Below are 1,148,083 nucleotides of genomic sequence, written 5' to 3'. Positions count from 1 at the left end.
AATTAAGCTTGTATAAACAATGCTTTTTTGGCAATTTCTTATTTTTGAGAGTTTAATTTACGGTCACGATTTACATTAGGAATACATATATCTGCATTCAGTTGCCAAAAGTATATTTAAGAGAAAGCAGATGGTTTGCTTGCCTGTGTGTTTATACAGTACAGAGGAAATACTTCCAATCAAATAAATGAGGTTCACAGTAAATGGAGAAAGTGATGCAGTTTCTGAATTGGTTAACTTTAGCAGTCAGCCTTTTAAATTATCACAGGAAACATCATAAAATGCTGACAATGGATGTCAGCATTAACCTTAAAATGAAACTCAGAGTACCTACTTACTAAAATATACAAGATACTGCATCTTTCAAGAAACAACAGACATTCGCAGATTTGGGGCTGTACAGTCCTACATTTAAGGAACTAGCAAACGGTCTTGCATAAGAATTTGCAATGCCACGAAGAAAACTTAATCCACTGCTGCTCTTTCTCCTCAAGATACCACTGCCTAAGCATTTGCTACAGCTGCTGTCACCTGAGTAGCACCTAATACTTTGAAGTGGGATGGGGTTTCTTCTTTCTCTTCCTGTGTTCCCATTGTTATCTGCTGTTTTTATTTTCTCACTTCTACCTTTAATATCTACTTCCTTCAGAACTGTAAAAAATAATTCACAGATTCAGAGCTCATTATGTAGAACTCATTCTTCCCTGAGCCATCAGTCTGGCTATGAACATTAGAGGCCATATCTACAGGCCCAGAGATCCAGGTTGAATTCCTAGAAGCACAACACATTCCTCAGAAACCACAAAGCTGACTCATACAGAGTACTTCAAGTAGTAACTCAGTACCGTGTCTCATGCCACCTCAACCCTGATATGTAAAATTAAAAGCTTGATGCAAAAGCCACAAGCATCTAAAAAAACCCTTACACTTTCTTCAGCAGGCTTTGAATTAAGACAGGAGGCCTGATGTATTCTTGATAACATCTGCCAACTTTACTAGATGGAGAAAGAAGCTCTTGGTTTAAAAAAAAAAAAAACAAACATTCTTATCTCTGCCAAGTGAAATTAATGTTATTACCCATTTCTGACTTTTGCTTCCTTTTTGCTTGCACCATGAAACCATGAGTTTCACTTTCTATTTATATTCGGTTTCCCTTTCTGATTATCATGCTCAGTTAGTTTGGGTTCCTAGAGCCAGGCTGAAGCTGTGTGCAGGCACAGGAGTTTATCCCAATGGAGCAACCTCCAGGATAGGGATGCGAAACTAAAGCTCTTAGAAAAAAAAAAAGATTAAATGTTTCTATCTTTTTTTTTAATATGAAATCTATTCCCACCTTAGTAATGGAAGGATGTCCCTTGAATTTTTAGCTGGAGTAAGTCTTGACCATAGTCAGGCAAATCATCAGAAAGTGGCAGTGGCCCTACTGATCGCATTGTAACAAGCATCAGCATGTTTTTACCACTAATAACAATTTTTGTGCTAATGGTGTGTGTGCCTATCATCCCTTTGCAAACAGTTTATGTGGCAGGAATTACAAAATCATACCGTGAAACAAGTGTGGGGCTGATGAGGCATTGCCCCCCATCCTGGCATTGATGGGTGTAACATATCTTTCAGCTCTCTCAACAGAATAAAGCTTCGTTCATGGAAAAAAACATACGGAGCCATAAATCATTGATGTGTTCCACATCAGGAAATTATACTTAAGACTTCTTATGAAGAATGAATATCTCAAATAATTATTTAAACACATGAAAGCCTGGCAAATGGCTCATGACTTCTTTGGGAAATACTGCTTACTGAGGGCAACCTCTTTTCCCGCCATTATAGCAACAGAGGATTTATTGTCATCGTGTCTAGACAGTTGTTTCCTTGAAGAATGTTTTCAGCCAGTCAAACACAAAGTATATAAATAAAAATTGTTTTCTTCAAGGAGGTGGTCAATCTGTTTATTAAACCCTCTAGGAAACACAAATAAGATGCAATTAGAAATCAAAATATTTTGGTAGTAAAAATAAAGGCTGCGATTCAAGGGTGGTAAAATACTTTTATTTCAGTGTGTGAGAATAACATTTTTTTCAGTGTCTTTAATCCCAGAATATCAGCATAAATCAGAGTAGTTTCATTGAAGTCAGTCAGCATCTGTTACAGATGCCAGTGCTTCATGGACATGTTTTTCTATGCTTTGTTTAATAATTAATCATAGGAAATAGTCTTTTAACTACTAAGGAAAAAAATTCCATCTTACTATTCATGTTCATATTGAACAGCACCTTCTTCTTTTCAATAGCTTCATTGAAGTCAATAACATGCTCAAGCCAATAACATATTTCAAGTCAACGAGGCTTCTGAAACAATTAAGGTATTCCTCAAAGCGAGGGAGGGGAAGCGAACGGGACCTAACGAAGTTCCTGACTGTTGACCAAGTGGCCTTTTTGTTTCCGCCAGCTCTCCCTCCATGGCCCAGGCTCTGAGGCTCCTTTGTTCTTTCCACAGACTCACCCCTGCTAGCGCCAATGAAAGCCCTGTGAGCTCACACTGTCTCAACAGCTGTTGAAGGAGTTCTTTCCTCTGTGTTTATTCTTCCAGCTACAGCCTCATTAGGACTTGTCAGTAGTGTTTAGAAACTTGCCCTTTTTTCCTTTGTGATCTTTCTGTTTTGACTTCCTTTTGCATTGCAGGAGGACAGTGTCCATACCCTGCAACAGACTTGCAACTCTTTTGGGAACAGATCTAATAATGCATTTATCAGCAGATCAGTTCCAATTTCTTTCCCTTTTTATGTGTCTTTTCATTGTCCTTTTTATTGTAAAATAAAAAAGAAATATTTAGCACAAATGCATTCCTGCGAAATGTAAAGCTACAGCATGGGAGTGTGGAGACTACAGACAAGGACAGCACAGGATGAACGCATCAGTTGAATTTCATCTTATTGAGCTTCAGCTGTTTTGAAACCAGGGTTCTAGTATGAGTTCTTTGTCTAGGCTCCTTCTAGTTAATGAAGGAAGATAAGAACTCCAGAGGGCAATTGATAGAACCTGGTTTTGGCACTTACTTTATGGTACATTTTGCCTGAGTCTGGATGCTGGGTCTCCTGTCCCCTCCCATCTGCTGTCATGCCCACCAGGAATGTGCAGCTGGAGGCTTGGAGGAAAGTGGGACTGTCCCTTTCCGTGTCTGCCTCCAATTAGATCACATACAATGTAATATGGAAGGGGCTCCGAGGGTTTGGTTTGATGAGCAGCTGATCTAACAACTCATGACTGTTGAAAGGATGGTCCCAGGCTTCCTTCCCTTCTATTTTTTTTCTCCCTACCCTCATCCCCAGGTTATCCAGCCTCTTTGTTTGCCAGCTCTGCTGCACATCTGATGCCTCTGTGATCCAACTCTACTTGCTAACCCACTAAAATCTATTATTTCCTTTTTTTTTAATGGTTTAATTTTCTGCCAGGTTATGAAGGTGTCTCCGGTCACAGAAGTCTTTTACAAGTGCCACAGCCATTGCAAAGGGAAGTGGTGGTAGCCTGCCGCTGGTAGCAGGGAGGGGAACAGAATAATGGAAGACCTCCTGGTATTGGCAGCAGTGAAGTGTCAGACCCGGATGGCTCATTCAGAGCCTTTGCCAAACATTTTCCTCTAACTCTCAGGTTGAAAGAAACAGTCGTTCTGGCCCAGCATTCCTCCTGTCCATTGCCCAGCCACCACTGGCATAGTTTCCAGACCAGAGAACTGATCCAACTGAAAAATAACATTGAGGGGAAAAAGGACAAGGTGGGAGGGGCTGGTTTCAGTAGTATCACCCATCAAGTTTACTGAACCCTTATGCCAACAAAAATGAAGCTAGAATAGAGTAGAATAGAATAAAGTAGAATAGAATAGAATAGAATAGAACAGAACAGAACAGAACAGAACAGAAAAATTCAGTTGGAAGGGGCCTGATGTTTATCTAGGTATTCTACAGAACTGGGAACAAACCACTCATGCTGGGCAAAGGGCCTTGGGGAAACTGCTTTTCCTTGTCTTGGTGCTCAGTTAGGCCAGTTTAAGTTTGTGCCAGACTACAGCCTTAGGATGGGCTTAATTGTCCATGGAGGTACCTGCTTCTCTCGACTTACAGTAAAAGGAGTCTAGGTATCAGCTCTTAGCTGATAGAAGTCAGGCAAGTAAATCCCTTTCTTAGCGTGCTTGGCCTGGTTTCCTGTTTCCATCAGAATCAATAGAAACCACTAGTTTTTAATACCTTATTTGTATGCTGTAACAACCATTCCTTTGATACAGTGCAACACTTTAAATACATTCAAATTATTTTCTCAAAATCTGAATACATTTCCCTGGCACATCCTAAAAATATCTTTTTATTTATTATATGTGTTGGCTCCAAACAAATGTCACATTAATAAGCAGAGAGGGTTGGGTACGTGTACGTCATTAGTCACGCAGTGGTTTCTTTTTCCAAAATAGTTCCAGAATTCAATCTGACCTCTTTTAACAATGAACTATTTATAGGATTCATAAGGGCCTTATCCTCCAACCCTGACTCAGCCAAAACTCACCACTGACCTTGACCTCCTGTAGTCTGTTCTTATAGCCTTACTCATGTGAGGAGCTTTTATTCTCTGACTTGACTTGGGGAGTGTATTCTCATGAGTCTGATTTTGCAGGCTTGGTTCCCAGCTCAGTGGGACTTGGTAAATGTCACAGAATCAAGTCCTAAGGATGCATATATTATTTTTACAATGTTATAAATACAAAAACCAGGGAAACATATGCAGCTAAGTTCTGCTTCCAGTACTACAACAATAAACTGAGTGTAATTACATTAGGGTTTTAGAGCTACAAATGAAACCATTGAATTCTCCTTATTTTGGAAGAGAGTGCATGTATTTCTAGAAGGAAGCAGTCACTAGGTTTCTGAATCATAACAATTATTACTAAATAAAGTAGTTGTTTTTTCTCAATGAGATATAATTGTTTTTAAGTAGAATATTGTTGCAGTGTTAGGTGATTACACTAGCACAGTACGACAATGGCAAGTTTTTTCTGTATTTTTTGCATCTTCTGTAACATCTAAAAACCTCTTCATCTATAACTAGTGTTGGTGTCCCTAATAGTTTTCTATTTTTCATTCTGATATAAGATGATATGTTTTTAGAAGCTAATATATTGTCATTAGTGGAGCTGGGTAACAAGATGTGTTGTCTGTATCGAAAAAATACTCTTAGCATTCTACTGTCTTTCAGTTTGTTTGAATGACTCTCCCAATTATAAAGATTATAAATAGGTATACTTGATGTGTCTTCTTTCCAACGTTTATTGTGTTACATATCTTTTTCATTTCCTGTCTTGTTTTCTCACTTTAAAGTGGAAAAGTCCAACATTTTAGGTGCTTTTGTAAGTCCCCAGTGCTTTTTTCGTTCACATCTGAACCATTTTTTTTTATTTCCCTATATTTTATTGTGCGAGGTGAAAGTGTATTTATTATATACTTGGATCATCAGTATATTATATGATGGTCTTTTGTAACTCCTGTATTTTATTTGTTCTTTTGAATATAAGCGTGCAATGAACAGGTGTCTTCAGTTAGCTGTCTACTACGATGCCTAGGCTTTTTCTTGAGTAGTTACAGCAAAGGTTGAATCCATTATGTTTATCAGTAACTGAAGGAATTCCTTCCAATCAGCACTGTCATGCATTTATCAGCATTTGACTTTGGCTGTATTGCCAATTAGCCTAGTTTCACCAGCCTTGGAGCTTTTTGCATTATTTTATAGTTCCAAGTGAACTGTGTAAAAAAATTTGGTAATCTACAAATGTTGCCAATGTACAATATACTTATTTTTCCAGGCATTCTAAAGTATAGATAGATACCTCCCCAAAGCTAAGTGGTAGCATTTCATTCTACAGTACTTGCCTTCCACTATATACTTAGTGAGATGTACTTGATCATCGTGACAGTAGTGCAACTTCTTTGAGGTTTGCTTGGAGATCATGTAGAAGGTGTTTACAGGACATACAGAGTTTAGCATCCTCCTCCTCTTGTTTCTTTTCCTAGCTTCTTCACACCGTAACTGCAATTGCCACAGCTCACTGTTAAAAAAAAGAAGTCTTGGAGGCACATACATCTTTCCTTGCTTCTGAAGACCCACAAACAGCAGGGGCATGGGCAGAAAGGAGTTGCCCTTTATCAACCATGTTGGAAGCTGAGGCTCAGCTTTTTTTCTCTCCCAAGACCAGGCCAAGGCCATGGTGGAAAGCAGACCATGTCTGCCCTAACTATTCCATTACTGGCATCAGAGGAGACAGTTCTACTGAACCCCAGGACAGTTCTTGTCAGCTAGGTCAATACTTGCAAGCAGTATCTACAAGGGGACTTGCTTGCTTATTAGTTGTATGAAGGCTCCACATGGATAAACACTACTCTTAGATCTGGATTCAGCTCTTCTATCTGTTCCAGCTCCTTCATGTAGTCGTCATGTTTTATGGCCATTGACCCTAATGTCCGACAAGCAGCAGTCTTCATGCCTTGTGTATTGGGTTTGCATGGCAGCGCTTTGGTAGCAGGGGGGGCTACAGGGGTGGCTTCTGTGAGAAGCTGCTAGAAGCTTCTCCTATGTCTGATAGAGCCAATGCCAGCCGACTCTAAGACGGATCTGCCACTGGCTAAGGCTGAGCTAATCAGCAACAGTGGTAGCGCCTCTGTGATAACATATTTAAGAAGGGGGGAAAAAACCAGGATGAGGCAGCCAGAGAAGAGAGGAGTGAGAATATGTGAGAGAAACAACTCTGCAGACACCAAGGTCAGTGAAGAAGGAGGGGGAGGAGAGGCTCCAGGCGCCGGAGCAGAGATTCCCCTGCAGCCCGTGGTGAAGACCATGGTGAAGCAGGTTGTCCCCCTGCAGCCCATGGAGGTCCACGGCGGAGCAGATATCCACCTGCAGCCTGTGGAGGACCCCACGCTGGAGCTGGTGGATGCCTGAAGGAGGCTGTGATCCTGTGGGAAGCCCATGCTGGAGCAGGCTCCTGGCAGGACCTGTGGAGCTGTGGAGAGAGGAGCCCACGCTGGAGCAGGTTTGCTGGCAGGACTTGCGATCCCACGGGGGACCCACATTGGAGCAGTCTGTTCCTGAAGGACTGCACCCCGTGGAACGGACCCATGCTGGAGAAGTTTGTGAAGAACTGCAGCCCGTGGGAAGAACCCACGTTGGAGAAGTTCGTGGAGAACTGTCTCCTGTGGGAGGGACCCCACGCTGGAGCAGGGGAAGAGTGTGAGGAGGAAGGAGCGGCAGAAACAACGTGTGATGAACTGACCGCAACCCCCATTCCCCGTCCCCCTGCGCCACTCGGGGGGAGAGGTAGAAAATCGGGAGTGAAGTTGAGCCCAGGAAGAAGGGAGGGGTGGGGGGAAGGTGTTGTTGTTTTTAAGATTTGGTTTTACTTCTCATTATCCTACTTTGATTTTGATTGGTAATAAATTAAACTAATTTCCCCAAGTCAAGTCTGTTTTGCCCATGATGGTAATTGGTGAGTGATCTCCCTATGTCCTTATCTCGACCTACGAGCCTTTTCCTCATATTTTCTCTCTCCTGTCCAGCTGAGGAAGGGGAGTGAGTGAGCAGCTGTGTGGTGATTAGTCCGGCTGGGCTTAAACCACAACACCTTGTCATATCTTTTTTTCTAAGGTCTCCAGCTTCCCTCCATTCCCTCCAAAACACGGCTGTCATAGATATCTGTGCCATGTTCGCTACAAGCACATACTGGCCAGCCTCCTCTTCCATCTTTTCCTCTGTGCACTTCTCTCCTTTAACCCCACTCAGCAAACAGAAGCATTGAAAGCATCACATCTGACGTGCTTACAGCTGCCCATCTACCCTGGTGTTCAACCAAAAGTCGTCTTTTTTTTTTTTCCTCTTTCTCTCATTTTGGGCTACTGGCTCCTCATTCTACCACAAACGCCACCAGTCCCAAACAGAGGAATGCTGCAATTGGGCTTGATTCTACCTCTTCCCACAGCACTACTTAATTGTTCTTGTCATGGTGGGAGTCCAGAAATTGAAAATGTATTTAAAATCGCATTTGGATTGCACTGTTGTACCTTCAGAAGTGGTCGATTCCAAATGCTTCTGAGAAAGGTGCAAGAAGTCCTGCAGTTGTCAACTAAAGATATTCTGCACCTGTCTTGGATGTTAGGTTTCACTCTGATTTCTAATAGTCAGAGACTGATTTATGCCTCGGAGTCTAACATTTAATATTCCAGGGTATTCAGATTAATTAGAACTCTGCATATTCTTGAAATCCATAGGAATGTTTAATTCCTTTTTAACTTTTGGTCTCAATGACCTTTTTTATCCACAGTCTAATTACAGGGTACATGAGAAGTAAGAGAAAAGTAAGAAAGAGAATTATTTAAGAAACTGCCATCATTTAATTGCTTTGAATTAAATTCAAACTCCTAATCTATCTTTCCTATAGCACTTTTCAGTCTTCTGTGCTCTTTCCTAAGTTAATCATTATTAATCTTTTAAAGTTGTCTTCAGAGAAAATGCTTTCTATGCTCTGGATCATTCTTATAGCCTTTCCTGAACGCCTTCTGAAAAGGGACTTTGAAAAACTTCCTTTAAAAACCAGAAATAAGGTATATGCACTTGTTTTTCCATTTTGTCAGCACACTTAGATGATAAGGATCACAGTTTTCCTTTACATCGGCAGAGCTGTTTGTCCTATCATGCTCATGCTTAGGCCTTTTGTAAGTCTGTCATTAGTGATGGTGTCAACCACTTGACCTTGTGATAAAGACTCTCATCTTATAATTCCTAGAAATCTTTTTTTGTCTTAATTTTGTAGATATGTACACATGCTATGGACTTACAATGCTATTAGATAATTAGATGATTTAAAAGAAAGCGTTTGTATGTTAGCTCATGAACTTTCTCATTCTTAAAGTGTGGTTGGATGGATCCTGCCTGTTTGGTTTTTTTTTTAATTTATCAGTTTATATTAATTTCTATGTTATTTACTCTCTAACCCTTCTGCTGTTGTTATATTTTTATTATGAGAAAAATATGATTTTGACCAACGTTCTCTGCTGGGAAAAAAGCTAAACAGGGGTGATTATCTGTTTTGCATAAAACTTCAGACTAATTGTGCCAGTCAGATCAAAGGTCCATCTAACTAGCATCTTACTTCTGACAGTGGCCGGTAATAGATGCTAAGAGAAAGCATATATAAAAACATAAAAGATTATATTTCCTTCTGTTGTGACTCTTCCAGATTATGAAAGTCAGGGATCAAGACAATCTGGAACCTATTAATTATTTTGGCATCAAAAAAATCCTGTGACAATTAGTTTAATGGTTTAATAAATGTGAAAAAGTACATCTGTGTATTTAATTCTCCTGCCTCATAATTCTGTGTGATGTACTCTAGATTTTATATTAAGAAAAATAGTGCATAATCATTCTCTAATCATGATTTTATATAAATTTATCATGTTTTCCTTCCCTATCATCTTTATTCCAAGGTGAGGAGTCTGTTTAATGTCTCTCCACGTAAAACCTATCCCCTACCTCTTATCATCCTTATTACGCCTCTTTGTGTTTTTCTATGACTGCATATTATATTTGAAATGGGATATAGAGGCTTTATTCTTTGTAATTGTTGTTTTTATTTTCTTGGGAGTCTTATGGATCCATAATTTGTATCTTTAATATTGTAATAAAGTTCCCTGTAATTTGTCTTACATCAATGCCTATTTGCTTGTCAAATTCTCACCTAGTTCTTCTAATTTCCATTTTATACTTTACTTTCCACAAGTATCTTTTATGAAGGCATGTAAATGAGTGGTTTGCTTTTCACAGGCACAAAAGACATCTAATGTTAATTACCAATTGTAGTTCACACATTGTTTTTTTTGTTGCAGTCCCTGTGTACCTGTCAGGGCTGGCTTTAGCCCTAGGGAAGGTAGCAGCTGTCTAGGATGGCAGACTGGTGGGGACAGCAAAATCGCTGTAGAAACAGTCTGTCCTTGGCACCATCCACCACTGAAGGCTTCAGAATATCAAGACGAACTGACTTCGTCGGCCCCAATAGTCAGACACTGTAGCATCATGGGAACCTCATGAGGTTCAACAAGACCAAGTGCAAAGTCCTGCATCTGGGTTGGGGCAATCCCCAGTATTAATACAGACGGGGGGATGAATGGATTGAGAGCAGCCCTGCGGAGAATGACTTGGGGATACTGGTGGTGGATGAAAAGCTGGACATGAGCCAGCAATGGGCGCTTGCAGCCCAGAAAGCCAACCATATCCCGGGCTGCATCAAAACAAGCGTGACCAGCAGGTCGAGGGAGGTGATTCTGCCTCTCTGCTCTGCTCTGGTGAGACCCCACCTGGAGTACTGCGTCCAGCTCTGGAGTCCTCAGCACAGGAAAGACATGGACCTGTTGGAGCAGGTCCAGAGGAGGGCCACAAAAATGATCAGAGGGATGGAACACCTCTCCTATGAGGAAAGGCTAAGAGAGTTGGGATTGTTCAGCCTAGAGAAGAGCACACTCCGGGAAGACCTTATTGTGGCTTTTCATTACTTAAGGGGGCTTATATGAAAGATGGTGAAAGATGTTTTACTGAGGCCTGTGGTGACAGGACAAGGGCCAATGGTTTTAAACTGAAAGGGGGTAGATTTAGATTGGACATAAGGAAGAAATATTTTACAATGAGGGTGGTGAGACAGTGGAAGAGGTTGCCCAGAGAAGTTGTGGATCCCCCATCATGGGAAGTGTTCAAGGCTCGATGGGGCATTGAGCAATGTGATCTAGTGAAAGATGTCCCTACCTACAGCAGGGGGGTTGGACAAGATGGTCTTTAAAGGTCCCTTCCTACCCAGACCATGCTATGATTCTATGATCACTATTTGCCAAAACCATTTTCTTACCTGCTTCTTGCCCAGCAGGAAGAGTAGCCATAAAAAAAGGCAGTGCCATGCAGTTGCAGTAGGGTTTACATGTTCACACGTTCCTGGTGGGGACCGTAGAGAAACATGCAGGGTGGTGCTGGGCGCACAAGCAGTGGGACCGTGGTTCCTGGTTATGGGAACAAGAAGCTTGCTCAGTTTTCATGCTCTGAACTATTTAAGGAGCTCAAATTAGATGCTCTGAACCACTTTCCAGACTGAAAGCCTAAGGAGGTTAGCTAATGAGTTGCATGTCCCATGTTGTGAGGAGTGAATGTTTCTACACAATTTTATTTGAAGAACTCCATGAATAGCCTTGAGTGGTATTCTCAGTCTGGAAAACAACATTTACATCAAAAGTGTAAATATGGCTTTAAAAAAAACAGTTTTAATTATTTAGGAGCTAAATGCACCAGAGAATGCCTTATTTCTAATCATCTGATTGTTGTGTGACTTCTCTCTGAAGTGAGGTTACAGTTGTTTAGATACCTTAAGGACACATTGTTATTTTAACTTATTTTGTTTCTACTACATCTAACCCGAACTCTGAATATTCTGGGCTTCAAAAAACATTTCTTTTTGTTAATTACCACCATCTTATTCTATGCTTTAATTACTGGTACATACTCTGTATCAATATTAGTCTCCTCTTCTCAAAATCCTGAAATAATATTTTTGGCTCTCAGTAGGTCATTTTAAATATCAGTACATCTCAGATTGCTTGAACTAAAGCCAGTGAAGTCAGTGGAAGATAATACAGCCTACTGCTGATCTGCTTTTTGTCATTTCTGGAAAGGTTGGAAGTTGTTTAATGTGCAGAAAGTTTGCAAAAAAGTAACATTTCTTAAAATCTAGGTGGAGTTGAAAAACAACGTGATGGAGTAATCACCAGGGTCACCGAGGAGGGCAGGCAGCATCCTGCAGAGCCACACTTCCAGCTTGCTGATCGGGCTCTGTTCGTGCAACTGAGAAATGCGCTGAGGAGCGCTGTACGGATGCACAACATGCAAATCTAGCCAGTTGTTTGTACTTTTTGTGGGTCTCACATGACTAAGAAGCTAACAATCATGAGTAATATATTTCAGCCTTTTATCCTATGTCTTTTTATCTAAAGATGGGATCCCCAAGACATCACCTACCCCAAACCATGGAGAGCACAGAGCACTTATCTGTAGAGATTCTTTCAGCGTTTCATTTTCAGATGTGTCAGTCTGTAAAGCCACCACTTCTCCAGCACACCTGATGGGCTCACCAGGCATGCGCGGTTTACTTCTCACTTTCAAACAATCGGTGTGAGTACAGCTGTTTCAGTGGACTGCAAACACTGTGAGAGTAGTTCTGCTTGCGTCTGCCAGCTTTCGTTTTGTTCGGGGCTGCAGCCCCCCTATAATGACAGCTCTCTGGCCATCCTTTCAGTGAGAGTCATCACAAGCATGGGAAGCTAAGTGTTTTGAAACATCCCGTTGCCCCTGGAAGACCAGTTTAATCAGAGCAGACTGGTCCTTTCAGGTGAAATGCCATTAATTCATTTCTAGGTCCCAGATGCACAAAACTTGGGGTAACTATGTGAGTACTTCAGAGAGTAAAGTAAGAGTCATCCTCATGATTGAAGGGGATGAGTGTGAGGTGGAAGGCTTTCTCTACTCCAGTGGGGGCTAGAAAGTTTCAAAACATAGCCAAAGGCTAATGAAAACATTCAAGTCATTGAGAATTACCTAAGAGACTAAACGTGTGAAGCTATTTAGCCAGTGGAGGAGGAAGGGAAAGAGCTGTTCCCCCCCAGGTGCTTTGTAGCTACCAACCCTGTAATACAAAGCCATGCAAGCAATGTGTAAGAATAATGAACTCGACTAGCAAAACGATTGCAAACATGAGCTGGGCCTGCTACTGAACTAAATTGGGCTTAGTAGTCTGTGGGGGTGAATTGTGTTCATAAAGGTGGGGGAAACGTGGTTTTTTCTTACAGGTTTGTTGGGATTGGACTAGACAGGGGTATAAATATGGCAGAAGCAGAAAAGCACAGGAATTACTGGTGGGCCTGAAAGATAAAGCTGCAACTTTTAGCACAACTGTGCACATGTATCATTTTCGCTTAAAATGGGGTATCTTTGAACAGTAAGAAGGAGATATGTTAGGGTCTGTAAGTACCACAGTAAGTATCTTCTATTTATATTTGCCCAAGAGAAAAGAGAATGTTATTGTAAATTAAGTGGCTTATTGGTCTCAGACTGCCCCAGATGCTAGAGTCATATTTCAGCTGCTGTTACCCCACGAGTATATCGTCGAAGCTACTAGGAGTTACACTTTACAGCATACTTTCTAAACACTGTAATCCAATTTTGGTTAAGTTTCCACCTCTCCCAACCCATCTAGAATACAGAATAAATCCAAAGAGAATTAGAGGCAGAAAGTAAAGTCTGGGAAATATAACTAATAAATATAAAAGCTGGGAAAAAATTCTGCGCAGCAAAAATAAATTAACGTGATTAGCGTAGCATCTTTAAACTTTCTTTTTTTAATTGAAACAATTCCAGAATTGAAGTCACTTAAGGCTTGTCTTCAGGCCAGACTGACTGGAAAATGTTTCAATTTCAATAAACCACTGTTTGGTTTAGTCTAAAACTGGTAGGACGTGAAAAACTTCAACAAAACCTCATTTAAATATAGTAATGCCCAATTTTGGTAATGTAACATGTATAAACACGATGTCCATCAGTTTAGTTGGCAATTTTGAAAGATTTCCGCTAAGTACTCTGCCATCCTCTGAAGCATTTGAGAACCACAAATACTACGCACTTATTTTGTCTGCTATTTAGACAATAAATGTAGCTTACTTTCTATTGTTATTTTATGCTAGTATTTTTTATTCCTGTTTCAGTGTGGTTGGTGCAGTAAAGCTTTTGCCCAGAGCTCAGCTAGAGCCTTTTATTCTGTTGGCTACTGGTTGTGCCTTTGACCTGCGCTGGGGATTTACTGGTGCAAAACGGGAACATAATTTGGTTTTGGTTTGGACCAGAATTTGCTGTAATGTCTGTAACATTTGCATTCCGTTTGCATCTTCACAGATTATACTTATGGGCAAAGTATGGGTGCACATTTGAAAATCAACTATTAGCTTTCTAGACACTAGCTAGACAGGTAATTTTGCTGGTGGGAATAAACTCAGGATTTAAGGGGAACATTAGTGAAGTTTATCTGCTGCCTTTTTTGTTTTGTTTCCTCTAATATGAATTAGAATGACTATATATTTTCAAATGTGTCATTTCAGCTTTCAGTTTCTAATTTTATAGTATTAGATGGTCAAGACTGCATTCAGGTCAGAGTTTGGGTTTTTACAGAGAAATGGGATTTGTATCATGAAAAACACTTGTGAAAATTCGAGTCACAAATTTGCAAAAATTGAAGAAAGTGGAAGTCAGATTTATACACATCAAAGGAGTTACACCAGCGAAGAATTTGGTTCAGAGACCGAGCTCTGGCTTCTCAAAAGGATTTGCCCACTCTAAAAGGGTTGATACAGACAGCGGGACTGCAATAGGGCATTAGTTTTCAGTTTGGTTCATTTAAACTATTTCTTTACCAGAAGTGCAGGCAGTTAACCATAAAAGTGGCCAAACCAGGAATGTATTGTTCTAATGCTTATGCAGTGAAAAAAAACCCAAGCAAAAATCCTTCAGCCACTCTGTCCCGCTTTATCAACTCTTCTAAAGTCTTGCAAAGACATGGGGATATGAAATATGTTTCATTTACAATAAAATGTTCCCAAAGAAAATTCTGAGGGCGTAAGCCACATTTCTGAAAATTGCAATGACTCAAGTGACCTCTTGTTCTCACAACTGCAATTTTAAGCCCCTACTACTCTGATCTGTAATCAAGACAGGGAAAAAGAAACAGTGATGTGGGCAACACAGACAGGACTGGATTGCGTCAGAATATGGTATTTGTTTTCTTGGCTGACCCAATATCATACATAACTTTGAGATAAAGAGTAGTAAGAAAACTGTAAGGACATTTCCTTTCTCTTAAATTTATTCAGTTGTACAATTGTTTCAGGTTGGTCATTTACTTTCAGGATTGTTCGCACTGCACCATTCTAAGGGCCGTCCTGCCCCTCTGGTATCGCAGTATTGAAAAGCTGGATGGGATTTCAGGAGATCAGTGGTCCATTTTCCTACACTGAGCTGGTCAGCTGTATCCTAGACTATCCGCAATAGAAGTATGCCTAACTGTTCTTAAAACTTCCAGTTTTCTAAAGCCTTCCTAGTCTACGGCCTTCTGAGCTAACCTATTTTGGTGTTTAACAGTCCTTTAGGTTGGAAAGCATTTTCCTAACAACTACCCTAAATCTCCCACGCTATAAATTAAGCCACTTATTTCTTGGTTTTCCTCTTGTGGCCATGAATAAGAATTAACCATCTGCTCTTCATTTAAGGAGAGATTGTTTACTTTTTTAAAATATACAATTATTTAAATACATTTTTAATATGATAAAATGCAATAGTACTAGTAGGATGACGATTTTCTGTATTGGACCTAGTTAGCAGTCTATAGGCTCACTCTCCTTTCTCTGTGCCAACCTACAAGCGTTCTTTTGCAATAAAAGAAATCCTCCCTTCTGCTGGATGAATGTCTGCATGTATCTACATGCACTGGTGTAGCCATGAGTAAATTCACGAACATCTTGCTCTGCTCTGAATTTTTACACTTGTAGGGCAGATGTAGCAAGGACCTAGGGTGTTGGCAAATACCTGTGTTCAGTGTATTTGTCTCGGGCATAAATTTTATCCCACAAACATAGTAACCCTTTACACAAGCTTAACCTCAAAATGAGCAGATCCTGCCATTGCTTAAAACTATGGAATCCTGTAGGACCCCAGCAACAGCTTTGCAGACCAGGACAAGGTTTGATTCAATGTTTTAACCTCTTTAAAATATTTGTAAATACAAAAAGCCACATTATATTACCATGTAAAGCTGGAGAAACTGAGTTCCACTGAGTTAATCCTGAGTAACACTGCTGCCCATAAAAACAAGTTTGACCTCAATGTGTATGACAGACAGGCTTAATCAATTTAAAATGTTTTCAGTATTTCAGAAACATGAAATGCTGTGTAAATGGTAAATATTAATTTCTCTACATAATGTAGAGTTTAGTTGACAATGGAAAAAAGTATCTACCTCAGTGACCAACATTTGGTCTCAGTGTAAGTTACAACCTGTAGCTCTGCGGAGTGGCTGTGGTCATCCTGCTTTTACTCCAGGCTGTGTAGAGGGAGCTTAGTGCAAGTGTAGTAAATGGGGATAGTAAAAAGCTTGGGATAGTAAAAGCTTAAGAGCAACTCAGCAGACCAAAACTAACTCTAAGAAATAACAGGTACGTTTCAGCAGGTCCCTCTGCATGCTTTGAAAGAGGATTATCACATACATAGACTGTGTAATGGGTCTGTGTCATTTAAAGAGGCATTTATGGGGCCTACCAACAAATTCAGACTGTCCAGAATTTCAGGAATCATTAACAATATGGGATTTTTTTTTACCTCATAGTTATGGAAAAATCTCAAATGTGAGCCATCTTGTCCGGGCTGCAGAACTGATGCCACACTATCTTATTCAATTTGCAGAGATACCAGAGCTCTCTGAAGTGTGAATATTTCTGCCTTTCTTTAGGTCTTGTGACAATAACACCTTTATAATACCTCTGTAGCAGTACCGTCTAACTGCTTAAATGCAGGCCAGATTCTATGCTTGATCATTGTACAAATAATCCTCTGGTATTAATTGAGGAGTGACTAGGGCATGCGTAAAGTGCAGATTTGGAAATTCTGCATTCCCTTAGCCTTTCTGCAGGTCTGAACATCCTGCTGAGATCCAGCATCGTACTCCGGACTGCAGACTAATGATGATAGCTTCCCCAAAGGCACTCAGGCAACACAGGCTTACTCATCTGTTTCATACAGTTTCATACAAACCTAAGTATTCTGTTTAAAATTCTGTGGGATTTTTCCAGAAAATTCAAAGTAAGTGGGTATTTCCATGTGGGTTAGAAAAACAGGAGCAACACAAAAATGAAAATAACTCCACATCTTGCGCTCAGTACTCTAATGGAAAACCCAAGTGCTCAGTTTCCCAGTAAAACTTCTCAGTGGTAATTTCCATGCAAACAAACTACTTCTTAGAGTGCTAATGTGTCTTTTGCTATGACTTGTGAGACATATTTCACTGTTTTATGATATTCTTTTGTAGGTGCAATAGCAATCTATTGCCTACATAAGCTTACATTTTCAAAACGCAGTCTTTTTAATGTATGCGCCATTGTTCTGGCAATTTGAATTGCATATAAAAATTAGTATGAAATTTTGCATTGTAAATTGGCTTTTAATGTGCAAATTATAGTGCATGCATGAAAATTTTGAGTAAAAACTGGGAAAATAGATATAAAATGCATTTTTTTAAAATGAACTGATAAGGAGTTATGTGGATTATGCAAAAATATGTAAGACAAGGAGGAAGGGTAGACAAAATGTTTGCCTTGACATTTTTGTCACTGCTTGTTTACATTTTTCACAAATGAAATAAAGTTCAATAAAATGCCAGATCAGCTTTTCTTTTCCTTACTTTGAAGCAGCATTTTAATAGTTAAGGTTAGACATCTACTATCAGGGGCAGAATTGGTCTGTATTCCTAGCTTTAAGCTGTTACTTTCAATGAAAGTTTTCCAGAGTAAAGACTTTAAGATTTGGTTCTCCCAAAACATGGCATAGAGATCATGGAAAAATTCCTTCTGTTTGAAATGGGCTTTGCTTCTTAAAACAAAGAAGCAATGGGATGGTTTAGCTTTATTCTGTGCTCAGTGCAGTCAGTAGGAAATATTCTACAGTACAACATCAACCTCATAGGGAACATTATAACCAGTAATAAGCGTTTTTTTCAGCAGTTTTTTATTGCAAATATTTCTTTGCATCAAACACACAGTCACCAAACAATCTAAATGCAGTAGAGCTCTTTGGAGTTGCAAAAAGACTCAAGTGGGCTTTGAATTAGTTCCAAAGGGCCTTCAGGCCTATCTCTATGGTTCAACTTGTCTTTGGAGCTCTGCAAATGCATTGTATTAATTTTTTATTAAAGTTCTCTTGACTTGTTGTGCATACAATACAAAAAATGAAAAGATGTTTTAATGATATACCTACAGATGTCTGAATGATAATAAAATATTAATAATCTCTTTGTTTACTTTTGCAATTGATAGAGGCTAAGGAAAATGAAGCCTTCCAGGTGCTGTTCTAAAACAGAAAGGCCATATGAGTAGAAAGTCCATATCAGTAGATTGGTAGAGACTGTACGAAATAAGACAAAAAAGTAAACACCTGGTTCAGATTGATATGTTGGAGAAAAATCAACAAAACCTCTGTACATGATGTGGTGTTCCACAAAGTTATTACAGATGTTAGAGTTCAAACGGGCAAGGGCCACACAGTGTTTATAGTAAACTTATGTTTTCAAGGTTTTTAAAAGCTTAGGACCCTCACCAAAGTCTTTGAAAGAAATGGAGATGTCATATAATAAATGAGAAAGTTCTCTTCAGGGTTCTTGGCTTCACAATGAAGGATGTTATGAGCAGTCTCTGGAAGTATCTGTAATGAGATGGATACTACTCAATAAACTAGCCATAAACAATCTTGGATAGACAGAGAAGATCCCAGTGCTAGGTTTGAAAATGGTGAAGGATTATTCAAGATAGTCAAGTCTAAAGATGACAGCTGAAAATTGCAAATGTTGAGCAGATAGAATAGCTATCAGCTATCAGCAGCTTACAAAAGAAAATTTAAGGAGGGATTTGAGAGAGAACTCTGAACTTGTGAATGCAAGGGAGGCTTTTTCTGTGATACAAGGAATTAGGAGGAATCAGATGAAATCCTAACAGGCAGCAGATTTAAAATTAACAAAGGGATGTACTTTTTCACATAGCATATAATTACATTGTGGAACTCAATACCACAGAATGTTTTGAACGTGAAATATATATTGTCAAGAATACTAACCTCTGTGTACACCAAATACCAGTTTAAAAAATTAAGAGGCGTAAAAACAGACAAATTGTTAATATTAAGGCTTTTAGTGAATGTCACTGAGTGGCCATTAACTGACCATTATAGTGAGAGACCATTACCTATAGACTGTTCACCTGCTGAATTTGAGGGGAGAGGGAAATGGGGAAAGATTTTGATGTATGTTGCTAGTAGTTACACACATATTAGTATGTCAGATACATTCAACAGACCTATACTTTCTACACTCAAATTCCTAATGCTTAGAATTTTATCCTATTTCAACTGATATTGCTGGAAAAACTCCTTTTCTGTTGAACTATTTCTCCTGATAGCAAAATTGACCTGAAAATATTCTCTCCACCTGTCTCACAGACAGATGTAGAAAGCAGAATGTTGAATGTAGAAAGTAAGATGTGCTGTATTTTTACAGCTTGGGTCATGAATCTTTCTTATTCAACTTTAGTAGAAATTAAAGCCTTAGTGACTAGAAATATACATTTAGTAACCATCTACCATAAACCATTGTGAATGATAAACTCAAAAGATGACAAGAAAATAATAACTGAAAATGTATTACCATAAACATTTCTGAAAGGTAGGTTCTTCTGTGAAAAACAACTGAGATCATTGGGAGGTCAAAATGAAGAAGTTTGCATTAGACAAGCGTGTGATGAGCAGCATACACAAAAATGACAAGAAAAGGAGTGAGAGGATTAAGTGTTTGCAATTCATAGGACGTAATCTACACCAAACTAAATTATGAAGTAACTATTAAAAAATAATTACCTGACCTTCCGAAAGCGATTTAAAAACCCCAGATTTTTGAGACAGATGCTTCACAGTTTTTCACGCAGAAGCTGAAAGTATTTTAAAATGTTAAAGCTTCTGTGTGCATTTTTTGCCAAGATGGAGTATGATATTTATGAGATTAGTTTTGTTTCTGCCTTTGCAAATTATTGCTAATGACAGAATGAAAGTGCACATCAGAATCCCCTAATATTAATGTTTTTAAGCTTAAGCCTTAAGTCTTCATTTCTTGTGGCCGCACCACAAAGAAGAGATTCAGAATTCAGCAGCTATCGATACACTTTTGTTTATTTAAACAACTGCCAAAGCCGGTGCCGACGAGACTCCAGCAGCGCTATCAGTAATTCCCCGTACCCTTTTTCCTGTGGTTGACCCGAATGAGTGTTCATGCTGGCTACCTGCATTCCTCCTCACAGAGCGTGTGGAACAAGAAGTCTAAGCAGGGCTTATCTCCTCTGACAGAACTACTATATAGTACAAAAGGCCACAAACATCTGCTCCCACATTGTCCCCTGTCCCCTGGCAGGCTCTTGGCTGCATAGGAACCTCCTGCAGAAATTGGATTGCAGTTGCTGCTGGGGGTGTCTGCAATCAACGTGTATTGTCATTTGGGGCATTTTTCAGCTTGAAGTATGACTCATTGTAAAATATAAACTAGGCTGTTCGTTATTGATGAATTACATTTCCTTAAGCCTTTAGGAGATGAAATGAGAAGAATCTGTAATAAATATCTACACCCACGTGTAATGCTTCCTTTTAGAAAAGCCCAGCAGTTGAAATCAATGGAGGCTCAGGCTTTTTGGTGATTGACTGCTTCTGCTGAGCTGACTGCTGAAAGCAGAGTGTGAGCTGGAAAGCCTGATAATTCCTGAACATGTGGAAAACAAGGGAAAATGCTGCAGGTTTATAAGCTGCTTCATAAGCAGCCCTTGGAGCAGCCTTGTGGCAGGAATGGAGCAAATGGAGAACGCTGATGCTGAGGTAGCAGAATTATGCTCAAGCAGAAAAAGAAATATTTCACATTGTCACTAGATGTCAGAAAGTTTATCTGTGGTCATTCAGCAACAATCAAAAGCACCAACCTCCCCCCAGCAGAAAGTCACATTAGGAACAGTAACATTCCATGGTTTTTTGTGAGACACATGAAAATCATAATGTGTCTACAAGAATTTTGATGCGAGAGATAATGATAGGGACAGCAAGGATAACAGTCTTGACAAGCTCTGGATAGGTGAATTGTATAAAAAATCCCTAGAAAATATTCTTGAGGAAGGTTTGGTATCTCTGCTGACAACTTTTCAGTGAGAAATCTTAAAAGATGGAAAAATATATCTTGTAATTTAATGTAAGCCTGGGGGAGAATTTTGACAAAGAGTCAAAATTTATTTCAAACTTTTGAATAAAGTAAAACTTTATTTCAGAGTATGAGAAGATGTAAAAGATGGAAAACCAAGGAGAAACAAGAGCACAGTACATTTACCATAATCTACAAATGATCTAATAGACATAAACAGAAGCAAAGCTTTTAAGGAAACAAAAAAAACCTTCGGGATGGCTGGTAGAAAACTTCATCAGTTCTTACAGATACCTAGAATAAAAAAGAGAATTGACTGTAGGAAGTGGACTAGTCCTACAAGAAAAGGAAATAGTTCTTCTAAGGAAAATGCATGGACTTGGGAAAAATCCCACAGAACTCATGCTAGTATTGTGCTGACCAAAGAATGTGCAAAAATAATTAAAAAAAATCCAATACAAGGCAGAAACAGAAGACATTATTTTTTCACTGTAAAAAGAATACTAAGAATAAACTTACAATAAGCCTGCTAATTTGTGAGGCAGCTAGCAGAGCCTGGAAGCATTTGGTCATGGAATCATTTAAACACAGAGGTGACCAGGACCTGCTCAGATTTGACTACTGCACTAGTTTATTAAAGAAATTCAGCGAAGTAATTCGTTAGTCAGCAAGGAAATGAATCACAACAGGACAGCATTAGCCCACAACATCTATGATAAAGTTGTTTCAGATAACAGAACACATTAAATATCTCAGGAATTTCAAATATTTGAGAAGTATGGAGGTTTCATAGACACGCTTGCAGCCTGTATTATTCAGAGGTCAATGGACTTTGAAAACGATGTTGAAACAGCAAAGCAAACACTAAGGCAAATGAAGATGATTAAGACCCTATCTTGGTTTACTTCACTACAGAGCCACACCTCTGCATTTGAGAGCCTTGTTCACACATATAATACGGACTAGGAAAATCAGTTTGGCAAAAACACAGACATTTGGGGGTGTTCTCATGAACTCAACCACCTCTCATTATGAGAGTGCAACTTGTGACAACAAAAATGATGAGGATAAAGAAAAGTAACTGTCTAACAAACCCTTAGATCCCACCACCAAGCAGAGACAAAGAAGCAGCTCATTTGCAGACAATGAAAACAAGAACCACCAAATGATATAAAACCTGTCTTTCAAGTCAGAGAAACCACATTCACTCCAGATAAAAGACGATATTTCAAGTAGGACTACCATCCTCCTGTTTTCTCATGAATAAGTCTTCTTTCTCACTTAGAAATCTTGTCTGGCATGATATAGAGGAATTCTGTATTTATCTAAGATTTTGAGGTATGCAGCAGCCCTCTTCCTGGTAAATCTGATGGTTTTGCAATGACAATGAGCAAGCACAGTTGTGAGCAGGGGCTTGACATAGTTTTGGAAGCCCTGGACATTCACAGCACATTGGAAATTGTGGCTCCATGTGTACAGTACGTTTGATGCTTCCCCAAAAAGTACGGCCATGCGTGCACAGTATGATGGCACTGCCCAGAAATTCCAGGCTTATTCTGCAGGTCCAACACAGAAGACTTTTATCATGTACACTGATTCTACACTGACAGTGCATAACCCCAATTCAAACCTGAATAATAGCAATACATATAAGATCAGAGTTTCATCAAGCTTTTCACCTTGTCTTGAGTAGTGACCACCAAGTGAGCATCCCAAAAAGATTATTAGGACCCTCTAGAGACCCTTCCCAAAATATTTTATGAGTATCTAGTGATCAGTCATTCTAGGGCTTCCTAAACTAGATGCTGTGGTTTTGTATTGAACAGCCCTTGGTGTCCTTTTCTTCCATGAATTTATCAAATTCTTTTTTGAATTCAGGTACATTTTTAACATCCACAATGTCCTGTCACAAGTTCTACTGGTCAATTATGTGATGAGTGAAGACATAGCTCCTTTTGTTTGCCTGAAGGCTGGCATCTTCTGGTTTCATTTGATATCTTCCAGATTTTGTATTGAAAGAGAGAGTTATTTCCTATTCACCTTGTTCAGGCCGCTCCTGATTTTATTGATCTCTAGCATATTTCTTAGTGCTTTTCACAACAAAAACCTTCATCTATTTTATTGTTCTTCATCATGTAACCGCTCCATATCTTTAACCATACTTGCTGCACTTCTCTGTATCTTTTGCAGGACTTCTGTATCTGTCTTCAGATAGGTATGTAACTATTAACACTATTGAAGATGTGGATGTGTCATGTATTTATACAACAGCAAAAGGATATTTTATGTTCTTGATTCCTTTTGTAGTGATTTCTAGCATTGTTTGCCTTCATCTTACATTTCTCTACAGTGAATTTTTGTTGCCTAGTCATTACGTGGTAGGAAGTTCTTCTGTGAGTCTGCAATCAGCTATAGTCTATATCACTCTGACTAATTCAGTGTCATCAGCAAACATTTTCATCCCTTTTCAACACTGTTTTCTGATCACTTGTGATCTGTGTTGAGCAATGCAGACTTCAGCACAGAGCCATGTGGGACTCCACGTGTGAGCTCTTTCTACTGTGAAAGGCAACTATTAGTTCCTTTCCCTTCTTCCTATCTTCTGAACATTTCTTCATGTCTGATTAGCTTCCCCAAGAGCCTGGAGGGAGGCAGCTTTTTGAGTGCCTTCTGGAAATCCAGGCAGATGGTATCAAACAGATCTGTGTTGCCAACATGTTTTATTGACTCTGGTAGAGGGCTTTGGTAGATGAGTGAAGCACGACTTTCTTTTACAAAAGCCACATTGCCTCTTCTTCATTGTATCATATTTATCCTGATGTCTACTAATTCTGTTGTTTATTATTGTTTCTTCTGGTTTAACCAGTATTTTTATATTATATATTTTATATATATTATTAGTTCAGGTATTGAAGATCTGACCTGGAGTCCTGCTTAAAAACTGGTATCAGGATAATAAGCACTAAGTTTAACAATGGCTTCTGCAAGCTGTCTTTTATGGGAGGTGTGTTAAATGAATGCAGTTAAGCAGCTGAAGCTCTGCTCCTTTAAAGTATGCATAGGAGACAGCTTCAAGACACTGTGTCCATGCCACGGCATGGGTTGAGCAGTGCTGCTGGGATCACCGCGTTTGAGAAGCCTCTTGGTAAAAATCTTGCTGAGCATTTGCTCTCCTGTCTGTGAGCAATATAGAAGACGACCATTCATGTTTCACTTAGAATGAAACAAGGCGAAAAAAAAAGCTCAGGCAGCATCTAAGTTTGAGCTTAACCATGGATCAGGTTTTTCAGGAATGGCCAATTTTGATGAGCATTTTAAAAGACTGTTTATTTGGTTCTACTAGTTTCACAATATTGTGACTGTTGACTTCACTGGTTTTGTATAATGGAAGTAAAGGCTAAAATGAAAAGCAGGTTTAAACCATGAGTACAGCTAACTTTATGAGTATTCTGCCTTACCTGAGAGTAGTTTGGTTTTCTCTATTTTTACATGTAGTATTCAAAGCATTCAGCCATGATATTACCTACTCATTGACTTCGCCAGATAGATTATGGAAAAAAGTAAGTGGTTTATTATGTTACAGGCTCTTGGATTCTTGGATGTTTGGGAGAAAAATAATGTAATCCAAAGAGTTTCTAATGGATTCTGCAGGTATTTCCAGTAAGACAGCCTGTATGTATGTATAGCAGATTTGATCTATTAAATGTTTGTCAATTATGTATCTTGTTCTGGTAGACCTCCTGGCCACTTCTTCAGCAGATATATCCTTCTAACACACTGCCATCATACTCATTTGTAAAAATTATCAACGGTCCAGGCAGTGTGGCTATCACAGGCCATGTGCTGTAACTTCAAAAAACATTAATGGAACAGATTTGCCTCTTATTCCTTTGTACATTGCTTGTGATTATTGCTATCATAAATTACAAGTACCCAAGTGTGTTCTCCATCATGCACACTTTCAATTTGGCTTTGTTGTTTCTTTGACACATGACAAGACGCTGCCTGTAATGAAAGGCACAACTTTATCTTTGCTGCTCTACCCACATGCTTATGCCATCTTTCTCTTTCTTGATATTAATAATTTCCATCCAGTTACATTCTTTGACACATAGTGCTTTGAAAATGCAAACCCAAAGTCCCCAGACAGTATAACCATCCAGATGGCAGTGAGCGTGAATTTTAGATTTTGATTGAGATGGTTAATACTGATGTGAAAACAAACAAAAAACCCCCATGTTGGCAAAAAATTGCCTACTGACTACGCATCTGGCAATGTAGCAGGTACATAATTTATTCCAAGTACAGAGAACATGTTGCACTTAGAACACATAACCAAGTATAATGGTTTCTGACTTTAATCAAGTAGAATTTCTTTTGTGATGAATCGAAATCGAGGTGTTCCCTACTTGCGGAAAGTATAAATTTGTACAACAACCAGTAAGGAAAAAGCAGTGAGCTGTTTTAAAGTTAAATAATTAACCAGAAAACTGCAGATACTACAACCTAGTTATGTTAATGCTGAAGTCCTAGCAGTTTCCAGAGTGCATGCTCAAAAATGATAGCCAAATACATGTGCAAAATAGTTTTATGACTGATTTATTTGAGCAATTACTGCATTTTTGTACATAAGAGCTAAACAAAAGGAGGAAAAGAGAACATTTTAAAAGAGCTTCATGTTACTTTCCTTCAATGAGTGATGCTGAAACGTAACAGCTGCATTGTATTCTACCCTCACTCTTTGTGGAGATTTCCTTTTATCACAACTGAATAATTTTTTCTTCCTCTTTCTATTTTAGTTCATAAATTTATAGATTTTACCATCCACTTTAATTTGCTATGAAAGTAAGAAGTCCAAAGTCTGTACTATGAAAATGGAACAGTTCTAACTACTGAACATTGCATGCTAATATTTTTGATTCTCTGGATTCTTTTGATCCATCAAATTTAATTCAACAAGTGTCAATATAGGTGCCAGCAGACAGAAATCAGTTTTTTAAAAAGAATATTCCATCATAATAGTCTGGTTAGAGAAACCAAAACTGTATGACAACATTTTTTTAAATGACCATATATGTTAGTATCTAGCTTTAATGCTGATATTTATTTCTTTACAAAAAAAAAACAAAGAAAAGGAGATAAATCTAACCTTAAAAAACAGTCAGGCAATGCTTATCAATGACTAGTTACGGTAAGGAGATGGGGATTAGTTCAGGAATTGTAAGGTAAATATGAAACTATTGAAAGCAAAGAGTGAGCTGTCCTTGCAAAATGGTCTTCTGGGTCACTACTTGCAATGGAATTTCTCAGAATTCAGTCTTGGGCACAGCATCATTCAATGGTTCTATTCATCACCTTCATTAATGATCAAAAATAAGAATATAGTAATGAAATTTTTGGTGGCAGAAGACTAAAGCATGTCAAGAAGGAAGAAAGGCAGTCCTTGAGGACATGAGGACTAAGAGCAGGGTGGAAGTTAGAGTGAACGCCATTGCACTGGAGGGCAGTTCCTCTGCAGGCCTTTGTCACGGTCTGTGTTAACATCTTGTAATCATCTCATCATCTTCTAGATGGTGTAAAAATCCTTCCCCTTCAGAGCTTGTACATGAATGGGAACATGCACCACCTCTACTATATCATGATTCCTCTTTCTCATGGCAGCCACCTAAATTCTGCTCCTGCCATCTAGGATGTCTTTCATGAGTCTCTAGGTCAGAACTGGGACTCCTGAACCGAGATGTTTGGCTCGTGGCCAAGTCTGTCTAGGCTCTTCTCCTTCCACGGCCTCCAGGTTTATAAGGAATTTTTACACTCAGGGGGAGAAAATACCGGGCACCTTATTTACTTTCTTATCTGGCTTTTCCAGTGGGCCTGAGGTGCCAAGACTGAACCATATGGACTGTTCCCCAAAGAAGGAGTTGGACCAGTTGACTTACTTGGTTTCTAGGTCCTATGTCAATGTCACAAAGTCCGTGGTAATGCCACTGCCAGAAGGTTCTGCAGAGGGATCTGGACAGGCTGGATCGATGGGCTGAGGCCAATTGTATGAGGTTCAACAAGGCCAAGTGCCGGGTCCTGCACTTGGGTCACAACAACCCCATGCAATGCTACAGGCTTGGGGACAAGTGGCTGGAAAGCTCCCCCGCAGAAAAGGACCTGGGGATGTTGATTGACAGCCGCTGAAGATGAGCCGGCAGTGTGCCCAGGTGGCCAAGAAGGCCAACGGCATCCTGGCTTGTATCAGAAATGGTGTGGCCAGCGGGAGTAGGGAGGTGATCGTGCCCCTGTACTCGGCGCTGGTGAGGCCGCACCTCGAATACTGTGTTCGCTTTTGGGCCCCTCACTCCAAGAAGGACATTGAGGTGCTGGAGGGTGTCCAGAGAAGGGCGATGAAGCTGGTGAGGGGTCTGGAGCACAAGTCTGATGAGGAGCGGCTGAGGGAACTGGGGTTGTTCAGTCTGGAGAAGAGGAGGCTGAGGGGAGACCTCATCGCTCTCTACAACTACCTGAAAGGGGGTTGCAGAGAGGTGGGTGTTGGTCTCTTCTCCCCAGTGACAAGTCATAGGACAAGAGGAAATGGCCTCAAGTTGTGCCAGGGGAGGTTCAGGCTGGATATTAGGAAAAATTTCTTTACTGAGAGAGTGGTGAAACACTGGAACAGGCTGCCCAGGGAAGTGGTGGAGTCACCATCCCTGGAGGTGTTTAAGGAACGTGTGGACGTGGCATTGTGGGACATGGTTTAATGGGCATGGTGCTGTTGGTTGGTGGTTGGACTTGATGATCTTACAGGTCTTTTCCAACCGTAGTGATTCTGTGATTCTGTGAAGACTGTTCGAAAACCTCACTGCCACTGCTATAATGTTGGGAGGTTTTTCTTATTTCCAGCCTTCTTGTGTGACCAGTGGAGGCAGACAAGGGGATTTATTTTGAGATGAAGCTTGACAGTGTTATTAATTGGATTATATTCAGGTTTACATGTGACGGCAGGAGCTTGGACTTGGTGACTTTTGCTACTCCTTTTCAGTTCTTACCCTATGTTCATCTATTCCTAAAGTTGTGGGACAGTTGTTCCTAATTTCAGTCCCACAGATTTCATCTGTATGTGAGGCTATTATGCCTTTTTTGTTGTCACTAATAGTTCATCGTGCTCCAAGCCTGTTGTATGGCATCTGGCATATCTGATGGAAATTGTGAAGTAGCAAAGGCTAAATGAATTGCCGCATTTTTAATACGTTTTCATTAAGAACATGATATGCATCAAATCACAATATTTAGAACAGTACTGCAAATAGGTTTCTGCAGAAGGGAAACTTCACTAATGGTTTGTGTATGATGTGTATTTCTCTTGTCACCTAAATAATTCTGAAGAATTCCTCCTTTTCTGAAAGACTTTCCTTCTGAGACCGATGTGGTCAGCAATCAGAATTCATAAGGAACCGAGGACTGCAGGGGATCTCCCAGGTGAACTCCACACGATGGTCTTGAAGGCAATAGCATTAGATAATCCTCTTATAGAAAAAACCAGCTTCTGCTCCTCACTCTGTAAAGGCTGCTTGAGAACTCCTTATTCTTCTCAGAATAAGATGCCTAATAATTTCTAGTTTTCACAGTCTGTACTTATTTATTCTTATGATAATGTTGTCTTTTAACTTAAGTAGAACTTCTTTTCCCTTGATTTTTTTAATCCCTTGATATATTTATAGAGCAGTCATATCCCTTTTCAACCTTCATCTCCAAGTCCTTATTATTGTCTGGAAAGACAGACTTTCCATTCTCCTTTTCATGCTAGTAGCTCCTCTGGATGTGACTGCAATCTCATTACAGACATATTGATAAAGCAACACTAAAATTCATTTTATTTGAATTTTTCTATCAGGTCTTGAAAAATTCAAGTTGGAAAATGAGTTTACAGAGAGAATATGCTTTCCTACCTCTATTCAACCTGTTTATTTTTAGCTGAGTATTACTGAATATGGAAGCAGTCCAGTTTACATCCTGGTTTGATTTCCTGTTTACATGAGCCAGTCTGGTGTCACCATCGTATTTCTGGACCACTCTGGAAGCCTGTGTGCAGCCTTCCTTCCACCTCCGAGGAGAGCTGCCCTACACAATAGAACTATTGTTGTGCTCTCCGATAACAAAATATGAATATTGTTGAACACAGTACATGTTGGGCTTATGTCACTTTGTTAAACATGCACAGATACAGCAGCAAACCTCTCACTGAAATGTGGGAGAAAACTCACATTAGAGAGTGAAGTCAGAACTGTACCCCTATTTGTTTGAAGTTAATATAAAAACAGACCTGGTCACATATAGGGTGTCTCCCTATAGTACAATGTTCATGGGCTTGAGGGGGAGGGGTGTCTTTAGTTTTCTGCTTTGCTTTTTTTTTAATCTGGTTTTGTTTCCCTAACTATAAAGCTCACTATTCCCTTAAGAGACTATTAAAAATATTTTTTTTTAAAATCTACAAAATAGTCAAGAATCTGAACTGGCCACTATGACTACTAATGGTCATAACAGCAGGCATTTTGCAGGAGGAACTCTTAGGGAACTCAGTTTCACCAGTGTATCTAATGCATTAGTAGCAGCAGTCTCAGTTCTTGTTATTATTATTTTAATAGGGTTTTCAGAATAAAATGGAATAGTATGTCCATCCAGAGAATGCTAATGCCAGGTAAAAGAGAACAATTTAATCATTTTGGCTCAGATTTTGTCTAATTATTTTTGGTTTTATTTTCAGTCAGGATGCATTTTAGAGAAGTGGAAATATTTTAATTCGTACTGATTAATATAAAACTAGAGACAAACATTAGCCTGAGGTTTGTTTAAGGATAACACTAATATTGCTACACTAATGGATAAGAACCTTGAAATAGAACTGATAAGAGATTAATTCTTTTGTTCTTCAGGCTGATACAGAAAAACTAAACTCGATAAATGATGCAAAGCTCATTCAGTTTTTACACATCTTTCAGATTCATTGATGCAAGATTTTAGTACTAAGATTATTTTTTTTTTTAAAGGGATACAGCAAACTTAATTTTTGTTCAATTACCTGTTTTCAAAATCAAATTTTGAATGAGTGCCTCCCATTAGAAAACCCAGAGTGTCTTTTAAACATGCTGATTTTTTTAATGATGCTTTTTCTGATACTTGTAGGCAAAGATTTGAGAGCACAAACACCTAACATGCCCTGTGCACAGGCTTACCTTCTGCTGCTGGTATCTCCATTTCAGATGTGCTGTGGCCGTGTCTGGGGAATACCCTTGACAAAAGCTTTGTCACAAGGAGGCAAATGAGGTTCCCCCAGAGCAGCCCACCGTAGTGCTGCAGCTGGCTGCTGGCTGGCAGCAAACCAGAGCTGTGTCAGGTTGTGTCAAATGTACAGCATAGTCACAAGATAGAAATATTCCCACTTCAGAAATCGTACGTCCAATTTTAATAAGGTCAAAAGATAGAGATGGAAAATGGCTCCTGATTTTCCTGATCTTACATCCAATAGTGCAAAGCAGGTATCCTACTGAAATCAGCATTCTATGTTGAGTGACATGTATAAATAACAGTCATCAGGCCTCTCAGTGACTTACAATGAAACTATCAAAAAGTAGCTATCGAAAGGAGACACAGCAATTTATTTGGGCCCATATGCTATTTATTTTAATATCGTTACTGTCTTGCAGAAAATATTCATTGTATTCTGAAACACCCTTTTTTACATTCACAAAAAACAAGCAAAATACCTCAATCAACAAATTTTAATTGTATGAAAATTTTTTAAAGTTAAACAGAAAAGTTTTAAGTCTGGACAGTATTTCACAGCTGTTTTCTTTTTCGAACTGGTCATGCTAGAGGATTATGTTGATGATCATAATGCACACACTTATTTTCATTTCAGTTGCACGTTAGCAATTCCTAAAAACCACTTTAAACCTGAATGCTGCTACAGTAAGTACAGCAGCAAGAAAATAGTTTCTTCTATGTATGGAAACCGTGTGCCTGTGTGTGGGTGTGTGTGTATATTACAGTTAGAGAGGAATCCAAATTATGCACAGATTATGAAACTCAGTAATTATGATCTAAAATATTTATTAGCTGTATAAGAAATGTCACATTTAAAGTATTTTAGCACTATTGTGCAATGAATCCCAGAAGATGGTAAGTAAATAAATAAAAACTAAGCAAGCCACGTCAAATTAAATTGTAGTAGTAGCATTTTCAGTGGTAATTATAGAAGAGGAGTCTGTCATTGCCTAAGTGAGAGTAACAGAGGCAAATGTCAAGAAATCCAGCAGTCACATGGCACTTAATTAGTATGGATGGAACATGTTATACAGACATTGGTCAGGTCTTTATGACTCATTTAAAATGAGATTAGTTTTGCGTTTTAATCAGAAATTCAATGTATTTGTTGTATACAAAGCATACAATGCATCTTCCTCAGATTTACTGTCCACAATGTCCTCTGTGTTCAAATTGAGTATTCTGAGCATCCATGGGGATTCCTGTTTGCTAGTTTGTTACTTATAATCTAAGAAGTGGTCAATTGTAACTGAGTATCTACCAGAAAACCCAGTATGATTATGTTTATCCTCTTTGGAAACAAAAGTGGCTAAATACCAAAATGTTTTGAGGGACAGAGTATACAAAAAGTACTTGATGCTGATATTCCTGAACATTTCATTTAACCGTTTTCAACCAGCATGAAACATTTTGACATTTGTGGAAAGACACATTGCATTTCAGTTTGTCAGATCAAAGACAAATGTGTCATTTGGACTTAGTTTTCACATGTACCCTTGAGCTGCTCAACAGCTTCCTGGCATTTATACTCCACACTCCAGTTCTTTCATGGGCTGGGTCCCTATCCCCAGTTGTACTGTCTTCAATGATAAAGACATTTCTGCATCTTTAAGTATAACTGTCCATTGTTTTTGTCAGAAAGCAGAAAAACTTTGGCAAAATTGTTTCCTGTGGAAAATTTTTTTTACAGAGACAGCATTTTCCACTGAAACACCTCATTTTTAGAAAATTTCCAACCAACTGCACTTAAAATGCATTTCAAGACTATTATTTTATAACCTATGAATGTTAGCATCTAATTTTTATCCTAAATGATCTTGACTACAAAACCATTTTTCAGACTCTCAGTATAGATAAAATTAATTGGGATTTCATGTACAGGATATATTGATCATAATTTAATTATAATTACAGTAATATGTTAATAATTACACACTCCAAATAGGTAGTTAAAATCTAAGACTTTGTAGATTATTGCAAAGGGGAGGAGAAATTGGTGATGAAGTGAGCTATCATTGTAAACTAGTCATGTCAAATTACAAGGAATGCACAAAGGCATGTTTTGCTGGACAAAGGAGGAATCAAACCATAGGAGCCGATGCCCTTACTCAGAGCTGTAGGGTTCTTTCAGCCTTCCCTCCCACTCCAGTTCTTGGATTTCTTTCTGGAACAGAGTTTTGGGTATAGATATGCACTAGGGTTTGAACACGGCTCCAAGCCACACAGCCATTGCAGCCAAACAGCTTTGAGGTGAGCCTCTGCTCCGTCTCAGTCTTCAGGGAAACCTCCGAAGCTTGGTAAACTGGGACGTTTGGTACTCCCGCCCACTGACTGGGCATAACCATGGTATGCATGCCAGGAAACACATTTACCAGTTAACACATGCTTACCTTGTGGGAACATGAGAAGCCACCTTTTAACAGAAAAAACTGGCTGTCTTCCTTCCCTGCAGCAGCTGGAGTACTGCATGGCAAGGCAAAATGTGATTAATAGCAGACAAGCTGCAGGTGATCTACTTGCTTTTCTCCAAGGACCATACTTGTATGGATTGTTAAAACACAACCACAATTTTCTTCTACAGATTTTGGTTGCAACTTCCTGTTCTATCTATAGGGTGAGTAATTCGCCCTGCGTCTCTCTCTCTCTTTTTCCGCCTCTCTACTACAGCTACACAAATGCACACTCATGCACACATGCTAGCTTGGTCAGATGTCTGGGTTTAACCCAGACAGTTTGGGTTTCGGATCAAAAGTCTTGGTTAAAGCGCTGCTTTTGCTGCTAAAAGGTTAGGTGTCTGTTCATGGCACAGAGGTGAGACAGCCTCATGCAACATTCGCAGGGCTGAGGGAGGTAAAACTGGTGCTATTGGGTTTGTGCTCAGGGCTGTCTGGCAGCTCTCACAGGTACACATGCATATGCAAACAATGATAGGCAAAGTTCCCCACCCAGCTATTTCTAATTTCGTTGTTTCATATATGCCTTTGCTTTGGCTAGTGACACATGCCTAGTTTGGGGGGCTTTTTTTTCTTCTGAGTTTGTATATCCTTCTTATCAGTTAACCAAAATGAAAGGTCACTGTTACACCTGCTAGTCTACAACAGTTTATTACAACGCAGCGATAGATTATGAACCAGGCTAGACTGATAACTTGGGTCCTTTCGATGTGAGGCAATAATGACGTGAGATTCAAATGCAATAAATCATCATCTTTCCTTCTCTCCTAATAAAGTCCTCTGTAACTCTATTGCATGAATAAATGAGCAGAGTGAAGATGACCATACCACATTCAAGATTTCATCAATGGCTTGCTTAGTCCCAAATACCACTTTTCTAAAGTTACATGCCATCTGGCACTAGGAGCAGGTTTGCCAGGGCAACTGCTGAGCAAACTAAGCAACCTTCCTGAAGCAGACGGAAATCAAGCAAGGTGGCATGAAAAGATTATATGACGATCCAAGTCACAGCTATTCTTGGTGATCTCTGTGCCCCTTCTATCTATCTATCTATCTATCTATCTATCTATCTACCTACCTACCTACCTACCTACCTACCTACCTACCTACTTGTTTCTGTATTTCCCTTTAATGCTGCTTTTTGGTAGGGGAGAAAGATGAGGCTTGGAGAAGGAAAAGGAGAAAGAAAGGCATTGAAGCAAGAAAAGCAGGCATCTTCGTGGCTCTTCAGGGCTGACTGATTAGCTTACTTACAGAGGCTGGTGTGAAGGACAGTGAGAGGAGACTGAGCTCTGACAGCTGAAGTGCTTGTGTGGGGTGCTCAGGCTTCAATATTCGTGTGCAGTGGGAGTTTTTCAAGCCTCACTAACTCCGCACAGAAGACCTGATGCCCTTTCACAGTTCCTTGGTGTGTCCTTATGTCAGCTGTACCTTAGGCTCTATGAACATCAATTGCTAAAAAAATAACCCTTTTATGAGAGACTGAAGTCTGCAGCAAATCATGTGAGAATGCTAACCTCCTCAGTTTTCCAACCTGCTCCTCTGCCAGAGATGACTGCTTCTGTAGCAGATGCAGGAGAAAGAAATGTGTGGCCATGCACCAGCAGCTACAGTTCAGGGTCCTGCGTCGTAACTCAAAACTTGCCTTGATTAGGAAGATGATGAGTTGATGGGCATTGAATTGGGCTGAGGGTGGTAACATGGCATTTTGCTAATTCTAGTATAGAGGTGGTAATCTTTGGCAATCATCTAAAACAGTACTGTCTGACACCATCACAAGAAGACCAAGCTTTTATGTAGGTTTGTTTCAGTAGCAAAGCCAGCTTAATTGAATCATTTGCGAAGAAAACCACAGTTTCTCTATGGGCTTATATTGCAGCTGAATCGGTTCCCTGAGCTGGTTTGATGTATTGTCCAACAAGTGGTCGTGCTGGTGTGACGACAAGCACAATGTGCTACAGTGGGTGGGAATGAGTAGTAGAAAATGGGCGATTAGGTAGGAGTGCCTTAACCAGGTTATGCTTCTCAGCACGGGCCTTTCATTAGTCTGTGTGGCAAAGTTTTATTGGATCAACTCCATCAATAAAGGCTGTCTAGTTCTTCACCAATAAAATTATACTTTAAAAGACTTTACTTAGTATATTTATTACGCTATAAGGCTATACATACACACACCTCTCTAAAATTATTTTGCTATACTGAAACAGAAGCTATAAATGTAGTCAGGACACCAAACATGATGCTTCAATGTTTAACTTTTTCACAAAAAAAGAAAGGCAGAAACAGCACTCCATCTTGCTGGCTCGTCATGTTTTGGTATGGCCAAAACATCCAACATCAGATCAGAAGGAGATTTCAAAATATTTTCTCGTAGGAAGGCCCGAGGTGCCTGAAGACATCCCCGCTGCAGTACTGAGGGGTGGGGGGACCCTCTTCCTGTCAAGACGTGTTGAGCCAGCCCTGCACCGGCCTCCCTACAGCGTCTCTTACTGCCACCGCTAACCAAGCCACAGCCCCTTACGGACACCGACGGACAGAACTTCCGCGTTTCATCTTCGCGTGCGGACATTTTCACTAAGTATATATACATATATATATATACACGCGGGCAGCAGTCCCCGGACAGGAATCCGCGCCCGGCCTGTCACCTCCCCTGGCCCGCCCGCCATCTTCCCACCGCCCGGTGTTTACCACAGCGGCACCGCCCGCGGCCCTGCCCCGCGGGGAGCCCTTCGCGCCGCCTCGGTCACCCCCACCGCAGGGACCCCCCCGGGCACTTTCCACGCTTCGGGCTTCCCACCCGAGGAGGGAACCCTTTTCCTCCGGGCGTTTCAGTGGGACGCTTCCTGAGGAGGCGACAATCGCCAGCCCCGCAGCCCTCCCCCGCTGCGGACCGTCGAGCGCGGGGAACGCAGCGCTGGCGCGACTACAGGTCCCGGCATGCCGCAGCACCGGCCGCTGCCTCCCGGCCCCGGGGCTGTAGGCACCCACCGCCGCCCCATTGTACTCCAGCCGGAGAAAACCGCACTTCGCTCCGCTCAGCCTCCCCTCCCCCCCCGCCTTCCAAGTGGTCCCTTCCAGAGCTCCATTCTGCGCCCTTTCGGAAGGGCCCATCCGTGGGAAACGGAAGGGGCTAGCAGAGCGGGGCGAGGCGAAGAGCGCAACGAAGTTCTCCCCCGAGGCTGGACTAGCCGGTGATTAGCGTGCGCAGTCACCAATAGGACGAGGCAGGTGTCAGAGGAGCCAATGGACGGGAAGCGGGGGCGGGCCGGTTCCCCAGGAGGGGGCGGGCGTAGGAAACGCCGGAGGAGCGGGAGCCGCGCCTGCGCGGGGGGAGGAGGTGGGGACTTCGTCGTGTCCCTGTGTCGGCGGCGGCGTCCAGGGAGGGTCGGGTGGAGGGAGGGGAGGATGGAGCGGGCGGCCGAGCGGCCGTGAGCTGGGTGGGGAGCCGCGCCGCGCCAACAGGCCGCGGGGCAGGCCCGGGGGGTGGGAGAGGACAGGAGAGGAGAGGCGAGGCGAGGCAGGGAAGGCAGCCGGGTGACGGGCTCGTGCGGCGGAGGGGGCTCGAGGCGGAGAGCGGGCGGGCGGCCGGGGCTGGGGCTCCCGCTCCGCAGGGCGGCCGGCGGGGCAGGATGAGCCAGGAGGAGATCCTGAGGAAATTCATTAAGCGAGTCCAGGCCATGAAGGACACGGACCACAATGGGGAGGACAACTTCGCCAGCGACTTCATGGTGAGGGGCGGCGGCGCGGCGGGGGGGGCGGGCAGGGCTCCTGCCTCCCTTCTCGGGGCGGGGGGGGTGGTCCCGCCGGGGGGGCCGAGGTGCCGGGCTGCCCTCGTAGCCCCTTCCTCATCCCCCTGCGAGCAAGGGAGCGTCGAGGGAAGCATCGCTTCCCTGTGAGTGACCTGCTATTGTGTAGCCCCGAAGCTGGACCGGCTCCCCCGTGCCCCCCACCACTTTTTGAACCCGGCGAGGTGGGAGGAGGTGGCCGCCTTAATTTACCCTTCTTCCTGCTCCCACCCCCCCGGGAAGGTTTGTCACCGCAGCCCCCTGCCCCGGCCCTTCTGTCCTCCCGAGGAGGTGGTAGGTGATCGGCTGTTGCAAAATTAAACGGGAGCCTTCCCCCCCCGCCCCTTTCCTTCCCTGAGCAGATAAAGGGGACAGAGGCGGCTCGGGGAGGGCTGTTAGCGCTTCCTCTCCCTTACAGACCCTTTTCTCGCGGGGTTGCCATGTATAATGTCATCTGGGGATAATCGGGCACTCCTTCCCTCCTTTCCCTCTTTATCTGCCCCTGTAGCTGCCTGCTTGAGATTTCTCTTCTTTCCGAGGAGATGCGTTAAATGTATTGAATAGTCCTTGGAGGACTATTCATCTTCCTTTCCCTAACATCTCCCTTTGCTCCCCATCCCCCATCGCAGCCGTGCCTGTATCCCTCGTCCTTTCTTCCTTCCACATCAGTTCACCGCCAGCCTTTGATTAACACGAGTGCTCGGACGAAGAATTTATTGGAGAATTAGCTCTTTTCCTGGTTTGTTTTAGCTGGTTAATCGGGCTGTTAAAATGTTTGAGGGGATTTATCTTTTATCTTGAATAGACAGTCTGAGCTGTGAACAATAATTTTGATTGGGCAGATGTCACTGGCACTGTTCAATATTGTTTAAACACTTAATATCAAAATACAGTTTGACCCACAGAAGAGCTAAAGATGAGCAGGTTAGCAACCTCCGTATACGTGTATCTTTGTAGCTTGTTTTATTATCTGGCGCTATTTGGGATTAAAATCACATTGTTGGCCCTTTAAGCTGTCAGCCTTTGCTAGTGGTCTGGGAACAAAAAAAAAAAAATAATCTCAATGTAAATGTCGCATCAGGGATTGTCTGAAATATGGGGAGGAGGCCGCGGATGTTGCGCAAGGCGGAGGGGCGTTGGGAGCGCTGGCAGGTCCAGGGGTGGAAGAGGAAGTGGAGTGGACTTTGGGAAGTAACGAGTTCATCCAGGGTGGGGTGGGAGCCCGTGGGAAATCGGCCACGCTCTTTGGGCAGGCTTCTGCAAATACAGAAAGTATGCTGCCGAAACATCTGAGCATGTGGGAAAGGAAGAGAGAAATATGTAAAATTAAGAACGGCGTTGGAGCAATAGGACAATTCCAAATCTGTTTCACTGTATAGAGCATCATTGCATGAGAATTTAAAGGTTAAATACTTTGACAGATATGTTTCATTAAGTGATAGTTTCAGTAATATAATTGCTATTAAAGACAAATTGACCTCTCGTCTTGTACTGATGAGTCTGTTTTGTTCACATGAATTACATGTACTTTGCAGAAAGGGTGGCCTAGACTAGTGGAAAATGTGGGATTTTTTTAATAGCTTGTATGTTAAATACTTTGTATTAGATCTCCTCACCTAGTTCTACAGTTTCATATCTAATAAATAGCCTAATGTTTTAGCTTTGTTACGGCCGAATGGTATACAATAGTTTTGTCATCCTTTCTGTTAAGTAGTAGCACCTCTGTACGGAAAAATAGCTTTTGTTTCAATTTCTCTATTTGACAGCCTGTTGTTTCTCTAGCTTTCAACTGTATAGTCAGTAAGCTTTCCCATCACTTTCATAGAGCAGCAAGGAAAGCGAATGCTGCTAAAACATGGGAAAGTAGGATTGATTGTAGGAGCTAATTGTCACGGCATTTCGGGAGAAAGATGTGTTACCTGAAACAGTAATAAATGCTTTGGAAAGAATTGCATTGAAAATTTCTTTTGTCGTCTTAACGCTTTCTATTTCAAACTTTCATTTTTGCGTAATAAATTATAGGAAAACCAGGAAACTAGTATGCTGATCTTTGGCCTTCATGTTCACATAAGTCTCAATATTCACCTCCATGTACTAAAACAGATATAGATTAGGATGGCAACAAAAATCATAATTACTGATTTATTTATTTTTTCACTATGAACATGTGGGGCTATTTTGTTGGGGTTTTTTGGGGTATTTTTTTTTTAACAGAGCCATGCTTAGATGTTCTTTAAAATGATTGAAAAGGGAGAAGAAAAGAGAGGCGAAAGGGGTGAAAAGATTCAGTATTCTCTTTTCTATAAGATTTAGTAGAGATTTTTTGGGGGGTGGGGAGGAAGTTGTGTTTTCTCATTTAAGTGCAGGATGTGCTGTTGCTGCTAAGCAGTGGCAAATTTGTGGAATAGGAATTGCTGTTACTCATCACTTAATTTCCAAGTCAAAATGGAATCTAAAAATAGGAATGGAATAGTGGGTGAATGCAATTGAAAACAATTCTTTATTTTCACATCTTCATTGCCGTTGAATGTGTTGAGTAATAGGCTTACAGAATTACATTTAGGCCTGAGTGAATGAACTAAAAGTCCTTGATAGACAGGTGCCAGGGAGTGCTGGAAGAGAAGATAGAGAAGCTAGAGTTATGTGCAGGTAGACTGATTAATCTGGCTGAATGTTATTGAAAGTCCATAGTGTAGATGACTAAGACTGCTATTTAATAATGCTATTGACATGCCTGAAAGCATGTTCCACTTGGAAGGTGGAAAGCTGATTTTTTTTATTTTTTTTTTCCCTGCCTACAAGATAAATTGTATAATCTGGGTACCAATAGCAAGTTTGTTACTGGAAATCAGATGTATTTAATTTCGATTAGTTTGCACTAGAAGGTAAGCAGGACTTACTAGTAGATCACTTCAGTACTGTGGGTGTGCACAATTAGATTTAAATGAAGTGGACAGTTTGAAAATAGTATAAGCTTGCCTGTGTGTTTTGCCAATAAGCATGTAGCTGTGGATATAGAGGCAAGTGGGCTTTTTTCTAAAATAATGTAGGTTAGAATTTTACTAGTATGGTTACAATACATCCAAGAGTATACTTTTTCCTTGTTTTCTGCTGACATTGCTATTTGGGCAAAAGGAAGTAAGTATAGATTGCTTGATTGTATGAATACAACCAGCCGGGTCTAGATTCTGATTTTCTATAATGAACATGTGTCTTACGTCAAACAAGGGTTGAAAGTCAAAGCTCCATATGGAGGTAAAGAAAACAATTTTTCTAGATTTTAGAAAGACCTAATTATCTTTTTTTTATGATTTTTCATTTAAGTCATCCACAGCTAACGCTTTTTTGTTTTCTTACGGAATAGTCTCAATAAAAGCATTCTGATACTCTATCATTTGTCTGATGTAGATTGCCATTTGTATAGGAGAACTGAAATATGAATGGTGTAAAGCTTTACCTTAAAAAATCAGGTGTTATGTTTCAAATGTTTTGTGGTACATGACAAACTTGCTTAATTTTTTGGATTATATCTCTGGCTAATCCGTTGTCACGGAACACAGAGAATGGCTGAAAGTGTTTGTGGTTTTTGCAGTGGGTACTGTGTAGGGGACCCTCAGCCATTGTTTGAAGGTAGTGGTGTCAAAATGATCCCATCTTAAATCATCAGTCTAATATTGATTTTTAACAACTTTGCAAGGAGTTACTAGGTACCTATATCTGGTCTCGGATCTTTTTATACCTTTCATTCAAGAGGACACTGATAACTAACTCAAAGAACTGAGTATCGTGTATCTGTGTTCTGTTCAATCCACCTAAGCTGAAACTCTTAGGTTTGGAGATAGAAGACAACTCAATGTGCTGTTTTCTAAAGTATGAAAGGGGATTTGATTGGGTCGTTGATTTCAAACAGGGAGAAAGGTAGTTTCTATGCTTTTAACCTCCTTTATTTTCAAAATTTTTATTTTTAAGTACTTCTACCTCATTGTTCTGTGAAAATCCTGTTTAAAAATGGGAGGTGGAGTGTCCTTGACTTCTAAGGATAGAAGCTAAGCTGATCATATGCAGTGCTATGCCAGATGTTAGAAAACTTGCCTTCCCTGTTTTGTTTTTGTTTTTTTTTAGGAAAGTGCATCTTTTCTAAAATGCCTAAGACTAGTAAAAATGAATTATCAATAATATTCTAAATCACCGATCAAGACTACTACGATACATAGTGAAAGTCCATGTACTAATGGCAGTTGTGATACTGATTTTGTTCTAATTCCTGTATATTCTGAAATGGCATTAAAGATATCACAAATGCTATATTCAACCATAGCCATAACACTTGGGAAACACCCTTTTTAAAACTTCATCTGTGTATTAATGTGCATTTGTGTAAAGCTTTCTGATTGAAATACCATTAATGCACCTCTTGAGTATCTGTGAAGGTATTTTTCAAATTTATAAGGCAAACATATTATCTGGAAACTTAGTGAAGAAAGAGTATTATATCTCTCTGCGTTATTATTTTTGAAGTTGTAAAAAAACCCTACAGATATTCTTGGAAATTATGTTTTCTAGTATTTATTTACTTAATGAGTTTCATGCTTGTAGCACATAGTTTGAAACCTGAGCTCTCAACTTATGCTTAATCATGTATGTTATGAAATACACACTGTCTTCTCAAGAGAAATAAATTTTATCTGGTAAGGCTAAACTGGGAAGAACACTTTGGTAGCATCAGCTAGATGGTAAACTGTTTCTTGAAATTTAAAAAAAAATTAATTGGTGTAAATACAGGTTTGCATGAAATTCTTGTAAATTGAGGGCTTTTGAATGAACATCAATAGTTCTGAGTGTTTCTCTTCCCTTAAATGTGATAGAAGGAGTGATTGCCTTGGAGAAAGTGACCCTTAAGTATGTTGTACGTCTGATCTGTTATAAGAAGCTCTGCTCTTATAGATGTGTTAATAAGTCATAGACAACTGTCACTTTAAATATGCTTTGAGCCTTTTTATAATTTCAGAGTAAAAAAAATGTGTCTTACTACTCATCTTCCATATTATGCTTCAATTTGAGTGTTAATGTGTTTTTGAAGTTTTATTCCCATTAACTGCATTTTAGCTAGATGCTGTTAATTTGATTGGGGACACACACACCAACAGTTTGCTTCATTGTGAGCAGTGGTACTCATCCAGGCCGTTCATAAAGCTTCGTTTACATAGACTACATCTGGTTGGAGCAATATGACTGACAGTAACTCTTAACTTCAGAGGCTTCCGAAATTTTGTGAAATACTGTTCTTTAAATGTTAGACAAAAATACAACTTTCTGTGAAGAAACATTCAGTTTAAATATTCAGCTTTTTTGACCCCTTCTGAGGAAGTGAGTGCTGTTCCTGTTGTTTCAAAGATGCCATTCTGAATTTTCATAGGGACAGTTGAATACAACCACAAAGCTACTATAGTGACCCTGGGGTATAAGAACTTGCAAACTCTGCCTAAAATTGCAGTAGTTCTTTCAGGCAAATGAAACTAAACCAAGTCAGTTAGGCAACACTCTGGGTTGTGTCAAATAGCTTGTGTGGTAGTAAGTTCTGTTTGCTCAGTCTCTAAAGACAGCAGTGTGTAAGTCTGCTGTTCTTATGGAGTAAAGGGTTGTGTACTGACTTCGCTGGATATTACAGAATTGTTCAGGAGGAGTAAATGGTAATCTTGACCTTGCCCCTCATGGCATACTACATGCACTCCAAATAATTCAAATAGCATGTCAAATACATACTTTGCTTCTATTCTGATCTTAATCCTACAGTGCCTTTTGCGGTATATAATTATACATATATACAGATAGATGCATATATATAGATGGATACCTAAATATCGATATATAGATATGTCTCATGTGACCATGGTTCATCAACTGTAGACCCTAATCTATAGTTCTGTAGATCTAGCTAAATGCAGAGATACATGCATATACATTTATGTGTATATATCTGGAGGTATGTATACTACTCTGCATATATGTGTGACTGATTGCTATAACAGGGAAAGGTTAATCTGAGTATCTGCTTTTCTAATGTGTATACATTTGTTAATAGTAAGTGCAACAAAAGTCTGAGGCTTTTTAAATTCATCTTAAAGCCATTGATTTTTAATAAACAGAAATCCTGTCTGATTTTCTTCACTGTTACTATTTAAGATGCATGGATTTTGTGTTGTGTACTGCTACAGTTGTACTGTAATATGCTTAGTATATAGGAAATTTTGGCATAGAGAAAATAGTAATGCACTTGTTAGCGTTGGGAAAAGAAGAAACTATATTAGTACCTTGGGTACAGGTTTGTAGAACTGAAATCAGAATCTAGATGACATTTTTCTTCTTGGTCTTATAAAACAGCTTTCATTTAGGGAGAGGCAGTAGTGTTAAAGGTCAGATACGGAATTGAGTAAAACATAAGTTAATTGGGTAGAGCAGAAGCTCTTCATGCCATTAGGAAGTGCGATGTTTGCATCCTGGTGTTTTCCTCGGGCTGTTGTACTCCACAGTTGCTACGGTTATGCCAGTGCAGGCTTGGATAACTCAGCTGTGTTTATTTGCCCTAAATGAAACATGGATATGCATTTCTATTTCTGTTAACTAGCATGTGAATGTTGCAAAGAGATTAAACTCTTTGTTTTCCTGCTTTAAGGGGAAAAAAACTTGCCAGTATAAACTTAACTCATGAGTTATTTATTCAAATTTGAACAGCCAGAATTGTTAATGGTCGGAGAATAGTCTGGTACAGCTGTTGAGTTTTTGATCCAGAACTGGGAGCCCCAGAGAGCAGCTGTATTGTTAGAGTACTGTCTCGAGTCCCTCTACATCTTCAAGAAACAAAACTGTGTTCAGACCAAATACTGTTGAGATAGTACAAGTACAAAGCTAGTAGCTTTACTAGGGAAGAAGCTGAGAGTGCAACAGCAAAGTAAGGGAAAAGTTCTAAGAGGAGAAGAGCACAGTGAAGTCCATCAGACTTTAGGACCATCGTTCTGGGTTGGGAACCGTTGTTTTAAAGTGTCTTTTGCATACTGATGTCAGAATGTTTCAGTCACGGTGAGGTTTGCGTAGGAAAGTTACAGCTTATATATCTGAGGGCCTTGTTCCAGCCACCCTTTTGCTATCAGCTGTGTAAGATTTTTTTCATTCTAAAGCTAAAAAGATGAAGTAGATAAGTTTCTACCAAAAGGTACCAGATAAATAGAGGTATAAATGGATGACCTAGTTTAGTTGACCTAATTTTTCCTCCCCTCTATCCCCCTACAAACTAATACTTTTAATTTCTTTAAAAGGTAATTTTATTAGTGGTAATCAATTTGTGGGAAGACTTTAAGGCAATATTGCTCTAATGGAAGTGTCTTTTGAAAGAAAAGCCTAGAAGAATTAAATTATCAGCTGTAAAAAGTAGCAAGCTGATGTAGCCAGTTACTTCAATGGGGGAAAATACCTAGCTATTTTAAGAGGACTGAAGCTGTGAATGATGTTGCCTCGTGGGCTAGATGTGTCATTAGGAACAAAAGCAAATAAAGATACATGTTTCATTCATTCAGATTTCTAGAAGGAAGCATCAGTAATTTTGAAAGAAATCCTACCATGATGCTTCTGACAGTTTTTTTTTTTTAATTTATTTTACTTCTGAGCTCCCTTAGTCCAGTAAAAAGAATTGAATTGCCTAGTGTTATGGATGTGCCAAGGGCAACTACGTTGGTAGACTGAAAGTTGCAAGTGCTGTATGGATCGGTTGGCTTGTTCAATTATTAATTTGCTATGATTTGCAGAAATCCTAACACAGTTGTTAAGTGTTCATAAGCATATCCATGTAATTGAGGTTCCTTTCTCTTTGGAGGAAGGGCTATACTCTTATTTTTTTATATGTTGGAGAGCAGGCCGTGATTCTTGAACATTATTGAAATATATTAGTTTTAAGTGTATAATCTTAGCTGTGAGTTTTGGTGTCTAAAGTTATAGGTTGGAAAGCATCAGTCTCGAAGGGGAAGTTAACTTAGTTAAAACCATATTGCTTTAAAGAACATGTGCACTACTTTAATCTCTTCTATTTAGTTATCATACTGAACTTGTCAATTTTAAATGAACTTTTTTACATTAACTTCCTTCTTATGTAGTCTTGTAAATTGTAGCTGGTCTAAGGTCAGAGTACAGTGGTGTCCTCTTGAACAATTTTGCATCTTGCTGCATTTATCTGTCTTGCTGTCTTGTCATGCTTTCTGCCTCATGTGGATGACATCTGTGTTTTGTTTTTCATCTGAAAACACACAGATGTTTTGTACTCTTTGTGATCACAGGAAGAACAGCTTCTACGTGGATCAGTGAGATTGAGACCAGTTCTTACTTCGGTTCTGGAGAGGTAGATGACCATCTTTCAGCTGTGCAGCAGGACTACAGTGGGAACAAGGGGCCAAGACTTTTTCTTCTGGACAGCTAATAAAGGACAGTCAGTGGGAGGCTGAAAAGGATGTGGTACATGAGTGTCATTGTCTCATCTTCCTTCTTTTGTCGAGGTGGGGCAGTTAGCACCTCTGCTATCGTTGCTGTCTTTCGTATCTGCTATAGGGTCAATATCAGGGTTGAGAAATCCATTTCTTGTGCTGAGCTGGATGTCCGCAGCTGTTTAGACAAGGTTCTAGTTCATGCAGGTTTTGGCTGGACTTCAGAGGCCGGGAGGCATGATTCCCAGCTACTTACCACATTTGAGAGTTTCAGGGGGCTGTTGGTCCAGAATTTTCATATTGTTTTTCATAGTTTGATTTTTTTTTTAAATATATGTTGTCATTCATTTAGGTTAGTATGGCATTATTCCTCTGATAGTTCTTGGAGGACAGCTACCTTTTGAACAACTGGTTTCCTAATTTAAAGGGTGCTGTACGGGTTTCGTGTCTTAAGTGTTCAAGGGACTTGCCAGTATAGATTACGTACCATGTTGATATGACTGATTGCTGTGGGACCTGCACAGCTCTTAAGAAGCCTGAGTGCTGTTCCATTCTGTCCTAGATGTTTCATTTCTTATTTGACTGCATTTGACTCTCTAATGCATAACCTTGTGCTGGAACAATGTAGTTTTTTTCCTCAAGGCACTCTGTTCTGGTAGCATATATGGTGCTTCGGTATAGCTTCCTACTTAGATTTTCTTATTGGATGAGTTGTCCAATATTTGCACTGTCTTAGTGCACAAAACTGAGAAATTAATTAACATAAAAAGCAGAACAAACAAAGAAAAACAAGTGATACAAACAGTGCGTTGTGCTTAGACTGTGGAGAGGTTGGGTAAAATTGATCATGGGGATGCCTCAGTGGTAAATGTGTTATGTCCTGCATTTTTGCAGTGCGTAGCTTTTTTTTTAATGCTTTTCCACATGTAGAAAGTAAGTCTTAATTCTTCCTTTATTTTCTACTTGAATCTTTGCCTTCCTGCGTAGGAAGCAAGATTACAACTGGAAGCTATGCTTTCGTTATTAGTTACTCCCTCATGTATATTCTGATAATTTTAGCAAATAGGTAACTGTTAATTGAAGTGAATACAGTTGTCCAGTAGGAGTACTCAAGGGAATCATTTAGCTCAAAATAAAGCTGGAAAATGAAACACTATTCTGGAGGGAAGGGCATATGTAGGTTAGTTTAACTGCTTCAAAAACCTCAGAATTCCCGTATAAATGAATTAATTATAAATTGCCTATAGGGCAGCACCCCTATTGCACAAACTGTTAAAGGAAGGAAATAATCTCTTAGGTATTGTGAGTCTCTAAGTATTTGACAGTTTCTTCTAAGACATCCATTTTTAGTAGTATAGGTGGTTACACAAAGCCGCGTTGATTTTCATTATGACCAAATTAAAATGTAAAACTAATTTTAACTCATTTCCTGTGAGGTTGCATAAACATAACTTGTGTGTAAATGTTAATGGACATATAGGGAACTATACGTAAATGTTAACAAAGAAAAATGACTATGATTTTGGGCAGGTGAAAGGATCTTGGAAAGTACTTCAGGCACTCACTGAAGTTTACTTTAGTAAGGAAATGCATTGTTTTATACATACTTTGTTTTTCTGTTATTTCTACTCCATGAAGAGTAGGCCCAGAGGGAGAAATGTAACTTATGTTGTTTCCTTTAACAGCTTTTTGTTACAAAACTGGAACACAGGAGCTTTGCAGTTAAAGCTTTGGACCTGAGTCTGTTTTTTAAACTGAATGTTCTGTAGTAAGTTGTCGTTAGGCTGGATGTTAAGTCACATACAGTCACAAATCAATCACAGCCTTTTATATTTTCTTTATTTAAAAAAGCACTTTTCCAAAGGCTAGTCCATAGAACTGCTGTGGGAATTGCCCTGATATTCTGCACTAACATTGCTCCAGTTGCTTCTTCAACTGGTGCCAGATATTTTCTTAATATTTTGATTAAGACAATGAAATTTGAGCTTTCATTTCTTTTTTTTGTTACAGTGAAAATGCAGCCTGCAAGTTGTTTAAGATGTCATCTTCCTATTTTTCTTGTTCTGAAAAGAACAGGTAGAAACTTGAATACATGAAAGTGAGGCAGAGAGAACCTAGTTGTATTTCTTATAAATTACAGAAATCTGTAGCGTGTTAATAAACGATTTAAATCAAAAGACCAATAACACTGAAAAAATGTGTGTATCCTAAAGTCAGCAAGCTGTTGCCATAAAACTATGTATAAACTGTGATTTCCTAAAGGGAAATAATATTTACTGCTAAAATGCTAGCTAATCCCACTAATTCTAATACGGGATAGCCAGAATGAGGGCTTACATTTGGTATTTTATACATTAATAAACACTATAGCATTTCTGGTGCAAAGCTATAGCAATGTAACTTTCTGGCACAGCGTTTTAAAAAGCATTAGCGCTGTTTAAATTGGTGATTGTGTTGAAAATGAAACCAGTATCCTGTTTGTACAGTCTTATAGCATATATAATAGGCTTCCCTTCCTGTATTCATAGAAAAAATAATTCCGTGTCTGGTAAAATAAGGCAATATGATCATCCAATGAAGAAACTATGTGCATATAAAAACACCAGTGATGATATTTTTAGCTTTTATGGATGAAGATAACTTCCAGACATATTAAGTGTACATCAGGCCAGGATGTGTTTAGAAGTGAGAAAAGTAGCAATGAAGTGAAAAGGGAATTCAGTGCGGGGATATAATTAAGTAGTGAGCTGATTTGTTTCTAGAGAGACAATACCTCTGAACTGAACATGACCATGATTTTAGTCAGGTAAAGGATCTTGTATGGCATGTCAGGGAGTCACTGGAATTGGCTTTAGTAAATAAATGCAAAAATGAGTTCCTTCTATTCTTGCTTTTAAGTGCCATGTCCTTTAGATTTCATGGGGTCATTGTATTACTTACCGCTTTAAAACCTCCAGAACTTGATCCTGAAATCAGGAGTTCCCTGATAACAGATTCTTTCCCTGTTAACAGATTCTTTCTAGTGTGGTATTGGAATTTAGCATTGACTGGCAACAACTGAGAACATCAAATATTCTGTTTGTAGGAATGTAGTTGACCAATTTTATGTGCTTGAACTGAAGATTTGTTTGGGTGGAGATCACAACCTTCTTTCCTTCCCGTGGTAGGTCAGCTTAATGAGTATATGATTGCCATATTGTGTGGAAAGTTACGTGTATAAAACCTTTTCATTTATAAACTGGACTTGAGAAAACCTCCAGAAGAAAGTTGGGGAACTTTGTTTATGCAACATATGTTGTGAATATGAAGGGTATCTTCATGCCATGGAGGAAGGATTTTTGCAGAAGATGGAAGAAACGCTTGCTCGTGTGGGCTTCCTTTTGCATTCATACTGCTGTCTTTTGATTTGTCTTTAGCTTGTTTGATGTAGCTTCTGGACATTGTATAAACAAGATACCCTTTAGGAATTCTGTATTTATGTCAGCTAGTAGTTGAATCATCTCTGCAAAGTGTGTAGTTTTCCACCGGGCATAGTACTTCTGTCAGATCCTATGCAAACTGCAACATATATTTTTTTTTTTATTCAACACATATCAACTCTGATCTGTCTTGGGTATTTTATTTTCATTTTACTTCTCTCTCCTTATGGGTGGTTTTTTCTTTTTCTTTCTTCTCTCCCCTTTACTCCTGTGCTTGTGTTACCTTCTTCTTCTATTCCTTGAATGTTTTCCTTATTTTTTCAAACCATCAGTTGTTATTGTTTTGGAAGACAGAGGCCATTGCATGATGAGTGGAAAACCATGTGAGTAAGTTAAATATCTATCTTCAACTTTGTCTTTGCCTTGCTTTTAGACTAGAAGCTCTTCAGAATCAGTATTAGCTTTATAGGGGTTGTTACAGATTCAATGAACTGAAGGCAAATGATTGTCTATAGTGTAGTTTGGTACCCTTTTAAGCTGTGTAAGCATTGATCGATCAATTGTTGGGTTATAATAAGAGATAAGGTACATGGCTGGGTTTTTTTGTTTGTTTTGTTTTAATTCAATGGTCAAAGTAGAACTGGCTGGTCTGTTTGAGTCTGGTGTTAAAATCAGAACAGAATAGCTTAGCCACACATTTTATTTGCTTTCTTACCCTCTTAAAGAGAAAGTTAAGTTTGTAAATGTTACCTAGCTCTGATAATCAACATTTTTTGATAAGTAAAAATCTTAGAAGTGTGTTAGCTCTTGACAGTGGGTCAAGAAGCCTGGGAAGCAGGACAATGAGACGTAACCAGACTGGTTAAAAGCAACTGCAGGGATTGAAAGGGTTTCTCCAAAGCTGTTCTGGATATAACAGGCTGTTTTCTCTGCATGTCTGAAAGTTGGACTTTCTTGATTCTCTCTTTGGAAATGGTCTTTGTAAGAATCATCATGCAGACTGCTCCTTAAGAATTTTCATGTTATGGTTTGTTCATTTCACTAGGATTAATATTCCAGGGTTTGTACTGGACCAGGTAATATTGCTTATGGATCCCTCTCCTCAAAAGAGGAACTGTAGCATTGAACTATTTCCTAAGCTTGGTTATTACAGAGATTCCTGGAGACCAAAGCCTAATTTGCATATCTTGAAATAAATGTTGAGTCCTGACAGCTACAAGGGATGCAGTCAATATTCAGAGAGAATAGCAGTGCAGCTTGCATTGGGGTCATGATGCAATCTTCTAGTAAGTACCGTGTATTTGAGCATTCTCACATAATGTACTATTCACCATAATGCATCTGTAAGAAGCACTTGTGTTCTGATAAGACATTGTGATACTTCACTGCTCCTGTGAATTAATTCACTTCGGCTGTAGAGTGTATATTTCTGTATTTTGCATTTTAAAGCCAGGACTTAGCAATCCTGGATGTCTTATCCTATTACTTGTCATGCAGTTACTGTCTCTTTAGAACAAATGTGTATTCCTGTCTGGGCTTATTAGCATTAATAGCTGTTCTGGTTACACAGTGGAATACTGATGCACAATGCTAGCAACTGGGAATGAGAAGAAGGTACCCTTTAAGGGAGGGCACAATGCAAGGATTAAGAGGGCATTGCCTTGGAAAAATGCTACTGTTCCTTAAAGTCAAACTGCAGCAGACATTGGGGTTGAGGTTAAACTTAGCTGATGCGTTGAAAATAAATTGAGATCTTTTAGAGCTATTGATTTTTGTTTGGAATGCTGCCACTTCCATCAAGGGAGTATAAGACTGAGAAGGGAATATAAGATTGAGAAACTTGGTTTGTGCCCTACTTATAGTGGGCTATATAGAACTAGAAATAGTTCTCCTTTTGGTAAGTGTAGGGAGTTCTGATATTTGGAAAGGGTCGTTGTTTCTCCCCAATCCAAACTGCATGCAATATCTAGCCTATTTCCTAGCTAGAAATACTTCAATAGGCAGTCTTCCACATTTGTAGGAATTTAGAAGTTTGTTTTTTTCCTGGCTAAAGGCATATCTGTTTCCACACTGGAAAGCAAGTCATATAGTTTTCATGGCTGTAAGCAGCCATACAACCTGTTACTTTTAAGTTGTTCAGTGCTATGTAGCCTCACTTTCCCAGATATTCTTTTTTTTTCTTCTATAAAAAAGAAACCCCCACTTTACTTGCTTTTATTTCCTATCTTACTTTGTAAAATTTTAGATTACATTCTTTCTTCTCTAGCTGTTCCCAAGAGTGGCTTTGATAGATCTGAGGAAGTAACTTCGGTAATGCAACTTTCCTCATTTTCTGTATTTCGTCTACTTATTTTGTAATTCTGAAAAGCCGTGACTAGCAGTTCCACAAACTTACATTTCCATTATCTAAAGGTGTAATTAACTGTTGATTCTCCAATTTTAGATCTGTAAGTTCAATACTCAGTAAAATGCTATAAAGTGCAATTTCTTGAGGGAGGTAAAAAACCATCTTGATGGTTGCAGTGAAGAGTAAAAGTTAGGAGGAAGCTATTCAAAACCAGGAGTTTCTTTGTGGAGATTACATTGTGTTTTAGTGAACTAAAACAGGAAGGTATTCATAGCTTACTTGTGTGCAGGTTAGCAGCCTGCTGCTCTCTGTGAGTAATGTATGTTGAGCAATATACTGAGTTGAAAGAGACAGTAAAAATGTGGAAGGGGTTCTGCTTGTGCCAGGAACTGTCACCAGTATTTTACAGTCAAACAAGGCCTGACTCTGGTCTCTGCAGGCAGTGGGCTTTGTGGTGCTAATCTACCCGCTGCCTCTCTTCTGATGTGTCCACAGTTGAGGTGTCTCACCGAGTCACCTTGTTAATTCTGTGGCATTGTTGAAATGGTTTCTGGTTTTCCAGAATTAAAATGTGAATTTGACCACAACTGTAGTATTTTCTCAGAATTCTTTAAAATTATCTGTAAACAGAGAAAAGAGGAATACTTGATTAAGTACTGAGCAACTTTGGCTGCAGCCCACCTAGGAATAGCAGTGTCAGTAGCAAGTTGCTCTAAAGACAGTGTTTGCTCTGATACGGGGAAGGAATGGCAATAAAGGAGATCAGTGGTTTACAGAATAAGATTAAAAGAAACGAAATTGGAATAGAGAGAATAGGAGGTGGAAAACTGTTAAATTTGGTGCAACGGTTAAATGATTGATATTTATATAGCTGTTGTCATTTTTGTTAACTATTGCCACCGGTATGGTAAAACCAGTCCAGCTAACCTTCGTCTGTAGGGTTGGGTATGAAACTGTGCTGGTGACAGTTCGTTGTACCAGAAAACAGTCTTGCATTGATGAAGCAGTATGACTCATACCAAACTTAAAATCCCAAAGATACAGAAGTAGGAAATCCCTCTATCCATATCTTATAATCATGTAGAGCATCAAAAACTGTCCTTTCCTGTATTCCTGTATTTGTTAGCTTCCATAACGTATGATGGAAAGAAGCAGATGAACAGCAGTTTATGCACTTATGATTATAGCTAGAGGGAAACTTTTAAAATCTGAAGTATGCCATAGAGTTGTATCCACAGTGGTTACTTGCCTTTACCTAAAAGATGGAAAGGCCTAGATTCTACTTTTGCTGTTTTATCATATTTTTGCTGCTTTCTTAAAGTAAGAAACTTAAGATTGCCATCAATCCTTCTAATCCATTAGTATTTGTAATTTACAGGGTTTTGATGGTATCCAAATATTTAAGTACATAATTAATAACTATTAAATCAGAATTAATAAACCACTAAGGAAGTGCTGCTTTGTAAAGGCTACTTGTATGCTGTGGTGATGGACTTGTTAGTTGAACACAGTAAATTAGTCGAATATTAATAATTCTAATTGTGGTGTTTGGGACAAAGGAATAATATGAATGAGATTGTCTTACGCTGCCTGGAAAGGATCTCAAAATGTTATAAACATTTTTATTCCTTTTTTTTGGGTGGTGTTAAAATTAGAATCTGCCACACATGGTACAATAGGTGTATTCATAACTGGGGAGAAAGATGAGTAGATGAATCTACAGACCAGTTATGTCGGTACTGAGTAAACCTGTGTTTGACCAACTAATAGTGTCAGCATGGTGGATGAAGATAGGGTGTAAGTAAGAGCTATAGGAAATGTTGCCAGTTGGAATTTGGCCAGGATGCTCCCCTTATTACCTTTGTTGCTGTTAAAGGACTACCTGTTCATTCAAATTATCAAAACATTTACCTTGGAAAGAGATGGAGCAGCAAGCAAAGTAATCTTGTAGCGCATATATGCACATGGGAAGAAAAATCTGGAGTTATTTCCATATTGAGGGCAGTCGTCTTGGGTTTACAGCATAAGAGCAAAAGGGTAAAGCTGTCTGAGACTTGCTCAGGCAAATAGGTGCTGGGCAGAAGACAGACAGTCCCTTAAAAATAACTCAGTTATAAAACAAGGAACAGTTAAAGTGATCATAACTGCAGTTGTGGTGTTTGGGACAAAGCAATAACATTAATGAGATTGTATTACACTGCCTGGAGAGGATAAAAAATAATCTGCTGTACATGGTACAATAGGTATATTCTTAACTGGGGAGGAAGATGAGTAGATAAATTTTAGGATCGTGTAATACTGTATGGTTTCTTCAGAATAAAAAAAATGCTGTAATGTGTCAAATCAAATGTAGGCCTAGTCTAATACTTTATTCTGACTGGTGGATACTGAGAGAAAGAATGTAAGAAATGAAACAGAGCCATCCTCCCAGTTTCTCTCAATGGCAGATTCTGAGTAGAAGCTCCCCGACTGTGTATGTGGGAGCAGCAGGTTGATGATCATAAGACACCAGGACCCATCACTGCTGTATTGGCAGCCAGCATAATAGTAGGTACTGCTGCCTGACAGGTTTAAACAGGCCCTGTGCTGCTTGCAAAAGTTTTACTCTTTTAGCTCTGTATAATTTCCTTTCACTCAACTTCCTCATTTTCTTTTCTTTTTTTTTTTTTCTAATTTCCTATTTCTAAAGGAAAAAGTAGTGGTGACTTTTTTTTTTGCCTTTTCCTGTCTGGCAAGGATACCAGATATAACAATGTAGTAACTGTAAGTGGTTCTTCTGGACCTGTGTCTTTAGCCAGGTCCTGTGCTTGCTCAAATCTGCTTGAAGGTGTTTTTTCTTGCTGGGCGATAGAGTGAGAGAGTTCTGGCAAATTGATCTGATATCTTCAAAAAGAAAGAAAGCTGCACTTTGCACCCCATCCAAAATTATTAATTTCTTATTTTTCATAACCTTCGTAATCTTCCCAATCTCCTCCACGAGAACCACCAGGTTTCTTGTGTATGCTACCACTACTGTAATTGCTTCCTTGACAGTATAGGTCTTACACAATCCAGGGTGCATTAAAATATGTTATAGAAACTTAGCTTGATTTTTCTCACCTTCCTCTTATTTGTCTGCTTTTGTAATGCATGATGCTGCTTCCCCTCTGGCATGCCCTTGCCCGTCAGGCCTCCATAATTTGCAGAGTGGCATTAGTTTCCTATTATGTGGTCCTGCTGTCAAGTTTAAGGTTACTTTTATATCAGTATGCTCCTTTTAGACTCAAATTCAGACACCCCTGAAGTGGTCAGGCCATTGGACTGGATGATCGTTGTAGGTCCCTTCCAACTATTCCAACAGAAATACTCTATTCTAAATGCATAGTTTATCTTAATATCTAGATTTTGTGCAGGTGAATAGAAACACCTACCCATTTCTTCCTGCAACAAGCCCTTAATGTGACTGAACTTTGACTTCTGCTCTGTCCTTTTTTTAGGGTGTGGTGTTTTCATGCTTACTACAGAGGATTCCACACTGTGCTATAATAATCTATTCTATTGCTTCTGAGTCTAAGCCTCTTTAGACCTGATTGAATTTTGGTGGAGGTAGAGCCCATTCTTGTGTCTAGTATTCTTTTTGTCCAAAAGTGGTGTTTTGTGGTTTTGGGTATTTTAGGAAATAGGAAACAGAAATACCTTTATCTTGCAGTCTTTTTATCACTCATTTTCAGTGTGCCTTAGTATCTATTGACCAATGTGCTGTACTTCTAATCAGTAATGTTGCATGGAACAGCTCTTGGCCTTTAGCCTCTTATCTTAGTGGCTAAACTCGGTCTTGAGGACTATATTTATGATCTATGTCTGGTATCCACAAATGCTGCTGTTGCTGGCTGCTTCTGTTGTGGCCCAGGTGATGCCCAGGGATGCTTTATAAGAATTTCCTCCTTTCCAGTTGACCTGAGAACCAAGGACTACCAGCTGCCTTCTTGTCCTTGGGTTCCAAGAAGGTTTTCCTCTGCCCAAGAGGACACTGACATCTAGTGGATGGGTTCCACAGACACAGGGCAAGCAAACTGCTGCTTTAAAGGCCCGCTTTCTTCTGGACTCTTACCTAAATTTTGCTTTTGTTTAGTTTTGTGTAACATCTGGAGTTTAAGAATTAAGGGTTGTATAGTCAAGCTGTTTGATTTTTGTTGGTGGGTTTTGGGTTTTTTTGCTCAGTCAAGTTGCCTGCATGTGAGCCTCTGATGTTTGTAATAAAATTATTTAAGATATTGCATTCCCCAGTTGTCCTCCCAGCCTATGAAGAAGACAAGTTACTTGTGTAGCACAGCAAGAAGAGGCAGATGTTCCAGCTTCTCACCTCTGAGGCAGTGCTTCTAAGTTGCCTTTGGTTCTGGGCCTATCCTTTCAATGAAACTTGAAGCCTAATAACACATGGTAGTGTTGCTTTGCAGCTTGTCTCAGGCATCTGTTAGTTTAACTGGGAACTGAGTAGCAGGAAATTTTAACAAAATCACATTTTTTCTAGAACTGTTCCTAAGTAGAGAATGGTGCTTAGAAATCAAACTTTCTGAAAATGTTCATTAAAACATTATCATTGCTTTAAAGACAAAACCAGACATTTCAGTTGAATTAATAAAATTCAGATTTCTTTATCAAAGAAAATAAACACTGCATGAAACTTCATAGTTTAATAGTTAAGCATGGCATATTCTGCTATCAGAGACAGTTGACGTGGACTGAGTAAATCATTGTGCCTGTGAGCAGTTAAGACCATTGCTGCAGATCATTGTTTGTTCTCTGAGGGTTTAAGTCATTCTGCACTAGTGTTTGTTAAACAATAATGTGCTGGTTTTGGATTTGTTGACCATCTAGTAACTTTCTAAATGAGGTTGAAACAAGAGACAGTTTCAAGGCAATTAAATTATGGCTTAAAATCAAAAGAAGCCTTTCATGCCCCATTTAACAGTGGAAGAGTCGGAGAAAGTGTAGACTGACAGTGCTTAGAATGAGGGTGTTAGACTTCAATGTTTGGTGGCAGCCTTTAAAAAGGAAAATATTGCTTCCTTGTCCAGAAAAAACACGGAATTTTTCACTGAAAGGTGCTAAGATTCTTTTATTGTTTGCTAGCATTCTTGGGTTACAGCAAAAGTATCCTCAGGTAGAACCAGACTGTCACAACCAAAAATACTAACATAAAAATGAATTCATGTTTTATATGAAATACCAGAAAATAAAATGTAAATACCAGAAGATAAAATGTAAAGGCTACTAACACTTTTTCTGTGCTAAAGGGCACGCATGCAATGCAAGCAATAGGTAAAGTAGAATATGAATCTTTCCGTCCTAAGAGGAGAATTTCGAGTTTAATCAGTTTTATTAATATAAGGCCATGAAGAAAAGTTAAGAACATGCAGTCCATCAAAGAAGAAATATCACAGCCTCGACTAACCTGTTATTGTAATTAAGAAGAAAGAAGAAAAAAACTTTTATCTCCTGTTGGCTGTTGAGAATTTATAGTCTCATTTCTAGAAGTATCCTAGCATGCTTACTACTGAATACAGCCTGTTTATCAGTAAATATCCTGTGTCTTTATTTCCTCGATGACTGCTGTAAACACTTATGAATTGTCACTTAGTTAATTTGTGATAATTTGCATGTGTGTCTCCTTCATTGTCAGCTTCTAGTATACAACTTTATTTGGCCTTTTTTAAGTTTAGTCTTACTTCTTTTACCCTGAAAGTCTGTCTGCTTGCTTTACGTAATATTCCCATCTTCCCCTCTTATTAGCTTTGTCATCAAACGTCTGTTAGTGTGCTCTGCTTTTCATGAGAAGTCATGAAGGAAAATGCGTGATTGGGCTGGGAAGTTTTTTGAGAAACCCCGCATGTGAAATTCCTCCTGTCAGATGATTTTTTTTTTCCCCAATAGTTTTCCTTTTAAAAACAGTCTAAAGAGACTCTTGTCTTGCCTGAATTCTTGTAGAAATTCACATACTCTTTTGAATTGGCACCATATCAAATACTTATTTGAAGCTCAGATTAGAACAGTTTCCTTTCCCAAGAAAGGAAGTGGAGTCTTATTACTTTGTCGCTTACTCCACATAGATGAGAATTATAGATAAGAATCTTGAGGCTGGATCTGAAAGTATTCCTGTGCATTTCTGAAATACCTGGAAGTAAGTCTATCATTCAGAACCAGGGGTGTTGAATAAAGTTGTTTGTATTTCAGATAGAAGAAACTTAATGAGGTTTCTCTATCGTTTACCAAACAAACTATCTGCTTCTACATTCTGGATTGTAAATATTCAGCTTTTTAAAGCTATGACAGTTGAGAGTTATTTTGAATTTATCAGCAGCTTGATAGACAAGGCACTTGCCTGAACCAGATTCATTTTACCAGTTGACTTTAATACCTTTTAATTTGTTGAAATTTGGCACTGTAGAAGGACTGTATTTCGCAAATTAGCTGTGTAACGAACATAGCCTGCAGGGTACAAACATCAATGAGAGGCTACTTCAGAAACCTTTTTGTGATTGAGTGGATGCTTCATATGAGGTAAACATTTCTCTGCTCTTCAAAATAGAAGAATTTCAGAAGTAATTGCATTATAAATGTAATAAAGGCATCCTACAAACTGTTTGGAAATTAATTTAAAGTTTGACTTGCAGCTTTGGTGTACAAAAGGCAATTAACATGTATATAAAGGTTTTCTTTTAGAAGTATCAGGGATTTAGGTTCTCAACACTGGTTTTAAAGAGGACGTGCACAATGTTACTTGACTCTTTAGTTTGCAAGCTTTTTAAGAGTCTTCAGAATTAAGTTTCCTCTAAAATGTTCATGATTTAAAAAGGTTGAACTTCAAACGCTTTGATAAAAATAGTATTTTCATTTAGTTTTGGTAACTTCTCTGTAGTATTCTTGTCTCTGGGTATTCTAACGAAATCATGATACAGGGCTGCAGAAGAGGCAACTATTTCTTCTGCTAGTCACTTTTGGGTTTGCATGGCCTGAGAATACCTGTGATTAAGTTTACCATGGAACTTCAAGTGTTAATGGTATGTCAAACAATATATTTGAAATGGTTATATTTGAGAAAAATCGCAGCCTTTTCCTTTTTTTAAGTGGCTTGTTGGACAAAATATGAGGAAAGTAAGAAACACTTTCTGTATGAGTGGTAGTACTATAAGGTTGTAGAAAATGCTGCATATATGCCTATGTTACTTTTGTAAAAGAGAATTGCGTATGATATAGCACATGTGGAGAAGGTTAAAGGACTTTTTTAAATTCAGCAGAAACAAACGAAATGGTAAGAGTTCATATTGCTCAGGCATTTAGCATTGTTACTTCCAACTCTTGAATGTTCAGCCATTAAAAGCTTTAATGGAGAGAAATAATCTAAAATCATACTTGTGAATAACTTACTGTCTAGATTTGTTGTTTCTGTACTAGCCATTGCTGCTTTGGTTTTGTTTCAGTAGTTGCTTTATAGCTCTTTCTGGTGGAATTATGAGAATTTTGTTGGCCATTGCATTCCCTGTTCTATCTCTTTTAGAAACCAGAATTGGCATAATTTGGTTGGAAGGTGTGTTCTTTTGAACTGACGGGGACATATTTGTTAGTTAAAAATTGACAGATACTACAAATACAAAACACCATGACACAAAATTCCTTTGCCTATCCATAAATATTGTGCTGGTTATTAGCTAGCGTTATTACAGTTGAAATCTTAGTACAAGTTTGTATCTTTAATGAGGCTGCTTCTTTCTGGCTCTTAAAATGCTATTGAACTCAGTCATAAATGGCCTCTTTATAACTAGCACATTCCTTGGCTTCCAGACACAGTCTCAAAGAAGGGGTGAAAATACTTGTAAGCGTGTTTTCTCCAGTTAGTAGAAAAGTATTTTCTATTTGATACCTTCTTTCTCCCTTTACATTCCATTATATATTCCTTGTGTATATGTTACTGCATGGAAGTACTGATTCAGTCCTTGTCAAAAATTTTCTTTTTTGTATTTATGTCGGGAAAGGTTTTAGATCATGTTTTTTTGGAGGGGGAATAGTCATTAAAACCTTGTGGATGTTCTACTTGCCAGTTATGAATTAACATTACTGTATTAGCAGTATTCTAATCTTGCCTGCTGAATACTGGGGGTTCTACACTACTGAAAGTCTCTACAGATAGTGTATTTCTATACAAGGTTCAAGCCTGCTTCTGAAAAAAAAAGTTAGACTTTTGGGGAAAGATAAAACTGGTATACTTTTACTGGAATTGCTTGCATGTCCAACATCAGCATATTTAACACTGAACTCATGTCATCACATAGCGATTCAACTGTATGCTAAAGGATGTCACATAACTGAAAGGAACAGCGCCTTTGAGTGCTAGAGATGTCTCAGTAAGGTAATTTGAACCCAAAACCAGATCTCGGTTGCAATATTTCTTGACTGCGCAAACAGCTATGCTTTTTACCCAGAGTATTTGTTAGGCTCCAGTTTTCCAGCTTATTCTCAGTGAAAGTCTTACAGGGCAGGATCTCTGTTTCAGATAAATCAGCAAGACATAGCTGTTAAAAAGCCCTGATGCCTTTTTGGAAGGCAGGACGTAACAGCTACAGCAGACCTTGTTTTGGGGGGTGCAGGTTTATTAAAAGGTTTTAAAACTATTCTCTTGTGCCTTTATTTATGGCAGCTTTGGTAATGGGGGACCAGCAGGTAGGAAACTCTAGTTTACTTCTGTTGGAGTGAAAGCTCAGTGTTTCCTGTTTTAGTTGTGGTGCTTTTTTTTCCACCTAGTATGAATTGGGCTGAAAACAAACACTGACCTCAAGGAAATGTGTTCCAAGGCGTGGGAAAAGAGGAAGAGTTTTGCATCTTATGAAGGAAGAGGGAGAAGAACTTAGGTTTGTTTTTTTCTTTTTTATAGTGCTGAGCAGAAACAAAAGCAAAATATATTCTCCATGGAACTTAATGCCTCATTCCACACACTATGAATGAAGTCACAAGCAAGGGAATGGTAAAGACTGTGGGGAGAAGAAAGTTTTGATGGTAATAGATTATGAAATTTCTCAGGGAGAATTGACGTGGTTAAACAAATTAAATATTTTTCTAAGATAGAAGCTTAGCTGATACCTGTTTAGATCCTTATGATGCTTATTTGTATTAATTGCACCTATACTGTATTGGCTATACAGCTCTTCTTTGAATGCTTGTCACAGGGTGCTTTTGACTGTTTAAGGATATTATGTCTGTTAAGGTACGAGCACTGTTAATACAGTTGATATCTACAGTGGTGTGACAGAAAGGTCTGGAGGTGGGGAAAACTGTCTTTGCTTCCTTATTTTGAGATGTTTTGTATTCAGTAGATTGGCATGCATAGTTATTCTGCAAGTTGTTAGAGTTTAAAAATTTTTTAAATATTAGTAATTCTTTTTCACATAAGAAAACAATTATCGTTCATTTGCCCTAAAATGAATGGTGTTAGTTGTCTTGAAAAATTGCAGAAAATTGTATGAAGGACAGCTCAAGCCTTAGTTGCCATCTTGACTTGAAAATTCAACTACTTGTGAAAAATTAATCAGTGAGGAGATTGGTATAGAAGGCTTAAATATGAAGATGGCATATTTTATATGCTACAGTTAACCGAGTTTTTTATTGTATTTAGTAGCTATTTTCTTCAATAACAAGCTGCTGGATTTTTTGCAGATATGTTGATTGATTCCATTGAAACATTTCATCATTTAGAGTGTTGTTTAAACATTGTCTTAAAAATTATTCACCATAGCTTTCTTTAGGAGCATCTTCCCTTTTTATCACATAGCAAGGTGGGATGAGCAAGAGCTGTATATGTTCAAAGAAAGACTTAAAGGGAAAATCAAGATTAAATGCGATGTTTTTAATACACTTGTGCTGTCAGCATGCACAAAACCACCAAAACCTAGAACTGAAGGAATAAGAGGAAAATATTGAATCCAGTAACTTGGAAATTATGCTTTTAAGCAGAGGGGTTCCCTGGTTATGAGTTTTGTTTCCTTGTTTGTTTCTTTAAATGCTTTGCTTCCTTATATTGTTTGTGTTGTTGGGTCTGAAAATCATCTTTTTGAAAAAAATCTGAGGCTTATTTCTGTTTTGAATTACCAAGAATTGTTCCTGAATTGCTTTAACACTGTTAAGAAGCCTGTTACTTGTAGTGTGTGTGTGAATTTTAAATGACTTTTCTGGTTTCGCATCAAGACATGCTTCCCAGCCTTCAACACAGAGCAGTCAATTTTCTAATCACGTAGTTTCAGGCTAACAGAAACTTTCATGTTCTTCACTCATAGCCTATAACAAACTGTCACTGCTGTGTTGTCCTGCATGTTTTCACTTGATGTCAGGTGTTCATAGTAGTCTCTGCAATAAATTGAGTGTGCTAAGGAAACAGTATGGTTCAGAGGTAGAAAGTTATAATTCCAGTTCTTGCATGTGTAATGAGTATGCCACAGAGCTTTCTGAAATATCTTAGAACAGACATTAGTAACTTACTAACTAAAACTTCATTATGCTTTAGTAATTTAATGTTTTGCTTTGTCTGTTTATTTACTTGCTCATCAACAGACCTCTTTAGACTTCTCCATCCTTGTAAAACTAGCCCAATACTGGCAGTAGGTATGTTGCTTAACTATTATGCTAAACATAAACTAACTGCAGCTGTAATTGATAGTACTGCTAATTTAGGCTCGGATTAATGTACAGATAATATAAAAATAGTTTCAGAAATGACGGAGGGAACGGGAGACTTCTGAAGCAATCAGCCCATATTTTGATAATATGCCTGTGTAAAGTTATCTTTAGTTATTAGCAGTGTGGGAGACATGCCTGGTTCTAACGTGTTTGTTAAGGAAAATATAGGTTTGGAAAGGTGGAAAATGTTGGTCTTATTCTGGTAGTACCTAATTCTTGATAGTACGCTCTTATCTTTTTTAACCTGTTCCCAGTTCTAATGTGATACTGAAGAAAGTAGGATATACTCTTTAACTGGCTCCTTTCACTACTGTCATTTGACCTTCTCTGCATGAGGACCTACCAGCATTGTCTTCATTGACTGATGCTTCTTTATTGGATATAAATCTCCAGTTAATGAAAGAACGTGAATTCCCCTCTTCCCTGAGAAAATACCACACAGAGTTGAGATGTTATAGAATACACTGTACCATCTAATACTGAAATTATGCTGTTCTCAGTTCCCTGGGTAATTTTGAGGGATTTTTTTATGTGGTTCACACAAGCTGCTTTGAACACAGTGGGGGTTTTAGACCCATCATTGTCCTGCTATGAAACATGGAAGACAGAACTCCCAAGGGACTGTTGTTATCAGGCTTGTCTATTAATCACTTCAGCAGAGATTCCCTTGGAACACCTAGAGCTTGAGAGTTAGCAGGTGTTGCTAGAAGAGAATACCAAGGTAGTGAAAACTTCTTCTATCTCGTTATTTCTATCAATTCAGCTTGCAATCTCCCTTCAGGGCTTTATTTCAGAGAAATAGGTTAAATCCAGACTGCTAGCTTGTTCCTTGCAGCCAAAGCCATCTGTGAATGTTGAGATGTGGTGAAGCTTTACAGAACAAGACCATTCTCCTTTCATTGTTTATGCTTGGCTAGTGTTTGAGAAGGTTTTTTCCTTCCATTGTGAGGGCTATAGGAATTCTTAAAAATAATTGTTGTTTGAAAGCTGACAGGAATAACTAGGAAAAGACTGATGTGTCACAAGTGTATGCTGTTTTTCAAATACTCCTAAGGCAAAGTGGTGAGGGGGATACTCTGAAAAATTGGTTTTATCTGTAATTTCATATGTATGTACTAAGTGTTAGTATGATAACTAATTTCAATTGTCAGGTTAGACTCTTTGGATGTTATCTTGCACGTAGGTCTTTTCATGTTTTCATGCTATGTTTATTTGCAACAACAGATGCAAAGCATTAATGTATGAATGTAAACCACCGAGATAGTTGGGAGACTTAAATGCAGGTATGATATCTGAAATTATACTAAACTCTGCATTATTTGTGCTGCTTAACAGGGGAATGAGGTAACCAGTGATATCCCATGTGGGACAGTTCAGTGTTGATTCAGCCCAACTGGACCTGACTTCCCCAGAAACTTTGGGCTAAGCTGCACTGTGCCCCACTCTCCCCATGCAGCTGTTGTTCTGGCAGAGTGACTAAAGGAAATCCATCTCACTGTGTTCATTTATTCCTTGCTATTGCAACATGGAGCTGCAGCGGCACCCCTGACTCGGAATACTCCATCCTCCAGCCGAGTTTATTAGCATCAGCTTGTCTTGGTGTTTCCCCGAGCCCTCAGTGATGAGAAAGTGGTATAGGGAAACTCCAGTTGGATTTGCAGGGACTTTGAGCTAAAATACTTCTGGAACCAAAGCAGTTTTAGAAAGTCAGAGTGCCATTTGAGCAGTGATATATCTGAGTCTGCACTTGAGCTGTCGTTTGACAAAGGCATCTCTGGCATCTCTGTGTTCATAGTATTGGTACAGAATCTGAAAGTGTGTAATCTGACCATAGATAACCAGAAGGTAGTTATTTTGACATTTTTGTGATAGTTTGGTTCACATTGCTCCTTACAGGTACGTTTTTCTCACTGTATAGAAGTACTAGGAAATTTATTCTGCCCTAGTAATGTTTATCTAAATTTTCAGGATGGGAGCACAGTTGAATGTAATTCATGTGTTTTTCTTGCCCTCCTGCTAGTAAGAACAATGCAATGTCAAGCTTTATGACAGAAATAGCTGTCTTATTTCATGAAATGAGTACATCCATACAACATTTTTTAAGTCTTTCTTAGTATCTTCTTTTACGCTTTGATTTTTATTTTTTTTTAAGGCAACTTTTATGGAAGCTTTTCTTTAATTTTCAGTTCTTTATTTCTTAATGCACTTAAGCAAGTTTTGCAAAACAAAATAAGTTCTTGTGTGATTGGTGTTCTCATGACTGCTGCTATAGCTGGCCTTGTAGAGCTTCCTAAGCCTGTTGCTGTTGCCTATTGTCCCATAGCAAATGAACCAAGGGTGCTGTGGGGTATTCTAGCAGCTGATGTTTGACACTGATATGTACTGCTCCTCAGGTACGTTCAAAAAGGAGGTTCAAGCAAACATCACTGTTTTACTAACTGATGTTTTGACCATCGGAAATGTCAGGTAAGGCTTAGGAGACAATTTGAGGATTTTAAATAAGTGAAGCCCCAAGTGAAATATTTGTCATGCTTACCTTGCAAAGAAGCCCGGAAAGGAGTCAGAAGAACTTTTGTATCTTAAATAAGGTTCAGGCTTTTATTGAGATTTAAAGAACTCACTTTAGGCAGTATAAATATTTTCTTTAATCCACAAACAACATTTCTATGGTAGTAAGCAATGTGTCTTTAAAGGCTTTCTAAAGTGTTAAATAGATGAAATAGGTTGATTGCAAAAGTCAGAGATCTGTGTTTCCTGAACTGATTGGACTAAGTTCTTCATACGGTAGGATTCCACAAGTTGGGTTTGAACAGCTGACTTGTCTTTTTGTAAAAACACTGAAGTAGATTTGCAGTACAGACTGTAAAACCATTGTGGAAGTTGGAAGTATGTTTCTGAAACTCAAATTGTTTCAAAGGCTCATCTCCCCACCGTCACATGTGGTAAGTGTTTGTCACCATCCCACAAACCACTTCTGTCACGCAGTGAATAAGCAGAATTAAAGTCAAGCTTTTCTAATGAGAATGGAACTTAAGGCCTTGTAAATGTCGTTCTTTAAGTATGATGAATCATGAATATGCACTTACTATTTGACCATTTTGTTCTTAAAAGAATATATAAATGACAATTTTTCTGGTACCAGAATAGCAGTTACAGTGAATATGCAAGTGTCACGGAAGTGTCCACTGTTATCTGCAGAGGCACCAGGCTGGATCTGTAATGTCCCTGCTGTTGGCATCCAAGTATCTTCTGGGAAGCGATTTGGCAGTTTACTGGCTTAACCCAAATGAGTGCTGCTTTGTACTGTAGACAGTTGTTTATTATAAATTAGCATGAAACTGGACTGTGACGGATCTTACTGGCTATCTTGTCATCAGCTTACTATAGTCTGAACAAAATTCTTTATTCTTCTTCCCTGTCATTACCCCCATTCTCCTATTGAGTACATTCTTTTCTTTCTGGTCACTTTAGGCTGTAACCTAGGAAGCACTGAATCTCTTGCATCCTACAGCAGGCTGTGTGTACACGTTGCAATAGCTTTCTGTAGAAATGTTCTGTTGCATGTAGGGCGAAATATTATGCTGAGTCTGGCACTTTTCCATTCCTGTGGCAGCTCGTTCAAAGCTCAGTTTTAGAATTCTTTCCTTACGCTTTAGTCAACTCTTTCTCTTCCAAAGCATGAACTAGATACTGTTCTATGCAGCAGATGCTACTACAAATCATAAGAAGTACTACTTATTCTTTTTGATTGCTCTCAGGACTGTACTTACTTATCTTCTATTACCCATGTCACAGAACAGCTGACAAACATGCATTAAAAGCATGGATCCTGAAGTATTTTAGGAACAGATGTATGTTAAAATCAACCTGTATTTCATTTCCAGTCTTTGCCTTGGAGCTGGGCTATACTTATCCTGCTTTCCAGTCTGTTTAGCAGATTGTACAGCCATTGAATCGTGCAGGGGAGAAGGCTATGCTGAATTCTCATAGCATCACTTCCTAGAAAATGAAAGTTGGTACTAGTCACTCCAGCCTTTTTGGCTTACAATAGGTCCAAGTTGTACCTGTGAAAGTGTTTTTTCTTTCATGCCTTTAAAATGGGCTAAAGCAAAATGGATCATCTTCCTGGGGTGCTTTTTGATACCTAACCTTTTTCCTGTATCACTTCCTCAAGTGTATCCTTCCTCATGCAAAACAACTTCTCCTTCTACTCACGGTTTTTAGAGGTCGTTTTTTCTCTAAACTTCTTTCTGTTACTTTTTCTAAGCACAGTTGTGGCATTTGTCCCATAAAAATCAGTAAGATGGAAAAAAACCTCAAAACTCAGAACGGGGTTGAGATGTGGAACAACATACAAGATCATATTAGTGGCTGTGCTTGGAAAGTCAGTGTTTCTCTTGGCATTTTTTTTTTTTACTGAACTGGAGGCTTACAGCCTATTTCAAACTATTTCTCAGTCTCGAAATTCTTAGCTGATATATAGCTAGATTATGGGTATTTATTTTGCTGTTTCTAGACTGCTGGTTGTGTCCAGTCTTGGCACAGGCAGTATTTTTTTATTTTGACACAGGTAAGGGCAGTGTTACATAGGACAATTTCTCCCATGTCCATTGGTATTCTCGATGTCTGTACCATGTTACAAAACGGGTTTCTCTGCCTGCTATGTATAGAGGTTATGTTGTGAAATTGTGTTGAGTATTGCAAAGATGAGTGTAGTCTGCATGGAAGCTTCCTGTAACTGTTTACATATCTTTTCAAGAATTGAATACTCCTATTCTTCACTGTAGCAATGTTTTTAGATAATATATTTAGCACTTTGATCAGCATGTGGTCAGAAACTTACTGTTCCACCTCCAAATTTTTACTGTTTTTTCTTCATTGGCTACCACTGCAAGTTTTTTAAGAGCAATGTGTTTTAAGAAAGAAAAAAAAAAACCACCCTGCATGCTAGTTCTGTTACGCTTTTTAGCGTTCAGTGATTTAATCTGTAATAAAGTCCTTGGAGAAGAGAAAGAAAATTGTCTGAAAACTGGTATGTCTTGGTTTGCCTTTGATTTTTTTATTTTACCTTGCCATTGTTTTTGCTCTGTAAATGCCACTTTTATGGAATGTTAGATGCATATTATTCAACTAAATTAATGCAAAGTTTTATCCACATTTGCATATAAAATTTGCTGTTTTTTCATTATATCCAGACAAAATTTTATGAAAGTGTTTTTCTGTATGTAACAGAAATGCTACATTTTGCGTGTTTTTTTCTTTTCCTTTTTTGCTGGAAGAATTATTGGAGGACTTGAGTTGCCAATTAATTTTTCCTTCTTCTTTTAAAAATTCAAGTGGGCACTGAGTTTCCCGAGTGTTTTAGTAGTTTCAGAAGAATTCAAGAAGAAAACTGGCTTTCCAAGTAGATGGTGGTCTTTGTGATGCCCTTCTGCCTATATGTTGTTGCATAGTCATCTTGAGGTTCATCTTGAGGGTGCTCACAGGGCACGTGCAGGACAACCAAGGGATCAGGCCCAGCCAGCACGGGTTCATGAAGGGCAGGTCCTGCTTGACCAACCTGATCTCCTTCCATGACCAGGTGACCCGCCGAGTGGATGAGGGAAAGGCTGTGGATGCTGTCTAACTGGATTTCAGTAAAGCCTTTGACACTGTCTCCCACAGTATTCTCCTGGAGAAGCTGGCGACTTGTGGCTTAGACAGGTGCACTCTTCGCTGGGTAAAAAACTGGCTGGATGGCCGAGCCCAGAGAGTTGTGGTGAATGGCGTGAAATCCAGTTGGCGGCCGGTCACAAGTGGAGTTCCTCAGGGCTCAGTTTTGGGGCCGGTGTTGTTTAATACATTTATCTATGATCTGGATGAGGGGATTGAGTGCTCCCTCAGCAAGTTTGCAGATGACACCAAGTTGGGTGGGAGTGTTGATCTGCTCGAGGGTAGGAAGGCTCTGCAGAGGGATCTGGACAGGCTGGATCGATGGGCTGAGGCCAGTTGTATAAGGTTCAACAAGGCCAAGTGCCGGGTTCTACACTTGGGTCACAACAACCCCATGCAATGCTACAGGCTTGGGGAAGAGTGGCTGGAAAATGGCCTGGGGGTGCTGGCTGACAGCCGGCTGAATATGAGCCAGCAGTGTGCCCAGGTGGCCAAGAAGGCCAACAGCATCCTGGCTTGTATCAGAAACAGTGTGGCCAGCAGGAGTAGGGAGGTGATCGTGCCCCTGTACTCGGCGCTGGTGAGGCCGCACCTCGAATCCTGTGTTCACTTTTGGGCCCCTCCCTACAAGAAGGACATTGAGGTGCTGGAGCGTGTCCAGAGAAGAAGCTGGTGAGGGGTCTGTAGCACAAGTCTTATGAGGAGCGGCTGAGGGAACTGGGGTTGTTCAGTCTGGAGAAGAGGAGGCTGAGGGGAGACCTTATCGCTCTCTACAATTACCTGAAAGGGGGTTGCAGAGAGGTGGGTGTTGGTCTCATCTCCCGAGTGACAAGTGACAGGACAAGAGGAAATGGCCTCAAGATGCACCAGGGGAGGTTCAGACTGGATATTAGGAAAAACTTCTTTACTGAGAGAGTGGTGAAGCGTTGGACCAGGCTGCCCAGGGTAGTGGTGGAGTCACCCTCCCTGGAGGTGTTAAGGAACGTGTGGACGTGGCATTGCGGGACATGGTTTAGTGGGCCTGATGGTGTTGGGTTGATGGTTGGACTTGATGATCTTACAGGTCTTTTCCAACCTTAGTGATTATGTGATAGTGATAAACAAGATTTATATTTTTAACTAGCCACCGACCTCCCCCATTCTCCCTCTTCCCCAGAAGAAAGCAAGCCATAAACGTTTCGGATCTTCAAGGTTGATAATCAGGCATTAAAGATGGAGGGAGGGGAACATGAACAATCTCTATCCTTCTACCTATGCAGAATAACACTTAATCGAGATACTAAACTTCTTTGAAGCTACGTTCTGTTTTCCTCTTGATCGTCTTATATACCACCACCATGTCAGTGACGATAGAATGGCTGGTTTTGCAACCACCTAGCTTTAGCTGGAAGCCAGAGTTAACTTTCTGAGTTCTTCAGTTTCCTTTTTAAATCTGGATGTCTACACAATTTAAAATAACAAGTGCTGGTTCCTCTTGTTTGTTTGTTTTTTCCCCAAGAGAATTTGTACTCTTCTCTTCCTGCTCAGCTTTACGGTTGAAAAGGCCTAATTTGAGTGGGATGATAAAAGCTGTATTGCTCTTGTTATTTCCTAGGTTGCTGGAAGGCACAGGCTGGATTTTATTATTAGAGGTTTTGATTGTTTCAGATTTCTAGGATTTGAAATAGATGGAGGGGAAAAAGTGGCATATTATTGTGAATACAGCAGATTTCCTTTAATCTTAATTGTGAATACCTTGTACCTGAGAGGCAGGGACCTTCTTTCTCTGGGTGAGCTTGAAGCTCAACAGGAATTGGGTGTTGGGAGTTGGTGCCTGTTAAAAGTGAGATTTTGCTTTCTGTTCAGTTGTTGGAGTTGGAAGCCATGTGCTTCGGAGCAAAGTACCAGCTGCTAACAGCTGTTCCTGAGCCAGCCTGCTCTGTGCTCTTCTTCCAGGTATTAAGTGCAATAACAGCTTTCTGTTTCTCACAGGTATTCTTAATGCAGTTGTTACTCCCTAACAGGGCAGTGTATTTCCTAGATAAAATATAGCTGTATTCCGTACTGGTGCTGTAGTGGCTTTTCCAAAGTTCCATGTCTCATGATGTATAGAGCTGGCTTCAACTTGGTTGTAAACTGCTGATGAGCTGAAAGTACTGGATAATTAGATTTTTAAACTTCATCATAGTGAATATTGCAAAAGGAGAGAAGAGGGTTTTTTTGAGTGGTGATCTTACATTTCATCGATGAAACTAATACCTTGTGATATTTCTGTTATCTTGAAACTTGAAAATATAACATAAATGTTTTATTTCAGAGGTTAAGAAGATTGTCAACAAAATACAGAACGGAGAAGATCTACCCAACAGCCACTGGAGAAAAAGAAGAAAATGTTAAAAAGAATAGATACAAGGATATATTGCCATGTAAGTCTGATTTATGTGTTAATAGAAGACAAAGGAAAATGCTTGTTAGTCTTAATGTGAGTTTCACTATTTAGTTATTACTGAAAGGCGAAATTGTAGATAATTTGCTGAAAGATAGCTTTCATAAAATTTTTTTTTTAACGTGGAAGGCAACGTAAGTGAACATTTTTATATCTTATTAGGACAGCTATCACGTAAAGATAAAATGTCTGCTAGATCCCAAGCCATATTAAGCTGATGCTTTCATTTTAGCTTGGAATAGTCTAGAAATTTACTAGGTACTTAACTATATTTTTCCTTGGGAGCATGTTATTCATGGTAGAAAACAAATGTCAGCGTAAACTCTAGGTGAAATTTTAAGGAGACTTAAGGAACCTGGTTTTGTGGTTTGAAGTAAAATAGATATTTTTTCCTTGTTGTATCCTGCAAACAATGTCAGAGAACTTTCAATGCTGGATTATCTTTGGTTTGTGTTTTGCTAGAGCCCAAATGAAATTCTGTTTAGTGTTTGAACACAGAAAACAAGAGTCGGAGCAGAATTTAAATTTTAAAACCACCAATGTGTGGATATAACAGATCGGTGCTCTGTAATGACAAGATTGCCTGTTACAAGCTCACTTTGTGTAGCTCATGAGGCCATGTATTTCAGAAGCTCTTACTGTACTTCTCAATATGAACAGCTGACAGTGAGATTAAAGGATAGTCTTACGAAAAATGGCATTTTTCATGTCCCAGAAGATTAGCAGCAGATACATTTTACTCTGCTTAGCTTTCTCAGAGTGTTAGGAGGTTTAAATCAATTTGAAGTTGAAAATGGTCTTAAGCATCATTAGCTTTCATTTTCTAAATGTGTTCTAGTCATAAACTCCAGTAAATTACTGTGTGTTTCAGATTGTTGTATACCTGTGTGCTCTGTTTTTCCAGTGCTGGAATTTTTACTGTTTATTAGCGCTTGGAGCAATACTTCAAGCAGTAAACTGCCCTAAAGCCACAGGCCCTATGTTTCACAAGGTGGGCATAGTGTTTGCTGCTGCAGTGAGAAGGAAAGGCGCGTGTGCTGGAAGATGTGTCTATAACATCACATGTTGAAGAGTAGTGTGGTACTAAGCTGAACTGCAGCAAAATAGTTAAATATCATTGGGATTTTTGTGTTTGTTTTTGTTTAGTTGGGAGGAAATGTTTAATGGATGGAGTGAAAAAGAGAGGGGAAGATGTTATTGTCATCTTATTATTAACAGCTGTTATACTCTTTCTTCTGTGCTGGCATTTTGGTAGATCATGAACAATATAGCAAAATCTTGGTAGCACCTAGGCTGAATCAATGAGACACTTGATAGCTAGTACAGTAATGAATGGCTGCAAGTAGTGGTAGATGTGCTTTTCCTTCATCTGCATAAAAATAAAACCCGAGTCACTGGGATCTGAAAGGGTATACAGACAACAGTGGGGAAAATGAGCAAACCTCAAAGCTGGCACTGGGGAAAATTGAAGGTATATTTTCAGTTAAAGTGAGAAGATCTTCAAACATCCAAAGGTTTCAGCAATAAATTGATGGGAGACCAGCTTGACAGAAATGAAAGCCAGGAGATGTTTTGGAGGAGGAAGGGGGATGATACTTTGCTTATCTTTTATAAATCCAGAAAAGAACTTAGATCTGTAACTTCGTTGGATATTAGTGCTATATTTTTCAGAAATCGTTACTGCTACCACTACCTCAATACTAACTCAATACTGGATTCAGAGTAAAAGATGTGTGCATGTTCACATTACAGTTTACTAAGCCATCCTAAATGATATTTAAATGAAACATGGTGTTCAGTGGTTACCTGAAGATACCAATTAGTAATTGTGAACTGAGCCTTTAAGCTATATATAAATATCCAAGCACTTAATCTTCTGAAGCTGGAACCTGCAATGGAATTTTTCTTGGAGATGTCTATTCCAGACTTAAAACTCTGAAAGAGCTGATCTGTGGCAGATACAGGCAGGTTGGAATTGTTGACATTTGGAAACTGCTCTAGAATTTCGGATCTACTGTGCTGGGAAGACAGGAGCTCTCATTAGCCTACCACTTTAATTAGTCTGATCTGCCATTTGAAAGTATTTTTTAGTATTAAGTCTGTGACACCATTGCATGCTTATAGAGTGTTCTTGCATTTACATTATATGTATGAGAGTGTAATACAATGTAATCTGTTTTAAGGGTTTCTCTATGTCTTTATGTGAGTACATTGTCTTTAGATCTGTGATGTAAATGTCTTGTGATGTAATAATCTACACTTGTGCTTTTTTAGGAATCATTACATGGTAAGACAAACATGTTTTGGACATTATCAGGACTGGCCCAAAATTTCATCATCTTGGAAGCTTTTTGGAAGAGCTTTCTGTACAGAGATAACTCTTAGCATGTATTTCTTGTGGGCTTGGTTCCCTGTTTTATTACCAGTGATGTTTTGACAAAAAAAAAAAACCCAACCAACCATACTTCCTCTTTGTAAATAGACTTGTACTTTATGTTTTATCTTGAATTTAGCTCTAATAAACGTTTTAGCAGCTGTTCTGTGGTTGAGGAATTGACCCTAGGAGCAGAAAGTAACAGAAATTGCTCGAGCAGATGCTGTTTCTGCAGATACTTCTGTTCCCTGGTTCGAAGATAATTTTTTTTTAATCTGGATTTCCAACTAAAACAGTCTCTATTGTAGAGGTGGTTTGAATGATTTTGATGTGATAGCTAGGAAGAGTTGGTATCAACAAGAGCTGGAAGGACTAGTGAACCTGCCAACCACCTACCCTCCCTCTTAGTAAGAATCATCAATTTTTTTCTGTATTAAATATGCACTTAGGTTTTTTTCAATGCCAAAAAGAATTCCGAGATGTTTAGTTTATTCTGTCAACAAGTAATCAAGGCTATTTTTAAGACTGCTGAGTATTTTGGTCTCCAAAGATCTGATTTTTTTACAAGAAGCTTTCTCTGAGACAGTCAGTAATGCTTGAGACAGAAACTTGAAATGTCAAAACCCCCTAAATGAGGGAATCTGCTGCTTCTAGTTTAGAAGTGCCCCAGCAAAGTGCCTACCTAGCCCAGTGTTTTGAGGATAGAAGTCTGTCTGTGCCTAAGCAATAAACCCCAGTGCATGTTTCATGTTGTAACACTTGACGGAGTCCTTCTTGGCAGAGACTTTAAGACCTGCCGGCTGCTTTAACCATGCACTGGTGTTTTATTCTTTCTGCTTTCTGTAAATATGCCTTTAATTCTGACCATCACGATCTGTGTTAATATTGTGTAACTACAATTTTGATTACTTCTGATCAACTGAATTTTGCCTCTTTGTAATAAATCGCTCTTGGAATTCCAGTAGTTGGTACTCTGTAAACTTGAGCATCAGAAGCACATAGCAGTAGGAACTGCTTTGCTTATCCCTGCCTGAGCTGGTTTACTCATAAATGAAATTAACTGACTGACTTGCTTGTGTGACTTATTTTTGGGAAACATTCTTTAATGCTTAATTTCTTTTATACATATAATATGTACTATATATATTATATTTAGTGTTACATATTGATTTACATGTGTTGTAATCATAGTTGTTTTTTAAAAAAATTTCTTCTTTTAGTTGATCATAGCCGGGTTAAACTGACCTTAAAAACTCCCCCACAAGATTCAGACTACATCAATGCAAACTTTATTAAGGTATGTATTACTATCTTAACAGTTCTTTAAATTCTTTTTAAGCTTTTATTTAATATCAGCACAGTTTTAATATTATAGACTGAGATAAGAATTTAAAGCTGTGAGGGAAGATTTTTCTTTTATTATGGCTTGAATAAATTTGCAAAATTATGCCATTTAAAAAGCAATTTTTTTAAGTTTTAAAATACTTCATTTTAAAGTGACGGACAACCAACTTTATACATAGGAAAATTCAGATACGATTGTTTTAACACTTGATAGTGTTAAAAGTACCAGATTTTGAGAGGCTGTTTTTAGGAATTATAAATGACGAATTTAACGAATTGTTTATGTTAATATGGACTTCTTGCTGTTCATGGCAGAAATGTGGCAATGGAATTATATCTAAGATTCTTAAAGAGAGGCCAGAATTTGGCTAAAAGCTTGTTACACTTGTATTTCAAAGTGTGACTATCTTGGGTTTTCCTTGTAGCCTTATTCTAATGCTGCTTCTACATAGTAATGCTTATTCAGAAACAGGCGTTCCTATGAATCTCAGTTCTTGACTATTTAGCTTAAAAAGCTGAATGTAAATGTCTTCAAGCTTCATATAAAACAAATTTTAAATTTTTGGATTTTTGAAATGTGTTACTGGGAACAGGGAACTTAAATTTGTTCAAGGGGATGATTTTTGGCAGAAAGACTTAAAAATTTCCATCATTAAATGTTTGAGTAATAAAGAAAATGGAGATTTAAAGAGAATCCTCAGAAGCTGAACATACAGAAACTTAATATCTTCTGTTATAGTCACTGGCTGTACAGTAACTGTTGTCTTGGGTCCCCTTGAAATCACCAGCAAAATTCCCACTAATGTAAATGGGACTCATATCTCATATTCAATCTTCCTGTTGGATTAAAAAAGAATTCTAATTTTACATGATAATAACCTAAAGCCTTTCTTATTCAGTGTCGATAAATTTTCTTTATAAACATTAATGATTCCTTTGTGCAATCCTAGGGAGTACATGGGCCAAAAGCATATGTTGCTACGCAGGGACCATTAGCAAATACAGTAATAGACTTCTGGAGGATGATATGGGAATACAATGTTGCTGTAAGTACCTACTTAAAAAGCAAAATTTTGTATTGCCTTACTTCATGGCACAGTGATTGTATATCTTTTGCCTGAGCTGGCTATTATTATTAAAAATGTCAACAGTGATTTAGTCCATTTACTTCTCAAATCTTGTTTTTTGTAGTTTAAATAGCATTCTATATATCATTAATATTATTTATTTAATTTAATAATGTAAATTCAAAGTAAGAATTTTATTGAATTAATATGAAATCATGAATATTTATGAATAGGTTGGTGCTTGGTTACATTCGTCCTGTAGGAGACCTCACAACTCTGACTTAATGTGGACTGACAAAATCAGATGCAGAAGCAGCATGTGAAAAAAAAAAATAATAGCCTCCCTTTCTATTTATGCGAATTTTGAGTTACTTATTGGTTTATATATTCTACATCTGTTTAAGCAGCTATTGTCAGAAGTTAACTTTTGGATATGTTCAACAAATTATTTCTGAAAGTATTTTTTGTGTTATGAGACACTTAAATCATGGTTACTTATTGTAACAAATAGCTTACCGGTTGGTGCATTTTTACTGTCCTATTCACATTAATGTATCTGAAACAGCTTCACCTAAGAAATCTGAATCTTTTTTTAATAGGTTTTTGCACCTGTTTCAAGCAGTCTATGTCATTTTAAGCAAATGTAGCTATGTTTCTTCCAGTCGGCAAATGGTTCTGTATTTTTATGATTAAGTTTAGACTTTACAGCCAGGCTGAATAAATAAATAAGGTATTTTTACAGGATTACAGTGAATTCAAATTAAGTAGCCTTAAAATGTTGTATTAGGTTGTTTTGTGCAGGATAAAACCTGGGTAGTATTTTAAGATTTAAAGGGCATGCATCTGCAGGTCGATAAATAGTATTAATTAGTCTCTTCATTAAGGAGTATCAGTATCTGCTCAGATAGAAGCAAGCAGTAAAGTCTTGGTGAATTTACTTGATCTAAAACCAGCTGACTTTGAGCATCTTTTTTTTTTCCAGATAATTGTAATGGCCTGTCGAGAATTTGAAATGGGAAGGGTATGTATACTAAATACAAAACTAAATGAGTATTGCCCATGTGGGGCAATATGCCAATACCTGTGAAGTTTCATATGCCAAATCATAAATGTAAAAATAATCTGCCAGATTGAATGAGAATGCATATCCTTATATTTGTGTGCATAGAAAATAGTGAATGCGACTGCTTTTCTTTGTCCCATTTATAGTGTTACATTATTATTTAGGTGTCATCTCAGTGGAATATACTTGTTTGTATACAGAACTCTACCAATGGTCTGTTTCTGGTCATGTCACTATGGAAAAAATCTTGCTCTTTTTTGGGATGTAGGCCAGCTATCAAAATCCTGAGTCCTTCAGAATTTCCCATCAATTGATACAGCTGGAAAAACAATCTATCTTTTAAATCTCTCTGCTATATTCTTATGACCTGAGAAGGAAAAAAAAAAAATGTGGTTCAGAATTGTGAACTCCAAACTTTCGCAAAACCGATATCAGCTGTCATCGGTTCCCTCTGTATAATGTGTGCTTGCGCTTATGTAGCCAGTTCTGAAGTTCACGTCCTAATTTACAAACCGTCTTTTGGCTGTATTTATTGGTCACCTGGGTTTTTGGCTTTGTTTTTCTTTTGGATGCCAAAAGAAAAGACATTTTACTCTCTTAAAAGAAATCCAGCAAGGCACCAGTAGGCAGATGTTAAGGAAAAGCACTGGATAAGAGAGAGAATAAGGCATTTGAGATAATAATTTTGTCTGCTCTGCTTCTGTTAATCGTCATCCTTCAGCACTACACATGAATTAAATTAGGATTCTTTGCTTTAACAGAAAAAATGTGAACGTTACTGGCCTCTGTATGGAGAAGCAGCTGTAACTTTTGGACCATTTCGTGTTTCTTGTGTAAGTATAAAGCTTTATAAATTAATTTTGAAGGATTTAATGCTTTTGTAACTTAAAATAACTGTTCAACAAACAGTTTGTATTGCAAGAAAAATGCTTTTTTAATTGTTCAGTACCCAATTTTACGCAAAGATTCTCAAAGGAATGGAATGGAAAACAATGTGTCTATCTACGCTGTGTGGTTTTTTGAATCCTCCATAATTTTTTCTTTTTTTGAAGTAGGGAACCTGTGTGCCTTGGTCTTGTATCTTTTTATGTATCAATCCTTTAGCTTTGTATGATGTAGTTTTGAATGTCTGTACCATACTCCAGAAATCAAATAATACACATGCAGTTGTTTCTCTCCGTTGCGACTTGTGCGTTCTGGATGAGCATTAGAAATGAAAGTAACACCAGAATAGGTAATTTTCTTTAAGTTACATGAAGATAGTTAGCATGAATAAAGAAAACAGAAAGTAAACTCCTAACTTTATTTAACTTGTTTCTCTTGGTAACAGATACAGCTTTATTTGAAAATACTTCCTTTGCTTCTATTGTTCCTTTTAAAATCAAACCAAAAATGAGTAGGCAGATCACCATGAGGTCTGAATCTTTTCCTGGAGAATTCCGGGGGCGTAACTGTCAAGTAAGCTATGAGTACAGAAAGATGGAGGAAACCTGAATGTTTCCAATGCATATTGTGTCAGTGTTATCAGGAGTTCTGATTACCTAGCATAACTACTAGAGCCTCTTACAGTTTTGATACTTGCTTATAAATGGTAACATAAGGATTTCTGGCAGATTAATAGGCAGGAAGAGGGACTGGGGATATCTCCTACACCAAGCACAGCAGGGAATTGAAAGTAATCATTCTTTTGGCACCTGTCATCTCAGCATCACACAAAAGAGTATACCCCAATGGGTTTTTGCAATCATATTTCCTTGGTAGAGAAAGCTGGATATAAAAGAACTCATGGTGCAATTACCACTTCACAAAAGGGGACCACTTACATAGCAGAAATTCACTTCATTAACTGTGAGGTTTTCAGGGTATGGGTGAGGATACAGTGTGTGGGAGCATAGCCACCAAAATCAATATGATCAGCATTCCTTAGGTGTGCCTTTGTACACACCTGTTTATGTATCTTTATACCTTCCTGCTTTAAACACATTTGTGCCCTGTTTGTCCAACATCTAGTTCTTGGAGTTGTGATTGCATAGCCTTCACTTCTAGATGATGTCAAGGGCCATCCAGCCTATCACCCTGTATTCAATGACAGCCTAATTACTTAAGGGAAGAGAAGAGAAAATAAGCTGCATATAGGATGATCCTTCTCCTTGTACTTGTCAGCTTCTAGCGATGGACTAGCCGGACTTCTTTAATTGGGTGTTGCCCCTGGGTTATCAATATTTTTTTTTATAACGCAGCGGAGGATGAAATTTCACAGATTTTTTTGGTTTGGGTTTTGTTTTTTGTGACTTACTCTTTCTGACATACACATCATTGTGTTGTTGGAAGAAAACACTTCCTTGAGTCTTTATTGCCACCTGGTAGTTTAATCGGGTTCTATTATGTTCTATGAGTTACTATTAGGATATGAATGAAACCTGGCATTAAAGTGTTGAGTAGAACTGTTGTCAGTATAAATGATCTTACTCTGAACTTTTCACACTGGAGTTCATGATTGGCCTTAGTTGTTCCCTTATTCTAAAACAGCAGAATTGATCCATTCCAAATTGATTTCAAAACTTTTTTTTTTCTTCTCCTTAACACAAAAATATGTGGATTTGGACAGGAATTGCTGCTATTTTCTAGCTGAAGTGCTTTAAGGTGTTCAGAAAGAGCCAGCATGCCAGTTTAACGAGCTATTCTTAATCCTGCTTTGAAATAGTCTATCAAGAATTAAGTACACTTTTTCAAGTTCATCTTGTTAGGAAAGCATATACTTAGAAATTTTAGGCTTTAAAGATTGAGTAGCCTTTTCCTACCTTTAATTGATTTAAAAATTGGCTTGTGGGTTTGGGTCTTTTTGTTGTTTTTTCTTTTTTTGCTGTGTACCTAGTGGGTGATGGTCACATACCTGGCAAGTATTTGTGAAAAGGGATTGTGTGTACATTGTAATTGACTTCTCAGCTACAGCTGAGAATGTATTACCTTTGGGTACAATGGTGTATATGGGCTTCATTGCTGCTTGCTATGCACTATCTGCTTTAAACCTGCAAGGTGTTGCAATTGTTTTCTTGATGGAAAATGGTAAATTCCCGGTAGCAGGTAGGAACACATTAAAGCATGTATGCAGTCTTCTAAATTCACTGTGGGAAGCTGTAATGCTAAGCTTTTAAAGGCATCTTCAGATTGTAATATTACTGATATTTTAAGTACAGTAATATTGCTTGGTGTCTACAGTATAAACTTTTCTTGATGCTCCAAAGGCAGATTTGAAAATTCTGCCTAGAAGCAATGCTTTTTGGCCACAACCAAGATAATTACAATGATCCATTCAGATGCACCCTTAATTGAAAATAATAGTAGGGGAAAAAATGAAAGGACATGTTACAGGATGGAGTGATAAGAGGCTGAAGTTTATACAGCAGAAGTGTTATAGAAGGATGACTGTGGGAGGCAGTCTGTAAATAAAATAAATATATGGAGAAATAAAGCAAAAGAAGTACTTTGACATACTCTTACAAGGCTTATTGATGCTTTCAGGAGCAGGCTAGACACTTACTGATTTGAAAACTCACACTTTTATTTTAAGTAAAAGTAACACCTTTCACTGATATCTTGTGTAGCAACCTCAGTTGCTGCTGTTTTAGAATCAGTGTTTTGATTGCCCATCTTTTGGGGAAATCATAGATACAAAACCAGTAAACTAAAAACAAGACAACTGAGCTTAAAGTTTGGGTTTTAAATTGTATGCTGTATGCTGCATATTGATCTTATTTTCCAATTCATTGCTGTTTTCTCATGTTTAGGAAGCTGAGCAAGCAAGAACAGATTACTTCATTAGAACATTATTACTTGAATTTCAAAATGTAAGTATACGATCCCTTCTGGTCTCAACTTTAATGGTTACTCAAAGGTCTGTAAAACAATACAACGGAGGAAACTTGTGAAAATATCTTCACTTTTTTAGGTGCTGACTCTGTATGTATGTAAATCAAGTTTAGAAGTGATGTTAAAAGCTTAGTATATAAGAAAAGAGTATTGAAACTCTTTACTTGTCTTTTATGTATGTTCTTGGTTAGCCAAAGGTGTGTGATGGTCTTCAGTAGCATGTGTTAACAGCCAGAAAGCTTCTGTCACCCTAGGAGAATTTCACTGTTTACCCCAACTGAAAATATGATGACAAACTGAATCAAACTTGTCAAAAAAGCCTGTTTCCTCTAGTTAGCTTCTTTTTGGATAAAATATGACTACTTATTAGAACTTGCCCTATACTATCATTTATTATCAAGAGGGTTTTACAATGTTAAAAGATATTTCTGATGCCCATTCATATACTTGTATTGCCAAATAAAAATAAAGCAAGCATAACAACAACTTAGTGATTTATTTTTTTCCCCAAAATTTCTCACTCTAGCTTGTAAAAAGTTAGTCTTTTTGGAATTGAAATAGATGTGAAAAGTATGTAATGTTCTTGATTGATTTGAGTTGCGTTGTCTTTTTGCTTGGAGAACTTCTGCATGGGGGAATTGTATGTAATATATTCAAGGGTCAACACAGAAATGTACCTTTTAAAAGTGAGTGCAAGACTTTGGAATTCTTGAAGATTTGATATACTAGTGTTCAAGATGCAGAATTGGCTTACCAGACAAGCATTCTGGTAAACCAATTCGTTTACACTATTTGTTAAGTTGGCAACTGTAAATGGTTACAATTAGTCTTTTTATAGAAGAAATTGAGTTTATTCATCTTAGTGAAAACTTATGACACAAACTACTGTAAAACATGAGACCTACTTCATAAACGGAATATGTTAATTGTGAAAATTGTCATATTTTCAGTGAAATAAAAGCACTTGCATTCTCATGTTAAGAATGAATGATTTAAACTTTTCTTGCAAACTTAAGTGTCAGATTTGAGGTGACTACTTATTTTTCTGAAAAGCAACTGTCAGTAAATAAAAGTGTAGAGCTGTCCTGCAAAAACATGAAGGTTGACAGTCTATCTTACGGAATACCTGTCATTTTAATTGGCATCCTGTATTCAGAAATGATTCATTATAGGTTAGTCTCACTTATGGTTATGTTTTCTTTACCAATACATTGTTCCATTTCAATCACTCATATCACAACAGTTATGAAAACTGTTTAGAGATGAGGTGGGTAATTTTGGGGAGTAATTTTTGTCTACAGTAGCTTACTAAGTGCTTACAGGGGGATGCATGAACTTAATCAGTTTGTTTCTGTTAGTGTGTCCTGAATGCTTATAACTGACTGTGCTGTGAAACTTTTTAGATAGCAGAAATTAACTGCATAGTAACTGTGGGGTTTGCAACATTTTTTGAAATGGTACACTTAAAAACAGAACTGAAAAGATATAAAAACCCCAAAGCAGAACCTACATTACTCTTAATACATGAATGTCCTGAGAACTGGTTATTTCAGAAACTGTAGCTAATTTATATTTTGCTTGCATACTCTATACATGCAAATCATGTTTAGCTGCTTGACTTCCATGACTTCTATTCCAGTTAATTTTTATAGGATGCCTGTATACTACATAAAGACTAAGTAGTTACAAAAAGCTACAGTTTGCACTATGTTTTTGATCTTAGTGAAGAGCCCAAAGTGTACGTTCCTTTAAGGAGTAATGTAACTGAAAGGATTAACAAGATACGTTGATATTCAACCTATGCAGCTGATAAAACGATCTTTCTTCAGATTTACCTAGCAAATTTGCTTCAAGATTTCTGTGAGCACACATTTTGGTAATAAATTACAGACTTTTCATCTCACTTAGAAGAATTCTAAGTGTAGGCTTGAGCCGGGGAGGAAAATATGTATTTGTGGTATAAAGTATTCTGGTTTTCCAGAATAATGAAAAGTTCTGTCACTTCTGCAGAATTTTCTGTGGGGTATCATACAAAATGCTATGCAAAAGAACTTAAAATTCATAGAAATATATAAAGTTGTTCTAGTTTCTAGGAGGAAAACCAGTTTGCCTGAAACTTAAAGATTGTTTTAAGCTAAAATACCAGGTTCTTTCTTAAAAAGTGGCAGTAAAAAAAGGACTGTAAAGGTTCCTTTTAATTTTTAATTTCCATATAAAAAGCATAAATTCAGATATTTTCTTTCTGCTAATGTGAAAAATCCCTGGTTTTGTCTCTTAAATTTAATTAAGTGCAAGTTCTTGGTGGACCTTAATAGGCAGCTGTAACTCTTCTTCCTCCTTGCTGATGTCATTGGTTTTACATAATCAGTTGCATTTCTAAAATTTCTTTTCTTAGGCTGGATTTTCTGTTGTTTTTACTAGCTACAGCGCTTCCACGGGTCTGGCAAAAGTAAAGCATCAAAAATAGTTGGTTCAATTGGAATATATAAATTTCCATGCTCAAGAGGCCCACTATGTTGCTTCTCAAATAACTAAACATAAGGTAGCACAGGTCTTGAAACTTGTAACCTGTAACATTGATCAAAAAATTCGTATGCCTCTCCTAGTACATTACTTTGAGGGTATACTAGAATCCAGAGGTGTGACAACAGCATGGAAAGGCACAGTAGAACTAGCTATACTGTAGATGGTTTGGATAATGATGAGAAAGAGGATTTGGTCTTTCAGGGGTTCAGGTAGCTGAGTAATGGGGCTGTTCTAAAGCCGCTTTCTTACCTTGTCTTTAGTACTATTGTAACATGAGCTAACTACAATAAAAGTGTACCTACTGTTGTTGCAAGTGTGATCCATATTTAGATACGGCCTGAGTTATTTCTCTCATTTTCTTAATTTACTCTGCGTGCACATGCCCATGCGCACACACACATGCTGTATTTTGTAATGTTACAAAACAACACCCCCCGCCCCCTTCTTTTTTCCCCAATGTAAGCTACTGGAGTACGATTGGAAAAAGAACTTTTCATGGTGGCCTTTCCCTTTCTTTCTCCCTTTCAAAGTTTAGGACTGAAAGGGCAGAGAATCTTTTAACACAGTACAACGTTGTGAGTCCTTTAGCCCATGTATTATAGAGAGGGGCTTCTGTGAACTGTCCTATAGTGCTTTCTCCTGTGCATTAGCAGCACTCAATACTACTTCAGAATTTCCCTTTTGTTTTTCTAAGTGGTATAAGCTGTAGGGTTTTTTAATACAATAAATGGCTTTGCTTGTCCATGCTTAATCATGGAAGAAGTGAAGGTTCATAGAACTAATAATTTCATACAAACTCCTCAAATATATATTATCATTAACACCTTTCTCCCTCCCTCTCCCTTAGGAGACTCGTAGTGTCTATCAATTTCATTATGTTAACTGGCCTGACCATGATGTCCCTTCGTCTTTTGATTCTATTCTGGACATGATAAGCTTGATGAGAGAATACCAGGAACATGAAGATGTACCAATTTGCATACACTGCAGGTATCAAATATATTTATTTTTTAGTTTTATATACATTTTAATCTTTTTGAAGTCTAGACCTTTGGTATGAGATGCATTACTTAGTTTCTAAATCTGGATTGATTTATTTATTTTACTTTTCTAAAAAGGAATGTGTCCTCATGTTGGCTCAAAATCATACAGTCTTCATTGTCTTAAAACTCATGCCACAGTGAAATTTTGCTTCTATTTCAGTTTAAGACAGAGTATCAGTCAGAAAATAATTAGTTTTTGAAAGGGAAACCATTTTGTGGTTCTTAAGACATTTAAATCTTCATTAGGACAAAATAGACTTTGAAGATCATTGCAAATCAGATACGGGAGTAATGGCTCCATCCTCAATAGGAGACATTACATAGCAGGTGCATCACTACCTAAGAACTTTTCTGTCTGTCTTCTAATATGACAAAAGAGATCTCTAATCAGCAGGCTGTAGTTTCTGGTTGGTAAGTCTTTGCTTCTGAGCAGCAGTTTCATCTTTGACCTGAAATTTGGGTAACAGAAGGACTATTGAAACTAAATTGGTAAATTGACAGTTTCTGACAGTTTCTCTGGAAAGTTCTTGCCTATGATCTTTGATACTTTTTAAAGCAACAAAAGTTAACGTATTATATGTCAGAAAACCTGAATTCAGATTCATAAGCCAGGAGATGTTGAATTGTTGGGACTTGTTAACTCTTTAGAGCTTGGTTATTCTCTTAAAGTGCATAGAAATCTGCTGTGTTTAGTTGCATTCTTTTTTAACTTGTCACTCTAATTGAGGTCTAAAACCATAAAAAACTTAGCACTGAAATCCATTTCACTTTGTCGTGTTTCTTTTGAATGTTAATACAGTTGTGAAGATTAGTTCTTTACAACAGTATAATTATAATGTAATAAATATGCATGCATTATAACTCCTTATGTGTAAAATACAGAAATTCATACTATTAGGAAGAATAAATATGATAGTTCACATGTCATTTTTTATAACTTTCAGATCTAAGTTTTTTAGATAAAAAGCAGAAAATACGGATATGATACTAAATCAGAAAAATGTGGGAAGTCTTTAAACATATTCTGTTCTGCCATTTAACATATCTATCATTAAACTTGGACGAAATCCCTACTGTTGAAGCAGTGGTAACTAGAAATAGTGTGACAAAAGAGGCAACAAAAATGTCAGTATTGAAGCAACTTTCATGATTGCAGTTTCAGTTGGCTGTGAAAAACTTATGTTAAAAACTTCAGTGCTCCATTTTGCACTGCAAATCTTTTTATTTTTAAGACATAGTGTCAGGTTGAGTGAGCTTAAAATGGTAATGGAGGTATTTTGAAATTTTTTTCCATGTGGACTCTGGAAATATAAAGCTTATAGTGTGTTTTTTAACAAATTAAAATAATTTCTAACGCACCTAACTGTTTATGTTCATAGTGCAGGGTGTGGAAGAACAGGAGCCATCTGTGCCATAGATTATACATGGAATTTGCTTAAAGCTGGGGTAAGGAATCTTAAAAGAAGAGACTTTGTGGCATTCTGTCATTTCGTAACAATGATTGACAGAGCTCTCAAATGTTCTAAAATAGTGAAATGTTTAAGACGTTCCGCAACTCTTTTGAGGTTGGATGATTAGTTTCATTGCCTTCATGCTTTAGTATTAATTTACTTTTTCCTTTGACAGCAAGTTTTTATCTAAAAAAAGTCAGTGTAAAATTCTAAGTATTTTTAAAATATATTTCAATATAAAGATATTTTGAATTCAACTTTTTCAATGTCTCTACTTAATCTTGCAGCTCCTGAGGCCTGATACTTCAAATATACAGGGATAACTTCATTCTGGGGCTTTTAGATTATGAAGCATCATTAATGTTGCAGTGTCATATTAATGGTTTCATTGGATGTCTGCTTTTCAAAATACTTGAAATGGTCTCATCTGGTCTAAACCAAATGTTTAAGACCAGTTCTGGAGAGGAATTGCTTTTTAAAAAAAATTTTGAATAGCTGCAATGTGGAGAGAACAGATTGGCTTTACAAAAGTTAAACATACTTTTGGATGTCTAACAGGTTTTGTATTGGTGTTCTGACAGTTATGTCAATGTAATTGACTTCCTTCTATATTTCAGAAAATACCTGAAGAATTCAATGTATTTAATTTAATACAGGAAATGAGGACACAAAGGCATTCTGCAGTGCAGACAAAGGTATAGTTTGGTTTAAAATGAATCTTTTTCATATGATGATATACCATCATTCTTTGTAAAGATCTCATGCACTAATTTTTATCTGGTAACCTACTCTAGGAGCAGTATGAACTTGTCCATCGAGCCATAGCACAACTGTTTGAAAAGCAACTGCAAAAATACGAAAGTTGTGCAGACTGGAAGATCGCAGATGGAGTGGTATGTGTCTGTTTTTATGAGTTTCAATCAGTTGTAGCTGTTAGCTTCTGATCAAGATTTTCCTGTAAAGTCTAGCTTTTAAAGTTAAGTGTTCAATGGTGTTAAGGCACATACAGAACTTGTTTGGACTACAAGTGATTTTTGCTGAGTAGGGACAGCTAGCCTGTACTCAACTTACACTGAGGACTTGGTTGTAAAAGTTGAGTCAGATAATTAAAGGAATATTTACCACGTATACCAAATGCAATTGCAATGGGGGAAACAATAGAAAAAATTCTAGTATGGATGACATGCAGGACTCTAACTCAATATTTAAATTGCCAAATGTGCCCTTACCTTGGTGAGGTGGCAGTAGCTGACAGCTGATCTTTTGCTTTGATTGGTAGTACTTACCCCTATTCTGATATATTCCCAGCAAATGAAATTTTGTCTAAGCCTGACCTTCTGCAAATTACTTGTTAAACAGTATGATAAAGAGCAAGTTAAAAATAAAACTCCAGCCTACATATACATATATTTATATATAAATAAAAATCAATAAATACACATATGTGTAAGTGTATATAGATGAATTCTAGCTGATCTAGGTCTAGGTTAAACTCTTGAAAGGGAAAAACTTCAGTGAAGTTTTCTTTTCTTCCTCGCAATGTGATGTTGGGCCTGATTTTAAACCAGTAGATAAGCATTGATCTGACTCTTCAACTGAGACTTGGATATTACATGCTGTTGCGTACTGCCTTGGTCTTGGCCCAACGCAGCCTTGGTGTAGTTGAGCAGGACTGGCAATGAATGATCTTACAAAGTTCTCATATTGTGTTGAAGTACTGTTTGCACTGGAACAGACTGGGGAAAAGAAAAAAAACTTAAGAATGCTTTTGTCAGGAAACTTCATACTCTACTCTTTTAACAAAGTTAAAAAAAAAAAAAGACCTTGGAAAAATAATACTCTTCACTGGTAATCACAGTATGTGAGGATTTTTCTGTCTTTCCACTTTAAGTTTCATGTCCCCTAGGTTTTTTCCCTTTTTTATGTTCAGATATGTTTTCTTGGCTACTGCCGGGCACTATGTGAAAAATAGCTTTTTGGATCAATATATTTTTTCTCTCCCCCACAGTCCAGAACTGCGTATCACCCTTTATCCTAGGACTGTGTTTTTTTTATTCAGTAATTTTATCTGTCCCTTCAGGACCTAATTGGTGTAGGCTCTGTAGCTCTCTAGTGGAAGTATGAGTAGTATCTTCAGGACCCTTTGAAATATCTGGAAACAATTATAAATCTGCCTTCATTAATAAGTATCCCTTTAATTTTAGGGGTTTAGCTGTTCTATACTGTACTTTCTAGGAAGTCCAAAATGTTTTTCATTCTTGGAAAAAAGGCATATACCCTTCTGTTAACTCCTAAGAATTTATATCGGTTCATGCAGTAGTTCTGAGGTCTTTAGTCATGACAAGCAACTTGATGGACTAAATGCAATATGGATAGGGCAGGCTGTTTTTGTTACAGGTTTGATATTCAGCCTAGCTGGTTTGTGAATTTTCATTTTATTTCTGAGGAATGAGCATGATAGGATTTGGAATGTGCAGGTTTGTTAGCTTTGTACAGAAGTGATTCCCAATTACTTGAGTTTTGGTCATTGACAGATCAGTCTACTGTATCTTCTGGTTATTTGACTTTGATCTGACCTGTGTCTGCACTCTTACATAAAATAAAAAATGTCTCTTATTATTTACGTGTATTCCAGAACATCTGAAGAAGGAGGTGACACAGTATGCTGATACTGTGTCTGTAACAAAGGCAAGTGCTGTCTGTAGCACATCTTTTGAGATTTGCATGACTGAGTAAAAAAACAAGAGCAAAGATATTATGGATAGGTAATGTGCGTGGGGGTGATACAGGGAGAAATCCCAACTCTGAATATGCAGTGATGAAGTGTGAGTTTGAGTTTTGCTTGGATATGATCTTGGTTATAATCAATAAGTTGTAAAGAAAATTGAATTTTAGCAATTATTTGGAAACTAGTAAGAACAGAGAACATAATGTCATTGTGTGGATACCCTGCAACTTGAATACTGTCTGCAGGTCTGATCTGCTTGTCTCAAAAGCATGTTACTGAATTAAAGCATTAAAAATTTGGACAAGGATCAAAAGTGTCGGAAGGCTCCACCTAAAGAACAGCCAGATTGAGCTGGAAAAGAGACGGCTGAAGTTAGGTATGATAGAAGCTAAGTAACACAGAAAAGCTGCTTTCTGTTAATCCTTTCTAAAGGGTATCAATGAGACCTGGCAGACTTAATACAAAAGGAGATAGTTCTTTGTGAAACTGCAGAGCTCCTTGCAGCTGAAAGCCTGTAGCTTTGAGGTGAATATCTCATCATCTTGGAATCTTATTCTGTGAATTTGCCCAACCTCTGACCTATGAAATTCCAGAGATGCAAACTGTTGGAGAACATCCTAGGGAAGGATCCCTGCATGCCTGCTTTGTCCTTACTCTTCCCTGTAAGTTTCCTTTTGGTCACTGCTGGAAACAGGGCAAAATGAATCTTTCAGTCTGACTAGGTACAGCCTTTTTTGCGTTAGGAAATGATGCTTCTTCATATTGTAGCTTGAACATTTCTGCAGGAGGGTTGAGGAAAAAAGTTTCATAGGTAAAGAGTTCCTGTATCTAAAAATTTGGTACTTTAAAAACAAGTCTGCTACTATTTGTTTGTTAGTTAGGAAATTTGCCTTCGGAGATTTAACTGGTATAGGCTTAGCTTCTGTTTTCATTTTATAAGGTACTCTTCTACCTCACATATCTGGTTAAATATCTGCTTGTAGCATTAACCTGATTCTCAAAACTTTGAGGCTCACTTGAGACAGTGTTTTTGCTATTCTGAAAAAGCTCCCTTTTTTCCTCTGAGGGTGTTGTTACATAGCATCTGTTGTATATAACATCTGGTTTTCCCCAGAAATGTTCCAGTTAGTTTTTAAATGAAGATGCATCCCAGAATGTTTGCTTGTTTTTTAAAAGGAAACAAACTCTGATGCAGAAAGTTTTCAAATAACTTTATTAAATATAATCTAATATCCTAAGATTCATTCCTTAGCAACTGAAGAAGAGTACAAGGATCTCGTTAGGTCATGCAGAGAGGGAATTAGAAAGGCAAAAGCCCAGCTAGAGCTCAGTCTGGCCATGGTCGTAAGGGATAACAAAAAATGTTTCTGTAAATACATTAACATGAAAGAGAGTCAAGTAGAATCTCCATCCTTTTACTGGATGCAGGAGGGAGCAGTGTCACCAAGGATGAGGAAAAGGCTGAGGTACTTAATGCCTTCTTTGCCTCACCCTTTAGTAGCCAGACCAGGTATCCTCAGGGTGTTCAGTCCCCTGAGCTGGAAGACAAGGATGGAGAGCAAAATAAACTCCCCGTGTTCCAGGAGGAAGCAGTTAACGACCTGCTATGCCACCTGGGCACTCCCAAGTCTATGGGGCCTGATGGCATCCACCCAAGGGTACTGAGGGAGCTGGCGGAGGAGCTTGCCAAGCCACTCTCCATCATTTATCAGCAGTGCTGGTTAACAGGGGAGGTCCTGGACGACTGGAGGATTGCCAACGTGATGCCCATCTACAAGAAGGGTCGGAAGGAGGATCCGGGGAACTACAGGCCTGTCAGCCTGACCTCGGTGCTGGGGAAGATTATGGAGAGGTTCATCTTGAGGGCGCTCACAGGGCACTTGCAGGACAACCAAGGGATCAGGCCCAGCCAGCACGGGTTCATGAAGGGCAGGTCCTGCTTGACCAACCTGATCTCCTTCCATGACCAGGTGACCCGCCGAGTGGATGAGGGAAAGGCTGTGGATGTTGTCTACCTGGACTTCAGCAAAGCCTTCGACACTGTCTCCCACAGTATTCTCCTGGAGAACCTGGCGGCTCATGGCTTAGACAGGTGCACTATTCGCTGGGTAAAAACTGGCTGGATGGCCGAGCCCAGAGAGTTGTGGTGAATGGCGTGAAATCCAGTTGGTGGTCGGTCACAAGTGGTGTTCCCCCAGGACTCATTTTTGGGGCCGGTCTTCTTTAATACATTTATCTATGATCTGGATGAGGGGATTGAGTGCACCCTCAGCAAGTTTGCAGACGACACCAAGTTGGGTGGGAGTGTTGATCTGCTCGAGGGTAGGAAGGCTCTGCAGAGGGATCTGGACAGGCTGGATCGATGGGCCCAGGCCAATTGTATGGGGTTCAACAAGGCCAAGTGCCGGGTCCTGCACTTGGGTCACAACAACCCCATGCAACACTACAGGCCTGGGGACGAGTGGCTGGAAGGCTGCCAGGTGGAAAAGGACCTGGGGGTGCTGGTTGACAGCCAGCTGAAGATGAGCCAGCAGTGTGCCCAGGTGGCCAAGAAGGCCAACGGCATCCTGGCCTGTATCAGAAACAGTGTGGCCAGCAGGAGTAGGGAGGGGATCGTCCCCCTGTACTCGGCGCTGGTGAGGCCGCACCTCGAATCCTGTGTTCAGTTTTGGGCCCCTCACTACAAGAGGGTCATTGAGGTGCTGGAACGTGTCCAGAGATGGGCGACAAAGCTGGTGAGGGGTCTGGAGCACAAGTCTGATGAGGAGGGGCTGAGGGAACTGGGGTTGTTCAGTCTGGAGAAGAGGAGGCTGAGGGGAGACCTTATTGCTCTCTACAATTAACTGAAAGGAGGTGGTAGCAAGGTGGGTGTTGGTTTCTTCTCCCAAGTGACTAGTGACAGGACAAGAGGAAATGGCCTCAAGTTGTGCCAGGGGAGGTTCAGACTGGATATTAGGAAAAATTTCTTTACTGAGAGGGTGGTGAAGCATTGGAACAGGCTGCACGGGGAGGTGGTAGAGTCACCCTCACTGGAGGTGTTCAAGGAATGTGTGTACGTGGCATTGTGGGACATGGTTTAGTGGGCATGGTGGTGTTGATTGGTGGTTGGACTTGATGATCTTACAGGTCTTTTCCAACCTTAGTGATTTTGTGGGATTCTGTGTGTGTGATTCCCAGATCTTACTCTGCCTGAAGATGCTACAGCAACTGTGAAATAGTGTACTTGTGAAGGGGTTTAATTATGTTCAGTGGAAACAATTCCAAATAAAAGAATGTGCCTACTTTAGATATATTACTGTTAGTTATATAGGAGATAGTACTGAACTGAACAGGAAACTTTCTTTCATCTTACTATATTTTGATAGTACTTTGAAGAGTTGGAGTTTTCTGTAGAGTTGGTTTCATGGTTTTGTTGTCCAACTTTTCCAACTTGAAGCAGTGTTTGAAATGAACTGAGTTACCTAAGCTTTGTAAGCAGTGTTTGCCAGTAACATCACAGTAAAAAGTTAATCTGATTGGCAATGAGTAGCAGTATTCATAGGGAAGTAGCTTAGACACAATCCTGAACGTGTGTTCCTGTGAACTTGCCGGCTTTGCCCTGCTGTAAACAATACTGTAAGAAGTCAACAAAAAACCCACATGTAGTGTTCGAAAATAGACTTATAAAAGGGTTAGAATTTCTATTAGAATTTGATAGAAGGATTCAAAACCTTGTACGAAATGCACATATGATATACTATAATGTAGAAATTGTATACTCTTACCATATAATTATACATATTGTGAATGTATAGATCTATAAATGTGCTTAAAATAATACTAAGTATGTAAATGAAATTAGATGAAGAAAAGATTTCTTCAGATAGAGTACTTTCGACAGTCCCCACAGTAGTCAAATTTCAGGGCAAAGATGAAATTTCTGCTCAGAAGCTGTTTTTTTCTGATAAGAAAAGACTCAGATGCTAAATTTGATAATCAGAACTACCCCCCTCCCACCCCCACCTCCCACTGTAGTAGGCCTCTTTTAAATTATCAGACAATTAAATTGGAACTGAGTATTGGACTCAGCCCCCTTTCCACTGAAACTCTTGATCATGTTGTCGGGTATTTTAAGTCATTAACTGCGTACTTCTCAACGTTGTTGGTTTTGTTAGTACTGCAGTGAAAATATTACACTTGGTTTTGTGTTTGGAAGCCTTGAAACATATGTGAGCTGATTAGTCTTGATCATCTGATATCAGTCAGATTTGTATCAGTAGAATATTTTGTGAATTACTTAAGAGGCATCTTCATGATAGGAAGTGAACCATGGTTGTCTTGGAAAGTCTGAATCAGATGGAATTCCATCAAGTTGGATGTTCTGTATGTAGAAAAAGGAAAATTGATTAAAAGACAAACATCAAAAAGTTTACTATCTCTTTAAAAATATTTCTTGTTGAATTTTGTCTCTTGACAGTAACAAGCATGTTACAGTACTGCAAGTCCTTGTTCTAGCCTTATTCACTAATACAAGCTTGTATTAATAAACATTTTCTCCAAAATATGGCATTGCTAGTACTCTCTCAAGTATCTCTTGCATTTCTTTCTGTAAAAGTGACAAAATTCTATTGCTGTGGTTGATTGCACTTTTAGAAGCTGTGAAGGAATCAGCTGCTGTAAGAAGAATGTTGATATTCAAAATGTTAGTGGTTTGGAAACTCGAAGTGAAAAGACTTTGTTCAAATTCTCTTTGCTGTTTTGCAGCTTGGAAAGAGATTTTTCGGCCATTGTAGCATTCTGAAAAACCATATATGTCTTCGGAGACATTTATCTTGTTGCCTATGCTTGGAAAGTTTTATTTAATCTGAATCATTCGAGTGTACCATTTCAGTCTGAAGTATTTTTCTTTTTATCTACTGATGCTCTGTGGTTCCCATGCTGCTTTATGATAAGGGCAAAAGGAATGCCTCAATTCCTTTTAAGGGAAACCATGAGATTACTTCTGGAAGAGTCTTTGCAGTAAATTTGCTAGTACTTTACCAGTACAGAAAGCTTCTGAATGACATTAAATGTTTCCACTCTGAGTTCCAAAAGAAAATTATGCATTGCAATTCCTGGGCAAAATGTTTTGAATTGTAGGCAACGCCTGTTGAAATCTCAGTCTAAAACTGTGATCCTCTGTTTGCTCAAAGGTAGCGACAGCTCCATTTGGTGACTCAGCCACTGGAGGAAGTAGGTGGGAAAAGACCCACCCTTGGGAGATGGTAGCACTATTTAGGTCACCTTTGCAAGTTGAATTCAGACACTGCATCTGCCATGAGAATTCCTTGTTCCTCTGCATTATCACAGGAACATGAGTTACTCTGTACTGTCATAAACTAGATGTAATCTACACTTCTAAGTATTTGACTTTATGGTCTTTTCATTTATTAATGTAGTCTTTCATAGATAGATATACACACATCTCATATGTGCGTGTGTGTGTCATTTAACAATACCTAGAAATTCCTAGTGATGAGCATTTTCACTTGATCTGAGTAGCTGCTCCCTCAAATCAAGGAGGACATTGGAACTCTTGAACTGTTCAGCAGTTGATGCATATAGAGGCAAAGGTTGGGGAAAGCTCCTATTCTTTCGTTTACCCACATATTGTTTATGCTTCTGTTTTCTTATGGTGAGAAGCCTGCCACAATAGGATAGGTATCTTCTATAAGAAAGCAGGGCACTGCACTGAAAACTTATTTGACTGAATTGCACGTTTGTTAAACCATTTTTTAAAAAAATAATTCTATATGATCACCCTTGTGAACTACATATGTTGTCCTGGTTTTTCTAAGCTGATACTTCTTAAAATAGTATCCTGCCTCAGAATGCAACATCTGCCTAGAGAAGCAAGAGTGTTGACTGATGCCAATAAGCTGCGATTAGGAAGGCTGGAAGGCTTTTTCTTCATACTGCCATCTGCTCTTCTCAACGGATGCAGTCATCCCAGTGATACCCTATGTTCACTTTTATAGTTGAGCTTCCTCTGTTCTGCTCTGTGCTAGTAGTTCTGCACGTTTGCCAATTCACTTATTTTGATATATGACAGAAGGGGAAATCTGCGAGTTGATGTCACTCAAGGGTGCTCAAAATACTGTTTGTTCACTATCTCGTGTGACATAAAAGTGAGAACAAGTAACAGACTTTCTCTGAGAGTTCAGCAAGCAGTATTTCTTCAGTTAAAAACAGGAAGAGATCCAGTAGTAACCAAGCACAATTACTTAAAAGTGCTGCAGCAGCATAAAGTTGATATGAACACTGTTTTCTTTCCTGTATGGGTTAGTGCATTTGGTTACTGCCTTAACTTTTATAATCTTCAACCTTTGAAGTAAAAATCCTTCACTTACTGGGGAATGAGTTGTCTAAAAATAAATGAAGCCTTCACAGAAACATCAGTCCATTGAGCTAAAATAGGCAAAATAGTGAAGTACCTCTTTTTTAGTGACAATTCCTGTAACATTCTTGCTCCTGATTTAATGTGACTAAACAGAGTGAGCTGATCCTGATTTTTAACCTAATGCAGAAGTGAAAGCTTTAGAACACATATCTGCCTGCAAGCCTTCCCAGTGTATGAAGTTGGGGTAACCACTGACTTACCTTCTGGGGTTGAATTTAGAAGTATCATTTTGTGTGTGTGGTTTTTGTTGTTTGGTTTTTTATTATTTTTTTTTAAGGAATTGTTTTTGTAAACTGTCTGTGGTTATGTATGTGCGTCAGACATTTGAGTTTATACACATTTTTGCAAGGTATATCCATACGTCTTATTATTAGTAGCAAAAATGGCAGTGCTTCTTCAGCTACTTCTGCCTGTCTCAACTGGAAACAGCTTCTTACTGTATACATAGAGTTTAGAAAAACTTTGACAGATGTTAGCTTCTTTTATAGGCTTTTTCTTCTGCCTGGGAGAAGAGCATATCTCAGGAAACATTCTTTTCACAAACACTTCACTTCACAAGCATAGAAAGACTGCGATGCTGCTGCTGGTTTGTTTTCTGGACAAGTTAGTCTACGCCGCAGCCAACAGGCATGCCCTTTCCCTTGCCAGTACCTTTTGGAAAACTGAGTGCATAAATAAGAAATCCGTCAACTTCTGTGTTGGTGGAACTGAACTGGAATACTTTTTTGATCTGTTGTAGGATGGAGAAGTTGGTGGTAAGGGGGAGGAACTCCTCCTGTCGAGTCTCAGTCTTTCTAATGTCTCTCTGCCTTATAAAACTTGGATGTGCTGTGGTGCTGAAACCAGGCGAATAGCCTGCTCTGTTCTCAGGATGCAGCTGCATTAGTTTCTAACTCTAGTTGCTAGTATTATGATTAAGGGGGGGCCTTTTTAGTACAATATCAATGTATTTAGTACTATACATAGTAATGACTACATATTGGAGAGATTCCGAGTTTACCTTGCACAACTCAGGGAAGTAGGGAGGAGCATGACACAACCATTGAGCAGGAAACTGAATTGCTGCTGTTGGATACTGTGAGCCTCAGCATCTTTGGCACCAATCTTCAGAAATGTATTTTGCCTGGATGAGGGTAATAAAATTCATTTTCATGTATGATAAGGGCAAAACGGTCTGTACAGTCACCCATTACCTGATTTCAAAAAGCTGGAAATTGCTTTTCTGCATATTTGAGAGGAGGCTAGTGGAGGGGTTGGATGTCTGTGTCCCATGGTAATGTTTCATTCCATCAATGACTAGTAAAAAATATACGAGTTTGGTTTTAAGTAGCACATCTGCAATAGTTCGCAGCTAGATTTTAAAAGTTCTTTGAGCCCTTAATGTTTTCCAGTAAGTCATGGAAAGCTGACAAAGGACTTATCTAGGAACAAAGGTACCTTTTTAAGATTATGAGGCTCTGCATTCAGTTTACAGATCAAGCATAGCATTCATACATTTTCATTTTTTTAATATCTCATTAGCCATTTCTGTTGTTCTACTTTTTTGGACAGTGACTTTTTGGACACTGTGTCTTCATGACAGCACTTTTGCTGAGAATGATTATTAACGTAGTGTTGATGCAATAAATCTCTGAAAGTGTTTGACTTGCAACCAATGTTGTTTATTAAGAAGCTAGAATGATACGAACCCCAGTACATTAAATGTACTAAAACCTAGTTCACAGTACACTTCACTATGAAAGCCAACCAACAGATAATAATCCTAGTTCAGTAAGGTATGACATGATCAGCTGACCTGATATGGCTATTAGTTTTTTATGCATTACCCCACGAAAACCAAAAGTCATTATTAATAGAAGTAACAGAGACTTAAAAAACCAATTTATTGTGACATAAGTAGAAAAAAAATTGGGGCTATTTGGGAAGTTGAGCAAGAGTGTGCTTTAATGTTGCAAAATGTAAAGGCTCAGATCTGGAAACTAGAAGGGGCAGAATTTGGTTTGGAATGGAGGCTTTGCATGTGGTCTACATGTCTAAGCTCCAAATATAGTCAGTGTGTCCAATTGGTCTGTTACATTCATCCCCAGCTTACTGGTGGATGAAAAGCTGGACGTAAGCCGGGAATGTGTGCTCGCAGCCCAGAAGGCCAACCGTATCCTGGGCTGCATCAAAAGAAGCGTGACCAGCAGGTCGAGGGAGGTGATTCTGCCCCTCTACTCCACTTTCATGAGACGCCACCTGGAGTACTGCATCCAGCTCTGGAGCCCTCAGCACAGCAAAGACAAGGACCTCTTGGAGCTGGTGCAGAGGAGGGCCACAAAAGTGATCAGAGAGATGGAACACCTCTGCTATAAGGAAGGGCTGAGAGATTTGGGGTTATTCAGCCTGGAAAAGAGAAGTCTCTAGGGACACCTTACTGTGGCCTTTCAGTACTTAAAGGGGGTTTATAAGAAAGATGGGGACAAACTTTTTAGCAGGATATAATAGGACAAGGGGTAATGGTTTTAAACTAGAAGAGGGCAGATTTAAACTAGATTTAAGGAAGAAATGTTTTATGACGAGGGTGGTGAAACACTGCAACAGGTTGCCCAGAGAGGTGGTAGATGCCCCATCCCTTGGAAGCATTTGAGGTCAGGTTGGATGGGGCTCTGAGCAACCTGATCTAGTTGAAGATGTCCCTGCTCATTGCAGGGGGGGGTTGGACTAGATGACCTTTAAAGGTCCCTACCCACCCAAACTATTCTATGATTCTATGAAAACCAACCAACCTTGGTTGACTGTGGTGGGAACTTCAGTTGTGGTTGGCTAAATGCAAGTGGCTTTTATCTGCTAATTGAATCTCACTCCAAAAAAATCTTGTTAGTTACAGCCAGTGGTCAGCAGGACAATGAACTTGCTGTGCAATTTGTCAGAAAGGGCTAATGTAAGCCATCGATACAGAACAATAGCGTATTTCTGCTGGAGTGCTTCTGGAATATTGTATTGGACAGCTAGTTAATGGGGGAGGTTAGTGAAGAACAATAAGAAAGATTAAAAGATCTAATTTTTTCTTCACAGGAAAAGCTTCACTTAATATGCTGAGGAATAGAATTTAATAGTATTTTCACACTAGCAGGCAGTGATATGATAACTGTTTTAAGACTAGTAATGGACATTAAAACCATGTAACTAATGAATCTAAATTTAAGTGAGGGTAGTTACCTGTTGAGATAACTTAGTTATGGTTTATCTTCCAAAGCTGAATTTGCTTACCAAATTCAAATGCAATGGTATTGTCCTTTGAAACTTATTCAACAGATTTGGGATGTTTGTGTTTCTTTTTAAAATTGCTTTTCAAAAGAAAACTGCAAGAAAAGCCTTTAGGTAAAATGCATATTAAACTCAAGATAACACTAAGGTCCTCCTTGGTCTTGTTGGATCTTTGGCTTTGGCATGTGTATCGAAATGGTATATCAGCTTTAGACTCTTGCATGTTCTGTTTTTATTTTCATACATATACATTTATACATATTTGTACTGATTCTGGCTGGGTTGGAGTTAATATACTTCATAGCTGCTCTTGGGGTGCTGTGTTTTAAATTTGTGACCAAAACAATGCTGATGACACACTCATGTTCCAGCTATTGCTGAACAATGTTTGCACAGTGTCAACGCCGCCTCTGTTTCTTACTCTGCCCTCCCAGTGAATAGACTGGGAGGGGGACACAACCAGGCAGATGACCCAAACTAGCTAAAGAGATATTCCATAACACCATATAACAGCATGCTTAGCAATAAAGAGGGAGAAGAGGGGAGTTTGGTGAGGTTAGCCATCTTTTCTCAGGTACTTGCTGGGCATAGGTTTGCCGGTGGGAGGTGGTGAGTGATTGCTTTTGTGTCACTTCTTTTGTTTGTTTTATTTCTCTCTTTTCCCAATTCTCCTTTTGCTTGTTAAACAATTTTATCTTGACCCACAAGTTTTCTTGCCTTTGCTTTCCCCCCTCTGGTGGCAGGGGAAGGAGTGAGTGAGTGAGTGACTTTGTGGTGCTTAGCTGCCTACCAGGATTAACCCACAACAATATTTTTATATACATATATATGCATATAAATATGTATGGATACATATATTTATAAATCTATACCTATATAAAACGTATCTCTCATTTATGGTCATCCTAAACCAAAATAAAAATCTTCATGTTTTGCTGAGTAAGTTAAACTTCATTGTACGCAAATAGGAGATGATTTGAAAGTGTTTTAGAACAATGCATTAAATCTTATCCACCTGTCAATTTACAGTAGCTGAAATTCTCATTTTCTTACTGCACTGCAGGTTAGTCTTATCTTCAGTGGACTGACTGTACGAGTGAAAATAATTAGACTGACTGGAAAATAAATGCTTTCAGTAAGAATAATTTGGAGAGCATAAGGGAGCTTGCTCACCACTAACCTGGAAAGATTAGCTTTTAAGAAATTTCTCTAGTGGATTATATAATTACATGCGAAACAAGATGTTCAGTCAGAAAAATTTGAAGTTCGATACACAAAATATAAAATAATATTGTGAATTTAGAGTAGAATTTAATCTGCATGTAATTTTGAAAGTGTTCTCTATATGATAGCCATACATTATTTTCAAGTATCATTATGGATCGTTGGACATTACAGTTTAAGTATTGTGTGTATCACCTTCACAGCCATGAATGAAAACTTTTTCTTTTAATCAGGATGAAAATAATACAGAGAATGCTGTCAGTTCTTCAGAAGCTGAGAAACAAGATTCTCCTCCACCAAAGCCTCCACGGACCCGCAGGTAGTATGTTAATATACTATTTTAAGCTGACAGATTGATATGCTTCATAAATAAAAAGTATAATAAAACTACTGATACTATAAAGACTCTTCAGATGCATCTTTTTCTATTTATAAATAGAAATATACATAATATAAACCAAAGTCTTGTAGTTGGCTCTGTAAATATAAGCTTTAATATCTTTGCAAAGTATGTGTTTGAATATACCAATCTTGCAATGACTACATGTGAGTAGACAAGTGTACCCTTTAATAGTCAGATACGTTAGATCTACTTGTGTTCTAATTCTGCTAGGTGAAACTAGCAAAACATACTTCAAAATAGGCTCAAAGAGTGACTGAACTTCATTTTTGGAGACAAAAACATAATAAAAAATATCCATTTATTCGAGAAAATGTTACTTCACAGACAAGTACTGCTATTGACTAGAGTATGGCAGCAAAATGCTTTTCTTATTGAGAGGAAAAATTGGTCTCGCCAATCCTTTCATTCAACAGAGGAAAAAGAAAATCTTCTCTAGCTCTTAAAATACACGGACTTGACTTTCAGGAAGCCGAAAGTAAACCTGGATTTACAGATTCGTCTGCCTAAAATGGGTGCCCAAACTGAGTGTTAGCTAAAGAGGCAACGCTCCTGAAGTAAGAGCCTAAGTTCCCTAGCTAGTTTCTGGAAGGCTTATAGGACCTTTGGCAGGTGATCTTGCCTGTGCTATATTGCCTGTAGTTAAATAGACATTTAAGGTAAGCACTTGGGTTTCCTAAATTTGTAGAATGACATAAGAAACCACCAGCCAGTTAATAGTCTTGCATAACTTTTAGTTGTATAAGGGAAGTATTTTACTGCTTTAAAATATAGTCAAACTGGAGTATTGCAAGGTCAGGTCGGTAGTGGGAGTTCTTAATCATTTGATGCTTTAATGGTTAAAGGTAGAAGATGAGAATTAACCCCTTCTTTGCAGTACTGCATTTGCTTTCCAGTACTGCATTTGGCAGGGTACAAATGATGTGGTAAAGTGAGCCCATTTTTGAGGGGTTAGCAAGATGAGAGCAGTAATTAGACAATAAAATTAATTTTAAATCCTAAAATATTCTAGGTTGGGTAAAGGAGGAAGTTTAAATATGAAAATGTACATAGAAAATGTAATTTTTAGAAATGTAATTAGAAAGCCTTTTGAAAATTGGTGACTCAGAATGGGTAGCAGTGTGTGTGTATATTCAATATTGCAACATCATCTTCTTGTCACAGGAATAAACATGGTTTAATACTGGGTATGGAAGTGTTCCACTTTGCTATCAACTAGTAATTTGGACCAGATCTGGAATATTGCAGGTGATTAAAACGCACATTCTAACGAGTATATTGGAGGACTACTATAAATGGACATATCGCTCTACTTGTTTAGTGGCCCCAGGCATAGTATTTGCAATAAGATCACTTTGGCAATAACGTATGATAATAACCATTAATGAAATACTAGGGTAAGAATATGAGTAGCTGTTGTAGTTAACTTAGCATTAGTTACGTCAAGCAGAAGTTAGAGGAGAATACGACATTGAAAGAGAGAGATGGAAATGAGTTGGGGCTTTTCACAAACAAATGGCACAGTTTGTGCTATGTAGGTAATATCATTTTTACCTTATTTAGATTGATGGTAATGTGATTGTATTCAATTACATAGATTAAGATGATGACAGAGGGGTCTGTTAACCTGTGTTCATGATGAGTTCCAAGCTCTTCTTGAAACTTGCCACTGAACTTAGATATGATTTCTGTCCAATGGGTTATTTCCTTATTAGTGTTCCTTGAAGTAATCTTCAGTGTACCTAGGTCTGTATCATTTTTATATATTCATGTAATAATCATGTATGAATAATACATGTTTTAGCATACATCTGTTCTGTCTTATCTGCATTGCATTGTTCTTTATTTGCTGCATTATTAAGTGAAAATCTTTTAATCTCTCATATAAAACCTGGTCTTTTTTGGGCCTGCTTCCGTAAAATCATACTTTCCCATCTGCCAGCACTGGCAGGAAGATTGGTTGCTTAGAGGTGGATAAATGGAAACCTTTAGCAAAGCTGTTGTCTTTTTCAAATGGAGATTATTTTTGAAAAACAATTAATTACACCCCTCATGGCAGATGCTTCTGAGGAAAGACTTTATTTGCTATTAGTCACATCTGCTCAGAATACCCACTAATGAGCATGTTTTTTCATGATGTGGGAGGTAATTTACCAAATCTGCAGCCTGATTCAGTCAGGAGTTGGAGCCAGGTTTCATGTATTGTGGATGTTCTGGCATAGGTTGACATCCTTTTCTTGGGGAGGATGGGAGAGCAGAATCCATGAAAGGTTCTAACGTAATCCCTGTATGGAGAAGGAAACTATTAAACATGATACATTTTGTTATTGCATCTGTAGCTTTTTTCCCGAAACCATTCTCTTACCACTTTTTTTCATGTCCCTTCTATTATTTTTCTCTACATTGCTGTGACTAAAAATATCTTGGTACAACTGTTTTAAGTATTTGTCTACATGTTTTCTGTAGTGGATGTTTTCAAGTGATGTCTAAGACTCATTGCCTTTACAGATAAGTTCACATTCCATAAGCACTCTGAAATAATCTAGTTTAACCCACATTTTCAGTTTGATTTAGAATTTTATCTGGGAACTTGCTTAAAATATTTTTATCAGTAACATTTTTAGGTTGCCAGCAAAATGTGAACTTGAGTTGTACATGCACTGTCTCTGAAGTTCGAAGTTACAAGCAAGTTGCTAAAGTTATTATTTTTTAAAAGGAATAAGGCTTTAAAATTCTTCGTATGCTGTGTTGTATTTGGCTCTAGAATGTATAATTAGTGAAGCAACTTGCATTTATTGTTTTAAGGGAAGGTTTAAGAGTTGCTTTTTTTCTAAAGCAAAAAGGGCTACGGTGAGTAATACTGAACAGTACTGTGTGCCAGCTTGCTTTCAGGTGAACTTGCCGAGATGATCCTGACTGAGCAAGAGGAAAATCGGTTTACATCTCTTGACCTCAGGATGCTTGTCTTGCATATTGCTACCAGACTAAGCTATGTTTGCTTAGATGGTAATGATTATGATTCCTCTTAGTTGTTCTGTCAGCCCTGAGGCTGCTTGCTGGATCAGATGGTGCATCTACAGCACTTTTCAGTGGCTAACCACTCGGTACATTATAGAATTTTTCAATAAAGGTGGCTTTCTCGCCTGTTTATGTGGCTCTTCTCTTGTTTATGACAGGATCGTAGGACAGGTAATCTCTGTATTATCTTTAAATCTGTAGATACCTTCCTCTTAAAAGTGTAGCTAGTATCAAGTTAACTCTCAGGTCTGTACTAAGTAAGGATGAGATGCCACTTAATACCTTTGCCATAAAAGATTGGAAGCTCACTCGGGGAGGGATAATTAATCCTTTTAGTACTCACTTCAGCTTGGGGATGTCTTCGGGAAGGAGTGCTACAAAGTATAACTTCTAATTATACTTTGCTAGGCTTCTTTTATGTCTGTCTCTTCTTGGAAGTTACAAGTATCTTTATTGATATTAAATCAATATTAAATTGGAAATTTGTTTAGTTTTATTAACTCACCGTGAGGCATCTAACTGTACTTGTTTTGCAGAGGTTCTGGAATTGTATTGCCTTTCAACCTTTTATCACCTTGTAATGCTTCAAGTAATTCATATTTCTGTACAATATGTGAATGTAGTCATTTATGTTAATGTCTATCTGCATTTGATGTCAACGTTAAAAAATATTACTCCTTGATTATTATGAAGGTAAACAACAACAACTCATGAATGCATACATCAACACCTTATTCTAGAAATTGCTTGGCTTTGCAGGTTATGATCACTTCTTATGAAAGTCACCTTGAACTTACATCTATGCTAAATTTTTTTGGAGGATTTGGGTTAGAAAGCATTCTTTGTTAAGACATGTTTAACTATTTTCAGGTTAAGGCAGAAAGAGGGCATAAGTGAGATTTTACTTTATTGTTAGATATAAGACTATAAAGAAGTTTTAAATTTGCAATTTAGGACTGTACATCATTTTACATGACTGTACAACTGGAGCTTTTGCTTCAAATCTAGAAGCAATGATTGGTACTTCAGAATTCAGAGGGAACATCTTAATACCTTTAAGGAATAGCCCTTGAAATATTTGTGCGTCAAGTAATTCATTCTGAAGTATTTGGAAAAAGGGGTTGTTTATTTTAATCAGTCTTGACTACCAAAAATTCTTTATTTTCAAGTTCAAATGCAATTTGAAAAAAATGGAGAAACTGAGACATAAACTCACGAAAAGATGAGGTAACAACTTTTTTGTATGCAATGTAATGAAGAGCTACATGCTACTGTCTGAAGGAGAAAAGTTAAAATACTGCAGCAGTTTAACTTTTCTTCAAATCATGCTTGGATGTCAATGACATTCAATGACATTAAAATACATTTCAAGGGTTACGTGTAATTCTGTTTCATTTCAAGCCCTGCAGAATCCTCTCTTTGCAACTTCTGAAAAGCTAAGAGAAAAACCATTGATTGGTGTTCCTTATTAGTTATTACTCTCTGATTTGTTAGTCACAATTAAAAAACAAAAAAAGCCTCATGTAACTAAATTTTACAAGAAAAAATCACCAGTTGGTTATTTTTGTTCATTCCTTATCCTTTTATCTGTAGTATAGTTTGTGACAGCTTCACTGAACTGCAGCTTTTCTTCCATGTGGATGGCAGTGATTTAATGCTTAAGTAGAATAATGTGCTTGTCTAGCTTCAGGCTGCTTACATTGAGTTTAATTTTCCTATTTTAATTATGAGGGAGGATGTAGAGCTTGGTGTCTATTTTTGGTTGATCATAGCAGCTGCATTCCATGACGTTGGTGTCACTCTCTTTTTTATTTGAAAATAAAACCCTACAGTATGCTGCATAGAATAACCATGGATTACTTAAGTTTGTTTTTTCTTTTGAACACTGGCCAAGTTTCATTTAAATCTGAACCCATGGTGCCCTGTTTGAATAATATAGCTCTTTTCCATTAAGGCTAGAATGGCTTAGATTTTAAAACATTCTAAAAATTCAGAATATATTGCAGAAAAAACAAAAATAGTGTTGCCATTGCTTCATTTTGGTTTTTTTTCCATGTGTACATTTTTGGTGGAAAGCTGTGGGAGGGCTGCTTTTTTGACAAATATTTGTACTTTTGACAAATTATAATTAATTAATTTTTATTATGACAAATAGTTTTAAAAAATTATTACCCAGTGCATGGTTTACCTGACAGCTGAGAAGCCATTAACGTTGAGGTCTTTGTCACTAAGGCATTGCATCAGCTGCTCAGGTTGTGTAGCAATAAAAGCATATGAAAAAGCTGCCTTGGTCACCTAGGGAAATTCCATATGCTGTAGGTATGCGGAATTGCTGAGGTAGTGGAATTACAAGATAATCGCTAGCAGTTGTATATGAAGAGACACTGTCAAGGCCGAGTTATGAGAAGGCTTTCTATTTTTTTTATCGCACAGTGTGATTCTACAAATGTACTTGAGAAATGCTTGCTTTTGCAGTATATAAAAGCAATGCAGGATTAATTTAAAGGTCTAATACAGGAAAGCTTCCTTCTCTTTCTCAAATGGTCTGGCATTCTTTGGTTCACTGACTCTTTTCTGTCTCAATATCCCCTTTCATGAGCTTTCTATTAGTTTCCTGGTAATTTAAATCAAGTTGTTTTTACTATACTGTCTCCTGTTGTTTGGAATAATATTAGTAGTTCATCTTCAGATAATTTTCTGCCTCTGGGGGGAGAAGTGTCTATAGAGCACAGCTGTTGGAGGAAGTGCCCAAAGAAAGCATTGTGTGGCAGCCCAAAATGCACGAGATTTTCTGGCAAGTGTTTTAAAAAAAACTAGTGCCAAACAAAGACCTCTTAAAGGTATATATATCCTAATATTTCTGCTTTGTAAAAAAGAAACAAAAACATTATTTGCAATGCAGAACATGTGAAATAATAATAGTATGATGTCAGTAAAATGGAAACATTGTTACGTATTCAGAGAAAACCAGGAGATCCTTGGTGGCATCTATTTCCTTTAAAAACAAAACAAAAAACTGCAGAAAACCATCAGAATGCTGTTTGGGCATCTCATTTTCTGAGGGTGGACACTCTTCAATATTAATACGGCAAAGAATGATTTTGATGGATAATTTCTCATTTGATCACTGTAAGCTCTCATTTAAGAGTGAAGGAATGAAATTTAACTTCAAATATAACTGTGAACATTTTAATACCTCTGTTTAGCTTTGTACGAGGAAGATGACTAAACAACTTTTGGGTTGCTGACTTGTATTTCCTGTATCATCAGTCCTACGCATACCTCTAAGGGGGCTGTTTGCATACACGTGGGGTTCTGTTTAATAGTGAATCAAATGGGAGAGTGATTTCATTAAACAGTAATCAGTGAAGAACTTCATGAATTTTGACTGGTATTATGGGCCTATAATCTTGTCATATCTAGTTTAATGCGAATTTGCTTCTTTAGCTAATTGTTATGCTTAATGGTATGCCTGTACCAGATAAGCATTCAGTTTTGCTGATTGCATGTATGACTCTGGGTCAGGAAAATGAGGACAATAAGGGAAAAACCTCATTTTCAGTAGGAGGATTTAGTGAAGATTACTGATGAGCATCACTGCTGGTAAAGGGGGCATGTAACCATTTATGGAAGCGAACTCCCTCTGTCCCTCTCTCCCCCCGCCCAGAATAGAGGAGAGAAATCCAAGGGAAATTCTCCTGTCCTCCTTAGTGTACATTAAGCTGGAGCAAGACAGACTTTTTTCTCGGCTTATCTTTTCTAATTCAAGCAAACAACTTACTCTCAAGCTTGTTCATTTTCCAAGAATGTCTAAAGGCAAAACAGTTCCCAAATTACTTTTGATTAAGTTGTTTGGATGTGCTTTATATTCCTCCTATCTCAATGTAAAGCAAAATAGCAGTATACAAGCGCAGACTGGGGAAGAAAAGAAGGCTTTTAAGGCCTAACCCTTTGTGACAGGAGTCAGACAGGCAGAGAATGGAAGAAAGCACCTGGGAGAATGGCTCGGGGATCTGGGGTGTTCCAGATACAAAGATATAGTAACTTGTAGAAGATCATTTGGAAGCTGGGGAGCTTGCAGTACTTCAGTGGGTGGGGACGTTCATAAACTGAAAATCCAAACAATTCTCCTCAGTTTGGAATCCCTTGTATAAGGATTTTGGCTATCCATCCCATACTGCTATAGCTTGGTGCTCATAAAATCACAAGGAGGAAACTCATGCTGTAGTCTGTCCCAAGACAGGTATGCTTTCATTATTGTAGAAGCCTCAAGTGTGAAGCAGTCTCCTATTTTATTTTTTTTTACATAGGTTACGATAGTCCTGAGAATTTGCACTGGCTAAGTCCTTTTTAGGCCTTGCTTGCAAGTAGGGGACCTAACAGTATTGCTTAGATTTTGTTTGTGATGTGACGTGCACACAAGTAATGAGAGCCTGTCTGATGCCTTTCACTCGTGAATAGACAGGAATTCTTGTGCAATTGTGTGGTCTTTACCCCTATTCCCTATAACTCTTAAAAGCGAGCCCGCTGTTGGCTTTATTTCAGTGTAACGGAAACAGCATGTTTGATACTTGACACTTTTTTTATGTTTCACTTAAATAATGCCCTTGGGGAAGAGGTAGCAGTTCAGTTTTGTAGCTTTTGGGTTTTTTTATTTGTCCGCTATCCTCTCTGGTAACCTTCTTGAAAATATGATCAAGATTTCTGAATCATTCTTGCTTCCTCTCTTGCTGTCTGACAAAGATAGGTTGGCACATGTGAGTAGTATGAGAGGAAACCTCACCATGGATTGCTGGATAATGCAATACTGAAAGGTTACGGAGTGTAACTTGGTACTTTGCATTATTCTTATAAGCCTTTCTACTTGCTTTTTTAAATTAATACTTTCTTACTAATGATGGCTGAGAAGGTGGAAAATTCTTTGGCCCATAGCGCTATGTTACTAGCCCATGCTCTCTCAAGTAAAAAGGCTTTTTCCTACTTAATAGGAGCAACAAGAGGAAGGTGGAGCAACAAGAGAGACTTGTCTTGGAAAACCAAAAGCCTTAATTAACAAGTGCAGGAGACTGATGCTAGCCTTTGTCAGTCTTGAAAGTGAAGTGATTGATTTATCAAATTTCAGAATGTCTGTTGTAAAGTATTTATGTTTTACAGTCAGCCAAGATGTGACCTTAATAGCAAGCCTTTTCTTTGGTCTCATCTGTCCATGGCTCAAAACAGTCTTGTTAATGTTTTGGCGGTAGTGACAGCCTTTCTCTGTCTAGGTAGTTGTCTGATTAAAAAGGGTTTGAAAGACATGCCTCGTATTTCTGATCATCTTACATGTGTGACTGACGGCGATGATCTAGCTGAGATTTCTTGGAGCTCCCCTGCAGTTGCTGAAATTTATTAGGCTGATGTTAGACTCCTGATTTCAGACCAGGCTTCTTCTGTGAAAGATTTGCAGGAGCAAGACAGATAGTAGTAGAGCTTGACACTTTCTGACTGTTCCAAGTTGAACGGCAACCTGTATTTGGATGCCAGACTTCACCTATGAGCTCTGAAGGTGTGGAACACAAGTCTTATGAGGAGCAGCTGAGGGAGCTGGGGTTGTTTAGCCTGGAGAAGAGGAGGCTGAGGGGAGACCTTATTGCTCTCTACAACTACCTGAAAGGGGGTTGCAGAGAGGTGGGTGTTGGTCTCTTCTCCCAAGTGACTAGTGACAGGACTAGAGGAAATGGCCTCAAGTTGCGCCAGGGGAGGTTCAGGCTGGATATTAGGAAAAAGTTCTTTACTGAGAGGGTAGTGAAACATTGGAATAGGCTGCCCAGGGAGGTGGTAGAGTCACCCTCCCTGGAGGTATTCAAGGAGCGTGTGGATGTGGCATTGTGGGATGTAGCTTAATGGGCATGGTGCTGTGTGGTGTGGTTTGTTTTTTTTTTTTTTTTTTTTAGGTTGGACTTGATGATCTTACAGTGATCTTACAGGTCTTTTCCAACCGTAGTGATTCTGTGATTCTGTGGTTTCATTATGTAGCTGGTGACTCATAAGGAGATTTCTTTTTTTCCACAGAATCTGTCAAGTCTCTAAAATACAAATACTTTTTCATTTTCATTCTTCATCTGAGTTAGTAATGTATGATTAATTACTACTGCTATCATGGAAGTTCCATTTAAATAGCCTGAAAGGACAGGGCCTGGGGAATATAATATGCGTATCATCCTGCTGGTCCTTGTAACATGAGAGTTATGACTGGCCCGGCTTCTTCCAGAGCTGCCAGGTTTTTTATTCTTCCAGGTTTTACACAAATGCAGCAGAAGAATACTGTTACAGTGGTCTGTCACCTAGCAGGCAGGTTTGCTTTTTTAGAAGCCTCTGCTTTCTGGCTTTTAGTGTGTAGCCTTGAATTCATTTGCAAATAAAAGTCTATTTCACAAGAGTACCATGAACACTCTTCTGAATAGATTCAGTTCTTCAGGATGTTGGATCATGAAAGGAAGGTACAGTCCAAGGTCTACTGGTGACTCCATTTTCAAGGGAAGATGATGTCCTGCTATAACCTTATCTCCAAGGCAAAGTTCCAAGTCTCCTGCTGCGGAGTTGAATATGAGTGACTTACGGTGCTTCTAACATAGATTATCCCAAAAACCTAAAGATGTGGAAGCATTTGGCTGACTCTTGCTTGTTCAAGGTTATTCTGGTGCTGGGATCACCTGAACTTGTCAGTAAAGATTCTGTGACCCTGGGAACTGTCTGTTCCCCTAACATGGGGGAATGGGAGCATCTGTCTTCTAAATATCACTAGCTTGGACATTATGTGCTGGCCTGTATAGAGGGTTTATTACTTCCCCATGAAGGACATCTCTGCCAACAGCAGGAAGTGATCTGAGCTTTGAACATAAAATGGGCTGGTTTCTCAGCTCAAGCATGTGGCCAAATCGTGCTCCTTTGGAATCTGTAGTCCATTGTGCTTAGATTTATCGGCCTGGATTGAAAGTGTCATTTCTTTAAATTATTTCATTGTATTTCTGTTCTTGTCACACATTTGTTTTGCACCTCAGTTATTACTCTGTTACTAGTCTTACATAATGAAAGGAAATACTTTTAAAAGCTCTGAATGAAAATGCCTAATTCCTGTTTGTAGACAAGACCTTAGTCAGTTGTGTAAAATGTTTGTAGTCAAATATTCTGCATCTAATCTGAAAGTAAACTGACCATATGCTTGAAGAACTTCTCTTTTTAAGTAGCTTAAGATGAACTGGAATAATAAGTGCTGTGGTCTTGCTAATATGCACTGTAATTTGGATCATACGTTCTACTGTGAATGGTTTTTGTATAATGTGCACCTCATATCGGCTAAATTTGGTCTCATCATTAGCCTTACAACTATTACATACACAAATATAAAAATAAAATCCTCCTGGTTATGTGCAGAAAAATAAAAATTAAGGAAGGTGTTTGTTATTAAGCAGGCTGTAAGGTTTTTTCAAGTAACTCTTTCTTGGCTTTATTGAAAATTGAATACCATATGTCAAGTTCCTCTGAGCCGCTTTTGAAAAAAGAAGAAAGCAAAGTAGTACTGAAATCCTGCCACAAGAGGGCCTTTCTTACAGAGTCTTTGAAAAAATGCTTCTGGGAAAGGATGTGAGCAATCTTTGAACTATCAATGAGGATTAGTTGTGGCCTGAATGCATGTCTTTGTGATATTCTGAAAGACATTTTGAGTGTGTTGACTTAGTTCTTGCCTACCCCATTAGTCATATTTTATAACCATTGTCTGTATGCAGTAGAAGCGCTGCTTGGAGTTCACTATTGGTATGAAAGCATTACTACTGCTGTCCAAATACAGTAAACTTACAATTGCGTTTTGGTTTTTTTTGCAGTTGCCTTGTAGAAGGAGACGCTAAAGAAGAAATCCTGCAGCCTCCAGAGCCTCAGCCAGTACCACCAATCTTAACACCATCTCCCCCATCAGCTTATCCAACAGTCACTACTGTGTGGCAGGACAATGATAGATACCATCCAAAGCCAGTTTTGCACATGGTTTCATCAGAGCATTCAACAGACCTCAACGAGAATTATAATAAGTCAACAGAACATTCAGGGAAGATTGAGCCCAGTGAACGTGCAGAGAAAAGGCTGGAGCGTAACTTAAGTTTTGAAATCAAGAAGGTACCTCTTCAGGAGGGACCACGAAGCTTTGATGGGAACTCCCTGTTGAACAGGGGACATGCAATTAAAATTAAGCCTGTGTCGTCCTGTGTAATTGATAAGAGCTTTAAGCCACAGGAACAGATTTCAGGGGATTCATTTGTAGATGCTTCTCAAAACTCATGTATGGAATGCAGTATACCACAGTCTAGCACAGCCTTAATACCTTCACCAGAAAGTCTGCAGAGTCAGCAGGTTTCTGATACTCCACCAAGACCAGATCGTCTGCCTCTGACAGAAAAGGGACATGCCACGTGGTCACTGCATGGGCCTGAAAATGCACTGCGTACATCAGTGTCTGAAGACATGTCTTCAGACATTTTATGTCATGGTGTTAAAACTCTCTCTCTGGTATCAAACACTGCAGTTGAACATCCTTCCAGTGATAATGTTGATCATACTACTATTTCTGTTCGAGCACCCCTCTGTTTTACTAATCCTCTTCATTCAGATGATTCTGACACAGATGAGATGAACTTTGATGGAGCCATAAGCAAAAGCGCATCTAATGTTTCAACCGCAAGTGCCACAGTTTCTGCTGCCACTAATACTGAAAACATTTCTGCCAGAAAAGTATTGCCAATGTCTATTGCTAGGCAAGACTTAACAGGTGTAACGCGTTCTGAAGATGGCAAAGGTAGGTTTCGTTGTGGTTCAGAGTGCTACTCTTTAACCTGGTTGCATCTTTAGAGTTGGACAACATAAATTTCTTTACAATGCAATTTCCAAATGTAAATTTAAACTGTGTAGTATGGCAGCTTCAGAAGGGGTTCAACTCTTTTCTTCCTAGTTTTTGTTTTGCATGTGGGCTATGTCTGTTACACTGGTGGTACTACAGACCCCGATAAGCTGCTTCAAAAGCTTTATTGTGAGGTGTGAATGCATGCTTAATTGCGGGTTTCTATGTTATTGGTTGGCACTTTTTTCTCCATGTCCGATTTCTTGGAAGTGTCTATAATAATGGCAGTTTTGAGTAGTCGAAGTGTTTTGAACAGGCTTGTCCAAACACACATCAAATTTATGCTTACTGGTTGATATGCTGGTCCTAAAAATGTAGATGTAACCTCTCTCACTGTATCAATTTTTGAAGTTGCTCATGATTTGGTTCTTGCATTTTAATAGCATTGTAAATATTTAGTCCTGTTTTCCTCTTTTGCTGTACATGGCCAGGGGGAGACAAAGTAATACTGCTGTTCATCTAAAAATCCAAGTTCTGTTTCAGTAGTGCTTTGGAAATTATTCAGTTGCTTTTAATCTTTTACTGCTTTTTAGAATTTTTTGAGAGAGGAAAGTTTGCAAGACTGCTTCTGCAAAAAGTTACAACATCATTTGTCAAAGGCAAAAGGGTCATAAAATGTGCAGACTCAGATTTCAGTCAGGCTGGCACACTTAGATCAGATGGAGGACATAGCTGGGAAGAACAAATTAGGCCTTGGCAGCTGCCTGTGTGCAAAGTCCAACAAAGCGCATAGTAGGGCTCTGGAGCTGAAAGGAGAACACGAGCTTCTGTATTTAGATCAGACTCTGGTGCTAGGAGCTCCTTACAGTGATGGCCTCGCTTCAGGTGTCTGTGCAGACTGTGTGACTTTCTGAGGTGAAATGTAACTCAGTGTATGATGCGAGATGCAGAGCCAGCTGTATTGAAACTTGCTTTGTGAACTAAGTTTTCACCAAAAGTCATATATTCAGAAATGTAAATTATTTTGCAGCTTTAAAAACAATCTGTTTCTATAGATTTTGTGATGATATGTATACGCACAAAACAATACGTGCACATATGTGTATGTGTTTAACCCTGCAACACTTTAAAAATGCTCTGCACAGCAAAGACAAAGCCCTTTATGTCATAGTTGAAACTTCAACGTTTATACCAAGCAGTCCTCTTTGGATTTGTTTTTGGTAGATTTGCATGCTGGTATCTTTCCAATGCTGCTTTTAGCCAGGCTTTGTTCCTTCTTTGCCTGGGCAATCATTGTTTATCACTGTTTGAAAATCATTACCTCTACACATCTGTTTATGTGGATGTTGTAAGAACATGCAAATCAAATAAGTGATTTGTCAAAAATATATGATAAAGAATGGGAGAAATGTCACTCAAGAATTTGTTTCATCTAACTGCATATGAGAAACATCCTGAAATACCAGTACAGCCTTAGCGCTGCTGGTATGTTGCTGATTACACAGGAATGGCTTAAAATGTTTACATTAACTTTTTCATAGTTTATCTCTTGTTATCAAGGGTGTATCTGTTCCCTTTTGTACGATAGTGAATACTTCCCATTTTATAGCCAGGTTGCAGGTCTTGTAATTCATCTCGGACTCAAGAATATAGGGTTCGATGGCGTTGCACCAGTGATCCCTAAACTATGTGGCTTTTTCATTTTCATACTTGTCCAGGACTCTTCTGTCTGAAGCTGGGGATGTACAGTCATCAGTGAAGCTTGCCTGTGAGCTTACCAGCACCCTAGCTGCTTAACCATAACTGTTGGTGTGCATGATCTTACCACATAATTAAATTCTCTTTTTAATTCAAATGAAGTGAAAAGCAGTTGCACCCTGAAGTTAAAAAAACCCAAAACAACAACCACCCCACAACAACAACAACAAAACCCCAAAATTAAAACAAAACCCAAAAAACTCACTTCCAGTTAGTGCACACTCCACAGTGACTTTATTTGCTGATTTTTAGAGACTATTTCAATAAATGAAGGGTTTTTATGCTGTATAGTAAACTTGAGATGGAGCAGGTCTCAGAAAAGTCACTTTGAACACAGTGGCCTGTAAAATGTGATGGAGTTCTTGTCCCTGCTGCTGACATGTTGGCAGAGCAAGCTTCATGGCTTCATTAGTTGAAACATGTCTTCAACTTTTTATGAATCTTGTGTAGAATACAGTTGTCACATGAGACTTCTCACGGCAGCAGCTGCTTTGAATTGTTTTAAACCTTTAATTTCTACTCCATATTCCTTAGCAGGCAGGAGTGGGGCTTTTGCTGTCAGAGCAGCTTGTGTTAGTACACTCCTGAGAGGCGAGAGGGAACAGACTGGGGACAGGTTGTCACTGGCAATGATGGTAGCCATCTCCTCTGGCTCCTGTTTACCCTTTTGGCTAGTAAACCTTGCGCTAGACTGTGTGACTAGTTTATATTGGTGGTGTGGGAGCCAGCCTGGGTGGGCCCTGAGATGGACTTGGGAAGCAAAACTGAGACCTAGGGCTTTAGAGAAGTGGTTAATGTGGAGCTTGCCTAGAACTTACTGTCGCATGATGCAGTCCTGAAAAGCAACATTCATAGAATCATAGAACAGATTGGGTTGGAAGGGACCTTTAAAGGTCATCTAGTCCAGCCCCCCTGCAATGAGCAGGGACATCTTCAACTAGATCAGGTTGCTTAGGGCCCTGTCCAATCTGACCTTCAGTGTTTCCTTGAACATTTCCAGGAGTTGCTTAACATCCTTGCACCATGCAATCTAGCTGTGCTGTATTGACTTTGGAAGTAAGTATGGTTAGAGCCGCTTAAGAAAAAATAAGAAATGCTGCTCATCAGCAGTAAGTTACTGTCGTCAGCACAGCTGAAGAGCTCATACGTATTTTCAACAAGCTTCTTACCATGGTTTAGGAGCTTCATTAGTGATTCAGTTAGTAGGCACCAAATGTGTACAGTTACTGGCATCTGCAGAAGAGTTCAAGAAGCCAATGTGTTATAATGAGCTTAACTCTTACTTGCAGTGGCTGCAAATAGACATGTAATGAACTGCAATTAAATTACGATAACTACTATGGTTACAGTTATTGGCAAGTTACTTGTTAAGAAGCAAATGATACCCTTCTAGTGCAGACTTATTTCTGCTTATATTCTGTTGCTGAAAGAATGAAGAAAAAGTATTCATTGGAGTTGCTGACATTTTTTGTCTCCAAATGATTTAGACTGAAAATGTATTCTGCTTTTCTTCTGTCACATACAAACTGGTTCTTAACCCCTTAATGTGAAGATAGCATTGTTAGCATGGAGTTGCTCCCAAGGCGTTAGCACTGTAAAATAAAATGCTTTATAACATTTAGAGCAAATTTTCCTTCTGCTTTAAATTTCACACCAAGTTTAGGATGATGTCACATATCAAAAGATCAACTTCTAAAAACCTAGGAGGAAGATTTAAGTGTGTTTTTTAACTTATCTAAATGTCATGTTTGATTTAGATGCTGATCCTAGTGAAGATTCCTCTCCCCCGCTCCCAGAAAGAACACCAGAATCATTTGTATTAGCAAGTGAACAGAGTGAGTTTTTAATGTTTTGTGATAATTGGGGATAAAATGTGAAATCCATTTCAGTATTGTATTTGAACACCCCTGCTTTTTGGTTAATCTTAAACTGTTGGAGCAAATTGTAAAATGGAATGAAATATAGCATGTGTAATGACTTATTTTTTGGCTTAAATTTCACAAGCCCTCAAACACAGTCAAATTTTTTCTCATTTTCTGACTAAGCATGCTGTTACATGATATTTAAGTATATTGGAGACTTCAATTTTGATTTTAGTAGAGCTGGTTTTCAATCTGAAGGGTATGGAAATGAGATACAGTGGGGAAGTGCAATACAGTTAGGGGATTCCCCAGTTATTTTAGGTAGTTTCCTACTGCTCCCAGGTAGGGAACGGGAAAACACATGAATAGTGCTTATCTGATTCTCCTTTCCTGAGCAAAGGAAAGATGGTGATGCTTCATACTGCACTGCATCTGGTGATCAAGCCCAGTTTATTTAAGTTTAACATAGTTTACTCTCTGCCTGTATCAGAAGGGTAACTGAAAGAGAAAACTGACACTTACAAATGATGTGCTTATATCTTCATACTTCATTCATCTGGCCAGTAATGGCAAAATAAAATAAAAAAAAGATTAATTGAAATGAAATTATAATTTAGGTTGATTTGGTATCTTCCAAAAAACCTAGTGCGGTGTAGTTATTTACTGAGGTTTTTGTTTAGTGTCACTTTGTGATACTTTCAAAAATTTTTGGCCGAAGTAGTTAATATAGATATTGTCAGCATAAAAACACTGAAGTTTTGTAAATATGTCCCCTGAGCATCATAAGCATAGGTAGTTCAGAGTCAAAGTGATCCTTTCTTTGGATATTATGGACTTGCTTCTTTTCTGTGAGAACACAAGAAACAAAGCTTTTTTTCTTTAAAAAAAAAAGAAAATTTAAAAAACCCACTCTTTAGGACTGGAATCACTAAAACCACTTCAATATTGATTGGGTTTTTTCATTATGTCAGTAAAGGACAGGTATGGCTGTCCTGACTTGTGTGTTTTCTTTACTTAGTATGTCTTTTTCAGATCTACTATTATTGCACAGCTGGTACAACAAAATTTTAAAAGCATTATTGAAAAAGAAGCTAATTCTCCTATTGGTTAAGGACCCCCAAATGAAGGAAATGAATGTCCGCAATGCAAACACTGCAGTCTTGTGTTTTGAGTTATGTTGTGGAGTCTTCCCTTATTTTGAAAGCTCTTCATGTCAAGAGAGATTCATGTTTTTACAAGCATTTAATTTAAAAAAAAAAGTTGTTTTATAGCACATTTCTAATGCTGTGTTCCAATACTGCATCATGGTGAGAACTCAAGTATGTTGAGTTTGATATAATTTTTCCTAGGCCCACCCTTGACGAAGCCAGTTACGATTGCACAGTCTGAGTGGAGCATTTTTCGTGATCAGCATCTCCCTGAACAACCAGTCTCTACAGTAAGTGTAGGAGACAAGTCTGTACTAATCAGTCATTTCTAGTTTGGTTGGGAGCTACAACAAAAAGCAAAATACATACTTGTGAAAAGTTACAGCTGTTAAACTGATGTGTAAAGAGCATGTTTCCTTTCCAGGAAAACTATCTGTTTTTTTAAGTTCAGCAATACTTTTAAAAGTCATCCTTAATATACCTTAAATGGCTTATATACCTTATGGCTTTAAGAGTGTAAATATGCTGCTTTTATGGAGCTTGCTGTCTGTCCTTAATCGATCATAGGCCAATTGAAGCTGGAGGAGAATTGCAGTCTCTAGTCTAACATGCTGCGTGAAGCAGGGACTCAGACTAGGCTGCTCAGGGCTTTATCCAGCTGGGTTTTGAAAACCTCCAGAGATGGAGACTCCATATCCTCTGTGGGCAACCTGTTTCACTGCCTGATAAAGTTTTTCCTTATATCCATATTTATTTTAAACAAACCCTTTTCTGACCATCAGATTTCACTTTTCACATCAGGCAACCAGTTGCTCAAAGTCTTCCAGCGTAAACAGCTGGCGAAACTTCAAAAGCATATAAATCCTCTTTACATTCATGCCTTTTTTCATGCACCCCCAATATATTTTACAGCCACATTTACACACTACGTAAAAATTTGTCAAAAAAGATAGATGTGAATTTTCAGGGACTGTGGCTTTAGTATCAGAACTAAACTACTGAATTTTGCAAATCATTTGTAATGTGACAATTTTAAATTTTTTTTAAATGTTGAGTAAGGTTCTGATAGTAAATTCTTTAACTGCTGTAGCATTTTTTTGTCAGTGTTATAGCAAGTCAGAAATGTAGGAGCAAGTAGACATTTCCACAGATGTATTTTTTTTTTGAAGATGTTTTCATAATCTTAAGTTTCTGGTGTTCTTTTAGTATTTTGGAAGCATTTTATACAATTATTTTAAATATTTCTTATTAACAGGGTTTGCAAACAACTTCACCTGTACTACCTGGTAAGTGATGGAAAATATTTTTTTTTTAATACGAAAAAGAATATTTTTTCCACTTGTTAATCTGTCCAGTAACCCCATAAAAGTGGGAAGTTCAAGTAACCTAACCATTTGAACTGATAAAGTGTTTTGGGAGTATTTTTATTAGAAGATTTGAAACTACCAGGGAGAAACTTCTTTTCCTGGAATTTCACAAATATTTCCTGATCTAACCTTGAAATAAATGTATACATATGATTACTTTGAAAGCTACTTCCAACCCACAGTGCTTTAATTTCATTGGCAAATGTCTAAAATATTTTTTGTGGAAAAACGTAGGAAATGGAAAGAATACATTTTTCCTACTGAACAAAATTTGTTGAATAAAAAGGCTTCAGTAAGAAGTGTAGCTCAGCTGAAGTTTAACTTTGCAGCAGCTTGCTTCAGCTGTAAGCTTATGTCTGCCGTGGATCTTCTGGGTATGCTTCAATGGGCTTGTACAGTCCATTTGGAGCTGCATGTTAAATACCTGGTAGATTTTTTAAAATAAATCAGTTTTCAGAAATAGTACGGATTTGCTAATAGGGTGATCATACAAGTAATACAACACATAGTTACTTATGTCTTCTTAAGCCCCTTTACGTTAGAAAGAACATGAACAGATGCATTTATATTCACGTATTAAATGGTACTGTGAGTTCTTGCTATAAGTTGGTGCTACACGGGATTTTAAATATCCACATAAACTTTTAAAAAAATAATAATCCATATTTGGTGAACAGGAATGTGTCACTGTCATTGAACATCTCCTTTATGAACAATTTTGAAGTATGTTTTTTAAGGAATGAGAAATTGGCTTTTAAATCTTTATTTTTGTAAAGAACACTTGATGCAAGTTGTGATTTGGACTGAGCTGTACTTAAAAATAATGCTCACACAGTGCTGACTAAATGAATGTTACAGTAAGGGAGGTGTGTGTGTTTTCCAGATCGTCCAGAAAGAAGCAACAAAACACCAACTGACTTTTTACCTCAGATTTCTCTTTCTGGTTCCACTGACACAAGAGGTCAAATTTCAGAATTTCCTGCAGAAGTAACAGATATTGGTAATTACAATTCATTTGAAACATAATCACTAGATAATTTAAATAGAAGATTTGTTAACAGGACTAGTTTGGATAGCTGCTACTAGTATCTCCTCCAACTCGCTGAGATGCAGAACCCAGACAAGTTAAGCCTGCCTTGTCTCTTCAGCATCGCTGAAAGAGTTTTTCCCAGAATGAACGATTCAGTCATTCTTCACTTTTGTTTTTTAGAGTGTATGAAATATAAAATTAGTCAAATGGGATATAATTTCTGTAGAGCACAGAAAACTTTCAGAAATAATACCTGAGAAAACTGCTTTGGTACATGGAGAAGGAAAAAAATCAATAAATGATAACAAAGGCTGTAAATACTGTATTTACTGATGAGTACTTTCCAATTCTGGTTTAAACAATGAACTGTAATTATATACAAATTCTTCATGTTTGTATTTCCTATGGCCATAGTGCCTTTAAAACACCTTACACTGCAAAGTCATATTCTAGCCCTGAGAAGAAATCTCTTCTGTAGGAGCTGGAGCATGTCTTACAGTGATCCTTCTGACTGCTGCCAACATTTGTGAGACTGCATTGTCTGAGGGGACAGAAGTGTTAAATACATTTCTCTCCTTAGGTTTTGGTAACCGCTGTGGAAAGCCAAGAGGACCAAGAGAGCCACCTTCAGAATGGACATGATCCCAGAACCAATGGACATAACTATCAATAAATTATACTGGAAAACTCAAGTGCCACTGAGAACTAGAAAAATAGTATTCCACTTTTTTTGGGGGGCAACTAACACAGAGCAGTGTAGATCTAACTACCAAATGGTACACTCTTACAGTACATCCCACGCAAAACCTGAAACATTGTTCACAACAGTGGATTCCAGTATTACAACTTAACTTTTTGCTGGGGCCATCTACCTGCCTTATTACACTTAGGAGAAAGTATTACATATGATTTATTTTGTAACTTCAAGTATTATTGCCTTAATGTCTTTTAACCCTGTTACACGCTGCTTGTAGACATGTTAATATAGTAGTACTTTTGACAGATTGTGTTTATGGACTACTTTTTGCTAATGTTTGATTACCATGTATGCATTATTTTGTATATGTACAGGGCAAGTAAGTATATAATTTGATAAAGTTGCAATCATAAAATATTAACAGAAGATGTAAGAAATCTCTGCATGATCTAAATTTTTGTGTACCTTATTTGTAAATTATTTGCCCTGAAGTTTTAGAAAATAGTTTCTGGGGTTTTTTTACAAAAATTGCTGGACACACACAGCCAGAATTGCAGGTTAGCAGAGATAAAGATTGTAATACATTTTGTAAATTGTAAGCAAAAGGTTATTTTTATATTATATACTGTTTAATTGTCAGACCTAATTTGTTCTGGTTTTCATCTAGTCACAGAGATTCAGTAAGTGCCTTGGAACAGTATTGAATTCTCTTAGCCTGTGTATGTTACTTCAGTGTTTTGAGTTCATCTGGAATTAGAGTATCAAAAATATTTGTACGTTTCTAGTATATTTGACCTGCCAGTAAAAGAGAAACCATTCTACGTAAACAACACTCCTTAGTTTTCATTTTAATGTTTCATCAGTTGCAATCTTTAGAAAATTCATCTCTATCAACCTTCTGTATAATAGGGTTTTACAGTTTTAATATGGCACGTTTCTATTTGGGAAAACCAGAACACACTGGTAAAAGGACTGTTTAAATACCACTGTCTTCTCTTACAAATGGTAAATACCATTTCTGTTCAGCGACTGTGTATGTGAGAAAGCAACTTATATGAAGGTTCACACAGAGCCCTTGCAGCTACACTGTATCTTGGCAATATATTATGTCAAGAGTTAATCCTTATAAGGATTCCTTACTTAAACTTTTCTGTAATACAATCTTTAAATTAAAGAAAGTCAAAATCTCTCTATTGGTGTATTTACTCTTAGGGAAAAAACTGTCTTCAGAAGAAAACTAAAATAGAGTGAAGGATGGCAGCCTGGCTTAGCTAATAGATCTTGTACGTGAACAAAATAGTGACGCTCAGGACCTTATTTTTAGTAACTCCTTTAAAAGCTAGCAATGATGCTAGAGAAGTGAAGAAGAATATTTAGAGGAAAAACGTTTCTTTTAGGTAATGAAACTATCTATTAATCTGAATTTTAGCCTTGGAAACATTAGGTCTAATTTACTACTTGTACCTTTAGGCCCTCTCTGCTTAAAGAGAGCTAATGCCCAGATAGCAGCCCTATTATAACTTCCAAAAGGTACATAACTTGCAATTGCTGTCTTTGACTGTGGATTAATCACTGTGCATTTGGTACACATGACAGACTGCCTAGCTGGGGAGCTCTTTCAAAGAACTGTACATGCTATAAATACTTATCTTAACTTCTCATGGATACAGTTTTGCAATTATTCATTGAAAAATAAATAATTCAATGTTATATGCCATTTGGGATAACCTATATCAAACTAGATTCCTGCTTTGTAAACAGCTCAGACAGCTGGAATGTCTTGCAGTTGGCAGAATAAAATTGGCCTAACTTTGTTCCCCTTCCCCTCCATTGAAGATGATTAGCTTAGACTTTCACTCTTACTGGACCTCCTGCGGTTTTGTAATCCATGACGGGCTGTCATTACTGCTGGACAGTCCAAATCATTGTAAATTTTTGAAACAATGTTAAATAAGAAAATTTCCTGGTATGTTTTGGGCGTACTTTTTAAGGATCAGTTCCATATTTTTCTACCAAGAAAATATAGGACTGTGCAGATTGTAGGTTTTTCCGCCTTTCCACATTTGAATTTCACTTAGAGCAAAGGCTGACAAAAATCTGTGTACTATATACAGGCCATCTGGTAATGTTTAATTAAAGTGCATCCAGGTTCATTTTTTTTTTCCCCTTAGATTTGGATGGATTTGGAAAGTATTCAAGACTTGAGTTCATCACAGAAAGTTCTCAGTGTTTGTTTGCTTTAGCAATACGAAACTGCAGTTGTCCTGTATGGGTTTCTGTATCCTTTGGCAGACCTGTTTTACAGCTCACTGTTGCCTGCTTACATTCATCTGAGTTTTATATTTTTACCTATTTATTTCGGGTAAACTGACAGTGCAAGGCAAAACCTGTCCAATGACATTACTTTCTGTATCCATACTTGTGGGTGGTACAAAGATAAGTGCAGGGTTGGGTGCTGTATGCTGGATGGTTTCACATCATAACTTTGAAATGTTATCCAGTCTAACAGCTTCTTCAAAAACTAAGACCCTTCTTTGCTGTGGTTTATTTGAAATTTAATCTAAAGGGGTTTAGAATATTAGACTAGTTTGCAAATTATCACTAGATACAGAACTAGACCAAGTAATTTTTTATATATATTGAAATCAATCATGGAATAGTTTTTCCTTCCGTTTAGCTCCAGTCTTCCATGTTGTATTTTCTGAAAGCAGTCTTCAACTTCAGTCTCTGAAGTGCAGCTTTTATCAGGCATACAATTGCCTTGATTGCTATAGCAAAGAACCAGTAACACTACTCAACCCAGCTGTTCTTATTAATAACTGCTGCATTGGCTTGTTTGTTCCTTCAGTAATTTTCTAACATGTAATTTATTAAACTGTCTACATGTATTAATATTTAACAAATCATGCAGTAAATCATCCCATCAAGAGAAGAATGAGTTCTCCACATTTTAGAAATCTAAATACTCGCGTCTCAGAAGAAAGCTGACCTCTACTAGTATCATTGCTCATCTCTATTATGCAGCCTATTTTAGGGTTTGTATTGATTTGGCGGGTAGCTTTCTACTTTTTAGTGATCAGAGCATTACTTTAGCATTTTTATTGCATATTTATCTGTTAGGAAAGCATTCTGCATTTATATGTAATTTTCCTTAAAGAAGTTTCTAACTTAGGAACTGTGCAGAACAATGAAAAATCTCAAAGAATTACCTCTGGGGTTTTGTGTATTGAAATCTTGGATTGGGTTTCATTGGAGACAAATTTCTAAAAGAATGAATGCAGATCAAGTGTGACACAGTGACTGGGCAGCACGATAACCCCATGGTGTTGGAGTAGCTGGTTTTAGCTGTAGATCATACTGTCTTTAAACAGAGTCTTCTGACAATTGAACACTTGAATTCTTGTATTTGAGGATTAAACTGTGTGTTTCAAGTTGTAACTCCCACTGTGCCACATAGCACTTGGTATGAAGCGGTGACTTATGCTTTAATATATGGTATTCCATGTTTTTAATGGAATAATGTTACCACTGCTGGTTTATTTCAAGGTCAGTTAACACAATAATGTATCTCATCTATTTCGTTGTGCTTTTCACATACTTGATAATACTGTACTGTTGGTGACAAGTGGCTCCTCCTGTGTTACCTGGTGGATGTGGAAGGAGAGTTGTACAGCAAGTAAAGCCACTTTCATCAATGTCGAGCAGAGGCTTTGGGTTCCAAAGGAGGAGCTGGGCAATGACTGTATCTTAGAGCATCTGCTCTTCGATATACCTGAGGATTGATAAGATGGTTGTAAGGAGGGGTGGTAAGGAGGATGGTTGAGAGGATGGTTGTAAGGCAGAGTTGAGATTAGGGAAGCTCTGTGTAGCCTGGACACTTTTGGGATTCTTTGGCCCAGTGCCAGGCAGACCACCCACAATCCAGCTGTAGCCATTCATAATTTAATCAACTCCTGAATAACACATCTGCTTAATGTAAGATGGTTAAGATGTTCCGATAACAATCGGTCAGAACAACTACGATTGTTGAAGCAAGGGAATAACCTGGTAAAAAGTGAAGATCATGAGTGGCATCCAGGAAAAAAACAACCTAAAAGTTGCTTTTTCATTTTTATTATTTGCAGTCTGAAAATATTTTTTTCTGCTGCTAGATCACAGAAGAAATGAGAGCTAAGCCTTAGACTTCCTGGCTGGAAGGAGGAGGGAATGGATTGTCAGCATTAAGCAGGTGATAAGCCTTGGACCCACAGGGCACGCTGGAAACAAGACTGTGTTTTTCCCAGTCTGATTTGGCATTTCAGCTGGGTTAAGAAAAGCTTGCAAACACTGGCAAGGATATCCTAAGGTATAATGACCCGGACATAAAGGCTTTTTTGTTATTTTTGTCTGTGCTGATTTGTACTTACAGGAGGGGAATAAAAGAATAAAGAACTTTGAAAATGTAATTTGAGTTTAGTAACTGACTTGCTGGTTTTCAGGGCACTGGAGTGAAAGGGCTTATGTGTGTCACAAAGGCAGCGGGAGCAGTAGTAAGGGTGGAAAAGGAAGAAGAGTGTCTCTGAGATCTAGTCCGAGTAGTTGGATGACATGTCTGAGTGGGAAGGACAGAAAGCCAGGACCGCTGCCTGTGAGGTGTGTTCAGGAGGGAACACAAGTACAAAGATCAGTTTTAACCTTAAAAAAAAAAAAAATTTTGAACAAGTCACAGTAAGTAGTTTTTAATACAAACTGTCTTTGTAATACAGCAAGTTACTTGAAATCGATGAACTCGAGTTTTAACACAGAATATTTCCATGGTGAATATCATCCAGAGGCAAACCAGTGTCTTTTAGGCAATAATAAATGCACAGCTATAACTGGATTTTGTTGCAGTCAGACTTAATTTGTCTGACTAGTTGAGTAACTATGTATTTATGTTGATGTATTTAACTGAAAGTATTTTCTTCCTCCTCTCTCGTAACAGGAATATTTGCAGATCAATAGACTGAATTGGTAACAATCATACCTCTTAAGTGTACAGTGCCTGATGGAATACTAACCTGATTTACTTACCCTGTTAACAGGAGCTTATGAAGCAATGTCATCTTGTCCAAGGGGTCAGTAATGTGGACAGAGAGAGATTCGGTTTGTGCCCCTGCTATCTGTCTGCGCACACGACTCCCCCAGGAGCTGCCCCTGCCCTGGTGCTGGTTCTTCCATGGACGCTCCTGGCTCTCTTCCTCCCACCTTCTCTCTTGACTTGGCATTTTCTTCTAATTCACTTGTTTTCCAACTACCATGACAGCAGTACCTCTTTTCAAATAGTTGTCTTAATTTTAGTTGTTTGGTATTTTGCTGTGCCAGATTTTATTTTGACCAAATATTGCATCTGCATTTGTGTGTTCTCTTCCTTTTAGCCACCTGGTTGCTTATGACTAAATGTTCTTGGTATTGCTTCTTGGTGGCCAGGTTAGTAACTCTTATTTAGGCAGATGTAATACCTGATATGATGGGTGAGAATGGACCAAATTCAAAAGTGCAAATGCTTTCTTCTGCTCAAATCTTACTTTGCTGACTTTGCCATAAGCAAAGGATCCCTTCCTTCCACTGGTCTCATAGGCTAGATCACTGGGTTTGACATTTAGGTCATGATGAGAATATAGTATATTTTGTGCATAACGTAACATCAAGTCAACAGAGAAATACTATAGAACAAGTTAAATAGAAAATTGACACTCTGTATCCTAACAGCATTTATTTTATTTTTTTCTCCCAACCGTTATTTCTCACTCATGCAACTCTAAACTGAAGAGAGCAGAGATAGCCTATTCTTAAACAAAGTTTAAGTACAAAGTGTAAATACCTGAAATGATCATGCAGTGACTTCTTTTTTTCTTATCTTCATGTTTTTCCAGGGTATCCAGTTTAACCTAAAACTGAATTTCTTTAGCCTTGCAGGTGCTTATGGGCCAAAAAGTTGCATATGAATCCATGGTAGGAAGGCAGCTGATGGAAAGCTATATACTTTCCCAAAGCAACTGGTTTTGGGTTGAACACGCTTCTCTCTTGGCTGGGATGTAAATGTGGACTGATTTAACTTTGGTTAGGTGATAGTCTGCTGTTTCTCATCTCCCATATGACATCAAGTATGTCTGGAAAAACAGTTTTTCTTACTTAGCTGTACTAAAGGGCAGTTTCTCTGCCCTTACTAGTAAATCAGTAATGCAGCTGTGGGCAGGAAGGTCAAGTGTGCACATGGGAGTACAGTGGAGGAGTGTTGGATGTTTAGAAACCAGCAGCCTTGCAGTAGGGGAGAGAACTGTATTTAAGTAAATTTACTTTAGTGATGACAAGACAATTATTTGGCATATGGGTGAGGAATACACCTTCAGTCCAAACCTGGCACTTCTGAACTGAGAGCGTGACTCTTCTTCCCAGGGAAGGCATCTTTCTTTGGCCAGTGGCAGGCTTCTGGGCCCACCGCTTCAAGGAAAAGAGCTTTTTGACTGCTGCGTTGGTGGCCAGGCTGGCTTTAAATATCCCTAAACCCCTGCACAAGTCAGTTATTAATTTCCTCAGGCTGAAGCAGCTTTTGTGCTAATCATTCCTTGGTATATCTTCTCTCTAAAAATATTTGTCCCTCAGTTACATACCTATTCTTTATACTTGCCCTTCTCATATAGGACCTAGAAAGCGTACAAGGTGCTTGCAGATGGTGTTGATTACACCTTGGGTTGTGGGACTGCACTGAAGCCTCTATCAGACTTCTAACCAGGACCCATTGTGCTTGGGGCTGTACAAAGCAAAAAGGACATGGGTTTCCCCCCCACCCCCACGAGTCACGGACAGGAATGCAAGGAACCTGTAATAGCACTGTGTGATAGGAAATAAAAATGCCACGTGCAATCTAAACAAGATTGCATGTCAAGGAAAATTCTTAGAAGAGGAATACAAACAGTGGAACGGCTTTGGAAGGATTGAAGGAAGCTTGCAAGCTTGAGGAGCAGCATGGATGAAATTATAAGGTTGGCATTAAAACTTGGAGAGGTCCATGAAGGCTGGCATGACAAGTCAGTCATGCAAAAGTTGGTCTCTTAGAACAGCATGAAGGGCAAAAGTAAGGGTGTGGAGAACACTGAGGCCAAAAACAAGTAGTTGTGTTAAGTGTGATGGAAAACAGCAGAGCAAGAGTTAAGATGAAGATAAATGATGCACTTAGCAAAAGTCTGGAGGGCAGCTGTTCTCTCATGAGTATAATAAGCAAGACATTTTATTTGTGAAGGTGAAATGAGATGTGAGGTGGACAAGAACTCTGGAAAGATAAGATCTTACATGTTCAGCAGGAAAGACCTGCAAGATCTGACTAGCCTAAATCAGAGCACCTGGAGAGAAGTCCAGGTGGAAGGGAATAGGCATCAGTGATAGCTGGGGTGGTGGCAGCAAGCACAATGGTGAGAAAAGTGATTAGAAGACAGAAAACAGAGGAGAAAAGGTCTGATTAAGCTAAATGGAGCTTCAGCTGATGGCTCGGTGTCCATAAGAAGAGAGAAAAGAAATTGTGTAACACCTTTGTGCAGCAGTAGACAAATCTGGATTAGAAAAGCACACCTGTGTGATATTAGGGTTTGTTAGGAACTACTCAAGAGTGCCCATGCTGCTAGAAGGCTTGGGGGAGGAGTCTCCTGAAGTACACTGAAAGGGTTAAAAAGATAGGAAAGAAGTGAGAAAAAGCATGAGCCATGGGAAGAAGAATTTTCAGGACAGTATGAGGATGAAAAGGATCCTGCATTTGCTGTGCCTGAAATCGTAAAGCCATTGGAAACTGGTTTGAGAGAGAAGCCAGGCTGGATATAGTCCGAAAAGAAATTTCAGGAGATGAATGCAGGAAGTGAGCATGGAGGTGAAAATGAAAACAAATACTAAATGTTTTGGGAGCCAAAAAGCTCAAGCATTACATTCACCTGCATGCACACACCCACACAGACACTAGAGTGCACTGTGAGGGAAAAGAATAGAGAAGAGCTTTAAGGTGAAGAGCAAAAGACAACAGCAAGATGGAGATCAAGGTTAGGATGGAACTGTGGGCAAGCAGAAAAACTTGAGGAGAAAAGACAAAAAATGCATGCATTTGATGGTAGAGAGGTGAGATGAGAAAGAGATAAATCAGTGGGAGAAAATGGTGCAGTTAAAGGTTCTCTACAGTTCAGGGAGGGCAGAAGTCAAGGAGAATTTGAGGAGCCGAATCAGAGTTATTTCAGCTTCTACAAGGGGACCTCTCACCTGTCATTATTGTTTCCATGTGATGCTCACTTCCACATTTTCCCTTAAAGCTGTGCATGTGAAGGTTTAAGACACTTACTGAAACAGTTTGCTTCCCTTTTGTTGAGGACAAACTACGTGGCCTATGTACAGACCTGCAATGAAAATCTGTCAAACCTAGATGAAGAGAAGTCCTCTAGCTCAAAGCCTCTTCACCCCCACTCCCAGCTGAACTGCAAAACACAACTGATTTTAACCTCTGAGCCTTGTCTGGGATGTTACCAGTAAGATATGTGCATGGAAGCTCTGCTCGCTCTTTCTTAAAGGTTTATCATCATCTTTGGTGTCAACAACATGCAAACAATGTGCCCTTTTGTATACATATTTTTTGCAGCCATTAGCTCTCTTGACACATATAGAACTGGAGAACAACATTAACCTAGTTGGCTCGAACTGAAATGAAGGGTAATGTGAATCAGAGTGGATAAACATGACATGACATTGATATATGCAGACTCAAAGACAAGATTTACTATCTGAGGGCTTTTTGTAGCAACATAAGTGCAAACCACTTCAAAATTATCTAAATTGATAAAGCATAAGCTGAAACTTTCTAGTAAGCTGTATAGAAGTAAATTCCCTACATTGTAGGGTTCTCTGCAGGTACAGGCTGGAAATAAGGGCATAGCTTTTCTCGAAGTCATGTGTTAGGCATCGTCAGGGTTCCACTTTGTTAGCAGAGTTGTAATTCAGTCTGCAAGTCTTAAAAGCTGCACTTGACATTGAATGTGAAATCAGTACATGTCTATACGTACCATGAAATCACTAGTGCTCCTGATGCAACTGCAGCTGCATTTTAATACACTGCTTCTGCCGTGTCCTTTGTGCTGAACTGCAAAAGTAGCCTCACTGAGCTGCAGGTTCCAGGGTATGCTCTGTTTTTTGATTTGGAGCCTTTTCTTGCTTTCTGAGTATCTTTTTACCTCCAAGCATGAAAAGCAGTGCTAAAGAGGCCATGTTCAAACTCTGCTAGGGGTTTTATTGTTGCTGCTGCTGCCATAGGTGTGACCAGCCAGGTCAGTACAGCTTTAGGCACTGTGCAGTCCTAGCTGCTTTCCTACTCAACTGCGATTTGCCCGCAGCATTGGGGAGCTCCTAACTATAAAGCTCTTGCCTGCAGCATCATCCCAGCACATTGCAGACAGAAAGAGAAAACCAAGCAAGAGAGGGTTGGACTAGAGAAAGACTAGAAATTAAAATCACCTTGAAAAGGGGTGTTTGAAGAGGAACAAGAAGTTAAGGACTTCAGAAAATGCAGGTTTCATGTAACCGAGCAAATATGTAAGCATATACAACTGCATGCAACTACCCCTTTGAGAGTTTTCTCAATGCTTGAGGGAGAAGTAACATCTCAGCAGGATAAACAAGTTGCAATTACTGTAGACCTTCACCAAAGAAGGGCCTTTCATACAATCTCAAAATGTTCTTCAAATGTTGCTTGAGGAGTTGAAACAGCTTTGATGGAAGGTTATGCTGTGTGGGCTAAAAAGCAGGGCTAAATGCAAAGAACGTGTTAAACTAGGACACAGTGTAGCTGGGGCAAGCCAGTACAACCCACCGACTGGCCTCCTGGAACCCTCAGCATATTTTAAGCCTGTTAAGTTAGAAAGTCTGTAAAGCGGTTAGTAACAATCTTAGTACCATCCAGTAATCGCCAGGCTTTCTCTGATGTGACTTCTTCTGACCATTTCAATGAGTGCACTTAATCAAAACCTGGGTTTGTTGAGTGTTGGGCCATCAACTAGACCCAGAAAATACTGTTTTCTCTGCTGCAATACCATGGTATCCCCAGTCACTCTCAAGGTCTGTACCAAATGCTGAACTTCATCACCTCTAAGACTGTACGTGGCAAAAGCTTAGTATTTGCGGTCTTGAAACAGTGAGTGAATAAAACCTTGTTTTCCTGTGCGCTCAAATCTCACAGTCTGAACTTCTGGGGTAAACTGTCTTCCCTTGAAGAGACTTAGTTGAAAACACCTTCTGTTTGGATCTATTAAATCGTTGTTGCTGTAACAGTTGATTTCTTTAACCACTTGACTCTTGCCTCTGAAAATATAACGTGTCTGTATGAAGAACTTACTGTGGTGAAGCCAAGGCAAGAAATTAGTTTTGCATTTTGGCTTAAATCCTGCTAACAGTTATGTGACTAACTTATGCATGTAAACAGCCATAGTGAGCTCAATGAGGCTATTCATCTGCAGAGTTAAGCATGCGTGTAAATGTTTGCAGTTCTGGGGCTCTCGTAAGAGAGTGGTTAGCTCTGCCTTTGGCAGCGTGACTGAGCTCCACGGATTTCAGCTAGTGAAGTGGAAGTTGTCTTTCGCATCTACAGTTCCCACTTTGATCCACAGTTACAGTCCTTAGTCTAAAAGATCACAGGCATGTAACAAAATTTATCTTTTGGGTAAGTAAGGCCAAAATCCCATGGAGAGCTTGACAGTCAAGTCAAATGAAGAGCTGGACTTGGTTCAAAGAGGATGCATCTCATTGTTGAAACATGGAGCATAAAAGAGCTGAGTTTTTCTACTTACTGACTCTGCTCGCTCTTCACTAGAAAATGGCTGGTGTGGGGTTCCATCCCAGTACATATTCCACCTGCTCCATCTCTGGCCTAATGTCAAAAGGATTAAAAAAAAAAAAAAAAAAAAATCAGGTTCATGACTGAGTATTTTTAAATCTTTTGCTACACTTGTTTAAATTTTTATTAGCTCTCTCTCTTGCTGATTTTACTTTTAAGTGATGTATTCATTATTCAGGTGAGCCTGGAGAAGTTGGTAGGAAGAAGACATAAATCCCGCAAGGGAACATGGTGTCTTGGCAGTAGCTGCTCTCCTTTTACTTGCTGCATCTCCAAAATAGTTTCATCATGCTGTATGATGAATATGACTTTGTAATATTACTTACACGTTTCATCAGCACTGCCCAGTACACTTCTCTTTTTAGGATTTCACTCTTGTTCAACTTCTATCTTGCCTGCACTGAACACAATTATTTTGCTGTAAGTGAAGGAAGGTTGCGTCTGGTCCAGTCTAATTCCTCATGTTACTGTGATACCTGAACACTGTTGAAGCCACCAGTGAAAGGCTGGCATTTTTGTTAAAGAATAGTAACGTAGCTTCTGATTTGTATTTCATTAGACACAATTAAAAACTAAAATAGTCATCAGCCTGAACTTCAATAAGGAATCCAGAGTTACATTTCCCATTGGTGTGAACAGTCCCTACCATCAGGGTTTTTTTGAAAAAGCACTTGCATGTTGGTTTTTATTAAAGTTAATTAAAAAATGACTCATAACTTGGGTCACGAGATCTGTGGGAAGTAATTTGTGAGCACTTCAAAAGTGAAGCAAGTTGCCTGGATAGAGAACCTGATCCAAAACATGTTCATAAAATATCATGGTCTCTGCTTGGTGTGTGGTAAGAAGTGAGTGTGGCAGATACAGGAAAAATGAGGAGCATGTATTTCAGGAGGAGAGAGGTGGGAAGAGCTGAAATGCAGCGAGTACAAAGAGGAAACTGTCTTTGCCTGTGGGTAATAAAAGGCTGAACTGAACTTGTTAAGCAGGTTCCCAGTTTTGTAAGATCCTCAGAAGGGCAGAAGAGGTGTGGTTGGGTAACAGGAATGCAGCACACGGAAGAGACTTCTTTAAACAGATTAGTGGGGTTTGAGTTTCTACCAAGTGTGCCATTGTGTACCAGCCTTTTTGGTTTTGCCTGATCAGGCCCTAGGAAAGATTACTCTCAGGGTGGGAGAAAAATTGGTGGTAGGACCTAATAAGGATAAACCGATCCTTGAAATGTCCTGGGGTGGGTGGAAGAGATGGAGAAATGAAGAATGACAAGCTTAGGAAGCAATCTGTTGTCATGTGTATATTTCGAGACCTCAAAGTGACACCTGAACAGTGGCATTTTATGATACCATTGCCATGTAATGAATACATATTTATCTAAATGTCTATTGTATGTAATCCACTGATAAGACAGGAGCAATGCAAGTAATTATTTTGATAATGTAAATCAACCTTTATTATACTTTATGACTAGTGGGACAACTAACAGTTCCGAAAAGTGTTGCTGAGCAGCTCTTTCCCCTTCTATGTCCTCAGACAGCAAATCAATACAAGTTTAGTGATGCTGGAAAGAACACTCAAGTGGATTTTTTTTTTTTTTTTTAAATCCACCCTTCTTGGAAATAAATTTTCAGACCCTACAAAAATATTTCTATAGATAAATTAGTTCTTTACAGTTTGGATACTGTGTGGTGGTCAAGGTTGTCCTGAATTTCCTTTTCCGTCACTTCTGCCTTTCACCTTTTCAGTTTAGGTGATCTCAGACTTTTTGATTCATAAGACAGGGGGTTTTTATTCTTATAATTAAAAAAAATGAAAGAAGTCAGGCTTCTTCTGGACCTCAGGCACCTGCCAGCCTTCTCTGGGTAACAAAGTCGGAATGGCTACATGAGCCAAAAAGGTTCCTTTTCTAGATCTGCCCGATTAGTCTACAAGACCCAGCTCAGCCTGCCTCCGGGAGGAGCTTGGCTCCTAGAGAGGCAGCTCTTCTCTCCGGCCTGTCCACAGCCCCAAGATCACCTGGGAAATATTGTAGAAGGGACTGGCATTTGTCACTAAACTGAATGCTTTGTTTTGGCAATTCAGGGCTCCTCTCCTCGCCACTTCTGGAGCATGTGACGTGCTCTAGGGACTTCCTCGTAACTCGTAAAACGTATAGGTGCTCTTAGAGACTACGTCATTTATATTTAAAACAATGAAACAAATCCTCGCTTTGCTAGAGACCAAAATATACATAACGGTAAGATCCAGAGAGAGGATACTGGGGTATGTGATGACTTGTAAACTCGCACACTTCAGTTACACCATTCAGAAGGCTGGCTGGAGTCAATTTTTATCTCAATGGTATTTATGTAGATGTATCAAGCAAGCAATTTTCAATGTCTCTTCTTTCAGCAATTAAGATCCATTTTACGTGTGAAGGATTTTCGCATTTGCTTCTCCTTTTCCCTCCCCATTCTCCTTAAGTGTCACAAGCGACCAGCACGAGGGAGCTCCCTTGGAGCAGCCTCTGGGCCAGGGTCTGTAGTGAGATGACAAATCCTTTGTGCACGTTTACTGGAATTTGGGGCTATCCATCACGTATGCTTAGCATTCCTGCCTCTAAGCCAGGGCAAGACTGTACAAGTAACAACGCATGGTACAACTGTGATTTTACATAAACAGGCTGGGAGGAGCCAGGTTATCTCCCATGTTCAAGGCAGTGATCCAAGGCTGATAGTGATGCGTTAGATTTACATTAACATTATTCATTCCATCACAAGTGGATCCCAAAGCCCTTAACTGCCTTCCAGTACATATATTTAAACATTTTTTGGGTGACTTTATTTAATGTAAATATTTTCTAATGAGAAGTAAGTACAGTATCTTCTGCTTAAACTTAGCCTGCAGTCTCTATGAGATGCTTTCCTAATTCCATGGTTTAGAAACTCCGGGTACAATTATCTTCCAGTTACGTTGATACATCTGAGAAAATCCAAGGACATTATGGCAAATGTGTTTTTACTTGCAGCAGTTTGTCTTGAGTTAACTATTTCTTAGAAGCACCAAGGCCACTGAGCTGAAGAGCTGCTGCCTCTAATGTGGAATAAAATTTGTGAATAGACAGAAAGCTCTTTATTGTGGATTTTTCCATATAGGTGTTGTTTATATGAGTGAGAAGCTGAGGTGAGCATTGAAAGATTAGCTGCTGCTTATAAGCAGCTGTTTATTTTTTTAATATATATATATATACACACACACACTTACAAACTGCTACTCTACAAATAAGTGCCAGTCTCTAAGGCACAAGACCTGAATCTCCTAGAACTAAATGTAGTCCAAAGAACTGTCTCTGAAACAGGTTAGATTATAAGCGTCTTGGGACAGGGGAACAAAATCCATTTGGATTTCAGTTTTTAAATGAAACTACACTGATCTATTGAGAAATACCTCACCACTTACATTGCAAAAAGTGCTAGAAGTAGAGGGAAGAAGGCCGTGTTTAAACCAGTTGTTTCAGGGGGTTGCCTTTATTCCCTTCTAGATGCACATGAATTTGTCTGGCCAGCCGTGTGTCCTAGTTCCCTACCTGTACACCCCTCATAAAGGCAGAGTGACTCCCAGTGACCATGCACAGGTCCTCTGTGTCCCTGTGGTTGAGAAGGAAGTCCACGGTCTGTGAATCACTCCTTCTCTTTTGCCATTGACTTGAACTCTGGCAACAACAAGGGGTATGCATAACTCACGGGAATTGCTTGTTAAGGAGTAAGTATTATTATAGAGTTTAGTTTGGGATAGTCTCTGACTTTCCTTTCATAGAATCATAGAATGGTTTGCGTTGGAAGGGACCTTAAAAATTATTGAGTTCCAACCCCACTGCCATGGGCAGGGACACCTTCCACTAGACCAGGTTGCTCAAAGCCCCATCCAACCTGACCTTGAACACTTCCAGGGTTGGGGCATCCACAGCTTCTCTGGGCAACCTGTTCCAGTGCCTCACCACCCTCATGGTGAAGAATTTCTTCCTTATATCTAATCTAAATCTACCCTCTTTCCATTACCCCTTGTGCTATCCCTACACTCCCTGATAAAGAGTCCCTCCCCATCTTTCCTGTAGACCCCCCTGAAGTACTGGAAGGCTGCTATAAGGTCTCCCCGGAGCCTTCTCCTCTCCAGGCTGAACAACCCCAACTGTCTCAGCCTGTCCTCATACAGGTGGTGTGCCAGCCCCCTGATCACCTTCGTGGCCCTCATCTGGACCCGCTTGAGCAGGTCCATGTCTTTCTTATGCTGGGGTCCCTAGACCATAATGGATTTTTTCCTTTGTATTGCCATTAGAAACTAATTTGAAATATTTTTTTTAAGTTTTTCCCTTCTACAAGGCAGCATTCCCTGGTGTCGATTGTCGCTTTGGAGGTGTAGGCTGTTTCAAAGCTTTCATAAGCAGCAAATCTGCATCTAATACACTTCTTTTTTTCTGAAACGATGTTAAAAAGCAGAGTGTTGGTTGTGATGTCTGTTTAGACACAATTCTTGTATTAGTTAATATTTTTTCTCTTGGGAAAATATCCTCACACACTCCAGCCCTGGAGGAGTCTTCTGAGCTGGAGAACATCTGGCTCCAAATCAACACCTTCCCTTGGTCCACCTCAGGCTCCTATTGCATTTCTGTTTGTGTTGGGGATGGAGGAAGGAGGTTAGAGACTGTCTGAAACTGAAAAGTGATGGAAATGCTGGGCTTGTAGGTGTTGCATACCTACCTGTGCATGGACACCATGTTCCAGCTCTAGAAGACAGTACAGGGAGTTTGCCACTAGTTTCTTTGTCCTTGCTGCATTAGCCCTGTTAACATCAATGGGTTTTATTGCTTCTGATCCCACAGATTTGAAACTGTCTTATTTGGTCCTCCAACAAACATTATGCCATTATGCACAGCTCTAAATGTTACCTCAACAGTATCGATAGCTGCCACTTTTTTTCTCAGCCTGTATTTAGAGGGCACTTTGACAGTACTTCCACTGGAGTTTTAGTTTTTGTTTCCAAAGCCATAGCATCACAGAGTAGAGATTACAGATAATCACCAAGGGATTCCTCCCCTGGAATGCACGGGTTGAAGGAATCTTGGATTTAACTTGGGCGAAGATAGATCTCTCAGGATATTAATGATACTCTGGTAGCTCGCTCTGTGGCCTTCAGATGACAATTGTGAAACTGGCCTTATTGCAATCACCTCCCTCAGCGCTACCTGTCCTAGATGGCAGCTGTCCTTTCCTGTTTGTTCAGCTGGTTCACTCTGAGTTGTCCACATAACCTGAAAATTAATCATCTGTTGTCATCCCCTGAAAGAGTACTTTGTTCAAGTGACTTTAACTTTTCTAAAATCCATAGTGGAGAGCAATGGATATTCTAGAATTTAGCTCAGGAATGTCCAGAAATCGCTGTATAGATCTGACATTATAAGTGGGGTTTTTTTTGCTTTTACACTATGCTTTTACACTCTTACCCTACTTTGTCACTTTCAAAGATCTACACGAGCAAGTGTGTGCTACAGACTTTAGAAGACAAAATACCCAACGCGTCTATTAGCGTATTTTAGCACACATCTGGTGCTGGACCTACTGGGTAGTGCTTCTGCATATAGGAAAAAATTATTACAACAGTTGGAATGAAAATGTAGCTATTTGAAAAAAACTTTAAACAAGAAACAATTATTGTAGGTCCTCTCTGAAGTGTAAACTCCCTTTTGTGGTTTTTATGGATTCTACAAAGTGTTGGCAGATGTACAGCGTAATAAAAAACAATGCTGTCCCCAGTTGTCTGCTCTGCCCCCATTTCAAAAGTCTAACCCACTGCCCCCTGAGCAGTCAGAAGAGACATCAGCTGCTTCTGTGAAAAAGGGCTTTTTAGCATAAACCCAGCTTTGCCACCTGTTTCACCGAAGGTGCTGGGCGCACGTTCACATTGCTTAGGTGCGGGTATACTGTCCCTTGCAAAGGACAACGGGGGGTGGAAGTTCTTACCCCATTGCAGCAAGGCTTGTCATGCTTTCCGCTCTCCTGGTTACGAACCAATGTAGTCCTGACTGTCTCATTTAGTTCAGTTGTTTGGGTGGTAATTACAGAAGAATTTGGATATGCCACTGGTTGTTCTGAAAACTTTGACCATAGAAAAGGAGGCTTTTCTAAAATAAATCACACTTTTACATGATGAAACTGCCTTTGTAAGTACATTCTGTGCAGGTAAGAAGGCTAGTTTTCACCTCTGTTTCCAAAGGGGAATCAATTTACTTTTGATGAATTGTAAGAAAAAATGAATAGCAGTAAAAATTACATTTAGTTAATTTTGCAGACAAAAACCAGCATAAAGATGTCTAAGTGTTATCAAATGTTTTCAATTTACTCTTGGCACAATTATTTCCATGCTTGAATTAGAAACTGAACAGATGCCAAACCAAGGAAGGAAGCGCATGGAAAGCAAACTGTTGAAACTATAAAGAGATTAAATAACATTTCTGAAAATTGTGTTTCTATTTGGAGACCTGAGTAAGGTTCCGGAGCATCACTCTGGTAGGCAGCTAAGAGCATAAAGCCGGAACAATGTAACTCAATCTGTGTAGAGCACTTAAATACAGCTTTTTATTTTATAGGGAATGTCTGAAATTTGACAAAGTTTAGGTGAGCATATACATTAACTTTTTTAGCTTCCTTAGTTACTGAAACAAGACAGGTATTTAAACAAATGTTTTGATAAATAACCAATTATATCAGCATTTCGTAATTACTCTAACTAAAATGACAACACATTTGTAATACGCAGGCCAATACTCTGGTAAGCTTATCCTCAATGCATGTTGGATAGTGGAGGGATAGTGGATAACGCCTGGCATTCTTACTGTTACGGTTTTGCCTATTTCGGGTTTTCATGGTCTAGAGAATCTTCACACATTTCCCCAAGTACATATAAAATTACAGAGATAATTACATTGATATCAGTTTAAAGTCTTCTGCTAAAACAGCTAAGCTTCTCTCGACTCGGTGTTCATGGATTCTGTACGTGTGCTGCAGTCACTCCACCAAGGACCAATCCCCATAAAGGCTCTCTGAGTTCGTAAATCTCTGTGCAGTCAGTGCGGGGGACTAGAGTTACAACACGAGACACTACTACATTTCTCTATAATAGTTTAGGTTTGGGGGACAATGTTTTTGATGGTGTTTCTTGAGATTGCATAATTTCATTATAAGCATATATATTCCATTTCCAGTTAACATCAGAAAAATTTGTGATTCTAACCTGTATTTTATGCAGGGTATATTGCTTGTATTTACCCCTTTTTTTCCAAAGACATTTTTTATTCTGAAGCATTTTTGGTGTTTCTCATTTTGTCTGTGTCTTGCTCACAAGTGTCTGTCTGTGCCAGCATGCAGGGGTTTAATTAAAGCAAAAAAAAGTAGAAAGGAAGACGCACTGAAATGTTTAAGTATTTTGGAATGCGTGCTCACCATAGGTACCACGTAGCTCTTTAATGCATCCGTGTGATTGGTGACAAAACAAGTGACAGAGACACCACCTATTCCTCTAGCGTGCCCACCAGGCTGGCCACCACACAGCAGCAGGATTGTGGGATCTGAAACACAGAACTAGCTTCTGAATTTCAAGCGCCCTGTAATTTTCCTTCCTGACAAATGGGTATGAGATAGCAGCAGAGAACCTCCAACCATTAGTCATGCTGCTTTCCAACAAACAACAATTACACTTAATAGGTACTCTGTCATCTTGCTCCAGTTGAATTTTCTAAAGAATTCACTAATAAAAACTTGGCTTATGCTTACAAGCACAATATACTACTTCAAAAAGCAAAGGAAACAACAGCTTGACTGAAGTTTAGTAGCATATTGTCAGCTGTCTGTTAAAAGTTTGCTGCACATTTATTAGTTTAGATGTCAGTTTTTACATCTAGTTTTGGGCTATGACTCTTCTCCCCCCCAGTTTTATCTTAATATCTATTTTCACAGTATGTTACATTATGATTCAATGCATTTTTTTAGACATCCAGCATGTGTCAATAAAAAGTTCAGAAATATGAAGATTTGTCTTAACTACATTAATGTAAGTGCACATTTGAAGATATTCAGCTATTTACATAGCTAATTAGCTTAATAAATCTTGCTAAGGCTGCCACATGGAGAAAAGTGATGTTGTACTCCTAGGTGACTTCAGCATTTCACAGAGGTTGTGGTCCAGTTTCTTGGACCGAAAGCATGCCCTAGAATTTACTCTAGTTAAAGATCAAAGCCCTCAGGGGAACACTGTTCTTCTATTTTCTCAAAGCCCCCAGAAGTGAGAACGTGAAAATATACTTGTGGCTGATCTGAAGTGTAAGTTTATTAACTGAACTTAATATACTTAATTTGGTATCAATACCAGCATAGAAGATGAACTGGGTTGTAAAGCCTGCAAGGTTGAGACAGCGCTACGAGGTACCTAAATTTTCTCATTCTGGAAGCATTAAAATGCATAGGTTTCTCTCACCTACTGATACAAGTAATAAATTTCTGAGGGAGCTGAAGATGACCTTTGTACTCATAGGCCTACTCTAGTTATACCAGCCTACGTACATATGAGTAGATTTGTACCTGGATTTTAGTCTGGGACTGGATGTTTGTTGACTACTGCTCTAATACGTGCTGTGAAATGTTCTTCCTGTGCTTTGACACAGATGCCATTTTCCCCATCGGGCCCAGAAGTACAGTTTGAGGATACACTCTCACAGTAGTAAACCAGAAAATTTATTCTTCACTGCTGTCGAGATGAATCACAGAAAGATAGGGGTTGGAAGCGACCTCTGGAGATCATCTAGTCCAACCCCCCCGCCAGAGCAGGTTCATCTAGAGCAGGTTGCACAGGAATGCATCCAGGGAGTTTTGAGTGTCTCCAGAGAAGGAGACTCCACAACCTCTCTGGGCAGCTTGTTCCAGTGCTCTGCCACCCTCAAAGTAAAGGTTCCATGAACATGGAACCAAATTCAGTCTGGTTTACAATTTGCAAAAAGTGAAACAAAGGAGGAAATAGCCAGAGTGGTAGGAGCAAGCTTATTCTGAGGCTGATCAGCTGCAACTCAAATGAAAATTGTGAAGTGAAAAAAATCTAATCTCAAAACCTTGTTTGTCTGCTAATATATCATAGATAAAACTTCACAGAGCAATTTGATTTGGCAGCAGTCTGCCAGCTAAAGTTTAATGATGTGGTAGCTACTCTGTTCTTTCCACTGCGACGAGACTTGCAGGTAGGACTGAGTGGAGTAGGAGACTGGCAATGCAAACACTCCAGGGAACAAAGGCTCACCTTCTGTTTATTTCTGTGACTGCTTCCTGCTTATACTAGGTGTTGGGAGAATTTCAGTCTGCATCTGAACAGGGGCTATGGCAGCCGTAAATGCCAAAGGCACGGCTGGGGGGGCTCATATTTGTGACAATAAATGCCACCTTACAGGCCATGCTACCTTTTGCTTTGGAAGAAGCAGGAACGCAATCTCTTTACTGAAGCACAGCCGTCGGGTGTCAGTGATCTTGCTTATGAGACCGACATCCGACTATTCTGGTGGGACAGCAGTCAACCTTTGCAGCACTTGCCTTCCTCCCATCAGGCCCACAAGAGCTTCCAGGCCTTAGGCTGACTTCCTCAGATGATTTGGGAGAGCGTGGAGAACTCGGGTTCAGCCAGAAACGCCGCTGCGACCTCGGCCTCGTACACAAAGGGAGGGGATCTGCACAAACCCTCGCACCTCCGGGACAGGGTTACCCCGAGTGCTGCGGCAGCCCCTGCTTAAGAGGCCGGCTGCATCACCGCGCGGGCTACTGCCAGCGTAACCTCCTGGGCAAGGCGCCACTCCGAACTTCCCTTCTTTCTAAGCAAAAGCCTTTCCCAGTAAACAGCCCGCGGGGCGGCCGCTGGCCGCGGGGCTGCAGGTATCCCCTCAGCCGTCCCGCCGGAGCGGTGCCAGGCTGCAGCGGGGAAGCCCAGCACCTTAAGAGTTAAAGAAAACCAGCTCCCGCCTCGCTAGCGCCTCCAGGACCCGCCGTAATGCGCCACAGTCGGACCACCCCCATCCCGAAGAAGCGGCTCTTCGAGAGGCGAACCCTCACGCCCTGGGCCTTCCCCTCCGGCTGCCGCGGCGCGGCCCCGCCCGCCATCGCTCGGGGCAGCTGCCTGCCTTGCCCCGCCTGGCGGAGCGAACCCGGCGAGGGGCGCTGCCCACCACGCCCGCTGGGGCTGGAGCCCGGACCCCGGCCCCGGCCCCGGCCCCACACCGCGCCGAGCCGAGCCGAGCCGAGCCGAGCCGAGCCCAGCGCTGCCTCGCGCTTCGCTGCGCCCGTCCAGACAGCAGCACCCCCTCCCTTCGCCCCCACTCCCCAACTGCGCACTCAGCCGAGCCCGCCGCCCCCAATCCCCTAAGAACCCGCCCCCTCCTCGCTCTGCGATTGGTCGATCCCGCTGTCTCTCCGGCACCTCCCCTGCCCATTGGGCGAGGCGAGGGCGCCCCCCGCCCCTCCCGGTTCTGTCGGTTGAGGCGAGCCGAGAGTAAATAGAAGCAGGAGCCCAAAATGGCGGAGCCGCCGAGCGCTGTTCATGGCGCGGCGTCGCCCGAGCAGGAGCCGTTCGGTGCTAGGCCGGCCCCGGATGCGAAGGTTTCCCGTGGGTCCCAGCCAGCCGCCAAGAAGATGAAGGGAGTCGATGAGAGGAGCTTGAAGGGCACTAAGCGCGTCAACGGTGAAGGGGGCGGTGGTGGCGGCAACGGCGGGAGCGGCAAGCAGTCGCTGCCCCTGCCAGCGGTCGTTCCCAGCTACAGCAACCCCGCGGCGTGGGGCTTCCCCGCGCTCCCTTCTGGCCCCTCCGGGGGTGCGGGGGGCTTCGCTTTCCCTTCTCAACTGCCCCGGAAGCTGCTGTCGCCCGCCGTTTTGCTGCCGTCGTCCGCCTCCCCCTCCTCTTCCTACCAGCAGCACCAGCACCGCCACCACCGGCACCGCCTGGCTCTGGCCGTCGAGGCGGGAGGCTGCGGTAGCGGGGGGGCGGCCGGCGCTGGCGGCGGGAGCGCCAAGCCGAAGAGGCCCAAGGAAAAGCGGGACAAGGAGAGGAGGAAGCACGGGGCCCTGCCCGTGGTCGCGGCGGTGGGAGATGGTGGCGGCGGCCTGAGTGCGGCAGGCCGGGAGGAGAACGGAGAGGTGAAGCTGCTGTTGCCGAAAGGTGAGGGGTGGGCGCTGTGGCTGTGCGCGGTCCGCGGGGGATCTCTGGCTGCCCGCAGCCCGAGGGAGGGGAGGGCTGGGACGAGGGGTGGTGAAGGCTGGAGGAGATCTGGAACGGGCAGCAAGCACGGGCTGGGCAGGGTGGGTATGGTGCTGTACGTGAAGGTGCCCGGAGCTACTGTGAGGGAGCAGGAAATGGTTGTGATGCTCGGGTCGAGCCGTTAGAATGGCTGCCTGCCCCCGCCCCGCCTCAGCACGCTGGCCCCGGAGCAGCGCCGCTTCACGGGGGCCTTACCTGTCTGCCCCCTCCACCCTGCCCTCCCCAGAGCCGGGGATAGCTAGGCTTGTGGACTGCGTGCTAGACCCTGGTAGGAGACTGCTGGCGTTGTGTAAGTTTGCGGAGAAGGCAGTGGCGGCTTAGTCTGCCGTCAATCCTGTCAAAAAAGGGGGTGTGGAATTAGCGATGGCGTCAGCTAGAAGCTGCCAGAGACCTTAGGGTTTCTTACCTATTAGGGAAATAAGGATGCCTAGTAATTTACCAGAGATCTGCGGACAAAACCGAATTTCTATCATTGTTGTGGGAGGAAAACCGGAGAAGACCACGTTTTACAAAAAAACCCCCAATTTTAAAATTAAATCTAGAATGATCTCGTTTATTAGGCTATTAATTTTTACAGGCTAAGTCATCGAGTACTAGAGAGCATGCAGTTAAAATTTAGATACTTAGACTATTGAAATCTCATTTAGTTGCTGCTTCAGGTTTGCTTTATTTCCTGAAGATCATTGGGCTAAAATCTTCCAAGAAATGCTCGAGGCCTTCAGGACAAGGGGAGGAGTGCTGGGTTAGTTTATTAATGGGGCTGGACAAAAATAGCCATACCAGGTAAGACAGGATATTAAGCTAGATTCTTGCTTAGATTCTTGCTGACTGTGATCAGCAATAGATACTTAGGAAGTAAAAGACAATATGTGAATATATGAAGACAGTACAATAATATATGCTTTTATTTCCAGTGTATGCTTTCCCAGTCTCCAGTGACCTTAAACCAGATGTTGATGTTTTTGCATTTACATTGAAATACAAAGAACTTGAAACATTCACTCCATTACCTCCTTTAAGCAAGTTTCCTTTCTTTCAAAGGAAAGATAAATTATAGCTGTTACGCGGGCTTAGGTTACTTTGATTGTGGCCTACACCTGTGCTTATAGGATGATCCAAGCTTGTAGAGAACAATTATTATCAATATGCCTTTTTGTCTATTGATTACGTTGTCTGGCTGCCTTACTGCATTTTCCACTAATTTCCACTAGTATCTTAGTCTCTGATTCACTTACCTTTGAGTATTTTTTTTAATTACTTGTTCTTTTTGGTCAGCGTGTTGCACATATTATTTTGTCCTTGGGATCTCGATTGCTCATGTACAAGTGGACTTAATGTAATTTGAGTGTTTTCAAGTATTTCGTATTAGGGTTTTTTTTCTTGTTCCTGTCCAAAAGATGACTTAAGAAAAGTCCTCAGAAATGATACTCAATACATGTTTGGTGTTGGTGAAGCCTTCTTGTCTTCAAGGATAGCCGCTAAGAAACTCACCCAATATCTTTCTAGCGAAGCTGTGGAAATAATAACCATATTCATTCAGATTGCTACAGTGTCCTACCGGTGTTACACAATCATGTTAATAAATCCCCGAGAACAATATTACAATAACAGGATGAAATGTTTCTAGCACATTGGTAAAAGAAATGATGACATTGATGGTGTCAACTGAATAATTGTTAATTGAACCGTCCTGGAAGCAGTGTTTCGTCTTTAAAGAGGAGATTCTGCACCTTGTATCTTAAAAGGACATTTTCTCAGAATTTATATACTGACAGGCACAAGTACTTGACTTTTTAGTTGCTGTTTGCTCAGAACATATCTTTTTACTTTCCATTTATTTCTTGAAAACCTAAATACAGGCAACAAATAACATTTTCCAAGGCAAATGATGCCTGTTTGGCATCTGGGTCTCTGGAGTTCTATAGCTAAGAAGTGGTTTCTATAGCTAAAATTTTGTGGCGTAGTTTTCTATATAAATGAAAAACTTCGTAGTCATTAAACTGTGTATTTTTGCAGAGAAGGTTGTGAGAAAGTGAGGGGTGCTCTGAGTCTTCCGCTGAGAGCAGCCAGCCTTTTTAAAGTGGTTCTGTATTAGACTGTAGATTAAAGAACAGGTTTGTGCTGTTAATCCTGTGAATAATTTACCTTTTGGAGAAGAAAGGAGAAATGCAGTTATGATGCAGGGAGAAAAGAATGACTGGGGGGGGGGCATGCAGAATCCTAAGTACAGAGGAAAACTAAGAATGATATATTAGGGTGGAACAGGCAGAAGCTGTGCACTGGGATTGCTGGGACTGTGGCATAGGCTAGAAGAAGATACCATAGGGACTCTGGTTGCAGCAGTGAATGAGTGAACGTGGACTGAGTGAATTTGAGATATTGACATGAAAGAGGGAGGAAATAGCATGCAAAATCTGTGTAAGAGGGAGGTGATACTGATCTTCTTTTGGGACAAAAGACATATACGTAGGTGCTGTAGAAAAGGCAAGGAATATTAGAGGAAGGGTAGGACAGAAGGAGAGTGAAAAACTTAGGCAGCCTACAGATATGACATCAGGGTGAATTTAGAGGGTTTCGCATAATAAACCCGAGAGGCTTGCACACACAGAATATATAGGGGGAAAGTAGGAGTAAAATATGTCCCTTTAGGTGTGATGAGATGAGTTCATAGCTGTCATATGTGCAGCTGGTAATACTTTCTAAAAATCAACCTAATGCAGACAAGTGCAGTTTCCTTTTCCTGGAGTCTGCAGTTAGACAACTTTTTTGCTTTCAGTGCTGTGGAAAATGAGCAGGAACACGGAATTGACAGTACTGATTGTTTTTTCTCTCATAGAATTCAGAACTGATACATATATCCATGTTGTGCCTGCCAGAAACAAAATTGTGCAGATGAGGAGACTAGAGGTGCAGAAGTCTCAAAAAGAAGCAAAATTATCAAAAGATAACCAGGTGGAATGGGTGATATTTCCTTGCTTGTTTTGAGGCTCTGAAGATGGAAAAGCTCCATCCTCCTCTTTGCAGCCAAAGTGGAGATATGTTGCACATGGGTACATGGGATGGGGTTGAATTCCCAATTGAACTTTGTACTTATAAGAGTGCCAGCACCTATGAATTGGGAGGAGTCGTGATCAGCGAGCTGTGTGCATACTCTGCTACGTATAGCAGTTGGGACGCTCGGAGAAAAAGCTTTACTCTGTGAGAGAGTGAGAGAGAGGGCCTGCACAGACCTAGCAGTGGAGAAAATGAGGAATAAAGCTTGGGGGATCAGAGGGAAGAATGGCAAAATTTGTCTTGTGGGATTGCTGAGACTGTGATGTAGACAAGATAATAAAGGGAATCAGGGTGTGCAGTGATGTGGAGTGAATGATCTGGACTTGGAAAACTGTCATCATAGGACTTGAAGTAGTACCAATAGCATTTTTCTAATTCTAGTTTAATTACTGTGATGATGATAAGGGATATTGACAATGATAAGGGATATTGACACTGAGGAGGAAATTGAGAGACAATTTTTCACCTACCATTCCAAAAAGCTGATTATAGGAGCTGATGTTTATCCTTTGCTTGCAATAGTGATTACCAGGTAAGAGAGCCCAGTTTTTAGGCACCTTTCTTTTTGAATGATAGGAAGATGTTAAGCTTGGTTAGAGCCAAGATGGATGACGTTGTTTAAAGCTCTTTAAAATTTTTGTATTTTCTTCCTTGAACAAGTCTTCATTTACAGATTTCTCTGGTCTTCTCATTTGTTGGAAAGACCTTTAACTTGCAGAATCGTAACCAGGCCTTACAGCTTGTGTTTCAATTAAATGAATGGAGTTGAGTGAACCCTTCTGAGATGATGATCTAGCATGCAGAGAACCTGGAAGAACATTTTGCCACATGCGTGATTTATCCTGCAGATAGGAGATTTAGGCTGTTTAAAATAAGCTTAAATTTTACTTGTCAAGTACATTCTGATAGCGGAATTAGAAGTTGTGTAACTATTTTTGTTTTAAAACATGGCGTGAATCTGACAGAAATGATTGCTGTTCCAGTTTATGACTATAGTGATTCAGTTAGTAATTTAACTGATACTCTGCTCCAGCAGTTCATAGCTGAAATCATTTTCTTAGCAGTGCAAAGCTCAGCTCAGCCACTCCCCGCTTCATCAGATAATACCTGCCCAGAGATTTTTGTTTTGGTCCATAGACTTGCTGTAAGGTGTGAATCCAGATGCATGAACCGTCTTTTCCGTTTTTCTTGCCATTTCTGTGTACAATTTCCCTTTCTCTCCACTTTTTTCCCAATGATCCATTTGCTGATAAGATTACCTTAGTGTGCAAGGAATTACAAAATGAGACTGGTATTTTTAACTTGCAGATAGGGGTTCCCCATATGAGCAAGCAAGCTGAATGTGGTACTGTAGCTCTTGTTTTTTTACTTCTAGTCTGTCTTTTTTTTCCCCTCCTTTCTTCCTCTTGCTGTCTTTGAAGGATAGGTTAGATTAGATTAGATTTCAGGTGGGCATTTACCAGTAATTCTGGTAACTTTGTTGCTTTGGGTTGCATGACACTTCTGGGTTTTAAGCTTTCAAGAAATTGCATTTTTCAGCTTGTTAAGTTCAGTTTGCATCCCGTGGGATGCTCACTTTATAGTCTGACTTACTGAAGTAGGTTGGAGAAAGTTTTGGATCTTCTTTCCACTTCTTTAGAGCTGGGGCCATGCATCTTGCTAGTTAGGTTGTCTTTTTTCTTCTGCTAAGTATTTCCTTCTTCTGTTTACTTCTGTTTCCTTTGCTTTTTTTTGGTACTGTGTGGCTTGACTCACTTCCTCCTCCCCCCTGCCAAATGCCTTAAATTCAGCAGTCATTTTCATGCCTGTGAGGCCTCTTGATCGCTCTCTTCTGAATTCTTTAATATATTTCTATTTAGATACCCTACTGTAATCAGCAATATCAAGAAACTGTTTGGGGTTTGGTATACAAGAGGAAGAGGGACTTACCAAATTTCTTTGGATGTTAGAGATTTATATGCAGTTTAGGTTTGAGAGCTGATAGTGACATTAACATAAGCATCCAATGTTGAGCTGAATTTGGAGCAGTGTATCTTTCTTGTGATGGACCTTGTCCTCTTTTTTGTTTCTATGAAACAACTGTGAGACTTTGCTAGGCAGAACGAAGTCTTTGACATTCTAAGCTGGAGAACAAACATTACTGTATCCCAGAATCCAGCTCTGTGTGTAATTTACATAGCAGAAACTTGTTCTGATTGTAGAATAATAAATAATTTTGCATAGTTGAAACAAAGTCAGTAGGCTGAAACATCAGATCTGAAACCTTTTGTAGAGGCCTTGTTTGCAGCTGTCACGTTCTCCACTACTGATTTCTGATGCAACTCCCCAGTGCTTGAGCTTAAACTTGGCTCATTCAGTTCTGCGTGTAGAAGGTCTCCTTTAGAAGTGCAAAGATTAGAGGAATTGTAAAGATTGGATTTAAGTTTCTTGGAAGTGTTTTGATTCTGAAAGGGGTCTGTCTTCCTTCCCATTCACTGGAGAGCTTGGGGAAATGTTCTCCTCTGGTAAAGGGATTTTAAACTTTAATTACAGAAAGGGATGTCAGCCAAATATTCATGGTTATTGGAATGAGAAAGCTATAATGATTTTCTTATTTTTTTGGTCTCAGAAACACTGTGTGTTTTTTTTTTTTTTATGTTAACTAAGTCAGGAAGCCTGCTATCCAGTGTACCTTGTATGACTTAATAAAAGTGCAGGTGTCAAAACCGTTAACATAGTGGTGTTAAACGTACTTCATGTGTCTGCATAACCAGATAAACATGGCTTCTTGAGGTTTTATTTTTATGGGTGTTTGTATAAAGGGGGGAGAGTGCTGATGGAAGGACTGGTGATTGATGTTCTTGTACTCCCCTCCTCCTCCCCCTTTCCTTCAGTTACAATACTGTTGGTGTTAACCATATTGATGGTGTCCGTTAGCAGTAGTTCGTAAATATTTTGCTTGATGTGCAGTGACAGCCCTTAAATCAAATGGAGGAGAGAGAGGCAGAATACTTTGAACATAATCTATGACTGGCTACTAATGTGGGTTACCATCTGGAAAGCTGATGCAGAGCAGCTGCAGGTTTTGGCATCTGACAAGGTTGTAAAGCTCGCCTCTCTCAGTGCTGAAACGGACTTGCTTGAGCTCCTGCGTTGGCTTCAAGGTGCGAATTTCACAATGTGACAGTGACCATGTTGCACATAATCCACTACAGAGCATTTCCCACTTGACTTATTCTCTCTGTGCTCGATTTACCTTTTTGTCTGTAGAAAGCTTGCAGTAGAGGCAAAGATCTGGTTAAATTTCTGAAATCTGAATGGTGTGGTCTATGAATTTGTGTTCCTTTATTTACTACTTAGGAAATCACTTCAGTCATTATGAGAAGGTGTCTAACTAGTTAGGAAATAGAGAACTTTTACTATAGCCTTTAGTTGTAAATAGCTGTTTACCTTATAAATACAGTATGTATTCCATTTCTTTTATTTATGTACTTAACATCCAGAAAAAGTAGAAGCTTTTAGATTTGAGGAGGAAGTATGCATATCACTCTGAATTAATTCAGTTAATCATGTGGATTCACTGTAAAGAGAAAACATTCTTCAGATGCCATTTAGGAAGGTGTGGTGGAACACTTCTTCATAACAGAATTCTTCCTGTCTGTATATAGCACTTTTTAAAATACACTGCTGTTGCTGCATTTCATTCATAGATGTACTGTTTCTATTATATTAAAACCAAAGAATATGGACTTTCTGGTGACACTCATACTGTGAACTTGAATGAGACATCTAGAAATCTGTTCATTCCTTGGGTGTTGTATTCCCTCCAAACAGAGGTACTTAATTCCTACAGAACTCTGTATTTTAAGAAGCGTACACATGGCATTGGCTTATTTAGTAGGAGCAGTTCGTGAAGAACTGTAGCCTGCGGAAAGGACCCCCGTTGGAGAAGTTCATGGAGGACTGTCTCCCATGGGAGGGACCTCACACTGGAGCAGGGGAAGAGTGTGAGGAGCCCTCCCCCTGAGGAGGAGGGAGTGGCAGAGACAACATGTGATGAACTGACTGCAACCCCCATTCGCCATCCCCCTGTACCGCTGAGGGTGAGAAGGTAGAGAATTTGGGAGTAAAGTTAAGTCTGGGAAGAAGGGAGGGGTGGGGGGAAGGTGTTTTTAAGATTTGGTTTTATGTCTCATTACCCCACTCTGATTTGAATGGTAATAAATTAAACTAATTTCCCTGAGTTGAGTCTGTTTTGCCCGTGACAGTAATTGGTGAGTGATCTCCCTGTCCTTACATCTCAACCCACGAGCCTTTTGTTATATTTTCCTCTCCCCTGTCCAGCTGGGGAAGGGGAGTGATAGAGCAACTTTGGTGGGCACCTGGTGTCCAGCCAGGGTTAACCCAGCACTAATAATAGAGACTTTTTTTCTTCAGGCAGCAGAGCTTGAAAGCTAAGGTGCGAGCCTAACTCTTACTGGACCTTACGTAGCTGATTCCTACTGTGCTTGGAATTTCTTTTTTTTTTTTTAACCCTAGTAGGGATTGGAATTTCTTTTTTTTTTAACCCTAGTAGGGAGTAGTCACAAACTCTGTTTAGTCTGTGATGAGTTATTTCCTGAGCAGTGCATTTCTCTGTTAAAAGCTTATAAAGCAAAAGTGTGTTTTGATAGGGGAAAAACTTCATGCAAAGATAGAGTTCTTCCATCCTTACCCTGGGATACAAATTACTTCAAACTTTTGACTTTTAGTGTATTTAGAGGTATTTAAAGGAATAGGAAGTCTGTGCATGTGCAGGAAGAGCACATAGTGCAGTGAGCAATGATGTGAGAAGACTCTAAGGGTTACTGTGCTACACTTATGTTTGCACGTATGAAAAGTTTGTATGTAATAATCACTGTGTTTTTGTCATTAAAAGAGCAGTGGAAAGTATGGATTAATGGGGAGAGACCTGAATATGTCGTTTGCTCTTTAGAGCTAGTCCCTAAAATTCATCAATAAGATAATGTTTTGAGGACCACTGACTTCTCTGGGTGTTGAATGTCACAAGGAAGCTACTGCAGCAGTAGTAAGCCTTGGGCTAAGGAGAAATAGCTATCTGCTGTCTCAACACAATATAGTGAGTAGAAAGAGACATCAGTCATCCAGCCGTGTTCTGGCCAAGGTAAGAGTTAGTGCATTGCCTAGGGTTTTGGATGTTTTTAAGACTATAAGGTTTTTGGTGTGAGTGATACGCTGAAAAATCAGAAAGTGTTAATTTAAATCTGTAGGGAAGGAACTGGTATTTTCCCAGAGAGACTTGTTTCATTGCATTTTTTTTTGTTGCTATTAAGTATTCTTTTCTGTCACTTCAGATGTGATTCATGGCATCATGACTGACCTTCTCCCATTGGAAGAATTGGAATAGCAACGTTTAAGATTTGTTATTTTTTCCCTTTTCAAAGTAGAGCAGACATTACAGGAATTTTTTTTGTCTGTTTTGATCCAATAATTAAAAAAAAAAAATAACCCACAAAAAACCCCTCCAACAAACAGATGAAATATTAAGACAAATCCTCATACTCAGTACCTGACTAATCTTTTGATTATTCCTTACCAGAATGAATTTGTCAAAAGGGAGAGAGCAAATAGCTCAGCTTAATAAAACTGAAGTTTATATTTATGGAATGTTATTTTTTTTAATATCTACTAAAATGGAAAAATAGTTATTGAAATGTAAATATGCTTAGGTGGCTTCACATAAAATATTGTATAATGATGAATTTTGAAAGGGTTATTGTAAATGTTTTTGTGTTTTTCTGCAGAACATATGCTCTGCCCATTCCTTTTTTTTGAAATTAACCTTTTATTTAGACTAGGACTTTTTAAAAAAATCCGCATCCATCCACCCACCCCACTCCCCAAAAAGAACCCCAAACCCACCACCAAACACACGCACCCCAAAACAAAATACCTCCACCTTTGTGGAAAAAGTTCCAATAATGGACCACAACTATTTGGTAAGTTGGTAAGTTTACCAAAAGAAAAAGGAACTGTAATATGATCATTTATGGACTAGGGATGTCAGACTTTAGCTTCTAGTCACTGGTACATCTATATATGTTGGTTTTCTAGAATGAAGACCTTTTTATTAAAATTTGTCTTCCCTGTTTGAGTCAAATTGCCCCTTCAGCTTACTTTGAACTTAGATTATCTTCTCATTAGCATATGAAACTTAAATTTGTCAACTGCTTTTTCTGAAGGTTCAGTTTTTCATCACTGTGAAAATTGAGACTATTCCAGTGGCAACTGCAGTGCTATGACATATGGAGGTAATAGCTGTTGCTACTTGATGTTCACTTGTCCCGATCACTGACCATTTGGGTTACATTATTTCCCTGGATACTCATTTCATCCTGTTATCTCAGCAGCTTAAGAAGGCAGCTCAAGCCTTCTGTTTTTGTTTTGTTTCTTTTTAATTTATTCTGAGTAGTATTGATGAAAGCTAATTGCAGATTATTCTGTGGACATGGAAAGATTAGTATAAACATCTCTCTACCTTTTACTACTTTGAGATGCTGTTGCCCTACAAATGAAGTGGAGACCCAAGGTTTTGGATAAGTAGTAGCTGCTACTGGTAAACCTCAAAAAAAGCTATACAGGACCATGCCAAGTCTTCTGAACTTGTTCAACAGAACAAGTTTTGTCTTGTTTTCCCTTGCCAACCTCACTTAGTGGTTGTTTATTCTACAACATGTAGATTGTAAATTGCTTAATGTTGGAGGTGTTTGTTTTAAAGCAGGATTTTTGTGAAGAATTTTCATGTTTCTTGGTTGAGGAAGTGAGACTTAGACTGAAATTACATATGGCTGGAGGGGATTGATACCTTATATTAGAGAAAACACGCAGAGATACTGGTCTGTGGCATTTTGGAAAGTTGCAAAGAGCTCTAGCCTGTATTGAACCGTATGAACTTTATTGGGCATTTGTGTTATATGTGGCAGCAGTTAATATGGAGACTGTACTTGGGGAATTGCACTTGCCCTTCCTTGTTAGATAGTTGTGCCATAAGCATATTTTAATCGCATTTATTGACTGTAATGACTATTGGATGCTTCTGAATTGACTGACTGAAGAGCCAGCATCGCTATGTTGCAATAAATTCTGTGGTAAACTCAATCTTAAAATTATTTGGTTTTTTATCTCTGCGTCCTGTGAAATCCTCCTGCAAAGCTGTGAAATGGAATATCTGTCACTGAGGAGAATTATCTGCAGAATTTTGTTTGAGAATTGTGTTTGAGGCCTGCCAGCCAGACTAGAAAATACTTATTTTTACTCATAAACTGAAGACATTTGAACTGAGAAATAAGACCAAGTGTTAAACAATGGAATGACTCTCATTTTGACATAATTTTTTTATTATGTTTTGTCTTTATTTCAATATTTATTTATGCTTTTTTAAGGAGAACTCTACCATCTATTGCTTATCTATTCTGTGGGCTTTGAGGGAGGAAACCTGACAATTTGTACATTTAAATTGTGATTCGCAACTTTACTTTCTTTACTTGCCTCAGGCTGTACACTGGTTTTGTTACAGTACTGTGATTTCTAAAAGGGAAATAGTTAAGTTTAATTTATTTCAAACCTTCCTCAGCTGCATTTACATTGTATTTGCAATCCCTTTGGGTATGATTTGCTTGTGGCTGTTGCTGGAGGTCGTCACAGGACACTTCTACTGTTTCTTTTGTCTGGAACGTTTCACCATTGACTCTGCTAATTGCTTTCTATATGTGAAAATAAACTAGAGGCTCTTTAAAAGGTTTCAGCTTGTTCTCTGTCCTTACTCATGTGTTGCTTCTGACAAAACTGGAAGATTCATTGGCCTGTGATGCTATTCATAAGCCTGCAATAAAGGATTCTTTCAGTCTTCCTCTCCTCCTCTTTCAACAAGGCTCAGCATTTGTATATGCTCTTCAATCTTTCTTTGATTTGTAAGTGATAGCAGAAGTCAAGTGTGCCTCTTAACGGTATGCAAATGTTGAGATAAAATCTTGGTCTTCCCATGATAATTATAATCCTGGCCGAGTTGAATATTGAATGCAGGTTACAAACCAAGCCTGATGTTACTGCCTACTTGCTGAGTGAGCATCTGCTTTCAGGATGTTACTTAGACTCCTGTTGTATAATTCATTTCTTACTTCATACTCTGAAGTTGCAGGGGATTTACAATTTGGGGATTTCTTTTGGGGAAGAAGCAGGCTGGAGAGGAAGATTCATGTCTGCTTAACCTATGCTTAGAAAGTACAGGTTTGTGTTGCTTAGGAAAACTTGTTTGGATTCTGTGGCCTGCTATACAGATGAATCTGCTTTGTCATCCCTTCTCATTGAACCGTTAGAGGGCTGTTCTTGGATGTGATTGTTTCAGTTGCTTAGAACTAAGAGTTCCAGACAGTTTTAAGCATAGCTGTCTTATTCCTTATTACCTTTGTGCCAGCATAGTTTCTATTCTCTCCCCACTGCTTATCTTGATCTGTGGATAGACAACAGACATATCTTGATTGCCATCTCTTTTAGTTTTTATTTTCTTTCTTAGGCTCTTCCCAAAATACATTCTTCATCCTAACAACTGTTAGGGTTCAAGTTCTGTAGCCTTACTAAAGACTCCTAAAAGTAAAGATATGAATGCTGTGGATTCATTGTTACAGCATGCATTTAAGTGGATTACTGTCAACCCTTTGCACCTTTTGTTTAACTATTAACAGGCTTCATAAATAGTTATGGGACACTCTATATTGCCTTCCAGAATTGAAGGCTTGCTTTGGTTTGGTTCTGAGGAATATTTCTGATTTGTCAGTATTGAAGATACCTGCTGCTTCTATTTTATTTGAACGCTTGAGGAAAAGTAATTGGATTTATCTCTGCTTCCACATGGGGTTTATAATGCAAGTACCATAAATAAGACATCAGGATTGTGTCTCAGCTGTATTATTGAGAAGGCATTCTGAAGCATAACATTATGTAGAAACTTGAAATCAGATTTCCTCTTTCCCTGAGGAAGTTGAAAAGCCCAGTAAATTCTTGGAGCAGGTACTTGGCTTCAGGCCAAGAAACTAGGCATGAAGTGCTGGCTGCACTGTGTCTAAGGCTAGTTAAATCTGACTTCTCTAAATGCTTGGCCTCTAAATCTAAAGTTGGCTTGAAAAGATTACTCCTTGAAATTATGAATTCCTCTGGGTCTAGTGTTTTTCATGCAGAAAGCATGCCTAAAGGCTCTGCTTCTATATGACAATGATTTAAAAACCTGGAGCGACTTGACAAGAAAGGAAATGAATAATGAGACTGCTCAGATACAATTTTGCTGATTGTAGGTAAGCAAGGGAAGCACTAGTGCATTATATCTGGTGTGCATTTGCACACAGCATGCTTCATGTGTTTATTAATGACATCTTACTGCTATTAATGCATTAGCGTAGCCTGTGAACGTAATGTAAAAGATTTTGCAGCTGACAAATTAAGCCTTCATTCCAAGCTACTTGGAAAAGCCTTTAAGTTTAGATTATGTGAAGATAGTTATGTGAGGTTTCTAGTGTATATGCGCATCCTGGAAAATACAAACTGTACTCCTTTTTCCCCATTTCTTATCTAATGCGTGTAATTTGAATTTCAAGAAATAAGAGCTGACTACAGATGCAGAATAAGAGCAGAGGGTAGTAGGAGTAAGCAAAAATTGTTAACTGTGTGCAGTTAACACGCTGAGTTGTTGCATACAGTTCTGACGTAATAGAAACAAAACTTGTCTGAGTTAAATAAGCTTATGTTGGATTATGCAACAGATAAATATTAGCTTTTCATATTATAAGTACTGGGATTTCCTTGTAACTCCTTCTTTTATCCTCTTAATAGAGCTTACATAAGAGTAATATGAAACGTGCATGCGACAGTTTCTGTTCCTACTTAATTGTAAAATATTTGCATTTCAGCGCAAATCAAAGACAAAATTAAAGAAAGGGAAAAGAAGCAAAAAGAGAAGAAGAAGCACAAAATAATGAATGAAATCAAGAAAGAAAATGGAGAGGTCAAATTATTGCAGAAAGGTACGTTCAAAATGTTTAGTGGTATTTCATATTTTAGTGGCTTTAAAGTCTTTGGGATACTGAGTTTTAATACTATGTTTTCCATTCAACTTAAATGCCATTTTTCCTGATTAGTTGGTATGAGGGTTGCAAATTAAAGCTTAACTATAAATGTTAATTTTTTTGTCAACTGTGTTAAATACTGGAGATTAAAAATATAACTATCACCACAATGTTGCTTTTACAGTAGTAGCAAAGACTAGTACTTCAAGGAATGATATTGGTGATACCTACATCTTCTCTGCAGTTACTGAAGGAGGTTATCATTTTATATATTGTGGAGAAAAATGAATCCATGCCATATCTTATATCTAACATTAAATGCACAAAACTGAATAGCTAAGGAATTATAATTCAGGTACTTTGTCAAATACTAAAAAATGATGTGCAACAGGCAGTCTTAATTTTGGCTAATTTCTTCAATTTCATTTACTGTAATGGAGTGTAATTAAGATCATGTTCTCACACTTGCTTCTACGTCCACTGAATCTTAGAATTGTACAATAGTTGAGGTTGGAGGGGACCTAGTCCAATGCTGCTGCTCAGAGTAGGGTCAACTGGAACAGGTTGCCCAGGGCTATCAGACTCTGTATCTGCAAAGGTGGAGGCTCCACAATCTCTCTGGACAATCAGCGGTCAAATACTGATACTCTTGGAGTAAAAAAGTGTTGTCTTATGTTTAAAAGGAATTTCTTTTATTTCAATTTGTACCCTTTACCTCTTGTCTTGTCACTGGATGCCTCTGAGAATAGTCCTGCATCTGGGGAAGAATAACCCCATGCACTGGTACATACTGGGGGCTGATAAGCTGGACAGCAGCTTTGATGAGAAGGATCTTGGGACTCTGGCAGACAGTAAGCTGAATATGAGCCAGCAGTGCACCTTCATGGCAAAAAAAGGCCAACGGTATCCTGGGCTGCCCTAGGAAGAGCGTTGCCAGCTGGTTGAGGGAGGTGATCCTTCTGCTCTTCTCAGCACTGCTGAGGCTGCATCTGGAGTACTGTGTCCGGTTCTGGGCTCTCCAGTACAAGAAAGATACAGTCTTACTGGAGTGAGTCCATCACCTGGCCAAAGATGGTGAAAGGACTTGGAGCATCTAGTAGGGCCTGTTGCTGTAGGATAAGGGGTAATGGTTTTAAACTAAAAGAGAGTAGATTCAGACTAGGCATAAGGAAGAAATTTTTTAAGCTGAGGGTGGTGAAACACTGGAACAGGTTGCCCAGCGAGGTGGTAGATGCCCCATCCCTGGAAACATTGAAGGTCAGGTTGGATGGGGCTCTGAGCAACCTGATCTGGTTGAGATGTCCCTGCTTATTGCAGGGGTGTTGGACTAGATGACCTTAAAAGGTCCCTTCCAACTCAAACTATTCTATGATACTATTCTATGATTCTATTCTATGATCTTTCCTATGAGGAAAGGCTGAGACAGCTGGGACTGATCAGCCTGGAGAAGAGGAAGCTCAAGGGGGATCTCATTGATGTGTACAAACACCTGATGAAAGGGAATGAAGAAGATGGAGCCAGACTCTTCTCAGCAGTGATCAGTGACAACACAGGACGTAGTGGACACTAATTAAAATACGAAAAATACGAAATTCTGTCTGAATGTTAAGAAATAAACTTTCTTACTGTGAGGGTGGCTGAGTACTGGCACAGATGCGTACAGAGGTTGTAAAACCTGACTGGACACAGTCCTGGGCAACCTGCTCTAGGTGACTGTGCTCAAGCAGGGGGATTGGATTAATGATATCAAGAAGTCCCTTCCAACCTCAGTGCTTCTGAGTCTGGCTACATCTTTACACCCTCTCATCAGGTATTTGTACACACTGATAAAATTCTTCTTTCTCCCCGCTTTCTTTTCTCCATGCTGAACGATTCACTGCTCTGAGCCTCTCCTTGTGTGAGTGATGCTCTGCTCCCTTAATCATTTTTGGGGGCCCTTTGCTGGACTTGCTCCATTATGCCCATGTCTGTCTTGGACTCGCAAGCCTAGAACTGGGCATGATACTCCAGATGTGTCTCACCAGTGGTGAGCAGAGGGGAAGAATACCTGCCCTCAACCTGCTGGCAGTACTATTCCTAATCCTGTCCAGGAGGCTGCTGGCCTGCTTTGCCACAAAGGCACACTGATGGCTCATGGTCAGCCTTTCACCCACCAGGACCCCCAAGTCCTTCTGTGTTGGGCTGCTGTCCAGCCAGTTGGTCCTCAGCCTGTGCTGGCGCACGGGGTTCTTCCTCCCAGGTGCAGGACTTTGCATATCGCTGTGTCAACTTCCTGAGTCCACTGAGTTGGCCCATTTCTACAGCCTCTGAAGGTCCCTCTCACTGGCAGCAAAACCTTGTGGTATGTCTGGGTTACTCCAGTAGTAACTGTTTTCCAGCTGGACTTTGTGCTGCTGATCACAACCCTTTGAGCACAGCAGTTAAGCCAGTTCTTGAACCACCTCACTCTTCACTTAACCTAGGTCATTCTGCATCAGTTTTTCTGTGAGGATGTTGCTTATTTAAGTAGACCAAGTATTTTTTATCTGTTATTCTCAGACTCTATTTTTGAAATTAGGAACAAATTCCTGATACATTTTTCTGTTATCTTGTCTGCTGTAGTATTTCATTTACAAACAAAAAACTGAAACCCTTAAACCAAAACATTATCTTCAGAATGTTCATATGAGGTCAGAGGCATAGAACCCTGTAATTACTACATCACATACTATACTCTACGCACAGTTCCAAGTAACTGTATTGGCAACTATGACTGCTTAAAACCTTCGTTGATCAGATCTCAAGGTATCCGCGTAGACTGTGAAGAATGTGTAAGCTGGTGACTTCCTGTGAAAAGAACAGATGTGGCTTGTCGTTGCTGAGCATGAAAGGAAGTTGGTGGTTGAGATACTGAGCAATGCTTAACTGCCTCAACAATGAGGTTCTTCAGGTTTTGTTTGTGTACCAGGTTTTTCTTACCCTGTGTCCTATTTCTGTTGCCATTCAGCAGATGAGGTGGAAGCTGCAAAGACAGCAAGTCTTTTTATACAGATCTAATAAATGATACCTAATGGGGATGTTGGAACTCAAATAGTGCTTTATTTTCATGTTAATATAAAAAAGCATATGCACAAGGGCTGGTCTGAGCTAGCTGAGTAGCAGGATAGGTTATTCTCACAGAGAACAGTGCTATAAGTGCATTAGGTGTCTTATTCCTATTTCATAGATGTGATACATTATCAGTCAAGTATCATGTTTTAGGTTTTATTTAAGATGTTGGTGGGACGTGGTTTGTAGAGGCTATGTCTGGTTTGCCAGTATCCTGCAAAATTGACTCTTATTTCAGTGAAAGAAGGGAGCGTGTCAGGAGAGCAGTTATTTAGAGCAGACAGATCTTCTCCACTGGGTTCGTATCCTGTTCAGAACAGTAGCTCCGAATGTCTTTTGTGGGCCTCCAAAATCTGACTGGATGTGCTTGTATGTGCTGTGAAGTTTGTATAACATTTCCTGATTCCTTCTGCTGATCTGGCTTGACATCCTGGAAGCTGAGGGCAAGAGAGCAAAGGCGAAAGTTCTTTAAGATGCAACTTCTTGTATGTATCAGTGGTCAGTGCCTCTGTGACCTTCTCAAACATTTTAAACTTTTCATCTAAGGATATGTTCTTCCTGTGGAACAAAAGTTAAACTCCAAGCCCTTTTATTCTGAGCTCAGAATTCACTGTGTGGGCTTAGGAACAAAGATTTAGAACTAGTCCTACTTTCCTTTTCTTTGGGTTTTTGGTCTTGTGGTTGGTTTTGTGTGTGTATGTGTTGAGAGACTGCAGTGCTGGTCTCTAAAGACAGCTTATTTCCTTCTTCTAGGCATTAGATCTATATCTTGTAAAATGTTACTCTGACCGTCTGCTGAATGCTTTTCTTATATTGAGAATATTGTTAGTCTTCTGGTTTTTGTCTTTTTTAGTTTTTTCTTCTGTTTGTGACTTACTTTTGTTGAGGGGGTGGAGGTAATAGCCTACCTGACTTTGGACAGTTAAACTAGCTGTCCAAGATAAAAGGTGTCTAGTTACAGAAGAAGAGGTCATTACTGAGGGACTGATGCGTTTTGGGGGAGAGTTGGTGCATAAGCCTGATCTTGGTGCTTTGAGCTGAATGTGGAAGAGTTTATTTACATTAGGAAGCTTAGGGATGTAAGTGTTCATCTGCCTAAACTTGGGTTGCCCTTCTGTTGAAAGCAATGAGAAAACTTACCCACGTTGGAGAAGGGCAACTCTTAAAAAGGGTATTGTTGCAGTTCCTGAGGCTGCTAAAGGAAATGTGTTTGGCTCTTTCAGAGAGCCTGATGGCTTTTCATGTGCATCTAGAATGAAAAGGTTTTTTGTCATCCTTTTGCACTTGCAGATGTATTCTCTGTAGAGTAAGGCTATATAATTGCCCCTTTTTCTCTCAGTCTGTTATGTGGAAGGAAGAGCTCTGTTCTTGGAAAAAAGCTTCTTGGCACATGCATATTGTTAAAAATTTAGGAAATAAGTGATTTAAACTTGCTTTTAAAAAAAATCTGCAAAATGAAAAAGTTACCTTTTAGAAATGGGAAGTTTCATACAAAAAAAAATTAACACCAATGTGACGTGGCTGAGGGTTACTGGAGGTCCTGCAAAAAGAAAAAGGCTTATTTGTAAACAGTCCCAGTTGTGTTTTCCCTTTAAAAAAAAAAGTCAGTCCTGTTTTTCCTCATTATTTATATCAGAGTACAGCAATTTCTAAAAAAGCAGTAGGAGAAATTCTTAGTGTGTGTTTCTGCAAGATTAAATGCCTTGGTTTATGGCATGCCAAAATGCAGGGAAGAGGGGGAGAATGGACATCTTTATGGTGCTGGTATGAACATCTGTAAGTACAAATTGTTTTCTAAAGTGTTTTTTTTATTCTTCTGGAAGAAATGACATTTATTTTAATTGTACATTCTTACAAACCTTTTAGATTTTTTTTATAGCTGGGTTTTGCACAGAAATAATTCTAAAATTGGTATATTGAAGATGAGATCTACCTCTGAGTCATACTGCATGCTTTTTCCCATCCACTATGTTTGATCTTTGTGTGTCTTTAGGGAAAATACTGAAGGATTTGTATGCAATGTGCTTTAGTTGATGGGACATTGAGGCGATGGGAAGGACTGAGGTAAGAGTGCCGGGAACACAACCCACCACCCTGATTTGCCTGTAATACTGATTTTGCTTCACAGTCCTTATGCACCAAGTTATCAACTTTTACGAATAAAACATGAGTATAGGGTGAAACACAGATGTAAAGTACAGCTAGGATATGTGCGATGAGATTGCTGAGAGCAGAGCTCTTCAAAGTTGCAGTGGGCATCAAACATTTTTTCGAAAGAATGTATTAAATCATTTGCTTACCTTTTTGTGTAGCTGGTGGATCAGTTTTCTGGAGATGTCTTTCTGCTGCTTGCTCTTGGTTCCTTCCCATCCCTTTACATGAGTGATTCATTTCTACCCCTAAAATTGCTGCTGCCCCCATTACTCCTTCTGTTCAGCTAGTGCATTCAGTTGGCTACGCAAATCTCTGGGAACCTAAAAGGAGCCAACAGTGCTGAACTGGAGCAGTCCCTACTGTTGTCCAGGCAGGGTGAGACACTGTCAGCGCATGCTGCCTTGGGATGGAGCAGATGGCAGCTGGAGGGAGAGCTGTGCTGTAATAGCTTTGAAGTGTGTCTTGCTGGAGGTGGGGGTCTGGAGCTTGAGGCAAAGACTTCTGGTACATCAGTGAAAAGCAAAAGTCAAGTCTCTTTCTACCACTGCGTGCAAAATCTATGCAGGTTAAAAGGTTTCCATGTGATTTTTTTTTTTTTTTTTTTGGTTTGGAAGAGATCTGAAATACTGATCTGAAGGCTGTGGGTACAAATTATGATAGGCTGTGTGTAGCATATGCAGCATATTATTTGGAACTTCTTTTTATGGTGACGACTGGATATAATTGTAGTTTTTTAGTTACTTTATTTCAAAGACAAAGAATTAAAAGTAATACTTCAGAGAGAATTGCAATGCTGACACATTTATAGGAGCTCTTCCTTTGAGAACAGTGTTTCTACCTTCAGTTTATTGCTAGTAAATGAAATGTCTTCGGGTAAGTTGCTAGGCTGGGTGCATGCAAAATATTTTTTTGTTGCCCTGTGATTGTATTGTATATGTGAAGTGGGTTTCATTTCTAATTTCCATGCTACAGATTAAGTGGTCAGTTCAGAGAAGAGGTCTGGTTCTATGTGGGTTACTCTACTGTTTTTAAAGTTCTTGCACAGCAGGGTGAAAAATGCTGCTAGCAGAGTCTGTTTGCTGCATTTGCTGCTTGAAGTGGAAGGCTTCACTGAATAAAGATGATTAAATCAGCACTTTTTCATCCCATTGAAGCTTTCGTGATAAGTGCAGTTGTTGGGAAGATAAGGGAGGAAGCATGTTAGGATCTTCCTGTGTGGCTCTGATGGGTAAGAGACAGTTATCTTAATGAGCTAAACATGGTACAAGTCAACGTATATCTTCGTAGCAACTTTTATCACACTCTGTGTTTGTATGCCTATAAGTGTCACTTTCTGAAAATCCTCAATAGCTGTTTTCAAGGTGGTTGTGACTATCTAACTTCCAGGAGGGCTGAGACAACATAAAATAGGATTATTTGATGTATTTTAGGCTTGACTCTTCTTATGTTTAATAGTCAAACTTTCAAGCCTATAAATAGAACAAGATAGCTGTCAGTTCTCATTTGTACTCCTGCTGTTTGGTTTGTTTCCTGGGCTGTGTACTCAGACACCTTGAAGTTATGTTTGTTTTCAGCACATGGTCTATTAGCTTTTTCAACCTGTCAGCAGTTGATCTTGCTCATCTTTATTTGCGGACTGTTCAGAATTCCAGGTGCATGTTTTAACTCTATTGAAGTCAACTGTTCTAATCCTTTTGAACTATTTTGTAATATGTTTTTCATTAACTCATCAAATTATTATATTTATTGAAAAATATATACACAATTTGTAATACATTATGATATGTTAAAATAAAAATAAAAAATTCTGTCACTTAAGTTAACTCTCTGGCTGGTACAAACTTGAGGGTTTTTAGGATCTAAAAGGCTTTTCATGGTTTTCCTTGTGCTGGGTGGCTTTCTTTTTTAATTTTTTGTTTGTTTGCTACTGTAAGTGGCAGTGCCTCCAAGAACACTTGTACTCTCTACGACTGCATATTTAATTTATTTACTGGTGAATGGCATCTTGGCTGCTCCTGTTCTAAGCTATTTTTTTAGTTGTTTGTGGTTATGAACTTTAAACTCATTGGAAGATCCAGGGGGACACTTCTGCAGTTTGGACTGGGATTTCTGCGTTGACTGTTTAAAGACTCGGCCTGAAGAGCTGTAGCAGAGCTGAGTCATCATAAATTTCTAGTATGTTAGTAGCTTTAGTCTGGATAGCAGTGAGAATGCTAGAAAATGCTTGAGTCATGTGTCTGGCCATGTGGGATTATGAGAAGAAAGTTAAGATCATTAATTGGAGGTTACTTCTTACCTATCCCCCTATTGGAGAGTACTAGGCAGAACGTCTAGTAGTACTGCAGTAGGAGGTAGTTGGTACAGGACCAACCCAAAGACTTAAATATTATGTTTTGTAGCTGATGACAGAACAACCATGCTGATCTCTCACTGCAAAACTAGTAGTATACTTGCAGCTAGCTGATACTGCTGTGACTTTTTGTGTGCTGTAGAACAAGTGGTAAGATGCTGTGTTCCAGTCCTTCCGTTCAGTTGAAAAATCTAGGAAATGGAGTCCCTGTTTAGGCTCCTCTGCATTCATGTTCTTTCCTCTGTGCTCCTACCCCCCACCAAGTGCTCCTCAGCTCTGTTAAATTTTGGTGACTGAGTTCTCCTAAAGTGAGGAAGTGAAAACTGACTTTAATTACTGGCTGCAGTTAAAAATGTTTGTACCTTCCTGATCCTAGCTGTCAGCTTGAAAACTGTGGGAAAAGAACAATTTAGTGTTCTTATCAATGTTGGTTTTTTTTAAACTTCTGAAGTTCCCCCCCAATAATTCTAGGGGCTGTGACCTCAAAGTTGAGAAATACTGCTCTAGTTGAAACAACTGAATGAAATAAAAGGATTGTGGCTTCTGCTTATGGAAAATTTCAGATCAAATGATCTCATGGACAAAACACAACATAAAATAAACTTCAGCTAATTTCTGAGTTTTCTTCTTATAAAAACTCACATTTGGAAGGAATCTGTAGTTACCAGAGTTCAGGTTGCCTAGCATCAATTTAAATTATAAGTATATATTATCGAGTAATAGCAGAGCATTGGCTTATTTGCATAAAATTTGAACAGTTCTGAATCTCCATCCTTAGTAATAAATAAGTCCTGTGCTGTGAGTGACAGGGATATTGTGGCACCACAAGAAATAAATTTACTGAGTTACCTTGAAAGATCATGTAGATGTATCATGTAGATGTATGCAGTGGCAGAAATACTTGTGGTACATTAGGCCCGACTTGCCTAGAAGATGGTTCTGTTATTGGTGAGTATGTGCATGCATGAACAGAATGAACACAAATTTCCATTAATAAGGCCAAGTGCCGGGTCCTGCACTTGAGTCACAACAACCCCATGCAATGCTACAGGCTTGGGGACAAGTGGCTAGAAAGCTGCCCAGCAGAAAAGGACCTGGGGGTGTTGATTGACAGCTGGCTGAAGATGAGCCAGCAGTGTGCCCAAGTGGCCAAGAAGGCCAATGGCATCCTGGCCTGTATCAGAAAGTGTGGCCAGCAGGAGTAGGGAGGTGATTGTGCCCCTGTACTCAGCGCTGGTGAGGCTGCACCTTGAATCCTGTGTTCGGCTTTGGGCCCCTCACTACAAGAAGGACATTGAGGTGCTGGAGCGTGTCCAGAGAAGGGCGACGAAGCTGGTGAGGGGTCTGGAGCACAAGTCTTATGAGGAGCGGCTGAGGGAACTGGGGTTGTTTAGCCTGGAGAAGAGGAGGCTGAGGGGAGACCTTATCGCTCTCTACAATTACCTGAAAGGGGGTTGCAGAGAGGTGGGTGTTGGTCTCTTCTCCCAAGTGACTAGCGACAGGACAAGAGGAAACGGCCTCAAGTTGTGCCAGGGGAGGTTCAGACTGGATATTAGGAAAAATTTCTTTACTGAGAGGGTAGTGAAGCATTGGACCAGGCTGCCTGGGGAGGTGGTGGAGCCACCCTCCCTGGAGGTGTTCAAGGAATGTGTGGACGTGGCATTGCGGGACATGGTTTAGTGGGCATAGTGGTGTTGCGTTGATGGTTGGACTTGATGATCTTACAGATCTTTTCCAACCTTAGTGATTCTGTGATTTCTTTGAAAATACAGTGCAGGTTTTATAACTCCATCCTCGTGCAGATATTGCTAGCCAAATAAGAGCAGAAGCAAAATGAAAATTTTGCTGTTCTTTGGTCTTTTACACTCCAGTAAAGTGTAAGCTCAGTCTGCTTTTTTTAACATCAGATCAAGGGGAAAGTTGCTGTAAACTTCTATATGTGCTGAGGGTTTTTCTCCCCGCCCCCTGCCCCTGTTATTCCTCGTTGTTGGAGTCCCAAAGGAGTTCTCTGACTCACCTTAACTAAAAGACTGTTTTAATACAAGTGAAAATTCTTACTTATGTTTCATGTTTCTGAATCATGCAGTGGAAAAAGTTTTTTGTTTACAGGTGTTTCAGTAGCTGTGCTTGTCTGAATGCATCTCAGAACACATAGAGACAGAAGATGCCACGCACTTCAAAATGGCTACTTTCTTGGCTGAAATTAGATTCCAGCAGTTGCACGTATGTGTATGAATGTACTCACCTTTATTGTGATTGCTGGTGAAGACTCTGAAACATCTGTCTGGAAGTTTTTGGGTTGTGAGTGTGTGCCTCAATAGTAACTATTTCAGAGGTGAAATAATTTAGCTTGCATCAAGCACAGCGCTGCTGCTGCCAAATCTTGCTTAAAACAAAGCTAATTTGGATATCTTGGTATTACAGTGTTTGGATCTTTATTTAACCTTTTGGATTGCTTGCTTACGTTTTCACCAAATTCTGTATGTCTGCTGTGAGGCAACTTGATTACTGCCCTAGGGAGACATTGAAGGCAGCTGTTCTTTTTTGGTGTCTGTTAGCCAAGTGTCAAAGCAGCATTATTGGTTTTGGAAGAAGCAGCACATTCTGCTTTAAAGTATTTTGATATATGCAGCAGAGGAGTGACTGAATGAGTGTGTTTCTGCTCCTCTCTACAGCTAATGCAAAAGAGGAGTAAGATGAAAGTACTTTATTGGGCATTGCTGATAGCAATCCCAGTATTTCAGCAAACTAATTCCTTTTGTTATTGAAGTCTTTGCAACTTCTGAGCAGCTTTAAACACCTGCTTCAGAGTGGATCTTTGAAATTCAGCAGACCAGAAGCCTTAGGCTAGAAATGTGCTGCTTCCTCGTTTTGTGAAATTCTATTCAAGCTTTGCTGAGAACTACTTTTAGTAATCAGTTTTCCATTTCATGTTTGTATTCCTCAGGAAAACTTTGGCTGTATGCAAAAATAATTGAACACAAATATTTTAAAGTTGGGCATATGTTGATCTGTTTGACTGTTGTCAAAGCAGTATTGGGAACTGGCATTGTACAGTGAGTATGTGGGTGGTGCTGTAATAAAGGATAGAGGGAAGAAATTGTAGTCTGATCCATATTACAGTTAAATATACCTTTAAAAAAGCAAGCTGAGAAATTGTGTAACTTCAATGTTAAATTTAAAAGTTGAGGCTTCTGGGTTAGGAAACTTTCTATTTAGGTTTGCCAGGAACTTGGTCCTGTCTCATATACGTGTTAAGACAATGGTGGGGGGATTTTTTTTACCCTTGAAAACTCAGCCTTGTTCAGTGCTTGGAGTGGACAGGTGAAGGTGTGGTGGGTGGTGTAGCTAAGCAGATCAGGTGGTTTGCTGCCACTGATGAGGGGTGGGTTCTGCTACTCCTCGTTGCCTGCTATCAGTGGTCTCCATGCTGTAGTTCCTGTCTGACAATGCCGTGGACCAATTCTGTTCACTGATCCAGCAGCAAAGTGAATAGTTTTCTGCTGAGCCATTAGGTTAAGTCAATTTACCGTGCAATTAAATGAGCATCAGTCAGTACCAGGAATGGTGTAGGACTGTGTGCCAGGAGCAGTGGCCGAGGAGAGTGGGGAGTTGGACTGTACCTGTCTGTGGCAATGAGCCCTTAGATTGCTCAGCTGTATCATTTGAAGGATGAACAAATAATTATGAACTTAACATTTTTCCAGTCTTTCAGTATTTAATTTAATATTATAATATAAATATCACTTTCTCTATGAAATACGGTGTCCAAAGTATCTGAAAATAATTTTTCCTAAGTACATCATTTGCTGCCAGTGTGAAAATGGAGAGTTCTTGACAGAATTTGTCTTGTGTATGCAGTAGCATAAGCTTGTGAGAGTTTGAGAAAGGCTCAAAAGAACTAAGCGGTTTTTGAAGTCATGTTATCTTTCAATTTTTGCTTGAAGTGCTTTTAGAGAACTAAGTTTTACTCTTGTTGGTATGTAATTTTTTTCTTGAAGTCTTTAATTCTAGTAATGTTTTGAAAAAATCCCGTTTGGAATCCCCATTCTCTTCTGACTTCTGTGTTTTAAGGCTTTTTTCCCTCTCAAGTGGCATCACTAGCTCCGACCCTTGAAGAAGGGATTCATGTTTGTCTCCCAAGGATAGACACTGCCCATTTTGATTTTATTTCTGTTTCCAGTTGCAAGTAGCAGTTCAGGGGTCTCTGCTACTTACCATCGTAGATCTTCTGGTGGTTTTTTGTTACACAGCCTTTTGTTCCTTCAGTGACTGTTGCTTTCTTGGTTTCTAATTTTTCAGAATTAAAAATGGCCTCAGTTCTATCCTTTTTGGTATTTCTATCCTTTTTGGTATACAGAGATCCAAAAAGTTCTGTGGAAGAGAAGAGAGTTGTGTTCAGAGATGAGAGGTTGCTAGAAAATACTTACTTGGTTCCAAATTGTGGACAGCATTTTTACAGCTTCTCATGATTTGTGAAAGTGTGTACTGATGAAATTTAATACTTGATATATGTGTAAATGGCATAACCCTTGTGGTCTGTGATCAAAAGTGAAAACATCTATATTATTAAAATATTTGTATTTAAAGCTGAACAGAAAATTTCTTTTCAAGCTGGAAGGAGGGCTGTGTCGGATACCAGAAAAAGGATTATTTTTATCTTGTGGTTAAGAGCTTTTTTCCCTTCTGAAGGTTTCATGGAGATGGTGTGAAAACAAACACAGAGAATGATAAATGTTCTTCACTTTAAAAATGTCATAGTGTAATCCCTCTTAAGAAGGCTTTGAGTACTTACGTAGGTGTATACCAAGTTAACTAAAACATATTTTTACAACTGGTTTTGAGTGCAAACCTTTTGGGATATGTTTATGTGAACTTTGCATAATTTGACACTGATTTACATTCCATCTATCTGACTTTAATTGTGTATGTTACATTGGGGTGTTTTTTCTGTCTTAAAAGCACCACTGCTTTTGAGACCATGGCTTTGCTCTTTTGGGTGCTGTTTACTGATGATTAAATAGAACAGACTATTTCAGTTGGAAGGGACCTACAATGATCATTTAGTCCAACTGCCTGACCACTTCAGGGCTGACCAAAAGTTAAAGCATGTTATTAAGGGCATTGTCCAAATGCCTCTTAAACACTGACAGGCATGGGGTGTTGACCGCTTCTCTAGGAAGCCTGTTTTGTAGTTGAGTCGTTCTGTAACCTTAAAAGTGGGCGTGGGTGGCTTAATGTATTTCACAGATGCAGCTATGTAAAAAAATAATTAAGTGATGGATTAAAAAACCAGCCACCACATGTTGCAGGAGGAGTCAAATGAAATTGATTTAGTCAGTAAAACTTCTTGGAAGATACAATCAAAGGCAGGGAGTGCGACAGATTGAAAGGGGAAATCATATAATCTTCCTTCTCGTACTGTAGAAACAGAAGTAAAAAATTTTTGAGATAGTTTTGCATACACACAGATTCTTAGCCGTCTTTTATGTAAGTACTTTACATTTCAAGTAGTAATAATGGAATGGAATTTAGTAGCTGGATGTTCAGCAAGGATATATAGATGATGATCTTCAGTCTTAAGGTTTTCTTTGGTGATTATAGACATGCTGAAGTATGAGAGAGCAGTTTGGCTCTTGCCATGGCAAATAGCTTCTTGCTTTAAACTTACAAGTTGTTGTATTTGTTGCCAGTTATATTACTGCTCATTGTACACCAATGAATATAAATTTCCATCCTTTCCCTGCCATGCTTAAGTCCCAGATCTGAGTGACTAGTCCCTACAAAAATCTGAGCTCCATTTGAGAACAAGTGAAGTGGGTTGACAGGTAACCCCTGCTTTCCCCTGCCTCACCTTGCTGCAGCATTCAGTGCTATAATTCCATATTTTCTATATTCAAACTAACATAATATCTGGAAATGTTTGACTTCTTTATGATATCAGTCTGTATAGCAACAAATTTTCGTGTTTAGAGTGAAACAATTTTAAAATGGTAAGTTAAAGTATGTTTAAGAGTTTGAAATACCTGTAGACTCTGGGATGCTCTCTAGTTGTGGATTCCTGCAGTCAGGAGGAGGGAAGAAATTGTGTATTCTTTAGTCTGTATTTTGAGGTTTGGATTGAGATTTCTAAGCCTATAATATGGAACTTCCCACCGTCATAAACCATTTCTTTGTTTTTATTTCCCCCGAATGGAACTGGTGCTGTAATGACACCATTACAGTACCCTAGAATGTGAGCAGTAGGTGCTTTTTGTCAGGTGATGACATTTCACTCAAGTACCCTGGCACCCTTAATGAACACCAGGGGAGGTTTAGACTGGATATTAGGAAAAATTTCTTTACTGAGAGAGTGGTCAAACATTGCAACAGGCTGCCCAGGGAGGTTGTGGAGTCACCATCACTGGAGGTGTTCAAGGAACGTGTGGACATGGCATTGCGGGGCATGGTGGTGTTGGGTTGATGGTTGGACTTGATGATCTTCCAGGTCTTTTCCAATCTTAGTGATTTTGTGATTCTGTAATTATTTTCAGGACTCCTCTAAGGTTGAGGTGGTTGGTTGTACATGTGTTGCTGCTCTTTCTGGTCTTTCCATGCCCACTAGATTGGAAGACTTTTGTGGCAGAAGGAAGATGTTAACAAAGAAGTCATGAATATTGCATCTACCAATGAAGCAGTCCTGTTGCAGAGGCCCATGCTGGTTTTACATTAAATTTAGCCTAATGAAAGGACAGATTTTCATGAGGATACTGTGTCTTTTGGCAGTTGAACTTGGTTAGCTAAAAGTGGAATTGTGCTCATAGAGTATGCTATGTTAAATCTGACTTAGAGTGAAGGGAGTCTTTGTAGCTCTTAACTATGTGGATTAGGTTAAGAAACCCTAGAGCCCACTTCCTTGTTTGGGCTAAGTAAGAAATGAGTGACCTCAGGGCACTTCTTTCCCCCTACAACATGAGAAAATAGAAGCTAGAGAGATAACTAGCTTGCCTGCCTCCGCTTCAGAAATCCCGGAGGTATGTAGCTGCTGTCACAATCCTCAAGAGGCTCAGAGGCAAGTGTCTTAATTGCTTGTTCTCCTTTCCAGTATGTGCACCTTCTGTATCCAAACCTCTTAATTATCAGAAAGAATGTGTTATTCCATGCATCAACAGTTGTGGGGTTTTTTCTTTTCTTTTTTTTTTTTAAGGACTTTTGTGAATTACTTGGGCTGAGGATGGCAAGCTGAAAATAGTCTACTACAGCATAGTACAGACTGGCTAACTTAACTCTTGGTAATTTGAGATTATTTAGAAATTGTGTATTTCATTGCAAGACTAAACTTCTAAACTTCTGTGTCTGAACCTGCAGATCTTGACTTGCCTGTTGTGAATATAATTTTGCGCTCTAACATGCCCAGTAATTTGATTTATAAAATTGTGAAGTGATTTCAGCCACTAGACTTTAGGGCAGTGTAGTGACGGGGTTTTTGGGCTACCGTGTTTATTACTTGCAAAAAAACCAAGAACCAAACCCAAAAGCACTTGCAGAAAACCACTTTAAAATAAGGGAGAAGATTTACCTTGGGGAATCACTTGAACATATCCCCAAATGAGTACTTTTGGCTTTAGGCCATTACAGTTTGTTTTCAGTTCAGCTTGCATATTATATAAACTTGAAGCTAGTTTCTGTTTTGTGAGGTTTTGGGTTTTGATGGTTGTTTTTTGTTGTTGTTTGGTTTTGTTTGTGGTTTTGTTTGTTGGTTTTGTTTAAACTTCCTTTTTTTTTTTTTAAGAAGTATGGGGTCAGCTTTTAGATGTTTCTGCATGTATTGCAATAAAGTTTATTTAGTTCTGGAAGAATGACTATGTAAAGCCATCTGACAGATAGGTCTGGCAGTGGCATCTTGTGAACAGTTTGCTGATGATGGTTGATACTCATTCACCATTTCTAAACCCCTTGTTTGGCAACATCTGTTGACAGCTGTCATATAGTGTCTCTGAACTTTCTGGTACAGTTATTGCTGATGACCAGTTAAGGGTATGATTAAGGGTTGTGACTCATCATGAAAGCAGCCTTGGGAAACTTGTTTTTTTTTTGTGATTGCCTCCCCCCCAGCTTATTTGTCAGTCATAATGTGAACATGGCAGGTGTCTCTTACTATTCATTTCAGTAAGATACACATTGTGACCCTTGGTATTGGTTTCTGGTCTTTGTGTGCTGCTGTGAGGGTTTTGGTAACTTCAAATCCTGATCTTTAAGTATATATTTTGTATATGAAGATACTTAAGAAATTTTTTTTTCATCTCAACAGGTGGGAAGGAGAAGCCAAAAACCAATGCAGAAGAGCTACAGATTAAAAAAGTTAAGAAGAAAAAGAAAAAGAAACATAAAGAGAACGAGAAGAAGAAGCGTCCAAAAATGTACAGCAAATCCATTCAGACCATCTGCTCAGGATTGGTTTCTGATATTGAGGATCAGGAAGCCAAAGGCATCATAGATGATCATCTTAAGGATTTCAATGGGAAAAATATGGATCCCAAGAAGGACTGTGAGTCCAAGATACCAGAGAACAGTGAGTTTCCATTTGTCTCGTTAAAGGAGCCACGGGTTCAAAATAAACTCAAAAGGTTGGACACATTGGAGTTCAAACAGCTGATTCATATTGAGCACCAGCCTAACGGAGGTGCATCAGTTATCCATGCCTACAGTAATGAACTCTCCCACTTATCTCCTGTGGAGATGGAGAGATTTGCAGAAGAGTTTGTGGGTCTGGTTTTTAGTGAAAATGAAAACTGTGCAGCTTACTATGTAATGGGTATTGTTCATGGGGCAGCTACTTATTTACCTGACTTTTTAGACTACTTTTCGTTTAATTTTCCCAATTCACCAGTGAAAATGGAGATTTTGGGAAAGAAAGATATAGAGACAACGACTATGTCAAATTTTCATGCTCAGGTAAGAGGTTATACATTTTACTTTCTAAAGTCATATAATGGTTTCAAACAACTGTGACCGGGTTTTTAGAATACAGTTACTATTAGCTGTGCTGTGTGGATGATGCAAAAGACTAGAAACAAGGGAGTTCTTTAATAAGTTACTTCTGCAGTATTGATGATAAGAAACCTATTAACTGAGACATAAAGTTGAATTTTTATGCGGGAGGGGAATTGTTTGCATGCATGTGTGTAGGTTTCTTTGGATTTGTTTCTGTAGCTGAAGCTTAACCGTGAGTTTTGGAGGGTTAAAATGTTTTAGCTGTGGCTGTCTGGGCATCTGAACTGTAGTTTATCTGTATGAACTTCTTCATAAAACTGAAATGCTTTAATACGTTAGAACAATGTTATACATAAAACCTGTGTAGGGCACAGTTAATTAGTTGCATTTGTAGTTTGAGACTTCTAAATCCATCCTTAAAGGAGAGCTTAATGGTGATTAACATAGCTACTAATTTGATCCTTACCCCTTCACATTTCCCCCCCAGTTAGTTGTATTCTCTTGAAAGTTGTTATGTGGCAAAATGGCAGGCAGCTTTTGAATATATTTTTTTTTTTTAATTTTCTGGAGAGATACTCTTTCAACAACAGCTACAGATTAAACATCACCTCTGTTATTTATTAACTTGCTGTAGAAGATATATTACTGTTGCATATAAATTATTTATATTTCAGGTCTTAAGTTCAGGGAGAAAAAAATTCTAGCTTTCTTAGAGTGCCACCTTGGTGATGAGGGTATTATGTAAAGCCCATACAGATGTTTGGAAAGAATTTATGAAGAAACTCAATCCTGTTTTCTATTTTATCAACTTAAGCTCATAATTGCCTTTTTAACTCCCTATTTGTGAATTTAGGTGTTGTATGGAACACCTTTAAGCTATTTTAGTCTTCACTTTTTAGACAATTATGAAGAGTTCAAATGTAAGTTATAGTGTCATCTTTTTGATGAAAAACATGCTTTTTTTCCTTCAGCTACATAAACATTTGCATGGAACACTATTACATTTATTGACAAATTTCAGGTGTGTGTTTATCCACAAAGATATGCAGAACTGAAATGTTGCTGCAAGAGAACATTTGCAGTGCTGGTTAAGAAAACATCCATGAATATTCTGTGAAATATATTCACTATTTCTTTTTCAGTATGCAAACTGAATCATTACTTTAATAGTAAAAATCACAGAACATATTATGAGCAGCTACCCAGAGCTGCTCCGTCTTAGGTAATTTTATATAAAAAAAAAAAAGCTTCATCTGTCTTTAAGTATGTTCTCTAAGTCCAACCTGTTGTATTGGGCAGCATTAATGCAAGTATAGCTGTATACTAGTATCTGCCCTAAGGAAATAGTTAGGAAAAGCCCAGATTTTAATTTTTGTGAATTATAATGGAATTATTTTACTGAAAGGATGGATTAACTTGGCATTACAGTGGTATCATCAATATCTGTAGTTAAATCCGTCTTGTGGTCATTGGGGTTGAGATAATAATTTCCCATTTTTCTGTAAGTGAAGGAGGAACAGACAGAGAATGTAGTAGATTAAAGAAGCCAAACTGTATTATTACAGCATTCAACTGGTCAACTTCATAGTCTGTTTTCTAACCTATGTTTTTCTTGGCTGGAGGTTTAGTTCTGGTATCTTGTTTTCCTTTGTTTTCTGTCAGTTTTTCAGTTAGTTTTTGTAGCATTTTATCACCTGTCAGAGTTTGGTTGCTTGCCAGAAAATGCTTGGCTCCTTGTATTTTTGTGTAATGGGTATAATGTGTGTGAATAATGTATACAGGTGTGCACCAGACTTACTCATATCTTCTGTACAGCATCGCTGTTTCTTGGAATATTTAAGTCAGTATCTTGGTTGCCTAGCTATTGATTCTATTTTTCCTTATGATTTCCTTATTTTTTGTTTTATTCTGGCTGCTTATTTTGTCTTACTCAGGTGATTTGCTACATTTGAAAGAATTTTTTTTTTTTAGCTTAGTATTCTCCTTTCTGACTGGGGCCAGTATCAAAGATGTCTCGGAAGGAGTGTGAGAATCTAATAGTGATGCTGTGTCAGAGTGCTCATCCTCCAGGGATATGACAGGACCTTTTTGAATCTGAGAGTTGTGAATTTTGTGGTTTTAATCTTCAGCTGTATTTTTTTCTGTGTGTGTGTAAATTTCGGATTCATTAGTATCAGTTACTTCAGTTTTCTGCCTCTACCTACCTCTATAAAAGGTACTTAATGATTGCATAACTTCTTACATTTTTTGCAGATTGATAATATTGTCCTGTCTCATTGAGTTCTTTGTGAGTCTTAAAGGGATTCTAATTTGCTGTTTCAGTATATTTCAATGAAATTTTAAATGTAGTTTTCTGTTCCTATACTGCAAAAGCTTTGTGCTGCTGTGTTGCCTCTTGTCCTGAGCTGCTTGAGCAATGTCTAGCAGCTGTGTAGTCTCAGTTGAGAGGTGAGTCACTTTCTGATGTCGAAGTAGGAACTTAGTTTTATCAAGTCTGGTTTGAGTATCTCTCTCAACCTTCTTTAGCCTTAAGAAACTTGGGTATTGCTTTGCTAATTTTAACTAAAACACTGAAATGAGGTTCACCTCAGTACATGAGGTTCTTCCGTTGTTTTTGAGAACACATTGTAGCACATGTAATCAGTCTGACAAACATTAAGTATTTAAAAAGATCTAAAAAAGTATAAAAAATAATAAAAAGGAGGGATGAGGTAAGCCTGAAATGGAAAGTATTATACGGTATTTTATCAGAGTTTTTATTTCTCAAGCTGATTATTTCAGTACTACTCAGTAAAATTCCACCTCCTGTTCTGCGGCAGATGAGGTTTTCTGGTTTTAAGTAATGCGTATTTTCAAGTCACCGCGTTCTGTGGTAAGAGACAGATTCCACAGTAAATTCTGCTGTCGAGATCAAAACTGTTGGAGTCATCCTAAGTCTACCTGGAAAGTTTGCATCCTTCGAGTAATTTAGTTAGTTTTCACAATTGTAGAGTTAAAAATGGACTCCTCTCAGCTTCCCAATATACCTGTGTCAAACAGAAGTAATATAGTTTCACTTGTTAGGAGATGAGAAGTGGGTAGAAGCTGTGGGAATGGTTACAGCAGATGTAGGAGAGAGGAGTGGTTCTGTCTCATCAGAATTAGCTTTTAAATTTTGGGGGCAGAAGAATTGGAGTTTTTCATCACCTAGCTTGGGCCTATGTTTAAGTACTCCTTAATTCCTAAAAAATGTTTAGGTTAGTAGAACAGCTCTGTTTCTGTGAACTGTCTGTAAGGCTTAGTCAGACTGTTTCTATAATTGGGCAAAATGGAATTAGTCTGCGTATCCTTGTAGCCAGTAAGTCACTCTTTCAGGCCATGGAAAACTGTCTGCTGTAGGTACATCCCTAGGCTCCATTTGTGTAGATGGCAACACCTGCATCAGTTACCAGATAGCTGTGAATCTTACTTGTCAGGCTCTTATGTGGATTTCAAAGAACATAAATAATCAGTTTTTGCCACCTTCTTGCAGCTTGCATCACTTCAGTTAAGCTATTCAGTGCTGTTGAGCCAATTGCCTGTAATATTTTGAACCCATCGCTGTGTCCTCATGCTGGGCAAGCCTAAATTTTCACTGCCTTGCTGAAACCCCAAAGCTCATGCTTCATGTTTAACCATAACAATACTTAGCGGATTGATTTTACTGTGCTTCAGTCTTGTCCCAGAGGCAACTTCTCAATGCAGGTGAAGTAAAATGCTGAGCCATACCCAACAATTCCTGTGCTTCAAGACAAGATTGACTATTGTTAAGCCATATCTGACAAATGCTTGTCTGATGTGTTTGCTGGAGATCTCTAGATGATTCCACACTTCCAAAGAAATCTGTTGAACAATCTTTTTTTCTTGTTTGTCCTCTTATATTAATCCTCCTGCCAATCCTTTTATTCTGATCTTTAGTGGACAAGGTAAACAGTTTATGCTTTTTTTGTGTTCTCTGTATTTGAAGATTGCTTAATAGCTCCTTTTTTTTTCCCCACTCCCTAGATTAAGTAATGTGAGTTATTTCAGTCTACCATTACATGTTATACCCTTATTGGTCTTACTGCTCCCCCCTTATGCTCTCTTCAGTCATCCCTATTTCTTAAAATACAGCACTGAAAATGGACTCTCTGTGCCTATTGTATTGTTGTCAAGGAGTATGAGAAGATTGCTTCAAGTGTCTTGCAAGTTACTGCTTTTTGTTACCTACTGATGCCTTTTTCAGAGCAGTTTGTGATCTGCTGGAGCAGCAGCTCCTGCTAAGTGAGTCACTCCCCTTTTCACGTTTATGCAGTTAATTATATATATCTGCATGTAGTTCTTTGCTTTTATTCAAAGTGGATTATATCTTATGTATTCAGATCCCTTCTCCAGTTTATCAAAGACCTTGTTAGTTTTGATCCTTTCCTGTAGTAGGCTTGCAGCTTTGTGTTACCTGCAGGTTTTATAAGCATACATTGCGTTCAAAAGAAAGGTCCTTGCTGCATGCCACAAAATTGGTCCTTTCATAGTGATAGTTATGTGAATGCAGACAAATGAAAACTGCCCACTGTTTGTTACTAGACCATGTTTCTGTAGCAGTTTTGAGAACATAATGCATATGTCAAGCAAGGTGTGTACTGGTCCTCTGAAAAAGCCTATCCTGTCATAGAAAGGTAGGTTAGTTTGGCTTGATTGGGTTTTTTGACATGTCCATATTTATTAGCTTTTACCATCTTATTTTCTAGGAGGTTAAGACAGGATTATCTAGCTAACTGTGTTTTCTGGAAATGGAAACTAGGCTAAATGGTCTCCAACTCTTCTATGTCTTGGTTCTCTTGACACCTGTTTCTTTAAGATGGTATGTTTATCTTCTTCCAGCTTTGAAGAATCTGTTTTGTGTTTTGAGTTCTCATTCATTTATTAAAACTGTTTCTTTTTAGCTTCCTGCCTTCGTACTGTAGGCTATGTGAAGATACTCATCATTAAGCCCATTCAGTTTAGGGAAGGTTGTATTTTACACTGCTCAGTGTGCAGTTGAACAAACTGTCAGAGCCAATCTAGTGCATGTTGATAGGGAATGTCCTCCTTGCGTCTTTCCTCCCAGTTATGTGTTCTTGTGCCAAGCTGTGGTGCTTCTTGAACTGGTGAGCCAGTTTGTTTTGTTAATCCAGCAGAAAACTTAACCTTTTCCTAAGTGATTGGTTTCATTGCTGAGTTAGCAAATTATATTAATTTACTATGCCAGAGGTAGTGCAAGGATGGGTGCAGGACTACAGTCAGCCCCATTCCATAACAGCAGGCAGTTTGCACCTTCAGAGAAATAATTTCTGTTGGGTTTTTTTTCCCCAATCTGAAGTAATTTATTGCATGTTGCCTATGTTAACTGTGATGGACGCTGGATATTCAGATAGTATAAAGAATAAGATGAGTATTAGCCCCCTTTAATGTTATCTTCTCTTTGCTGTCCCCCTTGTTTAGCAGTTAAAATTTATCTTTTGCAGAGAGGTTTTTGCTGTTTTTACTCCTTTTCGAATTTGTGAAATCCTGCTTGCTTGAAAATACTCATTCTTCTAGTATTTGAGGGGAATTGTTGAAAATATTTTTCTTTAAAGAAAATCTGAAATAATTGGTTAATGTTTCATTTTCTTATTAAAGATTTGTACAGTGTCTATTTCCATATATTATGTTATTTTCCTGTGTTCTGGAAAGAATCCTTTATATTGGAACTATGTGTCTCTTCAGTTGTGTTTCAGTAGTTTTCAGTAGAATTTTGCTTTCAATAGAATTTGCTCCTCATTTTTAAGCTCTTTGAATGTTTGGTTAGTTATTAAAAAGTTTTAACGTTTTTTAGCAACTGCTTGCTGTTACACAAGTTCCCCAAAGTATAGCCTCCTTTTTTCCTTTTTTTTCCCCCTTCTGGATGATGTAAAATTGAATTTTAGCTCTGTTAAAGCATATATATTGCCTTGTTCTTTTTTTATCAAATAATCTGTAAGACTTTGTAAGAGACTTTTTTGATAGATGATGGCAGCCTATTGTCTTCCAAGCAAAAAATTTTTTCACTTATTGAATAACATTGAACAAAGAATCAGTTCACATGGAGTAACACTGGAAATCTGCAACACATGCTCATTTGTTTTCTGCTTACAAAATAGTTACCTTTCCAGATTGCTTCTTGACAGTTTCAGTCAATAAATGTGAAATGACAGTTGTATGTTGCTCTTTTTGGTCACATATTCTGTATTAAGAAAAAACAAACCTAAACAAAACCCTAGAGGTTTGTACTGGCAGCTTGGACAGGATCTGAGACTGATCCTTGTCATAGATATTCCTCAGTTACAAGAGCATATTAGCTATTTTGTTTTCACAAGATCATTTTCTGTGATCACCTTTGAATAATGCTAGAACTCTCAAGGCATCTTACTCTAATACCAAAACCCTGACTTTAAAAAAAAAAAAAAAGTACTATGAAGTACATGTGGTTTAAAAGTAAAAAGTAGCCAAGTAGATTTGCAAGTATTTTTACACTCAGAGCAACTGTGATGAATATTTGTTCAGTGAAATTTTGATGCTTCATTATTAGTTCCCATTTGGAACTGAAAATACATGTAAGCTTTTAAGGAATTGAAAAGAGTTGGCAAGGAACAGAAAGCCTTTTGGGCACTTTTTCAAAATGTACCAAATAAGAAAGCATGGTACATTATCTCTTCATAACTACAGTGTTTGAGGTAACACATTTAGAGGAGTAACAGTGAATGTGAAGCTGGATGTTTTCAGTTCTAAGATACAAGTGTGTAAGTGCACTTGTGTATTGAAATGGAAAGCCACTATTCCTTCTGATCTCCCAGCATATTTTTATGCTGATATAATGTTTTTGTTGGTCTTTTGGTGGGGCTTTCTTTGTGGATTTCTTGACATTATTTTGGGTTCAGTGGGTTTGGATTTTTTTTTTTGTTCTATGAGGACTGCTTTTCCAGACTTCTTGGTTTTAAAGCTGAAAAACTAAAAGAAATTTAAACCTTTAAAATTCTCCCAGGATAATGTTAGAACTTCAACTGAAAAAAAACAGCCCACCCTACTATATTAAAAATAGGAATTCAGTTGTGACTTGCCCCAGTTTACATTTTTTTAAATTAATCTCTTGAAATGCATGGTTTCTCTGGACTGTTCCTACCAGTTTGTGTCTTATTCAAGCAGAGAATGGAAATGTCTCTAAAATGTAGTGTCTAAAATGTTTCCTGTTTGTAGGATGATAATGCTTAAATAGATTGTTGTCAGTATTATATATGTATTCAGATTTAGTCTTCACATTCTTTCAGACACTAAGATGTTTATGCCAAAATATTTGCTTTTTAGAACTTCTTACTTAAAACTGAGCAAGTTAAGTTACACTAAAAAAATCCATTGATGCCATACTAGTCACAGAAGCAGATAATTCTCAAGTTTTACTAATTCTGGATTCAGTGGTGTTATTTTTTTACTCTCATAATTTTCTATTACCTTGATGCAAGAGAATGACACAGTCTCCTTTTGTGTGTTTTTAGGTGATATACTTCAAATTTAAGCTACACGAGAAGAAAGAAGTTAGGCTATGTCATATTTATTCAGTTATATATGTCTATCTATTTTATCTGTCCATTGTATTATACTGCATTTAATTGGTGATTTTTGCGTGTGTATTGATTCTGATCATGTTGATCACATGATAGAAGAACTGCATGTAATTGATTCCTTCTTTTATTCTGGATTTAGATTGTTGCAGCTATTTATTTGAGCAAACTTGTAACATTCTAAAAACATAGTCACACTGTAATCTGTAAAGTTACATTCAGGAAGATTACTTTATAAAAGGTGTATAATATTTGATTTGTGGTCAGTGCATAATTTCATATGCATAATTCGATGAAGAAGTACTGGGTTTAGTACATCAGCATTGTTTTTGTGAGTTTAGAAATATATAGAGGAATCTTTTTTTTCCCTCTTCCTATGAACAAACCAGCCAAAGGATACTGACAGTCGAAGGGAAAGCAAATGGTGCTGTTACCTAATATGCCATAGACTATATTTATTTTGCTGTTGTCTTTAAGAGGATTAATTTTACTTCTGTCATTGGTCAAACATCAGTAGAAGGTTTTTGGTGTTTTCACGTTATTACTTAGTAGCAGTCTAATTTTGGAGTGAGTGAAAATTAATTTTGTTTGCTAGCTAGTTACTCCCTCTAAGAATGACCTCACTTTTTTGAAAATGTTTTTCTAATTCTTTAGCCTAGTCTAAGATAGTGTCATTTAACTAGCAACACCTGACCTGAGTCTAGAGTTTAGGATGATATGACCCAGTCCACGGAAGAGATGAGGTAGGAGTCACTCTTCACTGCCAACAGCTGCCTCCTCTTCCAGACTCCCTCTTGTTCTTTCTGGCCAGGCATTAGCCTTTATAGCCTAAGTCTGTATTTAATTCTTATTTATATAATTTTCTTAAAAAAAAAAAACAAACCCAAAACAACAAAAAAACCCTTCAAGTAATTTGTGGATTAAAATCAGATCAGTTCCCTAAGCTGGCTCCCTGTCCACCTTTGGAAGACCTAATGCTAGCAGGAAAAAAGGCAAAAAGAGAGAGCAGATCTTTCCGTTTCATTGCCAGCATGGATTTATTTTACATTTATACTAGATCTGGATAGTTTAGAGTTAATTTTCTTCATAGCAGCCTATTATGGGGCTGCGTTTTGGATTTGTGACTAAAACTGTTCATAACACAGTGGTGTTTTGACTATGACTGAGCAGCACTTGTGCAGTGTCAAGGCTTTATCTTTTTCCCCATTCTGGACCCTCTGGTGAGTAGGCTGGGGTGGGCAAGAAGTTGGGAGGGGATGTGGCTGGGACAGCTGACCCAAACTGACTGTAGGGATATTCTGTGCCATGTAACATCAAGCTTGGCAACAAAAAACTGAGGGGGCTGGGCAGAGGTGTTGGTCTGGAGGGTAGCTGGGCATTGATCTGCTTGTGGGAGGTGGTGAGTGGTGAAAAACACCACTTGGAGTTTTTTGCTCTTTTCTTCACTTATTAAACTGTCTTTATCTCGACGCGTGCATTTCCTTGCTTTTCCTGTTCTCTCCCATGTCTCTCACTGTTGAGGGGGGGATGAGTGAGCAAGGGGCTATGAGGTACTTTATTGGCTGCCTGGGGTTGGCCCACCACAGAGTTCTTAAATGCTCAAACATTTCATTCTGTGTATTTCCAATGATACAACTCTGAATATGGTCTCAGAAGAAACCACTCAGCATTTGTAACTTTGACATTATCTTAGCATTATTTTTGCTATTTCTCCTCTCCCAAGCTGGATCTTGGAAAGGAATCTGTTCTACCAGGTGAATCAGGGGAACATAATTGATCAGGAGAGCTAGGAGTGAATTGGGGCAGACAAATAATGCTTAAAGTTGAGTTGATCTTTCAGTTTTAACTTTCGGTGACATGGTCTTTTTGGGAATATTTAAGAAATTTCCTAATTGACCCACCTTGAGCAAGGATTATGTTGCACTTAAACACTTTGCTGACTTTATGCTTCACTGCCAACACCTAGTGGTACATAAGCTAGACGGGTGAGTTGATCAGCTGAAAGCCTCACAGCCTCTCCTAACTTCACTTCAGTTAGTATTTTTTGGGGAAGTTGTAGAGTTTTCAGTTGGAGTAGTTCCACAACTAGTTTATCATATGCTATGTGAATGGTAGTGGTAGCAGAAGGAAGCAAGGAGAAAGGCAGGAAAAATGGTTCCCTTTAATCAGGGATGGGGATGAAAACAGCAGCTTAATATCCTGGCCTGGAATGGTGGAATCCTATAAGCTACTTATGCCGGTGGAAGAAACATTCTTTTGCATGTTAGGTTTATCAGTAAACTGTAACAGATTTATAACTATCTGTAGCCTCAGAAAATGGTTTTAGGCTACTTTGGCTTACTGGATAGACCAATGCCAATAATGACAAGTGAGTGTCCCTTCCTTGTCCCAGTGTTTTAGTTGTGTGAGCTCCTGATGCTTTGTGCCAGTGCAGATACAGCTGAGGAATGAGCTGATGCAGATTCAGCAGAAATGAATGTTTTCTGATGCTTTTTCACAAAATCACCAGGTGTCAGTACAAAAAAGGTGCAGGAATGTATGACTAAGGATTTGGGGAATAGGGGAGTACTACTGTCTAGCAGTACTGCTCTTTCCAGTATGGCTGTGATGACTTGCCATTACATTAGCTCAAACATTTTGTAAAATCCTACTTTTAGTCAGTCCTCCATATCCTGGGTGTGCATGATGACTGAGATGATCTAAAGAAGAATATTTGTTTCTGCACTTTTTGGAATGCATCTAGTTACATCAGTCTGGCTTCTCAGAAGGGCACAATATTGTTCCATCTTGTATGATTTAGTTGTATTTTCAGGAACTGCTGCTAATTCTCCTCTGCACTGCCATAAGTACTAGGAATTTTTGGGTAAGGACCACAGCTAAGCAGTACTTCATTGACTGTTTTCCTTGCACTTTTTTTTTTCTTGCCTTGCTTTGGATCTAGAATGTCTAGAGATGTAGTGCAAGAGCCTTACTTGGTTTGTGCAGTAATCCATCTTCTCTTCTGATCTGGTCATAGTTCACCTAATAATACCACTGTGTAAATAGGAGATCGGAAGCTTAAGGGGAAGTGATCCTCATCAACCTCATGCCTAAGTATTTTGTTGTTGTAACATGACAGATCAGAGCTCACGCAGGCCATACTGGAGAGGATGATAAGCAGAGGAAATGTTTATAATTTAAATAGTTATAACTCAGGGTTCTGCCTAACTGTTACATGAAAAAGGTAAAAATTCAGCTAGACTTGAGTAATCCAGCTAAGAATCCTTATTTACTAGTTACTGAGTAGAACATACGTTAATAGCTTTTCGCAGTTACTACTATGGAATGTTATTTTCTTGAAAGGCAATAAATAGTTACTCAATCTTACCTTCATACTTTAAAATAAATAAAATACAAGTTGTCATATATCTTTAATAAGGACTTCTGTCTGTGGTGATGAGTTCATAGTAATTGACTTAATAATAATAAGTATACTGAACACTGTAGGACTAATATCAATCAGAAAACATAAGTGTAGAGATTAAAGGTGTTTATTGAATGTAGACTTTGAGTGGTAGTGGACTCGGTATAACTTTTGCTGTCATATTCTACTTGTAGGTAAAAAGAACATACTCTCATGGTACGTATAGAGCTGGCCCAATGAGACAGATCAGCCTGGTTGGAGCAGTTGATGAGGAAGTGGGGGATTACTTCCCTGAATTCCTTGATATGTTGGAAGAATCACCCTTCTTAAAAGTAAGGACAGAAGGGAATGGGTTGGGAGAAGGGGGACAATGTACTCTCTAGTACTGTTATAATAAAGTGAGAGTGTGTGATACTTAGATAATTGAGTGGTCTAATAAATGTTTTCATTGTGTCAGATAAAGGCTGCTTTTAAAAAGTTTTTAAAGTAACTCACTTCAAAATTGTGGCTTGTATTTCCCATTAGTGTACACTGCCATGGGGAACACTTTCTAGTTTAAAATTAGAGAGTCGTAAAGACAGTGATGATGGTCCCATTATGTGGGTACGTCCAGGAGAACAGATGATCCCTGTGGCTGACATGCCAAAGTCACCTTTCAAAAGGAAGAGGTATGTTGAATTATTTTGCTTGATGAATGTCTGGTTAGTATTCTTTCTCTACAAATTCATTTTATCCCAAAGCTTTTACTGGTTGATACTATATCTTAGTATAAATTTCTGTGAAACTTCATCTCAAAATATACTTTAAGTTACTTTGTTTTGTAAGGATGTGGATTTTTTTTTAAATTGTTTACTATCTGGCCAAGTAAGGTGCTGGTCCTTCTTGGAGCTTTAGTAGGAATTTAAGGTGAAAACTGCAGGGAAATGTGAACAGGCATACAACTACTGATGTATGCCAGGAGACTGGAATTAATACCCCTGTTCTGAAATGTGAGTGGATGTTTAAAGACGTCAAGGGAAAAGGGCTTCTCTCTCATCTGAAAGGTAACATCTCCAACATAAATGACATCTTTAAGCTTTGTTGTGGTACTGTGTACAAGTACCAGCTTAAGAGTAGGGATGTCTTCTGCAGAACTGGAATATTATGTGTCATGAGAAATTATGTCTTTGGAGTTCTCTTGTTCAAAATTCAAACATAAAAAGGGAGCGTACAAGAAGTGGAAGCAGGGTCAGGTGCCTCAGAAGGAGTATAGAGATGCTGTCCAACCATGAAGGGGACGCAGTTAAAGCCAAAGACCATCTGGAGTTGAATTTGGCAAGGAATGTGAAGAGCAACAAGAAGGACTTCTACAGGCATATGGGCAGCAAGAGAAAGACTAGCGAAAATGTAAGGCATCTGCTGAATGGGGGCAAAGGGCCTGGAGACAAAGGACACAGAAAAGGCCAAGATAATCAATGCTTTCTTTGCCCTTGTCTTTACTGGTGAGATCTACCTTCTGGGACCTGGTATTCCTGAAACAGTAGGAATGTCTGGAGCAAGGATTACTTGCCTTCAGTGGAGGAGAATCAGGTTAAGGAACATACTAGACATACAGATTAGACAGACACAAGCCCATGAGACCTGATGGGATGTACCCACAAGTGCTGTGGGACCTGGCCAATATCATTGAAAGGTCATGGCAATTGGCAAAAGTTCCCAAGGACTGGAGGAAAGCAAATGTCACTCCAATCATTTAGAAGGTTAAGAAGCAGGACCTGGAGAACTGCAGACCAGTCAGCCTCATGTCCATGCTGGGAAGGATGCCATTTCAAACATTAGGGACACGATGATCATTGGGAGTAGCTAGTATTGATTTACAAAGGGGAAATCATGCCTTTTCCACCTGATAGCATTCTACAACAAAATGACTGGCTCACAGGATGAGAGGAGTGCCAGGGGTGGTGTTTATCTTGACTTTAGCAAGGCTTTCTGCACTGGACACCTGTCTCCTGTAATAGCCTAATAGACAAATTAATGAGGGATAAACTAGACTGATGGAGGTGATTCAAGAACTGGCTTAACTGCTGTGCTCAAAGGGTGGTGATCAGCAGCACAAAGTCCAGTTGGAAAACAGTCACTACTGGAGTAACCCAGACATTGATACCTTGAGCCAATACTGTTCAACATCCTCATTAGTGGCCGGCATCATGGGACAGAGCACACCCTCAGCAAGTTTGCAAGTGATAGAAAACTGGAAGGAGTGGTCGACGCACCACAAGGTTTTGCTGCCAGTGAGAGGGACCTCTCAGTGGACTGGGCCAACTCAGTGGACTGGGCCAACTCAGTGGACTCAGGAAGTTGACACAGCGATATGCAAAGTCCTGCATCTGGGAGGAAGAACCCCATGCGCCAGCACAGGCTGAGGACCAACTGGCTGGACAGCAGCCCAACACAGAAGGACTTGGGGGTCCTGGTGGGTGACAGGTTGACCATGAGCCATCAGTGTGCCTTTGTGGCAAAGCAGGCCAGCAGCCTCCTAGACAGGATTAGGAATAGTACTGCCAGCAGGTTGAGGGCAGGTATTCTTCCCCTCTGCTCATCACTGGTGAGACACACCTGGAGTATCATGCCCAGTTCTAGGCTTGCGAGTCCAAGACAGATATGGGCATAATGGAGCTGGTCTGGTGACATGAAAGACAGGCATGGGAGAAGTGGGATTAACCCCTGAGAAAAGAAGGCTCAGTGGGATCATATCAATGTGTATAAGCATCTGATAGGAGGTTCTAAGAAGGACTTCTTTTTTTCAGCAGTGCCCAGTGATGTGACCAGAGGTAATGGGCGCAAACTGAATTACAAGAAATTCCATTTAAAATAAGGGGGGGGGGGGGGAGTTTACTTTATGGATGGTTGAACACTAGGACAGGTTGCCCAGAGAGCTTGTGGAGTCTGTGTCTTTAGAGTTGCTCAGAACTGGACCAGACATGGTCCTGAGCAACCTGCTGTAGTTGAGTGGGAGAAGTTGGACTACGCAGTCTCGAGACGTCCTTTCCAACCTCCACTATCCTATGATTCTAAGCAGCTCTTAGGAAAATGCGGCACACAATGTCTGCTCCAGGTGGCCAGGAAAATGGTCTTGTGGCTCTGCAGTGTTTCCTTCACTTTCATTAAACCCTGAAGAAATAATCTTTTGCTGCTTCTCATTCCCAGATCTACAACATGGAACTAAGTATACATACACATTTCCTAGCAGTTTGGTAGAAACATGAATGAAGAAGAATGACTTCGGGGACAGTTGAAATGTATACCTAATAGTCAGGAAGCAGAAGGGCTGGCAGCTCCCTGCCAGGGGCTGATCACTGTAGGGCTCAGCCTTACAGTGCCTAAGGGAGGCAGGTAGGGCAGACCTGGCCTTTGGGGACCAGGTTGAGCCCAGACTCCAGTGTGTCAGGCAAGTGTGTGGTGATGGGGCCAGTCTGAGGTCAAGGCAGGAAGTCAGTCTGCCAATGAGGATCAGGTCCAGTGATTGCCAGGCAGGTGCATCATGATAAAGGTGTCCTGAGGTCAAGCTGGGAAGCAAGTCTGTGGCCCAGCACACCTCTGGCTGAGGTGAAGATGAGTGCTCCTGCAGTATGGCTCAGGCCAGGCCTGAACTTAAATAGAGCTACTGGGCTTTTTGTCCAGGTTTGTGTGTGGAGACTGCAGGTGAGGCTGCTCAGTTGTTAGGGCCTTTTAGTGCACTCAGGACCCTGACACTGTATTGTTGTTTTTGTTTGTTTCTTTTTTTAATTGCATAGGTGTTCTGATTTTTTGGTATAGCTCATTACATGTTTAATATCTCCTAAGTGTTACTGTTTTTCTCATTTAGCTATATGTTCTCACTGAAGGCAGAAAAACAGTGCTGTTGGCTATGGTGGAAATTAGGTAATGAAGAGAAATTTCTGTATCACTAATACTGTTTTTCTTATACAGAACTACCAATGAAATAAAAAACTTGCAGTACCTACCTCGAACCAGTGAACCCCGTGAAATGCTATTTGAAGACCGGACACGAGCCCATGCAGATCACATAGGACAAGGTTTTGAACGGCAGACTACAGCTGCTGTGGGAGTATTGAAGGCTGTGCACTGTGGAGAGTGGTATGTGTTAATTGACATATTCACCTACGTGTTTGAAGAATATTTGCGTGAATTCCCATTTATAATTGGTAGAAGGAGCACGGAATAGGTTAATGTAGTATTAGAGATTTAATAAGACTTAGTAGATACCGGACACTTTCCCTCTATCTCTATGCATTAGATGTGTTTGTCTGCCCTCTGCTAGATTGGGTACAGTTTTGCTGTGTGGTTGAAACTAGAAAGGTGCCTTGCAATGACAGTTTAATAGCTATAATTGAGTTGCTGTAACTGAATTAATGTTAAATGTAAAAACACTTTACACTTTGTTTTGCTTCGCTTCAAATAGTGCATACGGACTGACCTGAGTTTCTGCCTCAGAGGTGCACATGAAGACCTTTTGGCAATTCTTTGTGTTGTCTGGAAATAAGCAGAATTTTTATGCTTCTGCTTCAAAATCATGGCTGTTACAACCCTGATTTATTTGTGGTAGATCACCTAGGAAGAATCCTGTTGGAGGCTATGTGATTTTCTTTCGTGTCCATCTTGGGAGTTCCCATACAAGATTCAGAAAATGAATGTATCTCATTTGAAGCTGTTTACATTTTAGCCAAATAAAAAGCCCCTAATCATAGGGGCTTCCTGGTCCAGATCTAAGAAGCCTTTTTCAGGATCTTCTGACCTTGGTTTGAGAGAACGACCTTAGTTTTGGAGGTTACCTTTGCATACGTAAACACTAAAAACCACCTTTTGCTCTTTGTGTCTGTCTAGAATTTAGAAGAGTGAATTCACTTTGGGTGAAATGATGCAAATTTGTGTTACAGTGCATGAGTTCATTGAGATAGAAAATTGAATAATTGCCGTTGGGGAAGAACTGGATTGTTCAGATGTTAATGTGTTTTTATTTTGGGCTTTGAGGTTTGGCAGTTTACTTCCTCTTCAGGTTGATGATGGCTGGAACCTTAAACTTCCTGCTTGTTCTGTGAGAAGCGGGAGTGAATTAAGACTGGGTAGTGGTAGCAGGGCAAGAACTGAGATACGGTGTAGATCTGATTATTTTAAATTACACTTTGCACATATGAGAGAGACTCAAAGCTTTATCAAAGAAAGTAAAAAAAAAAAAAAAACTAAACCAAAAACCAAAAACAAACTGACCAAACAAAACCAAAACCCCACCCTCCAAACTTGTGTTCCTGTGGAAATTATTAAGAATTTAAATTGATAGTAATTTAAATGTCTGTGGGAACTTCCCATTCTCACCCTATACCTTCATAACAAGATGCTCCTCCCTTGGAAATCATTACATGTTTGTTTATGTTCTAAAAATAAGTTTTCTTGCTTTTCAGATGTAAACCATCATCTTTCATACGTTGAAACTTGTGGAAAAGGGTGTCTATTCAACCTCCTTTAAAACTCTTTTTAAACTTGGAAAAATGAATGGAATTAGTCAAAATAAAAACTGTGCAGATTAAAAAGCGATCTGAAAATAGGCAAAACTAGGCAAAACTGCCCAACAAACTTCAAAGTACTTCAGTTTGGGGGAGATAAAAGTATCAGCATTTCACTGCAGTGTAAGGACTAAAAATGTTATCTTTTAATGCCGAATAAAAAATTTGGGACTGACATAGGTAGAGGAGGAAAATATATAACACCATAAAAAATTATGTATTTCGCGCTTGATTTGACATCAGTGATAATTTCTCCTTTCCCTTTCCACTTTTTTGTATAATTTTGAAAAGCCACTTCACTGTACTTACATGAAGAGAACTAATCAGGGCCTATGATAATGAAGCATCATTAATTAATGTAACACATTAAAATAATTTCAGAAATTAGCTTTACTATAATTCGTAAGCTGTGGTAGATTTATTTTAAAGGAAACAACATGCATTTGAAAAATCTGGGTGGTGGTTTTTTTTGATCTGTTTGAGTAGTTGAACAAAATTGAAAGTTGGAGATATTCCAGGGGTCATTAGGGCACTATGGCAGTAAAAATGCACATGTTTTAATTTTGAGATACCATATATAAAATTCGTGTTTTCTTTTGAGGAGAAAATAAAGCAATTCCTAGACTTGCTGAACTGAGTTGTTAGTTTGTGTTTACTTAGTATAAAAATGAATTGGGTGTACAAAAAAAGCTTTGCAATCAAGAAGTTGCTGTAGATTGAAAGAAAGTGGGATTTACTTAGTAGGTGATAGGTATGAATGTTAATGTTAGGATAACTGGTGTCTTTCAACAGTACTGTTCCTGTCTGTTCTGAAAGGCAGAAAGCAGCTTTTGGGGATAGAGGACTGAACTGGAAACAAATCATAGTATTTGGAAGAACAGGAAAATAATTTTTGCTTTGGCAAATATGACAGGCTTTTGATTTGAGATGTTTTGTAAAAATTAGTGGATTATGATATCTTTTTATTTCTGTGAATACTTAACAAATTGTAGAAGAGCTCTGGCTATTGCTAGAAAACATTTTAAAGACTGCATTGCTTTGAAGTCTGATAAACACTGGTGTTGTGGTCGTGCTGATTACTTAATGCCATTTTTGTAGGTGATAGCAAGTGTGCTTTAGAACTTAAGCAACGCCAGTGAAATTTTAAATTATGGAAACTTCAAAGACTTTTATGTGGAAAACTTGGGTGGGTTTTTACAGGGACAGCAAAAGACACTTCATGGCATTGCTGCTGGCAAAATTAAACCCCTCTGTCCTGTGCTTCAGCAAGCAGCTTTCAAGTTTGTGTTCCAGAGCATGAAGTTGTTAGTGCTTTCTATATGATCATAGGAATTTGTTATATATTGCCAGACTTGATGCATTAGGTCAGAAATATTAATGGTAAAACCCGTAATCTTCAATCTGTTTTGAAATGTTACAGCAAAAAGAGTCAAGCCCTTTTGAAGAACGAGGTCGAGGAAAAAGTTTATTGCCAAAAATAGTCTAGCAGTGCTCTAGTAGGGACTTAAATGGATTTTTCCGAAGTCATTTTACAGTTCTGTTTGGATTTAATGACTTTTTGGACATCTGACTGAACTATCTTGCTACTATTTTGCTTGGGAGGGACCTCTAAACTTTAAGTTTTACAAAATATAATGTCAAAGTTGTGCTAAATATGAAATCTACAAATGCAGATTAAAAACAATCTGGCAATAATTTTTCTCTGTGTTTGCGAAAGGAATGTCATGTTTTGTGATAGAATTGCAGCACAGATTGGTAAATGTATACTGTTGCACGTATATAGGGACTGAGAAAAGGCACGATTTAAAAAAAAAATCATTAATTGTACTTTGTCCTGTATAATGTGTAAAACAGAGTAGACACTGCTGTGAAAACATTGCTTTGGATTGATGTACTTTTAATATGCAAATATTTGTTGTATTTATTTTAATTCTTAACTTCATTTACAAATAGTGTTAACTCCAGATGTGCAGATACATATTAAAAAAATAAAAACATAAATGCATTATAAAAAGTAGATTAAACTAGCTAATACTTTTTCATGCCACTGATGAGAGATGTTTCTGTAATCTTTTTGCTTTCAGTGCTTAAATCCTCCTCAGGAGTATATAGACCAAAATATAGAGAGACATTTTAATATTTGTAAAATTGAAAGTAAAATATGTGGTCTGAAAATTCTCCCTAGCGCACTTTCAGTAGTTGATCTGGGATTTTTTTTCCCCCTGAAAATAGCCTCAACCTGGTTATTTTTTGCTTTATTGAGGTCATGACCTAAATAAAATAAACATGTCTCGTCAGTTTAAAAAGCCCAATAAACTGTACATCATTGCCTGCCTCTTGGAACGTTATAACACCATCTGTATATAGAAACTGATTATCGTCGTGCTTTTAAAAAAGAGTGCTTGAAGAGCCAGTAAGTAAGTTCGGAAACGTAGCAAGCCCTTCGCTGCATCAGCTCTGGCCGCGGCCCCGCTAACTCCCAACTTGTGGCCCCGTTCGGCAGAGCGGTGGAGGCGGCGGGCGCGGGGGAGGGCTGCCCGGGGGGCGGCGGGAGCCAGCCCGGCCCTGCGGGGGGGGGAGGCGGGAGCCAGCCCGGCCCTGCGGGGGGGGGAGGCGGGAGCCAGCCCGGCCCTGCGGGGGGGGGCGGCGGGAGCCAGCCCGGCCCTGCGGGGGGGGGAGGCGGGAGCCAGCCCGGCCCTGCGGGGGGGGGAGGCGGGAGCCAGCCCGGTTGATGCTCGTTCCTTTCGGCAGCGCCTGGACGCGCAGCCTGTGTGCTCTTACTGCGCCGGCGGCGGCGGCGGGAGGCGTTGCGTGCCTCTCAGCTCTGGGAGGACTCTGCAGGGCATGAAGGAGGGAAGTCATCAACCAGGCTCTTCCTGGCTGATAAATTTTCTTTGCAGAACCACTCCAGTGTGAGCTTTAGCCTGTGTAAATTAAATCTTCCTATCACCACGCCTGTAACAAAACCTGTTCAAAACCAAACGTCCTTCAAAAACAAGTACATGGAGCTTAGTTTTATAAGTTTCTGTTGAAGAACTGAGTTTGGTTTTTAGATGAGAAAGTGATAAGGATCGTAGCTGTTTTTGCCTTTTGTTAGCTAATTCTAGGTAATGTCTCTAGATGAATTATATAAATGGCGTGCATTTCTTTGGGGGAGATGTTGTGGGACAAGAGGTGAATTCTACCGGTTTCAGAGACAAACCCTAATTCAGATTTTGCTCTTCTGTAGCTTTCCTAGTGAGCACAAATAGGAATGTATTTTTAAGGGATGTTTTGTGGAGGATGCCAGTATCTGCTGCTTACTAGCAGTGTGGCAGCTTAACGTAGGTTCAGCTTTACTACTAACTCTGAACAAGGTGTTTGAGACAAGATAGTAAGCAATGTTTGCCATAATACTAGTCAGACTGCTGCATACTTCGAGGTACCTGATGGGTGTATCATGTTAGAGAGTTGACAGAGTAAGCCCAACTTATTTGGGGCATGTGTCTTACAGTATCAAAGCAGACAGAGGTCAATTAAAAATAAAAATTAAAAATAGTGAGTTCCGTTGGCCTTTCATTGCTGCTATTACTGCCACTTGTAAATAAATTGTGGTTAATTCACTTAACCAGTTTAATGAGGTTAAGTTTGAGAATTAGCCATTTTAGTCAACATTTTTTCTTCAAAATGTAGGTTACTCAAAAATTGTTGCTTAAAATTATTTGCTTTATCCTTGCTTGCAGCTTTTCGTTATTATTCTCAGTAGCATGTTAGTTTTAGCCTCTGACTGTGCAATTCTTATTCTTCTGTAGGTCTGAGCAGCCTCGTATAACCAAAGATGTAATTTGTTTTCATGCTGAAGACTTCTTAGAGGTAGTTCAGCGAATGCAGTTAGATTTGCATGAGCCTCCACTCTCACAGGTAAGCATGCTATGAACTGTTGATCAGGTGTCCTTTGAGTCCTAAATAAGAGTTTTCATCCCTTTTTTTTTTTTCCTCCAGTGTGTCCAGTGGGTTGATGATGCAAAACTTAATCAACTGCGAAGGGAAGGCATTCGATATGCCAGAATTCAGTTATTTGATAACGACATTTATTTTATACCACGGAATGTTGTGCACCAGTTCAAAACAGTTTCAGCTGTGTGCAGTTTGGCTTGGCATATCCGGCTTAAGCTATATCATTCAGAGGAAGAACTTTCTCAAAATACAAGTACTGTTGAAGCAGGGACCTCTGCAGACCCCAAGTCTTCGGTTATTGGACTTCAGACTGACAGCAGAATTTGTACGATAAGCAAAAATACCTCCGAAGACACCAAATTTTCAGATACTCTGCAGACGAAGTATCTGCAGCAGGAATTTATGCCAGTAAAACATGAACCTATTGCATCTCACCGAATGAAAGAAGAACCCATGAATGTTGATCTTGCTGAAAAGACAGTGGCACCTAATGACGTCGGGGGCCAGAATGTCCAGACTAGATTGGATCACGTTGAATTGACGGCATTTAAGTTGGAAATGGATTCTAAATTCGAACCTGGCAACAAAGACTTACAAGGCAAGTTATGCCCTGGAGGTCACATACATCCAGATGATACAAGACAACATAGTTCATCATATCCAAAACTGCATGGACAAAGAGAGGATGATTTTTTGTGCTAAATCTGTATATATGGTTTTAAATTCCTTTTTAAACTTAATGATGTAATAATGTAAAGACTCATAAATTCTGTGAGGCAAGTTTGTGACTTGCCTTCACATCTGTTACAGAAAATAGTTATGTAGCTTTGTAACATTCCTCAGTGCCTGTCCATAACTGTGAAGTATCAAAGCACTTAGGGCCAGATGCACTGTAAACACTGCAGGTTTAACATAAAGAAGTCTTTAAATAATTTTGAGTTGTAGGTTTTAGAGTAGAGCTGACATTTAACATATATATTTTTTGTAAGATGAGCCAGAATTCTTTTTGACAATTCCAGGCTTTTCCATAGAGCTTATTTATACCAATTTTTCATTTTAAATGTGTCAGCACTGTAGTGTAAATATCTTTTTTAAGAATCTTTTTAGTGTGATTTATACTGAAATGTGAGCCGCTTAATAAAGGTTCATAATAACAGATTGGTTTTATTTTTGGGTCTGCAAAAAATAATTCAGTTAAACTGCCTCTCTAAATGGTTATGTTTCTACCTGCACTAATGCATAGGATGCCCTTACGCCATTGTGGGGTGAGGAGCTGTAGCAAACTGAGGTAGAGCTGAGGCATTCTTCGTAAATCGAGATTAGTCAGAATGCAGAATCAGTCCTCCCTTCAGAGGATTCCTTACAGTTGCTTGCTAAAGGCATGCCCCAAACTCCTGCTGTCAGATGTTGATGTGGAATGGAGAGGCAAACATTCCTCTGTTGTGGTGGAGAGCTGGACACTCGGTGAGCTCCAGGGGCACTACCAGTGACTGTGTGCATCTCTCTAGATGAGCTGGTGCAAGGGAGCAAACTCCCTTCTGTGCTTGCCTCTTCCCCCTGCTTAAGCCGCTGTTAACGTGAAATGGAACTGTCTTAAAAAAAAACTATACCAACCAACAACTCCCCTCAACTTAAATTAGTTATCTGACTAAAATTAAAGCAAAGAATATTTAAATGGTTACTCATCAAGCTGTAAAGGCCTCAACTTTAGCAGTGACCTGTAATTCACAGAGACACATTTGGATTTGAATGGCTCCCTATGCTGATAGCACCAGGCAATAAAGAAACTCACCAATGTGTCTAGCAGGAAGATTCCTCATGAGTCCCAGTTTTGGAAGCAAGAGTTGCTTCATTAAGAAAATTACAGTGACATCCAAGTTAACTGTTCTCCTCTCTCCCTACCTATAGAACGCTTGAATTCTGTTAAGCCATGTTCTGGGGGAAGAGGATTTCAAGGCTAGCTAGCATCTGATGTGGTAATGGCAAAAAAAATCTGTCATTTAACTTATTTAATTCTTTGTGTAACATATTACTGTATAGTTCAAACACATCTGAATGATATTTCTTTTTCAGGTAGCTACAGATAGCAGTAAACTGCCCTACAGCCTGTCCTTCAACTAAGTATTTAAAATGTAGGATCCTAGGCCTGTTGTTATTTCCAAAGCCCTCTGTACCTCTGATATATTTTTTTTTTTTTTATTTTTCCCTATAACTTTCTGGAAGTTGTACATCCTTATGTACCCAGTTTATAACCTTTGATGCACTTAGTGATCACTTTGGCTTCATTTGTAGCAATAGAACAATGTGATTTCCAGGTGATGTCTAATTCAACTACCTGAGGTCCTTTTGTTGCAAAAATTTTTTGCTTATAGTTTGTTAGAATTCAAAATGTTACTGCATACTTATGCCTGGCACTAAAATCAGCCATTTAATGGATGAGTGCCCTGATTTGTTTAAATCTAAAATAGGTCTGTCAAGGAATTATTAATTAAATCGATATTTGAATTGCTAAACATTACTCCTACATAGCCATAATTACATATTAGATAAGCAATAGAAACATGAATCTCTTGGATGTGGCTAATATGTCTGTAAGTCTTACTGCTATTTTCTTTAATGCTGGCTAAGAGATTACTACCAGTTTTGCAGCCTCAGGGATCTTGCTTTCCCCTCGCGCCACGAGCAGATGATTCATGTGTGACATGGTAAGTTATTACTCTAGCAGATTCTGATTTGAAAAATTAATTGGCTCAAGTAAGAATTTGAGCCTTCCTAATAGTAGAAATGTGGTCTCAGCTGGATTAACTGGAAACTTCCACTCATAATCTGTTTGGCTTTATGAACATCCGTACACAATTATGTAGCCTTCCATTCCCATTCTTTGTGCCAGCCGTGGGAGAACAGTAAAAGGGAAGGTGGTAGTTTGCACCAAGCATGCAGCTTTCCAATTGGGTTAGCAGAAGGCTTCAGCTCTATCAAAACCAGCATTGCCAGATACTGCTTTTAAAAAAAAAAAAAACAAAACACCAAACAAAAAAAACCCCAAACAACCCCCCCCATTTAGTTTACTGTAAAAAAAAACAAAAAAAAAACAAAAAAAAACCACCCAACAACTTATTTATATGATGGTGATCCGTATGCTGATCATTCATTCTGGTTCATGTATTTTTTTTAAAATCTGTCAGATTTTAGTAAAGTGTATACATCCCCCTTGACAGCAAACAACTTTCTGCATCATAGGCCCTGTCCAGACTGAAAAAAAAAGTCTTTGAAAATGTTTTAGCAAACATGACTTTAGACTTAAGAGTAGAACTTTGTTTCCTTTTGAAGACCTGCTCAGTGGTCTTGGCTGACATGGCCTCAAACTTCTGCTCAGGAATGTCTTGGTTCTGAAAGTTTGCTTCTAAACTGCCACCATCTTCAACCCATTTTTTTTATCACTTTCAGAATTTTAAGCGATTAAAAAGAAGTAGCAGTTTTTGAAATTTTTATGCATCCTTTACTTTTGAGGCAGACTAGTTTCTCATTTTTAGACAGAATTCCTTGCAGACAGAATATGAACAATACCGGGATTACCAATGGCTATCAGAACTCCCTTTGTATTCAAAGGTGTGAACAGTCTGGCTTGACTGGCTATATTAGTGTATACTCCTTATTTTGCTTTAAAAGAACCCAAGTTTTTGTGTTCTGCCTGTGGTGTATTCATTTTGATGCAGTTCCTCTTTAAGAGGGGAGTACCTTTTCTGAGAATTTCAGCTCCCAAATTGTTCATTAGTCTGACAAAGGTCTTGCTTTGGTTTCAGGTGGTCCTATGCACCTTTATTCCTGCCGCATACAACTTCATATTCAGACTTTTGCTTCAGCAATAAATTTTTCATGCCTTCTGATGTACTGAAACTAGTCTTTGCTTATTGCTTTTTCCCCCCCTCCCTGGATTTCAGTTTTATATAAATCTTTCTGTTATTTCGGCTGAAATCTCCAGTGTTTTAGTTGTCTCTCTTGGCCCTTGTTCTGCTGCAGATTGGAAAAATCTGCTTACAGCCTATTGCCTGTACTGCAATGGTATTGACATCTGTGTGTTTGCAGTGGTGTTCCAGTTAATGACATGATGTGCAGAAATTTAGACTTGTTTTCCTAAATATTGGTACCATATTTGTGGTTAGCAAAGAATTGCATTGTTACTCTCACTACCAATAGCTTTCAAGATGGTAGCTACTTTTTTTTTTAAAATTTCTGTATCTTTTGCATTTCACTGGCAACTGACTTCATGTGTTACATACAAGTGTTACTCAGTGTTGTGTCATCCCCCAGCCCTCCAAATGCCTGCAAATTGACTCTGAAACAGCATTTTCATTACAGGTACTGCTGGCATGCAGATTTTTCCTTCCTTGTTACTATAGTGAATATTTCAATACTTCTTTAACTGAAATATGAATTCTATCTAGTATTAGAAATAAAGTATTATTTCAGAGGGTGATGATTTAAGTATTCATCTGTGAAAGAATTCTTTGGTGATAAATAAAATTGATTTTTAAGCAGATATACATGTGCACAGTAACTACGTTGGCATTGCAATGATGTAGGAAATGGAAACATAAAATAGTAGAATGCTGTGAAACAGATCCTAACATGACAGATTTGGAAAATTGAGTAAGTCTTCCAAGAAACACAGGACTGGTGTTCATTGATCAGAATGACTGTTTTATAATAGCTGCATGTGAATAAGGATGCTGAATTGATTGAAATAAATCCATGTTTTCTCCATGCTCATTGGCAAAATAAATTGTTGTGAGATAGTAGACTGCCACCTGACACTGCTAGGATGAAAACTGTACTGATTCTGATCAAGAGATAAAAGAACTTCGTAGGCTTCTCAAGTGTATTTTTATTCATTTTTTTCTAGTGGTCAGATATGTAGAGAACCTTGTTGTTGGGCAGACCAGCGCCTGTTACCATACTGTGAATGTATACAAGCTGGAATGAAAAGGACAAATTTTCACTAATCTGTGCTTTGCTGTGAATGATGCTGTTGAGAATGTGTTCTTTGATTGTGACTCACTGTGTTCAACTGATATTTTATTACTTTCTCAAACGGATAAAACGCACTTTAGAAACTGTATAATAGGCGATACTGATATTTTGTGCAGATCCCACTGAACTTGCAGCATACATGGGAAAATTTGTGAAACTTTGATTCCCATCAGTCACTCACTCCATTTCTCTTAGAAATGCAAATTATCTTCGTGTTCTGTTCAGAAGCAATGATTAACAATATCTAGGTTGCTATTTCTATTAGAATCATCAGGGATATTGACTTTGCAAATTTAGTGTATTATATTCTAACCATTGTTTTTCTCTGTGCTATGATGCTAATATTTCCTCTGATTTGGAGCCGTGCTGTACTTGAGTGCCAGCTAAATGCTGATCTTCTCTTGTTCTGGTCGTGCTGATAGATGAGCCTACTGATGAGGGCTTTAGTCCTAAGTAGTCCTTTAATATTTGGTGTACAGTTATGATAATCTGATACGAACATTGATTAAAACAGCAGTTTAAATGTCTATTTTTATCAAGTTTGCTTTTTCAATAACTATTTTGATACCATGTTTTCTTTTACCAATTAATTTCCAGTCCACCTGAAAGTGCAGCGTTTGGTAGAGCTTAGGCCTGTGTTTCAAGGACTATGCTTTTCATGGCAGGTTTTTTTATCTGGTTGTATTGAGGCAAAATAGGGCAGTTGACTGAGAAAGCTATTCCCTATGTGTCTCAAGAAGAAAACCTTGAGAATTAGACCTGTGTGTGTAAGACTAATGTAACATAAGTAAAGAGTGTTAAAGCTGTATCGTAAGCATGCAGTAACACTCAGGTACTTGCCTGTCTGATCGATGCAGTTGAGAGCTTTTGTTAATCTCAGAAATGAAATTTTTCAGACTGAAAAACATCATTGAGCAGTGATTTATTTATAAACTTTTAAAAGGAACACTGAGATAAAAACTAACACAGGTAAATTAAGCATGAGTTCTCATTTCTTCTCTGTTTCTTGCTCTTACACTGTCATTCTGTGCTGTATGAAGACACTTCTTACATTTGCCTGCTTGTGATGTTGGTTTTGTTAGAAAAGGCAGGCCGGAAGAATAGCATTACAGAGTTGCAGATTTTTCTACTCTTTATCCAACTTCAGTACAAGTACAAGGAGAAAATGTTGAATTAATATTGAATAGTATGCTAGTGGTCCAACTGCAGCGATTCCTCAAATTGCCTTAGTGCACAAAGCCTGACGCTTTTCAGCAGCAAGTTGATACACAGGCCTGTTCAGGTCTAAAAGACTCATACGGGAGACTAACTCCATCCAAATCTTAAAACAATAAAGGTACAATGAAAAGGTACAAACACTCTTTTTCCAACTCAGCGTAGTTATTTTTACCTCAATCTTAATTTTTTTAAAAAAAAGTGTGATGCGTTACATGGTAGTGCTATGCTTTCCATGCTAATAAATTCAAAGAACTTATTTCGATGAGTATGCAGTTATTCCGGAGCTTTATTACTGAAAAGCAGTGTTATCTGTTCCCAAAATATAGTGGTGTTGAAATAAGTAACGCCTAATGTTGTTAGAATTCTGAATTTCTGGGAGTCTTATACTTCACGTTCATCAATACCTTTGTGTCACCCAACTTTTAAACTGGGCAAATGTGAAAATTTCTATGAGGTTACTCTAGGACTTTGTTTCTTTACTACTATGCATATATGTCAGTAAATAATACTGCTTCCATCTCTCAAATTGCCGTGTAATTTAGTTCTGTGCTAGCTTATTTTTTAGTATCGTCACCCATGCCTAGCAATGCATTTTGGGTGCATGTACGCACGTTCTTGGAGCATCTAGGTTAAAGTTTGTTGAAGGGGGGGATGTGTATGTCACACAATTGTATTTTTCAAGTATAAAAAGAACAGAAAACTGGATACTAGTCTAAAATAGTGACAAATCAAGAAAAGCAGTATGAATAGGTAATTGAAAATTTTAGTTTCATGACCTTTCACACATGTGCATTGCATGTTTTCCGTAATCAGACAAAAGTAGATACTCGCCTACAGTGCATGCTGAAGTGTTCATGCTTGTGTAAATGATTTCAAGATAAATAAATGATGTAGAATATATATGTCCATATACAATATATCATCTCTATATATTATGTATATTATATATATCATCAATATGTGAGAAATACTTCCAGTTTCATTTCAGAACAACAAGCTTTTGAATTGCATTTTCAAATGCTGCTGAAGGCAAAGTTCTCTCCTCCACAGCCCGCATCAGCTGCTGCAGGTAACTGAGACGAGGCGTTCTCTAGTGCGCTGGGTAGTTGGACCATCATTTCCTTCTGCTCATTTCTTGCAAATCAGCATGAGCCACCTCAGCATCAACTTCCTGTTTTCCCTGCCAACTTCATCAAACCTGCTTTTCACTCGTTTTATTTCATGAAGCTCAGTTGATCAGTCTGTAAATTCAAGAAAAGGTGTGAGGAGAACTCACTCCGTTTCAAGGCTGTGAACAGTGCCTTTGAGATGGGGTAATTACAAATAGCGGTAATTCCTGAAACAGCTTCTGGAAAGGTCACAGTGGGCTACAGTGTACTTTGTAGCATAAATCCTTTTGAATGAAGCTCTGATACCACAAAAAAGTGAGACTGCATGTACAAAGGTGTCAGCACAGTCTAGGTCAGTTAAATCATACAAAATACGAAGTCAAAAGGAATACTTCTCTTATCAAAGGAGCTCTGTAAGGACTAGGAACTTGAAAACAAAGTTGAGTGCTTCCAAATGGCTGTGTTCTAAAAACATGTTGTGCTAAAGGAAATCAATTTGTGTGTGACTGCTGTAGGACACCAGAGAGAAATGTCTGCTTCAGCTTTCAAAATCACTGTCCTTTATTTCAAGGTTTGTAAACCTTTAAAGAAAAAAGCGGGGGGGGGGGGAGCCAAACCCACAACTGAAACACTGCAATTGTTGGTCTTTTCCTGTTGAATTCTAGGCAGCAATTAAAAGGACATTTGGATCAACTGTGTTTAATTCTAGTTAATTAGAGATGCCAAACTTTCAGATAATTGTTACATCTGTGGCATAGAAGGGGTTTATTAAGAGGGCAGAGTCACCATTTGTGGCCCATCTTGCTAATAATACACTAAGTCCTAATGAGGCTACTTCTTATTCTCCCAGCATTTATTGTGTTAAGTTACAATGAACTGTTCTCAGCTTGACTGAGGAAAGCTGCTCTGCTCTTCTGAGCATTATGGGGCTTTTTGGCATTGTATGAACAAGGGTTTTTTGCTTTTTATTCTGTGATAATCATCAGATGCGGAAAGACTGGGTACTCAGTTTTATGCTTGGTGCCATAACATACCACATAGAGGGCTGGGTGTGTGTGTGTCTTTGTCCTGTCTAAAGTGCTTAAGTGCTTGTTATGTATTTGTGGCAATGTTTGTTAAGTGGTTCATAAAAGTTTACCTTAATTGGAGGCAGGTCTTCAGACTCTTTCTTCTTCTCCATAGGTTTTTAAAGCATCCCAATAAAAATTGCACATGAGGTCTAGCTTGCGTGCCATGGTCTGTACCTGGAGTATTGCATCCTGGGAGGCTCAGTGACCCTAGTTCCCATTTGACAGGACTGAAGAACTGCTTAAGAGGGCTAAATTGGATGTACAAATTAAGCATACTCTTTATACCATATATACACATACATATACTTAAATAGAGCACGTATATGTGTGCACTTGCTCTCATATCTCCTATGTTGACGAGGCCCAAGAGCATGTACTGAGATGGACATTCTGCCCCCCCTCCCCTTAGGATTCACTAATTCTAATCGCGAGTGCCATTTTAACTTGAAAAGTCTTAAAGATGGTGAAGGAAGCCAGTTCTTCACAGGAACCTTGTATGAGTGGGCAAGAAGTCTCAAACACATAGCAAGGTCCTTCCATTAATTATTTTTCAGACTAAGTAGGGCATAGATACACACCTCCCAAAAAGAGCTGTTCGTGATAGGCACTGAAGGGAAAAGAGATTTCTAAATGGTAGTTTCAGCTCCCCATAAATTATGTGATACTTTTAAACTGGGGCTGAGTACATGGATTTGCTTAGTAAAAGTTGACGTGTTATTATAATAGAGGTTATAAATATTTTGCATTTTTTTAACAGCTAATGATTAGGAAGATTTTGTTTTTTTGTCATTCCTTGGTTTTTCTTTTAGCAAGATAGGACAGTCAACTACTCTGAAGTAAACATGACTTAAATTCTTTCTCAAGATCATTTGTTACCTGATGTTCTAAATTGAGATCCATTGCCTTAGGATGGTGCAGGTTCTTTTCTTAGAGAAAGCCCTTTCAGCAGCCTCTGACAATATGGTTCCCATGTATTTATGCCCATGTCTGTGTGACTGAACAGCAAGTAAAAAATACAAATGCTATCGGAAGACTTTTTTTAAAGGGCAAGTACACTTGAATGTAAGTAATTAAAATTTTTTGTGAGACACTTTGATCTAGTCACCTCCTGTTACCTTAGACACTTTTTCCTGGGCTCTTCTCATTCACTAGATATTCTTTTGTACCTAGGAACTGTAAATGGATCAGTATCTTCAACATGCATGTTAATGTCCTAGACAACTTTCACATTTTAATTTGGTGTTTCCATAGCTCCTGGAAGAGCACCTTCAGCGCACAAAATACGTTCGTGGTTCCAGCTGTTCCCAGAAGTCCCATTCATTGCATTTGTTACTTGAAATCAAGTTCATTTACTCAGATGTGAGTTGCCAGTACTCCATAAAGCCAAGGCTTCACTCCCAGAGATTTAATATACTAGCACATTAGAGAATGTCTTCCTTGTTAAAGTACCACTTCCCCCAGGTACAAAGGCTTTACAAAACTTGCCGCGTAGCTTCAGTCTTTTTCACAGCACTAGTGATTTCTCACTTGAAAAGGTAATCACTCTGGTCTCTCTCTTCTCTGGATCTTAGACTGCTGGCACAGTTCAGCTACTAACTTTTTTCCCCTAGGTAAACATACTGGTTATTGGCTGTTTCAGCAGGTAAAAGAATTGCTTATTTTTAGTCTTTCAGAGTGGAAGTGGATTCTGTCAAAAAGAAAGGGCTGAGTCACTTTATTCCTTGTTTGTTCTTACTTGGCAGCTATCAATTGCTACTGATTCTTAAAGCAAATTTAGCACATTATAGAAATTACTGTTAACTGGTTATTTCTTGAGTGACAGCATAAGCAGTAGAAAATTTAAGTCCTCTTTCCAAGGATTACCCAATGTGCTGAATGTTCTGGGGTAGAACATCTGTGGTTCCTTTGAGAAGATCTACCTGCATGTGAAGAGCCTGTATCTTATTCCACATAACAAATAACAGTAATAATCATATTTAGAACAGCTTATGTTGAACAAATACTTTTATTTACAAGAATACATGTAACAGTTTTAAAATAAAAAAATGGAACAAGTCTACTTTCAGTCTTCAGCCTGGTTTAGATAAAGTCTCCAGTGTGACTGATTTCTCATTTGGCGTTCTAATTTGAAGATGAAGTTTGTGGCAAAACTATAATAATCCAGTAATTTGGTACCAATCGCTGTTGAAAACCACATAGTATAGCTTAGTCTCTTCGTACATAGAAGATATTATATCCCAGTTCAATCATACCCCCAATAAGCAAGGCCCACAAAGGGATAAATACGTAGGCTAGTTTCATCGTAGTAAATTGTTGCAATTTAGCACAGAGCGCAAGGCAGAAGGCTAACTTCAGTAGCATTGCAATGAGATACCAGGCTTTTTTCTTGATGTTTTGGGAGCCGTTGCGAGGGTCGAAGCCAGACTTACAACGTCCAGCCATTTTTACAATTAACATAACTAGAAGAATAGTATCAAATATCCAGACTGGAATAAAAATGAGGAACCAGTTCCATGGTGCTTTCTCATCCAACTTCAGCACCAACATGATCAGGAAGAGTAACGTAAAAAGCCATGTCAGTAGTACTCTTTGCGCCAGGGACATTCTCATTTAAACAGCTTTGAGAGGAAGTCTTTCACGGTCAGCAACAACCTAACAAAACAAAAGGCGGGGGGAAAGGCATCAAAAGATGTCACTGCATAACCATGAGGATTATTCTTTAAAGGAGACTAATTTCTTCTTGCTTTCCCACCGCTTCTAACCTCACCTACATACTGCTTCCTAGCATTTCTTCTATAACTACCATTCTCAGCGAAGCACTCTGTTTTGGTCCTCTCCACCATTCAGTTTAAGTGCCTTAAGTCAGCTGTATACAGTGCCTTAATCTAAGTTTGTTCTGTGAAACAAATTAGGCCTTAATCCTGAACTAGCTGTCAGACTCCTTTAGGGATTTTTTTTATGCTAAGAATATGCTTGGATCCATTTTCCTCCAGTACTGAGGCACTCATAGTTAACACTTGAAAATAAACCTAACAATTCTCTCTATAACAATGTAAACCAAGTAAAATGTAAGCCATCTACAAGCACAAGTAACAAACCATCTGAAAGATCCTGTGGTCTACAGAGCTGCAGCTAAAATGACCCAAGCTGAAACTGAGCCAGTAAGCACTACTACCATTTGCTGTCAAGCAGCAATCTTAAAACTACTAAAAGCTATGGATAATGTTTGCTTTCTGGCAGGTACCTAAAATACACAGACACTGGATGACACACCCATTTATGTTTATTGTCTTGGTAGTATATTTAAATTTCTATGTAGTCAGGACTACAGAAAAAGATAAGTGCATCTGCCACACAGTCATGAAAGTTAGTTTTTATATTCCTAACTGTGTCTGCCAAAAGCCTTTCACTGCAAGTATAAAAAGCAGGGGTGAGAAGAACTATGATCTTGCTTAAGATTTCATGCTACAAAGGTGGCTAATTAATATATGCCAGTGAACTGGTGCTGAAATAGGTTTCTTATTTTAAAAACTTGAGATTTTTAGAAATTTGATAATTCCCTTTGGAACACTGATATTCTTTCACCTGAAGTAAGAAACTGAGCTTTGATTTGTTCCAGATTACAAAAATGTTTAAATTACTGAAAGTGAGATGATGTGTTGCGAAGCATCTAATCCTCACCACCAGAGGCCACAAGGGAAGGACAAGCTCTGCTTCCCCTCTGTCTCCTCAGTGCCCCAGGCCACAAGCTGCTGCTTCCTCTGTGTTGTTACTGATGTTCACAAGATCACCCGATTAAGCCCATGACACTCACTGAACCAGCAAAAAACTATTAGCACCTTCTTCTTTTTAGCTGGTTTAGTTTTTTGCCAGATTAGCAAGTTGAACAAACTTTGTGCTCAGATAAGCAGGGGAAACAGAAGGAGGGAAGTAAAAGCTGCTGGCTAAACTGGTTAGGAGATGACCTGCTACTTTAGAGCTAGGGGATAACAATTTTGTACACCACTAAAATTATCCTACAATTTAAATCTGTGTCTTCTGATACACAGTTCAACAGACGTACTTTTTTGTTCAGTCTGGGTTTGTAGTTTCAATGGATTTGATTTAGTGGATAGTAGTGGGATTTCTCTTAAGGAAAAGATCCAGTTTAGCCTAAAATAATCTAAATTGGAGTAACTGTCAGCACATCCCTTCCCCTGTGTTAGGGCTGACACTTGTGCGACCCAGAGCAGGCCAGTTCCTTGAGCTGAACTAGCAAAAAAAAAAAAAAGTTTTAAACAGGGTTTTTGTTGTTTGCTTTTTGCTGTCAGTGCTGCTCAGATCACCAAAGGGTCTGGTGAAAGCCAATTACTGGCAAAGTGGAACCGAGATGCCCTCCCTAGGGAAGGGGTGAAGCTTAGCAGTGACACTAACATAAGAGTTAATTGATAAGTAGACAAAAATTGGAGGAGTTTTAGACAACACTGCTTTTTTCTTGTTACAGAAACATACCTAAACCAGCTGGCAGGTACAGAGGATTACAGAACAATTACTATGACCTGCCTGAAATATTTCTAGTATTTTGACAGCATTCCCAATATTCTCAAGTGCACATCTGTGGCTGAAAAGTAGTGTTCTGAAAGGAAGTTTCAACATTCCTTTCATGAGAACAATTTTGAAAACGAGTTCTAGAAATCAATGCGACAGATACTACAAGAACGTGAATCTCTTATTAGTAAACTGGAGAAAGCGGAAACCAAAGAAACAAACTGGAAACTTGGGCCTGAAAGGAAAAAAGGAATTCAATACTGTTAGAAGTATCAGGTTATCAGATACCCAAAGAAGGTGCTATCAACTGTCTCTGGGGGAAATAGAAAGCTACTGAAGATGTATTAGATGGGGCTACTCAATTTGAAGTTTTGCTCACTTGATGAAAAGATACTCAGTTTTCCTAAGTGTTCAGAACTACTTGGTAACAATTTTAAAAAGCACAGGCAGAAAACTGAGCATGGGACATTATGCTGCCTTTCTTTGACCTAATTAAGAGATGCAGCGGCAAGATTGGGCAGGAATGCAAGGCTCCATTCAATTTTAGAGGCTTTTTTTGATGAAAACTCAAGAAATCCAAGAGTACTTTTGAGATCTTATAGTCCTGTAGTCCAAGTAAAGGAAGCTACCAAATTTTAAAGACTGACAGCTGGGGATACAGCTGACATGATGAAGGGTTTGATTACATGGAGCACTTGACCATCTCTCATTAGGAAAGAAGGGAGATTATCGGCAGATTCTCAGCTAGAGGCCAGCTATCACAAGACAGTTAGCACCAGAAAAAGGATGCAGATATGGTACAAGTCTGAACTAGCTCTTCTGTGAGAACACTGAAGGAATGTCAAAGGCAGAGTGTAAAAATAAAAAAAGCTCCCAACTCCTTATAGGACTCTCTAATTAACAGGAGGTAAAAATTTTGAGGAATGAGAAACACTCTCTAAGTAGCATTACTGACCTTGGTGGGATGATCTACATAACTAGAATATTGTGATAGATAATTATATCCTGTTTAGAAGGAGAAAAAATAACGAGGAGGGAAACTTACACATGACATTCAGCTCAATATTAATGATAACATAGATCTATAAATTTAAATCTAAACCTTGAACATTGCCTAAGAAAGTTCAGAAAATGGTATTATACTGAAACCAAATTAAATAGAACTCTAGCTTGATTAAATGACATTTTAAAGCTGATTCAGTAGGTATGAATAATTTGACACCTGGAAAGAAATATTCCGGTAGCCCCGTTTTAAAACCACATTTAAACTAGTCTGATATGAATACAGGTTAGGTGTTCACAAGTTCTCCTTGCAATTGGTGCCTTCTTAGTTCAGATAGGCTATGTAGATTTTAAAGTGTAAATAAAGTCAAAACTACAACATTCCCTTAACCGGAGTGCTTGTTTTACTGTTTTTCAGCAAAACAGACACTCCCGAGTGCTGAGTTTGGCTGAAAAAAAAAAAAAAAAGAATTCAGAAACTATTCAGAGGAACAGCACGAGGGAACCGGCAAACCAGCCAATGGTGCCGGGCTAAGCAAAGCCTGCGACAGCAGTTTAACGGCCTCCGCAGTCCTCTGAAGAAGAGTGACCGTTTCCAGCACAGGCCCGATCCAGGCTTGGCGGGCACGGTCGCTATCCTCAACCACCTCCGCCCGACGCGCCCCAGGGGTGCCGAGGACCGCCCTAGCGCTCACTGCCCCGGGCGGCGGCAGCTGCTCGGGGAGCCCGGGCCGACCCCCACGGGGCTGTGGCTCAAGCAGCTGCGGGCGAGCAGGGCAGGGCCAAGCCCGGAGCCCCTCAGGCGGGGGAGGCCGCCCGCCTCTCCCGCCCCTCCTCGCCCCCGTTTGCTAAGGGGAGGTGCGGCCCAGCTGACCCCAGGCCGGCCGGCCTCCTCGGCATCCCTGCTCCAGCCTTCCTTGCCGGCCCGCCGCCTTCCTCGGTCCCTCCTTCGGCCGAGCCGACCTCCCCCGCGGCTACCCCTGACAGAACCGCTTCCCCAGCCGTGGCGGAGGCCCTGTCGGCCTGAACGAGGACGGGCCCGACGCGGGAACCCGAGGTGGAAGCCCTCTCCCTCCACCGCCACCTACCGCACGGGCCCAGGCCGCCCCGCGCCGCTGCCGCCCTCGCACGGACCCGCCGCCTCCCCGCGCAGAGTCTCGGCGCATCCCCCTCTCGCCCAGCTTCGCGGGGCCAGACGCGCAGGTGAGGGGACGGCCGGACTCTCCCACGCTCCTCCGCCACAGGAAACCGACCGCCTTCCTCACTACCCGCCCCGGGCCTGGCTATTGGGCAGCGGGGAGGCTCGTCCTCCTGCGCCTCGCTGTTACTGGGTAGCGGCGACATCGCTCAGGTTAATCCCCACCTACCCCCTCAGCTACTCGATCGTGGCGACGCCCATCAAGGTCAGCCAGCCCTGCCTCCCCAAGGGCCGGCGGCCGTTCAGCCTTGAGCCCACCCCCCTCCATTTTCTTTGCCGCCAATTCGTGCAGGAGGCTGTCTGTCACACCGGCCCCGCCTCTGTCCGGGGAAGCTGTCCGTCAAGCACAGCCCCACCTCCCTCCCGCTCTCGTTGGAGAGCGCCGCCGCCAGTCACGTCTCGGCCCCACCCTCGCAGGCGGAGGGGGCGCAGCTGGCTCACGACCTGAGCCAGGCCCCGCCCCCAGCTCGGCGGCGCGCGCCTACAGGGTGGCGCGCTGTTGCTGCTGCTGCCGCTGCTCGGGCGCGCGCGCCTCCTCATCCTCCTCCCCCCCAGCCCCCCCCCAGCTGTTGCCTCGCGCGCGCCCGCCCGCCGCCTCCTCGCCGTCTCGCGCTCCCCTCGCTGCTGTTGTCTGTGGCGCGCGCTGGACCGCTCCGCCGCCTCGCCGCGGCACCGGGCGACCGGTAAGGTCGGGACCCCCTCGATCAGCGGCGGAGGAAGGGGGGCCGGCGCGGAGGCATCTTCGCCCCCGGCGGGAGGGGGAGAAGCGGGGCGCCAAGTTCCCCGCGAGGCTGGGGAAGGGGCCGACCGGCTCGGCGGGGGCGGGGGGAGGCGGCCGGAGCGGCTTCGGCTTCGGAGCCGCGGCCGGGGCGAGGCGGGGGTGCCCGCTCCGTGAGGGGTGGCAGGGCCGGGGGGCTCCCGGCTGTGCGGGGCGGGGGGGCCGTGCGCACATCACCGGCGGGGCGCGGCGGAGCCGTCTGCCGCGGCTCCCCTCGCCCCTGGCCGGGCGGCGAGAGCGGGTCCGCTGCCGGCCCGCCGCCGCGCTGGGGGCCTCCCGCCGCCCCCCCCCCCCCCCCCCCCACCGCCGCGCTGGGGGCCTCCCGCCGCCCCCCCCCACCGCGGGGGGAAGCCTGTCCGGGGGAAGGGCGGGAGGCCCGCGGCCTCCGCGGCGCCGAGGTCCCCCTCAGGCGGGAGCCTGCGCGGGTGGCCGCGCCGCGGCGCCCCCCCGGGCCCACCCCGCCGGGGCGGTGGGGGTGCGAGGGCGGCTGCTGAGCGGGCCCTTCCCGCCACGCCGGGTAACCGCATCAGGTGCGGTCTGCTCCAGCCGTTGGAGGGGGGCCGCGCCGTCCTGATGAGCCCTCGGTAACCGGGCTCGTTGGCCTCCGATTGCTAAGTTTATTGTGGGTCGTAGACGTTCAATTACCCGTTCGAGGCTTGAGCGACTGGCCGCTTCCGTTCCGTCTTATTCCTACTTGCTAAGTCTGACTTGTGCTATAATACACCTCTTCCTTGGTAAGTTGTTTTAATGCATCTTTAGCTGCTTTAATGCTTGTGTCAGGTGATAGGACTTTTTTTCTCCTTGCTTTTAAAGGTCTTAAATTTCGGCATTTTCACCTTCATCTCTGATCTCCTTCTGTTTTCTTGTATTTTACATGCCTTCCTCTTCTTTTGGTGCTTTCTTTCTTATTCCTTATGCTATTTTTTTCCCCCTTTCCACCCTAACCCAGTGACAACCTGTCTACAGCTTATGTGTTGGCCTTGGTTTTCAATTTGGGAATGTAAATGTTCGGCTACTTCTCCTGAGTTAAAATTTCTTCTGTCATATTAATTTCCCCTATGTTTTATTTGCTGTCTTTTACATGAGAAACAAAGGAGAGAGCAGTGGGGGAAAACGATTGTACAGTAGTAGAACTGTCCAGGCGTTTGCTTCTTTTACTTTTGTTTTTCATACATACTCCCTGAGTGCATGTGACTCAAGTGTATCCGATTCAGTGACAGTTTTAGTACATATTCTCAAGCTGTATGCTTGGTATTTTGTCTTTTACTGTTTTTACATGTTATTGGTCACTTGAAAAGTAATGCTGCTGAGTCTTGCATTGTGTTCCAAATTTGCCAGTCTTATCCATCTGTCATATAATTAACTGGAAAAAGTAATTAATTGGAAAACCTGACTTGTTGAAAGTACTTTAATTAATGTTCTGAAATTCTTTGTGATGAAACATTCCTACAGAAAATACAGCTGGTTTTACAATTTTGATACACGAGTTCTCTAATAGGAATGAGACTAAATACAGTGTGTCATCAGTAATTTGCCTGCTTATATCTTCGTGTTGATGCTATTAAACAGATGGTGGTATCCGTTTTATCAGGGAGAAGTGCATCACTTGAAATAACCTGTTAATCCTAGTAAGTGAATCCTAGTATCTTTAGCTGCACTTAGAGTGGTCATGAAGTTGCAGAAGGATGTATTTCTGTTATATACATTAGCACTTGGCATGAGACGTTCTTGTTTTCCTGGGGTTAGAGGCTCAAAGTGTTCTGTGAATAAACCTCTGGGTTATAAACAGTTGTATGTATTTGGCTATTTCTGTAGCTCTGAAGGTTTTGGTGATCATCTTTGATTTGCCTTTTTATTTGTGACTCCCTGGAAAGGATAATTCTTTTCTCAGAAGTCTTATTTTCGTTCTAGTAGGGTGTTTATGAAAGGATGTATGTATGCACATCATGCTGCTGTCAGTTTCGACTTTTTTTCTCCCCAGGGCTCTACTTTACAGTATTTGCAAACAATTTTCATTTCTGAAAGTGAAGGTTGAGAGCGATACTTGGAACCAGTGTGTTTAAGATCCTGATGCTCATTTGAAGTGGAATGTTTGTGCAGTTGAATTTTCTGTTGCTATGTTTTGCTGCCAATGTATGTTTTTATTCTGGATAGAAATACTATAAAGGATAAAACACCAGCCTGAGTCATCTGAAAAAGAATTTGGAAACCTAGTTAGTTTAATTCAGTGCTTGTAGTAGAATTTTTTTCCTCTTGTATTGTGTGGAATGTGACATACAAATAAATTGTCAGTAATTGTTGGGAACTCCACGGAGCATTTCAAGTATTCCGGTAGTACTGGATTTCTCCCAAAGGCAGAGGTAGCTCAGCTTGTTTCAGAAAGTTGATCCCAGCTGTATCCATAGCTGCCAAATATTGGTGGGAATTCTGGGAGAACTCAAAATCCTGTAGGCTTTGAAATAGGAAACAGAGTATTGATGTTGTATTAGAAGGGAGGCATAGGTGCATTAAAAAGTCTTCCAGTCAACTTTGTTTGAGGTGGCTAACCAGGCAGCGAAGGGTGGAATGGCTCTTGAACAATGCTGTTCCTGTCACAGCTGGCAGGGGTCACTGGAAAGCAGTGGACGTTATTTCTTTCCCAGTTCTCCAAAGTTACATATACTGTCTTCCCAGACTTTTTATAAATTTTGTATCTTCTCCTTGTTTATAGTAGAAATTTTGTTAAAGAAATAAAAACATACTTTTTTTTTCCTTTTCTCAGGACCCCTGTGAGTGAGAGTGATGACAGTCACAGGTTTTTTTTTTTTTCGTTGGTGAGGAAGTTATTTTCATAATAAACCAGCATGCTCTATGGCTTCATCACCAAACAGTTTACGTGAATTTTTAGCTAGGCTTACTAAGGACACAAAGCTTGTACAATTACTTTCTTTGTCTGTCTTCTCCCATTTGAGTAACTTTTTTAGTCAGTCAGATGATGAAAACAAATTTAATGTCAACTGAAAGACATTAAGTGACAAATTTTTATAAAACTTTTGACAGGTAGTGACCCAAATTAATACTCCTGCCTGCAAAAAGGCAGTTATAATTGAGTCCCTTCTTTCTTCAGAAAGAGAGCAACTGCTGGCCAGTCTATGTGCTAAGCTCTAAGCCATCATGGTGTGTACTGCTACTGGCCCAGCCGAATAGTTGGAGCAGTTGGGAATATGGGCGGATGGGGGGAGGCAGGAAAAAAATGTTGGGTGAGGTGGAAAAGGGCAATAGCGAGCCATGGTACACTGGTAGAAACAGACAGACTTAATTGCTGCTCCCCATGGAACAAAATAGGCCTGTTTTTTCTGTATTTTTTCTTTTGTTTTACAAAGGAAATAAAACAAAACTCTTAGGATACCTCTGTCAGAGGTACTGCTCCTTCTGATTGTTCAAGGAGTTGACCACTACTTACTCTAAGATACGTAGTGGTGTGAAAAATAAAAGACTGCGAAAGTTTTAAGTACGATGTTTTCTCCCTGGAGTTTACTGTGCTGTTATTCATAAAGGTTCTTGCTGGGTACAGAGGAAGCAGTTAACTACTTGAAGAAGTTATATTCAAATTTGTAAGGAGAATACAAAGAGCTTAATAAATTGCCTATGGGGAAAAAAGAGTTAATAGTAATTAGGGCTATTATATACTGCTGTGCAATGTTTGGGTATGCTCTACATGTAATCACAGAATAATTTAGGTTGAAAGGGGTCACTGGAAGTCATCTATCTGGTCCAACCCCATCGCAAAGCAGGGCCAGCTTCAAAGTTAGAGCAAACAGGTATACATATGTAGCGATATACATTATGTTGTCAAGAAATTTGGAAATATAGCTTATGTTTGTGGGTTTTTTTTTAGTTGAGGGGAGGATATCAGAGTTCATAGAGCTGTTTTCTTGTTTCTTAATTTAAATGTGTAAAGGGGATATTCTCCAAATTCACTTCTGCTGGGAATACTCTTTAGATGAGACATGTAGTGTTCAGTATTTAATTCTTTGTTCATTTTGAGGTGGTCTTGGTAGACGTTCTCCAGAGAGACTAGATGGCTTCCTGGAATGAGTCCAAGCATTGGACTGAATTCCTGTTTGCAAATACATTTGTGGTGGTTCTTCTTAAAAAATAAAATGCAATACAAATAAAATACAAAGTGGGAGAAGAAATTAAAGCAATATGGCATCAAATATGAAGTCACGCAAGCCTTGCATTTTGGAAGTTGGCCAGTGCCAGATGCTTTTGGGGGTTAGGTGGTTGGCAGATGCCAGCCTGGCAGCTAAACACTCTTCGTGTTCATCTGTCTTAAGGGACAGTTTGTTCTATGCTTGCCATGTTGCTCATACGCTTTCCTTAGTATTTGTTACTGGCCATTGTGGGGTCGGGTTAGGTAGAGAGTTTGTATGGCCAAGTACAGCCTGGTGATCTCTTCAAACGTTTTCTTGCATCCTGGGTCATGAAGCTTCAGATTCCCTCAGCTGTGTGTTTATTTTTTCTTATTATTGTGTGTTTAAGTAGCTGCTTTCTTTTTGAATCCGAGTAAAATGTTGGCTTCAGTGATTTCCTGTGGTACCAAGTTTAACAGCCTAATTATGTTTTGTAATATAATATTTCTCTGTTAAAAGTTTGGCTTTGCTGTCCTCTAAGCTCAGTTAATAATGAATGAAGTTCCCTGTATTATTGGAAGCTGTTGTTTTCTCGACTATATTTTCTGTATATTTCTTAAAGTCTCATTTAATTTATAATTCCTTATTTTTCTCTTAATGTTTGCCTGTCTCAACAGGAGAGTCTTTCAAGTGGTTGATAATTCATAGCCTTTCTTGGAACACCTCCCCCTCCCTCAGTATTTTAATATTCTTCTTTGAATAAAATACATGCATTTCAGGTCAGATTGCACAACTGATGAACAGAGCTGTACTGCAGTGTTTTCCTTGTCATTCCTCTTTTATTCAGGTGTCTCTGTTATCTTCTGACTATAGGATATTGAATGAAAGAGCTCCCTGAGCTGCCAAATTTCCTTTCTGGATTTGAGATACCCGATTTTAAAGCTTTGTGTGGTGTACGTAGTTCACTTCCCCCCTGCCCCTTACAGATACCATTTGCATTATTGATACTAAATTCTGTTTATGTTGCTTATTCATTATTAAAGTCGATCCATCTTCTTAAGCTTTGCTAATGTAAGATTAATTGTCATCTGGATATGTTACTATTTCAGCTTTTCTTTTCTTCTCTGATGTATAAAAAATAAACATCATGAGCACTGCTGGACCTGTTTACAGAAGCTTGATGTTTGGAATAATAGGGCAGGGCTCAGTTCACACCATTTAAGGACTTAATTTAGGCAATACTTCATAAAAATTCTAGGCTACTGGTCTAAATAGGGGGAGGAAAAGAGGAGAAACGGTCTTAATTAGTCCAGATTAGCTCTGTTAATGGCACTTCCGAAGGCTTGCAGGTGGAGATCCAGAGTGTTCAAGTTGGCTTCCGTCAGAGCTGCCTCACTACTGGCAATGGCATTAGTGCTCATCTCATGCTGCGGTTCATAGATCTGCGGCGCTAATTCAGGTGAAAACTGCTCATTTACTTAGCGACTGTAGTCAGATCCTTGAAGCTGTCTCCTGTGCGGTGGGCTCCAAGGCTGGTAAAAAGAGGGATGGAAGCTGGTGACTGAGGAGGAGGGCGGACTGTGGTAATACCGTTTAGAGTGGTTAAAACAGTTGTGAAGCCTGGCTAGGCCATCCTGATCTTCTCCATCAGCTCTGTGTGGACCTTACATGTCTTCAGTGAGTGATTTCTTCTGGTGAAAGTTCCTTCTTAAGAGCTCCAGAAAAAAGCAGGAATGTGGGGCATCTCTATTTATTCGTAAGCTAACATTAGCTGATGAAGCAGTGGCGTGATGAGTGTCTATGTTCGTCCTTCTCGTAAAAGTCTAATGGTTAGTGTACTCAGAAAGTTGGAAGTCGTGATTTCTGGGTGCACTCATCCTAAGTGGCTTTAACGTCAAACCTCCGGAAAGAGCTAGCATACCACACCATGTAAGTGTATACTGAATGAGATCCGGAGCATCTACCTCTGTCACTACAGGGTGTTCAGGTATGTGAAAGGTGGAGGAAGACTAGGAAGACTAAGTCTGAGTTTAGTTTTGGGATTAGGACGCTTCTACGTGAAGGAGAATGGGGGTTGCCAGATGAGGTTTCTAGGATTTGTGTGTGCTTTGCCTTGGGTTGACACTGAATGGAAGAGCTAGCAGACCAGCCGTGTGTGATCCAAGGAGCTTTTAGGCACCTGAGCAGGCAATAAATAGGCTGTTTTATTCAGATTGGATGTTGCTATTAATCTTTGTTATCCAGTTACCCTATTGCAATGAAGAGTGTTGACCTCAAAATTTTGTTCAATTTTCTGGCTGGTTTTGCTTTTCACAAACAGCAGTCTATTTAGAAGTCTTTGACATCCTTCCAAAGGTTCTTTGAAAGTCCACATAATGTTTTATCACTTGCTCTTGTTTATCAGTTAGTTTGACATGTTCAGAAATACTGATAGACTAAGACATGATCTTCCTTTGCAGAAACTGCTGATTAGACCCTATCAGATAGTCTTTCGGGTATAATGGTGTTCTATTTTTAATGATTGTTTGGAGGAGCTTGCCAGATACACATGTAAGGCTTGTTACCCCGCAGTTCCTTGCTTGGATCACTCCAGAGACTTTTTAAAAAATACAGGCTCAGCATTTGCTACTATGTTCCTACAGTTATAAGAGACTGCAGCTTTTTCTGACATCTCAGCCACTTCATGCTTCAGCTGCTTCAAAAACTTGCTGGGTAACTATTTGTAGAACATGATGCAAACTTGGTCATTTAGGAGTGGTTTTCAACTTCCTGACTGTACTCATCGAGAAGCCACAGCTCTGCTGTGCATTGCCTGGTGACAGATAAACACATTTTCCTAAACACCAAGTCAGTATTTTCAGTGAGCAAGATTTATTGTTGCAGGAAATTACTGGTGTGTTTAGAATCACAAGGAGGAAAAAAGGAGCACAGCATTTTATTTCAAGGTGGCCACTATATTTTGGGTGGGTATTTTTGAGTGTTTGTTGAGAAGAATATGTATATAAATGAAAAACATAGTATTCATAGAAATTCTGTTCCTTTAATAAAGTTGTTACAGTTCTAAGAGCAGATGTATACATGCAATATTTCAGGGATTTGTCATTATAAGATTGTAAAAATGTTTAATGGGATATGTAAGTATGTGTGTGGTATTCAGTACAAAAACAGGAACTAAAAAGAGCAGAACTTGAGACTGATGATATACTGTGTTTTATTTATTTATTTTTTTAAAGATGCAGCATTTTTAGAAATGGCTTGGCTTGTAGATCTAGCATGCTGGCAGCAATTACTGCATTTGGATTAACAAGAATTTTGTAACTAACATCTCTTATAGTCCCATTTAAGGGCTTGAATTTTTCCCACTTCGTTAAACAGTAGAATATGTTTAAATATTAGGAGCTTTTTGCTAATTAATGAACAGCAGGCTCAGGAGTAAATTATGAGAGGTGTAGAATCCTGGACTTCTCAGTACAGTGTCCTTCCCCCCTATTTTTACAAGTAAGGTAACTATGAAATTGTGTCATGTCACTTCAAATGGAGCCATGAACAGAAACCAGTTATGTTTCCAGAAACCAGGAAATTTGCACAGACCTTAAGGCTGAGGGCACAGATTCCAGAAATGGCAACAGCAGTTGCAGCAACTGCACGCAATGTTCTTTTCCCAGAACCTGAAATAAATCTCAGAAATCCTGATACTCAACATTTTGCTACTATTTCAGACAGTTGTGTAATTCACTGGTAAAACAAGTATTCCTTGGGAGACAGTTATTTTCTGTGGTATTTCCTTGCTAGTTTGTCCTTCAAATATTGGCATTTTTACTGTGGAAGTGAAGATGGTTAAGTCAAGCCTACTTCCCATCAGAATTTGAAAACTGATTCTCGCTGCATGCTCTGTGCTGCAGCCACAACTGTGGGAGCTTCCTGCTCGGGATGGTAAGTGATAAAGGGCATGAGCTTATAAGGAAGAATAAATATGCAGTGGCAGAAATGGGGTCAGATGCTGTGTTTTGTGGGCAAAATACAGAGGCCTGAGAAAGTACCTGTTTTTCAGTAACTGACATCTTACTGGAGGCACAGGCAGGTATGGACATGCTGCCAAATGTCTGTATGTGTCATGATATATCACATTTGGTACGTCTGTGTTTGTAAAGAACAGGGCTTGATACGCAGCAGCCAGCATAGGGTCTGATTAATATTTTATTGTTGCTGTTGTTGGCCTGATAAACTCCTCAAACAAACACCACCACTCCCCAAACAGGTATCTAGGGATGTTCCGTGTTTTTTTTCACCAGTTGTTTGGGGGTGATTTTTTTGTTTTTTGGATATAGAGTGAAGAACAAAGTTTGAAAATTAATTCTCTTTCATGAGCAGCGTCTTAGGAATGCTGGTATCCAAATTTAGCAGAGTTGTTGGGTGTTCTTTGGGGAAAGTAAATATGTTAATTCCTTTTTATTTACAAACTGTCATGCTGTTCCTTTGGGGAAGCAAGTATGTTAATTCCTTTTTATTTACAAACTTGTCATGACCTTGGATTGCAAGGCAACGACTTGGGGGGGCCTTGGCTGGCATGGCAGCAAGAGTACTTTTCATGCTGGCTGCTGGATAGGGTCCTTAAGGTTAGTGGTGTCTGATTTTTTTTAAGTTTTTTTTTTTTTTTTTCCCTTTGGCTGCTTCAGATTTTCTTAAGGCTAGTTGAAAGGAACATGATAAAAGTTCCACTGAAAGGCATGAACCTGGGAGTGACAAGTTTCTCATTTGCTTGTATGCAATTTGAAATTCTGAAATGCTGTTTTGAGAACAGCGATGCATGGATAAAGTACTTAAACAGAATACTGACTGCATTAGATAGTATTTGATATTCCTTTTAAGAAAGGAAATGTAGGTTTAATAGTTTATTTGTTAAGCACATGAAAAGAATGTGTGTTTTGAAACATTGCTTCAAGGGTTTAATCCTGTTCTTGTGGCAGTGGCAGAACTCTCATGGATTTGAGTGCCGGAAGGATGACTCCTGGTAAGTTTTAGTGGTGTATCTGCATTACATTGGTACCTGTGTTGGTTTGTTCCATCATGGCAGAAGCAGCTCTTCAGTCAACAGCGGATGCCTAATAAGACTAAGCTGTTTATTGGGCTCATTTAGAATTAACTTAAAATATCAAATAATGTCACCAATTTGATGATAATGTTAACTTCCATTTTGATGTTGAACCTGGAAAGTGAGGTTTTTTTCCTCATTATTTTCTAGCTGTGCATCAGCAAGTGTAATGTCTTACTTTTAAGTGAGTTTATGTGATACAAATGTTGCTACAAAATTAGTAGTTTAGGCCCTAGGCTTTACCATTCAAATTCATTGTCTCTTCTTAATCTTCATACTAAGAAATCTTAGTGAAATTATGCCTGTGATTGTGAAACTGGATCTAACATGGTAATGGTAAAACAGTTCTATTGTGGAAAGCAGTTGAAACTAAGTTCTAGTATTCTCATGGCTTTATGCAGTAACTTTTTTAAAACTGCCTTTAATTTGCTGCTAAGAGAAGTTCTTCTGAGGGTAATAAAGCAACACTTGAGACAAATGCCTCAGCTCTGCAATTTACTCCTAACGACATCTTGTGAACGTGCCAACTTCATCATTCCGTGATCATAATGAGTTAAGAAGGCCATTCAAGTCTTGACTCAACAGCTGGATGGTAACCTGACCATTCGAGTTAGGACTGTTATAGAGGAAACAGGTTCCTTGAAATACTTAGTGATTCACAGTGTTTACAGGCAAGGAAACCAGCTATTTGCCAATGCTTCATTGCTTGCGTTGTATTTTTAATTATGTCCTTTTGCTAGCTGAGACTACTTGGACTTGTATATTCTTCTAAAAATTGTCATTTTTTGCCTTTGTGACTATGAGGAGCACAGTTCTATTCTGAACTTCTGTCAGTGTTCAGAATAGGTTTTATTTTCTGTAGACTGTCATTTAGCAATATATGCATTTATGTCTGACTTGGGTTGCTAAAACCCTGTGGATGTGAGTAAAATTTTAAAATATACTTAACTTTGAATTTATTTAAATCTGTAGTGTAGTATCTAATCCTGTCTTACACAATAAACACTGCACTGCTTGAATAAGCCTTTAACTACCTGAAGACATCTAAATATAGATTTCTGCGGCTTTTTAAAAACTGCTTATTTGATGGCAAGGTGTAGTGTGTACTCACTTAAAATGGAGTATGATTATGCTCTGAAATGGAAAAGAAATAGCTAAGAAATACCACTTCTGAACAGGGATCACCAAAAACAGGTAGTCATCTCTTTTTAGTTTTAAGGAAGTAATGAAGTTTTGATCCAAAAATGTTGCTTGTTATTCGTAGTATTAACTGAGTTTGATGGAAACGTAATGAACGGTTCTGTTGGATGTCACAGAGATGTTGTGATCAAGCTTTTATATTTGGATGTTCTGCCTAATCTCTGAGTTGGGAGTGTTTTTTGTGTTGCTCTTATGTCTCCAACTAGTTAAGATTAACTTAATCTTGCTGTAGCTACTCTGCACAGGACATTGTAAAACTGAGTGCAAAAGCTGGTCCCTGTCCCAGATGCAGGTATTCGACACAGAACATGAAATAAATGGCTAGATCTGGAGAGGATGGGAGGAGAACAAGGCAGAATAGGCAGTACACTCTTGTGCTTGTGAGTGTGTATCAGCTGTTTTGATTTGTTCGCTTTACCCATTTGGTACGGCCCCACTCTGGGGCAGTCTGACTTCAGGATCAATATCAATACAAATTGTCAGCTGAGTAACATATTAACTTGTAATGAATATGCAGAGTTCTGAAATTGTTGCACTGTCTAGGTTTTCAGTGAGCTGTGGGCAGATGCAGAGTCAGAGTCAGGGCTGCAGGGAAGAACAGGTGTCAGTGCAGAACTAAGTCTTTTGGAGGGGCATCTTTTCTTTCAGAAAAATGTCTTGGAAGATGGCAGTATTGATAGGGCTTTTGTAGAGGGAGTATTTGTGATTTTTGTACAAACAGCTGTTATGATCAGGTAATCTAATCTCTGCTTCTTTTTTTTTAACTGAAATTTTTGGTGATGAGCAGTATGTAATGAAGTGTCACAAGTTCCTCTAATGCTTAGACACTTTAATTTTAATCTATTGCACAATTTCAGTTTCCATCCCATCTGTTGGACGTTGTATTTTTCTTTGCCTTTCTTATCTGTGCAAATGCCATAAACAAATGTCTTATCTTTCTCTTTGTTTTAAAGGCAGAGATCACCTTTAATCTTTCACTATAAAAACTGCCTACAGATTAATAATTCTTGTTTCCTTTTAATGAAGAAATACATGGTGCAATATTGTTGTTGATAGTGACAATGTTATGATAAATGTGATATTTTTATCAGAAATATACCCCTTAATCACGTTTTTTCGCTGAGAGAGATGGATCTTGGAAGAATGCTTAAGGCATAGTTTGGTGTTTGGGGGCTAAACTACCACTTCTCCTCCTTGCCACTGGTGAGGCCACACCTGGGGTGCTGGGTCCAGTTCTGGGCTCCCCAGTAGAGAGAGACACAGACATACTGGAGGGGATCCTAACGAAGGGCCACAGAGATGGTGAAGGGACTGGAGCATCTCTCCTGTGAGGGAAGGCAAGGCTGAGAGAGCTGGGACTGTTCTGGCCTGGAGAAGAGAAGGCTCAGAGGGATCTCATCAATGTATATAAATACCTGAAGGGAAGGTGCAGAGAGGACAGAGCCAGGCTCTTTCCAGTGGTGCCCAGTGATAGGACCAGAGGCAACGGGCACAAACTGAAATACAGGAGGTGCCATCTGAACATCAGGAAACACTTTCTTACTGTGAGAGTGACTGAGCACTGGCACACGTTGCTCAGAGCGATGGTGGAGTCTCCATCCTTGGAGATATTCAAAAGCTGTCTGGATACAGGTGACCCTGCTTGAGCAGGGGGTTTGGACCAGCCAACCTCCAGAGGTCCCTGCCAGCCTTAGCCATCTGTGATTCTGTGAAACTGTGTTTGCAAAGATATCTTCTTGTGTTGATTTTTACCAATTATGCCTGATCCTGGAATCGTTCAAATAGTACGTTTGGAAAACTTGTTTAATATTTTGAAGTTACTTATACCAACTTTTTCAAAGCCTTTTGCATAATTTGCTAGGAATTTATAGCTTTACAGAATAAAATAGGAATTTCTTTGCATGTTAAGTACTTGGTGCAGTTATATAAAAATAACATTCTTAAACTTTTTGTAAACATAGGAAGGATGCTGAATATCAGGTAGAGCTGAAAATTTAAGCTTTTACCAACTAATATTAAAACATCACATGTAGTATAGTGTGCCCCACTGACTTTTTTTTAATTGAGCTTGAGTGTGGTGTATTTGTTTACATACATATATTTTTAAAGGGAATCGGTGAGATGAAAGGTTATTAAACGCAGAAGTATTTGTATTTTTTGGCAAATATTTGAACAGTTTTTTAAATTCCTTCTTCCTTTTTTTCTTTCACTGGCTGCTTCCTGCCTTATTAACAGTTTGAAATGTAGGTACTAAACTAATTTAAGTGTTATTAATCTGTTAATATCTGAAGTAATCTATTTGTGAAATATTTGAGTTTGGTTTTAATGATAACACGTTCATATCTGGAAGAACTTGCATATTATAAGAAGATATCTGGAAAAGATTCTCTAATTCTCACCTAAACTATCCTTTGATTTTACAGAATGTCCAGTACAAGAGAATATATGCAATTTTGTAGAAAGACAATAATTCTAAATCTGAAGGCTTTTTATGTTTATCTTCTTTATTCTTCTTTTCTGAACTAACTTTGGCTCACTGATTACATGAAAGAAAACTTTTAAAATTAATTTTCAAGGTAGGAATGTTTTATGTAGGCTGAAAGTTTGGGGTTTTTTTTTTACATTGAAATTAATGACAGCAACATCAAAGATTAACTAATACTACTGCTATTTGCTACCGTTAAAACAAACATACCACTCTCCCTTGTTCTTCTCCTTTCGACTTAGTTTTAGTCTACTGTTTTCATGAGTGTATTAATTTTATAATTAGTGGAGTTCTAGCACTGATTTTTTTTTTTTCCCCCCCTCCAAAAAATCTAATTGTATGAAATTTTCTTTCATTTTATAACAGTTATTCCTGTATTTCAGAATACTGTGCGTGGTAATAACTATATGTTGCTTAATTTATCAGAAAAAAGAAAAGGTGCATGTAATACAACTCTTGCGAGGTTCTCATGAGACAATAACAGATCAATCCGTGTGCCACCTCTGTTTTCCTGGGTTGGACAAAACTGAGGTTTCTGATGTCCTGTAGCAGCAGATTTGTAGGTTTTTTTTGTTTAGAGGAGAAAACCCAAACTCATTACTATTTTAGTAAGAGGCAAGGGGTAAAGTAAATATAGCTGTTCAGCGCTTTGCAGGTAACGGGAGTGTTTCTACATTCCCTATGTTGGCCTTCGTACGGAAGGTGGAAGTAAAGTTCTGTCTTTTTCTGTTAACAGCCTAAAATGACTGTGTGAATTCAGTGGAATAAATGGCGTCCAAAGTAACTGATGCTATAGTTTGGTACCAGAAGAAGGTAAGCTTTCTACTTGATTTTATGGTGGCTTTAAAAAATAAAAAGTTGGCTTATTATGTTTTATGTGTAAAGTATAATAAATATAAAATACCACTGCATTATTGGTTAGCATTGTATAAAAGTGAGTAGCTTGAAACTTTTCTTCCAAAAGTAAATACATATTTAGACTGTGTCTAAGGAAATGGAATAGCTTTTGGTCTGTGTTGAAATTCGTCACTCCTTTGGCTATTTGTGCTATGGAAAGAAAGGAAAGAAAATTTTCGTTCTCAGTAGAATGTTAATTAATGTACAGGAGAATGTTGTTTCTGTAGCATATAAATGAATCCTTGTATTTAATAGAAAGTCAGGATTGAAATGTATTTTCTGTCAGTAACAAGGAACTGTGTAATCCATACCCAAAAGAGATAGGCTTTTTAGAAGTTAATCAGAAAAAAAAATGGGGGGGGGGGGGAGAGATCTTGTTTGGAGATACATAGTTACAGTATCGCCTGATACTGTATCTTTTGATTCACGTTTGCACATAGAAATGTCAATGTCTCTTTCTAATTTATTATTTTGACAATTTGAAATCATCATATCCTCTTGACATTAGTATGCCAGTTGGCTTATTCAGTTAAATTGCTTTTAAAAAGCTGAAAAATTTGCTAAATTTTGAGATGTGCTTTGTTACTAAGATATAAATAAGGTGTGATGATTATATTTTTTTTTTTTCTTGGCTTTCCATGATTTAGTAAGTTTCTATGAGTTACTGTTTTTCTTGGGCTTATGGCTGTCTTTTTGAGAGGATGCATCTTGTCCTTAGGAGATTGATGGCAACTGTCTTCAAAACAGAAATTCTGTTTAACTTCTAGCTAAGCAACAGTTAATTTCTAGAAATAAGACAATACTGGTATGCTTTGAATGAGATCTTTACAACTGTGAATTAAAGGTACAGTTGGAACAGCAGAAAAATGAATTTTGCTGACTTAATTTATACCAAACATTCAATTACGTATTAAAAAACTGAAAATAATTCAGAATTTAATGAGGATTTTTTTGTTTATTTTTGTACTGTGTACTCTCTCCCTTCTCTTATTCAGGCTTTACAAAAAGTATATCAGTGGAATTACACTGTAGTTTTGAACTATTTCTTGATTGCAGATCCAATCCCATTTTTTAAAGATTTGGAGGATGACTTGTAGATTTAGTGTAACAAAATTCAGTGCAGGACCTTATGGAAGGGGAAAGTGATGCTGACACTTCCACTCATTCTCTCATAAATTTCATTCACTCACACTGTCATACTGATAATACTTACAAGCATCAAGTTGTGTGCGTATTTTGTCTGGCCAGGACCTCTTCTGTGCGATGCAAGAGATGCTGGCTATCAGATCCTCATCACGTCTCTGAGGTTTTTTTCATTGGTGATGATGAACTAGTCATTGGACATATCTTTTATGGTATTCAGCTTTATGTATAAATGGTCCTTTGATGCAAGAAAGAGTCTCAAGTCTCCGTAAATCTTAAGTGAAGGTCGTGCTTGTTATCTGTTTTTCTTTTTTTGTTTTTAAATGCATGTCTGTTTTCCTGTCGGTCATACAGGAAAAGGAATGCCATATGTGATATGCTCCAACTTTCCATCCTCCTGATGTTAGGAAGGTTGATGAGTCACTGTGCTGTGATCTTACAGAGGGCAGGCCTTCTAGGCTTGATATAAATAACCCATTCCTCAATTTTACTTTTCCCAGGACACTGCTCCTAACAGGATTACTCATTATCAGTACAGGTCATTCTTTTAATCCTTGTTCTGTCATTTTTTCCCAGTCATTTCACATACATTTCCATTTACTTCATTCATAGCAACAACAATATTTCTGCTACAAGGCTCTGTAGGCTTTTACAGAGGTCTGCTCGGCCAGAAGTGGCATGCTGCCTTTATGGCAAGGAGTTGTGATGAGGTGACTCCTGTTAATTCATGAAAGATGGGGCTATCTTCAGGAGGGATAAGATCTTGCATAAACCAGATGTCAATGTTTTCCATGGCGTGAACAAAATTTAATTGCAGTCCACATGTGGACTGGCATCTGCCAAATGAGCAGGCTTTGCTTGTTTCGGTATGAGGAAGTGGAGTTTTATTTTGGGACAAATGGCTGCACTGCAGAAATGCTGCATCTCCTGCAAATGTTCATGCTAATTAGATTGTTATTCTTAGGTTCCATTTATTGAAGGTTCTCCTGCGTCAGGCTGATAACCCTAAGGGGGTTTTTAACTTTGTAGTGTGGTGTCCTGGGAGCATCTAGGCTCTTTCACCCATGTCCTTGATTTTGTTTATTTATTTATTTATTTATCCATTCATTCATTCATTTATTTATATCCCTTAGATGGCACAGTATTTTTTCCCCCCATGGATTTGTTTGCACCAAAGATTTCAAATTGGGGAACAGGAAGAGCTATGCGAGTGGTTAGTGGGTACCAGACATTTTTTTGATACATTTCTATTATGCAGTTGCTTATGATGGCAAAATACGGAACTCTCTGAACCGGTGGTTGCTTTCAGTTTTAAATTTTTATTTCAGAGTTGTCAAAGTTGTCCCACTTACCTAGCTTTTTAGATCTGCTGATTCCTCACAACAGTAACTGACATTGAAAGTGGGGAAGGATCAAAACTTAGTATATTCTGGCAGCAAAACATTGTTTCTGGGGCAAGAGAGAACCAGGGTTGCAGTCAGTATTGGTCAAATTGATATGACTTGCCTATATGATAAAACGAGGAAAATAAAGTGTTATTTTGGGGAGGTGTTTTCATATTAATGAATTGGTGTATGAATGCCCTAAAAAAGAGCATAAAGAACTTCTGATATCTATAGTCATACGTAAAGAAGGAAAATATATTTGAGTAGGTGGAGGCTGCGTAAGAAATATTGAACAGATAACTTGCTCCTTGTGTTTCTTTTTTTTTCAATTTTAATGTATTTTTGGATGTGTTTTTTTGATGTATTTGTTTTAAGTCTCTATTGAGTTTCAAAGGTCTGTTGGTTTCTCAAAAGTAAGGCATTTTTATATTTCTTTAATGGAAAGAGTTAAGCAATTGAGCTCTTCCAACCCTACTTCAGGCAAGTTTTCCAAACACCAAGTTTACTCATATGACTCATACTATTGTCTGAAATTGAGCTCCTCACATGGATGATTTAGTAATGCACTTAATCGTTTAAAAGGTCAGACTTTTTATTATGTAAACTTGTTTTTTGTTGTTGCAATAGATTTACTCTGCTTTTAGTGCATCGGAGTTCTTGATTACTGTCTTGTAAAAATACAATAATCAATTCTTAGTTATTTTAAGTTGGATAGTAAGATTTCAGATAGTATAGTATACCAGCTTGTTATTTGAGATACAAGATTGCATGGACACAGCTTTACTGCTTCCAGTGATAGCTTACGTTTCCCAGCTGGTACGAATACTTATACAGGGCATGAAATCTGAACAGATAAATCCTGCTAGATACAGGTTGGCAAAATAAATTAAACCTCTGCTGTGTTCCCAGATGCAATGGGGAGTGCAATGCTGAGATGTTTGTGTGTCAGACAGGGTTTGTCTAGCTTGTTTTCAACACTTTCTGCTGCACTGGTTCTTGCAATAGAAGGGTGTGGCAGGGGTGTCTGCATTGCTCTCTGGAATGGTTCATTACTCCACTCCCAGACAGCTACCGAGCTAATATTCACTTATATGCACTTTGTTAGTTAATATCCTTAAGATTATGTGTATTTACCAGAATACTAAACTTGCTTCAGATTTGTAATTGATGAATTTTATGGAGAAAACCATCATAATGTTTCCTCTGAGAAAATATGACACCCCCACAATTATTTTAAACAATTTCAGTATCTGATGGCGTACCTGATACTGATACTTTATGCATACTTGAAGTGTTGCCTTAGTAACAGTAACTGATGTTAAAAATAATAAAATTGGTAATAATCTAAAAATATTGCTTGTTTTGCTTGTAACTTAAGCTTTTTGCATTAATTTTGTATAATACTTTCAAGTTTTACAGATAATAGTGGACATGCCATTTTTGGTCTGGTTTCCAGTTTGGAGACTGTACATAAATTTACCTTAACAACTTTCTGATTTTTCAATCCTCACGGAAGCCTTGCTGCTAAAATGGGGAACTTTATACAAATTTCTTGATAAAATTGCAGGAGTGAATTACATTGTTACTTCTCTTAGGGATGGTTGTAGGGGAAAGCAGAATGGAACTTAATGAATTGAACCCGAATCCTGCACCTGATTGCCTATCAGTTAACTTTGCCAATGCAGCTTTCTGCTCTTTCGGGTGTCCCTTGGGTACGGCTGTTAAAGGGCACAATAAAACAAATGAGATGTTTTCTCTCTCATGGCTTTAAAGGGCAAAATTAGAGCTCTAATTGCATTGCTTTAAGATCTGTAATATTCAGTGTTTTACAGCTCATTAGTCCAAGCTTATACTTGCCAAGTTAATAAAGGTGGAAGTAAAACAAAAATTATATCATTCCCTGAAATCACCTGATTTCCTTCTTGGCACTGAATTCACGTGATGCATTGGTGACCCTGGCACCAAAGCCGCTATTTGCCAAACGGTTGGGCTGTATGGCAATATTACCTAAAACTCTGGATGCTGAAACGGCGTCAGTTCAAAAAGGTCTGCCTTCAGTGTCAAAACTTGACAAGTGTTGCAGCTGGCTATTTATGAAAGCATTGAGGAAAAAAAAGTGTATTTGGAAGAGTTTCCTTCCATATAGTGCTGGAATTCGGTACTCAAGTTGTCATCTGACCAAACAGTGGGTATTGCCTTCAGCACCTTGTTTTGGTGAGGCACTGTGGCTGAATGAAGCAGGCTTGCATTTTGCCTGGCTGTTGGCTCCCGTGCCTGCTTTGCCTTCCCACAGACTTCCATGCACTTATCTGGTGAATTTGGTCAGGGGACTAACCCAGCTAAAACTAAGACTGCAAATCTATAAGGAGCTGAACCTCTCTAATGGGTTGGGGCGGGGGGAGAGTGAAGAGCTGAAATCCCTCTGTCTTGAGAAGGAATCTCTGATTCTTGAATTGTTTCATTATGCCTTGTGAAACTATAACCTACGATTTTCTTTTCCTGAGTGATCTGATTGATCTTTCAGCCATCCAGATGAATGTGCTGGAACAAGGAAAGTGTGCCATGGGAAGTGGAAACAATCAGGGGCCGAAGGGCAGCAATGCTGGTAAAATTGCTGGATTTTCAGTGGTCTTCAGGGAATTATACTGAATAATGAGGCTGTCAGAGTGGTTTTCTTTTCCCAGTTATGTCTTGAGGTTGCTTTGTTTTGTGCAAGTACATAATTGTAAAAAAAAAAAAAAAAAACAAAACCCAACAAAAACCAAGTGTTGCAGAGGTCTTAAATCCTTAACCCTTGGAGAGTAACTGGGCTGTGTTAGCAATAGTGTGGCCAGTGGGTCAACGGAAGGGATTTTTCCCCCCTGTTCAGCTTACGTGAGACAGCATTTAGGGTGCTGTGTCCAGCTTTGGACTGTCCGGTACAAGAAAGGCATTAGCATTTCTTGGCAAGCCCAGTGGAGGGCCAGCAAGATTGTTATGGGACTGAAGCCTGTGATGTACAAAGGGTCTGAGAGATCTTGGTTTGCTCCGTCTTAAGAAGAGAGGGCAAAAGGGAGAGTTCAGTGCTGTATCACAACTACTGCTTTGGAGGCTGTGGAGAGGGTGGAGCCAGGCTTTTCTCAGAGGTGTGCAGGGATTGTATGAGAGGCAATAAACACAAGTTGAAATGTGGGAAATTCTGATTAGATACAAGGATAAAAATGTTTAACGTGAGGTTTGCCAAACATTGAGACAGGACCCCAAAGAGGCGTGAAATGCCTGATCACAGATGTTTGGATCTCTACTGGGTAAGTCCTTGAGCAACCTGCTGTAACTGGCCCTGCTTTGCACAGGAGGTTGGGTTAGAGGTTCCAACCTGTGCAATTCTGTGATGACTTTAGTTTGAAATTTGAAGATGAGTAAACGTTATCATAGGGGATTGTGCTTAATTGTGATTAATGACAGAGATGGAATCTCATTCAGTTTGTGCTTCTTTGTAGGTTTTGCTCTATAGTGCACTTAAGCCAAAGAAATGGTACCTGAAGTTACCGCTAGTGTCCAGTTCATGTCACTAGGAAATGGCTTAGAGTAGGTGTTGGTTATTCCTGCACTCTCATTTAGTTTAACCTGCAAACTGTTTCTAACTATTCTTACGTATATAATTTTCCTTTATGTTTAATTGTGCAATGAAAAAAGATGTTTCTTGTTTTTAGTAGATAATGCTAAAATCTGTAAACCATTACTCAGGGCAATACGTAGGGCTGACTGATGTTACCAAGAATTACTCTGTAAAGAATGATACAGAAAAACTATTAATACATAGTTGATAAATGTTTAATTATTTATTATTGTACTCTGAAAGGGACCATATCTTTGAAGTAAGCTTTGGTAAAATTACTGTTCAGTGAAACGGCTGTAAGTCCAGTGCTGTTGCAGTTATTGCCAGAATTTAAGCAGGTCATTAGTTGGCAATTCAAAAAAGTTAAGAATAAATAACTCTTAAAGTTTTGAATTGCTTCATTTTACTCTAAATAGTTGGTTTTAGCTTTCCCTCTGGGGCCAAACAGGGAGAAAGGAGGGGAATCCCAGAATGTTTTAGTAATCAGAGGTAACAATTCAGGAATCATAAATCCAAAGCTCTGAACAACTGTATTGGGTTTGTGTGGCAAGGTTTTGGTAGTGGAGGGGCTACAGGGGTGGCTTCTGTGAGAAGCTGCTAGAAGCTTCCCCGGTGTCTGATAGAGCCAATGCCAGTCGGCTTCAAGACGGACGTGCCACCGCCCAAGGCCGAGCCCATCAGCGACGGTGGTGGTGCCTCTGTGATAACATATTTAAGAAGGTGGTGGTGGTGGTGGAAATCTGCAACAGCAGCCGTAGAGAGGAGTGAGAATATGTGAGAGAAACAACTCTGCAGACACCAAGGTCAGTGAAGAAGGAGGGGGAGGAGGTGCTCCAGGCGCCGGAGCAGAAGTTCCCCCGCAGCCCATGGTGAAGACCATGGCGAGGCAGGCTGTGCCCCTGCAGCCCATGAAGGTCCACAGTGGAGCAGATATCCACCTGCAGCCCATGGAGAACCCCACGCCAGAGCAGGTGGATGCCCAAATGAGGCCGTGACCCCGCGGGAAGCCCGTGCTGGAGCAGGCTCCTGGCAGGACCTGTGGAGCCATGGAGAGAGGAGCCCACGCTGGAGCAGGTTTGCTGGCAGGACTTGTGACCCCACGGGGGACCCACGCTGGAGTAGTCTGTTCCTGAAGGACTGCACCCTCTGGGAAGGACTCACGCTGGAGAAGTTTGTGAAGAACTGTAGCCCATGGGAAGGACCCACGTTGGAGAAGTTCGTGGAGAACTGTCTCCCGTGGGAGGGACCCTAAGCTGGAGCAGGGGAAGAATGTGAAGAGGAAGAAGCGGCAGAGACATGCGATGAACTGACCGCAACTCCCATTCCCTGTCCCCTTGTGCCACTGGTGGGGAGGAGGTAGAGAAAATCGGGAGTGAAGTTGAGCCCGGGAAGAAGGGAGGGGTGGGGAGGAAGGTGTTTTTAAGATTTGGGTTTATTTCTCATTACCCCACTCTGATTTTGATTTCCCCAAGTCAAGTCTGTTTTGCCTGTGACGGTAATGGTGAGTGATCTTCCTGTCCTTATCTCAACCCACAAGGTTACATTTTCTCTCCCCTGTCCAGCTGAGGTAGGGGAGTGATAGAGCGGCTTTGATGGGCCCCTGGCATCTAGCCAGGGTCAACCCACCACAACAGCTTTAATCCCTTCATTGTCCTTCTCCATTTGACTAAAAGTTACTAAATTTTTCACTAGTAGCAGACAGTGGAAAACTATTATATGGTGATGTCGATCTGTGGTTTATTAGCTAAGTTTGTCTTATCATAGCTTGTCCAGTCCACATATCCACCATAAACAAAATTGAAAAAACCCCACCACCCCTGAAAATGAAGAACAACCTGAAAAAGTCATCCTAACAGTAGAAATCTACTCCAACAGAGATAAATTATACTGCTGAGCTACTAGATTATTGCCTTTGCTGCAATGGGGATCAGTTCATGTAAGAAATAAAAGGGGTTTTAAAATAGCTTTTAATAATCCTGTTTTGAGACTTGAGAAAATGAGAAATTATTTGTCTAGTATCTGAAACTGTATACTTAAACATAAAGTAAATATGAAGCATTTTTTAAAGATATTTTTAAAGTAAGTAATATTACATGTATATAAATTATTTATATATTGGTATCTTAATATTAAAATTTATATATAAAATCATACAGTTTTTTGAAGAATGTTGGACTGTAAAAGCTAATAAAGCATATTAGCTAATCTTTTAATGCTAAATATTTTAATAAGGTGTTAAACTCTTAATTTCCTTGGTAGACAGTCCAAGGAAGCAACCTGTTTTTTTTTACCACGCTCTGTATCTTGTATCTTTTGGATTTGTAATACTATTGTGATGTCACTTGTAAAAGTGTTTAGAGGTTTTAAAGAGCAAAGCTTAGCATGCAGGTTTCATTATTGATAAAATTAAAGTTTTAAGATCCAGCAGGAAATACTATGTATTCTTAGGATTATAATCTTCGCTAGTCTGCTTGGTCATAAATTATAAATGTCTCCTGAAATATTGATTGATTCCATTAGAATCAGAAGGCCTTGTGAGTATTGGGCTACAGGTTGATACCATCACTACATTAGCTTAAAGTGAATATCAGTGTCATTCACAAAGCTCAAATTCAATCTTGATGCACATGTGGCTTGTTATGAGAAAGACACAGGGAAGAAATATTACACAGTGCAGAAAGCCTTTGCATTGGGCTTTATTTGAAGTAAAAATTAGCTGTATTTTCAATAGCTTAACTTTTTACTTAGGCTAATTGCTGTTAATGTTATAAACCCAAACTGTACAGGTGCCATGCAAATTTTAGATATATAAAGAAAGGTCATCAAATGCTTTCTGAGGTATTTGATTGGGAAGGGCTAAGTGCAATTATTTTGCGTAATTTCAAGGGGTGCATGTGTCTCTTAAAAACAGAAAATGTTATGAGGACTCTGTACTTAAAAAGGATCTCAACTTTATTTAATCTTTCAGTATAGAGCTAGCTTTATCAGGCGAGTTTAGTTTAGTTTTGTTGAATGTGTAATTGTACAGCTTAATATCCCATACCAACTCACAGACAAGTTAGTATTTTTTTTTTTGGACAATGAATTACTAGTGAAGAAACATTTTTTTTTTTTTTTTTCCCCCCTAGAAAACCTGTTTGAAAGTTTATTATGCGTAGTTAATTTAGGATGCTTAACCCCCACTTTTCCATTGTGAAAGAAGTCTGGCAGTTTTTTCTGTCTTTGCATGTAATCCGTTATATGCTGAAAATTTTACTAGCTGCTTGAAGAATAGTTGTTAATTCTGCAAATACATAAAGGAACAGAATTCCTTTCATCTTCTTTACTCGGTGTTTATTGAGGCATGGTGTCTTGAGAACTGAACATTTTAGAAGTAACTGGTTTGGATGGACTGGATAGAATCTTGGCACTGAGAAAGCCTGGGATGCATGATTTAAACTAAATGTGTATAAAATAATACCTGCTAGTTTATCTAGTTCTGCTGCAGGTAGGTTATACCACAATTTTTTATATCTGTAACGTATTACTGACAAGTTTCCTGCAACAGGTTTGTGTTGCTGTTGGTGCTTGGTTATGAAAGTTACATTTAAAAATTATAAGATAGGCTTGTTATCTAACTTGTATTAACAAATAATTTAAAAAAGATCAAGGGAGATTTTTTTTTCTGTTAAATTACTTTCTGCCAAATCTTAATAAATAAATAAATGCCATGGAATACAAATTTCAGATCATCTTCGATTAGGTAATTTTTAAATTAAATCAAAATAAATTTCTGTGATAAACGAGATTGAAGTTTGGACAGTGTGTTGTATAGTTTGCTAAAAAAAAGTCTATCACCAGTCGCAGACTGGACTGATGGATTGAAAATATCGGTGACAAGCTTTTATACAAACAGTCTTGCACTAAGTCTTGACAGATTTTGAAAGCATTACTTACTGTTATATACTTAAAAATTGGACACTTTTTGGACCCTTGTATTCTGTACTTTAAATTTTCTTGGAAGGATACTGCAGAACTTGCAGCTCTAACTGATAAGATTCCAGGTAGAGATGGTGGGTTCAGGAGTATATAGGTACTTGACTTGACTGGGGCCTTCATGTTGGCCTAACAGTTCCAGGCACAGGAATCTTGAACACCTGCGGAGGAGCCCTGGGGACAGTTGCATATTGAGGGCAAGCTTGCTTTTGATCAAGTTTTGTGTATAGTTAAATTCTTCAGGTTGGAAGCATGAATGATCTTATCTCTAGAAGGTTATTCCTTCACTTCATTTGCCTTTAAAGCTTAATTTCTTTGGCATTGCTAGATGCTAGACTTCTTTTCAGTGTCCTGCAGGTATGTACAATTTTAAGGAATTGCATGAATAGCCAACAGCTATAGCCTACATGCAAACATTTGACAACCTAATATTTAGATTTAACATGAAACATAATTTAGATGCAAATACTTGTAAATCAGAACTCTTTGAAGATGGAATTGACTGGTGCTCTCAATAATTTAAAGCTCGGAAGGTTTGCTAGTATTAACTTACATTCTTGAATTCATTCAGGAATTACATTCTTGAATTTAATTCGTGCAGGTGTCTAGCATCTCTGGTATTCATTATATGTTATAATTTATCTTGTTGTCAATGAACACCACTTTTCATTAAATTCTGCAAGATACGTTTCACAAACTGTAAATGTGTTTTCCTGACATAAGGTAGAGAAGAAAAAAATTAACACCTATGTTTTTTACTTGTTTCAGTAACACTAGTTCTTCCTATTTTTCTTTAATGTGGGAAATGAAGTGGCCAGTATGCTACTTTATAATGATGCCTTTGTTTTTGTGTGTTTCCTTCTGATACACTTGCAAGAGAAATATAGAGGGATGCTTATGCAGATGAAGAGAAGAGAAATTGAGTAGCAGGTCTAAATTTGATGTGCTAAGCACGTACGCCTGCTCCCTGAAGTGCTCCTAAAACGTTCTTAAAACACAAAGAGGTGAAATTAGGTAGATTAAGTAAATAAAAAAATGCGAGAGATTGTAATTATACTTGCTGTGTGTAATTATCCCTTTAACTCTTTTTAGTGTGCAACAGTATGCCTTTACTTAATAGCCCTGTGCTCAGATTTTAATAATTAAAGTTCATCAGAGGTGATTGGCCAGATCCACTAGTCTAATAAAACAGTTGTAAAAGACCATCTCCCTTAAAGTTGTTTTGGGCTCTCTCATTTTACCTCCTGCTGGAAGAATTGCTTTATGGGGCAATGTTAAAAGAAAAATGTGAATGGCAAAATCCCTACTTCTTGTCTTTTTGTGGAGACAGAAGCTGCTACCTAGCCTTGAGGGAGAAGAAATGTTTGTAGGAAAATATAACTGAGTCAGATTTTAAATCAGTTAACTTCCTTGCCTCAGATGTCTTCTGGGATCTCTGTTTCCCAGAATTCCTTTAACAAACAGTCTGTTATTTGTCTAAAAGAAGAACTCTCTTTTAAAGACTCTTTCAACTCCACACCAGTTTCAGCTATGAATGGAATTAGGAATACAGAGTTTGCTTTACAGCTTTATTGGCACAAAGGCTTCCTTCCGCGTTTGTTTCTTGCATAATCGAGAGGGAGACAGACTTGCATCCCCTTTTCTGTCTTCAGAGAAAGAAATCTTTTTTGGAAGTGAAGAGGGGAGGACACAATACTATGCAGCACAAAAACCTCATCCGGGGCTCTTCTCAGTAAATTTCATGAAAAACAGGAAGGACTGAAATTTCATTTAAAAAGTATTTAGAGAAAAAGCCAGAACAATTAGATATAAATGTCTGGGTGGAGTGGCTATTCAAGATACTGACTTTTTAATTGCTGGCTGTTATCCAGGTGGAGTTAGCTCTTAAACTTCCTTTGGTTTAATTACTTTAATTGTAGCAAGTGCTTAATTCTGTCCAGTACAGTGCCTGACTCCTTAATTATTTTCCACAGTCTACATTTTTTTTCCAAATGAAAGGTGCACAGTATTTATTATTAGTATCAAAAAGCCAGTAGATTTTTTTTTCAGAGTTTTGAGATAGCAAACTATAGAAATAGTTGGGGTGCTTAGCTCTTGTGAATGGGAAATATTATTTAAATTTGAGAATGGGTAATTCAGTTCACTGTTCCCACTTTCAGTTTTAGATATGCTTTGGACTTTACTCCTATAAATTAGAATTATTTTTTTTTCTTTTTTCCCCTGATGGGCCAGGTTTAGAGGCACAGAAGATGCCTCTAGATTTTTTTGTTTATGGGTGTGTTTGCCTATTGCCATTTCCTGGATATCTTTTTGCATTTATCTTGGATCCTTGGTTAAAAGATCCTTTTTAACGAAGAATGGCCTTTTTTTTTTAATATATATCTATAACATCTTCTAATTTAGCACTGAAGACCAAAATAGTGAAAGACAAATCAGAACAATGTCTTCTGGTTTAAGGTGTATGCATTCATGCTCGGGCCTTTTATGTCTGTTGCAGTTTGCAACAGGAATGAGAAGTCAAACTCTTGCAGTAAGATTGAATTCAAGCAGATTCGCTTTGAGCGGGGGTTTGACGGGGGTTCCTCTTGCCTCTCTGTCAGGTGTCGGGACTAAGCTGCTTGTAGCAGCTCTCTGCCCAGTCAGTAAAGGGACTCTGAATCTCGGGAAGTGCATCTGTCTCTACCTTGTGACCTGAAAGTGATCTTGCGCTTAACTGCTCAGAGTTTGTGATACGATCCAAACTCCAGATACCGAGCAGTGTGTGCGCACATGTGTGTGCACACATGTGTATACGTCTACATAGTACTGCTGGGAGGGAAAGGTTTTAAAATTGACATAGTAAAAGAGATCATTACTGAATATTGTCTAGAAATACTATTGTGCAGAGTTCAAAGCAATCTGATGATCTTTGATAACTTCTTACAAAACTTGGGTATACTGTCTCATATATTGACTTGTTCGTGTCGCTATCTTAGACGTGAATTTCCTGAAGTTTGAGGTTGCCCTTCTTCAAAATAGCTAACAGTCATAGAGTGGCTTTCTTGTATGAACAAGTGCACAGTAATTTCTTAATTTAACTATAGGTTCCTGTACTGATGGTTATTTAAAATGACAGAACTCATTAAAACTGGTCTTAGTGCTAGGATTTTAGTAAGTGCTTGCAGGATCAACCTTTAGTCTTTCTGTGGTTCTGCTCTTATGAATATACAAAGTTTTCTACAATGCTGTGATGAGGTTAGAGCCTGGGAGAAAAAAATTCCTTTTTATTCCAATTTTTTAACTAAAAACTTGCTCACGTTGGACAAAACTAAGATCTTTAGAAGAGTTTAATGAATAAATAGACTAGCAGCTTAATGAGAGTGAACAAATTTGGGAACAGGTCTACTAGGAACATTATTTCATCAGTGCTTCAGCAGGAAAAGTGCTGTTTCCCGATACTCTCTGAATTTTGCCGAGCCTGTAATCTAGTTGATTTACCCGCCTGACCATGTATCTTGTTACTGTGCAATCTTAGGAGATAAAGCTAAAGATAATATAGCTGTAAAAGTGGGTGGAATGGAATGGGAAATATAGAGGGAGATGGTTTAAAAAAATAATAAATTTATCAAAGGTATGGGTTCAACTAGGTGTGCATGGTATTTTCTCCACAGTTAACTGAAAGACTTGTGTCAGCGCGGCTGTCGTAGGTCTGCTGTCTGTCAGTAGCAGGCTGGAATCCCGACCTGAGGTGGGAGGCAGTCTGGTGTTCCCGGTCCTCTGACTTGCACAAGTTGTGTGGTGAGGCTGAGGCTATCTGCTTGCCTCTCACCTCCATCGCAACTCATTTACAGGTTAGCAAGATCCAGTCCAGCCAAGATGGAATGGAGAAGATAAAGATTTCTTTGTCAACAAGTCTCCCCACGGAAATAACCTGCTGTCTTCATGCTTGTCTTGTTGAGGATTGATGGATTTTGTTTGATCAATGTCTTTCAAAACCTAATGTAGATAATTTTTTTTTTGTGTTCTTTTTAGATTGGGGCATATGATCAACAAATATGGGAAAAATCAGTAGAGCAAAGAGAAATAAAGGTAATAATATTACAGCATTTCAACTTTTTTTTTTGGCCAGTTATCAGCAGCGCTGTCTGTGGTTGTGTACGCTGATGGAATTTACAATGTATGTGGTGGTATTTAATACTGGTAAAGTAAAACCAGACTTCTGGAGTGTAACCAAACGTAACCGGCATATTATGCTCTATTTATTTTACATAATTAATAACTCTGCAGCATTTAAAGTGCTGCATCTTTCCGTATGTCAGTACCTTTTTTTTTCTTTTCTGTTATCTTAAGCCAGGGCTTAGTTGTTTTAGTACCTCTGTCTTTCACTTTTCTTTGTGATGAATTCTAATGTCAGTTATCTGAGCTCTCTTTACTTTCAGTTAGTTACCTTATACCTGCAGTTTACTTTTCCTCCTTTATGATGCTGTCATTGTTTTGTACAGTTTATTAGACTGGTAAGTACTTCAGGCTTTGTTTCTCTGAACAAGCAGTTTAACAGTGTTCTTTGCGTTTTGGTTTAACTAACAGTGCCGTCAACATCTGCCACATTGCTAGATTGTTTTGAAGAAAAAGAAAGCAATCCTATATGTAATAGTTTTATGGATTGTATATTGTGTCATACTCCATGATGTTGATTTAATTAACGTTTTCTTGCAATTAACTTTTTTCTTCAAATACTGCACACAAGAAGTATGCTATTACTGCACGAGTTTCAAGGCATTGCTAATTCTTAACATTAGCAAAATGTACATTGCTTGTTTTCCTGTGGGTGTCTTTTTTGTTTGGTTGGGTTTTGTTTTCCTCTCCGGTACTTCAATAGCTAAACAAAATGTGCTGGGGGACTTGTTCGCTTTACATGGAAACGGTTGCGGACCTGAACTTCAGCGTTCCCCGATTTCTGTACAAAAATCTACAAATCAACTTTTAAATGGGAGCCGATGGTGTTTTTAGAAGTGCTTCTAAACCTGACGCCTGAATCTTTCCGACGCCGCAAATCCCCGTCGCGCTGCCCGCGGAGCGAGCCGCCCCAGCAGCACTCCCCGCGCTGGGCCGGGAGGCAGCGGCCCGCAGCGGGTCCCCCGCCTGCCCTGCCGCCTGCCCTGCCGCCTGCCCTGCCGCCTGCCCTGCCGCCTGCCCTGCCGCCTGCCCTGCCGCCTGCCCTGCCGCCTGCCCTGCCCCGCCCGCGGCTGCTCGGGAGAGAGCCGGGCGGCTGGGGTTGTGCTAGGCAGCTCGGGTTACTGGGAGGTGCCTGGTGCATCTTGAAGGGAGCGTGCTTCTGAGCGCAGCACCAGCTACAGCCGGGATAAGGGCTGGGAATACAGGCAGGAGTCTACTGCGGGAAAATTGTGTCTTGTGGTGCCGTTTGTCTGAAGTGTGCAGAGAGAGCGAGCTTTCAGAAATGTGCTTGACAATCAGGACAACTGATTTCAAACAGAGACTCTAGCTTGTTACTTGTTTTCAGGGTCCTTTCCACGACCCTGAAAACCAATTGCCATTATGACAGAAGTTCTTGTAACTACTGTATAACAGGACATTACTCAAATATTTTATTCCAAATAATGCCTTGTGTTTATTAGAAATGCATCTCATTTGGCTCAGGAGTCCAATAACTACAAATTAATGATGCCGTCTATATGAGTTTGTGCTGGCTGAATTTAGCATAATAACGGTAACACTGAAACAGACTAATAAGTTCAAGTATTGCACATTAGAGCTTCAAAGCTAATACAGTACTGTTTATAAATGAACTTTACTAAAAATCTAAATATTATCTTTTAGTAGAAAATCTGTTTCTGACAGTATAAATTTATAGTTTAGTTAGAACTATAACAGACTCTATTAAGATTAATTTTAAGATTGGTGCAAAAGAATTTTTACAATAGTAGCAACTATTTTTAAGCATTTTTATTTAAAAGTTTATTTTTGCTATTAGGTAGCTGAAATGTGTTCAGTGAGGAATAGAAATTATATGAACTAACTGGATGGGCCTGAACAGTATCAATATTTGTTTTAATTAACCCTAGTTTGAAACACTGCTGTTTTCCACATATACTACAGCTATTTGTGATGCATTAAGAGAGTGGAGAAATCGCATCTTAATAAATAGAATTCTTTCACTGTGTGTGGGGAAAAAGTAGAATAACCAATTCGGTGTAGTCCATGGACTCTGAAAGCATTTAAGATTTGACCAATGGAATTTTTAAAGAATGTGTCACCACTTCTTTACCTATGAAAGATGCATCAAGTTACACTGTTGACTTATTTTTTGCAGAATTCTTTTCTTTAAATTGAAAACATACTTTTAGCCACAGTGGTAAATTTTTCCTAGGATTGTGCATGTGTTTCTAGTAGGTTATTTTTTCTAAGATACACGTACGTCTTTATTTAGACTTTCAAGAAAAATCTTGTGTCCCATACACAGTAATACATTTGAAAATTACTATATTATTCAGCATTTTATTTTTAAGCTTTAACTCTTCTTATGAGATAGAGTGGCTCACTTATGCAAGATTTCACAAGAATATGTAGCTGGTTCTAGAATGATAATAATTTTCAGTTCTAATTCTGGGCTTGTTTTCTCATTCCACATAAAATCACTGCAGTTTTAAGACTGTTGTTCTGCAAAAAGTCTTGCCCGTTAAGCTCTATGCAGTGCTTAAGTCTACAATACAACTAGTTTTCTGTTTTTGTCATCCTCAGAGCAGATTTTGTCCTATCCATGTTTCAGCCCTATGTATTAATTCTGTTTTGTTTCAAGCAAACTCTCATTTTTCTAATAGACACATCAGGTGATGACTATATATCTAATTCATTGTGAACAGTTTAGTTTTGGGGTTTTTTTAAATTTTTATTTCAGCATGAAAAATGAATCCAGTTGAATTTAGATGTGAGAAGTACTATGAGCTGTTCGAACAATTTGCTTGATATTGTTCTTATGAAGATTAACATGACCAGATTTCACTGATCTTTCTCTCATTTATAATTTCATTTTTATGCTTTCATCTGAATTTAATGTTTACCTTTAAGTAAAAATGTTTTTACACGTGGATGAAATATGACAATGGTGGAAATATACAGTTCACCAGTGAATTTAACTGCTTTTTGACTGAAAACAGTTAAACCACTTCCATCATAATTCCATTTGTACCTGAAATATTTTTTGAAATGTTACGTTGTACTCTGTGGAATCATTATTGGCTGGTGTGACTAAGAGCCTAATCTAAAGGGATCAGAATAAACTCATAGCTATTTCTGAGGCTTGAGAGTATAGCATCACATTTTGACGTTAAAAACAAAATTGAAAGTTTTGCAAGGTAGTTTGGCTCTTCAGTGAAGGAAGATACCCTTCTGAAAGAGAAAATAAGCTTGCCTTTTTTTCCTGCTTCTTTCCTCTTATGTGGGCGTTTTTACCCTCTTTTTAATAGACTAATCTATATTCATTATTAGGAAAGATTCAATACTTATCTATAATTTGGATTTCTGACAGTGGAACTTGCTGATTAGTGACTCTGGCATTACAACTTGATTTGCTATCTAGGTTTGGAATTAAGGAGTTGCAATGTAAGCATTTTGTGAAGTTTAATTAGACATCTAAGGAGAAAAGAGATTCAGGAAAGTAATTTGTTGCAAAAGTTCAGAAAACCTAATATAAATGTATTACTAATTCTTGCAAGTGCGTGCATATGTTGCCTGCATAATCCCAAGCCATGGGACATGCGTGCTCAATGCTTAACTATGTTTGAAAAATTACCTAATGGGTCAGTAATTGATTGGGTTTTGTTTAGATTGTAAAGTGTATAAAAAGGCATTTATTGTGCCTTGTTCCTTGGAATGTTTATTTTATAGTACTTTAAATCTATGAAGTTGACATATTTGTCTGAATTTTCAATAGCAGCATAGCTTAAATACAATTACTGACCACATCGATATTTTTTCTTTCATAATGTCTGTCGTCTGCATGAATGTATTTTGATAGTATTTGCCTATTGCAGGGTTTGAGAAACAAACCAAAGAAAACAGGACATGTGAAACCAGACCTCATAGATGTTGATCTTGTAAGAGGTAGGTCCTGAGCTAGAAAAAGCTGAATTTCTCAGTATACAAATAACTGCCATCCTGTGTCTTGTAACAACAGTGTATTAGTATTAAAAAAAACCCCAACCGACCAACTCTAGGTAACTCCTCTCTAAAGAAGACTGATAGGAAGTATGGTTTAAAGATGACCTCTAGGTTAAACTGAAGGCTTAAAAACTTGAATTAAATTTTGTTGTATAGATTTAGATTTTGAAAAAAAGAAACATGTGGATTGTCATGGACCAAAGTTTTGAAGTTAGTAGGTCAAAAATCTCTTATTGCCATGCATTCAGAGTTCTTCCAAATCTTCTGACGTCTAGAGGAAATGTTACGTTGAAATTTCTGGAGAGCAAAAATTGTATAGGTCTTGAATATTTCTTGCCTGGTTTAAATAACAAAACAGCAACAGAAGGTCAGATGATATGAGGCTTTCCAAAAACTCTGTATTTAGTCTTAATTTAATTTAATCTTTATTTAATTCCCCTCCTGCCTCGTGAAGGCTAGGGAAAATACTATTTAGCATTTTCTTCCATGAGCCCAGCAGCCAGCATGGTCTCCTGAATCCATTCCAGGTAGTGCTCTTTGAATTCAGTCTCGAATTCACCGAAGCACCCCGCTGTGCTCTCACCCTTAGAGATACACAGGCACCCTCACACCCAGAGCTGGCCTTTAGAGACCCGCTCACCCCATCGCTCCCAGGCTGCTTCACCCCTTCACCAGTTAGTCTGGCTTAACCTTCGCTAGCGCTCACACACTCACACACCCGCACTCGCTCGGGTTGCTGGCACCACAGACGCCCGCCCCCCCCGACTCAGGCTCTGAGGGCTGACTCCTGGTGCTGGCACTCAGGCTCCCCACCCCCCCCACGCACGCATGCACACAGAATAGACTGCCCCTCACCCAGCAGAGAATCAAAGGAATTTAATAAGAAGATAGTACAGACTGTGCTGATCAGGCGCACGGCACAGCCAGACAAGCAGCGTACTAAGCAGCTGCTATTTATGCATGACCAGTCCTTTTTATCCCCTTGTCCTTTTTATCCCCTTACCCCTCAATTTCCCCACACTTGTTCCTCCCCAAATCACTTAAACCCCTCCTTTCTTCCCTAAACATCCCATAGTAAGTCCTGTGCAATCTGAGCTCCTTTTCCCCTCCATCCCATAATGAGTCCCACACCCCTGGGCAGCAGCCCCCTGTGGTCTGAAAGGTGATCTGCAGAGCTGTTCCCAATGGCTCACGGTGACATGCGGGGATTATGGCTCTGCTGGGACAGCCCCGGGGAGGGGCCTGGTCAAGCTGTTCCTTCCTTGGTTTGGATTCCTGCCTGCCTTTGTCCCTCTGTCCTGCTCTGGGCTTGTGGGGATGGGCCTTCGGTGGGCTGATGGCTCCAGCGATGGGTCTACAAGAATCCTGGCAGGGTATTATTTGAGCTCTTCCTCCTGCCATCATCTCTTTGATGTTATAGCATCGCCCAACAATATAACTTTTTACAAATGGGAATGTGAGAGAAAGAAACAAAATCAAATAACATTTGAACTTTAAAGAAACAGAACTGAAAACTGTATGTTTGTAGGAATTAAGGAACAGCAGTAGACCACTTTAATATAGTGATATACATGAATAGCATTTAAATGGCTGGTCTGTATGGTTGTCTTAAGTTGGCATTAAAGTAGTTCCAGTACTGGCAGTGTTTTACCTGTGCCAGCACAGAGCTCACTAATGCCAGTTACACTTGTAAGCAAGGTGGAGATGGCAAGGCAGCATGCAGTAGTTGCCCTTTCCAACCAGTAACCTTGGCATAATTTAAGTCACACCCCCATTAAGTAAATGTTACAGTTTTCTAGCTGCCAGAGAAGTGGGAATTTGCAGGAAGAAAAAGAAATGGAGGGGTTTGAGAGGGAAAGGACATTTGAATGAGTGAAATGAAAAATGGTGTAGAAGGAGAGACAAAGATAAATTCTTTTGGGTGGCTTGCCTGCTCCTGGGGCTAGTCCTCAGCTGGACAGATACTCCACTATACTTCTCAACCTTATTCCATTTTCCTGAATGACATGGCTGGAGCAATTAACAGATGTTGATGTTTTAGATCCCTTTGCTGTGTCAGGCAAGGGCTCTGCTGTGCCTGCATGAGCATGTGGAGTTTTCATATGACTTCCTGTTGCTTCGTATCAAGTTTCTGATACCTCAGTGAAAGAGAATAATTTTTAATAATTAAAGTAATTTTGACATAGTAAGAAATGGCAGTGTTTTGTTATTCACACTTTCCAAAATCTAGGTATTTGTAGAAGTTCCTGATAATGGCAGTCAAGGGGGCACCAACGATTTATGCAAATTTTGGATTGAGGAGATAGTGAAATGGTGGAAGTACGAGATTTATTCAAGTAATTGTGGTTAATAATTTCTCCTTTGAAAAACTGTCTTAACTACTCTGCTACTGAACATTTGAAGTTATTATTAGCCGTAACAATGAAATATATCAAAATTTCTGTTCTTTTTTTAAAGGATCTGCTTTTGCTAAAGCAAAACCTGAAAGTCCTTGGACATCTCTGACCCGCAAAGGAATCGTGAGAGTTGTTTTCTTTCCATTCTTCTACAGGTGGTGGCTACAAGTGACATCGAGGGTCATCTTTTTCTGGCTGCTTGTTCTTTACCTTCTTCAAGGTAGAGTTGGATTACAGGATCAGCTTCAACTGAATGTCTTATTTTAACCATATGGAAGCTGTTGTATGTTACTTGATTTGCTTTATGCTGTTAAGGTTCATTCCAATATTTTCTGAAATACTGGAATGATGCAGTCCCAAGCATGTGTCTTTTGATTAACATTTCTTTTACATGTATAAAGGGAACATACTGAAAATTTAGGGATTTCCTCAGCGGCTTTCTTCAGCATTTGGCACACATGTTAGTTTGTCATCTCTGTATATAATTTAGGTTTCCAGGACTATCTAATTTAGTTCAGGACTGAGCAATATCAAAGAAACCTTTGGCTTAGTCCGTGTATTTTGTCTTGGGGTTTTGGTCTTGTACTTGTGCAGATCAAGAGCTCTGATCAGGAAGCAAGCAAGGCCAAACCTGCCAAGGTGTGTGCAGCTTGTGCAGCCTGGTAGGATGATCTGTTTGACCAGTTTCCAGTTGTCCTTCTATGTGTTATTTTGTCACATCAGAGACTGAATTTCTAGCTTATACTTTAGTCAGATCTCAGCCATGCTCCTGAATGTTTGGCAAATGGGGGGCTTATTGTCCTATGTGTTTCTGCTATTTTTTCCATTGCAATGGGGAGACTATGCATCTTAATTTTATATTTCCTAGATTATAGAAGTACTTTTGGGCAACTGTTAACAAACAGAAGGCAATTCACAGCCTTTGGGATGCTCAGTCTCAAGTTATAGTAATCTGACTTTGTGCTTCTTTTAATTATATGTAATATATAAGAGGAAAATTGGAAAGGGAAGAATGTAATGTAGTGAGTCAGTATCTAACAGTGTGAAAGTCACCAAAAGAATAAGTGTTTCAGAAACATGTATGACAGAAATGAAACAGAAGGTTAATGGAATTTGGGAGCAATTTAAGTACCCTGAGAAGCTAAATGACTGATAAGTTTTCTACTGAAATGCAATTAAAATATGATATTACCTTTTCAATTTTGCCATCTGTTCTTGCAGTTGTGAATCACTGTATCATTTGGAAATTGTATTTAAAACAAGAAATGGAGTTTAAAAAAAAAAGGATGACAGTGCCTCTTGTGTGATGATGTTATAAAATGAACTTCAGTGCTATAAAATGAATTTCGCAGAGCTATAAAATGAATGTCACAGTGCCAGTGCCCCAAAACTTGAAATATTGACAAATATTCATGTGGTCTTGTATCAAAACTTCTCCTTATCCCCATTTCTGAGATAGGTGCTTAAGAAGTATTGTTGCGTATGTTAGCATTTGTATATACTATGGTAAGTGATACCATAGTGTTAATAATTTTAATCTCATTTATAGTAATATAGGTAGTAAAGTTTGTTTGTTACCATGTTCATAGATGGCTTATTCTGAGAAACACCGTTACAGTAATTTTTTATGTTCCCGTTCTTAAATTTATTTAAAAAATATACCCACACTTAATTTGCAGAGCCTTCATAAGACTTTAAAAGCAACAAAATAGTATGACAATGCAGATTCTGAGGGCAGGCAAGTTTTTAAGGACATGAATTACAGAGCTATCTTGTAATTAACTTTTTTTCCCTCAGATTTCTTGGGATCTATGATTTACTAAAGTTATGGTTGGAATGCGTCATTTCCCTAAACCGTATAGTCTGTAATGTGACAAAATCTTTCTGATATTTCTGAGGTTGTGAATTAACAAATACTGGAAAAGAATTAATAGTATTCCATATTACACTATAATCGAACTATTTGAAACACTTGTCATTTAAATTGTGCTGAATTAGCTGCAGAGTTTTTGATGTTTTTTTTTAAATAAATTGAAAGACTTATAATGTACACGTAAGTGAAATTAAATTGACAATTTTTTTTTATTGGAAACTATTCAAAACAACCCCCCCCCCAAGCCTCTCCTTCTAGCACTTCTGTATAAGTTTTGCTTATATTTTATTCAGAAGGTGTGCTCAGTTATGCATTTCGTACAAAATCGCTAAGGCAGCACTGAAACATCAAGAATCTATTATGAAAACTTAACAACAAACCACTTCAAATTCCAGTGGCCGTATTTCTGCCCTGAATCTGAATTTTGTATTGTAGCTCAGGCTTTCTGTCATCATGACAGATTCTCACTGACATTGTTGTAAAATGGTCTGACTTTATTTTGTTTGTATATGTTTAGTTAAATGATTTTATTTAATTATTAAGTGTTTTCTGTAGATTTATGAAGTGCATTACTTGGAATTATTGCTTTGAAATTTATTAGCTTTAGCAGGATACTTGCTAGCATTTATGTAAGCCTACAGAAAAATAATTCTTTCCTGGGCTGTAGATTTAAATTCCAGATTTTATTTACATTGGTTTCCTTTAGTATAAAGTATGATTAGCAAAATGTGTGATAAGAGAACTACAGAGAAATGGGTTTTGTTCAAGGTCACGGAACAGGCCGATGAATTAAGGTAGAAGTAAATCCTTTTTCTTCTGACTCCTTATCTATTTAATTTATAGCATTACCTCATTTTTACTTTAAAAATGTTTCTATATTCTAATAGGAAAATGAAGTGTGAAGTTATAGTGGGTTATCTCTATTGTGTATTTCTTAAGTATGAAACAAGAAACTTTAATAGTGATACAACGATTGTTTGTTGTGGTGACGTAGGTATATATATATGTACGTGTTTTTAAACTTGGTATTACAAATATTTCAAAGCTCTAAACGTTATAAAAATAAATGCTTGTTGGTCTTTGAAATGTACAGTTGCTTTCTTTGATAGAGCTTTTTGCTCTATGTGATATAATTTCATTTGTGTCTGTCTCACAAAATGAACCATTGTAATTTAGAAAAGTACAAGTCCAAATACTATAAATAAGTAAAGAAATAATTAAAAGCGGTGTAAGGAATTCTGTTTCGAGACTTAGCTGTTGGTAGGAGCAATTCTAGGATAATCTGAACTACAGCGTATTGACACGCTGTGCAGAAAGTTCTTGGATTTCTTTCCCATCCTACTGAAAAGATCAGGAGGTTGGTAACATTTTCTTAAATCTGGCTGAAACTTCATGGTGGGTATCTACTGGAAGATGCTTTCTTCTAGATCACTCTGCTTTGCTAAATGTTTTTGAAGTAGCAGAAGAAATCTCAAAGTTTGAAATTATTTTGTGGAGCTCTACTCCTGCAAATCATTTCACGTGGATCTGTGGAGCTCTGTGTTCTCCGAAGTATATGTTTATCCAAATTGTATGGTAGGAGTCAAAACTGGCTCCTTATTTACACTGTATACTTTATGAAGTTAATTGTATGTGTGAGAAGCTCATTTAGAAGGAGGTAATATTACATGTACCTTTTACTATCTGTACCTTTTTTGTTTATTTTTTACTAAGTTGGATTTCTGATTGATGCATACTGTCTTTCTGAGAAACCTCATACGGCAAAAACTTAGTCCACGTAGAGTAATAAAAGATACCTTATGTGTTCTATGTAAGACTTCTGTGCTTTAATTTAGGAAAAAGACTCATGGAAAATTAGATTATTACAATCAAAAATAATTCATTGTTTTATACATTCATCGTGTTTCTAATACTGGTTACCTTGCTAAAGGTTATTTCACGAAAAACACATCTAATCTCTTTTTAGTGGAAAACATCGCATCCAGGTATCTGCTGTGTTAGCCATGGTTTCATGTGGTATATTTTGGGTGCTTGAATGTGGCACATAAAATTGCATGTGGCTGTATTTTTTTCAATTAATTTTAGTAGAGAACTGGTGAAAGCTCTTTAACTTGTACCGTGTATTTCTTGTGCTAGGAGTAGGTCTAAGTTATAGGACTTTCACTTCTTAGTGGTTCAAGAACAAAACCAAGTTCTCATGGGACGTGCAGATGTTAGGCACAGAGAATTATTCCCCCGTTCTGTTTCTGAATTGGAGTTTCTGTTCTCTTTCTTGATAACTTCTCTCAGCTGAGTTACAGAACACAGGACTTCAAGCCATAAAGGCAGAGCAACAAGAACATAAAATAAGCAGAGAAAAGACAGGGATTGCCTCTTCTGTCTGCCCCATGCCTGTTGAATGTGTTTAGACTGACCTGAAGCCTGTCAAGACATTTCTGAGTTGTAGAAGTGGGCAGGCTCTGGGTACAGGAGCAAGAAGAGCTGCGTGGGTGTTGGCTATGTATGAAAAGCTGATTATAAGGTTACAAAATTAACAGTTAACTGTGGAATTGGAAGCTGCCCCTTTTCCAACCACAAGTGCTGGTCGGAGTCCTGGTCACTTGAGCTGGACTACCTCACAGTTTACATGGTTTGTCTTTGATCTTTCCTCATTACTAGAAAATATACACACAAGTGTATACAAAATGTATACAGGGTTGCACTTATGCATGTCTGTCTATCCATATGGGCAATTTTATCCTTTGACTGGAATATGGAGTTTAAAATGCTTTCTGCTAGAGAACATAGTTTCTAGTCTCAAGTCTGTTGGTCCTTACAGTGTCGAAATAGATGTATGGTTCCACAGAATCACAGGCTAGCGAACGTTGACAGGAACTTCTGGATCGTCTAGTCCAAACCCCTGCTCAAAGCAGGGTCAACTAGAACAGGTTGTTCAGGGCTGTGTCTGGTCAGGGTTTGATATCTCCGAGGATGGAGAGACTTCAACCTGTCTGGACAACCTGCTCCTGGTTTGATGACTCCTATGCTCACCTAACTTGTTGGACTGTGCTGCATCATTATAGGTGATACAGAATTAAATTATTTGGGTTGCTTTAAGGATGGCATTTGCTTTTTGTTTTTGTCACCTACTGAAGTTTCACCTCAATTTAAAGCTGTTTCATGACAGATCTAGCTTTCCAAATGCTTTTTTTTTCCTCCCCCTTACTTAATTCTGCTGCCTTTTTTTGAGCAATAGCTATAATAGCACAAGTGTAAAAGAAGAGATGGGTATTAAGACATTAGACAACTGTTTAAATCTTTATTACTGCTTATTTCATTGCAATTATAATTCCTTCCTCTCAAAATAACATGGGTTGGTTTAAAGTCCAAGTAAAGGACTATATCTTGACTGTTTCTCTTTTTAACAAAAGCCATATAACGAGTTGGCCATTTCAGACATTTCAAATATTGAACTCAACTTCATTTCCCTTCTTTTCCAGTTGCTGCTGTAGTGTTATTCTATACAGCCCAAAGCCCACATAATATACCTCTGACTGAAGTAATTGGGCCAATATGGCTAATGTTGCTACTTGGAACTGTGCATTGTCAGATTGTTTCAACACGAACTCCTAAGCCACCTCCCAGCACAGGGGGTAAAAGAAGAAGGTATAGTCTATGTTAAAGTACTTATCATTTAGGATTGTTTAACTATTCTAAAGAACATGCATGGAAAAATTGTAGGGGTTTACAGTCTGTGCTTTGCAAGAGATGAGAAATTGGTGCTGTGTTTTTATCTGAAACTTTAAAATGGGTGCTTAATTGGTGCTCTTTTACGCTTTGACTAATTTATGTATTGTTTTATTTGAATTTTAATGCATTGAATCTGACATTTTGCCTCAAAACAGTTTGTATCTGAATAGTGGTGGAGTGACAGTATTTGTATTACTGCAAACTTAGTTTTAGAACTCTGTGCAATACTGACTAATGATCTCTGTGGGAAACACACATTAAAGGAGATGCTGTTGGAAGTGTAGAACTTAAGTCTTCCAGCACTTCACTGGATATGGTTTGCTACAGTGAATTGTCCCGTTAAAATGGGAAAACCTGCAGTAGTGAATTTTGCAGGTCTAAGCCTCTGATGATCAGATGAAATGTATTTTGGGTTTAAGTGTATGATAATGAATAAGTGTTATGCTTACTTTTATTAAATGGAGTTTATTAAATTGACGTGATAAAGCTTTAGCAAAATACTTTCAAATCTTGCTTGTTTTTGCATGCTTAAACTGCTGAACACATTATAGAACTAATAGATGGCACTTATAAAGCTACCTTCCAATTTTAATCTCTTCTGATGAAGGAAATTAAGGAAAGCAGCACATTTGGAAGTACATAGGGAAGGAGATGGCTCTAGTACCACAGATAACACACAGGAGGGAACAGTGCAGAGCTACGGTACAAGCACCTCTTGCAGTATTGGCGCTGTCTTCAGAGATATCTGGCATGCTGCTTTCTTTTTATCAGGGTTTGTATTTATTCAAGGCTACGTATGTGTTAGAGATGCACTATCCCTTTTTTAAATAAGTAAACATTGATCTAATGATTAAACTTTTGTTGATCCATTTTTTTGGTCTTAATAGTAAACTTAGCTCAGTATTTGAACCTGTACTAATGTGTTGTTCCTTGACTTTTGGAAATGCTGATGTGATAATTTTGAAAAGATACGGAATTAATGTTCAGTTAAATTATATTTTGACGTAGAAGTACTCTGTGTGGGCTATCAGGAACAAACCAACTCAGTTTCTCAATTTATTCCAATGAGAAAATTTGACTGTTTAATTTTACTTTTTTACATTAGCTCCTTATTACTTTGAGAGAATGCTTATTGAACTCTATCACTGTCATCAAATCACACACTTTTTCTGAAGGAAGAGCTTTCAGGATTCAAATAGGCACAGCATTTAGTTTATAAATAAAACATCAAAGATACATTTTCTAATGATTGGAAGAAACATCTAACACCATTACATTCCAGAGCTGTTTTGCAAATGATCGATGTGCTAATGCAGTGCTCTGGGCAATTAAAAAGTTTTTTAAAAAGACATTCTGTAGCAGTCTGTGCTGAAGATACGCTTTACACACGGCATTGTGAGTGCTATATATCAGCATTTATTAACAAGAGAAAATATGCCCATAAAATAGTACGAAATTGAGAAAAGGGATACTGCAAGGTATTACATTGATGTTTTGTTGTGCATGCTGCATTTTAAATATGGCAACACTAACATGTCTGTCATACTTGTGATATGTGTTCTTAGCACTGGTAAGGCTTATCTTATGTTATATTCTGGGAATATCTACTTGAAACTCTGGAGAAGTTCTAAAAATGTTTAAAAATATTGCAAGGGGAGAGTTCATTTGACTTTTTCCTGTGTAGATTAAGCTAGCTTTGACAAACTGAGTCATAGTAATAGATACCACTGCTGTTCATTGGGTCTGTAGGCATTACTTTCTGGTATGTTTGGAGTGTCATCTTGTAAACTTTTGAATGTTTTTATTCATTGAAGATACTGATCTGCAATACGAGGAGGAGTGTTGGAAGATTAATTTTTTTCCTTACCTTCCCTCCTGTTGGGCTCAGAGTATTTTCAGTTGAGAAGGGCTGCGTAAGACTTGCTCTAAGGACTTGATTAAACCATTTAACGAGAGGTAGTGTGTATATATATAGATGTTAAGCCTCAGTGATGACTACTTAGTATGTACAGTATCTTCAAAGGATAAAGAGCACAGAGGGACTGAGTATGCTGTAAGTGGCCCTCAGTCATTTGTTATCTCTTCAAATTGCAGAGGCACAGTTGTTTGTACATCTGGAGCCATACAAACCATATCGGGAACTCGTCCAGCTGAAAAATAACCTTTTTTTCCCAGGAGATCATGCAGATCAGTTTCTTCATGTAACTTTTTTCATGGTAGTGCAAAAAGTTTCGTCAGAACAGTGGGATGGCAGAGTGGGGCTAGGAATGAGTAAGTAGGAGCGCAGCGTGGAGTATGTTGACTACTTGATGATGTTGCTGAAGAAAATCTTATGAAACAGTGCAAGGAAGCTGTACAGTGACATCTGTCCTGTTTCTTAAGACATATTTTGAAGCTCTTTAGATAAACACATTAGCATGTCTCATTAGTGTTTATTTGCAGCAGTTTTTCACATATGTTAAGCTTTGAGATACCATTTTCTGGAGTTTTAAATATAGGTCTTAAAAACATGGTTTCAAAATTAACCTCAGAAATTATGTTCTTTGCTTTAGGGCAGGACCCTGTGTACCTAGACCATCTGCCTACACTCAGGTCATTGGTAATCTGGAACTGTGTATTCAATAAATATCCTTTTGAATGGCAGAACTTAGTCTGACTAATAAAATAGAATTCTAAACTTTAGTCCAGCACAGGGACAATTTAGAAAATACTAATTATTAGTTTCACTGGAAAGGAGGGCAATATCCAAACAGGTAATTTATTCAGAATGTAGTAATGATTTGGGACTTGCGCTTCTTGCTCCAGTTATGGAAATCTTACAGCTGTAAGTTTTTAAAAAGTTTTGTAGTGTGAACAGGGAGGAGAGGGGTTTTTTTTGACCAATGAAAATACATGGAAATAGAATACTTCACAGTGAAAATCGAGTCTTCCAGAAACTTGATTTAAATCCTCCTTAATATTTTCTCTAGCTAATGCACAAATAAGACTGAAAGTCATTCTTGACTTAGCTTTTACTTATGTTCAAGCTTTTTAAGACCTTCAATTTATTGATGGTGTTGTCCTGTCATGCTCTTAAATACTTTTAATTCTAGCATGAAATTTTAAAATTTGATTAATGATGTGTGTATATATATATATAGTAATTCTAGGAAACTCTACATTTCTATCAGCTAAGGAAGTATTTTTCATGTTTGTTATTGTTGTTTTTTCTTTTAACACAGTATAGTGCATGAAAGCCTAACTTTAAGCCCAAATTTATGTTTTTCTGGCTTGAGGCTTACATTTAAATTTAGGGATTCTTACAAATAATAAGTTCGGTTTCTATGTTAGAAACAAATGAAAGACTTCGGTAAAGTTACCTGTTTTTCAAAATGAGCCTTAGTTGATGTCAGACTAGTAGTTGATGTCAGACTAGTATTTGTCTTGCAGTTCTAGCACTTAAACATTGCTTGAGTAGTGAAGTCCTATCTGAACAAATTACACATACATACATACATACAAACATACATTCATTCTTTTTTTTCTCTTGTCTATTCCTACTCAACTGTTTGAGGCTGCTTCTTCCTAGTGGCCTTCAAGTTTCATGTGAAATGTATAAAAACTTCTCAAATCTATGTTGGAAGAGTTGTCCTCTTACTCCACTCATATAGCTTAGTAACTTGTGGAGTAAGTCTCTCTGACTGGCGGTGTGTGTGTGTATATATGTATGTATGTGATGAGAACTGCATTCCTTTTTGCACTGTTAAGAAATTTTTTAAAAGTGCCAGAAGTATATTTAATGCATTAAAAATTGGCCTCTCTGGGTTCCTGCTTATTGCAGATAACTTAATATTAGTGCTACTTCCTTAGTGCTCGCAACTGAACTTACTGAAACTTAACTGTTTCACAAGGAGTTGCCACTGAAAGGCTGATACTTGCTTTATTCCAGAAGTGGAACAGCATATTTTCTCATTAAATAATAAGCTAAGATTTCTCTTTCTTCAATTGACTTATCTTCATTAACTTAGTTAAACAATGACATTATGGAACGGCACAGAAAAAAAGTTCTAACATGTTTACAGTTGATAGTTTGACCTTTCTGTCCAAAGCCTCAATAATGCTTTAGATGATCTTCTTAATGGACCTAGAAAATTAAAACTCTGTATGTGAGCTATCACATTGCTAATCTGCAAACAGGAGGCTTACTAACTGCTTCTCCACCACAAAACACATACTAAAGCATTTTGCTGTCTCTTTACTGTTGTAAGCTTATAATAAAAATTAATCCATGCAAATATATAATAACTTCAGAAAGTGTTTCTGCTGGTTTTTTACTAATTTAGAAATAAATTTAGTAAATACAAGATAGTAATTGCTTTTCTGATTTTTTTTTTTCCCCCCCATGTCATTTACTTTGAGAATACAGAAGCTTAAGCAAAGACTTAAAGTAATCTCTATCGATAAGGTAGCAAGCTGCTATTCCTTTTCATTCCTTCGATTGCACTTTCTAATTTGGAAGTGTAATCATCCAAGCGTTTGCTTTGAGAAAGCCTTTTTCTGGCATTAGATATTCTTGCTGCTACATCTATTGACTAGATAAGGGCCTTGACGTCTAGAGAATGTTATGGAAGACTATTCATCAATATTAGTAGTCTTAGGAATAATAAAGCTGAAGCATAATTCATAAACTTACTTTGTGATTTGAAAACAGGCTTAATGAGTGTGTTTGTGAGATATATCGAAATATGCTGCCAGGGTGTTACTGGATAATGCAGTCTGTATTCCCTGTTTAGTAGAGTTGTCAATAACAGAGTGTATTTAAAAAACCAGCAGCAAAATATCTGTACAGAATACTAAACAGCATGTTTGTTGTCAGCTTCAGGAAATGGCATACTTGCTTTCAATTAATAACAAACTTTTAGCATACATCTTTATTTGTTAAGATAGAATAGAGAAGTTTCTCGTTTACATTTGAGGCTTGGGGTTCTTCTATTGCCAAAGTCGCTGTGAAGTTTTAGTTTTAAAACATAGGTTTCCTTTTCTCGCAGTAGGTAATGATACAATTTTCTTTCAGCCACTGACAGTTTCTTTTGTAACAATTTTAGGAAAGGATAATGGGTATTATTTAGAAGATGAAATCCTTACAAATATTGTGTCAAATGTTAATATTATTAGTTTGTGGTCATCTTAGCAGTAAAAATAAAACATGGGTTGAGAGGGATAAGGATTTAGACTGGGGAAAAATTGAGAGAATCATTAATTTAATACATATATTTGTTTCAAATATAGATCTAAGAAAGCAAAAAACTCAATAGATAAATCCACTGAGACTGATAATGGCTACGTGTCCCTTGATGGGAAAAAAACAGTTAAAAGCAGTGAAGAATGTATTCAGGCCCATGAACGTCGATGTGAAGTGATTAAGCCAGAAGAGTCAGGGTTGAGCACTGCAACAGTGAGAGATGCCTTCAGCAATCACAGTCATCACAAAGTAAGCGCGTTTCATTGCTTTCAAAGCAGGATTATTAATTTGTCAAATGGTATGTGAGGTGTATTTTTATGATGCTTTTGATGCATTCTTACCTACTTTATCCTTAAAAATGTTTTTAAAATGAAATTAGGCTTAGGGTCCTGGGGCCAAAAATTATGTTAAGTCTTCTTATTTCATCCTTATATTCCTAGGCTTTCCTTTTTCTTGTAGGAGGATCCTTACTGACATCTAAACATTCTTTGCCATTCTGTATTTCAGTGCACATATTTGTGTGCTGTCTTTTATCTGTGGGTTTTACCAGACCAGCTAAACACACTGAACCTTTTCCTGTCTCTTTGATACTCTGGGCACAAGTCTGTCTCTATGCTAAAATGAAACAAATTTTGGATTACTGACAATTTGTAATTTTGAGGTCATTCTGAGCATTTGCCTGTATATCATCTTCCTTTTCCTTTCTTTTTTTTTTTTTTTCCTGATTGATCTGTAGAAGATGAGGAAAGCACGGTTTCCCTCTCAATGAAGTAGGCAGGGCTCTCTATAGTGAGGAATAAAGATGAGATGGAAGCATAGGAAGTGGGTATGAAAGAAAGCAGAGCTTTTAATTTGGCTGGGTTTGATTATGTCCTGGATATCCTGTTTTCATCTTACTGTTCCCTGCAGAATAGCTTTTCCAAAATGTTTTTCCTGTCTCTCTTATCTTTGGCATTTGAACATAATATTGACTGCCATTACAGCTTGACTGTCTTACTAGTATTTACCATCAGTGATCAATCATGGTGATGGTTTTTTCCATGATAATATCTAAGGGAAAGGTTATTCTACTGGAAGTCTACAAGTACACATTTTTATAAAGGGAAGGCATTCTTTGTGGATTTCATAGCCAAATTATTTAACAACCCCTTGAAGATCCATATGATTAAGATAGAGTGAAGGTGATGAAGGTTCATCTCAGGGCAAAAACTTCATTCTGTTCCTCTGCAGGAGGTGCATTCTCAGCAGTGATAGCAACTGAGGTTCAGCAATTCCAAGCATTTTGCACTCTTGATGAAATTCAACATATCAAGGGTTTTTAAGAAAAAGTAGAGTTTTAAGTTTCTTTGATAGAATGGATGAGATGTTGTTTAAACATAAACTTGCTTGGTGAGTATGCATCCACATGAAAAAGAAGTTGGCAGAGGCTAGCATAGGCTCCTCTCTTCTCCTTTTCTCATCTCTTCCTCCAAAGAAAATCAATACATTTCGGTGCCACTGCAAAAGATAGTAGGTAAGACACCCCAAACTGTTCTGCCTGTCCCTCTTTCTCTATGCAACTCAGCTGTTAAAAAAGTGAAATGTCCTGACCTTGAAGCATCTCAGAAAACCGAGTTCATCATGGAAGAGAGAATGATGTCTGAGTTGCAGGGGGGGAAAGGATTTGTTACATTCATAGAGAATAGCTTCACTATTTTTGTCCTTTTAGCATTTCACTGATGACAGGAAGACTCCAAAGGAAACATTACAGGGTCCTATCTGGTGATCTCATAATAAATGAGAATATACAAAAAAGTTTTTGACAGCTGAATGATCCTTTGCTTCCCTTTTTTCTTTCTGTTACTGTAAGGGCTACTTTAACTTTAGTTTAAAATCAGGGAAATGGAAAGTGGAATAAATTAATGATCTGAGTATTCCACATGCAATCTGTAGCACTTTATTGTTGGAAGAAGAGGTAAATGTTAACTTTGTACTGTATCTATTGATAATTAAATGTTACAGTGTCTGCTATCACAATTTTGGTGGGGTTTCTTTTGCCTCTAAGCCTTTCTTGGTAGGTTAGGTTTAGACAAAATCGCATTTAAAATAAGAATGTCAGAGTTGTTCTTCATCATCTGAGAAATGTTTATTTTGATATTACAATTTCTATTTTATAATTCCTGCTGTACCGCTTAATTTTAACAATTGGAAATGCATTAATATCTGATTTAACTGAGCATAGATAATAATGTTGCAGAAAGAAATTTGATTTCCGTAGTTGAGAACAAGGCCTAGTAATTATGAGTATATGTCTGTCTTACTACTACTGTATTTCTTGCACTAGGATACTCACAGGACTGTGGCAAATTTATCAGATGAAGTATCTAGTGAGGAAGGACCTGAAACTGGATATTCTTTACGTCGCAATGTAGAGCGCACTTCTAGTGATTGTACACTTCGAAACAGGAAATCTCACCATTATAAGAAACACTATCCTCTGGAGGTATGTTCTTTTCTGTAAATTGTTAAAACCTCTTGGTCTCTTATTGACTAGATGTATTTTCCTCAAACCTTTTTTCTCCTATATTGGATTTTAGGAGTATGTTCATAGGAAGTCATGCTAGTGGGGAACAGGGATTTTTAGGGATTTTTTTTTCTTTTTAATGACAACGTTTTGACATTAAGAGGTTTTATTTACTTGGTTTGAGCTTCATCCTATTTTTCAATTTGTTGTAAGGAGCCTGAAATATATTCTATAGATCTGGATCAGGTTATGGCTAAGTGTATTGCTGTCTTTTGACACCAGTTATCTCCTCTGGAAACTTGATTTGTTACAGAAACAGTAATAATTGGCAATATGCAAATTTTCATCATGCTAGTGCTGCTGCTGTTTCTCCATTTAGTTAGTATTTTGGATTCACTAGCCTTCTTGTGGGGAAGTCTGATTGACTCTACCTCTGAGTTTTCATTCCTTCATGTTTATTGAAACAATCATTTACAATATTGTCATGAAATCTCAACAAAATTGTTAACGCATAAAAATACTGAAATTTTAAGAGACTTGATGACATCATAGTTTAGAAGAAGGGAATTCATAGATTCCGTATTAGCAGAGACCTTAATCATAAGGACTCAGACATTGAAAGAGAAAGGGATATGTTATCATGGTTTTTTTTATTTATTTATAATGTTAAAGAAATTATGCTCTTTTTTTGCTAATGGTATGCAACTTAACAGATATATGGAACTTTTTTTTAAAGGTTGTATTGCCATTTTTTCTCTGGGACTATGAGAAAAGAGTGTAAAGAGTAATTTCAGCTCTGGTAAAAGTCCACTTACAGATGGGTTTAACAGGTAGAGCCTCATGAGTAAGCTTTCTACTTGATACAAGAAACGTCTCCTTAGAAGGGTTCAGGTATTGCTTTCTCTGATAACAATTGCAAAGCCTTGAAGTTGATGCTTTGCATAAAAATATTATTAGATAATCTTCTATTCTTCCATTTATTTCTCATAGGTGTTGGTTAAAAAGTTCCAGAAGGCTAATTGATTGGAGCGTTTAATGCCTTATTCATGTTTGGTTTAGGATAACTGGACTGGTTGCTACTTGGAACTGTTTGTTTCATATTACAGAGGATGTCTCTTGACTGCATACTTGTGCAGCTGGTAGTGCTTGACAAGAGGAAGCAGAAAGATGTGATTACAGTCAATTTTTTTCAGCTTAAATATATTTTCTCTTGCGTAGAGCTAGGGAAGACTGTGTAGATATCTTCAGAAACTGAAGAGACTAAATTTGCTCCATGTGTAGCTTTGGCAGTAATATTTTACACTTGTTCCCCGTTTACTTATCTGACTGATGCCATGAAAGAGGAAGCCTTTCTTTGCTGTTACCAACTCGCCTCCCCCACATGATTACAAAGGAAATGAAACAATAGTTTTCAAATCTGTGAAAGCTTTCTTTGTATTTAAAAAATAAATAAATTAGTGGATATACTCTCAACTTCTGTCCTACATTTTCTTTTATCTTTGTGTTTACTCATCAACTTAATTGTTGTTTGAGCAAGCTTTTTTAATATTCTTATTTTATTAACTTCAGGACTCAATGGTACTGAGTAGTGGTTGCCTTCTATAAAAAATATAGATATAATTTTTAAAGAAAAAAATAGTTCAGACTCTTTCTGCACTGATGTTATCCCTCATTTTGTAAAAGAAAGGGAAAGAGCTCAGAGCAAATTTTTTCTAAATATTTCTTTACAAAATTGCTTACATAAAATACATTAAGCATGATTTTCAGGAAGAACAAAGAACGTTTCTTCAGATAGTAATGCATTACAAATCAAATCAGTAGGTCTACTGAAACATTGCTTGGTTATTTTTTTCAGTGTAAAAAATTGTGTATATTCTCGAGAGAAACTGTAGAAGTTCCCTCCATTAAGAGGGAACAGAAATTGCTGGAGGATGGCCATGAGTAGGATGGTACTGCTTTTAAGGTTACCTACCTGTCTTGCAGGAAATGGATTCTGCTTACTGTAGAATGTAGTTTAAAGCTTTGCATTCTTGTTCTGAAGACATTAGTTTGTTTCATATGTATGCTTGGAGAGATTTGAATGTCCCAAACTTACTTTTTTTTTTTCTTTATCTAAGATATAGGTAAAATTTGAACATAATAAGGCATGCTTGTTTCTCAAGTACCGTTAGTTTAAAATAATTAAAATTTTATATATGACTATGTAGATTACATATATACCTAGCATTAGCTATGTATACCTTTGCTTATTTTTCCTCTCTACACCTGATGCGTAACTGCCTTCAAACAAGCTCACTCTGAGAGGGTATGTTAATAGTAACAATGGCGGAATGGGGTTTGTAGGGGACTTGGAGAGTCAATTCCTCTTTTATTGCAAGCTCTTACATTTAGAAATGTACTTCTGGAACATACCAAGCTTTCTTTTAAAACTAGTTAAATTGTGTGCATGCTGCTTGCTTGAAAGGCTATCTGAGTGCCTCAGGTCTAGAAATATCTGTCCCTTCTTCCTCCAGGGCCTTCCCCTTTCTAGAGAAAGAATTCCTTACTGTATGAAGAAGTTAGTAAGTAGTTAAAGTACTTCAGATCAAACAACTAGCGGCAGAAAATCAAAATGTCAAATTAATTTTAAATACTTTGTGAATGATGCTTTTCTCACTCTCAGTCACATATCTGTATTACAATTTCAATCCGGTGTGTATGGCTTTAAGCCTCACTTGCGTCTTTCACGTTTTCACTAAAATAATGAAGCTGTAAAGTTTTTTAAAAGAGGCTTGATTTGTAACTTATAAAATCAGAAGTTTGAGACATGGTTGGAGTCTGTGGCTTGATAATTGCTGTTAAAATCTAAATTAATGAGTTCTAAAAATCTGTAAAATAGTTATTTCCTTTTAATAGCTAATATGATTTGATTCTTCATTATGTGATCCCCTCCCCAAAGAAGCATGGACCATGGACTGTTACTTGTTTGTACAGCATCTAAAAATGTGCAACGTCTTAGACACTCCTTCAATAAACTTGTAATTCTTTCTGATAAGAAAGATAATGGATTGGAACATAAAAAACAGATAAGCATGGATTCACTAATTTGAACTTTATAACTGTTCTGTGAGGCAATAACGTAGAATAAAAATCTGCATTAATTCCAATGCATATTTTAATTTCAGGATACACCTAAATCAGGTACTAGCTGCAGTTCTCGGTGTTCAAGCTCCAGACAAGATTCTGAGAGTGCAAGGCCAGAATCGGAAACCGAAGATGTGCTGTGGGAGGACCTCTTACACTGTGCAGAGTGCCACTCTTCCTGTACCAGTGAGACAGATGTAGAAAGCCCTCAAGTGAATCCATGTGTGAAGAAAGAATACAGAGATGACCCATTTCATCAGGTTGGTATACACCAATTTTGATTTTTTTTTTTTTTTTTTTACACTAGACACAAGTTCAGTATTATCAGTTTTATCATATGTCAGGAGGCCTGGCAGAAAGAACTCTATATTAAATGAAAGTAACAAAGCCAAAGTGATTTGATAGAATTAAAACAAAGAAAATTTGATTTCTGCTACTCAGTCATTAATTTGTCAAATGAAAAGGATATGACAATATACTGAAATAGCCTACAGAGTATTTGGGTGTTTGAATCTTAGTTCTAGTTCAGGACAAGTACTGATTTGATTTAAGTTTCTTCTGTGGTAGATGGTTCTGGGGTTTTTTTCTTTTTTCTTTTTTTTTCCCCCCCTCTAGTCGAATTACTTTTTTGTAAGCACATATGAGACATCTTTCTGTTTGCTTATATAGGAACGTATATATAAAAAAGCAAACAGAAAGAGAACATACATAGTATCTAATGTTATATATATGTCTATATAATGTATATTATGTGATGTTACATGTGTATTACAGATGTCTAAATTCTATTTATATATAATATTTTTATTTTTACCTTAAAGCTAATAATTTTATTTCCCTCCTTGATTGCTATTATGTAGCAACATATAGGCAGTAATTTTTGAAAATTTTAGTGTTCTTTGGGCAGCACTTCAGTTGCAGCCTGCCTTGGGTTAATGTTGGACAGAATCCATTGTTAATACTTGATCATTAACAACCAATTATTAGTCTTCATTTGATAATATCCATTCAGATGTCACAGTGCCAGTTATATTGGTAGTACAAGTCTTATTTTAAAATTGTGTGTTAATTGCATTGCTAATTTGAACCATTTAAGTAAAGAGATGGAGAGAATGTGAAATATTCTTCTGGGTAAACATGTCATATGTGTTGGTAAGTGCATCATCAGTACTAAGGAATGCCATGCAGGAGATGGTGTTGATGCTAGCTAGCTACGGAAAAGAATTTCAAAAGACATGCTTTTCATTCATAACCAGAATTGAAAATGATGTATTTGTTGATTTTAAAAAACACCTACCCCAGTGGCGCCCCCCCCCCCAACCCCAAAAGAGATAGCAATTTGGATTTCATGCAGTCTTTGCTTTTTTGATTTATTCTTAGTTCTTCTTGCTTACATTCCATATAAACGCTAAAACGGAAGCCTTACAATAGGGAGCTCAATTGCATTATATGCGTTGACTTTGTTTTTCTACAGTTGAGTCTTTTTCTGTTGGATTGCAGATTGTGAATTTTTGAGTTTCAGCTCCTGGTGTTGATACTCCCTCTAGAGGGACACCTTGGAAATCTGTGACTAAGAAAGTCCTGCAACTAATATTTGTGTTGTTTTAATAATATAAACCATTTTTTTTCATCCAATGGAAAAAAAAAAAAAGGAAATAATTGAGTACTTTGCAGAATACAAAGTTTTCACTTAAATACTGATAAAGCAAGTAATAAAATAAAAAGCTTTACTTTTAATCAATGATAAATTAAATTTTAAAAATAGTATCACACCCCTCCCCCCATCTCCCCCAGCACCACCGCTTCCCATAGTTTGATGCACATAGTGCTAGGTGACCAGGCAGAGTGGAGTGGAGAGCAGTTTTAATCACTTGAATGGGAGAGGAGTGAGACAGGGCTGAGGGAGGTCAAGAAATGGTTGCAGCAGAACTTGTTGCCTCAACGTTTTTCCAGATCCTTCAGTTCTCACTTGGTCTCTGTTTAAAGGTGCCTCAGCCGTTAAGTTCATGCAGTAGATTAGGCTGGGATTGCTTGGCTCTTGGAGCAGCATGTATTGATTAGACTCCTACCACTTCCTCTGGGTCTTGCCAGACACAGTTTGCATAGGGGGGCCTTTATCCATAACAAGGATTATGAAGGACACAAATATCATTGAAAGCAAATAAAAAAAATGTTGGCCTTAGGCTCAACCTGAGAAGAGTACTTCTGAGAATGTTAGGGGAAAAAGATAAAAATTGGAAAAATAAAATACTCCATTAAACATGTGGCAAAATTAAAGGTGGTTTATAAGTAGTCCTTTGTTTTCATACCTCTCTTCTTTGATGTGTTTGAGCAAACAAGAAGCCAATTATTCCTCAACCACAATAACTCAACGCTATTAGAAAATTAAGTATGGGGGAGGAGAGATCTCTGTATGCAGTTATTTCTTGGAAAAGAAATGGATGGATTTGAGGAATGTGGTTAACATAGTAACATATAGTAGAAGTAAATGCTATATAACAGTATTTGCGTCAGTCTAAAACTTTTTTTGTCAGCATATTGCTGAGAAAGGCATATTGACATGACAGTAGATTTTTATCTCTGATGGAATATATTCCTTGTCTTCCCTAGAGTCATTTGCCTTGGATCCACAGTTTGAATCCAGGACTAGAAAAAATAAGTGCAATTGTATGGGAGGGTAATGACTGCAAGAAAGCAGATATGTCTGTGCTTGAAATCAGTGGTATGATAATGAACAGAGTGAGTATTCTTTTTACTTTATGCAAATATTGTATTTAGGAGTCTGAGCACTACCAAAAATAAGCTTGTTTTATGTTTGGTTTTTTCTTTTTTTTTTTTTTTTTTTTTTTTTTGAAGTATCTGTTATTGATGGCATTGTTCCATGGCCTACATCACTCTGATTTACTTGTTACTAACAGATAAAAGAGCTACCAAATCTTAACTGGAAGTTAAGATTTAAGTTAGGAAACAAACGTCTAAGAGAATGAGTGGGATGTCTCACTATCCTCCCTTCTTTTTCCTAGTACTCCTCTTCAGGAAACAGTTGGAAAAGCATTTAATTTATGTCATACTCTTTTTCAGTATAGACAACATAGGCATTTTGTAGAGTTGAACATAAAATCCTAGCATAGCTTAAGAAAACTATCACTAATTCTGACAAGTTGATACTTACCATCTTCAACTTGTTAAAAAGCAATGTATTCACAAACTTAATTCAGATCTTTGTACCTGACTCGGACACTATACAGTTTTGGGGGCAATCCACAGTAGAAGTAAACTTAACAAAGCCATAGCCAGCACAATAGAACTCCAGTCCTGTCTGCACTGTGAACACTTTGATTCCTTTAAAAAAACATCCAACCTAAAAGCAAAACACAAATAGGAGCAACCTACAGAATGTAAGCAACACAGTCTGATTGGTGCACTTTACTAATTCAGTGTTGAATGAATTTTTAATACAAGAATATACACTGGAGTCTTTTAACTGCAATGTTACGTTGTTGGGTTTTTAAATGATTTGTCATATTTGGTTCCTGTGCATTAAGTGCTCTTTCAGGACTTCCTTTTTCTTAACAGTAAATTGTGAAGATGCTTCATTGAAGGTTTCATGTAACTTATCAGGTTATAAAGTGTTATAAAGGTTATATCAGGTTATAAAATGTTGTGACAGTAAGACAGTAACATTAGTAATTTATTTATTGACTTAATTCCAAATTAATTCCAAAATTAAAAATATACCTTGTTTTCTTTTGTTTTTAGGTGAACAGCTATATACCAGGAATTGGCTATCAGATTTTTGGAAACGTCATCTCTTTAATCTTGGGTTTAATGCCATTTGTCTTTCGACTTTCCCAAGCTAAAGATTTGGAACAACTAGCTACACATTCTGCCACTGAACTTTGTATGACTGCATTTGGATCGAATGGAGACATTCTGATTCTCTCAATGGTTATTATAAGTTTTGTGGTCCGTGTGTCTCTAGTGTGGATTTTCTTTTTTCTGCTATGTGTAGCAGAGAGGACATATAAACAGGTATGAACAGCAAACCAAGAGGCTTCATCCAAAGCAAAACAGTGTTTAATGTTTGTGGTTTTTTGGCTTTGTGAATATTTTAAACTTGTTTTCTTCAGCCCACTATGATTCATAGATCAATGATGACAAATACTTCAATGGACTTACAGTTTAGGAGATAACTCAGTTGCAACGGACTGAAGTCTCTGTACAGTCTCTGTAGCTAAACCTTTTTTCCTGGAGAGCATTTCTGAGGGAAAACTTTTTAATCTTTTATGTCAGATTTCTGGCTCAATGCATTAAGCCAGCTCTTAGTCATGTTCCAGTTTGTCTCAGTTTTCCCCAAGTAGGAGGAGTTTCGATAAAAGAACTCTATAAACTTCCAGTTTGTTCTACCAGTGTGCTTCATTCAAAACATTCAGTTTCATTCAAAACAGTTCAGTCCAGACCCTAGCCAAGAGCCCTGCCTGCTTTGCTGGTAGATCAGTCCCACGGCTGGAGACCATGAGAGCTGCTATCTGAAGTAATACACCTGTTAATTTATTGCTTGTTATTGCAATTTAAACTTTTAAGAGAGTATCAATATCCCTTACTAGCTTCAGAGTATAGATACTTACTGGTTTGCAAAAGAAAAATTGTTATACTTTCTTTTCTCAAATTATAGCCAAAATATGTGATTTAGTACAGTAGAATAGAATTAACCTGCTTCTAATAATAATTTCTGTTGGAAGGAACTTCTGTGATTCAGGGACTCTCTAATGCAAATATTTGGCAGGTTTGATTTTTCAGAGCAATTTTAAGAGCATAGCAGATCTGTTGTCTGAAATTTGAAGACAGGAACTCAAAGTGTAGCTAAATTTTGTTTATCATTAGAATATGAAGACTTTTAAAACTTTTTAGTGTATCTCCTCTTTTTAGTAACATGCTACTCTTATTTCTGCACTATATTAACATATTTTAATTTACACTGATACATTGTACATTACTTTGACATATTAAGTGAAGCCTTTTCTCCATTTTCTTTTTAGTGCCCTTGAAAATCAATTAACAGTTGAAATAATTTTTTTTTCTTCTCTACAGAGGCTACTTTTTGCCAAACTTTTTGGTCATCTAACATCTGCCAGAAGGGCAAAAAAATCAGAGGTTCCTCACTTCCGCTTGAAGAAAGTACAGAATATAAAAATGTGGCTTTCTCTCAGGTCCTATCTAAAGGTAAAATAATGTGTATTTTTGCTACCATTTTAATATAAAATTTCTCATATGGTATTGATGGAAGGTTGGTATTCTAGTCTGAATTTTTCCTCCTGTGCGCGTACCCCTGCGGGGGCACGTGTGCCCTGTGTGCTTCATTTTAGTGACTCTAGGCCAGCAGTGTCTGCAGGCAGCCAGACTGTGAAAATGTGAATGTCTAGTTTTTACCTTGGAGTAAAGTATGAGTGTGTTCAGTGTTGGAGCCTTATCTTCCTAATGCTAGCAGAAAAGTCTGTCAGGTTAGTAAGTTGGGTAAAAATGACCATTTGTAGTATAATACAGGCAATACCTTATTGTAAGAGGTCTGTTATAACCTGTACATGTTTCATTGCAGCACAGGATGTTTAATTCTTTAATTAAAAAAAAGTGAGGAAAAAGCTCAATGGGTAGAAACATTTCATTCTACCAGTAAGCAAGAAAAAAATGGTTGAAAACAGTGAGGTTGCACCTTTCAAGACAAGTGTTTGTTCCCCAGTTTTCCTTCTTTTTCTGGAGGCAGGAATTACATTATTGCATCTACCACAATGGGACAGTGATTTACAGCTACAATTTTTTTCTGTCAAAAAGAGGGAAGTCATGGAAAATACCAAAAATGTGAAATCATATCTTGATATCCTATTGCGATCTAGTGTCCAAAAATCTTTTGTTAGGACTGGTTTTATACTTGGGGTTGAAGCCCAGTGCGGTATGGAATTTGTTATGTCAGGGAATGCTGCCTAAATGGAAGTTACTTCACATCATGAAGGAGCTAACTGAACAAGTGGTGAATATTTTCTTTTCTTATAGTTATCTTTTAAATGCTTGCATCTGAATTAATCTCACATGTCTTTAGGGGTATTCAAATGTAGTGATATTATTAGGATCTAATATGGTGTTTGGAACTTAGATTGCCAAATTGTGAGCCATGATGAAACGTAGGTTCAAGGTGTAAATCTAATTGGATATGCTAAATATCAGTGCTGATGGGGTAGGTTTTCACTCACATATATCCATATATCCTTTATTTTCAGCGTCGAGGTCCTCAACGCTCAGTTGATGTAATAGTTTCATCTGCCTTCCTACTCACTCTCTCAGTTGTATTTATCTGTTGTGCACAGGTGAGGAAATCTTACTTGTATAAACAGACATGACTTAAATAGTTTTTCAAATAATTTTGAGTGCCTTTTGCATGGTGATTACTACTAAGTTAAAAGACCACAGTGAAAAATCAGTAACAGCTGTTACAGCTTTTCAGAAGATTAAGCTCCATTTTTTTATTGTTCATTTTATCTACTTTAGAATATTATTCTGTAAGAGCTAAAGAAACTTATTGATAGCATAATTCCTAACATGATGTTGTTATTATTTTTTAAATCTGTGTCCTTTTTCATTTTCCATCATGGATTTTGGAACACGGGGGGTTTTTCCCCTAACATTTTGCATCAAAACACACTTTTGCAAAGACAATTGAGATTGACCTTGGTTGATGATTGCTTGTGAGAAACAGGACTGTTGGCTATATTAGCCTGCCCTCTAGTGGAATATCTTTAGTCAGCAAATCTATGTTTAAAGATGATTTTTATTGCGTAAGATTTTCCCTTGAGCTTCTGTTTCAGAATACAGGGAAGCTTCTGGTTGTATTTTTTTTCCACTTTCTTCCCTACTGAATGCTAACGTGTTTTCCTGATAGCTAACTATAAATATTTTAATAAGAATTTAATTGAGCAGTATAATTCAGAACATTTGAGGGTCTATTTTGTTTTTTATGCCATATAGTGTCTTTGAAAGTTTGAACACGAGTATAAAATTGTCTTAGAGTGTGTATGTTTTTTCTGCTGCTTTAGGGATATGAAAAAAAGATCTGTCTAAATTCTGATTGAGCCTTTCAGAGTGCATCTTTTCTCAAACCTCATATCTTTGACACAGTATTGATTTTAAATTATGATTCAAAAATCTTTTATGTCTAAAAGCAATCCATATACTTATTACTGGGATCTTTTTCTTGGAGTTGGGGAGATATGTAATTATTTTCTTATGTTGTAATGTAATTATTACCTTGAATTAAATTTTGATTTTTTTTTTTCCTCTTTTGTTTTCAGCTGCTTCACATGCATGAGATCTTCCTTGATTGTCACTACAATTGGGAACTTGTAATTTGGTGCATTTCACTAACTCTTTTTCTCTTAAGATTTGTTACTCTTGGATCTGAAACCAGTAAAAAGTACAGCAATACCTCAATATTACTTACTGAGCAGGTGAGAATTTGTACTGACCTATATTTTTATATCTAAACAAGTCACTCATTTGGTATGTCTCAGGCATACATTTTAGATGTGTTAAAATAGTCTGGATTAGGGAGTTAATGATGTTGTAGTAAAACAAAACTTTACAACCTGAAGTTCAGTTTCTGTGAGAAGTGTGTGACTTTGTTTAAAAGTTGTATGGAACATTGAGATGGCCATATCTCAATTTATCTTAAGTGAGCGGGCTTAGGGATATCAGTATATGTCATTTGATATAATTAAAGATCTAACAGAACACAAACACAAAAAGTAGCTTTTAAACAGGAAAAAGAAACCTGAACTCTCAAAGTGTTGGATGACAGAGTAAAAGATTTGAAAACAAACTTACCCTCTACAAAGTGGGTCACTGTTTCTAGTCCAATAATTTTGACTGCTAGGTCGTGTGGATTACATATAGTTGCCTCTAGACTCCTTGGAAACTTTTTTTTTCAGTCATTTGTCAAACTTGCCTTTGGGTGTATGTACTTTTCTTCTCAGGAATGTTATAGTCAGTGTTTGTACTGCAAACTTCCCTCTCCGCTCTGCTTAGCGCTGCTGATAGTTTTTCGAGCTAAGCATGTTCAGTTAGTGTTAGGTAGGAAGCAATCTTTTTCTGCTCGGAGATGTTTCACACTGGTGCAAAACACAGCATTCAGGACAAGGTAAATATGCAGTTCAAGAGATCTTCACAGGTTTCCTACAGGAAATGTGTTCAAGTTGGAGAATAAAATCTTCCAATCTGAGTCTCCCAAAGTCAGGATGTGAAGCTTATGACAGATGGTATAAATTACTGCTTACATATTTTGCTCAATGAGAATTCATTCTGTCTTTACAAAAGATGACGAGGCTAGACACTGAAAAGACAGACTGCCTATTTACCTTGTCCTGAATGCTGTGTTTTGCACCAGTGTGAAACCTCTCAGAGTTCTGAGCCTGGAGGGCTTTGCATTGTTCTGTTGATCCTCAGAGTACAAATAGCCTAATGTCCCAGTGAAGTTTATGTCCTCTGTTTCTGGAATGAAAGTGGAGGGAAATGTTTGGGAGAAGGCTTGGAAAAAATGCAGAGAGGAAGGAGAGAGAGAATGTCAAGCTTTTGTTTTGTTTTCATAGGTTTCTATACTATGCTCTTCATGAGAGTCAGTGTTTGAACATTTTAAGCCAGCATGGACGTTGAAAGAAGCACTCTTTCTATGTCCCCAGAACTTAAAAAAAATAAAAAAAAAAATTCAGAAAGTGCTATGTCATCAGACACTTAGCTTTGTATTGAATCCAGCTTATCCTGTTAAAAGTCATTTCCCTCAGAAACGCCTGAGAGCTTTACGAAATGAAATCCAAAATAGAATTCACAATTGTTTCTCAGAAAATAAAAAGGATACACGTCACCCTGGGTAGAACTAATTTTGGACTGGTTTCACATACTAGCTGGATACCACAGCATATTTACAGTGTTCTTGAGACAGACTCATGAAAAGTCTGACATTTTTGCCTTTCATGAGAGGTCAAGCCCAAACAATTGACTGACACTCACTTGATCTAAAAAAGCACATCTGAACTGGTATCCTTGAAAATCGCACACTAGTGTTATTAGGCTTACTGAGAAGAGAATGAAGCTTTAAAACAAATAAACAAAAAACTAGAACAAAAAAATCCAAAAGGACAAACAAGCCTCAACCCCCAGATTCAATTTAAATGCTTCACAGGTAAGATGAAATTGCAAGTTCTGCTTTCTGTCAGGCAAATTCCAGCCACTTCTGTGTGCTTTATATTCAACCTATGAATTTCATGATTAGGAGTCATGATGGGAAAACTAAACAATCAATCATTTTACCTCAAGGGATTTTTTTGACTGTATGCTGTTTGCCTGTAATTTTTCAAGTCCTTCTGAAAGTGTTCTAATTGGTCTTGTAAATTAAGTGCCTCAGTGGTTCCTTGTTGAGTAAAATACAGCAAAGTTTTTGCCTTGCCAGTTTTAAGTCTCAGAATAGGCATGGTAGATGGCTATGTATATACACATTCAAACTCCCCTTCTGATTCAAAGTTTGTTATTGAATGTTTATTTTTTTCTATAAATTAACAAAATCATAGTAACTGTTAAAAGAGATTTGAACCTTCCTAGGGTTTATTACCTACCATTTTTTCAGAGTTTTCTTAGTTTATTCCTGTTTATAAACACTTGAATTGTTGAAATCAGTAATTTTACATTTAAAGACTGAAATCTCTTTGCCTCTGAAAGCATAATTTACTTTAAAATTAAATTGATAGTTCAGGAGCTTAATATGCCTTGTATTAGGCATAGTTTTTGATTTTTCACAGAATCACAGAATCATTAAGTTTGGAAAAAACCTGTAAGATCATCAGGTCCAACCATCAACCCAACACCACCATGCCCACTAAACCATGTCCCGCAATGCCACGTCCACACGTTCCTTGAACACCTCCAGTGATGGTGACTCCACCACTTGTATAAGAAACTTACATACTTGAAACTTGTGTAAGAAACTCTCAGTGACCTTTTTAGGGAGATCTGATAATATGCAGTTACTTTGTTTAGATGTCTCTGGCCCTCGTTTCAATAACCACCTTACAACAAGGTGGTTCAATATATCACAACATCATATAGCATCACTTTCTTTCTGCAACTTCACTTCTGTAGCTTGGTAAGAGTCTTTGTCATCTGAAGGACTACTTCAGCGTATTGCTAAATGTTCATTTTTTATTTTGTTGAAGGTTGTCATCCTAGAATAAAAAGCTAAAGGCTTTTCAAGATATTTTTCCTTTGATTTGCTTTTGTTGTGCAATAAAAAAGAAAAACTAACCTTTGCCTGGTCTGAGATATCAAAGATAGGTCATTTGAGAATGAAACCCAATGTTTCAAAATTGCTAGAAGGCCAAAAGAGAGCTAATTTGTACTCTTAACTAAACTTTCTCAGAAACAATGTCCTAAAAAAGTCTGGATCACAGAAGTATTGAAATGATCAATATACTGTTCTTCTACAGCAATTAAGAGTTTAATATTTTTTTCAGATATTTCAAGGCACTGGAAAGATTGATTTTTCTGCACTCAAGGTGCTCATGAAGTACTCAATTATACTAAAAACTTTTAAAAGAAATTACACTTTAGTAGAATTACGTTTTAGCATTTCAGTCTATTCACTAACTTTTGGGGATGTTAAGCCCTGTAAGGTCTGCATACTAGTATAAAAATCTTCTGGAAATGAATTGACAAACCTCAGGCAATTATTGAAGGACAAAAAAGAAATTATGCAAACCTTACATATGTGGTGTTTTTTCTTGTCTAATTTCTAGGTTATACTAAACTTTAAAGTTGTTGCTATAATAATGTCAAATGTATTTTGTTATATCATAAAATATTTTATTTTCCTATGGTACCGAACCAGTATTTGTTCTTAAACATTAAAAAGGAAGCAAAAAATTTGCTTGCTTGCAGAAATGTCATTGCTGTTCTATCATATGGCTGCTGAGTAATCACTTCATTTTATTATTAAATATTTCAAAATTAATTCCTTTAAATTCTGAATAAGTGGTGATACTCATATTTTATTTAAATCAGATAAACTTGTACTTGAAAATGGAGAAAAAGCCTAATAAGAAGGAGGAACTGACTCTAGTGAACAATGTTTTAAAACTTGCTACTAAGTTATTGAAGGTAAGAATTAAAATAGTATTACCTTATTACATATAACTGAGAGTCAGGATAGATTGCTTAATGAATTACTTGGGTTACTTCTGCAGGCAGTACAGTATGCTTTGGTTTAAATCTGCACTGTAACTCTTTCACAGCAATGCTACTTTTTCATACACTATAGTCTGTTATGTTGCTATCATTGTGGTTTACAAATTACTATTATATACAGTAAGTTTTGTTCTTTAACTATATGAGCAGCGTGAGAGAAGGTACTTTGGGATGGACAGGATGATGAACCCTTGAGAAATAAATGATGTAGTTTTGTTGTGTGTTTTGAGTGTTGATATCTGTTTCTAGTACTAAGCTGCTGGAGGCTTTGTATTCTTCCACAAAAATAATTCCTCTTAAAAACTGTCAGTGGTTAGCATTTCAAATTAAAACTAGATCACACTTGATGTCTTCTTTACTTACTGTCATAGAAGAATCCTTTTGGAAGTCAGAGAGAAATTGTTACATAGGTCCATTTATAAGTGAATTAAAGATATGGGTTTCATTTAATGTAACTTGAATATTTAAGTCAGCTGTGCTGTTGAACTATTTTGCAATTTTTTTTTCATGGAAATTTGCTGATTAGTAGAAAAGTTTTTTGCTTATGCAATATTATCCTGTTTGCCAGCTAACTATATTTGGTGGGTAGAAGATATTTCTTCATGGTGAGAGAACATGAAATTTTTTTTTATTACTTCCCATTTCTAGAATTCTGCAGAAGAAATATCATCTTACTTTCACTCATCTGGAGCTAGAGCATGGACATGCTTAGGGCTTTTTTAAACTTGTTATTGTTGTTACATTATTAACAAAGCAGTGACTGAGGTTCTCAGAAAGACACATTTGATCTTAAGTTGCCCCTGCTGAGTTCTTCTGTTCTTTCATACTCACAGATCTGTCATAATTTGAAAAGCAAGCTGTTTTGTTCTTTCAGTTGTCTGGGACCTTAATTCTTGCTCCAGAAATGTCTCATTCTCCTTCAGACTAAACATTTCCCTAATCCAAAACTTATTTAAGGGTTACCTGAATGCCAAATAAGAGTGATAAAGTTAACACTTGAAAAACTTTTTTTATTTTAGGTTTGGCTTTTATGAACAAATAAAATCAATTAGATCTAGTATTCCTTATGTATTTTTACACTAAAATTAACACTATATAACTTATAATTGACTAAAGTGGGCTTTCAAAGAGGAAGCCAGTCCTGACACTACAAAAAAAAAATTCATTATTTGCCTCCCCACCTCTCTTGGCATGGTGTTTCAGTGCTTAATCACTTCTGCTGTTGTGTAAACTATTTTAAAATTAAATTTGTCTAGCTTCAGCTTTCAGTATTTGGATCTTGTTATACATTCTGCTGTTCTGGTAAAGTTCTTAAAGTGATGCTGGCAATTTGTTATTCTTGGGTTCAGAAGTAAGGTAACAACAGTATTTTGATTTCTCCTTTAGGGAATCAAATCCTTCATTTAGTCCAAGATAGAGTGGTCATGTAGAACAGTTCCCCAGGAATGACTGGCAAATGTAGAAGTATTGTCCTCCCCCTCAGATAAATTTTCTTCAATCCACGCATCCCTGTCACCATGCTTGAGTATAGCACAACTGATACTGATTCCATGTAGCTGAGGTGATGGAGCATTTCTTCTAGTCAGCTGAGTAATTCTCGCCACCAGCACACCTTCAACAGTGTGTGTGGTCCCCTCATCTCAAAAAAAGTATGCAGCACTTTCCATGAGAGGACTGACGCAGTCAGCAAGGACTCAAAGCTGACAAAGCAACAGCTTAAGTTGAGAGTTATGGTACAGTGATATGGAGAGCCTGGCTAAGTCAGTTACTGACTATATCTCTTGGTAAAAGAATAAGGGACCGCAAAGCTTTTAGGACCTGGTTTTGGAGCAAACAAAAGGAAATATTTTCTGTGCATCAGGTAGCAGACTTGTGCAACTGTTGGTCAAAGGACACTGCGGATGCAGAAACGTTATCTGGATTCAAGGAGAGACTGGGCAAGTAGACTAGACAAAGCACAACAGATTCAGGGTATCTCATGAGTTGAAATGTTTGTGTGCTCTGAGAATGTAGGTAGGGTGAGAAGTAGCTGCTGTTGGTCTTGATCTGATTCACTTCAGTCTTTTTCATGCTTTTCTCAGTGTTTTAAAAAAAATGTTCATGTTTTACTCTTTCTAGAAATGTATCAACTGACATGGCCTTTCCAACAGGGGACTTGGCTTTTGTGGTACAAATCCCAGATTCAGGCCATCACTTAGTCACTGTGAGAACGTGCCCAAAAGTGAGATGGGATTTCCAAGCCACCTAGTATGAGCTTTAAATGAATTCTTGGTAGTTAGTGATCAACGCAATTATGAATTTCATGCCCAGTAGCTAAATGGAGTTGTTTTTTCTTAAATTTGGGTTTAGATGTTTTTGATCCTTGCTGAAGGATCAAAGGAAGTCTTTTACTGAAGACTATATTATGTTGAATATTCTTACTATTCTCTTACTCCCCAAATTGGTAAGATGAATACAAACTCTAAAAACTTTTTCCTTAAAGAATTTCTCTGCTGTTCTTCTCAGAATCATGTCTTTTATATCTTTTTGTATTTGCAGCAGAGTTTTATAGCACATTACATCTAAATGAAAAGGTTGTTCATTCTTATTTCACTTCTTTTGAAAGAAGAGTCAGAGCTATGAAATTCTTCTTTATTAAAAAAGGGTTTATAAGCCCTTGTTCAAGGCCCAGGATGTAATGCAGGAGAGGGATGAAGATGAATTTAAAGCTAGAAAATACAAATGACCAAAGCAATGATAGTTGTTATACTTTATATAATCCACTCTTATATTTTACAACTCTTTTTTTCTTCCTTTATTTGACACATTTCTAGGCCAGAAAAGTTTGGGTGACTTTATTCGCACACCAGTAATTGAAAATTGGTGAAAAAACATCTTTGTTCAAATTTTGTTGCAGATTAATTTTGGCTATTTTTTTGATACTTCCAATTAAAAAAAAAAAAAGGTAAAATATGGGCAGTTAAATGTTTATCAGTATTTTTTTCCTTTATCTTCCTTTTCTGACTATGTTCATCAGTAATTATTCTCAAAATTAGTGGAAAAGGAGGGGAATTGCATTAGTGTTAATTTTTCATAGTAGTGAGGTAGCCTTCTGTCACTGTGGAAAATCTTTCTTTTCTTGTTTTTTTTTGTGGTTCTGCTGTCTGTCAGCTCTTTTAACACTGAAGGTGATTTCTGGAAATCATAAGGAATTCTAAAATGATGGCATCTTGGTGCCAGGAAAGCTAGCTCTCTATTTTCTTGGCTCCATGAGCAAATTGGTAGATGGTCTAGGTGGGTAGCCTCCAATTTTTTGAAGGGTTATTTAGACACCAGCATTCAACAGTCAGTTAATGTGATGTGTATTTTCTTGCACATTGTTTTTTATATGCGAAAGAATAGGAGAATGTTTTACTCCACTGTGACTTCAAGACTTCCTAAACTATCTGATATCACTCAATACATATATGAACAAAAACCCCTTTGTGTAACTTTTGCTTTTTAACGATGTCATTGTTTTGCATTACTAGGAACTGGACAGTCCCTTTAGGTTGTATGGGCTTACAATGAATCCACTGCTTTATAATATCACCCAAGTTGTCATACTGTCAGCTGTTTCTGGTGTCATTAGTGACTTGCTTGGATTTAATCTAAAGGTAACTACTTGATAAGCATCCTTTTTTTTCACCATGGCATTCAGAATGTTATGATAGATGGATCATACATTGTAGCCTAATGAATTCTTAACTGTATTAACTAGAAGATTTATTGTTTGAAAATGGTTACAAAATTTAAGCTAGATCAGAAGAATAGTGATGTATTTGTCAAAGCAGCCCTTTTAACATTTTTTTTTTGCATTTTTGTGGCTTTCTAACTTCATTTATGATACATAATTACCAAGAATTCTTAGACATAAATACAGAGACATTCGTACACATAAGTACAAGACCTTATTTAACTTTTAGCCCTTAACTGGCCACTGAGTTTGCTTATGTCTACCCATTTTTTTTCCTGTTAGAAATAAACAAATGTAAAATTTATTTTGTGTATCATAGAATATGCAGCAAATGCAATAAGAGAAAAATGTTGTGGTATTGCAGTTCTGGTAAACAGAAAACTGAGGAGAAATAATGTTGATTTACTGCTCTAACTTTTCCAGCTCTGGAAGATCAAATCTTGACAATATGTAAAGAAGATGAGATAACACAGTGTTATAGAAAAGCTCATTGATTGACAAAACTGCCTCAAAGCAGCCACTGAATCCGTATTTCAGATACTACAACCTCTTCAAGGATGTCGTTTGGAAAATTGAAGTGTTTACATCTGACTGTCTTGTGCAATCTTCATATTTATTTCATCTTCTCACTGTTTTATGTTCATTTTAATTGACATTTATATTTTATTTTCCAACTTATTTGTTTAGTTTTGGAAAGGGTCAGATTTGGGAAGGGTCAGAAACTGTGTGTCTGAGAACTTGAAATCCTGGAAATTGATTACACTAAATTACTATATCTGTTGTTAAACCTGAAGCCAATGCTGAACATTTTTAGTTACAGTAACGCTATATGGAAGTAATTTGATTTTTGATAGTGTGGTAAAACTGCTTAGAATATTTCATTTGCACCAATCATTTATGAGGACAACATAACATCAATAGATGTTTGGTTGCAATAGAAAAGTGAGACATATACAAAAAGAAAGTACTGACAATACAGTATGACAGGTAGCAGAAATATTTTATATTACTATCAGAAGCAAGTGGGAATTTTTGATATTTTGAGTAATTCCAGGATCTAAACTCATATAGGCTGCAGTTTAAATATCCTGGGATATTAATAAGGTATTATATAACAAGTCAACAAGTGCTCTTTGATAACACTTTTATTAGAGCAATAATTGTAAATGGTTACCATGCTGTATGATATTTTGATAAAATTAAATACTGTATTTATTTGAAATACTGGGCTGTTCTGCGCAGCTCTGACTGTGCATGCTCAATATGTGCACTTTTTATTGTTACTTTTAATGAGAAACTTTATATATATACACATAAATGTATATTAAGTGGAATATATTATGGTGAACTATGGAGCAGTATATATTATATGTTGAAGTTGAATATTTAAACAAGAGAAAGATTTACTGGTGAAAGGAATGCTATGAATGACTGAGCATAAGATAGATGCTCTCCTCTTGTACACTATAGTATATGCCATTCATACCACATTGAAGTTTAAGAACAGTTAAACACAGAAAACAAGTTTCTCTGAGCAGCAGAGCTCAGGAAGCCTGGTATTTGGCAGATTTGTGTTTTCAGATAACCTCCTTTCCTCCCATTCCTCCCCAGCAGGGGTCATTCCCTAGCGCTTTCCTGGCTGGGGTTTCCCAGCCTTGGGTTTCCCACCTCTCCCTCTGCCTTCTATCCCTGCCTCCCACATGGACCAGTCATATTGACTCATGGTTCTTCAGTGTGACAAAAATAGATGTTCACCCGTGTAGAATTAAGTTACTTGGAACAAACTTTCCATCTACAGATTGTTTTGGGAGGATTAATATCACCAGGCACAAGTATTCTTACATTTTATGTTTATAAAATAGTGGCTTCATATTGAAAAAAGACAAGTAATTAGGTGCAAGAGTCTGGACATTGCACGATGTTTGCAAGTCTTCAGAATCTTGAAAGATTTGAAGTAATGTATCTTAAACTTATGTGGTATAAAAATATTTTTATATATAAAGCAACACAAACAAGCATTTTGTATTTTATTTGCCTCTGTACTAATGTTTAATAATGACCAAAGTGCATTCTGGTTTTTGAAAGAATGTATTACTGGAGCTTTAAGAACATTCTCTATTTAGTTTCTCATGTGAAAACTTCAGCTGCATCTGATCTGTTTCTTCTTTCTCTGTTGTTTGATGTTGGGATTGTTTTTAAAAATTAAGTACATTTTATACACAGTTTTTTCCAAATTATGGTACAGACCTACACAGAACTTAATTTTGCACAAAATATATTTTAAGAAAAAAAAGTACAGCAGGAGTTCTATGGGTGATAAAAGGTAAGGCTATTGCTTTTTACAGCCTGTCACTATTACAAAACCATTCTTTACTCTAGAATGGAATTATTTTTAGAAATGTAAAATGGTGACTATATGGCTTTCATTGCCTTTAAAAAAAAAAAAAGAAAGGGAGGGAGGGAAAACATTGCGGTTTTGGTTGAAGGTGAAATTAGTTTAACCATGTATACCTCAGCAACTAGCACTGTGCTGGATTGTTGCACTAACAAATGGCGGCTTGGGGAGAGGAAAAGATTTGTGAAATGAAATTAAAAATAATAAAAACCTGTGTTTGCTACCATTAGGTATATTCATTATGTTAAAAATGGGAGAGGTTTATTCTCCATCCCTCAATATGGAAAATCCAGTATGAGAATAGAGGCAAGTAGAAATATGGCAGATCTTGCGTGTTAACTGTTATTTTTTGGCACATGTTTTGTAACTGAAAGTGTGATCAGGCTTGGAATAAAGCTTTCTATGGTTGATGGTAAGAAAGAAAAAAAACAATGCGGTGAGCTATATCTTTTAGTAATATCCAGCATATTTCTGAGTCTGCCTGTTTAGATTTAAATCCATATATTCTATTTAAATTAAAGTATATTTGGGAGAGAAATCCTGCACATGGAATGCAAATGATAGTTGTCAAATCGCACTTCATTGCAAGAATACAAACTTTCAGACACTTTTAGTTATGCAAAGTAGTTTAATTTTATTAAGACTACTGGACGTGCATCTTCCAAATAACTGTTCGTATTTGCAAAATATTGAAACAGTATTCAGCCCTATTTCGGCAGGATTTAAGGGGACTAATTTCAATCACCATTTTGACTGTTTTGTCGTGTCACAAGATACACTTCCATGTAAAAATCAAAATGCAAACTAAAGTACTTACTGAAATCAAAGTGAAATGTTTCAATAACATGTTATGGAATATTGGGACAGAATTAATGTGTGATAACTTACGAATTTTGTCTATTTGTTTACTGATTAGTGAAAAAGTTTCTGACAGAGAAGTGTTCTATTAACAACTCTCAAACACCCATTTTTATTAGCTTAATTTTGGATTATGCAAATCTTAATCTTTGGACTTTAAACATATTCTGCTAGTGGTATCCCCATGACCACTGGTTACTGGGCAGTAGGTTGCACTCCACACTTGAGTTCATTTGCTCACTTTCTAAACTTACATCAAATGTAGGCTATTTACAATTTAAAAATTCTTCTGATGGTCATGAAAGATACTACATACATTGAGAAATTAACATTTTCTGAGAGCCATTCTTTTTAACTTCTATCTCTAGGTGACACCTTAGTGTGCCGGAATTCTCAGATATTGCCAGAAAACGTTATGCATAGTGCAAGTTTCCTTAGTCCAGGCCCCATCTATGTTTGAGTACCTTCCAAAATAGTTATGGAGCTGAAGATGATAGGATCTGACTGATGCATTGTTGCTTACTAGCTTGCTTCAGATAGTGTCCCATTTTTATCAATCCTGACCTTCTTAAAACCATCCTCTCCAATAGAAAATCCTACGTGGCATCTAAGCAGCTGTCGGTGTTCAGGCACGAATTCAGCATGTGCTGAATACGTCCTCTGTCTTACACCGGTTGTTAAATTCTGAAGAAAGAGTTGTATTTCTACAGCTCGTAGCATGGAGCTAAATTTACATGTATCCCCCCAAGTGCCACTTTTGGAATCTGAAGGGTTGCAAGACCTTTCAGAAAACCCCAGAAGTGAGTTTTAAAAGGTTTTATCTGTGTGCTACTTGCTTAATATACGATTGCAAACCTATTTGTAAACCTGCTGTCTCTGGTAGGCTCCAGTGAGCCATGCAGTGTGTAGATTACATGTATTGCAAAAAGAAAAAAAATAATTTACAACCCTTTTCTTGCAAAGTCACAATCTTACCTCAGCTTGGTATATACCAGAATAGAACAGTGTAAGTTAAAGTACAGCCAAAATGCAGAAAGATACTTTAATAGTTTGACTAGTTCTTCGTGTTACCTTCTATGGATGGGACCTTTAAAACCCTTTGGTAGATAGCAAATTTAGTAATTTCCAAAAGCTTCTCTGGATTGCAAGCACATTTCATTCCAGGTGATGCTTAAGAATATTACTGGTTCAAATTTCAAAGATCCATCTTTGGCATCCAGCAGCATACAGTAGAGAGACTTACTTCTCTGTTTTCTGCAGATGGTGATAGTGGGCTGCTGCTGCTGTCTTTACTGGATACTTCAAACCCAAAGGCATCCAACTTGTTGGAGGGAAAAGGAGGAAAAAGGCTGTTGGTGCTGCTGGTATATCCACTGCTGCCTCTTTAGGTAGACTTTTGTTACCAGTTCCTTAATAGTGAATTTGCTGTAACGTAAGAGAGAAGTTCAGAGGAGAAGGAATGCATGATTCTTTTTTCTTAGTCCATAGAGCAATCTCATTTTTATTGCATGACTGCACAAAATATATCTGTATTGGTACAGGAGATGGGGAAGCAAACCTTTTAGTCACAAATAGCAACTGACAAACTAAGGGGAGCACAGTTTTGTTTTCTTCCAGTGTTGCTACTTGCAACGTATCAGAGGAAATCATCTTGAGAAGGTGCCAATGTTGTTTCCTTTTTTTGTTTTGTTTAAAAAAAACCAAACAAACCCAAAACAAACCCACAACAGTCTTCACTTGTACTGTGGCTTTCCTCTCAAATGCTGCCTTCTTATCTTGTCAGTCTTAGGAAAACTAATCAGTCCTTGCTGGGCTGTTAGGATCCTGCTTTGCTGATACTTTCTTTTCCTGAAAATCACCATCTTTTTGTCATCTGTGATGGATGGAGCCTGGAGATGTCCTCTGAAGTTCCTGTATGAGGTGTGTCCAGCCAGGGAGCGACTTTGGCAATTCTGCTGGGCCTTGGGGAGTGCCTGGCCCAGGAGTCAGAGTGCTGCAAAACATCTGGAAGGTATCTGTACTGCCAATATTTATGACATGACTGATAGAGGTGTTTGTGGTAAAACCTGTCAGCTCTGCTCGTTTTACCTGCTCATTTTGCCTGTTGCCTTGCTAGTTGAGCAGATAGGTCCCACTGGTGACAGCAACCAAACAGTTCTTCTGGAAAGGGGGAAATGTCCAAGGCTGCCACGGGAAGTTTGTGATAAGGATAAATCAGGGAAGGGAAGGGAAGGGAAGGGAAGGGAAGGGGTGTGATTCCTCTGATATCTAACCCACTTCTGGTGACAATTCTACTGTCAGTGTTGGATATCTGCATTATTAAATATGCTCTTGAGAGATGAAGCTACTACCTTCAGTATGGACACAAGCACCTGTGATAAAATAAACAGCACTGGTTGCTGGTCAGGTTCAATTTTTCTAGTACAAGTTTGTATCAGTTTATTATCTGGAGTAAGAAATAAGGTCATGCTGCAGAAAGATTTGTCCTTTTTACTCTCTTTTTTTCCTATGTTTGATTAATAAATTCAAGCAAAAGAAAGCACATGCAGTTTAGGGACAAGCTTCCAAAATTTTTTCATTTGTTACTCATTTCATTTCATTTATTACTTCAGCCTTTATGTTTAAAAATGACAGTACTTTATGTTTAGGCACCCTTACATGCTTAAATACCCACCCACACGACTTTTCGCTTCTAGCCCTTACTTACAAACAGCTGCTGCCCCTTGAGCATGGTCTTATTCGTAATGAAATTTATCAGGGATTAGGTGGCTGCCTCCTGACAATATCACGATCCAAGTCTGAGTCTCTAGACACGTGGTTGTAAATTAAATGAAATCTTTTGCTTTTGCTCTATCTCATGCATGTGAATGGATGGGAAGTGAATTACTTAGCTAATTGAAAAATGCAGTTAAACAAGGTGGCACTAAACCAGTGAGTTTTGGTGAAATAGTTGTTTTACTTAAGCATATCAAGGAGTGCTCTAATATTTCATTAAACAGTCTCTACAACAGTGCTGATTGGGATCAAAGGCAACTAAACCAGCCTAGGGATAAAGGTTTGACCCTGATGAAAGGTCACTCTCCGACAGCTCTGCATACCCTGCTCACCATACCTATGTCCATGGTCATACCCTTTGTGTAGGGTTCATTGACCTGAGCTTCAGATGTCTAAAAGTTAGATGCTGAATTGACCCAAGGCTTCCTTTGCAGTCACTAGAAACACATTTACCTTCAGAGGGGGATTCTCTCAGTTGATCATTGACATTAATTTTAGAGATCCTCTGGCATATTTCTCTCTTGACTGTAAAAGGAAAATAGTGTGGATAATCTAGAATCAGATGTGAAACTTTTAGCCACCTAAATTAGGGCAGATTAATCCTATTTTGCTGTTTTGTTCTGCAGTGAAGCCTTCAGTGTTTGCAGCTGTGTAATTAGTTCAGCTGCCAGGGGAAAGGAAGACCTTTTTTTAATATTCTTTTTTTTTTTTTTTAATTTTATCGCTTTGCTCTTAGGAAAAAAGGTTTCCAAATGCGAATTCCATAATGCTGTGCCAGCGCTCAGAAAGTCTCCCCCTGAGCTGCAGTACTGCAGCTGGTGAACTGCCCACCTCTGTGCAGCTCGCTGCTCCACAGCCTGAAGGCAGCACAGTGCAGGCATAGCAACAGCACCGAAAATAGTCACAGCCAGCGCCAGAATAATACGCAGGTGTACCTGAAGAGATCTGTTTCTTTATTGCTAAAATGAGTAACTTGAAGGCTGCATAAGATCAGCTCTAAACTTGACCTGCTCATGGGGAAACACTGCTCCTGTTTGCAGAGAGTTGTAGGGGCAACGCTGCTTTCCTTCTTTGCCTGTTACGTTGGAAATCCCTTATGGCAACACTGCTGCCGGATGTAAAGATGTGATGCCATTGAGCTCTAAAATCCATCCAGAAACACAGAGCCCTCCCTGCTTGGCAAAGATCCTCTGTGCAGAGCAGACACTGCCATGTGCGTCCTCCCGGCAGCTGGAATCAAGGGTACCCTGTGCTCAAAAGGAGTAGAAGTGACAGAGACAAGGCTTTCCATATGTCTCCTACCTTTTCTTCAGGCTGTAGTTTTGCAGCTGAGTCAAAGATACTCCTGGGAGGCCTGCATTGGCTGGCCAAACGATGTTTGCAGGGCAGATAAAAATAGTACAAAAAATCTCCAGCTTGCAGAGGGGGAACCGCTGCCATTTTACCCCTGTCCTCCAGCAAGGCATCCTAGTTCCAGTCTTCTGTAAACCCATGCTATGAAGTTAGACTGCTTCTAAGTGTATTTGGTAAGTTATTTATTCATCTGGCCTATGTGGATGGCAGAAATAACTCGACGATGACAACTGGAGGCTGAGACTGGAGCCCTGTTTCCGTAACAGGCTGTGGCCCCCTGCACTTGTGCCGTTACTGTGCAGCCAAACACAGCAGGAAGAGCAAAGTACAATATTTAACCTACATTTCTCACCTCTCCTTTGTTCATCGCCTTTTAAAGTAATAGCTCTTGACAGCAGATAACCAGCACTGAATATAATGAGGCAAACCTATCCGTAGTCCTATGAATGTAAATTTTACTATGGGACAATGTCTCCGGTTGGTTTTTTGACTTCTGTGCTGTTGAGGGGTCTGACTGTTCGCAGCTCTTGCCAGTTTGTGCTACAACTTGTTTTCACCGCTTATGAAGCTGGCTTAAGCAATTCCTTCCTCTCCTGAGTGCAGCTGCACTTTTTTGCTGCCATGCTGTTTGCTACTCCAACCCAGTTGTGGTTTTCTTTTAACGTGATCTGTTTCAGTGGTGTTTATACCATGAGCATTGGTACTGATACAGCTGTACAAGCACTGCACTGTGGTAAGGGAGTAGAAACTTGAAGCTGGCTTTTTGGCTGGAGAAAGCTTATTGTGTAGCTACACACAATAGTGATCGCTGGCATCAACTCTGGAATAAATAGGAGCCATTGAAGCTATTGAAATGGCATTAATTCCCATTGTGTATAGAGTGGAATTAATACACTGAATGCAAATAACGTAGACGGCCAACAATTTTGGCCTTGAGGTGACATAATGCCGCAGTTAGAGATTGCCATTATTTCCTATTCTTCTTTCACGCACACATGGGCACGTTGTGCATTTCAATTGCACCACAAATCCTGGCTTTCTAGATAAAAATAAAAAATTAGAGATTCAAAGTACGCAAAAGAGTAATTGTGAAATAATTGTTATAACTTGGAGGAAGCAACAGATGTTTCACTTGTTGCTGGAATTCTCTGAAGGAGACCTAATTTTCCAAGCATATCAAGTACATGCTAATCAGAAACATTTTTCTCTATGCAGCAGCATAATGGTATTCCTCAAAGTGTTCTTTGTGTTAGCCTAATAATGCACAGCCAAAGGATGTACTACTGGGACTAACATAGCAGGTTTTGCCACTACCTTTATATTTTGTTTCTTTCAAATTCTCTTAACTGGGCCAGTAACCTTTCTTGAAATAAAAGGCAAAATAGATCATTAATGCTTGAAAATAACATTAAAAAACCCAAGACCTGGTTGTGAAAAAAAAATTTAAAAAAATTTATTTTTGCTGAAGATAAGGTTGATGCCTTGTTGAATTTACTACTGATAATGCGGATTTAACACCTGGAGCTCGCAGATGGGGAATACACTGAGAACCACAACACTCTCTTCTCCAGATATGATCTTTTGAACCAGCTCCTTCTGACAACAGCTGTGACTTCTACTCATCAAGATACAAGCCCAGCTCTACAAAACTAATAGCTGTCATTGCAGTACAAGAAAATTATGTAGATTGGATAGCTTGGATAGTGGTCGTGGTATCAAACATTAAAAAATTTCTGCTGACCTTAGATGCAGACAGACTGGAGAGGATCTGAAGAAGGGCCATGAAGATGGTCAAACCACTATCCAAACCTGCCCTGGAGAAAAGAAGGCTCAGGAGGACCTCATCACAATATTCCAATACTTAAAGGGCTGCTATAAAGAGAACGGAGGCTCTCTCTTTGCAAGGAGCCACATGGAGAAGACAAGGGGCAATGGGTACAAATTGCCTATTTCAGCCACAGAAGATTTCCTTGCGTACACAGATCTATGTTCTAAAAAGGGAAAGACTTTCATTGTATCGGAATACAAAGTAAACCAAGAGATAAAACCCAAAAAATATCAACAAGCAAGACTGCAGGACTGTTAATTCCCTGCGTTGCTCCTTATCAAATGCAGTTATTATTTGAGAAGGCATTTCCAGAGCCTTTGTGATATAGCTGTGAGTGTAAGCCCAGACAGCACGCTCCTCTGACTGGGGCTGCCGCTGGCTGTGCGCAGGGCGTTCCCAGGTTGTGCAGACTCTGCAGAATTATCATCTGGGAGCACCATTTCTTCTTATTCTTTAGGATTGTCCTGTGCTGTACTAATGCACTTTATTCAATATCAGCAGCAGGATTAGCTGGTTGACATGCCTGTGACACTACTATTTTCAGTTGACATGGCAGAGGGAAAAACCTTAGTATTACAATCAGGTTGGAGTGTTTATAGAAAACTTTCACTTGAATGTATATTGAAGTCCTGCCTTTTTGGCTTAAGATGTCAGTTAGATTTAAGCAGCAGTAAATTACTGAATGTTTGACTACCGGCAAACAATATTAGTGTCCCAAAACTAGTGGCTATGATTTTGCAAATAGTTTTAACCACCATCAATATAATCAAACTCAAAAGACCAGAGATACCCTGTGTGCAAGTGTCCACAGCCTGATTTAAACCAGGATGCCCTGAGGTTTGACAACCGTTCAGGTGAATGGTGTATCAGACAAACATAACAGTGGTAAGTATATGAGGCTGGACATGCTGTTTAGATGCTTCACTCAATAATATGAGGATTTTTCCAATGTATTTAGAAATTTTGAGATTCCACATCCTCCTTTGAATTAGCACTCATCAGCTGGCAGGTTCTTTTAAGATTTGCAGGAGATGCTGGTTTTGTGATGTCTTGTTCACATGTGAATGAACTTGGGAGAAAAGAGAGAGGAATTGTGATGTGGTTGGCAGGAGCAGACAAATGGGTCTCTGAGACACGGGGAAGAACAGCGTGTGCTGGGTGCACGGCGGGAGAAGAAAGACTTAGGACAAGACCAAGAATTACCACGTTTTCTCTACAGAAAGATGGCATTGCCTCATTAGTTCAAGGCTGAATACATGGAAAGTTGATGCTGTTTAAAATAATGATAGAAACTGGGAGTAAGGTTGCACAAAAGCACAGTTTTGCCCATACTGCATGTAACCTCTGTGTGGTGTAGGGAGACAGAGGGGTAGGAGGGGAAAGATGTCAAGCTGAATGGAGCACAGGTGGTTTCCTTTGAGTCCTCGTGCCCAGGATTTCTTCCGGTGTTTCACAGGGGGTGGGAGAAGAGGGGGATGTCTGTCCCTGGGTCTTTTCTCCATGCAAGGTTGAGGTGGCTGTGGTGCACTCCTGGGCCTGGATGGTGGGAGATCATAGAATCATAGAATATCTCCAGTTGGAAGGAACCCATAAGGATCATCAAGTTCAACTCCCTGCTCCTTGCAGAACAACCTAAAACTGAACCTTATGACTTAGAGCATCACTGAGATGCTCCTTGAACTCTGACAGGCTTGGTGCCACGACCACTTCCCTGGGGAGCCTGTTCCAGTGACCAACCACCATCTCAGTGAAGAACCTTTTCCTAATGTCCAATCTGCAGCTTCATTCCATTCCCTTGTGTCCTATTGCTGGTCACCAGCGAGAGGAGATCAGCACCTTCCCTTCCACTGCCCCCCCTGAGGAAGTTGTAGGCTGTGATGAGGTCACCCCTCAGCCTTCTCTTCTCCAAGCTGAACAAACCAATGACCTCAGCTGCTTCTCATAAGTCTTGCCCTCAAGGCCTTTCACCATCCTGGTCACCCTTCTCTGGACACACTCTAATAGTTTGATGTCCTTATATAGAAGTGCCCAAAACTGCACACAGTACTTGAGGTGGGGCCGCATCAGTGCGGTGTAGAGTGGGACAATCACCTCCCTTGACCGGCTGCTGTGCTGTGCTTGATGCACCCCAGGACACGGTTGGCCCTTTTGGCTGCCAGGGCACACTGTTGACTCATGTTCAACTTGCCATCAGCCCAACCCCCCAGATCTCTTGTTCCGTGGTCCCAGGGCTCTGGGAGTCAGGGAGAGCTCACAAGGCTGTGATCACGGAGAAGGAGAAGCTACCATATAGAGGGCTGGTATTTGTTTTAAAAACAACCCTGGAATGCTCCACCCTCTTGTTAGTGTGTGAGAGAGACATGGGCGGCATTTCTTGCTTTTTTCTATTTGCAGCGTTAGCAGCAGTACATCTCCGGGTATTCGTGCCATGTACTAAAACATATGGCAAATTACTTGCCCATATGGGTTCGAAGAACGATGTGTGTTCGGCAGATTAAACCCTAGAACAATCAGAAGATGAGCTTCGCATTCCAGGCTGGAGAGGATGGCAATCATCTCACATTGTCTAGACTTTCCTCTCTGTCATTTTTACGTATTTTGCAGCGATTACATTCATTTCCTCTGGCTTCCTTTTTGCCAAGATCCATCTGCAACTTAGAATCAGTTAAGATAGCTTTTCATATTCATGGTATTAGTCACTGTGAGCATATTTGGAGTGAGCACTTCTGATGCTCCCATCCATTTTTGTTACAGTAAATTAATCCCATTCTGGGTGGGTGATGGAAACTGGGTTTTTTTTTTTTGATTTATCTATGTAGATATCATAAATGAAATGGAAAAAATCATGAAGCCAATGTTTTAAAATAATGATTAATCTCATTTTTCTTAGAAGATATATTATCAGACAGATATGATAGAGAAAGCTCATTACTTTGGCTGTAAAAACGTATTTATTAAAGGACTGTGTCACAACAAAAAATGAAGACAAACTTATTACAGAGTAATTTTCATTAGAAACTAGTGAAAGTGCAGTTCTTGACTAGCTGGAATTAGGGGTTAATACTCCCCTTTTCAGTTTGCTCATGTTGATGGGATTTTAAATGATTTTTGACAAGTTTGAATAATATTGCATATATTAGCAAGCTGTCCGTCAGCAGGAGAAGGAGAATGCTCAGATAACGGTGAAACCTCCTAACACGAGGAAGGGCTGGAAGGTGGACTTTAATCAAAACCTCCAGATTCCTCGTGCTTCCTTAGCTAAAGGGAATATTCTCTCACCTGAAAGTACTGATTGAGTTGTACTTTCCTTTCGCCTTGGGCTGAAGCTAAAAACCTTGTTCTCAATTACTGCTTTCCAAAGTGGGGAGCAAGGAAAATTTGCCTTTAAGATTTTACTGCCTTTAGGGTTTGGGCACCAATTTATCAAGCAGACAAACCTTTTGGTACAGGCAAGAGCTTGGTGGTTATTCGTGTTCGAGGGAGCAGTGAGCCACCATACAGGTGCCATGGAGCTCGCAGCTCAGCTGCACGCACCCCTCTCCCCAAATTCTTCCTTTATATAGCCCTTTCCTTGAGCTGGAAATCTGCGAATCAATCTGGTTTTGCTCATACAATTGATACGTGTGTTGCTGTCTGAGCAGGTAGTTCACTTTCTTCTTTTGGCTGTCATGAAATTCCAGTCTGGCATGAGACTTGGGAAGCTGCTGTAGTTTGGGGGTGCTCTGGGTCACCAGAGCAAGGCGCCACCCTGAGCACTCGATGCGGTCCCCCAGTTTCTGCAGGACTTTGCGCTGCTCTTCTCTGCATCCCTGGTGCTGCCCTGAAGTGTTATGGACTGCCACCCATGCGCCTGCTCTGCCCCATGTGCACAAATGTGATATGTGTCTGTGTATGGCTTTTTCCTCCTTAATTTTAAAATTATTACTTTCTGCCATTTTTACCAAAATAGTATGTATGCATATTGCGAACCTGTACTTACGCCCCAGCCTGACTCTCTGGCAGAACTGCAGAACAACCGCCCATTTACAGCCACGTAAGGAAACCAGACCCTCAAGTGTTGGCTGGTAGGTGATTCGGGACGAATGGTAGATGAGATCGCTGCCGTGATTTGCACAGCAGGGCTGTTCTTCGTCCTGCACTGCAGTGCCGTGGCTCTACCCCAGCTCAGCCCAGTGCCCCCCAGCTCCAGGCCCAGCTCAGCCCAGTGCCCCCAGCCCAGCTGGGGTGCTCAGCTGCTCTGCTCCATCCTGCCTGCAGATGGGGACTGAAAACTACATTTTGAAGGCACAGCTACGCCGAGTGCTGCAGCTCTCTTCCAGAAGGCAATTACTCATCCCCTGCAAGCCAGGCTCTGCCGCCTCCCGAGACCTGCATTTCTTGAAGAGGGGAGCGCGGTGTTTAAAGAGCAGCAGTCCTTCCCCTTGAGCTGACTTCCCAGGTTTTCTGCTGAAAAACAGAAGGAACCTGAAGGACCAGCAATAGATATAATTTATCAGTGCATACTGCTGTAAGAAACTGGCTCAGGTGTGTAACTGCATACAAATACACGCACGCACATATGCATTTAGTATGCTCTGTTTTATATATCAAATAGAACATGCTAGATAAACAAAACCATGGCCGAAGTACCTTTCATGTTACCTACACAGGAACGTGAAGCAGCAGGGAAAGGCAGCTTGGCAAGCCTGCTTTTGATTCTCTGTGAATGGGTTATTTGGACTGCAGATGATCCAGCTTGCATTTGTTACACTGATAATCAGAGATGGCTGCTGTGCACCACGCTTCTTAGCTGAGGTATGGTGCCATGTGACTGTGGTCATGCATATTCCCAGGCCAGCTCAGCTTTGGAGATAACGTGGCAATGTACAACCAAGCCACCTCGGTGGCTCTGCCTGGAGGTGTCCGGGTTTCACCGTCAGGCGAGCGCTGCTGCAGCACTCGGCTCCCCTGCAGCGAGTGTTTCGCTTTGGATGGAGCAAATCTAGGTATTTGCATTCCAGCATGTGCTGAAATCTTCCATGATATGTGAGAATTACTTGCCATTTTGGAGAGAGCCAAAGCAGGGGACTCGGCACCAGGTCTCTGGCCTTTATGTTCCTCGTAAAAGGCTTGAAGTGCTCAAGTAGCCCGGTACTCAGCCGGGGGTGCTTCTCCCTACACTGTAATAAACCAGGCATAACAGCTGATTTCTCTTCCAGGTGTTACATGAAATTCTGTCCACCCTGAAATCAGAGGTTTATGTTTGATTTCACTGGAGCCAAGCTTTCATTTTCATTTCATAGGCAGTTTGCTCTGATTTATATGATGAGTTTTATAAAACTTGTTATTCTTGTAAGGATACCTTTTTTTGCCCCTTTAGAAGCTTCCTAAGTGTGGAGGGACAGGCATACCCACAAATTATGTCTGTAAGATGAGGGTGTTTTTGTGACTGTAAGCAGTAATACCGATAAACAGGGAGAAAACCATGACAGCCTTACGCTGCCTTGCACCCCACTGGGAAGAGCCTAGAGAGCAAATACATGAAGAAGAACATGCTCAGAAAAACATGAACACCTCAAATTTAGCAGCCCAGCACAACTTCCATGTGCGGAGGGAGGTGTGTGAAGCGGGTTAATACCACTCTGAATTTTCTTCCCTGTTTTGAATTGTCCCTTATGTCTCCCTCCTCCCAGTTTTTCAGGCTGGAGGCTTATAAAGACTGCTTGTTTATAGTTGCAGATCTTTGGTATATAGGTAATTTTTTTAAAAAAAATTCCAATGTGTACAAATCTTTTTTGTGTTTCTGTTAAAGATGACCACAGAATGAGTGATGTTGCATCTTTGCCTCAGCTTCCACAAAGAGCTGCTGCAGAATGGTGGCGTTAGGATGCTGGTGCTGCAGCTGCCCTCAGGTTCCTTAGCGAGACAGAAACCCCACATTTAACATCGGTTCTCTAAGGTTTGTGAGTCTTGGCTACACCGTATGTGCTTGCCTTGCAGGCTGTTGATGTTGTCTACCTGGACTTCAGCAAAGTCTTTGACACTGTTCCCCACAGTATTCTCCTAGAGAAGCTGGCGGCCCGTGGTTTAGACAGGTACACTCTTCGCTGGGTAAAAAACTGGCTGGATGGCCGAGCCCAGAGAGTTGTGGTGAATGGGGTGAAATCCAGCTGGCGGCCGGTCACAAGCGGAGTCCCCCAGGGCTCAGTTTTGGGACAGGTCTTGTTTAATGTCTTTATTGATGATCTGGATGAGGGGATTGAGTGCTCCCTCAGCAAGTTTGCAGACGACACCAAGTTGGGCGGGAGTGTTGATCTGCTTGAGGGTCGGAAGGCTCTGCAGAGGGATCTGGACAGGCTGGATCGATGGGCTGAGGCCAACCGGATGAAGTTCAATAAGGCCAAGTGCCGGGTTCTACACTTCGGCCACAACAACCCCAGGCAATGCTACAGGCTTGGGGACGAGTGGCTGGAAAGCTCCCCCGCAGAAAAGGACCTGGGGGTGTTGGTTGACAGCCGGCTGAAGATGGGCCAGCAGTGTGCCCAGGTGGCCAAGAAGGCCAACAGCATCCTGGCCTGTATCAGAAACAGTGTGGCCAGCAGGAGCAGGGAGGTGATCGTGCCCCTGTACTTGGTGCTGGTGAGGCCGCACCTCAAATACTGTGTTCAGTTTTGGGCCCCTCACTACAAGAAGGACATTGAGGTGCTGGAGCGTGTCCAGAGAAGGGTGATGAAGCTGGTGAGGGGTCTGGAGCACAAGTCTGATGAGGAGCGGCTGAGGGAACTGGGGTTGTTCAGTCTGGAGAAGAGGAGGCTGAGGGGAGACCTTATCGCTGTCTACAACTACCTGAAAGGGGGTTGCAGAGAGGTGGGTGTTGGTCTCTTCTCCCAAGTGACTAGTGACAGGACAAGAGGAAATGGCCTCAAGTTGCGCCAGGGGAGGTTCAGGCTGGATATTAGGAAAAAGTTCTTTACCGAGAGAGTAGTGAAACATTGGAATAGGCTGCCCAGGGAGGTGGTAGAGTCACCCTCCCTGGAGGTATTCAAGGAGCGTGTGGATGTGGCATTGTGGGATGTAGCTTGATGGACATGGTGCTGTGTGGTGTTGGGTGGGTTGGTTTTTGGTGTGTTGTGGCTTATTGTTGTTTTGAGGTGGTGGTTGTGTGTTTTTTTGTTTTTTTTTTTTTTCAGGTTGGACTTGATGATCTTACAGGTCTTTTCCAACCGTAGTGATTCTGTGATTCTGTGATTCTGTGATGCAGATTTCCGAACTCTGGTGGTGTCAACTGTTCTCCTCCCAGGGGAACAGCGTTGCAGAGGAGCCCTGATGGGACACAGGCTGCCACAACTCATCCCACACAGTTGTGCTTGTGAATGTCGATCTTGTGAATCACCCCAAAGTCTCTTCCTTTCCTTCCTGTCTCCTTGGTGTCTCTGAGTTCCCACCTGCATCACCCATGGTGGGCTTTACAAGCTTTACAATGTCTTTTATTAAATATTGAAACCTTTTCCATCACTTTGTTAGGTTTTACAGGTTCCTGAGAGACTGAATTTCCAAAGCATTTTTTGTTGAACAGCCCAAACTTTTAAGTCCCAGCTGTCTCTCCAACTTGTAGTCTCACTCCGCCAGCAGTTACAGCCTTTGATCGTCAAAATTTCTATTATGCTACTTGATTAAAGGCATTCAGAACTCAAGGTGAGAGCAGACAGAGATTTACATTTGAAGTGATTTATTAACCTGCCGTAATTCAAGGTCATGTGGGTTTCAGAATATTGTTAGTCCTTAATTTCTGTCTCTCTTTGTGCTAGCCAGTAATAGACAGCTAACGTTCGTTTAATTCCAAGGGTTTTTGCATCCTTGGAGGAAATATTAGAAGGAAATAAAAGTTCTGTAGTTGGTAAAAGGGATTAGGAAAAAAACTCCTTTTGAATTCCCATTCTCAAAATCCCTATGCTACAAACACAGCTGGTTAAGATATCACCTAGGTGAGAAGTAAAAAATTACCTCTGGTGTGTCCCAACTCGTACAGTACACTTCATGTCACCTACTCAGTATCAACGGACTGTCAAACTGAGCTGTGAATGGTGCAAATGTATTGAAACTACAGTCATTCCTTGGTAGTGCTACAATCTCCTTTTTTTTATGATATGAAAAATCCTGGATGGGTTAATTCTAGAATAGACAAACACAGTTCAGCTACCGTGCTCAGCATACCATGACTGTAATATCCTAGTCTTCTACCAATGCCACTGTATGGTGCAGGGGGGATAACAGTTTTAATCACTTTGTCTGTTAAGCATCCCCTAACCATCTTTCAGAAAACTGAGGAAGTTAAAGAGTATCTTAGGATTCAGGCATGGTACAGACGGTGCTCGCTAAGCACCCCCACTTCTTTGTTTTCATAGGGGTCACCTTTTATTTCCTTGAGAATAGGATAATAATTTGATATACATAAATACAAGTACATGGTTAACCTAAGAAAAATAATGTCAAATGCAAAATTCAGGTTTCATGACAGAAAGCCAAAATGATCCCAGTACGAGAGAGCTTCAGACCCAAATATACGTACAGAGACTTTGCTGGCAAAACTCTGACTTAGCAGGGCTGCTCATGTGCCTGTTGGGATCTGTTTTTGTGAGTGTGCGTGTGTGTAGGTGCACGTATAGATCCTCTTTGCTGTGTCCTGTTTGGGCAGGAAAGTTCTGCTTCATTTTCTGTTCCTCAGCAATCATACCACACGTGCAATGAGGTAGAAAAAATTTTTGCTTCTGTGTCCCCAAAGGAAGAAGGGAGTACCCAGGTATTGATTTCCTCCATATTCTATAAGGACCTGCTCCTATTTCTTTGAGAGGCCTGGGCTTAGGTCTTTAAAATACCCGGTATTCTTTTGAAACAGAAAAAAAATCATAAGGACAGTTTATGGGGGGAAAAAGCAGACCAAACAAAACATTCAGGAGTTCTGCAAAAAGGGAAGGTAAACAAATCCCTTAGTGATAGGACAAGAGGAAATGGCCACAAGTTGTGCCAGGGGAGGTTTAGACTGGATATTAGGAAAAACTTCACTGAAAGGGTTATCAGGCATTGGAACAGGCTGCCCAGGGAGGTGGTGGAGTCACCAACCCTAGAGGTATTTAAAAGACGTGTGGATGTGGTGCTTTGGGACATGGTTTAGTGGTGGACTTGGCAATGTTAGGTTAATGGTTGGACTCCATAATCTTAAAGGTGTTTTCCAACCTAAATGATTCTATGATTCTTATGTCTGAGGCAGTTAGAGGTGGGATGGTGGACTATGTGTCAGGGATGGCGTGTTGATGGGTTCTAGGCAGAAGCACCTGAAAGAAAGAACCTGCAATGACCCACACAGGAATTGCACTCTGAGGGAAACCGTGTGCGTGGTCTATTAGAAACACGCTTTTTTCTCTAACAGCTGTCCACCAAACCCTGAACTGCTGTCTCTAGACACTTGAATGCACATCACGGTGAAAAGCAGCTTCATCTCACTGGGAAGAGGACATAAGGTCTGTGATGCAAATGTGAACTTCAGAAAGAGAGACTTTAAGTTACCAACATGACACCTTTGCAAACACATTAGTAATTACCTGCTAGTTAGATACACTGCGAAATACTCGTTTTTATAAACCCGTGACATCCACAGTTACTCACTTTTGTGTTACTTTCTGAGCATTGCATGTATGTTCTGGGGCAGCAGCAGGCAGTGGCCGTGCAGGCAGCGCCGGGAGGGCAATAACAGACGCTGGGAGCTTTGGTTTCAGCAGTACTGCCTGGGTAGGAAGGTCCTGATTCTCGGAAAAGCCTGGTCACCTTCCTGCCTCGTTAGTGCTGGTGACAATCCTCTAGGTTGCCCCAGATTGGCAGAGCTGCAGCTCAGCTACCTCCTAACTGCCCGTGGGGCTGAGTCCCTGATCCGCTGTGGGCACCTGAGTGGAGATGTTGCACACAGCTAATATAGCTAATTGCTCCGGCTGAACTCCCAGCGTTTCCCTGCTTATCTCCTTTGTGTAGCCTGATCCTGTAGATACGCTCAGAACATGTCTGAAATTGAAGATGTCTGGGAACATTTTAGTAGGGATTTATCTATCCTGACTTCAGAAAGTGAGAGATCAGACATGCCTCGGAGCTAGTAACCCTGCATGCTCTTTCCAGTCAATGGAAATATTTAGATGCTTCTGCAGGACAATTGATTTCATCCTAAAGGTGTCAGACAAATCTCTTTCTAAAGGTGCCTATTGGTCTCTTTGTAAAAAGCCTAGAATGAGTAACAGTAATGTAGCTATCTAAACTTGGATGAGATGAATCATGCTCTGCATTTGTATCCCATTAGTCTCTGGAGCAGGGACTGACCTTGGGACACTAACATTTGAATGTGGCAAATGGGAAATCCAATGGCAGAGCTCTTTCTCTGCCGGAGGTCATGGAGGAACCGCTGCAGATATGCAGCAATGTTGATCATGTGTAGAGTCCTTAACCAAGGGAGGTGGTGCTGGAGCAATTCCTTTCTCTCTTTTTCTTTTGATCCTGCTATTGAAGGTTCCATGGCTGTCTTCTGTACCCCCTTGCTACCTTGTTTGTGCTGTCACCCTGTGCAGGATATTTCATGTTATGTTTTTTGCCATGCCCTAAAAATGGGTTCCTCCTAGCTTTTGAGGTCACATTCCTTTTGGGCCCACTAACTGGTAATTTGTGCTTTGTGTTTGTGACCTTGGGACCCCAGTGTCATCCTGTTCCTGTAATGCATCCTTTGGGGAGTTCTTCTGCTGTCATCCTACGTTCATGCTTTCAGAGCTCCTTGCTATACAGTGCAGACTTATCCATTGATTACCAGTTCCCAATATTGATTAAGGGTATGTGTCCTTTGAGTTCTTGACTGTGACCCACTACAAAATAGTTAACTGTCATGCTGGAAGAAATAGGAAAACTTGAAAAAGTCTGTTTCAAAGTGGAAAACGAATGAAAAAGACGTTGCATAATGAACACACAGAGAAGAAATTACAGAACTTCTTAGCTGAAAAGTCTTATTCCTGTGAAGCTGACCCCAGCTGGTGTTAGGTGGACCAGATACCAGACGGATACCAGCCTGGGGGAGGATATTTCTTCCCTGCCAAAGACTCAAAGTTTGAGGGGGTTTTTCTAACTTGATTTTTTCATACTATTTTTATACGTTTATGTAGTTGTAGTTTTCTTTACTGTTTATGGATTACATTAATTGGGTTACTTAGGCTGTAGGTCAGTCTACATAACTGTGTTGCTGTGATTTGAGTTCTTATGACTTGGTAGTTTCTTCTGTGTCAGTTTTATTCTGTGTTGTCATGCCCTGATTCCATTAGGCATCATAAAATATCTGGTAGTTCCCTAAGGTTACATACTTACAAGGTAATTTACAATAATTTTTTAAAATGGTGTGATATTAGCTAATCATAAGAATTCTATGACTATGTATATTATTTATGACTTAAAGGACAAAATTTTTTCCCCTTAAAGTATTATGGTTTTTATTATGCTGGTGAATCCCTTTTCTACTGAAAGACCTTAGTAGAAAATATGATGTTTGCATTTTCTACCAATACTTACTGCTAAAGCTCAGAAAATCAACACTGGGTTATAGAGTCTATTTTCTCTTGCCTATAAATACTGCATACAGAGCAGAAGAGCTTTAGCAGGGTTATGCCGGCATGGCTTGCATACCCTGCATGCCCGTGGCATGGTCCCAAGCAGTCAGGCAGCAAATCTGCCGTGGGCTGGAGTGATCACAAAGATCACACATCCGAGTTGTCCTTTCCCAGCGGTGAGGCTGCGAGGAAGAGTCAGCACAAGCAACAGAACTGCCTGCTTCTCTCCGCTTCGGATGTGTGCATGGGTGTGTGCGCTGTGTTCAAGGGCACAGAGCAACATCAGCAGCAGCCCACTTCATCGAACTTTTCCCCCCTTCCCCACAGAGCAGCTGCCACCATTCCTGTATCTTATAAAAGCCGGCCACAGCCAGCTTTTTGACATACAAAGGCTCATTCTAACTGCAAGAAAAGGGAGTAAGAGATGCCATTAAAATGAGTGGGTCAATTCATACTTCATATTTCACATGCTACGACTGCCTTTTTGCTTCTTTATCTATTACTTCAATACAATCTTTTATGAAAAAGATGTAATACTTCCTTACTGTCCCTCAGGCTATGCTGGCCGAGGTTCCTGCGCTTGGTAGCTTGATGTGAGAGTAATTGCTACTGTTGTATAGCGGCAGCTCATACCACCCTGCTTTGACTCGCGGGGCCCATTTATTCCAGCTGAGCTTGCAATGTTTACATGGCCAGTCCTGGATCAGAGGTCCCCAACCACTTTTCTGTGTTGGCCGGGTCACCAGGAGGCAATCCAGACATGGATGGTGAAAATCAGCGTCTGATTTTTCGGAGCAGATTGCCCCAGGCAAGCCTGCTCTTGGGCTGATGGTGGCAGAGCTGTATGCTGCTGTGCACATTATTTACTGGCTCCTGCTGGTGTGAGGAAAATGCCTGAAATCAGTGGGGAAATCAGGGGGGATTTGTGACTAGGTTGGTCCATCATTTACTCCCTTTGGACTTCGGCAGCTGCATAAACAATGGGGATTGAGGGGTCCTGCAGAGCAGAGCATGGACACCTAAGTGGGAAGGTCTGACTGGGACCAGAGAGCTCTGGTGGCATCCAGGCCCAACGTACTTGGCACTTTGTCACCTCCAGTCCCATTGCTGGGGTTCTTGCTGGCATTTTGCCATAGATAATGAAGCTCAGGGGTGCTAGTGCCTCTAAGTGGGGCTGAAATATGAGTAATTTCTATGTAATTTGCAAAACACTTTAACAATCAGTCTTAAAAACACTAGCTATCAAACCTTCTGAATTTATTTCAAAGCCATTTAGTCTGGAAAGGAGCTGCTAATCAACGAACATAATGGACCTATAAAACTGTGAAGTAGAGACCTACTTGTTAACCTCGGGGGACCGAAGGTATGGAGGGGATCAATTCAGGCTGCATTTGCATTTGTATGCCAGCATGAAAAACGTTCAATATCAAAAGAACAGGATGAGAGACAAGAGTGGGAAATTGGGCAGAGGCTGCTCAAGGAGTCTTTCCACAGGGAATGAGGTTGCTGATCCTCCAGAGATGCTTTATGAGCAGAGCCTGGGGCTGGGCCCTTTCCATTTTGTTAAATGTGAAGCCCATCTTGTATCAGGTTGTGAAGTCAGGGCAGAAGTGTTCCTGGAGCTGCCCTCTCTCAGGAAGAGTGCCTTGCTATAAATCAATGTGGCAAATGAATAAGCAGCCAGGTTAAGGGGGCTGTAAGACCCAGAACAGGGCTTCTGGATAAACTGTTGCAGTTAGGGAAAGAGCTTTTGCTCCTTGACACAAGGCTAGTTTGGGGGCTCGTGCTGCCGGGTGCTAGTTGTTGGGAGGTGTCACAATGTGGGACTTCGTGCCGTGTGCCCGGGGATGCAGAGCTGTTTGTGCAGCCACACGGCCCAGGGCTGTGACCCCCTCTCAGCTGGTTGCTATGCAGGACGGCTCTCCGTGCTCCTGGGTGCAGTGGGTTGCTGCGGTGCTGGTGTGCAAGTCGGTTGGGAAGGTGCCTCCAAAGAGCTTTGTGACCTGCTGCAGCCACCATGGCACGGTGGCACTCGGGGCATGTCTCTACCAGCAACCACCCCAAAAAGCCATGCAGTACCAGGGATATGGGGGACAGGAGTCATTCAGGAGGCAGGTGCTCGCATTCATCTTCCCTGGGTTGATGAGTAATCAGTCGGTATTTTTTGTGATGCTGGAGGTTTGAGAGGTACTCTGAAATATTCTGTACTAACACATTACAGTGCCCCGTATTGCCAGCTGGACTTATTTTTAAAAAAGTTCTGGAGTGAGTGAAGTGCTAATTGGAATAGGAGTTTTGTACATGGTGAGCTTTGTGGACTATGCAGGAGAAGGTCTCATCATCTTCCTGAATTAAATAGCTACCTAAATGTAGCTCCGTACTTGCTGATTTAGAGACAGGGAGAACAATTTTCTGATTTATGGACTGCAATTCTTTAAATATTTTAGTTAAAGCTCTTGGCATGGTTTTTAATCACTTTGGGAAAATACAAACACCAAAATTCACTAATTTCGTACATATGTGTGAAGAGAAATTTCAGAGGGATGGGGAGCCCTGCTGCCTGGTGATGGCAGGGGAGGGTGTTTGGGACTGGTTTGGTTGCCTGTTGTTTTTCACCACTTCGGAGCAAAGGGCAATCCAGGAAGAAAAACCTACATTTTTTTTGCAGAGTGTTAGAAAAGCAGTATAAAAACTTTGGGTGGCTTCAGTAACAGAAGTGGCCTCAATTTACTGGGAGGAAAGGGATAGAAGGATGCCAGTGCCCTGGTCTCACTCCTTCTGCGTCTCCTGCTGTAGTTGTGGCTCTGCAGTTGCTCAGAACCTTTCTTCCAACTTACAGCTGCACTGGGGCTCTCACCGTAGGACTGGTTTTGGCTTTCATTTTTTAGTTACTCCTCCCACTGCTTTCACATCTACATCATCTTTGGGTGGGCAACAGGGCTGTCCCTTGGTGGTACCCAGCAGTCCTGGGGGCACAGAGGCAAAAGAAGCATCACAGGGGTTGGATTCATGATCTTTCTACGTTGCAGGGAAGTAATTGCTGCTGCTGGGCTGTCACTGCAGGGCCAGCACGCTGCTGAGGCTCCTCAACACAGCTGCAACATCTGGAGAAACTGAGGGATTAGTCTGTGTGGAAAGCCCATCAGCACCCTGGAGTTGCCCCCGGAGGGCAGACAACAGTGTGCTCACCTCTCCTCTGGCACCATCCCTCTCCTTGTGTTTAACCAGGCCTTTTTCTTAAATAAATTATTTTTTTTTCAGAAGTGTAATAACTGAATGTCCTTTCTTGCTGTCCCCAAAGCTTCCAGTGCTTTGTTGCAGCATTTGTCATGTTTGATAGGTCATCTTTTTTCATTTTTAAGCTTGAAGAAGCTGAAAATAGAGCAGGTCAGCAAGTGGCCACATCACAGAAAGCCCTGCCACTCCTCGTTCTCACCATACCGTTTCTTGTTTATTTTTTCAGTTTGAATATTTCCTACCTTTAAAACACTTACAGCAGTTCATTTGTGGAAGAACTATAGCTTTCTGTATCAGTCTGCATACTTACGTGGTCTTTTTTTCTGAAAGGGACAGCCACCCATCTCATACACAGATATTTGGGAAGTTCCTGAGTGGGAGTGGAAGGTGTGCTCCAGGCCTCTGTGTGGGTATTTGTGCACTGGTGTTCCCCCAGCTGTTTAAAAGAGATATATTTGTACCTTGTAAGCAAAATTCTCCTTATCGATTAATTGAACTGGCAGAGTGACTTACTGCCATAGAGGCACTAAAGGCAGGAAAGGACAGAGCATCATTTTTAGATTGGCTATAATTCAGAGATATTGCTTATGTTACTGTGTCTTGACGATACATTTTAAAAAAAATTGCTCTAAGCTATGGAGAGAAATGTGCAGTCATGTCATTGCCGTTAGAAGTATTGAGAAAAATATTTGGGGACGAGGAAGACTGGACTGTGCATGCCCGCGCTGGCTGCGGGAGGGTGATGGTCTACGCAGAGCCTATGGGTACTTATTTGGGCAGTGGGAAGAGGCTGTTACTCCAAGGGAGAGGCCAGTCCTCGGTGCTGAGCAGGGGACCTGCATGTTGGCCGGCAAGGTGCTTGGGGCATAGGTGACGTTTGAGTCCTGGCCCCTCCCGAAGCACAGATGTTTCTGTCCAGATGGTGCACTGGATTTTCCTCTGGGAGTAATGGCTAATTAAAAAGGCTTACTGTTTCAATGATGGCAGGGAAGGTAAAGGTGATGTTTGGCTCTGACGTGATGGAGAAACAGCCTTGGGAGTCCTTGACTCTAATAGACACGGGGGTGGGAGCCCTGCGTGACACAGCCATGGAAATTCTTTCCAAGTCCTCTATTAGTCATGAGAGTAGGCAGCCTGCCTTGCCTGTGCGGCCTTTTTAGCAACAATTATGGAAAATATCTTAGGCATCAAGGGGACAAAAGAGGGAAAGGACTCTTCTGGAGACTTACAGAAGTGAACTGTGAAGTAAATCCCTAATGAGGTCACTCATCCCCGTGCAAGTCCAAAGCCTTCTCTAACTTTGAGCTCCATGGCAGTGCACCAAGAAGCTTTTCCCCTTCACACCAAAGCTTCCCTCCAAGCAAGGAGAAACGTGGAGGGCGACATCCTCATTAGCTGAGGTGTGCTCTTCTATTTATGCCTCTGCAGTTCTGGCCCCGTGTTTCTGCTGCAGCAGTGGTGTACAAAAAGAGTGTAGTGGCTAAGACAGAAATGTGCCTGCGGCTTTGCCTGTCCTTGCCTTTGTAAAACGAATTTGGAGACTTCCAGTAGAGATCATAGCATGTTGCAGCCACAAAACCTGGCCTGAATGCTTGGATCATTATCAGTACAGACATTTAGCTATAATAGCATTGAAGAAAAAACACTTGTATTTGCAAAGGGAGTTAACGGCTGCATGTAGAGTTAGTATGTCTAATCAGTAACCGCTGCTGGTTTCTGGAGGCCAAGGCAGATGATTTGGGTTGGGCTTCAATAGAAGGTGTTGGGTATATGTTTATATGACACCCAGGAGTATGACGTTAATGACTTGGCCAGTGTCAGTAACTGGTCATGACACCCCTCAGCAGAGGTGTCTAATGTGGAGCTGCTGAGAGGTTGAGGTAAGGTAGAGGTTGGGAGTGTAAGGTAAGAGTGTAAGGTAGAGGCTGAGAGTGGCAAATGATGTCAGCTGGTGAGAGAGGGCCAGAAGGACAGAGGGAAAAAGAGGAAGACAAAGTTCTGAGGGACAGAAGGGGAAAATGGAGAATGGAAGAATCCACTGAAATCCACAATCCACTGAAAGACAGCAGGACTTATCTCAGAGTTAGGATTAAGAGCAAAAGCAGCAGGGAGCCATGAAAGAGGAGGAGAGATTCAGGATAGATGTGGTGCTGAGGGCACCTGGGATGTAGAGGAGGCCGAGCATGAGATGTTCATATTCCACAGAGACGGTGCAAATCGGGCTGAAGCTGATCTTTGATGGAGGTGAGAAATTCTTGGCAATGGTTGTTGGCTGCACATTCAGATGGGAGACAAAAAATATCAGGTAAGAAACAGGGCCGTGCCTGAACTTCTACATCAATTCCTAGCAGACAGCTATCTGCAGTGGTGCTCAGTTGTTGGCAGTCTTATCACCGAGGCCACGGAGTAGGAGGATATATGGGCTACAAATGTCCCTCCTGTTTAGGGGAGGGTAGTGTAGTGAAACCAGTGCAGCCTGTGCTCTGTTGTACCTAAATGAAGAGTGCTGTCAGTCCAGCAGCTTTCTAGAAGAAAAGATGGCATCTCTGGCAAGACCTTGTGGGAGTTGTTAAATTCTCTGACCTTTTTCTTAAACTTGTTTGAAGATCTGCTCTTCCAGGCCCTGCAGTTTGTGTTACACTTCCTAAAGCTACTGAGCAGAGAAATACCTGGAGAGAGAGCGAACCCCAGAGCCAGCATTTTCCACTGATTAAAAAAGGGCTGCACCAACATCTGCCCACGAGGTTTTGCCAAAACTCTTCCCCAAATGTGCGTTGCTGATCACGTGCAGGAGGTAAGCTTACTTACACCCATGCATTGGAGTTTGGGGCGCAGAAATATCCAGTTTCCTGTTATTGCATAGGTATGAAAAAATAGATACAAAAGGGTCATAAGAATGGCAATGCAATGCAAACGCTGTACTATCATGTTTAAAAGAGAAAGGAAATGTTATTAACATAAAAAGTTAGACTGGGCGGAGTAATGCACTAGTGAGGGTCCATGGCTTCAGCACAGCTCCCCGTGATACCTCTGGGTCTGAATCAGGCCCATACTCAGATTTCTGATGAGGAAGATGGTGGCTATTTAAAGAGCAGGAACTGTTTTTGGAGTATTAAAGATGCTTCAAATTTGTTATGTGTTTCCTGTAATGAAAAACGATGCTATTAGTTCAGCTGGTTGAAATTTTTTACGTGGAACATTAACCTTCTGAAAAACGAGGGATGGATTAGGCCCCAGAAGAGGCTGTCTGGTTACCATTATTTTTACACCCTTGTGATGCTTCCTGAGACATTGTTTCTGTAAAGTAAACTGGAAGTCAAATTATGCCCCCTTCACTCAGCTTGTAAAGAAACCTTTCTAGGGCTAGTTAGGGCTGCCAGATTCCTTTTGTATATATGGTGTCTGCTCAGAAGTTGTCTCTGAGTGCTGGGGACACAGACACCCGGGTCCTGTGTCTCGTGGGACTGGAAGGAGAGTAAGAGTTGAGGCTTCTCCACCGAGGGAGAGATTTCTCTGCATCTCTGTAGCCTCATACACCTTAACTTGCCTGTACAGAATTTGTTTGGTGACCTACATGTATATTCACAAATTCTACCCCTCTTTGGAGTAAGAAATCAAAATGGAGCATTCCCTTTTTTATGATGTGGCAGTTAATTCTACTCATATGCATGTAAATGATTGTTTCTCAGTGTAACGCTGAAGTCTGTTACTCAAAATTAACACAGACTATGTACAATTGGAAAAAAAAAGATTTTTGGATATATATTTTATTTGACAGTGGTTTAGAATATCATACAGTAAACAAGATTTCTGTAAAAGTTAATTTATCCATAGTGGTGCGTTTCATAAAAATAGTTGCTCACTTACAGCCTTTCTGTGACTATTAATACATGGAATTATATTTATAGAGATAGAGCTGTACAGGGTAAATTCACAGCTAACACTACACAGAAATATTATTTGGAATGGGGTTTAGATGATGTGCTGTCTTCACAGGTTATCGATTACAGCCGCATAAAGCAATTACTGCACAAGGAGTAGCTGTGAACTGTGCAAATTAGAGTTTATGCAAGCATAATCTCAACTGTTTTTCAGATTTCATTGTTTGCTTTCTTTATACATAAAAATAAGATACTGGGACGTGCATCTACACTACAGAAGCATTGTCCAAAATCAGATTCAATAAATTAATGGCAAATTATATTGGATTCTAGTTCAGGGGATAAAGTTTGTTTTTTTTTTTCCCATTAAATAAGAGTTTTATAAACAGCTACATGGACTTGTGCTTTTTTAGAAATTATAAATGGATTTTTCTTTCTAAAAAAAATTGTTTGAAAGCTGCAAAATCCTTGACTTGAGGCTTTTCAAATAATTGGACAGGAACAAACATGCCTATAAATTTCTCAGTCCAGTGCAATGTTTGAGACATACAGTAATGTGCTAATTTCTTGGAACAAAGCCAATCTCAGTCTAATTTTTCAGCAGAGCATGTGAGGAACTAAGGTTGCTAGAGAACAATAATTTTTAAATATGAATTTTTGACAGTACTTAGCTTCATGATTTTTTTTTTTTTAATTACCAATGTATTATTGCCCAGAATTTTGTTTTAATTTTGACAGACAAATAAGCATATGCACACTTACGCAGACACATACGCATCTTTTTGAAACAAGTTAATGACTGATTGACTGAACTTGGAGTTATTTCCTGTGAAGGCAGACTGGAATGTTTACCTGGCACTTAAGGCTTGAAATTCAAAACAGACAAGCAAGAGAGATAAAACGAAAAAGACCAAAAAAAGGAAATAATGGAGGTAGGGAAGAAATGATAAAATGGAAACCTTTTTAAAAATGGAAATATATCGAATTTACTGAATGAGGACACTGACAACTGTATTTCAGAAACCAGCCTAATTATCGTTAATGCGTGCCTGAAGGGCACCTGCTCTGCCAAACTGAGGGGACGAAAGGTGAGAGTGTCCTAACTACACGTAGATGGGTATGAAACATAGCACTGTTGACACGTGAAGCGCTGTTTTCTGCAGGAGGGAAAGGCCTTTCCTTAAGGAAACTGCAGCTTTTTCTCTGTAGCACTCTTCCTTTCAGTGCAAGGGCCTTGCGGGCGTCTGGGTTTTGAGCCTGACCAATTGGTTTGTGTGCTACCTCGCAGGGTTCGGGGAACCTGTAGTAAACTGCTTATGAGAATAATTTGCAAATACAACTCCACCCTAACTCCTTTCCAATGTACAGAAACATGGTTTGTTCACAAAAATGGCAGTAGAAATGGTATCACAGAAACGAATCCACCGGACTCCCCACTCCTCCCGTAGCGCCCAGTGAACTATGCTACAGGGTATCACGTGGACTATCCCAAAGCGTTAACAGTGGAGACATGTCATGGGCGTACAGTTCCAAACGCTGCTTCAAAGAAACCCTTTAACCCCTGTCTAGATATGTCGAGAACAATTTATTTACAACATTTTAGCTCCATGAAAAGATCCTCTCTCAGTTTCAACTTGCTCTGTGCAGTTTTATTTAAGGCGATGTTCCAGTTTGTGATTGCTCTAACTTGTTCCAGTTTCTTGAGACAAAGTTTGAATGAAATCCAAAGTCCTTCATGCAGTGGGAAAAAAATGCTAAAGCTACACTGCACTATCCTTCTCTGATGTACTGTCCTTCATATTGTTTTGGTTTCTTCCATAGCTGCCAAAGTCCCTAAAATGGAACTGGGACTTTAGGGTCGATTTTAAATCTCTGTGTTGACTGTATGCTTTTGAACTTACTAGATACTGTGCACATTGTCATGGAATTACACACTAATGTTTTCATTCCTCAATGCTTTGTGTATATGTGTGATAGTTAAAATAAATTAAAACAAACCAATGTGAGACAAAAACTAAGAAGAATGTTCTGCGTCAGCTTGAGACAGTTAGAGGGCAACAGTCCCTTGCTTATCTGCTCATGGCAGAAGTACCAGACTTCAGGACGCTAGGTAGCTTATCTGAGCCAGGGATTTTCCACGGCCCTGGGGAGACCGTTGCCTTTCGAACTGTGGTGTTGGTGCTGCGAGTGCTAATGGAGTGGAGATGTCCCTTCCTGGGGAACTCGCTGGGTTTCCCGTCAGGGTCCCTCTGGCTGTGGTCCATATCAATTCCAGGCGAGCTGCAGCGGTTGCTACTGTATGTCTTGGTAGCAGCTGTATCAAGCTTGACATGGTCGGATGCTGCAGCTGACTTCTTCTCACTGGTATTTGTGGATTTGTGATCTTCTTGTTTGCTAAGAGATCCTCCTCTCTTGCTTTCCGGCTTCCTCAGCCTCCCAAACTGTTCGTCGCTGGTTGCAGCACACACGTGCTCTCTCGCGCCAGCCTCGATCATAATGCTGTGTCCCACCGCTTTGCTTTCTGAGGTGGGCCTGCCACCATCAGTGGTCTTACTTTTGCCTTCCGAATATCCTTTCCAAGAAGCCTCTTCATGCTTTGACCTGTCTACCTTTTTAGGACTTGCTGACCTTTCTCTTTGTTCTCCTAACCTTTTCTTTTTGTGACCGTTCACCGAAAGCTCCTTTGGTTTCCGTACATCGTGCTCCCTCTTGATTTCCCATGTTGGCTCTGGGCTTATCTGGTGAGAAGGGTCAGAGGGTGGGGCTATGTGTGATGAAGATAATGGTGAGATTATGTCGTCGAGGGAAAGAGCTACTTCCGGCAGACCTGGGGAGGTGGCAGAGGGAGCACTCCAGGAGTTTGGTTCGTCTGTTGTAACAACAAAGAGAAGGGAGTTACAGGCGTATTCAGCAGCACAGGGCATGTATTGCATAGGCATATGTATTCTGAGCAACAGCAACACTCAAACCACATACCAGACTTCAGCTCCTCTGTCTTAGGTGAGGTGAAACTCCCAGGGGAGCCAATGGGGAAGAAAACAAAAATAATCTCCCTCCCCCCCAAAAAAAAAGTTCAGGAGAAGCAAGAACCACAGGGCTGGTAACTGCAAATGCTGGAAACCCTGGTCTTTTTTCATACAGGTTCTGCTTTCCTCTGCCTACGCTAAATAACTCTTAAAATAATAAAGGCACATGCTCATGAAATCAAATTGCCTCTTTTGTAGCCGTATAATGGATTTCTTAGCTGGGCAATATCAGCGCTGTCTCTGAGGACAAATGAGGACTTTCTGCCATCTATTAAACATGTCCCTACAAGCATATAATAATTGACAAGAATTTGTAGCTCAGATAAGGTCATCATTGAAATCTGTCTCATATTTTTTCTAAACAGATATAATATTGCAGTGTTTATGGCCCCACAATTCTTACAGGGTACTTACAAAGCTCTGCCTTTATATGACAGTGTCAGCCGCTGAGTCTCTTGGCTGTGCATTTTGAATTCCTCCTGGTTAGTTAGCCTCAACACAATATGGTTGGATTGTGCAGGTCCTGTTTAATTTAGCTAAATAGACATCTCCTTCACTGAATCATGATGATTTTCCTAATCCATTGGTACAAAACAGAATATTCTGAGATGCCTTTCTCTTGCATACATGATCCTCATTTCTTTTGATTAACGCTCTGGCAGACAACAAATCCATCATGACTAATGACAGCACGACTCCTATTCTTACCCGTCTACATAGAGGTTAGAGAAATCACTGAACTTGGCTAATGTCATTCCCTATTTAGCACCATTGCTTGGCTCTGAACGGTATGAGCAATAAACTGTCAGAGATGAAGGACTATCTCAGGAATCCATGGAAACGAGGTGGAACTCGTGGCAAGAGCCGCATATTTCATGGGGGGAGAAAATGCAACCTTCTAGCTTAAAAACAAGCTAGTCCTGTGGGTCAGGACCAGTATCTCTCAGTGATATCAACTGTCCTTTAAAAGATACATTTATTTTTCTCAGTGCTACAGCTGCCTTCAAATTATCATGAAGATGCACATAATCTTGAAAAATGGAATGGGTTTTACTGCCCAGCCTGGGATCTGCAGTTTGCTTGACTGAGACAGCACTTTTAAGTTAATAGCTTGATTGAGTGATTGCTGTCTTGCAGATAAAAATAGGAGAGACAATAGTGAGGTGGGTGACGTAAAGGGAGGGAGCAGCGCGGTTAGCTGAGGAGCTATTGATTTTCCCAGATGGTGTTTGTCATATGCTTTTGCATAATGAGCATATGTGTGGAGAGGATTAGCATTTGAGAGGGGAGAAAGTACAAGTTCTGTGTAAGACAAATAAACTTTGAGCTGGGAATCTAAATGGGCTGAGGGTCTCAACTGAATTTAAAAAAAAAATAAAATCACACTTTCTTACCCTCCAGTTAAGGCTGAGTAATGTACCATCTGCTCCCTGCTTGGCACTTGAGCAAGAAAAAATAAAAGGAAGGCTCACGCATGTGGAGTGATCAGCTCTTAGGAGCTTGCCTACAAAAAGTATCTGCTTCGATGGGCTGCTGCTGTATTTCTGCTCTCCAGCACCGCCCCCCCAGTACGGGGCCACAGGCTGTGCCCGACGGGGGAGGCGCAGACCCCGCCCTGGCTCTTTTTAGATCTGAAATCCAGGAGAACCCATTTTGGTTAACACTTGAATCAGGGACCATGCATGGGATCCAAGTCACTTTGCCTGGTTCTCTAAAACTATCCTGGAAATCCACCGAGCAGCAGGAGGCTGCCTGGGTGCACCAGTGAGGGACCTGAGCTAGCACTAAACAAGTCACATTGGGCCTTAGAGTATTAAGTTTGTGCTTTTTATGGCATTGTCACACCTCCCCAGAGTAGAGGTGGTGCTAAGCATTGGCCTGATCAACGTATTTGACTTAACTACCATCTTCTTTCCCAGTTGTCCACGAGAGGATGTTTTTCACTGAGTGGCAGTGAAGAGCAGTGGGCCATTACCACATCTCGTGCAAGGCTCTGAGAGCATCTGAGGTTACAGAAATAGCTTGTTACTTTGGGGAGTACCAGCTGCACACCAGTAGAAACGTCAAATGGCCCAGAGCAGCAAGATGCTTTCGGGTAACAAGATTGCCTCTGTGCAAAATGTGCCACTATGCTCAAATCAGCCGTTTCTTGTCCAGGAGGAGAAGCCAGGTGGCCACCAGTCAAAACCAGGCTGGCAAACACCTCTCGCGGCTCCTCTGAGGCATGAAGGGCGATATTGTACCAGTTATTTGTGGGACACTCGGGGGACGAGACCTGGGGGTGAGTGGCCTGCTGTTTTATTCCCTAGAGAAGAAGGAACTTTTGGGCCTTTTGGTTTGGGCCCCTCACTACAAGAAGGACATTGAGGTGCTGGAGCGTGTCCAGAGAAGGGCGACGAAGCTGGTGAGGGGTCTGGAGCACAAGTCTTATGAGGAGCGGCTGAGGGAACTGGGGTTGTTCAGTCTGGAGAAAAGGAGGCTGAGGGGAGACCTTATCCCTCTCTAGAACTACCTGGAAGGGGGTTGCAGAGAGGTGGGTGTTGGTCTCTTCTCCCAAGTGACTAGTGATAGGACAAGAGGAATTGGCCTCAAGTTGTGCCAGGGGTGGTTCAGGCTGGATATTAGGAAAAATTTCTTTACTGAGAGAGTGGTGAAGCATTGGAACAGGCTGCCTGGGGAGGTGGTGGAGTCACCCTCACTGGAGGTGTTCAAGGAACATGTGGACGTGGCACTGCGGGACATGGTTTAATGGGCATGGTGGTGTTGGTTGATGGTTGGACTTGATCTTACAGGTCTTTTCCAACCTTAGTGATTCTGTGAACTGATTTATTAATGGACTGTCCCCCTGGAAAATTTTCATTTTTTTTCTCTTTTCTTTTTTGGAGTGGAGGGAAAAAACTGCCAAATGTTGCAATGAGAAATCATAGCGGGTTAGAACCTACTTCAACTAAAGTGAATGAATGTAGTTGTTACATGTAATGATATATAAATATAGATATCTATAAACTAGAACATGAAATATTATATGCATTACCAGATTTCTGCCTCTCCCCAAGAAAGCCCTAAGAAAAAGACAACTTGGCCAACTAGGCAAGAAGACTTGTAGGCACTGCTTAAAGGGAAGTTTGGCTGTGGGAGAGCCCCAGGTGGGCCACTGGCTGCAGTTTATTTAAAATACTGTGCCTGGCCTTCTTGCTGGAAAGGCACCTGTACAGGCTGTATTTCCAGTGGCAGGGGGAAAAAGCTGCCATGAAATAAAACTATCATTCTTATTCTGTGGCAATATCGTACTTGCAAGTAAGAACTTGACGAAATGACTTTCTATAAGGTTTGAGTACCAGCAATCTGAGACAGCCAAAACCTAACCTGCTTTTTCTTTCAAATGAAATGACATTTTGTAGAAAGTCATCCTCAGCTTTGGTAGACGTTAATGTCAACAAGCCATTGGTGCAATATGTCACTGGCTAGTGAGGAGAATACTGATGTGAGGATATTGTAACCGACTTTCCTCTAATGTTTGAACATTATGTGAAAATAGCAAAATTGCTAGAGTAGAGCAAAGTGCAGTAATGTAAGTAATTTGTTGCTCAAAAGAAAAGCCTTTTAAAGAGCTATGTTCAAGCCATAAGGGTTCATTTGGACTTGTTCAACCAGCACTAAAATGTTTTCTTATCCATGACAAATATAAACAGGAGAAAAATGCAAGATTTTGTTCTGTAGAGCAACTAAACTAATAATTTCTCTTTATGCTTATTCTGAGGTTATAGCTGCATTTTGGAGAGAGTTATTAATATTTCTGAAGAAATATTTTTTCTGGTTTTTTTTTTCTTTTTTTAAGCTTTATATAAAACCTGTGTGTTAAGTGTGAACATAACCTACTTTTACTCTCTGTTATTCCAAAATATTTCAAAACATTTTGCAAACATACTAAACCAGAGACAGAGCAATGATTTTACTTTTTTCTCCCTTCACCTCTGGGAGGAACTAAAGGCAGTATTTGCTTAACAGAGCATGAACTACTAATGCCCAAACAACTTACAAGCAGAGATGAAGGATCCTGCATTCAGCTGAAACTGCTGGAGAGATTTACGATGATGTAGTTTTAAATTTGTTTCTGTCTTTGTCACTATGGATATCATCCTTACTGTGGCAGAAATTGTTTTTCAGAGGTATACATCTCACTGAAGGCTGATAGATGCCTTCCTCCCTTCTTTGAAGGGAGAAAATCTCCCTTGACCTACTAATATAGACAAGATAAAGGAGCTGGGAGCAGCACTATAATCTGTCACTGTGATGGCATTTAATTTGGTGTAATTTAGTAGGTGTTTTCTGGGTGGCTTTTAGTTTCCACAAGCTACTGTCATGCAGGTTGGCAGCACTTCTCCATGGGATGTGTAAGAGTGACTCACCTACAACCTGTTTCGCATAACTCCCAGGCAAGGAGTAAATTGCTAACTGAGTAAGAGACACCACAGACACAAGATTTGAGTGTGTAGGAGGAGAAGTAGGAGATGAACACAGCCATTTTGGAGGATGAGTGACAAGGGGAAAACATCATCAGCAGAAGTTTTCTGTCTAAAGGCTTTTTTGTTTGAGGTAGAACTGCCATATACATGAATTGTTTGCTTTGCTACATCAGCTTACACATGTTCAATGGAGTGGAAATAAGGGTACTACTCTCATGTATCTACTTGCTCCTCTCTTAACTAAAGCCTAGTCTTCTACTTGGATCCCAGTGCTTGCTGATGGCTTACGTCTGAACCACTAGCAAAAGAAACCTAGCTTTAATGCTAATGGAGAAGAGAGGTCTGCCTGTCTTAATTTCTGAGCATTGCCTAGGTACTAAGACAGAGCAAAGAGCTCACCCTACTGATAAGTTTATTTAATTTCTCGTAATACTTAAGCTTTTTTTTTACTGGTTGTCCTTCTAAGATTCTATATCAAGTCTAGTCTTGCTATGCTTATCTGCTCTGCCAAGATCTCGGGTCAAGAGAGGTTAGACCTTGGATTTGTGACTAGGTTCTCCTTTTGCATCAAAATATTTTAAATAATTGCTCAGTAGTTTATAAAGAATATGAGATTTTTCATCAGATAAAATTAACCATAAAGTACTAATATTAATTTCTTTAATATTTAATAGTATTGTTAAGAATAAAACTATTCCATTTCATTACTTAAGTACAATAAAACCTCAATGCCTTTTTAATTTCCAAATTATGTGAATAATGAACAATATATTAAAACTTTGAATGCTTTCAGTAGGCTGAATAAAACATTTCCTGAAATGTCTAAGCAGCTGTTTTCCTATCTTCCCAGAATTATTTTCCTAGGGTATCAAAAAGCTTTCGATTAAATGAAAAATATGGTGCTTTATTTTTTTCCCTACTTTTTGTCCGAAATTATGTATTGCCAGAAGGTGGCAAACAGTTCTTACAGATGCTGCTAATAACGAAAATGGAACAAATTGTCCCCTGGTGAGTATCCACTAATGTTGGCAGTGTTACACCAGGAATGCATTTGGCTCTTTCTCATTATAGCTTGACATGTCTGTGATGTTCCTGATTGCATTGGTCTCCTGCAGCTTGTCTTTAACGCTCTCTAAGGAGGGCTATTTCAGAATGTTTAAAGAATCTTTAATCTTTCATCCTGGAGCTTCCACAACCCAGGCATACAGCACCCTTTGTCTCCTGAAATAAATGATTCTCTGAAGGTTTGATGGCAAGAAAAGCTCTTGGTACCTTCTGTCCAGCTGTCAGCCTCATGGAAACATGACATGATATGCCACCCTTTCCCCCAGCCTCTCCCGGAAAGTGAGTGGCAATGGGCTCTGCCCCCACCTTACAGGCTCCCCATACTTCTGGCTATAAACTTGCACTTCTTGTTAATTATTCAACAGTGCTATGCAAATGTTTTCTCATAAACGATACTTTGCTTGGCTCCCCTTCCACTGCTCTTATCCATGTTCAAAACCCCCAACACCAATAGCTCTGGAAATAAACATCATTGGATTTAGGTGCCTTCTGCTGTGATACGGTCCTTCGTTTGGTCAGCCGCCATGGGCACATCCTGGTGGGATAGCCTTTGCATTATTAGCACTGCCCTTACGCTTTTTTTTTAAACTATGACGGCAGTGTGCTATGGGTGCAAAATGTTGGTTCTATGCACAGAAATTACATACATGCTATGTACATTTACAAAAATAAATCCAGGTTATACTCAGTTATTTTGGCATATGAACTACTTTTCCTTTCCTACAGATGCAGTTAAGTGATCTGTTTGGTATTGTGAAGTCTTGTTCCTGACACAATAAAAAACTAATCTAATTTCTTGCTGCCTTAATGTAACCGCATTCATTATACTGCTCGCCTGTTTGTACTCAGTAATGTCATGGTGACTTTGAATGTTTATAGTAGCTTATAAATGTAACTTTGCTTAAGAGTGGAATTTTCCTGCTTTCTAGGAATTTGTGTTTTTTGGCTTTGCACACTTGTTTTTGCAAAGGTTGAGGATGGTTGGTCAGGGTAACCGGAGTGAGTTAACAAAGTCATGAAAGATTACAGGAAAACAAACATGCATCTGAGTCCCTGCACCTTTTACTTCTGAATTTTGTGCTTGGCGTTTTCAGAAAAGTAGAATGATTCCTCAAGAAAGACTGATGTTTGGAGTATGAAACAATGTCAGTCTCTCTGTCACCAAAGTCATTGTGCATTTTTATTTTCATCACTGGTCTACTACTACTGGGAGCTATCGGTGGCATGGCTTCTGCAGATGTCCACAAGAACTGAAGAGATGTGACTGTAAATGTAGGGTAAGTAAGTGAGGAATACTTTTATCTCCTATTAAACGTCAAATGTTTAATTTTACATCCAGAAAATTCAGTCATTGACCTGTTCCAACACCAGGAAGCACAGCTCTATTCCCTGCTTTGTTCAGTTCCCAGTGCCATTAATACTCTGATGCCCTACTTCTTTTCATGTTACTAATCATTACTGATGAGCAACAATTTAGTTCCTTTGGGTTCATTATATCCATCTTCCATTGTATACTTTACCTAGATATTGAATGGAAGATGCTCCAAATATTTTTACAGCAGAGATGGTGTTCATAGAGTCCTTGTAAGGGCTGTCTGATAAGACTTTGAATGATCTCAACTCAGGTAAAATTCGCTTTCATCACCATTTCTGTACTCTGCATGGAGGTTTGTTAGAAAAAGTGCTTTCATGTTCAGAGATCTAATTTGAGAATTACTGAAACACACTTCAGAAAGAGCAGATTGTTAGTTATGCCTAGAAGACCAAATCTGCAGAAGCTGAGGAGATGATACTGCTTGTTTTTGGAGCTAAGGGAACAGAGACAAAGGGAAAATTTAAACTTGGGGTAGAGAGGGCAAAACTGCATATTGTAAGGAAAAAATTTAAAAAACCCTTTAGAAAAATGCTGAATGTTTTCTTGAAACAAGGGAGTCACACACATTGATTTGTGTTGGCTTTAATGTGTAGAAAGCGCTATGGATGAAAGCACTTTTCAATTTTTTATGTAATGTATTCTTTAAAGATGGTTAACAAAGAAAATGGGAAGTGATTGATCTGCCTTGGAGAGTTCCTGTTCTTATTCTGCACTGTTTCTGGTCCTACACTATACCCAGTGTGTCCTCAGTAAATCCCGTGCCCTGAGTTAGTTGTTTAATTATTGCACTGCTTCACCAGTATTTTACTGTCCTAATCACTTGAGATAATAATTTAATTGCCTTACAGAGTCAGAGAGAGAGGTGTCTCAGAAGACCTCTGGAAATAGATGTCTGCTCTTCTGTTGAATGTGTACACAACCAATGCTGGGGAGCTCTCTGGGAAGCCCTTTTGGAGGCTGTGGATCAAAGCTGAGTGGATGGAAACAGAGATCTACACCCATTGCCCCACATCAGGCCCTTCTTAGCAAGCACGGGCCACTGCAAGTAAGTGGCCTGACACCTTTCGGGCTAATACAGGAGAAGATAACTAATGAATTCAGAAGCACTCAGAGTTTCTGCCCTGGGGAGCAGGTGGGCTGGATTGTCTCCAGGACTTGGATGATCTTGGGGTGCTGCTTTAGCCCTCTCCTGGTTACTCTAGCATTGTTCACCCCTTAAATATAAATCCCATCCATAAGCAATTCACTGCGATTTTGTAATAATGCCCAAGCTCTGCATCATTCGGCTCTTTCCAGCAACATCAGTCACACCTTACAACAGGACCGAGATAATTTTAACACTGCCCTTACAATAGCAAGAATAAAAAAGGATAATTTTTCTACACAGAAAAAACTACCTAAAGTGCAGAATGGGAAAGGAAAAAAATAATCAAGCCACACTTACAAACAGGTTATATTTCAGACCTGAAACAGGTAAATTAGTTTAGTAAATCGGTTTACTAATTTACTGTAATAGTCTTTTGGTTGTGAATCTTAAGGCCAGATGATTATGAGTACACAGTTTATCACTCATTCCAAGACTAATTTTAGCTTGTTCAATAGATATGGATCTAGTAAACAGACCTATACATTAAATATTTAAACCAATGATCATGATCACTAATCTGAGTGAACTTGGTAAATTTGATTTTTCCTTGAATCAAGTTAATGTATCTGCAATAAATGTTACAGGATTACTCCTGCAATAATCCATACTGTGAACAGCTGAAATGAAAAGCTGCAGCCTGTACAGTGCTTTTATCCTCCACGGCAAGCTCCTCACCGCTACGTCAGTGTTAAGTCTATGGGCAGCCTAAGTGCTAGCCTTGAGTGATGTTGCTCTAACTTGGCATTATCATTCACTAGGTCCTTCAGGCGGTTTGGTACCCTTTTTGAAGTGCTGAGCATCTCACATATCTATCAGATCAGAGCTAGTCAGGCAAAAGAACTTCATCCCTGCAGTAAAGAAGGTTTTATTTTTTCTGTGTGGTCAGGCAGTAGAGTAGAAGCTGCAGAAACCTCAGCAGTTCTCTTCGAGAGCCATGCTGGAAGTGGAAAATCTACATTGCAAGTTACTGTATAATTAAAAAAGATAATGACTTTAAAATTAGTTTTTATTAATAGAGTTAAGCCACATTAAGTCATAAAAGGTGTTCATAAATATGTTAATAGAATGTGTGGTATTAATGAAAAACATTCTGCAGAGACTGAATAATTTAAGAGTTGGATATTACACATTTAATTAAACTTAAATATTAAAATTATTAATTATCACAGCTAAAATGGGTGTTAACAGTAGGCATCACACCCTGTCTGGTCAATAAATAGCTGTCATTATTAAAGGTATGTAGATACTATATAAAATTTATATAATAAGTGAGGAATTCAGAGCATTTTGACTGTATATGAAATGCACCTGGAAAGTAGTGTCTGGCAGGTGCTGAGTGTTGGCAGTTCTCACTTAAGATCTCAGCAGGATCTTAAGCAAAACGATTAACTTAGTTTGAACGCATCCTTATTTACAAAGCTCATGAATAAGTATTCCTGTCCTGCTTAGGGTAGAAGCTGCAGAATTAGTTTAGCCTCTCTTTAGCAAACTCTTTTCAGCCTTGAGGCCGCTGGGCACTGAAGGTGCAGAGCTGGCCCTGGGACCATGCATGCTGTTGGGGCTATCGTGGTATATGATATCTTTTGGATGCTGAGCCAATTTTCTCTGAAAACCGTATAATGAGATGGAAGTGCACGAATAAATGAATGTCACATTGTAATATTCAGCTCCTAATGAGTAAACACAACCTGCATATTGTTAGAAAACCCAGATGTTTAAAATTCTGAGTTGCATATGTGTTGTGTAGCTCAACAAAATATAACATGCTCTATGGTCATGTTCATTAAGCATCAGTTGGAGAGTGACAGTTGCTTCATATTGTTGAAGTGAAAAAAAGGCATTTCTTTTTCTGAGGGGTTTTTCCCAAGCTAGGAGTAACAAGCTATAAGAAATCTGACAGAGGCCATGAGCTCTGCTAACCTCTCCCTGCGGTCGGGCCAAAAAGCATCAGCCAGGAATTGCACCATGGGATGGCGGAGCGAGAAGGGCAGAGGCAGGACCAGCTGCAAGTCCCTATATGGGCAAAGCTTGCTTTCTCCTCTCTAATGCTTGAATAACATTTTTTTATTTCACTCTCTATGTGACCATTTAGACCCACCAAATTTCAGATGCCAACGACTAGAGTCATAAGAGGCCCCGTCGGTTTAATTTAGTCCTGTGTATCATAGCACCAGGCCGTGGGCAAGGCTTGTCTGATACAGCTTGACTGCCTCTTGTACCTTTATACAACTTTTCGTACTTTCATGGCTGGGCTTTTGTCCCTAGAAGAGCTGATGGCTGTTTATGGATTCTTTTAAGCAAGGTAAAAAGCCAGACTTTTTATACCTGGATAACCACAGATCAATTAAAAAATCATGTAAATGAGTTCAAAGCCATTGTATCCGAAGTTCAGCTGATATTAGAGATGGAGTCTTTGTCAGGAGATACAAAGATAAAATGTTCTTGTTCCTGTCAAGCCAGAGGAGGACACACAATAGTTTCTGGATACTTCTAAGGAGTATGAAGTTTAACCCCTCCAAATCACTATTCACTTAAAAATATAGATGAGTGTCTTCGCTCTCCCTTGGGGAAATGCATGCCATTGCAGAAAACTGACCGTGCTGAAGAGATGTGAAATGGGTTTTAAATCCCTTGAAGTCTGGCCATTGAAGCAGTTATTGCACAACCTTCATGATGAGAATTATTGGGCCAGACCACAGAAATAGTGGTTTGTGCCTTCATACTGTCCCCTTTGATACGGAGCTCTGTGTAGTAAGGATACCATCACAGACGCTCAGGGAAGCTAACTCTGATTAAAAACCAGTTGGAGCGATGCAGTCTTGCTATTAACTGGGGGCCCTTTACAAATTTGCAAATGAGAGGAACTGCAAAATGAGCAGCAGGAGAGGGATTTTACGCTGCAACAGCGGAAGACTGGACTTCTGCAAATTGCAAGGACATAGTAAGTGTTACTGAATTCCCGTTTTTCCTATTTCTCTGGATTACATGAGGAGAGGAAAACCGGACGCTGTGGAGACAGAGGGATGTCTGCGTTCTTTCAGGCCCTGTATTTCGGGTGCTTATCTTCTAATATCGTCAACCGGATGGAAATACAGGAAGCCACCAAAAAAAAATCAGAAAAAGATTTGTGGGTGGGACTTTTCCCTTCTTTGGCTGGTAAATCTGCTTGCCAGTTTATGTGAACAAAACCAGGGATAATGTTTGTTCATCTGTTTTACTCACTGTAGCTTAGCTGTAATTATCTACACTTTACACCATATTAGTAAATCTACTCCAGAATATGATATTGTAATAATTAAGCCTTAGTAATAAGAGAACTTGCTCAACAGCCTTATTATTAAATCTTTGCTCAGATGTGGGGGGACACTGCCAATTTTGGCATGGATTATAATGCGTGTGGATTAGTAAGGTTCTGCTTTAATAATAATATTGAGTAATTGACTAGGAATTTTAATCTTTAAAGTGCTTTTCAAGCATTAAATAATTAATCTCCATAACAATCCCATGAGATAGGTAAGTAAATATTTCTACCCCTGTTATACAGACGGAGGAAGCGTGGGTTAGAGAATTCAGCTGGACTGGCCAAAGTCACTGGGAGCGTAATTGCCGAAGTAATGTTTAGGACTATGGAAAGGACTCAGTATTTTTGCATTTAAAAAGTAAGGAAAAGGTATCGCTTCCCTGAAAGTGCAAAAACATTGCCACAGAACATAAGATGTCTTCCCGTGTGTCCCTCTTTCTTTCAAAACTGTGTTTTCTATTTCTATATCAAGGGATACCTATGTAAAAGGTCTATGTATCTTTTAAAATAGAAATTTGCTGCAAGACAAAAATAACTATACACACCCACATATACATACACATACACTGTTATTTAACAGAAGGATGTTCTGCTTTCCTACCAGCTGCTACATATTTATTAAATACTAAAGACATATTTGTAAAACAAATTTTAATATTCAATTTTGTCCTTGAATAGTTTTTACCCATAGCAATAAAACAGCTAGAACCTTTGGGAGCCCATATTCAAATTCCCTGATGGTTTTAGACCAATGTTATTAACCAGTATATTGATTCATTTACTCAGTCCTTTTTTTTTTTTTTTTTAACACACCACAGGTTCCTGAAATTAAGGTGGTATTACTAGAAATAAGAAGGTGGTATTGGAAATGCAGCAGGAATATGAATGAATGTTTGCAGTTCCGCCAAGGTGGTCACAGAAGAAAAGGGCACTTTTCCAAAATGACTATTGATTTTTGCACTCACATCAGATGAATGATATATGGGATAGTTCAAGTTTCAAATAATACCCAACCTCAGCTCTAGAGATTTATAAAATGAGCATTAAAAAAAGGATGAATTGGATTATCTGATCACTGCTCTGAACAGGTAGGAGTATCTGGCTTAAATGTACAGGCCAAGATGCTTTAGACATTTATTAGGCAAACATAAAAGCTTCAGACATACTAACAGAGTTAAAGAACTAGAAGAATGCAGTTTGCAGCTCTCTGGAGATTTCTGAAGGCTTTAACTGTATTCAGACAATAAAAACACAGTAGAAGCTCCCAATTTTTCATCTATTTTTGCAAATATAAATGCAGTGGTGACTAGTAAGGGCTACCAAACCCATGGTGCAAGAAAGCACAGGCATGTATCACTTGATCTGGATGTGCTTTCTAAACCACCTTCTAGCACCTGCATCTCTCCTGTGCTATATCTAACTTCAAGTAAGCCTGCTGATTATTTCCAGAAGTGATTACTTATACAAAATAGAATAGTTCCTGTGGGAGACATACGGACTCATAACAGACTGCACTATGACGTTATAGTAGGGGCCTCTCCTAAGACACGCTAGAATGAGCAGTATATCTGTTCTGCATCAGGAAATGACTTATATCCTCAGTCTATGCTCTTATAAATAGGAACACAGCCACAATTTGGTTGGGAAAAGCCCCATTGCAAAACCATCTCTCTAGGAAAATCCTCCCCCTCAAAACTCTTTCATTAAAAACACCTGAAATTGGAACACTTTATAACATACATATCTTTATTTGACCTGATATTAGGTTTTTTACTAATCAAATATTTTGGGTTTGGTGTTGACCCCAAATAAATTGCTTTTGATTTTCTGGATATATTTTACTGGGAAAAAAATTCTGTCCTAACACTTCCTGCCAAATAAATAATCAGAACTATTCACCTCTGAGTCACTGTGCAAAACTAACTTTAGCTATATTTATAGAGGAATTACATTTCTACCTATTTCAGGAAAAAAGACTTATTTCCTGTGTCCATTATGCTATAGCAGGAAAAATAAAGATAATGCATAGAAAGCTATGGTTATGAATAGCTAACGTTTGTGGTGGAACGGCAGTTCACTGAACTTCCTATTCTTGACAGCTAAGACTTGTAAAATGGCCCTAATGCCAGCCTGAATTTTTTAACCTCATGATCTCTCTAAACTACTTTTAGTGAAGTGCCAAGGAGAACAAAACAGAAGTAGGGTGATAATGACGGCAAAAAATGGTGCAATTCAGATTTCTACACGGTGCAGAAACTTCTTTGCTGCTAGGAGGTCTCCAATGGTGACATACATACACACTTGAACAACATGGGTACAATTTTCAAATGGCCTCTGGATGTGCCCAGCTCTGTGCTAGCAAAGTATAGGGACATGTCTTAGCTCAAAAAATTCTTGTTTATACTCACAAATTGGAAATAAGCTTTAACTGGAAACACATGCAAGCAATCGATCAGATTACCCAGATCTGCATGCACAAGACTGATCCCTTAAGCACAGCTTAGTGCTTGGGTGCTGGGGGCAGGAATTCTGTGGGCATCACACTGGAGGAGCTGCTGGAAGCTCAAAGGCTAGGAGGACGGACACCTTTGGGTATGACTCCTTTTCTATTTCGACTCTGTCTACTTCAATAGTGTGAGACTGGCCTTATAATTTTAGCAAATATACCACATTGTGCAAAGTCTACAACAGACAGACAGAATGCATCTGAACACTTCTGCATTTTCTGTGATGACAGCAATCAATAATAAATAGGAAAAATAAGTTTTTCTCTTCCTTTGCTTTCCAGGTATCATGTCTGGGCCATGACTCTGTATTACAAATTTGATGTATCTGAACAATCTGTGCAGTTGAATCTGATTTATGAAGAAAATAGCTTGAAATCAAGTGCGAAGTACGATGTGTAAATTCAGCATAGTGACTGGGTTTAAAAAACAAGTATTGCCTTACAGCATGTTCCCAAAAGTCTTCAATTTTACATTAGTTATTTCTTCAAGAGGCTGCATATAAATATTGCTTGAGATCAGCATCTATCTTCTACCTTCATATTACTAATATTTTTGCAAGCCAGGTACCATAAGGAAGGGGAAAATTATGGCTTTGGTTCCCAAAAGCTTAAGATTTTCCACCTGAAAAGTCATATTCAGAGGATAAATTTTTGTCATGAGAAAAAGCAGGTATATAGCAGACCTATGGCTGTGTTTCTTGCACTAGCAGCAGTGTAACATGAAGCACCAGTTCTCTAGGATATTAAAAGGCATTTGTAAAATGCATAGTTGCTTTGATATCTAAGATAATCAATTATGAAAGAAAAGTCAAATACTGTAGAAACTACTAAGCAAGGCAGCGTGTAAGAAAAAGTTGGGAAAGACTCTATTACAGTTGTGAGAAACAAAAGCGTATTAGAGAAAGATAATATACATGCAGAGTTTACAAACCGTGTCTTTAGGGTGGCCCAATAAGTAGAAATATGGGGACCCATGCTTGTCACTTTTCATGCACATGGAGAGACTGGAAGGTACCATTCCTAAAGGAAGGGGAGGAACAGCCTAGGACCAATCATTAGAATTAACAGAACCAGTGACATACAGATATTGTACTACTGTTAGAGCAGAGAATTCTTAGTAAGTTTAGAATAACTGCGTAAAAAGCTTATATGTAACAGGAAAGAAGTATTTCTGTAAAGCCAAGACAAATAAGCATGCTGTAAGTCTAAATATTAGTGGATGGCTGAAACTACTGTGCATATATATTCAGGACATAGATTCACCTGGACTGTGGATGTGGAGTACATCTTAAGGTGCTTTTTGGAGCAGTCATAACAAATAAAAAACAAATAGTTTAATGCATTTCAGAACTGTGCCAATTTATTTGTATGGAAAAATCCTCGTATTGGTATCAACTCTGACATTTTTTGGTTTTGTTGGTGGGATAGTGCTGACACATGAGCTGAGAGTTTCTTCAAGACCCTTCAGAAATGACTTACTGTTAAATACCTTCTACCTTTTATCTGTGAACCAGCAATGGTTTTGTGTATACTGAAACATTACATTTTACATACGGAACTCTTCCCTTAAATAGCCAAAAATGAATCTAAACTCTAGTTCTGTAAAATCACCTGAATGTCATGAAGCCACGGGGTGAGTTTTGTACATAATTTAGCATCCTGTGAAACAATAGAGATTCCAGAAATGTGCAGTGCAACCCCAGGACATGTCTTTTAACAAAGGCAAACAAAGGGGAAGAGAGAGGGAAAGAGCCACTGTTGTGTACATCCATCAAGTGCCATCCAGCCCCGAGACACAGATCCCTTGTTCACCAAACCTCATTGATTGTGGTTCTCATGGCCATCATGTGCAGGGGCAGATCCATATTTCCGAGACAGGGCAATGGAAATGTTTTCCAAAATCTCAGTGTGATGGGCCGGAGTCTCTAAAATGTACAACTTTCTGCAGGACCTCTTAAGCAACTTAAAATTAAGTGAAAAACTACCAAGCTTGATAGAAAGTATGATTTTGAAGTCCCGCTGTGAAAGCGGGAAGGAAAACGAACTAGCGTTCTTCTAGATGTTCCTCATGGGTGAACTTCAGTGTTTCTGCTCCCTCTGCAGTGCAAGACAGAAAATATCTGGGGAAGGAGGTTGTGCCTTGCCGGAGGGATGGAGTCCACCTACAAGTGTGAATTGTACCTCAGCCTCCTCCACCTTTATGCCCTGTTTGCAATTTGATTGTAAGACTCATTGCTTTCAGATACTTCTAGGAACTTACATTTTAATGTAGCTTTGAGTAATGAAAGCTCCAGTTGGGAAATGCTAGGAGCAGTAAGCCAGAAGAAGCAGGCTGCCAGGACTGCTGGGACTGAGAATGAAACATCTCAGGCTTTCCTAGGGACCTTCTTCCATAGATATTTAGAGAAAACAGTGGTTGTTCTCAGAGAAAATTGTAGCTTCCTGGGGCTGATCTGTTGTTGGAATTAACTTGCCTCTTGCAGAGCTCATTGCTGGGTGGAGAAGTTGTGATTTCTTAGTTTTACTTAATCTTTAATTAATCTTTAATTTTGGGATTTTGTGAACAGTTTTCCCACGTTTTGCCTTTAGGGATGCCTCTACTGGCTTGGCTGCGTGATGTAGATGTCCTTCTGATGGTGCTTATACATCTATGGCTATGGCCTGAAAAAGATGAGCATCTGCAATTAGGCTCCCACAGTGTGAGCAGACAGATTTCTAGAAGTGCTGCGCACCCAGTAGCTCCTGCTGAAGTCAATAACCTCTTAGGTAGATGCATACACAGGGAATTAGGCAGCCATTGCAAGAAAAATCTAGGTCTGTTGTTTTATTCAAATTGTATTTAATGTTGGTCTGAGAAGTGCTCAGTGGAACAGTGATGAATGTGAGTTTTGTGTCCCGTGGCATGTATGAAACCTCACACTCCCTCCAGCCGGACTCCCCGGGCATTAAGTATGTTTCGGGATCAGGATTCCCAGCAGTGCTTCTAGTCTTTCTTGCACAGTAATATGATTTCTTACTATGACTTGTTTCTTTGGAGAGCATGGCTGGCAGACTATTTCCTATGAAACACGATGCTGATGTTCTTTGGATTTGGATGAGCTGTGATAATTCACCTTCAGTGGAAGCACAGTTCCTCTGGCTATCCTTATCCTCAGCAAACGTGTTCTGAGATGCTGGGTGATAAAACATCTGTTTTCTAAGCTTCTTTTGTTGCACCCTGCTGTGAAATCAGCTACCATTTTGGAGCATTAATCATATCTGTGCTCATTCCCATGTATTCTGATGGTACCGTGCACCCTACAAGGGGATTTCTTCCTCTGAAGTGCTCGGGGATATTTGGCATTTGTTTTCAAGCAAAATCAGCAGCTGGAGTTGAGGTAAATGATGCATTTTCAACCCACTTTATATCTTCCCCTAGGTTTGAATAGTGCTTCAGCTCAGCTAGAATTTTCTGAGATGTACTTGTAGGGACAGATTTCTAGGCAGCATAAGCTGACATAACTCATTCAGGAGATTTATATCCTCCCAGGAGCTTGTTCTTTGTTTCTTCACTGAGTGCTTTCTTCTTTTCAATATACATTCTTTTCTTTCACAGATCACTTTCTTACCGTTGATGATTTTTCCTTAAAACTGCTTTTACTGATGTCAATCACATCATCATTCAAACACTGAAATTTCTTGCACTTAAATATATACTGCCATATTTTGTACTAACAGAAACATGGCTCTGGAATTTAAAAAGCATTGATTATATTGCACAAGGAAAATCAAAAAGTTGAAGACTGAGAGACAATAATGTGATGGTTTTTTTTTTGGTTGGTTTAGGTTGTTCTAGTTAAGCTTTCTTCTTTTTAATGTTGTGAGTCTGAATGCCACTGCTGTTGAAAAGGTCTTTAAACACAGTCTTACCTCAACCGACTTCAGAAGTCCCTGACCATTTCGCTTGTCTGAGACTGAGAGAATATCCGGGAAAGGACCCTGGTACACTTGCTCTGATTTTATTTCTCCCTAGGCTTCTGCTGCACACCACTGTTGCAATCTAGATACCAGCTCAGTCCTCCAGCCTTGCATTTTTATACTCAATTAAGTCTTATTTACCACTGACAGTGTCCAGAGCTGGACCTTGATGAGAGTAAGAAATATTTCTGATATGTACTTGCTAAAAAAAAAAAAAAAAAAAAAGGCAGGTTGATTATTTCAGTAAAAGCTCCAATTAGTCTTGTTACATCTCAGCTGTGCAATTCTGTTGGGAAGAAGGTGGTACTACTAAATATTGACTAGTTTGTCTACTGTCCTCAGGACTACTTTGTCCTCGAGCTTACTGTCACAATCTTCTCTGCGTTCAGTTTTCCATTACGTGGAAAGGACAGTCTTTTCTGGGGGTCTCTGTCATTAATACTCTGACAGACGTTCTCTGCAGCACGGTGATTTACCTTTCAGATTCTGGCCTTTTCGAGACATGCCCTCTGGTTTCAATAATTTCTGTTTGTTAAGGTCTGTTTTTAAGTTCCTAAGCAGGCTGCCGTTGATTTTTATGTGTGCCTTCTGTTTGTTCTTAGAGTATTTCTCATTACTTTGGGAGATGACCTAGGGAGGATTTTAATATCTCAGTTATTTTCAACAGGCATCTTCTTATTTTGCTTCCATTCTGCCTGCAGACTGGATGCAGCACTAACATTTCTCTGCCCGTGTAATGCACATATTAAGAACTGCAGACATGCTGATGTTATCCTTTGCTGTGATACTTTCTGTAGGTTGTGTGTACATTACAAAGTAATACCTGAACAATTTTACTGGTTTTTCAGTGCAGTAGGACAAGATGGTTTTCAAGCACGTCTGCTTAGTTCTCCTCCCCTACGGAGCCGTAAGCTGAGGGTGCAGCTAGGAAAATGATCTGATTAAACAGCACTTCTTCGTAGCAACTTTTATAAAATAGTAAGCTGCATTTTTACACAACGAATGCTAAGCATTCCAAATGCCTTTCCAAATGGTGAGCATGGCCTGTGTGAGCACAGTCCTGTGAAGTCATCTTGTTTCTTTCTGTTAGCACTATATACTGTGCCTGGATTTGTTGTGGTTTATCTGTGTTTCCTACTCCGTGTTCTTCTGGGGAAGGGAAGGCTTGCGCACATTTACACCTTTCAGGGGATTTGTTTTCCCAAAATAATGCTGTTTACACTGAACTTTTTTAACTTCTATTTACATTTTCTTATGATTCTGGAATAAAGTAGAGATTTATGAGATTATACAAATATAGAAATTTATTTTGGATACCCCGTAAGCCTAGGTTTAAGGGCCATCGAGAACTGGGATCTTAAGAAAGTCAGATTTGGAATGGGTCTGAACTGTAATCGATTCTTTGCTCATAGCAACCTCCTGTGACCCTCCTTAGATTAAATTGTTTTCTGAGGAACCAGAGAACTGCTGGTATATGGTTCTGCTATTTGAGAAGGATTACTACCGCTATATCAGTCCTGGACATTTGTTTGTTCTTTCGTTAAAACTGATGCATCTCTCCCTACAAAAGAGTTTTCGAGGTGATCTGAATCTCTGTTGGAGGTTGCCTTGAAAGGACTATACACTGGTCAAAATTGATATTACATGTCTTAGTACCAATTTATTGTAATCCCTGAAAGCCATATTGGCTTTGTTCCTGCTCACCAAAAGTATAACTCACTAACTTTATCACCAGATGAGTGGGCTGCAGCCCATCCTTCCTGTCCTTATTCAGAAACTCTTGAAAGCTGGAAAAAATTCAACAAGCACTATCCCGACTACTTCCTCAGCCACAGAGTTGTCTCTAGTTTAGAGAAGAAAATGGTGCAATTACCATGTATACTGACAGCTGGCAAAACGCTGACTTTCAGTGGAGCTGATTTTAATGTCTCCAACAGAGGTAACGAATTTATGTTGGAAACAAAGACTGACCTGAACCTACACTTCAGCCTAAGTATTACCTTGAATTTTCACATGCTACTGCAATTTCTGATTCTAATGGGAAATGATGGTGGCACTTCAAAAGTAACATTAGAAAAGTTTAATAGAATTTTAGACCTCCCAGCATACGGAAGTCAAGGAATTTTCATTGAATAAAACCCCTTTCCTGTGAGATTTCAGGCCCAGCTCTGCACATCATAGAACTTATGTAAATATATGACATTGTCACACCGGTCTTTCGAGTAAGTCCTTACTTCAATTTAAAAAAAGAGCTTTTTTGACTTTGAATTACCTTTGGATAATTTATTTTTATTTCTTGTCATTTCAGTAGTGAAACAAGGGTTCTATATTGTCTAAATAACTCACACTTTTTGAAATACTCAAAAAGTCCCAGAAGTCCCCCTGAAACAAAATAGGAGAAGAATGCATTCTGCTTTCTCACGACAATGAACAAAGTCTCCTTTTTTTATTCAGAGTTGGCTTCTACTTGATCGTCTGTGTATATTGTCAGAGATAATATAATGGGTGAAGTTGTCAAAGAAAGAAGTACATTCTTGTTAATGCTTTGAGTTTAAACCCGAAAGACTGAATTGCATGGCAACAAGATCATCTGCAGTGGTTAAAAATGTGCAGAGAAGTACCAATAGAGGAAGAAAAGGACAGTTTATGGGCAAATCAGCAACTCCCAGCACACTCAGAGATGTCCCCTAAAGAGTTCAAAGTGCTTCCTCCAATGCACATCTCATAAGCCATTGCCTTTGTCAGGAGGGCAGCAGACGACAGTGATGTACACACATATACGGTCTTAAGCCAAAGAAGCACTTAAACATATGGATAAGTCCACCTGTTCTCAGGTAAGCACTTAAGCCCATACTTAATGTGCCCCAGGACATTACAATATATAAATATCTGCAGTTGTTACTTAAATCAAAAGCAATATAATTGATTTATATAGGTTCATGCACAATAGAAATATGTAAAGATGAAAACCCACCATATTCTGGGACCTGGCCTGTTCCACGTTTCAACAACAGTCGCACTCTCCTGCCACCAGACTTGATTAGCTCTATTGCTCTGGCATGTGTCATGTCCCTTGTGCTTTCTCCATTGATTTCAATTATTTGATCTCCTACCTGTCAAGTAAGAAGAATATTGAGTCAGGCAGAATTGCAGTAAAATAAGCGTTTCAGAAAGAGACATATTCAATGGATCACAGGTTACTTGTATAACAGACAGACACATCAAGGTACATTTGTTCCTGTCTGTCTGAGGGATATTACTGGCAGATTAAATAACCTCCGAAGTGGATTCTGAATGTGGTATATCAAATGCTGCTCGTCTTCTGCTGAAATCAGTGTAATGCATTTGTAACTTGCCTCATGTCTTCTACATATAAGACTTTTTTTTTTTAATTGCTTGATATGTTGGAATCACTGAAAACATTATCTGTGCTACACTTTAATTGTAGTGTTGTATGGGCCTGAGAAGAACTTTGCTGCATTTAACTTGCTGTTTTCATAGAGAAAAAAGAGAGGTTCAAAGCACAAATACAAAGATCCATCATTTGAATATCGAAATCTTGGTACCAAAGTTTCACACCAAATTAAGAGTTCTTATGAAGCAAGCTATTAAACAGAGAAAAGTTAGTGGTTATAGCACATATCACACAGATTTGCTGGAGTTCTTACAGGACCATGCTTTGAACTATTTATCCATGGAAGGTTTTTGCTTGGAGTAAGCACAGCCCCTGGCTGAGGCGTCCAGTTAGAGTGGCGGACTCCAGGGCTCTGATTACAGATTTCCGCAAATCATCTGCCAGCCGGCTTTTCAGTAAGAGTTAGCTTCATTATTATTTTTCTGCCTCTGTTTCTACAGCTGTAAAATGGGGCACTGATATCTGTGTCTCCCATCCACCCTGATCTTCCGCCCAGCTTTGCCTCCCACCGGGATGTTTCGGTTCTGCTCGTGGTCAAAAATTGGAACAGGCTGCCCAGGGAGGTGGTGGAGTCACCATCACTGGAGGTGTTCAAAAAAATGTGTAGATGTGGCATTGTGGGACATGGTTTAGTGGGCATGGTGGTGTTGGGTTGATGGTTGGACTTGATGATCTTACAGGTCTTTTCCAACCATAGTGATTCTGTGATTCTGTGATTCTCTCCATGAGAAGAGCCAGCTTTTGATGCTGGAAACCTTCTCAATGAATAGGGGAGGAATTGCTTTCTGCTGTGCCTAGTCGGCCCGGCAGACAGCACATGTAGTAAGCAGCAGCTGTACAGCTTGTTTGGTGCTGCAATACCACAGCCACCCACTTATTTTGTGAGACAGTTAATGGAACAAGGCAGTGAGGCAAAGTGTGAGCCTTGTGTTAGCAGCACCACGGCCCTTGGAGTTCATGTTTTGCAGCTGTGTGGCAGAAACCTCCCTGCTCCATCGCAGGGGTGACCCAGGTGAAGCCCAGAAGGAGGGGTGATCTCCTGGTGCTGGTAGAGGTGTGGGTCCAGGTGATGGGCAGCCAAGAGGGGTGTGTGAGGGTCTCAGTTGAGTGGGTTCAGTAAACTTGTTTATCAGTGCCAGAGGAGCACATCTGCTCGTCAGGATCAGAGCTGCCTCAGTCTGCATCTATGGCTTCCTCACCATGCGTATCCACTACACTAGAATAACAATGCTGCATGCATCCTAGAGAGGGTTTTAAGGAGACTATACAGTTTTCAAGATGATGGACACTTTCTTTTCCTCTTACAAGCCTGTCTTGACAAAACCAGCTCTTTGCTGGCCTTGGACATTGAAATGTTTTCTGTTTTGTATGTTTTCTTTGCTACTATTGTATTTCTGTCGACTAAAAGTGTAATCCTTCAGAGGCTTTCCTTCCTTCCTGAGTCTGAAATATAGCATTTACCAAATAACTTTTGTTCAGAGATAGAAAGATTGCCACTAAAAGCACTATGGCAGTGTTTCTCAATAGGAATTCATACCTTGTCAATAGGAGTTGAAGCCTATTTTAAGAACTCTCCCAGGATCCTGTATGTAATCTATGACAGTACTTAACTAAAAAGCCATTGATCTGAATAAAACCTCTCAGCCTTACTATCACACTTTGTAAATGCTGCAGACTGAGCAATGGGGGAAAAAATCAGGATTATTTTCTGCAAAAAGGCCTTATATTTGTAGTGCAAATTTCTTCCTTAGCGGTTTTTCTCTGTTAGGAGGAATGTGTTTGGTTGTACCATGCAGTACGCATTTTTAGACACTTCTGATGACCTCCAGGCCACAGTGACGCACAGCACAGGTGATCCCTGGATCGTGGAGAGATCTCCCCTCTGCAAACAGGCCGTGCAGGGCTGTTTGCATCACCCTGAATTTTGGAGCAGTTGGTAGCATGTAGTTGCTGTACACACAGAGCAAAACAGAAAATCTCTCTTACCACTTCTATACCACAGACAGAAGATGGATTTGTAGCATCCCCACAAGGATACTAGTCAGGCCAAATACAGACAAAATTCAACTGGACTGGGAAAACCTGTTTCTAAATGTCATGAAACAATTAAACCCTGGTAGAAATCTTATAAAAGTAAACTCAGATTTTGCAAAGGCTTAAAGACAGCTCTTTTTTGTGTCATGTTGCCTGGATAGACCATGTTTTGCAGAAGGTGTTTAAAATGATCTTGTTAGCATGTTTTGAGAGAAGAAGTGCCAGATTAGATCAAATGAAGGAGGTGTTTTTAACACTCCTTGATAAATAGCCATTAAAATGAGTACTGATGAAAGCTGTTCAGAGCACGCACAGTCCTTCAGATAAAATCCTCTGCACTCCGGAGCAGAAAGAGAGAAAGAGATTTTAATACAGTTTAATATGTAAAAAGGTTAAGTTAATGTCACATTTTTCCCTTGCTGTTTGCCTTTCTTCTGTTCTCATTGGTCAATATGCAGGCACTATCCTGTATTAATGTAACCTTTTCTGTATTTCAGTGGATTAAAATATTTTTTTCTCTGTAGGCAGCATGTAGCTGATTTGATAGTTCCCACTTTTAATATAAAATCTTATGTGCAAATAACTTGGGAAAGCTTAAAAAAGGCCAGCATCTTAGTTATGCGACTGAAGGAGGGGAGAGACAAGTGAAAATTAGGCACTCTGAAATTTAGATCAGAAGGTGTGAGACCAGCGTTAAAATGAATAGTTGCAGGAGCAGCGGGTTAATTGTGTTCCATGCATTTGTGTCTTGTGGCTGACTGCTGCATAACTGAATTATACCGCCTTTGCGGCACAAGCCCAGCTCTGATTAGATAAGAAAAACAACACAGAAAATTTGCTAACACTCTTACTCCGAGAAAAGCTTCAATTAGACTTTACGCTCATATCTGGGGAATTCATACAATAGAGAAAACCTTGACTGAGGAGTGGTTCCCCATGTGTCTAATAAGGTACAAATTCCTATTCTTATTTTCTCTGTAGTTAAACATTCATAACCCCCTTCCTTCCCCTTGCCGATGTGGATTCTCTGATGTCTGATATGAGAGGAAACCATGCTGTATGTTTTCTCTCTGTCCAGGCATTCAAACGTGCTCGCTCTCTCCTCTTTTCTATTGTGGCATAGATTTTTAAATATTGTGGGGCTATTTCTGTCTTTTTTAAATCCAGTGATTGTTTAAGAGGAGCTTCGATATACCCATATATTGAAGATGCACCAAGGTGAGGCCAGAGGTAATAGTAAGCATAGAAAGAGGTCCGAAAAGAACCCAGTGCCTATTACACGGGATCCTCATTACTGCCTTTTCAGGATGAAAAGTTGATTCCTGCAGTTTTATACCACACATGACATTTCTCTATACTACCCTTCTGGATCCTTCCAAGTCTGTCCGCAGTCTCCAAACTGTAGGTATTACTAAGGTGGGAGGGTAGGCAGAACAGATCAAAATGATAACAATTCTTCCCATGTGGGAGAAACACTTATTAATAATGTTCCCAGAATGAGACCTTTGCCTTTTTGTAACACATCGTATTTGTGACTCACAGTTAGCTTGGCTTCTGAGATTATCCCCAGCAGTACTGTCTAGACAGTTATCCCCCATTATACATTGTGCATCTGATTTTTGTGTCCTAAACTGAGCACAGTGCACCTCAGTGAATTTTATCAGATTGACTGCTTTAGTATGGAATTTTTGTTTTGAAATCTAAGTCAGTTCCTCAAAGTCATTTTAAACCCTCTATGAATAGTGACATCTTGGCATCAGCAAATTTCATTTTATTATTTATCAATAGGTGTCCAATTATTAATAACATTACTGAATTGAGCTGATTTCATCCCAGACTCCTCAGAACCACACTTGTAGTTTCACACTTGTAATTACTATTCAGGAGCAAACCATTCAGAGCAGCCTTTGAGAGGGATTATTTTCAGTAACCACATTACAGTGATTCCACCTGAAGTCTATTTCTGCATCCTGTTTCTGTGAATTTCATACAAGGTGGTGTTAAAAGATGAAAAGAAGATGTCTCATACATTCTCCTTCCCCTTTTTCCACAAAGAAATCAAAATGAAAATCAGAAATAAGAAATAAAAATTGGACTGTTATGACAAGATTTGCTTTCCACAATTTACATGTTGGTGGATTTTTTCAATTTTTTGATAACTTGCCACAGATTATTTCTAAGAATGAAAGTTAAAGGAACTTTTATTTATTATTTGACTTTAAAAATAGGGAATATGTTTTTCTTTCTCTAGTCTGCTACTAGCTTTCTTGTCTTCTATGAATTCTTGGACATAATTACCAGTAGTCTAGGAATTGCTTTCTCTTAGTCATTGAGCATACACAAACACCAGCAGGTTCAGTTGACTTGAACCTAAGTATGCTTTAAGCAGTTTTCTCCTCATTCTGATTTATACTAATTTCTCTTCATTGATGTACGGTCCTTCTGAACATCTCAATGAAGACTGATACAAAGAAAGCACTGAATATTTCAGCCTTCTCCACATTCTCAGCAAGCAATGGACCTCTTTTTTTCTGTTCTTCATATTTCTTTCAGTATATTTATGTTACCTTTTCTTGTTACCTTTTATACTTTCCTTGCAGACTGCTTGGATATCATTCTGACACACTTAATCTTCCCTCTGCATCTAGTGGGACACCAGCCACCTAATAGGTGTTGCAGCATCAAGCTTTGAGTCTCTAAATGTCTCTTTTGATATGACCCTGTGGCATTAGCTCCTTCCATGGAAAGTGACACATTTGAATATCAGGCCATTATTTTTAAGAGGCATTTCAGCAGCCTGCCTTCTGTGGAGATATAAAGCTTTTCAGATGAAACACCAGAATATTTTAAAAGATAAACTTCAATGTAGCAACATTATCATTTTGCGTGACATTTAGGTCCTCTGTCACTTTACACTTTACGGATTTCATTTTTGTCAAGAAATTAACAGGAAAAACAATTCCCCACATCTGGAGATTTAGCCATCCCTAAAATAATGCCTTCAGCTCCCATGCCATTCAGGTACACTTTTTGCCTGACAGCCTGAGAGGATGCATGCGTCCTAATCACCAAGTTTCAAATCCACAAATAGCAGGGAAAAGGTTTGAGAGCGCAGCCGTTGAAATACAATATTTTGATCTCACAAAGCCACAGACTGCCTTCGGCTCTTTGGAATAAACTTTAGTTTGAAGGTGTCATTACAGGGGGTCCGTGCGTGGAGCTGTAACGAATGCATCCCTTCGCAAGGCTGGCAGCGGTTTGGTGACCAGTCATGCGAAATGAACTGATGGACCCCTTCCCACTCCCAACAGGCAGGCCCTGCATCGTGGGACACCACCCAGACTGGCATCAGCTCTGATTTGTAACCTTCCTGGCAGTCTTCAGCAAAGACCAAAAAGCTGGAGTGATCAGCCTCCGCACCCTCCAGACGTTCCCACCAGCTTACGGTTGAAGCCTGTTGGCACGCCAGCCTGGGAAGCTTGCACGGCTGCTGCCTGAGCTCTATTTATTCTGAAGAAACATGCTCTTTTCAGCGATGAATCTGGCAAATTTACACACATTGATTTCACATTGTGTTTCTTTCTTCCGACAGAACATGGCCCTGGATGCATTTCCATGCTGTTTGGGATAAATGCCTACCCAAACCCATCAGTTCTCCTCCTGACCTGATGGCATTTGATAAAGAGAATGCTCCTCTATTACATTCTTACAAAGTGCAAGCACAAAGTAAACACTGAATGCTTCTCCCCCACTTAAAGTTTTTGAAGTCGACTATTAATGATTTAAATGTAATTATGAAAGTAGTTTGTGTGTATGGGAAATGTCTCTTAAAAAAATTCAGTTCAAGTTAATTCAGACGCTCCATCCATGCGTAAGAACAACTGAGCTATAAAATTGGGCAGCATGTTTTCTGGCAATAATGAGAAGATAATATTCCTAAGGAGTGTTTAAGTGACATCACTATTGATAGGTTAATTAGAAAGAAAATTGTAAAGCTTCTCCGAATCATTAGAATAAAGTGCCTCTAGTACGTGTGAGTTTAGCTGCGGAGTCTTTGTTCTGGCCATATTTTATAGCAATTATTACCTGTCTTGTTAAAAAAAAGCCAACCATACGTATAAACAGAATTTCAGAAGCGGGCTAAATCAGAAGGAAATACATATCACTTTAATATAGTAAAGAGGTTTTTCCTTGCTCAATGTACTTTTAAACTACTGATGACAGCCTTGTGTACGTTTGCCTCTGTCAGTGCATAAGGAACAGTCTCCAAGCAGGTATGTAGTTCCTGGTTGCACAAAATGAAATTAATTGTGTATGCACATTTTCATTCTATGTTAAATGAGGAAATCTAATGATAAAAGCAGCCTCAAATGATTTGTGCAGAGGGCATTGCTATCTGTCATTTTATTAACGGGTTTTATAATTAAACCTCAGGAAAGAGACTAATTTCTCCTAATTCCTTTTATATGGGCATTCTATTTTTATAACAGAAACATTTTTTGCATATTATTTGTTGCTGTTGTTATTGTTAATGAGTCCAAAAGGGTGAGAGATTCTTTGTACTTGGAGACCGAATGGCAACTCCAGAATATCTATTTTGGTGAATTTCCAAGTACTGTCAAGCCCTAATATCATTGCCTGGAGTTAGGCCCGGGCTGGATATCTGCTGTGCAAATTTCCTCACGGCAGAAAATCTGTACTGCCTGGAAATCCCAGGTGTAATGTGTGGCCTGAGCAAAGCTATGGGATATTTCTAGTCCTGACTCCGTCCAGTGCATTTTAGGTATGTGAGCTTGCCTACCTCAGTAAGAGACATGGCATTTCTCTTTGGAGGAATTACACTAAGGTAACCCATGCCACTTTTGAAGCAACCACCCATGAAGGTTTAGAGTCACAAACTCTTTTTTTCTGTGGCCAACCAGCTGTTTAAGCAGCTGCAGATTCTTACCCCTGGAAATGCCCAGGTCCTTGTTCCCGCAGAGAGCCGCTCTTGCCTCCTGCCCAAAAGGCGAGGGCACGCTGCGGGAAAGGGAGGGGCCATAGGGCATGGACTGAGCTGGTGCGGAGCATGAAATGGCTTTCACATCACTCCTCAGCAGGTGCTCTACCTTTTTTTTATTTTCACTTTTTCACCTTTTCCGGAGAGAGGGAGAAACATTGGAAGTGCTGCTACAGAAAGAAAGCTTGGCAAGTGGAAAAAGTGCATGACCGAGTGTCTGTGGAGAATGGGGAGGGCAGGAGAGAGAAATGGAGTTAGCAGTTGTGGGTGGCTAACAAGACAGCAAAGAGGACTTCTGGTACTGCAGAAGACTTGATGTCTTCTGCAGCATTGCTGCAAAATAATCCATGTATATGTGAATTAAAGGTGTCAAAGAGAAAAGGAAAATTCATACTCTTACTGGAGTTAATTGATATACCATTACCTTTTTTAAATAGAGATAGGATGACTCAGTGTAGCATAATGTAATATTAATAGCATGTACTTCACCACTACAGTCATGGGTGGGAACCAGTAGAGACTGTTAAAAAGGAAGAAGAAAATTTTCTGGTATCTTCTGGATGGTCTCAGGCAGTTCCCATTAGGTAAAAGCAAAAAAAAAAAAATCAAGATTTGACAAGTCAATTTTATAGATCCTACATAGAAGCCTGGGCATAGATGGTCATGGAGACTGCTTCATCCAAAGTCGCATCCAAACAGCAAAACAGAAAAGAACATAAACTCTAACAAGTTAAACCTCAGAAAGATTTTGAGGAGGAAAAATGCTAAAATGTAAGAACTAAGAATATGCTTTCAGACATACCAGAGGTGTGGAGCCTACCAGAGAACCAAGATCTCAAAAGATAGTTTGGGCTCAAGGCAGAAAAGACCGCAGAAAAAAGTTAGACTAATTCTTTGCGTCGATGTTCGCTAGAGGAGGGCAGCAAAACTCCTGCAGAAGGTCTGCGCACCACAGGGGTGAGTCCGAGGAGCTGACTCCAACAGCAGGGTCAGTGGCAAAGATTTTAGAACAAACATAGGAAATGGATAGTAAGAAACCATCAGAAGTAGATAGCATTAATCCTCGACTCTAAAGGAATTTGGATATGAAGCCGCTGAACTAGTAGCTACAGGACGCAAACCACTGCCTGAATCAGTAAACTGCTGAGTAGCAGAGGAATGGGAAATGGCAAGTGTGACACCAGTCTTTAAGGACGGTCCTGCAAAGTAACCAAGCGAGGCTCGTGTTCAATTGAGCAGACAGAAGGAAGCAATAAGGATGATGAAGGTTAGTTGGCACATGGATAATGATGATATAGTGGTGAGGGGTCAGTGTGGCTTTTGTAGAGGGAAGCCATTCTTCACAGATCTATTGCAGGTCACTGGAGCTGTCAATGACTATATAGATAAATGTGATCTGGTTAGTATACTGACATTTTCAGAAAGCTTTTAACAGTAAAGCCTTCAGTAAAGGCTCTGCTGTGGGATGAGAAAGAATAGGGTCTTCTAGGTAAGAGATTAAATTCTGGGAAAAAAATGCTTTAAATAAGTGGTCAATTTTCACAATCAAAAGACCTTACCATAGTGATTATTCTGTTCTGCATATTTGTAAACGGCATGGTGAAGAGGTTGAAGATTGGGGTGATAAGGTTTGCAGGCAACACAATACCATGCAGGATTGTAAAATCTAAATTTAAAGTTAAAAGCCGTAAAAAGATAGCACAATACTGTGCGTTAAAGCAGCAGGTGAAATTCAGTGGTGCTAAGTGCTAAGCGCTAAGTACAGTACATGTGGAAAATTACATACACAATCACTCTAAATTAACCGTTACCCCTGAAGAGGAAGATCTCATAGTCCTTGCGGTTAGCTCGCTGAAAATGTCAGCCCAGTCAAAAAAGCAAACAGAATATTAACCATGTGGGAAAGAATAGAGAAAAAAGGAGAAACCATCGTTATGTCATTAGGAGCACCAATATCTTGAAAATGACAGATTGTTCTGGTGCTTCCTCCTCCAAATGAATGTAGTAGACTGAGAAGTGGTTCGGAGAAGGCCGGTGAGGCTGGTCAAGGGTAAAGAACAGCTCCCTTATGAGGCAGGATGGAATTGACTGGTAAGCTTCAGTGGGAAAAAGATGGATATGTTGATAGAATAAGCAATGATAGGAGAATGAGGAAGAAATCATAAGATTATTATGTTGTAGCTACAAATAAAATAAGGATTTTTTTCAAACAACGTGAGCATTTAGCTTTGGAATCCGTTGACATGGTAGATCAGGAATGTCAAAAGCAGAGCAAATTCAAATAAATGGTTAAAAAAATAGTCCTAGATATTAAATATGAAAATTCCAGCATAAAAAAACCCTGTAAACTGCTGATTGCCAGGGCCTTGGATGTTGCTATACCCATTGAAGAATCATTTTATACTTGTCCTATATTCCTTTCCCAGGCATCCTCTACTTGTCCTGGTTGGAGTGAGGATACTGGGCTGGGTGGGCCATAGGAATGGCTCTAATATCGTATCCTTTTACCTTCATAGGTGATCTATTTCAATTTCTACTTGTTGCGGTTTGGGAAAACACAGAAGAGAGGCTGCCTCTGTCATTCCTGTTGCTGAACAAAATGTTTCAGTTATCAGAGCAGAGTCATTTGGTGTGTTCATTTTTTTCTAACATTCTTGATTCTTATTTTTTTAAGGGCTAGTTAATTTTTTAGATCTGAAAACCTTTATAAGTCTACTATGAAATACAGATTTAAATATGGTACCTGCCTGCCAACTAAGTATTTTATTCTTAAAATTTCATACTAAACCATTTTTAGCAAGATTATTAACTTGTTCTTTTTCACAGCTGGCTTGAAGGATTTTGCTATTAGGCATAGAGTTACAAGGACACTTTGAATGTGTCAAATTGAGTACATTTTTGCAAGAAAGATGTTAATTACATGTGTGAGAGGAATATTCTTTCTCCTCACCTCTCTGCAAACAAATTCTGAAAAACATACACAGCTTTTTGGAGAAATGCTGAATAATAGTTCACCTACAGTTAATTTGCTCTTGATTTATTAAGCTTTTACACTGTCAAAATATATTCAGGATCCCCGAGGACCTCAGCTTGCATTTCTTTGTTGTGCAGACACAATAATGTTGATCAGCTTTATGTCTGCATAGCAATATATTCTTCCTTGAGTTCTGCCAATTACACTAACCCGGCATTGAGCTCCTCTTGCCGCAGGCTGGCATACAGCTCTTATGCTCGAGTATCCCAGTTGAATTCTCAGAGTTCAGATCAATCACACCCAGATTGGACAGTGATGCATGTAGTAGGGAATTGGCGTGTGAATGAGATTACCCCAAAGGGACATGCAATTTGGTGGGAAAGCATAGCTAACATCTTCCTGTACTGTTCAGATGGATCACAAATCACAGAATAAATGGATGGGACTAAGAATATCTTTGTCTTTGTGCTCCATTGTAATGACAATGTTGACATTCACTGAACACTTACTACGAAGGTAAGATTTATATTACAACATAAAGTAAGCCAGGTATGCTGGAGGTTTTAAGAGTAAGTGCTACTTATGTAGAAAAGATTGGCTATTCAACTGACATGAATCACTCTGTAGGCAATTGTCTTTCAGATGTATGCACAGGACCTTAGTCAAACAGAGGCTGGTAGAGCACTGTATGCTTCTGGAACGTTCTTCTGTCCCTTATGTGTGGGCATAATGTCAATATTTTATATTTAAATATTAGTGAATTTTCAGTGGGGTTTCTGATGGCCTTCTCAAGCCCTCACTCATGTCAAGCGCTCAGCAGCTGACTCTCTACTGCTCCCAGCACACCACCTGGGGAAGACCTTTTTGGTTCATAGGACGTACCACTGCTCCTTCCACTTTTATGCTTGCTGTGACTACAGTAAACTTGCAAGAGGCTTTGCAACAGCAATATCTACTTTTCTCCAATATTCTGAACATAGGACTTCACTGCCTTTTGAGACCTGGATATTCGCATGAGTCACTCAGCAGTATATCTCAAAGTCTTCAGCTTTCTTTCTGATCCAAAATAGGAGCCCAAAGTTTGCTATGGCAAAAAGTAAGGATTACACTGACCAATCCTTGGTTTATTTTTGGACACAGTGATTGCCCTAAATGTTTGTAAGAAGATCATGACTGATGAAGCCATTCTTGCCTTCTTCCCATTTCCTTGCTGCAGCTTTCTTGATTGCGTAAAGAAATGTCTGTGTCTGTTATCTGCTATCTCTACTGTGTGACAACTGCTTGCCTCTTATTTTTAATACTTTTTGCTCTAATCACTGTCAAGCTGCTGAGCTACTTCTTGCTTGCTATACTTACTGACTGCAAACTCGGGTGTATTCCACTGTAGACTGTAAGAAATAACCCTTTGATGTGGGGTTAATCAACGATGGAGCATCTCAAACAGATGCTCTATTCTTCATTAACAAGAAATCTAGGAGAGGCTCTATACCAGTGAGGAGCCAGTGCAAATTGTGGGGTCTGCATGGCAACGTGCTCTTTAAGATTTCCATTTACTGTAGAGTATGAAATCGTTCATTCTTCCTTTTGAGCTTTTATTGGATAGTCTCTGTCAGGAAACAATCAATCAGTCCTGTTGACGATCAACGCTTTTTCATATTCATCGCTTTCCTTTGGCAATAGGACTACAAAAAGCTGAGATAACTAAGATTAGACTCTGTTCTGAAGGGATTGAAGAAATATAGCAGTAATGCATGGAATCACAAAGATTAGGGGAAGGTCTCTGTTGGTGAAGCTACAGGAGCTGTATGTGATTTCTGGTACAAAATTTGGCCATGGAATGGGAATCTCACAAAACAGTATATGTGTCAGTCCAGCCAATTCCGCTTGGATTTTGTCTTCTCTGAGGTGCAAGAAAACAGCTACTAAAAATACATTTTAAAAAGAATGATGATACTTTACATATGATGATATGGGCTTAAAAGAAGTGTCTGTGAAAGCTGTGTTATGTTCAAGCCTCAGACAGGGAATGATTCCTTAATTGGTGGAAACAGATGACTTTGATCTTTTAAAAACCTACAAATCAAGGTCTGCTAAAAATGGATGCAGTAATAAAGTGACTAGATAAACACCAAGCTAAATGTGTGTAACAACAAGCAATCAAGAAAGCTGAAATGGAAAAATCCCATGATGAACACAGAAGAAAAAGACTTCTGCTTTGCGTGGTATAAAAGCCTTTCCAGACACTGCAGGGACATAATTAACTAAAGGTGCTTTAAACTTTGCCTGCTTTTCAGCTCTGCCTATCTATCCACTGAACCCATAGCTCAAGTGATTTCTGTGTGCCTGAATTCAGATGTTCAGGAGCGTCCTTGTTAAACTCCACTATTATACAGTTTACAGAGCCCAGATAGATAGCTGCCTACATACTGCCTATTCCTTTGAGAAACCTGAAGAGTTAGTCTTGATCCTAATTAATTTCTTCCGGGAGACACAGTTAGCAATAGCCAACTATTACATGGCACCCTACTGTTTAGAAGCCTGGTCTCTAGGCTTTTCAATGGGGACTTAAAATTATGTCTCCTATAGCTCAAGGGAGGGCTTTAATATCAGGTTACGAGTTTCATAGGCACTCTGTCTCTCTTATTGCAAACATGAATGCACAAGTCATGTTGTCAGAAGGAAAAAAAACCAAAAGAAGTTGCCTGACCTTGTATTTAGGACATTTACAAAGAGGGAAATGTCAGTTTTGAATGCCGTCAAATGCTCATACATGGGTTTTGACAGCAGTTTCAAATGTAATACTTATGCCTTCCATGATTTGAAACTTTAGTTCTGTTCTCCTCCAAACAAGAGACAGGGTACCTCTTGTCTGCCTGCCTTTTTTGACCCTTAGCTCTTGAATACTGAATTATCTCTTTTTGCTAGGAATAATTCTTGGTGTAGGTGGATGAAGTTTCCTGAATAACCACAAATAAGGTTGGTGTGAAGTCTTATCATGGGAAAGGATGGAATACACAAATTGTGCTAGTTTGCAGAATACTGTGAACCTGTCCACAGCACAGGTTGGTTACTATTGTGAGTCTCACTGCGCTGCTCACTCGGCCAGCTAGAACAGACAAAGCAAGGCCACACAGATTCCTCTGCAACAACACAGAAGCTCATAATTGACACTGTAGGAGCTTCCTGTACCTTGTGCCTATTTTTATCTCCAACTGTGTACAACTGAAGCAAAGAGAGGGGCACAGACCACAGGAAAAGCAACAAACAGGAAAAAGGATTGAAGAGTCAAAGGAGGACTGCAAAGCATGAAAGATAAAAAAACCTGCAGTGCCTCTATTTCAGATGTCTGTTCTGCAAATATATAAGCAAAATCTACAAAAGAATGAGAAAAATAATGTAGTATTACGAGATATGAGGAAGCTAGAGATAGGGCTAACTGGTGTACATGGACTGAGAAAAATGAGTTGACAAGACAATGAATCTAGAAATGTCAGAGATGAGAAGTATGACTTTCATGGAAGATATGAAAAAAAGGATGTAACTCACAAAGTGACAAAATGACACAGATGCACATTGTGTATGAAAAAGCACATTTCACTCTCATTCTTCATGAATTTTGCATTACTAAAACCATTTGTGCAAGATACTCTGTATCTTTGCAGCCCTTTGCCACAGGCTCTTTTTTTGATGCTGGTTTCAATACATATGCTGGCTGCAGGAGATATCATTCAAGGCAATAAGAGATCTGTTGGTCATATCTCACACATCTAACAAACACTACGACCATCCTTAACAATTCTCCTGAGAGCAGTCAGTTGTTCCCCATCTCTAAGGCAGCAAGGGATAGAGATCTGCAGGTAGAGCTCTGCTGATCATTGTCCTCAACATGAGACAAGAATAAAGTATGAGTTATCGCGAGCCTTATCTAAATAGACCTGTAAAAAATTTGCCAGTACTCTTTGAATCTTCAAAGGCTTTGGGGACTGTGCTCCACATTGGCTGTGTTACGTCCCTCATCTCTGGTGGCTGATTCAACTCAATAATACTATCACTGATAGTGTGTACACCATGCCCTACTCTGAGACTAGACCTTGCAGCTTTATTTTCCAATATTGCCACCACTAACTTGTTTCAAATTTTTTTCCTGATGTTAGGTTTACTTGAGAAATGGAGTCCTGATGTGCTCAGACCTCTGCCAGTTCAGGATAAGATATCAAAGGCACTAATAATTCTCCAGACTTTTCTCATGGTTCTTTTAATACATCCTTGTCTTATGGAGCACAGACATGGTCCTATTTAGTCCTTTTTTACCACGGTGCATACAGAGTCTTATATTTCTGGTACTTGCCGATCCTGAGTCTATCTGCCATTTAAAGTTTTGGATAGTCATGTTTTCTTTTATAGTATTTTCCTTAGATCTAGTGAAACTTTTCTTCATTACTCCTAATTTGTAAGATATCGCTCTTTGTGAAAATTCACTTAGTTTGCTGGAATTATTTTGAGTCACGTGTTTCAAGTTCTGTAAACCTTTGCTGTGGTAGGCTTTTCAGAATTAACCATTGTAGCTTGCTCTCTGCTCAGCAGTCAGAATCAAGAAGGATCTCTGTCTACTTCCAGTGTAGCGATGAGGCTCCCCCCTACAGAGTTCTTCCGCGTTGGATCTCCAAATGTCTTATCGATGAATTGCAGTAAAATCCTGCTGAAGGTAATTGTGTTGTATGACCTGACATAAGGTTTTATATGAAGTTACACAATTATAGCTGTGGCTCTCCAACACTGGTTGAGAATAGCTTACTAACCATGCAGGCAGAGGACGCATGTGAAGAAACACTTCTTCCTGTAGACTTCTGGGTCCTTTGATGGACATTTCTTTCCCATGTCTTGTGACAGATTAATCCAAGTTAAACTAGGATGTATGCTTGGGCTTTCTGCAGAAGCAGAGTCTATGAGCCCAAATAAACGTCTCAGTGCATGTAAAAGTGCCACGACTAAGAACAGTGTAATAAGCCTGTGAAAGTTTTAAAACTGTTTTTAAGGGAATAATTTGTCGAACCTTAAGACATAATGCAGTGTCTATATAGGCTGGCAGAAAGGGATCCTCGAGTAGAAAAGCAATATGCTGGTGAGACTGATGAACTCTGTATGACATCAACTCACTGTTCTTCCACCTTTCTGGTTCCCAGAACAATTCCGCAGAAAATCAAAGCAGAAAGCTCCATCAGTCATGAAGGGCAATTAAAGACTATTTTAGATCTTGTAATACTAAAATGGGGTGTTCCTCAGTGGATTCATTTCCAATAAAAACACAAAGTGCCTAGCATGCCATTCCCAGTGGGAAGGAAGACCAGGACTTCTAATTGGAAATGGTGATGTGATAACAAGCTTCATTAAACCTTTTTCCCCCTTGCATCAACCTTTTAAAATCCAGACGGTTCTGGCAGGGCCAGTGGAAGACCATCACTTCCAGTGCTTGCTCTATGAGTCTGTTCTCTCATCTGCTCCCAGGCTTCACTGGAGCTCATAAAAGCCTGAAGATCAAACTGAAAGTGTCATAAGGATGCCCTGATTTTGGTGTCACTTTCTTCATGCTGTTTCATCATTGCCTTTTTGTTCAATATCTCTTTGCTCCTATTATTGGTATATTGTATTCCTTTCATACTTACCTTCCTCTGCAATGGATCTATTCCATTTTCTTTTACAGAGATAGTTCCATACCGGTTCTTGATTTACATATGATTCCCTATAATCTTAACTTTTACTTCTTTGAATTTATACTCTGCATCTGTAATGCATAACACTTTTACATGTATTTAGACCTCAGAATCTTTTGAATGTGTGCTGATAGACTTCCAAATTTTTAGAACCTTCACAGTGGAATATAGCTGTTGGGCTCATCCCATCACTACGGTTTTGCAGTGCCCCCTAACAGACTACAACATGCAGACTTTGACTGGCCTTTCTGGAGCAATCAGTTAGAGATTGCATTGCTTTGATTATACAAATTTATAAACCCACTAGTATAGATGTAGCTCTATTACTTTAAAGTACTTTATATTCTTTTATTTATTTATGTAAAGTACGGAAATTTATATCAACATGAATATGCCTTTATCAGGGCTTTCTAGCTATAACTAGACTGACAACAAAATGTTATTTGTGGAATACGTTTACTTATTACATCTAAATGCTTTACAGGTAACATGTTTCATTATATGACTTACTTTTTTCAACGGCTTAGCTGGTTCAATTTTTCTTTTCTTGGCTTGGTGAGTGGGAACAATGGTGGAGTTATGTGCATCATTTCTTTCTATAAGAATGATCTGCACCTTGTGTTACCTGCTTCATGTTTTTCTGTAAGGCTTCAGTTAAATCAAAGAAGGCTCTTCAAGGAGGAGGAGACAGGGAGCAAAACAATAATGGAGATAAGTAGATCATGAGAAGAACTATTAGCTGGAAAATGCTCCTGATAAGATCCTACCACATAAGCATGGTTTACTATCCCCAGTGCTGAAAGCCTAGGATCAGAGAATCTGATCCTTAAAGACGATGGTATGTGAAGCGAGAATCACTGAGCAGATTTTTGCATATTTTGCTATAGAGATGCATCTGTGAAACAGATAGATACAGAACTGCAGCAAGCAGGTTGGTGGTCCCACCCAAGAAATGGGAATGACCCTGCATTATTGACAGCAGATGTAATTTTAGGAAAGGAGATATGGGTACAGAACTCTGCTTTCTTCGCTCGTCTTACTATATACTCTATTCCTGTCAGCAATTATTATTTTTTTGTTTTGTTTTTCTATTTTTTGTTTTGAAGAAGCTGTTTCTTGAGCTTCTGCTGTCCATCAGTTACAGGTCACTGGAGATAAAAGTCTTGCAAGTTCCAAACCCATTTGTGACTGTCAGGTTAAAATGGCTGTTAAACAGGAGAATACAACACAAGACTCAGTGACAAGGCTGGAGGGTAAAACTGATTCCAAAGAATGACGCTTTTAAAAGGGAGAAAAAACCCAGTTACAACTATCTGGCCAGAATAACACTTGGCTGTGTATTGTGCCCACATCAACAAAAAAAATTTAAAATAAGTTATTTTAGAAAATATATTAACATTTTTTGTTATGAGATACCAGACTTTTCCTAATGAAATTGAAAAAAGCTGTGTATTTTTGTTACACACTGTATATTTAGGCTATTCACAGAGTGGATAGTCCAGCTTTATTCTGTGGTACCGGTTTATTCAAATGATGCACAGATTTTAATATGTTAGTTTTTTTCCTAATACAGGTCATTATTTGAAATGAACCCTCTCTAAAGGCATTGTTCTTCTATTGTTCTGTAATCTTAACCATATGTTTCCAAATACATGATTCCAGAGCTTGTTAAAAGCACAACTTTTTCCTCATCTTTAATCACATTATGGCTGATGATGTACATCTCGCTTACAGCTTTTCATTAAGAACAACTGACTGTGATAGTGCTACAGTAAAGGGAAGAATAAAAACACTCACTAGAGAAAATATTCTTGAGTTAAAGTTCTAGCTGGTGCATTAATTCACCTATATTTCACACAACAAATACTGTGGGAGTATTTCTCAGTTACCAGTTGCCTGCCTACTTGCCTGCCTGGCTTCCTTGTCATGGGGACTTTTGCCATCGCTCCCTTACGCAAGATCCCAGTGCCAAGGGTTTGCACTCCATGGTACAACTGAGGGCTAACTGACTCCTAAAATTCTACAAAGTGGGCAAATTAAGAGTGATCTGAAGTATAATAAAACTCCTGAGTTATACACAGAAAGTCTCTGACTGTACATTTAGACCGATGACAATGCGCTTTCAGTATGAAGTCAAACTTGGTGAGATTGTTAGGGTCATGAAACAGAATCTGTGTAACAACCGTGACATTTGCAAAATGTGCTATTACTACTGTACAGAACACAATTTCCATTGACAATCTTTATAATTAAATATTGGTTCAACAAGGCTGCACTAATTAGATACATAAATACATTTTTTGTGTTGACTCTTGGTAGTCTCACCAATGTTTTCTCCTTCTGCATTTTGTGTACTCACTATTCTGCAAGGTATCAGCAACCCTTGTTGAGTTTATGCCTCTTCTTTAGCACAACTGGACAGATTGTGGACAAACTGGACAGATTAAAACCATCTATTTTTATTAGGTTATTTTTCCTACACAGAACATGTATTTTTTTAATCATGGAATTTCTTAAGTGAATGCTTTTAGATTCAGTATTTGGATGTGGTGTTATTATAATTTCTACCGGTACAGGACTCGAATGCACTAAGACACAGACAAATAGTGAAAACTGATCCCTACAAACAAGGTTGAATAATATCAATAAACAAACATAACGAACACTATGAAGACAGCTTGATTAAATTAGACAGATCAGGTCTTAGGTTTCATAGCTATCACTTTGTTTTTGTGGTTAGAGAGATAACTGTTAATTATGCTGATATTATTATCAAAGAAATACCAAACTCTTTGTCAGAGATTTTTAAGTTGCTTAGGTATGACTGAAAGAATAAGGAGAAAAATATATAACACAGTAAAACGACTATCAACAAGAAGTAATACATTTATTCCACAAAGAAACTACACAGACCTACTGTATGTTTCAAGTAATTTCTTCAGCTCTTCCAGGACAAGTTTATATTATTAGAGGTGTTTGGCATTGGTTCTTTAAAACCTGATCAGAGATGAAAATAACTGCTTTCTCTTTGACCCCATCAGCAAACATATCTGTAAAGGCTGAACAAATTGGTACAATACATTTTACTTACCCTCATCCTTCCATTCCTTATTGCTGGTCCATCTTCTGCTAATCTCAGCACATACAAATCCATTTTGTACTCCCTTCCTCCTCGAATACTAAACCCAAACCCTTTGGCTCCTTTCTCCAAATCAACGGTGAAATAATCAAAGTCCTGTATAGACAAATACAAAATGAAAGACAATTAACCATATGAATGTCATGGTATACATTCAAGAAAACTTTAAAATACATGTCTTCAAAATTGCATCTATCCAATTGATATAAGCAAAGCAACCTTCAATGTACACTTCTGCACTGATAGACTTTGGCCATCTCTGAAAAGAGACTTTAGCAAAATGTAAATGCCTAAGTCTAAACCAACCTGAAAGGGCATAATCCAGCAATTGCCTGGTACCAAATGGTCTCTGGATGGTTTCCATACTCACCCTCAATACTTTCATGGTATTTGAGTAGAAGTGTTTATGTCTATGCAAGAAGTGCTAATTTGGCAAGTGAGGGAACAGGCAGTTCCTGTATAAGCATCATCACAACTAAAAATTAGTAGGAGAGACACCTCCTAAATTCTCAACAGAACTTAACATGATCAGCAGGCTGGACTGCATGGAGTCACAAAGTATGGTAACTCTCATCACTTCGGTTAAAACACGTGCCTTGAGGAGGAGGTGGGAAGTAGGAGACTTGAGCTTCTCCTTTTCTGTGTCCTGCAGAGACTGAGATGCATCTTTCCAGCTTTTTCCTTGGTGGACCCTAACCACCAGCCCTGTAGAGGGGTCTGGGTGGAAACTTGCTCTGTTGCTTCTGATCCATTGGCAGCCAGGATTGCAAGAGCCATGGGAGCAGGAAGAAAACAAGAGCAAGTTTGGGTTTGTGCAGACCAGTAGTTAGAGAATTAAACTGGAGATGGTAAGAAACAGACAGTCTAAGCATCTCTCTACATGCTGAGAAGCATCTTAGAGCGTATGCGTGTGGGGATAGGGATTTGCTATTTAGACACTGAAATGCATAGAATTTTCAGAGGGTTGTCTGGATCCCATTTAAGAATTTGGATATTTTCATTGATATGGTTTATGTGTCTGCCTTTGAAATAATGGACATAGAAACCATCTGTATATGGTTCCAGCATATAGTGTCCAGAAGTTTACATTCTCTTATTTAACATTTTTCTGGCTTCTTTTTTTTTCTGCCTTTGTGTAAGGGGAAAGGAGGATTTTTTTGAAAGTCTGAACTTTGAGCTAAATCCTCAAACTTTCAGAACTGTCAGTAAGTATAATCAGCAGAGTCTTGTCCAAGGTAACATAACTCTTCATCTAAGGTTTATTTCTTTGAATTTGTAAGATCATGCCTGATGTCAAAGAAACTAGTTGCACAAGCTAGTTTCTCCTCATCCAGACTATTACCAACAGAAATGTAATTTTATCAGTTAGGCTTCACATTTATTTATTCATTTATTTATTGAGATGAGATAAAGTCTTCATTTTCAACAACGCTGTAGAAATGCAGTCGGACCTAAGTACATCCACTGTTTGATGACTGTATTATGTTCCTAGGAATAAAAAAAAAATTGCTCTGCTGATGCAAAGGCAGCTTATTGTAGAACTTTTATTTAACTCTCCTGTAGCTTAGAAATAGCATTTATTTAACATTATACTCACACAATTATAACTGTAGTGTTATTTGACAGATCACATAGTTCTTCATTAATATTAACGGTTTTGAAGTAATTTCATCTACAGAAAAATAGTAACTCAGAGTAAAACCAATAAAGGTGCCTTTTTCTTCTATAATGTCATCTTTTTTAGCAATATACGTGATCTCTCCCTGCAGACCTAATGCTTTCTGTTTAGGAGTGCTGTAAGTATTTCAGTTTGTACCTGGGGCTGCCTGTACTCTGACAGAGGGTACTGCCTGGTGTCGGGCGAATGCTGCCTGTAATCTATCAAGGGCGGCTGCCTGTAGTCGAGAGGTGGTGGCTGCTGGTAATCCATCACCGGAGGATGCCTGTAGTCCAGCGGAGGCTGTCGGTAGTCCGTTGAGGACTGCCTGTAGTCTGTAAATGGAGGTTGCCGGATATCAGGTTTCACATCTTGTCTGGCTTTTACTTCTGACCTGTAACTGAGAAAGGCAAAATGACTTGGTTTCAGAAAGTGGCAAAACATTAAAAATATGCATTACATGCAATATTGAGGAGTGAAAGCAAACTGCCAGACTGCAAAATTGCATGAAACAAATTTTCAAAGAGAAGCAAAACTTCCAAGGGTAAATAGTCAAGGCACTGAAAAACAGTAAGCGCTTTTGAAACACGGACATAAGCAATTTTCACTCGGGTCATACTGTGCAATTTTTCAGCTCGTATCAGTGAGATCAGGATTAGGTTCAGAGAAACAGGAGCAGGAAAAGCATCCTGAATCCCACTTACCTTGCCTACCTGGAAGATGAAACTGCACATGAAAACACCCATAATAGTCACTACAAAATAAGCCCCTGAGTTTAAAAAGTGCTTTTTTTCCAGAATTAAGGTTTCTATAGAGTAAATGAAACATCAGTGTAGACATTTATAGCCCCTCTGCTTCATTGACATAAACTGTTATTATTGTAAGCTTCTTAAGGTTAGAAAAGGATACATTCTTTGTACTAGCTGCTATCTTTTTAATGAAAGGTATTCTTTGATATAACATCTGTTAATATAGTGTTTATTGGTATTATTGTACACTCCCTATGAAACCATCCAGCTACAAGCCCATAGCAGGTTATATCAGTAGGCACAAAAGTAACACAGGATGAAAGGAAAACAAACCTGGTTAATGAGGAATTAATAACGAATAAAATATTGCTTTAATTGGTAACTGGTTACAGGAAGATGAGTCCTGACATTTCAAAGAAAATGTGACTTTCTGTAGTACAGCAACTAGTTAATTAATTTACTCAGATGGGAATGAATGGCTCCCTTACCACATGGAAATCAGTGCATAATGCACAATTCAGGGTGAAGTAAGGAATGTTTCCTACTGCAAACCTCCGTACCTCAGCCGTATAACATGCTGAATGGGCACAAAGGAAGTCCCAAACCTTTTTAGCAAGGTAATTCTGTAATAGTGGTTTGAGCTGGATTTAACAAAGATTTTCACATAGTGGATGATTTTACACTGTCCCCTGGATGCTGAAGGAAATACTTTTTTCCTATACAGGAAATATACATTTCAAACTCTGCTTTAATACTGGTCTGGAAGTTTTCAGTTGACCAAGTGACCATTAATGTACATGTATACATGCAGATACATGGATGTATATAGACTGTGAAAGGAATTTTGAAATGTACTTACTGACTAAAAAAATTTACATTCTGAAAAAATGAGAGCATTGGTTTTGATCATGTTAATTTATGTATGAAAAGACAATCTAAAGAATCTAAACATTGCAAAATGTTTCAGATATGTTTCAAAACTTCATTACTTTATAATTACAGTAACTTTATGGCAAATCTTCCTACACACTAGCCTTAATTAGCTGAATGTCTAACCAGACATAAAAATATCAGAACTATTTCCCTTTGACTTTTCTGAGAAGATGAAAATAGCCTGCTACCACGTGTTCTTTTAAAACCTGTACATGGCATCTATAATAAGACCTGCATGTATACAAGCAATCCTCTTACTTTCTTTACTCAGTATCATGATCCTGTAAAAAGAAGATGGAGAACAAACAGGCTTACAGTGATACTGAGCCTTACTAATATTGGAAGTAAAAAAACTAGTTAGTATTCCTAAGAGTTTTAAATTTCTTATAGTATTTTGATTTTGATACAGAAACAAACTGTATATAAACAAACTGTAATCTGACTTACAAAATCTAGTGAAAAATGATACTATATGAACTATCAATAATAGAGGTTTTTCTGGAATAAAAGTCATCCTTAGGCAGGTTCCCAATATACGACCACAGCTGTATCCCAGAAGATGATGCTTTTTTTACAGTTGGAGGCACTGTAATTTTTGCTGAATATGTCGATGGTGACATGACCAATTATAGCTTACGCTTTTCAGTAAAACTATTACAGAATTTCTTTTTGGAACTTTAATTCATATAGTTTACTGGTCCCCTCTGAAAATTCAACAGACATTTAGTACTAACTTAAAACTGCGCAGAGATACTTTTGTGAAAGCTTGTCATTTTGTCAGAAACATGTGTCTTCCAGGAGGTGATCACTTTTGGAAAAAGTACTTAATGAAATACAAGGCAAAGAAATTTGCCGAGTGTGACTAATTGAGAGAAAACAATTTCAGGCAAGTGAAAGTGCTACATCTGTTAAGCAAGGAGAATTAGAAGGCATAGTGTCTAAATCGCAACTGAACTCAAGTATCTCCAGAAGCAAAAAGTTACAATTCTGTAACCAGCGCCTACTATTTGGGGAAGAGGGTCTTGATGAGGCATGTTGGTGACTGAAGATTAGCATAAAGACAGTCAGTGTAATCAGACTCATTTAACATGCCAAAAATTAATCCAAAGACTAAATAGTGTTGATTGGAGATCACAGAAAGTTGTACCATCCCACAGCCTGAGCATGCTTTTTACATATACAGCTTTTAATACAGCTGGGCACAAAATTTCTATCCCCCTACCACTTAATTTCCATCACAGATAAATTTGTCAGTGTATATGCATAAATTACACATGAGAAATTGGCTGGAAAATGATACACCATAGATAAAACCTGTTATAAAAATATCTTCCTGACTCCAGAACTCTAATAGATAAAAAAAGAAAAAGACGTAAGATAACGAAAAAAAAAGGCCACCTCACCATCAGATACCGATATACCCGTATTTTGTAAGATGTAGTGATATAAGAAAGTATGTTAGCAATGAACTTATTAGCAAGGAATACTTCAGTGTTTAGTTCCTTGGCAAACATACGAACCTGATGGACGTTCGAGGAAGTTTGGCGAGACCCTTGTTCATAATAACATGTTTCATACCTGAACAAGACTTACAGATCATCCTGGCATGCGCAATTCATGCCCTGCGAGCGCAATCACAGGACGGTGTCTTGTCAGAGGCGTTCAAGCGGTGGCTCGCAGCTGCCAGAAACAGCATGAAGACCCAGCACAAGGGTGTCCTGTGGCCCTCCCAGGAGGCAGAGGCTGGAGGAGCCGCTCTTACCTGTTTTCGTGTCCCTGCAGCTGGAGGGGCTGCGGAGGCGCTGGCTGGGCGACGGGGCTGTGCTGGGCGACGGGGCTCTGCTGCGCCAGGGGACTCTGCTGGGCCATGGGGCTGTGCTGCTGGGCCATGGGGCTCTGCTTCTCCGAGCTGGGGGCCGAGGCTGGGCTGTTCAGCTCTGCGTAATGGGAAGCTGGAGATTAAAGACCTGTCACAGCACGGCATTTAATAAAGGGCAAAGGTAGACGATAATCATTTTTGGTCACACGCTACATCTGAAAATTTATGCTTTGTCGCTTTTACTCTCGTGGGTTATAATTAGATTTTAAGACATCTGAACCTAATGGGCTCCTTTTGATAGTCTGTGGGATCTGAAATCTTGGTCACTTCTATAACTCCATTTGACAACCTCCATTATTTAAATCCCAGTTGAACAAGGCAAATGGCTTCCATGTTTCATACTTTCTTTTAAAGCCTAGAAATAATGATACATGAAAACTTTTTATTTTGAGAGAATGAACGATTTTATTGCTTTCACTAGTGTTATGGGATGACAGACTGTTGTCACAAAAGCTAAAACACTGGTGCACTTGTGTTAGCTCCTGCTGTCTTTGAGCTCAACAAGAGTTTCCTATCTTTTTTAAATCTTTGGGGACTGTGAACAGTAAAACCAATCTCAATAAATTCTGACTAACCAGCTAAACTGATGTTTTATTTCACTGCATTGTGCCAAATGACCAGGGTTTCATATAGGAACACTGCAGAAAATCAGAATCCTTCTTTCCAAACAACATAAAATTCAAAAAGACAGAGAGGATGGGGTAGGAAATATGGCTTCACAGCCTTGTTACAAATAAGGGATGTCAATCTTCCTTCAGCCTCCCCGCTGCACTTGTGGGAAGACACATTTGGCACTGAGATCATACCGAATGTATTTCTCCCAACACATTGGCACAGTTATTTTTCTCATCATTTACCTATTAAGAAGCGTAAACGAGACTCCACCCACAAAAGGACAGAGCACTGCAGAAGTAATTGCTCATGCATTATCAACAGCAAAGGTACACATTATATTTTTTTATTCCTGCTTGCAACAGAACGAATGAGGCCAGCGTGGCATGGTGCAAAGTGTCCAGAACAGACATGCGTATGGCTGAGCATCCCTAACAGCAATAGCTATGCACCATCCAGATATTGGCTAGTTTTATATTTGAATCTGGTTTGAATTTTGAAGGATTTTATTTTTTATTTTTTAACATGTGAGTTTCTCCCCTGTGACGGCACATTTCTAATGGCTCTCTACTTATTTAATTTATGCTCATGATTATTTAAAAAAATTTGGCTACTTTATTAAAAATCTTTTCAATTTAGGCTTAATTGTCAAAAAAGCTTGTCTATTTGCACTTAAAACACTCCTCATGCAGGCATAAGCAATACTTATCTGTGTAATTACTATGCTTAAGGCTTTAATTGCCCATTTTGCATCTGTGAGTCTCTTGTATTGCAAAGTTTCAGAGGCGAAGAGTGGGAATATCGTCCCTCATTTCTACATTACTCTCATAACTATGGATGAACAAGTCAAATCATAAGCTGCTTCTAAAACTGCTTTGCATTTATATGGTATTTTTCACCTGAAAGTATATTACAGAAGTATTAGATTTTTTCCTAATTTTATAAGCTGGGAAGCTAATATCAGAAGGCAAATGAGGTGTCCAGTGTCACGCAGTCACACAGGGTAGCCATGCCTTGGGCACAAATAATTTCTCACCACTAGCACTGGAGAACATTTGTAGCACTGCATCTCAGATGCACCTCTGCTTGCTTTCGAATTTAAGGTATCCATCTCTAACACTGAATTATTAGCAATTTGCTAATATGAATTAATCTGTGTACAAGGACTAAATAAGCTGCACAGACTGCACGTAGTGTCACACTTGTTTGTAGATGCTTGCAAAACTGACCTCCAGTGATCATACACCACTGATTTGCAGCTCTGTGGTGTGAATTCTGAACTCATGTATGTTTGTGTTTTTCCCTTCACTGAATTCATTTAACAAAACAGATAAGTTCCCCCAGCTGCTGTCCATGGCCAGTGTCAGCCTAGTTCCTTGTCCTGTTGCTGGATGCAGCAGCAGCAGGTGAAGGTCATCTAACAGAAGCATGGGTTATTAACTAATTATATTACTTACTGTGTGACATTCCTAGCTCTAATGGTATTTGTTGCTGAGATATAAAGCCACAATCTCATTAATATAGTACAATTCATACACCAGTACAGCACATCGCTAAACAAAAAAAAGCCCTGAAATCAACCCCAAACCCCATGAAACCAACATCAACAGATCTTCACTGATTAGCTGTGGAGTAATGACCAGAATAATGGGTCTGTCCCCGCATCCTCACCTTACAAATAAGATAATTTAGGGTTCAGTTCTTTCCTGCCTTGTGCGTTTATAGTGATAATACATGGAGGAAACTATCAAATCTGAAGTCTTCCTTCACATCACTTTGTCACAGGTAGCTGGTAGCTGAAGATGCCCGGTGACAGCCGTGGCAGTCTCTTGTGAGCCAAACTTTGGTTTGGTTTATGGCAGGATGTAAGGGAATGAACTCAAAACCTCTCTCTCTTGAAAGGTGCTTTTCCATGTAGAAGACAATTCGTCCAAAAGATATTAAAACTGACTCGCCCGTACTCAGCTTGCTCTCAGGTTCCTCCACATTTGCTTTAAATACCCTTTTCATAACTAGAAACCTTTTAAAGAATTCAGATATTATTCCAGCTAGTTCTAAGGCTGTAATTTTGGTGTGCTGTATGTTACAGCTGAGAAAGCGAAACAAAAGATGTTCTTTCAAGCGGTGACATAATTCAAGTTAATTGGAGGCTACTTAAAATTTTCTTCCTGTTTTTAAGGGCCATTGACTTACCCTCCTGAGGAATGATGCGAAGAGTTACACTGAGACCTGCATCTTTAATTAGCTTCACAATATCTGCATGAGGCATGTTAATAATAGACTGGCCATTCACAGCTAAGATCCGGTCTCCAACTTTAAGTTTTGCACAGCGATCCGCAGGGCTTCCATCAATTATCCGCCCTATTTTGTGGGGTACAGCTAGACAAGGAACAATAGTCACAGTTAACTTATGCTGCAACAAATGGTGATGTTCACAAGCAAAAGAAAATGAGTTCATTTGGAAGAAAGTTCTATGTGAATTAAAAACCAGCTTGTGTATAAACATAGAAGAATATAAATTCTTATACAATGTCATTTGCATTAACACAGTACAGATTTCACTAAAAATTCAGAATCCAGATGCACATATATACATGGCATATGCATATGAAGTCCAAAATCAGTTTATGGTTCAGCTAGTTTGCAAACCTGGCACGTAACAAGATAATAAACAAATCAGGAGAACAATAAGGCATTAAAACAGTGAAAGGGATACATTTGCACAGTAAGTAGTAGTCATAAATTGCCTCCCACCTTCTAGTTTACAGAATTTCTTTATTTGTATGTTGCAACAGAGGCACTACAAACATGAGTTATTTTATATATAAATAGATGTTATTACTGAAAATGCTCAAGGTTCACTAAATTGTTCTCCTCATCCATTCAAATATGTTAATTGATAAATAGAAATCATACTGAAGATTTATTGAGATGTGCAGCTTTCTAATTAGATACATGCCAGCATGAATTTACAGTTCATTATGAGTGCATAGACACATTTACTATATCAAATAGGCACCCCCCCTGCACATTCTCAAAACATTACAGATCAACTTTGCTTCTCCTTTTGCTCTTCTCTGTGGTTCTCCACCTTTCTGTGTACTCCATCCATGCTCTTGTTCTGTCTTTTCCCTCATTTTCCACTGAATTTTCTAAATATTACTCTTGATCTTTCTCCCAGTGTTTCTTCCCTATTATCCTTTGGTTTTTAACTAAATGCATGTACTATAGCCAACTCTTCTCTATATCTAGGCTTCCCAAAGAGAATGCTGTTTTTCTTTCTCTCCACTACTCCTTAATATGCTTATCACAATTAGATTTGACTATATATTCTATTAATAGCCTAATGGTGTCTGAGTATCCCTCACCAATCCCACACTTCAGTCTTGGCAAACTTAGCACAAAGCTGCTCGGCCTCATTATGCCCCTGCAACTGGTGTTCAAAACCAGTTGTGTTTCTTTTTCTTAAAATAATATATCCTTAAAATTCTAATATCTAAAGAGAACTTGGAAAAGGTGAAAGAAAAGATTAATCAAACTTTTTTTTTTAAATATATGGGCTATCAATGCTTATGTAAAACAATACCCTAACAGGAGATATGTTCAGAACACTCCATCACTGCGGAACAAATTTCTCAGCCCTCTGATAAACATTCCCTGAAGGTGATGGTGACAAACACAGATTGCACATCTCATGCAAAGTCACAATACACATACCTCAAAGCGACTTTTTTTTCTAGTATAGACACAAGTGTTGTTTACAGTGTTAACAATTTTCTGAGAACTAAAAATATAAGTGAGTAATAATATAAGTGCAAGCCATAATCAAACTGCATGCTTCTTTACCATTATAGTTCAGGCAAGAAGACAAATTATGGCTTCAGTAAAACGGACACAACTAGTGTACTTCAGAAATGTCTTGCTGCTTAGGAAATAAGCACCTAATTTATGTCACAACGTCTAAATCTTTCTGTGTTTTAAAATATACTAAGTATGAATAGCCACACTTTGTACAAAACATGCATTTATTTTGCCCTGTATGCAGATGTATAACTGCCATGAACGCATATCAGTAAGTAAACACTAGAAGAGTGACTTGACACTGAAACAGTTTACGTTCACACAGAGCCTTTCGCATCAAATAAATTCTTAAAGCATCACCAAGAATCATTTAAGCTAAGACTAAGGTGCTTGTTTCTGTTATATGTAATATCAAATCTGTCTGAAATTACCATGTCTGTACTACACACCAGTGGAGATCTGAAAATGAGACTGCCTTATATGAAAGAATTTAGTAGGAAGAAAGAAAGGGAAGTATTATGGCCAAGATGCCATAGTTAAAATTCCCATGCTTGCCATTTCTAACCCTAAGGAAGATGTTTTTGCTAGCCTAAATAATTAAGTAAAGGCATCATTTCAGCAGTGAGGCGGGTGGGTGGAAATCCAATTAATTTGGCAGAACAATTTTTGTTGGACTTCTTGCACCTGACAAGTGAATAGAGCAGATGTCTGCACGTTTGAGATGTCTTCTAAAATCAGTGCTGGAGGTGGGAGAGCCATGAAAGTCCGATTCTACTCCAAATCCTGAGAAAAGGGAAGGGAGGGAGAAAGAGGGGGAACTTCGTATTCCTTTTCTCTTCCTCTTAAGCCTAACGGCCTTTACCTTCTTGATAAAGGTATTGACTCTAAATGTTTTGGTATCACTGCCCTCCCTTCATCCTGCCATGCTATGAAATGATCAACAGCAGGTGACTTTCAGAACAAAGCTCGTGTCTGTCAAGGCACCTTTTCTACTGCACTTTTGTTTTTCAGCATTTAATGCTCCTCTTCTGAGGTTGTATTGGTGCAATGTGCTGTCATACGACCTTGCTGAAGAGTGGGTGTGGAACGCTTTTGCCGAAGGAACCTGCATCTGTATCAGAGTCTGCAAAGGAGACCACTGGTATGCTATATCAGGCTTTTATGGGCAAATCCAGTGAATTACTAACGAAAGTCTCAGCCATTCAGCAGAAGCTAGTTTCTAGGCATTTCTGGATAATATGAGAAGTTTTTATCTCCTGGGTCTCCTGGCTCCTTCCCTCCCAGTAATATCCCGAGGAGTTTGTGGTCTCTGCTTGCTCTCCCCAGTGGAGTTCTGCCTGAGCCCCCTCCTAAGCCACAATAACCTGGCCACCATGGTCCCTGCTGCTGCCTTGGGAGGGGAGGAGTTATTTAAGGATTTATTTACAAGCATGAGTACTTCTAAGGGGTGCAGGTTATCTGACGTGCAGGTTGTTCATGAAAATATGAACTACTTAGAATATGTTAGAAAAGTTTCAATTTTTAAGAGTCTTTGGTGGTGAAATACTTACTGTGAAGGGATAAGAGGGAGCTACTCTCATGGGGGATTAATTAAGTAAAAGCTAAGGAACAAAGGTAGAAATGAACTGTGAATTTCCATAATGGAGAATTTTTATCATTCAGAATGGTCACATCTAAAACAGGCGTGGAAGAGCTGTAAAACTGTCAGTACCGAGTGGGTTGAGTGAAGTGGCAGACAAGATCTCATGAAAAGAAATGCAAGATGATGCACACAGGGAAAAAATAACCCTGCCTGAGCTTAAGCAGAGATGAGCCCTAAATTGATTATTACCACTCAGGAGATCTTGAAATAAGTGTGCTTACTTCTCTAAAACATAAACTCAGTAAAACAGTAAATAGGATTACAAGAGTTAGAAAAAGAATAGCAAATGAAACAACATATTGCTAGTTACCACTGTGCACCTAAAGTCTGAGTATCCCTGGTAGTTTCAGTATCCTCATCTCAAAAATCATAGCACTGAGCTAGCAAAGATTCAGAGAAAGACAGCACGGCAGTCAGAAGCAGAACACAGTCTCTGCTCGAAGGAGTAGTCCCTGAGCTCGCTATCTGTGGCTTGAAGAGCAGGTGGGGCAACCTCCTGGAGGGCCAGAAGAATGAATGCATTCAAAAAGGGATTAGGCAAATTCACAGGGCTGGATCCACTGCTGATTAAATCAGAAAGTCCTGGTTGCCAAAGCTGAGGAGATGTCTGGGGAAGGTCCCTGTCTGCTGTAGGTGCTGTCCTCTCTGCCACTGGTCACGGCCGGGGACACCATGGAGCTCTGCAGCTCTTCGGTCTCTCCCAGCATCACAGGTCTCTTGTGGGGAAGAAACCTCCCATGTTTGGCATTTAATTAGGGCTTTGTTAACACATCATATTTTCTCTTAAATTGCACCTTCAGTGTTTTGTTTTGATCTAAGCAGAGCATTTAATAATGTACCCTTTTAAAGGAAGTCCCAGGTCACTTGACTGGTGGCAAATGATTCCACTCGCCCTTAAAAATTTTTACTAATCTATTCACACCTCTTTTAAGAATGCGCCACAAGCTGTTCTCCAAACATATGTACATTTTGAACAGTGGCAGAACGTGCCTGGATTAGACTCTGCAGAGAATTTGATCCACTTATTTCAAAACACAGAGTTACCTGAGAAGCACTTAATATTAGCAGGCCATACAGAAACTCTTGGATTTGTGTTTTTTTTTTTTTTTAAGAATACTATTATTCATGCTAAAAGTGAGCACAGAAAACAAGCTGCCCTTTTGCAAGACAATTCATTTCTTAGTTCTCTCAGACTACACAATGGATGAGACTGCAAAGCAAAAATATTATGGTAAACAGGGATTTATAAAAGTTTCTTTAACTGTTGAAAATATGGGAAATCAGTGAGATACAGTTTGTATGTATATCAAACATACAGTCCTTCAAAACAGATATATAGATTTTTTTTTCTCTAATACTATCAAGTCATCCAAAATGCGATACTTAAGAGTGATATATATGGATATTTACCTTAAGAAAAAAAAATTCTTCCAAGGCAGAAGTTGGAATTCTAGATCCAAAAAAACCTAGCAGAGAACAGCAATGCTGCAGAAGCATTTCCTAACAACAGACCTTATAATCGGATCTAATTTTTCTGCAGTGTGTTTTATGAAAAATTGGTGACTTCAGGGAGATTTGAATCCTGAAAGCACCAAAGCTTCTAAGATATTTGAAACCATCAACCTCTCCCTCTAAATCTCCCTCAGGTATTTACAGCATTTGTTCAGGAACACAAACTGAGCCAGCACTGGCAGCTGATGCTTTCCCGGAAGGCAGTGCAATGATCAGCTCTAAGCTCATTATCAAAAGAGAACTTAAATTAAAAAATTAAGAGACAAAATTATTTAAAAGACATTTTTGCATTTAGAAAGTGGATAGGGTCTGCTTTCAGTAACTTACTGATAACTAAAAATTCACATTTTTCTCTATATTAATATTTTTACTTGATAAAATCACACACTTTTACTCTCCATGATCCAAATGAACATCCTTCCTACACCTTCTTGTCATAGAAAACAAAGAGTAAATTCTGTGGCTTTACACCCGAGGGTCCATATGCTTGGGTCAGCTGTACACAAATCCAGAGCCATTGCTGAATACAGATACTGCTTCTAACACCATATACTTCTATCAGCCTCTTGCTTTTTGGAAATAAAAATGATTTCTCCTCACTTGGGAGACCCATATGCTGGAAATAGCTGATTGTAAGAAGATGTTACCAACAAATAATATTTTTCTGGCTTACATCAAGAAATTTTTTTACACCTATTCAGTACTTTTAGTCATAATTGTCGAGACTGTATTTTGTAGAAAGCAACCTTCCTGTTTTTTCCCCTATATAGTAACTAAATGTCAAAAATGATCAGTTAAGGGGAAAAAAATAAAACCTCTACTTTATCTATTAAACCCTCTGGCAGATAAATTCTTGCAATTTTTTCTAAAGTTGATGGATATAGATAGTAAACCAAGGAAATGAACCTTCCTGAGCCAGCTGTCCTTTTCAGTGCTATACAGCTGATCACATGAATATTTATTATATCCTCAATTCTCAAAAGGTGCAAGAGTCTTCATTCAACCAGCAGGCTCCAGCATATCAGATTTTAATTGGGAGAATATATTAAAAGTAAACATCTGTAATTTCATTGCTACTGAATATATCTAAAATTTGGGAAGCTTGAGTATGATGGACTTTCTATCAGGACTAATATTAGAATCAAGATAAAATATTTTCCTGAAATTGATGGGCTACTTTATGTGACACTCATTTGGAAAATAGAAATCTGTGACATGCTGCATAGTTGCAGATGACAATAATCCCTTTTGTTTATAAGGTTAATGAACCTATGAATTGAAACATCCCATTGTGTGCTGATATGGAGCATATTTACTTGCGTAGCACAGGCATAAGAAGCTAGGTGGGAAGGAGTGCACATACCTTAGAAATCTGAAGATCTAAGAAAAAAATAATGGAACTTAGGTACTTTAATTCAGGCTTCTCATGAAAGCAAAATGGGCCCTGTGGAATCATCAGAAAAACCTTGATTCCCTTCCCAGATTTGTACTAAGAAAACTGGCGGAGTTTGTCCTTTGAAAACACAAGAGCAGCACCACTAAGTCCAGATGACTTGTTCAGGAGCATGCTGGAGGACAGAAGTCGTCTAGAGAGGGGACTGATGTGGTTAAGATCCTCCATGCTTTTTTCTCCAAAAAAAATCAAAAAGCCAGTTGAGAATTTCATGCCTGCAAACTGCAACAATGTATTTTCAGTGATATTAAAAATCCCTTTCACTTCTTAAGGTTATTTCACTGTTATTAATTGCATATATTGATTTGAAAAACTAAATCATGTAACAATTTCTTTTAGCTCCAAATTATACTATCAGTTAAAAAAGCTTAGAAAGTGTGTTGTTGTAGCTGAAGAGGCAGAAGAACAGCTCAAACTTGAATATCAAAGCCAAGTAGAAGTGGGAGACCAGATTCTTTGCTCACAAGTCACAAGTATCCTCCACAGGGGACTCACGTTGCAGGTGGGTTTTCACTGCTCTGTTCCAAAGATCTTCAAGCTGGGGTAGACAGACAACCTCATTTCCAAAGCTCTGTTTTCTTCAGAATTTGCAGATTGGTCACAGAAAATTGTGTCCCCAGGCACCATCTTACCCAGGAAGAAGCATGGGTGAAATTGCAGCACAAATAACTGTCTCAGATCCCACAGTTATCATTGATCAATAAGCTGGTTTTTATCTCTAAGCTGCAAGGAGTTCAAAGAAATTCTGGGGCTGAATGGGACTTACTTCAGAATGCTGTTTTCTGCAGTCAGCAGAGGCTTATCTTGGATTTATGGTTTTTAGTTAAGACTGCACGTTTTGAGAAATGAGAGAAACTTCTTTCATTAGACTCTGTTTTATCACGTTTTGAAAATCCAGCAGTCATTGGCATACTCAGCGTAAGGGCAAATTAAATCTACAACTCCACTTTTGCTAAACAGGAGGAAGATTGTAGCAAGTATGCACAGTCGTCTGCCTTTAATTTTTTAAAAATTGTTTATTGATTGTGCCTGTATTTTCAGTTTGTGTACACTTTATAGCTGTGCTAATTGACAGTACCTGCTGCGCTAAAATTAATGGAAATATTGCTGATTTTCCAATTTCACTAGAAGTTGCCAGTTAATGAGATCTGTTCACAACACATGGTTTCTTTCTACAGAAATTAGGGTGCTAGGAGATTTACAGGGGATCACAAATTCTTCTCCTAGAGGGAGCTGCATCCCAAAGAAATGAAGTAAAAGCAGCAGGAAGATATGAAGTAGGCAGGGACAAGTGTACTCCATAAAGCTCTGGGACAAATTCATCCAGCAATCTCCTTTTGGCCATTTCCAGCTGTCTGCAAGTGCTTTTCCGTGGGATGCAGACAGTGAACTTATCTTGATACCCTACAAAACCCCACAAGCATGGAGTTTTACCACAAGGACTCACACTATTGAGTATTTTCCCAAACGTAATGCTGTCGGTAGATTAATTAATTCAGTTTCCATCTTTTAGTTGTGATGTGACATTCAGTAATGTCGTGTGAGGCAATGCCACCCCAGGCACAGCTGCACCTCCGTAGCCTCACGCGATGCTGCAGGATGCTGGGGACTTGGTGGGGACAGCCCCGGGGGAGCCCTTCCTCACAGAACCACACGCAATTCAGGTATTTTTATTGGGGCAAGCATGAAGATATACCTCAGGACAGGATTTCAGAAATAGGCTGTAGTTTGCTCAGTTTAGCCACTTAACTCTGCCACTGAACCAGGGCATTTAAAAGATGTTCATATGTTGGGGGGACAAAGGCAGTTGCCTGGGAAGATCTCCACAGAGCTGCGAGGTTATATCAGTCCAGATCCACCCCAAACTAAAAGTGAAAAACTAGAGTTAGCTTCCAGGCATTCAGCTGGGAACATGACACTGAGTCCTTTAAAGAAATACCACTGGAAATGACAAAATTTTGATAAACTGTGTGTAGCCTGCATAGCTAAAGAAAGCACAGAGTAAGGTCAAATTTAGGTGGCCTGTCTGGAGAAGGGATGGGAGCCAAAGCACCTTTTAATGTTGGAATGGGGTCTGGGGAAAGCATAATAATATGTTTTAGGGGCAGTGGAAGTTAATCCTTTCATTAGGAACAGGTCAGGAGCCTGCCCAGGTGAATTTTCTTTTTTTAATCTCTTAGCACTCTAAGATCCTCTGAGCTCTGCACTAGCCAAAACGACTTGCTCCTGGATGTACCACTCAAACACAGTTCTTTATTTATCCACTTTATCTTCTTTTACTGATATAATTTTGAAGCATGGCTGACCTTGTCTATGCCCCTGCTTTGCTCTGTGAAATCTCTTCATTCAATCCTTGTCACTCATTTTCCACTCCTGATCTGCCCCACATCAGAAGTGTAGTTTGGAGCAAGATAATCTCCTGTGCTGGATTAGAGAACATCCCAAGCAGTGCTTTGACAAAGGGGAGACAAAATTTCTACCATTATAGAACACAGGAAAAGAAATGTGCTACAAGAATTGGATGTTTAAGCAAGTAACAGTAAGTCAAAATTACATCCAGATGTAAAAGCTGGCTCCAAACTACTTAATAGTAATTTATTAAAATGACAGCTACTACAGTGCTGCCTATCACAAAATGTGAAAAAATACTCCATTCTCTAATTATGGCTGTAGTCTGCCCTTACTCTGTGCCTGTACCAAGAGTAAAAAAAATGCACTCAGTATTTCAAAAATTTCTGCAAGGCAAAGGCAGGTCTGTAAATCAACAGTAACCACAAACCCCTTGCAAAGCATGTTGAGTGAAAAGTTGACTAAGACCTTAAGCGTCTTGGAACAAGAATGACATCCTCAATTCTGGGAGCCCCTGAGCCTTTCGTGGCTCTTTTCCAGGTCAGAGGGAGCGTGACGCACTCCTAATAGGCTACGTGGGAGCAGCACAGGGCACACCCCATCAGAGACGGTGGGAAAGGGGTATGAGACTCAGCTGGAGCACTGCTACTCTGACTTCATGGGGCGGTCCTGCAGCTTCACAGCCAGAGCTAGTTTCAACTCCCCTGGCAAACACCCAGAAGATGAGTTTTTGTGGAACGCCTTGAGCTTTGGGCCAACTGCAAAGCAGCAAACCCATGAACCTGCAGCTCTGAGGCTAGTAGCAACTCTGTTTGAATGACTACCTCAATTTTAACAGTGCTTGAAGCACAAGCACCTAGTGACACAAGGTTCATGCTCCTGTACTGAGCAAGAGCTGTTGTAATTTGTTGGATTGTAAAACATAGTGTATAAGTGTGATTTCAAGAAAGAGGAAAATACTTTCAGTGCATGATTAATTGCCTTCTTGAGTAAAAGTGATGATGATACTTACACTTCCATGTCCTCAAGTCTTTTTCTTTTACAAGAAAGTAGAGAAGGGAATAGAGTTATCAAAACAAACATTCTTAAATCAAAGGAACCCTTCTTCACTTTGCCCTGAGGATGCTCCCAGTGAGAGGACTTCTTAGGCTATGCTATTCCTAGTAGTGTCTGGCACTAGATATTCCCTTTTCTGACCTATTTTGCCCATTTTGATTCTTTCAGAGTTGCCTTGCAGTTACTACATTAACATTTAACTGCGTATGTTTAGGATCTGTCTGCACAGCATCATTCTGTGCCACGTGGAGATGCATGAACTGGCAGTAAGTGCACTGGCTCTGAAACCAGAAACACTGGAAATATAGTACAACATTTCACCAAATTAACATACTACTGCTATGAGAATTGAGTCACTACCAAGGTGCTTGACATGGTGCCACGCAGATCCATATTTCAATACTGATGTGAGCTGTATTTTGGACATTACACCTCCTACATCCGGTTGCTACTTTCCTACTGTTAATACGCTTTCTACCCCAATTGTGCATTTTAATCAAAGGATATCAGGTTATCTTAAGCTGGAAGGGAACTCAGGAAGTCTCAGTGGCTGCTGCTGAAGTTTTTCTGTTTTGTCTTCTACCAAAGGGCCCGAAACTTGGATGCTGTATTCTAGACGGGTCCTAATGAATGCTGAGTAAATGGTGATAATAATTTCCCCTCAACGTACTGGCTATGCTCCTGTTAATACAGCCCAAATTACTTCACCCAAATAAACATTAAGTAAAGAAAATGAACCTCCCTTAAACTACAAATAACCAATGATTTTTACCCTGTTTTTATTACTGATGTCAGTGTATGCAATTTCAGCTTATTTTTTCTACTACAATTTTGGAACAGAATTCACATAGAAAGGGTAATTTCTTCTCTGTTCTGTCATTGTCTACAGCAAATGTCATTTTTTGGTTCATTGCTGTTCTTCTAAACTTAGGATTTGAGTGCTCTTTGGGATCACTGAAATTCAGTGCAGTTATTTGAATAAATTCGCTTGTCACTTCCACAGCAGACTGTAATTTTCATTTACTATTGGAGGTGTTCAACTGAGGTTCAACAGTGGCTACCTATGTAGTCGCCTGGGGAGAAAGAAAAGTACCTCAAGAACATGTTGGAGGGTAGGAGGCAAAGCAGGATCTTGAAACTGGGTTTGTTGTCCTCAGCAGAATACTCCAGTCACAGAACTTTTGGTTGCTTGGTCATTTTTTCTTTCTCTTCCTCTCCTCTTTCCCTCTCCATCTCCTCCAACCACAAACCCTATCTGTGAAATAATTTTCTTGAAAAATTCATTACTGACTTAACTGATTAATATGTATGTATGTCTCTCAATGTCCTCTACGGATTATTTTTTTCTTGTCTGATCTTCTGCAATGAACTTCCAATTGGCTATTACATTCAATAAAGTGAAAACCCAGAGTCCCAAGAGGCTAATTATCTATAGTTTTGTTACAGTATTAATTCTGGCAATCATGGAATTTTAAAATTCAGCTGAGGTAATACGAAAAACAACTCTTTTAATAACTGCATGGTAATGAAATACTGCAAAGAAGTTTTCTGAGATCATTTGCTATTGTGAGATATGGCTTTCCCAGTACTCTCCTAGCTGCTTTTCTGTTATGAATTTAGAAGAGCGAAGTTTGGCCCTAGAAGTTGAAATTATTATTTTATTTCCTCAGGAAGCTGTTTTGGGCAAAAGAACAGCTCCTTCGAAACATATTTTGAATGCATGGAAAGGACTGCATTAGGCTGCGACTTGCAAAATGACAAATGTTCTCACTTGTCTTGGTTTTTCAGCAGTGGTTAGCATTCACAGTTTCAGATGGATTTGGTGGGAGATGTGGATGTCTCTCAGCATAAAGCCTTTTATGCTTCCTCCTTCCAAGGGACTCAGCTCACAGTTGATTAAATGCCATTTGAAACTCCCAAGGGCACCCCTGTGCCTGCAGCTGCCACTGCTGAAGGGTCTGAGTCTCCTGTAGGTCCTATGTCACATCTGCCTGACCTCTCCCTAGAGGTACCTAGGACATCTCAAATGGCACCAGATGCCTACATTAAACCAGTAAGTTGAGCCCAGCAAACATTAGCTTTCTGGACAGAAAGTGGACTATAATCATTAAGGGCAGATTCTGACACTATATTCACCAACTCCCTGTGCTCAGTCATAACTCTTATACTATGTATAGTCCAGCTAATTAAAAAATCAACCTCCCTGGACCTCTGTCTAACCAGTTTTCCCATTTTCCATTTGCTTCTGCAGTGCCCTAACTGGACAGCTGCTGTCGTGTGGTTTGCTGTGATCTCAGCTTTCATTTCAAGTTCCTGAACTTCATCTTGATTAAAAAACCAAAAGTATAATTCAATTGCTTGTAGAGGAATAATTTATTCACATAACCCTGGTAGTTACTTGCAGAGTGTCTCTTTGGGATAGAGGAACAGAGAAAATCTACTTTGTGGGTGAATTCTGTCGTACTCTGACAGCCAAATGAGTGTGTGAAGCACAGAACCTCGGAGGCCAGAATAACCTTTGGTTTTGTCCAAGACACAATAGACAAATCGTGCCCCTGAAAGCAACCCTGAGAGTCCCTTCAGCTTTAATCTGTGCAGTGATTAATTAGCAGGTGTCAGGTTTTAATTTATTTTTTTATTAGGGGTGAACTTGGAAAAATATAAGCTGAAAAATGTGATTTACTTACTTATTGTGGACCCAGATTCGGGCCTGTTCAGGGAACTGATGATAACAAAGCCAAAGCCTTCGTTCTCCTTGCGGTGGATCACAACGTCACTGGTTTGCAGGCTGTGAGAAGTGAAGCCCTCGGGGGGTGTAGCATTGCTACTAGAGACAGCGTGATTACTGTTAGCATAAGTAGCATAGTCACTTCTTGGAGAACTGTGGTGCGTAGACACCGAGCCTGGGCTTCTGCCATTCTCTGGGCATGGTTCTCCTACAACATAAATCACACCAGTATTACGGTCTGACTTGCTCAGTGGCTTTGTGATTTACACTACATTTGCTAATGCAACATGAATACAGTTGACTGTCTATAGCCCAGACTACCGCAAGTATTAAAACAGGAGCTGTAATAGATGCAGAGAGACAGGAATCTACACAATTATGCAAAACATTCAAGGGCAATCAGATAAAGCAAGCATGAACACTCACTACTAAGCTATCTACGAGAGAGGAAAGGAAAATAAGAAACAGTGGCTATCTGGATTGCAAAAACGTTAGCAAGCACTATTGCCTTGTCTCTGGTTGATCTGTCATCAAGAGGAAAATTTGACCGTCTAATCCAATATAAAATTATTTGTGTTTGGATTAAAAGAATTTAAGCAGGCAGCTAACATAGAGTAATTAGGATTAGCTGCATAATGTTCTTACAAGTTGATTAGCATGCTCAAAAGATGTTCATCGAACAGAGCAGTTATACAATGAAAAACAATCACAAATAGTTTTTCTGTGGGTGGCCTGACAGAAGCAGTGGTGATTTAAAGGTTTTGAAGATGCTCTTGTGTGGCGAGTTCGAAAGGGCAGAAGTGAAAATGGAGTCCATCCACACTTCAGAATTGCTTTATAGTAACAAGAACAGGGAACAAGTTAAATCTTGTGGGATTGCAGACTTTTTTAGCATTTTGGCAATTGAAAACAGTAAAGTTACACTTCCAGATGGGAAAAAAGATTTATATTACTCGCAGATCTAAGTTGTTTACACAAATCAGTATTTATTGACAGTTTTAATACAGAACTTTCGGATGACTGTAAGTAATATGTTTTCTGTTCGGAGCCATGAGAGTGGCAGAGTCATTCTATTGAACATGTGAAGAGCTTACTCATACACACATACATCCTAGGAAGAGAGCTTGCAAATTAGACCTTCAGTGTGTATATATTAATAAAATAAACATCATCCAAGGACAAGCTGTTGTTTTCTCAGTCAGGTGTGTCCTTTAGCAGTCCGTCTGCAACTATGAAATAAAGTGATTAGAGAGAATAAAGAGGAAGAAAAACAAACAATTATTATACTCCTGCATTAGAATTGAAAATCTCCAAGAGTTATTGAACCAAATCTGCAACTAAATGCCATAGTCAGTGACAAGAGAGATCTCATTTTCTGGCTGTCATGTTTCAGAAAGCTGAATATTGTTTATGTCAGTATGGCTGCAACAGAAAGGAAATTATCTTACCCTGCAGAATGACCAAGAGCTGGCTTGGCCATAAAAGAATGCAACTGAATGCCATTAAGTATAAGAAAAGAAAGATAAAGGAGGAAAAGTTTAAATGGCTATTCAGTTGTCAGCTGTGCAATAGATATTCATCAGAAATATCACATTTTCCTTCTGCCTGTGAAAAAATGTCATTTTAATATGCATTGTTCCGAATACCACATTTTCATAATCAAATTGTTTTCCAGAGCTTGTGAGTGGTGATTTTCTGTTCCAGATCTGGGTAAGTATCTGTGCAAAAAGGTGATTCCAGGCAAGGGCTAAGATAGGTGCATCAGCTATCAGGCAGGTAAGGAAAGCCCCAGAACCCTCTGTTGTATACATTCACGCTAGTGAGAAATTAACACGAAATCAATTGGCCTGATGCTTTAGTATTGCGTTTTTCAGCCATGCCCAACATCAGTCATTTAGAAAATTTTCCACAAAGCTTATGTTGTAAGACACCAAATTAAAATCCTGTTCAGCTCCCGAAATGCTTAAACATGAATGAGTGACACACTATACTCCCTGGTGTGGCACTCTCAAGGCCCAAGAATAACTTCAGGTGTTTTACCAGCTTGCTTCATTTTCTGTGCTGGGAGACCAGAGTGCCTAATAGACCCTTTTATTTAATATTTAACAAGCAGCAGCGAAGGCTGGCATCCGCTCTGTGCTAACCCTCTTGCTAATTTTGCCTGCAGCCTGTACAGCCGGCTGACCCGGGAAAGGTGCTAATCGCAAGCGCTCGGCGGATTACCTTGGTTATTGGCCATTTTCCTAGTGGTGGGGGAGCTGCGAGGGGGCGTCGTGCCGGGCGGAGGGGGACCTTTCTGGCTGGAGGACTCTGGAGTCAGTAACAGAAGAAAGTCAGTCCCGCGAGAGCGCGGCTGGCAGGGATCTGCGGTGCCGCAGTGGGAGGGGGACTGCGAAGACGAAGGTGAGTGGGAGGGCGGCTTTTTGGCAGGGGAGCGAAGGGGAATGGCGCAGGCAACGACAGCGGATCTAGGGCACGGGGAAGCAGAAGACAGGACAGGCTGGGAACGTGGTTTTGCTCATTTCTGGTGCCTCAGCGAAGTGTATTCACCACAAACGTTTTAAAAGTTCTTAAATAAACTTCTTTCCTCCTGTAAGCAAAGGTTGCAATGGAACGGCAGCAAATTCTTTCATTAAAGCTTTAATAGATGCTGCCACACATTTTTCGAGGTTCCAGTGTTTTTCAATAATTGAGACCGAGCTAGTCTAAAGGTTTAACTTACTTCAAAATCTTCATATTGTTTTATGTTTATTTTCTGAATGTGTCTGCTTGAAGGGAGGATCCGGCCCTGTTCCTAGGAGCCGCCTGTGCCTTACAAAAGGTTTTCAGCCAACTTGCACTGCAGTCAGGGGGGGAAATTCCAGATGACATCAGTGAGACCAGAAATGGGCTTTTAACACATACAGGAGTGAAATGAGTTCCTGCCCTAAATGGTTAACAGTCTTAGAGCCTTTCCCTGATTGCTTATTGACACGGTCAGCTTTAACAGCTTTAACTTAGGTGAATGTTTTGTCCCAAAAGTGGACAAGAGGAGACAGCACAGACCAAGACAGCATGGAACAAATCCAGAGCACTCATGATCACCACACCGGGTTTGCCAATATTGTTTCCACTTCTGAAGGAAACAACACTCAGCTGTAGTGTTTTTGTCACAGAAACATGGGACACATATTTACAATTATTCTTTCTTCAAAATGACACAAACATTCACTTTGATTTTAATTTTCTCTATTTTTTTAAAGCAGCACCTGTGTGTGCTGCCAGCATTGAGATCTGTTTGTCCTTTCACCTTTCCCAGCCTTCACTCACCCGTGGGTAGCACCTTTCTCCTCACAGTAAGATTCACTTGCCCGTTTCGGGCAGCGTTATGCATAAGATCAATCACATATCGGTGGGTTTTGCCGGCCACTGGAATCCCATCTACGTACACCAGCTCATCGCCAGGATGGAGACGACCATCTCGGTCTGCTGAGCCCATGGCAATTACTGCTCCGATGAGAATCTAGGCAGCAAAGAAACAAAATCCCATCATATATACACTGAGCCTCCAATTCAGTGCCATGCATGTTGCAGTGATTTTTCCCTTTCTTTTGAAATTAAGCTAGAGATTCAGTGCAGGTGAAGCGATCTGTCTGTGTCTGAAAGCTGTGCTTCTTCTCTGTGGGTATGATTGAAGATGCTTCCTTGCCTTTGGTAAGAAGATAAGATGTTTCCTGCCTGCGTAGGAGTGATACACCTGAGAATCCTGATCTACCTGATATCTTCAAATCAAGACAATCTGTCTATAAGGAGTGTTGAGTTTATATAGACTACATTATGCAGAAGATCTAAACAGATAATGCCACGTAAGGGTCTTTTTGAGTGAAAATTAGTTAGTCTGCATATTTCTTATCGAAGGTTCCTCACTGCTGTGTGATTTAAGCCCCTGGAGTAATATACCATAGTGGTGGAAGTGTATTGGAAGTGTAGTGGAAGCGACCCCAATACACAGAGTTTGCTTTGGGACTCTTTAGGGGAAAAGAAGTGCTATATCAAATATTTTTACTCATAATGAAGAATTTCTCAGGTAGTGGTTGATTAGCAAAAAGGAAAAAGAGGAAAAATGTCAGCTTACTCTGGGCAGATGTTTTTTTCCCAAATAGACATTTAAATGTAATTTGTATGGGACATATAAACTAGCAAAAAATCTGTTCAAAACCTTTTAATGACTTTCTCCACTTTCTATGCACATAAATTCACATAATTTATTAGAAGAAGACATATATATTTTCCCCGTGGAATAACTGATAGAACAGTTGAGATTGATTCAAACAAAACCTGCTTTCTTTGAAAGAATTTTAAAGCATTCACAGCACGTGTTCCAAATTTTCCTTTCTCTTGTTCAGTGTGAGAGTGAGCACAGAATGATGGATATGACACGCCGTGTGACAATCCGCTTTAAATAATAAAAGATAAAAGCTACCAAGTATTGCTTTTCATGATGAACGGCAAAGGCTGGATGTGGTAGTCACACAGGTGGTCTTGTGTTTTTTTGTGGTCTTAGCTGCAGAGTTGCAAGTATCCCAGCAGAGTGTTTAAATGAAACCTCATGTCAAGCCTGGAGAATTTTCCCTAGTTTCCAGCCTCCCTTTGGCTCACTTTTGCTTTCAAAACTTAGCAAAGAGAGAACACGATAACGGCATTTTCCTGTTTCCTGGTGTTCTTGGGATCCTGTTAAGCAGTGCCAGGCTGAGTTGCCAGACTCTTTCAGGTTCTCCATTCTGTTCTTCAAACAGTGAAAGAATATACCTCAAAGCTTTGGAAAATTCTTTGTGCAAAATCCAACTATGAAATACGTATTTATACTCCTTTACTGGACAGGAAAAAAGCTATCCAAAGCTACGTTTAGCTAGATCTCCACAAAGTATTGTCAAAACCTTTTCATTTGGGCACCTTATATGAGAGAATTTTTTCCTGGTTATCTTGGGAAGAGATGGGTGATAATACTCTGCAGCTTGGAAGATGGTAGGGACTGCCTTCGTCCTTTGGTTTTATTGAGCATTTGCAGTTTCTTTACAATTGGCTGCCAAAGTATTGAACAATTTGTGCATCTTTAACCTTTGGAGAAACACAAATGCAGCTCACAGCATGGTAGGTCATCAGTATCTACAGCATAGTGCAAAAACTCTTTCTAGTTTTGACTAATTAAGTAATTATTGCTGGTATTTCACATGTCCACAGTGGAATGTGGTTGTGTTACTCATGTTGGTGGTGGAACTGACTCCTAACATAAGCAGCGGAGTCCTGCTTTAAACACTTCAGGTAGGTGTGTTTGTCAATATGATGGCCACCATATCTGTTACTGGGTATATTTAATAGCAGGAATAGCTTAATTTTCCTTCTTTTTAATTTTCTGTGTCTGAACTTGTTTCTTATCCAGTATCTGCTCTCATTTCATGGCTGAATAGTTTCCATAATAGTTATAAATTCTTCAAGCAAAACACGAATTGGAAAAATATTTATCAGGATTATATTACCTCTGTAATGCAGTTTCATACTGGCATGAGACTCCTTTGAAGGTGTGAGGAAAAGGATGACGACACGTAGGCAATAGTGAGTTGTAGAGAAAAGGGAAAGTTTCACCTATTGCTTGAGATTAAGCATGAGAAATTCTGGGATTAGGAAGATTGTGACAGAGCATAATCTGAAATTTTTTTTTAGCCTGGGTCTATTAAGTCATACACGTTAATCTGTTTTGATACTGAGTTTCTTTGGAATTCTTGGTAATTATTTGACTTTATGTTTCAGTTTCTCTGAATATAACACAGTAGCTTCACAGGCACATAGTAAAATTTAAGTAATACACATCAAAGTTGTGATTCATCTCACCTAATTTTAAATGTCTGTGATGTCTAAATCCAAGATACTCATCTGAACTCTGTCTAATCACTGCTAAAAATAGGAGCTCCTAAGGCGTGGTCTACACTATTCTAACGTTTTGCTCTATGGGCATCTGTTACGTCTTAGAAATGTCTGTTTCTTGGCACTGATAATAAAAGGAATATAGACATACATCTTGCAGGCATTTTTGAGAAGAATCCCAGTCAATCTGTGTTGAAAAGGTGAAACTCTTAGTGTAATTATGTATACGTAGCTGTGGTTTTGAGTTTGAGCTGCACAAATATATCCAAAATACTTCTCCGCTTTGGGACAGCAATTTGCAACTTCAGTAAAGTTCCAATTTACATATATTTGCAACCTTTCAGTGATACTATAATTCACCGTAATAAAGTCAGATTATCTCTAACTCCTCAAGTTACTGGGAGACGTGATAAATACCTGTGGTGGTATGGCCTCATGAGATTTGAGAGGTGACTTGAACTGGCACAACCCACAGTCTTGCTATTTGAAATGTCTCAATAAATTGAAGTCTTTCCTTTGGAAAACATCTTTATGCTTACAAATATAGAAAGCGGAGTAGTCCAGCAGCACTTCTAAGGTGCCAGATAGCTGATATAACTAGAAGGAAACTAAGCTACAATCCCTCTATAGTGTCAGTATTATTCTTCTAAAAAACTTTATGTGGATTCCGCTTCTTTGAAAAATTTATTGCCTTATGCTGAAGAATCCATATTCCTTATTAGAAACCAAACCACAAAGACAAAAGGCAACAAAAGCTTCCTTTTATTCTGTTTTACCTGGCTGCACAGCAGGAAAGCTGAAACAAACATTTCAAAGTGGCTCAGTTCTTGTTTCATAGGAAATGCAGGGGTTTGGAGGACAGGAAGAAACTGCCTCTCCTTTTCTGGAGGTAAAAGGAATGGGAGGCTGCAGGTGGGCTGTCCATAGGGGAGCAGGGAAGCAGTGGAAGAGAGGGAAAACAGAGTTAAGAAGTCTTGTATTTTGAATACAAAATAGATGGAAACAAAAAAAAGTGGAGTACATCTGTCTTCTTTATTAGGGATGAATTTGAGCAGTGAAAACAAGTAGATGGGCAACAAAGAGGGAGTGAGAACTGAGAAGTTCAGCACTGCAACACCTAGCTCTAAGGAGGTGCCTTTTTGTCTCGTAGGATCCTCAGCCTCAAGCTAGGATCTTATTCATTCCTGAGGACTTTGAGACACGGTTTGTGGGGAGACATAAAGCCTGCTAAATTGATATGTCTGGTGAAAAACGCTTTTGTATTTGCAAGCTCTGAAATAGAGATAGCAACCTTGAGGCTAAGTGCAGGCTGAGAGCAATTGTTCAGCGGGACAGTGAAGTGTCTTAGAAGGCAGTTCACAGAAGGCAGCATTTTTGGTCCTGCTCCTCAAAAATAGCAAGGTGCTTATCTCTGCACTTGATATCCAGCTATGACTCTTCGACTTCAGACAGTAAAGCCAGGTCAGTCCTTTGCTGAAAAGAAACTAGAAAGAGCTGCTTCCTCTGTAACAGGTCAGTGCATAACGCATGTAGCTGGGGCGAAAGGACTCATTTCCAAATTCCCACTCTACTGGATTGTTGAGCAGAGACATAAATTCAGGTGTCCCACAACTCCGGCATGTATTCTTAACCGTCAGAATGTTAGATATTCTAAACCAGTTTTCTTGCAGTCCTTTAGGTTGAAATAAATCTGTTTTATATAAATAATCATCTTTTAGATGAGGCATTTGAGCTGCACTTTCCCCCATGAGAATGTAATAAACCTCCAAACTGCAGAGTCAGTCAGACACTCAGTCTGTGACTACTTAATTATCAATCTGTAATGAAAAAAGCACCAAAGGAGACACCAAGATAGACTTTCCCAGAATACTGAGCAGCCTTATAGCCAGGGACGCTTTCCTAGGAGATAGGAAATGCCACTAGACACTACTGTCCGAAGCAGGTCGAGGAAGATTTCCAAATCTTCCACTACTGCCAAATCTTTGCAGGATAAAATGATAAAATGGGATATTTCATCTAGCTACTAACAGATTTCCTTTCTGGCTTCACCCAGTAGGCAAGCTTTGAGAAGGTATAGTGGCTGGGCCGTCCAGAAAAGACAGGAAAAATACTTAGGTGGAGAATGTGAAGATGGTGGCTCAGTGGCCTCATTTTATGTGAGCTGGGGCATTCTCCATGGAAGAAAGTTAGATGCCAGTGGGGCTTCAGGCACACTGCAAGTGTAGATGGTGATACAGTGTTGTTTTGAAGTCCTTCTGCACAGCTACACCTTATTTAGCTTTGAAAAACCATTCCAAAACACTTCTTCTAAAATAGGGTCTCTGCATTTCAATCAGCACTCAAAGCACCATTTTTAGAATACAGTGCATTTGTTTCTTTTTACGGGAGGCATCAGTAAACTATTAATATTTATCAGTACTTTGACAGATGTTGACAATTTTAAAATAGAATAGCTTTGTTTCTCAGAGCCATTTGTTGGTCAATGTTAATGCTTGAATGACGGCTATATTATTCTATATGAATTTGAGTATGGAATATATAAGTCTGTCAACCAGTTATGCATTATCTCAGAAATGTGGTATACAGGACTCAGACTATGTCTAAGGTTGTGATAATAAAATTTTATTGGTATCAACTTCGGATTAGGTCTCACTGACAAACCACAGTTACATCATCAAAGTTATTCTGAAGGAGTACTAATTCTGCCTGCCCTCCCAAAATTACAATATTTATATATATCAGTGATTTACCAAAATATGCACACATTTCTTTTAAAAACTGCGTATATCTTTTATTTTATGTATTATTTCACCTGCAATGATTCTATGTTGGTTTTGTTGCCTGATATTTAGTTATGGGTATGTCTCCCTTCTAATGGTATAAATCCACTGGTTTTATGCCTGATGCATCACGTGATGTCATCTAACCTGGAACACGGACTGCCATTCCCTGGCGGGGCCTTCTGTGTTTCTGGAAATAAGCTGCATTGTCAAGAGCACCTTTTAACCTTATACATATATATAATATGACTACATTGAACACAATTATACAAAGTCTTACAAAATCTGAATTTTAAAATCTTCTGCTTAAACTCAGTTTTTGAAAGTCAGGATTAAAAGATGCCAGGTCATGGTCTGCAGTAAAGGGCTGGGTGACGCACTGGTTCTAACTTACTTCCTTCTGATTCTAACTTAATTTACTGTGACATCTCTTTGATGCGGACAATTTGAGAGTCCTGTCTTTTTCTATGGTTGAACAAAAAAGACATTTTACTTTTAGTCTTTACATGGTGTTCATTTGGGTTCAGCTATGCAGTAATATCCTTCTGACCTTTACACAGATTTTTGAGTTATAAAAAGGAAAGTCAGGAAGAAATAACTTACAGGCTGTCCAGGCTCATCTCCTCCCAGGATTCTGAAGCCAAACCCAGACTCCATTCTCCGAAGGTGAACATCCAGCTCCTTGTAATCGGGACCTGGTTTAAAGGGAAATCCCACTGAGCAAAGCATTTTGGCATTGTCTTGAGAATTTGCACCATCTTCCCTCCCACCTTGTGTTCATTGCACATGACTAATGGCATCCTGGTTAGAGCTGGTGGAAACAAATGGGACACAATGTGTTGTACACAGACAAGGAGGAGATTTGAAAATGTAGGTATCTTGGAGGATGATTATGTTCAGTAGAATACACTAAACCAAGCTAGAACACATTCACAGGAGAACAGTACTGGAAAAATCTGTCCAAAATAGAGGTTATAATGGTGCCTTCTTCCTACAACTGACTGCATAATGTGCTAATGTTCATTCACCTCTGGCATTTAATTTGTGTTTTCCTTGCAGTTCGTTAAAACCTAAAAAGAATAAACTGAAATGGGAGATAAAGATACATAGAAAAATTATCAGTGCAACTTAGAAAAGATGAATAATCATTACAGGCCATTTTAGTTCCACATACAGATATAAAGCAGTATGTCTTTTTATGTAACGTAGCCTTTAAGTATTCTGCTTTCAGGTAATACCCTCAATAAAGACTTTTGACGAAAGCTATCATTATAAGCCTCTGAGTCTTAGGGTTTAAATTGAAAGCCAACATCATTAACTTGAACTCCTTAATGCTACTCAATTAAAGTCTCAACAGCTTTATGAATCATTAAAATTGTGCTTCCATATGCCTGTGTAACATGCCTGTAAATATATATTCTGCCCTGGAATGTATCGTTTCAGGAATGCAGTGTTTTTTAAAAGTCAGTTTCTTGTAAAAGTGTCCGTAGCTTCATTGTTTTGGGTCTTGATGCCCTCAAAATACAAAAAACAAATTTTGAATATAATTTCAAAAAGTATAAAGTAAAACAGCAAGAATTTAGAGGACTAAAAGTTGTCTGTTTTGACTATCGCTCTGTCTGAATGTTCAGAGATGCCTTAGGCTCATCACCTAAAGCAGGACAGTGATTAACAGGAATGGTCTTTCGTACAAATTGCACTCTGGCCTATAAATTGTGGCAGCTTTGTCCAATGTCAGCTTGTTGCCAACTGCAAAAGACAAAAAGCGTTGAGTAGGTTTATTTCAGCAAACTGTTCATAGTTTCTCCAGTTGTGCCTTGTTTTCTCAGGAGAGGAAGGACTGCAGATAGCTGAAATACGGTACTTCAGGAACTCTAATTTCAGATCCCCCCCCAGCACCATCAATGGGCACCTCACCTGCAAAGGGGGCAGATCCCAGTTTTAGTCTGGGATTAAAGCTGATTCAGTTTTAGTCAGGTCTTGCAAAGACAGAGACACAGAACTACATGCAGTGGCTCTATACTATGACTGTGCAATGAAAATCCTCTCTAGACATCAGCATGGTGCATTGTTTCAGCAATGTATATTGGTATGAGTGAGACTGAATCACAAATATTTCAGTTGGTAGAATAAAAGTATTACCGTTCCCTACCAACTTGCTTCTCATGAATTTAGAAGACAAAGCCAAACAGATCCTAATAGCTTATTATCCTGATTTTTTTCAGTTTATTTGGTAAGTGTCTCAACGGTGAATAAAAGAATAAATGAAGTTTGTGCATGTACGTTATGTTAACTTAATGCAAAGGTTATTTCAAAATTGTGAGAGGCAAAGGAATTTTAAGATGAAAGCAGTACCTTATCTTTACCTGATTTGCTGTGCCTAGGTATAACAAGGATGGGGCTTAGTACTAGGGAGAGGGCTTTGTAGATAGACACAGTAGGATCACCATTTATAGCCCAGGTCTAACACTCAAAGGCACTGTTTCCAACAGTCTGTCGCAAAAGAAGCACTACCTTTATTTGCGCACACATGAATGAATATGCACAGTTGGGAATACATTAAGAAAGTATAAGAATGTCAAGTTGTGAAGAATACAAGCTCTGGCACGCTGAGATGAAAACGTCCCTCAAACACATACATTGACAAAGCTGATCCAAACCAATGTTGGCACCAGGCTCCAAAATAAGAGGTACTATTTTTTTTGAAGAGAGGCTGTTTTTCTACCCATTTAGAATGGAATAGGTAAGCCAGGCTGACTGTGAAAAGGTTTAGGCTAAAAATACTATGCATGGGCATACTTTTCTGTGAGCTCTAACGCAGTTTAGGAGCCTTTGGATTAACTGACTATGCCATCATGCTTGCCTCCCAAATAGCTGGAAGTCTATGGAGCCCATTGTCCGCCAACTCTTACCAGGTCACTGAAAACTGCTTTTAAAAAATAACGTTCTTTTCTGTCCCATCAAAAAAACAAAACATGGTACTGGAAAGGATCCCTGGGTCATTTAGTTCAGCTCCCTGTCATTGCAAGCCTCTGTAGGCAAACAGCACACAGACCTTACCGGTACAGAAGACACTGGGTGCCTAAGCTTTTTGGTGGCCTTTGTCACTGTGTCACCTGCCTTATTCAGCATTTCACTGATGGATTGCACCCCATGATTTTACTTACCTTTTCACAGTAAAGTCATAGTATCTCCAGCAACTGACTGGTATACTTAAGGAGCGTTTCCTTCACTGCTGTTGCTGGTTGTTTCAGCTTTCATGCTTGGTATGATATGACTCCATTAGCTGCACTGACAAGCTCTCCATTGGTCTGGAGACAACTACACCGTAGATACCTGAAGTTACATGTCTGAATGTGGACCTGATTTCCACCCTTAGTTTTTGTGCTTAGGTCATTAATGAAAATAACACAGAAAACTTATCGCAAGGCTCTCCACTAATATTACCCTTTCAGTCCAGAAACTGTTCTTTTAGTAGAATTGCTTATCTGCTTTCTAGCCATTCCTCTTTACATTTTGTGCTAAGCACTGTCTTCTCCAGGCTAACATGGAAGTGCTTCAATTATAACTGGCATTTTGCAAATCATTTAGTTGAAGACTAGATTGATTAAACACCTGTTCTGTGATTCTGTGAAACATGCATCGCTTGTTTGGTGCAAAAAGTCAGTTACCAGGTTAGTTTGACACAACCAATTTTTGGTAAACTCCTTTTGCATTAAGTCTCAGTTTATCTCCATAACGGCAGCTAGTCTTCAATCAAAAATATATTCTAAAGTCTTGCTGCTGATGAAGTCCCTTATTCCCTGTTTCTTAAAGACAGATAGGTTGTTCACTACTATGTGTTTTTACTACAGGAGCTCATCTTGGTAGATTTACTAAAAGCCCCTACTGTTATGTGGCAGCAGTTTCAATATTCCTGAATGTACATTGATCAAGTATTCTTACCCATATAAGTGATTACATTTCATCTGATATTCCTTCAGTGCTTGCTTCTCTAGGATTCTGGTACCTTTTTTTTTCTTCACAAAAGATTGTTAGATAAACTAAATTTTACCTTTTCTTGCTGCAGCAGATTTTCAGTTGATCATACAAAGAAAATTGCCTATAGTTACAGAAAAATGATGCTCCTGTGCCCTGCAACATACTGCCAACTGTTGGTTCATATAACTGCATTATGGAAAATGTGCCTTTTTTTTTTCTCTTTGTAAGCTAGATTAGCACCTTGTATGTCATGCCAAGTAAGAAGAAATGGATAGGTTTGCAGAACAGGAGTCAAGCCAAGACTGAATTAGTATAGTCTTTTGCACAGTTTGCTATTCCTTCCAGCCAGCTTAAGACACCTGAATGTCCCATCTCCTACCAGCTTAATTGAAAGGAGAGTTTCAGCTTAAAGTCAATATTTCTGATCGTGTAATATGGGTATCCTGTGTAAGAATGGCAATGTTCCCTGTTCTCCCTTACCTCTCTGCACATTTATATTAGAAAAAGAACTTTAGATTTGCCTGCTAGTAACTTCATTGTCTTTTTTTTATAGTTATAGCATTTTGTTTCTTCTTTCTGTGTAAAGGAAAACATTCTTAACTGATCATTTGGCCTAGAAGAGTAAAAAACCCACAATTCACTTAGCTGGGTTATAAAACCAGTTGGCTCCCCCGTGAATTTGAGAATGGTATTGGACAACCTGTGATCTGATCATTGCTGCACAGTGAGGACGGTAAAGAGCATTGGGAAATTCTGCTTTCTGGCTCCTGGATGATGGGGAATTTGCTTTAAATGTAAAGGTACCAGAATAGATTGCTACTGAACAATAGTGAGATCTCATAGGTGAAGATGTGATTATCAGCTCTCAGCTACAAGTCTGTACTGTCTTCATTTGAATTCCTAGGCGAATCACAGATTGATAAGTGTATGTGCAATTGTTTTTTGAAAGTATGTAGAGAAAATATATCCCTGCAGATGATTAATTCATTTTCTGTATGAGTCAAGTTGCACGAGTGCTATGTGATTTTTATAGTGATAAGCCTGGTATTTGGGATGATGCTGTAAATGTTGAGATGGATTTTTTTTTATTAAATCTCTTCTATATTGCAATTAGAACAAGGATGAAAGCTTTGTTGTAATAACTTTATAGTCTTTCTGGGTGTATTGTTGTACTAAATAACTTTATAGTCTTTCTGGGTGTACTCAACTTTCCTGCTAAAAATAAAAATTAATTTGGACTCCTTTGCTGAAGATGGTGAAGATTTTTGTTCCATATAAATCATTACTGTGAACTATGAATTCTGATTGACACAAATCTACAATAACTTTTTATCTGAGTTTCAGATGCTCTTGAAAGATGTGAAAAGCTTGAAAACAGTTATGGGTTTGCCAGTCTCCAGCGTGAGTAACTTTTTAAAAAGCATACATATTTCCTCTTGATACTTACAGAGAGGAAAAGCTGGTAAATAAAGACTTCAGTATAAAAATCAGCGCAGCAAAAAAAAAAAAGAAAAAAAAGAATTGGTGCACTAACAGAGTTATTCAACGTATAAACCTTACTGGGGTATGCAAAACCAGCCTAATATCATATTTAAATTAGGATCTCTGTCCAACCTGTGTAGGACTAGAAAAGACTTTAATGTGGTTGTCAAAACAGTCTTTTTTGTATGGGATGCCTGTTTTAACTGTTCACTTAACATGACCACATTGGGAAATCAAATATTGCTGGTTTTTAAACAAGTCCATTGCCACTTTACAAGACCAATGTTGATTCAAACATCCAAAAAAGCTTCCATTTTTGAAAGTTTTTGCTTTAGGTTTTTACAGAAGAAGATATATGTATGGGAGCAAGGAATGGGTGGGTCTGCATAATACATCAGTTCTATTCTTCTGCAAATGAAGATAGAATTAATTTCAATTTTACACAAAATAATGCTTAAGCTTAGGTTTGGGCATGAGCTATAGAGATATATTTTCATGTTAAAGAGTGAACACTAATGTATGAAAGTACACATAAAACATTGTAAAACATACACAAAGACTGGCTGAGGAGAAAGAAATACTTTTCCTTGCTCAAAATGCAAATCTATAATAAAAAGATTTAGAGTTAACATTCTATAACCCCACAAAGCTCATACAAAAATAAAATGGTGACTGGGCGGTCATGACTGGCCATTATCTAGAGAAATAATTAAAGAAAGAAGAAGAACTAAAACATAAAATGAAGGACAACTAGTTTACAGAACAATGAAGGCTGAAGAATACTTGCCAGAGGAATCCACTCGAAAACCAGTCCTGGGCAGCACTTGTTCTGAATAGGAAAATGGGGAATTAAAGATGAAATACATTTCTCAAGTTATTTAAAGATGCAGCATCAATTTCTCTGCTGTGTTTTCAATTACTGAAGTGCAATTTCTACTTTTTATTGCAGGTTTTTTTTTCTCCTCCCCTCCTTCCTGACTTCCTAGGTGGTACATGTATGTATTCCTGCTAGACATAGACCTCCCTGTCCATTTCTATGCAAAGTGAAACAGATGGCAAGATGGTAATGTTCCTTTAACATAACATAGATTATGATGAATGTAAAATTGTCAATATGTTTAAAATTGTGAAAGTTAGTGACAATATTTGTGCTTATTCAAGTACAGCAATAAAAGGCAAAGTTTAATGTCTGTATTTAGATGACTTGACCACCTCTTTATTCAACTCAATTGCAAAATGTCTTATCAAGAAGAGCAAGATTTTGCTAGAAGGATGTATGTTGCCAATAACAACTGGTTGCATGTGAAGGCAAATGCAGGTAAATCCATTTAAGCTGCAGTTTCAAAGTATTTGCATTTCACTATACGAAATGCAGCAAATAACTGATTTGTTTTCATATATAACTACTTTGCTGGCATTAGAGGAATCTGGAACAAGTCCATAGCTGAATTCACTGTCACACTTCCTTTGCTGATTTTGAAATGTTCGGACTAAGAATTTCTGTTTTATTATCCCTGCAGCATCCAGAGTGAATTGCAAAACATCCCAAACCAGAGGTGATTTCCATTGCCCTACCAGGAACAATAAGATAAATAAAGCACTGACGCATTCATGTGACTCTAAACCAGAATATCATACCATGCATATTTCATGGTATAAATGGGGTAAGGTCTGCCACATCAGCATCTGTAGGACAGTGATGCAACATATGAGGATACATTATCTTCCCGAGAGGGAAGTAAGACAGGAGTGGATTTAATACTGCAAGTAGGTTGTTCCAGGCAGAAAGAAGCCAGAGAATGCACTGGGGGCCAGCAGTTTTGGCTAAACCTTCTGGAAATTTGTGGATGTGGAGAGAGAAATGAGAAGACAGTATTACCTCTGTGGGCAGCTCTTTACCACTTTGGAAGTGGGAAGCTCTTTACCAGTTTGGACTAAAGCTACCTGCCTTCTGGTGGACTGCTTCCTAGAGGTAGCATGGACTGTAGAGGTAGGAGCTGAGTAATTCATAGTTCACTTGAGTCAATACTGAACTAATGCTCTAGGGCAAAGACATTTTCCCAAAAATGGAGATGGAGGCCATTGAATGTCTTATGTTTTTTTTTCGTAAGAGTATTTATATAACAGCCATGACCTGCTCAAATTCAGATGACTGCTACTCTGCTTACCTAAAATACAGTCTAGAGATTCCACTGGATGGCAACATCCCTTGGGATTTGGTGTTCCTCTTGTATTTGTGTTCACCGCCTGTGTTAGGAGTTGTGTCATGTGGCCTGTGGTGTTTTAGTTTATAGGTGGCTGCATGTCTTTACTTTGGTGGTTGAAGGAGGTAATTCCTTCACACACTTCAGATTTTGTAAAGTGATTTGGGATCTTTCAAGATGAGAGGTGCTATCTAAATGTAAATTATTCCACCAGCACAACTCCTGAAACCCAAAACTTTGAAACTGATGCTGCTCCACTGCAAACTTGGAGAAATGATTTTTTTTACTCACATCCTTTCAAGATTTTAATGGAATTCTTAAAAGAGACAGAATGATTTTAATGTACAGAAAGCAATTTCATCTTGATAGTCTCAATAAGCTTTTAGGCTTGAAAGGACGCAAGCCTTTTCTCTTGGTCATCCAGCTAGAATTACTCTTTGGAGCTACTGTAAGATTGGTTCACTCTGTGTTTCCATTTCTGCTTGCAGTCACCCTAATATCCCCCAGAACTGGTCTCAAGCAGCAAAGTGAAAGAAGCACAACCATGCTCAAACTGTGACAAATTAGGGAGCAACTTGCTATGTTGAGATAGCCGTATATTTTAGGTAAGTTAGCAGTAGCTTTTTTGTAAACTATTGTTTGTGGTCAAGCAAAAGTGCCTGTCAATGAGGTAGTTTCCTTCAAGCTAATCTCATTAAGTCTGATCTAGCTTTTGTTCCTGAATAGGTGTCTTTTCTTTGCCTTGCAGAACTTCCTACAGAGTCTCATGGTGTTAATTATCATCTTGTAAACAACCAAGAATCTAGCCTTTGTTTTCACTATAGTTCAGGAATTCACACACACGAAACTTGGAACTGCTGAAGGTGTTGAATCAAGCCTTAAAGTTCTTAAACGTATGATCACCAGAAAGGTAAACCTAAGTGCAGACTTTTTTTTTTGCTAACTACAGCAAAGCAATGTTCATTTTAGGAAGAATCTGCTGTCAGCAGTCTGGGTCTGTGTGCAGTACAGGATATTTGTAATTATGCCACTGGCACTTTGAAAAATAGAATATAACCTCTAAATAGCCGTGCTCATGTGATAGGCAAACTGTTAGCAGCTAGTAGAAAACTTCAAAAGAGAAAAGATCTGTCAACAACATTTAATATATAAGAAGGGACTTCATTAGCAATGTTTCTCTATGTCAAATGCAGCGACATAGGTAGTTCTTTTCAGAACTCACATAGTTCTGGGCTCAAAGACCCTACAGAACAGCAACTTCTAAGTGGAGAGGAAGGACTGCTGGGTGGGACTGGTCCTCAGCCAAGCAGAATGCATGTCATTCATGCACATCCTGGTGCCTTGTATCTGCCAAGAAGGAACTGACTGAACTGGTAATTTTACCAAAATACTGAGAGACTCTAGCAACCTTTGTTTTATAAAAACCTGTCAATTATTTTTTATAGGAAACTAACCTTTACACAAGGCAATTTGAAACTTTCCATTTACCTACTATTAAATTAATTTTGATGTTTTCTAAACTTCTACTATGTTAAACCTTCTGCCTCCACCTCTTAGGAAATGAGGCAGCAGAAGGCATGTTTGGAGAGGCCAGGACAAAAACACTGGACCACCCAACACTGCCACCATGAACAGGTGTATTGGGTTTGCGTGGCAGCGCTTTGGTAGCAGGGGGCTACAGGGGTGGCTTTTGCGAGAAGCTGCTAGAAGCTTCTCCTATGTCTGATAGAGCCAATGCCAGCCGACTCCAAGACGGATCTGCCACTGGCTAAGGCTGAGCTAATCAGCAACAGTGGTAGCGCCTCTGTGATAACATATTTAAGAAGGGGGAAAAAACCGGGAAGCGGCAGCCGGAGAAGAGAGGAGTGAGAATACGTGAGAGAAACAACTCTGCAGACACCAAGGTCAGTGCAGAAGGAGGGGGAGGAGGTGCTCCAGGCGCCGGAGCAGAGATTCCCCTGCAGCCCGTGGTGAAGACCATGGTGAAGCAGGTTGTCCCCCTGCAGCCCGTGGAAGTCCACGGCGGAGCAGATATCCACCTGCAGCCCATGGAGGACCCCACGCTGGAGCAGGTGGATGCCTGAAGGAGGCTGTGATCCTGTGGGAAGCCCACGCTGGAGCAGGCTCCTGGCAGGACCTGTGGAGCCGTGGAGAGAGGAGCCCACGCTGTAGCAGGTTTGCTGGCAGGACTTGCGATCCCGCGGGGGACCCACATTGGAGCAGTCTGTTCCTGAAGGACTGCACCCCATGGAACGGACCCACGCTGGAGCAGTTCGTGAAGAACTGCAGCCCGTGGGAAGAACCCACATTGGAGAAGTTCGTGGAGAACTGTCTCCTGTGTGAGGGACCCCACGCTGGAGCAGGGGAAGAGTGTGAGGAGGAAGGAGCGGCAGAAACAACGTGTGATGAACTGACCGCAACCCCCATTCCCCGTCCCCCTGCGCCGCTCGGGGGGAGAGGTAGAAAATCGGGAGTGAAGTTGAGCCCGGGAAGAAGGGAGGGGTGGGGGGAAGGTGGTGTTTTTTTTAAGATTTGGTTTTACTTCTCATTATCCTACTCTGGTTTTGATTGGTAATAAATTAAACTAATTTCCCCAAGTCAAGTCTGTTTTGCCCATGATGGTAGTTGGTGAGTGATCTCCCTATGTCCTTATCTCGACCTACGAGCCTTTTCCTTATATTTTCTCTCTCCTGTCCAGCTGAGGAAGGGGAGTGAGTGAGCAGCTGTGTGGTGATTAGTCCGGCTGGGCTTAAACCACGACAACAGGCATTCAAAAGAGCAGAAAGTTTTGAATTGTTGACATAAGATTTCTGTATTCTCCATACGAAGCCTTTTTGGTTGAACTTCTGCGGTTGCATTGCCGTGAGTAGTTGCAGTCTTTTATGTGAAATAGGAATGAAATAATTACAAAGTAGAACTTGAATGAATAACAAAATACTTGGTAAATTTGCTACATTAATTTTTTTAGTTCAGGTAACCTGTCCTAGAAACAAGAATCGGGAAGGTAAAACTAAGAAGCCTTCTTCTGAACTGCTAGTTGTATATAAGAGTAACTGAAATAACTCTCCACATGGGGACTACTCTATGTGCTCTGGAGAACATGGATGCAGCTGTGCATTTCAAAGAGTCTTACTGTACATCAAGATTCCTTCCGTATCAGATGAATGCAAAGCCAAGGTTAATTTTGCTATTAGAAGATAGAATAGTAAAAAGCTTGCACATCTGGCTTCATGTTTAATCTAAAATAAATTACACTTACAGTTTTGAAACTCAAAGCTGCAAAATATTTGTGAAAACAGATAAACAATAAACAAGACAAACAATAAACAAGACCTGGGACACAATTCTGACTTAACTGAAACCAATGGTGAAAATACCAGACTTTGCTGTCGAAATACAGCCCTAGGAGCACAGTTCATCTACAACATGACACAGGGGTATTCTGATTTGCACCAGTGGTGTCACTGGTATTCTCTAAAGGAAGAATTATGCTGATGAAAGGTAGTGATGATAATATTTATTGTCCATACTCTGTTATTTTCTGGATCATACTTTGCTGAATGCTAAATACATGGAACAAAACTAGCACTAGGAAATATTTATATTTCAGAATCTCAGTCCTAGCCATGCTTTAGGTAAATGGGAGTTTTACAAATAAGCAGAATGAATATGATCATGCTGCAATGTCCTTTCCAAAGCTGGCAAGCAGCAGTTTGAAACAGCACATAGACAATGCAGTTCCCGTTGGCCTCATGCACCTGTAACCAATTCCCCGATGCTTACAAGTCAATTTTCTTAAATTATTACTTTGACTTAAGTATGCCCTACCACTTTGCAGATGAAAATCTATTTGTATATCTTTTATTAAAGTGTAAATTGTTCAAGAGAAAGGAATACCACATCTTTAATACCACCATCAGTTGTAAAACTGACACTTCATATTAGCATTGGTCATTTGGAACCTACTTTGCAATGCAGCAATCAAAATCACTTTACATCCACAGTACTGTGATGATGATATTCTCATAATTCCATTTGAAAATGCTTTTGGTTTCACTGTCAGTTCTTATAACCAACAAATCCATTTTGTCATGGCAAGTAACTCTTTCTGCAGTGATGAATGGTACAAAATTATTTGATGTTGGTCTGCTAAATTTCCTCTCCTTTTGTTATGTATTATCTCTTATTAAGAAAAGGGTTACATTCATTTAGTAATATAAGTTCTTAGACCTTCTCTATGCTGTTGCTTGGGGTAGCAATAGATGCAAGGGAAACAACCTGTACTGTTTGGAAATTGCTTTGAGAAATTACCTTCCTATAACTCAGTTGCTCATACTCTAGGTCAAAGAGTAGTTTGATGATAATACATAATAATTAGTAATTTCCAAGTACTCTTTTATTTACTAAGTGAAGGCAGGCATGTCTTACTGATATAAAGGGCAGTAACTGGTGAACAGAAATATTGAAAGATATGGCAAACTAAGCTCAAGGAAGATTTGAAACTAGAACCTAATTTTTTGAATTTATAGTCCCAAACCCTTTACCCATACAAAAAACCCCTTTATATTTATATAATACTTCAGAATACTATGTATTTAATGCTGTCATAGTGCTACATGTATATATACATTTGCACACATATGTATATATCTTTTTAAAGCACCATAACCAAATGTGAATTTTTTTTGACTAGAGATAAGCAAAAATGGGAAAAATTGTTAGAGGCAGAATTTTTGTCTGAAAAATTCGCAGTAACAATTATGTGAAAAATTTCCTTCAGTTTTTAAGACTGTAACTGTGTAGGTCTTCAGCCAACAAGCACTGACAAGAAAATTCTGCTTAGCTGTAGACTATGCCACAGACCCCCTCAGTTCATAATGCAATCAGGTCTATACACCTAATATTTTTTTTCATGTTCCGTAAGTACCAAATTTAGGAAACCCTGATGGCCTTAGTATTTTTCTGCAAGAATGGTATTTTCAAAGTCACACATTACGAGTCAGTGGAATGCTGCCTGACAAATCTTTCCTATTGCTGATACTTTAATGCATATCTGTGCTGAATACCTGCAGTGATACTCCAGAGGAAAGGTAGCCTGTGAATATGTATCGAAATGCTTGTCTGTGACCCTTAGAGAAAGGTATTCATAAGTCTGCATAAAAAACCACCCTCATTTTATGAAGGCCAATAATGTATTATGCTAATACATTTGCTATTTACATGTTTCACAGCTGTTGGTGGACTTTGCTTTTTGGTTCTTTTCCAATTTGTCTAAGTCTTTGGGAGCAAAAGAATTTACAGCGCATGACAGCGGATGGATTTGAAAGGAACTTGGGAAATTCATGATACTGTGGTCAAAGGAGAAAATAACATGGGAGATTTTGAAGGAAGGAATCTTTGTCCTTTCAGTAAAAGGTGGAACTGTAATTGGTCAGATTCCACTTTTAATGAGAGCTTATCACCGGCTTATCTCATTCTTCCTGCTGGCATTTCTGTGTCACATCACCAGTCTTGGACTACCACACTAACTGAAGGACAAATGTAACCTAATTGCTGTAAAAAAATGTTTTATTTTACTGCTTTCTTTAGAGGAATACAACCCTAAATTTCTAGTATGCATTTTATAACTAGAGAAATGTTACAGCATTATGATTCCCAACAGCTTTGTGTCTCCTGTTTACCTAATGCCTGCCTACACAGGTCTCTGAAGAAAGTCTGTTATGAACTGTGTATTTACAATAAACAGAGTTCAATATAAAATATTAGAGAGGATAAGAAGAATTTATGAAGGCAAAAGTGTTAAATTCAGAAGAATGAGTTCTCCCAATGACAACTGCGGAGCTCCAGTTATAGCTGTAACAACTGGTGCATATCAAGTCTTATAATTTTTTTCATTAATAGGAAATTCCTGATCTGATGTTCCATTTTCTAGCTCCTGTACCTAACTTCCATGGTTATCAGCACGGTCATGCTGTCACTTACACTCTAAGAGTTTTCGTAAGGAGAAAGAAGTTAAAGGATTTGCCTAAAATTAATAGTTGGATGGAAAAAGGAAAAAGTATCCAGTTATTTGAGCAGGTCTTCTCCTCCATTTTTGAGTTTTACAAAATAATGTAACAGCAGAAAGCTAGGTAGGTTCTGTTCACCAGGGAGAAGAAATAAGGGGGGAGGGGGAGAGAGAAAAAAATAAGAGGGGAAAAAAAAAAGCAGAGAGAATGAGAGACATAGCTGCAGAAAGGAAAGACAAAGAAAGAAGATAACAATTTCCCTTCTTTTGCTTTTAGGCAGCTGTTTTGGATGACATGGTAATCTTTATCAGTCTTTGGAAACACTTTATGCTCCTTTTTGGCTACTTGGAGCTATTGAGCACAGTTGATGGGTGACAGCAGAGGCAGGTGACAGCTAAGAGGTAAGAGCTGACAGGGAGCAACTAACTTGTGACAAACAATTTTCCAAGGAGCTATGACTTACAAAATAGACTTGCACTCTGCTTTTGTACTAATGCATCACTTCATTTGTCTCCAAGCGGTAGTGGTAGAACTGCCTCTACGAAACTGTTTCCAGTGTGGAAGCGGTAGTCCTTTGTAATTCATATGTGATCATTAAAAACTGAAATCTCCTGATCGCACAGGGTCATGCAGATTCTTCATGTGCCTAAGGTGGATAAACATTCCTGTAGAATGGAAATCATCCTTTTTCATGGAGACTTCCTGCTTGAAGTCCCTTTCTTGCTATCATTAGTTAGGGATATTTTGCTCTAGCAGCTAGAGCAAAAGCTTGTGAATCAGGCTCCTTGGGTCTAGTTCTTGCTCTGCTTCTAGTGATGTCGCTTGTGCCCCTCACAGAACTACGCTGTGATGCATGACTCGCTCGACTCCCTGATAGGGAAGCAGCAGCCTTTGATGAGGTCCTGGTGAGTGCTGACTGCAGTGAGATCCTCTGATAAAAGGATCTGTAGAAATTCAGAGCTATAGAAGTACGAGAATGAACTGTTTAATACCAGAGTCTCACTGTGAAACAAACAAAAACCTAACACTAACTCTTTCTTTTTGAGTTTTCCAGGTCACGGTTGTTCACTTCTTTGCACTATTTTTAGAAGATAAACCTCCTTCTTTTCCGGCCTTGCCAGGAGATAGGGCAAACTTGCTTTGAGATAAGAAGTACTTAAAAAAACCCAAAGTAGCTGAACTTTTCCTGTACACTTTGAGGGTATGTCTTTACTGAAGATAACCAACCTGACACAGCCATATGGTAGGAAACTAAGTGTTATTATCTTGAAACTCTGCCTCCCATTTACTCAATTTAGATGACAATTTCTTGACTCAGTAATGGATTTCCTGCCTGTTGTTTCTCTCACTTCAGGAAACACTAGCACTATGTAGAGAATAAAAGCTATGAAAGGCTTGACAAATTGAATTTGCTAAAATGTGTGCTTATGGCATTCAGGAAACAAAAATGTCAGGGAGAACAGAGATGTTTGGAGGCAGTTATTTGTGACCAAGGGATATGAATGAGTGCAGAAGAGCTCTGGTTGGGAACTGTGGAATCAACGCTTAGAGAAAATGTTCAAAGGATACCAGCATCAGAAGACAACAAATTAAAGCTTTCAGGATTAGCTGGAAGATCAAGACACTGCTGGAAATCTGGGAGAAGTGGTTATTGCACTCTTGCTTTTCATCGTTAATTTCTTGTTTTGGGCTTGACAGCTTCATGATTTTTAATTCTTATTTTGTCTAGGTAGCTGGCTGAAAAAGGTTTGTGTACAATTTCCAGTTGCCTCTTGGACAGAACTCAAATGCAATTAAACCGTTTAAACACAGGCTTTAGCATAACTCCAAACTATGAGTTAGCAGCTCTTCCCCTGGTATAGCATATGCTGCTGAACACAGTAGATTATATCAGTAAAAGATCGGATTTCATGTTGGTCAAGGAAGTATGCAGAAAACTTGTAGGCGACACCCATGAATAATAATGAATCACTTTATTCTTTTATTGAATGTTGTAATATATCTTTTGGTGTAATATATCATCTTTTGGGGTGTAAGGCAGTCTTTGTAGTTGACATCAAGTCTAGATTCCCACAGTTTTATGAAGGGCAAACATACATTAAGCCTATTTGCTTTCATTAATTAGGGCAATTCTGTAAATATAGAACTCTTCATATTGGGGATCAAGATGAAAGCAGATGCCATATTTATATGTATCCCATATATGCATATGGAATGTATAACTTTCTCTTAATTGTCTTAGAAAGATATTTGTTTCAATGCAGGAAGTCTGTAATCTGCGCTTTTCCACTCTTGGCTTGATGGCTTTAACCACAAAAGATGGTTCTGACTTCGCTGAATGGAAAGTGCAGATTTTTGCTGAAATACTTAGCCTCTAGAAACTACCTGTATGGGAAGCCATTATTTGCAAAGGGTTTTCCTTTCCTTAAAGCAGTATATGAAGTCAAGAGTGCTTTCAGTAGAGGTGCTGAACTAGATAAAACTCTTGTTAACTGTGTAATTGTTTGTTTCTCCTTTAATATCTTTATAATCCCAAATCCAGCACTTTGGGGAATAGCATTTCAGCTCTGGCAAATCTTTTAATTTATTTGTCACTTTAGCCCTTAATGCACAAGGGAAAGAGAAAGAGAAAGAGAAAGAGAAAGAGAAAGAGAAAGAGAAAGAGAAAGAGAAAGAGAAAGGAGAGATGTCCAAACTTTGCTCAAAGCTAGTCTTTTTTCAAACCTTCTTGGCCTACTCCACACTGTATCCTGATCCATACTTCAGAGTTTTAAAATTTCAAAAATTATAGCCTATTTGTACATTGTCTTGAGTACCTTGTCCAGTCAAGAATAACGTGTGGATCAGAGGAAGATGTTACATTAGTAAATAATATTTTAATATTTTAATTTATTATATTAAAATACCAGCCAGCATGGTGTTTGTAAATACATTGGAAAGCTTAGTTCCTACACCTAAGAGTTTATAATTGAAGATCAAATACGTTTTATAGGGGGTCTAAAGTAAGTTCTCAAATCCATATTTAGGGGGAATAAGATACTTTGGTATTGCTGAAAAAAGCCGGCAATTTATTTAAGTGCTTAGATTTAAACTTGGGATCTTAATTTCAGGCACCTATTAAGTAAATAAAAAAACCCAAACAAAAACCCCCAAAAAAGGTCTGGACTATGGAAAGTGAGTTTTATGGTGACAATCTCTGCTGACAGATGTTCCACTATATGGTCCAGGGTGGCAGAAGGTGGTGGCACTGGCCACAGTGGCAAGGAGTTGAGGAATCTGAGATGCAATTTAGAGACTAGATTAGAGTTAACTTAGAGTAGACGTAAAATGAACCCTGGTGTTCCTCCAACATATCCATCCTGCTGAAAACTGGAAATACCAAAGCCGAACAGGAGATGCTGATGCTGTAACTAAAGTATAAGGGCCGAGCAGCACCAGCCCAGTGTTTGGGACAATAAAGTATTTTCTTCTGATTATCCCTTCGCATGCTGGAGAAATTTGTACAGTCCAGATCATGGATTATGATAGTTTAGGTTTATCTCTATGTCTCTGGGCCCAACTAATATTAATGGGCTAATCTGGATCAGCTGCAATGCAATATTTTATGTGTCATTTATAAAGTAATTTGATGTATACACTAAAGTAATTTATAAAATGAATTGAAAGATGGCATGTGCAAGTAATAACTGCTATGAAAAAGCTTTCAGTAAAAAAAATAAACTGTTTTGAAGATTCGATCTTAATAAGCACAAAAGCTCTGGACAATTTAGAATAATATTTTTAGCTAAAGTTTTCTTTATGATAAAGAGTAAATAAGTGTAACCCCATTTACCCTTGTTGTGAAAAATATGTGGTGTATCCCCCAAAACCATGAAAAATAAAATCAAGATGGGAATCTTGATGGCTCAGTACTGTTTTGTATAGATCTTCAAATAGTACTTAGTGCTATGGGTTTCTTTCTAACTTCCAAGCACAATGTGAAAACTTGTCAAAATCAGGTTTATAAAAAGAAATAAATTTGAAATTTCTTTAATAGACTTCACTTTAAAGTGAAAGTAAGTAAAATGATTTTTTTATTGATAAATTCACATCCTCCTATTGGTTAACTATGGAGAAAAATAGCACAGCAAAATGTGGTGGCACATACACTCTTCTTCACTAAGGATTTAACAGTCAAAACGAGGAGAGCAAAAATATAAGGAAAAAAACCTATGAAATTCAAACTTCAGAATCTAGGCAAGATCTAGGAAAATATATAAGTGTAGAATTTTTAATGACCTCTATTAACTGGGATTATAGTTGCTTTCTTTAAATTACAAAAGATAATTGTGGAAAATTATGTCAACAGTGACACATTCATAGGCAAAAGCTTAAAATGTTAAATGGTCAGCAGGGTGAACGGGGCTTTCACTTACGCCTACTTTCATAAATAGCTCTTGATTTCTCATACAGCTCGTATGGGTCAGGTTTTCGTGGATCAAAGGCCTCAGTTGAATCGGGAAATGAACTCCTGTGAAGAGTGGGTGGATAGGGAATATTCTGTGGCATAGCTGGAGCAGACAGGCTTGTTTGAGGGCTGCCTTGATTCTCCCACCGTTCCATCATCTGGAATAAAAACATACAGAGAATAAAGATGAAGTTTTGCAAACACTGTGACTTCCACAATGAGACCAAAGACAGTGATTTCAGTTGAAGATGTGTTTTGTAAAATTAGCAAATCTGTTTGCTGTCTTTTAAGATGAAAGGTGTGTGTTGTGCTGTTTATAAAATGACTTGGTTAAATTTACTTGTTAATTTGTTGCTCATTGGAAGATGTGTTCTTTCTCAGATAATATGATCCCGTGTGGATTAGGGCCCAGCGTTACCCCTGAAGCATGTTGAGTGCCTCTCACAGAATGCGCTGAGCTATTGGAAGTTACTCTGCTAAAGGTGGAATCTGTGGATCTGTGAAGATACAATTATCAGATTCATCAAAATACATAACTGAAAGTAGCGCTTGTTAAGCTTTGTTAAAGCGGTGGCCAGACTGGGTAGCACCTGAATGATCTTGATGCTGTATCTTTTGAGAATGCATGAAAAGAGCTAGCTGCCCAGGGAGAAGTAGATGACTGTAACTGTGAGCAGAATTTACAGCTTCAATCGAAGAAAAAGGAAAAAAAAAAAAACAAAGGGAAAATTATTACACCAGGTATTTGAGCATCTAGTGATAATCGAATGTTCAATGATAAAATACAGAACACGGTGAGAGAAAAGTGGGCATTAGTCTGATAGTCTTTTTTATTTGTTACTGTTTCTTTCTTATATCAAAAATTACACTGGCGTCATCCAACCAAACTCCCAAGCACAGGATAAGCTTTTCAACTCTTCCAGACCATTTAAAGGAGAGAAGTACACAGCAGTGTATTGTCTATGCATGAAAGCCACCTCAATCCACGTTTTCTCCAAAACTGCCCTTAGTGGTCTCACAAGAACATCAAGCCAGAAAGGAGATAATATGATAGGCTGTACGAAAGAAGACTTGGAGTTCTGCATTTTTCTTTTTGAAGGAGTTGGCTACTAATTAAATTGCATCAGCAAATATATTTGAAGAGACTAAGTTAAACAAAACACAAATGTTTTTCTCAGGAAACAAATATATGTGGCTTTTCCTGTGACCTCTCCTGAAGCAAATGGTGGTAAAGCCTCCAGAACAGTGCATTCTTGCGCATAACCCAACAATCAGTTAATTACACAAGAAATGACTCTTGGAAACAAACTGAACTGTAATTAAATACCACCAACTTCTAGTGTTGTATCAGCAGTGCCTTATCAAAGATGACTGCAGGTTTACAGCAAGTTTGCTCTGCAAATTCTGTGATTATAATTTGCCTTTAGTTCCTCAGTTTCAGAAGGTGTTTGGCTCAGCAGGTAGGCTTTGGTCTCTATTCTGATGACTAACTGCATCAGGCTTTTTCCACACCAAGTATGTGTGGACTACAGATGTTTTAGAGTCCTCCTGCTGAACATGCTGAGTAGCTATCACTCTGCACATCACAGGTGATCTGACACTCTTAGGTTCATACTTCAAAATAAACAGAATATGGATGTTGGCCTTTTTAAGTGTTGAGGACCTCATTCTTTTTACAGAGTAGTGTTATAATTCAAGCTGTGCTTCTGTCAAGAGTTTCAGCAGTAAGTAGGGCTGGTTCATTAGAAACAATGAAGAAAAGATCCAGGTATCTCAGTCAATCATAGGATGACTCTCATGCACTAGTAAGTGTCAGGTATGATATTGAAGTTGAGAAAGGAAAGTATTAGTGCTATGAAGTGCTAATGATGAAGATATGGAATACTATCTTCAGTATTTGCCAATGTTGTTCAAGAAAGACACATTTATCTTGGGTCCAGTACAAAAGATGGCAACTAGGATGTGATATAAGAGGGCACTGTAGGTATGTAGATCCTGTGCAATACAGTGACATATGGAGATACCTGAGCTGTCATCAAAATAGCTTAGGTACAGGAAAGTACCTAGGGTACCTTCAGGTACCTTTTATACCAAGATAAATATATCCTCTGTGTTGGGTAAATTAGCCTATGATGTGGCAAGTCACATGAATGTCACAATAATACTTCTAATAACTCTTCTGGCTCTAAAGGAATTACCTCTGGTATGTATAAACATCTATACAGTACGTCATTGTATCATGGAAGTGTAAATTCAAAGGTCTCCAGAAACAAACCTGATTGTGTCTAAATAGGAAAGGACAACTTGGGGAAAATAATGGACAATTATGTTTGGGTTTTACCTTCAGTGAGGAATCTAAAAAAGAATACAAGTCAGTGAAACCAAACTATCTATCTTACCACTATGAAGCAGAAAGACATGTGGGGTCCTGTCTATCTAGAAGTGAAAGTTTCCTAATTTCTTGGACAGTGCCAGACAAATAGAACACTTACCTCTTCCAAAATGTGAAACTGAATAAAATTAAAATATTTAAAGCAGGCTTTAAAAAGAGAAAGGAAAATATAATTATCTTTGATGAGCAAAGTTTTCCCTGGAGGAAGGACAAGAAACTGGAGATCAATTGGCAAAACCCTACTGGGTGCCATATGCCTGATTCTTGCTTGCTGGTTAGCTCTAAGTCTTCAAGTGTGAAGTTAAAAATCGAGCAAAACATTCTTACTTGTGAGTAATACAGCTAACATAAATAGTTGCACAAACAGATAAACACGAGGGGAGTTATATCTCCCAAAGCCATATCAATTAGTTAAATAGTCATATAGTGTTTTGCAATGTGAGTTATTATAATGCTAGCTCACAGACGAAGGCACTCTTGGAAATGAGTAAGCATGGTATTGAGTGCAGGGCATCAAATCTAAGTCGGGGTAATGGTTTGGTGACATTGCTCAAGTTCATTTTGCACTAATCAAATTGTATTACATAAGATATATATAATATATGCACTATATACATAGAAACCACAGGAAATTTCTGTCAGCCCAGGTTACTCTGAGATGCAGTGCACACCATCCCTGAGCCTCTACCTCAGGGAGAGGAGCTTGTCCCTTCTCCTCTTCCAGCCAATGGCCCATGGTCCCATTGCTTTAATGAATGGTGGGTGCTTCTCCCGTGTGCAGCCAGAGAGGCAAGGGGGCAGCAGTAGTCACCCAAGCAGAAAAGAAACCTGGTTTTGGGCCATCTACAGTTTTTCTTTCCTGTTACACACCTACAAGGCTGTGCTGTGGTGTTGGGAAAGCTTTCTAAACCTCCCAGTGCTGGCCTTATTGCTTCAGACTGTCTGCAGACACTCAGTGCTTCAGGGGCACTTGGTTTCAATCTTATCTTCACGTCTTGGGCACTAGAAATTTATGTCCGATTGTTTCTCCAGTTAAAGTGGTGGCAGACAGAGGAATGCACGCTACCTTAACCTGGTTAATCATTTGTAAACTCTCTTGCTGGGACTACCTCAAAATAGTCTAAATGTGAATGGTTACCTTGCATGCAAGTACGGTATCTGCATACAATGGTGTTGTATTATTCTGTGAGCCCTGGTTTCCTCAGACTTTTGCACGAAAAACTGCGTTACTCAGGTTGTTTCTCTAGATTCTGATTATTGGCAAGCGCTACTTGAGTTTGAACTACTATACTGTTTATATAACAAAACTGTGCAGATAATCATCAACAACATGCTGATATTTATCTATTTGATATGTACGTAAAGAGGGTGAGCACTGACAGTGGGAGGTCTTTGAATGTGGATCTTTAACAATTAAGTTCCAAGTTCTCTATTTTGTCACTTTTTACCTGAGATTAAAAGTTGAACATTCCAGTCAGACAAGAACCTTAAACTGGTGAGAACAACTCAAGCTAGCCCTTAATAGTCAGATTTATTTTCACAAATGTCCTGCTACTTAGATGAATAAACAAAGTTATGCAATACTTATTCCAACGTAGTGCATCCATCCTCTAGCCTTTTATATCAAAACCACCACAAGTTGAAGCAGTCTGATGGAGTTGCATCAGCTGATTAATTAATTGCTATTTATACTTGACAGGATACAAAAATTACTTTGGTATGCATTAAACATGCCATGATCTTTTATGAGAGCATGTGAAGTTGTCCAGATTCAACAAAGCTGCCCTCCCCAAATAAGAAAGCTATAAATCCATTAAAAATTACTGCTATTGTTATTCCTATTGCTCTTAGAAACCTTCAGCAGAATCAGGGCTCTTTTTTCCTCTACACATCTCTGATGAAAGATAAGCAGTACTTTAAGGTCTTTACAATCTAAATAAAAAAGCCAAATTAAAAAAAAAAAAACAACAAACCAAACCAGACAACCGAAAATAGCAGCCTGTGATTTCTTTTTACACTGTGAATGTTGTCACAGCTTCAAAAAATGGTATAATGTGGTGTCAACAGATTAAATACAGTCATTGCTTACAGTCTTACAGTAGGAAATGTCTTTATACCTTGGGATTTAATGTCAAAATCATAGAAACACAGAAATGTTGATTAAAAGGCACCTCAGTAAGTTATCTAGTCCAAGCTCTCAGTTGAAGTGTGACTATTTCCAGCTCTAGATCTACTAATGCAAGAAAGAATAACAACCACTTTAAGGATGTTAAACTCAAGCCACTTGTAAACCAGAAAAAGTGCATGTTGTCCATTTCAAAGAGAGTGACAACTAGAAGGCCAACTAGATTGGCCTCATTGCTGTGGCCTTCTGTTGCCTTCTGCTCCAGACCCCTCATTTTTGAGCCACTGCATTTCTGGTTCTTGACACCCGTCTCAACATTGAGATATTCCTTTGTCCAGACTGCTGCTGACAGACTCCAAGTCAACAGTTCTGCAGAGCTTATTAGTAAGGCCATCCCTGATGTTGCCTCACCTAGAGTTGGGGCACTGCTGAGAGGTGTCTCATGAGCTGGGAACAGGAGGGTTAGATGAAAGTCTACAGAAATTTGCTTTGAATGATAGTCATTTTATGAACTCAATGTGTATAATTTTGAAAACGAACTTACAGGCTTTGGAGTTTTCCATGGAGAAAAGAAACCTGAAATAAACAAAAAATAATGTTAGCAGTTTTTTCTGATGCATGAAGAGTGGAGGCTAAGTGGTGTCTATGCTCCCGTTCTCATTCAGGTCTGAAGATAATATTGATATATATGAAAATTCTCTACACATAAGGGTTGAAAACACAAAACCACAGGGGATAATTTCTAAGAAAAAATATGTGCAAATATATATATATATGCGCATATATATATATATATATATGCAAGTGGAGCTATTGAGATCATTGCCATACTTTACAAACAGCATGGGATTAGGTTGAAATTAAAAGAACTAAACAAAAGGACTTCCAAATGTCTTGGTGGACATTGGATAAGACACCAAATAACCTGGTATTGATGTGTCAAATGCAGTCGCACCTTTAAGAAGAAGCAATTCAGAACATCCCATCAACAAAACCTAATAATACAAGAGATTTTTTTAGAAGAAAAGTCTGGAGAAAAATAACTTTCATCAGTCTAGATAAGGTAGCCAAGTCTTGGGAGGGTTGCTTGTTTTGATACTGTCCTGTTTTTTTTGTCATAGTTAGCAAGTGGTCAGCCATGACTAACTCTCTATGCAACTAGTTATCTCCTTTTCCTTGGATAACTTGTTTTAGTGACTTTCATGAATTTCAACTATTGTAGCTTACAAATGTTTAATACTCCAGATATGTTCTTTTCATAAAAGGAGATAATTGGAACACTTATTGTAAACACTGTTCTTATCTTATGCAGCACAATGTTAAAAATCTTAGAAAATATTAATTAAAAAGAAGCATTTCAAAGGATATTAGGTCACATTTTTAAAAAACTTTCAACATAGCTGTCATTAAAAAACTCATTCTCAGTTTAACAGCAGGTAAAAAAAAGGTCTGTGGACCTTCCTAAGTAAGATTAAAAGCTAATAACAAAGAGTTCATTTGTTTTGTCAGAAACAGAAATGGGGCTTAAACTGAGACATCTAATAGGAAGGCTGCTTTTTCATTCAAAAAATGAATTAAGCTGTAAGAGTAATACTGACTTCATTATTTCTTTTTCTAAGTTGAGTCTAGAAAAAAAATTTCTAATCATGTGAACACTAGGGACAGTATCTTTCTACAGACAAATCACAACAGGAATTATATTTGTACATAGTTTTTAAGGTTCCTAGAATCCTGTGATAATGAGGTAATTTTTTCTGCCATGGTATCTAAATCATTTAGACTGAAAAAATCTTGGAGTGAAAAAGCACTTGAGTCATTTGCAGAGAAACACTGGCTGTTTTGTAATGCTTATGTATAAACTGATTAAAGTGCTTTTAAACAAAAAGTGTATTGGGAAAAGTAACCCTGGAAAGGTTTATGTGTCTGGATAAAAACTGCTATATTAACAAGTAGACAAATTTCTTTCCATCTACAAATTCAAAATTCTATACAGGCATCCTGTACAGATCTGGCTTGTACATCACCTTCAGTATTAAAGATTCTGTAGTAGAAACTTATTTAATAACTTCTTGGAAGGCAGATGGGTACCTTTTTATTATCTGCTATTATTCTGTAGAGCTAATAAGAGTGAAAACTAAAAAGTAGTTTTCCCGTCAGAGCTAAAGACAAGACTTGAAACTTACAAGGAGGTTTGCTGAGAGGTATCTCAAATCTACTTATTACCCTGATTTGGTGATTGGAAAATATTGGTAGAGGTAACACTCCCTCCCCATTGGTGCAGGTACACCTCCCATAACTTATTGTCAGCAAAAATTACTGCAGGTCAAACTGAAAGGTCATTTTTTCCTATTTATTTACTGTGTCCACCTAAAAATATGTTTTGCTGGAGTTATCAGAAAATTTTACTATCAATTAAAAATATAATAAGTATTTATAAATCAAATAAGTAATGACATATACATCAAGTGAAGATTTTTTTAAAAAAACCCTCAGTTAAAAATTTCAATTATTCGCCCAAACAGGGAGAACACGGACTGATATTTAGCTTGGAGGCTATGGGCACAGACTGCAACATACAGATGACGACATCTACACTCAAAACAAAAAAAAAGGCAATATTTACTTACACAGCATGAAATTATGTTAAGAAAACTAATGGATATAGGATGCCACGGAAGTAAAAGATCCAAAGCAAGATTTTAAAAAAGTATTGGATATCCGTATGTGTATGAGAGCATGTTAGAAGCAAAAATCTCTAAAGGTAACAAACCTTGGAACTAGTATTAAAACCCATTCTTCAGATTTAAATTCAGCTATTAGACCAAGACCTCATGTAAGATGAGATGGCCTCTCACCTATGTTAAAGAGTAGGTGCTAGACTAAATACATGAAGTCTAGTTCCATAAAGCAAACCCTATCTTATATCTTTCATGCATTTCATGGCAATTTTAATGTTACCTCATGTAACATCTGCATTCTCAGCCGAACTAAACACCCTTTTTCCCAATCTAAACAAAACTGACCTTTAGACAATGTATGGCATTATCAGTTATTCAACATAAGACTGATTATGGATAATTGTTGTGAACCAAACATGTCCAGAATTATCACTGGTACTTAAATACGCACAACCATTGCTGCAAATTCAAGAGTTCAAGAGTATAATGCGTATGTAGTACATCGTAAGCGTAACAGAAACTTCACATGAAAAAGCATAAAAGTAAAATGCACTTGCATGTGTATTCTGCATGCTGCCTTCTAACTTTCACCTTCAAATATTGCTCTGCATAAGTACAGGACCAAATCCTCTACATGTAGAAAATTGAGGCTCGGAAGGTCACCTGAAGAATATATCTTAATAATGTGTATTTAGTGTATACTCAGCAGTTGTTGGCCTTCTGCAGCCACACCTACAGCTGGCAATGAGAACCAGTGGTCTTTCACTTAGTTTGACGTCGCTTCACAACACCCCATTTTGCCTTGACTTTCTGGCACTAGTTCATTACATGCTGTGAGTATTCCCCACCAGAGACAGTGGGACCCCACCTGAATGGCAGCTGCCAGCAGACTGGCATCAGTTCAGTACTGATTTAGAGGCAAGACTGAAATTTGTTCTCCAAAGAGTGCAGCTTTCAACTTCTGTTGAGTATTAATACAGTACTAACACTGCTCAACCTTCTAATCAACTCACATCTAACGAGGCACACATACTGGATAAGCTCTTATAACCTCCTTATCCCGCTTCCAGATTTCCCCGCCTCCCTCCCCAACTCCCAACACCCTACTGTCCAACTTGTGATGTCTTCTATACAAACCTGAGTAGCTGAGAATATTATATACATATACATATAAACACCCCTCACCCCCACATTCACATACACTTTTAAAATCTGAAATAATAAAAGCCAACTTAGATACACATAAAAATACTTCACGCAGCCTATTCTTCCCATGAGTGGCTTTCTGCTCACCCATGTGCCTGACAGCCATCCCTTCTTGCAATAGCTTCACCAGATGAGTTGTGGCTCACTTTCTGGAGACTCCCGTATCTTTCTATTCATTTTAAAGAAGTCTTTATTAACACTCCTTGTAAAGACAGCAGTACAGGTCTGAATTAATTTTGGAGAGTGGGGTTACTGGCTTCTGTCAAAGAGCAACCACCACCACTCAGCTAGATGCTAGCAGGAAAACACTATGGTCACCATCTAGTGTAATGTAATGTAACATGTAAGCATGTGAGGATAAAATACATAACCTTATATACTTCTCCAAAGTTAGTTTTGAGATTTATTTTTCAGTGTTGACCACATGAACTGTAATAAGGTACAGCAGCTGGTGGCCAACACCTTTATCGAAATTTTAATTGTTTCATTTTAAATAAATAAGCTGAGGTACAGAAACAACCATATGCTTTTTAAAAATCAGAATTACATTTTCTCATAAATCAGTGTTAGAAAAATTATTTTTAACATTGTTTTTAAGATTATATTTACCACCTTCCAAAATGAGCTTCCCTGGAAATCAGAGCTGTGACGGTTTCTGTGTTGTAACTTTACTAAAAAACACCAGTAACAGAAAACAGATTTTGGATTCAAATGTATTTGGGGGAAAACAAATTTTTTTTTCTTTTTTTCAGATAAAGGCAAATTCCAGCTTCAGTTTACTGTACTTCTCCTTTTCAATGAAGATATCCTATAACAAAAGACAAATCACATCACACTCATCGTATCTATTTCTTCTTACATAGATATTTAAGTATGCTTTTGTCATAAAATATGCTTATAGATTTCACATGCCTTACACTTCAGCCAGTATTTATTGTTGGAAAGTTTAGTTTTCTAAAGGCAGCTTATCAGACAGGACTTAGAGCATTTGCAAGATAGAGTCCTGATTTGTTTCTTTTTTTTTTTTTTTTCAGTAAAAATTTGGCATATTCTGTAATGTCAGTAATACAAAACCAGCCTTTGATTATTAGTCTGCTGCCGTGTGCATGCGTTTTGCTACATTTCCGTCTCCACTATTCTCACTATTTTATATTGATTCCTGGAAAAGTTCTTAAGACCTTATAAAATCGCAAGTAACTAACGTAGGTATTGCTAAACCATAAGACCTTTAATGATGTTCACCTCTGTGGCAGACGTGTATGTATAATTAAACTGAAGCCCGGGAACAGTTTGGTTTCTACATTGATGGCATCTGGTAGTGCTGCAGGGAGGAACTCAAGAGCATCAAAGATAAAGCCTTTTAATCCAAAGCAATGTTCAGGGCGTGTCAACTTCCCTCCACATCACTTGTCGCACTGATGATACAGCAAGTGTTTTGCCCATTAGCTTTTGGTGGGCCTCTTGGGTTTTTTTGTGCTGTAACAGCCTTGCTGCATATGGCTTCCTGAGCAAAGCTGTCCCAAGCACTGCACAGACCTTTCTCATGTAGATGCTTGGAAGTCAATGAACAGATGGCTTATGAGCACTCCCAGAGCATTAATTGACTCCATGGGCATCTTACCAATGTCCATGTGACAAGAGTTAACTTCAGAAAAAAATTTCCTTTCTAGAAAAGTTACTGTATAAAATTACTGCAACAGTAGATTTTTTTTTCTGTGCTTTTTCTTTCTCTGAGATCCCTGAGATGTCTATCAGTTGCCTGCACTGGGGCTTCAATTCCAGAGGTGTCGAATACCTGTTCACTTCAAATGGATGTGGCTGTGGAGAAGTTCTCCGAGAGTTCAGATTCATGGTGTACATCATTAGCAGGATGCAGGGAACTTCTTAACCATTCAAGTTACATCTGGCTTCTCCTTCTGTATGTTTACCTTTTGTTGAGCTATGCTAGGCACAGTTGGATTAGGTGCACAGAACTCAAAATACAATTGGGCTCACTCATTAAGATGCAAAATATTCTCCAGCTAAAATTCCAAAAATACTGGTGGGAGAGATAACGGGGTTTTTTTGCATACATAGAACAAATACATAGCATTAATTCAATTATTCTTCAAATATTTTCCTTCTCTCAGGAAAACAAACCCGATCAATGAGAACAAGTAAATTCATTTAATTTATATACCGTAGTAAGCGGAATCTAAAAGGAAACCATGAATTAAGAGATGGAAATAATACTTATACTTTCATAGTACTTATGAAAGCAAGCAGGTGATAAAAAGTTTGAATTGGTCATGTCATACTTAAAATATCAGATGATGAATGGCAATTAGTAGTTCTGTTTCTAATAAAATCAGTCATTACTATGCAGTACTTTTTCAAAGGTCCATCTTTTTCAAACAGCTTTAAGTATTGAGCTCTTACGCTAGCAACAACAAAAAGTTGATTTACCTTGAAATAAAGAGTAGGTGTAAGAAGACTGGGAGCTCTATCTCTTCAAGCAGTTAGCTAGTCCTGTTGTCAGCTGTCCTTCAGAGTGACGGTGCCATGCTGTGGTCTTTGGTTGGGATGGCACCCGATGCAATGTGTCAAAAAACAACACATCCCACATCAGAGTGAGATGAATGACCCATCATGTCTGATCAGGCCCACAACATTATACATGGTTAGACCCAGTAGTGTCTTTTCCCTTGCAGTAGGCTACACACTGGCAGCATGGCGAGTAACCGATGTAGCACTGTGCTGCACTGAGATGAAGGCTGGTTAGAGTCATCAGTTGTTATATCAAATGCAGGTTCAGATTAATAAAACTGTGAAATAGGTCTGTCTTCTTTAGGACTATTATACATATGCCCAGGTGTTATTAAACAGCCTGAAAGAGACTTGCAATGATACAAAGTGATCCTCAGCAGTTGCTTGTGGTGGTATTTTGCTTTATGGTCCCCTACTCCGTTGCTCCTGATCTCAACCCAAGTGAGACTGCTACAGAAGTAGTGCTCCAGTCCAAATCAGCACTACTTTTCACTCTCTTTGCCCTGCTACACCTGTGAAAAGTGATTCCAAAGAACAAATACATTCCTGCCACAGACAATCACTCTGTGAAGGTGCAAGGCAAAGAGCAAGCATAGTTCACAGGAAGGTAAGCTGGATTTTTAAACCCCATTGGCTTAGCACCTTCTGTGGCTCATCTCTTCTCCAGGTGACCTGGGGGCATTGTGAGTCCAAGTCTATATTTCTTCCCTTCAAACTTTTAGATTTCTTGATGAGTAGCATGAAGTGCGAGACGGAAAGGTTTATCAGAAATGATGTGGAGGTAGAGGAGTACCTTGGGAAATTAAACCTGATCTCATCTCACTGAAGTCTATAGAACTGATACAAAAACTTAATTGACTGTGAGATCAGGTACTAAATCAATATTCAGCTTTTTATACATAGAAGCAGTTTTAGTGCAGTTCATGAAGTTTCACTGACCTAGCCTTCTTAAGCAACAATTTTTCAATAATATTCAGATCTTCACAAATAATTAGAAAATGGATAGCTATTCAAAGTCATGAATGATAGAAATACTTGCTGTTCAAGCTGGGACCCTCACCGGTCACCTGTGTCTGAGAGTTTCCTCTAAAATACACCAGAGAATCTCAAGCTACCATTAAGTTTTCACTTTCATGAATAGCAAAGAGTCTTTGTTAGCAAGAATACAGCCATCAGAAAAGGTCAGAAGCTGGCATAATAATGAGTTAATTTGCATTCTAATGGACATACAGCTATTTATTTTGGCTGCTACAGCACTGTGAATTGCTTATCAGTCAGAGATTTAAAATAATTTATGAAACTAGAAAAAACCAACAAACTAAATGCCATCTCCTTCTGATTAATCTGGATGTGATGCAGAAAATTTCTGGATCATAGCTATAATAGTGCAGAGGCAAATGCAACGTTGTCAGTGACAGTTTTTGATGCTTAAATGAGTACATTTAAGAATTGGGAAAAATAATAAAAATGTCTACAACAATTTCTGGAAATGAGAAATACATTTTTGGAACAAGTAGCTTTGTATATGGTCAACAAGAGTAGTTTATTTTTCACAGACAAAGTTTGATACTAAACACCCATAGAATGTCTCATTGGGTGACACTTTTATATGAACTTTCTTCTCTTTTCTAGCACCTATTACCAGAACAATGTTATACTGTTACAGATTTATTTCCTTGTTGATAGCAAACCGTACTATCTGAAGGACAGCCATGTCTTGGAATAGAGAAAATGCTGCTACAGTACAATTTAGAACAGATTTTACTGGGACAGCTTGACCCGGAGTAGAAGAAGATATGAATGGAGGAAGACCCTCGTCTCTTGCCTTTTATTGCAGAAGTTCCTACTAAAAGTTTGAATCCTTAGGTCCATATCCTGGCTTATGATTTGCAACTGTAAGTAGTACTGGATGAACTGTTGTTTTCCTCACTGAGGTCTATAATATATGTATTTTATGTAAATACTAACCCAATTAGCAAAAGCCTCCATGCCCAAGTTCTAACACATGATGAGTGGAGAAAGAGATCTCAGAAGTTTGCTCACAGGTTATAAACTCTACAAACATTTTGAAAAGGTCAAGGTTATTTTTTCTGTACAGACAAGAGAAAGAACCTTTTGTTTGGCAGAAGGAAATTTTCCCTGAAGGATCTCCAGTTTTGCCCATGTGTGTTGTCCAATGACTGCTGCTAAAATCAGTGTTGCTACTTCACATGTCCAGGCTAGGGATTACACTCTTTACTGTACTGCTCTAATACTGCAAGAGCTAGTAATGCAAGTAATGCACCGTCTTGGGCAAACATATTGTTGCACCCAAATCTCCCCAAGCAGAGCAGACACAGCAAGGTGAAAAGACTGATGTAGGTCACACACACTGGATCAGCAGCACAATTTAGAATATAAATTGAGTCTTCAGAGTCCTGACAGCTTGTGACGGTTGCTTCTAGAAGCGCCTGCAAGTGTTACCATACCCATAAAGACTCTGTATGCTTGCTAAGAACATATCTGACAACTCAGCCTGGCTTTACTGAAAGCTAATCTAATCTTCAAAAGTAACTTTTCAGGAATACTGCATCATATTTTCAGAGCTCTCTGACAGTCAGAAGCTCTGCCTAACTCTGCCAGTGTCTCTGCTCTTTCATGTCTTTAGAATCTGTTCCCATTTAAGCTTTTACACTTTCTAAGCACATTAGAGAAATCTCAGCTTACATTATGGCATGTTACTTTGATGAATATCAAGGTATGTTCCCAATATTTTCTGTTAAAATGTAGAAAGAGCATAAGTTGTTTGTACAGCGTCCTAAAGTCCTTTTCATGAAAATATATTCACAAAAAGTCTTCAGCAAGTGTGGGGGAAAAAATATTCAATAATAAATCCATTCATTTGCTTATATGTAAGCTTCATACTAAGGCATAGATGAAAAGGAGTCACCAGATAACTTAGTGTTGACATCTATGTTGCCAGTTCCTCCTCTTCTAAAGTCCTTCATTGCATCCATGTTTTCTCTCCACTACTCCCTTCCTCAGATGCCTGTTCCCAAACTCTAACAGACTTACCTTCCTTGTACCCAGGATTTCCCTCTCTGTGTCCTGATCCTGATTTGAAAACCAGCTAATCCTATCCTTGAAACAGCGATCAGAAAAATCCCTAATAAAAGAATAAAAATAGATACACGTAGGGAAATGCCCTTGGTGTCTGTGACTGTTTCTGAATGGGAGACCTTGCAATGCAATGCTCCACTCTAATGGGAGACAGAAAAGCAGCACATCGGAAGTAGTGGTGAACCATGCAACTGTGGTAGAGCAGCCGAGAACTGAGTCTAGAAAGATTTCAGCTAACCAAACAGAGATGGCAACCTCGCAGTGGCCTGAAAAACTGTCTGGACTCTGTTGGTGCTAAATAGGTTTCCAGATATCCGTTCAGTTGCATCACTGTCTAGTGTCTTTTGGGTTGGAATATGTATCCTCATGGTGTTCCCAGCTGTGACAAAGGACCTATAGGCAGGAGTTGAGGTGGAATACCCAAGGGCATCTCAATTAGTATAGGATGCCTACATTTATGCAGTTTACTGAAGCCCCCATCAATTTTAATGGACACATAGACACCTGTGTCAAATTTAGACACTGATATGCAGACAACTGAATTTTGATGTCATAGTCTGTGAATTAGGAACTTAACACAGATGCACAACCATAGGTCTAGTATCAAGGGTGCCATACCTTATGTTACTCAGAAATCTGTGCTCGATTGGCAGATATGACACAGAATCTATGGGAGACTTCAGAGCTTCAGTTGTCATCCTGGAAAATCTTGAGTCTCCCACTGACTTTGCCATTCCAATGAAGATTTCTTGATACCCCCAGTGCATTTCAGATGGTCCTGGATGTCTGTTAGTGAACTCAGAGCTGAGCTCAGAGTCTCACTCCTCCTGATTTCTCTGAGGTTTGGGAGCACTGGACAAAAGTTCATCATAAAGCAACAAATAAGTTAAATTACAGAGACTGAGACCCTGCTGGTTTCACCTGACTGCCTTTCTGTCATTATTAAATTACATTGTAGTAAGTTCAGAATTTTGTGTTTAATATGCATTAAGCTGTCAGCATGGTTCTAAATTTTATTGATTTGCCTTTGAAATCTGTTCTGTGACAATGGGAAGTGTCAGGAGCTCAGGTGTGTTAACTATAATTGGCTCATTTTCATACCACATGGCGCAATGATAAACACTCGATGGCAACATAATGAAAAGGTAATCATGCCACTTGGCCACAGTGGTGGAAGCTGGAATAAGCAATAGCATGCTTATTCGATTCTTTGGATCCAGATGTTATTCAATGTAATAATTTCCTTCCAATTTCCTGCTCCTTCACACCAGCTTGACAGACCAGTTTATTTCTGGTTATAGGGGTTTAGGTAGAACAGAAAGATTGACAAACAGTGGGAGATTATGAAAGAAAAGACTAACAGGAGAAACAAAACTTATCACAAGATTCAAGTTTTACATGGTTGAGTCTTAGCTGTGAAAGTATATCGTTTAGTGTAGGAAAGTATAATATTTGGCAAGGGATGTTAGTGGAAGGCCGATGTCCAAGCAGTAACAAAACTGTGAAGAGAACCGAATTTCTAAACTCTCAGTTCCCTGGTTGAACCTCTAGGTAATTCACTTTGCTTTGAGCTGCTGAAGATTTGATACTGTCCACACTGATGATGTACCTAGTAGAGATAAACCTCTTTGCTTTTATGTTCGCCCAGTCAGGAGATAATTCTCAGTATTCAACTTACTTATCAAGAAGAACAAAGCTGAATTAGTAAAAGCTTTGCAGCCATTTAAATTATAACAGTTAAAATGACATAAAGTTCAGAAGATTTAGCATAAGACCGTAGGAGCTTGGGGAAAAAAAAAAAGAGAGAAATAATGATTGATGGGCATGATACTATTGCAGTCCAGAACACTGAAGAGTATAAAGCATGATAAATCGATCAAGATGACCTGGCTTGCAAAAAAAGGTGGAGAAATGTCACATTTTTCTGAATTCTTGAAGGTTTGGAGATAAGCAATTAACATAAAGAAGGGCTGTGTCCTTAAGTCTAGTGAGAGAGGAAGAGTATTGATGTGAATTTTATGATATTTAGATCGTGTGCTGGTCACATGTAGTCTGCGCAGTACTTTAAAAAGTTAATGAACAGAACACTAAAAAATGATGCTGATAAAGGACCCTGACAAGATAGTTGGGAAGTGATAAGTATTAAATGAATGTATTACAAGGAAAAGCAAGAAAAATTGTGAATAGGTAATTTTTTTCCCTATGACAGTGCTCTGTCTCTCAGAGGAACATAATTCGATTTCAGACTGTTGAGATTTAGACAACATGTCTAACATAATGGAAATAACCCCTCAATACTGAGAAAATTGGAACAGTACATAAACATGACAAGTTAAACAGAGAAGATTATGGTGCTGACAACCGTGAAGCACCTTGTGGGCATCACAGCTGGCCTAAGCTTAAAAATTACTGGTTTTAGAAAGACTTGCTAGGGTACCTAGCATGTATGTCCCTCATTTTTTAAAATCAGAAATTATCTGCATAAGAAAGCAAACTTGGATGTAGCCTTTGGATCTGTAAAACATCTTCTTCTTCCTCCGTACATCGTATACCTCAGTAGACCCATACAATCACAGAACAAAACCTATGAATTTGTGCTTGAAGACCATAGCTGGCTGAAGGAATCTGGATGAACAGTACAATCAATCAGTGATGCTCATCAAATCAGATGATATATATACTTTTTCCTTGGGGTTCCCCAAAGAATAAGTAAATAAAACGACACTAAAGGTAGATCTGTATGCTTTTTACCCAGGCACCACACAGTTTTGCTGGTTTATACTCCTAATCAGCTTGGAGAGGGAACAGTTTGTAGGGGAATATGCCCCTGGATTTTTTTTTGTTTTGTTTTTAAGTCTTATGAGCTAATTTAAAATGTATAATTCATGTTACAGGGATCAACAACAAATGGTCTACTTCAGGGGAAGAGGAAGGAAAAGGTTGATTCAAATTAGAGCTTGTTAGTGCTCTTCTGACAAAGGGAGTTTTCCTTGGTGAATGGTGATTCACTAAAGCCATTTTTGTGAAAAGCAGCTGTATTTCCAGAATGTATTGAACGTTTAATTGGTAAAAAAATAAATAAATCAGATCTCAGATGAAATTTCTAGTTAAGTTCTAGATAAAATACCTACCGACCATCTAATATTTATCAGGACCATCTAATATTTAGTGAGCACTAAATATTAGATGTTCCTGATAACATGGCGCCTGAAGTAATTTATCATATTATAAGCAGGCTTTTGTTTCTTATATCATAAGTAAGTTTTTGACCTATCAGGCAATTGACAGTTCTAGACTATGTTGCTCTATTTCTAAGTGAAATTTTTTAAAAGGTCTAGGACTCAATCTTAGTAGGAGGTATTTTAAATTTAACAATATTTCATAGGCTAGAGGAAACCAACTACAATCCTGTTCTAGTTTCAACAAAATTATATGTCCAGCTACTCAGAATTTAATAATTTAGAAATTACTGCTGTAAGTTGAAAATATTAACAAATATACAACAGAAAGCAAACCAAAATATCTTCAGATCCTCCACTGAATATTTTTTCCCTGAAGAATGTTCTGAAAGTTGTGTGTTCTGCTATACAACGAAAGACCTTAAATGGGAGACATGACAAACATCTATAATTCTCCTTAATCTGGTAAAGATTCTTTACTGTTAATGAGAACTGAAAAAAGCAGTGTGCAAATAGCTATCACATATTCATGAATAAAAATGGGTACCTCTGTGCACAAGCACAAGTCATGAATTTTTATTCATCCCTTTCCTAGTATGAATGAGTTAGAAATGCAACTGAATTGCAACTTCTACACCAGCAGTCTGCAATAGATGCATTTTGATTTAATGACAAAAATATGTATCTTGTTACACTGCAGTTCTTTATCTCTCAGACAATACAGGGGATCAAAAAAAAAAAGCTTGTGAATACTTCAAAATTAATACTCACTCTCTAGAGACTAGGTTTGATCCTCCACCTGCAAAATTCCAGAGGCATTAATCTTTCTTTCCTAAATTTGTTGGGTTTAATTTGCAACATTATTCCCAATACAGAAAATTAATTTTTTCTTACTTATTATATTGCATTCTAAACCACTATTATTTATTTCTTATTTCTGTTATTCTTTGAGATCTGTGTATATTTCCAAATACAACCTTTATAGTTTTAAATTACAAAAGGGAAAGTGGTAGCAGTATATTTCCATTTGGGGCTCTTTTTCTGACTTCGTAATTACAATGATGCATATTATCTTTGTGTTGTATCACTCCAAATTGTAAAACCGGTGTAACAGGACTTTTTGCTTTTGTAAAAATCTCTGAAATCCCTAGAATTTCTGTGTAATTTTGTTTCTTCATTACTAACTCACATTTAGATAGCCACAGAAATTATGTCGGAGCTACAGCTCAAGAGGCGAAACATCATCAGTCCTTAATTTCAACATTCAAACCTTTGATCTGCAATATGTGGAATATGCCAATCTGGGATGTTGGTGATTTGGATACTGTTTTATTTTGTGGCAATGTAGCTGGTTTTGATTTGGTGTTTTCTTCCCACCTGAGACGGAATCCCAGGTTAGCCAAAGTTTTAAACTAGATCTGTCTAGACTCCTTCTTACAGTCAGCTCTAAAGGCTTTTTTATCTATCTATCTATCTATCTATCTATCTATCTATCTATCTATCTATCTATAAAACCAAACCAAAACCTCAAACATTAGGCTTTATTATAGTATAACAAAAATGCATAAGTTTTCAAATGGAGAAAATGTAAAATGATTAGCTGGAGAATATAGAAGCAAAAGGGGTTTCTGAACACCTTGCCCTGCTCACTATGTCTCTACGTTACAGGTCCTTGTTTCCAGTGAAATCAACAACTTGAGTTAGAACGAGCTCTGTATACTCCCTGCCAGTCCCCAGAAGAATTTCATCCCATTCCCTCTGAGGCCTATGTGTGTGCTCCTTGCTCTTCTCAGCAGGTTCCTGGATTAGGCTGTCGATCTCCAGCTCTCTGCCCTGAGCCCTTTTCCACTTGCTCAGATCCCACAGCCGTTGGAAATGCCTCTCTGTGAGGAGGACCTTAGGGAGGAGCGATCTGTCTTTACTACAGGAGGACCTGCCTGACCCAGGTACTTCTCAGGGGAAGGAAGGTAGCATACACACTTGGAAGAAACCAAATAGATGCTCTCCATCAGACTGCTATTATCTACTTGACACAGAGTATGGTTGTAGCTGTTTTAAGTAAATAGATTTCTCATGTTAACCATAAATGTCTTTCAGGCAGTTTTATAGCTAGTAGGCTCTGGCAGCCAGAGTGTTGTAGGTCAGGGACTGTGCTTCCTCTCTCCTGAAAAAAAGGATCATCCTACAACATAACTCCTTAGAGAACTGTTTACATGACCCAAAACATCTTTTCTGAATCCTAATTCTTCACTATCTGGTTTCTATCCTTTCAGCTCTGTTTTAGACGACTTTTCCTAAGCCAGGTCCTTTTCTTCCATTTCTGCAAGCTTTTAATGAACAACTGCTTGCAAGTTTCCTCACAGAAAATAAATTCTGAAATGATATGCTTAATTGTCTGTACAGGAAACAAGACGTATTATGGGAGCTGGGTATTAAGGAAACATCTTTCCATCTACCCTGCACATGGACAATTGAATCAGCCATTACTTTAGCTGATAAAGAAAGAACTGTATGGAAAATCCTAGAGAAATACCAGATTTCAGGTCATTACTAACAATAATAGAAACTTTAGTTAAAGATAAGACTCCTGCAAGAGGTTTGATCTTTGCACAGTATATGGGAGTGTCATGTATCAACTTTGAAGTAAATGTGGAAAATGGAAAAAAAGATGGAAAAACAAGTATGAACTTAAGAAGCAGGAAAACACGATCTGGAACAGGACCTCATTGATTTTGTTAACATTCATAATAAATGCAATAAAATAGTTTACCAATGGCATCTTACTGAGAAAAATATATAAATAAGAAGTTTTATTTAAGAAATTGTGCTGAATTTGTCTTTTTCATTGTGATGTTATGGTCAGCTGATTATCCATGATGATTCAAAAGCACTTTGGCAAGTTTGGGCTGCATTCTTTGCTCTGTGTTTCAGGAATTAATTTACACTGATGGCATAAAAATGCTTCCTGTTTGCTGATGCTTAATTTATTAAGTATTCCACATTGCTCTTTATCAGTAACATGTCATCTGTCCAATGACATGGACCAGTCTGTCTGCCATCAGCAAACTTTATCAGTATTGATTTTATGTTTTCTACAGGATATTCATAAAAAGTGTAATATAGTCAAAAGCCAAGAACTTATCCCAGAGGAAGCTCATTAAAAATAAATTCCCTCACAGATTTCCTACTTATAATTATGTTAAAAGATCAATCAGTTAACCAATTTTTCAATTCAATGTAAGCCATACTAATTTTACTTCTTTCCATTTTTAAATAAGGAGTGGGGTTGTTGCATGTAAAGCCTTACAAAAGTCCATTATATAAAAACAATTAAATTTTTTAATAAAACTTGTAATTTAATAAAGATATTAATATATATTTAATCTGAAATAATCTATTTTCTGCAAGCCCACATTTATAACTTCCCTTTTATAAAGAAACCCGGATTACTTCCTATGGTAGCATAAGTGGGATTCCAGATTTAGCTATAGTGCATGAGACAGATTCCATCCTTTGTGATAATACGGACGTTTTTTTAATACCTTCAGTTGCTCTATGCTTGCCTCTGGAGTGTGGGCAGGACTCATCTCACACACCCTTGTCTGTCTGGCTGGTCAGCTAAGTTAAGGTCCTCAGCCAGACTTCTCTGTGATCAGTGGAGCACGATGGGCAAACTTGGAGAACAAGCTGCTTAAGCAATGACTGAATGAAATGATGTAAGTCATCCTCTTCAGGTGTGTATTTTCCACCACTGGTTGCAGAGGCAACTATTTTGACTAGTGTAGACTAGAAATCTAACTTTTTTACAGTTAAGTTGGGATTCATCTGACCAGATGTGAGTAGAAATTTAAATACAAAACTTTGGTAGGTGAGTTTTAAAAAACTTTAATGATCAACAGGGAAGAGTAGGCTTTTTAAGAATACTCTTCATTTCAGCTACTTTAGATGTTTACAGTAGCTGAATGGCACCATAGAGGTGCCTGTTTTCCTCATCATACAGGGATCGCTGCTTGCTGCCCAGCTCAGATGAGGAAGGATGCCTGTCTACGCAGGATCCCTGATAACAACAGCTGAGGGGAACGTGCCTGTCTACGCAGGATCCCTGATAACAACAGCTGAGGGGAACGTGGCTGTGTGTGTCGCAAGGGAAGCCTGGGAAGATAGGCTGAAGTATGTAGTATGTAAAACAGTTTCAGCTTTGCCTTTAAGGACCTGTAAAAATGTACATTCACAATTATTTATCATAAGATGAGTTCTTAAAAAGGGCCGTTTTGACTGAAACTGTATATAGCTGGTTCTTCTTTTAGTACAATGCATCCTAACGTGCTTCTATTAGGATAAAGAGCTTGATAAAGTTGAAAGTCTGGTATACAATGAACAAGTTACAAGATAAACCTCTTGCTTAACTAAGATTCACCTTAGTAAAGATAATCATTGTAGTTGATGTCCATGTAGTGAATGTTAGCTGGATCAGACTATCTAGCTGTTCCTATTTTAAAGCCAACCCCACAAGCCATTGAGGTCTCTCAGGAGTGCTATATAATAAATAAACACTGCATTATTTTTCAGTTGTAGTAGAGAATAATTTGCTGTGTATGTAATCTCAATGAACATATCTGGCAACCTGAAACCAAAAAGTATGTCTTCATTCTTTCTGTTTGCATCAATTTGTAAAGAACTTTCATATGTGAAGAAATATATATTTGTTTTTTATAAATATATATATTTAATATGGTGTAATAAGAAGACAAGATTAAATAACTTCTCTTTCTCTCTGAGAAGTACTGTGGAAGAAGTTTAAAATTATCCAGATGGTGATTTACTACATTCAGTCAGAGACCCTCTCTTTTAGCACCTTAGACCCCCAAACATGAGAAAGATGGAGAACCATAGAATAATATAAGTGTTTAGATCGGAAGGGACAGTTGGAGTTCATCTAGTCCAACCTCCTGCTCAAAGCAAGGCTAAGTTCAAAGACTGGGCTGACATTCAAGAACGACAGCTTCTCTGAATTGCTCAAATGAAGGAAAATGGAGCCAGAGTGACAAGCAATAAGCATACAGACTGAGGAAAGACCTGGGTAAAGCATGGAAAAAGCTAGTGAAGAAGGGTAGAAATTGGATGGAGATGACTGTCTTTGGCTCTGCCACATTTGTTGGCTCTCACTGGCCACAGGTCAAAGCTCTGTGGACTTTTCCCCAGACTTCTCTCTGGACTGCTCTAGGACTGCCTGTTGATGTAATCGTCCTTCATTTCGGTTACACAGTTGAATTACTCTGCCAGAATCTTTCCATCTTCTTTTAGTAATTCCTGAGACTTATTCCTCAGAACATTACATGTTAAATAGCACAAGGCTTAACAGCTGTTCAAAAGAGCAGCTGGGTCTTCTGATACACTATCCCACTAGGATCATATTTACAAAATAAAAAGGAACAAGTTTCTCCACTGGTCATTCCTTTTTTTCCCTATGGAACAGATTAAGGTGTATTCTGTGCTACTTCAGAGATATCATAGTGTTTAGACTACACTAGAAAGGCACTGCTTGGCCCCAGATGCCTAAAATAATCACATTTATTGAGAACAAGTAGTTTAAAATACAGAAATTATTTCACATGGATAGTAAGAAAAATATGTTGACTTTGTGTTGTCAAACGTATTTAGTTAAGCTATTAAAATATATGCAGAGACTACTGCAGTATTTCCCATATTCAGCAAACATTTTCAATGATGCTAACTAATCCCTGAAGTATTACCTAATGAATTTTTTTATTCTTTAAGAAAAAGTGTATTATTATTATTATTGCTGTCATCATCACTATCATTTATCTTTTTAAAATATTAGCAAACTTTCTGCTAGGAAAAAAGCCAACTAATTGTGGAAATGGAAATTAATTGATAAAATGCATTTAAAGACCATTAAAATATTTTTGCATTCAAAGGTTTTGGGTCTGTGCTTTTGTTCATGCATATAGAGTCTTTTTCTAATTATCACAGGATCTTTAGAAGTTCTCTGTCTAGAACACATGAAATGCAGTAAAAATGCTTATGTCAGAGAAAAAAAACCTGTAAAAAGTCCATTAAGTATAATTTGCACCTAACTGAAATATACACTAAAAATAAGGGGACCCTAGGAATGCGTGCACAGAAAGCTTGCCTTCTTTTAGCTCGTGGTAATAAAAGGTACAAAATAAATAAAAGGCAAGATTTTCCTCCTTTACCAAACAGGAAAACTGCACAGTATGTTTCTTATACACTGAAATAATGTTCCAAGTTATGACAAATCTGGCTTTGGAAAGCAATTTATTTCTTTTAGAAATCTGTTTTGACACACTTGTGAGTCAACTTTCAGAGTTTGTGCCTGACAGCTTTGGCTTCCATGTCCTTTTTTAAGCTGTAATCTGAAGGTGACACAGCAAAGGTGTATGTATCCTGGTGTTGGTTTTGATTGCGTTTGAATTATGAGTCACCCAAAGGCTTCCTGAGAAGGGCAGTGTTGTATTTAACAAATGTATGCTCTTGGTTTATAAAAAAATAAAAAAGTTGAGCATTACTCACAAAGGGCAAGTATAGCCATTGTTAAAGCCTTCCTTCCCTTTTTAAGAACGTAAAAGGAAATTGCTTAAAGAATTGCACATGGATGAATACCTCATTTAGAAGACTAATTTAGTTCCTGCGTTTTTACTGGATAGGCAAACCATAGGAGCCAAGAGAGTTTTGTGGCTCTTTTAAGTGGTTTAGGAAGTGCCTGAAAATCACACCTTCCCATCTCCCCAGTGCTGTGTCTCGTGTCTGTAGCACAATAGATAATGTACTCACTTGTTTCATAGTGTATTAGCTTACTTTATTACTATAAAATATTGCACTATATTACAAATCACCACGTCACAACGTCTACACAATGTACTTTGACAACAGATTTGGAAACCCAACAAATGTTGTTTAATAGGACATTACATTATACTGAACCAACAAAAACATTGTTCAACACATTTAGACTAAACTTTAGACATGCCTCAGTACACAAGCACAGGTTGTATGGTACTTTTTTAGAGTCCAGCTCTGTAGTTCTTCCTCCTTAGGCTGGGATCTCCCAGATCTCCTCTGAGGAAGGCTAGATTCACTCAGAGCCTAGACTATGGGCAATTAGGAAAAAAATCGAGTTTCTTCATGCCCCAGTATTGCAGTAGGTTCTCCCTTGTACCATGTTTGGGAGGTATTTGGCTTCAAAAGGTGCCATTTTTCACTGAGATACACAGTCCAAGATAACCTGGTTAGTTTTCTAATAATGTTGCTTGCAAGAACAGAGGAGAAACTTCTCTGGCCTGGCCAGATTCCAGTGAAGGCAAGCCAAAAAGTCTGTTTTCTCAAACAAACTGTTCTTCAATTAGTACTAATTCATTCACTAATGTCACTAAGACTGAAATCAGTCTGCAGTGCTGCCAACAGAGCTCTTGGGTTCTAGTAGTGACATCGGCTGCAGCTACCAGACACAAACGTGCCCTGCACTCCTCAACAGAGACAAGTAGTTGCCTGTCCTGAAGGCAGAGTTCCTGCAGCTCTGCACAAAGCCTAGCTGCATGGCACATCTCTGTGTAGACCTAGTAACAATAATGTCTGACTGCTTACTGCATGTAGCCTCATCTTGGGCATAAGAATTTAATGGCAAAATAGCCATCGGAGCAATGGTATTTATCTCTTAATAACATGCAATGATGAAAATCTATGTCTACACACTTGTATTTCTTTTTGCTAAAAGGTCTTCTAAAGGGACCTATTTCTCCAGTGTGCAGACTAACTCCTTGTAATGTCAACAAGAGTTAGGCACGCACACACCTAGGAGAAGTGTCCCCATAAGTTTTAACAGAAGCACTGTTCAAAGTTAATACAGACCACATAAGCCTACGTTAGAAAACAGTTTCACCAATAATAAAATTAGTTTTGAAACAAAATGCTTGCTAATAGTAATTAAAAACCTTCTATGCAACATATGTAAAAAAGATTTATCAAATGCTTTGCAAAGTTATCCACAAATGTACTACACAGTGCACAAACATTAATAAGAAGCAGCAAAACCATAACACTACCACTTTGAAATGCAATGCAATTAATACTACTTCCATTAATACAGTGTAATAGCTACTAGCTATTATTGATGTATATTTTTTTTCAGGAATCCATATTCATTAAGGAGGTCTATGGTTTCTTTTTCTTTTATTCAGAAATATGGAAGCAATTGCACACTGTTTCACTGCTAATCAGAGCTATACAAGAAAAGATATGAAAGTCTCATTAGTGTGAATTTTAGGATAACTGGTCTGCTGCCATGACTCCCTCTGTTCAAATTTGTCATTCCCTGTGCTACTGAGAGGTTACCATTTCTCTTACTAACAAGATTTAGACTGAATCCCTTCATAAAGTAGGCTATATATATAACTTATTTTTTAGTTTAACTGCTATAATGTGTAAAATATTTATTAAACTAGACTTTATACCAGATGATTACAACACGATGCTTAAAAAATATTTCAAGTCAATCCAAAGTATAAAACAGTCTCAATGTGTAGGACAAAAAGGATGTAAATAGGAGAGTACATATCTTGCAGCTAAAACTGTGACACTCTGTAAGGTGAGACACACCTTGCAAAAATGAATCTGGAAAGCAGTGTTTCCAGGAGTTATGTTAATATAACAGCAGTATTTCTTGCATGGTAACAGCATTTTCTAGAAATCTTTCAGAGATTTTATTTCTGGAATTAACATAGGAAAGACAACTGATCGTCTCACAAGGCTGTTATGAAACTATCTTACACAAAATATTGATTTCTATGTACGGAAGGTAGGAAGGGACAAGTGGCCAAGGCTGGGGGTGGGGAAAAGGGCAACATGACGTCTTACAGCAAAGTCAATGAAGTGGACAATGAAGCATGACTCACAATATTTTTGATCTTTAAGTATTTCTGGCATTACTAGCTAAGAACAGCAACAAAAATGAGCAAAAAAATGAAACAACTCAAAAGCCAGCATGAGAGGGATATGTTTACAGCGAACTCCAGCTGAGGGAACAAATTTATGATGTCATATAAAAGCTCATAATTTTGAGATGGAAAAGAAAAAGGTCAGTTATGAACCTTTGTTTTCCATTGGTTTTAAAGGAGACAGACCCAGGAAAAACAGAGCATTTCACAGGGGGATGGCAAGGCAAAATGGTGTGGTAAATCGGAAAGAGAAAACTGAAAGAGGATGTTTTAGCAGCATATTGGACAGAAGAATTTTATGTCATTGACTTCTAGGTATCAATGGTTCACATGGTTTACTTCAAATGGGTCAGTGGTTCACTACTAGGCTCACGTGCACATTCCCTTTGTGGCATCAAATGTCCCTTAAACTCACAAACAAGAGATACAAGTGCCATTTAACAATACAGCAGGGCTAAAAATGCAAGTGTTGCCAAATGGACCTAAGTTCCTCTCAACATCAGAATGCTCTCAAGAAATGGGAGAAAAGGTGTCAGGAGCAAATGTACAGTTGGAGTAACTGTCCAGAGAGGAGAAAGTATGGCAGGAAGCAGGAGAGATATCAGACCTTGTATCTCCCAATATCTCTTGTCAGAGACAACAGAAAGAAGCATACCTTCATGAACAAAGTAAGCATGAACAGACTGCTATTTATTCAGAGTAGCCATAAGAAGCAACTAAACCAAGACTGGGTTCCTTTAGGAAATGACTGGAAGGAAAAAATTCACCAATGACTCAGGGATGTAAAAGAGTAGAGATAGTAGGATGATAGAAAACCTCCATAAGTCTCAAACCAAAAACTTACACCATCCCCCTAACAATTCCATTTCTTCAAACCCTCAGTACTGTTGACTAGAAAGTCCTGAACTGGGGATGAGCAAGCCATAAGATACAGGGTCTCCAGTTTGACCAGGTACTTTCTTAATATTGTGAATGAAGAACTGCAAAAGCAGAGTCAAAGTTCTGGAGACCTCAGTGGTGGTCTGAGGTCTTGGAATCAGGAGATCAGAACTGCCTGGGCCAGACTATAGTGTTAGCAGAGTGACGGTGCTGCCTCCAGCTTTATCTTGTGCAGCTTTCCCAAGAGGGAGAACAACTTGTTCCTGACCAGAGGAAATGAAAGACATCTTATAGCAAGCCTGGGGAAACAAAAAAAAAAAAAAAATTTCATCTCGGTGGTAGAGAGGTAAATCTAAGATCAGTTCATGGAAAGGGCACTGAGGATGTAGTATTCCTTCCATTGAAGTGTGCTCATTTTGAGGGGCTAGGCTTATTCACTGGAATATGCAGAGATGTTTCTTGTGAAATTTCTGGCTGTTTTGGAAATTGCTGATGCTTCATGTGATGTACTGGTATCCGTTAGCAGTCTTAAGGAGTTATAAACTTCTACTGGAGTTTATACAAAATCTGAGAAAGATACTTGGCCATCGTTTTATTCTCACAGTTTATATCTACATAGTTAAATTCCTCCTCCTCATCTTGACTATTTGTGCATTGTGTGTGGCCCATGCTGTCTCCCATATCATGTCAGGGTGAAACTGGCTGCTGGCTTATTCCAGTCCCATGCCAGGAGTGTGCTAACAATTAACCAGTATGGACAGTGCGTCAGTTCTCTGGCTCTGTTTTGTACTAACAGTCTCAGTTTCTCAGAGCCTGTTTGGATTCCACCATTATAAAATAGCCGTCTGATGTACAAACTTTGTCAGGCTCTCACTTGTTGTATTTAGTTTTAATGTTTCACTCACAGCACTTGTTTAGGAGTTGCCATAGCTTTATGAATCAGTTCTGTGTTGTCTTCAGATTTCCTTAACAACAGTATTTCAGACATAGTCTTGATGGATCTACATTTGAATGTGTCAGTTCATTTTTAGACAGGAACACTTCTGGGCCTGGGCTGCTGTCTATAGGTTCATATATTTCAAAGGTACTTTCCCAAAGAGATGGCGTATGTCCGGTACTAGGATAGCTCATTTAGTAGAACATGCCAAAACCAATTTTTGATGTCCTAATTAGTGAATATTTTGCTCTACATAAATTTGGTACATACTGCTTCAACCACTTAATGCTGTTTTTCAGTAGTTCTGGACCAATGCAGAATTTCTGCTCTATCCACATTCAGAAAGACTGATTCTTGAGAGCTCTTACACACTATTTCAGCAGCCTATACTCAATGCAGACTGCTGCAGAAGCTGAGGATGAAGTGTGAAGGCTGAAGCAAAGCTGGAAAGGGGTCAATCCGTTTGGGTAACAAACACTTTCATATCTTTTTCTTCCCTTCTTTTTATCTATTAATTTTTCCTTTTTTTTGGACAACACTTTTGCACCATCTTTTCCTTTAATTTTATTTTTTTTTCAGTATGAACACTTCTGTCAGGTTATAGTAATCAATGGAAACTATATGGCTGGTCATCAGAAACAGATGCAAAGAAAACAAACTAAGCAGTGCATCTGGGTTTACCAAAGAATCTGACTAATAAACAGGAAGAAGATTGTAAGATCTCTAGCCATAGAGTATCATAGTTGTCATCTAAACAAATGCTGCTTAGTATTTTCTTAGATGTACAATGATATTATTTCCATGATTTTTTTTTTTTAACAAGCAGGTAAATTACTGCTTCTGCTTTAGAAATTTTAAAATAAGTACAGTACAAATTAGGTGGAACTTCCTCCAGCTGGATTGTACCCCATGACAAGTCTCTGTTTGGTGATGCTTCAGATAGTTTTCTTTAGTAGCCTCTTTAAATTTGAGTACTGCTATTCCCTCCATCTTTTTGAAACATGCAGACCTTGCCTTCCCCTGCATACTCTGAATGTTGTTCTCCCAAGCTCGAGGGACAATGGCTTTTTAAATGCTGTAGCATGAATACTATATGCATATGAGAAAGCATTTTTTTCCTGTATAAGATGGTTTTTTCCTATAGTGAGAACATATCTCAGCCAATGTCGATCTGTTTTCTTGTCTGCAATGTAGGTAAGATTGCTGGATGAGACAGAGAAATTAAGTCATTTACAAAAATGTATTTGCCACAGTGAACTATGCAGTCAGGCCGTATTCATATCAGACACAGAATACATTACAAAGCAACACACAATCTTATGCAAAACATAGCCTTCCTCTTCCACAGGCAGGAACAGTACTTTGGTCTTCATCTTAAAAATGAGACACTAAAGACAGGATGCATAGGGTAATGATGGAAAGGGATGGTATTATTCAAATGCCATTACACATTAGAGAGAATAAAATAAAAATTGGATCCACAAGTAATGAGAAAGTATACCTTGCTTCACCGGTGTCACAGACTAAATATTTTAGAATCATAGCAGGTTTCTCTAAGTACTAGAATTTTGTTTTGTATTCAGATTATCTCACATCTGTTTCTTATTCATAACATGTGGGATAGACACGTACATCTGAACCAGTGATCCTCAATTCCCTTTACAGTCAGTCAAGCAGAATATATACTTTCAGGGTACACCTGACTTATTTGAAACATCTACATTGGAATGACAGGAATTGCACCCTAGAAAGGCCTATTTCTCCCAAGGGACTATAAAAGGAGACATGACGACTAGCATAGATATAATTACCTGCATTATAGATGTACATTTGGTCACATGGATTCCCTTTTCCTATGAATTTATTAAAAAAACCAGGTTGTCACCTTAAAACAGTTCTCATATTTCTGTTAAGTTATGATTTAGCCATCTCTCAGGTAAAGTATGAATTGTCTCATACACTGTATTTTTTCACTTCTTTTGAATCACTCAAACAAACAAGCCTTTTCTTTCATTTCGGAGTCTAACAGCCTTGCATTAAGGTATATTCCTTATTTCTGATGTACAGAAATTTCTGATAGTAAACTTTCATTTGTTCTGTACCATCCCATTAAGTTTAATCACTCTGTAGTACTTCCAAACAGTTGCTTTAGTCTTAGCCATTGTTTTACCATGAACAAAACATGTTCTCCTTCTCTTTTCTGCAACCAACCACCCCCTGCCCCCACAACAGAGGCATAAGACTCAGGAACACGTTACTGCATTTGGACCTAGTATTTTGTGTCAGCTGAGCTAGGGTAGCTATCTGCACCTCAGTGTTTGGCCTGATGAAAGACAAGATGGTATAAATTTATACTGCTTTTATTGAGGGTTGAGCTCAGTGCAGTATCTCCTATCTGCCACAGCAATGTGTAGAAAATAACCACAGCTCAGTTAATATACCAGAACTTGTTAAACTATCATGTTGATCAACTTGTTTTGATCATGAATCAATGCTCTAAGAAGAAATTCTCTTGAGAGGGAGGAATTATCCTCATGGGCTTGAGTATGTTGCTGCTTCAGGGTTTTTTTGCTACTGTCCTACACTGATTGCTGAAATATCTATTTTGCTGTCTATTATTACTCAGGCTTGTTCAGCATACTGGATTTCACACTCCGCTTCTCTCTGAAGATTGGTGTTCTGAATTGTTTTCCTCTAGAGGGGGATTAGCTTGCATTTTTCAAAATAAAATCCCATCTTTTGGGGTTACATTAACCCTTCTAATCCCATTGATACTCTTTTTTTGCTATGCAATTCTCCCTAATTTGTCAGCATCTTCAGGAAAAAATGTTGCTTACTCCACTGTTCCATATTCTTAATGGATGTTAAATAAAACCAGATTTAATACCAACTAATATACCACTTCTGCAACAATTAACTTTCTCGAAGTTTATATACTATTGTGACACCAATTGGCCTTTACTTATCACTCTTAATTTGGTTTCATTCCAAAGAAATGTGAGATTCTGTCTCTTATAAATCACTCTTTTAAATATAGGTATGAAAAGTACTTTACTGTCTGCGTGAATCTACAGATATTTAGGTCACCTTACGTTTATTATTTCTGCAATTTGATAAGATGTTACTATATCCCTTGTTCTAAGGATTTGTAGGTTTTCTAATGACAAACATTTGGCATACGCAAACACTAAAGCTTCACTTCCCAACCTCTACTCTTCAGAAGGAAAGTAATTAGTATTTTTGTATAGAATCCTTTTTTTCTTCTTTTGAAGCAATTAGTAATATACATTCAGTGACATATGAATGCCTTTAGAGGAACAAAGATCTTTAATTAAAGAAATTCAATCATTATTCATTTCAGGTAATAATAAATTGTGATGGATGCTCATCTCAAACCATTGAAGAAAATTTGTTTGGATAAAATATTAAAACTATTAAATTACTTATCACTGCCAAGGTATTAAGACTTCTTCCGTTGTTATTGCTTCCTTATAGATATGTCTTGATTCTCCCCTTCCAGTGGTGTATATTCAAGCTTACTGTGTCAGGCTGGTCTGACAAACTAAGTTGCTAGAAGCTATTTTTTTAAAACAGAGAAAAATATACTATGGATCTTTGTTGTCAAGAAAGAAACAAAGCAACTGTTGTACAATACTTTTACAATGAAGGAAAAGGAGGCAAAAGGGCTTATCAAAACCAGTAACCTTGTAAAGGGCTAATAGATTGCTCTGATTTTGATCTAACTTAATGAGTCAATACATACAATTATATCTAAAGCTTGCAGCACTGATTTGGGACTGTAAGAGTTTGCTGCAGACACCATACAAACTATTATGTGGTGAAAGGTCTGGAACTGCTCTAGTTGTATGTTTATACAGAGGTGGAACCATTGACACTCAAAACACAAAAAGGAAGTACAACAAACTGTTAGATTTTGCCTAGGACACTTAATTGCAGACACACTTTTCCAGAACCAATGGTGTTACCTCCCGCAACACGGAAATTAATTTCCAATCTAGCACACAAGGATGTAGTGAGTATATGTATGTCTTACGGTTTAGAACCTTTTACACACATTTTCGTAATTGTACAGACTTTCCAAACTTACCTCCTCTATGGATAATCAAAGAAGTTTCACTTCCAACAGGACATTCTTTAAGTATATCCACTACTTCTGCATGGCTCAGGTTCTGTACATTCTGCTGGTTGATCTCAACAATGAGGTCACCTTCACACAAACCAGGACATCCCTGAATGTCTAGAATTTGCTTCACCCTCTGTCCTGTAGGACTGTCTGCTATAGTGAAGCCAAAGCCCTGGGCCCCTTTCACAATGGTTAAGGTCATGAGTTCAGCTTGGGTGGCCCCAGATGAAGCCATTGATACATTATCATCATGGGCAGGTGGTGGGAATGTGCTATCAAGCTGACTATCTGCTGGAATGGAGTGCAAGGAGTGTGGTGGTCGATCTGTTACGTCTGGAACAGACTGAGAAGTCCTAGAAATGTATTCCAAATAAGTTTCATAGTTATGTCTTCCATTTACCACTACCGGAGGCCTCTCCATTACTGCAAGGGGTGGCACCATGCTGTTGGCAGGATCTTCAGGATCAAAGGGCAAAGGGTATCCACGACATAGCACCAAGTTGACACTCTGACCAATAGGAACAGACTGGAAGAGTTTGACTACATCTGCGTGAGTATGTCCAAGGACACAAACTTCATTAATATAGACAATGACATCACCTAGAAAGAGAAGAAAAAACAGTGACAACATGAGACAACTTCTGTTACTGTATATGCAGAGCATTTTTTTTTTAATGATAGAACTCTACTAAAAAATAAAATAAATTAGATCAACATATTGACTCAAATAGTGGAGACTAAAAAGTAAAGTTTGTCTGCCAGCAAATGCAATACAAATAGACAATGACAGAACTATTTCTTTTCTGTGGAAGCTCACAGTTGGAGAATTAAGCTGCATCCAGACATACACCTTTTCTTAACATCTTTTCCCTCTTTTCGACTCCTTTCAGTGCAGTCCACGGGTTACTTTTTTATAAGATACAGTGGAATTTTATTTGGAGGGTTGGTTGTCAAGAAATACCATTGTTCAGTGAAGAGTAAAAGAAAAAAAAAAGGAAATAGTAAGCACTCGTGGACTTAAGAATCAATGAAAAGGGATAAAAAACTGTGCATGCATGTGCATAAGGAAATACTTTTTGCATTGATCATGATATTGACAGTTTCCTATTAAATGTCATTACTTGCCATCAGACATCCAAGACTACTACAGTCATTTCCTATTCTAGGCATGAACTACACTGTATCTTGCATATCATAGAGATGTTTAGTGGCATTTTTTTGTAGCCATGATGGTTCAAGGACAATGACAGGACAAATTTTGTAGGTAGGTATAATAGTTTTCTATTAGAAAAATCTAGGCAAATGTCTGAAAAAGCAGTTTAATATTTCCAGCTAAACCATCTGGTCAAATAAAAGTAAAGATACTACCTTTACCTTCAAATCCTGTCTCATGTATAGCACAGAGCTACCAGTAAGAGCATATATGAAAACAGAATACTTTAATTCAACAGGCTATTTATGGGTCTCCATATTGCTCATACACCAACCAGCTTCTGTAACTGAAAAGTTCAGAAATAAATTCAAGTTCCTTCTTGTTGTTAGAATGGGTCTATACTTTTACAGCCATAAATATTTTTTTTATGGTACTGTTAAGGTGCATATTAAAAAAAAAATGAGTAATCAGTACAAACAATATTCAGAATGGTTTGGTGACCCACAGTCAATTTCCACTTTAATAAAACAGTTTGCATCTTTATAACAAAGGAGAAGGATCTTTGATTAGAGAACTCCACAGGTTAAAGTATTTTTCTAAGTGAAGATCATCTTATTATCCTACCATTAATTAGGAACAAGAAATCATTTATACAGACAACACTGTGAGGTGTCTACAAAGCACACAGTTCAATAACTGACCTATCATAACATAATGTTTTTTGGTGGTATTTGAAAATTCAGCAATAAAATGAGAACGATTTAGGGATGATGAGGTTATTTGTGTGGAATTGGTTCAAGCGTATTTATGAAATTATGTCTTTCAAGTACTTCAATCAAAAGGTCTAATCAAGCAAACTGAGGAAAAAAGCGCATCATCAAGATGCTGGTGCAAGGGCTGTTTGTATGTGACAACGAAAGGCAAAGGCTGTTTCTATGTGAAAATAAAATGGTCAATTCCCACATGATCAGCCTGTCTGACAGCCTGACAGTAATTAATTGCATATGCACAAATTGTGATTCAGAGAAAGATTTCTTCAGAGGGTATCTAGGGGAAAAAAGCTAAGAGACATTGTTTAAATTATTGTGTTTATTATTCACAGAAACCTTAGGAGCTGCGAATACTGTCTTAAATGTGCATCATAAATAGGTTTCAAACTATAGGCAAAAGCAGTAAGGTCACTTCATAGGCAGTGCTGAAGGAACTCCAATGCTTCTGTCTAAAGCAGCTGAGAGTAAAACAGATTTCAAAAGTCAAGACTTAAAGAGAGAAAGAATGTACTGTACTAAATTATTGTGGCAATGGCTGCAATTCATTGTGATTTGCTCATGCCCTGGTATAGAAAGATCTTACCTGCATTCTCATCCCTGGCTTCTGCATTAGCAGTGTGGCTGACATTGCTCATAATAGGACTGGTACTGTTGAACTGAGACCTCTTCAGTGCATGCTCCTGTTTCAATAGCTTATGCCTTGGTAGTACCTTTGCAACTTTTTAATCCATGCAGTGTTTATTTCCCTGAGTGCTGGCAATGCAGATATGTAGTGGGAGGTGACCAATCTGTTTGTTCACACTCTTGCAAGATTTAAGCAGGGTGCAAAAGGAATAATGCATTTATTGTGTTGGGCAAGTAAATCATTGTGTGTTTTCAGCCCTTCACTTTATGCATCTGTAGAGGATTAGCTCTCTAGTCCTCTACAAATTTATATCTTAAATAAAACTTAAAACAGCATGTTTTTCATAAATCAGAAAATCATATAAACTGGTTGACATTACATGGGTCTCCAGTGAAAAGAAATTAGCTTGTGCACAAGGAGTGCAGTCAGGAAATACATCGGCCAAGTAGCCCCTTTCCCCAGTCACTAAACAGGCAAAACTGAGCATTAGGTGGTCTTGGGTAAGAACTCCTTCTTCAAATAATGACCCTGCATTTTCCCTCACAAGACAGCAGAAAATTCTTCAGCATTTCCTGAATCAACATTTTTAAAGGTCTTTGTGGTTTCTGAGGTATAACGAATAGCATGTCTAGGTACACCCTGAAGTTGTAACTCACTCACAGTTGAACCATTTGGGACCCATAATGCTATACTGTCATACGGAGAACATCATAGGGCTGAAGGTTAAGAGGGATGGGGAAAAAGGCATGAGTTACTAAGTTCAACTCAAAGAAATAGCTACAGTGGTGTTAAACTGGGAAGAAACAGTGTTTCATATCATGAGACATGAAAGAGGAATAAAAAGGGTTAATTTCAGAAATCCTTCAAATAAATCTCTGGACTGTAAGGGTTTCTCCAAATCTAACTCATTTTCCAGGCTGAGAGTTCCTCATTGCTGACACAGAGAGAAGTACCCAGCATTTGGTAGGAAGAGAGAGATAAGTTAAGAGCATTACAGAGCCAGTGCCATGCTAATGCAAAGTTCAAAACCCCTCTACTTTAGGAAAACTCTCTGAAAGTTTCCTATAGCATCTTTTCTGCCTGTTCTCTCCTGCTGCTTCTAGTAATAATGGGTGCATATGGACAAGCATAATAGTGATCCCCTTTATAATTCCTGCCTGATTTTCTGGGCAAGCCATAGTCTGCCTCCAGAAATCACAATTTCACAGTGAGTGGGTATCTTTGAAGTTATGCAGAACATTTATATTAAGCATCAATCTGCTTGGCTTTCAGAATTAAAGCTACTAAAATGACTGGGGCTTGCTTATAGAATCATAGAATGATTGAGGTTGGAAGGGACCTCTGGAGGTCATCTTGTCCAATCCCCCTGCTCAAGCAGGGTCACCTAGAACCAGTTGCTTAGGATCATGTCCAGGTGGCTTTTGAGTATCTCCAAGGAGGGAGACTCCACAACCTCTCTGGGCAACCTGTTCCAATGCTCAGTTACCCTCACAGTAAGAAAGTCTTTCCTGATGTTCAGATGGCGCCTCCTGTGTTTTAGTTTGTGCCCATTGACTCTGGTCCTACCACTGGGCACCACTGGAAAGAGCCTGGCTCTGTCCTCTCTGCACCTACCCTTCAGGTATTTACATACATTGTATGCCTTCTCTTCTCCAGGCTGAACATCTCTGTACTTCAATGCCCTCACTATTGGGTACTCTCCCCAATTTCATCTTCCTCGCTGGCCTGTACAAACTCTATACACGCCCTACCAACCCTATCTTACTTGAGACTGTTCAGGGATGAGGGAGACCAGGAGGGCTGGTCTATGGAGAAGGCATCTGAATAAGACTCTCTAGATGAAGTGGCAGGTTTGATAGACACCCAGTAGAGCAGACAATAAATATCCTGTCCTACATCTCAAACTTCTACACCGTCACAAGAACAGATTCTGCTGTCTGGCAGCCAACGTCCAAATTCAGCATTGAGTCAAAGGATGTTAGAGGATACTGACAGCGACCAAATTTGTCAAACTGTCTTACAATTACCTCTGCTTTACTTAAGGCTTTTGCATTTAACTGACAAATTTAGGAACAGAGGTCTGGAGGGGACTTCCTGGATGGCTGAACCTAATCTCCTGTTGTCAGATACAACACAGTATGTTATATTTGATGAAATTTGATGTCTTCTTCACAGAAATATCCATGAAGCCCCAGAATATTTCACTTCTTTAACTAGCTTGTTTTGCTTATTAAAGTTTGCTGACCATTACTTATGTTGTCATGTAATGTTAATGGACTCAATGCCTGAATGCTTGGTTAAAGGTTACATTTTGTTATCTACATATTTCAAAGCAAAAACCAGACCTAAACTATCATTATCTTTTGTTGGTTTAGTGACTGGTGAAGAAATTTGTGAGCTTTAACATTCTTTAATGACAGATTCTTACTTACATTCCTCTCTACAATAATGTTGCAGAGTTAAATCTGACACCCTGGGGATTTTCCACAAGCATTCATTCTGCAAAAATACTTTTTTCATGCTTGAAGTGCTTGAACCAAACAGAATCTGTTTTATTGACATAACTCATTTCATTACAAATTATGCTAATGTTTCACGTAATGTTACCAGCCCTATTTCCTTCCTTTCTGAAGAACCTATATTATTCAGTGACTCCAGTTATTGTTTCTGCTACGTTTTTATTACTGCTAGAATGTCTGAATACACATCTTGCACTAGCAGGTAAAATTCCTCCATTTCCTTACCCATGTTCCCACCATTTGTATACAAACACTTTGCTTATTTCTTATTATTATTGTTTCTTGTGCCCTCGGTTTCCTGGCTGGAATTTTTTATGGTACCTCTGTGAACTGAATTGCGTACTGCACTGCCCTTCTTATTATTATTTTGAATTCTTTAAACTTCAAAGTCTGAATGCAGAGGAAAAAATGCAGATTAGATCTCTGTTGTTAATTTACGATCACATTCAAAGTTTAGTAGAAATGTCTCCATTGTTTCTGATGGGTTTTGGATCAAGCTCTTAGTATCTGTGTTCATGTGCTTAAAATATGACAGAACGCTGTGATTTGGTGGGGGGCAGAGACACCCCTGCAGCCAGCACAAGCCAATAGCAATGGAGCTAAAAACAGCCCACGGTTTGGCAAGTCAGCACAGGAAGCACCAGCTCTGCAAGACTCAGGCTGCATTTTTTTTTTGCTGCATTTATAGCCGAGGTAAACCCTACTAACTTCTCCAGCATTACTTATTCCCACTTGCATTTCTCAACCATATAGTCTAAATTCTGCATATGCGTACTTCAGAACTAGCAATACATGATTACTTTACTGTCGAAGCTTTCCCTTCACCTGCCCACCCACACTATCTACTGTCATTACCAGCAGTGTCACTTCTCAGCAGTGACCTTGCCTTCTCTTTCTGCAAAGTGCTGCAAGAGTGCTGACACTGTAGGCTATTAATAGTAAATTCAGAGGTGTTAGCATGTTTCCAGTACTGAGATATGAAACATGGGGGTAGTTTTAGTAACAACAGCATGTGACTGGTGGTCATGAAAGAGGTGAAGATTCGCTAGAAACGAGCCATTTTTACAGGTACACATACAGCTACTAGTAGCAGTATAGAGAACTAGTGCATGAGGGATCGATTAGTTAAACAGTAGCAGCCAAATTATATTCTGAAACTTTGAATCACAGCTTCCTTCCACTTGCCATAGGTGTTAATCCAGTGTGTGAATAAATAAATTTTGTTATGAATGGGTAGAGGCATTCCTTTGGGTGTAAAAGATTTCAAAAGGTTCTGCATAAACAGAGATTCTCTGTTTTCTTGTACTCTGACCTAGCACAGAACCTTGTAAAACTAATTTGGCTCTAGCTGCTAACATCTGCATGGCATAACCTTTATAGACAAATGATAAACCCCAGAATCTTGCAGTTCATGGTAGCCAGATTTATCTTTTTTTGAAAAAAATGGTCCTACTTTTTGTTAAAACTCATTACATAATTACCCTTATTTTTAAAATAAAAATTACTAATTATAATAACTTCTTAACGGAGATTGCAGTGTAAGATGACTATTGCATATTAATACTGAAATATTTAAAACACCTGCCAAGAAAATTCTAACTTATTTCTTTTAAAAAGGAACATTAAATTAACTGCTAAAACATATCAAGAATGTAACCTGGGGAGAAGTACATGCATATAATAACTGCAGATACTGATTGGAAGAGCTAAATTTAAAATTGACCACTTTTTATTAGTAGCTTTATAACACCTTTATCTGATAGTACTGCGGCAGACACAGTGAAATGAAAAGAGCTGCTGGGAGACATAACGCTCAGCTGCCTCTGCACTCAGAAAAAAATTCAGGACCACTTGCTGGTATGTGAGAACACTGAAGAGCCCACTAAAGTACCTCTGTTCATACTGGCATGGAAGAACCCTTTCCCAGTCTTCAGCTCGTACAGAAAGTTTTACCTATGTGCTGACGAACTCAGCAAAGCTGACAGGTAACCACTATCCACAGATCCTCCTTTCACTCACTGGACTCTGGGAACTGAGGTTCAGGGGAAAGAATCAGGGTAAAAACAAATATTATTTACGAAATCTGAGAAAAAGTGAAATCATAATGTATTTCTAGGCATGCAGGCACTCAAACTTGCATTAGATAGGCCTTAATTTTCCTCTGAATGAAACTGGAGAAACAGATGTAAAACAGCTGTTTGTCACATTTGAAAGTCATTGTAGAAGTCGTTAACTCGGGCTAAAAACTGTCCCTGTCATTGGAAGGACTGAGCACGCTGGCTCCAAACTTGGCTTCCTCTACAAGGGCCAACAGAAGGATGTGACACAGACATGTGTCTGCAACTTTACCCAAGAATCAGATCTGTTGAGTAAGCAGGTGCCATTTTTATACAATCAATTTTTTAGAATCCATTTTAATTCTACTGTGACCCAATGCACACGCCTAATTAAAAAGCTGCCTATTCAAAATTTTTGTGCTTAAGCAGCATGTATCATGTAATTACATCCAGGCAGATGTGGATTAGTAGAAGAAACTATTTACATTTTATTTGTATTTTGCATATAGTGGTAAAAGCTATTTAAATAGAGGCATTTAACTTTTTTGGGGAGAGGAATAAAATACATTCCAAAAAAATCTAAAGACCTTGATTATTTGCTGATCCAGTAAACATGAAACATTGCCGATTAAAAATGTAAGTAAAGCAATAGCAAAGAATACTTAAATGAATGCTGCTCATAAAGTGCTAAAAAGCAGGCAAATTCTCTTCCTAGCTAGACAGTTTTTCACTTCTTCAAGCATCTGAAAGCATAGCGTGGATGTTAAAACTGCCACTTTACAAAAAAGTAATTATTTAAAAGATGATAAGCAATTTGGAGGCAAGACCACATAAAAAGAAAAAGGTCCAATTTTCAAGGCAGCCTTTTATTTACAAATTATGTAAGCCTGTTCTGTGTAGGTTTTGCTTGCAGGAGCTACTTGCGCATCCTGAAATGCCTGGTGTGAATGAACTGCGTGACAAAACATCAGTGGATCTGAAGAGCAAGATAAAAAATGTATGCCATGTTTGCATAGCTATTTGGGATCACTTTGAAAAGTGTCACTGTGTGCAGAGGCTCATGTAGAAACGAAACCCTTTTTTTTCTTTGAAAAAGGAGGTCAAAATTTACAACACATTTGCTTTAGTACGCACAACATTTTATTCCTGTACGCAGAGCATCACATTTATCTAGGTAATGGCTCCCAGGAGGAGGAAAGTAGCCCAGCCAGCCTCCTGGCAGCCTGAAGGCATAAGGGTATGACAGAGCATGATATAAATACCAAGCAGCCCCTGTCCCCGCCTGGGAAGCCTGGCAATGTACCACCTGTCCCCAGTGGAAGATATTTTCAGCAGCGTTGTCGACTGCGCACCGTTGCAACTGCTAATTCTTGACATAAATTGCTGGGAAGGAAAGAGGGAGACGAATGAGGTGAGGAACTAGATGGAGCATTTACAAAGAGGCCGCAGCACAAGGACAAATGTCTTTGGATGTTGAAATATAGATGTAACTGTGAATTTCTAGTAGTAGGCAGTCATGTTTTGCTTGTGAGCTGAAATGGTTAATAGAGCTTTTTTCTTTCTTTGAGTAATGCTAGCACCATGAAGACAAGCAATAACTAGTCACATACCAAATTAGTACTTAGTGAAAGTAACAGCCCATAGTTGGACACTTAAAAAACATGTGCAAAGACAGATGAGTAGGATTAGTCTCCATTTTAAATCTATAGATGTACAACTTGAAAGTTCATTTTGATTTTAGAGATATTACAGTTTCTGAGGGCATTCCCTGTAATGTAAGTGGGCATTACTGCCAGAACTGGGGCAGTTTTATAACTCTGTTATCTATTTACTAAGATCATGATATTCATCATTGTTTGATCAATACTCTGTTTTTCTTGCTATACTCCAAAGGATGCTCATCCAAGTGCCTAACTTCAGCAGCTGACTCTCTGAGACCAGTGCAAATCTAATTTCACTATCCGTCAGGTCATTAACTTAATTTAAAACTAAGACTAAAAGCTTTGATTTGTGGATTTTTTCTGTATCCATTGCTCAGGTCCACATTCTGCTGATGGAGCTCAATGGGAGCTGCCAGCACTTAGCACCTCTGAAAATCAGCATGCTTATTCCAGAGCCAAACCACAGATGTGGAGCCAAATGCCAGGCACCAAATCTGAAGGTGTTCCTATGATATATTGTTTAGCAAGTTCAATCTGTTATAATAATATGCATCCAAATGCTTCCCATGAGGAATGTTTACAATTACTGTTGTCCCAGACACTGCCATTAACACTATTAATTCACTCCCAAACTTTACGCTGAAGAATCTGATTTTGGCTAAACATCTTGTGTCCTTAGTCCTGCCAGTTGTAATGAACTGTGTGCTCATTCACTGCTTCATCCTAGTTATTAGAGCAACTACCGTCTTGCCAAACCAGAAATTCAGTATATCTATACGTGCATTCATATTTGTACACATATATAAATCCTCAAATCTTGCTGTAGCTTGAAAGCAGTCAACTGGATTTACTAGGTCAACACCTTCCAACGATAGGAACAGATACTTCGAAAGAAGCCTGGATTACTACAGGTTAATGCTTTTATGCAAAGTTAAAGACAGGAAGCATTATATTTGTATCAAGCAGAATTTATATGTATCAAAACAGTGAAATAATTTCCAGTCAAATAAGTGGATTTTTACTAATAGTCTACTACGTATAAATACCTCAGTGCATTTAAAATGGAGTAATCTTTGATTACCATTCATTAACAAATATCTCATACAAATGTATGGCTAGTATATGAGTAACTTTCTACTTAAGACTTTTATAAAGGCCATTCAACCTTTAGGTTGATAGATGTTTAGCTTATGTATTATCTCTATTTTATATTTTTTGATAGTAAAATCATCAGCTGAATTGTGTTTGCGTGGCAATGTTTTGGCAGCGGGGGGCTACAGCGGTGGCTTCTGTGAGAAGCTGCTAGAAGCTCCCCCCCAATGTCCGATAGAGCCAATGCCAGCCGGCTCCAAGACGGACCCGCCGCTGGCCAAGGCCGAGCCCATCCGTGATGGTGGTAGCGCCTCTGGGACAACATATTTAAGAAAGGGAAAAACACCTGCGCAACGGCAGCCGGAGAAGAGAGGAGTGAGAATACGTGAGAGAAACAGCTCTGCAGACACCGAGGTCAGTGAAGAAGGAGGGGGAGGAGGTGCTCCAGGCACCGGAGCAGAGATTCCCCTGCAGCCCCTGGTGAAGACCATGGCGAGGCAGGCTGTGCCCCTGCAGCCCATGGAGGTCCACGGTGGAGCAGATCCACCTGCAGCCCATGGAGGACCCCACACCAGAGCAGGTGGATGCCTGAAGGAGGCTGTGACCCCGTGGGAAGCCCGTGCTGGAGCAGGCTCCTGGCAGGACCTGTGGACCTGTGGAGAGAGGAGCCCACGCTGGAGCAGGTTTGCTGGCAGGACTTGTGACCCCGTGGGGGACCCACGCTGGAGCAGTCTGTTCCTGAAGGACTGCACCCTCTGGGAAGGACTCACGCTGGAGAAGTTTGTGGAGAACTGTCTCCCTTGGGAGGGACTGGAGCAGGGGAGGAGTGTGAGGAGTGTGAGGAGTCCACCCCCCAAGGAGGGAGGAGTGTCAGAGACAACGTGTGATGAACTGACCACAACCCCCATTCCCCATCCCCCTGCGCCGCTGGCAGGGAGAAGGTAGAGAACTTTGGAGTAAAGTTAAGCCCAGGAAGAAGGGAGGGGTGGGGGAAAGGTTTTTTTAAGATTTGGTTTTATTTCTCATTATCCTGCTCTGATTTGATTGATTTAATTAATAAATTAAATTAATTTTTTTTCCCCAAGTCAAGTCTGTTTTGCCTGTGACGGTAATGGTGAGTGACCTCCCTGTCCTCATCTCGATCCATGAGCTTATGTTATATTTTCCTCTCCCCTGTCCAGCTGAGGAGGAGACTGATAGAGCGGCTTTGATGGGCACCTGGCATCTATCCAAGGTCAACCCACCACATCGACATAAAAGTTACCTCTACTTCAGAGAGCTTCTCACATAGTTTCTATACCAAAAGATCTACTCAATAGTTTTTTCAGGCATGTATAAATATATTACTTGCTTTAAAATTGTATGGGAAAGAGAAATAGTGGAGTTCCTTCTGGTTCTTTCAGGTTTTCCTGTATTTTTCCAGGCTAATAGAGGGTAATGTATTATCGAACTGACCTTCGTTCCAAGCAAATGTTATCTTAATATCTCTAGAGCCTCTTTCACTGCCAAGCACTCATTTTCAAGGACAATATATTTTTATTTTTTGCAAACAATTTAACACCTCCACCACTGAATAATTTATGCTTTCTTTTCCATCCCATTCCTGAATACTACACTGAGTCTAAACTACAAAATTCAGCTTGCATAATAATTTTTCAGTGAGATGAAAGAGGCAAAATCATTAACAAAAGTCCCACCAAGACCCTTCTTTAAGACTGCTTTAGAACACACAGGAAACTTCAGCCTTATAATGGTTAGGCAAAGGTGACTTTTCACCCTTCTAGTCGCATGGCTAAGAATCACATTCTCCTTTTATGAAGTTTATCCAATCTCCCACTAGTTATTCTGCGTCCTTGTATGTCTCATTCACCTTCCCTATTTTCTATTTTTGTTTATAAGCTTTCTGAGAGAGAGATGAGAATTTGCAGTACTCTTGTACAGTTTATAGCACTGTGGAGTCACAATTTTGTCGTGACTTCATTTCCACTGCAGTAAATATTTGAACAATAACACCACTGCAGGGTAAATACTCTATCATTTTCCAGTGCAGTGTAGGGGTTCAGCTTAATGCTTGGATCCCAACCCTTGCAACAAACTAAGCTGCGTTATGGATACATCTATTACTGCTCAATAGTCAAATCACAGATTTTATATATAAAGGGGCATTAATCCTCTGTTGCGTATGACAACACACCATATCTTCCTCTTTAGAAAGGAATTAATTTTCTGGATGTTTGAATTTATTAATTTGTTCATTAGCTAATGAATAAAAGTAAATTAAAATGGGTTATTATGAATGACTGTGATCCTGTATCAGACTATTTGTTCAGTATGAAAAAGCACTCTCACAGTATGCCTGCCGTCTCCTCATGTTCACACTGTGAATCATCCCATGGGTGGCCTGTAATTAAAAAGCCCTTCCCAAAATGATCGTTATATCTAATTTTTCCTCAAAAGACTACCGGTGATTGTTTTTTGCTTCCATACAATATTTCTACCCTGCCCCTGACAGAGTAGGTGGTACCATCACTCGTGAAAGTGTATTGCCTCCATGTCCGTCAAAAATTGAGAGCAAGTTGTGGTCTTCCGTGCGATTGGAGATAGTAGCCATAGTGACAGAAGGCAATTCATGGAAAATTTATCTCAAACATAGTTTATGCACAACTTACCCATATTTAGTAAGCCTGTGAAAATGGTGGGAAATGGGACATCCATTTCACAAACTTCCTTCTAAGAACTATCTGGCTGCATGAAGAAGAGCATGAAGAAGGGTACAAGTAAGATGCGTGCAGGGATGCAGCACATTAGAGCCAGGAGATAACTAAGGATGAGTAATGGATGAGTGTGTGTGCTGTGAGATACAGGAGCAGTAAGAATTTGGGATGTAAAAGCCAGCAGCAGAGTGCTAAAGAAAGGAGAGGAAACTGATGTGCGCTGGGTGCTATGTTCTTACCTGTCTTTAAAAATACTCTAATTGTCTGCATGTCCAAGCCCTGTCCTGCTTCAGGCAGGCACAAAAAGCCTAGAGTATATCTGTGACTCCTGCTCCAAATATTAATGTTTTAAAAATGGATGGCAATTTGTATTGAAACTGCTTTTGTTCTTTTTTGTTTCTTATGACAGTTCAAGTATGAAATTATTAATTTTTCAGGCTTCTGTGCACACAATGTTCACATACATGCCCTGCCAGAAAGCAATTTCCAGACAAAAAACACGGTAAGGTGTCAACTGTATATTTGAGTGATTTTTAGAAATAAAGTGAAATGACACAGTCATTAATTCCAATGGGGATTACAATCAGAAGAAACTCACATAAGGTTAAACTAAAAAAACCAAACAACCCTAGGTATAAAAATGAAAACAGGAATCCTTGTCTATTTTAATTCTTTCTGCATTTAGTATAATGAAGAAGATACAGGTTCCTGAAAAGAAACCCAAAATTGCCTTTATGAATCACTCAAATGAAATCTGGGGCTGCTGACACTAACAAGGGAGACATCCCTAAAAATAATATTGTCTTACCAGCAAAGTTAAGCATGGCTGGACAAATGAATTCAGTGTTTGTTTACTTAATGTGTTTTGATTTCATGGATTCTACAATGGATATAGCAGGGAGAATATGTACTTGTTCATAGGACAATAAACCAATTTGTAAAATAGAACAAGCTTTTACAATAATTAATAACAATGTATTAAATGTTATAATTACAAAATATAATTATAATATTATTTTTTTCTTATTTTATACTAGTGAAAGTTTCCCAGTTAATATTTAGAAGAACGAATCACAGCATTTCCAAACTGGCAGTCCTTTAGCTTTTCTCAGCAAGGAATCCCAAAGTTGTTTAGCCTTGACAAATTTTACATACATAAAGATGAACCAATCAATCAATGTATTTAATGCCTAGTGAACCTGGAATACTGTAAACTATTACTGAAACATTGTCAAGAGCAGATCGTCCAGGTTAATAAATAACTGGAATTATAATTGTGAAGAAACAAATTCTGAAAAGTTCTATTATTTTATTTCCATTGAGAATGAACCTACCCAGTCTTTTCACTATTATTCCAAAAATATGTATATTAGTGCAAAAATATGTATATTATTATCCCACGTGAGAGGACTATGGTAAAAGCACTGCTAGCATTCTCATGGCAAGGAGTATTGTGATTAACTGGGGACAGTGGAGGAGGTTTATGCAATGAAAAGGTCGATGCCATGCTGTTAATGTCACTATAGTACAATTACTAACACTACTTCTACGCATTATTTAATATGCTAGGGATAACTAATGTGAAATGCTTCTCAACCTGCTTATGTGAAGTTATATGTTGTTATATGAGGACACTAACTCTGGTATTTGTGGTAGCCATATCCATTTTCTTTCTCAGACTTCATTGCCCTCTAGGACTGATTGCAATGACCTGCAGATTAAATGCTGAATACCATAAAGCGCTCATAGTAGAACTCATCTAAAAGGTACTTTTGGAAAACAGAGGTATGCAAATTTTCACGTTTATTCAAATAGCTTCAGCTAGCTTCAAAAAGAGTAGTGATTTAGAAGGAGAATCAATGGTCTATCTAGTCTAAAAATTGAAGAGTGTGTTTTGGATTCTGAGGCAATCCTGAATTTATGTAACAGCAGGCATAGACGTTTCTCTGGTGCAATGTTGCTGATAAGCATAGGTGGCACATTTTCTTCCAGCTGTGTTCACTTGGGCTTGAAGGCATAGAACAGCCTTTACTCTGATAGAGCTGGGACCATCTGCTTCTATGTCCACCTTTAGGCTGTTGCTATCAGAAAGAGCTCCATAGCACCAGAGATCCCTTGAAGCCAGCCTAGCACAAGAGGGCTGGGAATAGCAGAACTGACAATGTCATTTAAGTGACATGGAAATAAAGACAGAAGCAAATACTAGCGGCAATGGAGGGAGAAACATAATGGTGTGGAGAAACTGTAGGATAAATCCCTCTGATAGTTGTGGCTACTGTCCCGCATGCTGGCCAAAGAAGCTGAAAGGCACTTCTGCATTTGCACAGTCCTTGCCTTAGGATTTGCATAATCTTATAAAGACCATGTTCCTCAAACGTAAGGACTGTTCAAAAAATGATACCATCATTAAAATGAGTAACTTCAAAGATGAGGTTTAGATCCAATTACAAGTCTTCTGCATGCGCAGGGAAGAACTGTTTGCACATAACAGTTTTACTTCTTTTTACTCCTCTGCTGGAGCCTAGTCAGGTTCTACTTTGGATTCTAATTAAATGTTTTCCCAACTTGGTTCTTACCCACTCTCTGCATTTCTTCTGCTGAAGGATTCTCCCCCTCCCCCCAACTGCGAAAAGAAGTAGAACAAGTGTACTTGTCTGTATGGTTATTTTTATGTAGTTAAAGGGAATGTGCAAAAGCAAGACTGTTTAAGATGACTGATAATATATTCTTCTTTTTCACTTGCACAAATAGATTCTATTTGGGAAGGATGCACTCGAGGCATAACAAAGATTTTGAATACCTAAGTAAGACCCAGATGTGCTCAGATACCAACAAGATGTGAAAGAGATTAAAAACTGATGCCATTAAAAGAGAAATTAGTTACGTGAGCATTCTGCAATTTCCTCAAATCCCTCACTCTCCCAAATTAAAAAAACATTGCTGCCTAATGCTGCCTAATGCTGCCTAATTCAAACACAAAAATATGAGGTAGGCCTTCATCTAACGGCAAATTAATACTGTTGCATCAAATTGACTGAAATGTAAAGAGGTGAAAGAAAAAGGAATAAAAATTATACGAGGTTAATGTGATTTCTTTCTTTTCCAGCTAAATCACGATTTAAAGACCATCTAATTCTGTCACTGATAACGATATAACAGAAAGGGTACAGTGCATAAGAAATTTAAATTACTCTGAAGGAGTAGGTTCGATATATAACCTGTCCCTAAAAACTGCTATTGAAAGATGCAAACAGGGGTCGCAAAATAGTCATGGCAGCCCATGTCATTTCTAAGATTTGGGAGAAGAACTTGCTGCCACTGCAAGAAAGAGTAAAAATTTTGCTGAAGTCTGTTGAAGTAGAGGCAATTATCCTGTACAAGGTATTATATACTACTTTGCTTGTCAACTGGATAGGGCTGCTTTCATGGTATTTATAGGCAGGCTATCAGGCACTGACTAAACAAAATGACTTTCCCCTTCCAGTCTTGACTCAGAGAGGGATTGTTTAAAGTTTCTTTTATGTCTCTTTCTGTCAACCCAAGATAAAGGATCACACAGATGTCATAGTGAAAGAAAATTATCTACTAATTCTAACACACATGCAAAATGAGGTAACATCTACATGTGGATGTATTTCTACATGCAAAAGTCAAAATCCATATCCCTGAGACCAGGCTGATCACTGTAAAGGTGACTGCTCCATGGCACGGAGCCCCTCAGTGGTACGTCTGCAAGAATAGTTGCTATGATGAAATAATATTATAGTTCCTCTACCTCCCCTAGTTCCTAGAAACAACTGCATTTTTTCTGAAATGGACTCAATTTTAAGTTGAATGTATATATATTCACATGTGCACGTGTGTATTTTTACAGAGATATACCTTCAGCACACTTACCCACAGACATGCACATATAAAAGCATTTCATCATACACATTCAACATTTGCTAGCATTATAACCAATTTTATATTACTATCTGTTTAACACGTTTAGATACATCTAGATACCTGTACTACATATTATATGCACACCATAGTTTTATAATGGATTATCTCTTACAGACTGTGATTAGAAAAAGTATATATTTGGGAGTGTGACATTGTATTGAATGACTCGGGTGAAACTCTGGCTGACATTATGCCTTTGAAAACAGTTGTATAGGATGTTGCTGTAAAAAGACCTGGGGTGCTGTATGGCCTTGGGGGAGACTGATACCAATGTCACTGCTGGAGCTCAAGTAATGCTGCACCACTATATCTATACCTATACATACACTACAAACATACGCATTGTTTACAAACTTTAAGAAAATTCTTATCATTAGGAGCTTTGGTAAACAGGAAATTAAGATATATCTTGTAAAAAGAGGTTATACAAAGAACTATGTGTTTTCTGAGAATTTTTTCTAGGTTGTGGTTAGCTAGAAGAAATTGCCAGTTTGTGGCAATTTTGATAGAATAGTTAAATTAAAAAAACTCTAAAAACTAGAAACATTATGGTTTTGTTTCTTCACTGCATTTTTTTTAGCTCGTATTATTTTCAATTTGAACTTTTTAAAAAGAATTTATTTGCCAAAATTTTTTGAAAAATATTACTTCCAGTGGACTTGAAATTACATATCTTATGCTCCAGCAAAGTGGAATTCATTAGTCTTGTAGCAAATGAAATGTTTAAAACATCACAACCCTGCATTCAGAACTGAACAAACTATCGAAAGATAGTATTTACAATGCTGTGTAGTTTAAAATAAAAATCCATCAGCTCGGCACCTTGGATGGAGTAGCATTTTTGACACAAACAATTGTTCAGGTGCAATTCTTACTATTATTCATATTTCCCATAACAATTCAGAACTATTTTTTAAATAAGTAGGGACTGCACTAGAAACACTTGAATCTCTTATATAATAGTGAGCTGCATCTCCTTTTGATGCAATCAAGTTTGGCCTAAAAAATATTCTCTGTCTGATATACAGAAAAGAATTGGAATAACACAGACTAAGCAGATTGCCGAAAACAATCTACCAAAAAAACCAGAAAGCTTTTTTGAACTCTGAGTAATGATGCTGCCATTCTAACCTGTCTGGAAAATGACCAAAGGTAAAACAATAGTATTTTTAACTCCTCTTGGTTATGTTAGAACAAAACCCCCTTAAAATAAAGCAACCTTCTAAAATGATATAAAAAGTATGAACACATAAATGTGGTAAATATTTTGGTACCATGTGTAGCACTGCAGCATTTCATGAATTTCACGTGGAATTTTACAGAGGAATCTACCCCCAAACCCACCTACTAATTAAACAAGGTTAAATACATGGGTGATTTCTGATGCCAGTGATGAGGTCTGACAGGAGGCAGTGTCAGTGCTGTGGCTGGATGCCTTCCTCTCCAGTTGCCTGAGGACAACCTGCCTGAGCCCACCAGGCACCTTGTGGCGCATGGACCTCTCTAGAGGTTTCAGCGGAAGAAAGTCAACCAGGTTCCATCGAACAAGACGAGGACTGAGAGCCCTGGCTGAGGCTTTGGCCAATAGCAGGGGAATAATCCTAGTAACATGCTGGTGACAGTGGTATGATTAATACCGCCCTGCGCATCTAGCGTGCCTTTCATTCCCGTACAATCACAGTGATGTTTCTATTAAACTATAACCTGCACATCTCCCTTACAAGACATGAGAGCACCCATTGCTACCTCAATTTCCTCTTTTTCCAGTTTCCCACCTCTTTCGGCTCCCTGCTTTCTCTAAATTGCCCCAGCACGAAACCACCGATTTTTCCTGTGCGTTTTCAGTCCTTCACTGTGTTACAGGCACCTCCAGCTCAGCCCTGCCAGGCTTCTGCAGAGCTGATGGATTTGCAGGAATCAAAGGTATGATTTCAGGCCAATAATCATCAACTGCTGATAGCCTTTGCTTATTGAGACTTGTTATTTTGTGTACTTACAGGTGGAAGAGAAAAGATCATGAATAACAGAGCAGCAGCATAACCCAGCATGCCTCATGACTCACTATTAGCCTATGAATAAATTCTCAAAGAACAGACCTATCAAGAAAAGAAGAGGTGTCCAATATTATCTGATTTTTCCTCCGCAGTACCAGAGGTGATGCTCAGTATGGCAAAGAAAGTCTCAGTAATTACTGCGTACAACGATGCTGATTTTAATGCAGAAGAAATCAGTTGAATACAAAGAATTTTCATTTACCTTCATTAGGAGCTGAAGAAGAAAGTAATACATCAAAAGGAGCGAAAGTGCCAGTGTTTAAAAGATCTATACTCACATCACTGCTCTCAGACCTTTCTCGCAGACCTCCTTTTCTTCTTTTCTTTAGTAGCTTGCCCTCCCCTCTCCCACCTCCTTCTACACATGCACACATATACATATAAACACCCACTTTCCAGCCACCTCTGAGCATAAAATTACTGTCTTTTCTCCCTGCCTCCCTACAGAAGTAAAACAAATTGTCACATCAGTCACTTTTCTCCCAGTCCTGCACCTGGCCTCTAGAGATGGGACCCTCTTCTCCGCTCCCCCCCCCCCCCCCCAACCTAGTCACCCCCTGAGACCAGTAGCTGAGACCTGGCAAAACTCCTGAGTTCCAGTCACCAAGAATTCGTCTAGCTCCTGTACACAGTCCCTACATCCTCGCTTACCCAGGCATGACGGAGGAGCAGCATTTAGGGGAGCCTGGCTCTGCTCTCGGGGCACCACTCCCCTGTGGTATCTACTGGAAGGGGAGATGATGAGCAGAAGTGGGTGCCATCCGCGCAGCTCCCTGCTGCTGCACGCACAGAGCGCAGGGCAGCAGCATTGCATCTCGAGCTCCACTGACCCTCCACCTCCACTTCACTGACTCAGAATAAATATCCCACTTATGCGACTGCTGGATGGGAGAAGACTTTGTGGGGCAGAGAGAGGAAAGGCTGGATGATATTTTCCAGGGGCTTCTTACTTTTCATCAGGATTAACTTCATGCCCACCTACTGGTTTGAAAAGTGCTCCTTATGTTATTGAGAAATTTTCATTACAGGTTTTTAAACAAACAAGCCATTTTTTAAAATATCAAAATCATCAATTACAAAAAGGCAGTTGCATAAGTGCTGGGATAAACTTTGCTCTTCTACAAAGGCTATGTGAACAGCTAAACAGGGTGAGATGAGAGGTGCATCCCTGCTAATATCTCGATTCCGGCAACAGACAGTGAAAGATGCTTTAGAAGTGAAATCACAAAAAATTGCCTGAAATATCTCTTTAACCTCCACTACTTAGAGATTCACAAAGCTCCTGGAATATGATTTACATGCCTGGAAATGTTTCTTCATCTCTAATGCAACTCTGGATATTTTTACTTTACGCCATGCATCAAATGACAAATTCAGAGCACTGACAAAAATTCATCTAGATGCGACTGAGCACAGATTTCTGTTTTAGTGTACACCGCGCAATTGGACATATACAGTAGTTGGCCTAAATATCTTGAGCTGAACTCCATTAGGCTTCACTTCACTAACATTGGTAGTAGTTAGGACGGGAGTTGCTAACTGCAATAATTATTGGACTTTACAAAGTTCTAAAATGACTATTTCTGCTCTTGGATGGGGAAATTCAGGTACAGGGATGTTAACTAATTTGTTCAAGTAAAGTATTTGCTAACTGTCAAAACAGATATTTCCAATTCTAAATATACAGCAGAAACTGTATCTAAAAAGCCATTACTTAATTTATTCTTAAATTTTTGATGGGTTTAAAATTTGCTTTAAATTTTAGCTTTAAAATTTGTGCTCAAAGAATGTGTTCAAAGGCAAATGAAGAGCTGAATTTCTGAACTCTTAGTTTTTAATATACATAGAGATTGTATTTGGTTGCACAAATATGTAGGCAGAGAGGTGATTATGTATTCTTAATCTATTTAATTTTGAATACAAAATAAACAAAACCCTGAAACTCAGCTAAATGTTTACTTTTTGTTTTGATAATAGAATGGTATAATAAAGTCCTATATGCCAAACCAACAAAATTCAAAGAAAATCAAAGGTGGTATGACTGATGATATTGAAAAATACAGTTCTAGATTATTAATTTCATTACTGCAATACGAAGTTCTCACTTTCCCTGTCATCTCTTTATACAGAAAGAAGCTCTTTCCTCCCTCCCAGATCATTCTTCTTGCTAAGAAATAAGATGTCATTATTTATTGAATGAAATGGTACATGAGAAGACGATGACTGTTATTTTCAACGTATATTTTTGTCTGTTCATACAAATAGCCAAATGATGCGAGACAGATGTTAATTACATTTGATAGGAGGAAAGTTATTTCTGCAACTGCAGCATTTTTGGCAGCCAAGTTCATTGCACACTGCTTACTCAACTGGCAACTTGCAAAACTTACAAAAATTGTCCTAATAAATGTGAGGATTATGACAATATATTTATTATCTCCTGGCCTATGTTATATATCCTAATAGCAGAATCTGCAGATTTTGTATGATGGAGTTCAGATTGAAGAATGAATTTATGGGCTTCTGAAACTTGTCATACACACTGGTTTGGTGTGTGACGATATGAAGAGTGAAATGGGATAAAAGTATCTTAGTATGTGATAGTAGACAGAAAAAATCCTTTAACATTTCTTCTGCCTTTGTATTTTGCATACTGCAATATGTATGGCATAGTTTTAGTAACCTTGTCTATGCTTTTGGCCTTTGTGGCCATGTTTTCCATGGAGTCAGACCTGGAATTAATCGGAAGGTGAGGCTGCACATACTTGAATAGTTCGTGTTCAAAATACTCTCTCTACTTTTTCACCTTTACTCTTTTGTATTTTACTTTACGATGTTTCTTGACTTCCATGTGATCTCATCCTCTCCTAAAGATACGGCACCTTTGAGCACCAGAAGATCTCCATTTACTCTTGTTACAGAGACCTAGACTGGAGGCTTAGGTTAAATACAGTGTGTACATCCTGTGCCTACGGTTTGTGCTGTGTTTGTCCATAAGAGATGGGGTTGTTCATATCATCATAGATCGTATCTGTATTATGCTCTCTCTTCCCATCAGATTGCTTCACCTTTGGTTTCTGGGCTAAATAAAAACATAACTGTGGTGAAAATCTCATCAAAGGCAAAACAGTTGGATAAAAAGACAGTAAGTGCTGTACATGTGGAATCTGGCATGGTTGGACATGTTCAGACCTCAACCATCTCTAATCAAACATGTTCAACTTTGTATGGTTGGTGCTGGAAGTGTTGCTCTAATGGCTTAGCCATTAGAATTAACTTACTATGTATAAGCAGATCTGCTTATATATTCTCTCCTGCAGAAGACTATGCGGCACACTTACATAACCCAGAACTTCACCTATTTGCATGTCCAATATTTTACTCTTTCAAGTAGCAAGCATATGTTATTGTTCTTAGGACTGATAAACATAGATCAAAGTACAGTGTCAACAAATGTGAATTTCTTTCAAAATGAAGTAAGTGCCATAAACCATGCATACTATGAGCTGCCTCCTGTGTATAAATATAGATTTTATCAAAGCAAAATGAAAGATTGCTGTTCTTTTCAGATTCCTGCGGCATTTCTGTGTATTATCTGGACCCTTTTGAAGAAGAGTCACTATAGGAAAGAAAACAAGTTACATGTATTATTCAGTCCTAATATTGGCATATATTTTATAGGCACCAATAATATCTGAACCAAAATATTGTAAATGCTGGAGGTGAAAATGAATTTATAATCACCAGTATATGGCTGAACTCAACCATCAGACTTCTTATAATGTTATTGTTTGAATGGTTAAATGAGAGAAAATTAAGCCTATTAAGTTTAAAAGGGTTTTTGCTGTTTGTTTTAAGTGTTCATAAAATCACAAGTTTGAGCTTTGAATTAGGCTAGGGGAAACAAATATCCTTAAAATTGTCAGAAAAGGGTTATTATTACAGTAATGAAACAATCCCTGCTTGCTGTAATAGATGATAAGGAAAAACAAAGGAGTCTATTAACACACTCCTCTTTAGGCACTGAAGGAGGAATGTGGTTGTTTAAGCAGGAGTCAAATGTCATTTACAACAGCCTTGGGCATTTGAGATGTTCGTGTCTGATTTGCAGGTATGACAATACACTGCTGCCTGGAAGGGCAGAGGAGGCTAGATGGGATCTCTGGCACTTTTAATGGCACTGGACACCTTTGTTTATGCAACTGAATTGCACCCCAAATGTTGGGCAGCTCAGTTCTGCTCTGGAGGCAACCTTTTCCTCCCTATTGACACCGTACTTGGGGATCTATGTTCCTTAATGTGATGCTTTGAACCAGCTTGAATTAAGGTACTAAGCCTAAATCTTGAGATGATAGAAGATTCACCAAACTTCTAAATTATGGTAAACTTTAGGGCTAAAACCCAAGATATGGAGTCAGAGACCACTGAGACCCATTTGTACTAGTAATGCAGAAACAGAATCATCCCATGAAGCGAGACAACGTGTGAGGTGAAGACAAGACATTCCTAAGAAATTATTTCTAATTATTCCTGTGACTTAAAGAATATACTGTCCATTTTCAGAAGCATTTTGAAATCCAAGTTAGATGCTCTGCTGTAATTGCTCTTCCAGTTTGTATAAATAATTTTAATTGAAGACTTCAAGGGAATAGCCAAATGACAGGGCTAAAAAGAATCAATAGCTCTCTTTGTACCTCGAGGAATATTTATGCAAAGTGGAATGGTTTTAATAGGAAAGATTTATATGCAGTGCTTAATGAATGCTCAGTAGCTTGATAGCTAGGCAACAGGGACTCAAGCTCTAACTCCATATCAGGCAGAACAGATAGTGACATATGGATTTTCTGCACCTCGGGGAGAACACAAGGCTATTGAATATCACACCAGACAACCAAAGAAATCTGACAAGATGCACACAAAGACCTCAGATGTAGACAGTAACAGCGTGTGGTATACAAAACATGGATACAAATTTTTTAGTCTATGCTCATCTCTGTCCTGGTTATCATTCAACAAGCGCCTAACAATCTTGTGAGTACCAAAAGAATAAAAATATGAAGAAAACACTAAAATAGGAACCTCATGAAGATTAGAATTCAGTAACTTTTTGACAGAAGTGGACACTTTTCCCAGGTCTTTGGTTAACATAAAAAGCAATTTACAGATATTACTGTGACCACTGTAGCAAGTTCATTTTATATGAAAGCAATGAAAATAGACAAACAAACAAATGGAAAATTAATATTAGAAAAAATAGAACAAATACTAAAAATTTCTAGCAACCTAATTGCTATCTTCTTGTTTCATCTATTTACATGCATAGTTCAATGAATTGCCTATTTTAAAATAGGAAAGAAAGGGGTATTGAAAAAGGATAATATTTTTCTTCATTGCTATTAATACTCCTAAAATGCAAGTATTATTTTTGCTGTCACCATCAAGCATTCAAAACCACAAGTCATATCCCTTCCCCCAGCTAAACTGATAGTCTCAATACATAATATCAAATAAACAGTAAAATTGGCATTTTTTCTTTGCTTTCTGTTTGAAACCTCTTAAGTATAATGTGGTCATACTTAAGAGCTTTCCTCTGCAACTAGGGGAATAGAAACTTCTATGTTGTAAAATTTAAGCTAAGACTCACATTTAGTCACCTTTTCTTTAAAAATAAAATTAAGAGTTGTGCTTTAAAGAATTGTAGTTACATAGATATTCAGGATAAAATTGTGAGGACTAGCAACACTGCAACAGTCTACCTTGGGAAGATTCTCAAAAGTCAGGGTTAATTTTACCCCTACACCTCTTGAACAGTTTTGGCATTAGTTACATGAGATATGCAAGCTTTTATGGTGAGACATATAAAGTGGATTGAATGAAGTGGGATGCTGTGTGCTGCACAAAGAAAATAAAGGTGATGTGTAGCCCTTAGATGGCCATTCGTCTCAGCTATGAACTAGCAGGGCATCCATTACCTCCATCCTCATGTAGGGTGTAAAGACCACTGCATTCACATTGCAGCCCCAGTCTCAATGCCCTCTCAATCTCCTCTCCTTGTAAAGCCAAATTAAACTGTGAAATAAAGAATACTGGCTTTAGAAATCCAGGTTGAGGTTTTACCAAATGTTTACTCCTGGTCTGGCTCACAAAAAGGAAAATGTAACCAGTGTCAGTGGTGAAAGGAACTGTAGGTGTTGTGGCTGAACAGACAATGCAATGAGTTTGGTTGTACATGATGCAAATATACTTTTTCTGCTGCGTTTTGCACTGTTTCCTCAGCTGCCTGTGCTGGAGGGGGTACGAACACAAGCAGTAAACATGACACAAGTCCACACCGACTGGCCTAACATGGGTGGGAGAAATTCTCACTCTCCATAATGCCTGAAATATTTTTTGTTATTGCTGTTAGCTACTTTCCAAACAGTTAATTTCCCTTCTCTTAACTCCATGGGATTACTAGCAACATCTGAAGAGAGAGAGATCTTCAGTCTTAGCTAGACTGAAATGGGGAGGCAAAAGACCACTGCCAGTCCAGATGAAACATCCTAGCTTACAAACGAAGCAAGGGTATTAAGGGAGGTTGATAACACAAGCTGGTTTTATGTATGCTGCTCCACTCTCACAGACCTGCCATGTGGCATAAGCTTGCAGCTGCAAGACTGACACTTGGTGAGGCCTTGGTATATATTAAAAGAGTGTTTTAGCCTGGAGATGCATAAGGATAATGAAAGGATACTCTCTCCTCAGCAGTCCAACGAGTAGCACAATCTCCCATGCTCCTAATGCAATGCCTTAATTTTGGGAGGCCTGTCTTCCTGGTGCTACTGGATAAGGTGGTAATAGGGTGTCAGGGAGGTGAGCTAACTAAATTTCAGCCAGCTTCTGGTATTGTGGAAATGAAGTCCTACATACGTGTGTGACCAGTTCCTCACTGAGCTCCTAGTCAGCGAACTTCTTGAGATGACAACTGTGGTAACCTGTCAGCTACCATGGAGGAGGAATATTGTAAAAGGGAATATTTTCAGATGCATCTTGACTGATTGCACATGAGAGAGACTTGAGCTGTTTGAAAAAGAAGATAGAAACAGTGGTGTGTGGTCATGATATGTTGAGTCCTGTAGTGATATTCTGACAGTATTCACATTCCCAGAAGACTGCCAAAACATTTTTTTCTTTAATTTTAACATATTTGCTTCTTTGAATTGAAGGCATTCCTTGTGCATACATAGTTCACCTTTTCTGGTGTTGCTGAAACTGGACAGCTTGCATCTTATCTGATCTGACGGTAGGTGAGATAATGGTTTGTTCATCTGAACTGACAATGGACGAACAGAAACAGAATTAAGGATCTGTTTGAACTTGTAAAAATGCATCCTTTTGCAGATGTCCTCAATTCCTTCTGTCCTGAGTACTCTACTTTTTACAGACATTGCGAGATGTTAGCCTTACTGTGCAAAAATATGCATGAATGATGACTAGATAATTATTCCCTAGGCTTAGTGACATTGTAGGGTCAGCCACCTGATAATGGCTTCAGTTTTGTTCTTATTCAAGTGAATAACAACATTCATGACTTTGTAGGTCAACAAGTGTTCAGTCTCTCCAATTTGCTTACATTTAGAGTAACCTCAGCTTCTTGAAAAATTCATCATGTATGGAAGATTGTATGGGTCTTGATGGCAGGCCCACGGATAGCAGCAAGGCCACAGTTCACTCCTTCCAGTATTTCTAACAGCTGGCTCACTCCCTTTGGAGATCTCTCAGGTGCAGTAGAAATTCTGAGTGGTAGATGTGGGACTGATCTCTAGACTCTAGATCTCTAGTCTCTAGGCTTCATCTTAATACAGTCATCTAGAAGTGGTGGATGTCTACTCATATGGTAGGTGTAAACATTTTTCCTGTAGACATCTGTATTTGTTAGCTGAACCTTATCTTACATTTATGAATTTTTATCTCTAGAATAGATTAACTAATATAGTGAAGCTACCATTCCTGAGAGAATAGCATCTAAAAAGGCCCAAGTCTGCATTGTTTACAGATGATTTAGCACCTTAGAGCTGGCCAAATATATGCTTGGTTGATGAAACGAAAGAGCCTGTTTCCCATTTCTTGATTCACACTGTTGAGCTATGACAATTCATCACAGATGTATATACGTTTCTGGAAAGTTCAACCTGCAATGACCATAGCTATTCGTCAGTCAGAAGGGTCATCAACAGACTCAATTACTCACTCGTGCACCATGTCTTTGAGCTGTTTCCTGGAAATTTTCACCAAAGGAACTGGAACTTGCTGAAATGCACAGAGTGAGAATCTTTCCCGAGCTTGATTATGTGGGAGTGTTTCAGCTTATCTAGTCCATTGAATAACCTTGAGAACTGTAGGAAAGTTTTTGCCTTTGCAGCTTGAGCTTTTATCTGACTCAGCCGCAGGCCTAAATCTTTGTTTGCCTTAGAACAGCAGTCATTCAAAATCACTCGCTGTATAAAAATCTTTTCATGTAGATGCGGTCTTTTACCACTGACGTTCACTCAGCATTTTAATGGAATACAGGGGCCTCTTAAATGCAGACAGTTTTCTATTGGCAGCGTGAGGCTTCAGACAAGACAAAGCAATGTAACCTCTCAGGAAAGAATGTGGTATCAGCTCCTAGGCTGTCTTGAGGTAGACAGAGATGCTGTGGAGTGTAATGTTCATATCCAGCAGCTTGATTGAGCTCCAAATGCTAAAACATGTCCTAGAAAGGCATTTGCGGTATTATTAACAGCCATTAGCTCACAGATGCTAGATTTACACGAGGGCATAATAACCCTTAGGAATTCTGAAACATCTGGCAAATGGGATTAGGAATGTAATTTTGGCTGTTTTTGACTCATCCACTGGGATATGGTTCCTCCAAGTCTGCTTGTGAGGTTTGTTGTGGGTCTGGGACAATTATAGCTACCCCTTAGTGCCCAGCACTAGGCTCTGAGTGGCGGTGTTAGGTCACCAGGACCTCAGATATCTCTTGTTCATCTTAGTGCACTCAGTTTGCCTCACTGCTTGAATTGTTTCATAGCATCACAGAGATGCCAAGTCACTGTTAGGCAGCTGCTTCCATGTTCCAAGGGATGAAATCCAAAATTGTTTCATTTTGAAACCTGCAGGTGAAATCCCTGTGTTGCGATCATGTTAAAAGGGTGACAATAACATCTTACATAGATTCACCCTTATTTTTGACTAGCATTTGTATCTGACCCCTAAATTAGATTTTGGGTGGAGAATTAAACCAAAGTTACAATATTAGTTTTCTATGAGCTTGTTTAACAATTGGATAAAGTACAGCATTGGTGTCTTCAGCCTGTGGCCAAGGTCCGGTATGATGAAGGAGGTGGTGCCTTTTCTTCCTTTTTTCCCCATATCTGATGCAGGTCTAAACCACTAGAATTTTGTTTACCACTTGGCCAAAAGAAAGTGTCAGCCTTGCAAGGGAAAGGCTCCAGAGTTGTATTACAACTGGGATCACCAGCACCTGTGGTTATCCCTCACACCCTGGTTGCTTCACAGATCATAGAGCCACTGTCCTCAAGCTTTCTACTATGATGGCCTACTGGCACAATATTATAGTTTGATCATTTATCAAAGGCTTCTATGACTGTTATCATAGCTGGAGTGCACATAAACTGCACAACACCACACAGTTCATGTCAAAGAATAAATAAAATCTATTTTAAAAGCCCTGTTCATCATCCAGTGATGCCTACCTAGCAAAAAAAAGGTACATATGTAATTTCAAATAGTTGTAATACATTTTAAATCTTAAAGATTTTAACAGCTTTATGAAAAAAATGCTATTGATGGAACCTGGGAGGCTTTCATATCTCCAGTTGATTAGATTGTAAAATGGCTGAATGGGGAGAGAAATCCTACTTCAGGAATTGTGAAAAGGATTTGATATCAGGAAATACAAGCACATTGCCGAACAGTGCTTTCTTAAATATTCTGACCTTAAATATCTTTTTTCATTTTACCATTATCATATTTAGAAATCACTTCAACTGTTCATGGAAACCATGTTAGACACCACAATTATTAGCCTGAGACTCTCCAATTACTTTACATCAGAACTCTGGCACTCGTTTCAAAAATGAAGACATTTGAGGTCAGAATTTATTCTGAGATGTAATTTTGTACATATCAGGCTCACATAATTATAGAGTGAATATATATTTGAATGTACATTTCTGTCTTGCATTCTTAATATAGTTGAATTAATTACCTTGGAAAAAAATCAATGTTATTTCTATGTATTCTAAAGCACATTTTTCTTATATATTCTCATCACAATCTGTGACTGCAATAATCACCATCAATAGTATTATGACACCCATATTCAATTTCAACATCAAAATTTAAGGAATTTGCAAGGATCCTCTCTTTTTCAGAGAAAAGAACTCCATATGAAGAAGTTCACCAATAACCAGCCCACACTTCAGACAGATTAGCAAGTAACTATATTTGAGTGCTGGATTTGAGAATGCTAAACCATGACAAGCAAGTAATATCTCTCATGCGGTGTATTAGGTAATATGACAATATTAGGAAAAATGAAGTTCATGTTACTAAATTCTCCTGAACTTCAGAAAGTCTGTTGTATCCTTTGTTCACTTAAACAACTAATTAATTTTGCCTTTGAAAGCCAAATTACATTAAGTTAAAATGGCAACAAGAATTGAGAATTAAAAAGCTGTTAAGACTAATTTTTTTATAAAACCAATGCCAACAGTCTATATTCTACTTCTTTCTTACATTTTCCTTCTTCATATATGTTATCTGTTTATCTATTTGGCATGAGAAACATCATGCCAGCTGTAATACAAGACTTGAGGCAAATTGTGGTGTTTTAAAAATAATATTTTTCACCACCTTCACAATTCCTCCTTGCAAAGTCCTGGAGAATCCTACAGAATAAACTAGAGTTCAGGGTGATTTATTCCGACATATGATAGTCCAGATAATTTCTTTGCTACAACAAAAGAAGGACGAAAGGAAATTTCCAGAGGAATCACTTGGGACTATTCCACCCACATTACTGGTGCCTGTGTGTGTTTATGTGTCTGCCTCCTGTCCTGTAACACACTGAAAGGATCCTGCTCTGCTGCTGTGGTCCACCCACAGTGATCTTCCACAGGCTAGGAAATGCTCTTATTATTTTCACAGTGACTCTGGCCACCATGGACTTGGTTTTCTGCAGAGACAACATAAATCCCAAACTAGCATTTCTTCTATAAAGTCTTGGTGAGAAATGGAAGGAAAAATTATGCATATGTCCCAGCACCAATGTGCAGCCTGTCTAGTATCTGAGGAACAAGGACTGCTGGGGAGAGACGGTGCACAGCGACAGGGCTGCACGAACACAGGACTACAGTCACTGGTAATCACTTGCACCAGTGGAAATCCCAATTTAAAGAACAAAAATCTTCCCCATGAGAGTGGCTATGTATTGGGACAGAAGCCCACAGAAGCTGTGGTATCTCTGTCCTATAAAATTTTCTAAAGTCCCATGGATGAAGCCCTGAGCAACCTGAGCCAACCATGAAGTTAGCCCTGCTTTGAGCAGGAGGTTGGTGGCTGGAGGTCCCTGCCAACTGAAATTATTCTATTATTCTCTGATTGTCTTCTCCTATAGGAGATGATAGCTGGTTTGGAAACTGAGTCCACCTTCCTCCAAAATTGTTTCATCCATATATAGACCTGATGTGACCCTCCAAACTTTTAAGACAGTGGTTTGCAATCTTATCAATCTGTGGACATGAAAATATTTCCAGTAGTAATCCAGATCTTAAAAGCAGCTTTAAATCTCTTCAGAGGAAGTTTCTTTTATCTAGTTGGTTTTCACAGATTCTTTATTAGTAGGCCACAGATGCCTACGTGTCCATATGCCACACTGAAAACTCTTGTTTTGACGGTTCTTATCAGAACAATGTTGGATCAGACTTGACTTTGATTATTTTGCAAAACCATCCTTTCTAAAGAAACAAATTTGCACTTAGTAGTCTGTGCTGTCTCTGCACGTCTCTTTTTCTTTCCATGCACAGACTCCCCTTGAGCAAACAGCCTATAAACCGAAGAACATCACATCCCATTTTTATGTAGGAGAATGCAGAGATCTTTTCTCCCTTAAAATATTATGAAATGTAAAAAACCAATCTACTTGGCATTATTAGAAAGAAAAATTACAAGAAAGTTTTATGTGAGAAGTTTATCTTACAGAGTAGATGTATTACACATTAACACAGAAAGTAATATGGAAAAATGTATGCATTCATGGAGAGTGAGACTCAGAAATCTATGTCTTATTCTACTTCTCATATAAAAGAACAGAGGAACCATCTTAATTACCTGTTTCCATTTTCCCATCTTGTGCTGCAGGCCCATCAGGAATTACACTCTTCACCTGGAGAAACTCATCTGGCTCGTCCCCACCAATGATGGTAAATCCAAAACCCATGTTGCTTTTCTTGAGAGTTGTGCTGAGGAAAGTCCCCTTCAGCTGTGATGCATCACGGGTGAAGAGTGGTTTTTCTACATCAGTCAACACAAACAAGAAAGACAAAAGTTCTGATCTAGTCACTACACAGTGGGGACAGCAGCTAACAATATTGGCTGACAGCAGGTGACAGTGTATGAAAATCAAGGAAGTAAAGAGTGCAGGCATTCCAGGAAAAAAAAAATTTGTGAGTTTTTATATTAATACAAAGCTTAAAACATATTTCTTATCTATGGCAGATCAGCCATAAGTGGGGAGTTATAAATGTTCTTTCATTTTAGAAATACATTTAGAAGTGGATATTGTGTAGCTAAAATAATTACAACAATAAAAATGATCTGTGAGGTAATTTTAAAACCTCTTTCCTAACCTATAAATTCAGTTTTGTCTACAAAGTAATACATTCTCCATAATTTCCCTCCCACCCGCAATAAGGAAAATATCCCCCGAATATCTTATTCCATTTGTTAACAAGCAGTGCTAAATATTAGGTGAGATTTTCTCTCCAGACAGGTGGGTTTTTGGCATCCAACAAGTGACACACATAACTGCTGTGCAACCTTCACGTCCCCTCTCCGTGTGCCTCGGTGTGCAGTGTGGGTGGCGGGGGCTCCCCGTGCCTCTATCCCGCGCTGCGCTTGGTGAGGAAGGGTGGGAGGAAGGTGCAAAGGTTGTGACTTCAACAGCTCTCGCTACGCCCGCAGCAGTGGGGCTGGGCTGGCCGGCAGCGGAGGACATACCGTGCAGCCTGCACGTCCCGGAGGGGTCGCGCCGGCACTGGGACAGGTCATTCACGCTGCGGGACCTCTTGGGAGCGGGGCGCGGGTGGGCGAGTTTGGGTCTAGGTAAGGTTGATGAGGAGCTTTCTACTGTTACAAAGGAGAACAAGCCTCATTCTCTGGCTATAACCTTATGTTAAAGTTTATTTATCTCTACCAATACTGTTTGCTGCTTATACAGCTCATTTTAAGCACATTAATTTTTACGTTACCAAGAGGCTGTATTCTTGTAAACTCCTATAACACAGTGTTTGAGGCTTTTAACTTAATTGATGTATGCTAGATGAGCTAGCTTAGAAACATACCAAACATCAATTAATGGTAATTTAGAGAAAGTACAATTAATTATTTCAGTGTTGCCAACCTTGGGTGTTCAAGAGGAAGTCGTACATTCCCAAGAATAACATTTATGATTTTATTTAGAAAATGACTTTCAGACTCTTATTCCGCTTTCTCTTTCTTAGCCTTTAGGAAACACTAGGGTCAACTTTCCTGTCATTTCTCTGTGCTTCTGAAGGTTAGAGTATTTTAGGTGGCTCATGAGTCCCGCAACTCTGGGAGCTGGGATATTCAGGGGAGAAAAATACTAGGAGATAGGTGATAACATTGTGAGAATTGGCAACACTGTTCTTTTATATCAGACTATGACAAAATCGTTGTCAAATAAACAGGAGAGCAGGATCTTTCATCTTAACTAAGATAGCTGACACGGTACTGTACCTCGGAAACCTTGGGCCTGCATAGGCTTTGTTCCAAGTTCTGCGTTGGGCATGTTATGCTGCTGTAGCTTCCTTTTTGCTTCTAGGACAGGGTTTTCAAATTGTGTTCTTCTATTTATGTGGCTGGAAAAAATTTGGTTTTGATTAAAAACTGGGTTCAGTTGGGGAAAATGATCACTTTCAACATGTAGGATGCTGTATGTGACTTAGGTGTGTGTGGTTAGAGAGTGAAACCATTATGGAACCCCAATGGGCCTGAGCATGTCCCTTACACGCCACACAATTTTGTTGGGGATGAGAAATGCACAATCCAGCACACTGCATAATGAACAGCTCTGAGAAGTGTCCTATCATTTCAATATGCTGAAATCTGCTACAGACAATGGTTTTGATCTATGGGACTACATATTAAATAGCAGTACTGCTGAAGCATGCTACAATGACAGTTTTTCATGTCTTTAGTACAAGCATTGTTCTCTGCTTGATTCAAAGTTTTGTGCATTATTATCAATTAGCTGTAAGTGAAATTACTTAACCACTTACAGAAAAGGTAAAGCCTAGAACACAGAGTGCTTTTATGATTGCAGCTTAGAAATAAATCTGACATAGGAAATAAACTGAAGATGATTTCTTTTTAATTCTATGGTATATATCTGCTCAGCTGTACAGAAAAATTGGATGTTGCAGAAACTAAGTCAGATGGTAGATTAGAACTACATAGATAACTATATGAAATATAAGAAAAGTTAATGTACACATTTTTTTCTTGATGCTTTACATTTCCTGCAACAGGTCAGTCAGTACATCTCTGTCACTACACCACTAATTTTCTGTATTGTGTTTAGAACTACTATTTTTTCTACATACTCTCATCATAGCCTTGATTTTAACTCTTTAATTTAAAGCATACATTTTATCAGTCAGTGAGTAATCCTACAATCCTGTCCTGTGATATGTTTCACATGTTTTCTGAAGAAGGCAAAACAATTTAGTAGGCTGCATTGAACAACTCCACAAGATAGGATCACGATAGGATCACAACTGAGAAAAGGGGCTTGTGCTGCAAAAGTTGTTTTGGGGAAATAAATACATATGTACAGAAGGGCAGGTTTTAAAACATGTGACTCCTTATTTGTTCTCACTCAGCTACTATGTATTGAGTTCTTCTGAAAATCCAATCCCAATCACCGGCTTTAAGCAATTGTAGAGGTGACCTGGGAACATTTGAAACTCTGAGATCCTAAAAAGGGTTGAATACCTTCCATTTATATTGAAATGAACTTTTATGCCACATTAAGCACTTTTCAGGTCCCTTGGGATTCAGATCCTACCACTGCTTCAAAGAAAGTAAGTGGAATTGCCATTAAGCGAGGTAGAGGAGAAGCAGCAAGTCCTACGGGAGTGCAATACACTTGGAAAATCAGGTGTTAGTGGCCAGAGCTAATGCAATGAAAAGATTTTCAGTCATGTAAAAGAATATTTGATTTACTGAGAGAAAGTAAATGTGATAAATCCTGGAGTTGCTACTTTGTTAACATGGCTATAACTCATTCAAGTGGCTGCTAACTTACTCTCGTACTCTAAAATTTTGATTAATAGTTTTCTTGTAAATTTTAATCTATGCTGTGGACTGAGAAAGTCCCTTTTGTTTCTTTCTTTCTTCAGACAGGCTGTTTAAGATTGTAAGCTTTCCTTTCCTAGACTTTTGCTTTCTAGTTAGACCATGCTGTAATTGTCAGGGTCTTCAGCACCTTAGTCTATTGCAAACCTAGAAACGTATGATGGAAGGGAGACAAACTTCACCAGTTAAAAATGGAGAAAGACAAGACTTACATGCATTAAATAGGGTAATTATGAACTACTAACATAAGCATGAAAAAGTTAATTTTCATGCTATCACCTATCACATGATGTATTTGAATATTGTAAAGGAAATACTACTTTTGCCATTACACAAGGCTGTGATGAAACATCACGTGAAATACTACATAAAGTTCTGATCTCCCATTACCAAATGAAATGAACCCATAGAAAAGGTTTTACAGGAAGACCAGTGAAAGAGAGTCTTCTATGACAGAAGACCAAAGAAGTTTTAGCTTTTTATTCAAGCAGAATTAATTCTGATATATAATTGTGTTCTATGAATGCCTTTGGAAGTAAATACCAGAATGTATTAAAGATGTCAGGATTTCAGTCTTGAAACCTGTAGGCTTCTTACAAGCAGAACTGTGACATTATGAAACAGCTTCCAATAGCAGATCTGGGGTTAAATATCTAGCTTGTTTTACGTTAGCATTTGATAAGGTTAAAAACAGGGTTGCTACACAGTGGCTTGAGTTAATTGCTTCAACATAGGGATCATGTCTTATTTTAGAGGCTCTAAAGTATCCTACCGTGGCCTTCAGCTGCCCTTCCAGAAGACCTTGGGTTTCCCATAGCTTTTGTGCCAGATGTAATGGATATCCAAAATCACACTACAGATCTGCATTTAGGACCTTGGACTATGCTTAGTGTCATGCTGTAATTGCAGGGCACATCTCAGTGCTGCAGAAGGCCTCTTGCAGATCTAAGTTACAACTTATATGTGGTTCTGAGATATAAAAAAAGATGGGATTTTAGCTAATATAGGATGTGTCCATGGCTCAAGGAACATCAGTTCCTGTGGTGCTGACATCACAGCTAGAATCTGTTATCTGCTGCCTCTCTACAGTTTCTAGGTAGAGTTTAAGTTGTGATTTAGTCAATTTACACAGAAATGTTTTCAGTAATGGCTATCTTGAAAACGACCTTTTTGTTCTAGCTGATCAGATGGGAAGACTAGCAGAGGTACTTGAAACACCTCAAGTTGTTGGTGCAACCTTAATAATTCTTAGCTCCGATTTATTCCCATATTTTGACTGTTCTATGTTAGTGTGCAGTCTTGAAAGCACAATGTGAGAATTCCAGCAAATTCAAACAACTGCATTAAATATTGTGTCCAAGAGGAGTCAAAGAAAATAAAATTACACTGATTATCAGTTGTTTTTCAGTCAGCACCACTGGATTTATGCTCCTAGACTGATGAGACATGAAACGCCTCCCTTCCATGCAATTTTAGCACTATACAGCTTCATGGCTAAATCAGAAAAATTGCTACTGATGAGTTTACCTGAGAAAGAAGTTATTAAGCAAAGTTGTTCCCTTGAAAGGACATTCTAGCCTTTCATCTAGCTACTTCAGCTGCATACAAAATAGATGTTACTAAGCTAGGCCCTAATAAGACAAGCCAAATGCGACTTTTGGAGATGGTTACAAATAAGTGCTTTTGTGGTTAAAACAGATTTTGAATGTGATCCAAAAATGTATTGCTCATCGCTCATACTATCTAATTCAGTAACCATTTCTATCTTCTCTTTTCTTCCTTTATTTTATACAATGCATATTAAATATAAAAGCCTAATCCAAAGACAAGAATCCAACTAATTTCCCCTAGTGCCATTGTGGCTGTACAGAATCATCATGCTGCCTTTTATTTGCTTTCTAGTCGTAGGAACCCTGAGTTTCACTCTGCAGAGAAAAAGGGGTAGTCGTTGCTGCTGTCCTCTCTTAGTTCACTGTATGCTAACTGGCACAACCCCTCAGAGGCAGGATTTGGTTTTGGGCTGCATTTAGCTGTGATGTTGAAATAGCATCTCTTGTGTTACGTACTGTCACCACCAGCCAGCCTATAAGACATAGGCACCATTCTGCCATCCCATCAGTGAATGTGGCCAGGCTAAGTTGTTTTTGTGATGGACTTTCACATTAGATGTGCTTAAGACAACTGAAACACATTCTGAGGAGATTTATGGGCAGTAATGCCTAGTATGCAACTTTCAGTTGATGGCCAAGACACTGAGCCCTGCCAAAATGGTAGCACATCTAAGGATGTGCATCAGCAGAAGTTTAACCTATCATGTCCTTTTCTTAGCTATTTTAAGGTATGGTTTTTTTGGTAGTTTGTGACTCTAACTTCTGAAATTGTTGCCTATAACCCACCAAAGTAATTCTGAGGATCAGGATACCTAGAAGATGCACATGCTGATGCAAAACTTGTTAGTGCCTAACTCCTCTTTACATTCACATTTTTCAGTTACTAATACTTCGTAATGACAAAAAGACCTGAAATAAGTTTTTCTGTTTGAGTAGTAACAGAGTGTTGTCAGAAATTGTAAGTCAAGGAGGTATATTTTTCCAGAATAAATACCTATATGGCTAATTTAGCTGTTCTCTTAAGAAAACCATGTCTGGAAATTGAGCTCTGTGTTGTAGTTAATCATCCTTAAAGGGGTAAATAATCTTTTGGCAATCAGAATGCTGAAAGACCCAGTGCACTCTAATAACCACTTTCTCTCCATAGCCCTGCACAGCTAAGTGCTGCTAGTTCTTAATTTATAAATTAAGAGAAAATTGCATGAAAGTTAACCTACGTATAGCAAACACTTCTCATTTATGTCAAATGTCTACACCTTACAAATGAAGCCTGGACCCACATAACAAGGCAAATGAAAATTTTAATAATGTCTCACACCTACATTCATGCATGATTAAGAGAGGAAGTTATACTGGAGACCTTATTTTTAAACAGAATTTGCAAATATATTGTGATAAGTCTTTATTAACTTTGCTAGCAAGACCTTTGAGGTTTTTTTTTTTCTTTTTTAGCTTTTCCTCTGGTCTCAGAGTATTGGAGCTGAGCATGGCTGGCCCTTGTAAGGTGAACCTGAGTCTGTCTGCCTCATTGCTTACCCTTACAAACTTCCCCTGGGATACAAATATTTCAGCAAGCAGAGTACAAGCCCTTCTTTCACTGACGGTTTTAAAGACCTGTGTGTAAAGTTGGACTGGACTTGAACGTGTGAAAGTTCATAACCTAACTTTTCATGATTTACCCACTTTCATGACATAATTAAGAGAGTTTATTGTAATCTGATTTTAGCTAGTTAAAAATGAACTCATCTGTTGAATAGTGATAATAAAAAAGGTGTGACTGCCAGTTTTTAGCATGAAAAATGGAAAGCAATCTTTGTTTCAAACTTATTGAGCTCAGACTGCAAATTAAAGTACAGCTACATTTTACTGACTATAAAACTCCTTATGAACTTAGTGCGGCTGCAGTTTTAATGCCATCCTGTGAACATCCATTCCACTTCTAAAAACCTCTGAGCCTGCAGTAGGTCTGACATATCTTTCCACAAATCTTATCTGTGGTAGAATTAGTAAATTTGGCACTAACAGCCTTAAAGTATGTAATTGCATAATAACATCTGGGCCTGGTGCCTGGTGTCTGTTTACCTGTGGATGGACATGAAATGGAGATAAATACTGGTTCTTTTTCTGACTCCGCAGTGAAGTGTGAGCATCACTGGTGCCAGAATGCCTTGGGCTGCACTAACAACAAAGCGGGGTCTCAGTAAGAGATTAATGCACAGAAATTGCACAACACCTGTTACTCACCAAAATACGCTAAAAACCACTGGGCAGAAGACTCTTACTCACACCCAGCAGCTGCATAATTGCATGTGCAGAAATCTTCAGGGGGGTTCAGTACCGAGATGTATGAACTCCAGCCCCTAGTTACTTGGGGACATCATAAAGAACTCAGGCATAAAGAGAGAGGGTAATTACCTAGGGACTTAAAAAATTTACTCATCTTTTTGCTTGAATCTGGACCGACTAAGCTGATCTGGGCTGAGCAGCAAACCAGATGGGGCTGCTGGCTCTTTCACCTGAGGGCAGGGAACAAGCCAGGGACAAAGAAGCAGAGCAGGTGCTACTGCATTTGGAGAATGGGACAGAAGGAGTCAGCAGGGCAGTGGACAAACACTGCTTTCATTTGTTTGCTTGCTTTGTAGGAGGGCTATGGAAGGTGCATGGGCATCCGCAAGCTGCTGCTGCTATAGCAAAGGAAATCTTAATCTTCTAATCCTCCAGAAATCAGATCTTTTTTTTGAGCTCTCTGTCCAGCTCTACCCTGTGTATGTTAATAGTAGCATTTCCTGAGGTCTGGAAAAGCTGCAGCCCCAGTATCTGCCCCGAGTGATCCTGCAGTCAATGTGTTGGTATGGATACAAGGGACCAAGGGAATAATGTGACAGACAAACTAAAACTTTCTATTTTGTATGAAACAACTAGAATAAATGTACTGCTTAAGTGGCAGGATCTGAAATTGAGTTTTTAGGTCAGGGAACATTTTCTCTAGGGATCTCTCTTGTTTAATAAAAGGAACTAATGGATAGATCTTTCTCAACCTTTCAAGCACTGCCTGCACTGTGACAGGGAGTGGCTTTCTGCCTCCTCTGCTCTATACTTTGTGCAGAGACCGGAATGAGAACTGACCACTCTGAACAGGTATCACAATTTTGATTTTGAGTCACTTTGCATAAGTCTCATTCACTGCACTAAGCTAAAAAGCAGAGAAAATCATCTCTCTGATTTACTTATTTTATGTAGGAACTGGCCAGAACAAGTTCTACCTAGTACTTAAAACCAAAGCTTTCTGCTGCCCTTTGCACACAGGAGTAAGAATCTTTTTTTGTTGTTTCATGACTAAAACAAAATCTGAAAAGAAAGTAAGGAGGGACTGTGCTGTGAAAATAGAAATTTATATTTTCTTATTTTCAGCTGCACTTGTAAGTACAAAATAAAACACGACATCCCTAAAATTTTATATGCAGCATATAAATAACCTGCCTTCTGGTACAAACAGTGTAAACATCTGATTTGCAGCAAGGAAGGACTACCCAGAAAAGGATCTTAACTGAGCTAAAATGATTATGCTTTTCTCTATTCATTGATTAACAAGATCTCTACCTCATTGCATATCTAAATCTTACACAGAAAATAAAACATTTCTTTAATGAGTATGATCTTTGTACAAGTATTAGCTGGAATGATACCATAAAATCAGACCCTGGAGAAAGAGAATGACTGAATGCCTGAGCCACTGATTCGAGACACATTGAATGTATTTGGACACATTAGCTGTATTGATGACTGAGAATTCCTGGTGTACCCTCAGTTTAACGTCAGGTAATTGTACCCATGCCTTGCCAGGCTAAGCACTGCAGAGGATACTAGTATTAGGTTATGACATATTAACAGCAACTTAATATTGAACTTGGGAACTTACTCAACATAATAAGTGCCATAAATGGGATCATCAATTTTCTCCCAGCCATATGGAAGCTCTGAAAAACAAAGAGTTATCTCTTTCAGTAAATGCAGTACAGAACGCTAAGATTTCTGAAAATGAAATTGTGGATCTTTGGTGGGTGTCAAGGGAAATAACTTGATAGTGAAATTAGATACAGTGACCAAAGCAAATGCCAAATCTTGAACACACCCCATGGCAGCCACAAGGAGTAGTAATTTGAAAATTGGCATGGAAACACAGATCTCAGTCTCTAGAAGAACACATTTTAGTTGAACTACTTTATTGTTCCAACAGCTGTGCCAGCCAACAACTGTAGCACATCTTGTATGACATCATCGCCGGAGGAAGTGAGAGCATTCTGTTTTCCCAAATAGGTACACACAAAAAAAGTACTTTGCTTTTTGGGCTTTTTTCTTTGCTAGGAATCCTGGAAAGGTTGGCCTAAGAGGAACGAAAAGAGTTTGCCTCCTGCCATGTAAATACAGTAAGTATACCTAAATGTTCCTGAGAAGTTTGTACTATTTGTCTCACTGTGATGGCAGTTCCACAGCCACCAAAGTCATCCTGTTCCAAAGCTTAGTTATACATCAGGGACATTGGAGTACATAGTAGTACAAAGCAAAATAAGATACTATAGCATCTTCTGACCATAAAACTAATTACATTTTGCAGAAATAGAGATTCTTAAATCATTCCAGTATTAACAATTAAAATGTTAAATACATTAATTTAATGAACTTGAAAATCAATATGTGTTCATGTACAAGCAAACTGTCACATATATATTAATGTACATCCATACATATTTTATTATCACTCACACTGAATGCTTAAAAAATTATTGTACTGCTAACAGAATGGATATGACAAATATCTCAGTCGACACAAACAGAGTAAAAACCTCAGTGCAAGATGTGATGACTTTGATGGAGGAGACTTACAAAAGGATGGGCATTCCCATCACGCACAGGTATCGATTTCTGTGCAGTTAAAGACTATGGCACAATATACAGGGAGTGGTACTGAGATTCTATAAGGAAATTTGATTCTGGAATTCCTTATTTGAGATGTTTTTTCCTTTTTAAACTCAGCTGCACTTCTAAAATAACTTTTTGGAGACGAGTACTGAACTAGACAGAGCAGAACTGATGTCTCTCATATCAAACACCGTCACTAAACTGGCCATAAAGAAGTACTCCTGGATGATTTGAGCTTATTTTTTTTTCAGTGACAATGTGAATAGGCCATTATTGATGTGCTCTAAAAGGCAAATAGGAAAGTAAAGCCTGACTGGCAATAGGGAGGTTAAAGAGTTAAAATACAATGTTAAGAAATGGCTTCATCTCTGCTTGTTACTTCTCATTTAAATGCCTCTGTAATAGCTGATGCTTTCTTGAGCGAACCTGCTTAGACAGCTGTGGTCTTCATGTCATGTTGCCCTCAGAGGGTGTTCCTGCTCAGCCTATTCCAATAATGCAATGAAGGATACAACCTTCTGCCAGAGACAGGCAGATGAGGAACTCCACATTACTTTTTCTGTAACGAAAAGCTCAAGGACTTCCTTAATGCTGGTACTCATTTTTTCCTATTATTCTTACAATATTGTTAGCTTTGAAATCTTCACAAGTCTGCACACTGAACTGCTTTTGTCAGGGCTATTTTGTTATTGTCACTTCATAGGGATCAATGCATCATAAGGTATTTATGCAGATTACAGAATCACAGAATGGTTGAGGTTGGAAGAGACCTCTGGAGATTGTCTAGCCCAACCCCTCTGCTCAAAGCCGGGTCACCTAGACCAGGTTGCTCAGTACCATCTCTAGTCAGCTTTTGAATATCTCCAAGGATGGAGACTCCACAACCTCTCTTGGCAACTTCTTCACGTGGTTGATCACCCACAGAGTGAAGAAGTTTTTTCTTATGTTTAAGCAGAATTTCCTGTATTTCTGCTTGTACCCTTTACCTCCCATCCTGTCACTGGGCACCACTGAAAAGAGCCTGCTTCTGTCTTCCTTGCACCCTCCCTTCAGATATTTATTTAGATTGATAAGATCCCTCTGAGCCTTCTCTTCTCCAGGCCTAACAGTCCCAGCTCTCTCAGCCTTTCCCTATAGGAGAGATGTTCTAGTCCCTCAATCATGATCTAGAACTCCATCTGTGTCTCACCAGTGCTGAGCAGAGGGGAAGGATCATCTCCCTTGATCTGCTGGCAATGTTCTGCCAACTGCAGCTCAGGAGGCTGTTGACCCGTTCTGTTGCAAGGGCACATCACTGGCTCATTGTCAAGTCACCAAGCATTAGCAAGCCCTGGTGTTGCTCTTTCCAGATCTGCCCAGAACTTCAGTAAAATCTGTAGGAGATTGACCCTACAATGGTTACCACAAAGTCCTGTATATCCTGAGACAAGACTGTGGGATGTAATACATATATATTCAAAAAGAAAGCAGCTGATCTACAAATCCTGTATTCCCCCTACAGTAAATTTCATTCCCAATGCATGCATGATAAATAAGGCTCCTCTTAATAATTTGCTATGAAAAAATGGTGCTTTTACATAACCCTATGACATAGAATAAAATATAAAGTGTTAGTTTAAATACAGTAGGTACATTTTATTTTCATGTAACCTTGCAAGGTTTTCTTCACCTAATTAATATCATGTTGCTTTCATATCTGGCCATCTAAACTTACACTACCTTAAAAAAAAGTGAGGCAGGTATGGGTAAAATCTGTACATACTTAAAAATACACATAAACATGCACACAGACACACACAAATGTGTGCATAGGTCCCTTTCCCAAAGTGTATTAGTAGATGAAGTTTTTTCCAACTATGAAATTAAAAAAGAAAGTAGATGTTTTGCCCAAATTTTAAAGTAGGTAACTTTCTGTAATTATATACACTTCAAAGTGTATAGATGCATAGAACATATTTTATTTTACATATTTATGAAAATCTGAAATAATTTGAAGATTTACTATTAACCTATTGGCATATTTTTTCCTAAAGTAATGATGCATAACTGTATTTATGAACTGGCACAACTATTGAGAAGGCAAATGGCCAATCCTACTTTCTAGTGTAAAAGTCTGCAAAAATCTAATGAATTGGACATATGGAGAATCCACTTTTAAATACAGGGATTGAACCCCTGATTATCTAACATCATAAAATAGTCACAGCTTCAGAAGAAAGGAAATAAAAATTACCTTCATGTACCATAACAGATATAAACTCCATGTAAGGCTATGCTCTAATTGCATTTTTCCATTTGAGATGCAGCCTGTAAGCTATATTTAATTAAAATACTGTGTTGACCAGTAAAATGGAATTGCTAGAGCACAAACCCCAAGCCCCCTGCTCTCCCCCAAAGTATGGCAGATAAGGTTAGTGGAGTGTAGTTTACTAGAGAGCTTCTGTTAGAAGAATCTTTTGCTACATTTGCTTCCAGGAGCACTGTGATTGTTTTTCATTACATTAAATAGTGGCTTCTATTCCATTTTTCACTATTTAAATGAAAGATTACAGGACAGATATACTTTAGTGCTTCATAAAGTAGGAAGCTAAGCATTTACCAAATTAGGGGTGAGGTCATTACAGTTTCTCTTTTTCATTTCACTGTGCCCAGTGATGATCATTAGGGATGAGAGTGAACAATAAACAGTTATAAAGGAGAATTGTTATAAACTACTTGTAAAGGAGATTACTATTGGCCACCATGATCTGAATTGGGAAGGGAGCTATAAATTATAGCATTATCTGATATTCATTTGGTAGCACTATTATGCTAGTTCATGTATAATTTCTGCAACCAACAGTTTCATGGTTACTATGCTGTTTATGAAGTCTTCATTTTCATGAGCTCAACACTTCTACCATTCATGTCTTTCAATTCTATTGACTCCAGGAGCATTTTTCTGTATAGAAGGAAAAAAAAATTTCTATCCTTTATTTTCAGTCTTCAATATCTGACATTGCATTCCCACAGATCTCCTATCATCCAGTGGAGGGGCTGTTCAGGAACGTTTGTAAAATCACCATTTAAAAAATCAGTAATTGTGCAGCATTTGGTAATGCTGATACCATGAGTGGATGGAAAGGCGCTGGATAATATGTATAGTACATATATATGCTCCAGTTTTCACATTTTGTGCTTTATTCCTTACCAGAGAAGCAGCATATAGCTAACACTGCAGCAGTCATCCAAAAAAAAAAAAAAAGGATCAAAAGGCACAGCTGATACTCAGACACTTTGCTCAGTATGCATCTGGGTAAGCTTTTAAATGCAGAAGGAGCTGCATTTCTAAAAGTTAAATGCCCAATGGTAACAAAGGACCTTGTATTTTCAAAGAAAGAAAGAAAGAAGGAAAAAAAAGAAAGGAAAGACTAAAGTGAATACAAGCAGGTCACTTTAATAATCAGTGGTAGTGCTTTCTCATCACAGCCTGCTTATGCTAATGGTTCAGATGCTCTTATTCTTCCTTCTGAAAGCTGTTGTGATTCAGAATGAATTTTGATAGTGCCACTTAACCTTCTCTGGGGATAGAGGAAGGAGTACATTTTGGATCTAAATGTGCCAAGATGAAAAAGCATATTACCAAATCCAAAGATTAATTTTTCTGAATTTAGTTTATGGAGTACTAATTGTGTTAAAGAGAGTCACAAGAACCTCTCAAGGTTTCAGAACAACAGCCAGTATTGTGTCACTACCCTACTGACGGGCTGGAAAGAAAGACGAGAGCATATTTCTTGAAATCAGCTGCAATCAAAATATTTGTATAGTACAAAAGAGCATAGTGTGAGAGAGAAGAAGAAACTATAATGCCCGCTGTTACTGAAAATGCTGTCAATAAGGATGCGGAAGCTGTGGAAGTCAGCATGAGTTCGGTTCACCTGCCCTGTTAACACTCAGGCACAGGTCGGGAATCCTTTTCTAACCTACGTATGAGACTTTTCAGAAAAATACTATATCTATCTTTCCACTCAACAGCCTGTGTTTGTTTTGTCTCTTGCTTTTCTCTTTTCTTTGTCCCTGTTTCAAATTCAGTTTTGCCTTTTCAAGTCAGTTACCTACTACAGAGGGTATCAGATGAGCTGGGTTAAAAGTTACAAAATACCGTGCAGCTCCACAGTCCAATGCAGTTGCACACTGTTCCAGTTTCTTTAAGAGATATAGTCTTTGCAAATATTTATCTGCAAGTCTAGACCAGTGGTCCTCAATGCATATCTTACACAGAAAACATTGCCTGAAATACCCCAAGGCACAGCGCACAGATTACCGAGGAGGGGATGCTGCTCATGGCATGCTGTGCTGCTCCCGCAGGAGCAGAGGGCTGGGGATGTCCGGTTTGATTGCTCTTGTTAGCACACATCCACATTGCCCAGCTAAGACATGAAACAGATACAGTAGTTGCGCTGCTGCTCCTGAAACCTTCTCCTATGGGTTGCCATAAGTAAAGAGAGGGTAGCATTACTCACTGAAAGTCAGTATTTTACCTACTATCCACATACCTTCTGCTAGGTCACATATCTGTATAACATCTGGGAGCTCCAAAAACCCGCAAAAAAATCAACAGGTATATGCTATGATAAAATCCTTTATACTGCCTCAACAGGTTCCTCCACTTAGCCATGTTTCAAATGTCATGGCCTAAACTGCAAAATGCAACTACTAACATGGACTTCTCTATGCTAGTGTACAAATCAAAAGCTGCAGGAGAAAATAAATTAGATGATAAAAAAATCAAAAGTTGAATTGTTCACTGTCTCAGTGAAAATAACAACAAAGGCAGGAGCCCCACCTCCATAGCAAAACCAAATTCACTCTTCCTGTCATGGAAGACCTGGAAAATTTAGGGAATGTACCAACTCCAAGCCAAGCCATAGAATCATAGACTCATAGGATCATTTAGGTTGGAAAAGACACCTGTATGCTCAATTTCAATTAAAATCATGTTCTCCAACTGCCAATCTCATACAGCAAATTTCACAAAGTCATGACTGTTTATGTTCTGTCTGTAATCACAAACCATTCATGTGCAATTTATTCTCATGAATAAAATGACATTATGCATAATTTCTTCTTGCACAATGGAAACAAATGTCTAAGTAACATTCACATCTGATAAATGCATCTTCTTCCTTCTGTGCAGCTTATTGTGACATGCAACATCCTTAATTGTGCAGAATGTAGATTACTAAATATTACTATCAATTCAATAATATTTTCTCCCAGGGTTGTTATCAAGTGAAATATTGCAAACAGTAGGGGTGTTTTTCACATTAGGTGTGCTTGATCCCTCTGACATGCAGAACTGTGTAACATCTAATCAAGATTTGCACTAATACAGTGAAAAAGTACCAACTGAATTACTGAATTTTAACTACCAAAAAGAGTTCAAAGGGCTTGTTGTTTATTAATGCAAAGAAAAATGAAAAAATGCAATTAAAAAGAAATTAGAGGAAAAAAGACCTTATATATTGAGAATTTAGTTAGGTTATTGTAGGCATGGTTGAGACGGTTTCCTTAATAAAGCCTTAATAAAGAATTCAGTTCTCAACAGTTTAGTGGGCAATAGCTGAAGCTGGTCTGAGTACTCTCCATGGACCTTTTCAAGAGAAAGCTGAGTTTCTGTTAAGATTCCAAACAAGCTACAAAATCCTGTTTTGTATTTAGAAATAATAGATTTAAGGAAAGCAGAAATACTCACTGAGAAACATCTATCACTAAAACTGTAATTTTTTTTATCAAATCATATTATACTGTTGTTTTGTTCTCTGTCCTTACTCCTGTGTTATTTGTGCTGGGTACTTGGTTTATATTACAGAACGTTTAAGGAGAGAGAAGCTTAAACCAGCTCCTTGTTGGTCTCACAATTTCCACTAAAGTGACTTGTGTTTTGCTGGGGAAATAGAGACCACTAGGAAACACTGGAAAATCTCATTTTTTAGCCACAAGTTCTTGCCCAGGAGACTGGATATAAATGCATCAGGTTTTCATGGAATAATTAAAGAGGTATGTTCCTTACCTTCCAAGAATAATGTGGAATAATTTTCTGAATTCTCTGTTAATTACACATTATCTCACTTTTAATATAACAAAGGGTACATCTAAACCGAGTCACTGAAATCCTTGCCCTCACAGCTCCTGCCTTTAAACCAGCTAATGTGGGCACTGCTAGGAGTGAAGTCACTTCAGGATGAGTCTCAGTGCAGAACTCAAACCTGCCGGAGAAGCTCAGCCCGTGCCCCAGCGGTTACTCACACGCATGCTGAGGAGCTGCGGTGGCATTGCCGGCTGGTTCAAATTTCAGACATGCACATAAAAGAGACTGTCACAGGCACAGTGGTTTTACCAGCAGAAAAGGAGCCCCAAGTACATCAACTGCGTGCCACATTACCAATTTGTATTCCTGAAGTTCAGCAGATTTGCTGCACGCCACGTACAGCTCCAATGTGGAAGATTCTGCCTTTGAAACTGATTTTATTAACACAGGTTTTTTTATGCTATATTCTTTAGACTTTGAAGAAAACAGACTGAAAAGAAACATTCTTTTTGATCTTTTGGATGTTCAAACCTTTCAGTGCTTGTACCTCATTACTGACTGTATCAATTCAGCCTTGTTACAAACCAGTGTTTTCTGCCTAATAACTGCCTGAACTCGTGAAGTTAGGTTTTTCTTCTCCTATTTGCTTTTCAGTCTCTTCATTTATTTATATTATTTCCTTTGGTGTTAAATGTTTAACAACATACCCTGTGAATTTATGGAGTTATTGACTTTACTGTTATTATATAACCTAAAACCTGCAGTTTGGCTACTGACCTAAAAAGCCACATAAAATTATGTAGCTACTAGTAGTGCAGGCTAGACATGGGAGGCAGCTAGGTATTCTGTTACTAGTATCTCAAATTCATACATAAGCTTCAACATACTTTAGCTAGCCTTCACCTCTTAATCTCTGGTACAACAAAGAAAAAAAGCCTATTATTCTGTAACAAACCCAAATGATACATTTCAATGCTATTTTCAGTGCCAAACTTTACCAAAGGGGAAACAGGATTGCCCTCAGCGTCTCCTCACAGGGCAAGTGCTCCTTCCCCTGACCACCTTGGCGGCCCTCTGCTGAAATCAGTCCTGTCTATCAATCCAGTTTATCTTGTATTGGGGGTCCAAAAACCAGATGCAGTATTACGGATGCAGTCTAACTAGTCAGTTCCCAACCTGTACTGTTGCAAGATGTTGTTCCTACCCAGGTGCAGGACTTTGCATTTGTCCTTGTTGAATTTTGCAAGGTTTCTGCTGGTCCCTTCCTCCAGCCCGCCTAGGTCCCTCAGTGGCAGCCCTGCCCTTGGCCATGTTGACTGGTCCCCCTGGGGTAACCTGCAAAGTTGACTTTGTTGCGTCCTTCAGGCTGTACATAAAGATGTCAAAACAGGACAGACTCTGCTATAAACCCCTGCAATACTCCTCTTGCATAGCCATTCAGGTGTAGTATGGCCCATTAACCACTACCCTCTGAGCCCCACCACCGAACCAGTTATTTACCTGTGCAGTTCTCCATCCATCCAGATTTTTAATGCCCTAAATGCGATACACAAATATTGTGGGAAACGGTGCAAAAAATCTTGCAAAAGTCGAGGTAAATGACATCCACTGCTTTTGCTTCATCCACAAATCCAGTCATTTTAGTGTAGCAATCAGGTTGCTCAGGCATGATTTGCACTGGGTAAATCCACAATCACTGTTCCCAGTCACCACCTCTCCTTTGGGTGCCCAGAAATGTGTTCTCAGACGACTCGCTTCATGATTTTGTCAGGGATGTTGTCAGGGCCTGTCACCTGCCAGTGTCCTGAACTCCTCTGCCACAGCATCTTGAAGTTCACTGTTTCCTGGTCACTCTAGCTAAAGCTGCCATCGATTATCACATCTCCCACTAGTTCTTGCTGTTACTTCATGGCAGGCCCAGCTGTGCATCACCCTTCACGGTGGGCCCATGTGGTACTTATATCAAGAAGTCATCCCCAAAAACCACCAGAAATCTTGTTGCCTGCTTGTCTCCTGCCTTGCTGCCCATCTAGAAGATGTCAGGGAGGTTAAAGACCCCCATGAAAACCAGAATCTGTGATTAGAGACTTCCCTGAGTTGTTTAAAGAAGGGTCCATCCACTTCCTTACCCTGATCTGGGGGTCGGTAACAACAGCCCACCACCAAGTCTCCCCTACCAGCCTCTTCTCTGATCTCGACCCACAGACTCTCCACCAGCCATCGATCCATCCCACAGGAGAGCTCCGTACATCCACGCTGTTCCTCCGCATGGAGGACAACCCCTTTTCTTCATCTGCCCTAATTGTCTTTCCTGGTCAAACAGGTTATCTTACCTTCTTTCTGACTTATTTTTAAAAGAACAGCACTACAGTTTAATTAAAATTCCAATCAACATTAGAAAACATTTGTTTCATGACTTCATTTGTCTCATGGGGCCTTAAGAGTCTCAAGTCAATGTTTCAAAATAAAGCACACAGCATAATGCTTTCTGTTTTTTTGTTTTCTGCCTTGTTATTACACCAAATGGCAATTACTTGATTTTATGTGACAGGCCAGTGAGGCAAATGGATAGACATATTATAAAGAGAGATGGGAAAATGTAGCATCTATAGTGATAATGAAGAAAAAAACAGTCAAGAACCACTTTGTACACTTACAATGACCTGATTGTCTATGGGTGGTCCACAAATAAAAAGCTGTCCTGCCCAGACTGTAAAATTGCATAGGTACATTACTTATTTGTGGTGAACTGCAACTGCCTCAGAAGCATCAGATACTGGCCTTGGATGGAAATCTCAGATTAAATAAACTAGTGCTCTGATCAAGTACAAAACATCCTACATTTCTGTATTTTATTTCCAAGTGGCCAATGAAGTTGTACGCAATCAGTTAGAAGAATCCTCCTCAAGGTACTTCCTACATGATCTGCTTCCATGACTACCATGCTTTTTAATAATATGTTTAATAATATATAAAAATATACAGTTCTGAACAGTAGCTGGATATATGTAATGCAGATACATTAGTTGTTTAAATAGTATTTGATGAAATTGATAAATCAATACAATTGACGAGGGAGATTACATTGAACTGTGGAAAATTCAGGTTAACACTGAAGCTGCTGAGGCAGCAATTCTTGATTTATACCAGTGAAATATTAGAATCTGGTTTTGTCTCCTCAGTGGCTTCATGGACTTGTCTAGGGTGAGAAGTTTAAAAGTCCCATCTTTTATTACTTTTTGCTTTGTTGCACAATAGATAAAAATCTGCTTTAGTTGCATGTAACTGCTTTCTGAAACTTCTTGTCATAACTTATTCACCATTATGCATTAGTTATATTTATGAGGACACTCAAATTGAGTCACTGTACTTTAAACATTATGTTAAAAAATCCCTTGGCATTTCAATGACAAGGAAATATGTATGAATTCAGAAGCCTATTTTTCTTTATTTGAATTGTAATGCCATCTGCCAAAACTCTCTCTCAGTATGGTTCTGTGACAGCATCAGGAAGGAACTTTGCATGAGAAACAGGTGTGTGGTCCTTTGTTAATCTACCAGACACATTTTGTTTGCATTCATAAGGGCACTTTGCAAATGTAGTGTCCAATTAATACACCAATTAGTGACAATGACAAAATAATCATGTTTTTAAGTCACTTTTCCTTCAGGAATTGTAACTGTGTGGGATAATAATAAGACAATTAAGATCTACCCATGTTTTCTTCATGTTTTAATGTTCAGTAATGTTGGCATGTACTAACATGTTATAGGAAGAAGGAAAAATAAGGAAGGTAAAGTAGTACTTCCATGTTCATAGTTACTATTTTTTATTTTTATGTGCTGCAATGTCACAAAAAGTGACAACACACATATTTTCCACTCCCTCTTTCCCTCCCCTCTTCCTTCTCAGTGTAAAACCTTCATAAGGGTGAAGAGTAGTAACCCAAACACTAGGGAGGGGACTGAGAGGGTACTGTGTTAGAGGAATAGGATGGAGATGGAGATGGGACTGAGAGATGCAGAAAAACGAAGAGCAGGCTGTGGTTCTTCAGGTGTCTTGTTTATCATTGAGGATCTCCAAAACCCTTCAAGTTCTTTTCCCAAAGAAAAAAACCTCTTACTTTTCCTAAGAAAACCCAAATATCCTTCAAAGACAAGCAGCAGTTTATTTCTAATTCTCCCCAAACCTACTAGTTTTTTACCAAAAGAATTTTTCCTTCTTGAGACTTCTTCCTTCCAGCTGCCACCGGTGATGCAGCACCCCTGAATTCTGCTGAGCAGGAGCACCTCCACTGCCATACATAAGCCTAAGGCCTCCCCATTCCCAGAACTTCTGAGGGGAATTAGATTATAAAGACAACCAAAAGACTGATGTGGCTACCTCAGAAAAGAACGTACCTACAACAGTTAGATACAGAAGAAGAGAGCACCGGCTCCCTTTTCTTTCATTCATGTGCAGCAATAGCCTATTTGCGTAAGTCAGGGGACTTTCAGGTTACTCAGTCCTATGGCTGCCTTTAGCGTAAACATCAACCCAGAGAAATGATGTACCTTGCTTTCATGATACTGCTACACATAATTTTTCAATTAGTCACTGATCTATTTAAGTTATTCCAACCTTTTTCTCAGTGTATGCCCTTGCTTTGTCCCATCTGGTACAGTATTGATTTCTGCACAGGTATTATTTTAATTAATGATTTAAATTACCTTAATTACTTTTAATTGCTTATGTACTTAATGGATGTCTCCAATGGAGGTCTCCAAATTGAAGCTGTACCAACTCAGTGGCATAATAAACAAATCTTCAATTTCAACTCTTCTTTTCTGTTAGTCTTTTAACTTCTGCTCTTTACTCTTCTCCAGTTTTTCCAGCTTCTTAAATATCAAGGTCACTACAAGTTCTCAAAAAAAGAGACCCTCCAAACTGCGTCCCCTATACCTTATCCCCAAAGCGGTATGGTCTACCACAAAGTTAGTACAGAATAGACCCTACAGGGACCCTACAGGAACACCAAACATGAAGACTGAACCGATCTCTCACCGAAATATCTCACTTCAGTCCAGCTTTGCCCGACTCTATTTTATACCTTTCCAATTCCTTTGTAAGCCAGCTTAGAAGTAATCAGATACAGGCATACAAAGGCATGCCTTTTACAGACTGACCTAGTGATACTGCATTGACATTTTTTTGAGGATTTCTCATTCTGGCCCATGAGAACAATTCAGACTGAGTGAGTGCTTCAGCTGGGTCACCTCAACGTCAGCACACCCTGTTCAGAAGGCTCAGTAAGAAGGGCAGCAGCATGACCTTACTGACTAGAGCCTCAGTCATTTCAAAAAATACATGTATGAGGGCCTAAAAGAAAATACAAAAACTACTCTTCAACCAAAGTTGTCCCTAAATCAGTAGAAAGGAGTCTGAGGATAGCAGACAAATAAACTGCAGAAATTGCAAGCAGGAGAAATTAGGCTGTGGTGACATGTTTTTTTAAGATTGATTCTGTTGTCCTTGTCTGTAACTAAGCATAGTTGTAATATAACCAGGGAAGGGCAAATAAACACAGAACAGAACAATTTTTAGTGGCTGGTTATATTTCTTCTCGTTCATTTGCAGTCTTCATAAAACTTAATAAACTCTACTGGCCATCTGCGGGCAGAACTCAGGGGATGAGAATTTTATTGGGACTTCTTTGCTGGACAGGTGTAGAAACAATAATTATCTTAAAGTCAAGCAGAGCTGGAAGGGACTTGATTTTATGTCTCTCTCAGTAGGCACTCCTGACATTGTATCTGTAATGCTTGCTATGTATTGCTGTAAAACGTAATGTTGGGATTATCACCCATAACCTTCAGATGCAGCAGAATGGGCTAAATTAAGTTTGTTTGTAATTTATGATCTATTCACTGTGTGCTCTAATCAATAGCTAGTTATGTTTTTCCTTGGTGAACTTTAATTATTTTGAGGAAAATATTACATGCCTACAGAATATGTGTGCTCAATTCCGAAGTTTGCCTTTTGTGCTGAGATGCAGTCAGGATTTGTGGATTTAAACTAGTGTCTATTTTCTTCTTTGATATGTAATTAGGTGCTTGCATTTCACAGGCTTGGTTCACATCTGGTTCACTGGTCTGTTCTCACAGAGAAAGATTATTTCTGTATCATGGGAAAAAATAAGCCTCCAATCTTTTATAAAAAGTCTTAGAAATGCGGAGAATTGAATGCTACATGCAGTTTAGGTGCATATTTTTCTCTGCTCCACTGACAAAGTCAGTTGTGCAACTGCCATGTTTGTAAAATGGTTGGCTCTGAGCACTTGCAACACCTGTGGCAGAGGCAGCCTCTGCCAGCCTTTTAGTACTCAGTGAAATGATAAAAATGTATTAGTTTTCCACTTTGCAGTTGCAGTCCTAATTACAGAATGCAGCTGGTGCTGCAGGAAAATCCATGCTGTTTAACAGTAGAGGAATTTAAGTGGAAGGAGTGAAGACGACGTTGCTTTGCAATTGTCTCTTTTTTCTCCTTAATCTCTTTTTTTTCCTTCTACCATTTTAAAATGAGTAGATGATGAGAAAGGGCAAAGGTACAAGGAGAGTACAAAAATGGGTGGAAATGAGTGAGAGAAAGCGTCCGTGTGACAGCTGGAGGAGGAAGATACATTGCTACGATTGGCACAATGGCTGGGCAAGTCTGGCTTGGACTGGCCCTGAATTGCTCAGTTCCCTCCATATCTTACTTCTCTCCTCCTTTATTTGACAATCTCTTCTCTTTTGCCCAGTTGTTTCCTCCATTTTTCTCTTTTTTAATTTTAGTTTTAGCTTCCTTTCCCCTTTTTTTGGGAAATTGTTTGGATCACTAACAAACAGGATACCTTTTGGTTTCCTAAAAGCAATGGAAGGCAACGGAATCTCCGGCAAGTTAAAATAGGAACAAGTGCTCATGCAATTTGTACCATACAGCCTAAAGAAGGGAGAATCTTTGTGTTTATAACTTCTGAGTTTGCAGAAGCTGAGTCTGGATATCCGTACCACGTCTAAAAGAGAATGCGCATTGTATAATACGGTTTTAAGATCATGATCTGGCTGCTCCTTTAAAACACAAAAAACCTGTGATATGAACATGTAACTCACTGGTGAGTGCTTGGCATGACAAGGAATTTACAAAATTAAAACTCAGTTTCATTTAGGTGTCAGTTGATGGTTCTTCTGAGAATATGTGCATTTCTTTCTCTTCCTTTAATAAAGGTAATTAATGCCACTCAGTTGTTTTAGGACCACAACTGTAAACAAGGTAAGTATGGGCTGTATCAGGTCTGTCAATTTTAGAATGTCCTAAAGAGTCTGAAGTTCACAACACTTAATCATTATTTGCTCAGTTTTCTAGCATCCTGCACTCTTATGCTAGGTATGACAGTATCTGCTTACCTCAAAAAAATGAGGACCTCATGAACAACTGCAATCCTACAACCATCTAGGTCATTGTCATGTCCCTTCAGGCCTGTTAAAAGCAATTGGTGTCACTATCTCTGAGCTAATCTTTGCTCACCGTTCAATTTGCAGGTCAGACTTCTGCCATTCAGATGTTACCAAGATTCTGAAATAATTTAATAAAGTGAACCGAGACACCAGCTATACATAGCAATCCATCACCAGCGTCCTCATCCACAGTTATGACAGCGAGTGGAAAAACATGTTGAAATAGCCAATGAAAATAACGAAGAATACTGTATTAGTATCAAAGTCCCAGTAATCTTGAAAGATACTTCATCAATTCTCAATCCTGTCTGTTCACACAACAAAATCTGAAGTCTAGAGGCTGTTTTGATCTAAAAATTACAGGCAACAGCACCTTTTTTGCCGTAGCAAGAGTAATTCACTGCAAACAGACAACAATTAGCACCATTTCACAGCTCCAACCATCCTTGAATGATGGGAACTTATATTCAGCCCTGCTCATGTTTTTGTTCTGTTCTCTTTAACTGTTATTCTATGAATGTTTTGCCATCTCCTTTTGCCATCTAACTGTCAATAGCAAGAGGATTATTAATTTTTGTTCCAACAGAAAACATTTTAAAAAATCTTTAAAAGACTGGGAATTTTGCTGTGGCTGTATTGATGACTGTGCTATTCTGTGTGATCACACTGGTTCCTCATGAGGAGAAGCACTCAATAAAGGGCTTAAACTATGATGCAGAGCATACGATTTTGGTACAGATATTGTTAGGTTTTCTGCAAATCAAGATTACACAAATAAGCCAAGAAAGCCTTTCTTTCATGACACTGTGCAAACCTGAGATAATCTGGGTAATTCTACAGGAATGAAGGAGAAAGAATATTTAGCAGGGCAGAAGGACCAAGGAAATACAGACACACATCATGTGGAAGTCACCACAGTAGAAACACTTCTGCGCATGGACACAGGAATTTGCATCTCCCACTTGCAATAGCTCTCTGGCCCTGTGTGGTCTTTGCACCCGTGTGCTGCCCAGACCTGGTGGGATTCAGCTCTGCACAGGCAACAGAACAGCCTCTGCCCCGCAGCACAGATTGCTTCTCTCCCAAGGAACCTGCACCAGTTTCGCTACCTCAGAGGGAGCAGCAGGGTTTAACCCATGGTAACTATCCATTATCCATTATCTGAGAAAGTAAGAACTCTTGACGGAGGGGTTTTTCTGTCTTATTTTAGCTAATCTAATGGTCAGAAGGAGAGAAATCCTTAAGAGAAACTATTGCTGTTGCCTCGTAAGAAGGCTTGCCCACTTATCTTTTTAATTTTTGATAATTTGATAAATTGATATTAAGGATAATTGATATTAAGGACAATTAAAGATCGCGATGATAAAAGGAAGAATATAATAAAAAACAAAATCAAGGATATCAGCACTCGATCTTGTGAAAATAAAACATTGGATTAAAGAAATGGAAAATTCATTCAATTACTGCAATATGAATGGTCTTGAGATGCCAAATACGAATACAAAATTCGGTTGTTAATCTATCTAAAAGCGTATGTCTGCAGTCTTTGGTTTAGACTCATGTCTAATGCAAATCGTATTAAGTAGAAGAAAATGTTTGGAAGAAAGAAAAGAGAGCAGAATAAAATGTATATCCTCCTCCATTCTCCCCCAAAATAAGACCTTGATCTGTTAAGGATAGCACACAAAGGCCCTTAATATATTCCCTAGATGAGTTTTTATCTTTTTAAAATCTTAATGGATATTTGTGATAACCTTTGAGTTATCTGGAGGCCAGAAAATGGGAATCTCTGCTGAAGGTTCTACTTCTAGCATTTCATGTTCCCTTTCAAAGAGATATAAGCTAATAAAATGAACAATAGAAATGAAACAAATGTGCATAAGCAGACTTTGAAAACAACAAAGTGTAATTTCCAATTAGGATAGTCTCCTTTGTGTTGTCCATTCCAAACCATACAGTAGACTGACAACATCTACAGATTATTTTTCACATTTGCCAAAGAAAGTACCTTGTAACTCTATTTGCATGCAGTTGATGCAAGATGAAACTGATCAAAATAACAGAACCAGACAGTGTTGCCATATGTTCCGGTACCTAAGCAAATTATAGTACATTAACACCCCATCACAATCAAATAAAAAGGCTGCAAAGATAAATGTTCCCTAAAAAAATATCTACTAAAGAATTCAAAGATGGGTAAGGTAATAGTTTTAGGTTAAAAATACAAAATATTTTTTTTCCCTTTTTTTCCTTCAAGGTTCCTCTTCTTTTTTCACTCTTTCTTCCCATTATTACTATTACTACAAATTCTCTCATTAGTTCCTTTCACTATCATTAGAGATCTTGATGTTATCTTTGACCAGCAGATCCAAGTTTATTTTTCTTATAATTAAATCTTCCAGGACCTATAGTTTGAATAGCTCAAGAATATGTAAGTTCTTATGTCTGGTATATCAAAAAAACCCAGCCCATACATTAGTGGTCCTGAGTCTCAAACTTAGTTTTATATATGCTGGTCTGTCAAAACTCCTTTTTTTGTCAATATGAAACATGTGACTTGTCTAATTTAGTGTTTTAATAAAAGTCTAGATTTTCTCATTTCAACCCTATCTTTTTTTTCCGTCAGAATTTATTTCCACTTGAAAGAAATCTGGGATTAAGGTAGGCTATGCTTTGCTTTTCTATAGTTCTTGCTATGTGTGGGTATTATTCTGGAATAAGAGTATCTTTTACTAGGTTAACCTTCAGCTGAATACTGAACACTTCACATATACACAAGGGTGGAATGTTAAAAATGAGCTAGAAATATGAAAAGGGTGAAAAGTCCCTGTATGCAAGGTTCTGCTTCCGAAGTATACAGATCTACTGGATTCTTCAGTTTCCCTTTTATCTTCAGCAGAAGAAGGGATAATTACCTATATGCTAATAATTACATTACAAACTCCAATGGAATTGCAATCTTTAGCAGAAATGAAGGAGAGCTTTGAGCAACCTCATCTAGTTGAAGATGTCCCTGCCCATGGCAGGAGGGTTGGACTATATGATCTTCCCTTACAACCCAAATGATTCTATGATTCTATGCTTCTAAGGATAATTGGTAATGTGAATGGTTATGGAATGTAGGAATGTGGACAACTTGTCTCCAGGAATTCCAGTTTTTCTACAGGTGAGTTACTTTTCTTCTTTTATTGCTCCCGCCCGCCTCCTCTGTTGTCTCTGCAGTTTCCAACCAGTCACTGTTGAGAGATAACTTTTTCCAGATGCCCAGTTCCATTCTCATATATCTTCCCACAAACGCGCTCCCTCTTTTTTTAATAAAAAATCTTTACATCCTATCTCTAATAATTTAGGTTGATTCACTCTGAATTAGCATTGGAAATGAATCAGAAGCCTTAAGAAGTGGTGTGATTTCCACAAAATTTGTCAAAAAGAGGCTTTTCTCAAGACCGCAGGTTCTTGATGATGGTGTAGGTGGGCTTCTCAGCCCAGCAAGGGGTGTTTGTCACTACTTTTTTGAAGCAGCCAAATAATATATTAGCCATTTATATGGCATTCTTCCAGCAAAGTAATGATGTTAGAGCATCCCAAAGGTCCGTGAACTGATCTAGTGCGCAGTTTGAAAAACCTGACTGGATTGACAGCAACCAATTTTCTAGTCAGGGAAGGAGGGCTCTTTAGAGGCTCCTTAGGAAGGACAGGCTGTGAAGACAAGGAGGTGGAGCTGCCCTTTATGTGAGAGAACAGCTGGAATACACGGAGCTCTGCCTGGGGATGGATAGGGAGCCAACTGAGAGCTTATGGGTGAGGATTAAAGAGAAGACAGGTAAGGGTGACATTGTAGTCGGTGTCTGCTATAGGCTGCCTGACCAGGAAGAACAAATAGATGAGACCCTCTACAGAATGATAGGAGCAGCCTCACATTTGCAGGCCCTGGTCCTCATGGGGTACTTAACCACACAGCAGAGGTTCCTAGAGTGCATCAACAATTTTCTCACCCACGTGATAGTGGAGCCAAAGAGGAGAGGTGGTCTGCTGGAGGTCATACTCACCAACGGGAGGGACTTGTTGGGGATGTGAAGGTCAAAGGCAGCCTTGGCTGCAGTGACCATGAGAAGGTGGAGTTCAGAGGTCCCTTCCAACCTCAACCATTCTGTGATTCTGTTAGGGTAGAAGGTACTGGGAGCATCTACAAGGTCTTAAGTAGTCTAGATACTTGGATTATGATTTGCCAAAAGTATGAAGAAAAATATGCTTAAAGAACTGCACAGAAACAGACAGAAGAAAGACAATGCAAGTGTACAAAAAAAGTAAAATGTGCAAAAAAATATAATGGATGAAATAAATTTAGCCTCCATATTTATTCCTCCTTTTATCTATTTCAGCTTCAGCCTTTGATTCTGGTTCCAAGACGTGTTTCAATTCACAGCCTGCTCAGAAGGCACACACCTTCTGAAAACACGTATGTCTTGTTTACTGCCTGCTTTTACTGTCTAGATCTTTTTACTCTAAATACTTTTCATTGAAATTTGTTGCACATTAAAGCGAAATTTGCTTTTCTGTTTCATAAAAATCCTTAATTAATCCTTAATTGTACATGCCATCTCATTCAAATCTAAGTTATAGGACTCTTAATCACACTCACATACCCAGTAGGTTCTCTCTAATCATGCAGGTAACATTTTATTGACCTATTTCAGTTCCGGCTTATTAAACACATCTGTTCAGATGTTTAAGAAAAGAACAGAGTGTAAAAAACCAAATTAAGTGTAAAATATAAAATTAAGTGTAAAAATGTAAAATTAAGACAAGGAAAATGGCCGACTTAAATGCTCTCATCTAAATTCTCTTTTCATGTCCATCCAAGCCCTCTGTTTCTTCTCACCATGAACTGAGGTGTATGTGCAGAACTTCCATTGAACAAAAGGGACTAAATATTGCCCCTGGGCTGTAGTCTGTAAGCCCCAAGAATTGCAGACACATTTACACCATTGGTATGAATGAGATAACTTAGGTCCCAGAAACAGTCTAGCCATAGACTTGGCAGCACAAAGCTGCATGCAAACTACATTTATCCTGCTACTTCTGATGCAGAATAAGACCTTCAAGAGCTAGTCAGGCATCCCCTCAACATGTTTTGAAAGTTGATTTTATTCTGTTCACTGCATTGGAGTTGTCAAGAGTTTTCTTAGATTGTAAGTTCTTCTGGGCAGAGATCAGCTAATACTCATTTCTTTGGTAATTACAAAAAAAGGCTGTCTTTTATGCTTTGTGACAGTACAAATTAATAATCATAAAGCTATAGTAACAACAGGTCAAGTAGTGACAAAACATCCTGTTTGCTAAAAACCCACAGCAATTGAAAGTTATTTATTCTGGAAAACTTCTAAGCAAGCACGATATGAAGAAACACAGGAAGGATGTTGTAAAAGTTTTTATCTGAGATATATAATGAGAAGAGCTTTAGCTACTATAAACAGCAAACCAGAAAACAATTCTATATTCTTATCAGCAGGTTTGGATGGAAGCAGATGGAGAAAATGATAAAAAATGGGATGGATGACATTTTAGCTTCTGAGCCATACCGTTGAACATTTTTGCTTTTCTGAGATTTCCAGGACATGCAGATATGTTTCTATTCAATTAAGGCTGAATTTGCCTCTAGCTACAACGCAGCATTCATTGAATTGCAAGGATCCTTATATTCAAGGGTTTATGTGCTGACTTCAGGTAAATCATAGTTCTCTACAGCATCATCCTCACTACTGAGGTATTTTATGTTTGTTCTTTAAATTACTTGCTCAAAGCAAAACTTGTTTTTCAAATGTGTAGTTGAATAACTAATTTCTCCAACAGCTTTGCGGAATATTTTCCATATGAAGTGCTAAATCTGGTTACTGTGCTCAGCTTTCCTTTTCCACATGGCTACTGAGATGTGTTTACAGATTACTCCAAAATATCTACAAAATACAATAATAATATGTTAAGAAGGATTTAGATATGGTAGCCTAAACTGTGCTTTTGATTCATGATATCAAAATCAACAGATTAACTGATTAAATCTGAAAAAATAACTGCACCTGGTTTTGAACGTGGAGCTGTTATTACTGGTGGCGTCATTCAAGTTACTTTGAGATTGGTAGCTACAGCTTGTGCTGAATTCCTTGGACCTGGGCCAACTCACATTAAAGTCAGTGGAAAGGAGATTTGCTTGCACTGAAATTCATCAGAAATAAACTCATGACATTCAGAGCTGGCAAAACTGTATGTATTGGCTCCTTAGTTTTCTAAAAGCACGGATGATTTACCTACAGAAGCAATGATTATCATAAGAACTGCAAAAATAGGGATACTTTGAAAGGCACAAATGGCAGTCATGTCCTTTGCTCCTATTAAAATTCTCTTTAAATATTTCCTTTAAAAACATGTTTTGCTTCTAATATATATTGCTCAACCAAAAAAATGGAAATTTTTCCCATTTTATTTAATGGGAAAAGCAGCAGCTTTATAATGTCTTTTCTTCAGCATACACCAATGTTTTTAAATCTCACATAAAGCAGGCAAATATTATGCTTATTTTTGCAGATGGGGATATTGAAGGGCAAAAAGATGGAATTTCTCATAGTCACACATTAAATCACTGGCAATGCATCGGACAGAGTCCAGGACTCCTGACTCTCTGTGAACAACTAGACTACACTATCTCTCATCATGATTTAAAGAGCCACCCTCAGTCTCAGAAGACAGCTTTGTAAAATATAATTTTGCGAAAGATTCTCGGCAGGGTTTCAGCTGCAACAGTTGTAATTCCAACTTTTTCCATTCATCCTATTTCCCAGGTTTTTGATTTAGCAATATGCTTTGGGATTAGCTCTTGAGAACCTTGAGTTTCAGCCAAACATGGATTATGGATCAGATAATGCTAATTACAATTAATAATGTGGACATTAGTATTGTAAATTGAGAATTTACCAGGGAATTAATTTTGTCACTGAAAGTTGGAATGATGTTATAAGAACACAAAATCCATTCAATGAATAAAATACGAAAAAGGCAGGATTTAAGCTTAACAATATTTGTTCTGAATGGAGCTGGATGAAAAGTAAATTTGCCTAAAGATCATAAATTGGTCACTCCATAACTATTCAGAAATTGAGAATGAGATTCGGGATAGATTTGGCTGCTGATATTTTTTCTGGACAAGATTCGTAAGGGATAATATTTGTTTAATTTAAATGCAGAGTGCAAGTACTCCCCATCAGGATGTGGCCTTCATGTTCAGAGGAGATTTGAAGCAAATTTCCCACTTTCCAGAACTATAGCCTTACCAGTGTTCTCCACCAAAAAGCAAAGATTTTCATTTGCTTTTGCTCTTTCATTTCTCATGAATATTTCTTTACTAGGGTATAACCTGGAGTTTACATATTTTGCTATAAGGGGAGCATCCTTGCTAGGCTAAAAATTTACACATACGCTGCATTTTTACTGTTTGACTATGTACAAAATGGCAGGGATTAAGCACAGGAGGGATTAAGAAAACAATGATGTACAAGGGCCTGGTGTTTAAACCTCTGCCCACACCAAGACTTTGATGATTAGGATGGACATGATTAACAAAATGTCTGTTTTATGTTTAGTGTCTTACTATACAACATTCAGGATTTATTGGAACAAGTGGATATGTAAATATGTGTCATTTGTACGGTCACATCAGCTTTTTCTTTGCTTTTCCCAGTATAGGAGTTAGCTGTCAGGAACATCCATATCGATGATAATGTTTAGTTAAAGTAGATGGAGAAAGGTAATTATGACAATTTAGTGATTTATTGCACTGTTCTTGAAAGCTATTCTTTCCAATCACAGAGCAGAAATTTTATGCTGTATAAAATTTTGGAAAATGGGTAAATTTTTATGCTATGTCAAATTTCAAAACTGACCTCTAAAATACAGTGTCGAAAACAAACATTCTCATGGAAAATATGAGTTTCTAAGTGCTGAACCACAGTATTTTAAAAAGTATTTTTTGGCATAGTTAATTTCATGAAAAATTGCAAACTGCTTATAACCATTGTGCAAGCAGCAAAATGTAACTTCTAAATTAGGTGTTCAATTATTTTCTCTAGTATCATCAGACATCTGTTGACTATAGGGTAATATTTTCTCAGACCTAGTTACTGTAGATTGTCTTAAATTATTACACTGGAATCTGCTTGTCCAAATGAAAACTAAAAGCAAATTATGAAACCAGAAATGACCACAATGATATTCTTTATAACAGATCTTCCAAACAGCAAGACATATATTGTGCTGATTCTGTCATTAAAATAGCTGAAAACCTTTAATGTTTATGAACAGACACTTCAGAAAGAGAAATTCTGATCTGTATTTTACATTCTCCTAATTTGAAGCAGAAAATTGTAGATAAAATCATTACTGTGGAAATGTTTCAACCAAGCTTTACAGTTGTTCACACTTCTTTGACTTTCTCTCTTCATCCTTTCCCTAGCCTATTATGGCAATTATGATACGTTCTAAAATCCCTGTAAAATATAATATGATTCACTTTTTATCATTTACAGTAAATTACTGACTTGCATATAAATCTTTTATGGATACTATTACATATTTACTGCACCTATACTGGAATGCTTGGTGGAAATAAAAAATATTGCGTGTGTGTTGGATATAAAAATCGTAAATTTGAACAAGCATATCCAGCATGTCTAATAAACTCTTGCACATCAATATCTGAAAACACTGAATGATGCAACAGACAGCAATGCCTTTGTGGAAATTTTTTAGTTCATCCAGAATCCTTAAGTATTAAAATGTTTTATTTGTGCTACACAGGCATCAGCACACAAGGTCACAGAATGCTTAAAACTAGCAATCCCTGGTGGATGCTTTGAAAGTACACTATAAATAGGGTATTTCACTTCTTTTCAGTATCATACTGACATAATGAAGCAACAGCAAAAAGACGGTGGAGATTGTGGAGAATGGCAGGTGACCAATGAAACTATGACAACAGTATTATAATAAATTCATCTCTTGAAGGGCTTCTGAAACAGGACAGGCACTTGAATTGTTAGTGTAGCATGTAAAATACGGAGAAAATTATAAACAATTTCAAACCAAAGTTACGATGTATTAAGCTGGGCTCACTGCCCCAGTAATGCAGTTACACAGCTTCAGGAGCAGAGTTGACTGAAGAGCAGCCAGACTGGAGTTTGAACAGCGCAGGCACCCAAATATATATGCATCCGATTTTGTGGATCTAAAGGCATGCCATACTTTGCAGGTCTCACGCTTGAACTTTTAGATGTATGAGGCCTGATTTCACAATTTAATGGGCCTTTTCATAGTATTATCTTTTTAACACTGACATAATTTTTTCCTGTTTCTCGCAGAAATACCAAGTTAGCAGAGAACTGCTCTAAAAGAAATGAAAAATCAAACTCAAATGAAAAACAGAAATCTTAGTAAGGCAGTGACTGAGTCTGTACTATCTTACTGTACAATATATTCAATTCAAAGTTACAACATAACATCATTATCTTTAAAATCCTAAATAGCCTCATCTAGAAACAGCACTTCAGTTTTGCTGTCATTTTTTTATGCAAAGCCATGCTGGAAAATAACCCCATTTAAATATTTTTAACTCAGTAGTTTTAAACTTCTTTGATGAAATAACAGAATAAGCCAGAAAATAAATAAAATCCTACCATGGTATCTACCGCTAACATCTCCATAATACAATTTCTGAGAAGATAGAAATCTACCTGGTTTTTCTCTTTAAATTAAATTCAGAAGGATTTCCTCAAATATATTTAAGGCCTGAAGTGTGACTCACTTCAATTTAGGATCTAGAGAGAAAGAAGAAATAATTGGTCTTGCAAAGAAAATGATCAGCACAGGAAAAAGAAACTGCAATGCAGAAAATCATCAGTAATAAAATGGGAGTTTCAGACAATGCTATTCTGGAGCATAGGTACGATAAGGAATGAAAGCAGGGATGGTTCCTCCTCCTTACAGCTGGGTCAGGTAGATCCGAACAGATCTAACTAATTCCTGTGGCATCACCCTCTGATCAAGCAATGGAAAAGAGAAACTCTGTCCAGGGAACTTGTCATACAAAGAGGTATGTCCATCCTACCAGGGCCACATTCACCCTCAAACAGACGGCAACTGTATTTTAAAGCAACTAGCCCACGATTCTGTGGCAACTGTGATGATTAAAATGTGGGCCCAGACCTAGGTTGTTCTGGCAGTGTTGCAGGCAACCAGGAGAACATTCCTCGGTGCAACATCAGCCTGGATGACAAGTTGTCCATGGAGCTGCTTTGTAGTGGTTTAAGTGGTACCCTTATATTGTAGTCAGCGCTGGTCACAATTACTGCCTGTCACCAGGCTGCCAGAAAACTCCCATGATAACCGTCCTTCTACTTGCCTGGAACTTCTGATAGAAAACTGAAGTCAAAATGGTTCAGCTATTTCCTAGAATAAGGTCAGAGAAAAATATTTGGGACAATGATAAAAAAAATCAATATATCTTGACTTTGAAATGCTTTAAGAAAATATCTGCTTAGGAACAGAACTTAAACCTATGAAGAGAATGTCTTTAAGTCAAATAGGGCCTTTTGTAGCCTTAAAAAAATATCACTAAACTTTTCAAAACCTGCGCTTTGCACATGGCTGTTGTCCTGGCCAGGTAAAATTTCTGCAGATTCTGTCCTTGTTAAGCACGCACAAATCTGACATCTGATCAGACAGCAATGTGCATCTTCTGGTCACAACATAGCATAACTGTACCGCACACACACTGTGCCTTGGGCATGGGATAACAGAGGGACAAGTGACAAAATCAGACTTTGTAAATACTTGTTGTTTCCAATATAACAGCATCCAAGATACTTGAATTTCACCATTCCTTGGCTCCTGGGAGCACATGTGTGCTATAGACTATCCAGACCCTTACTAGCAGAAGACCCTATAGAGTAGCTTACAATCTACAGTCACAACCAATCTGTTGTGTTATTTGCTCACATGAAAAGAGGCTGTTATTGAAGCTACTGTTTGCAAAGCTGCAGATGAATCTTGTGGATAGAAATATTTCAGGTTTGCCTTTTTTTTTTAATTTTCAATAAAACATACAGAAAGTTATATTAAAATTTTATTATTAAAAATGAAAATTTAAGATGGTTTCCAGACCCTTGAACTTACCACCCAAACAATGAACACCACCTAATTGCAGCATAAGAATGGGCTACATTCAGCTACAGCAAGATAAATCAAGGATCAAACTGCCCCACTTAGCCTTTTCTTCCTGCAATTCCTTGCATTAAGCACTTTGCAAAAGAAGCAAAACCAGAGCTTTGACTCATGCCAGAGTATACAAAGGCCTGTCGTCTGTACTCAGTGAAATAAGAGTCTAAGTGAAAAATACTCATACTCATGTAACAAAAAGACAATATCACAGTCTATATGAAAAAAAGACCCAAACCAAAATTGCACAAGAAACAAGAATTTTAATGTGTTTGTACTTTCGGGAGTATGTTTCTGCCATCTTAACAGCATTATTTTAAGTTTCTTTTTTTGTGTGTTCATGTATTGAATTGTATTATCTAGGCCAAAGTTTTGTTCTGTCTCCAGGTGTATAATAAGCTTCAGGAAGACAATTATCACATCGCAATTTCTTCATACCTGAGATTTCTTTCAATATACATTTCACACTGATACATTCACAGAAAAACCAATCTACTTATAAAAGTCCTGTTTCTCCTAAAAGCTGAAATGGAATGCAGAGAGTGAGATTAACATTGTGGTTTCTATTTTTGATTACTTGGTGGCATAAATATACTATGGTAAATTAATTAATGTATACAGCAACATGGAAATACCGTTACTCTGCGCAAGGACAAAAGTTTTTACAGTACCTAGAAGACAGAGCACACATCTCTGAAGGGACCAGAATATGGAGTCATGAAAGCCAGAAGAGGAAAGAAATAGCTGTATATTTATATGTTCAGTGACAGAAAAGGAAACTGGACAACTAAATCACTTGTATATGTATATTAAAATTAGCATTTGGGTTTTAAACAGGTTTTAACCCATTTAAACCACCACACTACTACAGAGTAGTTGAAACAGGTAAATAAAAGTAAAAAGCAAATAGTGAATTACAACTCTTTAAACATTCCATCTTATAATAAATCCAACAGCTAAATGAAAAGGTTTTACCAATTCTATTACCTGAGATCCACATAAGGTGATCTGAGCTCTGAATAGAAATACTGTTAATTAATCTCATTCAGCAACATCCTTAGCAGGTAAGTAGCACCAAGCAACCAAGAATATAAATATAGTTAGCATATTTATTATATAAGTAGCCCCAGGCATTAATTATTTTAATGCTTAGTACCATTCCAGCTTCTTTTCTGATACTGAAATATGTATAGGCTGAAATAGTGATTTCACAGTACAGTTAGCTAATAAAATTGTCTTCCTGATATTGGGTATTTACTTCTCAGCTGAGTAGGTGTAAAGGTACACAGCTGTTACAGCAGTTTCACTAGCACTGACGAGACAGTTTCCCTTGAGCTGCTGCAATAATATTAGTGGTTAATTTGGTTTTAGAACTTTATAGCAATAGTTTTAGTTTTTGTCTTCGTAAAATTTGGGAAAAATCACTACAAAGAAAATCCTATATCAAATGCTTTGGACAACGAAATGCTTTTTCCCACTATTGTATCTGGGAACATGGAAATGAGCTACCCCTGAGTGCAACAGAACTTGTGGTCATTGGCATATCTACTTGCTTTGGAAGTTGGTCACAATTTCAGTGAAAGCATTATAGGATTTTTCTGTAACAAAAATTAGGATCTCTGTCTTATGCAAAACACAATATTCTCAAACCTACACCAGTTGTACTTACAATGTAGTGTAAGAGAACATGTGAGGCAAGGTTTGAGATCAAATTCACCAGCTACCCATCTCTTTTGCCTTCAGAAATGCTCCAAATGACTGCTCTGAGGCAGCTCAGGTGTTACTGCTCTAAGTGGGCCCTTTGGATGCAATCTTGTGTATTGTTGATGTTGTCACACTTACGAAGAAGCCTGAAGGACAGGTCCAGGAGGTCTGCAACTGTTTCAGTAGTCTCCAACCAAGCCATTGACCTGTGAAGCGATACTTGTCAACTTGGGTAGGCTAGACTGCATGTCATCTATCCTAGGAAGACCCTGGCATCATCTGTCACAGGGATGCATGTATTAAAGTCTTCCTCCTTTCATTCCATTGCTCCTGCCTTTCTTCTGCACATATGTGAAACTGGGAGCACAGCACCATGTCATCCACCATCACATTTCACCTGGGAATAAGCTCTCCTGGGAAGCACTCACTGCCATTCGGCTGCTGTGCAGCACATCAAGCTACTGCGCATCAGCAGTTGCAAGTGCTGCTACCCTGGAACAAGCATCACTGATGCAGATGCCTGCTTCCAACCTTCCTCCCACCAGCACTGTCGCCTCCTGTCTCTTCCTATGAGCTTTGGAAATCTTTCTAGAAATATCCTGAGATGCTGGACTGGGAGCCACTCTTGGACTCCTGCCCCTGAAACACTCAAGCCCATGAATGGGGGCTAGATCCACTGCAAAACCCAGCTGTCAGGTAGAGGAGAGATAAAGCTTTCATAGCTGTCTCTTCCAACTTCTGTGTGCTGAAGGAGATTAAATGGGCCAAATACTTCTGCCTGTACAATGCAATGGGTGTAGAAATAGTTTGGAAGACTGCCTGTGGCCCAGGGCTGTCTGTAATGCAGGTCAGATGCAGACAAGGCCATTGATCCTCAACATCACACTGCGGAATTTAATTAATATTAAATACAAAGGTAGAGGCAAATTAATGCTATACAAAGGGAGGTTGAAAAGATTGGAACTGTTTTAAATGCGGGTTGTTTTACAAATGGATATACAGAAAATAAATTGAACATGGTTATCTTCCTTCTGCCCATTTAAATAGGAAATTTAAAGGCAGTAAATTTAAAAGTGATAGAAATAAATTCTTATTGTAAGACCTGGGGAACTCACCACCACAGAGTATCACTGAGACTTAACAGGATTTAAAACAGGTTTAGCAATTTATTAGTATAATGAATATTTGTGATAATAACTGATGGAAAAACGTCCTTCAGATTGAGGTCATATCACAAGCTAATGAAGGTTAAGAGGAAACTTCCTCTAGTGCAAATTAATCTTTAATTGCCACTCCTGGGTTTCCTGTGCTTTTCTCTGAAGCATCTGATATTGCTAGAGTTGATCAGCAACAGGAGTGCCTACGCTCACAGCATAACATTCTGCAAAGCAAGACCACTAACTTAAAAAAACCTCCCAGATTTCTATAAAAACATTGCAATTTCTATTGTAAGAAATAGCCACTAAGAAAATATTTGTGTATGTGTGTGTTTGCTTGTTAACTCTGTGATTTGGCAGCGTGTTGTGGATTGTCTATGTCAGTCTTTCACTGATGGACTCTCCCTTCCCCAGACTACAAAAAGAATATTCACCAGGAACACTCTACCAGTCACAGCAAAATGTGAAAGGAAACACAGAAAAGGCAGCATGCAGGCATGCAGGATGCAGAGAAAAAAAAAAAGACAGACAGAATTGGGGGCCTGACTTTCTTTGATATGCTTTTGTCAGGCTGTCCCATATGATTGTCTTTAATAGCAACAGGGCAATGGAAAACATCCCTTCATTCTTAGAATAAATTACATACAATCAAGGACATGCAGTTTAAAGGGTTCTATATCTGAGTATTTGTTGTGTGTTCAATTTTTAAATAATCATGTTGAACTTACTCCCTGATGGCTGTCCTTTGTGAGTCACAGAAATGATATTCCGGAATCTTTTTCTTCAAACAAAATTTATATATAATTTATATATAATATTTCAATCACTGGAGCTCGACTACTTGGATTCTTATGACAATGTGAATGTGGGTTATTCAGTGAAATTCCTACCTTGGTAAAGGGACAACGAACTGTCACCCCGAGTTTCTCCGGCCATTTCAGTAGATTAGCAATATTCTTTTCACTTCCTGTTCTAAAATGTTTCTTTATTAACATTTTATTTCACTAAAATCTTCTAATGTACCACTAGGGGAACTTTCCCTTTCAATATTATCCCAGACTGAAAATCCATTACATTTTGTTAATCACTGGGAGAATACATAAAATTCCCGGACAAATGGTAGCACAAAACTACAAAAATATTATTAGTACCAATCAAATGCTTCCAAAGCCACTTTATAGTTATGACAACTAACAAATTCACAAACCATTTACATTAAGAAAACAAATTTGTGTGTGTGTATTTATTTTCTCTTTACAATGCTTTTCCAAAACCAGAATTTTAAAGATTAAAATAATTTCTCCTAAGGACAAACTAAGAATTTAAGAAATCCCACTGTAAGTGGGTATTCATGTTTTTCAAACAGCTCACCAGATATTTACGTTAGTGGTTCCAGGATGTCACAGCTTTTTTTTTCCCTTACTGACAGTTTTACTTCCTGATAAATAAATAAATTTTATTACTTAAGTAAGTGTATGTCGGTCTACTGCAAAACACATATCACATTAACTCTAATCTGAAAGTATAAAAAGAACATCAGATTCTTGGGAAAGCAGGTTTCATGCATCTTAGGATACTTTTAGCCAAACATTTTACAAGCACGCCCTCTGAGTTTGATTTATTACGTACTGAACTGCTTTATAGGATTTGACTGGAAACTCCAGAGACAGCCACTAATCTATCAGTGTACATACACGTCTTCTCCCACAAACTTTTACACAATTAGGGCGAGGCTATAAATTTAAATATAAGTGCTCATTATCTTAGCTACACAAATCTTTAGTTAATTTTCATACACTATTATGGAATATGGGGCAACCTCATTATTTCCTGTCTACTGAGGATAATTCCTCCTTCCTGTTCATAAAAGCTGAATGTCATAACCTATGAATTAAAATACTTGCCTTGTATTCTAACTATTATTATTACTATGCAAGTTCCTCCAGAAACAAGACTTTTTGTTCTGTGCCTACAAGTTCAAAGCCCAAGGTGAAACTTCACACTAAAAATTATATGTGATTAAACTGGAACCTGGCAGAAACACAAACCCAACACGAAGAGTTCAACTCATTAAAAAAATATCAGGCAAGCAGGTGCTCGGCAGTTTTGGTATGACTGAGTCACACAGCAGATGGGGGTGAATACTAAGGGGCAGATCTTAGCTGGCATATATTGTCCAAGCTCTGCTGGCTTCAGCAGAGATGTCGCAGTTTACATAAGCAGAGATATGCCCTTGAATACCGAATACAAAAAAGCAGCTAGCCATTATGTGACTAAGAAGCAACGGTAAGAGGTACAATACTGTAACATGAGGCACAAAAATCCACCTTAAAATCTTAATGTTTCTTGAGGAAAATTGCTGACTCAAATTCTAGATTTATTTTTAATTTCTGCATTTTTCTTTTTTGATGTGTAGATTTTAATTTGAATGGAAGAAGTAAGGACTTTAGGATACAAACTTGTCAAAAACAGTATAACTCCTCCACTATTAACAAAGTTTTATTAACAGTAAGAGGAAAACTGTTTTCTAAACAAGGATGAGCAAGAATGCTCCAAGCTCTGGTATTTTTCGGTGGGGTGTACAGTTGTGTATAGGCATTTACAAAATGAACCTTTTAAATCCCTTACAAAAGTAAGACCCAAATTTAAAAGATTGTTTTCTGCAGTTTTAGGGCCCAATCCTTATTTCAGAGGATTTTCCTCCACTTTCATAGAGGTCTGTCAGCTATAACGATCCTATATACCTTCTGAGAGGGCTATTGATTTTAAGCTTTTGTGATCCTTGTAACAGCATGCATGCTTCATCTTCCTGACGTCCAAACATTTGGGATGCCAAGTGTCAAATCCTGTGAATTGCCTAGACTCCTGACGTTAGCTAATGGGTCATATGGATACACAAGTATTGGTCATATGAGAGGTATGTCGTGTAAAGGGGACGGCATGCAGTTGTAGCTGGTCAACAAGATGTTGCCCAGGAGGACTCATTGCAGCACAGGGCTGTGTGTGACTATGAACCCCCGGCTGCCGTGCATCTCCTCAGCCTTTCCCTGTGCTAGGATCTTGTGTATCCCAGATCTAGCAGCCGGATGGATTTCCCACGTGGACATGGTGGGGCTGCGCTGAGAAAGTCTGAGAGAGAAGCTGTGGGGCAATGGGAGGTGAGAGCTAGTAAATATATTGCAAGAACATGTAAGACTCACCATGTCTAAACTGGTTCACAGAGAAGAAATTCATGCCCCAGCCTGGGCTGTGCTGTACTAATTGGAGCCGGAGGGCGTCTGACAGCTCGAGCCTCCTGCAGCTAATGGGACTTGTGGCTGAAATGTGATGATTCAACTGTAAAATTTCATCACTGTGTATGATCTTGCACCATACCAGTCCAAATGACAAAATCTGGAAAGCGAGTAAAAGTCTTGGAATATGTCAACTTCTCTTCTCAACAGGGTAAATTGGCACTGCTCCTGATCACAGTAAGCCAGAGCACTCTGGTCAGTATTATCTAAAAGCAGATACAGCTCATGATCACATAATGAGCCTGTGGCTGGTGTCGGATTGAACTGACCTGCAGCAATTTTATTTGTGCAATGATCCTGCCCTACAAATTCTTAATATTACAAGGATGAACACAAACCTGCACTAATTGTGAGCACAGTGTCATGCAGGATCGGGCCCACTGTTTGTGCTAACAGAACCTCTTCACACTGACTTACTGTGCTCCTTAATTAACATGACCTTGTAGGTCATAATTTTCATTTAAGGGAAATGCTTAATGAGCACTCTACTTAGTTGTTGAAAAATAATTGGAGCCACTTAAAAGCACATGAGTCCTTACAGAAGTACCTGCCCTGCCATGCCCCCACAGGCCTGAGACACGTATCTTTTCTGCAGGAGCAGGGATTTTTTTTTTCCTCTGACAGGAAAGAGGAAGACAATTTGAAGCTTCAGATACTATCTGAGGGGGCTAATTCCTCCCACTTCCCCCTCCAATATTGTTAAGGAAGCATCGCTTAATCAGAGGCTGAGAGATCCAAAGCATCTACGTCCACTCCCCCACCTTCCAGTTAGTTTTCAAGAGTCAGTTTAGGTTATTTTGTTGACAAAGAGCAGAATCATGACGTTACTAAGTCCAACCCAAGACAGCCTTTAGCATCCTTGCATCCACAGGGAGTGAGTTTTATTTCATCAACCAAACCTCAGAAAAGCCACACCAGCTGTCCGGGCGCGGGGTCTGCAGGGGGGCTGCCCTGACACCACTCCTGACAACCTGCAGTTTCTGGAACTTCAATGGCAACGTCACTCTTCATGCTTAGCTTGGTTCTCCCATTCTGACTTATAGACTACCTCAGTAATTCTCAGCCTATGTATCTTTAGCTCCATACAACCTCCAGCTGCTGCACCTGACTATTGGCCTTCCTAGGAACTGTTGGTGGCCCTGGTCAGAAAATGCCCAAGCAATTATTGAGGGATGCTGTTATGCCTTTCCAATTCATTTAGCTCTCAGTATGAGGGTGGTCTACCCCGAGCCACTTCTTTCTTGGGAGCTCTTCAAGCAGGGAGCAGGCCACAAGTGTATGCAGCCACATGCAACACACACTGCGTACGCAGTAAGGCCGGGTGTGGGGTACGCCCAATGGGAAAGACAGGCCAGCACGGTTTTACTCTCTGCAATTTCAGTAGCAGTGAGATGAATCTCATTCTTTTATTCATAAGCTCTGCTATTTTTGTCCATAACATGCAATCTCATATAGAAGTTCGTGTCTTGTTTCTCACGTATAATCTCAGCAAGTGCCTGTGCACACACACGCACAAACACCCCACGTCCCTTCATCACAGCTGAGAACTATGAGAAGAGTCAGGAGACCCCTGCTTTGACTGGGGTGGTAGTGGCGTAATCATTACTTCACATCTCCCCTTTTTGCTGCCCAGGCAGTTTATTCTGTCACCAAACACACTGTATTCTTAGGTCCCCCACCAAATCCATCCCGTGGTTGTTCTCATCTCTGACCCCAGCTTTGCTTCTCTTGCTACTCCTAAAATTCTTGCTGAAGAGGACCGCGAATGCAACAAGGTCATAATCTTAGCTTCCTCTGAGAACAGGGGCCTTTCCTTAAACTGTGCCTCCCAAGTGAGCAAAGGGGAGGAAAGGACTATACTTGTCAGTCAGAGAGGAATTTCCCCCTTCCCAAAAAAGTTCTTGTTCAGAGAGCCCAAATCAATGGCAAGACATTTAAATTTCCCAGCTTGCAGCAAGGAAACCTGTTGGCATCCATGCCCACCACGCGCCCGTGTTGATCACTCCTCATCATCTCAGCTACAAGACTCAGATAATGTGTTTTGATCCCTCTTGTTTCCAGCATCCTATTATGGCTGAGAGATCAAAATGTTACTTTCCATATATAAAGCATTCATTCTTCCTATCCCCATGAATCAGAGATGATGCCGTGCCTCTGTTGCAACTGCAAGATTGAAATCAGACTGCCTGTGGGAGGAAAGGTTGCAGGATCAAGTATATTACTCTCAAATGATTCCACAATGGCTCCACCAGGTCAGTTACTGCAAGCTATTATGGTATCTGTCTCCTGTGTTCATATAGACTGAGTGCAAAGCCTCCTTTAAATTATAGATTGGAGCAGAACAGTAGTTACAGAACAGTAGTTCTCTACATAGAATTAATGGCATACCACAACGCTGAAGTAGATGAGTTATTTTATGTTCATTTATAGAGAGAAAAGAAGTAAGATATCACCTAAGAATGAAGCTACTTGGTACCCTTAGCAAACAGATACTCCTCTTCTGGATGTTACATTAGAATGTACTCTTGCCAGTTGAAAACCGGACAGTACACACAATTCAACACTTAAATTTATTTGAATCCTTAATGAAAATATATTGCAGCCAATCTGACAAAATGAAACATAACCGATAATTACTTCCTGATAGTCTATTAAATTATAAACAGAAGATTGTAAAGGAACTGTCTGGTACAGCATAAACAACAACTCTGACCAATTAAAAATGTATAGCACTGAGACAAAGACTTTCATGTTATGGAATAACTTCAGTGGGTTTCTATCAAAGGCTCTCTCTGATGAGAGACAGAGATCTGATGAAGCTAGACAGAGAGATACCATGAGCATCCAGTGCCAAGACAGATATTATTAACATCAAGAACAACAAATATTAATTAGGTGTCCATAATGAAGTTTCAGCATTTCCACAGCTGTATATAGGTTGAACTTCAATACTGTACATGTCAAATTGCATTTCTCGCATCAACTTCTTTTTCACTTGCACTCTTTTGATGACATCCCTAACTTTCAAGCATGGTGATTTTTCCCAAATGTCCTTTCCAGCTAGTCAGTGAGGAAGATATCAGATCAGAGACAGAGGATTTGGGTGATGTATTTTAAGGTATATATTTTAAGGTAGCAGCTGACTTTGCTCTGTGGCTCAGCATCTCCCGTCTGACGACATCTTTCTCTTAAAAAATATTATGAACTGAAAGAATAAAAAAAATGGCAAAAGAACTAATTATGATCTTGCCTTCAGCTTGACCTTGAGTTCAGGGCAGGGTACCCAACCTCTCCTGCCGCTCCACGCCCTCCAGCCTCACTCTACCGAGATCCCTGCTTTCACTGGCGATAGCACTTTCCTCTGCATTCTTGGCAAACAGTCAGACACGATTCTGCTTTCCTTCCTCACTCAGACACGCTCTCAGAAGTGACACGAGCCTCCTGCGGAGCACTGGGTTTCTAGATGGCAGATAATTATTGATGTTTCAGTGAGATCTGGGTGGGCAAGGTTGCTAATATATTAGAGGAGTGATGAGAGGCTGTCTGAAGGACGAAGAGGTGAGATCAAACTTTTTTGCTATAAAGGATCACAGACTTTGGAAGAATTTTTCCTTTTTGGGGGTAACCAGAACCATACATTCACTAGCATTACTTTCAAAGAAAACCAGTCCCTTGCTTTTGTCATAAACAAAAAAAATCTGCAATTTTTAGAGCAATAATGTAACTTTCCCTTAAAATCTAACAGCTGCATGGGAAGGACTATGGACCATAGCTAATCAATACAGGTTTCCAAATCTGGAATACAAAATACGTGATAGAGAAATAGCTTCCAGTTATGTTGGACTCACTGACATGTGTGTAAATATCTCTAACCAGGAAGAATCTAACTGATGAACTTGGAGAGCGTGGGACAGAGGTTACCCAGGGGATCGGGACAGTGCGATAGTGTGGGATAGGGATGCCCGAGGGATCTGATGCTCATGAACCTTTTTGTAACTCTTTCTGGATATGTATAGCACCACAAAAAAAGGATCAAGTAAGTTTCTCTGTCATTGTGGAAGTTTCATAACTTTTTTTCTGGGCTATCTAACCTCAATAGATAAAGGGTTGCATAACTTGCTCCCTTTCTCCATTTCAGTGTCTGGTGTGTTTTACATTACTGCTTCTGATGTGGCTTTGTTAAAGTTGTAAATATGGAGATGGAGGCACGCTTTCTCAAGCTGTATTTATGAAATCTCAACTGACGCTTTCTCAAAGGATCAAATGCAACACTGCAGCTGTGGAGACTCAACCCTGCCAGAGGTGGAATTCAGCAGAGAGACTTGCTGGGGGGCTGGGGGAAGTCCCAGGTGCACCCAATTAAAATTCCTCCCCCTCTCTGAAGGGAAAGCTGACACGAACTTATCTCTGAAGGGAATTATCCTCTCTTGGGATCCTGCATCCTCAATTCTAGGGCTTCTAGGCTGAAGAAACAAATGTTGCCTTTCCAATATACCAGAGATTTGCTAAGCGCTTTGCAGATGTTACTAATTTTGCCTTATCAAAATCAGTACTTCAGAATATCATGCAAGTTGTCCAGCTCACATCAGTCAGACTATCAATAAATAATGACAGCCTGGAGGAATAAAACCTGAAGATTAAGGACATAACACTGCCTGAGATTTTTTCTTTTCTTCTCTTACAGTTTTGAAACTGACATTGACTCCAAAAGGAAAAAAACAACCAACCAACCAACCAACCCCAACCAGAATTTATTTTATTTTGTAATTACATATTTACATATTAAGATTTTGTTCTACTCACTTGCAAAATACATTCTCACCTAGGATGTTTAACTTGCTTCCGTATATTACCATTTCTTCCTGTGCAAGACTGAAAATGGAAGCAATGGGCATATGAAAAGAAAATACTAATAAAGGTACCTCAGTCCTATGACAAACCACAATAAAGTGTTTTGAAAAATATCATGCCTCCCAATGGCACCAGAAAGAGATGGGACACACACTACCTGAGGAACTGCACCTCAATTGCTAGAACACCATTTTACTTAGTGCTTTGAATCTCTGACAGGCTGACTAGAAGTTTAAAGAATTTAATATTATCTTTCAACACAATTGCAGCTGTGAAAGTTTTGTTAAATGCCAAAGAAAAAATACTTTCCTTTAACCATAAGTCAGCTGTCAATTAACTCGTCTATGATCTTCCATTCAAAATACCTTGCAATATTTAGCCGCTGCTCTTCACAATGAGCATTTTTCCTTGTCATTAAAATGAGTGAACCTTGCTAGCACTTAAGAGAAAATGCTAAAACTGTTAGAAACCTCTTTTTCTTTCAAAGAACTTGGACATGTTAAAATACACATATAAGGAATCGAAATAATCTTTGTATTTTAGTGTCATTTAACATGGTAAATCTCAACTTCAGTGATCAAGTTAAGCTAGCAGAACTTAAATTTGAAGGAAGAGTATGGGTAAAGAAGTGAGATGAACAGGTGATAGCACAAAGAAAAGCACAGCTATTGATGGCTTAAGATGGCTGATGCATCCAATTTTAAAATCATCTTTAATTACTTAAAGATTTTGTAAATCTTTAACCATTTAACCTAAAATTTTATGTGCTGGGTGTCTGCCATACTAAATGAGACCAGCAATTCTTTTTAACAAAAACATGCAATTAACACATATCTCAATTCACACAAAAAGGATTGGACTAGAGTTGGTAATGCATCCTAAGTTTTGGTGTTTCTTCACTCTTGGGTGTTTAATGTTGAAAAAAAGAACCGTATTATTTTAATGTATTTATCTTGAACACAATTGTAAATTTAAGAGCTGTATAAGTTTAGTAAGAGCTTTCAGAGACACGTCTTCTGCCTGAATTCTACAAGGAACTGAAACTAATATTGGGATTGGCGGTGTGCACCGAGACTTTACTGCAGAAGAGATAGCATGGGGCCCATGGTGCAGCCTGGAGAACAAAACGAGGCTTAGGGACATTTTTTAATTTTGCCAAGGGGTAGAGTCCATTGAATTTAAAGAAAATGGGATTATGAAAACTGGCTTCCCGCCACAGCAGAGCTTCCCAAGGAGCGTGTGGGGTCGCAGCACGCACCGCGCTGCCTGGCTGCCTGGGTGCCTGTGGACTCAGGACCGGTCTGGGAGCTCTTGGCTCCTCAGCTCCGACACCGCGACTCCTGGGACTGCTCTCAGCTCCTTAGGAATAAACAAGGTGCTCTCTCAATGTGAAAATGAAACATTTTTCTAGAATTACCATTTTTGAAAAGCTATTCTTAGTAGTTTTTTTGAAGACTTCTAATTTTCTTTAAACTCACCATAACTACTGGAAAAAATTACACTTGTAGGTTATAGGAAAACACAGCACTGCAAAAAGCCCCCAAACATCTGATAATTACAAGGCATTAAAAATGTGTGTCGCGCTGAAACAAAAGCGGAAGGTAAAATGTTAATGTCCAAAAGCTTCAGCCCTTAACTGATCTCCCTTTCTAAACCCTGGGCACATGCCATCGGAGACAGTTTTACTGGCCTCAAGGGGCATATGAGAAGGCTCTAAACACACTAAGAAAAAATTATGGAAATCTTGGCTTCATTGTAAAAGCACAAATTTTATATTACCCTCTAACACCTATAGACTGTTTTCCTCCTGCTTTTCCGTTTTACAAAAAATATTTATCGCCGTTCATACAAATACAATTGTATAAAAGGGAAGATGCAGTTCATACCTCACGTGAGCTGATGCTAAAAATGTCTCAGCTGTTTCCAAAAAAAAGCTCTTTTTCATGAGCACGGTGCTACAGAGTGCCTGGGAACTTGTGCTGACCTTCTGCACCTGAGATTCTCTTTTTTAGAAGATGGAAATGGATTTTCTTTTTTTAAATATATAAAGTACTAGAGTGCTGTTTGTTCTATAGCTTGTAGATTTACTAGAGCAAAAGAAATGAGAGCTTTAGTCAAATGTGAAGGCAGGCCTCCCTCATGAGATTACAAAATCAATCAGCTCTTGTTTACTGTACATTGACAGAGTCTCCTGCTGTGGCGAAGTTGCAGAGACTGTTAATACACTAAACAACATTACCAAAAACCTTATCTAGTTGGCTGAGTGAATTCAGTTGTCTCCTGACACACAAGCAGCTTTCTCATAGGTGTATAGATAGTTGAGCCAACAATGTTTCAGTCTGGGCTGAGAAAGGCCTATAGGAGAGGATGGGAAGAAGTCCAGGAAGGCAAATGTCGATCCTAGGGTGTTTCAAATTCACTCCTTGGAGTTTGGAGGAATGAGGACCAAACACAGACTAGGAGCTAGTGATGTCCCTTGGTCAGTTATCCCACTCTCTTCAGAGCCAGTCCTGAAGAAACCCTGATTTTCAGTGAGGCACTGGAGTACTGAAGATGTTACAAGAGATGGAGCTCTTTCACACTTATTAGTTGAGCCTGTATGCTGGAATGGACGGGATTTGAGTACACTGGTGTGTCTTCACCCTTGCCATAAATACTATGGGACTCTTAAAGGCCAGTCTCGTGTCTCTCTGACAATTTCATCAGAAAGTATCCCTAGCTGGGCAGTTGGGTCAGCAGTGCTGAAAAACATGTGTCCTCTAACAAATCATCAAGAACACTTTCTGCACTGAGATTAGAAATGCCCCACTGATCTTATTTATACAGCAAGAGTGGAGACCCCAGTGTGGCATGCTACAGATTCCTAAGGTTGCACAGCCAAACAGCTTTACACTTCCTTGATTCAAGGTGCATGAATTTCATAATATACTTATTTTTCTTTGCCCCCTTTTTAACTCAAATTTAACCAAAAATTCCACAGAGCACTTTTATTGGTTTAATTTTCCCTGTTTGGAATAGTAAATGAGTAGTATTTCCTCAAAGGTGAAAGGTAGATGATGCTTCTATGGGCATAGATATCCACCCAGATTTAAGATTTTTGTGAGAAAAGATGGTTTCTATTGCTGTATTTAGTCACTGGATTAACTAATAATGCAGAAACTTTGGCATATATGACTCAGTGTAAATTGTAATTTTTATTTGCTCTCTGATCTGAGGTTTTAGTCTCCTAAATGACAAGTTCAGACAACACATTACCATTATCCTTTGTGGAGTGTATTAATAAAGACTGCAGGAGACGATACATCAAGTTCACCAAAGCAGAAAAGCAAGTTGCTTGTAATAAATACACTTACTTAAATGGTTTTTGTTCTCTATTATTGACAGCATGGCATACCTCCTATCATTAACAATCACAGTGAAGAACTATGTAGCATTTGTTTTCCATTTCCAGTTACTTATTTCTCAAGGAAGATTATACCTCCAGTGTTTTTAACAAATACACAGTTTTCTTAAATACACTGAATTCTTCTCTAAGAAGTCCACTGTGTGTGCTTTAAAATCTATTAATTCAGGCCTATCCAAAGCAAAAGTTCAGATGGAAAACTTTCTGGTTTTGACGTCCACACACAACAGAGCTGTTATTAATGCTGGACACAAATGCCAAACAAATTCTGTTTTGTGTTGATGGGTAACTAACCTAGGAGCATTGGTTATCAAATGTCCCATACGCCTAGGCATGGAGAGCTAGGTCCACAAAGCAGAATTTAAGAAAACATGTAGTTCATGCTACAGTATCTAATATTGTGTGTACAGTGCTTAGAGCAGAATGCACAATGTGATTGAAACACCTGGCATCATCGATATCTCCTTACTCAGTGTTCACTGAAATTTCCAAGGTACTCTGCTCCAGAGAGAAACTCCAAACAGCAAGAACTACAGGCTATCTGGTTTCTCTGTACAGCTCAGGACAGTAGAACTATAACAGTATCTGACAAACTGAAGTTCCATACAGAATTACATCAGCTCACCAAAAAAATAATGTATTATGCCACTTTCAATTAAACACAAAAATGGTAGAACCACTACTTTTCAATCCCCCAGCAAAAGGTAAATGATAATACATTTTGAATAAGATCAGCATTTTTAATGATAAAATCAGGAAAAAAAATTAAGCTGATCAGTGTATGCCCTTGGTTTTGCAAACCTAAAATAACTATTTTTTAACTTTTACAATATCCTGAAAAAAACAGAAAATCTTTTTTCTGCTCTTTTATCCAAACCAAAACTTTTCCTGCACAAATGGACAAACAGGTTTATCTTTTGTTTGGTGTACATAAACGTTTTGCATCTGTTGCTATATAATTTTTGAGTATTTTTTTTCCTTTTACTGTGTTAAAGTTCTTTGTATTGCTGAATTAAAAATAAACAAACAACAAAAACCCCAATGGATTAAAAAAACCCCTATCGAATTAGTTGTTGAATTATTAGTAGTTTCCTGTCATTAGATAGATATCTTTTTTTTCTTCTACATCAAACCAATCCTGTAGAAGAAAAGTTAAGATGAATATGTCAAGCTGCTAAAAAAAATCCTCAGGATTCATTGTTCAGTCATCAATGCTCATAGTCTTTTAACAGTCTGAATCACTACATCCTTGAACAGATCTACAGAAAATTTATAAAGGTAAAGTGATTTCTTCTACTTTGCAAACTATGCAGATTTCAAATTTCAAAATCTAAAATGAGCACTAGAAGAATCATAGTGGAAAGTCTACTTTAATTTTTTTGAACTGGATTAGGTCCTTCTATGTTTTTGCTCTGAATTTTCTTTTAGAAAGTATTAACAGTTAATACAAAGCAGACAAGATGGCTTTTTAACTAATAAACTGTCCTTTATAAAATTCCTGTCCATCATCTTCCTTAGCACTATTGGATCCTGGCCTTTCCCCTAGGACTCTAGCAACTTGATTAGATTTGGGGTTCTGAGACTGCAGAGCAAAAGAACATATGTCACCTCCAGACAGCCTATGTAACATGTATTCTAATGTTAACAAAGCTGAATGCGGAAATGCTATCCATAGTTTATATTTAACAGCAGCTACACAGAGGAGTGGATTAATACTTTAGATAGAATCACAGAATCACAGAATCACAGAATCACTACTGTTGGAAAAGACCTGTAAGATCATCAAGTCCAACCACCAACTAACACCACCATGCCCATTAAACCATGTCCCACAATGCCTCGTCCACACGTTCCTCGAACAAGAAGAAACAGAAAGAGCAGTAAACCAGAGAAAACTAATTTTAAGAATAATGCTACTTTCCTTATTTTAAAAGCATTAACAGTACTAGAATTTAGAAACACTTTTTGTAATTCTTCACTATTCTCTTTTATTATGGACTGCATTTTGTTTCACCTAAGTGAAAGAATATAGAGGAAATGATGAAGGGGTACCTTATACTCATCAAGGCTTCCTTGATGAAGATGAAATCTGAAGGAGGAATATAAGAAGTTATGATTCTAAATATTAGAAATATTTAAAGAAGTCTAGAGATTACTTCAAAGTTCTAGGAAATCAACTGGAAAGAATATGAATACATTATGCATGAGTATAATTCTGTCCTAAATCTAGTAGCAGGAATCTGTATTTACCACATGTAATCATTATGGTGATTATCTTGATCATTATTAGTTATAATTTTGGTATGAATTAGTGGCTATATATTAGGGGTGAATGAGACACAAATCATATTCTTCTAATGTCCACGGTCCTATCTGAAAGGAGATTGTTTCAATGAAGTTTGTGTTTCATACAGTGGCATAAGCTAATGGAAACAACTTAGAGCCATTCTAAGTGTTGGGTGACTATGCAGTATAAAGTATTAACTGGTCAAGAGGTCACTTAGAACAAGTTGGCATATATTGACATGATCTTGCTGGATCGAGTGTCTTTGATTAACTCTCAAGGATCAGAGGAAAGAGGTACACATCTCCCTTGAAAAGTCATAGAATCACAGAATGATAGGGGTTGGAAGGGACCTCTGGAGATCATCTAGTTCACCCACCCCTGCCAGAGCAGGTTCACCTAGAGCAGGTTGCACAGGAATGTGTCCAGGTGAGTTTTGAATATCTCCAGAGAAGACGACTCCACAACCTCTCTGGGCAGCTTGTTCCAGTGCTCTGCCACCCTCAAAGTAAAGAAGTTCCTCCTCATGTTTAGATGGAACTTCCTATGACCAAGTTTGTGCCCGTTAACCTCTCGTCCTGTCACTGGGCACCACTGAAAAAAGACTGGCCCCATCCTCCTGGCACCCACCCCTTAAGTATTTATAAGCATTGATAAGATGCCCCCTCAGTCTTCTCTTCTCCAGACTAAAAAGACCCAAGTCCCTCAGCCTTTCCTCATAAGAAGGATGTTCCAGTCCCCTAATCATCTTTGTAGCCCTTTGCTGTACCGTCTCCAGCAGCTCCCTGTCCTTCTTGAACCGGGGAGCCCAGAACTGGACACAGTACTCCAGATGCGGCCTCACCAGGGCAGAGTAGAGGGGGAGGATAACCTCCCTCAACCTGCTAGCCACACTCTTCTTGATGCACCCCAGGATGCCATTGGCCTTCTTGGCCCCAAGGGCACATTGCTGCCTCATGGTCAACTTTGACTTGTTCATACTGTTCAGTAGCAGAAGATGGAAGTTAACTCCCTGTAGGGTGTTAGCAGCAGGGTTAGGGGCAAATAGGTGTAGTAAATTTTACAGTTACGATTTTTTGTGGAGTAGACTGCATATGCATATTAGACAACCTCATGACATATTCCATACACAAAGTGAGCATTTGTGTGTATTGGGGCATTGCTTAAAGAGGAGAGAGGTAAAATATGTGGCCATGATTCTTTTTCCCAGGTGTTTGGAGATTTGGGGTGAGAGGTACTTCAGCTGAGTTATAAGCTTATTTTTTGTCATTGAATTTCCTATCAGTCATCTGCCACTAAACATCCAGCATTTTAGAAGTCATCCTAACAACAACAGCAACAAAAAGTTCCCTGCAACCAGCTCTTTATAGGAAAGTTTCATGCCTCCTTGTCTTTAGATGTGGCTATTTGCCAAACCAAGACCTCAGCTCCCACTGTTGTGCTCTGCTTATCTGGATCCCCTTCCTTCATTTGGACAGGCCTCTCTCCCTTTGTTTATCTATCCATCCATCCCGTTTTCCTCCATCCCATTCTCCTTAACAGTAGGGTGAAATTATGTGTCATGTGTGTGAGGAGCTATATCTTAATTTAGATTTATTCATTATCCATTTTTTTCAACTGTCTTACCATCAGGATTCCTTGATCTTTAATGAGATAAGGGACAGGGAGAGAAACCTACCATATTTTTGGTGTTAGGACTTTCTTTGCAGTCCACATATAGGAAGCAGGAAGGATCCATTTAGACTGCCAAAAACTCTATGAATGCTATTTCCCTTGCAAAGGCAACGTGTCAGTCCGTGAAAAATTCAAGTACACAGAACAGAGCAGAGAGATGGGCTCATGCACATCCAGCTGGGCTAGGGTGAAGAGTGAGGTCCATAGCTACTCTCTCTGTTGATGGCTTAAAATTGCTTTACCAGAGATGCTGTGGGTGCCATATAATGGGTGAGGTGAATGTTGAGTGTTTTAGACCATTTGAGGCATACTGAAAACCATCATTGAGCATCTATGTTTCCAAGAAAACAACTAGTAGACATATTCTTTCTTGGGAAGTATTAAATTTGGTTGCAATATATCTGCAATACTAATTCCACCTTTCCCTCCAGTAGGAATGACAAAACTCTAGGAAATGCATAGCTGTGGATTTTTGAGCACTAAGAAAAGATAGCATTTAAAGAGAAATGGGTTCTCAATGAAACCGTAGAGAAGCTCGTTTTTGTGGCTCATAGGGAAAAAAATGGATACAAGGTAGAGGAATATTCAGTATTTGTGGTAAGCAAAAATCTATGCCTGAATGCACTGCAGCTGAGTTACACGGGACTTCTGCTGATGATTTCAGCAGGAGGAGAGCAGCTCTTTCTCTGGAATGCTGCCAGGCCCTAGAAAATGTTTGGTGTCTGAAAAAAACCCAACAAGGTGAAGGGTGACAGTTTCGGGAGCACAGTTACAGAATCAGAAGTAAGTGGGAACAGTCCCCATCTGTGTCGGTGAAAGGAATAATCACATTTCCACAGAAACTTCCTTGCTAGGCTTTGTTCAAAGAATAAAACCTGTCAGCATTACAGCATATCAGTAACAAAAAGAAAAAACTGACAGAAAAATCACAAAGCTGACAGAAATGGTATGTCTGTGGTTCCTGCAGACAGCACTTGCCTCTATTTTCAATGGGAAAATTGAAAAGTTTCCATTTCATTTAAAAAAAGATCAAAATCATATAAACAGATGATGAGAAAGTTCTGGTAATCAATGAAACAAGTCTTCCTCCCTAGCATAAGATTCAGTCTACTCTTGAATGAGCTTGTAATAGAAACCTACTGAATTGGACTTTTACGTATTTCCTGGGAATTCCCCCCTAGACCCAGCCATCCCTTGTGTAGGTGTCTGCGTAGCTAAACTCTCATTTATGCCACTCTCTCGTGGCTGCAGCTTGCGGGGTTTCTCCAGCCTCAGCCAACAGGCAGAGTCTGGCCTTTAGGTTAATGACGTGTCCCCAGATTGCTCATATCTGACCTTTACACAAGTCTGCTTTTATCAGGGATTTGGGAAAGGAGAGTCATGAGACTAGGGAGAGCTGTGATACAAAATTATGAATGCATTTATGTATTGCATTCTGATTTCAATTTCTGGTTCTAGATTAAGCAAAATAGTTGGTTTAATCTTGCATGTCACTCACTTTTTACTATCTTAAAAGACCTCTAGGCTCTCATTTGTTATTTTCACTACACTTTTTATAAATTGCAGTAGATAGAATAAGGCAGCACAGCTTCTATTTTCCTGTGTTTGAAATGCAGGAGTCCTGCCTGGCTTAGACTAAATCAAGTGAAAGGCCATGGCACACATGTTGATTTTGTATTGCCTGTGATTGGCACAGTGTAAATGTGCATCAAGGCGATACTAATTACTATTGAGACATAAAAATTTTGTCGCTTTCCTTCATTCTAATCCCAAAGACGAATTGTTCATAAATAATATTTGAAGTTAGTACAATTATTTGAATATCTATACAAATATTTAATCAACCAACAATTCAACTACCGTATAGTGGTAGTTTAACTATCACTGCTTAGGCACTATTGGAGACTTTCCCTTGGAAGTGGTATTTTCATTAGACTTTAATACAGAGATATAATTAATGGATAGCTGTCACAGCTGCTCTATCTGGTGATTCACTAAAAGATGTCTGAAAAATAAAATGTATTGCAAAAGTGCCAGCTGCAAGTGGCAAACTGGAAAAATGACATGTTAAATTATTAAATGAGAAATGATGGACTATGCATTGTAATATGCATTCAGATGAACACTAAGTTACTGAATTAGTGTTCGTTGTGATAAAGAGGAAGCTGGTACAAAAGACCTGGTCTTCAAAACTCTCTGTAGTTCCCTGGCACAAGTTTTAAGGACAGGTCTATACTGCAAGTCTAGGTCAGAGCAGACAAAACATCCACTGTCTGTCCATTTAATAAAATCCTTTGCTTATGCCAGGATGCCTTTTTCAATAATCTGATGAAGTCCTTTCTCTCGGGAAGGTGAAACCCTGTGCAACTCGGAGAGAGTCTGAGCTGTATTTTTAGATGCTCTGTAGAGAATAAAGCACTGGGCAGAAACTCAAGGTGCAGTCAGATGTTTGTGCACCAGCTTCAGACATGATTCTGCTGGGTGATAGTTTCCCCCATGTAGGTGCAAAGTTTATCAAGTTAACTATCATTATCTTTAGCAGGGAATAGGACTGATTGCACCATCAGGAACAGGTGAATAGCAGCTTAGAAAGCTGTTTACCCACTTAAAGCCTTTCATCCACTTAAGTAAAATAATGTGGTAGAAGCATGCAAAATGGCTGTGCAAGCACTTAGAGTCAAATTTCAGTGCCAAAATATAAAACTGACCTGTTTTTGTCTTCAGCTAAATTTGCAGTTAGTGTTGTCCTCTCAGCTGAGAGAAGGTTACCAAAAGCTGATTATTTAACGAGTAACCCAAGCCTAAGTGACAATTACAAAATTGAAATGCTGAATAGTAGTATTTGTAGTACCACAGAGATTTTGGAGCTGCTTTCTACTGCTAAGTCACCCCAAAGTCTATGTCTGACAATAACCACAACATGTGTTTGGCAATTGCAGCCACAGAAGAATGTGTGGGCTCAGGCCGTTCCTTAAGCTGCAAGGATGTTCATGTAAGAGACTTGGAACTGCTGATACAAATGAGCTCGAGTTAGGACTAGATGGTTAGGACTAGCTAGAGGTTAGGACTAGGCAGCAAAGTAAACCTGCCCAGTAAAAGATGATGGGGCTTACAAAATTAAATTGATGCAAAATATGAATTTAAAACCAAAAATGTAATACAAGCATAACCTTTTTCCCCTTAGATCACACAGCAAACTTTCACAAAGATTACTGTATTCATTATCCACATCATAACACAAAATTTCTAAATGAACAGCTTAATAGCTTTGGACATGTCATTACATAACAACCAAACAGGTGACTCTCCTTTGCCAATTGCCAAGCTCTAAATCTGAATTAATTGCTGAGCTATACATTTAAATTTATATTATTATTTTTATATAATAATATCTGCTCTGCAGCTGATAGCTTTTATTTTGTCCTTCAGTGCCTGAACAGTAGATTCTAAAATGATGGTGGATTCCTGAACGGATATTTAAAAATTCTAAACTGATATGTGCCTTTTTTATAGTGAGGATTTTGAATAGACTTTTTAAACAAATAGAAGGAGCTGGCAAGGATTATCTTAATGTACTAGTGTATTAATATATCTCTTGATAGAACAAGAGCTGAAATAGATTGTAGGTTTTCTTTTCTTGGAGGATGATAGTACTGAAATTAGAGCAGTTAGCTTGATAAACAATGGTAATGTTTTTGTTAGCTTTAGACAACTTAAACACAAACAATTTTCTTGAAACAATGGAATTGGGAGCCAGCAGAGCTAAGAGCATCCTTCAGGTTTTTCTTCGGTCCATTGAGTGGAAGTCAGCTCTATATGCCTGACATTGTGAGCATGCAGCCTCCTTCCCTACAGACAGGCTTTATAGCTGTCTGTCTGGTGAAGGCATCCTGTGTCTGAGGATCTTGATAAGAAAAACAACAGGATCTAGGGAAAAAAGTAACCGCTGAGAGACAGAACAATTTACATACAGACAAAAGTACAAAAGGCAGAGTAGTGACATCCCCAATACCTTGTACCTCACTGGGTCTGTGCCTGGGCACAGGCACCTGCCTGCAGAGACCCAAGGGCAGGTTACAGAATTAGGGGCTTAGAGTTTGGATAAACTCCAAAGAAAGCGTGATGATGAGCTAACGCCTAACTAAAAGGCACACGGGAAGAAAAGGGGAGTTTAATAAATAAAAGAAAAATCAAGAAAGCAAATAGGCAGAAGTTATTAAAAAGGAAAAACGCAGGAGAAAATAAGTGGGTTTTATGATATACAGCAAAAGAAAAATATATAAAGATTAAACTGCTATAAAAAGAGGGAATTAGGGCAGAATTTAATAAACTATGCAAAAAAAATATTACAGTTTCCTTCCTTTCTCATTCTGTCTAGGATTTTTCTAATCAGCTCAGCATTTGAGGCCTTCAGTTTTGCAGTTTTAGTGATGCATTTGTAGTAGGTTTATTTGGGTTATTATGTGGTACAAATACTAAATAAGCATGACTGTAAATGGCTAATAGCTTAAATGCCAGCAAACATGGAGCCTCTGACACAATGACATTATGCAGATTAGCATATACCTGTTACCCACTAATTCATCATCAGCGATCGATCTGCAAATATTTCAGCAGCATCACTGAGGAAGATAAAGAACATGTTGTATAGATTTTCCTTCTCTAAATATGGGCCTGGGTAAAGTCCATGACAGATAATCCGTGAGCTAGGACTGACATTGCTTACTCCTGAATTAACAACATCTTTAAAGTCTGATAAAGAGAGAGCCTGTATCTGCAGAGCTATCAGTCTGATGTCTTTAGCATGTGCTAAGATCACTTAAAGGGTGAGGAGGGGAAGAGAGATGGAAAAGGAAATGGGATTAATAGAAATGAGATAAAGGAGGGTTATGAGGCTGATAAACATTTTAACAGTTGAAGTAGCCCTCTAGTCAAGAGAAAGGAAAGTCGAGCTTTTTATACATGTTAAATTACCTCAAAAAAGACAGGTTTAAACCCCATTTCTGAAGATATACCTAATAAGACTTAAAGAGAAAAAATATCCTAATAAATCCATGACTAAGAGTATCTGTAGGCACATAAAAGTGTTAAAGCTGCAAAATCCTCTTAGAACGGCCCAAACCCAGACGTATTAATAGAATGATGTAGTGCCCTCGTTGTTGCTGTAGCCTTATGATTGCATGACATTGCCAGAGTGTAAGCAAGGGCAGCCGTAAACTTCTCCATGTTGAATAAGTTTTATGTTCTCAGTTACTGTGGGGTTTTCCTGGTCTGAAATCTGAAGGATACAGGTGACCCTGTTTTAACCGCAGAGCGGCTGAGCCCACCGAGCTCTGCATGGCCGTGCTGGCAGCACGCAAACCTGGCTGTCTAGAGCTGGGCACAGCATCTCCCTTCTGCACTGCGGTGCCTGCCTATAATGACGGATCACTCCAGGGAAACATGGGTCCTCCTCAAGCCAGGCAGCCCACATCTACGATCCCAGGAGGAGCTCTGCTCCTCCGTCTCCTCAATAGTGTGTAGTGAAGGTTACTGAAGCTGGAGTCTAGAGTAGATCCTTGTGAAAAGACCCACTGAAGACACTTGACAGGTGAGAGAAAAAGGACGGCTGGGATTAATCAGGGGGTGCTTGAAAGACAGCCAGGATGGAATGGGAGCTGTCCCCCATGCAGCTGAAGTGGGAATGGGGACTTTAAGTACAAAAATAGCTGAGCTGTGTCCTTTAGGCTTGGAGAACACCAGCCAGTCTGAAACATGGAAATGTATTGCTTTTTCCTGTTTTAACTACACCTCCTCTTCAGCAGTCAGTACTTCTACCTCGGAAGAGCACCAGCACCTCTATGCCAACTTTCAATCTGGTATATATTAAACCAATGGAGATAGGCATCTCCAGGAAATTGATTTCATAATGAAAGTAGTGCAGCACTAACTGTAGTGGAACTCCAGAATGGCATTCCAATTGATAATAAATAACTCTATTTTCAGCCCAGTGGTGATAAAGTATTTAACACTAATAATTCCAGTACTCAGCAGAGATAAATTCTATCTTTGTTTTGCCTTGCCTTGCCAGGTGAGGGAGTGGAAATCAGAAAGTACAGTTTAAGGGCAAAAGGGGTGATACCAGACAATACCTGTGGGATCCAGGAGGGAAACAAAACAGGCAAAGGCTCCTTAAAGAGCAACCACTGCAGCAGTTCTCTGTAGAATAAATAGCATTTGCTAACAGAGGTGTTGCAGAACAATTCACCCATCCCACCTTCCACAAAAGGGAAGTTAGAAGCATGCTTTGTGTTTCTCAGGACAATATGTTTGAAGCTCCTGTTAAAGTATTTTCTCAAAAGGCTTTACTGAGCCTTATCCAGGTGTGCTGACTAGTAACTTGAGAAATGAACTTGAGGATTTCAGTGAAGGTTTTGGTACCAGAATGTGCTACTCATGGCTAGCAGATGTAAGCTCTCTTAAAGGGTTACATGGATGGGATTCACAATACTAAATGAAAGGTCTGTTTTCTCATCACAGATTTGGCAATTTAGCTATAATCATTAAAAATCTGACACTCTATGAAATCACAATACTGTGGGCCTCGCTACAAGTATCTGTGTTCCTGTAATGATCCAAAATCTAGAGGTCAAACTAAATTTTGTAAAAGAGATCGTGTTTGTCCTTTTCATTTTGGCTCAGGTAACTTTCATGACACAGAAATTAAAAAGACAAAAAAGAATAAAGTTTTTCATTCAGCCTGTAAATATTGTAAATTGCTTTTATGAATTGAAGTTTTTTATTTTGCCTTTCTCCATTAACTTTTAAGCTGGCTGATGTACTGATGATGCACACCTCTGCACATATATGTGCAAGGGACCATTTCACATATAAGGTCAGGGAATTTACTAATATTTATTCCTTTAGAAAGACATTACCTAGTACAGAAATTCAATAGATGATAAGAACATTGCAATACACATTTCATGTTTTTATTACATTCTTAGCAGAGTGAATTTCAATAGGATAACAGTAGGTCTTTGAATTTGGATAACTAAAGATTCCACTTTGTCATTCTTAATGTCTGTCAAAGGGCACTATGAGTTTGAAAAGCATATTTTTATAAAATATCCTTGCATGAAAAGAAACAAAAGCATTGGCTGGATGTGCATCATAGTTTTCTGGTTATTTTTAAAATTAAGAATGCCATTGCTTTATGTAGGTATATAATATTAGAGAAATGTTTTGCAGTCCTCCACTTTCAAATTCCCATGTAATAAAATAATGCTGCAATAGTCACATTTCATGTACTTTAGTAGAATACTTTTCTTGCTTTCATACGCTACAGAAAAATGTACCTAAATATGTCAAAGAAATATGTCTGTTGCTCTAAACTGCTATAGATTTTTTTTGTTTCGGATCGTATTCGAATTAGCACACTTCAAATCTGTCATCGAAAATAAAAGCCTTCTGTTTTATTTCCTTCAAACAACAAGCCTTGATCTAAAGTCAACATCGCAAGATAATGCATCCTTTGGGGAGTTTCCCACTCAAAGCAGAGTTTTGCTAAGGTCAGACAGGCTGTGCCCTTGGCCATTCAGGAATCCCCAACTGGTAATTTAGCTTACATGCCATTCTACTCATGCCTCTAATAAATGGCTTCTTTTTTCCCAAGCTAATGACAATCTTATGAAGGAGTATTTCTCTCATGTTTGTAAGAAAAAAAACAATTAGCCATAGCTACAAAAGCCATTGACACAAATATATCATCAAATTGGTTTTGTGGTCTTAAATGGTGGATCCAAAGGTGTTGTAAATGACTTCATTGTTAAACCATTCAGATATTAGATTTACTAGGAGACAGGCTAGTAAAAGCAGTTATAATGTTTAGAGCAGGACTTGAGAGTCCTGAGAGATGCAGACCAGCTGCAGCATCCGTTGACTCCGCTGAAAATTCTGCAGGTCTGTCCTTCTCTCTCAGTTCTGCACTTCATGGCTCTATATTCCTAGTCAGCATTGTGCAGAGTGAGCACAAACGGCACTTTAAATATACATGCCTCATAAAAGCATCAATCTTATACTTAACAGAGCTGTGCATTTTTCCTTAGCAAATGTGTTTTGTCAGCCTCTCCTGAATCTTGTTTTTGAAGCGTCTACTTTTATTGAGACTATATAAAGTCTTTTGGGAAACTCAAACCAAAAGCTTCTGTTGGGCATTAAATGAATTCCTTTTAGATTCTGAGCAAATAAATACTCTATTAGTGTTTCATAAAGCTGATATAGAAAAATAAGTACACCTAGTACTCATCTCATACTTTATATATTTGTATGTCCATGCTGTATAAATAGATGTGTGTATGTAGACATGCATTTCTCTTAAACGCCAACAAACTTTGTAAATAATGAACTTCACAGATTTCACACTAATCAAATTACTTCTTGCTAATAGGTATCCATGGAGGCTGCTCCCCAGGTTTTCTAATTTTTCTCATTATGTTCTCTAATTTTTCCAGAGAGACAGCTCAAGCAACTATTTGATATACAACGGCTGTACCCAGCTGGCTTTCACTCAAGCAGTTGCTTTGATACAGCATCACATGATGATACTCATTACTTCAGATAAATTATTCAGAAACTCCCAGATGCAGTGTCGTGCAGTTTACTAAGCTATAGGAGAAATTTGCTAAAGTGGGATGATTTTATACCAGAAACAAATCTGAATTTGTGAGTATTATACGCTCCTAATAAGCCAAAAGAACCCATGTACTGGGTCACCAAGTTTCAATTAAACATTAGCATTATTTCTTGAAAAGTTCCTTTAATACAAAGTTTTCTTTATTTCCTTTTCTCAGTGCTGTCTAAGTTTACTGAGGAAATAAAACACGGTAGCAAAAATTTCTAAAGTTATAAGTTTTATTTCCTGTAATTCTTAGAAATTTTAATTGTGAAGAACAGTTTAACATTTTCAATATTACTACAGTATTCACTCTTCACATTTCAAAACGTATCAGAGGATGAAGTTAGCTTAAATTTAGCCCCAATTTTTTTTCTTTTCATTAAAAGTTCTTCAAAGTTCTTAGATGAATAGATAATATCTGGAAACACTATTTTAAGAATGAAAAATTTGAGAGAGAGAGATATATATATAAAACAAAATTTCCCCTTTACCTGCCAGTGCTTAAAGCCATCAAACACAGTACTGAATCCAGAGCTCTATCCCAACATAACGGTATTGCCTTTAGCAACAAGACACCAAATAGATTCTAGAAAATATTCTCTAAGCAACAGTGAAGCCAGCAGTCTATTCCCTAACAAATTTGCCTGTTGTCCACCTTCTACAGGGCTCTTTAGTAGCACGGCATCAACAGGAGGTTGCAGGGGAGTGGAGGTAAAGGACAAGTGTAAAAGGCTTGTGTCTTGTGAAAGAAAAGGAAGGTAACGGCTGTTGTTGCTGCTGCATCAGGCAGATTTTGCGGGAGAACCCACACTAAACCAATTTCTCTGGCAATCCCCTGCCCTGGTTAGACACCTCAGGAAGCCTCTCACCTACTTCAAAGACCCCCTTGTGATTCTCACTCAGGGTCAATCCCCACTGACTCCCTTTACTGCTGCCTGGGAGGACAGGGGTGTCAGAAAGAAAATCCATCTGATTTAGCAAAAAAGCTAAAGGTGAGATGAAATGCCCTTTGGAGGTGCCTGCAGCTACAAAGAGCCCATGGTGTGCAGCTCTGGATTTCAGCATCCCACTTTTCCATTGCTAAGTTGGGCCAGCTGGTTTCATTTCTGTGGAGTAATTGAATTCAGCTAATTAAACTGAGCTGCTGTTACCATGCATTCCTAAAGCCTCCGTTTCAGAAACAAGATGATGTATTAACTCTCCTTCTGGCTTTTTTAACATGGTTTTAAGTCTATTTCACTGGTGGATAAAAATATGCAAACAGTCATCTTAAAGGATCAAGCAAAATGAAAGTAAATAAAAATTGCCACACATTCCTTTTTAAGATCTTGTGATTCTGAAGCCACCTTCCTGATTCTGAGATATTGAGTAAAGATTCTGAAAGCTTATTCCAGATAGTCAAATTAAAGCTACCTGTGAGAACCTGAAGAACAATCTCCTAATATGGAGTGATAAAATGGCAGATGAATTTTAATCTCCATAAATGCAAAGAAATGCACAAAGGGAAAAATAACCCTAACTGCGCATACACATACATACGTAATGATGGGCTCTAAAGTAGTGATTACCACTCAGGGAAAAGATCTTCAAGACACCAGCTTAAGCCCAGTGGTATTCAAAAAGCAAACAGAATGTTAGCAATCTCAGGAAAGGAATCGAGGCTAAAACAGAAAACAGCATTATGCCTTCAATAGTGCACTCACATCCCAAGTATTGCCTGTAGTTCTGGTCATTCAACCCGAAAAGCACGTAGCAGAACTAGCAGAGGTGCAGAGGGGGACAGCCACTGTCATCAGAGGCTTGGAAGAGCTTGTTTGCAAATGGGAGATTTAGTGGACTAGGATTCTCCTGCTGAACAGATATTGCATAAAGGCATATGATAATGGTATATGAAATTAGTAAAGATATGGGTAAAGTGCAAAGGGAATTACTATTTAGCACTTTTCATAATAAAAAAACCCATGATTACCCAGTGAAAATATCAGTGAGCAGGTACCCAACAAAGAAAAGTTTTTTTGGTTTGGTTTTGTGGTTTTTTCCCCCTGAGAACACATTACTGAACTGTGGATCTCATTGCCCCAGGAGGCTGGGAAAGGGGAAAGTTTAAATGGCCCTAAAAAGGAATTAGATGCGTTTATAAAGGATAGTTAAGCACAATGATCCTTAGAGAGCTTCTAGCTCAGAGATTCTTTCCGATACTGAGAGAGAGGAAGTAGGAAGGTGTGAGAGGAAGAAGATTATGTCTGCTTTGTTTCTTGTAGTCTTTTGCCAACCATCTGCTTGAGCGGTACTTAGAGACAGGATACAGGTTAGGCAGAGAGCTATTCTGAGCCAGTAAAGCAGACCTTATGTTCCTACTATGTTTTCCTTGCTATGTGTAAAGTAGGAATTTATCTTTATTCAGCGCAAGATCCAACTTTCTTTCAGATATAGAATCACAATAAAAAACTCCAGAATTCTAATTCTAATTCTAACTCTAATTCTAATTCTAACATCCTAATAGAAACAAATAACTCTAATTCACTTAATAATGTATTATTTTTAAAACAATTTGTACAGTTGCTAAAACAGAATGAAAACCAGGTTTATTTTGTCCAGGAATAAAAGCAGCTTTAAAACTATGGATCTCTAGTTTTTCTGGTCAATATCACACATAAGTTTAGACCAGAAAGACTTCTACAGCTTATATGTAATAAAAGTTTTTGTAGGATTATACTGTCCCATTTCTGACTGAAGTCCATGGAAACTACCAACACTGAATATGCCTGAAAGAACTGCAGTCTGTAGACTTGCTTTTATACAACCCTAGTGCATTATTCTGGTGCTGAAGGTTTGAGCAAGTCGTCTTTTCTTTTCTTCCAAGAAAAAATTATTTATGCCAAAGCACTTTACAAAGAAAAATACAACTTAAAACTATGATAAAACTCATCACACTAGGAACATTCTATAAAATCCCAGCTGAGGTAGGCATTCCATATTCATTTCAACTGAGTGTTAGCCATACATGATTTTAATTTTAACAGCAGCAAGGAATTTGGCATCTCTCGTCAGGGACTCTCATCACAGCATGACAAAAATCCACATTGTATAAGCTATGCAGCCTAGGAACACCTGATCACAGTTATCCTTTTAGTTTAACTCCTTTGATGAGCAATTCCCAAAGGCAATGTTTTAAGTTTGTAGAGAAAATGTATCTCTAGCATTAATCTCAAAGATTTACAGTGATAGGAATACATTACATAGAAGGAGAAACTCCAAGAAGAAATCCACAATTCTTTCAACCAGTTTAAAAGCTTATCTTGCTTTGCTCAGTGTTGCAAAATTCTGTGTGCATGAATATATGTAAAGCTGAACTAGCATTTGGCCACACACAATGTTTAAAAAATAAGAGCTGGGACTCAGTTCTCAGAAGGATCAAATCCTTGGTGGCACTACTTCAACCTCACATTCAGCACAAGTCTGTACAAAATCTCAGCTGATGGGCATTGGCTCATATGAAAGGCAATATACAATAGCAAAAGCTGAGGGGCAATAATCCCAGTTCAAACATCTCCTCTCAGTTGCACATGATAGTAATGAATTTCGATATTCTGCTTTCCTTGTATAGCTCCCTACAGCAACATCAGTGGGAGACCTGCATACATAAGGAGAGCAGAATAGCAAAACAGAGAACCAGCAGCTCAGAAGTTATCGTGATTAGAATGGTAGAAATAGCTAGATTAGGTCAAAAGGACATGCGATGAGGATGCCCCCACTATTGCCCGAAGTATAAGCATTAAATTGACTACACTAATAACTGTGAATGCACTTTGAAATATGTGCAAATTCATTATCTCTGTATAACATTGCGCATGCAACAGGAACATAAGCACATTTAAATTTTTAATGCAAGTCTTCTTTTTGGGAACACAGGTATTTGTTTTGCAAAGCAGGACATTATATAAATATCAGCTCCACCTTTCCCCCAGGGAAATATTTAAAAAGTTTTCTTATTGATTTTTCAAAGCCGACTATATTTATAATAACAATGCCTAACTTAATTACTATGGCAATAACAGGGCTCGTTTGCTACCCCAGGAAAGGAATAAGAATCTGCCATTATGTATCTTTCTCAGATTAAGGGCTACGAAACAAAAAACATCCTGAACACACTAAATATTCTAGCTGGACTTTCTACCGATCTGGTCATTACTAAAAAATACTCCAAGGGGAGAAAAAGTTATTACATATTTGTGAATCTCAACAACAAATGAAGGAAACATGAGCAGAACAGTAACTCAGAGACGATGGTTGGCAGAGTAATGGATGTGGGGTGGTTGATTTTTGTTTTTTAATTGTCCCAATAATAGTGGGAAGAAAGCCAGCACACATGCAATTTGCCCATCAGCCATTAATTATCAGCGACTGGTGCCACAGTCATTCAAAACCCATTAGAAGTGAGAGAAGGAAAACCTATCACAAAGGCATACACAATCCAGAATAAACACTGTTTGCACACAAATTTTAAATGTGGATTGCACTGCCACCAGAATACTCATTGTTCTCTCTGGAAAGAATATACATGAAGACATAATTACAATACTTGGTGTTGCATAAACAAAATCTCAGAAAGCACACTCCTCATCTGAATAGGGAATCCTTCAAGTCAACCAATAACAGGAGCCTACACTGAGAAAAAGGCAAAACCTCCTTCTTGCAGATGATGTATTTTTCCACCTAATCCAATGCTCTTCACTGGATTTCCACAGAAGCCATTGAGTGGGTTTTGAAGAAGTCCCCTATCACCTTTCACTAATGGAGAGTTTATTTGGGCTTCTTTAAAAAAATAATAAATCTGTAGGGTTCTTTCAAAATTAGTCTAAAAAAATTAGCAACAACAGGATTTGCCAGCTGGCTTCTTCTCTTGTACTAGTGTCACTCATAATCTTACTGATGCTTATGTAAGAGATGAAAGCATGTTTATTACCTTCCTTTATCCATAACAATGCATTCTAATCCTGCTTTTGCCTACCTAGTGATAGTGTGGATAGAATAAATACCTCAGGTCTTTACTAAAGCAAATGTTTCTTAAACTAGCAACTTTATTCCTTGGAGAATTAAGATTAGGGGGAAAAGATTGTTTGCTTTTAGTCCTTGCTAGACCAAATTCTACTCTTTTTAACCATGTGTTAGATTCCATTTCAGTCAGCAAAACAACAGATAATTCAAGCTGGGCGTAATGAAATTTTAATGTAATACCATTTACTGAAAGGGATAACTAGGACTATATTTTTCTACCCAGCATTATCTGTTTAGTTTATTTATAGAAATTTACATATTAATAGATATATTCTAGCTACAGTCATTAATTTTTCAAACAAAAAATGATGCGCAAATTCCAGCAATCAGTGTAGCAAGCAGCAAGTAGGCAATATTGTTCTACTTACCATGATTATTTCACTAGGCCAACAAAAGTCCAAAACCACAATTTAACTTCTCAAAAATTAACACTTACATTTAATGAATAATCTAAACTATTCAGTAGATGTCAAATATGGCACTATGAGACCAGACATCATAGGGAAGAATGAGAACAGAAGGATGGAGAGAAGAAACTAAAGGTGATAAAATCCTTCAAGAATTTGAAAAACAAAGTCATGGAGGATATAAACCACAGAAAGTTCAAATAATTTTGAAAGTCCCCTATGTAATGAACAGGTATTAGCTATCATGCCTTTTAATAGTTGGGAAGCCATACAATTTAAGTTCTTTCCATACCATTTTTCAGTACTCATCAGAGCAACAGTGTACAGTCTTGTATGTTAATGTACAGCTTGCAAATACAGGCATATTCTTTGAGTTGTGAAAAGGCAAGGTAAGTCAAATAGTGATGGGGACAGAATGTTCAAGCAGATATATAGCACAGAAAGTGACCACAGAAAACTGAGGGGTAGAAAAGTACATGGAAACATGTGTCTCTTTGAACAAAGTGGACCACCAGAAAAAAATGGCAGTTTTCATGAATACTAATGAGGGGTACAACATGCAATAGCCTAATGACCCCCATTAAGCCTACTGAAAAAAACAATGATGAGACTGAAAAGTCTACAAAATTGCCTGCCCCCCAAACCACTGATGATGGCAGAGCTTTCCCCCTTCCATAGCTGAACCAGAAAGAAATGGAATGATTCTTCTAGTCAAATGAAGTAAAGTAGGGGATCAATTCCAGACAGAAACACTTAGAAGATGAGTGTCTGAGTATACAAAATATATCAGCCCCAAAATAGCTAAATCTGACTTCATTCACCATGTAATGGTGAAAATTTCTAAAAAACTGTCAGAAGTTGAAGATGAATTGGTGGTCAAGCAAAAGGCATAGTATTAAAAGCATGAGCTCCATCTTCTGAGAGCAGTGGCAGACACTTTCAGATTTAGTAGGTGCACAAAACCATGATGAATCTATCAGGGATTGATGTAAGTAGCTCTAAAACTGCTTAATTACGAAAGTGATATCCATTTTTTCTGGATGCTTTTTGGACAGAAGTAACAGGACTTTCAGATATGGATAGAATGCTTCTCTTTCTGTTATAGGAAAACTGGCATCACTGAAATTTTCTTAAAGGCGTGAAAAAATGCAGAAGTGTGTTCTTCTGTAAAGGAAAACCTTGCTCTCACAAGTAAGTATTCTGTTATAGAGAAAGTAAACTGTAATTATAAATTCTATAAGCAAAATTTTTTCTTGTAAAAAGGGAAAATCATGGACTACTTAAGAGAAAATAGATAAGAGAAATCCATCTGGGACTGAAAGAGGAAAAAGTTGTCTGCTAGTTTAAAAAAATAAATCCAACCCTCTCTTACCCCTTGCTCCCTCACCCCAAAATAGCAGAACTTTTGGACAGAGCAACTCATGTCTTTCGTGATGGTGTCAGAGCTGAAAGATGAAATCAAAATTTCTAAAACTAAAACAATTCTCACATTTTTCAAAGTCCATTTGAGCAAAAGTACACTGAAACAAAGTCCAATGCCCGGTACATTTAACTATGCAGACAAAAGAAGCTGTAGCTTCTGAGTTATTTCCAGAGTCAAGCAGAGCAAACAATGTTATTACTGCAGCGCCAGTACAGGAAAGGTGGAGGTTATCAACAGTGAGATGTTATCTAGACTAAATAATTTCTCAGACAAAATTGCTAGTATAGTTGGCACTATTGTTAATAGTTTTGGCAGTATGATATGACTTCTTCCCCTCCCTTCATGCACCAGAAGACAGAGGACCCAATGGAAGAACTGAGTATTACTCCATTGTACAGGGAAGCTCCCTGGGCAGCCTTCCAGTCTCAGCAGTTACCAGAATCTGGCCTGCATGGCTACAGAAATATGCACATATGTAGATATTTAAGTATGTCTTGTTTGTGTTTGTAGCAAGTGACTACATTTATCTGGAATCCCTCTGCATTTCCATGGCCTTTTCAGTTTTTACAGTTGCATAGACAACAAAGATCCAACACTTCACCAGAATGTGTAAACAGAAATTATTATTTTGATGAAGCATTAGACTATATTCTGTAGGATTTAATTACATATAAAGTTTTGATGTTTAAAAGAAACAAATGCTAAAATTTCCCATCTGGATTCCAGAATACTGCTTCACCAGTCCTTTGCTCCTATCCTTACTAGGTGCAGGGTTTTCTCATATCCAGAATGACTTTTCCCTCTTTACCTTTCTATGCTGAAATAATTCTAATGTTTTAAGGCACCACAAATCCAAATCTCTTTTTATATGGCCTGCAACACTTTCTCCACATTTCTTCTTTTTATACTCTCCACCTTTTATAGCCACTTATTCTACTCCAAAGCCTTCCCCTACTAATTCAGAAATGCAGTTCTTCCCAACTGTTCTGTGGCAGCCACCATCCGCATACTAAATACCTATACATTCCTTGCACTCGGGCAGACACACTTCTCAAAAAGCTTGAAATGTTACCACAATGTGTTTTTTTCTCTCCCACAAACAGTTCTCATCTGCCACTCATCTCTCCCACCCAGTTCTCATCTGGGTCTGCAAGGATATTAGTCATGAAAGACAGTGACTTTTTAAAGTGCTGAGTTACCTGTCAAATCTTAAATACAGGACATCTGTACTCAGACGAGATTTTCCAGCTCTATTTAACAGGGACTCCAGCACTCATTTCAAGGAGTTTAGTCTAGAATCAAAGCCCAGGTCTCACGAAAGGAAAATTACTGAGACTTTTTTTAAAGCATATTACAAAAATATAAAGAAAATGGAAGCCAGGAAGTCGTAAGTAACAAGGAATTCAGTTAATACTAAGAAGAAACCCTGAGGTAACTGTATTTGTGAAACTCAACTGCGAAAGGTACAGAAAAGTTTGGATTCATCTTCACTTTCCTATAAATGTATTGAATTACAAGCAAAGAACAATCAAAGGATGTTTAAAAAAATGACAAATAATCTGCCTTTAAAAGGATCTGAAAAATAATGAGTGTTACTAGAAATTTTAGCAAGTCATTATATTACTTATCTGGTAGCAATGTGCTTTGAAATGACTGCCAGGAAATACCCCACAGGTCTGCACAACAAGGCAAACTTCCCATCAAAGAACACCAAATTGTTTTTAACTTCTAAATTCAACAAAATTGCTGACCCTCTGGATGAAATTTAAAATGAGGCCATCATAAAGATTAATTTTTAAAAAGGAGAAGATTGCCATTCCTTTTTCATTAATGATCTCTGTTAAAAACAAGAGCTTTCATAAAAAAGCCAGAGGGAGGAGAAATAATAAAAATGAAGGTAGCTGGACATACTGTAATGAATATAATCCCACAAGTCCCTTTTTGTTAAATATATCATGTTTCATTGCATTTAGAAGTCAAGGATTGAAGGATTATAGGGAGAATAGAATGAAAATAATGTATTCTGATTTCTACTTATGATTAAATAATATTTCAGAAGGAATTTCAACCTTTTGTTTTTTATTGGCATCAAGGCCTTGGTTATGATCTTTGCTAAACATGTTGTTGTGAATTCTTTTCTATGTAAAAAGATTTTCTTCTAGAATTTCACACATTGGCGCATTCCTCTCAATGGTCCTTCTAAGAATATTTCAGGCCACTTCTATTCTCATACCACACAATGCTTGCATTTTAGTGGCAAAAATCAGCTTCATGCAGTCAGTGAGATTTTTGCTACTTGCTTCAGTGGAATCCAATTAATAGCTCATTAAAGATATGAATTTTTAAAACTCTGTCCCTGTTTCTCCTCATGAGTTTAAAAAATCTGTCTCCCTCCCTTTCTAAATTTCATTACAGATTTGAGCTGAAAACTGCTTAAGCTTAGCCAGTTAACTTGGCAGCAAAATGAAAAAGGGATGCTATCAGAAACTGGACGTGAGGAGCTCCAGCAGCACCAGCAGAAACTCAAGCTACCGTAGCCATTTTGTGGTGGTCATTGTAGCCTTGGGCCATCTTTCCGTTGCAGTGCACTTTAAACTGTACTATCCAGTTAGCTCCAGTTTGCTGGCTGTTTTGGGGTCCATCACTGGTGAATGTGTTTAATTTATTCTGAAATTAAATTATAATTTGAAAAAGTTTTACAAAATAACAGTCAACCTTTATTGCCATTTTAAAATGTATTATTCATTATATCTTACATCACTGATGAACATGCTGCATTCCTTACAGTGGGCATTTATTATACATGTTATAGTAAAGACTTAAACTGTAAAGGGCCATATATCTAAAATAATACTTCATATGTCTATGAACCTTTTCAGCTGAGAATCTTGGAGCATTTTACAAGCAAATAAGTTTCACAGCCACATGAAAGCTGTGTTTACGTGACCCCCTTTCATAAAACACTGAAACTTGTAGTGATTTGTTTTCGTAACTTCATGAACTAATTAGAATGAAAGCCTGTGATTTTCCTCATCAAGGACCACGGGACAAGTTAGTAGCTTCCTCAGCCTGCATTTAACAACCTTTAAAATCCTCAGGTCACTGGAAGAGTTACTATCAGGCTGACAATGCCTGTACAGGCAGGGATCCTTGCAGCCTGTGCGCTGTGTCAGCAGGCAGCCACAGGATGCCTCCAGGTCTCGGGCATCTCCCCATTTAATCACACAACCTGAGTGAGCAGTGAGAGCAGTGAGTGCAAATCAGCCAAGTGCTAGCTGAACAATCAAGGAAAATAGACATTTTTTCTATACTTTTATTCATTCTTGTCCTTGCAATTACCAACTCTATTTAAGATTAAGGTTAGCACTCTACAGGGATTAGTATGTCTGAGACTGTGAGAAACTGTAATGGTTCTGAAAGCAAAGTAATACTTAATAGTCCATTACAGCTTAAAGGACTTATTTGTCACACCGATAAGTGTGCTCCAAGGAAGTGCTCCATGCACCCAAGACTTGCCCCAGGGAGATATCAGCAGGTAGCCCAGAGCTGGCCCCAAGGCATCGACAGCCAAGGTATATACATGTGGACAGCTATTTTGTCCTCAATGTTATTCAGGGATGAAGAAGAATTACTCTGATAAGCTGTGTCACTGCAACCAGGTTGTCCAGACAAGTATCTTCCGAACTCCCAGGAAGAAACACTGATGAGGTGCCCCCTTTCTTATTTTTATTATCATTATTGTGACTTTGGCATTGAAGGGTTTGTTGGTCAATTAATGCCCAGCTGGTGTTGCCAGCACAAAATGCCCTTCAGAAGGTCATGACAGTTCAAGAGATTGTTTAATTGACCCAAAATTGATAATGCTAGCTGAAAAAAGCATGTTTAATATGTACTTAAATGACAGAAAAAATTCATTGTGATCAATATTATTAGAAGTAATTCCAGCTCCATTACAAAACTGATGACATTAAATACTACTTAAAAATGGGGTTAATAAACTGCAAAACAGAGTTCTAAGTAAAAACTCTGTGGTTTAAAGGTGCAATATTCTTATCATCTGAAAACACCTGGTTTTAAGTCAAAACTGGAAATGAATTTGGTAGTCTGTCAATCCATTTCCTAATTCCTAGTCATTTGTTCATATCACAAAGCCACCAGGCAGGAGTGCGTGATGGGCAGTCCCTACTCAGAAGTGACTCAGGCCTGGAACAGGAAGGGTTTTGATGTCTGAATTGAAAGGCATTTGTAGAGCAGTATCAAAAGTTTGCAGCAAAATTACTCATGTATGCCTGGCACTCTCAGCTGAACTCTGTTAGCATTGCTTACTTGCCCTTGGGGAAAAAACCAACAGTCCTTGGCACAGCAACTCAAACCATGCCAGAGGAGATGGTTTGAAATGTCTAGGGACAATGTCATGCTCTATGTTGCTCTCATATTTTCTCTCTGCATTGATTAATCTGACGTTATATTCTGCACCCCACCTGGCAGAGGAGCTTACTCAATGTGTTTTTCTCACTTGCAGGGTAGTATCTTTCCCAGGCTGTAGTAGAGAAAGTTGGTGTGTTTTAAAATAAAAGAATTAGGTCCCCATATAATTTTTTAAGAAACATGTATAAGCGCAATCCTCAAGAGAGGATGCAGAGGAGGCCAGACTCTGGCTCTTAGATGGATCAGAGCCTTGAATATTTTGCTAAGCTCTGGAGAGGATCAAGATTCAAGACGCAAGTTCGTGATTAACCTTTCCTCTTTTCTGTCTTCAGCTACCTCCCTCTTCATTGTGCAGCCTTTCTGGCTTGTCATTTTGTACTCAATTCCTGACCCACAAATAAATTCCCAACATGGGGATGTGGATTCCCTTTCAGGCACTGGGTCATCACATATCAGATGTTGCAGCAAGTATGTGGTAGGTACCCATATCAGCTACGATGGGAAATTCTTTGCTTTTCCCTTCACAGAGAAAGCACCTCCTCAGCCATATCCTATCCATCACAATTGCACACTACGCTTCCTCTCCTATTTGAAATCACTTAACACGTCTGTATTGAGACATAAGGGTTCTGTATTTTTTGTGGAAAATATTAACTGGCATTTAGACTCCAGCCTCCAAATGGCTTCAGTGAAGATTTAAACCCATTTCAAATATTTCTGAACTTTCACGTGAGATGGACAGGTGGACAGACAGAAAGTTTTTTCAATGTGGTTGGCAGCTGTTTTTTATTAACTGAGGTCAACAGGAATAATAAAAGATAACATAGACTAACTAAATTCTTATGAATTGCATGGCTGCCATGGACCATGGACTGAAAACTGTATTAGAGAAGGACACTTCTGTGGTCTTTATCTGTGTCTTAGTGGTATGTTATAAGTTAATGTTAAGATAAAATTCTCCAAGACAGCTTTCCTGAAAAAATGCACATGTGAACTGCTAATAAAATAAGCAAAGGTCTCTTTATATATAGTCATGTCTCATTCTATGTAAAAGCATTATTTTATATGGTGACCATATAAAATATACATATACACATATAACATTCCAGCATTTGAAGAAAAGAATTAAGCTATGCTGGTACAAAGTCTAAAAAAGAGACTCTCCTCAACATATTTCCAACAGCAAATATAATTCCCTGGAAACAGGTTTTAAAATAGTAATGTTGGTAGACCCTTGACTATCGTGGAACAAATGGTACCATTTAACACACAATATAACTAGCACTTAGACATCAATCATGACTTGTATAATTTTAGGAGTTCTTGTTTTGATCCAGAAAAAACCTACTTTTCTGAAGATGATATCTCCTTCTACTTTGGTTTCCTGGGGAAATGAACTTTATGGGTTCATACTGTCTGTCTGTTCACCATTTCCTTCTGTTAAAGTCTGAATCTATTGTTAGTTTTCAACTAAATTTAGCTGAGAGACATATATCTCAAAGATAAATACGTTGCCCCTGCATCAGATAATATACCCTGAGCTCAGCAGATACTTGTCTGGCCTGCACGAGCCAATTCAGTTTGCAGAGACAACTTAAAAAACAAACAAACAAAAAAAAGCCTTTTACAAGCCACCGAGAGAAAAATTTGTAAGAAACGATGAGCAGAACACCACGTTGAGAAACACAGTGCTCAGGGTCACGCTGCACTAGACAAAACCCAAAAGCTAGCCTTCTCTCCCAGTTCATATCAGAATCCATTCATTCAACAGAAACAGGGGCTTGATCTGGAGTTGCAAGATGTCCTGCTAATGTTTTGTCCACTCAACAGTGTAGGGCACTTCCTCCTCATTCCACATCCTCCTTTACCCATGTGCAGAACTGCTCCAGCCAAGTTTCACATGTAAATCTCTGATATGGATTCATCCCAATCAGCCAAAGAGTCCCACACTCCTTTGTACCCTAGACTGCTGAAAGATTTGGTTTCAAACTCAAGGCTACTGCTACTTCAATCAAATGAAAACTTATTTGTAGATAAGTATTTATCTGCTACAAGTTGCCACTAGTGGGCATTGCCACACATAAATTGTATCCATATCAGATAAAAGTTCACGACTTGGTTTCCAGTGAAAATATGTATGAGGGAATCAAGAAGTAATGCTTTGCCCATAAAACCAACATGCCTATGCCCAAATGCATCTACAAAACAAAAATATGAAGGGTTGATATTTTTACTACAGCATAGTAAAGAATCAGGTAAACAATGACAAATTATTTCTTATTATGTTTGTGATTTAATTTAAGTTGCAATGTTGGATAGAGTTATGCATATGATTAACTATAGAGCAGCTTGCACTTACTAAAAGGAAGGAGTGTATACAGACAGACATTCTACAGTTTGATCATGACAGAAATGCTCAAAAATTCTGTGTAAATAAGAAAAAAAGTGTGGTTAAAAGTACGGAAAAAACTGTTTGTGTCATAAAGGAGTCTGAGTCACATCTATTTTTTGATGAAATAACAAATATTGATAGGTATTCAGTATGAATTAAAACAAGAAATCAAGTGCTCCAAGTTTTGAGGCAATTTCTTACTCATTTTATATGTTCAATTGCAAAATCTTTACAAGTGTAAAGAAAAACTATTTATAAATAAAACAAAACAGTTTCAAACACAGATTTTTAAGATGCTCATCATGAAACAGGAATTATGAAAATGACTGATAATGCCAATTATTTATTCTTTCTTTTCATTATTTATTTTTATTCCATATAAATAATCTTCTCAAAGGAAGAAGAAAAGTATCAGATAGCAAATACAAAAAAGAACAATGAAATCAAAATCCTGTATTTTAAAGCAGTAGAGTAAGTTGGATTTTATGCCTCATAATAATAATAATAATATTACCTCATAGACCTACAGGATGTCTTTTTATAGGATTTATTTGCTGGTAGCTGAAGTTAAAATGGATATATTCAATGGTTCGTTAAGCAGTTTGAACTCTGAACACGAAATTCAAAGTTTATTAAATGTAAGCAAGATGAGAAACACAGTCCTAGGTTTTATTTCTTTCATGCCAACAGTCAAACCTGATGATATTATGAGAAGTTATTAATTTTCACAAAGTCTGGTGAAGTTTCAGATATTTTTAATTTTGGATTCCTGTTTATGTCTGCAGAAATATAACAATAGAGGTGCCCATATAAACTTTTCCTCTGTCACTGGAAGTCTGAGTTTAATTTCCACCAGAGTCAGATGGTTTAGGGAGGAGGAACACCTGCTGGAAACAAGCAAAATAGCCAAGACTGCAGACTAATTGCTGGGCTTTAGTCATTTCTAAGATTAGTGTAGGAGCATGTAGAAATGGTGAGGCAGTAGCTGAGACTAGGAACATGAAGAGGGAATGTATGTCAAATGCTGAGGTTTTGAGAAAGAAACATTTTTCAGCATTAAGACACTCATAAAATATAACACAAAATTGTTTAATAACATTTTTTCTTCAATCTCAGAGCCATTTAAGAGGTTTCCAAACTGAGCATGCAGTGAACAAAGGTGTTCCTGTGCCTCACAAGAAACATGTTCAGCTAAAAATGCACTACATGAGGTTTCAGAAAAAAGTAAGGAAAAGTGGGCTTATTTACTCATGTGAAAGATTATTGGTTTCCTGGGACAGTTATACCCTTGTGATTACAGATAGCCTAATCAGCAATCACCCTTACGATTCTGAATTTAACATTTGTCTTCCGTTTTGGTTTTTTCTTTGCTGGCAAGAATCATATGAAATATATAAATATATAACATAAATATATAAATATATATGTTTAAAAATTAAGTTATAGCAATAAATCTACAGCTTTCATTTTTTTTGAGAAATTCTGAAATGTTTAGTGATGATGATTGATCAAGATGAGAGTGTTCTCAAAGAAGGAAAGGGAGCTGAATTCCTGAATTTGTGACTACATGCGTACACCGCATGTGCCATGCAAAGCCTTGAGAAGGAATTCTGCTGTCTGGGTGGAAAGGAAAAGGGAGAAGTCCTATATGCCATGAAGTGGCAGGGCAAGGATATATGGAGGTGGAAAGTCCCGCTATTAGCGAAAGGGAATTTCTTGGAGGACTCAGGGTGAGAGATGCCCAACAGGAGATGTCATATGCAGCATAAAACAAGGGGCTCAACTAGGAGAGAAAGATGAAGAGAAGAATGGTAGCTGTGTGTGTTGTTGGCATGACAAAGAGCGCTGAAGCTGTGCGTGGCAGTGAGCTCACCAAAAGGTATCGCCTGTGACTATAGGAATGGCGAAAAGGATAACCCAACAAAACATGACAGGAGGGTGTGGTTCAGTTCAAGATGAAGACACCCTAAATGTAGTAGTCTGTCTATGTACAGGTGTTTACATGTGAACCAGATATCTGTGCCTTCTAATTGTCAAAATAGAGCTGATAGTCAGTCAATGAAGTTTAAAGGCAACTCAGCTCACCCTAAATAAACATCTATATTTTGCACTTAAGTTGGTGGGTGTAGAGGAGATGGAAAGACAGATGACAGATGAATGCTAGGTGAAATCAAAGCTTTATTTATAGTTTTAAGCCTACTTGTATTTGAAAACTAAGAGATAAGAGAAAGGAGGTTGACATAAAAAGAAAGAGAAGGTTAAGAGCAATGGAGACTACCGATTGAGATGGATTAGTAATGAAAGAAGTGAAATCTGGAGTATTAAAATAAGTGAAATTTCACATATCTGATCCCAGGAAATTTCAACCGCTGTTTAATCCCCAAATTGGATAAAGAAGTAAAAGTTCACTTTTCTCCAGAATGGAAAGTTTCCTAAAATGGATTAAAGAATTTGAAAAATTTAATTACTACATTTCTTAACCAGAAATGAACTTTCTAAAAACTGTCATTAAGGCTGAACTGCCTTTCAATATTAAACTAAATTTTTTACTGCCTTATGGAACTTGTCATTCTTTTCTATATTCTCTCCAAAGAACAGACTCTGTTAGTAGACCACTCACATAATATACCTGTAATCATGCAAATCCTGTGAGTCTGTAATGTAATATGACTTTACAGAAAATGTAGCAACCAGGGAATCTAGCTCACAGAAACAAAGGGGGCAGAACTATGACTTCTGTAGTGCTCTACAGATAAAAAATGTGTAACCATTTTTGATGTGAGGAAAAAAAAGGAATCATTTAAAAGAAGCATTCCAATTCAGAAAACCCAAATATTTAATTCATGTTTTCAGGAGAGAAAACACAATTATTTTTAATGAAGTCAAGATTTTCTGGAGAAAATCAGAAATGTGTAAAAAATTCTAGTTCTTCTTCAAGAACTGTCAGCTATATCTGCTTATTGCTATTATGAAACTCAGATGGGCACCATACAAACAGAGAGTAAGAAGTAATTCTTGCTTCAGAGACCTGCCATCTAAGTCGATCTGACAGTGCAAAAGTCGAAGTAATTTGCTGAAACTCACACAGAAGTTCCATGACAGAGACAGAAATAAAGATCAGCCTGTAAAACCTCCTGACCTACAAAGGGGTTTAGAGCAGTGGGTGTCATTAAAGGAAAACAGAGAGTCCACAGCACGGAGGCAAAGAAAGCTTGACTCGGTACAGCTTGTCAAATCTCTTGGCAAAGGCATGTGAAAATTTTTCCAATATGAGGGATGTGCTGTAAGGTTGGTTCAGATTTTGCACAGAGAAATGAGCGAGCACTGGGATTTGCAGGCAGAGAAGCCAGAGAAAATGAAGAAATTGGTTTTGGCAAAGGAATATTTAAGAGCTGAAAGTGGAAGAGAGGAAATGCCTGGAGCAGAGGGGGGCCCCAATATTGCTAGCCCAGAACATCATGATTCAAATATTGAACGCTGCTTGGAGGTTGTCTGGTGTGGAAACTGCGTGCTGGTGGCAGAATGAAGAAGGAGGATTTGGCAGGATTTGCACTGAAAGGAGAATGCGAAAGTTGAGTTGTTCAGAATGAAAACCTGATAGCAGAATCTGACAGGTGATAAGGACATCATAATGTATCTCAGTGAATCAATACACGTTTTAGATGTGACAAAATGAATGTCAATGAAAAAGACAAGTTATGCAGATAGCAATAAAGAAGCAAGGTAAGTATCATTTCCTATCTAAACCCTGATGCCTTTCTAAAATTTTTTATCGCTGAGTAAAATGTGCCAGAATAAATCATAAAGTGCAACAGAAAAGATGTTTGGCATAAAAAACATGTACCAAGACATAGCTGAAATGCATGTGAAATTAATCCTTGGTCTGACATTATACCTAAACAAAAATTCCAAATCCCCGTGTGCTATAACAAACTCCCTGGTGTTGGACCTCAATGGCAAGGTACAGTCATTTTAAGGCATATTAGACATTTTTAAGAACCTTTTCTTCTGCAGGTATTGGATTAAAAAAAACCCCAAACCACCACAACAATTTTTGAAACAACCAAAGAACCTTAGGAAAAGACAGGATGTTGCAAGAACAATCTCTGTAAGAATAGAAAATCTCTCCCTAAAGTCTTTTATGCTTCACTTCAAGTACTTTGCATTAATGAGCTGAGCAACCCTTAAAAGAACAACATGACCCAGCATACTATAATAATTCAATAATCCAGTAGGCAAATAGTTACAAAATAATGCTGTTTCTTTAATCCACCAATCTTAATTTAAAATTGTTTCAGACACTTTGGTATTTTTTTTAATATTTCATTGCTTGTTGTGATCTCAGCATACAACAGCTAACAGAAAAAGAAAAAAAAAAAGAAAGCAACACACATTTACTCCAAGTAACTCTGTGATATAGTACTCCATAGATCTTGGCGGATTTTTCTTCTGCTTTTTCCACTAGTATTCCTTAAGGAGCAGGAAAAGTTATAGCTTCATGAAAGTAATGTGAGAGATTTAGAATGCAAAACTCCTGTGCCCTTGTTTTGTTTCAGTAACACACTTCTGTTGTATTCACTGTAGAATTTACTCCGGCAGCTAGTGTTGTCAGTGCTAGAATAAGCATCACAAAATCATTCAGACATGTAATTTCTGATGTCAGAAGAGAACGTCAGAATTACTGTTGAAATAAGGAAGGGATTCTTGGAATATAGCGATCTTTCAAAATGAAGCCTTTTACAAAAAAACCCAGGAACATTCTTTACCAAACCACTGACCCTGCATTTCATATAGCCAGCAACTCCTCAGTGACCTCTTTATCAGCCCAAAACGGCACTGAGTTTTCTTAACCAAATGAATGTATTTTGGAAAATTTAAAGTAAATCAGATGCAGTACATGAAAACCTATTAATAGATTTAAATTAATATTTAAAAATACTTTGAATCAATGCACATAGCATGCATGCATTTAATCCTCTGTATCTCACAATAATAAAATAAGTAGCAGTCTTTAGAAATCATTACTTCTTAATTGGCTAATTGAACTGACACTGAACGATAAAACAATGGAAAAAAGCCTCCTCAGAAAAAGATCTATTACAATACATTTTTGCCTTGGCTTTATTAAATGATTTTGATTACTGAAACATTACCAGAGAAAAATAGGAATTATACTGAATGCATATAAGATAGTTCGATATGATCTGTATTATTTCATATCTCTGAATCTGTCAATATAGTCATCTCTCCTGCACCACAGCTACAGCTCCTTTAGGCACCCTCAACAGTATTTACGCTTTTAAATCTTAAACCATTAACAACGCAGGACCCCCCAAATCCAGCCTTGAACTCTGACAGACACTGATCTCTTTTCTCCCTCCCACACTCTGTTTTATCAGACACTATTTTGTTTAAATTGGCTACTAAATAGCATAGCACTGTACCTTTAAATACAAATCAAACAATATTCATATTCCCACGGTGCTGCTAGTTTCCCTTATGCATTGAATCGCCTGTAGATTAAAAGCTCAGAATCTGAAAAGGGATTCTGTTCTGCAGACCAAAGTTCTCTGTAGGAGATGAGGGAGAGGGTCAGTCCCGGAGTCACACACACAACAGGCAGAAAACACACTTGTGATCCTCAGCTTTGGATAGCATCAGAAAGGGGAATAAAAAGCAGAAACACATGGCACACTGAGAACTGGTATCACTTATGGCTTCTAACCAAAGCAGCAATTAAACACCTTTCATCATTCCCCCCAATGCCTGATTTTTGTAAGAACTGAGAGAGAGACACACACACACAAAAGCAAATCCCCTCTGAGCAGCAACGAAAACTTAATAACCTACCATTTTCTTTGCACTCTTCTGGAGGTTTAGCCTTTTTCGCAAGTCGTGGATCCAGCCATGATGTTGTCTTTGTGTTATGGCTGAAAAGAAAAGAGATCACTCTGAGCAGACACATACTGAAAGGAATCAAGTTTATTCCTTAAGAAAAAAGGGTTAGTCCAACAAAATTGCAATCGATACACTTAATTTGCTTACTGGTTCTAAGTAGCCCTGAAGGAGGTGTAAGAGTAATTGTGCAAGGCAGCTGTAAATTTGGCAACCTCAGCTCCCTGTCCTCAAAGCAGCTATTTTTATTAAAATCAACTAGAATGTTGCCAAGTTAACCTCATTGAAAATGCAGAACTCATCCAGAGCAAAAGGAATTTATTACAAATACAGTGTTCTCCCGTTGAACGAGTGCAGGCGACAGGATGCTGTACCATTCTCACAGTTTTCGGATAGAATTATTTTCATCTTAAACCTGTCCTTTTCATAAATACAGGTTTGTTATTTCTCACCAGCAGCACTGGCAAGGCATAGCAAAAGTGATGCAAATTACAGCATGCCTCTGCAAAGTCTACATTTCCGGACAGAGTGATTAATGATACTTTGTTTAACAAACCTTTATCTCTCCATATATAATCCTTCTATCAAGATAAAATAGATATGCACAAGCTGAATGAATCATGTGGCTCCTTTCTATACTCAGAATAGATCTTTGAGGAGTCAGCCATGAAATAGCGTTGAACTGGCACAAACTGTTTTCTGGGAGAATATTTTGCCAAATGAATTGATACTTAGCACAGCTAATGTGACTTAAACACAGATCTTTTCAATGTATACCTTTCCCATAATCATTTGAATTTGGAGCAAAATTCTTTAAATATATTAAGAAAGGAAGACTATAAAACAGAAAAGGATGTGATCATTACTCCTTTATTTTTTGAGATGCTTTTCCTACAATACCATCATTCAGAGACACTTCTAACCCATGTTTTATTTATCTGATACATCCTAGGAGGGTGCTTGTTCCATACAATTTATATAGTACTGAATTATTTATTTTATTATTAATTTGCTGTGTCATTTTAAAGTGTACTTAAGCCTTCTCTTATAAACATTAGTATAAGGTGTAAAAAACCAGTGGACCTGGAAAAAAAATGGATTAGTATGCAATTGGTAGTTGGTGAGTTACCGATTAACTGATACAGTCCATGTGGTCCAAACACCACTGGTTCCACTAGGGAAAAAAAAATGCGCAGAGCCGGTTCCTTCTCCCACCTTGACTCCCTGTTTAGTCCATGGCAGATAACTTTTCCTCTGCCTCGGTTTCTCTCTCTCTAAAAACAAAGGGATACTACCTACTTCTCAACATTATCGTCATGATGTTAAAGCTTCCTCCACATTTTGGATCGGAAAAAAGGTAGATGAGGGTTATGTACGGATAAAGTGGCAACTCAAATGAAAATTGAGGCATTTAAATTCCTACTTTAAGCATGCCCTAGTCTAGAACACCATTCACGACAGGTGAAGAGGATAAACGAAACCTTCCCTTACTTTGAGAGCTGGGCTATATTTGCAGAGTATGAAGAATGATAAGCCAAAGGTAAGGTAAATTTGAAACGATGCCAGCAGCCCGTGCTTGACTGCAAATGTAACTAAGATGCTTTCTCTGAAGCTCCGGCTGCCTGCGGTCTCCTGTAGGGTGTATTTTTATACCACAGTCACAGCCGAACTGCGGCTTGTGCAGACATACTTGAGCTAGCTCTAAATTAACTCGGGGAGATACTGGCAACAATGCCACTGCAGCAGTATGGAGCTCAGCATGGGCTCATCACCCCAGCATCTACTGAGCTACTTGGGTGCAGCCAGCAGCACAGGCTGAGCTGCACACTACCACGGGGACCCCGTTAGCGGTGCCAGAGCTCAGAGCGAGCTTGGGCATACCTGTGGAAGCTGCAGTCACACCTCTGGAGTGTGGGCATGTCTGCACAACAGCCACTCTCCCCCAGCTACTCATTCGGAATGATTTTAGGGACCCCCACTGGTTGCAGGGACTAAGTCGGATTCACAGATAGTTTCCGATGGCTTTAAAAGAGTAATATATGTATGACTACTATTAGCAATTTTGCTGCAGTATAAAGTGGATCTCAAAGCATTTTACAAAGGAAATAAAAATCATCACCCCTGTTTCAAAGGTGGGAACATGGAGTCACAGAGTCATCAAGTGACTGTCCACAGCCACCAAACAAGCCAGTGGCAGAGTCAGTACTTGAAGCCAACTCTGTTGCAAGTCAGCTGGCCAGTGCTTTCCTCACAAGTCCACACAACACCAAAACAGACCAATTCACCAGCCCTGAAAATATGACATTTCTAGAATAGACCCAAGAAATGAGTTTTCAGGCATCTGTAAAGACAGGTGCCAAGCTGAAAATAAGCCAAATTCAGTATTAATGATTAAAAATGTGAATTAGTTGAATTACAGATTCCAAGGCTTTTGTTGAAACTGAGAACAACAACAAGCAAGCAGTTACGCATCCCTTCAGCATAAATGTGGCTTCCATAAACCCAGAAGGACTGATGTCTTCCAGTTTTGTGCACTGTGGCCATTCTAAACAAAACCATAAACAAATTAAAAAGTCAACAGCTTTTCCAGCAGAAGAGTGATCCTTCAGTCTAGAGAAATTTCAGAGGATGAAGATGGTATCTCATCTACATCAGCACTCAGTCTCCTCTTCTAGTTATTGTCTCTCAAATCCATTCAGCAACTTAGTAAAAGCAAAACTCATCAGCAAGAACTTTTATGTATAACAAATAACTGAAGGAGCAAAGTACCTTTTGAATATCATCCCCCTCCTCCTCACCCATCTCCATGCCAGCTCCCTTGCCCTGCCTCTCCAATATCATCTATACTAAACACGCATGCTACATCTTGCCCCTGTACTCAGCGCTGGTGAGGCCGCACCTCAAATACTGTGTTCAGTTTTGGGCCCCTCACTACAAGAAGGACATTGAGGTGCTGGAGCGTGTCCAGAGAAGGGCGACGGAGCTGGTGAAGGGTCTGGAGCACAAGTCTGATGAGGAGCGGCTGAGGGAACGGGGGTTGTTCAGTCTGGAGAAGAGGAAGCTGAGGGGAGACCTTATTGCTCTCTACAACTACCTGAAAGGAGGTTGCAGAGAGGTGGGTGTTGGTCTCTTCTCCCAAGTGACTAGCGACAGGACAAGAAGAAATGGCCTCAAGTTGCGCCAGGGGAGGTTCAGGCTGGATATTAGGAAAAATTTCTTTACTGAGACAGTAGTGAAACACTGGAATAAGCTTCCCAGGGAAGTGGTGGAGTCACCATCCCTGGACGTGTTCAAGGAACGTGTGGACGTGGCATTGTGGGACATGGTTTAGTGGGCATGGTGGTGTTGGGTTGATGGTTGAACTTGATGATCTTACAGGTCTTTTCCAACATTAATGATTCTGTGATTCTGTGATCTTGCAATGGGACTTTAAATACTTCTAGGCAGATGTGCCAGTGGGTAAAAAAACCATTCCTGCTCTGAAGACAGACCCTACTGGAAAGAAGGCAGAATCAAACCCACCTGTCTTCTAACACCTCTACAGTACCATCAATGTCCTCTTTAGTGCTACATAGTGCTAATTGCTTCGATCATCTTAGCAACCAGGTATGCAACATGCAAACACTCCTACAACGAGGACAGACATGACTATGTTGTGCTGCTCTCAGTAAAAAAGGGAAATAAGTAGTCCTGCATTACAGCATAGGGGTTTGGTATACATGTCTACTTCTGTCCTACGCAGGAGGTTTATTTGACAGGGTACTCTTGCAACCTCCCTTGTGCCAGATTTCAAGTTGTGGGTTTTGGAGAAATGCTGCTCTTGCCATAGCCGCTGCCATGCTAGCACTATCCGGTGTTGCTCAGAGTAACCTGTTAGCTGTTTTCCAGCAAGGAGTAGAATTGGGATTAGCCAAGCATAGAAAAAAAGAAAAGCGGCTTCTTCCCCACACAGGTAGGACATGTTGGGAAGGAGAAGAACAAAAGCATGGTGGTGACAGCTTGCTGAATGTCCCAGGGCAGGCTGCAGGGACATCTCTGAAAAGACACGACCTCCCCTGAGTCCCAGGGCTCTGCCTATTCCCTCTTCAGCTAGAAGACTAGAATTTGTAAAAGCTAAAGGGAAACAATATTTAATCTCATTTAAAAGAAGCCTTGATAGGAAAGCTTTAATGATGGGAAAGAAGACAGAAGGAACAGAAGAATGGCCAAATTAACACCAATGGCAAGAGTAACTTTGACACGTATTTGTTTCATGAGCTGCTGCTTAAGCACTAAAAACCTTGTAAAATGTACAGTGTATAACCTGCTTGCCTTACCACCAGGTCTAATGATGTGTGTCCATTTGAGAAGTCTTATAGACAGACCAGAAGGAAAAGGGACTGGGGATTTACAGATTAGTGATGAATGAATTGCAGATGAATAGCAGAGGCAGTTGTGGAATAAATGCACAAACAGGCAGTCGGAGCAGTTGTTACTGACTGAATGATAGTGAAGTGATGCAACAAAAGCATCTTGTGAGAAATACAGCTGTGGCTCCACCAGCATTTTCCACTGGCCACTGTTTGATTACTCAGCAATACCTCATCATTAAAGGGAAGGTTTAGAAAGTCCATTCTTACACAATTTCAATTATCTTGATTACTAGCTAGGATGACTGAGCTAAGAGGTAAGTGCTGGCAAATCAACCATGCACGTCTTAGAATCTGTCTTAAAATCAGGACCAAATACCTAATTTTGGAAACTTTGAAAGCAGTCAACGAAGAATGCCTTTGGTTTTGCTTCAAGCAGGTGGAGCATGGAAATAGCATAACATTTTTAAATTCATCCCAATTTTTTACCTGCTATATAAAATATAAAACACTTAAAGGCCTGAAGGGTTTTGCAAATTTGAAAAATAATTAAAAAAAAAAAAAGTCACTCAGTAAAGCAGCAGAACTTAATATTGCAGCCAAAATTCAATAAAATAATTATTGCTGAACTAACATAAATTCTCCCTCTTTACCAAGTATTTACATCCAGCAGAAATAGTTTATTATAATCAGAGTCCCGTGATATCAATTGTAGACAATTTTAAACATATGTGAAAAAAATATTTTTCAGCTGTTTTAGACAGTGAAAGAAAGCTCAGAATATGTCCCAGAAACCCTGACTCAATCCCCTGTTCTTCTCCTGCTTTTCTTTGTAACTCTGCTTTTAAGATTTCACAGAAACTCTTTATGCCCCAGTTCCCCGTTATCACCACTGGATCTAGGTACCAGGACCAGAGCCTCTCCGGAAATCTCACTGGATACTCATCCATACCTTTAGGAAGTAAAAAAAAACATTAGGAGTGTGGCTTTTCTTATTTACCAATATATTAGCTTATAATTATTTGTTAGACATAATATTATTTTATTTAAGATTTGAATATAATGGCTTTGTGTTAGCAATCTGTCAGTTTAGAGCACTTTGACAGATAAAGTTTCTTGTACTAACAAAGCCCTCAGACAATCTCTTGAAACGTTTTTGAAGGGAATATAGAAAGTAGTTACCGACAGTAATAGCCTTAATGTCGTTTGAAAACACTGCAAACCTATTCTAAATTGTAACTCTTGCAAGGTATGTAATTTGCATGTTATTGTGAAAGGCATTTCAAAATGAGTATTTACCAATGTGCTACTTCAGTGTATTTGGGGACAGTACATATGGGTTTGTTTGAGTTTTTATTGTGAATACATTACATTCAAGATGGTCCTCAATATAACAGCTTGAGCAAAGGGGAGTATATGAGACAGAGAAAAACAAAGTGCACTGTAGGCCACCTGACTTCTAAAATGCTTACTCCTCCCTCCTTTTTGTATGCCTAAGATTTGTAGATCTGCAGAGCTTTTCAGATAGCACAATAATGACTTTCAAGTAATTTATTTGTAGGGGGACAGTAACAGGAAAACAGAGCATTAAAATGGCAATTTTGCAATTCATCCTTTGTGGGGTGCCACCCAAACTTCCTGCACACACATAGGGACAGATACAAAAGGGAGTCGTCCTCTGGCTATGGTTTGAATGGCAGCAGCTGTGACTGCTAGTTCATGTTGCATTTCATGCTGTCAGTCTGTTAGATGTGCCCGGAGTATGTGGTCCTTAAGAGACGCAGGTTTGGGGGTGCCTATCCTGTGAGTCCCAGATGGCCTTGGGCAGTAGATAAGTGCTTATGTATGCAGCCCAAATACAGTGGTGGTGCCTCTAGGCATTCGCAGGAGCAGAATATGCTTATATAAGATGTTTTGGGGAATATATAAATGCCTAAAGCCTCCTTAAGTTGCTCTCTTTGACTCAGGCAGTTAACTTCTAACAAAGAATGGGCTTCATCTCATGCGACTTCAGCCATCTAGAAATTACAAGGCTAATTGTGTAGGATTCCTCTCTGTTCAAGAGAGACACACCTATAAAGAATAATTTATCTTACCTGTCTTCCGGTGGGTCTGGGGACCTAACCATATGCTCTTAGTGACATGCTAGGTGCTATGGCATCTCCTAAATGGCCTTCAGCTGCCACACCAGAAAGGCACTGGTTTTGACAGGTTCTGTGTCATATCTGCCAGGTTCATGGAGATGTCTTGGGCTATTACTGTGCCTCTGCAGTAGTGCTTTGGCTCAGATCAGGAGGTCACTTTTCAAGTGAATCTCTCCATTATCTTCATTTACACACTGAGTGTTCTCCCAGCTTGTAAGCTTCTTTCACTTGAATTTAAACCAGATGATACACAGCAAGAGCTCACCTAATGCACTTCAGACATTCACAGGCATGCAGCCCGTGGCACCTGAAAAGACCTAGTAGTTGTGGATGCCGGATCATCAGCACCAAGTGTTTCACTTTGCAGTCTACTGATATTGCTAATTTAGGTATGGACATGGTTTAGATCAGAAGGAATTCAGACTGGTTTTAACTCAAATCTGGTCTCGTGGACTGAGTTCAGGGATTCAGGGGTTGGAGACAATTAAGTGCACTCCTACAGATCAGCTTTCTTTTTAGTTTCATCTGAAAGGAATCCAGTTCATGTACCCTGAAACATAAACCAAATCACAGTGCGTGGAGACAACCAGATTTGCTTCAGAAGTGTACTTCTGATGCAAGCTTACATACTACTTCAGGCGTACCCTTGAATATCCGAGGGCATCTTTACTGGTAGAAGCACCTACGTTTAGGCAAATTAATTCTGCCCTTATCTTTGGACAGGATGAATCAGCCCCTGGAGGTAATTATCTCTCTCCATTGACCACAGAAGGAATCTTGGCAACTGGTTGATACTAGATACCTAATGCTATATGGCAAGCCAGGTGAGATGAATCTTCTAGTTCAATAAATACGAAGGAGAAAAATTATAATTCCACTACAAACATCAGAGGAAAGGTGCCGGAAGAGGAATTCTGTAGAGCAGAGCAGCAGAGGGGAAAGATAAGAAATAAGGAAGTGAGGAAAGACAACAGGAGTTGAGCTGGCAGTTTGACCTGGATGTCAGCATAGTGAAAGCGAGGGACAATACACCACTAGTACAGACTGAGAATGTCTTTATAACATCCAAAGACAAGAGAATAAAAAAACTCAGCATTCCCCAAATTCTTTTCAGTTCTACCATCTCCCCATTCCTAATTAATTTGTCATGAGGCAAAGAAGTGGTCTCAGGAGAAGGAAACCAAAAGAGATCTTTTCTGTCACTATATGTCATGTTGAAGTCCAAAGAGCATTAGAGATCTGATCATTGTTATGCTGACCAAAACTGACCAATTCAATACAATACATAAACAAGGAAAAAGAATTATGGACATCTGTGATCGAATTCACATGAGCCCTGATGATTCAGAATTGTCCAAACAATAAAGTCATACAGACACAAGATGACTTGTTTCCAAAGAAGAATCCCATCAGAAGTGAATATTAAAACAGCATGTGAAAAAAACCCCTTCATCTTAATTGCTACCTAATTAAAGTAGTAGAAACAACCATACAACCAAAACAGAGCAAATTTCAATATTATGCACTGATACACTGATGATGTAACATACTCACAAAAGTGCCAAGCTAGCTTATAAGAGACGGGTAACTACTGCAGGATATGGAAGTAATCTTGAGCAAGTAGAAGGGTGTACTTCCCCCTCAGTACTTTTAGTATCTTCTAGTACAAAGGATAAAGTTATCAAATGTAATGGTGTAGCTAGGTTTAACTAATATATCATGCTTTCTGATGGTAAACTGATGGAGCAACCAGGAACACCTAAATACATCATGATTCTTCAGGTAAGCAAGATGTTAGGATAAACATATTACTCCTGCAATCAAAAGACTTTCCTACCTTAAAAACTACTAAGAAGAAATACTGATCCCGTTGAAGACAGTAGCAATATTCTTAGAAAAAAACGAGGTCAGGATTTTACTTTCCCAATTTGTAGCTGTACTTCTTTTCAGGTAACACCTGAAATAGCACCAGCTGTATTCAAAAACTTAATGGCTGTTTTTTACTGTGAAGAGGCGAGTCCTTGGCAGAGGCCTATTTTATAGCTGTTTTGTAGTCTTTTATGGTGCTCTCATAAAAAAAGCAGCTTTAACAAATGGAAAAAGATATTGCAACAGGTCCAAAAAGCAATGCTGACTACACTGCTTGGAGAAGTAGGTATTGAAGTAGGAAGAGACTGAATGTCTGTGAGCTGTACTGGGAAGTGCTTTGTTAAACCTCATGTGGCCAAATCCTCCTAAAAATCACCACCACAGGTCAAAGAAGATGGTCCTTTAAAGATGTATTACAGAGGTTTGAGTTTATTCTAGACTTTTCTCCCCTAACAAAACAAATATTAATGTAGTATAAGCAAAGGAAACAGTATGTGCTTTTGAACAGTATAGAGTTAAATAGCTTTCGTTATGGGCTATGTAATGTCCTTGAGACTATTCACCAAGGCTTAGTTGTAGCTCAGCTTAACAAACTGCAGCTCTTCCTGGTTTAATGTCTTACTCTCCTCGCACCCCTTCCAGAGAGCTCTGCTGCCTATAGGTGGATAGAGGGCTGGAGAGAGAGGCAAAATTAATTCTGCCTTTTATAAATAAGTATCATAATGTGTAACCAACTCTACACAACAGTCTACAATGTCATGGTGTATGTGATGGAGTTGGAGAGTTGGGTGAGGGCCGCATATAAGTCTGACTGCACATGAGAGCAGATGCACTGAGAATCTTGACCTTTTTGTATTCCCTTCAGCACTGCACTGGACCAACACAGCCAACGTGTGCTGACTTTGTGAGGACAACATGACACTCCTGTCTCTAGTAGGTGGTTTGAGAGTAGTTGGCAAGGTGAGGTCTGAAGGCTATGGAGAATTGGAGCCTTTCCTTAACCCTGGGAGAGGGAAAAACTAAAAATCAGTGATGGCTACAATTTATTTAAGCACACCAAAATACTCACAGAGGTCATGAGGTCACACTCATCAGCCATGTAGGAAAGAAAGAGCAGAACTGGAGGGTTTTTTGGTTGTATTCCAATTTATATACAGTGTTTTAATTATTGCATGTTCGCATTAGCGTATGTTCTCAATGAAAGCAAATGTAGGAGATGGACTCCTATTTGTGTGCTGTGTATTTGAAAATTCAGATTCATATGTAAGGGAGGCTGGAAACAGCCCAAGAAATGTTCTTAAGTGGCTCTTCTGGAAACACAGTGGTATCATGCAGTAAGGAGGGATGGTCTTCCTGTTCTGTCTGTGAGTGCTAATAAAGGTAAACATAAGGTCATGCACCTATGTCAAAAAAGGGAAAGAAAGTAAGAAACAGACCAAGTCATGCTCTAAAATACAATTATCCTCTGAATCACCCAGTGAATCTAGTATACGATTTTTTTTTCTTTTTAGTCCTCGAGGCAGAGGAAATTCCTTCCAGTGCGCTTTACAAAATGCTAACTGGGCCATTAATGATTAACAAATAAATAATACTGTCTACAGACAGTTATCTGTCTTCTTATGAAGTCACTCCCTCTCTCACTGTAAATCTGCCGCGTTACTTCTGATAGCAGTTTTGATAAATGAGCTCACATACAAATTTTAGAGGTTAGTTTGAGGTGAATGAATGAAAATGCTGTCATGAAATCTAAGACCTTTGGGTATACCTGTGACAACCTGGAACTTAAGATCACTTACTGCTTGAAGTCCTTAGGGTTTAAAGGCACAATTCACATGAGACTCAAATAAAGCAATAAAAGATGCTGCGTACTATGACTTTTTTCCCACCCTTTGTGATGTACACTTTAAAAATGTTTGGTTTTCATCTATTATTTAATAATATAGTACAATCTTTACTACTGTTCTGGGAGATGTTGTTAGACAAATAGGTTTTTGTTGTCTTTTTATCTTTCCGTTTTTTTTCGAAAGCAAATGGAGTCTCTTCATGCCATTAACCAAAGTGACTTGTAAACAAAGAGGCAATTTAACAGCATCCCCACAGCATTACATTCCTACTTAACCCTGTGAAGACTGTGCAATGTGAAACTCAAATGATCAAAAAGTTGTTCCTTTGCTAGGATTCTAGTAAATAATCTGGTGTTTTTACAGATGTGCAATTGCACTTTTTTGCAATTACATTATTCAGGAATATAATCCCAAAGGCAAGGAGCCCTTACAACAGTCTTTCTATCCAGTCTGCACCTCTGATTGATTTCTCTGCTTTACATAACATTAATTTAGTGGAAGTGAATGATGAGCATTGTCAGAACTACAGTGTAAACCAGAGCATTTCCAGGAAAGGAAGTAAGCTGTAACATCAGAGGAATTTGTGGAGTGGAATGGCTGTTCTGTAGAGCAGCAAGGCTATTTGCAGCCACTGTATTTTGTTACAAAATATACATTTATTTTCTATTAAATTGCCTTCTGCACTATTTACCACGGTCACAGTTTGTGTGTTAGTGACCTACCCACCATTCTGTCCTCCACCCCCCAAATGTATCACAGGTTTTTGTTACAACAAGTGAAACAAAAGCGTCACATAATTCAGTCTTCTCTCTGTCAGAGCATTCAATATGTGCAGAAAAACTAAATTTGGGAGTGAGGTAAGAAGGAAACAAGGGTTTAAGCTAGTCCTGAGGTCATCCTAGTTCTCTACTTGCTTGGGCCAAGTTACTAGTAATTGCTCTTTTTCTAGAATAAGCATATTTTTGCCCTTTTCAGCAGACACTTATGTTTTAATAGTTACTGCTCTTTTCAGTCTTGTGGATGCCAGAAGCTATAGTTGGTCATACAGTGTTCATGAAAAATCACGTTCACAAACTTTAGTCTTATCATTTGTTTACACTTCATGTGACAGTCATAAAATTTTACACAAAATAAGGGACTTAAAGCAGAAGTGACACCAACAAATGTTATTTTTACCTACTAATAACCAGAATAATGGCTAACACTCCAAATTGTTTAAGGCAGTTCCTTAAAGCAAACGTAAATGCTACTGCTACCTTTGTAGTAGTGTTCTGCTGATGAAGATGTTGATTTTTCCTTTCTCTTTTTTTTTTGTGGAATGTGATGTTACATGAACTCACTCATTTGCCGTGTTCTTATTTTGGTAACATGTATTAATGACAGCACTTAGAGAAGAAAGAATTTTCATATCCATTTGTTCAACAAGTTGGCTAATTAGTAACAGTAGCAACAGATATGTATAACCTACCAACGAAAAATTTTCTACACATAATTAATTCTCCTTATTGTTAACTCATTTATTTTTGTTATTTCTAAATCTAGCATGGCCTCCCTCTACTGTTCACTAGCTAGTTATTAGCCTGCCTGTCTTTCTTTCCTTGAATTGGCAAAAATCTCAACACTCTCCACCTCTGTCCACATGAGGAAGAAAGAACCCCCAGTGATTGTACTACTTTCCCATGAGCACCAGAACAGCACAAAAACCTTGCTTTCAACAGAAGAAACAACAGCTTTAATTGCCTCCATCGAAGTGCTAAGCACTCCAGTTACCTATTTTAAAAACCAGCATGCTTCAGTGTATGTCAGTAATGCAGAGATTGCACCAGCTCTCAGGAGCCTTGACAGCCAGAACATTCCTACTGTTTTAATGAGAAAGAGTGCAGTGCTCCACTCCACCATACAAACCATTTCTCCACCCAGTTAAATATGATACAGCTATTAGAAAGAGAAGAAGTAAGACTCACTCAATAAAGTAGACTTCCCCCTTTTCTGTATAAGCCATTTCCCAGTTATCAGGCAGTGGGCCCAAGTCGTCATTCTCTTCAGGTTTAGTCTGCTTTGTTACATCCATATCCTCCTTTGCTTCTTCAGGCTGAGTATATCCTGGTGCAGGACAGGGTTGGGTGGAAGATACCTCACCTGAGACACCTGTACTCTTCTCTTCATGTTCACTTGATTCTACAAGAGAAGAAAAATTACACATTTTGGATATCCAAGTTAATGGTGGAGAATTTACTGGGTGCAAGTCTCCAAGGAATGCTCTATGAACTGCAAGTCTTGAAATAAAGAGAAAAAATTCTGTTGAGTTTACACAAGGGTCCCTCTGATGATGCATTTTATCTGGAACACAATAAAAGAAAATAAAGCAATAAAACCAAACTGAAACAAGAAACTAATAAAGAGCTAAGAAACAAGCCAAAGAGTTCTGGCTCATTCTGTCCCAAGCGTCCTTCCAGACCAGCAGTTAGCACTGAGCAGAAGGCAGCTTCATGTCCAGCAGTGCTACTGTCTTGTGTCTTAACTTTTCAAACTATACATGCATAAAGCAACTGCCCTGCTGTTTTAATACAGACAACAAATGCTTTTCAATTAAAAAAGTATATACACTAATTGCTTTACCTATATCCATACATCAAAGAAATCAATATGACATCCATCAACTCAGCAATATATTAACCGTATAGAAAGTGGTTGTGATTTCATTACCACTATAATCTGTGGCAGGCTTCTTTTCCCACAGCCAATGCCAAATGCTTCCCAGTACCCAATGTGGTTGTGTCTCACTGTGACCAAGAACATATTCAGGAAGGAGTCTTCCTCTTCTATATCTTTTTCAGGACTTGATCTTTCACTTTTTATTGATTTTACTTTCCATAAAGACAGAAATTACAAAATGTGGTGTCCAACATTGTCTCTACCACTATCGGTTCCCACAGTCCAGTCCACATACTTTTGGCTAAGCAAGTGCAGTACAACTTAGCGATACTTGTTAAAACATCTGCTGAACACAAACATAAGACAAAACCACAAGGTACCTCAAAAAAAATCAGCTAAATGGGGACTAGGGGTGCAATATTAGGAGTCTAAATGTGCCTTATCCACATTATTGAGCACTTATCTCCACATGTAAGAGTCTACATGTTCATCTGCATGAATTGAGCATCGTATAGCAGGGCTTCTATGCACACAGCTATTAATAACAGTGCAGAAAACACAATCTTTTCTTGACTATTACTAGCTCAAACAGAGGATGGTTGAGAGAACTTGTCCTACTAAAGGAAGAGATTCCTTCATCCTTGGAAGTGAATAAATTTGGTTGACTGGTTTACTAGGTATGTGTTTGTAAGCTGTGTTTTATCATATGGTCTATCTAGGAACTATTTATTGAAAAAATGTAGCAGGAACCTGTTGCCTCAGTGGTCAACAGAAGCTCTCATCCTTGGATCCTTTTTTTCCGTTGCACTTAAATAAAGCTTGATCTCATTGAAAAATTAGTCAGACCGCTACTTTTGGCCAAAAGAACTGCAACTAAAATAAATTCACAATTCTAAGGTATTGACTGAATCTCTGCTGACTATGATGGGATCCTAGTCAGATGGCTGTAATGACCCTACATGTTACATTAGGTAAAACAAATTCACTCCTGCTTAGGCTAGTTGCTCAGTTTCTAGATAGTTAAAATGAGGGGAGACGAATCTGAGACCTAGTAAGCATGGCTTTACATTAGGTTACGTGAAGGCTAACAACATAAGCTCACCAACAGATATAAATCATAGGGACACAGACAATGAATATCAGAGGAGAACTGAGAACAAACTGTGAACTTGTACACCAGTATTTAACCAAAATGATACATATTTGTTGTAATAGAGAGTAGACTGAGAATACTATGGCTTGTTCATAAAGATACATTAGGAATGAAGGAAGTATGTATGATTTTGTATCATCAAAAATGTATATACACTTGCTCTGGGTAATACTATATGGACTATACTGACGTCTGTGGATAATTATAAAAAAAGAAAGGAGAAAACATGTTTTTACAAGAAGTCAACAATGTAGTCTACAATAAAGTCCAAGAAGATGGCAGTTTCTTAGATGAACTAACAGTGCATCCAGAGCATGGCAATATGCAGAGACTTGTGTGAAACATGTAGGAGGTGGAACACAATTGGGTGAAATGATCTAATTTGTGATGCTTAGGACAACAAGAAAGAAGAGCAACAAAAAATAAACAGCAATGGCCTTAAACCCCCCAGATTTTAATAAACTCACAGAATTAATAGATTTGATGTTAGGGCAAGGAATGGTAAGGGAAAAGGAGTTCAGGAGAACTTGTAAAGATTAAATAAACAATACTAAGAATGCAAGCACAAATTGTTCTAACAAAAAAGAAAAATAGTAAGTATAATCAGAGATCATTTTGATTAAGCCATGACTTTTCAATGGTCTTCTACTTGAGCTAGAATTGTACAAAAGGTGAAAATTAGATTAAATTTCTAAGGATGAACACAGAAAAACAATATGGGTATCTAACAGCAAAGCATAACAGTCAGTCTAGAAAATGGGTACAGTCAAGGACATTAAAGGTGAGAAGAAAACTTTCTGTAAGTGCATTAATAAGAAGACAACGACCAAAAGCAGACTCATTCCACTATGTGGGAAGGAAGGAAAGCTAATAATATATGAAGCGTAAAAAACCCAAGGCAGTTAGCACTCTTTTTGCCTCAGTCACTACAGCAAAAAGATTACCTGTGATTAAATGACTAACATAATTAATGTCAACAATAGGGCTAAAGAACACGGAGTAGAGTGGGCAGAGAACAGGTCAGGTAAAACAGATGAAACAGCCATTCTCAATTGGCAGAGCCTGATGAAATGAAACCTAGGCTACTGAGGGAACCAATGACTCAGGCTCGTGGCTAGTAACGGCTACACCTTTGAGACTTCATGGGGAAAAGAAACTTAGAAAGAACAGACACAGTCCTCGTTTCAGCAAAGTATCTATGATTTAGTTTTTTAGATAGTTTTATATTCCTAATTTCAGAGCATCTAAGTTTCCTTTGAAATAATTTGCTCAATTAGACCATTACATCTTTTTGTAAAAAGGAGGAGGAAGACCCACGAAACTGTAACTTCATCTTTCTATTTATAATTCCTTGAAGGATGTTGGGACCAGCAATCAAGCCACCTACATGTAAGCTCTTCAAAGTTGATAAATAATTGTCAAGATTTTTCAGGAAGAAATTGTGCCAAACTAATCTTAGTTCTTTTCATGACAGAGTAACAGGTGCTGCTCCTTGGGGAGAAACGGTAGCTTTCACGATCTTAAAAAAAGACTTTTGACACTGATGCATACAGCCTATTAGAATAGTCTGAAAAAAAAATAGATCTGGTCTTGAACAAGGTGGTCGTCTATAGCTCTACAGCCATATGCAGCTCATGCTGCTAAACCTTAACTCATACTTGAACTACGTGGTGTTACAATCATTTTATGCTGTTTGGAAATGTGAATCTGTCGGAGGGAAGAAATGAATTAGTAAGAGACACAAACAAAAGTTTTGCTTAGTTACATCCCACAGCAGTGCAGTAGGATCCCAGGTGAGCTGAAGTCCCCTCCTCCTTATTTACCACTCCCAAATCTGTCCCCCACCTTGCCTTGGCTTTCCAAAATATGTAGCATCTGTGTGGTGCAAAATGCCACAATCAGCTGTAAAAATACAAGATGGGGAGCAAATGCCTAGGCAGAATTCTTAGTGAAAATACAATGGAGGTATGGGGATGTGCAAGGGATGTCTAACCATTATCTTCAGTCAATAACGTTACTATTGCAAAAGAAAAACAAGCATCATAATAGGCAGAAGAGTAAGCATATGCAATACAGGTCCTTCCACCTTCAGCTACAGTAAGGTTTAATCAGGAGTACTGTGCCCAGTTTGGAGAATTTCATATCAAGGAAGATGGGAAAACAGTCCAGAGGACAGAAAAGGAAAAAAAAAAAAAAAAAGAAACAGATTGGAAGCATGGAAAGATTGAAAAGCAGGTGTTTTGAGGAGAAGAGACTGATGGATAGGGGAAGCATTTTCAAGTATGTAAAAGTTTCCTGCAAAGCAGGGAGGATATATGGTCTCCACTTCCCCCGAGAATAGGACGATGTAGTTGCTGATAAATTCGTTTGGTTTTTTTGTTCTTATCTCTGCAAAGCAAAAGTAAGTTCTCATCTGTCTCAAGCATCACTGACAGATCTGTGAGTTGTATTCCTGAGGCTACCTGCAGTCTTGACCACTTTTCTACTACAGGAAGGATGCTGTACAGGTTAAACTGAAGAGGAGACATAAGGCCACATGGTACTTATAACTGCAGTAGAACAAATAAATTTGGAGCACGGGTGCATCACACACAATGGCTAATGATCAGCCAATTGGTCTGATAGAGCACAGGTGTGGTGACATTGCTGTGTCTTGGGATTTTACCATGATATCTGTAATGTGTTCTTCCTCAAGATCTTATTTTCAACAGGTATTAAGAGGACAGATTCTTGATTTTCAATAACTATATTAACAAATCCCAGCAGTCATGATGGCAGAAAAAATGTGGAAATTAAGCCTTGATGATTAGAAGAAATATTCTGAGCTTGTCTAAGACAGAGATTGCTATCAAAATATAGCAGGGGAAAAAGGAACCTGATGCTTATTTAACAACTTAAAAATATAATTATTTTAAAGCCAATCTTATGAATTATTAATTACTGGATCATTATCTTTTAATAGCTTACTTTGATAATGGAGAAGGCATCATGATGACTAAAACCCAAGCAATTAAGGTAGAATTGCCTAATGCTATTTAATAACATTAAGTTTTACACAATGGACATCGTAGTCACACATACTGAAATACAGCCCTACAGTGTCATCTTATCTTTTGTTATATGTATCTATCATTCACATACTCCAGGTAAGGTAGATATTCACATTACTGGTTTTCTTTCTGCTAATATATATTCATATATAAAGTTTGATTTGATAAAAACCAGGAGTTCTGGTTAAAAACTAGCAGTGTCTTAAATGTACAAATAAAGTTTGAAATACTACAGTAACACACTGTAGGCACAATCTTCAGACAATATATGATATAAAACAAGATCCTAGAATTGTACCATAATATGAGTCCAGCATTATTTTTGTCACTAAAAAAACCCAATCAATTGACTTTATGTCAAGTGAAATAGCCTACTACAGCTGCTGTCTTGCTACAAAACAGATTACATGGTCCAGTTTTCAAAAGCAGTGCAGCACAGTATCTCAAGAGCGAGTGTCCTGGGAAGTGACAGAATAGGCACCAGTAAAGCATCAGCAAGTTATTGCTTATGTGGAATACAAAGAACTTTGAGAACAAGGTAATGTGTGTGTTAAAAATGCCTACTTACCATTAAATACTATAAGTTCATCTCTGTAGTACTCCAACTCCAAATACCATCAGTTAAATTATTACTGGTTGATATGACATATTCTTCACACAGCTCTTAGACAATACAGTGACCATTTTTTAAAAAAACAACTGGTAGTTATGTTGTGATAGTCTCAGAATTTGAGCCTTCATCAACACTTTTGCTTGTGCTTTAAATTGTTTCCGTTAGTTACAATCTAACTCTTGAAATTTGCCATCTAAACATGTAAGAGGACCTTGTCACTTTATTCCTTTATTTTAATGGTGCAGATTATTCACGCAGTGAAATTTAAAAACTTATTCTTTTCTTCCAAAAGAACCAACTCAGGTGACCTGAGCAATATCAGCAGAGAACAAATTAAAGGAAATATTATTAAAGAGTAATTTATGGAGTGGTTTTAGCAGCTCTTAAAGAAAATGTCGCAGCTCTTTATACCCTTATTGTATCTAAATGACTAATTTGTTTAATTCTGCACAGGAAACAGTCCATCCATTTTAAATAACTGTTGGATACAAAAGTAATTTACACTCATGTTTGCTGAGCTATGTGCGTCTATTTTCTGGTGAAAATATCACTCTGCAGCCTTGGAGCTGCTCCCGCTCCCACAGAGCTGTAGCCATACTTGGGTTTTGGTGCTTTGCATGGAGGCACTGATCCCACTGACTACTAACACAATACGAACTAGGAGGTGATGTGGGTGAAGGAAAACAGGACACATGGAGACTGGGTGAGCATAGGGTATTCTGTAGGTCATAGGTTGTGACCTAGCTGTGATAAATTTAGTTTAGAGAACAAACCTACAACGGAAATATCAATGGACACCAATTTTTGTATTTTTTAAAATCTTATGGCTCTTGGATGCCATGTGTGTTATTTTCATGCCTATGGCTGTCTTTGCTGTGTAATAACAAAAGAACAAGCTCAACCTGTTCCTTGGGACTACTGCACCTTGAGTGGTAACTGACGGCATTGGGACTCTAGCCTTTTGCTTCATTATCAACCTAAGACATGGAATGATCATTTTGAAACTTTATGTCATATCTTATCCCTCAATTAATTTGAGCTTGCCAGAACTTTCATTCTCTGGGTGCAACTTATTGCTCAAGTAATGTCAGAATAATGTACATACATAAGCATTCTTTCAATGCTAGAGTGGTTCTTCTGGAGTTTGGATGATAAACACTTAGTCAGAAGTGTGAAGCAAATGTGACATGACCAACACAGTCTCAAATCATGATGCTGGTTGTGAAGGAGACTGACTTAATTTTCTGCAGACACGAACAGCAACTGCAGTGAAAACTGAATGTCTGACAAGCAGGTTGCAATTTGAGTAACAGTCTTTTTACCTCTTTTGTCAAAGTATCAGTTTTGCTGAAATCATTCATTTCAATGCAGTGTCCGTCAGGAAAGGCTTCTCAGGTACAAGAGGTCTCACCCAAACCAGTGAATGGCAGAGACCCAGCCCAGAGTAGCCAGAGGCCCAATAATGTGGGCAATTGCACTAGGTATGAGAAACCCAGCGCTAGCTCTAGACTTGACCATCTTAACAGCTAATCTATAGATGGTGTCTCTCATATGTGGCTTGGCAAATAGTAGGATTCTTCATTTAAATATAGCTATCCAGGCTCCTGTGTATCTGTAGTCTGAATTAAGCATTCTAGATTGCAGAGGTGATATCCTAAAATGGCTATCTAAAACACCTATGCTCTCTTACTCTTTGGAATGGTCTGTTTCTCCTTACTTTATATAAAGAGAGCAGAGACAAGTAGCTCAAACAAGAAGTAAGGCATTTAGGCATATAATTTACTGAAGTTGAGTGAAATAGATCCCATCTCCCAATTAATAATATTGTGTCTTGAGAGGACTTGATCCAGGATGAAGGACTGAGAGTGCTCCATTCTAAAATGGCCAAAAGCCTCATCCTAAAGAAGAGAGAAGGCTTCCTGTTGGGTTCTGAGCTGAGGACAGGTGACAAAAATTGGAAAGAATAAACACATTGGGCAGCAGAAATTAACAAGAAGACAATTATGGAGCACAGTTGTAGATCTCCAATCTGTTCAAATATAACTGTCCGAGGGAAATCTGATGGCCTATGAAGTAAGGTTTGTGGAAGTGAATTAACGAAAAATTGATTCCTACTAATAAAGCTCAACAGATGCACGGATTATCTCGACAGACACTGAAAAGTGGTTTGAAAAATCAGACCAAAAGCACAGAGATCTCTGCAACTACAAATGTCGCTTATTGGTCTGATAAAGACAGGTTTATTTTCCTCAGATTCATCTTAGGTCTGTTACTATTTCACCCTAGCAGTCCTAGGTGTTACAGTAGTCCTTTGCCTTGCCAGGACTCTGATACCTTTGGCAGTTAATAAGTCATTAAGTTGCTGAGAGTCTATAAAAAATGTATCAATGTTTCGGATGTCCCAAGAGTCCTATATTTAATAAAAGACTCCCATTAGAAGTGAAGCATTTAAAATACAATACACTTTCTAAAAGAACTGGAAATAACAAATATCCTGCCTTGGTTGGTTCTTTATGAAAACTAGATTGCTCCCTCCACCAAGAGTTTTAAAAGAAAAAGAAAATAATTAACATATTCTGGTTTTCCTGATTGTTCAAAGACACATACTACAAATGCACACACATTTTAAAGGTAGCTAAAACGCTGTCAGCTCACAGAGAAAATGACTGCAGTAACAGGGTCCGTGGGAGCTACACTGCCCAACAAAGGCAACACAGCATGTATGTACAGAGCTGCTTTGCTACAATCCCCAAAGTCCTCAATCAGTGTAACTGAACAACAAAACCCTGCTTATGAAACCATGAGAGCCAACACAGGCACTGCTTGTTCTGCTGGCCACACCTACAGGAATTACTTTGTGGGGGGCGAGGAGGGGGGCTGTCTTACACTGATGCTCATGTATTTCATTTTTTAACACAGCACATGCCAGTGCCTGCCTAGTCATCATTCACGTAGTATTTGCCTGGGAGAAACGAATTATAGGTGTACAATGCAAGGAGAAAAGCGGGTAAATGTTGCCTCTTGATCCAGTTTGAGCTGAAACATATTGCCCTGGAAATTGCTCCTCAGCAATGGTCCTTTACGTGGCACATTTTGAATAACTGGAAAAAAAAATCTTTCTCATGATTTCTACAATACACATCAGAGACCAAATCCTGCCTTTGCCTCTTTTGCTGTAGAAGTATCCTGGCAACAGAGCCAGTGCTGATGTTTTATGTAAGGATTTCTGGGCTTCATCCTTTTCTGCTTAGCTGTGTAGGAAAGGCACTAAGCGTTAGGTCATTGCTGACAGATGCAATGTTGTGTGGAAGGGATGAGCAAGGCTCGTACAGCATGTGATGGCAATGGCCAGGGAGTAATGCTGCAGACCTTTGGCGAGCCGAGAGGGGAGAGCAAGATCCAGTCTTACCCCACGCTCCCTGGTGCCCTCCTTGTACACGGGGATGGATTCTGCACAGGAATTTACCCTTACACGTAATGTTAGGCAACAACTACAGAAAAGCATGTGGCAAATATATCCTTGATGGGAAGATATTCTATTCGATATACTTTCTAATGCAGTAGAAGAAAAAAAATATAGAGAGAGTCTGTAGTATCAAAATCCTTTTTACAGTGCTTAGAAGATTAGGTAATGGATTTTTTGTTTCGTATTAACCTATACATTTAGAGAACTTGCAATATTCCATTTTATCTTCTCATCCATATGATTGTAACTACAGACTTCTACTTCAATAATTTGTTCCTGAATTTCTAAGTTCACCAAAAAGGATTCACAGATTTACTTCTCAGAGAGATATAAAAGTCTAAACTCTTTAATTTCCTACTTGAACAAAAAAAATCATTTCTTAAATGGCATTTCAGAATAAAAATGATTAAGTACAGTAAAATGATGACTCTTGCTGAAATGTTGAAGGGGAAGCTGATTACCTGCTTGGGAAAAGGCTGGAGTGTTCTCACTCAGGATACCAGTCAGTATTTTGAGCCTAGATTTTTCTGAAGAACGATGATCCAAGGGGTAAAACAACAGCTGGCTTTTAAGACTAGGCATCTGAAACCTTTATAAGCTTTATGCAGGCTCTGGAAGGGGTCCTTCCTGGTAGTATTGCCAGCTAAGTTTCATCGGCATTGCCACAAATTTGATAATATGATGACAACTTTACCCTTACACAGTATTGCTAAGATTTCATAACAATTTACAAAAGCTCACTTCATAATGTGGTGAACTCTCTTGTGAGTATCACCATTTGAGAACAAGGAGACTTGAAACACAGAGACTGGATTCAGTTCTCTAGACTCCCTCTATAGTCAATGGAGAGAAATCGGCACTTGTGATTGATTTCCTAACCTAGAAATCTCAAAGAGATCACATGAAGTGTATTCAGAAAGTAGATATTTTTCTCTTTGGTCTATAAAGAGGGTTCAAAGTGACTAGTTCAGAGACAGATATCTTTACAGTAGCTGAGGTAAGTGAGATGCATCCCAAAAACGGAGGTTAAGTAATTTGGTTTAGACTTGACAGAAATCCTATTATTCAGGATTCCTGGCTTTCAGTCTTGCAACAACATCCTTACCTGAACATGTATATTCTCACTGCAGAAGGAGGTAACTGAGGACTCTGTGAATAACAGAAATGCATTGCAAAGTAAGAAGGAAGAACAGACCTGGTGTTACTGTCACGTCATTTCCATTGACCACAGGTCTTTCTTCCTCTTCTTCCTCCGGTGTTTCAACACCCGTCTTCTCCATATTGCTCACAGACTTATTCCTTTTGCGTTTGCCTTCAGCCCCGGGAGTGGCACCTGGGAGGATCTGATCTGTTACATTTAACAGCAATGGAGCTGGTTCCGCTGGAGGCTTTGGAGTGCCGTAATAGTTGTCTGAAAAGAAAAGAAAAGGAATAACATGTAAATTTGCAGAAATACATCTACTGCTTCTTCTTCTTTTCGCTTAGATTAATTGGATTATGTGAAGTAGGATCTGATTAATCAGCGAATATAAAGATTAGTTTAGTTCAAAATGTTTTCTGTGAAGTTAAATATTCACCTTTCGTGAAATGGTAATTAATTTTCTTAGTGGTAATCAAATCCTACTCACAAGTATATACCATATCAACACTTCCTGAAACTTTAACAGGGTAAGTTAACATTCTTCTCATCCAAATACCTGACAAATAGGCAGGATAACAGGGCTGTTTTCTTACATCAAACTGTTAGTTAGGACAAATTAGATTTGTAATATTTATGCCACAATACCAGAGATTCTGAAGGATAAAAAGGGCCATAAAAGTATTGGCTATTTACTATATTATGTCATTTTCACAGTGCCCCCAAAATCTCTCACCTGCTTAGAAAGTAAATAATCATTCAAAGATTCAGAGATTTGCAGTTTTGAGTAATGCTTGCACTATCTCATTTTTCATATTTGTCAAATTTTTGCTATTCACGAGCAAAGGTCCAGATTTGTAATGGTTAATACTAATATATTTTCAAAGAAAGTTGAAATCTTATGCATTAGGGCTTAAAATAATCTCAAAATACTAAGGAATTCTGAGAAGATTTAAGGTGGCTGACAGATTACTCTCTATTTGTCTCTCATGAAATTTCTGGCAACTTCTTCTGAATCATCTACTTTCTGGTAGAAGGATTATTAGATTAGATGGACGATGATCTGATCTTTTCTATCAATATCTGTATGCTTGCATTTCTAGCACATTTGGTCGCAAAATTGGTTTCTTACTGATACCTCAAATTTCTCTTAAAAAATGTGGTTCAAAAATAAAATAGTAAAATAATAAAATAAAAGAATATAAAAAATATTAGCAAGTCCTCTCTAGAAGCAAACATAAAGCATAATATAAGACATGAAGATAAAAACATGCTATTTATGCAGTTATCTTTTTTCAACTGAAAGTTGCATTGAAGGGCGGTGAACACGATGCCTTACAAATAGATTTTCAGCAGTTAGTACGGGAAACTAAAAATACTGGCCAGCTCTGAGAAACTTTCTAAAGAATAAAGTACATATGTAAGGATATTAAGTTGATGAAGGTATTTGTAGACTGTATGATCATTTTTTAATTCTTATCCCAAAATTTAGGGCTTCTGCACCATCAGGTAATAGCAGTAACTTGCAAAAATTATTTTGACCACATATGAGTGTGACACAGATAAAGATATATGCTATATCTGCACAGTAAACCTTCATGAGATGCATTTTGCAGGCAGAGTAAAAATTATTTCTGGTACTAGTATTCCTGTGGGTTTCAATGAATTACAGTGTTCAGCCACACGACCACCTCAATACAGGTAAGTAATTGAGCAGTCTTGCAACTACTGAATACTCTATGAATTTTTCTCAGTGGTTTAGCAAAACAATATTCATAACAGATATTTCTGTAATTGTAATACACTAGAAAAATTTACTGTGTTAAATGGCCCTTGAACTCACTCTGGGCTTACGGATGGCAAAACGAAAATATGACTCTCTGAAGATTTTCTTTTGATTGTATGAGATGGCAGCAGGTTTAACAAAGAGCCCTGATGGCAGTAGGGCAAAGAGTTGTGCCTTTGGATGGCTGTCTGTGACCTGCTCTCCCACAGTCTGCAGGAGGTTTTTGTGACTTCCCGGGTTAAAGCAAGGGAGAAGGTTTGGGGGTCTAAGGGGGGAAGGGAAATCGACATTGATCCACTCACAAAACTGTATCTCCAAAATATGTCAAAATCAGATCTGGTTGCAGTCGAACCTCTAAGCTCTGACAGTGCAGGGTGTTTTGAGAGTATCTGAAAAACAACAGTCTTGAAGGCAGTGTTAGCTGGAAGTCTATTTTCATATTTCCTTAAGAGCATGTTATCTTTATTGGGGAGATTGCATGTCTGAAATATTATGTATTTTGAAAAAAGTATTCCTCAATTTAAAAAATTCCTCACTGACCTAAGCCGTTTTACCAGTCTGAAAGTTACTCAGTGCCACAAATGCCTTAAGCTTCACAAAACTTGTGAGGTACGCACTGATTTCCACTGATTTCATAATATTCAGCACACAAATCCCAGGGTTATAGGACCAGTGTGATACAGTGAAACTAAAAGCATGGTACCCTGCCTTTTTTCCTTTGTTCTTAGTTTCGCCATTGTCATACAAAATCGAGCACAGTAGTAATTAGCAGTAATGCTAATATCCTGAAGAGTAGATAAGATATTTCAAATTAAGGACATGCTCATTCTATTTTTGGGTATTAAACACTTTTTCACTTCGACTGACTCTATGCATTAGTGGGAGACAGAGACAAAAGTCATAACAAAAAAATCTCTATGAATATCACATATATAAAATATAAGAATCAAAAATGCACATTTAAGATTAGGAGCCAAAGAGGATTTCACTCTTTCAGTTTCAAACTGAAAATGCAGTATAATTTCCAACTTCTGTCCTCTAACATTACGTGTCATGTGCTTTATGATGCAGTAACCATTGATTTGAAAGTGAGTTTTGCATTATTAGTTGTTATCTATCTATCTATCTATCTATCTATCTATCTATCTATCCACCCTTAATTCAAATATATTCATAAGCAGTGCAAATAAAAATAAGAAACTGGTCCACAGATATTGACATAATTGGAGCATCATGAAAATGATGAAAAGAATCTGTACAGATCCAAAGGAAAAAATATATAGGATGAGAGACCCAGCCATTTCAGTGAAGGAGCAATGCTGCATTAAAGGAAAATTACCATCAATGTAAACTATATGTTCCATCAAAAAGAGTTTCTCAGTGTCTTGAAATTCCTTGCCTAAACCTTAGAGGATTAGAGCTAATGGGAGACTCTCTCATAAAGCCTCAGCAATTGTCATATGTAGGCATAATGCAGAGACTAAATGTTTAAAAACCATAACTTTTGTTGCAATTATGGTTGGAAAATCTCTGATAGAAACAGCTCTTTTTCATCTTGCCTGAGCAAAGGACAGGGCTGGTTCAAGATGTTACTGTTGAAACACTAATCATAAGGTACTGAAATTCAGCTTCCTGTAGGTACAAAAAGCACACCAAATAAATAATATCAATTGTGTTTCGTTTAAAAAAGGAATTAATAAGAAAAAAAAGAAAGCTCACTAAAAGAAAACATAAATCCCGTGCTCATTGGCAGTCAAAAAACCCAGCAGTTCGGAGCTTTAAAAAGAGGAATGGAGCACAAAACAGAAAACACCTTTATAGCACTACACAAAACTACATAGTACCCTCCCTTTTGTATACTGCCTGCTGTTCTGCTTCTTGCCTCTCAAAAATTACATGGGGGAACTAAAGAAGGGCAATTAAAGCTTGGAACTGCTTAAATTGATTTGGAGTTTTCAGCTTGGAAATGGGACAACTGAAGGGGGATATGGCAGATATGTATAAAATCAGGAGAACCCTGGGAAAGTGCCTAGAAAATAAATGAATGGATGCTTGGCTTCTCACTACATGGGAACAAGAGGATGCCCGGTGAAATCAGCAGGTTTAAAACAAGCAAAAGAGGTGGATTTTTTTCACACAGCATAAGAGAATAGCGGCATTCACTGTCACATGCTGCCAGTATCATAAATACAGTCAAAAAGTAATTATACAAAGTCATAGAAGAAAAAAACCATGAAAGCCTATTAAATCTAAAGGTACAAATTCTGAATCAAGAGTTCTATACAGTACAGGTCGGTGGAGCGCAGAATGTATCTTTCCATGCCTTCCTTGTTCTTATATTTTTTGCCTTAACATCTACCAAGGGGCAGTAGTAGAGACAGAGTACAGGGCTACAGTTTCCCTTGGTTTGTCTCAGTGCAGCCACTCTCTTACTCAGTTGCCTCCTCGTTGCACTTAAAAACTGCGTGCATGCTCCTCTGCCACCCCAGCACAAAGTCAAGAGGCCAGTTTAAGCCAGCAGAGCTTAAGCTAAGCTCTTTGCACTGGACCTGACTAAAAGCCTTCCTGCAGACAGGCAGCGCAGACCGAGTATTTAACTGCGGAAAACACACCCCTGTTTAATCCATCTTGCTGCTGTGCCTGATTGCCTCAGTGGTCCCAGCCTGTTTCCGCGTGCAGCTGAACACTGAAGATGGTCTAACTCAACCTATTTGACTCTGCTGTTGAAAGATTGGAAGCCATGGCACAGTTACAATTACCAAGTATTCCTTGCCACCCCTAAGGTGTATGAAAAGGTCTACCTGACTCTGCAAAGAGGGAGTCAGAGAAAATTACTGGGGAGGTTAGCCCTGATGACAGAGACCAGATCAGGAAGTCAGAAGCAGCACAAAAAGGAGAAAATGAGGAGGACAAAGCAGCTATTTTTTTCCTTAACCTGAGCTCACCTATGTCAGGAAGTAGTAAGACACTTATTTTATTGATGAAGTGTTTGATGATGAAGCAATAGATCCTAACTTGTTTCCTGAGGAAAAATAAGCCCTTATGGAAGAAAAAAAAAAGATTTGGATGGTAGTAAAGAAGCAGAAGAATCACGCTGAAACGATAACAAGACTCAGGTCTGGTGACGGTCACTATACTGATGTGTTCAACACGCAGTGATCCCAATTACTGGAAGCGGTTGTAAATGTTTCTCCCACAATGTTGTGCTCCACTTCGCACTACGTTGCAACACCTTCACCGCCACCCCCCACGCCCCCTCTCTCCTTCTGCGAGGAAAGACCCCAAAATGCAGCATAGAGCGGACATCTCCATTTTCCATCCTTCCACACAGGGAAGGGAGAGGAAGGGCTTTTTGCCAGGTCAGCATCCCTGGCTGTGGAGGAGGACGTACTCCCTTAGCTCCTGGCACTGGCCAGCCTGAACCACCAGATTGTGGAGGAAGGGGGTTATTGCTGGGAGAGTCCTTGACTCCTGAAGCTCCACTGATCTCATCTAAGAAATGAAAAAGTCTAGTTTAAAAATGTAAGCATTATGAAAAGTTAAAAGCGGTGCTGAGGAATTAGGAAATTATAGTAAGAATGAACAATCAGACAGAAAACGAGAGGTGTGCCAGAGTCAAAAGCTTTTAATATGAATACTTCCAACTATGACTCAGATTCTGAGCCCAGAATGAGATACACATTCCTTTTCACACTTATTTTTAGAGTGGAATGAAACAATACCCAGCTACAAATACACCCCTGCTTCTGCTTATTCAGCACCCTCATTTAGATAGATCTGTCTGTACTGTTTATACAATTTTGAATTGCTGAAGTATCAGTCAAAATTGTGTGAGTGAGCCACAACTCTAGGAAATGAAAGAAAAACTTTATTTTTCAGTTAGTAGAACAATAACTGCAAATGTTGTAATGAACGTTAAAACTTTACATTCTGCTTTTGTGTTCACTCACTAGTGAGGGCAAAGTACTCTGAAGTCTAATTGTTGTATGAATATAAGAGTTACATTTGATATTTTAACAGCCCACAAACAAATAGGGAAAAATAATGGATTGCAATGGTATACAGAGTTTTAGGTAGGCAGAAATTAGCTTAATTTTTAATTAAAATAATAATGTGAATAAATGTGAATATTTTATTATTTGAGTCAAAGATTTTATGATTTGATTCAGAGATGATAGCTGCATTTGTTTATGACTAGAGGCCCATCGCATACATCAGGAAGCATCTGTTTATAATCTATGTCTGTTTATAATCAATGTCCAGATGGAGATCAGTGACAAGTGGTGTCCCTCAGGGGTCTGTATTGGGGCGAGTACTGTTTAATATCTTCATCAATGACATAGACAGTGGGATTGAGTGCACCCTCAGCAAGTTTGCAGATGACACCAAGCTGAGTAGCGTGGTTGACATGCCTGAGGGATGGGATGCCATCCATAGGGACCTGGCCAAGCTCAAGAAGTGGGCCCATGTTAACCTCATGAGGTTCAACAAGGCCAAGCACAAGGTCCTGCATCTGGGTTGGGACAATCCCCAGTATCAGTAAAGGCTGGGGGATGAAGGGATTGAGAGCAGCCCTGTGGAGAAGGACTTGGGGAGTACTGGTGGATGAAAAGCTGGGCATGAGCCAGCAATGCGCGCTCGCAGCCCAGAAGGCCAACCGTATCTTGGGCTGCATCAAAAGAAGTGTGGCCAGCAGGTTGAGGGAGGTGATTCTGCCCCTCTACTCCGCTCTCATGAGACCCCACCTGGAGTACTGCGTCCAGCTCTGGGGCCCCCAGCACAGGAAAGACAAGGACCTGTTGAAGCCAGTCCAGAGGAGGGCCACAAAAATGATCAGAGGAATGGAACACCTCTTTTATGAAGAAAGGCTGAGAGAGTTGGGGTTTTTCATCCTGGAGAAGAGAAGGCTCCGGGAAGACCTTGTTGTAGCCTTTCAGTACTTAAAGGGGGCTTATAAGAAAGATGGGGACAGAAATTTTAGCAGGGCCTCTTGCAATAGGACAAGGGGCAATGGTTTTAAACTAAAAGAGGGCAGATTTAAACTAGGTTTAAGGAAGAAATGTTTTACAATGAGGGTGGTGAGACACTGGAACAGGTTGCCCAGAGGGGTGGGAGATGCCCCACCCCTGGAAACATTCAAGGTCAAGTTGGATGGAGCTCTGAGCAACTTGATCTAGTTGAAGATGTCCCTGCTCATTGCAGGGGGTTGGACTAGATGACCTTTAAAGGTCCCTCCCAACCCAAACTATTCTATGATTCTATTCTATAACGAAGGTGTCTGAACATCATCTAAATAATAAGAAAAAACAGGTTTTGGAAGCAAGAATGAAAGGAGATCTGAAAACAATGTCTCCATCTGTAGTGACCCACAGCCTGCAAGCCCTGAGATGTCAGGCTCAAGTCTGCTGCAGTCTGGAGTCCACGCACTGAGCATTCTGGCAACCTCCAGAAGACAGCAGGAAAGAAAGCCTGTGGTTTTGGTATTGCTTAGGGCAGACTCATCACACTGGCAGCATAACCAGCAGGGTAAGATCATATGTGGTTGGTAGTCTCTCAAACCTTGCATTAAATTTTCATGGCCAACATAGCCCAGGTGAATGGGTCGCAGACACCTTCTTTGAAGGATTTGCTATTGTTTGCAACGGACGTTGAAGACAGGAAGGATTCCTAAATACAGGCTCCATGGACCTCCTAAACTTTGTGTAGACCTCCAGGAGCCAACCACGTGGCATCATAATGCTCTCACTTCACTGTGCTGTCAGATCCACACATCTCTTTGCTGTGGAATTACGTTCAATTGATTGGCATCTTCTTATGAAATTATTTTATTCTAACATTTCTGTACTTAACCTTTACTTATAATTTAGAACATTCCTTTGTATGTCATGAAACATGTACAAATACACAAGTATAGAATATTTTAAAACTGAAAAAGCCCTCTCTCAAAATTCTTACAACCATCTTATAAAATTCCCAAAGAGGAAAACAGTACATAGACATTGTTAAAATATAATTAGTGATGTATTTTAACAAAATTCAAGACAATTACCACCTCCTTAAGGAAGCCTAGCACACTTCTTTTCACCCACTCACCCTGAGTGAGTAATTTATTTTGACGGGTGACTATACTATAATTAGGGCTTTTTTAATCATTGCTGTAAGGCTGGGTGAGTAGATTTTGTTCTTGGGTTCATACATTTTCATGATGGTTTTGCAATGCTGCTTGATGGATCAAAGTTGCAGAACTCTTAGTGCAGTGCCCAAGTAAGCGGAATTAAAAAATGAAGCCTTATAAAACCTTTAGATTTTAGATTTACATTGGTATTATTTTTACTCATGATCTTGTGTCATTAAGATGGCAAAGAGGCCAGGAAAGGCCGTAGTTCAGATCTCTCAGGATTTAGGGGGAAAAAAAAAGTTATTAAATATAAGTTCATGATTATGTTTTTCAACAACAGCTTTTAACTTCTATTGTGTTCTCTGAAATACTTACATGCAAAGTTATACTTTTACTAAGATCTTCGCTGCTACTTTTTTTTTCTCTACTTTTAGCCAGAGACTGCAGATCCCAGAGAAGTCTTTGCCATTCTTTTTCTAACTAAGCCTTTGAATCCAGATTGCTTAGTTCTCTGAGCCTCGCTGTTACATTAACGTCTGAATTAAAAATACAAATTAAAATTTATTTACTTTGGGAGTGCTGTCAGAATGAGTTACACATGATATACAGAACTAATTCCATACTTGTTGGATATAGAGATCCCCATGGCTACTTGTTATAAAGTCTGTTTTTCACCCTTGCTATTTTCTAACTGTACTGGGTTTTAGCTATGGGTAAAGCTACTCAAAAGGAATATTTTCCAGAGATCTCAGGGTTCTGCTAGAACAGAGGGGTCAGAGTTATTGCCCATGCATTTCCAACAAACACTTGAGCATTCTCTGGCAGGGGTTGTCCAGCTGTTTCCCAGAGGCAGCGAGATTTTTGATGTCTTGTGTTGCTGCGACTCTTCCCCAGGCAGAATTCTCATTTGGGTTGGTCTCTGCAGCTTCTGCTCGCAGACATTAGGCAGATATGCTAACTTCTGTGTCAACTAATGACATTTTAATAACTGGCTTCAGGATTGTCTATTCATCTACACTAAAATTAAATCACTAATTATAGCTGTGGATTTTTGCCCAAGAGTGTTCTGGCCCCCAATGAATGCAATCGCAGAGGAAGTTTCTAAATTCACAAATACAGAAATGGAAACAGACGGGCTGTCAAACCTCCCAACATGACAGACCTGCTCTTCTCTTACTATCGGACCCCAAATACCCCCAGTAAGAATCTCTCTTTTCCAGACAGACTGGGAAAGACTGTAAAAGTAAGGATATATAAGTTTGTTTCAATTTCTTAATTGACATTTTTGAAGATAAGTATCAGTAGCGAATCATTTTTGTAACCTTAAGGTACTGATAGAGTATATCAGATCTGCATAGGGGATGACTTAAAACAATTCTGATTTTCAGAAATTCTGAAGACCCCAAAACTAACGCATACAAAGTTAATTCTCATTTTAAAAAATGTTTTCCTCAGAGATGTCACTTTATGCTTTAGTGTATTTCAGAGAGTTCAGACTCCTAAGTTTTCTTCATCTCTGTTTCCATAGTTCCATTTTACATCGCTGCTTTTTTTTAACTGAAGTATCCTTTTTTTTTCCTTTCTTTTTTTAAGTACTAGGGTGGTTTTATCCTATAAAAATTCTGCATTGTTGATTAATTTTTTAGCTATTTGCAGTAGCTCATCTACACATTTAGGCACATATGCAAGACTAATCCCTAAAAATTCTGTGTAAGAGTACAAGCAGCAAGTAGAAAAAACAATTTTACCTTTACAGAATCAGATACTGCCTGAACTGTTTTCATCAACCCTTTAATTCTTACTAAGACCAAACCATGTGAACAGATACAACCCTCTTGAGCACTAAATCTCTCACAGTCAGGAAATAAGAGTTCTCCTGGCAGACCTGGGAATCCCATGGGTTGAAGGTGTAAATACATTTCAGATAAAGTAACTATAAACCATCCTGCGTTAAGTCCAGGTGGAGGTGGCTACGGAGAGGGAACTGTCTTGCTTTGAGACTCCTCAAAGATTAAGGTCCTGACCTCATTTCTCCCCAAAATTTTTCGAGTTTGTATTTCCCTCTGAGAAGCAGAACTAATCAATTTTAGATAATGGCCTAGAAGAGAGATGACTGCTTATCAGATGCAGCAGTGTGCTGCATGCACTGCACATCATCACAGATCCCCCAACCACTAGCAAATATGAAGTGACCTTTAACTTCCATGTTTTGATCTTATACTGAGCACAGCATACCAGAAGTGGAAAATCTAGATAGAGCTCTTTAAAAGGCTACTCTTACTTATTTAAGGAAAATTGTGTCCCTTTGGACAGGAATTAATGATTAATACAAAAGGGCATTTGGACTTGACAAACGAGAATCACAGAGGTATGAATGCAGGATATTGGAGCAAGACTGTGCAACAATAGAGCTTGATAAATATGTTAGGAACTATTTTATAGTATTTTGCACATTTTAAAGCAATTCTGTCATCTGACCTCATCTTCTAAAAGGCAATAGTACAATCTGAAACCTCTACGTTCCCATAAAATTCCTAAACAGTATATTCTTTGCTGCAGCTAAGCAGAGATACAGAGATACTTCCTCCCACAGCACATACATCTTTTCTGTTGTGAGCTGGCTGTTGTCTGGATTCAGCCCTTGAGTAGTCACTTGTCATTGTATCTGATCCCTAAATGACAAGAGAGAGTAGGTTTTTAACTCATTTCACTTTTGCTGCTTAGAAGTTAGGTGTCTAGTTTAAAGTAACCAGCTCTCTCTACCCACCTGCCCTCGGTAGAGATCTTAGGTGGGATGAATTGACCTCTGGAACTGTACACGTTTTTGGCTGCTGACCTTACAAGAAGGTCCAGACACCTTTTAGATGGCTAATGATATATGACATGATTCAGACCTTTAATAACCAAGGTCCCAACACACTGAATCATGCTATTACTTTCTGCCATCATTTAAAGATTTAGGCTTAACAAACTATGAGATTGCCTACTTCCCTTGAACTCTGATTTTGTATAATTTATACATTATTGCTAAGGTTCTTGTAGAAATGAAAGTCCTTTGCCATATTAGAGAACAGCTTGCAGCAGAGTCCCTCCCTTTTGACAGTAGTGCGTACATGGTTTTACACCCCTACAAATGATCTGGAAAGGAAATACGTGAAAAGACTAAGAGCATTTCTAGACAAAATTTTATCTAGTTTAGTCTGGGCCACAGAAGTGGATGTTTCTGAAGCTTCAGAAGGACTAAAAAAAAGAAAAAGATACAAGTGTACGGGAAGGCATCACATTAGATGAACTTTATTATTGATAAATGCAAATCAGGGAACCGTCAGGTTATAAAATGACTATCCTTTCTAGAGAGATACTGACATTACTGAAGACAGCTCATTGTACAGTAGCAGCTTCCTTCTGCTAAATAATAAACAAAGCTAGAACTGAAAACTGGAGGGGAGCTTATGGAAGGAATAGAATGATGTGTAATGCAAATGTTCAATAATGTGTTTAAGAACTTTATTGCATGCAGTGTTGGCCCAGACTTTTTTAAAGAAAAAAAATTATAGAAATAAAAGATGTCGTGAGAAAAGCAAAGAAAATTATAAACTTCCTATAATAAAAACCAAATATACTTCAGTTGTACAAATAAAATGTATTTATGTAATAAGGTGGTAAAAAGGAAGGGATATGATAAAAGTAAATAAATACAAAATTGGCATAAAATTAAAGATGAGAAATTGAAGGTCAGTGAGAGGAAGCATTCAAAATGTCTTAAACTGTAGAACTTCTGAAGTTTTTCAGATCAAGTTTTGAGTCAAAAATGGGAATGAGTTTCAAGAACATACAGTTACTATACCAGAAATTTTTGAGAGATTACCCACATGTTAAATCAATCCATAGTTGCTACAGATCTATCTGAAAATGCTGTGTGTAGGGGAACAGGGACCAGGTGAAGTTTACTCAAAAATGTATATTGTGGATGTCTCATAATCCTGAGAATTGCCTGATCTGTCTTTTGCCTGAGACAAGATACTGAATTAATGCCCCCACCCCTGGTTTGATCAGTACTGTCTTTCCTTTTTTTCATAGGAATTTAGCTTATTTTAAAAGCTGCACTTATAGACACCTTATACAATTTCACAGTGGCATTTTATCTGGGTTATAGTTGGAAACCTGTCATCTCCAACTTCCTTGACAACCTCAAGAAGGCACTCTAGACTGCTAAATTCATCTGACATTTTCTTCAAACTTGTTTTTTGAGAAAAGAAGAGATCCCTGTAGTCAATCATTTTTTGTATTCATTTATTCAAGCTGCTACCAGAGAAAGTTATCTTGCCAATTGGAGAGGTGCGTAGGGAATCCTTGCCTTGTGTGCCTAAAAAGGCATCTGCAGATTGTCCTGGATAGTCATCTTGCACAACGTGAATAAATCATATGTTCCCTATTGGTTCTTCCCTTAAGGAGTTGTCAGAATAAATAAAAATACTTCTCAGAGACTCCCAGTAATTCCAGGTAATGAAAATAAACAAAGAAACTTCAAAAAAAAACCCAGAGAAAAATACTATATAAATTCTGTCTTCATCAACAGATTATTATTTTGCCATATTAATGTAAATCATCAGGTTTTTTTAAGCTAATTTGGTATTATAAATCCTAAATACTAAACATTTAATGGAGACTCTGTGTTCCCACTTTCCCTTAAAGCCAGTATGATACCTCTTTCTAATGTGGCATTTTTTTACTCAATTTGCTGTCTACCACTTTGGTCCCTATATGACAGAGATATAGAGCTTTACTTTTCTCATGGGAGTATTAATCTATAACTTTTCTACCAATGAGTTCTTGTGCTATAACAAGGCATTTTAGCTCCTTCTGAGCTCAGTTACTACATCAAGATGCATGATGAGGCAACCCCCAGTTCTGAAAACCTGTCCTAAAAACCAACAATCTACCTGTGTTGTAACACAACTTTCAGCCAGGAGGAAAAAAAAGGTTTAGAAACTAAGTATTTTTGAGTCATTCAGAAAAAGTCAGGTTAGAAAGAAACTAATAGATATTGGGGAATGATGTAATTGATATTTCCTGGGGTGACTTTATCACATGTTAGTAGAAGAACAGAGTAGGGAAAGACAGTCTTGGATTCTCTAACAAATGAACTTGCCACACTTGATGAGGCTTCTCTCTCCTAAACTGTATCATCAGGCCACTTCTGGCATGCTCTTCTTCAGGGCCCACAAATTATAAGCTTCACAGTGTCATTCTTCCAAAAGAGGGAATGGAGGGTCACCTTCATCCAGTAGCTAGGGCATTCTCTGGGAGTGCAAGGTGAGACATTAAATAAACCCTGACCTTCCACTGCCCCTTTTCTTTGGCCACGAGGCTACCAAGTGGCCACAGAAAGTGTCATCACCACTATGAGAACCTGGGCATTTTGCTATGTGTCCAACTCGTATTATGCATTCTCTGAGCTTGGATAGGAGTGCTGTGGAAGTGTGTGGTATATAGGTGCTCCCCACTCATTTCTGAACTATGACAGAATTTAGGCACAAATAGACACTTTGGTCCCAAGGCCATGGAGGTCTCTGCATGCACGGAACTGGAGGAATGCAGCAGCTGTCAGTGCTGACTGAATTAAGTGTTATTGGAGCCAATGGTCCAAATTTTGCCCTTAATTTATGCTAGAAAGATACAACACAAATGGAATTTACATCAGTGAGAGCTGTAGATCCAGCTGATCAACAGCAGAAAGAGTGGTTGTTAGAAGTCAAAGAGAGCTTTCACTTTGTCTCTCTAAGATGACACATAATAATTGCCTGAAGGCAGTTAGACAAGTAATTAAAAACAGAGGTAGAGTAAATGAATTCACCAGGTTGACTGTTTAAATAATTTCAACTGAACAAAAAAATAGCAATAGCTGAAAAATCTGGGCTTTTTTTGTTCTTTGTCAAGGACAGCCAAATGTTTTTGATGCGTGGTCTGCAGAGTCATTACAGATTGAAGCCAATATGCACAACTGTCCAAGTGTTTCTTATCTCTCTCTTTCTTATTGACACACTGTGTTGCCCCAGGCTACTTTTTGTTGGCTGTCCTTGTTTTGCCTGCCTGCTTCATTTCTGATCCTAAAATCCTGTTCTGGGGTAAAAGACTTTTCTACTTTGTCATGGATACCTCTTGACTCTGTCCTGTGAGCCAGTGGAAGCAACAAAGGGAATTAAATGCACAAACATCTGTCTCTGTGTGACTTTATTTTTTGAACACTGCACCTAACGTGCTTTAAAGACTGGTACAATTATACATGTTCCTCCTGTGAAATAAAGAAGTCATAATCTAAAATTCTAAGTGTATCAAATGGCCCAATGTTTTAATTATATCAAAACCTTTACAGAAGAGCTGTCTTTTCCAGAACCTTTATTCCATCATGGAACTACCCTCTCACAGCCACAGATATCAAAGATCTGATTCTCCCTTTGCATGAGCACAGATCAAATACTTTCAGTGAAGTTAATGAATTTACTGTGTTATGAAGGAGATGCTAAGTTCAAGCATTTAAAAAATGCAATTCTGTGAACCAAAGGGGTTTTTTTGGTGATCTTTGAGTGATTACTTATGACAGGATTCACCATATTTACTCTTGTAAATGGCAAATAATTTCTCTTTAATTTTCATTCTGGAAAGAAAATGGTTGGGAAGAGTCACAAAGTAATAACAACCTTGAACACTTAGGCAACACTTCACATTTCAAACCGCTTCAGAAATATAAACCAATTAAGCTGTCGTTATGATTTATGCTAAGGGAGACAAGAAATATATAAACAAAGTCAAACAGAGATGCAGGGCTCCAAACTACAGCTCTGCGAGTTACAAATCACAGAAACAGCTTAGGGATGTAGAGCACAGGGGACTGGGCTAATCCTGGGAAGCAGAAGATAAAACCATGGAGCAGACTGAGTAATAGCTAATACATTATTACCTAGTTACCGGTGAATGGTCACTTCTTTCCATACATGATACAGGATACTTAAGTACACCACTTGGCTAAATAAGCATTATCAGCTGTGCCATTCATTACTGCAAACATCTATTGTTCATTAGCTCATTAATGACTTTCTTGAGATATCTGATTTACAATGCAATCACCCCTAGCAGATCTATCTAAATTGATAACCAAAGGGCAATTAAAATCAGTACTCACACCAGACTATTAGATAGTTTAAGGAGGAATATCTATGCTACTGCTTCCTTTTAAAAGTACATTGTTAACATTAGGAGCATAAATGTTAATTAGAGTGATGACTTCATTCAGCAATTTCTTTTCTACAAGGCCATTTGGATCAGAAACCAGCTCCTCTGTTTGAAAGGGTAAGTTCTTTTTAATTAGGACAGCTACTCCATTGGCACTAGTAATAAATGAGAGAAGAGATAAAGGTCTCACCCACCAGGATTTTTCCATTTTTTGTTTCTGTGTAGCTTTCAGTATTTCAGAAAAAAAAAAGTTTTATTAAGAAAAAAAATAAAGTCTTCATTCTTTTAATGTTAATGTACATATTTTACAAATATTTGCAGCCCAGATATTCTCATATGGTCAGTTTTGAGATAAATTCTCCTCCTTGCATGCTTGACTGGGCAGAGCAGTAGCTTTAGGTCATTGCTATTCCACTGGATCATCCCCCTAAGGCAGGGGTCTGTGCCAGAGTGAGACTAGTTAAGAAAAAGCTTCAAAGACTATTTAATTTCAAGCCTTCTCCGCTTTTGTGCATCTCTCACCCTTCAATCACGCTCTGACCCTGTCAACGCACAAGCATGCAACTGGGAGAGGACAGGCTGCTCTTAGCAACAGTAATGCCCAGTGCCTTGCCTAGTGCTGACCTGAGCTTCAAAGCAAAGGAGTTCTGATTTGAACCTGGAGAAATCAGAACAGGAACGGACAGAAGTAGCAAAAAATCTGTGGGATGGGGAGAAAGAGCAAGGAACACAGGACTGCACCGGAAAGGCAGGAAACCTTTTTCCTCATCATTCTTGCCTAGACTGGAAAAGCCTTATGAACATTCAAAAGGCCACTGCCACTTTTCCCTCTTAAAAGTCGGGATGCATTGTTACAGAGGAGGTCAGATTCTTACCAATTCAGTTCCTAGCAATATTTCTTAACTCTGCTTTTAACTGCTGGGCATGTGTATGCACTGGGCACTGTCAGAGAATGGTCTTGAGTCATCACTAAGGCGAAGGTGTCAGACAAGCAGTGATGGGACAAGAAAGGATGTACCCACCAAGGCATAACAGGAGTTGTCTGTAAAGGTACTGCTTTTAATTCGTACCTGTGATTCTGGGATAAAAGGCAAAGAAGAGCCTACATTTCATGACAGAGGGCAGTGATGAGGCTGCAGTTACACAGTTACTTCACATATCAGAGCAGCAGGGTGCAAAGGCTGATCTTGATACTCTCAGAGGCTCTGAAGTACCATGTTGCTGCAGGTTCTGAGACCCACAGGACACACCCCTGTCCCTGAAAGAGTGAAGGATAAGAAGGACTAGACATGTGTGGGACTAGACGTGGGAGTCAGTCTTCAGCTGGCTGATAGGTACAAATTCCTTCTGGATTCTAGTGCTGGTCTATGAGCTTGTGGGCAAATTAAGTGTGCAAAAGCATGATGTATAGTCCCCTACAGAAAATAATAACTAGCAGACAAGATAGGAATAATCTGTGGAGTAACGTATGCCCTCTCCACATCAGAAAGAATGTCAACTCATGCAGCCAGATGTGTGCACATGTATATACATATGTTATACACATATGTTATACACATATGTTATATATATATGGTAGTAATGTCATGCTTAAGCAAGATTTCTTATGCACCCACATGAGAGAGAGTTTTGAAAGTGCTTCTTAGCTTGTCCCTAACTTGGTCACCATGAGGAAATATGCAGAGGCCCTTGAAGAACAATTTGTTTGGGCAATACCAACAATCTCTTCCTAAGACAAAACACAGCAAGGAACTCCTTTACCCTGACACAGAAGCAGAACAGTATCACTGAAATCAATGTCTTTAATCCTATAAATGACGACAAAGCTGAGTCCCTTATTTCTAAAACCAGTATATTATTTGTTCATACTTATGGCCAGCTAACACTTGGTCCAACTTGTTCGTACAAAACACAATTATGGCAGTCCAAAATTGCAAAATGAATCATTTACTATGAAGTGCGCCAAATTCTGCTCAGCTCTAAAGAGCTTTGATGGTATTGTGGCCCGTTGTTACAGCGGAACTTGAACCAGTATGTCTAACCAGCAAAGTTTACAGAATTACAGATTTGCCAGGTTGAAGCTACTACAAACATCAGAGTAATAACAATGTGATGCAGACATTGCCCCTGCTAGGGCACTAGATATATTCTAAGCAAAATTTATAGTATATCAGAGGAATGTGTAGTTACTACTATAAAATAAGTCAACCATTTAATCCCTGCTATTAATAGTTCACAGTGTCAGAAGATCAAAAGTGACCTGGACATGGAGAATGCACAAGAATGAGATCCTCAGACAGAAGGCAAGATCAAATGATTACTGAGGAAGCTGCAAGAAAAAAATTACAGAGCTACTGTCTGTTCTCATTTTTCAGCTGGATGTCCCACATTAAAAGTGTCAGGATGATCCTAAAAGTTGCTGCTGTGTGCCATTAGTTAAAAAGTGCTATGTTAGCATATACTTCGTCAGTGCCTCCCTACTACAAAGTTTTTGTGTTTTCTTTGGAAATGGTGAATTTCTATGCACATTTTCTGTCCAGAAGAACTACATTTACTGCTTTTACAGATGTCATTGTCACTATATTCACTAACCTTGCTGAGCAAGACCTACTTTTGTGTAAAGTTCCCAAAATAGCTTTTAGACTTCAGCAGTATTGCAAGTTTGGAACAAAATCCAAGGCTAGTGGAAGTTACACCTGATCCCCATCCCTCATTGTTGCCCTGTTACTGGACCATCATCCTTGTTGTTTGTTCACAGGAGTGCTCCTAGCTGATTTTTCTGAAGCAGACCAGAGGGCTGTCAAGCACAACATTCTCTGCTGGCAGATAAATGGGAACTATGGGAAAAAGAGGGGTGGGAGAAAGTGTCAGTGAGCAGCCAGGGTGGCCAGTTCTCCACCAGGGCAGCTGGTGCTGGGGAGGATGTCTGTCAATGCCCCAATGAAGGAGTGAAATCCAGCTGTCATACTGACATAATTAATTCAGCTCAAACACTGTAAAATAAAGGATGTGAGTGTCTTTTAACCCATAAGGTCTTTTTTGCCTCTAGTAGTACCTTGACATCCGACTCTTTTGTACTTTACCTCTAAACCTCATTTAGTTTCTTGCAAGCCTGGATTAAATACAGACATTTCAGGTTAGTAGACAAAAAAGCTTTCTAAATGCAGAACTAAATGTCCTTCAGATGACTGTAAAACAAAGAATGTTGCACACTGGGTGCATTGCAGAAATGAGTAACTGGAAATCCAGACACCTGAATGGTAGTAAGTGGATGTAAAAGTTGTATTGGGTAGATGGGAAAGCAAAAAATCAGGACTGCTTGATTCTGGTAGTACCTCCTGTAACTCGGAATGACGTTTGGGACAGGTAACTGGACCGCTCATATGTCAATACTATTTATGGGAGAGAAAGCTTTAAAACAGAATTAACTGCTTAAACAGTGGTTAGAGACCTTTGGACAAAATCCATTCAGAGATTTTATTTGAAGAAGGTGAAGTACGGATTGCCATGAATATGGATGTTTTTCTCACCCAAGTGATATGTTTTATAATTTGCCATGCTGATTAATCACTTGACTGTATTTTTTAGAAAAAATGAAGATATCTAATTCCTTTTAAAAACATTTTTCCTTGCATTTACATTTTTGCATAAGGACTTTCTTCGTGGAAGCTTTTGAGCTAAATTTAACTTATCTACTACCAATGTAGATGTCAGTCACCAACTGAATAGCAGGCTAAACACACTAATAGCCACATTATTTTACTTTTTCTTACCTCTCCAGACATAAGATTTAATTAGATGAAACTGAAAAGTTAACATGCAGAACTATTTTCTATGAGGAAAGTTAGAAGGTGTTTGTCATTCAGCTGATTACAATTTAATTTAAGTAAAAATTGTTGAACTGAGGACATTTTTTTGAAGGTATAGAAAAATAATCAGATGCAAATTGTTTTAGCAAATCTAGCCCTAAGATTTCACATACTTGCATCCTGATATTTTGTCTTTCTAATTTGGATTACAGCTTCTTGGCAAACATATTGTAAAAGAAGACATTTGAGATTAAGAACCATATTTTTAAAGAACTATTTTGCCCACGCTACTTTGCAACTCATAGTTGTTTCCTATACACGCTGCGAATCTTTATTTTTAAAAACATTGGTACCTATTTAAGCTGACTGAAAATGAAGCAATTTCCTGGCGGATGATGCTCTCTGCAGAGTGGAACAGGGCAGAAAGGACAGGAAGAAAACCAGAGGGAGCTTTTCACTGAAGAGGTCAATGCATTGCACAGCTACGGTCTATCAGAAACCTCTGGCACTGCTACTGTGTTGGGAAGGTGCTGCACTGATAATGCCAAATACCTCTGGCATTATAAAAGCAGAGAGTGCTCCAATGTTCTTTGGGATGTACTATGCAGATTTTAAATGGACATTTTACATTTATAGACTAAACAAACGGTGTGTCCTTCTGGGACAGCCCTATTATGCAGTTGCTAAGCAGTCAAAATCTCATGTGCACATGGCCTATGTGCCGTGCGATACCCAAGCAGAGCGCCTGCATCAGACCCGGGTGTAAATGCACCTGCGCAGGCTCCTAGAACACAGCAGTGCCCCCAAAAGCCGGCTGTGGTGGCACGGGACATGCCTGCACCACACACAATGCCTTTTGGAAATGCCCATTAACCATTCTAGCCCCTAACCGTACTCAGGGTAGCTCTTCACATGCAAAACTGCCTGTCCTATAATGTCACACCGGCGGCAGTACACTGGGAATGCCAAAACTATTAGATGGTCCCATCTGCTGTGAATGCGGAGGATGCCAGAAATAGATTCACCCGTGATGCTATGCAACAGCACTGCACCACGCAAGTCACAACTTCTGACCTGCACTTGGAGAGAAAAAGGACGCCTGTCACAGGATGTCCCCAGCTCTGACCTGGTCCAGGCTGTTGGCGTTTGTCACTCTTGGGCATGTACCAATGCAATGAAGTACTCCTAGTAGCAGGGTTCTGCAGGAGCTAGTGTGACATGAAAGAAGCCGCCTCTCTTCTTCCCTGTAGGAATCTTATTAATTGGTAAGAGGGGATCATATTCAGGTTCTCAGACTGTAAAATATCATGGTACCTTAGTGGACATATCCTTCTGTGAAATTCCCTGAATTAATTGCCATTTGAATTGTTGCCTGCCTTTCAGAAAAAAAATCCAATCTTAGTTTTAAAAATTTAATACACGGTAACCCTGGGTATCTCATTAATTGCCTCCATTGCTAAAAACATGTGCTTTATGTCTAATCTGAACAGCTTCAAGTTACAGCCAGGGGATCGTGTTACGCTTTGGCTGTGAGGCCGAAGAGCTATCTATTACCTGGTATCTGTTTCTACAAACACCGCAGAAGTACTTGCAAAGTGTGACAAAGTCATCCCTTCAGCTTTATTTTGCTAAGACAGAGAGATTCAGTTCTGAGTATCCCACATAAATCATGTTTTCCAGTCCTTTAATACTTCCTATGAACTCTTCTCCAGCTCGTCATCTTCCTGCTTGAACTGCACGTACCACAACTGAACAGAGACAGCCAGGAAAGCCTCAAGCAGCTTCACACACAAAGGTGATGTCACCTCCCAGGTCCTACTGGCCTAATCCTCCACTCTCAGATCATGTTATCTCTTTGCTCTAACACCAGAGTGGGAGCACATATTCAGTTAATGTGGTTTGCTCTGCTCGTACACCATTTAACTGCCACCGATTACGAGAAAAAAAATTATGACCTGTAGAAATATGCCCCAGACTTACTGTTCCTTCATAAAAAAGCTTTCTGTTTACAACGTTTTAGCATTTACTTAGATCATCTAATGCAGGGGCCTCTGAATCAGTCATCTGTCATTTAGCAACCACCCCTCCACTCAATAAAACATCTGTTTACAGATGTTTGGATTTTGGTTTCTAAGACTGTGTAGCATATGATTCAGTTAAACACATGTTAAAATCACACTGAAAGTAATGGCCTTTGCCTATCAGCTTCTACAGAAAACCAGAATTTTTATGTACTATTTTAATATCTACTGATGCATAAGAAAGATGTCTGTGGCGCTGTGTTGCACAGAAGGAGCTGAGAGAATAAAATGAATTAAGCTTAACAGTGACAAGCTAACACAGACAAATACTTTTTTTCAGATATTTTGGTTCCTGATAAGTCATTACTACTGAGAAACCTTCAGAGGGTTGGATGTACAAAATTTTATGTAACAGGAAGACCTATGTCAAAACCTTAGAAAACAATGAAATATATATATATAAAAAAGCATGGATTCCATGGATTGACAACAACTGCATGACAAACTACTGGAGCAAAAATGATACATGAGATAATATTAGCTACCTCTACAGTTTTGTAACTGCAGAATAAATGATATACAATATATTGAATGCATCACAGATCACTGAAACACTGTAACCTTGACCAAGCAAGCACAAAGTCAAATTTCAACTAATCGGACTTTTAACTGATGTAAATATAATTCTTTACACTCACTTTAGTAATCTCTTTTCAAGTGCTCAAGCAAGAGGTATATTCTTATCAAGGCTTTTATCAACATTCCACATTACAGAAAATCCCTAGATATTTTGGCTCCTAGTTAGGCTACCAAAAAAATTGGGTATTTATAATGTATGATTTATTTAAATAAATATTTTAATAAAAACAGTAAAAATACTTACATAGATATTTATATATTTATAGAATATATAATAAATTGTATCCCACCAGTTTTCACTCATCTAGTTGTACAACCACCCAGGCCATAACAAACTTACACATTTGGTTATAGCTATAGTATGTGCTGTAGTGGAAGAAAGATTGGAATCAAACATTTAATCCTCTTGTCCTGCTGCAAGCTACGCTGATATCCAGTTTGTATCTGCTTAATGTGACTTGTTAATGAAGACACCTTCATAGATTATGCTGAGTACACGCTGTGTCAATGACACGTTAATAAATGTACCTGAAAAACTACAGTTTTCACAAAATGACTGAGAAACCCTTAGCATGTAAATTTGCTCAGGCTGTAACCTGATTCTGATACGTGTTCATGAAAAACTGGCTTCCACTTCTCATGTTTATTTTGAGTGGGCAATGGAAAGAAGAAATGTAAGAAGGAAACAAAATCAATGTGAAGACAGCAAGCTTTGATGTTCGGAACTTATTTGGTTTTATTTAGGAATAATTGCAATCTCCACTCACTCTAAAAAGTTTTATGATTTTTAGTGTTCCAAAGGATTGCTCAAAACTTATTATTTATTTAGTACCATTCATCTTCCAGGTTCTTTAATGACTAGAACATCACAAATGAGAGACAGAAAAACCCCATAGTATTATCTAGTTCAGCACCTACTAGTACAGAGTTTTTTTCTTGCACTGCAGTTATAGTGCTTTCCTGAGTATATTTTAAATACAATTAAGGTATAAAATCAATCTTAATTCATCCTTTTTGTATCCAATCCCCACAAAAGAAAGTTAGTTATATAGTTAAGATAAATTCTATTGAGAAAGAAGAAATCAGGTTCTAACAAGTATCGTAATTTGGATAGAGCACTTTGCACATTATTCATCCAGTCACTGGATGGATACTCCAGTTCCTCATAGTGAGAGGTTGGGGGATGTTGCAACTTGGAAGTATTGCACTGAAAGTGATAAAACCATTCAGGTTGCTTTGCTGCCATGGTTCTTTGCTGTCAATATTTCCTCCCTTTAAAGAATGAAGAAAAAATAATACTTTTAGAATGATACTACTGATGCTGCCTCAACTTCCTTTGATGTACAGTTTAATTCTCAATAAGATCTGATCAAAACAAGAATGGCAAAGGAGCTTTAAATGACATAAGGCAATCCAGTGGTGAAATCTCTCATGTGTTCTATAGACTTCATAGCTTTAGACTGGATTTGCATTTGTTCTGGTTTTCATTTCTAAATGAATTATTATTGCTTTTCACAAAATACATATAAATCGTTTTATAAAGGGTTTTAAAGGACAGAATGGTTGAAGACTGTTCAGATTAAGTCAGGAAACCCTTCCAGGGATGTGAGGGTACAAGTGAGGTTGTACAGATAGCTGTGAGCAGAGGAGGACCCTGAAGGACAGTTCTGGAGAGAGTGAAACCTTCCTTGTCATTCCAGCCAGATATTCTCCATTCTGCTTAAATGGTAATGTGCTACAATGATGCATGTTCAGAAAAAGGCATGGGAGATTATCTAAGACATGTCTGGAGACACCTATAAGTCTCTCATATCTGTCGTCTTTAACATTCCCTTCAAAATTCTAGTCCGATTTTTTTAAAAAATTAAACTCACAGGTTACTCAGGCTGCGTTTGAAACATCTTGTATGACTCTCTTTCTATTTACGATGGAAGTTTAGGATTTCATTAATTCTGTTTTTCACCCCTGATACCTTCCTCTGAAGTTGTCTTTCTGCAAGCCAGACTCAAAGTGACACTAGTGTCCCATGCACTGAAATAAAAAGAAAGTGGTTTCCCTAGCAACAATATTGACACAAAAGCTCTCATGATTTTCTCTCTCACTCCTGCATCTTCTTAATGGCTTGAGTAATCCAAATAGCAGAGGAAAGCAACATGCATCTGATCTTAATGAACTGTAATGGCTAGAGACAGCATGAAAGACAGCAAAGGTATCTGTGCTATTTATAAACTAGTGGATCAGATGACTCAGGTTCACCAGCGTTTGGAATTATTCATATTATTTTCAGTGAGTCATTTAAGGAGATACTTTATTGTGTCAGGCTGTGTGCAAAATATTCTTACACTTCATTTTTACCAGCAGTTTGATCTGATAACTATAATATATAGGAGATTAAGAGAAGCATGGGTTGTACCTTCAATACCATCAAGAGAGATGGGGAAAAAAAGCAGCAGTGAATTAATGGACTGTAGAATGGAGTGGCCATTTGGATCCACTGCTCTGTAGAAGGCTTGGACCACTTTGCAGCTGGTTGGCTCTCAGTTGAATTCTCCCCAGACTTGTTACCCAGGCATCAGTTTTGACTATTTTTTGCTTCTCTTAACACTTCAGCTCATCCTACAATAGGTGTTCTGTCTGCAGATGGATTTTTCCCATGGCTATGAATGTTGTGGAAAATATAAGGGAAACAAAATGAGAAAAACAAATTGTGATTGTTTGGATGGAATGTTATCAGTCTGTTTTTGTCATTTAGCGTTCACACCACCTTTTCAACATTTATAGTTACAGATTAGTGACACCTTTTGTAAGATGGCTCATCCTGTACAGCTATATGCATCTTTGATGTAAGTATAGGTGATATATCACTGTGGGAACATGTACCATACCAGGCATGCTAAAGTGAGGATGTGGTCTTCACAGCTACTTTTACATCAACCTGTTTTTCATCACTGTTTACGAGAACATCTATCTAAAGAACAAAATAATACTGTAATCTGTGTAAAGGGAACCCTCTCAAACTCCAGCCATGACTAACTAAGTTCACTCCAGAGTCTGGCTAGATGCTACACAAAACAAAGACCACAAGGTTACCAGTTACAGAAACTGGTAACATTGGTCTAAAATAAAGCAGAAACCAGGCCACCTCAAATCTTCCATAGTTTAATTCTACAGTTGTGAGCTAGAGGCATCTGACACACAGCAAAATACTTGTCTGAGATTTTATGTGATAAGCAATGTGTCATTAACAAAAGTCTTTGCTGGTTCTTCTGGGACTGAGAGAACATCTAACTATCATTAGCATTCACTGGATGCCAAGACCAAATGTATAAATATTACATTACTCAAACGTGAATATAAATGAAAAATGAAGTATGGGAAACTAGAGCATGAAGTGAACCTAGAAACAATTGGGAATGTCAGAAATGGGAAAAAGAAAAGATTAAGTTTCTGCAATAGAAAGTTCATTGTTAACAATAGCAGAGGCTGACACTGCATTTTGTAATTTTAATCTGTTTCATTGGGCGGGATTGGGCAATTGATAGCATCTGAATTTAGGTGTCTAACTTTGATGTATAAACTCCCAGGACATACAGTGGAGATGAGGATTACAATCCAGTTGACTAAGTGCACGTGTCCTCTGCGGCTTCAAGACTCAGTAAAATACCTGGGAGATTCACACAGGAGTGGAAGATTTGAAACAGGACCTACAGGAGACATGTGCCCTCTGGAACAGCAGCTGAAAGTCCAGTGAGGTGGACAAGGTCTGCATATACATTAGCATTTGAGTTTGGATCGGAAGTGCACATACGATGCAACCCCCCATTGCTCCTATTTACCATGCATCGTGGTGCACGTGAAGCCATCTCAGACCACACAAACTGTACTCCTTTCTGATGAAACTAACACAGAAGCTGTCCTTTGGCCACTGAAGTGCATTCAATCTGCAGGACTAGAATAGAGTATAACCTGCAGGATGTATGCAGTGCAGGCGCTGGGACCACAGCACACGTGCGTTTCTCTTCACAGATCTGCTCCTATATTACCATACATGCTCCTATATTACCATGCAAAGACAGTTTACATTTTTCCAAATGATACTAAATACCTTTGTTTAAGCAACTGAAATTCCCTGGCCTGACACTGTCTGCAGAGATGAGGGAATGATGCGATTCAGTCTGAAGTTGACATCTAGTGGCTAATCAGCTGAATCCCTCTCCAGGCTCCTCTTGGCTATTAACTGGATCTCATTAACTGACAGCAGTGGGACATCAGACTCCTAGACACAAGTGTCTTAGCACTGAACTGACTCCCGCCCTTGGTGTCAGAATCACAAAATCTTTTAGGAACAATAGTTTTGTTACCATCCCCAGCAAAGATAATGAGAAACTATACTCTTCCTAGACACATGCTCTGCTGGCAATGGTTGAAATCGTGTGTGTGATCTTGGATATCTGGTAGGTAAACAGAGCCCTTTGATATTCTTTCTATACATCCAATATCCTTCAGAAGCTCTACACTAAATATTGAAAGAAAACCTAAACAAAATGCCAAGTACTACTGAAATGTTTAATTAAAAGACAACAAATTGCAGCTAACATACAAACAAGATGCATAGGGGAGGGTTAGTGCTTATGACAAACAAATTTCTGTTGTTTGTAGCCAGTGTTAGTTTCTGCTGTGATTTTTCATTTTAGCTTAAAATAATTTTAATTCATAACATTAATCAAAAGCTGCTCAAATCTTGTATAGAATGTAAGTAAACAATGCTTATTCACCATGTGACACTAAGATGTGTCTTGTAAAATAAACAAATAAAAATTAGCATTTTTGATCAAAATTACAGGTGGAAAATATTTATTTTGTTCTTAAAGCTGGGTTCCAGAGACACTTAGGATAATAATTCCCCCAAATTATTTTCTCAGTCTGTGCTTTAGTTTACTTATGATTTCCTAAATGAGAAATTTTCTGCTGCTTCTTTTCAAAAGCATTCTGTACTCCAAAGGGTTTTGCTGTCAGAAATTAACCCTGAGAGCTAGATGAAATTCTTCCTCTTTAAGTTTAACCTGGCTATTCTGCTAATACTGCTCACAACAACCTAAATAACCTCTCTTCCTTGCTGACATTTACACATTTCAAATATTTGAGAGCATGTTTTGCAATCACTTTTTCATCGTAGGTATATAGATCATTTAATCTTTTCATTATGCTGGTCTCTCTGGACTTGATTAAAAATTAAATTGAATAAATGTGTAAATACTCTGAGTAATCAGGTAAAATTCCCAATCTACTTTATCCACACTGCTTACAGCTTACTCCTTTCTTGGGATTTGTTTCCCAAATAATGTTGTAAACCTTAACTTGAATGCAAACTTTAAACAGCATTCAACAGAAAATCTTCTAACTCACCTTGGCACTACAAGGACTTTTGCCACATTTATTTTCAATCGTCTTAAGTGCTGGTCATTTTTAACCTAAAGTAACCGGATTCAAAAATTAGGATAAAACTTCAGAAATTATATCATTACTTTAGTTAATGCTGAGATAACTGATAACAAAATTTCTTAACACCAGAGATGTGACTCTCAATCCTGAGTTCTGACAGGCTCCTGTAATAATAAAATACTCTGAGCATATGAAAGTATATGAGAAAATTTCCAGTGGCATTTATAAGCTCCATTAAGTGTTTGCTGCAGACAGTAAGGACTTTCTCCTAAGCACTTGTGGAAAGATTTTTTACCCCACTATATTAATAGTCCATACTCATGTGAAGTAAAAAAACCCCAAACAATATGATTATAAAGATATGTCTTTGTTTTAATTTTACAGTTTCTCAAATTTAGTCATTCTTACCACTTGTGCACTTTGTGTGGGTAATTAGTTTGTGGATGAGTTAATTTCAAGGATTATGAAAATTCTGAGCTATAATTAGTGATTTGATTTGAACAGGAAGGTCATGTGTTCTGGGTTATAACAGCAATAATAATATTTAAAATCCTAAATGGAGGACAATCATAAACCAGCATGTTTAGGGAAATACTGCAACAAATATTCACACTGATTGTTGGTGTATCTGCTGAGATCCAAATACCCAGAACACAGAATAAAAGGTAAGAAAATCAGTAAAATGAGAGTACAAACAAGTAGTGTACTATACTGAAGGGCTATTTCAATTCCCAAAGTAATAACCACTAAAATAGATGTCATATTATTTACTGTATTTTCATTTCTTAACACCATTTATTTCAAACCCACATACTAAATAGCATGCATTAAGATAATTTTGATAACTATTAATGAAAATATTATTTGATAACAGAACACAAATCAGCACCTTCTGATTTAGGCTTTTCCAGGTTCATTAACTGATGTGGTTGCGTACATCATAACTTTAAATTTGGATAGCATGGTGATTTTGTAAGTGACTTTAAGATGGGAAAATAAAAGCTGTAATATCCAAACCCCAAACATCTAAATCCATCTCATCAGTAATGGTCATGTTTAAGTACTTTCTTAGTCTTATGATAGTCATTTCCTACTGGCAATAAGATGCTTCTAGTTATGCATTTTTCACATTATTTCATGCAGACTGCATTCAGGTTTATTTCTCAAAATGATAAGTTATCTTATATGCTACAAATTTTACAATTATGGTGTCATTATATGTTCACCAAGTATATATTCCATGATCTGATTTCTAAACACTCAATCTATTCCTTGTTGGAATGTGCATCTTAAGTGCAGGGCACTGTGAAAACTTAAGCATTGATTTTGGAATTAATATTTTAAACATGTACAGAATAAACTTGAATTATCTCATGATTCGTTTAATGTTTTTTATAGAATGTATTGGCTAAATGATGTGTGACAACTTTGCCCCAGAAATAAGATAACTAGAGAAAGACACTTTCCATTAATGACCATAGCTGCTCCAGTATGAGACACACTTGGGAAGCCTTATTACACTCGCAATGCAATTGCACCTTATGACTCAAACGTTCAACTATCGATACGAATTTCCTGAATGAGACTCCTGTGAATCTCCTGAGAACCAAATCCCAGTTTCCCACTCAGTTGTCCAGTTGCGTTCACTAACACAAATTAATTTTCTTTGCAGACTTATAAAATGCATTGTTTTAAAAATAGGCCCTTGGTTCTTTAGCTATGCTATATATATATATAAGTAGTTAATTAGCCAGAATGTGATCCAGTTTATTGGATTAAGAAATAGTGACTATGGAATTAGGAAAGGCAATACACAAATTTTTCTAGCTTTAGGTGTTGTAATCTAGATGATAAAATATTCAAGCACTATTCTTCTTAATTATCCAAAACACAGCACATCCTCCTATACCCTCCTCAGAAGAGGCAGAGGAACATCACATAGATTTCTTAGTTTTTTCCTTAATTGTGAAATGTCTGAGGACTAATCAGAATTTTTGTCACAGTAACTTGCTTGGGAGTGTAGAAAAAATATCCCTCACAGCCCCCTCAATTAACACGACTGCATTAGCAGAAGCCCCAGACTGGACATATTTATTCTAGCAAAGAACACCTTTTGTTGGGATAGGTTATCTTACTCAAGGAACCAGTGGGAGTTGTGGCCTTATAAAACCTCTCTTGCTAACATAAGCTACATCTTCTCAAGAACGTTTTGCTCATTTGACTATATCAGCAAATACATTTTAGTGTAAGAACTCTTTAATTCAATAAACAATTAATACAATTCAAGTCTCAATGCTTTTACTGTATAAATTAATTAAAATTAACTTATATAGTAATTACAATTAATGATAGCAAAATATTACCTCATATTCAACCAAAGTTTTAATCAAACCCCTGACATTTTCAAAAGTATTGTATGTATCTCAGAATTCAGTGTTCATTCAGATACACTATTTTTTATCTCGTCTCCTTTATAAGAAGGCTTTTCTAATATTGAAAGTCCTCTCTAGACCTTTTGGAACTTTCCAGGTTATACCTATACATCCTCCCTTCTGTATCTTTCCTTTCTTTACTCCCTTGTTTGCCTTTCATTCTGCTGTTGTAATTTTAGCTATTTAAAAAATTATGCTGTTTGGGGGGAAAAAAGAAGCATGTTTTCCTACTAGGGCCTGGAACCTAAATGAATTGCCTTGGATAGCAGGAGACAAAGTGCTCAGCCTTTTCACACATATGTTTGAAATCTGGTTTTATTGCTGTGCTTCAGAAGCAATATTATCTCAGCCTCATTGATGTCTATTTTACTGAACTTATTGCTATCTTAGTTCATCGCAGTTGTAATCCTTGCTCTTCAATTATAGGTGAAAGATACTCATTTTCAGTTAGTTACTCATGGTTCAGGTGGGACCAGTCAGGAATGAGTCTGTTGTTTAAAAATATATCTTAAACACAGATCTTCAAAAAAGCTCATAGGTTACCTAGGGGAAAAGCTATTATTGCAAAGTATACCCCACAAGTACCAGAACAGATAGAAAATTGCAGAGTCTAGAAAGTAGAAATAATAACAAAAGCAAGACAAAACATATGTCTTATTAAAAAGTATGAAATAATCAATGAACTGGTGAAAATTGGAATGTTTGGTGAAGATGATGACGAGCTATTGATTGCATTTATTATGAAATGGTTTCCATGAAAGCAAAAGCATTAACTTTTGAGAAATAATTTCTTTGGAGATTTAAGATATTTAGTCCTTATGGCTCTTCATAAAGCACCATTGAAACTCTTTAGCTGGAAGAAGGCTGGGGAAGCTTCAAAGTCACAAACAGGTACTTTGTACCAGCAAGCATCACCCCTGAGGAACTAATAAAATAAACAGGTAAGAAAGCTCCTCCAGGAATGACTTATATTTGCTGCAATGAAAACAAGAACAAGAATGTGTCAAAGAAGGAGCCACAAGTCAGTGAAGGTGTGCCGGAAAAAGACAGAGTCAGCAAAGGACAAAATGAAGTAATTCTAGCCAAGAGAGAGAAAGGATATATGCTGTACTTGATTTGACTTGCAAATACAATATATCAGGGGAAAAATGCTGGCATAAAGCAAAGTTATTAATAAGTAATGATAGCTGGTATCCAAGCCCCACTGGAGGTACAAGGATGGCCTAGTGTGGAGTGTGAAGCTTCCAGCCTGCCTCTGTGGGCAGGGAGTCCCTTCTCCAGGTTTTTTGCAGGGGAAGAGAGGTGGTCTTACTCCAAGACCCCATTCCTCTGAGCAGCAGACATTGGTGAAGAGGCCAGCGGGACCCAGGCACTAGTAACTCGATCTTCCTCTGTGTCACGGAACACAAGGCTTTTCTAAATCAATTCTTATGGGAAATAAAGCACAGATGGGATAGCTTTCTGTGTGTTTGTTTTCTGGGGGGGAAAAAAAAAAAAAAAATTTGCTCCTGTAATAAGAATAGTCCAGATTCACTTTTTTCCACCTTATATTATCTACTAAATTTCCAGTCATCCTACACAAATTTGTGGTACGTCAAAGTTTTGGGTTCTTCCAGACTAAACATCCTGCAATTTCCCATCACACCCAAAGGATATTTAATTTTAATATCACCTTACTCCCCCTAATTTAATCTGCAAATACTCATTTTTTTCAGTCCTTCCATTTACTTTTTCAGATTGGTTCCTCTTCTCCCTTCTTGTGATGCTTTGTGATGAGGTCCCAGATTACACACGGCAAACCCATCCACATGCTAGTAAAGACAGTGTTAAAGCAGTGAAGCTGGTGGAGAAAAGACAGTGAGCACTGACTGGAAGAGCTGCAGTGAAGTGACATGTTGATAATTTACACCTCAAATTTGGAGCTTCTCAGTGCCAAAAAGAAGTAAAAAAAAAAAAAAAAAAGCATATCAGGAAAGAATAACATACATGCACTGATTCTAGGAATACTTAGAACATATTTAGGAATAGTTTATTAATAGTTAGACTGAACAAATTACAAGTCAGAATGCAAGATGGGAGAAATCAGGGAGGAATATGATTACCTCTTTTAGGAGGGTCAAACCCAGATTAAGAAGAAAAATGATTTAAGATGGCCTTAATGGATACAAATAGGAACAGTGGATTGATGCTGTGCAAAAGGAAATCTCCAGCCAAGTATCAGGAAGCATTTTTTTCACTGTTAGGATGTTAGATTACAGAGCTGTCTCCCAAGGGAGGTGGTGCAAGGAGCTTCACTGTATGAGTCATTTAAAATTAGACTGAAACAAAGCACCTGCATATACCGCAGGCAACATAGCTTCGTTGGCAGGCAGACAACCTCAATGACCTGACAAGTCTTAACCAGCTCTCCTTTCTATCATTCCATTTAATTTTAGTCTGTTCATATTAAGGAAAAGGAGAAAAAATAGCATTTTGTGAAGCACTCGTATTCATTTCCTCAAGTGACTGATTACAAATGAAAAATACATGTTATCATAAATATTCAGACATCTGATAGGCAAACCTAATGATTAACTGAACTATTCTCTGGTTTGTGTTATTATTTAGGAAGTTGTTTTAAAGCATTCCCCCTCTCCCCCTACTGAAATGATGAATTTTCCTTGCCAGAAGGTGAGCCGGCCGGGGGTAATCAAATACATAACCAAGATTTAGTTATACGTGGAATGATTACGGTTAGAGCATTTATTTTTGGACTCCTACTGCTTGAAATATCTAACTTTGCAGACAATTCTTGAGCAATGCCAAAGCGAAAATGGTAGCAGCAGAAAGGAAGATAGTGCCGGTAGAAACCATTCATGTCTGAGCAGCAAGACATCCTAAATTTGCTCCCCCGAGTTTTTCAGCATGTATTTTGGAGGACTGAATACCTCATTTGCTTTTCCTTCAATTCCAGCTTTCATGGGCTCAACAGAGAAAGGAGATACAGCATGAAGTTTTGGGAGAGTTTACAGGAAAAGAATAAGTTTATAATTGATTCTTAATCCACTTCTGCTATTGAAATTCCCTCTCCTCTTTATTATTCTTTACAGTTATTTTCCATGATTGAAAAGGAATTAACATATCTGTAATTATATGTTGCAGAATGTGGGGGTGAAAAAGTAGAATGTCAAAGAAGAGTTCACTATTCTCAAAACACGGATCGTCCACTGCAGAAAACCAGTACATGACTTCTTCTTGGGCTAGTAGTGAGGATATTTAATGCATTTATCAAATTATATGTTTGAAGAATAGCAAATAAAATATCAATATTTAGGAGAGAGGGAAAAATATCCATGAACACACTGGCCCATTATTCTGACCTCAAAACTATGCAGGGCTTTAAAACACTTTGAAGAAGAGACACAGTAACTTGACCTCTCTTCAGTTTAAGAGTTTTACTTGGACCCTTGTATAGAAAGAGATTAAAATAACGTGGTTCCTTCAGCTTAGCAGAAGAAGGATGAGGTGGAAGACAAAAATGCTACATTTGTAAGGGGTGATGTAAGAGTGAAATGAAAAATGAATTGGTACTTAAACATCATTTTTAATGCCATTTCAGACATTGTAGGCTATCCTGTTAGCCTCCAGAAACTGTTCCAGAAAAGGGCAAATCTTAAAGGTCCTGTGTAGTATCTTCCAGTCCCACATGGGAACTATGTTGGATATCATTCATACCCAAGAGTATCTCAAAAAGGCAAAGGACAATTAAGTTTAGGCCCTTGATTTGCTACCAAAGCAAAGAGTCATGGAAAGGAAATCCAGTACTGTTATAGAAGTGAATGGCATGGGCTTATAAGGAACAAAGGCCAGAAATTAGAGATCATTTTCTATGTAGAAGAGGAGTGATGTTCTAGAGCAGTATTTCCATATGAAATAAGGACAAGATATTCTATGCTTGTGAGATAGATCTTTATAAGTTTACAACAGCAGAAGGCTGGAAACTGTTTCTTAGCAAGAACCTAATGATGCAGAATGAGGGAGGAGGCTCTGGTGGCCAAAGCATGCAACCAGAAGCATGCAATGTGTGCCAACAGGATGGCCAAGCTGAGAGCTTTAAACTAGGAATTACAGGAGAGGTAGAGATTCCTCAACAAGGAAGTGAGCAAGTTGTGGATGGGGTAGGCAAGCTAAAAGCCAGGGGAGATGGGAACAGAAGGGACATAACAATCAACAAAACAATGCTGAAGTGGAATCACTTTAAGCAGAGGTGTATAAAGAAGGATGTGCCTATGGAACAATCTTGTGGGGAAAGCTCTTGAGACTGTTCTGGTGAATGAGTATGCCTGGGTGCCTCTCTGAAATACTTTGATGCTAATGGGTGCAGCATGGGGAACCAACAGGAGGAATTAGAAGTCTATGTGCAGTTACAGTCATTGAGTAAATGGAGACACGATGGGATAACTCACACAGCTAGATTTCTGCAATGGTTGGATACAGGCTCTTTTGGACAGACAGGCTGGGAAGGTGAAGGGAGCATGTTGACCTTTTTGTGAGACTGCAGCTGGAATGCCTGGAGCTCTGCCTGGGGACAAAGTACTGGTGCATTGGGTTATTCTTCCCCAGGTGCAAGACTGTGCATTTCCTTTTGCTGAACTTCATGAGTTTCCTCTCAGCCTAATTCTTCAGCCTGTCCAGGTCCATCTGAATGGCAGCACAACCACCTGGTGTATCAGTCACTCCCAGTTTTGTATCACCTGAGAACTTGCTGAGGGTACACTGTCCCATTGTCTAGATCGTTAATGAAGATGTTTGAGGAACAGTGTTGGCCCCAGTATCAGCCCCTGGGATACACCACTAGTGGCTCGCCTCCAACTCGACTTTGTACCACTGATCACAACCCTCTGGACCTGGCTGTTCAGCCAGTTTTCAATCCACCTCACTGTTCACTTATCTAATCCATATTTTGTCAGCTTGTCTATGAGGGTGTTGTTGGAAACAGTGTCAAAAGTCTTACCAGATAGAAAACATCCACTGCCCTCTCCTCATACACAAAGCTAGTCACTAGATGATCTGAAGAGGTCCCTTCCAACCTAAATGATTCTGTGAGTCTGTGATCTTGAGGATGACAGTTTCCGAGTGTGTGTCAGACAAGAAGAGTAGACAGACTGTGGCAATCTGTCTGTCAGATAAGAGATAGCCACTGTAATGTCAAAGGGATTGTCATTGAGTAATATCAGGTTTAATGATATGAGTAAACCTGGAACCTGACCCCTACATGTCAGACTTCTTTTGCAATCCTAGGGAATTTTAGAGTAGACTTCCTCGAAATTTATGCTCATCAGAGCTACCAATGAAAATGGTAGCTAATCTCTGTATCTGTACCCAGTAGACTAAAGCAATGATGCATTTCACTGTCCTCTGTTTGAAGAGGCATCAGCCCTGGAGTACAGCCCCTGTTCTGCTAAGGACCTCTTCTGGGATCTTAAACAGGTCTTTATCTGTATAAGAGTGTTCACCTCATCTGCTTAACTCCTTCAGCACATGCCCTGTAATTTAGTGCACCCAAAGTTAAGAACTGAAATTCTCAATATAGAGAATAGAGAGAACTGAATGCCTCTAGGGGGTTATTAAGAGCATTAAGTTAAATACTTAATGTTACATAGTGTGAATAACCTCTCAATCACACGCTGTTTTTTCTAGTGAATTCCTGACACATTCACACAATGAAATTGTACAGAATGAAAAAGTTCAGTGAGAAAGATGGGTATTCAATATTCATTTCTATCTGAATGCTGTGTGTCTTTGTAACACATATCATGTAAACTTTTGCAGTCGATGAAGCAGAGGTACTGTGGAGAAGTTTTTTATTCCCTGATCAAAAAACACAAATAAAGCACTGAAAGTAGCTGGTTTGTTTTACCTTCTTTTGCCTTGATGACTTATGTGGAATGGCACTTCGGAAAGTAAATGCTATCTCACAAACCAATGTATTACTGAGCACCCTCAGAATGAGGAGTGGAAAGAATGAGATAAAGCAGCAAAGGAAAGTAATTATTCTGTAAATTGCAGTTCAGCTGCATGAAGACCACTATAAAAATATATCACTACACTTTGCCCAACACATTTTTACAAATAAAGATTTTACTGACAAGCTGAAAAGTTATGGCAATGCTGAAAACAGTCGAAACAGCAACCTGTAATTAAAACAACAAAACAAGCTCCCCCCACCGCCCGTTTTTAAGTACCTTAACAGCATTCTGTAACAAGAATGCATTTGGGGATATAAGGGGAATAAGGGGAAAAACTTGTCTCAACAAATTTACTGTCTATGTAATGCAGGTTTCTTCCTGAATCTTGCTTATCTAATCGGATTGCCACACTTCAACAAAAGGGTGTCTTGAGTTCATACTAGCTGTCACCATTGGAAGACACTACATAAAAATTAGGCTCTGTACAAGCCATGTGCCATTATGGAAAACACTCCGAACACATACTCTATATACATAAGATAAGGAGCTGATGAAACATTCAAAAACCAGAACGATTTTCTTAAGACATCATCCTTTGATCTTATGTCTGGAATGACTTTCTTTTTTTCCCTGTGTGACTGTAACTGACAAAATCACTAGTACCAAGAGTCAAAATCAGTTTAGGATGCAGTAAATTACACATAACTGATACAAACAAAAAAGCATACAAGATTTAGGTAGAGACTGCTTAAAGCCCAGAAGGTCACAGATGCAGGCTTTGCTCCAGCTGATTCAACCTAAGCCTCAATGTAGATAACACCAACTTTTCATCTCACAGCCCATAAAAAAAAATTTCTCCTTACTTCTCTAAGCTTGCACTAAAGAGTGAGGCAAGAAGGTCACTAAGCCATAGTCAGCTTAGCCTCCTTGTGACACAAAGTATCTCCTGTTGACTGTGTTCCTGTTAGAGGTTTCTACCTTACCCTTACATATCATCCCAGTGAGGAAAAGGCAACAGCCCCATCCCTCCTATGGATGGCAAAACAATATCTTTGCTTTACCCTAATCAACCAAGTGTACCCTCTTCGTCTCTAGGTTTGTCCATTAGCTAGAAGAACCCACCCTGACACTGCCAGTAACCCCTCAATGTGGGGGTTGCAATGAGGTAGCAAAGGCTGGGGACAGATACTGCAAAGATTCTGCCAGGGAAGGTTATGAAGGAATCTGTGAAATAGTGTTACAGAGGGAATCCTTCATTTCCATCACTTTCATTTGCTTCCTTTCTCTTCCCAGATAAATTTCACCACTGAGCATATAATCATGCACACCTTCATACCATCTGTCCCCTTTCATATTTTTTATAGCTGAATCAGTCAGAGTTTTAATTTGATTTTTCATCAATCAAGAGATTTTTATCCTGTCTCAGACAGAGATGCAGAGGTTTTCCAAAGACAATAACAATTTCAGTAGTCTACAGGAGATTTTATTTCTATGTCTTTTAGCTGCAGAGTTTTTGTGCTCAGCAGACTAGTGTCAAAATACAGCTGGGAAAATATGACAATGACATGTGTGCTAGGGATTACCAACACAACTACTTGCAACCAAAATCTCCACAGGGAGGTTAGACAGAATTTTTCTCAAAGGACTCTCAATTATGAAGTTACAACAGCCAGCGGCTTTTGGTTAGGTCGAACTCATAAAGCAAACTTCTGTCTGACATATCCCAAGTGTCAGCTTGATGAGGAGGATACTGCTTCCCTTGGCACACTCTTTGTCCATCTGTAGCAAGTGAAGAGCTCCTTGAAACAGTAGTGGTACAGGGTCTGCTCCACAGCCTGTATCCTCTGCCATGGGGTCTCTGGCAGGCCTTGCACATACTGGGCAAGGGAGGAGGAAATACTTGCATCTTCCCCCTTGCCTCTCTATAAAAGTATTTCAAAACCTTATCATAGAAAACTGTTAATGGGATATTTTGTGATAGTAAGCAGCCTGTGCAGCCTGCTATAATATAAAAACCTGTAAACTAGCTTGTTTTAGAATAATCCTTTTGGGGTTATTATGAACCAGACTGAATATAATTGTCTTTAACAGAATGTGTTAAAAATGCTGACAATAATGTTGTTCCATACCAGAAGCTGTGCTTTAAATTTTTTTTATGGGGGAATTAACTCTCCTAGTGAAGCTTTAAGCTGTAAAATCATTCAGCTTGTCCATTTTTATATGGTTAAACTAATGTAACATATTTCTTGTTAAACTGGGCAAGAAGGCAGCTGTGAGCTACACCGTTCCCAGATCTTTCCAGTGATGGGACCTTCAGACTCCTTAGAGTGAGAGGACACTGCACTCCCAGTCATAAGAGCCATGCAATCATCACTGTACTTGCCTATCTTTTAAACATTCTTCTGTTTCGCACTCTTGGCTAATTTACCAGCACCCTTTTGCTCACCACAGCACCCACCTCTTCTCCCTTCCTCACTTATTTTCTATACTGTCTTCACCTTCCCATCTGCATAACTCCTCACTCAACTCAGCATTTGCTTTCACCTTGCTAGCACCAGCTCTTACAAAATCTCTTTGTATCTCCCTGTTGCTCCTGACATGCCCTCGGGAAGAACTATTTATATCCACACTATGATGTCACTGATTTCATGATTTCTCAGAATCACAGAACGACAGAAGTTGGAAGGGACCTCCAGAGATCGTCTCATCCAACCCCCCCGCTCAGGCAGGGTCACCTGGAGCAGGTTGCTCAGGATCTTGTCCAGACAGCTTTTGAGTATCTCCAAGGATGGAGACTCCACAACCTCTCTGGGTAACCTTTGCCAGTGCTTGGTCACGCTCACAGTAAAAAGTGTTTTCTGATATTCAGATGGAACCTGCATTTCTGTCTGCACCCATTGCCTCTTCAACACCTCTCTTTACCTCTTTCACACCTCTTTCATTACCTCTCTGTAAGTGTTCCTATGTACAGGTGTGACAGCAATCAAATAGCTGGTCCATGGACACTCACAGCTTGACATTCTGCTACAGTTGTCTCTTTCTGTCTTCTTCTGCTTCCCTTATTGACTACTTTTATCTATTGTCCTTCATCTCATGCTGCAAGTGTAAATTCCCAAGGGAAAGGGCTATCTTTTTTTTTTCTGCTTCTGCAGCACCCAGCCAACGGTTCCTGGTCTATACCTGGTGCTTCCTGACACCATGTAGTTACAAATAACAAGAAGAAATAAGGTCAGTTTGGTTCTTTTCTTTAAAGCTCCTATAACCTCTATGCTTATTAGGGGAGAGCATTCATATGCGCAAAACGCAAAGGAAGAACTGTATCACTCCCCTACAATCAACCTCAAAGTCTGTGGAAGACCCTGCAAATGTGTCTATCCATGGACAGAAAGGGTATTTGATTCCCTATCACCAATTTGAAAGTTCATTATTCTTATCAGGCACACCACTGTGCAACCCAGAAGGACTTAAACATTTTTTTTGGGTTTTTTTTATTGTAGATTTTTCTCCTGGAGTCCAAAATTCAGTGATGGAGTATGCAACATAATTTAGGGGTGAACTAAGATCAAAGCAAGATTTTTGTCTTTGCATTCCTCTGATCTTCAGCAGCCTTGAGGAAGCTCTAAACTAGGTCAGATATCAATATGCTGTGATCATGGCTAAGATGCATCTGATCTTTTCCTGGTGATGACTGAGGGGGCTTAGCCTTACAGTTAAATGAGTCTGGAAACATAAATCTAGATCCTGAAAAGCCACTCAGTTTGCAGATGCTGTGGCACTTTCAGTGCTGGTACACTGAATGTATTCCATTTTCCTTATGCTGCCATAGGTTTCTTCTGCATCAGTAGGATCTTTTAAAGCTTATTCTATATTTCCAGCTTTTTTTTTTTTTCTGTATGCATGACATAAAGTAATTGTACATGTAGGTCATCAGCTGGCCTATTATATTTCATTCTCTACCAGTATATGTGACCTTGATTTCTGATTTTATCTCCATTAATGTTACAAGAAATACAAGGGGAACCTTCCAGTGGCCAAAAAACCCTTTGGATCTATTTATTCTTTCATTTACACAAGGTAAAACATAGAGTAATTATATTTGAAAACAGCATAAACCCAATATACGGATTTCCCTACACTTGAAAGGTTTTGTTTGTTTGTTTTTAATATCTTTAGGGTTTTTTTGTTTTGTTTTGTTTTTAATCAGAAACTGCCTTGCTTTGAAACACAAACACTTCTTTTAGTGCTTGGGTGTTGTTGGTCTTTTAATCTTGTTTTAATTAGCTCACTTGGGAAGTAATGTAACACTGTTGCAGAAAAAGCTGCATCTGTAGCTGAATCCTTCTTTTCAATTAACCATACAATTTCAGGCCCTCTTCCCACACTTACACTGCATTGTTCCACACTTGGCACAATCTACTACTCTCAATGTCCTTCATTATTTTAAGGTCATCTTGATCGGAAACAGCCCATTCCCTTGTTTTGTGCCAGCAGGCAGCAAGATGCACAGTTTTGTTCACCTGTCTGGAGTCCACCATTGCAGCCATGACCAGGGTTGCATGCAGTACTGCGAAGTCCTAGAGTATCTCACTATCAAAAGAGAGTAATCAAAGTCAGATTTCAAAAAACCGCAACTCCTCCCAAGGCCATAAATAAGTAATTCCTGCAGAAAGAATAGAAATACCGAAACTACAATCCAAGCCTTGCTAGTACATAGAAGCCTTGTCCTGGTTTTATGGAACATTGTGCAAACAAGGGAAGACTCTAAGGGTCAGTTTTGCTCCCAGTGAACTCCTCACTACACATGAGTCGGGAAGGCAGAAGCACGGACAGGCAACCAAGGAGAAATAGAGAAATGTTTCCTAGATACACAGGGCAGAATTAGGAAGGCCAAAGAGCAACTCGAGCTGAAATTGCTGAAGGACATCAAGGACAACAGGTAAGGTTTCTACAGCCGCAGCAGTAACAAAAGGAAGACTGGGGAGAACATGGGCCTGCTGCCCGATGTGGTGGGTGACCAAGTGATGGAGAGCATGAAAAGGCTACCTCAGTGAAGGACGCAATGTCTTCACTCCCTCAGCCTTTACTGGCAAGGTCTGCTGCTCACTCCCGGGCCTTTCAGACCTTTGCTTAGTAGCAAAGACTGGCAGAGACAGGTACTACCCATGGTACAGAAGGATGAAATTAGGTACTAATTAAGTCAGTTGAACATATACAAGTCCATAAGACTGAATAGGATGCATCTGAAGGTGCTGGGAAGCTGGCTTGATGTTATTTTGGGACCATTCTCTATCACGTTTGAAAAGCTGTGGTGATTAAGGGAGCAAAGGCTAGAGAAGGCAATTGTTAAAACTATCTTCAAGAAAGGCAAGAAGCATTTAGGGAACATACTCAGAAAAAGAATAATCCTTTGATTCATAGGAAGATGTTAATAGGAAAGTATTATGGAAGCTTCAGTATACCTTGCCTTTAGAAAATAAAACTGCTTAAATATTTTTCAAAAATTCTGAGGTTGACAAAATGCAAAGACTTGTAGCATTGGGGATTTTCTCCATGTGTTTTAGGAAGAACCTCCCAAAGAGTTTTTGGGCTGCATTTTATGGTATTTAGCTACAGGAAGGTGATAATTTCTCATCTGAAGCAGAATAATGGGAAATATCACAAATACAAATGTGTAGTATCCAAAAGGATATAAAAAACAGAGGAACTTCATAAAGACATAACAACAAGATAATTGCATGTAAACTGGGTATGATATAACAAACATTGTGTCTTTCCAGTAACATGTTAAAAAATAGACATCTCTGTAACTGAGCAATCTAGCTAAACATTTCTCCAGAGCAATGACACGTTGTTATGATTCGTAATTTGAGATGTTAAATTCTACTAATAACTACTTTTAAACTTCCTAAGAGACGAAATTTGGATCTCCACCTCTGGAGGTTATTCTAATATTTAAATCACATCAGTATGAGAAAATTTGTTCCCAATATTAAATCCAAATGTTCATCTTTTCCAGATACATCACATTAGCCCTGGTTACTTATTTGCCCAACTTTGAATTATCTTTATTCATCCATTGGGTTCACTCATTTTAAATTCTCTGAGCTTCTCAATCATTACTCAGCAAAGCTCTATCTGATGAGTTGTCTAGATTTATTCCCTACAGCTCTTCTGGTAATTTGCATTACTTTTGTCTGCACACTTCAGTTTGTTAATACCTTTCTGGTAGTGACTGCACAGAATTGTAAAGAATAGGGCATGTCATGGGCTGAGCTGACACATGGTCAACCCAGCTTAGAAAAAAGCATAAAGGCAAAGCTTGTTTCTTGATTTCTCTGCAGCCAAGATCTTCTTGGTGCTGATCTAGTTTTGATATAAAATAAAGTACAGTTGTTTCAGTGAGCCTGTTTGAGCAGAAAGGGTTTCTGGAGCACACAGACGCATATAATATGTTCTCTGCGGCACCTGGTCCTGCTCTACATCCTGGGAACACACATGAGCAAAGAAAAGCATTGTGTGCCTGGGGAACATACATCCACCTGATTTCCATAGGAAAATTACCAGGTGATGTAATTTAAAGCAACCCTGAGCTGACAATAAGTTGCTGCTTGTGGTAGCCACAGAATCTCAACAGAACACAAATTAGATGAATTAAATGTCCATGCACACTTCTGCTGAGGTATGCAGCACTAGCCAGCAGAATCATGGGTTCTACCAAGCCCTATATGACAGTGGCTAGTCTCTGACCTTGAGCCTGACACAACTGGCTGAAAGAAGCACTGCACATTGACTCAGGGAGAGCACCAGTCAGCACCCTGGGATGGTCAGAAACACTGCTCTGGCCACCTAGCACCCTCCCCTTAGGCAGCAGAGCTGTCTGGCAGGCTGACTGCATCACAGCTTGGTCAAGTGCATCCCAGTTATAGCCTATTCAACCCATGCACAGATCAAGTCTATCCATGGCCATCCTTGGTACAACTAGCTAGTGGGTGGGGGATGTGAGCAGAAAGATGCTCCTGGAGACAGAGACAATTGCAATGACTGTTGGTTTTCTTTCAGCTGAACCCTGTCAGAAGCCGTGGGGAAGCCAGGGATCTCTTTGATTTGTCTGTAAATGCACAGGGTGAAGGAGCCATCACACCTTTGCATCAGGATGCTGTCTGTTTAAAGGCAGAATGGTCCACCTCTTCTAATTTCATGCATAAAGCTGTAGTCACATAAGCTTCTATTTCCTGGATGCCTGTGGGAGTGGGTTTGACCTATACTGACACACGTGGCCCAGGTACCACTTTTTCATAGAATAATAGAATCATAGAATCATTTAGGTTGGAAAAGACCTTTAAGATCATCAAGTCCAACAGTAAACCTAACACTGCCAAGTCCACCATGTCCCTAAGTGCCACATCTACATGCCTTTTAAATACCTCCAGGGATGGTGACTCAACCACTTCCCTGGGCAGCCTGTTCCATTGATTGATAACCCTTTCAGTGAAGAAATTTTTCCTAATATCCAATCTAAACCTCCCGTGGCACAACTTGAGGTCATTTCCTCTCATGCTGTCACTTGCTACTTGGGAAAAGAGACCAACACCCACCTTGCTACAACTTCCTTTCAGGTAGTTGTAAAGACCAATCATTCGTCATTATGATCAACATCTGGATGCCATCTTTTCTTATTGCTTGCATTCTTGCAGTAGGACAAAACTGACCATATCCTCAATATTTCTGAAAGAATGTTATTTGCCTATTGATATGACCTGCAGCCTCGGGTTTCTGTAAGCTTTCCCCAGTCAGCAGCTTGGCTGCGGTGTCACCAGTCTGCTATGGAGGAGGATGGTGACCTGCCACCGGACCCACAGGGGAGGGAACCCTCTAACCATAAGCCTTGTAGCAGAAAAGGGAGAAGAGCCCAAGCTGCAGGAGTGAGGGGACCACAGCAAGACTACGGTCTACTACCCTCACCTGACAGCCCCGGCGGCAGCAGGCAAGCAGCATCACTCGCAAAACAGTTAGTGTTTTGTTGTCACCAGTGTTCCTGTCTCTGGATGCTAGCTAAGACAGAGGGCTGATTTCCTAAGATAAAAGCAACCACACGCCAGGAATACCAATTGTTAAAATAATGAGCATTTATACAGCCTCCAATTCAGAACAGAGAGGAAGGATACATTTTGTCACACTAATCCTACATTTCAGAAAGTTTAAAAAGGCGTTGTAGAAGTTATGAAAGTTGTCCTTTATATTGCAATAGTATAATTTAAAAAGCAGCTGTTTTTCATGGAAAAAAGGAAATCATATTTATTCAATTTTGATTCCTTCCTTATTGCTTCCCTAAGAAAATGACAAAATACTTAAATAAACTTCTAAAAAATAAGTAAATGTGCTGTTTTATGCCTTAAAATGCACTAACAAATGTTGACAGGATTCCTTATACATGTTGATATATCCACTGGCATTACCTTTTTGAGCTTCTGAGCATTTACATTTTTGAGGGTTATGATTCTCACTTTATTTTTTAAGGAAAAAAATCATTAGTTCTGTGCACTCCATATTTAATGATGAGATTCAACTCCCCTCTGTACCCCAGTGGTAAGGGGGGAAACAAAACAAAGCCCACAAAATCTTATTAATATAGAACAGGTACAAGAACTCAATCAGATCATGAAGTCACTGACTGTATTTAAGATTTCTTTTCCTATTTTTTATCCTAAATGTTGATATATCCACATTTACATGTTCTCTGAATACTGTGGTGAGAAATGGACATCATATTGATATGGGATCTATCACTTCGAGAGGCACTTTCAACAGGAATGTTATCTTTACTCTAAAGTATCTCATTTCATTCATCTATGCCCTTGAAAACACTTTCTGCTATTAAAAGACATGGCTTTTGAAAGACTACTTCTACTTTTATCTATATACATCTACCCTCATGATCCCTTTGTTTTGATTTTAAATCAGAACATTTCATTAACCACTGTGTTTAGGTCTTAGGAGGGTAGTATTTTATTATGTTTATTTTGATTAATTTCCTTTGTATCCCTCTGCTGTGGAGTGCTCAGGATGTCATAAGGGATGTTCATAAGGGAATGCTACATAGAGTAAATGGGGAGAATTTTGAATTCCTTACACTTTTTTACATGGAATAATGGAATCAAAATGACTGGAATCAAACACCACCTCTTCATAAAACCATTGTCACCACAATGCAGTGATTAAAAATTGCCTACATGGAACAGTCCTTAACTCATACCGCAAATTTACAGATAGCAAAATTAAATGTTAATTGAAAATGCATTAGCTGAACAGAAGGGTTTAGACCGTTTAGAAGGTTTTAGGCTAAATTTGGCTTGAGAGAGGGAATGAAAGCCTATGCAAAACTTAATGCCTTCTTGGGTATGAGGACTCTTTGCAGGTAAATGGAATCAGAGCACCTCCCAGTGTTGCTTATGTGCTGGTGTGTGGGCAGAGTCACCAGCAAGATCTCAGTGTCAACCCACATTCAGTTTCCCATGGGAGCTCATCATAATGGTGACTCAACTGAAAACATGTAAGCTGACTCCTTAAACTGTTTCTAAAACAACTAAGTTTTGTGGTCTCAAATAAACAAGTAATACAGAACACTAAGGTTTTACTGGTGGGATGTATTCAACCTTTTCTTAAAAGACTTAATAATTACAGAGTTCTGGAATAATAAGGAAATTCCAGCTAACATTCAGCCTTCTGCCAAACAATACTACATCAGTAAAAAAAGATATGGGTGAAATTCTGTCTCCATTTAAGCCAGCTGGAATTTTACCACGGACTTCACTGGGCCAAAGGAAGTCCGTGATCATGTAAGTGGTTAAATAGCTTCAGTGAGCTTTGAACTTTAAACAGTGAATGAATTTGAGATAATTCCAAACAATCAAACAAATGATAAAAAGTGGACTGCTGATAAAATTAATGGCATGATAACTAAAACTATTGCTTTTCATGGGATAAAATTAAGGACTATTCTTATATTACTAGTGAATAAGATGTCTTGAGCTCTTCTGAGGGAAACAGAAATTTGATAGGAAAAAAAAGAGTTCTACGTAGTACATTATTCATAGGTGTATTGGTCGAATTCACTTATTTTCATAATTTTGCCACATCTTTAACAGTTATGAACAAGATTTTCTGTGTCTGCATTTCTTATAGAGTTCCACACTGCAAAAATCCCTCTTGCTTCTGTGTATTTGAAATGCATTTATGTCCTTATGGATTATCAACAAACACGTTTCTTTTTCTTACAGTATTTATACACTGAACAATTCTTGTTATTTCTGGTACTGCTACTGCATATGTTACTTCTAAAAAGCAGTTGTACCCATAGCATGCGTTACTCTTACGTTATTAATACTTCATAATGATGTCTTATCATAACCTTCAATCATGGGCCTTAACATATCTGGGTTTTTGAAATAGTATTGAAACTGTTACATTTCTGTTTATGAGCATTGGCATTCTTAACAAACATACATTTCAAGTACATTTTCAGTCTACTGATCTGTTGCGCTGGCTAAGAAATTTTGCTGATCTAATAAGGAGATGGGAACAGCCTTTGAAGTCAGTGATCCATGAAGACTCCATACCAGCTTTGACATATCAGAGAGACGACAGTATACTGAGCCAGCCTTCCTATTGGAGAAGTTGTAAAAGACAGCACACACATACACACACAGTTTGTCTATTCAACACAGCTTTGTTATTTTGCATTTTACAGATTTGCACACATTGTGCCAATTCAAAGACCATCTATGAACTTCATTCCAGAAACTGGAAAAGGAATGTGGATTATTTTGCTGGGGCATGTTGTCCTGTGCTACATGAGTCTGCGTAACAGAGGCAGGTGGCTTTCACTCTGCATAGGAACACTTCCTCCTCTGGTACAGAACTACAGTTATTTTACCTTACCCCAATATCTGTGTTGGAAACAAGTTTTATCTCCAATGAAGTTATCATTCTGGGCCAGATCAGAATTCCTTTAATCAGTACAGTAAATTGGAATTCTGCTAAAAAGAGGCAAAGTGAAACCTTTAGGATTTGGCTGCATTATTATACAAAGACCTCCAAATAAATGAGTTTGGTGTGCTTCAGGCAAACACTCCCTGCCCCAAATAGCAATGCGTTGGTGGAATTCACTGAAATTTTATTACAAATTCAGAACCCAATGACAATCTCACTGAAGTTAATGTGACTTGGACTGTTAATCTGAGTGAGAGTGGAAGTCAGCTTTCTATTCTTCTTTGCCTAGTTCTGCATTGAATAATGTCACCTAGATTGCCATGGAACTTTACCACAGGTAAGCTGCAAAAAGTGCAGCAGCTGTTTATGTACCATTAGGTTTGTTTAAAATAATTCATATCTATAAAGATGGCTTGGTCTTTCCAGCAGTTGCTCAAAAAGGCATAAACAGAAAAGGACAAAATAGTAAAGGATTTGGTCCTACTGAAACTAAATACTTTCATATTTGCAAGACTGGTAAAAAAAGAGATTTTTAGTGGTTTTATCATGAACATACTGTTGCTTTTCTACAACACTTTGGAATACTAGTCATTCACAGTTGTCACAAAAGCGGTAGACAAAGAAAGGCGTATTCGAAGTCTAAGTAGTAAGGAGGTCACAGAGCATCCTACTGTTAATTTGAAGCTTTTATAACTTAAAAATCTATTTTAAATCTATTTCAAAAAATAGTGTGTGCTTCAAGAAAAAGAACTATAGAACTATACTTTTCTAAGAATATATACTGTTTTCACTTTTCGATTATATCCTGTCCAGGTTGGAATCACTATTATTTGCTTGCCCCAGATCAAAAAGTTTTGGACTGTTTTAACTGGTTTTCTCATTACTATGAGAAAATATCCCCCCTCCCAACAACAGTGAATACTACAATGAACACTACAAAGACTCAGCGTCAGGTAAGTCTCCACTTGGCCTCCTTCTGCCCTGGTTTACCTGGATGTTTCTGATTCTCTTTGGAATTCATACAGTAGAAGGTAAATTGACTGAATCAATCCTTCTAGTCAAGAAACGGTGAAAAACAGCATACGTACACAGAGTCTGTCTTTTTATCTCAACTAAATGAAAAACCCCTTCTTTAAGACATTTTTCTGGTAGAGACAAACTGGTACATAGTGGCCATGGTTAGACAACAAGCACAGAGTGCCTCAGCTGAACTGTAGAAACCTAACTAAATACGGAATGATTTTTTCAAGACAAAAAAAGAAGTAATAAAGAAATCTGCAAACCAAACTACTAACATTGAGAATCATTAAAAAGAAGCCTGATTTGTTTCAGGGGCCTGATAACCAGTGTTGATAAGGAGAAAAAATTCATCTCCCAGAACATGCATGCTCACATAAGTTGCTTGATCTATAGAAGGATTCAAAAATCATCTTCTCTTAGTGGGGGGAACTGAAAATTTCTTTGCTCTGGTTGGTATAATTATGAGCAGTAAACTTAACCACTGCAGACTTAATGTGCTCAGGAAAACTTGTGACGGAATGATTAGCAAAATCCTTCCCCGAGGACGGTACTACAGTCATGAGGAATTAATCAGGAAATGGCGGGGTGTAACTTTGTAAGGTCATGTCCAAAAGTCTTTGTATGGGAACAGGAGAAACAGCGTCTGTAAACTAGGTATATTTTCTAATGTGTTACTTATTATTTGCTATAATACATAGACAGATAATATATGATCTATCATTTGTCAGAATGCACATCTGGTGATTGGGAAACCTGGGAGTCAAAGACAGGATTTATACAGAAATTGGTCTGTTGAGTTTATTTTGTTATGCATTTAGTTTCTGACTTCTTGGCTTCAGTGAACTTGTCATCTGTGACCAGCAAATGACATGACAGGCATTGCATAGTCACGACTTTGAACTTCTCTTAAGCTAGGTCCTTGGCCGGTTTAAGGAGTTGTGCAGACTTCCCCAACCAATATTTCACCTTTCTGTCCACTCAGCTCTGGTAGCTGGTATTAAAAGACACCTCTCAGTATCCCTCGAGGGACAGAAGAGCACTGTGAATTAATTTAACCTAGCAGTTCAATCTCTACAAACTTGCTCAGACTAATGAAATTACATGGTCAAGCAATGACAGACTTTTGCTACACTTAAGCTCCTTTAATGTTAGCTTCAAACACCTAAGGTAACAAAAAGATATTTCAAGAAAGGCTTGTTATTTAACGAATCTCTGATAAATGTAAAATTGTGGTGTTGTATTAATGTTTAAGTAACTTCTACCATTAGGTGTCAGTGGGGAAGAAAGTAAAAGAGGAAAAGACGATATATTTTCCTTTATTTGACCTTCTTTAATGGAAATCTTTGTTACAAGTTCTGTATTGATAGAACTCTTTATGAAAATTTATTTACTTTCCAATGGGTACTTTGTGCTGATTAGGTGAGAAAGGATTACCTTCTTTCCTACTATTTATAACACAGCTAATGATTTTCTTTGGGGTGAATAGCTTCTTATTTATCTTCAGATGCTGTCCTTGACAGGGAAAAAGTCAGGACAAAAAGGTCTTCATTGCTTCTTTTGCTACAAGGTAAAAATAGGGGGCTGCTTCTTGTAAGTGGTTCTACTCACCCAGGTATTCTCATATACGTGGATCATATTTTTCATATAAAGTGTGTTGCCTGTAGTTTTGAAGATTACAGTAAAAAGACCTATTCATTTCTCAGTTATCTTAAATACTAGTGTATTTCTAAGAGGCATCTGGTTTAAAATAATATAGCATTATTCTCATTTTATTAAAATGTCCTGCTATGTAGCTGCCCTTCCATTTATAGTAGTTTCACTTTCAGGATAGCTGTGTTTTGGAAAAGGTTTAAAACCAGATGAATCATCAGTTCTCCTGGGAAGCACTGTTCTGCAATAAGCTGCTGGCTCTTTGCCCCATATACAGACATTTTCTAATACAGTCATTAAGACAGTTCCTATCACTCTGTCATATTACAAAATTAATGAGTTCTTTTCAATAACTTTACAAAGCCCATAAGACATGACAGAGCAAATCTTTCTTGTTTTATTTAAATAGTGAGGTTTCAGCCTCTGATATAGATTGGTATTTGCAGGATCACACATGCAAAGGAAAAGCATCAGGCTTACAACTCATTTCTGTTGTAGAGTTTGTTTGTCCTATGTTAGAAAAGCAGCTGTTTGCTGAAATTTTGTGGAGATCTCCTCAAGTATTTGGCATAAAGAACAAGTGTTTCTTTCCTGTAAGTGCAATGCATTATCCTGTTTCTCTTAACCAGTATAATATACTATAATTACAATGAACCCATCTGCATTTAGCTTTTGCACATGAAAATATTTTCATAATTGCCATATGGCTCTTCTCAAATTTCTGATAACAGTAGCAATGACACATTTGTAATGGGATGTCCCAGTGCAGTTCCATCAAATTAGAAAAAAGCATAATGGAAACATGATACAGATTTAGCAGTAAAAGTGTGCTTACCTTCATATGTTCCACTTTCTAAGAGAGCACCACTTTTCTCCAATTCCATAAAATCTTCAACAGTGATGAAAATATAGTCCACACCAGGGACTTCCCCCTCCTTATGTGGCCTTGTGGTGCCTATTAATAGGACAAAAGACACGTTGTCAAGCACATGACCTAAATGCAGAATGATCTTTTTGAAAGTTTTGGAAAGTTTACAAAGTAAACCATTTATACAACAAATTATATAGCACATCCTCCTTGTGAGGATGTCTTTCAAAACCATATAGCTACATTTGTTGAAGCTGACAGATGCATGTTTAAGGTCATGCCAGATGTTCTTTGGAGCCATATTATTTATTCCCACTAATGAAAATGCATCATGTTGCTATTCTTTTTATGTTACTAGAAAGACCCTCAGTGACACCAGGCATTCAGAGGTAACACAAATCTTTGATGTGTATTTTCTATGGCTTCAAACAAAATCTTGTCTACAATTAATCTGCTTCATGATTTTTTAAACGTTTATTTAGTACACAAAATAATAAATCTGTAAGTTAATCTGTAGGGGTTATATTCACATCACTTGTTTCAATGCCATAAGTGGACTTGATAAATGGTTAGGTTTAAGGCACTGAGTGATTCAAATCATCTGCTAACTATGCTGTCAAACTGCAAAGGTGCTTATATTTAGTTATTACCTCTATTGTCATCTCTGGATGACAGAACTCCATAAACTCTGACAGAAAATATTTCATACACGCTGAGAAGTGACTCAGCCTAGATAGCAGAAGTTGGGATGTTAGCAGGGAAGCATCTGAATTTGACCTACTGGTCCAGTTTATTGTGGTCAGGCTGTCCCTACTTTGACTGAAACCACTAAGACAATAAGTCTCAAAAATCCATTTGGAAATGGGAGAGTTTTAGGTCCTCCTCAGTCTCAGAGTGTTTGAAACACCTTAATTAATCAATACTTTATCAATACTGCAGTGATTACATAACATTCGCAGGGTTTGATTTCAAGGCTGGTGATATTCGGAAGTGGCTAGAAACCAGACCTTCCACTTCTTGGACAAAATTTGAACATTATGACACTGTGCAAAAGACACTGTCTCTTCCTCAGTTATTAATACACCCACTTAAACACTGTATTGTGATTCTCATATTATGCAGTAGTGCTTCAGACATCTCTTCAGGTCAGCTGACATACAATCTATTTCATCTACCTTTTGATGTATATTATCCAGACATCTGCGTTTAAACCTCTTGAATAATTTTGTGTGAGATTCATTGAGAGATTAAGAAAACTAGGTGTAGTTGTCTACATTTCTGCCATGTGTATAAACTATTAGAGTCAATAGAGATCTCATCAACGGTGGAAGCAAGAGAGCTATTCGCCTGCCTCCCTGCTAGGAGCTCAATTCAGTTGGTCATACATAGGTCTCTGTGGGATACCTCAGATATCCACGTGAAGCTAGCAGATATGCGAAGGACAAAATACCCCTTGTATTGCCTCAAATGCACAAAATTATGCAAATGCAAAATTATGCAAATGCACTGGTCCAAAATGCAGGTGTCTTAATCATATTGAATCCCACTCTACAGCTAGATCTAATGGAGACTTTTGTGCAATGAAGAGCACGTTAGAAGTGCCAGTTTCTCTCGATGACAATGACAGGACTCCCATGCTCTCAGTGATTCCTACTGGCCAGTGCTCAGCTTTGCCAAAGCACTGGATGGCCTTTAGAGTTGTCCGAAATCCTTGCTGTCAGTGGAGACATAGAGACATAACGGTGCCTTAGTTAGTTAGGTTATCTGGACGGCTTGTCATAGGCATCTCTCTCTCCTCAGAGGCAGCCTGAATGTCTATGGCAAAGACTGAATGAGGCTGGGAAGCTAGTATTTCAGTAGCTAAGATCAGGAATATGTTTTGATAAATCCATAAGACACTTTCCCTCATTTGTCTGATTCCAATTCCCTTTTCATCTCAACATTTAAAACTAAAACTGATCTTATTTGGCTGTTTATTTCTGGGAATTTCATATTTGCAGAAATGGGTTCATTAGGATAATTAATATTGTGTTTCAGGGATGGTATGGTTAAAGCACTCAGACACTTGGATTGTCCATAAATATGTTGAATTTACTCCCTGTGGAATATCTGACCCCTGGGGATGCAGCAGCATCCTCAAAGATCTCCAGCCCTTTGTGAGAACTGTGCAAAAGCACAGGGATTCTGGCAAGCCCCCAAGCTCCTGGTAGCTCTGCTAACAGCACAGGCATCAGATGTTTGATCTGCATACTCTCTCCTGAGGAATTCTTCACTCCCGAAGTCTATTAACAGGAACTGTATCTTCCTCATAAAACACTTCGGCAAATCAAAGCTATGTTATTCCTAGACATGGCACAGGGAAGAAGCTGGCATATTAGATGAGTACCTCTACCTTACTGTTTCTTCAATATTTTTTTATGTAGCCAAACTAGAATTACCAAAAGTTTATCAATCAGACAAAAATACAAGTTACATAAAATGTGGAGGTAAGCCTGCTTTGAGTGGAAATTTTGATCAGATGACCTACTGAGCTCTCTCTCAATCTAAATTTTCAAGGATTCTATAATATTAATTGTTAATACACTGCAGTTTGTTTTAAACACTTGAATATTCAGCAGTCATATTCAGCACGGATGACTGCAAAGTCTCACAGGAGGTCCAACAACAGACTCAGTTATCCCTGTGTTTCTCTACTTTGGTCATAGCCTTTGGTCAACTTGCCTAGAAAAGTGTAATGGACTAAATTTCAGATTCTGAATCACTCTCTTAAATTGGAAATAAAGACCTGACCTTTCTGCCTTTATGAGACTTAGTCATGTTCTTTTGGATATGGTACATATATGATAATGTTTACATATGCCCTGCACTATGAATCGTCTATTCTGTCTAATCCGCTTCCCCTATTTCAAATGAAATGCATGGTCCAATTATAGATTAATTCTGTGTCTTTAACACACAGCTTAACCCTAGCCTTTCTGTTGTCCAGTTGAATTGCTCATCACCTACCACCACATCTAAGGTAGCCATGAGATGCCCTGTATTTAGAGCTGCAGATGTAATCATGATCTTGTTCTATAACACTCCAAGATGTCAAATACTTGCTATTTTATTTCAAGATGAAACTAATGGATTTTTGTGGCAAAACCAAAAGACCCACAAATCCACTTCAGAATTGCCAGCATGCTACTGTACACAGCAGCTTTTTAATTTAGCCTCCCTGAATCTCAGTTTCCTACTGATTTTCCTAGGTGACTAAATAGCTACTTGTAATTCTACAGTATGTTTTCCTTTCTCATTTCTCTTGCACCCCATGGTTTCACTAGATATCCCAGCATGGAGATAAGGAATCATTTCTCATGAAAGTTGAATTCAAATGGGTAAATTATACAAATGAACGTTTTTAAGGAAAAGCAGATTTTCTGGAAAATTTCTTGCCAGTTCTACCTATACCTGCTATGTCTGTCCTACAATGCCAGGAGATAATACTGTCACTCAGATGGTAACATGGAAGGTTTCACCCTCTTTTCTTATAATCCTTAGGGAGTCTGCTCCAAGAACTCTGCATTGTATCGTATACTGAGGGTTGTACTCCTATAAGTTATCAACTACTCACTTCTTTCAAAAAATGGAGAAAAGGGCAAACCATGATCACTAGTTGCATGTGTTCAGGGTGACTCTTACCCCAGGTGCAGCAGTTTCCATCCCCACCAGAACTTTATTGCCCTTGATAAAATCTTACTGAGTCCCATTTCCCTCCTGCATCTGTTTTCATTCCCTCAGCCCGGAGAACCTGAGATCTTGCAAATGGTTAAAGTAATTCCCTGGCTAATGGAATAATCAATAGTTATTGCCTCTTCTACTCCTTCACCCTGGAGGAATTGAGTTGCTGCTATAAATACTTCTGCCATCCTTTATACCTTTCTGTAAGCACCATAGGGTTTGCAATGTGCAGGTTTACAGACTTGGAGGCAGTTACTAGAGAATCTTAAACACCCATCAAGGTCTGAACATTGAGGTCTATATATAGGAATCTTAATGACCATAGGCAATTTTTCTTTTTCCTTGCTTTTAAACTAATGCAGAGTTAAAGTTCTTAATAGATATTGTCTTTAACTACATTCATATAGACAGATAAGCACGCCTAAAAGCTATGGTGATTCAAGACTTAAAAAAACGATTAATTCCAAGCCTCATAATTTTATAGACATACAACATCTCTTGTTATACAGCAACAAGGCTTAATAGGACACACTTGCTACTGCTTATAATATTTAGCCTTTTATTAATGTAAAATGAAAATAGGAACCCAGTTACTATTTTGTTACCATGGTAACGTATGAAAAAATAATCTTTGAATACCATAATGAAAGAACATGATACTTTTAGATCTTTCAGGATCAAAACCAGCAAGGGATATTTGCACTATGCGTGTTAATGATAAACGCAATCTATTGTTGCTGTTGAACAGAAGACACAAAAGGAGGAGCTTGCAAGTAACCATGACCAGTCCATACAAGTGAGCGCTGTCACACAACATACAGGTACCTTAGAAATTACAGGAGCTTGGTTTACAATATCTGGACTGATACTGACCCTCTTTGATTTCATGAGCACTGCTTGCATTGTTGATCAATTTGCTTTCAAAAACAATATTAAGGTCATTCACCGAGCAACTACTTTGCCTGGATTTGTAACTTCAAGATGGACAGTTGCTACAGTTTAGACATATTTAAGCTATGCGGCAGATTTTTTTTTTTTTAAAAAAGACCCTTTGCAGCTTGTTTCTTCTGTTCTACAGGGGAAACATCGTGATTCACCATACGTCAGTGCAGGCTTTCCATGCTCAATGTTATGTTATATGATGGTGCTATGTTTCTGGAGAGGAATTAGGTGCTCTTTACATAAATAGCCTTTGAAAGAGCATTTTTCTTTTAACTTAGTATAAGGCACCTGAGGGTATAAATCAGACACCTAAGAAATCTTTACAATGAATAAGAAAATGAGTGTGTTAATTTAATAGCAATAAACTATTTTTTAAATACTGCTTATATGAGCTTGGGGAACAGTAAATAACATTTAACATGGAAGTTTTATGTTGACTGGTAGTGCAGATTGGAAAAATGGTCAGTTTATGTAGCGTTCAGTCCAGATTCCCAGTATTAGTAAAAAACTATAGAATTATTAATTCTGGAAAAACTCTAGGGTTGGAAAGCTCCGCACCAGTTTGTAAAGGTAGAAGAACAACTAGGAATTTATACGTCTGTTTTTTAATCTCAACATCCAAGTACATAATTATAATATATTAGTGCTTATTTGGGAACAAGGTGCTCAGTTTGACTTTGAAAATACTTCTTAGAAGCACTGAGTCTTCACAGTCTCAGTTCAGCTCTGCTACTTTCAAAAGCAGGAACGGTGCTCTCTCAACACTTCTTTTATTGCTAACTCCATGTAGCTATGCACGATAGGAAAAGAGGCAAATTTATTTATGTCTCAGCATAGGAATATGAATGTTAGTTAAAAATCCCAGAACTATGACAGGAAAGACTCAGAAAGGTGTTCTGTGCTCAGTACTATAGCCACATTCATAGCCACTTCATCCTAGCACAGTAAATAATGTGTATTTTACAGTCTTTGGCAGCATTACAGGGATAATACCATGCGAGTAGTGTTCCTGTACAGTCTATACGATGGTCAGGAGAGTAGAAGTAAAGGCCTTAGTCCCTGCATGGTCCAATACCTACTCACAGACTTTGTGCACAGGTTTCAATGTTCCGGGCTTTGTTATAGGCATATTGTAAATATTTATATTATTACATTTTTAAATTGCAAGTTAAGGGCAAACATGGCACACCTCTTTGCTATCCAAACACCTCCACAGATATTTAGCTGGTTTGCATTTAGATTAACAGATTGGTTCCTATTGCATGAGCTAAATACAAAAGCAAAGGTGTGTCTTTGCCACAAAGATTTACAGTGTAAATGAAAGGCACAGTAATAACCAAAAAAATAACCTTTTTGCAAAATGATCTACTCCTAGATTCATTTTCCAAGTGTACGGAAGCAAACAAGGCCTTATTGTGCTTATTTGTTCCAAATGTAACAAAATATAAAGAGAAAAAAATCTTTACTATATAAAGCCCTTTTTATTAAGCATTCTACTGAAAATTTGTTCTGCAAGTCTGCTCTGTACAACAACTTCTTGTGGAAAGCAGTACGCCAGGCTGTCATACATTACAGTAGCTGAGGGGGATCCCTGCTGCAGAAACAGACTGCTCATCTTTAATAAACTTCAGCTGAGCTCTAGGTACGACCTTGTATACACTTTGTGTTAGAAAAATTAAATGATGTTTAATTAGCTCTTTTGTTTGTTTGCCAAATTACTCGGGAACACTGTTATTGTGAGGAACTGAAATGTATAGGAAATTGTACCTATCTTGTCAAATTACTAACTGCTTAAGCAGGGAAACACCACATTCGTCTGATCTACTGAATTCCCAGCTGAAGAGAATAATAAACATAATTTTCAAGTAAAGTCAAGGTGTTTATGATACTTCTCATAACAGCAACATAAAACACAATGGCATAAGCCCCTTCTTGCCAAGGGTCATGCAGAGGAAAAGTTTTTTTTCCTCTTTCTAAGTGGGCAATATGAGCAATTTCTCTGATGCATCCCTATAAAAATAATTGCAGAAGCAATGGAATGAATTCCAGATTCCTGAAAATATTTTTCAGGGGTAATAGTTTCAAACTGCATTAATAAGCAGGTTGCTGGCAAATGTGATTCTGAAGATCTCCAGGTTAATCAGTTCAAACACCACTAGCAAAGGTGCTAAATGCTCTTCAGTGAGGCAAAGCCAGGCATTTAGCAGTTGCTGAGTTGTGAGCCTGCAGCATTATTTGCAATGTTACCTGTACACAGAGAGAAAAATCAGACACTATTTGGAAGAAACAGCATGGTTTTACTCTCTCCACGATCTTCTGACCAAGTTTTATTAGAAAGGGAAATGCACTTAGCCATACTTCATCACAGAACTAATAGTTTCATTTCTGGGTGTTTAATTCATGTGAATTAAAAGAAAGTTTTCCAATCCCTGGGCATCATCAGTATTCACTGATATTAGCAGAAATAATAGATTAACTACATGGCTCAATCCAGTGTCCACAAAAATTAGGTGGAGAATTTGGGTCATATTAAAAGAAACCCTTGGAAAAAAAAAAAAAAAAAAAAAGCCTGACCCATATTTTTAACAGTTTCTAGTATACTTTGGGATTAATGACATTGCTTGTTACATTTTGATTTTTCCCAAAGTAAAACATAAGATTGTGAAAAGCAGTCTTAAGGGACTGTGTACTAGGTTGTAGTGCCCACATTCTATAATACCACATAATACTTAGGACAATGTATTTTATATTTTATAGTGTAAAACAGAGGCAGTGACTTCCTGGATTTGAGATCTATAATGCACATAGTAACAGATAAGCATGGCCTTTATAGAAAGAATATGCATTCAGCCTGTGGTTCTTCAGACTTTCACTTTTTCTAAACTTGAGACATATGCATTATGTAAGCTAGATAAGCTCCTGCCTGGTGGTTAGCATGTTTATTACACTCCAGACACATATATCCTTTCAAATACTTTTTTTTTAGATTAAATATGCATTCAGTAGCCTCCGATTAAACCCAGCCTGGGTTTTGTATTTGTTCTTTTGGTTTTGTGCAATGTGACAGACACTGTACAATGCACATAAAACCAGCCCAAAGATAATTTATGCATTTTAAAAATTAAGTCATATCGGAGCTGAACAGCAAAGTAAAATCGGGAGGTGGGAATGACAGTAGAGCTGAGGACTGCTGGTAGGAAGGTTATTTATTTGTTTATTTATTTGGTTAATTATGAGAGGACCACTGGAACGAGCAAGACACCCAGAGAAGGAATGCATCACAAGAGCTGAAGGCTGAGACTGATACTTGAAGACTTTTCTTTAAAATAAACTGTGACCTATCCAGAGCTACCCATTACACCATGTGAGGATTTGATCATTGCACTTTCATGCTGTCACCCTGTGACAGGCACTGATATACTTGATGTTCCCTGTAAAAAGGTACGTGACTCATTGCCTGGTAATCGTGGCATGAATTGGGTCATTTTCCTGCTGTTGGTGAATTCCTCATTAAGTCCTCAGAGTACTTCCTTTTAAAAACTCTGACCCAGCATTAAGCCCAGCTATACAAGCTCCATTGCCAGCACAGCATTTGAGCAAATAAAACATCTTTTTTTCATTATCTTTGCCAAGAGTTTCTTTTAAGAAGTTAACAATAGGCTTTAGAGATAAAAGCTAGTAACAGAGAAGTGTGAATACTTTGTGTCAAGTTAGGCATGGAATATTGCAGAAGATACTTGTAAAAACAGTCAGAAAAGCTGTTGCTAATGCAGGTATCATAAACACTTAAAATATATTCTATGTAATTCCTGGAAAATATCAAATTGGGAAATTATGGGTATTCTGGCATTTGGAAGTGCAGGCCATACAGAGGTTAGCCAAGTGCCTGAGGGAATCTGATCTTCAGTGCTCAAAAAGTGAAAAGATGAAAAGAAGAAAACCCAGTTATGAATCATTCTGAATTCCATATTATTGCCTCAAAAGTTTTTTTTTAAGGCAAGAATTAGTACCAGCCATGAAGCTCTAGAAGACACTGGGATTTTCTTCATAAAACATGTTAATGTCTTAGCAAACACCCCTGCAATATATCCAATACGTTTCACAATTATTATAAAACTATAACATGGTATCAGCTTTCCGAACAGACAGGAAAGAAAGAAATGAAGCTCTAAAGAAACATTTGAGAATGGAAATTTGAAAACCTGATGATAAATGGATGGTAGATTTTGCTGGTAGGAAGTCAGCGGTTTTATTTTGGTTAATTAGGAACTTGTAGAGCTAATAAATAATTAATAAATTTGAAGATTATTTTTTGTACATGCTTTAGACATTCAGTGTTGCTCTTTCATGGATTTCCACTCTTTCAGGGAAAGATATAAACTGAAACATGATGACAACTCTTTACCCCTTTTGGAAGTTTAGGCTTTGATGCCCATTGCACAAAGTTCTTTACACCCCCTTAAACCTTTACTCCAACTATAGACGACAAGTTTTTACATGAAAGTGAATATATGTGCACAAGAGAACTATCTGAGGAATCACGCCATACATTAGGGCATTTTGATGAGAGAATCATGTATGCATGAGCATTTATTTTTCCATACATGCCTTCAGATTTATAAAAGTCTTCTGCTAATGAGATCGAGCCAGAGACTTTTGATGTTACTAATAAAATAAAGGTACACCTAATTACATGCAAAATGCTTTCTACTACTAGAAAAGCTTAATTAGAACACGGTTTCTTAAGGTCTTTGGAAGAACAAAGCCTTTTCTGGGAAATGTCTTGGTTTTTTTGCAGATCTTCAAGAGGATAGATGATGTAGTTAAAAAACTACTTGCATAGTAGTTTGTTGGCATGTGTAGGTCTGCTGAACAGTCAGGTATTACAGCTGAATTTTTGCCCAGTGTTAGCAACTCTATTATTCCTACTGACGATCCAACTGACTGGAGCATCAATGGAAGTATTATTAAGTGAGATTTGGGATAGTTTGTTCAACGGTGATGTCAAAACATCTATTTATACTGTACATTAATATACTTTCAGAAATCCTGGAAACACACCACATCTGGAATAAGGGACAACACTTCTGCTATCAACAACAGAACCTGCTTTTATATCAGTTGATTTTATTAACTTTATGAATAAATGGTTGTGGATGTCTTTTGTTAGGCAGCTTGTACATGTCACTACAGGGAACTAAAGAACCTGCTTAAATCATACACAGACCACAGTGTACCTTGAAAGATTCTGCAATGCGTGCAATAATAACTTTTAAACTGAAAAAATACTAATATTCTTATTCACTCTACATATTTTACTCAAACTTAGGGAGCCAGCCACCCTATATAATGTCTATTTAATAGTATAGTTTAAAAGGATTTGTGAAGTTGTTAGCTGTTGCTACTAAATCTCTGAAAATATTTATAAATGGATTTTCTAAATCTACAGTTTTACTTTGACAGGCATTAAAAGAGGGACTGTGGAATAGGCTATCACAGAAACCATCCACAGATGTATTCCTATTCACTTCAGCTGTTTTGGAAGTTTATGTCAATAATACAGAACAGTTAATTAATGAATCAGTAGTATGAAACAATAACAGGATTTTAAGGGTTATTTACTGATTAGGGCAGATGACATACAGAAAAATGAGGGGAGTTTATGCTTAAAATAGGGAGCCTAGTTAATATATGCAAATGAAAAAAAAAGTACTTAAAACGGGGCAGTCTTCAGACACAAGTCTAAAATTCTCTCTCTGTAGTCTTCATAGTCATCTGCTGCTGACCTCTGAACAATATCTATCCAACAAGGCATGGGAGCAAGAGCCAATCCAGAGCACATCTCTTCTTCTGAATCAAAAAGTACTTTGGAAAACTACAATGGATGGTTTCTAAATGGTAGAAGAAAGTTAAAAGTTGTTTTTTCTCTATCTTCCGGCCCATAGTTCATTTTGATGGTTTTACTCCTTGGCTTTCACCCCAAAATTTGATATATACAGTCAAATCTCTGCACCATTCACCAGACAGCTGGAGTAGACCTTGGTTTGGTGACAAAAAATGCTCATATGTAATAGCAGATACTGTTGCACTCATTTTTAATGAACAGAGTTCAAAGAAATGAATGAGTGGCTGTGCAGTACTGCGCACACCACCACCAGCGGATTCACAGCCAAAATCCCTGGTGGCCAACTGCTACCCAGACAGCAGAGCAAAACCTGAACTGAGACACAGGGAATCGTATTCCCTCAGTAGGGATCCTTTCAGCGCCAGACAGAATTTCTTACTGTGGGATGCCACCACATGCTGCAGGAAGGCTTTGAGCAGAAGGAGAAGTCATGCTGAGAGACTGCTTCCCACAGCAGCGCTGCTCTGTCCGTGTAGAAGCACATTTCTCATGTGAAGGTTACAGGCTATCGAATGCTGTACCTCTTGGGCACATTGGCATAGCAAACACAGGTTTTCTTGTCTGCTTCCAGAATAAGAGAAAGCATCTTGTTCCCTCTTTCCTCCTCTTACTTTCTGCTACAAAGCAAAAGTAGGATATACACAATAATGATGTGGAGTCCTTAGTAAAAGCTTTTCTGTTGCTCTTCTTCATCCATGGGTCCTCATAGGGAATAAAGTTTTGATCGAACTATGAACTTATGCAGTAAATTCCAAGGAAACACAATGTTTGACTTTTCTGTTCTAAAAAGTCCAGTTTAGAACAGCGGGAGAGAAAATGTATTCTCCTCCTTTCAGATACATGAATGCATCATGGAACACTTTTACTATGTTATTCAGAAAAGAAACGTATTATTTTGAAACCATCTTAATTTTTATGTTAAATTATTTTCCCTGAAAACATGACTCCCTGTAAAAAAACAACTATTTGAAACAGATTTCTTCCCATCTGTTTTTAGGAAAAAAAGCATTTTTGTCTTAACTCACATTAATAAAAAAACCCTATTCCTCAGTCTGTAACAAGTTGAATAAATTATTTATACAGGAGTCATTATTTTATAGCATACTCACAAACTTAAAAGTGCCTGCTGCAGATTTAGGTATTGTGACTATCCCCAAGTTTTTAAAAGAAATTTAAAAACCCTGGTTCATTCTTCTTCTGAAGACAGAAGAAAAAGCAAGCTTAGATTTAACTTCAAAGGAGTCAAACACAGTGAAGGTGAGGAAATAATTGTCATGTAATTCTGAATGCGGGGAAGCCCACTGCTATTCTTATCTCCTACAGGAATTATTTCTCAGATGTAACTACAGCACTGGTGAAGGTCATTTAATAAAAACTACATCCTCCAACTCATGGACAATTTCCTTATTCCAGAGGAACGTAAGTGTTATGTGGAAGGTTATGTCTGAATAAAGAAGGGCTTGGAACAACCTGAAAGATTTCAGTCCCAGGTGTGACCTTGATACTCTTCTTGTCTTCAGTAGTGCTGAAAGAAAAGTTGTTGGTGAGTGGCAAGTGTTACTCTGGTTGGCTAATTAAAATTACTGCTTTTTATGTAGAGTGAGGCTTCATTTTCTGATATGATGAGTTGTTATAATCAACCTTGCAACATTCAATTCAGTAGTCACTAGAGATGAGGTAATTCCACTTATTTTAGCTCCAAATGGATAGCGAGAACTGACATCTGTTGCTACTGATGATAACAGAGCAAGTTAAAAGTACCTATATCAAATTGAAACATATCTAATTATACTACTTTTATTTTCGTGGATGTAATTAATTACTATTTAAGAATTTGTAGCATTAATAATTAGTATCAGAAAACTGAATTCCCTGAAGAGGGTGGATCAATGATTCTAGCTCTCCAGCTTTCAGAGAATGTGAATATTCCTTCTGTTATAATTTTGCCCTTTCTTTCCTTTTAAGCATCTTAGTGTTTCTGCTTCTTCAAAGCTCAGTTCATAAGCTCTGCATAGCTACGCACAGTATTGCTATTGCTTTTTCACACTAATCATCTCTCTGATCCAAATCCTAATGCCATTTTTTTTTCTGGCACCCCATGCCATTAATACAGTGGTCCCTTCATCCCAATATGTAGAATTGCCACTGCATTCAATAGCAGTAGAATCTGAGATGAATTTATAACTTGTCAGTTTACTGAAAGTGGTGTACATGACAAACATACATTGTATGATAAATAGCTCATTGTGTTAACTCAAATATGTGCTTGTCCTGAAGTATGGCTCATGTTCAGACACTACAGTTCTAGAAATCTTCATGCCAGCCTAGCTTCTCCTTATGTGAGCAGTGGTCAATCTCTCTAGCTGAAGAGTTCCTCTTGAAAAAAAAATATCTTCATGAAACAAGTACAGCATAATCTTTTTATTTTTACTGTGTGTTCTTATTCCCATTATATCCAGTAGCCCTAGAAGACTTAAATCACTGTTTTGGGGGTATTATCTTTTCAGTCTCATCCTTTTTCTTGTGATCTCTCGAGACAGTTGACAGCTGCTCATTTTCTCAGGGTAGGGGAATATCAAACAGTTATAATAACTAGTTGTAGGTGTTTATGTTCACCTTTGGTGAAACAGAGTTTCTGACAACTGTTAAAAGTAGTCCTCAGTGCTTTTGCTAACAAAATGTTATGTTCTTATCCCCACTCATGACAGAATTTAAATTCTAGTTATATGATGGAATTGTGGTGTTATTGCCTAACACAGTGTCATGGACTTTCAGGGGATATTGTTACCTACAGTTTGGGAAAAACTCTGTGAAATCAACATATATATGTATGTAGGACCCAACTCTACACAGTTGATTCAAATGATGCTAGACCAAACGCCCTGATTTTCCTCCGTGAATTGTCTAGAGCAAAAAACTGGTTTAATGTTCAGTGGTAATGTTTCAGAATCGCATTTAGATTCCACAGGTTAGAGTGAAAATCTACATTTAGAAGCACAAAGAGGCTAGCAGAGAATCTGGGAGAAGTGCTTATTCCTACACCCTTGTAAACTGATTCCATAGCTTCCACTTAAGCTCGTCTGCTTATTTCATTATGTGTACTTTCATCAAAATGCTGACAGTAATGATTAGGAAAACTTTCCTTTGTTACTTGTCCCTGACTTTCTCTAACCATTCTCCCACCTGCCTTGGACAAAGTCCCTTTATTTTTTTTGTCCAAAAAAGGAGAGGGGGGAAAAAAAAAAAAGAGAAAAAAAGGAAAAAAAAGAGAAGTTTCATTTTTGCAGATTTGTTGTGCTTTTCTTTACAAATGCAACACTGTTCTGCTGCTCCGTCCTAATTTTAAGCTCCTAAAAGGAATGGCTAATATCCACTGATGGTTTCACAAGTATGCTGATACAATTCAATGCAGGCCTGTGCTGTACGACCGAACCTCCAAGGCTTCCTGTGTGTTCAGCGGAGGGTGATTTCGGTCAGACTGACACTTCTACCTTCTCCATTGACTTCAGAAGACATTTAGGACCAGTAGCCTCCTGCTTATTAGTGTCCAGTATGTGCTTAAAGTTAGGTGAGGTGAACCCAAGCTAAAGCTTTTTTGCACTAGGCCCCAGCTAAGGGGCTTTCACTAGATAAATCCAGCCAAGACCCTTCAGATCCATGGTGTTTTCTCCCGACAGATCATCAGTAAGCCCACCAAGAGACTTCTCAAATTATCCAAACATCACTTTTCTGGAAAGCACTTATCTGAAATATGGCCCCAGCTACTAGGAGGGGACAATTCATACTTTTGAGTAATTCAGCCTTAGATGAGTTGGGTTCAAATACATCATTGTGGCAACAAGTCCACTGGCTTAGGAATAACAACTTCAATCAATTGTGCTTGTTTCAAATGATCTATGGAGTTGCAAGAAGTGAGAAAGCCTCCTTACTCTCATCTGAAAACCATACTACTGACAAACCTGGCAAATTTCCAGCCAGTGCCCAATCCAACAAGTAGACCTTGTTACCAATACGCTCAGATGATAATAGCTCACTAGTATGTGAATCTGAATCAAAGCATATAAATAGGGTACCAACAATAAGCCACAAGAATATAAATTAGCTTCTACAATCTGCAAGTAAATTCTAACTAGGGTAAGACGTAATAAACCAAAATGTCCTCAGCAGACATCTCTTTTTGAATTTACCCACAAGAAGGGATGCACACTGTGTGTTTGACCTTGGGTAGAACGTAGTACTTCTTCTCAGTGATGCCAATTGCTTACCTCAAGAGCTCTACATTGATACATTGTCAATGTTTTGGGGTGGCTGCTAAATTAGCAATGAACATCCAAGAAGTGTTAAAGACCAAGAAAACATCAGCTGCATCTGACCATATAAATGATCCCACTCTTTCAGTGGAAAGACAAAAATTCAGTTTAAACCAATTCTGAAGACTAAATTAATCAGATTAACTGCATTTCAAACCACATTAAAAATGTGGATATACAAAATTGAGAGGTGATTTCAGAAGCTGTTCCCTACTGCCTCTTTTCTGTTGCTTTTTTTCATCCACCAAGCTGTGGTTTTGCCTCTAGATAAGGCAGCATTAGAGACAATATTTTGCAATTGGTAGTCTGACAACTGATAATTTGGAAGAGACTTCCCAAAAGCCAACAAGTGAAATAATAGTAGGCCTCTCCTTTCTACTGCTATGGTTGATAGGAAAACTGCAATTCACTGAAATGCGAGTATGATTGGGCCCAAACATTAATAAAAGATAACTACATCAGAAGCATCAGTACGGAGTTCTGTATCTACCAAATCATGAGCTCTCTGTGTCATGAAGAATAAGTCACAAATGTACATGCCATATACATAAAAACTGAGCTTTTCCTCTCTTCAGTGAAACTGAAGCAGAAACCTCATTTCAGTGTTATCAATGAAAGCAAGACAGCATACCTTAGAGATACATCTCCATCAAAACCCAAGGAATGCTGGCCCATTACTTAGAAATAATTTACAAAGTTTAATTTTGGCTTAATTTTTACTAATATGAGCGAAAATCAAAATTTAGTTCAGAGAAGTCAGAGAAATTAAATATGTCTCAGATCACTTTTAGGCCCAAAGATTAATAATGTCCGGACATACAGTATGAATGTAGTTGAAACATTTGCACTCACAAAAAATAATGATTAAAATCCAGCAGAACAAAAAATAAAAATGAAATTAAATATTTTTATCTTGAAGAACGTGTAGAGGAGAGTTGCCTCCTTTGTGACAACTTTCCAGGTGATCCTTTCTAGGAAAAGGTGGTGTCCCTACACTTACACTGCAGCGTTGACTTGCTACCTCTGGTATTGTGATGGAGAACAGGAAGACAGGCAGTTTATTTTGCCTCAGGCTCCTTCCTTGTGTTTTTGCGGCACACGACATTTGTCACTAAGCTATTTAAACTTGAATACTGCTGTGCTCACTCAATACTAGTCAGGATATACTGCTGTATGCAGCCTTGCCAAACCTCGGCTAATACTGCTGTTACAATTATTTCTCCAGGGGAGAACAACAATGAGTTCTGGAAGGATGAGGCACTGCTGCAGTCTTTACTGGAACAGCAACACATCAACACTACAAGCATCAACTCTTGGGCCACCATGCTCAGCAGAAGGTAGGAGTCGTCTACACCTTGGGAATTGACTTCTCTCCTCAGTTACCAACAAGCCTCAGGTTTGCCGCACAGTAGGACTTCTTTTATATCGCTGTTGAACCAGCTCACATGGAGTAACATTCAAATCATGTACCTTCTCTGCCAAGTTACCAGACTGAATTTCAACTTCAACTCCCACTTTGTACTACTAGTTTACCACAGACAGGCATGGAACTCAAGAAATCGTCCAGACAAAACTATCAACTCATGGACAAGATAGGTGTACCACTGGTGGAACGTCTTTGTCAATTGTTTGACAAAAATAGCATCTCTTCAGTGGTAACTACCTAGATCTCACATCAAGCTGTGACTTTAACTTCTAATCTGCATAGTTTAACACAAAGTCCACTGATTCATTAACCGTGTTTCTTGCTTTTAGGAAGTTTTCTTGGGGTTTTGTTTGTTTGTTTGATTGATTGTTTGTTTTTTTAAAAAATTCAAAGAATTTAATTTGAATTCCAGTACAAAAAGCTTCCTGAAGAAAGAAACATTAAATCTAATAACATGTTTTTAGGTTTTGAAAACCTAGTCAAGAACACTAGTTGCTGAATCAGTTGTCCTTGAGGAAAAGAAATGACTAGAAACAAGGCCTTTTTTGTTTTAGGTATAGTAAACGGTTTCCTGAAAGTAGAATAAAACAACGACAGCAACAACAAAGCTTTGTGTTGGCTGAACTCCACAAGACGGAAGTATGAAGAAGAATTAGAGCTTTCAATACATTGGGTTTGCTTAAGGCATGAAGCTGTCAAGGGTAGCAAGCATATTTTTATTAAAGTAGTAGATGCATGTGTGTATCTAAATTATACCGGTTGGCTGAATTACATCTAATAAAGATAATAATTATAAATGAAGTAATGCTATAATTACTGCATAAACCCACCTCTTACATATCCATTGAATCTAATTTTTGCAATATGTATTGCTTGTGCATCATTCTGTATTAGGAACATCAAATTTTAATGCCACTTTAGAAAGATTTAAGGATGTAAGAATTATGAGTGCAAATTAGGCCTATTTATTATTTAACTCACTGTTGCTCTTTTTGTGAATTTATTTTTGAGTAGAGAAAATTAATTCACCACCTATATGTTCTGTGATGCAGAGAATCTTCACAGAAAATGGAACTAATATTGGTAATATATGTACAGAAATCTTGCATTCAAGTACATCTAATGAAACATTTCAGCTCCTTGTTGAGCTATTATTCAAGATATGTATGCAATAAAGCGTATTGCATACCATGTACCACTGGAACATAAAAGATTGCTTCCAAGTTTTACTAGTCAACAACATTTTGAATAAGTCATCTTATAATCTTATGAAGATTTTGGAAATGACCTGTTCATCACCAGAGGGAGTATGTTATACTCCTATCTAAAATGATCTATTAGCAATCTAACTTCTGTATCAGTTTCACATTTTTTTTCTGTGATTTATCCAAATTTTTAAATAAATATGCATCCATCTCTTACCTCTTCAAAAAAGTCCCAAACTGTTACTATGTAAGAAAGCAAAGGCACAGTATAGCCTGTTGGATTTTTCATCAGCTACAAGTAAACAACGATCAAGTTAAACGGGCTCAGCTGATGCAAATCTCCCATGGGAATCAGTTCTACCACTTCTGACATTCTGAAGTGTGGCTGAGGGGCTTTTATTCTGAAATATGTGAAGGAAAGAATTCAATTATGAAGAAACTAAAAATATGTAATCATATCTGCAACTAGCATAAATTAAAGCAATTTTATTGATTTATACCAGCCAAGAAGTCGACCTGTGGCTTTAAAAATTTTCAAGTAATTGAAATAAAGCTCATAAATCACACAGTACAATTTCCTCATACTTTATTATTAATTTCAGTCTAAAATTATACAATAAATAACACTCACTATCTTACTGCTACTTTATCTAGCTTATAATCCAATAATGTCAAGGAATTCACTGCAGGTGAATTAGTTCACTAATATCACAAAGCACCACTATATCACCTGTTAAACCTCCATGGATTCTTTTGTAGAGTTTTTTGTGGGGGGTTGTCTTTCTTTTTCTTAAAAATCTGTGAACAGTATGAGATCCATAAATGTGCCCTCTATCTAAAATGTAGACAAGTCCAAGTGTTTGGCAGAAGCAGCAGACTTCACAGACAAAATGTTAGGAAGATACAGCAATTAGTATTGCAGAAGGAATTGGTTTTGTATGGTAGACACCTCAACAAGAAATACATTTTGCTGAATAAAATAAAACACATTTCTCCCAAGAGAGAAAAAGCTAAAAGGAAATATCCTAAGGTCAAACATAATGGCTCCTAAAGTCTTTCAAAAGTATCCTCAGTAGGAAGAAACAAGAATAGAGAACAAAGCTACAAGATGACACGAAATTATCTGACATCACCCCATGCAGCACTACCCCAGAAGGCCTTGCTTTATAGCAATGTGGATGTATCTTCATTTTTTGGTTCTCTGACCTTGGATGTTGCTGACTATGTAGATGTGTCAATTTTTGATGACAGTCTCACCTGAGTTTATACTGTTAGACATTTTAATAGTAATTGTAACTGTCCTTCTAACAAAGAAAAACTGAACAGTGCCATAAATGTTCTCTTACTGTTGCTCTTTCTTTAAAAGTTGAAAGTCAAAATATTACAAAGGCCAAAGCATACGTCAATCTTACTTAGATCCACTAGCTTTCTTCATAATGGTAATGACTACACAGGTACAGGAAAACCTGATGCATAGAGATAATTACTAGAAATAAATGTACTAGCCATCAGAAAACAGAAGGAAAAATACAAGAATCATATACACATTCTTTCTCCAAATGATCCCAGAGTCCCTAAAGATTCTGTGCTATTATAGGAACACATTTAAATACACATAAAGTAAACGAACTTACAATATGTTGACTCTGCTACAGCAAGTAGTATATAAATAGATAACAGGAAGATGGGAGACAGAAGAGTAAAGGTGATTATGAATGAAATCAGATGCAAGTCTGGGGCATGTATATTCTAGGATCTCACAATGGAGGGATTTAATTAATATTTCCAGTTTTACATTATGGAAAAGTGACTAGTGTCTCCCATTATAAAATATTTTTAAAACCAACATTCAGTTTAATGAATAATTATGTGCCTCATAAAATGTCTAGAACCATGATCCATCTAGTAGCTAGAAGCTGAGTGTTCATGCACTGAGACTAGAAAAAGGTGCACATTTTTAATATAGAGGCTAATTAACTATTTGAATTATCATCATGTAGTAGATTCTCTGTATCTTTAAGTTTTTTTTTCATAAGAATTGGTCTTAATTGTTAAAAATGGTTGAAGAAATGTATCCTTTATGTAACACGGGAGGTCAGACAAGGTGAACATAATGATCCCCTCTGGCTGTAGAACTTCTGACTCTCTGAATTCAGCATGTAGTTAGTGATGTATTTAGCTACAGAAGTATTAGCACTCTCATTTTTCCATAGTGCACCCCTATTCTTCCTCAAGCTGCCTCTCAGCAAAGACGGGTAAATGGAAGAGACTGACACAGAAACAGCAGCTTCCAATCATATGAATAGCTTACCTCCACCCATCCAGGGATAAATTATAGTCTATAGAAGATGTATGACACTTATCTTGCATACTTATAGTTCAGGGATTTCAAGTCCCTTGGTCCAGTGAAGGGTCATGTTGAATAGAAAGCAACAATCCTAGTCTGCCACGACCCAGAGATTAAAACCTTCTCAATGCTGCTCAAGAGCTGGTGACCAATCTCAAATATTTTATTCAAGCAGACTGCTAACTGTCACTGTCAGGTCAGTCTTTTTCTTCACCTAAGAAAAACGTCTGCTGCTTCCAAAGGAAACTGGATCTGCCGATACAGTGGTTTTGCCAGAGAAGTCCAAGAATGACAGGGGAACTAATTTCCTCAGCCTAAACTGTCCCCTAATCATGCCAAGTACATGGAAAGAAACAGTAGCAAATGCTATCAATGAAGATATTAAGAGGGGAAAAAAAAATGACATTAGGAGCAATCAAACACTGGAACAGGTCGCCGAGAGAGACAGTGTATCCTTGTAGATGCTCAAAGTCAGCTTGACAAAGTCTTGAGCAGCATGATCTACCATCCAAGACGGATATAACTTTGAAGGTGGTCCTGCTGTGAGTGCAGTGTTGGACCAAATGATCTCCAGAGGTCTTTTCCAGACTAATTATTTGGTGATCCTGTGATAATAAAGTTTATTAATACAAGAAGTGGCTGCTGCTAATCAATTACAGATGCCCAGCAAGGTGCAACCTTTCTGCAAGTGAAGTTTAAATGCATTAGCATCACCAGGCTTTGCTTGAGATTTGTTTTATGCTGTTGAATCCAGAATCAAAACTTGCATTTAGAAGGGACCATTCCCATTCCCTTCCAGTTAGACATCTGAGAGTATCTAGCACTCCCAAACATGTAGCAAACCTTTCACTTACTATGCCGTGTTCACTTAATTCCATCCTGAACGCCCATTTACACCTATGCTTTCTTGGCCTCAGCTGGCTAGCAAACAGAAGACATTCAAGAACATGTTATCTGATGTAAAAATGGAGGTTAGGAATATATTATAATTTAGTTACAGTAAGCCAATCACTGGGAATGGAAAATAGGAAATTAAATATATTGTATTTTAAAGAATGATCTGTTACTTTATGAAAAAAAAGTCTGTTTGCCTTCTGCTGACAGATATAGTGCTGTAATAAAAAGTGAAATATGTTACATAAAAGTAACCATAGTAATGTTTATTGAACAAAGAAACCTAAGATCTGTAGCACTTCACTTTTCTAAAGCCCCACAGGAGCCCTGCAGGAACTCATCCTTGTTAATTGGTGTTAACAGAAGAGATATTACCAACAGAACAGGTTGTACACAAATGTACAGATGTATGTTTTCCGAGGCAGGGACACGTTACATGATACTCATAATTAGGAACAGGACACAGATGAACCTAAAATCTCAACCTGTAAAGCCATCTCCCTTGTGCTGTGACACAATGATTCAGTTTTGTTGATCAGGGAATAAAGAACTAACATGAACATATTTATTGGAATACTATTATTTCTTTTTTTGTATAAAATTATTTTATGCTGTCAAAGAAAACTAATGACTGGATTCACATTTACCTCATATGGCTTTACAACACATAAGCATGAAAAGGCCCTGGAGGGGATATGTAATTTCTCCATTTTCTTTAAGCTGCATGTTGTAAAGACATGATGGTACAGATGTGAAGGAGGCATACATTTTCCCACTGGCAAAACACTTTTTTACTTTTCTTTAATTAACAGGTTTGAAATTAACTTTTCATTCTTTAGGGACTTCTTGATTTTGCAGCTTATTTAATAAGATACTGCGATGATGAACTTAAGGTTTGTAAAAGATCATTACTGAGAATTCTACATTTCTGTTAAAAAGGTTTTGAACAAGCTACCCATTATTATGTTGGTTGTAACAAATTTCTAAAAAGCAGCAGTTTTGCTGTAAAAATGTATCTATATATGAAAAGATACTTTTCAAGTGCACAATGTCCTTTGCTTTTTTATGAAATGTGTATACACGGCTATTTTATTTTTGGAAGAAATAATATTTTGCTGACATTTTGTATTGAGGTAAAACAAATACATTGTGGCTGATCCTGTAAAACTTACTATCATGTCATATTTATTTATGGAATGATTTCTACAGATTGGCTACTAGAAAGAGTACTATTCCTCTCCTGCTTGGAAATTAGATCCTACTTGGAAAAAGGAGAATCTCCTTGTCATTTCATCCTTCCTTCCATTTCACTTACTACAGTTTTCATCTGCATTTCCCAAGGTGGTCTAGAATGATTTTACTTCACATTGTTTTGTCACATGAACGTAAACAGCAGGAAAAAATGTAATTAATCATAAGAAAGGTTGATGTTTCACCAAAGCTTAGATTAAGATTCCTAATTATTTCATATAGGCCTTATTTGTAACTTTTGCAGTGAAATAAAAACAATGCAAACTACACAGCATAAAACTACAAGCAAAACATACTGCAAAAAATGACAGAAAGTAGAAAATGGCATACAGTTGACAACAGAAGTCCCAGTGCAGACAATAGTTCATTTAAAATATGAACAATGTAACTAATGTAACTGTGTTCTCAGCAATGCAGTATTTAATGTAAGAATGACGTAATTATTTTAAATGTTACCTAAACCATTTAAATTCTAGCACTCAGAGGAAGTTAGTTGAAGAAGTTTTTTTAGCTTTGAAAGGTGAACAGGGAAATATCACCGTAGGCCTGAAGTACAAACATTTCTGGTACTGTGTTTAGAGGTACAACTGATTACTCAGTGTCCTTCCTTGATATACTGGGCTTTTTCCTGTCAAGAGTATCTTTTTCCCTTAACATCCATTCCCTCAGAAACATAACCACTACTCATTGTATACATTTTCTACACCATTTGCAATATGTTCTTCTATATTTGGCTCACAGCATGAAGTGAAATCATTTCACCTTCATGCAATAAAATGTACTATTACACCATTTTATGTCATGTCATCAGGAATATTGCAGACTTCAGACTGGTTAGCAATGTACAAAAAGAGGTAAAAATGAAAAACAGCTTGTTAATCAAGTTTATTTTAAGATAATTAAAGGGAAAATTAAAACTGAAATTTCACTTCAGATAATTTAACAATTTTTAAAAATTTTTATTTTTACAACACTTTACTACAATACAAAAATAATGGGTTAGCACAAATGCCTTCAGTTAAGTGTTCATAAAAGTGTTCATAAAAGGTCATCCTACAGTGCATTTTGACGTACAAAATTTGGCCTGAAATAAATGTAGGGCAGGGAGGGATGCACATACTACACTTGTTACGAAATTATTGTCTATTTTCATTCTGTTTTCTTATAAAACTCCCTTCTTGTTTAATACCTCTGGATGGGTCTGTTCTGAAAGCTTCAAACACAATGCTTTTTTACATGTAAGAGAACAACAAAGCTAAGGTTGCAGAAGAAAGATCTGTCTTGTGCTTTCTGCTCACACGTCCTCCTATTGAAAGGACCAAGTCTTCACATATTAAGAGCATTCAGTCTCTTCTCATTAACTTCTTGGTCTGTCCCTCCAAATGTGATGTTCTGTGTCCATCCAACAGATACTGGAATGAGCTCACCCGTGTATAGCCAATGTATGTTCACTACGTCTCTTTCACTCATTAACCTGAACAGCTGACCTGTAGGTGACATCCTCTTAAGCTGTTTGCATTAGTAAATCAGTTAGAATGGCAATTGACCCTGAAGATGTTTTCTGTTTATTCATACCACTTATACATTATGGCAAATGACAACAGAGTCATCTTTTTGCTCCCTTGCCAAACCTGGTTTGGAGACCCTTTAGTGGGTAAAAGTATAATTCAGTCCCTATTTCCACTCAGACTTGGTATGCTTCAATGAATGTGCCACCCAGAGGCACCACTGCAGATTTCAGCTGTGTTTGAAGAACAGGATAAAAAGTCTGAAACAAAATTCTCAGAAATTATTATTTTTGTATTCTGAAGTTGTATTTTCAAAATAAATTATTCCATGCCACTAGTCTATAACAGTCACTGATTCAGGGGCCTAATATGTAAATATTGCATAAATTTAGCAAAACTTCAAATTTTCTTGGGATCTTGCCCCACATTCTGAATGCACCAAACTCAGAGTTATGCTTTCAGTTAAGTTTTAGGATATAACCACCCTCACATCTGAAAAATCCTCTGAAAGTCTATTCTTCTCTTCTCTTCTCTTCTCTTCTCTTCTCTTCTCTTCTCTTCTCTTCTCTTCTCTTCTCTTCTCTTCTCTTCTCTTCTCTTCTCTTCTCTTCTCTTCTCTTCTCTTCTCTTCTCTTCTCTTCTAGTTTTGTTCATCATTATACTATATTGGTACTTATTTCCACAGAATGAAAATGCTAGGATGGATAGAAAAATTATTTAGGCTAAAATTTAATAATAGACAAGTGCAGTCCATCCTTGCTATGTTCATGTTATCCTGCAGTGTTAGAGAAATAATGGGTGAGAGGTAGTGAATATAGGAGCTGGTGTTTCATTATGAGGAAGATCACTTAAAACATCAATTCAACCCAGAAGCATTCTTCATATGATTATATACACTGTGATGTCCAGCCTGCACCTAACATTTAAGAAATGCATCTTTTAAATTGCCTATAGTGACTCTGTTCATGTTACACGTGACAGATCAAGCAAGTACCACCTACTATCTAACTGTGCAAATAAATTGGAGTTGACAGTGCTCAACATACTTTTGTACAGATTACTTTCATGAAGAATATCTGTTGGGAGATAAAATGAGCCCAGAATCTAGTTAACTATGAGGTTTGAAAGCAGAGAAAGAGATGTATGTTGAAGACAAATGCAATGTTCACAAGAGAGGCTAACAATTTCCTAAATAAAGTGCCAAAAGGTAGAAAGGGTGTAACTGTGCTTGTTGGGCAGACTTTTGAGGAACAACCAGAAGAAAGCTCCAGGGCATTTTTAGTAAACCTCAAAACTTGGACTATACATCTCATCCCCAAGATATCTCAGCACTGTCTGCTCACTCCGCAGAAGCGTATTAATTCATTATGGATAATTTGAAGTGAAAGCCTGGAAGAACATTGCCACTTTTATCACTCTTTGGAAAGATCTATACAGATTTTTTCATTTATTATCATCTGTCTGAAGACCACAAGGTCTGTTGAAATAGCTATTTTTGCATATTACATATTATTGCAGAGTTTTACATGACAGATTTGTCTGCAATATAGATGCACACGCACACACATGAATATATAATAAGTGTTTATGTTATAAAAATACGCCTGTAACATATTATAACCTTTCCTTATTCTTGATTTGGATGAAAACATACATCCTGCTGTCCTTTTCTGAACTTTTTCTACTGTGTACATGATTGTCTGCTTTCATCAGGCTGGATTTTAAATATGGAATCAATTGGAACATACGTGAAACCCCCTGAAGGCAATTTCCTTTAAGGACTCTGCATTGACCATGTAGAAATATTTCTCCCAAGACTTTAAAAGACTTTGACTGCTCTGAAAATAATTTCTGAAAATAATTCCACCTACTCAGGAAGAGAAGGAGGACTAATTTCAGATTCCATGTCTATGGCTGACTAGAGGAGCTATAAATATGCCTTTTCCTGTGGTCCAATTTATAGGCACAAATAACTCACACTCTTAAGGATGGAGGTCTTGAGCACAGTGTAAGGAAGAAAAAGTTCTCTCTCCCATAGAGCAATTCCGGAGACATTTACTGTCATTGCTGTAATTTTTAAGGCAGCGCTGTTCCACCTCCTGTCCGTGACCCCCTTCTTCTGAAGGGATCATGTATCTACGTGCTTGTACATTCTCTAGCCCATAGAATGAGAAATTTAAAACATTGACATTTTCCACTCATGCTCAAAATGTGCTGAGTCCAAAATCAGAAACATTTCAAGCTACATAGCGTAGATGAGCATGGGGTAGTAAAAATAGCAATAGCAAGACTGACTGCGTGTATGTACAGGGTTCTCATTTTCTATTAACACTCAGATCACTGACTGACTTCTACCTAGGAAACTGCTTCAAAGGTGCAACTATGGCAAAAGCCTGACTGATACTACTGTCATCCTGTTTGTTTGCATAAAATAACATTTAAGAGTTTGAGAAGTCTGCAGGTATCCATAGACTATTACAATTGCCTTGCTTGTAAATACCGGTGATGCATGTCTAAAATACTTATGCAAACCTCACCGAAGAAATCACAAAATACAAAATCCCTCTCTAAATACTGACAGACAATTACGTCCCTGCAGATCATGTTGTCTGGATTAGACTCCTGTTATGTCTCTGCTTCAGCAACACTCTGTCTCATTTAAAATCACAACTGAAAATACTCTTCACCATTAATTGCCCATTTCTACTCAATTCCCCCTACTTTCTCTTCTTTATCATTTAATTCTTATGGGTTTATTATTTTAATATGTAAAGCATCTCGGGAAATAGCATGCAAGAAAGATTACCAACAACTTCATTTTGTTTCACGCCTATATCTGTGCAGTTCTTTTTACAAATACTGCACGCTCATTTTGAAACAACCATTCTGTAAGTATAGCAGTACACAAGCACTTCATACACAGTCTTCAGGGGATGAATAATTACAAAACACTGACAGATTACTGTAGAATAACCACACAGTAAAGGCTTATATGATAGTGCTAAGAGAAATACTTAGAACCTTTACAACATCAAAATTAAGTGAGCAGGCGCTTATTCAGCTGCATCATTTCCGTCATTGCCACTTCTCCCTTGATGGAGGTACAAACATACTGGTTCAGATTTCTTGGTATGCATCAGTTACATTGGCAGTCTTAGTGCCATTTTAGAGACTTGCAGAAGCTCAGATGTTTATCTGCTTTCCTGTCTTCTGACGCTATTTCCATTTATTACTATTGACTCTGAGGAATTTATGAATTATTTAATCTTCTTGCTAAAAAGAAGAAAACAATTATAATGCCAGTTCCCACCAGAAACCAACAATCAGACATTTTTCTAAATGTACTGAAGTGCTGCCTCATGCTTTTGTATGTTGGCCTTATCCTATATACCAGACATCAGGTTTTTATTTCCTGGAGAGGCAGGAAATGAAATCCACAGGCTGGCATGGAAGAGATTACACAGTTTATGGGAACCTATTGCTTTGTAAGAAGAATCCAAGAGCTGTGACAGCTTCTAAATGATAACATATAAAGGGCCAAATCTACCCCTAATATAAATCCACTGGGTTCAAACCAATAAAATCTATTATTTAGTCCATGAATCCTGCTTTTCTTAAATATAAATTATATGTCATATTTCCAACAATTGCAGCAAGTTCTCCTGTGGGTTCTGCTCAATGTTTTCAAAAGAATTTGCCTCTCACTGAGATTCAGGGCAGGCTTGATTTTCACAGATGGAAATGTATGGTTGCAAACACCTGACAAGATTAGGTTACATTAATTACAGACTGCATTTATAGAACACACAGGGAGACAAGACAACAAGAACCTTCAAAACCACTTCTTCCCAAACAGGTACATGTGCATCTTTAGGTTTTATTTTCAAGGAAGCCCAAGATTCTTCTGTTTAGAAAACTCCACGTATAAACCATTGCAGAATGAGGAGAGACCAGTACCACAGTTCTGGCCATGTACAGGGTGCAGGCTGGGTGTTAAAGGCAGAAAGCCTCCAGGGAAGGCCTGACTTCTCCTCCATCCCCCATGCACAGCTCCTGTCCTAGCCACTGTGGTGACCCAATCTGGACTCTGTGGTTATATGGTCTCAAAAGGTTTGGAGAACTAATTTCAACAAGCACTTGTCTATGCAACTTGTTGATGCGTAGGTTTGTGAAACCATCTTTGAAAAGGTTTCTGAAAGAGTAAGTACTTCAGTTTGAGCTATGGGGTGACAGTCAAGGTTGGTATCACTGTGACTTTCTTAATCGGGTACTTTCACCTTCTCCACTTCCTTAATTAGAAATGTATTTTTGGTATTGTTCACTGTGGATCAGCTCCCTGAAGTGCTGAGCAGTGAGCATACAAAACAGACAGGAGGCAGGAGGACTCCCTTCCAGCGTTATGACAAATGTCCCTCTTGGACCTCCTCATAGAGAGTTGTGCCCCAAATGCTGGGACTTGCTTACATGTTTGCTTCCATGCAGGCAAAGTTAAGACCACAGCAGTTAAGGAAATTAATGTAGGTGCAAACACACTTCCCAAATACAGACACATCTTTCTTCCCTGTTCTTCCGTACGTCTTCGCTTTCTCCTATATACTTAAGACACCTTACAGTGTCTAGGTGTAACAGCTGGAACGCAGGCAGGAAGAAAATACCATCATCTTTCTTGTACAACAGGAAAAGATCATCCAGCAGCTCAGTGGCACTGTTTGCACTGTGAATGAGGACTCCAGACTCTGGGACTGTTGACCTAGCCATTACTAGGGTTTATGGGACTCTTTTACAGCTGTTACCTATGGCTAGATTTCTGTTCCTATACTTGTGATTTTCAAAGCTGGCTATATCTGGTCATGATGAAGCTTCTTTCACATATGCATTACAAGTCCCAGCTCTAAATACCTTCTGTACCAGTAATTCTGCAATTTCCATTGGCAAAATACTCCATTGCGTAATTGTATTCTATAAAGTTTATTTCTACAGTTTAAGCTTAAGTTTCTATAAGGAAGACTAAGCACATTACTCCTAGTTGTGTGTTTATTAATTAAGAAAAATAATTGGTCATTCTTCTCTGTATGGTCTTTTTTATACATTGGTAGATAATTTTCATGCTTCTCTGTATTTTCCTCCAGTGAACAAGGCTAGATCTATAACCATCCTTGTTAGTTCCTACTTTTCAAATGTATTCTCTACTTCTTCACCCTTTTCTTTCTCCTTTATCCCATATAGACTGCAGTCAATGATAAAGTTCCTGTGACTTCATTTGTTCAGAGTACTAATACTCAGCAGAGTAATTTAAAATAAAATTTGCCATTGCTGATTGCATCATAGTTAATTTGTTTTTCATACACAATTTCTAACATGTCCTTGACATCAGAGAGCTCAGCAACACAAATGTGCAGAGTTCGTGCACACATATCTCTTTAAGACATAATTTACCTTTTGTCCAAAAACATGTAACAGCAATTCAAGTTTTGAACAGAATTGACTCTCTACAGCAAACAGTAGGACATTTCTATTACTAAATTTTATATTTTTGGAAACAAACAATATTATACTATACCACCTGTAAAGCAGACAAAGGAAAATTACAAAACATCAGGCACCAAAGACTTTTATATTAAGTATATTTAAAAAGAAATACAAATACTATTAGTCAGACAAAATAGTACTGAAAACAGTTCTACACAAAGTATTATATTATTTTAAATAGGTTATACCCATTATTACATTTCACTTCCATGCTTAATTTATGGTCATTTTATATGCAGCCTATAGAATAAATACCTCTCTATCTTATTTCATGGGCTTATTTAAATCATTTTTTAGGAGAGCATTTTCAAAGCTATTTGCTTCACACATGTGTATGTATTTTTACAAATCCTGCAACAAATAGCACAGCCAGAGCTATGTCTAGAGCTCATCAACACCAAAACTGAACTCTTTTCCTAAAATAAGCAAGAAGAAATAAAGAAATATGTTGCACAATCATAAAGTAACCTGGCAAAACCAAAGACTTAACTGTTGTTTGTTTTTTACAGTCCCCAACATACTGGTTGTCCTAAGGGCGCAGACTGGACTTTACTATCCATGCAAGTCTACTGATTTCAAACAAAAGGGAAATTTGAACTCAGGATGCACAAAGACAACTCAAATCTTCTCATCTGACCAGACAGGATGTCAGAGCATGGCTCAGTCTAGATTACTCACAGATTCAGGCAAATATTTGAATGTTATTTATTTATTTATTTATTTATTTGTTAATTATTGTTGCATCATTCAAACACAGGGTCACCCCTCCACTCCTAAGATGACAAGACTATAAATTCCATGTACTGTATTAATTGAGGCTGTAACTGGGGAATTACTATCAATTCTCTCTCCAAAGAGTAAAGGTGTGTTTGCCAAAAACTTGTTTGCCACTAATAATTTAATGAGATTAAATACATGAGTGTACACTTGCACTTCTATGATTTACTCTTCATTATGCACTTGTAGAGAAAATTGCACAGATCATGTAGTACACATAGGAGAAGTCTGTAAAAGTCTTTACAGACATGCAGAGAGTGCCTGGTATTAATAACAACAGATCCATCAAAGACAATCATACAATTTATCAGCTGGTTTCAGTTTCCATAAGATCTTGCACTTGGTATGAACATTTTCTTAGCATCAGATTTAAATTCATTTCCCCCTATTTTTACCTGTTTATGTTTAAATCCCATTTAGACATGGTCATTATTGGTAGTAATGTTAAAACAGACCTCACAATTGTTTTTATAAGTAGATGGAAAAGAGAAACAAATTCAGACCATTCAGCTGTAGATTCAAATTCCCTAACTATAATCCATCTTGATATGGTTGGTGTAATGTACCTGCAGGAAGACCTATAATATGGGCAAACATATTATATTACTATATATGATTATTTCTGAGTATCCATAACATTCATTACAAATTATGCTCATACTGCATGCCTCATTCAGAAATCTCTGAAAGGGGTTAAGAACTATTCCTTCTGTTCACAGATCTGCTATATAAAGACACGGACAGATGAAATGAGCTGCCCAGTGCTATTCATTATCTGAGTAGCTAGAAATAGTCTGAAGCCTGTGGCAGAAATAAAAGAGAATTTGTGCTTCTTGATGAGCAGGTTTTGCACCAGACCTGAAAGGACAGACTTCAACAGAGCTTTCTCAAATATGCTGAGAAGGAGGGGAAAGGCACGAGGTAATAGTTACTTTGTTGAGGGGTTAAGTCTCCAATCTAATTTAGAAAACGTTGCCATTTGTTGCAGTGGAATATTTCTGAAAGATTGTGGTGAACTGGCTGATATTTTTACAGGAAATGTTTCCTACAGCAGCAGGACAAGGCAGGCTCTAATGCATTAGTGAACTCAGCGTGACATGTAAGCCAATTAAAATCACATCACATATTCCACTTACACAAACCATGAGCACATAGCTGTAATAAATCTAATTACAATGTGATGATGTAATAGGCAAAGGCTATTGTTTATATCAGAGGCCACACTTCCTCTTTTTTCTTTTTCTTTTCTCTTTTTCTTTTTCTTTTTCTTTTTCTTTTTCTTTTTCTTTTTCTTTAATTTTCTCAATTTCACTTAGGCAACTGTCATTTTGGTAGCTTTGTTAATAAAACAGAATCTGAGTATTTCATACTGTGGTCTCTTCTCACATGGTGTATTTCTTTTGTGGAAGCAAAAATATTACAGGAATAAAAGAATCTTTTAATTTGTAAGATAGCTTATGCATCTCTCTAGTATGCTGGCCTATAAACAGGTTAGTCTTTTAAAAGCCAAATGATGGTCCTTCAAATGGAACTTCAAATTATGTACATCAAATTTCCCACAAGGGACAAAGCTAGCACTGGGACACAGCACTGGCTGTTAATATTTGTGGAAAATGATATTTTAATCTCCTTTGTGAGTTTTTTTCAAGAACACCAGAAAGTGAAAAGAAAAAGTTAGTATTGTCTCTTGAACTTTCATTCAGGGAACAAAGAATACAAAATGAGTTAAAACAGTGAAGTAACAAGATTTGGTTTCCTCAGTTTAAAAGGTGGTACTGAGTTTCATTTATTTTCAATATTCCTATTTCTCCGCTGTCTAAAGAAATATTATTAGACAAGGAACATGGATAAATTGTAAGTCAGGATTTTACAGTTCACGAATTTTCACAGCTACAGCAACCAGCGTGTGAATGGCAATTTGTTTTACAGCCAGATGACTGAATAAAGTATAAAAAGTGGTTGTTTAAAGTTTTCTTTAAAAAAACCAACCATAAAACAAACTGTCAGAAGTCTCACTTTTCTCACATGCTCCCATAATATTTATGGAAGGATGTTGATGAGGTAAGAATAGTTTGTTGGGTTGTGTTGTGGGTTTTCTTTTGACTAAGAGACATTAAGAAGTGGTCCTGATTTCATCAGAGTTACTTATCCCAAGTTGGATTTAACAGAGATAAACCTTTTTGAAAGAATGAATTTTTTTTTTTTTAAGATAGAATTTTTTTTTTTTTTTCTTTGAAAAGAAACACTTCGAAAGAATAAGCAATTCTCCAGAGTACTTTAACTGGAAAACTAAGAGAATCTTAATTACTACAGTGGAAGATTCTTCAACTGGAAAGACAGCTTCATTAAAATCAAAGTGCGTTGTCAGAACATGTCAATTTAAAAAGTTGTAAGAAATGTGTGGAAATGAGGCATTAGGATTTTACTGTTTCATCCTTATTACTAAGTTTGACTTTTGCATTGTAATATTACTTTATGTATTTAATACTGTATCTTTATTATTTGTATTGAAATATTCCCAGATAAAACCCACAAAAACATAAACTTTGAGTTTTCAGTCCAACTGGACTGAATGAAAAGATCAAAATCCTCAGGTTTGCATATGAAAACTTCTACTGTGACTTGCTGTAATAGATAGCACTAACAAATATTTAGCTTTCAATTTTAATTAATGAATTTTCTTCTCCAACTTACACATCATTATGTAAAATCATGGTCCATGGATTTGTTTAATTCATTTAAACGAACATTGAATCACCGGAAGATTACTACCACCAGACAGGATGCTGCTTTTCGTTTGATGTTTGATGTTTGCACAAATTGTTTTTCAGGCCACTGCTTTAGGTCCAGCTGGACTTTGAGGCCTACTCAGGTTTCCTAAAGCATTTTCAGGGCATTATCAAAGAACCTCTAGAAGAGAGCAATAAAATACATGGCAACAAAGTGGAAACATCATGTCCTAGAAGGAAGCTTTCTGTTGTCTGAATATATTAACTACCGCCTCTTTCTTTAAAAATTAATAAGGTGCTGAGCATTGCTCTGGGAGAACTTTTGGCATAGCTTAGGCAGGATTTCAGTAATAAATCTCGCTATTTACATACAACACTTTGCTCAGTAGAACATTTTCCTTACTTCTTCAAAACATTGTTCTTCATGCACAACCTGGCATCGTGTCCTTATATTATTTTGTCTATAGAGCACATAACAATTGCTTTATGATGATAAACCCTGTCTAATCTTTCTGTGTCTTCCACTCCAGGGATATTTTTCTACATTGTCATCCATCATTGGCTAGTTCTTGCTTTGGTATGTCTAAGATTAATGAGGCATTTATATTCACTTTAGATGCTATGGAAGTTAACGTTATTTCTTCTGTTATGGAACACAAGCTAATTAGTGACCTTCAGATTCTGGATTAAATTAATTTTTTTTTAAATTGGAAATATAACAGAGCACACATAGCGAGCAACAAAAATCTGTAAAGAGAAATTGATGTATAATAAACCTGAAGCATGTTTCTCTGGGAGGAAGGAAAGGAAAGATGGGAAGCAGAGAAAGGAGGCACAGAGAGTCAGAATTCTGATTAGAGCTGTGCAAGGAATTGACTTTTTATGGGTGAATTGGAAAAATGTATGTAAAAAATCCATTTTTACATTGTGTGGATCAAGCACTTACTTATTGTTAATCAAAGTGAAATATGTAATTTTGCTCTCCAGGCTTGTAATAGATTTTTTAAAAATCCCTGATTAAAATCTGAATTTTTTTTCCAAATATAAGCATAATTTTGAAATAGAATCCTCCCAATATTTCAGCTGGTATTTTTGCATTTTTCTTCCTTTTAGGCTAAAAGCATTCCATGTGATTTCATAAATGGTTACAGTTTCAAAGTAAAATGTTTTATCTGTAACTAAGCAGTAAGACTGTTAAAAAGAAAGAAACAAACTAAAAACAGAGAGAAAGAGAAAGAGGGAAAGAAAGAGAGAAGGAAAGAAAAAGAAGGGATGAAAGAAAAAAGGGAGAAAAGGAGGAAAGAAAGGAAGGCAGGAAGGCAGGAAGACAGGAAGAAAGAGAAAAAGAGAGAAGAAAGAGAAAAAGAGAAAAGAAAGAAAAATCCATTCTAACCTCTTTTCCAATGTTCACTGCACCTTTATTCTCTGTGCTTGCCAGCATGTGTGAGAACTGCCAAAGTAAGACCTGCAAAGTCCAAGGCAACTTTAGAAGAGATACTAAAGAATGTGTTTGTTCTCTTTTATATACAGAATTGTCTATGAGTAAATTCAGTGAAGAGCTGCAGATTTAAAAAAGCCAATCATTGTGTGGTTTTCCGTGTTTCTATGATTATGCTAACTGCATTTCCAAGGACCGCATTCCTTTCCTTTTAAAGTTATATAATTTTCTTGGCTCATTTAAAAAAATAATAAAAAAAAATTTTTCCTTCTCGCTATGTTTTTTTTTAACCAGTTACTTGAAAAAACATTTCTATGTTTTATAAAGTCCCATTTGAAAGAAATTTTGAATACAAGTTGAACAGAAGTTACACAACTCCTATGTGCACTGCAGGAATGAATAATTTCATAATCAACAAGCCAATGCATAAATCATCATCAAGTATTAGTGAGACTAATTAGTTTAGCTGAGATACCTATCTTAGCTGTAGCACTATCTTAGCCTGACTCAGCCAGGCTGAAAAACACAGGAATCATAGACTAAAATTTTCAAACCACAAGAATCATAGAGCAAAAACTTTCACCAAAGGAAAATTACAGAAGACTCAGAGAACCTCTGCTGGACCTGTTCCCTTCTTCCAGTTTCTTGTTTCACTTTATTTTGTGGGTTGTTGGGTCTTTTATTAGTTTGCTCTGGGTGAAGTTGTGGGGGAGCAGGGCTCAAGGAGGAAAGTAGCCAAATTTTTGGGGAAGATCTTTTGCTCAACCTTCAGATGTGAGTACATATGTGGTTGGGTGTTACTGCCATCTGAAACAATGTCATTCCAGCAGTCCCTCCTGTGGTGAGTGAGGAGTCTCAGAAACCGCGAGCCAGGCAAGGATGCAGTTCTACTGTGAAAGCTAGTAAGAGGCAACTGCCTAGGCAGGACCAGTCCAGCCTGTGCAGAAGCAGGGTACACGTCTCTCAAAATGTGCAAGCTTATGAGGTCTTGCTTCAGGGCTTCGTCTGAAAATTCAGAACTTCATTCAAAGATTTATCACCTTTACATGGATTTCAGTACACTTGGAACAAAAATTTAAATAGTCTGGTATTATGGGAAAAGAGTCAGCTGGCCTCACCTAACTAATTTCTATCTTTTCAGTAGGCTCTTAACAGACATTATCCTGCAAGGAATGACTCTTTCAACATTGCTTCTCTAATGACATTTCAGTGACAAATTTGCTTAGTACGTTTATTTTAACTGAAATGGGCAAAACCCAGTAAATGTGCAGCATAGGTTTAAATGTACTTCAAGGGTGAATAGTCTGGAATCCAGGGCAGAGAGAACAAGTTTTATGTTGGAGGTTTTCCCTGATATGAAGCCTTTAAAATGAAAGTAGGAATACTTACAGAGGCTGTAAGGTTCAAGCAAGAGCTGTTTGTGAAAGTCTGGGGTTTGTGTAATGAGGTCAGTCACAACAGATGATTAAAATGACCACATCTAGTTTGCAAATCAATGAAGTGTGGGTCTACGAACATTTGTAGCAAATGGACTTGATCACATGAAAAGATCCAGCAGACGATCCAACAAGTATGCATGACCAGCCATGCCATTGCCTGTCTGAAATTCTTAAGTATCAGAGCTGCCAAATGTTTCAGACTATTAAAAAAAACCAAAACAAAACAAAAACACCCTCACCATTTTCCTATGCTTTCAAATTACCTTTTTCCTATCCCATGGCAATGTCAAGCACTTTTGTTATTTCTGCCCTTGTTGAGGGAAAAGCAGGAGATAGATCCATTACAAGTTTCAGTAATTGATTGAGCTACTTAGTTTTAAAATTCAGTTGATGTTACATGTTCACTTCTGTTACTTATTTCCAAAATACAACTGTTTCTCCTTGAGTAACAAAGGTACAAACATACACTTGTGTGCAATTTATCAGACAGGTTACGCTTTCATGATTTCAAGCAATGGAGTAAGCTTATCTTAAGAAATCAACAGCTTTCAACTGAAAACTGCCAGGGCTTGGATGACATGCATTAGCTGAACACATGTATGTTCCCAGCCTGTTGCAATGCAAAGAAAAAGGGTTAGCTTAAGCCATCATTATTCTTAGTACTGATGAGCGACATCTATTTCTTCCTCACAGATGAGACTAGAATTCTCAATCATACTCCTGCATGGTGATTAAATTCTAATATTAATGCATTTCATTCCCATGAATATGCTTTAAACTAACTTTAATATCCCAGTTCTCTTAATTATCACAGCAAAGTACAATCTCCTCTCTAGCTGGGACTGAGAATAATTTTCTGCTTAAAGGTCAACCATTCTAAGTAGTCTAAAATCTGCACAATTATTAGACTTCACTGTGCTTTGGAGAAGGGAGAAAGAGATAAAATTACTGATCCAGATGTGGTATCATTTAAGAAAGGCAAACTGAATGAATACACTCTAAGAACCATCATTTTTATGTCCATCTTCAGTCTGACCTCAGACAGTAGAATCAGAGCTTATATAGGGAAGAAATATCAAAATTGATTGCTGCAGGAAATCTCTGCCGCATCCCCCCAAAAATGTGTACATGTATTTCCAGTAAAGTTGATTCCATGTAAACTTTGGGAAACTAGGACCTTAAAGCTCTGCTACATCCAGTCACACACCAAGTTTGAACGTCAGTCCTAGCAGGTGTCAGAGAAAGCTCTGTGCATGTTGCTACTGTTCACTTCAGTCAGGGGAGACAGAAGATAATCACGCTGGGAGGTGTCGAAAGAAAAGAGATACCTACTCTATAGACCTTAATTGAGTTGGTAATTTTGGATGTTAGAATAGTCACATGAAATTGGGAAACTGGATACAGAAGAGTGAAATTAGATTTATATTTCAATATCTTGACTTTGTTTAGAAGTATCTTTCCATATAACCAGTGATTAAAGAGCACTATGCAACTAAGGAAGCAAGTAAAGTAGAAAGTATGAAACCTAATACAATATTCAGATGAATCTCTCCTCTCTCAAGAGCTATTACAAGCAACCTGAACAATTATTTCAATTATCCCAGCTCTCTTTCTTTTTTAAAAAGAGAAAATAGTTTTGTTGACATGTGCTGTAAATGGAATCTGAAGGTAAACAGAGAAAGAAATAAAGAGTAAATAAATTGATTAAGAACAGAATTTAAAATCCCGTTGCAAGGCTAGTCTGCTCTGAACTGCTCACCAGTGGCTCTGAGGGAAGTTTAACTCTGCAAATACATGACACGCGATCTAAAATATTCACTTACATCCTTGATGGCAAATATGAATTCATACTCCCATGTATTCCATACTGAAAGACTCACAAAGGTATAAAGGCAAAAATTCCCACTCTATAAGCATTTAAAATGCAGTTATAAGTTCTGCAGAGTGACTATCTCTCACGACTTACTCTCGGGCATGGTTCTCTCTCCCAGGAGAATCAATACCCAAATGAGTCTGTAAGGTGAGGTGTTTGCACAGAGAAGCAAAAAACTTGGGGACCTCACACTATAAGACACTACTCTGCCTCTCCTCAGGCTCCACCAGTCGCAACTAACAAAACAGTCAGAGTTCACGAATTATGAAAATGATTTTAAAAAAATGAGATTTAAAAATAAATCCACAGTCCTTCTACTTGCCTTTTGGACTTTGAAATTTCAAAATCTTTATTTTTGTTATGCAAGGACAATTACAATCTTTACTCATAATCTATAACTATGAATAGTAATGACCAATAGGATTTGTTCATGTTTCCCTGACTCACAGGACCTAGGATTTTGGGGAAAAGAAGTATCTGGCATATTCTTTGACTTCAAATTTGGAGGAAATATATATTTGAGCATGGGTTTAGTGTGGAAAGATTCATGTGAAATAACAGAGTAAAATCCTTTATTCACTACAGTTCACAAAAATAATGCCGCAGCATTTTTAGAATGATCAACTTGTATAGATTAGTGGTTTTGACCAGCCCATCCTTTCAGAAGAACCAGACTCTACACTACTTTTAATTGTTTTGCTGCTGATTATACATCATTCCCCATTTTGAAATTAGCCATTTCTATGTTTAGATCCTGAAACAGGATCTGAAATCACTCGAGGCTTAACAGAAGAATCCAGGATGTGAAACTCAAAAATGGACAAAGTGTTATTACTACTTAATGTTCCATTTTTACTGGATAACAACCTTTTGTTGAAATAAAGTTAGTGTAGTCTTCTAACCCATATAACCAGAAGAACACCAACTTCAGAGAGCAGCTATAATAGAAACATTGCTTCAGGAGATGTTCTCCCGGCATGGGCCAGCTTTCAAATTAATATCCTCTGGTGTAAACTTCAAGTAGCCCCATTGACTTCTGCTAACTCCACTGGAGTTCCTGCTGGAGTGAAACCAGGGTGAGGTCACAATCTGGCAGCTCGTTATTGAATGCTGTCCACATCACATGCTGACTGCTTTCTAAAAGTAATCCTACTGTATGAAGGTTAGCTGTGTTTAGTCCAAAATACACAGTCTGTCTACTGTAAGCTTTGTGATGGAGGCGGTTTGTAACTTCATACTTAAAATTTGAAGTGAGGCTTAAAGGTGCTTTTCAACATTTGCCACACAGAATAGTAATCCCAAATATGCACTGCAACCTTCATTTCACTCTCCAGTCCCCAAACAATTAAGAAATATGTTGCCAAGCCTTTTTGTTTTACACTACATGTGATGTCTCATGATTTTTTTACTGTGAACCAGCTCTTCACCTTCACCTACCTATTACTAGAACAAGATCAGATTACAGCAATAGGGCAAGCTGGTTCCAAAACATCTATTTGTTATCATGATTTACAGACTGACTGAAAACCAAACTGACCTTAGTGTAAAGCAATGTAGTTTAAAGAATGACTTAAGATCAATTAATTTGAAAGGACTACAAGGATTGTTCTGCTGTTTAGGGACTGCCAGCTGCTCTATTTTGCCTTGTGCCAAATCCCCACAAGAGTCTTCTTTACAATTGGTAACCGAGGGAAAGAAGTAGGAGAAGGGAAGGAAGCATAAAAAGATTTACACGTGACATTTCTATAGATTCTTTAGACCTGTTAGATTCTTTTTTGCTGCAAAAGTGCTATTGAGGGCGATCTCCAGGCCAGGGCTAGCCAGGGGGCCTAGGAAACGAAGTCAGAGCAAGTGTTACCGCATTGCAAGAACTCGCGCCATTCCTAAATGCTCAATTTTTCAGTCATACTAATAACTGAAAATGAGTGCTAAACACTGTCCCTGCACTGTTAGAAGTCAATATCTTTTCTTGAAAAAAACCCACAATAGAAAGGATGTCTGCTTTCTCCCCTGGAACACTCCACAGAATGACACCGTGCACACTACTCAGTGTGTGAATAACACTTTATAGTGTTTATTTCATCTCATTCTCTGCTGTTAAGAGTGGAGATGCATAGACCTTTTTTTTCTTTTGATACAAAGGGTTAAATTCAAACAAACACCTGGTTGTGCCTTACTGTTACATATGGTCTGTATATGATAGAAACTGATTCAGAGGCAATACTTGTTCCTGCAGCCGACACCCTAATCCACTTATTCTGCTCTCCAGTAGGCTTTATCAGTCTCCACTGTTTCCACTCCAAGCATGTTTTCCACAGAAAAGACAAAAACCCACCAAGCCTGAATGGACTGTTGGAGGCAGACTGTGAACAAGACTGTAGGGCACATGTCTGAAATCTTACATAAAAGACACAACTAGTCTTTGGCGAGAGATATGCAGGACTTTTTCCATCACTGAAACATTATTCTAAGATACTAATTAAGCAAGACCTGTGATAGTGATAAAGGGATCTTCAAAGTAGCCAGTTTTTCTAATACTGCAATATTATCTGTATAAGGACAACAGATGGATCTCTAAAGCCAGTATGATCGCTCTTTCTGCACGTCACTGCCCAGATTCTGCTCAGATCAAATTCAAATCCTTCTTGACATGGCTCCTATGACCAAAGCTTGATAGAGACTGACAGAGGGAGAATAATGGATACTGACTAAACAAGAAGTCTCCCATTGATCTGTAATTACCCATAAGTTCTTTTAATATTCTATAGATGGACTGCTCAGTGATTATACTTTCACGTGTACACAGGGACAAAGCCCCTGAAAAGCTGCAGACATATTAAATGTGAAATTTTCATTCCACACATCATACAAGGTTTGACATTTTCCACTGAACCTTTGCACAAAAGGTAACAATTCCATACATATTCATTAATTTGGAAGCATCCAAAGTATATCTATTTAGAAATTGTGATTTCAATACAAATACTTTAACAGATTGTATTTTATGTATATATCTTTTTATGACATAAGGAACTACATTCAAATGTGGAAAAACTCTGTTCTGGGTAATTTGCATCCTTATGTCCTATTATAGATTTTCCTATTTGGATTTCCATCTGGTCTTCAATATCCTTCTGAGTTTATTACTTTAATGAGAACATCTTGGGTTTACATACCTATAATTTTATTACTATTTGGAATTAGTATTACCTGCTTACCTATCCATAAACTCTTTAGTCTTACCTTCTCAGCATAACAATGAACAATGCTTGGGTAATGCTGCTACAGAATGAACAACAGGACTAGAGGTGAAATAATCTTGTTCTGAAGAATCCCTAATTAGGAAAACAGAGTTCATGCTAACCACCTTCTTAACGATTCATACCCTGTTCCTGAAAAAAAATAACAGTATTTTAGGGTTTACAACAAAAGATTGCAATCCATGTCTGATGTACCTCCAGTTTAATCTTTGCCACTGGCTTGTAGTATAACCTTCAGCAAGCTAATGTGTTTGTGTCTTTGGGAAACTAAGAACAATATATGTCCACCTGTAGGGATGTCAGAATGTCAGATCTGTTAACAGGATACTTTGAACACTTAAGCATTATATAGCTACTATGCATAAATATTGGTAGGAATAATTTAATGCTTCTGCTTTGTGAAGTTCACAGGAATTTGGGATGAAAACCCTGGCAAGGCATACAATCAAGACACACAATGTCTATCTGCATTTATGGTTGCACATGTAATGCAAGAGAGATGACTGAAAGAGTTACTAAATCTAGTCCACTCCTCCTGTAGAGACAGGTCCTATTTTCACTTTCATAAGGCTCCCAGCTTCATTTAAACCAAGGTTTTACCCTTAAACTTTCCTCTGAAAAAAGTCTAGCACCTTTGAGTAATAATGCACATCTTCCAATTTCCAGCCAACATCTGTTCATGGCCATTTTATTCCCATTTACTCTCGTGCCAAAATTGCTCTTTCAGTAAAGTATCTCTTTTACCACCTTTGTGTTTGCACCTGGGATCAAAGTGATCATTTTTCAACACATATTTTCCTTCGTATCAAGCTCTTTCTCTTTCCTGTCATAAAATAGTCTCTTAATACAACTGGTAGAATGATACTCTTCTCTGTTCTTAAAACAATTCCAAATTGTCTTCTTAAATATTCATTACCACCACTGTGCATAAAATTCCAGATATGGTCACACCAGTTTAATTAGTCCATGCTGTTTTATCTCCATCAACATTTCCTGTTGATGAGTCTCCAAAATATAGCAGAAATATTTAGTGCAAAGCTCTGTGATTTTTTTTATCAGATAATCTTAGGTTTCATCTTATTTGTACCCTTTTATGATACTCCAGTCACCCTTTGTACTGAAAATTCATCTATCTTCTGTATTTTACACTAACACCATTAAAGAAATCATTAAACACAATTTGTCCTAATAACGATCCTTGTTAGTTCTATTAAAAAAATCCCTTTCAGACCAATAGTGCCCTTTTAGCAAAGCCTGTTATTGTTAGCTTGATTCCTTTATGGTCCACTACCCCATAATTCTTTTATTAATCCTCATTTTCTAAGGTTTACTTAATAATTTCCTATGTGACACCGTATTAAATGCTTTTCTGAAAACCTGACAGATTAAATTTAGCTTTGTTTGCAGAAAGTTATTTGCTTTTTTTTTTCCCAGAAAATCAGTTATCTTATAAAAAGAGAGACAACCTTAGCATGATCAACCTTAGTAAACCCATGATGCATTTCTCATTTAACCACTATATCCCTAATTATTCTTCTTTACAAAATTTGTTCATAGGTTTTGCATCCACTCTAGGTCAGTCTCCTCTACATTCCAAGTCTTGTCTATATTAAAATCCTCTAACTCTTTATTCCAGTTGACTTCACTAATTAGTTTTCTTAATCTCTCTGTCTTCTCTTTTCAAAATTAAAGTCTTTAACTACAGACCTATTTTTGTTTATTCTTCCATTTAATTTAAACTGAATAAACTCATGAACATTCAGTCTGTTTTCTGTAACGACTTCTATAATATTTTGTTGAAAATAAGTTCAAAAGAGAATCACCTCTTCTTGGTCTGTTGACTATCTGGTGACAAAAGGAGTATAACTGGAACTTACTGCTATTAGTAAGGACAGGCTACAGCTGGATGTTTACAATATTCCATTGCGACCAAACTTACTGCAGTTTTCATGCCCCCCGTTATATGGCAGAGCTTCTGCTCTGTGTCTGACCAGAAAAGCCTACAGAAGAGTCATAATACAATCCAAACAGAACCTCCTAGCATACTTCCAGCAATAGTTTTAATAGGTTTCTGTCATTTCTCTGACCTATCACACTATTGCACAACCCTTGTGCTTTTACGTCTACTGATCTCATTCAGTGTTAGCAATTTCTTTCTGTGCCTATTCCCTCATCTTCTGGTATTTCTTTATCCATTAATGCCATTTCTTGTATATTACATTAAAATCAGCCCAAAAAAATACATGATTTTTTTCTTCAAACTTATTTCCTGGTAGGAAGCAACAAATTCTGAGACCTCTGTTTATTTTCATGTGCTTATAATGCTTTCAACCTTCTTCTCCAGGAACTAGAGGGATTTAACAGACCGGGGGAAAAAAAAAAAAAAGAGGTTTCCATTGCTGTTTTTCTTATCCCATCATGATAAAGTGTTATTTTCTTGTACTGCAATGGCATTGTTACATCATTTTTACAGAGGTAAATGAGGTACCAAAGAAAATAGTATGGTAAAACTAAAATGTGTATTTGTTAGAGTCACAAATCCATTTCTTATTTAACAATCATGGTTTTACCATCAATTAGTACCCTTTTTTATCAAAAGTATTCATTTCTTGCAGAACTGCAGATGAGGTGTTCTTTAAACACTCTTTTAAAGGCATGGTTAGTAGCAGGCACTGAAAAAAGTCTAACTTAAAACTTATTCCCTAGGAGCAAAGAGGAACCTTAGTAAATAGGAATTATAGTTCCTGCCCACAACAGATCTTTTCCATCAATAATATAGATAAATACACAGTACAGTATGTGATATTTGTATCATATATTATGTCTATTATCCTCTACATAAGATGGAGCTAACTTTGTTTTTTCTTGACTTTTGTATATCTGACTGTGCTCATTTTGTCTCCTGAAACAAGGTAGGAATTTTCTCTTCAAATATACGTACGTTTCAGGGCAATTACTATCAATATAACAATATTCTGATATGTGTGGGCATCTCTAAACAGTACTGACATAGGAGGAAACAGACAATTTCTTAAATAACTATATTTTTCAAAGAATTTTACAAAGAAATAAATATGAAATTAATAGTACAGACTTTGATGACAAAGTATCATGGGCGCCACATGAAACCTGACTTTTTTCTTTCTTTTCTCAAAAAATCTGATTTCTTATTAAACTATCGTCGAAGTCAGTGAGGTTTGCTGTTTGATAAGGCTAACTTATCCTTGCTGATAACTTCATTTCAACTGAAGGAGTAAGCATGTGACACTTAGACGTTGATCTTATTTTTATTGATAGTGTAGTGTCATTTCACTAGATTGTCCTCATACAAAATGCATTAAAATATGGGCTGTTATAACTGGACATACTAAATTACTGTTTTGAATCATAGTCTTACTCAACCACTTTCAGTGAACATATTTGTGAAAAAATAGACAGTCACTGCAAATAAGCTGCTTTTGTTATGCTCTGAAAGCCTGCGCCCTAAATTTTCAGCAGTCACACTGACCCACGATGCATCCCACAGTATATCAGCCTGAAAGGGAGCCATGCAGCCAACATGACTCCAAGAAGTCCTTGGTTTCAATAAAAAGCTATCCTGAGTCTCTGCAGATGTCCTTCAAAGATATTTTAGAAGTTGGTTCTTAACGAAGACTTTCCTGAATTGGAAAGGACTTACAGAGTATAGTGAAAAACAAACAGCAGATTGTTCTTGTAGTGCTGCTAAACCTTACAACTCTACAGAATCTTAAAACTATATTGCATCTTTGGCAGGTAAATGAGCTGAGAAAGAAGTTTATGAAGGAGGGAAAGGTGTTTGTGACTGTACTTCCCTCTCACCTGGGCTGTTTACATAGTCTATCAGCAACAGCTAGTCTCCCCCAGAATAGTCGTTAAATGTTATATTTCATCTCTGCTATCTTGAAGGGCCCTTAACATTATCCCTGTGATGATGGCCTTCTCTAAGGGCATTGGGGTGTGACGTTTCTCTCACACTGCAGTGCAAGCAGCAGCTCGAGGAAGGAGCGCTGCCAGCTGTGTCCTCCAGCTCTGTCTGTGGAGGATCAAGGAGCACTTCCTGAAGAAAGGCAGCGGTGAACTGCAGCACCTTGGTGCCAGGAACCAGGATGTCTTTTTGCAAAATGCTTCACAAAAGCCTGTCCAGGAGGAGGTTCAGTTTCAGGCTTTCTGCTGGGGCAATCTGGCAGGGGGCCTAGTGCCCGCAGTGCTGTAACCCCCAAGGACCTGTCCTCCTGCCCACCGCTCCAGGACCATGGAGAACACTCTGTTCCAAAACCTATCCTTGGAAATCTTATGGCTCTACTGATCCACAACGTAGACAAATGAAGGGGGACCTGCAAGGAAGGGAAGGGTCCTGGAAAATAACGTGCCTGACAACATTTAGTCTATCAATTCTAAATTTTCTAGAAAGATGTAACACTCCCATACAGGCTTTTCACTCCAGTCCTCAACACCATTAGAAAGATCATCAGAGACGAAGCTTCCTGTTCCCATTTTTCCCACTTTTAAAAAAAGGCCCTGTGCAGACTGCACCAGTGCCTATTACTGCATTTAGTACTTCAGCTTTTCCAGAGAGGATTTAGTACAGTTACCCGGTTCACCATGTGGTGGACTGTGAATAAAACCAGTGGCTTAATTATTAAATCTAAATAAGTGAAGTAAAGAATCTAAATTTTAAGGATGACAAGGAATTCTGAGCCATGGAAGGTTTTCAGGAACATTTCTTGGAGCAGCTAAGGTTTATTTTGGGGGATTGCCATACAGGAAATATATTCATAATGTCTTGCATTGTTTCACACGGTGCAAACACAGGGAAATAAAAATGAATCTATGGGTTCACATCATTCAACTTTGCAATGTGAATTGCAAATAGTATGTTATTTGTTACCAGGCACAGTATCGACTAACTGTGAGGACTTGGCAAGGATCCAAGTCTATAAAACAGGGATAATATCTACTTAAAACAGACTTCAGAAAGCCTTACTGGGTAACATTTAAGAAACAAATACAAAAATAGCTGAAAAGTACTGCATTAGGACCACTGATTGAAGTGTGTTACAAAGCTGGTAACAAATTCTTCGCATGATCTATTAAAATATTTTTGAAAAGTATATTGCTATTATTAAAAACACAAAAGAATTAAAATGCAATACACCTTATAAATAAAAAATAAATTTCTTTTAGTGTGGATATATAACATGGAAGTGCCCAAACATTTTTTCAGAAGATACCTACTTCTGAATACAGCTTATCTTGGAGCAACCATTCAGAATATTGACAAAAAGCAAATCCTCTTGGTAAAGAGCTGAGTGCTAAAATAAGGGGAAAACAATATACAAAATAGTAACAGAAGTAACAGTAGTGGATAGCAGAAGTGTGCAGCATACAGCATTAAAGATGGTATGAGTAGAGATAAACTTTCATGTATCTACCATAATGCTGTATTTTATTTACAATCATTAGATTATTGAAAGTGCAAGTTAGTGTTGATGAAGTAGTTAGATACAGAACAAATACCTTGTAAAAAGTTTCTGAGAATTTACTAAAAACCTGAAGCGTCAAGGTCTGAGATACTACTTACACCAAGTAAAATAAAAAATTGGTATTACTTGGCATATGATAATCTTCATATTTGTACTAAATGTTACTCTTGTCTTCAGTGTACTCCCTTGTACTTTGTAAATGTCAACAAGGACATGAGATTATTCTCACAAGGAAAGTCGATACCAGTAAGGAATTTATTACCAGCACCACAATTTCATAATTGCTAGGCCATTTGGCTAGATAATCAAAACAAAGCAGCAAACAATATGTTTCCCCAATCAGACTTATTTTATTTTTCACTAAAAAAAGTTTCCACCAAATTATTACAGATACTTTGGTTAGTCTGGTTTCTGTTGTTCCCCCTCCCCACTGCCCCCCCCCCCCGCCCCCAGCAAAATTAAGAATAAGAAATGGTGACTTGAAAACAATTTATAAACTCTTATTCAGGCAAATTAAGTTTTTTCTTTAGTGACTCATCCTTCTCAGTAGAAGAAAAATAGGTCAGGAATAAAGTAGTCCTGCATTTGAAACCTGTTGCTAACATTACTTCTTTATATCAGGAAAAGAAATATTTGCTATAAAAAAACCCCAGAAATATCCCCCAGGTACATTATTGCTATATTATATTCTAAATAATAATAACCTCATCTACATTCCCCCACCCACCCACCCCTTTCCCACCAAAACCCAAAAACCCCAAACCACAACCAAAGAAAAATCTCCTAATTCAACATTTTGGCTGCTTAAAAACCACATCTTTCCCTGCAAGACAATTATGTAAGAATAAGAGCCTCAGAGCAGATTTTGATCTTACTAACACCAGTATAAATGAAGTATCATTTTCTTGACTTCAGCAGATTTACAGTTAACTGAGATCAGAATAAGACCCTAAACACTTCTGGTTCGGGCTGGGATGACCAGCCAGATGCTGCAGTTCTCCATGCAGACAATGTTTGAGCACTGGCCCAGATTGCCCAGAGAGGTGGGGAGTCTTCATCCTTGGAGATATTCAAAGCCATCTGGACATGGTCCTGGGCAACTTGGGTGGCCCTGCTTGAGCAGGGGGCTTGGACCAGATGACCTCCAGAGGTCCCTTCCAAACTCAACCCTTCTGTGATTCTGTAATAATACCTGCTTATGGATTTTCTGCTCAGTCAGTGCTATCCTGTCATTACAGACAGACCTAAAGAGATTCCACTTCTTAGCCCAAATAACTATGGAAATACTACAAAGGGAAAACCTCATACTGGTTTCCCATCACTGGGAAAGGAAAGAGACCTCTACCCCTACCATCCCCACCAAGTCTTTCTTGAGTCACTATTACAGCTGGTGATGTTGACCCTCCAGTCAGAATAAGTGCTTTTCACTTCCAAAAGCAGAAAACCCCACAGGCAAATATTCTGTTTCTGTGTCCTTCTGCTGTGGGGCTGCCACCTGTGAATGCAAGGTGTTTAGCCTGGTTTCCTAAGGAAGTGAGGCTTGTGCCATCTGCCTGCTATCCCCTCCTCACCCAAAAAATAGCTTTTAAAGCCATTTCTAATTTTACCAATGGTAAAGGGAGATAATTAGATGACAAAAATAATGTTTGACACTGGCAGGTGGGCAGCCAGACCAAACAGGTAGGGCTAAAGTGAGAGCTCAACATTTGCAATCCCTTTGGCCTGCTTGCTGGTCCATTAGCTCCATTTACTGACTGGTGCACAGCTGTCCCCAAACAGCCCCAGCACCAGGCATTTTTCATCCATGGATCAGAGCGTACCGGCAGTCACGTCCAGGGGGCTAGAAGAACTAATGGCATTGAAAGAGTAAATGTGGAATAAAGGGGACAAGGTACCCCCTACATCTGGGGTAAGCAGAGTGGGAATGCAGGACAAACATCCAGAGTGAATCAGACTTTTTATACTCTATTGCTCAATGAAACAACTTGTTTACTTACCTCCCAGGCAGCACAGATATGTACTGATCCATGCAAATTCCCCATAAGGAGCTAATATTTTCTGAATGCTATGCCTTAAAATGAAGAAAAGCTCTTAAGCACTGTCCCTGTTAGCCAATACTGCAGTACAGACTGCTGTATTGAACCAAGTAAAGAAAAAGGGAGGCTTTAGAGATCGTTCATTTCCTTAACACTTGCTTCCCCTTGCTTATATCCTGGCATTTAGCCCAGAAGCTCTTTGCTGCAGATCAGGTACGTTTAGGCATTATGATGAGTTGAGACATTTGGGCTAATGGGAAAAGGCTGAGCAAATCCAGTCCTCCTCTTGTAATGCTCAACTCAAAAGTGGCCTTGGTCAGTATTGCCCTTGTTAGCATGAGGCATCATGGGATCATTACATAGGATGAAATGTTCAGCTTATGTTGGGGGAGAAAGGCAGGAATTAGGGATCTAAACCATAGGATTTTAGGTGGTTATGGTATGGTCACAGGTGGATAAAGCAAGACAATGTTGATAAATGTAAATCTAAATCCCAGAGAAAAAGGCACCTGCCAGAAAAGGTTTTTAAAATGCCACGTCTCCCATATTGAAAGGATCGAAAAAGGAGCAATCTCTAAATATTAAAGTTCCCAAGACATATCTCACCCCACCCCCCTTCCCTTGGTGCAATTCAAAGAGCTGCATAGAGGAGAAAAGAAGAAAAAAAGGAAAGGAGAGAATTAATCAAAGAAACTCCGAAAAGTGTGAACATTCCCATCAGCTTCTGCTTTTATCCATGGAGACACCCTCTCACCCATTCACGAATCCAAGTGTTAAAAGAATTTGCGCTAATACTTTGTTATCACAATCAGCTTTTCCATCATAACTTGCTTTTTTCTTGTTTGTTTTCTCAGCGCAAAGCCACAGCAAGGATTATGCTTAGTTTACAATTGACCTACCCTCTTTGAACATGCCCAGACAACAGAAAAGTGGTTTCTCTGGAAACAGGAGCTACGTGAAATCTTTTAGTACTTGTATTCATTTAAAGCTGTTCACACATATGTGACAATAAGGCACCAGACCTTCAGCACGTGATTCAACTTCACCAGGCGAGGTAATGAAGGAGAACACTGCCAGTGACACACCAGCCCGGTAAAATGAATTGGTACATTTTGAATATCAACAAAAGAAAAATCCCTGAATCTAAACCGCTTAGTCTATGTATAAAATCTCTTAGTGGTCATAATAATAAAGCAAACCGTGGGAACAATCTTGGAGACATTTATACTGTGCATCATGGAGATGTAATGTGATCTTTTTGATGATATGAAGGCAGCATGGCCACATATACCGAAAGCCCCTTTATGGAGAACAACACATTAGTTCCTGCTGGAACTAATAAAACTAGTTAAAAATATTCCAGCCAAGCTGAAGGCTTCCTAATCTCACATTGAGTCTGTTTTTCACGTTTAAAGAGTGCAGTTGGAGACTGACTGTCTTGGATACAGCAGACATGGGTGAAGCTGATACCGATACTTGCAGTCCACTTTGTGCTTTCAAGGCAGTTAGTAGTCTCAAAATAGGCATGTCAGAAGTAAAACACATACCGGTTTCTCAGGCACTGCCATTCACAGGGTGGCATTAACATAAACCTCTGCTTAAGGTGCTTTAGGACAAAGCATAGGACTGTGAATAGCAGTGGCTGAGGAATCAGCACAGGAATATTGCTCTTGCTTCCATTGCTGTTGGGACAATAACCTTTAACAAAGTTGTGGGCAGAAAGCAAAGATGGTAACATCTTAATTTATGTCTGCTAGATTTAAAAAAAACCTGTCAGAGCTCACTTTCCTCACCTCCTCAGCGTTTTTCAGCAGATAGCAAGTTTCCTGACTTTGCTGACATTTCCCATAAAATTACAACTCATTTGGATGTGCTTAAATCTCATTGTTCCTAAATTGTCTAAGACCAAGAATGTTTACAGATCTTTATAGTGCCTTCACACTTAAATTAGAACAACAGGACAGTACATGGCAGGGAAAAAGAGGTAATGAAGCCATCCGTCCCCATGCATTCCCATGGAGAGATGCCAGGAGAGAAGGAAAGTTACGGATTTTTAATGGACTGGGCAGAAATAATTGTATTTCACTCAGTGAAGACAAAACCAAAGTATTTTGTGATGAGATATTTTAATTAAGATGACAGAATTGGATTTTATGTTTTTAGGAGGAAGCAAATATTAGTTAGGAATTGGGATACGAGGGTGGAGGGGGATGACAACTAAGGAGAAAAGAGGAAAACAATCAGAAGTTATGTCCATCATCTGATACAGAGAAACAGGAAAACCCCATTATTCAGACACACACACATAATACACACAAACACATATACACACTCACTTTCATATAGGTATTTATATACAAAACAAGCATGGTTCCAAAGTCTCAGGTGTACACTGCTTAAGAAGAAAGATCTTTCTCTAGTAGTAATGGCTCGTTTTGTATTTCAAGGGAGAAAACTATTATAACAATACCACAAAAACTTCCAACAAACAGGACCGAGTGAAATGAGAATGTCTGGTAAGAGGAAACAACCACACATCCCAACTCTTTGCAGAATCCATTTGAGAAGAGAGAACAGAATCAGCTCAATTTAACTTTGCTTGCCAGATCCTTCAAGTATATTAACAACACCTCTTGAATTAGGTTGAATTCTGCTGATAGACCTAAAAGTGTGTATATTTGTCCTTAGTTGTTATAAGAACATGCATCAGTCTAACGAAAATATATTCAAAAGGTTCTTGGTTTTTTGGGGTAAAAGTAAGGCAATTACCTTACTTGAGTAGAAAAGATTAGAAATAGGGTAGCTGTTGGCAAGACTACTAGTTTAGAGTGATATTTTCTTGAGCCAGGGCCAGATTATAGACTGTTTTAGCATTGCTAGTAGATTGCCAACACTGAGGGAGGTGTTGACAACCACAGCTGATCCGAGTCTCAGTTACTTTTCACCATTTTTTCACTAACCAAGGAAGGCATGTAATTACTGGCAGTTTCTCCACTGCTTTCAGGGTGTATGTTTGCAAAGTGGTCTCGATACAGTCAAAGCACAGGTACAAATCTGAAATGAGGCAGTGGCTTGAGGACTCAAAAAAGCCAGTGTCGGTTGTCTTCCTCCCTGTAGACAAGAAAGTCAGATGGACTTCCCAGGTATGTCCACCAAAAAAATGCACTGCTCTGCAAAGTTACCTGAGCTCTGAAACAAGCTACCCTGGTAGTAGTTAGCACAGGGCAGAGAGCTCTGCCACTCTGTCTGTCTCTTCTTGGAGACAGAGTTTATTTGCCCTTGTGAAAGTGTTTTGTTACCAGGACAAAGGGCAGTGCATTAAATTCTACAAAAAAATCTCTTTGCTTCATTTCCTCCACTGTAAAACACCAAAATTTTTGCTACTGCAAAGGAGCATTGTGAAACCCAGGAAAGATTTTGAGGTGTCCAAAATCAGTCATGGTACATGCTTGAGAGAGAGATAAACCAGGCATTAAGAGCCTTTTCTTGATTTGGTGACAGAAATATAACTCCAGGAGGTAAGCAGGATTTTTGTACTGAAATGTGCCTATAGCCTGAGGCTTTATGTTGCCAGTGTAACTACTTCTAGGGAGGCTTTCTTAGGCAGCCACAGGCAAAAGGATCTTGACAGCATTGTTTTACTGGATCTTCCCTGACGCAAGGACTCCAGAGTTTGTTCAAGAGAAAAAGGCCTTCAGGCAGACCAACTCCCACAGAAGAGAAGGAAGACTAGGAGGAATTGCTTAGGTCCTCAAATCCAGTTGCCTCCTGCTGGAGTTCACCGTGCCAAATAACCCTGAACATCAGCTGATCAAGCCTTCAGATGGAAGCTAGCAAGTTCCTGACCCTTATATTGGAAGTTCATTTCCGATCCTCATTCTCTGAATAATTACAAAAATCGTTCTAATCCTTTTAATCCTCTGACTAATTTTTATTCTTCTTAAGTGTCTGCAGCAACTCCTGCTCGGTCCTTAGATGAGCCAAGAATTCAAGGAGCATAATGCCTTCCAACACAATTGCCTGAAAAAAAAGTCTTGATGAGAGCAAAGCTGAAATATTTCCTCTGCTTTAAGGACATACTGATTAATTTGGGATAAGCTATGCCACAGGTGTTCACAGAATAATATTTTATACTATACATCTAACTCCCTGATCCGTTCTCTGCCACTTGTAAGACCTGTCTTCCCTAACCCACTCAGTCTTCTCCTTTACAGTCTGTTAATCTTAAGCACAATTTTATTACTATACTCCTGTCAATAAATTGGAAGGTTGACCTGTCTTTGAACAATGATTACGTGACATTAATAACAATACGTACTCTTTTTTTATTTTGTTTTCAGATGGCACCATAGTTTACCATCACGGTCCAGGCAATTCTGAACATTATGCCCCGCACACCTATTATTAAGTATCTCTCACTTTTTGGAGAATTTAGGAGTGAAATCCAGGAAGGCAGTAACCTGAGACAAAGCCAAAGAGGTGCAGGAGAAGAAAAGCACAGAATTACCTAGCCTCTTTCATGGGAGAAACAGATGGCAAAGGTGATCAGGGTCTTGAATTACAGTGGACTGCAACGGATAGAAGATAATTCTCATTGTTTTAGACAAACAATGATAAGATAGCAAAGGGAACTGAAAAGGTCTTGATTGAGTTACATTTACAAAGAAACATAAAATTTAAATTTTCAGCCTCTGGGTGACTTTATCCACATTAAATCAAATAAAAAAATCTTCAATAACTAATGAAGAAGAAGAAATAATTAGTTTTTAATAACACATTCGTTAGTTAAATAGGGTGTGATGGCAATACCTCTTGTGTAAAAGTCTACATCACAGCACACTGACACCCAAGACGTTTTTGTGAATAGAACATAAAAAAAGATCACTGTTAAAATCATAAAGCTCTGAAGAAAGCAGAATCAAATTTGCTTTATTGATTATTGTTTGTATTTTCTGAATTCAAAATATTCATGCATGTCCAAAAAGATATGGAACTGGATTATTGAATTTCTCTTAAAACATCATCCTTGGAGATGGAGAAACAAACAAGCTTTTTTTTGTTGCATTCTATAATAAATTGAACAATCTTCAATTGTTCTGGTACATATTATACCCTTCTAAGTGTACCTTCTTCCACGTTATATGATGAATTTGCAGAGTGCACAAAAGTCTTTGAAATTCTTTAGTGGAATGAGCAGCATTAAAAAAATGTGTCCTTAAAATGTGATCAGGAGGTAGAAATGCAGTATTTTAAAAAATAATCAAAGATTCTATATCTTTGTGTCTCATTGCTTCTCATCAAAATTAAGACTGAATTAGTTCTGCAGTACAAACCGTGCGTGATGTTTTCAGTCCTATTTGTTCTCAGCTTACTGAGTTTGAGAGATTTTAATAAACCACAAGAGACACGTTTTTACTGGACACCCCAAGAGCTCCACAAGCAAAACAAAAGAACTAAAAAGTAGGATATTTTCTTAAATTGAAAACCAGAGTGAGATTTGCCATATCCTAGTTTTCATGACAAAATTTTGATGAGAAGTTTGTATTTGTTCTGAGAAATGCATCTGTGCTTTGGAACAGCTTTCCACTGATGCCTGGACAGACCATGACAGATAAGACACAAGCACTGTGGCTACCTTAGAAATAAGACTGAATGTTTTAATGGCCACAGATAATATTTATGGCTCAATGCCTTCAGATGTGCCATGAAGCTCACGTTGGAAGGTGAGAGTAAAGAAAACCATTATTCCTGTACTCATATTCCAGTCCTGTCAAAACACAGGCAGTGTTTATGACACATCTCATCATTTGGCGTCTCCCAGGCTTGCCATGCAGCTGTATGGCCCCTCTCCTGTTATGAGATCCCACCAGCCTGCTGATGAGCTGTGCAGGGATGCAAGGTCGTGGAGGCAGACAAAGCTAGAGGACGGCACTGCCGGTGCAGGCTGCCCTGCAGCATGACCTGCTCTCCAAAAACAAGCCTGTACTGAATCTTCTCTTTCGTCATGCAACTCCATTTATACTGGTTTCTCAAACAGTCAGGCCAAGAAAATGCTAGCGACTGGCTAAATGTCAAAGGCTCTCACATATTCATTGCATTCTCCCATGCCTGATCCTGACACAAATGCTTAATTCTGCAGCCCTTGCATAGCCTCAATACTTTAATGGCGTATGCAGAGTCAAGCTTGTGGATGGGTCCTTGTGGGATTGCAGATCTTTGCGCTATTGATATTTCACCTGAAACATGGGAGATGCTAATCGCCAGCTTTGCAGTTTTCCCCTGGTGGCCATACTAAAAATATGTTGCATATTGAAACTTGCAATGTAGCTATGGCAAAAATCCTGCAGCAAACAATCCCAGCAAGGAATCAAAATTCTGGTCCTATGCAGCAAACATTTTCCAGCAGCTCTATAAATTTTAGTCTATGCAACAGAAAAATCATCTATTTATTAAATCTCTACAAAACAGTAAACACACTCGTCTGTCTTTCTTTTCCTCTTCCCCTTATTTGCCAGTATATATCAGAACTTCCTGCAAAGCCTAAAAGCAAACAATGTGGCTTTCTTAATCAAGAGAAATGCTATAAAACAGCCATTCAGAGATAGAAATGTAAGCAGAAATTAATCAGATTTTTAAAAAAATGCATTAATATCCATTCACAATAATAAAATTAGACATTTAAGATTCAGAATCAATTAAAATATAGTGTAAATATGGCATTATAGAGAACAGAATAAAATTCTTTCAGTTATTCCTAATTTCCTTTTTTATTTATCTGCCTCGGCTGGCTTTAGCTCAGAAGCTTGTGTTAGGACCTCATTGGCAATTCTAGCAGAAGATTCGTGAACCCCCCAGTTGAGGTCTGAGCAGGTCACTGGGAGTCATTCACTTCACCTTTAAAGTTTGTGGCATGTACAGCAAAACCACACAAAGCTGAGGGTATCTGGAGGCCGGAAAGCTAAATACACACACTGCCAGGCTGATTTCCAGTGGAGAACAGAGCTGGTACCGTTTTTGTAATTCTCCTCTTAACCTCGGAGCATTGATGCTGCTGCACAGCGCTACCTCCCTGAAGTGAATGAGCACCATTCCTGGTAATGATGCAGCCCTTCAGTCCACTTACTCTTAACTTTCCTTTCCGCTGTGCTATATTTGACATAAAATGTTTAATTAGGTTCATTTATCATGACTGGAACAGCCTGACTCATTCCCCATTTATAATTAGAAAGGATTTCATCTAATAAATGCTGAGTGCTCTCAGCTACCAAAGTCAGTGAATGAAGAGTTTGCCCAGCAAGATTGAGGGTACATAAACTTGTTTTACACAGAATTAGAAGAATACCAGATTTCTACAGAAAATGTTCAAAGTTTAAGGCAGTTAAACGTTACTTAGGTCCTGTGTATGAGGCCCCAGCCTGGAAATATGGAGGCAACAGGAAATAATTCACCTTTCTGCCTTGGTCACCCTGTACATAAAAATTGTGGCAGTGAGGGTTTTCTTCATTTGTCAAGTACTTCTGGGAAAACCTAATTACTCATTTTCTATCTGTACAATATTAAATAAGAAGTTATTTCCTAAGCAGCTAATATCTTGAACTTGTAAGAAGAAAATCACAATCGTAAATTTAATGAAAAATTAACCTAAAAAGAACAAGTTAAAAAAAACAACCCCATGGTCCAAAGGTCAAAATAAAATGATGAGACATTTAAATGTTTGAAGATATTGGAGTGGAGACATAGAAAGCTGCCCTTCTTTACATCTGCAGTCAAAAGCCACCCTGCATTTTTTGTATTTTCTCTTGCAATTATGATGCTGTGTTTGCCCTATATAATAACGCTGAGCAGTGCAGATTGCTTTAACCCAACTGAGAAAAGGCAGATCATTAACAATTGCCAATTAATTTAAACACTGCATGAGCAGCCCTGAAAAAACTATGCCATGATTCCCTATCATGGAGAGTCCTCATCAGTTCCTATTGTAAAATGAGAGAAAGAGAACTAGAGGGAAAAAGAAAAGCATAAAAGAATAAAGCAAGGATCAATGGGTGAATAATAATGAATGAAAAGTCACCACTGCTGTATTCTCTCTGCCTGAAGGCCTTTACTGGGGAGGGAAAGAACTTGAATTGCATGTCCTAAATTTTGAAGTTGTGTAAATTGGACTTTGGCAGCTGATGATGGCTAAATTAGCTGAATGTCTTATACTCTGGTAGACATTAAACATAGATGGGGCCGTAGCTTTAGCAATAAATCTCTTAAAATAGGAAACACCCTGTAAGAATTCATATAATGAAAACACAAGTTCATACAATATGAATACCTATGAAGACAATAAAATGAAGCACATATACTGGGAGGGCAAATTCTTTCTGTTAAGGCTTTTATTTCTTGGATACTCTTAAGGTGTTTAGACACTTCCTGGAAGATGACTGTTTTACTAAATACCAATTAATTACCTAAATTTGGTATTCGATCTAAATGCATCAGTTAAATGCTTAAAGCTAGGCAGGGTGAATATAGGCCATACTATTTCCTTTGTAGACTCCAAAGCAGGTTAAGTTAAAAAAAAAAAATCTTGTTATGAAAAGACCATTGATTTTAAGGTATTCTTTGTTAAGTCTGCTATTCAACCTGTTTATTTTACAAAATAAATGCAGTTTTATACAGTCATTTTCACTGACTGATACTCTGACAAATCGATTATACCCTGCTCTTAAGTTGTTGCAGTTATGTCCCCTTCTTTAACTGACTCTCTGACCATAGTAACTTCTTCCCCACCTGTGGCTTCTTACAAATACCTGATCTTCACTTCAAAAGATGAGTGTTTCATTATTGCCTCCACCCAGGACAATTATCCATACATTTCTGCCTTCATTTCTCCCACTTTATCTTCCCTTTGCTTTTTTCCAACTATTATGCGTTGAACACGTTTCCTGCCCTCCCTCACTGCTGGCCCCTTGCCTCACCAAAGTCAGACAAATCTCTCTTTCCTAATTCTCAGTACAGATCTTTCATGTCTAGTGCATTGACTTCAGGAGGTAAAGATCAGAATTAAAACCCAGCAGCTAGACAGGTTAAGGTGTCTGCCAACCATTGTGCTACTTCCCAGCTCAGTGCTGCCCTGTGTTTGAGCAGCAATTTCCATAAGTGACACCACCCTGAAGGGCCAGCTTAATCCAACTCATCCCACCCTAGGGAATGCAATGCTGTTCTCACGTTCTGTAGTGCTACCCGGCCTCACCCTCACATCCTGGGAGGGTCAGTAGAATTGGGGACCACTAAGGCTTCTTTCCGCAATCCCAAATCTTTCACCCAGAGTAAAACACAATGAAAACTTGCCACTATATACTGCATACACTTGCTGTAAAGCAAAATATTCAAAAAGAGTATAGAACGGTTATCCAAATTTTTCATTTTAGTAGAGTAAAAAACCCCATGCAATTCATAATTAATATGACAAATATGAATTATATACTGTAGGTCATTCCAGTTGACAAAGAAGATTTTAAATAATTTAAGACAACAAATCTATGTATAGCCATTAGAACACACAAATTAGTCCTTCATTTGAATGCATTGCTCAGCCTTATAAAGCTGTACAAAACACTTGTAAAGAACTGGAAAAATAAAACCTTGCAGATTTTCCCTTGCAATGAGCACCAAACAAATAGGGACTTGAATTATAAGTGAGAGCGGTGACATATGCTAATAGATTTGTCATCAGGAGATAATGCAATGCCATTAACTCATCTCATTTCAGATTCTAGCAACTGCATGTCATGGTAGGTAACACAAGCTGCCTCAAGATCCCAGAAAAAGAATCCAGAAGGAGAACAAGAATTTGCAAGACTATGGTTCATGGGTATATCTCACCTATGGTCAGCAACGTCTATTTTAACTTTGTTGGATTTCAAGTTACTCAGGAATGAGTAACTTGACTCACTAAGTCCTCTTAACTCTATTAAGACTGAATACAATTAGTTGCATCCCCTTATTTTTGTACAATAAATATGCACAGGAGGAAAGAAGGCTAATTTCTAAGTGTCGAAACTCAAAATTGTTATAATTACAACAAAAATTGCTTTTCATACAGCCTACACAAGCTCTCCTTTAGGTTGCATATAAAACCGAGTTCTGACAAACATTTAAGGAAAAGAATAATTGAATTCATATATATCACAGAATCACGGAATGATACAGGTTGGAAGGGACCTCTGAGGATCATCTAGTCCAACCCCCCCTGACAGAGCAGGTTCACCTAGAGCAGGTTGCACAGGAATGTGTCCAGGTGAGTTTTGAATATCTCCAGAGAAGACGACTCCACAACCTCTCTGGGCAGCTTGTTCCAGTGCTCTGCCAGCCTCAAAGTAAAGAAGTTCCTCCTCATGTTTAGGTGGAACTTCCTATGACCAAGTTTGTGCCCGTTACCTCTTGTCCTGTCACTGGGCACCACTGAAAAAAGACTGGCCCCATCCTCCTGGCACCCACCCCTGAAGTATTTATAAGCATTGATAAGATGCCCCCTCAGTCTTCTCTTCTCCAGACTAAAAAGACCCAAGTCCCTCAGCCTTTCCTCATAAGAAGGATGTTCCAGTCCCCTAATCATCTCTGTAGCCCTTTGCTGTACCGTCTCCAGCAGCTCCCTGTCCTTCTTGAACCGGGGAGCCCAGAACTGGACACAGCACTCCAGATGCGGCCTCACCAGGGCAGAGTAGAGGGGGAGGATAACCTCCCTCCACCTGCTAGCCACACTCTTCTTGATGCACCCCAGGATGCCATTGGCCTTCTTGGCCCCAAGGGCACATTGCTGCCTCATGGTCATCCTGTTGTCCCCCAGGACTCCCAGGTCCCTTCCCACAGAGCTGCTCTCCAGGAGGTCAGCCCCTAACCTGGACTGATGCATGGGGCTGTTCCACCCCAGGTGCAGTACCCTACACTTGCCTTTGTTGAATTTCATCAGGTTCCTCTCTGCCCAACTCTCCAGCCTGTCCAGGTCATGCTGAATGGCAGCGCAGCCTTCCGGTGTGTCCACCACTCCTCCCAGTTTTGTGTCATCAGCAAACTTGCTGAGGGCACACTCTATCCCTTCATCCAGGTCACTGATGAATAAATATACTGAACAGGACTGGACCCAGTCCTGACCCCTGGGGAACACCACTTGTTACAGACCTCCAACTAGACTCTGTGCCACTAAACACAACCCTCTGAGCTCTATATTCTCACTAAAATCAATAGTATTAAGCACAGGTAAAGAGCTGCTCTTCACACAATAAAATTAAAAATAATTTCCTCTTTAGTATTTGCCTTAATTATTGTTCATTTAATGTAAATATTAGAATAGTCTAGACCATAAATACATGCATAATATTGATTAAAACTTAAGCTACTACAAATGTCCTCCAAAAGAATCTCTAACAATTTACAGCAGCTAAAGATCTTCCTCACTGATACCTCTACTATATGTTTATCTCTGTCTCTTAAATATGTAATTATGTACTTATCCAATGGACTGGAATGACTTGCAACCATTCTAGTCTATTGGATAAATAGGAGCTCAATTTAATATAAGGTAAATACAGCTTCTATAAATTTCTTTACTTACTGTATATATGTGTTTACATCAGCTATCAGAAAATAAAAGTTGGTGGCATTTCAAGAAGTGAAAAAACCAGACATCAGTGTCTTTGTCTGGGCTTTCAGATAGAAAACTTCCATGTGTATGGTTCTGCTGACTCTCCGATGTGGTTCAGTGATAAAATAAATCCAGCTTTAGGGTTCCTAGTACCAGATCACAAATGCCATAACCATAAGACACAAAGGGCTGATCCTGTATTAACACACTTTGTCATTTCAAATGTGTCAAAATGTTTTTGATGGTTTGAATTCTAATGGAAGGGGTTTTTTCCCAGATCAGGCATTGGCTGCCCAGGTAGGTATCTCTCTGTGAGTCTAACCTGTCTTAAAACCAGCGTAAACTTGGTAGTGTTTGCTTTTGCTAGATCAGCAGAAATGCAGTTATGTACCTGCTCTGGATCAAACATCAGCTGCCGGATGACCTGGGAATGCACAAATCTGGCAGAGGGAGCAAACAACCCTTCCCTGAAAGCCCTCTTGGACGAGCTTAAACTGTGCATTTGAGCCATCCCACTCATCTCCACTGAGCTACTGATGCGAAGCACCAGCAGGTTCAGGTCTCACGGCATATACAATGGCCAGCCTTAAAAGAATCCTATAAAGAAAAGGTATTTTCCAAGAATTACTTTTAGCTATCATTTTTAAAAATTGTTACCAATTCTGCATGATTAGCAAAGCATGGGATTTGCAAGCTTTATCAGTTTGTAACAGATTTGGTCGTAATTAAACATAAACCTACATTTTCAGACACCTCAGCCTTTATGTAGGAATATTAAACTGGACCCTGATTTCAGGTATGTTTATCACCGCTCAAACTCAGTTCTTCCAATGTCTCAAAATTTTGGTACTAGTGGTTTCAAAATAATAAAATTAAGTTCATTAGAATAAAGAAGTCTTAGAGGTTCCATTCCCATTTCAGATTTCACTCATTTGGTACCAATACATGAAGGAGAATATTGCCGAAAGTCAATACGAATAATCACATTCATTTTTAATGAATTAATACTTGGTTAAACACAGATATCTGAAGGCACAAATATAGATCTGTATGTTTACTGCTAATTATTGAAATCAGTCATTAATGAAAGCAGATGTGCAGAAACTTTTTCAGCATATTTTTCTACTGCAATTTTCCTACTTTTATTTTCAAATATCTTTTTTAGATTCAGTATAAAGAAAAGCAACTTGATACCAATGTACAGCTCCAATACTAGCATGCCAAAGAGTTACCTCCTTCCTCACTGTTTTTCACATTTAATGTCAATCTTCCACAAATTTATTTGGGCTACAGAAACTATCTGTTCATCTTTGGAAGTGGTCTGTCAGGGCTGACATACAGAACAATGCTATAAACCCCAGAACAACCTAAAGCCAGGGTGTATCTAAAATCTGGGTAAGGGTATAATTCTTCTTAACTGTGCATATCAACACAGATGCAGAAAGCTTTGGAGGAATTTAGATGGCTGGAATTTTTGTAACACAAGCTCCACAGCTGCCTGTGCCACCAAGACATGACAGCCTACTACTCAGTGACCAGAGCCACTCCAAATGTCAAATCTTGGTCTTGCCTAAACAACCATCCAGTTGTTTCCAGATGAAGATTCAAGGTTTGTAATGGATTCAGAGGCAGGACAGGCTATCTTGGCTTCCTCAGTATACTGATACACTCTGCTCCAGCAATATCAGGTTCCTGTTCTTTTCCTGTATGTCTTAGAGCACACCATGGGGGGAAGGAGGCTGGACAATTGGTGTGCCCAATCTAAGGAGAAATGGAGGGGGAGATGCTCCTACAGGTCATGATCAGAGCTTCTGAAGAGAAAGCAACTGTGGGCTAAAAGGAACTAAAGGAGTTAAACTTCCTTTTCAGTCCAACACAGGAAGCTAACACAAGAAGAAAACCACCAAAGTCTTACTTTATATACACCGGAAAAAGGGGGCAGTGGAGTTCGGAGCATGCAATGGGGATGTGGGAAAGGGTTTCTGCTGCGAAGTTGAAGGGCAATTGGTAAAACAGCACAGAGAAATTTGATGTCACTCCTTGGTTTGAAGCGTCTTGTCTTTTGCGCAAAATCATATGAATCTTCCTTTAATTCTAACCCATGCAACTGACACGAAAAGTGTCAGTATCCTCCCAACCCTATCTGCCTACCATTTAATCAGATACTTTTAGATTGAAATAATATTGGTGGTAAGTGGAACCTCATTCATACCCTTTGCCCGAGGCTTTTTAAAGTCACTTAATGTGTCATAACATGCTGTTTCAACTGAAGTAGGAAAAGGAAAAAGCTGTGTTTTTTTAAATAGTTGAGGCTATATTACTTTCTCCAATATACAAGTCAGGATATCTTAAATATTAAGTTATGGCATAGGAGTTAAGGCCCTGGAGTAATCCAGCCTATAGTTTTTCATAATACCACATGGAATTCTCTGTGTAGTCATAGGATTTGGTTGCCTGCTCACATTTTAGTTGCTTTCTATAACAAAAGCCCAAGTTCCCTGAATAACCCATGAGGACCGATGAGTAGCTCCTTACATAGCAGTGATAAGGAGACATAAGTAGTACGTCTCCAAGTGGATCTTGTCTGGCAAACTTGGGCACACAATAACCAACAAAACTCTGACTCCTTTAATGCTGGCATTACTGTAGTGCTTATATAGGTAGTTAGAATTTCCGTATCGTACAGGTTATGGAGGAAATGCTTCTAATAACACTAGGACTCGACAACTGCTGCAGTATTGTTTACCTATTCACCTTGAATTTGTATTTTAACGGAGCTATAAATACAATATGTAAGTTAAAACCTACTGGAAAAATGAAAAGTTGATCATCTTTTGAAGGTCAGGTCAACAATAGGTAATATTCTAGAAAAAACAGCTTGCCAATAGAGAATGTAGAGTAGATAATACACCAAAACAATTATAAATAGGAATTGTGTGCATCAAAACAAAGATGATCTCCTCCTTAGTGTCTTCAACTCTGAGTGCCGCAAATGTATGCAGTTTTAAAATTTGCAGTTTGTTAAAGTGAATGCAATCTTTTATAAAAGCAGTGCTCGGTGGAATGACTTTGTTCATTTAAGTCCTTGGTTTGTTCAACAAGGTCCTGGTTCTGCAGTTGCCCACAAATGGACAGGCTTCTGGACCTGTGAGGACTTCTTAAGTCTTAAAATAGGGATCTGATTAGGTGTAGGTGTCCTTCCAAATGAGTCCTCCATCATTTGGAGGACTGAAGCCCAAATGGGAACAAAACAGGATCACTGAAAATAGTGTGAATGCCACAGTGTTGTAACATTAGTTTATCAGAACTCACCTTGCTGTTACACAAAAATAGGCTTTAAAAAAGAAGATGCTATTTTATCACACAGCTCCTTCAATCACAGGCTTATTGAGACTACTATAGATGATTTTATGTTATAGGCACCTGAGCACTAACAGACTGATAGAACTCATATTGAATAAGCAGTAGATATATTGCAGAGAAATAAGCACTGGAATCAATTGGGATTGATTAGACCTTAAGATTACACAGAGATTGCTCACTTGTCTCACATAAAACACGGAACATCTGTGTGGCACTATTAAATGTGTGATTGCATATTATAAGTATATAACCACTTTTCATCATTAGCTTCTGCTGGCCTACTTGTGAAATGTTGACCTAAATGACAAATTATTTCTCAGTTTGTCTTCATAAAAGTTATCAGGTTCCTTCATTAAGTAGCATTTTCCTTTAAATAATGCTGTGTTGTAATGAATAGATTTCCCTTTAAGAACCAAAATTATTGAAAAATAAACTGGAAATTATGAGAATGGGTCAACACATCTGTGGGTATGTTTGGTGCTTCATAATATATTTTATTAATTACACACTTTCTTCAAGGAACTTAATAATAATTATTCTAAATGAAACATAGGACACCATAGGAATACAATAAGCAAAAATTGCATAAAAGGTATCAAACAATTCAGACTTGCTAATGACAGCACTGTAGAAGACCCTAATGGGTCACACTTAATTATGAATGAGTTCAATAACGAAAGCAGACAATTTAAATAATTACATAGAATATGAAAGAAAATCTAACTTTAAAGCACATGTCACGTACACTGGAGCAAACCAGAAACACTTCACTGAAGAAAAAGTTGAATGAAGTCAAAGAATTTTTAATGCAGTTTTTCTTTTTGCAGCTGAATTGAATGTCTCAAACAGAAGGAACAAAAGTTTTATTTATCACAGCTATGGTGAACATTTTTCTTGAGACACTGTACCACTAGGAAGCTGTTAGTGTTCCCGTGCTTTCAAAACCATTCTATTTAGACTCAACAATGTCTCTGAGTCATTTTCTCTGTGCATCAGTGCTTCTTGCCTCACCCAGTACATTACTGGGAACATTTTTATCTCTTGGAATATTGAGTGAAAACAGGTTAAATTCTGGAGGAGTTTCCTTCTCTCCTGTAGCTTGCCTGTAGTTCATTTGCCATCTGATAATATTCTCTTTCTGAAGGTAATACTAAATCCTGTTCTACATAATGCGATGGTCTAAACATCGCCATGAAATTAGGTGAGGAGGAAGATTTATACTCAGAAACATTATCATTAGACAGAAAAAGAGAGATTGAGAAAGAAAGAAAGAAAATACCGGTGTTTTTTCCCCACTCCCCAAAAGATAAGGAACATATTTTGTCTGTATTTACAGAGTTTTGACGATACAGCTGGGGACGTGGCCCACAAAGAGACATGTTAGCTATTATGACCAGACACATAATACATGCAGATACACTCAATACCTCTCTGCCTACTTTTTTCCTCAAAGAACTATCTATTCTGCTGTTAATGGCCTTCCATGACTCTCAGGTCCATGGACGAGACAGTACAACCTTGCTGACATGAGTTCTTTCAATCCAACCCAGTCATCCCTGCTCCATGGTCTTTTGTAGTAGATGTGGCCTTAAGCACAAGGAACAGCAATTCCACCTTTAAAAGACTGCAGTCTCATGGCATACCATTCCCTCTTCACCCTGTCCTATTAACAGTGGATGAATCAAAAAGAAAGAGATGTAACAAGCTATCAAGTTGGAAAGGAAACTACCTTTTAACAAGGTACTTTCTAAGTTTTCCACATGGTGTCAGTGGCTCCTCTCACTTTTTTCAAAACAAGAAGTTGGATTAACACATTTGCAAACTCATCTATGTTAAGTCACATTTCAGTTGTACATTGAGTCTGTAAACACTGCTATAGATAATACTTTTATCACTGATGCCTTGCACTTTAAAAAATTATGTTTACACTTTAAATGAAGAATTTATTAGTCATCCTCTTTAAAAAATGTATTTGAGTAAGCACTTCTCTTTAATGCCTAACTTCTCCCTCTTAACCAGATCTCCTTATTTCTTAAGATAGGCAAAGATGCAAAATAAAGAATATCCTTCTTTAATATAACCAGACTAGCACTGAACAAACCCTACATCCAAAATACAATCCATTGACGAAAGTGCTACCCTTTTCATGCACTCAAGGAGTCCAAAACAGATGTTTTACTTTAATTGCACTAAATCAATAGACTATCCTGCAGAACATTCTTATTGATTTATGATTCACGACATACATTACAGCCACGGCTATTTTTAGTGTCTCACTAAAAAGGAAGTACAACTGTGTTCAGAACACAGGCAGTACAATAATATGTGCATCGCAAAGGTTAAGCTTGAATTTTAGATATACTTCTTATTAAAAATAAATTGCAGTAGGTTTCTCTATATTAAGAAAATTGCAAGTTGCCTTTTTAAAATAGCATTTAAAGTGGCATTCAATGAATATATGTTGTGACTTCAACACTTGGGCTTTCAAGACCTTGTACAAAGAGAAGGAGAAGAGGATTGTAATGTCATTTACTGCTCTGCCCACGTATGGCACTGTGCTCTGGCAGCACACTAAGCCACCTAAACAGTGTCCTGATGCCACACTTTCCTGCTGGCGATGCCCAAGCACATTTTCTTCTAAGGATAGTCTGTACCTGCAGGAAGGGCCTTACTGGCTATTTGAATGGACAGCACAACCAGTCTTAACCATGGTCTTAAGATGCCCTTCAAAAAGCAGTTTAGATACACTGACAGTTAACCACATGCTAATAGCCTACATTTCCCTCCATAATCATTATATAATCCTTACTGCTATAAAAAAGTAGTAATATTACTACAATACTCTTTATTCCTGCCTTTAGCCATAGACAGTAGTGACCTAAGAGCAATGGTCACCAGACAGCAGGGGAGGGAGAAACTCCTTTCCCACAGATAAAATCTTACCTTTAACAGACTCTAGAGAATCCTGTAGAGAAAGATTACAGAAATGCTTGCTAATCACAGAATCACAGAATCCCTAAGGTTGGAAAAGACCTGTAAGATCATCGAGTCCAACCATCAACAAACAAACACCACCAAATGTTTTTATTTCTTATCTCACTTGTTTCTGTTCTGTCTAAGCTAGCTTCCAGTGAAATCTCTGAAATCAAATACGTATGGAGACACTTGCCTAGATTTTCAAGACGGACCTTTTTCTTAGTCATAAAGCCCTTCGGTTTGGAATGCCCTGCCCAGTCAGTCATCACCACCAAAGTAGACAAAATACATCTTAAGATTTCTTTTTTGAAGATTGCAGAGCACAGAAAATCTGGCCAATGCATGGCAGGATGCCGGAGCCAAGCTGGCACCCTGCCAGTTGCTTCTGCTAAGTCTTGACATTGTGCTTCCAGGAATAGTCCCACTAGCCATGAGGGACGGGCATTTGTTCTTACATGCAATCCTCATGTCAGACTGCTTCTGGTCCCTTCAGGCAACCAAATGCTTCACAAACTGACTGTCGTACACGTACCAAAATCATGCGTATGTACTTCTGTCCTCTAGCATGCCCTATGGTAGCACCTAGCTCAAATAGACACCGTCAGCTCCAGCTGTACCAAAATACTAATAAACTACAGGCTGACACTGTACCATCGGAGAAGCTGTCAGGAGAATCAAATATTTCAGAACTCCGTAGTACCACTAACTTTGATTTTTAAAAGGCTAATGCACTCTGATTAAAGTCTTCTTGTGTGCATAGTATGTTTAAAATAAAACACGTATCTTTGCAATTTCTGTAGCTGGAAATTATAACAGGGAAATCATTAGCACTACTTTTAGTGTACAGAAAGTGCTATTATGAAGTATAAATATAATCTACACCTTTGATTCTGTATGCAGTACAACACATTTCAAAATTTTTTTTAAATAGACCATCAGTCACTTTGCAAGAACTGGGAGACATGGATTTATGAATTGATAACAGATCACAGGCTATTTGTCTTCTAGGTTAGTGTTGGAAAATCACTTCTATTCATAGCCTGCATGAAAGGAATTAGTGACCTCAATAAGTTACTGAAAAATCCATCCAGTGCTGAAAAGCCACTATTGCATCTATTATTATAATTAGTCTTACCATTACAACTCACTGTCAGGCTGCATACGAAGAGAAATGTAGGGCCTGATCTGAAGCCCGTAAAGGAAACAGAGTAACAGTGGTACATTTTCTGTACCATATCTGTGACCAATATTTTTGTTTGATGGCTACATTTTTCAAAAGTAAGCACTTAAAGGAAGGCATCTTAGTCTGTTTCTACATTTTCTAAAATTCTGAGCATTTTTTAACTCCAGAATCTAAAGAAATTTAGTACATGTAAAAATCAGGGATTTATTCAGGAAGGACTACTGATATTTAATTTGAAATACGTTACTGAATAGTGAGAATGTTTCACTATGTTTGAATTAAGTTTTTTTTTAAAACAAAGGAAATTTCTGAAAAGAAAAATGAGATACAGTATAAATTAACATCTGCAATAATCCAGAACCATGGAAAGTGATCTGTACCCCACTGCTGTAACCCACAGCAGTGTTACCTACTTTGTATATCAATCTGATGCTTAATTTTGCTCAGTCTCTCTGGGATATAGCTTGACTTATGTTTTCTAACAGAAAAGAATTACAAACCAAAATCTAAAAGTTATAGATATTCCCAAAGGTTCCTGATGAAAGGACTAACTTTTTGAAAACTGAGTTGACATTGTATTGTTGCAATCTTTAAATCCATAACACAGATCAATTTGTCAAAAGGTGGTTACCAGTACTACTAGTAGAGTTTTCCAGTGAAACTGCTACATTCAATGGCATGAAATTACCTTCAGAGATTGAAACACAAAATTAATGTATAAGGATAAATTAACTTTATAAAGTCTAGAGTTATTCTTTCATGAAATTTCTACACAGCTCTATATATTTCATCATGTATATGATGATGATAACCTAGAAGAAAGGTATCAAAGCATGGATAAGAGAAGGCAAGATGTCACCACCTTGGAGTACTGTCAGTTATGAACCCTGAGTGAGTACAGAGTGAGGGAAAGGACAACTTGTAGGGGAAGAAATTGGGGGGTTACTACTGCTCATAGGAAACGGCAGGCATTCAACATGCAAGGTGGAAACTCCTGGCACTGGTGCCTGCAGCGAGGGAAGCAAGGCCATGTCAGTGGCAAGGAGTAAAAGTTGGAAAGGAGACATTTCAGAGCTCCAGGAGAAAGAAAGCAAAAATATGTTGTCAATGCTGTTTACAGTTTGCTCTGTGAAGCAAGAATGGAACAACCTGAGAAATTCCTGATCCCAGGAATTAGAAATGACTGCGCTATTACGGTGTACAATATGCAGATCATCCCCTTCAACCAGAAATTTCCAAGTGAAGAAAAAGAAAATCTAAAGCTTTTTATAGGCCACTTAGGTGATACTGGAGGATTTCTAGATTTTTCTATCTTTTCTGAGGGTGAATGTATGAAAACTCATTTGAATTAAAATAAAATAATACATATCTTTTTCAGCTCGTTACTCGATCGCAACCCAAAGTACACTAGCATAATAAAGAAGAAACCTAAGTGATTGTAATCTCTTTTTTTTTTTTTTTTTTTGTACAGCTTTGTACACTCACTGGTACAGCAGGAAAAGCATTATTCTTGAGCGCATCCTAAGACAGCATCAATTTAGAATAGCACATACACAAGATACATAATTTTACATTCCTCTCATGTTTGCAAATGGAAGCAAAAGAAACACATCAAGGGAAAAAATGCGATTCACTAAAACCAGATCCTGTCTTAAAGAGCTCACAACTTGTATAGTAGATCTTGCAGGCAGCGAAGGCTGTAACCTACCTCAGGACCTTGGGAAAGGAATAAAAGCAAGGCCTCTGGAAACAGTCTTTCACATCTTTGCAATGGATTTTCCAATTTTAACAGGCACAGCTCAGATTTCACTGCAGAAGATATACCAGGACAGCACAAGTTTTCATACACAGTGAAAATATGAACAAAATAGAAAAACTAGTATCCTAGATTACTGACACAGTTTGGTCTGCTTTAAAAACTAGTTACTTTAAAGCTGGAGGAAAAAAAAAAAAAGGAGGTACGTTTCAGTTCATTTGTGCTATATAAAAGGCTACTCAGGAGCTAATAATACAACGTGCCATTGCAGATTTTACAGTTAGATTATGACTTCCCCTTACGCATGGCTGAGCTGTTTCTCTCACAAGTAGTTCTTCACAAACAAAGATGGATGACTTGAAAAGACACTGGGCTTTGTGTTTATCTCAGATGAGAGTAAATCAGGAGAAACTACAGCGAAGCCAATGGGATTACTGTACTATAAAACGGATGGGAAAGCAGGACGCAGCTTCCTGCATGCAGCGTACAAAGTGGCATTTTAAAGCCACACTTTTAATTCACTAATTTCTTTTGCTAATCTGGAATCATTTAATGATTTTTTTTTCCTCCCCTCGCCCAGGCATGCCTGTGTGACACCTTACTTCCTGACTTTAAATGCCCCAAAGTCTAACTTAGCATCACTGAGGCTTGGTTAGCTCATCATCTGCCACTGAGCAAACCTTTGCCTGCGAGGTGCCCCCAGCCTGGCCCCAGGGGCCGCACGCCGCCGCTGGCACTCCAGATGTGGCCTAACGCAGCATCAGCAGTGCAGAAAAATGTTTCTATGACCCGTCCTCTGCACGGCAGGAAGGCCAGAGAGTGGCAGAGAACCCTGTCGTTACCTGAATAGAGTTCCCCTGTTGCTGTGGGTTTACAGGGACTGTGGGAAGCCACGCTGGAGGAATGATGGAGGGCTTTTAGCGAAGTGCATGGAGTGGCAAGAGGGCTATGACACAACGGGCATTTCAAGTGCAGCGAGCAAAGAAAAATTGCATTTTCATATCAATGGCATTTTAGAGGAAGGAAACAGGCAAGAGAGACAAAGAAAAGAGGGCATATTTCTACTTCTGCATGGTTTTGAACTTCCAGAAGAGACTCTTCCATTTAAAGATGTGGTGCATAAGAGAAAGCGCCATCGCATTTTCTGCTAATTATCCTACCATGTGCGCTGTGCTGCTGCCTGCTTGCCTGAAGCAGTGTGATGGGCTGGCACCAGGGAAGCAAGCCTCATCTTTAAATCGTCTTTAAATTGAGATGCAAAGTCTTTCATAAAGATCTACACAAATTCTACCAGAGGTTCTTAGGCCTGATAATGTTTGCTAATATAGTAAGGAAAAAAATTCCCTCTGCTTTAGGGATTATCAGGTGAAATTCTGTGCTTAGAGATATGCATGAAGTTGGACTATTTGATCAGAACTGTTCTTCCTAGCTTTAAATATCTATGCAGCTATCTCTCATCATCTATCTAGAGTATATAGACCAAATAATGCATTTTCCTGACTTAAGATTAATTGATAAAACTTTGCAAACAGAAATTATTTAGAGTTTTTGCAAAATTAATACATCTATTGGAAAGCATCTGGTTTTAAAATCAGTAGGAGAATGGATATTGAAGAGTGGTTGTTTAGAGTTCTCAAAGAAGAGAAGGAATTTAAAAATACACTGTAGCTATATAGAACAATAGAATAAAATATTCAGCTGGCATTATAAGTTATTTACATGTTAACATACATCAGCATGCATTTTTCTTATATTTTCTATAATATGAGACTTAATGTGTTTGGCAGGGAGATAGAGGCACTTCAGGGGAGTGATATTCCTACCATCACATCCTGCCTTCATCTTCTCTCCCTTTGCAACCAGAAGGGTACTTTCACGGGGGGTGTGCAGGTAGCTTGAATTCACATCCCAGGGTCTGTGCTGGGAGAGCCAAATGACTCTTTCACTGCAAATCCCATTTTGGCAGTCATGGCACAGGCTTCCCAAGGGATTTATGCCATAAATTTAAAGCAATTGTACCTTCTGCAGTGCTCAAGACCATGTAATGTTTACTGATAGTGAATTGTGCATTGACATAACCAGTCATCTGAAAAGGAAGGATGGCCTTGCAATTAGTATGGGGTGGGACTGGGTAAGTTAGGCTAGGCTAGGATGGGATGGGATGGAATGGGATGGGATGGAGTAGGAATGGAACATACAAGGGACGCTCCCAATTTGTGCCCATTCCTGTAACATGGTTGCAGAGCACTTGCAGGAGATTCAGCAGTATCTTCATCCCATTTTAAAAATTAGAAAGGTTAAGATTGGAACTTATTCCTGGTCAGGCAGAAAATCTGGGCAATGCTGAAGACTAAGCCCAGCCCTCCAAGTCCTGCACCTGCATCCTTACCATCAACAGGTTGATTTCTAGAAGTACATTGTAGTGGAACAATCTTCTATGCTAAATACAATTTTGAATTTTGCGTGAGACTTCAGAAATCATAGTGTTTCTGCTGAGGTCTTGTGGTAGCATGGTAGTATGGGCTTTTTTGAAAGGTGTCTGTATTGAGGGGCCTTCTGGATTCTTTCTGGCCTCATGAGAAAGTACACGTGTCTCTTTGCAAATGAATGAACAATAAAATCTCAGCTGTACAAAGCAGTGGAGAGGAACAATACTGCATTTCTCCCTAGAGATGGACTTCATGCTTTTTCTTTCTTTCTTTTGCTAATTTCTATAGGTTTGCAAATGCCTGTAAGCCCCATGAGTTCCAACTACTGCCTTTCTCAGCAACTGGCTTAACACTGACCAAATCTGTGGCAGAAAGTGTTAGATGAGTTGTAATGAACCCCCAAAGGCACAAATGACATATGCCACCATTTTCAGCATGTTTTTTTACACCGGGGAGAAAACAGTTGTCAAAAGTACTTCTGAAAAGTAATCCTCCACCTGAGATTCCTGCGTTTCAGGTAGCTGGTCAAAATAGTTTCCCGATAAAAAAATTTTCTTCCCATGAGACACACACTGCCTGTTTCCTGAGACATGTCCACAGTTTACTGAACTCCCTACACACAAAGTATTAACAAAGCTATCATGGCATTTGTCTTATTAGTTGATGCTAGCAATATATGGTCCCTACAGTTCAGTGCACAGCAGAATCAAAGCCATTTTCACCTGTTGGGTTATTCCAGACTATAGGCCAGTTTGCCCCCACCCTTAACCATCACCATAACTTTTAAACACGTTGCATGTGAACTGCACCCTGAGACCTCATGATGTATGGACACACACAGTGGTCACTGCCTTTGATGATCACACCCTCCTGCTTCCTCCTTCCTGTGCTACGGGCAATGGCTCACGTGGCACCTTGTCCAGGGAGCTGGATGTGTGCGGAGGCTGCCGTGCCTGCCAAGCCTCAAACACGTTTGAAGGGAGAGCGGGGGAGCCAGCCAGCATGCTGGGGTCTGCGGGCAGAGGTGGGCACAGCCAAAGGGGAAGCAACCGCTGGTGTAAGACTGGGCTGTGTTCCTGGGAAGGAGCATGTGATAGCGCAGGAGGTGTGTTATAAAAAAAGGTTTCTGTTTGTGTTAAGAAGAGGACAACATATGGCTTCGTAATTGCCTTCAAATCAGTTCTTGACTTGGCAGGGTTTAGCTAAACCAAATCAGTCTTTCAGAGGTTAGGCCAAGAGCTGCTTAAATTTCACAGGCCGTGTTGCACTTCATAGGATACCTATTTATAAAATCCTAGCTACGTTTGTAAAGTTAGGATAGAAACAAAACTTCTGGAGAACAACCAACTTTACAGGAGCTATCTGTGTCCCTGCCCCCCTTTAAACTCCGACCACGATTTCAGCAAGTGTCTTAGTTCAGTATAACTCAAAATAAAACTCCAAAGTTGAAGGCCTCCAAACTTTTATTGGTGCTGCCTCATATCCAGGCTGACATTTGCAGTATGCTACCTAATGAGAGAAGCCAAATGCTGAAATTTTTACCAACAAGATGTAGGATTTCTGAAGCAATGCTATTTCGTGTTAGCCTACCGGGCTGCAGAGTTTGCTCTAGAATTATTTGATTCAAACTTGTTCTTGTGTACCTGGTGTAAAAGAGAGAAACACTTATTTATTCATCCAAACCCATTCTCATCTACAGGCTAGAAGTTGTGTGCAGAGATGAATGCTGTTAGCAGAGATATCGAACTGAAGTCATTGTTCTCAAAAGATCTGACCAAGCAGTTATGTTTTAGACTGGGGCTTATGTACACATTATGCTTTTCCCAGCCATATTTGTCTGCTCTGTTTTCTTATTATAGTGGTGGGGTGAAATGTATAAGCATTCCGCCTTTGTGAGTACTTCACAGAACAAGACAGTAGGATTTTTGCATATCCCACTTTGCTGTCTGCCTCCAGTAATAAAAGCACAGGGCAGTGAGGGAGGAAAACTGCTTATGTGCATGCGCTTGTTGTCATTCAAAAAGTCAAGCAATGGTTTCCTGCAGTAACTAGAACTTGAAAAAACAAATAAACGATAAATCTGTTTAAAAATCAGCCCTACAAGCTCATGCTCTTTCTGCAAACTGCTTGTCAGATCCCTGATGAACCCACCGAACAGCTTTTGGATTTTATGTACTGCAGCCCCTCTTCTAGGAAAAGGCAATTAAGGCGACTCTTTATAGCTCGTCAGATGGCTGCGTGATTTTCTGTTAAGTAGACACAATGCCCACCCCAGCTTCAGGATGTCACCTCTATGATGCCATCAGCATCTGCATCTGATCTTTTTGAAGTCTATGTGAGTTTTATCACTCAAATTCTCTCCTGAATGGATCAGCTCTCTCAAGAACAAGAGACTAGATGGGGGAATAGATTGCCTTTCCAATTTGCCATCAGAAACAACAGGAAATGATTAGCTTCTGACAGCTTTGAACAGTTCAATAACTAGGCTGATTTGTTATCACTGCTGCTATTCCTCCAAAAAAAGCACTTTGCCTCTTGCACCTTTTCCCTTTTCTTTTCTTTCTGTAGTTGAGTAAGTAAGCAAATGACGAAAATAAGCCTTAAGTATGAATGCCTGATCTTCAGTGTCAATAGTACTGGTAGCACATATTTATCTACTGCATGGTGTTGGCATTCATCCATTAGAGAGCATTAAGGAAGAGAACCATGCAAGCCCCAGGAATACTAACTCCGCAGGCAGCCAGACCTGTTCAGCCACGAGATGAGCAATGGCAATTACAGAGCTGCCTCAGGTGAGGAGCGCTCATTTAACGGAGCTCCCCATGCCCCGTGTGCTGCTTTGCAATGACCTCCAGACATTTGGCATCTCTTCATCATGCCCGTGCAGCTGGCAGCTGTTAAAACAGGGATGCAATGGCCTTTCTGTGATCTTGTGGGCATCTTGTCCCCCAGCTTCTCTTCCCCTTGATTATCTCTGAAACCCAAAGCTAAGCTGTCCATGATATCTCCAAAGCACCTCTTAAGTTTTCAGCTGACGTTCAGTGGAAGGACTGCCTCAGTATCTCCATCAGAGAGGGAATAGATGTGTTCACAATGGAAAGAATACCAACCAATTTCTGAGCTTTTGCAGCCTCAGGAATTTGTCCCTCACTAAATAGAACCATATTCTCAGCTGCAGAGCTTACATGAACCCTCAACCACACTGGCTCATGCAAATTTCCTCTAGCTCAGTGTCCTTCCTGCCCAATAGATCTCAATGCCTATGAATAGCTAATGTACTCCACAGGAGCAGTCACAGGAAAATAAATTAATTTAAAAACTAGCAGGGACTCCAAAGAAAGAAATACAGCCAACAAGGCAGCAATTCAGACCTCAGTCTTCTGTTCTCCAGCGTTGCATGCTCACCCCTGAGTTTACCCCACCATCCCACATGCACCTCATAAGGCCATAAGGGACTGGATGTCTTTCAGTTCTCCTTTTAGTCTAAATTAGAATGAATTGTTTTCACTCTTCTTTTTGTTTCTCCCTTCCTAGTACATTGCTCTAGCATAATTCTGCCATATACAAATCTATATCTTGCTATTTAAAGTTTTCTTTTAGGGAAGAATGTGTGGAAATATTCCCTATTTCTTCACAATCACAATTTTTAAGTTAGCATTTTATTACAGGTTAGGAGAACAGGGTGCCTTTAAAAATCATTTTACATTTCCCAATCTTGCTGACTTGCTGAGTTTTCCAGCCTGAGATCTGATGAATCAATATCACATTATTATTACTAGCACCTACAAAAACATAATTAGAGTGCTAAATATTATTTCAATGCTTTGAAAAACTCATATCAGTTTCAATCATCTGCCAGCTCATGAGAAGGAGGTGGTGACTTATGGGGAGAGCAGAAAAAGCAGCAAATTTCTCAGAGTAGCTTGGAACATTTCACGGGAGAGCAATAGTGGGAACTGTAGGGCTCACAAATGGTGATCAATAGACAATCTTGAGCGTGAAGTCTTTTCTGCAGCCACGAGATATCTACATCAGCTGTGGAAGTGCTCTGTGTGTGAGACCATGAAGCAGAGTATGAAGACTGGATCATGGGCTGAAAATGGTGCAAAGTCTGTTGGACGGATCCTGTGGATCCTTACTGGATAGACTGTACTAGTAAGCAGCAAGGATGGGCAGCGTGGAGCTTTCTGTGTTTAGAAACTAGCTTGGAGTTGCTAGAAAGGTAACCTAGATTCGAGGCTTACTAAGAAAGTGTGCGGATGGCCCAGTGTGTTTTTGCAGTGTATCTGGCCAGTCTGCAGAAGCTAAACTCCCAAAGATTTTTCAAAAATATTGCTGAAATATTTTGCAAGGGCTGCAGACCTATTTCCTCAGCCATTTGTCCCTTTTGAATGTTTTAATACCTGTAGAAATGTTATCATTCCGTGCTGATTTGAGACTCCCTGCAGTCTGTTGGAGCCACTGCAGCCAATGTGTTGGAGCTAGTGTTTGCTTTGGTTATTATCATCTCTGACTTGTATACATGAAACAGTGTGAGCTGTTTGTGAGTTTAATTTCCCCCACTGTTTCCACATGCCTGCAGATGAGTGGGATGGTGGCCTCCTTTCCACATTGCTGGAAAGGAGATGGTAATCCTTCTTCCCTTGGCTGAATGTAAACCGACACTGCAGGAAAAGCCTCCCCTCCAGCATGAAGCACCCCTCAGTGCATTAAATTAAGAGACTGGCCCTAAGCAGGCAGTGTTGACCTTTCTATGCTCTCATACCGTCCTGCCTTTAAGAAACATGCCTCTCCCCCTTTCTCTACCTCTTTTTCCTAATCTTTCTATTTTCTTCCTCCCTGAGCAGTTTCTTACAGGTGGGTTGAGGTGGTGAGTGCTACTGTCTACTCCAGATCCAGCTTCTGAGTCAGGCATAGGAGCTTCAGGCAAAGGTTCACCTTCCTATAGAAAATGTATATTCTAGGGAAAGTGCTGCATCAGGAATTGTGGATTTTCTCTTTTTCAAAGCTGATGGTTAATACAGAAATTGTTGGGCTTTTTTTCCAGCTAGCTTTGGAGAGAAAATGCCCTGGAATTTTTGGGTTTGGTTCTGGAGCCGGAATCTTCCTACACCACAGGTCCTCCAATATGTTGTCAGGCTTAAATATTAATTTCAGATAGCATCAGACTGTGGCAGGGCCTCATGTGGATCCCTGAGCGTGGGACTATCTGACTGAGCAGACTTTACAGAGAGGAAAGAAGTATCCTAATCACTGGGACCAGACCAGCGGATTGGAGCTGCCTTGCAGACAGCTGGCTGCAGGATGAAAATGTTTTCTAGAAGTAGTATATAAATATTACAAGAACAGAGCTGGGCCAAAAAATATTGACTATTAATGAAAGTTGAAGGAAATTTCCATACCAGAACCCAGGAATAAGCAACTAGAGACCCCAAAGTCAGCCTGGGAGTTTTTGGGAGCATCAAGGAGGGAAGGCTGAGCACTTGCTTGCCCCTGCTGCAGCCCCACGTAGCACAGCATGGTGATCAGCAAGAGTTGATCTCACCCCAGCAGCATTGCTCTGCTGATGAGCCAGCACTGATGAGCCAGGCTTCACATGCCAGCACACTTACACTAGGGATTCTTGTGAATGTTTGGTTAGTGGCAACACTGAAGTGATACGCTGACTTATTTCTGCAGTACGGTTGTATTCTAAATTACTACCCAACTTGAAGCAGCATCCCTAGAAATGAGGGGATGCTCTGGCTCATAAACAATGCTTCAAGTGATCCCCTGCTTGCTGCAATTTTAAAATGCCTAGTCTTTGAAATGTTGGCTATCACTGTAGTATTTTTATAGGGGAAAAAATTGTACGGTTGGCTCATTTGTTTTTAGGAAAGTTCAAATTTCTGGTCTGTCAGCCTTGCAAGAGTCCCCTTAATAAACTCAAGACATCATTATCTACGCAAGTTTTTTGCACAGGATGGGTAGAAGACAAACAATACATTTCCAGGGTTCCTCCAGAACTGCTGTTTCTATAGGCTGTAATTGTTATTTTAATAGGCCTCCTACCAAGACATTCTCTTTTAAAACAGACCTTTTCCTTCCCTTAACAAATAGGCTCCTGTCAAACACTAATCCAGGCACTTTTGAGAACTGAGATGGTGGTTGGTATTAATGACTAGACACTTCTGACTGCATCTTAGTGCTTTGTTCCTCATAGGATCTTTTCCCAAGCTGTAAAATGCAATGCCAGATTTAGTTTCTAAAGCCAGAAGAATAACACTAATAGACAGTAAATGGGTGTGAGTTGTCACATACACCAGCATTACAGAGTTAGTGTTATGTCTCAATTAGCAGCGGGATTGAAAATCAGTGGGAACAGACAGCATTTTTCCTGGTTTCTGTTGCAGTTCTTGAGCTGTACAGAAACTAAAAAGAAGAGTTTATGTTTACTGGTGAGGACAGAAACCTGGGACTGTAGTGCAGCCATGTCCCTGACCTGCCTGCTCGGTGTTTCTGAATACTTCTATGCCTCAGTTTATCCCCATGCACGTAACTGAATGCTAACACTTAGGTACCTCACAGAAGCTATGCCTGGTTCCTGATGGGAAAAGCCAGTGCAGATGGGCCGCAGATGTTAGGTATGTGCAAAGCATGACTGCTTCTGGATATTGCTAAAATTAACTGATGGTCCAGCTTCTGCTGGACCTGTTTTGCACGTGTAGGAGTATGTACGCCCCGACACTACAGAAATCATGTGGAGTTTTAGCACTGATTTCCAGGGGGACAGAATTGTATTTTCTCACTTGTGATCTGTTTTCCAAAGTACACAACAATCTCACTTGTCTGCCATCTAAGACGATGCAACGGCTACCAGAGGTTACAGGGAAAGTGAAATTAAGTCATCAGTTCATCAGTTCACCCTCATACAGTGCATTGGCAAAGACCTTCAGAAGGGGAGGGATGCTTTAACTCATGTGGTGCTGTTCCTTCAAAGTACCTAAAACCCATTTTCATACAGCTTACACAGACAAACTGCTGCACATAAAGATGACATAACCTGTACAATAACTTAATTGTCTGATGTCATTTTAATATTGCTACAAGACTTGAAGTCAGTAAGGTCGTCAGGTGCTAAGGAAATACATGCCTCATCTGAGAACAATATTTAAATATGCTATTGAATCAGGGTTCATAGATATTTTTAACTATTGCAATATTTAGCTACTTTTAATCACAGCCATCCTTCAGAAATTTTTATCAGCCATGTAGCATTTCCATTGACTAAATTCCATTTATATCAGTTAGGGAATTAACAGTCACTCTGTATAATGCATTTCACAATTTCTACACCTCCTTTTTATTCTCTGAAGTGTTGAGTAAGCCACAGACTAGAATGCATTTCCTTTGAGAAGCACATGACTGTTACTAGCAAAGCTGGTGAAAGGGCCTCTAACATCTGAAAAGTTCACTTGTATTATTCGAGAGCAAAAGCTGAATGGCTGAAGTTAATAGTGGTGTAAATAAAACTAATCCCCCCAAACATATTTAATTATGTCATATTTAGGTCTGCTTATGCTTGCTTATTTGACCCTTATCTGAGATACTGAGGATGTATTTGTCAGAGCGTAAAGCAATGAGATAAATAGGGAGTTGCTGTGCATTGCCTATACACATGTATCCTCTTTTATGCACTTTTAAATGCATTGATAAACCCACAGGTAAGCAGAGTAAGCACTAGTGTACATTTTTCATATCTGACACCCTACCAATATGACTCCAGGATCAAGAGAAGCTGTTATATTAATAGAAATAAGGATCATGGCCTAGTGATCTGTGGTTAAGTGGAGCAGTCACTCTGAAGTCTAACAGTCTGGATTTGTCCTCGCTTAACCCAATTCTAATTAAGCACACTAGAAATAACTGTTCAAATTATTCTTAAGCTTATCCACTTCACAGCTTTGTGTAAAAACTGATACCAACACCAAGTCAAATAATAGCATATTTTCAGTTTTTCAGTGCTAAACTGAGAGCTGAACAGACCTCACATAAAAAATTCTTTTAGCAGAGAAGGCTTCATCCACAACTCAAAACGTCAAAGGAAAGGCACACAGAGCCTTTGCTAAACCCTTTGTACATTGCCTTTGAACTGCCTATATTTACAAGACCACTGTAAATATATAGTGTACTGGTAGCATCAGTCGAGGCTGAGGAGTAACATGACATTTGTGTCTGGTGAATATATGTCGTATCTGAGGCTGGGAGGGAGGTGCAAAACCATTCACACTGTCTTTGAAAAACTGCTTTCGTTCACCAGCTCAGGGACAGGAATGCACTAGCCATCTCCCAGTGCAACACTGCGCCTGACCTAGCTGGGAACCAGGGGTCAGCATACGTCCGTTCCAGTGCTTAGCCATAATAAGCCCGACAGGATCCTGCTCTGATGCTGCACCCGGTCACAGGGGCATCACTGCACAGAAATCACCAAACTCCTGGTCATGCCAAGGTGATGCACAGGCACTGCACTGGTGCGGGGGGGACCTACCTAGTTACTAGCCCAGTTGTTAGCCAGTGCTGTTCCAGAAGTAGTCCAGCTCTGGACTGGCCCTGGAAAGAGGTTCACTAGATTCACGCTGCACTGTAGCTAAGGTAAATCTTGCTAGGCACGATTTTGCTCTATAAAGAACTACCTCAGTGGCTCTTTTGCTGTTGCACAGTTAATCCACAGGGCAGATAATTCAGCCTTGCCTGAAATTTGACCATACGTACAAATGAAAAGAACTGGCAGGAAGTATCATTTTCCAACTATTTTAGCAGATGACATATAATTGATCTTTTATGAAATTTTTCAACAGATATCAGTATCATTACGATGTCACTCCAGTTGGTAAATATACAGTCCAGTTGAATGCCCAGCTGAGACATACACATACCTCCACTTACCATCCTAAAGACCTGTGCTTTATTGATGTTTGGAAAAACTAAATTACATTTTAGGGGAAAATAAAACGGTTACATTTCCCCCAATTTTCTTTGTAACAATCTCTCATTGTATTATCGTCTCTTTTTACAACCTATTCGTGTCAGCTTGCACAACATGAAGAAAGCAAATGAGTACTGCCAATAAAATGTGCCAGCTTATCCGGTGTAGTTCTAAATCCTCCTCAGCTTTGAGAGCAGTTCATCATCCAGCTCATAAGGAAAAGGAAAAATAACTCTTTTCTCAGAAGAGGGGCCCAAAGTATGTCCTTCCCTTAAAGTAAAAAATTGCAAACTCATTACTATCTCACTGGTTTCTTACTGTTGGTGTCTGTACTCTTAGGACACTGAGACATAAAATGATACCTTTGCCCTTGATAAGGTGCAGCTACATTAACAACACCCCAATAACGACAGAGAAAACAGTGCATTCATATGCAACATAAAAAGAAACATTAAGTAAATTAGAGATTTTGGGCTTAAAGAGATTGGAAAGTTAGTTAACAGTAGTCCTTCACATTTCTATCTTTAAGCATAAATGCATTTTAAAAAAATAATCCTAAATGAGCATCATTATCCATTATACTGATATATAGACAAAGATATGCAATGACTTTCCCTGAGGTCACAAAACAAGTTAATTGGAGTCAAGGAAAAAAGTGCTAAAGAATTCTTAGCCATAATCCAGCACATGGTTTGAACTCTTTAGACAGTTTGAAAAGCAATCAGTACATTTGAGATAGTGGATTTGGTTATTTTGATTTAAATTTTTGAAAGAAGAAAGATGCTGCAACGAAATGAACACCTTGGTACAACGCTTTACAAACATATGTTAGGTAATTCCTCACTTTGAATATGAATTCAGATACATCAATTAGATTTAAGTTCTTTTCTGGGTATTTTCAACACCTTGAGTTCAGACATAATTGGATTTTTACCCCTGAAACACTTAATCAAGGCTAAATCAAAGAAAAAATCCCCTTTCAGAAAAATCCTGTAAAATACAAAGCAAATACTTTTCTATTTGTAAAAGATCTGCCAGCTTTATTGTTTCCTTCGTTTAGAGACTTACTAGTTTTTTCTTTTATGCAATTAATGCATTAAATCACTTTGATGTGTTGCTTTTTAAATACCCTGTATCTGCAGTTATATAAAGTACTAGACACATCAGCACCATTCGCTCTCCCAAACTGAGATAACACTGTGCTCATCTCAACAAGTGAGATTATGACAAGGTGAGTTGATTATTCCTCCAGTGTTTAAACAAACCTTTCATCAGTTTTAGAGTTACACTGCTTAAGTTTTTTCTTCCCTATAGAGCAACAATTTCTGTCATCAAGTTAGTGTGAGTCAGAGACCCTGAGTAAAAATGAATGGAGAGCAAGTCTTGAAAGATGAGCATATTTGAGAAGTGCAATCCTTTTCTTTCATCTTACACATTTTTTCCAATGGTGCAGAAAAAGTTAACATATGTGAAGTCTGAGTGCAATCTTGTTATAAGTGAGCTCTCTTCTCTCTACCCTTGTACACCCGAAAGTGAATATTTATGGAACTTGCTATGCACCTGATAGAAGGTGGCAGCATTCTCATGAAAACTGTAGACAAAAAAAAGATGTGACTAGAATATTCAGCAACAAGCCCTTAAAAATGAGCTAATGAGTATTTATGTAAGATAGCCAACAAATCTTACCTATGAGAAGCTATAATTTTTATTATTGTTAATAAAAATCTGGTCACTTTGGAAAAACGCATATCCGTGTATTTCATCTCTAATTTTTAAGCTTGTTGCATAGAAGGACTGGCATCATCGTCAATATATGTATTTAATGGGCAAAAGATCAAAGGCATTAGAGACTTAGGTACAATTATAGACTAGACCACTATCAAAAAGAAACACAAAGAAACCCAGCATTCCCCTCAATCCCAGCCCAAACTCCAATGCTGTCTTTGCCCCTAAAAAGCCAAGCCACAGCTTGCCCAGACCAACAGAGCACAGCCAAGTCACATCTCTGAGGGAGACAATACAAAGGACTTCTCTGAAAAAAACCCCACTTGTCCACAAACATTAATCTCTGTGTCTGTATTGGTATATTTGGGATCAGTATAATTCCCAGATATAGGTGGATGCACTTAGGATAGCGTAACTTATCTGTATGGAAAGCTGGTGAGTTTTATTGCTATACAGAGCCTATGTCAATACATGCTAACTAAGATTTTTACTGATATAACTACACAGGACACACACACAGACAGACTCCACAACCGATCTCCAGTAAACGTGGTTACAAAACCTCAAAAATTGGATGCGCTGCTCAACCTGTGGGTATCACCTATTGGGAGCTGCTGTTCTGTTGAGGTGGTACAGCTAGGAGAAGCTGTTGTATGTCACTGCCATGGCAACGTGGGATGCGGTTTCCAGGCATAACACAATCTGATAGCCCAACTGCTCTGTGAACTCCTGTTCTGCCTGGAACTAAAAGCCATGCTGAGAAGGATTAGTACTTTCATTTCTTCAACTGCATGGTTGGAGAAATGAAATGGAAAAAGCTGGGACAGCCTTAATACTTCACAAGAGGCTTTAGCTTTAAGTAAAACCTCTAGCTAAGGTTATATGAAAGGTTCGAGCAGGAATGTTGGACGTTTCCCAATGAATCTGAAAAAGATGTATCTCTAGAGTTACACAATTTCTGTCACAGGCTATGGGTAAGTCTTTAAGGAAAAAAAAAAAACAATTTATATGAAAACTAGCATCATTTTAGGCTAATAAAATGTATTTTGAAATCTTTTTCTGTCTGTCTGAGATATGCTTCCCTCTTTTGTAAGCTTTTTTGTGCATTCTGTACTTGATGCATTTGAAAAATAAACTTGCTTTACGAGTGGCTCTCAGCTTGCATCAGCACATTCACAGCATAAACACAGAAAGCTTTACATTAATGTAGATTAAAGTTAAAATAAAAGTGTCTTTCTCAAACTCCCAAGTATGCCTTTTTTCATTACCTATATGAATCTTAGTGAGAACAGAATCACTATCTAAAACAACAATAAGAATGAGCTGAGCCATTCCCGTGACTCCCGTTGCTTCCCACCCTCTTTTTGGATTGAGCCTTGTTTCAGTGGACATGGTCTTATAGTTGAGCAAACCAAATATATGGCCCCAATAAGGACTTGGCAATTATACAAAGTTAGCATAGTGTAAAGCACCAGCCACTGTATCCCTCCCTTGTAATTTCTAAATTACTGAGTTAATCTTTAGGGATTTTTGTGATTTCAGCTTGTTTAGAAATGCCTGTCAACAGCAGGAGCAGTTTCTACTCATTCCTCCAGATGCTTATTGACCTTTACAGATTTTGTTTTTACAATAACATTTTCTTTTCAGATGTGGTTTCTGTACTAACACCATCATCAGGTTAATGGGAAAAATAATAATATCCTTCCTTTAGCAATTACACAGCTTCCTACTATGTCAAACCTTTTGTTATTTTCTAAACAAATGCACATTTTTCTTCATTATTTCTGCATTTACCACAAGCTGTGTCACAGGTCCTAACACTTTTCTTGGAGTGATTTGCTACCTCTTTCATTTCTGTTAATTTTGAATCAGCACTCATAAATGTAGGTGTACAATCCTTGGATGCTTATCTTTCATTTTTTTGTCATTTCATCACATTTCTTTACTGTGACTTGTTCTGAACCAAAATTAATAGCCAGCCCTCAGGAGTCCTAGACTTTATAGGTAACAGAGAAAGTCTGGAGGAAGGAAGACTTTCCCTTGGTTGAGGAAGATCAAGTTAGAAACCAGTTAAGCAAATTGAACATCCACAAGTCTATGGGTCCTGATAGGATGCACCCGCAAGTGCTGAAGAAGCTGGCAGAAGTCATTGCTGGGCCACTCTACATCATCTTTGAAAGGTTCTGGAGAACAGGCAAAGTGCCTGAGGACTGGAGGAAAGCCAATGTCACTCCAGTCTTCAAAAAGGGCAAGAAGGAAGACCCAGGAAACTACAGGCCAGTCAGCCTCACCTCCATCCCTGGAAAGATGACAGAACAGCTTGTTCACAGAATCACAGAATCATTAAGGTTGGAAAACACTTTTAAGATCATTAAGTCCAACCATCAACCCAACACCACCATGCCTACTGAACCATGTCCTGAAGTGCCACATCTACACTTCTTTTGAACACCTCCAGTGTTCTGGGTGTCATCTCAAAGCATCTGGAGGAAAAGAAAGTTATCAGAAGTAGTCAACGTGGATTCACCAAGGGGAAGTCATGTCTGACCAATCTGATAGCCTTCTACGATGACATGACTGGATGGATAGATGAGGGGAGGGCAGTAGATGTTGTCTACCTTGACTTCAGCAAGGCTTTCGACACCGCCTCCCACATCATCCTCATAGGCAAGCTTAGGAAGCGTGCGTCAGATGAACGGACAGTGGGGTGGATTGAAAACTGGCTACGAAGATGATTAGGGGACTGGAACATCCTTCTTATGAGGAAAGGCTGAGGGACTTGGGTCTTTTTAGTCTGGAGAAGAAAAGACTGAGGGGGGATCAGGGGTGGGTGCCAGGAGGATGGGGCCAGTCTTTTTTCAGTGGTGCCCAGTGACAGGACGAGAGGTAACGGGCACAAACTTGGTCATAGGAAGTTCCATCTAAACATGAGGAGGAACTTCTTTACTTTGAGGCTGGCAGAGCACTAGAACAGGCTGTCCAGAGAGGTTGTGGAGTCGTCTTCTCTGGAGATATTCAAAACTCACCTGGCCTCATTCCTGCGCAATCTGCTCTAGGTGAACCTGCTCTGGCGGTAGGGTTGGACTAGATGATCGCCAGAGGTCCCTTCCAACCCCTATCATTCTGTGATTCTGTGATTCTGTAATAACTAATTTATTCCTGGGCCATCAGTGTTGTAAACATTGACACACACACAGAGCCCCCTTAACACCCACCTTTGCCAGTATAAGACAGTTCAGGTGGACCCAGAGGGTGCAACTTGCTGTTGGGAGAGCAACAACTGTGCAGGGCTGGGCACAAACTATTTTACATGATCAGGGCAGAGGTGTAAGTATCTTTGAGATGTCAAAATGCTGGTCTGCTGGACAGTAAGCTACATGGGTTGAAAAGCATGGTACACACTCCTCCTCCATCATGTTACATGTGTGAAGAGTATTTAAACCTCTTTGTTAATTTACATGTCTAATGTCAGTTATAGAAATTTCCCAGGAATTCCTTGTGGATGTTTACAAAAATGACGGCTTTTGCAGAGCTTATCCAGATACACTCTGTTTTGAAATTCTTATGTGAAAATGTATTTTTCATTAAGAATTCACTGGTCATGTGATAGTTCTTATATCCCTCAGTCATTTCTTCATAGGTAAAACAACATTTCTTGCAGGGAAAAAAAAAGAGTGTTTCAGCAATCTGAATATCTTCTCCAACCAAATGTGGAATAAATAGATTTTCACTTTGATTGTCTTCAGTGCTGTGGCCACAAAAGCTTGGCAGCAGCTTTTATATGTAAATTGTAAATCACTCACCTCTTTCATCAAAGGCTAGAGCACCCACTCGTCCATTGGTGGCCCTGTCTTGCTTCTCTTGTACCTGATTTTAGCCCGCTCTCCCTTCTGTCACTCTCCCCTTGTCAATTCAAAAGCAGCATCTCAAAGCATTTGGGAATGTGGCTTTTTCTGAAGTGACATCTCAGAGTTGAGAGACAGTTGTGAATATAGCTAAAAGTTACCACTTTACTACTGAGTTCAGTCTCTAATTTCTCTGCAGGCCATGCTGTCTGTTAACCGACAAGTGGTTTGAATTCTCCTTGACAGAAGGGTCTAGAGATGTAACAGCCCAGAGTCACAGCAGCTCTTAATGGCCAAAGTAAGAGTATTTTAAAGAACAAGATAAAACAAATATTCAAGAAAAAAAGCTATACATGTCATCGTATATCTATGTTATACAATTTGTGACACAAACTGCAATTTTAAGAACAGGAAATACTTTTTTGCCATAGGACTGGGTTAGCACAGTACCTAAACTGCTGTTAGAAATCCAGCTTTTGTTTTCTGCCTGTCTGGATCTTTAACTGGGCAAGTCCCACTCTGATGTAAAACATGCTTTTGCAATTAATCTCTCTCCTTTTTTTTTTTTTTAAAGAAAAAAATCCCTGAAAATTACCAATTTGCTTCCTATCTTGTCAGCTCCAGGAGGAGATCAAAGGATGATTGTTAATATGAAGAGTTGGGTGCTCTATAAACAAAAATTCTTTCTTCATTGCAGTTTTCCAATACTCAGGAGACTATTCTAATAGTCTCATGAAACATTCATTTCAGTTGTCTACTACGGACTTTTTGAGATCCTTACAACAAAATGATGTAGAAGGAATGGCCTGTATTAATTTGATAAGAAAATCCTTTAATGAAAGTCTCAATCAACCAAGGTCACAGGAAGATTAATTTAAGAAAATGTTGAAATCTGGAAACACAAAAATAAAAAATATAATGTCATCAAAGGGTTGCGACATAACTCCTTTTAAGTTAAAATCATGAGAGACTTAATGAAGAACACAGCAAACATCAACGTTAAAGGGGCTACACCTAATGAAATGTCATACATCCAGAACTGAGAGCACAGTAAATACAGCAATCATGTTTATACATGAGTGTTGTTTTACTGATCCATCAGCACCACAGATACAACCAAGCGTTCAGAAGAGTATTTGGCATAATGGCAGTCTCACCATCAAGCATTTTTAACAGCTTAATAATCTACTCTCTTCTGTGGTACATGCCTTGATTCAAGAGCCAAGGACAATGCTTGTTTGCATTACCAAATTAGATTTGTTTGATACAAACTGGGTGTGTACTTGGGCAATCAAAGTTAATCCAACCTCTATTGTGAACATAATTGCTAAACTAAATTTACTTTTTAAACATCAATTAGAAATGATTCTCCACTGTATTGACTGACCCATCTAAAAATTACCCATTATTTAATATATTATGACTATGACTTTAAAACAACAAATAAAAAGGAAAATAATTCAGTAGAGAGAAAATATGATCACAATGCAGCTAGACAGGTGGAAGAGTATAAAGCAGCAAATCTGGCTGCTGGATGAGAGATTATTCTGCAAAGTGTCTGTATTCAGGTCAGTGAAGGTGATATGCCTAGTTAATTTGTGAATAGAGCACAGCACTGAGATCAATGAAAAACATTGATAACAGCTGAGAACATAGTTGGTGCTCTACATATTTAGTGTAGCAAAACTGATATGCTTATGCAAGAGATTGTATGATACAGTTGCCTGCGATTGCAGGGGGACTGAATTCAATGGCCCAGAGGTCTCTTGCAGTTTTACACTCCTGAAAAATGATACAGGTATTTTAATTAAAAAGAAGAGATGTAATCTGTGATACAGTGTTAGGACTGCGGTCATTTTGATGGGTCGTCACTATTTTCTTCTCATTAACAGGAAATTGTTGAATAATTTAATTTTTTTGTCCCTAGTATATAGCAAGTCTTCATGTTTGGTCCTTACTATGCAAAAATCAGAAAAATACTATAATTTTGCATATGAACCTCTTAGACTCTCTCCATTACGGATGAATACGTTCTTTTAAATGCTTTAATACTGCATGGTTTATACTTCTAAAAAATAACCCTTGAACATTCTGCTTTTATGTTAAGAATCTTGAATTCCTGGAACAGTAGAAAATGTTTGTACAGCTACAGAATATGTAAAATGCAGAACTGCATGTTCACAACCCTTTTAAAGCAGACACTGAATTTCTCTATATAAATGTGTACAAATGACACTGACCAAGATCTGTAGGGCCCATTGCATTACAGATAATAAATAATAAGTTAATAGTCATCTTAATGAGGTGAAAAATAAATTACCTGAGAAAGACTAGTAAAGAGGGAGCAACTGTCATTATAAATAGCGCATGATGTTACTGTAAAAAAATAAGGATGATGAGAGGATTAGGACTAACGGTCCTAGAAACGAACTCTCGTGATTATTTGCTGGAATATCCTCTCAGTTTGACACCACCACCTGGGATGCAGAAGGATAGTCTCTAAGCAAATAAAATTATTCACCTCTCTCATGCGTATTCACTCTTAGCCTGTTGTGAGGCCACCCGCAACTGTGAGACGTGGTCAGGCTGGCACCTCTGCAACGTGCTGGCTGAAACGGTTTCTGAGAGCTGCACTATCAGCCTTCTGACACACAGGCTCCTTCTCACCCTCCTCACCCTAAAGGCTTACCTGTTGCTATCCTGAACATTCACTTCAGTATAAACTCTGACACTGACTCTTCATTAACCACCATCTACATCTCTCCTCTGACAAATCCAGCAATTTAGTCATTACTCCGAACAAACAAAAAACCTTGCACCATCCTGAAGGTTATTTCACTTCTAACTGTGAAAACTGGGAAAAAAGCTAGAGACAACTAGCTCTGTGTGTTTTTAAGATGCATTTTAGTGTTTTGGGAGCCATTCCTGAGCACAGAATTTTAAAGTAAAATAAAAGGGTGAGTTTTATCTAAAGTAACTTTTCTACAGTGTAACAGAAGGTTGAAAACATAATGATTTAACTTAACTCAGTATAAATGCAAAAGGAAGGCGATACTTAATTCTAATCATCTGGATGAAAGTAAGTGCCAGCGCTATGTCAGGAGAAGTTTACAGTGCCAACAACGTGGAAGGAAATCATTCCTCTGCTTGGGAGGAAGGGGTGAACCTGTTCTCTTCCACTGCCAGGGTAATACCACTGATTTTGAGTGAATAATAGCAGATTTACACCACTGTGCCTGAGATCAGAATCTGGCTCGTAATAAAGCTTCGATGTGTTTCAGGAGTGAAGACACTTCTTCAGGGACTTTAAGATAAAGCACACGTCTTAGAGCTTTATTCAGGCAGGTTTCGTTCAGGCTGAGTTTCAAAGAACCTGAATGACAAAGTGCTAAAGGTGACTTTCTGTCAAAGAGTACACTGTTATCTCTTATTCTCATATAATAATATGCCATGAAGCAGCAGGGATTATGGACCATTTCTCTCACGGTTTCCTCTTTGCCTTTTCTCACGAGTAGGGATGCTAGGTGGAGGCCATGAAGATTGGGTCTTACCCTCCCACCCTTTCCTCCCTTGACAGCCCATGGTTCACCAGGATGTTGAAAACCTGAAGAAGACCTTTTGCCACAGCAAGTGCCCTGGCATCGACCCCTCCCAAAACAGCCCTGATGGAGAAGGGAAGTCACAGATGTGGGACATGGATGTTTGAGAGCGAGAGGGGAACGGCATGAGCACCATGAGCAAGGAGCAGTGCCTGGGGTCGAAGGGAAGGGTCCCACTGCCCTGAAAGCCTCTCCCACCCAGGGAAGGAAACTTTAACACTGGTTTAACTCTCCATGTGCAGACCAAAGGACACAATCCAGCTCACAATTATTTTTCTTTTCCTTTTGAGGACATTTTTCTCCCTACCCCTCAGCTCCCATAAGGCAATACTATCCACTTCTGTTATGGTAGCACAGTGGCATCGGGGTGTCAGCTTTCTGGCATTTGAGTTAAACAGTAACCATAAAGAAGGGCTTGTGAGAGACACTACCTGTTCTTGAAGTCAAGTCTTTCCACAATGGGGAACTGCTTTTAAATAATTTCTCTGAAGAATAAAATAAAATAGTTTCATTATAATTGTTTTATTTCCATGGAGAAGTGAAGGAAAAGCTGTAGGGCTTATATTCTTTACCATGACAGCTTGAGGATGCACATGAGGATTCCTGTTTCTGCTTTAAGTGATTTTAATTTTTCTTTCTCAGTTCTCTTAATTTTTTTTGTTTTGTTTTGTTTTTTTTTGTTTTGTTTGTTGTTGTTGTTGTTGTTGTTGCCCTCCCTGTTTCTCTCTAAATTCTTGGATTTATTTTCCATCTTGGAGCTTTACTCCAAGCTCCCTGCTCTCAGCTCCTCTCCGTGCTCCTTATTCCTCCGTGCCGCCCACTCACAGCTTGTTAAACGTGCACTCTCCCATTGACCTCTCTGGTGCAGCAAGAGCTGGGCACAACCCTTTGTAGACAATGGCCAGTTCTCTCTTTCAGTGTGAAGAGTTCAAGCCAAGACTCATGGATAGCCATTTTCAGAGAGGGTCAGCAATTCTAAGGAAAAACAGAAGCTGTCTCTTAGAGACAACTGTACTGCACCCAAAGACAAAAAAGCATTTGTTCATCAGCATCTATCTGTTTTGACCCAATTTCCCCTCACACCTTTGGGGAAGGGTGGGAGAACCCTAACAAGGATGAGCAAATAGGCAAACCTAAATCATATGCACACTGATAAGATGAACTGGTATTTGAAAGGTGTGCCTGCAAATATGAGGGATAAATGTTCCTGTAACACAAAAGGCGATTGCTAGAAACACTACTATGATCCCAGCAGAGGAGGCATATTTTATGTCAAACACTTTAATAGATTTTTTTTATAACAACTTCGTAAAAAAGGGTTTCTTCTGATTCTTTTTTTTTCCTTCTTTTTTTTTTTTTTTGGATTACAGTACTTTGCCTTTGCTGGACATGACTCATATGCACAAAAATGCGTTCATTACAAATTAAACACTTTTTCAGATTTATATGCTGAGGTAGCCAAAACATAAAGCTTTTGACTTTTAAAGTTTTAAAATATTTCTAATGATGACAGAAAGGTCTGCTGTGCTTGAAGATGTGAGGCTCATCACCAAGGCAGCAGTAAGCTCAGGTGAAGGCATAACAAACCAATTTTCCCCCATGACTGGGTCACCCCGTACTGAGGTGCAGAGGTCTGGTTACATACACACCAGTGAACATGTATCCATAGGACCAATGCTGGAAATGACATTTCTTCTGCATTGTGTGGCCACATAAACATCAATTCATGCCTTTAAAGAAGAATGTCATACCACTTGGAAAACATCATAGTATCTTGGCAACTTACATTGGAAACAGGAAGGTATAAAAGGAAAGTATTACCCTATACTGCCCCGGTGCATCTACTTTTCCCAGAGTATCTACTACTGGCCAGCATGAAAAGCAGAATGGTGGGCCAAATACCCTGCTGCTACTCCAACTGGGGAAGCAAATTTCATATCAAACCTTTAAGATATTTTGACAATAATTCCTGTATTTCCTGTTCAGGTGGAGTCTGGGCTGTCTGATCCTATATTCTTATCACAGTGGAGAATTCAAATATACTAAGCTTTATACACAGAATAGATTATCAAACACACAGTATAATGAAAAATAATGGCTGGTAGGAGAGTAAGAAGGTGTCTTACACCTTCATGAGCTACCATGCTTGAGCTGGTGCATTTGGTGCACCAATACTTCTAGCAACATTCACTCACAGCCTCATTCACTTGATGTGAGCAAACTGAGGACCTCAGTACTACTTAAGAGCCGTGGTCAGTCCCATGAAAGAGCGTGGGAGCATGTGGGACTTTCGTATCTAAAAGAAAGTGGGAAGAATAAATGAACGGAAGAAGAAAATGTTCAAGAGCTCGTCACTGTGCACTGTGCCCCTGTCAAGGACAGTCTGCACATTATCTGCTGGAGGTACATAGAAATAAAAACTTTATCTTTGCTTTTAGGGCAGCTATAGGCAACACAGTGTCTTATGCTGTGGACTGTTGTGGCTATCACCAAGAGTCTTGGCAAAGGAAGCACGCTAGTATCAAGTACTGTAATGCTGAACTAGCAGATTACACCAAAGTAGCTAAATTTTCTTGTGCTGTCTCTCCTTTTATTTGCTTCTTTCCTGCTTGTTATCACAACTATGCCATAGACAGTTTTCTTTGGAACATTATTCTAAACACAATAAGGCAGCATACATTCTTTATCCTAACAGAATAGTCGCAAGGTACCCACCATATCTCACTTCCTCTGAATAACTTCAGGAGAGAGCAGAGCAAGATAAAACCAGGCTACATTTTTCTAGTCAGAAAGTGGTGAAACCTCACAGAAGGCAATGCTCATGTGGATGAGGCCACAAAAGTAGGAGCTGCAGGAGCTAGAAAACCCAACTTTTGTTTTCTCCTGTGCTACTGGGTCATTGTGGGAACTGGGTCCAGGTACTTAAAGACCAATCCACATACAAATTCAAGAGCAATGAGAAATTAAGGCAACTTGTTAGGAAGGGCTGTGAGATCCTGACTATCTCGACAGAGATGACTTAAAGTTACCTCTGTATAAAAATGGTCATGTGCTTTCTATGTCTCAGCCTCCCAGTTTACTTTTACACTTATGAACCAGTGTAAACCCCTATGACTTTTTTGTAAAAGGAACTACACAAATGTAAATTATTATTTGTGGAAGTGAACTGTCAGCACTGGGAATTTGACTTCTTTACATATCAGCAACAAGGTATTTTTATACAGGTTCTACCATATAAGGGACAGAGAGCATTTACTACTGTAAATTAACACTACCATTGTTTTGTTGGTATGAAAACAGCAGCAAACATGCTTCTTCAGTTTAGTTTTGAATCCAGAGCAGAGCGCATATTTCACACAGTAACAGGCAGTAACTTCCATGGACAGGGAACATAATTACAGTGTCCTACCTCCCAATGGCTGAAGGTTGTAAAGGATAATATATAGCACCTGCTGAACCTGCAGAAGAAAAAAAACACTATAAAGAGCTCCCTATCAGCACACTCCTCCTTTTTCAGAAGGACTTTCCAATAGCTGTACGGGCAGGTGTTTTAGGATGATTACATCACTGCAGCTGGTTTGACAATGGTATTTGATGATGTGGTGGGTTGACCTCCGCTGGGTGCCAGGTGCCCACCAAGCTGCTCTATCACTCCCCTCCTCAGCTGGATGGGGGGGGAGAAAATAAGATGGAAAAAACCTTGTGGGTCGAGATAAAGCAGTTTAATACAGCAAAAGCAAAGGCCGCACGTGGAAGCAAAGGAAAACAAAAGATTTATTCTCTACTTCCCATCAGCAGGCGATGCCTAGCCACTTCCTGGGAAGCAGGGCTTCAGTATGCGTAGCTGTTGCTCTAGAAGACAAATGTCATAATAACGAATGCCTCCCCCCGTCCTTTTTCTTAGCTTTTAGTGCTGAGCAGATGTCATATGGTATGGAATATGCCTTTGGTCAGTTTGGGTCAGCTGTCCTGGCTATGTCCCCTCCCAAGATCATGCCCACCCCCAGCCTACTAGTGAGGGGGGAATGTGGGAGAGATAGTCTTGATGCTGTGGGAGCACTGGCCAAAACACTGGTGTGTTATCAACACCTTTCTAGCTACCAATACAAAGTACAGCACTACGAGGGCTGCTATGGGGAAAGTTAACTCCATCTCAGCCAGACTCAATACAGATGGCTGTGATGACGGAAGGGGAGGTGGTGGGAACAGACTGTCCCCTCAGTTATTCCAGGTTTTAAAATCCAGCAATGCAGAAGCTAGGAAAGTTTTGAGTTACCCCTTCTTTTTGTGAAGCACAGTCCTCTTACTGCTATCTAAGGGATAGCTACCACCCATCCCATAAAGATTTCTGGATTTCTGGGGTGCAGGACTATAAAAGCAAAGGATGCAAAGATACCCACACTTCCACAAGCCCTTCACTTCTGTTTCCCAGAACATCTTTCGACTGCATCTTCTGAACAAGAAACACCAAGACAAGAGTGTCTTCTGTCATTCAGGAGGTGCAGAGCTCTGAAGACAGAGGCACACACACTTCCAATTTCCCCAGTCACAGACAGTGACCAATTATGAACTGACCAAGCTCCCTTATTTAGCCTTCTGCAAACCTCCTCAGATGTTCTAGATTTGCAGAGTACTCCAGAAAGCTGGTGTCATATTTAAGCTTTGCTTTTAGATGCATTTGATCCCAACCATGTCACGGGGAACTTTAATTAGTGAGAAAGGCACTGTTTCTCCCTCCTCTTTAGGTTACGTGTTAGAATATAGCATTGTTAAAATACAAAATGCTGGATTGTATCTGTCTACATAGCATTACAGGGTGATGCCAAGTTACCTTTTGGAGTTTCTGTCAAGAAGCTGACTCTGAAGGTGAAAAAACTTTGGATAAAAGGGAACTCTGCCCTGAAGGACCTGTCCCTGCAGAAGCTATGTTCACCAACATTTCACTGCGACCACTGTCACCTTCTGGTCACCTTCTGGCTTCCGCCATCATGGTTCACAGAGATGGGTACAATCACTCCAACAACTTTGGTCAACCTCATGAGAGTTCCTGAAGATTTAAGCCAGGACCTTTGGAGTGGAGACAGACAGAAAGCACGTGCAGCACAGGAGTGCCACGGCTCTGTGCTCCCGTCAGCGCAGGTTTCTCAGCAGATGACCAAGTTGGGAGTGAAGCAATCCATATCCAATTAGTATGCTTGAATCAACCCAGACCCCAAGAGTTCCTAAATCTTTACTAACTTCCAGCAATCTTTACTTTCTATTATCTAGGACAGGCTTTTATAACTTATGTCATCTCTGTCATCAGAAAAGCACTCTAGCTGCAATAATTTTTCACACTGTACATCACTGCAATTTATTTATTTGACTGGAAAGGAAAGGATAACTGAGAAAGAGAGCTTTTATTGTGATGTGCTCTCTATTGCAATGCTTCCCACATCCATGCCCATTTGTATTCCATCACCTCTGGGTTATGAGCATTTCTGTCAATGGGGATTGTCACGGCTGTAAAGACTTAACTCCTAATACCTTCAGATTAAAGAATTTTTCCCAGGCACTTTCTTTTTGGTTCACATATTTATAAGGCATAACAGTTAGGGGGTTTAGAGGTTCAGTGATCACCCACTGGCAATCCTATTTGCTTGTTTTCTTTGCCAGGAAGGTGCTAAAATGTATTTAACCTGAGACCCTTTGCAAGATCAGCTTGCTTTTCTCTACTAAACGTTCTCTTGTCTCAACTCTAGAGTGAAACTTGGCACCAGTTCCACCAGAGGCAGAGCTGAGCCCTAAATCCTAATGATCACACTCTCCTTTAGGACCATTCATATGATGATATAGATAGTCGGGATACAGATTCAGATGATCAAAGTGTCCTGAGAAAGCTACCAGCTCTCACTGCTTCCTTCAGCAGTTTTAACCATGGGAATATTGGCTAAGTTCTTTACGGTAGATTTGATTAATGTTGGGATGAAAAATAATTTCCTTTTTGTAGTAGGGAGACTGATGAGATCAAGAGTATCTCGTTCAGCAGGCATCTGGATATGCAACTCTGCACAACCTACTTCCTCAGCATTAAATTCTGACTTTGTGTGGACCAAAGAAAGTCCAGGTAGCAGAAAGTCTATCTCACTGTCCCGGAACATGGGGCTGGGGCAGGAAGAGGAAGTCATAGATGGTTCAGAAGGTCAAATCAAAGAAGATTTGCATAAAAAAAGAAGTTTGTGGAGGGTCAGGAAAAAAGTATGAGAGGAGAAAACCAAAGAAATTAGAACGGTGACAGGGAAAAGATGGTAGGTCAGGTTAGAAATATTTTGCATCTTTCCAGATGAGAGTGGTTTTCTTTCTTCAGCTGAAAAAGTCAACCTAACCTTCCATCCTCAGAGAAAGAGCAAACCCAGCCATACAGTTTTCAGCTAACCCTACCACTGATGTTTCATTTTCTACAAAATAATGGACAGTCACTAAAACTTGGGTATGCTCTTTGTATAAACACCAAAAGCCACCACGAGGATCAGTTCCCTCTTTATCCTACAGTATAATATAGTCAGGAGAAGACTGTTGCAACAGTGACAAGAGATAGATCTGTCTCTGAAATTTTTATCTGATGCTAGAAACAAAGACACTTGGATCTGGAATGTGCTATATACATGTGGAAGCAATGACAGAGGAATAGCTGAGATGTTCTTATTTAAAAAAAAAAAAAAAAAAAAGTAAATTCTGCTGACCATACTCTTTTCTTGACTCTTTGAGCTACAATCAGCTCTGTTATAGTGATAACATTTACAACAAACTTGATTTAAACTGGTTGCATTAGGGCAACCGGGAATACTATACAGCATTTAATGTTCTTAAGCTTATTTTGCAGTGAGAGCATGATGGTTTCTGTATAGGCATTTGCTGCTGAAATGGGAAATAGGTGGGCTGTTTGCTGAGTCTGTCAGCTGGAACACTGACAATCACTACTTGGACTGCTTCAATGTAAATATAATTTTCTCAGACTCCAATAGGCTGGGTCTGAGTCTTTTTTACTGTTAGTATACATTAATCTATTTAATTCTTGTTATTTTTTATTTACATCACAACAAGAAGATGATCCTGACCTTTATGTTTAACCATAAGATGTATTTACACAGCTTGTAGAAAGTGATGGTGAGAAATTTTCAAAGCGCCACCATTTTATTTCTATCTTTGTTTTCCCCTCTCCCTTTACAGAGGTCCACTGTGTCGGTGCTGCACCCTGAGAAAATGTGTATTTGCAAGCAAAGTCCCTGGGCAGTTTTCATTTTGTAATGAGAATGAATGTCAAAAATCTTGCTTTGTTTCTTAAATCAGATTTTCACTGTTAAAGCCCACTTTAAAGCATGTTGTACTTAATATATCACACAATTGATAGACAATGCTACTAGTTAGATGTGTGTTTCGTTTGGGTTAAGTTGGCTCATTTCATTTCTTCTAGAAACTTTTCTGCCTGTGAATCTTCAATCCAGTTTCTCTAAAAGTGTCCAGTTAAGTTCTCAAATCTAATTTGTTCCTGTTCAGTATTACACTCCCATGCTTTCTGATTATGCACATACACATCTGGAATTCAGCCTGATTTGGTTTAGCTTCTAAAACTGCAGCTGCTTTCCCTTGTTTTATAACTACGGTCAATGTGAATTAGGCATCTGGAATCTTTCTGTCACTCAAGCCATTTTAACTCTATTCATTTCGAACATCTCTCCTTGACATTTCTGTTTGTCTGATGGTTTGCAAGATGTTTGTTTCCTTTTTCATATTCCCACAGTGCAGTTGTGTCACTTTCCATGAAGCAAACTGTTTACTACTGTCAAATTATCTACCTGTACAAAAGCAGTAATGGGATCTGCATGCGGTGTTAAAGTTCCATTTTTGTTCCTCACCAGCGGTTGTGGAATTTTATACCGTAACTCCAAGCATTTAGGTCTATGAAAATTAATCTAGAAAGACTGTAACAAATCTGGCAAGTAACGTTTGGGGGTTTTATAAGAACTCCACAAAACATGCTTTTTAAGCACTGACTAAAATTCAGTGCCTCCAATGGGTAAATGGCATAATATTTATACCATTTGTTTTCTGTGAGGGAAGCTTTTAAAGTTATTCTTTTCCTGCTGAAAATCATATTTGTAATACAGAGAAACTATTACCTTAAATTGGCAAGAAAGTACAGGAGTTCAGTAAATACGTGATTTTTCAAAAGCATCCGTAGGCACTATTAAGCAGCCACAAATATAACACTGGCCACATTTTCTGGAGAGGATCCATACTACTCACAACTTCTCACAGCCATCCTTCTGCCTTCTGCTTGCCCTACTTTTGTGCTATGGAGCCACCTTATCTCAGTGAATATTTATAGAAGCGGTTTCCACCGGAGCAAACTTCTCCGCAGCCCCACGAATCACCTGGTGCAGGTCACTACAGAGAAACACGGGCCCCTTCCTCGCTCCCCTGCGCTCACCCCACACATGCACAGACGGAGGCTTCTCCCACCCCTGAGCTGCAACTTCTGCTGAGGAACGTTAAAGTAGAGCTGTGGTGTCAGACTGAATGGCCATTCGATACGAGGCTCTTTCCAACAAGCACACTTGTAGTACAATTAAAGGAGTGCCTTCCTCCCTCCTCCTCCTCCCCCACTCGGTCTTGTAGTATCTGAATGTGAACTTCCCCCTTGGATAAACAAACACGCGTACCGATAGGTATACTTCTGGCCTTTAAGGTATTTATTCTTGTGGGGGTTTTTAGGATTTTCAGTTTTACCTGTCAGTTGCACTCACTACTGGCTGGCATTTCTTTTTCACCTGTATCGTGGGTGGCACATTATCTAAGACACATGTTTTTCAACCCACTTGCCTAATTCCAGCAGTATGGGCAGAAGCTGCTTTATTAGCAGTATTTATACAACTCATTTGCAACAAACATTTTTTTTTTTTTTCTTTTTTTGGTGAGCAGTAGTATTGGAATGAGGTTCTGATTTCAGGTAAAACAACCACTGCCCACTACAGCCCCTCAGCTAGTCAAACAGTCAAAGCAAGCAAAGCAAAACAAGCCAGTCAGACATTATCGGAGAGAACGGTGATTAGAACAAACAACAATACAGGGAAAAAATGCATGGCTATTCAGAAAATGTCTTTTGGGGACTGAAGAAGAGATATGGAGCCATTTTTCACTAGGTTCACGAGAAAATGTCAGCACACAGATGCTACTGTACTGTCAGATTGCATCTTAATTTGGCCAAAGGGGACCCAGGCAGTCACCCCTCACAGACAAATTTTAAAGGCCCATTACAAATCTGATTTATTGGTTGCTAAGAATCTGCCTGTTATGGTCTGCAGATTTTGCATGTCATGGAGCTGAAATCCAGCTACAGATAAATGTATGCTTCTCTCTATGATTTAAATCCATCTGAATTCAATATTTCTTGGACATCGCTCAAGCCTCCCCCTGTTTGCCCACCCCCTTTCCTCCTAATACCTTAAGGCAGTTTACTTCAGAATGAAGCAGAGCATTAACCTGTACAAAATTGCTAATTTGTATGTAACTCTCTTGCTGCCATTAAAAAAAAAAAAGACAAAAGGCAAATGCCTTTTGTTCTAAAAAGGCAGGGGAAAATTTTCAGGAACAAAAGAAATGCATCTGCCCAGCAAGGGAAATGAGAAATTGCTGGGATTTGTTTTAGATGTTTAGGCATGCTGCTGCTAAAAACAACCATTCACATAAAAATGTTAATTTCCTTCTGTCTTTCAACCTTTTTAAAAATTCTGTTGGCTTTTTCCTCACACCCCCCCCCCCCCATTCCTTGCCTTCACTGAAAAGCCAAAGACCATAAGAGTGAAATGCATTTGGAATTGCTGAAGAAACACTATTCAAACTTGCTCTACTTGAACTGCCCATTGTTACGATTCAGACAATGTACAACAGCAATCACAGCTCAACTTCTAACCATGCCCGCACCACAAGAAATTCAAAGTCAACAGCTCTTTTTATTTCCATAAACATCATAATCAAAGCCTTCATTTGCAGTTTCCCTGGCTAAATCCTAAGAGGATCGGAACAGTCATCTGACAATTTGTGAAAGAAGCATGCAGTTTGTCTTAAAGCATGGTGTTTTGTACAGGAACTATTCTAAACAAAGACAACATCAAAAGCAACACAGGAATCGCGCAAAGCAAGTCCGACTCAGCCCAAGTTTGGATTCAACATCTGGCTGAACACAGCAGTGCCTCTAATTTTGATTTTGTTTTGTGGGGTTAAAACCCACCTAATCTCTTTAACTGACCCCATCTCAGGTCCCAGCTCTACTGCTTTACAAATCAAGAGAAGGAAAAAAAAAAAGCAAGAGAGGCAGAGTCTTATCCCACCTTTCCATGGCTCTCAGCCCGTCTGTCTTCGCATGATCTGCAAACCACCTGTACTGATCCAGCCCATTCTGGGGGCAGAAAATATCTTCCCGGTAGATGGAGGCTCAGCTGTGCTTTGGTTTTTCGGCACGAATGTCTAGAATCTTCTGCTTAAACCAGACACGGCAACACAAAACTGCAGCTGAGCTCTTTTGTTTTCCCTCCTCGCCGGGGCTGAAGCAGCGGCACTCCCGGCGCTCCCGCTCCTGTCCCCACCCCCGGCGGCCGCCGGGGCGCTCGGCTCCGCCGCGGTCCCCCCCAGCCCCCGGCAGCCACCACCTACCCCAGCCCTACCCAGCACCTTCCGAGGTTTTTCCCTGAAAGGGGCAGCTTTAGGTGGCGGTCAGGTGATCTTCCCGTTAAAAACAGAAAGGATGCTCGGGGATGGAGCGCATCACTCCGTGGTGGTTTTCAAACTAGCCATTTACATTACAAAGCAGGGAGAAAAATATAGCTCTAAGGAGATCGTTAGGCATTCTTCTGCTTTCCAGTTCTCCTCTAGCAATCCACAAAAGCAGGCACAGTGGAAAGAGATGTAATTAAACTTTTCAGTGGTAATAATCACACGTAGTTTGTATACCATGACACTCCTAAATATTTTAAAGCAGGGGCTTATTCCTAAATAAACATAATTATTTTTCATATTGGAAAATAGATGCTATGCTGGTTCTGTAAGTCCCGTTACAGCTTCTTCCCAATTGTATTTTTTTTACAATACAGTCTTTAAATATTTATGTTGAAGCCATATTTAATATCTCAACAGCAAATGGACCATACCCAACTGAAAACAATTATTAGTCCTGTATTCACATTATTACATTGTAATTCAAGTTGTCTTTGACAGAAAGGCCATTACGTGTAAACCTGACTTTCTGAATTGTAGTTTATCCAATGGCCCCATTCCCTGGGATTACCCTGATTAAAGCTACCCTACTGTGCCGGCCTTTGGAGCTTAGACTAAAAGAGTGAAAGAATGAAATTGTAGCCCCAGATTCTGCGAGAGTCCTAGTTATTGCCAAGTTTTCGGAAACACCCAAAGATTTTTGCAAAAGTTAGATTTACTTGCAAGCAATATGTTGCAAGCAAATCTTAAAAGAAACAAAGACTGTAAGTCTTCATAAAATACTGAATTTTTAACCCCAGTTGTCATTAAAAATTTTCTATAAAGTTTAATGAGACCAGAATTTCACCCAACATATCTCCTTTGCATTCATTATAAAACGTTAGCAAACAGGCAACATTTGCAAAACTAGGCACTAAGGGTAAAGTAGGTATTCATATTTAATCAGTCTTTCTGAGAAACTTCAACTGTGTAGATGTAATATATCACCTATTCCAGAACAAATCTAAGCCCACCCTCTTATGACCATATTCTTAAATACTCAAGTTAAAGCCAGAAACCCTACTCATCCATCCATCATCCAGCACAGACACTTCTAATGCTTCCCAATGTTTTCAACAATATCATAAATAACCATTTACTCATCCCACATTAACTGCAGATCTATCCGCAGACCACACTCCAGTCCCTCTGGCACTACACACAGAACGCAAATTTCCACTGTTTTGCTTTCCATACTATCACTCTAATGATGTAAGGTAATTCTCTTGGTAAGCACCAAAGGAGCAACCTGAATTTGTTTTAGGATACCAAAGAAAAAGAGCTATATGAGATGTCGTGAATTATCTGCACCACATTACTAGGTGAACTCTACAAGATCCATACTACCAACTCTCTTTAGCTTGCTCTGACTTTCAGAGACTTAAGGTTTTAACTCTGACGCATCCTTGTTAGTGATGCTGTAGTAGGAGTGCTTCCCATCATTCCTATCATAGCCCAAGTTCCTGCCATAGTCTATGAGCTTTCAGCAGAAGCCTATACTGACTCCAAGGGACTGGTGAAATTCCCGTAACTATAATATATGAGTTTCTTTCAAACCAGTCTTCTTAGAAAGAAAAAAAAAAAAAAAAAAAGAAAAAGAAAAAAAATCACTGGAGTTTTGCTTGTGCTAGATTTCAATTAATTATATGTCGAACAAATTTCCAAAGTGAGACTCTTGTCATGCCAAGGTAAGCATATCCTTGTAGAAAAATATTTAATGCCTTGGACATTTAACACTTGAACACCTTTATGATGATCCCAACAATGAAGGCTATAGGAGCCAACAGAAGCCAAAAGAACCAGGCAAGTCCACCTTGATCATCTAAGTTTCTGGATGTAAGTGGAATTCTGCAGTTTTTTGGGACTCTGTATATCCACATATAGTTACTCTATTAATACTTTTTCGCTTCATCCTCCTGAAGCAACAATAGTGAAAGAAGGGTAGTGACGTATATTGGCTAGTATGGGTCAAATAGAAGAGAATCAGCCGAGAAAATCATCTGAAGAGGCTAGCAGGGACAGCCAAACCATATTTCTAGTTACTCAGAACTCATAACACAGAATTGCATACATATTGGTGTTTTCTAACTTGGATATCAGCAACAGTCTTTTATTGCTATAAAGTCAAGTAAAGAAATAGGCCTAAACTATCATTGCTGAAAAGGCAAATAGACACCATTATACTGCCAGTCACTTATAGTAGTTACAATACTGTGTAAATCATGGGGCTGCTCAACAAAATTTCCAACCTAAAGTCAACTACTAGCATGCAGTTGTATCACTCTGTGCACAGGACACCCATTGAATGTGATGTGATGAGTTTCTTCATGAGCAAGAGCATCCCATCTTATGCAAACTTACTATAGCCACCAAAAATGTTCAATTTAGTAAAGCAGAGTACACTAAAGATTTTCAACAATGAAATGCTGTGGTCACCCATCTAGTGCTAAATATGGTTTATGACTCTCGAAAGACAGTCATTTAATTTCTAAGAAATAAACCAATTATTTTAGACTTCCCATAAAGCCTCTTAAAATGCCTGGGCTGCCATACAAATTGACAGGAACAAGACATTCTGAATTTACTTGTTGATGCAGTAATAAGTAGAGACCTAATCCACTGGAAGAAACTGGACGATTATTTTCTATCTAAAGGGTATATGTATACATACACATAGATATATATACAGACATATATACATAATTAACCAAAACCATATAATAAATACGGATCAAAACCTGTCTCAACCATGTAGATAACAATTATGTTTTGGAAATTGTGTGCAGTAACACTTACCAAAATAAAAATCTGCACAAACCGATACTTTACTCAAGAAGGAATTACAGTATTTTTTAATCATTAAGCTAATCACCTGTAATTATTTTAGACAAATTTGGAAGTTTCCTGGCAGAATTACTATTTTTAAATTATACTCTTTTAAAAATTAGAGTTTTAATTTGAACAACAACACATACATAATCAAATTATCGAGGCATGACAAAAATAAATTAATGGTCTACTTTGTTATAGAAATAGTCTCAATATTTGCAATGTTAATTTCTAAACAGTAAAAACATGCATACATCAACATAAAGTAACAGTAAACCCTCCTGTTTTATTTGTAATACATGCCAGCCTTAAGGCTGGATTTATTCCTAAAACAGGCCATAGAACTAGGTTGCGGTTTTTTTACATTCATTTATATGCAAGTCAAAAAGGTACATGCTTAAAAATGAAACTATGCCCAATCAGTAGGAGAAAGGATATGTCATGTAAGTGTATTTATGAAGTCTTTTTGAATTTGTGTGGCAAACACGCGTGAATGCTTTCCTTTTCCATTTTTCTTCAGATGTAGAATTTGCAAGTCCATATTTCTAAAGTAATGCTAAAGGAGATAAAACGCTATTAACTTCAAATCCTTTACATCAATATTACCGATGAGTGAAAATATCCAAGTACGTACAAGTTACACACGTAATTTATACAATGGAGAAAAACACTACAAAACTAGCACTGACAGTGTTTTAAGTATCATTACCTTCAGAAATATTGTAAGTTATAATCACTAAGTTTAACAATTTTGGGATAGATTTGGTTTGGATTTTGGATGTACCTACAGTCCTTTGTTCTTGTAGGAGAAAGATTGCCAGAAGGAAGGAGAAAGAAGGTTGAGGTGGAGATCTGGTCCTATTCCAGTGACATTGTAAGCAAGCCATTTGACATGTGTGGGCTGTGACCTGTATTAGAGATAGCATTTAATTCAGGCCTCTCTGTGGAATGAATTAGTCATTATCTTTGACTTTAAAACAGACATAAAAAACTGAGAGAAGATGAGCAAGGTTAATATAAATATCCTTACGAACTCCTGGCATTTTCTTGTCAAATTATGGGAAGCCACAGGAAGAGATTATGGAAACTTTCCCTTCTTCAAAAAATAGATGAAAGATAAAAATAGAAGCAATGAAATTCCTTTCAGAGTGAGGTGGAAATTCACCATCCAGCCTGCTAGAATGTCCATACTGGTTTTTCCTTGTCACAGGAGTGACATCAGCTCTTGGACACTAGTAAAGAAACTGCTTGAGCAAAATGTAAATTGAATGGATAGATACCATTCAACACTGATGTCAACAGCAGACCCTTATTTGCTGCTTGCTAAGACTGTGCTACAGGAAACCTCTTAAGAATATAAAAATGAAGGTTTGGACTGAATGTAGCCACTGAAATATCTCATCATAGCTCTTTTAGCGAAGCAGGAATTCAACACCAATATCCTGGCTAGAATCTAGAGCCAGGATAAATGCTTTGCTGACCCCGACTGAAGACAGAAAGATTTTATTCTTTACTTTGGCATATATACACACGTGTACATGTGTGTGTATATGCACATGCATGATCATTGCTCTGGGTAATTCCTGTCAGTCACAAGAAAGGAAAATAGGACGTATCCCTCAGTGTAACACAATACAGTTAAAAAAAAAGATATATAAATAACTGGCTTTTGTATCTAAGCTGTCTTCAGTGCTGCTGTTAATCTCTACACATGCATCGCATTCCATCCGTGAAATGGCAGTCATTCCCTTGTACAAAATTTGTAGAGGGTTCAATTCAATTCAATATAATTCAATTTGTAGAGGATTTGGGGAATGGAATGTGTAATTTTCAGCCAAACTTTTATAAATACTCTTACCAGTTCATTTGCCAAACAATTCTGAGGTGTGTGTTTCAGAGAAGACTGAATGTCTTCATCTAACTGCTAAGCACAGTAGTCTTCATAACTGGCAGAAACAGGTGGGTAGTGATGGAAAAAAAAACACATAAAAATGCCTGGTTTATTTTTTGGAGGATATTAATTTAACTTTCTTGGGATAGTTCAACTGTTTTTCCCTAAGATTGTACTAATGCCTGTACAGGCCCATGATGAGAAGAAGATAATTATAGTCCTCTCCAGACAGTGTGTTCATTAAGCATGCTATGTTGGATAAGTAAGTTTTTAATTGGTTTCCAGTGCCTGTAAGGAGGATGGCCTTTGGTAGTATGGCAGTGAGGATCTGCACTCCTCCTGCTTTCCCCTGTTGGAATTCAATAAAGTTTAATTGGATTACAATGGGGGTAGCCACAAGATGTCAATTACTGGTACATTCACAGTGTGGACCTCTTCTTCCAATGGCACTTGATTGACTCACTCTGCACACTACTCTTATTACAGGACCTCTTCCCCTTCTTCCCAGAGAATAAGTATTGTATAAAGATGCCATACTCTTTATTAAACAGCAGCATAATCACACAAGTCTTGTGGCACTGCCTATAAAAATTAAAGCTCTTACCTGCTCTGAGTTTAGAGCATGTGACCTACTTTAAAGCTAGATCTGGGATGTCCTTCTGCAACTATGACTTTGCCCATGTGTTGATAGTCTCCTTCCCCAGAACTGGGAAAAGGTATAGGTTTATAAATTATGCAAAACTATTATTTGTCCAAGGGGAAAAAAAATATATGTTTGTTTGTTCATATGAGAAAATGGATAGAATAGTTTGGAAAGAATCTCCCTAGATTTCAACTGTTGAAGGTATGTGAAAGAATTAAATAAAAAGAATGCCTTAACCTATCTTTCTGATTGTTTCCTAGTCCTCTTTTATCTGATTTAAGAACTGAAAGTGTAAAGACACCAAATCCTTTTGCTAAAAGCACTTAGTATGGTACAAAACAAATGAACTAAATCCATTAAAACTTGTCAAAGAATTGGCCAAGTGTCCTTTAAAATAAATCATATTTTGATGAAATACAATTTTCATAAAAATTAATATTTTTGTGCTTGTTCTTTCCTCTATTAAATAGTCAAGCATAACAAGTTTTGATTTGTAAAACTTTTTCATGGAGAAAAATCATTTACTGATTTGTCCTGTAAAGGACAACTAAGGTGTAAATCTGAAAAATCACAGTGGTTGTATCAACATTAAAAATGACATGACTGTGTTTTTACTGCAATATTATTTCACACTGATTTAAGAAGAGCTAAATTACACATTACCAAACATTCCTTTATCCTGTGTGCAATACTGATTCTACCACTAGTAGGAATGAAACAGAAAGAATACGAAAATTTAACTTTGCAAGAGGAATAGGTGTAATAGTATAAAATAACAAAACTCTCGACTGAGCCTTCTTACACCAGTGTTACTGCACTGTGCTTCCAAGTTATTTAATCTTTGCTTATCTGCATGTTTGCTCAGCACTCACTAGTCTCTGTATATGAAACTCTTTCAAAACTCTTTTAAAACACTTCTCAAAATTTTAATTACAAATTTTGGATTAATATCATGCTAATAACAGAACTGCTAACATGGAATCTATTAATTTATTATTTCCATTCATCATTATTATTTGAAAAATTATTTATTTATTTATTTGCTGTCATAATAAAGGGGCTTATGAAAGAATGCAAAATCCAGTTTGGTATTCTATTTGTATATACTTTTTTAATGTACCTTGTTTAAAGGAATTATATTTATATGGGGATGCTACAGTACATTTGCAAAAGAAAATGGAAGTCCTATACTATTTGCACAAATAAAGTACTCCACAGTTTGCTAGTTACAGAATGGTAGCACATTCACTATTGTAACTCTTATGATTACTCACCAAAGACTATAATTTTCCAGTGAAGCCAATAAGAATTTTGCTAAGAATTGGCTGATTTTAAATTTTAAATGTGCTTGTTCTGGAGCAACCTAACAATTGGAAATTATTACACATTCCTTCGCCGCCCTCCCCGCCCCACCCCTTTCATATGAGAGGAGGAGGTAAGCAGTTTCCATACTATTGCTCTTCTACTCTAAAATTCCCAATGTGGGGAACTCATTGGGACTTCTAAAGGCTAGGAATTTAAACTGGTATTATAGCTTTTTTGTTTGTTTAGTCAGTAGTTCCTACTAACACAATCCATAATGAAATTACTTAAAATACATACAAAAAATGTATCTATTTGTAAGCATGGGTTATGATAGACACTTGGTGGATCAGATACTTTAAAAATTATTTTATTTCATCTTTATTATTGTATTTTCAGCATTTTGCCTATATGTGGTAACATTTTCCAGTTAATAGAAATATGCTAGTATTAGCATTAATATTCATCCACTATTATTAGATCCAATACATTACCCAATAATATTATATCCATCTTTGTATTCATATGCTCATTTATAACACATCTTTTTGCATATTATATACATTTTAAAATAGTCTGAAGAATTAGATATTTTATTTCCTATATGAACACATAAAACTGATATTTTCAATTTTGTATTTAAATCAATTATTGGTTAGTTGTGCAACAGACTGTCGGACTTTTCTGGTACCATTTTGATTTTTTCTTTCTAGAAGAGTTTGCCTAAAAAAAGGCCTTGTATTCATAGTCTACATAGTAATATTCCATCTAGTCATTAATAGTCAAACACACACACAATGGCACATCTGACATAGGCAGCTGAGTTGGGAATTGAAACCATAATAATTAACAATAGATTTCCTGATCTCACCATGACAAGTAAATGAAACACTCTGCGGTGTGCTTGCCCACTGGAAGAGGGAATTAACTCAGTATGAAAAGCAGAATGGAAGCATACCACTGATTAGATCTAATGCACAAGGAATGTAACAATGGGAAGCTTGTGTCAGCAGAACACATCAAACTCTTTTCTAAATATTTTTCATGAGCATGCAAAAACACACACATACATATTCTCTGTAAGAACCACAGTGAAATAGCACAAGATGTACAAAACGCAATCCCAGCACCGGTAAATAAATAAATAAATAAATTTATTGTATGTTTTTACTTCCTATAAACAATTTAATCTAATATTTAAATTCCTTCAGAAATTTTGGTCTCATTTCACTTCAAGTTTCCATTTAAACGACTCCTTTATTTGTGACGCCTCTGTTTAAACTCGCGGCTCTTCCCTGTTCAGCACCTTGGAGAGCAACAGCACCCGCCGCTGCCCACCGCTCCGCTGCAAGCGGCCCTGGCACCACAGAAATAAACATCACTTTGTGCTTTCATTTTACATGAATTATCATCCTCTCTTCTTCTATATGTCTCTCACGACTGCTCCATCTTTCCTCTCCTCATCCTCAAATTGTCTTTTTCTTTTATAGTGACATTTACTGTTGCAGCAACTTTCCCATTTGTCAGAAACAAAATGTTCTCCCTCTCTTTCTTCAAACTCACTGTGGTTTTTTTTGTAAGGCTGCCTTATGTTTAATGCTGACAACATCATCATGGAACATGCAATAGAAGTACTGTATCAAGCATTACACCTTTCTTGTTTTAATATGTATCTGAATCAGATATACTGCATTCTTTTACAGTGTACTGTTACAAAACTTACTTTATAATAACTCTGAATCAGAAATTACTGTGATTGCAATTGTATAAATTAACTCACTACAGCCATAGCAATACAGTTGTAGTCACTAATTTTCTGTCATGTATTAAACACATTTGAATGATTTAGATTCTCTTCAAAGCTTGAAAGACCAGTTAAAGCTTGGAATTATAACTAAAAACCTGATTCTGCAAAAAATTACAAAGGTGAATAATCCCAATCAGTTCACTGGAAATGTTCACCTGTACAAAGCCACATGCTATGTCCTTGCCGGATCTGTACCTAAATGGTTTCATTAAGGCTCAGAGTTTAATTAACTCTCAGACAGACATAAATCAAGAATGATTCCCAAAAGTCAGTACAGATTCATTGGTGTAACTCAGTGAAATTTTTTATGTTGGTTTCTTAAGGAAAATTAGGTTTCTGTGATGGTATTATGAGAGGGATGCAAGAAGGGAGGAGAGGAGGATGCGGGTATGATATATACACATATATGCATTTGTCTGTGTGTCCTTCAGTTTCCCCTACTAAGTTTGAGCACAATAGCCAATTTCAAATAATTTTCATATTGACATCTTCAAGCTATCAAGCTTTTAAAAGTTTTGTGAAGATACAAAGGGTTAGGGGAAATAAGGAAAGGCTGAATAAAGAGTTTGTTCCGGAGCTCAACCACAGGATTCATAAGGGAACAGTTTTGTGGATTTGGCAGCATGGAAGCATTCTTTCTTTTTAAAAGCTGGGAGAGTTCTGAAAATGTATTTTACATCTCTCTTTTAATACTGTGGCTTTTGTACATGGAATTCAGAGTGAATCCTCAGTGATGGCCTCCCCATCAGAACAAGAATCAGAAGTAGCCTCTCTTTCTTCGCAACAAACAAAACAACTATGCAATGTGCTTCATAAGATTCAGTCACAAAAAACCATCCCCAAATGAAAACAGCCAAACTGTTGAAATGTTGTGAAGAACTGCTTATATTGAAATGCTGTGAAGAATGGTTTATATTGGCTCCAAGGCACCTTCTACCAGAAATCCGCTTCCAGTCACAGTACTTCTCAATACACAGTAGGAAGATCAGGCATTATAAAATGTGAGGTCTGAAGGGTAAAGCCCACATATTTTCAAAAAAAGGGACACATTCCTTTAGACAAGGTAGAGGAAGTCAAAGTCACATACAAATGCAGTCACATTCAAACACTATGAACAAATTATAGCCTTAATCTGGGTCACTCTGAATGCAATTTGGGCTAACGTATAGGTCACTACATAACCTGGCAACTTTGGATGAAGACCAGTCCATCTGGCTCCAGTCAGTCCCTGAAGACAAACTTCACAGGTCTGAGGTGAATGTTAGACTCTACAAAGTACATTGGGCTGAAGAAGCAGCTCTTTCTTGGGAAGATCTCACAATGGCACAAAATCATAGGTCCTACTTCCATATGGAGTGAAAGAGGAAGGCAAGTCATCCTCATTAAAAAGCCAGTAGCACTTCATTGTGCCATTATTATTACTGTGATCCCATGTCTTCACATTCAAAAGCAGACCAAATAATGCCACGCACTCTATAGGCACTGAGAGTGAATGTCACATGGAAACCAAACCTGATACAGTATGCTACTAATAAATAATATTTCATCTCTAATGGCTCTTGTTTTTTCCTAGCACAAATAAAAATGTTTTCTCTACAAGTGTTTCTGATGACCCGACTACAATGGAGATCACAGCTTGTCCATAACCCACCAGAAGTGTTATTTTCTATAAGGATTCTAGAATTAAGCAGCCCCATATCTGGCAGAAGAAACTTTACAAGTAAAGATTTTAAAGGAAATCTGTAAATTCAAATGTGATCATGTTTAGTTGAAATACAAGATACAAAGATCTGTGAATAACACCCGCTACCTTTTTTTTTTTTTGATATATTACAGAAAGTAATAATAATTATTTATCTGTTTTTCTGCTAATCTGAGCTAGAAGTTATGACTGGTAATGGGTAGTGAATGGTATCAATAAGAAGACCTAGATAGTTAAGATTTCCTAGGTCTTATATCCTACACAATGGGAACATTAGAAACAGTTAAAATACAAATGAATACTTGCAGTTGCTATTTTTAAAACTCAGAAAAAATACTAAAAGCTCAATCTTTAATGATACTTTAGGTGGAAATTTTATCTGATTTACAATTATGAGTTGGCATCCAAAGCACACAGCTTACAGTCTCCTCAGAATGTAGGTAGCTGCAGCTGCTGATTTTCCAGTGTGTTAGGCCTTTATCCAGTTGTCAGACTGAACACCATGAGCCTAATCTTGCTTTTTCTTCTACTGTATTTTTCTTTATTCCATGGAACACCTTCGCACATGAAGAGAAACCCATTTTTGACATACATGTCAAGATTTCTAATATCACAGTTTACCTCACTGCACCTGTTCTCCACTGAAAAGAAAAATTCTTGTGAACAAAGGTTACATATACCAAAATTCAGTGCCTATTCATTCAACACTTCCAGTACTGAATTCTAACTTACTTTCTGACATGAAATTTGATAAAATTATTTTTGAGGGCTAACTTTTGAGTATTGTTGCTAAAAACTCTTTATAGCATAGCAAGCACAAAATACAAACAGAATATTGTATTGCAAATCTTTCTGGCTTGCTACTCCGTTAAAATATGATACAGAAGGACTTTTCATTGTAACAAAAGAGTAGGACAAGAGTAACTTATCTATGGCTACCCCTAAAGGAGACCTGAAACCTTGGCTAGATTACAGATCTTGACTGCTGGTCTCATGTTCCCTAAAGGATTCATAAGGGGAGTTGTGGATTTTTGTCTTGCAAATAAGTCTCATCTGATTCTGGTGACGGTACAGGCAACAGTTTTCATGTATAGAATAATAAGGGTATTTTTAACTGTGAATAAAGAACAACAGTTACTCATCAGTACTGGGAGGCACTGCAGATGCTACTTTGAGCTTTTGGCATTCTTTTTCTGCGAGTCAATTTTTTCATGTCGTAGTAAAATATTCTATTTTACAGATAGTCCTAGATAAGGAAGAGTTGCTTAATCAATACAGCTATCTTATTGCCAGTAGAGTATCCTATTGAATACTATTGGCATTTCATCACAACAGGAAAAACAGATGATTGAAATATGGAGAAGTCATTTCTTTCAAACCACGCTGCAGTCACATAAAGTGTATTCTGAATTGGAAACTAGGTAATGAATGGCTGGATTGCTTCTGTCCTCTCTTTCAGAAGGTCAAGCAGGATATATTGGCAGGAACTTTTTTCCTATTTAGGGAATGGTTAAAACTGTCATCTATGCAGCTCATTTCATGAGATAAGTATCCCAGAGGGAAGGAAGAGAATCATCAGAGATGAGTGATTGGCTGGACCATTGCTTCAAGGAGTAGTGACTGAAAGTAGCGCAATGACTCCTCTTTGCATTCCTGTGCAACCTGCTCTAGGTGAACCTGCTCTGTCAGGGGGGTTGGACTAGATGATCTCCAGAGGTCCCTTCCAACTCCTGTCATTCTGTGATTCTGTGAAAATTGTGGATCTGTGTATAGAAGATATGCACCTGTCTCATGATTCTGTGGCTACAATTTTCAAAGAATACCTGCATCCCGCTGAATTGCAATGGAAAATCCATGAACAAATCATAAGAAAAAAACTCTTTAACTATCTACTAAGAGTACAAAATCATGTTATATAATTCTTGTTCACATCCCGGATGGGTTCTTTTCATTTCCTTTCTTCAGAACCCTGTTTTCATGCAAATCTGATCACCATGTGTACTTCTATTGTAAAATGTATTGATATTACTAATTTAACCTTAGCTGAGTTGCATAAGGTCATTTGCATTTGGGGGGTAGAGGTTACTTTACTAGATTTAAGAATGAAAGACTAAAAGAAGCATGACATGACTCAGTAAAAAGGCCTTGCTACTTCAGGACCTATATATTATAATCAATAACACCATGGAATCATTATTCCCTGAGGAAAAAAAAAATAAAAAATATATATATATATATTGAATGGGCACAATCAATCCTTAGGCTCTGTCACAATTTCCAGACATGGTTCTCTTGGCATAATTGCTTTTTCTTGTTTTCATTCCCTGACCCTGAAGTCCAACTTTCTCTCTTTCCGGAGTATTACCAAAGGATTAACAATTTTGAAAGCCAGCCAAGCTAACACTGGTGGTGGTGACAGTGGATTTTGGTCTTTCCTTGGAACACTGACTTGTGCAGTTAGTTAAACTAATTTGAGAGGTGATGAGATAATCTAATGATCTGCAGTCTAGTATAGTTTCTCATACCAATACCCCCTCTGGAAAGCTCAGAGAAATAAAAACCTTAGTCTTGTCAGACATACAGGAAATTCCAGTCTCGGGAAACAGTTAAAAAACTGTGCATACAAAACCCCATAAATCTATGAAGTTCGAGGACTGTATCTTTAGATACCCACATCTCAAAGCAGAACACTTAAGCTTCAACACCCCAATAGCTGAAGTACTGACAGTATAAAAAAGAGAAACAAAAAATAAATTCAGATGCTGGAATTACAATCACTATCCCAAAACTAAACAAAAAATAAAATAGACAGTTGGACCTTGGCTAAGAATTGCACAGCAGAACAGACAACAGAATTAAGCCTGCCAGGAAGTAACATAGCTGACATAATTACATGAGAAAAAAAAAAATCAAAGAAATAAAAAACATTCATGTACCATGAAACTTGTGCTTCAGCAAATATGAGATCGATGGATTATATGGCTTTCAAAGGCTTTCATTTACAGTTAAATCCAAACTGAAACACCAGAGCATTAAAGTCAGAAAAATCTGAAGGTTAGCATTTTTTTCAATGAACAAAGTATTAAAAGTACTCCCTAAGTGAGCACTTCTTTTGTTATATAAATCCCTGTTCACTGAACCGATTTCCTGTTAGTAGACTGAACCATGGATTAGGTACATTTGATTTGAAGAATGTCACTAATGAAACAAATCATCAGGAAAGGAAAGAGAAATTTAAAGTGTGCTTAGTGCACTGCAGGGTCATAGTGACGAGGTTTTGTAGAGCAGTGTAGAAACTCAATGGAAAAAAATAAGGGAAAAATGTAAGTGTATAAAAAGGGATTTATGAGGTGGCTTTGGAAAGCTGAACCCTCTGAAAGAGGCACTTGGAACCGAGGTAGCTGATGAAATATAGATGTCAACAACCATTATAGCTTAATGCAAGTGAAACATTTGTAACACAAAGTTCTGAAGAAGCATGGCTGGAGCTGAAGTCAGTCTGGGTCAATGGAGGCTGTATGTTCTCTAGGATTCGGATCAAACAATTGGTAGTCAGAGCCCCCGGCTGTCACAGCTGATGTTGTCATTAAATTTGTGTAATTTTAAGCAAGTCATGACTGCAATGCCTCAGTTTACCTGTTTATGAAACTGGAATGCCATTTAACTGTGCTACAGGGCTTAATTATGCTCATAAAGTACATGGGATCATTGTAGGAAACATTATATGCGTGTGAATTTTTATGAGCGTAACATCTGTATCAACAGTTCTTTAATAATAAGAAAAGACATGAAACTTGCAGGATTGCAGGTGTAGAGAAGGCAGCATTTTTTTTACTCATTGTATAGTAAATTACACATAATTAGAAAAAGCAAAACTGAGATAAAATGGGACAACTTTGTAATTGTGCTGAGAATCCAACACTCATCATCCTAAATGTACTAATCTGTAGCCTCAGGACATTTTTCTGATATTTGTCTGGAAGATAGTCAAGGTTATGCACCAAAATCTAAAAGTCCATTGTTCATACTGTTACAAATTACATTGCTTATCACTGTGTGGCACAGACAAAACCATGATTGGCTCCTTGTTTCTATGCCAAATGATAGCTTTAATTATGACATTTGCATTATCATCAGGACAAAATAATTCAGCAAATTATTTTACCATTTAACATGAAACCTTTTGTATATTTCAAAACACTGTTATATATATTCTTCTCTGGAGACAGTCCTGCTGAAAAGGTAGGTGCATCCTCAGCACCTTTCTAAAGTGTCCTTCTTGCCTACTTCACATAGTGAGATATTTGTATGCGTCGTGCCTTCAACTCACCTAACAGTCCCAATTCCGTTGTAAAGTCTCTTCTTTTTTGTTTGTTTTTGGTTGGGTTTTTTTCTGTTGCTTGTTTTTGTTGTTGCAGGGGGGGTTCTGTGTTTTAGTCAGGTTTTCAGAAAATATCCCTGCATGGCAGAAATCAGGTATAAATCTATATCCTCCTACATTAAGAAATCACATTCCCTGACAAAAAATTTTCTTAATGCACTTTTAAGACTCTCACTAGTATCTCTTATGGAGCATCAATTCAGAAAAATTAAACCTTCTGAAAAGCATAAAATAAAGAATTACAGTACATGACAGCTCAGTCTATCTCACTGCAATTCTACCTCTGAAGCTTGCAAAAGCCACTGGGAATATCTGTGACAGCCCATCTCCAAAGGCAGTGCACGACAGGGCAGAGTGGTAAAAAGATATAGTGAGTAAAGGGGGAGAAAAAAAAAAGTGTTTCTCTGGAGTAGGTGAAGTGCTTCTTCCATGATTCTTTTATATTATCTGCAAAAACAGAATGCAAAATGCATACGCCAGGCCACTGATAAGCAAGGGCAGAGCTAAGGTTAATTTTATATTTCCTCATTTCCAACAGTTTGAATTTGACAGGTCAAGATACTGGTAGTTAGCTTGTGAAACAGGCTACAGAGGGAAATTTATAGATCTGTATGTAACATGTATACATTTGAATTCATCTGTTGGACTACTTTCCATAAACTGTAATTTCATTTTTGTGAGGTTTTGTTGGTGGTAAAATGTAAGAGCAAAAACATTTTTATGCAAGAATTGAAGTTGATTTAGGTGGCTCTAGCTATTGCAAAAGTTGAAAGCTGAGATGCTGCAATTAGGCAAAGGGAAGTGGTTTTTTCCACTCCTGACCACATTACTACAGTGGAAGGGTAATAATCATTCACATCATTACCATCATTGGATGCTGGAGTTACTAAGAAAGCTGGATTATTAGTTCTTCTCAAATCTAAATAGCGTCAGTCTCTGTGGGTTACACTATTTCGAAGTACAATAAAGAAGGCAGATGCTTTACAGATCTCTGCTTTTGGAAGAATATGTACAGGGCTAACGTTTCCTGACCACAGGCTCCTTGCAGAGGTTTCGTAGTGATCAGCAGGGAGCCTGGCTGGCGAAGGAGTGTGCTGAGTTGCTCGTTATTTGTGAAAGAATGTGCTCAGTCCCTGAACATGGAAGAGTGAAACGCTTATTAGTTAGGTTGTAATCTGACCTGGATGTTATGGAGCAGTGTAATATATAAATGCTAGTTGATATTTTTCCCCCTGTGTCTACGACTGAAATGCTTTGCTTCTTTTTACATGGTTTTGCATGCCTACCCCTGGCCACCCCTAAATCAGTGCAGTTACCTTTTTAATTGTAGCTAAAAAAAAAAAAAAAACCACATCAGACATAATATAGACAAAAGTTGGGTGAGAAAGTTCTGGTCAAAATTAAAAATAAATTGGCAAAATGCATAGCATTTAAGTAGCAGACAATTCCTATTTTTATGAAAGCTATCTAGAAAGGCTTCATCCTGTAAGTTTTTCCTAAAGACAGATAGTACAGAAGTAATGTAGTCTTGAAAGGAGAGATAAAAACTACAGAAAAATGTGTTGGGGGGAACAGAGCAAAAGATGCGTTCTCACTATTGTCGCTTTCTGCTGTCAGATGAAAGGACATGTGGCAGACTCAGGAGGAGATAGTTTTTCTAAGAAAAAAGGCAGACAATTTTGAAAATTGGTTTTTTCATAACAACAACTTGCCAAGTGTTAGTCTTTTAGAAAGTCAGCTCTGAGTTCATTTTTCCCGACTTCTGCTGGATTTGGGGGAAAGATTATTTAGAATAAATAACATCCTACAAATTGAAACACACTGTCTGGGCTTTACCACATTCAACTTAAGATGGAGAACTGCAAATCATTGTGGGCTTCCTGAATTATAGACAAATTTAGATAAGTCTATACATACTCAAGAGATATGCATACTGTTAGAAGTAGTACCTAGTCCACAGGAATTTTAGAAGAACATATTAAAGTATTTGAGTTTATCTAAAGAGGTCTTCAAGCACAGTATTTGGGTTACTATATTCAGCAAACTGCAAGTTGATTTGAAATGGAAATATGTATCTTTAGAGTAAAAGGAATGTGCAGATGGTCTTGGATGACTGAGAAACAAAACGAGTACTAGCACAAAATGAGCACAAACTGTTCATTTTATGAGTTGTCATGGAGAGAATTATGAATGGAAAACACTCTTATGCACTAACAAAGGCAGGAGAGACCTGAAAGCTGCATTAATTTACTGTAACTGCATTACTCCAGTATGGAAAATTTGTTGTACAGAATTCCTTATTTCAAGTGCTGACAAACTACCTTGTAAAATTTGATGCAAACACAACAGTTTCCTGAAGAGCAAACCAAAACATGTAGGTTGGAAGGAAGAAACTAGCTATTTGAAAAAAGTTTGCTCATTCATAGAAAATTACTTCAGCAAAAGTGAACATGCCCACCCTGAGAAAAGGTCAGAAAAGACACTTCATTGCTGCACTTCATTTTCATTCCAAGGCAGGAGACTAAAGCAGAAGCAGAATCCAGAGCTGGATAGGTGATGCAGAGTATGTTAACAAATACACGTACTGGTAAGAATGACCAACTGATCACAGTTTGGGAGGTAAGGTGAACCAGCAGTTCAGGTATGATATCAGTATTATATTACTGACTGATGAGAATTCGGTGACTGAATAAGTTGCTAAAGTTACCATAAAGTAAATTCCTTCATTTAGTAGCTTATCTGATAGAAAGGAAGATTGTGAAAGCCATATAATGTGTCACATTTTCAAAAATATCATTAGAGGACCTGTAATGTCCATGAAGAGGGAAAAGCCGATGCCATCAATATTGGGAATAGGATTTTCAAAAGTACCTACATAACTGGGAAGGAAAATGCCACAGGAAGCCAACCTTTGAGGTGCCCTGTTACCCACCCACTGTAACAAAAAGTGAACAATCAATTACCTATTTAAGTACTTCAGTACATGAGATACCATTTTAAATCAGGCACCTTCAGGATCCATTACAATCAGTAGGAAATGATGATGTAACATTAAATGTAGCAGCTTATGTTTGAGAAGATGTTAAAATTAAGGAAAATAATAATAAAAAAAAAATCACTGCATTCCAGTCACCAACTGACAGTACCAAAATTGCACTTTTGATGGTCATGTAAATTTGAAGATATTCTTCACCTCCTGCTAAAGCAGTCAATGTGCTGGCAGGACAGTAAGAAGTAGAGGCAAAAAAAGCCTGATTCTCACTTGATGGCTAAAATACAGCGGTTGGGAAGTAGTGTAATGCTAGTTCCAGACGCAGTTCCCTCATGTAAAGTGGTTTTACAGATTTTGAGATCAACTCAGTTTAAGGCAAATTCCCTTCAGACTGCCAGAGCCTATAGTCATAATTTGTTGAACATGTTGATGGATACACAAAGAAAAACCCAGCATCTATTTTAATTAATGATGATCTGATATTGCTACCAATAGTGGTGTGAAAAGAGATGTGTATACCAGGGACATGCACTTTTTCTTTAATAGAATCAATTCACTGAAAGGTTTGGTGCTTCAAGACTAGTGTAATATGCAATATAGCGTTATTTCTGAATAAGGAGAAATGCTTGATTTTCTTACTGTTCAAGCATCTCCAGAGGCAGTTTATTTTTCTAGCTAAACTCTACCAAAGTCACATATATAATAAAATTAACATTCATGGCCAGTGCTTGCCTCTTTCTGCATCATTTTCTTCAGCTATTTCATAGTCTGAAGATTCAGTACTTGCTTTCTTCCTCACCCTATGTATAAAAGGTTTGTTATTTTCAGTGTCTGCATCAAAACAGAGGTGAGAGATGTTAGATGCATACATGTGCTACACAGACAATACAGCATGAATTTAGCCTCAATTTTTGTAAAACATTTCTTGTTCACAAAAGAAAACTTTTTTTTTTTTTTGGCAGTCCCTACTTTTCATGGCAAGTAGCAACACCAGTAGTGGATGTTACTGGATAAACCTATCAGGACCAGCTGCCTTATTTATGTTTATATTTGCAATAAGTGCCCATTCTGTAATAAGAAAAAATGAAAATACCTTTTCTTCTGTTTCTAGTTGATATAAGAATTTTAAAATAATTATATACTCAAATGCAGAAATGTAAATATTAGTGAGATAATGAAGCTATTGATTTTTTAAGGTCTGCCTTATTATATTTCACACAACAAAATTATTTCTCTTTTCTGTAAGTTTTTTTACAGTAATTCTTTACAGGAATGTACATATAATTCCAATATTTTCTTATAAAGTGCTTTAAAACCTGTCTGCTTATATTTAATTCCTAGCCTGTGTATTTCACCTTGGGTTTGTGGTTCACTGGAGGAAGGAGGCAGGTGTTTTGGTTTAGTTTGTGTTTTTAAGTCAGGGGGTCTATTAGTAAGGGTGTCTCACCACTCAAAGAAAGACCAATTTCCAGAATACAAATGAACGCATAACAACATCATCCTGCTACGTAAAATTGGGAGGAATGTTTCAGGTAGAAATGACTGTACTCCAATCTTAGCTTTCATCCAGAAGGTGCTACACAACAATGGCAAAGGCAGGTAAATGCTGGAAGTCTGTTCCTGCATTAGCATGAATAATGCTTATTTTTGATGGTAACTAATCCAGTTTTATGTTCCTTTTCATCCACATAACATTCCCATCATGACTGAGGTCCCCTCCAAAGCAAAACATTTTATCTTCAGTGTATTTGACCACTTAAAAATCTCACTTTTATACTGAAGTGTCTAAACATCATACATACATAAAAAAGCTGCAATACTTAGTTTCAAAAAGGTTGAAAGGAGACATTTCTCTTCCATCTCCATAATTCATCTAAGATGTTAAAGCAAAGTTCTCACGGAGTTTAAACTGCATTTTTCAAGAAACATACTATTCCTCGCAAAAAAGTCACCAATAGCTAAGCCTATCGCTACCACTGCCTTGACACTGCCTTGTGCTAGCCAGGTACACATTTAAGTGGAAAAGGAAAAAGAAAAGATTTTATGCTGTTACAGTTTTATTCCTATACTTAAGGATTTGTGTATTTTTCTAAAAAATACACAAAATTAAAAATACGTATTTTAACACACATCTACAAATTTAAAAAATACATATTTAAAAACCTGAAGCTTCTAAATCATAATATTTGAAAAACTGTAAGCAAAAGTAATACCTAACTGCTCTGAACTGTTCTCCTCCATCAAAGATTTGTTTAATTTTGTTCACAAAATCCATTGTTTCTGAGAAGTGTTCTAATTAACAGCTTAGCTACAGTTATAAAATATTTTCCATGTGACTTACTTTTCTCTGGTACAAGACAGATAAGGAAATAAATAGATTCGTTCTCCCAGAATTGCAGTTAACCCTTTGAAGTCAGCTGATTCATTCCGAAGCAATCTCCCTTAACATACTTAGTACTTTATCCAGCAAAAGAAAAACAGAACAACTTCTCTCGAACATTAATAAAGGTTTTCCTTCTAGCTACCATTCTAATTAATCACACAATCAATAATGAAATATGTCTAACCTCATTTGATACACAATATAGATCTAGTTACTCTACTTCAAAGAGACTATTTAGCATCTCAGTAAAATTTAAAACAGATATGCGTAAAGTCAACCTAATGGGAACATTTCAAAGCATGTTTTCACTGTTTCCATGTGAGAAGTATGACTTTGCCTAAACTGCTATTCCTTTCAACATTATTGTATGGTGTCAAGTGATTTATACAGTGAAAGATCATCACTCAATAAATGAAGGGTAATTGAGGATATATTTGCAGCTGTATAGTTGTGCCTGCATCCCTGGCTTGTTCCTGAAATCTTGTTATTTGATTTATCCCTACAGTCTAACATTGAGAGTGATACAGCAGTTTATGCCAATGTAGAGCAAATTTGCCATGGCTTCATCCTCTCTTCCTACATTAATTATGCCAGTTCAAGATGCTGATCGGGCCCAAAGCTGACCAAGGTACTGTTACAGGAATAATTCTGGGCCAGATCCACTGCTCAAACTTGCTCACAAGTTACACAATCCCCATGCCAGCACAAAGGTGCAGGCACTCCTTAAGATATGATTACCCTCAACTTAAACTTAGTTGTTTAACCTACCTGAAAATTAAGTCCATTCTGTATTGCACCAGCATCTCTATACAGGCACGAAACAAATTTCACAGCATCCTGCTATGCAAGGTGCTTTTGTTGCTTCATTATTACCCTGCACATTACAGATTTAACTCGAAGGCTGGACTTTGAGCAGCTTATCACAATCCTTTGAGCCAGCAGTTCAACCAGTTTTCAGTCCATCTCACTGCCTGTTTATCTAGCCCATACTTCATCAGTTAGTCCGTGAGTATATTATGGGAGACAATATTGAAAGCCTTGCTGAAGTCAAGATGAACATAATCTCCTGCTCTCCTCTCGTCCACCAAGCTAGTTATTTCATTGTACAAAGGCATGATGAAACATGATTTCCGCTTCATAAATCCATACTGACTGTTCACAATCACCTTCTTGTCCTTAACATGTTTAGTAATGGCTTGCAAGATGATTCGCTCCACCACCTTCCCAAGGACTGAGGTGAGGCTGACCAGCCTCCAGTTCCCTGGATCCTCCTCCTTGCCTTTCTTAGAAATAGGAGTAACACTTGCTTTCTTCCAGTCCCCAGGAACCTTTCCTGACAGCCATGACCTTTCAAATATAACCAGGAGTGGCCTCACAGTGACTGGCCAGCTCCCTCAGCACTTGTGGGTGCATCCCATCAGGTCCCATGGTCTTTCGTACGTCCTATCTTGTCCTATCTGTTTAAAGGTTTCCTTACCTGATCCTCCTTCACCGAGGGTAAGTCTTCCTTTCTCTAGACTTTCCTACTGGTTCGGGAATTGGTTGGACTTGATGATCTTACAGGTCTTTTCCAACCTTAGTGATTCTGGGTGATTCTGTGTGAACCTGGAATTGCTGAAGGCCAGACTTACCAGTAAAGACCAAAGCAAAGAAGGCACCGAGTACCTCATCCTTTTCCAAATCCTTCACCACCAGGTACTCTGCAACATTCACCAGCAGCAACATATTTTCCCTAGTTTTGTTTTTGCTACTGATGTATCTGTAACAGCCTTCTTGTTGCCCTTCATGTCCCTCACCAGATTCAACTCCAGGTGGGCTTTGGCATTTCTAGCCCTGTTTCTCCATGTTTGGACAGTGTCTCGATATTCCTCCTAGGTCACATGTCCCTGTTTTCACCAGTAAATACTACGCTTTCAATGCATACTAAGCTTATTTGCAGAGTTACAGTTATGTTTTGTGTGTATGTATACTTAAATTCTATTTAGTAATTTAGAGTTTAGTAACACAGTTGTTTTGAAATCCACTCTCTTGGACAGTTACATATTTCTAAAAAACAATAATTGCAAAATTCATAACTCATTATAATTACCAAGTTAATTCTAACTACAAAGCAAAATGCCTCATTGCCAAATCATGGTTTCCCTTAATCCAATATAATCATTTGATTAGACATTCTGTTCCATATTTCCCTAATGATTTTAATTTTTTCCTCTGGAGATTGAATTTTTAGTCTTGTTTTTGAGATGAATGTCATAGCTCATAAAGAATCAACTTACTTCCTGCTTGTTCACAGATACTGATAATAAAATGAGGGTAACATCAAAATGATTTATTATACCACACCAAGCAGTGAAGAAAAAAAAAAATAACCTTGTCAGTTGTGCTCACGTCTTTTTATTTAAATGAATGTGATAATGTCCTCCTCCATCTTTTCCAAAGTAATGTCTATTTGCAGCTGATTTCCCAAAAATACTGCATTATACAAAGGAATGAAATGGCATTTCTGAATGCAGAGCTGGTAGACTAAATATGCACTGGTGTTTGCAACTTGTTTTAACTGGTCTTAAAACACCTGCATGCTCTATTGCTAGACACCATTGATAGTCCTCTTTAAGCGCCTTTTAAAATGTGATGTACACTGTTAGGAGAAAGCAAATTGTTGGCGACTGATAGGCAGTAACGGTATGTGTCAGCAGGAGAGCTGCAGCTCTGCAGGAGCAGTGCACCACAGCACATCTCCCTCTCCCCAGTGCGTTGCTTTGGGCACCAACCTCTACTGTGATTCTCCATGGTTTTCAGAGCAAATGTGCTCAGGATTTCCACTGACCCCAGCAGGCAGTGACTGCACCCATGCTTCTTCCCAAGGTTGAACTGACCAAGGCTTCACTGGCTCATGGTCTAGTTGTTAAACAAAAAGAGAATAGGAACCAATTCCCTTTCTCACATCTGCAACATCTCTGTAGGTCTTGGAAGTGTTTTTAGAAAAGCCCAAACAACCCCCCAAAATGAACATTGTTTTCCTTACTAAATTCAGCCAATGTGAATTAGCAGTAGTTATAAAAATATTTTCGTAATACATTTACACTTCAAGAACAGAATGCATCTATTTCCATTCTTACACTTTATAGTCAAAAAATAAATAAAATATTGGGTAAATAACATTTTTTCTTTATTTTTTTCCAGAAAAGCAGATTTCCAGTGACATACAGGACCCATTTCTATTTTTGATGGTTTGCAAGATACTGCAGTGACCTCTAAGACCAAAGCAGAACCACTGCATGTTTAGCAGAAACCTCATCTTTCAGAATCTGAAGGAGGCCCTTCCTGTCCTGTCATCCAGAAATACCAGTCTCGGAAGGAAACTGCTTGTGTTAGCCCTTGGAAATTCCCTGATAATGAGCAAAAGATTAATGGTGCAGGGGAGAAAAGGGGACATGTGAGAGGGTTATAGCTCTGTCCCTTGAAGTGTGGCCAGTGTGGCATTGCAGATCTCCTGCCACGTGGCACAGTGGCAGGTATGAACGCTGCTCACACTTCTAGATGAGCTGCATCCCTCCTTTCTCGTGCTTCTAACAGACTTCTGGAGAATGAACAGGAAGAAGGAGAGGAGACTGTAGCCTTTGCCAAGCTTGGAAGCGATCTTTGCCTGAATTATCATTGGTGTAACAGGACACCAAGAGCCTACAATGAAGACAACAGATTATTGTCTTTTTTTAGAGACGAGCTGGCAGAAACTGCCAAGAGTGAGTCCCTTGTGTGCCTGTGTGCATAAGGCGAGAAAAAAGAGAGCCTGGAAGAGAAGCTTTATTTAGAAGCAGCATGTATGCTGCTTGCTGGCTTATTGATACTAGGATCCTTTGAACTGAGAGATTTTAAAAGGAAAATTAATAACTTTAAAAAAAAAAAAAATTCTTCCACATTCTCAAGCCTGACAGTACTTTATGAACAGAGACAATGAACTGCACACTTCCCAGTAGAAAGTACATTGCTTTGTTGTGGATCAGGGGAACACCACTAAGTCCTCACAAACAATACTAGTGATTAAATAGATACAGGACTGAATTCTGCTTAGCAGAATTTCAGAATAAATTTACAGAGTACATAGATAAATGTCAATCCTTAACATTCCTTAAGTAGTACATTGCAAAGATTTTTCAGCTCAACTTTCACACAGAACTGGCACTGTTTTTCTGTCAATGACGAAGAGAAATACTTCAGAGACTCATAGATGTGATGAATATGGTATTAGACTGGTCAAGGCAAATAGTTCTCAATTAATGAAACTGCCACTGCAAACAATAGGAAATCACTAGGGAAAATGCTTGCAAGATCAAGATCAATCTCTGGGCTCCAAATCAGATTAAGGAAGATTTGAAGTCGCTTTAGGCTCTGAAAGAGATAAGGACTCAGAACCTGTACTTAAGTACTAATTATTTAATACTGGCCCTCATTTTTTAAGTTTTAAATATGAGGACAAAACTGTATTGATGAATTTCACATGAAAAAGAACAGACAATTTAAAGGAGGGCTAGATCTTGCCTGTTTTACATTGAGGAATACTTCACTTTGCATGGAATCCGTCAGAAATTGATATGTCAATTTGCAGAATAGATAAGGGATTAGTTTTGCCTAATTTTAGCGACAGAAATGCTAGATGTCAAATCTAAGCTTATCACCTAGACTGCCTTACAAAAAGAGACAGGAACATCCACAGGGCAATGTATTCCACTTACCTTTAATAGTTATCGTAGGGTAGATGAATTAGCCTCTGGCAGCACCTCTCTCTTTATGCTGACTGTTAGGAAAGCCTAGGCAACTATCTCAGATTTATAGGCTTAGTTGATTATTGCACCTTATTTGTGAAGTATTTTTAATGCACCTCAGGAAAGAAAGATGTCTCCAGACAGTTGACTGAGAAATCTGAAGGTTGTTTTTTTTTCTTTTTGTTATTTATTTGTCCGTATGCTTATCTGCAGGGAACCAGAGAGGAATTTGGTACTCACAGCTTCAGTGTGTCCTCAAAATGAGCACATCACTGAGACCGAAAAGGCGTCTTTGATGCTCATACTTACAAAACCACAACAATGTTCTCATTCTACTTCCAAATTATACATGTGCTTGCAAAGATACACAGAGTCCATGTGTGGACTTTTGAAAATGCTTAGCCAATTAACACCCAAGGTTTTCAGACATGAAACCTTTTTAGGTATTTACATTTTACTGAGTGCTCAAATACCATCACAATTGCTTTTAAAGGTGTTTGAAAATCTGGACTGTTCAAAAGTCATGGATTGCACTAAACCTACTGGTCTTAGATTGTCATCTAAACCTACTGTGTATGTTTATATATCCTCTAGCACCAAAGTAACTGAATGATTCATGAAAGTCAACAGTAAGTTCTGACATCACTGGAACTAATAAAACATGATTTCCTATAGAAGTGTCTTGTGGCTGATTGACCTTGATGTCCAACTGAAACATTTATAAATCTGTGGAAATCTAATTATTTAATTAATTAGAGTCATCTACTTCTGTCACATTCAGTTAAAATACACCAAGTTCAGAAGTTTTTAGAGGGAACACAAAGACACAGACATGCAGAGACAGTGGGGATCTGTGATCTTTGCCTCCCATGCAAATGATGCTACAAAGAAAAAGCTCTACTAAGCCTGCAGAAACCTTGAGCCATTCAACCAAAAGCTCTAATTGATCATTACAATTAAAAACAATGAGCATGCAGTAAAAATGTGTGAAACAGGTCTTTCCACCTGTCTTTACAGGTAAAAGTTATAAGAGAAAACAGTACTGTTCTGGGCAAATGTCAGGGGAAACAAATGTAAATGCAAAAGCAAAAATGAGATCACAGCTGCAGAAGTAGTCTGCTCCTAGAGTCCTACAAACAATGGCATTATTTACCCCTGCCTGTAGCATTTATGTCAACTTAATCAATAGCAAAAGAAGAAATTCTTCTTTTACTTTTTCTTCGCCTTCAGAAGGTGAAGAAACATAAACACGTGGGTCAAATATATATATACGTGTATTCTATTGCGGAAAACTGTTTTTCAGTCTTTACACACACAAAGTCAAAAGAGACTCTTCCAAGTATAAAGACAGTTTAAATGACAAATTTCTTATTCGTCCTCTTTCATCTGCAGAATTACTGCGCTTGCCCATATAAACCAAAGAAAGGTGATGTCAAGTTCAAATGAGCTTAGAAGTGGTTGATACAAGGGGTGTCTAAATTCTCTGTCAGAACCACTCTTGTGGAAGTATCTCTAAAGAGGGCTTCATTGCAGTGTATGGGTAATTGAGTACATGAGAAGTGTCCTCACTCAGCTTCCCTGAATGGAGCATTTTCAGGTACTAAAGCTATCTCTGAGGTACATAGCATCCTAACCACGCAGCCTCCTCCTCTGCTCATTTAAGACAATAGCAAATCTTCCACCAGCAGGTCTTAAAGGAACAGAGCTTTTCTCAGCATTTCTCAGGTCAAGCACTAAAACCAATCACTGGTGATCCACAGGGTATCATTCTGTATCTTTTTCAAATAGACTTAACAAGTAATATCTGGCCAGAAAAATCCCCAAAGTCGAATTGTGTGAGAGTAACTGATGTGAAAGTGATGGACAGTCACCAAGCTGTATGGGAAAGCTTCTCAGTATCCACTGTGTCTGTATCTTATTGTCATAACCGGGGCCTATAGGTGTATCTCAATTGCAATCTCAGCTGTAGCAAGCTCATAAAGTGTTATGCTAATGGGTAAGATGGAATTCTGATAGAAAGGGCACAAGAAGGCAACAAACCTCCAGGTGAATGCAGACATGAAGGACAGGCAGTGAAATCCAAGGACTGTTAGGATCTTCATCAACAAACAACATTAGAAATCTGTCAACTGAAAGAAGGGTATCAGAAACGAGGCTTAAGGATGAATAAAATAAATTGCAGTCTCTCTCCCCTTTTATTTTTTATTTTTTTTTTTTAAATTTCAAAAGAAAGACTTAAGGATTCCTGGAGTAATCCTTTAGCAAAGGCCAGTGAGTCTCTGTTGTGGTCTAGAAACTCTGCCCTTTGCTAGTGAGTCCTGATCACTAGGACATCTAGACAAGCACAGCCACAAAGATTTCTGATTTGTACCAGGGCACCAACAAAATCCTATCTGACACGCATGAGATTTTACTCCATTTTCCCTTCTGTCCTCCTGACTATCTTCTTATTTTTCCTCTCTTTACCCATCTCTCAATTTCACAGCAACCCTGAGCCTCACTACACTTCACAGCACTGGCAAAACAGGCTGCAGCAGCTTCTGCAGAGAAGGAAATCAACTTGTCTGATGGTGTCTCAAGCCGTAAAATAATCAAAAATAAAGCGAGGTGGTTGTGGAGGACAGATTGCAGTAGTTGTTGACTACAACTGTGGGTACCACATTAGAGTGTCTGTTTGTGACTGTCATAGCCATTTATACTGAGAATACGTTCTGCTTTTTCTACTATGGTCTGCTTTGACTAATTTGGAAAAATAGCCTTTATTCACACTTGTCCACTCAAAATTCAGTGACAGGACTACTCTATACTGACTTATATTTGTGCATGCGTAAAGAAGCAATTCTAACCAATGTCTTCAGCCTGAAAAAGATGTTTTAATAATTTTTGCATAATTTTTTTTTTTGCCTATGAATTCTGATTTTAATTTAAAATTATTTTTTTTTTTCTCTTTCATCCTATATAGCTTTGGCATAAGACTAAGTTGACTAAGGTCACTGTACTCAAACTCAGAAGCTATTTAAATGTTGAATTTTATATGTAGTAGGGTCAAACTCTTTGTTGGCATATTTCTATTATCTTGGGTGGAGTTATATTATAGATACGGTCAATTCAGTCTAAATGAAATACATTATTATCATATTGTCTTGCTTCTGTATTCAAATAAATTCAAATAAATTTAACCATCAGCTAGGAAACTGGTCAGCATTATACATATAAAAAATACGTCCCCTCAACTTTCAGGAGGTATTCAGTGCAATGCTCTTTAAAAATAAAATACAGTATGTATTTATATAGCTCCGCATGTTCTTCAATCATCAGACAAGTTTTATTTTTTACTAACATTCATGCAATCACTGATGACTTTCACACTGGCTTGTGGGGTGTAAATGATAGCAAAGTAGGATAAGAGGAGTTCAAAAAAGGGCATAAAGTAAAGGATCAAATTATCTGGTAGCAAATCCCTACTTGGCTCCATGGACTTTGCTGCCAGACAGCTTTGCTGCATGCACAGTTTGAAATATAACCCTGTAGGAAATGGGATCAGCATAAAATCAAATTACAGATAGATGCTGATGGATACCTCTCCTATAATCAGGTAACGTCAAAATGGGCTATTGTGCCAAAACTATACAAAACCACAAATACATGCCCATGAACACATTTCAGAACATTTTGTTTCTCTTCCTTTTACGACTCCAGATGGACAATGCAGAATAAATAGAAACTGCGTAAAAAAGATTGCCTCACTGTTTAAATACAAGAGTTAATTAATTGAAAGTGACCACTGATCAATCAAATCTCCAGCTGAAAAGTCTGCATAACTATTTGCAGAAAAGACAATCTAAATATAAGATACTGCCATGTCTTCTGTTATCTCAAAGCTTTAGGTAGGTTTTTACACTTTTTTTTAATCATCTGACAGCAAGCATGCTTTTGAATAAAAATTACTGTAGTTCAGGATAATACCTATTCAACAAGATGTCTGTTCACTGCCACTGAAGGAAATTCAGGTTTAAAAGAGAGATTGAAACCAGCTGATTTTCCCAATTTATAAAAAGCACAAGTGCAGATTAACTTTGGTAAGCGCTCGCAACAAGATTTGTTTTGGCTGTTTAAGTAAATTAGATTTAAAATATAATTCAGTTTTTCATTTAAAACTTGGGAATGCTAACTAAACTAACAACCAGTTTTTAGAGATATTTAATTGTACTCCAAATGGTCAAATAATTAAGGACTTAATGTTGTAATACAGTTTATTCTCAACTTAAACCATGAACCCATTATCTGTTCACTCAGAAAGAAAATAGAACAGACAAAAGCACTCCACCAGCTCTGCTATACATTAGAAACTGCAGCACTTACACTAGTTTTGTATCTTAATTACCAAAGAGATCATTAGCTTTGTAGACTGGGACACTTCTCTTTTATTGTTGCTGTAATTTTATTTGTCAGGCACCGGATTTCATTGCAGGATAAATTGCTGTGTATTTTAAAATTTTGCCTTTAGTAACTTGCTTCATTGAATATCTTTCTTGTTTCTACTTATAAAATTAAAAGCAGTTAGAGCTCACATGAATGCGTGATGAGACTTTGTGGAGGTCAGTCACAGCTGTGGCACAGGAAAGTGGGGGGCAGAAGCAGTTTCAGTGGTGGGTTTTAGCAAGACCGAGATGTTTCCCTCAGGCCTACTTCTAGGATACTGTGGAGCTCATAAAGAAATATTAAGTAACGTGCTCCTTTCTGTCTCTGTCTGGGAGAAAACCATAGGGTCAATTATACAGGTATGTTAATTGCCCACTGGAAATGAAGCTGTTCAAACTATGTCCTCCCTCTATAATCTAGGAGTATAGAAAAATACAAAAGATGGAAAAACACTAGAGGAGAGTAATAAGGACTATGGAAACTGCAAAAGATGCCAATTCACCTTTACAGCCATCTCCAAAGACAGTCTCTGAAGTAGAGTCCCAGGAGAGAGACCCTTTCAAGTCAGTTTGTCTTTTTATGTAGCCAGGTGACACATGTGGACAAACCTTGTTAACACTATTTTCTCTACGTTTCAGACAGGGACATTTTCTTTAAAATCAGAAGCCAAATCAACCTTGCCTTTAGATCCATCATATGGGAAGAAGGCTGCCTACAATGAATAAGTCCCATCCATCCACATAAAAAAGGTACTTTCTTCCAGGATGAGATTTATTCATCTAATTTCTTTAAGCCCTTGAAAAGATTAGCTCCTGAGCTTACAGCTCCACAATGGTGCCTCAACCTTGATTGTGTGATAATGATGGCTTTAGCATTCAGTAGGTTCATGTTTAATATAAGCAGAGAAAACTGCAGGCAGTTTACCAACTTACCCTACTGGCTTCAATCTCCTTAAATATATATCTAGAAATATAAATCTAAATTCTTATATGTGAATACTCGAAGAAAGGAAAAGAGTTATGAATCAAACAATTCCTCAACTCTATTACATTACGGACATGGCCAAAGTTCAGACCCTAAAAAAATTTTAATATAGATAGGATACATGTAATATTTCAAAGCTTACACAGACTGAGGAAAATAAAGAGAACAATAATGCTGACTGAGCCCTTTCTCTACTCAAGCCTCTTTTTTTCAAACTGGGTAACTGGTGCAGCTGCAATCACATCCCCTTCAACTCCTTAGCACCACCTCCCAGACTGAGTTTCAGTCATGGATCAACTCATCCATTTACCACTTGCTCAACCTTGTCATCTGTCTGCTTTGTTTCTTTTTCTGTCTCACTGGATGCATTTTGTCTCCTTCAGAATCATTCATCTTCCCATGTCTTTCTGCTCAGTACCTTGTAAGTGCATGATCTATCAGTGTCCATTACTTCTTTACTACTTCCAACCTCATTTTTGCCCATTTTCTCCTTTAGCAGCTCAGGTTTCTTTGTCCACCTATCACAAAACAACCCTTACCACATTATCCTCTGCTATGAACCTTCTTCCACATTCAAATTACCTCTCTTGATCTCTCTAAAATTAGAGCACTGCTAAAACTCTTGTAATGCTGTGAAACAAGACCACAGACAAACCAAAAAATAACATTTTAGGCTGTTTTTGTTGCAGGTGATTAAAGAATAATATTTGAATGCTATGAACGCACATATTGCAGGTAAGTCTAAAAACTCGGTTTATGGAGAGATGTATTGGAAGTAGGTAAACTTTCCAGCCTCTTTATCCAGTCTATGCAGTTGTTGTCCGACTGAGGCATTTAATCATTGAGAAGGATTTTTTCTTTTAGAGAATGTCTAATAAAGCAAGAACACAAAACTGCATAGCCTGAAGGCTGTATTACTGGTACGCCTGCGCTTGTCCAGGATTACTCATTCCTGTCTGCCACACGAAACTCTTTACTTTGTGTTTTGGTGCATAGTGTAAAGCATCATATTTGTGCAAAGTGAATCAGTCAACCTTAATATCAGCATTTGTAACCAAGGATAATGAAAAATACAGAATCTGGCATTTACCATAATTGTACCTTTTCCTAAAAAGGCAAGAAATATGTGTTAAGTTGAAAAAACGGGCTATTAAGCACATTCACAAATGCTTTTTTTTTCTTTTCCAATTGTATGAACATCTGCAAGATTAAATACAGTTCATTTGTTTAGGTTAAATTTAAATCTTCACAGAATCACTAAGGTTGGAAAAGACCTGTAAGATCATCAACTTCAACCATCAACTAACACCACCATGCCCATTAAACCATGCCCCACAATGCCTCTTGTCACTTTAAGACTTTATTACCTCAGTGCATTCTGGAGCAGCATCCTGTTACATGTCAAACAATTTCTATTTGACAATACTAGATTATTAACATTTACATATGGATCTCAACTTGCATGACTCAGTCACAAAATGTATGTACATACCTACATGTAAAATAGGTGTGTAATTCAGACTATGCATGCAATGTAATCTTGAGTTCCCCAATGTGTCTTATCTGATGTTTACACCATCTCTGCACTAGGACGCGTAGGGGAGTCTATGGAACTACTACATTTGACATACACATTTGTGTGAAAGGTAGAAGTTCATGTGGTTGCTGTATGGGGCAGGCTGTGATACTAACCTGTGAACACAGTACGTTCTCTTAAGTAGTGCACCTTTCCATTGCAATTTTCTCTTCCGTGAATAGGTGCCAGGCACAGCTGGTCACCCACACAAGCTCAGCCAACCAGATGCTTTTCACACCTGGGACCACAAAATGAGAAAAAGGCTACAGTGCTGAACTGTAAATACATGAGAAAGGACTTAATTATGGAAGGAACTGTGGAAATCAGTTGTTCGCTCAGTGCTTGACATTTGAATACACCACTTTCAACTGCATGAGCTGAGCAGCCTCCTGTACCATTGCAATTCCTGGTCAGAGCTTTCCAGAAAAAGCCAGGCACTATGTGGAAGAATATGGGCAAGTCAGCAGGAGGATTTCTTTCTATGACTAGGGGTCTAATGTCAGAGAATACTAAAAATAAAGGCATTGGCAAGTGAGTGCATTAAGCAATCCCATGATAAGTCTAAAAAAGTCATCTTGATTCCTGGCTAAAGCACTGTCCTTTCCTCTCCAAAATACCTGTGTGGAGAGAGCTACTGGTATATTCCATTTGTATTAGTACATATATTTCTCCTTGGAACTGGCTGTATTTTGGGTATGGAAAAATAATTCCAGAGAAGCTATATCTTTAGCTAGGTGAAGCAGAACACTACCAACTTCTTGCTTAGAGGACTCATTATTATTTTATGCTTTGTAGGTACACCATCTAGCTAAAGATATAACAACAAACTAACCAAAGTGCTAGGATAAGAAAAAATAGCAGACATTACATAAAAAAGATGGAAAGCCCAATGCATGAAATTTACTCCATTACCCATGCATATAATGTACTATCCTCAGACTTAGGCTATTCATCCAGTACAACAGAATTCATCTAATGTGTTTCTGATTGCACTGGTTACCCAGTAAGGACTGTTACTGGTCACCTGACCAATGAAGAACTGATTGAGTGGACCCTGTCTGACAGCCTGGAAGACTTGTATGGGTTAGACGAGGTTTGAAGATGTCCCAGGTGCCCCCATGGCCCCAAAAAGCATAGGGTTACAAGGGCCATCATACAGCTATCTATAGAAATGCACACAAGAAATTTATGACTTGCTCAAGATCACACTATGTGTCTGGAATTAGGGATTAGGAGCTAAGTGCTGCTCTAAATGCTACTGCTGTAAATCCAGGGTGGTCAAGACCATTTGACCTCGTATTTCTACACTCTCACTCCTCTCCTTTTGCCGCTTGACAAGCAGTCTACCAAGAAAATGTTGGTTTTCTGTTTTTTTCCATAGCAGGATTTTACTAACTGAATTATACTGGGATTTTTAGAAGTGGTCTAAAGTAGATAATCAACTCCTAACGCTAGAGGAGTGCAGAACTCGGTGTTGCTGAATCCACACAATATTAGTCATTACAGAAAATATGAGAGACATTGTTCTGAGAATAATGAATCTTGGCATTTTCCTTTTTTATCCATATATTCTTTTTCCTTCCAGAAACATTGTCTCTTTTTCTGTCTCTAAGCTTCCCTTCATCTTGTGAACAGCATTTTGTCCTTCCAGTGATCACAACTGTCCAAAACACTGCAAAAACAGACACAAAAAAACAACAGAACATGGATGAAAAACAGAATGTTCTGTGTGCCCTGATGTACTTTTTAAGCCATAGAGATTGCACAGAAGAAACGTTTATTGTTGCATTCGTTAAATATAACCCAGGGCTGTTTGTGCATACTCTCCTTGAAAGCCAAAAGCAAGCCAAGAAGGAAGGAAAGGACTCTTCTTTCTTTCAGGCACCCTTCAGAATAAAAAGAACTGCTCCTGCTATTTCTCTAATGAACTGATGACTTCATTATACAGATCTGGTAATCATGTAGATGTTGAAAGGTAGCTACGTCTATTTTTATCTTCTTTGTCAATCTAATGGACCAAAAAAGCTTAAAATGTCTATAACCAGTCTAAGTGGCTGACACACTCACTACTGGATGTTTGTTCCTCAAGGATAAGTACATACAGCACAATATGGTATCACACACATACATTTAACTGGCCAAATATAAGTGGCTCAGATATCAGAATGAACATCACCATACCTACTGGTGCATTTTGCCTGGGTGAACCTTGCTTGCAGCATAGCAGAGTGTATTAGTACAGGCAAAAGGCCATGCTCATACAGCTTTAGACCTTTTCCAGCACTTAAATTAGCACAGCTATTTCTACAATGAATTGGATTTTGGCACAATCTCCAGAAATCCTCACTTCCGGATTATTTAGGCATAGCAGAAATGCTTGGAAGAATTACCCTCCCCCCAAAATCCCACCACACTAGACAGTTGCTTTCATCTTCAGCAAAATGTATGAGCTTGATTTTCTTCCCCTTTACTTTGATTTTATACAGAATTATTTGAGCTGTCATAAGGAATCAGACCAATTATCATCTAATCCACTATCACATCTTTGACAGAGGCCACCACCCCACAATTCAAATGAAGGTGAAAGGAACACTTCAGTTGACAATTATGAGACAATCTACCCATAGGCAAAAAAATGCCATTACTTAATGGTTTGCCCTAAACTCAGAAATCTATGGGTTTGTATCCCTTCTAAAAAGAACATGCTTTATCTGATATGACTATGGGTATTCTTCAGTCACATGTATCTCTTGGTGTTTTTTTAGTACTTTCAAACTCCGAGTCTCAATTTATTCACAGACAAATTTGACATTATGCAAAGGAAAGGACAATAGAAAATAATTAAGCACATTGTCATTCAATATTAGTGACTATTTTCAATTTTAGTGACTATTCCTTTTGTTTGGTATAAAGATAAAAGATACAATAGGGGCCATGATTTCATTACCAGTACTTCTAATGTATTACATCTTTCTGTTACATCTTACTTGTCGTGTATACAAGTTAGCTTCAGACTTCTCAAGCTCTCTTCATGCCTTTCAAAGTCTCTTCCACTCCTATTTATTTTGCTCTCCAAATTCTTTCCACTTTTCTTAAATGAAGTGATTAAAATTTAGCACATGAAATTTAAACTGATAAGATGATACTGAATACTCTCCATATTATTTTCTACTTGGTCTTTGATGTCTTTAACATCATTGTCTATTTGAAAGCTCCTGTGCACTGAACAGAGTTATAAAAAAAACTCCCTGGAATGGTACCTTGGTCCTCAGTAGGAACAACTCCAATATCTTTAGGTCCAGTGAGATAGATGGATAATTCAAGTATATATTTTGATATTCTTTATTTTTCATCTGCCATCTTCAAATTTATTCTGCTATCATGCTAACTATGTAATGAAAGTTCATTATGTCTCTCAGAAGCTAAGTATGCCTAATCATTAACTATTGTGATTTAATTTAGAAACCCCTCTAATCTGCTGCTCTTCAACTTTCCTGGAAATTTTTTGAAAAATTCTGCTCAAAGAGTATGACAGACATTGTCAAATCAAACAAATGAATTGTCAAATCAAACAAAATCACTGTTTCTATAACCTCTTGATCCAGAAGCTGTGTGGTTTTGAAATAGGTTTATAACCTCAGGCTCAACACTCTAACATAGCTCCTTGCCACCTGGACCACAGGTGACCAGCAGTCAGGATCATGGGCAGAGTGAACAGATGATTGATTGTGTCCACTTATGCAAAGAGACACAAATCAGTGTGATTTTAGTGGAATTTTTCCTGATTTACAGTATACCAATCTAAGTGTCAGAGTAAGTGGCTAGTAGAACTTAGGCATCTGATTGTAGACCTTGTATCTTTTGATTTAAAAAAATAAATATTTATATTTGTGTCTCTCACAAAATGTCAATGAACTTCTTTTGTTTTGAAAGTCCTCATAGAAAGGAGAAACTCAAAGCTCATGAAAATTGCAAGTTAAATGAAAGCAGTAACACACTTCTGGATATATATTGTGGTTTCAGGAACATGGGGCTGATCCAAAACTCACTGATGTTGTGAACAGTCTCCCTTTGACTCCTGTGAGTTTTGCACCAACTTCCAGGCATGTACCTTTCCAGGCATCTTATATTTCTCTTCTTTTGTCATATTTTTGCACCATTGAACATATATTACTATCCGTAGTTATTTAAAGACAGGTACATTTACATTTGCTCAGCAGAATATAAGGATTCAGATACATTCTACTACCCTTTAAGTCTGATACATTAACTTCGGTAATAACCTTTCAATATGAGAAATCCACATTAAGACTACTTAAAGTTACAATTGCAAAAAAGGAGAAACAAACCAGGGAAAAATACCACCTTTGAGTTGTCAGCTCCAGCGTGACTTGTTGCAAAACAATCTCTGATCTAATTCCTAGGCAATAAGGTCTATTGAAACCTAAAGGCAGAGAACTCCTAGGAGAAAGGCAAAGCTTTCTTTTGCTTGAAAAGACAGCTGGCGCAGAAATTCAGAGAGCAGTTAGGAAATAGTGAACAAACATTACTTTCTTATAATGGCCAAAATGTATTTTCATTTCCACTTCATTTTGCATGTTTAATACAGTATGATTTTTAATCCACTGTTCATGCGTTCTAATCATGTCAGATGTGTGGGCGTCCTGTAATTCTTTATGAATAATAAGGAATGCAAATAGTGCTATCTTCACACTCACAGTTGACTGCACTCTGTTGGCTCCCCATCAGCACCTAATATATCAGCTACTAATTTTCAGAGAGATAATGTTTAATGCTAGAGGAAGATCTTTGTGCACATAACATTACATTGCTAAGGGAGAAAGCTAGAAGCATCTGACCATGTGCTCCAAGACAGTCTTATCTGGTGGAGTTAATTTTCTAAATTTCACTTACCTTATTTATTAAGACTGTTTAATAAATGTCAACTGGAACTAATAATGATTTTTGCAATCTCACAAAATATTCAGTTATCTCTTAGTTAATACTGAAATTCCTTCATTGAAACATTTATATATTGAAGTGTGAATGGCAATGTACAACAGCAAATGAAGATTACAAAAATAAATGCTTAACATAATCCAAAATTATTATTAACCTATGCATAAATCTCATATGAAAACAATTCATAAAACTACTAGTAGCATGATCAAGCAATGTTAGATGACTGAGATGTATGCATATGTCACTATTTTCCATTTCCTTCCTTCCCTACATCACATAGACATTTCTGCAGGTTAAATTGGAATCTAAGTTTACCTTCTCTGTGAAAATTGATTTAAAACTTTTGGTGCAATAAACAAAAGTTTATGTTTGCATGTTTTTAGATTTTAGAATGGATGAAGAGTAACATAATTAAATATAAGTTTCATATTGTCAATAAGCTTCGACCTCTGTTCATAAGGATTTTGCCATTCAACTTGTTTCATATATAAATAGCACTTCCTCATAGAAAATCAATTTTGAAATAACTTAGGGAGTTACACAACCTAATCATTCAGGTTGCATTAGCAAGTTTCCATGTTCATAGATGTGGGCCATGGAGGAAATCTGATATACAATTTAGCTCTACATGTATTTGTTTGGATGTCATATTCTAAGTCACTATTCTCATTTTATTATATGTCTTAGTATAAATTAGCTTTTCAGGTTAAGAATTTCCTATGCTTGGATAGAAAACAGCAAAATAGATCCTTAAACCTTACTGGAACTTTGAAATAACTATCACTCTTCAAATGTCCACTTATTAATACTTCTGCTGACACTGACTGCGCTATCAAAAATGAAAACGAAAATTTGTCAGTCCATGAACTGTAGAAAGCCTTGTCTAATATTTAGATTCTTTTAAACTGCTGGTATTTAGATTCTTTTAACCTCGACCTTATAAGATCTAAGCCTTTCAATGATGTGGGAAAAATGTTCATTTCTCATAAAAAAGCATGATATTTCTGGAAAGTCATAAATTGCATTGAAATTGTTTTTCCATATACACAGAAAATCTTTTCTGTCAAAAGCATTGAGGAAAATCCTACATTTAGTGAATTTAATATCCATTTCAGGGGGCAAGGGGTTTTAAATGATGAGCAAAACACCTAGTCTATTCCTAAGTCTTGCACTAGCTTTCTGTGTGACCTCAGGAAATTTATGTGACTTATTACAATATCAGGTTCACATCTCCACAAAGACATCCTGATTTGCATCTTTTCACAATATTTTGAGTTCTGCAGAAGAAAATATTCTACTGATATTGAAAAAATATTATTTAAGCCTTACCTGTAGAGATGAAAAAACTCTTGGGTAAAAGTAAAAAACTTTCTGATACTAAGAATGGGTACCAATTTACCATTTTTGCTCTTGTAGATGTTTTATGGTTTGGTTTTTTCAATAGAACAGTAGTTTTTAGGGAACTGAAACATACTGGAAGAAAATAGGACCTCAGAAATAATTATCAATATCTACAGCGTATTATTTGAAGATTCATTCTAGCCGTCTCAAGAATAGATAGCAAAAGAAAAATTGTTTAAACAGTATTCAGGGAAAACATACAATAGTATTCTGTGATGTGATGTATCTTTCCCATTATTGGAAAACATTGCAGTGACGCTTTGCACTCTAGTGAAAATTCTTGGCTACTAGTTTGTTTTGACATAAGAATCTTTTATCAAACCCAGCTTGTTCATCATGTCATCTTTTCTATTATGGTGAAAGAGAAGATGATATTTCCCATACCCTCTTTGATGTCAGTACTCAGTTACGCACTTGTCTAAACTCTGCTTGGATGATGCCAATCCATGAACTGTTAGTCTTGAGGTTTTTACAAGAATTATATATTATACGAAGCCCATCCTTCATGTAACTTATCTGCAGAGAAATTATGCAATGCCTACAGTACCTTTTTCCCCAAGCTTTTCCTGAGTAAAGCTTGCCATTTCTGTCTAGTCTGTAATGGTTTTGTTACATAAACCAAGCCACTGACAAAATTTGATGTCAAATTCTTTTCACTGGGGATTGGTTATAGCCAAAAGATCAGAATGACTTTCAACCAGTTTTGTCAGGACTGAATGTCTGGCCTCCCTTACAGAGTTATGCTAGGTTCACTACCACTTTTTCAAGTTATTATCATTCCAAAAGATTTACTGTTGAGCTCTCTTTCCAAAAAGTAGGAACAGCACTGGCATTTTAATGTCATTCTTTGTACTACAAACATAAACAGATACCTTAATATGGTATCACTAAAAATGAATTTATGCTGTTTCATATTTCAAATGATTTCAAATGATACACTTGCAAGTATTTTTAATTCTGTCTTTAGTCATGACAGAAAGCCAGAAAATTGGGGTTTTTTTCTGACTAACTTTAAGTTTATAGTACAGAAGTGATGCCACATCAATTTATATAATTTCTTGTTAATTACTAACAGCCTCTTATGGCAAGGAATACATTATAGAATAACAAAGTTGTAAGAGAGACTGAAGAGAGAGGTTTTGGGGGTATTTTCTGTACATACCTTGTCTGTGGAACACACTAATTAAACGGATCAAACTACTGGACAGAATGTCATTAATCTTTGAAAAAAAAATTATTGTTTACTCCCCACTGAGAACTATGGATATAATAAAATGCAAACAGTAAAAACTCTGCTGTTACAATTTAATGATGCTTACAGATATTTTTAAAACACCATTGTTTGGCTTTTCAGCTCCACTTCTTTGTTTACCTGGTTTTGCTTCAGTGGAAGATACTGAATGGATTATTCAAGTATTAGAGACACAAATTCCTCACTTCAGGGATGAATAGAAATTGTAAATTTCAATGGATCAACTTGGACTTTTTTTAAAGTGCAAATTTTCAGACATTTCTAAACATGTACTCAAGCTTCAGTAACTAAAAAGTACTTTTCCTTATAACTCTGGGGAAAAAGATCTTGATTGTACAACACAGATTTTGGATGATTTTGAGCTCCGTTTTTTTGTTCTCACAGGTACCTTTTTAGAGTGCTATTTTAATCTGCTTTAAGCTACTTTAAAAAGTTGTGGCTTCTTCTGTACCAAGTGATGGAACCCAGCATACCATACATACAGGGGATTTTACCTGATTTTCTAAGTGACTGACATATATTTGGTCATTGTGTTTCTATTAAACATGAACAGCTGATTTAGTTAAAGAAGATACATATGAATGGTGCTTGACCAATGGAATTTTTACCTAAATATACCTAGTTGGATGAGGCTGTAAGCATACAGAGTGGATAATTATAAAAAAAAAAAAAAGCTATAAATTTAGCTCTGATCTTTAAGTTATGTATAAGGAATCCCAAATTGCCATCTTTATAACTACCTTAAAAATAGATAAGCTAGTCTCATTTCTTGCTAGATTGCTAGAAGGTATGAAATTTGGTAATGTAGAAAGATAAATTACTGACAATTTAGAAAGAAGTGGAATAGTTCGGAGGTCTGTAGCAGATCTACTTGAGAAGAGATTTTGAGTGAGCAGGTATCACTTTTATCATTTCACATGGGCATGGCTCCATAGAGCAAACTCCTGCAGGCGGATCCCCCTGGACACTAATACAGGTACAGACGCTGTTTGGCCAGTGGTTTTGCTCGCCTCCAGTTTATTTTGTTACTCAGTATGCCATAGCTAAGGGTCAGAATTTACACTGATTTCAGAAACATCTCCAAAAAACATGGCTAACACTTTCATCCAGTTCTGATGTTACATTAAGGAGTGTGAGAGTAATTTCACCCAGCTGGCTTTTTAGGGAGCACATGCATGCATCTGCACATGCAAATATAAATGTATGTATGTATCTGCACAAACAGCCTGATGGAGTCTAGTCCTTCAAGGGAAACTGCGAATTTTGAATACAGCTATTCTTATATATAATACAGTTTTGCAAGACTTACAGGAGTAGAAACTCTACTTCACATGGACTTTTCTGGTCTTTATTGAAAGCAAAACTGAGTTATGAATATGCAAGTCTAATGGAATGTACTCACCCATTTTAAAGTGTTTTAAAAATTTTATTCTAAAATGTTGGAATACCTAATGAAAAACTTACGGGAAGTAGATAGTTCCTTCCTGTTAGGTTCCATATTAGAGTCCACACTTCTTCACAACCTAATTAATTAGTAATGATAATGAGAAATTACATTTCTTACTGACTCCCAATTCAGTTACTAAATCTTCTTCAGCAGTAATTTTCTGCTTGGAAAATTTACTGCTTTCTGTGTACCTTGGCTAGCAAAAGACCTTGAATTTTAGCGAAGAACAGAGTTCATATCCTTTATTAATAATGAGAAATATGGAAATACATAACCTTATATCATATAAGTGGGAAATCTATTTTCATTTCTATTCATATTGCAACTAATGTCATTCTGGGAGACAAAAAATGCAAGTTTTTATACTCTCCTACACTTAAAAATGTGTAAGTCAGAAAATGGAAAACACTTTTAGGCGATATACTTGCATATCCTAACAATGGAGAGTAATTCCTTTAGCACAACTATCTACGGCTGACTCAAAAACTGCTGAAATTCAAGGGACAGGCTTCTGATGACTTCAAAAGGTTTCAAAGGTTTTTGAACAGGCCCCCTAGTGTCTCATCCACTCTAATTTTTAACGCCCCAAGCAATAAAACTCCCTCTAGTCTTCTTTAATTAGCTCACACAGTAATTTTGTGAATTATTTTAAATACAGAATCTATTTTACATCCTTGCTGATTTCACAGTTACTTGTATAGAGCTCTCCTTTTAGTGCATTCCCAGAGAATTTAATCTTTTTTTTGAATCAATTCAGAATGCCTTTTCTTCCAGATGTAATCTCAAATTCCACAATCACAAGGATAGCTCTTTTATAACTTAGGAAACCCTTTGATGCATGTTTGTGTGACTGTGTTATACCAGTAGATATCTAGACCATTAATATTTCATTTGACTTGGATATATTGTACTTTAAAGCATCTTGGAAATATGGGTTTTTTTCCTTTTTTTTCCAGCAGAGCTAATGGTTTGCAGTAGATGTTTCTAGTGCTTCTATTCAAATCAAATCAAACCAAACCAAACCAAAACAAACCCCACCTTATTTGTCAAAACATAGTTTGCTGGAATTGTGATTACTTTTGATATACTGTTGACATATCATTGCTACTTCCTTGTACGTAATATTGTAATATATTGACAATAGATTGTCACTGACATTCCAGCAATAAGAGACATCACCCAAAACTTCTATTTGGCCATTTGGTCTCCCTACAATGTAATTTGCGTTATGTTTGAATTCAGAAGTATTGATCAAAACACTATATTGCAAACATCTTAACCTCCCTAGCGCTTTGCACTTTTGGTAATGGTAGCCTACCTTTTATAGCGAGTCCTATAAATACGTCAAATTGTCCAAAAATAATTTCTCATTACAAAATCAGATATGAGAAATGTATTTAATTTTTTTCCTAGGTGCAATACTCAGTATGTTAATCAAAATACTGCAAAGGCATTGTATCATCTTAGACTGATAGGAAGGATGACCCTTTTATGGCCATTCAATGACAATGTCTTTACTACAGTCAATCATAAATTTACCACCAACTAAACTGAACCGACAATCTGCGCTTTAAAGATCACAGAATCACAGAATCACTAAGGTTGGAAAAGACCTGTAAGATCATCAGGTCCAACCATCAAGCCAACACCACCATGCCCACTAAACCATGTCCCACAATGCCTCATCCACACATTCCTTGAACACCTCCAGTGATGGTGACTCCACCACTTCCCTGGGCAGCTTATTCCAGTGTTTCACCACTCTCTCAGTAAAGAAATTTTGCCTAATATCCAATCTAAACCTCCCCTGGCGCAACTTGAGGCCATTTCCTCTAGTCCTGTCACTGGTCACTGGGGAGAAGAGACCAACACCCACCTCTCTGCAACCTCCTTTCAGGAAATTTTAGAGAGCGATGAGGTCTCCCCTCAGCCTCCTCTTCTCCAGACTGAACAACCCCAGTTCCCTCAGACGCTCCTCATCAGACTTGTGCTCCAGACCCCTCACCAGCTTCGTCGCCCTTCTCTGGACACGCTCCAGCACCTCAATGTCCTTCTTGTAGTGAGGGCCCCAAAACTGAACACAGTATTTGAGGTGCAGCCTCACCAGCACCGAGTACAGGGGCACGATCACCTCCCTGCTCCTGCTGGCCACACTGTTTCTGATACAGGCCAGGATGCTGTTGGCCTTCTTGGCCACCTGGGCACACTGCTGGCTCGTATTCAGCCGGTTGTCAGCCAGCACCCCCAGGTCCTTTTCTGCGGGGGAGCTTTCCAGCCACTCGTCCCCAAGCCTTATTGCAATATTTGACTTTCAGAGCCACATTTGATTTTCTTAAAAAGCATAGGCATGACTTAAAATCATCAATGGTGTCTATTCAAGACCAAAATTATAATTGCATTACACAAAATAAGTTAGAAATCACAGGATATATTTTTCTAGATGCCTTTAAGAAAAATAAAGCATAGTTTGGAAATATAGGGAAAAATATTATTATCCTTTTCGTATCTTATTTTTTAAAAGAATTATTTATTTCTTAAGAACATTAAAACACCCCAAAAAGTTAATATGCTGTCTCAATTGTTATTTGATTTGAACTCATCTAAATGGGTAAAGCTTTCATGGCCTTATTGGAATATTCTCAAAAAGACAGATGGATTTCTGAAAAAGAATTCTCAACCCTCTTCTCCTTCCTATATGATTGAGATATGATTGAGATAGCTTCTCCATCTTCCAATAGCTCTGGTAATATTTACACATCTATGTCATGCAATATACATAAGAATACCCTGAATTGGAGATTTTTCTATTGACACTCCTTTCCTCAATCACTTAAAAAAGCCTCTAAGATTATTGAAACTCGTATCAAGTCTGGAGGAACCTTGTTGTGACTCAAACAAGATTCTTTTACTTCATGAACAAAGGTATCACCTTTTCATTTCTCTTCATACCTGATTCAAACTCACTGCTTAGAAAGAAAGAAATCACAGTTGCTTTCACCATTGAATATAGAAGCTAGAAGACATGTTACATACAATTGATGGTGGTTTACAGAAAAAGATTCACTTTTTAGCCATCAAAACTTCTCAAGAAATTTCCTGACTGCCATCTTTTTGACACTATTGACTTTTCCCTTGATGACGGACACATAGAGTCCAACGAGAGGCTGAGAAGATACACTCTTAATCAGTGTTCTGAATGACTGCAGAAAACTGAAGTTGTTCATGTGTTCTTTATTAACAGTTCTGTTATGTGAGATGCTCCATTTACGTATCTATTTTAAATACCAGTCAGGTTAACTTCAGAAGAAAATCAAGTTTAAAACAAAAAAATTAAAAACACGAGTTCAAAACAGCTGTAATATCAGGTGTTCTACACAAACTATGACTGCCTTCAGAGGAAAATGGTCAACATACTTTTGTACTGTTCTCTGATCAGTAACTGTGAATTCTTATTAATAGGGTTTGGTGTTTTTTTGGGGAGGGTGTTGTGCATGTGTGTGTGTGTTGCTTTTTTTGATTTTTTTTTACTGTCAGGACAGAGAAGTAGCTGTTCCTCATCTCCTATCCTCATCTAAAAAAGAAATGGGGAATCTGCCTTGGACAAATTCACAGGCATATACCACCCTTTGAAAACAGCCTCTCAATCTTTGATATTCATTGCTTTCACTGCACCAGCTTGTCATTTAGGTTGTGCCAATACACATGCTGGAATGCCCTGCCTCCACACCAGCCGCTCATGATTCCTCAGTTACCTTTGGAGATTCCAGCGTATATGGCACAGCATTTTACTCATTCTTCTGCTCCTCACATCTTATTAAAATCTGGTGCCCTGCTTACACTGGGTCTGGTACAAGAAGCCAGCAAGTCCCAGGATACTTGAATATTGTTAACACTTCTCCAAGAAGATGGGTCATCTCAAGGCCTAGACTACTTTAAGGAAGTTTAATCTACTTTGGAAAAGGTAAGAGTCTTACTTTGGTGGTGGTGTTTTAATAAGAAAGAGATTGGAGTCGGGGGACCTGAAATAAACATGGTTGCTTACCTAGAGGCAAACCTTTTGAGAAGCTATGTTCTGCAAAAAACAGCACTTGTGAGGATATAGCTAAACATTACATGACTGCCAATCCACTATACGGTCTTTTACTGAAAGCCAGGGAGCTAATGAGTTACCTCTACTGACACTTGGCTTGCAAACCACAATCTCAAAACTACAGCACAGTCACTTGTAGTCAGTCAAAATGTTATGATGCTATTTCATGGCCTTGACAGCTTTAACATCACGATACACTACAGTAGCTCTGCTAAGAGTGGCTCCTGTTTTTAAAGCCATTATAGTAAACTGTAAAACAAAATCCTGAAGAAAAGAATAAAAAAGCAAACAGTCTACTTAGCAGGAATCTGTAATTTCAAAATAGTACAAAATGAGATTAATATCATAGGACAAACTGATGACATGCAAATGATAAAAGCAGGTCTTCAATTTCTGCAGTGAATTACATACAGTTGCATGTATTCGAACCACAACTGTATATGCCCCGCACTGCATCTTATTGGCAGTCTGTAACAAGGCTGTTTGCCACACAGTAAGAGATCTGCTCAGATGAAACCCCAAATATTTACTTAAAACAACTGGGCTGATGACAATAATCATTTCACAACAGCAAGCTCCAAACATTCAAAGGAAAATAGATCATTGTATATATTTTATGGAAATACCATATTTTGATCCATGTACAAGAACTCTCCCACATAACACTGGGAAAATGTCCAGAAGACGAGCACAGCATCATCTATAGTGTGGTACTGTGAGAAGTACACAACGTGGATACAGACACAAAAGCTCAAGGACAACTTTTGGGGAACTGCTGCTAACATATTCAAAACTAGTCATCAGGTGAACGCAAGGAATAAGCAATCTGTAGTCATCTGTGAAAATAAGCTGCATTCCTATGTGCTGTTCTACATTTGAATTTTTTTGTTCTGTTTTTATACAATTTTCAAAAACATCTAAAGACTTTTTGTTTGTTAAAAAATTCATACTGGAAGATATTTTTAACTTTACTATGCTATTCAGTGGAGCATATAAAATATGGAAAAATAAAGCCTCCACAAAATATTAATGTACTTTAAAAATACTACATCATGTTAAGACTCTTCATAAACTTCAGCTAATTAGCCTTTGAAACATAGACCAGCAAGAGCTGTAGATAACAGTGAGAAAACAAAGGCAGAACAAAGCAGATGATTCTTCAATTACTCCATGTCTGAATTATTAACAGGCAACAACTCATGTTTTCTGAAAAAAAATGAAAACACTACTTGTTGGCAGAACAGGGTTTTACACTCTGACCCTCCTTAATGTAACAAAGAACGCAACTGATTTGCTGTAATTTAGGGGTCTAAAAGTTAAATCTATTACTCTGAGCCAGTCACTGTAGGTTCTCTTCATTGTTGTCAAAAAGAAACAAGCACCTCCAAAAGATAATACATTTCATCCTAAAATAGCTTCTAAAGTAGGCCAGATTATTTATCTTTCAGCTATGCCTATTTATTCCATTTACTGGAAAGGAAGCCTGTGTGACTAGCGTGAAATTAGACAACTCACTTTAAGAGCACTGAAGTTACATAGAATTAAATATGTTCAAATGATCTGTCTTTCATTTTAGGATTGGCATGGGAATACGTGCATTTGGTTTTATATCTGTAAGGATTTTTAGACAGTAGTTAAACATTAATGTGATACCTCATTGCACTCTATACAGTAATGCACAGATTCCTTACCTGGGTTAAATACATTGATCAAGCTGATGTTAAGCCTGCACACAAGGTCTATTAAAAGAACTTTTCATTGGATCAAAGTCCATTACTTTCAGTTAAACATTCATTCACTATCGTGTTGGTTATTTGCCTAGTTTCAGTTTTTCCTCATCTCTCAGCAAGGAAAATTTTGAAGTCTCTTCACTAAAAGCTTTAAGAGTGCTCTCCAGTCTATTTCTCAAGCGCCCATGGGAAGAGAGATCAAACTCCTTCTAAAGAAAAATCTACTGCACACTAATTGAGTCTGGGCTACCAGGTGAATACTGCCTTCATAGCATGGCCCTGCAAAGGTGATCATAAAACCCAAATACATTGACAGGTGTCAGGTACAATAGCTTTCTGTGCTATGTCAAACAATTTATTTGAATTTTTTTTTAAGCTAACATTTCTATATTGATTTTCTGAAAAACCCAAACTATCTTCATTATTTTTCTCCATCTGTCTTTTCCTTCTTTCTGTAATTTCTCTATAAATTTTTTCTTCTTTCTCTTGCATTTAATTATATTTTTTTCTGGAATTGTCTTCAGACTTTCTGCTTGTTCTCTTTGCCCGGTCTTTTCCTGGGTTATTCCTGTAATTCTTAACACAGTATATAACCTATTCATCACGCAGCCAACAGCACCAGGCAGAAACCTGCTGTATGTTAAAAGCCACAGGTTTTCAGGTCCTTGAGGTTACCTACAAGGCCCTCCTCACATCTCCTCTTCTTCTCTCCTCTTTTTGTAATTAAGCCCTTATCTTATATTAGTACACTAACTATCCTGTATCTAGGAGTTTTCCATGCCATAACTGCATTTAGTGACTATTTAAGCTGTATTTCAAAAGTCTATTCAAGCACCCATCATCTTCAGTATAACACAATGGCAGGGTGTAATTTCTGAAGATTTATTCTGGTGATATTTTCTGCAGCAGCTTGCAGCGTTGTAGGAGCAGAGAAACAGGCCTGGGAAGCATTTATAAGGCTTGGCAGTTTCCAAAGGACAACCGAATACACATCTAAAGCTGCTTCCAACCCTCTAAGCTTGGTCAGTCATACAGGATTTTCATCTCTCTCCATTTCCACCCACGATTAAGTTTTCTATGGGCAGAATAATTTTTGCAATGAATGAATGTATTTAACTGATTTTCATCTGATGTTCCTGTCTTCCAGGCTGATAGGGTCTCCTGCCTCTCATGTAAAAAATGTAAACCCGCTCGGACTGGAAGAAAATGGCACAGGCAGTTGGATTGCAGTTGTTCCAACTGTACGATGCACTCTGGGTATTTGTGGAGGCAAAACACTTTCTGATGCTCAAAATTATTTTCATTTATGGTCAAATAAAGAAAACTGCCCTAGGCAAGAAGTGATTTCATTCAACTTTGAAAAGGGCAAAACTCCTTAGTTTTCTAAGTTTTTCTGCAGGAGAAAACAAGCAGCTTTTTAAAGATTCTGTTGTGCAACATTTCAAGGGGAGATGGTGTTTGTCATATTGGTATTAATCATTTAAGGCTAATTGTACCTTTAAAATGTACAGCACAAGGCTAGATTGACATCTAAATGAAAACACAGATCACTGGTCTTGCAGCAAGATGATTCCTCTGGTGAATGGGTTAAACTGTTGCTGTCAGTTTGAATACAATTAGTACAACTGATATGCAAACAATTGCTCTGTCAGGAAATGTCACTGTCATTGACCACTGTTCCCAGGCTGCCTTCAATTTTCTGTCTGGCTCAGAAGATTTTAATAACAGGCCAGAATTCAAATGCAAAAATTTAACCGAAGTGCATAGCTCCTCCCTACTTTCTATTGCAATTTTCATTTTCTGCTTTGTGCTTCACATAATTTTTTGGTTACCAGGAAACTATTCTTAACTGCCCATTTTCTTGTTTCCTTAACTCTTCCTTTCTTGTTCTCATTAACCGAAACTAACAGTTTTTGTTGATGTTTCTTATACAACTTGGTCTTTTGATTATTTTTTAAAATAACCCACTAAAAAAGCCCACAGACAACAGAAGACAAGTACAGAGGCAGAAATAATTAGTGTTTGTAGAACACCACTGAATATCTTTTCACTGTAATGCCCACCCACACGCTCCGATCACGTCTTTTCCCACCCTTTCTTTACTGCAGTTCCCCAAAGGTTGCTTTTGGTGCTAATCTTTTTTCCCTCTACATTTTCCTGCTCGGTGCACGACGCATTTTAGAATCTTGTACCTCTGTGCTAACTCCACCAGATCCTCCTTTCTATTTCAAAGGAAACTTTCAATGCTTTTCTGATGTTTTCCCAACAGCTCCCAGATGCCTGCTGGCCCTGTGCGTGACGTTCTGTGAAAAACCTGTGACAGAGGTTGCACACTTGCAAGGAATATGCAACTAAGAAAATGCTTCAGATTAGCTCTGCAAGGCTGGTGGTCAGGGAATAATACTCGGGGGAGCAAATGTGCTTTCAGGCAACTGGGGTGGGCATGGGTCAAGGGGAAGGTGGGAAGTGCCTGTTCCTGGAGTCAGGCTCTTTTATGACACGATGAAGAAACATAGAATCATTTAGGTTGAGAAAGACCTTTAAGATCATCAAGTCCAACTGTAAACCAACCCTGCCAAGTCCACCAGTAAACCACATCCCTAAGCGCCTCATCCACACATCTCTGAAATACCTCCAGGGATGGTGACCCAACCACCTCCCTGGGCAGCCTGTTCCAATGTCTGACAAAGAAAGCAGGGAGAAATGCTGTTATGATGGTAAGTAAATAAGTACTGGGATAAGGAAATGGGAGATCAATATGGCATCACAGCTTGACTTATCTGGGAACTGCCTGCTGGAGTGACTCATGGACGGTAGTGCCAGAGGGCAAGCCATGAGCTTCTCCGAGTCCCTTTATCCGCTAGCCTGCGCTTACTAAAAAGCATCTTTTTCTATCTGTGGTACTGTCCCTCATCACCCAGATCCCCCAGGAGGCTCAGAAAGGGGCTGACTTGCAGCTTCTTCAGCGTTTGCCACCCAGCTGCCCTTGCAGATGGGAAGCACCCATGGGATAGAGAAACCTGAACTTGTCAGTTGCCATCTCCTCCCTCTTCCCACCACTGCGAGCAAAGTAATTTCTTCCTATGTGACTGAAGCACACATGTTTACCAGTGTCTTTAAATCCATGGCATGATCAGTTTGTTGCTAAATTACAGACTCTGACCCTTCAGACAGAATTCTGCTTCAGGTATGGACTAAATTCCCTTTCTTCACGGAATAACGTCACAGTGCAATGACTAATCCCACTTTAACTTGCCTCCTGGTATGCCGAGGCAAGTTTGTGTGCCAGCACTTTTAGCTGAAGATAAATTACCTTTCTTACATTCAACTTAACTCATTCTTGTAATAATCAATAGAATCAACAGAATATTTAATACGGACTTCTAACAAAAACTGTGATGACAACTAACTTTTTTTCAGCACGTGCCCCTGGATACAGCAGTCCTGAGAACAATCCCTTTTCTGTCTCCTCTCATCAAAACTCTTCTCTCATCATTCTCATCTGCTGAAATCTCTTCAAACTGTCTTTTCTCAGGAAGTTTAAAGTTCACTGTGAACATTAGCTGCTTTTTGTTTGAGAGCCCCTGGTATCCAGTAAACCACACAGGGAGCTGAGGGAGTGGTTATTGTAATGTAATGCCATCTAATTTAAAAATATGCTGCATAAGCCAGGTCTAAAATTTCAACTTTAATTCGCTAAAATATGTACCTCCAAATCTTTTGGCTGTGAAGGTAATGCTAAACATGTGAACACAATGTCTTCCTAGAAGTACTGACTTCTTGAAACAAGATGACTCAGAGGCAAGCAAATTGCCCTAATCATTTTGGTAAAAACTTATGTCAAAACTGATACTTTTACTTCCTCTATTGCTAACTATAGCACTTACATCATTTTAGTGGAACGACACAACTGATTCTTTGTAAGTGTATGTAACGGCAGATAATGGGGCATGACCTAGGAAAACTAGCTGCCGTCAAAATCCTCAGAAGCTGGGGAATGAGATAATCCTTCTCCCCAGAATAACAAAAAATGTTTCCCTCTCAAGATGGGGTCGAAAATTCATCCTTTCCTCAATAGTAAATGCTTCAGTAACCTCTAGAGGTGTGAAATACACATCCTTCATGCCAAAAGTCCCAGCTGTCCACTGATCACTTGCCAATATCTCTTTTTTAAATACGCTGCCATACTCATATGGGAAGTGCTAAAACGTACAGTATAATATGATATATACATAATATATATACTTATCTGCTGTAGGCTAATTTTAATGAAACAATTAAGTGCTCACCTCTCTTTTTTCTTTCTTTTCTATTACCCTTTTTTCTACATTTCATCAGATCAATGAAATTTGAGCTAAATCAGATAACTAACTATGCTAAATGAAATACATATAAGCAAGTCATTCCTATATAATATTTAATCCAAATATTTTTATTCATCAAGCATCATGAAATTTGTCTACAAAAAGAGGGTGAAATTTTCAAATTCAGTTTTCTTGTTCAGATAAAGACCTCCAAAGTAGTTGTCAACAGAGAAAAAGCACCACAAATAATTTTTTTAAACTATGTTTTTCCTCAGTTTTGAGTGTAATGTTTGATAAGAAAACCTTCTAGTTCTACCCTATTCATCATTCAGTCAGTGGCAGGTAAGTAAATTACGAGCAAAGTTATATGCATAACCTGATTTTCTCAATAAAATTATAGGCCTTGATACCTTTTCAGCATCTGAGTCCTTGGAGTAAGTAAAAAGTGTTAACGTTATTGCATGAATTAGTTTTGGAACAATTATTCTTACAAATATTAAAGATTAGATACTAAAAGGTAATTGAGTTTATGGAATTCATATCTCCAGTTTTCAAATAACTTCACTAATTAACATAATTAATTCTGCATGTTCTGAATGTTGTCTTATTTTTGTATAATCCATTTTTATGTAGTAAGGTGCCCAGAGGCTTTTGCTAGTGGATTGCTATGAATCAAACCAGCTTATTAACAATGTTCTCATTTTCAGGACAATCACCCAAGATCATAAACAAATTTTTCTTTCTTTTTAAAGAAGAATATAATTACTCTATAAATGAATTCTTAATCTTTTGATAGACTTAGATTTTGCATGCTAATTTTCTTGTAGATAATTCAAAACCTGCAGATCGATTTAAGTGCAACAACCACTCCAGCCTAGGACAAAGAAAATATGATTGCTTTAAATCTCATATATGCAGCTTCCCATGGGACTGGAATACAGATGAGCTGCAAATGAAACACTCTCATCACCACACTGCCCAAAGCAATTTTCCAGTATGCCCCCTCCCCTCAGGACATATTTTACTCCACCTTTACTATGTTTATAACATGATTTACATGTTAATGAGAAGTGACAGGGACTAAGTAATTAGGAAGCAAGACTGTAGCTTGTCATGCATTTTAAATATGGTACACTGCAATTCTGGAATAAATATTCAGCCTCTTTCCTTATTTTCTTCTTGATTAGAAAACACAATCATTTTAGTCTTTGTAACTCCAATATACCTTCCATAGGTAACTAATAGAAAAGAAATGCATGTTTGATCAGCCCTAGTTCTCTTATATTTGGTCATTCTTCTTATTATAGTCTGTTTATTAAGCATGGACAATACAGTGAGAGCAACAGAAAACCTAGAGAAGAAACAATCTTTTCACTGAGGCTGTGACCATGACTATGCAAAGCAACAATGGTTTGCACTGGATGGATTTGCTGCACAGATGTGCAGCTGTGTGTCTTACTTGGATAATTGTGTGAGTAAGAACCTTGTGTTATGACTGTGGAGAACGTCTCTACCATGGGGCTATCAAGGCCCTACAACAAGGTCTGAAAGCATCTGTGTTTGGACAGAATGGAGTTCTGAAGACGTTTAGGGAGACAAGTGAAGAAATGCAGGACTGCCAACAACTCCTGTGTACAGAATGCAGGGAGTAGGAACTGCTGAAGAGTACAGCCATTTCCATGGTAGGGATGTAAGTGGTGCCAAGCAACCACAGTCTCTTTCACCTCCTCCATCCCCTTCCACACCCCTCCCCTGCATGCATTGAGTTTTCTAAGCTTTTCTCACATGGTTCTGTTTGTAAGATCAGGACCTTGGTAAATAATGCTTACCATTTCAATACTAATTGTCTACGGTACTGAGTGCATTAAGTGTCAGAATACACTTCTGTAGTATGAACACATTACCATCCTAATTATTCAGGTCAGGAAAAAACTCAGAGCAAAAAAGTAACTTGCTTCAAAGAATTTTAATTGAAAAAAAAAATGCATTCTCCTTGCAGAACTTCACAGTTCTTTGTGCCAAATATATAACAAAGTTTAAAGACCTCTGAAGCTATATCTGTTGAGTTTACATTACCATTCTATGCATTTTGCTTCCAAATATTAAATGTTTGCAGTATGTCATACCTATGTGGTGCTTTTTTAATAAGATATGCTGAAGTAAATAGGATGAATATTTACTAAGCCTTATTTCATTCCTGAAAACAACTGTAATGGGCACACAGATAATGGAGATTTCTTGGTAAAGAAGTGACCAAAATGGAGCCTGTAACTATTAGCTACAGGAACTAGTTACAGGAATTAGTTAAAGGAACGTGTGGACGAGGCATTGTGGGACATGGTTTAATGGGCATGGTGGTGTTAGTTGATGGTTGGACTTGAGGATCTTACAGGTCTTTTCCAACCTTAGTGATTCTGTGATTCTGTGATGTGGTGACAGGTATAGTACCCCTTCTCAGAAGGAGAAATACTTTCTATCACTCCCTTTTACAGTCTGTGACTGCCCGGTAAACTCTGTTCATCCCCAAGGACTTTCAGATTTTCAGATGCTTACATAATACTAAGAAATCTAAGCATTCGCTAGGGGCACATTATGCTATAATTGTTATACATGTGAGGTCTTTATAACCATTACCATGAAAAGGATCTTGTTGATGCAGGATTTGAGAACTAATCATGCATATACTATAAAGATTGAAGTGTAAGTAGATTTTACCCCAGTTGAAGTGCTAAGAGACTACAATGATACATTAAAAATAAAAGCTAGTGTAAAAAGTGTACTTGCATCTATCTTTCCAAAGAAATATGTTCACATCTTTTCTCTCAGTGAGATAACTTATACTCTAGTTATCATCATACATTTGAATGTCCAATCATAAAAATATTTACAGATGAACATTAATGTCAATCTGAGAGCTACCCAAAGGTAAACGTAACATGGCAGTGATTAATTGTTTTTCTGTTAGCAATCTTCATGGGAATACAATATAAATATCTCAGCTTGAGATACTTGTCTCCCTTGTTTATAAAATATGCAAAATAATTATTTAAAAAAGGGACAGCTAAGCTATTTCCAGTTCCATATTACATATACCAAATATATATGGAAATAAAGAGTCAGAATCTAACAGTGAAAGGTAACTGGCTAGTACAGAATTTTCTTGTAATTCCCTCTGAACTCAGCTAGCCAGATAAGCATAGATTGCAGTCTGTCTAGCCATTGAATAAGGGAAGATAAAAGATGGATTACTCCTCTGAACTCACCTTTGACAGGTGAGGTGCTGTCAGTATTCTGAGACAGACTTTCTCATCTTATTAAAAAAAAAAATTAATAAGCCAACTCAACCATCTTTTTAAATATTGTATTGCTACTACTCTATCTGAAGGAGTGTAAACACGTGGTAGAATAATGACCCTCATAATAATGTTTAGTAAGTTTTAATATTTTTTTTTAAATAAAAATTCATTTTTTACGAATGAAGACAGAAGAGTTTGAAATGCAGAGCTTGTAGTGGGGCAAAATAGGATTGTTCTGGAAGCTGAAGCAAGTATACTCAACAAAGAAAGGTGGATTTACTCAGCAACGGTGAAGGAGCATTTCTATAAATTAACCCAAGGCCTATGTCTCATAATTCACTTGACAGTTTATCAGCCCTGAAAATGAATTCAGGCTATTTAGATGAAGGATGGAGGCAGTGGCTTCAAAGCACTATGAGGCAGCTCAGAAATATTCCTTGAGCTTAAGCTTTTTGTGTTCTAAAGGTTAATGGTCCCCAATCATGCCTTCCACTGGGTTTTATTAGTGTAAAACCAGCCTGCAAGATACTCTGGGTGCAGCATGAGAAAGGTAAACACCATGAAAGACAGTTGTTTTCAAATCAAGTTATCTTGTTATGTTTGGCTAAGGGAGGATGGGTTTACGAGTCTTCAAAGCCACCCTGAGGAACAACCAGGACTATGGGAAAAATCATACATTGTAGATGAGTTTTTACCACTGTTTGCTAGGTCCTGTCAGTATCTAAACAAGATTATGTTTGGAACAAGACTTTTCAAACATGCAGTAGATATGAACGTGTCTTCTAACCACTCCTTTATACTAATGAAATCTGGCATATGGTCATTTAAAGTTAGTTAAAAGCATTTTCAAATATTATGCTTAGGCCTGATCCTCTCTGCAGACATTTGCAGTTTTGGAGTCAGAGACCACAAACATATCTTTTGCAAATTGAGCAGCTACATGCACAAAGAACTCTTTTGTTGGCAAAGTAGTTTTTCATATACACAAAAACTCAAAAAGAAGATTCTTTAATTCATATTTTCCCAGAGTTAAAGGGACAGATACCACTTCTGTGAGATAAAATTCTGTTAGTAAAAGACAGATTTACTGACTGTAAGCAAAGCTGACAGAACATTTCTGTTATCTTTTTTCCTTTAGTTCCCATTAGGTTATGAGACATACTGTCTCAAAGAGGAAGCACAGACTGAATAGTCTGATAAACATGAGAATGATAGTAAGCAACATGACTTTGGTTGATACATAAAATTCTTAAATATTTATTGTAATGACCTGGATTTTCCTCTTCAATTCTTATTTTTATTTCTGGTTATCATGAAGTGGTGGTCTTTTTGCATAAGTTTCTACTCTACAGCAAGATTCTGTTTAGAATTTTGCATGGTTAGGGTAGTCTTTATTCCTGCTCCAAATGGCTTTATAGTATTGCTATGCCCTATGAAATTACCTCTCAGCAAGGGAACCGTGCTGAGAGAGTTCATGAAATGATTCCTGGATGTGCTGTGAGTGTCACCACATTGTTCTGTCATAGAAGTCATAAAAGTTACTGCATTTAATATGATTAGTTATTCTTCCTGGCCCAGTAGTTCTGTCCAACTTTGGGGGAAAGTTCCCTGTCTTCAATGCTGTGCAGAAAACTGTACTGGAGGGAGCTGTTGCAAGCATCAAAGATGATCACTTGTTGCCTTGGTCTTCCAGCTCCAGTGAGTTCTTCAGGAAGAAACTCAGTCTGAAAGTCAGGTTGGACTGAGATCCCTGAAAGTGAAGATTTACCTGTCCTGGGCTTGCAAGAACCTGTATGGAAGGACTGGTGGGGCAAGGGTAAACCTGAAGAAATCTCAAAAAATTAGAATTATGCCTAGACTCACCACTACTCTTTTTTACTGCAGCAAAATGATTTACAGGATGCTAGATATCTTTTGCCTTTCTTCAGAAGGGCAGTAGTAGTACTGCCAATATCATTATAAGCCCTTAGCGTTCAGTTCAGCTTCATATGTTATCTATCGTACAAAACACAAAGAATGCCAAGGAAATGGCAGGTTTTCTGTGTATTTTAGATAGCTGAAAAAGTTTATGTACCTTAACGTTTTTAAAACATACGTAGACTTAGTATTGTTGTAATGGGGGGAAGTATTGAATTCTTTGCTTTTAATCAGGGTATGTATTTTAAACAAACACTCTTGGAAGCTTCCTGATAACAAAATTGACCAACAAAACCAACACTATGAAGTAGCATTTAAAATATATATACCCATCTTCCTTCTTGTAAAGTTAAAATCCTGGCCTAGGTTCTTGAGCGTGCACATTTAGTCAGAGAGAAGGGCTGAACACTTCTTCAGCTAAGTAATAGGCCTTCTACTTCTAAATTTTCAATCCAGTTAAATTTTCATCATCCTCTGATAATTCTCATAATGTCTTGTGATAAGAATTTTGACTATAATTTTCAGACTTCGTACCCTAAATAAATAAAAAAAAATTCACAGTAGATAACAGAGGTTATTGCTTGAGGATATTTTTCTTTGCTCTAAAAACATGTTATGTAAATGATTAGAGCATTACAATGGTTATATTTTCTTTACAAATGAGAAGGAACATATTGAAGTAACACAAAACTGACGAAATGATTCACTTACTCTCCTAAAACAGGATAAACAAAATTCAGAGATTAATACATACAATATGTCATAAGTGAAAAGAGAGCTGCAATTTCTCTAACTTTATTAGAAATAAAAAACCCATGCAATACTTTTCCAGTACTCAAATAGTCCTTATCTTTTCACTTCTTCACAGAAACTGCTACTAGTTATTTAGTCATAGATTTTTGTATGGCCCAAGGGAACCATTGTGATCAGCTAGTCTGACCTCCTCTGTAATCTTTTCAACAAATTTTCCATCCTAGGAAATGTGTGCACAGAATTGCACAGAACAGAATATATTTTTTTTTTTTTTTAAAGTTCCTTTCATACCCAAGGTATTTCAAAGCACTTTACATAGTAATAAATCAAAAGCTGATCAAGCAAGCAGTTTGCAGAAAAAATCCAGCACTGCTTCAACAGACTACCAACCTTTAGTGCTCCATTGGAAGTGATCACAAATGTCAGAGATAGAGATGATTCAGAACTTTAAAAAGAAGAAAGGTGAACTCCTTAACCAACTGTAAAATTTACCATTAATTTACCCTCTGATATATTTTAAAGCCTTGCAGAAAACACATTTAATACATATTTTTCCCTAATTTGACTTTTTAGAATAATCCACACTTTTTACAGAACACCAGATTTTATTTCAGTGACTGAAAGGGAAGACATTTTAAATTTTTGATACAGCAAAGAATGTAAGCGCACACTGGGATGACCAAACAGGAATAAAAGAGCAAAAATTTTGAAATTTACTTCAAATCAGCTAGAATAAAATAATATTGTGTTTAGTCCAGGGATAGTGAAAATGGCATCTCACTGCATTAACATGAAATAATATTCAGCATTATTTCTTAAGTACTATGAAATCTTTAGATATGTAATTCTGTGATTACTTGGCATATTGAAATCAACCAATGCATTGCATTTTTCACATAGAACTTTAACATTTGTACAGTGCAAAAATATATAAATGCAATGGTTTCTTTATTATTTTTTATTTTATTACTTTTTTAACCTTTTCAAAGAAGAATGTTTTTCTAGTTAAAACAGTAGATATGAATTATGAGATATATATTTTATGCCAAAGTCTCTTACAAACTCTTCATTTGTCTTAATTCAGAAGTATCCTAGATGCTAACATGTAACACAGAAGCAATCTTGAACACTTCTAATTGGCTTACAGACTCTGTTGTTTTGTTTGACTTGGCCCCCATCATCCAGGAATGTAAATGGGACATCAGACCAGCATACGGCTTTAACATCATCTCACTCAATGCATCAGAACTCAGGAGCTCCAGCTAGTCCTGAAAGCTACCCTGTGCATTCTCAGTCCTGCAGAGCACACACAAGAGCATCTGCCTCCATGCTCACTTGGAGACGTCTGAGTCAAGTGCAAGGCTCAGCACCCATCTACAGCATAAACCATGATTTTCCTTTCTTTAACATAAGTGTAAAAATGTATGGTTGTTAGCAAGACACAGAACAACCTGAAAGCTCAGCTGATATATTGGACAAAGGGTCTAGAAAATCCATTATTATTTCTACTACGGATGTAGGCACAGCTACTGATTAATAAAAGCTCCAGGCTGTACGAAAATACATGCCTTTCATAGGACTATATGATAGATTAATCTGACCTTTTCAATAGCACGGCCCATACACAATTTCATACAGTAAACCCTGTGTCAATCGCACGTCTCTTTGACCTAGAGAATATTCCTTAGAAAAACATGAAGGGAATGATTTGCTTTGAGATTAAGAAACCTGAACAGAGGTGTCTACACTTAATCTAGGTATTTTAACTACCACTCCATTCTACAGAAATCGAATCAAAACAGTAAAGACTCTAGAAAGAGTCTGAACAATCAACTGTACAATCCACTGCCCTTCTTCTTCAGAGTGAGCTGGAGAGCTATCTACTCTCCTTCATTTTCCTTTTGGTCTGTCTATGTCCAGTCCCCAGCTATAGCTTTTGTTATGTCTTTGTCTTTTAAAGTAAAAAGTTTCTCCTCTCAGAAACTACTTTTTCCATAAGTACCTCTTTCTTAAGCACTTACTTGCATGATCAGGTCAGCTCTTCATTTCTCTTTTGCTACACTAAATACATTCAGATCATTTAGGTTTTGTGGCAGGTTTTCTAGAATTTGAATCAGTCTTACTGTTATTTTCTGAATACTTGCCAAATATGCAGGTTTTACTGAACAGAATATATCTTTTACTTCTGTCATGAAACTTCTTAGACTAGTGAAAACTCAAAATAATGCTTTCCAAGTAACTCCAGCTGACAACTGTCATAGGCTTTAAAAAAAGTGCAGTGGCATAAAGAAGCACAGTTAAGTCTTCAATCTTGTTTCAGTAGCTTACAAACCTCATTAAACTGTTTTTCCTTTTCATCTTAAAGGCATAGACTAAGACAGCAAATGTACACATATATGTTTAACTTTATGCATATAGTTAATTTCAACAATTTCAAAAGGGCCACTCATATCCTAACCTCAGCAGGTACAGAAACCTCGTTTAGGCTTTGACTCACTACAGCAAAATCAAATCAAAACTCAATTGCATTCTCAGTATTTAGTATTTCATTGCTTGTTTAGGAGTGTTGAGTCTATCCTAAAACCTTCTGGCACTTGAAATTTAGGCTAAAAAATTTCAAATAGCCTCTTCCATAAAAGACAGGAGCTTTAAATTCCCCGAATGGCCACCAGTCAATTACAAACAGGATGGACTATTGCTCAGATTGAGTGAACTAGGTCAGATGGGTGATTGTTCTGCTAGCAGGTTTCTCACCGCTACTGAATTTTCATGAAGAAACAAGGCAGGATAAAAAGAAAGAAAAAAAGAAAGAAAGTTAGAAGACAGATTTTCATTGATAGAGCTTGAGCTGTAAAGTTTAGAAAGTTTCACTGCTTTGAGCTGAAGAATGAAAAAAAGCTCTCAAATATCTAATGGAATTATTTAGTTAGTATGGAAAAGAAATAATTCATGCAATCTGTTCATTTGGCTCAAACACAAAAACATGAAAGGTAATAAATTATAATAGTTGAAGAGGTTACCAAGAGAAACCCATGAAACAATATTAAATCTACTTAGGTCAAAATAGCACAAATCTTATAAATCATGGTTTTTGCAAGTGTGCCTAATATTTCACGGAAAGCTCTTTAAAGTTCTTGTGGGTTGGTTGATTACATTTTTTGTTAGAAGAAGAAATGCAAAATTCAAGATTGAAAATAATGTTCATGCTCAAACCTTATACTGCATATCAGTTACATTTCTGTTTTCTTGCAATTTTTAGTCTAAGAGTTTGCAATTGAAAGCTAAAAGGGACAAAGTTATAAACAACTTGTAAATATGTATTTCCTTTAGAGCAAAGCATCTATTAATGAAATAAACATCTATGCTATCTCTGCTTAGGATCTAGCGAAGTGTTCTGCCATTAATATTATCACTTTGTAAGTGAAGTCATCAAAAGTAATAGTGCAGCAGCAGTTGAGAGGAGTATATGCTATGTATATTCTCATTGGCCTAGTTAACACATCTGTTTAATAGCCACCATTAACTACACATGAACACAGATTTCACTTGGTGACATTCTTGTCATACAAAGTAGGTCAGCCAAAATAGAGATAAACAGTTTGTAAAATATTTGCTTTTACTTAAGGGAACCAAAGATATTTTCTATGAGTGTACCAATAAGGACATGATATGTAGATGCTGAAATCCCCTCTATAACTATGAAAGTAGAAAACTAGAAGGCTGAGAAAAACTAAACATTCACATGAATGTCTACTGGCTCTCAAGAAATGAAGAATGTTGCTGTGGGCATTTTCATCCTCCTCATTCGTCAAATTCACCAAATATGTCTAATCAGATCTCTCTGCTTTCTGATGGTAGAGTGGCTATATAATGTTTGACTAAATATATGTCATTGAGATGCCCTGACTAGTCTTTTTGTCTAAGATCAACTGAGCCATTTTGCTCATAGGACTTCTATCATCTGGCCACATAAAGTATTGCTATCGTATTATCCTATTGGATCAGAGAGCACAGGTAGTTTGACAGCTCTAATGAGTTGCATACACACAGTCCTGAAAACTCAGTAGAGTTGCTATTTTAATTCATTCAAAGAAAAGGTCAGTTTACATATTCTGTCATACCGCTGTATAAGAAGTATATAGTACGTAATGACTAAAGGCCAGTTCCTTCAGTCATTAAACATACAGCACTTGCGTTTTGTTGTAAATTCCACAGTTAAAAATAGGTATTTATTAACATTTTCCTATGGTATCTATTTCCTAAGCATCACCTTGTCAGTGGAAACATCAAATGATTTCTTAAAATTTTCCTCTAAGCACTTGTTATTTAAAGTTAATAGGCCTTATTTTGATAGAAACAGATTTTGTGTTCACTAGGGCACCAGCATAATTCCTGGAGAGTTGAAGGCACAGAATTCTTAGGGGCAGAGAATATACTGATACCCAGACAAAAATATATATCCCAATATATTTTCTCATTCTACAAATCTACATTTTGGAAAAAGTGCAATATCTCTTCGTTAATATTTAGAAAACTTCTCTGAAGAACCATAATTTTTCTCATAAAATATGTCAGAGAGAAAGAACTGGAATTTTCTTATTTTGAAAACATGAAAAAAAGGTTGGTGACATATTCTCATTCATAAATGGACCTTTATCTCCCAAACAGTAAAATTACTCTATGGCTTCATTGACAGATGCTCTGACTGTGTTAGAAAGTATTGATGCATGTTACCGGACAATTTCTAATTAATTTGGTGTATTTCAAGCCATTACAGAACAGAGTGACAGACGGAAATGACCCAGTGGTAGGACAGAAAAAAAATTGTATTTGCACGTATAGCCCCAGCATGGCTGATCAGGAGTGAATACTGCACAATGACACAGGTACACAGGGGGGCTTTCGCAGGAGCTTTTTCAGTGCGTTTGGATCTAAGTCACTAATATTAACACCCTTGTCCAATGTTTTCTAAATATTCTATTCTTGTATCAAAAAAACCCCAAGCTGTGAAATATTTTTGTGGTTAACACTACGCAAAGAAGACATCAGAACTGAGTTATGTGAAAAGAACTTTCTAGTAAATGGTTAGAGCAGCAGTTTGAAAACAAAACAAGATTGTGAAAAACAAGTGTTCTAAAACACAGTAAGAAAAGCCTTGTTTTTAAATCTGCAATGGCTTATAATGTAAACCTGTATTCAGTGTCCTCTCCACAGGTTTTTGAAAAGGGAAAATGTCACTATAAACTGACCTTTTCCTGAAGCATTTGCTAAAACTTTACAAATGTCAAAACAGCAGTTCAAAATGAAGACAGCATCATCAAGAAGGAAAACTCCAAGGGTAGCTGTGCATGCAATTAAACAAAGTAACTTAAGGCATAAACTCTGTTTTTACTTCCACTTGTAAGATCCTCTTCAAACTAAGAGTCTTCTAGCTATATTTGAGAGCAAAATGTAGCCAATATATTTTTCTAACTTGCAATGTTCAACAGCTTTCCTGGCATTAAATGCTGTCCAAAAAATAATGAGAAAAGCAAACTAATAAGATTTAATTGCCACTGAATAATATGCAGCACCAAATAACACGATAAAATTTCAGGGCACTCAGGTGATAGTACACGTTGTCCAGGTTTTTTTCTCCTTTTTCATCTTTTATTGTAAAACCTTTTGCCTTTTGTATCACAGTCAGTATTAATACATTTTCTCTGTCACCACAGTAAATGAATCCTCATTTTGTTTTTGAATGGGTATTCACCATGCACCGGGAAGACCTGTCAGTTGAAGTGGAAGGCTGAGAGAAACAAAAATGTGTAGAAGTACTACCTAATTTTTTATCCAATCTTGTTTTCTCAAAATTGCATGACCCTAGGATGATGACTAAGATCATAGGTTTCTTCTATTTAACTATCAAAATGTCAGAGAGCTAGAATGAAGAGCAATATAACTGTATTTGAACCTAACAAAAAAGCCATTGCCTTTGGGATTACTGGGTAACTTTGAAAAAGAGCTGTCATGAGAGATTCTTACAAATGTCTTTGATTGAATGAACCAAACAAAAAACCTCAGCGTTAATCCTAACCTCATTCTTTTGGATACTTGTCCATCTCCTGCCTTTCATACTCGCTGTCACATGCATGAGCCTCACCAGACATTACAACCACTGTTCTTTGGAGCTATTGCAGAAAATAAACCCATCCGACCTCATTCATCAAAGCCTCTAAAATCACTGAAGTCTATCAATTCACTTAAGATGCAGGAATAAACAATATGAATGAAAAACAAGCAAGCAGAAAGTCACAGTGACTGAAGCTTGTAGGGCAGCAGATAGCACAGTAGTCTCAGGAATATTAACTCTAATATTAGTAAGAGTAAGTAGAAGCAGATATATGCTAATGTTTTTGTGCAATGAGTTTGAGGAAGAAACTATTTAAGAGCATTTATCCCAATATATCACACCAATTATTCCTTTACTACAGAGGCGTAACTAGTAAAATACCAAATACCTAGATTTACTTTATCGGTACATATTTTTGAGGACCATTGGAGGTAAAACTAGGTATACACAGGATATCATTGAAGATTGTGTGACTATGGTGGATGCACAGGTTTGACTGCTAAGTTTTTTCTAATAATTCTAAGAAAATACTTTCTACAAAATGTTTATATATCCCATAATTTTCATCATCCAGCCTTTTACTTGGGCTTAATGCATTAGACCAAATTAGTGACCTGCAGCGAAACTTCCTGAAGTTGCTAGGTTGAAAAAATGTTGGAGAAAGCCAAATATGACCTCCACGTTAACGGAGATCATGAAATAAAATAATTTCTTGTTATGGAAATTTAGAGGGTAGGTTGATAAAATGCAGACTGATGGGGACTGATAAATGCCTACAGTATAACATAAAGATATCCAAGCCGGTAAATTAATGCATTCTATCAGAAATATATCTTACACAAAAGTGTGAGGCACTGGAAGTCTGTAGAGAATCAGACTGAGTTGGATAATCAAGAAACAGACTAGATGTTATATCCTGTTTGAAGAATTATGCCTGCTGCACAGCTTTACGGCTGTCTAGAAGCCATTAAAGTGCATTTAGCTGGAAGTGAAACAATATTTTTCAGTGTTCAAATGTGGCAGTTTTGAGTGTGAGACAGAAGACAATTTAGGAACCTCTGGAACACTTGTTGGCATAATAGCAGCGATCCATCCTCCCTAAAGGAGCAGCCGATGTTTTCTTTTTCTCCTCCATTTAACTAGCAAAGTGCTCAGATGAGCTTTTGTTAAGCCCTGGTTTTGCAATGGCTGGGCTTGCAGGTCTTGGGTCCTAGGATTTTTTTGAGGCTCACCTGTTCTGCGCAATGCTTTGTCCCTTTAATTCATGCATTAGAAGGCGTTCCCTCTGCCTCATAAACAAAGTGGGAGTTTGTTTCCATAGAAACAACAAAAAACCTGGAGCTGTTCCTGTTTCCGCTAGTGCAAGGCCCTGGTTTGCTTCCTTAGGAAAAGCATACGGATCCCCCATTGTGCCCTCCATGGAGGGGATGCAAGACCAGTAGTTGCCCAGATCAAGTCTACTTAACTTTTATTCGACTCATAAACTGATCTTGCTACTCCTATGTTTATTGGGATGTAAGCCACAAATTTTGTATTTCATAATTACGCTGTTATTATCCCATCACCATTATACAGCTTGTGGCTCCAACTAATGTTTTAATATCATTGCACTTTATCCAGAACTAGACCTTTTCACATTATTTCTCTGGCCAAGTAATAAAATTATTCAATAATGCCAAAATTCAGCACCAAAAAAAGTGTCAAAACAATCAGGTTACCATATTATATAGAAGCTGACCTAAACAGAAGGAACAGTCATTTTCATATCACAGTTTACTTTTAATTTTCTTTTCCCTTTCTCTGCCCATACTATACATATGAAATATTAATTTCTGTTTGATGCAGCTTCACTAGTATTGCAGTACAGCAAACTCTGAATACTTTAACTCCTTTGAATCCTCAACATTCAGCACTTGTGTCACATAGTGATCCCCTAAGACTAACAGACTGACCGAAGTTCCTAATTCAAATCCCTAAGAGGTATGATATTTAGCAACTAGTACAACTTTTTTTTTTAAATGATCATATATTTGCACTATCAACTCCTTATCTCAGAGCTTCTACTTATAATCAAAGCTCTGGATTCTGCCCTGCCCTTTCCCATATGCACTCAACCCATGTGCATCTTGTTTTATAAGACAGACATAAAATTATTTGTACAGCTCTACAATTGTCTGACTGTTGCATTCATTAGAAACGCAGGTATTCTCAGTGTCTTCATCAGCAAATGACCTGTGAAAAAGTACAAAGAAAAGAAAGACGGGACATCCTTAAGGGTTTGAAAATGCAATGTTACAGTACAGTTTGAAAATTCCATATTTTTCATTGATTTTCATAAAATAGCTATTTTGATAATAAGCATTAAGCTTATTCTCAAAATGTGCTAATGGAGCATCATTCCCTGCCACATATCTTTCCATGTTAACTCTTCTGTTGTTTTTAATATCATTTTCCCTTTAGTTTTTATGTGTTTTCCTTCCAATCAATACACATTCATTTATACTCACTGGTACTATAACTTATCTGAATTAATTATAATGTCTGTCCTGTTGAGATCTGTTTTTCTGAAAGTTAACAGTATTACTCAGCTGAGTGGTTTCATTGACTTCAAAGGGCCAAACGATTACTGGTGATTAATAAGTACTCAACACAAATGCCAGGTGCAGAAAATCACTCCACTTATCACTATTTTCTGCCTTGTCCCCTTTCACACTTTTAAAAAATTCCCTGAAATTTTATGAGCTGTCTTTGTTATGCTCTTTACAGAGGGGAAAAAAACCCATGATAGTCTGAAATAAAAAAGCAGGTAACATCTCAACAATTCTAAGCCTCAGAACTTGAACTGAGACTCAGGGATAGAAATGGGATGCAGAGAAAGCATTCTGCTCTTTTTAGGGCTCAAATAAATGAAAAGGATACTTGAATCAAAATCTCTTAGTTGTTTCATATGTTCTTTGAGTCACTGTACAAGACTAGCCTTGAATAAGTTGTAAATCTCAGCAAACCAGAGGCTTCTCAGAGAAATTCCTGGTCACATGATTCATCACCTTGGTTGACTTAAGGGCCCTCATGAAATACAGCAAAATCTCCTGTCTCAAGACTTCACATATCATCTATAGAATGACAAAAAAAAAAAAAAAAAGCTGGCATCACCTTCAGCAGATTCCCTAGCTAGACAGGAGCATGAAAAATATAAAATCCACCTGCCTATCAGGGTTACATAGCTTTTACTTTCAAACAGCACTGCACGAAATAAAACAAAAACTTCTACTCCAGAAAGCAGTGTGCACACTCTGTGTGCTACAGATTCTACTCTTACCAGATAAATTAGGATAATCTTGTCAAGAATATACAAAGCTCTACTTCTTACATCAGGAATATAGGTCCTGTTGTCAATTACTTCATCACAGTGCTTCAATTACAGTTAAAGAATTGATCTTGTGATATCTAAGAAATTCATAAAAAAGAGAGTGTGGCTTGAAAGTATATCACGATGTGCACAACATCCATAAACAAATTGCTTCCTCATAGCAACTACTGTTCTCAGGAATAAAGAATGTGATCAAATCACAAACAGCAGCATCACCAATAAAATACTGAAGAAAATCACAGCAAGAGTTTCCCATTCAATTTTTTCTGCATCTTGGAAATGTGGAATAGAGGCGTTTTTTTTTCAAATATCTAGTTTCTCAGTTGCCTTAGTCTGATCTGTCTTAAATGAACCACGGTAAATGGTTACCAAAGCTCACACTATTTGTAAATGAGACCACATCACTTTTGAGATAATTCGCTAATCTCCACTGATAGTTAATGGACTAAGTATCTCTACAATATATTTTTAATAAGCAGAGCCTAAAGTGACTAGTGCTTGTGTTGGTGGCCGCATCATAGGTCCTGGAAGTTCAGTGGGATGAATTTAACTTTCTAATTTATGGCTGTACTGTGATAGGTATTAAGATCAGGAGATAAGAATGTAATTGAGGTCATGGATGGACAGGAAGCTTTAGTGTTTAGGACACAGACCTAGGAATGGGGAGATACCACTTCAACTTCTCGTTTTGCTCTTTTGCAGGCTTGGCCAAGTTATCTAATTGCTTTGAGTGAGATTCGGCTTAATTAATCATCTTTTCTGCAGACATCTCAGCTAGTTATCCAGACTCCCTGTGTGGTTAATAGGACAAGATGACTCATACCCTCAGCACCCATTTCTCTCTGAGGGCTACAAGAGGAGTCTAGCAACTAGTTCAAATGTAAAATTTGCATTATAAATGTACAAAGGTAGGTGAGAGGAGTTTTGTTCTGTGTTACAGATCTGTCTAGACTAGACACACCGCATATAAAAGAGTTTCTATTTTATCTGAATTTGAAAGCAAAACTTAAAAGTCACTTCAAAACATACCAGAAAACTGCAAAAAATACTTTGAAACATGCTAGACCCACTAACCATTATTTCTGTAACCATTTCCTAATGGCGGGCCTAAGTTCCTAATTGAATAATGGGGCCAACTACATTTTCTTGCTTGCAAAGGTGCTGTAAATTTACACAATAAAAATTGTGAAGTACCCAGATAACATCGTAATGGGAGAGATGTTGTATACACCACTACCTGTATATGATCTTGTAAAGCTGCTGAATGGCCTCAAAATTGAATGAAATGAATCCCCTGTACTCTACCGTTATGTTGAGGCTGAACATAATAAAAAATTACTGTCCAAAATTAAAATTTTAAATCTTTTATATATGCTTTCTGCCTAGGCATGAGTGTGCCCTATAGTTTGCATATATATGTCTAGAAAATTCACTGTGTATTTATCATCTTCTTTCACCAAGCAAACATTTGGGAACAAGCAGATTGGCAAGCAGATAAAGTGAATGGAATAATAGCTATTTTTACAAATGGCCTTTTGACATTCATGATTCATTGATCGAATGTTGATTTTCTTCTTCCTATTTCATATATAGGAAATTTGTACACCTCTTTATGCTGCTTGCTTGAACCAGTTAGCAGAGGTTAAGGATTGCTGAATTTTTTCTCATCTGATATTCAAAAGAGCAATCCCATCTCGCATGGAAAAAAATAAATGCTTACACTAATGGTTAAAGACATGTACTTAACATCAGCTAGAGCTTCTGGAACATCATGCTAATGCATTCCCCATCAGTGGTAGGTGCAAGAGTCCTAGAACCACTGATCCATGGGGCTTCAGTGGCTCTATCAATTTTGTTTATTTAAGGGTTTGTAGGGAGTAGATATGCATTCTGGATTTTCTGCTTGAGCAGGTACATGGCTCAAGGCATCATAGCACTACAAAATTATCTTGCAGTTTTAGTGCATCTTGCTGGCTGAAATTCTGTAGAGGAGTATTCACAGAAGGAAGTGAAGATTAAGCATGGCTGAGGTTGATGCCAAATGCCAAGAGCTGCTTCAGAGCTACTGGTTGGTACACCCAGTAGAAACTCTCTAGATGAGGTCAGCAGATCACAGGCCAAACTGTTACTTAATCAGGAAATGAGCTCAGTCACATTTGTTTACCGCAATCACAAAGGTTTATATGCCATGTCAGACAAGCGCTTGGTTTCTCTCTCATTTTGGACTTCAGAAAGAGAAGAATTCGGGACCTCCTCTTTGTTCAGCATGTCAGTTGTCTTCTGATGCAGAACATCCAATGAATATTATGTTACAAATATAAATGTAGAAAACAAAACTTCTTCAAGTTAGTAATCATACATTTAATATAAAACTATAATGTTGATTGACACATTGGATTTAGTGTCTGCTTCAGTGACAAATCAAATCACTTGCTAAGAGTAGCAGCTTTAAAAAAGCCTATTGCATATTTTCCAATAAATCAGACTCAGCAATCCCGCTGTCTGTATTATTGGCATCAACTGGGTATTAGGTATAGTATAATCTACTAATTAGTAACATTCCAAACAACTCAAGATAGTAATAATTTTAAAACCACCTCGATGTTTTCTTCAAATATAGCATATTGACGTACTGAGAAAATTCATTAAGGAAATCTATAATTCCTGAGATCCAGTTGTAACACTGTATATCGCAGAAGTAATAACAAAAAAAAAGAAATCTATTATTTCAGTGTCTGTCCTGTCACACATGTTTGCACTGGAAACATAAACACCGACTATCATTTCAACATGCAGAATATAAAGTGCTCCATATACACGAGAGACCCTGCAAGCTTGCTGAGCTGTAAGCAACCATGTGAAATCTTTAATACAAATCCATAAATCAATGTATAAAGCTTCACCTGGTTGCTTATGATTAGTTCCTACTTAAATGGAAATGTGCTCTAAATAATTTAACAGAGATCAAATTACCTTCCTGTCTTGTACATGTGGCCCTCTACACATTTTCTTTAATATTGTATGATGTGCCCTGCATTTACTTTAGGAAATTATTATCCATTCCATCACTTAGAGTAACACAGTAACAATCCAAATCAATTTCTAACATGCTAAATGAGAAATATTTTAGATGCCAGCAGTAGCAGGAAAACTAGAACATAAACTGACAATCTATTTGCACAGACTCATCTTGCACTGTATATATAGAAAAGTGCTTACCACAAAAAATTTAAAAGCTTTCTATGCAGTTGGTGGAAATGCCAACAAAAGGGAAATGTTCTCTAGAAAATCCAAGGGCCACACAAGCAATCTTGCATCATTACAGCACTCCTCCCACAAAGAACAATCCATTTATGAGCAATTAATGAAAAGAAGTCCTTACACCTTTTCTGGTCTGTTTTTCCACTCGTCCTGCTCACTATATACTGCTTTCTTATCTCTGTCAATACCAATTAGACTTGATAGTGGAGGAGACACTGAATTCTACACTAGATGAAGTCCTTTTCTTGCAGAACAAATCTGCTTATTTGATCAAAAAGATGCAATGGGAATGTTTGGTGCTCGTTAATTGTCTCTAGATGTAGATCAGAAAACAAAGAGAAAAAAATGAGCAAAAAGTATCCTGAAACAAACAACAAAAGTAAATACACACAAGACATGGTGTGTCAAGGCTCTACAACTATTATCATTTAGCATTTGTACTTCAGCAGCTAGAGATACCTGTCAAGACTGGTGCTTTCAAATTATTTAGGTAGGTAAATATGCATTTACAGTTTTCTATTTTTGAAACTGTTTTTCTAAACAAAGCAAGCTATCCTGCTTTGCCATCTTGAATGATCAGAGAATAGAAAACCCAACCTGAGACTAACATGTCATGGCACAGGTTTGCTGAAGCAGGGTCATATTCTGACTGTCCACTTTATGCCTAACTTAAACATGTAATACATAAAATGAAATATCTAGCATTACTGTAATCATTCAGGCAGCCTAAGTGATGTTCTTGAGTCTGAGACCACCACAGAACTGTGGTGAAGGACTCCAACCTATAGAGGCATCTATTTCTCCCCCTTGATTGTAGACACATTTAAAGGAGGATTTAATGCATTTAACACATTTAATGAAGGATACATTGAATAGGAGGATACTCTACAGGAAGCTAATACAAAACACTAAGCACAGGGAATTTATGAACAGGCACCAGCCACACAGCCTGGAGCCTCAGAGATATCTTCTTCTGGTTACAATTCAGAATAGCAGGGTACTTAATAGGAATGATTAACAGCATGGTTATTAGTAACCATAGCTGCAAATCTCACCTACTTCTGTATCTGGAAATCGACACATATTCTGAGTGCCCATGAAGTAAAGGGTAAAGATGAAGTTCATGCCTCCTTATTTTTTGGCAGCTTTAGTTATGGCATCCTCAGGATGTCCTGAATTAACCTCTGGGATGCATGGCTTCATTTTCTCCTAGGTTTTGTGCTACATCTTAGAATGAACACTTTAGACTAATTCCTAGGGAAGCAGGATCTGCTTCATCCAAACTCAGCAAAAGATTTGAGTAAAGAGAAAGACTACATTTCACACCCATACTTCATTTGGTTCAAATATTCTTCAAAAGTTATACTCCACTGCAATGACAAAATATTATTGGTAGAAATTATATGAATACCTGCACCTTTTTGCCTCTTGGTTCTGCAGATACTAAAGAATAGCTTTGCATTGACTTCAATGGCATTAAAGACCAGGCTTTACGTAAGTATGCAACCAAAATAAACCCACTTCCCTGAAACTTCTGTTATTAACAATCATTTCTAGATGACCCATTATGATTTCCTTTCAAAAAAGCTACTACCTAATTATAATAGAAAGCTAAGTTGAGTTTCATCTGAAAAAGACAGTACTGCATGGCACTTCATGAAGGAGGAGGATTAGCTAGCTAATATGCCAATCCTTCTGCAACTTTAATTCTAGAAATGCGTATAAGCAGATCAGAGGCAACTGTACTGTGCTTCAGCAGTCATGGCCGAGGCACTTGCCAAGTCCACAGCGGATGCTGGGTTAGACTTTTGCTCTGTTTCACAGCTGTGCATGGAGTCTGAAAGGCTGCCACTGGAAATACTTAATGTGCAGGGATGTTTGTCCTTTCTATGAGAACAAATACTCAATCCTTTTTCATGTGAGATCTTCATACTGAAGACCCCAACCTATGCACACATATTTTGAAAAAGCTTTAAAAAAATCTTCAGTGATGTCAGCAGGTTTTGCATTTTTTAAATGTTTCTTTATCTTTTATAGAAGCCCATAAAATACCTCAATGTGCAGAAATAACAAAATGTCTCAATGCAGTGTAGGAGCAGAACTAAGGCTATTTGATGAAGACAGACACAGGAAGGATCTTAAGTTCAAGTTGCAAGTGAGAAATGTTAGATCACTGACTTTTAACAGTTCAGAAGAAACAAGAAACAATTTCTCTAAGAAACCTATTTAGTGATCAACCTACATGGTGACATTTTATCCCTAAGGACAACAGAAAAGGGAAAGCAGTAAATGACAGAATGATGACTGAGTGAAGGCATCAAGCCTTACAAACAATGAAACATTGAAACACCAACTAAAAGTATATTCAGGTGACTAAAGGTCAAAAAAAAAAAAAAAAGAAAAAAAGAAAGTGAGTGAGTTCCTTTTTGGGACCTTACATAGAAAGGCAGCTTCACACAACTTTTTTTTTTTGTGACTGCTGTGTCTTAGGGTTGTAAACTGTTCTACTCTCCTCCAAAGGACATGTAACAGTCATTCTAAGAAAGATTGTTATCTGCCACTATGTCACATAATTGTGACATCTTACAAGAGTCACAAAATAAATACAAAACTATAATTTTTCATTCTGGCCACATTTCAAATAAATGGCCAATAGTACATGATCTATAATATTTATGAACTATTAGAACTGTGACATCGTTATTGGCAAACCATCCCTTACATTTAGCAGACGTTGCATGTGATTGTTACCACAGGATATAAGGGAAAAGGAAGGAAGGGAAAAGGAGGGAAGAGAAAAGGGGGGACGGGACGGGACGGGAAGGGACCAACAGCTATAAACTCAGGAAATAGTAAACGGGACATATGAGGTAGGTACTTTGTTTTACACGTGATATATGACATAAATACATTTTACACTTTGTCTTGTCTTGTACTTCTGATGATACTCTTTTCTGCAATCCCAGGTGACCTGCCATGTACTGTATTAGAGTTCCCTCTACTGGCTGAGTTACTGAAGCTGTTCCTTAAGAATTTGCTAAGTAAAGTAAACTTTTACTTTACTTTTACTCCCTCTGTTTACTGACTTGAAGTTCTTACACTGAAAAATAAAAGCCTTCTTTTGGTGACGTACTGAACCAGAAGACCAGCCCAGATACACACAGCAACAGATTTCCCTTGTCAATTGTCTTAGAAGGAATATATTGTTCAGTTCACTAATAATGCAGTATTCAATGCAAGAAGTATTGAACAGGGAATGTATTTATTCCACAATAGAAGCTTAGGAAGATTCCATAATCTGAAAGCCTCAGGGAAACGTGAGGATTTGCAAGGGAAATAGTGTTTTAATGTCAATGATATATAGGTTGCATGTGCACAGATAATTGCTTAGTCAACAGTTTAAAAAGTTATATTGGTTTTAGTTGTTGCACAGGAATTCATTGGAGTGAAGGAGGATTCAACGTCTGACTTCCTTAAAGAACTCTGCAAGCTTAATTAGGACTAGTCAAGACCTTTACTGCATTCTAATAAGCAGCGTAATTTCTTGGCCATAGTACTTTGCAGCTGCTGTTTAAAGTTTCAGATCCTCTGCTACCACTCATCTCTTTCATCTTTAGTAGTAATAGTTTCAGAACATACTGTGACAATTGTTTTTCTGGGACTCAAAATAAAGAGTGAGCCAGATGCCACTCGCAAGCTTTGCAGGATTCATCACTTCTGAATCACAGTTGATTATGCCTGAAGATGGTGGATGAGTTACTAAAATTCTTGGAATTTCACCTGCTACCTGAAAGTTCACAGCACAGAAATACAGGAACATGCTTATAATTTTCAAAGGCATATGGCAACCACTGCCATACCAGCAGGAAAAATCCACTTACTAAACTGTGAGAAAGGAAATATCCTGCTTTTAATATTAATTATTGGAAAATTATAAAATGCCAAGCAGTCATAAGGTCCTTTCTAATTTCATTCTGATGCTAATTTATCATACAGCACTGAAATCCACAATGAAGTCTAAACTAGGCTCAACTTCTACTTCATATACTAGTTGAGATCTACTGCCTGGTCTTTGAGAGCTTGACTATCATTGCTTAATTTTAGGGCTTTATGTACTTTCATGTCCAAATCCTCCATAGGAGGAGATTCACAGAGTTTGAATGTCAAGAATCTATGTGGAAGAGCAGATGTGAGAAGGAACTGCATACAAATTACAGATCAGCTAGGAAAGAGTTGCACAGCATCAATGAGGCTATGTATTTCCCATTTCCTTCTTAATGAAGAAAGGATAAATCACTAGAGTTGCACATATGCAGATTTTGCCCCAGACTGAATTTGCTTTTAAAACAAACACCTCAAGTTTTAGTAAAGATAAAGTATTAACTGGATTTTATAGGGTTAAATTACATGATTTTATAGGGTTAAATTACATGCTTCTGCAGATTCCCAAATCCATTTGAGTTGTGTGTTCAAACAATGCCAGTGTAACACACTACGCTGATACCTGCAACTGAGTCATTCTCTCCTGACTAGTTATGAAACAGGTGAGAGTCCATAGCTTAAGAATATTTAATGAAGATATTATGTAGGGCTTTGCATTTTTAAGATCTTCAAAAGTCAGTCCTTGTCGATAGCATGGTGGCTGTATACCTTACACACAACCAGATATTTTTTAGAAGAAAACCCTCTTAAGACTTTATCCTTGAAAACCATTTAAGAATATTCTCCATGTACCTGTATGTGGTTTCACTAATGTCAACAGGACAACACAGATTTAAGCTAAATCTCCATTCAGCTGCTTCTGCTACATCAGGGCCTACACTGTTTTTTTAAGGATTGATGTATGTTGGTGGTGTCAATTCAGTAAACTTGCACAAGATTATATTATACTTAAAAGTAACCAGGCAGTTTCATGTATTATCCGTTTTTAAACAGGTGCAAAGACCGACTATTCAGTGTCATCACATGCATTAAAATAAGGCTGACTGGCCTGTGTTAATAGTATGCAGTCCTTCATGAGCTGAGGTGACAGAATATAGAGAAAGCTGGAGTGTTTGAAACATATTATAGAATAGAGGTTAGAAAGGATAAAGCAAAAAGAAAATATGAGGTTGGAAGGATAGGAGCCAGGCCAGGGCCCAATTTAGCAAACCCATCTATAAAGCACTCATTCTGCATACAAGTCATCTACTATTGAGATGATGACACCAAATGATCCAGTTGATCTGTAAAGAAAATGAATAGCCCAGAGAATTGAATGACCTACATGTTAGTTAAACCTTTTGTTTTCATCTGGAAAATTGAAGTCATTGAGATTTCCTATAAATTAAAAAAAAAAAAAAAAAAGGTATGGAATAACCTTGCCTGCCCCTCTTAAACTCATTTGTATTTCAGAAAGTCCCTGAAACAGTTCTAAACATAACAGAACATTTTTTTTAATTAGGAGGTCAGTGTATCTTCTCGCAGAATAGAATTCTGCACCCTTGGATTCCTGCTCCTTGTCAACTGTAAATGTAAAAAATGCAAAGTTTTAGCTAAACAAGCAGAAAAAGTGAAAAGACAGGCAGCCTCAAACAACTGCCTTTGCTGTGAAACCGCTGACCTGGGCCTCCAACAACATGGCAGTGGTAAAAACAAAAAGGTGTTATATGCTTTGTAGTATTAAGAATAATGGTGGGAAATTCATGATACCAAAGCATGCAGAATGAAGGGCAGAAAAGGTTTTACAGTAGTACTGACAAAATACGAGAAGTCTGGTTTTGGTTGACCTTAACATTAGTACAGCATGATATGAATTAAACAAACCAATGTTAACCTTATCTGCTGAGTTAATTTTGTTCAGATATGCCGATCCTTCCAGGTGGATTTAAATTCACACAGTCCTCTAAGGAAACACTTGCTTCACATTAAAACAAAAATGCCTTATGCCTAATTAATCTTGATGCTTAGGTTTCTCAAATGAAACTATTGCCTAAAGCTAATGTTTGCTGTACGTGATAATGGCAAAAAAAGGATCAGAGGAAAAGCAAAGAGGCACACGTAAGCTGAGTTTTCATATATATGGGTTCCGATATGTTAGTCTAAACATTTAAGTGGTGGAACATTTGAAAAAATTTAAAATTGAATGGCTGCACCAAACACCCAACTTCATTGCAGTTGCTCCTGACCTGCAGTGGAGAGTCCCAAAACATTTGGCATCTCGTACATGCATTGCCTTTGATGCCAATGGCTGTGGGAGAAGGGATTACAGCTGCTTTGAAATCCCTCTCTCTCCTGGCAAATCTATGTTGACTATAACCACAAAGAATAAAAATAATTAAATGGAAATTTTAGCAATGTATGAAACGAATATTTTTTTAGATCCATTCAACACAGGTGGAGATATATGGCTTTCTGCAGTATCAGCATGACTTCCCACCTCCTAAATTAAATATAATACGTCACAGTCCTCAAAAAGCTATTCTTTTTCAGTATTCATTTCTAGAGAACCATTGTGATGCGTGATATAGTGGGTTTCAATCAGACAGAGATGTGCTAATAAACTACTGCATTATCATTTCATAGAACAACCAGGTTTTGCTAATTTGTTTCACACCAAACTTCCTAGCTTTAATTAGTAAGAGGAAAATATCCATTCAATCTGATTAAAGATCCCCAGGTACACTCAGGTCCGTCTGAGGAGGTTCTTGTGAAGATTATGATAATGAGTAATTACATTAGGCTAAAAGCTGTTTTTATTCCATTGTCTAGAATGAAGAACTTGAACTGATTCCTCTCAGGAAAGAAAAAAGGATGAAATATTAAATTATAGGCAAATTCTGGTTGGATAGTAAAATTTACCTCTGCGTTTTCTCTCTACTGTTTTTTTTTAAAAAACTCTTTTCCATGGCACACGCTCATACCCTGTGTACGTAGGACAGCAGAACCTCTCTCCTGCCTAAGACTGACAGTGACCGTCTCCCTGGAAGTGTTCACACACTCTGTAGTGGGGTTTTTTTCTTTCTTTTTTTTTTTTCTTTTTCTTTTACAGGCTGCACCTCTTTGATAAGTACTGACATTTTTGACCTAGATCTAAAAGGAAAGACATTACAACAGCACCCTTAACTGCTTAGGAAACATGAATACATTTCTCAGATGTTAATTTTAGTGGCACTGAGCTCTCATGCCAAGTCAGATGCTTGATTTAAGGTTTCGTACAACTGAGAAGTACAGTCATAAAAAGGCACTTTCAGCTGACCTTATTTTTTTCTCAGAGACTTTTAATCCCTCATTACTAAGAAGGAGAAGATGAAAGAAGCCCTCTCAGAAGTGAGGGTACACCGGGGCAGGCTTGCCATCTACCACATCCCACAGAGGAAAGGACAGCCTGGGCAGCACACAGGTTACCCACATACAGGCTGAAAGAGATGCACACCACGGTCAGCCCCAGCGTCTCGCCTATCCAGACTGGAGATCAACAGTTCCCTTCTAAGTTATGCTCACAAAAAAAAAAAGTTGGGGGAGGGATGCATGCTTGCCTGGGCCTTACCCTATTGTGGTATTTTGACAAGACTAGGTTCCTACCTAGATTTAGGAACACCAGAATTGTCACCGGTCCACTGGTCCAGACAAAATCTGAGTGCCACTCATAATCCTATTTTTGTTTTTAAAAGGGAATAATCTTCATCTTCTTGGCAGCGGTGGCCAGGATGCTGGAATGAGTGTAAGAGCATGTGTGTGTCCGTGTTTGTGTGTAACCAGAGAGAAAGAACAGACAAAAGGTATTATCCAAAGTGCCTTTCTCATAGACGTTCACTCTGGTGGGACGAAGAGCTGCTCCCTGCATGCCTTGTATGGATTAACCTCGTAGCTGGTTCCATGATTTCTTATTACCATAGAAAAATGGATCAGGATGCATCCTTAAGGAAGATATCTAACAAGTGCTCTAAGTAAAAACAAGATCTGTGGACAGTATTGCCTTATTAATTTTTAATGATTTTTGCATATCATGCCAAATTATGCTTGGACACACAGCACGTGTTAGGTAGGATAGCAGTGGGGAAAGAGTTGGATGAGAGGAAGTGGGAAGCGAGCTGGTTCTTTGAACTACTTGCTTCCAGACCCTTCAGCTGCCTGAAACTGTAAAATGTATCTAAAGTGGTTAAGGAGTCATTAAAGACATATACCCTCCATTGCAGTGTGCAAACGCTATATACATTAGCATATTTTTTAAGCAATCTGTTATCCCTGGGACAGATGGAAACAAATTTCCTATGGACAGATCCACCTTCTCTTTGTATTGGTTCTGCATTTACTTCTGCTTTAAAGGGCAAGCTCGTATTTCAATGTTACCAGGTCACTGTCAATGTCACCTAGCTTTGCACCAGGATAAAAAGTGTTCATTACTGAAACTGCTGTTTCTCCAAATGACAATACTGCCCTGTGGAGGTACTCTGCTGTGTCTAGTTTTGTTGAGAGCAGAGAGGCTGCTGAAAAGGCTGCTCTATCCACAAAGGCACTTTCTGAGCACCAACAGCCAAACTCTCATTCATGGTGCTGAGTTGTTTGATCACAAACAAGTGCCCACGACAACCTTGCTGCAGGCTTCTAGATGGCTGTGAGACTCAATACCAAAATCCTTCCCCAGAAAGGCATTTTTAATGAGTTGTTATTTATTACAGGATTTTAATTTTCCTGAGGTGGAATGCTGGTGTATCAGCTTCGATGAAGCTGACATCTGTGGTTATTCTGATTCATTTGGAGTGGACTCATGTCTGTGTTTGCCAAAATCCACAGCTGTTTTACCCAAAGTAAAATCTCCTGTGGAAGACTGGTGTTTGCAGGTCCAGTTATTCAGTCAAATGGAGATAGGCCTTTTCAAAGGCTTTCAGGCAGATCCCTATAAACACAGAAAACCAAAAAGCTATACTGTGACTGACAGTGAAAGCTAACTTACTGCACAAGAAACATATCCATGGAATCATGCTTTCTACCCCAAAAGCTCTTGTGCTGATTACTTTTCTTTTGATGTAAAGGCCTCCCATTGTGCATTGCTATCTCTTATCAGTCAGACGTTCTTTCCAAACAAAAATAATCGAGTGAAAGTTCTGGACACTCAGATAAAGCCATTTCTTTGAAAGAAACAAAATTTTCCCACCTAAGGTGGCGAAGAAGAGAGAAGAGAAAAGATCTGAGTAAAGACATTATATGAAAGGCATTATACCCAAAGAACTGTGCAAGAAGCCCCACTTTCTCTGAAGTGACCTTCACTGCCTTCTGGTACCAGACTATAGCAAAACAGCATCTCGCTTAGGAAAAAGAATTGGTTTATCGCATGGCAATAAACTCCTTGCAATCGAGCTGTGAGGAACTACAAGACATCCAGCAACTTCCTGGCTTCCAGGAAGGGCTCCTCTTCAGCAGGAGGAGTCATTTGTAGCTGCTGAGTTTTAAGGCTCTTTTAAGGAACTTTTTCTCTAAATGCTTTAATCTTTATTGAGTTAAAGTGGTTGCCGGGACAGAGAATGGTGGTAGTTTCAGCATGTCAGTTCCCTTCAACTCACTGGAGGTAATTAGAAATCTATTGAGATAAAATGGGTACCTACTATGTAAGATGGAATGGGAACCTCATTAAAAAGCTTCTTGTAAAATAAGCAGTCTAATTATGGCCATTGAATTAAGACAATAGGAAAAAACAAAAACAGTGCCTCAGGTAATTACCCAGAGATTTCTCACAATCTCCTTGCACCTGTGGTTTTGTAGCTCTTTGGACTAGGGATTTTTACTGTACAGACTATGCACTTGTACAGAATAAAACCAAACCAAAACAACAGCCCAGCTTGGACTGTTCTTCTATTGTTTCATTACCTTGACTGAAATATAGCTTTAGCTATATTGGTTTGTTTTGGTTCTTTATGGTTTGGTTTGTATTTGTTTTTTTTTTAATTGGTTTTTTTTTTCACTTTTTTTACAGGAATACTGAACTCTTCCTTAGGTCTTAGCAATTTTCTAAAAAGGGCCAGTATGCAAAGTTGTTCCAGATGCAAAAGAAGAGATGGAGAAGAGCAGAAAGCCTTAGCTACCCCAAATAGACCATTAGTGGTTATTAGATGGCATGTTATGCAAGTTCATGTCCTCCATAAATTTCATGGGTCAGGTAGCAAATTGGCTTTGAGTGCAGCTTGGGCTATGCAGGTCACTTTGAACTAAAATTTCTGTGATTCAACAGTCTCAGCTGGCCTCTCAAATGGCCAATGTATTTCCTCATATAGGAAAAGGAAAACATGTACACATCACTGAGAAATTTTTAGGATCTTTCATTCAATACACCCACAGTGAAAAGCAAAAGGAGAGAAATGATGAATGTAATAAGTACTCTGAAGACACAGTATCACACATAATTATTTTTTCAACAAAGAGGTTTTTTTAACTGTTCTAAAAATAGCATTGCTCTTTACCCTTTTGAATTAATAAAGATCAAATGACAAGCAATCTTTGTGAATGAACTACCAGAAGGTATTGCAGTAGTTATGAAGCAATGTGTTCTGTAGGAAACAAGCAGTTTTAAGGATGTCCAGATATAGCAGACCAATTGGGTATGCAAAAAACTTAATTAAAATTAGCAATAATTCCTTAGGCCATTTCCTCTTAAGTAACTATTCTGCATCTTTCAAATTCCTACATGATCTACTCTGACAGTTTTGGAAGGCTTGCTCTTTTTAACAGATTGCAGTCTAACCCCAAAATAAACATTTAATAAAAGAACATTTTTAATGGAACAGTTCATTTCATCTTCTAGTGGAGCCTTATAAAAACACATTCAGTTTAGAAACAAATAAAAGCCACATTATTGAAGGCTCCTCTTTAGGAATTAAGATTTTCCATTTATTTTTCTTTCAAAAAAGCTCTGTAGTTATTCCATTGGCTTTCATGAAGGCATTGTTGATACAAACCTGATTTTTTTTCCAATTGCTCACAAGTCTTTTTCTTCTCTTTACCACTTGTTTTTTTCTGCATTACTTCATGCACAGTAATTATGGTAGTATTGGATCTGGTGTTTTCTTAAAGATGGTAAGCACCAGCCTGTGCAACTTATTTTACTATTTGGATACAAAAAGCCTGAGACATGCAAACTGTCTGCTGGCATCAGTATTCTGTCACATTTCATCTAGAAAAGGTCAGGGTACTGCTATTCACTTTAACTATGGAGGAATCTTTCATCTCACATCTCTCTAGCTAAGTCTGACGAGGGTAATCAAGGGAGCACTTTCACAACTGAAACACTTTAACTTAAGAGAGATTTAAAAAGGAAAAATATAAAAAGTGTTACATTCCACAATTCTGTATTGCAGAAATTTCTAGAAAACAGTGGCTTTAAACACAATTTTCGTAAAAAAAGTGTTGGAACAAACGCTGTTTGAATACACTGCTTTTAGGTTTTGTTACATGGGCTATTTAAGAATTACTGAGAAAAGGAAGAGACAGTTGCCGCACATGTAATTGCACCTCTGAACAGGGCTTTCTCAGAGACAGCTGAAAGGAGAATTCAAGCTGTTAAAAGCTCTCTAGAAATGTCATAGGCACACAAAAAAAGAAAAAAGGCAAAGTATTCTCTGAGGGGTACCATGTCTTTCTGTGGGGAAAAAGCATCTAAAATTACATAAGTACATCTGTAGAGGACACAGACACTGCAACCTCCCTTCATAGTAACACTGAGGGCAAACCAAAGAGTGGGTATTTTTGGAAAGGATCCTGCCCTACCCAGCACACCATGGAGTGCCCATATCCACTGCTCCTGACTATCTTCTCCCCTGATAATATCACTGCTTCTGTGACCCCATTTCCGTTAAATGCAGCTTCATGCTATTTTTGACAAAGAGGAAGATTCACTTTTCTGATTAGTATACCTCTTGGCAATACTTGTGAGTTGAGGAGGACAAAAGGGACCAGGAAGCCTTGAAAACATGATTAAATGCCTCCCCCACTACTGGAAACATGGGAAATTGCAAATGAAAGACTTCACCATATGTTTTTATTCAGGTAGGCTATAACTTTGCAGAAATGCAAGAACAAAAAATGATGTCAACACGTCAGACAACAAGACATTTTAACATCTCAAAATTGTCAACCATTTTGTTCGATATTTTTCTAAGAGCAGCAACTCAAAATGATAAATGACTCAGTATAGCTATTCTTAGAGCTTATTTAAGTTCCCTTAAATTAGGAGAAAGTAAATAGTGCCCCCACCCAAAACAGTGTCTTCTTTTCCACAAGGGTGTGTTTCTGTTCTTGCCTTCCTGACCATTTGTTTACGAACTTGCTCACTTGTGACATTTCTACCACTAAGATTAACTAAACTTGAAGTTGAATTCTCATTTCTAGCATAATTTTTAATTCTTCCCCCATTTCCTTGACATCCCTATTTTTAAAAATGAGGTGGCAGAAAGGAAGTTTTCCTTGTGATTCATCATAAAGAGAAGTTAATTATTTTATGGATACTATTCCTCACACTCAATTATTGTTATTTAATGGGTCAAGGCCTGCATTTTTATTAGGACTAAGCCAATACTAATTTTTCTGCTGGTGTGCTCTAGAAATCAGGTGTTCTAAGTCCCTGAAGGCATGACAGAATTGCTCTTTTACCTTGGGACTGCTCTGATACAGAGAACTGAAACTGGTCATGATTCAACTCAATCACCTCTTTGCTATCCTGCAACATGGCACCCTTGATATCCTTCCTCTGATTAGTGTGCAACTGGGGTACTAGGAAGCACGTATCTTTCTGATTTGGGATTTAGGCACAGCTACATAGGCATCTGCACTAAGAAAATTCATTTCTTTACAACAATGAGCCTTTTAGCTTAGTACTGCTCTTTTACAATTTAATCTGTCCCTGCTGTTCACTTTGTAGTCAAAGGTTATGTCACACACATAGGTTGCTCACTACACCCATTGCAGGAATGCTCCTTTCACCACGATCTTCCAGTGCATCCATTTTAGCTCACCTGCTTTGTTTCAAGTCTAGCTGACACACTAGTGGAAAGCCATTGTACCACAGGGACTGGGAGAACTGCTTGACATGCAGTTATCTCAGATAATGCCCTAATCACACTTCTAAGTTGCTTTCTCTCTCAAGTAGATTAACTTAATTTTGCATGTTTGTCTTTTTTTCTTCAGCATTTACCGATCATGTCATTGCTTTTACTGCACACGCATTCAACTTCAAACTGTCCTGCTGCCCATTCAGTTTGTATTTATTTTTCACTTTCCTGGTGACAGGATTAGCTTTCTTATATGTCTACTAGACAACTTTCTTTGACCCGGAAGAGCCACAGTTGCTGTCAAAATCCAGCTCCTCGTTCAACTAAACCTCACAACCTTGCCAATTTCCTCTGTCAGGAGCTCTGTTCCACTTCAGCTAAGGCTCAGAGCAGAAAGGAGAATACTATTTTTCTTGCAATTACTTTCGAGGTCAGTAATGGGGTCATCAGTAATTAACATCTAGAACATTTCTGACCGTTTCTGTTTTTATTAAAACAGGGAAATCTGACATTCTTCTGCTTTGGGGTGGGTTACATGTTCTTACCTATTAAAAATCAGGAGACTAACACCCACTACTTCTAAACTAGGTGGAAATCATCAACTTTTGCTTTTAGAATGAGAGCTGCTGCTTGCTGCCTTTTACCCCTCCAGTGTCCTGAAAAGAAAATGACAGAGTAGCACATCTTTCTTTTCTGCCTGATGGATACATTTTAATTAAAGTTGAAATTAAAAAAAGAAAAAAAATGAGTCAACTATAATAAGAGTATTTATTTATTTTGTGAGAACTAAGTCAAATAATATAAAATTGCAAGCTACTTTAAATTTCTGAATTCCTTTTTTGCTATAAACAAAGTGCTATCTACAAAGTATAAACGAATTAATACATAACCACCACTTAAAACATGGCAATACCTAACCATTTGGTCATTATTGTTCTGCTCTGAACTTCTTGATATGAAATGTTAAACTAAATTCACAGATATGATTAGCTGGTAATATCTACTTAATCTATTTTTTGAACATGAATGAAAAATAAAACAGAACAGTACTAAAATGTAGTTATATTTCTAAAACTCAAGGCACTCTTGCTGATTCACATTAGGCATCTCACAATTTTGGCACTTCTTAATGTTAGGCCAGAACAATTAATCTCATTGTATTGACAAACCTATACAATGTAGCACCAGCAAATACTTTAATTTAAAGAAAAAAGAATTATTTATTCCAATTATGAAATTGAAAATCATCTTCTAACTAAAGAGATTAAAAATCTTTCCAGTTTCCTTGCATGGCTAGGTCAACATGGAGAAGTGCAGAGAAACAACCCCACACACCAATATATGCTGGGGGACACGCAGCCAGAAAGCGGCTTAGCAGAACAGGACCTGGAGGTCCTGGCGAACACTAAATTGAACATGTGCAATGTGCCCTTGCGGCAAAGAAGGCTAATGGTAGCCTGGGCTGCATTAGACAAAGTATTGCCAGCAGCTTGAGGGAGGTGATCCTTCCCCACTACTCAGCACTGGTGAGGCCACACCTGGAGTACAGTGTCCAGTTCTGGGCTCCCCAGTACAAGAGAGACATGGACATACTGAAGAGAGTCCAACAAAGGGTCACGAAGATGATGAAGGGACTGGAGCCTCTCCTTTGAGAAAAGGCTGAGGGAGCTGGAACTGTTCAGCCTGGAGAAGAGAAGGCTCAGGGGGGTGTCATCAATGTATGTAAATACCTGAAGGGAGGGTGCAGAGAGGACAGAGCCAGGCTCTTTCCAGTGGTGCCCAGGGACAGGACCAGAGGCAACGGGCACAAACAAACAGAAGAGGTTCCCTCCGAACTTAAGGAAACACCTTTTTACTGTGAGGGTGGCTGGCTGAGTCCTGGCACAGGTTGCCCAGAGAGGCTGTGGAGTCTCCATCTTTGGAGATATTCAAAAGCCATCTGGACACGGTCCTGGGCAAATGGTTCTAGATGGGCCTGCTTGAGCAGGGGGATTGGACCAGAAGACCTCCAAAGGTCACTTCCAACCTCAGCCATTCTGTGATTATTGATTGCAAGTAAAGACAAATTTCCCATTTTTTCTGATCAATTGTTCTAAGAGCAAATTTTCAGCAGCAAACTGCCCTCATTGTTAGGAGGTAGCATTTTATTTCCAATCTGAATATTTCAAATTTCTATTCTCAGCAGTTGGATCTTGAATTATTTTTTTCCACAGACACAAAGATGGGTTACTCAGGTTTCTCCCCAGGAAAAGAGAAAACTAATTAGTGTTATTACTGATTCTGAAATGCTCATATAATAAATCTGTTCCCTAACTGTGTTCACTGGCACACAGATGCCAGCCACCACATTGAACAGATGAATGACCAATCATCTTTTTATTTTCTTCCTTGGAAACGGTGAAAATTACCGAGAAAAGTGAATGTTGTTAAGTTTTTTCCAAAGAGATTATTTTGAAATTACTCCTAAATTGAAATCATAAGCAGAAGTAATTTGAGATTGCTTCAGTTGTGCTATAAAAGATTCCAAACAGGGGTAATTTTACATCTTTCAGGTTCAGAGATCTGAAGAATGGGCCTCCCAGTGTGCTGACATTTTCCACACACTATATGAGGACTGGGGGTAACAATGGAGTGATTCCTTCCTCACTGTTATTACACTGCAACTTGTCAAGCAATTATCTCTGACAGACGCACAAAGCAGAAAGATCACACCCTTCCATACTCCTAGTGCTGAGGTTATGATGAAAAACAAAATCTAAAATACACAGAGACAAGACACAGACAATATGACACAAGGTTGTCATTCACTCATGAACGTTTTTTCAGGAGGGCGCTAATTCACATTTTTTAAGGCCCACTGAAACATTCTTGAATTAAAAACATTCTCAATAGATTCCTTTGCCATGACAACAGCTTGGAGGAGGTTTCAGAACACTTTTATGATACGATTCTTGTGCTGTGCCATATTATTTTCATGCAATTGTGGAGTGTGCTGAAAGAAAAATATTAAAGTGTTTGCATCTTTATGGTATAGTGTGTGGCAATAACAATCACCTGTTCTTGTGTTGGTCTCTGCTGCATGCTAGAAGTGACCTTGATTCTGCTCTACAGTCTTTGATTTCAGATGCGTAACTCATATCATGGCCAGTTAGCCAACAGTAAAAAGTTCATAGCATACCCAACTGCCTAAATGCCCTCAAAACCAAATCGGTTCTTTTACAGGAAACAACACTGTATTTAAATGCAAGTTGACAAAAAGTCCCAAAATCATGGAACTTCTTACCTGTGAAAAGTATGAACAATTTTCCTATGTTGCAACATACCTCTTGTATTTGTTTTCTGTATTTGAAAGGACAAATGCTACATGTATTTGTCCTATGCCTCTACAAAAATACTTCTTTAGCACATTCTTGAAGAAATCACATAAACTTAGTCGCAGCAAACTCTACGGGCATCCTGCCTCACACTCATGCAGAAGTGATCTATAACTTGATGACCTAGTCTTTGGGCATTTTGTGTGTTTAATAATTACATGATCCAGTTCATAACAGGATGGCATTCTTAATCATTGAAAATATTAGGAAAAGTAAGCAGAGATTGTTGTTGTTTGAACAAATAAGCACTTTGTGATAGAGCTATGTCTTCTTTTTCTGTGCTCTAAAGTCGTCTTCTGCATCTGCACATTTGATAAATGGATGAGATGTCAGGTAATTTACTCCCTAGTCTAAGGGAAGTTTTGCATACTACCCAAACTTTTTTTTACTACCGACTCTCTCCAGTGATATAGATTAACAGGGTATCACCGTGTTTGACAGTCAAGGAAAAATGATGTTCTAAGATTTTTTTATTATGAGCATATTTCATCGATATTTTATTTGTGTCTCACAGCAAACTAATTCTGACTTACAGTATGTGCTCTTTTAAAATTATCAGAAATACTATGAAGCTGTCAAGCTTCAGCTGCTTGATTTGAGGGAAGTGTTAAGTCATTATTTTAACTGTACTGTCAGTATAGAGCTCTTCTTATTGTATAGGACACAAAAAAAAAAAAAGAAAAAAAGAAAAAAGCTTAATCAGACTGCAAGGAGACTGCTCCATAAACCTAAGACATCAAAACTTTAGAACTGCATGTTTAGAAATAGCAGCATCCTCTGTGACATATACAATTTTTAAGACTTCCTATGAAAAAATGTGCAAATTATATATACATTTCTGGCTTGCATCCAAAATCAAAAAGATTAACCAAATCCAAAGAGTTGGAAAACCACGTAGAAATCAACAGTGGTCCTCTTCAAAATTAGACTCCAAATATTGAAACGCCAAAGCTTCTCTTGTTCACCAAGGCTCAGCTTCCAAATTTGTTCAGATCACCTAGCATCTGATCCATTCCCTACAGAGCAGGGAATCCCTACTAACAGCCCCCAGTTAATATAGGAGAGCAAGGGCGTGCTTGCATGGCCAACCCTTGACAAAATGGCCTGGTAACCAGGGCTTTTAAGAACATCTAAGCAGGTGTTTTCCAAAAATTACATTAAAGAGGAAGACAATCATTAGCTGGGGAGTTATAAAGAGTCTTTCAAAACAAGGAAAGCATAAGCTTCAAAGAAGTGTAAAAGAAACATGGAAATTCATAACACTGAGGAGAGACCTGGGAGTGGGGACAGCAGCAGACAAAACCAGGTTTGTCACTGCCAGCAGTTGTCCCACGGCATCATGAACCACCTCCCCACATAGCACAGTGGTGAACCCGCACCCTGCTAGAGAAGTGACAGTGTGGGGCACAGCGCCTGGGGACCCACATCGGGGTGTGCCTGGAACCTCATGGGGGTGGTCACTGGTTGATCCTGCATAGTTCACTGATTGCCAGAAAATTGAATGTTGCTAATAAATTAATAAACTTCTTTCATCCTGACTTGGTTTGAACTACATGAACTGACCAAGCAATTCTCCGTGACGGGCATGTACGGGATCCCGTCTGCCCATCTTGGCCATCTCAACTTTGCCTAAATTTTAAGCACGTAGTGAACCTGTTTTCCTGAGTACCTTAATGAGCTATGTAGTGAATAGAAAGAGGTAGGTGCCTTTAAAGGTCTCTCTGTCTAATTTAGGTGCAGGTACTCCAGTGGATATGATCTTCCTCTGAGGATCTTCACAGACATGTGCCTATATAAGGTACCTTTGCCTTACATCTTGACTAGGTGCCCATATGACTGAGATTTAAGTTAGGTACATGTGAAACTGGACTGGGTTTTCACCTCAGGTTAGGTGAGATGAATGAAGGTCTCAATGCAGAGAACTATAACATCTAAAATAACTCTAATCCTACATTTTATCCAGCTGGAAGTTGCCCAGTATCTTCAACTACTGATTTCAGTGCAATAGATGGCTTGAATTTTAAACCAAGGCTTTAATTTTGAGGCATTTGCTTTCTGTGAGCAACTGAGAAGACATCAAAAAAGGCATCAACAAATATAAAAACTGTGTGTGTAGTTTGCTGATGAACACCTTCATAGGCAAAGACAAGTGTGTTACAGTTGATGCAGTACCTGCTCTCTCACCTCTTACATTTCAGTCTGTACATCAGAATGTTACAAGGATGTTGTTAAGTCCCGAGACACTGGAGATCTTTTTCAGAAAACCTGACAGGTCCTTAATTATATATGTCCTGGAGGACACTGGTACAATACCAATTTTGTTTCCTTGGTTACTAACTCATGTAATCATAATGTATATATTCTACCACAGCATTATTATGACATGCTAAAGAAAGCATGTCATTATTCAGGCTGGAAAACACTTAATAAAAAACAGCTGTACATGACTTTAGATTATTTAAATTATATCAAGCATTCTCCTTTCATTTGACTTAAAGAAAATGGTAGGAGTAAGTCAGAGAATGCATATGAACTAAATCAGGATTACACACATCATATTTTTTTGGCAGTGTTCTCTTTATAATCAGCTGTATACAGTGGTATTTCAGAAGCACTGATAAGTGCCAATGTCTTGTTATGAGTACTGTATGAACACAAAAAAGATTCAGTTGGCCAGAAGTAGCTTGATAGATGCTTGACCTCTTCACCAGGAAAGGAAAAAATGTCTCAGATTTGTAACAAAAATATTTGCAACCTGAAGCTTTCATTATCATACAATAAAATACTTTGCTTACCTCACCTTTTTCCCCTGTTCACTGCTACCTCATGGTAAAAGGATGATAACTGTTTTTTTACTCTTACTGAATAGACTTTGTCAATGCCTGTTTAGCTATAAGGTGGTTTCTAAAGTCCAGACGGATGTCTGCAAAGAGCACACCTCAGAAAAGCCAGACTTAAAGTGAAAGTTTACCATGAGCTTTGTAACTTTATCACATTTTGGGAGCTATGAAGAAATGTAAAAGAAGGTAAGGGGATAAGTATGATCCACAAAGTTTGAATGGATGTGTGTCAGAGCAGACAAACTCCATTAATTCCTACTGCAAGCAGAGATTCACTTTCCACGGAATAAGGTCAACGGACAACAGCACTACTGATGACAGCATTTTCCAATTTTTTTACACCTCATTTGGGGACGGGGGAGTGGTGGTGAGTTGTTCACCTGCTGAGGAGTCAGCCACAAAATAGCTCCATCTGCTTTCTGGCTGCATTCGGTAGTGCTGAATGCAGTACAGTATTTGTTCTTTTTTTTTAATGACTTCTGTTCATTTTCCAAAGGTTTTCCTTTATCCTTCTTTGGAATTAACTTAGAACCAGTTGAAGATCACTTCCTTACTTATAAAATATACAAAAGATTTTCTATAAAATGTTGGATGAAAAAATCACTACAAGTGAGGCACCACTGAGATCCCATTGCTGCAGGGTTTCTTTTGCCTGTCCAAATTCACCTTAAAGAAAAAAGTCCTGAGGAAGAATCAATTGTAATGCAGTTTCCTTCATACATACTCCAAAGTGAATCAAGCTTTCTTGATAATTTCATGGATAAAAGACTTTAACTTGTGAAAAAGCGATCTTTGACAAAGGGCTTTTTGACAGCCAAAGAATTTAAAACACCTGCTGAAGAAAAAGATGAAAAATTTATCAAGCAAAAGTGAAATTAGCATCATGAATGCAAGGGGTGAATTAACAGAATAGTGACACTGGGGGGGGGAATTCAAACCCTCCAACTTTACGTACCTAGACATCTGTGTCTAGGGTATGGGTATAGTTGGTGAAAAGAAATGAGCACTATTTTCCAAGGTAGATGTCAGACTAGATCAAATACATTGTTTGGAATACACTCAGAAATAAAACAAGACAAAACCACCACTGTACAGTGGTGCAGCCTTGTTGCCTAAAACTGAGACCAAGGCAATATTAAAGTTCCCATCACTACTTAATGGGACATGATCAAAGAAATATTTTGGTACTGAAGGAAGCAGTGTTCACCGATAGATTTGGAATCCCAAAATGATGTTTTTGGGGAAAGGATTATGGCAGTAGCAAGCAAAATATAAAGAAAGAAAGTCCTAGTAGTTTCTGATATTGAAAGCTAATGACACTAAGCAGACAGACTGTGAAAATGGTATTTATGCCGAGCTCAAACTTAGTAATAAATAAATTCCACATATGTTAACATTCACATAGAAGAGACATTCTTGTAAAGAAATCTGCACATTAGATGTTTGCATCATCTTTGTTTTGTGATCTTGAACAAAATTTTTATTACCTAAAAAGATTAGTTCCTCAGGTGAGGTGCAGCAATCGGATCAATGTGGCATGCTTGCACCAGGTGGGAAATACAACAGCTTTTAGCTCTGCCTGTGTTGGGATGATTACACTATGGCTTAGACTGGCTGCTCCTTAAAGCGATGAAGGGATGACTTTGGGCTCCTGCAGGAATGAGGGAAGGTCTGTGAGGGAGAGGGAGAAGAGCATAAGGGAAATAAGAAGGTAATAGCATGTAGGTTCCAGCTTGGAAAGTGAGAAGGGAAACTACATTTCTCCTTCTGTGCATAAATGTAGGTCTGCAATGATAGCAGCTGTCACTGCCATTGATGGGTGGTAACGGAGCCAACTAGTCTGGAAATTTCTGCCTAACTCACTGAGTAGCTTTCTGAATCTATATGAAAGACACACAGTTTAAAGCCCATTAAAAGACTCTCTGGATAGCTTTTTAAGTATTTTTGAATGTTTTCCTTTGAAAGACTTTCATAAATCAAGACATTATTTTTATTATTGAGGATGTTCTGTAATCATTGAGCAATTTTCAAGCCTCAAGTCAGACAAACACATAAAAAGTCAGTCAATAAGAAAGTTAAAATGAGGATAAAAGCGTAAATAGATGTGGCATTGCTGATTTTCTAGACTGATTTTCTTAGTAAAAATCCATGATGCAACAATACTTTAAAAACTTACTATTCAAAGATACAGAAATTTAGCCGAATGGTTTAATGTCCACAATTGAAATTCACAAGCAATGCTGCCACTCTCTCATAAGAGAGAATGTAAAATTTCCTGTGAATAGATTCTGCAATCAAGCCCCTTTCTTGATGGGTCTGCTTTTTTTGCACTTAGGGAGGAGGTTAGCAACCACTTTGTGCCAATATAAAGTCTTCCCAAAAGTACTAATGACAAATTAGTGTTTTTGATGGCAGAAGCATATATAAATATGGTCAAAACTGTAACTAATATAGAAATGATTGTTTTATAAATATAATAAACAAGGCTTTCAATTTTCAGTAACCAGAAACAGAATTATAGAGATGGAAATGAACAAGTTTTACTAGTGACCGTTCCCTATAGTCAAGAAAAGTAATGATGTTGGATTATACACACTCCATGGATGATTGCTGCTCAATGACCTAAATGGCCTTAAAATACTATGTCACCCTATCAGTAACTCCTAAAGAGAATCACTGCTTTAAATTCTGTGTTGAGACTTTTGCATCCGAATCTCTAGGAGTAAATATCTAACTCGATACCACTAGTGAAATATTCTTTATTTTTCTTGGGTTCTGGGTAAAAAGGTTTCTATTCAAAACAACAAAAGCTTAAGGCTATTAACTATCAAGGCTCTTCTCTCTTTCTTTATCATTACATTGATACATTTTCCTTTTTTGGCAATGACAATCTTTGTGTAAACAACATTTGGAGGTCTGAGCATATTTATGTGATTTATTTGATGACTGCAGCCACCCTCCTTTTATTGGACATGATTTGTTTTAACAGAATCTGTGTTTGAAGCTACTTCTATTTTGCAAAATGCCCCTTTCCTCCAGAAGACAGTGCATTGGGTGGGTGACAATGTGCACTTCTGTACTGATGAGATAACATTAAATAGCGGAAGTATTGTGTTTTATCTACTTTGTACTGCTCATTTCTCATAAAAAAAACAGTTATTTAATTAACAATTAACTTGTACACTTGTGTTCTAAATTAGTTTACACATACATACTAGAGGCAGTGGGAGGGGAATAGGATGAACAAAATTTCTCCTCTGGTATCAGGGAAGGTTTAACTTACCACTAATTTTTTTTCTTGGTACCAAACTGTGCTATACAAACTAGTCTCTAAGTTTGGATTGACACATTTTTATCTTCATCTTTAAAGACCTTCTTCACTAGAAACAGTTGATGTGGTAAAGAAAAGGTGTTCGTGCTTATGAATACTCCCTCATTCTGCAACATGCCCTCCACTCTATTCACTAGATTTGTTATATTTTTATTTTACTTAAGATACTTTTAAATCAACAACTGTCTTTAAATAACTGCTTGCACGGCACTTTGTACATGGAGATCCTTTATGCTACAATTAATTAAACACACTAATAAATATCTAATAGATAGAAAAATAAAAAAGTCACCATGCTCTGAAATGAATTAAAAAGTGGAATGAAAGAAATAAAATAACTGCCATTATAACATTTTTTAACTTTAAGAAGTTGCCTCAGCTGCAAGATGTTCATTATCATCTTTTTTTTCTAGCTTTCCTCTAGCTTCAGTGAAAACAAAGTCACATTTATCTTTTTACTTCTCACTAATGAGTATTCAACTGATCTTCCTAACCTGAAGAGGTACCTGTTTTTAATAGAAGCTGCCAAAACATAAAAGTACATACATCTATCTGTTGCTTCCTCTAGTTCTCACTCATGCCACACACACAAAAACTACAGGCGTGACTACATTTAGAATAATCAACCATAATTCTCTATACATATCATCTCAGCATATAAACAGCCAACCCAGAGAGCAACTTACACTTCTGATATCGTAATAATGGCTTTATATCAGGGATTAACATCAGCACTGTTTTGTTGTCTGGTATGAACGGATGACAATCACAAAACTCTGAATTAGATTCAAGGAAAAGCTTTTTTTAAGAAGGACTGAGATATCTTCCACTGTCCCTCAGTTTGTATAGTTAAAGTTCTATCTTCATAGGGTTAAAATATGAACAGAATGATCTATATTCAGGTTTAAGCAAAATAATGATATAGTTATCTTATTTAAGTATTTCTTAGACAAAGATGTATGTTTTACTAATTAAATTAAATAACCCACGACTTCATTGGGACTTAGGCACATACGGAAATGTTTTGCTAATCTGGACTAAAATTTAAACACATATCAAAAAGAATCCTAGTCCTGTCAATGGGGCTATGGCACTCAAACACATAATTGAAGATGAATGACTGTGTCACATACGGGATAGGAATGAATAGCTAGAAAGAAATTCCTTCTGTCATGAAATTCAGTCTACAGTCACTTGGAAAATACAAAGTAGCCTCTTTCATAAATTTAAAATTAGTTTCTTTTTGCTCCCTTAAAACCAAAACCCATCAGATTTTCAAAAGTGCCATTAATTTCCAGCCTTAATGGACTCGTATTCAGTTTTTACCCACTTCTTTAACCACTTTTATCTTAAATAAAACTTTTTTCATTTTGGTATTCATTCCTCAATCTATATATAGAAGGTGAATAAAATCCCTCCTATGTATCGATCTTTACTTTGCTAAAGTAATTAAGCTAAGTTATTTCAGTAAGACAGGCACTTGGCTCTGCTGAGCAGCTTTGTATGTCTTCTGAGCACTTCTTCCAATTTACATCTCTATACCAAACATGACAATGAATTACAGACAAATTAATTCCATAGTGTACTTCCTCAGTTGATAAAATCAATAATTTCATCAAAGAAATATCAGATTAGTCTGACATTTTTAACCCTTTATGAAAGTCTTCTTGTATTTTATCTCATTTTCCATTCATCTCTATGACTTTGCTTTGCCACCACTTCAAAATTATTTTAAATTTTTGCTTTCTGTAGAGTTCAACAAATAAATACATATTTTCCTGAAAGGTGTTTTTCTCCTATAATGAGATATATTTGCTATTTGTAATATTACTTGTGATGTTATAAGTGTACCAAATGTCCTTGACGTCGAACTTGCAATTTGACATTGCAATCAGATATTCTGATATGGAGATAATCTGCTCCTCTACGTCCCAAGTCAAGTTCTTGGTTTCACTACTTCTTCAGATGCAATAAATTGTTTTTGTTTTGTTTTGTTTTGTTTTTTAAAAAACAAACAAGCAAACAAAAATAAAACCCCCAAGCCATAAATTTACAGACTTTCTCATTAGTCATTCTTCCTCCATGTCTGGGTTCTGAATGATCCTTAGTGAACATTTTTTTAGTCCAGAGTATAGCCAATCCTAACTTTCCCCCTGCCTAATGAAAGCCTTGTCTTCTTTCCTTATTTCATTTCTATTTATGTGGTCAAAAAAATTTACTATTTTGTTTAGTTCTCTGGAAGGTCTATTTTATCTTTATTTTTCTCAACCTTACTTTCCAACCCCCAGAACAGAGCTTTCTGGGCTGATAAATGTCTTCTCTGTTCCTTGTAGACTCTTCACTTACTCCTAATATTTTTTTAAGGTAGTTAAAGATTAAATCTTTCTCTGATTTTCTTTTGCTTTTCCCTGGGAGAAAATTCTGGATGGTTTTACATTTTCATCTTACAGAAACTCCAACCCCCTGGCTATGAAATTTCCCAAATTAACTGACTTAGTATAGCTCCTTACTTTTCTAGAAAGAATATTTTTGAGTAAAATTTGTAAATAATAAAAGCATAAACTTTAATATGTGAACATACATGTACTTGGTTTTGTGCTTATTTGTCAAAGCATCCTTCAACCTGGTTTTTCTTTCTTCATGTTCAACTGAGTCATACGCTACTTATCTTTTATTATCAAAGGAGAAAATAAACTGGAAAAAATGAAAGGCAAACTTGCTTTGTGGAAGTGAATGGCATTTTTCTTACCCCATTGATCAAAACACTGAGTGTTTACTCAGTGTTTACTGAGTGGAAATCTATGAGACATTATCTGACAATGAATGTTTGGAGCTTAATTCACATATATGTGGTACACCATCGAAATGATACTTCACATTTTTACTAGCTCTTACTTTCTCCTATAAAAAAGTCTATGGTATAAATGTGTAATAGACGTTCTTGATATCTGAGTCACTAACTGTGTTAGCTATAATGCTTTTTGTGCCATAGCCCAACTGGCAATGTTTTTATCTACAGAATAAGCATTATTTTTCAACACAGATTACCAAAAAGAAACAGGACTGTTTCTTGTCCACAGAAGTTGTGCTTGAATGTGCAAGTGACAATAACCGGATACTTAACAAAACAGTTCACAGGATGATGAGCGCAGTAGGCCATAACACTTACAACAGTTTTACCAACCTCTGTTTACGTATTTAAAATTATATATAAGAAATTTAATGAATAATAATCAGAGATACTCTCAGCTGCAGTAGAAATGTGCTAAGGCCTATAATAAACTTAAGATCAGCAAATTTAATTGCAAATCTTTAACTCAGAATTCAGTAACAGATAAGAACTGGACTTCTACCTCAGTCAAAGGTACTGCAGAAATTCCATTTAACTAAACTTCTATTAGCTGAAACTAATATTGAGCTATAGATTCTTCATGGACCTCGATCTGTATTTAAAGTCCCATATTTGGAGAGCAAGTCTAAAGTTTTTGATTTATTTTTCTTTTTGTCTTTTTTCACCATCCTTACATGAAAAATAATCAAAATCAATTAACTCATACAGGCCTAAAATACCTTCTCCTCCAAGACGAAGTCTTCATGACATAAGGCTACCATGAAGTTAAAGAGATTACTCACATATAAGGTATGTTTTAGCATTTTTCTTACTAAATGTTCTCCCTTTTGAAAGGTATGAAATAATTTGTTTATTAACCATAACCATGAAAATAAAACACATGTTCTTACACCAAAAAGAATAAAAATCACAGTCCTCCCTCAATATTATGAAGTCTTACAAATGTAGGGTTTAACAAAAACACCCTGCTCAAGGATTCCAGTCCATATTCATTGTGATTTTTGCTAAAATGCATAGAGAGGAATTGTTACAGAGAAAGGGTGGAAACAGAACCTAAAAGGACTGTGTGCAGTAATATGCCATTATTTGTAATCTACCTGGGGATTTTTTTTTCTGGTCTGAGTCATTTTTTAGAGTTTGATTTTGACAATACTAACTAAATAGATTTAACTTGATAGCATGTTCCACTTCACATTAAACTTCGTGATATGAAATCATGTTACAAATCTTCATTAATCTGCCTTCACAAGAAACCTACAAAGGCTATTATTTCTCTTGTTTTGTATATGAAGAAAATGAATTTACAGCAAAAGTTTAGTGACCTTCTTAAGGTCACACAGGAAGCGAGGGACATCCTAAAACGAAGCAAATACTTTTCTCACCCTAAATAACTTTCACCTCTAACCAGAAGTTGACCTTAATTTCTTACAGCACATATGGCCAGATCCAGCATAAAATCCTGTGATGCTTGGTCAAGTTCGTATTTCATTTTGGGCATTTGAGATCAGCATATCTCAATCTGCTCCTGTTTTAACTATCTTTCTTGCAAGTAAACTGATCTTTGCATCTTGCCAAGAACAGAAACCATCAGATTCGTGACCACTTATTCAAACATGTTTCAATTAAGTGTTTAAATCATGCCATTAATTTGCATACCCTTGGTACAGCAGGGTTATTCTGTGACTAAAATGCTCATAAAAATACCTTCTCAAAAACATTTTTCTATTGGACCATCGGACATGGCACTAAGAGGAAGCTGTTCCAGCTCCTGGCTATCACTTGTGAAGGTGAGATTAAAAATTACTTATTGAAAAAAAATTCTCAATAACTAACCAAGAAACTATTCACATGTACACTCTTCCATTTTGCTCAAATGCTAATATATTGAGGCAAGAAAAGTAAAGACACACACAATAAGACCAAAGGTGAATGCTGAGTAATAAATAATATTCAACACTGATTTTATTGTAAGTATTCAGCTAATCTAGAAAGCTTTAAGTCTCTGAAGATAAAATAAACTAAATATAGACTTTTTCTCTGTAGCAGCAGTGTGCAAGTTTCTCCTTTACCGCAAAAGTTTGGTCAAAACCATCTAATCTCTCATAAAGAACATCTCCTTATTTCCCACTCCACTCCCTCCTGCAGACTTTGGAGTCATACCTGATTCCTCACAACACGTGTATGGAACTGGGACGTGTCTGAGCACATCTGCCTGTAAGACAGTCCATGGACATTTCTTGGTAAGGAACACTATAATCCTGCTATGGGGAGAAAACTCCTTGAAAGCTCAGTTCACACCATCATTTAGACAAAAACATTTCTCATTTTAAACAGTATATCATTGCAATGTATTTCTGAGCACCCACAATGCCTTTCAAGTGCTTCTGATTTTACCGGAAACCCTGGAGAAATGTTTGAGATTAAAGGAGCATAACCTACATTAACAGACAATGGAAAATATTAATTATTGCTCTTTTCCTTTACCATAGCTCCACTGTATTTTTCTAAACGATGCTACTGGCTTCCCCAGCTGGTACATAAATGCCTGCTTGGCACAAAGATCATGAACTAGTTCTCTCGCATTTTATTAATTATTTCATGGCTCACATAAACTTTACACAGCTACTGTAAATAAACAACATAATCTCAGTTTTATGAACACTGGGATAGACATGCTCTAAGCAAGCTTCTACTTTTTCAGAATCTTATCTTTGTTTTCTGTATCACTCCAGACTGTTAGCTGCTACTGCCAACATGTATTTTATTATTCTTTCCTCCAACAATGCCAGACTGATTGCATAAAACTAATAAGAGATTTGAAAAAAGTGTAAATCTATGTGCAGAAAGTCTCCCTGACAAAGCAAACTAAAATTTTACTTTTAATATTTAAAGTGATACTGGGTTTTCTACTAAGTTGTTTCAGCGTTCACTTTTACTGAGAGCTGTAGTTATTTTACATTAAAAGAAGCTTGAAAACTTTTTTTTTTCCAGAGTACTGTTTAGTGTTGCCAGTACTGTAAGAAGGAGCAAAGTAAGATAAAAATCTAAATTTCCGCCCCCATAAATGTTGTTTCCTCCAAGAAAACAAAAATGTTATATGACTATCTCTACTCTGTAAGTTATGACAGAAGAACGTTATTACACTTGTAAACCATAGCACTCAAAAATTAGAAAATGTCATAATTTAGCAGTTGTTTTAATTCATCTCCTTTTGAATTTCTATTATAATGTAATCTTTAATGATCCTGTCACACCGTATTTTCCCCACAGGTTTGCCACTTCAATCAGTCTTGTGAAAATTATACGCTCTTTTTTTCATTTAGCTTCGAGAATCTCATGCCCACCTCCTCCATCTACCCTCCTGCCATCTCTGGAGCCAAGATCACAAGTGCCCACAGCCTTGTCTCACTCTCTTCCAATTCTTAGTTCTCACGCAGAAAATCAGCATAAACGAGTGCAAGTGTACACAAGCTCAACCTGCCTGCAGTTTGGGCTGGAACCTAGAGAGCAATGTTAGTATGGCACCATACCTCACACGCCAGCTGAGGAGGGCTGTACAACCCCTGGCTGATGCCTATGCTAGTGCTGCAACCTCCCAGAGCACCCCACTAGATCACATCCAGCCAGTACCTCCAGAGGAAGCTCACATCTTATCAACATACCTGCACGTGTCAGCCACTGTTTGGGCAGCTGCCGTCTCTCAACAAGGCTTCTAATTTTCCTACAATCTCTACCCTGAATTGGTCCAGGCTGGGGATGTCTGTCACCTTCTCTGCTCTTTCTGTTTTGAAGTCTTTGTCCTGTATCTGCCCTACCCCTTCTGATTGTTCAATACCACCTTCCCTCCTCCCCCTGTTTGCTCATTGTTGTCATCTACAGCCAAGTCGTAGATCAACTTCATTAGCCACCTTCCTGGACTGCTCCTCTCACTTCTCTTCCCTGTGCTTCTCAACTTGTCACATTCATTCTGCTGACTGCAACAGCCCTGCTGCAACATATTTTATACCTCGGTCCTGTCCTTTTTCATCTAAAAGGTATAATTCAACCCTTCCACTGACCAAAAGGCTGTTTACACGGCTTCTGACTTTCCAGAAGGAGGTCAGATCTCAATGGTTGAATCTCCTCTCCATCATCCATCACTGCCAACTCTCGCTATTTTTTTCATTCTCTTTTTCCCTGCCTCTGTCCCTACTAAGGTCTTTACCAAACTGTTGTCCTGGCTCACTTGCACCAGTTTCTTTTGACCTTGCTTGTGCTGTGGTGAAAATCCCTGGAACAGCCTGAATTCCTTCTCTACAAAAGTAATTCCTAGTCCAAAAATCATCACTAAAGTAATTGAACCCTATGACTTACATTTGCTCCTCATAACCCTTTAGTTTATCACTAATTTCTTCGGAAGAATGATAAGATAAAACACGATCTTCCTCCTTTTGTCATAAAAATATACTGTTTCCCTCCACCATCTAATGTTCTCTTCTTTCTTTCAAGGAAATTAATACCTTTTGCCTATGTGAACAGTCCTAGCCCATGGTCTTGCTACTCCACCTCTGTTCACAGAGGCACATGTGGGCTAAAATAGTCTCAATCAAAACCACATTTATGAAAATGAGACCATACAGTATTGCAGTTTTTCACCTTGTCTTTAATTGAGATTGTTGCACCTGGGTTTAGCAGTGAAACCTGCACCAATTTTGTAAAAGGAAGAGTAGGTAGATCCTCGATTACAGCTGCATTCAGGCATGCTATTGCTTGTAATAGTGTTTAAGCTACAACATGACATTTATTTTCAGAGGTAAGATTAAAGAAAAAGATGAGGGGAAGTGGCAGAAATGACCTTGGCAAAGGTATCCCTTCCCAGGCAGCAATTATGACAATTGGTACTTCACTGTGCTGCAAAATTAGCCTGCAAAAGTGAATTCTTTCAAAAACATAAAAATAAAAGAATACCATTTTCTTAATTTGAACTTGAGGGTGAGGTTTTGTTTGTTTGGTTTTTTAACTATGGAATTGACAATAACAACGTATTATTTAAAGAAAACAATAAAGCTCCTGCTTTTCACATTTGCAGCCTTTTACAGTTCTATGATTAAACTTTTAACTAATTTATTTTATAATTCTGGAGAACAAAGCAATTTACAAGCCTCTATAGAGAAATGCTGCAAAACTACCAATGTAATTATTTTGATATTTCGGGAACATATTTAGCTCAGCAATGATCAGAGCTATTTGTGCCAATCTATATCGGTAAAATCAAGAGAGCTGTTAGCATTCAGTAATCAGTTAGAAATGGAATTTGATGTTTCCTGGCTATCATAACAAGGTTAAAGCCTGAGACAGTGTTAATCTCCAAAACTCCACAACAGTAATGAAGTTATACTGATCGACATCAGCTGAGAATTGGTTGCTGGTATATATTCAGAATAATGGAAACTCTTAAGAGTATTAACTTAAAATTCATTGTACAGAGTAAGTTCTTAAAAAGGATGAGAAGAATTCTAGCTGTAGACCTAATTCAGCTATTAAATCAGGAAGGTACAGCTTTTGACACGCTCCAAGTCCCCTATTCCACCAAAGTCATTGTGAGTACTATAGTTTAGACCTTGACCTCACAGGATGCTGTGTGTGGCTCACCAAGGACTTATGGATCCCTTCACATCTGCAATCCATGTAGGCATTGAGTTTTCTTTACAGGTATGAACACAATAATTGCAGGCAGTATGAATAGGCAACAACATATATCATAATTAATATAACATTTACATAGATTGCAACACCAGTGTATAAATAGAAAATTCAGCCTTTTTAGAAAGATACAGGATTGTGATGCATTATGCTTTAGTTGTCATGCACTGAATTTTCATTTGAGTAATACAATAAAGGAGAAAAAATAAACCAGATGAAACTGAAAAGAAAATCAGGAAGTTACAAAGTTATTTATTGAGTTGCCAACTCCTTTTCTTTGCATTTATGTAAAATAGGCTGTTTCCTCAAATCATCAAACAACTCTAATAATATATTTTTTACTTTTATGGTGTTGGTCATCTGAAATATCTTGCAGAATTCTAACCCATTGTTCAAGTATTCTGTATGAACAATACACAATAGCAGCATTATATCCGATCAACAGCATTACTGAAGCACCACTGTATTCACGGATAGACTGAAATACAGAGAACCAAATCCTTGCCTCTGTGGATGGCAAACGAGCCCAAATTCTTGGCAGAGTGATATTGGTGCACATGCTGCCCGCAGAGAATAAACACACAAGTTATGCTCATGTATTTCGGGCCTTGATGAGTGAACCCATGTAGTTAGAGTAGACTCTGATTATCTACACTCACCTCCTCCCTACGCTATCGTAGAACTCATTTGTGGAACTGGAGAGTGAGGTTGAACTCTATTTACTGCTAGTCCCTCTCATGCTATAGGACTGTGGCTGTTTTCCTCTGCTCAAGCTTTTTAGTGACACAGAAAGATGAGTAGTATACGGCCCAGACTTAACAAAGCAGCTGGCCAGAATCATGAATCTAACCAAGGACAATGAGAACATCACCCAAACCCTGACTCCCAATCGTTTAAATAACAGAGCAAGAAAAACCAAAAAACCTACATGTGTGCTAAGGGACATATTTTAAAAGTACTATGGTTGCTTTGATATAATAGCTGCAGAGTAATATTTGCCAAGATGATGTGATATTCTTCAGCTCCCAGAAGTGAGAACTGGGCTATATCATTCAGAATCAGTTTTCTCATCTCAAACTTGGCAGTACGTGTCATTGGAAAACAAGCTTGGAAGTACACTTCTGTGAGTGATTCATGAAGCCATGGAGACAAAGCTAATGGAACACTTGACTATGTCATATGTTTTTATAAGTGGAGATGAAGGGAAAGAAACCCCTTCCCATCAGTCTACAGGGTCACTATTTTCTATTCATCTCTATGCGATTTTTCTAGCACAGACATAGCCATCACCTTGAAAAGGGTAGGACTGTGTGTTGTTGCTCCTGGCCACCCCATATTAGCCAAGGAAATTGCTCTTTAAGTGTTCCCACATTTTCTGTGGTCTCTCTTTGGGGTATGAAAGGAGAATTGGGGTATGAAGGGAGACTACAGCACATGTTTCTCTGTTTGCCACCCACTGCAGTTCTGTGCAATACTGTCTGAACAGGGACAGTACACAACTCACAGGGAAGAGAGCAGCTCCACACAATGATATACATACACCGTATGAACCAAAATACAGACCAAGCCATTTTTAAATGTTCCTCTCTCTCTCTCTCTAGGAAATTCCCCTTCTTTCCTCCTCCTCTGTTGTTATGGCACTAAATTAAAAACAGTTTCTATAAGCATATATTTAACACCTGTGATGGAGTATGTAACAGGAAGAAAAGATGCTTTCAACCTCGTGCCATGATCCTGCACCAGCACAGAAGTGGACGGGAAGAACGAAGCACTGGAGCACTGCAGAGCCTCCTGTGCTCGACTTCTGAAATAATCAGGTTGAACATCTAGTTTCCATAATTACTCATGGTTTTCTTATTTCTATATAACTCTTAGACCTTTATTAATCCTTCTGGCCAGCAGTGTGAAGTGCTTTGTACTTTGAGTTTAGTGGACCTGACAACATAGACCTGTTTAAGCTTTAACTTTGAAGGATTGTTAGTGTTGTGCAGATCACATCTTTATAGGTGCTACATGGAATCACATAATGAAAGAAAATTAAGCTGCTATAAACATCACTGTATTGTCTGGGGAAGCAGTGTGTTATTTCACAAGATGCAGAAAAGTTAAGGCCTGTAGTAATTTAACAAAATTCTACCAGGGACATAGAGAACTAAATTAATTCTCATTTCAATTCAATGAAAGTTCATGATGATATTTCATTCGAGCAGTAAAAAAAAAAAAAAGCTCCAAGTTATGACAATGCCTCTGTACATTTCCTGTGTAACTCTGCTTATGTTCCTACCCAGTAAGCTAAAATCACCACTCAAGCAACTTTTTTCTTTTCAGTGCCTAAGCTAGGCTAAGGTGGTAGTGTTCTTCCTCCTTTTAAGATCAGTCACAGGAGAATTGGGGAAACAAATAGTAATCACTTCAGAAAAGGCTTCATGAAATGAAACATAAACGGTTCTGCCTTTTTTTTTAACTGCATGTAGTACAGCATACCCTGGATTTAAGGTGATCTTCAGTCTAAAACAATGCTCTGTTTTCCAATTATTAAAAAAAAAGTTATCTACATGTTCACTTTGCCATCCAAAGGGTTTCACAGACAACTGCCACGTGGTCTAATCCTGGGCCATGTACCCTGAGACCTGGGAGGTCACTCGAGTCAGTTGATGGGAAGATAAGAAGTTCATGTTTTGCTCAGAGATTACTGTCTCTCCAAAACCATAATTATCCTCTTAAAATTCAGCTTTTGTCTGGTCTTTGGCAACTGTTTATGAGCACAGACATTTCCAAAGCAGAGTAAAAGACCGGTTACTGTACTTTAAATTGCAGTCCATAACATGTCCCTAATGATGACAGCAATGCTATGAGCCTCAGGAAACTCTTGCCCATGTCAGAAAGACTTCTGCCTTTCTACAAGAGCAGGATCCAGCCTCTGGCTATAATGCATTTAAACACATGCCTTCAGCAACCCCTCCATCTTTCTAAACTCAGTGAAAAATACCATTAGAAGGTTGCAGTGATTAATGAGCTGTAAGGAATTTATAGTGGGAGTTTCGCTTTTTAAAAAGGAAAGTGATATACGTGGTACATGAATGTTCAATATCTTTTTACTGAGCTTTACCCATGACCTTGAAAGGCAACTCTATAAGGGTTGTTCCTTCAGCACAAAACATTGCAACCTTATTTCTAGAATTCCAGTTAGAATCTTTACATTTTGAAGTCATTATTAGGTTCACTTGACTTAAAGGTACCAAAAGAAGACATATCATTGCCACAGTGTTATGGAAATGTTGGTATATGTGCACAGCGCTCACTGTGTGAAATTCTTATTGAAAAATGACAACGTCACTTCCAAGGTCTGCACTGAGCTCAAGGACAAAGCTGTACTTCAATTTCCCCCATGATGTGTCTGCATTTCAGGCCACTCCACTGTCTGATGGACAAAAAATATCAGGCACAAGAAGTAAAGACATTTGTTTTTATAACACACCCTTCTACTTTATCTTTTCCGTTTTCCTTTAAGCTCATCTTCTTTTAAGGTTCCTTCTTTTGTAGAAGAGAGAACTTAAATCTGTAACCTTTTCTTTAAAAACAAACCTTTAATCTTTATTCAGAATTCTCTTTTATGATGCTAATGGAGAATTATACAAGAACTAACATTTTCTTATGTTTATTAGTGTTGTTCAAGAATTCCACATTTAATAAAAAGAGGGACAAAGAGAGACAGTATAATTGCATCTTGCAGAAGTCTTCTCTTTTCTTTTAGACTTTACTGCTTTTTCAGAACTTTTAAAAGAATTTCAATAAAATAGGAACTACTTAACAGAAATAAATTCTCTAAAGCCTAGAGCTTGGATATTTTCCTCAAGTTAGTAGGCAAAAAAAGCTCTTAGAAACGGACCGCCTCATGGACTTCAAATTTTTTTTTGAAAAAATGGAAGCTAGCATGGTCACCACTGAATCCCTCAAATATCCTGGACTTTATTCCACTTCTTTTCTCCAGTTCAGAATGAACAGCTCTGATCCAGGCCAGAAATAATCTTGCATCTTACTCAGAAGAGTCTGAAAAGTAAAAACCTCTACAAAAGCCCACCAGACGTATCAGAGTTTGGAGATGCAAATTGAGGATAATGACAGGAAAGAACAGGAATAATTAAATGCTCTCTTCTTGTGAAGATGATGAAAGGAAGGATTTTCTCCAAAATTCATCGCTCTCTTCCAGGACATGGCATTATAAAGTACAAAACCAGAATGACAACTATTCTCTGACAGCTTTAAAATCCAGATTACTAAAATGTTTCTGGCTCTAATTGTCATGTTTCTGAGTCAGTACAATTTTAACTGTGTATTTAAATAGTAGTGAGTTAGTGCCCAAATCTTGATACAAGTACAGATGCATTTGCATTGTAGATAAAAGTGACTGATGATCTCAGTTTTGAAGCACTGTAGGAAATTTTCATTATTTTTGAAGCACACAAAGATAAACTAAAGTTTAGATAATATATATTATAGCTACCCTCATTCTACCTGATGCACAGGGGAAAAAAACCCTGCCCCACAGCCTTTGGTAATTGATGCAGAACTCTATATTATTTCACATATTCCTTGAATGAAACCCTGAATAGTAGAATGACTTGCTGCTCAACTGTACATTTCATCATCTCTTCACAGGACTTAGAAGGAAAGAAGAGAAAGAGAGAAATATGAAACCAGCCTGATTTTTATTCTATCCTTGAGAAGGTAGCTATATCATATTATCTAGAGGACATAAACCTTGAGGTACATTTGGGAAAGAGCCTTGCTTATTGCATGGACTACACTTCCATCACCATTAGCTTTGGTGTAAACCACCTTCTCCAACCTGTGTAAAACCCTCAAGTCATAAGCTTCCTTTCTCTGCCCAGTTGCTGAAGGCTTGGAATCAGACACCAAACCACCAACTTGCTGAGCAGGGAGCCAGCCAGGGTTTAGCAACATGGAGTCAACAACATGAGTGTTTCTCTCTTCTCTCCACCAGAAATCTTTTCATACAAAAGCGATGGCTTCTATTGTGCTTGTACGGTACGAGATTTATTTCACATGAACATCTAGAAAATGTACTCCTCTGGGGACCTGAATGTTTGCCTTAATAGTATCAATCCTGACATGAGCTAGGACATTCACATGACTGTCCAGACCAATGTTACAGGTCCTTAAGTACTTGTACTGGTGAAAACTTAAGCAAATAAGAATTTTATCTCTCTGTAAAGTTAGATGGCAAAAGAACATGGATTTTGATGACCACAGATCTAGACAAGAACCAAAAGTCTACCTAAACCTACCTATGACTCTCTGTGGTTCTAACCTTGAGGTCCTTTACATTGCTATGGAAATACAAAGTAACTGGAGTATGAGTAAGAATGATGGCTTTAGGCACCTATGGCAGTTTTTGACATATAAGCAACTACCTCCTATTTCATTCTGTTCAGATACATGAAAACTTGGCACTGTAAGCTGTATATACTACAAAGATGTTTTAGCTGCAACAATACTAGCTTTTTCACAGCAGTATTCTGGTAGTGTTGGCCACCAAGCGAATGTGATGTGCCAACTCAGACATCATTGAAGAATTTGAATGCTTTTAACCTGTTTTTAATTTACTCTAGCACCTCCCAAATTTCAGTAGTTTATTAGCATCATCTTCTTTAATTAAACATTCTCTTTGTTGCCCCTAGTTCAAAAATATTTTTTATTTTTACTTTCAACTGAAAAATGTAATTGCAAACCATATTATTCTAAGTTATTCTGATTAGATAACACTACAAGATGAAATTAACATACAAAATATAATCTTATGCTTTACAATTCTTAAATCATACAAAGCTATTCATAACAAGAAAATAAGAATGATAGGGTACTGATGTTGACAATGTATAGGGACATGGGTTTAACGAGGAATGATAAAACGTGCACTCCACAGACCTGGTATAACCTGGTATATTCCAAATAGCGCAAGATTAATTCTTTGCTAAAAGAGCCTCAGTCTTCCCATAATGCTTTAGATTACCTGCACTCATACACATGGAATGATTTTGCCATCTTTTGCAAATAAATTATTTCTATTCAGACATGAAAACCAGAAGAAAGTATGCAGCTAGCTGGGCCTCCTCAGCTGCGACTGAGTAAAGCATGGGGCAACCAGGAGAAGCTGCATGATGATGGCAGACTGAGGGGCTTTGCACAGAGTTGTGCTAACTTGTGTACATTGCAACTGTTAACTAAGAAAGTCAACAACGTTATAATAGCACTCTGTAACGATGCGTTCCTGTTACCCTCTTTTTCCCAGTTCTACCTCTGGCAGGGCAAAAGAGGGAAAGCCTTTTTATCATATGAGACTGCACAGAACAAGACACAGAGATTTATGGAGGATTTGCATAAGTGATAGAATGAAAAGGCAGTAGCCCAGCTCTTCACTGCATGCAGTATCCAAAACGGTGAAGGGAAGAGAGCTGCTACACCAGCAATGTAAGCCCAGTCAGCAAACGTAGGTAGTGCTGATAGCCTTCCACAAGCAAACAGAACTTGCAGAGCCTCAGAATCACTCAACATTTGATGTATTTTAGTGGAAGACAATGCAGAACATCATGCTGCTACTATGACCAGGAAATCTTATGTGAAAACAGCTTCTGAAAGGAAATCTTGCCAAATCACCATTTTGAGTGCCACCATAGTTTACATTTTCCAATGAATTAAGTGTCATTAAATGACAGGCTATTCTCTGGATTCTAAGAGCTCTTCAAGAGTGGTGTAATGTGCATTGCCCAATTAAATGAAGTCTCCTGTGAAAGGAATGAATCGTAACAGGACACAGCTCTACTGCATGATTCCTGACACACCTGCAATCAAACTTTCCAGAAAGTGCTCCACAACTTCTTCTGCAGAGGAGGAAAAAAGAAAAAAAAAAACATCCTATTTTTGTAAGTTGTAGGGTGTTTCAATTTAAAGCTTGGGGAAAAAAAAATAAATAGACATTTCTGTGTTTCTTTAAGATTAACAAATGCCAAATAACAGGTCAAGCATCCAGTCAAGCCAGTACCAATATGAGTTGAAAAACAAAGCTTATCAGTCAATCAAAAACAAAAATGGGAATCAGAAAATACGGATGACTTGAAATGAGTGGTGGTATGCATTTTGTCATTAGCTAAGGGCTACTAGAACACAGCACCATCAGCAGCCCAGAGTGAATTTAATTCTTTCCTACATATAAAATGATCCATTATTTTTGTGAACAATGTGAACATACCTTAGCAACATATCACATGTGTTACTGATTATTTTCAACAAAAATACAAAGGAAATATATTGATGAAATAATGACACATGTAATTTATTAATATGAAATTTAATACTAAAAATATCTCTTAACTGGAAAGCATATTTTTTTCTAGATGGTTTAATGTACGTCCATGACAGCCTTTTAAAATTCAAAGACAAGAATTTTAAAGCTGAAACTACAACACCGTTCTGCATTTAATTCCAGATTGCCGCTTTCATTTGAAATAAAATCTGGAACCTCTGCATTATTATATTCTGGTTTAAAAAAATAATTATATTTTTTGCCATCTCCACGGTAAGAACATTTCCCTATTCAGAATCATTGAAATAAATTTGACAGAATGATTTGAATAATCCATATTAGATTGATAGCTAGTCAAGAGGTTGATGTGTTAATAACAGTAATACATTGGAAAAAGAAAAGTGCATTGGGTAGAATCAAAATCTGGAGATATAGGAGAAATATAAAGTTGTGACAAACTGTCATGGGACAAAACCAGGATAGTGGTACCCTCAGGATAAAAGGAAATAAAAAGGAATGGACTTGCAGAAAAGAGTTTTCCTCATAATAGTTTTCTACCAGTAAATTATAAATTAATCTCACCCCTACTGGTGAAACCCAAGCTTTATTCACGCATTAGATGTTAAAAAGCACCTCTTTAATCTTCATTCTCTATTTGTTTCCTCACAAGGATTTTTTCTAGCCAGGCTACTTTTGAATCTAAACCATGGTGCCACTAGATGCACTAGTCCATTGACCCTGGCTTACCATGCACAGAAGGTTTGAAATTCTTTTTTCATAAGACATAGAAAATATGAGGGGTACCTTGTTCTCTAAAGGTGTGGGCATGACAAAAACCTCAAAGCCTGAACAAAGCTTTAAAGTAGTCTCAGTTGTGTAATCTCATTAATGCAATGTAGTCGTGACCTTTTTTAAAGGAAGGGAGCAGCGGCACAGAGCATGGTGCCCAAGCAAATCAGCAAGGAGCTGGGCTCCGGTTGGTGTGAGGAGGCTACTGAACTGCAGGTGCAATTCAGAGGCATAGATGTGAGCAAGCTGGTTATTTGGTTAACCCAAACTTGGCCAGCTGCTTAACAATTCACATAAATTGCTCAATATCACACAGAATCACACAGAATCACTAAGGTTGGAAAAGACCTGTAAGATCATCGAGTGCAACCATCAACCAAACACCACCATGCCCACTAAACCATGTCCCACAATGCCTCATCCACATGTTCCTTGAACACCTCCAGTGATGGCGACTCCACCACTTCCCTGGGCAGCCTCTTCCAGTGTCTCACCACTCTCTCAGTAAAGAAATTTTTCCTAATATCCAGTCTGAACCTCCCCTGGCGCAACTTGAGGCCATTTCCTCTTGTCCTGTCACTCGTCACTTGGGAGAAGATATACACCAGGAAGGTGCACACAAGGAAGTCCATCCTCACTACCACTGATTTTCTTTTGTTGTGATTGTAGACAAAAGCCCAGAAGACAAAAACAAAAGAAGCATATCCTGTCAAAATTTATATCGGACCTTTTTATTCAATGATGCAAATATGGATTTAGTACCTTAATTCGGTCATCCAATTCTGAATATTGATTCTTTTACACAACTCTTATTCTTTTTCTTTTGTTGGTATTATTCTGAATTTCTAAGAGCGTCTGTTGATGCTCCATGTTCACTGTTCAGTTGTTCTTCAGATGAAAAATCACCAAGTAAAGTAAAGATTATCCACTGTCTCTGACAGTTTATCTTCTAAAGACTGAGAGAAGACAGAGAGGATTAAAAAAAAAAATAAGGCTTTAAATGTTACTAAGAAAGACAACAAATCCAAAGGTCATCCAAAGACATGAAAAGTTCCGAAATGAAGAAGCTTGAGGCAACTTCAGTCTAAGCAGTTCTAATGCTCCCAGGTGAATTGCATTGACCACGTTTTATCACAAAACTTCTAAAATCTGGCATGCGTTTCTACCTTTATGTAAAGTACTTCAGCTTCCCTCAAGAAAAAAAATACATTTTTTGACCTACTTGAATGTAGGTGGAGGCTAAATTTATCTAGAGAATATATTTTAAAATCTTTTAATATCAAGAGGGCAATTCAAAAAGATCATGTAGTAAATAAAAAATGGTTTAGAAATAATAGAAATGCTTACACTCAATAATGGTGCAACTTTTGTTAATCATATTTGTAATTTTCATAATTTCAAAGATAGTTTTGTCATTTCAGGAAAAAGGTCAAGAGTACATCTAAGACTTCAAGCTGGAAAAGCCTACTGTCATAGGGAGATATAGCATCTACCCAAACTTCAAGCTGCTTGAGGCGAGTCAAGAGCCATGACTTGTACAATAAGTTAATTGTGGCCTCTTCTATTATTTGCTGTTCTTGTTCTGCAGAGACAAGGTACTTTATCAGATTTATGCCATTGACCCTCTAGTTTCCTGCTAGTTCCCAAGTAATCAATAAGATTAGTGCTATCATCAAAATTCGTTTAAAACTGCCACTATCCTTTACCCATTTGGTATCATGTGAATTAGAGAACTCATTTTGCTACACTAGAAAGCCTCCTCAAATTTTAAAGAATAATGGATTGATTCTTGGGGGCAATCAGCACAAATATTGTAACTAAACTTCTCACCTGGCACTATGCATGTGTTATATCCTAATGAAAATATCCTAATGTCTTCATACGATCTTTTACGGGACTTTCAAGCTGTAATATCATAAGTGGTACACAACACTACTGCTCTTTATTTTGTCACACCTATTCTCACTTCATACTACAGTTATACCACATCAGACACATTCCATCTCCCCTTCATCTTGAACAGTATTTCTTTTCTTTGGATGCCTGTTATTTTAAGGTGAGCATTTAAAAACAGATGTATTTGAAAACAGTTGTATTTGTCACTGAATAGCTGAGAGTTGATGTCCTCAATACGTAGTGCTGAGAAAAGGTGACAGAAATGATGTGCGTCTTCTCTCTCATGACTAACAAACGGTACAGTATTTTCTATCAGTGTCATAGTTTGGGCATCTGTTTACGCTAGATCTTAATTAAGATAAAATTGTAATTCACTTTCATAAATAAAAAACCAAAATTGGTTTTTGCTTGGTTTTCTTTTCATCCACTGCTTCCCACCAATGGCAATGCAGTGCCCGCAGCTCAAACACACTCTGAGCTGGAGCAATGCTTTGCTCCCACTGACTGAGAGGCAGCACAGTGCCGACTGTAACCTTTACCACCCTGCTCTGAAACAAACAAAAAACCCATAAAATCCCACAGAAAAGTCAATACAAAGACGCATAATGTCTGTTAACCAGACATTCCCAGTGTCTTCAGAGAAACAGGTCAGTATACCGTGTGCATTTCCAGGAGGTAATCAGGAATACTAAATGTAGCAGTGGAAAAGAAAGGAAGGTCCACAGGCACCAGTTTAACCACCATTCCACCTCATGCAAGTGAACTCAGGCACTGTCTGTGTTGTGGGTTTATTTGTCAACCATTCTTTGCCTCTTCTATTTAGGCTATCAGTTATTTGAAGCAGTGACCTCATCATCATCTGCTGGTACACGTGGCTGTGCTGCCTATAGCACAGTGGGGCCCTCATCTCCCGTAATTACTTGATTTGGTTTAATTTTGCTTGAGATGTAAAAAAGGCTGAATACACCTGTCAATGATTCGGCTTTAAATACACCTTGGAGGTGTGCTCCATTAGATACACAACAACAAGAACCTTTCCCTAGAGCTCTGCATTGCTCTGTTCTGAGCCATCAAAGTCAAGTCTAAGCAATAACTAACACTTGTCTGAAAGAATAAAGTAGTCCTTAAAGTTAGGTACTGTTATTTCCAGTGATGCGGACATTTCTTGGCCGTATGGTGTACTAAGCACAGGTTATTTTATCCTAAGAACAGTTCCATATGACATCAAACTGGCAGATCTTTTAATTGACAATATCTGGACTTTCTAATTTGTTTCTTTTAAGAACAAAGCTGTGCACTGAATTTCCACTCTTGAAAGACACTTTTGACACTGAACTTATAAGAAAAATATATGAAACCACTGGGAAGTCTGTTTCACACATTTCCCTTTGAGTGCTCTTGGCTATACACTTTTTAGAAGAGGAACAAAGTATTTTACAACTAAAATTTGGAAGGTCTCATATTTGTCCAAATACAGATTAGTCAAATATATCTCACATCCTTATTCAGAGCAGCAGAACTACACACACAGAGCTTCTGCATGGAATGTACCCTCACCCAACATATATTTATTGCTCACTCGACTTCTGCCACTCTTTCCTCACCTTTAAATTCAGAAACTTCAGATGAAAACCTGGTTATGCAATTGGGATTTCCTTCAGTATTTACTCAATATTGTCACTCCCTTGTTATGGTGACTAATATAAAAGGTATTAGAATCAGTACAAACTACTGTTCTATGTTAACACCTATTCACTCCAACCCCATGGAGGAGAGGCAAGCCTCATCATAACTCAGTATATGCACACCCAGAGGTGCCTCACTTCTTCTGATTGGTACCTGTGAAGAAGACTATGAATGACTATGGTCTCCTAATGTAATACACCTTTCTGCTAGAGGGAAATATGCTGATTGTTTTGGAGATGGAGATTTCTCCAGAGCTGAATATGTGGAGTGAATTCCCCTAAGGCTGACTGTCCTCACCACCCTGTACCAATTTCAGCTTCAAGTAGAAACATATTTTATCGACTTCAGTATCTAAAAAAAAAAAAGAAAGCTAATGGCACTCCATATAAGACAAACAAAACCAAGTCCAGTAAAAAAAAAAAAAGAAAAAAATTCACTACTTACACTTCCTCTTCTGGAAGAGGACTAGACAATAAACAGAATCCCTTTGTAATATATAAGTCTTCAGGGCTTCAACAGTACACAGAAAATACTGCGGCACGTAGGTTAAATATATTTATACATAGACCACATTATACTAGAATAGAACAAAACCATATTTGAAAATGAGGCTGTTATTTAAAGTCACTCAAAATGACCCAAGAATCTAATTATTCACAGAAAATGGATAAAAATAAGAAATCACAGCAGAAAGGAAAGATATTAAGTGTTCATAAGTTTCATGTTTGCAGTTCAGTGTGTTACATATATTCACCTAACACAGAGCAATCATAACGCCAATAGGCAAAATAAGCAAAAGAAGGAATTATTATCACTATTTCATATGTGGGGAACTAAAGCACATAATAACTGGATTTCTTGCCTGTGGTCACTCACATATAGCATGTGGCCAAGTCACAAACTAACCTTTTTTCCTATGTTGCTGATAAAAGTCTTAAATAAACCATTTTCCTCCAAGACTTCTGTGTTAATAGCAGTACTGCATTATCCAGTGCAATAAGACTGAGCTACACACCTAGTCCTCTCCATTTGTTCACCACTGCTGTTTTTCTAAATGCAAACACTAGGAAGGAAACTTCCTCATCCCCATGACTTTTTTTTTATTTTTTTGTTTATTTCACATTATCACTTCTGACATATGGCCAGTGAAGGATGCAATTCTGGGCTGCATCCTTCAGTGGTGTAAATCAGTGCAGTGGGATAGAGTAATTCACCTGAGCTACTGTCAGTCTGAGGTTATATCCCCAAGGGTATCAATGGGAATCTCTTCAAATTAATAGATGATGTTTTACTTCTATGAATCAGCTTGTCATTGTTTGACTTTTTCCGGTGCTGTTTAATGACAATGTCTTCCACTATCACTTCATATTCCCTGTCTGGGAAGGAAGTATACAGACTGTATTTTCAACCACAGCTCCACTACTTTGCCAGCTCTTAAAGAAATGGAATTTGCAATTGCTTGGAAGGACATGTCAAAGGAGACAGGTCTGACCATGACTGTCACTACCAAAACTGCTTTCCTGTCACGTACTCTCCCCAAAGCTTTATTATTGCGATGACACAAAGTTAGAGGTAACCTCTTCTCAAATTAGTGAAGATTAGAAAGTTTCTTGCCCACATGGCAACTGCAGTTTGCCAACAGCACTACCAAGCACAAGGTGCAGCATGACTAATTTGTTGTCTGCCTATAGCATTCACAGTCCTAGATGTGTTTCGTGGCCTTTCCCCAGATCCCTGGACTTGGTCAGAGAGTGTCAGGGACTTCTTACCTGTCTTTAACAACTACCTCTTCTTACCATGGCGACCTTTCTGTATTGTAGGACAACCTCAATGGTAATGCTCCTAAATAACTTCAGGAATAAGTTTAGGCTATGGAAACTACGCTAAAAACCCGTACAGCCGAAAAAGGGGAAGAAAATGCATAAGACAAACTTCAGTCAGGTCTTCTGAACTTGGAGACTGTGAACCCTTTTTTCCCCCAAAACTCCATTTTGTCATTTTTTGTTCTCCTCTGAGAAGTTCAGCATATTTCTCATCCGTATTACTTTCGGTTTCCCAACTCCCGAAGTCCAGTCCTCCTGCCTGCATTAAAACAAGACTTGTGCCCTGACAGAAGACCACTGCCCAGTCCTCCTAAAAAGCGCGTATTTTCTTTTATATTATTTGCAATACTGCGTCTTTAAAAAAGTTCCAGTTTCTTGACCTTGTCTGTTGAAATCTTTATTGCTTTTCTAACTCAGCTTCAAATTAACAGAAGTTTTTCTTCTTTTACTTGTTTATGTATCAGTTTCATTGCTGTTGTCACACAGCTCTGGGGACAGAGCTAGTTAACGGCTGCATCTCGACTGCCGCAAATACAATCACACGTTCTGCCCTGGGATATATGCGTGTAATTCCTGTTGACAATGCAGTGAAAATCAATTTCATATGGCACTGAGAACTGCAACCACTTATGGAAGGCAGCATTTGATTCTTAGGGTTACATGGTCATTTCTAATTTGGTAGGAAGTGGCACTGCATTAATAAAAATAGAGAAATGCAAAGATCACAAACCCAACCAATTCATCCCATCCACAGGAGCCACAGTTTCCCAGGGCAGAATTGATCCATTATCCTCATGTCATGCTTTTCTGGTCCATCCATCCTTTGGTGCACACAGGGATGTACACTTGTATAATGTACAGTTCAAATTCTTACCCAATAAATACTGGATTACCTGTTCTAACTACATTTGGCTTATCCTGGTTTAAAACAGGTATGGATTTAGTTCTCCGCTTCCTAGTTTCACAGAGAATACTCACTCAGTTCACATAAGTGAAAGATGTCTTAGTCTGACCTAGAAGGCTGAGAAACCAGCAGTCTTGCCCACTTGCACTGCTAGGGCCAGTGCTGTCAGTCTGAACAAAAAGCGAAGAACGGTAAAAACTCAAGATCAAGGACACTTTTATAAAGGTTCTCCTGGTTTCACTGGCAATTATACCGCTATTACTGAGGAAAGATTGTAGGTGTATTTTTAAAAGGAAAAGGTTGCCACCTGTTTTTCAGATTTTTTTTCTCTTTATGTTACAACCTCGTCACTGGAAATAAAGTCTACGCTGCCTGCAGTTGGCTTTCTCCCTCTATTTTCTGCACAAGAATTTGACCAAAGAGAGTGCTGCTTTTGCTGTGTTGGCATCTGTTGCAAAATTTGTAATAAGTAAACGGTTAGTCTGTACACATTAAGTGAGCTTGTGGGCAATGGTATAGTCAGTTAAAAACTACTGCTGCATACTAAAGAAATCTCCCTACCTAGATGTAATGTTTTGACGGCTAACCATTACTCTTAGCCTATGTACAGAGCTTCAGAAAAGAAATCCTGCACAAAGCAGAAAAATTTTAATACCAGCACCCTTGAAAAGTAAGTTCATGACTCAAAAATTAGTTAAGTTATATGAAAAAAAGAAAACAGTTGAGAGCTCCTAAATATGAATGCTGGAGATGATAGAATAAAATTGCATTAGAAAAGATTTGTCTCAATTATGATTGAGGGGGAATCTGGGTTGCAATCTATGCAATGGTGTCCTTTTCATTTACCTGATTATGGAAACTTCTTTAGCTAACCACGTATCACCGTGTCTGCATTTGTTAATTTCTTTAGTTTAAAATAGCCACATTTCAGGAGGGCTACTTTCATAGGATTTTCAAGAAAATTTCAAAGAAAATATGCCACTCAGGCACTATTTTTTTTTTTCTGTTTTTTCTACCACCGCTACTGAAGAGAGTCTTCCACTCTGTCGAAGAACACGCCTGCTTACCTAGCAATTCAGCAGCTGTCATCTGCAGCACTATACTAGTTTTGAAAATCTGGTTCTTACTTAGTTAAAGCTGTTCAATATGTAATAGAATAATGACCTGAGAACTTAACCACATAAAATGACACAGAAGACGGATAACTCACAGCAGAAAGGAAATAGTAAGTGTTTATAGGTTCCAAATTGCAGTCTTTGTGGTTGTAGTGCTACTTTTTGAATGATAAATTTCCTTCTATAAAGTACTGTATTTCACTTGACAAATGAGAACACTTTATTATTGCCTCGGTTAAAAATAAAACCAAAAACTACTCATCAAGCCCATACTGCCGGCAGACAGCATCTGTCATATGTGCGCAGTAGTTGCAATATTGTTGGGCTTTCTTTTTAATCTGGATCTCCATCATTGACAAGCATGTGCTGGGGCTGTAATAAGTATACTCCTATGCGAATGACTCCCCAGACATCCTAAGAAGTGGGATTTAATCTCAAAACATCTTTGTACTTGCATTTGCACTTCATTTGTGATGTTTCTCAGCACCTTCAGACAAACCTAATTCATTATAAATATCACATAAATTTAATGTTTTGATTTTCTGCATACAGGTAATAATTTTTTTCTCCACCTCACTTTCTAATCAGGGATGAATGGAACTCCTGAAAGGAAGACGTTATATTTATTTATCTTTGGCTTCCAAAAGAAAAGGAAAATGCTTGAGCGTCTTTTTTTGGTGGAGCTTTTCAAAGCTCCATTCTTTAATGTAATGGAAGAAAAAAATGTACAGTAGCATTCAAAACAGCACAGCTCTCAAAAAGCGTCCACTCATTACCATATAAATAGCACAGTCACTTACTCAGTATACCTTCTTCTGCCTATCATTCCAGTGTCAAGCCTGCAAGTTCAAAGGTGCACCCTTTTTTTGCCAAAACCAGAAGCTCTGTTTTTTTTGTCTACTAAGCAATTATTTTATGAGGGGAAAAATAATGGAACTTGAGTCCATTTAAAATGATAAATTTCCTGTCAGCCAAGGGGATCTGTTCTGAAAGGCATGGTCCTGACAGTCGGACACGGCTTATGTTACTCTGCTTAATTTCATGTGTACTGCAGAAATATGTGAATAATGTCAATAGTTACAAAACCGATTTTAGACGTTTCAAAATATTTCAGATATAAATACTGTCGACTTATGCAATAACAAAAGAATACATATGCAAGACAATACTAACTTTCATTGCCATGCCTGCTGCACCAAAACAACAAAATTTCCTAGATATATGTTTCCTCTGTTGCCCTATTGCATTCGAAACCCCACGGTATTATTATGTGAAGTATAATACTGTGATATACAAGGCAGATCAAACTCTCTCCGTTGGACATCAATTTAACCAGCCCAGAAAACTGCTTTTTTCTTTAAATTTGTGCTTTTTAAAACTGCAGAATAAAAAGATTATTATTCTAGAGCCACAGCTTATGAGAACCACAACTTTGAAGACACCATGCAGTTTCAGAAATTAATTCAGCGTTAGACAGTTCAGTTTCTCAGTAATAACGTGGAAGACATGAACCAAGGCACAAATCTATTTACAGAAAGATTGCTTCATCTACAGTCCACCTCTTCATGCCTTGCAAATGGCCTCAGCAGCATTAATTCATACAGTCTGTTGCCACTAAGAAAACAGATTTGTTCATCCCCAGCCTACTCACATGGCACTGTGCGGAGGTAGAGGTTGTCTCTTATGATCTGCTGGAGCTCATGGTCTACCGAACCTTTCTGGAACCGTAAATTGAGGTAGTGACGAAGGTCCTTATCAACAATGCCTCCTGTCAAGGAAAAGACAAATGAAAGCATGATTTAAAAATATATTGCTTTGATGGAAGAAATGAATCACTTGTAAAGTCTCAGTAGCTCATTTTCCTTCATGTTTCTGTCATGACGGATGACAGAAGCACAAAGAGCTTTCTGGTTAAGGCATGCTGTTGGCATAATATTACTTAGTATCAATAATTGTAAAGGTTAAAACAGTTAATGATAACTAACTGGCTAATTCTGTACAGTTCAGGAAATACATATAGGATTATATTATTGACAGAGGTGTCAATATTTTTCTGCACAAACTGGAACATATTGTTATTATATAACTACCTAAAAGTATATCTAAACAATACTTTATTAGGTATTATGTTCCCCATGACCTTGTACCAATTTCCCACCTGCTTATTAAACCAAAAAATCTTGGTTCAAAATGTCTCTGTAATGTTTAGTGTTTTCAGTCCAAGTGTAACCACAATAAAATGCAGCTGTAGGGAATGATCATATAAATATGATATAAACTTTTGTGTTATTTATTTCTAATAGCACTTATATCTGAAAAGATACTACAGCAAATGAGGGTGCATATTTTTTTTCCCACCACTGAAAACAGTCATTAGTAATAAACCATCCCAGCATAACATGGCAAACGTGGAAAAAAATTGAGTTAAAAAAACCTGTATTTGCCACTTTAACTTTAGGACAAAACAACTTAAAGTATCGTTTAGCCACTGACTGGAGTATCATGTTCCACTATTAAAGGCATACCTATAAACCTAATCCAACATGATCAATAAACATTTCCTGATATAGTTCCTCTCCATTTTATTTAACCTGGAGCGTGGATCATGTTTATAATTATGGAAGAAGAGTCTATAAATAACTGCATTTCTTCCTTCTCCGAAATTCTGACATAAAAAAAATACAGAAAACCATTACTAGACTGAGTTCTGACATGTATTCCTGAGATGAAAGATTGCAAGCAGATAGATCCCTAACTTGTTGCTTCACACATTCAACCTTAAACCATTTTTTCAAATGGCATTTGCTATTGAACCCTCTGCCAAAAGTCTTATTGACTTGGACTACATAAAGATTTTCCTGTAAAAAGGAACAAATAACATTCCTACCTAATTATTTGAAAGTCACTGCAGAGCATAAATGGCTATAAATTAAACTATATTTCTCCTTACAGCTATTCTTATTTATCTGCCAATTACAAGTTATAATCTTATTATTGCTGCTCTTTGTCAATAACTTCAAAACCTTTTGTTCCAGCTTTATAAAAAGCTTATAAATAATTTCTGTCACCTTTAGCCAAAGGCAAAAAACCAGCAGACTTTCATAATCAAAAGGAAAAAATAAAAGCCCCAACTCATAACAGACACAAAGAAATACCTGTGTGCCCAGTTCCCAAAGGCTGAGAACTTCCATACAGATTGCTGTTCTTCCAGGATCCCAGCTGAGCCACTTAATCTACTACTTCAGTATCACTAACCCTGTTTCTAGCAACGGGCTCTGTGTGCAGACCAGACCGTCCTTACTCCTGCTAATTTCTTACAAGATTTCAGAGAGGCAAGGGCTAGAAGAGGCTGCAGAGAGATGCTCTGCTCCTGATCGCAATCAGCTGTCCTTTCTGATCAGCTGCAGAGAGTAAAGGTCCTGCAGCTTTTGCTCTTCTTGCTCTAATATACAGAACATGCCCAGTGATGCAGATGCTTTCTGGCAGCCTGAGAAAATGCCAGCTCGAGAACAGCAGCTGTAGCCTGCCCACTGACATAAACCTGAATCATTCAACTTCTGACATAAGTAAGTTTAGGAACCTACACAGATTTCTGACCCTCAAAGTGCATTTTTTATTTACAGCCTTTTGCTTCAAACACAGCCATTTACTTCACCAGGTGTTAATGAATGCACTAAAACCTCCTAAGTACTTCATGAAAAGAGTCACCTGACATTTTTGGCAAATTGCATATTCCAAACTGGCATATAAAAATGTATATTACAGCCTTGTATTTGTTACATACAGACTCAAAAGCAAAAGTTTGTAAGAGAAATAAAACCTGTACATGGTGCAGGGGAAAAAAACTTCCTAGTTCCAAGCACAAGGGAAACATATGAATTTTTTCTTAATATCTGAGTATGTGCTGTAACATTAGCAAAGTCTATTTTAAAGAGCAGACAGATGAACTACAGACATGTACAACTGACAAATTTCGCTCTTCGAAAGTAATTCTGTTTTCTGATCTAATGGACATTTTTCAATTCTTTGGGCATAAACTACCTTTTTTTAAATCTGGTATAACAACAAATTTTGTATCCTGCAAAGTGTAAAAAAAAAATAGTTCAAGAGTCCTGAAGAGCAGATGCAATATTTTTAATTCAACCTTCCAATTGTGATTCTTCTGCTTTTCTCCCCTAAAATGCTTCGTTGTTTTACCTGATGCTTGTCAAAAGCATACCTGACTCCAAATGTTCTTTCCAGGTATTTATAATACCTGACCTTTTGAGCAGCCTGATCCTTTTAAAGTACAAGGAGAACAAAATCTTGAGTGTGCTAGTATGGGGCCATAAGACTTTTTGCAAGAAACTACAGTGATTTGCAAGAATGTAAACCAGCCTTGATTTAGCAGCAGTGAATTAGATCCTGTGTTACAGACTATATAAATCAAAAATAACATGAGCAATAATAATAGCACTATGTCCTCCGAAAGGCTGAAATAAGAGAGAGAAAATATTATCATTTTGATTACTTTGGAGGGAAAAAAGAAACTTAGTGACATTGTCAATATGTTCACAGAAAGAAAAGCAATCAGAGAGAAACTGTTTTTACAGGCAGTAACAATACTCCGCTATTTAGCGGTCCCATCCAACCCTGTTAGACAAGTGGCCACTATTTGGTTTCTATAAAATTCAGCTTTCCATTATTTTCTCTTTTCGCAGTACACTGAAACCCACTGAGATGTTGAAAAATTCCTGACACGAACCTAACCCCTAGTTTTCTATTATTCCCAGCCAGCCCACCGTGGAGGACCTCGGAAGGGTGCTCAGGGGCCGCCGGTGCCAGTCGCACCGTACCGCCAGCCCCGCTGCAGCTGCACAGTGGCTCACGAGGAGGAGCTGAGAGAGAAGGAGCTCATGAAGGCCACATCCTGCTCATTGTGCATGACAGCAAAAGGAAGAGCTGTTGCGTGTCAGAGGTATTATACCGCACAAGCTTTAGAAACCCAACCCAGAGACCATAATTAAAAATGTTCTTTGGCTGCTGCCACAGGAGGAGGCTGACGACTGCGCGACGGAGCATGCACTGGCTTGCAGCCATGCAGGGCTTCTTTTTTTCTTTTTCCTGGCTTGAGGCCTATACTCTGTTTCAGTTTCATTTCACTCCAATGAATCCCATTGCTTTGCTAGCTGGGAAATATAGGACGTGAATTAAATACATCCAGTAATGATCTCTTGCATAATGGATGTCTAGTTTAGGTACAGCTACCAATCACGATGGCAAATTCATAACCATGACTGAATGCGATTCCACAGATTATAAAATTAGGTGCACTTGGCTGAACTAAAAAATGCTCTGTTTGCATGTTTTACTTATGAATTTAATGAGCAAAGTCTATCTTTTTACAGTATTTTAATATATTTCTGTCATGTTTCCTTCCCTTCTCAAAATCTAGTAGCAAAGCCCAATCAGAAAAGAAATACAATAAAGAACACACAAACAAAACGGTACTGAATAGTTTGTAGCTCATTAAAAAATTCAAAACTGAAAAAGATAATTGCCATTTCTGAGAAAATGACAGGGATAAAGGTGTATAATTTTCCCTAGCTCTAAATATTGTAAGTGGTATTTTTGTAACTTTCTATTTGGTAACCCACCGATGCTGCAGCTGGAGTCTACTCTTGTATTTTATTTTTCAGTGAAGGACTACTTGTAAAACACAAACATCCCTCTTCTTGTTCCCACAATGTTAGCTCTAAATAATTTATTTATTATCCTTAACACAATTTTTACAGTTATAAGTTCTCAACAAACATTTTTGACTATTCACCTATTAGTATTTTCTCATCTTGTATCATAACCTTTCAATGAACTGACTTCCCAAAACCTGGTGCAGTACATGTTTTTTAACAGTATAATGAATTGCATCTTAGCCAAGAATAATTTGCCTTAGATATTTTATTTGCTGGGATTAGAATTTAAAATATTTCAGTTTCCCTGGGTTCTATAAATACTCCTGGTTAGGAAACTCTATGAGTAAGCAAAACTCTTACATCTAGATTTGCATCTGTACATGACCTGTGTCTGAGAAAAATAAAGGAAATATCTTAGGATCTGGACCTGTGAAAACAGACAAGCTTGTAAGCTTTTAGTATATACCTCCCCTCTTCTACTGCCCTACTTGCATCAATCTGTGTCTCCCCTTGTTTTCAACAAGCTCCCACTTCTGACTGAAATATAAGTCATATATTTGGCAAAGTCAAATGCCTTGGCTGAATACGCTTTCACCAGCTTTGTAGGATGACGCTACTGGAGAGTCTCACCCTAAATATTTACTCAGGTGCCACCTGGGGCTTTATATTAATACTATGGTATGCCTACATGGACATCTGACAATAGCTCAAGTTTCTTCTGCACCTCTCTCTTTCATCATTGACAGATGATCTAACTGACCTTTCAATCAGTAGCCTAAATGACGGCCTGACGTCTTTAAAGAAGATATCAGGAATATCTGATTTATTAGTTCTTTTCTTTGCTGATGAGATAAAAAAGTCTTTTGCCCGTGACATTGGCTGCAAGAATTTTTTTTGTGACTCTCTCCAGGATCTACCTGGAGAGCCATCATAGCCATCATAAATAAAAAGCTGCATATATAGTTTAATTGCTCATTTCTGAATATTTTTGGAAATTGTCCAGTAAGAATTCAGAACACCTGAAATTATCATATACAACCCTCCTCAGTCATCTCCATCAGTTCAGTGACACCATGCCCACTTACCTATAAAAATTTCTGTGATTTTTTCATTCTGGCATATAAGACCTAACCTGAGGTGACCTATAATTTCCCTCCTTCAGTCCTCTTCTCCAGACCCACAAATCTCTAGGCTGGTACATGCACAAAAATCAGCAATGCAAGCTTAAGCAGCAGTGAGGGACTGGCACTACCCAGCTGGGAGAGAGCCCGTGTCAGCCAGGGCTCCAAAACACTGCTGCTGATGTACGTATCTCACTGCAAGCTCCCTAAAGCAATAGAAAAGATAACATAAAAACATAAAAAAATATTACCTGCCACATCCTCTCTTCTCTCAAAGTTTCTTTCCCCAGATGGTCCTCTCAGGAGAGCAGCAATGTTCCCCTCTCCTGAGGACTCCACCTAACCCATGGACCATAACAAAGTTTCTGAACAAAGAGGTAAAATAGGTCCACCAAACTTTTTTTTTCTTTTTTTTTTTTCCCACAGGTCCAGTAATATTTTATTGTAATAAAATTAAAAAAAAAAATCCTTAAGATATAAAAGAAAGCCTTCATTAAAGAGGAATTGATGATTACCATCACTCATATGAATTGCTAACATTTGTAGTACAAACAATACCTTTTAAACAAAGTAAGTATGTCTTATCATAGTACTTGATTAATGAAGATATCATGCATTTAACATTTCAGAACCAGTATGAGATGATTTGCTGTAATAGTTTCTTTAACTGGCAAGAGTAACCAAAAAAATCACTTTTAAGAGAGAATATGAAAATTCCAAGTAATATCAAAACTCTCAGTTGGATTTCATAAGGATTTGTGATTAGAATACAGCCTGCAGCTAAGCCTATTATTTAAAGGAAATTATTCTCAACAAACCTATCTAGTACTCAGAGGAGTATAAAGATGAATGTTGGCATTTCACTAATCATCGTATATTGGGCGTATTCAACCCTGGATGTTCCTTCAGGTTTCCACATAAAATATGTAGTCACTATAACAGTAGACTAAAAACAGTACAACAACACGTTAGTAAATTATGAGAAGTATGTATTACATTCCAGTCATCAGCTGAAGATTATTACACTTTTTATTTTTAAAGCCTTTCTATCCCTAGATTAAACTGTGGGTCATCTTTGAACTTCTGCCTGCCTTCCACCACTACCTTCAGCCAAATCTGCCATCAGACTTATTTGCAAAGTCTCAAACCATCAGGGCTGAGCTATCATCACTGTGGAACATGTGGTAAGATAAAGTGTGATGGAGAAACAAGAGGGAATTATGGAAGAAAATTAGACTTCTCAGGAAGATTAATTTCTTTCATACTTTGGACTACTCCAATAAATTCAATTTCATGGTCCTTTACTGGAAATCTAAACAAATTTCAAGAGTAAAGGCTTTGGAAAAATGTACAAGTTGGAGTTCTTATATGTGTCATATATGATGAAAAACATTTTAAGATTTAGTTTATTGACAGGGAAATGGCCTTCTCTTTTATAGCTTATTATTTTGTAGTCTTTCCTTTTCTTTTTCTGTATTGATTATACTACTAACCTTTTGTTTATTGATCTTTTATATTATATATCATACACATGTATATTGTATTTATCACACACACACATTTCCATACTTAGATATATCCTTTTATTTCTTCCTCCTAGCATTTTAAATTCAAAGATTTAAATCTAAGATTTAAAATACAGGAGTGTAGGGCTTACAGGATAAATTGCATAGGGATGGTACTATATACAGAATATAGACGCATTAAAAAAACCCAACAAAAACTAGCCAGACAATGAATAATTTTCTCCACGATAGGTCCCTGAGCATACAGAATCACAGAATCACAGAATATCTCAAGTTGGAAGGGACCCATAAGCGTCATCGAGTCCAACTCCCTGCTCCTCGCAGGACTACCTAAAACTAAATCACATCAATATTACATCACCACTTGGATGCCTGTCTCTGTACAAATGTGTAATTCCCTAATCTCTGTGGGCAATGTATTTCACCTGCTCTCCTCAGACCAGGAGACAGGCTGAGGTTTGCATACTCTTTGATCTTCACAGTGGAGAAAGTTTCCACTTTCTCTCTTGAGGGGAATGGAGGTATCCTTGCTGCCTAAGGACAACCTGGGTTCATTTCACTGCCGTGTTACACCTGCCCTTGTGGTACCTTCTACTGGGGCGGTCTGAGTAAGGAGTAGATCGAGAGCACACCCTGCAGCAGCAACAAGATGAGACCAGCAACACCGGGGATAGACTGATCCTTGGAATAATGCGAAAGCATATCATGCCCTGGATTTATTTTCTTAGTTTTGTGGCTAACCTTAAGCCTCTGTTTGAAATACGAGACCCAAGCGTGCACTGTGCCGCAAGCAAAAATGTGGTTTGTAATGATACGGGGAGACTGTGTCAGCAGGAGAGTCAGCTGAGCCAAACGCAACTGCATTTTCTACCTTGTCTCAGATTACTGAACTTCCACTCTGATTAAAATAGTAGATCTCCAGTCCTCATGGCTACAGAAACAGCCTTCCATTGTGAAGCCAGTTGCAGCATCTTCTGGAGTCTGCTGGTAGCATGCAACATTGACTTTGAGATAGGCACTCCCAAGTTAACCTCCGAGACTGCCATTTAACCAGTAAAACCATTTTGTAGCTTTTCTATTTAGAGTTACATTGCTTTGTTCTCTTCAGTGAATTGACCACCCAGCATAGTTCTTGACTGGAGTTTCTGGGAAATACCATGATTTAACTGGTTGGTAAAAAAAAGTCAAGCTGTACTTCACAAAACAGAGAGGACAGTTTGGGGCACTTTGCTTTCAGAATACTTATGTTTTATTCAGTGTTCTAGTTAGTAGGTGCATAAATGAAGTAAAAATCATGTTCGAATACTGCCACTGCTTCTCTACAAAGGCTGTCTGAAAACTTTTACTCTAGTTTTGAAATTCACTAAGGCTAATTATGAAACAGAGCTGTTTGTAGGTGCCTCCAGTATATCACTGATTTGACTGATAACTTACACATAAACATTAATGATTGCTACCGAGATATTTAAAAGACTGTAATTGTTCCTACAAGACTTACTACAAGGGAAATAATTACCTTTACAGATGTTTTTGACAAACACTAAATTGTAAGGGATTACACGTTTACTTATAAAGTGAGAATGTCAAAAATGACACTCAGCCTGCACAGTCCTATAGAGCCCAGCAATATCTGCAAGGATTGACTTCTCCTCTTGAAATTTGAACATATTTACAGAAGTCTTACTTCAAACACTACCTGGCATTCAGATGCTCCCACTCATAAAAATCTCCTTTTATTTGGACAAAGGGTATCACAACAGAGCTTGAAACTTGTTAAGGCCAATGATATTTGTTATGTGACCTAACTCCCAGATACAGCTCCCAAAGAAAATGATAGGAAGGTCCCAACTAACTTCAACAAGAAGAGTTGGAAAAGGGAAATAAAACATCTTACTGGTATCCTTCTAAAGACAAAACCTCTTTGAAAATTGATGGCACATAAAGCTAAAAACTCATAGAATAAGTTTAACCAGAGACTGACTGTAGCATACTAAAAACATTTGAATGTAATAAGGCTGGTTTTGGCTTCAGAAAAACATTCAGATTGTTATTTGGGCTGGATATATCGTCAGGAAGCTGTTTTGAATTCTAGGAAAATCCACCTTAGCCACAAATGTCCAACAGATATGTTAACCAAGGGGGAAAATAAAGTCATAAAGATGTAAGAATTTTATTTTTTAATCAAACTATAGCAGAATATTTTTTCATGTATATACTTGGAAAAAAAACCCCATGCTTCTCTCTGTGTGCTACTTACTGACATGCTCATTAGAAAAAGAACACACAAATTGACTTCTCAGGAAAAGCTCAAACACAGCATTAATCTCTGATACATAATAATGGTGATAATGTGGGGCTCATTCATTCTGGCTGGGTACAAATTATGCCTCACTGCGTCAGTTTAAGTCTCTGTGCAGTGAGGGTGAGTCACCTAACACTGAAACCCTGCGACCTCTCTTGGGGTCATCTGGTGCAGCAGTCACTTTAAAGCCCAGAAAACCTGCAAGAAGAGCATGTTCAGACAGTATTCCTCAGGAATCAACCACACACATCTTACTTGTACCCAAAGCCACCTCTGCTCTCCACATCCAGAGCTTCTACATTCCCCTCTGTGGTCCCCTCCAGGCTGCCTGCTCCTAAAAGCCTGTGCTGAGAGCTACATAGAGATATTGTCGAACTTCAGTAAGAATGTTACAAGTTTTATTATTCAAGCAAAAGTAGAACTTACAAGAATATGTTCAAAATTGTCTTACTGTGGACAAATATTCTCCTGTCCTTGGTTTGCAATGGGTAAAACCATCTCCTCTTAAAAGTAGACTGCAATTGCTCCTCGCCTTTAATGGAAAAGTTACTGTTCTATTTAATACTCTCTTTCTATGAATACAGCGATATGACTGTTAATCTACTAGGGACACAAATGTTCTTTTTCTCTAATACTCTTTTAGCTTTATCTTCTTTGTGGAAGACAACTGCGATGGAACTTTGAGGTTTGACATGTATTTGAATAAAATATGAAAGACTGGATCGGTATAGTGGCATAGTTTTACCAGACTTGAATTATTTGAAAGGTATTCTACTTAAATCATAGCTGCACAATTTTAATTGCTTGAGATAGAGACTTATTTTCCTTACTTCTGGAAATAATATTGCCATATTAATAGGCTGTGAATTGTGTGCTGACATTTTGTAAAAAGAGAAAGATTAATCTGGGTAAAAAAATCCCAGTAACACACAATTTATGAGGGAAGCAAGATCACAGAGGCTACCATTGTATGAGTTCTCATAATAGTTACAAAATATGATTTAGGTTGGTATCTGAATCATGGAAGCCCAGTTTTTTAAAGTCTTTGCAGCATCTCAGTCTGAACCCATAATGTAACGTGAAAAATCACTACCATAATACATTACTTGCTGGCTTTCTAATAGCTTGTTGCGTAAATGCCAGAACACCATTTTGCAGACTTAATACTCATGAAACTTACTGAGTGCAAACTCAACTTGCAAGAGACAAACTGAATTTTGAAAGCAGAGTTCACAAAATTATTGCTAATCTCTGAGATTGAATTGCATATATGTTATTCAATGCATATCCTTCACCCCCAAAAAAACCCCCAAAAACCTGTTTTCCTGAATCAAGTGTCCTGGCATTCATATCAAGTCAAAGCAAGAGTAAAACACTGAGAAAAATTAAAATGGGAGGTGCTTTACAGCCTTTTTTCTGTAATGGGAAATTAGGACAACACAAAACATGCAAATAAGCCTGAGATTGAGAAGGTGTCCTCCAGCTTTATCCACAACACAATACTCAACACAATTAAGTGACATGGTGCTCTATTTCATTTCTGTGTGATGTTCCTTTCAGCTTGAAGCCCATAGTGATACCATCTTGCAGCTATCACAGAAGTTAACCAGGGTTGTGCCCAGTCAGTAACTGAACAGAAATTTTCTCAGCACATGAAACCAAAGTGAAAGTCTTGCTGGAAACTGAGCAGGCGACGCTCTTCTTTCTAAGCCAAGTGCGGGCGAGTGCCTCAGCATGTCGAGGCCACAGGACCAGTGCGTGCACTATTTAGTCTTTGTAGGATAGTGTTGAAGTGGTGATACTTGCTACACGCTACGAAACCTGCATTTCAGTTAAGACAGAAGAGCAGATGAAGTCTGTGGTGTGTTTGGGATTCTCTGGAAAGAAAGCTGCAGTACTAATCGAACAGGTCATTATCAGGCTTAAAAACAAATGAATCAAGAAATAACTAGGCTAGCAGTGGACATAATATTTAGAGCTTTACAAAAAGACTGCACTGTTAATCCCCTCAGAAGTGTAGCAGACATACTTCTAAAGCTATATATTATTCAGGTTTTCATTTTGCACTGGCTTGGGACTTAGAGCCTTTCACCAAAAAGCAGTTTTCTTTCCCTGTCTGGAGGGTCCATTCTCTCTAAGGCATCCAGGATGTTTAAATATTACATAGGTACTTACTGTCAGAAAAAAACCCCTCTGATAAAAAGTATATAACAAGTTGGAAATATCGTACACGATTTCACTCTAAAAATATTTTTTAAAAAAGCTAGATATAGCTAGAAAAATCTGTAACAAAATAAGCATTTACTGTTTAAAATGACTGCATAATAAGGCATAAGTAATCCTATTTTCTTTCTTGAAGACATCTAAAACCTCATCATCCTTTGTTTGTGCAGTCTTATAAAGTGATTACTAATCTTAAAAGACTAATTAATAATTAATACTAATAATTAAAAGACTGCAATAAAGAATAAATTTTAGTTTGGGGAAGAAAAGTGAAGGTACAAATAAACCAAGGCATTTGCTTGGTTTTGATATAAGGCTGAAAAAAGTACTAATTTGTCAGTGAAGCATCTTTTATCGTGACAAACTTATTAGCTATTGTAGCACAACAGCATGACAGATAGTATCTGTTACCTTAATATAAAAGCCATTCAAAGTATTTTCTGGCACAATCCATCACACTAGGCAAGCTTCAAAGATGTACAGTAAAAGTACAATCAAAGCAGTGTAAATTTGGGAAAAAGATTGAGTCATACTGCAGTATAAAAAACTAAAATGAAGTTGTTGAGGCCTCAATCGCCCTGTGCAGCACGGTGCATCGGGTTTGCTACTGACTGTCTCTAGAACAACTTTGACATTTTGCCTTACTTATGGCGCTAATTAAATCCAGCAATATTTGTCATAAAATCACTTAGCTACAGGTACCAGGACATTTCAGATCAGAGAAAATATTGCTCTGGGTCAAGCTTTGGGCCATTATGCTTAGTAGTCTGTCTCTGGCAAGCATTTTGCCAAGGCAAAGGAAAAACGAAAGTGCCCAGCGGAGCCTGGGTGCTCCAGCTGCTGCAGTGTGGCAGGGCAGACGTCCTCTCTAATTCTGCCTCTGAATCACCCACACTTAGGGTGCAATTCCTACAGACCCTCTATTTTCCACATACAAAAAGGAAAATCTTCCTACTTGTTTCAGAGAGAAGCTGGCAGGATAAAATACAAGCAAACAAATAACTAAACACCAAATACAACAGAGAGATTTATAGATGACCAAGAAAATTATTTCCATGTACTTACTGCTGACAGTGCTTTCTATGCAGTGACAATACGGTTCTTCACTTCTAGGCAGGGACACAGGCTGCATGAAATCATGTCTCTGTATCAGTCAACAATAGCAGATCCCCCGCACACAAAGACAAGGTAGTTTCAAATTAGCTTGTTCTCAAAAAGCTACAAAAATAGGTTTGATTTTTTAAATCAAAAAATGAAAGTCTTTGTAATGTCACTCAATAAGCACTTTCAAATTACTGCATGTGGCTAAGCCCTGCCAATAAACCAATGTCTTTAGGCAATCAAAAGTACCTTTTGTGTAGTATGGTACTTTAGCAAAAAAAGACAGCACTTGGTTTTGAACACTGAACCAGCTGCTCAGTGCTCGAAGAAGCCGTTACATTCTGGGACAGTCTCAGTTGGTTAGCTGTGTCCCCTTGTGATGATTTCATTAGCACTGCCGGAAAACATAAATGACTGAAAGAGACACTGTGCATTGTGCAAAATTACATTGTGCAAAATATGTGTGCTTACATAATATGTTTCAACAAAGAAATAAAATGCTTCTGTTCCCAGGAGCTCTAGGCAGGCAGATGGTGGGTACTCCAGCAAGATCATGCACTTTGCCAGCAGAGAAGCGATGCCCTCAACCTCTGGGGAAGAGACTGCTGCTGCACCTCTGTAATACCCCAGTTTGCTGATCCACAGAACAAAACACAGGATTCCAGCTGGACTAAAATTTCTCACTCAGCATCCCCAGAAGCAGGAAGGTGTAATGACAGGGGACAAAAAAGAGATGACAGAGTTCTAGGTTCACTTCTTTACCCTTCAGGCACATTGTCCCCATGGCTATGACCTACTGGACTGAAATCAATACAGGCTGGAGTTCAGAAGAATGCTTAGTTGTTTCATAGACAATTTATTACATTTTCACAGTTGCTACTTAATTAAAAGAGAAAACTAGTGGGCTAAAATCATGGGACAATAAAGAATTTGGCAAGCCACTGAGGTGTGGATTAATAGCTACACATTTCCATCTTTATCTGTGCACGTTAAGGTCAGTATCGGTGTGCGTATGGTACAAAGACATAGAAGTGCCTCAGATATGAATATTATCAAGGAGGATGTGTCTGTAATTTCACCTGCCTTTCTCTGTTGAGATTTTGATGCGCACCTCATAAAACATTAGATCTGTACTTTTCCAATGCCATTTCCTTCTTCTAGTACCACAGACCCAAGGTACTATAAGTAAGCTTTACACCATATAAGAAATGCCAGCAGCCAATTTGCCTTTTTTATTCTTTTTTTCGTTTTTACAGCTTGACAGTGTTAAACTAGCATGCAGAGATAATAGAGAGATTTATGTTTTTAAATCAGGAAGCTAGTAAAAATTTTCTGTTTCTATGAGAGAGCAATAAAAAGGAAATTAAAACAAGAAATAGATTTTTTGATCTTTATGCAGCTGTGGCAAAGAAAAACTTCTGTTCATCTCATGGATTCTCTTCTACACACATAAAGGCTGAAAGGAAACAGAAGAACTTCAGCAGTCGGCTTTATTTATTTTACCTATACCCATTTTAAAACACTACTGTAAGGCCTTCTGGTAGCCACTGTGATGGACTTGGACCTCATATGCAGAACATTGTTAGTGTTTAAGTTGGATTTTTTACTCATCCTATACTAATAAGCTCAAATAATGCTTACAGCAGGGTGGGTCTGCATTCAGATTCGGGGTATACGGTGTCAGAGCAGAGAAAACAGAGATGCACCCAGAGGGTTATATTCAGGGACTCTGCAAGTGTCTCTTGTTCAGGAGGATAGACAAAGAAGGATAGTAACACAGGAAGAAACAATGACTCTTCTATGAATATTTCATGCAATAAATAAACCATATAATTCACTGCACTTTAGGAAGGAGCTTTTTTGTTACAGGAGTTCCTCCAGACTAAAATGTGCTGAACTTCCAGTTTGAATGTTGAGGTTGCTTTCTGAAGGCTCCTTGAGCTACCAAGTGATCCCCCAAACCATAAGTTAGTTTACGTGACAGAAGAAGGGAAAGAATGCATCAGACTTACTCTATTTGAAGTTCTCAGAAACTGCATGGATATCTGAAAAGATGATGTGACTTAGGGATCAATACTAATAGACAGCATGTCCTACCTATTGACCTTTCATAAATAAGCAGTTCCAATAAGGAGTTAGTTATGCTTTGGCCTGAAACATGTTGGGCATATTAATACATGAAGAATCCTGCACAAAAATTTGCATTGACACCAGTATTAATTAGCTTGGTGAGTTAGCCTGAGTCATTTAAATCTTCGAGACTTCAGTTCACGAAAATCCAATTCACTGCTTAAGGGCATGAAATGTATAAATAGACCCTGTCTAGAGCTGCTTGCTTTTTCTTCCTTTTGCTCTTTAACCTTTCCCTAATTCTCAATATCTTTCCTTCTACCTTGAATTCCAGTTTCCCTCTAGCCTTTCCTCCTACTCTTTTTCTTCCCCTGTTACATACTCCCCTTGCCTTTTCCACCTTGCCTCTCTTTTTTTTTGATGCTCTCATTTTGCGTTTACTTTCTAGCGTGATAGCTCAAGTCTGCCATAAGGTGGTAAGCGCTGGAGTGAGCACCGGCCATGCCAGTTACGCTGAGTCCACCCCAGAGGAAGCAATCTCTGAAGGGCCAAAGCTCTTGATGTCCCAAACAAGCAAGCATGTGCCAGTATGAGACAGGTCTTTATACATCTGCATGAATCTAATGCATCTATGTCCTTATATCTGTTTCAGGGAATAGACGTCAGAGCTAAGGAAATGCCTGATAAAAAAGGAAAGATCTATATGTGTCTACATCAGTACAAGCCAACCAGCCTAAAGACTTTCAGGCTCTGTAATACTGAGGGGAAAAAAATGCTTTTGCTTGCAATTAAAGAACATCATAAATGAAATATCATTTAAAAGCCCTGTTAATGATCAAATATTTTTTGCAGAAATATCTAAAGCAAGTTGCAATAGCATTAGCATGCCAGTTTAACTCAGATTCAGTACTAGCTTTCTACATCAAAATAGTGAACTCCTGAGAGGGAATATTTAGAGCTGAGGAACTCTCTTGTTTTAACTGAACATGAGCCAGCAGTGTGCCCAGGTGGCCAAGAAGGCCAATGGCATCCTGACTTGTATGAAATAGTGTGGCCAGCAGGAGTAGGGAGGTGATCGTCCCCTATACTCGGCGCTTGTGAGGCCGCACCTCGAATCCTGTGTTCAGTTTTGGGCCCCTCACTACAAGAAGGACACTGAGGTGCTGGAGCGTGTCCAGAGAAGGGCGACGGAGCTGGTGAAGGGTCTGGAGCACAAGTCTTATGAGGAGCGGCTGAGGGAGCTGGGGTTGTTCAGCCTGGAGAAGAGGAGGCTGAGGGGAGACCTCATCGCTCTCTAAAATTTCCTGAAAGGGGGTTGCAGAGAGGTGGGTGTTGGTCTCTTCTCCCAAGTGACCAGTGACAGGACTAGAGGAAATGGCCTCAGGTTGCGCCAGGGGAGGTTTAGGCTGGATATTAGGAAAAAAATCTTTACCGAGAGAGTGGTGAAGCATTGGAACAGGCTGCCCAGGGAAGTGGTGGAGTCACCATCACTGGAGGTGTTCAAGGAACGTGTGGACGTGGCATTGTGGGACATGGTTTAGTGGGCATGGTGGTGTTAGTTGATGGTTGGACTTGATGATCTTACAGGTCTTTTCCAACCTTAGTGATTCTGTGATTCTGTGATTCTGCAACTGAGAAGGTGAGGGAAGTACAAATCATGTTTGCCCCAGGAATATCGTCGAAACATTTCAAGAAGTTTCTAAATGTGTAACGTTGGTTGAAGCTTTGAGCAAATCATCAGAAAGACTGGCTGGCTGTTTCAAGACAGACTTCAGCTGAAGCTATGATCTTATTCATGAGGTGAATTCAGAGGTATTCCACAAAGGCATCTGAGTTTTGGTGTTTTAATTAAACAAATGGAGGAGAGACATTTTAAAGAAAATTTAATAGTCTCGACTGTACTGCAGTCTGCAGGCATTCTTCTAATAAGCAAAAGACCAAAGACACCAGGAAAAAGGATCTGTTTTTTGTTCTTAAGAAACACATAAAAGATGTACAACTCACCATTTGTCAAGGAAGAGCTGGCAGATGCCCTAATTCAGAAAGGGAATAGTCAATGTATGGAGTTAACAGCTTTTTTGATTGGAGATATTTCAATGATAAAGGGAATGCCGTACATCAAGGAAAACCAAGAGGAAAGCTAACATCTGAGCATACTGCCAGCATTGTAGTATCTCCTAAAAATTATCAACTAATATTGCATGCTTTTGTGAATGGTTAAAGAGAGGATATATCTATATTAGCAAATAGTGCGGTGAAATGGCAGCAGACTGGTAGAGTGACTGGTTGAGGACCTAACATCCAGACTGTACATGCTTTAAGGGTGTTAGTACTTATTCTAGTCTAATTCCACAGGCTCAGTGACCACTCACAGCTGGTCACTTCCTGGATTATCTTTGCCCAAAATGAACCCAACCCACATCCCGTAAGACTGATCTTCAGAATGAACTAAAATGCAACAAAGTAGGGACCACTGGGATATTTACTTCAGAAGAACATTCCTGATCTGAGCTGAAATGCTAATGCATATGCACCCACATTTGCTTTCTTGCTTATTGCCATTGGTACACTGAACTCTGAAGAAAAAAACCGTGCAATGACCATAGATTTAATCTCCTCCTGTGGAGATGTAATGTATAAAGTGCATAAACGTATTTCACAAAGTGTTTTGATGAAAGCAGTGACTAAAGCAGGTTTTGATTATATTATAACTTTTTCAGTAACAGTTCAGAGGAATTCAGGTTATGATCATTATTCAAATTTGATTAATTTGGGCTGGGAATAAATCACTACCCATTAATAAATTAAAATTTTTCTGTTAATAATATAAAATTAATTTCTCATTGCAAGTAGGTTTCTTCTGTTATAAATTCTTTCTTTTCATACTATACTAACGTATGCTATGCCTCTTGTTTTTGCTTCTGTTCTACAGGCAACATATAAAGGTTATCTGTTGCCCTAACAAGTACCTGAAGAAATACTCAATATTATTGCTACTTTCAGGTATTGTATTATTCTTATTCTTATTGATTTATCCATGTAATAATTTGTGCCCAAAATAGAATACCACAAGGGGAAAAAGGATGTATTTTGGGACAGCAGCCAACTACTACATCACAAACAAGAAAAACATTACTGAAAAATACTGGTTATATTATAAATAATTTATTCAGAGTTTCAGATTCAAAGTAGCCAGGCTGCCAAAGGCTACTGAAACAATGACTGGGTTAGAAAAATGTCACTGAGCAATTTATATGTCTGTAAACATGAGCATGAGACAGACTCAGTATTATTTTTGTATCTATTTTATGTTTTAAGGCAAATTGCATTTTCTGAATTTTTGCATCACAAATGTGGGGAATTTAAAAGCATCACAGAGACAAGTCAGATCTATCATTTGATGGCTGCAGATTTGGAAAGATCAAAAACCACTCCAAAGATGGGCAAAGGCATGCAGTTATATTTTAAGATTACACATATCAATGCTTGATGTTCAAGGTCAGCAAAAAACCCATTAGATCATTTAGTCTGACCTCCCACATGCTGCAGGAGATGCTATTTCAGCCAGTGACTCCTGTATTAAGCCTATTAATTTATGTTGCTACAGCACTTTCCAGAAGGGTCTACAGGCTTGAAGATGAGAAAAGATGGAGACCCTCCCGTCTATCTTTGGTAGTTTCATTGGTCTTAATCTTAAAAATTTATGCCTTAGTTTTAATTTGAATGTCCCTCACTTCCATCTCCAGTCCTTGGCTACAGTATCTCTTTTCCCATGCAACAATGAAATACCTGGAACTGATCCATGAAAAAAAATGTGTACATTGTAAATGAAATCACTTTCTTTTTCTTTTTCTTTTTTTCTTTCCCCCCCCCCTGTTATTGTTGACCTGAACAAACCGAGGGACTGAATTTCTCTGTTTTTACATCTCTTGGATGTTTTTCCCTGCAGCTGATTTCTGATTTGTCTACATCATGCCTAAAGAAAGGAGAGCGGAGCTGTACATGGACTTCCCACTGACTCACCAAGAGCCACAGCGTGCCCGTGACTGTAACACCACTGAAATTGCAGGGAGTTTAATGCCTCTTTACAGGAACCAATTGAAATGAACTCTTAGCTTTTCTGAAAAGCCCCCTATTTTTTTACACTGCCTATAGAATGCTGTATATTTAAGTGTATTACAATATCAGAACAAGAAATCTTTCAATGGTAATGCCTTTCCAACAGGCAGTCACAGGACTCAGAAAAAGAGAAGATGCAAGGCAACTATTTAGGGAAGGAAAAATGTTGAAAGGTTACAATACAAGGTAGGAAATATTTTATTAACACCATCAATCACGCTGTTCAATGGCACAGGTGACCAATAAGAAATATGCTCTCAGGAGCTATTTGAAAAGACAAAGGTATTTACTGTGATTTCAAAGTCAGGCACTAAAATAGGAGGTAGACGTCTATATATTTTTTCTGATCTGGGCCTAGAAAACTTCAGCATTGCAAGATAAAAATGAAGGAGAAAAGCTGGAGTAAGATAAAACAAAGAGAAAAATGTTTGCAAGAGGTGAGAATGAAGTATTAAACTTTATTTACTCTATGAAAAGTGGACTTGCACATTTCTGCACAAATATCTCTAAAAAATCTAGTTTCCATTTACTCATATATTTCCATAATTTTCACCTACTTGCCTAAAGTTTATAGGTACTGATATCCCTAAAATGTTAAGTAGTTTATGATGCAAAACAAACTCCGTATTTTACAGCACAAAGATACTATGGTAGAATCACATTTCTTGTTTTTACTGAAAAAGTATCTTCTTAAATCTTTTAAATCTAGGAAAGTAAAAACTTGTAATTTGATGAGAAAATAGGTGTTTTGGGACGTGCTGATCACCGAGATTCCCCACCCCTTGGTTTCCTTTCTAGTGGATATTTGCACAAATTTAAAATGAGTATAAAAATATTTAAAATCTTACTCACTTTAAATTGTACACATAATGCGAAGGCCAACAGAAAATCAGCTCCTTTTCATTTTTAACAGTTCTGCTATTATTAGCCATATGTAATAATGGAGACAGATCTGAGGCCACAGAAGAAAAATACGTGACAACATACAATATTAAGTGATAAACTGTAAGCAATCATATCATTAAGGAATATCAGAATATACACGTGCACAATGGACAGAGTTAACACTATTCATTCAACCTTAACTGGCATTTCACCGCTTCTGAAGGCTTAATTGTCTAACATTAACATTCTTCTTACACTCTAGGGGTGTACTTTACATCACTCTTTTTGCTAAGGCAAATGTTATTGTAGCTAGGTGTTTCCCCCACCCCCCCGCCAAAGCACTCTGTAGGTAGTTCAACAGCTGCTATGCTTATAGAGCAAAATATGTATTGCTGATGAGTAGAACAAAATAACGAGAAAATTATTCTAACCAACACAAGATACATCTTGAAATTTCCAAACTCCTTTTGGCACACCACAGAAGACAGGACACCACCCTGCTTAACAAGATTATATTAGACATTCTACTTAACATGTGATTCTTCTAAATAAAGTATAATTTCTTTTTCATATCTGTCTTCCTCAAAAATGAAGATATAGATGTCAGCATCCACAACAGCAGATCATTCATTATCCAACACGATAATTCTTAGTTTTTAATCAGTTTCTCTCAACCTACAGTAACAATAAGCTTTCTCTGCTCTAAATAGAAATTATTTAGACCATACTCTAAATCATTACTATTATATTATTATAGGCATATGCCTATAATAATCGGTATGGTACAGCACTTGCACCTTTTCCATAACCAAGACCTTTTCCATAACCAAGCTCTTCTAGGAGCAATGGGACCTCGTGTCTTCGTGCATCTGAAAGACTACTGACACGGTCAACTAAAGTGCCACTTTTCTGAATTGCTCCTATGGCATAACAGGACATGTAAAATTAATGATACTCTAGCCAGGCAGATTTTTCCTATAGCTATGTTTTTTTATCTTGTTTGCAAGCACTGCAGTTAAAAGTTTTCATCACTCAAGGCTTTAAGATACCTTCCTTCAGCATCCAGAAGTCTCACTGCTTTCAGAATGCCTTGGCCTGCATAAAGAGACACGATCCTTTCTGGCTGGTTTGTTAAATTTTACATTCCAAACCAGACACGACACAAAATGCTCTTTGCTGCACATAATTTTCTGCATTTTAAAGAAAGGCATTTTGGCTGGTCCTTTCTCCAAGAAATATGAACTATCGTTCCCTTAGGAAAAGCTCATGAGAGAGAGAGGCTTTTTGACATTTTGAGCCTGTTTCTCAACCAGGAATTTTTGTTTGTTTGTTTCCAGTGCTAGTGCGGTTAAGAAAGGAAGTACCAAATTTCATTTGCAGCTGTTTTATCCTTCTCAAGAAGGAAATCAGTATATATGGCTTGCTTGCTTTAATTATTTTAAAATGTTACAGGCTTCTTTTTAAAAGCAGTCTAAGATTGGATTATAAATGGTATTATTCAGTAACATTCTTCCATTTATTACAATGTCATCTCTTTCTTCAAAAATTACTTTGGAAGGTGCTTTTCTTGAAACAAAACATTCCTTTACAACGTATTTTCATTAAAAGACACAGAACATCAGCAAAATGTGTAACCGGCTTCTCAAAAATAGGATTTCACATATTGCGGTGCTGTAGGTGGTGTTGGGCTTTGAAAACAAATGTTTAAACAGGGGTTCCTGGAAAGGAGCCAGATCTGTTATAGGCGCCATGTCTGCTGCTGATGAGTGCATTAGAGGTAGAAGAGATGTGCTGAAAATCAATGGAACTTCCCTTACCTCACAGTAGTATGAACGACTTTTCTCTGCAAGAATGAACAGCTAACAAGTGATAAAAGCCTATAAAAAGACCAATATAGCTCTTTATTCGATATTAAGACTACCTTAAAAATGTTAGATGCACCAGAAAGCTGAAGTATCCCGTAAAGTACATAGGCTTTTAAAATAAAACCTTCTTCTCTTTCCCTTGTATATTAGGTGGTCAAAAAACTACTTGTATTTCATGTGCTGAAGGTCAATTAGAATAATGCTGTCCTCCCGTCCATAGGATGAAATCAGTTTAAGTATGCACCTCCCGGGCTGTTTAATAAGTTCCTGCTGAGGTGCTATCTGAGAAGATCATTCACCAGCTTCTGCATTTGAAACCACCATTTAAAAGCAATTTGTAAAACCAGCATGTTTATGAAGCTGCATTCTGGACCACGCAACTGCTAAATTTACTGTGTTTGGAAATTCTAATTCTACACATACCTACAGAAAATGGGCAAGATCAAATTTCACAGATAATCTGCTACTCTGCTTCATAACCTGTGATTTGCACATGAACATCTTTGCAGCAAAATATCTCAGTGGTGTTTTCACATCAGTAGGTTTCAGCCCCAGCATGCTGCGCTTTAACAAAAAGGAAATTGTTGCATCGTTATAGAAAGACTTTTAAAAACATTTTGATGAGTCTCAGAAAAGTCTTGGGGATTCCTTCCAATAGGATTTTTACCATACTTACATAAATAAAATCTTTGGTTTTCTTTAAGGCAATCACTTTACAATTTCATAGATTCAACCGTACAAAAGTAGAGGTATTAGGCTGTTAGCACTTATCATCAATCAGTTTGCTTCTCCCCATACTCTTTTCTCCCAACGTAAGACAGCATTGTAGCTCTTACACTGCATAATCCTGAATAAAAATACCACATTTATAAAACAGAGGAATGACAGTTACAGAGAAAAGGTATTATGTCACTGAATCATTTTTTTTTTATTCTACTTGTTATCCATTTGGGTTTGTCCCACTTCCTATACTTCTCATCTTTCACTTCTGCCCCTCTGTTGGCACCGGAAAGAAACAGGCTGTCCAAAACAGTCATTCTCCCCTCTCAGACATCTATTTCAGTATTGGGTGACGGTACCCATCTCGCTGTATTAACTGCAGAGGGACACCTGTAGTAAAAACTCAGAACTCTGTGTGGCTCTATTATCTGCGAGGGTATAAATTTCAGACTCCCCTCAAAATCCCTTTAGGACAGTTACAAAACTGGAGGCACATATTTTTTGATGCAAAAGAAGATAATTGTGCCTAATTTTCTGAAGTTACAAACTCCAGACAGGCCACAGAGGCAGAGAGATGGCCGATGCCTGGCTGCTCTCTGTGGCCGCAGGGTACCACCTGGACTATTAGTAATTCTTACAGAGGTCCTTATTCCTCATCCTCTTTTCACTCTCATACACTAATTGCTTTCATTCTCTTTTAGCTTTTAATTTCTTAAAGGTGTCCTTGATGTAATTTTGAATTGTCAGGAAATTAATGCTACAGATGTTGGAAAAGGAAAATTAAAATTGAAAACAACCCAAACCACTGAAGCTGAGGGATTGATGACTTTTGCAGCCCCACTCATCTTCCATTTTTCATTACTGGGGATAAATTAAACGGTACCATGGAACAAATATGATTCATCTTTAGCTATCTAAGAGTCAGACGTCCAGTTGAGCTAGTCATCTGGTCTCCCTCTGAAGTTAATACAGCAAGATCGGTACCATCGTCCAATACTGAAACAGATGTCTGAGAGGGGAGAACGACTGTTTTGGACAGCCTGTTTCTTTCCAGAGCCAATGGAAAGGCTGAAATTTACAGGCCTAACTTTTACACGCTTAAACTGAGAGGAGACGTTCCGCCCAGCACCTCCACCGTGCACAGTGGAGCACGAGGAGACCAAAGCTTGATGCAGCTACAGCAGCACGAAGCTGTGCTCCCGTTGCAAGTCCTGCTTCCCAGCAAGGCTGATGTACTTGGGCACAACACAGTGCTGTGGCAGTGGTGCATTACTTCCACTGCCTGGGCTAGGCTAACTGCCGCTATGCAGGGTGAATGCACGCTGCGTGGCTGTAGACATGCCCTTAGACAGGATCAAAGAGAAGTGGGATTTGAAAGACCAAAAAGGAGAAAAAGAAGAAAAGATTTTATCCTAGGCTAATGCAGGAAAATGTGACATTAGCATTTAGAAACCAAAGTGTCTCATAAGACTGCCCACAGGAAGTTTTTGTTCTCCCCACTACCAAACTTTCTACCAACAGCCTCACCACTCCTTCCAACACATTTCCTCCACCTCCCCCCAGCATTTTGGCATAATTCCTAATTCGATTTCATGATGGGACAGTTAGTTTCCTAGCCAAACTATCAACCAAAAATTTGCCAAAGTATCTATCAAGCTTCATTTTAAATTTCTTTTTAGAATACCATATGGGAAGTCAATAAGCTGTGAAAGTTTTTCTTGTGTTGTAATGAGAATATCACTTTGATTCCTTACCTGACTTACGACGAAACAGTGATGAAGTGACATAGAAACTGGGATCCTTTAATTCATTCTTTTCAGGCATCTATTGAAATGTTAAACCTGCTTACACCACAATATATAGCAGTGTGACCAAAATCAGAATTTGATCCTAAATCTGTATGAATTACTCTTACAAAAGGTTTAAATGAAGAAACTGAAATCAAAAAAGTACTGCTGTCAACGGCAGTGCTATTTTGCAGAGAGCATTAGGAACATTCGATAAAGCAGACATATGGAAGCACTTCATCCTATCAAAAAATAGTATTAAAAATTGTCTCTAGAGTAAAGACTCAAGGGTCACTTGAGAATCCATTAGAAGCTGTTTTGGAGGGGTGGAAAGTGAGATATTAAAAGAAATAAAATATGTATGAGTTCTAGTAAGTCACCTTTCCAGTTCCTTAACTTCTAACCTTAAAACACTGTTATTTTTCTACAGAAGTTCTGGCAGAAAGAATGACTTTCAAATTGAGGTGTTCTGCACTGCAACCATTAGCTAGTAGCATTTTTTTGAAATGTTTCTGAAGTGACCCATGTATGACTCAACAACCATTCTTTGTCTTTTACTGCAAAACTATTTTTGCAGCGTGCTTCTGGCAGGAGTATGGTGATTTAGATGACACAGTACAAGTTAATATTATAAACTTCACTTAACGGTCTGTTGCACCAGGAAGACCTATTAAGATTACTATACATATCAGCACAGAGAAAATAACTTGTTGAAGGCTTACTAAAATCCTTGGCTGGTTTGTTGCTTTCTACTTTCTGAATAGTCAAACACAACAGCCATGTCCTTGGACTTGAACAATTTATGGCCACATAGCGTGAGCTGTCCAGTGCTTTAACTACATTATAATCCTTCCTTTCAGCCTGTACTTACCACGTGAAACATCTTAAACTGAATGTCTTCTAAAAAAAATATTAATTTCTAAAGCATAAGAACAAAACACTGATAAATGGAAGACCTTCCTTAAATTGCCAAAAAAGGAGTGACTACTTGCAAAGAATTTCCAGGTCAGACAGAAATATGTGAGACTACGCATTCATGCATAAAACACAGGCTCCTGTGAATGGACCTAAAACATATCAATTCCACATCTCACTGATTCATGCTAACATCACTTGACCTTTTTCCTGGTGTTCCTTTTTCTAACTGGTGCTACCAGAAGGAGAACATATGTATCTCACACTATATCTAACGCTATCGAAGAAGTACGGTAAACCACGTACATTTCCTTATTAGCTTTGTAACTGCATATTATGTGCTTTGAGCCTAACCTGAAAAAAAAGTTTTAACATACTTCACTGCGTTGTACTTTAGGCACACAGAAAACCCAACTGAGATTCCCAAAGCAACACCCTCAGCCTGGAAGCATTTGCTTCACGGTTTGAAAATTTCTCAGACACATACCTTTGGTTCACGACCAGTGTGGCTATGGCTGAGCAGAAGGAGCCTGAGATCCTAAACAAACTACATCTGGATCTAGAAATTAGATGAGAATAAAAATCCCTTGCTCAGGTGTACCTAATACACTCCTTCATCTTTCACATTTTAGAGATTAAAATAATGACTGCTTGAAGTAGTTCTCCCTCCTTGTACTTCAGGGAGAAAATTTGGTTGTTGATCTCTGTCTTCAGATTCCCCTCTTGGGATCAGGGGCCTAAAATGTGAAGACTACTGTTCTTAACCTGTAAGTACTTAAATCCTTTAATAAATCTGATTCTAAACAAGTCTAATCAAGCTTGCTAATCAAAGAAGACAGACCTATTGAGATATTTCCAGTAACCTCATGTTGCATCTGTAAGTCCTTCAACTTCAACCACCTCTTTATGAACTACTCCCCTTCCTCCCCCTGTGCCCGACACATTACCAACAGGCTAATTCTATTCCAATGCTCCAGTTCCACAACTAATTGCCTCCCAACACAAACCAACAGACGTTCCTCACCATCATCCTATCATGAATAAGAAGAAGCAAGGTTTCTAGTTCTGTTGCTTGCTCAAATTTCTACCAGTCATTTTTCCCAAAAGGAAGGTCCACTTGATAGGATTCCTCCCTCCTCCTCAGAAGATATTCTGCTGACAATATTTTATTTTTAAACATTTGTGCAGAGCTGGAAAGGTATCATTTGAATTCTAGCACAAAGGGCCATGAACTCACACAACAGGCTGTTTGTATCCAGGACATCCACTTTGTCCACCCTTTATCAAAAATGATTCCACTGAAGTCAACCGAACTGCACAGATGCTGCATACGCAGGTAATAAGAATTGGCAAATATGAGTATTGCCTGAGGGTCTCTACCTTTCAAAAAGAAAAACTCAGATAGGTACTGTGGGATACTCACAAGTTGGTAACATAACTGGGCAATGCAGGATGAAGCCCTCGAGAAGATGACTTTTTCCCAGCCATTTTCACAAGCAATCAAGTCAGGACTGACTAACAATTTTTTAAGATTTAAAAAACTTTCTATGAATTTTCTTGGTAGCAGTAAGTTGTGCAGAAGCAGATAACTTTCAAGCTGAGATTTCTAATCACTAGATGAGCTGCCATCTAAAAGAAGGAATTTGTGATTTTTTTTCTTCTGAGTTGGATATTTTTAATGACAATGCTGAAACACATGTGAAAGCTTGATCTAGGAAATTTTTTATCATTTAAAATAAATATTGTAACTAAAAAGCAACAAAATGACCTATTTGCAAAAATGTTAAAATAAAAATATTCATTTATCTTGTGCATGAATAAAAGTGTACCTAGAGGGAGCATGTAGAATGAAAAACCAGCTTGTATTAAAATGCAATTAAGAAACCATAATTATACATTAAACAGACACACAAAGACAAGGGATAGCTTAGTATCTCAGCTGTGGAATAGCCATTGAGGGTAAATGAACTGAATTTAGACTCCCCCTTACAACACATTGAAGCTGCAGTCTTTTGTAGAGATGTGTAATTACTGAAGATCTAAGCAGCTGCTCAGAGAAGCTAAAAAGCTGATATTGGCTAAGCAGTTTTTTCACAGTCTGGCAGTCCTTTAGCTTTTCTCAAAAGATGGTTTCAGTTTTATCTGTATATCTGAGTCAAAAGACTTCTGAGATGGGTTTAAGAGACAATTCTAAAGACTGTTTATTAGAGGTAAACTGGAATCAGTCTGGATGTTGCAAAGACCAACTCATTTCCCCCTTCTTCCCCAGCCATCACCAAGGCCCACACCGCTCCCTGACTGCCCCATGCACCCTGCATGGGCACAAAGCCTATAACAGAAAAGGAAAAATTATGCAAGAAGAGGCTTGACCCACAGGAAGAGCTCTTTGCTGTCTTCCTAGAAACAAACTGGGTTTCCATCTGGATCTATACTGGGAAGAACCTCATTTAAATGGTGAAGTAACAGTTATTCCACATGCCACCAATTACAGTTGTTCCAGTGCAAAATGGTGTGTTTGGTCTATTTTAATAATTCTCTGTCTGTTTGTTGTTGGGCTTTGGTTTTGTTTGCTTTTGTTTTTAATTTATTGGCTTGGTTTCCAGAACCATAAGAACAGCAACATCTTGTATGAACATATCTGAGCTATTCTGAAGTTCCAGGAGACATTTTAGAGAGGCATACTTCCCCTAGGAAAAAAAATATACTCACTTTGAAATGTTCGAGCACCAGTACAGATATATTTCTGCTAGCAATGGGTCCACCCAAGCTGAGAGATGTTTGTGTATTTATGTACATGAATAAACTCTTATGATTCCAGATAAGAATATTTATACTTTCCACATTATACCTGTTCTTAAGCTACTTGTTTGCCTAAGAATATGGTAATTTCTTCTTTACTCATAGATTAATTTAGAAAACAGTGGTGTGTACAATTCTCACCAAGACAGAAGTTCAGGTAAGACCATAACACTACTGTGGGAACTAATGTTCTAATAAAATAGAATGACAGCTCATTTTTTCTCTGTTTTGTAAATACAGTTTTGACCTAATTCTCTAAAGTCCAATGTGAAATAATTATTTGTATTTTAACAAGCCTGCTAACACAAATGATAAAATTGATTTGACAACCAGATATTCTTGTGGCATGCTGTTGACTCATGTGTCCTCTAATCTGAGTCACAGCCCAGCATTTTGTCATTGTTCTTTAGACAGAAAAAATAAATAGTTGCACACAGTACATGTTCAGGTCTTAACTATACATATACTATTAATTAGAGCTAAGTTTAATCAGCTTCATATTTTCTAAATTTCCATTGGAATAAAATATGTTTAGTATGAAAAAGATTCATTTTTCTTCAGTGCAGAGAGGAACTCTCACAAAGTACTTTTCCAGAAGGCAATCAAGCTTAACATAGTTAAAACCCACTGGACAGCCAATGGTGTCTTTCAGTATGCCTCAGTAAGTTATATGGTCTGTGTTATGAATGCTAAAATGTTTGCCTTAATAGGTCCCAAAGCAGTAAGAAAAATTGCCTTTTTTCTGTACAGCTTCATAACACTCGCTAGCAAAATATGATGGTTCAGTGATGGTTCGTTGTAAACTATGGTTACGAAGATCTGTGCAGCCTGAAATTAGTGCCAACTAATGAAGACCTATTTTTCTGTGCTCTGTCACGCAGTGAGATGCTTGAGCTTCAGGAGGATAAAGCCCCGCATGTGCTGGGTGCTGAGGTTGTGTGTCAAAGTCAGGAAGCCTCATGCTGAGGGCAGAAAAGCCCTTGCAGACCCACCTGTGCCCAGAGAGGTGGGTGTGCAACTTTCCCACATGAGCAGCTTGAAGCATTGAGACACACCATTCAGCTCCTCTGCTGAGAGCTACCTGTGGGTCTGGCTTGGCCCTCAGCCATTTCACAGGACACTGGCAACGATGCTCTCTTAGGACAAAACACAGCTCATGACCAATTTAACAAGAATTAAAGAAGTTTATACATTCAGATGTTACAAACTATCCATAATGAGCATCCCCAGTAAGAAACACAATCATTTCCCCACACCTCCACACCTTTTTAGTTTATTTTTTAATGCACATAATTAAAATTATTTCTGATAAAAACAGAAAATGATCACAAATTACAAATGCCTCTAGACAAAAAAATGCTTCTAGACAGAACCCATTTCTTTTTTTTTATTTTTTGTATGGAGGCTAAATAGAATCTATATAGTAGCTTCACCAAGGCACTCTAAGGAACGGTGTTTTTTCTTATTGTGTATATATTATCACAGCTCATACTCAACAGAAATAAAAAAAACTGTAGAGTTCCTTTCAGAAATCAATAAATGGGGTTGCTTTTGGGGTCCACTTAGTCCAATGAACTCCTGACTGTAGGTAATCTAGATGCTTCGAAGAAAAGTGCAATAAAGACTGCATGGATATTATAAGATTACCCAAATTTATGTCTGCCTAAATTGCACAGTTGCATACTAATTGGTAATTGTATGCTTCACAGACTGAAGCATGATGGGTTGCAACTCCTTTTGAAAAGAAATTAAAAAAATAGTAGGGCAATCCTGCATTTTTAACAAAAAAGAAGCCTGTTAATTTAAAAAAAAATAGCTTAAAATTTACGTTATTCAATTACTGATGAATCTGATAGTTATAACTTCATCTTCAGTGTTACCCGTGATCCTACGTGGGTTCCTTTGCTGTTATTTGGTTCATTCCACCCATGAATGAAAGCATCTAATTTAACGCTGGTGTGGCAATAGCATGCACATTTTTATTTTGATAAACATTAGCATTAAAAAATCCAATGGTAATGTCTGCTTATGAAAACACACTCATTCACACAGCAAACTGGCTAATAAAAAAAGAATAGTGACAGCATTTAAAACTGATGTGCTACTTCATTTGTCCATTCATTCAGATTAAATAAAGGCCAAAATCAGCAAGAAGTAACGAGTAAGGAATTATTTCCAGTGTCTGGCCAAATCCTGGTTTTGGTTAGGTGTTTCCTGTTCATTCCCTGCTCTACAGTGTAGTGTCAATCACTGCTCATTGGCTGCTTGTTCTCAGCTGGCACATGAACTAATCCTTTGTTGACAGAGCACATATGGATTGTTCAAAATGAAAAGTTCTGCATAATTGTAAGGTCTTACTATCAAGCATATTCTAGACTGAACCCCGTAAAATTATTGAACCTTGTTCAAGGTGCCTTGGAAGTGCCTGGGTTTATTTTTGGTTTTTTGGTTTTTTTTTTTTTTTTTTTTAAGATACAGCATCAGCACTATCCTATAGGATATAGTGTCCTCTTTGATTTACTTTGAGGGTAGACTACAGCCCTGAGAGATGAACCAGGTCTCACACAGCACACTAAGTAATGAAAAGAATATAAGGAAGGAGCAGATGCTGAGCTCTCTTTTGCTCCTCGAAAAAGTAATTTGCACATATGTATATTCTATTTCCATTTACTTAATAACCTTCAGACCTTCAGCTGAGATTGAAATGCTTCCCCAAGATGACAGAAAGTATGTCCTCTGTGATTCAAGAGGTCTGGTCATATAGGAATAAGGCTGGAAGAGTTTGGTGTGATTCAGCACTAAAAGAATAAAGGAACACACAGATTTTTCCCTTTTCCCACTTAGAATCCACAGTACCGACTGAGGCTGATGGTATGGACAATGCTGAGAAGAGTTGGATGCCACAAAAAAAAGGGATTTGCAACAGATACGCTGCAGGTGGAAGTACACAAGGTAAGGAATAGAAAGCCTCAAACTCCAACCTGTACACGTAACGTACCGGAACCTCGTCCAGGCACAGAGGCACCTGGTCCAACCTTTGCAGTTATGTGCATGAGCCCTGTCTTTCAGAAGCCATGCAGAAATGAATACTCTCCTTCAAAACATGGCTGAAGAAAATGGTGTTTGTCATTCCAGTGGTACTTCTCTGCCTTTCAGCTTTTAAGAAATGTGCTCAGAAATGTGTTAGGAGACCTGTGTTCAAATCTTTCTTCTGCAGAAGGTGATTCAAACACAACCAGGTTCAGCCCAACTAACACGGTATGCCAAGCACAAATCTGTAGGGTATTCTAGGAGGGGTTGCAGGCAACTTTAAATCATTCCTGCTTTTCATTTTGCATAAATATTTGCTGGGTAAAAGACAGATTCAGCACAAGGTTTCATTTTAGGGCATTTATCTGTGATGGTAGTTCTGGCTTCCAGTCCTTGTTATACCTTTTCGTTCAGCATTTCCTGAAACCAGAACTCGTGTTCCTCAGTGGTATGGCTAATTAACTACGACAACCACGTTCTTCTTCTTTTTTATGTTAACATTCATTAATGTTCTTTCTTTTTAGCGAGTGGATCTTAATTGTTTAGGCCAAGTGGAGCAGCCCTTACGGTAGGAATTTAGAATAAGTCCCTCATCACAGAATTGCTGTTGGCCTAATTATTCTCCTACACAGAAAACAGAGACATTTACTTATGAGGTAGTTATACAGACTTCCCTTACAGTAAACAGGGAGAAATGAGCATTTTTAGACATGATTCATCTCATCCTAAAGCAGCTGTTTAGTATATGCCACACTAACTGCACTCTACAAATGCCTGCAGATATCTAAAATTAGGTGAACCTAATCACACCGTAATTACCGTAAACTGCCTCTACAGTCAACAAAAGAAATAGGCAACTTCATCAGGCAAATCAGTAAGATCTGAATTTCCATTTGGAATTGCCCGTCTCTGTTTCCCCTGACATAGTGGGGAGCTAATGCAGTTCAGAAACAACTGCAGGTAGTCACGATCAAACAACTATAAGTCTCCAAGAGTAGGGAGCCTCAAAAGCCAGTTTTCTGTCCCGGCCTGTCAAGTAGACGATAGATGGACCTTTGCTGTTTACCTGCTTTTGCAATGTAGTACCCAGCATGTGAGCAAGGGTGAAATGGCAACTGCAAAATGCAAGAATTTGAGAGTTTCATTTTTCTTTTTTTTACTAGAGAACAACAATACACTAATATTATTTCCTACTAAAATACAACGCACATGAGTCATTTCACAACGCAAAGACAAAATACCCAGTGATCCCACTGCTGAAGAACTTAACATCAAGAGTAATAAAGTCTTCAAAATACTCATGGCCACTGCTACATTTCAAGTGGATTGTACTGAGTTACTCAATAAAAAAATCAGCTCATTTCTAAGGGGATCCTTTGGAATTGTAAAGCTCCAGGACAGCAAGATGAATTCTTTGGAGATGAACCAGGAAGACTGAAACTAAAATTATCCAATTGAACAGATTTATTTTTATGAACAGGGGATGCAAAACTGTAGATACCGAAAACTGCTCACAGATTGATAGTTTTGGTTTGCACACAGCAGTGAGCCACTGGTTGATCTGAGCTTATTAAAAACAGAAGGAAATTCAAGGCTGTTTCTATAAAAATTTCTAGTTGGCTCTGTATCTTGCTCCTAACAGTAACTGATGGTTCAGAAAAAGGTGCAAGAATCCCATATCATACATATGTGCAGTAATCTACTCTCTACATTTGATCGATACCTATTTCTAACAGTAGAGATTAGTATAAGCCTTGAGGTGTACATCTTCACAGCCTTTTAAAAATGTTGAAACTAATTATGATTAAATATTCTGAAGATCAATACATAATTTTTCATATTATTAGGTCTTTGATTCCAACATATATTTATTATTAATTCCCTTTCTAAAAAATTCAATCATCTCAGCCTTTTTCACACTTCTTTTATATGAGAATTTCTTCCTAAAAGCCCCTGATCATTTATATTGCTTTTCTGAGAAACCTCTCTTGCTCAGTTACACTGTTTTCGAGAGGAGGTGATCGGTAGTGAGTCAATTTTCTTCAGAGTATTAACCATGCTCTTCCTTATTTGATCTAATTTTATTTGGTTTGCTATCAGTTGCAAAGGTCTTCACTTGCCTATGAACAATGCCATTTTAGGGTGGATTTGAGGTAGCCAATTTAAAACTATGCAAAGTGTATTAAGTGCATAAGTATTTCAGAAGTGGACCTAGTAAAAGATACTGTGAGTCATTCTTTGCTTAAAAAAATAAGAAAGAAAACAAGAAAATGGTATTATTTTTACGTTGTATTTTTCTATTGCTTTTCTAAGTATACCTTTTTTATATATTTATTATTACTGACTTTTTTTGCCTTTGCAAAGAGGCACAATAATCGTTTTATTATCAAATTACATATTCCAAACATATTTCTGATACTGTGATTGTGGCAGCATAACTATCAATTTGTTTAACAATTTGTTTTATTCTTAAAGAAACTGTTAATATTTTTAATAACAAAGTATTTCTGAGGGGTAAAGAAAGTGGATTGCTTTGCTGTCATTTACTTAAGAACTTTTTCTATTAAAAAAATTAATTATCTTATCCTTATTACTACAGAAAAATAAGTGAAACATTTTTGCGCTGCATTTCTTAATTAGCAAGGACATGAAATACTACTTATCATAGTTACAGTGTTCTGTCTTGCTCAATAAATTTTTTCATCAGTCATATTCAGTATAAATTGTCTGAGCACAGCCATATAAACTTCTAATAATAGCTTGGAGGATTTGAACTGCTTTATTATTTGAACTGCTGTGACCACAGAAATAAAGGCAAATTCACAATGTGGCTTTTTAACAGAGGACTTCGGCTGTTCCTGTAGCTCAGTTCAGCTCCATTATTTTGATATTTTCTATCGTCCACATACGTTTAAACTGGGGTTTATGTATGTAGTTGGAAACACAGCTGTGAGAAAGAAAAGCTGACGTAGCTGATATTAAAGAATACTGCAAAGTCTATAAAGAAATCGCTGTACAACAAACTACTTGGATACCATATGATGAAACATTTGTCCCTAAGAATAACTGTCTTTAACCCGAGGTTTGCTGGACTGGATCTGCTTTCTCAGGATAATTGTATTTTGCCCTTTCTCAGTGCTTTGGCAATTCGGTCAGTAACAACCTGCACTTCCTCTTGAGCTGGTGCTGGTAACAAGGGTTATCAGGCAACACCTGTAAACAAAGGGGATCTATAAACCCACGGATATCCTTGCTGACCTTTGTTAAAGCCTGCCACCTAGTCAAGCTGAAAGGCTTTCCAGCCGGGCAGCAGTCTAACCAGCCCTGGCTGCTTTTCTCCAAAGGCTCTTGATGCTCTCTCCAAGCAGCGTTACAATGAAGAGCGGCAGAATTACATAGCTATTTCTGAATTCAAAGAGGTCAATATTCAAACAGGAAAACTGTTGCATTTATTGTTCAGACCCAACAATTTCCCATATACCACAGTGTATCCACACCTGAACAAGAGATTGGGCAGCCTGACCTACCTACCACCCTGAACTCTGGGTGGGAGGCGGTCCTGATAAAGTATTGTATTTTAAATTAGATGCAGTGCCTTGCAATAGCAAGAATATCAAGTCTCTTAAGATTTTATATATGTAATTAATTCGGTAGAGCAATACCTCAGCAAACAGTTTGCCTTCCTATTTACATCTCTACACTGGGATTAAGATTTAAAGGGTTTTTCTCTCAATAGTCTTAAATCTTTCTTTTTCATTATCCTGCAGCACCTCTGGTTTAACAAATCTTTCTTTTTGTATTATCTCTCTCCCAGCCTTACTATTTTACAGTCGTCTGGGCTGCACAGCTTTCCATGGGTACCAACACAGGTCTCTGAAAAAGCTGAAGTTTTTAATATTTGATTGCATTGTTTCTGTTTTTCAGAAGTGACTGCCTAATTTTGCCATGGAACAAGAAACAAACTCTTTTTAGACATAGGAAGAAAAAAGATGCATAACAGTTGAAAGGACTGCAAGTGTCATAGTGCGTAACGTGGCCAGCAAGAAAATTAAATGTGATTTTGAAAAAGCAGGAGTGTAAGTGGCAATATTCTGCTCATGGATTTTTATTTCTTCAGCATGAACACAAAATCTGAAAAGTCATTTAATAATATAAAACAACTTAAAAGAGAAATTCCTTTATCTGTTTGAAGGGGGGTTTCTTGGTTTTGTCCTGGTTGGCCCTTTGGTAAGTGACTGGTGACTTATAACCAAGTTAAAACAGAGCAAAATCTTTGCTATTTTTCCCTCCAATAAAATATAGTTGGATTTTCCAAATTTCGTTAAGGCATTCTTACATGCTTCCTGCTGCTGGTATATTTCCTATATCAAAGATACCAACCTACTTATCAAACATCCATCAGTTTTTACGCCTTCAAAGCCCTTTGCACAGAAGAGTAACATTAGACTCCAAGAAGCACTAACAACATGCAGCAGGTATGTTTTAAAGGACAAACAATGTTACACAGGGGAACGATTTTGAATGATCTGTTATTTGAAGAGCTTTCTTCCATAGTATATGTTCAGCGTATTCCACAAAACACTGGCGGCAATTGTCTAGGTGTGAAGGCAGAAGGCACCACATCCTGCAAGTATGCTGCCAGTGCCTGTTAGCGGCATTCCGGGAGCACTCAAAGTGACACCAGGCTAACCGCATCCTCAGATGACATTGCCAGAAAGGAACGTATTTCTGAGGCTCAGCAAGGCTGATTGTGAAATTCTGGCACGCCGAACTCAACAGGGATTTTAACACCAGCTGAATGGATCTGAGGTTTTTACATTAAAGTTTTTGGTTATTCTTATTTATAGTTAAAGAAAATTATTATTTATGATATAATTTATGATGAATATATGTGAATACATTATTTTAGTCTTAAATTAAGTTTTGGCTTAAACATAGTAGTGCTGTATTATACATATTGAAAAATTATAAGTAAAACACAGTATGCCTAAGAAATTGCTTTTATTCTTATCCATTTAAACAGTACCTTCAGTTATCTACAGTGAAAGCTACAGCCTACCTAATAAAAATTATTTGCACATTTGTAAAACTGGTGTACAGTTTCTAAGCAGGAAGCCATCTACTAATTGCTGCAATACTGCTACAGATGATCATTTAGATAAAAGAAATTCCAAATGCCAAAACACAGTCCTCAAAGAATAGGAAACCTGACATCTGCTTTTTCATAAAGCTTCTATAAAGCATGCCATGGAATCAGGAAAGCAATTTCATTATAAATCTAGTACCTGAGGTCTCTGAATATATTTCCTACTGGATGTCACCTCCTAAACTACTGAGAATTGAAAGGTATGTCATATGCAATTTGAAAGTAATTTCTTACAAATATATAATGAAGTCTAGAATTTGACCTAAAACCTCAATGCAATGCTCATTTAGGCATTCACAGAATACCTGTTTCCTGGACCAATACCTTGGCCAATACTTACCTAAGGAAATACATGCAATGAAAATATAAAAAAATCATTCTAAGTCATCTCCAAAAAGTGCGTAAAATTTAAATTATATAGAAATACAGCTAATGCATTATAGATGAATGCAGATAAACGTAAACCAAGCAATATTTTATTCAGACTTCAGTATTCTATTGACTATGGAAAAACACCCTGCTGGGGTTCAAAGGTGAAGCCGTGACTCGCTTATCATGTTTTTTCCTACTGGAATATTTTAGCAGTCTCTATAGCTGAAGACCACAGAAGCTCTGAACATGTTTGCATATAGGGCACTGCCAAACAGCAGCTACAACTGATCTATTTAAACAGTTTGCTGTCTAAAATATACTGATGGGTAAGTAAGTATGAAACTTAAGAAACACCCTATCTCCCATACTAGACAGCAGTTACGTGAAGGTAGTTTTTGCAGTACTGCAGGAACAGTTATTTGCTTTTGGAATCTTGCTAGATCAGCTGAATGAACATCAAGTGCACTTAGGAGACAGACATTGCTGCTTTCTGAAACAATAATAGCAATAATTCAGAGATGTTCAGGTTTTGCTTGTGACCACTGTCTTAGAAGAGCTCAAAGTTCACTTGTGTATAAACCAGAATCCCCTTGTCATTTTTTATAGATTTTACTGACAACAGGAAAGTTCAAATGGCTACAAGCAAGGCAAGAAACAGATTCCATAAGACAGCTTTAAATGTTAGTGAAGTATAAGAGATTGCTTCTGTACTTTAAGAACTGATTGCTGCCCCTTCCATGAAAACAGTTTTTCACTAAACCACAGCATAACCAGAGAAATAAGAATTTTAACTGTATAGTTATTCTTCTAACATGACTAAAGCCTTATTTTATATAAATGTGCAGGTTTTTAAATCAATTGTGCTGGATGATGAAAAAGAAAACATAACCTGTTAGATTAGTTTCACATTTTACACAGCTGTTTGACAATTTGCAAAGTAATAGACTCTATTTCATTACGCTGTGCTCAGCACATCAAATACTAGAATATTGCCCTGCTATTTTGTACCACGAACTGAGGCGTGTTACAGTAATGACAAACAGGGTCTTAATCACTCTTTTGGTTAGAATACTTACACGTTTCAGTAAATGAACGTTCATATTTTTCCAATTATTATGACTTCTAAGTTCTACAGAATTGCCATGGTATTTATCAGTGCCAAGCAGTTTCATTTGTTTTACAGGTGACTTCCCTCAAAGCGTTTTTCCTATACAAGTGCTAGGTGGAGCTGGATAGCCCTGTTCCTCCCACCACACGAGACTGCAGTCTTGTCTATGCTACCAAGCTTTTAATCTTGAGAATAATAAAAGTTATGCAAGAGAAGAGGCAGACATTTTTATTTCTGTGGCAACTAGTATGTCAGGCACACTGAACACCAACTGAGAGAACATGAATAGAATTGCTCCATGGAGAGACTGGTCCATAGCAGTTAACAGCAAAGAATCCTATCTTGAGTTTGCTGCACAGAAAATATTAAGGATTCCTCCCTGCACTGCAGGATCCTTAGGCCAAAAGACTGTTAAATTGATATAGCTCCAATCCTAAAGTATTTGAGACCTCTTCAGTGGTTTTAAAGAGAGAAATAATGATGTGCAAAGCTCTGGAAGAGATTAAATGGAGGAGGGAGTAGCTATTTCTGCACTATATGTGACTTTCCCACAGGAATTCATTCCCAGCCTGCTTTGGCACCAGCTGCAGCCCTGGAGTACGTCCTGGCTTGGGCTCCCCAGCACGAGACAGGCATTCACATATTGGAGCGAGTCCAGCGAGGGACACCAAGGCTATCTGAGAGCTGGAGCGCATGACGTGTGTATCAAGAACTGTGACAAAGCACAGCATATTTGAGATTTTTCTTCTCCCCTCCTGAGAGCATATAATAGATGCTGTTCGTTATTAGCTACTTGGAAGGTGCATTTCCCTGAAACACATGTGATTTTTATCCTATTTGTAATACCATTTGCTTTTAAAATGTGACTAATAATGTATCTTTCCTCTGCCATACTGCCTTCTTTTTGTGGATTATCTGTCAGAAGTTTTGTTTTCCAGCACCCTGTGAGATACCGAAGTATTCATTATTATCCACAATTCTCAGAGAAGAAAGTTAAACTTAAGTGACTTGCTCAGGGCAGTAAAGATGATAGAGTGAGGGGCAGAACACAGATCTGGTTATTTTAACCCATAGCCAATCTTCTAGTATAAAAAATAGTCCTGTTACACTGAACCAAGACCTCATGTTAACAGGCCACTGATTTTTTTAAAAAATAATAATGTACTGTTGTGCTTGTAGCAAGAACCAACCAATTCATAACAAAGAACAGAGCGACTATTAAACCCACACAGCAAGAAGAACATAACCACAGAGAAAACTGTGTTTCTTTTTAATGACTTTCCATGAAGATTATGTAGGGCATCGGAGCTGACCTCCCTTGGTGGCAGAGAATAACACACAAAAGATTTGGAAAGAAATGGGTCTGGTCTGTTTGATCTGCTTGGAGTATTTACTTCAATGTCTCAGAGCACACCTAAATAGATTATCCATTACTTAAAATATAAGAATTAATTGAAATAAAGAGTTTAATGTCTGTTTACATCAGGTTTCAAACTCAAGAGTCATGGGTAGAGAGACTGTAAATAACAGTCTAATAATCACAGAAAAATAAAACTTTACCAAATGCTTGGAGATGTACCGCACAACCTTTCTGCATAGATGTAAAAATATGACAAACCAAACCAAAACTGTCTTTAAAAAATAAATTTGAGCATTCCAGCCCAAAGGATAAGGCACTGGACTGCTACCTGTAGCAGGACATGAAGAATTGATACTCGGGAAGTGGGCTACCTAGACCATAATTCATCTTTTCCAAAAGGCAGTGATCTTGTGCTTTTCTGCTGGTGACGTCATATCAGGCCAATTATTGTATTTATCAGATTGTGCTTTTTGTACAATATTCCATACATCAGTGTGAGATACAGAGAAAAATGACTGTTCTGCTCTTCTACAATAAGAAAAACTATTAGTGCTAGAAATTATTAAAACTTGATTTTGGTGATCCTCCTAACTCATCTGAATAAAAGTAATGGGAAAAACAGAAAGAGATAGAAAAAAGCTAATGTAGTTGCTTCAATGTAATGTTGTTCCTCTTATTTAAAACAATTTTCACATTTGTTTCCTTTCTGTGATAACCATAAGAGCAGCAAGTGGCGAAGATATTCACTCTGCACAAGGGATCCATTAAGAAATGCTATAACATTATACCAAGTGACTGAAGATGCTCACCGTATTGTAATCCTTCATTTTCAAGATACCTTTCTTCTGTTATTCCCAGAGTTATTGACTGCTGCTTTCACACTGTTGTGCCACAGAAGGATGAAACTTAAAGTAAACACCTTTGAAAACCAGCACAGTAGATGAAATATACTCTGATCTTTTTTAATTCCATCCCCACTCTTTATCTTCTTATAAGCCTCATTAAATACAGTAAGAGACAGGGGACTTCCATGGAAGATAAGAGGGTTTAAGATACTGGAAGGAGGACTAGAAACATCAAGATTCAAATATCAAAGCCTGCACAAACCACTCCAATCTCTATGTGATTGAGGATGTAGGCAAATGATCGAAGAAGGTCAAGTCACAGTGGTGAATAAAGTCACCTCAGAGCAGCCAAGGAACTATCACCAGTTGCAAGGGCTCTCCTGCCTTTCTAGTTGTCATGGTTTAGTCCCAGCCGGCAGCTAAGCTCCACACAGCTGCTCGCTTACCCCGCCCCGCACAGCCGGATGGGGGAGAGAGTCGGAAGAGTAGAAGTGAGAAAACTCGTGGGTTGAGATAAAGACAGTTTAATCGGTAAAGCAAAAGCCGCGCAGGCAAGCAAAGCAAAACAGGGAATTCATTCACTCCTTCCCATCGGCAGGCAGGTGTTCAGCCATTTCCAGGAAAGCAGGGCTCCATCACGCCTAACGGTTACTTGGGAAGACAAATGCCATCACTCCGAACGTCCCCCCCTTCCTTCTTCTTCCCCCAGCTTTATATACTGAGCATGATGCCATGTGGTATGGAATAAATATCCCTCTGGTCAGTTGGGGTCAGCTGTCCCGGCTGTGTCCCCTCCCAACTTCTTGTGCACCCCCAGCCTACTCGCTGGTGGGGTGGGGTGAGAGGCAGAAAAGGCCTTGACTCTGTGTAAGCACTGCTCAGCAGTAACTAAAACATCCCTGTGTTATCAGCACTGTTTTCAGCACAGATCCCAAACGCAGCCCCGCACTAGCTACTATGAAGAAAATTAACTCTACCCCAGCCAAAACCAGCACACTAGTGAAGGATGATGAAGAAAATTAATGTAACCTCATGACTGAACAGGCTAAAAATACATGCATTGTTCTGCAGCTGCTCAGCATTAATTTGTTATACAACTGTAAGTCATTTGCTTTCCAACATCAATCCTCATCTTTTAGTTGCCACAACCAACCTTTTCCTGTCTTATCTATCCAGACTGCAAGGTCTTCTGGGAAGAACTGCCTCCTACCATGCACTTTTGCAATGCATGGGAAAATGTGGCATCTGGTTACTTTCTAGAATTCTAGCTGCTGGTGAAACAAAAAATAAATTAAAGGAAAAAGAAAGTAGAATACTGCTTCATATTTACTAATATTTTTCCTGCCTGCCTTTTTCACAGATATTTTGTTGTGTTTTCATGGGGTAGCAAAAAACCTTTATCTCAAAGACAGCTTTCCTGTTTGCAAATAATACTCTTGGATTCATATTTTCTGGTTAGTCCATAAAAGCAAACACCTATTTTGCACAGGACTCATCCCTATCCATCATTTGTATGGGTGCAAGTGACAGCATTCAGACACAAAATATAACTCTAATGCATTTGTATCTGTAGCTCTGGTGAGTTCTGCATTCATGGCACATCTCTACTATAATTCATTGCTTAGTAAAACACTTTGAGCTATAGTACATGAAAAGCACTAAATAATCCGTAACAGAATACAAACTGAACAATCTTATATTTAAAGATTAATGTTTCTTCCAGCTGAATAACTGTCTTATGGAACTATCTGTGTTCCTGTGCAGTGGCCGTGTTTAGATTGTGTGAATTAAAAATAGGGAGAAAAGGCTAATATGGCAACATTTTGCTTTGTAACTATTTACCTGCACTCTACACAACCTCAATGGGGAAATAATGCATGAATTTTTCACTGATCCGCTGCTAGAACTAGTTTTAATTTTGAAGCTGTTTTTTCTCCAACTGCTTAGCATTTCATTAGCTGGTTTGTTACAATATTTTTATACTAGATTATCCTTAGTATCTCAAGAGAGGCCTTGTAGGTTTGCCTACACAGTAAAAGAAACTGCAAGGATAAAAGCAAGCCTGTGAGGGACAGAGGTGAAGAGCACATTCACTTCTGCCATCCCTATGAGAAGCCCAGGCAGTTTTATGAAAATTCATAACCATGTGAATGACAATTGCTGAAAGAAACACTGACCCAAACCTCACATTGAAATTGCACAAAATATCAGATGTAGGAAGGAAAACATTCTACCACTTTTGCTCCCAGAACGTCAACAGAAGTGAGACCACCTCCTTTGCTGTTTTACTCTTCAATATCAAAGAAACATTAACCTTGTAAATTTTTACACCCCACAACCTGCAGCCCTTGTGTGTTGATACACAAGAAAGGTTGATGGCAGGGAGAGTTCACAGCTTCTGGGTTTTGAAGTGGGGTAGTCCAAGATGTTCTCCATCCAGTACAAATGTGGAATAGTCAACACTCTCCGAGAACCCCCAACTGTCCCCAAGTTCATTGGCAATGGCAGGAAGAACATGTCCAGGCGTTTAAGCAAGGAGATGCACAATGAGACACACTCTACAAACCAGCTCCTGTTCAAGGGCCGTATCTATTCCTTTGAAGTCTTTTATATTACATAAATCTCCACAAACGTGCAAAAGAATTGCTATTCTAATCACATACACACAAGATGGCACCCAGGAATATTAAGAACATTTTAATAAACATTGCTCAGCAGCTTGAAATTATCAATGGAATCACAGAGGCAAAATGCAAGCCAACAAATACCACACGGTTCCTAATATCAGCAGTGATTTCAGGCTTTGTTGTTAACTGAAATTAAATTAAGAATGAGTCTTGTCTTTCCAATTTCCAAATAACAAAATATTTTGATTTTTCTATTAAGTTCCAAATTGACTGAATAGGCAGATGCGACCTGCGTTATTATTCTGTATTACTGCAGTACCAGCAATTGTGGCAAGTGAGAGGAGTACAGCATTATGCTATGCGGTTTAAGATGCCTGCGTCAGAAAAAGGTTCAGCTCTGAAAAGCTTAAAACCTTCACAAAACTGCAAGAGGGACAGCAAAGAAGGTGAAATGAGCAACACAGAGCCTTGGGATTAAAAGAAGCATCCGTCCAAAGATGTGAGCATGGGACAGTAGCACTTCTGACATTTGCAGGCAGTGCACTGACTAATCAGCTGGGTCTTCCTTTCTTACATTATTCCATAACACAGTCCACTATTGAATGTCCATTAGCAACTGCTTTCACTTTTAGTCGTAAGGAATTTTCACTGACAATGACTTAGAGGGATGCAGAAAATTCATTCCCATTCAGCCCTTTTACTCAGATGCTGCTGCTCTAAGTACCTATGAATGATTTTAATGTATTTGTGCCAGAGGGATTTAAAGCAAGGCATTTACCAAGATCTACATTTGTCCTATACACATTGCACTACAAGTGGAAATGATCTATGGTAGCATTCAGACTCAGAACCCCGTGGCTTAACAGTTTTATGTTACTGAGAACTTTGCCTTTGGCTGTCCGAGCTTAAAAATCAATTCCCTACTTTAAGCTTTATGCTGCTGATGTTTGTTTTTATTGTTGAACTCAACAAACTAAAAACTTCAGAGAACAAGATCATGAAAAATGGCTTCCCATTTACCACAATTTAAAGCAAAAGGTGACCAGAGTCTTCAGTTTATCTTTGCACTTGTACAGTCTAGTTTCTTGTAAGGATCTTGTCACTCCAGCATCTCAACTTCATGATGAGCAGAACCACATCTGAATCTCCAGATAAAGGGTTTGGCTCTCTCTCACATGCTCTGTTCATATCCTTTTCCACTTTAACAACTCCTAATACCTCTATTTTCAGTTTTATAACTGATTTTTATAGATCAATTTCTGCTCTCAGCTATGCTTACTACTGAAGTTAGTGGTTTATAGCAATATAATCAAGATCAGATTTTACTTTAATGCCTATGAAGCCATTTTCCTAAACAAAAAAGATTGTGCTTCTGCATCTATGATTCCTAAATAATTCTTGGAAACATCTTGATACTGGATCTGATTTTCTTAATGTCTCACTCTCCTTTGCATCTCAGAACCAAGATACAGATTGCATACACCTGCCTGAAACGTTAAACACGTAATGAAAAATCATTCATCTCTACCTGGGATCCACTGCCTCCTTTTCCTCATGCCTTCAAGAGAGGGGATGACTTAGCTGCATCACCCAGTGATACAAATAAGCAGGAAAATGGAGTTTTCCCCTCCTTTTCCAGACCCCAGGATCATGCTCTTCCCCTCAGAGCCTACCAGACATCACCATTTCTCCATATGCACTCAAGTCGAGCCATGGCTGCAGCTCCGTTTGTGAGCCCCTCCAAGTCACACACAGGGTTTTCGCATTTGCATAGGCGTTTTCCAATCAGTAGGACTACCTTCTCTCATGGTAATGCTGCCAGGCAATCAAAGGGCACATTATCACTGTTTTGGTGCGAGAGGACAGAGAGCATTTTTGCTAATTGACGGTGTTTTCACCATTTGCTGACAACCAGCTAACTAGATCTGGCCTGAAGCCCTCGACGCTGAAAAGGCCTGGCTTACACTTTTCAGTCTTCATGGTAATAAACTGAAATGACTGTGCATTATAAACAGGTATTTGGCGAGATCCTTTCCATTACTCTATTTTTATTTAAGTTTTCTTCTGTAGGCAGGCTTTTAATTTAAGTTTCCTTCCATTAGCAAACTTATCTCTCACCCCCCTCCCCGCACCTGTATTTATGCAGTAAATGATTTTGTGTTTATCTAAATGTTTTCTGTCATTCTAAATTGATTGCCTTGATGACTGTGCTATTTGTTGTCTGAAATTAAAGCTCTGAAAACGTCAGTGTATAAGCTACAATGTCTTAGCTTTACTTACATCAGCCCATAGGGTCTCTCCTCAGATTCTTGTTTTCTTAAACGTGTTTGAATGGAACTATAAAACAAGCCTCCTGCAAGAAATGGTAGGTCACTGAATGGTTATTGCTTCAGCGGGAGCAATCACAGCATCACAGAATCTGTCAGATGGACAGTGTTAATTCTTTGGTGTTTGGCTGGTAATTACAGAGCATGGGAAAATGGCTCTTAACCTAGAAGCAGAAATGGAAAGGGCAGTAACTACAATCGTTGACACACTATAATAGCAACTCACTGGTACCCCGAACAAGTCGGCGGTGAGATTAGTGTTCCCAAAGTCAATACTTGCCAGCAGTTATTGAAGCATGTGTTGTGAGATCCTGGGGAAAGTCAGAATAAGGAGTAGCTGCATTCATTCAGATACTGCAGCTCTATTTATTGAATTGCAACTCCTCCTGTTCCAGAAGGCACAAAACCCTCTTTCCTTCTGTGCAGCCTCTGCAGCAGGAATGGTTCTGCAGCACTGATCTTGAAGAATCCATCTGAGAAGTCCTAATTGTGGTTTTGCACTCAAGAACAGGACTTTTTGATTGACAAATTCTTCTGTTTCTACCACAGTTCCTTAGCTGGGGAGGAGAGGCAGAAGCAACCACTCTTCTGCAGATGGGGAACTGCTTCACCCTCAAATGTAAGGCTTAGGAAGACGAGCATAATTTCTGTCTTTCCAATTGATTCAACTTACAATAGCAGGAGACACACCTGTGGGAATGGGATCATCAGCCCCAGTGGCTGGGCTGATGGGACAGCTCTGGGGCAAACCAAAGGCAAGAGCTGGGTGGGACCACAGCGCACACACACAGCCAACTCAGTGGCCAGTTCTACTCTCCGTGTAAAGCCATTATGTGTATTGGAAAAACACAAGCTTTTTTCTTATTTTTCTAAGTAACAACCCTTTTCCTCCCCACTCCCAGCAACTACATCACCAGGAAGTTTATTCACGTCCTGAAGAGCTTTAAGGACAGTGTTGTTTGATAAGGTGCATTTAAAGCACATCTGACTATAAGCTGCAGCAAAGTCAGAAGCTACTAGAAATCTGTCATCTAATTGTTTCAATTGTAATGCTACTGCTTTTGTGATAGTGCTGGAAAGTTTATTTCAAACTAGTATGACAGAAAATGTTTCTCGCATTACTACCAGCTGTTATGGAAACTTTTGAACTGTGCGCTTAAAATAAAACTAGAAATAAAATATTGTTTTCCCTTCTGACGTATTGCTGAAATTGGTTACACAGTAAAAGAAGTGGATGGTTGATATTGTGACTAAGAACTGCAGAAAACCAGCAAGAAGGATGGGAAAGAAGGAATGTCCCTTTCTGACTAGCCTTGGATAGTAGGTAAGAATTCTTAGGTAAGAATTCTCAGCACATACTAGAGTCAGATTTTTTAAAATCCTCCCTTTTTGAGATTTACATAGTAAGATTTTTTAGACAAATTCAGCAGTATGGATGCTTGATCTTCAGCCTCCCAATAGAAACAGCTGGCCTAACAAAGGCATAAGAAGCTTTGCATCTCTAAGCCCCTGACTGAGTTAGGCAGTGATCACAGAGTTACCATATGGCTGATGTTAAAAAGAAATATTGAGTAGTTCCTGGTTCAGTGATCACCACTTATCCTGTGCGCTGAGACAAGAATTTTGTGGAGAAAACCAGGGTTTGGGGGGCATTGAGGAAGAAAGGAGGAGGTAGCAAACTGTCAGCAATTTTCTATATTTAAAAAAAAGTTAAAAATTAAAAGAAGAATTTTTATGGTCCTATTCTGGGACATGACCCAGACTAAGATAGTTTGGTCATGCAGAAAGTGGCTGACAGTGAGAGGACATTCTTTTTATGTGGCTTACCACCTGGAGAGGAACACAGTGGCCAAATTCAAGTAAAGGCAGAAAAAGTAGATGTCCACGGTGGCAGACTGTCCTAGCAAGAGGTGTCCATGCTGCCAGCTCTCCTCAATGGCATGGTCCTGAGTTGATGGCCTTGCTGCTATTATAGCCACCAACAGTGGGGCTGAGCACATGGGAGAGGACATCGGAAACAGACGGAGGTGTTCCCACTCCCACCTCACACTGCAGCAGCCAGAGCATGCTATTTTTTTTCTTGTACTTAGGGCAAAAATACTCAGTTTTTCCTAAATTGCCAAGCAGCATTAAGCTAGTTCTGATGATGAACATTTTTCATTACAAAGCAATGCTGAGAAATAACAGATCCAGGCTTCAGGGCTGGCAGTAAGGCTGCCCTATCAGTGGCGCACAATTTTGCCACATCCTCCCTGGCTTTTCCCTGCCCCCTGCATCCTTTATCCCAGGTTTGTGGGTCTTCCAGCCTTACTCCCGTTTCACTTCTTCAGCACTCACTCTGGTTTGGCTCCTGCTTTTCTTTTCTACCTCTGCTGAACCCTTCCTGTTGTGGTTTAGTCCCAGCCGGCAACTAAGCACCACACAGCCGCTCGCTCACTCCCCCCAGGTGGGATGGGGGAGAGAGTCGGAAGAGTAGAAGTGAGAAAACTCATGGGTTGAGATAAAGACAGTTTAATTGGTAAAGCAAAAGCCGTGCAGGCAAGCAAAGCAAAACAGGGAATTCATTCACCACTTCCCATGGGCAGGCAGGTGTTCAGCCATCTCCAGGAAAGCAGGGCTCCATCACGCCTAACGGTTACTTGGAAGGACAAATGCCATTACTCCGAATGTCCCCCCCTTCCTTCTTCTTCCCCCTAGTTTATATGCTGAGCATGACATCATATGGTATGGGACATCCCTTTGGTCAGTTGGGGTCAGCTGTCCCGGCTGTGTCCCCTCCCAACTTCTCGTGCACCCCCAGCCTACTCGCTGGTGGGGTGGGGTGAGGGGCAGAAAAGGCCTTGACTCTGTGTGAGCACTGCTCAGCAGTAACTAAAACATCCCTGTGCTATCAACACTGTTTCCAGCACAAATCCAAAACACAGCCCCATAGTAGCTGCTATGAAGAAAGTTAACTCTATCCCAGCCAAAACCAGCACATTTCCTTTCATCCTATCTTGCAGAAATCCTTCCAATTACCATTGTGTCTTCTGCCACATCTTCTGCCTTCACTGCTGTCCACCAAATCCCAACCACCATTTCCCCATAGACTCTGAGCTCCCAAATGATTGAAGTCTGAAAATATTATTAAAGTTTCAGCAACTAAAAGCAGTTCTATAATAGGCAATATTAGGCCAGACCTGACCCATGGGCATGTGAACCCAAAGCACAGACAATTAATATTTCTCTGCTTTTGACTTAATTTCTAATGTAATTCAAAAACATATATTGTCTAAACTTTAGTAGCCTGTAGCCCCTTCTGCCTTTACGTCAAATAATCCCTTTACTCCTGCCAGAGCCCGTTGAATAAGTATCTCTCAAGCTTATTTGTATCTCTAGATATTAATCTTCTGAACTTTCACCAATAATTGCAGGATCTTGTAATAAATGACTTATCGATGACTCACAATTCTTGAGAATACTTTCTTAAAATACACTGTGGAAGGAGGAATATAACTGGGTTTCCATTCTTGCAAAACGCATATTTGCGGCTGCTGCTCTAAATTTTCTTGTTAATTTTAATTAATTATCATTTAATTTACAATTCTGTTTTCTTAATATAAGCTACATGCCAAAAGCTGCAGCTCGAATCATGAATGGGACAGACATCATGTTCTTTTCTGTGTGCCAAAACAACCTGACTCTCAAAGATATCCTGCGAACAAGCCTAACGCAGATTTTTTATCCAGTGGACAAAGATCAGATTTTATTACCAAAAAAAAAAAAAAAAAAAAGTTGCCCAAACTAATAGCTACCTTTTCTCCTTACTGCTATCTCATAAATTCTATTAATGCTAATGAGTTGCATGCATTTATTAAAGAGGGAATATATCTACTTCTATAAATAGATTTACATAATGGGACTATGCTTTGGCTTTAAGTACTTTGCTGGAATGGAGCCAAAGTCATAAACCCCTTCACCTTCTCTAGCACAATATGAAATTCAAGCTTGTGCTTCTCACCTTGAAGACCTCACTGACTGCTACAGCTCCCTACATATTTGTTCCTAGCGTCGCCTTCTTATGCCACTGACTTAAAAGTACAAACCCAGAGCATACCCAACAATAGTTTCTGCACCAAGCTTATTCAGTTTAACTATTTAGGGGCCTCGTACAGTATAAAGCACTCTGACATGACTAGGATATTCATAAAAAAACATTAGGTACAGCTCATGATGACATTTAGAAAAACATGCACAGCTCTGATCTTTAAATAGCAGACTAACATCTTGGGAACAAAGTGGGTTACAAAGTAAACCAGAATGGAAATTCAGCTGAAAATTCTCACAGGGTATTGTATAAACTGCTCTTAAAGCTGCCTGCAAACATAGTATTTCAGAAAGTGTAGATGACTGACTTGAAAATCTTTTGAAGCCCCAAAATAAGGATTTAATTTATGAAAAACATATCTAAAGTGAAGACTTTTTTCAGTGGATAAAGTGTAAGGGATAGGATAATCAAGTTTCCAGCAGTATGGCTACTGCCATTGTCTTTGCCTGGAAAATAGTATAGCAATAGGGATGTGAGCCAGACCATGCCACGCGCTCCAGGGGCCAGAGAACAGACTTAACTTTATGTTATTAACTAGAATAGAAACAGTCTTTGAGCTTCATTCTCTGAATGTCACATAGGACTTCTTCAACTTGTAATCAATTAATCAATTGGAATTGTTTCTATTCTACTGAGAAGAACATGGTTCAATGCTATTAGGAAAGTGGCTTTACTGAAGAACTTGATTAACAGCAGAAAAGGTTTCTACAGCTCTAGTCCTATATTTTATTATTGTGGATACCATCCCAATAAGCCCTAGAAATGCAATAATTTACTCTTAAGTTAGGGACTATGTAGATGTCCCATGTATTATATTTAATACTAGCTTTTTGCTTCTTTTATCCTCACAGGTGTGTAGTATCAGATTATTTTTTGTAAAGCTGTACATGTGTTGAAAAGATGTAAACCCAGTACAATCAAAATACTTGATGCTTCTAATTCTTTTAATTCAGTCTCAAGTTGACAGTAAGCTGTTCTGACACTTCATGAGTTGCTTTTTCAAAAAGATTTTGCACAGTACAGAATATGTGCACAACACATACAAAGATACAGTAAAGAAACATCAAAATATGTCATTTAGACCCAATGATGCTATCTCATCTAAGAAAAAATATGAATAGTTAATGTTAAATTCCTGATTTTATTAGACAATGAGATACCTTCTAGAAACAGGAAAGATGACTGATCCCAAGGAGCTCTGCGGAGCACACACATCACCAGTATCACTTACATCTTTAAAACAGATTAGAGTGGATTATAGAACTCACAGAAGAAAAGAAGCTGGTGGCTTATTCACTTCTGTAAATTATTCAGTACTGGAAGAGCTTGTAAGTCTTAACGGGAGAGATGAAACTGTGGTGTGTACTTCTGTTGTGCTGAATAACTGCAGTGAAATACAATCTCTGATTACGCATGGGTTTTACACAATTCATCTTTTCTGATTCCGAAGTTTAAATTGAAATAACCAACAGGCAACAAAGTTATCAATTCCAGAATATCCTTTCTCACTGCCAATGACACTCCAAGCCCATTAAAATCTAATGGACTCTCACGATTCACTCCAGTAGCAGTGGATCACATCCTTAATAGAATTAAAATAGTTTTTTTCAGGAGTAACAGAGACACTAAATAGACAGTAACATGTAATTGCAGGTTTGAAAGATGTGTATCTTGTATTTCTCTCAAAGCACTTAGACTGTGTCTTCACAAAATAAAAAACCCCTCCTTTTTAATTATAGTTTTGGTTTTGTCACACATGTAACAAATGTGACTGTCATGTCACACTGTGACTGAATTCATCATACCCATAGAAAAGACCTGTAACAGAAGGCAAAGGTTAGCTCCTAAAAAGGGAAAGATCATGTTATACACTTGTATTCATAGGAAATATGGTAGGTTTTTTTTCTTTTTCCAAGGCAGTGATTTCAGTCATTTGAAAGCATTACAAAAATATGTCAAATACTATTCCAAACAGTGGCACCTTTATCCTGAAAATTAGTCTATCAGGAATAATCTTGATGTGCATAAATCTTTGCCTAGCACATCAACAATGCATCAATTTTCTCATTCGAAGATAATGTATTCTTCCAATAAAAAAAAAACATTAAGGGGTTTTAGTCTGGTATAATGCTGCTGTATTTTTCTACTTAAAAATAAAAAGACTTTGTAAAATGGATCTGCTTTTTTTTTTTTTTTTTGAAGTTTGCAACTTAATGCTTTGATCCACTTTTCCCAAAATTTTCCTTCAAACATATTCATTATCTCTACCTCTTCCTTCACAAGCCCCATGTTGCAGCTCTAGAAAAGGTAAGGTGAAAGGAACAATCAATCTTGACCAGTACATCCTGATTCTGTTCCTTTAGTCATTCATCTTGCAGACATTTTTGACTTGCATTCAATCTCTGAATTTGTTTGTTCAGCACCCACAGTCTGTAAAATTCCTAATATTTTTAATTCTTTATTGCTATTGTTGTTTAAAGAAAAATATAAAATACATATTACATATAAGAGTTGCCTTATCCAAGCTGCTGTCCCAGAGACTTGGAACAACAGGAAGGCAAAAATTCTTTTTATAGGAAAGGATTATCTTCCACCATTTCTGCTGTCCCTATTTACAAAGGATCTCCAAGGGAACAGGGGCAAAAGAAAATTGTAAGTAAGTGGAGTGGTAGATTCATAGTAAAAACCTATTCCTCAATTAAGCAATCCCATTTTTTATATTTCATGAAGTTAATTTAAACAAATGTAAAAGTGCAGTTAACATCTCACTTGAGGAATTCCAACTATTAGAACTATTAAAGGTGTACAGAAGCTAGTTTACTGAACAAGATATCAGGCATAGTTTTACAATTAAAAACTAGTTTTGCTCAGAATGCTCAGAAGCTTTTCCTAGCCACCAACGATCCACATGATTTTGTTTTCCCACCCCATGAATATTTGGGTACTTATGCTCACAGATCACATCCTCTTCATCCTTCAGGCTTCCAGGCAGCAATAACAAATCTTACCAAAGGATTGGCAGTTTCCCTCTTTTGTTGATTGGGAAGGTTTTACACAGTAGAAGTGCTGAACCCTCAGAAAGTCAGAGCGGCATCAATTCATGTTTGGAAGATTATCTTTATAGCAATAAATATGTAGCAACTTACTTCTGAAGCTTCAGATCACTCAGGGCAATCTTTACACTTGAAAGTGCAAACAAGTCCTAAGCCCCAGCAGTTTGAATAGGGCATAAAAACCCCTGAATAAGGATATTCTACAAGCTTCAATAACCAAATTAATCTCAAGACCTTTTAAATTCAAGGATTTAATTTAATGGATTTAAACAGGGTTTTTTTGCCTATTTCTGACAGAAACAAAACGGCAAAAAAAATTAGACATATCATCTGAAGGCTAATAATGTTTTATTATGGAAAGATCTTTACCCTCTAAAGGAGGAAGAACATTCCCATAGCTGTTATTAATTCTGCGAAACGATAGCCTGCCTGACCATGAAGGCAGTGGTGATGCTTGGTGCCACTGGCGTGGGGCTGGGCTCAGCGTCCAGCTGGAACATGGCAGTGCTGGAGCCAACAGCTCTTGGGCATTTGCCACTGCTACACAGCTCCTTTACACCGGTGTCAAAGCTCTCCCCATTTCTACAGCAAGGTTTTTATGGACAAATCAATGAATTTACTACTGGCAGAAGAAGGTTTTGAATTTAGTACATTCATTCAGTCATGCTTCGATCATTTTCTAACTCCAATCGCTCCACTTAATTCTCTGTTTGAACCAAGCTCAAAAGAAGGAGCCTACACTGCTGAGGGCTCTGAAAGAGCTTTTACGTATGTACATGTGGTCCAAACAGAATCTCCCATGAACAGGAAGATGGAAGAGCAGGTGATACCATGTAGGACATCTAGGTATTAAAACAAGCCCTCAACATTTTTTACGCAAGTCTGACAGACCCGAGGAGAACTTAGATATTAAAATAATAACTCAGCAAACATTAAGAGGGGCAGATAATCTTAAAAGAAATTTCCCTTTTCCTCTTCGATGCAGGTGCATGCTGTTGCAAAGCACTAATAAGCAGTTTCTATTTCACCTGCAATTTGGCAGGTGGCTGCAACAAATACCTGCAGGTATGCGGATCTGTGTTTCAACCTGCAGAGCCCTCTAGGATGTGTTACGATGAAGGGTACTATAAGGGATCTTTATTCTTATAAACAGATACTGAATCTCTTTCTACTCTCTTGACATTCACAAAATACTGTCTTTGTCTTACAGATCTTTTAAACAAACTGCTGTAATTCCCACTCCAGGGAAATGCTGTCGAATGCCAAGAGGATGAATGCACTCACAAACACCCACTGTCTTTCTCTAACTGAAATGAAAAATATTAATATATCACCTCTACCATTAAAAACCTGCACTAAAAAATACACGTTTCTAGAACAACTTTCAATCTCCCCTGAGCTGGTCTTTGAACAAATCTCTATCACGGTGATTTTGTTTCAGCACATAAATGGAATCAGTTACACTTCATTGAGTTCCTTTTTTCTCCCTCTTCTTTTTTTTTAGATAATGGAACTGTCTCAAATTAATAGGCTGGTTTCGACAGCTTATGAATTCTCTCTTCCATTTGAATACAGAAGCACATTCTTTGCAGTTTATATTTCTTTGCTCCTAGTATATACGTCCTTCCAAAAACTCATATACAAATAGAAATAGTATACTTCTATTCCAAATAGCACTTAAAGTTAATGGTCTTTTGCTACTGCACCCATTTACAATGTCAAATATAATACTCCCAATCTGATTAACAAGCTGTGCTTCCAGCACTCCACTTGGATGTTCAATATAACTTCTATTCTTATTAAACCTAGCAGCATTTGCTCTTCATTCCAGTTCATTCATAGTCAATGCAAATGAAAGAAAATGTTAAATTTTAATTAAGGAGAAGTTGTTTAGGTTTGCTTAAGAATGACAAGAGATGGTCACAGTCCATTTGTTTTGTACATTCTTGATGGCTACAGACTTAAACATGCATGATTCAATATTATATGTAAAAGCATCCTCATTTGATTTAACAACATGATGATGAAGCTTTATCAAAAATTATGTAGAAAAAATGTTCATGAGATTGTTCTGAGCATAAAAAAACCCAAAGAAAATGAAATATATAAGATAAATATAACATATAAATATTATATATAAATATATAAATTAAATTAAACCAAATTTATCTGGGTGGTAAAGCCAAGTGCAGTGGAATTGTATCATATATGAGCACTAAATTCTGAAATGTGTTGTAGGCAAGAAGTATTCTAGCATTCTGCATTTATGCCATCAGGGATGCACACAAAAATGCACTACATAAAAGTACTAACTCAGACTACATCTAAAGCATTGAGCAGCCACAGACATGAACTAGAGGTGCTAAGGCATGATGGAACAGACCTTTTCAGGTTGCAAACCCTTGCAGTAAACTGGCAATAGTTGTAATTGTAAATGGACATGTAGAGAGTTGGCTATAAAAGAACAAGAGCTAACTTTGAGCAAAAAGAACTAGGCACCTTCATTATCCCTTAAAACAAACTCTCCCTCAGGCTACAACTCAAGCAAGCAAGCAAGCATGGACTCATAAGAACATCTGTGGACATTAGCTGGTCTCTCTAGGTACGTCCATAGGTTTCATACACACAAGCGTGACTAAGGATGAGCAGAATACAAAATTACATTGTAATTAATGCAGACCTGCTACCACACTTAGATGTAAAGCACCGTGACAATATAAGCCAGAATCATAGCCTCCCTCTTGAAGTGGAAAGAACAAGACAGCAGGAAAAATCAGCAGGGCCCTACACATCACACACGATGGTGACACAAGGAGCTGTTAGGTGATTGCTTGCAGAATATCTTGTAAAATTATCTGCATAAAGGTAAATGTATGTGTAAAAAATTCCCTGGTTATTGGAGCATTACAAGAAGCATTAAATTGCTTTAATGGTTCCTCCAAGAGCCCAGCACACTTTCGGGGGCCATAAAAATAATAAATAATATTGGCAAGAGCAGGTAAGATATTGCTCATTTCTCACTGCCACTAACCTCCCCACTAAACACATCAGTGTTTACAAGACAGAAATACCCCATCTAATGACAGAATGACCTTGTGACCATTGGATAAAATAAAGGAGAAAAAAGATTCATGCATGCCTCAAGTCAGAAAATTATTTGCTGTGTAAACTGCATTGCAAAAGGTTATCAAGTGCTACAAATCTACACTTCACAGGCATTTCCCATCCTTACAGAAACACAAATTACATGTTTCACCAGAACCACATAACCCACGTGTTAGAGCTGTGCTGGGCCTGTATCATTTCAATCACATCCCACATTTCGTAGGATGTCTACACATATTTCGTGCAACTAGGAATATCTTGTTCATATGTCTATCCATCTCCTTCAGTTCTCATGAATCAGGAACCCAAAAGATCCTATTCCCTCAAATGCAGTGGCTTATGAAATCCCATTTACCTTACACAGCTTCTTTCATCTATAGCAGCCTCACCTACGTAACAGTTGCTTCCACAGGTGAAACACATAACAAAAAAAATCCTATTTTGCTAGGAGCCAGATGTCAACCTTTGTGGAAAATAAGTATGATCATTGTTTTGTTTGGGTTTTTTCTCCTTTTTTTTTTTTAATTTAGCTACTAAAAAAAAAAAGTAAAAACTGTTTAATTTTGCGTTTTTGAAGTCCTGCAAACCGTAGCAACTCTAGTGGAGTATGGGTTAGAATAGGAGCATTTCATGTCATTTGCTGAAATGTCAGCAATGGATGCCTGTGTCATTTGCTGAAAAGTGAAAGCATTACCTTGCTTCAGTTACTAGTCATAAAAGTAGGAAACAACTAAATGGCTGTGTTTACACTTTCTTTAACTGAATGTGAAAATCTTGTGGATAGGTACCAAAGTCATACACCAGCTATGAATGCCCATCTACATACTGGCAACTGAGAAAAAAGGGATATAATTTAGTCTCAAATATGGGTCCCATAGCATAAGCCTGACTGTTTCATCAGCTCCCAACAGCTTATAGAGATGCTACAGGAACAAGGCCTGCTGAGAAATCTCTGAGCTGTCTTACTCATGCCTGTTGAAGTGCTGACTTGACACCACACTCAGTTTATTTGAACACTAAAATGTCCAGGACTTTCTCTTGAAATTTCTGTTACTAATATAGTAATGAAAGATCTTTTGTGCCTCATTTGAGTGAAGTAGGTAATTATCTAGTAATAAAAGCATGATGTCTTGTGTGGGCTACGTTTTAGCTTTGCATGTGATCGGTAGATCTGCTGCCTCTGAAGCTGACCATAAGATTTGCACAACAGTCAACTGAACCAAGAAAAGATCCCTGGTGTATCAGAAGGTAGATGTTCAACTCTTGTCTTGCTCCATACAGTATGCATCTGTATGCACCCTACATTAATATGTCTATGTGAAAGCAGCCTGAAGTAACGCAAGAGTTCCCTAGACAGAGATATGATTTGATGTTTAAGGTTTAAAGCACATGAAGTATAAAGGTATGAACCCGCATTTTTTGAGACAAACACACAATCATAATGGACTCTGTTGACTGAGAATGCAATTATGGGTTCAAATAATTTCAGATAGACATTGTCTATGATTAATCTTTAATAGCTATAAGTCATTTGCTTAGTTACCACTTTGAAAAGGCGTTCAAATTTGTAATGAATAATACTAGAAATGATCTGACCTCAGGAAAAACGCAGCAGAGTATGCAATTAATTATGTTCTTTGCAGCTCAGGACACTGTAGGTGTAACAGAACACACATAATTCCATAAGCACATGCCTATGAAGTCTGAGGGACCGGGTTTTTTTAGTCCAGAGAGGAGAAGTCTTTGGGGGTAACTACCGCCGCCTGCCAATAGCTGAACAAAAGGGTCACCAAGAAGACAGACCCAGGCTCTCTACTGAAGTGCAGAAGACAGACAGATGAAGGGCATAACTTGAAAGAGAGGGATCCTACTGGGTATAAGAAAAAAATAAAAATGCTGTAAGGATAATTAAGCACTGGAACAGGTTTCCCAGAGGCTGCGGGTTCTCCATCCTTGGAGGTTTCCAAGACGCATTTGGACAAAGCTCTGAGAAACCTGCTCTGAATTCAATGTTGCTTCTGCTTTGAGCAGATGGCTTCCTGAGATCCTTCCCACCTGGGTGAATATATGCTGCTATAATTACCCAATGAAGTTAAAGTTTCCACTTAAGAACTGTAACCTGTTCAAGGGCTGACCTAAAGAATACATTTACATGAGAAAAGTGCAGGTATGTTTTTTCTCTTGTGCTTTTAACAAAAGCAAAATAAAATAACATGTAATTTATTTTATATATAAAAAAGTAATGTGGTATAAAGTCTGTTTCCCCCAGAGACATTCAGAATTCTTTAAAGAAACAAGGCAAGAATTTAGACAAATGGCTGAAAAAAAGAGAGACATGCAGAAAACTATAGTTCAGAATAAAATTTGGCATTCAGTCCCTGGGAGTTCTTGTTCATCAGGATCACATTACAGAAAGATAACGATCATGAACGACTGTGTTCTTAACATCACATAATGCATTACAGATCCATATACAAAATCTAGTGAAAATAACTGTTTTCCAATGTTATTTATAATTAATATATTTCAAGTTCATTGAATAGTTAAATCTAAAGCTATGGTACCAACAACAACAACCTGATCTAAACAAATGCAATACCCAAAGCAAACCTGATTAAATTGAGCTTTTTCAGTTTTCTACTGACAAGATGTTTTCATATTGGATTTGGATCTGCTTCCATTGAAGTCACTGAAAAAAGTTTTGTTGACTTAATGGGAACAGATTGGGCCTTCATGACTGAACCATTTTTCATGAATCTTAATGTAAATGGAAAAGAGACACATCTGTTAATCTAAATGTATAATTCAGGAACTGTAGTGCTGGAGACCTCCAAACATCTCAGGCAATGCAGAAGCCATGAAGAAGCAGCTCTGCTCAGCACATTATTTGTTTGTTCATTCATCCTTAGGTCTTGAATTCAGGGACACATACACTGGACAGTACTGGCTGGAGGTCTGGCTCTGATTACAAGATCAGAACATAGTTGGCTAAATGTGTCAAAGTCAGTCCTCCAGGTGCTACCAGTCCATGCCCACAGTTTTAAACTCCTAGTACTCCAGTGTTCACCCAAGTCCTTTTCTGGATAAAATAATGTCAATGACTGAAACACTCTGGGACAGAGAAAGTGTGCTCACCATTCAGTTCATGTACTTAGGTGCTGGTGTATTTGCCTGCCCAGCCCTGAAGAGCTGGTTCAAAAGTGAGAATATGATTTTCAGGTAATTACTTGGGAAGATTTCTTTCATATGCTTTGAGCACTTTCGATAATTTTCAACACAATTATGGATTGCTTTGTGTCATACAACTATTCTTGTACCTTTCACTGGGTCAGAGAGGGTAAGAAATGAATAACTTCAGATATTTAGGGTAAAGCACACTGCTTCACGACATTCAATTTTTGGCATAATTCATTATGATTTTTTCTGGAAGCCCAGGACTACGCAGCAGGAATGACCACTTGGTCACCAGGGTCCTAGTTATAGCACCAAACCAAGAAGCCTCTGTGCACTTCATTCCCAGCCTGATAGAGTTTGGTATCCATTCCCCGGGAAAAGGAGCTACAAGCTCACTTCTACTGTGGGTCTGAACCAGGAATGGATACATTCAGTTGCTGCAGGACTTTTGTCTGCTTGATTAGAGGCAGAGTAAGAAAGTCCTTAGTCCTGTTCTTTCCACAGAAAGAACATTCCCTTTTTCCACATTTTCTTATCCTTCCCTTCCAAACATCCTGTAGAGATAAAAGACATTTGCCACGGGGAGGGAGATGTCTTAGGAGGCCAGAGCTTATAAAGACAAATTAACAGGCTAGCTTCCAAGTCCAACGTAATTTGGAACTAGCATTGGTTTAGGAAAATTGTGCAAAACTACTCTTGCTCCAAAACTCACTGGTCTTCCTTCTCAATGCTTATTTTGAGAAATGAGCAGCCCAATTCCAATCCAAACCAGCTCAGAATTTAAGTGTCATCACATCCATTGTTTTAAAGTTTTACAGATTATCTTAACAGTGTTCATTTAGGTATTATGGATCTGGATTTGTTTGAAAATGCAAAGGTTATAGACTAAGAGTATTGGTTCACATCTACCCTGCAAATACTTTTAATGAAAGCATTATCCTTTCTGCTCTTCCCTCTGCCTCAAAATTTTAAAGATTCCTATTCCCATGATGTTCTCCTTTTATCTTTCCATAGTGGTAATAACATACTTACTGCTTGAGATGGCTTTTGTAGCTCCAGCTGCACTTCAGTATTTAATCAACTATAAAAGCCATTTATTGCTTCATAGACTCAATCTCCAGGAACATTATCACTTAACTATGTGGTTGCCCAAAGCAACAAAAGGAAAGCTGTCTATATAGTACATATACACCCCATTCATCTTTTTGTGTAGCTCTAGTATCCAAGAGTAAATTATGGCTATTTTGTATCACTAGTAATGTACCTTTACAAAATCAGTGAAAAGAAATGCACATACTATGCTCACACTAGAACTATTTTTAGGGAAAACCACCAGCTGGTAACTTCAGCTCCCACATTATTTAAAAAAAAAAAAAAAAAAGCATCCCGGATGTTTTATAAGGCATAGAAACCAGAACGACGCTATCCCACTGCTCACTGCTGAGCCAAAAGTAGGGAATGTTTCTCTCTCATCTGCATCATTTTGCATTTTTCAGTACTGAACATCCTGTCCTCTGCTATTGGATTTCTCAGTTATTCAGTGTAGCTCTTCAAGTTGGCCTTTGTCTTTGCTATACAGAACAATTTACTATCATCATCAAGTTTTACCATCATTTTCCAGATGATTCATGACCAGGTTGAAAAACACAAATTCTTTTAAAAATCTACCAACGAATACCCTCTAATATGAAAATCATTATTCCTATCCTGTTTCCTGACTGGTTTTAACCAATGCAAGCATGTTCTCTCTTATCTTATTCTTCTCTTATCTTATTCTTCTATAACCTTGCCTACTGCTACCTTGACTTGAAGCAGATGATCTGCTTCTGTAAAGAAGAGTTCCAGCATAACAACCTCCCTAGGCTCCTTCCAAGTGAAGGTGGCTAAAAAAAAATTAAAAAAAAATCAGTTAATTACCCCATTAGTCTTATTATCCTTGAATACGCCTTTAACACCTACAGAATAAGGCCTCTAGATTATAAAGGCTGTATCCTGTACCCCTTCCCCACTCACATCTTCTCTGAGGACCTTGGAAGTTCGTTCTTAATGGCATATTCCAAATAACGTATGCTTCTGCACAAGACAAGCATCGTCTTTGCTTCTCTTCCCTGTGTACATTTATTCCTCATGTATACTATGAGTCATAAGCCTTTTTATACTAATGAAATAACCTGACGTGTCCTAAATAATTAGCTACTTGATCCTTTTGGGACCTCTAAGTCTTAATGTAAAATTTCAGTTCTCTTGAATATTAAAAAAAGGAAACTTTCTCTCTAAAGAAATCAGAAGGAAGTCCTGTAGCAGCATCTCAACAGAATATTAACCAGAAGTGCAAAGGGAGCCCACGTGCATTAAATTGTTCATGTCCAAGAGAACAGAGATTCCTATTAAGAAGCTAGAAAAAACATTTTCGCAAACATCAGAAGCATCAGATCCCCCTTTCTTGTTGCTGTACTCACCCAGACAGTGTCACTTCTCTGTTGAGAAGGCTGATCAGGGAGCAGTGAGGCAGGAAAGGCAACACCTTGGCATATTTCAGCTACGTGCTCCCCTTTGATCCTGCCAGAACATGGGGCAGGATCCAGCCCCACTTGAAAGCTCTGCGGACTTCCTATGTTAATTTATTTCAAAATAGGTTCAAGTTTCATAAACTCAGCATACCCTTCATCATCTAAGGCAGAGTGCTCTCTGTACCAACTGACCATCTCAGTTCAACACCATCTTTATTTCAGGTAAGATATATAGTTTTAGCACACCCTCCCCAAAGTAATTCTTCTTCAAAACTGGAGAAGAGTAGACTCGACATAGTACAGCAAAGCAAGAAATCAGCAAAAAGCCTAGGACACATTTCAGTGTGTTAAATAGTCACTTATGTCTATGAACTAATGGAGTGTAAGAGGCAATGACTACTTCAGTACCAGGTAAAGTCACATTTCCAAGCTGTGGAAGCAGGTTGGAGAACCTTGGTTGGAGCTCTTGCTGGGGCCACTCCACATAAATATGTAACTGCAGTGTGTTGTACATAACAGAGAATATTACTCCTAGTACTGACAATCAGATTTTCAGGCTACTTAATGGATGATCAGAAGCTCAGAAGATCTCTGTTCTTTTAGTGTCCTTAGGAACTTTCACAGTCTACAGCTAGTTAATGAAGGCAACAATAATAATGGACCTGATGCAACTCCTACTATAAAGATAATGGGCATTCTTCACAGGTTTTATGGACCCAGGTTTGAATTAGGACTATTGCAGATTTCTTGCAGCAAATATTACAGCCAGTCTTTCTTCAGCTTCCTGCAATGATTCACAGCACATTAGTTTGATCCCTGAGTAGGAAGTGGCAAAAAAGGGATTTTCACATTGATAGTAATAGATATTCACTAGTTGTTCAAGTTTTCCTGACCATACTACACCAAATTGGGGCAGAAAGAGTTGCAGCAGAGAAAAAGCAATCGGAAGGGATAAACACCTGACATACACATAGGGCTGGGAAACCTAAAGACATACACATCATCAAAGCAAGGGGGAGATTGGAGCATGAGCAAGGTTAGGGTATATTCTGGATCTAGGATAAGGAGATTTGAGAGGGAACAGATAAGGGGATATGGAAAGATAAAAACATGTGCACGAAAGCAGGAAAGATTATGAAGAACACAAAGCTGACTGGGCACAGGAAAAAATGTAGAGCTGGAATGTGAAAATCAGGACTGTGAAATGTTGCAGGGGATTATAGAGGCAAGGGAGGTGCAATATAATGACAAAATGATAAAAATAATGACAAGGAAAGAGAAAGGAAGGGAGAAACTGAGACTTCATGTACTTAATTTGGGCATGTAATTAATCTGGAATTAATTTCAAGGTAAGCAAGACAAAATTTTGCTCTTTTTTCTGCAGTCCTTGTCCCCAGCCAGAAGCACTGTTATCTGACTATTTTATGAAGAATAGCAAAGATTTATTTTAAATTTACAAAATATATCAGCTGAATTACTTGATATTTAAAGATCAGATTAACCATGTCAACAACTGATCAGCTCCACTAACAGGTTTGCAAAAATCTTAAAGAATGTTGCTAAACACCCAATAAGCCGCAAAGCCTCCGTAGGAGCTAGATAAGACAATGTTCTTATTTCCCAGCTTGCTGCACCTATACAAGCTATGCCAAATGCAGATTTTGTCTATGATTTCCATGTCCCTTAAAATTTGAATGCAAACAAGAGTAAGTGTAGAGGTCGCTGTTTAAGTTACATTTTGGGAACACACTTCTAACTTGATGAATCATGGGCTGCTCCTGGCACGTAACTCAGTGCAGGTTAACTAGTGAGATTCACATCTTCTGCATTAGATTAGGTAATGGGATGAGTAATGGGAGTCCAGGCTAGGTCATTTTCTCTGAGAATTAATAATTTTAAAGACCAGAACTTGAGTGAAGGCACATCTCCATGTTTAACTTTTGCACCAGAACATTTATATGGTATTATCACAATAGAGGCATGGCTGAGTTCAAATTACATGCTCTATTTTCATTTGAGCAAATTTCTGTTTATATTTTCTTTGCATTTTTCCAAGCACTTTTATGAATAAAAGGAAACTTGTAGATAGCTGTAGATAACCTGTGGATAGATGCCAACTTTCTACTATTACAACGCCAGTCAATAATAAAAAAAATGCTAGCTACTGCAAATGCTTAATACTGCTTTCTCGTCCAAATAGAAATAATGAAATGGTAGACTTTTTAAAAGGTGCTTGACTAAAATACTGAATGAAGTAAGTCTAAGTGGAGAAAAAAGGATAAAATTGTTAGCATTAGGGCACATACATGTTTTTCTCATGAAACTGTCTTTACATTTCTAACCTCTTAAGCAAAAATGTCTCTGAAAAAAAAAATCAGGTTTTCAAAAGCTGTGACAATCCTCTAGAACTTCTGGGAAGAAAGACTGTGACAATGTTTTCACAGAAACTACGATTGCATCACAGCAACAAACCCCAGTATGTACTCACTCAGAAATATGAAAATATTTACTTGGGCAGAATCAAGTAGTTCATGCAAATAGATTTAATCATCTTATATGAGAGACTAAAAGGGAATGAAATTTAAGGGATAATAAAAATAGACTTTAAGACCACATTACTAGTTTTATTAGAGAATGTATTTTGATTTTCATTACATTTCTTTGAGCTTACTGCAATATCTTTGAGTTCCAGACTTCATCAAGAACACATTCTGGCATTTCCATTGCTAATGTTGAAAACTAAAATCTCTACTGAAGCTTTTAGTGATTTTTCACATTGTGAAGACTATGGGAGATCTTCTGGTTAGGGACTTCAGCTGCGAACCAACAGACTGGGGCTGCGCTTCAGGCTCTCCCACAGGCTTCCTCAGCTCATGGTACAGAAGAGGGGGAGGGCAGCCCTATTTTCTTCTCCGGCCTTAAAGCCCACCATCTAGTTACTGAGGTTAAACAAGCGATTGCCTGTCAGCTCAAGCCACTACATGTACGTTTACAGCCAGCTGTGAACAGGAGGTTTCACGAAGGTTTAAACTAACATACTGTATCTTCCTTTAGCCATGGAAGTAGACTAGGTAACACGTTTTGCTACTTATTTCCAGATGACAAGAAGAGTACATGCAATAACCATTTCTCAGATGAGGGAGAAGCTACCTTGATCATTTATCATTTTATGAACATACCCTTATTATATGTGTACAGAGCCTCAAATAACAGATTCCTCTCACCCGATCCTCTGAACAATAATATTTTAGCCTTTCTGCCATTCTGTTCCTTTATAAAATGAGAACTGCCTTCTCTCAAGGGGATTAGAACTGACACTCACTAAAATAGCTGCAATGATGAGTCGGATAGTTCTGCCTAGGAATAATGAAAAATAAGTTGTACATGACATTTCAACCTTCTTTGAACTTCCTGCAATTAAACACATTAACATTTTAAATTCTAATATTTTAACAGCTGCATAGGGATCTCCTTTGCACTGTGAGAATATCCTGGCACTCTGCAAGGAGTGAGTGCCAATATTTGCCATGTTCCCATCCAGAATCCCCAGGACCTTCCAAACTGGTTCAAAAAGTATAGTTAAAGTAATTCTGCATATCTGTCTCCTTTGGGTTTGCAACCTTTCCCCATCCACTCAAAACAGTTCTGCCACCCAGATATGACACACTGTTTGTGAGCACCAGACTAGTCACAAGCATTTCCCTGACTTCTTTTCTAGTGCAAATGGCAGAAATTTGACATCGTGCAGTGTGGTTTCATGACCTTCATTCCTCATCTAGACCCTGAGAATAAGTTCTGGATTTTTTTTTTGGTTGTTGTTGAGCCAAAGCATTTGAAATGTATGTACTTCAGCCTGGTTGAGAAGAAGATTTCATCTGACAGAGATTTGAATGAAATACAGCATAGCTCCTTTAGACATTAAATACAGCTTATACCACAGTAATCCTCTGAATTCAATGAGCTCGATATGAGTTTGGCTCTCCCGATATCTCAGCGCCCACAGCTGCTGCAGTGTGCTGCAACATTCAATGGGCTGAACTCTCCTGCATAAAGTGGCACATCACCTCTGCAGGAAGGGTGTGGGCAGGAGATTCAAGATGTGGGTTTAAGAGCCCATATTTAGGCTCCTAAAATTTATTATAATCTATGTATAAATGCATACATAAAACCAGCCTAAATTTCACATGCTCTGTAAGTATTCCCTTCCAAATGACTTCCAGAGGGTCAGTGCTTCCGTGGGGAAAAAAAGCCCAAACAAAACAGCACCAAATAAGCAAGCAAACAAAACCCACCCAAAAAAGAGCGGTAGGATGCAGGGAAAATGAGGTGAAATAAAGGCAGCAAATCATCTGAGAACCACCTCTCACTGCAAGACCGTTGTGTTAACTTGGAGTGCAGGGGCAGTTTTTAATTGCCTACCAAAAAGAAGATATCTAGGGCTATTTTAGACGGTTCTTGGACACCTGGCCACCAAGCTGCCCATCCAGAACAGCGCAGGTCTCCATTAGCTCCTGTGGCATATCAAGGTACCCTCTGCAGATGCCTCAGATATTCCAGGATATCTAAAATGGCATTAGGTTTCCATATTCACGCAATAGAGTCCTGTTCCAGATGTCACATCCTGGCTATTTACTGATCTCGTAGTTTGCAGAATTATTCAGGTTGTTTTAACTCCTCTCCCCAAATATCAATCTGTCTTAACATAAACTACTCCCGTGTGTCATTGTTTCCTTCAAACAAATAGAATAAACTCCTTTTATAATTGCAGCAATCTGTCTCAACTATGCCACAGAAAAAATAACCAGCATTTTAGCGCACATCTACTTCTGAAAAGCAGCAACACTTAGTCAGACTGAACAGTGGGTTTATAAAAAACAGAACAGAACTATTGTAGTAGAGGGTAAGAAAAGATAAGGTATTATATGCAAGACAATACAATAAGATATGCTTTGTGCAAATTATTTATTCCCACTCAGCTTATTCCAATTCTGTTTTAAAAGTATTTCCATACGTGTAACCCCCCTGAAAACCTAAACCAACAAAACATGAACAAAACTATACAGGAAAAATTCCTAAGATTTTATTGGGTCCAATGCTGATTTGACTATAACGAGACACTTCTCAGAAGAAAACAAAGTCTGACTTAAGAAAAATATTAAGTAAAGGAGGGAATAGATCAATGAGAACAAGTTCTCTGATAGAGTAGTATTATGATTTCCTAACTGGTCAAAAACATCTCTAAACAATAAAATAGAAGACTATGGTTAATTTGAGAAATGTATAGTCGAGCTACTATTCCACAGGGATCTACGCTAGTATTAAATTCCATTGCAGCTCTAGATTACATTGCTGCTGCTTGAGAACAAGAAAGGCAGAATAAACTCAGACAATACTTTATCTGCATTGCAACTTGCTCCAAGTCAAGCCCTGTGTTATGCTCAAACGAGCAATGGACAGGCTATCACTGCTCTCTGACAGCACCTCCCCAGGCCGGTCTAATAATTAAAAATAAATCCAACTGTACCATGACAGTACTTACACAATATTAGTCACTGGAAAAGCTTTGGTGACCATCTTCTTTCCTTTTAATATTACATTTTAAAATGCATGCTTGTGATTTCTGTGGAATCCCATCGAGAAGGGAAAAAAACCATAATTAAGATATTGCAGGAAACACCTACCTGCAGAACCATCCAGAATACAGTGCTATCAAACCAGTGGTACTAGGGATACATTTGAAGACCAAGAAAACATAGCTAGCTCCAAATTTGTAGGTACTAAACTGAGACAGGGACTAGTTTTTTCTTGTTGTCTCCTCAGGGCATATTCTCTCCTCTGAACTCTCCTACAACATTCATTTTCACCAGTCCTTGACTACCTACCAATGCCTGAGATCCATCACCTACAAAGTAGGATTCCTAGAGGGAGATTTAATGGTACTTTATGCAGCATTAAACAAGGCAGTTTAAAAAAAAAAAAAAAAAAGGTTTGATCTGAGATTGAAGCAATGCTTATTTCATTAATGTCTGTTCCCCTATGGTCCCTTAGCTGTTTCATGGTAATACTGTTCTCCTCCTGCTCATCTCATGGGTCAAAGCAATTTTTTGAGGGAGTCTAGAGGTCACATGAAAAATAGCATTCATTCAAAAGACAGAGTATACAAAGTTATCTTTTTCTAAGGCCTCCGAGTTTCTTCTGGGGCCCTTTATCTTCAATTTATTTTTATTCTGCATGGTAAGAATAAGCATACAGGAAGGTTTGGGTTGGTTTTCTTGATACAGTGTTTCACTCCATAATGATTTCCTTTAGCATATTTCAGGTGTTCTAATTCATTAAATTTGAGCTATTTTCAAACAAACTAAAACAAACATAGGGAACTGAATAGCTAAAATTTAAACATCACATTCAACACAAACAAACCCACTGATATTAGCAAACCTAACCCACTCATTTCCTGACTTGTCTTCTGTTTTCAAATTAACAACATAACAATGCATAGCCTGAATTTTGCTCCCAGGTTGGTGCTTAAAGAAGGTTTTCTTCTCTCTCTCCAATATCTAATTCATTTACTCTTCTATCTCAGGACTGGACCTAATGAGATCAGACTGACCTGGCTGCCCAGGGAGGCAGCAGTTTTGCCCCCTCTCTTACATCTTTTCCCTGTAGAAATGTGACACACCATTGCAGGCACCCCAGCGGGTCACTCACTGGCAACTGTCTCCTGCCTTCTCTTCTAGCAAGCGACAACAATATAGGCTCTTCTGTGGCTCTACAGATCAAGAAGACTGTGTAAAAACTTTCATATCGTATAATTGTAGATCTACTCACCATTTTTCAAAATAGAAATTTTCACTTCCAGTAATAGATTTTAATGTAAATAAGAGGATCAAAGTGATACTATTCAGGTATTTAAGACAGAAATATGGATGAAGAAGAAAGGACAACTACACAGATAGCAGATGGTTTCCATCATTATATGCTTTCCATACGCAGAAAATTATGGATGCGTGTATATTCTTCATTCAACATTACTCCTCTGCTGTACCTAAAAATAGCAATTGTCAGAAGCAGCAAGGACCTGGGTAATATAACAGAGAGTAAATTTTCAGAAGGGCACCAAGCTGGGAGGAACCGCCAGTACCCTGAAGAACATAATTAAATCTTGACAAATTGGAAATACACTTTAAAAAAAAAAAAATGCTGCTACTAAAGATGATCACAGGGGATGGGGACAGGGGAGTCTAAGCAGGAAAATGAACTATAATGAGGAACAGAGTTCCTTATATATTTTCTTAAGGATGAGAAACAACTGGCTTGCCAGTACAGAAGGACTCATGGATTTCAATAGTTCCGCCATCCACCGGTCAAATGTGTCAACAGTCTCAGGCTGTTGTAGAAAGGGCAAACATCCCACTAGGAGGAGAGCATCAGACATATCTCCTGTCAGTCCATTCAGCCCAGGTAAATTGTCACAACTGGACTGCTGCGATCGGCATTAGTCAGTATCTGGTATAGTACATTAACTCCTTAGGGACTCAAAAGAGTAGCTTTTCCTCCCTACCAAATAAACATGTGGACCTCAAGGGCCAGGCTCTGATATCCAGCTTAAAGACTTGAAAAGCTTCAAAGTTAAGAAGGCTCAGATAGGGAGCAACCATTAGGAAAGCCCTGTTTTGAAAAATTTGCATCTATTTCAAAACTGCAACTCTAAATTGTTGCAGCAGTTTCTCTGCTGGCTGGCAGAAAGTGTGAGTAGTCTATGTCCATACATCAAGAGAGATGTTAACCACTGGACAGAGTCCACATGGCAGCAGTAAGAATAAACAGAAGGATGGGGGGAAGCCCAAACCAACAATCAAACAGGATAGTTTAGTCTAAAAATAAGATGACTAATGAAGAGACAGAACATGAAACCAGTCTTCAGTTGCCAAGAGTAAGAAAGTAATGTTTGCTAGAGATTATTAGCAAATGATAGACCCAACATCTAAGAATGATTAATATGAGATGAGATTACTAAAGAGCTCACTTGAAAATTTTCTCTGACGCAAGCCAAAGAGCACGGTGTAGCTGTTTCTGAATTGGCTTCGTTCCTCTTTGCCAGACACTCTTTGAATGTTCAACACAGCTTCAGGTTTTGGTTTTTTTTTTTTTTTTAAATTATTATTTTTGGTATTGTTTCATGACTAGGAAAGCTCTCACACAACAGCACAGAGGCTGTAAGAGCAATGTAAGAACTTCATGCTTTGACTTTCAGGAATGTCCAGTTAAGACTACCAAAAATTCAGCCATTACTTTTCCACAGTTCAGTAAAAGCTGTATTTTATTTCTTAGTTGAAATGTCACAACATTTATGAAACAATGAGAGTAAGAAAAAGCATGCCCTTTTTTTTTTTTTTACATCTTTGGCAGATTTCTACCATGATTCATGATTTATTTGTGCTCAGGACTTTCAAATGACATTTGAAGTCCAAAAACTTCATGATGGAAGGAAGATTACCAAATGGAATATTTAAAGGGAATTTATACAGCATCGCAGATATTAGAACAAAATCTTTATGCAAATCAGACAGCAGGATAAGATGATCATCTTTTAAACAGATACTGTACTATATTTTTATTAAATACTGTATTAATTTCTTGATACTATTAGGGAAACAAATCAAATTAATTTAAAACATGTTAATTTTTATATTCAAATAAACATTTCATGCAGCTTTTACTAGATTTATGTAACTGTTGATTGTTTTCAGGCAGGTTACAATAAGAACAACTGTCTGGGGAATCACAGAATGGTTGAGGTTGGCAGGGACCTCCAGAGATCCTCCCATCCAGTCCCCCTGCTCAAATCAGGGTCACCTAGAACAGGTTGCTTGGGGTCACGTCCAGCTTTTGGGTATCTCCAAGAATGGCGATTCCACAACCTCTCTGAGCTACCCATTTCAAGTGTTCATCCACACCAACAGTTAAAAAAAAAGTTATTTCTTATGTATAAATGGACCTTCCTACATGTTAATTTATGCCTGTTGTCTCCTGTGCTGTCACTGAGCAGAATCTGACTCAGTCTTCTTTACCTTCCCATCAGATATTCATACACATAGATAAGATCCCACTGATCACTCTTTCAGTGAATTTCCACTGAGAGGAGGATATAAATTCCTGCTTTCAAGAGGGATGTTAAGGAAATCAATTCTAGTCAATGCATGAGGTCAGGGCCAGCACTTAGCTATACATCGATACCAAAGAATCAAAGTACATGAGTGGCACACTACAGTAAAAATAAAGCCCTTTTTAGGTCCCAGAATATGAGAAAAATACAACTGGTGTAAACCTGTGGTTCATTCAGGCTGGCAGCCATAGTTACACACCACAAAATGTACAAGCTGGTAATCAGAGGTGGCTGTGAACACGACACATTGCCACAGTGCTGTAGATGAGCACACTGGAACAGAGGAAATTCAGTAAGGACACTTCTGCTAAACTCAAACGCTAGCCTTGGTGAAATTAGTGGCAAAATTCCCACTAACATCCCAGGACCAAAATTTAGACTTAAGACAGGCAGCTGGGAATAATAAAGAGTATTAGGGAAAGTGCAGATGTAAGAGTCTGGACTTCACAGTAATGTGCTACTGTTCTTACATCTCTGCTCAAAAGCAGTCAGCTCTGCTGCATCCACTGGAAAGTGGACTGGTACCCTTCGTTTTTCCCCTCTTTCTTTAATGCCAGGATGTTTATGGATTTGCCTTCCAAATACCCCATAGCCCACCTTCCTTCCTTCACTTTGCAAAAGACTCCTCACCTCTGCCAGCAGTATATCAGCCTCCTGCAATATCTGTGCATGAGGGAGCAGGATTTCCTTTTGAAGAGTAATGAAATCAGTGAATTTCAGTTTAATGTCTGCTAAGTCTGTCTAGGGTACACATCCAGCCTGCTCTTTCAAGGCAATGGATTTGATGATGAATAGGTTTCCAGAGGTTTAATAAAAATCCTGTTTCTAATATCCTAAATTACCTGGAGGCACTGAGACTGATAAACTGAGCTCAGGTTGTGATTATGAGACTTTGTCTTGATTTGCTAACATCCTTTGCCTGTGGTCAAGTTGTTAATTCTGACCATCCTGTCTCATAACGTAAAAGCTATCCCCAAAAAACTTGTCATTATACTTGGAGTTAGAAAACTGAGGAACGCTCTGAAAATACTTTCATGATGTTATTTTAAAGCTATTATCAAAGACAAACCAGACATTGCAGGTTACCTGCTGCAGAAGTTTTAAACTGAAGCTCTTTGCTGCCCTCTGTAGATATAAACGAAAACTGAAAATTCAGGACACTGATCATTGAATTGCATTTCCTTTCTAACTTTTACACCCTGACTTAAAGGGCATGCAATATTACATTGTTTTCAGTACATTAAATAATCTCACGCACTAGATTTCACTCTCCCCTCCCCAAAAGACACATTTACCTAGGTCTGGTTGTTTAAGACTGATACTGAGGTCAGATGGAAGAGAATCAAATCTCCGTGTGCAATGAGCTGCAGAAGGTGAGAAGTCCATGAACAAATCCAAACCTGAGATCTTCTCTCTTAGTTTTGTTCTGATACTCTCAGCATTTCAGTATTAAAATGTGCATTTTGGAAAAGCACGGGAAAAAGAGGAGTTTGCATGAAACAAAGGACAGTTGTCAAGTTTTCCTGAAAACAATCCTCTACATACATACTCTTCCCCTTTTTACTTTAATCCTAGTGTTGACAGTGACTCCCTTCATTGCCTTGGGCAAATAAAATACTGTATCATTGGGGTGTTGTGGAATTATCATTTGTAAGGCACTTCGAAGCTAAAAAGTGCTAAGTATTATTATTATTACAGATGAAAGGCCTGTTGAAGCAAATATGCAAAACTACTAATCTTAAAACTTAACATAAAAGTCTAAAACCCTGTAGGAATAAGCACTTTACAGACAGCCTTTCATTGCAACTGTTATAGTCTTCATGAAAACTGATGAGGAAACAGCCACTTTTCTACAACTCAAACTGGATGCAAATAACCATTGAAAGGATCAAATGCTGACTTAAAACACATTTTCCTTCCCTCTTCCTAAATCACAAACAGTTCCTGGATAGGGAAAAAACCATCTCCCATACTTCTAAGTACGCCTGCCATAGCAATTACTGTCATAGTAAGTCTTAGTGAATATTTAACTGTATCACAGAGAATTTACTGACGTGTATAAATACCAACCAAGTGGACGTAGAAGGACTATGGCAACTTTCCGTCAGATCGTTTGCTAGACTAAATCCTCTGCATGATGAGAACCAGTATTATATGAGGGACAGCACGTGATCCGATTTCTGTTCCCAACTCAGGCACAATCATCCTTGGCAGCCTTGACTGTGTTACTGCAGGATTTGTAATTTTGCCTCCCACTGCTAATGTGAGACAGTGATAGCAGAATATTTCTAGAAATGCTACACAGCGTACAGCAGAACAACATGGCGCATCTCTTTACATCAGCTGATAGAGTTGGGGGCGAGGACAACCCTCAACAGGCACAAATGCGCTACTTTACTTCCAAGCACAGCAAAGTACTGTTGTTACTTGTAGATTCTGTAAGTTAATTCCATGGCTTATTTTCTTCTTTAGCTGAATGGTTGCTCAGTTTTGGATAATTTGCAAACAGCTTTAGCTGGTTGCACTGTAGATGAGAGTAACACTTTTCTCAATGGTCACTTTTGACTTAATGCATGGGAGCACTTCCACACCACAAACACAAATATCCCATAGCACTACTGGAGTTTCCCAAGTGAGAAATCCCAGAAATATTGAATGTCTGCTATCTGCACACAAAGGCCTCAAATAAATATTTTCTTGATGTTTGTAAGGCAAAAAGAGGAGTTTGAACATTTCTATGAATACTTTCTTTAGTGCTCCTTTCTGCTCACCTGACGCTTAAGCAGGGTAGCGCCTGAAACTTGAACTCTGCAACCTGGTGTTATAGCAAAGAACTTCAATGTGAAAAGTGATCAAGAGCTCACTATACTATTGAACTTCAAGTTTTATTTCACTGTTATTCTACTGCAGTTATAAGAAAAATGAAGTACTACACCAAGACACACAAAGCTCTTTTTTCTTTAAGGGGTGAATTAAGGAGAATAAGCATCTATACAGAAAAAGCTCTACTTAAGTTCCCTATTGTGTTGCAGAGTGAATTTCCTATTTATATAAGATGTATTAATTGTTAATATGCAGCAACTATCGCAATAAAATCCTGAAATTTCCTAACTGTTTATATTCTATAATGCAGATGAATTGTTATTATAAAATAACTTGATACAATTATTTTTGTCATAATAAAACCTTTCAAACTTACTCAAAGCCCATTTAATTTATTTTTTCTTCCAAGCCAAAATATTTCAACCTCAACAAGCAAGGGGGTTTCATTTCCCCTTTAAATAGCAAACATACTCATACAAAATATTTCATATTCTCAAAACAGAATTTTACAGTACAGAATATCTCCAACAGAATTCTGGTCAGATATAACAATAATAAGAATGAAAATGTGGCACAACAAAAACATCCGAGAATCACTTATAACAGTAAAAGCTGCTGCTAACAGAGTTGTCCACCATTATTACCTTAACACAGCTACTTAAGCAGCAAGTAGCTAATACCTTCATTTGTGTTACAACAAGCAAAGACTTTTAAAGAACAGTTAATCCAAGATGCTGACCACTATCACATGAATCAGCAGCATGGTTTATCCTTATCTGCTTTTGTCAAAACAGGGCCTCCTGCAGTCACATTGCTTTTTTCTTTTTTATGAGGTCTGTAGAACCCTCAAGCAGAAAGATGTTCTTGAAGCAGAAAGATTTTTCAACAGAAGGAAAGGTGGAAGAGAAAAACATGACTAGAAGAAATGCTTAAGCAGAAAATTTAATATCAGATCCAGTATTCCCCTCCTAGCCGGGGAAGTTGATACCCAATATGTTATTTTTCAGGGGCTTTTTGTTTAGTTGCAGATTTTGCATTTAATTTCACACAAGAAATTCTTCTGTATTTCCAGCTTTTACAGGTCATTGCCAAGTCTTATCACCAACAGTCAGAATTGTGACTCTTTTGGATTATGTTATGTACAGTGTGAATCACACAATCTTAAAAATTACAGTTATAGTAAATTGATTCACCTACCTAAAAATCAGTGGTATAGTTTGGGAAATGTGAATTTCTTCCTTAGTAAAGGTATTAACAGTGGTAGGAATACACAAGCAAACAAGGCAGCAATAGGCAATTAGCTGTTTTCAGCTATTTAGCTGAAACAAGCAATTTAGCTTGTTTTCAATACTAGAGCCCTTCCTATTTTTACTATAGGATAAGACAGGGAGAGCATCTCAGCTTTGCTCCCATCTCTGCTGCCAATCAATAGGGACACAGGGATAGTCATTTCTTCACCCTTGGCTACACAGCTGGCTACATTTTCTGGTCTGCCAAGCCAAATAAAATCCCCAAGCAAGGGATTATTTTGCCAATGATTGGTAAAAAGTTTCATCCTCTTTTGTATTTCAGACATTAGAACTTTCCTACTCATACTGCAATTCCACATACATGAAGAAGGTAGTGAATCCTGGGGTCAATGAACATAGGCAAGAATTCTCAGGGAGTCTAATTCACATGACATGGAAACTGCCTGTGGTTCCAATGCCTCTTATTTAAGTCTCCAAATATTGCTAATATAGTAAAGTTTCAGTCACAGGAAACTTTAAGCTTCTCTAATGTAGAGCAGGCCATCGGGCTAAATATTATCAGTCAACTATTTCACTTGCACAAATTCAGTCTGGTGGCACTGACAAATAAAACAAACTGAATTTGACATGCTCTTACTCAGTCAGCTGGATGTTCTTCTGACAAGAGTGCTTTTAATCATAATTAACTGCTTTTTGTATGTGTCACCCACTGTTCCCCAGTCATCATTTAATAACCCATGACCAGATGAAGAAGGAGGAACTGTCTGAATGTAGGGCATGTGCGCTCTGAAGGTGGTGAAAACAAATGGCTATTAAATCTATTTCTGGAACAATAGTGCTTTTTCAAGAAAATATCAGACTCTTGCAGCTTTCTATATAGCACCAGGAAAACTGCCACAAAGTGCAAACACACAGAGCACTGAAACTTTTCATAGGGTGTGTGTACCCTATGTGCAACAGGCATGTTGGCAGGAAACCTCTTCGATTACAAGTCCATCTGAAGAAGAAAATGTGGAGTTACCTCTCTCTTGCCACATACGTGTTAGAATTGTTTAGTGCTACGCTGAATGATGGGGATGATCTTAGGAAAGAGTGACATACTATTTGACACTTGGATTTTTCTTTGGTTTGAGGGACACAATTTCTAAATTCTTAATGTCATATAAGTCCATTGTTATATGTGCTCTTAAAACTTAATCCAATGCACGAGACGGAATCCTGCAGAATTCAGTGGACTTTTCCTTAAAGTGCCTTTACTTTGAACCACGTTGCTCCTGGCAGTCATACAGGAAAACACAAAGAGCTTTCTGCCCCCTCTCACCAGTGAGCTAATGACTCACTGCACATACTACAGGGCTTGGTCCTCTTTTTACAAACCTATCTCAAATAGAGTAGCTACACGTTTCCTCTGTTATAAATATTTTAAGAGAATAAATTTATTCATCAAATGTATATAAAGATACTTTATAAAAGACATTTTTCTTAAGGAACCTTCTTGCTACCACTGAGGCAGGGTAGCTGTAGTGGTAATTAACACAATTCACTCATTGCTGTCTAAAGATTAAAATATCAAATATTCCTGGCAAAGACTTAAGAGACTCAATGCACAATAGCTTTGCTAAACTTCTGGAATACCACTGAACAAGGATGTAAGCTTAAAGGTAAACTACAATTAGAGCTTTCTAAAACTGTATCTTAACAATATCATACTGTTTCTTCATGGTGTCTGATGCTCATCGCCTTTCCACAAAAAAAGCACTGTAAGAAATGGGTAGAGGCTTTTGAAAAAGATTTCTCCCCTTCTGTAAAGTGAGCTGTACCAGCCTATTCCACGCTTTTCAGTACCAGGTTTGATCTTATTTTGAAACCAACACAGGAGCACTTATATCATCATTATGAAACTGTATACTTGCAGAGACACACAGAGAAATCTAATTTGTAAAATTCTTGTGGGAATCGGAAAAAATCAGTCTGAGTTGAAAATACAATCTTTCAGACTTTCATTTTCTATTAATTTCAAGCTTTTCAAGGCTGCTTACTCAAAAAGGAAAAGGAAATAGAAGAATGGTTTTTCTTACTTTAATTTTGTAACATTTCCAGGAGAAAATACTAAATTTCTTCTGCAATTTTAATACTTTTTGTTAGAAAATAATAATAAATACAAGAATATAAAGCTCCCTCTGAAAAAAAAAAAAACCCCTCTGAAAAGATGGTGTTTAGGTCCTTAGCATATGCCTAGCACAGCCATGGAACACATTATGAGGTAAGATTAAACAGGATACTTTGAAACTCCTTATTGCAAGTGGTTTGGTGACTAGAGATTACTAGCCATTAATGCAAAGCTTAATAAACCACTTGAAATACCTGGAAATTTCAATCATCAGATACCAGTTAGTCAAGAATGCAGCCCATTACAAAAGGAGGACAGATTTACCTCTCTGGTGGCACTTCTCCATTCACTCTAACGTAGCCACACCAGGCTGCGCTCGCAGTGGCTGTTACACTACAATCTCCCCTGACCTGGAATCATTCTTATTCCAAACTTATTCCCAGAAAGCTCCAGAAAAGCAGACACTACCAGCCTTTACCAGGGGGTAGGTTTTCCAAGGCAGAGGCAGCCAGCCCAGCACAGAGTCAGTACTGCCCAATTTTTACTGGTGATCCTCATGTCTACCTGGATCTAAGCTCTGCGTCTCTTTCAGCGCTGTTCTCTGCCTTGTTCAAAGCTGTCCCTACTCTTCCTGCCTGACTCCACTTGCTGTATGGATGCTTTGTTTGCCTGACCCTTGGTTCTACCTCACCTTCAGCAAATCTTTCTGACCCCTGCTACCTCATTATCTTGGGCACGTGCCCAAAGCCTCAACCTTAGGTGTGACTGTAAATAGACCAACCATTAGAGTTTCACTGGCTAAGAGTACTTGGCTGGAAAAATCTTCAGTATATAGCAAGAGCACTAATAACAGCTGTCTATAAAGAATTTTGATACTGTTAAATCCAGCTTGATGCAATGGGATGTTTTTGACTTAGTAAGCACTAGCAAAGTTCTGATTGCTAGGAGAGCCAAGAACTACGAAGCATTTCTCTAGAAACAGACTTTGTATAAGAAGTACTGGCCTTAAAGGAACTGACCTTTGAAATGTTCCTTCCCAAAAGAAGTTCCAGCAGGGAACAGCAAGAACAACAGTTTCCTCTCTATTTTTCAAAAAGATGGCCCTGCTTGTTTTAGGACTACATGGCAATGGGGTAGTTTAAGATCTGAAGGAATCCCAGTGATTTAGAAACTTCCTAGTCTTTCTCAGGCAGCTGTAAGACAGAATAAGAAAAATTATCTCCTTTTTGTCCACGTGTCATGTAATTCACCCAGACGGATATAGCATTCCCTAAGCATTTCCTAAGCCTTATTATTTGTCCTCTCAGTGTTATTTCCTATGTTTCCCCAGAGAGAATTAAAGAAGAAAATCCCAAACTATTTTGGACCTGATTCTCTGAAATTTTGAGTGTAATGTAGCCATTGAAGCCTGCTTCTTACATCTGGTCCCACCGGCATGAGTGACTACAGAAGATTCACATGGATAATCACCATGATCTTACAGGTTGCCCCTATAACTCATACGCACGCTGCCATGATATAAAACCTATTTCTGAGACGTTTATTTCCTTGAACTGTCTTCTCAAAGCCAGTGAAGTCATTAAGATCTGAAATTCCAGTGCGGTACTCTAACCAGGAAGATCCTACAGATGCTTTTAAAAATTAATTTTTAAAGCAACTATTCCTTTAAAAATAACTCCAGACCAAGGCTTCATCTAAAAAGTGTACACTAAGCATCACTTTACCTATTGCATGCACTCCATAGGGCTGTGTTAATTGTTATAGAGCTAACCATAGGCCCTCTCTCCGATAAAGCAAACTTGGAAAACAAATCTCCATTAGAGTCTCCACTTCTCAAAGACCAAAAGGCATCAGCAGAATGCCCTTATGAAAATTGTGGTTTGGGGGGGGTCAGCATGAGCTAGAACCCCTTAATACTCGCACTTGCCAGGGCAGGTGACTTTAGGCTAAGAATTGTTCCAAGGCATTAGTGTTATTACAAATGCAAATAAAATTATGCACCTGTGTACAAATATCAGAAAGATGGTCTAGGATATTAGAAATGGACTTAAAAATTGATTAGAGCAAATGCTTAGAAAATAACATTACGGCATTGACTTCTATGAAGGATTCAATAGAATATTTTGCACAGTTAAATATCTTCTCCAATTTAAATTTTATGTCGCAGCTTCAAAACCAATTAGGTTATGTTACAGTCTGATGATTTGTCAAATTATCCTTTCTAAAACAAAAGTAGTTTTTGACTAACAGAGGCAAAGGAAAACTGCAACTACGGCATTTATTTTCATTTTTATAGTGTAGTAAATCTAGGGCCCTACCTCAGTAAAACCATTCAAGCATATTTGTAAATTCATAGACATGAGAAGCCCTTACCAAATCACTATTTCAACATAATGGCTTTTCCATTGACTTACCCGAGACTGGAAAGTAACTTAATAGGTGTAGTCATGTGTGACAAGTGACATATATGCTCAAGTTTTTGTCACCCTGCTACAAAACTCCCTAAGTTAAAACAAACGTATGCTCGTAATTCCCAGGGGAAGAAAACAGCAGTGCCAGAACATCAGCATATAGTGGAAATAAGCCAATAGAGGTCAGCAGTACATAACAGAAAGATCTTTTTAACAGCAGCCTTGTCAACTACACTTACCTGCAGTCATAAAAAATTCTTGACTGGTATTTGGTGGAAATTCTTCTGCCAAAAATGGAGCATTTGTTTCATAATGAAAAATATTTCCCTATTTTGAAAACTATTTCATCACTCACAATATACATAGCACAGCTTCAAAGTTTTGCTAACTCTACTCTGCTAAGCTGTTGTACTGTCATCCTTCGGATGTTGGCCATGTAAGGGTTAAATTTCTAGTTACATAGCTGAGAATTTCACTGCAAGAGGGTTTAAACTGGAATAAATAGATAACTCAGACACCCCAGACTTTCATCTTCTTTACTTTAGCAAGTAATGTTTTTCAACCAGAGAAATTTGGTTTTTACTTCTTCAGTAAAGGTATGTATTTATCTAGATTTCTAATTATACCAGTGTCATAAATTAGATGATTTTTTTAATTAAAATTCAACACATCCTTATTCTTCATCTCGATTTCCATCAGGTGTGACCGCTTCTTGCAGATAAGGTCTTAGATATACACCTGAACTCTGACTTTCACAAGTTTAGCAATTTTTTTTTAATTTTTAAATCTCTTTGAGGAAAAATGTAATTTAAAAATAATCAAAGATTGCTATGAACAACAAACATTCCCCTTTAATTTAACTGTAATGTCTATTTATGCCCTATAAAGGCCAAAATTTGGCTAGACAAATCCCTTTTAGGGGCTATCTACTTGAGAAATACTACATTCTAGTTGTCCAAACAAGTGGCTGCCTGCAGTCTGGCAATCAATGGATGACAGTTAACTAAAGGAGTAGTAAGTCTGGAAAGTTACAAAGGCAGCATGCAAAGCAAGAGCTTAAAACAAAACCTTTAAAAAAGGCACAGAACTAATTACTTTTTTCAGCGGGCAATATTGTTAAAAACTAATTTGCCACCTGCTGTCATAGAACAAGTCTTGATCATCTTAGTAATGAAGCAGTCAGATATTTGACTGTACAAGTTAGAGCATATTTTAACTTGATGAAGGATAAGACTACACAATGAAGCAATTGGGAGAAGGAAAGCTTACTGCTTCCTGTTTTATTAAATACACGTTCCTTCTACCTATTAATGTTCTGGAAATAAAGCAGGGCATGTTTAATTAAAAAGCAGGATCCAAGAGATACTTTTTTTACATTTTTTTTTCCTTTTAAAACAATGAATTTTATTAGCCTTTCCTCAGTGTAGCAGCTTATATGTAACTTTAGAATAATGAAATCCCACAGGTTTCAGCGGATGCCCTTACAGGCATTACAGCTACTGGTCTCCCGAACGAACACCAGCTTCCACAGAAACAATGGCTGATGTTTCCAAAGTGGCCCAGGGAATTAATGGAATTTATTCCATTAATTTTCAGTCCACATGCTCTTGGGGTCTTTGAAATTCAAACATTTCTCTCTAACTCTCAGAGTGCAAAGACATAGTTAGAAAGATTATTGTCATGCTGTGTGTGCATTCCTCTCATCTCCAAGGATTTAGTTCACTAATAAAACAGCTCTGTAGCTTGTGACTTAAGGTAAACTACAGACCTGACAGTGGAATCAAGATCCAGGTGACATTAGGCCTTGATCATTAATGCTTTCCTTCCATTTTACATAAAATGTACTGCCACAACTGAGTCATGAGAAGGATCATTTCTAGGTTGATTCTCCCCAGCTCAGAGAGGGTAGGACAGGCTTTACTCCCATATTTTATGTACCTGTAACTTCACCGACCTCATGCCTAATTTACCCTATCGTCAGATTAGAATCAGAGCCACAGAGTACAGTCTTTCCATAATGGAGCTATAATGACACTCATTTTGGAATACATTAATAATTATGAACTCAAACCCGCAGCCCTTATCCAGATGAAAACTTGCACTAACTTCAGTGATTGATTTCATTAGTAGTTTTAGAGAAGCCAATATCGCAAGTTTGGGTGTTATAGTAGAAAACTTTTCATTTTAGAATTGTATATAGGCAAAAGAATTCAGCTGTACATAAAAACATCCAAAACTTTTCATAAAAAAACCATCCTTTGCTTGTTAGTAGGACTCCTGGTTCTCTGTGCTTACAGTGGTAAGTACCATAGCCATTTATCTAGGCTATATTAATTCAAATAGGTGCTAAAAATAATTACATTCAGATATAACATTGAATTTGAACTAGACAGCTATCCTCTAACTCTAGCATTTAAAGTATATTACTCCTCATTTCTTTCAGATTTAGAACATAACTTCATTTGCTGGGGAGGGGGAAAAAAAATAAAAAGCTTGTAACTTTCCCTAGTAGCCAGCAGATTAAAGTTTTTGGGGTTTTGTTGGTTGGTTGATCTTTTTCCAGAAAATTATTCACTATCTGCTGTTAAATTTTGTCAGCCTATCAGTAGGGAAGTGACATTTAGAATTCTGGTTTTTTCGAGTGTTTAATTTATCTAATTGTTTTATTAAATATGAAAAAAATCATTGAGGTACTGGCTTCTTATTTATGAGGTACAGTCTCCTCTCAGAAACTTTATTACATGACTAAACTGTTTATAGATGAAAGTAATTTCTGACAACTCAAAAATGGAACTTGTTCTGGGAGAAAAGAAACTGTTTAAGGCACTTACACTGCTGAAGCTGAGTGCATGATTATTAAAAGAATCTGTATCAGTATTTATATATAAGATGCAGCAATATGTACTGGATTTTGACTAAAGCATTTCAGTTCAGCTTCCCACATGATTTTGCATCATGAAGGTATATGTACTGACCCAAACATTTGAAAAGCAGAAATACAGTATATATTGGTTTTGTAAGAGTTCAGACCCAAGTTTTACGTTTCCTCAAATAAATACACTTTCAGTGATACTAGAGTGCTTCAGTACAACATTTTTCCATGGGGAATCTATATCCGAACAGCTCATCCAGACATAGACCTGGCATCAACCGGCTTTGTTCAAAATAACCCTTATAAAGAAGTTTCCTTCAAAAATATTCTCATAGCCAGTTAGAACATACATAGCTAGTGAGTATGCTCCTGACCTCACAGGTCTTCACTAAAGTATTTTTTTTACTAGAAGTCACTGTCAAATTATCATGTAAAGTTTATATGTGTATATATATATATCTACCTTCACAGATCACAGCGTCTTTGTAATAAATTCTCATCTTCACTGACTAATCACAGGGAAGAAACCCTGATTTAGTTTTGCCAAAAAATATATTTCTTAGCCATGCTATGACCTACTTCAAAAGTGCTTTAAATGTTTATTTTGGAAGTTTCATGGAAGAAATCTCCTATAATCTATACAGGTCTCCTTCCATTTCAACACATTGAATGAAAGCCAGTGCTTTCCAAAAGAAACAAAAAGCTAGGCTTTTTAATATGAACAGCTACCTAAACTGACCAAATAAGTGACTTAGTTTTCCAAATTGCCAGGACCTCATGCTTTCCAACATAATTAAAAAAAATTAATTTAAAACCTGTCTTACTCTGTTGTGTTTTTCAATGGTCTAATTTAAGCACCTTAATTACATTAAAATTTCTGCCAAGAGAGTCTATGAACTGGAATTGGACAAAAAAAAGAAAAAACATACTGCACAGTCAGAAAGCATTAAAAAAAATGTTCAAGTGAGAAAACAACCTTAGGAAGACCCAGTGAGAACAGCTTCATTACAAACTTTCTCAGATTATACAAGTTTGTCTTGTCCTGTGCTAAATTTTTATGTCCAAACGCATTCAAGATAACTCTTTCAGCCCAGTTTCTGCCTCGTTCTATGATCACGAACGGCAAGCTGTGGTTACAAAACCTTCTCATGCACAGAGGTCAGCCGCCTCCTTTCAGTTATCCCTTATTTCTCCCTCAAGCATCCATCCTCGCTTACCCACCAGGTCCCCTGACAGGCTCAGCCAATTCAAAAGCTCATCGGTAGGATCCCAGAGAGCTAAGGTCTGCATCACAAATTAACCCAAGTGTGCTCTTGGTCTGGGTCTAAGGAAGAACCAGTTGGAACTCTAAGCAAACACACTATCAAGGCACAAGATGCTGTGGCCAGAAAACGTAGAACAGGATGCTCCGTTTGATGCTGCTGAAGATACAGGTCAAAGGATTACCTGGACTTGGCAAAAGGAAGATCGTGTCCAACCATTGTCTAGTAGAACAACAGGTCTGATCTGATGGAAGAGACTGCCTCCCACGGCTTGGTTTTCCTATTGTGGAATTCCCAAAATAAAATGAGCTCTTTCAAGGGAACACTTTGAACGTCTTTCCTGCAGAAAGAGTCAACTTTGTCTCATGAATAACCCAAAATGAAAAGAGAACAGATATCCCACTAATTGGATACTTTCACCTCTTCCCATCTGCTGATTATTTTCACTGCCTCATATATACTCTTTTATACTACAAAATCAGACTAAGATGTGTTAATTTTACTGGTACTGCCCAAGGATTTCTGTGGCCTTAACTGCATCCAGCACAGAACCTAAGCTGGAAAGCCCACAGAACCAACAGTCTGAAACAACGCCAAAGACATCCTCAGAATTACTTCTCCTAACCCACCCCACAAAGATCTAGATTTATCTACTTCAGAGATATATATTTTTTTTTTAGGATATTTCAAAAATGCATAGATGCAACAAAGGCAGTCAGAAGACGTAGACAAAGACATCTCTATTGGGTCAGCATCTTTTATCTGACAGTGGCAATTAAGAACAAGGTGACTATAAAGCAATACTGCCATGGTATACCTTCCAGAGTCTGGCAACCCACTGCTTAGGGACTTTGTAAACTGGAAATTGCATTTGAGAGATGGTAATAGGTCTCCCTTCGTTTCTTTTAATGAACCTGTCCAATCACACTGCAGCTCATTTCTACTCTTGACATGTACAACATCCCATGGCAGCAACTTACAATTAAATCTACAATTTAATTCTATAGAACTTAATTTTGAAGTTCTATGTGAAGTACTGCATGATAATTTTAAACTGTGACTCTGTACCAATTTTTATGAGGGAGTCACTTTCCTTTCTATCCATTCACTCTTTGTCAAACTGAAGGCAAAAAAACTCCTGCACAAATCAGGAGATACAATAGCAGTATGGCTCTTTGTGTTCTGCCTGAGAATCTTTTTTGCTCAGGATGCTGTTGTACGTTCCTTCAAGAAAAGCCTCTGTCACCACTGACTGCCTTTCCTTTTCAGTTTAGACCACAGAATTCTGATTTTTTTCTGAATAGTCTGAAACTCTCTACTACTGCTCTGGAAAACCCATTCTGGAATGCACATTTTGTTTTATTTGCATTACCTACAATATATGAACTGTTTTCTTATCTCCCAAAGATAGTTTTGGTTAATAGTTAATTTCACTTCCAAATACAACTGAAAACTGTAGTTTGCACTCTGTCTTCATTTACACCGACACTTCAGAGCACCCTCTTCACACTAATTCTTTTTTCCAGGTTAAAAGGAAGGCATAAACAGGAGGCTTTAAAATCCTCTGTACATAATGCACTTTTGACGCATGTCCATTCAAGTCAACAAGACTAAGAAAAAGGTTTTTCTTACGCTTTGTTTTAAAATGACAGGCTCCTGGCTACCACCCACTCAGAAGATATCAAATTTATGTTGAGAAGTAGGAATTGAACAATTTCTTTCTTAAAGCTTCAGATTTTCCTTTCTGAAACTTCTGTTCTGAGAAGAGAGAGTATTCCTGGTGCCTTGGTTTACTTCAATAAGGTGCTCTTTGAGATCTTTGTGGTTTCTCCCTGCAAGTGCAGACCTTCCTCTACAGTGCAGGGATCCAGCTGTCAGCACAGTGACAAGCAGAAGAGAGGGAGAAAAACATGGAACAGAAAACAGGATGAAAACACTAAAGGCAGAAAGATGAAATTAGTTTTTTTTGAGGAAGAACATTGTAGACGACCAAAGAGCCAGAAGGTCTTTGTACACATAAATATGCAGGTACAGTGAAATACATCAAAATGTTATATTAAATGTAGTATCTTGAGACCACTTTGACCACAAGAGAAAATTTTTCAGGGAGAGGTAATATCTGTTACTAGACACAGTTGGAAAAGATGTGGGCCCAAAAGCACATACATTAGTGCTAAGTATGCAAGTTGGTCTTGATTCACAAAGTGCTCCCAGACGAACACAAAACCTCTATGTTGGGAAGTCTCTCCTGCATGTTCAGAGCCATGGGGACGTTGGGGCAGTCGCTTGTATACCCTTCTCACACCCCAGGCTCTCTCCAGCCATGGCTGTTCACACCTCCAGTTCTTCTAGCCTGACGCCACTTGGCCTCAAACCCTTTTCTTTTCCGACAGCAAGCAGTGAGCCTTTGATTTATTTTCTCCATTTACTCAGTTTCCTCAAAAGGGTGTTCTTACTGGGGATCCCCTGTAAGCAACTGCCTTTCCCATGGCACTGCATGCTGGCCAGTAAAGAACAAGTAGGAAAACCAATCTGGAACTACAAGCCAAGCAAAGTTTAGCAGGAACATAAAAAATGTTCCAAAACAGATTTTCCTGGACATGTAATATTTTTGTCAACAGTCACAATTCTGACAGAGCTTTGTTTAAATACTTTTATGGCTCACCCTTAAACTAGGAATCTTAGTCTTTAAATACCAGGCCTTTTTGACATGAAAACTTGTAAAGGTAGTGAAGTTCAGGTATAATGAATTGCAGAGACTCTAAACTCCTGGAAACAATCAAGGTCAGGTTGGACGGGGCTCTGATCAACCTGATCTAGTTGAAGATGTCCCTACTCATTGCAGGGGGGTTGGACTAGATGACCTTTAGAGGTACCTTCCAACCCAAACCTTTCTATGATTCTATAAACACTGCTCACAAAACACACAGTTACAAGTCTGTAAGTTCAGGCCTTCTCCCCACTGTTCTGTGTAGTTGCTAATACTTAGCTGCTATTTACAACTAAGCAGTTAACTGCTTAGTTAACTTAGCAATTTGGAAGACATAACTTCCTTATTAACATCCATTAATGCCACCTAAAATCCCAGATGTATTAAACCAAGGCCGCTTCTTATAATGCAGTCCACAGCACACAGGACATTTTTTGACTTAACAGCTATGGAATAATTGTTATTAGTTTGCTACAAACACCTCTATGGAAGCATAAAGACTTTAAGACATCAAATAAGTCACAAAATAATACTTAGAAACATCAAATTGTCACAAATTCTGGAAGGAATGTGAGGTAGTGGAGAGACAAGAGTTGGATGAGGGAGGTTAGGGGGAACTGAACTCCAGCTGTCATACCAGTGGCCACCAGCAACAGCCTTCAGACCAGAGCTACAAAAAAGCTACCTGAACCTTTTGCAACTTGGCACTTCTGAACCCACGACCTGTTGAAGAGGATTATACCCCTTTTCCAGCCCTGGTGGAGAGGATCTCTCGTTCTGTAGTGAAGCCCTGCAACGTGAGCCCAGGTCATGAGCTGGGCCACGGAGCGTTACTGGACCCAAGAATCCACTATCACCTTACAGACCCAAGTCCTGGATTTGAATTGCTAAGAGCATATGCGTTTATATGGCTTGGATCTCTGCAAAACAGACACTCATGGAGCATAGTAAATACAAGGCCTGAGGACAGCATTTATCTCCTCTTTCTCCTCCTCTACAAATAAAATACTAGTAATAAAAACCAATATTATTTTGCTTAGACTTCTTCCTCTCCCCCTATGCTGCCACAGCATTGTTTTTCAGACACCTCCAGGAGGGTATATCCACATTCAGATTTTAGGGAATCCCATAATCTCAAAGGTGAATGAATCCTAACGGAGTAGAAAGATCTACGTAAACCTTGCTTGCAGAGCAGCCTCATTTATATCACAGAAAATTTCTATTGTAATTTTCTTCTTGATGTGTTATAGTCTAACTTCAAATTTCTTGAATTCACAGAGGGTTTTTGTTTTGTTTTTACCATAACTAGTTATTTTAACTTTGGCTATTTTTTTTCTTAACATTTACTGCAGTATGTCATGCTCTGTTTGAGAGGAGTAATTCGTTCATTCCTTTAGGGGAAAATCAAAACACAAGCAAATACAATATTTGCACATAACGTGCACACACATTTTTGCTTTAAAGCAAAAATAAATAGTCTTTACATCCTCTAAATATTAAAACCACAAAGTCTTTGCCCTGGTGAATATACTGTTAATTGTTTTAGATTTATGGCATTATTATACTGTAGTTTAATAGTGTTTCTTACCAACCGAGGGAGAAAGCTTAGCTACACTAAGTAAATATTATTAACTACTGCAAGAGAAGAAAATGCTGTTCTGGTTAAGGCAGTGGACTAAGATTAATAAGGTCTTAAATCCCAGGTTCTGTCACAGTCTTCCTATGTGACATTGGAAAAGATCTATCTTCATGCCCTGCCTTTAACTCCCTTCTATAAAACAGAAAAGTAAGAACTATAAAACTATTTGGCAGAACAACATTCTGGTGTTGTGCTGAATCACTGCCTAGTATAATGGGGCCATAATTTTGGTTAGGGCTTATCTGCCATACTATAATAATTAATAAATGATGGTAATCTATGCCTTCATGAATAAGAATATCTGGATGAAGACCAAAGGGCTCCACTGCATTATTTAAGAAACTGAGTTAAAAGAGTGTCACGTTAATACCAAGAAACGCAAGAAGCACGAGTACCAGCCCAAGGACGAGGGAAGGCAGTGCCAAGAGCTACCTACCACAAATGCCGAGAATTTTGGTCAGGTCCCTAAGACATCTGTACCCTTTCCCACTACCATTGCCTGCTGAGAGGCAGGGGTTTGCCATGCAATGAAGGAGTGACTGCACTGCCAAGGAGCATGTGCACACTCGCACACTCTTAGTTAACCATCATCCCGACTCCATCAAACCCTGCGGCCCCACCAACACGTCTGGGGCAGCAGCAGCAATTCAACTTGGCACTTCTGCATGGGCTGGTGGCCAGCCTTGAACTGCCATCCACACTGTTGCTTAGTGTTTCCTCCATTTCCTGCATCATTTCTAAGTGGTTTCTACCAAAACTGATACCCTTGCTCCTCAGAGGTTTACTTAAGAGTGTGAAAAGTTATTCACAAATGCACCAATCACTTGTAGGCATAGTCTGCAGGCACTGTGTAGAATCAGTGTGTGGTGTGGTTGGTTTTGGTTTTAATATAAAGGGGGAAAAACTAGTCAAATTAAAAATCCTAGGCAAGTTTTGCACCTGTTTTACTCTCCATAAAATGGTAGCTAAATCACTGTACATGTTTTCAATATTAATGTTTGCTTATGGATTTAAGTTTCCAGGTAAAATTGTACTCAACCTCTGCCACATATAAGATACCACATCTGCTGTGGAGGAAAAAGACTAATGGCCATTTTATTTTCTTTCCTGTGTGATTTATTAGTCTCACACAATCTGGGGGGAGAAAAGACTGTAATGGATTTGAGTGCCACAGATTATATTTGTTAAGTAATTTTTCAAAAGTGCTTAAATACTCACAAGAGTTCCTAAAAGCTTCAGAAAAGATAATAACACTCCAAAGTATTAAAAGGAGCAAGAGAGCTAGTAGTGGAACATATACAGAGCAATTAATTAATTGCACTGCACTTTTTTTGCTGTTCCTTCTAGCAGAATCTCCAACAGTAGCCAGGATGAGTATAGTACTTAATTTTTTTTTATCATCCCAGATCAGTGTGATTACTGGGCACACCTTTAAAGTGGAAATCTAGTCTGACATCCTGCTCTTAATTATTCACAGTCATGATTAAAGTTTATCATAAAAACAGAAAAAAAAGAATATTTGCGCAATACAGATTTGCAAAATTCCACTCAGTAAAGGGACAAAACCTAGAGACCATCGGCAACACTTTAGTCCCAACATCCCCTGTGTAAAGTCAGCCAAAAGTGGGAAGGAACTAGAAGTTAGATCTGAAAGTATTCAAGGCACTACTGAAGAAAAAAGACTCATTGGATATTGCTTCTAGCCACGCGAAGGTAGCAAACATCTCTCTTACGCATTGCAGAAACTGAGAGACTAAAATGAAAACATTTGGGAATGCAGTTCACCAAGATACATTTGACATAACTCTACATTTTAATGAGTCATTTTTAAAGCCAAGTAGTTTGACAGGCCATCACGTAATTGCATGACTGAATCGTAAGTAAATGACTTTCAAATCACTCACTGAAAAACATAGTCAAACACTAATTTATTAATTGTGTCATTTATTTGGATGATTGTATCATTTATTTTGACAATTGTGAATTAATTTTCAATACGAGTGTAAGGAAAGCTATCATACAGAATGCTTGATGGCGTATTTTCTAAGATGAGCATAGCTGTGTCATGGTGGCCTTGGCTATCACATTTTTACTAGCGCTCAAAGGAGTGGAGAGTTCAATGAAATTTCAAACTACTTCAGTTTAAAACCAGTAATTTGTGAAAAGCCATTCACTGTTCAACAACTGTTAAATACCTCCCACAGTCCTAAGTTTTCTTCTAGGAATACAAATGTGATTTTATGCTGAATAAGTAAGCAAGCCAGGTTTATGCAGAACAACTGAAATATAAGCAGTTTAAGACAACCCTAAGAGGCATTGCCTTAGTTTTTCTGATTTACCTGTCACAGTATAATAACACAGCTTATAATGAAAAGCAATAAAAGTGAAACAGAAAACTGAGAGCTTGATTCTGCAACTTACTCATGTGATTTCAATGAAATGACTTGCAAGAATTAGCATGTGGAAATGATTTCCAAGCCTAAGTAGGCTCTCTTGGTAAAACTAAACTTTATGATGATACCTAGAGATCAGTCAATAGCAAAACTGTACATGTGTTTATTGAACTTATTTCTTACCAGAAACCAATGGTCAGGTAACTAGTTTTCAATAAATTCATTTTTAAATTATGACTCTCTGAGTAATAAGGGCTTGAATTTGAATTCAGCACTGACTGCCCACACTGTACTGACAGTTCCCCACTCTTGAACTGCTGTGCTCATTTCTATCATTTAAATATGATTTTAAAAAAATCCTATAACGTCCCAACTATTATAGAGTTCTCCACAATTCACAATACTCTAAGGAAACTAAGAAAAAAAAAGCAAAAAAGCAGAGCAAATCCAGACACAAACCCACTACCTCACCTCCCTAAAAAAGTGGTAGCAAGAATTAACAAAAACTACAGTTCATGCATACAAAGCCAAAATTAGAACTTACTATTCTGACCAAGAAGTAACACCGAAGTAGTTTTCCAGAGAAGCTTAGATGATTTGTACAATACCAGACAGAGAAAGTAAGATCAGAAAAATAGGCTGGTTTTTGTTAAAAGCCATGAATACAAAATTATACATTTGGCTTCTCATAATGCCATCTTTGGAATAACTATTAATAATAATATCAGACACTATATGATACAAGTCCTAGCAAAAAGATTTTAAATGTAGGTGAAGCTAAGGGTAAAGAATGGATCTCTGTAGCTATTAGGAAACATTTTCAGGAAACCATTCTTAACAGTCCTATTAAGGGGTGTTCTGGTATGGTATAGTGATACACTTTTCCACTCATGTAGAATATATACAGAAGCATTTGTACTTCAGCAGTGCAAAGATGCCCTACTTAGAACTGAGAAACCACTGTGATAGGTAATAATTGTACAAAGTGAAATATGTTAGGCTGGTAAATGTGCATTTTGTTCCAAATCAGCTCTTTAACCCCATATTAAAAGGCAAGAGAGAGGGAAAAGCAGAGGAAAACAACAGATGATGCTATAGTTCTGCAGTTAATCCTTTTACAGTACATTGTAGTTATTCCCAATACATGATGATTTGAAACAAATCAGGGCACGATGATCCTCTACTTTAATTTAGAAGGCATGAATGTGTCAGCAAAGGAACTGGTAACACATAGGTTGATAGAGCAAAGAAATAAATGTAGCAAGCCCACATGAAAAACAAGAACGTACATGACAGTACGAAAACGCTTCATGTTGACTGTCTGTTAGTTCTGTGATAGAGTAAGTAAAAGGACAACTCTACCTGTCTCTTTCTGAAATTATCAGCCATTCTTCCCTGCTCTCCGATGGCCACTTGGCCTGTCGTTTAACGCAAACAGCTGACTTCACAGAATCAATAGAATAAATCAGAGTGCACATTCATCCACTTATGAAGACAGTTCACTCTGTTCTCCCTGCTTGGAACAACGTTTAGATGACTGTATAAGGAAACTAAAAGAATTGTTTACGATGGCACTGGGAGCATGCAGCCAATGCTGGTTTGTGATGGGGTTAGATCTAATAAGCCGAGGCTGTGACAGACATGTCTCCCCAGCATACTTAAGAGAATCACTGTTGCCCTTTCTAGCTGCTCAGGCAGTTGCTGTAAGTACACCACTCATTGGGAAGGTGAATGTCTTTTACATTTTCTGATGAAATAACAGAAAAAAGAAAGTTGCAAATGAAGTACTGCATTTACGCTGCATTTAGGTTAAATCCTTTTAAATTTAATCACCGTTTTGAAAAATTCTCATATCTGTTCACATAGATATGAGAATTTCCTCATTTTAAAAGTTGTCACTTTTCCAAATAATTTTATCTTAATTATTTGTTGAGCTCAGGTTAAACTTGCAAATGATTTCTATTTTCACAAATATCAATTTAGGAAAAAATTCCCATTTTCCAAACAAGATAAAAAAAAAAAATCACGCATTCTCAAATGGCATTTCCTCATCTCTCAAAACTGTGTTAGTAGTCATTGGTGGAAGTTTATCCATTATGCTTTATGAAAATCTTACAGAACTAAGATGCCAGATTGCTTTATGTGTGTCATCCTTAAATTTGCCTTTCTTTTGACTGATAACTGATTTCTAAGCTTCACTCATTATCAGAACCTAAGGCAACGTTTTCTGTTTTCATTACAGAGGTATCAAACACTTGATATGAAATATCAAAGCCTAAACCTGCTAATACAGATTTCAGTGAAAACTTGGAATGAGTATTCAGGCCTGAATTTGTGCTATACTTTCTTTTATCCATCTACTAGAGAAAATGAGAGGCCAGCAGTTTCCCTGAGACTATCAGGCGTTCGTACACTCCAGTGAGTCAACTACTACAGCTGCACTTCTGCAGATTTGGTAACACTTTGACCTAACTTTTTTTCCTGTAATAAAAAGACATTAACTTATTATTTTACTGAATTTTATGTGAAATCTATTATTTATTTTTCTACTTAGGGCAGTTTATGTTTTGAGCATGGAGAAGCAGTTCAGCATCAGCGTGTTTTCTCCTGCCTGCCAGCACGTGGCCGGGGAAGAAGCTGCAGAGACCAGCCAGCCACAAAAGCCACTCTACAGCAGGCCTTCAGACACCCAAAAAATTGTCCTCAGTCTTCCCAAGACTTTCTTTACAGTGAACTACTGCTCCCTTTCTCTGTTCCCTTGGTGGCTTCATCCGCTTCTGCCCACCTGGACTGCCCGGTTCCCCAAGCACGACCTGGGGAAAGGGCAATTGCCAAGCACTGCCGTCTCCAGCCACAGCAAACCTCATCCCTGCCAAATGCACATTCAGTATTTTCACTTTGTTTTGAGCCTGAGAATCCAGCCAAGTAGTTCTGTCAGTGCCATCAAAAGATTTCACCAAAGTGAAGAAGTGGAAAAAGGAGGTGAGGATTTGGAGGAGAAGTGGGTTCTGGGAGGAAAAAGGGGAAGACAAAGTAGAGAGGCAGAGAAGGATTGTTAAATTAGTGTTTTAGCTTTCTAAGAGTACTGTTTTTGTGCAGTAATCAGGCAAATGAACGGCTATTTTATCTATGTAGCCAAACATGATCATACAAGGTTATAAACATGCCTGGGCTAAGAAATTCTCCTCATTAGTCAATGTAATAAAAAGGAGAAAGACTAATCTATGCAAATTAAAACACTCAGCAGAGCCTTTGTAATATCCAAAGCTGGTTAGTCAGGCTTCAGAAAGATAATACACATTTTACGGTTGACACACGAAGCAGCACAGTTGGGAATTGGCCTTTGGGAGCTAAACGCTACCTGTAGCATTTAGTACCTTTGCTTCATGTCACCTGGTGCAAAGTCTTAACAGTATATTCTGCTAATACACTTGGCCACTGCCAGCAGTCCTAGCAAAGACAAGTTAAGAGTCTTTGTCAGGAAAACTTGGTATTTGTTCTCTTCTGGTTTTAGAAGACAGCTGCAACACAGGCAGGATTTTGGCCCTTAAAAACTGAAGGTATCATTAGTATACAGTTGAACTTCTTATTTTTAAAGGCATCTTTGAATAAGATAGATACACTCCATTTTGAAGAGTAACTAAATACTGGAAAATCTACTGGAACATCAAGCAAATGCTATTAAATATTCCACCGTGGAAGCTAAACTACTGCCCTGGTTAATGAGCTCAAATACTCTTACATCTATTCAGACACATAGGATTAATTAACACATTTTATTTTAAATGCTTTGCTGAAGTTTTCTTAGGTTATTAACTTGTGTAATCAATCTTGTCACGTTATTCTGTTTTTTCATATTCCTAGGATTATTGTTAATGGTAAAAAAGTAACCGGCAGAGTTTAGGAATTAAAATCTGGGCATTCCTAAAAGAAGAAAGCAACAATGTTAAACAGAACCACACAGATTTGACAGAAAGAGGTTATCAGAAGAGTTTGAGCAACAGGCGATCCTGACCTGCTAGACCCTAAGGCTTTGTGACACATGAGTATGCGATGTCTTCACCAAAATGAAACTCTGGTAATTTTCTTTTAAACTAACTAAGCATTCCTTTTCAGATTAAATTGGTTTTGAGTAGTTTAGGGAAAAACAAAACAAACAAAAAAATCCAACCCACAAAACATTTAAGCTTACAGAAAATAATAGACCTTGAGTGGAGCTGTAATACATTCTACATTGTTTTCCGCTAACAATACTTTCAGTTATACATAAAGTATAGCTGCTATACTTGATGACAGACTGTGCTTAAACTGTCAGGTAAGTCAATCCACTACACTTTGCATATTCTAAGTTAGCACAGTGTTTGGCTTTCTTTGGGATAGAGTGATTGGGATCTTTACAGATTTATAAATCATTTTTTTATTTGGCCAAATATAACTTAAGTTATTCAAAACTGTATAAATAAGCACAGGCTACCCAATCAATAGCAGTTACTAAAGCAGTTTACATATTAATGACTATTTTTGGAAGCGACAGGACTTCATCTGACCCTGAAAGCAAACACTTAGATGTTCAATGAATAATCAGTAAGTTAACTGTTAAATTGAACATTACTTTAAATGGTTATTTTACTTTAGTAGAAATAATCTTCCTGCTGGTCCTTTAGAAAATTAAACTACATAAATAATATCTGGGCTAGAAGTATTCAGTTGCTTTTTGTGAATGGGAAACAGGTATATGAAAATTTCTCATTCCAGTGAAATGGATCAGGGTTTTTTTTTGAAACCATTCCTCCCAGTACACAATGTCCACTTGGTGTAACCAGCAGAGTTCCTTGTCATATTTCTTTGAAAAGCACATTTGTGGCTACTTCGTTAATAGAGAAAACAAACCCTGTAGGGCATGAGCACTAATTTCATACCAGGGAGATGCATCTTGAATGACAAAATATGTAGGAGTTGTATTGCCACAGCTAAGTTTAATGAGCTGTACCTAGAGTCTGAAAGTGGGAAAAAAGTTAGAGCAAACATCATGACATAAAATGTTAAGTGAATGTGTTAGTCATATCTTTCAAGTGGTTATAAAGCATCAAATTTAAACTGATTACTACACCCATAATAATTTCCTCTAAAAATATCAGGGACTGGGCAAAAAATTTCCAGACACTGATCTATAAACTATCATCTCATCTGAAGTAACTTCTTTGAAACACCTGCTATACCTTGTAACACAACTATTGCTATCATGCGTTAGTAGAAAAAGCCACGACATCTGCAGCCTCTGAGCTCCTAAAACAAAACCTTGCAAAGACATATTGTAAAAACTGATATCTCCATTGGCTCAGCGAAAGGTGGAAGAAAAAAAAAAAAATCACGGAAAAATGACAGAGCTGCTGTTATCCTGGCTGCCATTATCCCATTCTTCTCAAACTCTGCTGATATGTTTGCGGTACCTGCTGCTTCTATGCTTGCTGATGTTAATACCTCTCCTGCTAGTTGCCTTTGCAGTATCTCCTCTTGTCTTTGCTGTGTCTCGCTTAGCTGGAGAATTTCTCTTTGGCAGGCAGGTGGAAGAGCCTGTCAGTAATAGGAGAAGGTAAAGCTGATATCTCTGAAGCTGTCAAGGTTTAGCCACAGGCTGAGTCAAATTTGAACAGGCTTCCTAAAGCCTCATGCAAGACAGAGTTCTCAATTTTATTTTCTCTTGCATATTTACCGCTGGACCAGCAAAGGAAGGGAAAAAAAAAAAATCAGGAAGGGGGCAAATTCTATTTGGATGACGGAATGAACAGTGCAGTCACAATGGTGGTGGAGAATAAAAACATATTCCATGGAGTAAAGACAAAAGCCAACTCAATATGTTGTAGAAGAACTTCAAGACACTCAGAGGTAAGGAAGACAAAATCAAGTATAAATGAAAGTGAAGTGATACATGTGAGAAAAAAACCACCACAACATGCTATGGTTGGCTCCAAAATAGTTATCATCACTGAGGAATGAGATCTCAAGGTTAGGATTTCAGAGAAAGAAACCCAGCAAGCACATCAACTGTTAAGAAGTCCTGGGGGAATGAATACAAAGCCCATTAGGTATAGTAACTCAAACAGAAATAAAGCAAATTAGGAAATATTACAGAAGAGGACATAGACTGTATACACTGGGATTCCTGAACCTGGAAAAGATAAAGCTGGAGTGGGACAGGAAAGAAATATAAGAAATCTGGAATAGTATGGAGCAGCTGCATAGGTAATATTTGTTCACTGTCTTCCTGTACAAGGATTCAGGGGCATCAAAAGGTGCTATCACATGACAGATCTGAAAAGAAGATACTTGTCCACACATCTTGCCATTAAGCTATGTTATTCTTTCCCACAAAACTTGCAATGCTTACATTGGTTCATAAAATGACTGAACAAATGTATGGAAGAAAAATCCATTGACAACTATTGAATATCAAGTCATCTCCTGTCATTTATGAAATCTATGAGTTGTGATGTGCTGGAAGAAATCAAAGTTTTCTGGATAAAATATTACTACCCAACTATCCTATCCTCAGATGCCTTCTTAAACACCTGTGGCAGCCACCACCAAGGACAGGGGCAGATCTTAGGTCTGGCCTTAGTACAGCCAAAACCAGATTACTCAGGTAGGAATGACCTACTTGCGTTCCTTGTTCAATAGATGTGGTAATTGAGTCTCCTTTTAGACCACAGCAAGACTGGAGCTGAACTTGCACTGAAAAGGACAAGGGGTGTTTCTGCAGCTGGAATACTGACGAACTGGAAATAGGGGACACTTGCATGGTCATACAAACCAAACCCGAAATCACCACGGGAAGCCATGCAACACTCTGGCCAGTGCAGGACTCTTGACATGATACAAAAATCCCACTGAACAAAATTCATTGTAAACCTACAGTAATTAAGGTTTAGTTACTGCACTGTTCTCTGAGTAGAATATTTGACAGCTGTTTCCAAATGAGGGTTGCTGTCCAACAATTCCTATTTATTTATGGCAAATTGTTTCAACTACCTGCCAACTTCTCTTCCATGGATGAGGATTGCAGCATCTTACCTGGATATGCATGCTGGACATGCCTGTAATTAAATGATAACTATTCAGCATAGCAAACTGCATCTAGCTTGGGGCATGGAGGGCATCTCAGACCTTTAACTGTATGGGCTGCAGTTTATAAAAAAAAATTAAAAAAATACTCATTTACCTAATTAAGCTCTTGAACTGTCCTTGTCTTCTGCCTCTTTCGGCCCTCCCTGCCCATATGCTCTAGCCTGGAAGCAGAGGGTGAGGAGCTGCCAGATCCTGCAGGATCAGGGCTCTGGGACCCCCACATCCCCTCTCCCCCCATGGTCTGCCAGGGTTCAGGGCTTGCTGACACCACTGCCTGAGCATATTCCACATGAAAATGTTTAAAGCGTCCACTGGCAGGCTGCAACATGACCATTGCTCACGTCCGAGCTAGCGGAAGCGCTGGAGCAGCACAGGGCTTGCTACAAAAACCTGCCATCTGACTGCAAGCACTGGAGGTCTATATGAACAAATCTGGGGGCTATGTCCTCCATTTCAGCAGCGCTGCCATAAAGGGGTGTCCAAGCACATTTTTGTGGGTTTTTTTTTTTTTTGGTGGTTTTTTTTTTTGGGGGGGGGGGGGGGGAAGCTTCCAATGTGACAGAGACTGAGGGGGGAAAAAAAAAACAAAACCCCAAACCTCATAAATAAAAAAAAAAATCCAGATCAGATCACACCTTGATTACCTGTGCTTAATTGACCTTCACATTAAATATCACAAGTTATAGACAACGCAGACAAAGATACGACAGCAATTGTTTCTGTTGCGGTAACACACCATGGCATACACATAAGATCGACCATCTCAATTTTGCATAGTGTAGAGGAAAGAAAGAAAAACTGCAAAGAGGCCAGAAAAGAACCACAGGAGAGCCACAAGATGACCTGGGAAGTGAAAGGAATAGCTAAAAAGATTGTTTTAAATACATATGCAATTCAGCTAAACAACACAAACCCTCATGAAGGGTCTTGAAAAAGTTTTGTAAGGTACAAAGCTAATACTGGAAGAGTTGCTTTACATTAGCCCATGGATGTGCAATTAACTGAATAAAAGACTAAGACTGAAGCTGAGCTCAGAAGTTATCTTCACAGCTTTCTTAAATTGTGAAATTATTGCTTGAGGGAAGTTGTGGGAACTCTACCAGTTCTGGGATATTTAAGAAGCTACAGGGTATGTAATCCTTGAAACAGCATTTTAAGAGGAATTTTTACCAGCAAGTACTTAACAGAGCATTTCCATCAATTGCTTTTAGCCTTTTATTCATTAAAACTCAAAATTGCTGGGGTTGTCCAGGATGTTACTTTTGTGGTGCCTTCCCTGAAAGCAACAATTTTTGCAAGGGTCAGTGATATTAGTGCCACCAGATTAACACTATGAGAAAACTTACATACAACATTCAACATTTCTTAAGCATCAACTGCCAAAGACACCAGTTTACCCCAACTCTGATTTTATTTTCTCATTGTTTTAATTCCCCATTTAGCCTCTTAAAGGTCATTCTTGTCTTATTTCAAATGTTATATTGGTTTTTTTCTTCATCTTTCTGTTGCCCTTATTTCATTTTTTTCCATTGTTCCCTTAATCTCGACTGTTACTTTCTCTGTTATTGTCCTCTCCTGCACATACCACTCTATTTTGTATTTTTTCATTATTGTTGTCACACATGCCCAACCAGAATCCACCTTTTAAATTCTCTCCCGTTTTTTTCCCCATCTGCCCTTTCTTTTTTCAGTTATTCTTCAGTCTTCGTGGCTCTCGTTAGCATTTTTCTTTAAATGCAATATTTGCATTTGGTTATGCAATGCAAAGCAATATCATAGCTCAAAAAAATTTATACAAACACACTTCTCCTTATGGCTGTCCTTTCTTGTAGCTTCTGTTCAGAGAGTACACACATTTTGTTCAATTTTGTTTAAATGCCACAAGGACAGGACTAGGAATAACTTTGTCATTTTAAGACTCCAGAAAGCAAATTGAAAGGGAATAAAGTGTTTCAGTAGGAAATCAGATGGCTTTTTAACTGTCACCTGTCAGAAAATAAAAATGAATAAAAATAGAGTCTAAAAGTACACTTAAAGGTCAGCTACCAAGGATATTTTTTTAAGAAATGGTTATCTTTTACTTCTAGCAGATAAGTTATGAACAGAAGAGATTTCTCCTCACCCAGTCCATCTTTCCACCACATACATTTTCTATTTTTATCTTGACTGGAGATGTATTGGTAGAAAAATCCATGCTTCTTCAAAAAGCAGTTTCTTTCTCTAAACATTTTGGTCATTAATACTCCATAAACAGAGAATTCAGAGGTATCACACATTTTTCTCCCCTACTCAGCCGTTCAACATTGTGTCTTAACCCACCAGATCTTTTGTTGTCTTGCAGTCATTGCAGGTACATGAGAATTTAATACAGATAACAAGCAAAAAACCATAGCTCACTTTTTAGTCATCGTTCCCAGCCCGCCCCCCTGAATGGGATCAACACATTTCTGGCTCTTTTTGAGCACCAAAGTGATATTAAAAATGCTTGCAACAGAGGGAGGTTAGAACACCACCAGAGTACAAAATAATTTAATCTCTCCTTGGCACACGGAGCAAATCTTCCTATTTCAATGGCTTTAGTTGCCTGCACAGGGAGATGCTGAGAGAAGCTTGGGTGGCTCTGGTTGGATGCAAGAGGCAGCCAGGAGTTGGACTCAGTGTGCCACGATGCTGTCCTGCTGCTGCTGCACCCTTCACTCCTGTTACATTTGCACACTTGAAATGAAGAAGCTAAACTAGTGCTCATTTCCCTACTCAGAATAAAGACGATGAGAGGAGAGGCTGCTGGTTCCTCTTTCTTTCAAATGTTCAAGCAGGATTACTCAATAGCCCATCTCGGATCAGCCAGAATAGCATAAACCGTGCAACTTTTAAAATCATAGCACATTACAAATATTTTTAATGCATATGAGGATAGCTAAAATAATAGCATCCTAAAAGGAGAGTTACAATAAAAGTAAAAGGAGGAAAGAACAAAGACTAGTTAGCTCCTCTTCAAAAGAAAACAGAGGAAAACAAGAATCCCATATTAACACTGATTTTCACACACTGATTTTCAGTCTCATTTCTATGCCATTCTCCGGTTACTACGAGAGACTGGCATAATATTCCAAACACACCCAGATACATTTACTTAGCTGCTGTTCTTTAGAGGGCTCTTAATTTAAATAAGAAACTAGCCTCAGGCAAATGCCTCAGAAGAAATACTTTCTAATAGATGCTCAGCCCTATATCTTAGCTTGTAAAATTAAGTAGCTGTCGAAACAGATTAACCAACTGTCATGCAGAAAAGAAATACATACACTATGGCACTGTGAAGACAAATTACTAAACAAATTTGATGCCTAGAAAACCCTCCATTTTTAATTCAACTATTTATTCAGTTCAGTGCCTTTATTTAAATGGCAAATATCAGGTTCTACTTTCTTAACACTAGCTGCAAATAAGAAATTAAAAACATTTTGCATAAAACCCATCTTCTCCAGCAAAGCCAAAGGTAGAAGATACAGAAGGGGTATGTTGCAAAGAAAAACATCATAAACGTTTATACTGCCTGGAGTAAAAACAGACAACTACTATAACAGATTACTTTGTACAAGGTCCAAGCACTTAAAAACAGACCTGAATGTTTACTGTTGTCCTTGCACATTGTATCTAACGAGCAGCAGCAATTACAGCATGGCATAGATTGCAAAACATTTTCCTACTATAACCCCAGGAGCTAAGGGGTCCTGAGCTGTGACAGAAGTGTTGGTACACCTACGTGCATGAGAAGGGAATTTTTCATTCACTACTTTCTGTATGCTACAATATTGTGTGATAATCACACCTTGCACCATTCTTGATGGATTTGCAGGCCACAGCTGAATTAGAAGTTTGTTTGTTTTAATTGGAACAATGGAAGAAAAGATGTTGCTCATGTTCGGTGAAGCTAGGGACTTAGTATGTAACATTTTTTCAGACATAATTACATCAAAGCTGGGCAAAATTAAGAACTAAAGCCTTTAAATAGAGCTTCTAAGGCTCTAAAAGTTCTATTAATGGTTTGCTTAGTTTTTTTTAAAACAAGCTCTTTTGAAAATGCATACAAAGGGTTCAGCAAAATCTGAAGATAGGATGTGTTTTTACAGAGGAATAGAATTCTCTCAAATGATTGTTTAGTTTCAGAACTAAGACAACCTACATCATAAGGCAACATACTTCTGGGATCATAACACAGACACCACCACCATCACTCCCCTCCCCCCCAAATCTTTATGAAATTTGGATTCTCTCCTGCAAATCTGTGCCCCAAAGAATGTATTTCTGTCTCTTACGCAAGGAAAAGTCACTGATTCATCTTATGTCCAGCATGTTTCATGACCTTTTCTTCTAAATTTCTTGCAAATTTGAAGTGGCCAGATGACGCTGGAGCTGGAAGCATCATTGATTCTATCCTTAGGCATGCACTCAAAGTGAAAGAGAAGCTGGTGGAGACTGTACTGCTTTCTGCATGGACTTAGCAGCCTTGTATGTTATCGAGGAAGTACATGCTGTGAAAGTTCCCTTGTTTAATATCTTTAACATGAGAGCATTGTGATGGATTCTGAAAACATGTTCCAGGTTGAGGTCAAACAGCAGTTCCAGAAGAATGTGATTTTTTTGTTTCCCACTGTAAATCTCAGTCTAATGAAAGAGAAATCAATATTGAAATCCAATAAAATTACTCTAGGTAGCAATATATGACTGGCTGGCTCTATGCTTATTTGCCTATATATTTGAGCTGTTTCTACATTTAAAGAATAGAGACAGAACTGGTAAAGGGTTTTTTCTTTTGTGTTCTGCTGAACTAGTGAAATCACTCAAGGGTAATATAATTAGATGATGGATAAAGTTCTTGATGGATGGGACTGCAGTGACACTGAGAAATCTGGTGCTCGTTCTATTAAGAGATATTTCTGCATCCAATGCAATTAAGGGAGGTACAGATGTGAATATGGTAGTAGCTGCAAGAAGAAGTGGCTTCATACATTTACAAGCTACTACAAAAGACATTTGAATTGAGACAAATACTGGTAGAGAGATCATCTTTCTTCTTATGATGAAGAAGGTCAACTCAAGGGATAGCATTCATAGACTATGTCAGAGCTGTGAAATCCAGCAATGCTGTTGAAAGGAACCAAGAGGCATGGAGGACAGGGCAGCGCAGTCTGCAGGGAAAGTGCATACTGTGGAATGACCTACCCACAAGCTGGAACAAGGCTCCCAAGGTGCTGTGGCCACACCTTTTTAAGAACTTTTAAAGACAATATAAAGGTAAAAGGTGCCTTTTGGTTTGAATTTATTACCTGAGCTATAAGTCAAATAAGCATTTTAAAAAACAAGTTTTTATCGTTTTCCTGGAAAAAAAATCTACAAACAATAGGAGTAATGTTTACAAACACCAGGAGCAATGTTAGAAACAAAGATATGTTCCAAAACAAACAATGCAGAAGACCTTTCACTATGCTGCTTGCAGCTCTATTACTAGCTCCGTGGGCAAGTGCAAATTTTCCGTGAACCAGATCAGACACAGAAACAAACCAGAAGCTGTTGATGGGGTGGTTTTCTTTTCCCATACATTTGCTACTCTTATTACAAAAGTCAGAACAAGAAAAGTACTGGTAAAAGTACCAATCCAGCATAAGGCATTGTATGTAATGTACCAATAAATGTAAATGGTATCAATCCAGCTCTCTCCCATGTGAATTCTCCAATGTCTAATATTACTGTGTTCAAACTGAAGTTTTGTATTTGACTCCCCCTTTTCCCAAAGCCTGCAGTATCACAATTATTGGAAACTCATCTTAAGTTAGAAAGAGCTTAAGTTAGAAAACGGATTTTGAAGTTATCACCTGCATCCCACTACCTGCATTCAGAGACAGTGTGACTGCAAAAGTCTCATTTCCCCAGGAGAGATGAATGGAAATGAGCTACTAATGCTCATTAACATTTTAGCACAAAAAATACTAAATTTCCAGAAAACCTCTGAAGCCCTGAGGTACAAACACGGTTTTTCTCATGCAAATAGCATTGGCAAATCCACAGTACTACTTACTTTCTACTTGGAATCTTTGACAGCAGTTGTAGCTTCACAAAATAACAGACTAAGACTCCTACCCTACTACAATTATAAACTACATGTATTTTTAATGTGGTTTTTTTTTTTTTTCTATGCCCTTTAATAATGTGTGCAGATCCATTAAAATGAATGGCAGCTTTCCATCATAACAATAATTGTCATGTTTTTCTGCTAATATCAAGCACTGGTGGAAATTAATCCACTGAAACAACATTTATAACCAGAACTCCACTCTGCTTTCCTAAGTTACAGAGAAGTTATGTCTATACTTGGTGTTTTTTCCCCTTAGTGTCTCTTATCACAGATCACAGGCACGACAGGTCTCCTATTTAATACAATGACAACTTCTGATAGAAATTTCAATTTATCAACCTGTAAATATTGTCTCGATTGACAAAGCAAACATATCTTGCTAGATCAAAGAGACAACAGAAGAACAGAAAAGAGAAGAACAGAAAAGAAAAAAGAAAAAGATAATTTCAAGTAAGCAGTTTTCTTATTCTTTACTGTAACGATATAAGGAGAATCAAAGGGGATTTTCATAGTATCATCAACTCCAGTATGCAAAACATAATTACTCTTTAAATATGAACAGCTCAGAATTAAGAATTACATGTTCTTATTTAACTCTGGCCATTGAAAAAGACACCTGCTCAAATTTGTGACCAGGTGACCACTATAAATAATTTGGCAAATGCAAATATTAACTTTTTCAGAACACCATGGCATTTTAACAAGCAGATCCCATTACAGAACATATGATTTCTCCACTTTCATTTTGTAAGAGCACTGATGATCTTGACGTTTATCCTTGAAAGGAAAAATAAATATTTATCAAATTAACTGAGGAAATTTGTGGTTATGGCTATTAGGAGGACTTTTCCAAAGTACAAGTATCATTCTGGCTGTCATCCAAGAAGGCTTCTAACTCAACAAATGATAATAATAATCAATGCTTTACTTCAGGACAAACCAGAAAGTATGTATTAGCTATAAATCCACATAGGTAAGACCGCCAGAAGGGTTTCCAAGGGTATGTACTAACTTTTAAAGCAGATTGTCTTCCCTTAATAGGCTAAACATAGGCCTATTTAAAAGAACTGTTTTAATGAACATAAAAAATGCATTTAATGCAGCAATATGACCAAGACATCCAAGTACAAAGATACTAGACACAATATATTCACGTTATTGCTTTTACTCCAAGAGGAGAATAAGACGGGTTTGTTAGCTTTACTATAAAGTTCGTGAAAGCAACCACCGTTTCATGCAGGAATCTATTCTGAGTTGCTACGAACCAAGAGCTGAATTTGGTTACTTAAATCTCCCTCTTGAAGAAAGAAGTATGTTGAAAAACCTGCTTCTCATGCTAATCAGCACTGCGAGCCAGAACCTTCTCAGCAAAAAGGCATGACTATTACTGCTGCTGCTTCTTTCCTGTATTTTATCTGGCTCTGGAGGGCTATGTGAAGATATACAGCAGCAACCTTTCCAATCTGCAACACCATTTATCAGTTGAGTTCCGACACATGAAGAGACCACAAGGTGTTTTATAACTGTTACCAGGTACAAAAAAAAAAACCCAAACCCACCACAAAAAAAATCCCAAAACCAGGATATCAAGTTGACTTACAATGCACGAGGGTATTCTGAGGGCAGGTTTTTCTCTACGCTATTGGCCCTGTAAGCCTTGGTGCAACTTTTCTCCTTGGTACTGCTACCCAGTCCAAGAAAGGTGCTGATTTTTTTCAGCTGCAGTGGGCTACTATGTATCTTCCAATTTCTTCATGCAAAGCCTGCCAGGTACACTAGCTATCATGCGGGAACAAAGCAGTTATTCATGAGAGATGACAATGGTCTTTTGAGATTCAGGGGATATTACACCTTCTCTATTAAATACCCAGTTCCCAAATTATTTCATTTCACTATTCCTGATAACACATGGCTAAGGATCATTTGTCAGCTAAATAGATAAATCCCTTAAAAAATGGGTGAAATTTAGTATCTTGACTTCTGCCAGTAGGGTAATATGATGCAGTATAGAGGAATTACTGGAGAGGATTAACGTGAGCACCAATTCACTGAAGCATACTTGTAAATGAAATTACGATTCCCAGATGGTTCGTTAAGAGTTATAGTTTTATTTCTGACACAGACATGTCTTTAATGACTATCTGCAGTTAACATCCTTCCAAGACCAGCTTCTACTAAAACAGGCTGCATATTCCATCCAGGGTTCCTAGTATAGCACTTACTACACCTGGTCTGGTTTTCATCACAAATCATGATATTGCATAAAAAAGCATATAGTTATTTTTCTGTCGCTGGAGAGAATGATGCTCAGCAGAACATGTTTCCGTCCTCTATTTTTTTAAACACTGATTTTAGTATTTCTATAATCTGAGGAGACTTTTGCCTATTTAAATTATTTTTTCATATCAAATAGAAATTATTTATATTGGGCAAAGAAAAGGTAATGCCCTAAATTAATAAAACCACCTGTGTACTGCAGGAGATGTGGGGATTTAACAACAGCACCTCCTTTGGAGGTATTTATAGATGGAATCTTGGTTTGGTTTTCATGGCTTTATTCAAAGACTCTCAAAGATCCTAAATTGTTATGATACAACATCCATGGATGTTGTTTCATGGCTTCTACCCCACTGGCATCTTTGTAGCAATATTCTTGTACAGCTCCACAAGCTTCCCCCTTTGGACAATGCCCATTCCCCTCGTTTTGTCTGAAGCTATACTCAGCTGTCTGTTCCCAGACTGAAAGCTCTTGGCTAATTGCAAGAACTAACTCCAGGAAGAGTGGGTTAGGAGCCATACAGCCTGCTCTAAAGCCTGGAGTTATTCCAGAAACCACTTGCAAAGCAATACTCCTTCTTGGTTTGCTTTGGGGACGGCTTCAGACTTGCCACTCAACATATATTCCCTCCTGTGGATTCTGACAGACAGGAGAAAAAAACAAGGCCCACAAACAACTATGATTGATTCTGGTTAGCCTCAAGCTTTCTGCAAAATTTTCAGCTCTGGCACTAAGAGCTGGGATTTGCCAGAGCATCTAATTTCAGTGCCTATAGTATCACTTTCAAAGATAAACTTCTGCAATGGAAGAGGGGACGTGGAAGACTACGCACAACATGCTGACACAGCTGTATCGCACTCCTACTGAAGTGGTTTGGTTTTTTTATTTAAAAAGAGTGGAAATCATAGATTGAGCACCAGTGTTGAATCACTTGTGAAAGCAAGTGCACAATGTTACATGAAAATTCAGGCTTTTATCTTCATTGGTATTAGGCTGATGCCAAAAGTTTGGTTTTGAGGTTTTTTTTTTTTTTTTTAAATGTACAAACATGGAAGCTGAAGTTACATCTTTGATTTGCAGTCTGGGAAGGGTTAACATGAAAAAGCACAAACACCTCCAAGTTAAAAGCAAGGAAGAAACCCTTTTCAGACACTCATGTATATCATGAGTAGAGATACTAGGACTGATAAATTCTGTAGCACCACAAAATACAGGGAAGAGTATGTGTGTCTGAGAGATAGAGCAGACAGGAGGGTAGGCTAGTAAATATTTTGTAAGCGAGAGGCCACTTCTCTTTCTGTGTCAGGTCTCCCTTTAGTCATGGGAAGAGAGGAGCAGGAATAAAAAAATTGTAGTCTGCAGCAGCAGCAGCTGTGCTACTGAATAAACATAAGGGCACAGAAACTCACAGTGGTATGGTACCTTGTGCAAAAAGCCAGATACTATTTTAGTTTTTCATGAGTGGCAAGAAAGTCTTTCCCTTTCAATTCCAGCTTCCCAAGCAACATGAAAAACAGAATTGGCTATAGCTTTTCTGGGGCAGCTATAGTCATAGTCCTCTTCAGTATACATTCACAGTATACTTGAAATTCCTCCCAGAGGAATAACTACTTATACGTAAATGTTGCCATTTAATCTCCCAATTCAGATAGGTGGCTTTTCTCCCTGAAGAAGAAAGAAAAAAAAAAAATCTTTGAGTACATACCTCTTGGGAAATCAGCTTAGATCTGTGCCTTGTTCTTTTTTCTTTAGTCTCCATCATTCATTGGGAGGGCAAAAGGGGAACTGAAGGTCAAAAGATTACCCCTCACTACTGAATTGCAAAATTAAAAACAGTGCCAACAGATTATCTTTTAGACCACATGCCCTCTTTATATACTTTGGGGAATCTGTCCCTATGATTCTCTTGTGGAAAGATGAGCAAAACCAAACTCAGACATTTCCAGATTTCTATAGATGTCTCAGTTTTCCAACAAACAGGACTTCATTTTCTTCTGAACTCCCTTTGATCCCAGGAAATGGCTCAAAATCAAGACCCAAAACCTCTGATCATTTTGGCCCCTGAAGGACTGAGATATCAGGACAGATCTCCTGAGAAGCCTGGTGTGAAGAAGGAAGGCAGCCCTAAAGTCTGTGACTGCATGCTCAAGCTCGAGTACAGAAAGTTGAGTTTTTCAACCAGATGAATGACTGCCGAGACAGCTGTAAGGACACAGGTGACTCTTCACTGTCCCACTGGCAGTAATCTGTTGAGGGAAAGGAAGCAGGGAATGGGGAACCTTTCGCACCTGGGCCAACAGCTACAATATTGTATGCTGCTGCTTCTAGCCGAAGCAACTCTGTGTAGTATAAAAAGCTACTCAGCAACACAAGGAAGAATGACTGAAGTAGATATTTTTATTTTTCTTCTGGCTTGCTCCTCCATTTGAAACCAGTGCTGCCAGCATCAAGGCAGAAAGGATAGGCAAAAAGCAAAAGCTAGACTTGGATGACTAATATAAACTATTATTCAAAAGTGCTAAATGAGAAGCTTTTGGAGCTGATCCACGGGGTGTTTATAAAGCATGGAGAGAGCCTTCATCAACACGTTCCTAATGGCAGTGACTGATGGTTCTGATGCATCTTTCTCTCTGCTGTCACTGCTCACACTGCATCACTCCAACCATGAAGTACGCCAAATTGTTCCTTTTAAACTGACGGTAAACCTTCGTGCACCAAAGAACAGCATGTGTTACTTAAGATTACATGTTTTATACAAATACTAAGCAAAATATAGAGACTTATCTGCATCAAGCTATGCTGAAAGGAACCAATACAGTTCAACTACAGTTATTACCTCTCCAATGGCTCTGAGGCCAAGAAGTCCCCTACTTTTACACTACGTGAACACTCTCTAAGCTTCCACAAAAGCTCTACTATTCACCTTTAATGAATTCAGATATCATAGGAAAGAATGCCTGCTTCACTGTGAGATGATTTTATAGGGAACTTTGTTAACTTATTCAGAACTGGGAATATAATCTTCCCTATCGCATACCTCTACCCTGAATATCATAAGAACGTAACATAAAAAGTGCTCTGGTTCAGTACCAACGTTCTTACAAAGACACATCTAACCCAAGATCCTGCCTCCAACAGGCACCAAGATGGGATACAGAAATAACAGTGCGAAAATAGTGTAACAATGTACTTGTCTAGCATACTCTGTTTGCAGCTGAGGGAATTCCTGACCCACAGCTCATATCCATTTTAGCCCTTGTAAATTAATACCCACAACATCCTGTGATGAGAGTCCTATCTCTTAGCAAATATGCACTATGATCAGCAACTTAAAAAACCCACAAAAACAAAAACTAAGTCTGCCACCAGCTAATATGTGGAGTCAATGCACAGAATGCTTATATCAGGCTTTCTGGAGCACCATAAATGCTTTGTCATTGTGTTCCTCAGTGGTCCTCGCCTTTGTAAGGTGAAAGACAGGAACAGCACATTACTACCTAGCACAATTATTTCAATGTGTTTAATTTTTACAGACATCTTGTACATATCACGTTTCCAGAGCAGAAACAAAAATAGGTAAGAGGAGTGATGCAATTTGATCTACCAATTCATAAAAAGAAAATCAGAACAACAAATGACCTTATCCAAGCTTGGCACAAATAACTTCTCTTTCCCAAGAACTGCCATGTGTTACAACAATGAAGGCTGACAAACTACAGTGATGAAAAAACAGAAGAGAGTTGTGTGCGCAAATTAAGATCTCTCCGCTGACATGCTAATATCAACACTAAAGACTGGAGGTGTAAGAGTCGACCATCCTGCTCATGATACACACTCCTCTGGAAAAAAAACCCTGCCCGTAGCTCACGTACTGGCCATGTTATGCAGCTTTTGCACAGGTCTGCTCTAGGCAATGAAGCAGAATGTGGTCTCAGTGCAGTAAAACATGCCTGCCCTGAGGGCTAACAGGGATGCTGCAGGGGCAAAAAACCCTTGAACAAGAAGCAGATCAGGCAGATTGTTACCTTCCCCCATCCCACTATATAATCTCTTCATAGGTTTTTATAATCTGACATGGTTTCCTTTGAGGACAGGGAAATTAACTGAGTGATCTCTGAACAAATGCAATAAAGGAATTCACAGCCAGCAGGACAGCCCCCTGTCAGAGCTACCAACACAAAAGGACTGCACGCAGCCAAACGATGCAGTTCTTGAACTCTCTTCCCAGTTGGATTCAAAAGGAAATCATGCCCATCAGTTCAGGGTGCCAGCAAGGAGGCAACTAGGAATAAATCAACAGCCAAATTTTACTATCACACAAAAAATTTAGGACATGATACAGTGGAATGAGATGGGATAAAGGAATAAATAGATGAAAAAGGACACATTGTAGAGTGACACCTAGAATAATTTGGAGAACACTGAATGAAGATGCAGATCTCTCCAGTGATGAGAAGAATTTCAATAAAAGAATAACAAAGTTATTCTCTTTGCAACTCAGACTAGTGACAAAGTATATTTGGAATACACTTAGAACTGGAAAGGTCAGTTTTGATATTTTTTTTTAAACCAGCTGTTGACATTACCGTATTAGAACTATTAGACAATATAATCCTTTTTTTTAATCTAGTCGATTTATTTTCACTACTCTTGTTTTACATTTGGCAAAATAATGTAATTTATGGACTGGTTTTTCTGTTAGACAACCTGAGAGACATAAAGCAACTTCCATTAAGTGCACTGGGATGCCCCTGCTCTTCAAAGCACAGATTTTCATCTCTCAGATCAAATTCCCCCAGCCAGTTTCTGCCTTGTAGTCCAGTGAGGCGAGTCAACTCTTTCCTGAACCAGGACTTCAGACACTGTTGATTTGTTTTCCTGTTGCTCAGGAAGAAGCATAGAGTGTGTCTGATGTCCTGTTCTGTGCAATAAATGCTGGACAAGATACCATTCTACTTAATCACAGCAATATTAAGGAAGAGACTAACCAGGGCTTTTCATAATACAAGCTCTCTGAGTCTTTGACATGAATCACCAAGTTCAATAAAGTGAGACAGAAGGCTTCCAATAATTCCATATCTTAGGTTTTTAGGAGACACTAAGGAGCTCATAGTAGGAACAGGTACTAATTTAAAATGGCTACATTAAGGTTTTTTCCCCCCATTGTTTCAGTCAGTGTTTCTATGTTTAGAAAACAGTGATGTGTATGGACTACAATAATGCTATTACGACAAATACACAGTTTAAGGAGATAGCAAAAATTATCTAAAGGTTGCAATTAAAGCTTTTGCAAAGAAATATTCATACTTGAAAAGGCACTGTAACGTATTCTTCAACTTGCAATATAGGTTTAAGTGAATAGGCTTAGCACTCAGCTCTTCTGAGAGAGCAAGAGCACATAAACCACTTCTAACTCAGCACAGCTGGAATCCAGCTGTGTGCTCTGCTACTTGAGGAGCAAAAAAAATCTGCAGTTCACCTACAGCACAGTTGTTGCCAGAGCTACCAAAGGGACTACCGCCATATATCTACACGAGATAGCCCATTTACATGTCTTCTAAAGCCTGCTCTTCTCTGAAACATTACTGCACAATGTTATGAGAGTCTGTAATTACTTCAGAGAAAAGAGACATTTACAAGACTTCCTATTGGCAAGCCAGCGGGCACGTTTACTGTCAATAATTTCCGTAACAGCTAAAATGATATTGTACAGAGTTGGCCTCAGTTCCTAAAACTCATCTTAAGCTTTTGTGGTGCACAATTTGCAAGTGTTGGGACAGCGAATGGCCCTGTTTTTTTCCAGCATTAATACTGACCCTTGTTACACTTCTGTTAGCACCGGCAGAAATTAAGATGTCAGTTTGCAAGTGTAGTGCCTGAGTGCGCTCAGAGGCCCTAATGCCCCTGCCTGCCTCCGGGAATCCCCCTGCCCTGCCCATGGCCCCATTCCAGCCCCTGGGGCCATCAGTCCCTGCCCCAGCGAGGCTGTAGGATGCTCTCTCCAGTCCTGCCTGACCATGTCCCCTGCCAAGCCAGGCACCCCCACGTCCTGGTCCACCCCCACAAACTTGCCCATCCACCCAGGGCTGGGTCTGACCCCGGCTCCCCTCACTGGGCCTGATCCTGACCCCCACTCACAGTTCCCGGACCCCTGACCCCAGGGAACGCCCTGACAGTAAGTGCTGCAGTTTTTCTATATGCTACATTTTGAAAATGCGCAAATAATCCACACATGAAGAACACCATGTTTGAACATGGGAGCCCAGAACTACAAGTCCACATCTAAAACTGAGACCATCTGATTTCTCTCTTCTTTGGTTCCCCCATGGGTGAAAAAGAAATGGCAACAGCTTCCTGCTAGCCAAAAAGAGCATGGGGCAATGACCTGATCTGCTTCCAAACACTTATTTGCCAGCAGCAAGACTGCTCCAAACCAACTGCTAAATTTAAGAGTCATATGTCATAGGACGCTGTCATTGGTTATTTAATCTTTCCTCTGGTCACCACACCAATAAGCAACCCCCATGTTGTCTATTATTTTACTGGTTTAGTATAGTATTCTACTTTGTTAAAAAAAAGAAAAGTAGTGATTATTTTTCATCAATACTTAAAAAAAAAATAATAATCTTGCAACATGTACTAAAACAAGCATTCATGAGAGTTCACCAGCAAGACAGAAACTGCCCAGACTCTTTACCAAGATGACTCCAGAAACAGCTACTCATGAAAGAAAGTTTTTAAGTGAAGAGGGTAGTTAATATCATAGAATAGCAAGTCTTACTCAGTTCTTTAATCCTAAAGGTATTTTAATTGCATTTGAATAAAACATTTTCCAGACCAAAACAATTACTTGCAATATCACCTCCTTCTTTTACACACCTTGAAGACAGTTATGGTGAGAACAGCTCCACTATTATTCCGGCAAAGAAGAGCCAGGAAATCTTGAGTCTAAGAAAAGATTAACATGCTTAATTTCAGTCTTTGCATTTAAAGTAATATTTTTAAAATGAGGTGTCCAAAAGATATCTCTCTTTTATCTACTTTCTTCATTTACATTTTCCTTTTTAAAAATGCAGCATTAAGCTCCCAAAGGAAAAAAAAAAAAAGAAAAAAATTACTAACCTGAGCACGATCACAGAGAGGGAAGGATCTGAACAGGAGTCCTCAAGTACTGCTCAAGAAATATCCCTGCACTAGCAAGGTCATTTCTGTTTGCTGGCCAGGACTCTGCTGACTGGACATTGCTAAAACCACCCAGCAGCAGGCTGGTCTTCTAAGTAAAACAAAGACTTCAGAAATACTAGGTCCACTGAGCACTTTTTCTCGTTTGGTATGTTTGGGATTTTAGCTCAAGTTCTCATAAATGACACATAATGCAGTCTCCTCTGCTTTCTCTCTCCCCCCAGAATTTTTTCCAGTGGAAAAAAATCAACACTCATGAAAGCTGCAGGATGAGAACTTTGGAGACTAAAGGCCTCTAATTATCTAGAAAAGCACAAAAATCTATCCTCCCCCATTCAACCCCGGGAATGCCTTACCGGTCTTTGCAAGGATCCTCCCAAGGAAAGGAAAAAAGAAATCAGTTCAAGGAAACAGTTTGACCTTGGACGTTCTGCTAAGCCTCTCAACAACAAAATATTTTAAAGCTTAGATTGATCTTTTTCTCCACCACCCCACCAGCACAAATTATTTCTATTGATTGAGAAAGAAAAATTGCCTAACCAAAAGCAAGGAAGCATTCTACAACAAAAGACTCCCCAAACCAGAAGTCCAGAAATGTTATCAAGTTTTATCTTCTGGTGGGATCTGAAACTCAAATGCACAGCCTTAAAAATACATACTGAATATACTAAAATGCAACACTAAACCTAGGCATTTTGGTTTTAAATTATTTCACTCAAGTTAGATCAAAATAGAAATCATCTGAGAAAGCTATCCTGAAAAAGCACATGCATTGACTGCAGCTGCTGGTAACTCAATTCCAAAGTTTTAAATATGCATATCTACTATAATAACTTAAAATTGTCAGTTTTGAGGAATTTCTCACACTTCAGACAAGTGCCTGCTATTTAAACATGTAGCCAGATGCAGTGACCAGGACTGTTAATAAACTTTCTCAGGACAGGGGGAGAAGGGAGGTAAATTCACAGTATTGATATTTAGATGAGCTGAATCTAGAATAGATTTCTACCAGTGTTATAATATAATAAAGCTATCATTTAGATGCACAAACTGATGTAAACTCATACATTACTGTGATATACTTGGTTAGTGTACCTGTTGGCAAAGTACCTTCAAAATAATTAGGGTAAAAATAACTTAAGTTTCCAATTCTACCCATCTGGCTTATACGTCATTATGAAAACGAAGCGCAGAAGTTTGTATGGAAACATACCAAAAGCAAAGTCTGATAATATGGCACATATGAGGCTTTTCATTACCAACAAGGAGTGGTTAAAACCTAAACCACTAAACAGTTCAAAATGTTTTTGTTTTTGTTTTTTTTTTTGAAAAAAAAGGGTAAACCTGAACTTTGCTCAGAGGCAAAGCAGTGCTATTAGATTAGCAGCTAATGAGTTGCACCTTCAGTTGTACCATTCCTTTAACAATACTTCACTGAAGACTTTAGCCTGGATTCGTGCCAGTTTTAGCCTTCACAGAGACTTCTCCTCCCCCGACCCATGCTATGAGATGCTATGAAATTATTGAGTCGTACGTTAGAAATCACTTCTCACTTCAATCAAGGCTGGGAGCCATCGACTTTGAAGGGAAGATACTGGCAGAAATTACTAGGATTCAGAGTCTGTACCATACCCTTCCTAAAATTCCTCTCATCTCCCCAGGGACAAACAAGTACTTCTGCAGCAGACAATAGATTGACTAATCCTAAAGCATTAACACACCAAAAAACAGAAAAAAACCAAAAACCCGCAACCAAAAAAACCAAACCAAAAATCACCCACCAAAAAAGCAACCAAAGCAGAAGCCCATCCCTACACATACACGCAGATCAGTGCTGTGCCTTTACACCACCACAGCTTTACAACGATGCTGCTGCATTAATCTAATACGAACAGAAATTGAATAATAGTTAATACTAACAACATTCAAACAAAACCCATAAATATACAGCACAGAAAAGCTTTTGTTGCAATGTATACTAAAAATAAAGCATACACAACAGAAAGATAAATCCAGTAGTTTTATCTGCATTACCAAAGTCCTAAACAGGAGTTAATAAGTCTGTAAAAAACCTTGATAAGTCACAGGAAGATAACACAATGCTGTTATTCAGATTTTACACACAGGTGAAAAATATACTTAATACTAAATATTTTAAGCAGTGTAGACCTTGGATGGGCTGACCAATTTCACAGCTGAGAGCCATCTATGCAGTGATTTGTACTCCTGGCACAGACTCAAAATATCTCTGAACATCAATTACCTGGGTAAGGAAAACATATTTACAATAAGAATTAATTTTTTTTTGTCCTAGGTTTGCCTTGAGTCATTTTAAGGCACAGTTTCACAGTCTGTATACATTGATATGTACAGATTCACTCTTGAATCACAAGTTTAGTAGAGAACAGTGTTTGGAATGGAGCCGCAACATAGAACATATGCAAACTAAATGGGTATGGGGCAAGAGGGCATAATAGAATAAAAAACCACAGTAGCTTACAGCAAATGTAGCTAATATCTTAATACACATTCAAAAAGTTATAGAATGCCATAATTAAGTGATAGTCTTCCATGCATATGCGCTATGTCATTCTTAACTGTACAACCATATCCAAATTCTTCTGCAAGAACATTGCCCATTTTAATGCAAAAGATGGATGGATGGCAGATAGTTAAAATCTGGCTTTCTCCTCAGTGTTCAGTGCGTGACCATATGCTTTAGTTCAGCATGCTCCATTCAAACATGCTCTGCAAACAGAATGATTAATTTTCTTGTGGAATTTTTCAAGTGTTCCTTGATATAGTATCTAACAACATCATAAATACTAGTTTATTTTCACAAGACTTCTTATAGGAAGGGAATCATATCATCTGCACTTTTCAGATGAAGAAACGGAAGACGGAAAGAGCTTAAAATAACACATATTTAGTGATTTTGTGCCCAGTTAGGAAAGAAAACAGTCTGATACTTTCTAGAACCCTTCACATTACTTGGGCTTTACATATCCAAAGCATTCAACTTCACTGTCAGTTTTGAATGCTCAAGCATGCCTGTAATTGAGATCCCAGCTTCTTCTTTCTGTGAAAAACTAGATCTAAACAAGTTGATTAATACAATATAGGAGTTCTGTGGCACAGGCATTACTATAATCCTGCCCTTCAGAGCAGCGCTGAACTGCTTCAAACACAAGGCAAGTCCTTCTCTTCCTACCTTCCTGCTTGATTCACTCAATACATTCCAATTTCTACATTAAATGAAGGAGGGTTATAAAAATAATCCATGGTGAATCACAGGTACCCTAAATCTCATTGTTTTCTATGTAGAAAAAGGTTTTCCAGCTATTTTGTACTTCTCGACTGTAACTGTTCTCGGTCCCCCGATCTCCTTCTCTCCCTGTATGCAAGAACCCTTCTGCCTAAATCCCCTCCATCCTGTCCACTAATGCATCTAGTGGTGTCACAGCAAACAAGCAAGTGGGCAAACCCATCTGCTTGGCATTTTGGGCAGAAGGAAAAGATTAACTCTGTACTGGGTACATTAGAAGTAAGATGATCATGAAGGTTTTATTGCAAGTGTACCAACATCTACACATACCCAGGCTTCTGCTGGCAGGCAAGCACAGCTCGCTGTGTCACCGCCACATTGACACTGGACCACTCTGCAGCAGAAATTCCAGATTCACTCCCCCACGAGACAATGCAAGAGCACCTGGACTTGTCCTGGTGGCCAGCAGCACTGCAGAGGGCTTTGCTCCCTCCTACAAAGCAGTGGTGGGGTTGGTAATCAACTGATATTGATTGTATATTGCATATAATATGTAAATAAAATACATATTGCGTAATATGAAACACATAAGCAGTCTGGGGACTTCAGGACAGCTGTCCCCCTTCCTCACCAGAATGCCCTGACCTTGTTTCCTGAGCTACGGAGCAGCCAGCTCCAACAGACAGCTGGAGGAATAGAAGAGTGATGCTCCTGACCCTGACAAGGTAACCCACAGCTCTGCAGTCAGAAACACTGGTTTGAATCCCTTTATGTGGGAAGCTTTGATCAATCAACTGCTATAAACACTGAAGGACACTGGCACCTCATGCTCATCTGTACCATTTCTAACCACATTCATCACGTCTACCTTGAGGAGCCAATTTGGAGCTCTGCAGCCCACAGTGTTCTCCTGCTGTCCGTTTTAGAGATGGGCAGGGATTTCAAACACTCCCTCAGGCATGGGAGCCAGTGAACAGAAAACAACAAGCGGTTCCTTAGTTCCGGACACAGCTTTACAGATCAGGAACCGGAGCTGCTTCATTCTCCTCCAGGACCACCAACGGAGCCTGGGGAAGAGACCACATTGGGGATTCTGCTTTGTTGCGGAGTCGTCCTGAATTTAAGCCATGTATGAACTATAGAATCATTTAGGTTGGAAGACACCTTTAAGATCATCAGGTCCAACCATAAACCTAACACTCATAACTCCACCACTAAAACATGTCCCTAAGCACCACACCTACACGTCTTTTAAATACCTCCAGGGACGGTGACTCAACCACTTCCCTGGGCAGCCTGTTCTAATGCCTGATAACCCTTTCAGAGAAGAAATTTTTCCTAATATCCAATGTAAACGTCCTCTGGCGCAACTTGAGGCCATTTCCTCTTGTCCTGTCACTTGTCACTGGGGAGAAGAGACCAACACCCACCTCTCTGCAACCTCCTTTCAGGTAATTGTAGAGAGCGATAAGGTGTTCCCTCAGCCTCCTCTTCTGCAGACTGAACAACCCCAGCTCCCTCAGCCGCTCCTCATCAGACTTGTGCTCCAGACCCCTCACCAGCTTCGTCGCCCTTCTCTGGATGCACTCCAGCACCTCAATGTCCTTCTTGTAGTGAGGGCCCCAAACTGAACACAGCATTTGAGGTGCGGCCTCACCAGCTCCGAGTACAGGGGGACGATCACCTCCCTACTCCTGCTGGCCACACTGTTTCTGATACAGGCCAGGATGGCGTTGGCCTTCTTGGCCACCTGGGCATACTGGCTCATATTTGACTGGCTGTTGGCCAATACCCCCAGGTCCTTTTCCATCGGGCAGCTTTCCAGCCATTCGTCCCCAAGCCTGTAGCATTGCATGGGGTTGTTGTGACCAAAGTGCAGGACCCGGCACTTGGCCTGGGCACATCGATCCAGCCTGTCCAGATCTCTCTGCAGAGCCTTCCTACCCTCAAGCAGATTGGTGCCCATGTTTTGTTTGAGGTTTTTTTTTCCCTGAAATCAAGTGAAGTCTTTCTAGTACTCTTAAAATAAACCTGATGCATTACCTGTGTGTTTCTGTATGGTACATTTATTTCACCAGTGACGTTTGAATTCCTGTTGAATTTTATAGGCAAGGTCCCAGCGGCATGAAGAAACTAAATTGGACCTTTGAATTTATATTTCAATTTGGCTGCTGACAGAGCGGTCACCTCCTTGACCCTGAACTTTAAATTAAATCCTAGTCACATTAACAAAGTCATCTAAAAGGTTACAAAACTACGCTGTACGGGAACAAAAGCTTATGCTCCAGAGCACCCTTCTGGCCAGGAGATGGACCTGGAAGCAAGTCTCGTATTTCAAGGTAACCTGTGGGCAAAACCCTACCTTGCCTGAAGTAATCAAGACCTTTGACATTGAAATCAATGAAAGCAGGGTGTAATCTTAAAAGGTAAAAACCCCACCCAACCTAGACCATAATGAGAGTAAATCTCCAGCAGGAGAGCCCTCAAAGTTCTCTGCACACAGGCAGACAGGAACATTTTGTGCTTGCCTCTGTCACTGCTTCAAGCTCACTTGAACAACCCAAGCAGCTGAATTTCTTGAATTCCTAAAGTGTTTTCTTATTTTGAGAGATCTTGTTTTTTTTTTTTTTCCTTAAAAACTTGAATTATTTCTATTGCAGTCATCCTTTTGATCTCTGTGTTACTGACTCTGTTTAAACTACTCCAACATTTATCTGCTTTCTTAGAAGCCAAAGAAGGAAATTTGTTCCTGCCAAGTAAAAAAAATAAATTCCTCACAGTCATATTTTAGTATGAGATTTCAACATTAACATTAATTGAACACCACCTGTTTGTACAAGCTGAAGAACTGATCCCATGAGATTTAAGGGCTAAAGAAAAACAGGATAAAGTTATGAAGACAAACTCCAATCCCAAAATAACCGAATTACATATATCTGGTCCTGGCTTTCTTCTCTGAACAATCACAGAGTTTAAGGGATTAAAAAAAGCCTAAACAAGTTCCAAATATTGTCTCAATTATTTCCAACTTTTTCATTAGTAAGAACTCAGAAACATGATAAAATAATATGATCTTCCCATCACGTTTTTATTCAGTTTGATATTAAGGAAGGAATTTATTTGACTTCTCTTTTCTAATGCTCATTTCCACCACTCGGTTTGGATCTTTCCGTCATCTCTATTTTCCCAACAGTAGATGGCACCAGTAATTTCTATATTCATTATAATACCAAGGGGTTTTGTTGTTGTTTTTAATATTCATGGTTATATTTTCCTGACTTCTATGGGTTTCCTTAATAAGTCACCATTACAAAATTCTACTTGTGAAAGTCACTTAATTTATTGGCATGTGCTTCATTTAACTATCTGCTAATTATTCAAGTGTTTGGGATAGTAATTCCTAAAACTATAGCTTGAGACAATGCCAAAACAGTAATTTTCTATGTTAACTTTAATTACTTCACTGAAATTGCATTAATTCAATAACTGTAACTTGGATTTTTAATTACTTTCCTGAAATTGCATTAATTTAATGACTGCAACTTGGATTTCTACTAGCAACACTCTTGTTTTCAAAGAAGGAATTATTTTTACCACATAACTCAATTTAAAATGTTTCACAACCACCATAGCTCAGGATATACATTTGCAATGCAGAAACCATTTGTCTATGGCAGCAGCTCTACTGGTGTTTAGGCCTATGCTATATTTTACCCTTATACTCATCTACAGCTTCATACTTTTTTGTGATATTCAGGCCTAAGCTTAATTATACAAACACAGTTGCATCGGATTTTTTTAAATATATATAAATATAGATACACAAAAATACATATATACACACACACACTTTTACACAGGAAAACAACTACACCAAGAATTCAGCTCTGATTGCCAGATGTAGTATACATTCTTTGTTTCTCAAGCTCAACCCCCACCACCACTACCCCTCAAAAAGTACCCCATAACAAACCGACCTTAAAATCTCCATTGTGGATACATATATTTAGCTGATCACTACAAGTTCCTTTCATATTGTGTGGGGATATTCAAACACTTTCAGGATGTATTTTAGTTGACTACATTTGGTCACATGAATCCCACCTTTAATTTCATACTATTAAACCAAAATTTATTACTAATTTAGCAAATACTTTCATTTTATGGGAAAGAAAATTGTAATTTGGTTACTACATACATACATATATATATATTCCAACATAAATTGCAAATGACCCTAAAAGAATGACCACAAGCAGAAAACGTTGAAAGGACATGGTTCTTTGGAATCACGATTTTAAAATTCACCATGATAAAAGACTCCTGTGGATTGGGTAAATGCATCACTAGTCTAAAAGGAAAGACAGTCGCTCATGACCTACATTCCGCATGGATTGGTGACCTATTGAGTTCAGAGATCAATTTGCTTCCTGCATTTCAAGAAGACGTATAGCAGGCACTTACAGTGCTCAGATCAATGGATTTCCTTTCTCTACGAGCCACAACATCCGATATGCATACAAAGTTAACGTTCATCCCCACTCCCACCCTAAACTAATGATCCCCAAGCTCCTGTTGGTGCGAGAATGACCCAAGTCCAGGTCTTCATGGGAAGAATCTGCCACGCGCACAGAGAAGAGAAAAATATGTTTGCAAACAGTCGTGGCCACTGAGATACCACAAAAATCAATATGACAGAGAAATAGATAAAAGGAAGCTGAATGCCACAGCTGTGAAGCTCATGAGGTTTTCAAAGCTTGCGTTGACCAGAAATTATAGTAGACATTCTCTGTTTGTTATGGGCCTATGCCTTCTGGGGAAAGGAAGCAGAAGAAAAAAAATTTGATATTTTATTTTAAAACATTAAGAATGAGGAGAGAACAAGGACAATGTGTAACACGTTATTGGATCTTACTGATGAGTATCTCTGAACTTATGTTTCAGCCCACTCCAACGTGCTGACCCTAAGTCAGGAGAATGCATTGAAGTCGCTTGTGGCTGTACTGCTCTTGGAATTAAATGAACAGAAATCCATCTTACATCCAGAAAGAGACTGCTTTAAGCACCGAGTGATTTGCAGTGAATGTAAAAAATAATCAGAGGTATTAATGTATAGTCTATATCCAGTTGGAGTTTCAGGTGTTGACTGGGCAAGAGCGATGGCTTTGGTTGCCAGCGATCTGCTGCAGCCAGGCTGCAGGAACCGGCTGAGCACGTACTTCACGGCACGCTGGAAGGTGGCATGGTAGCCCCCTTCCCCCTCATCCCCTTTTCTGTTCAGATCATGGCTACCCCTAGCCCTGCATTTGGCAGATCACAAATGTGTTGTCATTTTTACATTTCCCATTTGGAACAGGCTAGGGGTTTTGTGTTATTTTGGTTTGGTTTTGTTTTTAATATAAATGGATTTTCAAGTTAATCAAGTCTCCATTGCTATAACCCCTCCTGGGATACTCTGCAAAACAGTACTGTTGGAGATCTTTTTGCTTCCATTTTATACTCTATTTGTAGTCCCTCATTTCAAGAATATAAATTTTAAGGATCATTCTGCTTTTATTCCCAGACGAAAACAAAAAGAAAACAAAACCAATTAAGAAGCCAAGCACAAATGCAAATTTGATGCATTCAATGTAATTCAGTATATCCAACTTTAAGCTGCAATTTCCTCTGAATTTAAAAAAGGGAACATGAAATTTTCTGGCTTTTAGAATTGCAACATTATAAAAAGAAACAAAATCAAGATCAGTAAAAGCTGGAAAGGTCTGCGTAATATTTTCAATTCATTACAAACGAATTGCAATATTTGCTGCAACCTTTTAATCAAATCCCCTTCAACCTCTTAACAAACAGGTTCCTTATAATTCTACATGTAAACAAAGAAATAAACTCCCATATCTCACACTGCTTCTATAACAAAATCACCCAGATTAATACAAATTTGAACATTACAATCTCTACTTTATTTCAATATTATAATACATGAAACTTGCAACGAAAATATGATATGTACTTGGGAGCAGTACAGAAATGCCACATTATTAAAACAACACAGTCACAACCTTCACATAGCTAACAGGTCTTAATCTACACACTTTCTATTCTTCCCATTCTGGCATGACAATCATTGGTGACATTACAAGTATCTGCTAGAATAAACAGCTATAATTAAAGTACTCCAAATCAATCTCACTGTAAGTGTAGATATATCCCCTACACTACAGTTTCTAGATTTCAGTATAATCCTGGGTTAACTGTTAAGCGAAGAATAAATAGTGTTTAACCAACAGAAGACTTCTGTGGATCATAGTAACTCTTTAAATAAATACATGGAAGTTGCTGCTACAAATAAAAGAATCTCTCCTCCTCTTCTACAAAATGACCTTGAACTGCAGTAATGCAGATTCAGGTTAGAGAGCTGGAAAAAAACACTTCTGGTTTAAAAAAGGCACCAGAACGGACTGCCTGGCTACAAAGACTATGGAATTTCCATTACTGAAAATCCTTAAGAGAGAGCCAGATATACTTCCTGACAGACGTTTATAGGTATAGTCTATCCTGCCTCCAAATAAGAGAGGAGCTAGATGAACTCTCAAGTTCCCAGGCAACCCTCCCCTTATTTTATTTCTAAGTAACAGAGATACCATTTTTATGTTTTTATTAAATACTGTAATGATATCGTAACTCTATTTCTCATTTCTAAATTATTTTGGTATGTTCTCACTGAAGAATTCAAAAGTCACCAAATTTGTTTTGCTGCTCCCTCCAAAGAAAAAAAAACCAAACCTCAAAACCTCAATAAACTCTTAATTAATTTTACTACAGTAATTCTTACCAGTTAACATTTTAAGTCATAAATACTATTTTTTAGAAAATAACTACTATGCTTCAAGCCAAAATTAAGTAGATAAAGAAATCATACCTTATAGATTTTTGACATTAACATAACAGTCCTCTTTGATGGCAAAAAGCTAGTGAGAGATCTCATTTTATGGTTAATTTTACCTAACAGACTAGAGCTTCATAGCTTGAATAATCTAATATTCATCAAAATAAAGCACTGGCTTTCCTCTTTCTTTGCCAACCAATGTGTACATGTGCACATGCACTCATACAACTACACAGTTTAGACTATGTCTCCTAACTGAGATGCTGCTATTTGCTAAATGGTAGTCCTTGCACTTAATTTTCTGGGGGTACGCACATTGCTGGATTCTCACTGGTGCTCTTTACCTTATCACCTACGCGAGTGGAAATAGAGTGTCTGCTTTCTAACATTACAGCCTGTTAATAAGTTTAAGCATGTGAAAAGTCCCATTAAGTGAACACTACTTGTGTTTACGTAAGTTCGGCATACACACAGGAGTCCTCATGGATCACAAACTCTATGAAGTATCTTTGAGAACATATCTTCTTTTGTTTGTCTAAAGCAAAAAATATAAGGCTAAGGAGTGAAATCCTTCAATTATTTACACATTTAAACTATTTCTCTTTGGTCACGTGGCACTATCCTAGGCATTTATCACTGCCTTTCTGCACCATCAAAAACGTCACCCAAGAACAAAAGACATTTGCTGATGTGGAACATCTCATGGGGTTTGTGGATTTGGACTCTTCCCAACATTCCTTTTTTTTCCCTCCTCTTATTTCACTGATTTCAAGCAGCCTTTTTTTTTTTTTTAATTTAAGGCAAACATTTACACCCTTTGCTTCCCATTCTTGATAACATTAAAATCTTTATACTCTTTCCCCTCCTCCAAAAAGGGGAAATCAAGCCGCAACAACTCTGCCAAATTTCAGAGAAATTTGGAGACTTAAAATTTAATTTCACAGAAATTTGCTTAAATTCATCTGTCCAAGCCAGGTGTAGGTTGGAGCCAATCACGAGAATTGCTTAGATACAGTCAGACTTCCATTCCACAGACAAAGTCTTTTATTTAATTTGGGTGGGGCTAAATCTCATCACCAGTTAACCCTTTAATTTCCCTTTTACCTCAGGGGACCTAGTTACTTGTTTCAGTTTAGTATGACACATGCTGATAAGTTTGTGAATTGTGTTCTTTTCTTACACCAACTTCAGTTTTTAATATTTGTAGCAGCAAGTTCCCTAGAGCTAAAGAAGGCGCTTCTGCTTCCAGCTTCCTTCTCTCCAAGACCGGATACCTTCTAAGGATCATCCTTCTAGACCTAGCCCTTTCAGCAAAGGTTTTACTGTGACTACCTGACCCCAACTAACTTCCCTGCTCTCAGCCACAATTGGATTCATACAGCCAGGCTGAAGCTTCTTCTGCCTTAAACAAAAGCCTAGATAAATCATCTGAAACTATGAGGACAACAATAATAGCAGCGTTTCTTCTCATCCTCTTGTAACACATTAAATGCAGCATTAGTCCCGACACTGAATTAATTCTTCAGTGAAAATACTGAATCTTTAAACACACAGAAATTGAAACAACATCCATTATGTGTCCTATTGACGACCATAGCTCTAAAATAGAGATTCTCAAATTACTTTATTTACTACAACACCTTTGCTAACAAGATGAGAGTACCTTCATCAAAGCTACTCTGATTGAGGAATCCATTTCAGGCCCTTGCTGTGCACTACATTTAAAAGAAATTTCTTTGAGTGATCATCTAAATGACAAGTTTGTATTCTTATTTAAGCAAGTAGTTATGAACACTTAAGAAGATTTACATAAGAATTTTAACTAGGCTCTAGTGTTTTTGTTATCGTAGTATAGTTAATGCAACCCTGAAATATCCCAAATATGTTGTCATATTTTTGCCAAATTTTGGGGAAATCTACTCAGTGAGAAGCTGTATCTGCATTTGACATCAAAGACGTTCATTTGATCGTTCTCAGCAATTCCCATTGAATTCAACAGCCTTTTGTTCAGTTATTGCGGTTCTGCAGGCTTGCAGAAAGGAATAAGCCAGGATACGAACTTTCTGCTTGCATAGAAGTTACTTTTAAATTTCCAGATCAAGACATGAGATGTCTCAGCTGTGACTTTGCATTCAGGAGTATTACACATTTTGACTAACCTGTGTCTGCTATTTATCTCAGCCAGACGAACCTCCCACCATAACAGGTTCAGAGCATGCTGCCACTCGTGCAGTTAGGATGGGTGCTCACGACAGTCTACTGCTCTGTCTTCCCGTCAGCCACATGAAATTCTTTGCATGCCGGATATACTTCCCTGGCTTCAGCTTGGCTTCCTTGGGATGAGGCAACCCAGAAGTACATGACAAAAGAAAATAAGGGATGTCTACATGAAGGATTTGGGAAATATGGAGAGAAACCTAAAAAAGCTCAAACTCTCTTTTCTTAGAGCTTTCCTCCACCTCACCCACAGGGATTTTTGTGCAACTACAAAGGCAAAACTTGAAGAGCTGATGCTGCTTAACTGAGAGATTGATAATGTTAATGTTTTTCTAAGATATGAAAGCAAATAATACTGCTTTTGCTTCCCTGAAGCACAAGAGATTCAGTTGGCTTGGTCCTACAACTCTTACTCTGTAACGATTTCCCATTGAGTCAGTGGGAGCCATGTTTGATTTGGACTCCAGGATTTTAACCTAACAATACATTCGTATTCAGGGAGCAAAGGGAATCTGGAGTCAATTAAATCTGTAAAACAAAAATGGACCAACACTGAGGAAGATCTAACAGCTCAGTCATGCCTGGCAGTCTCCCCCTCCAGAAGCATGTGACCTAATTAAAATTCTAATAAAATAAAGCATGAATATTTCATTATGAAGCACTTAAAATAACAAAAAAAAAATCCCCCAAAAGCACACATATTCCTGCTGAAAGCATTGTGCTTCTCTGGCCTGCCTTCTCTTATATTTAACATCTCCCAACCCAACTTCCTTGAGAAAGAGCAAGATCAGAATTGTAGAGACCATGGTAACACTGTCAGACTGATACCTTCATTTCATTACAAAGCTCACGTGCAGATTTTATTTTTGGAAAGCAGTTTGGGCCTTTAAAAACTTATTACGAGTAAATATACATTATTCACAATCAAATTTTCAAACAAATAAACACTTTTAATGAAAGCCATTTTCTGAAGTACTGGACAGTCAAATAATGAACTATTTTGCTAACTTTAAACAGCATTAGCATAAAGTAGGAAAAAGCCCATAAACTTGCTTATTTATGCTTTTCTCAGTGAGTAAAATACAAACTGTTAACTAATAGCATGACTGTTTACAGTCATCCCCATAGAATTGCTTCATTCTTCATCATTTCTTGTTAGACGTGGCAAGTGTAAAGCAATCCCTCATTCAGAACGGAGTGCTTTCAAATTTTCCATGAAGAAGTATTTTTAAAAGAAAGGTATTCTACATCTATAGGCCAAGTTCTTCAAAACAACTTTGGGTTATATATTGGTGGACCTTAACTCATCGGAAGAGCTCAGCAGCACAGTTGCAGAAACACTGCTGAGAGGAGGAACAAGCCTGCTGAATGTTAATGCCTCAGCCCAGAGAAACGTGTGGTCCCTGTCCAGAAGGAGTCCAGGGGCTGCAGAGAATTAAGGACTGGAAAACAATATCAAAGACATTCAGCACTTCATGTCGCCCGTAACATCTTGTACATGTGTTTCACGGGAAACAGCTGAGCACACATCCACCAAATTAGGGCCAGTGCTAGCAATCAGCAAGCAGACAAGCGTGGGAAGCAAAAGAAACAGCAGCTCTCTTCGCCTGACTAGGGCACCTGGAAATGTCAGATGGAGACCTCTGTCAACACATCATACTCCTGCGCTCTCTCCAGCCAAGAGAGAGGATGAGACAAGGGCAAAGCAGTACAATCAGACAGACCTGACAAAACAGACCAGCAGGTATCCTGATACGCACGCCCTGATGCGCTCGGTCAGCACGGATCAGGGGAAACTGTCCTGCAAAGGCAACACAAACACCAGAGAAGGATCAACAGCTCCACTCACAGTGCAAAGTGCATTTTGGAAAAGCCAAAAGTACAGACTTGATCCAGCATGGCACAGAAGAGACTGCGGTACAGAGTGATAGACTGTAGGAGTTTGGTACTGTTTGTTATTCATTCAGTAAGATGTTACCCAAAGCAGAGGGAGGAAAAAAAAAAAAAAGAAAAATGTCTGAAGAGCAACATTTTGGTTTAAAGCTATGTGAGCGTGGGGGATTTCTCCTCTTATATTACAGAATTCAGAAATACACCAGAAGTTCTGTAAATATATTTCCCGAACTAGATTTTATTAAAAGCAAAGAAATAAAATTTTTATGAAGTATTAAAAAGCTTTTGCCACTCTCCTCTCCTTTCTGCTTGTCTGATGTGCAAGTCTATTAAAGCTGCAGTGACAACTATTCCAACCCAGTTACAGAATGGTACAAAAATAGGCCTAGCAATAAATCCAGCCTTTACAGATAAGGATGCACGAAAGGACAATTTCTTACAAATCTGACATTTTCCCATTGTTATTGGGGTAGTCAGCTTACACCAACTGCCAACAGACAGAAGTTACAGTGATTCCAATGTCCTCTACTATGATGCATTAGTTAGTAAGTAAGTAAAAAAAATTATAATAATAATTTATTTTTCCTCTTGGAAAAAGGTAAAAGCAAGACAGATATTAACCAATAAAGTTGCACTTTCAAGAATTAGGGTTTAAAAATCAAATCCATTACCTTCAAGATCACGCCAGAAAGTATTCATTACTGTAGAGTTGGGTTTGGGTTTTTTTAATCTCTTCTCTGCTATGCATTTAATGTCTTAATGTTCCCTGCATCTGTATTGCCAGATGGGACATCTTTAAACTAAGTATACTAGAATTGTATCCGTACTGCATATATGTGTGGGGACATATGTGTGTCAAAATAAGGCTTTCTCTGTATGTCATCACATGCCCTAGAAAAGGCCCTGTTCCAGACACTGCACGATGATGTACCTTGAGAGCTACAGCCCAAGTTCTGCAGCAGTTTTCTGCTGTGAGGATGGGAAAGCTGGCACGCAGACCCAAATGTTCTGCACATCTGCAAAAGTCTGCCTCAAACACGTAATTCAGTGACTTTGATTGTTCTTTCTGCATCCTGAAACCTGCCTGTGTGAATATGGTGTCATCCATTTAACAAGCCTTAAGAAAAAGCCAGCTTGCTTCCAGAAACAAACACATACACACACTCTCAAACATACTCTCCTCACGTAATGATTTATTTGCTGATGGGTTCAAACCTGGTTTCGTGGACAAGTCTTAATCTCTTCTCTTCATCCTGCAAAGCCCATCTTAGCAAGAGAGGATATGTGAGGAACACTTTCCCTTTCTTCATTGCTAAAATAATTCTTCTAGATTAAAAATCTGCGATATTTTACAGCCTCCTATAGGGTACGTACAAACTTCAGTCACTAAGGAGTACTAGCCAGCTATAAATTTCGTGTAGCAGGCTCAGTAGATGTAGTTAAAAAGAGCCTTGACTATTAAATAATAGTCCTAACTACCATACTTGCTAAATAACACCATTTGTAGTATCTCTGTCGTGCATCACGCAACCAAATGAAATTGCAGATGACTGACTTCTGTTTCTGAGGTAGTTCACCGAAATCCTAGTCCTGCTCAAAGGTTGTCTTTAAACTAATTTCACTCATCATCTGCTATTGTAAGAGTGCTCCAAATCCAGAGAGTTTCATCACACTCCAGTGTGCCTTAGGAAGGGAAAGACGCTATTCCATTTCTTGGTCTAATGTTACCCTTAGTGTAAAATCTCTTCAGACAACTCATTGGAAATGGCCATGGGTAATCAGCACACAGCAAAGCCCAGAAAAACCCTGAAGGATCAGGGCTCTATCTGATGCACTTCTTTAAGCCACTCTTTGGTAACAGAGGATGGTAAAACACTTCCAAGTCTCCAATTACCTACATCATGAAGAAAATGTCATTTTGCATCTTCAAACTTGGTGACTTGTCCTCTTCCTCATTGACCTTACAGTGTCTCCTAGTCAAGTTATTGTATGCAGACATAGGATTTCTCCCCCCTGCTCCTTTTTCATCTCTTGCATTTTCCCTCTTCAACTTGAATGGTCTACTAGCAGTAACAGAAGGTATCACCACTCTCTCTATTGTAGTCTTACTTTAAATAGCCTTAAAATGCTAGCCTCTAAACTTCTTGTGTCAGAGAAGCTGGAGATTTGTAGATTTTTGGTTTTGTCCCTAGTACAAATACTCAAGGAATACTCACCATAGAGTAAACATTTCCACAAAACAGCCTCTACACACTGCTACCTATATATAAACAAAACTGACTCTCATAGTCCAAAATTTAAGTGTCTGGAAAGGACACCTCAGAGGCAATGATTAATAAACATTGTTTAAAAAAAGTGGGGAGCTCAAAAGGTCTATCAGAGAGTCTTATTTAAAATTAAATACTTACCAAAGCTCTAAAATTGGATACTTGGCCAGAATATTCTAATTCAAGCTACCTAGGATTTGCTGAGAAGAAATTAAAAGTCTCACTGACCCTTTCAAGGACAACAGCCCTCCTTTGTTTATGTTTGCTGCACATCCTTTTTATATAATTATGTTGTCCCTTCTTTTATAAGAAAAAACACAAAGGGAAAAAACCCAAAACCAAACAAACAAAAACCCCAGGAAAGAGCAGGGGGGTCTTCATCTGTTCTTTGAAATGCACCATATGTAAACTTCAAATAATGTTCTTAATATATGCTAAATAGCCATTTCTAATACCGCTTCTTTGAATTAGCACATTATCATTACTCCCTGTACAAGAGTGGGTCAAGTGTTCCGCTTACTGTCTTATGGATGATTTAAACATTTTTGAAGTGCGAGTAAAATGATATCAGAATGATCTGGTCCTATGTCATGGCTGTAAATGACTGCACAAGGTTCAAGGTAGCAAAGTGCCAGTTACTTCTACTTTGGATCAAAAGATTCACAAACCCAGATGTTATAAGGTCATCCACAAAATTTTTCCCTCCTACATGATTTTACTCCAATGACAGTAGACTCAATCAGGAGAAATACCTGCAAAGTAAATGTGATCTGAAAGCACTAAATCCACAGGTAATTCACAAATGCCAAATTTCTTATTCTGTCACTATTATGAGGCTGCAAAATTGGATAATAAGGAAATTATTTTATATATCTTCTTGTTGTCTGCCTCCTTTGCCATTTTCGATAACTAGATTGTAACGTAAGACTTCACAGAACAGGAAAACTGGTGGAAATTACTCATTTTTCTATTTGTCTGTGTGTGTTTATTACCTGGGATTAACAGCAATGGGTTTCCTCCTTGAATTTACTATTGAGAAAGTAAGCAAAGTCTAAGATGAAAGGGAGCGGTAGGAGAAGGGACTCACTTGGAATGTCTTAATGACAAAAAAAAATAGAGTATATTAGTTATTAATTGGGCTCAACACTGGACATGACACTTTTCATAGTCCTTCCCAGACACCTCTACCAGGGGCACAGAAGCCACATATTTTAACATATTCTGTGCATTGAGTTCCTTCTCACCTAGTTGGCTGGCCTCACCAGCCACTGAGCAAGAGTTTTAATGAGGAAAACTGCTACTGACAGTGGCGTACGTTCTCAGGATTCCCTGTTATTCTTCAGAACTTACCCAGAGCCATTGCCTAAAGCAGTACAAATGACAGTGGCATCTTAGGAGACGGGCTGCCACACAATCTTCACCACCTCCCAAAACTTGCAGCTGGTGCAGGCACATATGGATCCCCCAGGGACTTGTGAGGGTACCACCTTCCTGGGACTATGACACATCCATCCATTCCACTATCAGATGAACAATGTTCTCTTCACTGAGCTCAATCCTGGCATGTGTACAGGACACAATGAAGTTAAAGAACTATAAACTGAACTGTTTCTTTTAATGATAATTTTGATGACTTCAACTGGGACTGGAAAGACCACCCTGACCTCTGTAAAGGCTCCCCACAAAAAGGGGTTCAGCAACATGGAAAAGGCATTTGATTTGTAAAAACTTAGCTGCCCTTATCTTGTTTTGACCATCTTGTCAAATCCATGACCACACAAGCCACTATCAGTCACATCCAGCACCTTTCCTCTGGTCATGCACTTTGTTTTACTAAGGATTTCAAGAGAAAAATGCATGTTAATTAGGTTTTTTTGTATCATTTTCTCTCAATTACTATTTCTGCTTATGCCTGTTGCATCTTTCTATACCTGGAATTGTCCTTTTTCTCATGTACTCTACTTTCTTCTGCTTTCCTCTCTCCCTGCCCTCTCACAGTAAAATCCCTTCTGAAACTAAGACCTTTCACAAAGTTGAAAATAGGCAATCTTATGATTTTATAATTGCTTCTCATTCTCCTCTTCCCCTTACGTCTACATCACCTCAAACTTGCATCATGTGTAAACATAGTTCTCCATTGTAACTTCTGACAATCTCCACTATGCTCGTTTAAGATGTTATCCTCCATCCCCACAACCATTTGCATTTACCACAGAAACTTACAAAGTGCAACAGTAGATTTTTAGAAGAAAGCGCAACCTATCTGTTGACAATTGAATATGATCAGTAAAATCCCTCCACTCCTCTTATATAGGCAGTCAGTAGCCAGCACTGTGGAACATAAGGGTTTGAATTCATATTAAAAAATAAAATTAAAAAAGCAAACCAAAAATATTTCAAACTAGTTTTCATAACTGTTTATTTTGGCTGAGGACTCAACAGTATGAAAAATATCCCACTCACATTGTAATATTCAGATCATTATCATTTTGTGGAATGGAATAGAATTGATAAATAGTTCATGGGAAGTGTGGGGGATAAAAAAATAGAATCATTTCAGCCTTCCATGTAATTCGGTTTATTTTCCCAGATAGATTTACATAGGCATTACCCACAGCAGTAAAATAAAAATCCACATCCCAGAGGAGTTTCATAAAAACGTCAGCAGTGAACTACTGAAATTGAACTTTCGTAGCATGTTTCAGGATTACACTGATTGTAGAAGAATATGAGTGAACATAAGTTTTGCCCTTAACAGGTCATGTAAACACAATGAAGAGCTGTTAAACTGTACTAGCTGTAACTACCATGTTTAAACCGCAAATTCCTAAGCAGCTGATAGTTCTTTCGTAAATATGTGAAACACCTCGCCATGCAGAGCTTTGAATTCCTGATTGCTTTAAAGTGCATTTTAACATTTACCATTGTGGAAGAACAGAACAAAATTCACTCTCTAGCTGAAGATCATTTTAGCTGCTATGTCTTACAGACTAAGAAATCTGCAAGTAAAAGTTAAAAAAAAAGGCCTAAACCAAAACAAAAACACAAAAAAACCTCAAAAAATCTGCAGAACCATCTGAATTCATGTGGAGACAGGCCCGTCATCCTTAAAACATAAGACATTTGCTGGAGTTTGGCAGGAGAACAAAACAAACACAAGTCTGGCAGAAGTAGCCCACTTGGGAGAATAAGGAATAAAATACGATTGCTCATTCTGGTAGAGGTGGGGAAAGAAAGGGTTTTAGCATGTGAATTTTGGAACTGACCCACAGAGTTGGTTAAAAATGAAAACATTTAGAGACATGAAATGAAACACAATAAAATAAATAAGAGAAAGATATGCTCAAATCAAATTGGATTAAGTGAGAAAGCTACTCCCATCTGGCAAATGATGGAAAGATGCCCGTGTATCAAAGATTCACAGTTCAAAATAATCAAGAGTCAAGTGATTGAGCTATGCATCACTGAAGTCCCTTTCCTCGATTTACTCTATTTCAAAGGGAACGTAAGAAAGCATCTACCCAGTAGTGTCCATAGCATAAATCTATGTGTACTTTGAAACCTGAGAAAGGTCAACATTTAACCTAAAATTTTAAAACATGTGAGTTTTCTAAAGACCAGTATTATTAGATTCTTCAAAAATCTGTGCTAGATATCTCATAAATATTTCCTCCCTCACATTGTTTCAAGAGAAAAAGATGAAAAAAAAATTCCATTTCAGCAAGGGTTTTGAGCACATCAATAAGCAAAAATCACAATTTCTCTTTTGATGGAAGGATAGGCAGAAAATATAACTAATGTAACCTAGATATATCAAAAACCCTCAGATTCTCCCCTGTAGTTTCCTCTTAGCATAATCATTGTTAATTTCTCCCCACTATCAGCACCTGAATAGATGACTGTGGGTAGTATGAACTACAAAACTGTCATTCATGAACTTTCTATACTACCAATCTATTTGTAAAATTATTATTCGCCCCAATTCTGGAAATACTGAAGGATGTACTGTATTCTTAAGGTTCAATGGGATTTATGAAGATACTATTAGTCACCCTCTTATATAGGAGACTAAAGGCAAAAGGGTGCTTAATTTGGAAAAAACCCACACTTTAGTACTAATGTAATAATGGGAAGGTGTTACAGGAATGTCTACAAAATTTAATACTGGTGCCTTTACAACCATTAGCTGTATAGATTCTACAGCACATACTAAACCTTTAATCTGCACTACAGAGCGCTTGTTCACCAACCTATTTTTCACTTAAATTTAAAAAACTGTTTAATAAATGAAAACCATCATCCAAATTTAGAATGAGCTGTAAAAGAATAATTACTACTTTTGAGTAACTAGGGATGAAAATAGTTTTGGTAAGTATAAAACTATTTAAATCGCATTATTCCTTAAGAACAGCTCTCTCATCATATTTCTAATGGAAAGAGAATTTAAGAAATTTCTTTTCAAGCAAGAATTCTAATTGCTCGGTTTACACAAGCTTTTGGATACCATCACCCAAGAGATTTATACCTGTACTAAGTACATACTCTCAACTTTAAATATGCTGGCTAATTTATTCTGTTTATGCCTCTTTTTTGAATTCAGGCTAGCGTAAATGAAACAACACAAAACAAAGAAAAAAAACTTTTTCATGTGTTGCTTTGAAATCCAGTCCCAAAGGAAAAAAATATTAAAAAGAAAGACAAATTTTTAGTGCTACATGGAACAGAGTAGCAAGTGAAACATTTCAGCAGTGGAAAAGGGTTATTTTTAATTGAAAGAAATTAGAAACCACTGAGCAAGACAAAAACAGCATCAGAAAAGACAATCAAAGGAGGTGCATTAAAGGTGAACTAAGTGTTACAAAGCCATGCAGTGTTGCTGCGTGGCCAGAAGATAATCCTGAATATTTGGCATACATAACCACAAAAAGTGCCAACCTGGACACATGAAGCTAATAACATGGTGAAAGAAAAGGCTGATTATCTCCCCCTGGTTTCCTGTGTGCCTTGTTTTGTCACAGAAGTGGCAGGGGTATTATAATGAATATTGGCTCAGTTACTATAATAAAAGAAAAAACCCAAAACCACGGAACAAACAAACCTGAAAATCCCAGTGTTCTTTCTATACCACCAGAGCCTGGAAGAAAACAGGTCTCCAGATATTTGAAGGAAAAAAGCCCTCTTTCTTAGAAGCCTTCTGCTCTTACACCCTAATCACTAGCTCATTTCAGGAAAAAACAAAAGTGTGCATATGCATGTCCCTGCTCTTTTTTGTTTAATTTTTTTTTAATTACTTCATGCCCATAGCAGTTAGTAGATTAGAGTGATACGTAATAGTACTAATTTAACCTTGCTTCCTACAGAGAGTTTTCATATTTTGTATTTAATGGAAACATCAGCGCTAAACTATTTTAGCCCCTTTATACTATATACTGCAGCAAAATCACTGCATGCGAACATCAGTTCTCCATTCTGGAAACATTAGCTACAAACCCTTGCAAGGGAAACAAAGACAGAAATTCAGTCTAGACTCTGATCGATGATTATCTGGAAGCTACAGTAATATACATTCTGGCTTGAAGTAAACTGTTTGGAAATGAAGCCTTAGAATAGCTGGTGATAAGGAGATTCACTGGCATTGCTCTGTAAAGAAACTCGTGTTCTGCATAAGCATTACGGATGGTTTTAGCTGATGCACATTGTTATACTGAGCAAATGAAATCAGAAATTACCCATCTCCGAAGTAAAATCTGGAGTTAAACAACACTCAAGTGACTAATTTGTAAATATATATATCTAAGTATTTAAGCCCATGCAAACTGCTAAGAAAATTAGGGACACAACATTTGGTGACAGGGCCAAGAAATGCTCTCTTTCACCCTGCCAATGGATACACCAGTAAATGCTCAACACAAAAAAGGCAGCAGCTGCCTCCTCTCACAACCAATGCCCTGGAAGATCCTTTACTGGTTTGGACTGACTCTAAACTAGCAGTTTTACAATCTGCATCTCTTATCCTTCCATGCCCAACCTCTAAGCTCTTTGTGGGATATCAAACAAAATCCTTGTGTGACACCGAGATCTGGACTGAGTTGATTAAGCTCCAACAGCGTAAGACCTTGATAAAGGCAGAAGAGGAGCAATAGGGCTAAGAATAGTCACAATAAAAATGAGCTAAGTCACAAACATTGCTGAAACATTGTAAGAGAAAAGCAATTAACACACTATAACATAACCCACTTCAATCTCCTTATTTATAGACTATCCTCCTTTCAGAAGTTTGCTTTGTGTAAAGGAAGATAGGCCAACTCCTTTGAAGAAGAGTCAGTGTACGCAAACCGCATTCTTCCAGAAACCTGGCTGTATGGTGATATTATCACAGGTTCCCAATAAAGAAAACCATTTCTTTTGCCATAATAAAGTATATGAACATCAGGTGATTCAATGAGTAGATTTTTGAAATTTTTTAGTGTCATTATTAATAATGTTTTTTAATCACTAGTTCATTAATTTGTTGGTCTAGATTAAAGTACATCAATTTAGACATTTAAACCTTTTTATGCTAAAGATTTTCTTTGAGTTTTATACCTACATTTATATTTGACAACATGAAAGAGCACACTAATGTTTCCCAAAACCACATGTGAGCAAGCACTTAAGACGTGAAATCCTTACAGCACTCCTTTCTGGGTACATAGGATGGCCAACACATGGCCAGTTTCCTAGGGCATCTGCAGACCACAACTGCTTCCTCCAACAGGCAAAAAGTTTTTCTGATCCAAAGCAACCAAAACCAATTCTGACATATTAGTTCTTATTCTGAAGCTTTTTAGAATTAATATTCCAATATTCTCCTCTGAACATTTAGGAGGAGATTTAAACTTCAGTGGCAAAACTAAGGTTTTAGAAGTACCTTGCTTCATGGCTAGTTAATGGCATGCTTTAAACAATGATGCTGTATTATATTTTCATTTGAAAAGCAGTTTTTAAGTACATTTATGGGACCATATTTAAAACTAAAATCTTTGTGAAATTATGTTTTCTTAAATGTTTAGAAGATGACACTTAAACAAGCTTAAGAAACTTGTGATCTCCTATCTCACTTCAGGGCCACCTCATATCAGCACTGAAATCAGAAAAAATGCTAATCTTAATTTATATCATTTTAGCAGTTCACAATACTATGCCTGTATATTCTAAAGTATGAGTGAATTGACATAAAGAGAATATTTTAAGAGATCTTAGATTTTTTTTGTTAAAAAAATCATTTTTTTCTAATCAATGCTGTATTTCCATTGCTGTGTACGTGGCAATGAAATTATCAGAGTATCATCTAGATGTCTGAGGGGAGGTGTGCTGGCAAGGACCTTTGGACTGCCATCTCAGTGGAGGCAGGGTTTGGGGACCCATGCAGCAGCAAAGACATAGGGCTTCTTGATGTGCTAGAAACAAGGGAAGCACCTGAGATCAGCCACTTCGGAATTAGGGCTTCTCCTCCCGAAAAGGTGGCAGGATCAATAGCCCAACTAAAGCACACCTATACCAATGCACACAGCATGGGAAACAAACAGGAGGAGCTGGAAGCCATTGTCCAGCAGGAAAACTATGATATCGTGGCCATCATGGAAACACGGTGGGACAACTCACACAACTGGAGTGCTCCACTGGATGGCTGCAAGCTCTTCAGAAGGGACAGGCAAGGAAGGAGAGGCCGTAGGGTAGCCCTGTATGTCAAGGAGTGTTTTGATTGTCTAGAGGTTAATGATGGTAACAATAGGGTTGAGTGTCTGTGGGTAAGAATCAGTGTGAAGATCAACAAGGCAAACATTATGGTGGGAGTCTGTTACAGAGTTATGACCTATGGAAGAAGGGGCAGGCCACTCAGGAGGACTACAGGGATCTTGTGAGGTTTTGCAGGGAGAAAATCAGAAGGGCCAAAGCCCAACTAGAACTTAATTTGGCTACTGCTGTAAAAGAAAATAAAAATGTTTCTATATCTACATTAGCAGCAAAAAGAAGGGCTAAGGAAAATCTCCATCCTTTAATGGATGCAGGGGGAAACACAGTGACAAAGGATGAGGAAAAGGCTGAGGTACTTAATGCCTTCTTTGCCCCAGTCTTTAATAGTAAGACCAGTTGTTCTCTGGGTACCCAGCCCCCTGAGCTGGAAGATAGGGATGGGGAGCAGAATGAAGCCCCCACAGTCCAAGGGGAAATGATTAGCAACCTGCTACACCACTTAGACACCCACAAGTCTATGGGGCCAGATGGGATCCACCCAAGGGTACTGAGGGAGCTGGCAGAAGTGCTCACCAAGCCACTTTCAATCATTCATCAGCAGTCCTGGCTAAACGGGGAGGTCCCAGTGGACTGGAGGTGAGCAAATGTGACACTCATCTACAAGAAGGGCCAGAAGGAGGATCCGGGGAACTACAGGCCTGTCAGCCTGACCTCAGTGCTGGGGAAAGTCATGGAGCAGATAATCTTGAGTGCCATCACGCAGCATGTACAGGACAACCAGGTGATCAGGCCCAGTCAGCATGGGTTTATGAAATGCAGGTTCTGCTTGACTAACATGATCTCCTTCTATGAGAAGGTGGCCCACTTAGTGGACAAGGGAGAAACTGTGGACATAGTGTATCTATATTTTAGTAAAGCCTTTGACACCATTTACCACAGCATTCTCCTGGAGAAACTGGCTGCTCATGGCTTGGATGGGTGCACTCTTCGCTGGGTAATAAACTGGCTGGATAGCTGGGCCCAAAGGGTCCAAATGGTGAATGGAGTTAAATCCAGCTGGCTGCTGGTCACAAGCAGTCTTCCCCAGGGCCCAGTATTGGGGCCAGTTCTGTTTAATATCTTTATCGATGATCTGGATGAAGGGATTGACTGCTCCTTCAGCAAGTTTGCAGACGACACCAAGTTGGGTGGGAGTGTTGATCTGCTTGAGGGTAGGAAGGCTCTGCAGAGGGATCTGGACAGGCTGGATCGATGGGCCCAGGCCAATTGGATGAGGTTCAACAAGGCCAAGTACCAGGTCCTGCACTTGGGTCACAACAACCCCATGCAACGCTACAGGCTTGGGGACGAGTGGCTGGAAAGCTGCCCCGCAGAAAAGGACCTGGGGGTGCTGGTTGACAGCCAGCTGAATATGAGCTGACAGTGTGCCCAGGTGGCCAAGAAGGCCAACGGCATCCTGGCTTGTATCAGAAACAGTGTGGCCAGCAGGAGTAGGGAGGTGATCGTGGCCCTGTACTCGGCGCTGGTGAGGCCGCACCTCAAATACTGTGTTCAGTTTTGGGCCCCTCACTACAAGAAGGACATTGAGGTGCTGGAGCGTGTCCAGAGAAGGGCGACGAAGCTGGTGAGGGGTCTGGAGCACAAGTCTGATGAGGAGCGGCTGAGGGAACTGGGGTTGTTCAGTCTGGAGAAGAGGAGGCTGAGGGGAGACCTTATCGCTCTCTGCAACTACCTGAAAGGGGGTTGGAGAGAGGTGGGTGTTGGTCTCTTCTCCCAAGGACAAGAGAAAATGGCCTCAAGTTGCACCAGGGGAAGTTTAGGCTGGATATTAGGAAAAATTTCTTCTCTGAAATGGTTATCAGGCATTGGAACATGCTGCCCAGGGAGGTGGTAGAGTCACCATCCCTGGAGGTATTTAAAAGACTTGTGGATGAGATGCTTAAGGACATGGTTTAGTGGTGGACTTGGCAGTGTTAGGTTTACTGTTGGGCTCTATGATCTTAAAGGTCTTTTCCAATCTAAATGATTCTATGATTCTATATGATTTACCTAACTTTTTAATGTGTTTGCTGATAGATTTCAGTACAGAAATGCAAAACACAGCCTTTAAAAGAAGAGTAATCCAGGAAGATACCAATCATCAAGCAGCCAAAAAACAAGTAAGGTTCAGAAACACATTACCTAGAATTGGCAATACAGCATCATCCAGATACATACTCTCTGGCTTCAAACAAGCCAGCTCTGGATTTGAAAGATAAAAGCCACTCAGGTGAGAGCCAGACCCTGCATACATCTATACTGGGGAATGTGGGAATACACATCTGGAGCTGCAAACTATTCCCCATTTATTCTAACAAGTCAGGAAGAAAGCTGGGCTGGCAGAGTCTACCAAGGTCCTCTCTCTTTCCTGGGGGGTATGGAGAGGCAAACCAAAACGCTAACCCCTCCAAGAGTTTGTAGGGAACATATTTGCTGCGGCATTAGATGTCCTGTAAAGCAAACCAAGTCCAGAGCTTAGACGGGACCACCAGCATAAATTAGTTCTGCCACAGCCCAGCATTAACACTACTGCCTTGTCTCCAGCTTTGGTACTACTGTTTCTGTGCTGCACTGCTCTGGAGGGTTTAGATGCATCCTTCATGGGAAAAGCAAGGAGGCAGCTCCACATTTCTCCTACTAGGATGAAAAGGAGTTTTGCTCCACTTCCACCAGACAATGCTTGATATCAAAGTTTCATAACTACTTTCTTGGGACCTTTTGTAGCACCTCAGCTCCAACTGCAAGTAAAACAGCTATTTCACAACATGTTTTCCATACCCACATATATTTTCGCCTTACCCTTCCTTTCTCTGGAGCACAGCAGTGTGCATTAAAACTAAGGAATGCATCTCCTCTTTGAACTTTTGTGTTTGTAGCTCTTCATCCACAAAAAAATTCAAGCAGGCAATAAACTTTTCTCCCTCCATGCCATTACTTGTAATGGTAATCTGTTCAAGAAATTGTTTGCTGCTGCTGAAATCGCAATAACCAGTTCATTTGCAGCAAGGCAGTCATATTCAAACATAAAAGGCAGTAGAATGCAACCTCTTGAGACAGTACTATATTAAAGTTACTAATAAAGGCCCCAACTGTTTTTCCATTAGAAGTACAGCAACTCTTTCCACTCAATTCAATGCAATTTGGATTGGGCCTAAGCTACTCCTTTGAAACATGGGGTCAAACTTTCATCATGTACCCTGGGAGAAGCCTAGTAATTCTACCCTGGGTCTCCTTTCTGTTGGGCTTTAACTGATTTTATATTCTTTTCATCTCAAAAGAATTCAGCTGTATGGTTATAAGAAACAATTTTTCTTAATAAAAATAAGAACACATTATAATCAGAAAAAAGTAAGCAACTATAGAAAGCTGTATAGTTTTGAATCTTTACTTGATTTACTTGTCCTGGCCAGGATAAAGTAAATCAAAACCTGTACGCAAGTTCAGCAATTTATGGCTTGCTCTTTCCCCTTTACTTTGAAGCAAACAAAAGAATGCTATTAGAAAAGGAAAAAAAATCTCCCACAATTCAATATCAAAATTTTTGTTAAAGTTCTGCAATATCATCCTATTTTTCTTTAGAAAATTTCTGTCAAAGCCAAGAAGTCATCACTTAGTGCAGTAATCGGGCATTGCTATACTTCAGCTATTCTGCCTTCCAGAATGGTATTGTTCAACTGACATTCAGAAGGAAGATAACAAGTCAAAAACCAGACATCCTTGCTTCAGACATTGAACTCCTATGCAAGGTGTAGACGAACCTGCAAAGAACAAGAGGGAAAGGAAGATAACTTCTGCCTTAAGTTAGAGAAGCTACCTATGACTGGTGACCTACTCCACTGTGCATGGGCCAGAAGTACAATGATGTTGATGAATAAAGGGAAAAGCATACTTCTTGAAGTCACAAAATGGCTTTCTTTCCTAAGCTAACAGGCGAGTCACAAAGGAGCTATTTGTTAAACGCTCACTTTGCTTCACTATGTTTTCACTTCAATCATGCAGAACTGTGTCAAATCACTTTCAACCCAGTGGGTCAGCACGCAGAAGTTATTTCAGCAGGTTCAGGTTCCGCTGACACACCAACTGATTTTCACTTCTGCAAGACAATTGATTTTTCTTTATGCAAAGAATATTTGCAAGAAGGGAAAAAATAAAAGGCCAAATTATCTCCTTTCTGGGTTATATAGAAAGAGAGAAAACGTCAAACTTACCAAGGTCTATGAAGGTCCTTCTACATTACAGAAAACAAAAATGCTTATGTACATGAAGAAATGTAAAGTATGAATATGAAGATGTAGGGGAGTAATGACAAAGGGGGGGCAGGAAATCACAAGAACCACCCATGTATTTACAGAGAGAGAAAAAGAAAAGGAAAAAAGATGACAATTTGTCCTTCCTGGATGACTGTGGAAGGAATATTAAATTTATGTGAATGTAATTCTTCTCTTATAGAGGATACCAACAGGCCAAGAAAGCACTGAGTAACTGCAGCAGTGTTCCAAATAAAACTGGAGATACTGGAGGTTCCCATACCTTGGGCTTCAGGCAAAAGAATAAGAATAAAGGCAGATGTGTAGCATCCACTTATAGTAGACATAATGCAGGACCTCCTAAGAGAGCTAAATCAGTAGATACACAACTTCTCCTCTCTTCTTTTTTAAGCCTTGGAAACTCAAATTTTTCTGCAAAAAGTTCCAAGTTTCTCCACTGACACCAAGGACAACTTGCTGGTTCCTCTCTAATTGCAGCTGGTAAGTTTAGTCAAAAGTTACAGAAAAACAATTTAAGGAAAGTATATTAATAGACCTTTATCTAATCAATGCAAGGATTTTCCACAACGCAAAACGAAAGGGAAGGTGGTCTAGCCAAAAAACATAGGGGGAGAGTTATCATAAGAATCTTGGCTTTAAGGGGTAGCCAACATAACTGAATGATTGAGAAGCTCTGCATCAGCATGTGCAAGTATTGTTGGGGGATGCTGGATGCATCTATATTAGCAGCTTAATGCATTGAAGGTATTCTTTTAACAGCAAAAAGTTTGCCTTGCATCTATACTTGGTGTCACATGGTTTGTACTCAAGCACACCACTAGCACACTTGAAGTACTTTATCCCCTGGTAGAACTCCGGTTGAAGTCACATAGGAGATTGCATCTAGAATACCCAGGCTGTCTCTCTCCTGTACCACATCAAGACGATCTCACCCAGTCTCTCTACCCTTTCATGATTTTCTCCATCTGCAGTATACTCTCTTCATGCAATCCAGCTCCTCACTAGATCTTTGTCATGCCCTTCCTTCAAGGCCACCAGATCAGTCCCTGTCCTTTGCTCAGCCAGAACTCCCTTCTATGATCCTCATCTTATCTCAGTCCTGCCTCCACTCCTGGTTAGCCATACAGACAAACACTACTTACTTACTACTTAACTAACAACCACTCTCACCCACCTGCCCAATTCCTAGCTCTTCTGAAGTTTAATCCTCTATGTTTAATTCATATTGATGTGCTAACTTATTTTAAACAACACACTCACTAGGAAACATGACAAAAAAATTCCTTGATCTCAGTTCCTCTGGTTGTATTGGTTTGACCCGTCCAATTCAGAGTAGCAATTTCAAGGAAAGTCCTGTCTTGAGGGAGGCAAACATCCAATACATATGTAATCTTTTGGAAATGTAGCTGCTAAAATCTAATAAGACTTGACCAAGAATGTGTGAAATGTAATTTTTCAAATGTTTATAACTTTGCCAAGTGTGGATGGATTTCCACAGGCGTAGTAAAAAAGCATATCCATGCTATAAACTTCAAATCCCTCCACTACACAGAGAAATCCTAGATGTTCAGGAAGAAAACATAGCCAGACTTTTCATGTCAGCAAATCAAACTAATATTGCAAAGATGTTCACTGAAAGTTTGCCAGTTCCATCCAAACAGTAAACTGACAACCTAAGAGTTTCAAGTATTAATACAAAAATAAACCCCAATGCCACAGAATAAGAAGCTTTTGAAATCCTTAGCCATAAACTTTAAAAATCTCTATTTGAGGTACTGCAAAAGGCTTTGCAATTTTTTTACCCCTGAAGAAGCAAACTTACAACACATTTTAATGCCGAACACAAACCTCACCAGCTCCACCACACCATCTGGTACCCTGAAAATTACATGGTTGGCTTTAAGAAAGCCCTGGGATTTTATCTTCTCTTTTTCACCTGTTGGCACACATTACTGTCACATTATTGATTTTTTTCCCACCATCATGAGGACTAGCATCTTACCACTTGTACATTACACCTGAAATTTTCCCAGTAAATATTTGCTTTATAGAGCTGGGGCTTTCATTAAGCAACAAATATTCATAAGAACTGAAACAAAACCCAGAAGTGGTTGGCTTCATACTATCTTATGAGGATGCTCTGGTGGACCAAAAAGTATATAACCCGATAGCACTTACTTATACCCATATAGAGAATGCTAAAATTTGGAGACTGGATGAAAATTGTAGAGCAAATGAAGTTCAAGAGGGAAAGCAATAACATCATAAGGCCTTCAGGATAGACTACAATACTTAGTTTTAGAATGCCTTGCTAGACATTGAAGAAAGGCGTTTAAAGTTATCTGTGTCATGGATCATGTGGGGAATGTTTGTTCAAAGGAACAAAGGAAATATAAGACACAGTGCAGCCACAGCATGGCATGGATGCTGTGGCATCAAATAACTTTGCAAAAATATACAGTACCTAATACAAAACTAAAAGAAGATGAAATGAAAGAAGAGTCACAGACATTTGATGAGGCAGGCAATACAGTCACACTGAGGTATAACTTCAGCATTTCATACTTAAAAGCAGCCACAAATCCTACAGTGAGAGCACAAACAGTTTTTACTACAAGTCCTCTGAGCTCTCCTTTGGAGAACAGTAGTCACAAAAGCTGCGTGCCCTCCTTGGCTGCGTAACCCCAAATACAACTACCATGCTAATATTTCTGTAAGTTGTCTTTGTTGTAAAAGCTATTTCTACTTATTAATGAGTCCTACTGGAGGTCATCATTTGGAAAGGAAACAGGCTCTAGAAGAGGAGTGGAATTCTTTAAAGCATCAAGACTTGTTGAGGTACAAGCAACAGATCAACAAAGTCTTTGCTGCTTAGTGGCCCCATTAATAAAAGAAATGTCTACCATAAAGGACTCCTCCTAATATGAAGTCCATCTCTCTAGCATAAGCAGTGCTGTGTAGCACAATCCCTGCATCAAAAGAACAAGCCCAAGCATGCTAACAGAACAAGTTGCCATCTGAACAATATTGCAGACACACTGACTATGTTAAAGGTCAAACAGGCCCACTGTGTAAATAAGACTGATTATCTTGTTGGTTCATACTTTCCTGTTAATTTGAATATATTTTTACTGAGCAAACGGCTTGCACAGATGCAAAGCGAGCCTGTAACTTTGCAAGCAACAGGCATCCTTCCTGAGCATGACACCTCACTGAAGCTGCTCCTTCCCGTAAGACGAAACAATCAAAATCCAAATCACTCCATTTCTCATATATGCAGTTCCTACGACTGCTAGCCAAGCCCACAGGCTGTTTGACTGCAACTTTTTTTCTAGTGACTGAGAGCATAAATTATATTTTGGTCATTATTGTAGTTCCAAATACCTCTCTGGGTTGAATTCTCCTTTTTCTTAAAAAAAGTAGAGTATATTTCAAGCTTATGGAATATATTTATCTGATCTTCAGTACTGCCCAGGTAAAAGCAACAGATCTTAAAAATATTACTGGAAAAAGGACATGCAAGATTTATGGAAATAATCTTGATAAGCTCAGGTCTCTGCAGACTAACATTAAGTTAAAGATATGCCAAACTTAGGAAAGAGACCAGTGAGAATAATTGTTAGTAAACCACTGAAAAGGTTCAGTTGAGTTTTGATGGCAAAAGATTTACGATGATCAATTACAGTGAAAACTGGAGGCATTTATGCCGAGGTTTATAACCATAACAGCAGCAGCTAGCTAGGGAGCTATTAGTTAAGTAGGGGTAAACCCAGGGCAAATGCTCTCTCTAATGCTGTCTTTTGTACAGTGTTGTGCAATAACAATTTTAATGCACAAATCCAACTTCTCTGTTTAAGAATGCAAGTACTGTCTTTGCCAGTCTTTCACTCCATGTGCTGCTGATCTTATATTCACCGCTACTGAGCACAACCTGCATCAGAAGATATCTAGCTGCATTCCTAGTATATTGTACCAATAAATATTAACTCCTCTACCCCTCTAACTCCCACAAAACAACTCTGCATGAAACATATTAACATATAAACAATTATGACTAGCATTTATGAGAAATTAGGCTTTATTCTATAAAGTCCTGATATCAGACTAAAAAATTAAGATGAAGTAGCATTCTGCCAGTTAGAACAACCAGTTAATTTCATTTAAAGTGAACTCTTGGAGTATTTTTTTTTGTGAAGGGCTACAAGATTACTGTGATGAGCAGGTATATTTTCTGGCATTAACTGTTTTGACATATATTCGGTTATCTCTAGATACAGAACTATCCTGTTAGATAACAAAATAGGCAAACCTTAACCTTCATCTGTCTACAAGACCACCTTTCCTCTCTTTAATAGGTTTTTTTTTTTGGTAGACTACATTTCCCTCAGAGCACTTCTACACAAGTTGTGATTTGAAGTAAATCCTTTGCCCGACCTGAAATAAGAAAGCAATTTAAAATAATTAAAGAAAGAAATAATCAGTTATTATTGAAGTTTAAATCAGAGTATCTTATTAGGAATGAAGTGCTATCTGGTCACCTCATAGACAGGCACAAACAAGTGACTAGGTCACTGTGAAGAGGGAATGTATTTTCCTAGTCACTTGCTGCTTGCTTGCCAAAGGAACAAAGGCTACAGCTTCAAAATAAACCTACTCTTTAAAACCATAGCTTTTAGGACAACTGGTGCTCAAGCAATCCCTTTCAGCAAGAGGACAAAGCATGTGAGATTTTACAGAGGCTGCGTACAGCTCACACGGGGTGAAAGGCAGTCCAAAGTTTGTGATTCTGTGTATCGATTTGTCATTCCCAGGGCCAATGGTGAAAGCCAAGTCATAAAATAACATGATTAATTTATAACTACACATTCTGTTCCAGTGGTGGAAACAGCGGCAGAACAGAAGAGCACGAGATGAACAAAGTCACTACGAGGAAGCATTTGATAGCGAGGTTTTTCCTTAGCTACTTCACAGTCTCCGGGAGCTTATGAGGCAGCATAAGGCCTCCATCAAGAACTGTTTTCTCTTGGAGCTTACCTTGAGCACACGTCTACCCTGTCTCTGTCACCAGAGATGGCTACTGGGCCTCTCAAAGCAGCTGTTCCAGGCAAATTCCTTCTTTTATAGAAGGACCTTACTGCTCTTAGCTTGCCTCTTATCAGAGCTTGTATCTTCACCCTCTGTAATGAAATTTTGGGTAATTATTGGAGGAGACTACAACAGCAGCTACGTTTAACTCCAAAGAGGCTGGAAATACTACACTAGACTTCTACTTCCTGATGCATTGCGTCTGGAAAGCTGCCCCGCAGGAAAGGACCTGGGGGTATTGGCCAACAGCCAGTCAAATATGAGCCAGTGTGCCCAGGTGGCCAAGAAGGCCAACGGCATCCTGGCCTGTATCAGAAATAGTGTGGCCAGCAGGAGTAGGGAGGTGATTGTGCCCCTGTACTCGGCACTGGTGAGGCCGCACCTCAAATCCTGTGTTCAGTTTTGGGCCCCTCACTACAAGAAGGACATTGAGGTGCTGGAGTGTGTCCAGAGAAGGGCAACGAAGCTGGTGAGGGGTCTGGAGCACAAGTCTGATGAGGAGCAGCTGAGGGAACTGGGGTTGTTCAGTCTGGAGAAGAGGAGGCTGAGGGGAGACCTTATTGCTCTCTACAACTACCTGAAAGGAGGTTGCAGAGAGGTGGGTGTTGGCCTCTTCTCCCAAGTGACTAGCGACAGGACAAGAGGAAATGGCCTCAAGTTGCACGAGGGGAGGTTTAGGCTGGATATTAGAACTGGAACAGTCTGCCCAGGGAAGTGGTTGAGTCACCATCCCTGGAGGTATTTAAAAGATCTGTAGATGTGACACTTAGGGACATGTTTTAGTGGTGAACGTGGCAGTGCTAGGTTTACTGTTGGGCTCTATGATCTTCAAGGTCTTTTCCAACCTAAACAATTCTATGATTTTGCCTCACACCACCCTGCCTTTGAACTACAATTAGTCTAGCCCGATGCAACAAAGCAGAACCTGCTCCTTTCTGCAACTCAGTTTCTATGAATCCTTGGTAATTGACCGTGAAGCAAAAGATTAATCTTTTTCAACTCTAGAAAGCTAAAATTCAGGTATCTAAATCAAAGCTGGTATGTAATGTAATTCTTTATTACACCAATTACTAACAATGAACAGATTCTTATCTTACAGTTTGGTGTCCTAAAAGTCTCAGCGCATTACAATGACAGTCTCAATTGGGCAAAGCAGAAAGTTTCATCTGATAAATCAAATGTCAGTCAAGCCTACAAGAACAGCAACTTTTACTTTGTGAGGAGACAAAGACAATGGGATCATAAATCCAGGGGAATTTTATTGATCAAACCTTTCCAAGAAAACCACTTGTCACTATTTGCTATATAATACAGGCTTATCCATCAGAAAGAGGCTGCTTGGCCAATTCCTTATCCCTATTCTCTAGTTAAACTACTTAAGAGTAAAATGTACAATAGCTATTCAGATCAGGTAATAATAAACAGCAAGCAGTAAAAAAAACCAAAAAACATCAACAAAAAAGTCATGTGGCCTAAAATGCATTAAGAATTATGGTATTTAACAATACCATTAGACAGCAGTTGATGATTCTGTCCAGCTGTGCCCTGGAAAAGCTAAAGTTAATAGTACAATTAATTTTCTCTAAACTAGCGTAATACGAGGTTCACACAAGACCTTGAAAAGGGTAAAAATACTGTGAATTGTATTGGCAAGTAAAAAAGAAAAGGCCATTCGCTTATGTGAGACATTTAAGCAACTTGGCTTCCTTTAACAGCAAAAGATGAGACTAATCTTTCTCAACTCTAGAAAGCTAAAATTCAGGTATCTAAATCAAAGCTGGTCACCCTGAGTTCACCTACTCATCGGTGGAGAGCATCAGGCACTTCTGAAGTGTTATCTGTCAGATCTGCCTTAACTACTTACATGAGCACGTCCAGGGGCTGACAGGGAGAAAAGACAGACAAAACAGGTTGAACAGGGAGGCACCTAATTCAGCTAGTACAAACAGGGAGAGGATAGAGGTGCGCCTTTAATATCATTCTTCAGAAAGTCTTAGGCATTCTTTTCTATACTCAGGTTTCATACATCAGCACCTTCCATAAAACCAGACACTCAACAGTCTCCTTTCAAGAAAGCCCAGGAGTCATCATTTTGTTTATAATTATAGCTAGTTGCCCCAGGTTTATCCAACAGTTTCTCAGAGCAGTATCTGGGCAAGTACTACAGCTAACTTCAAACACTTGAGTGAAAAATGAGAAGGTTGGGTTTGCAGTCTCCTCAAGGGTTGTTTGATGCACCAGTAATTAAAAATCAGAAATAGGAAGTATAACTGGACTCTAAGACTCCCCAGTCACAGGTGAACAACTTATCCACTATCTTAATTGCTCTTTTTCTGATTCACTTGGATTTTTCTGCAAGTTTATGACAAATTAATCCCACTGAACAAGATACACTAGGAGCGTCCCTCCACCTTTCCCGCTTCTTAACCTCTCTCTACTTTACAAACAGTCAAGTAGGTATTTGAATCTCCTCCACCTGAAACAAGACTGCTGAAGAAGTGTTCCAATCCCTGAATTACTGTGTGAAAAGGAGAGGTAAGAGGATCACCTACTGCTTCAGCTCTGTTTTAAAACAGAGTGGTAGTCTCCACATACCCTTCAGTAGAAACCAATCTGGTGGAGATCTCCAAGAGGCTATATTGAACAAAGGCTGTTGGACAATGAGCTGCTCAGGACTCATGACCAGTCCTAATGGAAAGTTGAGACACCTCTCCTGTGAACAGCAATGGAAGAAGCCTGGAGAATGAGATCTTTGTAGTTACATTTCTATAACTGTCACATTCCTATATAAATATCTTTACGCATTATTCAGGTAGCCCTTTCACTCCCTTGCTCTGGAATGGCTTTATTTGTAGAGTTTCAGTAACTGTTGGTTGCACCCTTGCACCCATGAAATCTGACAGTTTGTTATGTATAGCTCGCATTTCAGTTTTAAAGAGAAACCATTTCAGCTGCTATCTAGAGTAGAACTTCACATGCATCTGGTCTGGCTTTTTAATACAATATTCTACCATTAAAAAGAAAACATCAAAACAAGAAAATATTTCCTGCTTCAATAAAGTCAAATGTATATTGCTGTACATTAACAGCTATTGCAAAGTGAGGTTATATTATAACCAGCCAGGTATTAAAAAATCCTCCTTGTAATAACCATAAAGATATTTACAAACTAAAACTGAACTCTAGTTAGCACTGTTCCATGACATTTCTGCAAAGCAAAAAAGTTATGACAAAATTTTATTATCTTCTTCAGAAAAAGGCCTGTTTTCATTGAAGATAACTGTAGACTATTCTTCACTGAATTAGATCCCAACAGACAAGGAACAGTCTTGCAAAATTTGTGTCAGAGAGTAAAGTTCAGGATATTAGTTGTGAAGACACCAAGATCAGAGGTATCTCAGTACTTCCCAGCACCTCAGATATCAAATACCTTGTGAACACAGGGCTTCAAGGTTACATCAAAATTTTGAGTGCAGAGCCAGACAACTCCAGAAATCTTTACCGACTCAGGACTAGAAGTGTTCCTCTTTCGTCTCCTTAGTTCAGATTTTAATAGTGATCCATCTACAGAGATATTTCACATAAAGAAAGCCTGCCAGCAACACCGCGCCGAAGTTTTCCTACTCGATTTAGAACTCAAAGCAAATTAACACTCAGCTGAGGACTTCCTACCCTTCCACCTACCGCCTGGTGCTGAACCCGTGTACTCCACTTCAGAGTACTAGCGGTTCACACCAATGTGAGTATCATGCCATTTTCAAGAAAAGGAAATAATGTGACCTAACTTACGTTTTCATGCACATGTAGGTTTCAGTACCTTTTAGGTTAGCCAACAAATACAAAAATCAGAGTTCGTCTAGCACTAATTTTTTTGAATTAACAAATGTCACAGGTGCACAGTCTGCCTGCACCATGACTCACTAATGCCAAAGGACACGAAACTAAACATCACGTCTCTGGAATATTATGAAAATAAATTTTAAAAGAACAAAGCAAACCAAACACTCATCTAAAAAGAAGAGATAAATAAATTCAATTAATGTGTGTCCATCTTTTCCTGTTTACTTCCATCATAACAACTACATTTTAAGCTTTTTGAAGGCTCAGCAACAGCCCCAGCTTTACTATCATATCAGTTTAGGACTTGGTCCAAGGGCAGCTTTGGGGAAAATCCTTTCCAAGTGCATTGGAAGTGTTTGTCTCGGTTAAACAGATTTTATTCTACACAGTCTCCCAAAGAATCACACTTTTTATCATGAAAATTCTGTTCATAACAAAAGTACTATACTTGTAAGATGAAAAACATATACATCCCAATCCTTTATGAAATACAGGCTGACTACAAAGCCTCCCAGTCTTTCCAGAACTTCAGAATAACATGAATTCTGACTCACAGATTCCAGTTTTGTGCATTACCATTGGGTAGCTAAAAAAGCAAGAAGTGAAAGCAACAGCAGAAATCCAGGGGAATACTACTCCAAAATAAAACCAAAAACAAACATACAACAGCCAAAAAACAGTGGCTCAAAAAAAATCTGTTCAACCAGCATGAGCAGAGACAACCTTGGAGAGCTGACAGGTTGCAAAGCAGATTGCTGGCGCTGTGTTTTTGCCTTGACAGAGGATAGGAATGGCAATTACGACACAACAGTCTCCCTCCAGATATTGCAAGCAAGGGTAAGTGACTTCAAAACAGACTTTAGCAAGTGTCAAGGTGTAGTCAAGACAAGCAGCAAGCAAGGATACGTTCAATATATTTTGAAGTCTCAATCCTCTAAAAATAATTTTATTTTACTTTAAAAAGAGGCATAAAGAAAGTTCCCCCCAGATACTCATAGAAAGGTGGGCTTCTCTGTAAGAAGATGGTTGTCTACATGTCTGTCTGGGAGCGTAGTAATTTATTTGAAAGTTTCATTTGAAGAACTTCATTTCACACTCCGTATTCCATTTCATGAGCAGTGCTTTCTCTTTCCCTCTAATCACCAAAAGTGCACAATGTTTAAAATTAGAAAAAAATCACCTGACATTTTAGCCAATCATGACAACAAAATAAAGCAGCTGGAATTAAGCCGTTGCAGCATGCAAACATCATCTTAATAACATACTCTTAATGTGTTAGGACCTCTTTTAAATGCCACGTTAATGAACAAAAGTAAAAAATCTGTGGTGTCCACTTAATCAACCCACACGTGTAAAGTAGCTGTGACAGAGTGTACAAGCTGTCATGGTATTGCAGTTTGAACCAGGCGAATGTGATTGTTTCAAAACATGTTTATTCATTTTTCCACATACTTAGCATGTATGGGAAGAGGACTGGGCACCCCATACTTCCAAATGGAGCTTTATGACAGTGCGAACTACAACGGCTTCATGATCCATAGGTTCCCTTATCACAGTGACTCTACAGCCATAGTCTGTTCTCCTAAGTCTGCCCGCAGTTTCTTCTCCAAGCCTTGAGTGCTGGTCTTCGCCCTGCTCAGACAACTACTTTGATTGCAACAGAACTACCCAGCCCCACAGCCCGAGTCACCTATCTTCTCCACCTTGGAGAGGTTTCCCCTCCATCCCATTTCAGTCTAGAACATTCACATATTCCCATAAAAATTAACCTTTTTAACCAGGATTTATTCCACTTATGCCAAAAACATTAAGTAAAAGCTGGTATAAGTCACCTCATTGTAGTGTTTAAGTATTTCCGCAGCCAGCTCAGGATTGTTTCCAGGATGAAATGAAAGACAATTTTGTTATTATCTTAGAGTATTTTGATTTTCTACATGGATAATAAAGCCAAATTTAAAAAGCAGGGGGGGGGAAATCCAGTGGATAGAAAGTGACAAACACATAAACAAACATTGCATTAAAGAAAATCCCCACAAGTCCTTAAATTCGTATACAAAGTGTGTGGCAATAAAATATATAATTATGCTAGTTTATGCACATAAATTTATGCACTCCTTATCACCTTAACCTGTTAAATATTTACATCCAAGTTAAAGTTACAGGACCACAGTGTTTTCACAGAAGAATCAAGTGCCATTTTACAACACTACCCTCCAGGTAAATCAAATCATTGATGTTCAGTCAACACATTCTTGAGGACTCTCAAATAGAAGCAGATGCTCTGTGAAATACACAAGGCAACATGAAAAGCAAATTAAGATATGACACAACTCCGGAGAGAGACATAATAAAAGCAACAACAGATAATGTTCTCTCTACCAATTGCTAAAGATGATAAACCAGAAGTTAGGTGGGAATCTTTTGCCAGACCCAAATTTTAAGACTCTTAAAAGGAACAGTAATGCCTCAGGAGAAGAATCATGATTCTACACGCATATTTCAGGAAAAAAACCCCAAAACACCAAGCAAAACAAAATGAGCTCAGAAAACAAGCAGCACAACCAACAACAATCAAATTGCCTCTCAATGCACACAACATACTAATACTTTTAGCAGTATCACAGCTGATATCATGAAAGCACTGACAAGGGAACACAACCCCAGATTTTTACTGTAGAAAACATGTACTTGAGCATTGCCAACATACAATATGCTTGTGACCCTCAGGACCTCAGCAGGAAGTCTGCAGCCAGCTTAAAGAGAAGAAAAAAAAGCTGGTTTTCTTTTCTCACCCTGTCTGGCAAGGTAAATTCTTTCAATAATGGTGAAGACTGCATTAGAATTGGAAGAACACTTGAAAGCACAGCTTTGCAAGAGAAATACTAAGGAGAGAGACGGAAATGGGGTACAGCACTGAATTAACATGCTGAAAGCAGCAATGACAGCATTGAGGAACGCAATGCTTAGCCATGCTACCCAGAGAGTATTTCTTTAGATATAAAGAAAAGTGCTGGGAGATGGTAAGAGAACCAACCAGATTCACAACAGGCTTTTAAAGGAACCCACACCAGAAAAAAGCTTTTCCATATCCCTCTTGAAAAGTGCAAGGTTTTTTCAGACACTAATGCATGAAAAGTATTTGAGAGCTAAGTATCATTTACATTATTAAAGTACATAGAAACAGCTGAACCATTTTACATAAGCGAGGGCAGCTCCACATGTGAAAGCAAGTCCAACCAAGAAAAGTAATAATTTAAGACTAAAGACAGTGTATGGCAAGTATAAATCTCAACATCTAGACTATTTTGAGTAAAGATATAGTATTGAGATTTATTTGATAATACAATCTGTGCATGCTTTCTATGCTATCTGTTAGGGTCTATTACTGATCAATGTTAGAGATTTCCTTTGAGTGTGCATTACCGGTCTAATGAGTCTGGTTTCTTCAGAGGGTTAATCTGTCACTTACATAGATAATGAAGGGATTTTAAATGGGAATTTTATTGACCTAATTACTAATAAAAGTCTTAGTGCTGCAAATGTACATCGTACTTTATAAACAACATAAGATGTGTTCCAGTCTAATGGTACTGATAGAGATAAATACATTTAGAAGATTTTTTTAGAAGTTGAATTATTTGTTAGATATGTAGCTATGTTTGCACAGAAGATTCAGTCAATCTTTCCTAGTGATTAGATCATTGCTTCAGTAAATGATCTACAAAGACTGCAAAGTCTCTAGCAGCCATTTTCTGCCGCATACATGCAGCCTATTTCCTTAACATTTTATAAACTTTCTGTTGTGGGGAAAAAACAGTTTAAAGAATTTGAACTAATTTGTGAGCAGAATATCCTAATTACTTCCATAGCATAAACTCCATTCCTATTTCATGTATTGTTTGCATTTCTCTTTTCCAGTTCTTTATTTAAAGGATCATGAACAAGTTTGTTATTCCTAAAGGGCCGGAGTAAATTCAGTTTGACATATTCCACAGAAGCCTTTTATTTGCCCTTAAAGTTTTATTTGCTGTAGTGTTATGAGCACTACACAATAGTGTTGTTTGTCATCCGGCACAACTTAAAACAGAATAATAAGATGTTATATTGCTGCTAAGGAACATCATTATTTAAATTTTCATAATTACAATAATATGTGATAAACATATTCAGTGAATACAAAAAACCAAAACCAACTAACAAGATGAATTACAGTGACATAAGAGAAATTGAATTAAAAATTGTAAACCTTTACTAGCATGTTCTGTATGAAAGCAAAAATAAATTATAAATAGCCAGTTTGACCTGGTTACCAAAGTTCTTAGATTCACAAGGAAGTTCTGCAGTTATCCCTAAAACACACAATGAAACAAAGTTCATTATTCCAGTTCATAGAATGGACATTACTTGCATCTCTGGGGGAAACAGGTTTCTAGAATAGAATAGGTTCATTTTAAATCAATACTTCAGAGTCAGCAACTGGACTGTGTTACACACTCATACATAAACATATGAGACATAAGGAAGTTTTGCACTTCCTTGAAAATTTTACATTGGTACTTTCTGGCTTATAAACTATTCACAATAGAAATATCCCAGCTGAATGCTCAGTGATCAAACATTTAATGTCTGTATGTCAGCTGTATACGCTACTTCATGTTATATACAGCAGCAATTCCTGGGAGTGATTTAATTCCTGGGAGTGGGTAGTTTTGGCTTAGAAAGAGGACTTAAGTTTATTTGGTTCAAGGACTGCAGAGACAGCACAGAAAGCAGATGGGTTCAAAGAAGATGGGGAACTAGTTAATCTTTGCCTCTTTCTTTCTCTCTTCTGTTGGCTGATGGAGTATAAACACAGCAGCTTTCAAAGGAAGTCTCATCAGATCCCATATTATGGGATATGCGGCATGTAACAGCTCAATCCCAGAACATTCCTGCCACCTACTGAAAACGGTAACTTCTTGTAAGTGCTTTTTGTACAGTACGTATGTGCTACCTATCATAAGGTGATCAAATAACTAAAGTAACCAGTAATGGCCTTTCTGGTAATGGGGACATCAATTCCAGGATACTGGTAGCAGCACTAGGACGCATATGCAGAAGTCTGACTCCTGGTTCTCTAGTCCAAATCTAGTGGATAAACACCGAGTAAGTAGAACATGTAGATTTACGTTATTACAATTGGAAGGTAAAATAACTATTTGCAGATAACTGTATAAAGGTGTGCTTTACAGAGATAAAACCCATAACTTAGAAGTCTCAAAGCCAGACCTACCATACTGTCCCCACAGCAGCAGCCTGGTGTTGGTGAGAAAACTAATAGAGTACTGCCATGCAATTTTATTTCAGTCCTTAGCTGTGTTCTTCTCTTTGACTAGTGCTGAAAAAACCCCACATTCTTCTCTCTAAAATTTCAAGTTTATACTACCGGACAGATGTTCCTCGAGGTCTGTAAATGACTTCAAAACAAATAGAACAACCTGCATCGGACAATCATAAATGTAGGTAACATGAATTTGTTTCTGAAAGATGATAAAAGGGCTATGAAAAAAATGCTGCAGTCAACACAAGCACTCCAAGCTATGATTAACAGTTCACCTTTAGGCTTTGAAAAAATCCTCTATTTAGCACACATTTAAAGGATACATGGGTATGATGCAGACAGTCAGATATACTATTGCTTTATTAGCATTTAACAAGTTCTAGCTTCTCATACGCATATTTATTCAGTAACAATTTCAATTTTTCAGTAGGCTTTTCCAAATGCAATTGAGTTATCTTGTTTATATTCAAGTTACTGAATGTATGTATCGCTTTATATTGAAAAATAATCATCAATAAAAGAGTCCAAGTTAAAAATAATCTGCTTACAAAAAATTTTGGCAAATTTCACCATTTAAAAATACTTGTTTAAGTAGTTTATATCATTGATTCTCAACTCTATTTGCTATTTAAAGACCTTACCAAGCATCGCACATCAAAAGATGGAGAACATCGAAGCAGCAAAGCAGTAGCAAGAAATGCAACTGTGGCTTGAGAAACATTAAAATCTCCAGCTGTGGCAAAACAAAGTTTCAAACATTAGAATTATTTTTTTGTTTTAATCATGCTGTGTTCTATCTAAACTGTACTGAAGTAAGCAAATGCAGTGGATTAAACTGCCACATGATATTTAGGGATGGTGAAGTTTATGCTGCTCTTCAAGTGCTGATGTACTGTGGGAAGAAAATAAACAGTATTTCATACCATAAGTTTCTCAGCCAAGGAGTATTATACATTCAACAAGGACAGCAATAATTTATAAGATGTATCCATGAACTCACTCCATTTTTTATGAGATGTCACACAACAACAGATTTAAGAGTGAACAGGTACTTTACTGAACAGGTTTTGCAGGAAGACCAATGCAATTAAGAATTTTTTTTTTTTATTTGTTGCAAAGTAATGTCCTTAGGAACTTGTACTTTCAGTACAAGACTTTCTTACAAGGTAAGGACTGTTTCCTGCTCTGAAGAACTTTTAGTCCAACCGAATAAGATGGATAAGAACATTTAAGGACAGTGAATAAAGGAAAAATTTATCCGTTCCTTAAGCACAAGAAATTTGTTAGCACACATTACACAAAAACACCATGAAAAGGAGATGGATTTCTCCAAGTCTGTATGTACCATAACAACAGCATGGTCTTTCCCATCTACAAGCAAAAATTGCATATAATTAGAAATACTACACCTCAAAGAAAGAAAATGGGGAAAAAAGAAAAAAAGAAAGAAAAGAAAAATCAGAGACACTAACATTAGGTCTCAGCAAAAAGCAAATTACTACAACCTAGAATAATCCCAGAAGCCTCATTCCCCTGGCATTGACTTCACCAAGATGAATCCCTTTCCATTCAGAGCTCTAGTATGGAGAGATGGGTGTATGCGTGTGAAGAAGTCTGTGCAGAGTAAATCAATCTGTCAGGCAGTATCAAAGTACCTATTTAAGAATTCATGGGCTTTTCATGATTGCAGTTATATAACACAGACTACATTTCAACTCCTTAAGTGGCTCAAATGTGACTTGAGTTTTATCTGTAGACTTTTCTAGCCCATCCCTCAGCTCACAAAAGCAATGATTTAAAGTCTTTTCACCAATCAAATCTTTACGCCACATTAAAAATTCTATTAAAAAAAAGAGCAATAGCAACCTCAAAAAAGTGTAAGAAGGTATCGTGCTTAGTTTAAGTGCTTTTAATTATATTCCAGTTCTTGAAGTACAGGCTGAACACAGGAAAAAAAAAATCTTAAACTAATGACAGCTATCTAATCCTTTTCTTGGAAACTGAATTATGCACAGGGTTGGAATATTGCAGATTCCTAAACACATTTGTCTCCAAGTTTATGGTAGCACTTCCAAGTGAGATACCAAAAGGTACTTATACCTTCTGCTGGTTCCCCACCACAGACCAGATCAGACACCAAAGTCCTCTTTGAATGTTCTTCTGACACCAAGAGCACCTCCAAGATGTGCAGACTCTATATAATTAACTTATTGGAAGAGTGGCAGAGACCTCTCTGCTTCTCTTTCATGTCCTATGACAGCTACTGCAATTCAACAGAGAGAGAGGCATTTCCCTGGCTGTGATGCATCAAGAGGATCATGGCGACTCCTGCAGAGTTTTCTGGTGAAGAGCCCAAATGGCTAAAAGTCAGTAGGATGTGCATTATGATCTCAGGTAAATAATTAAAAAGCAGCTTGTAGCAGTAGAGACAAGAGAAATAGAAGTAGAAAACCCTCAGAACATAATTGTGTAAGTGTAGGATTCCTGAAGGAGATATAATTAAAATCCATCTAACCTATAAATCAAAGTTATGATCCTTCAACTACAATCAGACCTTTACTCACTTCCGTAACTAGTCTGTATAAACATAGTTTCCAGAATGAGATATTTTGTGGAGAATTTGATGTACTGCCTCTCTACACAGGACTCAAATTCAGTTGAGCCTTTAATATTAATACACACATCTGCAGATCAAAACTTCCCATTACTTTTACTATTAGGGGAGATATTTTCTGCCTCTATTAAAAAAAGTAATTATTATAGTGCTTATGCCTCAGTATTGATTTTGTACACTTTGTTAAAAACAACAGTTGAATTTACTTACAAGTGTGTCCTTAAAATAATTAAACTTAGGAGTATTCATAATCCAACCAGGAATAGCTGATTTTTTAATTATTCAAGACTTAATTTCTTCTTGATGTAGATTGCATATATCTCCAAAACAATGTCTCCAGATTGCCATGGAGAAAAGAACAAAACTTTCTCTTCATGAAAGACAATAACATAGAAGAGGATATTCCCTTTTTGGCTAAGCTTCAAGATGTTTCTGATTTTTTTGTTTCAGTATTTATACTATTTTTAACTCAGCAGCAAAGACAACTTTTATCATCTTACCCATTCCAATTAGTACTTCCCTAAACAGAGCAATACTGAGACACTCTTGGCAAACTTTTACATGCATTTCATCAAATATATATGGGTAACTGCTTGAACATTTGATTCTACCCCAGGAACAACATGAACATAATTGCACTGTAGTAAGTGCCAGAAACCTTATCTGCCAGTAGACTAGAACAAAAAATAAGATTTTTCAATTTGCATGAAATCACATACCTTTCCAAAACATTGTGCCTCCTGGCACAACTTTTGTATCTCCTCTCTCCCCTACTCCCCAAAATACAAGTTAATCAATGCCATGTCCTCCAACCCTAAATTCTTCCTAGAGCCCCACTGCTCACAAATTAACTCCACCACTACTAACCCCACAAGAACCCACTCTGCAGCCTCTGCTTTTTCACAGACATCCACACACACACCTCTTCCTCCATCAGCCCCAGGATGCTCCCTCTTTACCTGTATTAATTGAGAATCTTCGCTGCCTACCAGGCAAGTTTCCAAGAGTGCTTTACCTCCCCCAGCCTCAACAGAAGACAGGAAAGATACAGAGGGTCAGAAGGACTGGATACTGATAAAGCCAACAAAGCCATCAGCTGTTTAGCCAAGTTCATTAACAGAGGGTTGAGTAATTAATTAACTACCCACACCTTTGTGCATACTGACTGAGAGGAAACCACCGCTGAACAGCAGCTGGCATCCTGATCAGCCTCCCGCCCAGGGAGTATGGCAACAGAAAGGCCAACCATCAGCCAGGGTGTTGGCTTCACACCCTAATTAAGGTGGTAATGAAGGCAAGTAGGCTGCAAACTCTCTTGCTGTATTACTCCAGGCTTGCTTTCTACTATCTTCTGAGCTTCTTATGTGTTACATTCAGAAGGCCAGCTTAAAACTTATATTGCCATTTGCAAAAACCTATTTCTATTGAAGGGAATACCAAGAGGAGATTTCTATCTGAGCAGGGAGGTGAGCCTATAAAGTCACTTGAAGTCCTAGATAGTGATCCACTGCCTGCTTTCCAGAAACATGTGAATTCATTAGGTACTTCCCCAGTTAGCCTGAAACTTCCTTGCATGCTTAAATTTAACCACCCAAGTATACCTGAATGTGATGATTTGAGGATACTGGCATTCCTCCTTGCAAATTGGCAGTGTTTTTATGCTCCCAGATATTCCCTAAGCAGCCCCTCCTGGGCTCTCCTCAGCACGCCGTGAAGCAGGGCAGCTACCCCGAGCAGCCAGAGGTGAGTGAAGCAGCCCTAAGGGAAAGCACAAGAGGAGGTCTCACTTTAGCCTATTACTTTGGGCACATATCATCACTGAAAAGGGGGAGATCTAGGCTTTGCTTCTTGGACCAGCTTGATGTTTTTATACAACAGAATCAGATTTCACAGAATGATAGGGGTTGGAAGGGACCTCTGGAGATCATCTAGTCCAATCCCCCCACCAGAGCAGGTTCACCTAGAGCAGATTGCACAGGAATGCATCCAGGGAGTTTTGAGTATCTCCAGAGAAGGAGACTCCACAACCTCTCTGGGCAGCTTGTTCCAGTGCTCTGCTACCCTCAAAGTAAAGAAGTTCCTCCTCGTGTTTAGGTGGAACTTCCTATAACCAAGTTTGTGCCCGTTAACTCTCGTCCTGTCACTGGGAACCACTGAAACAATAATGTAATGCAAAACACACAGAAGTTCCAGGGAGCAATGACTATAACCTTAATTCATACAGAAGTCCAGGGCTCTGCATAGTGATTTTAAGATTACTGAAAATTAGCTGTCTTTTCCTTGTTCCTTTTCATGGGTTCCTTAAAAGTCCATAGATCCCTATGGTTTGCAAAGCAACCTTATTAAAATGCACAAGGTGGTTGCTGGCACACTACTACCCGCTGCAGAAAAGGGTTGCACAGACTGGATGCCAAATGCATTCCTCTAACATTTCCTATTGTTTCCCTCTACTTTCAGTGAAGGTGGTTGGTACTTAATCAGATTGAATAAGTCTCTCAAGGTGCTGAAAAAGCTCATCCAGTCCAAGGAGAGTAATGAGTATTTAAATGAGGCAGGCTGGATCCTGTAGATCTTCAGAAGTGCCTCTGTTGAATGCATAGGGGGAAAACCAAAAGTATGGTAGGCAGACTGAACTGCTCACTGCGGCACTGGGCATTTACGCTCCTTGTGAAGCAGCTGGTTATTTAAAATAGCAGACTGAATTCTGAATTGCATTAGTGAATGAACAGGTTCATCAATGACTCATTTCAAAGAACAAAACCTGAAAATGAAAATAAAGTATAATTATTTTGAATTATGTCTTAAGGTAAGCAAGTATCAAAGTGTAAAAAATCTGAATACAAAGTGATTTACTGTAATAAAAAATAGCATTCACATCAGATCTGTCAGGCTCTTTTGGCAAGTGAGCTATCTAAGATGAAATCATTATACAGGAAAATCAAATCATTGTATCTGTTAACTGATGAAAATCATTCAAACATTGCATAAATTAATCATTACTTTAGTGCTGAAGGCGGTTTTTTTTAATGCATCACATGAACAGGATTTTACTGATTAATTGTCAGAGGAGACACAAAACATTTCCTGCCTGAAACAATCTGGAAAAAACTGAAAGTCATTTTATCAAGACCTTTATATTAATGAAACAGGAAAAGGCATGCATGTGACAAACAAAAATATCCTTCTGGCCTAGGGAAAAAAAAAATATAAAGAACAAGTTAGATGGTATGATGCCTGGGGTTAAAGAGAAATTTCTCCTCTGAGGCTTGCAGTTGTGTAACTTGCATACTGAGGGAACAGTAACACACTTTCATGAAGCATTTGGAAGTCGTTGTTGCAAGATGTTGAACGAGATGAATGGCTGAGCTGATGCACTGTGGCAGTAGTTGTCAATCTTGGAGTTTTGAATGAGTGTCAGGCAGTTTCAGCCACTGTCCTGCTTCCAAAATGCTAAAAAGGAGGGTGGTCTGCCTACTGAAAGGTTACGTGGACATACATGTGAAGAGAGAGGGGAGGATGAAGAGGAGGTATTTGGATAGGTAATCAACTGAAAACCATTATACTAATGATAAAGAAATCAGCTGATCTTTATCAGTGACCCAGATTCTGCCCAGTTGCCTGGATAGTTTGTCATTACTGATGGCCTCATTTACTTCAGGCATCCCAGGACAGATCTAGCTAGGAAGGGATCTGAACAGGGAAGGACGGTGCAGTGGTCCTGCAGGTCTGCAGGGGAGGGTACGCCATGTGCCAGTATGAAAATGGGAATCGGTACAAGGCAGAGAAAGCAAAGCGACCGTCAAATCTGACCTTGCTGGCAGCGTGGACCAGGTGGGCGGATGAGTCAGACTGACGGGGAGCTTTGTGTAAGCTGAACGTAGCAGCTTTCCATCTGCCGGGAGTGCTTTCACGTTCACAAATTTTCTAGGTACCTCGTGGAAGATGAAGCACTCAGGAGCCTGCGTGCTATAAAATTAATTTTATAAGCACACAAAAAAGCTATCAGTTTATTTATGAGTATTTTTGTTCCTCCTCCCCCCTTGGATTAAGGCTTTGTGCATATTTTGGTCCTTTGGGCACAGTGGTTTCCTTCCATAGTCAGTTCCTTCAGTTGCTCGCTGGGCTCTGCGAGGGCACAAGCAGGTCAAACCAGCCTGCCCTGAGTTTTGCTCTGCCCTGGAGAGACTGAGCTAGCTGATTTAAAGATAATGCCAAAATCTCTACCAAGAGCAGTGCTGATACGTGACTGCAGATGTATGGGGGGTGGCCCCACAGCAGCTCCAGGCAGTCCATCATGCGACATGGTTCCAGCTCTGCAGCTCCCCACAGCACACCACACCAAGCCTTGCAGCCGCCGTTAGAGGCTGCACCTAGCAAAGTTGATGGCAATGCTGCCTTGCACAGCAATGAGTGAACGATCAAACCCTCACACAGCAAGAGGAGAGCGGAAAAAAATCTTAAAAAGAAATAGGAAAACTGGCAGGGGGGTTATTAGCAGGTGTGGTAATTTATTCTCCTTCTAACTCTGTTTTTAAAATGGATTAGATTTCCAACTGCTGAGGTTCCTTTAACCCAAATTGGCAAAACAGACCACCAGCTGTGGGAAAAGAACTTACAAGTAGAAAACATCTAAAATATTGATAATGATATTTTTATATTTAAGGACTAACAAAATAATATGAATAAAATGTAAACAGTACGTGAATCCATTAACATAAAACATTCAGCTTTTGCCATATGCTGCACTAAAATAAGGGTAGTGTGTGTTTTTCTATCTAAAATTTATGAAATATCATTTCCCTGTCATTTGGTAGTATGAATTTACTCACAGAAGCTACTAAATAATGATAGCATATTATTCAAGCATGGCTCAGATCAAGAAAGGGCTGAAGACAAGAGCTGCGATCCAGGCTGGTTTTCTCAGTTCCTAGCAGCTGCTCCTTCTCCAAGTCCCTGCTGGGCTGCACCCTGCCCCTGCTGAGAGCTGCCTGGTTGACCAGGCAGCCGCTCTTCCCACGGCACTGGGTCCTGAGCTGAATGGGCATGCTGACGGTCTCTATAAGACCTGTGCAAGAACGCTTTTCAGTGTCAGATTCAGGCAATATGAGAAATCTCCCAAGTCACAGAGCATCACAATCTGTTAGGGGTCACAAGTCTGGAAATGTGCAAGGAAATTATTTCAGCAGCTGAGAAAAAACCTGTCAGCCTCTGATCTACACAAAAGAACCCTCTCCTGGGATAAAGATGACTTTGGACTGAACTCCCTCCTTATTCTGAGGTGAACAAAAGCCACATTTGCCAAGAGAGTGTGCGAACTGGCAGGCTGCAGGCCAGCCTAGGTGGAGAAATACCTTTGTGCTGTTGAAACTGAGGCATTGCACACGCAGGCAACCAAGCGTTGTGGGGACACAGGAAGCTAAGGCATGGAGGAACAGGCTCTACTTGAGTAATTAGGGAAATCACCTAGGAAGGGTAGTCTTGATCCACAGTGCCTGGTCTCAGGCTAGTTTCTATATTTTAACCAGTGACTATTATTTCATGTGAAATGCCTATGTCTGCACAGCTCACCAATGGATGCCAGGGCACCAGGCTGCAGGGTCGGGCTCTGTTTTGCTCCCTCAGTTCAGTCCTGTTCCTGTGGTAATGTTTGCTGGGCTGAGCAGAGCATGCAGGGGAGCGGGCGCCCACCTGCACCAGCCTGGCATGTGGTGGTTGAAGTTCTCACCTGGGAGATATGTAAGTGAGAGGAGGCTGCAGGAGGCAGCTCCCCTACTTCCCAGGAAGTGTTCACCCACTTATGGTAGCCTATAAAAGGCAGGTACTGTCAGGCTACTCCTATTTCCTTACAATGACAGCAGTAGGTTCTGCTCAATTGTTCCACAGAAGAAATCTGGAAGTGGTTAGAATCCAAACTCTGCTCTCTCCATGGACAGAGGCATCCCACTGCCGGATCAAATGACAAGAGATTAGCTCTTGCCAAGGGGTAGGAGTTCAGATACCCTTCTTGGACACTCCCTAACAGCTACTTTGTGGTGACTTCTCACTCAGCCTTAGGTGTTCAAGTTGCCTCTTCGAGCTTCCGGTTTTCCCCATTCAGTCTCCTGAAGCTTAGGCACCCAGTTCTCACTGCAGCATTTTCAGTGGGTCATTATGTCTATAGTGACCACTGACATACCAGCTTGTACAAGCCCTAGCCCTAACACTATTCAGTAACAACTTTCTGAAATTATATAAAGTTTTCATCACACTGTTTTAATGTGGTTATGCCCTTCATGGAAATAAAACACTTTTCTGTTCCTTTCCTCTATGGAACAAATTAGATTTTTTATCATCTCATTAAAACATCTGTTCAACACAGTCAAGTCCAATACATTTCTGAGGTCAGTTCCTGCAGCCTGAGAAAACAGAAAATGTTATTATCCTAATTTAGCAGTGATAAAGCGCTGAGGCCAGCAGTTTATGTTTAGAATTCCCTGACGTGCTCAAAATTCCTTGATTTTGGATAGTTCCAGAGCCAAGGAACATTGTCATTTCATTGAGGGGAATTCAAACAGGGTGGAAATAATTTGGTTTTGGAGGACTCATGCTAACACGAAGGCAACTGAGGGGCTTAGTGCAGGATCAGTTTCTTCTACAACATTAAGTCATCATTTAGGCTCTTACCTTGCAAACAAATATGTATGTGCTGAACTTTAACTGTGCAACTTTTAAAAGAGCTACATCATAAACAATATGCTGGAAGCCTGGTAACGCTCAATACCAAAAAATTGTTAATGGTGTGAGAACAAAGCTATACATTCATGAGCACCATCTACTGGCATATTGCCTATTAGCTCGTATTTTGCTTACAAGCAAACATCACACAGAATCACAGAAGGGTTGAGGTTGGAAGGGACCTCTGGAGGTCATCTTGTCCAACCCCTCTACTCAAGCAGGGTCACCTAGAGCAGATTGCCCAGGACTATGACCAGATGGCTTTTGAATATCTCCAAGGGTGAGAGATATCTCAAAAAATATTTTGAGAGAATCTCTCAAGATATGGTGTGTATGCTAAGATCAATGCACCATGTGGGATTATTCATTTGTTTAGGGTTAAATATATATATATGTACACGCTCAAATTTCAAGTAGGGTATATGGCATCCTGGCCTGTATCAGAAACAGTGTGCCCAGCAGGAGTAGGGAGGTGATCGTCCCCTGTACTCGGCGCTGGTGAAGCCGCACCTCGAATACTGTGTTCAGTTTTGGGCCCCTCACTACAAGAAGGACATTGAGGTGCTGGAGCGTGTCCAGAGAAGGGCGACGAAGCTGGTGAGGGGTCTGGAGCACAAATCTGATGAGGAGCGGCTGAGGGAACTGGGGTTGTTCAGCCTGGAGAAGAGGAGGCTGAGGGGAGACCTTATCGCTCTCCACAACTACCTGAAAGGAGGTTGCAGAGCGGTGGGTGTTGGTCTCTTCTCCCAAGTGACAAGTGACAGGACAAGAGGAAATGGCCTCAAGTTGCGCCAGGGGAGGTTCAGGCTGGATATTAGGAAAAATTTCTTTACCGAGAGAGTGGTGAAGCACTGGAACAGGCTGCCCAGGGGGGTGGTGGAGTCACCCTCACTGGAGGTATTTAAAAGACGTGTGGATGAGGCGCTTAGGGACATGGTTTAGTAGTGGACTTGGCAGTGTTAGGTAAACGGTTGGACTTGATGTTCTTAAAGGTCTTTTCCAACCTAAACAATTCTATGATTCTAAGACAGTAGTGTGTCCTTTTGGTCAGCTCCTTTATGCTAACTGAATAAAGGCATGAGGTAGAGATTCAGATCCACAGTTAAGTATCTATCTAGATTTAGGTATCTACATATAACCTGGGCCCTGAGTTTACTTGTCTAAAAGGTTTCCAGCAACATTTGGGATGTTTTTTGATATCTTTCCTGTGCTCCCAAGAACGCAGGATCTCCATCGCCCTGTGTTCTACCACTCTCCTCTCCTGAATGTGCTGTGCCACAGACTACATTACATCTCGCATGACGCTAGGGTTATATGTGTAGACAAATTTTAGAGTAGTCAAGACAGAATTTCAATACTAGAAGAAAAATTGCTCTTTAATAAGATTAGAAACTGCAGAAGCACTAATTTTAACTTTCAAAAAATCTCCATAGGCCAGAATATTCCTGCCTCAGAAAAAAAATTTAATAATAAACAACACTAAAAACAAGCTTTTAAGGTGAAACCAAAGTACAACAAAAAATTGGATCCATTAAAGCCAATGGCAAAATTTCCTTTGAGTTAAACAATGCTTAGGGATTTTTTTTGTTAAAGTGTTTAAAGTCCCACGTTATAAGCACGCATTGAGATTTTACGTCATATTGAGATGTATGTCCTATGAAACTTGCCTAAGTCTACCCAGAAGACATCAATTTGAAGTCTTAACACTCTGAAAATAAAGCAGTTCTTTTTCTTGAATGTTGAAAGGCATTTGTGCATACAATTATATCTTTGACCATTCAGCAGTATGCTCAGGCAAGCAGCTGTGCTTTAGACCAATGCTACCTTTGCTTAGTACAGGCAGAGTAACTCCACTGACCCCACAGAAGTTAAGCTGAAACAACTATAGGCACTTTTTGGCATACACGGTTATCTAAAATGTTTTCTTTCTTGTGTTTATAAGAGCTAATACATCAACAAAATCAAACAGAGCTATGTACTGTTTAAAATACTGGACTAACACATATTAACAATTTCTTTCCTTCCTACATATAATTTTAAGATTCCTACAAGTTGCATGATTTCACCTAACTACAGCAAGGGTGTATCTCAAGTATTCAGAGATATGTTTATTGTGTACCCAAATACCTACCAATTTCAACTAGAGTATGAGTATGTACTCACTAAGTTTCATACTGCTTTACATGGAACCTCATTACTTCATTAAACAGACTGGTTAATTCTACCATGTTTTTATAAATCCTTTAATCAAATAAACTAATACTGCATAATAAATAATACCATTGCAATCTAATTTCTGGTCAAAATTCTTTACAATGTACAAATCAAATATAGCCAAAGTGGTTAGAAGTTATAAGCAACTTGTGGAAAGACAGTTATCCATCTCTCAAGTCCCCAGTTTTGTACAATTTTTTTATGAATTGTATTTTCAATGCCTTGTGTTCTACTATAACAAACGGCAAAGGAAGTTGAGGACAACCTAAAAATGCATACCGCCTACCTGGACTGGTGCAAAGCATTTGGCAGTGTCCTGCACAACATCCTTGCCTCTAAATTGGAGAGACACGGATCTGACGGATGGATCACTCAGTGGGTAAGGAATTGGCTGGATGGTCACACTCAAAGAGTTGTGGTCAGCAGCTCGATGTCCAAGTGCTGACTAGTGACGAGTGGCGTTACTCAGGGGTTGGTATTGGGACAGGTGCATCTTTGTCAGTGACATGGACAGTGGGATTGAGCGCACCCTCAGCAAGTTTGCCAATGACACCAAGCTGTGTGGTGCGGTCAACAAGCTGGAGGGAAGGGATGCCATCCAGAGGGACCTTCATAGGCTTGAGAGGTGAGCCTGGACGAACCTCATGAAGTTCAACAAGGCCAAGTACAAAGTCCTGCACGTGAGTCAGGGCAATCCCACGCGCAAATACGGCCTGGCTGGAGAAGGGATTGAGAGCAGCCCTGAGGATAAGGACTTGACGAGAAGCTCAACATGACCCAGCAGGGCACGCTTGTAGCCTAGAAAGCCAACCGTATCCTGGGCTACATCAAAAGAAGCGTGACCAGCAGGTCAAGGGGGGTGATTCTCCCCCTCTACTCTGCTCTCATGAGACCGCACCTGGAGTACTACATCCAGCTCTGGGGTCCTCAGCACAGGAAAGACATGGACCTGTTGGAGCGAGTCCAGAGGAGGGCCACAAAGATGCTCAGAGGGCTGGAGCACCTCTCCTATGTGGACAGGCTGAGAGAGTTGGGGTTGTTCAGCCTGGAGAACAGAAGGCTCCAGGGAGACCTTCTAGCAGCCTTCCAGTACCTGAAAAGGGCCTACAAGAAAGCTGGAGAGGGACTTCTTACAAGGGCATGTAGTGATAGCACAAGGGGTAATGGCTTTAAGCTGAAAGAGGGTAGATTTAGATTAGATATTAGGAAGACATTCTTCACCATGAGGGTGGTGAGGCACTGGAACAGGTTGCCCAGAGAAGCTGTGGATGCCCCAACCCTGGAAGTGTTTAGGGTCAGGTTGGATGGGGCTTTGAGCAACCTGGTCTAGTGGAAGGTGCCATGGGCAGGGGGTTTGGAACTCAATGATCTTTAAGGCCCTTTCCAACCCAAACCATTCTATGATTCTATGATTCCAGATTTTTTTCCGTGTTTAAAAACTCTTTATGGAAGGGCAAATTATCCTTTCCTGGAAATTTGCTATTAGTTTGCCGAAAAGCAGAATGCTAATTTAAAATAATATCCTGCCAAGAAGAAAACACATCTCAGAAAAAATAGATTTGCAAATTTAATTAATAAATTATTCTACTGGCTTCTTAAATTCAAGATTAAGCATATATCTGAGGCTTTTTGTGCAACTAGAATTTAGGAACTTATCATCATAATTTTTTTAATACATACGCAAACTGCCTTGGACAAAAGTTTTCCTTCATTGTTTCACTGTGGAAAACCATCAGGGGTTTTTTCGTTTGTCTTAAATCTGCAGTAGCAGCTATATTATTTCCAAGTCCATCACCTCATAACTGGACAAGGCATTGTTCTTCCTGTAAGACCATAAGCACCATAATGGATGTGATACTGCATAAGCAAGTGTGAAAAAGCCTGATGGCTCTTCTTATCTGAAAGTCAAGAAACTGAACAAAGATTAAGTTTCCAAAGAGAAGAGCCATTCATCATTTTCAGCCAACTTCAAGCTTTGATTCCTATGTTTATACAGTTCATTACTTTTTCACAAGAAGCAAAATGTTCTTGTTTCATAGCTGAATCAAGCTTTTGAGAATTTAGCAGCATATGTATTAATCATTGTGTTCTCTTCATTTTTTAAAAGAGAATATGTAATACACAGGAAGACAACAAGTTTTATTCTCCAAGAAGAAACAACAGCTCAGCTTCACATTAACTTTGACAAATATTCATGAAACCGTAACTTACCAGGTCCAAAAAAGGAAATAGCTCATATTTAAATGCATCCATTTTCACAACTATTCTCATTAATCTCGTCTCATGTAGGCGCATATTTAAACGTAAAAGAATTCCTTGCTTCCATTTCCTATACTATTTTAGCTTCATGCTTTCTCAGAACAGCTGTGTCCAACTTCATATTTATGCAAACATTTTCTTCACACTATTTTCCAGCTACTCTTCTGTCAGTTTACAGGAATATGTGTTGTTAGATGTAGAAAGTACACTTTTGAAAAGCACTACTGAGAGTCAGGATCTTGGTTTTCATTGAATTTCAATTGCAGATGTGATTTCACCTGCTTAGGTCCCTTCAAAACCAGTTGTTTTACAGAACAAGAACAAACCTGTTCTCTACAATGTCATTTAATCTGCAAGTTATTAAGTTTGACTTCTGACAGATTTAATATAATCATCAGAATTTCCTTATTATAAAACTTATTGTATAACACAATGTAATTTGCAATTAATGCAATGGAATCTTATGTCAGAGTCTAGAAATTAGACTTCCTAGGTAGGTTTCTATTTCTGTGTATGCCACTGCTTTGCTGCACTGTTTCCTTATAATCTCTGTGGCTCAATTTACTCAACTGTAAAATAAATACAAAAAGTGTAATTATAAAAAATACTTTCTTCAAAGTTTTTGGATACATTTGCACAACATTTTGAGCACCTGGACAGAATAATGCAGGCTATCATTCTGCAGCTGTTTAACCTGAACTAATGTTACACAGTCTTTCAAGAAAACCTATCTTTTTCAAAATGAGCTCTTGGTGTTTTCCTCCCTTTGAAAAGTATTTTCTTCTTTGCAAATATTTTATGGTACTTCAGAACCACTTAGCCTATGGAAAAACAAGGGCTTTTTTTTTTTGCACAAAATCTATGGCTCTGACCATGAAAAAGGTATTTCTCCTAGCAGTATATGCAAATCTGAAAAATGTATAAAATTAATCTTGCCTTGCAGAAGTTGGAGAAAATCTGAGCTCCTAGAAAACATATTATGACAGTAAGAAAACTGTCCATTGTGACAGAATTGCACAATCAGAGCATGGATGAGGTTGGCACACACCTCTGGAGACCATCTCATCAAGCCCTCTGCTCAGAGAAGAGTTAGCCAGAGCAGGTTGCTCAGGGCTGTGTCCAGGTGGGTTTTGCATATCTCCAGGGATGGATACTCCACAACTTCCCTGGGCAACCTGTCTTGGTGTTTGTCCAACCCAAGAGTAAAAGTGTTTTTTCTGATGTTTAAATAGAATTTCCTGTGTTTCAGCCTGTGCCCATTGCCTCTTGTCCTGTCACTGGGCACCACTGGGAAGAGTCTGGCTGTGTCTTCCCTATACCCTCCCTTCATGCATTGCTAAGATCCACCTGACCTTTCTCTTCTCCAGGCTAAACAGTCACAGCTCCTTCAGCCTCTCCTCATAGAAGACATTCTCCAAGCCCTTCTGTGTTTCAGTGGCCCCTCCCTGGACTTACTGTAGTCAGTCCATGTCCTTCTTGTACTGGGCAGCCCAAAAAGCAGATCTTCTTAAGTGGTTTGAAATAGTATGGTTATACCTTCATTTGTCCTCTTCAAATGAATTTTCATTAAAAGCTTTATCTTTTACCACCCTTTTACAGATGAAACACCTTGTAAGAATCAATGAGTGTTTAAGGTGTGGATCAATGGTGTAATACGGCATTTAGTCTTTAGGTGAGAACAAACTGCTCTAATTGACTACTCGTTTAGTCTTAGGATCTCTTCCTGGAAGGCTTGGTTGACGCAGACTCTCTGTCCTTCATATTTGTACATTATATTCTTTGACTTTTTGAACAGTTTTTTCTCTGCTGCCTCCTCAGCTTTGCTCATTGCATTAATTCAACGACACTTCAAGGCAATAAAGAAAAATATTATTGTGGATTTAGTATTTAATACCTTATCTTAAAATTGTTCTATATGGAAAATTCAGATGGAGTCAACGAGCATTGTGGGATCAGACTGACAGCAGGCTATTTAACCTTGTGGTAAAGAAGATAGATATTGCTAGGAAAGGATTTAGATGAGAAACAAATTGCAAGCTAAAAATATTTAACTCAAATTTAAAAAAGAATGCACAATAAGAACAAAAGACGCTCTAAAAATCCCTAACAGCATTCTCAACAATGACGGTTAACCCAGGAGAGAAAGGAACACAAGTTTCAATCAATTTAGACTAAACATTTCTTACATTCATTTTCATTGTGCTCTATGCTCCCTATATATAATACCATGCTGGTCCCACAGACAATTAACTGGTAAATATGCAAATATGCATGCAAACATTCTTCTTTCTAAATAAAGCTCCATTTCTCTACCAATTTAGTGGTGAAAACACCAATATTAAGAATAGTTTACATTTCTTTGAAGAATCTTAGGAAAATCATACACATTTTAAAAAATACTTCTGAACGACTGCTAACTGAAAATCAAAGGCCAGATATTGTTTTATTTCTGACCAGTAGAGAAGGGATAATGAGGCCGTAAAACTAGCAGAAGATTCTAAATAAAACTAGAGAGACAGCAACTCCCAATTCCACAAGTCCATGGGAATTCTTCAGGCAGACGATGATCTCTGTGTCATCTCAATGTAGAGAAAAATCCTGAGTTTACTTGCACAGAGGCTGCTCTCTTACCTAAAGTATATCTATCTCCTGCATAGCCCGAGGGGATGGATAGGTAAATATTTCCTGTGAATGAAATCAGCAACTCTCCAATAGTACTGATTAAATCCTCTTCCAGCAAGCTGGAAATTTATTAAAAGTTATTTACTTCCATTATGGATGCAGCTATACATATTAAGTACTGTTGACTCATACAGGAAAAGAGATTAAAAACAATGACTTTACATTCGTATTAACTATATGATAGGAAATAATTAATGGAAACCACAAATACTTGTGAAAAGAGTACAGCAGGAGAAAATTACGATTAGCTTCATAAGCAGCTAATAGATGCTAGCAGCTGCTTTACTCTGTGAATGCGTGGTAGCATGCTGGGAAAGCCTGAGGAAGGATTTGAATGAGGACAACATAGCAGCTAGGCAGACATTTGTCAATGAAATGGTGCTTTCAGTTAAAGTTATTCAGTTTATTTCTTTTCTTCCCTCAGGCAGTGGAGTTTTGGGTGTGAAGCAAAGGGATCCTTAATAAGTCTCTGACTGAATCAGCAACATTTTCCTTAACTAAAAACATGTGCTGCATGTTACTGTCTGTGAAGTGTGCCAGAGTACTGGACAAACACTGGGCATATGTTTCATAAATAAGCAATAGGCATATAGCAAATATATTTGCAATATGCTGTAGTAACCAGGTACTGAGGATATCATGAGATTTCATGATAAAAGGGGTTTGACAGGGCAGGAAAATAAAAGTATTAAAATTTTAAGCTTGAAAATAAAAAGAAATCAGATATGACACGACAGAAAATTTTATACAGTTTGGGAATTGATGCAGTGCGCAGTAGGAATTTCTGTAAAAAAGACCCCTCCAAATCTCAGGATACCAAATGATGCAGGTATAAACAACAGCAAATTTGTTTGAATTTGGGGTTCCAATGCTACCAGACATCCAGCACCACTATCAAGGCAGAAAATTCAAAATAATTATGAGCATCCTAGAGCTGGGCTGTTTAAATTTGTTTACTTTAAAGGTCTTTCTGTTATTATCAATATCTGTTTATGGAAAGACAGCTACAGCAGGCTGTGAAACAGTTGGATAGATTCTTCTTCAGCTCAGTGCTCAACACGAAGCTTCTTTTTTGAAAGCATGTGTAGGCAACACTGAAAAGATTTACCTCAATTCTCCAGAAAACATAGAACTGTACAAAGATGACTTATTAAAACATACTTTTTTTTTATATCCTTCCCAGTTTCTATTACTGGAAATCAGTCTCACTGGTGATTGCAGTAAAAAGAGATATGAAATCATACAATATTTGGAAGTCTACTTTTTAAACTAGGATAAAGACAGGAAAAGCCAGAAAAAATGCAATTGCTTTGTGATGCACAGCAGGTCATACAACATGATTACATTGTCCACATTAGCTCTAAACCTCTTATCACTGTTAGTGTAAATATCATTCCTGACTTGTCTCAAGCATTTTTCCTAAGATGTAAAGCATCCATTTGGGCAATGTGTCTTCTCTTAAATCTCCTAGTGAAGTTGTCTATGCCTTTTTAAGCAATATCTGATCCTGTTCACTCTTCCTCCTGTAACCAGCAAGGTGGATGAGCTATAGAATCAAGACTGCCTTTTATGATGGACACTGCTGCAGACCCACACAGAGATAAGACGACACATCGGTAGTCGGAGAACAACAAGTGAAGCAGGAAACTGTTTACAGCAAGAGGTATGCATCCATATCCAACCAGCAAATAAGCAGAGAGTGAATGGCAAAGTCAACAGTCTGAACTTCGATGGGACACAGTCATAGAAAGCGTTCCGGGTGTTGAATGGTCCTGGAGCAGGAGTGGAAAATAACCGAACAGGATCGGCAGGCAACCAGACTGTGCAATTGGATAGGGTCAAAGGATCAGGAATAAGGAAGATAAGCTGAATCAATCAGCAGGTCTGACCTAGGAGAGTCAGGACTATGTGTAAGAACAGCACAGACGGATCAGTGGGTGTCCACTCAACCAAATGAAAGACGTGCTGGGCAGAAGCAAAAAGCAGCATGCACTAAAATGAGGAGAAACCAGAAAGGACTATTAGGCCACCAACCTGAAATGGGAGATGAAGACCTCATTCCTAGAGCAGGCTATTTACTACGGTCACACAGAATCAGCTTATTTTCACAAACAGCACAATAACTGAAATGACCGTTAACAGGGAAGAAGTAAACTGTGAAAAAGCCGACAGAGGAAACTCAGGCTAAGATATCGGAAGAGCTGTGAAAAGGCACTACAAAGTCCCAGTCTCTCACCAAATGAAAACAGTGTTAGTGGAAACCGCAGCCTCTCCCTAAGCAGCATCACTTAACTAAACACAGTTTGCTCTTGCAGACACAGAAAGTGCTCGTGTTGCCACCCAGCACGCTCACAGGGAACATCTTACATAGCCAAACTACAACTTCCTCGGGTTTAAAAACAACATAGACAAACAAAACTCCATCAATAGCAATTTTTTTTCCACACGATAAATGATGTATGGGAAGGCAAACTCAATAGTAACACTGATGTCAAAGAAAACACTGTACTTCCCGATTATACCCTTATTTCTGGGTTTAGGTTGAAATAATACCTTTAATTAAAATCATTAAAACCTCAAACCAGGGTTGTGGTGTCGCATAAATGAACATCATGATTACAGTTATTGGAGAGTTGCCAATATTTAAAAGTATCAGAAGTCTGATGATCTTTTTTTATCCTTGAGAAAGAATTAGTCTACTACACTGCACACAGCTAAAATCCAAAGCACTCAGAGTAGCACATCCTTACTGTTACAACAGACCTCAATATTTAAATTATCACTTGCAGTGTTGAGCAATTAAAACAGCCATGTATTTCTATTTCAGCTGCCTGTGAGTCAAAAGAGCGCTGTCATATGGCACACTGTGACTGCCAAAATGAACACAAATCTTTATTCATGCTGGGTAAGTCTCCACTAGATGTCAATGGAGGAGGATTTCCTCATCTGTACCTTTCTGTGCTCCTTGAGTCTTTTGAGTATTTTTCAGATACTTTCTTATTACCCAATACCTTTCCGTTACCCAACACAGAGTTATCAACACCACTGCAGTCTCGCTGCAGTTCTCTCCAATGCATTGGTACGGACAGATACTAGCTTTGCACCTGGCTCGCAGGGGAACTGGTGAGATCCTGGCATCAATGTTGGTTAGAGAAGCAGAGGCCCCCTTACCCTCTTGCCACCGGGCAGAAGGAGGGGACCTAGGAGGCGAAGGGGAATGGAAAAAGGTCCCTGCTCGGGGCCGCGGGCGAATCCCCTCCCGGCCTCCCTCACCCTCACCTTCTCAGCTGCCCCTACATAACAGATATGGGGCTCTGGAACTTGAGGGCCAGGCTAACGAGGACGTGGACGAAAGTCCATCTGCGGGGCTGCCTAGGGCGAGACAGCCTGCCCCACGCATCACAACCACCTCTACCAAGGCAAAAAGGAGGGTGGTTGTTGTAGGTGATTCCCTCCTGAGGGGAACGGAGGGCCCAATATGCCGGCCTGACCCGACCCACAGGGAGGTCTGCTGCCTCCCTGGGGCCCGGGTGAGGGAGGTCATGAGGAAACTCCCCAGTCTGGTACGGCCCACCGATTACTACCCGCTGGTAGTTTTGCAGGTTGGCAGCGAGGAGATAGAGCAAAGAAGCGTGAAAGGGATGAAGAAGGACTTTAAGGCGCTGGGGAGACTGATTGATGGATCGGGTGCGCAGGTGGTGTTTTCTGCAATCCCTTCAGTGGCGGGGAGGAACACTGAAAGGAATAAGAAAGCAAACATGGTCAACGCGTGGCTCAGAGACTGGTGCCACCAGAGGAATTTTGGATTCTTTGACCATGGGGTGGTCTCCGTGGCACCGGGCCTGCTGAGTGCAGGTGGTGTCCAGCTGTCCCCAAGGGGGAAAAGAATCCTTGCCCGTAAGTTGGCAAACCTCATCAGGAGGGCTTTAAACTAGACTCGAAGGGGGAAGGGGATGAAGCCAGGCTACCCAGAGGTGAGCCTAGGGGTGGCATGCCATTGCCGGGGGCAAGACCGATAGCCCAGCTCAAGTGCATCTACTCCAATGCACGCAGCATGGGCGGCAAACAGGAGGAGCTGGAAGCCATCGTGCAGCAGGGCAGCTATGACGTGGTCGCCATCACAGAAACATGGTGGGACGACTCGCATGGCTGGAGTGCTGCAATGGAGGGCTATAAGCTCTTCAGGAGGGACAGGCAAGGAAGGAGAGGCGGTGGGGTGGCTCTGTACGTCAAGGAGTGCTTTGATTGTATAGAGCTGGATGATTGTCACGACGGGGTTGAATGCTTATGGGCAAGGATGAGGGGGAAGGCCAACAAGCCGGATATCCTGCTGGGGGTCTGTTATAGACCACCCGACCAGGGCGTAGAAGCTGATGAAGTGTTCTTCAAGCGACTGGCAGAAGTCTCGCAGTCGCAAGCCCTTGTTCTTGTGGGGGACTTCAACTTACCGGATGTCTGCTGGAAGTACAACACAGCTAAGAGGAAACAGTCCCGGAGGTTCCTCGAGTGTGTCGAAGATAACTTCCTGACGCAGCTGGTAAGCGAGCCTACAAGGGAAGGTGCCCTGCTTGACCTGCTGTTTACGAACAGAGAGGGTCTGGTGGGTGAAGTGAAGGTCGGAGGCCGTCTTGGGCTTAGCGACCATGATATGATAGAGTTTTCAATATTTAGCCAAGTAAGGAGGCGGGTGAGCAACACCGTTACCATGGACTTCCGGAGGGCAGACTTTGCCCTGTTCAGGACACTGGTCGGGAGGGTCCCTTGGGAGACGGTCCTGAAGGGCAAAGGGGCCCAGGAAGGATGGATGTTCTTCAAGAAGGAAATCTTGAAGGCGCAGGAGCAGGCAGTGCCCGTGTGCCGTAAGAAGAGCCGGCGGGGAAGACGGCCGGCCTGGCTCAACAAGGAGCTTATGCTGAGGCTTGGGGAAAAAAAGAGAACTTACCACCTCTGGAAAAAGGGGCAGGCAAGTGAAGAAGAGTACAAGGACCTCGTTAGGTCATGCAGGGAGGGAATTAGGAAGGCGAAAGCCCAGCTAGAGCTCAACCTGGCCACGGTCGTGAGGGACAACAAAAAAAGCTTCTATAAATACATTAACAGCAAAAAGAGGGCCAAGGAGGATCTCCATCCTCTACTGGATGCGGCGGGGAACCTTGTCGCGAAGGATGAGGAAAAGGCTGAGGTACTTAATGCCTTCTTTGCCTCAGTCTTTAACAGCCACACCGGGTATCCTCAGGGTATCCGTCCCCCTGAGCTGGATGACAGGGATGGAGGGCAAAATAGGCTCCCCGTGATCCAGGAGGAAGCAGTTAACGACCTGCTATGCCACCTGGACACTCATAAGTCTATGGGGCCTGATGGCATCCACCCAAGGGTGCTGAGGGAACTGGCGGAAGAGCTTGCCAAGCCGCTCTCCATCATTTATCAACAGTCCTGGTCAACGGGGGAGGTCCCGGATGACTGGAGGCTTGCCAACGTGACGCCCATCTACAAGAAGGGTCGGAAGGAGGATCCGGGGAACTACAGGCCTGTCAGCCTGACCTCGGTGCCGGGGAAGGTTATGTAGAGGTTCATCTTGAGGGCGCTCACGGGACACGTGCAGGTTACCCAAGGGATCAGGCCAAGCCAGCACGGGTTCATGAAAGGCAGGTCCTGCTTGACCAACCTGATCTCCTTCTATGACCAGGTGACCCGCCTAGTGGATGAGGGGAAGGCTGTTGATGTTGTCTACCTGGACTTCAGCAAAGCCTTTGACACTGTTCCCCACAGTATTCTCCTAGAGAAGCTGGCGGCCTGTGGTTTAGACAGGTACACTCTTCGCTGGGTAAAAAACTGGCTGGATGGCCGAGCCCAGAGGGTTGTGGTGAATGGGGTGAAATCCAGCTGGCGGCCGGTCACAAGCGGAGTCCCCCAGGGCTCGGTTTTGGGACCGGTCTTGTTTAATATCTTCATTGATGATCTGGATGAGGGGATAGAGTGCTCCCTCAGCAAGTTTGCAGATGACACCAAGTTGGGAGGGAGTGTTGATCTGCTTGAGGGTAGGAAGGCTCTGCAGAGGGATCTGGACAGGCTGGATCGATGGGCTGAGGCCAACCGGATGAAGTTCAATAAGGCCAAGTGCCGGGTTCTACACTTCGGCCACAACAACCCCAGGCAACGCTACAGGCTTGGGGATGAGTGGCTGGAAAGTTCCCCTGCAGAAAAGGACCTGGGGGTGTTGATCGACACCCGGCTGAATATGAGCCAGCAGTGTGCCCAGGTGGCCAAGAAGGCCAACGGCATCCTGGCTTGCATCAGAAATGGTGTGGCCAGCAGGAGCAGGGAGGTGATCATGCCTCTGTACTCGGCTCTGGTGAGGCCGCACCTCGAATACTGTGTTCAGTTTTGGGCCCCTCACTACAAGAAGGACATTGAGGTGCTGGAGCGTGTCCAGAGAAGGGCGACGAAGCTGGTGAGGGGTCTGGAACACAAGTCTTATGAGGAGCGGCTGAGCGAGCTGGGGTTGTTTAGCCTGGAGAAGAGGAGGCTGAGGGGAGACCTTATCGCTCTCTACAACTACCTGAAAGGGGGTTGCAGAGAGGTGGGTGTTGGTCTCTTCTCCCAAGTGACTAGTGACAGGACTAGAGGAAATGGCCTCAAGTTGCGACAGGGGAGGTTCAGGCTAGACATTAGGAAAAAGTTCTTCACTGAGAGAGTGGTGAAACACTGGAATAGGCTGCCCAGGGAGGTGGTAGAGTCACCCTCCCTGGAGGTATTCAAGGAGCGTGTGGATGTGGCATTGTGGGATGTAGCTTGATGGACATGGTGCTGTGTGGTGTTGGGTGGGTTGTGGCTTGTTATTGTTGTTGTGTGGCGTGGGTTTTGTGGTTGTGGTTTTGGTTTTTTTTTGTTTTTTTGGTGTCCCCCCCCCCCCCAGGTTGGACTCGATGATCTTACAGGTCTTTTCCAACCGTACTGATTCTGTGAACTCAGACTGACTCAGGTGAAGGCAGGATTTTAACTAAGGTGACTAAATGGCTCCCAATGTATGAAGTTCTTATAGTTAAGAAAATCATCTGGATGAAGTGTATCATATATCCTTAAATAAGTCACTGAGAACAATCCTGTTTACTATTTCCAAAGGAACCATTAAAAGCTGCAATAGCTGCTCAAGAGCTGCGCAAACTAATTAATACTCCCAATGCCTTTGTGAGGGAGATCGTTACCCCCATTCATTTCAGCACTGAAAAACAGAAATATAATCTAAGTGCCAGCTAGTAATGGTGATGAATGATTCAAAGACGACTTTGTGGACACGCAGGTTTACAAGACTACATTTACAAACCATTCCTTATTTTTTATGTTTTAGAGACATAACAAGGTCAGGAAAAAAAATTCCTTTTGGACATAAGTTTCCAGTGTAGCTCAGAGGTACAAATACAAAATCAAAGGGTCACTGAAATGTATTATTCTCCTCTGAAGAACCACACTGGTGGTTATTAACCTGCACATGAAGAGAATCTACACACATCAGACAGGGACTCCGCTCTCTTATTTGCATCTACAGCTTCATGCTAACTCTTGATAGAACATCGAAACATTCTCAGTGAAGTGGTTAAGGCTTATAGTATTCTTGTGATCTCAAATACTATTCAAACCAGAGAAATTCAAAAGGTCAAATGAAAAACTTGGTAGTTATTACCAAAATTTATGGGGATAGTCCGCACAGTTCTGGGGGAAAAAAACTTCAGCATAACATTCAGAGGAAATGTTTGATAAAGTTTTGTATACCATATGAGGAAAAATAAGTTGTAGTTATGCTATGGAGGTGGGGCACTCAGTTTCTCAGTCTGTTGCTGTTTGCAACCAAGGCAGTTTATGCTGACTTTCTCACCTGTGATAGAGATGCCCTTTCATTTACTGAACAGAAGACACTCATCCTGGATGAAGAAGAGCAGGTATAAATATTCTTAGTCATAGTTACTGTTAGAGAAAATATTTCTAGCAGCACAGCTAACATTAGTCACAGTTATTCAATTACCTTTTAAGGAAAAATGCAACATAAAATACATGGTATTTAAAAAACAGTTCTCTGTTTCAGTGAGATGCACAGTAGGGATTGTATTCAGCTCATAGATTAACACATCTAAATTTAGACATCTACATGTGAACTAAGGCCATGTTTACATGTAGGTGTCTAGTGTCACTTACATGTGCTGTAGTAAGTCCACCTGGCCTTCAGCTACCACTCTGGAAGACATGGGTCATATCTATGAACTGACACAGCTACCTCAGATGTCTCAGGTATCCCAAGGCAACTCAATTGCTCTAGCTACCTACGCGTGGTCAACTGAATCAAGTTCTGTGTATTTACAGTCCTGTTATAGTCAAGCAATGTAATAAAAATAGTCAATGCAGAGCTGGATGGACACTTCCTCGTGAGATGAATAGTCTGTAAGCTTCACCAGATGGGACTTGGTTGCTTAAGCATTAGCTCTGAATGCTCTTAAAGACATCTTGTCTGGCAGATATGACTAAGGGACTATGGGGTACTTGCATGCTTCTGGATAGCAAATGCAAGCCATACACTATATTCTATGTCGTTTCCAACTACCTTGTGCACTTACACGTAGGCATCTGAATCAAGCCTTACGGACCAGACCTCCAATTGCTATAATGGGAGGCTACACATATAGTTCATATGTGCATATGACACCTGGAGTCAGCTGTTTTAACCTCCAGACAGAACCCCACTGCAAGGTAAACACAGGTATCTCATGTCATCTTCCTGGATAGTCTTCTTGCCTCCAGCTTTCAGCCTAGAAAGACTCATGAAGGTCTTGAGCAATATCTGCCAGCCATGAGAAACTGTTATGGATACCCCAGAGTGTCTCTAATAACGCTAGGCCCTTATGGCGAGGCATAGGGATCATTCACTGTGTTACTAACAACAGAGAAACGAAGATGTAAGTTTTATTTAATGACTCCAATTTTCAAGTTCCACTTCTAAGACCTGAGTGGGAAAAAAATATCCTTAATGATCTTATGAGACAAGTTAGTATCAGAAGCATTTTTTGCCAACTTTGGTAAAGCACCAACTTGCTATGAAATAACTTATTTGTCTATAAGAAATCATATCTTGCACTGGAGGGTTGGTAAATACATTCTATGTTATGATTAAAGTCTTGTTCCACAGGTTGTCTTCCATAAATTGAATGCAGGATTTCTGGATCTAAACTGTTGCCTGAGGTAAAGAATGCTTTGATTAGTACAACGATGGTGGCAAGCTCCTAAGAATGTATATTCTGCCCTCTGATTTCTAAACTGTGTTCTCCCAACCACCAACAGGCTCCAATTCTGTGATAACCGGATCATGGCTGAGCTGTGCGACTGTATTTCCAGTGTAATTCTAAGAGTACAGATGGAGAAATTAAGAGGGTTGGCAAAAGTCTGCAAGCCCCAAAATTTGCAGAGTCATTGATCATGCCAGTAAGTTCCACAGAACCAGTCTGCATTAATAAGGCTGCCACTGGTTTAAGTTAGATGGCATCATTTCTCTTACTGGTCATTTCTGCGATACCCAAAATGGCAGAAGTAATAACAGGATAAGTTCTCTGCTTGTGGTGTAATTCCATTAAAATAATGGCAATAGAGTATTTGGCCCAAAATATTATTTTAGGATTTATCATAACCATTTCTGAGATCTGGTGAAAGAATTTTTTCATTTCATATCAACTTCTGAAAAATCAGGAGTGTGTAATAGAAGGTAGAAAATTCTGCTATTAGTAAATGAAAATATGTGATTTTAATATATAAGCCATCTTTGTGGACTTACAGTAAATCTTCCATAGTGGAAAAGAAATGGAGCTCTCAAAACCATGTATGTAAGGTACCAAATTGCCATCAAACAAATTAAATAAGCCACAGACATGTCCTCCTCAGAGATTACTCCTTTTCTGCCTCTGCAGCTTATGCTCTATGCTTCATAAAATATTGATACTATAAAAGAAATTTAGAGGGGGCTTGCGTGTTTGTTTTAGTACAATTTTAAAAAATTACTCCCAACACCTCAGTTACAGAATATCATTCAGTCAGGGGATTGTTCTCTTCTGTCTAAGGTCTGGTTTGACTCTGACAAGACAAATATCCAAGCTTTAAAATTTATTAATTTTATTTTCTATTGCTTTGAAGAAAGAAAAAGTGAAGAATGGAAGAAGACAAAAAATAACAGCACAGTGTATGATGCAACACAATAACTAAACAGTATTAAATGTCATTAGCATTCTAGAAATATTTGTGGCCTTTCATACTCATAAAAAAATGAATCTACATAAGCAATATTTCCTCTCACGAACAATACCAACAGCCTTTGATTTAGCTGGGAAATGGTCAAAAATGTGACATTAAAGTGGAATTAACTTTTTTTGGACCAAGATTCATGTCCAAAACTTGGAGTTCAATACCACAAGCATATTTCTCCCTTACGCAACAAATAATGTAATTTTCTGATGATTCCAGTGAAAACTGTTGATCAACCATAATGTTGACTCCACAATTTCAAAGCATGTCTGAATGTCATACAGTTGTTCACTATCATAGATTTAAACAAATCAGCTGAAATATCATTAACAGAAAGGCAGGCACAGAGTCAGAGCAACAGATGCACTATAAATTCTTGGAGAACCAATACAAAAGGAATTTACAATGCAAAGGAAAGGTAAAGAGCAAAATTACCCAGGGGACAATAAGAATCTAATAAATGAAGGAATAAATAGTGTTTACTGCCAAAGGTATAAGTCTGAAGATCTTAAGCAAAAAGTGATTATTCAGAAACAGCTGAGAAAACAGGAGATGGTGTAAATCTTTCGTGAATAAGGGAGTTTATTTTGTGGCAGGAGATAACATGTAAGAACAGAGCGAGATAAGAAGTGTTTGGTACAGTCAGAGGAGCTAACAAATGAACTGAAAGAAAGAACATGTTAAGGCAACTGTGAGGGGCGTAAGTACCACAGTTGGCATGAGGAGAGATGGGAAAGAAATGAGTGGAAATAGAAGCAAGAGAAGCAAATAAATATTTTAATAAAACTCAGAAAGTTTATTAGAAATTTTTTGCCCTGCAAATCTTTTCCCAGAACACAAGGTTTCATTTTCATTAGATTTTTCAATGAAAAATACTGACTTCTTGTTACAGAAAACAGAGCTTTCCCTTAAGCAGCATTTTCCCACAATTTTCTGATGGTCCTTATGGAAAATTGTTGCCAGCCTCATGATACATCTATTCTAATATTTTGCCGACAAAGATGTACACATATAAACTTTAAGTCAGCTTAGGTACCAGTAACAGCTGTGGGACGGTGTGATTCAGTGCAGACTATCAAACCCATCTGAAATACTGTGTGTCATGATGGCTCCACGCATCAAGGTCTGCATTGCCAGAAACATCCATACTCATTTAGGATTTACTTGTGTAGGACAGGTCAGGCTCTACACTGAGATTACATTTTGGTTTGCAGTTTGACTTGCGTGATTTGCTCCAGATTTCTAAGGGCTTGAAAAGCTGCACCATTTCTTTGCATCCTGCTGACTGACCTAAACTCCTTAGCAGGCTTTGTCAGGAGGACTTGAGCCGTTAGGACCAGCAGGACAACTGAGTAAGAGGCACTAGTGGAACAAGAAAAGTTTGAGCTGTGAAATTTTGCAGATATGAAGAAAGCAAAAGGACAAGCCAGTGGATGAAAGTCCACCGGAGAGAAGTCAAGGACCAGGAGGATCTAAGGCTGGGACAGTGGCTTGAGGGAAACAAAGCTATAGAGCAGGGATGGAGGGAATGGAAGGCTCTTCCGAGATGTTGCAACTATTGCCTTTAAATAAGATGTTCCTAAGAAATCCTTTAAAAAAGGATAAAAAATATTCAGATCAACTAGGGATTTATTGAAAGTATTAAACTCATTTTACTCAAAACATAAAACAATCAGTAGATTGGAACGGTTTTCTGCCAAGCTCCTCTACTGGAACAGCTAATGAATAACCTACTGTGTTGCAAATCTCTCATCCTCTGCAATGTTTTACATCAGGAATCACTGCTAATAAAGTGGGAAGAAATAACACCTATTTTCAGAGAAGCTATTATCAGAGTAGAATTACTCAGTATAATTTAAATGTTAAAACAAAAAAAACAGAAAAGGACTTTAAAATAAAGAAATCTGAGCCAAATGTCTCCAACCTGAGACAACAATCAATCTCAAGAGAATATGTACTGTCAGTCTCTTGAATTCTTCCCCAGTCTGCTTTTACTCTGCACTGAGTAGCGTAGAAAGACGGAAATTGAAACTTCTGCTTTCTGGGATGAATAGATCTGGACAAAATACATTGCCTCCTAAAGCATTCAGTAACTTCAACATTCAAGAAGCACGTCAGTGAAATAATATAAATGAAAGAGCCCAACCAATTACTCAGTAGGAAGAGGACTAAGTTTTAATGCTTGACTCTGGCAGCTTTTAGTCGACACAGTAACATAAAGTAAATACACAACTCCCCTAATAATCCCATGATGATTCTCCAGACCCCATAAATCATTAGCAATTACTATTATTATTTGCTTGGTATTTTGGGATAGTAACTGAGATCAGGGCCTCTTTGTGCTAGGCATAGAGTAAGAAACTAATAAAAAAGTTACCTGCTCTCTTGTTCTCTGTAAGAAGTATTTTTCAATCCAGCATACCTGTAGGTAGGGTTTTAGAGTTTCCACGTGGAAAGGTGGAGCCTTCATAGTCTCCATGTGGAGGCTATGCAATGATACTTCAACACCAAGAAACCTAGTGACTATGGCTAATTTGAAACAGTCATTAATTTCAGTACCTTGCTAGTATAGGATCAAGAGCATGGAGAACAGAAGATTAAGCCCAGAACTGAGGATCGAGACACAAAAAGTGTCTCACAACTGCTGTTGTGACCTTTCTGCATCCAAAGAAATCCCCATAATAAGCCTGTGTAATACTGACTACACCTCTAGCATCTAAATCCAGAGAACATTTTCAGGTATTAACCATACTGCCTGAGGTCATTCATATGATCTAGAGGACTCCTTTGGAATTAGAAATCTGGCAGCCAGGCTTGTTTAGCAATTCAAACAGTGTGAAATAGCCAGAAGGTGTGATTTCTTTAGATTAATAAAGAATAACCCAAAGGACTCTGAAGTCAAAGCACAACTAAAGAACCAGTCAAAGCTTCAGCACTTCATCTCATCAGACTTTTGACAGTATGTCCTGAGAGAGACTATTTTATCTTCAAAGTGACACAGACTCTTAAGTTTTGTTCACTGAACCAGGAATCTGGTGCAGAACCAACTGCAGTCACATTACCAATACTGAAATACATTTTAAATACTGACAGGATTATACTGACCCTCAAAGGGCACAATATCTTTCAAGTATTTTTTTTTTTTTTTTTTGCTTTCCATCAGAGGAGACACTTTTGAATAACTACACCTCTACATGGCAAAGCTCTGTTGTAACTCCCCGGACTAAAATAAGCTCTGACTAGTTATAGACCTGACCCTAGAGAGTTACTTCCCTCCCATACACAGTTTATTTACAATTACAGGTAAAACAATGTCTAGGAAGTCTTGTGCCTAAAAAAAAAAAAAAAAACAAAAAACCAATGAAGAAAATCATGTCACGTCCCACTTCTACAACTGTCTTTTCCTCCCCTATCAGTCTGTGAATGCTTTCTCCCTCATTTTATAGCCTATATCTGCATCCCTCAATATTGTGGTTGTAAGATAGCCTTGTGTCCTAGTGATGGTAGAGAATGCTGCCACAGAAAAATGCCCCAAATCTTCCTTTCCTCCTTGGCTGGTACATAGTGGAATAATTGCAAAGCAAAGCATGTTCCACTTCTGGTACAGATGCTTTTATCCTGTGCTTGTCAGTAAATAAAGTACAAATTAACAATAGGTAGTGACTGATGCCATAATAGGTGATTTACAAATTTTAATTGAATGTTATAGCATCCCCAAGAACTCAATTCAAGAAATTTTTTTAACAACTCTGGCCTTAATTCAGTAATGTAATTAAACAGATTAAAGCTTTAAAGCTTAAAAGTTTAAGCTAAAATCAATAAGAGTATCCACACATAAAACTATGCACATGCATAAGTAACTTGTTGAACTACAGTCTTTGCAAGGGAGAAATTAGGGCCTTTGCTAAAAGTCGCAGATGCCCTATACTTCAGAAAAGGAGATCTGTATTATTCAAAATTCAACATTCAGCAGCATCATTCACTACTTATAGAGCACAAGCCTTAAATATTTCTATGAAAATGATGCATTTTTATCACTCAACTGGGGTACATAATTAATCTAAAATAAACTGAGTATCTTGCTTTCTTAAATTTTGGACAGTGAATAAAGTGCTGACTCCCATCACTCATTACATTTGTTTGTCTGAGAGATGCTTAGTATGAGAGAAGGAATATCCTTCTGCAGCTATTTTCTAAAATGTCTATTATAGGGATATTCAAGTACGGACATCAGAATATCATCAATAATTTTACAAAATATATCTTCATCTTTTTCACTTTATCATTTCAGCTGCCTTTAATCATTTGTTTATTAATATTTTTTTCACTACTCATTCTTTTCACATCACAATAATCATCATCATCATAAATAATGCAGCTTATTTTATCAGGAGGTTTGTCCAAAAGGCATGTCCTCTGTCCCTGTCAATTCAGAGTCACCTGGGTTTCTTCCCCTGGGGAAGCCAGCGTGACCTTCTGGGGCTCTGCCCTTCATCGAAGGGCAATGAGAAATGCCATTCCAGGACCACCTCTGGCTATTGCCTTGGTGCTGAAGTGGAGTGAGTAGCAGTAAGTGAGCATCTGCATGCTGGGGACATGGCTCTTGGCTCTTGTTCTGTCACTTAAGCTTATTCTATGTAACACTAACTTCTCATTCTAAAACAAGGCCTTTCATTTTCTTAAGTCACATTCCTTCCTTTTGTTTTAGACAAGCTGCCCTTCTACGCCTGAAAACTCAGTCTGTGTCTAATCAGCAGAGAAGAGAACAAGGGATGAGGAGTAAAGCAGTACATCATACTAGACTACCCTAAAAACACTGTATAGATTGTCTCTTTTAATGAATAATGAATCACAAGTACAAGTCTGTTTGGAAATTCTCCAGCAGGTCATTCCCGTACCCTCAATGACAATACTACTGGGATAAGAAGTTACAGCCAACAATGTCATGGAGATCAAAACAGCCTTAAATAATGTTGACTTCTGTATTTTCAGCTCAGACATCAGCTTCTGGATAGAATGAATCTCAGCATGAAATAGACCTGTTTCAGGATACCACATCTTTTGTGGGCAAACAACTTTGTCAATAAAAAAAACAGAAATAACAGCATTTCAGACAAATTCTGCATGAAATATCTCAAAACTACAAGACCATAACAAAAATCATAACCCTATAAATGAACAGTCCTTGTTCTTATCATCTGTGACATACCAACAAATGTATCTCATACAAGATGTTTCATACAGGACAAGCAAACAAATCTGAGGAGTTAGCAACAATTTTAAGGAAGCATTAAGATTTTTGTAATCATGTCAAGTGTTATAAGATGTGGCTGACCTGACTATTTGCTTGCTTGTCTAATTCTTCCATGATAATCTTAAAAAAAATTGCACCTCTTCTAGGATTCAGTAAACAACATCCCCCTGCAGTCCTCCTTTTCCTCACCTGGTATCCAGAGTCTTGTCCTGTGTCAACTGACTTGAACCATCAGTATACATTTTTCTGAAACAACTTAAGCAGTTGAGTTCTACCCAATGTGGATAAGACTATCAGTATACCACTTTGATAATGAGAAGTTGGGAATACTTTGAGAAACAGGATTTCCTGTCTGTCAAACACAGGGTGTTTTGTACAACGTCCATTCAGACCCTCTCCACCACATTGCCCAGTATGTGCTGGGAGGCCTCAGCTCTCAAGTTCTGCAGGATGACTACTGGGGTTGCAAAGATTGAATCGCTGATCCTTTGGTGTTACTGTGACATCCACTGAAGAGTTACTTGGACTGCCTTTTTTAAAAAGTGGTTTTGTTTAGGATATATCATGTCACCTTTTTCTATCTAGATACCTGTCTTTGACTTGCTGGTATTTCTGACAAATGTATTGGTCTACTGTGAACTAAGGAAGACAGGAATTTATATGAAGTAGGCTGAAAATGTTGCTGGCAAAATAATAATGGTAGGAATTTAAATTACAAGTTGTTCCCTTTATATATCATCTCAACAGCCAATGACCAATGGAAGATTTCTCAGCTTTAAGTTAATGGCTTTAAATATCTTCTTTTACCAAAAAAACCTTTAAAGTCTTGGGCTTTTTCCCCGCTTCACTGTCAGAGGTTAGATAATAAGTAGAGATATAAATAAGGCCATCTCTGTCTTTTAGCCAGATAATGCCTTTTAAAGCTTGTGTGGCATAAAGAACACTGGCAATGGAGCTGCATTATATTAAATCATCCATTGACAACATACAGGATACATTTGAAGACACTGAATCCCATCTTACGATCCTACAGAGTAGTTGTGCTTTCACATCCTTTTCTATTTAGATGTTATCGTTCCATGCCATCAAAATAAATAGATTTACTCACATATATGAATTATGTATTAAACTTCTTAGACTGATTTGCACATAAAGAAAGAAAATTATGGTTTAAGCCAACAGTATAAATTGCCTTTTTTAAGGTTTTATGCTAAGTTCTGGAGATTTATCACTTGAAAAGTGGTTCTTTTGGTCGTATTTATTGATCCTAAACGAGAAAAAATAACTTTCAGAGTTTTTGCCTGTTAATAATTTCAGCAGACACATAAAATGGCAAAGTTCCTTCTCTTTGTCCTCATTTTGTGTAATGCTAGCTATCTTTGTCTTGTGCTGCAGTGAGGTAAGAAAATATTTATCTGTTCTGATTATCCATTGTTGAATAAAAGTTCAAATCTGGTACTGGAAATTTACTAGTGTGCTTATCAATGATCTGCATGTTTTACAATATATACAGCTGATGTAAGCATGCTTAGAAGGCAGAAGGAACAATTTCCATCTGTATTTTTATCTGTCACTGCACAGAGAAAAGGCAGTTGTCTCTGTGGTTCTGTGCTCCTTTCCCACACCACCTAGAGAGACCACACCAAGGTCACAGAAAAATGAAAGAAGATGGAAACATGGACTTGAAGATAATTTTTTTCTTGTCTAAAACTCCCCAAAAACCCCATCAAAAATTTGCAAACATTTATATGCACAAATCTTTTGGCAGTCTTAGAGTCACAGCTCCTGTATTTTAAATGGCATGAGTACGGAAATAAACCAAAGCCCAATGCTGGCCACATGACACAAGCAGCTGAGGTGCATGATACGTGGTGAAACACCTCTGGATCTTGAATAATCTTCCCATCTGCAGAGGCAAGATCAATCCAGTCTCTTAGGAACAATTTGAAGAAAACCTACTGACAAGAACCTCTCCTTCCTGTCCCTTGCTCCATCACCATTTCCACTCTTTCTCATTTTTCTTGTCTCTCCACTGATATTTAATCACTCAAAGCCAACTGAGGCTACATTGTACTAAGACTTCATTATTTTATTCAAATTCTCAACAGTATGCTTTCTGGTGCTATCAGCTGACATTGCATTGTCCCAACTAATTATTCCTATCACAGAATCGCAGAATCACTAAGATTGGAAAAGACCTGTAAGATCATCAAGTCCAACCACTAACCCAACACCACCATGCCCACTAAACCATGTCCCGCGGTCCCACGTCTACGCGTTTTTTGAACACCTCCAGTGATGGTGACTCCACCACCTCCCTGGGCAGCCTGTTCCAGTGCTTCACCACTCTCTCAGTAAAGAAATTTTTCCTAATATCCAGCCTAAACCTCCTCTGGTGCAACTTGAGGCCATTTTCTCTTGTCCTATCACTTATCACTTGGGAGAAGAGACCAACACCCACCTCACCGCAACGCCCTTTCAAGTAGTTTTAGAGAGCGATACTCTTTGTCAGTTTATTGCCTGTACATTATACTGCTCAGCCGCACAAGATAGTGATCACTCTGGGAGGACCAAACCAAAGCTGAAGTCCATGTTCTGCTTTCAGAATCCAGTCAATATTAACAAGTCTTGGGCTGGATTTGTGTAAAATCCAGTGTTTCACAATTTCTCCCAGTCACTGGGTAAACTCTTAGGTTAGAGTTTTTTGAGTTTCAATAAAAAAGGACGATTTCTTCACAATGTGCTCTTAAAACAGAAAGTTCTGCTTTCTATTGAGTTATCCTTATTAATATGTAGTTCTTGGGAACAATTTATTGACTTCTTTTTGGATACCAGCCTAGGTCTCTGGCAGTTTCTGCATCCCTTTATGCAGACTCTATTGCAAAGATGTAACTCAGCCATCTGAACATTTAATTCTTTCCATCTATGTGGTATGTTACTTTTACAAATACTGGACAGGTGCAATTCATGAACTTTGAAGGTTTTTTGGAGTCCCTATGAATTCACAAAGGTAATTAAGAAAGACTGCAAGGTGCTAGATATTTAAATCCAATATAAGGAATAGAAAAGCTTATTCCAAAAAGCTTCTACCCTTCAAGGCTGAATATTATACATTATCTTTTCAAAACACAGACACACTAATAAATTACACGGGTTTATCACTGTTAGTATTTCTGCCTTTTTTGTTCTTACTTTAATACTTAAACAAGAGGAGTGTGAAAATGCTTTACTTTGAATAGAGGTCACTGAGCTAAAAAGGTTGAGACATACAGTACAAGACGAGACAGACACAACCTATTTGGCCAAGTTCCATTGCTACATTCTGATGATGTATTTCTTCACATATATTTAAAAGACATGTAAAATTTCTAATAGCAACAATCTCATAAGGTGTTCAGTCCAAAATTCCCTCAAGTCAATGAAGGTCTTTTACATTACAAATCAAAATATCTATCATCAATTTAGAAAATAATGTACATATTGAAACGGCTGTTAAAAATCCTTTTTAGTACAGCAAATTGTTTTCATTCTTGAGTTTCATAAAATAAAAGATAAAAGCAAGTTTTTTAATCATAAACAGTTTCTGTCTTTTTCACAAACAGGCCATGCTACCTTGCTTTCAATTTTCATTTTCCAAATAAATTATTATCAGTTGTTCAAGATGCAAAATGGAACTGGTTTCAATTTTACATGTCATATCATGTACGTAACAAGATACTACATCAGGTCAGGTTAAATCCAATAATGCAAGGTAAGCATCAAAAGTAAAAAACATGATGTCACCTATGGCTGTCTGCAATTATATTCTGTACCAGGTGCTCTATTTTCTAAGTGTTCCAAATAGTCTTTCCCAGCAAAATTTAAGAGTAAATTTGTATTTCTCTGCACAAATCCCCCAAAATCAAGGCAGGAGTTTACCACTTCATTTCTTAAGTACCTCAAGCATGACTAGCAAAGTATGAACCGTGAAAACTCTTCAAGTTCAGAACAGTCTTGTGATTCTTCAGTGTTACAGTAGGAAAGTGTCAGAACTGCAGTCAGACTTTTCATGAGGCCTAGAACGTGAGAGATCAAAGTGTCAAAAATAACTATTACAAGGATTTTATATACCTTAAGTACACAGGACCAGATTTCCCTTAATGTAAACTCATACCACCAGTTTAGCAACTGAGAATCTCAAATAACTTAAAAACAAGAATAGTAAATTCTAGATTGCTGAAGAAAACCACTGTTAAAGCTAAATTAAACAAGAAGTCTATGAGGGGATAAGTTTTGCCATAAAGGAGGGCAAATCTGGAAGAGGCATTTTTGGAATTTGATTTTTTCATTTGGGAGCAAATTGAAAGCAGGATATTAAATGGAAAAAAGACAATAAAGCACACCTCCTATCTATAGGGTTTTTTTGGACTGTAAGAAATTTCTGTGCATTCTGTATTCGTCCCTCTGCTGTGCACTGTGTTGTAATATGACCATTAATTTATCTTTATCCTAGTGAGGCCTACATTTCTACGCTTGTAAAGCTCTGTGGCTTGTGAAGTGCTTTGAGCTGAAATGTATTATATTAATGCAATCATATTCTTATAATGATGAATGTTCTCAGAGTACTTCCTTTTATCTAGAGGAATACAGTATGACAGCCAAATTGAGTTCAGTAATGATAGAAATATCGTATTTTTTTGCATTTGTTAGACATCAGCTGATGCAAATGTGCAATATTGAACTAAAGTAGATATTGACAAAATTTTCATTCTTCCTCTTGCACCTTGGAGGGCTCCTTCAACACTTCCTTTGGGAACCCTGTGTAAGCTCCCAGATTTGGGAGATACAGAGGATAGAAAGTTGCAGGCTTTCAACATACTGATTGTGTTAGTAAAATAACTTCTTCCTGCTCTTTTCTGCTCTGGGGTTTCTGACAAAACAGTAAAGATAAATGGAAGCTCCCTTTGTTTTCCATAAAGTCTCAAAAGCAGGAGAACCACAAGCCCATGGACCTAAGCCCTTCAACTATTATGAAGTTCCACGGCGTGGTGGGGTGAAGTAGTGGAACTGGTTTATCTCTATCCGTTTTGAAACCGGCTCCATCAGCTTCCATTTCCTGCGTGTGTCCAAGGAGTAAGGATGACCAAAAAACTTCATACTGCTCAAAATTTTCATTAAAAATTGAAAACACATGTTTTCCAAATTTAGAGTAGATTCCACTGAGCACTGCAGGAATGAACTCTTTACTCTGTCATATACCTGACTAATAAAATGAAGCCTAAGCAATCATGTTCCTTGTCCAACTATCCATCAAGCCTTTTGAAATACCTCTCAGCCTAGCAGTTAATTTTAATCAAATTCAAAGGAGGGGGAAGGTCTTTGAGATATTGTATTTCTGAAAAGCTTGGTCACACAGGATGGAAAACATAATCCATGTTAATGCCAACTTTGAAAGGCTGCTCACTACCTTCTCTGAGAACAAGAAGAATACATGGGAGAAAGCCATTATGAACACTTGAACTACAAAAAAAAAAGGTTTTCATTAAAACTTCCACTTTATTAAACATGCAATAATTGAAACACAAAAGAAAACTCCTTGGTACACCAGGCAGAGTTCTCCCACTCTTTTAAAGACTGTTCTTGTGGGTTTTCCTGCCCTCATTCAGATAAACCTGAACTCTCCTATCAAATGAGTATTTAGGAGAACAAGGAAGACAATGAAAAGAGAAGAAAAATTTCCACACGTTGAGTGGGTTCATCCTCTGTAAATGTTTACCTATGGCCACTGACTAAGGGAGGGAGCAATATGTCACCAGTCTCCCTCACTCAGTAACTGTTAGATAAAGTTAGGCAAGAAGGACAAGGATCTTAGGATCTGGGAGTGTACTGAGGCTACAAAAAAAAAAGATTATGGTATTTATGATACTAACCTGAGTCCAGATCAGGCTTACAACCCACCTGCTGAACTGTTCTGTTCCTATACACTGTGGATGAGATTCAATCAATAACTCATAGGAAAATTAAGATAGGAGAAAAACTGTGCTACAGGTGGGGAAGACAGAAATACATACATAAGCTATGAAAATAATGCTATACATACATGAAAATTAATGCTATTAATTTGAAATAAATAGGTTTTAGACTAATTGTATAAACTGAAGTTCTTTATTTACCTACAAGCAGAAAACGTCCATAGGGATGTGTAACAATTAATACTTGCCTATGTACACTTCATACTCTGAAAACTCAAGGCTGAAACATGATTAGATATTGCTGGCAGCTTTCTGTTAAAAACATAAAAAAGCGCCTTTCAGCCTTAAAAAATAAAAATAAATTAAAAAGACAAGCCAAGAAAAATCCCTGAAACAAAACCTGATGTGTGAAGGCTGTAAAGCCAATTCCAAAGCGTCAGTTCCTAATCCCAAGACAGGAGGAGCTCTGAACGTACTGACAAACTAACTCAAGTGCTGTTATTGTTGAACTGTTTGACAGTACAACACAAGGAACAATTCCTGCAGGCTACTTGTGAAGAAGTGAGTGCCCTGATACCTGGAGGGCTTTTGTCAGAGCTTAATGAATTGTAAACGTAGGAAAAAAGCCAAAAAGTTAATTCCTTTCTTTTTGTCCTAATTCCTATCATTTTCACTGTTAAACTCTTATAATCTCATTTTCTTGAGGAATTTAACCATGTATTCTATCTTAGCTGTTTTCTTTACGTCTTCCGTTTCTTCTAGCATTTACAGAAAGGGTCGGCTGAGGCCCAGGTCCAAATGAAAATATCACTCTATGTGCCTTCTTATCCTGATCCAGGCTGGTTGTCTTCACCCATTATTCCCTTGGGTATGTACTATGCCAGAAAAAAAGGTGAAAATGGGGAAAAAAAGCAGACTTCTGAGACAGCTTCCTTTACTTTTATCCAATAACTAATATTGAGTTTTATCTATCTCATCTATCTTATCTCATCTCAGACCTGTGATCCGTTTTCAGATCTCACAAGTTGGGGAGATGTTCACTGGCAACAGCTGAACTTCATAAAGACAGTGAGGACGTGGAGTGTACTTTGCGTATGTGAGTTCACTGTGGGTTCTGCTGTCTCTCTTTGAATTTTCCAGATGAATTTACCAAGAGGAAAGAAAAACTCAACTAAACCCTGCCTTTTTCAGTACTATTTTCCACTATCTCTGTGTCTCTCTGTCGAGCTTAGGAAGAAGGGCTGATGAATGAAGAATTGGAGCTGAGGCTAGACACGTAACACCATAGCTGAGTTCTGGAAATGATGGTGGGAATGAGATAAGACACTGTTCAGGCACCGCACGTGCTGCTTTGGAGATAAGCCATCAATGACAGATGATTGCACTGGGAAGATCCACAGCATCTTTGTGTCTCTGTGATACCTTTGTTCAGCACTGCTGCTGCAGTGACACTGTGACTACCGCAGCAACTGCTGTGGCAACAGGGGATGACAGAATGGCTATCCCTGGTCAGAAGAACAGTCATTAAACTATTTCTGGAATTTTTGTAGCTACTGGGTTTGTAATAATGGGTTTGTATGGAAAGGCACATTGTGAACTGACAATGGCATAGTGGTGATAGCAAAATGCTGTCTTGTAGACAAAGCTTCCGAAGCCAAAAGCCAGCTTCGTGATCATCATACAGACCAGACACTAGGAAAGGAGTAAAGAGTCCCCGCCGGTCTGAGGAGTTCTGGGGACAACTGTAAAGGTTAAGGAGCCCCAATCTGCAGAGTCTCAAGGGCACAGCAGACTTCTGGACAGTTTCATGTTCCCTGAGAGAAATTTGATGAAGATAAAGCACAGTCTTCAGAGCAGCAGCCTGAACTGCGAGCTGCTGTTGCAAGGACGTTGCTGCCAATCCTGGTAATAAAGCAAACTGAAGAAGTTGCCCTAAGTCTTAGAGGAACAGAAACCGATCACTCAGTCAAGGCTGGTTGCTTTTAGTTGTTGTTTTTCCCTGACTTTTTCTTTTTCCTTTGCCACTGCAGAACTCCCAAAGGCATACAAACTCCCAGGAGACTCAGCTGCAGGATTAGGTTAATTTTTAATACCTGGTGAAGGCATGTCTGGTGCAGATGACAAGAAATGTTGAGAACTTCTGCTGCTTGTGATGCAAAGAGCTAAATCCAGGTCACTTTTTTTTTTTTTTATACCTAGTGTGACTTCTGCCAGAGGCTCTCTAGCAACAAAACCTGAAAGTATGTGGGGAAATACTACCAATAATTTCTGCTCTCTTTCCTAGTATGTGAAAAGGCATTAGACTCAATATTAGTCTCAGAAGTGGCATTTTTCAGTATGTGAAGTGCAGTCTCCTTTCTAGTCCTGCCACCATTAGAAGCAATGGGTGCAGTGCATTTCCTCTTGACATATTTTATGATGAATAAACTGAAACGAATTATAGAAGTGACCATAATCAGATCATTCTCCTGTTCACTCACAGAAATACTTGTCTCATGGGGGAAAGCATGGACTAAATACATAAGCCACCCTATATCCTCTTGTTTTTCTTGAAAAATACATTCCATTTTTTCTTGAGTTTTACACTCCAGTTTCTACTTGCTTTCATTAATTTACAGGACTTACTAGTTCTAGGCATCCCCTTAAAATATTGCTTCACTGAGCTTCTGATATGCTAAATGGTATAATTTATCATTGTCGACCATGCAGAATTTTGGACATACTATCTCCAATGTAATCTCAATTTTTACATGATTCTTCTTTCAATAAGAATTTCTAATCTCTTTGCCCATGAAAAAAACACAGCTCAAGAAAAATATGTCAGAGATTATTCCGCTATGTGGCTCACAGAATCACAGAATCATTAAGGTTGGAAAAGACCTGTAAGATCATCAAGTCCAACCATCAACCAACACCACCATGCCCATTAAACCATGTCCCACAATGCCACGTCCACACGTTCCTTGAACACCTCCAGTGAGGGTGACTCCACCACCTCCCTGGGCAGCCTATTCCGATGCTTCACCACTCTCTCAGTAAAGAAATTTTTCCTAATATCCAGCCTGAACCTCCCCTGGCACAACTTGAGGCCATTTCTTCTTGTCCTGTCACTAGTCACTTGGGAGAAGAGACCAACACCCACCTCTCTGCAACCTCCTTTCAGGTAATTGTAGAGAGCGATAAGGTGTTCCCTCGGCCTCCTCTTCTGCAGACTGAACAGCCCCAGTTCCCTCAGCCGCTCCTCATCAGACTTGTGCTCCAGACCCCTCACCAGCTTTGTTGCCCTTCTCTGAATCACAGAATCACTAAGGTTGGAAAAGACCTGTAAGATCATCAAGTCCAACCATCAACTAACACCACCATGCCCACTAAACCATGTCCCACAATGCCTCGTCCACATGTTCCTTGAACACCTCCAGGGATAGTGACTCCACCACTTCCCTGGGAAGCTTATTCCAGTGTTTCACCACTCTCTCAGTAAAGAAATTTTTCCTAATATCCAGCCTGAACCTTCCCTGGTGCAACTTGAGGCCATTTCCTCTTGTCTTGTCACTTGGGAGAAGAGACCAACACCCACCTCACTACAACCCCCTTTCAGGTAGTTGTAGAGAGCGATAAGGTCTCCCCTCAGCCTCCTCTTCTCCAGGCTGAACAATCCCAGTTCCCTCAGCCACTCCTCATCAGACTTGTGCTCCAGACCCCTCACCAGCTTCGTCACCCTTCTCTGGACACGCTCCAGCACCTCAATGTCCTTCTTGTAGTGAGGGGCCCAAAACTGAACACAGCATTTGAGGTGCGGCCTCACCAGTGCCAAGTACAGAGGCACGATCACCTCCCTACTCCTGCTGGCCACACTGTTTCTGATACAGGCCAGGATGCTGTTGGCCTTCTTGGCCACCTGGGCACACTGTCAGCTCATATTCAGCTGGCTGTCAGCCAGCACCCCCAGGTCCTTTTCTGCAGGGCAGCTTTCCAGCCACTCGTCCCCAAGCCTGTAGCATTGCATGGGGTTGTTGTGACCCAAGTGCAGGACCCGGCACTTGGCCTTGTTGAACCTCATCCAATTGGCCTGGGCCCATCGATCCAGCCTGTCCAGATCCCTCTGCAGAACCTTCCTACCCTCGAGCAGATCAACGCTCCTGCGCAACTTGTTGTCATTTGCAGACTTACTGATGGAGCACTCAATCCCCTCATCCAGATCATCGATAAAGATATTAAACAATACTGGCCCCAAAACTGAGCCCTGGGGGACACTGCTTGTGACCGGCTGCCAACTGGATTAAACTCCATTTACTCAACAAAGCTTCTGAAGAGACAAATTCACCTGTTGCAGGTACAGTTCTAACTCCTTAGGAACTGATGGAAAATTTCAGGGAACCAATCCAAAAATGAAGTGTTTCTTCTTAAAGTCCCTGACTCTGCCTATACAGCTGTGAATGAGCAGTCATGAAGAGTGGCTCCTGCCTGTTAACTCCTGGGTGTCTTGGGACCATTAGGGATTTTATGCTCCAAGCACATCTGGCCATATGATCTGTATGTACCTGGAAGGTTGGTCAGCTGGAAGGAAGCCCTGGGTAGACCCAGAGCCATGGAAACTGCTTGAAGAGCTACTGCCTAAACCCAACAGTACACAAGAGTTGCAGAAATACAGGGGGAGCAGGCAGGAGTCTGAGATACTCTGACACACAGAGCCTGCACAGGCTTCTGCGTATGTCTGTGCTTACGCCTAAATGAAAAGCTTGTATCATCCAACTGCTAACCTGCATTTTCAGTGATGAAGCACGTACATAAATGACAAACAAAATTATAAAGCTGTATGACTTCCACAAGAGAAAAAAACATATTCCTATTTCTTTAGGCTGTACATTAGCATGCGTACGTACTGTCAAAAACATCTAGGAGTATAATTTTGTTAAAAATGTGTATCCTATTCCTAAATTCAGATGGGCTTTGTGACCTCTTTTGGGATGGAGTTCCAAAGCCCAAGATCTATTGCAGAAGATGTCCTAGGCCTCCTCATACCCCATCTGGACTGTGGACTGATTCAACTCCACTACAATACAGGTTCTCTCCAAGTTCCTGCAGCACATTGATAGAAGTGGGTTTGAGCTACAATGGCAGTTTTTACTGGCATGATTGAAGGTGTGGGCATATGTAATTCGTCTGACATTTCTATTATAGGGCTGATCGTACCTTAAAGTGCAGCAGCTATTTGCTACATAATCATGACTCAGCTCTCATTGACTCCGAGAGTACAGATCATCGTTTTCTTAGAAAGAAATCATCTTGTTTCAATAGCTGCAGAATTCTCACAGTAGCTTCTGACCTAAAAAGGTGTATTTGTCCCCATCTTCCCATGCTAGAGTGAATGCACGTGGTAATGATGAACAGGATATATATTTCTTTCCAACACACTTTTCAAACTACCATAATTAGTATCCATAAAAAGGACTAAAGTAGCAATTAACTAAATAATGCATGTTGCTCATCAAAAAAATATAAGTTTTCTAAAAGCGACTCAAATTAAAGCCTTTTTCACCACTTATTTCATCATCCTGCAGGTTACTTATCCATCCAGCAAGAAATCATCATGTACTACCCCAGATACATCACTTTCCTGTTGAGAATTAGAGCACTATCTTATACGGTGATATCTGACCACTCAAATACCGCTCAGTTTTACTCTGCTAAATGGCTTACGGGATGTCTTGATTAATTCATGCCAGGTCAATCTAGTTAATACAGTGCTTTCAAGTTCATTAAAGCTCCTGGAAACTAAGGGTGCTCAGCACCTTGAGAACATTGCTCAGCTGGATCAAACCTTTCTAATTTTCTACTAAAGTAACAATATAGGTCTGGATGCCTGCTGGTTTTGTTAGCATTACATACATGTGCCACCAGACTCAAAGCTGGAGTCACTGAGTTTTATTAAGAACATTTCGAAGCAGCCTGATGAAAGCAAGCTCTTCTTCTCCATCTCTTGTAGGAGAGATGTGTCTGATAACACTTATGTTAAATATATATTAAAGGGCTTTATGTTGTTGCTAATTTATAAATGGGATATTTTGAATTAATATGGGCACTACAGAGGAAGTACAATTCCTGGTATTGAATTGCTGAGGCACCATAGCCTGTTTCCATCGTTTCAGGAACTGGTTCAATGGTTACAGTCATGCCAACAATTGAATATTCATACTGCAGGAGATTAAGTACTAGGAAAACACAAAATTCAGCTGAATTACGAGGCAATTGTGGTATGTTGTACACAGAGATTAATCATCAGTAACAAGACTAGCAACATCAAAAAGGAAAAGATGCTTGGCATAGAGTAGCTCTTTATCACACGATGACTCCTATGGGCAAAGGGCGTGGTGCATCACAGGTTGAGAGCTACAGGGAATACAGTATTGCGTCCACCGGTTTGTTCACACTCTGATTTTGCACAGATTCTAAAGGATACTGCTGAATAACAGGAGAAAGGCAAAAATGGCTCTTCTCCACATTGCCCCCTCTCCCAACAAGACAATTAAAACCCAAAGGATCGACAACCGCACCTGAATGTTCATCCTGACTCTGCGAACATTGTCTGTCCTCATTTCACAACTGGTGAAACCTCCATGAACAGCAGCATGGAGAGTGAGGGATTCCCTTCACGGCTCATAGCTCTTGATGGAGTGACATATTTAGGGACATACTAGAAGAAATGCTGACCTGTCGTGGCATCAGCCCTGATATGGCCCTCACCCTTCCGTGTCACAGGAGCTGAGTGTTTTGGGTGCTGTTTAGAGAGCATGGAAAGACGGACAGGCATTCAGCCTGAAACAGTCATTTAAATTCTTAACTGTCTGGGGCTTCTTGAGGGACCCAGCTGAGGTATAAATGATTCTTCCCTCCTTAAATCCAATTGCAAATACAGTCTAGGCAGGAGGTAAGTGCTTATCTCCTCATAACAGGAATCCAGGAAGCTTTCAAGCTAGGAAAGACGATGCTTACCAGGTTGTGCAGTCCTGGAAAGTAAATTTGCTGGATTGCTGTCTGGGTTGGTGGGTTTTCAGCCTCTAAGGATTTTAGTGCACTGGATTTTACTTTGGATCCCAGCATCTGAACCCCAGCCAGTTCTTTAAGGTTGAAGAAATCAAATTCCCTGACAGAGGGAAGGGGTGACCTCAATCAAAATAAGATTCAGTAAACCCGAGATGAGTTTTTCAATTTAACCTCACAGCTCAGACAACTCCATTGATGTTTATTAATTCTAATTTAATTTTAGACCAGAAAAGGTCTAGCTAATCACACCCAGCATGCAAAAAAAGGATTTCTGATAGTATTATTCTGTTTCATATTCTGCAGTTCTTATAGTATACCAATCTATAGTTCTATATTATCATTCTAAGGACAGAAATAGGCCTTCCAGCAAATCTTTCCAATTTCATGTAGCAATCTGTTTTCCTGTTACAATATAATTATATTTACAATTTCTCCCACTGAACAAGAAAAGTTCCAGCATTATAAATACATCAAGTTCCATTGCTTAGATTAAAAAAACCCAAACCTCTGTGCAGGAAATTTTACACAACTATGAGTTAAAGAACTGTGCCCTTTATATAGTAAGCTTAATTCTGCTCCTTTATAAAAAAGAAAAAGAATAAAGGAACATATACCAGAAGGTATGAAATTTCATAACTGAAAAGAAATCAAACATCATGTGCACAACAAGGCACTGCCTCCACATGGAAAGGCATTAAGGCTTCCTGAAAGGCTGTCTTCTCCATTCAATTCTGAAAGGCCATGAAATACATGCAGTAATGCAAGTAACATTCTTGTTGAGGTTCAAGGCACGTGAAAGCATTGGATATAGATGTCCACACTTAACCAGTAACTGCGAGTTACAGTCCAGATGTACTTCGTGTTTCCAGTAACAGAATTTCTAATGCGTTAAAAAAACCCGCTTCAACTTTTAACAAAAATAAGTTTAGTGCTGGCTCTATGATTATATAAATGCACAGGTATACTCAGCAAAGAAAATACCAAAGGGAAAAAAAATATGCCACTTATCTTTTTCAGTGTTCAGGTACACTCTCCCTTGAGAAAAGACTCAGGAGTTGGCTAGTATTTGTTTAAAGTCACTGAATTAGTAATAGGAATTGCCATACTTACCAATCAGCCTTTCGAAGAGGAAAATACATTAGAACAGAAATCTTGAGCAGATTAGTGCTGAGAACATTGACTCAATACAATGACCAACCCCCTAGTCCTTTTTTCGGGCATCGGTACCCTGGGCAAGCTGCAGAGGCTGTGCCCAGAGAGGCTGGCAGGGCTCGGCTGGCCAGGGCGGGCAGGCTGAGACCCGCGGGGTCTGCGCAGCAGCACACGAGGCTCCGGGGGAGCGGGGGAACTCAAGGGAGCCAGGGGATCACAACACTTGGGGTGACTGGAGGCTACGAATTCTCTTGAGAGAAGCAGAGATGGGGGGGAGGAGTCTCCAGCCTCCAAGAGATAACTAGCACCAGTGACTCAGCTGCAAGCTAGAAAATGTTAAGCACAGAAAGAAACAGAAAGCCATAATTGTTAGTATGATATCTCAAATGGAAAGACCAGAGAGGCTCTAAAGCTTTTCCTACCCTGCAAACAAAGCAAAAGCTCCTTCAGCCTCTATCACGAGTATTTCCAGGACACCAGCGGTGTCAGTCTTTTGGCACCACCAAAAGCATCCATATCCCATTGCACATACAGCGACAGCGTGAGTGTGCAAATACCGAAGACCAAAGGCCTGATCTTGAAAGGTCTAAGTCTTTTCCCACTGACAGCGAAGGTACCTGAAGGCACTCAGCACCTGATAGCATCATGCTCACAGAGCAGTGAGATGGAAGTTTTGTCTCTGAGTGTACCCTAGGTAAGATCTCCCACAGAGCCTTAACTTTGGACAGCTTTTGCTTTTTAGCACAAATGAAGGAACTTCTATAGTGCTCTTTATGGATGTGTTTTAAACGTAAATATAACTCAGTACCTCAGGCAGCTCCCATTTCATGCTGTGCCTTGAGGCTGCCTAAGGTGGGTTTAGTTGGGGCATCTAAGAGAAGGGAAAAATCTTTCTCACTTTCAAGCACTCTGATTTATAGAGTCTGATTAAATTTCTAGTATAGTTTATAAACTTCTTACAAACTAGGGGTATAAACTCCTTGCTCCCTAATTCTTCATGGTTACAGCTAAACTACCTTGTATGGAATTTCCAGACACAGAATATTTACCCAGCAAATTATCAGAACTGTTACGGTAAATTATCTGAACCATATTTAGGTACTTTCCAAAGGGTACTTACAAACCGAGGGAAAAACAGAAGATCCAGACTATTGTATTACTGAGTACAATGAGACTGTAGGAAATTTAACCTAGTAACTACAAGTTAAAGTAACTACATGTTAGTTTTTGGTTTTCACGTACCAGTGTCCAGGACTGGTTTTTGGTTTTTTTGTCCCTTTTTTCCCCTAAGTCTAAATTTTAATTAGAAAAATTAGCTGTAAGAACAGTTATTAGCTCTGTAAAATATCACTATCCCTATATTCAGGCCCAAGATTTTTTGCTATTTTCATGGTAATTATCTTGTACAAAATTTGGCCATTTTTCCTCTTCTGAAAAAAAAAACCCAACTATTGGTCTGATACTACAGACACACTACACAAAGATTTCAGAGTTGGCCCCCTACCAAAGTTTTCTGTAAGTATATTTTTATAAACATCTATAAAAACCAAGTAAGTATTTGGACACTCTTGCATTTAAGAAGACATTAATAACAAAGGCTCTACATAAACACTGAACAGTTACTAATAGTCTGTCCTTAAAACTCCCTTTGTCAAGTACAGGAGTCCTACTATCCACTCTCTACAGACAGGCAATTTAATAAATCTAAGTGAACAAGCTACGGAAACCCTATTTAACCGCACAGCCTCCTGAGATCTCACAGGCATCTTACTTTACACCAGAAAACCAAAACAGCATCTAGAGGTCTCTAGACTGCACACATCTAAAGTCACCACCACGCTGCATCAGCAGAATTAGCTAGTGCCTATGCTGGCAATAATTCAAACTCATATGCTTACATCCCTATACATGTGTAATATGTTAGCTTGCTCTAATGTTACCTACTATGCCCCAAAGGTACCATGTTCAGTCCAGTTGAAAAGACAGAGCCACTTTCTTTCAAAGTAAGACTTGGCCAATGCCCATCTTTAATATATAAGCAAGTATTAAATATTTAACATAAAGTAATTTTTAAGGCATTCAACCAGAAACTGGAAGAGTTAGGTCTAACTGAACACCTTGAGAACATTAAGCCAACATCCCCTCCTCACCCCAGCTGAAGCTCTTTAGGCTGCATTTTGGCCCTATGCACCTTAAGAAATCTGACACAGAAAAGGTAATGAAACCTACTCTCTATTTAATTCTCTAAAATTTCTACCACCCTTACTAAACTTGAATTATTAAAGAGTCCAAAAAAATACTAGGGGTGAACTGCCTGGACCCGCACTATGCTGGTAGGTAGAACCTCACAAGGACCTTAGGGGAGAGCTGCACGTTACCATTGCCCACTTGTGTCTACGCTACTGACCTTGTGTTCTGCGTCTCGGTACTACATCAAAGAGGAGAGACTTTCAGGATCCCCAGATACTCCACAAAATACAGAGCGTGCTCCACCCAGCTCTCTTAGCATCTGCCTGTTTCACAGGTAATCACACTGTTCACCAAGAAGGGCTCAGTTTGCTAGTGCCCTCCTGCCTTCATACTGATCGTGCTGCATTACCGTGCTATGACGGGTGAATATTTGCAAGGTTCAGTAAAAGCAGGAGGGAGCTAAAGGCTCCAAGGAGGGCCAGGCAAATGGGAAAGTGCAATCATCAGCACTGCAGTGACAGGCACTGGGTTTATTTTAAGGGCTTCTACACTCTTACATTGTCAGCAGATCTGTTAGGTTTGCAAGGACATTGCTGTACTGATTGTAATTCCCCACTGAAGATGCGCAAAGCCAAGAGATGCAGTAACGAGCAAGGGTCCAAATGTGAGATATTTTCCCCTTCAATGCTACTGGAGGAAATACATGATCATTATGACGATAAGGGATATAAACCCATCATGCTCTCAGGCTTCAGAAACCTCCACGGTGATGTACAAACTCCCCAGGTAAAACCACGTGCTTCTCACACACGTTCAGAGCTCCAGCATGTACTTCCTGGGACACGCTGCTGCCTTGTTCCTGCCACAGAACAGAAACTCCCATTATGCGAGAGGGGAAGTACCTGCCTTTGTCCCTGGCAAAACTATCTATTCTCTAGTGCCACAAGCAGCATGTATAATCCTTTCCAGTGACCACAATGCCAAGTCATCAGCTTCTGCTGAATGGCATTGCCTGTGAGATGGTCTTGATGCAAATATGTGCAAAGACAATGGGGTGCCCTTAAAAATCCTGCTGGGGCTGTCTGAGGATGAGGTACTACAGCAGCAGCAGCAACCCTGGACACAGCCCTAGTAACACAGCACCTGCAAACAAGGGTGATCTGCAAAGCCTCCTGTCCACCACCAAGATCACAGAATCACAGAATCAGTACGGTTGGAAAAGACCTGTAAGATCATCGAGTCCAACCTGGGGGAAAAAAAAAAAAAAAAAAAAAAAAAAAAACCCACACACAACGTCAAAAAAACCACAAAAGAAAAAAAAGAAAAAAAAACCACAAAACCCACGCCACACAACAACAATAACAAGCCACAACCCACCCAACACCACACAGCACCATGTCCATCAAGCTACATCCCGCAATGCCACATCCACACGCTCCTTGAATACCTCCAGGGAGGGTGACTCTACCACCTCCCTGGGCAGCCTATTCCAGTGTTTCACCACTCTCTCAGTGAAGAACTTTTTCCTAATGTCTAGCCTGAACCTCCCCTGTCGCAACTTGAGGCCATTTCCTCTAGTCCTGTCACTAGTCACTTGGGAGAAGAGACCAACACCCACCTCTCTGCAACCCCCTTTCAGGTAGTTGTAGAGAGCGATAAGGTCTCCCCTCAGCCTCCTCTTCTCCAGGCTAAACAACCCCAGCTCGCTCAGCCGCTCCTCATAAGACTTGTGTTCCAGACCCCTCACCAGCTTCGTCGCCCTTCTCTGGACATGCTCCAGCACCTCAATGTCCTTCTTGTAGTGAGGGGCCCAAAACTGAACACAGTATTCGAGGTGCGGCCTCACCAGAGCCGAGTACAGAGGCATGATCACCTCCCTGCTCCTGCTGGCCACACCATTTCTGATACAAGCCAGGATGCCATTGGCCTTCTTGGCCACCTGGGCACACTGCTGGCTCATACTCAGCCGGCTGTCGATCAACACCCCAAATCCCCCTATGCCAGCATGGTGCATCAGCTTTATTTTGCAACTTTGAGCTCACTTGTTTTTCCAATCCTTCCAAACTCCTGTTTTGGTCTTCTAAATAGTTCCCCCCCTTTTTTTTTTTCCCCACATTTGTCTTTCTGATGTAGCCAGATACAGACTATCACTGCCTGGAGAAGACCTGGAGACAACAGACTGTTCTTCCTCTAACTGCCATGAAAATGGACAGCAGCTTTGTTAGGAGTTAACCAATGTCAAGAGTTCCCTATGTCTGCTCATCCAAAGCATTTTTGTTTAATGTAGGAAAATTCTTGTTTGAACGCTGTAGCTACAACTTAGGGAAGCTTGATCCACCCCAAGGGTTGTGGCAAACTACAGAACTGCTCAGCACTCAACATAAGGAGCAGCAGCAGCAAATGTCCCAGACGCCTGCCAAGGTTTGCCCAGAAAATACCAGTCACCCATTTGCCAACATTTGCCTCTTTCCTCAGTACAGCAGCTTTGCTGCTGAGTCAGGTCCTCCCAGCCTATGCCAAATTCCCCATTTGCCTCTGTAAGAAACTAACAGTTCATCCCAAAACTGTCCCCCAGCCCTGGGACAACTGGCATTTAAACTCCATAGGACGGCTTAGGCAGTCACAAAGCTAAGAGTCTTCCTAAAGGACACCAAGTACAGAGAACAGTCACATACTGTACAGTACAAAAAACCCTTTATTGTTATCATCACATTTGTTTTCCGGTTTGACAAGTGCAAGGCAACTGTATTAACCTTATATAGAAAAGCTGCTGGCAAGGAGTAGACCTGAAAGCCAACCAATATTTAACTCCGTGGATTACCTACCACAACAGGACACTGATAAGCAAAATGAGAAGACATTTCAAAACAGAACAGCTGTTCTTGTTGCAGCCAATGCACTCAGAGTCCACAAGTAGAATTGCCCCATACATAAATTTTCATACAGGCTACCCCTGTTCACCAGTACCAGATGAGACCATGCACAGTCCTGCCACACATGACTGGGAAACTGGCCATCGTTAGTGAGCGAGGCCTTAAGTTCAGACAAATTACATGCACTAAGGGGCTTTCTTCGGGCTTTATCCCTCTGGCTGAAGACAGAGAGAAAGAGAACAAAAATATTCCATGTTCTTAAGGGCAACCTGATAAAAAAAAATATACCTATAGCACCAGCATATGTCTGTTGAAATGCACTAAAAATATTAAGATTTCTAGTCTTCTCTGCCCTATAATAATGGTTCATGAGTCTGTCTATTTCCTCATCAGATTAGAATGTCTCCAACTTTAATTAGAATTACCAGTCTGTGACAGGACATCTCCCCCAAATGCCAAAGTCAAAGGCAACAACAACAATCACTAAAAAAAAAAAAAAAAAAAAAGAAAAAAAAAAGAGAGAGAGAGAATACTGGGACCTTCAGTCCCACCAAAGGCTATGAACATTTCACTACCGGTATCGACAAGTTTGCATGTGCCCCCTCCAAAGCTGCATCACCCATTGACCCAGCTATTTGAGGGGACTTCCTAGACTTGAGAAAACAAAAGCTTACAAGTGAGCCAGCAGACCAGGCATCATAAACACCTTCTCTGCTTGGAAGCAGCGTGGGATGCCTGACTGTCTCTACATGAGAGGTGGTTATGGAGTTTCCCAGGAAACTGGCAGTCAAGCTCTCATGTCTGCAGTGAGAAGTGCCTGGAACTCCTCATGCCCCACCAGGTTCTTCTACCTTAGGGGTTCCCAGCTGCACCAAACCTCCACCCTACATGGTCCTGCTGCAGCTATACTTCCTGCTTATCCACCCTCTTGGTAAGCTTTGTTATGGCCTGGTGGCAATCATACAGGTCTACAGGAGCCAGGAGATCTGGGCTGTTAAACGGTTGGTGTGCCCTCTGCAGCCTGGACTTCTGCTGGAGAGGTAGTGGGACACAGGAAAATCCATCGCACCGAGCCACTTTGCCTGATGACTCTGTGAAGAAAGCAAGGGACAAGGCTGTTACTTCTAACTGACTGTTTTGACCAGAGATGGGTCAGGCTCTCACACAGACAGTAGCTGATCAGATACATTTTCTTCTAGACAGTCTGAAGAACCTGCTCTTCCTTGGGGGGGGGGGGGGGAGAATCAAACCGAAACAAAAAAAAAAAAAAAAAAAAAAAGACTTGTGAGGCGCTAGGTCCAGATCATGCAAAGACCCGGCTCTCTGAGCTCAGCTTGTCCCTGTCCCTGCCATGCTTTATGTGACTACAGCCTCAGAGCTGTTACCTTTAAAATTACCTAAAGGTACTTCAACTTATCATCCCTCTCCCAAGCACATGAGACCCAAAAACAGACTCACCAATGTCTGAACCCTGCTTGCTGTCCAGTAGGAGGAAGGAAGAACTTTCTTCTGCAGGATCTTGGCTAGGTGCCTGGAACAAGCCCTCCTCCACATCAGCTGGCAGATGCGTATGATTCAGTCAGAGGGCTCATGGCCAACTGTCAAGTGGTGATGGCCTGAAGACGAATAGTGGAGTCCTGTCTGTGAGCTGGGGTCTGCTGGCATAAGGAGGAAGAGGAGGACTGGTTGTCCCAATGCAAAGACTACAGGCTGGAGTGTTTCAGGCATAAGTGGTGCCTGTTTCAGGATAAGGATCATGCCAAGAAAGATCTGACAATGTTTGTTGAGAGAGGTTGGTCCCTCACACTGGTGGCACTATCTTGACTATAGTGCATGCCTCAGTGCACTGCAAGCTTACCAAAGGTGAGAGAAGGCCTGAAACTACGTGGACGTATCAGATGTTTCACTGCTGTCCTCTCCAGAGAGCTGAGAGTTGTTCTTCTCCACCCCACAGACAGCCTGAAGTAAAATCATGAACTGAATGGCAAAACCAGTGAGTTCTATAAAACATTATACTCAGTGCAGAAGCAGTTATCATCCATGGGCAGCTGTACTTAACCATGCTGTAACCTCCTCCAGCTTTTTTGCCCTGATGTAGCACTGGCGACCAATCTGCTGGAATATTCCCCAGCAATGAGTTCATTACACAAGAGAGGCTTTGGAAAAGTCCTGGCGATAGGTGTACTCTGCCCATAGGAAGAATAGACACGGATGTCCTCCGGGACCAGCTGACACTGGTCACCTGTGCCAAGCAAGGTCTTGAAGATGACCAACAAGAGAATGTAAAGACATGGGGCGGGGAGGGCAATGGCAACAGTCTTTCAGCCTCATAGAAGTCAGGCTCTTCCAGTCAATTTTGGTCATTCAAACCAACTACTTGGTCCTCAGAGATCACTTATGGCACTCCAGTTGGGACTTCTAATGAATCAGAAGAGTTTGCATAATCAGAGGTTTTGGGTCTTAAAGGCAACTCCGCAACTTTCTTGCAGAATAGGGTAGAGAGAGCCATTGCTCTATGTTCTGTACAAACACACACCAGAGGCGTGTCCCATCCCTGCAGTGCTTGTATACAGGAATTCAAAAGGTGTACAAGTGCCAGAATCCGAGACTGTTTTCGTGAACTTCTGCTTCTATTTCTAAATTTTTTAAATGGCTAATCGCAGCTGTCTTTGTTGCTGAATGAACATGTACCGCCTCGCTGTAGCCTTTAGAAATAGATTTATCATGCAAATGCTGGTAGAATGTTAAGTATAGCTGAAATAATGAGTAGTACTGTAATAGCCTTCCCTAAGAGGTATTGTGCCACAGTTGGTCACAACAGTCCAAAAATAGAATGATTGTTCTCAAAATCAGTAGCACACCCAATACGCATTGCTCATATCTCACCACAAGGGACACTTCTGTTTTGTATAGCTGGACTCTTTCTTGTCTAGAACTGACTGGTTACATACTACGTTAAGTTAGCGTATTTTTTGGATTTTTTTTGTTTGTTTATTTGTATCATTCATTTTGTCATATTTTCTCACTATATATATATATTTGCCTAAGCATAAAACACTTATCATACCAAATTATATCAAGTGCCTCTATCACCTGGAATCCTGCTTTCGGTAATGACCAAAGGGGATTTTTAAAGGAAAACAATTAAAAAAAAAAAGTCTAGGTACTACTGCAATGCAGGTGCAGAGAGAGCAGTGGGAATTCTCTCCAGACACCATCCATGTAGCCAGCTTACACAGCAACTAATTGGCTGCTCTTTCATTACCTTGAATTGCTAAATATTTTCTTCATGTTTTACAGAACATAAATCCCTGTCTCTTGAAGCGCAAACACAATGCCTCTTTGGATGACTTCATACTGCAATGAGTTCCACTACATGGGACTAAAAGCTGCCAAGCCTTATACAGCTCTGAGAAACCAAGAACACTCAGGACCCTCTAGGATGTGAATCTTGGAGAGAAAGGTGTGGGCATTTTTCTTCACACACTGGCTTGCTTTCTTTTTAGTGAGTATGAGGTTGTTTTCATTCCACAAGATGAAAAAAAGAAGAAAATGAAAGTTCAATATATACAGTCAGAATTCATATTTTTGCTTTCTATGCTAAAAAAAAATAAATACAAAAAGAAACCAGACCTGAGGAAGAATCTATGTGCCCAAAGCATGACTAACGCTTTCTTTTTTTTTTTAGTTGGTATAATAGTTGTCTGATAATCTCTTCCTAAATATCCTGCCTCTTGTATAACTTTGGATAATCACAAACTACAATTCTACTACTACAAAAGGCATTTTTTTCTCCTTTCACAGAAAAGGTGTATGCCAGTCCTTTCACCGTTAGTGCCTCTTTCCCTCAGAGACACCAGTAGAACGGCACAAATGCTGCCCATTAATTTTTTGGTAATTTGCATTCTTTCTTGACTTATCAAATTCATCCATTAGGTCTAACAGTGTATTTCATTTTTTTAACCCGGCAGATGGAAATACCTAACTAATTCTCAGAAGAATTACAAATGTGGGGGTTTTTGTGATTACAGTTTCTAAAGTTCGTTTGCTACTTTCCAAAATTAAAAAAAAAAAAATACAATGAGGAACTAAAAGCTAGGAACAGCCAAACACACTCTGCCTGAAGTTCAGTGAACGACTCCTCTTCACTGCGATGGGAGCAGGAAAGGTCCCTACAGATAAGAAAAGTGAGAACAAGGTTTTAACTCTACCAAATTTCCCACGTGTTGCCCCAAAACTAGATACCACTTGCCAGTGATCCAGGGGTGAGATACCTGCTGTAGAGCAGAGCAGAACATTAACAGAACTTTTTACGCCACATAGGTGCTGAACTATGCAGCTGTGATTGCTTAAACACGGATTACACAACGTAAGACTTCTTGATTGAAGGAGAAACCACAGAGGATGCCTAAGCAGAAATTAATTTCATCTGCCTCATTATTTTTATATCTAAACAACATCAACAGATTTAAAAGAGCCTATACAGTCCTTCTTATTTTTAAGTTCTTTTCAATATATTAGAGTAAGATAAAGATTGTATATGAATAAATTGTCATGTGTTAAAAACCAAGCCACATCAGTTAACTTTCACAGAAATGCAGTCTAACCAAGAACGAAACTTTGGATCTAAAAACTTCTAATTAAGGACCAGTTCTCAAACACTGTATGTACCCTTAGCTCCCATGACTTTCCTGAAATGCTGGGTGTTCAGATAAGGAGTATATTCTTTTGATTCACTGACATACCAAATTTAAATTTGATAGGCATTTTTAGCTGGAGACAGCATTCATGAGCAGATTTATTTTTTCTTTCAAGAAGAATGCTTTGAAGTGCTGCTAATAAATTAGCCATTTAGAAAACTGCATTTTAGAAACAGTGTAGATAATTAGCCATCCCTTTTAGCATCGCACCACTGTTATCATCTATGTAACTTCTGATATATAGTCAAGAATAAACTACTGAATTACAAACTGTAATTAAACGGTTCTATTAACTTTACAAAATGGATATATGCTACAAAATAAAGATTCAGTCACAGGAAAAAAAGCCTAAATCAACCAGGGCTAAACCAACCAGGTGCATTCCAGTTGAAAAGAAAATAAACGGGGACACTCCACACCTACACAGGGCAGTTTCTGAGCTCATTTTTAAACGCTTCACAGTTCTATATATAGAAGACTTCAAGCAAAAAGTATTTTATGGTGTCATGGAAGGAAGGAGTTTTACTAAGTAGTCCTGCTATTCAGATATCATTATGGACTGTACCACACTGCTTGCACAAAAGCCCCCTGAGATCAAGGCCCCATAACGGTAGCTGCTGTGTGAAGAAAAAGCCTGTATCTTAAGGAGCTTACCATCTAAGTAGACAGACTATAATCAGTATGGTGTGAACTCGTTCCGCACAGCATTTAAGCTATTTCATTTTTTTTTTTTAGAAGCTATGTTACCCACAAAAAAGATGTGGGCATGAAACTGGACCTGAATCTCAGCATCCAGTCAATTATTCATGTGCTGTCTTTCAGTTTGCAGGACACAGTATAAAACATCACTTTGTCCTGTAAGCCTCAATTTTCCTGAAATTTTAAGTTCCTTCCATGCTGCTTATTTCCCGCAGTGAAAGACACTATATTCCAAAAGCTGACCTAATATAAGCCTGTGTACTAAGCAGTACAGGGCAGACTTACAAAAGAACTCACAGTTACTGAAAATAAAGAAAATTCAGAACTGCTCATATCCATAATTCTTTGTGCCATAACGGAATAATTTGGTACTTAAACAATAATTACAACTTTGGAGTAAGAACTTAATTCCTTGCTATAACCTTATTATTTACATAAGCATGGCATGCCTGGTAAACTGTGCAACTGGATGTTGAAATATGGCAGTGACTTCTCCACCGCAAAAGCTCCCCAAGCAGCCGTGCCAGCGGCTGTCCCCCTATGGACAGTGGCTTTTGTGCCATTTCTAGAGCTTTGTTTACATAAAAAGCCAACCATGGCAAATGTACAGCACACTCAACGTGCTTCCTGTAAGCCTTAATCCGGGTATGGAACGCTAATAGGAGTCATGTGCTGGCCCCAAACTGATTATTTACCAAATTCAGGAGATATCAGCCCTAGATCAAGACTAATTCACTACTCCATCCAGTTCCCCAGCGTTCCTATCAGATCACATCAAATGTCAACAGATTATGATTCATCATAGCTTCATTCAGTAATGACTCTCCATGTAAGACCAGAGGAATGTGAAAGATTACTAATACATTTGGCCACCGATGGCCGAGGTTCTGCATAACTCTTCATCGGGCCTTAAAATCAGACCGCAAGTCACCACAGCGGATGGTGGCGTGACCTCAGTTCACATGGAAGTCGCAGAACGAGAGGAATGGAGCCGACTGTAATTCTGACATTTCTCAAAGGAAAAAGGACTGTTGAATGCTTTAACTTCAATTGCGTAAGGCAAAAAATATTCACTAATCAGAATTAAATTTTGCAATCCTTGCTAACACTAAAAAAGGCTTCATCTTAAACATATTACAGCCAGATACTTCACTGGTGATATGCTAAAAAAATAATAATTTAAAAAAAAAAAAAAAAAAAGAAGAGACAAGACACCAAGGTTTAGGTTTCCCCACGGATATTGTGTTAATTCTGCCTGCATAATCCATGACAAATTAGGTTCAGCAAATTCTGACCTACCCCCAAATCTCAAAAGAGCAGCCACCTACCATGCACAATTTAGTAAAACACTTTTCTTATGTTGATTTATATATAGAACAGTGGGTTGGATGGTCTTAAACATTTAAGTTTAGGCTTTTGATAAGTTCATATACCAAACAAATTATTTAACTGCCTGAAAAAATGATTCAGAACTAAAAGGTCTCAACTGGGAGAACGCCCCCATTGTATGTGATAAACAGCTATAGAAGACAATTTTAACCCCAAAGACTTCACTCTTTAAAGGCAAAATTAAAGAAAAGCACACAATGTGAAAGCAGACCAGCCTGTATTCAGTTCTTCACAGTCATATAATTTCAGAAGTACTCTGTAGAGTGTTTTCTCACCGTATAAGTGAGCCTGGCATCTGGGGTGAGGGAGTCTACCTAGAAGGTAGCAAATGAGGTTTTGGATTTCATCAGGGGGAAGAGAATTTGCAGCTTGGACCTTCCACTTCCCAGACAAGGGATCTAGTCATTAGGCCATGACATCTAAATAACATAGGCTAGTACGTATATATATACACACACACCAATACACACACATATGTAGGTAAATGGCACCCTTCCCTAAGTATCTTTTAAAAGGCAGAGCATACCACCTGCACCCCAAACAGCTATGTAAAGAGGTGGCTCCTGCCTCTCGACTGTCCGCCTGCATCAGAGATTTAGGAGAGGGGCAGGTTTCAGCAGCAGGAGGACATGCTGAGGACAGCAAAGGCATCTCCCACCCTGCACCACACAGGGTGTTGTGGATTCTTCTCTGAGGTTCCTAACTCTGCCTTCACAATGCAGATGGTAAATTTAGGGCTGTAAACTTTATTCTCAAGGTCTGGTAGACCCAAGACAATAAAATAGAGTACTGCCAAACTCCTTTCAGAAGGAGAAAACAGGGAAATAAGAACAATCAGCCACTTTATAGTCAGGCTCTGCTGAGGCAATTTTACGTCTTATCTGAAAAGTCAGGGGGAAAAAACCCACACTATCTGAAGCCCTACTTATTTATAGTTCATGTTTACTCTTTGCTCAGTAGAATAAATGTGCAGAGTACTACTGTGATAAGACAAAAATATTACTCGTTATACTGACATGCACTCTAGTAAAAACTGTACAAATGGAAATAATGCTGCTAAACGTCTCTTATTTATGTTTCTAAGCCACTGTATTCCTATCTGCCACATCATTCTTCATGGCCTAAGCACCTTCTTGATAGTTTGCTTCTTAAATTGCTTTTTATAGATTAAATAACTTTTCCCAGCAAATCACATCCTTTCCATATGTAAGCTGTGCAAATGAAGCCAAAGGGAAGCAGTGTGCAAATCAGATGAACGGGCAGGTTATTTGAGATTGCAGTTTTGCAACACCAAGGTTCACGCTCCCATCTCCTGCCACTATATGCCATGTCTGACCAACCCCTTCCCACCTCTCCCCCTGGGATATCTCTCCATCCACATATTCTCTTTGCCCTCTGCAAATCCCCACTATTCTTCATATCTCTCTCCTCACTACCACCTGTCTCCCCCGTATATTCTTCCCAGTACTCCTATGATTTTACACCATTTTCCCTTCTTCATCCCTTCAGTCCTTCCTTAATGCCTCTTACCAGCCCACTCTTAGTCCCTGTGACTGGCAGACCCACCTACTTGTTCCCTGAACTGCTATCCTCCCTCGTGTCTCCTTCTACATTATCTGATCTTGACGTACTTGGCCACAGGAAGGTAATCTGGACCTACTCTCCACACGGTTGACCACCCAGGTGGCCAGCCAGAAGGTGTATCTATGCAAGCTATCAGGTCAGATCGCACACTGTCTCCCAGGTGCTGGTGGCTAAAAAACATGCCATGTACTTGTACGTTGTGCAAAGCTGCCCTAGACGATCAGACTCTAAACTTCTTTTAGGGAAGAGAGCAGCTCAAAGTATCCTGCATTATCCAGCTAAGACCAAACTTGACCTGCTGAGGCTGAAGTCTCAGACCCCACCAGCCTGCTGCAAGAACTACAGTGTGGATTTCCTGAGCGGTCTGACAGCTATATTGCCTTCACTTGGATGAGTGGTTATGGCCAGACCAAACCTGTCCTTTCGGGAAGAAGACAGACCTTGCTTCCCTCCCCCCCCCCCAGTTGTGGAATTTGGGTGGAATATGTCTAACTGCTTTACTACCCTCTCAAAATTGTCACAAGGAAACTGTGATTGGGAGCCCTACCTAAGCTTGTTGACTCATTGCTTGTTTAAACTCCTAACATCATTTTGTCTTCCTTTCTTACCACATCTGACAAAATTGTCCTTGCCTAAAAAAGAGGCATAAATCACTGTAATGACTGGATTACTAATAAAGGGCACCATTTAGTAATGACATAATTCTGTTTTCTAAGTTTTTGGATGGGAATAGATGCCTGTTAATACGGGAATATTTTTTTCACTCCAAAGAAATGTTAGGTATTTGACCTCTGCCTTTTTTCCCCACTCCAATTGTCAAAATGGTTTGGGTTTTTTTTTTTTAATTTATTTTGTTTACACATAATACTTACTTTTAAAATCATAACTCAGTATGATGCACACAGACATTTCAGAGCATGCAAGTAAGTAGACAAGGTCCAGTTTCACAACTCGTAGCTCTTTTCATGCAGATTCATTGCTTAATTGGGCATAAATCCTATTGTTCTCTGCATCTTTCAATAAGAAGCTATATAGTTATACTAAGTGGTGGATAAGAAACGGTGATCTGGTGTAGAGATGATCACTGCATGGATAACAAAGTGAATATTCAAACAGTGCTCAGATGCGTTATTAGCATCACATTCTGCCTTCATAAGATCATTAATGGAATACTGGGCTCAACTTTGGTGTCCATATTTTAAGCAGATATCGATAAATTAAAAGACTTCAAAAGGAGATAAAGAAACAACTGGAAAGCTGGAAAACGGATATTACTGAATAAAGTTCAGGTGTATAGTTTGCACATAGAAGGTTAAGAAGCAATTTAGTCATCCTCTCCAGATATATGTATGAGGATATTTTTGATACTAGAGAGTTATTTAATTTTCATTCAAATGCCTAACAAAGTTCAACAACTGGAAGCTGAAGGTAGAAACATATACTAGAAATAAAGAAGTTTTTTTAAGAGTTTGGATAATTAACTGTGGAACACTTCACCTATTTTGAATTCTTTGTCCCTTAAGGACCTTAAATCAAGATGGTGCATATTTCTAAAAGATAAGCTCGAGCTAAAGAAAAAAAAAAACCAACCCAATACTTACGGCCTTCATGAAAAAACCCATCTATTAAAATTATATGGTGAGTATGAGGTGGGGTCAGCTGTGTGATGGTAATAGTCCTGCCTAGGCTAAAAAGCTATGAATCCTAAGATGAGGCATACCACAAGACGTAACCCAAGAAAGGCCAGACTAACCTGAACTTTCACCGATAAATCCACAAGTCTAGAATCAGTGCCTCTGCAACTCCGGGTGTGATATTGCGTAGTCACCTAACGTGTTATTGAGTAAAAGTAATCTTCACACAAAAATTAATATTGTTCCAGTACATCCTATACAGTCCTGAAAAAAAAACATGCAAAGAAAATGAGAAAGTAATTTAAAGGTAGCTCTAAAATCATGTAATTGGTCAGAAAAATAAGAGCTGTTTCTGTTGAAGGTGGACCATATATTTTCTGTACATTTTTTAAAGAATCGCTCACACCAGTACCTTCTTTATCGCAGACTCAAGCAACCATTTTCATCTCTTCCAAGACAATTAAGAGCAGTTGGCTAGAACTGAACAAGCAGGTTTTGCAGCCAGCTTCCTTAAAAGCTCGGGAAGTCACTTGCAATGATCTCCCTCTGCCAGTTAATGTCACTTTGCAGCCTTAGGCTCCTACCGAATTGGTCACTGTAGCAGAGATGTCCAGGCAACTCTGATTGTGAGAATATTTGTCTCAATCTATTGCCTGACAGAACGCCATACTCCATTCTGTACAGTACGCAGGTGGTCATGATTATCTCCCTCTCCTTGACTAGGTGTTCCCGTAAAACATGCCACCACCACAGTGAAGGCTCGTACTTTGATACTGTCCTCAGGATGTCTGATCACACCTGCAGACCTCCCCTCCCCGTCACTTGTGAGGGGAGAGGGTTTGTGCAAAAGACGAAGTTGTGCTGGAAGCGGATCACAAACACAAACCAGGACATCCGCTGACTTTACCACATTCTAAGCCAAAGGCAAAACCAAATCCTTAGTTTTAGCTTTCCCGCAAGAACCTCTTAGCATGCCTTGGAAAACCCCACAAAAATATCAGCGGGTCTAGAAAGTGGAGAGGAAGTGGCTGAGTATTGCCACCCTTTCCCAGATGTACGGGGGACACATTTAGATGATAACTCAAAACCTTCACCTCCTTCTCCTCCAAGTACAAAGGATTCTCTTTTGAGCCATCCTGCTCTAACATAAACTTACAGCAACACGTATATAGCTTAAAAAATAAAAATGAACAACAAAAGTCTTACAAAAATACAGCAGGCATGATTCTTCCCTGGGGAAAGGATGAAAGAGCAACATGTGACAGATGTTTGTCATGTCTTTTTACATAGTACTCAAATGCACTCAGCAACAGTAGTGATTAGAGTGGTATAAAAACCTAAACAGACCAGACTGAAACAAAGCGTTACAAAAATAACACTTGACTAAGAACAAAAGGAATTAAATATAGAAAGACCAAGAAAGTGTTTTTAGGAAGCTTTGTTGATTTTTTTACGTCAATTTAAAAAAAAGAATAAAGTCTCTTTTAAGGACTCTCTCAAATCCCAATTTTGTCTCCATTATCTGCTGACTCAGAGACTTCACAAGACACTCTGGCTGAGAAACTGCAGGGGTTGCTTCTGACATAATATAGTATTGATGTACCACTGAAGGATGTTACACCACCATGAAACAAAGCATCCTCTTAGCCTGCAGGGTTTCTAGCTATTCTCTTAAGTGCCGTATTTCCTCCCTGCATCCAAAACCTCATTTTCCCTTATGTAAAACTCCTTTCTATACCAGTTTTATAAACAAGCAGATAAAAAGAATAAATACATTATCCTCTGGGAACGTGGCTGAGCAGTGAAGTGTCAGAGCGTAATGGATACCTGATCATATAGGCACACAATTCAACTCTGAAGTGTAAAGAGAAGTGAGACACTCTAATAATTCATTCACTCATATAAATATGTATGAAGGCAACTTAAAAAATTGTTCACCCCGTCTGGGCAGTGTGTATTTTAGCATGCGAACTACTGCACAGTGATTGCACACGCTCCTGTGGGGAAGACGGCACAGATGCTTTGATTTTTCAGGTTGCTGCTAGTCACTAAAAGACAGTGAAAGCATCATTCTTCAGTCTGAACTGGGTATTGGTATTCCATTCTAGACCTGAGATGCTGAAATCATTCTTCAAACATAAGCTGTTAAGCAGTCTAAGCAAAGAAAAATCCCGTATAGCTTTTTTATTTGTGTTCAGGTATTTGGATTCTGTAATAATTAGATTAGGAGGTATCTTCAAATGGTTCCAGATACTCTGCCGCAAATGATAAGAAAACAAAAATTAAAGTGCAGTTTACCTGCAGGTGCTAGAAAAAACACCCCCACTATTTGCCACCATAAACTTTTCTTCCTCACAGAGGCTCAACATCCATGAAACTCTACTCTGTTCTGATCTCAGCACAAGAACTATTTTCCACAACCTGTTTCCAAGTTTAAGAATGTTCTTCCACCAATTTCCCCATTTCTGCAAACGTAACAGAAGTTTTGCGACGTAAGTAAATGACTTATATAAAGCATTAAAGAGATGTCCCTTCCTAAGGTGGTGGGACATAGCACGACGAAGAACAGGACAGAAAAACATGTAGCTAGCTGAAGAACGGAGGTGGATTCATGGTCTGACCAACGTGTGCAGAGGCAGAGAAACCAGCAAGTCCAAACCCACTCCCCGTGCACCCGTCCTGTTCTTCAAAGGGGGTGGGAGGGAGGAAGGCACTGTGGAGGGCCACTACATTTCCAGGGTTGGAGAACTACTGAACATTACAGGTACTACAAACTCTACTACAACAATTTAGCAAAACAGAAAATAGGCATTCTTCCTTTAGTAGCAGAGTCGCAGACAGGGAAACAAATCAAACAAAAAACGCCAGACTCTCACCAGCGATCATTAGGGGGTAGTGCTGTTCCAACCAACTCATCAAAAAGCTGGAAGCCAGCTGGCTAACAACTTTTTCCTCTCTCTTGCATCCATACATCCTCAGCTAACAAACTGAAGAAAGGAGAGGACACCCGGCCAAACCACGGAAGAAGAGATCTCCTCTGCTTTTACAAGAGGAGCTCGACTCCACTTTTCTTTAATCTATTTAGGAATTGGAACTGGTTGATCCACATTCTTACATTTAATCATGAACATATTTAGGTTAGAACAAAATAAAGGCTTCCCATTCGTAATCCCATATTAACACACACTGGGGAGTATCTGGAAAAGTCTGCAAGTGTATAAAGATGCAGCTGGCAAATAAAGTTTTCCAGAGTACCTAAATCACCCAAAAATCCCCCTATCTGCTTTTCCACCTTTCAGCACCAACCTTAAAAATAGGGCTGATGGTCCTTGGTCAAGTAATCAAGGATTGCAAGATCATACCCTGATTTTGTAGCACTTCCTTAAGCTCCAAGGGGATTATCTGTTCCAGTTACTACCCAAAGTGATTAAGTCACATGATCCTGAGCACATCACAAATAAGAGACCAAATCTGCTTTTCTGCTGTACAAAACATTTGCACAACATGTGAATGAATACAACACGTAAATGAGGCAAATTTTATCCTCAGTGGTCAGACAGGAGTATAAAGAAAAGGAGATTAATTTATTCTTTTACTATCCAGTAAAAAAACATAAACCCAAGACATATATTCAGTCTCTGCTTCTGTGTTCTCATTATTGAAACTCACTTTAAATATACTTTCTAAGAAGTGCCCTTTAAAATCGATTTAGATTTTTAAAACTCAAGTAATTTTAAAATTGTCAAAGTTAAAGAGAATTCTTCTGGGCAAAAATTCTGCAGGTGCAGTTTGAATTTCTTGCCAAATTCCACCATGGACTTATAAACATAGATAATAATTTGTACTCTGACAGGCCTTTAGCAATACTTCCCCATTTTATTCTTACACAGTAAAATCTAGCTATTTGTTTACTGCAGTTAACAGGGTAATTTTACTTTTCTCCTCCATTGCTTTTACATTGTTTGAGTGAATACTAATGCATATAGAGCTTATGAGGAGTCGTCTATGACCACATAAAAGAAAGAATCTTACAGCCTGGATCAGAACAACAAAATAAAATAAAATAGTATTGAACTACAAGGAGAAAATGATTTATTAGATCATCTTAGTATGCTACTGAAGGATCTAAATTTTGGTCTTCCCCCCACAAATAGCTCTCATTAAAATCAGATTTAGCCAATTTCATCTCTTTTTTTCCTCCTAGAAAAGAATGCAGACACTGAAATGCAAACCTGCTCTTTGGGCTGTGATGACAACTTTTACATATTTCATTTTCACAGACTATTCCTGGTCGTTCCAGAAATACAATATAGATATTTTCATTTCTTTTTTTAAAAAAAAAAAAAAGAAACACCAAAAACTTACCTTTTTGTATCAGGTTGTCAAACGCAGCCTAGAGTGGTAGTAAGTACCAGTCACTGGAAACTGCAGTAAATTTACATACCCACTGCTACTGATGCCTCCCAACCCCATCATACTGACCAGTAATCTGCTCTTTTACAAGGGATCCACAAAGTTTTTGAATTCTTACGGTAACTGGGACATGCAGAAATTTTGCATTAAGGGCTGCAGGAGACAGCCAGAGCAACCTTGCCGCACGTGTGTTACAAAGTCTGTTAAGAGCCCCTGTAAGGTATGCCAGACACACCCCAGCAACACCGTTCTCCCCAGCACACTCAGCACGTGCAGCCTGGGGCTCCCCAGCCCTGCCACCCTGGGCACTGTCCACACATGACATACCTACCTCTGGGGAGTGACCCAGGTGAAAAATGTTTTTCTGTTTCATTTCAAATGCCCACAGAGCAGCATCTACACCACGAAAGCCACCAGGTGACCTTCCCAGCCAGAGGTGAGCTGCTCTGTTTGTGGCATGAAGAAATTCCCACTGCTGCTCTGTAAGAGCAGCATTACAGGTACTTTCCAACTTACCACTTCTCAAGTGTATTTACCCTGGGAAAATCAATGTGTTTTACCAAGAGCAGAAAGGCTTGAACACACAATGGTCACTCAATTATTTATGGGGAATGTATCGCACTCCTACTGAAACAAAACCCTGCAAATCCTCACTTCCTCTTCACATTATCCAGTTATTTGTCTCTCCCACAAAGATAAAAAATAATCCGTTAGCATCTTTGAGATGTATGGCTACTTCCTTTTCCCTTCCTGTAAACACTGATTCTTATATCGTATGTGTATACAACAAAGAACTAAGATGTAACGCTTCCTACCCTTGAATAAGGTACTCTGCAGAAATGAATAACCGTGTATTACTGAGGGGAATTAGGCAGCACGAATTAATTACTTCCCAGTAATGAACTGGTAACACAGTCAAATGGCTCTTAAATAAACAAATTGGTGAACTAAATCATGCACTACAGGACAGCAAAACACAGAATCACTAATAACCCTACCAGTTTTAGTTCATAAACTGGAACCCCAGACAACAAAAGACAATTGTCATGTTGACTAAGGTCAAGTTGCATTTACTGTCAACGCATGACAAGCTTTGGCCTCAACCCCAAGGGATCATCGGTGCTTGACAGTCCCACAGCTCTCTCAGGGTCCACCAGGTCATAAAATCATTGGAGGAAACCAACACTGTGCTAATCAAGCATTGAAACCTTATTCTCTTAGAGGAAGTTTCAAAAGGACTACTGTATTTCAGTGATTTCCTGCTCCCTTACGTCCTTCAGAAATCTCAGTCTTGACGTGCTTTTCTGTAGGTCTACACACTGTTGTATCCCAATACTGAATAGTCTACCTCAAAACTTACCTTTTTTTCAATGTTCTATGGTCTAGGCTGCCTAAAATCGTAATACAATTTTCAAAAAAACGTTAGATGTCCATATTTCCTCGTGAGATGAATGATGATTCAGAGAAGCTATGAAAACTCCATTTCACCTCAACTTCAGCACTCCACTTTAACAAATGGATTTAGACCTTTGATACCGGGGCTTACTATCCAAAAACTTCTAGCATCCGTAATTCTAACATCAGTACAAGCTAGAATTGTTCAACATTTAATAAAACCAAATAGATTAAAACAATTAAAATCTCAGGTAGGATTGTCAGAAAGTATTTTCAGCTTCAAATAGCCTTTGATAAATTTGGTTAGCCAAAAGTCTTATTATACATGTTACCCTTACATTTATTATATATAGAAAAATTATTTGTCTTTCTATAATTTATGTATTGGCTAAGAGCTTGAGCTGAGGAAGTGCAACCTGACTTCATACTATCATCCATCTCAATTGCTTTGTGGGCAGCAGATTACACAAAAGGAAAGATGACAAAAACTCACAATACTGGTTCTTGGTTTATATTTGAATATTTGATGGGTTATGATATTTGTAGTTGTATATAAAGATGGAATCAAAGATCACTTCAAGCCAGAGTTGGACTCTTCATGCTCCAGAAGACTGAACAACAAATCCTTCCCCCACAACTCGTCATACTGGACATTATGATAAACAGTAAATCAGAAATATAAAGCAGAAATATGGAGTGTCTGGAAGTTAATGTTCCAGTGGATAATAGTTTGCTATGCATCAAAGCCAAGTATTTTGGTCCTTTTTACTCAATATAGGGAATTCAACCTAACTTCTAAATTTTTTTTTAGTATTTATCCCTCAGAAAATACCTATTTTCAGTAATCTCAGATATTGCCCCTGTAAATGGAGTAATGAGAGCCTCTGGTACTTTAAAATACAAAGAACAAAGTGGAGCACATTGTGTTTCAGTTTTGTCCATGAATCCAGAGCAATTCCACAGCAGATTTAATCAGGGTTTACAATGTCTTAATCAACAGCAGATTTTGTCCCCTAACAATTTGGTAAATATCTCCAAATAGAATAATCTATTTCAGCCTGCTTACGTCTTATATTTGTTCAGACAGGTGACCTCTTCTATTTCTAACTGTAAAATGCAGATTAAGGCCTTTAAAGAAAGCCACAGTTTTGTAAATCAGTTTAAAGCATAAGAAAAGACCAAGACACCCTATCTTACATGACATCTGAGAACAATAAACAACCCCAGTCCTGAAATCTAGAATACCTAACAAGCTACATAACAAATCCCAAACAGTTTGAAAGTGCATAAAAGAATCACCGTCTTCAGAAAAAATGCTGAAATTCAGTCTCTTCAGTATAAAACAGAAAGATCAAAGGAGTAACTTATAGTTGTTTGTTTTTTTCAAAACCACCTTCATTTGGAATCAAGTTTAAAATGCGGTTGAGATGTGGGGCTTTACATTTTTCTTGCGTTGTCCTGTACGCGCCTAGTGGTCCTGAACGTTACTCAAATATTGCAACCAGCCTGTAGGATTTGGGCAATTAAAATCCAGCAAACACAGATCAAGAGTTAAATCTAGCTACCTTTAGTATTGACTCTGAGACCAGGATTTTTATAACTTTCTTCACTTTCAATGCTGCCCCTACAACAAACAGAAGAATGCCCACAAGTATAAATTTGGATGAAAGTGAAGTGCAAAAGCTCAGAAAGGAGAAGAAATAAAAATCAGAAAGTAGATTCTTTATATAAAGAAATAAAATAGACAAACTGCAGAATGAGAGTAGTATAGAAGAATAACACAGGGATGTATTTTTGGCCAGATAGCTTCTAAAGTGTTCACATACCCTCAGGAGAAAAATCTAGCACTAAGACAATAATCACAAACAACATTAACTTCTACTACCACAGTTCTGTTGGAAAGTAAGGAATTAAATTGTCTGGAACTACCCCAGAGTCCAAACAATTGGCCATAGGTATTAAATAAATGCTTAAATAAAACCTCCAGCACACATTCTACCCTGCTGAAAGGGGAAAGGAAATGCACTTGGTGAGCACCCTCCTTACCACTCCCAGCTAGCAAAGAGAAACTATCCCTCTGGAAAAGAGGTAATAGCAGAAAAGACATTTTTCAGCTAAGGGAAAAGCCCATATTTGCCATGCAGCTAAAAAAAAAGAAAGAAAGATATAGTAAAAAAGATGACTGACTTGATTAGAGTATTGTCTCAAAACTGATATGGGAAACATCTTGAGTCAGTGCATTACGTATTAAGAAAACGAACAAAAAGATGAATACACCCTTGAACTAAAAAAATAGCTATTATAATTTATCTCTTATTTACACAAGATCTGATTCAGCTTTCAGAATTTAGTTTTCAAGGATCAGGTCAATATTGAATAATTAGCAATTACATGTCTCCAAGTCATATTAGTATGCAACCCTTACTACTATTGCAGACAAATGCACCACAATTATTAATTCAATTACCCTCAGAACATCTTTCTGAGGAACAGACCTATTATTAGTTTAATACTCTATATGATTTTATTATCTTTGGAGAACTAAGGCAGAGAGACTAAGAAATTTATTCAAGGTTTCTAGAGAACCAGGCAGAGCCCAGATCAGACGGCTTGCCCATTGCCTAATCTACTTAAATATTTTAAAATCTACATCACCACACATTTCAAACACCTTATTGAAAATACTGAAACTATATGTAGATTTGTCACTTTAAAACACATAACAAACCCAATACCAATGTTATCGTATCTCAGCACTGTATCAGATGAGATATATCATAAAACGCTGTTCTTTTGTCATGACTATAATATCCAGACCCCTTTACATATACAGCTTCATATAAATAACTATAAAAGCAAGCTTTCAAAAAGTGATGTACTGGTCTTTCTTACTATAGCAAGGAGCAGTTATGCAGCCTACCTCCAACCCTTCCTCCATCCACCCAGGTATCACCAGGGAAGCCCCCAGACACCCCGGCACTGCTCTCCCCTCCCAGCAGCCGCCACCCCTGCCACACCCACACTGACACCCACCCCCGAGCAGAAGCACCCTGGTTCCCTGCACCTGGCGGTGTGGCTGATGAGCTGCAGCAGAGGCATCTCCACCCTCCACCAGCTGCAAGCTAAACCCTGTTGTCAGGTTTTTAAAGCACCATCTGTAATGGATTAATAGTGGTTTTAAATTATGGCATCTCCCAACCCTCTTCTGAATGCTTTAAAATTTTATTTTTTATTCTTTTCTGTTTTTTCTTGTTCTTTTAGGGGTTTTTTGGGGGGTTATATCTTTACTCCTTGAGACGGTACCTTTATCAATATTGAGCTCCTCAAGACTAGAAGGTTTTTTCATTCTTTGTCCATTAAATGCCATGGACAGCAACAACATAATACTTCCTACATCGACTGTTCTGGCATTTGAGCTATTGAATAAAACACATATTTAAAACACAGCATAGAAGCATGGAAAGAGCTAAGAGCTCAAATATCTTTAAAATACAGTGAGATTATGCACATAACTCCTTTCAAATCACAGGACTGAAGAGTGGGATACAGGAGAGTGTTTATCTGTTTGATGCTGAACATACTCCGACGTACCAGTAAGGACCCAACACATGGGATCGGGGGGTTGCTCTGGATCCATTTCAATGTACTGCAGAAAAACTGAACCTCTTCCACTAATAACATGAAAAAAGCATGCCCTAAATCGAAAACAATCACAAAAAGAGGACATGGTACATACATAACATACTTAACAAAACTTGGATGAAAAGACAGATTCTGGGTTTTATTTAGAAATCCTTGATTCTGTTGGTTTAAATCAAATTCTTAATGTTATTTTAACTTAGCCACTTACACATTAAAAATACAGTTTCTCCAAAGGTTTTTGTTACAGAGATTCACAAAAATTGGGAGGTACATAAAACTTTTTTTAGACCTAGTACACTTATTGCCTCTGCCGAGCTGAACTATCTTGTATGATGAAGGACCACAAACAGCTTTAACAAGCTATTGAGACTTTTCAACTAATACCCGCGTGTCGATTCTGGCTTGCAAGGCACCGGGGAGCAGCCTGCCAAGAGCACTGGCCTCTGCCCCGCTCCCAAAGCCCGTGGGACATGCCGCCTAGCAGGGGGGGGAGCGGCACAGCAAAGAGCTCATCAGTGGGCAAGCCCGCGGGGTCAGCAAGGCAGTGGACTGGACGCTCAGCTGAAGCCCCAGCGCTGGGCTCCAGCAGCGGGCAGCTCTATGCGACGGAGCCAGGTCAGGGCAGCACTTCTTTGCAATACCCAGCGTGAAGCCCTTGGCGGATTCTCCCTTTTTAGGTGCCAATCTGCCTGGAAGGAATGGGGGAGGAAGCAAAGATCCTCTCTGGAGATGGGCAGAAAGAACGGTGGGGAGGCAGTTGTCCCAGGGCTAAGGGCGCAACTCCCCTCCGTCTCCCATGGGGCTGGAATCATCTCCCTGGGGAGTGCAACGTCCCTCCCTTTCCTCACAAGATGAAAGGCTCGTACCTTTCCCTCCGGAGTCAGGGTTAGGGCACCAGCTCCAGGCCTCTTCCATCTCCTAGGCTGGGCTGCAGCACACTCTTCCCGTGCATCAGAGCCAGGGCTCCAAAGGCAGGACATCTCCAGTTCCCAGTGAAACTTCCCAGCTCTTACATTATATGCTAACCTTCTTAAAAAACAGCTGAAGAGTCCTATGCTAGGATATGTAATCTGAAAAGATGGAAATTCTCATGCAGCAACACAAGCACTGCAGACTGACAAATCTTTGTAGCCTGTTAAGCAACTGGATGGAATTACTCAGCACTGTCTTCCACTCCTACCTCTTTTTTCCCTCTTTCCTCACTTTTCTTTGCTGGCCAGATTATTCATTATGTTTATAATAAGTTATTACAGAAATACTTTGCAAACCTTTCTGAAAAACAAAACAATCCAAAATTTCCTTGTTTCATAAACAGTTCTAAGACAGAAACAAATTAAAGGCATTGCTTGCGGACAGCTTTAGTAAGCAAAAATCAATTACAAACCTTTAAAACACAGCTCTAACACGCAGAAATGCAAGATCTACAATCAGTCGATTGGCGATTCTCCTACGAGAGAAACGCAAAATATTCTACGCTGTACTGTGAACTTGATAATACTGATATGAAATTGCCCTGAGTAGTTGATATTGGCACACGAAAATAAAGCAAAGCTCAGCAAGACACATGAGATTCATGCATTTCCAATGTGACTCCAACCAGCAGAGCATAAATCAGCACGGGCATGTAATTCTTGGCTGTCTTGTTTGACATAAGTGAAGCAGAAATCATGTGTTGTTGCAGGTGCTTTGCAAGCAAACATGACGCCCAGCTGATTGTTAACAGATGACCTTTTTGCAAAGGAAAATGAGCTGAAGGAAGATCTCCAAGCTGACTAATAAAAAACCCCAGGTGGAAGTAGTTATGACCATCCCTGGGCTGGAGTAGTCGGAAGCTATTGCGTTGTTAGGATGGCACTGGGAACAGGCTGCTCTTAGGGGAACTAGGAGCAGGCTCGGGAAGCATTTCTGGGAATGGCAGCCAATTCCAGCCGGGCCAGTCACTGGGCTGCTCAGCATGGGCAGCTCTATTTGCCTCAAGCGTTGTAAGAAATTTCTATCTCACCCTGAAAGTTACAGAACACCTGCAATTTATGCTGAGAAAACTGCAGTTTCTAGCCCCTCAAAGCCAAATTCTAAGGTTATATGACCTATAATATTGTTAATCAAATTGATTACTTCATTTTCCAAACGTAAGGGTTTCTTGTTTCTTATAAAAAGCCCCAAATGTGTAAAATACTTTATAGGACTTAAAGATGGAGCCTCTCTGCTACAGGTCCCTTTTGCTTTTGAAGACATGTTTTACATAAAATTCAAAGCGTTCAGAGCAGTCAAACAGCCCTTGCAATGTGCAGGTTAGAGCAGCAAGGGGGAAAAAAAGGGTCAGAAAAAATATTTGTAAAGTCATCCATACTTTATAATAACATTTAAACATTTGATTTAGAAAGTAATTACCGCAAATTCAACAGATAGATAGGCTCTTCATAACAGAAAAATATAAAAAAATAAATTTAAAGAGGGATCCTTGACTTGCAGACCTGAGTGAATCATCTTGGTTGGGGTTTCTCCCCCCTCTTTTCTGCTGCCCCTCTGAAAAACTCCTGTGTAAATCATGCATTGCAGGGCCACCCTCCCTAACTGCAGGCTGTTTTCAGGGGACAGCCGTAGATGTAGCTGCCAGCCCAAGGGGAAAAAAAAATTAAAAAGGCTATAGAGACACAGAGGCTAGGCTGTTCTTGGATTTGACCAGAAATTGCCTCTCAGCAGTGACACACAACACTGTTTTCAGGCAAAACATGAATAAACATATGCATAAACTTTTGACCCAGAGCAATGCCACACTAGTTCTGTGATCCATCAGATCTTAGAAGATAAACATGATGAGATGTGGTCGGCTCTTGCTAGGAAGGCTTCCGAACAGGAACTTAAAAGCTGCGACTAGTCGGCGACTGAGTAGATGGCACTCTTCTCGCTGTGCATAACCCCTGTCCAGCAATGTGGCAGGGAGCACTTGCATTTAGTCCGACAGATAAAACTAAACTGAGAAAGACTGATCAGAAAACAAGGATTCTGCTTCAAAAAAAATTTTGAAGGGTTGGCATTTTGTTTCATTTTGTGCTTTTTAAAAATAAAACGGAGAAGAAAGAAGGAAATCTTTCAAATACTAGTTGAGGAATTCCTACCCAAGTTAGCCCTCCACCAAGGGTCACTGGAGATTCCTGTACAGACCTGCTCCACAGGACGGTCTCTGAGACAGTTCAGGAGCCCATTCAGGTTACCTGCTTGCAAGTGTGTATTTGGGGACAGCTTTATCGTGCCCTATCTAACATTCCCTGAAGGAAGGCTCAGGTCCCCCACCACCTAGATAGCTATCCACTACTCACGCGTCTGTTTTGGGATGTGGTTGGGCCCAGCACTCTGTGCTATCCCATCCTGATGACAGTGGGAGACACACACATGCACGAGAAAAAAATTGGTATTCTCCAGCGCAGGATGACCCCAGCACCCTTCCAACACAGGTATTTTCATCTCCTGCCACGAGGACACGCAGTGTGCCTGAACAGCCCGATTGCTGGCTGAATTCAGGCCAGCAAAGAGCTGGTGATGGTCCTGGGAGGGGAATGATCCCAGTGCTATTCTGTCAAGTACAGCCTGGGGCTTTTCGTTACAGGAGTATGGATTGTTAACTCTGGTGCCTGAGCCAAAGTCCCGCTCCTCTCAGCTATCCCCTGGTGACATTGGCTGCACAGAACATTACACATTTTCTGTACCCAATTCTTACGTGGTATCGCCATGCAATTAGAACCAGCTGCCCTTTTTTAGGCTGGAGACATCAGCTTGTCAAGGTTTCCTTTGTCCTTAGTCCTACAAACAACTGCACCTGTAAAAAGCCTCGATGAACTAATAACGCAAAAGCAGGGCAACAGTGTGCTCATGATCAACTTCAGGACCAAAGCCCTACCAGACTAACTGCATAATGGAAGGTGCTGAACAGCCAACAGTACTGCGTGGCTGTAAAGAGGAGACATGAGTTTTTTCATCAGTTCAGGTGTCCGTGATGTGCTGCACTAGCTTGCACCAGTTTTATTTAAAGCACCCAGAAGTACTGTGATACATAAAAAGGGGATTAAAAAAAGGATCGCAGAACCTCCACCGGATGTCATCCTTAATGTAACGCAACTCCTTTCTCCTGAAAAATGAGGGTGGATTCACCGCGACCTAAGTCTTGTTGCTTGTAAAAAGTAAAATCCTACCCTGCTCTCTCACTGATAGTCTCTTTAACTCTGCCCAGGCCCCAGGCACGGAAAGAGGAGGACACGGAGACCTTCCAGAGGATCCCAACGGTGAAACGTGCTCCACCAGCTCAGGCAGACATACCCCCAAGCCGGTAAGTGCCAGGGAGTCCCCCCGCCCTCTCCTTCGTGCCAGCCTCTCCAAGGGGAGCGGGAGGGAAGAGTTTCCAGTCAGAAACGAGAAACCGGTGTCGAAGCAAAGGAGGTGAAAGCATGAAGAGGGACCAACAGCTCTCCACAGAGGGAGAAAAGCACAGAGCAATGAAGTATAACCGTTGGGGTAACTGCAACTGAAACGGCCTTAACGGGGCCCTGCCTAGGACTGCCAGACGTCCTCGTAACATCAGGACACCCTCACTTCTCTGCGATTCCTCAGGAATTTGGAGGGCTGTCATCGGACAACTCTAAACCCTAGCCCTAACTTTTTGCAAGTTGTGCTAAATCTAGGATTCTGCCAATAACCCCACCCAGTTTGGGTCAAAAGATGGCAACATCAGGGCTCTGGAAGAAGCCACCACCCAGCGAAGCCGATCTGAAGTCCCCAGCACTGTGAGAAGTGAGATGTTCCCACTGGGTTTTTAATGAGTATTTTGTCCGTGTCACTCGGCAAACCAAACTTTGCCAGTGGTAACATTTATTAGGACTTCTCATATTTCCACAACAAATGAGGAGTATTTAAAATCAAAAAGAAAAGGGGGAAAAAAACCCACCCCAAAAAAACCCCACACAAATTATTTATAATTCGTCATTCGTCAGGCAGCGGCTTTAACAGGCCGGAATAATTTAATAAATGTATCCTACAGTGTGGCTGATGTACCTACATGTCCAATGAGTGCTGCAAACAAACATAAATATCTCATTAAAATATATAAATGTATATTACTTTGGTTTCCTACACTTTACCACTTCCAATACATTTCTGAAATGCATTCTATTTTAGGAGACAACACTCCATCACACTCTCCTCTGTACAGACCTTTGCATGCTTGTGCTTCTTTGTTATTGACAAAGCTTCTGCTTTACACGGGATTTGTCATAGAATTTAAAATAAATACCTACAAAAATATTTTACTCAAGCAATCAATAGAAATCCTCACTGAACACGAGAGGGTTTTTTGCAGTTTGTGTGCCTTTACTTGGACGCAGTACTGCTTGCATAGACTTGCATAGACTTTTAAATTACATTGCAGGCTTCTTCACTCTGTTATTGATTGATCTGAGATTTTCAGCAAGACATTTCACCGCCGTGCGGTTCTCTCTCTTCCTACCTATCCGCTGTGTCTAATTAGTCCTTATAAACCCTTTGGGGCAGCAACTGTTTCTCACTGCCAGCTTGTAGTACCTGTCTCCACGGGATCTGATTTCAGGTGTCTTGATGCACTAATAATCACATTCATGTTTTAAGAAATTTTAAAGAATAAAAAGAAAAAACAAAGCAATTGCACTGGAGAAATACAGTGCCAGTTCTATTGGTAAACCATACATATTTACATAGACACTTTCTTTCTAAAAAGCTAGACAGGCTTTAAATAACATAAAAAAACCCCATAAAAAGACAGCACACTTGATGAAAATATAATCACTACCACTGTGAAACTCAGCGATTTCCTAAGAGTTTTTAAGAACAACACCTCATAGCCTAGATCAGGAGACCAAAGACGCAAGGAAGTTTTACGCCGTCCCGGCTTCCCGCACTGAAATTCACAGAGGTTGGTGAGGACACCAAGGGTAACTCCCTGTTGGGGGAGTCTGAATAAGCTCTTTTTATAAAGGATTTTTAGAATCTGGAAGCTATTCAGACAGTTTAATAACCAGAATAATATTAGTGTCTAGAGGGAGACATGTGAAGACTTCTGTTTTAATGTCTCAACTGCAAATCTCGTTCCAGCAGCATCCTCCTCACTAGCTGGCCAACAGCATGCAGATACAGAGGAAGGAATTCTGCAGCTCAGTGCAAACAGTTTCTACAGCAATTGGTGAGAAAGTTGCTTACTACTTACTAGAAGTCTACTTAGTATCAACCTGGAAGAACACTATTGGATCTGCTACATTTCCTAAGAGAAACTGATACTGCTCCATTCACATGTAGGAGGTGCTTTCTTAGGTATGCAAAAAAACCCCTTCAGTTTCTCCAACTTTTACATTCAGAAACACTAATTTTATTACCCTTAAAACACACACACAGACATGAATCCCTATCAAGGCAAAGCAGCTGTTATACTTCTGCAAGTCAGATTAACTGTACACAAACCCCTACAATATTTCACACATATTTAAAGGAGACATTTTTAAATTTTATGGGTTCATCTGTTCTGAAGAGTATTTCAGTACATAAGTACCACAGGCATAACATAAAAACACAACAAAAATATGAATCCAGAAGACCTTTTAATTAATATTTTAATTACTGACTTCTAATTTTAATTAAGAAAACCCAACATCTTGATTTTACTTTATTTTCCCAACAAAACCTCCAGTGCTGTGACGCATTCTTTTCCTGAAATCTTTTATGCTATTTTTACTGGAAAATGACCAAACAGAGTGAGTGTTGAAAAAGCTCTTTTTACTGGCTTATCAGAAATTCCAGTAATTCTTCTAGAAGTTTACAGGGGGAAAATGTTCTTCCACAAGTAAATGGAGCAGATAAAAAGAAAACACTAAATTGTTCGGGTAGTATATTCTCTGTATTCAGTATAGCTAAGGATTTTTGAACAGGCTTCACTAGAAGTAACTGTAATGGAAAGACCATGAGACAACAGACCAGTGCTACCAATAATAGAAGCTCCACATTAGTCATAACTGGGGATTTTCTCTTAAATCCTATTGCTCGACTTTTATCCACTTTACAGCTTCTATCACCAAGACTGAAATATTGACAATTTGAGTTACAGATCCTGTGTTTAAAATGATACAGAATGTTTCCAATAACTATGACCAAGACAGTCATTATGGCTGACTCCGAATTTAATGTGAATACTTACATTGCCATAGAAACTAGAGACTCCCAACTTGAAATTGTCATGCTAGTTGCTATAACAAAAAGGAAGTTCCTCTCACCAAAAGCTTTCAGACTTTATGTATGAGACAACAGGCGGATATAACAAACCCACACAGAAAGAGACATCAGAAATACCAGCAAAAACAATCACTGCCAATATAATGAAGAGGAGTCACAGCACACCACCTAGCACTGTCAGGTGCAGAGCAGGCATCTCAGAGGAACTGAGCTTCAAGGACAGTTTTGCAAAAGAATAGTGTAGTGGCTGTGCAGGAAACTTGGGGGGTAATTCCACTTTACCTAACCAAAGCACATGGTAGTTTAAACTGGAAAAGTGTTCACCTCCTGCCTCGGTCTGCTACCAGAGTTGAGCAGCTGCTGCCTCTCCCCTCCGCGAGGACTGCACTGCAAGGCTGGCAGCACCCAGGTGCTCTATTACCTTACCAAGTTTGCAACAGAATGCTGCAACACTATGAAATATAAAATGCTGTTCTTATAAAAATACAATGACAGAGAATTAAAATATAATGGGATTAATCCTTGTTTATACTGACGTACCATTTTGGAAGTGTAAGAGAGGCTTATGTGACATTTATTAATGCAGATTTAGCACAAAGGACTTAGTAAGGAAATAATAGAAACTAACACAGCCATTTCATTTAATACTAGTTAAAGAACCAGCCAGGTGAATTAACACGTTAGAAACTATTCAATATCACTCATACGGGTTACAAAAATAAACCTTTCCTCAGTTTTCAATCTGAGTTTAAAATCAAGCAAACAAAAAACGTGTGTGTTGTAAGAACTTACAGGTGAAACAGATGTCCTGGAATGAGACTGATGTCCTAATTTTGTTCCCTTTCAGCTTCTGTAGCACGAGTTAGGTGTGGTTTTATAAAACAAATATATTTTACTGAAATAGGCAGATTAATTCATGATTGCCATAAGGAAACAAAGCTGGGAGAATTTTTTTTTTATTTAAAAAAAACACAAAACATGAAATGTGCAATTTAACAAATCATATTCCACATTTCATTTTGACAAATGCAAGGACAACGTGAGATCCGAAGATACCAAGATTAAATAGGTAAGTAATAAAAGACAACTTGTACCTGTTTCCAGGAAGGATTTCCACTCTGGAATACTAATGCTACATTAACACAGCTACACAATTTACTTGCTAGTATACAGTGTAGAAAATTTTGCTTATTCTAGTCCTACTGTTATTTTCCAGCTGTTCTACTATTCATAGCAAATCTACCAGCACCGCTCATAACTGTAAAAACTATTTTTTTTTTCCTTTTTTTTCTGCATACTGAGGACACAATATTTCTTCTAGTCTGTGTTTTTAAAAACAAAAAACCAAACTCGCTATGACTCTGCCGATAGTGAGTGATCTCAATTTTGTCGTCAGTGTCTGACCCAACAGACTTCCAAAGGAAAACCCTGGCCCCCACTGTGATAATCTGGGGACTCTGTGAACAATTTAATAATTCTGGATAATTCAATGAAATGACTGCCATCACTGGCTATAGAGACTACCATATGTTGTCAAGGCTGTGTCACGTATCTCCCAGACCAGGGACAATGGGAGATTGTTATACCAGGCTTGCTCCCATCAGAACAGGAATGATCTGGAATCACGGAATGCCAAAATTTTGGGTCAAAACAAGTTTCTGCATGCTTTCTGAAGTAAATTCGAACATAGAGGACAGAAATATCTTCCTGGTCAGAATAAACTAGTTGGTGCTAATGCCAGACCTGAAAGATGCATTACTTGAAAGTGTCAGGGTGAATTCCAGGGACACAGGAAGCCCTGAACAAGGATGCTTCCGCAGCAGAAAAGCTGTAGAACAGGCAAGAAAGGACACTGGTGGCAGATAGGGCTCCATGGTTTGTAAGAAAGTATTGGGGGAAGCTCCTTGAAGTACACTGATCTCAGCCAAGGGTCAGAAAAATGTAATATATAAATGTAAGCAGGTATTCTTTCTCTTACGGATTTTTTCTGCTAGTGGACATAGCCACTCTGTTTTGTCTGCAAACCATGAAACACATGCAAGCTTGGTTTTTTCTTCTATTTTCACATGGTCTTGGACACCTGAACTGTAAACCTTGCTTCCCAATGTCGGAGGTCTGAAAAGAAAGGTGCAGAAGTTACTTAGTGTTTGTTGGCCAGCACTACTTCTGAAGGTCAAGGACACCACAACTGTTTTGGTACCAGAGAAGGAGGATGTGGAAAGTGAGCCAGGGAGGTCAAGGTGCCACCTCAGCAGCAAGGGACACAGCATGCAGTTCTGGCGTGATGGTAACTAAACACTACCTGGTAAATCTCCATTTTTTGTAGGACTGTCACACACACGCAAAAGTCATCCTACACAACTATGTGTCATCCAACACAAATATGTGTTTCTCCTCCATTTCTCAGGGGGCATCATTGTTTCACCCTACTTTGGTGAGAACTTGGGACAGAAACATAGATGCATTGAGAACAATTTGTGATTTCAGCTAAAGAAGACGGAATACAATTTTTTCATTGGAGTGAGTCAATTGTGGGTATTTTAGAGCGCCAGCTTTAGCCCAGCATGAGATTTCAACATATTTTGAGGAACTAAGACAGACCTAGGAAATGCACGTTCCCTGTGCTGATTTTCCCTGTGCTGAAGAAATCTCCCCAGGGCTGTACAGTGTCTCTTGAATATGACAGAACATGTGATCTCTAAAACCAGAAATACTTTAGTTTAATAATCTCTGAATTTTTTCTTGTGTTTTTCTCTCCCACGTTTTACTTTCTCCATTCTGTTCCTTGTCTTACTTTCATTCGTCTTGAGTTCATGCATTGTGGAAGTAATCAAAGACATACAGGAGAAACAGCTGAAGCTGATAAGCAGAGTGAAACAGCATTATTCATATATTGCTAATCATAACCTATGTATGAACAAGAAGACACCTGGAACTGCTGTGTTGACAGCAACATACCTTTTGATTAAGCTGTCTGGATCCTAGCAATCTGCATGTGCTGACTGAGAGTTCAGAAATAATGCATTTATGGTTCATTTACACACTGTAAAAAGAGTAAATACATGGCAGATATACACAAAAAACAGCCTTCTGTCAACTCAGCTTCTAGTGAAGAGTCCAAATTATGGATAGGAGGTTTGAAGAAATGAGACTTTTTAGGCTAATGTTAAAAGAACATTCAAACCATAAATACTGCTTTAGAGATTACCAGTTACCAGTGAGGATTTTTGTCCAGTTTAGGAATGCTAGATAAAGTTCATTTTTGTTAAAGTCCTTTGCTCTCTTCCTTTTCTCTTGCTTCTGTCTGCCATTATACTTTCCATTGTGGTAGTTTCAGCCTACAGTGAAAAAGCTATACAAATGGCCAGCAAAACTATTAACACCTTCTTACTGGATAGATTTCCATGAGGTTGAAAGTAAGCTGATTTGTAACAAACTAGGTGTGCTGAAGAGGTACTGTTGGGATCACAGCCCCTGCGATTTTAGAAAATTCAGTTAAGGCCAGCATTGCAATGACATTCAGCAACAAAAACCAAAGATAGGCACTTTGCTACTGAAATCAATACCTTCAAACTCTGTGCTATAGACTGCACCTGCTTGGGTAGGCATCTAGTCATTCTAAAGTTTATGATCATTTTACTTCCTACTGCAGAATACTGTGCCATACTGCACATTGCTTAGCCACCAGAGTGGACGGCTTCATTGTAACTATCATATATATATATGCATCAAAACTTGTATGAAAAGCATTCTAGATTAGTATTGTAGCCCATAAATATCATTATATTATTGTGTTGCGATACTACACAAAGTCTTACAAACTCTCAATCTAGAGATAAAAAGTCCTACCCATAGCTCTCTCTCAAAAAAAAATACAGATGTACATGTATACTCATACATTCATAAACACATATTATATGTATGGAAGAAAAAAAATACTTCCAGGATGTTAACACAGTCAAGCAATAGCACTATGTTCTTCGACCCTTGCCTTGATGCTCTCCAGCGAAAAAAGTTTTCCCTTTTTTTTTTATTTGTTTATACCACTATGAGGAAGAGAACAAGAAACATCTGCTTCTACAACTACTGCAGCACTTTCCTCTCCATCACCCTTTCTAAATCACAGTTATGACCACCTCCTCACATAAATCCCTTCCGAAGGAGCACTTTTTCCATGTATACACCACCTCTAGTATACAAAAAAATGTAGATGAATAATTTATCAACTCTTTCATGTCATGAAAGGAGCTCCTCATCTACAAGGAGCAAGGAGAAGATCATGAACACTGAAAGCAAAAGCTCAGAATCTGTATCTTTCATGAAATGCTGAATTAATGCAGGTGAGGTTATAGGATGCACAAACTAAGTCAGACACAATTTTACCCCCTCATACCTGTACTTTCCTTTGGTGTCAACAGTATCAACAGATGGACAGGTGTTAGTGTGAGATGAAACATATGCGACTCAACAGAACTAAGCAGAGCACTCTCAATTATTTCATTTCTTCAAGGAAATGATGCACTAACAAAGTCATGGCCCCATCCTTTAATGGCACATTTGTAATTCTCAGAGAAGGAAAAAGGCTGATGAATATAATTCTACTTCCAGTGAACACACAGAGTTCCTGACATGAAACATCACAATCTCTCTAGAGGAGCTGAAAAATAAATCACCAGCTACATGAGTCAGAAGTCAGCTTCAATGGTCTTTAAATTAAGATGGACAAGCATAAGAATGACATAAAGTAATGCTAAAAAGAGAACTCTGAATTTAATTTCTAAAGTTAGTAAAATCCTAAGGAGCACCAGTTAGGAAAAAGGAGTAGGTCTGAAGTACAGTTTATTTTCAAAGAGTATCTTTGCATTATATACCAGAAGGGCAGCCATGCAGATTTTCATAGTTCTTTGGGTTTGGTTTTTGCAAGACCCTTGTGATCTTCTGTATTCGGGAAAATCATGCAGCTTTCTATTGTAAAATATTGTTCTTTATATTAGTGAAAATAAATTTATCCAACATTCACATCTTGGAAGACATTATATATTGATACCCAGGAAGGAAAAACACAAAAAGACAATCTGTATGCACAGAGTATTTTAATGAACGTAGAAGAGAATTATTGATGGATTTAAATAATCAAAGAAATTTCTTAAAAACATAACTATACATAGGAATATGTGTATGAAAAAGTCTGTAGGAAAACAGTAACATTTTCACTAGCTGACATGGTATTTACATGTGCAGGGAAAAACTTTGGAAAACTAAAACATTCCTGTACTTATCTGTCAAAAGGCTTGTCACAGACTTTTAAAGAGAAGAAAATTTAACTGCAAGCCAGGTTTTAATTGCAAAACTCATGGATGAACTCATGAAGGAAAAAAAAAACAAAAAAAACCAAAACATGCTACAAGGCTAGTAAATCTCTGAACCACAAATAACTGGATGCTGGGACAGTACTGTCCTGTCCCTTTACTCTTCGCTGGGAAACCGCTGTCACCACTACCAGGAGTAGGACATGGGGAATGTGGACCTGCAGTCTGCCCAAACACGGCCACTCTTGTGTCCATCCTAATGAGGGTCCAAATCTTCTGACTGGGAAAGTGTTTGCAAATATGCCCAAGGCCATCTATAATCAGCAAAACATTTTAGCATATAATTACTCCTAAGGTAAATGATTAGACTGAGGAAGTAAAACTGGTTTTAAGGCCCTGCTTACATTATGTGCACTAAATGCCTTTTTGCATAAGGACCTAAAGCATTATGGGTTGAAGCTTAAAGTCTGACGATTTAGAATCAAATCAGAGACATTAGAAAGTGTCAATATAAAGCATCAGTGTTATTCAATTCAACTACTAGTTTCATATGGTCATACAACTAAATACTTCTAAAACTGAATTAAATTGTTCAGTTAGTCAGATCACCTGGTTACTTAGTATGTCCAAACCATTTTCCTTGAGGAAGAGATGTGTCAGGCTCCAGGACAAAATCTGCTGCAATGCTCCCGAGTTCGTAAATCCATGTTTTCAGACCGTTCATTGGGATTCTGCTGAGTGCATCTGTGGAAGTTTATAACTCTATGCAAAGAATAAAGATCACGGTTTATGCAGTACCACTGAGTGGGGTGTTCCTACCACCCTTCAAACTAAAACCAAAGCTGTATTGGAGTCTGTGCACGTCATGGACCTGTGTCGCCTACTGATGGGAATTACTGGAGAAAGATACTGCGGATCTGAGACAGCAGTAATGAACAGAGAGTGAACTGGAGACAACATTGCTCCTCACATGACTCTTCCCCATGTGATTACTTATCCAAATTAGGACGCCTTTCCTTAACACATTGCTACATTTACAACTACGCATCTGTGGGAAGAAGAGAGTACTTAATCTAAAATGTTCTGCAAGTAAAAACAATCACATTTGAAATTCAGAAGTATTTCTTTCAGAAACAGTAATGCTTTTCTCTTCACCAGAGTGAGTAGAAGGCCAGAATGCGTAACATTTGCAAATACGCCCAACTAATTTGACTGCTGTACAAAATTCTCCCGTTGAAAGGGTATATATTCAAAAAAGCATAGGACTTCACAGAGGAAATCCTGTCGTCTTCATTTGATGTCAAGGACAGCTTTGCCATTGACTTCATCTGGGCCAAGATTTCACCCCATGTGTTTTAAGAGAATCTCTGTGATTCTGCCAACAGTAGCACAGTAAATGGCTGGCAAAAAAGACTAACAAAAAAACCAAACAGGAAATAGTCTCCAAGGAATACTTCTCTGCGAACTCTTACAATTAGGATTAAAATAATAATAATAATAATAATAATAATAATAATAATAATAATAATAATAATAATAATAATGATGGTTCTTACAATCTTTTCTCCCCATGCAAAACCTGGAAATAATTTCCTGCATTAAAACCTTATTTATTGGGTGTCATACTTCGGAGGGCTCTATGTCGGATCATATCATTAAAGTGCTGATTAGTTTCTCATGATGTTTACTCCTCCTGATGATATACAGCAACTCCTACATTGTATGATTGTTATTTCTAAGTCAATATTTTTAGCTCAAGATGTTCAGCTGACGTAAAACAGCAATATTCCATCGGACTTGTTTTAAAGAAGTATTTCACCTCGTAATTTGATAAAAGATGAAGTATTTCATTATTTCGAAGAGGGGGGTGTTTAATCAAACACAACGTAATGAAAAATCATGAAAGCACCTTTATTTTCCATACTTCAAAAGAGCCAGTTCCTGTAAACTGAATTAGCCATTCCCTGATTTCATCTACAAGTGAATTTTCACTGCTGAATTATCAAAACTTTCGAATGAGAGAAATACTCATGGTCTCTTAAGCATCCCATTATAAATAGTCCTGCCCTGCCTCCACATTTTTCTCTCCAACTTCATTCCGAGGCAGCACTGAAGAAGCAGCTACAGTCACATGGTGCATTCAAGGTCATGCTACTCTAATTTACAGAGATATCGTTGATAAATTATGCGGAAACAATGATAATGGACTCATTAACCTTGTTCCAGCACACTAAAGGTGTTTTATAATTAAAAGGAGAACAAAAGTTACAAAAACGTATAAAGATTTTATTGCCCAGCTTTTTGTCTTCTACACACTGCTGCAAAGTACTGTTAGGGAATAGTAATTTGTTACTGTGAGTAACATAGATGCCTGCTGTCAGTGCTTTGTAACCAACGGCTGCAGAGATTAGTCTGAATTACACTGAAGGAGGACTCAGGTGGTAAAATACACAAACCATTGACCTTTTTTTTTAAAAATAGGAAGCTGGATCCAGAAGGTCTCTCCCTTTGGCGAAGTAAAGGATGCTGAAGCACAAGAAAGATCATTCCAGCCAGGAAGTCTCTCTCAGTTCAAGAATCTGTGCAAGAACTGTCATTTCCAAACACGCAGTCATCTGCCCAGTGCTTTGAGGACTCTCAGCAAAAGTGTAGTGTGTTAACATGCTGAAGTGAAACTCCTCAGAGAGATATATACATAAAAACTAGGCGGAACTTAGAATTCATCCTCTATGTCTCATTCAAGAAACTTGCAGTTATCCACGGACTAAAAGCCTGACTAATGTCCCTAATTCATGTATGACAGATATCTTCATTAAGGGTGCACACATTAATGAATCACTGGTGATTGCTTTGACTTAAAGAGAAATATTAGAAAAACAGTGAAGAGGTGGGACAGATACTGTTTCACAGAGTAAATGAACGTAACCTTAAATTGGCATTACTCTAAAGCATCTATAGGATTTCTGCAAAGAAAAAAGTTAGAATTTAAATAACTTAACTGACAATGTAGCCTCATCTTCTTGACACTTCCACTGCTGCTTCTTTTTTAATCCTGTGACAGTAAGACCACTCACACTAAAATTATTAATAAAAAGAAGAAACTACAGAGCAGGTTTCCTGGAGTTCACGTGTCCAGAGATGACACTATACTGCAAGACAGAATCCATCATACTCCTTTCTAATCTTCACTTATCACATAAACTATTGTGTCTCCCTGCATTGCCTAACTGTCAAGATACAATCTACAACATATTGCACAACTTACCCAAAAGGACAGATAGAAAAATTCCAGATCATATCTGTATTTAGAGGTCTGACCTTATGTAGATAACTGCATATATCATAAAGTACATTCTGAAGGCCTGAGTGAAAGTCAAATTCTTTCTACTGATTCTGTCGTGTTTGGATAAACTTATAATTGGCATATCTTTCAAGCATTCAGAAGTATCACAAATGCCACTCTAAGCAATAAACCGCCAATTACAATGAGGAAGTTAAATTACAAAATGATACCAAATGTCAGAAGAACTCCCCTGTATGTCCTCTGAGCAAAGGCTGCTGGCTATAGTTACAGAGCACAAGCGTCTCTGATGCACAGCATCAAAAATCTTCGCACCACAGAAACCCCCAAGTTTTCAACGGCTGAGCTTACTGCCCGGCTGAAGCGCGTACTTTAGCAATACGCGTACAGCCGTTGCACCACCCATGTCCAAGCAGCACCTACAGACTTGCTTCCCAGAGCAGCTCACAGCTCCTGTGCTTCAGAAATGTTGCTGGGGTAGCAGAAACCTCCTTACAAGCGTTCAGCTGCAGATAGCCCAACTCAGCATAGTTTAAAGAGGACAGAAACATGTAAACAGCATCTGTGGCGTCTCTTCTCTATTGACTTTCCTGGAGATGCATTAACCTATTACAGTACTTCAAAAATAAACAAGAGAAACAGAGGAGAGGCAAGAGTAGACCGTTCTCTCCCAAAAGTTTCTTCCTGCCTCTCCCTCCCACTTTCTCCGAGCTCCCCGCTCCCTAGGATCAGGCGATCGTTTTCACCAGGGATCAAATGAATGACTTTTCCGCTAATGACACTTACGGGATGCTAAAGCCGCCCGTAATGCCACCCGGGACCCGGTGCGCAGCGGCAAGCCCCTGTCCCCAGGCCAAGGCGCGCGGGGCGAAGCAGAGCCAAGGGCAAGCCCCGCTCCGCAGCCGTACCCGGCCGCTCCTCCCGCAGCAGCCGGAGGGGCGGCCGGTGCTGGCGGGGCGGCGGGGCGCGGCGGGCGGCGCCCCGGCCCCGTGCGGCGGATGGGGGATGCGGGGCGGGGCGGGGGGGGGGAGAGGCTGCCCGGCGGCGCTGCCGCCCCGCCGTCCCCTCCCGCGGCATGGCGAAGCGCTGTCACTGACGCACATTTAATTCGCCCGGCTGCGGGCACCGCGCAGCGCCGCTCGCATCCTCCCCCCGCCGGCGGGGAGGGGGCGGCTCCGGCGGGGAGGGGGAAAGTCAAACTGCAGCAACAAAGTTGCTCCCCCCGGCCCTGCCCCGGGCCCCCGGGGGGGCGGCGGAGGGGGGGCCCGTCCCCGCCTTACCTTGCTTGACGCACTTGAGCCGGATGGGGTCCTTGCAGTGCTTGATCACGGCCAGCACATCCCTGATGGTGAGCCCGGCCACGGGGGTCTCGTTCACCTCCAGCAGCAGCTCCTCCGGCACTAACTTGCTGCCGCCCTCATAGGCCACCTTGCCGGGCTTCACCTCCCCCAGGTAGGGGAACTGCCCGTTCTCGGCGCCCCCCTTCAGCTCGAAGCCCAGCTGCCCCTCCGGGTTCCTCACGATCACGATCTCGTGGACTCGGCTCGTCCAGTGGCTTTTCTTCTTCAAGCCCTTGGACATTGCCGTGGGGATGCTCTGCCCGACTCCCTCCCTGGATTCCGTGCTTCTTCCCTCCCACCCTCTCTTCCCCCCTCCCCGGGGCAGCCGGGCTCCTCCGGGGCAGGCTCGGGGCGGGCGGGGAGCGGCCGCCGCTGCTGCCGGCCGGCGGGAGGGAGGGCGCGGCGGCCCCGCGGGGCTCGGCAGCTGGGTCGGGGTGCGCTCTCTGCCCTCTCCGTCCGGCTTTAGCTGATATCCATGGCAGCCGCGGCGGCCGGGACCCTGCCAGTGCGTGGATGTACTAGTTGTAGAAAAACTGGCAGCGGGGAGGGAGGAGGGAGGGGACGGCCGCGGCGCGGGGAGGAGGAGGAGGAGGAGGAGGAGGAGGGGTGTCGGTGTCGGTGCCGGAGCGAGGCGGGCGCTGCCTCGCCGCTCCCGCCTCGCCTGACCCGGTAGTGAAGGCCGAGAGAGAGGCTGCCTGGCACGGCCGGCAGAAGGCGGAAAGCGGCCCCTGCGGGGGGGGCGGGAAGCGCCCGGCGGGGAGAGCGGCGACCCCCGGCCCGGCCCCCCCCCCTCGCCGCCCGGCCCCGGCCGAGAGGGGGCGCCCGGGGCCAAGATGGCGCGGGGAGCCGCGGCCGCCCCTCAGCTGGCTCCCCGGCTGCCTCGGGCGCCTCCCGGCCGGCCTCCCCCTCCGCCGGGGCGGGCTGAGCCCCCCGCCGTACCGCAGCGGCCGCGTGATCCGGCAGCGTCCTGAGCGTGTGCTGGGTGGCAGCCGCGTCAGTGGACCGCTGGAGTTCGGGAAGTCAGCCCGAGATGGAGAGGAAGAGGGATGCAGTGGTCCAGTAGCTCTGCTCGCGGCAGGGAAGCACCCAGCGACGGACCGGCTTCGGGCTGCGGCCGGAAAAACAAAAGACAGCCCTTTACCTCGAGGAGCTCGATGTTACAAACGTTGGCAGAGTGGTTTCCCTCCCTTCGGAGGTCTCACGCTTCGGTTTATTGAGTTCTACGTGGGCATAATTTTTAATGCTGGGTACCGTGGCCGCAGGAGACAGGAGCTAATAGCTCAGATGGGTGTTATACCCGGAGAGGGTATAACCAAGAGAGGGGTGGCAGTTTTTTCTATAAAATCAGCTTACCGTCGCCGCCAGATGCTCACCACCCTCACTCAGGTTGTCGTCCGCTCCTTGGCCTTAAACCCCAAAGGACCTTAGCGGCCAAAGACCGACATTTCCAACCTCCAGCGCCTCGCTCTGCCCAAGCGCTGGGATGGGTTTTGTTCAGCAGGTGACTGTAACCCGCTCCCCCTTTAATTAGTCCTGTCATATGCCTAACACGTGTGCAAGCAGTGGAGTGTAGCAGTTGGCACGTCTTTCTGAGAAGCTTGCCTTGCCTAAAAAAACAGTTTCCATCTGAAGGAGAGATTGACAAAATACAAGCAGAGCAACCTGCTGACTTCAAGAAGCGTAGTTCTTGTGCCTGAAGGATATGGGAGAGCAGGATGCGTGAAGGCAGGGGTCTGCAGGCAGGGTCCCGAGTGGGGGAAGGCAGGAGAAAGGTAGTGTGTGCTACAGCACGTGATTTAAAGCTGGTCAGATATTTTTAAAATTTCAATTAAAGTGACTCCGCAATGAAATTTTTCACAAATTGTATTCCTGTTTTCCCTCTAGGTTCCTATGGAAACGGGTTTTTATGCGATCATGCTTGGCTGTGCCTCCTTTACTTCTCCAATAACTTTTGAAGCTGTTGGGCAGTTTCGCCCAAATCTATCTCAAATATAATTAAATTATTTCATGAAAATAGGCAGCTGGGTAGGGCTGAGAGATCCTGTAAATGTCCCAAAGGCTGTAACATGAACTTGCCTCTTATTAAACAGTGTTTCACATGGTTGAGAGACCGTATAAATGTCTTGGTAATGAGAAAAGTTTCAATTACAGCTCATTATCAGCCTCAGTATAAGTCTGTGGGAAACCAGGTTTCTTCAGTTCGTGTTCTCCCAGAATTACTTGTTTAACGTCCTCGTGCCCTCAGAGGTAGAATGAGCACATGCAAGGGGGAAGAAAGCAATGAGTCTGTGTCCTGCAAGTCGTTTCACCTGCTTCACTGTGTGGGCCTGGCCAGTGGTGCAAAGCTCTGTATGTGAGGGGCTCCACAAAAGTGGGATTAAAGAACAAAAAAAGCCAAAACCAAGACCCCACAAAACTGGAAATAAGAGATCCATCAACACGGACAGCTGAAGCTGGGAGGGGAACTGGAAAGGTGCTTTGACTGGAAGGTGCTAAGAGGTTTTCACTGGTGGGACAAAGATTGCAGTAATGGTCGCCTTTTCCAAAGACTGGGAGCAGGGTCTCTGATCTGGACAGAAATGGGCTAAGACACTTGGAAAGAGAGCAAGAGAGTCAGTAGGCTTGTTTCTCTCTGTAGCCCTGCCCTTGCGTTTTGTCTTGCTTTTCAGTTCAAAAGTGGTGTAGGAAGTAAATGGCTAACAAGAGGAAATACAAGACATAATATCTTGTTATCCTTCAGTTTCCCAAATGTTTCCATAGTCCCCTCTTTGCTGAGTCCTCTGCTCTACTAAAGCCTACTCTATTAAAGTGGTCACCATGTCTTAGTTTAAAGTTTATAGTCATTCTGCTAGTCTAGTATTGCAGTTGTTGATTTGTCTGATAATTAAAAGTAAATTTCTAAGTAACTTCATGTTCATCACAATGTATGTACAACACTAGGGCATCTGCCAAAAATACAGCTTTTAAAAATATGTCAGGAAATATGCGTCATTAATATTTCAAATATTCCCAGGAGATGGGGGAAGGGAATCCCGTGGGTGTTGTTTTTCTATTTCTTAGGTGTCTCCAATAATTTATTGATCAGAATTTTTTAAGTGCCCATTACCAGTTTAAGTCAGATGACATTAACACTAGGTAGTAGGTGGATGCCTTGCTAAATAATTTGTGACACAAACTCCCGTTTTAAAGGGCCTACGAGTCAGAGCATTTCTGATTTAACATGCGTTGTGGACAAATCAAGCTAAATGAACTCTTCATTTCTAACCAGTTTAGATAGTTGTAGTCATTTAAAGTAATACTATGTAGAGCTGATGGAGTTGGTGGTCCAGAGGGAGGTCAATTACAGTTGCGTTAAATTTGCCTTCTGAAGGTGGGCAGCAGTGTGAGCCAGACCCCAGCGCAGGCATCCGCGGTTTGGCAGAGAGGTGGGGAGTATATGGAAGGAGCCTTAGCAGTTTTCCCAAAACAGAGCAGCATGTTAGTTGATCTTCATACAAGGAAATGTATGATGGCAGTTTTCAGGTTTAGAGGCAAAAGTATGTTGGTGGGTGGAATGGAAGGCCTTACGTGTTAAGATGAGGATAGAGTGAAGGATATTGCAGTTGAAGAATGAGGGAGGGATATGGTATTTCTCTGCAGCATTCTCCTGTAGTGAGGATAAGTTTTTAGAGTTTGGGGTTGACTGTGTATGGATAAAGTCTTGCCATCGTATCATCACTGGTTTATGTTCTCGGGGTTTAGGGCAGTAAGGACACTGATGGAAATGCATAGTTTGCTTTGGTCTTCTATTTGAAAATATATTGTAAGGAAATTAAAACTACAGCTACACTCTTTCAGACAACTTTGTTTCATTTTTATGGTGATAGACGGGTAGCTGTAAAACAAGATTATCTTTGTCACTGATAGAGCAAGTGTCCCAGCGCGTGGCTGAGGGGGTGAGTTTGCAGATTTTCTGCCTGGCCCCTGAGGGTCTGAAAAGGACTTTGTGACTTGCCAAGACCTTTCTGTCAGCTGCTTCTGTTGGGTTTCATCCCAGGAGGGCATGAGCTGGTCCTGAGTGTGAATGTAAGGGTATCTAACACAAGGGATTTCCTATGGGTGAAAGTAACAACAGCACATAATGAAACACGTTCACCAAATACGACACAAATGCCTTTTATAATTCCTTTAAATCTGGTACACAGGAATCAGTAAGTCACTGTACTTTTGGGAGTAAAGTTGAGCACATGAGTAAGTTGAAGTGTGAGACTTCAGTAAATAAATGTATTTTGTAGCTGGAAAGTAATCCTTCCTACTGTAACACTACAGATTCAGTAAAAAAGTAACTGAATTCCGTCTGTATTTTCAGTATGCAACATTTTTGGATAAGTGAATTCCTCAAGTAGAAAATGGTGTATTGTGTGTGCCGAAGGGGAAAAAAGGAAAATACATCCATTACCTACTATTATTTATGCAGGAATTGAGTTCTCTACCTTGTAATTGTGTTTGTAACATTGGACTTGAACTCAGAAGACATTAAATTTCCTTCTTCGGCACATGCTTCCTTTGTGACTGCATGCTAACTACATGACAGTGCCATCTCTTTATTTTTTCCATTTTAGCATGGGCATAATCCCTCTTTTATCTCACAGTTTTCTATTTAGCATGTCAACTACCTGACAGCCTTATCCTTACACGAGGCTTCTTGACACTACAACCTAGCTCCACCACCGGACATATATTCACCTAGATTTGGGCAGAACTCAGATGTTTAAATCCAAATACACAAAAATTTTGCCTATGCCCTTAGTTGCCTTAGAAGATTGTAATAGCTAATCTTTCCACCAGGAGAGCTCCATAGTGTCTTAGCTGCTTTCACTGTCTTCTGCTGGGATTTTTAAATGTTCTCTTTGGGATTCTGAAAATATTCTAAGTCCTTTCTTTCTTTGGTTGAAAACTGAAAATTCCTAGCCTTTGCAGTTGCAAATTTCACTGAAAAGTCACTAAAAGTTTGTTTATGATATATAGTACTGCTACTCACATCTTTTGTGAGCCTAGTTTCACTAGTATGAGCCTTGTATTATTACTAATACAATCTTTTTCAATTTTCTGGCTTCAGCTTTTAAGAACTTTTGCTTCAGAAAGGCTAAAACCTCAGGCTATTTATCTAAAACCTCTTTTCCCAAGTCCTCCACATTCTGAAAGCTTTGATAAAAAAATGCATGTTTTATTTTACTACAAAGCCAAAGAAGGATTTTTGGGGTTTTTTTTAAGTGTTAGATCAAAACCTTCCATAGTTTTGGCCATCAGGGCTTCAAAACATACTGTTTAATTGTAGACTTTAAAACTTTGTAAAACATGTATCTGATTAGAATGGAAACTAATGGGAAATACTCAGCTTTCTCAACCCATTAGAGGATTTCTATTGTGGCAATAGCTCTTGCAGAGGGCAAATCTGATCGCTTCTGGATGTGAAGAAAGTAGTCTCTGTGCCTGTACTGAAAAATAAATGCAGCCTTTGGGAGTGAAGGAGAAATTAGGAGTCAGGAGTTCATCTAAGTAGTGTAGTTTACCATGAGTTTATAAGATTGCAGGAGACATTTTGTTTTCTCCTGATCATCTCTGTATTGTTGTTTGTTTTAAATGTGATCTTTTCCAGTTTCCTTTCTCTCTTTTCTTATCAAACCTCAGTATTATATACTTCCTGTGCTGCTCTTGCTAGCTGCTCACAAGTTGATTAAGGTGAGATATAGAAAACTTGTTGGAGGTCAAAAACTTCCCCAGGGACAAAGTTCTGTGAGACAGGCTGTCAAAATAAATTTGGTAAGAGCCATTAAAATAAACAAATGATGGCCTCTTTCCACAGAAATGCAAGTTTAAATTACATCCTGGTAAATAACCCACACTAGGAGACAGAATAAGACAGAAACAAAACTGCTCAGAATACCCTATCAGAAAATGATCCTTTCAATTTGGCCTGGTGCTAGAAAGATAGCAAACCTACAAATATCTGTTACCGCGAATGGAAAGAAGTGTGAGGCTTGCACAGTGAATTACTGCTGCTGAGATCCTCACAGCACACAGGGCCATGGAGGCTGGGATGCTGAAAAATACTAAATGAAGTGGCCGGGTAGCTGCCTGGGCTTGGAATGACGATTTCTTCACTGCCACAGCACCGGTTTGTGCACTCGCTAGCTTAAATTAGCCTGTACCCACTGGTAAACCCCATAGGACAGCACTAGGGTATTACTGCATTGAATAATGTGGATCATCCTGTATCTTTTACTGAATTTGAATTTCTAGTATCTTCACTTTCCATTATGATCTTTTGTATTCAATGATTTATTTCACAATTAAAATATCTATAAAAAATTAGTTATCGCTCTTACATGATGATATCTTAGATTAACAAACTACAGAAGACCTATTCTCTGAATTCTTTTTTCATTGTTGCATTTTCATTTTGCTTGGATTAGACTGAAATGAGGTTTTCCTCTTTCATGTCTATAATCAGTTTCATTTTACGTTTCGTATGAACTAACAGTGCTGCTGAGATTGATCTCACAGCATCGCTGGGAAAGAAGATGAATATTTTATGAACTTAAGAAAGATAAAATGAAAGCATATTATTCTAGGGATGTATTGTTCATGTTCCACGTAAAATTGTGACAGCATGTCCATTCACCACCTTATTTGCACATCTCTCTCATCTCTTTGAGAGGAATCACCTTTCCATGTCAAAATTCTTGCACTTAATGTGATTGCAAAGACTTTTTGTCATGAAAATTAACAAATACTTCTGAAGTTAGAAGTAGCATATTTTCACACAGACATCACCATGGAAATTTATAAAAGGTTCTATGTTTTGTAGGTACATTTCCATAAATATTAAAGCATGGTGCAGTGAGGAGTTTAGAGAAAACAGCTTTAAAATAATACCTGCACAAACTCACCCAATGCTTGTCAGTGCTCAGAGGCCGAGCGCGAGCAAAACTGCGTAGGACAGATTTACACCTCAGTCAATTTAGTGCTTCAGTGCAAGTGGTGCCGAAGCACTGAACTGGCCAAGTTCTCAACTTTTTTACCTTAGTAAGCCTGAAGCTTTAGAGAACTTAATTGAGTGAGGATGATGTCTTATTTCCATTGCTATACCAAGCTTTTAAATTCAACAGAGTTGCTGACTTGTGCTGCCCCATGTCAGCTGGAGGGCCAGGACATCCCTTGCCCCGTCAGAGGCTGCTGAGGACCAGGGTCCAGCTAGTCTCAACTCCCTGCTGTGGATGCTTGTCACAACTGCAAAAACATTCAGATTGCTTCCAAAAGCTGGTTGTATTGAAAGATTATCTAGCAATGGATGCATTTTTAGGTAAAAATATCATCACACTGAGGTCAGTGGCAAAAATGGTTTTGAATTACCAGGGCTTCATTCCAGAGCGCTATATAAATACTCCCAAAACTTGAGTACGAGGGTAAACTTACTTAGGGGCTGATAACCCCTTCTCTCTGCCCTACACCCAGAGTGTGCTCCAAATGATGTGACATAAAAGCATTTGTGCCACCGTACATATGCATAGCATCCTCATAAAAAATCATCACTGAGGTTTTATTCAATTTTGTTCACATAGTTCTGGAATTGGTGCATGCATGCTTAACAGCACGTGATGGGCTTTGCTTCGGAATTGAGATGATAAAAACAAAAGTGCATTCAAGAAGACTGAATTACGTTATTGTGCAGTTTTGGCATTATTCTCAGAATATGGCTTCATGCTGAGTCATGCTACTGGTTGTACATTAGACTCCTTAAGAACATCTCTGCACAGGTGCTTCCACGAATACTGGCCGACAGAACAGGACTACACTGTATTGCCAGGTCACTAATGCTGAAGGTCTGGTCTCCAATGCCTTTTTGGAAAAAAGAAGACTAAGTCTTCAGCTGATATAATGACCTAAATCTAATGATTTGAAGACAGAAAATTCAATCAAGATTTCAAGTCAAGATTTTTCCTCCTGTAAATTGTAGGTCAAGTCCACAGTCTCCATGAATATCTGGGGCTCAACCACAGAACCCCACCTTATCCTGGGGAAAACTCTCAGATAGGCACTTGCACTGCATTTGAAGAAAGAAGTGTGCCTTACCCTCATGAAACAAGACAGGCACAGTTTAATTCTTACTGAGCTCAGTTGAGAGATTTGTGTTGAACGCATAGAAGATAAAACTAGATAAAAAAAGTTTCAAAAGTCAAATTGTTCTGATTTTGTCTTTGGAAATGTATTTGCTTGTGCTGGGAGGAAAAGATATTGTACTTCATCATTGCCTTGTTATACAATAGCTGGAAATGAAAGAAATACTGTATTTGCTAGACTGGCATAGTTGTTAAATTTTTTATCACTATTCAAAAGGAAAAAGGTTCTTACTAACTGACTGCGTAGTTAGAAACACACATGAAAAAGAAACACTGCATGAGCAATTAGATTATTTAGAAATTTCCTGCTCATTATTTAAGATACTTCATTCAAGGACAAGCATGTTGGTTTTCTTCTACCTAAATAATGTCGGAGCTCTCATAAACTTCATGCCATGATGGTATTTTGTTCTCATAAGGATTCTTTATTTGCAAGTCTTGTTCTTTCTTGTCATAGCCAGGGTCTGGGTTGGTGTATCTGAAGACAGTAACGCTTATTCTTCTGTCCCTTTCAGCTAATGATTTATGAATTGGTGCCTTCAATCCACAGTTCTGCTGCTGCAACGTGGTGTCCTTCACTCCATTGTTTTTCACCCCAAAGTTAAAAATGAGGTAGTGGAATAAGCATGAACATACCATCAGGTAAATAAAGACACTAACACCACGTGTCGATATTTTAAAATGAGTTTTTTAATAGGGTGGACAGGAAGAGGGAGAGAACTGTCATCAGAAAGAACTTTAAAAAGAATCAAATGACTTCCCCAAGGCATTGTGATATATATTGATTTGGGATGTGTCTTGTTTTCACTTCAGCCTTCAAATTGAATGATCTTCCAGGCAGATACTGTTACTTGCATTTCTTGTAGGACTCCTACTATCACCATGAGCTTTGTGCTGTGCAATTACACCGTAAGAGCTAGTTTATGCTCTGAACAGTTTATAATCCAGATGTCATAGGTAATATGGGTAAAAGTAGGCAGGATCACATAGCTCCAAGATCACTTTCTGAGTGTATAACAGAAGTTGAGGGTGTTTGAACACTAGAACAGGTTGTGCAGGGAGGCTATGGAGTCTCCGTCTTTGCAGGCACTTAAAGCCCAACAAGGCTCAGCCCTGGGCAACCTGTTCTACTTGACCCAGCTCTGAGCACAGGGTTAGACTAGGTGATCTCCAGAGGTCCTGTCCAGCCTCAACAATTCAGGGATTCTGTGTGATTGTGTTAGGAACACAGTTAACCGGACCTAAGTCTCTGGAGTCTTATAACATAACTGTTCATTGAACCACATAATCTTTGCTATAAAGTTGTACAAAACCAATATTGTTATGGATGGAGACCAGTTGTGCAATTATTAGATTGAGTAGTACTTCTTCATACCAATTCTACCATTGACTCATATATTAAATTGACTTCTGAGCACCTCTTGACCTGAAGGTTAAGCTGTTAATATGCAATTCAATTTGAAAATTAATTGGCAGTATTAAGACACTTCTTCCAAACCCAGATTAATATCCCGCTAATTTCCAGACCTAGGAGTCCTGAATGAATTAATAATGTATTAACTGGGTTAACATATCGGCATACCTAGAGTAGTAAATGGGTGCAACTGGTATTAGTTCAGCTGGTCTCAGAGGATCCAATCTCTACCAGTGATGAGAGAAAAAGGCAAATTATTAATTTGACAGGATTTTGTCTCTTGTGGGATACATTTTAGAAAGGAATGCTGGTAATAATAGACTGAAATGTTGCGTCATCCTATGCAGATAAACTAATAATGAATTATTTTTTTACTTCTTTACAGGTGGTCTCAGTAGTTGAAACCAAATTTTCAGTGGGCCCCACATGCTGCTGAATTTAATGTCTGACTTAAATGTCATGTATGCATTTTTACATGTCAATGGAAAAAAAATCTTCTGCCCTCACTGCTTGCACTTAAAAAATGAGTGCGTCACTGGCAGCTGTTTCCCTGCACTACTGGTATGAGAAAAAGTGTGACCTACTCAATGAACTCAATTAATTTTCTCAAGTACTTCAGTGTTTTCCTGATATCGCTCCTTCAGTTTTGGTATTTAGTAACCTCAGGATGCTCTTCTCTCAAAAAATACACAGGTTTCCACCTGCAGATTTTGTGTATGCACTGATCTTTCTAATGCAGATCTGAACACTTGTACCTTGGCTCTTACTAAAGTCCATTAGTCATAGTGTTGTCTTCAAAAGAAATAAAGGTAGTCAGATTTTTTTTTTAAATCCTTTTTGTATATGAAAAAATACTGAAAGTTATTGCTTTTCAATTGTGCTGTTGCAAAATCTAAAAGACATTAATTTTTAAACTAATATCTTCTGAAGTTAGCCAGTTTATTTCTTAAGAAATTAAATCCACAGCAAACAAAGAATCAGACTAGATTTTTGACCGTGTTTTTATTACAGAAAGACTTTCTGAAGCACACGTTTTCAGTCATTGCAAAAGAGTAAGAAGTCACTTTGTTCCTTAGACAGCAGTAACCAAACTGATAAGAAATAGGTCAAAATTGAACCTTTTCAAAGTTGGTTTGTTTTTTATACATTTAAGGAAAATAAGTACATTTTGTGATTTAGAAATAATAAGTCTAATGCAGCCAAAAAGAGCAAGTAAAGTCATGTGCACTCCTTCTTCTTGGTGTAAATACGATAGCATTTAACTCCACTGAATTGGTTTGTGTAGCATGCATGTTATAATTAATTATTGAAACAAAGTCTATGTTGATAATAATAACGGACTCACATTAATCCTAGGGGGAAAAAAGAGTTAAAAATTAAACTTGAATTTCTATTCTTAATGATTTATTTTGAACTTCAGTTTTCTACTATATGTGCGTACATCCCTCAGTTTACCTTTAGTTTGACATTTATGGGTTATCTTTGAGTAGTTATAAGATTAGTTTGCGATTTGAAAAGTGGGTGATTTTCTAGGATAATTGCTGTAGATGTAGAAGGCAACAAATTTTTTTCTACTTTCATCTGACAATGAATGTAGCTACTTAGATTTTTTTATTCTGAATCACGGGATTCTTTTTTTTTAAGAGTTCAGAAATGATGATTCAAGGAGCCATTTTAACTGTTATGAGTGCTTACTCTTTATGAGCTCACTCCTTTTTGCAAAACCATGGCACTTGACAGTATTTGTTACTACTAACACTTGGCTTTCTGCAGTGATCAGAGGACGGTAGTAGGCAGGTGTTACGCTGTGATTGCTACTTACCAGGAAAAACTTCCTCCTTATCCTAGACCTTATTCTTCCATCTGCTTACTTCACTCACTGTTGTGTCTGGCTATAATCCAGGTTTGTAAACTCTTTCATGGCCTTGGATTTTTTTATATTCCATGCTTCTATACAACTTAACACAGAGCACGCAATAATTATCTGTGCTTGTAAGATGGAAGGGCAAATATTGTACTCTGCAGTCTTGCCTCCTGACCATCAAAACTTAACGAACTATGGGACCACATTGCAACTCCATCCCTGAGGATGCAGCTCATTTTTCTTATAATAGTAATAAACCTCCTTAAGTGTCCTTATTTGGGTTAACAAATAAAAACACAAAAAAAAGGGATTGGTGTATCTAATACCCCAGACTAAATTAGTCAAGAAATTTAGCCGTTTATCATCACTGTATCTTGGTGTTGGTGAATTGAATTTAATCGACCCTTTTTAGATAAAATAAGAGTATTGCAACTAGTAACTGTTAACTTAAACTTCTCTTCTAAATTAATGAGCTAATCTTTGGGTAAAATCAAAGTATAGTTACTACTTTTTAAAATAACCTGCATTTTTTCAGGTTTGTTTCGTTGTTTCACATTTGGGGTTTGGGTGTTTTTTCCCAGAAGTATTAACAGTTACTGTCGCCTGTTGTAAAACTGTGATTTATGGCAATGTAAATCAATACAAATGGATTTAGATTCTGAATGCACACATTTTTTAATATGCATTGAACTCAAACAAATAAACTGTTTCTTTACTTTAGGGGGATAACTCATTAAAGGAGTACAAAATTCCTACAGGTGTTTCTAAGATCAGTGACCTAAATGCTTACATTGACATAGAAAATGGTGTTGATATGGCCTTTAAGAAGGAAAAGGGTAAAGAATTTGACATTATGTTTAAGGTGTATAAAATGAATTAAAAGATACTTTATCTAAAGGGTTCACAAACTTTTCTCAGGCTCTCCCTCATTTTCTTCAGATGAGCTCTAAAATAATTCTGTATTTACATTTCCTAGCGTTATTCTTAGGTTCACCTTACCTTGCAAATTTTACAAGTACAGATGAAGTTTCAACTAGTACAGTGAATTATGATTCCATTATTTGATTTTATTAGCACAGTAATGAAAGTCTGATGCTCAAATGTTCAAACTTAAACAAATGAAATACTTCTGAAACTATGGGCCACACACTTGGGAAAGAATCAGCTGGACAGAATGCTGTCCCCATGCACTGTCCTTTGCAGAATACCATTTTCTGTTATGTTGTTGTTTATTTATTATCCTTTTAATGCCTTATTGCACTCAAACAAGATGTACTTATATAACAGGACAAAAAAATAATTTGTGGAGTAGTAAATGGAAGTTAAAACACACTGCTTTCTATGTTAGACAATGTTTAGTTAGAAGCCTAATAGAAAAGTAATGGAAAATGTGATTTTCCCTGTTCTTTTCCTTTGTCCTAATCTTTTCTGTTTCTCCTCTCGTCATGGCTTATTTAATCAATCAGATCCATCAGCCTGAAGATTCCTGCATCTCTAGATATCCCTTGTTGGAAGAAATTAATGTAAATCTAGCCAAGCCCTGATCTGAGCAGGGAATTATCTTAAAACTGGCTTTGAATGACAGTCATGTTTGACTTTTTTATGACTTTGAAATATTAATATACCCGTCACACTAAAAAGCTTTTGATAGGGAATTAGAAATCATCCTGTCTCTTAAGGGGAGCACTTTAATTACCTATATACACAAAAGTGAGAAAACAATAATGTAATTATTATTTAGAAAAAAATATTACTATTGTGTCCAAATACAAATTAGCATAATACTTAAATCATTTATTATTTCCAAGATCTGTTAACAAATTTGTACGTGCAAACATGATCAAATCCATACTATGACATATGGTGCAATGTTTTAAATGGAACATGATGATTAGAAGGCTGAAAGAGATGCAGATTGATGCTTGATAATATTATTAGGAAGTGGATTTGCTTTCCTTACTGTGTGCCTCCCTTCTGCCACTTCTCTGAAGTGTTGTTGGATATAAGATTCCAGGCCATTTCTGTAAGGTGCTGGTGTTCATTCTTTCTGCTAAATGAATAGGTGTTAAATTTAATTTTGGTGTCTGAAGCTTTCTTTGATAACCAGCTAAAAAACTGGGTCCCCCTAGCAAAGTCCACCCTATCCAGACTCCTCTCAAGCACCTTTGGCAAAGCTCAGAGAAATAACGGAGCTGTCAACACACAAGAGGTGGGTGGAATCACCTGGCTATGGGGTTTTAAGTCCCTTCTCAACATCCAGTTACATCAAAGAGGTGAGATCTTCCTCTGCTCAGTAGATCTCAAACAGGGAGGTCTTACCAGCACCCTCAATTGCATGGCTTAACCAAAACTGTCTCAGGAGCACCAGGGGAGAAGCAGAAACTCTCCGGTCTCCAGGATCTGGATGGGGACTTGCAGTGGGAAAAGGGTGTCCACTTGGAGAACTGCCACAGCACTGCAAGAGACTCCAGGAGCAATACGGAAAGAAAAATGGTGAGGCAGGGCTCAGTCAGGGCATGTACATAAGACTCACAAGTATATTAGGTCTACAGTGTCTCTCTTCGCACTCACAGACTCATAAAAATACGTTGCGGTTTTTCAGGTCAAGCATTTCCTTTCACCTCTTTTCAAGTGTTCCTGAGTCCCCGTTCCTACCTGGGGGGAACTGGTAGGAAAACGGAGCTCCAAAATCATACACAGCCTCTGCCTTTGCAAAAGCAAGCATGGTAACCTACCTACCTACTGATAGTCCAGGCGGGTTTCATAGAAAATTGTAAAATGCTTTGAGAATTATACTTACCAGATACTATTCCTTTGTTATTGTGCTATATTCCTGCGTAGTTAGGTACATGGGGGTGAAGTATGGACATATATTTTTCTCCTGGTTTGTGTGGGAATTCTGAATCTTAAAATTAATGTGTAGAACAGGTTATCTTCAGGTAAATTGACGTTAGTAGCTGCAAGAAGCATATATGTAATTCTTTGTAAGTATAAATTCTACTTTTCTTAATACCCATAAAAATCTGCTGTACTGTAGGCAAGACTCCAAGTGCTATATTTCTTTAGAGCAGCTACCAAAATCAGCTATTGTTCATTTAAAGTATCATTTGGAAACCAGGTTTTCATGGAAGTATGAAAACTTCAATGGGAAAAAATATTTAAATCCATATACTTTGTAAAATATTGTAACGAATCCAGATCTTGCAGATAGCGGATAACATGGCTGTGGTGAAACTTTTCAAACAGGACTACACAGGTGGGGTCCAAAGTCCCCAGTTCAGATTATAAATAATCACCTTGATTTCTAAAAACTCCTGCAGAAGAGAATAATTGATTAGTACTAGACCTGGGTAAGCATCTTTCAAAGATATGTGACGCTTATTTCAGATGTAGGACTCCAGAAGGACTTGGGTCTTGCAGCATTTTTCCATAATTTTTCCAACACCTAATGGTTAGTCTTCATTCAATAAGTGATAAACCTGGGATCAACACCCTTTTGACAGCCTGATGTCATGGTACATGCATTTCTCAACTTCTCATGATGCAGCTTTTTTATTTTACAAAGAGTAAATAACTATTTGTATTCAAGGGAGAGGAAGCATGACACTTTGCCCCCTGGCTAGAGCGCTAGCTTCGGGTAGAGAGCACACATTAAGTATTGTACTGCCTGTTTTAAATACTACTTGGAGCAAGGGCTGAAAAAAGTAACTTCCCAGCAGGAATTGATCACCTGTATGTTAGTAATGTGCATATCATATCACACATAATCTCTGTCCTTGGTTTCATCAAGTAGCTATTTCTATATGTCACGCACGGTGGAACAGTTTGAAGGACTGAGAAGTTCCAATAGCCTTGTGTTTAAAAGCATTAACATGGAAAACATGTGGCATGTTCAAAGCTCTGTGGATGGAAAAAAGGCTTTCTTCTTGTTCATCACACAAACACTGTTCTAACTGCTCGGTAAGAGGGAGGTGTTTTTATCAGCTCTTAATTCTGGGATTCAAAAGGTGGGTATGCTTTGCTATTAGAGCTGTTTGTAGGAAAAAGGTGATGGAAAACCTAGTATATGACTTTCAACAAGGGCTAAACATGGACCTGGAAAGGGGACCACAAGAAGGAATGAGTATACCCTGCCTAAACTTGTTCATTGTTAGACTAGCAGTTGAGGTCTACTCAAGTTTAGTAGTGGCTGCAAATCCTTTCCAGCTACTTTCATACAGCACGCACACAGACAGATAGATCAGGGTACTGTTTGAAGGAAGACCTGGAGGAGGGCTAAAGGCATAGGAATGAAAGAAGTCCTCACTGAACAAAAGCTGGGTGGGTGGGTGTGAGAGGGGAGGGGAAATTGTGTTCATTTTTCAACCTTGTTTTGCAACTAGACAGAAAACTCCATTTTATTTTATTTTTTTTAGAACAGTCAGTCTAATTTTCACTCATGATAGGAGGACATGCATGAAATCATTTTAATGAGCAGTTGCTTAAAGGAAACATAATCAGGGAGTTTAGGGTTTTCTGTACTTTTTCAGCTTTTGATGTCTGTATCTACATATGTGAGAATTTTCAAGTTAATCATTTAGTTTCAAAAATGCTTTGAGCTTTTCAAGTAACTCCTTTTTAAGCATTGATGTAGCCACATATTTTTCTGTTCATGGCTTAAAAATAGGATTTGCTTCCCTGTTTTTTATCTGTCAAAGTCAGTAGAAATCATAAGGTATTTATGACATAGTAACCAACTTATTGCTCTGTGAAACACAGTGTTGAAAACGTGGATGTAAAATGTTCAGCTGTTTCATGATTTCCTAGAGCTCTCTGCATGGAACATGTCCGCATAGTATTTTGAGAGCTTTACCTCTATATCTCTATTTACCTCAATATAGAAATATCTAAGCGAAAGTTATTAAAATTACTGAACTGATGTCTCCAAGTCTAATGATGGTTTAGGCCATTGTTACAGTGACTGACTGAGCTGAAAGGAAAATACAGGACCATTTTGAAGGATCTGAACACCAACCTAGAACATCCTAATTGGAAAAGAAATACCATGGAAGAGCAGGTTTTTATTCTTAAAATAATGAAATTGATATTTGGAATATGTCAGAATTTTTCCTATGTTTTTGTTATTGCCATCAATAGTTTCAGCCTAGCCAAATCAGCCATTCCTAATAAAGAGCAAAGGCACATAGTAAATTCCTGACCAAAAGCACAAACATCTGCTACTCAGTTTCAAGTACAGTAGGCTGACATGGAGGACAAAATTCTGGAAATGGGGAATAAAGGTCCGGAACCTGCCTTTATCAACAAAGATAATTTAAAGATCATATGAAACCACGGTGGACAAGAGGATATACTGGAAATTAAGAATAAAGCCTGGTGCAAAATACTTAATAAAATAAAATTTTTCTTTTAAGTCTTCCCCAGGAAGTGTCAAACAGTTATTTTAGCTATGTTTTACTCTTCTTTCTTTTATCCTCTTTCTTTTTTGCTTTTTATCGCAAAAAAAATTACTTAAAAAGTAGTGATAGAAGCAGAGAAGTCAAAGTTCATGCTTAGAAATAGGGGCATGTGGAGGAGTGTCTGCTTTTCACTGTTGCAAAGGGTTTTCAGAAAAGGTCGCCTGTGCTTGTGCTTGTTTACGCTGTGCAAATGGTGAGGCATTTCTCAGAGGAATGCGGCAACCAGCGTTTCTGAAAGCAATCGGGAAGTTCTTGCTGATGTGGGAGTCGCCAGCACTCTCCCAAGCAAATGAAAAACCCCAGATCAGGATTAAATGTGAAAGAAAAGTGTCTGCTAATTGATTTTCGGTATGTATGGAACAGGAAGGGTTAGAGGTAGAGCTGTGGCTCCCTCCTGAAAGACCAGGCACTGCTGGTGCTCAGGTTGCCAGTGCATTTTTATCATCTCCCAGCTACAGGGAACCATCTTCAGTCTTCCTTGCAGCAATTGCTGTTCTGGTGTCTCCTGCGCTCACAATTTGCTGCTTATTCTCCTCGCTCACTCCTTGACTTTCTTTTCAGTTTCTGCTCGGGCTGCTTGCTGTAGCTTTGCACACCCAGTCGTGGTTCCTTCGGTATTTAAAACCAGCGGAGCGAGGCATGGTTGTGCTCGCTAGCGCTGCTGCTGGCACACCGAATGCTGCAGCGCACGGGCTGAGGACTTTCTACGCTGCAGGCGTAACTGAGAGCAATTTAGGCTTGCAGAGGGGATGTCATTGCCCACATCCTACAAACATTGCTGCTTGGGAGTATTTCTAGTAATTTAGTTACGAGCCCTGACCTCTGGTTCCCTGGGAGGGAGGTGCCTTTGCTGCTCAGCAGCAAGAGCTGGGATGGTGCCCAGCGTTCCGGGGGGCCGTCTGCCGGCACCCTATCCCCGTGCTGTTCTGTTCTCCTGGGAAATGATGCCCCTCGGACGAGAGATGTACGGGGGGGCAAGTACCAGCAAGCATGAGCTGTCAGGACACTGTAAGCTGCTGTACCCAAGGGCAGGGACTGAGCTGTCTCGATAATCCATAATTGCCTTCCAGTCTTCCTCCTTCCCACTACGGTAAGAGCGAGCAAGGCAGACCGGAGGCACTGGGGCCTCCATTTTGCCTAGCTTTATATTATAAACATTAGTTACATTAGTATCGTAAGCATTGCAAGCCTGTACTTTTCCCAGACATTTCTGTTTGATGTGACACGCTTACAGCTTGGTTTCTCCTGCTTCATTCAGAGCTCTGGTTCTGAAGGGATTGAATCTGTATTTTCTTTCTATTTCTATGGAAACAGCTAACCCTCTTCTAATATAGCTGTTTTGTAACTGCTGGGCCTGATTCCCTTCTCATGTGGGCTGTTTTTAAGCCAGCATTGCGCTGTTGATCCCACCTGAGTTACCTGAAGCTGACAACTATAATTGAGAGCATTCAGATCTGCTGCTCTCCCAGCACATTGGAGTGAAAGGGACTTACATGCAAAATGTAAGCAGGTTTGGAGCAGATATTGTAAAACATCTCTTACTATCCATCATTTTATTTTGATAGCCCTAGTTCTAACTCCAGAGCTAGAGCAGCCACAAATTTCCATTATATGGCTCACATCGACCTGCCAACTGTGAAGAATCAGCTTTTTCGTATTCATTAGGAATATGGAGTTAGATTTGGTTTTCCTCCAAAAGCTTCAGAATTCAGGATCAGAATTGCATGTGGGTTTGGGGATTTTTCCCATTTGTGTTAAAACATGTAATGTTATGTGTTTCAAAATTAAAAGATGTTCATGGTTGTTCATCGTCTTACGTGCTGGCCTGGAACAGAAGCAGGAGAGATCATTGGTATGTACACCTGACTGTGGGAGAATTTGTTCTTTGGTTTAATACTATGTGCCTTCCTCAGAAAAACGCAGTAGTTTCTCTCGGGGCTTACCGTCTTTATTACATTTGATGCTGAAAAGAGGCTGATGTCGAATGGGTTTGATCCTCATATCAGGCAGTTGTGGCCCCCAGAGAAATCATGAATGATGCACAGAGAGCTGGCTGGTCATGTTATGATAACACCTTTCCTGTGTCTAATGAGTGAAACTACTTGAAAAGCTAGGCAAAAAGGTGAGTACTTCCCTAAAATGGATTTTCTATATTATTTGCTCATTCGGAGACTGGATAGAAAGATATCCCACACAGATTTGTAACTGTCAGAGCTGGAGTGACACTACCTCCGTAGGCTTCTTGCAGCTCATGCTCATCATCTCCTGCTCTCCCTGGTTCAGAGGACTTGTGCTCGCTTCTCCTGAGCTGGTGACAGCAGCTAGCGAGGCTGCACACATTTAGCTCTTGGGAACACTCCTCTTCCTCTTGCTGCAGCTGTGAAAAGAGCTAAAATGTGTACGCATGAGGCAGGCTTTGTATTTCACTGTGGTTGGCACCATGGGGCAAATTATTTTTGAGTCGTGTTTGCACGGTTCCCTGATGGGTTAAGTAGACACTTTGGTTCTTGTTGATTCTTGCCCTCCTGAGTTGAATCAACCCATGGGCCAGTTCTTCTCTGTGCTACTTTAATTTTATGGTAGTAAATATATTTGCTAATTTACCAGTCACAGTAGCTTAAAAACAGAGCAGTATTATGGAAAATCTGTTCTTGACCTGTAGCTTATAATATTTTGTCTGAAGAGCTAAAATATACATAACAATAAAAAGAGGCTGTTTATATGCTAAATAAACCAAAGGGAAAAATAAGAACAAAATATTTAAACATCTACTGAAGCATATGAAATATATATCATTTCACATTTTCAGCTAAATTGTACTGTAGAGATACTGACAAATCCATTGCTAGAAGGTAAAAGTTGGTGTTGTACCAAACACCAAAAGAAGAAAATGTGATAGGTGGCAATCTATGCCTTATCCAGCTTGGGGAAGGGGGGATGTTTGGTTTTGTTGTGGTTTCTGGGGTTGTTTTGTTTATTTATTTATTTATGTATTTATTATTTAATTTGTAGTTATTTATTATATTGTCCCTAGAGCACTGTCATATTCACTTCCTCTTTGTGGATGTATTTGCGGAGAGATCTGACAAGGTTGATATTTGCATTGGGCAGCTTTGAAACTCTCAGCATAAACCCACTTATTAATGAAACAAATGTGCCTGGTGTTATGTTCTGTTGTTATTCACATAGAGGTTTTGGGTCTGAATGAGCTCGTCTTCCTAGCTGGGGGGTACTCTCTAAACAGGCATTTGCCTGGGAAAATATGCAGAGGCACTTTCGGACCATCTGCTTTTCTGATTAAACCGACATGGGAGATTCATGCTGCGGGCCAGGTAGCAGGGCCACAGTTTACATATTGCGATGTATACGGCTCCTCTGAGGCCACAGGAGGAGGAAGAGAGTTGCTATGCATGGACCCTAGTAGAAAATCGCATTCAGCAGGAATCTTTGAGTGCAGGGCCCTGGTCAGGGTGTCTCAGTCCCAGCTACTGCACAGGGATGCGGACTGTCCTGCCGTACCTCTCCGTGCTTATTCGTACGGCAGAAACGTCAGACGCTGGCTTGGCGGGCGGCTCGTGGTGCCAGTGTCAGGCATCATGGTGATGTCCTGTGAGGGACAGTATGGAGGTTATCAGGTGCAAATTAGGGTATTCTTTAAGTCAATCTTATCACTGTTTCAACATGAGAGGAGCATGCCCTAGCACCACTGCAGTTTTGGACTCTGGAAAGTGGTCAACCTTTTCCTTGGTGGGGGAAAAAAAATCCAGGCACACGTGTGACACCGAGTTTCTCTTGCAAAGGCTGGGTCAAACACACACATCAGGCTTGAATCCATGACCATATATATCCCAAGTGCTACGATGATAAAATATAAAAGCGGCACAAGACAGCTTCCAATAAAAGGTTATCACTGCAATTGTAAGTGTTTAGAGATTTAGAAATCCATTTCTAAGGTCTATAAGTCTTTCTGCCTTGAGCCTATCTTTTCCGTTTTATCTCAGTCTCTTAATTGTAGTTCAGGTTTAGTGCTAAGATGTTAACAGTACATGGAGGGACCAGTAAAATCTCTCACAGTAGTGACCATTTATTGTTTTTAAGCTGTATAAGACTGCCTGTATTATTTAAATGCCTGTCCTTTGTTTTTACTTTGTAGAAATGAGGAAGAACTCTTTCTCTTTAGGGTAGCATAAATATAGGTCATATGAGTTTTAGTGCCAGCAATTTTCTGGCCATTGCAAGGGCCCATCCCATAGATGAGAATCTCAAATTCTCCTGTCATTGCACATGATCATTTTTTTAGGTTTTTGGTTCCTTTAATTAAAAGGTCTTAAGTCAAATACAGTGGGATGTTTAGTGCGTAGTGGTACAGAGGATGGAGGGGACATCCATGTGGACCCTTCTGGCCTTAGTGACAACGACACGCTTGCCTGAGATTGTGCAGGACTGGACTCAGAGACCCATGTTGTCTCTTCCAGTGTTAGTTAAGCTGCCATATAATTTCAGGAACTGAAATGTAATTTAGAACAGTGATTCCCATGCTGCGATGTGTGAACCGCTTGCACCTGCAGGGCAAAGAAAATGCTTGGTAATGCGGAGAGCTGTGACTGTGGACGTGGTCCTTTGCTTCGGATGGCCTGGGAGTCCATGGCTGATTGACAGGGAATCTCGGACAAATACAAAAGCTGCATGTGATTCTTTAAGCCAGATCCTGAGATCTCATAAATTGCCAACATCCTCAGGATGTCACCCTTTGTCATCTATATAAATAATGTGTAAATATGTGGAAGATACATTCATAGTTGGTCTCAATCTGCCTACATCTTAAATAACCTAATAATTGCCTAGTGTTCATGCATCACACAGATTCGGAAATCAAACAATCAGCAGTCAGGAGACAGAGTTAAGCTTGAAAACACAATTGCATGTGTTCTTCCTATAAAGCCTTTCTGTGTAGCATTATAAATAATTGCTTACTATCAGTTAATATCTAATTTAATGCAAAATGGAACTTCATATGCATGCTGGCATAGAACCATGTTCAGTGTGCCTCTGTGATTTCACTGGTTTGTAGGAGTAAAGGCATGACTTCAGCTTGTTTAGATAACAAAAGGTGATGTAGCTCAGTTGTAATGGTAAAACACCAGAGCTCAGGGGAGGCTGCACCCGCTGAGCACCAGAGCCTGGATCTGCAGTAAGGAGTTGGTTTGATGCATGACATTTCAAGCAGATCTAGAGCTCATCTGAAAATAGCTGACTTTGAGAGAGTTCTCTCCAAGTGACTTCCTCCTTTTCTTCCAAATATGTCCAAACTTCAGTGAATTCCCAGACTAGGGTCTTCATTGTGTCACTGTGGATCCATGTTAGGAATGTGTTTCTTATGTCTGCTTTCTTCCTTTCATACGTTGCCAATTTTTTTTTTCTCTTCATAATTTGAACAAGACAGACCATTATGCAAAAGCTTACTTGGAAAAATAAAATGCCTTGAACTAGTACAGAAGCTTTGCTATAAATAAAGTTAAATATACTGGAGTTTTAACCTAGCTGTTTCAGGAGGCTGGATTTGGAATAGCCTCACTAGATACAAGCCCGGTGCATAATATCCCTGAAGAACTTACGTTTTATGTGTATTTCAGTTCTTGTGAGCGGAAGAATGCAGGAACAGTTTGTTATGAACTGTTATTTATAAATTACAACTTCAGGCACACAGAAGATAGGGACTCCATTGTATATAAGCAGTGCAAACACTAAGAAAAATAGAGATGGACCTGCAGCAATGTGTTACATCTGTATATCCCAGAGATCTGAGAGATTGTGATCTGCTTAGATCTAAAATCTTGAAGAACTGTGTGATATGAAATCATCAGTACTTTTCACTTTTTAGTCACTTTTCAATGATAAATGGTTTTGATACATGATTTTTTCTGCTGTGCCCAGAGCAGATGAAATAATTTTGCATAAATAATAATCAGGCATAACTGAGACGTCTGGCATTTTGAAGTGGATTCTGATTCCTGCCAAAGCAGAAAATCATGAGTAAAACAACTAATAAATGCCATTCCTCACTTTCTAGCACAATAAAAGGAAAATAAATTAAGACAAACTGTATTCAGCTTTTAAATGCATATATCCATGTGTCAAACTGTAGCATAAAGATCATATCTGTTCTGTCTGCAGTATTTTAACTAAATGAGGACCGTCAACTTCTCCTTCACAGAAAAGTAAGATGAAAATAGAGGTTTCATTTGTAGAGTTTCTCGCTTCCTGATTTTAAATCAGGAAGAGTGATGATAAGGGGTAATGAAAGCTTGTTGGAGATTTTCACTTAAGCTGGGACACTCTGAGACTGAGTCAGAGTTTGAACCTTGTCCAGCACTTGTAGCTGACCCGCTCCTGCCTGATGCACCAGGTGAAATACAAAGGTTCCAACATTTTGGGACTGAGGGACTTGGAGGGGTATGAGAAGATTGAGATCTAGAGCAGAGTTGTTGAGCTTTATTGCATATGCAGTCAGAACTATTCCTCAAAATTCAACAGAGCAGATGTTGCCCATGGGATTATGACCTTTACCCTGATGTTCAGGTTTTCTCTGTTTACACCAGGGATGAGCTAAAATAAGTATATTTACTTCAGATTGCCTGGGGCCCAAATGGTCTAAAAATACTGAAGCTCACTGCAGCATCTCAGCAGTGAGTTTATTTGAACAGAATCTGCATTATTTTTATACAACACAAAAATATTTTATGTATTTATGAGTAACAGAGTTTGTTATTAAAAAGCCATCCTCAGCTCTCCTCCAAACCATGTAGCTTCATGTGTGGAGAAACAATTAACATCAACTAAAACCTTGAAACCATTTCCTTCCAGCTTTTAAAATACTCTTTGAAAAGCTCTGAGGAACAACAAAAAAAAAAAAATCCAGTCACTCGCCAAGCATGGAGCAAAAATTTTAGTTTGAGTACCAGTGACATAAAGTGTCAGTAGTCCCTGAGCTCTCGTAATCAGGTATCTGGTACAGCACTCAATACTACATAATACATCAAGTATTTTCCTTCTAGACCTGACCAAGCCCTTAAGAAAGTACAAGACCTTGAAGACTCTCAGCACCTTTGTCTCTTGGACTCCAGGCATAGGGCATCAATTCCTGGAAGAGTCAGCCTTTCGTTAGCAGGAGGCTGACAGGGTGCTGCTCGCTTGTCCAACTTTATTATTCATTCTCCAGAATATGTCTAATCTCCTTGTTATTTTTCTTTCATTGCTTGTTCCTCCTGGAGCCTAAAGGCATGACATTCAGAGAGCACTGTTTTTTATATCCCTGCTTACAGTCTCGGTGGCCGCCTTCCCTACCTGCTGGTGAGGGCCCAGTACAGCTTTTCAGAACACAGTATGTTTCAGCAGTGGGTCTTTCTTTGTTTTTCTTCCTCATTTCAGATTGGTACAGGTGGAAGAAGAAAAAGTCCCGTAAGAAAGGAAAAAAAGTATGGTGATAAAGCATAGGGAATCAGGTTAATAGGGTGGTCGATGTAGGAGGATCCTTAGGCAAATTCCTTATGCTATGAATGACCTTCAAGTTCACATCCTCATTTTGGGGGTCTCTGATGTGAGAAATCTTGGACATGGTGTCCAAGGAAGCCAAATGCTCTTTTCTTTAGCTGAAAGCGATGGAAGATTCAGATGCGCAACATTTTTCAGTGAAGTAACAGGTAAATTAAATTGATCGCCCAAGTTTTCTTACATTCAGATTAGAGGAACAATTTTGACTTGACCTCTCTGTACCTGAGTTTTCCAATCAAAAAGGGAGAGATAATCATCTCTCTCTGTCCTGCAAAAGCAGTCTAAGGCTGAATGTGCTCATTTGTGTGAAATGAGGCTCAGCTGCACTGAGTTTGAAGCACCATGGGAAGACCTGTGCCTACCCACAGTAAATGCATTTCTAAGCAGCTGCTCGTCAGGGACCGCATTTTTACTTCCCTGTGCCAACCCTTCAATAGCTCTGTAAATATAGAAAGAGGGTTGTGGTCTACTTGTGTGGTATTGTTACGCATTTTATTCATGTTGCATTTCAAGCAACATTGAACATAAACATTTTTTACATATCTTTGTCAGTAATTTTTCCTTGTGGTGAATTCTTAGACTCTGACATATTTTGAGCTTGCCTTCAGCAATCCGTACACATGTTTCTTATTAGGATCTCCCTTGTTACATCATTTATTATAACACTGTTTTGCCAAATGTTTGAATTAGGAAGGCATGCCATTTTGACGTTATTCAGGAATTCTTGCAGGGAAGTAAGGTAAGATACAGATGATACTCTGTTTTGAGCCCATAAGCACAGACGTTTCTGATTAGGGTTTTCAGCAGCTTATAAAACCAAATGGGATTTGATAGAAGCTAGCTATAAAGGAAGTTTTGCAAAACTTCTTAGAAAGATTTGAATCCTTAATTTGTATGTATTCCCAGATGAAGTTTCATTGTGTAGGGAAATGAATATGGGGAGCTGTTGCATAACCAGCAAACTTCAATTCTGATTTTAGAGAAACATAATAAAGTGAAAATAAATTACATGGTAATAATTGTTTTGGACTGCAGAGCTAGTACAACTTCCAGGGAGAAAAACAAAAGCTCCGATTCACCATGGTATTACTCCATTTTTATACTCATTTCTCTGTATTGCATTCAAGGAAAAACACTGGCAAAAATTAGAATAAGGGCAAAGATGACTCAGGTCCCCACAGTGGTGGTTTATTTCTTATTATAACAAAGCATATACAAGGAACCTATAAAAAAATGAGTGCACCTCATTCACTTCACATTTTCCAGTAATAAAGTCACCATCCATCTGAACATATTTTCTTTTTAATATATGGTAGATTGTTCAATGGTACCCATCAGCACAATATCTGGATAACAATGTCCCACAGTGAGGCAGGAAAATATTATTACTGCGTTATGGACTGAAGCAGAGAAAGACTTAGATACTTGTTCAAATTCAGGCAGGAGGAGTAAGGCAGAGATGGGAATGGAACCCACATCTACTATTTCCCAATCTAGTGCCTTAACAGAGGGCTTGCCTGGTTTCTTAAAGATGGCCTTCTCCCATACTTATGGGACCAATGGACCACTGCTTCTCCCTGTTCAACCAAGCCCATTGCAGTTATTAATTAATTTTAATGTATATGTCTTCCGTGAGCTGCGTGCTAGTCCTTTGCAGTGCCCACCATGAAAAACTACCCATGTTAAGAAGTCTAACCTTAATTTCAGGGTTGCTTATTCCGTGCCTGTGCTACAAGGAACAGTCAGAACAGATGAACAAAGATGAAAGAAATTGAAAGGGCTTCTAAGTTTGCTTGCTTTGTGCATTGCCAGGGTTTTCTCTGCTGTTACCCCTCCTGTCCTGCTAGTCAGACTCCATGACTGCTCAAGGAGTAGGAGCAGAGTGGGATCCCTCAGTCTAGAAGCTGTAGTGCTTGAAGCTGCATTTTGTAAATATCTAAAACTATTATTTTGTTAATCGTGTCATTGAACATTTAGCACAGACGAGTTTTTATTACTGTTTCTATGTTCCAGCTTCCCCATGCTTTATTTCCCTTTCCAAACAGGAGGTATTCAGCCCCATCTAGCTCTGCATGCCCACTGTATCCTTTCCAATGCCAGTTGCTAACTGCCAGTCACATACAGGTGTTACCCACCTGATAAGGCAAATCCAGCTCTCCTGGCCGGAGACAGACCTCTCAGCTGGCCCTATTTCCATCCTTCTCTGCAGCTTTCCAGAGAAGTCTACTAAAGGCAGTATCCCAGTAGAGCAGCAGGGACACCCAGCAACGTGCTTAATCAACTCTGCGAAACTGTACCCAAAGCAACTCCTAATGAGATCCTCAAAAGGAGAATATTTTAGAGGAAAAGCAGTGTGAAATGTCAGATGAGGAAAGCAATACATAAGATGATCATTGGGAGAAATTAATAGATCTCCCTCTCTCTCACGGCTCATCTTTCCAAGTAAAGACGTTGTCCTGTTGTTGTGCCTTCTCTTTATGGAGATTCTGATACTGGTATTGAAGATTAAACCAGTGCTGGTTTTGGAAAGGCTCAGATTTTCAATCTGCTCACCCAACACTAATATTTATTTGCTCTGCTGAGAGAGAATATTGAAAAGAGATACCTCTATTTTCAGACCTGCGTACAGATGATGTCCGCAAATCTTTGCTATATTATCAGATTCCAGAACATACTTTGCTTTGTCTGTTTCTGTCCAGAGGATCACTTTTGTGGTTACAGGCTATCACCATACTAGAAATACATTGACTTTATCATTATTCCCATGAAGATGAATACAACAATATAATTATAAAAAAATTTAAAAGTCGTTATTCTTACAGCCTGTCAGAGCTTTGTGTCTAATCTGGTCCAGCCATTGTCAAAACCTGTTTGTTGTGTGATATTGAGTGCTTTGTCAAGTTCTAAAAAAAATTCCCAGGAGAAGGCTAGGGGACCATGGAGGCTGTCCCCAGGGGAGTCCAGTGGCAGGTCTGCCCTTGTGCCAGGGAGGTGGGAAGCCCCCAGCAACTTCTCAGCAGCAAAATTGCCGTTTTTTCCTCTTCCCAGCAAAGTTAATGAGGGAATTGGTTTCACTGACCAGCTGCTGTGTCTAGGGAGCTGCAGGTTTGGCATAGAGTTGATGCTGCTTCATTTGATTCAAACCAAAATCACATTTCTGGAAAAAGCAGCCTGCAAACTTGAAACTTGTTTTGTATCCAGATTTACTCTGTATTCTTTAAAAATTTAGGCTTTTTAGGTCCGTAAGTAGGATTAAAATTGTGCAATATTATAGGTAGCCAAATATGAAAACATAACTAACTAAATAATAAATTGCTGTAGTTTACAATAAAAGCCAGTACCACAAATCTACAAATAAGATACACAGCAAAAATCTGAGTATTAAAAATAATGATAGTTTTGGGGATTTCTGAGTCTCTTTTCTGGGCCCATACATTTCCAGACTTTCCCGTAACAATGTAAGGAGTAGGAAATTTCCATTTAAAAAAAAGAAAGGAAAAAAAAACCATTTCCTGAGGATTTAGGAAAAATGCTAGACGTTGTGAGGTTGTGACAAAGGCATGGGCGTTTTCAACATCAAGAGCAAGAATGACTTTCTGCAAGCATTGCAGACACTGGTGTTCTGACAAAAGCAATGTGATATATCTTGAGGAATAACCTCCTTTACTATTCTCACATGCTGCACTGACATTCCTAAAATTCCCTAATTAATTTGCACTGTGCCTACTGTTTTTACATACTACTTGCTTTGTACCTCGTTGTTCTCAATTGTGCAAAGCAAAATTATCCATGTGCAAAGTAAAATTTAACTATATGGCATAAACAAATGGTATATAATGTTGCTTATACATCTAAGTAGAAATTGCATTAGCATTTTGAAAAACTGTCAGGCATGATAAAATATAATAAGCAAATAATGATTGTGTATTGTGTGTTTCTCAGGTACCAGTGATCAGATGAAGAAATTGAACCACTGTTGAAGATGTCTTACACCCAGCCTAGGCTTTGCCCTCTATATTTTACAATACTAATGCGTAAAATGGGCATTCCTAATATTTGATGCATGAGGAAATATGGCGCATAATCCAATAGCACGTGCCTGGTCCCAGCTCTGCTGGAACTTCAATCAGTACAAATCTGGTGCCTCTGTGTGGATGAGCTATCTCCTTTCGGTGTGCTGTCTGCACCTAGGTAGGTTTTTGTCCTACAGCAACATGTATTAGCCAGAAAGAAATAACCTTCAGAAAAAGGTCCTGTACCCATGCCCAGGACATGGTGCGGTTCTTCAAGGCTTTTCCATTGTCTTCTCCAGCCTTGTCACTAAAGAGTAAACTGACAAGTATAATTATTCTGGAAGATCAACTATGGTTTAATTTGTTTTGAAGCAATTTAGCATTATGAACATAATTGCAGAAGAGTAAGGTCTGGAAATGGATGTTCACGTAGAGAAGCTACTCTGGAATGGTTGTCACAGAGTAGCTTATTTCATGGTAGTAGCTATGGCAGTTAGCATCCCTGTCCAGGAAAGACTCACCCTATGAGCAACCATTACCTGAACTTTCTTAGTGAGTCATATAGCAGCCAGACAGTCCTTGACTAAGTACCTCACCCTGCCGATCCCTTATGAAATTGTTTATTGGAATAGCCCACAATTTCTTACTTCTTATTTTTGTGGAAGCTTTTGGGAAGAGGAACCTAACTCTCATTTGGATGCCCTTATTTGGCTTTCTATGGAAGTCTCCAAACAATGCTGCATTGTATTTATGTGTCTACAGTTGGAGCCTGCACTTTCTCTTCAATGCAGCTTAGGAAGCCGTATATTGTATAACTAATAATAAGTAATTTCCTATACAAAATTATAAGTTAGGCTCTGCTAGGTGGATCACAGAATTCTATAGCTTTTTATTTATCTGCAAAGCTAAACATGAAATGTATTGTTGTATGTTGCAGAACTTTCTATAAACCTATTAATGCAATAGTCTACTTACATTTCCCATATTCCAAAAATAAACTCCTTCAGGGCTGAACTTGGCTCATATACCTAAAGAAGAATCTTCATGGAAGCAGCCTAATCCTTTTACAATCCAGCCTCATGGGAAAAGCTCAGCTGAAGTCAATGGGAAAGACTCAGCCTGTTGGCATCAGTTGGAGGTATGTGGATCCATCACAGGGATATGAGATGAATTCTAATTCTAACCAGGCACATAAGATTATCAAACTAAGCTGTTAGTTAAAGAAATGTGAGTGTTTTCAATTGCAGCACTAAAAGGTGAAATTTAGTTTGATAAATACAATTTGTATTTTATATCTGAAGGTTTGCTTCATTACTTGGCCATTTTAGTGTTGGACTTGATGCTAGAGACCATAATAGTGTGGACAATAAAGGGAATAAAATTTTTACACTTCTTTTGAAAATGTGTCATACTTTCAAGTGTTTTTGATATCCTTTCCAAAAAAACATTACTTGTGAAATTCATGCCTTGAAAATGACAGCACAGTTGAGCATTTCTTTCCTGAAATGTTAATATTCTTTAGCAGCTAGGCAACTGGCATATCTTGGATCTCTCCAAGTAGGAATTTGTTTACTTTTTTAGCAAGTAATGTTGTCATTAACAACAATCTTGGATATGCAATCAGCAGGAACTTGTGTCTTCTCCTACCTTATTAATGCACATTATTATTCACAGCCTCCTGCAGATCTAAAATACTACCAGCTTCTGAAAACTTAAAAACTATGGGGAAATGTTAATGTACAGACTAAGAAATTAACATTGAGGTCTGAGGACCTAAGATAATGCATTGTTCTGTATTTTGCATAAGTGTCATCTCGTACAGTGGATGTGTAACGCTAATGTTGAGATTCAGCAACATTTCACAAGTATTCTGATTTTACTTTTTAGAAACCTTCAAGGTAAATTTAAGTGCCAGTGGGAATCAGACCCTTGAAATTTCTGTTATATAACCAAAGGACAAGTTACATGCCCAAGTTACACACCCAGTGACTGTAGGACTGTATGGATTCAATAAAGATTATTAAGATGGAATTAGTTTAATAGCTACTTTAAAATAATAGATATTTAATAATACATGGTTTAAAACCTGTTGATAAAAATCTGTATCTGCACAGATGACTGGCAAAACATATGTTTTGCCATTCAAGACTTCTCTCAACTAGAAGGAGAAAATAATCTTTCATTTGCTGCTCTCATAGGTGAGTGGTTTGTCTATTAGACTAATAAATAAATGGGGACGAGGAGAAAGGTAAAAAGATATTGGCAACTTTGCTGCATTTTTCTTCTTCTTTTGAAGAGGACAACCTACTGTTGTGTGTTGATGTGGTCTGAGAAGATTGTTGTGTTCAAATTTCCCAGGGAATAAAACAAAGAAGCTCCTATCTCTCAATCACAGTGTGACACACTGGAAGCAAGGTGCTGAGGTGCTCGGCAGACTAGTGGTAGTTCAAAATAGGCCCAAAGTAAACCAGCACCTGGAGAAATGTAAGGTAGAATAATGAGGCAAGCCTGAAGTGCAGGTGTCTCCTGGATTGCATTCAGCTCTTCTGTTGCTTTCAAATTGACATTGTTTTGCATTCAATGCCTACATTTTGCCTTTGTCAGGCTGAGGTGGCCAAGCCCTTCACTGGCTCTGCGCCTTGGTTCCTCTTCCCTCCTAATAGCACGTGGTGACCCCTCAATAACAAAAGTGCCTGTAGTTCACCTGATTTTTCTGTCTCATTCTAGTTGGCTGCAAATCTTTTGTTGTGCACAAGAACCCACTCAACCTGGTTAGGAGTCATCTAGTCAACTTCAGAAACTTAAAAATTAGCTGTTTGTTCTAAACTATCTGTGGAAAGAGGTAGGTGCCTTGAAGGGCTAATTCATTCCTCTCAGACGAATAATGGAGGATGATATAAATGCTGACCTCTCTCCACCTACAAAGTGAATCTAGATGACCAGCTTGGGCTGGACACGTAACTTTAGATGGCTAAACATAACATAATTATCACCTCTGTTTGGGAATCTTATCCCTTATAGACAGTTTTTCTAATGGCTCAAGAGTCACTTCTCTTCAAACTTGAGAAAAAGATACTTCATCAGGATTACCCATTTTTCGTAGATGCTTTTACTTTTCTCTAACGGTAGCTCTAGCTTAGGGTTTTAGTTACATGCTGACATAAAGCTCAAAGTCTGCAAATTATAATATTATTTGGATTCTTTAAAGCTTTAGCCAAAGCAATGGATTTACATGGCTTTCATAATTCCTCTGAAAAAATCTTACCAGATTTTGGCTGATTCTTTTATCATCCAGGTATGAGCAAGTTATAATGACCCTAAATCCTACATTAAAATTGGAAGTATTAGGGAATGAAAAAACTTTCTCTTCATTATCCTGGGTATCTATAGCATTTGATATTTAGAAAATGTAGCTGACTATAGAAAGTGAAATAATTTGAAATTTGAAATTTTATAGTTTCACAAATCTTTAGATACCATTGTGAGCCATTTTCAATTTCCTAGGACACTGAAGCTATGTTCTCCACATACAATTGGTAACAACTGCGATGGTGATAGTGGATTTTCTGCCTCTTTCTTCTCCCATCTGTCTGTCTGTCTCTACACCCATAATGAACCAGCTGGTCATTAAAATTTGCAGCCAAGTAGAGAAGGAGTAAATTACTGCCCTCTGCTATGGGAAAGGCAAATATACCCGCAAGCTGGTTGATCAGCATGCATGGCTGTCAATCAGTGTGTCCTAAACTCAGAAGCAGACAACACATGTGCTACCACCTACCCTCAAAAGTCGCGAGGGATGCTGAGTGGGAACTTGGAATACAATGTATTTGTTCAGAGAAAAAGGGGCATGTGAGATATTTATCTACAAGAACTAGCCCTCTACTGCTCACATGGTTCCTCTCTTGCTAGTAAAAATGATAGATGAGAAATAGAGCAGCCAGAAATAACAGAACTGGTTGGTTCTTATGTACCTGAAGTTGTGATGAAGAATGTACGTGAGCACATAATGTCATACACATGAGAACCAGGAATCAGAGGTGAAAATATTACATACTAAAAGGCAATGTATCGTATTAAGTATAAAAGTGAGGTGAGATTTTTATTTACGAAGGCTCTATTCTGTTTATCTTTACCATTTTGAAGAGAACCAGATCATAGAACTGAATTGCTATGGCAGCAGATTACAGATGAAAGCAGATAACATTACGCCACAGTCGTGATCAAGACTTCAGCTGCAGAAAGCAGACAAGACCGGCTTGCCCCTACCATGTATTTTAGTTTTATAGCAAGGCAGGTTAGGAGATCTCAGACCTCATGTTTGACTGGTTATCCCTTTTGTATCGAAATAACCTCATCACTGAGAGCCATGACATCTTATTTGCCCCAGCTTCAGATATGGGCCAGATTTTGTATTCCTGGAGAGGATAAGAGTATACATAGTTATTCAGCAATAAGGCAAAATGGTATGCACAATCATATGTGCAGTTCCTATTCTGGACAGTAGTCACGTTAGCTAAAATACTGCACCTGGTTCTATGCTGGAGCCATAGGCATTGATAGGAAACTCTCAGGAGTTACTATGGTCTTCAGGGTATTACAGGATCTCTGGCATGGATGACAACCTGAAGATACCTGTACACTACGTTCTGTTGTGCTTTGCCATCTTCTTTCTAGAACCAAAGCTTTCAAGTTTTTCAAGGTCAGTCACTTGTTCTTTTAAGTCCCTGCCTGCTGAAGTGGCTGCTGAAGGTGGAGGAATCTTCAGAGGTCCCTTTCTGAAGAGTTTGTCTTATAACTAGAATACAGATTTGGAAAAAAAAAACCAGAAGAGACTGTTTGAACTAAAATCCTTCTAGCATCTGTGACCTTAACATTTCTAGAGACTAAATTTATGGCTGCTGGCCTCAATCTGGCTAACCACTAATTTTTTCATTGTCCTAGAGTTGAATGTCCTCTTCTACCAATGGAAAATACTGCTGTATTCCTTCACCTCAAGGGCCTCAACTTAGAGAAGACTACAATTTCAGTATTTTTTTCCACAAGTCATAATATCACAAAACACATTCTTCTATCAATTCTATCAATGTTAGTGCTTATAAGGATGAAAGTATCCATGGCAATAAAGATAAAAGTGCAAGGGAAATTGGACTTCATTGACAGCATAATTTCCATAGTGATCATGCCCTGACAAGATCTATAGAGATAAATATCAGAAACTCTATTGTTTTGTTTACTGTATTTTTTGTTAAATGAATCCCAGAGGGAATGAAGGGAAGGAATAGACACTTGAAAACTTAAATACGAATAATCAGTTATTATCAATATATATTCTGAAAAATAAACACTCTCATGGAATGACCGATAGGTCTGCAAAACTGTCTTCCAAATGTTAATCTGTCAAACTGATTCTGTCACTGCAAGTCTGGAACGCTTGTGCGATGTGTTTTCTTTTTGTCTTTGTCCACCGTGGACAGGTATTAAAGATGAACAAAACCAATTACAATAATCTGCTTCATCTCAATTCACATCAGGATTGTTTCTCGCAATGTTTTATTTCATATTTTTTCTAGTGTGCTTGTACCTATCCCTGGAGATGGAGTTTCTATTATTTCCCTTTAAAGACTATTCCACAGTCCAATTATTAAGACTTTTTTTCTCATATTCAGTCTGAACTATTCTGTTTGTATCTTCTTGTTATTACCTTGTGACATGTCTCCCTCCTTGATATTTATGTACCTCAACTGTTCAGAGATAGCTATCATGTCTCCTCTTCTTAGTTTTCATTTAACACACATATGAATGTGATATACATTAACTGCAAAAAGTGTACCATAAAAGAACAGATTTAAAACTGAGGAGGAATCATCTTAGCTCAGCTAGAGCTAAGAGACCTTTGGTACTTGTAGTGGGAGATAATTTAACTCTTTTATGTAATTAATGTGATGTTATTAGTGCTTCTAGCCAATGCAGCTACATTGTTATTGTGTGGTATATACATAAACAATATTTAATCTTATTATTTTTCTTGCATAGCACTTTCTTGTGAAAGGAACAGCTTTGCTCGAAGGATTTGTTCTGAAGATTATACACTTATAAACATTTTAGACTTCATACTCAAAATGCGTTTGCTGTAATTGTTCTTTATGGTAAATCTTTCAGCATTTATGCAGTGTTCTTTTTCAAACTTCTTTGTACAATTTATTTATCTTAATACATTAAGCCTGAAAACATTTTTCTGTGTGGGAATTTTAAAATTTTTAGATTAGAGGCTTCCACTGGTAGAAAAGGGAAGCTGAGGCACAGGGGAGAAAATTATTTCCTCATTGGCACACATTGAGTCAATGACAAATTTGGGATTGGAGCATAAAATGCTTAGGTTAATGTTCACACATATATTCACATATATTTTCACATATATGACAGAGAAGTTAACAATGGAATGTCCGTCTCTAATTTTCAAAACTACTTCTGAAATCATTGTTCCTCATTCTTTTTAACACGAACCATGGAAGCATTATATGTATTTATCTGAGATCTTGGCATAGTGAAAAACGGTCTTCCCAGCAGAATTCCAGAATACCAAACTTCTGAATTGTAATCCCACCTTTACCTAAGATGCTCATTTGTGTAATTCTTTCTCTGGGCCAGAGTAAAATCACTGGAAGTCAGGTGCCCCAAGTGACAGTTGTGCTGTCCAGCCAGGACAACGCTGAGCGGACATTCAAGCCAGAATCTGCCTATCACCCAACCTTCCTCTGGGTGGGACCTGCAGGCTCACTAGAGAAGGGACCCTCCAGCAACACAGAGGGGCACGTGCAAATTAGCACTTGCCCTTGCAGTATGGACACAACTAGTTTCAGTCACGTGGCAAAGAAATATTGGGAACATAGCTGGGTTTGGCTGGCAAAAACTACTTCTAGATAAACTTTTCTGTGCTTAGATGCTTCTGTAAATCCTGATGAGTAGGTATTTCTCAGCATCGTGAGGTGCTTGGATACCTCTGTAAATCCATCCCTTTGTGCAGCTCTTCCCTTAGGGTACTGAAAAAAAAAATGTTGTCGGTGGGCACTATCTGAAGATGGCCTGTGGAAATGATAAACATTACCAGGGCACAAGACTACCTCATAGCATCAAAATATTACTGACTCAAAACTGGGTAAGCACTTCCCACTGTGAGAAACCTCCACAGATAGGTTGCAATTTCTAAATCATATTCTGACCGCAACCTACTATGTACAGTGGAGAGCTAATTAACTTGCTAATATTAACAACAATTATTATTATGGAAGTGTAGCGTTAAGCAAGAATCTGTTTGCTTTGTTGTCGGCACGGTTATACCCCTGGCATTTTTAATGCAGAGCCTTTTCATCTTGTTATTTGCCTTTCATTTTCTGCTCGCAGTACAACATGCTAAGCTCAGTGTTTCTAATGCGCTAGGAGCACTCTGAGAATATTCAAAGTTCTTTGGCCTCTTGTTTTGCCCCTCAGGCCTAACCCCAGAGGTATATATTACCCCATGAGGTATTGCCAGGAGTGTGTTACCACTCCATTTTAGTATAAAGCACAATGTTAAATCATGTTCTAAATAATTCTGAAGAATAGCTGTTATCGACAGAATCAGGTTAAGCAGTTTGTGTATTATGTTCTTGCCAGATGATGGAATACAAAAACCTGTTGGGTGACAGCACTTTATTAAGTAGGAGAGAAAAGATTGCAGTGTATGTAAACAGGATTGGTGTCTGAAGGCATTGCGAGGCTTTACAGAATGTATGTAGGTGGGATTGTTGATCGGGGTACCATGTTGTCAAGTGAAAGATAATAAAAAAGAACCTTTCCTAATGATAACGACAGAAAGAACAGACAAATTTAGCTAAGGACACTCAAACACTACAGGAACAGAAAGGGGGAGAGAGAGACTGTCCAGAAAATTAAAAACGTGTGGATTAAAGAGGAATTGGGTTTCACCTGGAGTCAAGTGCTGTGACTCTGGTGATGGACTTCCAGGGTTTGAACGCGTGGGTTAGACATCAGTTCCAGGAGTTTGGTCACCATTTGATCTGATTACAATAACATCCATTTCTGGTATGAATTCATGCCTTACATTCTCCACCTCAGCTCAGCTGGGGGACAGGGGAGTGAGTGGTTCTGGGGGATATGGAGCAGGTTTTTGTTTTCCTTCAAAACTGCACCAGCACTGCTCTGTGGTGCGGGCATTTCCTCCTATACTCTCATCCTTGTTTCCCAGACTCGGTTAGGTACTAGCACCATTCTGTATGTATAGGTTGGTTGGCTATCATCAACATTTAGTCACTCCTTGTCAATTCTAGTGCATCTGAAAGGGATGAGAGAAAAAGATTTTTGCTGGCACTGCACAGTGCATGGCTTCTTTACTTCAAGCTATTCCTCACCTCACAGGGAGTTCAAGTTAGAAATTTTAATACGGCCATTTTGGTTGCTTTGTAGGTTGAATGGGAAAGAGCTGTATCTATTAGAATATAATTCTTGTTCCGCTAAGAAGCCATTGGAAAACAGATCTTAAAACTTTATGGCAATACTGATATGAAAATTGAAGTAAAAGGCTTGTGAAGGAAAACAAAATAAAGAATCCCATCTGCTTTCCTGGGACTAGTCACTGCTTTGACTATATAATATTAGACTCACTTGTCTCATAATCCACAAGCTGGAGTTAATGGAAAAATGGCATGCAGAAAAATGTGCCAAAAGGACCAAGCACAAAGAGTGATACAATAATACCAAAACTCTCTCAAGGATCAGGGCCCTATTTTATTGTCCCCATGCAAACTGAAGTCAGATAAGGGTGTGAGACTGCATGTCCGGAGCAGTTGCAGCTAACTTTACACACCTGGCCCAAGAGCCTCCGTGAGGCATACAGTTGTTGCAGCATCTTTCTTCAGCCAGAGGAGAAAGATGGGCACCTCCGGGGCGGACTCAGCTCACCCAAGCCATGAATGGCTCATGGGGTTTCTTGTCTTTCTCCATTTATTTTACAGGAACTGAGGACAAGTACTCTCACTTATATTAAGTGTCTAAAAATAGGTGAGATGAATCTGAGCTGAAGAGTGAAATGGGCAACTCAGACAAATAATCTGGAAGGATGAGATAGCAAAATGGTCAGAACTCGCAGAAATACATATCAGTGTCTCCTTGCAGCCTGAGAAGATCTGTAGGCTTTTTGAAAGGTTTGGTGAAGAGTGCTGGACAATATCTTGGAGAGGGGATGTGCTCAGGGAGTCTGTGGAGTCCAATGAATAGGAGTAAGATGTTGTGAGTTCAAGGACAGAATGCATATTCTGTATTTAGGAAGTGATCTTCCTGTGACAAAGATTCGAACCAAACAAGCACAAAAGAATTACAACAGCATGAAAACACGAATTCTTCTCTGCTGATTAATTAGCATTTATCCCATTCTCTTTTTGAGTCACCATGTTAACGGTCTTACAAGTGCTTAACCGGAAAGATTTTTTGTTGTGCTCTAACTACTCTACCTGTAAGGCCTGAGAACCAGAGTGACTCCGGCTGCACAAAATGGAGCCAGTTCAGGGAGAGCACAATGGAAGTTCACAGAAAATGAAACTCAGTTTGGAGCTGTCTTCAGAAATACAACACCAAGTTCCTGAGTTGCTAACACCACTGGAGTCAATGGACTTGCTGAGTTCACCCAAATTAATTCTGATGTATTTTGGTATGAGATCAAACCCAGGTCTCATGGGTCTGGCAAAATTAAAATGTTTCCAGTTTGCGCAGTATCACTTTGAATCATTAACTCTGAGATGTAATAAAGACCTAATGATACCACTCAACTGTTTCATTTTGGATTGTTTTAAAGTGAAAAAGAGCTACTGTTCTTGGGTGGACTGGCAAGTGATGGGTGAGTACTGAATGTGGTTAGAATAAAGATGACTGTCTGCTAAAGTAGTAACACTTGAAGTTCCATTTAAAAGTATTTCAAGACATAGCTGCCCAGAAGGGTAAAAAGATTCCTTTCACAGTTGTAAATTTCTCATTCTTACTTCCCTGGAGTATCATAGGAGTGATGGAGAACATAATATAGCAATTAGGTTCTGCAGCTACATTCCTCAGCAGAGATGTGTATTGTAGCAGGCAAAAAAAATGTGTTTTTCTATAGTTGTGAAAAAAGAAAACTACTGACAAAACTTTGTATAGACTGTGAATGGTCCCTGTGATGTTTTCTACAAGGAATAGTGGAATAAATGCATATATAGCCAACCAGAATTGCCTGCCAATTTCTGCTTACCTGGAACAACCTTCGGTATTTTACCTCATCTCAGTGGATCTTGACCTGTGTTAGTCTGGGGAGCCACCACTTCAGGGTAATATATTTTCAAAGCTTTTTAAAAAATTATTGTCAGTTGTTTGTCATGTTATGCAGGTGGCAAGAAGAATTACATTTAATTATGTAAATCAAATGTTGCAATCTTGTTGATAGGGGAAGTATCTGATACAGCAACTGCTTTGAAATTCTTGCCTAATTGTTGTGTCAATCTGACTTGTTTGTTGAGGCAGCCGACTTCATCCCACTAAGACACTCTGTGTCTGTTTTCAATTGCCAATTTCTTAGCTGTATCTCATGGGGGAAAAAAACCCTTTTTAAAACCAAACCACATTCTGTATCAGTTGATTAATTCAAATGAATGGCATTATGGAAAGTTAAGAAAAAATGAGCTCTGACTGACAAAACTTAATAAGATTACTACTTCATACTAGCATTCTTCAGTTCTTTCTGATTTCTATTTCCTTTTGGAAGAAGACTAGAAGAAAAATGAAAAATATCAAAGGCAACTAAACCCAGATTTGTCACAATGGATTATTTTGCTTTTATTTAGGACTTTAAAAATTATAGTTTTAAGAATATAAAATTCTGACTTTCTTTTCACTTGACCATTTAATTTCAAGGTTACAGTGAAACATTTTCTGAATATCATGAAATAATAGCCAAGATTCCGTGAAGCAGTTAACCCAAAATAAAGTGAGAGAGGCACTGAAAGGCAATGAAGACTTCATTTTGAAATAGCTGGCTTGTGAATATTCTTGACAGAAATTAGTTAAAATATAGTAAAAATGTCTCCGGGTGTCTGGGCTTCTACTTAAAGTTGAAAGCATAATAAAGTAGGAATTTGATCACACTTCCTTGTGTTCATTAAATCCTGTATGTCCTATGTAAGCATTCCTTCCCCAACAGAATTTGCTCTTAGAAATGAGCTGCTGTTATGTCCTCTTTTCTTAAACTGTCCACAGGTTCCTGTAAAGTACAGTGCCCATAAAATATGTGCTTTGCTGCTATGGGAATACAGCATCACTGTGATGTAATGGTAAGCATACTGGTAACTTTGCCTAGTATTGATCCCAATAAAGAGGTTTGATCCCAATAAACTCTCCAGTAGTATTTCTTTAGACTATCACTACACTTCATCTTTTCATTCATAGAAAGAGTAGAGGTTGCAAAATGCTAATTTAAGTCACCCTCCTCTTCGGAGATCTCAAAAAGCATTATTTCCATAGAAAAAGGACATGATAGGTTGATACCTTTATGCTTGTCAAGTATTAAAATGCTGTAAAAACATTTGTCTTTAGAGCAATATCCTGTATTTTTTCTGTCTAAATGAAATTATGCTCGTTTTCAGAAGGGAGGCACTAATCTTTCTTGCTTTTTTACCAAATTGACTCGTACATTCATGCTCTTAGAAATGGCTGTAATAGACAGTCAGTGAACCCTAACAGTCTTGAGACTACCAGCTAAATTGATGGTGTGTGACCAGGAAAGGGTGCTGCAGAGAAAAAAATGAAAAGAGGAGGATATCTGAAAGTTGCATATTTCAGTTCAATAGTTCACTTTTATTAGCGTTGTATTTTAATATGTGCTTGACTAGCCAGGCATTTATTTTCTCACAGAAAGCTCACATAAGGACAGAAATGGATAAAAGATTAGAACTGATCTTCAAAGAAATTGGCACAATATTAACATATGAATGGAAATCTAATCCATAATTTAGATCACTGAAGAAAACAAGTAAATGTGAAGTGCTTGAATGATAGTGGTCTCCAAAAAATGCATTCATGCAGCCCAAGAAGAAACTGAAAAGGCACAGCGAAAGTTTAGGATTTAAGGATGTCTGAAAAACAAAAAGTGATATTTTAATTCCCAGAAGCATGAAATGAAAATATTCAGATTTCCATCTGTTTCTATGGAGTCACACTTAGGACAAGTCTGAACTAAAATCCTGATTCTTCTGGTTCTACTTTAGACATAGGAAGAACATCACGAGAGCAAAATGTTACCTATTTGGAATGGAAGCCATCTTACAAGGTGTGCTGGTTTTGGCTGGGGTAGAGTTAATTTTCTTTGTAGTAGCTAGTATGGGGCTGTGTTTTGGATTTGTGCTGGAAACAGTGTTGATAGCACAGGGATGTTTTAGTTACTGCTGAGCAGTGCTCACACAGAGTCAAGGCCTTTTCTGCCTCTCACCCCCCCCCACCAGCGAGTAGGCTGGGGGTGCACGAGAAGTTGGGAGGGGACACAGCCGGGACAGCTGACCCCAACTGACCAAAGGGATATCCCATACCATATGATGTCATGCTCAGCTTATAAAGCTGGGGGAGGAAGAAGGAAGGGGGTGACATTTGGAGTGATGGCATTTGTCTTCCCAAGTAACCGTTGCGCGTGATGGAGCCCTGCTTTCCTGGGGATGGCTGAACACCTGCCTGCCGATGGGAAGTGGTGAATTAATTCCTTGGTTTGCTTTGCCTGTGTGTGCAGCTTTGCTTTCCCTATTAAACTGTCTTTATCTCAACCCATGAGTTTTCTCACTTTTGCCCTTCTGATTCTCTTCCCCATCCCACCTGGGGGGAGTGAGCGAGCAAGCAGCTCTGTGGGGCTTAGTTGCCAGCTGGAGTTAAACCACAACACAAGGTAAGCCTGCAGAATTTGGCCATCATCAAAACCAAAGCTATATAACTTAGGTCTAAACTTTGAAGCCTCATCTGAAACTTAAATCTGATCTGAACACCATCACTGCTCATCTATCTATAACAAATATAATGAAAACAGACGGGAAACCTTTCTCCCACACAAAATGTCCATACAGTTCAGCAGTGACCTATTACCACTGAAACAAGAAATATCTAATAGGATAGATATAGAAATATCTAATAGGATTAAAGTCAACATCATTGGCACTGAGAAAAGGTCATCTAGAACCTGAACATGGCCGATAAGCACTCTGACCCATCCATTTATGTGTTTTGTACTGCTGCCAATTGCTAAAACATCTGAACAAATTCCTGGGAAAAAAGATTGGCACTAAAACAAAACCTACAGTGGAGGTATTAAGTTTCTGGCTTTTTGCCTGCTCCACATTATTAAAAACTTTTCGTGCAGTTGGATTTGGGACAATTTAGGCAAGGGAAGGTTATAACTTCCTTTTAAGTATTTTTCTGGGGAAAAAAACTATCATAGAAATCTTATTAAGCATTGTCTTTTGATTGTCAGATTCTGGTTTTATTCAAGCTGAGTTGAGGACTTCTTTCCTAGCTAAGAAATGCTCCAGCATGCTTCATAAGCCATTTTTCCCCAGAGACATAGTGAAATAATAATTTGTCTGCTACCCAGCTCTTCATTATGTAAAGAATAAATTAGCAATTGGGCAATGACTGGAAAATATCAGATTTTGGGTTGTTTAGTATTTATTTTTTCAAAGCATGCTTGTTTAACTGAGAGCAAAACTAAAGTCTAAAGCATAACTTTATTCTGTGAAAAAGGAGTTAACTGGCAATTCTTCCAGTGTGACTGAAAGTAAGGACTATTTTCCCCAGCTACTTCATTTGTAAATCAGATACAATGTTACAGGAGTTAGTGAAGCTACTCTGGTTTTAAAACAGCAAAAAATGGAGAAAACCCTGGCCGCAGAGGACCAGGTTTATATCAACATTTCCAGACTATAAAGGAACTTCCAGGTCTTACTACTGACACAGGAGGCAGAATTAAGGTCTAAGAACCACAGTCTTTTCCTGGACTGTTTTTCCCATGCTGAACTGAGCCAAGCTGTGTGCGGAAAGGGCATCCCTGTGTCACAGGGGAAAGCTCAGCGAGGACGGGCTGCTCCCGTTGGGGAGAAGGTGACATCTCCCTTAGGTCTGTAGTTAATCCTAGTACCAAGTTATTAATCCCTACACAAAGACGAAGTGGTAATACACTCTCAAATTTCCTTTTTCATTTCTAAATAAAATGTCATATTTGTTAGAAGAACCAGGCTGAAGTGTTTATCCCTGAACCTATAAGGAGAAAGAATCCAATGGAAGGATTTTAAATAGCATTTGAGGATTTATCCTGGCCATAGGCAGAAATGTTGGCCTTACAAAGACTAACCCCATACAAGCTGATGATACAAAAAAAACCCCCGTTCAGACTCCAGAGGTTACCACTCTGTTTAGCTGGAAGGATTTCAGTGGCTTTACATGCAATAAGACAGGAATAGCAGTGGAGAATGAAGCTCTCTGGAGGGGACTTGCAGCATTACAATGAAAGGAATACCTGCTTAGAAAGGTAATGCAGTTTAAGCAATGATAAATACCAAAAGAAAGGAAACGGCCTAAAAATATGATTGGAAGAAGTGAGGGGCACTCAACCCTGGTACTTGACCACCCCCTCAATGGCCAGTGCCTGTGCAGAGCTGCAGCAGCTTCTGCTGGGGCTGGGGGTCAGCGTGGAGGAAACTCAGGACAAGGCTGAGGCCTGGGGCAAAACACAAACACACATGCATCATTTTAAGCATATAGATGGCCCTATTAAAGAAATAAGTAAGACTCTTGTAGGCTTGATTCAATGGCGCTGCTCATATGTTGAAGCTACTCATGTGCTTAAATGACTTCCCTGTACTGAGGTCTGAACCTGACAGGTCATGAGGAAGTGAAATTTGTTACCGTCTCTTGACAGTTTTGTGAGCCGTAAGAACAAAGCCCAATAGGCTCAGAGAAGTTTATAGTGGATAGGTACCCTTCTCAGTAAGTTACCAACATATTTAGCCACCTTCACAGAATGACAGAATGGTTGAGGTTGGAAGGGACTTCTGGAGGTCACCTGGTCCACCATCCTGCTCAAGCAGGGCTATCTCATTGAAAGACACATCACACTATCCAAAACCTGGGGTAGTTGCCTTAGATCATGGCAGAAGGGCATTTCTGGGGTTGTGCACAAAAAGCTGCTTTATGGCTGTTTTCATCTTTCTGGGTGTAGGAAAAGATTGCTGATTTAGCATTTTCCGCAAACACTAAATTCAATTAAAAGAATAAAAACAGCAACAAATAATTAAAGGCCAGTATTTATTCCCTACATTTGTGTTGTCTGTAGTAAGAAGAATCATCCTTTTAGTACAGTTTTCTTAAACTTTTTATAAAGCAACCTGGACATACTTGTAAGAATCTATCATCAGGCTCATTTCCTTGTGCATGTTATTGCTAGTTTATTTTCCATCTTGCAAACGTTCAGAAATGTCAGTTTTCAAAAAAATCTTCTTAGCTGGAAATTGGAATTCAGTTATGGCAATACACTCCTAAGTCAAAAAGTGAACCAAACAATTTTCACTGCACTATCTCTGCTCAGTAACAGTCTTACAATTTTGGATTTTAGCACCAAAAAGAAAGAGCTGTGAATAAGAGACCTTTGCCTACTGTTCATCTTCTAAATTATCTGAAATATTTAACTACAAAATTGCATTTGTCCCCTTCCCCTAGAACAATATTGTGTGAGATTCAGTCACCTGAATGCCTGATACATCCATATTTTCTGTTTGACATTTTTCTCTATGAATACTGGATAGGATTTTCTTGTTATAATGGTTTGAACTTTAGAGAAACAGTGATATATAAACAATTTTTCTGATTATTTTTCACAATTTCCAGCAGCATGAGAATTGAAATGTAAATGAGTGGCTCTCCCAGCTGAAAGAAGAGAACATGTACCACTGTGCCTCTTAGAACAGACTTGTTGGAACTTCCCTGTAGGAATTAAAAAAGACAGTTCACATATATTAAAGCAGAACAAATGAGAGAGACAAGAAAGACAAGGTTCAGGAGATAAGAATAATAATCCTGCTAACCCTAGGTGATTTGCATTTAAATATCAGAAGATAGAGTGAGCAAATAAGAAAAATATTCCTTGCTTTTTTCCCCATGGTTAGTGTCAAACAGTGTAAAAATAAATGATGAGCTGGATTCTTAACATCATATGTACACAGGAGAAAATACAGCAGTACAAATAAGTATTTGAAAATTCCTTTAACTGATATTGGATCATGCACTTTGACATATAGGTTGTAAACTCCCCTCTGGTCAAAAACTCTGTTTATCTGAATTTATTCCATAGCCCTTATTACAAAGAAATTGTATGGAGGAATAATGGATTAATGAAAAACAAACAAACAAACAAACAAACAATCTTGTTTATGTTAATGCAAGGCTGAATCCCACCATGTACTGTACACACATTATATGCGTGTGAAAAATTAGGATAATTTGTATTGTCTCTTATTGGACCTATATACGTCTCATTAAAATTGCTAGATAAAGTATGCACACACAGCTTTTCAAATGTACATTTCCAATTCTTGGGATGGGATTTCCCACACTGACTTTCTAACTTGCGCTATTTATCCTTCCATCCTTACATTATTCATCCTCCCATCCGTACAAAACACCAAGCTTTCATTCGGTCTATGCACTAAAGTTAATTGGATCAGGATTTTCCACAGGTCATTTGCTCCTCAAGCACAAGTTATGAGTAGGATCATTTTGCCACTCTCTTAGAGCCTGATGCTTAACATGGTACAATCAGTTTATCTGTGGAAGTATCTATTTACCATGTTTAATCAATCAAATAAAGGTATGTTAATGACTTTGCTTCTCACAGTGGAATTGTGTTGATCACTTTGATCTCATAACAGTAACTAAGCAAAGAGCTGCTTTAGTGCTGTTCTGACTTAAAATGAAATTTTGTTTTGCCTTCTAATTCTGACCTTGGGTAAGAGTCAAACTCACAGAATCACAGAATCACTAAGGTTGGAAAAGACCTGTAAGATCATCAAGTCCAACCATCAACCAACACCACCATGCCCATTAAACCATGTCCCACAATGCCTCATCTACACGATCCTTGAACACCTCCAGTGAGGGTGACTCCACTACTTCCCTGGGCAGCCTGTTCCAGTGTGTCACCACTCTCTCAGTAAAGAAATTTTTCCTAATATCCAGCCTGAACCTCCCCTGGCACAACTTGAGGCCATTTCCTCTTGTCCTGTCACTAGTCACTTGGGAGAAGAGACCAACACCCACCTCTCTGCAACCTCCTTTCAGGTAGTTGTAGAGAGCAATAAGGTCTCCCCTCAGCCTCCTCTTCTCCAGACTGAACAACCCCAGTTCCCTCAGCCGCTCCTCATCAGACTTGTGCTCCAGACCCCTCACCAGCTTCGTCGCCCTTCTCTGGACACCCTCCAGCACCTCAATGTCCTTCTTGTAGTGAGGGGCCCAAAACTGAACACAGCATTTGAGGTGCGGCCTCACCAGCGCCGAGTACAGGGGACGATCACCTCCCTACTCCTGCTGGCCACACTGTTTCTGATACAGGCCAGGATGGTGTTGGCCTTCTTGGCCACCTGGGCACACTGCTGGCTCATATTCAGACGGCTGTCAATCAACACCCCCAGGTCCTTTTCTGCAGGGCAGCTTTCCAGCCACTCCTCCCCAAGCCTGTAGCGTTGCATGGGGTTGTTGTGACCCAAGTGCAGGACCCGGCACTTGGCCTTGTTGAACCTCATACAATTGGCCTGGGCCCATCGATCCAGCCTGTCCAGATCCCTCTGCAGAGCCTTCCTTCCCTCGAGCAGACCAACACTCCCGCCCAACTTGGTGTCGTCTGCAAACTTGCTGAGGGAGCACTCAATCCCCTCATCCAGACCATCAATAAATATATTAAACAACACCAGCCCCAAAACTGAGCCCTGGGGAACTCCACTTGTGACCGGCCGCCAACTGGATTTCACCCCATTCACCACAACTCTCTGGGCTCGGTCATCCAGCCAGTTTTTTACCCAGCGAAGAGTGCACCTGTCTAAGCCACGAGTCACAGTTTCTGACTATCTGCAAAGCAAATGCAATAACGGATCAGGTATGAAAATTGAATTTTGATTGGTTAATGAATTTCTTGAAACCATTACTTGGGTTTTTTTTCTTTTCTCTCTTATCTAATTCCGTTTTCAACTATTCTCTTATATGTTCATATAGTCTCATAAATGTTCATGATAGGAAATTTCCAATATTTCAGATGATGCCCAAACGAGGCTGAGATGGGTTACCCAGCTCACTGGTGTAAGACAGAAATCTAATTCTCTTGGTGGCTTCACTGAAATTTGGATGAAGAGTCATAGTCTGAGCATATGAATCTGGAAGAGTAACTTCTGCAGCTGAAGAAAGCACCCAACTGTTCTCTTGGTGTTGTGCTGGTTACAGATTGAAACCTTTCCTGGCATATTTTAGAACAACAGACAGTTTTCTTTAAAGAACATCGTGGAAAATGGGCTCTGGGCTGGCTGGCTCTACCTTTCCCTCTTTATTCTCACCTATAACAAAGATTTCCCTCTGTCATGAACATCCTTTATTTGCTTAGCAGAGATTGGGGATCTGAGCAACAGATTTCAGTACACGTGGAATTACGTGCATCTTTTTTATTGTGAAGAACATTGTTGCTCTAGGACAATATTGACTTTGACATCTCCTCAGTTAATATTTAACTCTTGGGTCAATAAATCTGGATATTCACTTATTCAGAAGACAGTATCAACTTAATTGTTACTGGCAGGACATACTGTACAAATCTTTGGAGGCTGAAAACTGAGTATTTGTTACTAAATACTATGAAGAACGTATATATCATAGTAAATGCCTGATGCAGTGATGACAAAAGTTATCTCATGGTCATAAAATTTTTGTATATGGAGCCAGTAGTTGTGCTTGAGTATAAAAAAATGCTGAAAAATGGACACCAATCAGCAGTAAGTGTTTGGGGTTTCGTTCTTTCTTCTATTTGTTTAGATCAGTAGTAGCATAAATTATTTCAGTGAATTAGGAACAAAATCAAATTTCTAATTCCCATTAAAAGTGATTTCAAGGTTATTAAGTGAGCACATAACCAATATTTCAAGGGAGTACAAGTACTTCTTTAGCCTGTCTGCCTGGAAATCTGTTAAGCATAAGCACATTCTGAAAGTGTTTTGGTTTTGTTTTTAATCTTTGTGTATTCATCACGTACCAAGAACAAAAAGGGCATTGATCCACATCTGAAGATAACACAGTAAGTATTGCTAATAACAATATCCTCTTCTCCTTCTGGTGTAGCATGATACCATGGTCCTAGCCACAGGGAAAGAAGTGGGATCTGAGCTGCCAGCTCTCGCTATTCCCATACTTGTAACCAGGAATGACGATCTCCTGGCTGATGAAGCGCACTTCAGCTAAGCTGGATTTATATGAGATAGCTATAGCACGTCACCTGCTCAGCTACCTTCAGAAGTGGAGGAGCACTGGTCTGTGATACAGAGATAATTCTTCATGCCCAGCATTTAATTTTCTCTTTCAGACCCGGTATTGCATTTTTTTCCTCCTCTTTGACACTGAGGCTCTCCATGGAAATGACATAGACACCCTCATGACCAATGACTTGAATGAAAGGGATGTATTATGTACTTTCCAATTTCTGCTCATCAATATAAATTCACTTAAAGGTCTGCTTCTTGGAAATGTCTTTCAGTTAGGCTGCTTTTAACATGCCGAAAACATAGCCTTGCCCACCGAGAGATTGGTGGAGGCTTGGGTATGTCACTGTGACCAGCAAGACCTCAGTAAGGTCTGCTTGGTTCTTCCAGAGGACCACTCTGTGCAGCAGTGCCAGACTCATCCCTAATGAACAACAGAACCCAGCATTCCCTTTGGGAGTAACAGGAACATCATTTGCCCTGCACAGAAACAGAGAAGGATGGCAACGATTGCATCTGTTTTCATTTGGGCACTCATATGTGTCCTGCTGTTTGGCATTCTTTCTTTTAACTTCTTGTGTAGTCATACGATGGATAGGAAATAAAAATGGAGAAGGAAGAACCTTTCTGGGGTTAGAGTCACTGCCTGTGTGATGGTCAGATACCTGATATGTTACCATATGTTAGTAACTCCTACACAGTAGAAAAACATCAGTCCTTGTATGGCTTTTGCACCAGTTTCATGAGTTAGCAGCATTCAGGATGAAGATACAAACAGTTAAGCAGGTGGCAAGAGGCTGATTCAAGACGAAAGAAAGATTTTGTTATATATAGATAAGCTAATATATATATTAAGACACATAAACATTGCTTTTATAAATAGAAATTAATTAGTCTTCTGAGATGCCTGGCTTTATTAATCAGTATGATGGACATGCATGCATGTAAATAATTTACTTTTGAGATTCTAAGACATTTCTGAATTCAGACTGTTGATGCCAAACGTGTAACGATACCAGCCAAGTCAAGCTCTGACATCACTGTGACCCTAATGATGTGGTTAATGCCGAAGTGATGTAAATGTAAGGTCTAACAAATAAAATAGGATATCGTAAGGATCATGCCAAAATACACAGGCACTTAAAGTTCACAAGTGAAAATATATGTAACATGGCTGTGGAGTTAAAGCAGCATGACTGAGAGACAGGTTTTCCTGCAGTTATTTTTTTCAAAGATAAATTCTCTGATACCTATTGTTCCTATCCAGACAACAGGGCTTTGAGTATAAAGGAAATAAACTTTATAATGCGTTTTTCTCCTTTAAGCCTTAGTTTTAATGAAATTTATCCTACTGAAATCTGTCCTACATTTAGATTAAGGACATGTAAAATTCCTCAAAGAGTCAACAACAACCTAGTCTGTCTATTCTCCAAGAATATTGCCCCTGTAGGTGCTTATAATCATAACATGCTCTTCTGTTTAGCCTAAACGTTCCCTGGATGCCTAAGTGTAGTTGTTCAGTTGCATGGAGTAGTAGGAGAGAGATGAGCTCCATATTCTCCTTGAGGGTGCTTTGTAGCCAGATGGGCACCCATCTCTGGCAAAATTCCCAGAGAAATTGCCAACGTTAAAATGGCCAGCACTGCAACCAGTAATGATGCTCCCCCCTACCCCGACTTTTTACTTTTTTGCAAAACGATTTATTAATTAAGAGTTGTCCACCAAGAACTTGGGTTCTATGCCAATGCTTCAGGGAGCCTTGAACTTACATTACAGGGCATTTCGTGTTTCATTTCTCTTGTGCAAAAATACAATATTTTTATAATAACTCTGACAGCTTTCCGTGACTGTTTGCTGGGATGAACTTAATTAAAGAATTGGTATTTACCTGGCTTATTGTTAATAGTCAACAGGAATAAAAGGCTTATGCAGCATGATAAAGAAAAAGCAAGGTGGCTGCTTTGAAGAATAGGGAGGACAAACTTCCTTCATCAACCTCTAAATAGTTCAGCAAATGTAGTATGTGAGGACCTGGCAGGCATTTTAAGACAAGGTAGAACAATAAGTAACAGCTAAAACAGCATCAATCAGCTGATGTGGTTAGAAAAAAGGAATGGCACTGAACGTGTTATAGTTGCCAGATGTGGTGGCACTTAATGAAATTGCCCTTGCACACCTGAAGCCATGTTTCCAGTGCCTGATGCATAACACCTGGGATCACAATGCTCCTGCTCTTCTCCCTCTCACTACACTCACCTGCTCAGTAATGGTGGCGAGCAGAAACCTTTCGGTACCTGGCTGGCACAGTATTCCTGCAGACGGATGTAATTACATCTGCTCATTTTGGACACGATTCCTAACAATGCTACGACTATATTTGTTTAAATCTGACATTTTAATTTTTTGAGGGGAAAGCGTTCTTGCACTCCAACTGGCAGCGCAGTGCGTCCAGGGCGTTTCTTTGGCTGGCTGACGTGGGAATGGCATGTTCTGCTAACACTGACACGGGAGCAAGTCTGTCTGCAGCGGTGGGGAAGCTCACAGATTCCTGGGAGCTGAGCAACTCATGCTGCATTAGATCTGCCACAGAGCTGTCATTTGTGATACAAGACTTCCATTATATTTACGGGGCTGTTTATGTTATATAAACAGAATTCCTGTTTTCAGCGAATCTATTCAAACAGGAAGAGCAGGTACCCAGTTGCCTGGTCTCCTTCTAGACATTTAGGTCCTGCTTTCTTGTCTGACAGTGGTTTAGCTTTAACAGGAGAGGGACAAAGCAAGCTGATGCAAGAGATTACCTGTGCTCCTGGAATAAAATTCAGTGCTGCGGATTCAGGATTTTAACTTCTTGGGTCACTGCTTTAATTACTGGACTAAAATGCAAAAGGTTAGGTTCTGTTAGGTTCTCGTCCTTACAAAGAGGACTGAGTATTCTGGATGACAAGTGAATAATCAACTTTGATATTTCTTGTACTCTGCCTGGGCACTTCACTTTAGGCTGAGGGACTTCCCCTCTTCAGGTTTTCAGCAGCACTAGTGAGAGCAGAGAAATCTGAGGTAGATATTTTAGGCATCATAGGCTGCCCCCAGAGCCAAGTGTTTACAATTTTGGTGAGATACTACTTATGTTAGGAACTTCTGTGGGCGAGTGGCATTCTGCGTGGAAGGAATGTGACCAGCAAGCTCATACATATCTGTACATCCCAGGAAGCAAAGCCTTAACCAGATTTTAAGGAGGACATCCCCTTACAGGACCCTGATGATGTGACAGTCATGCAGCCACCAAGTTGGATCTCCATGTTTCTGTTCTGACAGCACAGAAAGCAGATAGGACTCGGGAACTGGTATCTGCGAATCCTCAAAATCACCTCCTCTGCTGAAGCCTGCTGGGAGCACTCATCTGGGAGTGGTTGGGTACTGCTGGGAAGTTTCTGTTCAAAAAAACAGTGTCAGTGTTCTGTCCTGGTTTGCATATAGCTTTCACCATTGTATTACTAAAGCCTTTTGAAAGTGCTGTAAGCAACATGATTATCTACCACCCCATGCAGTTCTTTTCTTTCCCCAGGGAGAAACTTTGCACGTGTCTTTGAAGATTATTTAATGAAGAATATGCATACTGGAAACTGTATGCACATTGGAAACAACGCTGACGGTGTGTTTAGAAGGGAAAAAAAGAGTGGGGTTTCTCATAGTGCCGTTGAATGGTTTTGCTGTGGTCTGAGCTTGCCTCTGGAGGTCCGGCCTTTCCCAGTGGTGAGTGTGCACTGGGCAGCTCCAGTCAGTGTCCCCAGCAGCAGGGCTATATGGTGCAGTCCCTCCCGAAGCTTGGGATGTGCTAGGACTAGGGAACTCTTTGAATGCAAAGCTAATTTTGCTGTGTTGAGTACATTAGGAATAGCTTCAACAGGAACAAAAAACTTTGAAGCTTTTCCTAAACAAGTTTCTCTCTCTAGTTTTAGGTATGGAAGATGCCCGCATTCTGGAAACAGCTTTCCACAGGGTGGTCTGTCAGGAATAAGAATGCCTGGTGAAAGCTGAACTTCCCAAGGAGCAAAATATTGAAATGGCAGGTTTAACAACAGAGGAAGTGTTGAAGTAACACAGTGTTTCAACACCTTTTCTGTCACCATCCTGAGTACCTGGCATGCGAAGGTAACAGCTGTTTCCCAGACATTTGTGAAGATCTTTGGTTGTAGTCTTCTCTTATGGAGGTGTGAAAAGAGTGTGATAGTGGCAGTTTTAAAATTTGTAGTGAAATCTGTTCTTGTGAAAAGCACCTGATCAGCAGAATGTCTGCACGTCTCTTTTAGGAAGACAGTAGGGTTTTGTTGCTGAGGCAACGGTGGTAGATGGGAAATGTAGATTCAACTTTTGACTCCAGTGCAGATTTTCTGTATATCCTTAGGATCAGTTAGGCATTGACTCAGTAAAGCAACTTGATTTTCTGATGGTGTGGTTGATAGTATGTGTTTAAAGACGTGGTCAAACAAGGACCTTTTTTCTGTCCATGTACTTTGGCTATTTTATTTGTAAGCTGTGTAAGCTCCTCAGGACCAGAACTGCCTCTCATTGTGTGCTTGTGCAAATGTCTAAAACAAAACAGGTCTGTAGTCAGGTCCCAGGGTGCTATCATAACACACAAATTAACGGTAGTGGTAAAAACACATAAAGCTCATTCAAGTTAATGGAAAAACTGCTTTGTCGTTTTAGGTGTTTTGTTTTGTCCTTTGAAAAGCCAAATTCCATGATGAAAACTCCTCTGAATATAAGTTGAAACAAAACTGAATGCCTGATTTGTCAGCAGATCCATTGGATCAGGCCCTCCTGCTGCCAGGGCTTCGCCTGTCGTGGCTTGGAGCAGTATTGTGCTTGAGGGGGTTGGAAGTTGTGTTTCCATGGTTATGTAGCTCCCGACTTTCTTTTAATAACCCAGACAAGAAATTTGTTAATGTTCACTACTGATAATGGGAAGTTATAGAAAAAAATTACTCCCATGGGCTTTGGATTTTGTTCTGCACTGTGCAAAGAAGAAACATCAGGTGAAAAAAATAGCAACAATTGATCAACACAAGCTATGAGCTACTCAGAAACAGCAAAATGTGGCTCTTATGCCACTGCTTGTGAACAGCTCAAAAGTCAAAGCACAATGCATCTGCTACTGTTGTAAATAAAGCTATCCCAGTCTACAGTATTTACCTTTGGTGGCAAATTTGTGAAGAGCATCATGATATAGGAAATGTCACTATTGCAGTCAATGGTCCATTCTTTGTCTGTGATTGCATCACATTCCGGGGATCTTAATAAAAATAGACATTATGCCTACAAATAATATGTTGAGAGAGGCTTTTATTCATCTTCTGCACGAGGATGTGTCAAGATCCTTATTATCTGTGGTCGATTGAACAGAAATTGATGTTAATGATCAGAACATGAAGTTACCAATATGGCTCTCAGGGCTTTTAAAAGTAGTGTTGCAGGGTGAGTGATTCAATGTTATTATCAATTATCTTTTCTATGCTAGAAGGGCAGTTACAAAGGAAATAAATTGGCTTTGTCCATACACTGAGGTTTGCAATTTGTTGAGGAAAGATATACTCTCAAGATCTTAAAATCTATTTTAAAATAAGAGATAAAAAAAATGCATACAAAAAAGTTAGCAACATTTATGATTCCAGATCAGAAATATTCTTGGATGAAAAGCCTTAAAGAGCATGAAAATATTCTGAAAAAGTAACATTGAAAAAATGAATGCAGTACCTGTTGAAGTTCATGGTAGCTGATGACAAAAATGGAATTGGGAAGATCTGATTTGTACTATCAATGCCATTACGCTCCCTGGTGATCTTCAGGATGTCACTTAGGTGAAAATTTTCACACTTTTCACCTTGATTTTTCAGATGAATTGAAAAAAGTATAACTTAAGCGAGGATTGTTCAGCAACCTTGAGAATCAAACCTCACCTTTACATGATGTTAGAAATCACGTTTGAAAACTATACTTCATGCATCTGATTTTAGACAGACACATTTGATCTTATTACCTATATGACTGAAGTTTCTCCAATAATGATGAATAATGATGGACAATAATGGGTCATTTCCAAGTGTAACAAATTTTTTTCTCCAGTGCACTGCAGTGTTTGTATACAAGGAGTTATGGAAGTGCAAAATAGTATTTGATATCATAATCGTTTCAAATTACTTTCTCATAACATTAAAGAAATTCAGGAAATGCAGATCCAGCTAGTCTTCTAGGATTCGATTTGATTAGACACTTGAGGAAGAGCCTAATTTATAGCCTATAAGCTGTATCATTAAAATTAGAGGTTTTAATGATAGCCTTAACTATTAGCGACCATCCATAGCAATTTCAGGAGTGATGCAAATACCTGAATGGAGGTTTGGGCTTGTGAGGAATGTACCATAGTAAACCCATATTTTAGTAGTCATATAAAATGACCATTATCAGAGCCTGGTTTAAAAGTTGCTGAAACTGTTTTCAGTAGAAATGGAAATGTTTTCATTATGTTGAGCAGATTGAAGTAGGTAGATCTTCAAATGCTAATTCATAGATTGCTACTCGTGGATCATAATCTTGTCTTAAAACTTTTAAAAGTAAGATTATCCTTTCACTGAAAGACGAACTACAGTTAACATTGTTCATGTGTGATCACTGAAAATGTTTAGGAACTTTCTTAGAATGATTACAGTTTATTAGTCTCCAGCACAAAAAGAAAATCAGGATTCTTATTCATGTGGTACTGAAACATTACATGTCATGTGTAAATATCTCATTTATCATTTTAATACCTGCTACTTCCAGACCTATATGCCATCTGACTCTGTACAGAATTTAAATACAATGTCTCATGGTGGGACCTGTACTACTTTTCTATGATCCAGGGATGCCAAATCAATAATTGGGTACTTAAAACATTTACATTTTAATCAATATCTCAGCTGTGCAGTTGTGAAACCTTAAATATACTACAACATTATTTCCCCAAATGATAAAGATTGTGCTTGAAAGTAGTTTTGAATTTGTAAAGTTTCTGTTTCTGATTGTGTTTGCTGGCTTTATGAGTGCTAAAATTATCATCTAAAATGAAGAAATGGTTACGTGCCATGTTACATGACAAGGATGCTAACAAATGTCACAAAATCTGCTGAAGATAGGATGGGTCAAGAGTTAAGGAAAGGAATAAGGTCCTGTCTAGGCTGCAGTTTCAGATAGATAAATAGATACATGCAGGAAAGTAATTGCTTTTGAGTCCAACCACTAATGTCCATTCCTTCCAGAAGACAGAAATTACGTCTGGGGCAGATGCATAGCTAGAATATACATATGGAGATTTAAGATTTATTCCACTCTGAGACCCTGAAAGAAGGTTTACCCTGAAAAGTGAAGGTGGGGTTGAAGACAAACAGGCACGTGGGAGCTGCAGAGAAGGGTACTGCAGAGGAGACGCTTGAGCTGGCATGTGGGTCACCCATCAAGCCTTACTAATGTGCTCCTGCTGAATGGAATTCATTGATGTGATAGATTTGATCCTGGGAGAAACAATCCCTTTCCTTGTCTCTGAAAGTCAAGTTAGAGTTTGTAAATCTCACAAATGAAAATATATAATCTGTTACAGTTTCAACAGGTAGAGCAGAATTTGTTCCCCACCTCAGACTATTTGCAGTCTTGAATTCTCGTTGTTCTCATAAGAGACAGAGGTTGCAGATGTGAGTCCTCTCATGGTGCAGGTGGAATGGACCTGGCTCTTATCCAGTCATAAAACCACAGAACCAAAAAAATAATCTTTATTTTTCCTGGGTTATCACTTAGTTGCAGGGCTCAGTGCACCCACATGAATGTTTTCCCAGGGACAAGGTTGTAGTGGCTGTGGTGGTGGGAAGAGTGGAACTGCCCTGTTCAGAAGGGTAGAGCATGGGAAGCCACTTCCATCCTTCTTACTTTAAGAGAAGGTAGGAATGGCTGTACCAGCTCAGATCTAAGTGCCCCACGGCCCAGTGCAGTATTTGCAGCGACGGACAATTCTTAATTTCTTGGATACGCATCAAAACTAGGACAACATGCTCTCTCAAGTCCAGCAATTTTTGACTCAGGTACTTCATCGACTCCATACTGAAGGGGGACTGCTGGCACGTGTCTGTTGGTACCAAGTAAACAGTAGCTCTGGTTGGAATTCAGTTAGCTATACAAGGAAGGAGCTTCTAAGGTGCTCTGGGGTCAGATGGGATTTATGAGATACCCCAATCTCCTGTGGTTCCTATTACATTAAGGTGGCTCTTTGCTGACACATTTCTTATTATTGGCACCACTTTGAATTTCTCCGAGGATAAGGAGCCAAAGAACATAAACATTAGGACATTACAGTGCTCAGTGCTACAGTGACTATTTTATTTTATTTTTACTTGGAACAAGCTGTATCCCTAATGAAACATCTTAAACATGATAATAAATATCCCGTTTCATGACATAGGCATTAATGACTTCTTCAAATGAGCAGGTTTTGAAGTCCAGGTACTGAGATCTAGTTCTGAATCAAAAGGTAACACTCATCTCTTAGAAGGGGACCAGAAGTAGATTAATGAGTGACAAGGACATAATTTACTAAGAGAGAAGTATTGTTTGAGCTGCTCTGAGAGAAGAAACATTCTCTAAGGCCGAATTCACCCAAGCTTTTAAGTACTGATCAACACTGAAGAACTGTGTTCAATGAGACATTTCACATGCTTAAAGTGAGATTTCTTTAATTACCTAGTTGAGCTGGAGTCAAGAATACTTTACAATCAATAGCATAATGAAGAGTTTAAGAGAAGTGTAGGAAATATTTTCCACTAGTCAGGGGGGATCTTGAACAACAGATGCAGAAGCCAATGTAAAGTTCTGAAATCCAAAGAGAAGATGTTGCAAATTACAGTCTGCAAGGAATTATATGAACTTGACAAAGAAATTTATTTATTTTTAATTGAGACAAATTTATGGATATTTCAGAACCAATGAACATCAATTTGTAAAATAATGATTTACTCATGTCAGTCATGATAGACTTAATTAGGCTGATCAGAGAGCTCATGCAGTTCATAAAGCTCTGTTCTTTCTCTCCTGAAAAAGCTGATTCTAGGATGTTTACCAAAGAGAAGGTATTGAAAAATATCAAGAAAATTTCATGTAGAAATGTATTAAAAATATATAATACAAAATTTCACAAATTTTTTATCTTAAAAAATTACAAAAGCAATTTCTCTAAATAACTGAAAAATTCTGATTCAACAAAACATAAGGAAAAAATCTCTAATTTTGTTGGTCTTTATTTTGTAAAAAGATGGAAATCTGAAGTTCATTAAAAACCACAATTTTTTCTGGTGATGTTTTCCTGTTGAAAATGCTTCTCCTATAAGAAAAGGTTATTCAATATCAAATCAATTTAAGTATCTTCCCCTTCTGAGATATGTAAAACCATTAATGTCTCTTATATCTGTACATCATGTCCCTATCTCAGCTATACAATATGATTTCTCTCATGGCACAGCGATCTCCCCTCATTCTGAGAGACCACAACTATCCATGGCCCCTTTGGTGTTTCATAGGTAATAATGTCAAACTGAGAGCTGTCTTTGATACAAAACAAATCTGGACAGAAATTTTAAATTAAACATTGACAGCTGTTTAATTGCTTAATATGTGCATGTTGATTTGAAAGCTGATTATATAGGTGTCTCCAATATTTGTGCCTCCAGATTTGGTCTTTGTCACTTCCCCTCACTACAAGAAGGACATTGAGGTGCTGGAGCGTGTCCAGAGAAGGGCGACGAAGCTGGTGAGGGGTCTGGAGCACAAGTCTTGTGAGGAGCGGCTGAGGGAGCTGGGGCTGTTCAGCCTGGAGAAGAGGAGGCTGAGGGGAAACCTCATCGCTCTCTACAATTACCTGAAAGGGGGTTGCAGAGAGGTGGGTGTTGGTCTCTTTGCCCAAGTGACTAGTGACAGGACTAGAGGAAATGGCCTCAAGTTGCGCCAGGGGAGGTTCAGGTTGGATATTAGGAAAAATTTCTTTACCGAGAGAGTGGTGAAGCACTGGAACAGGCTGCCCAGGGAGGTGGTAGAGTCACCCTCCCTGGAGGTATTCAAGGAGCGTGTGGATGTGGCATTGTGGGATGTGGCTTGATGGGCATGGTGCTGTGTGGTGTGGGTGGGTTGTTTTGGTGTGGGTTGTGGTGTATTTTGTGGTTTGTGGGTGGTTTTTTTTTTTGTTTGTTTTTTTTTGTTTTTTTTTTTTTTTAGGTTGGACTTGATGATCTTACAGGTCTTTTCCAACCTTAGTGATTCTGTGATTCTGTGATTCTGTGTGATTGTTTTACGTATGCAAAATCTAACTGAATGATTTTGGTTTACATTATGGTTAGTCTCTCATTTGAAATGAGAAGAGATACAAAGATATTATTTCACAAATAAAATAACCAGATGGCATACATCTTATCTTCAACATTTTGCTGAAGCACCTGGGACTGTTAAATCTTCTCAGCTCTTTTCCAAAGCCAGAGCAGCACCTTTGGCTGCGATTACATTGATAACAGAGTTGATTTAAGCTGTCCCCATCTCTGCTTGCTCTGTTCCTGTACCACCCTTCGTTATGGAAGGATAACTTTTGTGGAGCATCAGAGTTATTTTGACTGTGGCTTCACTCCATCACCAGCGTCAGTGCCCTGTTCACAGAACAATTGCTGTTCACAAACTGGTAAATAAGTGCAACTGAGGAGGAGGTGGTATTGCACTCAAAATTTTGTTTATCGGCAAAGAAGCAGCACAGTACATACATATATGTAAAGCCAAGAATTTATTGTTAATATAATGGGAATCTTAACAGTCTAATTCAAGTATTGTTATTATGCTGGATCTATTTGTTACATTAAAAAGAGAGTAATAATGCAATTAGAGTACTTCTATACAGAAAAAGTCTCAGTAATAGTAATAATACAATTAAAATGTCAACACACAGTTCTCAGTTTTCTGTGCTTTTCTTGGGGAATGCTCACCCTTGCATTTCTCCTCTGAACTTACAGTCAGCAGCTTTGTGCTTCTGGAGAGGGTAAGACTGTAAGCCATCAGCCTCCAGACCCCTTTGCTGGGAAGAATCCAATGTTGATATTGTTGGTCTCTTCCTCCTTACTCTACACATTTTTATACATTTACTAACACACATTTGCACCTTTCCCTTTTTTCATTCTTCTGCAGCTCCATGTTACATTCAAACTTACTATCCATGGTGCTCTTTATGTTAGATACTACTGTTTTCTTCTCTTTGTTACCGTTAAAACCAGATTTGTCCAGCTCCAGGTCTGCATTGCTTTGCCTCATGGTGAGTGGTTTATAGCTGTGGGCACCCCAGTGCCAGCCCGTGCCCCATCTCTTATCGTCCCAGACTTGCACTCTTCTATGCTGCATCCTGCCTCTCCACTTCTCAACGTCTCTGCTGTTGTAGCAGGCTTGTATTTCTCTACACGACATCATTGTTTTAGAGTTGTAAATATCTCATTCTACATAGAATAACTGCTCGTTACAGCTATCTGTACAAAACCATGGTTGTACCACACAAAGATAAGCAAAAGTAGAACAAATTAGCCATAGATGCCTTAGAGCTGCAGGCAGGTCAAGAAAAGTTTAGGCAGAGCAGACCTGGCAAACCTCAGTCCTTATGGCCTCTAACTTAGCGATGGCAATACTATATTGCAGGGCTATGGGGGTTACAGTGGTGAGGAGGGAGTGAATGGAGGAGCTGCTAGGTTAGGGGCTGTTGAAACCAGCTCTGCAAGAGAAAATTTCCATGGCAGTTTGGTTTTAAATCTAAGACTATCTGTTATAAAACAGCTTGGTTTAAAATCTGTTATAAAACCTAGTAGATGCTCTGTAATGATGTAGGTGCTCGTGATTCTGCATCAGCTCATACAGACTGAATATGTCCTAATTTCTTAGTAGAAAAGCATTTAATACACATGGGAAAGGTGTGAATTTATTGGCCAGGCAGCTTCAACGGTTTCTTTCAAAGCTCTCTCCCTCCGAGATGCACGTTCCCACTCTCTCTTGTGACAGCACCAGCAGTCGCCCAGCCAACAAAAGCAGGGACCTAATCCAGCTGATCCCACCAAGGTGAGGGACTCAGCTGAAAGGTTCTTCAACTGCTGTGACACTCCACCTAAAGCTTAACAAGAAGCAATTGAGGATGGCTTTTTGGCTACCACACTATCTACCTGGAAGCTTATGGGCATTTTTAGCTGAGTTTCTTTACTCTGAATGTGTTGTACAGATATAAATACACAGCTATGTGTCCTTTCCACTGTTTCTCTCCTCTTTTTTTCAGGACATGACATATCAAAGCTGGCTTGAGGCCTGTTAGCAGCACATCAAAATATAGCAGCTAGATGAGTTAATAACTAATCTTGTCTAAAAATAACACATCAGTTCAAAAATGCTAAAAAAAAAGTTGGATGAACTTTGCATTAACTAGGGCTTCTCCACAGAACAAATCAAAGACAAATGTAATATGAAATGTGGGCATTAAAAAATGCTTTGAGCTGTATGCTAAAAAGAAATTGTCTTTTTAAGATATAACTGTATATGGATGCTATTTTGAACGACAGTGTAAGTGCTACAAGAATATTACTCAAAGCTTATGCTGCCATGTAGAGAATCAAATATTTTTTAAGTGGCTCTAGTGGTCTAAGCAAAGGACTAATGTGTGAGGAAAGCATATCTCCAAGAAAGGTGATTCTGAGTCAGCAGCTCACAGAGTCTTAAACAGTAAGAAAAACACAGTCCTGCTCTCCCTCCGTGATGACTGCTGGCTGTAATGTGCAGTGTATGGGAGAGGCTGAACTTCAAAAAGAAGAATGCCATTAAGACAGTTTATTATTTCCTTTAGAGACCGGAAATGTGAAGTATAGCTATTAGCAATTGTAATGCGGGGGTTGTGGTTTGCGTCAAAACTGTTCTGTGGTAAAAGCACTTCAGTTCTCACTTCTTCATTAACAAATGCAACATTTCAAATATACTGCATTAAAAACATCTACTGTCTTAACAACCCTGGTAATGAAGCGTCGATGTACCAGTATTGTCCTCTTCTGTCCAGTCCTGCTTTAAGAGATAGTTACATGAGATGCAGTTTTTGTGGTGAAGCTGGCTTTGAAAGTTCCCGTTCCCCTCTGTCAAAGCCAGATTTGCCTATTTATCATGCTGTCCTGGCACAATCAATCAGCTATGTTTTCAATTGTGCCAGTTTAACTATTTGTGGTGGTGAACTGTAGACAGGTGCATGGAAGATGGGCTTAAAAAAACCCCAACAAACCTTTTATTCTTGGAGTACTGTCTCTGACCGGATCCCTTTCATGAGCTCGAGCCATGGGCAGTTGCCCTGGCACAGTTGGGCTACAGTGCTCTGAAAACGGAGTAACCAGTGGCAGGATTTCAATCATATTCAGCAAATGTTTCCTCCTTTCCTTTTAATTATTTCAGAAATAATGTATTTCTCTTCAGCTAGGGTTTGTGTATGCTTATTTTACCAGTAAATTTGGTGTGGTGAAAGAATTTTTGATATAATCAAAAGCAACAATGAACTCAAGCCAGTGGCAAAATACTTGTGGATTAAATAAGCTCAGGCTTCCACTCAAAACAGAAGTTAGCTCTGTATTACTATTATCAACATCACCATCATTTATTCTAAACTCTTGAATAATACATGCCATAAGGCTTTCCTGAATAAATTTTCTTGAATTAAATATTCCTTTTATAAAAGAAAGAAAAAAAAGCAAAAAAAACCCCAACAACCTTAAAGTATACCTAACAATAATCTTGTTAGGTTATCTTGGTGGTTAATTATCCCTCTTCTTAAAATTCTCACCTTCTTTTATTTCTGAATCTGCACTTCCCTTGCTTCAATTTGCAGTCACTGGATCTTCTTTTATCTTTATCTACAAGGCTGATGAGACAGCTACCATCAGGTTGTTAGCCAAATTAAAATTTACAGCCCATAATCAAATCAATCAAATCACCTTTTTTTTTTTTTTTTTTTTAACTAAATGGATTCAAACCTTTGAATATGTCATTGCAGGCAATGTTCTCCAATTCTTCAGTCATCCTGAACCCTCTCCATTCCTTAGTTCTTCAATCCTATATGGCAGGAATAGACATAATATTCTTTTAACAGTGGTACTGCTGCTAAAGCACTGATATAATCTTTCTACACAAATCCAGTATTTTGTCCTTATATATCAGAGAATCACATTAGTCCTTTCACCCAATGCACCCTTGAAGGCAATCAGATAGTTGGTTAACAGTGATTGCTCCTGTATAACTTGCTGTTACTTGTAGGGCCAAGAAGATGCAACATTTTCTGCCCCTGCAACTGCTTCTCTGCCTTCTCTGAGAGCACAACAGCATCCCATGAACCAGGTCCAAACTGGAGAATTCCTGAAGAGCCATCCCACACTGTACAGGTGCTATTATCTCCAAAACCTTGTTTCAAAGTATGGTATCTTGAAGAAGAGAAAAAAGGGGAGAAAAGTTAGATAAAAGAGGAGAGAAGGAAAAAAGAAATCAAGGCAGTTGAAGAAGAGTTATATATGGGCCACTTCATAAACCCACACAGAGAGATTATATACCTTCCCTGTACCTTCCCTTTGATTTCTTTATACATTGCAGACTGCAGGTTGCTTAATGTATTCCAGACAACAGTAAGCATGACTACTTCTAGACTTCATTTCTACACTTCTTTTGACAATTTGAAAAAGCAAAGATGAATATAAACCTTTATCTTCTCAAACTCTTCACAAATGTCTCACACAGAGTAGCAACAGAAGTTACTACTTGCTTGTTCCCCTCTACTCTTCCAGTCCAATGTGGAATAAATAGACCTCAACACTCGAATGCAGAGTAGGAGTAACATATTTTGTAATTATCTGAAATCCATTAGCATTTCCATTTTCTAGGCCTAAAACTGCTGTGTTGAAATCCTGGCAGATCGTTTGGATATGCCTTTCTGCTTTGGGGACAAGTCAGTTTTTAATGCTATGGCATATGATTATCCGGCTCCTGGGAGTAGCCTGCCTCAGCCACTGGGATCAGGTACTAGCTGTATCATTCTGGTGCCTTCCACTGCTAATGAGCTTGGCCTTGGGTTTGAAATAAAAGTGACAGCCAGATCTGACTGAAGAGGCTATGGAAGGCTTGCATTTTCCATTTTGAATACAGTTTTTCTTCTTCGTTTGGCTAGTCGTGTTGTATGAGATATTATTTAGTGCAATCATTCTGAGTTTCCAAATATGAGTTATTCCAGGCCTGATCTAGGCTCTACTCTTTGGACTGTTCATATGCTTGACATCATACATTCACTGGATTAAAAATTAGCGAAGGTCTGAGAAGTGGATACATAGGTTTCCACCTTTCCAGGTGAAAGCCCTAGCTATCAATCTGCCTTCTCTAGATTTATTCCTGACTGTACAACATCCTAGTTTTGACAGAACAGAGTATATCCTGACTCAGTGTAAGCAGCCATGTAAGCCAAATAGAGCCTTAAAATTTGGTAAAATTTTATTTCACCTAATAGAATAATTTCTTAATGCTTGTTTTAGCCTGGGTGACTTGGTCAGATTTCAGTGGTTTGCACAGAATATGACAGAACCATGCCCTGTTTCAGCAGTTTTTAAATGAAGTTCAATTATTTCTCTCTCCCAAAATAAAGTCCAACATAAGATTCTTCTATACAGGGGTGTAACAAGCTCTGAATTAGGAAATGGCCATCTGTAATAGAGATTCCAAGAGTGTGCACCCATCAATTGAGATGCAGTGTGCTGTGATAACCTGGCCTTTTTAGCTGTGTGTTCTTACAGAAAGCCATCTTCTCCCTTTTAGTATGGAGGTCACAAGCAGAGACCAGTATTACCAATCTTGTGCTCCATCTGGTGTATTGCCATACATTAGGAAGCAAAGAGGTCAAATTAGTCAAGAAAGATGTCATCCTGGGCAGTGGCAGAGCACTGGCAGAGCTTCACGTGCTTGGGAACTTAAAACCTGAGGCATTATGGAGCTTTGAAAATTGCGGAGTTAGGCAGCATCTAAGTGCAGAATTCTCAAAATCATGGATTTGAAGCTGTGCTCTTAAATCCTGTCTAAATCCATGTTCAGCACTTAGATCCAATGTGGGGCCAAGACCTTGGCTGTTAAAGCCTCACGGAAAATTACTGGGTCTTCAATCTAAGTCAAATGGGATTTTGGTCCCCAGCCCTAAAAACATAGATCATCTTTGAAAATAGGATCTATTCTTTTCTGTGACTGCTGCTTTGAAAACAAACAATAAAATAATTATTATACCTGCACGTATGAAGCAATATTATTTCAACTTTTCAAAAATTCCTGTTAAAAATATGCAAGAGGATTAAAAATCTGTCTAGCTCTGACAACCATGAAAAGTATATGCTATCAGTGCTGTAGAATTACATGCAAAATTTACTAGTGATATGCTGCATTACAATTAGACATTAGAATTAGGACAATCCATGATCTAGTATGCATGGAGAAGGAAGTAATAATAAATTGGGCACATCAGTAACTGGGAAAATTTCAACTTGCTCTATTCAGTAGAATAAAATTTGTGCTTGATTAGCCAAGAAGCTGGGAATTACAGAAGAAGTTAATTCTAGGATTGTAGGGCTCAAGCAGCAGAGGACAGTAAGTATTGCATAATCAGCATGCTTTTTCTTGAAGAAAACTTCTTCCAAGATGTTAACAGAAGTTTTAGAAAGGAGAATACTCCCCATATTATATATGAACCGAGTTTTGGCAGGAAATCTTCAGTAAGTTATATCTTAAGTGAAGGAAGTAAAATATTTTGGAAGTGTTAAAAGACATGAGTGCATCAATGTATATTATAAATGAAGACGATGCAGAGAAAAGAAAGAACAAAGACGAGTGAATGAAAAAACCCACAGGTTGTGTTATCCATGAGTGCTGATCAGATGAGCACCACCTATAATAGGTGCTAACTGGGTATATATTGGGGTGGAGACTAACCCAAGAAAGAGGATGGGTACAAATGAAACCCAGAATCATGGAACAGATGAAGAAAGGAAAAAATAGAAGTGAAGGATTTTCACAAATGAAGGAGAGATTGGGATCAGACAGAGCTGAAGAAGGGAAGAAAGGGAGTAGTTCTACAAGAAAGCAAAGTAGGATAATGGAAAATAAAAATGAAAGCACTGTCCTTGAGTGCTTTGAGGAATAGAAACAGTGAAAGACTGTTTATCTAGCTACGGGACTGGACATATACAGAGAAAAGACACTGACACACACCAGCACAATGCAACAAAACAAACATGACTGGTGAATGAAGTGAAACGTGGTATTACAGGCATGTCAGAAATATAGCAGAAGAGGAGTTTCACTAAGACATAGGGTAAGAACTATTCCGGAAAGGTAGGAATAAAGGTACACATGATAGGTACTTTTGCATATTAATCATACAACAAACTGGAGGGATAAGCGATAACACAGGTAAAACAGAATTTCTCTGGTTCAGATTGCTTTGGGGATGGCAGTACTAAAAGTCTGCAATAGGCCTCCAGGATAGGATCCATAAAATTTCTGTGCAAGAGAGAGAAATAGTAGGTGTAGGTTTGACTCTAACTTACTGTAAGTGACTGTCAGTGTAGTAACTTATGGCAACCCCTAAGACAGAGAAGGATCGTTTCTGATAAAAAGACCAGATGTGGGAAACTGGACTGAAATGGATAGTAATGAGAAGCCTGATTAATCAAAGCAATCAGAGGGTTAACAATCTGAGCATACTCATAGATGCTTAGTTGTAAGTGGAGCTGAGATCACAGACTCCAGCTGAACTTCCACTTTCTGGAGAGCTGCGTGTCAGTGGTTGTTGTTCAGCCTGCAAGAAGCCATTGACATGGTTCTTGACAATTGCTTGAATAAAAGGGAACCTGGTTACTGCTCAGTGGGGGCTGAGTTCGTGTCTGCAGAAGTTAGAGAACAGGCTGGTAGGAGAAGCATGGCCTTGAAGGGAAGGCTGGCACCAGCATCCGTCATCTCCCCTATAGTCTTTAGAAAATGAGTGATGAATGTGCCTGTCCATTGTAGGTGGAAGCAAAGTTCCTATGCTCAGTCTAGAGGGAAAGAATAATGTGCATTGCATAGTACTGGAAAGAACTAGTACATAAAGTTTCAAAGTTGACAGCAAGAAATTTTATTAAATGTGTCAAACTGGGGATGGTACAGCAGCGAGAACAGCATTACAGTAATGATATCTGAGAAGGAAAAATATAATCTTGAAAACTAGAGATCTGCTAGTTTGACCTAAGTATAATGAAAAGCTTCTGAACAAATCTGGAAGAGAAGAATACTTAAGACATGGTAATAAATGGAAAATGCAATTAAATGCAATATTGTTTTATGAAATCAGATCAGTCCAAATTAACTTGCCATATTTCATCTGAGAGGTGCCTAATTTTCTAGAAAGAGAAAATACAGTGAATATCATCTGCTGGGATTCCAGTAGAATGTTTGAAATTTCTACACCATCTAAGAAGCACATTACATGCCCAGCCTCCTATTTAGATACATATTTCTGAATAGAATGAAACCCAGATCAGATTTCTTTAGGACTGTGCATAGTATTTTAAGAGTTGACCATAGGTAAAAGCCAATATGAAATCCAATTTTTAACCAATTATTCACTCATTTTGAAGTTATTACTTCTTGCTCTTATTTCATTGCATTAAGGAACGTCATGCTAGATAATGTCAGAAACCTTATTAAAATCAAGCTATATTATGTATTTTTCTTTTGTGCTTATCTAATAAGCTATTTAATGAAACTAGAGTGGTTTCATATTAATTTTCTTGACAAAATCATGTTGGTTGTTGTTTATCATCTCATTATCTTTTGGACACTCACAAATTGAACCTTTAATAAGTTTTCCAGTATATTTCAAGATTTGAAACTAGATTGATTAGATCTGTATTTCACTGAGTCCTCTTTTCTCCCCATTAATTTGAGATAGAGATTTTAGTAGTCTTTTTCCAGTCCTCAAGATATTATCTGTCTGTCATGACTTCTTAAAGATAGTAATCAGAACTTATTTTGTCTATGTCCTTAATCATCTAAGGATGAATTACATCTGGCCGTGCCTACTTGAATACATCTATGTCAGCTAAATATTCTGTAAGCTGTTTTTCTTAGTCTGGCTTGTATTCTGATTTTCTTGAAATAATATTTTAGTTATGTCTGTTAAAAATTAACTTTTGTTTTGGTAAGGACCAAAGCAGAGAAAGCATGGAAGTTTTACTCTTCTTTGAATCATCTGCATTCTTCCAATTTAATGTATAATTCCAATGTAATGTGCAATTTCATGTATAATTTGCCATATATATCCTTCATGATGTAGCTTTAAAAGCAGCTGCTACGCTCTCCTGTGGCTCTCAAAAGGTTTCAATAGTTACAACAAACATGTTCTCTGAAAATCTAACCTTATGTGTGACTATTGTTTTTTATATCCTCAAATTAGTCAGTTTGTTCTACAGTTATGCTACCTGCCAAGTATTATGTGGGTATTTGCATTTGAATTTAAGAAGTATTTATTAAAAAAACATTTTCTCTGTGACAAATATAAACAGGCAGGGGGAAATTATTTGGCTTGTGTTTATTGCTTTGTCTGTGGCATATCTTCGTTGGATTTGCTTGGCAGCTAGTGCAGCCTTTTTGATTGCTACATTAGTCTCCCTCACTCTAACATCCTTTGATGCAGCGTGAACTGGCTGCTTGCTCTGTACAAATTTGCATTTCACTATTGTAGCCAGCTCCACAAGCACTGATTACTGAGGCTAAGGTAAATTAGATCAAAAGAGGTTTTTTAAATACAATTCTTTTAATAAATAACGTTGTCTCTGTTTTTTCTGGGGTTTATATTGTGAGCTTTCCTGCTTTATTTTGTGAATTTTCAAGTGCACTATTTCTGTGCATAATGTCTTTTAGAATTTAACCTTGGTTTTCTCCCATGTGTTAAAATTCAGCATCATAGATCTTGATTTATCCTAGGTGACAATCATGAAGAGTTTGGAGGCACTGCACAATCATGTAAAGTGTTAAGTTTCTGCAGCTGAGTGTTGTAGTTCAGTAGTTCATAATTCTCCACCATTTTACATCCTGTAGCTGTACTATGAAACTTCTATTTTCACATTATTTGCAAATCACACTGTCATTTGCAAATGTTCAAAAATGCAGATGTACTCACTCCTGTGTGTCTCTCCTATCTATATGTCTCAGCCACATCTATGACAACTGTGGAAGTGCTATTTGTACTCAGATATCTTAACAAAGATCTTTCACCTGCAGATTAAGCAGGCAATGCTTGTAATCTACATTAATTTGGAACAGATATCTCCAAAACACAGATGATTGATAGAATATCAGACTTGCAAATGTAGATCTTCAACAGCTAGTAGTGGAACAGGAGTAGGTTTCAACCTTTTCCAAATGAGACATCATTTCCTGTGTATAAAAGCAGAGCATATATGCAATACATGCACCAAGATGGGTGATTTAAATAGTAGTGATTTTAAGTATCATTTAAATCAACAAGCATTAATTTAAATAATGCTTATCCTTTTTCCTAAGGTATTCTGCAAAATAAAGTCTGTTCTAATTACTGATATAATTTGATAAATTTAATGAAGCTATTTGCTCAGTGAAAGATGCGTGTCTGCTACAGATTTGACTAAGCTGTTATAAAACTACATGCATTTATTGTGCTTGTTAGTACTTACAGTTTTACTATACTGTAAATCAATGAACAGTGAATTCATTATTTAGTGGATAATTTATATTTTTATTTATTATTTGTGTGAAGTTCCATTTGAATGGAAATTCAGTTTAATTGACACTCAAAAATGAATGAAAATAGTATTTTGATATTGTTTATTGGGGAAATAAAACTATAGAAATTGCAAAAAAGGGTTTGTCAAAACAAGCTTTAATGCAAAATTAATTAATGTATTAAACAAAGAAAGTATTAACCATCACTAGTCAATGGATTTTTGCTTACCATGTTCTTTAAGTTTTTGAAATGGGTAAGTCTCATCATTTCACACCTCATCGTTACTTACAAACTGAAACTGGAAAATGAGCTTTCCTCCTTTTTCAACACGCTCTGGATCTCACAGCTTTGTTTTAGCTCAGCATTAAACTAAATTAGTCAAATAAACCGAGATGAAGAATACTTTTGTGCATCTTCATGAAACACAACTGTTGTCCAAAATTAGCTTAGCAACTTCAATAGTCTATGGTTTTATTTTTTTAACCAATAAATCCTACGTCTTCATACTCTGATTTTGTTTAAACTGTGATGGAAAACTTGCAGTGCTTAATTGAATGTAAATGATGTTAAGGGGCCATTAAAGGGTTTTATAGGAAAAAATGTTTAATTTACATTTAAGAATATGCATCTTATAAAATGGCTTTTTTATCTGTAGTGATCTAATATACAAACACGGGTACCTACTCTGCGTGTATGTACCTGTGTAAATAATCACTGGCTATTTATGCTTTTATGGCACAATTTAAAAGCTATTCTATTCAAGAGCTACTACATTCTTTGAAAAGTTGTCTCTTCACTGGATTTGCATAATCAGCTGACAATATTTTAGGAATTTTGCCAGAATGCCAGATGATCAAAGAAAACCTGCGTTGTTTATTTTACATTATATAGCCTACCTTATCCCACAGAAGCCATTGGAAAGGGAATGTGGGACCTTGCTGTAAAGATCTAAGGTGACTGACAGGACGTGAAGGTACAGCAGTAGCACCTGATCTAGGCATGGAAAGCAAGGGAGGAGAGTGGTTGTAGTAAAGGGGAGGGCAAGACAGCTACTTATTTATGGAAGAGTGGACAGTTGTGAGGGATAAAACTGTACTTAAATGCACAGCCAAAGGGACAAAAGGAACAACAATGGGAAGAGGTAGAAAGGGAATGTGTATGTTGGGGGTTAGAAGAATGAAAGGAGATCCTGTGGTGGGCAGTGGGCTTCATCTGTGGAATCAGTCAAGTATGTAACAGTCTTGCAAAATTATAGGTATGTTCAAGTAAGAAAAATAGTTCTCCTATTCAACACATGGGCATCTGCAGTAGGAGACATCTCACCTAAATGTGAGATGACTACAGCGTAGCTTTCTGTATCTGAGATAATTATCTAGACTCCTTTTATGGTCACTGGAAGCAATCAGGCATTTTGGTTACAACCCATCTTGTACACGTCTAAAAAGATCATCTGTGTAGCATGTTGAAGATATTTTTCTGTTGACTGCAAAAGAAGTCCAGACAACTAACTCGGGTATAGACACACTGCAAACATCTGAAGTTGAACAAAATGGATCTCATAACCTGTTGATAAGAATTCCAGCTGGCCAGGAATTGATTCCAAAATCTATTTGGCCGAAGTATCCAATCCCTTGTATAATGGTTTAAAACCTCTGTGGCACATGTGGAGTACTATTATACTGAAGGATATCTCAGGTGCTTAATTTCAGGTACACAAGTTTGAAAATATTCTCTCACTGGTTGTCCCCTTGTTACAACACAGGTCCAAGTGTGTTGCTTTCCGATTCTAGAATCCTATTACATTCTTTGCACAGAATCATCTTCTCTTTCCACCATATCTTGACTTCTTTATTTTAATTGGAATAATAATTCATTTACTCACTGACAAATGAAACGACCTTGTCTCCAGATGTTGCAGATAGCTTTGTGTGATGTTTTGCAATCTAGGAGTGCAAACTCTGTTAACACGCAAGCTGGTTCCTGTGGAACTGTATATATTTCTTTTACAGTTTATGGGATATTCTAGATAAATACTTGCAATTGGACCAAACAGCTTTATTCTGTCATGAATAGCGTTGGGATGTCATTGATGACAAAGTAGGCACTGTCTTTTGCAAACCATAAGCACATAAGAACATAGGTCCTATCATTTCTGTCCTGGCGAATGGTCCTTCTAGGCCATTGATTCCACCAGTGGCCATAAAAAGACCTCTAGGGAAGAGTAAGGAAAGAATCAGCTGTATGAGTATGAGGTTCTTCCTAATGCTTTCCTCTCAGTAGGCTTCCTGAGCCTGTTAAAGTTGGTCTGTTTACTAAGCCTGCATGGGATGTCTGTTCCAGAATTTCATCCAGTCTCCCCTTGGACACCTAAACATTCTGCATGCAGAACAGCCTTTAGCAAGTAGTAAAGCTCCACTGTCCATTGCGTAAAGAAGCACCTCCTCTTGTTTTTAAAATGCTCCCACTAGCTTCATTTTATGGACTCTACTTTTGTTATTGATGTTGAGCATTGATGAAGACTGATTATTTTTTATTGATTGAGTTATTGTTGAGCAGTCCACCTCTCTTCTTCTTCTCCATGATCATCATGATTTTGTAGATCTGTGTCACACATCTCATATCATATATTTTTCAAACTGAAGAGCGTGGCATGGGTGAATTGTGAATTTATACAACAGTAAAAAGGTGTTTTCTTTGTTCTCTATTGCTTGTCCAACATGTTCCTAACATGCACTTAATTTTTTTTTTTTTAAACCGCTGCTGAGCCCAGAGCTGGTATTTTCGTAAAACTAGCTATAATACCCCAAGTTCTCACTCCTAAGAAGTAAAAGCCAGCTCAGAATAAACCACTTTGTCTGAAGCTACGACTGGTTTTCCACATGGGTATCACTTTACATTTGTCTACACTAAATTTCATCGGATATTTTATTGCCCAATAAGTCTTATCAGTTCTTCTGCAACACTTCACAGTTGGCTCTCATCTTACTACCTTTAATAACTTTGTACCATCAGAAAACTTATCATTGATTATTCTCTTTTCTAGGTCATTTATGAATATATTAATCAGCATAGGTCCCAAAGCACTGCTGACATCCCTGATCTGTAAGAACTATTTATTTACTCCGTTTCTCAGTTTTCTATATTTTATCAAATATTTTATACATGCTGGGACCTTCTCTCTTAACCTATTGCTTCTCAGTTTCCTTTAAAAACTCTTTGGAAATCAAGATAGATTAAATCAATCAAATAATTATTATTGACCTAATTGTTGACCCCTTCAGAACTGTCTAAGACACTTGTAAAGCAGGACTTCCCCTTAAAGAAGGAATGCTGACTTTTTAGTCAGACAGCATTTATCCACAGGTCTACTAATACATCTTTTATGTGTAGTTATACCACAGTCTTTTCCACAGTTATTTTGGTTTCAAACACATTCTCTGTGGACATCCTTGCCCCTTTTCTCCTTGCCCCCAAGAAAAAGCTTTCATATAGGAATGCCCCCAGTTTCTTCTACAGTGAATGCCCATGCAAAGAATTAATTTGTTTTCTTCAATGGACTTGTCTTTCATGAGCTTTCTCTTATACTTTGGGCTCCATCAGGTTTCTTCTTTGAAGTATCATTCCAAACACTGGAACTCCCCCACCATTATATTTTAAAAGTTCTCTCACAACCTTCTCGATTTTAAATGCCAGCTGGTTTGTTCCCTTATGATACATCTCTCCAGTTCAGACTGTCTCTATTCACAATGAACCTGGAGTAACTTCCTCTTGCCATCATCTTCTCAGCAAGCATTTTCCTCCCCTTTGCCTTGTCCTGTTGGGGTTGTAGGTGGTTCAGGTTCCTTATGATGTCTACCACATTTGTGATAAGCAAAAAGGAAGTCATTATATAATCATCTTCAAGGTAGCAAACACATCTATCATTTTTCCTGATGATTAAATCTTCTACTCCTGCCAACCTTTCCCCTTCTTCCACTTTGGGTTCATGATTTCAGAGGAGCATCTTTAGTGCTGGATGCTACATTGATATTATCTAATGGAGAAAACCTGTCACTGGGATCTTTTCTTACCTTTTCCAGCTTCTATGGTATTTCTGAACCTCTCCTTAATGAACAGCTCCACCTCTCCATTTGCTTTTTAGGTAGGACTTATGCCTGTTTGAATATTAGATGGCTCCGACATGTCCCTGAAAGTGCTGTTGATTAATTTTCCTGTCTCTGTCAGTTCCTTTAATTCAACCATCCCAGTCTCATGGGCTCGAATTCTCTCTCTGAAGCTTTCATGTTGCTGATACTATTGCTGTGTCCCACTGTCCTACAGGCAAGATAGATAGATAGTCATCATTTGACGTGTCATAGAGTAAACTGGGAAACTCTTTCCCTTTTGGCTGAGCTTCTCCTTCATTTCTTCTCCACATGAATGCAAAGGTGACTTCCAAAGCTGTTCTGTATGTCCATGTGATCTAACTCACCTCACTTCCTATCGTTTTTCTTAATACAAAAGCTACAAAGCATGAACAAATATTGTAACAGTAACTGCTGTAGGAAAAATATGAGATTTATGTTTATAAAGTAGCAACTGGGAAAATAATTTCTTTGGCTTTATATGCTTTTCTTTAATGATCAGAATGACATTTAAGCCCTTTTGGGAATGGGAAAAAAATTACAGTCTTACATCACCTGAATTTTAAAAGATGTCCTTAAAGTCAATTTCTGGAAAACCAAAATGTTTTAAAAGGGCAACTTCTCATCTCACATAAATTCTTAAAAGTCCAAGAAAATTCAGTGCCACATAAGAATTTTCCATATGTATTCCCCCCAAAAGAAAGATTTAAAAAATATTCTAGGCAATCTGAATGCAGAAAATAGAATGAGGCTGTTTTGTACGTCATTCTCTGAGATTGACATTAAACACAAATTCCTTCAGTGTTTCTCTCAACTTGTAACAACTAACAAAATACCAAAGGAAGATAAGACTGTCTTGAAAACTCTGCATCCACAGACTGTCCTTCCTAAGACAGTGCATGGCAATATTAAAAAATACTACCAAGGGTACAAGATGGTGTTGTTCAATACTGAAACTACAGCAGCTGTAGAAGGTACAAAACATAATCAGTGTAACGTGGTATAAATGGTCCAGCTGTGGGGTTCTAGGACTGTAGGCTGAAGATTTAAGATCAGACTAAAGCATAGAACTGTCGTTTTCTCTTTGGAAACTCAGTATTTCATGTGAACCAGTGAATCATGAGTGACACTCAGTGTTTCTATTTGTAAAATAATTGAAATTTTAAAAACATAATGGTTCATCAAGATGCCTTGTGTGGCATTAAGATCTTGGTTTTCATTTGGCAGATCTTGATTTTGAAGTCTAAGCCAATGTGAAAAATTGACAAATATCCAAAACACGGTGAGGCATGTATTTTGTAAATGTTTCCTGTGAAGAAAGTCAATTTAGTTTATATGCATAGTATTTGTGGGGGAAAAAAAAAGGTCCTTTGTTTTTTGTGCAGTTTCAGGACCTTGAAAATACTGGCCTGCTGTGCGCTGGCATCTTAAGAATTTTATTATTGCACATGATTTTTCTCTAGACTGGTTAATTTGCAAAAAACTAGGTGATTTCCTACAACTGTTTATGAGCAGATTGAAGTAAGAGTAAGAGTAAGAGTAACTCCAACATCTGCTATGTAAGAATCATCTTAAGATCAACAAAAAATGAAGTCTGCCATTATGTGGTAATATGGATAGATCTGTAATATTTGAAACTGTACAGTAGAAATTGGTGCCTTGCTTTAAAGTAGCTACTGAAGGGAGCCATGAATTGAGAGGGACATATGACATTCCAATTACTTCATATGTCAGAGATTAAATCTATAACGATCTTTTTACCTGGAGTCTAATAAGAATCTCTAATAGCAGCAGCAGCAGTGATACCCATCCTCACCGCATATTTAAAGGTTGTTCCACAAGTTGCTTTTGCAGGCACAAATGCATCAACCCCATTTCCTGTTGACCAACCTTCCTAACAGCTGGTTTGTGGGAATTTTCACAGAATGACAGAATGGTTGTGGTTGGAAGGGGCCTCTGGAAATCATCTTGTCCAAACCCCTGCTCAAGCAGGGCCACCTAGAGCCAGCTGCCCAGGACTGTGTCCAGACAGCTTTTGAATATCTACAAGGAGGGAGACTCTACAACCTCTCTAGGTGACCTGCTCACCTGGAGTTTTTACATGGAGTTTTCTACCTAGAGTCGTTTCTTGATCATCTGGGTTATAAATTTATTTTCTTTTTTTTGTAAGCAAAGCATATCCCTTGAGATGTCAGCATGTTACTGTTGTGATGGGAATGAAAATGAAAGAGAGAAGTGGTCCTAGCCAGTGCCCCTCATGCCCTACACTGATTTGATGGCTTGCAGACCAGAACTACTGTGTACTAGATTGGCCTGAAGCAGGTACGCAACTCTGGGCATCTGCACTGCTGTGCCTTAGCTCATCATGTATCGTTTGGTACTTGCAGTGGCAATTGGAAGAAAAGCGCACAAGATGAATGAGGACACTGCTTAACTGCATGAGTATTAGGCAATATATGACAACACATCCCACGGAGCACATGGGTTTTCTGGAACAACCTGACATCTGTAGCTAGAAGTGTCTGATTTCTAAATGGTATTCATGAAAACTTTTTTACTTTCCATCTCTTCATTAAAGTGCTTTACTACAGGCCAGACCACAGAGGACTAATATGTAATTAGGAGGCAGCTATACAATTTTGGACTGCTGTCGTTTGGTAAGCAGCAAAGTGCTTGTCTAAGTGAGAGATAGTCCGACACAGTGGCACAGACTTCCCCGCATGTGTGTTGGCAGGGAAAGTTTATATAGAAAGACCTATTTTCTAGAGTGCATGTTAGTTGCCAAAAGCTCTGTTAAAAGAACGCTTCACTGAACAAATTGGGTTTAAAACATGTGTGTGATTTGTCAAAATTATAAACTGCGGGGGTGATATTCAGCTGACTCTGTGTAGTTGTCTATTGTAGAGGGCTATATTTGATCTAGTCGCTCCTGGCTCCCTTTGCAGCCAATAAAGAGAAATAGGCACTTTTGGATCATGACTCATCTACACTTAAAGTAGATGCCATTTATGCACTAATACAGAAATGCCTGCAATTGGCTATAAGAAGAGTTGAGTTTGACTGCCTGAGATGTAGACATGTAAAGTGAGGTGAGATGATTCCCACCCTGAGGCACTGTTGTTCCAGCGTGACTGTTCCCACAACACAGCCACAAACAGGAGATGCGTAATTCAACGGAGAAAATGCGTGATTGATACTTCCTCTATTAGTGCTGCAAAGCTATAGATGTTAAGAAGCATGTGTCATTTGTTAAAGGAGGTCAGTTAATGAATAACCAGCAAGAAACAAATAACCAAGGAAAGATCTGTAAGAGTACAGTGAATATAAAATTTGACAGAAACCATGCTGGGTAACGTGCAGTATTTTTACATGACAGTCCACTGAAACACAGCAATACTAATACAGCTGAATTTCCCTTACTTTGAGCTTTATTCTGGTCTTATAGCACTCTTATACACATGTAACTGCATGGGTTTCAATGAAATTACTCCTGGTTTGGGCAGTGTACATGACAGTGGCTTCAGTCTTCTATTGCAATTTGCTTCTGTTCAATCTATTTGTTCTTAGTAAAAAAGATTTCCTGTCAGTTCCTGCAATGCAGTTTTGTGCTATGTTTTGCAAAATGTTTTCTGCATTAGTATTTCCAGTGAAACATTGTCACTAATACTTCTTTGTTTTATTACTGAAAATTTACATTCCCCTCTTGATGTCCTAAATATCTGCTTTTAAAATGTAAAAATCCTACGCTTTTGCTCGTGAATCTTTATCTTCATCTACTTTCCTTCTCTGCTGTTCTCCAGGCTGTGTTCTGCAGATTGACATGACTGACTCAGATGCCTTGATGCTATGGAGACTCAGATATTATGGTAATGAGCATGATAGGTACATTAGGCTCCAAGAAGGACTTCAGGGTCATCACAGATAATTACCTTAACACGAGCTGTCTGCAGTGCTGTGACTAAAAGGGATAATGTGAACTTCAGAATTACATTAAGGAGACGATATCTCAAGCAGAGGTAGGAAAATAATCTGAGGTTTGTGTGTGTGTGCGTGCTTCTTCACCTGAAGCATTGCTTATGGGGCACAGCTGGAGGCAGATAATCAGCATGGCTCTGTCAGTGCTCTAGTGAGTCGCAGGAAATCCATGTCCTTAGATGTGCTGCAAGTGTAAAACAATCACGCAGCCATGATGAAGGTGATTATCAGAGTTTGGAAGAACATTTTCCCTTGGATTGGACCGATTGGTTTGGGCTGTGGCTTGAAAATTGTTCGGGTTTTTTTTTTTTCTAAATTCGGCTTTTGCAGTGTGAGGTAAGGGATATTCGGTTGTATTTCATCTGCTCCGTGTCTGACAGCTGACTCTAAACAGCTATCCGACTCTGATGGCACATCACTCTTTCCTTCTCCCCTTGTTCTCACTTGCAGGACTGAGGGGCTGGGATTTTGCAACCCATATGAGGTGGCTGGATAAAGTTGAGTTTCAAGGGGTAACAGGCAGTCAGCCTAGATGGCCTCATTGTTTTTTCTCTTCTTAATGAATATGTCCATGGTGAAGGCAGGTGCCCTCTGCATTGTGCCCCGTAGCCTTCGTCCCCACGTGGTGGTTACCAGTGTACACATTTTCCTCAGTTTTCTTTGGAAAAGTACCAGTTGGGTAGGCAGAAAGGCATCCCATGCATTTTGATAGTTTGTCTATATAAGCAACCCGGGAAGAAGGGCTGTACAGCAGGGCCTCAGCTAGTTTCTAGAGAAGATTTACATTTAGTCTGCTACCTGTAGCCTGTAAACTAGTTTTGAGTAATTCTTAGGAGAGGATCCATAAGAGCCTGACCTTCTGTTTGTGTAAGAGTGTAACAAGTAAAATGATGTCCCCAAGTAGTCCGACAAAAAATTCTTTATTTTCTGCCACTAATATAGGCGCTCACCAAAAGGCTTAATATCATGCCTGTAATTCTGAATACAGGCAGCACCAGAAGAACCCTAGGAAACCGTGTCTGAATTCATGCTGCAACGCCGAATGATTCACATTCACCCAACTATACCCTAGCTAAACTCTTGGCTGGAAAACAGTTTTGCACTCTCATCGTCTTTAATTAAATGCTCAGTATTTGCCCCTTTAGTACAGAGAGGATGAGTATGGTATTCATTTTGCAGAACAGACCATTGATTTAATGAGACCCATGAAATCAATCTAAAACTTTCCCCAAGTTTCCCAAGATTGCCTAGCAAGGACAGAGAGAAACAGAAGGACCATTCCTAGCCCCCGGTGTAAAAGCTTTTGGAAATTGCATGATATTTCTTTGAACTTATGTCTGAACTTCCTTAAAAGTAGTTAAATGACAGAGGAAAGTATTTATATTAATCTTGCAAATATGGGCTAGAGAGGGAATCTGCCTATAATACGTGACCTCAAAGATTAACACTGTAGCATTATCATGAGATCACAGGGAAGGAAACAATCACATAAATGTTTTAAATGGCAAGTCATGTCAGACTAACACCAAGGTCTTTAACAAGTGAAACTTTCTTGTTAACAAACTGACATTATTGTATTTAAAGGTCAGCTGACAAAAGGGTATGACTCCCAGGCAGTCTCTCACAGGCTGTGAGCAGTACCTCCCTGGGGAGACACTGACCTTTTCCAGGGGAGGAGCTATCAAGGCTGATAAAAGTCAGTCACTTCCAAAAGGAATATAACAATAAGTATGCACTGAAATAGGAGTGGACTTCCAATAGCTGCATGGTTATTTTAAGGCAGAAGAGACACTACGGAGTCCATCGATTCCCTTCTTCTGCATGCTTTCCATGGTGGCTGCATGCTGATGGGTGCACTGATGGTATGGAAGCAGCTTGCTGGAGCTCAGATGAGAAATGCTCTTGCCACAGAAGCTGGGCAATAAGCCCTTTCCAGGTAGCATTGCCATTTCAGGAGTTTTTGAAGATGACTTTATCCCCATCTGGTTACAATGGATTTTCTTGCAGCTTCCTTGGCTTCAGTAAATTAAACCAATTCTGCATCAGCTGAGAACTGAGACTCATTGCCTTGAGATAACATTAAGATGAAATTCTGTTTTGCAGCCTTCATTTGGGCAGATCTGTTAATAAGAGTGTTAGTTGAATGACTGCAAGCTCCTTGCACCAAACAAATAGTTTCTTGGATGCCACACTAACCCTGACACAGCTAAAGTCAGATATACCGAACACCCACAGAACACTGCCTGAGATCCGTCTCACATGTTCAAACATTCCTGTTCCTAGATGCACAACAATCACAAGTACAGAATAACTATGTCTGACAAAAGGGTAATACAGAGCAGAAGCCAAAGAAGGGATCAGGTCATGTACGCTGTTCATTACAAATATACCCTCACTTCAGAAGTGCATCTGTGGTGTGCCACCTATGTGTTAGGTCTCCTATTTGTCAGAGGTGATACTTGCATAAATTGTCAATGAATATCTCATGTGGCAGAACTCAGTGAATACCATAACCATGTATTTGCTTCTGAAAACCAAGTTCAGTCTGACTATATTAAAAATAAGATACAGAAGACTGCTGAAAAATGTTTTAAAACAAAGTTTTTAAAAGTGTGAGGTTATTTGTACTTTCTCAATGCTTTTCTAGCAAGGTAGCTGCTGTATAGCATTACAGAGCACGCTGGGCTACGCTGCATCAACATTATGGAAAAACTCCCATCATTCTCAGGGTATGTACTCTAGTTCAGCTGTAAATGATTGGATTTGACGCTGGAATCACTTGTGGGAAATTCTGTAACCTGAACTATGCAGGAAGGCATAAATGACCATAATAATCTTTTTTTGGCCTTCAAATTTATGAATCTATGTTCATTGTGGACTGCTTTTTCACTGCCAGGGATATCTTTTACTCTGAGTCCGTAATTCTACAGGGGAAAGCAGCACTGCAGTGAGATTTTCATCCTGCTTTCTACCTACTGAAGTCCAATTCAGTTAAATTAAAACAGAGTTAAAATCCACTGAGCTACCTATGAAACAAAATAATCCCAGTGGTAATAAAATGAGGTGCTCTGTGTTTAAAAGAACCTGTAATTTGACCATTTAAATTAACAAATTAGGATGTACACTGAGACACAAAAGCTCAAGAGGAGTTCTCCATGTACAGCTACCAGAAACTCATCACCTATATTCGTTATGCTGCAGAGACTAAAGAGAGACCCTCGATTTCCTGCATGAGCAATTGGTGAGGTTCTGTTCTGTCTGATAAATGATACTGCCTGTGTTTAGGGACTCTGGTTGAGACTGTTTTGGCATTTAGACTCGTAGAACAACTTTGGTGACAAATATGTGGCCGGAGGCCCTAGTATTAGTCTGGAGTCACTGAGCAACTGAGCAGCATTAGCAGTCACTGAGAAAGCAGCTGCACTCTGACGTCCTTACCTGAGCCAGACATATCCCTCTGATGGGG

General features: G+C 38.7%; 5 protein-coding genes across 5 annotated transcripts; 3 read left to right on the top strand and 2 right to left on the bottom strand.

Annotated features, from left to right (window-relative positions):
- The first annotated feature begins 36,452 nt into the window (after positions 1-36,452).
- Positions 36,453-119,231, top strand: PTPN12 (protein tyrosine phosphatase non-receptor type 12). Its single transcript, XM_059816216.1, has 18 exons — positions 36,453-36,583; positions 69,527-69,635; positions 73,250-73,326; positions 74,324-74,419; positions 75,423-75,461; positions 76,265-76,336; positions 79,292-79,351; positions 82,747-82,889; positions 84,322-84,388; positions 85,011-85,088; positions 85,188-85,286; positions 98,246-98,331; positions 109,293-110,257; positions 113,815-113,892; positions 115,269-115,357; positions 116,323-116,353; positions 117,318-117,434; positions 118,045-119,231. Exons 1-18 carry the CDS (start codon positions 36,485-36,487, stop codon positions 118,104-118,106), a joined length of 2,367 nt encoding a protein of 788 aa, XP_059672199.1. The 5' UTR covers positions 36,453-36,484; the 3' UTR covers positions 118,107-119,231.
- Positions 119,232-139,608: 20,377 nt separating this feature from the next.
- RSBN1L (round spermatid basic protein 1 like) lies at positions 139,609-192,949 on the top strand. Its single transcript, XM_059816454.1, has 8 exons — positions 139,609-140,248; positions 153,340-153,453; positions 169,377-170,020; positions 181,267-181,404; positions 181,598-181,740; positions 185,021-185,188; positions 190,404-190,512; positions 190,594-192,949. Exons 1-8 carry the CDS (start codon positions 139,609-139,611, stop codon positions 191,248-191,250), a joined length of 2,613 nt encoding a protein of 870 aa, XP_059672437.1. The 3' UTR covers positions 191,251-192,949.
- Positions 192,950-200,968: 8,019 nt separating this feature from the next.
- TMEM60 (transmembrane protein 60) lies at positions 200,969-205,617 on the bottom strand. The gene is made up of 2 exons (XM_059817117.1): positions 205,594-205,617; positions 200,969-201,628 (listed from the first exon to the last, which is right to left on the bottom strand). Exon 2 carries the CDS (start codon positions 201,584-201,586, stop codon positions 201,182-201,184), a length of 405 nt encoding a protein of 134 aa, XP_059673100.1. The 5' UTR covers positions 201,587-201,628; positions 205,594-205,617; the 3' UTR covers positions 200,969-201,181.
- A 14,524-nt stretch (positions 205,618-220,141) lies between these two features.
- PHTF2 (putative homeodomain transcription factor 2) lies at positions 220,142-273,715 on the top strand. Its single transcript, XM_059816007.1, has 18 exons — positions 220,142-220,186; positions 234,383-234,439; positions 234,853-234,864; positions 238,402-238,471; positions 240,986-241,144; positions 246,277-246,442; positions 247,134-247,298; positions 251,795-251,996; positions 254,071-254,229; positions 257,415-257,633; positions 259,984-260,112; positions 261,133-261,405; positions 262,465-262,596; positions 263,646-263,732; positions 264,714-264,869; positions 268,468-268,563; positions 272,160-272,285; positions 272,789-273,715. Exons 1-18 carry the CDS (start codon positions 220,142-220,144, stop codon positions 272,807-272,809), a joined length of 2,274 nt encoding a protein of 757 aa, XP_059671990.1. The 3' UTR covers positions 272,810-273,715.
- A 28,597-nt stretch (positions 273,716-302,312) lies between these two features.
- MAGI2 (membrane associated guanylate kinase, WW and PDZ domain containing 2) lies at positions 302,313-1,067,859 on the bottom strand. The gene is made up of 22 exons (XM_059815959.1): positions 1,067,559-1,067,859; positions 825,377-825,493; positions 607,132-607,251; positions 557,267-557,482; positions 547,099-547,312; positions 534,884-534,963; positions 462,495-462,552; positions 455,346-455,467; positions 453,699-453,881; positions 422,692-423,327; positions 395,649-395,680; positions 390,556-390,745; positions 378,716-378,757; positions 373,069-373,160; positions 367,094-367,286; positions 363,744-363,992; positions 351,437-351,622; positions 348,515-348,689; positions 345,230-345,470; positions 343,366-343,509; positions 324,116-324,254; positions 302,313-303,167 (listed from the first exon to the last, which is right to left on the bottom strand). Exons 1-22 carry the CDS (start codon positions 1,067,857-1,067,859, stop codon positions 302,368-302,370), a joined length of 4,530 nt encoding a protein of 1,509 aa, XP_059671942.1. The 3' UTR covers positions 302,313-302,367.
- Positions 1,067,860-1,148,083: the final 80,224 nt, after the last annotated feature.

This window comes from Gavia stellata, chromosome 4 (genome assembly GCF_030936135.1).
Source record: "Gavia stellata isolate bGavSte3 chromosome 4, bGavSte3.hap2, whole genome shotgun sequence".
Taxonomy (NCBI): Eukaryota; Metazoa; Chordata; class Aves; order Gaviiformes; family Gaviidae; genus Gavia; species Gavia stellata.
This window is presented reverse-complemented; position numbering and strand designations above follow the sequence as displayed.

What these genes read in the sequence shown, in the direction of transcription:
- PTPN12 (XM_059816216.1), top strand. Translation starts at nt 36,485, where the DNA reads ATGAGCCAGGAGGAGATCCTGAGGAAATTCATTAAGCGAGTCCAGGCC. An exon ending in ATACAAGGATATATTGCCAT is followed by an intron (nt 69,636 to 73,249) that starts GTAAGTCTGATT and finishes TTCTTCTTTTAG; the next exon opens with TTGATCATAGCCGGGTTAAA. An exon ending in AACTTCACCTGTACTACCTG is followed by an intron (nt 116,354 to 117,317) that starts GTAAGTGATGGA and finishes TGTGTTTTCCAG; the next exon opens with ATCGTCCAGAAAGAAGCAAC.
- RSBN1L (XM_059816454.1), top strand. Translation starts at nt 139,609, where the DNA reads ATGGCGGAGCCGCCGAGCGCTGTTCATGGCGCGGCGTCGCCCGAGCAG. An exon ending in GAAGCTGCTGTTGCCGAAAG is followed by an intron (nt 140,249 to 153,339) that starts GTGAGGGGTGGG and finishes TTTGCATTTCAG; the next exon opens with CGCAAATCAAAGACAAAATT. An exon ending in ATGAGCCTCCACTCTCACAG is followed by an intron (nt 190,513 to 190,593) that starts GTAAGCATGCTA and finishes TTTTTCCTCCAG; the next exon opens with TGTGTCCAGTGGGTTGATGA.
- TMEM60 (XM_059817117.1), bottom strand. Translation starts at nt 201,586, where the DNA reads ATGAGAATGTCCCTGGCGCAAAGAGTACTACTGACATGGCTTTTTACG.
- PHTF2 (XM_059816007.1), top strand. Translation starts at nt 220,142, where the DNA reads ATGGCGTCCAAAGTAACTGATGCTATAGTTTGGTACCAGAAGAAG. An exon ending in ACAGGGGGTAAAAGAAGAAG is followed by an intron (nt 246,443 to 247,133) that starts GTATAGTCTATG and finishes CTTCTGATGAAG; the next exon opens with GAAATTAAGGAAAGCAGCAC. An exon ending in GAGATGACCCATTTCATCAG is followed by an intron (nt 257,634 to 259,983) that starts GTTGGTATACAC and finishes TGTCTTCCCTAG; the next exon opens with AGTCATTTGCCTTGGATCCA.
- MAGI2 (XM_059815959.1), bottom strand. Translation starts at nt 1,067,859, where the DNA reads ATGTCCAAGGGCTTGAAGAAGAAAAGCCACTGGACGAGCCGAGTCCAC. An exon ending in TTTGATTATCCATAGAGGAG is followed by an intron (nt 395,681 to 422,691) that starts GTAAGTTTGGAA and finishes TGTTTATTTCAG; the next exon opens with GTTTCTTTTCTCCATGGAAA. An exon ending in CATGGAAAACTCCAAAGCCT is followed by an intron (nt 390,746 to 395,648) that starts GTAAGTTCGTTT and finishes TTTTTATTCCAG; the next exon opens with ATGATGGAACGGTGGGAGAA.